The 1,146,659-nt window shown below is 47.7% G+C and overlaps 17 protein-coding genes and 14 long non-coding RNA genes across 64 annotated transcripts; 16 read left to right on the plus strand and 15 right to left on the minus strand.

Annotated features, from left to right (window-relative positions):
* Positions 1-1,174: 1,174 nt before the first annotated feature.
* LOC310674019 lies at positions 1,175-70,487 on the plus strand. 3 transcript variants are annotated; one of them, XR_014509321.1, is made up of 3 exons: positions 1,175-1,250; positions 42,243-42,371; positions 43,097-43,401. It is a non-coding gene; the product is annotated as an uncharacterized lncRNA (long non-coding RNA). The 3 variants fall into 3 exon arrangements; XR_014509322.1 differs by lacking the exons at positions 1,175-1,250; positions 43,097-43,401 and adding exons at positions 36,565-36,779; positions 70,314-70,487; XR_014509323.1 differs by lacking the exon at positions 1,175-1,250 and adding an exon at positions 36,565-36,779.
* On the minus strand, positions 15,649-16,757 carry LOC310673792. The gene is made up of 2 exons (XR_014509240.1): positions 16,706-16,757; positions 15,649-15,965 (listed from the first exon to the last, which is right to left on the minus strand). It is a non-coding gene; the product is annotated as an uncharacterized lncRNA (long non-coding RNA).
* On the minus strand, positions 21,180-22,942 carry LOC310673991. The gene is made up of 3 exons (XR_014509287.1): positions 22,849-22,942; positions 22,101-22,229; positions 21,180-21,379 (listed from the first exon to the last, which is right to left on the minus strand). It is a non-coding gene; the product is annotated as an uncharacterized lncRNA (long non-coding RNA).
* Positions 43,467-48,982, plus strand: LOC310674030. Its single transcript, XR_014509334.1, has 3 exons — positions 43,467-43,734; positions 44,847-44,979; positions 48,742-48,982. It is a non-coding gene; the product is annotated as an uncharacterized lncRNA (long non-coding RNA).
* A 3,535-nt stretch (positions 70,488-74,022) lies between the features above and the next one.
* LOC310674537 lies at positions 74,023-76,157 on the minus strand. Its single transcript, XR_014509637.1, has 3 exons — positions 75,992-76,157; positions 75,188-75,319; positions 74,023-74,314 (listed from the first exon to the last, which is right to left on the minus strand). It is a non-coding gene; the product is annotated as an uncharacterized lncRNA (long non-coding RNA).
* A 6,542-nt stretch (positions 76,158-82,699) lies between these two features.
* Positions 82,700-84,446, plus strand: LOC310674047. The gene is made up of 3 exons (XR_014509355.1): positions 82,700-82,794; positions 83,463-83,594; positions 84,147-84,446. It is a non-coding gene; the product is annotated as an uncharacterized lncRNA (long non-coding RNA).
* A 1,696-nt stretch (positions 84,447-86,142) lies between these two features.
* Positions 86,143-93,028, minus strand: LOC310674043. Its single transcript, XR_014509351.1, has 3 exons — positions 92,944-93,028; positions 92,199-92,315; positions 86,143-86,355 (listed from the first exon to the last, which is right to left on the minus strand). It is a non-coding gene; the product is annotated as an uncharacterized lncRNA (long non-coding RNA).
* A 2,567-nt stretch (positions 93,029-95,595) lies between these two features.
* Positions 95,596-97,521, minus strand: LOC310673771. Its single transcript, XR_014509222.1, has 3 exons — positions 97,299-97,521; positions 96,441-96,572; positions 95,596-95,885 (listed from the first exon to the last, which is right to left on the minus strand). It is a non-coding gene; the product is annotated as an uncharacterized lncRNA (long non-coding RNA).
* Positions 97,522-102,112: 4,591 nt separating this feature from the next.
* On the plus strand, positions 102,113-103,921 carry LOC310673784. The gene is made up of 3 exons (XR_014509233.1): positions 102,113-102,324; positions 103,016-103,147; positions 103,657-103,921. It is a non-coding gene; the product is annotated as an uncharacterized lncRNA (long non-coding RNA).
* A 3,625-nt stretch (positions 103,922-107,546) lies between these two features.
* Positions 107,547-232,215, plus strand: EFR3B (EFR3 homolog B). Of its 9 annotated transcripts, none has more exons than XM_083432578.1 (23): positions 107,550-108,449; positions 169,780-169,856; positions 177,529-177,656; positions 183,986-184,136; positions 185,496-185,617; positions 192,699-192,848; positions 195,009-195,143; positions 196,937-197,015; positions 199,590-199,725; positions 202,000-202,161; positions 208,552-208,663; positions 211,199-211,250; positions 212,472-212,644; positions 214,030-214,105; positions 216,840-217,001; positions 219,452-219,583; positions 220,100-220,167; positions 220,285-220,412; positions 221,309-221,400; positions 223,481-223,529; positions 227,617-227,720; positions 228,571-228,620; positions 231,695-232,215. In XM_083432578.1, exons 1-23 carry the CDS (start codon positions 108,443-108,445, stop codon positions 231,798-231,800), a joined length of 2,451 nt encoding a protein of 816 aa, XP_083288704.1. In that variant the 5' UTR covers positions 107,550-108,442; the 3' UTR covers positions 231,801-232,215. The 9 variants fall into 9 exon arrangements, with proteins under 9 accessions (XP_083288707.1, XP_083288704.1, XP_083288706.1 ...); XM_083432576.1 differs by having other exon boundaries at positions 107,553-108,449; positions 227,614-227,720; XM_083432579.1 differs by having other exon boundaries at positions 107,553-107,896; positions 227,614-227,720.
* A 9,198-nt stretch (positions 232,216-241,413) lies between these two features.
* On the minus strand, positions 241,414-253,832 carry POMC (proopiomelanocortin). Its single transcript, XM_083432787.1, has 3 exons — positions 253,742-253,832; positions 248,743-248,886; positions 241,414-242,146 (listed from the first exon to the last, which is right to left on the minus strand). The coding sequence occupies exons 2-3, from the start codon at positions 248,872-248,874 to the stop codon at positions 241,466-241,468; spliced, it is 813 nt and encodes a 270-aa protein (XP_083288913.1). The 5' UTR covers positions 248,875-248,886; positions 253,742-253,832; the 3' UTR covers positions 241,414-241,465.
* Positions 253,833-280,044: 26,212 nt separating this feature from the next.
* On the plus strand, positions 280,045-297,824 carry LOC310673904 (angiopoietin-4-like; the record flags this gene model as incomplete). Its single annotated transcript, XM_083432708.1, has 6 exons — positions 280,045-280,542; positions 287,375-287,597; positions 290,048-290,185; positions 290,746-290,962; positions 292,136-292,331; positions 297,502-297,824. 6 exons carry the CDS (start codon positions 280,045-280,047, stop codon positions 297,646-297,648), a joined length of 1,419 nt encoding a protein of 472 aa, XP_083288834.1. The 3' UTR covers positions 297,649-297,824.
* Positions 297,825-311,552: 13,728 nt separating this feature from the next.
* On the minus strand, positions 311,553-328,188 carry STMN4 (stathmin 4). Of its 4 annotated transcripts, none has more exons than XM_083432810.1 (6): positions 328,031-328,188; positions 321,026-321,112; positions 320,110-320,205; positions 317,386-317,591; positions 313,379-313,570; positions 311,553-311,917 (listed from the first exon to the last, which is right to left on the minus strand). In XM_083432810.1, exons 2-6 carry the CDS (start codon positions 321,036-321,038, stop codon positions 311,858-311,860), a joined length of 567 nt encoding a protein of 188 aa, XP_083288936.1. In that variant the 5' UTR covers positions 321,039-321,112; positions 328,031-328,188; the 3' UTR covers positions 311,553-311,857. The 4 variants fall into 4 exon arrangements, with proteins under 4 accessions (XP_083288936.1, XP_083288934.1, XP_083288935.1 ...); XM_083432808.1 differs by having other exon boundaries at positions 311,554-311,917; positions 317,386-317,594; positions 328,031-328,187; XM_083432809.1 differs by having other exon boundaries at positions 311,554-311,917; positions 317,386-317,594; positions 321,026-321,104; positions 327,974-328,071.
* A 3,689-nt stretch (positions 328,189-331,877) lies between these two features.
* On the minus strand, positions 331,878-345,002 carry LOC310673945 (E3 ubiquitin-protein ligase RNF212B-like). Of its 3 annotated transcripts, none has more exons than XR_014509260.1 (14): positions 344,738-345,002; positions 341,009-341,201; positions 340,434-340,486; positions 340,230-340,304; positions 337,958-338,073; positions 337,304-337,364; positions 337,158-337,186; positions 336,054-336,100; positions 334,536-334,578; positions 333,952-334,043; positions 333,814-333,874; positions 333,045-333,084; positions 332,576-332,637; positions 331,878-332,053 (listed from the first exon to the last, which is right to left on the minus strand). XR_014509260.1 is itself a non-coding variant. In XM_083432794.1 (14 exons), exons 2-13 carry the CDS (start codon positions 341,106-341,108, stop codon positions 332,595-332,597), a joined length of 726 nt encoding a protein of 241 aa, XP_083288920.1. In that variant the 5' UTR covers positions 341,109-341,201; positions 344,738-345,000; the 3' UTR covers positions 331,878-332,053; positions 332,576-332,594. The 3 variants fall into 3 exon arrangements, 2 of the variants coding, with proteins under 2 accessions (XP_083288920.1, XP_083288921.1); XM_083432794.1 differs by having other exon boundaries at positions 333,986-334,043; positions 344,738-345,000; XM_083432795.1 differs by lacking the exon at positions 344,738-345,002 and adding an exon at positions 342,082-342,236 and having other exon boundaries at positions 333,986-334,043.
* LOC310674001 lies at positions 345,002-349,244 on the plus strand. Its single transcript, XR_014509297.1, has 5 exons — positions 345,002-345,147; positions 345,769-346,921; positions 346,965-347,247; positions 347,863-348,327; positions 349,113-349,244. It is a non-coding gene; the product is annotated as an uncharacterized lncRNA (long non-coding RNA).
* TRIM35 (tripartite motif containing 35) lies at positions 349,105-365,039 on the minus strand. Its single transcript, XM_083432678.1, has 7 exons — positions 364,735-365,039; positions 362,843-363,296; positions 359,570-359,665; positions 357,559-357,789; positions 357,308-357,330; positions 355,865-355,986; positions 349,105-351,540 (listed from the first exon to the last, which is right to left on the minus strand). Exons 1-7 carry the CDS (start codon positions 364,839-364,841, stop codon positions 350,972-350,974), a joined length of 1,602 nt encoding a protein of 533 aa, XP_083288804.1. The 5' UTR covers positions 364,842-365,039; the 3' UTR covers positions 349,105-350,971.
* A 9,768-nt stretch (positions 365,040-374,807) lies between these two features.
* PTK2B (protein tyrosine kinase 2 beta) lies at positions 374,808-492,594 on the plus strand. 8 transcript variants are annotated; one of them, XM_083432498.1, is made up of 32 exons: positions 374,808-374,955; positions 377,023-377,105; positions 425,561-425,826; positions 431,301-431,479; positions 433,048-433,135; positions 436,370-436,449; positions 438,972-439,034; positions 440,997-441,051; positions 443,111-443,251; positions 444,153-444,227; positions 446,129-446,230; positions 447,655-447,772; positions 451,913-451,952; positions 453,945-453,991; positions 454,602-454,655; positions 456,713-456,810; positions 457,819-457,903; positions 458,841-458,941; positions 460,604-460,719; positions 462,522-462,622; positions 465,589-465,678; positions 469,516-469,720; positions 472,141-472,249; positions 474,091-474,156; positions 476,012-476,137; positions 481,076-481,222; positions 484,145-484,183; positions 485,059-485,086; positions 487,143-487,198; positions 488,977-489,123; positions 489,256-489,336; positions 490,407-492,594. In XM_083432498.1, the coding sequence occupies exons 3-32, from the start codon at positions 425,608-425,610 to the stop codon at positions 490,620-490,622; spliced, it is 3,072 nt and encodes a 1,023-aa protein (XP_083288624.1). In that variant the 5' UTR covers positions 374,808-374,955; positions 377,023-377,105; positions 425,561-425,607; the 3' UTR covers positions 490,623-492,594. The 8 variants fall into 8 exon arrangements, with proteins under 8 accessions (XP_083288624.1, XP_083288626.1, XP_083288625.1 ...); XM_083432499.1 differs by lacking the exon at positions 374,808-374,955 and adding an exon at positions 377,375-377,454 and having other exon boundaries at positions 376,850-377,105; XM_083432500.1 differs by lacking the exon at positions 377,023-377,105 and having other exon boundaries at positions 374,848-374,955.
* Positions 492,595-496,263: 3,669 nt separating this feature from the next.
* CHRNA2 (cholinergic receptor nicotinic alpha 2 subunit) lies at positions 496,264-531,929 on the minus strand. The gene is made up of 7 exons (XM_083432679.1): positions 531,302-531,929; positions 521,609-522,071; positions 509,746-509,897; positions 507,921-507,965; positions 504,975-505,084; positions 499,460-500,552; positions 496,264-498,202 (listed from the first exon to the last, which is right to left on the minus strand). Exons 2-7 carry the CDS (start codon positions 521,646-521,648, stop codon positions 498,077-498,079), a joined length of 1,566 nt encoding a protein of 521 aa, XP_083288805.1. The 5' UTR covers positions 521,649-522,071; positions 531,302-531,929; the 3' UTR covers positions 496,264-498,076.
* A 4,686-nt stretch (positions 531,930-536,615) lies between these two features.
* On the minus strand, positions 536,616-554,314 carry LOC310673951 (uncharacterized protein). Its single transcript, XM_083432804.1, has 3 exons — positions 553,923-554,314; positions 542,264-542,733; positions 536,616-536,830 (listed from the first exon to the last, which is right to left on the minus strand). The coding sequence occupies exons 1-3, from the start codon at positions 553,923-553,925 to the stop codon at positions 536,671-536,673; spliced, it is 633 nt and encodes a 210-aa protein (XP_083288930.1). The 5' UTR covers positions 553,926-554,314; the 3' UTR covers positions 536,616-536,670.
* Positions 554,315-558,248: 3,934 nt separating this feature from the next.
* Positions 558,249-657,663, plus strand: EPHX2 (epoxide hydrolase 2). The gene is made up of 19 exons (XM_083432658.1): positions 558,249-558,460; positions 585,136-585,220; positions 586,079-586,238; positions 586,979-587,169; positions 589,918-590,040; positions 597,106-597,180; positions 598,122-598,217; positions 599,868-599,946; positions 602,961-602,995; positions 605,907-605,933; positions 627,033-627,118; positions 628,478-628,589; positions 640,296-640,370; positions 642,593-642,641; positions 644,336-644,438; positions 646,515-646,584; positions 647,906-647,986; positions 650,367-650,425; positions 655,989-657,663. Exons 1-19 carry the CDS (start codon positions 558,354-558,356, stop codon positions 656,071-656,073), a joined length of 1,698 nt encoding a protein of 565 aa, XP_083288784.1. The 5' UTR covers positions 558,249-558,353; the 3' UTR covers positions 656,074-657,663.
* LOC310674006 lies at positions 606,360-796,938 on the minus strand. The gene is made up of 3 exons (XR_014509302.1): positions 794,969-796,938; positions 793,956-794,833; positions 606,360-606,440 (listed from the first exon to the last, which is right to left on the minus strand). It is a non-coding gene; the product is annotated as an uncharacterized lncRNA (long non-coding RNA).
* LOC310675132 lies at positions 682,971-683,330 on the plus strand. The gene is made up of 2 exons (XR_014509971.1): positions 682,971-683,056; positions 683,250-683,330. It is a non-coding gene; the product is annotated as an uncharacterized lncRNA (long non-coding RNA).
* On the plus strand, positions 687,682-735,504 carry LOC310673910 (L-gulonolactone oxidase-like). Its single transcript, XM_083432730.1, has 12 exons — positions 687,682-687,788; positions 688,932-689,033; positions 689,979-690,104; positions 691,218-691,312; positions 692,068-692,158; positions 703,480-703,665; positions 723,894-724,001; positions 726,306-726,382; positions 728,607-728,756; positions 730,136-730,300; positions 731,260-731,350; positions 735,262-735,504. The coding sequence occupies exons 1-12, from the start codon at positions 687,786-687,788 to the stop codon at positions 735,388-735,390; spliced, it is 1,323 nt and encodes a 440-aa protein (XP_083288856.1). The 5' UTR covers positions 687,682-687,785; the 3' UTR covers positions 735,391-735,504.
* On the minus strand, positions 736,051-737,625 carry LOC310674025. Its single transcript, XR_014509329.1, has 2 exons — positions 736,977-737,625; positions 736,051-736,415 (listed from the first exon to the last, which is right to left on the minus strand). It is a non-coding gene; the product is annotated as an uncharacterized lncRNA (long non-coding RNA).
* On the minus strand, positions 738,078-764,498 carry FBXO16 (F-box protein 16). 6 transcript variants are annotated; one of them, XM_083432718.1, is made up of 10 exons: positions 764,118-764,236; positions 759,684-759,786; positions 755,532-755,567; positions 753,957-754,163; positions 751,358-751,522; positions 748,638-748,873; positions 745,332-745,437; positions 744,750-744,791; positions 740,067-740,292; positions 738,078-738,409 (listed from the first exon to the last, which is right to left on the minus strand). In XM_083432718.1, the coding sequence occupies exons 1-10, from the start codon at positions 764,219-764,221 to the stop codon at positions 738,297-738,299; spliced, it is 1,338 nt and encodes a 445-aa protein (XP_083288844.1). In that variant the 5' UTR covers positions 764,222-764,236; the 3' UTR covers positions 738,078-738,296. The 6 variants fall into 6 exon arrangements, with proteins under 6 accessions (XP_083288844.1, XP_083288843.1, XP_083288848.1 ...); XM_083432717.1 differs by having other exon boundaries at positions 744,750-744,794; XM_083432722.1 differs by lacking the exons at positions 744,750-744,791; positions 764,118-764,236 and adding an exon at positions 764,370-764,498.
* Positions 764,559-790,887, plus strand: FZD3 (frizzled class receptor 3). Of its 3 annotated transcripts, none has more exons than XM_083432617.1 (7): positions 764,559-764,706; positions 769,270-769,798; positions 779,238-779,434; positions 780,853-781,870; positions 786,908-787,056; positions 788,875-789,108; positions 790,278-790,887. In XM_083432617.1, the coding sequence occupies exons 2-7, from the start codon at positions 769,610-769,612 to the stop codon at positions 790,489-790,491; spliced, it is 2,001 nt and encodes a 666-aa protein (XP_083288743.1). In that variant the 5' UTR covers positions 764,559-764,706; positions 769,270-769,609; the 3' UTR covers positions 790,492-790,887. The 3 variants fall into 3 exon arrangements, with proteins under 3 accessions (XP_083288743.1, XP_083288745.1, XP_083288744.1); XM_083432619.1 differs by having other exon boundaries at positions 790,293-790,887; XM_083432618.1 differs by lacking the exon at positions 764,559-764,706 and adding an exon at positions 767,118-767,228.
* Positions 796,939-804,203: 7,265 nt separating the features above from the next.
* Positions 804,204-915,596, plus strand: ELP3 (elongator acetyltransferase complex subunit 3). The gene is made up of 15 exons (XM_083432667.1): positions 804,204-804,374; positions 806,205-806,304; positions 806,876-807,014; positions 808,944-809,014; positions 811,241-811,304; positions 813,166-813,234; positions 818,084-818,238; positions 841,912-842,073; positions 853,186-853,312; positions 868,064-868,257; positions 884,255-884,345; positions 888,361-888,426; positions 890,835-891,062; positions 895,576-895,657; positions 914,376-915,596. The coding sequence occupies exons 1-15, from the start codon at positions 804,356-804,358 to the stop codon at positions 914,450-914,452; spliced, it is 1,644 nt and encodes a 547-aa protein (XP_083288793.1). The 5' UTR covers positions 804,204-804,355; the 3' UTR covers positions 914,453-915,596.
* Positions 915,597-947,665: 32,069 nt separating this feature from the next.
* PNOC (prepronociceptin) lies at positions 947,666-998,257 on the plus strand. Its single transcript, XM_083432801.1, has 3 exons — positions 947,666-947,859; positions 989,638-989,785; positions 997,344-998,257. The coding sequence occupies exons 2-3, from the start codon at positions 989,657-989,659 to the stop codon at positions 997,908-997,910; spliced, it is 696 nt and encodes a 231-aa protein (XP_083288927.1). The 5' UTR covers positions 947,666-947,859; positions 989,638-989,656; the 3' UTR covers positions 997,911-998,257.
* Positions 998,258-1,008,873: 10,616 nt separating this feature from the next.
* LOC310673920 (Golgi-associated RAB2 interactor protein 3-like) lies at positions 1,008,874-1,033,521 on the plus strand. Of its 3 annotated transcripts, none has more exons than XM_083432744.1 (9): positions 1,008,874-1,009,062; positions 1,014,083-1,014,200; positions 1,018,879-1,019,036; positions 1,020,817-1,020,986; positions 1,022,170-1,022,428; positions 1,024,036-1,024,416; positions 1,028,881-1,028,978; positions 1,032,173-1,032,340; positions 1,033,171-1,033,521. In XM_083432744.1, the coding sequence occupies exons 2-6, from the start codon at positions 1,014,083-1,014,085 to the stop codon at positions 1,024,276-1,024,278; spliced, it is 948 nt and encodes a 315-aa protein (XP_083288870.1). In that variant the 5' UTR covers positions 1,008,874-1,009,062; the 3' UTR covers positions 1,024,279-1,024,416; positions 1,028,881-1,028,978; positions 1,032,173-1,032,340; positions 1,033,171-1,033,521. The 3 variants fall into 3 exon arrangements, with proteins under 3 accessions (XP_083288870.1, XP_083288869.1, XP_083288868.1); XM_083432743.1 differs by having other exon boundaries at positions 1,024,036-1,024,300; XM_083432742.1 differs by having other exon boundaries at positions 1,024,036-1,024,274.
* Positions 1,033,522-1,045,472: 11,951 nt separating this feature from the next.
* ZNF395 (zinc finger protein 395) lies at positions 1,045,473-1,107,148 on the minus strand. 2 transcript variants are annotated; one of them, XM_083432677.1, is made up of 10 exons: positions 1,106,898-1,107,148; positions 1,073,028-1,073,274; positions 1,069,433-1,069,737; positions 1,064,349-1,064,464; positions 1,059,420-1,059,646; positions 1,057,547-1,057,647; positions 1,056,369-1,056,651; positions 1,054,871-1,054,963; positions 1,052,901-1,053,028; positions 1,045,473-1,051,554 (listed from the first exon to the last, which is right to left on the minus strand). In XM_083432677.1, the coding sequence occupies exons 2-10, from the start codon at positions 1,073,262-1,073,264 to the stop codon at positions 1,051,443-1,051,445; spliced, it is 1,602 nt and encodes a 533-aa protein (XP_083288803.1). In that variant the 5' UTR covers positions 1,073,265-1,073,274; positions 1,106,898-1,107,148; the 3' UTR covers positions 1,045,473-1,051,442. The 2 variants fall into 2 exon arrangements, with proteins under 2 accessions (XP_083288803.1, XP_083288802.1); XM_083432676.1 differs by lacking the exon at positions 1,106,898-1,107,148 and adding an exon at positions 1,097,327-1,097,775.
* An 18,311-nt stretch (positions 1,107,149-1,125,459) lies between these two features.
* LOC310674011 lies at positions 1,125,460-1,139,881 on the plus strand. 2 transcript variants are annotated; one of them, XR_014509307.1, is made up of 3 exons: positions 1,125,460-1,126,976; positions 1,127,273-1,128,082; positions 1,139,613-1,139,881. It is a non-coding gene; the product is annotated as an uncharacterized lncRNA (long non-coding RNA). The 2 variants fall into 2 exon arrangements; XR_014509308.1 differs by lacking the exon at positions 1,139,613-1,139,881 and adding an exon at positions 1,131,374-1,132,685.
* Positions 1,139,882-1,146,659: the final 6,778 nt, after the last annotated feature.

The raw sequence follows: 1,146,659 nt of genomic DNA on the forward strand, positions 1-1,146,659 counted from the left end.
TCCACATCTTGGCTGCTGGGTTTGAACTTCAGGCTCTTGGGAAAGGTATTGGGCAATGTGGGATAATACCCTCCAGATCAGCTTTGGGTGGTGCCCAGGGAGAAGTTGGGGACAACCTGTTGAGTTGGAGAGGGTGGTGAGCGAGCCCAAGCAGAAATGTTTCCATAAGATTCTCAGGACTGATCCTGAGAAGAGCCCTGCAGCTGGGAGAGGCCAAAGGAACTTACACCTGGGCCCCCAAGCAGGTGTGGTGTTGGGAGATTACCTGGCTCTTGGGCATGGACTGCATGAGAACACCTCCATCAGGGCTGGACTATTTCCCCCAAAAACATTTTGTATCTCAGCTGCATGTACTTTCTGCAACTATGCATGATTTGGAACAGAGCGGTCCTTCCAAGTGTTCTCCTTCCATGAATTCCACAAGGCAGTTCAATCAAGTAATGTGCACCAAAACGCATTAAGTGGTGTAATATGTATCCATATGGGTGAAAATAACATGCAAAAAAAGGGGGGAGGCTTGCTGCCAGGACCCTGGCCCCATGCTGAATGGCTGCCCAGCCAGTGTTTGGGGGTGCACCTGCCAGGAACAGCCATGGCCAGGCAGGCTCCCCCCTTGGTGTGGGCAGGTGAGGAGGCAGCACAGCATGGCCCTGTGAACCCTCAGTGCCCCATGCCTGCCTAGCAGTGATGGGGTCTAGAGTTGGGCTAGAGGGAAGTGTTTTGTTCACCCTCTGCCCCCAGGCCCTGGTCCCACCTGCAGAGCACCCCCCCCCCAAGGGAAATCAAAAGATGCCGTGCCACTGTGAGCAGAGAGCATGACACAAACCAGCAGATTCACTTTCTGAGTTGTTCAACAGTGGAAGGGAGCCCTTCAGAAGGTGCCGGATTCTCCTTTGCCGGAGGTTGGATGGGCACCTGTCAGAGATGCTATAGCTGTGATGCCAGCATTGCATGGATTGGACTTGATGATCCTTGGTGTCCCTTCTGTGAACCTATGATTCTGTGGTCTTTGGCTGCTCCTTGGCACATGCCCTTCAGGGCTTGCCACATCCATCCTGCAAACAACGGTTGGCATCCCACAAGTTTTCATCAGTCCTCCATCCACCTATAAGTAGGGGGAGCTTTCCTTCCCCAGTCAATTGCACTTCCACTTGGCTTCTGGTACCTCCATGATTCCCACCAACCTCCAGCCATGAAGATCTTTTGTCTCCTCTCTATGGCTGTCCTCTTCTTGATGCTGCTGGCTCCAGGTAAGGCGTTCTTCTCAGATGCTTATTGTCTGAGCAGCTTCACAGCACTCCACTGTATTCAATTTAAACCTGCCTCTGAACATCACTTGCTCTGACTCCCAAAGAGGTGGGATCTTGCCCCTCTGTCCTCCTGGAGAAGATCCTAAATGGGACTTCAGATGGACCCTGCGAGTAGAGGATGCTGGACTCGATAGGCCCCCTTTGGCCAGATCCACCAGCCATTCTCTTCTCATTACCTCATTTATATGATCCACGGAACCTCTTGCTTTCAAATCTGCAATAATGCACTTCAGTAAACTCAGCTCTGCGGTGGATAAAAGAACGGGCCAGTTTCCTGGGCAAGGGGGCTTCTCTCTCCCAGTTTGCCAGTGGCCGCCCAGGGAAGCCAGTGACTCTGACGCAGCCTTCCCAACCACCTTGGCTCAGACCCTGTCCTGGAGGTGCAGGGAGGCAGCAGAAGGGACTGACTCTGTGCTCCAGCCCTGCATTCTTCCTGCACCAGATTTCCCCAACCTGGTGCCCTCCGGGTGTCCAAGCCAGAGGGGCTGTTGTGGAAGAAGTTGTGGAAGGTGTAGGAGGTCAGTCCTGAGAGACAGAGCCTTCACAGTCTTCTTTTTCCTCCTCCAGATTTCACCAGAGGCCAACTTATTTGCTTTCAGAGATGTGGACAGCAGAATGGGATAATGCAAATTGTCAGGTGCCGGCCACCCCGAAGGCCACGCTTTCGGTGTGGTCTCTGGGCGTGTTGCCTTTAAGGTGAGTTAAATCAAATCTTAGTTTTCCTCAAAAATGTAGTCAGTTGTGTTTCATGACTCCAAATGCATGTGACTCACCTCTCTGTTCCCCCCCCCCCACTCCATTTCTCTCTTAATCTTTACATTCACTGTGAGGGGGAACAATATTAATGTGCACACTGGGGGGTGACAACCCTTTCCTCTCCCCTTACTGCCCCCATGAAAGCTCACTGACGCCTCAGCCAAAACTCCCCTTAGCCTCCCTTGGCTGAAAGAACAGCTCTTCCTAGTGTGAGAGGGTGGGGGCTCAGTCACTGACCCTCCTCAAATAGCAAAGGCAACCTGTGTGAAACATCCCTGTGAAGGTGGTTATTGAATCACAAAATTGTAGAGTTGGAAGGGAAATAATAATAATAGTAATAATTTTATTTTTTATACCCCGCCCATCTGGCTGGGTTTCCCCAGCCACTCTGGGCGGCTTCCCAAAAAATATTAAAATCCTGTAATACATCAAACATTAAAAGCTTCCCTAAACAGGGCTGCCTTCAGATGTCTTCAAGTAGTTCTAGTAGTTGTTGTTCTCTTTGACATCTGGTGGGAGGGCGTTCCACAGGGCGGGTGCCACCACCGAGAAGGCCCTCTGCCTGGTTCCCTGTAACTTGCCTTCTCTCAGTGAGGGAACCACCAGAAGGCCGTCAGCACTAGACCTCAGTGTCGGAGAAGAACGATGGGGTTGGAGACGCTCCTTCAAATATACTGGACCGAGGCTGTTTATGGGTTAAATGCACACCAACATGCAGCAACACAATGATCTGCTCGAATGTGGGTTGCTGTTCACATAAAGAAGAAGGAAAAAGAACCACATTAGAAAAAAAGTGTGTATGGCAGCCAAGCCCTCCTCAACTCCCCCCAAGTGCATACAAGAAATGGCCAGAGGTCTCTCCTACTATCATAGAATAGAAATGTAGCATTGGGAGAGACTGAAGAGGTCATCTAGTCCAACCCTCTGCAAAACAGACCCTCTGTGTGCAGTTTGAACTCTGACAACAGCAGCTCTTCTGCCTCCCAGTTGGAGTCACTGGTCTGGGTTTTCAGTACCACCACCAACATCCATTTTCACCATGTTTCATCTCACAATCAGATAATTCTGCAGATCTCCGGCGCAAGACCTCTGGTGAAAGGAAGACCACCCTGCTCTCCTCTGATGTGCAGCTGCCTCGACTGCACCCCCATCTCTGCTGGGGAAGAAACCGCTTTGCTTGATGCTGCTGAAGGCGATGCTGGGAAGGAGTCAAGAGGGAGCCGTCCTGTCTGCCTGTCTACTCACGAGCAAGCCCCTTTGTGGCCAGTGGGGCCTGACCCCTTAGTAAGTGGGCTCGGGATTGGAGCTTGGATTTGGTTTGCCTGCAAAAATGCTTTAGCTTCTTCTTTTTAATAAATGCAAGCATTGGAAACCTTTGTGTTGGTTCATGGCGTGAAAACGTGTGCTGGGTTGAGGGTATTTCTTTTAGTCAGGCTCTCAGACTCTCTCTCTCTCTCTGCCAGTCAGTGGTGCCATCCAGGCTTTGTGGTTCTTTCCCAAACATGCCTTTGCACAAGGGCATTTCTCACATTGTAGGCCCCCACCTCCCCCGGGGGTCTCCCTGCCCCTTTCTCTGTGTCTCCCCTCCAACTGTCCCCCTTCCTTGGGCAGCTGCAGAGAGAAGGATGTTTCTGGCTTCTCTTTTGCAATCTCCACAGTAAGGGCAAACCCAGCAGTCAAGGTGGGGAACCTGCAGTCACAGGGCTAAGAGATGGAGCTGGAGAAAAGGGGCAAATAACACATTTTAGGATTCCTTGAAAATATTGTTACAAAGCACCCAAATTGCTCAGCATTGAGAAAACCCAGGAGTTTCAGTATTTGCCCAGCATTCAGTTTCCTTGAAGGTGAACGGAGACTTTGGTGCCTTTAGGAGTTATGGGTTTGTTTTTAACATATAGAGAGAGCCTGGGCATAAAATGGATGGGGTCACAGCATTAACATCCCACAAATCATCCTTTTTCTCCTGCTCCATCCCTGAATCTGTTTGAATGGAAAGGAATGTCTTTGACCGTGCTGCTCCCCAATTCCATGCACTGTCCCCCAATATCGCCTTCTGATCTGGGTCATGGAACTTTGAAGTGTCAGGCATAGCTCTAATGGCTTTAGCCCAAACGTAGCAGAGTTTTCCTGCACAGCAAAGAAGCTAGTTGAGGTGGAAATGACTAGTCAGCTAGACTCAGAATAACTATTTACAGGATTTATTAAAAAGGAAAAGAAAACAGCAGAGTTTCTGCATACAAAACAAAGCAAAATAAATCCTTTCTTTCTCTCTCTCTCTTAACCATACACAGCACTCCTACTCCTAACACACCTAACACACCAAACTGTGCTAGCATTCCTAGATAACAGAGCCTGAGTGCTGGTCGTTAACCAATCAGAGTAAGTAGTTTCTAGGTCAAGCAGACCTTGGCTTTCTGCCAAGAGTAAATTGACACTGCCTTGAGTTAATTGTGTGAAGCCAGAATCTGTAAGTTTCCATGAGAATCAATTAACAGAAACTGAACACCCCCTCACAGATTCTGCTGGACAATTAACATCAAATAACACCTATGTAGGAGATTATTTTTCCAGCAAACCTAAACTCTTGCACATTTGCTTGTTCTTTATCTTTGCCAATGGTTTAGTTAATACATCTGCTACATTTTCTTCACTTGATACATAAGTACATATGATTATATTGTCTTGTACACAGCAACGTACATTTTGGTATTTTACAGAGATATGTTTGGAACGTGATTTGAAACCCTCTGTTTTACTTAAGGTTATACAAGCCTGATTATCAATGTAAACTCGTACTGGTTCTCCACAATTTACATTTAAATCTGCTAACAAATGCTTGAAATAAATCACCTCGTTGCACAATTCACTCAATGCGGCGTACTCGGATTCCGTTGATGACACACTTACAATGTCTTGCTTGCGTGACCGCCAGCTAATTAAAGCTCCACCGACCATTATGACTAGTCCTGTGACAGATTTTCTATCTGGCAAATTTCCCCAATCACTATCACAATAGCAAACCAACATTTCATCCTCTGAAGAATTTAATTGTAACATATAGCCAATTGTCTGTTTGAGGTATCTCAGAACTTGTTTTACCCCTTTCCAGGCATTTAGTGTGGGTTTTGAGACCAATCTACTTAATATGCCTACTGCATAGCTAATATCAGGTCTGGACCACTGTGCTAGATACAATAAACTTCCAATTACAGAATGATATACATCAGGATGTTCAAATTCAGGACTCTCATCTATATGAAGTGTTTTTATGAAACCTGGATCCATAGGCACCACTGCCCCTTTGCAATCCTGCATCCTGTGTGTAGTCAGTAGTTGTTTAACTTTGTTCTGCTGACTAATTAGGCAGCTGCCATCTTGGGCCCAGCACACTTCCAACCCTAGATATGTCCTAACCGGGCCTAAGTCTTTCATTTTGAACTTACTGGACAATTGCTTGGCAAACCTTTTAGTTTGTTTATCAGTTTTGCAAGCATACAATACATCATCTACATAAATCAGACAAAACTCTTGATCACTGCCTGTACCACGTACATAAACACAATTGTCAGCTGTACTCTGCTTGAAACCAAATGACACTAAGGCCTCATGGAAACATTTGTTCCAAGATCTTGCAGCCTGTTTGAGACCATATAGAGCTTTGTTTAATTTCAACACTCTATTGGAACCTGTCTCATAACCAGGCGGTTCGGCTAGATACAGGTCTTCTGATATTGATGCATGTAAATATGCAGTCTGGATATCAAAATGGTTTAACAGGAGTTTTCTCTTTGCTCCAAGCGCTAGAATCAACCTTACACTTTCCGCCTTAGCAGTAGGGGAAAAAATCTCGTCATAATCTTTTCCAGGCCTCTGAGAGTATCCTTGAGCCACTAAACGAGCTTTGTATTTGTACTTTCCTGTCACCAGAGGTTTAAGTTTGTACACCCACCTGCAGCCTACAATCTTTGCCCCCTCAGGCGCTGCTACTGGTGTAAAGACCTTGTGCTCATTCAGAGAGGACATCTCTTCTTCCATTGCCTGTTTCCAGAGCTCTGCCTCCTCTTTTGGTAACTTTAACACCTCCTGAAAACTCTTGGGCTCTGCAATTACACTAAACACATTTGCAGTATCAGGAGAAAAACGCACCGGAGGCACTCCTTTGTTTTGTCTTTTAGATCTTCTGGGAGAAAATTTTTCTTCTGACCCACTTTCCTCCTCAGAACTACGACCTCTCTTTTGTTGCTTAGCGACTGGTCTCTGGCTAATCCCACTTTCTTGAGAGCTCTTATCTGAACTTTCCTCCCCCTCAGACTCTGATTCTCTATGTTTACCTTCAGAGTCATGAAGCTCCTGAGAAGGTTCAAACCAAACCTCAGTATTGGCATGTAGTCTCTCCCAGCCACTATGTTCACAAAAACTGGCATTCCTGGAGATCACAATGCCATTTGTCCCTTCAGCAAAGCGGAAACCTTTTCCCAGCTCCTGGTAACCCACAAACACTAACTGTTTGGTCTTAGGATCTCCCTTCTTTCTCATTTGTTTTGGAATTAATACCCAGGCTTTTGATCCAAACACATGCAAATGGTCAATTTTGGGTTTTTTGTGAAACAATTTAAAGTACGGAGTTGTACCTATTGTTTGATGGAAGAGCCTATTTTGGAGATAACATGCGGTGAGCATGCTCTCCCCCCAATAAGACATGGGCAAATCAGCATCATCAAGCATGGCAAACATCATATCTTGTAAAGATCTATGTTTTCGCTCTGCAACGCCATTCTCCTCTGGGGAAAAAGCGTTCGTTTTTCTATGCCCAATGCCACGCTTCTGTAACCAATCTCTAAAAGCATTTGACATAAATTCGCCACCTCTGTCCGTCTGAATCCTTTTGAGTTTAATGGACAGAAATCTTTCCACAAATGCCACCCAGCCTTTAAACTTAGTGAACACATCACCCCTATTCTTCATGGGAAAAACCCAAGAGTAACGCGTGGCGTCATCCACAATTGTTAATGAAAAACGCGATCCACCCCTGCTTACAGGAAATGGACCAATTACGTCCATGTGAACCAGCTGTAGCGGTGACTCACTAACTCTGTCACTTCTGGGGTAAGAGACTCTGTGGGTTTTAACCTTTTTACAAACATTACAATCAAGGTACTTGTTACAACTCTTTAAATCACCCCCATCAGCCAATTCAGACATTTTTAGTATACTTTTCCAGCCAGCATGCCCCATTTTCCTATGCAATAAGTGCACACAGTTGTCATGTATAGCTTTGTTATTCACTGCAGGCTGAGATTTACTGACTACTGCTGCAACTTGAGATCCTGCTTTAAGCCAAAACAAGCCTCCCTCAGACTTAGCAGTGCCTAAAATCTCACCAGCCTTCTTAATAATGCAACTGTCTCCTTCAAAATACACTTTAAATCCAGCTTTTAGCAAACAATCTACAGACATCAGATTGCTCCTTAATGAAGGTACATAAAGCACATTTTGCAGGCATTCACGAAGACAAGGAACAAAAACTGCACCCCCTGAAATCACTTCGGAAGTACTTCCGTCTGCTAGAGCCACCTGGCTGCGCTGTGCTGAGTTCTTGGAAACAAACAATTCATCTGAATTTACGATGTGCCGAGACGCTCCCGAATCGACCACCCAGACAGCTTGTTTCTCATCAGCAATCTTGACCTCTGCGGTCACCAGCTGAGCTGACTGTTTTCGTTTGAAGAATTTCTTTTTACGCTGCTGCTGCTGCTGCTGCTGCTGCTGCTGCTGATCTGGTCTCTGCTCCTGCACCGGCCACTGAGACTTGACCAACTCCGGACATTGTCGTTTTAGATGCGCTGAAGACCCACATCGGAAACAACGCCTAACAGCAAACGCTGACTCCTCACCGGTACGCTGCTTTTGCGTCACCTCTGGCACGGCATGAGAACTCCTTCCAAACCGCCCGCCTGTAGAAGCCTCTGCAGCAAACGACCTTTCTTGCCTCTTCTGCCATTCTTCAATCAAACGCCCAGTGACATAGCTGACTGATAAATCACGCTCCTGTAAACCTTCTAGAGACAAAACTAAATTATCCCAGCTTTCCGGGAGAGAACTCAAAATAATAGCCACCTTCTCCTGCTGGTCTAACACACAGTCTCTTTCCTGTAGCGCAGTAAACTTTAACTGTAAACTGTGTAGGTGTTCCTGCATTGTAACCCCAGGCTGTAACATTGCCTTGTACAATGCCTTGCGAATGAACAGCTTGGAAACCGCTGTCTCACGCACATGGAGTTCTTTAAGTGCTTGCCACACACCTCTAGCTGTCTTGATTCCCCTCACATACGGCAACTGGGAATCTTCCAGCCCCAAGACAATTGTGGCCCTTGCTCTTTGATCTTTATCGAGGTCTTCATCATCAGGCTTCGCAGGAAACTTACTCACCACTTGCCAGAGACGATCCCTCTGCAGCACTGCCTGCATGCGTTCCGACCACAGCAAGTAATTGGAGTCATTCAGACGCTCAAAAGCCATCTGAACTGGTTGTGAGGCCATCTTGAGAGCGATGTCCCTGGAACCCGGAACCAGCTACTCACGACCACTGAGGGAGAAAACAGGAACCACAGCAACCAGCATTCACACGCTGCGTCTGTTGTCCTTGTGTCCACTGCGTCACCAGCTCACAACAGTCAGGAACCAGCCAGTGTCCATCTGCTGCACCAACAGGAACAACAACTTCTGGAACTTCTGGAACCAACACCGTTGATGCTGACACCACCACAACTCAGGCTGGCAGCACAATGCCCATAACCTCATGGAACTTTGAAGTGTCAGGCATAGCTCTAATGGCTTTAGCCCAAACGTAGCAGAGTTTTCCTGCACAGCAAAGAAGCTAGTTGAGGTGGAAATGACTAGTCAGCTAGACTCAGAATAACTATTTACAGGATTTATTAAAAAGGAAAAGAAAACAGCAGAGTTTCTGCATACAAAACAAAGCAAAATAAATCCTTTCTTTCTCTTAACCATACACATCCTCTCTCTCTTAACCATACACAGCACTCCTACTCCTAACACACCTAACACACCAAACTGTGCTAGCATTCCTAGATAACAGAGCCTGAGTGCTGGTCGTTAACCAATCAGAGTAAGTAGTTTCTAGGTCAAGCAGACCTTGGCTTTCTGCCAAGAGTAAATTGACACTGCCTTGAGTTAATTGTGTGAAGCCAGAATCTGTAAGTTTCCATGAGAATCAATTAACAGAAACTGAACACTGGGCTCATCCCCAAGTTCACTGTTCTGCATCTGGCAGTTGCTTCACCCAGCTTTGCTGCCTGTGGGCATCCGATGGAGCAACGCTTGTCCATTAACTTGAAGCAAGACCAGGTGGGGAAATGGGACTTAGCCCTGTGACCACAGGTTCCCCACCTTGGCTGCTGGGTTTGAACTTCAGGCTCTTGGGAAAGGATGCTGAAGACATCTCATGGGGCCCATCTCTGTGGAGATTGCAAAAGACCAGCAACTGCCTGCTAAATGTTACAGGCACAGCCCAGACCAACAGCTCACGACTGGCACTCAGACCTCTTCCCCTTCTCCAAAATTAAATAGAAAAGCCTTGCCTTCACTTTGGGTGCCCACTTTTTGTACTTCCCCCCATATATACACTACAATGCACAGAATTTTAAACCAGTATCAGTCAGAACTATTGAAACAAAGCTTCCAGAAAGCAACACAAATACCATAAAAGCAGCACAACACACAAACACACACACACACACACAAATAGACAGCAGGGCAGTGCACAAAGTGTCCAGGAAAAGAGAAGGTGAAGGCTGCTTTTCCCTTGGAAAGATGGATCTGGAGAGCATGGTGTGGGATGTAAACACAGGAGCAGTCAATGACAACATTCCTAGAGTGTTAGAACATGGGGAGGGATGTCTGTCCAGCAAGCAGGTAAACTTCCTGGGGACGGACTTCCTCCGCATGTGACCAGAGGTGGGTGTGGCCTCACCTGTGCAGGTAAATGATAAAAGCACAGGGCAGGCAGCCATCTCTCTCTCTCTCTGCCATCTTCCATCGATGAGGAAACATCTAAGGATGCTCTCTTGGCTCCCAGCCAAGAGAGGAGATAAGGACTATCTTCGTATAAGATAGATTCTGAATGTATGTAACCTTTTTAAGCTGTCTGCCTTCTGGGATCATATTGTGAAGAGAACGTGAGTAAACTCTTTTATACTTTTATAAAGACTGTGTCGTGTCTTGTATTTTAAGAGGGAACAAAGGGGAAATTACCAGAGTAATTATTATAGAGGCTCTAGCGAACCTGTGCAGACGTTACCGTTGCGAACTTAAAAAGGGGAATGTTATAAACTCTGCTGATATTTTGGGAACTTGTTAGCACAAGTTGGATTAGGATATAATCTCACAATAAATCCTCTCCTGCACCCCAGAACATTCCCACACATGGAAGGGCATCAGAATCATTTGGTGCTGGACCGAGGGGGTTGTATCCAAGGCCACAGACTTCCACTTGTGGATGGGAATCCCAGCTCTTGTCCCCTGCAGACCCCACCCCATTGCATCCACAAAACAACCCTTTCCCCTCCCCAGGTGCCCACTTTTTGTAGCTCCCCCCATATATTCACAACAATGCACAGAATTTTAAACCAGTGTCAGCCAGAACTGTTGAAACAAAGCATCCAGAAAGCAACACAAATACCATGAAAGCAGCACAATACACAAACACACATATAGACAGCAGGGCAGTGCTCAAAGAGTGTCCAGGAAAAGAGAAGGTCAAGGCTGCTTTTCCCTTGGAAAGATGGATCTGGAGAGCATGGTGTGGGATGTAAACACAGGAGCAGTCAATGACAACATTCCTAGAATGTATATGTTAGAACATGGGAGGGATGTCTGACCAGCAAGCAGGTAAACTTCCTGGGGACGGACTTCCTCCACATGTGACCAGAGGTGGGTGTGGCCTCACCTGTGCAGGTAAATGATAAAAGCACAGGGCAGGCAGCCATCTCTCTCTCTCTCTGTCATCTTCCATCGATGAGGAAACATCTAAGGATGCTCTCTTGGCTCCCAGCCAAGAGAGGAGATAAGGACTATCTTCGTATAAGATAGATTCTGAATGTATGTAACCTTTTTAAGCTGTCTGCCTTCTGGGATCATATTGTGAAGAGAACGTGAGTAAACTCTTTTATACTTTTATAAAGACTGTGTCGTGTCTTGTATTTTAAGAGGGAACAAAGGGGAAATTACCAGAGTAATTATTATAGAGGCTCTAGCGAACCTGTGCAGACGTTACCGTTGCGAACTTAAAAAGGGGAATGTTATAAACTCTGCTGATATTTTGGGAACTTGTTAGCACAAGTTGGATTAGGATATAATCTCACAATAAATCCTCTCCTGCACCCCAGAACATTCCCACACATGGAAGGGCATCAGAATCATTTGGTGCTGGACCGAGGGGGTTGTATCCAAGGCCACAGACTTCCACTTGTGGATGGGAATCCCAGCTCTTGTCCCCTGCAGACCCCACCCCATTGCATCCACAAAACAACCCTTTCCCCTCCCCAGGTGCCCACTTTTTGTAGCTCCCCCCATATATTCACAACAATGCACAGAATTTTAAACCAGTGTCAGCCAGAACTGTTGAAACAAAGCATCCAGAAAGCAACACAAATACCATGAAAGCAGCACAATACACAAACACACATATAGACAGCAGGGCAGTGCTCAAAGAGTGTCCAGGAAAAGAGAAGGTCAAGGCTGCTTTTCCCTTGGAAAGATGGATCTGGAGAGCATGGTGTGGGATGTAAACACAGGAGCAGTCAATGACAACATTCCTAGAATGTATATGTTAGAACATGGGAGGGATGTCTGACCAGCAAGCAGGTAAACTTCCTGGGGACGGACTTCCTCCACATGTGACCAGAGGTGGGTGTGGCCTCACCTGTGCAGGTAAATGATAAAAGCACAGGGCAGGCAGCCATCTCTCTCTGTCTCTGCCATCTTCCTTCAATGAGGAAACATCTAAGGATATTCTCTTGGCTCACAGCCAAGAGAGGAGATAAGGACAATCTTCGTATAAGATAGATTCTGAATGTATGTAACCTTTTTAAGCTGTCTGCCTTCTGGGATCATACTGTGAACAGAACGTGAGTAAACTCCTTTATACTTTTATAAAGACTGTGTCGTGTCTTGTATTTTAAGAGGGAACAAAGGGGAAATTACCAGAGTAATTATTATAGAGGTTCTAGCGAACCTGTGCAGACGTTACCGTTGCGAACTTAAAAAGGGGAAAGTTGTGGATGGGAATCCCAGCTCTTGTCCCCTGCAGACCCCACCCCATTGCATCCTCAAAATCTATTCCAAGGTATTAGGCAATGTGGGATAATAGCCTCCAGATCTTGGTGGGGCCCAGGGAGAGGAGAGGATGCAGAACTCAGTTGGTGAAGTTGGGGACAACCTGCTGAGTTGGAGAGGGTGGTGAGGAAGCCCAAGCGGAAATGTTTCCATAAGATTCTCAGGTCTGATCCTGAGAAGAGCCCTGCAGCTGGGTGAGGCCAAAGGCCCTTCTAGTTGGGCCCCCAAGCAGGTGTGGTGTTGGGAGATTACCTGGCTCTTGGGTATAGACTGCGTGAGAGCACCTACATCAGGGCTGGACTATTTCCCCCAAAACCTTTGTACTTCAGCTGCATATCCTTTCCACAACTATACATGATTTGGAACAGAGCTGTCCTTCCAAGTGTCAACCAGCAATATTAAAATGAAGCAGTGTCAGGGCTGCCTGGGTGTGGGCCCCAGACAACAGAATGGCTGGGGAACGTTCCACGGGGGGGGGGGGGCGGCAATGCACTGCGGTACCCGATCTCTGTGATCACAGGTAGGAGGAGGAGTTACCCTAAGACCAGACCATGTCATTACTGAGAAGGTAGGTTTAGTCGTTGCTTGAAGACTATCCCTGCAGTGTTTTTTATGAAGTCATTAGCTTGCACCAGGCGTCCTATTGGGAAGACCCAGTTTTCTGAGTGCATGTTCTGGAAGTTGGGCAATAGGGGCAGTACAGGATTCTTATTGGTGTACCGACCTCCCCGCTGCACGAAGGATTCCATGCCTGAGCTGCTTCAGGTCGTGGCGGATGTTCTCCTGGCGACACCTAGTTTGGTTGTCCTAGGGGATTTTAACATCCATGATGACACAACCTTACAAGGGGCTGCTTGGGACTTTGTGGAAAGCATGGCCTCCATGGGGCTGTCCCTCCATGGGACTGTCAACTCACAGTCAGGGAAATGCTTTTAGACCTGCTATTCACCTCTCTGGATGTGGGTGATCTGACACAAAATAAAAGCAAAACAAAAGAAGTGCCATGGTCAGATCACTTCCTGGTGCAATTGGACTTCTATGCGACCCTTCCCCTCTGCAGGGAGGTTGGACCGATTCGGATGGTCTGCCCCCACCATGTACTAGATCCAACTGGTTTCCAGAGAGTGGTAGGGAATGTTTTATCCCATGTTGATGGCCTTATCCCACTGGAATGTGGAGTTAACCAGGGCTATTGAGGGCTGTCTGGCTCCATAGGGCCCTCTTCGATCACATGGAGCCTGGAGAGCCCATGGTTTTCCCCAGAGCTGAGGATGATGAAACAATCGCTGAGATGGCTAGAGCACTGGTGGAAGAAAACTCATTCTGAATCTGACCAGACACAGGTGAGAGCTCAACATTGGGCCTACCAAGTGGCAATAGCAACAGCGAAGAGGACCTTCTTCACCGCCTCTATTGCATCTGCAGATAACAGCAGTAGGAGACTCATTCAGGTGGTCCACAGTTTAACAGAGCCACCTGTGCCATCAGGGCCTGATAAGGCCCCCGAGATCTCCTGCAATGATTTTGCAAAGTTTTTTTGCAGATAAAATCGCTCAGATTAGGAAGGAGGTAGACTTTTCCGTGGGAGCAGGACTGGGGCGGGAGACTGCTAGAGTCCTGTCTAGTCAAGTTGCATGAGATCAATTCCAATCTGTTACCTCTGAGGACGTGGACAGATTGCTTCAACGAGTGAAACCGACCACCTGTCTCCTTGATCCTTGCCCATCCTGCTAATAAAAGTGTGCCGGGAATGGCTGGGCGATGGGCTCTGTGGGGTGGTGAGTGATGGAGCAAATGTGCCCCTGAAGGACCAGGTGCACAGCCTGGGAGTCATTTTGGACTCACAGCTGTCCATGGAGGCGCAGGTCAACTCTGTGTCAAGGGCAGCTGTGTACTAGCTCCATCTGCTATGCAGGCTGAGACCCTACCAGCCCATGAACTGTCTCACCAGAGTGGTGTATGCTCTGGTTATCTCCTGCTTGGACTACTGCAATGCGCTCTACGTGGGGCTACCTTTGAAGGTGACCTGGAAACTACAACTAATACAGAATGTGACAGCTATACTGGTGACTGGGAGTGGCCGTTGAGATATAATACCAGTCAGAATGTTTCCGAGCAAAATTCAAAGTGTTGATGCTGACCTTTAAAGCCCTAAATTGCCCCAGCCCAGTATACTTGAAGGAGCATCACCATCCCCATTGTTCAGCCCGGACACCGGGGTCCACCTCCGAAGGTCTTCTGGCGGTTCCCTCCCTGCGAGAAGTAAGGTTACAGAAAACCAGGCAGAGGGCCTTCTGGGTAGTGGCCTCTTCCCTGTGGAACACCCTCCCATCGGATGTCAAAGAAATGAACAATTACAGTGGTACCTCGGGTTACATACACTTCAGGTTACAGACTCCGCTAACCCAGAAATAGTACCTCGGGTTAAGAACTTTGCTTCAGGATGAGAACAGAAATCGTGCTCCAGTGGCGCGGCGGCAGCAGGAGGCCCCATTAGCTAAAGTGGTCTTCAGGTTAAGAACAGTTTCAGGTTAAGAACGGACCTCCGGAATGAATTAAGCTCTGAACCCGAGGTACCACTGTATTTGATTTTTAGAAGACACCTGAAGTCAGTCCTGTTTAGGGAATTTTTAATGTTTGATCTTTTATTGTGCTTTTAATATTCTGTTGGGGGCCACCCAGAACGGGGTGGGGGAAAAGTAATAAAGTATTATTATTATTATTATTATTATTATTATTATTATTATTAATTTTTTTGGGGGGGACACAGGGGTATGAATACCCCTGAACATTTTGTAAATCTAAGTTTGGCCTCACTGAGGGGCAGTATTTCAATATGAGTAGGAAAATGAGAGTACTGTACCCTTAAACATTATTTTAGAAAAATACACTGAATAATAATAATAATACGCTCTGCTCAATTCCTGTTTGTGAAACATCCTTCTCTGTGCAGCTGCCCAAGGAAGCGGGTCAGTTGGAGGGGAGACAGAGAGAAAGGGGCAGGGAGACCCCTGGGAGAGGTGGGGGCCTACAATTTGAGAAATGCCCTTGTGCAAAGCCATGTTTGGAAAAGAACCACAAAGCCTGGATGGCACCACTGACTGGCAGAGAGAGAAAGAGAGAGAGAGAGAGAGAGAGAGAGAGAGAGAGAGGGTCTGAGAGCCTGACCCTCCAAAAAATACCCTCAACCCAGCACACGTTTTCACACCATGAACCAACACAAAGGTTTCCAATGCTTGCATTTATTAAAAAGAAGAAGCTAAAGCATTTTTGCAGGCAAACCAAATCCAAGCTCCAATCCCGAGTCCATTTACTAAGGAGTCAGGCCCCACTGGCCACAGTGGGGCTTACTCCTGAGTAGACAGGGAGACAGGACGGCTCCCTCTTGACTCCTTCCCAGCATCGCCTTCAGCAGCATCAAGCAAAGCGGTTTCTTCGCCAGCAGAGATGGGGGTGCAGTCGAGGCAGCTGCACATCAGAGGAGAGCAGGGTGGTCTTCCTTTCACCAGAGGTCTTGCGCCGGAGATCTGCAGAGTTAGTATCCTGTGAGAGAAAACACTATTAAAACGGGTGTTGGTGGTGGTTCTGAAAACCCAGACCAGTGACTCCAACTGGGAGGCAGAAGAGCTGCTGTTGTCAAAGTTCAAATTGCACGCAGAGGGTTGGACTAGATGGCCTTGGTTCCTCCCAATGCTACATTTCTATTCTATGATAGTAGGAGAGATCTCTGGGCATTTCCTGTATGCACTTTGGGGAATTTGAGTGGGGCTTGGCTGCCATACACACTTTTTTTTCTAATGAGGTTCTTTTTCCTTCTTCTGCTTTTTATGAATAGCAGCCTCAGGAGAGGACACATTTGAGGAGATCATTGTGTATGCACGTTGGTGTGCATTTACGGTAAGTTTTCCCCTTCCAACTCTGCAATTCTGTGATTCAATAACCACCTTCACAGGGATGTTTCACACAGGTTGCCTTTGCTATTTGAGGAGGGTCAGTGACTGAGCCCCCACCCTCTCACACCAGGAAGAGCTGTTCTTTCAGCCAAGGCAGGCTAAGGGGAGTTGTGGCTGAGAGGGTTGGAGACCTTTCATGGGGACGGCAAGGGGAGAGGAAAGGGTTGTCACCCCCCAGTGTGCACATTAATATTGCTCCAACTCACAGTGGATGTAAAGATTAAGAGAGAAATGGAGTGGTGGGTGACAGAGAGATGAGTCACATGCATTTGGGGTCATGAAACACCACTAAATTTTTTTTTAGGAAAACTAAGATTTGATTTAACTCACCTTAACGGCAACACACCCAGCGATGACACCTAAAAAGTTGCCTTCGGGGTGGGCGACACCCACGATTTTGCAGTATCCCATTCTGCTGTCGACATTTCTGAGTGCAAGAAGGTTGGCCTCTGGTGAAATCTGGAGGGGAAAAAAGAAGACATTGAAGGCTCTGTCTCACAGGACTGACCTTCTACACCTTCCACAACTTCTTCCACCATGGCCCTGCTGGCTTGGACACCCGGAGGGCACCAGGTTGGGGAAATCTGGTGCAGGAAGAATGCAGGGCTGGAGCAGAGTCAGTCCCTTCTGCTGCCTCCCTGCACCTCCAGGACAGGGTCTGAGCCAAGGTGGTAGGGAAGGCTGCGTCAGAGTCACTGGCTTCCCTGGGCGGCCACTGGCAAACTGGGAGAGAGAAGCCCCCTTGCCCAAGAAACTGGCCCGTTCTTTTGTTCACTGCAAGGCTAAGTGTGTTGAAGCGCATTATTACAGATTTGAAAGCAAGAGCTTCCATGGATCACATAAATGAGGTAATAAGAAGAGACTGGCTGGTGGATCTGGCCAAAGGGGGCCCATCGAGTCCAGCATCCTCTTCTCCCAGGGTCCACCTAAAGCCCCATTTGGGATATTCTCCAGGAAGACAGATGGGCAAGATCCCACCTCGTTGGGAGTCACAACAAGTGGCTGAGAATAAAGCTGAGAGCTGTGGAGCTGCTCGGAGAAGAAGCATCTGAGAAGAAGGCCATACCTGGAGCCAGCAGCATCAAGAAGAGGACGGCAACAGAGAGGAGGCAGAAGATCCTCATGGTTGGAGGTTGGTGGGAATCCTGGAGGTACCAGAAGACAAGTGGAAGAGCAGTTGACAGGAGAAGGAGAGGTCGCCCTACTTATAGGTGGCTGGAAGACTGATGAAATCTTGTGGATGCCAACCGTTGTTTGCAGGATGGATGTGGCAAGCTCTGAGGGGCATGTGCCAAGGACCAGCCAAAGACCACAGAATCATAGGTTCATAAGTCCAACCCCATCACAGCTGTTGCATCCCTGACAGGTCCCCACCCAACCTCTGCTCAAAATCCAACCTTGTGAAAGGAGAATCCGGCACCTTCTGAAGGGCTCTGTTCCACCGTTGAACAACTCAGAAAGTGAATTTCTTGGTTTGTGTCTTGCTCTCTGCTCACAGTGGCATGGCATCTTTTGATTTCCCTTGGGGGGGGGGGTGCTCTGCAGGTGGGACCAGGTCCTGGGGGCAGAGGGTGAACAAAACACTTCTCGCTAGCCCAACTCTAGACCCCATCACTGCTAGGCAGGCATGGGGCATTGAGGGTTCACAGGGCTGTGCTGTGCTACCTCCTCACCTGCCCTCCTCACCTGCAGCTGAGGTACAAAATGTTTTTTGGATAAATAGTCCAGCCCTGACGGAGGTGTTCTCATGGGTCATGCTGTGCTCCCTCCTCGCCTGCCCACACCAAGGGGGGAGCCTTCCTGGCCATGGCTGCTCCTGGCAGGTGCACCCCCAAACACTGGCTGGGCAGCCATTCAGCATGGGGCCAGGGGCCTGGCAGCAAGCCTCCCCCCCCCCCATTTTTGCATGTTATTTTCACCCATATGGATACATATTACACCACTTTATGCGTTTTGGTGCACATTACTTGATTGAACTGCCTTGTGGAATTCATGGAAGGAGAACACTTGGAAGGACAGCTCTGTTCCAAATCAAGCATAGTTGCAGACTGAGGTACAACATGTTTTGGGGGGAAATAGTCCAGCCCTGATGGAGGTCTTCTCATGCAGTCCATGCCCAAGAGCCAGGTAATCTCCCAACACCACACCTGCTTGGGGCCCAACTAGAAGTTCCTTTGGCCTCATCCAGCTGCAGGGCTCTTCTCAGGATCAGTCCTGAGAATCTTATGGAAACATTTCCTCTTGAGCTTGCTCACCACCCTCTCCAACTCAACAGGTTGTCCCCAACTTCACCAACTGAATTCTGCATCCTCTCCTCTCCCTAGGCACCACCAAAAGCTGGAGTCTATTATCCCACATTGCCCAGTACTATGGAAAGGATTTTGAGGATGCAATGGGGGGGGGGGTTCTGCAGGGGACAAGAGCTGGGATTACCATCCTCAAACTGGCTCAGGACCTCTTTACCTCCAATGCCACCTCTCCCCATATGTACCAACCTGAAGCCCGAGATCATCATCTTAGACCCTCCTACAATCATGGATAAATCATAAAATTGTAGAATGAGGAGGGACCCTGAGGGTCATCCAGTTCAAGCCCCTTCAATGCAGGAAACTCAACTAAACATCCTTGACAGATGGCCATCCCACCTCAGCTCCATTGAAGGAAAGGCCACAAGCTCCTCCATAAATCCATATCCAGAATCTTGAGATGTCGCCCCTTCCCCTTCATGCTCTATTCTGGGGCTGACCATTCCTCAATGTTCCCTCCGCACTTTACTCAAGGGGCAGCTAGTGCTGGGACCGTCAGATGTTTGTGTACTGCATCTCCCATTACTCCTGCCTGGTGGCCCTTCTGGCTTGTGGGGCAGGGGGAGCTGCAGGTTAGTCCCAGATTGGTTCCCAGGAACAGGAAGAAGGGGGCAACAGAGAGATATTTTATATCTTATTTTGGGGAGGGGAGAGAAGGATCAGTGCTTGCTGTGGGATGTTGGTCTGAGCTGTGTCCTGCCCAGTGATGTTTAGAAGGCAGTTGCTGGTCTTTTGCAATCTCCACAGAGATGGGCCCCAGGAGATGTCTTCAGCATCCTTTCCCAAGAGCCTGAAGTTCAAACCCAGCAGGCAAGGTGTGGAACCTGTGGTCACAGGGCTAAGTCCCATTTCCTCACCTGGTCTTGCTTCAAGTAAACTGACAAGCGTTGCTCCATCGGGTGCCCACAGGCAGCAGAGTTGGGTGAAGCAACTGCCGGATTCAGCACAGTGAACTTGGGAATGAGCCCAGATCAGAAGGTGATATCGGGGGGACAGAGGGTGGGATTGGGGAGCAGCAATGCCAAAGACATCCCTTTCCATGCATCCGAACTCTTCCGTCCCTGCCACACAGGACAGAGATCAACATGCTGGAGCAACCCAGTATAAATAATATAATGATGATGATGATGATGATGATGATGATGATGATGATGATGGAACAGGACATCCCTCTTTTCACTGGAGAAATGTTGGGGGGGGTATGCATGCCTTGCCTAGAAGCCAGGGCTTGCCTCAGCGAAACCTCGCTGTGTGGTCCATGCTGCCTTCTGCCCATTGCCTTCCTTCCCCTCAGCTCAGCTTCCCACCCTCCCTGTCTCTTCCTTCCCTGCCATGAAGGACAGAGATCAACAGAGATCAACAGGTGGGCCAGCCCACTCATGAGGCAAGGGGCAGAGCCCACCTCAGGTGGCAGGATCCACAGCGGCATCAGTTTCATCCTCGAAGAAATGCATCTTGGTGACTCGGAGGAGTTGCTGATATCCTCCCCCTTGATCCTAATGTAGATTTCAACTCAACCCTGCTTCCCTGGGTAGGGGCTGGGTGGGGGCTGGAAAGCAGCATTTTGTGGTTTGCCTCAGAGGCTCAAATGTCTTGGGCTGGTCCTGCCCACAAGGCTCTCCCTTCCCCCCTTCTCCTTCCTCACCCCCTTCTTCTTTCTCCATGCTCCTCCAACCCTCCAAGTGTCCCCATCTTCCAGGGACAGTCCTGGATTTAAAGAAGCTGTCCACGTTGATCTGACTTGATCTCAGAATGTCCCACTTTTCCTAAGGGCCTCCCCATTTCCATCAGAGAAATGTTGGAGGGTCCGGAGTTATGTGACCCCTGAGCCATCGGAAGGCAGCCCTGTATAGGGAGGTTCTTTAATGTTTAATGTGTTATGATGATTTTGTGTATATATTTGAGCCACACAGAGTGGCAGGGGAAACCCAGTCAGATGGGTGAATATTATTATTATTATTATTATTATTATTATTATTATTATTATTATTCCTAATACTACTTCTATTGAATAGAATGTCCCTATTTTCATTGGAGAAATGTTGCAGCGAATGTCCCCTAACTTTTTCAGCTCTGCTCAATTCCTGTTTGTGAAACATCCTTCTCTGTGCAGCTGCCCAAGGAAGCAGGTCAGTTGGAGGGGAGACAGAGAGAAAGGGGCAGGGAGACCCCTGGGAGAGGTGGGGGCCTACAATGTGAGAAATGCCCTTGTGCAAAGCCATGTTTGGGAAAGAACCACAAAGCCTGGATGGCACCACTGACTGGCAGAGAGAGAGAGAGAGAGAGAGAGAGAGAGAGAGAGAGAGAGAGGGTCTGAGAGCCTGACCCCCCAAAAAATACCCGCAACCCAGCACACGTTTTCACAACATGAACCAACACAAAGGTTTCCAATGCTTGCATTTATTAAAAAGAAGCTAAAGCATTTTTGCAGGCAAACCAAATCCAAGCTCCAATCCCGAGCCCACTTACTAAGGAGTCAGACCCCGCTGGCCACAAAGGGGCTTACTCGTGAGTAAACAGGCAGACAGGACGCCTCCCTCTTGACTCCTTCCCAGCATCGCCTTCAGCAGCATCAAGCAAAGCGGTTTCTTCCCCAGCAGAGATGGGGGTGCAGTCGAGGCAGCTGCACATCAGAGGAGAGCAGGGTGGTCTTCCTTTCACCAGAGGTCTTGCACCGGAGATCTGCAGAGTTAGTATCCTGTGAGAGAAAACACTATTAAAACGGGTGCTGGTGGTGGCTCTGAAAACCCAAACCAGTGACTCCAACTGTTGTCAGAGTTCAAATTGCACACAGAGGGTCTGTTTGGCAGAGGGTTGGACTAGATGACCCCTTCAGTCCCTCCCAATGCTACATTTCTATTCTATGATTGTAGGAGAGACCTCTGGGCATTTCTTGTATGCACTTGGGGAATTTGAGTGGGGCTTGGCTGCCATACACACTTTGTTTCTAATGTGGTTCTTTTTCCTTCTTCTTCTTTATGTGAACAGCAACCCCAGGAGAGGACACATTTGAGGAGATCATTGTGTTGCTGTGCATTGAACTCTTTCCCTTCCAACTCTGCAATTCTGTGATTCAATAACCACCTTCACAGGGATGTTTCACACAGGTTGCCTTTGCTATTTGAGGAGGGTCAGTGACTGAGCCCGCACCCCCTCATGCCATGAAGAGCTGTTCTTTCAGCCAAGGGAGGCTAAGGGGAGTTGTGGCTGAGGGGCCAGAGAGCTTTCATGGGATCAGCAAGGGGAGAGGAAAGGGTTGTCACCCCCCAGTTTGCACACTAATATTGTTCCCCCTCACAGTGGATGTAAAGATTAAGAGAGAAGTGGAGTGGGGGGGGGGCAGAGAGATGAGTCACATGCATTTGGAGTCATGAAACACAATTAATTTTTGAGGAAAACTAAGATTTGATTTAACTCACCTCTACGGCAACACCATTGGCGACCACACCTAAAAAGTGTGTTTCGGGGCGGAAAGCACTGACGATATTGCAGTATCCCTCTCAGCCTTTGACATCTCGGCCTGCAATTACCTTGGGCTCTGGTGAAATCTGGAGGAAGAAAAAGAAGACTGTGAAGGCTCTGTCTCTCAGGACTGCCCTTCCACACCTTCCACAACTTCTTCCACCATGGCCCTGCTGGCTTGGACACCCGGAGGGCACCAAGTTGGGGAAATCTGGTGCAGGAAGAATGCAGGGCTGGAGCAGTCCCTTCTTCTGCCTCCCTGCACCTCCAGGACAGGGTCTGAGCCAAGGTGGTTGGGAAGGCTGCGTCAGAGTCACTGGCTTCCCTGGGCGGCCACTGGCAAACTGGGAGAGAGAAGCCCCCTTGCCCAGGAAACTGGCCCATTCCTTTGTCCACCGCAAAGCTGAGTTTACTGAAGCGCATTATTACAGATTTGAAAGCAAGAGCATTCGCTGATCTTATAAATGAGGTAATAAGAAGAGACTGGCTGGTGGATCTGGCCAAAGGGGGCCCATCGAGTCCAGCATCCTCTACTCCCAGGGTCCACCTGAAGCCCCATTTGGGATATTCTCCAGAAGGACAGAGGGGCAAGATCCCACCTCTTTGGGACTCACTGCAAGTGGTGCTCAAAGGCAAGTTAAAAACGAATAAAGTGGAGAGCTGTGAAGCTGCTCAGAGAAGAAGCATGTGAGAAGAAGGCCTTACCTGGAGCCAGCATCATCAAGAAGAGGACGGCAACAGAGAGGAGGCAGAAGATCTTCATGGCTGGAGGTTGGTGGGAATCCTAGAGATACCAGAAGCCAAGTGGAAGAGCAATTGACTGGGGAAGGAAAGTTCCCCGTACTTATAGGTGACTGAAGGACTGATGAAATCTTGTGGGATGCCAACCGTTGTTTGCAAGATGGATGTTGCTAGCCCTTAAGGGCATGTGCCATGGAGCAGCCAAAGACCACAGAATCATAGGTTTACAGAAGGGACACCAAGGATCATCAAGTCCATCCCCCTGCAATGCAGGCATCACAGCTATAGCATCTCTGACAGGTGCCCATCCAACCTCTGCTCAAAATCTTCCTGCAAAGGAGAATCAGGCACCATCTGAAGGGCTCTTTTCCTCTGTTGAACATCTCAGAAAGTGAATCTGCTGGTTTGTGTCTTGTTCTCTGCTCACAGTGGCACAGCATATTTTGATTTCCCCCCGGGGGGGGGGCGCTCTGCAGGCGGGACCAGGGACTGGGTGCTGAGGGTGAACAAAACCCTTCCCACTAGCCCAACTCTAGATTCCATCATTGCTGGGCAGGAATGGGGCACTGAGGGTTCACAGGGCTGTGCTGTGCTGCCTCCTCACCTGCCCACCCCAAGGGGGGGAGCCTGCCTGGCCATGGCTGCTCCTGGTAGGTGCAACCCCCCCCCCCCCCGGGGCTACAGACCACCTGGCTCTCCCCATGATGAGCAGGAGAAAACAAGCTTGCCCCTGCCTCATTGTGACAGCCCTTCAGAGTTTCTTTCTGAATTAAAAGCAGGCATAAAATGTTGTGGGACTGTTTGCGCATCTGGTGGATGAAGAAGGGGAGCCCACCTCAGTTTTCCTGATGAAAAGAAAGATGAGGCAGGAGATACGGGTCCTTGGGGCAGAAGGCTGCTCATGGCTACCAGCCAAGATGTCTACTATCTCCCTCCCCTGCAGGAGACAGGAGGCCTCTGAACATCATTGGCCCAGAATCCCAAGTGGGGAGAGTGGTGTTCACTCAGGTCCTCCTTGTAGGCTACCAATGGCCATGGATCACATGGGATTCCCAGGAACTGGCATTAAGAAGCATTGTGGCCTCTCACTGCAGAGGCAGAGCATCTCCCTCATGCCCAGCAGCCCCTGGTCTGCATTTCAGGCCATCAGAGATGGTGGTCGTCCCTGCCTCCTGGGCAAGGGGGTTCCATAGTTTCACTACAAGCTGCATGAAGAAGCCCTTGGTTTTATACCTCCTGAATCTCCGGACACTCAGCTTCCCGTCATGTCTCCATTGCAGTCCTATATGAACCCACCTTACCTCCCATTAGGAAACCCCTGCATCTCTTCCACCTTTTCCCCACACGCAACCTGCCCCACTGATCCAGCTGCTTGGTAGCCTAGGCATTCTGGAGGGCAGTGTGTCAGCATCCGACAAATTACTCCCTGCGTTCTCCATGATTCCACATCAGTCTGCTTGGAAACAAAAAGTCATCAGCATTTTGGGGTGAATTTTTTCCCAATACACAGGCATTTTTATGTAATCGTACCTAATATACCCTTTTTTTTGCAAGGCAGCCCCCCCCCCATTCTTTCATGCTATTTTTCACCCATGTGGGTACATATTACACCACTGAATGTGTTTTGGTGGACATTACTTGATTGAACCAAAAACAAACAAGATGAATTTTAACAGGGAGAAATGTAAAGTATTGCACTTGGGCAAAAAAAATGAGAGGCACAAATACAAGATGGGTGACACCTGGCTTGAGAGCAGTACATGTGAAAAGGATCTAGGAGTCTTAGTTGACCACAAACTTGGCATGAGCCAACAGTGTGACGCGGCAGCTAAAAAAGCCAATGCAATTCTGGGCTGCATCAATAGGAGTATAGCATCTAGATCAAGGGAAGTAATAGTGCCACTGTATTCTGCTCTGGTCAGACCTCACCTGGAGTACTGTGTCCAGTTCTGGGCACCACAGTTCAAGAAGGACACTGACAAACTGGAACGTGTCCAGAGGAGGGCAACCAAAATGGTCAAAGGCCAGGAAACGATGCCTTATGAGGAACGGCTAAGGGAGCTGGGCATGTTTAGCCTGGAGAAGAGGAGGTTAAGGGGTGATATGATAGCCATGTTCAAATATATAAAAGGATGTCACATAGAGGAGGGAGAAAAGTTGTTTTCTGCGGCTCCAGAGAAGCGGACACGGAGCAATGGATCCAAACTAGTGTGGTGGAGTCTCCTTCTTTGGAGGTCTTTAAGCAGAGGCTTGACAACCATATGTCAGGAGTGCTCTGGTGGTGCTTCCTGCTTGGCAGGAGGTTGGACTCGATGGCCCTTGTGGTCTCTTCCAACTCTATCATTCTATGATTCTATGAACTGCCTTGCGGAATTCATGGAAGGAGAACACTTGGAAGGACAGATCTGTTCCAAATCAGGCATAGTTGCAGAAAGTACATGCAGCTGATGTGCGAAACGTTTTTTTGGGAAATAGTCCAGCCCTGATGGAGGTGCTCTCATGCAGTCCATGCCCAAGAGACAGGTTTACATTTCCATTGGGCTTGCTCACCACCCTCTCCAACTCAGCAGGTTGTCCCCAACTTCACCAGCTGAGTTCTGCATCCTCTCATCTCCCTGGGCACCACCCAAAGCTGACCTAGAGGCTTGTATCCCACATTGCCCAATACCTTGGAATAGATTTTGGGGGTGCAATGGGTCTGTAGGGGGGAAGAGCAGGGATTCCCATGCACACGTGGACGTCTGTGGCATTGGAACAAGCCCCATCAGTGCTGCACCAAACTATTCTGTTGCCCTTCCATGCTCTTGAATATTCCCCAGATCCATTTTTCCAAGGGAAAGGCAGTCATAGCCTTCTCTTTTTATGGACACTCTTTGAGCACTGTCCTGTTTGTTTGTTTGTTTGTTTGTTTGTTTGTTTTGTTTTGTTTGTTTGTTTGTTTGTGTGTTGTGCTGCTTTTATGGTATTTGTGTTGCTTGCTTCATGCTTCATTTTAATATTGCTGGGTTACCCTGGTTTGAGCTTCTGTGCATTGTTGTGAATATATGGGGGGAACTAGTAGGTCAGGGCAATTCTTTTATATTTGAATTTGGAGATGGGGGAGAAGTATCAGTGCCAATCATGAGCTGTTGGTCTGGGCTGTGCCGGTAACATTTAGCAGGCAGTTGCTGGTCTTTTGCAATCTCCACAGAGATGGGCCCCAGGAGATGTCTTCAGCATCCTTTCCCAAGAGCCTGAAGTTCAAACCCAGCAGGGAAGGTGGAGAAACTGTGGCCACAGGGCTAAGTCCCATTTCCCCACCTGGTCTTGCTTCAAGTTAACTGACAAGCCTTGCTCCATCGGATGCCCACAGGCAGCAAAGTTGGGCGAAGCAACTGCCAGATTCAGCACAGTGAACTTGGGAATGAGCCCAGATCAGAAGGCGATATTGGGGGACAGTGCATGGAATTGGGGAGCAGAAATGCCAAAGAGATCCCTCTCCATGCAAACAGATTCAGAGATGGAACTGGAGAAAATGGGCAAATAACACATGTGAGGATTCCTTGAAAATATTGTTACACAGCACCCAAATTGCTGAACATTGAGAAAACCCAGGAGTTTCAGTGTTTGCCCAGAGGTGGGTTTCCTTGAATGTGAGCGGAGATATAGATTTTTTTTGAACATATAGGGAGAGCATGAGAAGAAGAAGAGTTGTATAGAAATGTAATTGATGGCTTCCGGTTTCCAGTTGCCTTAATGGCACAACGATTTTTGTAAACACCCCCCCCCCGGGCCCGGGTGGGGATTGAGCTGCCCTCGTGGATCACTTTGGTACCTTTCTTTTGAACCTACATGGAGGTGGGAACCAGGGAGACGCTCACCAATTAGCCTGTAGGATGCCTCTTATTTGCAGCTCTTCCCACCTGCCTTATTCTTTTGAGATGCTGATGAGGACACTCCAGTGGCCAGCCAAGGTCCTAGCCCTACAAAGAAAGTTGTCTGACTAGCTCAGCAAACTCCTCTCTTAGATTCTAACCCTCTGTGGGTTCAGAACCCCAAGAATTGGAAGAGGTGCAGGGCACTCCCTGATCCACAGCAAGATGAGCAAGCTTTTTGCCTAAGCCTCCAGGTGTCAACACCTCACAGGTTGCGGATGTGGAGCAGGATGCCAAGTCGCTTGCAAGCAAGAGGAGAGGAGAGGGGAGGTGGCATCAGGGTTGGATTGGGGGCAGAGGTCCAGGGCTCCACTTAGCAAAAAGAGGAGGAGGAACCCCAGATCCAGCAGGGCTGGCTGAACCACATTTTGAGGGGCTCACTTGCCCTTTAACCTCTGCTTGCTTCTTATCCGAAGCAACAATTGTTTCTGTGTGCAGACTTTAAAATATTTTCTCGCTGTTGACATTTTCTGGCTCTGGGCTCTGGAGCTAATGGAGGGATTTATTACTAGTTGCCATAGTGCAATTCCCACTTCCTTTCGGTCAGCATCCTAAACTCCACTGTGAGCAACCCAGAAAAAGCATTGGCTTGCGGGGGATATTGGAATTGAGCCCTTGGTGGTATGATGGGATGGAAGCGGGGAGGGAGGGGAAGGAGAGCATCACCTGAACCAAACCTGGTGGCTTAGGTGAGTGTCACTCAGATGATGGGGAGGAGGAGCTCACCTGAGGGGCCTCACCTGTCTTGGGTGAAAATGAGGCTTTGGGCATCCATCAGACCCTCTCCCTTAAGAAGACAAGGATGAGGAGCCTGGAGTTCTCCAGATAATGTTGAGGACTAACAGTGGTGACTCTGAGTTTGTGTGTTTGTATGTGTGACACCTCGGATAGTAGAGTCTGACCCCCAAAATCCCCCCCCCCACATACGTTTTCACAACATGGACCTACGCAGATTTTTCCAATGTTTATAACTCACCTTAACAGCAACATATTAGGGACGTGGGTGGCGCTGTGGGTAAAAGCCTCAGCACCTAGGGCTTGCCGATTGAAAGGTCGGAGGTTCGAATCCCCGCGGTGGGGTGCGCTCCCGTTGTTCGGTCCCAGCGCCTGCCAACCTAGCAGTTCGAAAGCACTCCCGGGTGCAAGTAGATAAATAGGGACCGCTTTCTAGCGGGAAGGTAAACGGCGTTTCCATGTGCGGCTCTGGCTCGCCAGAGCAGCGATGTCACGCTGGCCACATGACCCGGAAGTGTCTCCGGACAGCGCTGGCCCCCGGCCTCTTGAGTGAGATGGGTGCACAACCCTAGAGTCTGTCAAGACTGGCCCGTACGGGCAGGGGTACCTTTAACTTTACCTTTACCTTTAACAGCAACATATAAGGCCATTTGAACCCAAAACACTTGGCCTCCCAAGACGCTGACATCTCCAATTATCACATTGGGCTCTGGTGAAATCTGCTTCTTCTTTCTAAACCTCCTCCCCACTTTCTCTGCCCTGGTCAAGTCCCGCTTAGGAAACATCCCGTCCCTCTCTGTGCAACTGATCAAGGAAGCGCGGCAGTTGGAGAGGAGATATGGAGAAAGAGGCACAAGGAGAAGCAAGGGGTGGGCCCACAATTTGAGAAATGCTCTTGTGCAAAGCCATGTTTGCCAAAACAGCCACGAAACCGGGATGCCACCACTGACTGTCCTCGAAGAATGCATTTTCCGAAATGCACTCAGCCTACAGATAAGGCAGGAGATACAGGTCCTTGGGGGAGAAGGCTGCCCATAGCTACCAGCCAAGATGGCTACTTTCTCCCTCCCCTGCTGGAGACAGGAGGCCTCTGAACATCATTGGCCCAGAATCACAAGTGGGGAGAGTGGTGTTCACTCAGGTCCTCCTTGTAGGCTATCAATGGCCATGAATCACATGGGATTCCCAGGAACTGGCATTAAGAAGCGTTCTGGCCTCTCACCGCAGAGGCAAAGCATCTCCCTCATGCCCAGCAGCCACTGGTCTGCTTTTCAGAGCATCCAAGTCAGTGGTCATCCCTGCCTCCTGGGCGAGGGAGTTCCATAGTTTCACTACAAGCTGCATGAAAAAAGCCCTTGGTTTTATCTCCCCTGAATCTCCCGACACTCAGCTTCCCGTCATGTCAAAATTGCACTCCTATTTAAATCCGCCTTACCTCCCATTAGGAAACCCCTGCATCTCTTCCACCTTTTCCCCACATGCAACCTGCCCCACTGATCTCGCTGCTTGGTAGTCTTGGCATTCTGGAGGGCAGAGTGTCAGCATCCGACAAAACACTCCCAGGGCAAAGGGTTTCTCTGGAGCCATTCACGTCAAGGGATGTTTTGCCCTGGAGTTCAAGGTGAGTTGCAGCAATTCCATTCTCATCCAGGGTTCCCTGCTGACGATCTTGATGGGAAAGGCCATCAGACGGGAGCTGAAGTCAAGGTGAGCTTGAGGATCTGAATGGTGGTGGCTCCCCTTTGTTGCAAGTTCTTAGAGGGAGAGATGATGCTGTCAACAGCCATTGGAGCTCCTGCCAGAAAGAACGTGGAAACCAAACAGCTGGCCATCACTCTTTTTTAGACCTGTTCCCCTCCAGATGTTTTGGAATACCAGATGTGGAGGGACTTGGAGAAACTTCATATTTTTATAAAGTTCCCCTTAGAAAATCTGACACCCACCCACCCACCCACCAACTCCCACAGGACACGATGTTTCAGATCTAATCATTTCAATTCTAAAATGCATGCCCTGCTTCTTCCCTTCCACAAAGGGTTTGCTCAAATCATCAAAGCAACATTGGTCCACACATTAAAATACAGAGCAATCTGAAAACAGCAGCTAAAAGGGGAGAGAGGAGGGCAATTCGGTCAATTTCAATTTTTCACAGTTTCATTTCCCGAAACTGCCTTAAAATACAGAAACATTCTCCTGAAAACTAATCAGATTTTTTTTGCAATTTTTTCCAAATATGCAGGTATGTCCTTGGTCTACATTACTTGTCTGAAGAACTGCATTGCAAAATTCAGATTAGAGCAGATTTGGAAGTTCAACTTGGTTCCGGCTTGCGTATTGTCCAGAAAGTGCAAAATTTGTGGGCTGTCCTGCAATTTGAACTGACTCCATTCCCCCCCCCCCCACACACACTCCTGAGCAACCCCACAGAGAACTCCAGCAACAGGCAAGAAAGAGCAACAGTTTGATTTCATAGCAACTTGGGGGTGTTCCTGCATATTCCTTTTCATATTTGAAAGATCAGGGATGTCAACTGATAGCAAAGTCAGGGAAAGAAATATTTTCTTATGCAAGATTCCCGCACTTTGTTTGAACAATGAATTTGGATGCCTGGTGAAGGCCTATATTTATATCAGCCAAAGGGTTTTGTTGTTGAATAAAATTACATCAAGCATCACCTTCTTCTTCCTTTCTTCGGGTGCTGGCCATTCCTTCCTATTATCTCCCCATCATCCTATGGGCATAGCTGGAGTGCATCTCCCATCATTCCTGGCTGCTAGCCCTTCTGGCTTGTGGGGCGGAAGGGAGCTGGGGGTCCCCATCAACATCTGGAAGGCACCACATAACCTACTGCTGTCATAGCCCTCTAACTCTGAGAAGGAGGGTCTCCCTCTCCACCTTACCTGGCGCTCCCAGGAGCAGGAGGAGGAAGGCAAAAAAAAAGAAAAGAAAAAGAAAAAGAAAATAATTAGAGGCACAAATACAAGACACCTGGCTTGAGAGCAGTACATGTGAAAAGGATCTAGGAGTCTTGGTTGACCACAAACTTGACATGAGCCAACAGTGTGATGCGGCAGCTAAAAAAGCCAATGCAATTCTGGGCTGAATCAATAGGAGTATAGCATCTAGATCAAGGGAAGTATTTGCAGATGACTTGGTTTTGACATTGCAGGAGCCAGAGTCCAGTGTGAAGAGGGTTTTAGAACTGATTCAAGAGTTTGGTCGATTAGCAGGTTTTAAACTCAACAAAACAAAAACTAAGGTTTTGACAAAGAATCTAACAGAAAAAGAGAAAGAAAGGTTTCAGAATGAGACAGGTTTGACAGTGGTGAAAAAAGTGAAATATCTGGGAATTATTATGACTTCAAAAAATGGGAACTTATATAAGGATAACTACGAAAAATGTTGGATGGAGATAAAAAAAGATCTAGATATATGGTCTAATCTAAAACTCTCACTGTTAGGTCGTATTGCTGTGATAAAGATGAATGTATTGCCAAAAATGTTATTTTTGTTCCAGACACTGCAGATTATTGATAAAATGGACTGTTTCAAGAAGTGGCAGAAAGATATATCCAGATTTGTCTGGCAGGGCAAAAAGCCAAGAATAAAATTTAAAATATTAACAGATGCAAAGGAAAGAGGAGGCTTTGCCCTGCCAGACTTGAAACTTTACTATGAAGCAGCAGCTTTTTGCTGGCTGAAAGAATGGCTACTTCTTGAAAATACAGATATACTGGATTTAGAAGGATTCAATAATGCGTTTGGGTGGCATGCTTACTTATGGTATGACAAGGTTAAAGTTCACAGAATGTTTAAGATTCACATTGTCAGGAAAGCATTGTTTAATGTATGGATTAGATATAAGGATTTCTTTGAAAACAAGACTCCAAGGTGGTTATCTCCGATGGAAGCAAAAGCAGTCAAAAAACTCAATATGGAGGCCAATTGGCCAAAATATTGGGAGATACTAGAACAAGATGGAGATAAATTGAAACTGCAGAGTTTTGACAAATTAAAAAGTAAAGTCCGTGATTGGCTCCATTATCATCAGATAATGGAGGCATATAAACTGAATAGGAAAATTGGCTTCCAGGTGGAAAAATCAAAATTGGAAACAGAATTGCTAGAACCCAAAACTAAGATATTGTCAAGAATGTATAATCTGCTGCTGAAATGGAATACAGAGGATGAGGAAGTGAAATCAGTAATGATTAAATGGGCACAAGATGTGGGTTACAACATAATGCTAGCCGACTGGGAACGGTTATGGACCACTGGGCTAAAGTTTACGGCATGTAATGCCCTAAGAGAAAATATTATGAAAATGATATACAGATGGTACATAACACCAGTCAAACTAGCAAAAATTTATCATATGCCCGATAACAAATGTTGGAAATGTAAAGAAACTGAAGGTACCTTTTTTCATCTCTGGTGGACATGCCCAAGGATTAAGACCTTTTGGGAGATGATCTATAATGAATTGAAGAAAGTATTTAAATACACATTCCCGAAGAAACCGGAGGCCTTTCTCCTGGGCATGGTCAACCAAGAGGTACGTATGAAAGACAGGATATTTTTTATGTACGCCACAACAGCAGCAAGAATACTTATTGCAAAGTATTGGAAGACACAAGAATTACCCACGCTGGAGGAATGGCAGATGAAAGTCATGGACTATATGGAATCCGCAGAAATGACTGGCAGAATCAGAGACCAGGGTGAAGAGACGGTGGAGGAAGATTGGAAGAAATTTAAAGACTATTTACAGAAACACTACAAGATTAATGAATGTTAAAATAACATCAGATTGAATGTATAAGGTTATTGGAGTAAAATTTTAAGGATCAGAAGACCCAACATTCTAAGTTCTAAGCATTGAATAAGCTATATTAAGACATTCAAATCAGAAAGGAGGCTAATTATGACAGAGGGAAGGGATTTGTTGTTTAATTGTATGATTTGGAATACAGGGAAGGGAGACTCGGGGAAGTCAGAGAAACAAGTTAATGCAAGATCAATATGAAGATAAGATTGTTTTTATTTCTGTTGTTTGTAGTATGTTATGTTTGTGTAATTCTTTATGTTTTTGGTGTATTGTTTGTTGCTTTTGTTTTGCTTTGTTGTCTTTTATGCAAAAACGAATAAAATATTTATTAAAAAAAAAATAGATCAAGGGAAGTAATGCAATGCCAATGCAATTCTGGGCTGCATCAATAGGAGTATAGCATCTAGATCAAGGGAAGTTATAGTGCCACTGTATTCTGCTCTGGTCAGACCTCACCTGGAGTACTGTGTCCAGTTCTGGGCACCACAGTTCAAGAAGGACACTGACAAACTGGAACGTGTCCAGAGGAGGGCAACCAAAATGGTCAAAGGCCTGGAAACGATGTCTTATGAGGAACGGCTAAGGGAGCTGGGCATGTTTAGCCTGGAGAAGAGGAGGTTAAGGGGTGATATGATAGCCATGTTCAAATATATAAAAGGATGTCACATAGAGGAGGGAGAAAGGTTGTTTTCTGCTGCTCCAGAGAAGCGGACACGGAGCAATGGATCCAAACTACAAGAAAGAAGATTCCACCTAAACATTAGGAAGAACTTCCTGACAGTAAGAGCTGTTTGACAGTGGAATTTGCTGCCAAGGAGTGTGGTGGAGTCTCCTTCTTTGGAGGTCTTTAAGCAGAGGCTTGACAACCATATGTCAGGAGTGCTCTGATGGTGTTTCCTGCTTGGCAGGGGGTTGGACTGGATGGCCCTTGTGGTCTCTTCCAACTCTATGATTCTATGATTCTAAGGCAACCGAGAGACCAGGTGGAAGAGCTTCTAGGCTGCATGTCGGAGACTCCAGGGAAGAGCAGAGGTGGGGAGCGTCTCCGTGTTTCTAGGTCACTGGGGGGTTGTGACACCTTCAGGGGTCTTTGGAAATCTTGCGGAGAGAGGGGAGGATGAGCACAGCCCACAGGCCTTCCTAACGCAGGGTCTCCACCAGTTTCTGCAGAAGACGAGGAAGCAGAGAAATGTCCACAAAGACAGAGAGCGAGAACGATAGTCTTGAAGTCCTTGTAGGAATGGGGACCAAAGTCAGAAGACGGGAGATCTGGACACAGGTCACAACTCACACCTGGGTCAAACACAGTCTTCAGAAACCTGGTGCTCTCCAGATGTTTGGGACTACAATTCCCATCGCCCCCAGCCTGCAGGACCATGTGAGGCCAAAGGTGAGAGGAGATTTTGCATTCATATGCTACTTGCCTGTAAAAAGATCCAGAGTAGTTTACAAAAGAGCGTAAGAATATCTGTGGGGCAGTTTGGGGCAGCCACACCCAGGGGTTTGGTCATGGATAAATCCACGGGCATAGCTATGACTTTATCCAGAATCTTGAGATGTCTCCCCTTCCCCTTTTTGCTCTATTTTGGGTGCAGACCATTTCTTGCTGTTCCCTCCCCATTTTACTTGAGGGGCAGCTAGTGTTGGGACTGTCAGATATTTGTGGACTGCATCTCCCATTACTCCTGGCTGGTGGCCCTTCTGGCTTGCGGGGCAGGGGGAGCTGGAGGTCCCACTCAACACTGGGAAGTCCCCACATTGGCTCCCAGGAACAGGAGAAAGGGGACAATAGAGAGATATTTCATATTTCATTTTGGGGAGGGGAGAGAAGGATCGGTGCTTGCTGTGAGATGTTGGTCTGGGCTGTGTCCTGCCCAGTGATATTTCGGAGGCTGGTCTTTTCCAATCTCCACAGAGATGGGCCCCAGGAGATGTCTTCAGCATCCTTTCCCAAGAGCCTGAAGTTCAAACCCAGCAGGCAAGGTGGGGAAACTGTGGCCACAGGGCTAAGTCCCATTTCCCCACCTGGTCTTGCTTCAAGTTAACAAACAAGCGTTGCTCCATCGGATGCCCACTGGCAGCCAAGTTGTGCAAAGCAACTGCCAGATGCAGCCCAGGGAAATTTGGAATTAGCCCAGATCAGAAGGCGATATTGGGGTGTGTGGAATGGTGGGAATGGGGAACAGCAATGCCAAAGACAATGGTCAAAGAGATCCCTTTCCATGCAAACAGATTCATGGATGGAGCAGAAAGGGGGCAAATAACACATTTCAAGTTCCTTTGAAATATTGTCACGCAGCACTCAACGCCCTGAGTGGTGCGAAAATCCATGAGTTCCCGTGCTTGCCCAGAGTTCTGTTTCCTTGGAATGAAGGTCAGCGGAGGCTGTGCTGTCTTTAGGATATCTGGTGTTATTTACACATATAGAGAGCCTGAGCATAAAATGCAGGGCTTCAATGCACCCCCCCAAAAAAAAACCTCCTTCTCAGTCACAGCTTAGGATTCATCACCTGAGGCCTTTTCTCATGCATCTCCTCAGCAAGAGTTCTGGAGAGGGGGCAACACTAGGCAGCTGGGGGCTGGGGGTGGAGGAAAAACCTACCCATTAGTCAGAAGGACCCGTCACTCAGTTGCCACTCTTGCAACCTGACTCGTTCTGACCTCCTCTCTTAGATTCTAACCCTCCATGGGTACAGGACCGCTGGAATGATAAGGAACTGAAGGCACCCTCAATATGAATCACCTTTTGGCCAAAGCCCCCAGGTGTCAACACCCCACAGGTTGCTGATGCGGAGCAGGATGCCAACTCACTTGCAGGCAAGAGGAGAGAGGCCATCAGGGTTGGATTTGGGGCAGAGGTCCAGGGCTCCGCTCCACAGAAGGAGCAGGAGGCTCCCCAGATGCAGCGGAGCTGGCTGACCACTTGTTAAGGTATGTGAAGTAGAACACATTGCCTTCTCAGGAAGACCTTCTGTAAGGCCATAGAGGCACAAGATGCCAACTTCAGGCTGAGGACTCCTGGGGAGTTGGAATGGGAAGTGGGGAAACCTCCTAGCATCTCCACCTGCCCTCATGTCCCAACGGTTCTCACTGGCTTTTATTCCTCTGCTTGCTCCTTATCTGAAGCAAGGACTCCTTCTGAGTACAGCCTTTTAAATGTTTTGTATCTATGGGTTTTTTCTAGCTCTGGGTGCTATACTTGGTGCTATAATGGTGCTATACATTGCTGGCTGCCATTGTGCAGTCCCAAAGGACAACTCCGTTTGGGTTTCTCTTCAGGCTTGGCATGAAAGTGGGGGCACCACTCCCTTGACTTTTTTCCTCCCCCAAGAGCACATTTGGGTTGTACCTTTCTTAGCTCTGATTCTATTCTGGTCTAGTCATGCCGTGACTCCTCTGTTTATTACTTGTCTGGGAAGGTGAAAGGCAGAGATTGGATGGCTCAAAGGACCCGTCAGGAGGAGCTGAGAAGCAAGACATGGAGGGCAAAACTCCACATGGAAGAAGCTCTGCAGAGACTTTCTAAATCAATGCAGGATGAATGTGGGTTGGTGTGAGAGGGGGTGGACTTCAAAATCACACCCTTCTCAGGTGTCTGTGGGTCAGGTGTCACCCACTTCCTTTTAGGCAATGCCCTAAACAGATATATATACTCCACTGTGTGCAATCCACTAGAAGAATTGGCTTGTAGAGAAAATTGGAACTGAGCCCATGGTGATATGATGGGATGGAAGCAGGGAGGGAGGGGGAGGAGAGCATCACCTGAACTAAACCTGGTGACTTTGGTGAGTGTCACTCAGATGATGGGAAGAAAGAGCTCACCTGAGGGGCCTCACCTGTCCAGGGTGCTAATGCATTGCAGGGGTTGGATTAGATGACTCTTGGGGTACCTTCCAAAGCTGAAAGCTCTATAGAGTTTGGATTTGATATCCTGCTTTATCACTACCCGAAGGAGTCTCAAAACGGCTAACATTCTCCTTTCCCTTCCTCCCCCACAACAAACACTCTGTGAGGTGAGTGGGACTGAGAGACTTCAGAGAAGCATGACTGGCCCAGGGTCACCCAGCAGCTACATGTGGAGGAGCGGAGACACGAACCGGGTTCCCCAGATTACGGGTCTATCGCTCTTAACCACTACACCACACTGGCTTTCTATAAGTCTATGATTCTGTGGTCTTTGCCTGGTGCTTGGCACATGCCCCTCAGAGCTTGCCACATCCATCCTACAAACAACGGTTGGCATCCCACAAGATTTCCTCAGTCCTTCAGTCACCTATAAGTAGAGGGACCTCTCCTTCCCCTGGCAATTGCTCTTCCACTTGGCTTCTGGTACCTCCAGTATTCACACCAACCTCCAGCCATGAAGATCTTCTGCCTCCTCTCTGTGGCCGTCCTCTTCTTGATGCTGCTGGCTCCAGGTATGGCCTTCTTCTCACATGCTTCTTCTCTGAGCAGCTTCACAGCTCTCAGCTTTATTCCTTTTAAAACTGACTCTGAACACCACTTCCTGTGACTCCCAAAGAGGTGGGATCTTGCCCCTCTGTCCTCCTGGAGAGTTCCTAAATGGGGCTTCAGGTTGGACCCTGGGAGAAGAGGATGCTGGACTAGATGGGTCCCCTTTGGCCAGATCCACCAGCCGGTCTCTTCTTATTACCTCATTCATGTGATCCATGGAAGCTCTTCCTTTCAAATCTGTAATAATGTGCTTCAGTGAACTCAGCTCTGCGGTGGGTAAAAGATCGGGCCAGTTTCCTGGGCAAGGGGGCTTCTCTCTCCCAGTTGGCCAGTGGCTGCCCAGTTAAGCCAGTGACTCTGATGCAGCCTTCCCAACCACCTTGGCTCAGACCCTGTCCTGGAGGTGCAGGGAGGCAGCAGAAGGGACTGGCTCTCTGCTCCAGCCCTGCATTCTTCCTGCACCAGATTTCCCCAACCTGGTGCCCTCCGGGTGTCCAAGCCAGCAGGGCCACGGTGGAAGAAGTCGTGGAAGGTGTGGAAGGTCAGTCCTGAGAGACAGAGCCTACAATGTCTTCTTTTTCTTCATCCAGATTTCACCAGAGCCCAATGTAATTGCATTCAGAGATGTCAACAGCAGAGAGGGACACTGCAATTTCGTAGGTGCTGGCCGCCCCGAAGGATACTTTTTCAGTGTGGCCGCCAATGGTGTTGCAGTAGACGTGAGTTAAATCAAATCTTCGTTTTCCTCGAAATTTAGTCAGTTGTGTTTCATGACCCCAAATGCATGTGACGCATCTCTCTGCCCCCCCCCCACTCCACTTCTCTCTTAATCTTTACATCCACTGTGAGTTGGAGCAATATTAGTGTGCACACTGGGGGGTGACAACCCTGTCCTCTCCCCTTGCTGCCCCTATGAAAGCTCTCTGACCCCTCCACCACAACTCCTCTTAATGCCTCCCTTGGCTGAAAGAACAGCTCTTCCTAGTGTGAGAGGGTGGGGGCTCAGTCGCTGACCCTCCTCAAATAGCTAAGGCAACCTTTGTGAAACATCACTGTGAAGGTGGTTATTGAATCACAGAATTGCAGAGTTGGAAGGGAAAGAGTTAAATGCACACCAACGTGCACAGCAACACAATGATCTCCTCAAATGTGTCCTCTCCTGGGGTTGCTGTTCACATAAAGAAGAAGGAAAAAGAATCATATTAGAAAAAAAGTGTGTATGGCAGCCAAGCCCCACTCAAATCCCCCCATGTGCATATATGAAATGCCCAGAAGTCTCTCTTACAATCATAGAATAGAAATGTAGTGTCCGGATGCACCAAGGGGTCAACTAGTCCAACCCACTGCAAAACAAACCCTCTGTGTGCAATTGGAACTCTGACAACAGCGGCTCTTCTGCCTCCCAGTTGGAGTCACTGGTTGGGGTTTTCAGTACCACCACCAACACCCGTTTTAATAGTGTTTCCTCTCACAGACAAATAACTCTGCAGATCTCCGGCGCAAGACCTCTGGTAAAAGGAAGACCACCCTGCTCTCCTCTGATGTGCAGCTGCCTCGACTGCACCCCCATCTCTGCTGGGGAAGAAACTGCTTTGCTTGATGCTGCTGAAGGCGATGCTGGGAAGGATTCAAGAGGGAGCCGTCCTGTCTGCCTGTCTACTCAGGAGTAAGCCCCACAGTGGCCAGTGGGGCATGACTCCTTAGTAAGTGGTCTCGGGATTGGAGCTTGGATTTGGTTTGTCTGCAAAAATGCTTTAGCTTTCTTTTTTTAAAAATAAATGCAAGCATTTGAAACCTTTGTGTTGGTTCTTGGCGTGAAAAATGTGTGCTGGGTTGAGGGGATATTTTTCTCAGCCTCAGTCACCTCACAGAGTGTTTGTTGTGGAGGAGGAAGGGAAAGGAGATTGTTAGCTGCTTTGAGGCTCATTAAGGAGAGTGAAAGGTGGGATATCAAGTCCAAGCTGTTCTTTATCTGAGGACCACAGCTCAGTTAAAAAATCAGAAACTGCAAAATACATATCATATTAACAAACCAAACAAGAACACCCCACACATGTAAAAGACCATAGATTTTTTTCATCAGCAGAAGGCATGGGAGAAGAGTAATTTGCCTGACACTTAAAGGAGCAGAATGAGACTCCCGGGGAAGAGTATTCCACAAACAGGGAGCCACCACAGAAAAGACCTCTTCTTGCAGTGCCGCCCTATAGACCTCTTGAGAAGGGGGCACATGAAGAAGGGCGTCTAGTGATGATCTCAGGGTCCAGGTCAGTTCATATGGGGAGAGGCCATCCTTGAGATTCTGTGGTCCTGAGCCCATGTGGAGTGTGAGAGCGGAGTTGGAAGCAGCCTGGAAGCTGGAGGCACAGATTTCTGTTTATTGTGTTGGGGATCCAAAGCTGTGAGGAACTGAGAAGTATGATTTGGGGGGTGTTAATGCTATGAACCCATCAGTTTTATGCTCAGGCTCTCTCTATGTGTTCAAAACAAACCCATATCTCCTAAAGACACCAAAGTCTCCACTCACCTTCAAGGAAACCAAACTCTGGGCAACACTGAAACTCCTGGGTTTTCTCCCTGCTCAGCAATTTGGGTGGAGTGTAACAATATTTTCAAGGAATCCTCACATGTGTTATTTGCCCATTTTCTCCAGTTCCATCCCTGAATCTGTTTGCGTGGAAAGGGATGTCTTTGACCTTGCTGCTCCCCACTCCCACCCACTGTCCCCCATTATCACCTTCTGATCTGGGCTCATTCCCAAGTTCAATGGGCTGCATCTGGCAGTTGCTTCGCCCAACTTTGCTGCCTGTGGGCATCCGATGGAGCAACGCTTGTCCGTTAACTTGAAGCAAGACCAGGTGGGGAAATGGGACTTAGCCCTGTGACCACAGAGTCCCCACCTTGCCCGCTGGGTTTGAACTTCAGGCTCTTGGGAAAGGATGTTGGAGCCATCTCCTGGGGCCCATCTCTGTGGAGATTGCAAAAGACCAGCAACTGCCTGCTAAATGTTACAGGCACAGCCCAGACCAACAGCTCACGACTGGCACTGATACTTCTCCCCCTTCACTAAATTTAAATATAAAAGCATTGCCCTCACATTTGGTTGCCCACTTTTTGTATTTCCCCCCATATATTCACAACAATGCACAGAATTTTAAACCAGTGTGAGCCAGAACTGTTGAAACAAAGCACCCAGAAAGCAACACAAATACCATAAAAGCAGCACAACACACAAACACACACTCACAAATAGACAGCAGGGCAGTGCACAAAGAGTGTCCAGGAAAAGAGAAGGTCAAGGCTGATTTTCCCTTAGAAAGATGGATCTGGAGAGCATAGAAGGGCAACAGAATCATTTGGTGCTGGTCCGAAGGGGTTGTATTCCCACTTTTGGATGGGAATCCCAGCTCTTGTCCCCTGCAAACCCCACCCATTGCATCCTCAAAATCTATTCCAAGGTATTGGGCAATGTGGGATAATAACCTCCAGATCAGCTTTGGGTGGTGCCCAGGGAGAAGTTGGGGACAACCTGTTGAGTTGGAGAGGGTGGTGAGCGAGCCCAAGCAGAAATGTTTCCATAGGATTCTCAGGACAGATCCTGAGAATAATAATAATAATAATAATAATAATAATAATAATAATAATAATAAATTTTATTTATATCCCGCCCACCCCAGCCGAAGCCGGGCTCAGGGCGGCTCACAACAATAAAACAATACAAACAACACTCTAAAATCATTCATTATAAAATTAATTAATTCAAGCCACTGGCAACCATTGGGCCAGAGCTCTGCGAAGATTGCCGAGGGAGGGAGTCAGGCTGTGCCTTGGCCAAAGGCCTGGTGGAACAGTTCTGTCTTGCAGGCCCTGCGGAAAGATGTCAAGTCCCGCAGGGCCCTGGTCTCTTGTGACAGAGTGTTCCACCAGATCGGAGCCACAGCCGAAAAAGCCCTGGCTCTAGTTGAGGCCAGCCTAACTTCTCTGTGGCCTGGGACCTTCAAGATGTTTTTATTTGAAGACCGTAAGTTTCTCTGTGGGGCATACCAGGAGAGGCGGTTCCGTAGGTACGAGGGTCCTAGGCCGTATAGGGCTTTAAAGGTTAAAACCAGCACCTTAAACCTGATCCTGTACTCCACCGGGAGCCAGTGCAGCTGGTATAGCACCGGGTAAATGTGATCTCGCAGCGAAGACCCCGTAAGGAGTCTCGCTGCAGCATTCTGCACCCGTTGGAGTTTCTGGGTCAGTCTCAAGGGCAGCCCCACGTAGAGCGAGTTACAATAATCCAGTCTGGAGGTGACCGTCGCGTGGATCACAGTGGCTAGGTCAGGGCGAGAGAGGTAAGGAGCCAACTGCTTAGCTTGGCGGAGATGGAAAAATGCCGCCTTTGTTGTAGCTGCAATCTGCGCCTCCATGGAGAGGGAGGTATCGAAGATTACACCCAGACTCTTGCAGAGTCCAGAGCCCTGCAGCTGGGTGCGGCCAAAGGAACTTCCAGCTGGGCCCCCAAGCAGGTGTGGTGTTGGGAGATTACCTGGCTCTTGGGCATGGGCTGCATAAGAAGACCTCCATCAGGGCTGGACTATTTCCCCAAAAAACGTTTTGTACCTCAGCTGCATGTACTTTCTGCAACTATGCCTGATTTGGAACAGAGCTGTCCTTCCAAGTGTTCTCCTTCCATGAATTCCACAAGGCAGTTCAATCAAGTAATGTGCACCCAAACGCATAAAGTGGTGTAATATGTATCCATATGGGTGAAAATAGCATGCAAGAATACGGGGGGGGGGGGGGGGAGGCTTGCTGCCAGGACCCTGGCCCCATGCTGAATGGCTGCCCAGCCAGTGTTTGGGGGTTGCACCTGCCAGGAGCAGCCATGGCCAGGCAGGCTCCCCCCTTGATGTGGGAAGGTGAGGAGGTAGCACAGCATGGCCCGTGAAACCTCGGTGCCCCCTGCCTGCCTAGCAGTGATGGGGTCTAGAGTTGGGCTAGCGGGAAGTGGTTTGTTCACCCTCTGCACCCAGGCCCTGGACATCAAAAGATCTCATTTATGTGATCCACGGAACCTCTTGCTTTCAAATCTGTAATAATGCGCTTCAGTAAACTCAGCTTTGTGATGGGTAAAAGAACGTGCCAGTTTCCTGGGCAAGGGGGCTTCTCTCTCCCAGTTTGCCAGTGGCCGCCCAGGGAAGCCAGTGACTCTGACGCAGCCTTCCCAACCACCTTGGCTCAGACCCTGTCCTGGAGGTGCAGGGAGGCAGAAGAAGGGACTGACTCTGCTCCAGCCCTGCATTCTTCCTGTACCAGATTTCCCCAACGTGGTGCCCTCCGGGTGTCCAAGCCAGCAGGGCCATGGTGGAAGAAGTTGTGGAAGGTGTGGAAGGACAGTCCTGTGAGACAGAGCCTTCAAAGTCTTCTTTTTCTTCCTTCAGATTTCACCAGAGCCCAAGGTAATTGCAGGCCGAGATGTCAAAGGCAGAGAGGGATACTGCAATATCGTCAGTGCTTTCCGCCCCGAAACACACTTTTTAGGTGTGGTCGCCAATGGTGTTGCCGTAGAGGTGAGTTAAATCCAATCTTAGTTTTCCTCAAAAATTAATTGTGTTTCATGACCCCAAATGCATGTGACGCATCTCTCTGTCCCCCCCCCCCCACTTCTCTCTTAATCTTTACATCCACTGTAAGTTGGAACAATATTAGTGTGCAAACTGGGGGGTGACAAACCTTTCCTCTCCCCTTGCTGCCCCCATGAAAGCTCTCTGGCCGCTCAGCCAAAACTCCTCTTAATGCCTCCCTTGGCTCAAAGAACAGCTCTTCATGGCATGAGAGGGTGGGGGCTCAGTCGCTGACCCTCCTCAAACAGCAAAGGCAACCTGTGTGAAACGCCCCTGTGAAGGTGGTTATTGAATCACAGAATTGCAGAGTTGGAAGGGAAAGAGTTCAATGCACACCAACACAATGATCTGCTCAAATGTGTCCTCTCCTGGGGTTGCTGTTCACATAAAGAAGAAGAAGGAAAAAGAACCACATTAGAAACAAAGTGTGTATGGCAGCCAAGCCCCACTCAAATCCCCCCAAGTGCATACAAGAAATGCCCAGAGGTCTCTCCTACAATCATAGAATAGAAATGTAGCATTGGGAGGGACTGAAGGGGTCATCTAGTCCAACCCCCCGCTAAACAGACCCTCTGTGTGGAATTGGAACTCTGACAACAGTTGGAGTCACTGGTTGGGGTTTTCAGAACCACCACCAACACCCGTTTTAATAGTGTTTTCTCTTCTCACAGGGGGCGGGTAACTCTGCAGATCTCCGGTGCAAGACCTCTTGTGAAAGGAAGACCACCCTGCTCTCCTCTGATGTGCAGCTGCCTCGACTGCACCCCCATCTCTGCTGGGGAAGAAACCGCTGTGCTTGATGCTGCTGAAGACAATGCTGGGAAGGAGTCAAGAGGGAGCCGTCCTGTCTGCCTGTCTACTCAGGAGTAAGCCCCACTGTGGCCAGTGGGTCCTGACTCCTTAGTAAGTGGGCTCGGGATTGGAGCTTGGTTTTGGTTTGCCTGCAAAAATGCTTTAGCTTCTTCTTTTTAATAAATGCAAGCATTGGAAACCTTTGTGTTGGTTCATGGTGTGAAAACGTGTGCTGGGTTGAGGGCTGAAACTCTATGAGTCTATGATTCTGTGGTCTTTGGCTGGTCCTTGGCACATGCCCCTCAGAGCTTGCCACATCCATCCTGCAAACAACGGTTGGCATCCCACAAGGTTTCATCAGTCCTCCAGCAACCTATAAGTAGGGAGACTTCTCTTCCCCAGTCAATTGCACCTCCATTTGGTTTCTGGTACCTCCAGGATTCCCACCAACCTCCGGCCATGAAGATCTTCTGCCTCCTCTCTGTTGCCGTCCTCTTCTTGATGCTGGTGGCTCCAGGTATGGCCTTCTTCTCAGATGCTTCTTCTCTGAGCAGCTCCACAGATCTCAGCTTTATTCCTTTGAAACCTTCCTCTGAATATCTAGCTTCAGGGAACACCAAAGGGATGGGTATGGAGTCCTCTTGCCCCTCTGTCCTCCTTGAGAACTTCCCAAACAGGGCATCTGGTCGGCCACTTGAAGAGCAATGTGTTTCCTTTGGCTCGATCCAGAAATCAGGCTCTTTCTATGATCTCACTGTAATACTAATCTTGCAACATGAAATATCATCCATAGGAATTGCTTTAAGATGTTTAATACAGTGGTACCTCAGGTTACATACGCTTCAGGTTAAAGACTCCGCTAACCCAGAAATAGTGCTTCAGGTTAAGAACTTTGCTTCAGGATGAGAACAGAAATTGGGCCCCGGCGGCGTGGCAGCAGCAGGAGGCCCCATTAACTAAAGTGGTGCTTCAGGTTAAGAACAGTTTCAGGTTAAATACGGACCTCCGGAATTACCCCCCCCCATAAATTTTTATTATTTTCTTAACACAGTCTTATACAATACATCAAACCACATATATACTTTTAGCTCTGCCAAGCTTGAAACTTCCCTGCTTCCCTTCAACAGGTATCCCTTATTCTCTTAAATCGCGTATTTTAGTATTCAACCTCTTATCTGTCTTTACATTGTAGGAGTTATTTCAGTCCTGCCAGTGTTTTTAAGGTTTTACAATTGTCCTTTAGTTACACAGTAAATTTACTCCAACTTTCCTGGAATCTCTGATCATCCTGATCCCAAATCCTGCCAGTCAGCTTGGCTAACTCCGCATAGTCCATCATTTTCGTCTGCCACTCCGCAATAGTAGGGATTCCTTGTAGCCAGTCTCTCTGACGCAGCCTTCCTGACCGCCTTGGCTCAGCTCTTTTGCTGAAGCTGCAGGTGGGAGGGGAAGGGTCTCTCTCTGCACTCCAGACCCTTTCCCTGCATTCACCCTGCGCCAGCCTCCCCCAGTGTGGCCCCCTCCAGGTTTCTTGCCCAGCAGGGTTATCAAGGAAGAAGAGCTGAAGGTGCAGAAGGTCAGTTCTGGGGGTGCTGGGCAGGCTTCAAATGGTTCTTTTTCCTCCCCCAGATTACACCGGAGCCCAAAATCTCGATGAGAGATGTCGCCGTCTCAGGGGAAGCTGCCACTATCTTAGGTGCTGGAAAGGCAAAAGACAGATTGGTAAATGTACAGGATCCAAAGTTTGCTGTCGTTAAGGTGAGTTAGATGAAATTATAACTGTTTCTCAAAGAGAAACACAGTCCTCAGTCACAACTCCTCTTAGCCTGGAAAGGAACGGCTGGAGGGTAAGGGGTTAAGTGTTCTGCTCAAATTTGTCCTCTCCTGGGGCTGCTGCCAGTTAAAATAGAATTAAATGAACCAGATTAGATCAAATCTATGCTTCCAGGTGCCATAAGAAAGCGACAGAGATAGCGCAGGATAGTGCGCACCCCGGAAACGATCTCTTTCAGTTTCTGCCTTCTGGAAGAAGGTCCAGGGTTATAAAGACTAGGACTAGCCGCCTGAGAAACAGTTTCTACGCAAATGCAATTCTGGTTCTAAACACAACATAAGGAGTCTCTATAGTATATTGTATTTTAAAATGGGGTTTCAGAGTTTTTAGGGGGTTTTGAATGTTTTATGTAGATTTTCAATTTCGTTGTTCCGTATGGGACAATGACAATAAAAATATCGTATCGTATCATAAAAGTGTAGATGAGATTGCAAAGGCCAAAGTGCACCGCATGGATGCTCAAAGGTCAGAATCATAGAATAGAATTGTAGACTTGGAGGGGACCCAAGGGGTTCATCCTGCCCACCTCCATGCAATGCAGTTCAGGCCTTCTGCTAAATGGCACCACAGTTGAAGAAGGACACTGACAAACTGGAACGTGTCCAGAGGAGGGCAACCAAAATGGTCAAAGGCCTGGAAACGATGCCTTATGAGGAACGGCTAAGGGAGCTGGGCATGTTTAGCCTGGAGAAGAGGAGGTTAAGGGGGGATATGATAGCCATGTTCAAATATATAAAAGGATGTCACATAGAGGAGGGAGAAAGGTTGTTTTCTGTTGCTCCAGAGAAGCGGACATGGAGCAATGGATCCAAACTACAAGAAAGAAGATTCCACCTAAACATTAGGAAGAACTTCCTGACAGTAAGAGCTGTTTGACAGTGGAATTTGCTGCCAAGGAGTGTGGTGGAGTCTCCTTCTTTGGAGGTCTTTAAGCAGAGGCTTGACAACCATATGTCCGGAGTGCTCTGATGGTGTTTCCTGCTTGGCAGGGGGTTGGACTCGATGGCCCTTGTGGTCTCTTCCAACTCTATGATTCTATGATTCTATGATTCTGAATATTGGAGCTGAGGATGTCAGGGGGAGTGGGGGTGCTACCACAACAATTCAACCTGAACTGCTTCAGAAATCTGAACGTGGCTCATCATACATTGAGGCTGAGTCTGGATCTGAATAATAATAATAATAATAATAATAATAATAATAATAATAATAATAATTTATTATTATTGGTTTCCCCAGACACTCTGGGCAGCTTCCAACAAAACACTAAAATACAATAACCTATTAAACATTAAAAGCTTACCTAAACAGAGCTGCCTTCCGATGTCTTCTAAAAGTTTTGTAGTTATTTTTCTCTTTGACATCTGGTGGGAGGGCAGGTGCCACTACCGAGAAGGCCCTCTGCCTGGTTCCCTGTAACTTGGCTTCTCGCAGCGAAGGAACTGCCAGAAGGCTGTCGGAGCTGGACCTCTGTGTCCGGACAGAATGATGGAGGTGGAGACGCTCCTTCAGGTATACTGGACCGAGGCCGTTTAGGGCTTTCAAAGTCAGCACCAACACTTTGAATTGTGCTTGGAAACATACTGGGAGCCAATGTAGGTCTTTCAAGACCAGTGTTATATGGTCTCGGTGGTCGCTCCCAGTCACCAGTCTAGCTGCCGCATTCTGGATTAGTTGTAGTTTCTGGGTCACCTTCAAAGGTAGCCCTATATAGAGCGCATGGCAGTAGTCCAAGCGGGAGATAACCAGAGCATGCACCACTCTGGTGAGACAGTCCGCGGGCAGGTAGGGTCTCAGCCTGCGTACCAGGTGGAGCTGGGAGACAGCTGCCCTGGACACAGAATTGACCCGCGCCTCCATGGACAGCTGTGAGTCCAGAATGACTCCCAGGCTGCGCACCTGGTCCTTCAGTGGCACAGTTACCCCATGCAGGACCAGGGAGTCCTTCACACCAGCCCACCCCCTGTCTCCCAAGAACAGTATTTCTGTCTTGTCAGGATTCAACCTGAATACCTACCTGCTCTAGTTCCTCTATTACAGAAACATAGAATCATAGATTTGCAGAGTTGGAGGAGGAGACTCCAAGAATCCTCTAGTCCAACCCCCTACAATGCAGGGATCTCAGGTAAAGCATTCCTGACAGCTGGCCCTCCAAGGAAAGAGAGTCCACCATCTCCTGATGGAGACTGTTCCTCTATCTATCAGCTCTTACCATCAGAAATTCCTTCCAGAGGTTTAGTAGGAATCTCCTTCCAGAGCCTTTCATTGAGTCCTCCAATGTACTGTGTTACGGCAAAATCTGGGTGCGAGGCTGCTCTGCCACCCAGCTCGTCGGACTAAGTCCGCGGGTCCCTGCGGAGGAAAATGAGTTCAGCCAGAGACAGGAGCAAACTGTAGAAGATCCATGTTTATTGCGCAACAAGGTTCAAGGCGAGATTGAACAGCGAGAAAGGGGTGACATGAACTTTTGAAAATTCCCTCCATGTCCCAGAATACAGTGCAAAATACATCCCAGTTACATCATGAATACATTAAGAAGAGGTTGGGTTACACAGATTACATCATGAATACATTAAGAAGAGGTTGGGTTACACAGGATTAACATATGGAGGAGGGAGGGGGGAATATGCAGAGCTGGAGATATGCGTAGATAAGCACATCCTGAGTCCAGGTGATGAGAAGACAATGGTCCATGTATGCATAGTCTGCCACCTGGCATTGCCCAGAGGAAAGGCTTGGCAGAGTGATTTGACAGGATTAGGGTCTTGACACCTTGCTTGAGGGATTATGGAGGACAGGGGAGGTGTCATGGAGTCCTAGAGAAATCGAGCAAATTGGCGCATTGATTTTCTACGAATTTTATAGATTTTAGTCCCTTTTGACATTGACAATTGGAAATAAATGGATATATTGTAGCGAAGAAGGAGGTGAAGAAGACATGCCCCCCCCCTTCTGTATCAACTGCCTTCTGTCCGTCCCTTCCCACACAATGTCTCCATCATAAGGTCCCAATTCCATCTCATGCTGCCAGCATTCAAAGTATTAGCCATTAGTCACTAACCAGATCCTGAAAACTATTGCATGTCTGTTAGATTCTCTCCACCTGCTCAGTTCCATGTTTCAGGCTATGGTTTTGAGAATGCCCCCGCCCTTGTAGTACTTTATCTCCAGGAGCTGAGAAATGATAACTCCTAAAGCAAGCAGGCCAACCTTTGGCAACCCTTAAGATTAAGAGTCTCATGTTCTACCAACTGAGGACTACAACTCCCAGCAGCCCCAGGCTACAAGGTCATGTGATGATCACAGCTGTCAACCTTCCCTTTTTTTGCAGGAAATTTCCTTATTCCCGCTGCTTCCCACTGCTATCCCAGATTGTTAGATATCCCGTAGACTGTCCCTGGGACAGGTGAGGCTGCTGATCCCTTATTTTTGAGGCTGCTGATCCCTTATTTTCAAATCTGAAAGTTGACAGCTATGGTGATGATGGGTGTAGATGGGAGGGCTTGGGGTCAGGATGGAGACACTCCCAACACCCCCCCCCCATTTTGCCAGAGGTCTGAAACAAACCCTCCGTGTGTAATTTGGACACTTACAACAGTCAGCTCTTCTGCCTCCCAGCTGGAGTCACTGGTTCGGGTTTTCGGCACCAGTCTCAGCATCCATATTAACAATGTTTCCCCTCACAATCAGATAATTCTGCAGATCTCCGGTGCAAGACCTCTTGTGAAAGGAAGACCACCCTGCTCTCCTCTGATGTGCAGCTGCCTCGACTGCACCCCCATCTCTGCTGGGGAAGAAACCGCTTTGCTTGATGCTGCTGAAGGCGATGCTGGGAAGGAGTCAAGAGGGAGCCGTCCTGTCTGCCTGTCTACTCATGAGCAAGCCCCTTTGTGGCCAGTGGGGCCTGTCTCCTTAGTAAGTGGGCTCGGGATTGGAGCTAGGATTTGGTTTGCCTGCAAAAATGCTTTAGCTTCTTCTTTTTAATAAATGCAAGCATTGGAAACCTTTGTGTAGGTCCATTTTGTGAAAATGTGTGCTGGGTCTTGTTTTCTGTTGGACTCTAATATATGATGTGCAAAACACATAAATACAAAAACACAGAGAAGCCAAGACAGGACATGTGGTTAGGATTCCATGGAGACATGAGATTCCTCCATGTGTGTAATATCCTGAAACACGGCTGGGGAAGGTCTGAGCTCCTCCCAACTTCCTTGGCTATTGTGACAGTGGCCAACCAGATGCCCACAAACAGGACCACAGCCCAAGAGTGCTTCTCCTTCTTCCCATAGTCTCCTGCCATGACAATGGAGGAAGAACAAAGGCATTGTGATGAGTAGCCATAGGTATGTTCAACATTGTATGGAGAACCCCCAGGATCCCCATCCCTGTCTTATAGAATTATGGATTTGTACAGTTGGAAGGGACTGTGAGGGTCATCTAGTCGGGTCCCCTGCAATGCAGGAATCTCAGCTGAAGCATCCATGACAGATGGCCATCCAACCTATGCTTAGAAGCCTCCAAGGAAGGAGAGACCACAACCTCCTGAGATAGACTGTTCCACTGTCAAATACAGTGGTACCTCAGGTCAAGTACTTAATTCGTTCCGGAGGTCCGTACTTAACCTGAAACTGTTCTTAACATGAAGCACCACTTTAGCTAATGGAGCCTTCCGCTGCCGCCGTGCCGCCGAAGCACAATTTCTGTTCTCATCCTGAAGCAAAGTTCTTAACCCGAGGTACTATTTCTGGGTTAGCAGAGTATGTAACCTGAAGCGTATGTAACCCGAGGTACCACCGTAGCTCTTACTGTCAGAAAGTTTTTCCAAATGTTTAGTCAGAATCTCCTTTCTTGTAAGTTGAAGACATTGGTTTGGGTCCTGGAGCAGCAGAAAACAAGCTTGCTCCATCTTTTTTGTGAAAGCCCTTGAGATATTTGAAGGTAGCTAGCATATCTTCTTAAGGAAAGGTAGGTTGGAAGCTGCCCAAAACCTTTTGATCATCCCTGGACAGGTGAGGCCCCACAGGTGAGTTCTCCCACCCCATCATCTGGGTGACACTCACATTACTCTCAAGATTTGATGCATCTTATGTTCTCCTCCCCCTCCTTTCTTGCTTCCATTCCATCAAGCCCCTCTCCCCACGTGAACCTACGGAGACCCTGCAATCATCATCTGAGGTCGTTCTTTGTGTTCCTCCTCCCCAAGATGTCCAGAGGGTGGCAACACAAGAATGGGCATTTTCTGTGATTGGATGATGTCCCCAGGGTAGTTTGGGGGAGATATTTGTTTGTTTGTTTGTTTGTTTGTTTGTTTGTGATGCATTTTGTGTTTTTTATCTTGTACTGTATTTTTATGTTGTGAACTGCCCCAAAATCTACGATTGAAGGGTGGTATACAAATCAGAAGCAGAATCATACCACCATGGACTAAAATACAATATTCAATAGTTCTAGTTACAGGTAGGTAGCCGTGTTGGTCTGCCATAGTCGAAACAAAATAAAAGAAATCCTTCCAGTAGCACCTTAGAGACCAGCTAAGTTTGTTATTGGTATGAGATTTCAGTGTATCTGAAGAAGTGTGCATGCACATGAAAGCTCACACCAAAACAAACTTAGTTGGTCTCTTAAGGTGCTACTGGAAGGAATTTTTTTATTTGGTTTCAATATCCACTGTAAACCAATGCCTTTACTGAACTGACTACAGATCACCAAAAATGAGCAAGCTTTTGAGTTCCACAGAACGTTTCTTTGGACTGAATATTAAGCAAATGAGGCTGTGGGTGTGTGGGGTGTGTGTGAAAATCTGGTCTAGGGTTAAAATCTGCATTGGTGTGAGTCTTAAGGTGTAAAGGAAGAATAAGGGCCAGATCGCTTGATACAGATGTTGCTTGGATAACAACTCTGGATCCGACCCCTGACCATTGGCCACTGGTGGGAGTTGCATCTGGAAGGTCAAAGCTTCCCAGACATGACGTGATAATGGAGATTCCAGGTTTCATGCTGGGAGGAGCACAGCAGCCCGTTCCCCATATTTGAAAGGATCAGCTACAGCCGTTCCCTAGATCCAGCTCTGGCCATCAATGAAACGTTGTCAGGTTCCTGGTGGTCAAAGGTATGAAAGAGAAGCACTGTCATATTTATGAATGGCAAACATGGAGGTTTATTGCACACAGTGGAGTAGAAATGTCGGTTTGGGTCCCTGCCCCAAAGGAAGGGGGTGGCGCCCTGAGACACAGGCCCACGTCTGACATCGGAAGCTGTCTTCCATCCATTGGTCCATCAAGCTGAGTGATCTCTACAGGGTTCCCAGCAGGGGTCTCTCCCAGCCCTGCCTGTTTTAAAAGGAGGAATGAAGAGGGTGCTGCTCTTTCAGATGCTCCTTGTAGGTTGGGGCAGCTCTTGGTTAGGAAAATAAACAGAGGAAAGGAAGATGAGATTGCAAAGCCCCAACCAGGCCTCCCAAAGTGCACAGCCCAGAACCGCAGAAGTGTAACATCGGAAGGGACCCCAAAGGGTCATCTACTCCAACCCCAGGCAAGGTTGAATGGCCATCAAACCTCTCCTTAAAAGCTCCCAAGGAAGGAGAGCCCACCACCTTCTGAGGCAGACCATTCCTCTGTTGAACAACTCTAACCCTCAGAAAGTCCTTCTTGAGTCTGAATCTTGCTTTGTGTCTCACCCTCCAAAACAGGAGGACAAAAGTCTCCTCCTCTCCTTTTCCAGCCTAAACATACCCAGCTCCCTCAACTGTTCTGGAACCCACTTTCTACAGGCCTGGGAACAATGAACATTTCCATATAACTCACCTCAACGGCAACAAAGTTTGTCTCTTGAACACCATCCAATTCCTCTTTCCTTGATGCCGCAGCTGAAATACTTGCATCTCCCTCCCCTACGGACACATTGTGGTTCGAAATTTTGGGCTTCGGTGAAATCTAGAAGGGGAAAAAACCCCTTTGATGCTTGCTCTGCCCCTCCCCCCAAGACCTGGCCTTCTGCACTTTCCACACCTTCCCTGAAGGCCCTGCTGCCTGGGATATCTGGGGGGCACCAGGTTGGGGACAGCTGGTGCAGGAGGAATGCAAGGAAAGGGTCTGGGCTGGAGACTGAGATCAATCCCCTCCCACCTGCACCTCTAGAAGATGGTCTAAGCCAGGCATGTTGAACTCCCAAGCGACTGTGATCCACTCCCAGTATTAAAAAAATAGCAGTGATCTACCCATTGTCATTGCCAAGAGTTTTGGGTTTCTTTTAGGGGGGAGTGACCAAAGTTGTTGAGCTTTTTATTAAAAAGGTTTTTGGAGGGGAGGCAATTTCTTTAGTCTCATGAATGACCAGCGTCACCCCCGCAATTGACAGGTAGATCACGATCGACCTGTTGGACATGCCTGGTTTAAGCCAAGATGGAACAGAAAGCTGTGCCAGAGCCACTGGCTTCCCTGGGAGCCACTGGAGATAGAAGCCCCCTTGCCCAGGAAACTGGCCCACTCTCTGCCCCACTGCAAAGATGAAAGATTTCAAAGCAGCCGCTTCTTTGGATTAGATTCCATGTTTTGGGATTAGCATGGCAAGAAGATTGTAAGAAGAGACTGGCTGCTGGTTCAGGCCAAAGGGGCCCCATCTAGTCCCTCTTCTTGCAGGGGCCAACCACATGCCCCATTGGGGAAGCTCTCCAGGAGGACAGAGGGGCAAGGGAACCCAACACTCATCCATTATGGATTCCCTGCAAGTAAACATTCGGAGGCAGGTTTAAAATGAGGAAAGCTGAGAGTTGTGAAGTTCGGAGTAGAAACATCTGAGAAGAAGGCCATACCTGGAACAACCAGCAGCAGGAGGTGGAAGATGGCAGAGAGGAGACAGAAGATCTTCATGGCTGGAGGTTGGTGGGAATCCTGGAGATACTAGAAGCCAAGTGGAAGAGCAATTGACTGGGGAAGGAGAGCTCCCTCTACTTATAGGTGCCTGGAGGACTGTTGAAATCTTGTGGGATGCCAACCGTTGTTTGCAGGATGGATGCTGCAATCTCTGAGGGTCATGTGCCAAGGACCAGCCAAAGACCAAGGTTGTGTTGCTATGATGATGTTGATGTGTTCCTGCCCCCTGCAGTTTTAAAACTGAAATATACTCAGAGTCGAGTGTGGATTTCATGTTCTTTATTCAGCTCATAGTAGTGAGGAATGGAAGTTCCCCTGAAATGTCTGCTTTATATACATTATTTACACAAGGGGCCCCACGTGATTGGCTAATTATGGGATTCTCCTGTAGGCCAATCAGGTTGCGGATTCACTTCCACCTGGAGCTGGATTGGGTGGCTCCTGCGGACCAATCAGACTGCTGTGTTCTGGGTCCTATTGTTCTAGGACTAATCAGACTGCTGCATTCTGGATCCTATTGTTCTAGGACCAATCAGACTGCTGCATTTTGGATCCTATTCAACTCAGTACATAACAAAAATGATGACATTTGCTCTCTCGGCGGCCCTCCTCTCTCTTTTTCTAGTCACTGGTGGTGCCAACTCTGATATGCTAATTCATATGGGCTCCACCCCAGCTCCCTCCCCAACTGGTCTCCCTTCACCCATGTCAGACCAACCCCCTCCCTCCCCACCTCACCCACTCCTTCCACTCACAGCTTTCCCCTGAGCCCTTCCCCCTCCTCTCATGGTCCACCCCAACCTTCTCCCCTCTTTCCAGGGAGGTGGGTGCTTCACCCAGAGACTTTCTCAAACGCTCTGTGAGGTTCCTCTCCCCTCTTCCCCATGGCAATGAAAGTGGATCGAGGAAAGTTTTCCTACCTCTGTCAGAGTGCCAGAACTCGGGGACAACCATTGAAGCTGAATGGCAGAAGCTTCAGGACAGAGAAAGTCCTTCTTCCTGCAGTTCATCTCTGGAACTCCCAACCAACTTGGATGGCTTTAAAAGAGGATGAGAGAGAGGGTGATGGATGGCTGATAGTCAGAGGCAGCAGTGCTTCTGAATCCCAGTTGCTGCCAAAGACAGGAGGGCTCTTGTGCTCGGATCCTGCTCTCGACTTTCCTATAATGTGCATCTGGCTGCTCACTTTGGAAACAGGATCCTGGGTGAGATGGCATCTCTGCAAAAAAACCCGAGCAGAATCCCTAAGATGAGACCAAACTTTGACCAGAGTGGAAATGGAGGTGGTCTTCAAACGGAGTGTGTGTGTGTGTGCGTGCATGTGTGTGTGTTGTGTTGTGTGTATACTATCCCACTGTCATGGACTGACCACTTCCTGGTGAAGTTTGTGCTTGTAGGGGAAACCTTCTCTGCAGAGGTGGAAGACCAGTCTGGATAGTTAGGCTTGGTGAAGACTTGACATTTTCATCCCCCCCAAAAGTTTTTGATTTGATTTTCCACTGAAATGAGGCTGCTTTTTAATGTTTTAATGTTGTATTTTAATCTTGTTTTTAAAGCTGTATTTCAATCAATTGTTTTTATATTTGGGGTTAGCCGCCCTGAGCCCAGTCTTGGCCGGGGAGGGCGGGGTATAAGTAAAATTGATGATGATGATGATGACGACGACACACACACACACCGTCATTTGACAGAATTTGGCTTGGTTAGCCTGGAAAAAAGGAGACTGAGAGGAGATATAAGAGCCATCTTCAAATATCTGAAGGGCTGTCACAGGGAGGAGGGATCAAGCTTGCTTTCTCTCCTGCTCTGGAGGGCAGGACTCGAACCCATGGCTTCAAGTTACACGGAAGGAGCTTGTGACTAAACAGCAGGAAAATCTTTCTGACAGTAAGAGCTGTTGGATTGTGGAACTGTCCCCCTTGGGCAGTTGTGGAATCTCCTTCCTTGGAGGTTTTTAAGCAGAGGTTGGATGGCCACCTGTCATGGATGTTTTAGTTGACATTCCTACATTGCAGGGGGTTGGACTAGATGACCTTGGGGGTACCTTCCAACTCTACCATGCTATGATTCTCTGATCCAGCAGACTCTTCTTATGTACTTATGTGTATGTATGAACATAGCTGGAGGTAATGGTCCTGTTACACAGTGCATCTCTCAGACTCTTGGGAAATGACTCATCCTGTTGCTTGTTATTATAGAAAACTTGGGGGTTGTCTTTTACAGCCCATCTCTCCATCAAGAGACTCTGTGTCCCCTAAGTCCATTATTGGTCGGAGAAGAACGGATGGAGGGAGAAGGCAGTAGAAAGCAAGCAAAGAAGATGTTTGTTTTTCTGTTGCAAACTATGTTCTTTCACTGCAAGGAGATGAGCATCCAGAAAAAAGGTGTGTAGGAGCTTTCAAAGACTTTAGAAATTGCCCAGCCCATTAGCCAGAGACCACCCAAAAGCATCATGCAAGCATCATAGAAAGAAGTAGTCTACACAAAATATCCCTTTAATACAGGATTTGAAGGTTTGTTCAAGATAACGGTACTTTCTTCTGCAGAGAAATATTTGGGGTCAGTAAGACTCAAGATTGCGGGACGCGGGTGGCGCTGTGGGTAAAAGCCTCAGCGCCTAGGGCTTGCCGATTGAAAGGTCGGCGGTTCGAATCCCCGCAGCGGGGTGCGCTCCCATTGTTTGGTGCCAGCGCCTGCCAACCTAGCAGTTCGAAAGCACCCCCGGGTGCAAGTAGATAAATAGGGACCGCTTACTAGCGGGAAGGTAAACGCTGTTTCTGTGTGCGGCTCTGGCTCGCCAGAGCAGCGATGTCATGCTGGCCACGTGACCCGGAAGTGTCTCCGGACAGCGCTGGCCCCCGGCCTCTTTGAGTGAGATGGGCGCACAACCCTAGAGTCTGTCAAGACTGGCCCGTACGGGCAGGGGTACCTTTACCTTTTTAAGACTCAAGATGGCTTCTGGATTGCTCTCCTGCACTCTTCCAGACATGGGATTTATCTACTTATATATGTGTGTGCTTACCTTGTGCACTTAGGAACATTCGTTTTATTTATGACACCTTTGAATTCTTATGACCCTGTTTATGGGAGATGGAATTCCAAACGATCTCATTCCTTAAGTTTCTGAAGGCTGCCTTTGCAAAGCGCAGCTGACACCAAGCCCAGAATGCTCAGAGCTAGGGACAGAGGAAGCTGGGCAGTTATGAGCTCTCAGACCTGCAAAGGAATCCGTCCCTTGAGAAACAGCAGCATCAACAATGGGAGGAGGGAGAGGTCCTTGAGCTACTGCAGTCCTGGGTCATTTCAGCCTTTGTAGGTCAAAACCAGCACTTTCAATTGGGTCCAATTCAAAGTTCTTTATCTTGCACTAGAAGACCCACAGGGACCATTCCAACTTTACAGTTCTAGGATTCTCTAATTCTGCTCCCTTTTGACCTGGAAGGGGATGTGTCTAGCATTGCTTCCCTGGATTGTAAGACCAGGACTTAAGTTCCCACCCAGCCATGAATCTCACTGGGTGACCCTGGGCCAGTCACTATCTTTCAGCCTAGCCTACCTCATAGGATTGTTGCCAGGAAGTTGTGCAAAGGAGGGGGACCAAGATTAGGTTCTGCAAAAGAAGCCATATGAGGAATGGTTGAGGGAGCTGGGTAGGTTTAGCCTGGAGAAGAGGAGACTTAAAGAAGATATGATATTGATCTTCAAATATTTTAAGGGCTGTCACGTGAAAGATGGAGCAAGCTAGTTTTCTCCTGCTCTGGAAGGTAGGGCCCAAACCAATGGATTCAAGTCCCATGAATGGAGATTCTGACTGAGCTCTGGGAAGATATTTTTGAAGGAAAGAGTTGTTTGACCATGAAATGGACTCCCTGAGAAGGTGGTGGACTCCTTCAGTGGAGAATTTTAAGCAGAGATTGGGTGACCACCTGTCAGAGATTCTTTAGCTTGGACCAGTTGACCCTCAGGCTACCTTCCAACTCTATAATTCTAGGATTCTCTGATAATAGTTTCAATCTTGCTGCATTTTGACCTGAAAGGCGGTGGGTCTAGCATTGCTTCCCCCAACTGCACCCCTCAACCTCCTTCAGAACTAGGCCAATTCCCAATTCCACTGTGTCGCACAGAAATACCTGCTAGTATTCCAGAAACAAAGAAAAGTCACAACATGGAGAGGAACAGGCAGAACCCCACCCCAACCCAGCGTCCCTTTTCATAGAAGGCACCACCACACAGAGGTTTCCAATGCTTGCATTTATTGAAAGGAAAAGCTAAAGCAAGTAAGCAGGCGTATCCAATCCTAAACCCAGTTACAAAGATGCCAGCCTCACTGAGCACAGCAGGACTTGCTCTGGAGTAAACGGGCAGAAAGGATTGGGCAGGGATGGATCCTTCCCAGAAGTGCCTTCAGCAGCAGCAGCGAGCAAAGAGGTTTCTGCAGATGTGCAGTCAAGGCAGCTGCATCTCCAGAAAAGAAGCGGGGTGGTCTTCCTGGGTCTGCTGTAGAGTTAAATGAAAAAGAGAGGAAACACCATGAATACAGTGGGTTAGGGTGCTCAAAGAGGCCAGGGACCCCCTGAAGACCAAAGAGCCAAATGCTATCGGAATTGGGGTTTCACATGGTGGAGGAGTGGGGTTCAGCTCAAACTTTCTGCTGGATGTCCAGAAGTCAGGAGAGGTCTCCAAAACCAAACGGCTCCATGCACTTTCTGTAGCTGATGGGAGATATACTCCAAAACATCTGGTGGCCACCTGGTTGACCAAGGCTGATCTCCCAAGTGACTCCAAATGTCATCAGGGAATTCTCAAGGTCCAAACTCTAAACAATGAATTTAGCATTCGGGAGAATCTAGCAAGCGCCACCCCTCCACTCCGTGGCTGTTAAGGGTAAAGACAGGGGGAAGAAGCAGAGCTGTAACTCTCAGGCCTTTAGGGTCGTGTCTCTTTGAAATGCCACAGACTTTTTTCCAGGCACAGGTATGGTTTTGCATACAACTCACCTTAGCTGCGCTTGCAGCAACGCCTGTCTCCCGAACACTTCCCAATCTCTTTCTCGCCTTTGTTGCAGGTTTTTCTGCAGCTGCCCCCATTGTTCTGGCAATCCTGGGTGGGACGTTGAGCTCCGGTGAAATCTGCAGGGGAAAGCAAAGGGAAAAAAGCAAACTAAGAGAGGAAGGTGCAACTACTAAGGAGAGGATCTACCTGGGAAGGCTGCTCCATCTCCCAGGACTGGCCTTCTACACCTTCCACCCTTTGTTCCTCAACAATCCCTCTAGCCAGGACATCTGGAGGGCACCAGGTTGGGGGAGGCTGGTGCAGGATGAATGCAGGGAAGGGGCTGGGATGGAGAGTGAGCCCCTCCCCCTCCCCTCTGCGCCTTCAGAAGGAGGTTTGAGCCAAGGTGGTAGGAAAACCTTTGTCAGAGTCACTGGCTTCCCTGGGGGCCACTAGCAACCTTGGAGAGAGAAGTTCTCTTGCCCAGGAAACTGGCCCACTCTCTTCCCCACCGCAAAGCTGATTGCACTGAAATGTGTTAGTACAGATTTTATAGCAACAGCTTCTTTGGATTAAATTCCATACTTTAGGATTGGGATGGCAATCAGATCCTAAGAGCCTGGCTGCTGGAATCAAGTCCATCAACCTGGTCTCACAGTGGCCAACCAGATGCCCCATTTGGGAAGTTCTAAATGGGGACAGAAGGTCAAGTGAATTGCCCACCCATCCCTTTGGGATTCCCTGCAAGTGGTATTCAGAGGCAGGTTTTAAAGGAATAAAGTGGAGAGCTGTGGAGCTCAGAGAAGAAGCATCTGAGATGAAGGCCTTACCTGGAGCCACCAGCATCAGGACGAGGAAGGCGAGAGAGAGGAGGCAGAAGATCTTCATGGCTGGAGGTTGGTGGGAATCCTGGAGATGCCTGAAGCCAAGTGGAAGAGCAGTTGTCTGGGGAAGGAGAGGTCCCCCTACTTATAGGTGGATGGAGGACTGTTGAAACCTTGTGGGAAACCAAATGTCTATCACAGCATAGATGTCACAATCCCTGTGGGGCAGAAGAAGATGAGAATTGCTGTCTGGATTTGAGTAATGCTCTTGTGCAAAACCACATACGGAACAATGACCACAAACCAGGCTAGTGTCACTGACTGTCAAAGAGAAGCAGAGAGAGTTGTTTCTGAAACTATGGCACTGGAGAATTAATTTCCCAGCTATGCATTGAGTTTACCATGAAGTTAATAGAGGAAAAGCGCATTCTTGGAGGAGAGGACTATCAGGGCTCCTGGCCCCCAGGGCTCTCTTTTCCCTCCACTGCTTCAGTCTCTGAACTCCAGTTGCTCACTATCACAAGCGAATCCATGGCTGTTTCCCATATGTGTGTTTCTGGTAGCCTTCTTATTACCATTTGACTCTTGTAGGCTGCTGGTCTGATCCAGCAGGGATCTCCTTATATACCCTTTGCAGAGTTAAAGTTTCTTCAGATAATACATTTGTAAAAGATCCTTCACAGCACACAGATGACTTTGAAAGGTTGTTCCTTGTGAGTTATCAATGGTACCCCGCTGTGTGGTTTTGGGTACGCATGGCGCGACTGGACACCTGCCTTGGGAAATTCAACGAAGAGACAATTTGGAAGGATGATTCTGTTCTGGTTCACTTTCTGTTGTGGAAAGTGCAAATTAGCTGGACAGTCCTTTAATTGCCAACTGAATTTAGTGTCCCCCATTTCCCTGGCAAAAACACAAAGAGGACCCCACTGGCAAGCAATCCATTGAAGAACGAAAGTGTGATTTTTTAAGCATCCTTTTGAGGTCATTTCTTTTCTTTTCCATATTTGGAGTACAAATAGTGGGGGGAGGGGAGAAGAGACATGTCTTCTTCTTTGACACCTGAAGGTGTTAAAAAAGAGAGAGAGGTTGTACCTCTATAACCTCTGTATAACCTATATACGGCGGCCCGTGTTTTTTTTAAATGAGCAAGGTCCTAACCAAAGAAGAATGGCAGCTTAAGCTAGTGGAATACGCGGCAGCTTGCAGATCTAACGTACAGAATAAGAGAACAAGAAAACATTAGTGTAAAGAAGATTGGAAAATATTTATTGACTATATGGGAGGAAATTGTGTGCACTTGAAAACGTTGGCTGCATTAAGATAAATTCAACAGTGTAAATAAGTTTTGATGGATGTAATAATAAAATACTGAATGGTTTAGTTTATATAAAATATACTGGGATTTATGCTATGCAAAATGAACCATGGAAAGAATCATAGAATCATAGAATCATAGAGTTGGAAGAGACCACAAGGGCCATCGAGTCCAACCCCCTGCCAAGCAGGAAACACCATCAGAGCACTCCTGACATATGGTTGTCAAGCCTCTGCTTAAAGACCTCCAAAGAAGGAGACTCCACCACACTCCTTGGCAGCAAATTCCACTGTCGAACAGCTCTTACTGTCAGGAAGTTCTTCCTAATGTTTAGCTGGAATCTTCTTTCTTGTAGTTTGGATCCATTGCTCCGTGTCCACTTCTCTGGAGCAGCAGAAAACAACCTTTCTCCCTCCTCTATATGAACATGGCTATCATATCACCCCTTAACCTCCTCTTCTCCAGGCTAAACATGCCCAGCTCCCTTGGCCATTCCTCATAAGGCATCGTTTCCAGGCCTTTGACCATTTTGGTTGCCCTCCTCTGGACACGTTCCAGTTTCTCAGTGTCCTTCTTGAAGTGTGGTGCCCAGAACTGGACACAGTACTCCAGGTGAGGTCTGACCAGAGCAGAATACAGTGGCACTATTACTTCTCTTGATCTAGATGCTATACTCCTATTGATGCAGCCCAGAATTGCATTGGCTTTTTTAGCTGCCGCGTCACACTGTTGGCTCATGTCAAGTTTGTGGTCAACCAAGAAAGAGAAGAAAGGAAGTCACTGATATTCTCTCTAGCACACTCTCTGCATTCCTGTCATTCTCACAGCAAGGTGGAGATGATAAACTACCCTTCACAGCTCTCTGGGAAGAATGCGAGCCTCTCTTTTGTTGGCTGCTTCTCTACTCCTCTGGAGCTCTTATACCTTGGGCAGAAGTGTTCAGGACACATGTGAGGCTGGTGGGAGTTTTTGCACTTCTATACCGCTTGTTTGTCACAACAGCCTCTCATTGGAGAGTGTGAGCTTGTGGGAGAGAGCAAGGGGTGCTGGACTAGACAGGCCTTTGGGCTGGTCCGTTTCAGGGCTCTTCTCATGCAAAGTCTTTCAGATCCACATCTCATACCATCATTTCCACCTGGGCTTTCCCTCCACCACCTGCAACTCAATGGCTTGTCTCCAAATTCACAAATTGACTCCAGATTCCTCTCCTCTCCCTGGACAGTGGTGAGGAAGCCATCTCTGACCCAGGAACCACCAGAATCTGATCTGGAGAGTCATTCCAATCTTTAGAGCAGATTTTGAGGATGCCTGGGGGAGTCTTCAGGAGAAAGGAGGAAATGTCCTATACCAAGCAGAAATCTCTTCCCTGAACAGGACAGCAGCCTTGGAAACCACCCAATCATTCCAGCCCCTAACTGTTCCATTGGCCTTCCAAGCCCTCGATCAGACTCCATATCCATTTTTCCAAAGAAAGGGCAGGTTTTACTCTCTTTTTCCAAATGTTCTGAATGTGTGTGTTGTGCTGTTTGCATTTTACTTGTGGTGCTGAAGCAACACTTTGTTTTGATATTGTTGGCAATGGCAGGCATTGGTATGAAATTGTGTGCACTGTTGTGAATTTATGTGTCCATGGGAGAGAGATGGGGGCTCAAAAGTGAGGGTCACACTCTCATATTATTCTGGGGGAGGAGTATTACTGCAATGTCGTGAGCTGTTGGCCTGTGCTGTGTCCAGTCCTGTGAAACTTCCAGGGCACCTGCTCCTCTTTTGCAACCTACACAGACATGGGATGTCTTCAGCATCCTTTCCCAAGAGACTGAAGTGCAAGATGCAGCAGGCAAGGTGGGGAGCCTGTGGTCTCACTGCTGAGTTCTGTTTCCTCACCATGTCTGGCTCCAAGGCAGACAAATATTGCTCCATGATCAGCGAATCTCCACAGTCTGAAAAGGTGTGTGAAGTAACAGCCAGTTGCTTCCATGAGACACAGTGGAATTGGGAATTGGCCCAGATCAGAAGGAGGTTGCGGGGGGGAGGTTAGTGAGAGTGGGGGACAGCAATGCCAGGTCAAAATGGAGCAAAATGGCATTTATTGTAGAATCCTGGAATTGTAGAGTTGGAAGGAACCCTGAGAGTCATCTAGTCCAAACTTAAGAATCCCTGACAGGTGGACATTGAATCTCTGCTTAAAAGCCTTCACTGAAGGAGAGTCCACCACCTTGGTTTTTTGTTTTTTTGGCTTTCCTGTTATATCTCGTCGTCAACACATACTATGTTTCAGTCATACATAAATTCATAAGAAAAAGATAAAAGTGAAGTAAAGGACCTCTGACAGTTAAGTGCAATCACAAACGACTCTGGGGTTGTGGCGCTCATCTCACTTTACTGGCCGAGGGAGCCGGCGTACAGCTTCTGGGTCATGTGGCCAGCAGGACTAAGCTGCTTCTGGCAAACCAGAGCAGCACACAGAAATGCTGTTTACCTTCCCGCCAGAGCGGTACCTATTTATCTACTTGCACTTCGACGTGCTTTTGAACTTCTAGGTTGGCAGGAGCAGGGACTGAGCAATGGGAGCTCACCCCGTCGCGGGGATTCGAACCGCTGACCTTCCGATTGGCAAGCCCTAGGCTCTGTGGTTTACACCACAATGCCACTCACATCCCCGAGAAAATATACTGCTGAGTATTTTTGCAGCCTGTTATGATTATTTTCTTGTTCTAATATTTTTCCATATAATCCATAGATAATATCCAGTCCTCTTTCCGTCTTCCCCCTTTGGTCCACATCCCAACAGTGACTTCAAGATAGCCGTTCTCACTTTCTGCCATACTTGACATTTCCTTTCTTCATTTTCTTGGGTGGGAACTGGTGGAGGCTGTCTGGGAAGTCCCTTGGGCTGTGCTCACCCTCCCCTCCAGGAATTGGTCTAATCCTCTCTTAAAATCCTCCAGTTTTGTGGACATCACTACATCTTGGACAAGCCAGTGGGAATTTGTGACACTGGTCCTGAAAGCAATGCAATGGCTGGCAATGAACTACAGGGACCAATTTAGGGTGTTGGAATGAGCAGGCTCAAAAGTGCCCCTAAATAAGCATGCTTGTAACCAAAACACCTGGGAACCACACACACCTAACTCTGGAAATATACTCATTCCCATTTATAAAACGCATGCCCTGCTTTATTCTGTCCACAAAATATTTGCTCAAAGGATAGAAGCAACATCGACCCAACCACTAAAATACAGAACAAACTGAAAACAGAAGCAAAAACGAGAGCATTGGCCCATTTGGTCAATTTTGGTTTCTTCCAGTGTCTCCTTTTCCAAGCTGCAGCTGAGTTTTTCCATTTCAGTTTGCTTTTAAGAACAACACACTCCCCAAGAAAACTCATCAGCATTTCTGTGTGGTTTTCTCCCGATAACATGCCTGTATGTAATTTTGCCTGATCTGCAGATTTTGGCAGGGCAATTTCCCTGCATGAAATTCACTTTCACATGCTGTTTCCATGAATATATATATGGGAACATCAGAAACACCCTTTGCCCTGGCTGTGCATGGTTGGGCAATGACACTCTGATCACCGTAATGCCAAGGCTGTCGAGCAGCTGAATGAGTGGGGCAGGTTGGGTGTGGGGACAGGTGGAAGAAACACAGGTCCGATTACTACACTTGATCTTAGCCAAAAGGCCGAGAAGCGATGTTTCATTATGGGAGGTAAGGTGGATTCATAGAGGAGTTTGATGGGGACATTGGGTGAAGCTGAGTGTCTTGAAAGGACCTTTTCATTCAGCATATAGTTAAACTACAGAACTCACTTCAAGAAGAGGCAGTGATGACCAGCCAGGTGCATGGCTTTAAAAGCAGATTGGGCAAACTCATGACTTGGTCTGCCTTTCAGTGGCGACTTGCCATGATGGCTTCTTCCTGCCTCTTCCTGGGAATGGCACTTAGGGCCACAGTTGTGACCAGCAGTCACCTGTATCCTACAAGGAAGGCCTTTTCAAACCCATCTAAGGTGGCAGCTGCCACTATGTTTGAAGGAGCAAACTAAATACTTTAACAGTGTGCTGTGAAGGACCTCTTATACAAATGCATCATCTGCATAAACTTTAACTCTGCAAAGGGCATTAGAAGAGCTTTGCTGGATCAGGCCAATGGGCTGCAAGATACAAACATCTTGTACTCACAGGAATCATAGAATCATAGAGTTGGAAGAGACCACAAGGGCCATCGAGTCCAACCCCCTGCCAAGCAGGAAACACCATCAGAGCACTCCTGACATATGGTTGTCAAGCCTCTGCTTAAAGACCTCCAAAGAAGGAGACTCCACCACACTCCTTGGCAGCAAATTCCACTGTCAAACAGCTCTTACTGTCAGGAAGTTCTTCCTAATGTTTAGGTGGAATCTTCTTTCTTGTAGTTTGGATCCATTGCTCCGTGTCCGCTTCTCTGGAGCAGCAGAAAACAACCTTTCTCCCTCCTCTATGTGACATCCTTTTATATATTTGAACATGGCTATCATATCACCCCTTAACCTCCTCTTCTCCAGGCTAAACATGCCCAGCTCCCTTAGCCGTTCCTCATAAGGCATCATTTCCAGGCCTTTGACCATTTTGGTTGCCCTCCTCTGGACACATTCCAGTTTGTCAGTGTCCTTCTTGAACTGTGGTGCCCAGAACTGGACACAGTACTCCAGATGAGGTCAATAACCAGAAGCCAATGGGAAGAAAATTTGGGAGCAACAGCAACCCCCTTGCTTCTGATTCTGAGAAATGGAGTTCAGAGGCCAACAGTTGAGGGAGAACATAGCCATGATGGCCAGCAGCCCTGATAGCGCTCTCCTCCAAGAAATAAAATATCTGTAATATCAAGGCATTCTTGGGAAATTCCTTCATCGAGGGCACCATTTTAGAAACAACCCAATTCCCTCTCTTTGCCGGTCATTCTTCCATATATGGTTTTGCACATGAACATTACTGAAATCCGGACTGCTCTTCTCATCTTCTTCTGCCCTGCAGGGCTTGCGACATCTATCCTGTAAAAGACATTTGGCTTCCCACAAGGTTTCAACAGTCCTCCATCCACCTATAAATAGGGGGACCTCTTCCACTTGGCTCCTGGTACTTCCATGATTCCCACCAACCTCCAGCCATGAAGATCTTCTGCCTCCTCTCTGTTGCCGTCCTCTTCTTGATGCTCCTGGCTCCAGGTATGGAGATCTTCCCTTTTTCTTTAACTTTTCACCTTTATTATTTTATTCACATAATATACACTCTTTACAACAAAGAACTCCAAAACAAACATACAACTCCAAAATAAAATCACATTTAACAAAACAATGTCTCATGTTTTCATTTACACTTATCTACTCTCCGATAACTTTACTTGATATTTCTTGCTGCTTTCTGCTTTCCTTATAGAATCTTTATGAAGATTTAAATCTCTTAAATCCTATACCAATCTTTAACAATTTCAATTAATCCCTTCACTTCCCTCCACCCATGTGTGATCTTCTTTGCCTATTATTTTTGTTATTGTTGTGTTATTCATTTTATTTGTTATTCCATCCTTGATATATTATTATCCAATCTCCTTGCGCCTTTTAAACTTTTGCATATTGATTTTTAATCTCCAGCACCGACTATTTTTAATGTATTCCTTAACGCATTCCCACTCTTTATTAATTTTTTGATTAGAGTAGCCTCTAATTGATGCTGTTAATTTTGCCATCTCCGCAAATTCAAGAAATTTCATTCATTCAATGTCTGGTATTTTATCAGTTTTCTCAGATTCTCTACAACTCTCTGCTTTATTCCTTTTAAACCTGACTGTGAATCCCACTTGCAGGGAACCCCAAAGGGATGGGTGGGGAATTCCTTTGCCCCTCTGTCCTCCTTGAGAACTTCCCAAACGGGGCATCTGGTCGGCCACTTGAAGAGCAATGTGTTTCCTTTGGCTTGATCCAGAAATCAGGCTCTTTCTATGTTCTCACTGTAATACTAATCTTGAAACATGAATGTAATGGTTCTAGGGGTTTCTCGTGCATAAGTTGCCGTTACTCCTGGCTAGGTTGCCTGGTTGAACCCTTTCTGTCTGGACAGCCCCAAGTTCCGTGGCTGCCTCAATAGCTGGCAGAATCCGTTAGTGGGCGTTTCTTAAACCTCTTCCAGCATAGAAGCTGTTTGACACCCAGTCTCTTTCTTTTCTTTTTTTCATAATATTTTATTAAAATTTTCACATAGAAAAAAGGAAAAAAGAAAACACCAAAAAACAAAAAAAGAGAAACAAGTAAAAACAAATAAAAACAATTCCATTTTCATAATATTACTTACATTCGCTTATTTCCCAGACTTCCCCACACCTCCCCTCTCTGTATTCCAATTCAAATATTTAATCAGCAAATCCCTTCCCTCTGTCTTATCCTTATCTTTATCTTAGTGTGTTATACCTTAAATTCTTCATCTTTTTTAACCTTCCAATTTTCTATTCTCCTTGAATAACCCTTTAACCTCCATCCAACATCGTTCTAACATTCATTAATTTTATAATATTTCTGTAAATAATCTTTAAATTTCTTCCAATCTTCCTCCACCATCTCTTCTCCCCGGTATCTGATTCTGCCAGTCATTTTTGCCAGTTCCATATAGTCCATCACCTTCATCTGCCATTCTTCCAGAGTGGGTAGTTCTTGTGTCTTCCAATACTTTGCGATGAATATTCTTGCTGCTGTTGTAGCATATGTTTGACGCCCAGTCCCCTTCCCCTTTGCCTGCGCGGAAGTTTTCTGCACAAAGTGGGTGTGGGCAGCGGAGTACTACTCCCCTCTCTGCTGGTCTCCTGTGAAGAGTCCTGGAGCCACCTCTCCGATTCCCCCATCTGCCCCCCTTCTCCACTGGTGTCACGCTGATTTCCTTCCCCAGCGGATGGGGCTGCCTCTCTCCCTACTGGGACCCTCTTCACCAGAGTTCTGGAGCCTCCTCTCCACCTCCCGCTCCGATGGCAGTTCCCTGACAATGAAATATCATCCATAGTAATTGCTTTAAGATGTTAAATTACATTTCAGTACATTCAGTACATTCAGGTTTGCAGTGGGGTAGAGAGTGGGCCAGTTCCCTGAGTAAGGGGGCTTCTATCTCCAAGGTTGCCAGAGACCCCAAAGGGTAGCCAGTCTCTCTCTCCCCCCCCATAAATTTTTATTATTTTCTTAACACAGTCTTATACAATACATCAAACCACATATATACTTTTAGCTCTGCCGAACTTGCAACTTCCCTCCTTCCCTTCAACGGGTATCCCTTATTCTCTTAAATCGCATATTTTAGTATTCAACCTCTTATCATTGTAGGAGTCATTTCAGTCCTGCCAGTGTTTTTAAGGTTTTACAATTATCTTTTAGATACACAATAAATTTACTCCAACTTTCCTGGAATCTCTGATCATCCTGATCCCAAATCCTGCCGGTCAGCTTGGCTAACTCCGCATAGTTCATCATTTTCGTCTGCCACTCCGCAATAGTAGGGATTTCTTGTAGCCAGTCTCTCTGACGCAGCCTTCCTGACCGCCTTGGCTCAGCTCTTTTGCTGAAGCTGCAGGCGGGAGGGGAAGGGTCTCTCTCTCCACCCCAGACCCTTTCCCTGCATTCATCCAGCACCAGCCTCCCCCAACGTGGCCCCCTCCAGGTTTCTTGCCCAGCAGGGTTATCAGGGAAGAAGAGCTGAAGGTGCAGAAGTGTGGGAATATTCAGGGATGCAGGAGAGGATATATTGTTTGATTACATCCTTTTCAACTTGTGTTAACAAGTGCACAATTTAGCAGAGTAACATCCCCCTTTTTAAACTCACAGCGGATGCGTTTGCTCAGGCTCGCTAAAGCCTCTATAATAACTGTTCTGGTATTTTCCCTTTATTCCCTCATAAACAACAAGACACGACACAGTCTTCTATAAAAGTATAAAAAGAGTTTACTCACTCACATTCTGCTCACAGTCGGATCCCAGAAGGCAGACTTAGCTTAGAAAAGTAACATACACCTGGAAACTATCTCATAAGGAAACAGTCCCTTTGTCTTCTCTTGGCTAGAGGCCAAGAGAGCATCTTTAGCTAAGCAGATGTTTCTTCTTCGATGCATGTAGTCAAAAAGAGAGAGATGATGGCTGCCCTGCCATGTGCTTTTGTCGTTACCTGCACAGGTGAGGCCACGCCCACCTCTAGTCCCATGCAGAGGAAGTCTGTCCCAGCCCAGAAGGAAACAGGAAGTTGACCTGCTGGCTGGACAAACATTCCTCCCCATGTGTAAACATGTTCACTCTAGGACTGTTGCACTTGACTACTCTTGTGTTTCACATCCCACAAGAAGGTCAATTCTGGGGGTGCAGATCCAGCTTCAAATGGTTCTTTTTCCTCCCTCAGATTTCACCAGAGCCCAAAGTGCTAAGGAAGCATGTCGCCTTGCTGGCGGGAGCTGCCATTATTTGAGGTGCTGGAAAGGCAAAACAGAAATTGCTAAATGCACAGGACGCAGAGTTTGTTGCCGTTAAGGTGAGTTAGGTCAAATTATAACTTTGTCTCAAAGAGAGACGACCCCAAAGGTATGTGACGTACAGTTCCGTTTCCATCCACAGGCACCATTTAGTAATAATAATAATAATAATAATAATAATTATTATTTATACCCCACCCTTCCCTGCCAGAGCCAGGTTCAGGGCAGCTAACACTAATAAAATCACAGTAAAACAGTAAAAACATAATAGGGGGGAAGGAGGGGGGGAGGAAAAGGGGGGGCCCACAATTTAAAATACAGGTTAAAATGCAATTTAAAATGTAGCCTCATTTTAAAGTAGCTGATAAATCAAAACCATACGGGGAGGGAAACTTAAGGGTCAGACTGAGTCCAAACCAAAGGCCAGGCGGAACATCTCTGTCTTGCAGGCCCTGCGGAAAGATGTCAAGTCCTGCAGGGCCCTAGTCTCTTGTGACAGAGCATTCCACCACGTTGGGGCCAGTGCTGAAGAGACCCTGCCCTAGTTGAAAACAATCTAAACTCCTTGATGCTCAGGACCTCCTAAGTGCTGTTATTTGTGGGCCTTAAGGTCCTCCGTGGGGCATACGAGGAGAGGCGGTCCTGTAGGTACGTGGGTCCTAGGCCGCATAGGGCTTTAAAGGTCAAAACCAGCACCTTAAACCTGACCCTGGACTCCACCGGGAGCCAGTGCAATTTCTCTTAGCCTGGAAAGGAAACCCGTCTTTGGCTTGCCACTTCCTCAGATAGCAAAGGCAACCCACGTGAAGCATCTCTGTGAAGGTTGTTTTTGTAGAGTTGGAAGGGAACCCACACATCCTGCAATGACTGGAAGGGGAAGGGTTAAGTGTCCTGCTCAAATTTGTCATGGCTTATCTGGATCTGCACTACGTACCTGCTCCTGTTCCTCTGTTAAAGAAACAATGACTCATAGAATGGTAGAATTGGAAGGAACTCCAAGGGTCATCCAGTCTAACCCCCTGCCATGTAGGAATCTCAACTAAAGCGTCCATGACAGATGGCCATCAAACCTGTGCTTGAAAACTCCAAGAAAGCCCACAACCTCCTGAAGGAGACCGTTTCACTTTCATTCAGCTCTTACCATCTGAAAATTATTTGTGATGTTTAGCCGCAATCTCCTTCTGGAGCCTTTCATTGAGTCCTCCAATGTACTGCCTTCTGTCCGTCCCTTCCCACACAATGTCTCCATCATAAGGTCCCAATCTAATCTCATGCTGCCAGCATTCAAAGTATTACCCATCAGAACTTGCCTTTATGTTGGGGAGTGATGGTTTCGTTCACCAACCAGATCCTGAAAACAATTTCAGGTGTGTTAGATTCTCTGCACCTGCTCAGTTCCATGTTCCAGGTTATGGTTTTGAGAATGCCCCCGCCCTTGTAGGACTTTCTTTCCAGGAGCTGAGAAATGATAACTCCCAAAGCAAGCAGGCCAAACTTTGGCAACCCTGACATTAAGAGTCTCATATTCTACCAACTGAGGACTACAACTCCCAGCAGCCCCAGTCTACAAGGTCATGTGATGATGGGTGTAGATGGCTTGGGGTCAGGATGGAGACACCCCCCAACACACCCCACATTTAGCCAGAGGTCTGAAACAAACCCTCCATGTGCAATTTGAACACCTACAACAGTCAGCTCTTCTGCCTCCCAGTTGGAGTCACTGGTTCAGGTTTTCAGAACCACCACCACCACCCATTTCAACAGTGTCTCCTCTTCTCACAGGTGGGGGGTAACTCTGCAGATCTCCAGTGCAAGACCTCTGGTGAAAGGAAGACCACCCTGCTCTCCTCTGATGTGCAGCTGCCTCGACTGCACCCCCATCTCTGCTGGGGAAGAAACCGCTTTGCTTGATGCTGCTGAAGGCGATTCTGGGAAGGAGTCAAGAGGGAGCTGTCCTCTCTGTCTGTCTACTCATGAGAATCTCAATGCATTCTTTTTAATAAATGCAAGCATTGGAAACCAGTGTTGTTGTTGTTTTAAAAAATATATTTTATTTGTTACCAACCACCAAAACACAAATAGTGAACCCCCCCCCCACAGGCGGATGATACATTGTGTATACAATATTCAATAATATACATATTCAACAATAACATATTCAAATCAACCATATGTACACTTCTATACAGTGGTACCCCGCAAGACGAATGCCTCGCAAGACGGAAAACCCGCTAGACGATGCGGTTCGCAGGACGAATTTCCCTATGGGCTTGCTTCGCAAGACGAAAATGTCTTGCGAGTCTTGAGATATTTTTTCGCTCCCCACCCCCTTTTTCTAAGCCGCTAAACCGCTAATAGCCTTTTAGCAGCTAATCCGCTAATCCCTTAAGCCTTTAATAGCCGCTAATAGCCGCTAAACCGCTAATAGCGCTAATCCGCTAAGACGCTAATAGGGTTGCCTCGCATGACGAAAAAACCGCTAGACGAAGAGACTCGCGGAACGAATTAATTTCGTCTAGCGAGGCACCACTGTATACCTTAACACTCCTCCTTCCATGAGGTGTATTTAACTTTTAACATTTTAATTGCCCGAAATTGCTCAAACCTACTCAAATAATTCATTATCTTCTCAAACCAATCCTCCTCTTTCTCACTGACCTTAAACCCTTTCATTCTATGTATCTTCACAGTTAGGTATTCTAAAATTATAATATTCAGTTTTTCCTCCATTGGTTCACCCCTAGCTCTTCTGCATTTTTCCAATTTCTCGCTTTAACCTGTCTGGCTGCAATTACCATCAATTTTACCCATTTGCATTCCTCTTTTAACTCAGTACTACTCAGGGTAATAAGAACCATTAATTTAGATATTTCCACCTTCCTACCCACAATTCCTGATATTTCTATACCAATCTGTTTCCAAAATTCATTAACTAACGGACAGTCCCACCACATATGACTGTTTGTTCCCATCACTCCACATTTCCTCCAGCAACTCTTACTTCCAGATTTTGTAATATGATATAACCTTACTGGTGTATAATACCATTTTTGTACCAGCTTCAACCCATGGAAACCTTTGTGTAGGTCCATGTTGTGAAAAGGTGTGCTGGGTTTTGTTTTCTCTTAGACTCTAATATATGATGTGTGAAACACATAAATAGAAAAAGACAGAGAGGCCATGTTAGGATTCCATGGAGACATGAGATTCCTCCATGTGTACAATATCCTGAAACAGGGCTGGGGAAGGTCTGAGCTCCTCTCAACTCTCAACTTGACTGACTACAGGTCACCAAACAATGTGCAAGCTTTTGAGTTCTGCAGAAAGCTTCTTTAGGCTGGATATTAAGCAAATGAGGCTGTGGGTGGAGGGCAAAAATCTGGTCTAGGGCTAAAATTTGCCTTGGTGTGAGTCTTAAGGTGCAAAGCAAGAAGAAGGGTCAGACCGCTTGATACAGATTTTGCTTGGATCACAACTCTGGATCCCACCCCTGACCATTGGCCACTGGTGGGAATTGCATCTGGAAGGCCAGAGCATCCCCAGACATGACTTGATACCGGAGATTCCAGGTTTCATGCTGGGAGAAGTACAACAGCCCGTTCCCCATATTTGAAAGGATCAACTACAGCCGTTCCCTAGATTAAGGTTACCAGATTATTATTTTTCAATGAATCTGGGGACACTTTAAATAAATAAATAATGTGATTGTGTTGTGTTCTGTTGAAATTGCTAATAAAAAAAAATTAAATAAGTAAATACTACTTGTTCAGGACATTGATGCTCACTGGTGGCAGTGGCAGAGAGGCCGCCGCTGCCTTGACCTCAACCGCCACATTTCCCCTTCCTCCGAGGCTTCTATCTCCTTTCTCCATGAGCCTGGGTAGCCCCTGAGTTGTTGGTTCTTCGGTGGTGGTGGTGGTGGTGGGGAAGCAGTGCACAGTGGGTCACGCATGGAAGGCAGAGGAGGAGAGCCGAGAGCAGCGGTGGTGAGGCCATCGGAGCACCCCCAATCTCATTCCTACTTGCGTGCATTCAGGAGGGGGCAGGGATCCCTCAGTTGGGAAGGGAGAGATCCCCGCCCTGCTCCTGTTTGCACGCAAGTAGGAGTTGGGCGGCTGCTCCGATAGGCAGCATGAAGCCTCCCTTCACAGCTTAGTTGCTGGGGTCAGGGAAGGTGGAGGCAGCTTGGAAGCTGCATCTTGGAGCCCCTGCACCACCATCATATGAGGACTTCCAAGCCGCTCCTGAAGCCAGCCAGAGCCAACTGCTCCGGGCTGCTGAGACTGCCGCTGCTGCGTTTCCCGGGGACATTAGATGAAATCCGGGGACATTCCGGGGATGGAATTTATCCGGGGAGTTATTCACAAATCAGGGGACTGTCCTCAGGAAACGGGGACATCTGGTAACCCGCCCCTAGATATGGCCTTAAATGAAATGTTGTCAGGTTCCTGACGGTCTAAGGTATTAAAGAGACAGTCATATTTATGAATGGGAGACAGGTTTTAAATTCCCAGCCAGCCATGGGTGACCCTGGGCCAGTCACTACATTTCAACCTAGCCTACCTCACAGGGTTGTTGCCAGGATGAAATGAAGACGGGGAGAACTGTGCGCCCCACCTTGAGCTCCTTGGCAGTTCAGACCCCTTGAAGGCACACCAAGAAGCTGCAGACTCTGCACCACTACGGTCTATTGACAATTGGGGCCCTTGGCACCAGCTGATTCACCCCCTTAGTGATCCACATATGTGTTAATTTATCAATAGTTTCACCTTTTTCTGTGGCACCACAGTTTAGGGAGGATATTGACAAGCTGGAAGGTGTGCAAAGGAGGGGGACCAAGATGACCAAGGTCCTGGAAATGAAGCCATATGAGAAATGGTTGAGGGAGCTGGGTAGGTTTAGCCTGGAGAAGAGGAGACTGAGAGGAGATATCATATCCACCCTCAAATATCTTATGGGTTGTCATGTGGAAGATGGAGCAAGCTTGTTTTCTCCTGCTCTGGAAGGTAGGGCCCAAACCAATGGATTCAAATTCAATGAATGGAGATTCCGACTAACACTAGGGAGATCTTATTGAAGGAAAGAGTTGTTTGACCGTGGAATGGACTCCCTCAGAAGGTGGTGGACTCTCCTTCAGTGGGGAATTTTAAGCAGAGATTGGGTGGCCACCTGTCAGAGATTCTTTGGCTTCGACTAGTTGACCCTCAAGGTCCCTTCCAACTCTATAATGCTAGGATTCTCTGATGATAATTACAATCTTTCTCCATTTTGACCTGAAAGGGGATGTGTCTAGCATTGCTTTCCCCCACTCCCACCAACTGCCCCTCTGAACCTCCTTCAGATATGGGCCAATTCCCAGTTCCACTGGTTTGCACAGAAACACCTGCCAGTTACTCCCAAATCAAATAAAAGTCACAATATGGAGAGGAAGTAGCAGAGCCCCCACTCCAACCCAGTGCCCCTTTTCATACAAGGCACCACCACACAGAGGTTTCCAATGCTTGCATTTATTGAAAGGAAAAGCTTAAGCAAATGAGCAGGCAAATCCCATCCTAAACCGAGTTACAAAGATGTCAGCCTCACTGAGCACAGCAGGACTTGCTCTGGAGTAAACGGGCAGAAAGGGTTGGGCTGTGACGGATCCTTCCGAGAAGCACCTTCAGCAGCAGCAGCAGCAGCAGTGAGCAAAGAGGTTTCTGCAGAGGTGCAGTCAAGGCAGCTGCATCTCCAGAAATGAAGCGGGGTGGTCTTCCTTTCATCAGAGGTGATGCGTGATGGGTCTGCTGTAGAGGAAACATTGTGAATATGAGGGGGGGTATAGAAAGAGGCCAGGGGTCCCCCTAGAAGAACAAAGCCTAATAATAATAATAATAATAATAAATAATAATAATAATAATAATAAATAATAAATAATAATAATAATAATAATAATAATAATAATAATAATAATAATAAATAATAATAAATAATAATAATAAATAATGCTATAAGAGTTGGGATTTCATGGGGGAGGTGGTTGCCTCAGACCTTAGTTCAGCTCTTTAGAGTTTGTTTGAGTGTGACCTTCTGCCATAGCTGTCAAGCTTCCCTTTCTTTGCGGGAAATTCCCTTATTCCCGCGCCGTTTCCCGCTGCTTCCCGCTGCTATCCCAGATTGTTAGATACCCCTTAGACTGTCCCTGGCAGGAGAGGCTGTTGCTCCCTTATTTTCAAGGCTGCTGATCCCTTATTTTCAAATCTGAAAGTTGACAGCTATGCCTTCTGCTGAATGTGCAGAGGTCAGGAGAGGACTCCATCCCAAACCCAAATGCTTCCTTACACAATCTGGGCCTGATAATCCAAAACATCAGGTGGCCACCTGGTTGACAAAGGCTGCCCTCCAGGCTTTCAAAAACCTTGAGCTCGGTTCTCCAGCTCCTGTTTTCTAAGCTGATGGAGTCAATTGGCTCCAAATGTCATTAGGGAATTCTCAAGGTCCAAACCCAAAACAGTCATTTGGGAGAATCTAGCAAGCGCCACCCCTCCACTCAATGGCTGTTAAGGGTCAAAGACAGGGGGAAGAAGCAGAGCTGTAACTCTCAAGCCTTTGGGGTCGTGTCTCTTTGAGATGCCACAGACTTATTTCCAGGCACAGGTATGGTTTTGCCTATAACTCACCTTAGCTGCGCTTGCAGCAACGCCTGTCTCCTGAACACTTCCCAATCTCTTTCTCGCCTTTGTTGCAGGTTTTTCTGCAGCTGCCCCCATTGTTCTGGCAATCCTGGGTGGGACGCTGAGCTCCGGTGAAATCTGCAGGGCAAAGCAAAGAGAAAAGCAAATTGTGTGTGTGTGTGTGTGTGTGTGTGTGTGAGAGAGAGAGAGAGAGAGAGAGAGAGAGAGAGAGAGAGAGAGATATGCAACTACCAAGGAGAGGATCTACCTGGGAAGGTTGCTCCAGAACACCTGGAGGGCACCAGGTTGGGGGAGGCTGGTGCAGGATGAATGCAGGAAACGGGACTGGTATAGATAGTGAGACCCTCCCCCTCCCCCCTGCACCTTCAGAAGGAGGGTTGACCCAAGGCAATCACTGGTGTCCTTGGGGCACTGGAAACCTTGGAGAGAGAAGTTCTCTTGCCCGGGAAACTGGCCCACTCTCTTCCCCACCGCAAAGCTGATTGCACTGAAATGTGTTATTACAGATTTTATAGCAACAGCTTCTTTGGATTAAATTCCATACTTTAGGATTGGGGTGGCAATCAGATCCTAAGAGCCTGGCTGCTGGAATCAAGTCCATCAACCTGGTCTCACAGTGGCCAACCAGATGCCCCATTTGGGAAGTTCTAAATGGGGACAGAGGGTCAAGAGAATTGCCCACCCATGCCTTTGGGATTCCCTGCAAGTGGTATTCAGAGGCAGGTTAAAAAGGAATAAAGTAAAGAGCTGTGGTGCTCAAAGAAGAAGCATCTGAGATGAAGGCCTTACCTGGAGCCACCAGCATCAGGACGAGGAAGGCGAGAGAGAGGAGGCAGAAGATCTTCATGGCTGGAGGTTGGTGGGAATCCTGGAGATGCCTGAAGCCAAGTGGAACAGCAGTTGTCTGGGGAAGGAGAGGTCCCCCTACTTATAGGTGAATGGAGGACTGATGAAACCTTGTGGGAAACCAAATGTCTATCACAGCATAGATGTCACAATCCCTGCAGGGCAGAAGAAGATGAGAATTGCTGTCTGGATTTGAGTAATGCTCTTGTGCAAAACCACATATGGAAGAATGACCACAAACCTGGGTAGCATCACTGACTGTCAAAGAGAGGGAATTGGGTTGTTTCAAATATGCTGCCATCGATGAAGGAATTTCCCAAGAATGCCTTGAGATTACAGATATTTTATTTCTTGGAGGAGAGCGCTATCAGGGCTGCTGGCCATCATGGCTATGTTCTCCCTCAACTGTTGGCCTCTGAACTCCATTTCTCAGAATCAGAAGCAAGGGGGTTGCTGTTGCTCCCAAATTTTGTTTCCGTTGGCTTCTGGTTATTCCTGTGAGAACAAGATACTTGAATCTTGTAGGCCATTGGCCTGATCCAGCAAAGCTCTTCTAATGCCCTTTGCAGAGTTAAAATTCATTCAGATGATGCATTTGTATAAGAGGTCCTTCACAGCACACTCTTAAAGTATTTACTTTGCTCCTTCAAACATAGTGGCAGCTGCCACCTTAGATGGGTTTGAAAAGGTCTTCCTTGTGGGATACGGGTGAAGCTGGTCACAACTGGACCCTAAGTGCCATTTGCAGGAAGAGGCAGGAAGAAGCCATCATGGCAAGTTGCCATTGAAAGGCAGATCAAGTCATGAGTTTGCCCAATCTGCTTTTAAAGCCATGCAACACTGCCTCTTGTTGAAGTGAGTTCCGTAGTTTAACTATAGGGAGGAGAAGAAGATGAAGAAGAAGAGTTTGGATTTGATATCCCGCCTTTCACTCCCTTTAAGGAGTCTCAAAGCGGCTAACATTCTCCTTTCCCTTCCTCCCCCACAACAAACACTCTGTGAGGTGAGTGGGGCTGAGAGACTTCAAAGAAGTGTGACTGGCCCAAGGTCACCCAGCAGCCGCATGTGGAGGAGCGGGGAATCGAACCCGGTTCCCCAGATTACGAGACTACTGCTCTTAACCACTACACCAGACTGGCTCTCTAGGAAACCTTGGAATGAATGAAAAGGAAGTTTGATTCAAGACACAGGGGATTTAAATAATCTTGGGAGAATATAGATATGTTATTATTACTATCATATGTTTATGTTTTATATCTATGCTATCTTTTTATGTATGAATCATAGAATCATAGAGTTGGAAGAGACCACAAGGGCCATCGAGTCCAACCCCCTGCCAAGCAGAGAACACCATCAGACCACTCCTGACATATGGTTGTCAAGCCTCTGCTTAAAGACCTCCAAAGAAGGAGACTCCACCACACTCCTTGGCAGCAAATTCCACTGTCAAACACCTCTTACTATCAGGAAGTTCTTCCTAATGTTTAGGTGGAATCTTCTTTCTTGTAGTTTGGATCCATTGCTCCGTGTCCGCTTCTCTGGAGCAGCAGAAAACAACCTTTCTCCCTCCTCTATGTGACATCCTTTTCTATATTTGAACATGGCTATCATATCACCCCTTAACCTCCTCTTCTCCAGGCTAAACATGCCCAGCTCCCTTAGCCGTTCCTCATAAGGCATCGTTTCCAGGCCTTTGACCATTTTGGTTGCCCTCCTCTGGACACGTTCCAGTTTGTCAGTGTCCTTCTTGAATTGTGGTGCCCAGAACTGGACACAGTACTCCAGGTGAGGTCTGACCAGAGCAGAATACAGTGGCACTATAACTTCCCTTGATCTAGATGCTATACTCCTATTGATGCAGCCCAGAATTGCATTGGCTTTTTTAGCTGCTGCTGTAGCATAGTATGTGTTGACAAGAAGATCTAACAGAAAAGCCTTAGCCAAACAAAAAAACCAAAGAACAAAGGGGGAAGACCAGAGATCTGGACATAGATCACAACTCACACCTGTCCACACCATAGCCTTTGCAACCTCGTGCCTCATATGTTTGGGACTACAACTCGCATCACCCCCAGCATGCAGGAGGACCATGTGAGGCTGAGGGAAACTTTTCCTACTTTACAATCTTCTTCTCCAGGTGAGGCGACCAGAACTGTGCAGGATTCCAAATGTGGTCACACCGTAAATTTGCATAATGACAAGATGATATGGGCACTTCACATTCCTATCCTTTTCCTAATGATCCCTTGCACGGAATCCATCTTTTTCACAGCTGCCGCACATGGGGCCCACATCTTCTGGGAGCTCTTTACTATGACTCCAAGGTCTCGGTGCTAGTCAGTCACCACCAGTTCACACCCCATGAGGGTACACCAAGAACCTGCAGGCTCTGGACCCCAAAACTCTGTTGACACTTGAGGGCCTATCCAGTTTTCCATCAGTAATCCTCATGTGTGTTAATGAAGTTGTAGTCCCACCTCTCTTCTGACTTGGTCAGACCCCACCTAAAGTCCTGTGCCCAGTTCTGGTCATCACCATTTATGAAGGATGTTGACAAGCTGGAAGGTGTGCAGAAGAGGGTGACCAAGAGAATCCAGGGTCTGAGAGTGAAGCCTGATGAGGAATGGTGGAATGGAGGAATGGGGTAGGTCATGCTTAGCTTGGATAAAATGAGATCTGAGAGCCAACTTCAAATATCTCAAGGTATGCCTCGTGAAAGATAGAGCAGACTTGCTTTATCCTGCTCTGGAAGGTAGGGCCCAAACCAATGGATCCTAATTCCATGAATGAAGATTCTGATTGAACAAGAGGAAGATGTTTCTGAGGGTAAGAGTTGGTTGACTATGGAATGGACTGCCTCAGAGGGTGGTGGACTCTGTAAAGAAAATGAAGGTACGTTCTTTCACATGTGGTGGAAGTGTAAAATAATTAAAAATTATTGGGATATGATCTGTAATGAAATGAAAAGAACATTTAAGATAACCTTTGTTGAAAGACCAGAAGCTTTTTATATTAGGCATTACAGATTTGCCAAAAGACAAGAAGAAATTATTTATGTATGCTACAACAGCAGCTAGAACTTTATTAGCTCAATGGTGGAAAAGCGAAGAAATGGCAAGAGAAACTGATGGAATATGCTGAAATGTCAAAGCTGACTTAAAGATAAGGACAATAGATATTTTTTAAATGACTGGGAACCTTTTGTGATGTATTTAAAGAAACAATGTAGGGAAATGGACTCACTTGCAGGGTTTAACTAAACACTTACAACCAACAAAATATAAATAGAAAACATGAGTATGTGGTTAAAATATTAAGAAGATAATTATAATGTATAATTGTTAATTTTATTACATAAGGGATTAGATGATAAGCAGAAGAAATTAATGTGTTAAAAACCAGAAGGGGATGTTGGGGAAAGTCATGGGGGAGGGGGTAATTGGGGATTTATTTTGTGATTATTTTACCAGCAGTGGGTATCACAAAATTTGTCATAAAACTTATTTATTTATTTATTTATTTATTTTTAATTATTATTATTATTATTATTTTAAAGAAGGTGGTGGACTCGTCTTCAGTGGAAGTTATCAAGCAGAGATTCAATGTCCACCTGTCAGGGATTGTTAAGTTTGGACTAGATGACTCTCAGGGTCCCTTCTAAATATACAATTCTAAGATTCTATGATAAACGCCATTTTGCTCCATTTCGACCTGGCATTGTTGTCCCTCACTCTCACCAACCTCCCCCCCCCAACCTCCTTCTGATCTGGGCCAATTCCCAATTCCACTGTGTTTCACAGAAGCAGATGCCTGTTACTTCACACACCTTTTCAGCCTGTGGACATTGGTTGATCATGGAGCAATATTTGTCTGCCTTGGAGCCAGACATGGTGAGGAAACAGAACTCAGCGGTGAGACCACAGGTTCCCCACCTTGCCTGCTGCATCTTGCACTTCAGTCTCTTGGGAAAGGATGCTGAAGACGTCCCATGTCTGTGTAGGTTGCAAAAGAGGAGCAGATGCCCTGGACGTTTCACAGGACAGGACACAGCACAGGCCAACAGCTCACGACATTGCAGTAATACTCCTCCCCCAGAATAATATGAGAGTGTGACCCTCACTTTTGAGCCCCCATCTCTCTCCCACGGACACATAAATTCACAACAGTGCACACAATTTCATACTAATGCCTGCCATTGCCAACAATATCAAAACAAAGTGTTGCTTCAGCACCACAAGTAAAATGCAAACAGCACAACACACACATTCAGACCATTTGGAAAAAGAGATTAAAACCTGCCCTTCCTTTGGAAAAATGGATATGGAGTCAGATTGAGGGCTTGGAAGGGCAATGGCACAGTTAGGGGCTGGAATAATTGGGTTGTTTCCAAGGCTGCTGTCCTGTTCAGGGAAGAGATTTCTGCTTGATATAGGACATTTCCCTCCTCTCTCCTGAATACTCCCCCCAGGCACCTCAAAATCTGCTCTAAAGTTTAGAATGACCCTCCAGATCAGATTTGGTGGTACCTGGGGCAGAGGTGGGTTTAGGAAAGTGTTTTCCCACATGAGGTGCATGGAGGGGTGCTGAGTTTTGTCCTTGCACCAGGCTCTACTGAAATTTGAAAGACCAATTTCCACCTCTGTCCAGGGAGAGGAGAGGAATCAGGATTCAATTTGTGAATTTGGAGACAAGCCATTGAGTTGCAGATGGTGGAGAGAAAGCCCAGGTGGAAATGATGGTATGAGATGTGGATCTGAAGGACTTTGCATGAGAAGAGCCCTGAAAAGGACCAGCCCAAAGGCCTGTCTAGTCCAGCACCCCTTGCTCTCTCCCACAAGCTCACACTCTCCTTTGTAAACCACTGAGAGGCTGTTTTCACAAACAAGCGGTATAGAACGGTAAAAACTCCAACGAGCCTCAGCCTCACATGGTCCTACATGGGGCGATGGGAGTAGTAGTCCTAAACTTCTGGAGGGCACCAGGTTGGTGAAGGCTGTGGTGTGACCTGTGTCCAGATCTCCCATCTTCCCCTTTTGGTCCCCATCCCAACAAGGACTGCAAGACTTGCATTCTTACTCCCTGCCACAGTGGACATTTCTTTTATTGTCCACCATCATTACGCTTTCCATTCTGAAGTTGGGAATAGAGTAGTCGCTTTGGAAGACGATAATCAGGCATCTAAACCTCATGACCAGTCCAACGAAGTTGATGTTGAAGAATCATTGCTTCAACACTGGTGAGGGGGAAATAGCACAGAACCTTCAGCATCCAAAATAAACAAAAAATGGAAAGCAGAAGAACGACATATGGATGTTAATTTATTTACAAATAAGCCCCCTTTTTGGCCCTCATCAAACATTGAAATGCAAAGTTGAAGCAAACTGTAAGGATCTCTGAGAAGATATGCTTTTCATTTCCCCCTCTATTTGTCCTCTAAATATGGAAATGTAAAGGCATGACCTCAAAAGGTTGCTAAGAAATCACACTGTCATGTTTCAATGGATTGCTTGCCAGTGGGGTCCTCCTTGTGTTTTTGCCAGGGAAATAGGAGACATTCATTTCAGCAGTACGTGAGCCAGAACAGAATCATCCTTCCAAACTGACTGTTCTTTGAATTTTCCAAGGCAGTTCCCCAGTCACATGAAGGGAACCCAAACACATACAGTGGGTTACCAGTAGGCATTGATAAACTACAAGGAAGAGCCTTTCAAAACCATCTAATTTGGTGGCACTATCTCCTGTAGGGACGCGGGTGGCGCTGTGGGTAAAAGCCTCAGCGCCTAGGGCTTGCCGATCGAAAGGTCGGCGGTTCGAATCCCCACGGCGGGGTGTGCTCCCGTTGTTCGGTCCCTGCTCCTGCCAATCTAGCAGTTCGAAAGCACTCCCGGGGGCAAGTAGATAAATAGGGACCGCTTACTAGCGGGAAGGTAAACAGCGTTTCCGTGTGCGGCTCTGGCTCGCCAGAGTAGCGATGTCACGCTGGCCACGTGACCCGAAGTGTCTCCGGACAGCGCTGGCCCCCGGCCTCTTGAGTGAGATGGGCGCACGACCCTAGAGTCTGTCAAGACTGGCCCGTATGGGCAGGGGTACCTTTACCTTTACCTTTATCTCCTGTAGGAGCAAAATCCATTCTTTAACTGTGTGCTGTGAAGGATCTTTATAAAATGCATTATCTGAAGAAACCTTAATTCTGAAAAGGGCATAAGGAGATCCCTGCTGGATCAGACCAGCAGCCTACAAGAGTCAACCATTGTTGGGAATGGTAACAAGGAGGCTACCAGAAACACACATGTGAGAAACAGCCCTGATAGCCTTCTCCTCCAAGAACGTGCTTTTCCTCTATTAACTTCATGGTAAACTCAATGCATAGCTGGGAAATTAATTCTCCGATGCCATAGTTTCAGAAACAACTCTCTTTGCTTCTCTTTGTCAGTCAGTGACACTAGCCTGGTTTGTGGTCATTCTTCCATATGTGGTTTTGCACTAGAGCATTACTCAAATCCAGACAGCAGTTCTCATCTTCTTCTGCCCCACAGGGATTGTGACATCTATCCTGTAAAAGACATTTGGTTTCCCACAAGGTTTCAGCAGTCCTCCAGCCACCTATAAGTAGGGGCACCTCTCCTTCCTGTCAACTGCTCTTCCGCTTGGCTTCAGGCATCTCCAGGATTCCCACCAACCTCCAGCCATGAAGATCTTCTGCCTCATCTCTCTCGCCTTCCTCGTCCTGATGCTGGTGGCTCCAGGTAAGGCCTTCTTCTCAGATGCTTCTTCTTTGAGCGCCACAGCTCTCTACTTTATTCCTTTTTAACCTGCCTCTGAATACCACTTGCAGGGAATCGCAAAGGGAAGGGTGGGGAATTCTCTTGCCCCTCTGTCCCCATTCAGAACTTCCCAAATGGGGCATCTGGATGGCCGCTGTGAGAACAGGTTGATGGACTAGATGTGGGCCCTTTGACCTGATCCAGCAGCCAGGCTCTTAGGATCTGATTGTCCTTGCAATCCTAAAATATGGAATCTGATCCAAAGAAGCTGTTGCTATAAAATCTGCAATAACACATTTCAATGCATTCAGCTTTGTGGTGGAGAAGAGAGTGGGCCAGTTTCCTGGGCAAAATAACTTCTCTCTCCAAGGTTTCCAGTGCCCCAAGGACACCAGTGATTGCCTTGGGTCAGCCCTCCTTCTGAAGGTGCAGAGGGGAAGGGGAGGGTCTCACTCTCTATCCCAGCCCCCTTTCCTGCATTCATCCTGCACTAACCTCCCCCAACCTGGTGCCCTCCAGGTGTTCTGGACCAACCTTCCCAGGTAGATCCTCTCCTTGGTAGTTGCATCTCTCTCTCTCTCTCTCTCTCTCTCTCTCTCTCTCTCTCTCTCTCTCTCTCAATTTGCTTTTCTCTTCGCTTTCCCCTGCAGATTTCACCGGAGCTCAACGTCCCACCCAGGATTGCCAGAACAATGGGGGCAGCTGCAGAAAAACCTGCAACAAAGGCGAGAAAGAGATTGGGAAGTGTTCAGGAGACAGGCGTTGCTGCAAGCGCAGCTAAGGTGAGTTATAGGCAAAACCATACCTGTGCCTGGAAATAAGTCTGTGGCATCTCAAAGAGACACGACCCCAAAGGCCTGAGAGTTACAGCTCTGCTTCTTCCCCCTGTCTTTGACCCTTAACAGCCACGGAGTGGAGGGGTGGCGCTTGCTAGATTCTCCCGAATGACTGTTTTGGGTTTGGCCCTTGAGAATTCCCTAATGACATTTGGAGCCACTTGGAGCTTAGAGAATGAGCCGCATGCGAAACAAGGCTTTTAAAAGCCTGGAGGGCAGCCTTTGTCAACCAGGTGGCCACCAGATGTTTTGGATTATAAGCAACAGACCATGTAAGGAGGCATTTGGGTTCGGGATGGAGAGCTCTCCCAACCTCTGCACATTCAGCAGAAGGTCACACTCTAACCAACTCTAACCCCCTCCCACTCCCACCGCCATGAACTCCCAGCTCTGATTGCATTCAGCTCTTTGGTCTTCAGGGGGTCCCTGTCCTCTTTTGAGCACCCTCCCCCCCCCCATATTCACGTCGTTTTCTCTCTTTTCCATTTAACTCTACAGCAGACCAACTGTGCACCATCTCTGATGAAAGGAAGACCGCCCCATTTCTTCCCTGTTGATGCAGCTGTCTTGACTGCACATCTGCAGAAACCTCTTTGCTCGCTGCTGCTGCTGCTGCTGCTGCTGCTGCTGAAGGCGCTTCTGGGAAGGATCCATCACAGCCCAATCCTTTCTGCCCGTTTACTCCAGAGCAAGTCCTGCTGTGCTCAGTGAGGCTGGCATCTTTGTAACTGGGTTTGGATTGGATACGCCTGCTTATTTGCTTTAGCTTTTCCTTTCAATAAATGCAAGCATTGGAAAGCTCTGTGTGGTGGTGCCTTGTATGAAAAGGGACGCTGGGTTGGGGTGGGGGCTCTGCCACTTCCACTCCATACTGTGACTTTGATTTGGGAGTAAATGACAGGTGTTTCTGTGCAAACCAGTGGAATTGGGAATTGGCCCAGATCTGAAGGAGGTTGAGGGGGCAGCTGGTGGGAGTGGGGAGAATCAATGCTAGACACATCCCCTTCCAGGTCAAAATGGAGATTTTGGGACAGTTCACAACATAAAAATACAGTACAAGATAAAAAACACAAAATGTATCATAAACCAACCAACCAACCAACCAACCAACCAACCAATATCTCCCCCAAACTACCCTGGGGACATCATCCAATCACAGAAAATGCCCATTCTTGTGTTGCCACCCTCTGGACATCTTGGGGAGGAGGAACACAAAGAACGACCTCAAATGATGATTGCAGGGTCTCCGTAGGTTCACGTGGGGAGAGGGGCTTGATGGAATGGAAGCAAGAAAGGAGGGGGAGGAGAGCATAAGATGCATCAAATCTTGAGAGTAATGTGAGTGTCACCCAGATGATGGGGTGGGAGAACTCACCTGTGGGGCCTCACCTGTCCAGGGATGATCAAAAGGTTTTGGGCAGCTTCCAACCTACCTTTCCTTAAGAAGATATGCTAGCTACCTCCAAATATCTCAAGGGCTTTCACAAAAAAGATGGAGCAAGCTTGTTTTCTGCTGCTCCAAGACCCAAACCAATGTCTTCAAATTGCAAGAAAGGAGATTCTGACTAAACATTTGGAAAAACTTTCTGACAGTAAGAGCTACGGTGGTACCTCGGGTTACATACGCTTCAGGTTACATACTCTGCTAACCCAGAAATAGTACCTCGGGTTAAGAACTTTGCTTCAGGATGAGAACATAAATCATGCTTTGGCGGCGTGGCAGCAGTGGAAGGCTCCATTAGCTAAAGTGGTGCTTCAGGTTAAGAACAGTTTCAGGTTAAGTACGGACCTCCGGAACGAATTAAGTACTTGACCTGAGGTACCACTGTATTTGACAGTGGAACAGTCTCCCTCATGAGGTTGTGATCTCTCCTTCCTTGGAGGCTTCTAAGCATAGGTTGGATGGCCATCTGTCATGGATGCTTCAGTTGAGATTCCTGCATTGCAGGGGCTCGACTAGAGACCCTCACAGTCCCTTCCAACTCTAAAAATCCATAGTTCTATAAGACAGGGATGGGGATCCTGGGGGTTCTCCATACAATGTTGAATATACCTATGGCTACTCATCACAATGCCTTTGTTCTCCCTCCATTGTCATGGCAGGAGACTATGGGAAGAAGGAGCAGTCTTGGGCTGTGGTCCTGTTTCTGGGCATCTGGTTGGCCACTGTCACAATAGCCAAGCAAGTTGGGAGGAGCTCAGACCTTCCCCAGCCGTGTTTCAGGATATTACACACATGGAGGAATCTCATGTCTCCATGGAATCCTAACCACATATCCTTTTTCGGTATCTCTGTATTTTTGTATTTAAGTGTTTCACACATTATATATTAGAGTCCAACAGAAAACAAGACCCAGCACACATTTTCACAACATGAACCAACACAAAGGTTTCCAATGCTTGCATTTATTAAAAAGAAAAAGCTAAAGCATTTTTGCAGGCAAACCAAATCCTAGCTCTAATGCCGAGCCCATTTACTAAGGAGTCAGGCCCCACTGGTCACAGAGGGGCTTACTCCTGAGTAGACAGGGAGACAGGATGGCTCCCTCTTGACTCCTTCCCAGCATCGCCTTCAGCAGCATCAAGCAAAGCGGTTTCTTCCCCAGCAGAGATGGGGGTGCAGTCGAGGCAGCTGCACATCAGAGGAGAGCAGGGTGGTCTTCCTTTCACCAGAGGTCTTGCGCTGGAGATCTGCAGAGTTATTTGCCTGTGGAAGGAGGAAACACTGTTGGTGGCATAGCTGTCAACGTTTCCCCTTTTTTAAGGGAAATTCCCTTATTCCAAATAGGATTCCTCAGAAGAAAAGGGGAAAGTTGACAGCTATGGTTGGTGGTGGTACTGAAAACCCAGACCAGTGACTCCACCTGGGAGGCAGAAGAGCTGCTGTTCTCAGAATTCAAATTGCACACAGAGGGTCTGTTTTGCAGAGGGTTGGACTAGATGACCCCTTAGGTCCCTCCCAGCACTACAATTCTATTCTATGAATGTAAGAGAGACCTCTGGGCATTTAATGTATGCACTTGGGGGAATTTGAGTGGGGCTTGGCTGCCATACACACTTTTTTTCTAATGTGGTTCTTTTTCCTTCTTCTTCTTTATGCGAACAGCAACCCCAGGAGAGGACACATTTGAGGAGATCATTGTGTTGCTGTGCATTGAACTCTTTCCCTTCCAACTCTGCAATTCTGTGATTCAATAACCACCTTCACAGGGGCGTTTCACACAGGTGGCCTTTGCTATTTGAGGAGGGTCAGTGACTGAGCCCCCACCCTCTCATGCCATGAAGAGCTGTTCTTTCAGCCAAGGCAGGCTAAGGGGAGTTGTGGCTGAGGGGCCAGAGAGCTTTCATGGGGGCAGCAAGGGAAGAGGAGAGTGTTGTCACCCCCCAGTGTGCACACTAATATTGTTCCCCCTCACAGTGGATGTAAAGATTAAGAGAGGGAGGTGGTGGTGGGGAGAGCGATGAGTCTCATGTATGTGGGATCATGAGACACCACTGACTTATTTTCCAGACAAACTAACATTTGATTTACCTCACCTCTATGGCAACACCATAGGCGATAGCATGGAAATAATGGCCTTAGGGGCGGGCAGCTGCCTAGCAGTTTCCCATGCTGCTGTCGACATCTCTGAATGCAAGGAGGTTGTCCTCTGGTGAAATCTGAAGGAAGAAAAAGAAGACTTTGAAGGATCTGTCTCACAGGACTGATCTCCTACACCTTCCACAACTTCTTCCACAGTGGCCCTGCTGGCTTGGACACCCAGAGGGCACCAGGTTGGGGAAATCTGGTGCAGCAAGAATGCAGGGCTGGAGCACAGAGTCAGTCCCTTCTGCTGCCTCCCTGCACCTCCAGGACAGGGTCTGAGCCAAGGTGGTAGGGAAGGCTGCCTCAGAGTCACTGGCTTCCCTGGGCTGCCACTGGCACACTGGGAGAGAGAAGCCCCCTTGCCCAGGAAACTGACCCGTTCTTTTACCCACCACAAATCTGAGTATGCTGAAGTGCATTATTACAGATTTGAAAGCAAGAGCTTCCATGGATCACATAAATGAGGTAATAAGAAAAGACTGGCTAGTGCATCTGGCCAAAGGGGGCCCATCTAGGCCAGCACCCTCTTCTCCCAGGGTCCACCTGAAGCCCATTTGGCATATACTCCAGGAGAACAGAGGGGCAAGATCCCACCTCTTTGGGAGTCAGATCAAGTGGTGCTCAGAGGCAGGTTTAAAGTGAATAAAGCTGAGAGTTCTGGAGCTCAGAGAAGAAGCATGTGAGAAGAAGGCCATACCTGGAGCCAGCAGCATCAAGAAGAGGACGGCCACAGAGAGGAGGCAGAAGATCTTCATGGCTGGAGGTTGGTGGGAATCCTGGAGGTACCAGAAGCCAAGTGGAAGAGAAATTGCCTGGGGAAGCAGAGGTCCCCGTACTTATAGGTGACTGGAGGACTGATGAAATCTTGTGGGATGCCAACCGTTGTTTGCAAGATGGGTGTGGCAAGCCCTGAGGGGCATGTGCCAAGCACCAGGCAAAGACCACAAATTATAAACACATAGAGCTTGGAAGGTATCCCAAGAGTCATTTAGTGCAAACCATCCATTGCAGGAATCTCTGACTGGTGCCCATCCAACCTCTGCTTCAGATCCTCCTGCGATGGAGAGAGCCCACCATCTTCTGAAGGGGTCCGTTCCACTGTGGAATAACTCAGTTATTCCTAATGTTTTGAATCCATTGGTTGGGATTCTCCCCTCCGGAGCAGGAGAAAGTCAAGCTTGCTCCATTCTCTATGTGGCAGCCTTTGAGATATTGGAAGACGGCTCTCATTTTTCCTCTCTATCTCCCCAGTTCCCTCAATCATGTGGTATTTGAAACACAAGAGCAGTCAAGTACAACATTCCCAGAGTGAACATGTTTACACATGGGGAGGGATGTTTGTCCAGCCAGCAGATAAAATTCCTGTTTCCTTCTGGGCTAGGACAGACTTCCTCTGCATGTGACTAGAGGTGGGTGTGGCCTCACCTGTGCAGGTAACGACAAAAGCACAGGCAGGGCAGGCATCTCTCTCTCTTTTTGACCACATGCATCAAAGAAGCCACATCTGCTTAGCTAAAGATGCTCTCTTGGCCTCCAGCCAAGAGAGGACAAAGGGACTGTCTCCTTATGAGATAGTTTCCAGGTGTATGTTACTTTTCTAAGCTAAGTATGCCTTCTGGGATCTGATTGTGAACAGAATGTGAGTGAGTAAACTCTTCTTATACTTTTATAGAAGACTGTGCCGTGTCTTATCTTTTATGAGGAAATAAGGGGGAAATACTAGAAGTTATTATAGAGGCTTTAGCGAGCCTGAGCAAACACATCCACTATGAGTTTAAAAAGGGGAATGTTACTCTGCTAAATTGTGAACTTGTTAACACAAGTTGGAAAGGCTATAATAAAACAATATATCTTCTCCTGCATCCCTGAACATCCCCCCAAATCATGCTACTATTACTATTGTTATGTGTTCTTGCCCCCCATTTCTTCATCACATTTCCAAAGACATTGTTTCCAACTGCCCCCAACATTCTGGGACTTCCACCATGGTTTCTCACTTTCTCATGATGAGTCCCAAATTCCCACCTTTGTTGAGGTGCACTAACTTTAAATGGCTGCACATGGGGGAAAGCAGCAGGAAGAGAAAGGGGGTGAGATGGGTGTTGTGAGTCAACAGCATCTGGTGGAGGGCACCACATTGGCTACAGATTTCCCCCCACTGAATTTGTCTTCTAACTGCCACTGCTGCCCTATTCTTGTCAATGCTGGAGGCAATCCCGAAATATCACTTAAAGGCAACTCCTATCTTCATCTTTTTCCGGACCCTGTTTGAGCACTGTCCTGCTCTCTATTTGTGTGTTTGTGTTGTGCTGCTTTTATGGTGTTTGGTATTTGATGCTTCATTTTAATATTTCTGGTTGACACTGGTTTAAAATTCTGTGCATTATTGTGAATATATGGGGGGAAGTACAAAAAGTGGGCACCCAAAGGTGAGGGCAAGGCTTTTATATTTAATTTTGGAGAAGAGGAAGAGGTCTGAGTGTCAGTCGTGAGCTGTTGGTCTGGGCTGTGCGTGTAACATTTAGAAGGCAGTTGCTGGTCTTTTGCAATCTCCACAGAGATGGGCCCCAGGAGATGTCTTCAGCATCCTTTCCCAAGAGCCTGAAGTTCAAACCCAGCAGTCAAGGTGGGGAACCTGTGACCACAGGGCTAAGTCCCATTTCCCCACCTGGTCTTGCTGCAAGTTAACGGCCAAGCGTTGCTCCATCGGATGCCCACAGGCAGCAAAGTTGGGTGAAGCAACTGCCAGATGCAGCCCAGGGAACTTGGGAATTCGCCCAGATCAGAAGGCGATATCGGGGGGACAGAGGGTGGGAGTGGGGAGCAGCAATGCAAAATATATCCCTTGCCATGCAAACAGATTTGGGGATGGAGCTGTAGAAAAGTTGTAAATAACACATTTCAGGTTCCCTGAAAATATTGTTACACTGCACCCAAATTGCTGAGCCTGGAGAAAACCCAGGGAGTTCAGTGTTTGCCCAGAGTTTGGTTTCCTTGAAGGTGAGCAGAGACTTTGGTGTCTTTAGGAGATATGTTTTTTAATGAACATATAGAGAGAGCCTGAGCATAAAATGGATGGGGTCACAGCATTAACACACCCCAAATAATCCTTCTCAGTTTATCACAACTTTGGATCCCCTACACAGGAAACAGGAATTTGTGTTGGCAGCAGTCAGAGAAAAGGGGTAAATAACACTTGTGAGAATTCCTTGAAAATATTGTTACACAGCACCCAAATTGCTGAGCATGGAGAAAACCCAGGAGTTTCAGTGTTTGCCCAGAGTTGGGTTTCCTTGAATGTGAGTGGAGATATAGATTTTTTTGAACATATAGAAAGAGCCTGAGCATAGAATGGAAGGGTTCACAGCATTAATATCCCCCAAAACATCCTTCTCAGTTAGTCACAGCGTTGGATCCCCAACACAGTAAACAGTGTCTCCAGCTTCCAGGCTGCTTCCAACTCAGCTCTCACACTCCACATGGGTTCAGGACCACAGAATTTCAAGGACGGACCCTCCCCATATGAACTGACCTGGACCCTGAGATCATCATCAGAAGTCCTTCGCAAGAGGTTTGGAGGGTGGAAATGAGAGATGAGGACTTTTCTGTGGTGGCTCCCTGTTGACATTTGTCCATTGACTCAAATATCCCCTCAACCCAGCACACCTTTTCACAACATGGAGCTACACAAAGGTTTCCAATGCTTGCATTTATTAAAAAGAAGAAGCTAAAGCATTTTTGCAGGCAAACCAAATCCAAGCTCCAATCCCGAGCCCATTTACTCAGGAGTCAGACCCCACCGGCCACAGTGGGCTTACTCATGAGTAGACAGGCAGACAGGACGGCTCCCTCTTGACTCCTTCCCAGCATCGCCATCAGCAGCATCAAGCAAAGCGGTTTCTTCCCCAGCAGAGATGGGGGTGCAGTCGAGGCAGCTGCACATCAGAGGAGAGCAGGGTGGTCTTCCTTTCACCAGAGGTCTTGCACCGGGAATCTGCAGAGATACCCGCCCCCTGTGAGAAGAGGAAACACTGTTAAAACGGGTGGTGGTGGTGGTTCAGAAAATCCAAACCAGTGACTCCAACTGGGAGGCAGAAGAGCTGCTGTTGTCAGAGTTCAAATTGCACACAGAGAGTCTGTTTTGCAGAGGGTTGGACTAGATGACCCCTTGGTGCCTCCCAACGCTACAATTCTATTCTATGATTGTAAGAGAGACCTCTGGGCATTTCATGTGTGCACTTGGGGGGATTTGAACGGGGTTTTGCTACCACACACACACTTTTTTCCTAATGTGGTTGTTTCCCCTTCTTCTTCTTCTTAATAATAATAATAATAATAATAATAATAAATTTTATTTATATCCCGCCCTCCCCAGCCGAAGCCGGGCTCAGGGCGGCTAACAACAATAAAACAGTACAAACAACACTTTAAAATCATTCATTATAAAAGTAATTAATTCAAGCCACTGGCAACCATTGGGCCAGAGCTCTGCGAAGATTGCCAATGGAGGGAGTCAGGCTGTGCCCTGGCCAAAGGCCTGGTGGAACAGTTCTGTCTTGCAGGCCCTGCAGAAAGATGTTAAGTCCCGCAGGGCCCTGGTCTCTTGTGACAGAGTGTTCCACTCTTCTCCTTCTTCTTCTCCTTCTTCTTCTCCTTCTTCTTCTTCTTCTTCTTCTTCTTCTTCTTCTTCTTCTTCTTCATACCCCACCCTCTCATACCAGAGCTGTTCTTTGAGCCAAGGAAGGCTAAGGGGAGTTGTGGCTGAGGGGCCAGAGAGCTTTCATGGGGGCAGCAAGGGGAGAGGAGAGGGTTTTCAACCCCCTGTGCACACACTAATATTGTCACAGTGGCTGTAAAGATTAAGAGAGGGAGGTGGGGTAGGTGGGAAAACAGAGCAATGATTGTTGTGCAATTGGGGTCATGAGACTAATTTCTGGGCACAGCTAAGATTGGATTTAACTCACCTTAACGGCAACACATTAGGACAGATGAACACATAAAAAGTGGCTTTGGGCACCATCTTATGCATTTCCCACCGATACGTTCACATATCGGAACAGCAACTTTGGCTCTGGTGAAATCTGGAGGAGGAAAAAGAAGACTTTGAAGGCTCTGTCTCTCAGGACTGACCTCCTACACCTTCCACAACTTCTTCCACCATGGCCCTGCTGGCTTGGACACCCGGAGGGCACCAGGTTGGGGAAATCTGGTGCAGGAAGAATGCAGGGCTGGAGCAGAGAGTCAGTCCCTTCTGCTGCCTCCCTGCACCTCCAGGACAGGGTCTGAGCCAAGGTGGTAGGGAAGGCTGCGTCAGAGTCAGTGGCTTCCCTGGGCTGCCACTGGCCAACTGGGAGAGAGAAGCCCCCTTGCCCAGGAAACTGGCCCGTTCTTTTGTTCACTGCAAGGCTAAGTGTGTTGAAGCACATTATTACAGATTTGAAAGCAAGAGCTTCCATGGATCACATAAACGAGGTGATAAGAAGAGCCTGACTGGTGGATCTTGCCAAAGGGGACCCATCTAGGCCAGCACCCTCTTCTCACAGTGCCCTACCAGAAGCCCAATTTGGGAAACTCTCCTGGAGGACTGAGGGGCAAGATTCCACCTCTTTCAGAGTCACTGCAAATGGTGCTCAGAAGCAGCTTTAAAAGGAATAAAGGTGAGATCTGTGGAGCTGCTCAGAGAAGAAGCATCTGAGAAGAAGGCCATACCTGGAGCCAGCAGTATCAAGAAGAGGACGACAACAGAGAGGAGGCAGAAGATCTTCATGGCTGGAGGTTGGTGGGAATCCTGGAGGCATCAGAAGCCAAGTGGAAGAACAGTTGACTGGGGAAGGAGGAGTCATACAAATTATAGGTGCCTCGAGGACTGTTGAAATCTTGTGGGTTGCCAACCGTCATTTGCAAGATGTATGTGCCAAGCCCTGAGATTCATGCGCTCTGACGTTCATGAGGTTCTGAGCTTCAGCATTGGGAGATACCCCAAGAGTCATTTACTCAAACCCCTGCAATGCAGGAATCTCTGACTGGTGCCCATCCAACCTCAGCTTCAAAAAATGGGCACCCAAAGGTGAGGGCAAGGCTTTTTAATTTAATTTTGTAGAAGAGGGAGAGGTATCAGTGCCAGTCATGAGTTGTTGATCTGGGCTGTGCCTGTATCATTTAGAAGGCAGTTGCTGGTCTTTTGCAATCTCCACAGAGATGAGAGATGTCTTCAACATCCTTTCCCAAGAGCCTGAAGTTCAAACCCAGCAGGGAAGGTGGAGAAACTGTGGCCACAGGGCTAAGTCCCATTTCCCCACCTGGTCTTGCTTCAAGTTAACTGACAAGCCTTGGTCCATCGGATGCCCACAGGCAGCAAAGTTGGGTGAAGCAACTGCCAGATACAGCCCAGTGAAATTGGAAATTAGCCCAGATCAGAAGGCGATATCGGGGGGGGGGGAATGTTGGGAATGGGGAGCAGCAATGCCAAAGACATCCCTTTCCATGCAAACAGATTCAGGGATGGAGCTGGAGAATAAAGGGGAATAACACATGTGAGGATTCCTTGATAATATTGTTATACAGCACCCAAATTGCGGACCATTGAGAAAACCCAGGAGTAACTGGAATACAAAAAAGGGAGGTGTGAGGAGGTCGAGGAAATAAGTTAATGAAAGATAAGGATAAATATTGGATGTGTTTTTAATTGTTTTTGTGTTTCTTTGTGTTTTGATGTATTGTGTTTGTTTGTTTTTGCTCTATTTCTATGTAATTTTTTACTTTTTCTCTCTCTTTTCTTTTTTTCTCTTTTGTGCTTTTTTCCTGTAACTTTTAAACTTCAAATAAATATTATTTTTTAAAAAAGAAAAGAAAACCCAGGAGTTTCAGTGTATGCCCAGAATTCAGTTTCCTTGAAGGTGAGGCACTCAATTCCTGCTTATGAAACATCCAGTCTTGTATAGGGAAGTTTTTTTAATTTGATGTTTAATGTGTTATGATGTTTTTATACATATATTTGAGCCACCCGGGGTTCCTTCCAACTCTACAATTCCAGAATTTTGTGATAAATGCCATTTTGCTCCATTTTGACCTGGCATTACTGTCCCCCACTCTCATCAACCTCCTCCCCCCCCCCCAACCTCCTTCTGATCTGGGCCAATTCCCAATTCCACTGTGTTGCTCAGAAGCAGCTGTTTGTTACTTCACACACATTTGCTGATCATGGAGCAATATTTGTCTGCCTTGGAGCCAGACATGGTGAGGAAACAGAACTCAGCAGTGAGACCACAGGTTCCCCAACTTGCCTGCTGCATCTTGCACTTCAGTCTCTTGGGAAAGGATGCTGAAGACATCCCATGTCTGTGTAGGTTGCAAAAGAGGAGCAGGTGCCCTGGAAGTTTCACAGGACAGGACACAGCACAGACCAACAGCTCACGACCGGCACTAATACTCCTCCCCCAGAATAATATGAGAGTGTGACCCTCACTTTTGAGCCCCCATCTCTCTCCCATGGACACATAGATTCACAACAGTGCACACAATTTCATACCAATGCCTGCCATTGCCAACAATATCAAAACCAAGTTCAAATATCAAAAACACATTCAGACCATTTGGAAAAAGAGAGTAAAACCTGCCCTTCCTTTGGAAAAATGGATATGGAGTATGATCGAGGGCATGGAAGTGCAATGGAACAGTTTGGTACTGGAATGATTGGGCTGTTTCCAAGGCTGCTATCCTGTTCAGGCAAGGGATTTCTGCTTGGTATAGGACATTTCCCTCCTCTCCCCTGAAGACTTCCCCCAGGCACCTCAAAACCTGCACTAAAGTTTGGAATGACTCTCCAGCTCATATTTTGGTGGTTCCTGGAGCAGAGATGGGTTTAGGAAAGTGTTTTCCCCCATGAGGTGCCAGGGGAGGAGTGCTGAGTTTTGTCCAACTGAACATTAGGAAGATTTTTTGATGGAAAAAGTTGTTTGACAGTGGAATGGTCTCCCTTAGAAGTTGGTGGACTCTCCTGTACTGGAGAATTTTAAGCAGAGATTGGACGGCCATCTGTCAGAGATTCTTTAGCTTGGATTAGTTGACCCTCAGGGTCCCTTCCAACTCTATAATTGTTGGATTCTATGATGATAATTGCAGGTTTGCTCCATTTTTACCTGAAAGGGGATAGGTCTAGCATTGCTTCCCTCCACTCCCACCAAATGCCCCCCTGAACCTCCTTCAGAACTGGGCCAATTCCCAATTCTACTGTGTTGTTGTACAGAAGCACCTGTCAGTTACTCCCAAATCAAATAAAAGTCACAGTATGGAGAAGAACTGGTAGAGACCCCAACCCAACACGGCGCCCCTTTTCATACAAGGCACCACCACACAGAGGTCTCCAATGCTTGCATTTATTGAAAGGAAAAGCTAAAGCAAATAAGCAGGGGGATACAATCCTAAACCCATTTACAAAGATGTCAGCCTCACTGAGCACAGCAGGACTTGCTCTGGAGTAAACGGGCAGAAAGGATTGGGCTGTGACGGATCCTTCCCAGAAGCGCCTTCAGCAGCAGCAGCAACAGAGGTGAGCAAAGAGGTTTCTGCAGATGTGCAGTCAGGGCAGCTGCATCTCCAGAGAAGAAGCGGGGTGGTCTTCCATTCATCAGAGGTGAAGCATGATGGGTCTGCTGTTCAGTTAAATGAAAAAGAGAGAAAACACCATGAATATGTTTGGGAGGGTGTTCAAAACAGGCCAGGGACCCCCCTGAAGACCAAAGAGCCTAATGCTATCAGAGCTGGGATTTGGGGGGGGGGGGGGAGGTGCTATTTAGAGTTGGTTAGAGTGAGACCTTCTGCTGAATTTGCAGAGGTTGGGAGAGTTCTCTATCCCGAACCCAAATGCCTCCTTACACGATCTAGGGCTGATAATCCAAAACACCTGGTTAACAAAGGCTGCCGTCCATGCTTCCGAATAGCATATTTCACACTGGGCGCAGTTCTTCGGGTTTTCCAAGTTCCTAGAGTCAAGTGTCTCCAAATGTCATCAGGGAATTCTCAAAATCATCAAACAGTAAATTTAGCCTCAAAGAGAATCTAGCAAGTGCCCCGCCACCTTGTGGCTGTTAAGGGTCAAAGACAGGGAGAAGAAGCAGAGCTGTAACTCTCAGGCCTTTGGGGTCGTGTCTCTTTGAGATGCCACAGACTTATTTTCAGGCACAGGTATGGCTTTGCCTATAACTCACCTTAGCTGCGCTTGCAGCAACGCCTGTCTCCTGAACACTTCCCAATCTCCTTCTCGCCTTTGTTGCAGGTTTTTCTGCAGCTGCCCCCATTGTTCTGGCAATCCTGGGTGGGACGCTGAGCTCCGGTGAAATCTGCAGGGGAAAGCGAAGAGAAAAGCAAATTGAGAGAGAGAGAGAGAGAGAGAGAGAGAGAAGCAAACTAAGAGAGGAAGGTGCAACTACTAAGGAGAGGATCTACCTAGGAAGGCTGCTCCATCTCCCAGGACGGGCCTTCTACACCTTCCATCCTTTGTTCCTCAACAACCCTGCTGGCCAGGACATCTGGGGGGCACCAGGTTGGGGGAGGCTGGTGCAGGATGAATGCAGGGAAGGGGGCTGGGATGGAGAGTGAGCCCCTCCCCCTCCCACCTGCACCTTCAGCAGGAGGACTGACCCAAGGCAATGACTGGCGTCATTGGGGCCACTGGCAACCTTGTAGAGAGAAGCCCCTTTGCCCAGGAAACTGGCCCGCTCTCTTCCCCATCACAAAGCTGAATGCACTGAAATGTGTCATTACAAATTCTATAGTAGCAGCTTCTTTGGATCAGATACCATATTTTAGGATTGGGATGACAATCAGATCACAAGACCTTGCCTGCTGGGACCAGGCCAAAGGGGATTCATCAAGTCCATCAACCTGGTCTCACAGTGGCCAACCAGATGCCCCATTTGGGAGGTTCTAAAGGGGACAGGGGGCAAGAGAATTCCCCACCCATCCCTTTGGGATTCCCTGCAAGTGGTATTCAGAGGCAGGTTTTAAAGGAATAAAGTGGAGAGCTGTGGAGCTCAGAGAAGAAGCATCTGAGAAGAAGGCCATACCTGGAGCCACCAGCATCAGGACGAGGAAGGCGAGAGAGATGAGGCAGAAGATCTTCATGGCTGGAGGTTGGTGGGAATCCTGGAGATGCCTGAAGCCAAGTGGAAGAGCAGTTGTCTGGGGAAGGAGAGGTCCCTCTACTTATAGGTGGATGGAGGACTGTTGAAACCTTGTGGGAAACCAAATGTCTTTCACAGCATAGATGTCACAATCCCTGCGGGGCAGAAGAAGATGAGAATTGCTGTCTGGATTTGAGTAATGCTCTTGTGCAAAACCACATATGGAAGAATGACCACAAACCAGGATAGTGTCAGTGACTGACAAAGAGAAGCAGAGTGAGTTGTTTCTGAAATTATGGCATTGGAGAATTAATTTCCCAGCTATGCATTGAGTTTACCATGAAGTTAATAGAGAAAAAGCAAGTTCTTGGAGTCTGTAGGCGTCTGAACTCCAGTTGCTCACAATCACATGCGAGGGCATGACTGTTTCTCATATGTGTGTTTCTCGTAGCCTTCTTATAACATTTTGACTCTTGTAGGCTGCTGGTCTGATCCAGCAGGGATCTCCTTATGCCCTTTGCAGAATTATGGTTTCTTCAGATAATGCATTTTATAAAGATCCTTCACAGCACACAGTTAAAGAATGGAGTTTGCTGCTACAGGAGATAGTGCCACCAAATTAGATGGTTTTGAAAGGCTCTTCCTTGTGGTTTATTAATGGCTACTGGTACAGCACTGTATGGGTTTGGGTACCTGTTACGTGACTGGAAAATTCAAAGAACAGTCAGTTTGGAAGGATGATTCTGTTCTGGTTCACGTACTGTTGTGGAAACTGCAAATTAGCTGGACAGGCCTTTAATTACCAGCTGAATTTAATGTTTCCCATTTCCCTGGCAAAAATACAAGGAGGACCCCACTGGCAAGCAATCCATTGAAGAATGACAGTGTAATTTCTTAGCATCCTTTTGAGGTCATTCCTTTTCTTTTCCATATTTGGAGGACAAACAGTGGGGGAAATGAAAGGAACATCTTCTCAGAGATTCTTCCACTTTGCTTCAACTTTGCATTTCAATGTTTGATGAGGGCCAAAAAAAGGGCTTATTTGTAAATAAATTAATATCCATTTGTCATTCTTCTGCTTCCCATTTTTTGTTTATTTTGGATGCTGAAGGTTCTTTACTATTGCCCCCTCACCAGTGTTGAAGCAATGATTCTTCAACATCAACTTCGTTGGACTGGTCATGAGGTTTAGATGCCTGATTATCGTCAGAATGGAAAGTGTAATGATGCTGGACCACAAAAGAAATGTCCACCGTAGCAGAGAGTGAGAACACCAGTCCTGAAGTCCTTGTTGGGATGGGGACCAAAGGGGGAAGATGGGAGAGCTGGACACAGGTCGCATCACAGCCTTCACCAACCTGGTGCCCTCCAGATGTTTAGGACTCCTACTTCATTGCCCTATGCTGGACCATGTGAGGCTGAAGCTGGTTGGAGTTTTTGCCATTCTATGCTGCTTGTTTGTGAAAACAGCCTCTCAGTGGTTTACAAAAGAGAGTGTGAGCGTGTGGGAAAGAGAAAGGAGTGCTGGACCAGACAGGCCTTTGGGCTGGTCCATTTCAGGGCTCTTCTCATGCAAAGTCCTTCAGATCCACATCTCATACCATCATTTCCACCTGGGCTTTCCTCCACCATCTGCAGCTCAATGGCTTGCCTCCAAATTCACAAATTGACTCCTGATTCCTTGTCTCTCCATGGACAGTGGTAGATGTTGGTCTTTCAAATTTCAGTGGGGCCTGGTGCAAGGACAAAACCCAGCACCCCTCCCCTGCACCTCATGGGGGAAAACACTGTCCCAAACCCATCTCTGCCCCAAGAACCACCAAATCTGATCTGAAGAGTCATTCCAATCTTTAGAGCAGGCATTGATATGAAATTGTGTGCACTGTTGTGAATTTATGTGTCTGTGGGAGAGAGATGGGGGCTCAAAAGTGAGGGTGTCATATTATTCTGGGGAAGGAGTATTAGTGCCAGTTCTGAGCTGTTGGTCTGTGCTGTGTCCTGTCCTGTGAAACCTATGGGGCATCTGCTCCTCTTTTGCAACCTACACAGACATGGGACATCTTCCGCATCCTTTCCCAAGAGACTGAAGTGCAAGATGCAGCAGGCAAGGTGGGGAACCTGTGGCCTCACTGCTCAGTTCTGTTTCCTCACCATGTCTGGCTCCAAGGCAGACAAATATTGCTCCATGATCAGCGAATGTCCACAGGCTGAAAAGGTGTGTGAAGTAATAGCAGCTGCTTCTGTGAAACACATTGGAACTGGGAATTGGCCCAGATCAGAAGGAGGTTGCGGGGGGGGGGAGAGAGGTGGGTGAAAGTGGGGGACAGCAATGGCAGGTCAAAATGGAGCAAAATGGCATTTATCATGGAATCCTGGAATTGTAGAGTTGAAAGGGACCCTGAGAGTCATCTAGTCTAAGCTAAACAATCCCTGACGGGCATCATTGAATCTCTGCTTGATTACCTCCACTGAAGAAGAGTCCACCACCTTTTGATGGAGTCCATTCAACTGTCAAACAATTCTTACCCTCAGAAACATCTTCCTCATGTTCAATCAGAATCTTCATTCATGGAATTAGGATCCATTGGTTTGGGCCCTACATTCCAGAGCAGGATAAAGCAAGTCTGCTCTATCTTTCATGAGGCATCCCTTGAGATATTTGAAGATGGCTCTCAGATCTCATTTAACCCAAGCTAAGCATGACCTACCCCATTCCTCCATTCCACCATTCCTCTTCAGGCTTCACTCCCAGACCCTGGATCCTCTTGGTCACCCTCTTCTGCACACCTTCCAGCTTGTCAACATCCTTCATAAATGGTGGTGCGAAGAAGAAGAAGAAGAAGAAGAAGAAGAAGAAGAAGAAGAAGAAGAGGAGGAGTTTGGATTTGATATCCTGCCTTTCACTCCCTTTAAGGAGTCTCAAAGTGGCTAACATTCTCCTTTCCCTTCCTCCCCCCCCCCCCCAACAAACACTCTGTGAGGTGAGTGGGGCTGAGAGACTTCAAAGAAGTGTGACTAGCCCAAGGTCACCCAGCAGCTGCATGTGGAGGAGCGGAGACGCGAACCCGGATCCCCAGATTACGAGACTACCGCTCTTAACCACTACACCACACTGGCTCTCAGAACTGGGCACAGGACTTTAGGTGGGGTCTGACCAAGTCAGAAGAGAGCAGGACTATGACTTCATTAACACACATGAGGATTACTGATGGAAAATTGGATAACTTGGTGTGAAGGCCCTCAAGTGTCAAGAGAGTGTTGGGGTCCAGAGTCTGCAGGTTCTTGGTGTACCCTCATGGTGGTGACTGACTAGCAATGAGACCTTGGAGTCATAGTAATGAGCTCCAAGAAGATGTGCGCCCCATGTGCGGCAGCTGTGAAAAAGATGGACTCCATGCAAGGGATCATTAGGAAAAGGATAACAGTTTAATATTCCATATACAATTCATTTCACCATACATTCTTGCTTGTCTACACAGGACTCCCTGCCTCCCCCTGTGTATTGACCATTACTGTTTTCCAATTGTGCAAATAGTTATTACTTTGTTCTATTTATGTTGTTGTTGTTTAGTTGTTTAGTCGTGTCTCACTCTTCGTGACCCCATGGACCAGAGCACGCCAGGCACTTCTGCCTTCCACTGCCTCCCCCAGTTGGGTCAAACTCATGCTGGTAGCTTCAAGAACACTGTCCCACCATCTCATCCTCTGTCGTCCCCTTTTCCTTGTGCCCTCCATCTTTCCCAACATCAGGGTCTTTTCTAGGGAGTCTTCTCTTCTCATGAGGTGGCCAAAGTACTGGAGCCTCGGCTTCAGGATCTGTCCTTCCAGTGAGCACTCAGGGCTGATTTCCTTCAGAATGGAGAGGTTGGATCTTCTTGCAGTCCATGGGACTCTCAAGAGTCTCCTCCAGCACCAGAATTCAAAAGCATCCATTCTTTGGTGATCAGCCTTCTTTATGGTCCAGCTCTCACTTCCATACATCACTATTGGGAAAACCATAGCTTTAACTAGGTGATGTCTCTGCTTTTTATTATGCTGTCTAGGTTTGTCATTGCTTTTCTCCCAAGAAGCAGGCATCTTTTAATTTCGTGACTGCTGTCACCATCTGCAGTGATCATGGAGCCCAAGAAAGTAAAATCTCTCACTGTTCTTTTTATAGTATCTTATATTTTCTTACATCTTTTGTTTCTCGTTACTTTGTTTTGGTTATTAATATACACAGAAATCATTCAAATGCTACCATAGATGCCGCACCATTGTTATATTTTTTTAAAGTAATTCTTTAACATGTCCCATTTTTGAATAAAGCTTTGATGTGAGTTGCTTCTCAGCGTGTTTGTCATTTGTGCCATTTCGGCAAACCCTAATAATTTCTTCTGCCAGTCTAGTTTCATAGGAATCCTATCCCTAAAAAAGAAAAAAGAAAATTAACTTTTCAAAAATATACAACCCCAAAACCAGAGGCCTTCTTACTGCGAATTCTAGGCAGTGAGATACCAAAAAACTTAAGAGAAATATTTTTATATGCAAGCACGGCTGCAAAAATTTTGATCGCAATGAACTGAAAAAATATTTGTAATCTCAATACATTCTTGGAAAATTCATTCATCGAGGGCAACATTTTAGAAACAACACAGTTCCCTCTCTTTGACAGTCAGTGACACTAGCCTGGTTTGTGGTCATTCTTCCATATGTGGTTTTGCACAAGAGCATTACTCAAATCCAGACAGCAGTTCTCATCTTCTTCTGGCCCACAGGGATTGTGACATCTATCCTGTAAAAGACATTTGGTTTCCCACAAGGTTTCATCAGTCCCCCATCCACCTATAAGTAGGGAGACCTCTCCTTCCCCAGACAACTGCTCTTCCACTTGGCTTCAGGCATCTCCAGGATTCCCACCAACCTCCAGCCATGAAGATCTTCTGCCTCCTCTCTCTCGCCTTCCTCATCCTGATGCTGGTGGCTCCAGGTATGGCCTTCATCTCAGATGCTTCCTCTCTGAGCTCCACAGCTCTCTGCTTTATTCCTTTTTAACCTGCCTCTGAATACCACTTGCAGGGAATCCCAAAGGCATGGGTGGGCAATTCTCTTGACCCTCTGTCCCCATTTAGAACTTCCCAAATGGGGCATCTGGTTGGCCACTGTGAGACCAGGTTGATGGACTTGATTCCAGCAGCCAGGCTCTTAGGATCTGATTGCCATCCCAATCCTAAAGTATGGAATCTAATCCAAAGAAGCTGTTGCTATAAAATCTGTAATAACACATTTCAACGCAATCAGCTTTGCGGTGGGGAAGAGAGTGGGCCAGTTTCCTGGGCAAGAGAACTTCTCTCTCCAAGGTTGCTAGTGGCCCCCAGGGAAGCCAGTGACTCTGACAAAGGTTTTCCTACCACCTTGGCTCAAACCTCCTGCTGAAGGTGCAGGTGGGAGGGGGAGGGTCTCACTCTCCATCCCAGCCCCTTTCCTGCATTCATCCTGCACCAGCCTCCCCCAACCTGGTGCCCTCCAGATGTCCTGGCTAGAGGGATTGTTGAGGAACAAAGGATGGAAGGTGTAGAAGGCCAGTCCTGGGAGATGGAGCAGCCTTCCCAGGTAGATCCTCTCCTTGGGAGCTGCATCTCCCTCTCTCAATTTGCTTTTCTCTTCGCTTTCCCCTGCAGATTTCACCGGAGCTCAGCGTCCCACCCAGGATTGCCAGAACAATGGGGGCAGCTGCAGAAAAACCTGCAACAAAGGCGAGAAAGAGATTGGGAAGTGTTCAGGAGACAGGCGTTGCTGCAAGCGCAGCTAAGGTGAGTTATATGCAAAACCATACCTGTGCCTGGAAATAAGTCTGTGGCATCTCAAAGAGACACGACCCCAAAGGCCTGAGAGTTACAGCTCTGCTTCTTCCCCCTGTCTTTGACCCTTAACAGCCATGGAGTGGAGGGGTGGTGCTTGCTAGATTCTCCCGTATGCTAAATTCATTGTTTTGAGTTTGGACATTGAGAAATCCCTGATGACATTTGGAGCCAATTGGAGATCAGCCTTGGTCAACCAGGTGGCCACCAGATGTTTTGGAGTATATCTCCCATCAGCTCCAGAAAGTGCAAGGAGCCGTTTGGTTTTGGGATGGAGACCTCTCCTGACTTCTGAACATCCAGCAGAAAGTTTGAGCTGGACCCCACTCCTCCACCATGTGAAACCCCAATTTCGATAGCATTAGGCTCTTTGGTTTTCAGGGGGTCCCTGGCCTCTTTTGAACACCCTCCCACCCATATTCACGGTGTTTCCTTCTTCTTTTTTTCATTTAACTCTACAGCAGACCCATCACGCATCACCTCTGATGAAAGGAAGACCACCCTGCTTCTTCTCTGGAGATGCAGCTGCCTTGACTGTACCTCTGCAGAAACCTCTTTGCTCACTGCTGCTGCTGCTGCTGCTGCTGCTGAAGGCGCTTCTGGGAAGGATCCATCACAGCCCAATCCTTTCTGCCCATTTACACCAGAGCAAGTCCTGCTGTGCTCAGTGAGGCTGGCATCTTTGTAACTTGGTTTAGGATTGGATTTGCCTGCTTATTTGCTTTTGCTTTTCTTTTCAATAAATGCAAGCATTGGAAACCTCTGTGTGGTGGTGCCTAGTATGAAAAGGGGCTCTGGGGTGGAGTGGGGGCTCTGCCACTTCCACTCCATACTGTGACTTTCCTTTGGTTTTGGAGTAACTAGCATGTGCTTCAGCATCCCTTCCTGAGAGGCTGAAGTGCAAGGTGCAGCAGGCAAGGTGGGAAGCCTGTGGTCTCACCGCTGAGTTCTGTTTCCTCACCATGTCTGGCTCCAAGTCAGACAAATATTGCTCCATGAACAGCGAATGTCCACAGGCTGAAAAGGTGTGTGAAGTAACAGGCAGCTGCTTCCGTGAAACACAGTGAATTTGGGAATTGGCCCAGATCAGAAGGAGGTTCAGGGGAGCAGTTGGTGGGAGGGAGATAGCAATGCTAGACACATCCCCTTCCAGGTCAAAATGGAGTAAAATTACAGCTATCATCAGAGAATCCTAGAATTATAGAGTTGGAAGGTTGCCTGGGGGTCAACTAGTCCAAGCCAAAGAATCTCTGACAGGTGGCCACCCAATCTCTGTTTGAAAGCCTCCCATGAAGGAGAGTCCACCACCTTCTGAGGGAGCCCATTCCATGGTCAAACAACCCTTTCCTTCAAAAAGATCTTCCTAATGTTCAGTTAGGGATGCAGGTGGCGCTGTGGGTAAAACCTCAGCGCCTAGGACTTGCCGATCGCATGGTCAGCGGTTCGAATCCCCGCGGCGGGGTGCGTTCCCGTCGTTCGGTACCAGCGCCTGCCAACCTAGGAGTTCGAAAGCACCCCAGGGTGCAAGTAGATAAATAGGGACCACTTACCAGCGGGAAGGTAAACGGCGTTCCGTGTGCTGCGCTGGCTCGCCAGATGCAGCTTGTCATGCTGGCCACGTGACCCGGAAGTGTCTGTGGACAGCACTGGCCCCCAGCCTCTTGAGTGAGATGGGCGAATAAACCTAGAGTCTGGCCAGACTGGCCCGTACGGGCAAGGGTACCTTTACCTTTACCTTTAATGTTCAGTTGGAATCTCCATTCATGGAATTTGAATCCATTGGTTTGGGCCCTACCCTCCAGAGCAGGAGAAAACTAGCTTGCTCCACCTTACACATGACAACCCATAAGATATTTGAGGGTGAATATCATATCTCCTCTCAGTCTCCTCTTCTCCAGGCTAAACCTACTGAGCTCCTTCAACCATTCTTCATATGGCTTCATTTCCAGGACATTGGTCATATTGGATCCCTCCTTTGCACACCTTCCAGCTTGTCAATATCCTCCCTAAATTGTGGTGCCACAGAAAAAGGTGGAACCATTGCTAAATTAACATACATGAGGATTACTAAGGGTCACCTGGTGCCAAGGCCTCCAATTGTCAACAGACTGTAGGGGTGCAGAGTCTGCAGCTTCTTGGTGTGCCTTCAAGGGGTCTGAACTGCCAAGTTGCTCAAGGTGGGGCACACAGTTCTCCCCATCTTCATTTCATCCTGGCACCAACCCTGTGAGGTAGGCTAGGCTGAAATGTAGTGACTGGCCCAGGGTCACCCAGTGAGCTTCATGGCTGGGTGGGAATTTAAGTCCTGGTCTCCCAGTTCCTAGTCTAATATTCATAACAAATACAGTCATAGCTCGGGTTACAGCCACTTCAGGTTGCATTTTTTTGGGTTGCAAACCGCCAAAACCAGGAAGCAACGGAATGAGTTACTTCCAGGGTTTGGCAGTCGCACATGCGCAGAAGCGCTAAATTGCGCTTTGTGCATGCGCAGAAGAACCGAATCGCAACCCGCTCATGCGTAGATGCGGGTTGCGAACACTGTGGGTTGTTAACGTGCATCCCACACAGATCACGTTCGCAACCCAAGCGTCCACTGTTTACCAAACTGGTGAACACTACTTAAGTGGGAAATGCATTGCACAATTCAGAGAAGTGTGAATTTCTATGGGTGGTTCTGTGTTTCAGTTTTCATATTGCTTTGGAAAGTGCATATGAGATGGGCTCACCCTTAAATGAGAAACGAATCAATATGTATCTAGGGGCCTTAGAAGACTTCAAGTTTCACATGTGTCAACAGTGTGATGCTGCATGGAAAAAAGTGAATGCTATTCTAGGCTTCATCAACAGAAATATAGTGTCTAGATCAAGGGAAGTCATAGGACCACTCTATTCTCCCTTAGTCAGACCACACCTTTGTCCAGTTCTGCCACCATCGGAGAGGGGAGTACCATCATGGCTGCCCCCCCAGACACGCGCCGCACACACACCTCACCATGCCAGCGCCATGCCCCCCCGGGATGCACACCAGCCACGCCCCTGCCTGCTCTCTTCCCCCGGTGCTGGAGCATGCAACTTCGCCACTGCTTCCAGGGATTCTTCAGCTGCATTGCAGGGGGTTGGACTGGATGTCCCTTGCAGGTCCCTTCCAACTCTGGAATTGAGGTTGAATCCTGACAAGGCAGAAGTACTGTTTTTGGGAGACAGGAGGCGAGCGGGTGTGGGGGACTCCTGGTCCTGAATGGGATAACTGTGTCCCCAAAGGACCAGGTGCACAGCCTGGGAGTCATTTTGGACTCACAGCTGTCCATGGAGGCGCAGGTTAATTCTGTGTCCAGGGCGGCTGTCCACCAGCTCCATCAGGTATGCAGGATGAGACCCTTCCTGCCCGCAGAATGTCTAGCCAGATTGGTGCATGCTCTGGTTATCTCCCGCTTAGACTACTGCCATGCACTCTACATGGGGCTACCTTTGAAGGTGACCCGGAAATTACAACTAATCCAGAATGCGGAAGCTAGACTGGTGACTGGGAGTGGCTGCCGAGACCACATAACACCAGTCCTGAAAGACCTACATTGGCTTCAGTTTGTTTCCGAGCACAATTCAAAGTGTTGGTGTTGACCTTTAAAGCCCTAAACAGCCTTAGTCCAGTATACTTGAAGGAGCGTCTCCACCTCCATCATTCAGCCCGGACACTGAGGTCCAGCGCCGAGGGCCTTCTGGCGGTTCCCTCACTGTGAGAAGCCAAGTTACAGGGAACCAGGCAGAGGGCCTTCTTGGTGTTGGCACCTGCCCCGTGGAACGCCCTCCTACCAGGTGTCAAAGAGAACAACAACTACCAGACTTTTAGAAGACATCTGAAGGCAGCCCTGTTTAGGGAAGCTTTTAATGTTTGATATATTACGGTATTTTAATATTTTGTTGGAAGCCGCCCAGATGGGTGGGGTAAAAATAATAATTTGTTGTTGTTGTTGTTGTTGTTCTTTGAATTTCCCTGTCCCTTGCTGGGTCACAATTGCTGGAGAGACGAGGAAGAAAACTTCAGAAACACTGACAGCAGCTTAAACTGACCACTAGTCCCTTTAGCTTAGTACTGTCAACCCGGACTGGCAGCAGCCCTCCAGGTTCTCAGGCAAGAGTACCTTCTGCGTGCCAAGCAGATGCCCTACCACTGAGCTATGGCCCTTCCCTAAAACAGAGGAGCCCAAGTCCAAAACACCACCTCTCTATCTCTCCTTCTTCTGCTTCCAAATACCTCCAACGTCACGCCACCCACGGGGACAGCTGGAGAGCGTTGGCTGACAGCATGTCTTCGACGTCCCCTTGTTCTAAGAATAAACCTGCATTCGATATCTTGGATGCTCTGCCTGCCTCTTTCATTTTTTCTCTGAGCAAGGGAGGCAGCCGGCCTGGAGGAATCAGAGCTGACTTGCCAGCACCTTTCCCCAAAGTTTACTCCTGGTGCGTGTGTTTTCGTGCCTCTCTTTTCTCCATCGCCGGCAGACGAAGCAGAGGACATGGCCTGCTCCTGTTGAACCCCTCTCTCCCCCTGCGGAGCAGAATCCGAGCCTGCGGGAGACAGCCTTCCGGTGGATTCACTGCTCGGATGACTGGGTTCCTCGCGTCGCCGAGACCCTGCTGGCACTGACAGCTGCTGCTACCCGTGTCCATGGAAACAGCGGTGGGCAGCCCGCGAGGAAGCAGGTGGGTGTTGGGAGTCTAGGGAGGAACGTGGCTTGACAAAGGAACTCCGTCCACCAGCCTCCTCACAGCTGGGCACGGTGGCATGCACACTGCCGTGGGCCCAAGAGGCCTCCCACCTCTGCAGCCCAGACTTTTGCACATGGCACCCTGTCCTTCTGGATCTCTGTAGTGCCAAAGGAGAAGCGTTTGACCCCTCAGCAGTGCAGGACATGGGTCTGGCCTGCCACTGAACCAGGTGGCATTTTGCCCTGGTCCTCCAGGGCAAAGCAGATGGGAGACGGGTGTGCTCAGCCAGATCGGTGGCAGATGGGTGCTGCAGTCCACAAACAAGTACCCAGAGGAGCCTGGCGGACTTGAAGAGCGAGTTTAAGAGAGAAAGCAGTCCAGGTTTTCTGAGCAACTTGTTGAAACAGAGCAAGCTGCCGCCTTCTGCCAGCTTTGCCATCTGAGCTTTCCAGGATTTGGCTTCCCAGAAGGTCTCTGAAGCAGAGCAGGGCGAGATCTCTCCCAACAAAGCAACAGCAGGAGTCCATCCTGAATCCAACAATGGCAGGTAAGGAGAAGAGGGTGGACCTGGTGGCTGCTGGAGGCCAGGGCAGTGGACTCTGAAACCGAGGGGAGAGTCATGTTGGTGATCAATGCATTGGCTTGACTTCCTGGGTCTCTTTCTGTGTGAAAGATTCACAGAGAGACCAAGGCGACATCCACAGGTTCAAGGAACCTTCCTCTTTGTGAGAAGTCTGCGGGTGATTTGTGATTTTGCTTGGGCGCTGGGTGAGAGCCCAGGTGGATGGATAGAAGGGGAAGGTGTGTCAGAAGGAACTGTAGAGTTGGGAGGAATCCCAAAGGTCATTTAGACCAACCCCTGGAGGAGAAGGAACTGACACTTCTTTTATATGGATTACTGACCTTTGTATCAATGAAGCATTTTACGTTGTTGATGTTGTTGTTGTTTAGTCATTTAGTCGTGTCCGACTCTTCGTGACCCCCTGGACCCGAGCACGCCAGGCACTCCTGTCTTCCACTGCCTCTTGCAGTTTCATCAAACTCATGCTGGTAGCTTCGAAAACACTGTCCCACCATCTCGTCCTCTGCCATCTGTGCATTTTTATATCAGAGTAGTTTTGCAATGTTTGCTGTCGCACAAGTTGTTTGCTTTAGTTTTCTGTACACCACTGAGAGATATTTGTTATGTAGTGTTGTGAGTTTCGGTGGTCGGTCTGGATGATGCTCTGGGACCAATCTAAAAGAGGATTCTATTGCTGAACTAGTCAGACGAGTTGCTTTGTAAGACAAAGACCTTCCCTGGCCACTTAAGTGTCCTCATCAACGTCTCAAAAGGATGAACCAGGTCACAAGAGTGATGGGGACCTCCACACACTAATGGGGGCTCCACACATACCTTTGTCTACCTGCTAGGTTGAAGAACAAGAGCCAGAGTTTTTTTTTGGGGGGGGGTGAACAGACCTGGAAGTTGAAGACACAGAGATATATGCTTATCCAAGTTTGGTTTTCTTGGAACGAAGGTCAGCAACAGGGGCACCATCTGGGCCCTCCCGAAAGTGACCAGCCCCCCCCCCATATTTTCAAGGAAGGCCCCAGCCCCCCCCCCCCCAGTGGGTGGATGGGGTGGCGGCGGGCCAATTTGGCCTGGTCAGGTTGGGGTGGTGGTGCACATGTAATAGCATACACAAGTGATGCCCCCCGGGGTGCAACTCAGAGTGTCTGGTCAGCAGAGATTGTGATGTCTTTAGGATATTTGGTTTTATCTACCCATATATGGAACATAAGCCTAAAATGGAGGGGCTTCCAGCATGGACACCCCCAGCAGATCTTGCTTCTCTGTTAGTCACAGCTTTTGGAACCAGCACAGAGCAAGCAGGTCTCTGTGTCTCCAGCTTCCAGCCTGCTTCCAGCTGAGATCTGTGTCCAGGGCAGCTGTTTATCAGCTCCATCTGGTATGCAGACTGAGACCCTATCTGCCCGCAGATTGTCTCGCCAGAGTGGTGCATGCTCTGGTTATCTCCTGCTTGGACTACTGCAATGCGCTCTACGTGGGGCTACCTTTGAACAAGGTCCAGAAACTGCAACTAATCCAAAATACGGCAGCCAGACTGGTGGCTGGCGGCCACCAAGACCACATAACACCAGTCTTGAAAGACCTACATTGGCTCCCAGTATGTTTCTGAGCACAATTCAAAGTGTTGGTGCTGACATTTAAAGCCCTAAGCTGCCTCAGTCCAGTATACCTGAAGGAGCGTCTCCACCCCCAACGTTCTGCCCAGACACTGAGGTCCAGCGCTGAGGGCCTTCTGGAGGTTCCCTCGCTGCGAGAAGCCAAGTTACAGGGAACCAGGCAGAGGACCTTTTCGGTGGTGGCACCCCCCCCCCCCCGTGGAACGCCCTCCCACCAGATGTCAAAGAGAAAAACGACTACCAGACTACTTAGAAGACATCTAAAAGAAGCCCTGTTTAGGGAAGCTTTTAATGTTTAATAGATTATTGTATTTTAATATTCTGTTGCAGCAGCCCTGGCTACAAGTTTCGCAGGAGAATGGTGCCTCTGGAGCTGGCCAGGGGGTTCTGGTTGCCAGAAGGGGTGACATAACTGGGCTCCTGAGCTCCACAGGGGAGCTGCAGGAAGAATGCAACTTGTTTGGGTAGGCTAATTGTGGTGTTTAGCTAGTCAGTCAAAGTCATTACCTAGACAAAGGGACTGGTTAGGCAAGCACCCTCAGAGACACAGGATCCTGAGAACTGGGGGAGACTCAGGGAATCATCCAAAAAACTCATAACATCCCGTCTTTGAAGTGGAATGGGAATCTATGCTCTTGCTGATATTGTTGTTGTTAAGTCGTTTAGTCGTGTCCGACTCTTCGTGACCCCCTGGAGCACGCCAGGCACTCCTGTCTTCCACTGCCTCCCGCAGTTTGGTCAAACTCATGCTGGTAGCTTCGAGAACACTGTCCCACCATCCCGTCCTCTGTCATCTCCTTCTCCTTGTGCCCTCCATCTTTCCCAACATCAGGGTCTTTTCCAGGGAGTCTTCTCTTCTCATGAGGTGGCCAAAGTATTAGAGTCTCAGCTTCAGGATCTGTCCTTCCAGCGAGCACTCAGGGCTGATTTCCTTCAGAATGGAGAGGTTGGATCTTCTTGCAGTCCATGGGACTCTCAAGAGTCTCCTCCAGCACCAGAATTCAAAAGCATCAATTCTTCGGCAATCAGCCTTCTTTATGGTCCCGCTCTCACTTCCATACATCACTACTGGGAAAACCATAGCTTTTACTATACAGGCCTTTGTTGGCAAGGTGATGTCTCTGCTTTTTGAGATGCTGTCTAGGTTTCTCATTGCTTTTCTCCCAAGAAGCAGGCGTCTTTTACCTTCAAGAGAGTGGGGCCCTAAGCTACAGCTTGTTTAGCTTATATGTAAAACCGGCACTGGTCGGAAAGGTCCCTGAGGGTCATCTAGTCCAACCCCCTGCAATGCAGGAATCTCAGCTAGACCATTCATGACAGATGGCCACCTAACCTCTGCTTTAAAGCTCCTCCAATCTTGTCCCAATTCTTGCCACCTGGAGACAAAAACATGAAAGTATTCATGGGAGGTTTCTCTTATTGCTTTTCTTTATCGCTCCTCTCCTGCCCCGTAGTTGAGCCTCTGCCAGGGACGGGACGTGTGGGCAGGCAAGAGGAGCAGATGCCTCTTCTCTTTCACACTTGCATATCAATCTGAGCTCGCAAACACCCAGGCACCATGCAGCGCACAGATTGCCCTTCCAAGTTCTGCAGCTGCCAAGATCTATTTCGAACCTTTGGTGAGGATAATAATAATAATACATGGCGGGACAATCGTGCTTTGTCACTTATTGTGATCATCTATCTTTAGCCCAAGTAATAAACACTGATATAGGTATTATAAAAAATGCATCTGATTGCAGAACAGATTAATATAGCATCCAGGGCGCCCCCAGACTGCCAGTAATTTTGTGGGAGGAATTAAATTGCAAACCAGTGCAGTTAAAGTGAGACTATAAGAAGCGGCTGCTGGATTAGGCCCAGTGCTAGATTTAAATACAGTGGTACCTCGGGTTAAGAACTTAATTCGTTCTGGAGGTCCATTCTTAACCTGAAACTGTTCTTATCCTGAAGCACCACTTTAGCTAATGGGGCCTCCTGCTGCCGCCGTGATGCTGGAGCACAATTTCTGTTCTCATCCTGAAGCAAAGTTCTTAACCTGAGGAACTAAATATTTCTGGGTTAGCAGAGGCTGTAACCTGAAGCATATGTAACCTAAAGCGTATGTAACCCGAGGTACCACTGTATATCATACACCAGATGACAAAGAGATGACCTTAGAAGAAATCTGAAGGCAGCCCTGTATAGGGGAGCTTTTTAATGCTTAATTATGTTTTTATATATGTTGGAAGCCACCCAGAGTGGCTGGGGCAACCCAGTCAGATGGACAGGGAATTTATTATTATTATTATTATTATTATTATTATTATTATTATTATTATTATGTTCTGTGTCACCCTCATGCAACAAATCCACTTTTTGGAAAAATTGAGGTTTCGTAGTGATGAAATTGATGGCAAAATGTAATGTAAGGTGTAGGATGGATGGATTGAAAATGGGAAGATACCTGCAAGATATTCATGGTGAGTTTTCATAGCCTTATACGCCCATTGCAGACAAATAAGAACAAAAGCTCAGGGGAGGCCAGACATGGTCTAATGTCCACATATGCAAATCAGGATGAATGCTCAATAAATAGCATCTTCCACATTTGATGGAAACCATGTGATGCCAGTCACACCTCTTCGGGGAGGGACTTCCATCACTTCAGGGCCACCACAGAGAAGCCCTCTCCTGGGCCACTGCTACCAGAACTTCCAGTGGTGGTGGGACTACCAAGAGGGCATCTTTCGTAGTCCAAAACATTTGGTGGGCACCAAGCTGGGGAAAGCTGTTTTGATCCATTTGTTTTGCCATGCAAGGTCACCTCTCTTGGGCTTCTCGTTGACTCTGTGCCGACACTACCTAGAGGAGGAAGGGAGAGACAGAAAAATCCAATTTCTTCTGCACTCACGTATGTTTGAAACAGCTTTCATTAACCCCGAATTCTCCCAATTCCTAGGGAAATCAGAGGAAGAAATTTGATCAAAAGCCTGGTTTTAATTAAAGCTTTGAAGTCCCCCAAAGGCAGATTCTGCGTCACTGTGCGCTGCTCCACAATGACTGCAGCTGAAGAGCGGGACGTTGGCATAGCGGGAAAGGTTAGAAGCAGAACACCCGTTCCCCAGCACATATCTCTCCATTCTGCTTTGGGGCCGTAGCTCCCTGGTGGAGCATCCCCAGTAGCCTCTCTAGATACGACTGAGCTAAGTCTCCTCCTTATAATCCTGAAGGGCCACTTCCAGCCACTGCAGACAATAATGGGTTAAATGGACCAATGGTCTGGTGTGGGCAGCTTTCTGTGTTGGCATTAGAACAATAGCTGGTGTGGTTTGTGTGAGAGGGCTGAGCTGGAAGCTGGAGACACAGAGGGGGATTTTTCAGAGATCCAAATGTGAACTGAATGTGAGTAAACTTCTTTGTACTTTTAAAAGAAGCTTCTTGCGTCTTTACGGTCATACCTCGGGTTGAAGAAGCTTCAGGTTAAGGATTTTTGGGTTGTGCTCCGTGGCGACCCGGAAGTAACAGAGCACATTACTTCCGGGTTTCGCCGCTCTTACATGAGCAGACGCACAAAATGACGTCACGGGCATGCGCAGAAGTGGCGAATTGCTGCACGCGCTGCCACGGGTTGCGTTCACTTCAGGACGCAAACGGGGCTCCGGAACAGATCCCTTTCACATCCAGAGGTACCACTGCATTCTTTTTAGGAGGGATAAAAGGGGACTTATCAGGAACAGAACCCAATCTGAACAAAGTCAGGTTGGATTGCTTAAGTAAAGAGATTCAAATGAATCTACCACCTATATGCTGGGGAATGTCACTCTGCTGCTGACTCACAAGTGTAAGTGAGGAAGGATACTATTAAATCAATATACAGTGGTGCCTCGCAAGACGAAATTAATTCGTTCCGCGAGTTTTTTCGTTGTGTGAGTTTTTTCGTCTTGCGAAGCACCACTGCATTTAAACACTGACAACGGCAGGGAGGGGCGGGGAGAAGCAGGACAGCTGCCGCAGCCGGTACCTCAGACTCACCCGCGCGTTGTGGCCACCGTGCGATGCGGCTGCTGGAGGGCGGCGGGGCTCAGGAGCGCGACTCTGGCTGCAACGCTGGCTGCTGGTGGCAACGGCTCTCTGAGGGGAGAACGCGAGGGGGGTGGGCAGCGGCATAACCGTCGGCCGGAAGGTGGGAGGGAGCCAGAGGAGCGGGGAAGCAAGCGTGCATGCGTGCAGTGACCGTCGCCATGACAGGAGAGGCAGGGCTGTTTCGTCTAGCGAAGCAAGCCCTTAGGAAAATCCGTCTTGCGAAGCACCTCAGAAAACGAAAAACCCTTTCGTCTAGCGAGTTTTTCGTCTTCCGAGGCATTCGTCTTGCGGTGTACCACTGTATCCTCTCCCATTATCTACAACATTCCCACATTACTTGCCTTTTCTCTAAACTAAAAAATCCCAAACACTGCAGTCTTTCTTCATAGAAGGAGCATTCCATCCCCTCGATCATTTTGCTCGCCCTTTCACAAGCCTACCCCCAACCTTTCAATCCCAGCTTCCGCAGTCTCAGTTGGCTTGCTTGGCCAAACAGGAGTTCCAAAACAACATCTCTCCGTCCTGGGAACTCTCCGTGGTCCTGCAGAGCCTGGCTTTCCCCCCTGGCTCACTGTCTGCTGCTGGATGATCCCTGCCTTGCCTCGCTGTCTCTCAAGCTGGCTAGATGAGGATTGATTTCCGCTTCCACCAGGAGCTGACATAGTTATGCAAAAATGTCTTGCGATGCACTTGACACTCCCAATTTTTCTCCCATTTAAATGTGCCCTGATAAGAGCCTAAGCAGAGCCTGGTGCTGGATCGGACCAATGGCCCATCTAGTCCAGCATCCTGTTCTCATTGTGGCTGAACTCTTGCCTGTGTGAAACCAGCAAGCAGGATTCGAACACAAGAGCAACTCCTGTGGTTTCCTGTAACTGGTGTTCAGAAGCATTGGTAGCACCCTCCTCCTCCATGAATTTGTCTAATCCTCTTTTCCTTGCAATGGTTACCTCCAGGCTTGATTATCGTAACTCGCTCTACGCAGGGCTGCCCTTGAAACTGACCCAGAAACTCCTGGATGAAGCTGGTGCAGAATGCTGCAGCGAAGCTCCTTACGGGGTCCTTGCCGCGGGATCACATTCACCCAGTGCTTTACCAGCTGCACTGGCTCCCGGTGGAGTACAGGGTCAGGTTTAAGGTGCTGGATTTGACCTTTAAAGCCCTACGCGGCCTAGGACCCTCGTACCTACGGGACCGCGTCTCCTGGTATGCCCCGTGGAGGACCTTAAGGTCCACAAATGACAACACTTTGGAGGTCCCAAATCGCAAGGTGGTTAGATTGGTCTTAACTAGGGCTGGGGCCTTTTCAGTACTGGCCCCTACTTGGTGAAACACTCTGTCACAAGAGACCAGGGCCCTGTAGCACTTGACATCTTTCCGCAGGGCCTGCAAGACAGAGCTGTTCCGCCTGGCCTTTGGTCTGGACTCGGTCTGACCCTTACGTTTCCCTCCCCTTATGGTCTTGATTTATCAGCTATTTTAAAATGAGGCTGCATTTTAAATTGAATTTTAACCTGTATTTTAAAATTTTTTCCTGTTTTTTCTCTCCCTCCCCCCCCCCCATTATGTTTTTACTTTGATTTTATTGGTGTTAGCTGCCCTGAGCCCGACTCTGGCTGGGAAAGGCGAGGTATATATAAAAATTATTATTATTATCATTATCATTATTATTATTATTATTATTAAGCCATCTGAAAAGGTGGTTATTCCCTGTCTCCTGTGGGAGTGAGTTCCACAGTTTCCCTATCCACTGTGTGAAGGAGTCCTTTCTGTCTTCTGTCCTGAACCACTGGGTGTTGTTTTTTATTTTATTTTAATTTATTTAATCATTTTTTTCAATACAAAGCAACGACCGCAAAAGACACTACAACAAAAACCATAATAACAACAACAACACAATTTGACAATTCAGATTTAAATACACTGATATACCTATGACTGCACCCTTTTAACAATATTTCCCCACCTCTCTCTCCTCCCCCCCACTATCCGCCTTATCGCTTAAATATTCATTCCAGATGTCTTCATATTTATCCATTCTTAATTTGCGTTGACATGCAATTCGTTCGTATGTAGCTAATCTGTCCATATTATCAACCCATGTGCTCAATGGGATCTTTTTGCGGCTCTTCCAATTCATCAAAACAAGTTTTTTTTGCTTCTAATATAGGACGGGGTGTTCACAAATTCTAGTCTTATGGGAGGGGAAGAAAAACGTTCCTCTCTCCACCACGCCATGCGTAATTTTAGAAACCCTATTTTGCTGTCCTCCTTGCTCGTTCCTCTCTGCCTCAGGCTCTTCCATCTTGCTTTAGCACCTCCTGAAAGCTTTCTGGCATCGCTGTCTGTCTCGGGGCAACCTTGCCAGCCGCTTTGACAGCTGCTCAAGGATTTAACGGGTGCCAAAACCTGGCAGGCTGCCAAGGCCACCTCCCAGGGGGTGTTCTTGGCACTTGGAGTTGATCTGCAGCTGAGAACCGAAGCCCATCCAAGGGGGTGGCTGCCCAGAGGGGTTTGAGAAGAGAGAGACCTCAGGAGACGGGAGGAAAGGAGAGAGGAGTTGAGGGCTGCTAATGAGAGACGCTCCCAGCGAGACGTAATGCCAGCCCTGTGCCACAGTCTCTGCGCCACCCTTTGTTATTATTATTATCTCTCGCTCTCCCTGTGAGAGGGTGACAGATAATAACAAAGACCCAAAATAGCTTGAAAGGAAGACAGGAAGCTGGAGCAAGGAAAAGCAAGCCTGATATCATGGACTAGTTCAGGGGTAGGCAACCTGTTATGTACTGAAGTTCTCTCCCTGGGCCAGCAGGAGGATGTTGTTGTTGTTGTTGTTTAGTCGTTTAGTCGTGTCCGACTCTTCGTGACCCCCTGGACCAGAGCACGCCAGGCACTCCTGTCTTCCACTGCCTCTCGCAGTTTGGTCAAACTCATGCTGGTAGCTTCAAGAACACTGTCCCACCATCTCGTCCTCTGTTGTCCCCTTCTCCTTGTGCCCTCCATCTTTCCCAACATCAGGGTCTTTTCCAGGGAGTCTTCTCTTCTCATAAGGTGGCCAAAGTCTTGGAGCGTCAGCTTCAGGATCTGTCCTTCCAGTGAGCACTCAGGGCTGATTTCCTTCAGAATGGAGAGGTTTGATCTTCTTGCAGTCCATGGGACTCTCCAGAGTCTCCTCCAGCACCAGAATTCAAAAGCATCCATTCTTCGGCGATCAGCCTTCTTGATGGTCCAGCTCTCACTTCCATACTTCACTACTGGGAAAACCATAGCTTTAACTATATGGACTTTGCAGGGGGATACTGTAGATAGTTTTCACTCAGCTCCACATATGCAAATAAGGAATTGAAAGTGACGTTCAGTGATTGGATAGCTACAGAAAGTTGTTACTGTTGCTTTGTAGTTGAGCTCTATATAAGCAGGTTGGCTGCACCCTTCAGCCCAGTTCTGTTCTTGGCCTGTGAATAAACAAGAGCTGTCTGAAGAATCGCCGTGTCGCCTGATATGTTCACCCACAACTTAACACAACTGGGTAGAGCAAAGGTAGAGCAAAGGCAGGCTGCAGGCAGGCACAGTCTCCAATTATTTGGAAGAAGCTTTGGAGAGGAGGAGACATAGGCAGCTTTGGGTAGGTTTGCCATATTTCAAGAGGTTAAAATCCGGACACAAAAAGTTGTTGAGCTTTTTCAGGGCAATCGTTCAATAGCCCTTTCGCTGCTGACGAGCCTGAGCTGCCCACATCAGAGCCTGGACCAGAACCAGAGCTGCCTGCACACTGATATTATTATTATGATTAACCCACATCCAGGACATTTGCTTTAAAATGTAAAATTCCCCCCAAATAGGCATGTAGGACCTCCAAAACAGAACATGTCCGGGAATTCCTGGATTAATGCAACCCTAGCTTTGGGGACATTTGGTCTCGGCAACTGGTTTCAGGGAGTGGGACCTACTGGGCACGTGCTTCTTGGGCCTGAAACCCAGCCAAGTCTGTGAATATTGTGCCTTGCTAATAAAGAATTAATCCAGGTTTGAGCTTTGTGATTTAGTGACCTTGCTGCTGCTGCTGCTGCCACCGCTGCTCCCCCTTCCAGGCCCTTCCCTTATTAATTAACTCGCCGGCCTCATTTGCAATTGCAAATGCTTCTCTGGTGGCTCCTCCTGCGTGACCAGGCAGCCACCTTCAATTTAATTTGGCTGCGACGAAACCTCACACCTGAGCTTTCCCCGCTGGGTTTTCCGGCAGAAGGTGTGCGATTGCCCTCACTGTCGGAAAGGGCTCTGCACATGAACAGGGGCACTGAGACTGCCTTCTGGACATACAAATCCGAACAATGTTCAAAAAGGGCTTAGGTCAGGAGGAAGGGAAGGCATTCTCCATTAGAATTTAGATCTATGTATGCACAGCGCCGGGATGCGGGTGGCACTGTGGGTTAAACCACAGAGCCTAGGACTTGCTGATCAGAAGGTTGGCGGTTCAAATCCCCGCGATGGGGTGAGCTCCCGTTGCTCGGTCCCTGCTCCTGCCAACCTAGCAGTTCGAAAGCACGTCAAGTGCAAGTAGATAAATAGGTACCACTCCGACGGGAAGGTAAACAGAGTTTCCGTGCGCTGCTCTGGTTTGCCAGAAGCGGCTTAGTCCTGCTGGCCACATGACCCGGAGAAACTGTACACCGGCTCCCTCGGCCAATAAAGCGAGATGAGCGCCGCAACCCCAGAGTTGGTCGTGACTGGACCTAATGGTCAGGGGTCCCTTTACCTTTACCCATGCACAGCGCCCCATTTCAGATCCACATTGTTTGTTTGTTTGTTTGTTTTAAAAAAATTTTTTACTGATTTCTTTTTTTAAGTGGCATACAGAATTTTGCGGCATACAGAATTTTGCAAAACACAGTGTTACCACCAAACAGGATGCGACGGCAAATTTACTCAGTCCTTGCACAATTATAGATCGATGTGGAAGAAATACAGACATAAAAGGAAGCCAAAATAAGCTGCCGGTATCTGAATGCGAGGAACTATTTTTAGCATAGGTATCATGGTTAAATAAGACAGGGTTACAAAACATGGTACACTCTATTATACCAAGGGAAAGGAATTAAAGATTTCAATTGCCCAGAGTCCCTGTATTAGCCACTTTCATTCATGGGCCAAGAGGGGTCCTCAGCCATGTTCCTCCTTGCTTATAAATGAAATAAAGTCAGGCCAAACAGGTCAAAGGTCATCTTTTTTCTTCCCCTTTGGATTCTCAACTTATCCGTTAGTTTTTCCAGCAGGGCGATATTCCACACCTTAATGTGCCATGTAATAAGATCTGTATTATAGATACAGTGGTACCTTGGTTCTCAAACTTAATCCATTCCGGAAGTCCGTTCCAAAACCAAAGCGTTCCAAAACCAAGGCGTGCTTTCCCATTGAAAGGAATGCAAAATGGATTAATCCGTTCCAGACATTTAAAAACAACCCCTAAAACAGCAATTTAACATTAATTTTACTATCTGACGAGACCTCTGATCCATAAAATGAAAGCAATGAACAATGTACTGCAGTCACACAATCAATCAGTCAGTAGCTGAACTGGGTTCCACACGATCACAAAAACATTCAAGGGCTGGAGGGGAAGATTGTGGGGGTCAGGCTGAGATCACCCCTCACAGGAAACACTGGTCCATCTGACTCTGTATCATTGACCTGCTTTCCAAGGGGTTGGGCTAAATGGACTTTGGGTGCCCCGTCCAACTGTGATTCTATGAATCAGACTGTGGGCCAATATTGTGGTGGTGACCAGCAATCGCTCTGCAGGATTTCAGAGAGGGGATCTTCCCCAGCCCTATTAATTGTGAATTGTTGTTGTTGTTTAGTCGTTTAGTCGTGTCCGCCTCTTCGTGACTCCATGGACCAGAGCACGCCAGGCACTCCTGTCTTCCACTGGCCTTCTGCCGGTTCCCTCGCTGCGAGGAGCAAAGTTACAGGGAACCAAGCAGAGGGCCTTCTTGGTAGTGGCACCCGCCCTGTGGAACGGCCTCCCACCAGATGTCAAAGAGAAAAATAACTACCAAACTTTTGGAAGACATCTGAAGGCAGCCCAGTTTAGGGAAGCTTTTAATGTTTACTAGGTTACTGTATTTTAGTGTTTTGTTGGAACACTAAACACCCAGCCAGATGGGCGGGGTATAAATAATAAATTATCATCATCATCATCATTAATACCTGCTAGGCAGGTTTGGCTGAGAGGCAGCAGCAAGCCCAAGGCCACCCACTCAGCTCCACGGATTTGAACCCTGATCTCTCTCAGGTCCTAGTCCACAAACGCCACACTGCCTATGGAGAAGCTGCATGCCTTCTGCATGCAGAGCACGTGTCCTGCCAGTGATCTCACAGCCCTCCTGCAACCCCCTCCCCTCCAGCTTTCCCTACGCCTCCCATTCACACAAAAAAGACCACTTAGCATTGCTCCGTTTAATTTTTAACACAAGGCAGCCCTGGCGAGCGAAGGGTCCCCTCCTTTCAAGGCTGCCTCCTCCCTCCTGATTTCCTCTCTCGCTCTGATTGACAGCTGTTCAGCTAAGGGTTCAAAAAAGGAGAGGAGAGATAGAGGAATCCATGCTGATGCCTCTTGTAACTGAGAGAAGAGAGGGAGCAAAAGGAAGCCAGCAGGGTGGAGAGCCTGGATTCCTGATGAGGCAGAATGAGAAGGTTACTAAATCCTTGGCTGAGAAAGCAAGAAGTAAACAGAAGCCCTTGAAAAGGGAAGGAGAAGAGGCTGGAACAGCGGAATCTAGTCCTTGAAGAAGCCGAAGGCTGGGAGGTGCTGATGCCCCAGTTTGCTGTGTCTGGTGCTCCCACCATCATCTCTCCCCCCCTCCCACCCTCCAGCACAGCGCAGCAGTTTTGAGAGGTGCAAGGGAGAGGAAGGAAGGACCACACATTCATTATCCAGGGCAGCTTGCAAGCCTGACAGCCAGCAAGACCATCTCCTTGCAGGCGGCAGCAGGAGGAGGCACAGCTGCTTTGCCTGCAGGCCAGAGGGAGCATCATGGCCTGCAGGAGAGGCCTGGTGGATTGCACGGCGGCCGTGGACCGACACATTTGCAACGGTAAAGCCGAGACGCTTGCATGGCCGCCGGGGGAGCGTGCAATGAGGAGAGAGCGAAAGGATGGGGTTATGGGGCTGTAGGGGTCTTGGGCTTTGTCACCGGCCTTGTGACACAGGCTCCTTGTGTCAACCTGGGCATGACACTTGTGAGACTGTAGAAGTGTAGAGTTGGAAGGGACCCCCAGAAACCATCTAGTCCAACCCGCTGCAACATAGATGGTGGCTAACAGACTGAGGATGAATCCTGACAAGACAGAAGTACTGTTTTTGGGGGACAGGGGGCAGGCGGGACTTCCTGGTCCTGAATAGGGTAACTGTGCCCCTGAAGGACCAGGTGTGCAGCCGGGGAGTCATTTTGGACTCACAGCTGTCCATGGAGGTGCAGGTCAAATCTGTGTCCAGGGCGGCTGTCTACCAGCTCCATCTGGTACTCAGGCTGAGACCCTCCCTGCCCATGGACTTTCTTGCCAGAGTGGTGCACGCTCTAGTTATCTCCCGCTTGGACTACTGCAATGTGCTGTACATTGGGCTACCTTTGAAGGTGACTCGGAAACTACAACTAATCCAGAATGCGGCAGCTAGACTGGTGACTGGGAGCGGCCGCTGAGACCATATAACACCAGTCTTGAAAGACCTACATTGGCTCCCAGTACATTTCTGAGCACAATTCAAAGTGTTGGTGCTGACCTTGAAAGCCCTAAATGGACTCGGTCCAGTATACCTGAAGGAGCATCTCCACCCCCATCGTTCTACCCGGACACTGAGGTCCAGCTCCGAGGGCCTTCTGGTGGTTCCCTCACTGCGAGATGTGAGGTTACAGGGAACCAGGCAGAGGGCCTTCTCGGACCTGCACATTGCGGGGTGTTGGGCTAGATGACCGTTGGGGTCCCTTCCAACTCTATGTTTCCATAAGTCTCCTGCATGTCTCTCCCCTCTCTAGAAGCTCTCCTGCTATGGGGATTTCTTGGCCATTTTCTAGATAGGAGGGGGAGGCGGTGACGCCATGACAGAGCAGGTGTCTTGCATGCAGAAGGTCCTTGATTCAAGCTGCAGATAAGGCTGGGGCAAGGCCTGTAACCTTGGGAAGCAGCTGCCGGTCAGTCCACCCAGTACGGAGTTAGATGGACCAGTGGTCTAAGTTGGTATCATGCAGTATGTATATGTATATATATATATATGTATGTGTGTGTGTGTGTATGTGTGTGTGTGTGTGTGTATGTGTATATATATATATATATATATATATATATATATATATATATACCGTATTTTTTGCTCTATAAGACTCACTTTTTCCCTCCTAAAAAGTAAGGGGAAATGTGTGTGTGTCTTATGGAGCCAATGCAGGCTGCGCAGCTATCCCAGAAGCCAGAACAGCAAGAGGGATTGCTGCTTTCACTGCGCAGCGATCCCTCTTGCTGTTCTGGCTTCTGAGATTCAGAATATTTTTTTTCTTGTTTTCCTCCTCCAAAAACTAGGTGCGTCTTGTGGTCTGGTGCATCTTATAGAGCGAAAAATACGGTATATATATATATATATATATATAGTCATACCTCGGGTTACAGACGCTTCAGGTTGCATTTTTTCGGGTTGCAGACCACCGAAACCCGGAAGTACCGGAATGGGTTACTTCTGGGTTTCAGCGGTTGCGCATGCGCAGAAGCACTAAATTGAGCTTTGCACATGCGCAGATCCCCTGAAGACCAATTCAATTTCCATTGGATTTGTTACCCATCCAGAATCACTCAGATAAAGACTTGCGATGGGGACGAAGCTCATGGACTCTCTTTCCCCCCGGCCTTTGGCGGGTAGTGTCTACAGAAGCAAAACTGGTCATGGATTTGGGTGAGGACTTCAGAAAAGGATCAGGCGGACTCAAAAAGCAGGAGAGGGCTGCCATGGCTGTTGGCTACGATAGCCAAAATGGAACTTCCAAGATCAGAGGCAGTGTATCTCAGACAACCAGATTTGGGGGGCAAATTCAATGGGGTGGCTGTTGCTGCCATGCTCTTCTGGGGGCTTCCTAGTGTGGGTTTCTGGTGGCCACTGTTGAGAATGGAATGGGGGGCAAGTTGGACCCTTGGTCTGGTCTGATAGAGTAAAGGCTCAGACCGTTCTTGCTCAGTGATTTTGAAAATGCCCTCTATGCATGCTCAGTGATGCTCTGGTTTTTTTGCTCCATGTGGTGCTACAATAAGTGGCTTGTAGCGGGACGCAGGTGGCGCTGTGGTCTAAACCACTGAGCCTCTTGGGCTTGTTGATTGGAAGGTCGGCGTTTTGAATCCCCGCAATGGAGTGAGCTCCTCTTGCTCTGTCCCAGCTCCTGCCAACCTAGCAGTTTGAAAGCACACCAGTGGAAGTAGATAAAGAGGTACCATTGAAGCAGGAAAGTAAAAGGCGTTTTCATGCACTCTGGTTTCCGTCACGGAGTCCCGTTGCACCAGAAGCAGTTTAGTCCTACTGGCCATATGACTCAGCCTGAAAGCAAGATGAGCGCCGCAACCCAATAGTCACCTTTGACTGGACTTAACTGTCCAGGGGTCCCCAGAAGCCTGCCCCACATAATGTCCTTTTTAAGGACATAAAAATAGCTCAACAACTTTGCCTGCCCCCCAACCAAAATCCTGGTTGTTGTTGTTTAGTCGTTTAGTCGTGTCCAACTCTTCGTGACCCCCTGGACCAGAGCACGCCAGGCACTCCTGTCTTCCACTGCCTCCCGCAGTTTGGTCAAACTCATGCTGGTAGCTTCAAGAACACTATCCAACCATCTCGTCCTCTGTCGTCCCCTTCTCCTTGTGCCCTCCATCTTTCCCAACATCAGGGTCTTTTCCAGGGAGTCTTCTCTTCTCATGAGGTGGCCAAAGTCTTGGAGCCTCAGCTTCAGGATCTGTCCTTCCAGTGAGCACTCAGGGCTGATTTCCTTCAGAATGGAGAGGTTTGATCTTCTTGCAGTCCATGGGACTCTCCAGAGTCTCCTCCAGCACCAGAATTCAAAAGCATCAATTCTTTGGCGATCAGCCTTCTTGATGGTCCAGCTCTCACTTCCATACATCACTACTGGGAAATCCTGGTTACACCCATGCAAAGAAGCATTGCACAACGTGACACCCCCCTGCCTGCTTTCCTCTTCCCCCTTCGCCCCAGAAGACATCATTTATACGTATCAGGAGCTGTCCCCCCCCCCCCCCCGCGCGCCTCTCCCCCTGCTGTCTTCCAGTTTCTTAGGCTACCTGAGCAAGGAAATCTCTGGTGCATTTGAACATCCGGCGCAGTCCTTGCTCTCCACCAGCAGATGTATAAATAGCCCTTGCGGTCCGGAGCTGAGGCTGAGCTGATCCTCCACTCCCCCCAACCCCCCCCCCGGAGCTTTTGCTGACGTCACCCAGTGATGCAGTCAGTCAGTCCGCCCCCCCGTCTCGCCTGCAAAAAGAGAGAGATAATTCTGGAGCAAAAGCCGCAATTCTGCTCCGACTGTGGGTTCCCGTTTCAGATGGGGAATTTCAACAGCGGATTCTTTTTTTTCCTGGAAGAAGCCATTTAGAAACAGATCATCCCAATTTATTAAGGGCGGGGGGGGGGGGAGAATTACCCCAGGCTGTATAATCTCCAGATTTGAGACCCTAACATTTCCAATAATATTTGCTGCTGGATCTGAGCGTTTCAGGGGTAGCAGGAGAGATGCAATAGATTTTTCAAAATATGATTGACTTGGGAATCATAAGTCGGAAGGTTTAGAGGTGTGTCTTTTGCTTTTGTTTTACATTGGGGTTGTTTTTTTTAAGACATCCCCCTCAAAATTAAAATTCAGAAGTGACGTATTTTTAAATTATCTGAAATTCCCATTTCACTTTTTAAAATAATAATAATAATAAAATAATTTTATTTATATCCCGCTATCCCCAGCTGAGGCCAGGCTCAGAGCTGCTAACCACAATAAAAGTAAGACAGCATTCTAAAATCAATGCATTGATTTATTAACAAACAAACAAAGTGCAAACATAACAATGAAAACAGAGTCAAAAATGGAAGGACAAATGTACAGAGATCCAGGGCAGTTCTAAAGGGATAATAAGGTATTGACTCATACACAGGTTCCCTTTACAAACAGTAAATAATTATAAAAAATAACATTATTCCCTACCTGTGAGTTACATCACAAGGGAGAATGAAGGTTCAATATAGTCGTGAATGAGTCAGATATCTGCATATCTGCTGATGGCGCTGAATGAGACTGTGCCCCAGTAGAGGTATAAAAAAATAATATCAGGTCAATTTCACTTCTTATATCCTGTATATAACGTTTGAGCAGGGGGAGATTTCAGCTGTGCTGCAGTCAATAGAAGAGGAGGGCTTTGGGAAAGATTTCCCAGTGTTCATATATGTAATATTTCCTTGACATTTCCTCGAAGTGTAGAGTTGGAAGATACCCCTGGGGTCATCCAGTCCAACTAAGCTTGGACAGAAGCCAGGAGAAGAGAGATTTCTTCCGGGCCCAGGAGCCCAATTTCTGAATCAAAGGTTTCTTGAAGGAGCTTCTCCACCCCCATTGTTCTGCCTGGACACTGAGGTCCAACGCCGAGGGCCTTCTGGCGGTTCCCTCCCTGCAAGAAGCCAAGTTGCAGGAAACCAGGCAGAGGGCCTTCTCGGTAGTGGCACCCGCCCTGTGGAACGCCCTCCCACCAGATGTCAAAGAGAAAAACAACTACCAGACTTTTAGAAGACATCTGGAGGCAGCCCTGTTTAAGGAAGCTTTTAATGTTTAACAGACCATTGTATTTTAATATTTTGTTGGAAGCTGCCCAGAGTGTCTGGGGAAGCCCAGCCAGATGGGCGGGGTATAAATAAATTATTATTATTATTATTATTATTACTTCTTCAAGTCACAAGAAAGGAGATTCTCACTAAACATTAGGAAGAACTTTCTGACGGTAAGACCTGTTCAGCAGTGGGACAGTCTCTCTCGGGAGGCTGTGGCCTCTTCTAGTTCCTTGGAAGTTTTTAAGCAGAGGTTGGAGGGCCACCTGTCATGGATGCTTCAGCTGAGATGCCTGCATCGCCGGGGGTTGGTCTAGATGACCCCTGGGGTCCTTTCAAACCCTACAGTTCAGTAATTCTTGGATTCTATAAGATCAACATGGTGATTTCCAGAAATTGCCCCCGCCTCTTCCCTCTCCACCCAACACATATCATACAGGTGTGGGGGCAGAAGCAGGACAGCAGTTAGGGGTCCGTCTGTCAGGGACTCCTGCATCACAGGGGGCTGGACTAGATGACCCCCAGGACCCCTTCCAATGCTTCCACCATCCCTTCCACCTTCCCTTCTGTGTGGGGCTACCTTTGAAGGTGACGCGGAAACTACAACTAATCCAGAATGTGGCAGCTAGACTGGGGACTGGGAGCGGCCGCCGAGACTACAAAACACCGGTCTTGAAAGAACTATATTGGCTCCCAGTACGTTTCCGAGCACAATTCAAAGTGTTGGTGCTGAACTTTAAAGCCCTAAATGGCCCTGGTCCAGTAGACCCGAAGGAGCGTCTCCACCCCCATTGTTGTACCCAGACACTGAGGTCCAGCTCCAAGGGCCTTCTGGCGGTTCCCTCCCTGTGAGAAGCCAAGTTACAGGGAACCAGGTAGAGGGCCTTCTTGGTAGTGACACCTGCCCTGTGGAACGCCCTCCCACCAGATGTCAAAGAGAACAACAACTACAGTGGTACCTCGGGCTACACACGCTTCAGGTTACATACGCTTCAGGTTACAGACTCCACTAACCCAGAAATAGTGCTTCAGGTTTAGAACTTTGCTTCAGGATGAGAACAGAAATTGTGCTTCGGTGGCGCAGTGGCAACAGTAGGCCCCATTAGCTAAAGTGGTGCTTCAGGTTAAGAACAGTTTCAGGTTAAGAACAGACCTCTGGAACGAATTAAGTACTTAACCCGAGGTACCACCGTACCAGACTTTTAGAAGACATCTGAAGGCAGCCCTGTATAGGGAAGTTTTTAATGTTTGATGCATTACCGTATTTTAATATTTTGTTGGAAGCCGCCCAGAGTGGCTGGGGAAGTCCAGCCAGATGGGCGGAGTATAAATAATAAATTATTATTATTATTATTATTATTATTATTATTATTATTATTATTATTATCATCATCATCATTATTTCACCATGCTGCAATTCACTGGAGGTTTTGAATCAGACATCCACCTGCCAGGGATCCCCTTAGCTGCGATTCCTGCCTGGCAGCCCACCATTCTCTCCCTGAAGCCCCTCCTCAGGGTACAGAGACCCCCCCCCACTCTCCCGACTCCCCCGAGAGGGGCGTGTCTAACCGAGGACCCCACCCCCGGGAGGATAGACTAGATGGCCTCTGGGCATCCCTCCTCCCAAGCCCACCATTCTGTCCCCGAATCCCCTCCTCAGGGTACCAGAGACCCCCACTCCTCCGACTCCCCCCGAGAGGGGCGTGTCTAACCGAGGACACCCCCCCCCAGGGATGGACTAGATGGCCTCTGGGGATCCCATTTCCCAAGCCCACCACTCTCTCCCCGAAGCCCCTCCTCAGGGTACCAGAAACCCCCCACTCTTCCAGAGGGGCGCGTCTAACTGATGACCCCCACCCACCCTCTCTCCGCCCATGCGCAGAAGCCCCCCCCCCGTTCATTCATGCCCGCCTGTCTCCGCCTTCTCCGGGGCTCCGCCGCGGCGGTGAATGAGCGGCGCCGCAGAGCGAGCGGGGGAGCGCGGCGGAGCGGGCGCGGCGAGCCGGGGCTCCGCTGGCGAGCCATGTACGGTAAGGGGGGGGGCGCGGTGGGGGGGGGGTACCCGCTTGGCTCTCCTTTTCCCCGGCATCACCAGGGACTGGCACCTTGGAGCCTCCGTTTACTGCGGGTTTTGCTTTTTTCTTTCTTTCTGCCTCGGTCTCTCTCTTTCTTTGGAGGGGGGGGGAGTGTTGATCGTGCCATCATCCCCCTGTTCCCCCCCAAAAAAATTCCGCCCACGAAGGTCACTTTGCAGCTACACCTTTTAGGGGTCCCCTCGCACACCGCCATGCCCGGAGAAATGTCGGGGAACGGGCAAGCATCGCTGCCCCCCCCCCCATCTGAAAAAGAGATGCTCGAGGGATGCGGGGAGCGTTGCGCGGCTGTGTCAGGAAAGGAAAATAATAATAATAAAGCGGTCTTTCATCAGTTCTGGCCCCAGGAAACAAGATCTCCCCAGTTCTGCTTGGTTGTTGTTGTGGTTGGGGGTGTTTTTTTGGGGGGGGTTCTCGCAAAGAAGAGCATCCCCCCCCCCAAAAAAAATCTCCAAGGCCTGATAAATAGGTATCTCGTGGCTTTTCTGCACCATAGCTGTCAACTTTTCCCTTTTCTGGTGAGGAATCCTATTTGGAATAAGGGAATTTCCCTTTTAAAAAGGGGGAAACGTTGACAGCTATGTTCTGCACTGAAGCTGCGGGGCGAAGCAGTTCTATGCAAAGGGGGGGGGGTCAGGCTGGGAAGGAAAGAGTTAAGCAGCCCCCTCTCCTCCTTGTCCCTCCTCCCCCCCTTCTGAAAATCATAATATCTGCAGGGGCTGATATTGAAAAAGAAAGAAAGAAAGGTTTGTTTGTTTTTAAAAAAATGTAACTGGGTAGTGTGGTCCACAGGTCCGGCGTGTGTCCGGACTGTGCCCCCCCCCCGCGCCCCCAAATTCAGATGGCAGTTTGAAATCCCCCCAAAAAAGGCATGAAAGGGAATTCCCCGCAGGTAGAAATCAAGACTCACAGGGAAGCTTCTTTGGTGTTAGGGAGCATGCAGGGTCTTGTTCCGGTGGCTCCACCGGGACATGGAGAAGAAATTGTGGAAATTTAGAGTTGGAAGGGGCACCAAGGGTCATCTAGTCCAGCCCCCTGAAAGTTGTCTTTTTATGACCGCCCCCCCCCCCCCAAAAAAAAATTCACGGCATTTCCTTTTCTCCAGTTTCCATTCCCCCCCATTTCACTGGAACTCCGTAAAGACTACAAAGGACTCCAAGGCTGGAGTCCAGTAGAATAGAGCTCTGCAGAGGGCATAAAAGGGTTAACCCCCCCCCCCCAGCAGCAAAAATAAAAATCCCCTGTTGTATTGGCAGCCTATTGAACAAAAGTTGTAGCCGCTGCTGGAGACCAGGGAACGCTTCTGCTGCGCAGGCAACTATTTTTGCCACTGCTCCCTGCACGCCCCCCCCCCAAAAAAACCCCAGTGTTGTTACTTAATTCCCTTGGAATGCCATATTCAATGGGTCCCATTTCTGCCCCCCTCCCTGGTGCAGCCTGGTGTGTGCAGCTGCCTTGCTCTGGGGGTGCAAATCCAGGAGAGGTTGGTCTGTGGGATTTGGGGTGTGTGTGATTTGTGCAATTGGGTGTATGTGGGGGGGGTGTCCTCTGTTATCATAGAATCATGGGTCCCCCAGGGGTCATCTAGTCCAACCCCCCCTGCAATGCAGCATTTGCAGCTGTGGGTCTGTGTTTACAATCTGCTTTGTGTGTGTTTGCAGGGCGTGTGTTTGTGTGAATCTGGGCATGGTTCCCCCCCCCCTCTTCTTCAGGTTTGTCTGGCGAGCAATGCCACCCCAGGGCCCCAATCCTGCAGATAGCAGGCCAGCTCCCGCAGCCCTCCCCGAAAGCCAGCTTCAGTGATGCAGCTGGTCTTTCTCCAGAGTTGCAACAGGAAGATGTTTCTGAATCAGGGCTTGCAAAGGCAACTGGGGGGGGGGTGCCGATTTGCACAAGGTTCACACACACCTAGCCGGCTTCTGCTGCGTCAAACTCCGAGATTCCTTGCGAACGCTGAGCCAAGAGAGCCTTCTTTTTGAGGCTGATTTCGTCGTCGTTCCATTGCAACCCAGAGACTCAGAATAGGAAGGGTCATCTAGTCCAACCCCCGGCGATGCACGAATCTGGTTGGTTGGTGAACTGAAAGTACGTCCTTCTAGGATTGCCACTTCCCCAGTGTTTCGTTGGCTGGTTTTGCTCTGCTGCCCTGAACCAGGAGCTCTAAATCCTTAGCTGCTGCATTTCTGCTTGCAGGGCAGTTTTGTCTGTGACCGACTCTTTCTGTTTGAATGTCCATGAACGTTCTGTGCCTGATCCGTAGTGGAGGGAGTAAAGATGAGTTCAAAGATTGATGCAAATACCGCTGCAACCTTTGGGGTTGTGTTTTTTCCCTCTTCCTTTTTTTGCTTGATCTATTTTGGCTTGCATCCCAGTCATGGGTGAATCATGTTTCGTGAATAAACTGTGATATTGGGGCTGGGCTTGTTTTGGGATTTTGATATGGCAGTGCATCTCAACTGCAGTACTTAGCCCTTGCTTTGTGGAATATTCCATTTCCTTCGGAAGATCAGTCCTTAATATGGAATAGCTACCGAGGAGAGAGATCCCCAGTTAACAAAAGAGACTTGCTGCAGTTTAGCTGGATCACAGAATCACAGCACTGTAGAGGTGAAAGGGACACCAAAGGGCCATCTAGTCCAACCCCCTGGAATGTGCAGGAACCACAGCTAAGGAATCCCCGACAGATGGTCATCCAACCTCAGCTCAAAAGTCTTCCTTTAGGATAGTTTGCCATGACGGCAGTGGGCCAGTCCTGTTTCTTAGCCTCGCCTCAGTTCTCCATCTGTAAAATGGGCTCGTTGAGGTCATCCATTTGCCATTTTCCCAGTAAGGGCAGCCAAACTGCCTTGCTGCTTTTCCAGGGAGCATCCGGGAGCCTTCAAGTCGAGCAATGCCAGAGACTTCCTCTTGGCAGTCTCTCTTGGAAGACATCCCATTCATATTTTTAATGCAGGCTGATAGTGACGGTGGGATTAAATTCATTTCAGGGCTTGTAAACCCGAGTACGACTTGTCTGCAAGCCTGTGTTTAAAAAGTGATGCATAAATGAACATTAAAGTTTAACTGGCCTTTTTGTCACCTTATATATATACTGTATAGCTAGTTGTAAAAAGCTGGCGTGCAATTTGCAAACATGGTATAATTTGCTGGATTCCTTCCCGAATCTGTCTGCTTGACATCTCCGCCGCAGTGACGTCTTTGCGTTCTGTTGAGTGTCGATGGATTGCTGCCTTGTGGACGCTTTGCCAAAATATCTCTCCCTTGTCCTCAGATAATTCAAGGGGAGCTGTGTGCCGACCTCAAACCACAATTTGGAGCACAATTTCCCCAGGATTTTTTTCCTGCACAGCCTCCACTGGAAATGGGAAGCCTCCACGTTCTTGCACAACTCCTATCCGTTCTTTTCCTTCCCCACGGATCCTGCCTTGCAGGGGGTTGGACTAGATGTCCTTTGGGTCCCCTGGAGGAGCAGAAAACAAAGCTTTCCGTGTGACAGTGCTTCAGATATGCAAAGATGGCTCTCAAACTTGACATGAGCCAACAGTGCGACGCGGCAGCTAAAAAAGCCAATGCAATTCTGGGCTGCATCAATAGGAGTATAGCATCCAGATCAAGGGAAGTAATAGTGCCACTGTATTCTGCTCTGGTCAGACCTCAGCTGGAGTACTGTGTCCAGTTCTGGGCACCACAGTTCAAGAAGGACACTGACAAACTAGAACGTGTCCAGAGGAGGGCAACCAAAATGGTCAAAGGCCTGGAAACGATGCCTTATGAGGAACGGCTAAGGGAGCTGGGCATGTTTAGCCTGGAGAAGAGGAGGTTAAGGGGTGATATGATAGCCATGTTCAAATATATAAAAGGATGTCACATAGAGGAGGGAGAAAGGTTGTTTTCTGCTGCTCCAGAGAAGCGGACACGGAGCAATGGATCCAAACTACAAGAAAGAAGATTCCACCTAAACATTAGGAAGAACTTCCTGACAGTAAGAGCTGTTTGACAGTGGAATTTGCTGCCAAGGCGTGTGGTGGAGTCTCCTTCTTTGGAGGTCTTTAAGCAGAGGCTTGACAACCATATGTCAGGAGTGCTCTGATGGTGGTTCCTGCTTGGCAGGGGGTTGGACTCGATGGCCCTTGTGGTCTCTTCCAACTCTATGATTCTATGATTCTATGTTTAACTCTTTTCCAGGCTAAGCATCCCTCATAAGGCCTGGTCTTAAGACCCTTGATCATGCTGGTCAGCCTGCTCTGCACACCCTCCGGCTTCTTAAACTGTGGTGCCCACAGCTGTGTCATCCTTACACAACACCCCTGCAAGGTTGATCAGTGCTGCTAGATTGCGGACGCTGTGTTCGAAACTAGCCAGGCTCATTTTGCACCTGGCTCTCGGCCACGTGCGACCAAGTGAAGATGTCCGGGTGCCAGGATTGGACACCCATCCAGGGATCCTCAGATCTGGGCTGTTTTCGCACACTAATTCGATCTCCTTTAGAATTCTATCCGTTATATTTGACCTGCACAAATCAGAATGAATTTCAGGATCCCAAACGCTTTTCCTAAGTGCAGTCTAAGCAGGAGCAGCAAAACAGTGTTACAGTGGTACCTCGGATTAAGTACTTAATTCGTTCCGGAGGTCCGTTCTTAACCTGAAACTGTTCTTAACCTGAAGCACCACTTTAGCTAATGGGGCCTCCTGCTGCCACCGCGCCGCCGGAACACGATTTCTGTTCTCATCCCGAAGCAAAGTTCTTAACCTGAAGCACTATTTCTGGGTTAGCGGAGTCTGTAACCTGAAGCGTATGTAACCCGAGGTACCACTGTATACTGATTTTTTGTCTCTTGCCTTCACATGCCCCAACCCACTGCCCTGCTCACAGTTGTGAAGAATATTCCTACTTTATGAATGGACCGTATCAGCATTAAGAAAAAGAGGTCGGAATTGGCCAGTATATATGCGGACTATCCTTGGATCAAGGGACTTTTCTTCTTTCACTTCTCCAAGTTCTTAACCCAATTCAAGGTCATCCTCTGAACTGGCCAGGTTTATTTATTTATTATTTTTACTATGCAAGTCATATATATATAGATTTATTGATGTAGAGAGAGATCTTAAGCCAGCATAAACGCAGGAGCAGAGCATCCGTTTAAAACTAGCAAAGGGAGAGAAACTTCTGTAACAACACCTTAAATATACTGGATCTGGCAGCGAGTGATTTTTTTAAAAAAATGTCCTTATCAAGGGTTTTCTTGCGTTACAATAGTACAAGCATCGTCCCTATTTTCGTATCATAAAGCTCCTCCCATAGATCAGTTCTATCCCGTGTGAGACTTCATGCTGTTGCATTGTTGTTGTTTAGTCGTTCAGTCGTGTCCGACTCTTCGTGACCCCATGGACCAGAGCACGCCAGGCACTCCTGTCTTCCACTGCCTCCCGCAGTTTGGTCAGACTCATGTTTGTAGCTTCGAGAACACTGTCTAATCATCTCGTCCTCTGTCGTCCCCTTCTCCTTGTGCCCTCCATCTTTCCCAACATCAGGGTCTTTTCTAGGGAGTCTTCTCATGAGGTGGCCAAAGTACTGGAGCCTCAGCTTCAGGATCTGTCCTTCCAGTGAGCACTCAGGGCTGATTTCCTTCAGAATGGAGAGGTTGGATCTTCTTGCAGTCCATGGGACTCTCAAGAGTCTCCTCCAGCACCAGAATTCAAAAGCGTCTATTCTTCGGCGATCAGCCTTCTTTATGGTCCAGCTCTCACTTCCATACATCATTAATGCTGTTGCATAGGGTTGCCATATTTCAAAGAGTGAAAATCTGGACAGAAAAGTTGTAGATGTTTTTTGATTTTGCAAGAAGAAAAAACCCTCAACAACAAAAATAAGACTTTTGAGCCGCCTTGCCCCAAGATGGCAACTAGACATTCCGCTTTGGCGGCTCTGACCTTGGTTTAAGGAGACACTGGGCACCTAGCTTATATACCTGAGTTTCTAACACCGATTGCAGGGTGCCACCCAGAGAGTCTTTGCGGCCCAAGTTATTTGCTTCTGCCACTTCCCTTCCTTTTATATATATATATATATATAATTTTTATTCAGTTTTCCAATAAAAAGTTAATACAATTCATACATCTTTTTTACATCCGTTCTCTTTTTTTGACTTCCCTCAACTTGACTGATACTCCTTCCCTTCTTAATTTCTTACACATTTCTAAGACCTTCCACCTATTATTTTTGTAAATTAAATCTTGTTTTGCTCATATTCTAACATTTCTTTTTACAGAGCTTCATTAAAGCTTACAAGCGTTATTTGTTTTTCACTTAAATTATGCATATACTCTGTAAACTTTTCCCAATCTTCTGTAAATCTCTGATCCCGTCGATTTCGAATCCTTCCTGTCAGTCTATCAAGTTCTGCAAAGTCCATCATCTTCATTCTCCATTCTTCCAATGTAGGTAGCTCCTCTTGCTTCCATTTCTGAGCCATTAATATTCTCGCTGCTGTCACTGCATATAAAAATAACTTCCTGTCTTTCTTGTTTATCTCATTCCCTGTAATACCGAGTAAGAGCGCTTCTGGTTTCTTAACAAAAGTATATTTAAACATTTTTTTCAGTTCATTATATATCATTTCCCAAAAACTTTTTACTTTCTTACACTCCCACCACATATGATAGAATGTACCCTCTTTTTCTTTACATTTCCAACATTTATTACATCCTTTATACATCCTTGCTAACGTCACCGGTGTTAGATACCATCAATACATCATTTTCATCACATTTTCTTTTATAGTTGTACATGCAGTGAATCTTAGACCTTCTTTCCATAATTTCTCCCAGTCCTCCATTTGTATATTATATCCAAAATCTTTGGCCCAGTCAATCATAACCGATTTTACCTCTTCATCTTTCGTGTGCCATTCTAGTAATATCTTATACATTTTAGCCAGGACTTTAAAGTCACTGTTTATTATTTCTTTCTGGAATTTCGACTCTTTGTCCTCAAAACCTCTTAGATTTAGATCTTTTTTAAACATTTCATTGATTTGAAAATAATGCCACTTCCCTTCCTGGCTCATCCCAGCTTGGTGCTTCACAATAGCAGCAGGTCTCCCTATCCTTGGCTCACATCCTGCAAAACACTTAGTCCGATTGCGTTTTATCCTTTCCTGACCCCGCCGAAAGCCACATTGCTTGCAGAGGCAAATCCTTTACACTTAGAGGGCTGCTAATGTCAAACATCTGGCTGCGGCAGCTGACGAAAGCCCTCTTTCCCCTGCAGCCTTCGTCGCGCAGGGAGAGATGATTAAATTTGCGCCCGTCCCTTCTGTCTTCTAGAGGGCAGGGGGCATTGGCGCCACCAGATCCCGGCCTTCCCGCCCGGGGTGGATTCTCTGCAGAGCACATTTCAGCGGGGATCCCTTTTACAAGCCGACCCGATCACGGGGGGCTCAGATAATTTTCTACCGTGAGCCTTGCAAGGCAGGTACAATTCCAGGTACTGGAGTTATTCCTCAACTTTTCTGCATTTCTGGCATGGCAATTGCGCACGGATTCATAGAGGTCTGTTTTGTCGCAGTGCATGGCTGGGATGTCTCCAGATCAACCAGGTTTGTGGGTGCAGTCGCCTTAAAGGTAAAGGGACCCCTGACCGTTAGGTCCAGTTGTGGCCGACTCCAGGGTTGTGGTGCTCATCTCGCTTTACTGGCCGAGGGAGCCGGCGTACAGCTTCCGGGTCATGTGGCCAGCATGACTAAGCCGCTTCTGGCAAACCAGAGCAGCGCATGGAAATGCCATTTACCTTCCCGCCGGAGCGGTACCTATTTATCTACTTGCACTTTTGACGTGCTTTTGAACTGCTAGGTGGGCAGGAGCAGTTTGAACCGCTGACCTTCTGATCGGCAAGTCCTAGGCTCTGTGGTGTAACCCACAGCGCCACCCATGTCCCTTGGGGTGGCACAATTGCCATTCCCTGGAGGTTGCAGGTTTTGCTTGTGGTTTGTCTGTTTGCAACCTTTTGGAGAGGGACGAATCTCTGCTGCCTGCCATTACCCCACCGGGTCAAATTGGGTAGCCCAGCCTTCTCCAATGAGGTGCCCTCTGGAAGTTTGGTTCAAAACCACCAGACAGCACTGGTTGATGATGACTGGGCCCTATTGGTTTCGTTTCCAAATCACCGGGTAGAAATTTCTGAATGCAAGAGCTGTTAGACAGTGGAACAGTCTTGCTCAGGAGGTGGTGAACTCGCCTTCATTGGAGCTTTTTAAGCAGAAGTTTTATCCTGGATGCTTTAGCTGTTCAAGAAGGACACTGACATACTGAAACATTTCCAGAGGAGGGCAACCAAAATGGTCAAAGGCCTGGAAACGATGCCTTATGAGAAACGGCTAAGGGAGCTGGGCATGTTTAGCCTGGAGAAGAGGAGGTGAAGGGGTGATATGATAGCCATGTTCAAATATATAAAAGGATGTCACATAGAGGAGGGAGAAAGGTTGTTTTCTGCTGCTCCAGAGAAGCGGACACGGAGCAATGGATCCAAACTACAAGAAAGAAGATTCCACCTAAACATTAGGAGGAACTTCCTGACAGTAAGAGCTGTTTGACAGTGGAATTTGCTGCCAAGGAGTGTGGTGGAGTCTCCTTCTTTGGAGGTCTTTAAACAGAGGCTTGACAACCATATGTCAGGAGTGCTCTGATGGTGTTTCCTGCTTGGCAGGGGGTTGGACTCGATGGCCCTTGTGGTCTCTTCCAACTCTATGATTCTATGATTCTATAATTTGTACTGGTGGAGAGGAGCTCAAGCTGTCCTTGCTCCACTTTTGCAAGTGCTCCCCTCGAGGAGGGGGTAATCATTGTTTGCTCCTCTGGCCTGTGTTTTGTTTTGTGCAAGGTGCAGTTTCAACACCCTTTTAGGTCTGCCTTTAAAAAAACACACCTTAAAATGTGCAGTTTGGAGCTGGGCTTGCAACAGACAACCATCCCTTGTTTTGCTGCTCTGGACTGCGGTGCAGAGAAAACGTCTTGCAGCCGGGATCAGGTGTCGACATGTTTGTGCATTGCAGTCTCTCAGCACTTAGCAGTCCCTTCTGACAATTCCTGGAGAGTGGGGCAGGGAGGCAGTCTATGGGGAGAGGCTTGCCCCCATGGCAGCTGCACCCTGCCTGAGACGGCAGAAGTGAAATGCAATTAAAAACCAGCGATGCTAATTGCTGTGAATCCTGCCAGAATGAATCCCGGCTAAAGAAGTCATTAGCGGAAGGGGATGAGCCACATGCAAACGGCAGAGAGCTTGGTTTGTGTGTTTTGTTAAAACCTCCCCTTTTAAAATAATACCGCATTCTTTGGGCCAGACAGGCGGAAGGGAGCTAATTTGCCTACGTAGTGCTTCGTTCGGCAGAACTGTGTGACATTGTGCTGCATGTGAAAATAGGCTCACAAAAGCCTAAGAAGAGACTGGGTCAGGCCCAAAGGGGGCCCAGATGCTCCAGCATCAATAATAATAATAATAATAATAATAATAATAATAATAATGTTATTTATATTCCGCCCTCCCCAGCCGATGCACAAGAGGGGAGAGTCGCTCTTGAGCTCGAATCCTGTTTGCTGGTTTCCCATTGGCATCTGGGGTTGGGCGATATCTGGTTTTCAGCATCTCAATGTATCGCCAGCTAAACAGAAGAAGAAGGAGGAGGAGGAGGAGGAGGAGGAGGAGGTCAGATCAGAAGGTCGGCGGTTGGAATCCCTGTGACGGGGTGAGCTCCCTTTGCTCGGTCCCTGCTCCTGCCAAACTAGCAGTTCGAAAGCACATCAAAGTGCAAGTAGATCAATAGGTACCGCTCCAGTGGGAAGGTAAACGGCGTTTCCATGCGCTACTCTGGTTTGCCAGAAGTGGCTTAGTCATGCTGGCCACAGGACCCAGAAGCTGTACGCCAGCTCCCTCGGCCAGTAGAAGAAGAAGAAGAGTTTGGATTTGATACCCCGTTTTATCACTACCCGAAGGAGTCTCAAAGTGGCTAACATTCTCCTTTCCCTTCCTCCCCCACAACAAACACTCTGTGAGGTGAGTGGGGCTGAGAGACTTCAGAGAAGTGTGACAAGCCCAGCAGCTGCATGTGGAGGAGCGGAGACACGAACCCGGTTCCCCAGATTATGAGACTACCGCTCTTAACCACTACACCACACTGGCTCTCTATACCGATATGCCCTGACCATAAGACACACCTAGTTTTTAGAGGAGGAAAACAAGAAAAAATAATTCTGAATGAAACAGTGGATGTATAATTTTTGTGGTTCATGCTGTGGCCACAGACATGTGATTTGACGGTGAGTTTGGGGTAGCCCAATGTAAAAATCCTGAGAATCCATGTGGATCTGTGCTTTGTAACTACATTTTTGCGCCATTGCGGCCCCACGAAATGGTGGATGTGTGGTTTTTCTTGGTGCAGGCTGTAGCCATGGACATATTATGTGATCTGATGGTGAATTTGGGGTGACCCAATGCAAAAATCCTGAGGATCCATGGGCTTTTATCTCCCCCCTCCCAGGCAGCCTCCTTTATTGCTAGAGTCCCTTATCTCTCTCCCGATCGCTTACCGATCAGCTGCTTCCTTTCAACACTCTTGTTTGCCTTAGTGTCTTTTCCTTAGCTGGAGCAGTTTTTTGTTCCTCCTTTTCTTCTAATTTCTCTCCTTATTGCTTTAGTCTTCCTACCCCCCCCTTTGCAAGTTTGCTGTCTTTACCTCCCCCCTCCCAGGCAGCCTCCTTTATCTCTAGCCCGATCGCTTGCCGATCAGCTGCTCAGCAGCTTTGTTTCAACACCCACTTCCCTTTTTCACACACACACAAAAAAGCATGATCTGCTTTTTGCCCCTGGGCAATTCGGCTCCAGGGACCACATATTCACTCCATAAGACGCACAGACATTTCCCCTTACTTTTTAGGAAGAAAAAAGTGCGTCTTATGAAGCAAAATATACTGTATTTGGAAATAACGACGGAGCTGGTTTTCAACTTTGCAACATGTCACCAGCTAAACATTGTGATATACTGATAAATCTCAACGTCTGAAAAAAGGAGGGAGCTATGTAGAGGCATCGGCTGGCTTCACGGTCCCCCCCGCATCGTGATTTTTGCCCACACGTCATGATTCGCGATATTTTTCCAGGGCAGAAACTATGAAGCTGATATCACGATACATGCATGTGCAGATGTGGGTTGCGAACGCTGCGGATTGTGAACGTGAATCCTGCACGAATCACGTTCGCAACCTGAGTGTCCACTGAATCTGACTTTTAGAAGACATTTGAAGGCAGCTCTGTTTAGGAAAGTTTTTAATATTTGATGAATTATTGTATTTTAATATTTTGCTGGAAGCCGCCCAGAGTGGCTGGGGAAACCCAGCCAGATGGGCAGGGTATAAATATTATTATTATTATTATTATTATTATTGCAGAAGGTGATTAAAAGTGGACGGTGCTATAGGAACCACAGCAACCGTGGTCACAGTCGTAAATGAATAGGCAAAAGCTGGGGAGGCGGCGAGGCGGCGAGGCGGTGAGGTGGCGAGTTCCTCTCTGACAGATTCCGGTGCCAGAAATCCTATCTTCTCTGCCTTTTTAGCATGCGTGTTGGAAAATCCAGCGGGTGACAGGCGATGGGATGAGTGGCGCAGAGCTGATTCTCCCTCTTCCACGGATCGCTTGTCATTCTCCACCTCCTCGTGCTATAATTTGAGAGACAGCTTGTCTCATTAACTCCCTGGCAAGCCTGCAGGTGGGCAGTGGCACGATCTGCCTGTCTCGAGGTTGATGGTGGCACCAAGATTTCTGGGTTTGCCTTTCCAGGGGAGTCTAGTCTGAATTACAGGAGGCTGTGATTCACAGCTGCTAGGAAGAGGAAGGGATGGGAGGCTGCAGAGAGACAGTTTTTGCACTCCATCCTTTCTAGCAGGCAGGTTTTCTTTCCTTATTCTCCCCGGAAGGATCACGATCTGCCGCAGCCTGCAAAATCTCTGGAGGTGGGATGGGCCGTCAGGTTAGGAGCGCAGAAACCTGCCTTATACAGAGTCAAACTATTTCTCCATCTAGTTCATAGCTGTGAACGTTTCCCTTTTTCAAAGGGAAATTCCCTTATTCCGAATAGGATTCCTCGCAAGAAAAGGGAAAAGTTGACAGCTATGATCTAGTTCCGGACCATGTACACTTTCCAGGAGTGAAAAATCTCCAAGATTTCAGGCAGGTGGTTTCTCCCTACCTGTCAGTGTCAGAAATGCATCCCATAATAACAAACAGAAACAATACCCCTCACACAGTGTTTTTTAAATTACGTTTCTAAGGGGAGAACTGTGCTCTCGGGAGGAAATTCGGGATAAAAGTGTAAGAGATCCCTGACACAGGATCTGGCAGATGCAAATTACTTCTTAAGCCTCCGGCCATTTGTAATCTAATGAAAACTATCTGTGCGTTTTTAAGAAGCTTATGTGACTGAGATAAATCGTGTGTGTGTGTGTGGAATGGATCTTCGCCTGTCCATTCGTTCTGGATATATAGTGAAGTTTGCCCAAAATAAACTTGAGCTTTGAAAGGGACTTACGTTCAGTTTTCGTTGCAAAGAACATCACACAAAGGTCTCTGACGCCAATTCGGATCGTGACCTCATCTTGCCCAGTTCAGGCTGGTACGTAGTTTTTCTTTCTTTTTCCTGATACCTGGAAGCAGAGCACTTTCTTCTGCGTGCAAAAGGTTCCTGATTCAAGCCCTGGCACATCCAGGGTCTGGAAACCAAGCCCTATGAGGAACGGTTGAAGGTGTTAGAATTCCTGCTCCGTGATTGCAGTCATGGGATTGTTGTCTTTCACATGACGGTATATGTTTTGGGAAGTGACGGAGACAGGATGTTTGTGTTACTCTGTTCTGTGAAGTGGGATTATTGTCCGTTGTCCTTTTCTTCTTTGCTGTCTGATGCTAGAGAGAGAGGGAGCCATGTTGCAGTGCTCCATGTGCGTTTATATGTAAATAAAGTAGATTAGCCCAAATGCTGAGTTGCTGAGGTCTGTTATACAACTGCGAAGACTCTGCGGATCCCTAAGTGTGCCAGTGTCTGTTGGCATCGGCTTTTGAAGCTCCCAAATGATTGATCAGGAGGGAGAGAACATGCCAGTTGGGCATGTGTCTCTGCCAGGGTCCTACTCGAGTGTAGGACGAGGTCCTGACAGAAGGACCAGGGTATGTTTAACCTGGGAAAGAGGAGACACAGGAGATAGGATAGCCACCTTCAACTATCTCAAGGGCTGTCACATGGAAGAGCAAACAAGCTTATTTTCTCCTGCTCCGGAGGGTAGGACTCGAACCCATGGTTTCAAGTATCAAGAAAGGAGATTCCGACTAAACATTCAGAAAAACTTCCTGACAACTGTTTGACAGTGGAATGGTCTCCCTTGGGAGGTGGTGGACTCTCCTTCCTTGGAGGTTTTTAAGCAGAGCCTGGATGGCCGTCTCACAGGGATGCTTTGGCTGGGATTCCTGCATTGCAGGGGGTTGGGCTTGATGACCTCTGGGGGTCCCTTCCAACTCTACAATTCTATGATTCTATTATAACCAGTCTGAAACTCTAAAATGCCACTATAGACAATGCTGAGTTGGATAAAAGATGTCATATAAGGCAGCTTCTGAATTGATTTTAGAATGAATTGATTTTAGTATGTATTTTAATTAATTGATTGTGATTTTATGTAAACTGTGTTACTTTTATTGCTGTTAGCCGCTCTGAGGCCGGCTTCGGCTGGGGAGGGCAGGATATAAATAAAAAATTATTATTATTATTATTATTATTCCTAAAATCATAAGAGGAACTTGCAGGGTCAGGCCAATGGCCCATCTAGTCCAGCATCCTGTTCTGACAGCGGCCAACCAGATGCCTGCAGGCAGGACTCGAACACAAGACCAACTCTCCCCTCTTGTGGTTTCCAGTAGCTGGCATTCAGACACATCGCTGTCTCTGACTGTGGAGGCTCAATAGCCCTCTCTACCTCCATGAATTTGTCTAATTCTCGTTTAAAGCCATTCAAGTTCGTGGCCACCACTGACTCCAGTGGCAGGGAGTTCCGCAGTTTGGTTTCCTTCCAGGGTTCTTATGCCAGGTGTGGGATGTGAAACACAAGAGCAGTCAAGTACAATGTTGCTAGAGTGAACATGTTTACACATGGGGAGGAATGTTTGTCCAGCCAGCAGGTCAACTTCCTCTTTCCTTCTGGGCTGGGACAGACTTCCTCTGCATGGGACTAGAGGTGGGCGTGGCCTCACCTGTGCAGGTAACAAAAGCATAGGACTGGCCGCCATCTCTTTCTCTTTGACTACATGTATCAAAGAAGCAACATCTGCTTAGCCAAAGATGCTCTCTTGGCCTCCAGTCAAGAGAGGACAAAGGGACTGTCTCCTTATGAGATAGTTTCCAAGTGTATGTTACTATTCTAAGCTAAGTCTGCCTTCTGGGATCCATCTGTGAACAGAATGTGAGTGAGTAAACTCTTTTTATACTTTTATAGAAGACTGTGTCGTGTCTTATCTTTTATGAGGGAATAAGGGGGAAATACCAGAACAGTTATTATAGAGGCTTTAGCGAGCCTGAGCTAACGTATCCGCTGTGAGTTTAAAAGGGGGGATGTTACTCTGCTAAATTGTGAACTTGCTAACACAAGTTGGAAAGGCTATAACCAAACAATATATCCTCTCCTGCATCCCTGAACATTCCCACACTAGGCACATCCCAAAAGGAGACATGCCAGTCTCCTTTGAAGCCTAATTTTGGTAGGGGGATGGGAGCCTCTGGGTGACACCAAAGGCCTCTGGGGGCACCACGTTGGGGACCCTTGGGCTAAAGTGTGTTGCTGAACTGGGAATCCTCCTTAATTTCTGAGCTCCGCAATTGCCTGGGTTGTCGAGTGGGAACTTTGCAAATACAACCTGCCCTTTGGGCCTTCAGAGCCAACACAGGCCTGCCTTTGTTTCTATATTTAGAAGTAGTTCTATAAGGCCATATCAGAAAGCATTGGTGTGGTTTACAACATTGCAACATAAAACACCATTAAGAAAAGAACTTGGTTTCCAAAAATGGATGGATATATATATATATAACTGGAGCTTCTAGTTCTGTTCTTAGCGATATGATTTACCGTAAACGGCCCTGAATGTTTTGGAAAAAGTGGGAAGGCATTATGAAAATATTTTAAAATAGCATTTTAGTGATTCTTTTTAAGTACGTATTGAGAGCAAGAATAGCACCCAGGCCACCCTTGCTTTGGAAAGAGGCAGTGTGTTGTAGTGGTCAGAGTGTCAGACTAAGACCTGTGAGACCAGGGTTCGAATTCCCACTTGGCCACAAAGCTCACTGTCTCTCAGCCCAACCTACTTCACAGGATTGTTGTGGGGATGAAATGTCCTCCACCGTGAGCTCCAAGGTGGGATGGAAATGCAATAAACAAACGGATTCCAGGGAATCATAGAATTGTAGCATTGTAGGGACCCCAGGGGGTCATCTAGCCCAACCCCCTGAATGCAGAAAATTTTTTTGTCAATAAACTTTTATTATTTTCTCAACACAGTTTCATACAATACATCAAATTCCATCTATACTTTTAGCTCTGCTGGGCTTATGATTTCCCTCCTTCCCTTCAACAGGTATCCCTTATTTCTTTAAATCGCGTATTTTAAATACTGAGTCTCTTATTTATTACATTGTAGGAGTTATATCAATCCTGCCAGTGTTTTTAAAGTTTTACAATTATCCTTTAAATACACCATAAATTTACTCAACTTTCTATGAATCTCTGGTCGTCCTGGTCCCAAATCTTGCTGGTCAGCTTGGCTAACTCCGAGTAGTTCATTTTCATCTGCCACACCGCAATGCTTGGAATTTCTTGTACGGTAGCTTCCAATTTAGGGCCAACATGGTTTTTGCCGCTGCTGTGGCATACATGAACAGTCTTTGATCCAATTTATTCATCTCTTTTCCCATCAAACCCAGCAAGAAGGCTTCTGGTATTGGGGTGAAAGTATATTTAAAAACTGGTGCTGGAGGAGACTCTTGAGAGTCCCATGAACTGCAAGAAGATCCAAACTCTCCATTCTGAAGGAAATCAGCCCTGAGTGTTCACTGGAAGGACAGATCCTCAAGCTGAGGCTCCAAGACTTTGGCCACCTCACGAGAAGAGAAGACTCCGTGGAAAAGACCCTGATGTTGGGAAAGATGGAGGGCACAAGGAGAAGGAGACGACAGAGGACAAGATGGTTGGACAGTGTTCTCGAAGCTACCAGCATGAGTTTGACCAAACTGCAGGAGGCAGTGGAAGACAGGAGTGCCTGGCGTGCTCTGGTCCAGGGGGTCACGAAGAGGCGGACATGACTAAATGACTAAACAACAACAACAACAAATATTTAAATATTTTCTTTAGTTCGTTATAGATCATCTCCCAAAAGTTCTTAACTTTATCACAAGTCCGCCACATGTGGTAAAAGTCTCCATCAGCCTCCTTGCACTGAATGCAGGAAACTTTTTAGCCGAATCTGGGGCTCGCTGAGATTAAGAGTCTCATGCTTTACTGACTGAGCTATCTGAGTGTCCAGTTCTGCCCCTTCGCTTCAAGTAATTGGAGGAGAGAAGCAAATAGGTGGGGGTGGACTAGATGACTTTATGGGTCCCTTCCAACTCTAATATTCTATGTGAAAAAGGCAAGATAAAAAAAGGAAACTGGTTTTAGATCTGCTCCAATCCGGGAAGGCTTAGGGGATTTGCCAGCTTCCGCATCATCTGGGACTTTGGATTCGCGAGCAGGTTTTAACATACGGTCTCTGAGCCAGAATTAATATCCTAGATCGGGGGGTGGGGGGGAACAGTGGAGTGCGGAAATGGAGTCTGCTTGTGGCTTTCTGGGATCTGCTAATGTTGCTTCTCAGGGGGCTGCCCTGGATGACAATGCCATGTGACAGCCTGATCTGACAGCTGTCTCCCCACTTAGCAAGTCTGCAGGATGTCATGGCTGGTGTGTTTGCACAGCGCAACTCCCCTTCCCCCCCCCCACTGTGATGCTAAACAGCACCTAGTGCTAATTGTGGCATCACCTTCTGAGATGCTTGCCTCTGCTCTGCGAGAGCAAAACACCCTCTTCTCCCTGCCACCTCCCTCTCAGAGTTTGCTTGCTTCTTTATTTCCCTTTATTTCCATTATTAACAACCAAAAAGTACAGTACCAAGCTATTGCATTATTATTATTATTATTATTATTATTATTATTTATTTATACCCTGCACATCTGGCTGGGTTTCCCCATCCACTCTGTGCGGCTTCCAACAGAATTTGTTGTTGTTTAGTCATTTAGTCGTGTCCTCTTCGTGACCCCCTGGACCAGAGCACACCAGGCCCTCCTGTCTTCCACTGCCTCACGCAGTTTGGTCAAACTCATGCTGGTAGCTTCGAGAACACTGTCCCACCATCTCATCCTCTGTCGTCCCCTTCTCCTTGCGCCCTCCATCTTTCCCAACATCAGGGTCTTTTCCAGAGAGTCTTCTCTTCTCATGAGGTGGCCAAAGTCTTGGAGCCTCAGCTTCAGGATCTGTCCTTCCAGTGAGCACTCAGGGCTGGTTTCCTTCAGAATGGAGAGGTTTGATCTTCTTGCAGTCCATGGGACTCTCAAGAGTCTCCTCCAGCACCATAATTCAAAGGCATCCATTCTTCGGCGATCAGCCTTCTATATGGTCCAGCTCTCACTTCCATACATCACTACTGGGAAAACCAGAGCTTTAACTATACGGACCTTTGTTGGCTTGTTTAGCCTCCCTGAGGACGAGAGACACCAGCCTAGCGATTTGCTCTCGCCTCGTGTGCTGATATCATGGTTTGCTGCTGGCTTTGTCGCAAATGCCAGTTTCCGCGGGGCCTTGCCTCTCCCACAGCCGCCTCTCTGCCGCATTCCCATTGCCAATGTCCGTCTCCTTGCCGCGATATCGAAGGCAGCTGCAGGGAGGAGAGACGGGCTTTTTATTTTTTGCTGAGCACTTCTGGGGCAAGAGAGAGAGAGGAACCCAGAACGAAAACTTTCTGTTCTGCAATGCTGGCGCTCCGATTCTCCAAGCAGAATGCTTTCGCGTGGATTAGTCACATTTCATCGAATCATAGCGTTTGAACAAAGATGCTCTAATTGCCGTGCCTGGTGCACTTTCAAGCTTTCCTTTTAGACACCCACTCTTGCTCACTTCATTCTTGGCTCGGGGGAACCTGCTTTGACTCAGGTTTGGCTCTTTCCAGCACTCAGAAAATCCATCCTCAGTCTACATAAATGCAAAGAACTGTAGAATTGAAAGGGTCATCTGGTCCAACACTTCTTTGCCCAGCTGCTGCCAGTTGAGTCTGTCTCTTTTACAGCTTCCTTCTTCCAGCCTTGCAAGTGAGTCATTTCTGTGCATAGCTGTCAACTTACAGATTTGAAAATAAGGGACCAGCAGCCTCGAAAAAAAGGGAGCAGCATCCAAAATAAGGGGTTTTAATCAACCAGCTCCCGAGCCAAAGGCAGAAAGCCCAGCAGCCAAACGAAGCCTCATGTGGTGGTTCCCACAGCGCAGCAATCCGGCAAAGGGGGTGCAGCAAGGAAAACCACCGTCACCTCTCCGCTGAGAAGCGCTGAGCAAAGGCGAGTCCTCAGGCAACGCGGCCGATTTGATTGGCACAAGGCATGCAAGCTCCACCCCCCAGTCGTTCTTAGACTCCTTATTGGGTCTAAGACACAGTTGGAGCCTCCCTCCTCCCTGGCTGGCAGAGGAGCTGCTTCCTTTGAAACCCGGGAAATTTAAGGGGCATCATCAATAAGGGACAGCAGCGGGACACAGCACTGGGATAAGGGACTTTCCCGCAAAATAAGGGACGGTTGACAGCTATGTTTCTGTGGCCTCTGGCTTGTGCAGACTTTTAATATCCAGCTGCCCACAATTTCTTCTGTTCCTCCTCAAAGCCTAAAAATAAAAGACCTTTTACACAATCGGCTCGAGTGTTTACCTGGAATTGGTTCTTATTCACCATAGGCGAGCGAGCAACCTTCTTAGACTCCTGTGTTGATTGCTGCTATAATAGTCTCCGTACAAATTCTCCCGTGTCTCAGTTTCGACTGCCTCATTCCACTTGCTAACCTTCCCTGCCCTTTCCCCTTCTCATTAGGAATAATAAAAGTTCTCTCGTCTGAAAATCCTTTGTGTTTTTTTGGTTCACGTTGCTCAACCTTATTTGTGCTGCTTGTTGTTGTTGTTTAGTCGTGTCCGCCTCTTCGTGACCCCATGGACCAGAGCATGACAGGCACTCCTGTCTTCCACTGCCTCCCGCAGTTTGGTCAAACTCATGCTGGTAGCTTCGAGAACACTGTCCCACCATCTCGTCCTCTGTCGTCCCCTTCTCCTTGTGCCCTCCATCTTTCCCAGCATCAGGGTCTTTTCCAGGGAGTCTTCTCTTCTCATGAGGTGGCCAAAGTATTGGAGCCTCGGCTTCAGGATCTGTCCTTCCAGTGAGCACTCAGGGCTGATTTCCTTCAGAATGGATCGGTTGGATCTTCTTGCAGTCCATGGGACTCTCAAGAGTCTCCTCCAGCACCAGAATTCAAAAGCATCCATTCTTCGGCGATCAGCCTTCTTGATGGTCCAGCTCCCACTTCCATACATCACTACTGGGAAAACCAGAGCTTTAACTATACAGACCTTTGTTGGCAAGGTGATGTCTCTGCTTTTTTGACTGCCTAAGAGCAAGAGCTTCTTGACAGGGGGACAGACTTGCCGAAAAAGCTGGCTGGCTTCCCCTTGCTGGATGATGCACAATTTGTGCAAGAGAGATCAAATCAAATATCCTTTATTAGGCATAGCAAACCACACATTATCAAACAGACACCGTATACAAATTGTGCAAAATATGAGCTCAACATAACAAGGTTTGTCCTGGTCAGAACTTTAACTCCAGAGGAAATCAATTTGCATAAATAATTGCAATACAACACTACCCCATCACCGATCAGTTAAGAACCACTACATCTCTTTATAATGGCCCAGTCTTTTTACATGGACAGCACTCAAAAATTCAGCCACTATTAATGTAATTTGATCATTCCTGTCCGAAATCAGGGTCCTGAACTGTTGGTATCATAGAATTCAGCCTAATAATAATAATAATAATAATAATAATTTATTATTTGTACCCCGCCCATCTGGCTGGGTTTCCCCAGCCACTCTGGGCGGCTTCCATAGAAACCAAAAATACACTAAAATATCATACATTAAAAACTTCCCTGAACAGGGCTGCCTTAAGATGTCTTCTGAATGTCAGGTAGTTATTTATCGCTTTGACATCTGATGGGAGGGCGTTCCACAGGGCGGGCGCCACTACCGAGAAGGCCCTCTGCCTGGTTCCCTGTAGCTTTGTTTCTCGCAATGAGGGAACCGCTGGAAGGCCCTCGGAACTGGACCTCAGCGTCCGGGCAGAACGATGGGGGTGGAGACGCTCCTTCAGGTCTACTGGGCCGAGGCCGTTTAGGGCTTTCAAGGTCAGCACCAACACTTTGAATTGTGCTTGGAAACGTACTGGGAGCCAATGTAGGTCTTTCAAGACCGGTGTTATATGGCCTTGGCGGTCGCTCCCAGTCACCAGTCTAGCTGCCGCATTCTGGATTAGTTGTAGTTTCCTAGTCACTTTCAAAGGTAGCCCCACGTAGAGCGCATTGCAGTAGTCCAAGCGGGAGATAACTAGAGCATGCACCACTCTGGCGAGACAGTCCGCGGGCAGGTAGGGTCTCAGCCTGCATAGTAGATGGGGCTGGTAGACAGCTGCCCTGGATACAGAATTGACCTGCGCCTCCATGGACAGCTGTGACTCCAAAATGACTCCCAAGCTGCACACCTGGCCCTTCAGGGGCACAGTTACCCCATTCAGGAGTACACAAATCTCTACACAAAGGGAGATTTAAATAGAGAGGAGAGCAAGTGCTCTGCTTGTGCAAGAGAGATGCTGAGGTTTTTAATAATAATATTTATTTTTATTTATACCCCGTCCATCTGTCTGGGTTGCCCCAGCCACTCTGGATGGCTTCCAACACACATAAAAATAATAATAAAACATCAAACATTAATAGCAGCAATCTGATGCAATATTAAAAGTCACAATAACTTTAGAATAAGCAACTTATATCAAATAAAGCAATATTCAGTAATCCATTAGACTAGGATTAGGTGAGTGCCAAACTCCATTTTTTGGTGAAACTACAGCTGGAAGGAAGTCCGGGCTCAACGTTCGAGTCCCTTGGGCTAATACGTCCAATCTTCATTCAGACATGAATTTGTCTAATTCTCTTTTAGGCCAGGTTGGTGGCCATTTACTCCCTCCTGTGGCAGGGAGTTCCATAGTTGAATGACGCACTGCACAAAGAGGAACTTTACCTGTCTTGAACCTGCCAACTTTTGGATAACCCGGATAAGGCGGCAGGTCAGCTCTCTCCCGCCTTGCCGGCAAACAAACAAGACAACGCAAAAACACCGAAGCAGAACTTTTGGAGCTGAGGAAATTGATCTAATAGGGGATAATTACAGTAATTCATCTTTAACCGCTGCCAGTCGGGATTGCAACCTTTATTTAGCCGCTTTGATGCCTGCATGAGCCATTAAGGTATTATAATCAACACCATAAATGTATTTTCATGTTCTAAATGAGTCTTGGCAGCTTTGCCAGGCGACATATTCAGCTGATATTCAGAACTGATCAGGAGAAGGAGCCAATTTTTTATTTTTAAAGCCTCTTTAGGGACTGTTTGTTGCCTGGCTGGTACAATTTCAGACTGCAGAGCCAGGGGCAAAGAGGATGGGTCCCGCTTTTGGGTCCCCCCCCCCCCCAAGAAGAGGCTTGGATAGGCGTGGATCTTGTTAAAGCAGAAATCAGAAGGCGCAAGGATAGGATGAGGGAGACTGGCTAGGTCGTGATGTGTGTGGAAAGCATCTAGGTGGCCCCATTGGAGTCTGGGTCTGCTGCCCCTGGCGATGCTGCCACCTGAAGCAGTCACCTCACCTTGCCTCACGGCCCCAAACCATATCACTTTAAACCACCATGGCTCCCACCACCATCAAAGAATCTCTGGAAACGTAGTTTATTAAGAGTGTTGCCCATTGTTAAGAGATTCCCTATTCCCCCCCCCCCCCCCAGAGCTACAATTCCCAGAGTTCTCCAGGAATGCGGATTTTTAAGGACATGGCTGGTGCTGTGATGTTTTCATTGTAATTATTAGGGTGTGTGTGTGTGTGTGTGTGTGTGTGAATGTTTAATTGTTTTTAATGTCCCCCCCCTCCCCCAGTTTTTAGCTGTCTCTATTTTATCTGCAAGCCGCCTTGAGTCTCTGTCAGGGAAAAGACTGGATATAAATTTGTTGTTGTTGTTGTTGTTGTTGTTGTTGTTGTTGTTGTTGTTGTTGTTGTTGTTGTTGTTATTCCCCACCCATCTGGGTGGCTTCCAACAAAAGATTAAAAATACATTAAAATAGGTAAAGGTAAAGGGGCCCCTGACCATTAGGTCCAGTCTGACTCTTGGGTTGCGGCGCTCACCTCGCTTTATTGGCCGAGGGAGCCGGCATACAGCTTCCGGGTCACGTGGCCAGCAGGACTAAGCCGCTTCTGGCGAACCAGAGCAGCGCATGGAAACACCGTTTACCTTTCTGCCAGAGTGGTACCTATTTATCTACTTGCCCTTTGATGTGCTTTCGAACTGCTAGGTTGGCAGGAGCAGGGACCGAGCAACGGGAGCTCACCCCATCGCAGGGATTCGAACTGCCGACCTTCTGATCGGCAGTTCCTAAGGCTCTGTGGTCATTAAAAACTTCCCTAAACAGGGCTGCCTTCAGATGTCTTCTAAAAGTCAGATAGTTGTTTATTTCCTTGACTTCTGATGGGAGGGCGTTCCACAAGTTGGGTGCCACCACCGAGAAGGCCCTCTGCCTGGTTCCCTGTCACCTCACTTCTTGCAGGGAGGGAATTGCCAGAAGGCCCTTGGAGCCGGACCTCTGTGTCTGGGCTGAACGACGGGGGTGCAGATACTTAGCATAATAAGTGATTGTCAAACCTCTTTGAAACGCGTGTCAGTATCCTTAAACTCCTTTCCACAAAGCAGGGTGCTCAACACACAATCCTGGTGGACCTTTATCTTGGCATTGGATGTTGGCTTCACGTTCTTCCATACCCTTTCGGAGAGGAGAGCCATTGCCGTAGGGCCTTGCCAATACGCTGGTCTTAAACTGGGGTGCTCAGAAATGGACACAGCATTCCAGATGTGATCTGTCCAAGGCAGACTAGAGTGGTACCATGACTTCCCTTTATCTGGACACCAGACTTCTGTGGATGCAGCCTAGAATAGCGTTAGCTTTTTTTGCTGCTGCATCACATTGTTGACTGATGTTCAGCTTGTGGTCCACTAAGACCACTAGATTCTTTTCACATGCACTGCCAGATGTCCTCCATCCTTTGTGGAAATGTTCAGGGATGCAGGAGAGGATATATTGTTTGATTATAGCCTTTCCAATTTAGCAGAGTAACATTCCCCTTTTTAAACTTGCAGCGGATGCGTTTGCTCAGGCTCGCTAAAGCCTCTATAATAACTGTTCTGGTATTTCCCCCTTATTCCCTCATAAAAGATAAGACACAACACAGTCTTCTATAAAAGTATAAAAAGGTTTACTCAACACATCATTCTGTTCACAATAGGATCCCAGAAGGCAGACTTATAAAAGTAACATACACCTGGAAACTATCTCATAAGGAAAGAGTCCCTAGGCAGATGTTGCTTCTTCGATGCATGTAGTCAAAGAGAGAGAGATGGCTGCCCTGCCCTGTGCTTTTGTCGTTACCTGCACAGGTGAGGCCACACCCACCTCTAGTCCCATGCAGAGGAAGTCTGTCCCAGCCCAGAAGGAAACAGGAAGTTTACCTGCTGGCTGGACAAACATTCCTCCCCAGGTGTAAACATGTTCACTCTAGGAATGTTGTACTTGACTGCTCTTGTGTTTCACATCCCACATTTGTGCCTCTGATTTTTCCCCCTACGTAAGTGTAGTCCTGCCTGGGGCCGATGGGAATTACAGCCCAACACATTTTGAGGGCGCTAGGTTGGCAAAGGCTGGCTTCCTCGCCACGCGCTCATCATGCTGTTGAAAGATGCTCCATGTGGTTGGAGCTGCTTTCCATGGGTCTTTGTTTCTGAGGGAGGCTGTTCCGCCCGGCAACCTCCCCCCCCCCCCGCCCTGCACAGTGCAAGGAGAAGGGGATGTTTGTTAACTCTGCTTTTTCCTGCCTGCCTTCAATGCAGACTGAGGCAAGGAAGAAGGGCTACCCCTATGCTATCCATATAATCAGTTATCGGTAATCAATATATTCATATATGCTCACACATAATCGGGGCTTACAGTATTTTATAATCCATTTTGAATCAAAGGGAAGCTGTGCCTTAGCTAACTGCATACTGCTTGAAACAGCAAAATTAGGAGCCGACCTTTCCCCTACAAACATCCGTGTACCCTGGACAAGGGGAAGACGTGAATCAGAGATTCTGGTACAAAGTCCCCTCAGATACAGGCTAAATTAATCCACAGAACAGGAAGAGCAAAACCACAAAATCTCCAAACTCCCTGTCCTGTCATAACTAGGGGAGAGGTTAGACAGAGCGTCACCGCAAGCAACGGAAAGCAGAACTAGAACTCTGTGCTTGACCAGGAGCTGGAAGCATGGTAAGGAGCTTGCTAATTGGCTAATTTCGCTGGCGATATCGTGACTGCCTCATGGTTGTCTCATGATCTATGATTTGCTGTGATCTGCTCAGGTATAAAGACCTCTGGATTTCTGACAATCGGGGTCCCAGTTCCTTTTGGAAGAGATTCCAAACTGGGGCCTTATTGCCTGGCAATAAACTTCACCTTCTAATTCTCCATTTGCTGAGTCTGCCTGATCCTTATTTACTCCAAGAGGGTACCAGCTCACGTTCGTTGCTTCAAGACCTCAGGTAGAAAGCAGCATCATTCTTCTGCGCTCCCTGCCCTGATCTTGAAGATCGGCTGGGTGATTAACCTTAAAGCTCTCCTCGTAACCCCCACCTCGCACCCACAACCCAGCCCCCACTGCCAAGACACAAAGAGACCCATTTTTGTATCCTGCCTTCTCAGCATCCCGGTGACTCAGCAGAGACTCTCGTGGCAGCCTGGCAGAAACTGTGCTTTATTTCCGTCTTCTGGGGAGAGCGGTCCCTGGAGATGACAAAGATATTCTCTCTCTCTCTCTCTCTCTCTCTCTCTCTCTCTCTCTCTCTCTCTTTCCTGGCCCAATTCCCAGCAGGTACAAAAAGCCCTGCTATACACCAAGCCAGGTTTTCTCACACCTGCAATTGCATTTCTTAGCTAGGAGCGGCGCATAGCAGAGAACCGGAACCCCCCACCCCCCAATCCCCTGGTCTGTCTCCTGGCATGGGCAAAGAGCATGGCTGATCCTCTTCACGTGGCTGTCTCCATGGCCGACCCTTGCGGCACCAGGCTGGCGTGGTGCGGCAAAGTGGTCCACCTCTCCAGAGGTACATTCCTCCTTCTGTTTTCAGGGTGGATGCTCAAAAGTGCGAGGCTCTGACGTTTGCAGCGAATGGCGCCGGGTTCTTTCTTTCTTTCTCCCGCTATTTCAGTTCCCCTGCAGGGGAAAGAGAGAGGAAAATTGGGTGCACTCTTCCCACCTTGGATCAAATCTATGCTTCCAGGTGAAATAAGCTGCAGAGATACCCTGGAAATGATCTCTTTCAGCTTCTGCCTTCTGGAAGAGGGTGCAAGGTTATAAAGACTAGGGCTAACCGCCTGAGAAAAAGTTTCTATCCAAATGCGATTTTGGTTTTATAATAATAATAATAATAATAATAATAAAATTTATTTATACCCCGCCCATCTGGCTGAGTTTCCCCAGCCACTCTGGTCGGCTTCCAATCAAGTGTTAAAAACAATACAGCATTAAATATTAAAAATTTCCCTAAACAGGGTTGCCTTCAGATGTCTTTTAAAGATAAGATAGCTACTTATTTCCTTCCCATCTGAAGGGAGGGCGTTCCACAGGGTGGGTACCACTACCAAGAAGGCCCTCTGCCTGGTTTCCAGTAACCTCACTTCTCGCAGTGAGGGAACCGCCAGAAGGACCTCAGCGCTGGACTTCAGTGTCCAGGCAGAACGATGGGGGTGGAGACGCTCCTTCAGTTATACTGGGCCGAGGCCGTTTAGGGCTTTAAAGGCCAGCACCAACACTTTTTAAATGCAGTGTAAGGAGTCTCTGTGGGAGTATATTGTATTTTAGTTTTTAGGGGGCTAACCAGGTTGGGATAGCTGGGATAGCAGGCTTATTAGGTTTTGAATGTCTTATGTAGATTTTTTATTTTTTTCAATTTGGTTGTTCTGTATGGGACAATGACATTAAAGATTATCGTATCATATCGTATCGTAACTCCAAGCCTGCCTTCTCCAGGTGGAGGAGTTCCACAGAGCAGGCCCTGCTGGAGAGACCCCAAAATCCTGCTTGCAGGGTTAGTCTTTTAAACCAGGGATGGGGACCTGGGATGCTCCAGCTATTGTCGGACTCTTTTCTGTCCCAGTCAACAAGGTCAGAGACCCTTCCATGTGCTGTTCAGGAGGCAAAAACTATGGCGAGCTTCGAACATGTCCTAAAGACCCATCTATTCCCAGGCTTGTAAGATTCACGATTGAGCTGGATGAGATGTTCTTCAGTGGATCTTGAGTTGGAAACACAAAGCCGTACGCATGGATCAATCACAGGAAGGCAAATCAAAGCCTGGTGAGAATAACTCAAGTGGAAAACTTTTTCATATTCTCCAGTGTGCTAACCTTGCCGTTGTGGCGGCACGGGGTTGCCGTCCTGTGACTGGACTTACGCTACTTGTTTAACGGTTCATTTATCCAGTCAGTATAACGTTTACTGCACATGTAACTTGCTAAGATAGAGTTGTACATTTATCCACTCCATGTTTACAGTATCTCCAGGCTTTGTCTTGCACATGGCACCTTAGTAAGTTTGTTGTTTGAATGGTTACAAGTCTATCTCTATTCTAGTTATGACTCTAGTAAAATTGGTTTTATACTTATAAGCCAGTTTGTGGTGGTGGTGTTTTGTTGTATTATTATTACTGTCACCACATTTGATACTTTGTGTGTATACTTTGTGAGATTCACCACCTTGTCCTGTTTCATCAATATATAACTGAGTGTTTTATCAATGGCTTCTCTGTTTTACTGATCAGTTTCTTTGTATTGTTGGCTTTTAATGTTGTACATGCATCTTGCGTTTTTAAATCGTCTAGCTGCGTTTTACGTAAACTGCTATGGGATTTTGCAGGTTAAGCGGCATATAAATGTTATGGATGATGTTGATGAAAGTTAGAACAAGGGCTTTGGCACCAAGCAGGCTAGATGGGTCGGTAGTAAGGCTTGGTGATATATGGTTTTCAACATCACAATAGATCACCAGCTAAACATCGCGATATCCTGATATATCAGGATGTCTGAAATAAGAATGGAGCTGGTTTTCAACTTTGTGATAGATCACCAGCTAAACATCATGGTATACTGATATAGAATTGTAGAGTTGGAAGGGACCCGAGGAATGCACAACCCCCTGCAATGCACAAATATATATCACAAATAAGGATGGAGCTATGAAGAGACTATGAGAGTTTTTACTTTCTTGGGCTCCATGATCACTGCAGATGGTGACAGCAGTCACGAAATTAAAAAACGCCTGCTTCTTGGGAGAAAAGCAATGACAAACCTAGACAGCATCTTAAAAAGCAGAGACATCACCTTGCCAACAAAGGTCCGTATAGTTAAAGCTCTGGTTTTCCCAGTAGTGATGTATGGAAGTGAGAGCTGGACCATAAAGAAGGCTGATCGCCGAAGAATGGATGCTTTTGATTTCTGGTGCTGGAGGAGACTCTTGAGTGTCCCATGGACTGCAAGAAGATCAAACGCATCCATTCTTAAGGAAATCGGCCCTGAGTGCTCACAGGAAGGACAGATCCTGAAGCTGAGGCTCCAAGACTTTGGCCACCTCCTGAGAAGAGAAGACTCCCTGGAAAAGACCCTGATGTTGGGAAAGAAGGAGGGCACAAGGAGAAGGGGATGACAGAGGATGAGATGGTGGGACAGTGTTCTCGAAGCTACCAGCATGAGTTTGCCCAAACTGCGGGAGGCAGTGGAAGACAGGAGGGCCTGGCATGCTCTGGTCCAGGGGGCCACGAAGAGACGGACACGACTAAAGAACAATAATGTGAAGAGGCATTGGTAGGCTCCACAGCTTTTCCCACCTTGTGATTTTTGCATAGCACACAATCATCATGATTCTGAATATATTGCCAGGTCAAAAATTATGAAACCAATATCACGATATGGACTTTAAACCGGTTTTGGGCAATCTATCAATATATCGCAGAGCCCTAGTCTGTAGGGTGGGGGTCACAGCCCCCCTCCTGATTCAGTCCAGGAGCATAACACCCGCCTCTCGGCTTGCTTCTGCAAAGCTTCCAGCAGCGCGAAGCCTCTCTAAGCTTCCATTAAGCAAATCATCTCGGAGAAGTTAACTGACGGTACAGACTCCATCTGTTCTTGACGGAAACCTGTTTGCAGTGCGTGTTCTAAGCCAAACCTGGCTGTGTTTACATCTCTGCCAAAGGAAGAACAAGAAAGAGATTCAGGTTCTGTAGCTAAGTGATTGCTGGGAGGTTCAGCAGTTCTGCGCCTCTTAAAGGGGAAATTCGCACTCAGGGCCTTTTCCGTGGTTTTTAAGAATCGACAGATGGTGGGGGCTGCCTCGCTCTGCGGGAGGCCCCTTTCTTTGTCAAAGCAGAGGAGGAAAAGGGATCTGCTTCTGTCTGCAGGGATTTGGGTCTAGATGGGGAAAGCGGGGGGGGGGGGGAGTTTGTCATTGGAAGAGAAAAAAACAAAACCAGCCTCTTAATGAGCCCCAACGGGACTGGCGAGGGAGCAATGTGTCTTGCCAGGTTGATGGCTTTGTGTGGGGAGAATGGAGGACACCTCTCTCGATAGGTACAAATCCCAACCTCCCTGGGCAGGAAGGTGTAAGGACATGAGAAGGTGTAAGGACATGAGAAGAGCCTGCTGGGTCAGGCCAATGCCCCCTCTAGTCCAGCCTCCTGGCCAACATGAGCCAACAGTGTGATGTGGCAGCTTAAAAAACCAATGCAATTCTGGGCTGCATCAATAGGAGTATAGCATCTAGATCAAGGGAAGTAATAGTGCCACTGTATTCTGCTCTGGTCAGACCTCACCTGGAGTACTGTGTCCAGTTCTGGGCACCGCAGTTCAAGAAGGACACTGACAAACTGGAACGCATCCAGAGGAGGGCAACCAAAATGGTCAAAGGCCTGGAAACGATGCCTTATGAGGAACGGCTAAGGGAGCTGGGCATGTTTAGCCTGGAGAAGAGGTTAAGGGGTGATATGATAGCCATGTTCAAATATATAAAAGGATGTCACATAGAGGAGGGAGAAAGGTTGTTTTCTGCTGCTCCAGAGAAGCGGACACGGAGCAATGGATCCAAACTACAAGAAAGAAGATTCCACCTAAACATTAGGAAGAACTTCCTGACAGTGAGAGCTGTTCGACAGTGGAATTTGCTGCCAAGGAGTGTGGTGGAGTCTCCATCTTTGGAGGTCTTTAAGCAGAGGCTTGACAACCATATGTCAGGAGTGCTCTGATGGTGTTTCCTGCTTGGCAGGGGGTTGGACTCGATGGCCCCTGTGGTCTCTTCCAACTCTATGATTCTATGATTCTAAGGTGCCTGTGGGAAACCAGCAAGCAGGATTCGAAGACACTCCCTTCTGTGATTTCCAGCAACTAATATTCAGAATCGATTGTGAAGGGCAGAACAGAGCCATCATACAGGGATAGCCAAGACATCACATCTTGGGGCTAGTTACCCCTCTGTTGAGGATGCGGGTGGCGTTGTGGTCTAAACTACTGAGCCTCTTGGGCTGGCCGATCGGAAGGTCGGTGGTTCGAATCCCCGAGACGGAGTGAGCTCCAATTGCTCTGTCCCAGCTCCTGCCAACCTAGCAGTTCAAAAGCACACCAGTGCAAGTAGATAAAGAGGTACCACTGCAGCAGGAAGGTAAACGGCGTTTCTGTGTGCTCTGGTTTCCGTCACAGTATCCCGTTGCACCAGAAGCAGTTTAGTCCTGCTGGCCACATAACCCAGGAAGCTGTCTGTGGACAAACGCCGGCTCTCTCGGCCTGAAAGCGAGATGAGTGCCACAACCCCATAGTCACCTTTGGCTGGACTTCACCTTTCACCTTAAGCTCTGGGTAGCCAAACACAGACAGTCTCACAAATTCATGTGTGGGACAAATTCCAGATGGGACATCCTATGAGGCTGAAATAGATTGTAATGGATTGTTTGGGTCACTTCAGCACCAGATAGAAAAATAAAGAAGAGGCTCTCATCTGCCCCGCCCTGCCCTGTCCTGACCTTTCACCTCCCACCCCCCCTCAAATACACGCATTTGGAGAGAATCCCTAACTTGGTATCTGAACAAGTGTGCATGCAAACGAAAACTTATACCCAGAACAAACTTAAAAGGTAAAGGGAGCTCACCCCATCGTGGGGATTCGAACCGCTGTCCTTCCGATCGATCAGCAAGCCCTAGGCTCAGTGGTTTAGACCCCAGCGCCACCCATGTCCTAGAACAAACTCAGTTGGTCTCTAAGGTGCTACTGGACAATTTTTATTTTTTTATTTCGACTGCGTCAGACGAACAAGGCTACCTACCTGAATCTTGGCAGAGAAGGAGAGAGAGAAGACCTGAAATACAAAACAAAACTAGCATTATCCTGTACAGTGGTACCTCGGGTTAAGTACTTAATTTGTTCCGGAGGTCCATTCTTAACCTGAAACTGTTCTTAACCTGAAGCACCACTTTAGCTAATGGGGCCTCCTGCTGCCGCCGTGCCGCCGAAGCACGATTTCTGTTCTCATCCTGAAGCAAAGTTCTGAACCCGAGGTACTATTTCTGGGTTAGCGGAGTCTGCAACCTGAAGCGTCTGTAACATGAAGCGCCTGTAACCCGAGGTACCACTGTATTTCATAAACTGAAAATCTGGACACAAAATTTTTTTTAGGGGGGGGGTGGGAGCGGTTTGGCTAAAGTTGTTGAGCTTTGACATAGGACTGCCAAAGTGAGCATGGATAAAAGCTGTGCCCTGCCGGCTGCTGTGGAAAGCAGAGACCTAGCCGGGAGGCGAGAGGTCTGCTTTGCAAAGGAGCATCTTGCCGGCCATTGGCACAGCGTATCACAGCCTGGGCTGGGCCGGGCTTGCTGACGGCTCCTCTCCCGTCTCCATCTCGAGTTGGCTCAAGTCTTTGTCACGGAGACAAAGGGCTGGACTTTGGCTGTCGCCAGATCCATGATCCCGGCGGAGCAGATGGAGGCCGCAAGTAAACCGGGGCTGGGAGGTTGGAAACGCTGCGCTGAATTTCTTTTGGGGGGGGGGTCTTTCTTTTGCATAGACCTCCCTTCGCCTTTTCCTCCTGGGTTTTGCTTCTTTAAAATTGTCTCCTTGCAGCTCTTGGTGTCTCTCACTGAGAAGAGAGCGCGTCTGGCAATGGTTGGGGACACTTTTCCTCTGTGGGACGTGGGCAAGGGATGTAAAAAGGTGCATGGCGGGGCATGATCCGCTGGGGGTGGGTCTTGCCCCGCTCCTACTCATCGGTAACGGACTGGATGAGGGTGAACTGTGGAAAGCAGAACGGGGATTCGCCTGAAGAATCAGTTTTGTAGTTTGGATGCATAGCTGTCAACTTTCCCCCCCTTTTTAAAGGGAAATTCCCTTATTCCGAATAGGATTCCTCGCGAGAAAAGGGAAAAGTTGACTGTGATGTGATCCTGGACTCAGCTGTGAGCCTGGATGCCCAGGTCTCTGCAGTTGCCAGGAGTGCATTTTATAGAGTTGGAAGGGACCCTGCGAGATCATTTAGTCCAACCCCCTGCAATGAAGAAATATGCAGCTGTCCCACACGGGGAATCGAACCTGCAACCTTGGCGTTATCAGCACCGTGCTCTTATCAACTGAGCTATCTATTCCCACAATTAAAGCTAGCGTTTTATTCTGAAAGGCCTTTGGGGAAACTGACTTTTTTTAAGGGAAGGGCTCTTGAATAGAGCAATGCTGTTGTTTATTCCCAATATTTGCTTTTATTATCCTGCATTTTAGAGGGTTGGAATAGAAAACCAATGGGGTCCCTAACAACAATTTGATTTTTATTAAATTGTTTTATATAGTGTTTTAACTCTATTACAGTTTCATTGCTTTCTTAACGATTCTCTTTTATATGCTTTTAGCTCTTTGCATTTTGTGGGGCTTGCTTTAATTTGTGCAAGCCACCTTGAGTCCCGTTCCAGGAAGAAGGCAGGATAGAAAATAATAGTAGTCTGAGCAGGGCTTCTGCAGGAAAATCTCCCAGCGGATGGTGCCTTGCAAACCCTGCAGGTTTTGAGATAGGCACTTAATTTACAAGTGGGTTGTTGTAACAGTGCAAGTGGGGTTCTCTGTGTATGGTTTGCAACTTTAATCCAGTTTAAATGAGAAGAGAAAGTATCGACTGGTATTTTGATGTAAACCCCCCCCCCTCCAAACTTGCTTGCATGACGAATAAAGACCTTACAATAAGCAGCTGACTAAAAGGGACGCGGGTGGTGCTGTGGGTGAAACCACAGAGCCTAGGACTTGCCGATCAGAAGGTCGGCGGTTCTAATCCCCGCGACGGGGTGAGCTCCCGTTGCTCGGTCCCTGCTCCTGCCAACCTAGCAGTTCGAAAGCACGACAAAGTGCAAGTAGATAAATAGGTACCGCTCTGGCGGGAAGGTAAACAGCGTTTCCATGCGCTGCTCTGGTTCGCCAGAAACGCCATAGTCATGCTGGCCACATGACCCGGAAGCTGTATGCTGGTTCCCTCGGTCTATAAAGCGAGATGAGTGCTGCAACCCCAGAGTTGGCCACGACTGGACCTAATGGTCAGGGGTCCCTTTACCTTTACTAATCCCCATGTTACACTCATACATCATGGTTACATTATGAAAGGGGAGGTCTGGTGGCAGTAATATGAGCATCCTGGACCCTGCCCCATGGTTCCCCTTGCCCTCCACCAAACACCCATCAAGTGGAATAAAAGAGATATTTACATTTCCCTGTTTCCCAGCCAAGTTCATCCCACCCTTTTGGTATTTCTGGAATGGCTAACTGTCTGGCACTCAGGTACCAGGATGCCAGGGATTATCCCTCAGGCAGAGGGGCTGCTGAGTAGCTGAGCTCACATGTCTATATGAATTTCTGAAGTTTTCCCAGTGAGCCAGTGCATAGAGACATTTATCAGTGAATTCTTACATTTGGCATCGTGCAGCAGACGCCCTTTGAATAGGCAGGAATAAACTGTGATGAAGTGGGGACAAATCACAAAAGTCACAAAAGTGATTGTGCTGGTTTTGGTAGTGGGGCTGCATGTGCATGATATCTGCTGGAGGGGCAACCCACCCCCAACCTGTACATAAATTCCTGCAACAGGGGAGAGGAGGGCTTTTGTGGTCAAATCCTGCTTGGAGTTTTCCCGCCGGCATCCGGTCAGCCACTGTTGGAAGGGGCTGCTGATCTAGATGGGCCATTGGCCTGATCCAGCAGGCTCTCCTTATGCCCTGTGGTCGCTAAGAATGGAACCTGCAGCTTCAGTGGCAGTCTAGCTTGAAAAAAACCTTTGCTCCTCATCGGTGAGTTTCCTGGAAGCCCCTGTTCAGAGTTCAGGATCCTGAGCTAGCCAGAACGGATCTGGCAAAGCGATGGATGGAGCGAAGCTTTTCTTTTTCAGCCATCTGTATCTTTTTATTCATTTAAAGAAAGGGGGGGATGTTTAGCTCAGGGATGGGCCGTGTTGTGAAGATTAATCAGTTAATGTATGCAAAGTGTGCTGAACACGGAGAGGATGAGATGAAAGCAAGGTCTTATTATGCAAATATCCTCCTTGGCAAGGCGCCAGTTTCTTCATTCTCCTCCTTTCTCCCCCCCCCCCCCTTGGGGGAATCCTTCCCTGCCCCTCGGAGGAAGGAATAAAGCAATCTGTCAGCCTCCATCCCCGCCCCCCACAGCCTGGCATATTACCCCACAAGGAAGGGTCCGTGGTTCCCTTTTGCCCCGCAGCGGTATCAGCTTGGTGGGCCGCCTGTGCTTTGGATCATAGAATCATAGAGTTGGAAGAGACCACAAGGGTCATCGAGTCCAACCCCCTGCCAAGCAGGAAACACCATCAGAGCACTCCTGACATATGGTTGTCAAGCCTCTGCTTAAAGACCTCCAAAGAAGGAGACTCCACCACACTCCTTGGCAGCAAATTCCACTGTCGAACAACTCTTACTGTCAGGAAGTTCTTCCTAATGTTTAGGTGGAATCTTCTTTCTTGTAGTTTGGATCCATTGCTCCGTGTCCGCTTCTCTGGAGCAGCAGAAAACAACCTTTCTCCCTCCTCTAGGTGACATCCTTTTATATATTTGAACATGGCTATCATATCACCCCTTAACCTCCTCTTCTCCAGGCTAAACATGCCCAGCTCCCTTAGCTGTTCCTCATAAGGCATCGTTTCCAGGCCTTTGACCATTTTGGTTGCCCTCCTCTGGACACGTTCCAGTTTGTCAGTGTCCTTCTTGAACTGTGGTGCCCAGAACTGGACACAGTACTCCAGGTGAGGTCTGACCAGAGCAGAATACAGTGGCACTATTACTTCCCTTGATCTAGATGCTATGCTCCTATTGATGCAGCCCAGAATTGCATTGGCTTTTTTAGCTGCCGCGTCACACTGTTGGATGGGGAAGAAGAGGAGAGACATTAAAGTCTGTTGCATCATTCATTTCTGGCGCAAATTTCAGGCAGAGGCCGCAGGGATTTAGGGAGTGAATTTGTGGGGGGATTTAAAACGAATTTGCCTCTGGTGAGGGGTGGGTGGCGAGCCTTGGCTGCATGTTGTTGTAAACAAAAATTGCCCTTTTTTCCCTTATGGGGTATCCAAGAGCCCATATAGAGTCCTTACGTAGGTTCCCTATTGGTAGGAGAAAATAACAGAGGCCAATCAGAGAATATTGAGAAACAATGCAGCTAGTAAGCCTGATCTTTATTGATCTGTTGCAACAGGGTGCTCCCTTCACCCGCAGGAAAGGAGGAGGAACCCAGAACAATGACGGGCAAGGCCTTATATGGACTTTTGAAATTGCCACCCTGTAGATCAAGAGCACCCCCAGATACATCATACCTACATCACAGAAAGGGCGGTTTACAACAGAAATCAGAGTGCATTGTTTACCTCCTGTCTGGCAGGTTATCTGATTGTCTTTCCTGATAGTCACCCATTATTTGCGTGCCTTTCCTGATAGTCTGTCACCCATTAAAATGCTTATTACTCAATTCCTGAGACAATGGGGAGGCTCTCTGACCCCCCCCCCCCTTGCAGGGAAAACATTTGATCAGTTTGGGAGCCAAAAATGGTTTCAGGTCGGTCTTCCTGTGCTGATCTATGTACATGCTTGGTTGGTACACTTATGAACATTACCATATATCTAAGACCTCAAAATTCCTATCACAGTGTTGAAGTGTCTGGAGGTGTGAATGTGTGAGGGGGCTGGCAAGATCTCGCAGGAGAATCTCTCTGGGCTGCTGTGTGAAGCTCTCCCTCCCTCTCTCAGTATGGAGAGTCCATATTGGCACCATGTCAACCATCTGCCAGGTAACTCCTCTTCCGTGGTGGATCTGGCCCCCTAGAAACTCAGGGGCGCCCCAGAACAGCAGCTAGCTGAGGAGAAGCCTGAACCCCCAGAAGAGACTGCCAGGGACCCCTCCCTACAGAAGGGGAACTCTGCATTTTAACAGATTTGATTTTTGTATTGCTTTAATTCCATTAGAGCTTGATTGCTTTTTAACAACCATCTTCTGTACGGGTTTAGCTCTTTGTGTTCGGTCTGAGTTGTTTTAATCTGCATAAGCTGCCTTGAGTAGTAATAATAATAATAATCTTTTTGCACGTGCATCTGGGAGTGATTCCGGCTGAATCAATGGGATTTGTTCTGAGCAAGTAGATCTGAATTGGAGAGTTGGAAGGGACCCCGAGGATCATCTAGTCCAACATGCTGCATGGTGCTCAGACCCACGTCCCTGAGATTAAGAATCTCATGGTCTACCAACTGAGCTTTCTCAGCTCAGAGCATTCTGTTACCGGAAAAATCTGAGGGCTCCCTTGGACAAAAAGTAAATACACCAACCAGAGTAAATTGGAGCAAATCAGCAGCCTGTAGGCTTGGCCTTTATTGTACTGTTGCAGCAGGGTATTCCCCTCACTCGCAGGAGAGAGGAAAAGACACAGAAAAATGGTGTGCAAGACCTTATAAAAACTTTTGAAATTCCCCTCCTCTAGGTCAAGCCCACCCCCAGAAACATCATGCATACATTACAGAAAGGAGGGGTTGAGGGAGGAGTTGTAGTGGTAACCTGAGTGTCCTGTCACCTGGCTGGTTCCCTTCTACCCCTCCCCATGAGTCATTTTCTGAAGACAAAAGGTTGTCGCAGTTTCCTGTCCCCTGAGGGAAGATCTGTTCATTGTCCTTTGTTCCAGTCCATGCTGAATCCACTCCCATATGCATGTTCTTTGTGATCTTGATTGTCTTCTGTCTGGGATCATCAGGGTTGGCATAGCAACTGGGCAGGGCTCCTGTGGATGTGCTGGTATGGTGAAGGGATTATGGCACCCTGTATCAAACCTTCCCCATTTTGTAGTCTTTCCTTCATGGAGTAAAATAAAAGTGGAACAGTGCAACTCCGATGTATGGTTGATTTTCTATGAATTTATAACAGAAGTGTAGCGTATGTAGTGTGTGAGTGTGTGTGAAGTTTGTACAAACTGAATGATGGGGGGGGGGGTTTCCTGCTACAATTCGGACCTGGATTTCTGGAGCTCATCATGTTTTCACATTAGAAATGGGATCAACTTAACATTAGTCTGGCATCTGCGATAATGAGGCGGCTTTAAGAGATCATGAGAGGCGAGATTCTGTTGTGGATAGGAATGGAGAATTCATTAGGAGGTTAGGTGCAAGGCACTTTGTGTTGAAGGAGAAGAATCAATTGCGCACTTTGAGGAAGGAGCCAGAGGCGAGGGGGAGAAGTTTAGAGTAATTGTGCCGATCAATCATGGGAGGGGGGAAATATTGAACCAGGCAACAGCAATTGCAGAGGCTGCAATTCAATGCAGAGGACTCAAACCTTCATGTTGTTGTTTAGTCATTTAGTCATGTCCGACTCTTCGTGACCCCCTAGACCAGAGCACACCAGGCACTCCTGTCTTCCACTGCCTCCCGCAGTTCATTCAAATTCACGCTGGTAGCTTCGAGAACACTGTCCCACCATCTCGTCCTCTGTTGTCCCCGTCTCCTTGTGCCCTCCATCTTTCCCAACATCAGGGTCTTTTCCAGGGAGTCTTCTCTTCTCATGAGGTGGCCAAAGTATTGGAGCCTCAGCCTCAGGATCTGTCCTTCCAGTGAGCACTCAGGGCTGATTTCCTTCAGAATGGAGAGGTTGGATCTTCTTGCAGTCCATGGGACTCTCAAGAGTCTCCTCCAGCACCATAATTCAAAAGCATCCATTCTTCGGCGATCAGCCTTCTTGATGGTCCAGCTCTCACTTCCATACATCACTACTGGGAAAACCATAGCTTTTACTATACGGACCTTTGTTGGCAAGGTGATGTCTCTGCTTTTAAGACGCTGTCTAGCTTTGTCATCACTTTTCTCCCAAGAAGCAGGCATCTTTTAATTTTGTGACTGCTGTCACCATCTGCAGTGATCATGGAGCCCAAGAAAGTAAAATCTCTCACTGCCTCCATTTCTTCCTTCTTAAAACCACCCATTTCAATGGACTTAAGCCCACTCTTTGCTATATTAGGCCGTGACCTGAAGGGCAGAGGGAATTAGATCAGAGCCTGGAGACCATCTGTGGTCCTCCAGGGTTTGCTGGGACTACAACTCCCATCAGGCCCTGGTGCTGATGGAATAGCAGCCCAGCAAATGTCAGGAGGGGCACATGCTAGCCACCCCTGAATTAGAGGGTTGAAAAGAAGGGTGCTTTGGGGATTTAAATACACTGTAAGCTGCCCAGATGGGACGCGGGTGGCGCTGTGGGTTAAAGCCTCAGCGCCTAGGGCTTGCCAATCGAAAGGTCGGCGGTTCGAATCCCCGCGGCGGGGTGCGCTCCTGCTGTTCGGTCCCAGCGCCTGCCAACCTAGCAGTTCGAAAGCACTCCCGGGTGCAAGTAGATAAATAGGGACCGCTTACTAGCGGGAAGGTAAACGGCATTCCGTGTGCAGCTCTGGCTCGCCAGAGCAGCGATGTCACGCTGGCCACGTGACCCGGAAGTGTCTTCGGACAGCGCTGGCCCCCGGCCTCTTGAGTGAGATGGGCGCACAACCCTAGAGTCTGTCAAGACTGGCCCGTACGGGCAGGGGTACCTTTACCTTTACCTTTAAGCTGCCCAGAGTGGCTGGGGAGTCCCAGCGAGATGGGCAAGATATAAATAATAAAATTATTATTATTAAATTATTATTGCCCCTTCCGGTACACAGCTTAATCTGGCCCTCCTTGTTTCCTGGGATGTTGCGTTGGAGGAATAGGAGGGAAAGGCTAAATTTTGCAGGTGTGGGAAACCTTGGGGTCGGGACCACGGGTTGCCAGCGCCCGGGTCAAGGCACAAAAGAAGGGGCATCACCTGCGGCTGCCTGCTCCTTGGAAGATGCTCAAGCCGTGTGTTCTGCTTGTTTCTGGGCCAGGAAAGGAAGCCACTTCCCTCCCAGGCTTCTCTGCCTGGCCCCTGGAACTCTCTCCAGGCCATGCCCTGATCTTCATCCTCCTTGAATGTCTTTGCCCAACTGGAATTTGCCCTTGAACTCGGGACAACGCCTTTTGCTCACCTGCATGGAAGATGTGTGTTTGAGAGAGAGCAGAAGCTACCTTGCTTTGCAATGGCGAATTTTTTGTGTGTTGCTCCGCCCACTTCTGCCCCTGGCCCCACCCAGCACTGACACGTGGCCCCCGCAAGGTCACCCGGAAAAGAATGCGGCCCTTGTTGATGAAAAAAATCCCCCCCTGGGCTGAAGTTTGCGGGCTTCGAGGAGTGGCTGTGGACAGTGGCGTAGCACTGGCAGGGGGTTTCAGGGGCGATTGCCCCAGGCGCAAAATTCTTAACAGCGCAATCCACTCTACGCCACTGGGCTACAGAGGTTCTGAAGGTGTGTCAAGACTGGGAGGGAGGTGGCTTCCTTTCCTGGCCCAGAAACAAGCAGAACACACGGCTTGAGCATCTTCCAGGCAGCCGCAGGTGATGCCCCTTCTTTTGTGCCTTGACCCGGGCGCTGGCAACCCACGCTACACCACTGGCTCTGGAGCTGCTTATTTGAGAGACCAGCTCAGGCTCCCATTTTCTCTCCCCACTTGTGGGGTTCGGCCATGATTTGGGGAATTCTGCTTCTCCTTGGCTGAGCAAGCCGGACTGAATGGGATGGCGTGGCACAGTATGGAAGAAAAAGCCCTATGATTCTGCAACACCCTACCCTAAATTGGCAGCAGCCCCCACTTGACTTGTCCTGTGAATCGATTGATTCCTTACCCCCTGCTATTACCGACGGGGAGACAATCTGTAGTTTTCTCTGCTGCCCGGTGGAGACACACTCAGAAAGGCCAAGGAGAAGAGGTGGCAAGCAAAACTTTATTTTGGGTAGGGCCTCTCTTCCTCCCAGATGGAAGGGGTTGTGAGTGGGAGCAGCTTCCCACTGGGGCAGTGAGGCGTGTTCGGCTCCCTGCTCCTGATTGCTTCTGCTGCCATGGCCAAGCCTTCCAGCCAACCAATAGGGCTGGCTGGTAGGTGGGGCTAGTTGCATTTAAACGGCCGTGGCAGCCCTCTGCTCCCAGTCTGTTCCTGCTTTCCTCGGATCTCCCGCCCTCCGTCCATCTTAGGTCAGCTTCTTTTGTGTATTGACCTTGCTATGGACTTCGGTTGGCTGCCTTGGTTGCTCAAGGGGCCTGGTAGGACTTTTTTATCCATTTGGCAAATTGGCACCAGCCTCTTGGTTTTTCCGCCTACCTAGTAGCAATTTGTCACAGCTTTCTGGTACTGGCGGTTAGGCACTGGAATATGGGTGCTGTGTTGGAGGATTGGGTATGGGCCATCATCTACCCCTCCTCTTTTGGGTATTCCGTTAAAGGAATCCGGCGGTCGTGGATCCTGTCCGATGCCCTGCTGGTGGCTAGGGCCATTGGCACGACCCCCGGTGACGTCATGGGGGAGCTTCCAGTTGTATTTGCATCAACAAGCTCCTCCCATTGGTTGTTAACCCTGATATGACTCCCGGCTGTGCGGTGTGGAGTCTGGTATTGCTGTTTCATCCAATGCCTAAGCCAATACTACTCACATGCAGCTGTAACCAATAAAAGTTGTGGCCTAATTTTGCCCATTAACCTAAAATAGTGTCTTATCTATACTGCAGCCTCTTATCCTAGGGCTACATCTGGTCCAGTTCTGAGTGATGAAGGCGCCGTCCCTTTCCTTGCCTTCTCACTCGCGAAATGTTGCCGGGGCGTTTCTCGCTCCTGTGAGTCATGGCCTCCAACCGTTAAAGAGCATTTGTGCTGCCTTGTCTGGAGCAAGGCTCGCATCTCTCTGTCCTTGAAATCTTTTCCTCCTCTGCTCCCCACCTCAGCCCAGCCTGGGACTTAAGAACGGGTCAGGCGAATGACCCATTTACTCTGGAATCCTGTTCCCCCAGCAGCCGGCCAGGTGACTCTTAGGCGAAACCCGCAAGCAGGATTCAAAATAGTCCTTCTTGAAACATGTAGTTAAACTGTGGAACTCCCACCCACAATAAGCAGAGATGGACATTATTTATTTATTTATTTATTTATTTATTTATTTATTTATTTTTCTATTTCTATACCGCCCTATACCCGAAGGTCTCAGGCTATCAACCTGGGGTAAAGGGACCCCTGACCATTAGGTCCAGTCATGGCCAACTCTGGGGTTGCGGCGCTCATCTCACTTTACTGGCCGAGGGAGCCGGCGTACAGCTTCCAGGTCATGTGGCCAGCAGGACTAAGCCGCTTCTGGTGAACCAGAGCAGCGCACGGAAACGCTGTTTACCTTCCCGCCGGAGCGGTACCTATTTATCTACTTGCACTTTGACGTGCTTTCGAACTGCTAGGTTGGCAGGAGCAGGGACCGAGCAATGGGAGCTCTCCCCGTCGTGGGGATTCGAACCGCTGACCTTCTGATCAGCAAGCCCAAGAGGCTCAACCTAGATGGCATTAAAAGAGAGGTGGAGAAATTCATGGAGGTGGAGAGGGCTATGGATGTCTATGATCTTATTCCACAGTTTGAAGCTGCAACGCTTCTGGAAACTGCAGAGGGGGAAGAGGGCTCTTGTATTCAAATCCTGCTTGCTGGTTCCCCACTGGCATCTGGTTGGCCGCTGTGAGAACAGGAGGCTCTTTCTGATGTCCTCATGGTTTCCTCTTCTCTTCCAGGTGTCTGTGGCTGTTGTGGAGCTTTGCGCCCTCGTTACAAGAGGCTGGTTGACAACATTTTCCCCGAGGATCCAGAGGTAAACATGCCTTCTCTGCTCAGCCCAACTCAGAGTTGTTGTTGTTGTGTGTGTGTTGACATCCTTCCCTCCTCGCCCTCCCAGGAATGCAGATTCTGCACAGAGCATCCAAATTCTTTAGGTCAAGATCAATACTGCAAAGGACAGCCTGCAAATTTCCTGGGCTGGACCACAAGTGATGCTAATCTTATAGGAATGTTCAGGGATGCAGGAGAGGATATATTGCTTGATTATAGCCTTTCCAACTTGTGTAAATTTAGCAGAGTAACATTCCCCTTTTTAAACTTGCAGCGGATGCATTTGCTCAGGCTCACTAAAGCCTCTATAATAACTGTTCTGGTATTTTCCCCTTATTCCCTCATAAACAATAAGACACAACACAGTCTTCTATAAAAGTATAAAAAGAGTTTACTCACTCACATTCTGTTCACAATCGGATCCCAGAAGGCAGACTTAGCTTAGAAAAGTAACATACACCTGGAAACTATCTCATAAGGAGACAGTCCCTTTGTTCTCTCTTGGCTGGAGGCCAAGAGAGCAACTTTGGCTAAGCAGATGTTGCTTCTTTGATGCATGTGGTCAAAAAGAGAGAGAGATGGCTGCCCTGCCCTGTGCTTTTGTTGTTACCTGCACAGGTGAGGCCACGCCCACCTCTAGTCACATGCAGAGGAAGTCTGTCCCAGCCCAGAAGGAAACAGGAAGTTTACCTGCTGGCTGGACAAACATTCCTCCCCATGTGTAAGCATGTCCACTCTAGGAATGTTGTAGTTGACTGCTCTTGTGTTTCACATCCCACACATCTCATCGCTTCCCCTTGAGGGGCGGATTCTAGTTGCAGTCGTTGCCTGGGTGGAGCGGGTGAGGGGAGAGTACAATCCAGAACAGAGCCCTGGGGGTAGCACTGAAGAGGATTTTATCTTTTTGCCCCCTACTGTGGTCAAAGAATCATAGAATTGTAAAGTTAGAATGGACTCCAAAGGACATCAAGTCCAACCCCCTGCAATGCGGGTTCCAAGCTGGGACCCACAAGAAACAATTAGAGCTTAAGGGCAAACTAACTGATTGACGTTTCATTTAGTTTCTCCCATGGAAGTAAACCTCACAGGGTTCATCAGGGACTTGCCTCTGATGATGAATCATGGAATCATAGAGTTGGAAGAGACCACAAGGGCCATCGAGTCCAACCCCCTGCCAAGCAGGAACCACCATCAGACCACTCCTGACATATGGTTGTCAAGCCTCTGCTTAAAGACCTCCAAAGAAGGAGACTCCACCACACTCCTTGGCAGCAAATTCCACTGTTGAACAGCTCTTACTGTCAGGAAGTTCTTCCTAATGTTTAGGTGGAATCTTCTTTCTTGTAGTTTGGATCCATTGCTCCGTGTCCGCTTCTCTGGAGCAGCAGAAAACAACCTTTCTCCCTCCTCTAGGTGACATCCTTTTATATATTTGAACATGGCTATCATATCACCCCTTAACCTCCTCTTCTCCAGGCTAAACATGCCCAGCTCCCTTAGCCGTTCCTCATAAGGCATCGTTTCCAGGCCTTTGACCATTTTGGTTGCCCTCCTCTGGACACGTCCCAGTTTGTCAGTGTCCTTCTTGAACTGTGGTGCCCAGAACTGGACACAGTACTCCAGGTGAGGTCTGACCAGAGCAGAATACAGTGGCACCATTACTTCCCTTGATCTAGATGCTATACTCCTATTGATGCAGCCCAGAATTGCATTGGCTTTTTTAGCTGCCGCGTCACACTGTTGGCTCATGTCAAGTTTGTGGTCAACCAAGACTCCTAGATCCTTTTCACATGTACTGCTCTCAAGCCAGCTGTCACCCATCTTGTATTTGTGCCTCTCATTTTTTTTGCCCAAGTGCAATACTTTACATTTCTCCCTGTTAAAGTTCATCTTGTTTGTTTTGGCCCAGTTCTCTAATCTGTCAAGGTCGTTTTGAAGTGTGATCCTGTCTTCTGGGGTGTTAGCCACCCCTCCCAGTTTGGTGTCATCTGCAAATTTGATCAGGATGCCCTTGAGTCCATCATCCAAGTCGTTGATAAAGATGTTGAATAAGACCGGGCCCAAGACAGAACCCTGTGGCACCCCACTAGTCACTCTAGTGAGTGATTAAGGGTTGTTCCCTAAAGCAGAAATCATTGTGTTCCCCCAACCAAAGCCATTCAAAGGGTCTGGAAACCAATCCTTACAAGGAACACTTGAAGGAGCTGGTGATGCAAACCTGATGAGGAATGGTTGAAGGAGTTGGATATGTTTTCGCCTGGAAAAGAGGAGACTGAGAGGAGAGAGGAGAACCATCTTCCAAGATCTCATGGGCTGTCGCATGGAAGAAGGAGCAAGCTTGCTTTCTGATGCTCTGGAGGGTAGGACTCGAACCCATGGCTTCAAGTTACGGTGGTACCTTGGTTCTCAAACTTAATCCGTTCCGGAAGTCCGTTCCAAAGCCAAAGCGTTCCAAAACCAAGGCACGCCTTCCCATTGAAAGTAATGTAAAACGGATTAATCCGTTCCAGACTTTTAAAAACAACCCCTAAAACAGCAATTTAACATGAATTTTACTATCTAACAAGACCATCGATCCATAAAATGAAAGCAATAATCAATGCTCTGTACTATACAATAAATAAGACAGTATTGTAGATGATAAAAATAAAAATTAAAAAAAATTCTTACCTGCACTGATTATAGTCATTGTTTGCATGGGGGGCTTTTATCCATTTCTGCAGCCACACAATCTATATCTATCTATCTATCTATCTATCTATCTATCTATCTATCATAAAATGAAAAACAAGCCACAGCCACCTTCCTGGTGTAGAAGCTGAAAACAGGATAAGTTCAGCCTACACTCGAGTAGGACTCTGGCAGAGACACATGCCTGACTGGTATGTCTATAGCGGCTATTTAGACTTCCAGACTGGGGACATTGCTAATGATAGACTCATAGAATTGTAGAGTTGGAAGGGACCCCCAAAGGTCATCAAGCCCAACCCCCTGCAATGCAGGAATCCCAGCCAAAGCATCCCTGTCAGACGGCCATCCAGCCTCTGCTTAAAAACCTCCAAGGAAGGAGAGTCCACCACCTCCCAAGGGAGACCATTCCACTGTCGAACAGTTGTCAGGAAGTTTTTCTGAATGTTTAGTCGGAATCTCCTTTCTTTATACTTGAAGCCATGGGTTCGAGTCCTACCCTCCGGAGCAGGAGAAAATAAGCTTGTTTGCTCTTCCATGTGACAACCCTTGAGATTCTTGGAGATGGCTATCCTATCTCCTGTGTCTCCTCTTTCCCAGGCTAAACATACCCTGCTCCTTCTGTCAGGAGCTCGTCTTACACTCAAGTAGGACCCTGGCAGAGACATATGCCCGACTGGCATGTTCCCTCCCTCCTGGTCAATTTTTGGGAGCTTCAAAAGCTTTCTTCTGCCCGAACATCACAGCGATCGACGCCAACAGACATCGGCACACTTAGAGATCCGCAGTGTGTTCACAGTTTGCGTGCCAGACCTCAGCAACTCAGCATTTTGGCTAATCTACTTTGTTTACATATAAACACACGTGGAGCACTGCAACAAGGGTCTCTGCAAAAAGGACAAAGCACTGCAAAAAGGACAAAGGACAATAGTCCCACTTCACGGAACACAGTAACACAAACATCCTGTCTCCGTCACTTCCCAAAACATATGCCATCATGTGAAAGACAACAATCCCATGACTGCAATCATGGAGCAGGAATTCTAACAGGCAGCTCATTGCCAAATGGGGAGGGCTGTTTTCACACCTCCTTCCATATGTCTTCTCTTCCCTCCCCGCCATCTCTCTGAAACTTTCTTCCTGACTTCCTTCCGAACTGAAAGGCAAAGCACAGGAGGTAGAGATCCGAAAGTGCTGCCAAATTAAGGGTTATGTTTTCCCGGAATGGGGGATGCGTCCTGTTTTTTTAAGAGTGAAGGATACGTGATTGCAAAAGGTAGGAGGATAGAGGAATCTGTCAATTCTCGTTTTCCTCATTTTTGTTATTTTTCTAATCTTCAGTTCACCTCATCGTGTCCAAGCTTTGTGGGGTAGGAGTTTTGGGGGGAAGGGGGAAAAGTCAACAATTTCCTCTAAAGTAATGCATTTATGTACATTATTTTCACAAAGGTGTGCATTTTTATACAAACTCCCCCCCCCCCATTTAATGCATTTTGGTTCCCATTGTTTCTCCCTCCAGACTTCTGTTACTTTGGGGGACACTATAGACTTTAATCAAACAATGAACTACTGACTAAATATTAAGAACGTACCATAATTACAGTTTAATGCAATTCCTATCTATCTATCTATCTATCTATAATAATAATAATTTATTATTTATACCCTGCCCATCTGGCTGGGTTTCCCCAGCCACTCTGGGAGGCTTCCAGCAAAACAATAAATACAATAACCTATTAAACATTAAAAGCTTCCCTAAACAGGGCTGCCTTCAGATGTCTTCTAAAAGTCTGGTAGTTGTTGTTCTCTTTGACATCTGATGGGAGGGTGTTCCACAGGGCAGGTGCCACCACTGAGAAGGCCCTCTGCCAGGTTCCCTGTAACTTGGCTTCTCGCAGGGAGGGAACCGCCAGAAGGCCCTCGGCGCTGGACCTCTGTGTCCTGGCAGAACGATGGGGATGGAGACGCTCCTTCAGGTATACTGGGCCGAGGCCGTTTAGGGCTTTAAAGGTCAGCACCAACACTTTGAATTGTGCTCGGAAACGTACTGGGAGCCAGTGTAGGTCTTTCAAGACCGGTGTCATGTGGTCTTGGTGGCCGCTCCCAGTCACCAGTCTAGCTGCCGCATTCTGGATTAGTTGTAGTTTCCAGGTCCCTTCAAAGGTAGCCCCACATAGAGCGCATGGCAGTAGTCCAAGCAAGAGATAACTAGAGAGATAACTAGAGCATTCACCACTCTGGCAAGACATATTACATATATATAGTCTTCAGTGCATGCCTAGTTATGACTGACAGCTTGAAAACTTGTGCCATGAACCAAGCATTTCTGATTATTTCTGACTGTAGGAAGATTTGCTTCTGCGCTTTGACCGTCTGATGGGGCCGCCTCAGCACATTCTGTGCAGTCATGTTTGTGTGCTTCTGTAAGCAGACATTGTGCAAATATGACAAAGTTGTTGTTTGGCATTCGTCATGTTGCGTTACACATACAATATTAACATTTAGAGGGTATGTTCAGTTCAGCAGTGCTTATATTATTGACATTAGTCATTAGGTTTATAAAAATTTCAACGGGTACCAATATTATCATATTGATTACACATTTCTTTTATGACCAATGTAAAGTTTTTTAGCCTGTCTGCCCTTTCTGGGGTGCCTGAGAAAGGAGTCTCCAAACAGATTCTCAGCCACCTTGAGCAAGTCTTCTTGAGGTAAAGGTAAAGGCAAAGGGACCCCTGACCGTTAGGTCCAGTCATGGATGACTCTGGGGTTGCGGCGCTCATCTCAATTTACTTGCTGAGGGAGCTGGCGTACAGCTTCTGGGTCATGTGGCCAGCATGACTAAGCCACTTCTGGTGAACCAGAGCAGCGCACGGAAACGCCGTTTACCTTCCCTCCGGAGCGGTACCTATTTATCTACTTGCACTTTGATGTGCTTTCAAACTGCTAGGTTGGCAGGAGCAGGGACCGAGCAAAGGGAGCTCACCCCGTCGCGGGGATTCGAACCGCCGACCTTCTGATCAGCAAGTCCTGGGCTCTGTGGTTTAACCCACAGCACCACCCACGTCCCTTTCTTGGAGTACTGGGTTCCAATTACCTGTCAAAATCCTTTTTCGTATGCAGATTTAGGCTGAGCAAATATTGGTTAGCAGCAAATTTTCCCTGTTGCAGTCGCATGAACACAAATCACAGAGATGCTTGTAGGGAAGGGAAATAACAAAGTACTTTATTATAGGAAGTGCATAACTTGGATAGAAACTTACTAGCTCTGATCGGTCTAACTGGTCTATAGCAGGACTAGTTGTTCTCTCAGAGGATAGCATGAACTCTCAACTACAGGTCCCGAGAGAGGTTTGTGAGTGCAGTAGGAAGCAGTGAAACAGGATGCAACCCGAGAATATCAGTCTAAGATCAAAAGACACAGAGATAGGTCACTTCAAGAGGTTAAAGATAGAGGGGTTGTCTGGAAATCTGATAAATGAAGGCAGTGAGGGATTTTACTCTCTTGGGCTCCATGATCACTGCAGATGGTGACAGCAGTCACAAAATTAAAAGACGCCTGCTTCTTGGGAGAAAAGTGATGACAAACCTAGACAGCATCTCAAAAAGCAGAGACATCATCTTGCTGACAAAAATCCATAGTTAAAGCTATGGTTTTCCCAGTAGTGATGTATGGAAGTGAGAGCTGGACCATAAAGAAGACTGATCGCCAAAGAATGGATGCCTTTGAATTATGGTGCTGGAGGAGACTCTTGAGAGTCCCATGGACTGCAAGAAGATCAAACCTCTCCATTCTGAAGGAAATCAGCCCTGAGTGCTCACTGGAAGGACAGATCCTGAAGCTGAGGCTCCAAGACTTTGGCCACCTCATGAGAAGAGAAGACTCCCTGGAAAAGACCCTGATGCTGGGAAAGATGGAGGGCACAAGGAGAAGGGGATGACAGAGGACGAGATGGTTGGACAGTGTTCTCAAAGCTACCAGCATGAGTTTGACCAAACTGCGGGAGGCAGTGGAAGACAGAAGTGCCTGGCGTGCTCTGGTCCAGGGGGTCACGAAGAGGCAGACACGACTAAATGACTAAACAACAACAACAATGATTTTATCTGTCTTAACACATTCACGACCCCACTTCTGCACTTGATTGTAAAAATAAATAAAAAAAGCTTCCAAGATAAAAGTTAGAATAATGAAATTATTGATAAAACAATTAACAACTACTCGCATCAAGTTACTAAACATCTGGGTAAAGTAAAGGTAAAGGGACCCCTGACCATTAGGTCCAGTCGTGACCGACTTTGGGGTTGCAGCACTCATCTCACTTTACTGGCCAAGGGAACCGGCGTACAGCTTCTGGGTCATGTGGCCAGCATGAGTAAGCCACTTCTGGCGAGCCAGAACAGCGCACGGAAACGCCATTTACCTTCCCGCCAGAGCGGTACCTATGTATCTACATGCACTTTGATGTGCTTTCAAACTGCTGGGTTGGCAGGAGCAGGGACCAAGCAACGGGAGCTCACCCCGTTGCGGGGATTCAAACCGCCAACCTTCTGCTCCGCGAGTCCTAGGCTCTGTGTTTTAGCCCATAGCGCCACCCGCGTCCCATAAACATCTGGGTAGGCTTCTCTAAACTATAATGTTTTGGGGCAGTAGCAGAAGAGTGTGCTATAGAGGCACCTGCCTGATCTCAATAGGCAGGGAGTTCCAAAGGTTAAGTGCTGCTGCACTAAGAGATCAAGTTCTTACATATGTGGGATTATGGGGCACCAATCAAAGTTTGCCCCCAAACTTACAAAAGGTCTGAAGTGGAGAGCTTTTATAGGGGCTGGGCTGTACCACGTGTCCTGCCAATGGCTCCTTGGTTTCTCCCTAGATGCCCTCTAGATCCGTCCTTTGAGCAGAGGTCCTTGTCCGACATCAAGATGGCCATGCAGACTTGAGTCCTAACACATGTTCCCTTTTATCCCAGGATGGGCTGGTGAAAACCAACATGGAGAAGCTGACTTTCTACGCCCTTTCCGCTCCCGAGAAGCTCGACCGCATCGGCGCTTACCTGTCAGAAAAGCTGATCCGAGATGTGAGCAGGCACCGATACGGGTAAGGGAGACCCGCGTGGCAGCGGGTTGGGCTGGATGACCTGGGGAGGGCCCTTCCAACCCCACAGTTCCATGATTCTACAGCCCTGCAGTGGGATGAGAAAAGCTTTTAAAACTGGAAACCCTTTCTAGCCTATACGAAAAGTTGTTGCCCACGTGCGGAATAATAATAATAATAATAATAATAATAATAATAATAATAATAATAATAATAATATATTATTTATACCCTGCTCATCTGCCTGGGTTTCCCCAGCTACACAGCATTTTAAAAGTGGAAGCAAAGTCCAGCCATAGATGGCTTCTCCTCCTGTCTTTTATCTGCCCCGAATTTTCAAACGAGGTCCACAAATTTAGCATTTTGAGAGACACCGTAAAGCTTTCCCCCATCCGTTTCTCCGCAATTCCTAGCGTCACAAGAAAAGGACAAAAGCTTTTCCCTGTCCCCTTTGTCTATGCATAATATTATAAATATCTCTTTGGCGCTAAAGAATTCGGCCTCTGCTGCCTCTTTTCTAAAGAAACAGAAGATTCCACCATTCTGCTTGATTTTTTTCAAAATCTATTTTTGCTGAGCTGCCTGAGTCATTTCTATATCCATCCTCTTTCTGCTCACACCTGCCTTTTCGCTTTGCTGGAGCAGCTGCTCCACTTAGGAGGTGGTGTTTGCCGGAGAGATGGTGCTGTGCGTCTTCTGGGGGCGTTGATGTTGCCAATAATAAATTGCTGCTCTGATTCCGAGGTGTCGGTCGACTCCAGATGAAACAGGGCCTTCAAATACTTCTGGGGAGGGTTTTTTGTTTATTCCCCCCGTCTTGGTGACACAACCAGGATGCAAAACTGTCTCTTTGCGCTTCCTGCTCCTGTTTGCCTGTTGTGTTTTGCTTTCATCTGCTGGAGAAAAAAGTGGGGGGAGATGTTGGAGAGAAAGAGGGGCGCGGAAGCGTGACTCAGGAGCATGGAAAATGGGGGATGTTTCAAAGCTGCAAAGACGTCCGCTTTCATCAGAAATGACAATCCCTTCAAAGGGATTGTCTGAGGTTCTGCGTTCAAGGGACAGCTAATGAGGTTTTGCTCGCAATGGAGCCTTTGATGGAGGAGAGTTTGATGTCGGCAGCAAAGGCTGTGGCGGGTGCTGGAGGGCACATGCCGCCGCCTCCGATTTCAGATGTTGGGATGACTTGGAGGCACCGGTTAATTCCCTCCAGAGAATGGGACTCTCAGCTTTGATCTCCGCACACCGTTGAAATGGTGGATTTCAGCAGAACTCGTGAAACTCCTTTATCTGAGATCAAAACACTTGGCTGTCTAGCTCAATATAGTCTGTTCTGTCTGGCAGTGGCTTTCTGGCATTCTTGGGCAGAGAAGGATCTTTCGCTTTATTTTCTGTGGGAATGTTCAGGGATGCAGGAGAGGATATATTGTCTGATAATAGCCTTTCCAACTTGTGGTAACAAGTTCACAATTTAGCAGAGTAACATTCCCCCTTTTTAAACTTGCAGCGGATGCGTTTGCTCAGGCTTGCTAAAGCCTCTATAATAACTGTTCTGGTATTTTCCCCTTATTCCCCTTATTCCCTCATAAAAGATAAGACACGACACAGTCTATAAAAGTATAAAAAGAGTTTATTTACTCACGTTCTGTTCACAATTGGATTCCAGAAGGCAGACTTAGCTTAGAAAAGTATCATACACCTGGAAACTATCTCATAAAGACACAGTCTTCCACTGCCTCCCGCAGTTTGGTCAAACTCATGCTGGTAGCTTCGAGAACACTGTCCCACCAGTGAAATCTCTCACTGCCTCCATTTCTTCCCCTTCTATTTGCCAGGAGGTGATGGGACCAGTGGCCATGACCTTTGTTTTTTTGATGTTGAGTTTCAGACCAAATTTTGCGCTCTCCTCTTTCACCCTCATTAAAAGTTTCTTTAACTCCTCCTCACTTTCTGCCGTCAAGATTGTGTCATCTGCATATATTATTTACTTGTTTTTATCCCGTATGTTATTCTGTGAACTGCCCTGAGTTCTTAAGATGAAGGGAGCTATATAAATCTAATAAATAAACTAAAATAAAAGTAAACTTTCCCCCCTGGTAGGGACTCAAGGTGGCTTACAGATGAAATAAGAACAGCTGAAAACATAGAAAGAAAAACAATAATTAAAAACAATTAAACACACACACATACACACGTGATTTATTTAAAAAATACAGTCAATCACTTCTCTAGGCAGGGAGTTCCATGTTGCCTGGGAGCCACCACCGAGAAGGCCCTCTCCTGCATCCCCAGCAAGCATGCCTGGGCTGGGGGCGGGACTGAGAGAAGGGACACCTCGGAAGATATCAGAACCTGGGCAGGTTTATAGCAGGGGATTCTACGTCTGTGGAACAAAATATGACCCAGGACAGGTCTTAGAATCATAGAATCATAGAATCATAGAGTTGGAAGAGACCACAAGGGCCATCGAGTCCAACCCCCTGCCAAGCAGGAAACACCATCAGAGCACTCCTGACATATGGTTGTCAAGCCTCTGCTTAAAGACCTCCAAAGAAGGAGACTCCACCACACTCCTTGGCAGCAAATTCCACTGTCAAACAGCTCTTACTGTCAGGAAGTTCTTCCTAATGTTTAGGTGGAATCTTCTTTCTTGTAGTTTGGATCCATTGCTCCGTGTCCGCTTCTCTGGAGCAGCAGAAAACAACCTTTCTCCCTCCTCTATGTGACATCCTTTTATATATTTGAACAGGGCTATCATATCACCCCTTAACCTCCTCTTCTCCAGGCTAAACATGCCCAGCTCCCTTAGCCGTTCCTCATAAGGCATCGTTTCCAGGCCTTTGACCATTTTGGTTGCCCTCCTTGAAATAATGAGGTCTTGAAACGGAAGCCTCATTATTATAGGGCTGTCATACGGCTGGGATTTCCCAGACATATCTGGGATCCGTCCGTTGGAAATTGCGTCTGGGTGGAATTCCTGAAAATCGCTGAAAATTTCCTGCAAAACCCGGATGTATGGCAACCCCTGTCAGAAGTATTGATTTTTGGAGAATCTCCATAAAAATAGCTCAAAAAATGTTGTGGGGTTTTTTTTGGAGATTTTGCAAAAAAAAAACCCCACTTCCAACAACTCGTGTCCAGATTTTCACTTTCTGAAATATGGCAACCCTAATTATTGGGCGGTCCAGGCTTGACGGGCCTGTGTCTGACAAAGAGAGAGACTCGAGTTCTGAAATGATTGAATAAGTGGGTTTAAATATCCACTGCAAAAACATTGCTTTTGCAAACAGCCCAGGCCTGTTTGTCTTCCACTGACAGGTGATTTATTTTTGCCTTTTGGGCTGAGCCCTGGGGAGACACTCACGTCTTCAAGTCTTTGCTTGACGTCAACTGTGGTGCCTGGGGAACAAAACTTGTGTCTGCCGTGGCCTTATTGAGCGGATTTATTTTTTATTTGGCGTGTGTTTTAACGGAGCAGGATGTTCTCAAACTCTCTCTTTCTCCACACCTTGCTTTTGATGTTTACCTCCCAGGCAGGTCCCAGGGGAAATTCTGGGCTCAGATTCTGGAACAGGTGAACTCAGAAGACACATTGGCCCGCTCTGAGCCCAGAAATGTGTGCTGGAGAAAGGAAAAGTGATTGAGAAGGGTTCTGCTGCTGGATTAGGACCAGGAGAAGAATATAGGGAGTTGTTATAAGGGGGGGAACTGCTCCTTTCCCCTTATGGGGTATCCAAGAGCCCGTATAGAGTCCTTAAGGGCATCCTGATCAAATTTGCAGATGACACTAAACTGGGAGCGGTGGCTAACAGCCCAGAGGACAGGATCACACTTCAAAACGACCTTGACAGATTAGAGAACTGGGCCAAAACAAACAAGATGAATTTTAACAGGGAGAAATGTAAAGTATTGCACTTGGGCAAAAAAAATGAGAGGCACAAATACAAGATGGGTGACACCTGGCTTGAGAGCAGTACATGTGAAAAGGATCTAGGAGTCTTGGTTGACCACAAACTTGACATGAGCCAACAGTGTGACGCGGCAGCTAAAAAAGCCAATGCAATTCTGGGCTGCATCAATAGGAGGACCTTCTTTGGAGGTCTTTAAGCAGAGGCTTGACAACCATATGTCAGGAGTGCTCTGATGGTGTTTCCTGCTTGGCAGGGGGTTGGACTCGATGGCCCTTGTGGTCTCTTCCAACTCTATGATTCTATGATTCTATGATTCTAAGTGGGTTCCCTATCGGTAGGAGAAAATAACAGAGGCCAATCAGAGAATATTGAGAAGCAAAGCAGCTAGTAAGCCTGATCTTTATTAAACTGTTGCAACAGGGTCCCTACTCACCACACGCAGGAGGGAGGAGGAACCCAGAACAATGGTGTGCAAGCCCTTATATAGACTTTTAAAACTGCCCACCCTGTAGCCCAAGGCCACCCCCCAAAACATCATACATACATCACAGAAGGAGGCGGTCTACAGCAGAAATCCTGTCTGCCAGGATACCTGATAATGGTCACTGATTGCATTACCTGGGCAGCCTGGGCATTCTTTTGTGATGGTTAATACTTTAGTTCCTGAGTTCAGGTCACAGGCTCACCCTATTCATGCACAAATATGCCCTTGCAAGCAAAAAGACAATGGGAAGGCTTTCCCCATTTGCCTCCCTTCCTGCAGAGGAATGTTTGAGGTCACTGGGAGAGTTGAAATGCCTACAGGATTGCTCTCCTATACTATTTCAGACACATGGTTTATATATGTGTTTGCCTTGTACATTTATGAACATTTAATTTATATTTGAGACCTTAGAATTCTAACAACAGAGTCATAGAATCATAGGATTGCAGCATTGGAAGGGACCCCAAGGGTCATCTAGTCCAACCCCCTGCAATGCAGGAATCACAGCACAAGAATCCCTGGCAGGTGACCACCCAGCCTCCCACGAAGGAAAGCCCACCACTTTCTGAGGGAGTCTGTTCCCCTGTCAAACAAAGGTTTAGTTGGAATCTCCTTCCTTGTCATTTGAACATTGGTTCTGGTCTCCCCTTGAAGCAGCAGAAAGCAACCTTGCTCCATCTTCCATGTAACAGCCGGCATTCTTTTTCTTCTTCATCATCATCATCTTCCTCCTCCTCCTCCTCCTCTTCTTCTTCTTCTTCTTCTTCTTCTTCTTCAGCAATCCCTCGTAGCCCAGTAAGATTGTCTTCTTCTTCTTCCTCTTCTTCCTCTTCCTCCTCCTCTTCTTCTTCATCAACTTCTTCTTCCTCTTCTTCTTCATCATCTTCTTCTTCCTCTTCTTCTTCATTATCATCTTCTTCATCGTCATCTTCTTCCTTCTTCTTCTTCTTCTTCTTCTTCTTCTTCTTCTTCTTCGGCAATCCCTTGTAGCCCAGTAAGATCATCTTCCATAAACACGGTTTTAACAATGACTCCGTAAGTGACTGTGGAGGCCAATTCTGGAACCACACATCCTTCCACAGTGGGGTCATTGGTTTCTGGGTGGGAGCTAATCACGGTGTGGATTTGCCAAGTGTGCCTTCCTCTTAGCACATTTCTCCCTTGCGTCCTGAGTTTGAGTGTCTTCTAAGCCCTTGACACCTTTGGTAAAGGCTGTTCTCCAACTGGAGCTCTGGCAGGCCAGTGTTTGTTGACCACCAACATTAGACTTTCCATTTTTAAGTTCGGAATAAAGTAGTTGCTTTGGAAGACGATAATCTGGCATCTGCAAAACGTGACCAGTCCAACAAAGTTGATGTTGAAGAATCATCGCTTCAGCATCTTCTGTGTGACAGCCTGCATTGCAGGGGGTTGGACTAGATCATGGATGTCCAACAGGTCAATCAGGATCGACTGGTCGATCCCCAGGAGGTAGATCGCAACAGATTGCTGGCTCCTCCATCCGGCTCCGTCCCCTCGCCCTGCCCTCTAGATCGCCAGAGTGGAAGTCGGAGTTTTCACAACGAGGCTGACTGTCTCATTAGCACTCTCTTGGTGAGCGCCATTTTTTTATTTATTTGACCCAAGCTGCTAAATTAACAGATATTTCCTCCCTAAAAAAGCTCAACAACTCTGACCTGAACCGCCCCAAAAAGGGGTAGAACACTGCCAGATTTTATTCGTGTGAGTAGATTGCAGTCTCTTGGAAGTTGGACGTCCCTGGACTAGGTGACTCCACAATTCTGTGATCCTCTCACTGGATAAAAATCAGTTTCCTCCGTTCCTTTGTACCCTTTGGTGGCATTGAGCATTGCCTTCCCTCGCTCTCCTTCTAACCCAGGAAGGGATGGAGTCGTTCTAAGGGTGGTTTTGCATTTCTCTTTCTCTGCCCGCCACTCCAGGTATGTGTGCATTGCGATGGAAGCCCTGGACCAGCTCCTGATGGCTTGTCACTGCCAGAGCATCAATCTTTTCGTGGAGAGCTTCCTGAAGATGGTGGCCAAGCTTCTGGAGTCAGAGAAACCGGACCTACAGATCCTTGGCACAAACTCAGTAAGCGTTGTGAGATTTGCAAAGTGTTGCATCTGAGGAAGAGGTGCAGGTAGCAGACTTGGCCAGGGCCTTTTCAACACTGGCCCTGGCCTGGTGGAACGCTCTGTCTCATGAGACCAGGGCCCTGCAGGATCTGATTTCTTTCCGCAGGGCCTGTAAGACAGAGTTGTTCCACCTGGCCTTTGGCTTGGAATCAACTTGATCCCCTCCCCCTCTTTCCTCTTTCCTTTCTCCTGTGATGGAACTCCTATTTGGGGACTTCCCTGGCTTTTTTCTGGCCCACGTAGGACCAGTCTGGATAGTTGGCCTTGGTGAAGACTTGACGTTTTCATCCCCAAAAAGTTGTGAAGTGAAGCAGAGAGTCCCTGGACCCAAACTTTATTCATTCTGTAAAATTTATAAACCGCTTAGAACTGTACAGTTGGGTGGGACCCCCAAAGGTCATCAAGTCTGACCCACTGTAATGCAGGCTGTCACATGGAAGGTGGAATGCTGTGTCCAGTTCTGGGCGCCACAATTTAAGGAGGATGTCGACAAGCTGGGACGTGGGCAGAGGAGGGCGGCCAAGATGATCAAGGGTCTGGAAACCAAGCCTGATGAGGAACGGTTGAAGGAGTTGGATACGTTTAGCCTGAAAAAGTGGAGACAGAGAGGAGATATGAGAGTCATCTTCAAATATCTCAAGGGCTGCCCCATGGAAGATGGAACAAGCTTGATTTCTCCTTTTCTGGAGAGTAAGACTCAAGCCTATTGATATCAAGCAGGTGCCTTCAATGTACTCCTGCTAAAAGCCACCTGCTAAAAGCCACCTGCTAAAAACATTCTTGCTTTTAGATGAACCTGTCCAGAGGCTGAGAAAGTTGATATAACAACAACAACAATAATAATAATTTATTTATACCCCACCCATCTGGCTGAGTTTCCCCAGCCACTCTGGGCGGCTCCCAATTAAGTGTTAAAACAATACATGAATACATGAATGATATAAATTTCACAACTAAACTTTAAAACATACAAAATTTTAAATACCAAAGCTAAATTCCCCTTTAATTCCCTCTTTAAAAAATAGTGACACAAGAGTCTTCTTTTAAAAGTAATAAGATTACTTGCATTCAGTTCACAGCATGATCCTGAAGGCAGGCTTTAGCTTGTAGTTACAGATGAGAGTGTGGGTTCATCTCATATGGGGATTGAGCCCACGTGCTGCTCCAGCTCACACAGGCAACATCACTCCGTGTGGAAAGGAAGATCTTCCGTATTTCCCTACAGAGTGAGAATTGGGCAAGAGCGTTGCATTTTTAAAATCCATGTCTCCCACCTCTTTCTCTGCCACCCTGCTCCCTGTTTCCCCACCTGCAGTTTGTGAAATTTGCAAACATTGAGGAGGACACCCCGTCGTATCACAGGAGCTACGACTTCTTCGTCTCTCGCTTCAGCGAAATGTGTCATTCCAGCCACGACGACATGGACACCCGGACAAAGTGAGTAACAGCTGGATTCATCTATCCCAGTGGCGTAGCGTGGGGGGTGCAGGGGGGGCCGGCCGCACCGGGCGCAACATCGGGGGGGGGGTGCTCGCACTCGCAGCTCTCTGCCCCTACCTGGCTCACTCACTCTCTCTCACTGCAGTGCTGGCTGTGCGAATCCGATCCGAGCCGCCGGGTCGCCGCCCACTGTGGAGGGGAGGGTGCCAGGCGTGCGGTGCAGTGCGGAGAGAGAGCGAGGGACTATCTGGGGGAGGGACAGTGCAGCAGTGGGCACAAATTACTTGCCTTGCCCTGGGTTAGGGGGCGCAAATTACTTGCCTTGCCCCGGGTGCTGACAACCCACGCTACGCCACTGATCTATCCATCCATCCACTCCATTTTTATCTCACCTTTTCCTCCAAGGAGCTCAAGGTGGTTACATGGGTCACCAACTCCCCATTTTATCCCTAGAACTGGCTGTCAGGGTCTTAACTAGTGAGCCTCAATGGCCTAGTCTGAATTTGAACCCTGGTCTCCAAGGTCCTCGAATCAGAAATTTGTAGAGTTAGAGTCATCTAGTCTAACTCTCCTCAATGCAGGAATCTTAACTAAAGCATCCATGACAGATGGCCAGCCAACCTCTGCTTAAAAACCACCAAGGAAGGAGTGTCCACTACCTCCCGAGGGAGACTGATCCACTGTCAAACAGCTCTCACTGTCAGAAAGTTCTTTCTGATGTTTAATTGGAATCTCCTTCCTTGTAACTTGAAGCCATTGGCTTGAGTTCTCCCCTCCAGTTCAAATATACAAAAGGATGTCACATAGAGGAGGGAGAAAGGTAGTTTTCTGCTGCTCCAGAGAAGCGGACACGGAGCAATGGATCCAAACTACAAGAAAGAAGATTCCACCTAAACATTAGGAAGAACTTCCTGACAGTAAGAGCTGTTTGACAGTGGAATTTGCTGCCAAGGAGTGTGGTGGAGTCTCCTTCTTTGGAGGTCTTTAAGCAGAGGCTTGTCAGGGACACGGGTGGCGCTGTGGGTAAAAGCCTCAGCGCCTAGGGCTTGCCGATCGAAAGGTCAGCGGTTCGAATCCCCGCGGCGGGGTGCGTTCCCGTTGTTCAGTCCCAGCGCCTGCCAACCTAGCGGTTCGAAAGCACTCCCGGGTGCAAGTAGATAAATAGGGACCGCTTACTAGTGGGAAGGTAAACGGCGTTTCCGTGTGCGGCTCTGGCTCGCCAGAGCAGCGATGTCACGCTGGCCACGTGACCCGGAAGTGTCTCCGGACAGCGCTGGCCCCTGGCCTCTTGAGTGAGATGGGCGCACAACCCTAGAGTCTGTCAAGACTGGCCCGTACGGGCAGGGGTGCCTTTACCTTTACTTTACCATTAAGCAGAGGCTTGACAACCATATGTCAGGAGTGCTCTGGTGGTGTTTCCTGCTTGGCAGGCGGTTGGACTCGATGGCCCTTGTGGTCTCTTCCAACTCTATGATTCTATGATTCTAGGAGAAAACAAGCTTCTAGAGCGTGTAATATACACAGGCAACCTTACCTCTTAGCGCCCCCTGGAAATCCCACTGCCCCCAAGGGGCTCTACCGCCGCTGCATTAAGCTGAATCAACACCTACTGCCAAGGGGATTTAATTGGGCGCAAACAGGCCATGGCGCTGTGCAGACCCACAAATCCAAGACGAACCATAGCAGGAAACAAAAGACATGCTAGTTTTGAGGCGGTTAGTCACCAATTGCTCTTAGAGGCCTCCCTGGAGGCACCTTGTTCTGATCCGACTCCCGCGCCCCGACCTCGACTATTCATTATCCCTCTGAAAAGCGGCACCCAGCTTTTGTCGAGGAGGGACAAGGCATTGAAAAGGCATCTTTGGCAGGCTAATTGCAGGTGGAGATTGTGTGCAGAGTTGCGGGGAGCACTTCCTGAATCGGATTCAAGACAGAAGCGCTCCTTGGGTGGCAGAATAGAGGGGTGGGTGGGGAAAGGAAGACCCCGCTGGGGTTTTTTCAAAAGCACCAGGAGCGGAGAGAAGCTCGGTTCATGGAAAGCAACATTCATCTGGCTCTGCTCCTCGTAATTAATCCTTTGGGGAGGAAGGAGTCACCCCCACCGAAAGGGAAAGGAAGGTGCTCTTTAAACGCTCATGCTAAATGAGGTTGCAATCGCCTACCAGGGGTAGGTTCACCTTCAATGAGTCCAAAAGGGACACTCACACCCAAAACTGGTTTGGCGCAGATCTTCCAGCAAAAAATAGAATCAGAGGGAAGGAAGGACTCAAGCTGGCTTCCTCAAGATGACAGAGGCCACGCCTCCTCCTGTGGGTCTTTGCTGCATAGAATTGTAGCGCTGGAAGGGCTTATCTAGTCCTCCCCATTGCAGCACAGCTGAAGAATCCCTTGCAGATGGCCGTGCAACCTCTGCTTAAAAACCTCCAATGAGAAAGGGTCTTCCCCCTTCCGATGGAGCCGATGCCTTATGAGGAACGGCTAAGGGAGCTGGGCATGTTTAGCCTGGAGAAGAGGAGGTTAAGGGGTGATATGATAGCCATGTTCAAATATATAAAAGGATGTCACATAGAGGAGGGAGAAAGGTTGTTTTCTGCTGCTCCAGAGAAGCGGACACGGAGCAATGGATCCAAACTACAAGAAAGAAGATTCCACCTCAACATTAGGAAGAACTTCCTGACAGTAAGAGCTGTTTGACAGTGGAATTTGCTGCCAAGGAGTGTGGTGGAGTCTCCTTCTTTGGAGGTCTTTAAGCAGAGGCTTGACAACCATATGTCAGGAGTGCTCTGATGGTGTTTCCTGCTTGGCAGGGGGTTGGACTCAATGGCCCTTGTGGTCTCTTCCAACTCTATGATTCGATGATTCAATGATTCACTGTCGAAAAGCTCTTACCACCAGAAAGTTCTTCTTGATGTTGAGTCGGAATTTTCGTTTTCGTAATTTAAATCCATTGGTTTGGGTCTTCCCCTCTGCACCAGCAGAAAATGGCCTTGTTCCCTCTTGTTCCCAGCAGAAAATAGCCTTGCTCCATCTGGTACACAGGATGAGACCCTCCCTGTCCTCAGGGATCTGTCTCTCCAGAGTGGTGCATGCTCTGGTTATCTCCCGCTTGGACTACTGCAATGCACTCTATGTGGAGTTCCCTTTGAAGGAGGTCCACAAACTGCAACTAATCCAGAATGCGGCAGCTAGACTGGTGGCTGGGAGCGGCCACCAAGACCACATAACACTGGTCCTGAGAGACCTGCATTGGCTCCCAGTACGTTTCCGAGCACAATTCACAGTGTTGGTGCTGACCTTTAAAGCCCTAAATGGACTCGGTCCAGTAGACCTGAAGGAGCGTCTCTACCTCCATCGTTCTGCCCGGACACTGAGGTCCAGCTCCGAGGGCCTTCTGGCGGTTCCCTCATTGTGAGAAGCAAAGCTACAGGGAACCAGGCAGAGGGCCTTCTTGGTAGTGGCGCCCACCCTGTGGAACGCCCTCCCACCAGATGTCAAAGAGAACAACAGCTACCAGACTTTTAGAAGACATCTGAAGGCAGCCCTGTTTAGGGAAGCTTTTAATGTGTGGCATTTTAATGTATTTTTAATCTTTGTTGGAAGCCGCCCAGAGTGGCTGGGAAACCCAGCCAGATGGGTGGGATAAAAATAATAAATTACTATTACTATGACTATTTCTATTATAGAACCAGAGAATCTTAAGAGTTGGAAGGGACCCAAGGGTCATCTAGTCCAACCCCCCGCAATGCAGGAATCTCTGCTAAAGCATCCCTGACAGATGGCTATCCCACTTCTAACATTACTGATATTAATATTACTGATATTTTCAAGAGGAATATTACTGTTGCAGCTGTTAGACTGGTTTTGCAGTCCCAGGGCTGTGGAAGAGATAAGAAAGTGCTGATGACTTAAGCAAATTATCTTTTTTTTAAAAAAAACCCAATACAATTTCTTAGTTTTATAATAACATGAAAAAGAAAGCAAAAAAGTTCATAATCACAAATTTAATTCATACATCTTATTTTTTCTTTCTTTCTTTCTTTCTTTCTTTCTTTCTTTCTTTCTTTCTTTCTTTTTACCAACAACCAAAACACATCCAGTGAAAACCCACAGGGAGCTGATACATTGGATATACATAATCAATAATAACATATCCAAATCAACCATATGTACAATTCTATATACCTTAACACTTCTCCCTCCACAAGGTTTATTTAACTTTTAACATTTTAATTGCCCCAAGTTGTTCAAACCTGCCCAAATAATTCAATTAGTTTTCTCAAACCAATCCTCCTCCTTCTCACTGACCTTAAACCCTTTCATTTAATGTATCTTCACAGTTAGATATTCTAAGATTGTAATATTTTTCAATTTTTTCCTTCATTGGTTCACCCGCAGCTCTTCTGCATTTTTCCAATTACTCGCTATAACCTGTCTGGATACAATTACCATCAATTTAATCCATTTACATTCCTCTTTTGTTTTAACACCGTGCTACTCAGGCGAATAAGAACCATTAATTTAGATATTTCCACCTTCCTACCCACAATTCCCAATATTTCTATACCAATCTGTTTCCAGAATTCATACATCTTAATTGACTTCCCTCCCCTCCCCCTCCTGGTTCCATTATTTTATACTTATTCATGCACATCTATAGAATCTTATATTCTTAACAGTCCCATTTTAACATCTTATTCATGTTGTTACAAGCGACCTTTAGAAGTTCAACTAATGTAGAAACCTATACACAAAGCTTGCAATATATGCCTTAAACATTTCCCCTTTTTAAAACAACAATGTCCTTTTCTTTCTTGGGTTTCAAATTTTGTACAGTGGTGCCCCGCAAGACGAATGCCTCGCAAGACGGAAAACCCGCTAGACGAAAGGGTTTTCTGTTTTTCGATGCGCTTCACAGGACGAATTTCCCTATGGGCTTGCTTCGCCAGACGAAAATGTCTTGCGAGTCTTGAGATTTTTTTTCCGCTCCCCACCCCCTTTTTCTAAGCCGCTAAGCCGCTAATAGCCTTTTGGCAGCTAATCCGCTAAGCCTTTAATAGCCGCTAATAGCCGCTAAACTGCTAATAGCGCTAATCCGCTAATAGGGTTGCTTCGCAAGACGAAAAAACCGCTAGACGAAGAGACTCGTGGAACGAATTAATTTCGTCTTGCGAGGCACCACTGTACTATGTCATGCATAGCTCTTTAGTTTGTTTTGCCAATCTTCTTCTTCTTTGGCGGTAGCTTCTGTCAGGAGTTCAGCCTACACTCGAGTAGGACCCTGGCAAAGACACATGCCCAACTGGCATGTTCCCTCCCTCCTGGTCGATCGTTCGGGAGCTTCATTAGCTTTCTTCATCCTGTACATCACAGCGACAGATGCCAACCGACACCAGCACACTTAGGGATCCGCAGAGTCTTCCCAACTCAGCATTTTGGCTAATCTACTTTATTTACATATAAACCCACACGGAGCACTGCAACATGGCTCCCTCTCTCTCTATCATCAGACAGCAAAGAGAAAAAGAACAAAGGACAATAGTCCCACTTCACGGAACACAGGAACACAAACATCCTGTCTCCGTCACTTCCCACTCCGTGGAGTCAAAATATATACCGTCATGTGAAAGACAACAATCGCATGACTGCAATCACGGAGCAGGAATTCTAACAGCTTCTTCCTTCTATAGGGATGGGCAACTCAAGCAAATTATCATACCAACCAAAGAACAGCCTGATGACTCTTGCGAAGCCCACAAATTAGAACATAAAAAACCTCTGTCGAAAATTTTACAGTTGGAAGGGACCCTGAGGGTCATCTAGTCCAACCCCCTGCAATGCAGGAAAATGCAGCTGTCCTCTGTGGTGATTGAACCTGCAAACTGTGGCATTATCAGCACCACACTCTAACCAACAGATGCTTCTAGGTCCAGCTTTTACTTCGGCAGATTTAGGATCAGTGAGATGCTGCAAAAGAGCCTTCCCCATATTCCCCGGAGATCTAATAACAGAGAAGTTATTAATCTCTTATGTAAAAAAAGGGAAACAGATTTTTTTTACAACCTCAGTTTTTAAGCAGAGTGGACGCGGGTGGCGCTGTGGGTAAAAGCCTCAGCGCCTAGGGCTTGCCAATTGAAAGGTCGGCGGTTCGAATCCCTGCAGCGGGGTGCGCTCCCGTTGCTCGGTCCCAGCGCCTGCCAACCTAGCAGTTCGAAAGCACCTCCAGGTGCAAGTAGATAAATAGGAACCGCTTTATAGCGGGAAGTTAAACGGCGTTTCCATGTGCTGTGCTGGTGCCGGCTTGCCAGAGCAGCGATGTCACGCTGGCCACGTGACCCGGAAGTGTCTCCAGACAGCGCTGGCCCCCTGCCTCTTAAGTGAGATGGGCGCACAACCATAGAGTCTGTCAAGACTGGCCCGTACGGGCAGGGGTACCTTTTTTTTTTAAGCAGAGCTTGGATGGCCACCTGCCATGGATGTTTTAGCTGAGGTTCCTTTCATTTCTGTGATTCTGTGATTCCATTCCCTAAGACTCTCAGGTTAGAAATAGTTATGTAGCTGAGAGCTGGGGGCAGATGAGAAGATGAGTAATAATAGTAATAATAATTTATACCATGCCCATCTGGCTGGGTTTCCCCAGCCACTCTGGGCGGCTTCCAACCAAATATTAAAAACAATACAGCGTCAGACATTTAAAACTTCCCAAAACAGGGCCGCCTTCAGTTGTCTTTTAAAAGTAAAATGGTTGTTAATTGCCTTGACATCTGCTGGGAGGGTGTTCCACAGGGCGGGCACCACCACCGAGAAGGCCCTCTCTCTGGTTCCCTGTAACCTCACTTCTTGCAGCGAGGGAACCGCCAGAAGGCACTCAGCGCTGGACCTCAGTATCCGGGCTGAACGATGGGGGTGGAGACGCTCCTTCAGGTATACTGGGCCTTTGAGGCCGTTTAGGGCTTGAAAGGTCAGCACCAACACTTTGAATTGTGCTCGGAAACGTACTGGGAGCCAGTTTGGGAGAGGCTGAGCTGGAGGCCAGAATTCCAGGTAGGCAGCAAAAAAAGTCTCTCTCTCTCTCTTTCAGAATCCGGATGTCTGGGATAAAAGGTCTCCAAGGTGTGGTGCGGAAGACGGTGAACGATGAACTTCAGGCCAACATTTGGGACCCCCAGCACATGGATAAGATTGTCCCTTCGCTGCTCTTCAACCTTCAGCACGCGGAGGAGACTGAAAGGTGAGTAACTTTCCGCCCAGGGGAATCCTAGAGTGGGAATGCTGTCAGAAGAACAGCTAGATCAGGAATGCCCCCAATGGCACTCGAGGGGAAGTCTGGGCCCCTTTAAGGAGAGGAGCATAGCTGTCAACCGTCCCGTATTTGGCGGGACAGTCCCTTATCCCAGCGCCGTGTCCCGCTGCTGTCCCTATTGATGATGCCCCTTAAATCTCTCAGGTTTCAAAGGAAGCAGCTCCTCTCCCTCCCTCCCTGCCGGCCAGGGAGGAGGGAGGCTCCAACTGTGTTGCTTGGCTGCGTTGCTCACCCAATAAGGAGTCTAAGAACGACTGGGGGGTGGAGCTTGCATGCCTTGTGCCGATCAAATCGGCCGCTTTGCCTGGGGACTCGCCTTTGCTCAGCGCTTCCCAGCGGAGAGGTGACGGTGGTTTTCCTTGCTGCATCCCCTTTGCCGGGTTGCTGCGCTGTGGGAACCACCGCTTGAGGCTTCGTTTGGCTGCTGGCTGGCCTTTCTGCTTTTGGCTCGGAGGGGCTCAGAAGTTGAACATACCTGTGCCCTGAAAATCCTTTATTGTGGCTGCTGATCCCTTATTTTCGAGGCTGCTGTCCCCTTATTTTCAAACCTGTAAGTTGACAGCTATGGGAAAGGGGGCGTGGCTTGTGCTTTGCACATGAAAAGCCCCAGGTATGATCCTCAGCATCACCAGGTATGCCCAGGTAAGGCTGCTGCCCAAAACCTTGGGCAGCTGCTGCCAAAGTAGAAAATAGTGGGCTCTGCGAGCCAGTGGACTGTCTATCTCCAAGGCAGCTTCCTGTGTCCCCGTGAGCCCCAAATTCTCCATCCCTCCTGGAGGTGGTCCTCTGCATCTCTGGGTGAGTTACTGTTCTGTCTTGCTTCATTCCAATCAGCTTCCGCTGGGGGCGAGGTGGGATGTTATCCTTCCGCATCTGTGCCTGGGGTGGGATTGCATTCACCCCCTCATTCCAGTGCAGCTGGGTCGCAGAATGACCCAGAGGAGGGTACCCGTTGGGTCTCTGTATGCTGGGTTTGATCCTGCCTCTTTCCTCTGAGGAACCACGACAGATGGCTTGTGCAGCGAAATGTCTGCAGCTGGGTGGCTTCTTCCTGCTCCACATTCCCAAGAATATGTCTTTCTAGGTGCCACGTGGCTGTAGGTTTACTTCAGCAGGGCCTGGGTGGGAACATGCCAGTTTACTTGCGAGATCAGTTTATGCCAAATACACCCACTTGACTTCTTCGATCTGTGGAGCTGTCACTGCTGCAGGTGCCACCTGATACCGATGGACATTATGTAGGAAATAAATCTATTATTGTGACAGCATTTATCCTTTGGAACTCCCTGCCTCTTGAAATCAGGATGGTGCCTTCGAAGTAAACTTTTCAGTGCCTGCTAAAAAAAAATTATTGTTTTATTCTATTTGGGGCTTTCTGTATTCAGAAGGGGCTTATTCAGGTGTCCTACAGGAAATGAAATTCCTGCAAATCTGTTGTCTAAGGTTGTTAACAGAGAACAACTTAAGGTTTATGTACAGAGGTTGCAACTGGGTTGAACCACAGGTACTACAGGTTACATGGAAAGGGGAAGGATGTAAGGATATAGTTCTGTTCCACCTTAAAAGGAACAGGCATGACTGTTGTGTGTCATATGCCTGTTTACATTCCAGCACAGTCTGCTGGGAACTTCCGTTGCATATTGCTTTTGCTATATTGCTGTTTTGCTGGACATGAAGGGAAGCAGACATGTTTTTTCCTTTGTTCCTGAACTATGCCTAATAAACACCTGCAAATAATGCTTATACATGTCTCTGTCCGCCACTTCCGTTGTGAGAAGATTTATTCACTCTGCTGATAAGAGTGTGCTCAGCTTCTGAACGTGTTGGAGGCTCGAGTCATTGATTGATGATGTTCTGGGAACCGGAGTTCGTCCGGCTGCCGGCCGGTGGCTGGAGCCAGCTGGGGGCCTGCCTGATGCCCCCGTCTCCCCGGCAGCACCCCAACAGGGGTGTATAAATTTTATGAAATAAATTCTCCAGACATTTGGAGGAAACAAAACTCAGAAAGAGCTGTGGCCGTGCATTTCTGCACTGTGCAAGTCTCCAGACCTGGGTCCGAATTGAATCTGTCTCTGCTCTCTCCTCTAGCCGTTCTCCATCTCCCTTGCAAACAACCGAGAAGGAGAAAGAGAACCCGGCAGAACTGGCCGAGAGATGCCTGAGGGAGCTACTGGGCAGGGCGGCTTACGGAAACATCAAAAACGCCATCAAACCTGTCCTCATGTAAGTCCTCGACGATCCTGCGTTGCTCCCCATTGAGCTTGCCTCAGTGGTCCCATCGGGGTGGGGGGTCGGTTTGCCTAACCAGAAGAGCGGGGGGTTGTGGGATGTGATATATAGATAGCAGTCAAGTACAACATTCCTTGTTTTCCTAGAGTGGACATGCAAGGGGATGTTTGGCCCAGCCAGTCGGAACTTCCTGTTTCCTTCTGGGCTGGAGCATCCTTCCTCTTGCATGTGACTAGAGGTGGGCGTGACTTTACCTGTGCAGGTAACAAAAGCACAAGGCACGCAGCCCTTCTCCCTCTTTTTTCCATCTTCCTTTCGCCTTGTGAACTGGAGTGACTTCCAGTCTGCAGGCACTGGGATTAACCCCCCATATGGGGTAGATCCACATGTATATCCTTTGTAACTAAGTAGGCCTTCAGGGATCCATCTGTGAACTGAATGTGTGAGTAAACTTCTTTTATATACAGTCATACCTCGGGTTGAAGTAGCTTCGCGTTGCGCTCTGCAGCGACCCGGAAGTAACAGAATGCGTTACTTCTGGGTTTTGCCGCTCTCGCATGCAGAGATGCTCAAAATGACGTCACGCGCATGCACAGAAGTAGCGAATGACGTGGGTTGCGTTCTGCTCTGGATGCGAATGGGGCTCCGGAACGGATCCCGTTCCCAACCAGAGGTACCACTGTACTTTGAACAAGATTACGGCGTGTGTTTTTTCTTTTAAGAGGAATATAAGGGGACTTACCAGGAATCTAGTATTAAGGGGCTTAAACAAGCCTGCGACCAGTTATCCGCTGTGCGTTTAAGAGGGGAATGTAAAACTCTGCTAAGTTATAGAACTTGCTAGCGCCAATTAGGAAGGATATTAATAAACAATATATCCTCTCTTGCCTCCCTGAACATTCCCACATTTGGAAGAAGCAGGCGCAACTTCAGGGGTTGAAACCACAGGCTCCATCCAGATTCAACACTTTATGATTCTACTCATAAAGTAAATACTATTCTTAGCTGCATCAGTAGAATTTTTTTGAAGCCACAGGAGGGGAGAGTCGTGCTCAGATCTCGACTGCTGGTTTCCTGCAACCACAATTATCTGCCTTCCTGAAACCACCTGCCATGGCCTCTCGCCTGACACTCTGGGACCAGGGACTGTCCTCCAGATGCTCTGGCAGCTGTGCGAGAGAGCAGGAAATCCAGATGTTTGTTGGGTGCCTCTGCTAAATGGTGTCCTTTAAAAAAAAAATTATTAGAAGTTTTATAGTTACAAAAAAGAAGTATAAGAAAAAAAAAAACCAATAAAAGATTAACAAGCAATACATCGAGAATAGAAAGAGAAAACAATACACCAAAACAACAAAAAAGACAGAAACATTTAAAAACACATCCAATTTCCATATCTTTATCTTTCATTTACTTGTTTCCTCGACTTCCTCACACCTCCCTTTTTTGTATTCTAGTTCAAATTCGCTAATTCAGCAAATCCTTTCCCTCTTTCTCAATTTTTTGTTCTATAATTTATCTTAACACAGTCTAACTTTAAATTTTCCACTTTAGCCCATTAACAATCAGTTTTCACTTAATTCTTTATAACATTTCTGCTAAAAACCATATAATTTCATTCCAATATTATTCTAACATTCCTTAATTTTGCAGTATTTCTGTAAATATACTTTAAATTTTTCCAATCTTCTTCCATCGACTCTTCTCCCTGGTCTCGGATTCTGCCAGTCATTTCCGCCATTTCCATGTAGTCCATGCTAAATGGTGTCCTTTCCCTTCTTTCCCAAAAGCCACCTGGACAACCACACGTTGTGGGAGCCCAAGACGTTCGCCATCCGCTGCTTTAAGATCATCATGTACTCAATCCAGGTGAGAGTCGCTGAAAGAAAAGCTCGTCCGGGTTTTAGTTTGCCGAGGGGCAGAGCTCCTCTGCACACACAAACATACGTCGTTTCAACCCTGCGGGGTCCTGCGAATCCACCTGCTTCCTGGCGGAAGAATATAAAAGGATGCCTGGCATTCGAAAAGAGGGTAGAGAAAATTTGCCTCCCTCTTCTGCAACGCTAAAACTCACAAGCGTGCGATGCAGCCGGAGATTTGCTACAGACAAAAGAAACAGCTTCTTCTTCAGTGCACGGTTCAGCTGTGGAACTGCAGAAGGCAGTTGTGGGATATGATACATAAGAAGCAGTCAAGTACAACATTCCTCGTTTTCCTAGAGTGGACATGCAGGGGAATGTTTGGGCCAGCCAGTTGAAAACTTCCTGTTTCTTCCTGGCTGGAACATCCTTTGCATGTGACTGAATGTGGGTGTGACCTTACCTGTCCAGGTAAAACAAAAGGACAGGACAGGCAGTACTCTTTGACTCCATCCGTCATTGGACCAGCTTTTTAGCTAGAAATGCTCTGTTGGCTTTCAGGGCCGCAGTTGTCCCATTCAGGACCGGGGAGTCCCCCACACCTGCCTGCCCCCTGTAAACATGCATAGGTAAAGGTAAAGGGACCCCTGACCATTAGGTCCAGTCCTGACCGACTCTGGGGTTGCGGCGCTCATCTCGCTTTACTGGCCGAGGGAGCTGGCGTACAGCTTCAGGGTCATGTGGCCAGCATGACTAAGCCGCTTCTGGCGAACCAGAGCAGCGCACGGAAATGCCGTTTTCCTTCCCGCCACAGCGGTACCTATTTATCTACTTGCACTTTGACATGCTTTTGAACTGCTAGGTTGGCAGAAGCTGGGACCAAATAATGGGAGCTCACCCCGTCGCGGGGATTCGAACCGCCGACCTTCTGATCGGCACGTCCTAGGGCTCTGCCACACTAATATCAACTTGCCCTCAGTTACCAAACCATTTGGTTTCAACTATTGCACTCTAACCCCAGTTACATTGGCAACCAAGCCTTCCGCAGGGACTGTTGACATTCATTTCCCATATCTTACTCCCATATCTTAGATGCTGGATTTGAACTCTAGCCTTAACAAAATAGACATAGGCAAACATCCTGGCTGGCCATTGGTGCCAGATAAGATTACTTCTTCACATAAGGAAAGCATAAAGGTTACAAAATGCAAGCATGCAGGAATCATTCATTAATACATTCTGCCTAGAAGGTCAAATGCGATTAATATTGAAACCATTAGGACAATGGTATTTAACACCTGACAAACTAGCAAAAATGTATAGAATGAGCAGTCAAGCATGCTGGAAATGTAAAGTGAAAGATGGAGATTTTTATCACATGTGCTGGACATGTGAGAAAATGAAAAATTTTGGGGATATGATCTACAATGAACTGAAAAAATTGTTCAAACACACTTTCCCAAAAAATCCGGAAGCCTTTTTGCTGGGATTGATAGAAGATGAAATAAGAAATGCAGACCAGAGATTATTCATGTGTGCCACGACTGCTGCCAGAATCTTAGTAGCCCTAAAATGGAAAACTCAGGAATTGCCAACATTTAGAGGAGTGGCGGGCAAAAATGGTAGAATATGTGGAATTAGCAAAACTGACCCCCAGGAACTGTAAGCAAGAGGAAACAAAGTTCAGATGAGAGTGGAGTAAATTTGTGGGGTGCATAAGTAACAACTGTAGAAGTTTAAAGACTGTAGTAGGATTAAAATAAATCTTACGATGTGAATGATGTGTTATTAAGAATCTGCGAAAAATGAAAGATTAATATGAAAGCCTGTTGAAGGGAGGGAGGGTAGTCTGTGCTCAATAGAGTGTCAAGAAAGTAGAATCATAGAATCATAGAGTTGGAAGAGACCACAAGGGCCATCGAGTCCAACCCCCTGCCAAGCAGGAAACACCATCAGAGCACTCCTGACATATGGTTGTCAAGCCTCTGCTTAAAGACCTCCAAAGAAGGAGTAAGTGGACATACGATGGTAGAATTTTACTGTATTTATTTTGTTTTGTTTATGTTAAACAAAAGGGACGAGGGTGGCGCTGTGGGTAAAACCTCAGTGCCTAGGACTTGCCGATCGTATGGTCGGCGGTTCGAATCCCCGCGGCGGGGTGAGCTCCCATCTTTCGGTCCCAGCTCCTGCCCACCTAGCAGTTCGAAAGCCCCCTAAGTGCAAGTAGATAAATAGCTACCGCTTTATAGCGGGAAGGTAAACAGCGTTTCCGTGTGATGCACTGGCTCGCCAGAGCAGCTTCGTCACGCTGGCCATGTGACCCGGAAGTGTCTGCGGACAGCGCTGGCCCCCGGCCTCTTAAGTGAGATGAGCGCACAACCCTAGAGTCGGACACGACTGGCCCATACAGGCAGGGGTACCTTTACCTTTACGTATGTTAAAGAAAATTCAACAAAAAGCATCTTTTTTTTAAAAAAAAAAGAAACCATTAGGACAAAATCGAAGTCTGACACCCACATTTTCACATCGTCACGATCTTAGGTTCTTTTCTCCCCTCATCCCCTCTGTCCGTTCGCTCTTCCAGCCTCAGCACTCTCACCTCGTGATCCAGCAGCTTCTAAGCCACTTGGATGCCAACAGCAGGAGCGCGGCCACGGTTCGGGCCGGGATCGTGGAGGTCCTGTCGGAGGCCGCCGTCATCGCAGCCTCCGGATCGGTCGGTAAGGAGCCAGGGTGCGACCCCCAAGACGGTGCTGTCTGAGGACAGAGCGTTGCCTGCTCCCGGCAGATAAATCTCTAGCCACCCGCCTACTCCAAAGTATAGCAGTGTCGGAAGAATCGGGACAGGCCAAAGAAAGCCATTCTTTGCGTGTTTAAACTGTGGAACTCACTGCTGCAGTTTAAAGCCACTATTCTTATGATATTATCACTGGCAAGGCACTTATGAATCATAGAATAGAATCATAGAGTTGGAAGAGACCGCAAGGGCCATCGAGTCCAACCCCCTGCCAAGCAGGAAACACCATCAGAGCACTCCTGACATATGGTTGTCAAGCCTCTGCTTAAAGACCTCCAAAGAAGGAGACTCCACCACACTCCTTGGCAGCAAATTCCACTGTCAAACAGCTCTTACTGTCAGGAAGTTCTTCCTAATGTTGAGGTGGAATCTTCTTTCTTGTAGTTTGGATCCATTGCTCCGTGTCCGCTTCTCTGGAGCAGCAGAAAACAACCTTTCTCCCTCCTCTATGTGACATCCCTTTATATATTTGAACATGGATATCATATCACCCCTTAACCTCCTCTTCTCCAGGCTAAACATGCCCAGCTCCCTTAGCCGTTCCTCATAAGGCATCGTTTCCAGGCCTTTGACCATTTTGGTTGCCCTCCTCTGGACACGTTCCAGTTTGTCAGTGTCCTTCTTGAACTGTCAGAGATCAATCCCAGACAAATAAATGGGAAATATTGATGGGGAAGTTAGCCTGGAGAGGTATTTATAGTTATTTTTAAGTCATTTATTGCCTATCCATCCCAGCTATTTTTACAAGGACCTCAAGGTGGTGGGTTCGGTTCTCCCCACCCCTCCTCACTGAACCCCCACAATACCCCTGCGAGGTAGGTTATCCTGAAAGCTCGGTGACTTGCTCAAGGTCACGCCCAGTGAGATTCATGGGTGTGTAGGGGCATATGAACTCCGACGCTCTAACCACTACACCACGCTCCCTCATAAGACCAGAAACTGGGCTAAAAGTAACGAAGTGCAAGAATGGACTTAGTTGATGGACTATGCAGAATTAGATAAATTAACAGGAAGGATTCGAAACGTGCGGAGTCAGAGATTCTTAGAGGACTGGAGTAAATATATGAACTATTTGAAAAGTAATTGTGATGAACAGATTTACGCTTCAGGATCTGTCCTGTCTTCCGCTGCCTCCCACAGTTTGGTCAAACTCATGCTGGCAGCTTCGAGAACACTGTCCCACCATCTCGTCCTCTGTCGTCCCCTTCTCCTTGTGCCCTCCATCTTTCCCAACATCAGGGTCTTTTCCAGGGAGCCTTCTCTTCTCATGAGGTGGCCAAAGTCTTGGAGCCTCAGCTTCAGGATCTGTCCTTCCAGTGAGCACTCAGGGCTGATTTCCTAAATAATGGATCGGTTGGATCTTCTTGCAGTCCATGGGACTCTCAAGAGTCTCCTCCAGCATCAGAATTCAAAAGCATCCATTCTTGGATGATCAGCCTTCTTTATGGTCCAGCTCTCACTTCCATACATCACTGCTGGGAGAACCATAGCTTTAACTATACGGACCTTTGTTGGCAAGGTGATATCTCTGCTTTTTAAGATACTGTCTAGGTTTGCCATCGCTTTCTCCCAAGGAGCAGGCGTCTTTTAATTTCGTGACTGCTGTCACCATCTGCAGTGATCATGGAGCCCAAGAAAGTAAAATCTCTCACTGCCTCCATTTCCTCCCCTTCTATTTGCCAGGAGGTGATGGGACCAGTGGCCATGATCTTCGTTTTTTTGATGTTGAGCTTCAGACCATATTTTGAGCTCTCCTCTTTCACCCTCATTAAAAGGTTCTTTAATTCCTCCTCACTTTGTGCCATCAAGGTTGTGTCATCTGCATATCTGAGGTTGTTGATATTTCTTCCGGCAATCTTAATTCCGGCTTGGGATTCATCCAGCCCAGCCTTTCACATGATGAATTCTGCATATAAGTCAGGCGTCAGGTGTCGAGAAAGCAAATGGCAGAGATGGAGAGGCTTGTGGGATTTGATCAGAAATTATTGTCCATGAATTAAACCCAGTCAACGCCATGCTTTCATCACTGACACAATGGCTTGCTCCATATTTTGTAATTCCTCATAGCAACCCCACCTGACCCCCCGCACTCTGGATATTTGAACTCCTACAAGGGACCCCTGAAGGTCCTCTAGTCTGACCCCCTGCGCTGCGGGAATCGCAGGCGAGACTCCGACGCTCTGTGTGCTTCTTCCAGGGCCAACCGTGCTGGAGGTCTTCAACACACTTCTGAGGCAGCTCCGCCTGAGCATCGATTACGCCCTGACGGGCAGCTACGATTGCGCCATCGCCGGAGGCACCAAGATCATCAAGGAGCACGAAGAAAGAATGTTCCAGGAGGCCGTCATCAAGACCACAGGTAGGCCAAGGCTTTTGCTCCTCCTCCCTTTGAGCCAGAAAGGTCACAGCTCAGGGTCCTTTGCATGCAGGAGACTCCAGGTTCAATTCCCAGCATCGCCAGATATTCTTCTGCTCGAATTCCTAGAGAGTGGCTGCCAGCCAGTGTAGTCAACACTGCTATGAATGGACCAGTTGGTCCATTCAAACCAATGGTCTGGCTCAGGTTATATTTTTTATCGGAGAACTTCATCCGCACTTTCGGGAAACTGCAATGTGAAAGGCCCATGTCTGCGCATTGTTGCAGGAAGTTTGAACCTGGTAGATCAGGGGCCAGCAAAAAAAATTCAGCAGAGGGCCGGTCCATTGTCCCTCAGACCTTGTGGGGGGCTGGACTCTATTTTGAAAAAAATAATGAACGAATTCCTATGCCCCACAAATAGCCCAGAGATGCATTTTAAATAAAAGTACACATTCTACTCATGTAAAAACACGCTGATTCCTGGACTGTCCGCGGGCCGGATTGAGAAGGTGATTGGGCCAGATCTGGCCCCCAGGCCTTAGTTTGCCTACCCCTGGCCTAAAGCAGGGGTCAGCAAACTTTTTCAGCAAGGGGCCAGTCCACTGTCCCTCAGACTATATTTTGAAAGAAATAATGAACGAATTCCTATGCCCCACAAATAACCCAGAGATGCATTTTAAATAAAAGCAAACATTTTACTCATGTAAAAACACTAGGCAGGCCCCACAAATAAGCTAGAGATGTGTTTTAAATAAAAGGACACATTCTACTCATGTAAAAACACGCTGATTCCCGGACCGTCCTCAGGCCGGATTGAAAAGGCGATTGGGCCGCATCCGGCCCCTGGGACTTAGTTTGCCTACCCATGGGGTAGATCTATTGCATTTCTACGCAAGCAGAACCAGATTAGGAAGAATAAATATTAGGAAGAACTTTCTGAGGGCGAGAGCTGTTTGACCGCGGGACAGACTCTTTCATGGGAGGTTTCTAAACAGAGGTCAGAGAGCCAACAGTCAGGGATTCTTTCTTTCTTTTTGTTTAATTTTTTTGTTAAGGTTTTTCCAAATACAGTAAGATGTAGAAAACTTGATATAAATTTAAAAGAAACAGATGTAAGCAGCGACAAAAGAGAAAAGGGGAAAGAGAAAAGGAAGAGGAAAAAAGCAGGAAGAGAGAGAAGAACAGGAAAAAGAAACAAAAGGGAGAATGGAAAAAGAAGAAATAAAGAAAAATAAGGACTTCTGATTTTCCATCTATTGGTTACATAGAAAAAGGTTATTTAAGACATTCAGTCCATGATAACATCCCTCTTATACACTTTCCTTTAAATAAAATTTCTTAATATAAAGTCAGGGATACGTTAGCTAAGCATTTTCATTGCAGGGGGTTGGAGTAGATGACCACTGGGGATCCCTTCTGAATCTACAATACTGTTATTCTGTTGATTTCTCTGCCATCTGTGCTTATGAGCCACCTGGGGGTAGAGGGAGGGGGCTAGCAATAAAATCAATAGCAATAGATTTTAAAAATATTATAAAAATAACAATAATAATAATAACTAAGAACACGGGCAAGGCAAATGAAACAGTCAATGCATCATGCAGGCTGTAAGGACTTGAGTAAAACTCAACTGAGCAGCGGGACAAAGGACGAAGAATCAGAAGGGAGACTTGTGCCTCTACTGTAAAGTGAAAATCAGTATTAAACTGTTTATTAAGTTGCCTGCTTGGAAATCTGGGTGGGTTTCCTTTTGGAAATCGCTTATAGAAAAATCAGCTAGTTTGCTCCTCCGAGTTATCGAGAGACGAATCCTTAACTGACAGGTCAGAATCTGTCCCCAGAGGCACAAGGGTGAATCAGCTTCGCCCTCGTGTTGTCACGGTCCGGTTTATGGGCGGTCGAAGTCCTGGCAGAGGACGGGGGCAAGAGGGCAGGGTGGGAGCAGGAATGAGAGTCCAGAAGCCAGGAGTCCGAGGGTCAGGAAGCCAGGAGTCAAGAAGCCAAACACAGCAAGGCAGGGAACGTGTGGCTGTGGCAAAGAGCCGAAGGGAATTGCTGACCTTATATCCTTTCCCAGCTCTTGCCACCAGGTGCAGTGAGTTACCAAGCGGCCTCACCTGTGCGGCCGCACCTTGCCTCTCCAGAACAAACTTAGGAAGGCCCCAGTCCTGCGAAGCCCTACTGGTCACAGGGCCCGGCTCCTGCATGCACTCCTGACACGTATCTTTCTGGAGACAGAACAACCCCAGCCCAGGAGAAGGCTCAGGCTGACCCCGAGTAGCCCCACCAAAAATATTAGCTGGGGTGCAATGATTTGAATGGGTCTACGTTCAGTGCAGAGTTAAACTGTGGAACTCCTTGCCACAGGAAGCTCTGATGGCCACCAACCTGGGTGGCTTTAAAAGAGGATGAGGCAGAAATGCTTCTGTATCTCAGCACCTGGAAACTCCAGGAAGGGATAACGCTCTTGTGTTCGAATCCTGCTTGTGGGTTTCCCATAATGGGAATAATAATAATAATAATAATAATAATAATAATAATAATAATAATAATTTTATTATTTATACCCCGCCCATCTGGCTGGGCTTCCCCAGCCACTCTGGGCGGCTTCCAAAAGAATATTAAAATACATCAAACATTAAAAGCTTCCCTAAACAGGGCTGCATTCAGATGTCTTCTAAAAGTCTGGTAGTTGTTGTTGTTTTTGACATCTGATGGGAGGGTGTTCCACAGGACGGGTGCCACTACCGAGAAGGCCCTCTGCCTGGTTCCCTGTAACTTGGCTTCTCGCAGGGAGGGAACCGCCAGAAGGCCCTCGGCGCTGGACCTCAGTGTCCGGGCAGAACGATGGGAGTGGAGACGCTCCTCCAGGTCTACTGGACTGAGGCCATTTAGGGCATTAAAGGTCAGCACCAACACTTTGAATTGTGCTCAGAAATGTACTGGGAGCCAATGTAGTTGGCATCTAGTTGGCCACTGTGGGAACAGGATGCTGGACCAGATGGGCCTGATCCAGCAGACTCTTCTCATGTTCTTAACCCTTCCGTGTCTCTATAAATCCATCGGAAGTGCATGGGACAGGAGTTTCTACCACTGGAGGAAGATAGGAAGGAAGGAAAGCAGGTGCCTTCAGAGTTTGCCTTCATGCCGCCAGCAGAGGTCAGGATAAGCTTGGGAATCGCCAGAGTCAAAGCAGATGGGAGACAGAGAAAGAAGGGAAAGAGATGCCACTGGAGGATCATAGAAGGGAACCGCGAGGGTCATCTAGTCCAACCCCCGGCAATGCAGGAATCTTTTGTCCCATGCAGGACCCGAACCCACAACCCCATAATTCAGAATCTCATGGATTCTTTTGCATTTTAAGCCGCTAGGCTTTGCAGGAAGAAGAGTACAGTGGTACCTCTGGTTGCGAATGGGATCCATTCCGGAGGCCCGTTCACAACATGAAAAGAGTGCAACCCACAGTGGTGCGTAGGCGCATGCGCAGGTTGTGATTCGCTGCTTCTGCGCATGCAGGTGACGTCATTTTGCACTTCTGTGCATGCACGAGCGGCAAACCTGGAAGTAACCCTTTCCGGTACTTCCGGGTCGCTGCAGGATGTAATCTGAAAGAACATACAGTGGTGCCTCGCAAGACGAAAAGAATCCGTTCCGCGGGTCTTTTTGTCTTGAGGTTTTTTCGTCTTGCGAAGCAAGCCCATTGACGGAGTAGCGCTATTAGCGCTATTGGCGATTTAAGGGCTAAAAACGGCTTTTTAAGGGGTGGGGGATTAGCGGTTTTGCTGCTAAAATGCTTTTAGCAGCTTAGCGATTCAAAATAAGGGGTTTTGGAGCAAAAAAAATTCAAATTTTTTCGTCATTTTTCGTCTTGCGAAGCAAGCCCATAGGGAAATTCGTCCTGCGAAGCGCCTCTGCAAACGGAAAACCCTTTCGTCTTGCGGGTTTTCCGTCTTGCGAGGCATTCGTCTTGTGGGGCACCACTATAACATGAAGCGGACGTAACATGAGGTGTGACTGCACTCTTGAGTGCGCACACTAAAGGGGGGGGGGACTTTGTGCAGCATGCCTGCCCTGGTGGAGGTTAAACCTGGAGCCGTCTGAAAATTGTAGTGGGGAGTTGGGGAGGTCACATCTGGCAACCATTGTGCCCCTCGGGTTTCTGATAGTACCTGGGTAAAGGTAAAGGGTAAAGGGACCCCTGAGCATTAGGTCCAGTCGCGGACGACTCTGGAGTTGCGGCGCTCATCTCGCTTTACTGGCCGAGGGAGCTGGCGTACAGCTTCCGGGCCATGTGGCCAGCATGACTAAGCCGCTTCTGGCAAACCAGAGCAGCACACGGAAATGCCGTTTACCTTCCCGCCGGAGCGGTACCTATTTATCTACTTGCACTTTGACGTGCTTTCGAACTGCTAGGTGGGCAGGAGCAGGGACCGAGCAACAGGAGCTCAGCCCGTCGCAGGGATTCGAACCGCCGACCTTCTGATCGGCAAGTCCTAGGCTCTGTGGTTTAACCCACAGCGCCACCCACATCCCTAGTACCTGGGTAGATGAGTCTTAAAAGCCCTCTGTAGGCTATAGCGGCTCATTTACAAGAGGGAATGTTCAGTCGTGTCTCGGAAGTGAAACGGAATCCATTCCAAAAGTCCGTTCGACTTCCAAAATGTTCAGAAACCAAAGCACGGCTTATGATCCGGTGCAGGAAAGTCGGACGTACGGCTTCCAAAAATAGTTCGCAAACTGGAACACTTGCTTCCGGGTTTGCGGCATCCGGGAGCCAAAACGTTTGAAAACTAAGCTGTTTGAAAACCAAAGTACAACTGTGTTTCACATTAGCTCTGGAAGTGTGGACTCGATTCTGACCAAACTAAGCCTCCTTTGTGTCCGGGGCTTTTTTGACATGCCTTGTTTGCCAGATGTGAAGTCTATTGGCATTATTTTCCGCACTCCTACCCCTGTGCAACTGATCTGGGGGTCCTCTCTAAGCAGATGCCTTTGCTTCGCTCCACACCAGCACCCATTACTTCTGACATGGTTGAAATCTGGGCTGGTTCTTGGAGTGACACAGGGTTGCCGTTCGTTCGGCAAATGGAAGTTTCTTTCGGGTGCTCCTACAAACAGCTTCCTTTGCTCCAAAAATCGCCATTCTGAGGTTGAATCCTGACAAGACAGAAGTACTGTTTTGGGGGGACAGGAGGCGGGCTGGTGTGGAGGATTCCCTGGTTCTGAATGGGGTAACTGTGCCCCTGAAGGACCAGGTGCGCAGCCTGGGAGTCATTTTGGACTCACAGCTGTCCATGGAGGCGCAGGTCAATTCTGTGTCCAGGGCAGCTGTTTACCAGCTCCATCTGGTACGTAGGCTGAGACTCTATCTGCCTGCAGACTGTCTCGCCAGAGTGGTACATGCTCTGGTTATCTCCCACTTGGACTACTGCAATGCACTCTACATGGGGCTACCTTTGAAGGTGACCCGGAAACTGCAATTAATCCAGAATGCGGCAGCTAGACTGGTGTCTGGGAGCGGCTGCCGAGACCATATGACACTGGTCCTGAAAGACCTACATTGGCTCCCAGTACATTACCAAGCACAATTCAAAGTGTTGGTGCTGACCTTGAAAGCCCTAAATGACCTCGGTCCAGTAGACCTGAAGGAGCGTCTCCACCTCCATCGTTCTGCCCGGACACTGAGGTGCAGGTCCGAGGGCCTTCTGGCGGTTCCCTCATTGTGAGAAGCAAAGCTACAGGGAACCAGGCAGAGGGCCTTCTCAGTAGTGGCGCCCTGCCCTGTGGAACGTTCTCCCACCAGATCTCAAAGAGAACTACAACTACCAGACTTTTAGAAAACATCTGAAGGCAGCCCTCTTTAGGGAAGCTTTTAAGATTTAACAGACTACTGTATTTTAATACGTTGTGGGAAGCCACCCAGAGTAGCTGGGGAAACCCAGCCAGATGGCTGGGGTACAAATAAATTATTATTATTATTATTATTATTATTATTATTATTATTATTATTATTCTGCATCTGGGTTAAACTGCCCCATCTGCAAGCTATTTTTCATGGCAAAGTTAGCGGTGCAAGTTTGGACCGGGACCGTCGCTATTCCTGCATTGCAGGGGGTTGGGCTAGATGACCTAGATGACCGGGGTGGCCCTTCCAACTCTACAGTTCTGTGATTCTATGATCCTTTCCCCCCCATGGCTGGTGGGAGAGCAGGAAAACGACATCTTGTTGAAATGCTTCTGGCCTGAAAAAAACAATGCCCCCCTCCTCTTCTTGCCTCGGGCCTTTGCACCCTCTCTGCCCGCCTGCCTGTCCGTTCACCCCCCATCTTCTCTCCCCCCCCCTCGAATCTGGACCGTCTTGCATGCTCTCTTCCTGCTGTCTTTCTTTAGGTTCGTTTGCCAGCACCCTGCCCACCTATCAAAGGTCGGAGGTCATGCTTTTTATCATGAGCAAAGTCCCTCTACCTTCTCTGCATCACCCTCTAGACACGGGCAAAGCTGGGTGAGGACACTTTTTCTCCTTCTCCCCCCTTTACCCCTTTTTCCTTCCGACTGGTTTTACTCTCTCCTTTGCCTCCCCCCCCCACCCCAAATCCTCTTCCCACAGCCTGTGAATCCTCTGTTGGAGCGGGTTGGGCTGGATGACCCCAGGGTACCCCATCCGAGGCTGCATTTTAACCTGTATTTTAAATTGGGGTTCCCCCCCCCATTATGTTTTTACTGTAATTTTTACTGTTGTTAGCCTCCTTGAGCCCGGCTCTGGCCGGGGAGGGCAGGGTATAAATAAAATTATTATTATTATTATTATTATTATTATTATTATTATTATTATCCAACTTGGCAATTCTCTGACTCCTGCCGTTTCTAGCAACTGGTATTTGGGAGTTTGCTGCCTCCGACATTGGAGACAGAGCAGAACCATTATGGCCCATAGCTACTTAAGGGTGCCGTTTTTGTGGGCACTAAAAGTCCACCTTCAGGACAAATTTAGAAGCCCATTTCTCTAAGTGTTTGCAAATACCTGGAGAGATTCTCTGCTCTGTCCACCAAAACGTTAACTTTTAAGTGCCACATTCCTCAAGATGTCTCTGCTCTGTCTGATGCCAGGAAGCACTTAGCAAAATGGTCCCCATTCTCGTTTCTGTTTAAAAATAAACAGCTCTTACCTTGCACTAATAGGAGACGTCTATTTAGATCTCTATCTGGGAGCTGGGAAAATGAGAATTAAAGGCGATAGATGTTTTGATGGAAAGTTGGAAATAACAGCCACATCTCTCTATAAAAGGCTGGAGCCTTAGCAAGTCTTTGGTTGCTGAAGACAGCCAGGGGGGAAAAAAACAACTTTCTGCACATTGGAGGGTGGGAAAAGAGAATTATTGACTGGTTGAGGACGGGGTCTCCCCAGCCACTCACTCCTCCAACTCAAGACTCAAATTAATTGCAATTATTTTGGGAAAAATAACCAGCATTTAAAAATCAAGCCAATTGTTTAGAAACACAGAACAACAAACCCCTGTGTTGCAAACTTAACACAACAAACAACACAAAGACCAGTATACTAGATAGCACAGCAATTCTTATTGCATAATATACATAATTTAGTACAGCAAAAACAAAAAAACAAAATGTGTACACTTGTAAATTCTCTAATATATTTGAAATCAAATGAACACATGTCTGTCAATCTTTGAAAGTCCGTAAAAGTATAAGAATAAAACTTTTTAGGCGTTCATGGTGCTGAAGTAGTGAGTGAATAACAACGTAGGACAGTGATCCCGGATAATCTGACCGTTTCGCTGGAATCTTCTTCAGCACAACCCATTGTTGTTGTTGTTGTTTAATCGTTTAGTCGTGTCCGCCTCTTCGTGACCCCCTGGACCAGAGCACGCCAGGCCCTCCTGTCTTCCACTGCCTCCCGCAGTTTGGTCAAACGCATGTTGGTAGCTTCAAGAACACTGTCCCACCATCTCATCCTCTGCTGTCCCCTTCTCCTTGTGCCCTCCATCTTTTCCAACATCAGGGTCTTTTCCAGGAGTCTTCTCTTCTCATGAGGTGGCCAAAGTATTGGAGCCTCAGCTTCACAATCTGTCCTTCGAGTGAGCACTCAGGGCTGATTTCCTTCAGAATGGAGAGGTTTGATCTTCTTGCAGTCCATGGGACTCTCAAGAGTCTCCTCCAGCACCAGAATTCAAAAGCATCCATTCTTCGGCGATCAGCCTTCTTTATGGTCCAACTCTCACTTCCATACATCACTACTGGGAAAACCATAGCTTTTACTATACGGACCTTTGTCGGCAAGGTGATGTCTCTGCTTTTTAAGATGCTGTCTAGGTTTTTCATCGCTTTTCTCCCAAGAAGCAGGCGTCTTTTAATTTCCCATAGATTAGAAAAATGCACAAGGAGCAGTGGTCATAAGGATATGTTACATAGATTCCAGCGCCTAAAAAGTTTTACTGCTTAGCGCACAGGATAGCATCTATTACTTTGTTTCAACTATAGACTTACTATACTTTTACGGACTTTCAAAGATTGACAGACGTGTGTTCATTTGATTTCAAATATATTAGAGAATTTACAAGTGTACACATTTTGCTTTTGCTGTACTAAATTATGTATATTATGCAATAAGAATTGCAGTGCTATCTAGTAGACTGGTCTTCGTGTTGTTAATTGTTTAGAAAAGGCTTCACGAGCATAGTTAACCTGCAGACTTTGTGGCGTTAGTTTTAGCGAATTTACCGAAAAGGCTGTTTCTTAATTTGTCCGTCAGTGCTGGGAAGTTTCCCTGTAACGGCTGCAGCAGATATGCCGCCTGAGAAATAAAGATACCGTTAGAAAAATTGCACGCTTTCCTAGACAGTGTGGCGTAGGGACTATCACTGCAAGAGAGAAAATGAGGAAGGAGGCACTTGTTTCTTTTGTTCCCTTGCGCCCTTCAGCTAAGGAAATTCTGTTTCGCCGCTCTGTGATTCTGAGTTAGCTTCTCAGTGCGAACAGCACCACCGCCGGGTTTTAATCTCAAGTTTTGCCTTTTTAGGGAGAATCGGAATCGGCTGACGCAGATCATGCTTCTGAAATCCCTCCTCCAGGTAAGCAATATGGTGTGTTTTTTTCATTAATCCCAGAATCTGGGAGAGTTGCCCTATGGCATTGTGTTGCAACTGAGCCGCGGTGATCCAACTCTTGATTTATTTTTTTTAAAAAGTTTTGTTTTGTTTTTGTAACAAAAAACAACCTTTATTATACATCAATTTACATTAATTTACATATAACTTAGACAATACACAGCACAACATAGACATCCTAGACACTGACTTCTTCTCCTTGTGCTATTTTACACTTTGTTAAGCTATACACATTTCATTATCATTAGTTTGGTTTCCCATTTTATATCCGTAAGCTTTTACTATGTACATTCTCTAAATTTCAAGATTCATTCTAGGGCTGCCAGGAGATTAACACTGTCACTGTAATTTTAAAGATATCCTTTAAATATCATCCAATATTTATTAACTTTCGGTATTGGATTTCCTGTTATTCTCCCTGTCGCTTTGGCAAGTTGTAAGTATTCTATTGTTTTCGCTTGCCAGTCCATTTTTGTGGGGATGCTATCAACTTTCCAATTCGTTGCTATTAAAATCCTAGCCCAGGCACGGGCAAACTCCGGCCCTCCAGATATTTTTGAGACTACAATTCCCATGATCCCTGACCACTGGTCCTGTTAGTCATGGATGATGGGAATAGTAGTTCCAAAACATCAGGAGGCCCTTTAAAGCCCTAAACGGCCTCGGTCCTATATACCTGGAGGAGCGTCTCCACCCCCATCATTCTGCCCGGACACTGAGGTCCAGCTCCGAAGACCTTCTGGTGGTTCCCTCGCTGCGAGAAGCAAAGCTACAGGGAACCAGGCAGAGGGCCTTTTCGGTAGCGTTGCCCGCCCTGTGGAACACCCTCCCATCAGATGTCAAGGCTTTTATCTGACTTTTAAGAGACATCTGAAGGCAGCCCTATTTAGGGAAGTTTTACTGTGTGACATTTTAATGTGTTTTTAATCTTTGTTGAAAGCCGCCCAGAGTGGCTGGGGAAACCCAGCCAGATGGGCGGGGTACAAATAATAAATTATTAATATTATTATTGTTATTATTATGGAGGGCCGGAGTTTGCCTATGCCTGTCCCAGCCGCTGTGGTTGCGTATATAAAGAGGAGTCTATGATTTTACTTGATGCCCATGGACATAATACCTAACAGGAAGGCTCTGTGATTCTATGAGGTTGGTGCCATTTAATGGAGATCTCTGTGGATCCCGCAGGTCTCCACTGGCTTCCAGTGCAGCAACATGCTGACAGCTCTGCCCAGCTCCTTCCTGGACCGTCTCCTGTCCGCGGCTCTGATGGAGGACGCAGAGATCCGCCTCTTTGTCCTCCAGATCCTCATCAGCTTCATCGACCGCCACGGGAACAAGCACAAGTTCCAGACCATCAGGTGCGCAGGCCTTGCCTTTCGTTTGAGGGCTGGCAGGATGGGGGGCGGTGTTGGGATGCAGCCGAGGAATTGGGGGAAATAGGAAAGCCCCCAGCTGGCCCCAGACCACCAGCCGGTGTGCCAGGCAATCTTCAGTCCTAGGATCAGCATGAAACTGCAACCCTAGCTTCAGAAGCTGAGCACAGGCACTCAACTGCGAAACAGAAGTGGCAGCGAGAGGCTGTGTTGAGCATATTTACAAGCAATTTATTCAGCATGCAAAGGTAAAGGGACCCCTGACCATTAGGTCCAGTCGTGACCGACTCTGGGGTTGAGGCACTCATCTCGCTTTATTGGCCGAGGGAGCCGGCGTACAGCCTCCGGGTAATATGGCCAGCATGACTAAGCCGCTTCTGGTGAACCAGAGCAGCGCACGGAAACGCCGTTTACCTTCCCGCCAGAGCGGTACCTATGTATCTACTTGCACTTTGACGTGCTTTCGAACTGCTAGGTTGGCAGGAGCAGGGACCGAACAACGGGAGCTCACCCCGCCGTGGGGATTCGAACCGCCGACCTTCTGATCGGCAAGCCCTAGGCTCTGTGGTTTAACCCACAGCGTCACCCGCCTCCCACTTATTCAGCATACATCAGGACAAAAGGAAAACATGTCTTCTCCCCTTCATGTCCAAAGCAAGCAGCTAAAAGCAAAAGCTGTACACAAACAGAAGCTCTGAGCAAGCTGTGCTGGAGTGTAAACAGGCATGTGACGTACAACAATCATGCCTGTCCCTTAAGTTGGAACAGAATATTCTAACAGACGGGAGCCCGGGCCAACTTCATGGACTTGCAGCAGGACCCCAGAGCAGTGGTGGCAAATCTTTTAGAGACCGAGTGCCCAAACTGCAACCCAAAACCCACTTATTTTTCGCAAAGGGCCAACACGGCAATTTACCGTATTTTTCCGTGTTGTTGAGCTGGGGGGGGGGTTGGTTTGCCCATAGCCGTTGAGCTTTTTGGGGGGAGGATTACCCAGGGATCTAGGGATGTGGGTGGTGCTGTGGGTTAAACCACAGAGCCTAGGACTTGCCGATCAGAAGGTTGGCGGTTCGAATCCCCGCAACGGGGTGAGCTCCCGTTGCTCGGTCCCTGCTCCTGCCCACCTAGCAGTTCGAAAGCACGCCAAAACGCAAGTAGATAAATAGGTACCACTATTTATCTGCCAGCGGCTGCAGGTAAATGTTGAAAAGCATGGGGGAGAGGACAGAACCCTGAGGCACCCCACAAGTGAGAGCCCAGGGGTCTGAACACTCATCCCCCCACTACCACTTTCTGAACACGGCCCAGGAGCATTGCCACCACTATGCCACGCTGCCTCTCATTTCATCCTTTGCCATTTCCCCGCACAGCACCATCAGTGATATCTCCATCCTGAAGCTGAAAGTGGACAAGTGCTCTCGCCAGGATACTGTCTTCATGAAAAAGGTATGGGGGAAAGGTGCTTGTGGGTTTGCAAGACTTGCAGGTGGAAGGATGTGAGCCAGCCAGGTGGACAGGTAGACATCAACGGGGGGGGGGGGATCATTTATGGCACCTTCCATGTGCAACGCCGTTTATCCACCATATTAATAATATTACCTATACCCCTCCCATCTGGCCGGGCCTCCCCAACCACTCTGGGCTGCTTCCAATAGAATATTAAAAACACAATAAAACATCAAAACTTCCCTAAACATCCTGAATCTTCCGACATTCATTGCATGTTCACAGATGCTAGTGTTATGAGAGGGAGAAAAAGTCTTCTTCTTATTTCTTCTTACTTGTTGAATTTATTTACCCTGGTGGTCTCAGGGTGGTTCATAGAATAAAATCAAGATATAAAACCACAAAATACATAATAAAAATAAAAACTACAACCCAAAACATCCCGCACACACACACAAAAACACATTTTAAAAGGGCATAGGATGTCAATCAGGTCAACCAAAGGCATGGTTAAAAAGGAACATTTCCCCCCTGTGCCTGAAGGTGTGTAATAATAATAATAATAATAATAATAATTTATTTGTACCCCGCCCATCTGGCTGGGTTTCCCCAGCCACTCTGGGCGGCTTCCAACAAAGACCAAAAATACACTAAAATGTCACATATGAAAAACCTCCCTGAACAGGGCTGCCTTCAGATGTCTTCTGAATGTCAGGTAGTTGTTTATCTCTTTGACATCTGTGCAATGAAGGCACCAGGCGAACTTCCCTGGGGAGAGCGTTCCACAGACGGGGAGCCACTGCAGAGAAGGCCTTGCTCTTGTGTTCCCACCCTGCGGTGCGGACCTCTCAAGGAGGAGGCACACAAAGAAGGGCTTCAGAAGATGCTTCTCTACCCATGCCTTGCATAATATTATAAACTTCTGTCATGTTGCCTCTTAACTCTCCTTTTCGCCAAACGAAAAACTCCCCAAGGCTGCAACATTTCCTCTTCGGCGAGTCTCTCCATCCCCTTGATTATTTTGGCTGCCCTTTTCGAGGCGACCGGGACTGTGCCGTATTCCAAATTTGGCCGCACCCCAGATTTCTATACCGGGAAACCTACAATGCTGGTGGTTTACCGTATTTTTCGCTCTATAGGACGCACTTTTCCCCCTCCAAAAATGAAGGGGAAATGTGTGTGTGTCCTATGGAGCGATTACAGGAGGGAGGCAGGCAGGAAAAGCCCCCAAAAGCCGCACACAAGCTCCACGCGGCTCTTGCGGGCTTTTCCTCAGGAGGGAGAAGGGACTGACGCAGCCAGTCAGTCCCTTCTCCCTCCTCGTAGAAAAGCCCACAGGAGCCGCACGCTCCTTAAAGGGTGCGCGGCTCCTGTGGGCTTTTGCAGGAGGTGGGGTTATTGCCATAGCCGTGTGCAGCCTCTCCCTGCTGGAGAGGGTGCGTGGGGCTAAAGAAGCCATAGCCCCGGGCTTCCCTGGCAGCCTTGAGAAGCTCGCGGAGCATCGCTTCCCCCCACCGCCAGCCCCACAAGCTCGGGGGGCAGCAGAAGGCTGCACGCCTTTCTGCTGCTCCCCGACCTGCTCTTTGGGGCTGGCAGTGGGCTTCCCCCCGCCAGCCCCAAAGAGTAGGTCAAAAGGAGCCTGAAGCCTGGAGAGTGAGAGGAGTCGGTACCCCTTCCAAGGTAGCTGCCTGAAGGCGACTGAACGCACCTTGAACAACACCTTGTTTTAGAGGGGGAGAACAAGGGGAAGAAAATTCTCCCCTTCTCTGTGCAGTGCCTCCTGCCGCTTCGCTGAAGGGGCGCTGGGCAGAGAGAGGGAGAATTTTTTCTTGTTCTCCCCCTCTTAAACAAGGCGCGTCCTATGGTCCGGTGCGTCCTATAGAGCGAAAATAGTTTTCGGAAGCATGGAAATATAAAAGTCCTCCGGCGATGCCTCTCTCACGAACACTGCCTCTCTGCTCTTCCTTTTTTTTTTTTTTAAATGATATTTATTAAGATTTTAAAATTACAGAGAAAAAAAGAATCAGAAAATGACGAACAAAAATAGACAAGAAAAAAAGGATTAAACAATACAAGTCAATAAAAAGAAAAAAGAGAGAAAAAACAAAACACACAATACATCAAAACTAAAAGCAAAAGCAAACAAACATTTTAAAAACAAATCCAATATTCCCAAATCTTTATCTTTCGTTAACTTGTTTCATCGACCTCCTCGCACCTCCCTTTTTTGTATTCTAGTTATTAATTATCTCAGCAAATCCTTTCCATCTTTCACTATATTCTGTCAATAATTTACCTTAATTTATTTTAACCTTATCTTACCATAAAAAGCCCTAAAGCTTAATTCTTAAAACTTATTTATACATAATTCCTTATAGCATTTCTACTAAAGTCAAATAGTTTCATTCCAGCATTTTTTCTAACACTCATTAATTTTACAATAATTCTCTAAATAATTTTTTAAACTTTTTCCAATCTTCATCCATCGTCTCTTCTTCCTGGTCTCGGGTTTTGTCAGTCCTTTCTATCCTTTCCATCAACCTGGAGACCTTATATCCGAGGCTCTTAAGTCTTTTCCATGTCCCTTCCGCAGGTCTTCTTCATGTTTATACCTGCACTTTACTTTGTCTTCTGCTGATCTTATTCTTAATTTCCTTCCTTTCTCACTGAGGGGTAGATCTCGGGGAGACTCCAACTTGACAATATCTTTACCCGCCTCTCTGCTTTTCCACAGCACTCGCAGCAGCTCTATCGCCACATGTACTTGACGTGCAAGGAGGAGACCAACGGGCGGGCGCATTACGAGGCCATCTACAGCCTGCTAGCGCTCACCAGCATTGAGCTGGCCAACGAGGAGGTGGTGGTGGACCTCATCCGCCTGGCGCTGGCCATGCAGGTAGGGGCTGGGCCAGGGAGGGGGTGTCTGCCAAGACCCACTTGGGAGCCTTTCTGGGGGGTCAGGAGGAGAGAGAACGGGGTGCCAAATCAATACTGATATGACTATCGTTAAGGTGGTCTTAATCTGTTTCAAAAGGGCTTTCCCTGAAGTGTGACCCAGCTCTCTATATTTTGGGGGAAATTTTGATTGAAGAAATGGCTTTGCGGTTTTTAAAGAGTTCAATCTCTGTGATTTATCTTATCTTATTTGTAAGCCTTTGGGCTGTGAAGCTGTTTAGAAATCTGTGAAACAAAGAATAAATTTGTTCTGCAAAGAGCTTTTAGAGAATTAATCTGATCCAGCACCAGCTGTTCTTTCTGTATTTTATTGATTTGATAATGTTATAGTTACGTGATGTTTTGATACTTTTATTTGGCTGAGTTAGAATCATAGAACTGTGGGGTTAGAAGGGACCCTGAGGATTAGCTTGCCCAACAACCTGCAATAATCATAATAATAATAATTTATTTATACCCTGCCCATCTGGCTGGGCTTCCCCAGCCACTCTGGGCAGCTTCCAACAAAATATTAAAATACTATAATGCAATGCAGAAATATGCAGCTGTCTTGTTCAGGGATCGAACCTGCAACCACCTTCATAACCAACTGAGCTTAGGCGGTTTATACATATTATTATGTAAATGAATAACAGTGAGTTCTAGCATATAGAATCAGAGTATTGTAGTGTTGCAAGGGACCCCAAAGGTCATCCAGTCCAACCCCCTGCAATGCAGAAACTTCAACCAAAGCTTCCTTGACAGATGGCCATCTAACCTCACAGGTACAAGCCATCAGTGCCAGATTTACATATAAGCTAAACAAGCTCTAGCTTAGGGCCCCACTCTCTTGGCGACCCCCAAAAAATTTAAAGGGGGGAAAAACTGGATGTACATTTCCAAAATATAAGATAAAAAACAAATAAAATAAAACCTACATCCAGCAACAGTGTTTTGTGTTGTGTAGGCTCCTAGGATGCAAGTCATGGGCCACGCCTGCTAGCCTACTCCCTAAAATATCACCGCTTTCCTCATTTATATATACAGGGTGCATAGCTGTCAACTTGCAGATTTGAAAATAAGGGACCAGCAGCCTTGAAAATAAGGGACCAGCAGCCAAAATAAGGGACCTGCAGCCTCCCCTGTTCCAGGCACTCCAGTCTTCCTGTCCTCCTGCAGTCTGGTCAAACTCATGCTGGTAGCTTCGAGAACACTGTCCAACCAACTTTGTAACCAGAGGTGCAACTGAATAGAATCTGAATCACATGCACCACAAGGCCTATGCAGCCTCAACTTAAGATGGCTCCCCGGCCTGGCTTTGCACTGCAAAGTTTGCAGCAGCATGTGCAACAAAATGGCATCTAGCATTCAAAAACCTCCTCAGCTTGCATTAACTAGCCACACACAAGGCATGCAAGCTCCACCCCCCAGTCATTCTTAGACTTCTTATTGGGTGAGCAACACAGCCAAGCAACACAGTTGGAGCCTCCCTCCTCCCTGACCGGCAGGGAGGGAGGGAGAGGAGCTGCTTCCTTTGAAATTTAAGGGACATCATTTAAGGGACATTAAAGGGACATCTATCAATAAGGGACAGCAGCGGGACATGGCGCTGGAATAAGGGACTGTCCCTTCAAATAAGGGACACTTGGCAGCTATGCAGGGTATCAACATTCTGCATGGACTGGTTGCAGGGCAACATGTGCAAATGGCTTGAGATACCTATTAGGTCCATCAATTACCACATAGCATATAGTAAAGGTAAAGGGACCCCTGACCATTAGGTCCAGTCATGACCAACTCTGGGGTTGCAGCGCTCATCTCGCTTTATTGGCCAAGGGAGCCGGCGTACAGCTTCCGGGTCATGTGGCCAGCATGACTAAGCCACTTCTGGCGAACCAGAGCAGTGCATGGAAACGCCGTTTACCTTCCCGCTGAAGTGGTACCTATTTATCTACTTGCACTTTGACGTGCTTTCGAACTGCTAGGTTGGCAGGAACAGGGACCGAGCAATGGGAGCTCACCCCGTTGTGGGGATTCGAACCGCCGACCTTCTGATCGGCAAGCCCTAGGCTCTGTGGTTTAACCCACAGCGCCACCTGCGTCCCCACATAGCATATATTCAACAAAAAGAACAGTGATGATTTGTTGTTGACAAAGGACAGCTGGTCATATAAAGGGCCACATTACCTTCAGGAGATGAGGGCCTCACGCAACCTCAATGCGGCCCTGCAAGTGATATAAGATTTCTGCCCTGCCTATGGCTGTCAAAGAGCAGCTTAGAATAACCCAGTTCAACCCAACAAGACGATAAAGAAGCAGAGGAGAATCAGGCATTTCCCAGGTCTCTCAGGTTTATCGGTTGGCGTTGATATCCGACTGCCTGGACCCATAACATCCTGACCTTATTTGCAGGAGCTGGCCCAGGTCAACGAGGACAACCTGCCTTTATACAGTCGCTGTGCCCTCTATGCCCTCGGCGCTGCCTACCTGAACCTGATCAGCCAGCTGACCACGGTGCCCGCCTTCTGCCAGCACATCCACGAGGTCTGTATTGTCCCTGTTATAAAAGGTAAAGGGACCCCTGATCATTAGGTCCAGTCGCAGACGACTCTGGGGTTGTGGTACTCATCTCGCTTTATTGGCCGAGGGAGCCGGCATACAGCTTCCGGGTCATGTGGCCAGCATGACTAAGCCGCTTATGGCGAACCAGAGCAGCGCAAGGAAACGCCGTTTACCTTCCCGCCAGAGCGGTACCTATTTATCTACTTGCACTTTGACGTGCTTTCAAACTGCTAGGTTGGCAGGAGCAGGGACCGAGCAACGGGAGCTCACCCCGTCATGGGGATTCGAACTGCCGACCTTCTGATCGGCAAGCCCTAGACTCTGGTTTAACCCACAGCGCCACCCGCGTCCCACTCTGATAGAGTAAACCAGTCTTAATATTGGGGAACCTAACTGTCGGTGTGTGCCAAGCAGGGCACTCAGAGATGTGGGTGCTGGTGGTGGTCGAAGGTTTCCCAAGAATCTCAGCTGGCTGAGCGAGCCCTGCCTCTTTTCCAGGTCATTGAGATGAGGCAGAAAGAGGCACCGTACCTGCTCCCCGAAGGTGTGTTTGCAGAGAAGCCCAGGTAAGCCAGCCCAGGAGCCTCTGACTTGGAATCCAAGCCGTGAGGCTTTCCTCATCCGGTGACACACACATTCCTTTTGTGCTGATGCTCATTTCTTCTCCTGATTCCCTTCCATAGGCTATCGAGGAACCTGGACCGCCTTGGCCCCGAGATCCTCTTTCGGCAGAGCAAGATCAGCGAGGTGCTGGGGGGCAGCGGATACAATTCGGACCGGCTCAGCACCCCTTATATCCCCCAGCTGACAGGTACGGGGGCTGAGTGTGCCCTCCGATGCTAGGGGAGGGAGGGGGAAATGCAAAGTGGTCGAATTTTCACCTCTAAACCCCCGGCTACCCTCTTAGTACATCCCAATAGGTAATCCTGCACTTCAAGAAGTGCCGATCCAGAACAACTCCACATTCCTCGTACCATTTCATTTTTAAAGTAATAATAGTTTTTATTAAGCTTTACAGTGGATGCTCGGGTTGCGAATGTGATCCATGCAGAATGTACGTTCGCAACGCGCGTCTGCACACACGCAGGTTGCGATTTGGCGCTTCTGCGCATGCACAGAGCACGATTTAGCACTTCTGCGCATGCGCGACCGCCGAAACCCAGAAGTAACCCGTTCCGGTACTTCCTGGTTTTGGTGGTCAGCAACCCGAAAAAACGCAACCTGAAGCGGCTGTAACCCGAGGTATGACTGTATAGGGGAAAAAATGCAAAACTTAATATCTTTTCCCTTTTTTATCTAAACTAAGACTTTGGTCTAGATACAATAAAAGCATAAAAGGGAGAGAAAAAAGAAAGAAAGGAAAGGAAAGGAAGAGTAAAATAGAGGTTAAGAGAGAAAGACAGAAAGATAACACTCAGAAAGTAAAAAAAAGAAAAACCTTCCCATTCTTCATCTGTCTGCTATATAAAAGCAATATACACTTTATCCAGTCCGATACCCTACAAAGTCACTTTCCATAAACAAAAATGACCTTCAGTCCTCAAATCCAATATCTCTCCCCCACCCCCACGCAAAAAGTCTGTAAGAGGTTTCCAGTCTTTAGCGAATGTTAACCATGACTTTTCTCTGATTTAAACCTGCCGGTTTCCCCATCTCAGCTACAAGCCTGTCAGTTTTAACAGCCGTTCCTCCCATGTTCCCTTTCAGATGAAGATCGGCTGTCAAAGAGGAAGAGCATCGGCGAAACCATCTCCCTGCAGGTGGAAGTGGAGTCGAGAAATAGCCCCGAAAAAGAGGAGGTACGGTTTGGATGGTGCCCTTCCGTGGGCTGTTTGTCGCAAGCCGGCGGGAGATTTCGTGGAAGTCAGGGTTGGGAGCCGGGGGACCCAAGAGGCTTTGTAGGGAACAGCCTTTGAGGTCTTGGCCCTGAGCTGTTATGGGCTGATGGGATTATTGGTTCAGGAGATCTTCCCCACCCCAATCATTTGCTGGCGGTCCTGTTTGCCTCTCAAGTAGGATTTCTGCCCAGAGAACGATGACAAAACAAAAACCTCTGGTTACATGAAAAATATTCAATAAACACACAAGACGTAACCGGCTGTACGTTTGAAAAAATAATACATACTATTCATTGTAGATTTCAGCAGAAGTAGCTCATAAAGTTCGACGGAAAAAGTATAAGACCCAGTGGATCAGCTCATTCTCTAATCAGTTTGTGCATAAGGTCCATATGTGTGAAAGTGTCTATTCCACCTGTCTGTCCATAGAGTCCAACAATCCACACGAAAGGTTGTTACAGTTCCACAGAATCCTTTCACAGAGTCTAAGGGGCGTCTGGTGCGCTGTTTGGAAAAAGACTAGTACGTTTGACCAAACAAGATGAACTTTAACAGGGAGAAATGTAAAGTATTGCACTTGGGCAAAAAAAAATGAGAGGCACAAATACAAGATGGGTGACACCTGGCTTGAGAGCAGTACATGTGAAGAGGATCTAGGAGTCTTGGTTGACCACAAACTTGACATGAGCCAACAGTGTGACGCGGCAGCTAAAAAAGCCAATGCAATTCTGGGCTGCATCAATCGGAGTATAGCATCTAGATCAAGGGAAGTAATAGTGCCACTGTATTCTGCTCTGGTCAGACCTCACCTGGAGTACTGTGTCCAGTTCTGGGCACCACAGTTCAAGAAGGACACTGACAAACTGGAACGTGTCCAGAGGAGGGCAACCAAAATGGTCAAAGGCCTGGAAACGATGCCTTATGAGGAACGGCTAAGGGAGCTGGGCATGTTTAGCCTGGAGAAGAGGAGGTGAAGGGGTGATATGATAGCCATCTTCAAATATATAAAAGGATGTCACATAGAGGAGGGAGAAAGGTTGTTTTCTGCTGCTCCAGAGAAGCGGACACGGAGCAATGGATCCAAACTACAAGAAAGAAGATTCCACCTAAACATTAGGAAGAACTTCCTGACAGTAAGAGCTGTTCGACAGTGGAATTTGCTGCCAAGGAGTGTGGTGGAGTCTCCTTCTTTGGAGGTCTTTAAGCAGAGGCTTGACAACCATATGTCAGGAGTGCTCTGATGGTGTTTCCTGCTTGGCAGGGGGTTGGACTCGATGGCCCTTGTGGTCTCTTCCAACTCTATGATTCTATGATTCTAAGATCTAAGCCTCAGTTCTGTATCTTCATCTGATCCATTGGAACTGGATAGGCTGCAATGCTCATAATCAGGAGGAGTGGTTGAAGGTGGAGATACATCAGATCTGTTAGACTGACTGTGAACTAGTCCTGAGGATTTCAGCCATAAATAAACTTTGCCTGTAGAGTAATCATTACAATCTCTGCTCAACTTCTTTTTCTTAAAACTGGCTAATGCGGGGGAGTAGTTCTGGGCACCTGCAGGAATACCAGGTCCTCAGACTGCTCAATCTGAGGGTTTTTGGGGGGTGCCGTGACGCTCTCACGGTCTCCCCAGCCTTCAGTGCACCGGGGCTCTTTCAGCCGAAAGAACTCCCGTCTGCCATAACTGGGCGACCAACCGGAAGTCCTTCATTGGAAAATTTATTAATGTCCTGATCCAACTTTAGAGTAAGTTTGTCAAAAATCCTCCTTATTGTACTTAGTTTTTGTCCTTTCTTTTAACTCCGTTAAGTCTTTGTTGATCTTTTCTAAATCCATAGCGGGTTGTTCTATGATCAAAAGCATTAGATCATTAGGACATTTGTTCAAGATAGATACCCATTTTTCAACAAAGCTCCTATTGTTCTTAAATTACAGACAACGACGACGTCTTAAGACTCCTGGTTTCTAACATTTCTCTTCTCTTCTCTTCTCTTCTCTTCTCTTCTCTCCTCCTTCCACTGTCCACTCAAACCCGAAACAGAGAGCCCCTGCCGAAGAGATCACGTACGAAACCTTGAAGAACGCAATTGGTAAGAGTTTTTTGGAACCACAGGTGTCCAGCGGGTCCCCTGCCCCTTTTGCGCCCCACTTTGGGCAGAGAGGAAGGGACCATTGACAACTCTCTCACTTTTTAATAATATTTTTATTACATTTTTAACAAAAAGTAATAAAAAACAACGGGTGGCGGGTGGCGCTGTGGGTAAAACCTCAGAGCCTAGGACTTGCCAATTGCATGGCCGGCGGTTCGAATCCCCGCGGCGGGGTGCGCTCCCGTTGCTCGGTCCCTGCTCCTGCCAACCTAGCAGTTCAAAAGCACCCCTAAGTGCAAGTAGATAAATAGGTACCACTCCGGCGGGAAGGTAAACAGCGTTTCCGTGTGCTACGCTGGCTCACCAGAGCAGTGATGTCATGCTGGCCACGTGACCCGGAAGTGTCTGCGGACAGCGCTGGCTCCCGGCCTCTAGAGTGAGATGAGCGCACAACCCTAGAGTCTGGCAAGACTGACCCGTACGGGCAGGGGTACCTTTACCTTTTAATAAAAAACAACAACACAATAACAGATACAATAACAACCACACAAAAAAATTGTACTCAAAAACAATGTCAAAACCATAAAATTGGATTCTCTGAATCCTGTGAGTTCCCTCCCTCCCCATCCCTGGTTCCTAAAGTTTCCTTTTCAACTGCATATCATTTCTACTCCAAAAAAAATTCCACCTAAGGTTTCCTGTGTTATTTCTAAAATTACAAATGTTTTTAAAATCCTGCCAATGTATACAATACTTTTGCATTGTTGTTGTTTAGTTGTTCAGTTGTGTCCGACTCTTCGTGACCCCCTGGACCAGAGCAGGCCAGGCTCTCCTGTCTTCCACTGCCTCCCCCAGTTTGGTCAAACTCATGTTTGTAGCTTCGAGAACACTGTCTCGTCCTCTGTTGTCCCCTTCTCCTTGTGCCCTCCATCTTTCCCAACATCAGGGTCTTTTCCAGGGAGTCTTCTCTTCTCATGAGGTGGCCAAAGTATTGGAGCCTCAGCTTCACGATCTGTCCTTCCAGTGAGCACTCAAGGCTGATTTCCTTCAGAATGGAGAGGTCTGATCTTCCTGCAGTCCATGGGACTCTCAAGAGTCTCCTCCAGTACCATAATTCAAAAGCGTCAATTCTTTGGCGACCAGCCTTCTGTATGGTCCAGCTCTCACTTCCATACATCACTACTGGGAAACCATAGCTTTTACTATACGGACCTTTGTTGGCAAGGTGATGTCTCTACTTTTTAAAATGCTGCCTAGGTTTGCCATTGCTTTCCTCCCAAGAAGCAGGCGTCTCTTAATTTCATGGCTGCTGTCACCATCTGCAGTGATCATGGAGCCCAAGAAAGTAAAATCTCTCACTGCCTCCATTTCCTCCCCTTCTATTTGCCAGGAGGTGATGGGACCAGTGGCCATGATCTTCGGTTTTTTGATGTTGAGCTTCAGACCATATTTTGCGCTCTCCTCTTTCACCCTCAATAAAAGGTTTTTTAATTCCTCCTCACTTTCTGCCATCAAGGTTGTGTCATCTGCATATCTGAGGTTGTTGATATTTCTTCCAGCAATCTTAATTCCGGCTAGGGATTCATCCAGCCCAGCCTTTCGCATGATGAATTCTGCATATAAGTTAAATAAGCAGGGAGACAAAATACAGCCTTGCCGTACTCCTTTCCCAATTTTGAACCAATCAGTTGTTCCATATCCAGTTCTAACTGTAGCTTCTTGTCCCACATAGAGATTTCTCAGGAGACAGATGAGGTGATCAGGCACTCCCATTTCTTTAAGAACTTGCCATAGTTTGCTGTGATCGACACAGTCAAAGGCTTTTGCATAGTCAATGAAGCAGAAGTAAATGTCTTTCTGGAACTCCCTAGCTTTCTCCATAATCCAGCGCATGTTTGCAATTTGGTCTCTGGTTCCCCTGCCTCTTCTAAATCCAGCTTGCACTTCTGGGAGTTCTCGGTCCACATACTGCTTGAGCCTTCCTTGAAGAATTTTAAGCATAACCTTGCTAGCATGTGAAATGAGTGCAATTGTGCGGTAGTTGGAGCATTGTTTAGCACTGCCCTTCTTTGGGATTGGGATGTAGACTGACCTTCTCCAATCTTCTGGCCACTGCTGAGTTTTCCAAACTTGCTGGCATATTGAGTGTAGCACCTTAACAGCATCACCTTTTAAAATTTTAAATAGTTCAGCTGGAATACCATCACTTCCACTGGCCTTGTTATTTGCAATGCTTTCTAAGGCCCATTTGACTTCACTCTCCAGGATGTCTGGCTCAAGGTCAGCAACCACACTACCTGGGGTGTACGAGACATCCATATCTTTCTGGTATAATTCCTCTGTGTATTCTTGCCACCTCTTCTTGATGTCTTCTGCTTCTGTTAGGTCCTTACCACTTTTGTCCTTTATTATGGTAATCTTTGAACGAAATGTTCCTTTCATATCTCCAATTTTCTTGAACAGATCTCTGGTTCTTCCCATTCTGTTGTTTTCCTCTATTTCTTTGCATTGCTCATTTAAGAAGGCCTTCTTGTCTCTCCTTGCTATTTTTTGGAATTCTGCATTCAATTTCCTGTATCTTTCTCTATCTCCCTCGCATTTTGCTTGCCTTCTCTCCTCCGCTATTTGTAAGGCCTCATTGGACAGCCACTTTGCTTTCTTGCATTTCCTTTTCATTGGGATGGTTTTCGTTGCTGCCTCCTGTATAATGTTTTGAGCCTCCATCCATAGTTCTTCAAGCACTCTGTCCAGCAATTCTAAATCCTTAAACCTGTTCCTCACTTCCACTGTGTATTCATAAGGGATTTGGTTTAGATTGTATCTTACCGGCCCAGTGGTTTTTCCTACTTTCTTCAGTTTAAGCTTGAATTTTGCTATAAGAAGCTGATGATCTGAGCCACAGTCAGCTCCAGGTCTTGTTTTTGCTGACTGTATAGAGCTTCTCCATCTTTGGCTGCAGAGAATATAATCAATCTGATTTCGATGCTGGCCATCTGGTGATGTCCATGTGTAGAGTAGTCTCTTGTGTTGTTGGAAAAGAGTGTTTGTGATGACCAGCTTGTTCTCTTGACAGAACTCTATTAGCCTTTGCCCTGATACTTTTGCATACAAAAGTTAAAATACTAAAACAGACTGACATTTGCATCAACTTTCTGAGCACCTGAGTAGGCTTATCTAAACAGGAATGTGTTTAGCAAGTGCTGGAACAACAACAACAGCAACAACAACTTTATTGTTTGTATCCCACCTATCTTACTGGGTTGCCCCCCCCCCCCCCAGCTACTCTGGGCAGCTGCCTTCCAACGAATATAAAAGCGTAATGGAAACATCAGACATTGAAAACTTCCCTCTACAGGAAAGAATATAGCGAAGGCACCTGCTTGGTCTCAAGAGGCAGGGAGTTCCAAAGGGCAGGTGCTGCCCCACCAAACGATCGAGCTCTACCAAATGCAGAACAGGGATTGTGTGACCCCTGCCCTGGTGCCCCCTCTGCAGACGGAAGCGGTCAAGAGGGCACAGGTGGGGTCAGGTGATCTGGCAGGTCAGCTGGTCCCAAGGGCTTTGTATGCTGGCAGGGAATCCTTGAACTTGGCTCTTGCTGCTGTGTCCAACGAACGTTTTGAAATATTGCAAAATTAATGAATGTTAGAAGAATATTGGAATGAAGTTATATGGTTTTAGCAGAAGTGTTATTAAGAATTATACAAAAATTAATTGTTAATGCGTTAAAGTGGAAAATTTAAAGTTAAATTGTGTTAGGATAAATTATAGAACAAAAATTGAAGAAGAGGGAAAGGATTTGTTGAACTAGCAAATTTGAACTAGAATACAAAAAAGCGAGGTGCGAGGAAGTCGAATAAATAAGCAAATGAAAGATATAGATATGAAATTTGGATGTGTGTTTAAATGTTTTTGTTTTGTTTTTGTTGTATTGTTGTATTGCATTTTTTATTGTTGATGTATTGTTTGTTGAATCTATGTATTGTTTTTCTTTATTTTCTTTCTTCTCATAACTATAAAATATCTAATAAATATTATTTTTTATAAAAAAAACCGAACGTTCCTGGTCTTCTTCTTTTTTCAGTAGACAGCGTTGCGGTGGAGGAACAGGAGCGGGAGAGGAGGAGGCAAGTGGTGGAAAAGTTCCAGAAAGCTCCCTTCGAAGAAATCGCGGCTCACTGTGGCGCCCGGGTGAGTGATGATTTGTGCCACACACCTAAATCTGGGCTCCCCAATCCAACACAGCAGGGCACCCTAACCCTCCCTAATTTTTTAATAAAGTGTTATTTACCAGGCAGGCAAGTAGGTTGTGCAGCCATGCCAAGACCTTACCTTCAGTTCCCATCTCTGTTTCCTCATGACACGAGACAAGCATAAACATACTCTCTGCACAAGCGTTAAGCAACGCTGCTGCATTGCGAACCAATCTGCTCCAATCCAGTTCTCTGGTCTTGGAAGTGAGCACTGCAAAGATCCAAGAGGACGGAGAGATCCGCTCACATTTTGCACTGAGCAAAATCCCTCACTTAGTGCGATTTCACCCACTTCCCCCATCAACGCTAACACCTTGAACTGGGCTTGATAGCAAAATGGCAACCTCTGAGCACAAGTTTTCTGTGCCGGCAAGGCCTCCCCCTTGTCAGCAATCGCGCTGCAGCATTCTGCACGGCCGGCAGCCTCAGGATCAAACGCCAGAGAAGCCCCACGTGGATCGCATCGCAGGGCAGCAATTCCTGTTTTTAAATATAAAATAGATTTGTAAAATAGGAATAAAATAGATTTATTCCTAATAAAATAGGAATAAAATAGATTTGCTCATCCTTTGCACTGAGCAAAATCTATACATTCTCAAGAAGCAGAAGAATACAAATATAGCACCATTTCCCAGTTTGCATTCTCTTGAGGTTAAAACTAGGCCCCCGCCCCCATTTCCATGCTTCCCTCAAATGATCTCTTAGTGCTGCATATTAGAGTAATCCCATGCCTTCGTTCCTCCCAGTTTGCAATTCCAATGCTCACAGTCGTCCTCTTCTTGTTGCAGGCCACGCTTCTGCAGAGCAAGCTCAACCAGATATTTGAGATCACCATACGGTAAGGGGGCGGAAGGGGGAGAGAGGTTGGGGGTATTAGGATTGTCCTACTCACATGTAGGACCCTGGCAGAGACACATGCCCGACTGGCATGTTCTCTCTCTCCTGGTTGGTCGTTCGGGAGCTGCGAAAGCTTTCTTCAGCCCGAACATCACAGCGACCGATGCCAACAGACATCGGCACACTTAGGGATCCGCAGAGTCTTCGCAGCTTGCGTAACAGACCTCAGCAACTCAGCATTTTGGTTAATCTACGTTTATTTACATATAATACACTCGGAGCATTCTGATTCAGCTCCTGCCTCTTTCTCATCAGACAGCAAAGAGAGAAAGAACAAAGGACAATAGTCCATAACTGTAAACTATAGTCCATAGCTGTAAACCTTCTATTTTTTTTGCGGGAAATTCCCTTATTCCAGCGCTGTTTCCCGCAGCTATCCTGGATTGTTAGATATCCCGTAGTCTGTCCCCGGAACAGGTGAGACTGCTGATCCCTTATTTTTGAGGCTGCTGATCCCTAATTTTCAAATCTGAAAGTTGACAGCTATGATAGTCCCACTTCATGGAACACAGTACAGTGGTGCCTCGCAAGACGAAATTAATTTGTTCCGCGAGTCTCTTCGTCTAGCGGTTTTTTTGTCTTGCGAAGCAACCCTATTAGCGGCTTAGCGGATCAGCGCTATTAGCGGTTTAGCGGCTATTAAAGGCTATTAAAGGCTTAGCGGATTAGCGGATTAGCTGCTAAAAGGCTATTAGTGGTTTAGCGGCTTAGAAAAAGAGGGTGGGGAGCGGAAAAAAATCTCAAGATTCGCAAGACATTTTCGACTTGGGAAGCAATCCCATAGGGAAATTCGTCCTGCGAAGCGCATCGAAAAACGGAAAACCCTTTCGTCTAGCGGGTTTTCCGTCTTGTGAGGCATTCGTCTTGCGGGGCACCACTGTACTGCCCTTCAGGGTAGTATGCAGTATTAAAACACAAAAATACATAACATAATAAATAAAATCGCAACACCTTTCTCAGGCACACTCCCTTTAAAAGGCCACAAATTGAAAGGCCACAAAATGAAAACATACACCGTCATGTGATAGACAACAATCCCATGACTGCAAACATGGAGCAGGAACTCTAACGGGGGCAGCGCATGGGAGAAACCCCTCTCCCCACACGAGCCTTGCGCAGGAGAACTTCTCCCGCTCGCTTCGGGCAGAGCACCTTTCTTTCGTGACACTTTTTTCCCCACCATGCTGTCAGTGGCTGGACTGAGGAGGAATGGTGGGAGCTGCCCCTCCCCCCCACACACACACCTTCCTGGGAAAAGGAGGAGAGTATAGATTTAGAACAGTGGTTTGCCAAAGGGCATGGTTCAGAGGCTGGCGAAGGTAAAAGCTAGGCTATATGGGGGGGGGGCAGCGGGAAGGAGAAGCATTGGAGGAGAGACAGGTAACAGATTCAGTGTCTCTTGAAAGCATTCCTGACCACCACCCCCCACCCAGAACCAGGCGTCCGTCTTGCCAAATGCAAGATGATTCTTTTGAAATTAGTCTCAGAAGCATTACAAGCACAAGTGTAATAAACAGAAATCTGCCCTTATTCCCTTATGGGGGACACAAAAGCCCTTATAGAGTCCTTTGCAGGTTCTCCATCAGTCGGAGAAAATAACAGGCCAACCAGAGAATACTGAGAAGCAAAGCAACTAGTAAGCCTGATCTTTATTAACTGTTGCAACAGGGTGCTCCCCTCACACGCAGGAGAGGAGGAGGACCCAGAACCCAGGTATGTCCGCCCTTATATGGACATTTTAAATTCCCCGCCCTGGAGTTCAAGACCACCCCCAGAAACATCATACATACATCACAGAAAGGGCAGTCTACAGCAGAAATCTGAGTGCGTTGTTTACCTCCTGTCGTTGTTTATCTCCTGTCTGGCAGGTTACCTGTTAATGCTTACTTGATTGGATACCCCGGCCAGTCTTTTGTAATGATAAATACTTAGTTCCTGAGCCAGGTCACAGGCTCACACCCTATTCATATCTTAAATGCGCCCTTAAGACAGGATTTGTGAAGGAAATGGGGAGGCTTTTCCATTTTCCTCCTTGCAGAGAAAACATTTGGTCGGTTTGGGAGACAATATGGCTTCATGGCTGTTTTCCTGTGCTGCTTCAGACATGTGGTTTATATATTTATGTACGTGTTTTAAGACCTTTCCTTGGTCAACAATCAGCTCAGCAATTGTCACCTCTGGGCACTTCCTCGAGTCCCTATTTTTCAAGGGCAAAATAGCTTTGGAATGGAGGAAACTGGCAAAGGAGTTGATTTTATATATATATATATATATATATATATATATATATATATATATATTATAATAATAATATTTATTAGGTTTTCCACAAATACAAAAACAAAGTTACAAAAACAACAAAATAAAATACAACAAGATAGAAAGCGGAAAAGGGGGGAAAAGGAGAAAAAGCAAAAACCCAAAAATACCTAAAAAAACCCTCCCTCCACCCCACCAACACACACAAAAAAAGAACATTCAAAAAGAAAAGATTTCCATTTTTCAAATTCCCTCTTTCAATAACTTATTTCCTCGGCCTCCTCCCACCTCCCTTTTTGTATTCCAGTTATTAATCAGATCAGCAAATTCTTTCCATCTTTCACTGCTTACTCGCTTATTTACCTTAATCCATTTAAACCTTATTCTCCCATCAACATCACAAGGTAAGTAAGCATCTAAAAAAAGAAAAAATTATCCAAACTCCAATTCACTATATGAAGAAAAAAGAAAGGAAAGAACCTTAAATCTTACACCCTTAAATCCTAATATCATATACCCTTAAATCCTAATATCTCAAATCTTTATCTTATTTCCACTAAAGCCAGAGATTTTATATTATTTTTAAAGCTAGGTCACTTCCCTGAGCTGCCAAGTTGAAAGGATACATTCAGGCATAATATTTGTAGCATTTAACAACTTTAAAGATGTGGCCCCCTCCCGTAATTTCCGTAACAACACGCACTCCAGAGCGACATGGGCCAGCCGTGTCTCAAAGTCTTCTTCTCTTGACCACAGACCTCCTCCCAGCCCCTCCGGGACCATCACGGCCGCCTACGGCCAGCCTCAGAGCCACTCCATCCCGGTCTACGAGATGAAGTTCCCGGACCTGTGCGTCTACTGAGGGCTGCCAACTGCATGCCAGGATGCGACTGCGGCTTCGAACCATCGCCTGGGACCAAGCGGATCGCGATCTTGCTGCCTCCAGGAGCCCATGGGGGAGGGCATCCCCTTTGGACCACCTTCCAAGCAAGAGGGATGCAGGATGCGTCCCCTTACAGTCCCACACACCCCCCAAGGCCCCTTCGTCTTCCTTCCCCTCCTTTGTGCTTGACTCGATTTCCCCGTTATGCGGAAGAGAGCACCCGGGCAGCCTTTGACGGACAGTAGCAAGAGGCGGGGCGCCACTTTCAGCCTCCCTTTTTTAAGAAGATGTTTTAAAAAGTCTTTTTTGGATGGGTCGGGTGTTTCCTTTCTCTCTCTCTCCACTGAACGCGTGTGTTGATAATCCATCGCATAAAGTCAATCTATTCTCTGTGGGTCTGTGTCGTTTCTGCTGCTGGTTCCTGGCTCAGAATATTTCCCTGGCCCAAAAATTGCACCTTTCCCCCATCCGCACCCCGTAATGTACTTTGGGATCCTTTGGGACAGAGATAGATAAATATATATTCACCGTATTTTTTGCTCTATAAGACGCACCAGACCACAAGACGCACCTAGTTTTTGGAGGAGGAAAACAAGGAAAAAAATATTCTGAATCTCAGAAGCCAGAACAGCAAGAGGGATCGCTGCACAGTGGCGTAGCGTGGGGGGTGCAGGGGGGGGCGGGCGCACCGGGCGCAACATCTGGGGGGGGGTGCGCTCGCACTCGCAGCTCTCTGCCCCTACCTGGCTCACTCACTCTCTCTCACCACATCTCTCACTGATCGGATTCGCTGGCTATGCGAATCCGATCCGAGCCGCCGGGTCGCCGCCCACTGTGGAGGGGAGGGTGCCAGGCATGCGGTGCGGTGCGGAGAGAGAGTGAGGGACTATCTGGGGGAGGGACAGTGCAGCGGGGGGGGGGGCGCAAATTACTTGCCTTGCCCCGGGTGCTGACAACCCACGCTACGCCACTGTCACTGCACAGTGAAAGCAGCAATCCCTCTTGCTGTTCTGGCTTCTGGGATAGCTGCGCAGCCTGCATTCGCTCCATAAGAAACACACACATTTCCCCTTACTTTTTAGGAGGGGAAAAGTGAGTCTTATAGAGCAAAAAATACGGTAAATTTAATAACTCCTGCCTAGAGTTATTCTTCAGTGCCATGAGTCTTAACGATAAGGCATAAATCTGCCTAGATATTAATCTATCTGTATAGATAGATAGATTTATGATATGATTTGATAATCTTTATTGTCATTGTCCCATACAGAACAACAAAATTGAAAATATCTACATCAGACATTCAAAAACCAACAAGCCTGCTATCCCAGCTATCCCAGCCTGCTTAACTCCCTAAAAATTCTGATACCCCATAATTAAATACAATATACTCCCATAGAGACTACCTTAGGTAAAGGTAAAGGTACCCCTGCGCCCATCTCACTCAAGAGGCCGGGGGCCAGCGCTGTCCGGAGACACTTCCGGGTCATGTGGCCAGCGTGACAAGCTGCATCTGGCGAGCCAGAGCCGCACACGGAAACGCCGTTTACCTTCCCGCTAGTAAGCGGTCCCTATTTATCTACTTGCACTTAGGGGTGCTTTCGAACTGCTAGGTTGGCAGGCACTGGGACCGAGTGACGGGAGCACACCCCTCCGCGGGGATTCGAACCGCTGACCTTTCGATCGGCAAGTCCTAGGCACTGAGGCTTTAAACCACAGCGCCACCCGCGTCCCATGAGACTACCTTATACTGCGTTTAAAACCAAAATTGCATTTGGATAGAAAATGTTTCTCAGGCGGCTAGTCCTAGTCTTTATAACCCTGTACCTTCTTCCAGAAGGGACGCAGGTGGCGCTGTGGGTAAAAGCCTCAGCGCCTAGGGCTTGCTGATCGAAAGGTCAGCGGTTCGAATCCCCGTGACGGGGGTGAGCTCCCGTCGTTCGGTCCCAGTTCCTGCCAACCTAGCAGTTCGAAAGCACCCTCGGGTGCAAGTAGATAAATAGGGACCGCTTACCAGCGGGAAGGTAAACGGCGTTCTGTGTGCTGCGCTGGCTGGCCAGATGCAGCTTGTCACGCTGGCCACGTGACCCGGAAGTGTCTCCGAACAGCGCTGACCCCCGGCCTCTTGAGTGAGATGGGTGCACAACCCTAGAGTCTGTCAGACTGGCCCATACGGGCAGGGGTACCTTTACCTTTACCTTTACCTTCTTCCAGAAGGCAAAAGCTGAAAGAGATTTAAAGATATGGAACAAAGCAACCACATAATGTTCATATCCCAGTACCCTCTCAGTTTGGGAGTTGGGTATGTTTAGCCTGGAGAGGGGATATGAGTGCCATCTTCAAATATCTAAAGGTCTGTCAAATGGAAGATGGAGCATGCTTGCTTTCTGCTGCACCAGAGGGCAGGACTCAAACCCATGGCTTCAAATTACAAGAAACGAGAGTCCCTTTCTGACACTACAGTGGAACGGTCTCCCTCGGGAGGTGGTGGACTCTCCTCCTTCCTTGAAGGTTTCTAAGCAGAGATTGGATGGCCATCTGCCATGGATGCTTTAGCTGAGACTTCTGCATTGCAGTTCTATTGTTCTACGATAACTCTTTATTTGAAAACTGGCTTTTACCGTATTTTTCGTCCCATAGGACGCTCCGTCCCATAGGACGCACCTACTTTTTTGGGAGGAGGGAAATAAAGGAAATTTCCCCCCTTTATTTCCCCCCCAAAACTAGGTCGGGGAACAGTGGGATGGTGGTGCTGCGCCTCCCCGCTGTCCCCCGAGCTTGTGGAGCTGGCCGATGTCTGCCCGGCGCGAGGGGGGCTCTGCTTCAGGGCGCCCCACGTGCCGGGCGGCAGGCTTGCGGACACCTGATTGAAGCACGGGGCATCCTCCGGAGGGCACCCCATGCTCCGCGCTGCAGGCTGCCACCTGCAAGCCTTGCGCTCCCGGGGGAGGAGATCCCCCGGGTGCACAAGGCTTGCAGACACCTGCGCGAGCACGGGGCGTCCTTCGGAGGGCGCCCCATGCTCCGCGCTGCAGGCTGCTGCCTACAAGCCTTGCGCACCTGGGGGAACTCCCTCCGGGTGCGCAAGGCTTGCGGATGTCTTCCTGGAGCCTGGAGAGTGAGAGGGGTCGGTGCGCACCGACGCCTCTCGCTCTCCAGGCTTCAGCGAAAGCCTGCATTCGCCCCATAGGACGCACACACATTTCCCCTTCATTTTTGGAGGGGAAAAAGTGCGTCGTATAGGGCGAAAAATACAGTAATTCACAAGTAGATGGGCCTGGATAAAGTCTATGGTATATAAAAAAGAAGAATATATTTCTCCTTGCATTACATCTGAGGGCATGACTATTCATGGTCTCAAATACCGTCCTGGTATTTGAGGAACACAACAATGCACCGTGCTGAGGTGCAATGAAGGAGGTGGAAACAAGTCATTGTTGATCTTCAAAAGGTCACATATTGTTGTGGGGTGCTGAGTTGATCTGTGTTTGAATAGTTATCTGGGTGGCCTTTTCAAACAAGCGTTAATGTCACAGGCTCAGGCCAGACTGTCTTTAAGGAAACATTTTGTTTTCTTGAAAGGGCTTTGTTTGTTTGTTTGTTTCGCATTTGACGGCCGCAATAGCAGTCAATGGAGCCACCATTGGGATTCTGGTTTCCTCTGCCTTTAAAGCTCATATTGCGCAATCGCTAGCGGAGAGTCCCCAATTTGAATCTCGTCTATGCCGTGCAGACTTACAAGGAGGACGTAGCGAAGCTGGCCTCCTATGCCTCTGTTCTTCCATCCGCAGATATGCTGGGCTCAGAGCCTTAGAGCTGTTGTAAGGCCCATAGATCAAAACCATAAGGGGAGGGCAACATAAGGGTCAGACTGAGTCCAAACCAAAGGCCAGGCGGAACAGCTCTGTCTCACAAGGCCCAGAAAGATGTCAAGTCCCACAGGGCCCTAGTCTCTTGTGACAGAGCGTTCCACCAAGTCAGGGCCAGCACCGAAAAGGCCCTGGCCCTTGTTGAGACCAAGCTAACCACCTTGCAACTTGTGACCTCCAAAGCATTGTCATTCGTGGACCTTAATGTCCTCCACGGGGCATACCAGCAAAGAGGCAGTCCCGTAGGTACGTGGGATCTGTGGTCCAACCGAACTTTCAACCATGATGAGACTGACTCTAGAGCAGGGGTCAGCAAACTTTTTCAGCAGGGTGCTGGTCCACTGTCCCTCAGACCTTGTGGGGGTCCAGACTATATTTGGGGGGAAATGAACGAATTCCTATGCCCCACAAATAACCCAGAGATGCATTTTAGATAAAAGCACACATTCTACTCATGTAAAAACAAGCTGATTCCTGGATCATCCACGGGCCACATTTAGAAGGCGATTGGGCCGGATCCGGTCCCTGGGCCTTAGTTTGCCTACCCATGCTCTAGAGCAGGCACCCCCAAACTTGGCCCTCCAGATGTTTTGGGACTACAACTCGCATGATCCCTAGCTAACAGGACCAATGGCCAGGGCTGATGGGAATTGTAGTCCAAAACATCTGGAGGGCCGAAGGTTGGGGATGCCTGCTCTAGAGGGCTGTTGCTGGAGATCTCTGAAACAGGGACTCTTAATTCGTTGGCAGACAGAAGGTCGAATCCGGGGGGGGGGGGGAGGCAATATTATGGATGGTGGGAAATGGTACTGGGAATATTAACTTCCCTCAGAAGGTGGTTGACTCTGCGAGCCAGTGTGGTGTAGTGGTTAAGAGCAGAAGACTCGTAATCTGGTGAACCGGGTTCGCTTCCCTGCTCCTCCACATGCAGCTGCTGGGTGACCTTGGGCCAGTCACACTTCTCTGAAGTCTCTCAGCCTCACTCACCTCACAGAGTGTTTGTTGTGGGGAAGGAAAGGAGAGGAGATTGTGAGCCGCTTTGAGACTCCTTAGGGTAGTGATAAAGTGAGATATCAAATCCAAACTCCTCTTCTTCCTTTACTGGAGGTTTTGAAGCAGAGATTAGATAGCCTCTGTCCGGGGTACTTTAGTTGCCATTCCTGCAATATCTTCCAACTATACAATTCTGCAATAGTTAAAGCTGACTATAACAGATTGCTGTATGATTTGTCTCTTGCAAGAGCGTTTGGGTACCACGAGCTGAACATGAGAACAGTGTGATGCAGCAGCAAAAAAAAAAGCCAACCCTATTCTGGGCTGCAACAAGGGAAGTCGAGCGTCCAGGTCAAGGGAAGTCGTAAAGGTAAAGGTAAAGGGACCCCTGACCATTAGGTCAAGTCGCGGCCGACTCTGGGGTTGTGGCGCTCATCTCACTTTATTGGCTGAGGGAGCTGGCCTACAGCTTCCGGGTCATGTGGCCAGCAGGACTAAGCCGCTTCTGGCGAACCAGAGCAGCGCACGGAAACGTCATTTACCTTCCCACCAGAGTGGTACCTAATTATCTACTTGCACTTTGATATGCTTTCAAACTGTTAGGTTGGCAGGAGCAGGGACCGAGCAACAGGAGCTCACCCCGTCGCAGGGATTAAAACCACTGACCTTCCGATCAGCAAGCTCAAGGCTTTGTGGTTTAGACCACAGTGCCACCTGCGTCCAAGGGTAGTCATAAAAAGGTAAAGGGACCCCTGACCATTAGGTCCAGTCTTGGCCGACTCTGGGGTTGCGGCGCTCATCTCGCTTTACTGACCGAGGGAGCCGGTGTGCAGCTTCCGGGTCATGTAGCCAGCATGACTAAGCTGCTTCTGGCGAACCAGAGCAGCGCACGGAAACACCGTTTACCTTCCTGCCGGAGTGGTACCTATTTATGTACTTGCACTTGACGTGCTTTCAAACTGCTAGGTTGGCAGGAGCAGGGACTGAGCAATGGGAGCTCACCCCATTGAGGGGATTCAAAGCACCGACCTTCTGATCGGCAAGTCCTAGGCTCTGTGGTTTAACCCACAGCGCCACCCACATCCAAGGGTAGTCATAGTCCCATTCTATTTTGCCTTAGTCAGACCACACCTGGAATACTGTGTCCAGTTCTGGGCACCACAATTTAGGAAGGATGTTGACAAGTTGGAAGGTGTGCAGAGGAGGGCAACCAGGATGATCAAGGGTCTGGAAACCAAGCCTGATGAGGAGCGGTTGAAGGAGCTGAGCATGTTTAGCCTGGAGAAGGCTGAGAGGTCTCTTATCCTGCTGGTCTTATCTATCTGGCTATATCTGCTCCAAAAAAAGGAGATTCCAACTGAACATTAGGATAGGGTTATCAGACGTCTCCGGATTTGCATTTCTGTCCCTGGTAAACATGGCAGCAGCAGCCTCAGCAGCCCAGAGCCAGCCTGGTAGCGCAGTTGGCTCTGGCTGGCTTCAGGAGATGCTCGCTGCCATGGCACCCACCATTTTTCCTCTCTGGAAGTCCCCATATGATGTGTCTTGTGTGCAAAGCAGTTCTTTCACACCCTGTGAAACAAAGGGAGCTGGGCATGTTTAGCCTGGAGAAGAGGAGGTTAAGGGGTGATATGATAGCCATGTTCAAATATATAAAAGGATGTCACATAGAGGAGGGAGAAAGGTTGTTTTCTGCTGCTCCAGAGAAGCGGACACGGAGCAATGGATCCAAACTACAAGAAAGAAGATTCCACCTAAACATTAGGAAGAACTTCCTGACAGTAAGAGCTGTTTGACAGTGGAATTTGCTGCCAAGGAGTGTGGTGGAGTCTCCTTCTTTGGAGGTCTTTAAGCAGAGGCTTGACAACCATATGTCAGGAGTGCTCTGATGGTGTTTCCTGCTTGGCAGGGGGTTGGACTCGATGGCCCTTGTGGTCTCTTCCAACTCTATGATTCTATGATTCTATGAAATGTGCAGTTTTTAAAAAACTAGGCTCAGAGCGTCACCAGCCCGCAACTCCTGAGCCTCCCCCGATCTCCTGCCCCTCCCCCCTTTGTTTGGACAGATCGGGGGAGTCATGGGCGGCTGGGTGTTGCCCAGTTTTTAAAAAACTCTGCGCATTTATGTTTCACAGGGTGGAAAAGTAGGGCTTTGCACCTTGCCTGGCAGAGAAACTGCATGCCTTGCGCCCCTCCTGGGCAATGGCCACCCACCCGCAACTCCCAAGCCTCCCCCAATTTGTCAAAACAAAGGGGGAAGGGGGAAGGAGATTGCACAAGACACATCACATGTGCACAAAACACATCATATGGGGACTTCTGGCGAGGAAAAGTGGCAGGCACATGGCAGCGATCAGCTCCTGAAGCCAGCCAGAGCCAACTACACTACCAGGCTGGCTCCGGGCTGCTGACTGCCTCTGCCATGTTTCCCAGGGACAGAAATGCAAATCTGGGGACATTCCAGGGACGGAATTTGTCAGGGGACAGATTTGCCAATCCGGGGACTGTCTGGTAACCCTAATCTAAGATCCCTGCATTGCGGGGGGCTGGACCTTTGTGGCCCCCTCCACCCCTGCAATGTTATGATTCATTGGGATTTTAAAACAAATGTTGGGCGGCCATCTATGGTGGATCCTCTCGCCGTTATCTCTGCATTGCAGGGGGTTGGACTAGATGACCCTTGGGATTCCCTCCACCTGTACAATTGCATGATTCTGCAACACAGAGGCTTTTAAAATGGACTTTGTATGGCCGCCTCTCGAGGATCCTTTTGCTGGACTAGTAGACTCTTGGCAGGAGATCAAGGAAGACTCCGGAGTCATGGGTGGGCAACACGCCGTTGCCCAGTTTTAAAAAAAACTCTGCGCATTTATGTTTCACAGGGTGGTTTCCTCCAGGCTCATGGGGGGCCCTTGCCCCCACTTTGTCACCTGCTAGGTAGGAGAACAGTTTTGGGGGGGTGAGCTGAGCTGAAAGCAGATTTGAAGCTGGAGACACAGAGACCTGCTTGCTGTGTGCTGGATCCAAAGCACAAACTAATGGAGAAGCAAGATCTGATGGGGTGTAAATTCTGGGAGCCCCCCGTCTTAGGCTCAGGTTGTCTATTTGTGTAGGTGAAAGCACGTATCCTAAAGACACCAAACTCTCCACTGATCTTCAAGGAAACTGAACTCTGAGTCTGGAGCCTTCTCTAGGCTCAGAGATTGCGACTCAACTCTGCCTGGAAGCCTGATGTAGTCAACTGTGGGTTGTGCATGCATTGGGCCCAGACACTGGCTATGCAGTAGCGGGCAGTAGCTAGCAATTGGGAATGCACTTTGCACATGCTCTGAGGCATTGCTTTATTGTTGCTTTGCATGTTTCCCAAGAGCAGAAATGGAGGAGTGCAGTCTCCCAGCAGAGTCTTGCTTTTGATGCCCAAACTCCTTCTACTGTTTCCCTGCACCTTTGCCTAGATTCACTCCATAAGGCGCACCTGACCATAAGGCGCACCTAGTTTTTAGAGGAGGAAAACAAGAAAAAAAATATTCTGAATGAAACAGTGGATGTATGATTTTTGTGGATCATGCTGTGGCCACAGACATGTGATTTGACAGTGAGTTTGGGGTAGCCCAATGCAAAAATCCTGAGAATCCATGTGGATCCGTGCTTTGTAACCATGTTTTTGCACCATTGCGGCCCCACAAAACAGTAGGTGTGTGATTTTTTTGGTGCAGGCTGTAGCCATGGACATGCTGTGTGATCTGATGGTGAATATGGGGAGACCCAATGCAAAAATCCTGAGGATCCATGGTTTTTACCTCCCCCCTCCCAGGCAGCCTCCTTTATCTCTAGCGTCCATTATCTCCCTCCCTGATCACTTGTCGATCAGCTGTTTCCTTTCAACACTCCCTTCTCTCTCTTTTTTTTTTTTAAAAAAGCATGATCTGCTTTTTGCCCCTGGGCAATTCAGCTCCAGGGACAATGCATTCGCTTCGTAAGACACACAGACATTTCCCCTTACTTTTTAGGAAGAAAAAGGTGTCTCTTATGGAACGAAAAATACGGTAATTATTCTTCCCGCCTGAAATTTCGACGCCGATCCAACTTGCAACATTTAACCAAAGCAGGGAAGGAAGACGCTGAGAACATGACGCTGCCCCCACGTGCCCAAAGACGTCTCGGAGACCAGGCTTAGTTTGCAAAAAGATGTATTATTGTTATTCTCAGAATTATTATTTTATATCTTTTAACCCTTTCATTTACAGTATTGTACAGCTGGTTCAAAATACGAAAATACTCTGCGCCCCTCCAAAAGATAAGGCTTCCTTCCTGCTTCGTTCCGCAGACACCACAGATGGGAGATTAAGCCAGGTTCGGCCGTCCCTGCGCCCTGCGGAGGTTTCAGACTACAACGCCCATCATCCATGCTGGCTGGAGCTGATGGGACTTGTAGTCTGAAACCTCTGGACGGCACCCGGATTGGCCAATCCTGGCTTAATCTTTTGCCAAACAAACCTTTCCTCCCCGCCCCCCAAAAACACAATAACATGAACACCCAAAAACCAGAATGCAAACACGAATGTTTATCCAAAGCGGCGAGTTCCACAGTTACCCAGAGCAAGTGAGGACAACAAAAAGAAATGATTATCATTAACAGGGTCTAAATAAGACATGTGCCAAAGGGATCTAGATCAGAGGTCTCTTTGCCACCCCTACCACCACCACCACCACCATATAGGGGGTGCTTTTTTGTCCCTGGTCTCTCTCTCTGTCCCTTCCCCTCCTCTCTCCTCTCCCCACCCCCTATTGGCCTTTCTTGTAGGCCGTTTTGACGATGGCGTTCTTAAAAAGAGTCACTAGGGGCGTGTGGCTGCGCTCAGGGCTCATGAAGCCGCCATAGCGCTTCTTCTTGGGGGGCGCAGGGACGTTCCACCGGAAGTGGCGCATCTTGTAGGCCGTGCCGTCCTTCTTGGCCTCCCAGGGTCGCGGGCCACCACCCTCTTCCTCCTCCTCCTCGGAGCGGGTGCCCTCGCCGTTCTCCTCGGGGGAGCCGAATTTGGGGTTCGCCTCCCAGGAGAGGTCCCTGCGGAACTCCTGGGGGTAGCTCTCGGCCAGCTCCTCCTCTCCGTCCTCCGCCGTCGGGTAGACCTTGATGGGCCTCCTCTTCCGCCCCACCGGCTTCCCCCAGCGGAAGTGCTCCATGGCGTATGACCGCTTGCCTTCCTGCCTCTCAGGGGTCTCCGGGTCGCCCTGCCCGGCGGTTTCCCAGCTGCCTCCAGCCGGAAGGGCATCCATGGCAGGGCCGTGAGGAAACTCTTCCCGCTTGTGGCCAGGGTCGGTGCCGTTGCCCTTCCCAAACTCGTTCCAGCGGAAGTGGCTCATGACGTACTTGCGGATGCTCTCGGACAGCGGCTGCAGGTGGCCGTTTCCGGGGAAAACGGGGGTTTCTTCCGAGAGACCAGTTCTGCAGGCCCTGAGGCATTCCTGCAACGAAGAAAGGGGACAGGGGACGGAGACCCTTGGGGTTAGCTGTCAGGTAGTTGTTGGGCTTTATTTGGCAAAGTTGTTAAGCTTTTTCGGTGAAGGCGGTGAAGGTCCTGTGTGAGTGTCTGGAGGCGGTTGGAGGATGGATGGCAGCTAACAGATTGAGGTTGAATCCTGACAAGACAGATGTACTGCTCTTGGGGGACAGGAGGCGGGCGGGTGTGGGGGACTCCCTGGTCCTGAATGGGGTAACTGTGCCCCTGAAGGACCAGGTGCGCAGCCTGGGAGTCATTTTGGACTCACTGCTGTCCATGGAGGCACAGGTCAATTCTGTGTCCAGGGCAGCTGTCTATCAGCTCTGGTTATCTCCCGCTTGGACTACTGCAATGCGCTCCATGTGGGGCTACCTTTGAAGGTGACCGGGAAACTACAATTAATCCAGAATGTGGCAGCTAGACTGGTGACTGGGAGCGGCCGGCAAGACCATATAACACCAGTCTTGAAAGACCTACACTGGCTCCCAGTACATTTCCTAGCACAATTTAAAGTGTTGGTGCTGACCTTGAAAGCCCTAAATGGCCTCGGTCCAGTATACCTGGAGGAGCGTCTCCACTCCCATCGTTTTGCCCGGACACAGAGGTCCAGCGCCGAGGGCCTTCTGGTGGTTCCCCCACTGCAAGAAGCCAAGTTACAGGGAACCAGGCAGGGGGCCTTCTTGGTAGTGGCGCCCGCCCTGTGGAACGCCCTACCATCAGATGTCAAAGAGAAAAATAACTACCAGACTTTTAGAAGACATTTAAAGGCAGCCCTGTTTAGGGAAGCTTTTAATGTTTAATAGGTTATTGTATTTTAGTGTTTTGTTGGAAGCCACCCAATGATGATGATTATTATTATTTTCTGGAAAATCTCCAAAAACAAAATGAAGTTTTTAGGAAATTTGCCCAGAAAAAAATCATGTGGGCTGTCACTCGCTCAGGTTTCCACAGACATTTTTACTGAAAATTCAAACTAGACGCCATTTCAAGTCTCCTTTCATACTGTCCCACGGTGTGGTATGCTGGTTTGACATCATCTGATAGGCAGTGCCTACAGAGGGTGGTGAATACAGCACAAGATATTATGGGCTGTCCCGTGAATCCGCTGGATGAAATAGCAGAAAAACGTTGGTTTAGGAAAGTGAGGAAAATTCTCAGGGATGATTATTCACACCGTGGCCGGCACTTTCTTGATCTCCTGCCCTCGGGCAGAAGATATAGAAGCAGGATTAGTTGCACCAACAGGGTAAAGAAGAGCTTCTATCCATGGGCTGTTGAATGAAAAGATAACAACAGGGCAACTGACTTTCGGGTTTGGTGGGTGTGCGTCAGTAAACAAGGGGAATTAAGACTAAGAGAGCTGAGTGGGGGGTGCTGGTGTAATCTCACTGTATACAAGTTATACAAGTGATAATAAAGTATTTCAATTCAATTTCAATTTTGACGGATGAATCATGGCAGTGCCTGGGAAATTCCAGACATATAGCAGCTCTACTAAGATAAAAAGGTAAAGGACCCCTGGACGGTTAATTCCAGTCAAGGGCGACTATGCTCATCTCGCTTCTCAGGCCGACAGAGCCACAGACAGCTTTCTAGATCATGTGGCCAGCATGACTAAACCGCTTCTGGCGCAACGGGACACCGTGATGGAAGCCAGAGCGAAAGGAAATGCTGTTTACTTTCCTGCCACAGCAGTACCTATTTGGCTACTTTCGCTGGTGTGCTTTCGAGCTGTTAGCACAGAAATACCGATATTGGTTCACTGGAAAGATGATGCCATGGCCCCCTCCGATCAATGGGGAAAAGATACGACAACTCTTGCAATATACAAACAGATTGCTGCTTTTAGACGCAGATTGTGTAGGGATAAATTCGACGGTGTTTGGGATGCATTGATAGGAATTATAATGATGTGTTGTTTTTTGTTAAAGTGTTTATTAATTTTCCAATAAGAACATCCAATTAACATATCAAATCACAATCCAATACAGTGGTACCTCGGGTTAAGTACTTAATTCGTTCCGGAGGTCGGTTCTTAACCTGAAACTGTTCTTAACCTGAAGCACCACTTTAGCTAATGGGGCCTCCCGCTGCCGCTGCGCCGCCGGAGCACAATTTCTGTTCTCATCCTGAAGCAAAGTTCTTAACCGGAAGTACTATTTCTGGGTTAGCGGAATCTGTAACCTGAAGCGTATGTAGCCTGAAGCATAAGTAACCTAAGGTACCACTGTAAAAATAAAAAATAAAATAAAAAGGCCAATTGTCTTCCAAATTATAATCTTAATTTCACAACTCCCCATGGTCTGAATTCCGAAGCATTTTCCAAATCACAATTCTGCCTCTTATCTCTCACCAGTGTTTTCATAATTCCATATCACGATTTTATCCTCCACATAGGAATTATAATGACTTGTTAATGATTTTTCATTTGTTGGAATGATTTTATTACTTATGTACAGGAGTCTCTCCACTTACACGGGGGCTGCAGTCTAGCATCATGCATGCAGGAGTGAAAAAGGCAAAAGTAGGGAGCTCCCTCTAAACACTCTTTTAATGCCCTCTCTGCAATCTGTACCAAAAAAGACTGTGCCCAAAATGCCCACAACTGGAATTGAAGCTGTGGGGCTGGCAGGAGGATAGAAGATGAGCAGAAAAGCTGCTGCTGCGCTTCCCCGTACATTGGCTGTTAGGTGGGGCGACTGAGCACCCTAAACAATGCCCTGCTGTAAGTCGGGTCTCTGAGGGATTTCCTCCTCCCTCACCAATGTCCTTTTTGGGCTCCAGGGAGGGTCTACTTGTGAGCCACTAAACTCTCCAGCTCTCTCCTGCCATTTCCATATATGAACTGAACTACATTCATACCTCCTGCTCGGCATAGTTCATAGCTTCTCTGAGTTATTCAAGCCCCGTCACCACAGCAAGGCAGTGATCACCTTGCCAACAAAGGTCCGTATAGTTAAAGCTCTGGTTTTCCCAGTAGTGATGTATGGAAGTGAGAACTGGACCATAAAGAAGGCTGATCGCCGAAGAATGGATGCTTTTGAATTATGGCGCTGGAGGAGACTCTTGAGAGTCCCATGGACTGCAAGAAGATCAAACCTCTCCATTCTGAAGGAAATCAGCCCTGAGTGCTCCCTGGGAAGGACAGATCCTGAAGCTGAGGCTCCAAGACTTTGGCCACATCATGAGAAGAGAAGACTCCCTGGAAAAGACCCTGATGCTGGGAAAGATGGAGGGCACAAGGAGAAGGGGACAACAGAGGACAAGATGGTTGGATAGTGTTTCCGAAGCTACCAGCATGAGTTTGACCAAACTGCGGGAGGCAGTGGAAGACAGGAGTGTCTGGCGTGCTCTGGTCCATGGGGTCATGAAGAGTTGGACACGACTAAACAACAGTCATACCTCAGGTTACAGACGCTTCAGGTTGCGTTTTTTCGGGTTATGAACTGCCGAAACCTGGAAGTACCAGAATGGGTTAATTCCGGGTTTCGGCAGCCGCCCATGCGCTAAATTCCACTTTGTGCATGCGCAGAAGCACCGAATCACAACCCACGCATGCACAGATGCGTCGTTGCAGGTTGCAAATGTGCATCCCGCACAGATCACGTTCACAACCCGAGCATCCACTGTATTTAATTATTTCCCAGCGATGCGCAAATATGCAACTGCGCAAGAGTCGATTGCACGCAGGTCGGGGGGGATGTCTGTACCTGTACAGTTGTACCTTGGCTCTCAAACGTAACCCTTTCTGGGAGTCCGTTCGACTCCTGAAACCATTCAAAAACCAAGGCTTGGCTTCCAATTGGCTGCAGGAGCTTCCTGAACTCAAGCGGAAGCCCTGTCAGACGTTCAGCTTCCGAAAAATGTTCGCAAACCTGAGCACTTCCGGGTTTGTGGCGTTCAGGAGCCAATTTATTTGGCAACTAAGCCATTCAGGAATCAAGCTTCCACTGTATTAGGTACTGAATCATTATTGGCCTTTGGCTTGGAATCAACTTGATCCCCTCGCCCTCTTTCCTTTTTAATAATAATAATAATAATAATAATAATAATAATAATAATAAATAATATTTATTTATATCCCGCCCTCCCCAGTTGAAGCCGTGCTCAGGGCGGCTAACAACAATAAAACAGTACAAAAGTACAGCACAAACAACACTCTAAAATCATTCATTATAAAAATTAATTAATTCAAGCCACTGGCAACCATTGGGCCAGAGCTCCGCGAAGATTGCCGAGGGAGGGAGTCAGGCTGTGCCCTGGCCAAAGGCCTGGTGGAACAGCTCTGTCTTGCAGGCCCTGCGGAAAGATGTTAAGTCCCGCAGGGCCCTGGTCTCTTGTGACAGAGTGTTCCACCAGACCGGAGCCACGGCCGAAAAAGCCCTGGCTCTAGTTGAGGCCAGCCTAACTTCTCTGTGGCCTGGGACCTTCAAGATGTTTTTATTTGAAGACCGTAAGTTTCTCTGTGGGGCATACCAGGAGAGGCGGTCCCGTAGGTACGAGGGTCCTTTCTTCTGTGATGGAACTCCTATCTGGGGACTTCCCTGGCTTTTTTCTGGCCCACGTAGGACCAGTCTGGATAGCTGGCCTTGGTGAAGACTTGACGTTTTCATCCCCCAAAAAGTTTTTGATTTGAGTTTCTACTGAAATGAGGCTGCATTTTAATGTTGTATTTTAATCTTGTTTTTAAGTTGTATTTTAATCCATTGTTTTATACCTGGTGTTAGCCGTTCTGAGCCCGGTCTTGGCTGGGGAGGCCGGGGTATAAACAAAAGTTATTATTATTATTACAATTCTATTATTCCAGCAGGGCACAGCCAAGAGCAGGCCATGGAAGAACCAGCCCGTTTTCCTGTTTCTCAACAAGCAAGGGGAAGGCTGTAGCTGAGTGGCAGAACACCTGCTTGGCATGCAGAAGGAAACTGTCTCCATTAAGACTGGGAAAGACTCCTGCCTGAATGCCCGGGAGACTCACCGCTAGGGCTCATCCCCAGGTGCCTTTTGCCACATGCTTTCTAGACACAGGTCTGAGTTTTAAAGCGTAAGTGTCCAGGTGCAATTTTGTTTTGTTTTGCCCCACCAATGACTGCAGCAAAACCAGCTCTTTGTTGCTGAATCAGCACAAACAGCACTTCGGCTTTTCTGCAGATGGCTGTGTGCTTTGATTCCACAGTAAAGAGCAGGTTTTCTCAGGTCAAGCACAGGGACAAAAATAAATAAATGGAAAAGCGCTAAGACACAGCTTTAAAATGATGTTGAGAAACATGGCACAAAAGGAAGTCTGGGTGAGCCCCTCAGTGTAGCCAACACTAATAATAATATTTTATTATTATTATTTATACCTGCCCTTCCCAGTTCAGAAAATCGGGCTCAGGGCGGCTAACAATTTAAAACACTTAACTGATGCAACAAAAAACAGCATAAAATACAGTATAAAACATGAATAACCATAAATTCAGAATTCAAAAATCAATTTAGGGGGGGGGGAATCCATCCAATAAACATTAGATGGTCACCAGGGCTAGCTGGCTAAGTTAGTCCTATTTGGGACAGCGAGGAGACCAGGGGAGAATTAGCTGTGTGGTCTCACGGGGGGGAGGGGAGGGAAGGAAGGGGAATAAAAGATCAGACTAAGTTCAAATTGAAAGCCAGGTGGAATAGCTCTGTCTTACAGGCCCTGTGGAAGGAGGTTAAATCCTGCAGGGCCCTGGTCTCCTGGGACAGAGCAGTCCACCAGGTCAGAGCCATCACTGAGAAGGCCCTGCCCCTGGTGGAGGATAGTCTGACTTCCTTAGGGCCCGGGACGTCTAAACTATGATTATTCATGGACTTTAAGGTCCTCTGGGGGCAGACCAGGAAAGGTGGTCCTGTAAATACGAGGGCCCTAAGCCATACTGAGTTAGGGTTAGGTGGAGTGATGGTTTGACTCATTGTAAGGCACCTTCCTGTACTCTCAACTGTTTTTAGAGGATCATAAAGAAGGCTGATCGCCGAAGAATTGATGCTTTTGAATTCTGGTGCTGGAGGAGACTCTTGAGAGTCCCATGGACTGCAAGAAGATCAAACCTCTCCATTCGGAAGGAAATCAGCCCTGAGTGCTCACTGGAAGGACAGATCCTGAAGCTGAGGCTCCAATACTTTGGCCACCTCATGAGAAGAGAAGACTCCCTGGAAAAGACCCTGATGCTGGGAAAGATGGAGGGCACAAGGAGAAGGGGACGACAGAGGACGAGATGGTGGGACAGTGTTCTCGAAGCTACCAGCATGAGTTTGACCAAACTGCGGGAGGCAGTGAAAGATAGGAGGGCCTGGCGTGCTCTGGTCCAGGGGGTCATGAAGAGTCAGACACGGCTAAATGACTAAACAACAGCAATCCACTGAGCAGGGAGGCTCCCCTTTGCTATCACTGCTGATGGGCCTTTCCTCCTCTACAAGTGTGCCTCACCCCCCCCTTTCAAAGGCACCCAAGCCAAGCAGCCATCGTCGTATCTTGTGGCAGGGAGTTCCAAGTGCTTCTCCAAGACCTGCGACGGCCCCCTCCCCTCTGCCCTGCCCACTTACCTCGACCTCTGCTTCAGTCTCCATGTCTCGGCACCAGCCGCTGTCCAGGCAGTTGTTGGGCACTCCTCCCACCAAGTGGATGAGCAGGATGCCCAAGGCAGCCCAAAGACTGCTTCCTTGGGTTCTCAGCATCTTTGGGGGCGTCTGCCAAGACAGAAAATAGGGGTGCCATGTTAATAACAGCTTGATACACCAATGGACTTAAGTCTGTTTGTTTTAGATTGTAACCTATGCATGTTACACGGATGAAAACCATTCAGGCAATCTAGCACCATTTTCATAATCCATAGGAATTTAATTTCCTTCTGCGCTTTGTACTCTCATGCTGTGGCTAAAAAAAAAGTATGGCAAAGGTTAATGAAATGCATTGAGAGCAAATGTAGAAGTTTGCCTTGAATTGTCTATTTATCTGTAAGAACCAAACACTTCAGTTATATTACACTGATAGCTAATAAGGATGTACAGAACAGTATTGTATCCTAACCCATAATATGTGGGTTAAATGTGACTCCATAACTGTCCTACAATTACATTAAACAAATTCAGTAACGCAAGCTCTGGAGACCTCGCAATATGCTGGAGAGTAATTTCCTTTAACTAATTACACACTTATTCCCCCAAAATTGCCAGTTTTATGCATGCCCCTGGTCCAGATCTCACTTTAGTAGAAGAACCTGGCTAACAGAACTGTAAAGTTGGGTGGGGTCCCCCAAGGGACATCCAGACCAACCCCCCGCAACTCAAAGCAGGGCTTTTAACGTGGCTGCCCCTATTCTGTGGAACAGCACTCCTCCAGAGAGACAACAGGCACTCACAATCTGCACTTTCCGGAAACAGCTGGAGGCGTTTTTGTTCAAACAAGTTCTCCCAGCTGACGAAATTATTATTATTATTATTATTATTATTAATAATAATAATAATAATAATAATTTATTATTTGTACCTGCCCATACGTCTGGGTTTCCCCAACCACTCTGGGCGGCTTCCAACAAAGATTAAAAATACATTAAATGGTCTTTATCATGGGCTGTCTGCTTGCTAAGGTGTCAGTCTTGTTTTAAATGTATTTGGCTGCTTTTGCATATGTATATATTTCTGTTTTACAATTTAGATTACTCATTTAAACATCCTTAAGATATCAGTGACTTCCCTTCTCTTTCCATGATTTATTTTGCGTATCATAAATCCCTGCTTATTTTACATAAACTATACCATTCAGTATTCAATTATTACATCCATCAAAACTTATCTACACTGTCGCTGCCAGTGTTGTCAAGTGTAGACAATTCCCCCCCCCCATATATTCAATAAACATTTTCCAACCTTCTCTAAATGTATGTTCTTCTTGTCTGCTTAATTCTATATGTTAAGTCTGCAAGCTGCATGTATTCCATCAGTTTAAGCTGCCATTCTTATTTACGAATTTACTTGTTTTCCATTTTTGGGCTAACAAAACATGGGCTGCCTTAGTGACATGCATAAATAACCTTTTTAACTGGTTTTAATATTTTGTGTGTAAATTGCCTTATGACTGATGTTAAAGGCGATTAATAAATGAATTGTAATGACAATTAATAATCCTCGTCTTCTTTGGGAGCCATCCAAATTCTGAAGCTGCTCCTGTTTCAAGTGGGGGGGAGTTCCATAGTTTAGCCATGTGCTTTAAGAACGTAAGACTTTAAGAACGTAAGAAGAATCTGCTAGATCGGGCCAAAAGGAAGCCCACCCTCCTGGCTAGTAACCATCAGTAGCCCCCCCCCCCCCCAATGAATTTGCCTAATCCTCTTTTTAAAGCCATCAAAGTTGTTGGCCTAACCTGGGGAGAAAACAGCAAAGACCTGATGAAGAGAGCACAGCAGAGGTCATATTTTCTGAGAATGCTCCGGAAAAACAATCTCTCAAAGGACCTGTTGATGGCATTTTACCACTGCACTGTGGAGAGTGTATTAACTTATGATCTCTGTGTGTGGTTTGGGAGCTGCACGGCCAGGGAAAAAACAATGCTGCCCAGGGTTGTAAAGACTGCAGAGAGAATAATTGGGTGCACTCTTCCCACCTTGGATCAAATCTACGCTTCCAGGTGCCATAAGAAAGCGGCAGAGATAGCGCAGGATAGTGCGCACCCCGGAAATGATCTCTTTCAGCTTCTGCCTTCTGGAAGAAGGTACAGGGTTATAAAGACCAGGACTAGCCGCCTGAGAAACAGTTTCTACCCAAATGAGATTTTGGTTTTAAACACAGTGTAAGGAGCCTGTAGGGACGCGGGTGGCGCTGTGGGTTAAACCACAGAGCCTAGGACTTGCTGATCAGAAGTTTGGCGGTTCAAATCCCCGAGACGGGGTGAGCTCCCGTTGTTCGGTCCCTGCTCCTGCCAACCTAGCAGTTCGAAAGCACGTCAAAGTGCAAATAGATAAATAGGTATCGCTCCGGTGGGAAGGTAAACAGCGTTTCCATGCACTGCTTTGGTTCGCCAGAAGCGGTTTAGTCCTGCTGGCAACATGACCCGGAAGCTGTACGCTGGCTCCCTCGGCCAATAAAGCGAGATGAGCACCGCAACCCCAGAGTCAGTCACAACTGGACAGGGGTCAGGGGTCCCTTTACCTTTACCTAAGGTGTCTGTATGGGAGTATATTGTATTTTAAAATGGGGTATCAGAGTTTTTAGGGGGCTAACCAGGTTGGGATAGCTGTTGGTTTTTGAATGTCTTATGTAGATTTTTCAATTTCGTTGTTCTGTATGGGACAATGACAATAAAGATTATTGTATTGTATCATCATTGCCTCATGAGGCAGTGAGTTCCATAGTTTAACTTCACGGCCCTTTCTTTTCCCTGTCCCGAATCTCCCAACGTTCACCTTCATCACGTTCTAGCGCTGTGGCAGAAGGAGAGAACCTTCTCTCCATTTCCCTTTGATCTGATGCGCCTGGGCTCACCTGTCTTACCTGTATTATGAGGTTAACCACCTGAACTTACCAATTCTGCTGCTGTTTCCACGGCAAGGTAAAGGGATGCGGGAGGTTTTGAGCACTCTGACTGCGCTATAAGAAAAGGCTAAGCATTTCCAGTGCCGTGGTGGAGGGGGGGGGTAAGGTTTTTTTGGACCAGAAATCAGTACAGAAAAGGCAACAAACAAATCAAGGGAAACAGAAGGTTTCCAACTACAAATTTTAGAAGTTGCAGACCGTCCCATCGGTTCTGCTGTCCTGAAATCTTCCTACCTCTGAAACATAGCAGTCTCCTCTCCCACAACAGAGGGAAGAAAGGGTATTATTCAATGCTATTGCTACTCAGAGTATAGAATACATGCAACTAACATGAAGGCATTCATTTCAGTGGGTCTGCTCTGAGTAAGAATCATAGAAATTTGAAGTTTTAATGTTTTAATGTTGTATTTTAATCTTGTTTTTAAGTTGTATTCATTCAACTTGTTTTTATTGTTGCTTGTTAGCCGCCCTGAGCCCGGCCTTGTCTGGGGAGGGCAGGGATATAAATAAAATTTATTATTATTATTATTATGAGGGCCATCTAGTCCAACCCTACTGGGTTATCTCCTTTTCCTCCACGAATTTGATCCCTTTCAACATATCTCACTACAGAACAACAAAAAAAGCATCATTACAAAAGTTTTATCCCCCCACATACAGATTAAAATTTATTATTATTATTATTATTATTATTATTATTATTATTATTATTATTCTGCTTTCCCTACCCTGAGCACCTTATGTTCTTAAAATTAGATGTGGAGCTGGAAGAAGTGGTCAGGGTTAAAGCTGTTTTTAATGAGGCATAAACAGGTTTTATCTCTTGTAAGTTGTGCCATAGCTTTAAAAAGGTGTACCTAGAATACAGCAATCTTCTGCCTTCTTTCGTTCCAAATGAATAAATCTGCAATAACAACAACAATGCCTTCCGGGATCGCATCTGTGACTGCAGATGTGGATACAGGCATCGTCTTTACTCAAGCGTGTTTGTGAGGGAGTGAGAGAAACAGTAAGTGTGAGAGCAACCCGGTTGTGTGGGTCGAAATAAAAGTTTTTGTGTCTGTGCAAAGGTGTAAATTAATATGAATTCACTCTTACGGGGAGCTCCCTTTCAGCTGAATGGGGGGGTGCAAGAGAAAAGTAACTTCCTGGTGGATTGGGCCCGTTGAAAATGCACCCATTCCAAACAGTAAAGGGACCCTTTTGAACTGCCATATGGAGGATGCAGCAATCTTGTTTTCTCCTATTCTGGAGGGTAGGACTCGAACTCATAGCTTCAAGTCACAGGAAAGGAGATGCCGACTTAACATCAAAAATAACTTTCTGACAGTGAGAGCCAACGGACTCCATCGGGAGGTGACGGACTCTCCTGTCTTGGAGGTTTTTAAGCAGAGGTTGGGTGGCCATCTGTCATGGACGCTTTAGCCGAGATTCCTGCATTGCAGCGGGGTGGACTGGATGACCCCAGAACCCTTTCCAACTCTACATTTCTATGCTTTTATACATGTACAAGTTTGCTCCGCCTTCCATGCCACACAGCCTGCATAACAGCGGGGTTGGGCTCGATGACCCTCGGGGCTCTCTTTCCAATTCCACAACCCTACAAAACTCCGATTCTGTGATTCTGCTCCTTTTTCCCCCACTCCTGTTTTAAAACTTTCCCTCTCGTGTATTGAATGCACTGCTCCTCGTCCGTCCTGCCCCGCTTCGCAGAACAGGCTAACAGAAAGAAATAAAAAGTCTTCCTTCTGCATAGCTGTCGACGTTCCCCTTTTCTCGCGAGGAATCCTATTCGGAATAATGGCATTTCCCTTTTTTAAAAAAGGGGAAAAATTGACAGCTATGGTCCTTCTGCCACCTTTGGAGAGATCATCTCCCCACCTGCTTCGAGGCTGGTCAAGGTGAGTGATGAAACCTGCGGAGGGCAAGAGCGCACCTGTTGGAGTGCCACCTGTCCTGTCTGCAGGCAGGCATCCAAGTGGCTGAGCGGTAGAGGAGCCCCGGGGAGACTTACCTGGCGCTGCGATGCCTCGTGGTCTCCGATTCCTCCTCCTGGCGCCGCGTCTGCGAGGTTTCAGCTGCAGCCCGGACCCCCTTTTATATCACGCCCGCGCGTCTCCGGAGCGCGAGCAGCCTTCCGGGGAGACCTTTTGATGCCGCAAGGGAAAAGGGGAGGTGGCCTCGAAGCCTCCAGGTGTGCAAGGGAGCAGGGGGTGGGGATTAGCAGGTGCTTGCCAAAGAGGAATTATTTCTGGGCACCGGTGGCAATTGGAGGTGTGGGTGGATTAGCGTCTCGGTGTGATGAAGATCGCCAGGTGAGGGCGAGGAAAACCGCCGCCCCCCTCCGCCATCGACGACCCTTCTCGCATCTTAATTGGTTCTGCAAGCTCAGAGGATAACAGGTGACTTTAGAAACAAATAAATCGGGAAATCAGAGACTTTTAGCAAGAAAGGCACGCAGGTTGTCTCCGATTTATCACGCTATCGCTTGCATGTCAGGCGCCAATTTGCCCTTTTGTTGGGCTGCGCCGAGAACAAAACACTGGCAGCTGGTGGTATCATAGGGCAAGGGCATCATCCGTGGTGGGGCTGGGGACAGGATGTGGGCCCCTAAACACAGCGCAACCAGCTTGGCAGTTTCTACAGTAACTCGTAGAATGGTAAGGGACCCCACAGGGTCATCCAGCTCACCCCCATGCAATGACAGAATATGCAGGCGTCCTCATGAAGTCCAGAGACTAAAATGTCAGGGGTGTTTGAACATGCTCGGTGCTTGAGCTTCCGTGATAGTCTCATGTTTCTCAGAACCTTTGGGCATCCTTGATTTGAAAGATGTCCCTCTTTCAAAAAGATTCCTTTTCACTGTGTGTTCTTCTACATACAAATCTGCAAGAACGTGAGGATTGCTAGGGAGCACAGCAGACTCACATTGAGTTCCCTTCCACCACCAGTCATTTTTCTCCCAGAGTGTCCCATTGTTCTTTTTAATAATAATAGTAATAATGATAATGTTGTTTAGTCGCTTAGTTGTGCCTGACTCTTTGTGACCCCCTGGACCAGAGCACGCCAGGCACTCCTGCCTTCCACTGCCTCCCGCAGTTTGCTCATACTCATGCTGGTAGCTTCGAGAACACTGTCCAACCATCTTGTCCTCTGTCATCCCCTTCTCCTTGTGCCCTCCATCTTTCCCAACATCAGGGTCTTTTCCAGGGAGTCTTCTCTTCTCATGAGGTGGCTAAAGTCTTGGAGCCTCAGCTTCAGGATCTGTCCTTCCAGTGAGCACTCAGGGCTGATTTCCTTCAGAATGGAGAGGTTTGATCATCTTGCAGTCCATGGGACTCTCAAGAGTCTCCTCCAGCACCAGAATTCAAAAGCATCCATTCTTTGGCGATCAGCCTTCTTGATGGTCCAGCTCTCACTTCCATACATCACTACTGGGAAAATCATAGCTTTAACTATACGTACCTTTGTTGGCAAGGTGATGTCTCTGCTTTTTAAGACGCTGTCTAGGTTTGTCATTGCTTTTCTCCCAAGAAACAGGTGTCTTTTAATTTTGTGGCTGCTGTCACCATCTGCAGTGATCATGGAGCCCAAGAAAGGCAAATCTCTCACTGCCTCCATTTCGTCCCCTTCTATTTGCCAGGAGGTGATGGGACCAGTGGCCATGATCTTCGTTTTTTTGATGTTGAGCTTCAGACCATATTTTGCGCTTTCCTCTCACCCTCATTAAAAGGGAATGATAATAACAGGAATAGGTAAAAGAGTGTTCTCGAAGCTACCAGCATGAGTTTGACCAAACTGTGGGAGGCAGTGGAAGACAGGAGTGCCTGGCATGCTCTGGTCCAGGGGGTCATGAAGAGGCAGACACGACTAAAAGACTAAACAACAACAACCCCCTTGGTTCCATATAATCCTCTCTAGTGCCCCAAACCCCAACCTATATCAATCATTATTCGGAACAGCAGTTTCCATGAACGGGCCTTTTCTGTGGTGGCTCCCCTTTTGTAGAATGCTCTCCCCAGGGAGGTTGACCTGGCACCTTCAGTCTATAATTTTAGACTCCAGGCAAAAACGTTCCTCTTGAACATTTGAGCTGATTAACATCCTACAGCCTTTTAAACGTATCTGTAGGAAGTGGGGCGTGTTATATTTTGTTGTTTTGTTGCAATTCTTGCAACTGGCATTTTGTCTTGTATTTTTTTCTGTGAACCCCCCTTGATGAAGGGCGTTATATAAACTTAATAAAAATATACCGTATTTTTTCGCTCCACAAGACACACTTTTTTCTTCCTAAAAAGTAATGGAAATGTCTGTGCATCTTATGGAGCGAATGTGTGGTCCCTGGAGCCAAATTGCCCAGGGGCAAAAAGCAGATCATGCCTTTTTTTTGGGGGGGGGAGAGGGAAGTGGGTGTTGAAACAAAGCCTTATCTGATCAGGAGGCAGATAAGGCTGCTGGTAAAGGGGGCTGCCTGGGAGGGGGGAGGTAAAGACAGCGAACTTGCAAGGAGAGGAGACAGGAAGACTAAAACAAGCAATGAGGAGAGAAATTGGAATAAAAGGAGGAGCAAAAAACTCCTCCAGCTAAGGAAAAGACACTAAGGCAAACAAGAGTGAAGGGGGTTGAAAGGAAGCAGCTGATTGGCAAGCGATCGGGAGGGAGATAAGGGACGCTAGAGATAAAGGAGGCTGCCTGGGAAGGGCAATGTAAAAGCCCATGGATCCTCAGGATTTTTGCATTGGGTCACCCCAAATTCACCATCAAATCACACAGCATGTCCATGGCTACAGCCGGCACCAAAAAAAACACGCACCCACTGTTTTGTGGGGCCGCAATGGTGCAAAAACATGGTTACAAAGCACGGATCCACATGGATTCTCAGGATTTTTGCATTGGGCTACCTCAAAGTCACTGTCAAATCACATGTCTGTGGCCACAGCATGAACCACAAAAATCATACATCCACTATTTCGTTCAGAATATATATTTTTCTTGTTTTCCTCCTCTAAAAACTAGTGCGTCTTATGGAGCGAAAAATATGATAAGATGAAGAAGACCCACTAAGGAAGATGATAACGTATTGGAATTCAAAGCGGTGAGAATTAATCACACATGTATTCGAAATCCAATTAAAAGTATTCAGCTACATCAATTCAACACAAGGGATGGAGCTGATCGAGTGATGCCAGCTTTTCAGAGACTTTCCCAGCAACCTCCTGCCGCCGCTATGCCTCTTAGACCCCACCCCCAGGTATTCCCACTGCCCCATCAGCCCCCAACTGGGGAACTGCTTTCGTCCCAAGATTCCAGCTACCCGAAGCAAAACAGGACACCCTTCTGCTGCTTGCTATTGTGACTTATTGCCAAGCGGTGTAGTAATAGCAAGAGCTGGCCCTGTTTCCTCATTTCCATGTTATATTTAATTACTATGCTAATTGGTTGAGATGAGCTAAATGTTCTTCTCCAGATGCACAGGCACCCCTGTCAAAATGTCACCTGTAATAAGCAAGCTCTGGGGGGAAAGAGCCCTGGCCCTTCCCCAGTCCCATTAATCCTGACGGCGAGTGCCCTATTGAGCCTGCAAAGATGCGCTTAGCACTGAAATGAAAATGGGCATTCCGACCCTATGACTAAATCATGTCAAGAGGAGGGGATGCGCTCATCTCTTGCAGAAAAATCAAGAGAGCGCCTTGCAGCATCCGGAAGCCTAAATAATTGACTATGTCTAAAGCTTGTTTGGACTCCAGCCCTGTCCACTCCCCCCCCCCCTTTTTGGTATATAATTTTATTTAAGTTTTTTGTTTTACAATTTAAAATACTCATTTTACATCCTTCCCTTCTTCTCTTTACATGGTTCATTTTACATATCATATCATAAATCCGTGCATATTTTGCAAAAAAACCCTATACCATTCAGATTCCCATTATTGCATCGATCAAAACTTGTTTACACAGTTAGATTTATCTTAATGCTGCCAGTGTTTTCAGTTGTACACAATTACCGTATTTTTCGCTCTATAAGACGCACCAGACCACAAGACGCACCTAGTATATGGAGGAGGAAAACAAGAAAAAAAATATTCTGAATCTCAGAAGCCAGAACAGCAAGAGGGATCGCTGCGCAGTGAAAGCAGTGATCCCTCTTGCTGTTCTGGCTTCTGGGATAGCTGCGCAGCCTGCATTCACCCCATAAGACGCACACACATTTCCCCTTACTTTTTAGGAGGGAAAAAGTGAGTCTTATAGAGCAAAGAATACTGTATTCCCCATATATTCAGCAAACGTTTCCCAACCTTCTTTAAATGTGTGCTCTTCTTGTTCTCTTATTATGTTGTCTGCTTGTTGCGCACCAGTCCGGTCCGCTTCCAGTTGCTGGAGGCCTCGGGAGCCGGAGAGGAATCTTGAGTTCGAATCCTGCTTGCAGGTTTCCCATTGGGGAATCTGGCTGGCCTTCGTGGGAACAGGACGCTGGACTGGATGGGCCACTTTGGGCCTGATCCTGCAGAGCTTTTCTCACGCTCACTTTGCTGGGTGCAGATGGGGTTAGTCTAAATTTATGGCTTTATTTATTCCAAATTTACGGCTTTAACACCGGTTTGGGGAAAGAGTTGCAAACAGCAAGGTCAGGTGGAAATGGAATGCAGAAAAATGGACAACAAATGAAGCAGTTGTGTTGACAACAGACATCCTGGCACTGGTAAAACAACTGACACAAAAAACATGAGAATAAAAAAAAATCAATTGTGCCAATTCAGTCCAGATGTGGCAGCCCTGAACCTCTTGATATATTGAAATCCAGTGGTTTCATCTTGTCATCTTCCTTTTCAATTGCTTTTTTGCAAGGACGGCCACCTGACGAGTGTCCTTGAAAGGTTGAAATGTTCCCATCCCCACAGCTTTCTATTTTCCAGTTGCTGATGTCAGATTTCTGCCCGTCTATTCTTCTGCGCAGAGACCAGGGCTGCAGAAGGAAATATGAGGTTGTTTGCATTTGAGGACAGACCTGCATGATTTGTGCTTTCTGAAAACATGCACACGACACGAACCGAAGCACCGAACTCCCTCCTTTGACAGGCACACTCACCCTGCTCTATGATTCTATGGCCGCTTTTTTGGACTGATTGGTGAAGTCATCCAAAACATCTGGAGAGCAGCAGGCCGGGAAAGGCTGATTTAACCATAGAATTATCGGTAAGAAAACTCAACAACAGTTAGTTTCACTAGGTCAAAATGATGATGTGCTAAAAGCAGACGGAAACTTGAATCAACTTTCTAAATATCCAGGTAGGATTGTCGTTTAGCAGGGGCCAAAAAGAGTACAGTGAATTTATATCCATTTCAATTGTGGTTTTAATGTTGGGTTTTTGCCTCTCCTGCTCCTTGCATTGAGATTTCAGCGGGAAAAAGAGTTCAGCACAGGCTTAACTCTCCTGCAAACTAAATTGGCGAATAAAGTGCTTAGGTTTGGATGGATTGGGCCAGTTTTCATTCCCTCCCACATTAAAATAAAAATTAGAAACCTTTTGGGATAAGGTGGGATTTAAAAATAAAATGCCAGTGGTGGCCATAACTGGCTTTGTGATCTCTACATAGAGACACCAGCTTGGGCGGTCTGCCCTTGGGGAGTTCATGCCGGAGGCAATGTCCATTAGGAGCATTATCTGGCTCGTATTTTAGCAGCCTGGGACATCTTTTCCTTTGACAGAGAGGCGATTCAGAAGGGCTTGATGGGCCCAATCAGAGGCTTCGACCTTCCCTTGAATTTCCCTTCCAAAGCCTCTTTCATCACCATCAGGTCGCTTTCGAGCCTGGAATTGGAGCAAATCAATTTACATAAGATGATGAGGGACACATTTGGAGTCGAGGCGCAGAGATGGAGCGCTGCCGTCTCATTTCAAAACAATATTGACGGTCCCAGGAGGGGGGCATTTGCTGGCCTCCTCCCCTCCACCTTCCCTATCACCCCACCACTTTGTCATCTCATGATCTCATCCTCGCTTCTCACCGTCTGGTCCCTCCCACTCCAAAAGTTTGAGAGAGAGCACAACGGCAGGCAAAGTCTCACCCTTTATTCCAGTTATCACTCTCCCTGGCTTGGTCACAAAGGCGCCATCTCTCTCCTTTGGTTTTCCTCCCTCCTGATCGCCAGAGTCCACCAGAGCTCCGCACGCGAAGCCCTAATTTTACATATACACACCTTGGATTCTGTGCGGGCGGAAGAGGAATGAGGCCTCGAGGTCATAGTGGATAGCACTGGCGTGGCCTCACTGGACTAGGGGAACTAGGCTGGCCCCCTAAACACTCTCCTGGCACCTTCTTCCCAAAGCCCTGGAAGCTTCTGGCTGTTAGGATATACCGTATTTTTCACTCTATAAGACGCACTTTCAACCCGCCTAAATGGTAAGGGGAAATGTGTGTGCGTCTTATGGAGCAAATGCAGGCGGGAGGCTCTGCCAGTGGCGTAGCGTGGGGGGTGCAGGGGGGGCCGGCCGCACCGGGCGCAACATCTGGGGGGCGTGCTCGCGCTCGCAGCTCTCTGCCCCTACCTGGCTCACTCACTCTCTCTCACTGCAGTGCTGTGCGAATCTGATCCGAGCCGCCGGGTCGCCGCCCACTGTGGAGGGGGGAGGGTGCCAGGCATGCGGTGCGGTGCAGTGCGGAGAGAGAGCGAGGGACTATCTGGGGGAGGGACAGTGCAGCGGGGGGCGCAAATTACTTGCCTTGCCCCGGGTGCTGACAACCCACGCTACGCCACTGGGCTCTGCTCATCGCTCCCTTGAAAGAGCTGCATGGAGCATGTGTGAGGCTCTTGGCCCCCAAGAGCCGCACACACGCTCCACACAGCTCTTTAAAAGGAGCATGGCTCTTGGGGGAGCCTTAGCCGTGCGCAGCCTCTCCCGGGCAGCAGGATGAAGGTTCCCCTTGCCAGGTAGAGGCTGTGCATGGCTATCCCATAAGCACAAGAAAAGGAGATCAGGGTGTGTGTTGTTTAAAATAAAAAAATACATATCATTCCTCTGCCAGCCACAAGCCAGGCAAACAAGGCACTTGAGAGGCAGGTTTAATCACAGCACTCTCCCAAGCAGACTCAAGGCACAGGGATGGAGCGAGGCTCTTTGCGTTGTCTTGACTTTCAGAAATGAGGTCCTGTTGACCTCAAAGGCTCTGCCTCAACCCCCGGGAGATCAAGGCAAAGCAGGGACTAGCGGGAACATCTTGTTCAAAGCGAAAGGAGGGCAGGGGAAGAAAACATGGCTCTCAAAGGTAGCATTTCCACATGCCGTTCTGAGACAGATCATCCGTCCCAGATGCATGGGAATTTGTGCGCCACGAGGTCCCGCAGATCAAGGGATAATAATACTAATACTAATACTACTAATAATAATAATTTTTATTTATATCCTGCCCTCGCCAGCCAAGGCCGGGCTCACAGCGGCTAACAAGCAATAATAAAAACAAGTTGAATGAATGAATAGAACTTAAAAACAAGAATAAATACAACATTAAAATATTAAAATGCAGCCTCATCACAGGACAAAGGAAAAAGAAAAAAGAAAGAGAGGGAGGGAGGGAATCAAATTGGCTCCAAGTCAAAGGCCAGGTGGAACAACTCTGTCTTACAGGCCCTGTGGAAAGAAATCAGATCCTGCAGGGCCCTGGTCTCATGAGGCAGAGCGTTCCACCAGGCCGGGGCCAGTGTTGAAAAGGCCCTGGCTCTGGTTGAGGCTAATCTAACTTCCTTAGGGCCCGGGACCTCTAGGGTGTTGCCATTTATGGTCCTTGAGGCTCTCCATGGGGCAGACCGGGAGAGGCGGTCAACCCACAGATCATCTCTGCAATGTGCGAATGGGCAGCAGCTAACAGCTCCTCTGAGCATGTTTAGAGTGAATGCCCGCTTCATGGATTAAATGCAGCATGGCACCCCTACCTCTGAGATTAAGAAGCAGGGCCTCTCATTCCTTTTGTTTTATGAAGCGTCCACTGTGGGTGACTCAAGAGAGTGAGCCAAACTGCAAAAGAGAGAGAGAGGGGAAAATGCCACCCAGAGTTTGCAGCCAACTGAACGCAGGGGAGAACACGAAGTGCAATATTTTATCTGAAAAATATCTTGCTAGAATATTTCCGATCGAGAAAGATGTGGTTCCACCTGCCCTCAACAGAGTTACTGGTTGCATCACTCCTGCGATGTCACATGGTTGCAGATGTAACCGAGCGCCAAAAGGGTTTTCGAAAATGGTTCGCCAGAAAGCTTTAAAACTCCTACCTCCTCTGGCGATGGTTGAATCCTGACAAGACAGAAGTACTGTTTTGGGGGGACAGCAGGCGGGCTGGTGTGGAGGACTCCCTGGTCCTGAATAGGGTAACTGTGCCCCTGAAGGACCAGGTGCGCAGCCTGGGAGTCATTTTGGACTCACAGCTGTCCATGGAGGCGCAGGTCAAATCTGTGTCCAGGGCGGCTGGCTACCAGCTCCATCTGGTACACAGGCTGAGACCCCATCTGCCCACGGGCTGTCTTGCCAGAGTGGTGCATGCGCTGGTTATCTCCCGCTTGGACTACTGCAATGCGCTCTACGTGGGGCTACCTTTGAAGGTGACCCGGAAACTGCAATTAATCCAGAATGCGGCAGCTAGACTGGCAACTGGGAGCGGCCGCTGAGACCACATAACACCGGTCCTGAGAGATCTGCATTGGCTCCCAGTACGTTTCCGAGCACAATTCAAAGTGTTGGTGCTGGCCTTTAAAGCCCTAAATGGCCTCGGTCCTGTATACCTGAAGGAGCGTTTCCACCCCCATTGTTCAGCCCAGACACTGAGATCCAGCTCCGAGGGCCTTCTGGTGGTTCCCTCCTTGTGAGAAGTGAGGTTACAGGGAACCAGTCACGAGGGCCTTCTCGGTAGTGGCGCCCACCCTGTGGAACACCCTTCCTTCAGATGTGAAGGAAATAAGTAGCTATCCTATTTTTAAAAGACATATGAAGGCAGCCCTGTTCAGGGAAGTTTTTAATATTTAACGCTGTATTGTTTTTAATACTTGATTGGGAGCCGCCCAGAGTGGCTGGGGAAACTCAGCCAGATGGGCAGGGTATAAATAATAAATTATTATTATTATTATTATTATTATTATTATTATTATTATTATTACAGCTTCTTCACTGCTCAGCCAGTAGGTTTCTCGAGCATCATCCCCTGTTGCGGTGTGATCGGAAAGGCAACGCACATACAAAGTCCGAAATATATTTTCCTGTTGTGATACAGTGATAAGGAAGCAGCACAACCCGCAGGTAAATTGACATCCAGGTAGATGAGGATCTACTCCTGTGGGCTCCAAATTGGGTGGCAGCACCCCCTGTGGGGCAGAGGGGCGACCTAGAGGGGTGCTAAGAAGCAAGGGAGCAGATCCCACAGTGGCACAAGAGCATTTCGTAGATTCACAGAGTCATAGAATTGCAGAGGGACCCTCAAGGATCATCTAGTCCAACCCCCTGCGATGCAGGAATCTCGACCGAAACATCCATGACAGATGGGCATCCAACCTTTATATACCACCCTCTTCTCCAAGGCTTGGGTGGTCCGTCCCCCTCCACCCACTCCTCATTTAATCCCCATGGCAACCCTGTGAGGCTGAAAGAGCCAGCGTCTGGCCCAAGGTCACACACACTGAGTTTCATTGTTGGAGTGGGGGTTTGAACGCAGGTCCTAGTCTGGCTCTCAAATGGGAGTGTGCAAATGAATCGCTTGAGGCTCCCTGTTGGCTTTCCATGTCGCCAGACTTGCATCTACAATCTCTGTGTGTGTGTAACTTGAATAAAACGTTGAGCGGGCAGGTAAACGGCACACACCATTTGAACGGCAATGCCCATCAACTTTGGGGGAGCCCCCAATCTCCTCAATTTTGGGGGGGGGAGGAAGGGACCTCAGCCCCAGGGAGTTGGCTTCTGTGTCTACAATAGTACACACATCCAATTTCCATTCTCTCTCTAGACAGACGGATAACAGCCAACCTGTTTTCCATTCCGTCTCCCCTTCCCTTTAGTCATTCATTTCGCACCTGCTGGAGTTGAATTACAGGCATCGCGTTCGCACCTGAGTGTGGAGCTCGTCTACCTGGCGGTGTGCGGTTGCATCCTTCAGATTCGTGCTGCCTTTCTCCCAAAGGCCAACGATTTCACGGGTGACTCATTCCCTCCCCTGCGAATCATAATATAGCAACACAGGAGCTTTGACTCTGACACCCAAACCTGCCTGCCAGCATCAACCTTTGAGCTGGGGGGGGGGGGGTGATGGCTGTGGCTGAATCCAAGCTGCACCGGTTGCCAATTTGCTACAGAGCCAAGTTCGAGGTGTTATGCTTACGATATAAAGCACCGAGTAATTTAAGACTGCTTTACCAACAAAATTGGTTTGCTCTACCTTGTTGTGGTTGTTTAGCCGTGTCCGACTCTTCGTGACCCCCTGGACCAGAGCATGCCAGGCACTCCTGTCTTCCATTGACTCCCGCAGTTTGGTCAAACTCATGCTGGTAGCTTCGAGAACACTGTCCAACCATCTCGTCCTCTGTCGTCCCCTTCTCCTCGTTCCCTCCATCTTCCCCAACATCAGGGTCTTTTCCAGGGAGTCTTCTCTTGTCACGAGGTGGCCAAAGTCTTGGAGCCTCAGCTTCACGATTTGTCCTTCCAGTGAGCACTCAGGGCTGATTTCCTTCAGAATGGAGAGGTTTGATCTTGCAGTCCATGGGACTCTCAAGAGTCTCCTCCAGCACCATAATTCAAAAGCATCAATTCTTCGGTGATCAGCCTTCTTTATGGTCCAGCTCTCACTTCCATACATCACTACTGGGAAAACCATAGCTTGAACTATACGGACCTTTGTCGGCAAGGTGATGTCTCTGCTTTTTAAGCTGCTGTCTAGGTTTGTCATTGCTTTTCTCCCAAGAAGCAGGCGTCTTTTAATTTCGTGGCTGCTGTCACCATCTGCAGTGATCATGGAGCCCTATCCCCCCTCAAACCAACAGCCACATAATACCCATTTCACACCTGTAAGAAATTGATCATCAGGAAGAAACAGGAGGAAGAGGGAATTTCAGAATTTGCTCAAAGTTGGTGCTGACCTTTAAAGCCCTAAACGCCCTTGGCCCAGTAGACCTGGAGGAGCGTCTCCACCTCTATTGTGCAGCCTGGACACTGAGATCCAGCACCGAGGGCCTTCTGGCAGTTCCCTCCCTGTGAGAAGTGACCTTACAGGGAACCAGGCAGAGAAAAACAACTACCAGATTTTTCGAAGACATCTGAAGGCAGCCCTGTTTAGGGAAGCTTTTAATGTTTAATAGACTATTGTATTTTAATATTGTGTTGGAAGCCAGCCAGAGTGGCTTGAGGATCTTTCCACCCTCTGAGTCTCACAGTGCCGATGATAATAATAATAATAATAATAATAATAATAATAATAATAATAATTTATTATTTATTATTTATACAGCGCCCATCTGGCTGTGTGGCAGTTCGTTTCCTGGGGTAAAACCTGAAGAAAAACTCAACAACTTCAATCCTAAAAAAAGTTCAACAACTCTAGACGTCCCTCACGCATGTTCACTTCATCAAATCTGGCCCTCTTTGAAAAAAGTTTGGGCACCCCAGAGACAGAGAGATGCATCTTGCCATTGTGGGCTGGGACTGTTCAGTCTGCTGCCAGCTCCTCATCACTGGCGGGCAACTTCATCATCTAGTCCAGCGGTTCTCAACCTGTGGGTTCCCAGATGTTGTTGGACTACAACTCCCATCATCCCTGAGCTCTGGCCTTGCTAGCTAGGGGTGATGGGAGTTGTGGTTCAACAACATCTGGGGACTCACAGGTTGAGAAAGGCTGATTTAGTCCAACTCAGTGAAATTCAGGAATCTCAGGTAAAGTATCCCTGTCAGACGACCAACCTCTGCTTAAAAACCTGCAAGGAAGCAGAGTCCACCACCTCTCATGGGAGTCTGTTCCACTGTCAAACAACTCTTACTGTCAGAAAGTTCTTCCTGACGTTTAGTCGGAATCTCCTTCCTTGTAACTTGAAGCCATGGGTTCAAGTCCCGCCCTCCAGAGCAGGAGAAAACAAGCTGGCTTCATGAGACAGCCCAGAAGATGTCTGTCATATCTCCTCTGGGCTGTTTGAACTGGATTCTTTAATTGAATAATGGATGTTTATATTTTAACGTTTTAGTAATCAGATCGGGTTCTCTGCTTTGCCCCTAGCCATCAGACCATCACAAAACAAAAGTATGTGAGAGCATGAAAGTGACTCAAGGTGACGTCAACAGACGCTGACTCAGACCTGAATGAGCTGCAGCGTTAAACTTAAAATGCGGGAGTTTTTTGTGGGGGTTTTTTTGCCACGGTGCTTGTTGCAGTCTCTGTCTATTCCATCGCCAGGCTACAGAGCATCTTATTTCTCTCTCTCTCTCTGGTTCGCAAAAAGAGCATCTGTTGACATTAAAGATGAAGGGAGTTTATGCAAATGCTTCGAAAGCAGTCTAAGGTTGAAACAGCAATGAAAAGGTCACCGGACGACAAACTTTTTAGCCTTTCTCTTTCTTCCAGGACCAAACATCAACAAAACAAGCCTTAATGAGCTTAGAGGACCAAATGACTCCGGCTTGAGCTGGCGGAGGCAGGGGCTCTGCTCTGGGACACAAATCTCCACACACACACACACACACACACACACACTCCAACCTTCCCCAGCTTTGTGCCCTCCAGATGTTTCTGACAACCGGTGGGGACCACTGGGAGTTGTAGTTCAAAGCACCAGGAAAGCACCCCCTTGCAGAAGGCTGCTGGCACTCTGAGTGCCCCATGCCCAAATTTAAGGTGGACTCCAGTTCCCATCCTCTCCTTGCCCTTTAACATGGCCCAGGATCAGGGCCAGATTTAGGTTTGATGCGGCCCTCAGCTACTGAAGGTAATGGGGCCCTTTCTATGTCCAGCTGTCCTTTGTCAAGAACAAATTGTCGCTGGTTTTTTTGTGTTGAATATATGCTATACAGTAATTTATAGACCTAAAGCCATTTGCACATATTGCCCTGCAACCAGTCCATGCAGAATGTAGGCACCCTATACAGTGGTACCTCAGGTTAAGTACTTAATTTGTTCCGCAGGTCTGTTTTTAACCTGAAACTGTTCTTAACATGAGGTACCACTTTAGCTAATGCGGCCTCCTGCTGCCGCCACGCGATTTCTATTCTCATCCTGAAGCAAAGTTCTTAACCTGAAACACTATTTCTGGGTTAGTGGAGTCTGTAACCTGAAGCATATGTAACCCGAGGTACCACTGTATATAGAAATGAGCAAACTAGTGATATTTTAGGGAGCAGGCTAGCAGGCGGGGCCCATGACTTACATCCTAGGAGCCTACACAACACAAAACACTGTTGCTGCATGTAGGTTTTATTTTACTTGCTTTTTATATCTTATATTTTGGAAATGTACATCCAGGGGTTTTCCCCTTTCATTTTTGGGGGGTCCCCAAGAGAGTGGGGCCCTAAGCTATAGCTTGTTTAGCTTATACGTAAATCCGGCACTACCAAGGAGCTGGGGGGCAAACCTCTGCTCCTCAGTCCTTCCATTGCAAGTTACCCCACTGAAGCTCCATGCCTGAGGCTGGGTCTACTCTCCAGACTGAGGTACTTCCACTGGGCAGTGATGCCTTCAAAGATGGCACATGGCCTTACAGTGTGAGAAGAAGAAGAAGAAGAAGAAGAAGAAGAGGAGGAGGAGGAGGAGGAGGAGGAGGAGGAGGAGGAGGAGGAGGAGGAGGAGGAGTTTGGATTTGATATCCCGCCTTTCACTCCCTAAACAGCCTCGGTCCAGTATATCTGAAGGAGCATCTCCACCCACATCATTCTGCCCGGACACTGAGGTCCAGCGCCGAGGGCCTTCTGGCGGTTCCCTCACTGCGAGAAGCCAAGTTACAGGGAACCAGGCAGAGGGCCTTCTTGGTAGTGGCACCTGCCCTGTGGAACTCCCTCCCACCAGATGTCAAAGAGAACAACTACCTGACATTTAGAAGACATCTGAAGGCAGCCCTGTTCAGGGAAGTTTTTAATGTGTGACATTTTAATGTATGTTTAATCTTTGCTGGAAGCCGCCCAGAGTGGCTGGGGAGACCAGCCAGATGGGCAGGGTACAAATAATAAATTAAGAAGAAGAGGAGGAGTTTGGATTTGATATCCCGCTTTATCACTACCCAAAGGAGTCTCAAAGCGGCTAACATTCTCCTTTCCCTTCCTCCCCCACAACAAACACTCTGTGAGGTGAGTGGGGCTGAGAGACTTCAGAGAAGTGTGACTGGCCCAAGGTCACCCAGCAGCTGCATGTGGAGGAGTGGAGACGCGAACCCGGTTCCCCAGATTACGAGACTACCGCTCTTAACCACTACACCACACTGGCGTGGTGTAGAACAGGATGCTGGACCTGACCCAGAAGGTCCTTCTTCTTCCTGCTCCTCCTCCTCTTCTTCTTCTTCTCCTCTATTAACAAATACAGATTGTTACAATGAAAATCGTGTGGCACCATCTCTTTCATTAAAGGCAGTCAGTTCCCCCAGGCCCATTGGAACAAGAAGGACTTCACCTGCTGGCAGAAGGACAACAAGGAGGGAGCCAGTCTAACTTCTCCTAGGAGGGAATTCCAAAGTTGGTGGGAGCTACCACCACCAAAGTAAGAGCTGGACCATAAAGAAGGCTGATCGCCAAAGAATTGATACTTTTTGAATTCTGGTGCTGGAGGAGACTCTTGAGAGTCCCATGGACTGCAAGAAGATCAAACCTCTCCATTCTGAAGGAAATCAGCCCTGAGTGCTCACTGGAAGGACAGATCCTGAAGCTGAGGCTCCAAGACTTTGGCCACCTCATGAGAAGAGAAGACTCCCTGGAAAAGACCCTGATGTTGGGAAAGATGGAGGGCACAAGGAGAAGGGGACAGCAGAGGACGAGATGGGTGGGACAGTGTTCTCAAAGCTACCAGCATGAGTTTGTCCAAACTGCGAGAGGCCGTGGAAGACAGGAGTGCCTGGTGTGCTCTGGTCCATGGGGTCATGAAGAGTCGGACACAACTAAACAACTAAACAACAACAAACTCAACCTGAGAGGGTTCTGCTGATATTTCAGAGGGGCTCTGGGATCCTGGGGGGCAGGGGGCTCTCTGCCCCCATGAGGGCTAGAGGCTTGCCTGAGCTTCGCGGAGCCTGTTTGTTTTTGATCTGAGCAGCCGGTCTCCATGGCAATTAAGTGAGACGCTGGGCCATTAAGTGAAAAGGTGAGGCATTGAGGGGAAAACAACTTATGGTCCTTGACCTTCCTGGAGGACTTTTCCATTTGATTAAAATTCTCAGAGGGCCATTATTGGCCAAAATCGGCCACTCAATTACATCGATTTCATTTATTTCCCTTCCCCGCCGAACGCTACCCAAACAACTTAGAGCATAATGGAAGGAAGGAGAAATATCCATTTCTGCCTCACTCAAGAGTTAGATTTGCTGGCTAAATCTAACTGGAGTGGACGGCCACAGAGTGCAGTAGAAGGGCCTTGAAAAGCAAAGGAGCATTGTGAACTTTCAATTAAAAATAGGAGCCGACTGGTGGAGAGGGGCTAAGAGCCTCTCCGACCCCATTGCCTCGTTTGTTTCCCAGGATCGCAATGAAATTTCGTGAGCCTAATGGCGGGGAGAATAAAAGCTGGGGAGGGGGCAGGAGAGGAGGAGGAGGAGGAGAAGATGCAAAGCTAGAGGTCAAATCCATTTTGAAGCCCAAATGATGACCCGGCAAATGTATCTCCTGCGTGGGTTCCCGTCCAAAGAAATGAGTCTCCTTGAAAGGAGACCGAGTGGCAATTCTAGGGTTTAAGCGAAAGGTGATGGTAATGGATTTCATTATACAAGGAAAACATGTTGACCTAACCACTTGTAGGTAATGGAAGATTATCATGAGCCAGAAATACCAGAGGTTTTCTGCGCTTGTTAAGAGCGGTGCAGACTGAGATATGGTGTGTGTGTGTGTGTGTGTGAGAGAGAGAGAGAGAGAGAGAGAGAGAGATCAGAGCAGGGTGCAGAGAGAAAAACAGAAACTCTGCTTCAGTAGTCAGATATACACTGCTTGAATGTATTGTTTGTTTGTTTGTTTGTTTGTTTGTTTGTTTGTATCATGGGTAGGCAAATTAAGGCCCGGGGGCTGGATCCGGCCCAATCACCTTCTCAATCCAGTCCACATACGGTCCAGGAATCAGCATGTTTCTACATGAGTAGAATGTGCGCTTTTATTTAAAATGCATCTCTGGGTTATTTGTGGGGCATAGGAATTCATTCATTCTCCCCCCCCCCCCCCAAAAAAAAAATATAGTCTGCCCCCCACAAGGTCTGAGGAACAGTGGACCGGCCCCCTGCTGAAAAAGTTTGCTGACCCCTGGTTTATATGCTGCCCTGTACCTGCAGGTCTTGTAAAAACCAACAACCTCAAAGCAGCTTACGCAAAGCAATAAAGTTATCGCTAAGGAAAACAACAACAGACTGAGACTTTCGAAAGTGTAAAACCAGATGAAATTGCTCACCGGCTTTCTAAATGCCTGGGTAGGCTTGTCTGAGCAGAAATGTTTTTAGCGGGTGCCAGAAAGTGTCCGGTGAATTGCCCGAGCTCAAGTGGCAGGGAGTTCCAAAGTGTTTAGGCGCCAGCACACTAAAACTTTCGCAAATGTGGAACGAGGGTTGTGGTGGCAGCTGTAACAGTGCCCGTACCACAGATCAAGGGTTTGCAAGGACCACGGATATGGGTGGGATCCATATCCTCGCTGCAACTTTCAACAGGTTCCATTGAGCTACTGGGGTGTAACCATGGGTGTGCTGAGTCCTAATTCTGCACCAGAGCTGGACCTGGGCTTCTATACAGACAGCACATTCTACAAGACAAATGTGTTGACATTTGCACACAAACAGGCAATTTTGGGGGGAAAGGTCAGAACTATCCATAATGGCAGGAAGAAGCATGTGAAGTCAGGAGCCCTCTGTTAAAACACAGGGAATCCAAATGAATTCCGAGCATGATGACCGTAACTCAAGGCTGGACCCCTTCTTTCAACTTCTTCTTCTTCTTTGGCGATCCCTCGTAGCCCAGTAAGATTGTCTTCCATGAACACGGTTTTCACAGTGAGTCCGTAAGTGACTGTGGAGGCCAATTCTGGATCCACACGCCCTTCCACAGTGGGGACATTGGTTTCCGGGCAGGAGTTGATCACGGTGATGGTTTGCCAAATGTGCCTTCCTCTTAGCACATTTCTCCCTTGTGTCCTGAGTTCGAGTGTCTTCAAAGCCCAGGACACCTTTGGTAAAGGCTGTTCTCCAACTGGAACTCTCACAGGCCAGTGTTTCCCAGTTGTCAGTGTTTATACTACATTTTTAAAATTTGCCTTGAGAGCATTTTTAAACCTCTTTTGTTGACCACCAGCATTACGCTTTCCATTTTTAAGTTCAGAATAGAGTAGTTGCTTTGGAAGGCATCCGCACAACATGACCAGTCCAACGGAGTTGATGTTGAAGAATCATTGCTTCAACACTGGTGATCTTTGCTTCTTCCAGTACACTGGTATTAGTTTGCCTGTCTTCCCAAGTGATGTGTAAAATTTTTCTGAGACATCATTGATGGAATCTTTCGAGGTGTTGGCGATGATGTTTATAAGTGGTCCACGTTTCACAAGCATACAGAAAGGTTGGTAGTACCATAGCTTTGTATCTTTTTTTAAAAAAAAAATATTTATTACTTTTCCAACAATTTAAACACTACATAGAAGAAATAAAAATGGACAATACAATACAATACAAAAACACTACATAACACTAACACTAACACATTAAACTAACAAAACAAAACAAAACCAATTTAAAACACATCAAACAATTTCAATATCTTATCTTTCATTCACTTATTTCAACGACCTCCTCACACCTCCCTTTTTGTATTCCACTTCTATTAATTATTTCAGCAATTCCTTTCCATCTTCCTCTGTTTTCTATCCTATAGTTATCTTAAGACATTCTAACCTTATTTTTTCCTTTAACACTCTATTAATCTATTTATACTTAATTCCTTATAACATTTCTACTAAAGCCATATAACTTCATTCCAACATAGTTCTAACATTCATTAATTTTACAGTATTTCTGTAGATAGTCTTTAAACTTTTTCCAGTCTTCTTCCACCTACTCTTCTCCCTGGTCTCGGATTCTGCCAGTCATTTCCGCCAGTTCCATATAGTCCATCAACTTCATCTGCCATTCTTCCCGGGTGGGTAAATCTTGTGTCTTCCGGTAGTACCATAGCTTTGTAAACTCAGTGCAATGAACTTAGCACAACCTCCAAGGGGAAGGTGGCACTAGGTCCTCAGAAGCAGGGGTGGCAAAACCCAGTGGCCACATTCCCTTCTGCGAAATCTTCTGAAGTCCATGTTCAAAAGTGGGCAGAGCAAGAAATAGAGATTTTTTTTCTTCATACAGTAGCAGAGAACGTGGGTGGTGCTGTGGGTTAAACCACAGAGCCTAGTACTTGCCGATCAGAAGGTCGGCGGTTGGAATCCCTGTGACGGGGTGAGCTCCCTTTGCTCAGTCCCTGCTCCTGCCAAACTAGCAGTTCGAAAGCACGTCAAAGTGCAAGTAGATCAATAGGTAAACGGGAAGGTAAACGGCATTTCCATGCACTGCTCTGGTTTGCCAGAAGTGGCTTAGTCATGCAGGCCACATGACCCAGAAGCTGTACGCCAGCTCCCTCGGCCAGTAGAAAAAGAAGAAGAAGAAGAAGAAGAAGAAGAAGAAGAAGAAGAAGAAGAGGAGGAGGAGGAGGAGGAGGAGGAGGAGTAGTTTGGATTTCATACCCCGCTTTATCACTACCCGAAGGAGTCTCAAAGCGGCTAACATTCTCCTTTCCCTTCCTCCCCCACAACAAACACTCTGTGAGGTGAGTGGGGCTGAGAGACTTCAAAGAAGTGTGACTGGCCCAAGGTCACCCAGCAGCTGCACGTGGAGGAGCGGAGACACGAACCCGGTTCCCCAGATTACGAGACTACCGCTCTTAACCACTACACCACACTGGCTCTCTAGCAAGATGAGCGCCGCAACCCCAGAGTCGGCCACGACTGGACTTAATGTTCAGGGGTCCCTTTACCTTTACAGTAGCAGAAGCTGAACATTGGCAGATTCAGGGCAGATTTTTTTAAAAGCCCTTCTTCACACAGCACATAGGTTAACCTGTGGAACTCCCTCCCACAGGAAGCAGGGATTGCCACCAACCTGAATGTCTTTAAAAGGAGGTGAGGCAAATTCACAAAGCAGAGGGCTGTCGATGGCTACTATCCGTGATGGCTTACTCTGTCTCCATGAGCAATGCCTCTGGGGTCCCAGCTGCTGGAAGCCACAGGGGGAGAGAGGGGTCTTGTGTTCAAATCCTGCTTGCTGGTTTGGCCGCTGTGAGAACAGAATGAGGGACCAGTTGGGGCCCTTTCTGAACTACTCCCAGTTCTGCAAGGTCCTTTTTCTAACCACCTCTTAGGAACCAGAGTTTCTTTGTGTTGCTTCCCAATGTGGACATTGTGGGAATGTTCATGGATGCACGAGAGGATATATTGTTTGATTACAGCCTTTCCAACTTGTGTTAACAAGTTCACTATTTAGCAGAGTAACATCCCCCCTTTTAAACTCGCAGTGGATGCGTTTGCTCAGGCTCGCTAAAGCCTCTATAATAACTGTTCTGGTATTTCCCCCTTATTCCCTCATAAAAGACAGTCTTCTATAAAAGTATAAAAAGAGTTTACTCACTCACATTCTGTTCACAATCGGATCCCAGAAGGGAGACTTAGCTTAGAAAAGTAACATATCCCTGGAAACTATCTCATAAGGAGACAGTCCCTTTGTCCTCTCTTGACTGGAAGCCAAGAGAGCATCTTTGGCTAAGCAGATGTTGCTTCTTTGATGCATGTAGTCAATGAGAGAGAGAGATGGCGGCCATTCCTATGCTTTTGTTACCTGCACAGGTGAGGCCACGCCCGCCTCTAGTCCCATGCAGAGGAAGTCTGTCCCAGCCCAGAAGGAAACAGCAAGTTGACCTGCTGGCTGGACAACCATTCCTCCCCATGTGTAAACATGTTCACTCTAGCAATGTTGTACTTGACTGCTCTCGTGTTTCACATCCCACAGACATCAATGGATGCTGCTTTCAGTCCGTCAGCAAAGGGCAAAGAAGGAGCCACGGGCGTCCTCTCATTCACAAATGTGGCCTTGCCTTTAAGGCTCCTCCTTCCCCCACCCCCAGTGAATAAGAACAGATTGACCCTAGCCAGCCTCCCATGTAATCTCCTGCACGCTGATAAAACTCCTGAAGGTCAAGCAGGGCCTCTGCTACTGCCCTCCTTCTTGTGCATCGACTGAGAAGGCCCCTGAATGCTATTTTTAGTTCAGTGATAGGATCAGGTAGAATAAGCCCTGGGAGTCCTCCCTTAAAGCGCACTCCGCGTCCCCAGGCGTGTCGCTTAAGGATCCCGAGAGGCTGGTCCTTTTGCAGGTAAGTTCGGGCTTCTTATTTTCAGGGGTCGTCTTTGTGGGGGACGAATGCTCTCCTCTCCCCGCTGTGCCCCACATTCTCTCTGGGGTCTCGGTGTCTGTCCTGACTCAGGGCCACTTGTCTAAGGTGGCTGCAGGTGGAGAACACAACTCGAGCTGACTCTCAGCATCCCAGGATGCTGTTTTGCTTTTAGGGAGGATTTCAGAGGGTTGGAAGGGCACCTCAGGCATCATCTAGTCCAGCCCCCCTGCAATGCAGGGATCAGAGCTGAAGAATCCCTGACCAATGGGCCACCCACCCTCCGTTGAAAAACCTCCAAATAAGGAGAGTCCTTCTGAGAGAGCCCGTTCCACCGTCAAACAGAACTTACCACCAGAAAGTTCTACCTAACGTATAGTCAGAATCTTGTTGGTCTCTTCGCTGGCCCAAGTGGGACTAACCAGCTAGTCCTGGTGATCATCTAATGTTTATTGGATGGATTTTCCCCCTAAATTGATTTTTGATTTTATTGTTATTTATGCTTTATACCGTATTTTATGCTGGTTTTTTGTTTGTTTGTTTTTTGTAGCATTAATTAAGTGTTTTAAATTTGTTGTTAGCAGCCCTGAGCTTGGTTTCCTGAACCGAGAAGCTTGGGGTATAAATAAAAATATAATAATAATAATTTATTATTTATACCACACCCATCTGGCTGGGTTTCCCCAGCCACTCTGGGTGGCTTCCAACAAAACACTAAAATACAATAACCTGGTTCCCTGTAACTTGGCTTCTCACAGTGAGGGAACCACCAGAAGGCCCTCGACGATGGACCTCAGTGTCCGGGCAGAACGATGGGGATGGAGATGCTCCTTCAGATATACTGGACCAAGGCCGTTTAGGGCTTTAAAGGTCAGCACCAGCACTTTGAATTGTTCTCAGAAACGTACTGGGAGCCAATGCAGATCTCTCAGGACCGGTGTTATGTGGTCCTGGCAGCCGCTCCCAGTCACCAGTCTAGCTGCCGCATTCTGGATTAGTTGTAGTTTCCGGGTCACCTTCAAAGGTAGCCCCACGTAGAGCACATTGCAGTAGTCCAAGCGGGAGATAACCAGAGCATGCCCCACTCTGGGAAGACAGTCTGTGGGCAGGAAGGGTCTCAGCCTGCGTACCAGATGGAGCTGGTAAACAGCTGCCCTGGACACAGAATTGACCTGCACCTCCATGGACAGCTGTGAGTCCAAAATGACTCCCAGGCTGCGCACCTGGTCCTTCAGGGGCACAGTTGCCCCATTCCGGATCAGGGAGTCCTCCACACCAGCCTGCCCCCTGTCCTCCAAGAATAGTACTTCTGTCTTGTCAGGATTCAACCTCAATCCGTTAGCCGCCATCCATCCTCCAATCGCCTCCAGACACTCACACAGGTCCTTATTATTATAATTTGAAGCCATTGGTTTGGGAGCTGCCATCTGGAGAGGCAGAAAGCAAGCTCTCTCCATCTTCCATCCAACAGCCCTTGAGATATTTGAAGGTGAGCCCCTAAACGATGATGGCGTTTTCTCAGCTTTGGAAAACACAAGTGAGCTCTCGTAGGTGGGGAATCCGCAGAGATGTGGTGAAAAGGTCAGAAGGCTTGCAACAACAGCGTTTCCTCTAAGGAAATGTGTTTTATCGTGACCCATCCGGCTCCAGAAGACAGCTCAGTGTCACAAATCAACGAAAGAGAATATTAACAATGTGTGTGCGTGTGCATCACAGTCACATATAAAGAGAGGGAGCAAGAACACAAACAGCTTGATGGGGTCAAGTGGGGGTGAAGCTTTGGACTCATCCAGTTTCAAGAAAGGAGATTCTGAGTAAACATCAGCAAGACCTTTCTGGTGCTAAGTGCCAGTCAATGGTGGAACAGTCTCCCTCAGGAGCTTGTGGACTCTCTTTCCTTGGAGGTTTTTTTTATATATATAATAATATTTATTAAAGGGTTATAGTTACAGGGGGGAAAAGTAAGAAAGAAAAAAAAGACAATAGAAAATTAACAAACAATACATCAAGAATAATTGGGAAAAAAAATACATCAAGACAACAAAAAAGACAGAAACATTTAAAAACACATCCATTTTCCATATCTTTATCTTTCATTTACTTGTTTCCTCGACTTCCTCACACCTCCCTTTTTTTGAATTCTAGTTCAAATTAGCTAATTCAGCAAATCCTTTCCCTCTTTCTCAACTTTTTGTTCTATAATTAATCTTGACACAATCTAACTTTAAATTTTCCACTTTAACCCATTAACAATCAGTTTTTACTTAATTCTTTATAACATTTCTGCTAAAACCATATAACTTCATTCCAGTATTCTTCTAACATTCATTAATTTTGCAGTATTTCTGTAAATATACTTTGAATTTTTTCCAATCTTCTTCCACCGACTCTTCTCCCTGGTCTCGGATTCTACCAGTCATTTCCGCCATTTCCATATAGTCCATCAGCTTCATCTGCCATTCTTCCCGGGTGGGTAGATCTTGTGTCTTCCACTTTCCTTGGAGGTTTTTAAGCAGAGGTTGGGTGGTCGGCTGTCATGAATTCTTTAGCTATGATTCCTGTATTGCAGGGGGTTGGACTAGATGACCGTTGGGGTCCCTTCCAACTCAACCATTCTCCGATTCTCTGATTAATTGCATGTGGTTTTGGTTATCCTTCCTTCCTTCCTTCCTTCCTTCCTTCCTTCCTTCCTTCCTCCCTCCCTCCCTCCCTCCCTCCCTTCCTTCCTTCCTTCCTTCCTTCCTTCCTTTTTAAAAAATGTTTTTATTAACAATTTCAACATAACAAATTATCAAAACATATCATAGTCATTATTTTTCATAATGAATACCATATTCATTATTTTCCTTCAACCCCCCCCCCCCAAGAGACTTTCCTCAGCTCCTCTCTGATTTCTCAGCACATATTATGCTCTGCATGTTATAAAATTATACATATCCTTACATTATCTATCTACCATATTATCAACCAATAAATTTGTGTATGTTTATTCAAAACCTGCCAAGGAGTCCAATTTATTTTGTTGTCTTTTTAGATAAATTGTAAAAAGTTCCCATTCTAATAATAATAATAATAATAATAATAACAATAATAAATTATTTATACCCTGCCCATCTGGCTGGGTTTCCCCAGACACTCTGGGCGGCTTCCAAAAGAATATTAAAATACTGTGATACATCAAACATGAAAAGCTTCCCTAAACAGGGCTCCTTCAGATGTCTTCTAAAAGTCTGGTAGTTGTTGTTCTCTTTGACATCTGGTGGGAGGGCGTTCCACAGGGAGGGCGCCACTACCAAGAAGGCCCTCTGCCTGGTTCCCTCTAACTTAGGTTCTCACAGGGAGGGAACCGCCAGAAGGCCCTCGGAGCTGGACCTCAGTGTCCGGGCTGAACGATGGGGGTGGAGACGCTCCTTCAGATATACTGGACCGAGGCCGTTTAGGGCTTTAAAGGTCAGCACCAACACTTTGAATTGTGCTCAGAAACGTACTGGGAGCCAGTACAAAAATGCTTCTGGTTTTTTTAAAGTCACAGTTATCCTTGTCCTGCAATTTGTATGTCAATTTAGCCAACTCTGTGTAGCTCATCAATTTCTCTTGCCACTGTTCTTTCATTGGGATTTCCTCATTCTTCCAGCCTTGTGCTATCTAGACTATTGCCACTGTTGTAGCATACATAAATAATTTTTTCATTTTCCTTGGCAGGTCTTGTCCTACAATCCCTAACAAAAATGCTTCTGGTTTTTTTTACAAATGCCATTTTAAACATTTTTTTCAATTCATTATATATCACTTCCCAATTTTTTAAAATTTCTCTATATTCCCACCACATATGATTAAAAAGTCCCGTCCTTTTCTTTACATTTCCAACATGTGTTTGACCTTGTTTTGTACATTTTTGCTATCTGTACTGGTGTAATATACCATCTATACATCATTTTTATATAATTTTATTTCAAAAGAGAACAATCTGACATAATATACAATTTGAGGACTGGGGGAAATTGTGGAAAGTAAATTTGAAATTTACAGATTGGTTTTGGTTATCCTTTCAAGTCACATTTGCAAAAGAATCCTTTAAAAAACACACACCAAAAAACCCCACTTCGTTGACTTTTTTCCATGCGTGGGTAGAGAAGGCTTGTTGTTTTAATGGGTTAATATCCTGCCTTTCTCTCAAGTTGGGATTTAAGGCAGCTTACAAAGGAGGGACGCGGGTGGCGCTGTGGGTTAAACCACAGAGCCTAGGACTTGCTGATCAGAAGGTCGGTGGTTCAAATCCCCACAACGGGGTGAGCTCCCTTTGCTCTGTCCCTGCTCCTGCCAACCTAGCAGTTCGAAAGCACACCAGTGCAAGTAGATAAATAGGTACTGCTCCGGTGGGAAGGTAAATGGCGAGTCAGCCACAACTGGACCTAATGGTCAGGGGTCCCTTTACCTTTACCTTACAAAGGTTTGTAAAATGCAAAGTAAAAGCTGAGAACAGTTAAAACACCGTATTTACTCGAATCTAATGTTCAACCTTTTTTGGCCAAATTACGTTGCAAAAATTAAGGTGCGCATTAGATTTGATGGCGCATTAGACTCGAGTAAACACGGTACACCAGAATGCATTTAGAGGCAGCTGAGTTCACCCCAAGATCTAACAGTGGAGTGGTCAGCATCATCTGGACCTTAGTCTGAACAAAAAGGTCTTATCCTGCCAGCAGAGGGAATTCCACAATCATATGAAGTTCCAGGACCCAAGGTCAACCAGGCCTATGCAAGCAATTAAGAACACATTGGTGAATGGATGCCTGTCTTTTTAATAGCTTTTATTGTATGGTTTTATAGTTTTATTGCTGTAAATCTCATTGATATATATCTATATCTATATCTATATCTATATCTATATCTATATCTATATCTATATCTATATCTATATCTATATCTATATCATCTATATCTATATAGTGGCATGACAGTATATAAATGTTCTTACACATAAGCAAATGGTGGGTTTTGAGGAGTAATTCAGAGGAAGGAAGCGCCATGAAGCAATCTCACAAGTGGCTCATGGAGAGACCATGGTCAATATTTTTGACAGTGAAATTTTGGTACCTCTTCCTACCCTTTGCAAAACTAAGGACAATTTGGCAAGGGTGCCTTGAAACTACGCAAAATGTTTCCCCTGTAAAAAAAAAATGTGGGTGTTCATGGGCCACGTGTAAATGTTAAGAAACTCATTTCCTTTCATTTTCTGCTTGTTTTTTCCAAATGAAGGAAAGAGACTACGAAATGCCTAAAACAGTCAGCTGTTTGTGATCCATGCATGAACAGCAGTCTCTGTGAGTTGCCTATTGGGTCCTCCTTTTGGGGCAAACGACTTGCTGGAGGACTTGTCCATGGTGCTGAAATCTTGGTGGCCGGAAGCCTCTTCTTCTAGCTGTCATCCTCCATGAAAAATGCACCAGTTCCAGGCAATCTGCTCTATTTAATCCAAGGAAACCCTGAGTCTAAGCACACAGCCTCAAGGAGATTTGAAGAAGACCTTGGGTCCTAGACTGAGCTGGCGTTATTCCATACAAGGCGGAATAACAGAGGGGAGTGAAATTCATACTTACCATCCCCTGGACCACATTTCCTGGGTTCTCGAATCGACGCACACCTATAACCTTGCAATCCCGATGGCAGCTCCACATTCAGCCTTAGGCTCTCCCTCGCGGTGGATCCCTTCCTTTCCACGCCAATGCAAAGTTTGGGGTTTGCACCAAGGAGACTTCTCCATAGCGGCCACCCTCTGAACGAGTGGCTGTTCCATTGCCAGCTGGCCTGGGCCTGTGCTTGCACCATGAAGCTTGGGGTGCCTTCAGGACCCCAAAGGCTGGTGGCACAAACACTCCTCTTCCTGGCCTTCCTGAACCGCCGCTCCCTGCAGAGACCCCTGGCGGCCGATGGCGAAGGGATGAGCGGAGATGACGGCCACCAAGGGAGCCCTGGACTCATCCAGTGCGGAGAATACAGCAACCAGGTCCTGCCCAATGGCAGGTGCAAGATCATTGCCACCTTGCCGCAACTGGACCAGCAGAGGTGCCCTGACATGTTCCGTTGCACAGACGAGGTCTCCTACTGGCTTCACGAGAACGAGGAGAGGAAGCAACAGATCCTGGAGCTGCGAGAACTCATCTCAGAGCTCCAGGAGGAGCTGAGGAACCATCGTCACCGCATCAAGATTTTGGAGCTTCAGGTGAGTTTCTTAATGGGGAAAAACATGGGCAGCAACTTAGGTATAGGGAGACTTTGGGGACCATTGGGCTGGATCTGTCCCACGTTCCAACTTTAGTGCATGGTTGGGGCAACCCACCTGTCAGTCACATGATGTGATTGTGACATCAGATTCATTCATTCATCCATCCATCCATCAAGACCAGTGGCGTAGCGTGGGTTGTCAGCACCCGGGGCAAGGCAAGTAATTTGCGCCCCCTAACCCGGGGCAAGGCAAGTAATTTGCGCCCCCCCCCCCCGCTGCACTGTCCCTCCCCCAGATAGTCCCTCGCTCTCTCTCCGCACCGCACGCCTGGCACCCTCCCCTCCACAGTGGGCGGCGACCCGGCAGCTCGGATCGGATTCGCACAGCCAGCACTGCAGTGAGACAGAGTGAGTGAGCCAGGTAGGGGCAGAGAGCTGCGAGTGCGAGCGCCCCCCCCCCAGATGTTGCGCCCGGTGCGGCCGGCCCCCCCTGCACCCCCCACACTACACCACTGATCAAGACATCCCAAGGCAGTTTATGGAATAAAATACAAGACAGAGCACAAGTAAATAATTAAACCAACGCAACAAAATAATGACCACCCCACTTCCCACAGATACATTTAAAGGGCTATAGGACAGCCTTTCTCAACCTGTGGGTCCCCAGATGTTGTTGAACTACAACTCCCATCACCCCTAGCTAGCAAGGCCAGAACTCAGGGATGATGGGATTTGTAGTCCAATCTGGGGACCTACAGGTTGAGAACTGCTGCTATAGGATATTAATCAGCCAACGGCAGAATAGAGTGGTACTATTACTTCCCTTGACCTTGACCATGGGTCAGCAAACTTTTTCAGCAGGGGGACGGTCCACTGTCCCTCAGACCTTGTGGGGGGCCAGACTATATCTGGGGGTCAGGGAACGAATGAATTCCTATACCCCACAAATAACCCAGAGATGCATTTTAAATAAAAAGGCACTCATGTAAAAACACGCTGATTCCTGGACCGTCCGCTGGCCGGATTGAGAAGGCGATTGGGCCGGATCCAGCCCCCGGGCCTTAGTTTGCCTACCCATGACCTGGACACTATACTTCTGTTGATGCAGCCTACAATAGAATTAGCGTTTTCTGCTGCTGAGTCACACTGTTGGCTCATGCCAAGCTTGTGGTATCCAAACACAGTTATTAGAAACAAATCATATAAGAATCTGCTATAGTCAGCTTTTACCATCCCAAAATCATAGAACAGTAAAGTTGGAGTGGATCCCAAGGATCTTCTAGTCCAGCAATGCAGAGATCTCAGCTAAAGAGTCTCTAACAGACGGCCATTTGGCCAAGCTATCATGTCTGTGACAGAATAAATCAGATTTATTAGTGTTTATAAGGTGGCAACAGAATATCACTAGTTAGAGGAGATTGCTTGAGGTATTGGAAACCCAGAGCTGAGAACCCATAAGGCAGGCTTCCTCAACCTCGGCCCTCCAGATGTTTTCGGACTACAACTCCCATGATCCCTAGCTAGCAGGACCAGTGGTCAGGGATGATGGGAATTGTAGTCCCAAAAAATCTGGAGGGCCGAGGTGGAGGAAGCCTGCCATAAGGCAAATAGGAAGCCCAGGTAGGATTGAGAGAGCCTTTATCCAGAAAAAGGTGTTGCTGATTAGAATTAAATAACCCTTTTGCTCCTGAGTGGTGGGATTGGGCACAGGAGGAGAGGACAGACTGCCACCCAGTTTATTTGATTAACCATCTGCTTTCTGATTGATTGATTGATTGATTGATTGATTACAGGTAAATATTTGCACTCTTTCAACAGCTTTTGACAGTGTCTGGGATTCTGGGATTCTTTAAAACTAGCCTCTGAAACTAAATACATGCTTAACTCAGTACCATGCCAAATTTAATTGTCTCTCTACAATTTAATCAACTAAAAATGTGTACTTGTATAGCATCTAGATCAAGGGAAGTAATAGTGCCACTGTATTCTGCTCTGGTCAGACCTCACCTGGAGTGCTGTGTCCAGTTCTGGGCACCACAGTTCAAGAAGGACACTGACAAACTGGAACGTGTCCAGAGGAGGGCAACCAAAATGCTCAAAGGCCTGGAAACGATGCCTTATGAGGAACGGCTAAGGGAGCTGGGCATGTTTAGCCTGGAGAAGAGGAGGTTAAGGGGTGATATGATAGCCATGTTCAAATATATAAAAGGATGTCACATAGAGGAGGGAGAAAGGTTGTTTTCTGTTGCTCCAGAGAAGCGGACACGGAGCAATGGATCCAAACTACAAGAAAGAAGATTCCACCTAAACATTAGGAAGAACTTCCTGACAGTAAGAGCTGTCCGACAGTGGAATTTGCTGCCAAGGAGTGTGGTGGAGTCTCCTTCTTTGGAGGTCTTTAAGCAGAGGCTTGACAACCATATGTCAGGAGTGCTCTGATGGTGTTTCCTGCTTGGCAGGGGGTTGGACTCGATGGCCCTTGTGGTCTCTTCCAACTCTATGATTCTAATGTAGCAGTAAGCAACTTGTTCCATTCGTGTAAGGATTTCTGCTGGTGCAATGGCATTTCCCCCCTCCCAGCCCTCCAGGCACCCTCTAAATCTGTTCCGGGGTCTTCCCCAATGCTCTGGAGCAGATTTGGGGTGCAATGGGGAGGGAGGAGTCTGTCAAAACAAATGCATCAGTTGCTCCCCTTAGTCTGCCATCCTCACACCACTTACTTGGGAGCAAGCCTTTTCCTGTTCAGCCGGACTTAACTTCCAAGTAGGCAAGTTTAGGATTGGACTGTTAGTTGATTAATCTACCAAATAAAAATAGCTTCCCTATTTATTTATTTTTTTGTTTCGCTCCTGGATGTAAGAAGAGAACAGATTGTGCTTTAATATTTGCATAACTGGAGGTTATGTAAATGAAAAAGGAGTAAGAGAAAGGATGGCTGTTCACCAGGTATGAATTACAGAAGGAAAGGAGATTTGGCCCCTTAGGAATAAACAATATTTTCTCATTATTAAGACTCATAAATCTTTGCCATCTGACGGAGCTCAGAATTTGTTTACTGGAACCATTCTGCAATTTGGCGTCCATCACCTGCGCAAATCTGGTTGCTCCTCTCTGAGGATGAGAGCACCTACACTCCTGGTATTAATTAGTTGATCACCATCATGCTTTAACTTTGATTAACATTAGTAGCAACCCAAAAATGTGGCAGCAAGGTACTGCATCATGCAGTTTACAAAACCAACAAGCAGTAAATAGCAAGAGAAAGAAACGGCGACACAGCAATACAAATCAAAACATCCATATTTCCTTAGGTGGCGTGAATGGATGGTGTACATTGAGCATCTAAGTCTGGAGTTTAGTAAATAAAATCCCCATGGCTGACATAAAAGCATTTTTAATAATAATAATAATAATAATAATAATAATAATAATAATAATAATATATTATTTATACCCCGCCCATCTGGCTGGGTCTCCCCAGCCACTCTGGGTGGCTTCTAACAAAGTATTAAAATATAGTGGTCTGTTAAACATTAAAAGCTTCCCTAAACAGGGCCACCTTCAGAGCATGCACCACTGCCAGGACAGGGACGCCTTGGCTCCCATGGTAGCTCAGCTAAGAGATAAATCAATTTCATTTCCTGTTAGCCTGCAGGTTGTGGGACCAATGGATTTTAGAAGCAATCCAGTAGGAGATCTCCTGGAAATCACAGAAGGGGAGAGACCATTTCTGCTCGCTGTGGGCTTCCCACAGGCATCTCGTTGGCCGCTGTGAGGCCAGGATGCTGGACTAGGTGGTCCACGGGCCTGATCCACCAGGCTTTTCTCATGTTTTTGTCTTCCTGTCGACCTTGACAGATTAGAGAACTGGGCCAAAACAAACAAGATGAATTTTAACAGGGAGAAATGTAAAGTATTGCACTTGGGCAAAAAAAATGAGAGGCACAAATACAAGATGGGTGACACCTGGCTTGAGAGCAGTACATGTGAAAAGGATCTAGGAGTCTTGGTTGACCACAAACTTGACATGAGCCAACAGTGTGACGCGGCAGCTAAAAAAGCCAATGCAATTCTGGGCTGCATCAATAGGAGTATAGCATCTAGATCAAGGGAAGTAATAGTGCCACTGTATTCTGCTCTGGTCAGACCTCACCTGGAGTACTGTGTCCAGTTCTGGGCACCACAGTTCAAGAAGGACACTGACAAACTGGAACGTGTCCAGAGGAGGGCAACCAAAATGGTCAAAGGCCAGGAAACGATGCCTTATGAGGAACGGCTAAGGGAGCTGGGCATGTTTAGCCTGGAGAAGAGGAGGTTAAGGGGGGATATGATAGCCATGTTCAAATATATAAAAGAATGTCACATAGAGGAGGGAGAAAGGTTGTTTTCTGCTGCTCCAGAGAAGCGGACACGGAGTAATGGATCCAAACTACAAGAAAGAAGATTCCACCTAAACATTAGAAGAACTTCCTGACAGTAAGAGCTGTTCGACAGTGGAATTTGCTGCCAAGGAGTGTGCTGGAGTCTCCTTCTTTGGAGGTCTTTAAGCAGAGGCTTGACAACCATATGTCAGGAGCGCTCTGATGGTGTTTCCTGCTTGGCAGGGGGTTGGACTCGATGGCCCTTGTGGTCTCTTCCAACTCTATGATTCTATGATGCTATGATTCTATGAGCCCCACTGCAGAGGGGCTCCTACTCGAAAGGAGCTTCAAGAAGGAGAATCTCACTGAATTGTGTGACCAGCGATGGTTCACGTCCCTGTGCTGGGTTTCGTACCAAGCGTGCTCTCCTTGGATCATGCCCTTTATCCAACACATGTTTGTTTATTTCTCTGCTGAGCTTCCCGCTGCCAAGTGTCTCCGTGCAAGATGAGAGGATCACAAGTTCTCTTTGTTTAATTCTCTACAGAGGGTCCTTGCCCTTTGCCAGATAAGCTTCTCTTGGGGGGTTGGCTAATGACAGATCAGACGATGAGCCAGAGATCACAAACACACCAGAGTCATCAGCTCTTAAGGGGTTTGGCCACACAAGTCTTGTACATTGTGTCTGTGTGTGTGTGTGTGTGTGTGTGTGTGTGTTAGGAATGTGCATCATGGGCCGCCTTACAGTGCAATACAGCCCTCTTCAGGGAAGTTTTTAATGTGTGACATTTTAATGTATTTTTAATCTTTGTTGGAAGCCGCCCAGAGTGGCTGGGGAAAGCCTGCCAGATGGGCGGGGTACAAATAAAGGTAAAAGGTAAAGGTACCCCTGCCCATTCGGGCCAGTCTTGCCAGACTCTAGGGTTGTGCACCCATCTCACTTAAGAGGCTGGGGGCCAGCGCTGTCCGAAGATACTTCCGGGTCACGTGGCCAGTGTGACAAGCTGCATCTGGCGAGCCAGTGCAGCACACGGAACGCCGTTTACCTTCCTGCTGGTAAGCGGTCCCTATTTATCTACTTGCACCTGAAGGTGCTTTCGAACTGCTAGGTTGGCAGGCGCTGGGACCGAGCAACAGGAGCGCACCCCGCCGCGGGGATTCGAACCGCCGACCTTTTGATCGGCAAGTCCTAGGCGTTGAGGCTTTAACCCACAGCGCCACCCGCGTCCCTAGGGTACAAATAAATTATTATTATTATTATTATTATTATTATTATTATTATTATTATTCCCCAGCACAATGTTTCCTCAGCAAGCTTGCCCACTGCATTTTGCCCATCCTTTAGCAGAGGTCAGCAAACTTTTTCAGCAGGAGGCCGGTCCACTGTCCTTCAGACCTTGTGGGGGGCCGGACTATTTTTTTGGGGGGGGGAATTAATGAACGAATTCCTATGCCCCTCAAATAACCCAGAGATGCATTTTAAATAAAAGGACACATTCTACTCATGTAAAAACAAGCTGATTCTCGGACCATCCGCAGGCCAGATTTAGAAGGCGATTGGGCCGGATCAGACCCCCGGGCCTTCGGTTGCCTACCCATGCTTTAAAGCATCAGTAGAAAATGGCATTCTTAGAATCCTAATATTGTAGAGTTAGAAGGGACCCAGAGGATCATCTAGACCAACCCCTTGCAATGCAGGAAAATTTAGTCATCCCACATGGGGGTCAAATCTGCACCCTTATCAGCACCACACTCTAACCAACTAACCTATCCAGACCATTCTTGTTTGTTTGTTTGTTTGTTTGTTTGTTTGTTTGTTTGTTTGGAGTTTTTGGAACCTCGCTCTTCAGCCAGAAAGGCTCCCAGTTCAGGTTGCATACAATAGGGACACAGGTGGAGCTGTGGTCTAAACCACTGAGCCTCTTGGCCTTGCTGATCAGAAGGTCGGCAGTTTGAATCCCCTCAATGGGGTGAGCTCCTGTTGCTGTGTCCCTGCTCCTGCCTACCTAGCAGTTCGAAAGCACACCAGCGCAAGTGGATAAATAGGTACCACTGCAGCGGGAAGGTAAATGGCGTTTCCATATGCTCTGGCTTCTGTCACAGTGTTCCGTTGCACCAGAAGCAGTTTTATCATGCTGGCCACATGACCCGGAAATCTGTGGACAAACACCAGTTCCCTCGGCCTGAAAGCAGGATGAGTGCCGCAACCCCATAGTTGCCTTTGACTGGACTTAACTGTCCAGGGGGCCTTTACCTTTACCTGCATATAACCAATTAAACAAGGCTTACAATTGGGGGGGAACACAACACAAAAGGGGAAAGGCACAGGGCACCAATTTCTAAAGAGTTGTTCCTCTATTGACCAGTTGACCCAACTCAGGAGGTGGGGAGGGGGCTCTTGAGCATCTCTTGAATGCTTTGTTTGTCCTTTATCCCATGCCACCTGTCGGCCCCCATCCTGCTGTGAAGCATGAAGAGAAGTCCAGCCGCAACGCCACCGTGGAGCAGCGGGTTCAAGAGCTGGAGCAGCACTACCAGGAGGCCAGCACCCTGCAGCACATTCAGGCCACGCTGCTCTACGACATGCAGGCCCAGGTCCACAATGTCTCCCTGCTGATGGACTGGGTGCGGCACAACCCAGGCTGCCTGGTCCCGGTGGAGATGAGGCTCCAGCACGAGATGCACTACCCAGGTGAGTCCCCCCGGAAGAGCCAAGACTCGGGTTCGAGTCCCACGTTGGCCAAAAGACTCCTGCCTGCAGAGGTTTGGACTAGATGACCCTTGGGGTCAGGGCCGAATTTAGCTTTGAAGGTACTGGAGGTAATGGGGCCCTTTATGTGTCCAGCTGTGCTTTGCCAACAACAGATTGTCGCTGTTTTTTGTGTTGAATATATGCTATATGGGACGCGGGTGGCGCTGTGGGTTAAACCACAGAGCCTAGGACTTGCCGATCAGAAGGTTGGCGGTTCGAATCCCTGCGACGGGGTGAACTCCCGTGGCTCGGTCCCTGCTCCTGCCAACCTAGCAGTTCGAAAGCATGTCAAAGTGCAAGTAGACAAATAGGTACCACTCCGGCGGGAAGCGGCTTATCATGGTGGCCACATGACCCGGAAGCTGTACACCGGCTCCCTCGGCCAATAAAGCGAGATGAGCGCCGCAACCCCAGAGTCGGCCACAACTGGACCTAATGGTCAGGGGTCCCTTTACCTTTACCTTTTACTTTTCCTTGATCATGCATTGATTTCCTCACTTCCCAAATCCCATCCTGAGCCTTCATTAGGCACCTCCTCTGTATTCTATGGGGACGCGGGTGGTGCTGTGGGTAAAACCTCAGCACCTAGGGCTTGCTGATCGCATGGTCGGCGGTTCGAATCCCCGCGGCGGGGTGCGCTCCCGTCGTTCGGTCCCAGCACCTGCCAACCTAGCAGTTCGAAAGCACCTCCGGGTGCAAGTAGATAAATAGGGACCGCTTACCAGCGGGAAGGTAAACGGCGTTCCGTGTGCTGCACTGGCTCGCCAGATGCAGCTTGTCACACTGGCCACGTGACCCGGAAGTGTCTGCGGACAGCGCTGGCTCCCAGCCTATAGAGTGAGATGAGCGCACAACCCTAGAGTCTGGCAAGACTTGCCCGTACGGGCAGGGGTACCTTTACCTTTACCTGTATTCTGTGGGGCATCCCTGCCCCCTTTTGTCTCCTGGTCCTCTCCCCACCCTAAGATCCCAAAGGAAATGCCCTTAATGGTGTTTGTGGGCTTTGACCCCATAACAACAACCAGGTTGGCGGAGCCCTTCCCATCTATCCTCCAACTGGGATTATGTGATAAAGACTTTCACCCACTAGCCCAAATCCAGCCTGAGCCCCTGACGTAGGCGAAGGGAAGAGCACGCCTCTGGGCTAGCAATCCTTTAAGCCGGCCAGTTCTGGATGTTGTGTGCTCGCTGTCCCCCTGGCTTTAAGCGGGATGTAGACCAGGTCAGTCCGCTTCTGATCCCACTGCACACCGAGGCTACGTAAGCAGAGTCACCTCAGTTGCCCCTGGGCCAAAGGGAGAGGCATTTTGCAGCAAGAAGAGGGACTCCGGTCAATGTGCTTGGGTGGGGTTCAATCACATGCCAGTGTGGAGAAGAAGAAGAAGAGTTTGGATTTGATATCCAGCCTTTCACTCCCCTTCAGGAGTCTCAAAGCGGCTAACATTCTCCTTTCCCTTCCTCCCCCACAACAAACACTCTGTGAGCTGAGTGGGGCTGAGACACTTCAGAGAAGTGTGACTGGCCCAAGGTCACCCAGCAGCTGCATGTGGAGGAGCAGGGAATCGAACCCGGTTCACCAGATTACGAGTCCACCGCTCTAAACCACCACACCACACTGGCTCTCGGAAGAAGAGGGCAAGAAGAGGGACTCTGGTCAATGTGCTTGGGTGGGGTCCAATCACATGCCAGTGTGGAGGTAGGGCTGCTGTAAGTCTGGGATTTCCCAGACATATACGGGATTCATCCGTTGGAAATAGTGTCTGGGTGGAATTTCAGGAAATCAGCAAAAACGTCCGGGAAAACCCAGGTGTATGGCAACCCATGTTGGAAGTGTTGCTTTTTTGGTGAATTTCCTTAAGAATACGGTCATACCTCATGTTACGTTACATTCTTTCAGGTTACATCCCGCGGCGACCCAGAAGTATCGGAAAGGGTTACTTCCGGGTTTCACAGCTCACGCATGCGCAGACGCGCAAAGTGACATCGCGTGCATGCTCAGAAGTGACGAATCGCAACCTGTGCGTGTGCAGACGTGCCACTGTGGGTTGCGCTCTTTTCATGTTGCGAAAGGGCCTCTGAAACGGATCCCGTTTGCAACCAGAGGAACCATGTATATCAAAAACTTCAATTTTTTGGAGATTTCACCAAAAAAAGGAGGGAGGAAGGAAGGAAGGAAGGAAGGAAGGAAGGAAGGAAGGAAGGAAGGAAGGACTCAACAGCTCCCCTCCCCCCCAAAAAAAGAAGCTCAACAACTTTTTTGTCCGGATTTTCACTTCTTGAAATATGACAACCCTAGGTGGAGCAATTAAAGTCAGTTTGTTATTATTGGTTTGCGGGCTCAATCCAGATGATGCCTTGAAATGGTTTTTCTCTCCCTTCCTCCCCGGCAGATGTGAAGCATGCCAAGAACTGCCCCATCGATTGTGCCTCCATATACTACAACGGGGTCCGGCGGTCGGGCGTCTATAGCATCATGCCATCCGATGGAGGTCTGCCCATTGAAGTGCTATGCGAGATGGATGTGGAAGGTATGGAAGGAGGCAATCGGAGAAGGTCCTCCCTGGTGTTTCCTTACATGTTGAGATGCTTGGGTCAGACGCTGCTTCGTGACTGGACTTAACTGTCAGGGGTCCTTTAGGTAAAGGGTAAAGGGACCCCTGACCGTTAGGTCCAGTCGTGACCAACTCTGGAGTTGCGGCGCTCATCTCGCTTTACTGGCCGAGGTCATGTGGTCAGCAGGACTAAGCCACTTCTGGTGAACCAGAGCAGCGCACAGAAATTCTGTTTACCTTCCCGCCAGAGTGGTACCTATTTATCTACTTGCACTTTGACGTGCTTTTGAACTGCTAGGTTGGCAGGAGCAGGGACCGAGCAACGGGAGCTCACCCCGTCGCGGGGATTTGAACCGCCGACCTTCTGATCGGCAAGTCCTAGGCTCTGTGGTTTAACCCACAGCACCACCCGCGTCCCTCAGGGGTCCTTTACCTTTAAATCTTCCAAACGGGGTGGGAGAAGTTCAGATCAGGGTGTGTGTTTTTTCAGTTGGATTGCCAGTTCAATGACATTTCTCGCCGCAATTGTGTGGCAGGTGGAGGCTGGACCGTCATCCAGCGGCGTCAGGATGGCACGGTCAATTTCAACCGGACGTGGAACGAGTACAAAGACGGCTTTGGGGAGTTGAGCAGTGAATTCTGGATGGGCAACGAAAACATTCACAAGATCACCAGCCAAGGGGACTACTCTCTCCGCATCGACCTGGAAGATTGGAACAATAAGCACAAACATGCCTTTTACCAGCTGTTCAGGTAGGTCTTCAGGTGAGAGGGCATCTGGGTTGCTGCCCAGCAAAACACAATAATACGATAATCTTTATTGCCATTGTGCCATACAGAACAACGAAATTGAAAAATCTGCATAAGACATTCAAAACCCAGCAAGCCTGCTACCCCAGCTATCCCTGCCAGGTTAGCCCCCTAAAAACTCTGATACCCAATTTTTAAATACAATATACTCCCATAGAGACTCCTTACACGGCATTTAAAACCAAAATTGCATTTGGATAGAAACTGTTTCTCAAGAGGCTAGTCCTAGTCTTTATAACCCTGTACCTTCTTCCAGAAGGCAGAAGCTGAAAGAGATTATTTCCGGGGTGCGCACTATCCTGCGCTATCTCTGCAGCTTTCTTATGGCACCTGGAAGCGTAGATTTGATCCAAGGTGGGAAGAGTGCACCCAATTATTCTCTCCGCAGTCTTTACAACCCTGGACAGCATTGTTTTTCCCCTGGCCGTGCAGCTCCCAAACCACACACACAGACCATAAGTTAATACACTCTCCACAGTACACCACCCATATTTTAGATGCTTTCCTCTATCCAAAGCACCCTCTTGTTGAACTGCCCCTCCCATCAGCCCCAAGAGCCAGCATGCCCAATGGTCAGGGATTTGTTTTATTCATTTATTTCATGACCTATTCCTACACCGCTTTATTGTTAAAACAAAAAACCAAGCGATTTACAAAAAAAGATAAAACCATAAAACTATCAATTGCGGGGGGAATAGCAGGAAAAATTTTAAACTTTCTAAACATCTGCTTGGGTGTGTCTAATTATTATTATTTTTTAGTGGATAAATAAATAAAATCATTTAAGTTTACACCCCACCCTTTAGGAGCAGGGACTGAGCAACGGGAGCTCATGCCGTCGTGGGGATTCGAACTGCCGACCTTCAGATCGGCAAGTCCTAGGCTGTGTGGTTTAACCCACAGCGCCACCCACATCCTATACAAATGTTTTAATGAGGAAATAAATAATACGCCATCTGCAGGAGGCCCTCGCCTGCAGAGTGCAGAGGTTAGGAAACAAGAAGCCTTTCGATTTCTGCAAAACCAGCTCCCCTCTGGATGTTGTCCCGGCTCGGGAGCGACGACTTAGAAGCCCACTCTTAGATGCTCTCAGAAACCTTCCCTGTTGCCTTGCAGCATTGAGAACGAGGTGAATTACTACCGCCTGCATGTGGAGGGCTTCAGCGGGACGGTGGAGGATTCCTTCGCCTGGTACCACAACAAGAGGAGTTTCAGCACCCCCGACTCGGGGAATATCTGCGCCGCCATCTCCCACGGAGGCTGGTGGTACCACCAGTGCTTCTTCTCCAACCTCAACGGCGTTTACTACAAAGTAAGTCAGGACACCAAGGTGGCCTCCGCAGCCCACCTGCCCTCTCGGGTTTTCATTTTAATTTCAGCTTCAAGCAAACTTGTGAGTGGGTGGGTGTAATATGCTAAAAATTGCTAAATTTATATGCTAAATTTACAGTCATACCTCAAGTTAGGTCCGCTTCAGGTTTCGTGTTTTTGTGTTGCGGCCTGCGGCTACCCGGAAGCACCGGAATGGGTTACTTCCAGGTTTCGCTGCTCGCGCATTTGCAGAAGCACTAAATCGCACCCCGTGCGTGCGCAGAAGCGACACTTCGGCTTGCGTCAGTTCCATGTTACAGACGGGCCTCCGGAACAGATCCCGTCCATAACACGAGGTTCCACTGTACAGTGGTACCTCGGGTTACAGACGCTTCAAGTTACAGACGCTTCAGGTTACAGACTCCGCTAACCCAGAAATAGTGCTTCAGGTTAAGAACTTTGCTTCAGGATGAGAACAGAAATCGTGCTCTGGTGGCGCAGCAGCAGCAGGAGGCCCCTGAAGTGCTGCTTCAGGTTAAGAACAGTTTCAGGTTAAGAACGGACCTCCAGAATGAATTAAGTTCTTAACCTGAGGTACCACTGTATATGCTAAAGCTATTATTGGTCATCTGCATACTATCCCTTGCTTTTTCCTGTAGGACTAATTGCAGTCGTTAACAGTTGTCAACAGGTTTACCATACCCATTGAGTCACACCCATCTCCCACTACCCTTCTGAGAAAAATCCCACCCCACCCTCACACTATATAATAGTAGTAGTAGTAGTAGTAGTAATAACAACAACAACAACAACAACAACAACAACAACAACAACAATTTATTATTTATGCCCCACCCATTTGGCTGTGTTTCCCCAATCACTCTGGGCGGCTTCCAACAAAATATTAAAATACAGTGGTCTGTTAAACATTAAAAGCTTCCCTAAAAAGGCTACCTTCAGAATGTCTTCTAAAAGTCAGATAGTGGTTTATTTCCTTTACATCTGGTTGGAGGGCGTTCCACAGGGCGGGTGCCACTACCAAGAAGGCCCTCTGCCTGGTTCCCTGTAACTTGGCTTCTCGCAGTGAGGGAACCACCAGAAGGCCCTCAGCGCTGGACCTCAGTGTCCGGCCAGAACGATGGGGGTGGAGATGCTCCTTCAATAATAATAATAATAATAATTTATATCCTGCCCTCCCCAGCCAAAGCCGGGCTCAGAGCAGCTAACAACAATAAATGTAACACAGTTTACATAAAATCACAATCAATTAATTGAAATGCATTCTAAAATCAATGCATTCTAAAATCAATTCTGGACCGATGCCGTTTAGGGATTTCAAGGTCAGCACCAACACTTTGAATTGTGCTCGGAAACGTACTGGGAGCCAATGTAGGTCTTTCAAGACCGGTGTTATGTGGTCTCAGCAGTTGCTCCCAGTCACCAGTCTAGCTGCCACATTCTGGATTAGTTGTAGTGTCCGGGTCACCTTCAAAGGTAGCCCCACATAGAGCGCATTGCAGTAGTCCAAGCGGGAGATAACCAGAGCATGCACCACTCTGGGGAGACAGTCCGCGGGCAGGGAGGGTCTCATCCTGCGTACCAGATGGAGCTGGTAAACAGCTGCCCTGGACACTGACTTATGTTTCAGTGTATCTGAAGAAGTGTGCATGCACACAAAAGCTTATACCCAGAACAAACTCTAAGGTGCTACTGGACAATTATATATATATATATATATATATATATATATATATATATATATATATACAGTGGTGCCTTGCAAGACGAAAAGAATCCGTTCTGTGAGTCTTTTCGTCTTGCGGTTTTTTCGTCTTGCGAAGCAAGCCCATTGACGGATTAGCGCTATTAGCGCTATTGACATTTTAAGGGCTAAAAACGGCTTTTTAAGGCTTAGGGGATTAGCGGTTTTGCTGCTAAAATGTTTTTAGCAGCTTAGCGCTTCAGAAAAAGGGGTTTTGGAGCGGGGAAAAAATTCAAAATTTTTTGTCAATTTTCGTCTTGCAAAGCAAGCCCATAGGGAAATTCGTCTTGCGAAGCGCCTCTGCAAACGGAAAACCCTTTCGTCTTGCGGGTTTTCCGTCTTGCGAGGCATTCGTCTTGCGGGGCACCACTGTGTATATATATATATATATATATATATATATATATATTTCAACTGCGTCAGACCAACACGGCTACCTACCTGACTCCAAACATAGGAAAGTAATTTAGACCCTGGTGGGTTGCCAGGTGTGGTCATAGCATTTTCTGGATCTGCCTCTCCAGACAATTAGACTGAGGTGACAGGAGGTGTCATCCTTGAAGCTGACTTGCAACCAATGAGAGAGTTTAATTCATACAACAGAAGACAGGGAATAGTGGGGATTCGAATCCAGGTCACACCCAGTTGTTGTTCAGCCCCCATCAGTCCCAGCTAGTGTGAGAGCCAGTGTGGTGTAGTGGTTCGAAGCGGTGGACTCGTAATCTGGTGAACCGGGTTCGTGTCTCCGCTCCTCCACATGCAGCTGCTGGGTGACCTTGGGCCAGTCACACTTCTCTGAAGTCTCTCAGCCCCACTCACCTCACAGAGTGTTTGTTGTGGGGGAGGAAGGGAAAGGAGATCGTGAGCCACTTTGAGACTCCTTCAGGTAGTGATAAAGTGGGATATCAAATCCAAACTCTCCTTCTTCTTCTTCTAACGGGTCAGTAGGAAATGGGAATTAGAATCCAGAAACTTCTGCACCAAGGGGATAAGAGAGAAAAGCAGTGTGCTTCTCAGAGCTCCATGTGAAGTGAAATAAGGCCATCTTTCCAGATTTGCTCTTTTCTGAATTTTGCAATGCAGTTCTCCTATGGGGAGGGGGCAGTGAACATAAGAATGAATGTCTTAGTGGAAAGAGCAGGCAAAATGCCTGCAAGAAATGTGTCGATTAGGGGAAATTGCATACTCAGTACAGTCCTGCCTTGGGTTAATTTTTTTTTTTTTTTCAAATTTTGAGCTGTATTTTGTTTTTGTTTTTTAAAAAATATTTTATTAAGTTTTGCACAAAAAAATTAAACAAAAAAGGAAGACAACAAAAAAAAGAAAAATACAAGATTACAAAAACACAAAACATCAAAGTAAAAATAGTAAAACAGCAATAAAAACAATTCCATTTTCATTACATTTTTTGCATTCACTTATTTCACCGACTTCCCCACACCTCCCTTCCCTGTATTCCAAATCTTAGATTTAATCAGCAAATCCCTTCCCTCTGCCTTCATTGGTCCTTCTCTTGTTTTTAGTATCTTAATATAACTTTATCTCCTTAGTATCTTAAAATGTTAAGTCTTTTAAATTTACTACTTTTTACTAATAACCTCTTACATTCAATCAGACGTCATTCTAACATTCATTAATCTTGTAGTATTTCTGCAGATAGTCTTTAAATTTCTTCCAGTCTTCTTCCACCATCTCTTCTCCGGTCCTGCCTCGGGTTACAGACGCTTCAGTTTGCATGTTTTCCTTTTTTAAAAAAGTAATATTTATTGGAAATTTAAAGTTACAAGAAAAAAAGACGAAAGAAAAACAAGAAAAGTGAAAAAACAGAATTAACAATACAAATCAGTAAAAAAAATAAAAAAAAACCAAACATACAATACACCAAAGTCAAAAACAAGAACAGAAGAATAAATTTAAAAACAAATCCAATATTTCCATATCCTTATCTTCATTAACTTATTTCCTCGACCTCCTCACACCTCCCTCTTTTGTATTCTAATTATTAATTATCTCAGCAAATCCTTTCCATCTTTCACTATATTCTGTCCTTTAATTGTCTTAATTTATTTTGGCCTTATCTTACCATAAAAAGAAAAAACCCTAGAACTTAAAAAAATTATTTATACATAACTCCTTACAACATTTCTACTAAAGCCTAATAGTTTCATTCCAAGATTTCCCTAACAGTCATTAATTTGACAATACTTCTCTAGATGAATTTTTAAAATTTCTGCCAAACTTCATCCACCGTCTCTTCTTCCTGGTCCCGAGTTCTGTCAGTCCTTTCTGTCTATTCAGTTTGCATGTTTTCAGGTTATGCACCGCGCCGAACACAGAAGTACCGGAACGGGTTACTTCTGGGTTTCGGCACTCATGCATGCACACAGAAGCTCTAAATCGCACTTTGCATATGCGCAGAAGCGCTGAATCGTGACCCGTGCATGCACAGATGCAGCGCTGCGGGTTGCGAACGTGCCACCCGCACAGATCACGTTCACAATCCGAGCATGCACTGTAATCTGCATATTAGGAGGAATTTACACCAGAATGCTCACCGTTTTCTTGGAGATGTAAAAAAAGGAGGAATCGTAAACTGAAGCAGAAATGAGAAATGGAGATTGATAGAATCATCCACCCTTAATTTAGAGGGCCTCGTGTCCTGCCACCCCACATTAAGCTCTAGGTATCAGACTTCCACATCTGGTTTTAGCAAAAGGGTGCAAATTTACCCTCTGTTCTTGAAATATTACTCGGAGTGGAGTGTGGATTTCATGCTCTTTATTCAGCTCATAGTGGTGAGGAATGGAAGTTCCCCCGAAATGTCTGCTTTGTATACATTATTTACACAATGGGCCCCACGTGATTGGCTAATTCTGGGATTCTCCTGTAGGCCAATCAGATTGCAGATTCACTTCCACCTGGAGTTGGATTGGGTGGCTCCTGCGGACCAGTCAGACTGCTGCATTCTGGATGTTATTGTTCTAGGACCAATCAGACTGCTGCATTCTGGATCCTATTGTTCTAGGACCAATCAGACTGCTGCATTCTGGATCCTATTGTTCTAGGACCAATCAGACTGCTGCATTCTGGATCCTATTGTTCTAGGACCACTCAGACTGTTGCATTCTGGATCCTATTGTTCTAGGACCAGTCAGACTGCTGCATTCTGAATCCTATTGTTCTAGGACCAGTCAGACTGCTGCATTCTGGATCCTATTGTTCTAGGACCAGTCAGACTGCTGCATTCTGGATCCTATTTTTCTAGGACCAGTCAGACTGCTGCATTCTGGATCCTATTGTTCTAGGACCAATCAGCTGCATTTTGGATCCTTTTCAATTCAGTACATAACAGTTCTCTTCCCCAACTCTCTCCCTCTCTCCTCCCCTCCTGTGTTGCCCATATGCGCAGGGTGGGAGATACTCTCTGAAGAACCGCAAGATTCTTGGCCCCGATGGAGTGGTCTGGTACACGTGGAAGGACACCGATTATTACTCCCTCAAAAAAGTCACCATGATGATCCGCCCCCGCACGTTCCGCCCCCACCTCTCCCCATGAAGGAACCCGGGATCTCCTTCTCATCAAATCACAGTTGGGTGATAGATGACCCTGGACAACTGCATCGCAGTCCATCGGCCTGTCCTGAGGCATGGCCCCTCACGCCAGTCGGTCTGTCACGTGGACAATGCAAAGAGCAGTGGACAGAATCTGACCCTCGGGCGCTTTCGCCCAGGAGGGGTGCATTCTGGCAGCAAGGCTAGCTTGACGAACGAGGGGTGGTTGGTGCCCTCCCTAAATGTGGGTGCTTTGGTGGCTGCAAGTGTGGAGATGGCAGCCCAGTGGACGTCATGCCTTCTTGAGGAATGGCTGCGTCCAGCTCTCTGTCAGAACAAAACAGGCTACAAAAAGGAAACCAACGAAATGAGCTTGGAATATCAGTATATTTTATGAAGACTGATGGGCTTGGAGCGGTGCAGTGCTGCCCTCTGTTGGAAGAAGCTGGGCTTTGCTGGACCTCAAAGTCCCTCTTTCGCTTAATGTTCCCGACATTCAGACACCTTGCCTGTGCAGCCTTGAGGACTCGCCATTGCCACCTGCTGCCAAGCAAAAGGAACTGCTTTGCAAATGGAAGGCTCCTCGTTTTTCTCTGGCATATTTCCGCAGCGTATCACAGAGACCCCTTGCGACAGGGACCTAGATCTCCTTGAAGCTGAACTGTTTAGCGTAGTTGGAAGAAGAGGAGGAGGAAAGAGACTGCATCACTTTTGCTTATTTCGTAAAACTTATATACTGCTTGATTTGTAAAAACAAAACCCTCAAGATCTTTAAAATGGGGGGAAGGGCCTTTTTGCTTTCCTGACCTGGTGCTAGAGATGCTTTTCTGCAAAGACTCAGTCCTTCCTTGGAACGGGTTAACTGAAAAATGAGAGACTTGTATTTTCTTTTTCTTTTTTAAAAAAATATTTATTAGAAGTTTAGAAATTACAGAAAAAAGAAAAAGAAAGAAGAAGAAACAATAAAAAGTTTAACAAAACATACATTACAATTACAATAAAAAAGCAATACAACAATACAAAAAAAGAAAAAGAAAAGAAAAAAAGAAAAAAACAACACATTTGACACACACATCCAATATTCCATATCTTTACCTTTCATTAACTTGTTTCATCGACCTCCTCACACCTCCCTTTTTTGTATTCTATTTCAATTAACTATTTCAGCAAATTCTTTCCATCTTACTCAATTTTTGTTCTATAATTTATCTTAACGGTCTAACCTTAAATTTTCCATTTTATCCCGTTATCAATCCACTTTTACTTAATTCTTTATTACATTTCTGCTAAAACCATATAGCTTCATTCCAGCATCCTTCTAACATTCATTAATTTTACAATGTTTTTGTAGATAAGCTTTAAATTTTTTCCAATCTTCTTCCACCGACTCTTCTCCCTGGTCTCGGATTCTGCCAGTCATTTCCTCCAGTTCCATATAATCCATCAACTTCATCTGCCATTCTTCCCTGGTGGGTAGAGAGATGTGTATTTTCAGAATTCCTGAAAGCAGAAGCTGGAATATTATCCATGCCCTGCTTCTGCCCACTGTAGAGAGGACCCTTCAGTTTGGAGTCGGGGTGGGGTGGGGGTAGGATGGGCTGCAAAATCATAGCTGCCAGGGCGACTTCAGAAAAGCTTGAGGGAGCTGAGAGCAACATCTGAGATGTGGACCAGGAGCTGCAAATTCTCCAGCCGGGTCGGTGGTTGGAATCTCTCTCCCATAAGGTGACACAACTTCTTCAAAGTGGTCTTGCCAACCATCTCCTCAATGGCAAAAGACCTCAGAGTGGGGTTTGGGGGTAGATGTATCAGAAAGAGGATAGTCTTGCAAGGGATGCCAAGTAAACATTTTTTTTTTGGGGGGGGAGATCAGTGTGGAAGAACTGTAGAGCTGATGTCAAAGCTTTGTCCGAATCTTACCTGAATAAACATCTTATGTGTTTTGAAGAACCTTTGCAATGGGATTAACAACCTGCTTGCGGCCAGATTTCACAGGGAACCTGGCCTGCGCCACAAGCGCCACAGCCCTGTGGGAATGTTGTGGGTAGCAGGAGGGGATATATTGATTAAATATTATCCTTCCTAACTCACACTAGTGAGTTTATTCATACAGCAGAGTACATTACCCTCTTTACACAGCATCATCATCATTTTTAACTTGTATAACGTCTCTCTATCTTACAATACTCAAGGCGGTTTACAAGCTGAAGAAAGAAAAAATGTACACCTTTTAACAATCTAGTGCAATACAAAAATATGATAATAAAACATAACTTTAAAATAGGCAGCCTACATCAAAAAGTAACATTCAACAATCATTAGAATATTATTAAATAATAACAACATATAAAAGTTAGACAGAAATCCACTTAACAGTTACAATAAATAGTTTCTAAACTAGAATCAATAAAACAACGGCAAGCCACAGTACATAAAATAATACAATACAAATTGAGAAGCAGAGACTGGAGGGTGAGACGAGGCAGGTGGAAGGAGGCCTTCCGTGATGGAGTCTCTCCCCTCACAGGAAGCTAGCAGGAAGCTAGTTGCCGATAATATCTTAACTTATATTATTTCTGGCAAGACCTCTTTGATTCCCTCCTAAAAGAATAAAGACACAACAGTCTTCTTTTAAAAGTAGTAAGAAGTTTACTTACATTCAGTTCACAGCTGGATCCCTGAAGGCAAAGAGGCTTTAGCTTAGAGTTACAGAAGAGGGTTTGAGTTCATCCCATATGGGAACTGATCCCACATGCAGTCCAAGAGAAGAAAAGGTATTGAAAGAGAGGAAGGTGGCTGCGTGACTGGACCTTTTGTGGGGTCTAGATGGGTCATGCCCACCTACCTGGTTACCTTTAAAGGAAGGATGCTCCAGACCAGGTGTGACAGGAAGTTCAACTGGCTGGACCAACATCCCCCTGTCTGTGTCCACTCTAGGCAAACAGGAAATGTTGTATTTGACTGCTTATGTTACATCGCACAAGCACTCAATGTATGGTTACCAGATTTTTTTCAATGAAGCCGGGGACACTATTTTTTTGGGGGGGGGAGCTGAGTAGCAGCAGGGTGGTGCTGTGGGTTAAACCAAAGGGACATGGGTGGCCCTGTGGGTTAAACCACAGAGCCTAAGACTTGCCGATCAGAAGGTTGGCAGTTCAAATCCCCGCGACGGGGTGAGCTCCCATTGCTCAGTCCCTGCTCCTGCCAACCTAGCAGTTCGAAAGCACGTCAGAGTGCAAGTAGATAAATAGGTACTGCTCTGGTGGGAAGGTAAACGGTGTTTCCGTGCGCTGCTCTGGTTCTCCAGAAGCGGCTTAGTCCTGCTGGCCACATGACCCGGAAGCTGTACTGGCTCCCTCAGCCAGTAAAGCGAGATGAGTGCCGCAACCCCAGAGTCGGCCATGACTGGACCTAATGGTCAGGGGTCCCTTTACCTTTACCTAGCAACAGGGAGTCAGTAGTGGGGATGGTGAGGCAAAAGACCCTGGGCCCAAGCACACATGCATATTGTATAAAGGTGCAAAGCTCTTCTTTCGAACCCGATGAAACATAATTGCACAGACTTTTTAAAAAACTGGGCAATGGCGCGCTGCCCTCCCGTGACTCCCGAGCCTTCCCCAATCTCCTGCCCCCTTCCCCCTTTGTTTTGACAGATCGGGGGAGGCTCAATGGGCAGTGTGCCGTTGCCCAGTTTTTTTAAAAAAAACACTCTGCCCATTTATGTTTCACAGGGTGCGAAATAAGGGCTTTGCACCTTGCCCGGCAGAGAGGCTATGCACCTTGCGCCCCTCCTGGGCAATGGCGCGCCACCCACCCATGACTCCCGAGCCTCCCCCAATCAGTCAAAACAAAGGGGGAAGGGGGCAGGAGACCTGTACCACTGAACGTCCCCAGTTCCTCTTCGGCTGTGATGGCGGCAGTCAGCAGCCCAGAGCCAGCCTGGTAGCGCAGTTGGCTCTGGCTGGTTTCAGGAGCTGCTCACTGCCATGGCGCCTGCCATTTTTTCTTCTCCAGAAGTCCCCATATGATGTGTTGCACACAAGAAACATCATATGGGGACTTCTAGCGAGGAAAAATGGGGGGGGGGGCATGGCAGCTAGCAGCTCCTGAAGCCAGCCAGAGCCAACTGCGCTACCAGGCTGGCTCTGGGCTGCTGAGGTTGCTGCTGCCACGTTTCCTGGTGGATTTGCAAATTTGGGGACATTCCGGGGATGGAATTTGTCCGGGGACAGATTTTCAAATCCGGGGACTGTCCCCGGGAACCAGGGATGTCTGGTAACCCAGGCTCAATGCACACTGCCCTAATCCAGGGACCTGAGAGCACCCCTCATTCATTTTAGCCAAAAGGCAGGTCCCCCAAAGTTGCTTCTGCAAAGGGTCCAGGAACAAATCTGAACCTCCCAGATTCCATATGTAATTGGTGAGCAGAGGCGTCAGGTTGCCCCCCCCCCCCAAGACTGAGAGGATGGGGCGTGCGCATGCAACATCATGTTGTCTGAAGGAGGTCAAGCACTCTGGAGGAGCCAGCCACTGAAGCTGTGATGCGCAACGAATTACGTGCATGGCATCACGGTGCACGGTGCAGGCCAGGCCCCTTCAACGTTGAGGAGAAAAGCAGGTTTTCGTTCTAGGAAAATCAAGATGTCACCCCGGACTGTGGAAATGTCTTGTAGTTTTCATCAGTGGCATAGTGTGGGGGGTGCAGGGGGGGCCGGCCGCACCGGGCGCAACATCTGGGGGTTAGGGTTAAGGGGCGCAAATCCACGGGTTAGGGGGCACAAATCCACGGGTTAGGGGGCGCAAATCCACGGGTTGGGGGCGCAAATTACTTGCCTAGCCCCGGGTGCTGACAACCCACGCTACGCCACTGGTTTTCATAGCCCAAAAAATGAGGAATGAAAAAGTGCAGCATGAATTTCGAGACGGTCTGGGTATGCCCCAAATTTCATCAAAAAACTGGACCACTTATTGGATTATATTGCCACCTGCTGGTATGTTAGGTAGAAAGATGGATGGATGGAAGGATGAGTGACGCTTTAGAACAGGGGTCAGCAAACTTACCGCACCTCGGCCCGATGTCTCCAGCACCGATCACATGGTGGGCCTGAGGTCGAGGGAGCCTGTGCCCATACACATGCGCACACACTATTTCCAGTGCACATTTGGGTCAGAAGAGCACCGGAAATAGCTTGTGCGCATGTGCACGGGCCTCCTCCGACCCGGGTGTGCACAAGAAATAACGCTTGCGCATGCAGAAATGACACTTGTGCGTGCGCACAAGCTATTTCTGGTGCTCCTCCAACCCGGAAGTGGGCAGCCGTGCAACACAGCGCTGGTAAGAGCGGGTGACGGCAGCGGGGGTCACCACGGGCCGGATAAACAAGTCCCTAGGGCCTTATCTGGCCCATGGGCCTTAGTTTCGGGACCCCTGCTTTACAACAGGGGTCAACAACCTTTTTCAGCCGTGGGCCAATCCACCATCCCTCAGACCATGTGGTGGGCCAGACTATATTTGGGGGGGGGGGGGGATGAACGAATTCCTATGCCCCACAAATAACCCAGAGGTGCATTTTAAATAAAAGGACACATTCTGCTCATGTAAAAGTATGCTGATTCCCGGACCGTCCGCGGGCCGGATTGAGAAGGCGACTGGGCCGCATCCGGACCCTGGGCCTTAGGTTGCCTGCCCCTGCTTTAGAACAGTATTTCTCAACCTTTTCCCAACAGTGGCCCCCAAACAACTTTGTTTGCTTCCTGTACCCCCCTGCCATACCAATAGAAAGGTAGCTATTTTGTTTGTAAACAGAACATGTTTTATTTATATTTTTTATAATTATATTATAAGTATATAATTTCACCTGCAGCCCCCTTGCAAAAGGGGAGCCACCATGGAAAAGGCCCATTCATGGAAACGGCTGTTCCGAGTGATGCTTGATACAGGTTAGGGTTTGGGACACTAGAAAGGATTATATGGAACCAAGGGGGTTATGGTTGTTTAGTTGTTTAGTCGTGTCCGACTCTTCGTGACTCCCTGGACCAGAGCACGCCAGGCACTCCTGTCTTCCACTGCCTCCCGCAGTTTGATCAAACTCATTCTGGTAACTTCGAGAACACTGTCCCACCATCTCGTCCTCTGTCGTCCCCTTCTCCTTCTCCATCTTTCCCAACATCAGGGTCTTTTCCAGGGTGTTTTCTCTTCTCATGAGGTGGCCAAAGTCTTGGAGCCTCAGCTTCAGGATCTGTCCTTCCAGTGAGCACTCAGGGCTGATTTCCTTCAGAGTTGATCTTCTTGCAGTCCATGGGACTCTCAAGAGTCTCCTCCAGCACCAGAATTCAAAAGCATCAATTCTTCGGCAATCAGCCTTCTTTATGGTCCAGCTCTCACTTCCATACATCACTACTGAGAAAACCAGAGCTTGAACTTACCTTAGTTGGCAAGGTGATGTCTCTGCTTTTTAAGATGCTGTCTAGGTTTGTCATTGCTTTTCTCCCAAGAAGCAGGCGTCTTTTAAGGGTGCCTACATGTACAAGTGGCTTTAGAGACCTATTAGGTCCATAAATTACCATATAGCATATATTCAACACAAAAAAACAGTGACAATTTGTTGTTGACAAAGGACAGCTGGATATATAAAGGGCAAAATTATCTTCAGGATTTTCAGGCACCTTATTTGTCTACCTTAACCATTCCAAAACTTAGGCAGGCCTTTACACTGGCCAGACTAAATATGTTACCCTCAGCTGTTCTTGAAGGTAGATATCAAAAAATTCCATTCGAGAACCGGCTCTGCCCCTGTGGAGCTGGCTATGTAGAGACGGTGTCACACGTTCTCTTGTCTTGCTCCCTATATAAAGATCTCAGGGATGAGACCATTACGCCGCTCCTATCTGCCATCCCGGGCTGCTCTTGTGAAGCCAAATTGTTCTCACTCCTAGCCGACCAGAACAGCTCAACAACAGAGAAGGTTGCCAAATTTATCGAGAGAGCAATGAGACTGAGAGCTGTTATCTGAATGACACCAGGGTCGTCACCCGGATTCCTCGCCTAGGATCTTATGATTATTATCATTATGTTTTATTATTATTATTATTTTATTACCTCTGCCAAGTTTTAAGTACTGAGATTATTAATTTACCTAGGGTTTTAATAGGTCACAAGATTTTCTGGTAACCATATTTGTAATGTATTTTTATTGGTGTCCTTTGATGCTATGGCCTGTCGGCTACGCAAATAAAGTCTATCTTCAGGAGCTCAGGGCCTCATCAAACCTAAATCCGGCCCTGTTTGTGTGTGTGTGATAAAGATATAAAACCAGTTCTTTGGCCATGGAATTGCATTCCTTCCCTGCATCTCCAGTCCATCTCCCTGCTGCTTCAGCCCTCAGGTATCCAGGCTATCAGCCATTGCTAAGCAACAGCCTTAGGCCAATCAGGTTTGATCCGAGCATCTTCCGCTTTGTTTACTGCATCCTGCCACTCAGCATCCCTCAGCACAAATTTGGGTTTTGCAGCAGAGAGGAAAAGAGATCTTCTGAGCAGGAACAGGGCAGCAGGGAGACGGGGAATTCAGCTTGGTTCAAGTGTTAATGTGAAAGGTGTTCATGTGAACCTGCCCAATTCAGCCTCAACGGACCAAAACACAGCTATCTTTCAAAAGCCACACTTCTCTGAATTTTGCATTGCTATTCTCCAACCGATTCAAGTGTACAGTGGAACCTCGGGTTGCGAACGTGATCCATGCGGGAGGCACCCGCAGCGTTCACAACCTGCAGCACCACGCCTGCACACGTGCGTGATGCGATTCAGCACTTCTGTGCATGCGCAAGCGCCGCAACCCGGAAGTACTTCCAGGTTCAGCACAGTAACCCGTAACCCGAAAATGTGCAACCCGCAGCGTTCGCAACCCGAGGTATGACTGCAGGGAGCAGGTTGTTCTGTCACAGCCTGCGTATTTCCTGTTCACAGGAAGTTTCTCTTTTGTATATGCTTTCGTTCTCTCTCTGTGCCTGAGACATCGAAGCAGGCAGTCATGTTTTCTTTGTTCTGATCAACGCTGAATAAAGTTGTAAATAATGCTCTCCTGAGTGCGCCTTTCGTTGTGCGAACTCTGCTGACAGAGCGTGCACGAGCTCTGGAATGTGGCAAGCTATTTCTGAGGCTTCGTGTCGCTAATTGACTGATACTGTATCTACGGGAGATCGATGGATCGCAACGGAGACGACGTGGAGGCATGATGGCCTTTGTCTCCCTGGCAGTATCCCAACAACAAGATGCATTTGTTAGCTGGGAAGTGTGCATATGTTAGTGAAAGCGACATATGTAAGTATACCTTGTTAGGGTAAATTGCATACTGAAATATATGTGTCGGGGGAAGTTACATACCATGAATTTTCATGAGGGCCTTTTAGAAAATAATAATTGCAAAGTGATGCAAAAATGTAGAGTTCTGAACTGAAAGACTGGAAAACCGGAAATCTAAGACGGACCTAAATTGACAGGTGTGTTCATCCCTGTGGCTGAGAGACAAATACCATAGCATAGGAAGCTGACTTGAGCAGTGGCGTAGCGTGGGTTGTCAGCACCCGGGGCAAGGCAAGTAATTTGCACCCCCTAACCCGGGGCAAGGCAAGTAATTTGCGCCCCCCCCCCCCCGCTGCACTGTCCCTCCCCCAGATAGTCCCTCGCTCTCTCTCCGCACCGCACCGCACACCTGGCACCCCCCCCCCCCCACAGTGGGCGGCAACCCGGCGGCTCGGATCGGATTCGCACAGCCAGCACTGCAGTGAGAGAGAGTGAGTGAGCCAGGTAGGGGCAGAGAGCTGCAAGTGCGAGCGCGCCCCCCCCCCCCAGATGTTGCGCCCGGTGCGGCCGGCCCCGCTGCACCCCCCACGCTACGCCACTGGACTTGAGGTCCATGTGTCTTAGTACTGCCCATGCTGACGGCCAGTGATGTTTCCAGGGTTTCAAGCAGGTATTGTCACAACCCTCCCCGAAGATGCTGAGGACCAAATCTCGGACCTTCTGTGTTCTAAGCTGAGCTCTGGTCCTTTCCTCTGTTGGCTCAGGGGTGTTGGGATGTGGGCACTGTGAACTGGTTTCCTCTTTGCTTTGCCTTTGCAATTCCATGTTCTAATTCTAACAATATATTTTAATCCTCTTGGTACACAGCGGGAAGAGATGCATAGTCCATGGACAGCCATATTGAAAGGGATCTCTAGGGTTTGGCCAAACACTCTCCACTTTTAGTGATTTTGGGTGAAGTGGGGCTTTTTCCTGAAAAAATATTTGGACTGTGTAACGATTGAGCATTGGGGTTTCTTTTTCCACATTGGTTTTCAGGGGGAAAGTCTGCAGGGCTGTTTCCATGGTTGGAATTCTAAGCTCAGAGACCGTGACTCCAGGAGGAATGCTTGGCTCCTCCTTCCCCTTCTACATAGAATCATAGAGTTGGAAGAGACACAAGGGCCATCGAGTCCAACCCCCTGCCAAGCAGGAAACACCATCAGAGCACTCCAGACATATGGTTGTCAAGCCTCTGCTTCAAGACCTCCAAAGAAGGAGACTCCACCACACTCCTTGGCAGCAAATTCCACTGTTGAACAGCTCTTACTGTCAGGAAGTTCTTCCTGATGTTGAGGTGGAATCTTCTTTCTTGTAGTTTGGATCCATTGCTCCGTGTCCGCTTCTCTGGAGCAGCAGAAAACAACCTTTCTCCCTCCTCTAGGTGACATCCTTTTATATATTTGAACATGTTCCATTGTCACTGGCTAAGCAAATGTTGTCATTCACAGTCCCTATAAATACAACAGCCTTTTTCCTAGCTGAGAACTAAAATGTCCCTTTCTTCTCCTGCCCAGTTTGGACATAATAATGTCCTGGCTATGTAATGATACATCTTAAATGACAGCAGCTACCTTGTTCGACACCACAGTTAAATCATGGTGCTCACTCCCAGAGGATGGATGTCATTAAAAGTGGGCGAGACAAATTCATAGAGGTGGTGAGAGCTAGCGGGGTTTGAAATCTTGCATTTGAAAATGCTTGTTGGTTCTGACACATCTTTGTCTCCCGCCGCCTAGTCTCTTGCTCTGCTTTGGTAAATAACCTTACCTTGTCTGTTGCATTTTATTTGCTTTTTAAGGAAAGCGTTGATTGCTCTTCAAGTGGAAATGGAAGCTGCAGTGGGCAACTCACACGAGCTGGAAAAGCGGGGTGTGCTTTAAATATCAACGCAGAATTTACATTTAAATCCCAACCCCACTAAAGTAACCCCCCCCCAAAGAATTTGTCCCCCTCAAATACATGTGTGTGCTTTCCATTCCTAGTGAGAATGGTCTGGCTCCCGTCTTGCTGTCATTCTACCAGCAGGTGAAGACAGTTTCATTCCGCCAGACCTTTGGGAGCAGACTGGTTTGTTGTTGTTGTTGTTTTTAAAGGGGCTTTTAATAGTTTTTGCTGATTTTACTAACAGACTTTTAAAATATTTAAAATTCTAGTACAGTCTCTTTTTTAATGATTATCTTTTGTGTGTGTATGTGTGTGTGTGTGTGTATACATAAGTTTTCTGTATTTTATCTGCCTTCTTTTAATTTGAATAATCCGCCTTGAGTCCTGGTCTGGCGGGATATAAACAGATATAATAACACCACCACTCAGGAAAACAAACTCTTTGCCCAAATGGTCAGAAAGAAATGCCAACAGTTTTATTTACATCCATTGTGTACAAAAGTTGAGGACAGCCTCTTGCCACAACCAGAACTGCTTCAAAGAGTTCTTTCCCTTCCCCCTCTGCTCTTGGATCAATGTTTCTAGGTGATGGATGGCTCTCCTCATAGCAATCCCCAGAGATGTCATTCTCACTCTGCCCCTCCTTATTTAATCAATAGCCTAAATACCTCATCCGGATGTCAGGGAGCCAAGGGCCCCAGCGGAGTTTTGCGATCAATACAGGATAAAGCTTTGCAGCAAGAAGTTAGAAACCTCCTGGAATTCCTCTCTTCGACTTTCTGCTTGCCAAAAGAGACCCCCTTCCTTTTGTCTGCCCAGCCCTGCTTTGCTTGCTTAGCCCTCTTTCTGCTTTTCCTGTTTTCTTGAGGGGCACCCAGGGATTCTGCCGTTTCATAGAATCACAGAACTGCAGAGACGGAAGGTATACCCAAAGGTCATTTAGTCCAACCCCCTGAAATCCAGAAATTGCAACAAAAGCATCCCTGAAAGATGGCCATCTAACCTCTCTTTAAAAACCTTCAGTGAAGGAGAGTCTAGTGCCGACCAGCTCTTACCACCATAAAGTTCTTCCTAAGAGCTAGTCGGAGTTTCCTTCCTTGTGATTTGAATCCACGTCCCTTCCCTGCAGAGCAGCAGAAAACAAACTTTCTCCCTCTCCCACGTGACAGCTTTTCAGATACTGGAAGATGGCTCTTAATGTCGCCTCTCTGTCTTCTCCCTTCCAGGCTAAAGCAAGCTAAGCTGGGGTCCCTTCACACTGCTTAGGTTTAACATGTATTCAATATTGAGGTGCGAACAAGTAGCATGAGGCAAACATGGTTTCTGCATATGGTGTGGGAGTGAGGCTGGCAGACAAAGAAACCCCATTTGCCTCCTGGATGATGCGAGGTGGCCCTGGCTTTGGCAGTTGAAGAGATGTGTGGTGCTAAGAAGCTTGCAAATCCCTACCACGCCTCAAGTTTGTATCATGTGTTTCGTATTTTGGAATCCTCCTTGTCATTCTGCTTCAGTCTCCATCAAGGGACGATGGGAAAGTGCACTCTGCGCATGCATGCAGACACACTCGTTCCTTACCATTACTTCACATGAGCCAGAGCACTGCAAGGTATGGTGCCATCCCCAAGCAACTTGCAATGCACACCCCAGAACAGAAAAGCAGCCACAGTCGGCCTTTGCTGGCCTGTAACTGTTCATCTCAGCTGAGCGAAATTGGCAAAAAAGGGGACCTGTGTGAACAGGACTGGCTCGTCAGCAAAAGCACCCAAGGCGTGCAGACGTCTGGGGGTGGGCATTTCGCAGCCCGCAGTCCAACAGGTCGCGTGCTTCAGAATCCCTAGCCACATTTCAGAAGATGACAGGGTGCCACTCTTGGAGAGTGTTTGACGGCTCCACACCCTCCAAATGTTGCATCCTGACACCCTCTGGTTTGCTGGTGGACAGACATTGGAAACCTCATGGAGGACGGGAAAAGGGGAGACAGTGCGGTGACAGTTTGGAGAGGGAAATGGTAAGCAGTGAAAGGGTTAAACACAGAACACGCACGCACACACACACACAAACCCTCACCATTTCTTGGCTCTAAATCATCCCTTCCCAGAGCTGATTTTCTACAATCAAAACAGTGTGTCACAATTTAAAACAACAACAACAACAACAACAACAACAACATGCATTTGCGGGCAATTTAACCCTGCCTTGAAGACAATTTCTAAAGGAAATAACCAGGATAATCCATTCCAGCTGCCCCGTGCCCCCCTTAAAATCTTTAAACCAAACAGCTCTCTTAACTGGGAAGGGAAGTGCAACTGGAGAGAGGATATCGATCTGAATTTACAAGGGATTTTTAACTTGGAGGATTTGTCTTCCTCCACACCCCAAAATTCTTATCTGTCTTTAATACCAGCTCTGCTGGTTTTATCTTCTAAAGTTGGAGGGCCCCTATAAACCAACTTCTCTCTCTATTTTTGCTCCCATCGTTTTTGTCCTTTCTCCAGGAGGCGACCTGATCTCTCTCTTGAAGGCCTCCCATCCAAATCAGGTGGTCTTAATTGTATTTTTAGTCATCATAAAGTTTGATGCCTCACCCTTAGCCCAGAGCAGTTTCACATCATCATCCCAACGAGCAGGGCATCAAACTGTACACCTCAAGAATTCCCAGCTTGACTGTGACCTTGCAAGAATTTCTGGACTCATATGTCAATTAGGAAGTTTCCTCTCATCCGCTCAGATTTCAAGGAGGGCAGGAAGGTACAAGGGAACTTTGCCTGTATCTGACAACGGCGAATCTCTGGCAAAATATTTTTTAGAAAATTATTATTTAAAAACAAAGGTCTGTGCATTCAAAACCACAGCCACCTCCAGTTAAACGACCAGTATAAAGTAAGCAGCACATAAGCGGCACACAAAACACTGAAAAAAACATTTTACGTTCTAAATCTTATATTAATAATCCAAAAATTGAGAGAGCTATGTACAAGATCACCAACGCTTCGTTTGATCAAACTTATCCTCGTTGATCTCTACAGGAGCCTGGCGAAAGGAACATTTAAAGACTGCATCTTCCTTTTGGACACAATTTGAATACGTTTTCTGTTTGTGGCTTCTGTAGTAGATCTTGTACATAGCTCTCTCAATTTTTGGATTATTAATATAAGATGTAGAACATAGGATGGTTTTTATAGTGTTTTGTGTGCCGCGCATGTGCTGCTTACTTTATACTGGTCTACTGTGAGAATTGGCAGCATAGGCTCATTTCTTCAGTCCCTCCAGTTAAATGGCATCAGGCTTGCAACACCTGGGAGTTAAGCGACAGGGACGAAGAATTAAGCAGGACACACAGAAATGGAGATGTTTCATTTCACAGTGGTGATCGACATTAATGGCAAAACACACAGGAAAACACTCACCCCAGAGGTGACTCCGCTCCCTCTGCTTGCTCTCAGTGGCCTGGGTCACCAGAGTCTACATCTCTTTCCTCTTTACCCCCACCCCACCCAGAGCCCTGCCTTGACACCCCCCTTATACGAGTCTGCCATTCTGACCGCCCACCTCCATCAGTTGGGTTCCATATTGGACACTGAAAGTGCGGGACAATGACAGAACATCTGCACCATTATATATATTTTTGTGGGGTGTGTGGCTCCAGTCATCCATGCCCACTCCCTCCCCTCCCGCCCAGCCCAGCCCAAATACACCCAGCTCTTCCTCCCAGCTCTTTCTTCCCCTTGCGGTCCCCCCTCCCTCCCTCAAACACACGAGATGCTGCCACCAACCAATTCTTCACATTCACAAACAACGAAAGCAGAGGACAGTCCCGATCCGTCAGTCAACACGTTGCACTTGGAGGCAGCCGCCGCTGCCGCCATCGCCACCACCACTGCCACGTCAGCCGCCTGCCATCATCATAATCATCATCTTCTTCTTCTTCTTTTGGAGCTGTCAGTCCAAAGTGTCATGTGCCCGCCCCGGCGGGGAGTGGGGAGCCTTTACCTTGAGGCTTCTTCTTTCAGCTCCTTGTTCTTCCGGACCTCCTCAGCGTGCTTGTCCTGTGGAGACACCGCCAAGGTGAGGGGATGGTCACTTGCTCAGGTGGCTTCCAAACTGGGTCAAACATATTTACAGAGGAGGGTGTAGACAGATGCATTATGGTCATATCCGGCATGCTTTTAACTTGCACAATTTCAAGCGTAAGTGGTTGAAGGGGGTTGAAATTGCACGAGTTAAATGTGAGCAAGGCAGAGAGAACGAAAGGTTTGTTCGCACCAGGTATGCTTTGGGTTACTCAGCGCATAAAGAGCTTTTACGATACGATAATCTTTACTGTCATTGTCCCATACAGAACAACGAAACTGAAAAGTCTACATAAGACATTCAAAAACCAACAAGCCTGCTATCCCAGCTATCCCTACCTGGTTAGCCCCCTAAAAACTTTGATACCCCATTTTTAAATACAATATACTCCCATACAGGCTCCTTACAATGCGTTTAAAACCAGAATTGCATTTGGGTAGAAACTGTTTCTCAAGAGGCTAGTCCTAGTCTTTATAACCCTCTACCTTCTTCCAGAAGGCAGAAGCTGAAAGAGATCATTTCTGGGGTGCGCACTATCCTGCACTATCTCTGCAGCTTTCTTATGGCACCTGACAGCATAGATTTGATCCAAGGTGGGAAGAGTGCACTCAATTATTCTCTCCGCAGTCTTTACAACCCTGGACAGCATTGTTTTCCCCCTGACCGTGCAGCTCCCAAACCACACACACAGACCATAAGTTAATGCACTCTCCGTTTAAGCTCTCTGCCTTGCTTTGAGGGAGCACGTTCTGCTCAGCACACCCGTTCTGGGATGCTCTCACGAGATCTCACAATGCCATCTGAGCTCCCACGAGCTCTTGTGTGAGCATCCCTAGGCTTCTAGATCCAGTGTATGGAGATGGCCCTGCAGAAAGCTTAAAAACTCTTTCCGTGCCAGATCTGTTTGGGTTACCCCACGTGAAAAAAGCTGAGACTCTCTCCTTTGCTTGCTGGGCAAGACCCACTCAGTGTGCAAGCTCTGGGAATGCTGGTTGCAGAACCCTTGGAACCAAAACTCTGAGTCAGGTGCAATTGTACTGTGTAAGTATTTTTAAAATTGTTCTGATATTGCAGTGGTTCTCAACCTGTGGGTCCCCAGATGTTGTTGGACTACAAGTCCCATTATCCCTAGCTAGCAAGGCCAGAGCTCAGAGATGATGGGAGTTGTAGTCCAACAACATCTGGGGACCCGCAGGTTGAGATCCGCTGAATCAGGGTGGTATCCAATAGGTCCGTTCTAGTGCAAGGATTGTCCACCTAGTTCAACATCCTCAACTAGATGCCTGTGGAAACCAGGAGGCAGGACCCGAGTTCAAGAGCCCTCTCCCCTCCTGAGGTTTCGAGCAACTGGGATTCAGAAGCAGTGCTGCCTCCATCCTGCAAATCTCTCTGATGTAGCCCAACCCACACCTCCCGCAGCTCTGGCCCCTCCTCACCTTCTCCTGCAAGCGCTCCAACATAGCAGCTAGATGTGCCTCCCGGTTCTCCTTGTTGGACTCCATCTTCTGCATCAGCCTCTCCTTGGCCGTCTTGATGAAGTTGTTGTTCTCCTCGATGGCTTTCTGAATGACCTCTCTCTCGTGCTCTCGCTTCCCCGCCAGGTGCTTCAGCAGCTCTGCTTCCTGGTACTAAACTCACAAAAGCAAGACAAGGCATCAAGGACAGTCATCCTTTGACACAACCCCCACTCTTGGGAGGCGAGTATGCATCTTCCCGGTTTCCCACATGTCAAAGACGCTTCTAAGCCTCTCCTCCGTGCTTACTGTGCGTGTGAGGGGCAGGGGGCAAAAGAATGAAAGTTCTAATTCTGCTTGCGTCTTGCTTCTAAACTGATGGCTGCGGAAGGGGGTTCTGCGACTGCATTGCAGCCTTTCTGCTCTTTTGTTGTCCCCTGTGAAATGGCTTTGGAAACTGTAGCAGGAACCCCCCCCCCCATCATTCAGTTTGTACAGACTTCACACACACTCACACTCACACACTACATACGCTACACTTCTGTTATAAATTCATAGAAAATCAACCATACATCAGATTTGCACTGTTCCACTTTTTTTTACTCCATGAAGGAAGGACTACAAAATGGGGATGGTTTGATACAGGCCACCATAATCCCTTGAGCATAGCAGCACATCCGCAGGAGCCCTGCCCAGTTGCTATGCCAACCCTGATGGTCCCAGACAGAAGTCAATCAAAAAACACAACAGACTGCATACAGGAGTGGATTCAACACGGACTATAACAAAAGAACAGTGATTGGATTTCCCCTCAGGGGGCAGGAAACTGCAATCTCCCCTTTGTCACCTGGAAAGTACTCATGGGGAGGGGCGGAAAGGAGGAACCAGCCAGGTGACAGGACACTCAGGTTACCACCACAACTCCTCCCTCAACCCCTCCTTTCTGTAATGTATGCATGATGTTTCTGGGGGTGGGCTTGACCTAGAGGAGGGGAATTTCAAAAGTTTTTATAAGGTCTTGCACACCATTGTTCTGGGTCTTTCCTCTCTCCTGCGAGTGAGGGGAACACCCTGCTGCAACAGTACAATAAAGGCCAAGCCTACAGGCTGCTGATTTGCTCCAATTTACTCTGGTTGGTGTCTTTACTTTTTGTCCAAGGGAGCCCTCGGATTTTTCCGGTAACAAATCCACTCATCTCTTTCCCCTGCATGGAGTCCTATACATTTCAGAATGGCTCCCCCATATCAAATCTGAACACAACTTGTGAGCAGTGGCTGGTTATAAATCTGGGTAAGATTGCTGAGTGGTTATCAAAGTGCATTTGCATCCAAGTGTGTTCAGCCCTGTGGGTGGGATTATAGGAAGCGAGCTACTCAGCACTGCTGAAACTCTTTCCAGACAGGAAGCAGTGGGCAGCTACCACTTCCCACACATATGGAACAGGAAAGGGGTTAATGCTGGATCTGGTTACTCTGACTAGAAGGAAACTGAGCCATGGACAGGAATTCATTCATCTCTGACATCCGGCAGTTGTGGCTGGCAAGGCCCATTCTTGAGTATCTGCCAAGGTCAGGCAGGGAGACAGAGAGATGCCACCTAATGGCTGATCAATAATTCACTGGCTGGCAAACCACACACATTTCCTCATTACGGGAGCCTTCCTTGTATCATCAACACACAGTGCCTTTTTGACCTCAAAATGCTTTGGCAGCGTTTTGGAGAGCTGCTTGAGATTTTTCTGGGTCTGACGTCAGCCTCCTCCTCTGAAGCACCCCAGTCGGGAGTCTTCTTAAAGCACTTTTGCATACCGCGCTTTGCAGGCGTCTTTACCTGCATGCTTACGCAGGCAGCATGAGCAAGGCTGAGACCCTCCCTGCCCCCAGACTGTCTTGCCAGAGTGGTGCATGCTCTAGTTATCTCCCACTTGGACTACTGCAATGCGCTATACATGGGGCTCCCTTTGCAGGTGACCCGTAAACTACAACTAGTCCTGAATGCCGCAGCTAGACTAGTGACAGGGAGTGGTTGCCGAGACCATATACAGTGGTACCTCGGGTTACATACACTTCAGGTTACATACGCTTCAGGTTACAGACTCCGCTAACCCAGAAATAGTACCTTGGGTTAAGAACTTTGCTTCAGGATGAGAACAGAAATTGTGCTCTGGTGGTGTGGCAGCAGCGGGAGGCCCCATTAGCTAAAGTGGTGCTTCAGGTTAAGAACAGTTTCAGGTTAAGAATGGACCTCCGGAACGAATTAAGTACTTAACCCGAGGTACCACTGTAGCACTGGTCCTGAAAGACCTACATTGGCTCCCAGTACATTTCCAAGCACAATTCAAAGTGTTGGTGCTGACCTTTCAAGCCCTAAACGGCCTCAGTCCTGTATAACTGAAGGGGCATCTCCACTTCCATCGTTCAACCCGGACATTGAGGTCCAGCACAGAGGTGGAGAAGTGAGGTTACAGAGAACCAGGCAGAGGGCCTTCTTGGTGGTGGCACCTGCCCGCCCTGTGGAACGCCCTCCCATCAGATGTCAAGGAGATAAAGAACGACACAACTTTTAGAAGACAACTGAAGGCAGCCCGGTGTCTGGAAGTTTTTAATGTTTACATTTAGCGTGTTTTTATATGTACTGTGAGCCGCCCAGAGTGGCTGTAGAAACCCAGCCAGCTGAATGGGGTATAAATAACAAAATTATTATTATTATTATTATTATTATTATTATTATTATTATTATTATTAAACTGGGCACAGAGAGGGCAACTCCTCTGTAGCTAACAAACATTAGTTTCTTTGTTCCCTCCCCTTTCAATGACCACCATACTGCCTTTAAATCCCCCTTTGTGAGTTTATTACCAGAGGTTTGTTAGCATAGGCTCCCTTAGTTACATTGCACTCTGTGTAGGCCCAGAGGCTCCCTTCCCTTGCACCAAGGCAGGAACTTTATGACTACATTACAAAACCAAAAGCACAGTATGACTATGCAGGTGGTGGAGTCTCCTTCAGAGGAGGTTTTACAGCAGAGGTTGGATGCCCATCTACCATATATGATTTAGCTGAGATTCCTGCATCACAGGGGATTGGACTAGTCAACCCCTGGAGTCCTATCTGAGTCTACAATTGTATGAAGATGGCAGTGTGCATACTCTGACCAAAGGAATGTGTCTGCAGAAGGCTGTGAATGCTCTTGATGGCCCTTGAGAAATAAACTCCAGAAACTTATAACATTTCCTGAGTTGCATCCTGTTTCATTGATTGGGTCAGGTGCTTGTTTCCCTTAGGAGTCAAGCTAGAGCCACAAAAGCAGGGGGGGGTTCTAGGGGACTGAAGATTCTTTCCTGAATTTCCTTTTGTCCTTTTTTATCAAGGCTTATAGTCTTGTCACAAAGGGACACAGGTGGCGCTGTGGGTTAAACCACAGAGCCTAGAACTTGCTGATCAGAAGGTCGGCTGTTCGAATCCCCACGACAGGGTGAGCTCCCGTTGCTCGGTCCCTGCTCCTGCCAACCTAGCAGTTCGAAAGCACATCAAAGTGCAAGTAGATAAATAGGCACCGCTCCGGCGGGAAGGTAAACGGCGTTTCCGTGTGCTGCTCTGGTTCGCCAGAAGCGGCTTAGTCCTGCTGGCCACATGACCCGGAAGCTGTATGCCGGCTCCCTCGGCCAGTAAAGCGAGATGAGCGCCGCAACCCCAGAGTCGGCCACAACTGGACCTAATGGTCAGGTGTCCCTTTACCTTTACCTTAGCCTTGTTACAGAGAGGTAATGGGTCTGCTTGCAGATGTTGAGAGCAGACTCATAAACTGCTCACCAATGAAAATGCTGGAAGGATGCAACTGGCAGGATGTGACATTTGGACCACTGCAGTTGCCCTTTTCCTGGCACATGGGGGAGATGGCAAGTTTCCTTCCCAGTCCCCTGTATGACCAAACCATGTCCTGCCCCCTGAAAGGCCTGCCACGTTTGCCAACTGAGGAAGGGTCTCACCTTGCGTCTCTCCTCAGCCGCTTCCAGCTTCTTCTGGATCTCTTCCAGGGAGGGGTCTCGCCGCCGGGGCAGAGAGGCATTGAATTCTGGGATCCCGTCGAAGGAGGGTGGCTTCAGGATGACCTCAAAGGACTGGCCGGAGGTGCGCTTGTTGAGCTCGATGACCTCCATGTCAGAAATGACGCACCAAGTGAGGTCTACGGTGTCTACTGGAAGAGAAGAGGGAGGGAGAGGCTGGGATGTAATCGTGCTAAAGAGCAAATGTGTTAATGGAGGAAATTAATCTGGGAATAACTCAGGGCATCCAGCTAGAGAAAGCACAGGAAGGGGTCTTATTCAGAGTCAGACAACTGGTCCATTGAGCTTAGCACTGGCAGCGATTCTCCAGTGTTTCAGACAGAAAGTCTCCGCAGCACCACCTGGATATACCACTGAGAACTGAACTTGAGAGCTTCCCTGGTTGCCAAACACCCACCAGACACCCGCCAGACATCAGATGATATAATCCAGTCCCCACATTGGATTTGATTCCAATCAGCAGAGGAGGATTTAGGGCAGTGTGACCGGCTGGCCTGCACTGGGAGCTGAGTCGAGGGGGCACAGCAGGGCATCACAACTATGACATAGTGAACTGAGCAGAACGGAAGACGAGAAGCAAGGGGCGCCAAATTTTGGGCTCACACAGAGCACCACTGAAATTTGAAAGAACAAAGTCTGCCCCTGCAACCAGGCTGCTACCAACATGAGTTCTGTCCTGTGATAACAGATTGTGCGCTCTGGATCATGTTCCCAGAACACGAAAGATCTACATTGGCTTCCAGTACGTTTCCAAGCACAATTCAAAGTGTTGGTGCTGACCTTTAAAGCCCTAAACGGCCTCTGTCCAGTATATCTGAAGGAGCATCCCCACCCCCATCGTTCTGCCCAGACACTGAGGTCCAGCGCCGAGGGCCTTCTGGCGGTTGCCTCACTGCGAAAAGCCAAGTTACAGGGAACCAGGCAGAGGGCCTTCTCGGTGGTGGCACCTGCCCTATGGAACGCCCTCCCACAAGATGTCAAAGAGAAGAACAACTACCAGACTTTTAGAAGACATCTGAAGGCAGCCCTGTTTAGGGAAGCTTTTAATGTTTAACAGACCACTTTATTTTAATACTTTGTTGGAAGCCGCTCAGGGTGGCTGGGGAGACCCAGCCAGATGGGTGGGGTATAAATACTACATTATTATTATCCTTATCCTTATCCTTATCCTTATCCTTATCATCCTTATCATTATCATCATTATCAAACCCTCGACAACATCTCAGATGTGGAGATCTTCACCAAACAAGCAAGTTTGGGAAAGGCTTCCAGACTTCAGAGTAGAAAGCATGAACCCCACAAGAACAAAGAAAGAGCCCCTCCTCAGCATCTGGGGAACCTATTCTTCTCTCCACCCCACTATTTTTCATTATTATAATTGTATTTATTAAATTTATATTCCGCCCTTCATCTGAAGATCCCAGGGCAGTTCACTACAGGAAAAGGCTATGCTCCAGCTGCTTCTTTCTCTGGGGTCACTAAATAAAAATGAAATAGGTGTTTGGAGAGGGAATGGACCATGATGTTTCTGTGGGATGTGAAACACAAGAGCAGTCAAGTACAACATTCCTAGAGTGGACATGTTTACACATGGGGAGGAATGTTTGTCCAGCCAGCAGGTAAACTTCCTGTTTCCTTCTGGGCTGGGACAGACTTCCTCTGCATGGGACTAGAGGTGGGTGTGGCCTCACCTGTGCAGGTAACAAATGCATAGGACTGGGACCATCTCTCTCTCTGTGACTACTTTTGTCGAAGAAGCAACATCTCCTTAGCCAAAGATTCCTCAGCCCAGAGAGGACAAAGAGACTGTCTCCTTATGAGATAGTTTCCAGGTGTATGTTACTTTTCTAAGCTAAGTCTGCCTTCTGGGGTCCTATTGTGAACAGAATGATATGTGAGTAAACCTTTTTATACTTTTGTAGAAGACTGTGTCATGTCTTATCTTTTATGAGGGAATAAAAGGAAAATACTAGAACAGTTATTAAAGAGGCTTTAGCGAGCCTGAGCTAACGCATCCGCTGTGAGTTTAAAAGGGGGGATGTTACTCTGCTAAATTGTGGAACTTGTTAACACAAGTTGGAAAAGGATATAATCAGACAAGATATCCTCTCCTGCATCCCTGAATATTCCCACAGTTTCTCTCCTTGCCAGGAGCAGGCGCAAGGAGCATCCAGCTGTTGTCAGACCTGAACTACTAACCTAGATTCCATTCCTAGCAAGACCAGGTTTGGTAGTGGATGCCTGGCTGCTTTGATCACTTAGGACCATCTCGACTACAGAGCAGCTTAAACCTAAGTGACATGTAAATGTCAAAACAATTCAATTTTTCACAAACGTAATTTTTATAAAAGAAAAGAAGTGGAGCCTCTCCTGTGTCACTCGTAGGGTGTGGGGCATGCCTGCTTGCATTGTCTAGAGTATAGGGATGCATAATGCATGTCTTAGATTCATAATATATCATCATATATAATATATTACCTTCAAGCCTTCTCAGAGCCCATGGGAAAGGGTGGCAGGAGGGAGTGCTGCCATCCACCATTTGTGGAAAAGATCATGGGCAGAAGGAGCTGAGCAAATGGGACACATAGGGCAGCAGCCCCAAACCCACCAGCGTCTGGGAGTTAATGGGTCGGTTGCTTCACTTACCTTCGTATTTATAAGATGGTTTGTTTAAGGGGTCTGAGAGGAAGCAGGAACAGAAGAGAGATACTAAAGGGAGCTCCTTCATTTTTTCTTTGTAGGCTGCAGGGAGAGGAAAAGACGTTTTGTCAGGAAAGATCAAAGTCCATCACTAAACAGACTCCCATCCATACAACTGCCTGGCCTCTTCTTCCTCCTCTTTATCTCGCTGATGCCCTTGTAGAACGGGGACAGGGCCGGTACACCCGTAAGGTGGACTGAGAAAGCTGCCTCAGGTGGCAGAAAGCCATGAGGCAGTGCCCCTGCCCGTTGGAAGTTGATACTCTTCCGTTGGCAGACAGGTGGTGGTGCTTTCAGATGAGATCTTGTGAGATCTTGCTGAAATCTCACACATTCTGCACAAGATCATACCAAAATATTGGATTGTCTCATGCTCTCTGTGCATAGCTGTCAACGTTTCCCTTTCTTAAAGGGAAATTCCCTTATTCTGAATAGGATTCCTCGCAAGAAAAGGGAAAAGTTGACAGCTATGCCTCTATGAGATCTCTCCAAAAACCGTTGCCATTTCATGGGTGCTACAGCACAACCCAAGTAAGGGAGGCGTGGGTGGGGGCAGTAGCAGGGCAGCTGTCCCTAGATGGGGACAAAACTAGGACGAGCCAGCTCTGCCTGTCATTAGCCCTGGTGGGACCTTCTGATGGTCTCCCTGCCTTCTGACCCACCCATCCCAAGGAGCAAACACCAGCAAGGGTGCTATAATTCCATGTTTTAGTCATGGGCTTGGTGGAAGCATTTGACCATAGGTTGCGCAATGTGGGAAGAAAGATGCTGGCCTTTTTGACTGATCCAAGACAAGGGTCTTCTTATCTTCTCCATGGACCTGCTTATCGACCAAGCAGCGAGAGCACTCGCGTTTCCATACCTGCCAGCGTCATGGTGCCTGGTGTTCTGGGCCTCCTGCTGTCCGAGCGCGTATCCGAGTAGGCAAAGATCGTGTCCTGCTTGCAAGCTGTGGAGACATGAAAGAAAGCAAATGCACAAGGGTGAATTTAGTTACCGGGTTGTACTTTGAACTTTTCCAGAAAAAAGGGGGGAAACATAATGTCAAGATGCTACAGCTGATATGCTGAAGAAAGGAAAAACCAATGGTGGTATCTAGCTTTGGCAGAGCTATTTCACAGTTACCATAATATAGATATTAAATATAATAATATAATAATATAATATAATATAATATAATATAATATAATATAATATAATATAATAATATAGATATTATTGCACCCAGTAAACCAGATTCTAGGCTGGGTTCTGCAACAATGCAAAAGGTGATTGGTACAAATTAATAGCATTTGAATATTTAACCCCCTTATTTCTGTTTCTGAAAGTGTGAGGAGAGGTGAAGAGCTCTGTCAGGCAGTGAAATGTCCACCCTGATCCAGCAGGCTATTACTGCGCCTCTCTGTTCAATCCCAGTTAAGAGCCTACCACTCCTCAATAAATTTCTTCACTTATTTTCCAGAGACCCTTCTAAGTAAGGGCTGTTTCGAACAACTGCCTTCCCCTCTACAACTGTGAAGTGTTGATTTTGTTGATCAGGTCTTGTTTGCAAGAATGCAGCTACTCACAGCAAGACTATTACTAACTCGATGCATTTTTGGTTCAACCTTCGTACCCCCACTGGAGTAAGTAATAATATCGCTGTTCTTCAGAAGTTTAATATCTCCAGATGATTTTCTCCTCCCTTGGAAAAGATACAGGGATAGGCAGAATGGCCTAACAAGCACTTGGCCCATGTTCACAGGCTGTGTAAAGCTAAGAACATGTGGGTTATTGTAGCCAGTGCAGGTATCTCTGCTCCATTTGGCAAAGATAGCTTTCTGGAGTTAGAATCATAGAGTTGTAGAGCTGGAAGGGACCCAAAGGGCCATCTAGCCCAACCCCCTGTAATGAGAAGGGCACTCTAACCAACACAGACACAAGAGGCCACCTGACAGTGTGAATCAGCGCTTGGAAGGGAATGGTACCAGGTCTCCAATGACCCCAGTTAACACAGCCCTCACAGCTAGGGAGGGAAAACAGAGTCTAGACAATGGGAGCCATTCGGTACCATACACAGGGTGGGGAAGCAGCTGCTCTGCAGAGAAGAGATAGATGGAATTGTCCTTTTAAAAGTTATCATGGCTCTCTGGGCCCTACACTCATGTCTCGAAAGACGAGCAGAGCAAAGCATCCAACCAAAATGTCATGGGACAAGGAGTGGGGGATGAAATATCAAAGAGAAATCATGAGGTTTCATTATTACTTTTTTGTGGTCAGCCAGCCTGGGGTCATGAAGCGGTCTGACTTTTAGTGTGCCATGTAGTCTGACGTTGTTGTTGTTTAGTCGTTTAGTTGTGTCCAACTCTTCATGACCCCATGGACCAGAGCACGCCAGGCACTCCTGTCTTCCACTGCCTCCCGCAGTTTGGTCAAACTCATGCTGGTAGCTTTGAGAACACTGTCCAACTATCTCGTCCTCTGTCATCCCCTTCTCCTTGTGCCCTCCTTCTTTCCCAACATCAGGGTCTTTTCCAGGGAGTCTTCTCTTCTCATGAGTTGGCCAAAGTCTTGGAGCCTCAACTTCAGGAGCTGTCCTTCCAGTGAGCACTCAGGGCTGATTTCCTTCAGAATGGAGAGGTTTGATCTTCTTGCAGTCCATGGGACTCTCAAGAGTCTCCTCCAGCACCAGAATTCAATTCTTCGGCGATCAGCCTTCTTTATGGTCCAGCTCTCACTTCCATACATCACTACTGGGAAAACCATAGCTTTCACTATACAGACCTTTGTTAGCAAGGTGATGCCTCTGATGTAGGGGTAGCCAATGTGGTGCCCTATGGAAGTGGCTGGGCCACAACTCCCATCAGCCCCAGCCAGCACAGCCCATGGTAGAGGATGCTGGGAGTTGTAGTCACATATATCTTGAAGGTGCCACGCTTGTTTGCCCCTGTTCCGGCAAACTACAGCTGGGCTAGGCTTTGTGCTGGGGCTCCTGCAGCAGGCATGATGTGTCTGGGGCATTTGCGTGACCGCCAAACCTACATCCCAGCTGGACAAAATCCATATATAGCTGTAGATGCTCTGGCAACAGGCTACAGAGCAAATCAGGCTGCTAAGCCTCCATTGCCTTCCCATCTGACACAGCTTCTGTCAAAGTTCTTCCCACTCACTGCTTATATAAGACTCAGCAGGCTGCAGCTGCGGGGAGTTCGTCCCAGCCTACAATGAAGGGGGAGTCCCGGTCTGTTCACAAGTGATGCTCAGATCCGGTTTTGTGCTCAAAGGCACATTGGCCATAACTGTGTTGCATTTGCCCTCTTCCTGCATTGCATTAGCAACACACATGTCCATAAACCATCATTTCTGCCACACGTGAAAAGGGACTGGGCCTTCCAGCCAGCTATTTTTGGCTACCAGCCATGCTGGCTAGGCTCTGCCTCCTTCAATGGTCCTGAATACCAGTTGCTGGAAAGAGCAGGAGGAGAGAGGGCTCTTGCACTCAAATCCTGCTTGCGGGGCTCCCGGAAGGGGCATCTGGTTGGCCACTGTGAGAACAGGAGGTTGGACTAGAAGGGCCATTGGCCTGATCCTGTTCTTGGGTAGGTATACTGCATAGCGCAAGTGGGGGAAAGCCACCGGGTGTAGTGTCAGGCACAGAGCACAGAGTCCTTCTGAGAATGCGATCAGAAGATATCTTTGCAAATGGAAGTTGACACCTTGTTTGCTGTGATGGGGGGGTGTGGAATTGGGGGGCATTAGTAGCAGGGAGGGGTGCTTTGCCCCCACCTGATCAATTGTGACACTTGACTACAGCACATAGTGGTGCAGCTGTCACAGGACTGATGGGTAAGAACATGCTCAAGACCACTGTTTTCTTTACTGCTGGTTCATCCTATCCTTCCAGGGTTGCATCGTGGCACGTGGCACGGAAAGCAGACATTGAGGGCAAGGTTCTAGCTTGTTTTCATTCTAAATATATTTTTAATTCTCTTCCTTAGCTACCTCGGATGTATAAAGCCCTGCTCTTAAGCTCCTCCAGGTGTCTGGAAGCTGGCTGGTGGTGAGGAATGGGACACTCTGCACATGTTCAAAGGAAATCATGCCATCCCACCTTGTCCTACAAGTTCCTCTCGTGAAGCTTCCCATACTTTCTGGTGGCAAGAGGTGCTTGACAGTGGAACTGATTCCCTCAGAAGGTGTGGACTCTCCTTTGGAGGCTTTTAAAGAGAGGCTGGATGGCCATCTTTCAGCAGTGATCCCTGAATTGCAGGAGTTGGACTAGATGAGCCTTGGGGTTCCCTTCCACCTCTACAGTTCTAGGATTCAACCCCACCACCAGACAAGACCCTCAGATGGCTTTTTCCTTTCCATGATGCTCAGCACTCATCCCAGGAGCGCTAATTGTGGCTGACAGGCCACCCCTTCCTTTGTCATGACTTCGCAAGCGGCTTTGTCAACAGCTGCGGGGGCTTATCCTTGGCTCTAACCAGATGATGAGTATGAAAATCTCCTTTAGGAAAAGGCCAGCTTGGAGGTGTGGGTGGGGTTGGGCGAGAAACGAACTAACTAGGGTGGCCACCTACACAGAAAGGGGGCAGAAGGAGAAATAGATTCATTGGTGCCAATAGATGCAAATTCAGAAACAAGGAGCAGATTTCAGACAGAAAGGGGGAGACTGTGACCAGGTGAGCTTTGTTCTTCCTAATCTGCTGTCCATCACGTGTTAATTGCTGATGGGCAACTTCCACCCCACGCCTCCCTTCTTCGAACAGAAGATGCTTTCTTTCACTGAGAGGACTGCCCTCTGCTAGAGCTAGGTGGTGCAGATGTGAGACAGGCAAGGGAGAGAAACAGAGAGCGAGGACGCTGCCCATCTTTGCAGTGGTTCCGCCACGGATGCTCCTCCGGAGCTTAATGAATAAGGGAGTGCGGAGGAAACAACAGCCCTGTATAATATAGGATGAGCTCATTCGAGCTGCAAACAGGCAGGGCATGACGGGAGAGACCTCGCTTTGCAGCCACCTACAAAATGGAAGCTCCACAGCACGCCTTTGCATGCATGTGTAAGTATTGGGGGGGGGGGGTTCATTGGCTTCTTTCACCTGCCACATCCCCCAAAACTCATCGCTCGCAGCACGCAGGCACCCGGCAGAAATTAAGAAAATAGCAAAGGCATGCAGTGAGAAGGCATAAAAACTAACTTAATATATTTTTTTTCTCATCCAGCAATTATCCTATTCCACCACCACCACCCAGAAATAATCGTTTGCACACTTGGCAAAAAAGGAATGTGGAAGAATGAGTGGCATAGCTGTCAGCTTTCCCCTTTTCTTGCGAGGAATCCTATTCGGAATAAGGGAACTTCCCTTTAAAACGTTGACAGCTATGATGAGTGGCTCTTGCCACATGGTCAGCCTCTGTGCTTAGATGTCAGACGCCGGGAGAAGCAAAGATCGCCCTCTGACATTATTCTTGTTATTTTTAAATACCCTCTATTGGCTTCATACGCAGCAGGTTTGCAAAAGCGAGCGAGCGAAATTTATCCCCTTGGAAGGGTCTTTATCAGGAACTCAGCTCCTCCGCCCCTTCCCAAAGAATTCCAGCGCCCACTCCTGCATTGATTTCTGGAAGGGGGTCTCTCTCCCCACCCACCCTCGACCAGCAAGGCATTGCAGTTTCCCTTGAATGACAGGCGAGAGAGCGGCTGCCTCCCCTTCCCTTTTGGCATGCCTCGTGGAAACAAAAGTAAGGATTTGGTGACGTAAGGGTGGAAGATGGCTCCGATGGCAGCCACGAGTTCCCCTCTAGCTTGAACACCGCCGTCAGTCACAGAGGAAAAGCATGGGGAGGGATAGAGGCTATTGTACATGACCCCACCCCCATTTGTACATCACCCCCCAATCCCTTGCAGACATGGTGCATGTAACATGTTTGTTGGGAAATCCACGGCCAAAAGCACACACACACACACACACACGTGCAATCATCCACATTTGCATACTCTCATTTCTCCTCTGGAGCGGAGGGGGAAGCACTCTGCACATGCTCTCTAGAGCCACTTCACTATTACTACTTTGCTAGTTCAAAGACTCGACCATTGCAGTTAAAGCTGGTCCTTCTTCAGCTAAACCCCGGAGAACCCTGACTAATAAATATTAAGCCCCGATGTGGTCTTTCTCTGGAGGAAAAGTACAATGCGGAAGTGAACTGAGGCTAGGCTGAATATGACCTGTAGGAGTAAAAAATAAAGCGAGGGGCCGTAAGCAGGAGTTTGGTTAGAGAGGTCTGCCCCCCCCTCCAAGAAATGGAACAGTTTTTGGGATCGCCTGTTGCTGCCCAGAAGAACCAGGGGAAGGAGGTTTGTTAAGCAGCGAAGAGAAGATTCTGCCTATCAGCCTGGAGAGCAATGACTAACTGGGATGGGAGGATTACAGAGCTGAGTGCCAATTCTGTGCTCATTGTTGAGACCATAGGCACTGCACGCTGCTGCCCCCTGAAATTAGGCATCTGGGCAATCCAGATTCTGTACAAGGGAAGCTGAATCCTGCAATCAAGGAATATAATGCACATGGGGGAAACTGTAGCATTGCTCTTAGGGCTTTTGTTTCGTTCGTGTTTTTTTCTGCATAGTTTTGGTTTTGCTGGGCAAGAGGGAACTCAGCAGGGCACTAAAAGCCCCACCCCTGACCACAGGAAACCTTCTGCAGCCCCTCCTCTGATGTCAGCAAGCAAGTGCTGCTCACCCACTTGTTCGTCTTCGCACCACAGGGACCAGAAACTCACTATTTTTAGGTGAGAGTGGAGAAATTTCCGGCTCTCCCACGAAATTGTGGGAGGCAGGCAGCGTTGCTCATTGTCGCTGGGTCTGCATTAGGGTGTGTTAATTGCAAGTGTGGAAGTAGAAGGAGAAGGAAGAGCAGTTAGGAAAAGAGAGAGACATAAATGCCCCCCCCCTCCAAAAAAAGTGCTGACTTCCAATGAAAACTGACCTGACTTTTTGACTTTCTTTTCTTAAAGCTACACTGGCATCTCTGTGGCTGTCCCTGAAGCCACGAGGCGCCCAACCCGTTTTGTTAACGACAGTCTTTCATATTGCACTGGGAGAAACAAAACCGTCTTGTTGGGACCACAGACAGGTTATGTTATAGTGACTGCAACAAATGGAAAGCAGCAATTTCTTCTTAGGTATAGGCACTCTCACTCACACCCACATACACACAAACCCCTAAGTGGTGAAATGTAGGAAGGGAAGGAGGGGCAAAGCACGGGGTGGAGGGGGGCAGTTGGATGCCCAATGCCAGCACATGGTGACAAAAAGAAAATGTGGTAGATTAAGAGATGGATGAAGAATAATGTGGTTGATAAAAGGCGAGCATAGCGTGGCAAGAAAAAGGAATACAGGGTCATTTAAATAGAAATAATCACAAGGTGTACTATAGAAATTTATATTACCTTCTCTCTCTCTCTCTCTCTCTCTCTCTATATATATATATATCTGCAGGCAGGCAGGCAGGCAGGCAGGCAGGAAGGAAGGAAAGATAGATAGATGATAGATAGATAGATAGATAGATAGATGATATAGATAGATGATAGGTAGGTAGATAGATAGATAGATAGTCAGACAGGAGGGTGCAGAAAATTTTACGCTGACTTCCCAAAGCCAGCGGGCATAAGGTGTGCTGGGGACCTGCCCAATCACAGCCTTTCCCATGCCTACCCCTTCTCCAACTCTAGCCCCTGCTTTTGAGGGTTCAGCATTTGCCCCCCTCCCCCAGGAAACAACTTCAATGCTAGGGAGACATAGTATTTAGTCCCTCGGTTCGCTCCCCACTTCCCTGGCCTTGCAGCTGCTTGTGGGGTACCCTCTCCTGAGCCTGATGCTACTTACCCCCTTGCCAGATCGACACCTGGTCCAGCCGCTCCCAGCCTCTCACTCGCTTCCTTCCAGGAAAAGATGCTAAAAGATCCACTTAGCATCTGCCAGGCTGCCAAGCTCTCACCATGACATCACCTCCGAGCCAGCCGATTGGCTGCGCTCATGAGGCCTGCTGATTGGGCAGCATCTTCCTGGGAATATAGAATCGCCTGAGTAACTCCTCGGGTGAGCCAGGTGTGCCGGGATGATGTCACACACAAAAAAAGCTATTTCCAAGATGCAGAAGGACAAGACAGGCAGCGTGCTTGCTTAGGAAGGAAAAGGTGCTCCAGGGACAATATAGGTTATCTCCATGGATGCTGCGAAGACACGATAAACCCTTCTATAGCAAACCAGCAATTGTTATCCAACTCAGTACAGAGAAGAAGCATATTTGAGCAGTAAATGATCGTTGCCACATTCTCTGCCCAGAACAAGCTAAGACTGAGCGTCTTTTGGAAGTGGTGTTAGGGGTTTTAAAAAATTGCTTTGGCTGGATTTTATTTCTTCAATCAGGGTGAAGCTGCTAAGTTGATGAGCAGGGGAAGAACTGTCCTTAGTGCACTTTTTGTATACAGTGGTACCTCGGGTTACATATGCTTCAGGTTACAGACGCTTCAGGTTACAGACTCCGCTAACCCAGAAATAGTACTTTGGGTCAAGAACTTTGCTTCAGGATAAGAACAGAAATCGTGCTCCGGCGGCATGGTAACAGCAGGAGGCCCCATTAGCTAAAGTGGTGCTTCAGGTTTCAGGTTAAGAACGGACCTCCAGAACGAATGAAGTACGTAACCAGAGGTACCACTGTATAATAATGTATTCCTAGGAGCTTTTCTATGGCTGTAGAAGCCAAGCGATTGTATTGGAAGCCCTCAGGTCAGAGGGGGTCCCAGCCTTTAAACATGTCAACTCACACTTTCACATGTAGGTAGGTAGTTATTGCATGGTGTGATATTTTGGAGTGAGGTTGCTTTATTGGTTTTATTGGGTTGAATTATCTTTTTTAGATGCAATCCTCGCTGGGATTGAAGGGGGGCGTAACAAACAGAATGTAAAGAATGAAAGCAAGCATATTAATACTGCTGCTGTAGATAGGAAGCTGCCTTCTGAGTCAGATCATTGGCCGATCTAGCTCAGTATTGTAAACACCGACTGGTAGCCATGCTCCAGAGCTTCAGGCAGGTGACATTACCACCCCTACCTGTAGATGCTGGAGACTGAAATTGGGAACTTTTGCGTTTAAAGCTCTAGGACTGAGCTATAGCCCTTCCTCCTATGCGACATACAAGCATATCTACTTGTGAGTAAGCACCCTACTGTGGCATCTCAAGTTGCAGGCTTTCCAGGAGAGGCAATCAGCTCCACCTCATAGGCAAGTTGATTGAAAGTACAGTTGCCAAGTGATGGCCTGGGTTGTGACTGTGCTTTTAACAGCAGCTGAAATCAGTCTCCTGGCACATAGATAGCACTATCACTTCCTTGTTGTTTAAGGGCACAAGAAGATTTTTTTAAAAAATTGGCAACCCTAACTGAAAGAGAAATGAAACGAAACAGAAAACAAAAAAACAAGTGACGAGGAGGAGGTGGAAAAGGAGTGAGGTTCTCAGTTCCAATCTTTTGAAAGACAGCTCTCTTAGAAATTTGGTGGTCTTTATTTTTGTTGTTAAATGCATCCTGACCATCACCATACCTGGACTAACAAAGAAGGCAAGCAGGAAAAAGAACAAAAGAGCCACACAGGAAGACAATGGATTTGTTAAACAGCTCCACTCAGGCTGGTGGTGTGATCTGGCCGACCCAGCTACTGGTTTTCTCCTGAGAGGTTTGCACAATTGTGCCTTTGACAAGGCAGCCGAAATAGTGACGACGGCCACCAGCTTGGGTGGCTTTTAAAAAGGATTAGACAAATACAGGAAGATAAAAGTTGCCAAGGCTTACTAGGCAGGATGGCTAGGTTTTATCTCCACGGTCAGAGCTCGTAATTTTTCTGAACACCAGTTTCTGAGAATTGCAGGAGGGGAGAGTGCTATTGTGCTCAGATCCAGCTTATGACCTTCCCTGTAGAACAGAGTGCTAGAGTAGCTAGCCTTTGGCCTGATCCAACAAGGGTTGTCTTATGTTCTTTAAACAGCCAACTGTTTCTGTCACCCTAGCACACCAATTTCCAGATGCATGTAAAATATTTCTTGGTTGGTTTACAACCATAATCCGATCCGGAGGTCCACTTGTCAACCAAAACAGGTTGTAACCCAAGGTGCGCTTTTGCCAATGAGGTCTCCCCCCCAAAAATTGTTGTAATCCAAAAAAATGGGTTGTAATCCAAAAAAAGGGACACGTACTTCCAGGTTTGACGTGGTTGTAATCCAAAACGGTTGTAATCCAAAACGGTTGCAAACCAAGGTACCACTGTATATGAGAAGCAGGCATGTTTCTCATATGCGTTCCCTTGTTGGCATGCTTGAGGCATGACTGAACTGCCACATGAAAATGTTATCATACGTTGAAATGGGTCAGCCTCCATAGCCTTTCAACTGAGCAGCACACAGCAGATGGAACTGTGGGATGTGAAACACATAGCAGTCAAGTACAACATTCCTAGAGCGGACATGAAGAGGGATGTTTGTCCAGCCAATAGAAAACTTTCTGTTTCCTCCTGAGCTGGGACAAGCTTCTTCTGCATGTGACTAGAGGTGGGCATGACCTTACCTGCCCAGGTAACAAAAGGGGCAAGGCAGGCAACACACTTCCTCTTCTCCACCTTGCTTTCGACATGTGAGCAGAAGTGACTGCCAGTCTGCAGTCACTGGGACTAACCCCCATATGGGGTAGTTCCACATGTATATATTTTTGTAACCTAAGTCTGCCTTCAGGGATCCATCTGTGAACTGAATGATTGTGAGTAAACTACTTTTATACTTTTTAATCAAGACTGTGTCGTGTCTATCCTTTTTAAGAGGGATATAAGGGATTACCAGGAATCTTATATTTAGAGGCTAAAACTAGCCTCAGCAAGCTAACCGCTCTGCAATTTAAAAGGGGAATGTTTAAAACGCTGCTAAGTTATAAAACTTGCTAGCACAAGTTAGGAAGGATATTAGTAAACAATATATCCTCTCCTGGGACGCGGGTGGTGCTGTGGTGTAACCACTGAGCCTTGGGCTTGCCAATCAAAAGGTTGGCGGTTCGAATCCCTGCGACAGAGTGAGCTGTTGTTCAGTCCCAGCTCCTGCCAACCTAGCAGTTTGAAACACATCAAAGTGCAAGTAGATAAATAGGTACCGCTCCGGCGGGAAGGTAAATGACATTTTTGTGCGCTGCTCTGATTTCGCCAGAAGCAGCTTAGTCATGACCCGGAAAAACTGTTTGCGGACAAACGCCGGCTCCCTTGGCCAGTAAAGCAAGATGAGCACTGCAACCCCAGAGTCGTTTGTGACTGGACTTAATTGTCAGGGGTCCTTTACCTTTACCTTTTATCCTCTCCTACCTCCCTGAACATTCCCACAGGAACTTCCATATACAGCAGCAGCATACCCCTGAATAGCCATTTCTGGGACAAACAGCACGAGTTCACATTGTACCGTCTAACTTTGAATGTAGCTTGCCATAAGAATAGGCCATAAATTAGATCAATGCTGCAAACCATCCATGGACAGCAGAGCAAATTCTGTCTAGTCAGATCAATACGATTTGTCAATTTCAAACTCCTCTTTGGCTCTGCTTCAGTTATTCTTAATTGTTCACTTTATATGTTGTGAGCCACTTTGGGCACAATTTTGTGGAAAAGTGGTATACACATAAAAAGATGCTGATGATGTAACAGTTGAGTTTGTGTGATATTTATTACTGTGCAGATTAAGCATCTCATGTCCTTAACAGGTTGTTCCTGAGTGAGCTATGAGGTGATGGTGGTGACACATTTTCCATGGTGCTGCTATTAAAAGCAGTTACTTCAGTCCTCCCCATTATTGTTGGTGAGCTCTGCTGGCACATGTGGTCCTGGAGGGAAAAATACAGTAAGCTAGTTGCAAGGATGCACACTTCAATTACTAACCCTACTTACTAAACAGTTATTGACAAGAAAACTTTTAGTGACAAGTAATGAACATTAGCATCATATGTGCACTTGGCAATCTTCATTTAGGGAGAAAACTATTGCTGTACAATGAATAAACCCGGCTGGCTCTGTGTGGAGGTTTGAGGTGTGAGATTGATTGCTGGTTGCTTTATTCAAGCCAGGGCGGGGGGGGGGGAGCACATTGTGCTCAAAATGAATCTCAACATGAAAAATTATTGTCTTGCAGCCCAAAAACTTTTTACAAGACTGAAGATTAAAAATGGAGGGTGATGATTTTGTCTCTCTTATCACAAAAGTGACTCAAAGTGACTGACAGAGCAGCATTATTGTCCTAGGGCAACAAAGCAGTTTAATTCACTTTAACTGCACAAACCTAAAGTTCTGGCACGCATGTGAAACTTTCCTGCAAAATAATGACAACCTGGAGGTGCATTCCCTCTCACCTGTATGGGGTGCAGCTTCTCAATGCTGTGATGTTCTGGCATATGGTCCTCCTCCACCTGATCTGAGGGTCAAAAGCAATAAGGACTTGAACACTGATTTGGTTGTAACCTGGGACAGGATGAACTGTTTGACCTCAGCCTCTTGGACTGCATCCTGAGGAGCTAAGCCTGTCCTAAGAGCAGCCTGCTAGATCAGGACAAAGGTCGATATAGTCCAGCATCCTGTTCTCATGGTGGCCAACTAGATGCCTGCAGGAAATAGGGCATGAGCACAAAAGCAACTCTTCCCCTCCTGTGCTTTGTGGCAACTGCTATTCAGTAGCATTGCTGCCTCTGATCACACCTTATTTTGTTTATATGACAGCGAGAAGTGAAAATTACAGTAATAAGACACCTAAACAGCTGCTATACGATGATGCAGTAGTAGCATCTTGGCGGGGACAAGCGCACACCCTACTCTCAGACTCACCTGTGGAATAAGCCTCTAGTGGATGCTGGAGAAGGAGTAGCTGGAAAATAGAATTTAAGGTATTATACATAGTATGAATGGTGCTGGAGGAGACTCTTGAGAGTCCCATGGACTGCAAGAAGAACAAACCGATCCATTCTTAAGGAAATCAGCCCTGAGTGCTCACTGGAAGGACAGATCCTGAAGCTGAGGCTCCAAGACTTTGGCCACCTTGTGAGAAGAGAAGACTCCCTGGAAAAGACCCTGATGTTCAGAAAGATGGAGGGCACGAGGAGAAGGGGACGACAGAGGACGAGATGGTGGGACAGTGTTCTCGAAGCTACCAGCATGAGTTTGACCAAACTGCGGGAGGCAGTGGAAGACAGGAGTGCCTGGCGTGTTCTGGTCCATGGGGTCATGAAGAGTCGGATACGACTAAACAACAACAACAACACATAGTATGAAATGACAGAGAATCTATGAAAAAGTGATATGAGAAGAACAAGGTTTAGCTTTAGCGTGTGAGGTCTCATCTTGGGTGACTAATTTAAAGTGACTAACATGGGATAGAGTGATGTAATCAGATTGGTGTAATAACTCCCCACCACCACATTTTCCAGCTTGGCTGCAAAAGTAGTGTCTCGCCACAGGAGAGGCTATAGCTATACCTGAAATCCTTGGAGAAGAAGAGAGCTCCATTCTGTTCGTTCTAACCCTGTATTATCATCTTGTCTTCCATACCCATTGCAGTATTAAAACCATTCTACCCTTTCCCTCCCAGATTTCTTACCATTATTAGGGTTATCTGGGGTCATCCTGCCATAAGTCATCCAGGTGGTTCCTGTAGCAAGCTGAGGGGAAAGAATGAGACATCCCCATTGTGAGTCTGGAAGGCAAAAATAAGATACCCATCCTCTCTTTTCCATACCTGGGAACAGGAAGATAGCAGTGTGGAGACTCACTTGCCAGTTTGGTGGGTGGCTGGCTCTTGAGGAGATGGAGTCCATGGAAGAGGAGCGGCTATGAGGCACAGAGGTACAAAATGTTAAGCGGTCCTTAGTGGGAATAGAAGGCTGGATAGACATCCAGATTTTGTGACTGGACTAAACCAATGTATGCATATTAAGGAAAAATCATACGCTACAGAAACTTGATTTTTATAGTTGCCAAGTCCGGTTTGGGGAAAACAAGGCAAGGGAATGGTTGAAAAACTTTGAATCTGGATCAAACTTCACAGATCAAACTTGAAAAAAGAAACAGTAGAGGTCACAGCAGCAAGTGTCCTGAGGCATGATGCAAGCAGCAAATGGAACCTATGTAAAGCAAATCCTCCTTGCATTGACTGAAACAATTCACTTCTTGAATACATATTTCTATTTTTTCCTTTTCTACAGCCACGTGGATTAGAGAACTTTGTTTTTCTGCTTATGTTTTTTCTGGAATTCTGAGCAAGCTTACATATTCCCTACTACTTATCACACCCAAAGAATATTAAGTTTCTTATGTGCCTACCTGATCACTTCACTGGACTGCCGGAAACTAAACGGTAGTGTAACTGCAAAGTATGAGATAGTGGATTATTGTGAAGAGGAAGCATGAAGCTGAACCTAGTGGTATCAATGACCGCTTTGCATATAGATGATCCCAGTTCACTTCCTGACAACTCTGTTTAAAGAATCCTAAATAAGAATCCTAGGGCAGGAGCTACAGCAGTCTCAGAAGGACAGTGACTTCACTAAAAGGTTTTAAATGCTGAAGAACCAAAAAAGTCATGCATGCTCTTAATCTGATTTTCATACCTCCACAGTATTTTCATACTGCACAGTATGCAGTATCATGGAAGCACATTTGCTTTCTCTTCCTCAGTCAAGGCTACTTTCATTCATACATGTGCAAAGCTGTAACACATTCTCGTCTAACCCCCATGATGGGCTTAATTTAGCCCTGGAGGGCAGTCACTCAGCAGAGAACTAGGAGGGGAAGCTTGGTCTGTTGGGAAGCTGAATAACAATTCTGAGCTCTTCTCACCTTGTATCTACCTCCTTCAAGCTAAAAATTTTAAGTCTGCCATTAACTGTGCTAGTCCTGTCACTTGGGGATGAAAGCTGCTTGAAGAATAAAATCTGAATTGTCCAGCATCTTTGTGGACTAGAGGAATATGCAGACTAGCTGACTTCAAAGTTTGCCAGCAAGAATTGTCTTAATTTTCTATTTGGACTCTTTGGTAAAGGTAAAGAGTAAAGGGACCCCTGACCATAAGGTCCAGTCATGGCCAACTCTGGGGTTGCGCGCTCATCTCGCCCTATAGGCTGAGGGATCCGGTGTTTGTCTGCAGACAGCTTCCGGGTCATGTGGCCAGCATGACTAAGCCACTTCTGGCGAGCCAAAGCAGCGCATGGAAATGCCGTTTACCTTCCCGCCGGAGCTGTACCTATTTATCTACTTGCACTTTGACGTGCTTTTGAACTGCTAGGTTGGCAGGAGCAGGGACCGAGCAACGGGAGGTCACCCCGTCGCAGGGATTCGAACTGCCGACCTTCTGATCGGCAAGTCCTAGGCTCTGTGGTTTAACCCACAACGTCACCCACGTCCCTGGACTCTTTGGACCATTGCATAATTTATTATTTTTTCCATTTATTTCATAAAATTTATACACCTCCAAGTGGTTTACAAAAAGATAAAATAATAAAATCAGGGCGGAAAATACAATACATTGAAACATACTAAAAGTTTAAATACTAAAGCAGATTAAAATTCACATCAGCATTTCTAAGCATCTGGGTAGGCTTGCCTAAAAAGGAACATTTTTGGCAGGCTCCGAAAAGAATACAGTGAAGGTGCCTGCTTGATATCAAACTTAGCAGTTGAATTGTTTTGTCTAAGTATTTGTTCACCTTTACTATTTGCAAGTTCTATTCTGCCTCCTCATAGGCCCACATAGGCAAAGGTTACACACTCACATGCTCATCCACAATAATTTATGCTACCAAATGCACATTTGTCCCAAAGCCTCAATTGAAAATGTCCTACCTGGCTGTAAGGGGGGTTTGATGGCAACTGGCCTCGGTGTGCTGTTTCTATAACAATTTAAAAGGAATTTTGTTCAGTCAAGGTGGAAACCATATTAACCTTGTCTGTTTTGCTAATAATAATTATAATAATAATAATTTATTATTTGTACCCTGCCCATCTGGCTGGGCTTTCCCAGCCACTCTGGGCGGCTTCCAACAGGATGTTCAGCGTGGGCCTCAAACCCAAGCACACCTCTGATATGAAGAGCCTCTAAAGGAAGGGTGAGAAGCCCTTTTCAGCCTGAGAAACAGGCAGGGCCATGAGCAGAAGTGGCTGGGGCAACAGATGCAGAGTAAAAGTCAGGGATCTCTACCTACACCCAAATCTCACCCACATTTCTACCCCCCAGCCAGGCAAGCTAGAGGCATCATTACAGTTTGGTGAAACATTGAGGGGTATTTTGAAGCAATGATTCTTCAACATCAAATTCGTTGGACCGGTCGTGTTGTGCGGATGCCTGATGATCGTCTTCCAAAGCAACTACTCTATTCTGAACTTAAAAATGGAAAGCGTAATGCTGGTGGTCAACAAAAGAGGTTTAAAGACTGTCTCAAGGCAAATCTTTAAAAAATGTAGTATTGGGAAACACTCGCGCACTCCAATTGGAGAACAGCCTTTACCAAAGGTATCATGGGCTTTGAAGACACTCGAACTCAGGACGCAAGGGAGAAACGTGCTAAGAGGAAGGCACATTTGGCAAACCCTCACCGTGATCAACTCCCACCCAGAAACCTATGTCCCTACTGTGGAAGGACATGTGGATCCAGAATTGGCCTCCACAGTCACTTACGGACTCACTGTTAAGACCGTGTTCATGGAAGACCATCTTACTTGGCTATGAGTGGTTGCCGAAGAAGAAGAAGAAGAAGAAGAAGAAGAAGAAGAAGAAGAAGAAGAAGTGTGGGGATGAGGTTTTTGGCCTTGAAAAAGTCCCCAAGTGCCAGAAAGTGAAGCCCGAATGGCTGCATTCAGCTGCTAGACCTGGGATTCTCCATCCCTGCTCCATTTCATGCACTGCAATTTTTGGCAATTGTCCAAGCAGATCAGAACAGAAACACTCACCTGCTATCCTGGAGTTGATGTGGGGAATCCTGTAGGAAGAGAGTGGAGAATTTGCCCATGGAGAAAATGTTTCCCTCTGTCCCGGCAGAGGGGGTCAGGAAGCAAAACACACAGAGTTGGGTTTGCTCCAAACAAACAGCTCCTACCTCCAATGAGCAGAGATTCTTCATCAGTTCCCTGTTCTCCTTCTGTAATGCCTCCAGCTCCCTAAGCATTTGATGCACAAAATAGATGTCTTGGCAAAGCACCTAGCAATACCCCACACCTCCCTTCCTCTCATTCCCAACTGTGGCCCTTTAATCACTATTGCAGAATACTTTTGTACTGATTTATTGTTATTTTATTTCATAAAAAATTCACACTGCATGATTGCAAAAACCAAAACCCTCAAAGTGGTTTACTAATAGAGAGGGGTTGGTGGGATGGCTCTAGGATCACATAATCTCTGCCCTAAGTTTTGTTTAAAAAAAGATTGATAAATTTTAAATTGGGAGGGAGCAGAACTCCTATTCTCAGTCTATTGACTAATATTAAATGTTCACATTATCATGAGGGCTTGCTGCACTCCTGACCAAGTGCGCTTGTCCACCAAACAGAAAAGAACTGCTTTCTTTCACAAAACAGTAATAAATGGGATATTTTCTATGGCTTTACGGACATGACTCCTCTTTCAGAAAGGAAGGAAAGGGGAAAGATTATTGTATGTAAAATGTGCGGATGCAGGTCATGCCGTCTTGAATAGTCCCTGCTGTTCCCTCAGACCCTGTTTTAATTTTCTTTTTGCAACTTGCGTGTCTCACTTTTCCTGTGTAGTTAGTTCCTGGTAAACTTGCTGCAGAGCTCCTTCAGCCTTTGAAGCACGGTATTTATAAAAAGAGGCAAGCAGCTCCATCTGGCTTTTCTGGAAAGTCCACACCTAAGAAGAGAACCATGGGAGGGATGAATTATAGGAATTCACAACTATTGATTCTCAGCAGATTGGGGGATTATAGCTCCTTTAGGGAAATGAAGAATGTCATTCAGGCCCCTGCCATTCTAGAGGGTATGGCCACTCATTTCATTCAAACAAATGAAACATTAAAACAGGAGTTGCCATAGATTTTTTTTCTCAGGGGTGGGAGGAAGCTTGGCATTCCCCCACCAATGCATTATGATTAAAAGTAACTCTGCCTTTTCAATTAAACATCTATTTCTTGCATTTTCAAAAGGAGCACAATCTTTTATTTTAAGTTGTGAACTGCTCCAGGGTAGTGGGGGAAGTTCATCAAATGATAGGCAATCAGTGCTGTCCAAAACTAGCTCCTGATGCAAACTTGCCAAATTAATTTTCAGAAACTAGCTGGAAAGAAAACCATTCATTCTCACAAACGGTGATGAAAGCACTTCGAGCAGCTCCACTATTCACATAATGCTTTCTTTGCAGGCAACTAGAACACCAGCCTAGCTGAAAAGTAATCACCAAATTCCATTATTTGAGATACACATTACATTCAGCAAGTGACTTTGACTCTGTGCAATCAGCAGCTGTTCCCAGAGTTGGCATAAGGTGCCAGAAATGTCAAACACCTGTCAAGACCTACCCAACAAGCAGGAGGCCCAGTACCAATCCCTTGAACCTCCCGACTTTGCTGATCCAACTCCTTGCTTTGAATTACTCCTTGAGGAGTATTGGCATGTTTGAAAGCCAGCTGACAGTGTCAGTGCAAAATGTTCTGTTCGGGACTCTAGGGCATCTCAAAGGTAGTCTCCTCGTTGTATCAATGTATAATGTGTGATAGCCCTATATGTATTGCGAGCTATGTCTCACAAAGGACTTTCCTGGTGGCCCCAAGCTTAGATTGAGGTAGAAACTGTGCTCACCTCCTTATTCATTTACAGATATATACATATTGGAGCAGAACATTTGACACTATCTTAAGCCAACATGTAGTGTTGGGCCAGACATGGTGCTAGTATCTCACAGAGGACTCTCCTATAAATGTGGCTGCATGAGTTTACTTCATGTGCATGTCTCCAGTTCAGTCACCTGGGAACGTCATGTGTTAAAGTATGTTGTGCAAAAATCTTTTGATTGGAGAGAATTATATTGGAGACCAAAGGAAACAGTTTCCCAGTCATGGAGACATACGATGTGGGATAGTCCAAAGCTTATTTTGGGGGTACAGATGCATATAAATTTCAGTTTGTTATTTAGATTTCTCATGCAGCTCTATTTTGAACTTTTGAATACGGAATTAGGAACTAATCGCTAACTTCAGACTCAAGGCTGTTGAGCTTTCCTTCCTTGCATTGTCTTTGGTTTTGACAGTCAGTGCCACACATTTTAGAATCCAGGATCAAGAATGAATTTCAGGACCGGTGTCCGATTTGTTAGGGCTCATCCAAAATTCACCTGTCCTGCGCCTAGAAAGCACAGGCCCAAGAGGTATTCTATTTTTCCTGCCACTTTCCCTGGGGAAACCCCGCTCTTTACAGTGTTGCCTCGCAAGACGAAAAGAATCCGTTCCGCGAGTCTCTTCGTCTTGCGGTTTTCTTCGTCTTGCGAAGCAAGCCCATTAGCGGATTAGCGCTATTAGCGGTTTAGCGGCTATTAGCAGCTATTAAAGGCTTAAGGGATTAGCGGATTAGCTGCTAAAAGGCTATTAGCGGCTATTAAAGGCTTAAGGGATTAGCGGATTAGCTGCTAAAAGGCTATTAGCGGCTTAGATCAGCTGATAAGCGGCTTAGATCAGCTGTTCAGTGGCTTAGCTGTTAAGCGGCTTAGGGGCTTGGGAAAAAGGCTGGGAGGGGGGGAAAAACCCCAGGAATCGCAAGACATTTTCGTCTTGCGAAGCAAGCCCATAGCAAATTCGTTTTGCGAAGCACCTCCAAAACGGAGAACCCTTTCGTCTAGCGGGTTTTCCGTCTTGCGAGGCATTCGTCTTGCAGGGCACCACTGTACTGCTGAATCAGAGCAAACGTTAATCTGCAGAAAACCCAAATGAAGTTTGCTCTGATCCAGTGTTAAATAATGGGTTTCCCCAGGGGAAAGTGGTGGGACAAGCACAAGTATGGGCAAGCCTTTACTCTTACCTGAGAAATATGGGCAATATGGCCAAGTACAAGTTCAACAGGACTTTTGAAAAACTTTTTTGCTTCTGGCTGCATCTGTGGGTCAGAAGGAAAAACACAGAAGGGGATATTCAACACTGCTTGATACGTTATTAAAGATTTTGGGATCTAAAGGAGGTCATCTCATCATCTTCTGCTTCAAGGTAAGTAGAAGCCACAACTTACATTATCATTAAGAAGCAAATATTTTGTGTTTGTTCCACAAGATGGGCATTTATCTGTCAGGATTCAAATGCAAAAAGTTAGTGCACATACTAAAAATTACTGTGGATAAGAAGTGTTCCAAAAGAACAAAACAGATCAGTCCTCTGAAATCACGAGTCCTTAGATTCAAAGTCCTTTGATTGTCTTAAAATTGTTCTACTCATTAAAACAGGCCAGAAATGATTAATATAAAAATTGCAGCATTAAGATTAAATCAAATTTATTGAAAATATAAACATTCAATTACTTTTGATCCACCATGGAGTTAAGATTCCTAGCATTTCTTAATGTTATCGTAGGACTGTAGAATGTAGCAGGGAAATTATATACTGTACATAAACAGGAACATAAGCAACAAAGTTATATACACAGGAAACTGAAATGAAGGTTTATTGCACATCTGTAGAAGGTCAGAAATCAGTGATTGTTTGAATGTCAATCAAAGGATCCTGTGACACCGGCTTAAACTTAAAGGATATGATGGCATGTCTGAATGCGTCCCAGACAAGGTAGACCTGACATGCTGGTGCTCTTACCTGAGCCAGCACATTTTTTGCAAAATATGTGTCCACAGCTGGTGACAGAAAAATCAGACCCCTCCTGGCTGAAACACTGGTTGCAATGAAACCAATCCATACTGCAACATGGGAGAGCTGAGTTCCTCCGCTGAGATATTTTTCTTCTATTAATCTTTATTTCCCCTTTATTTCTCCTATTACTGTTTTAAGACTGAAAGACAAAAAAACCACACTGCAGACTAGGCTTAAGATCAGGCTTTCTAAACACTTTCACCCCATCTTTAGCAAACAATCCTGTGCGTATCTGTTCAGAGGAAAAACTCATTAAATTAAATGGTGCAGACTCCCAGGTCTGTGCGTATAGGATTGCAGCCTAACATTTAACACCTGAAGGTATTTGAAGAAGCGTGCATGCACACAAAAGCTTATACCCAGAACAAACTGAATTGGTATCTAAGGTGCTACTGGACATTTATTTTTATTTTTATACATATTTCGAACATTTAACACCCTAAGGGCACTGGGCGACTATAAAGCCGGCACTTTTTTGTGAACACCAGTGGATTTCAGTAACCCCCCCTCCACTTTTTGGTATGAAAATATATCACAAACCATTTTCCACACAGTTAAGGAAAACTAATGTTTTTTTTAAAAAATGGCAACGTTTCTTAAGTTTTTAGAAAAAGTAATGTAAGAATGGCAGGGTGTGAAAGCATATTTTGGGTTGGCTGCGAGGTGTAGATGCTTAGGTTCTGGTGTTCTCTTTATTTTACTTCAGTTTTGGGGGAAAAAACTTTAAAAAGAGCCTTCCCTTTCCCACCTGAGGTTGTTCTTTTCTTTGAGGAGAGAGGGAGAGATTTCCCTTCTCCTGGTACCTAAAGAAAACAACCAAGATCAACGCCCAAGTGACAGGGAAATGTGCCTTTTCGAGGCGAATGTTCTCGAAACTGGAGGCGCCCTGACAGGGCTCGGAGGGCGCTTTCCTCAATGGCCTCCTTCTCCCTCAGGAGGAGCGGCTGCCATCGCCGTCCCCTCAGCCCATTACAACCTGTTATGCCTGGCAACGTGGCTGCTGCCCGTCAAGCGTTTACAATTTATCCCTTTCTATTGTGGCGGGCTCGCTTCTCCCCCTTGAAGCGCCCTGCCGCCCTGCCTTTCTTTTCCCCTCACAACAAGCGCGGCGTAACAGTCTCTCCTTTTCCCGCCCTTTTCCTCTAGGCGGCTTTCGCTGAGGGGAAAAAGCCCGCGCTGGGAAGGAGGAGGAGGGTATATATATATATAAATATATATTTAAATGCGCCGCCTTTTTCCCTGACAAAGGCTCAAGGCGGCTTACGTATCAAATGAGATCAGAGGATATATATATATATATATATATATATATATATTTAAATGCGCCGCCTTTTTCCCTGACAAAGGCTCAAGGCGGCTTACGTATCAAATGAGATCAGAGGATATATATATATATATATATATATTTAAATGCGCCGCCTTTTTCCCTGACAAAGGCTCAAGGCGGCTTACGTATCAAATGAGATCAGAGGATATATATATATATATATATATATTTAAATGCCCCGCCTTTTTCCCTGACAAAGGCTCAAGGCGGCTTACGTATCAAATGAGATCAGAGGATATATATATATATATATATATATAAATATATATTTAAATGTGCCGCCTTTTTCCCTGACAAAGGCTCAAGGCGGCTTACGTATCAAATGAGATCAGAGGATATATATATATATATATATATATATTTAAATGCGCCGCCTTTTTCCCTGACAAAGGCTCAAGGCGGCTTACGTATCAAATGAGATCAGAGGATATATATATATATATATATATATATATATATTTAAATGCCCCGCCTTTTTCCCTGACAAAGGCTCAAGGCGGCTTACGTATCAAATGAGATCAGAGGATATATATATATATATATATATATATATATATATATATTTAAATGTGCCGCCTTTTTCCCTGACAAAGGCTCAAGGCGGCTTACGTATCAAATGAGATCAGAGGATATATATATATATATATATATATTTAAATGCCCCGCCTTTTTCCCTGACAAAGGCTCAAGGCGGCTTACGTATCAAATGAGATCAGAGGATATATATATATATACATACATATATATATATATATATATATATTTAAATGCCCCGCCTTTTTCCCTGACAAAGGCTCAAGGCGGCTTACGTATCAAATGAGATCAGAGGATATATATATATATATATATATATATTTAAATGCCCCGCCTTTTTCCCTGACAAAGGCTCAAGGCGGCTTACATATCAAATGAGATCAGAACATAAGGGTTTGAGTAAACACTTCCAAATTAAGGGGGGGAAGTAAAGGTTAAGAAATAACAATATAAAATATAAAGTATAAAAATGATAAGAATATAAGAGCATTCAGCTGAAAGATGAAAAATAAGACAAAATTAAGCAGAAGTAGCAAATAAGTTAAAGAACCAGAAGGGGAAGTGGAGGGAAGTCACCAGCATGGAGAGGGGGGTTGGAGTTTTGTTTTATTGTATTTTCTTTCATATGATAAATGTGTTGAATATTAAATTGTAAAATTTAAAAGAACATAAGGGGGAGGGGAGGGACCTTTAAGAAACAAGTAAACATCAATAGAACTGAAACTTTATTGGGATTTCAGCTAGAGAGAGAGAGTGAGTTGAAATTCTATGAAAGTATGTGCATATAATCTATTAAAAACATGGGGACACACAATCACAAGGAAAACAGCATTGCACGGGTCGGCCAATTGGTGCCAAGGAAGGATAGAATATTTTTTTTGTACGCCACAATAGCAGCAAAAATACTCATCGCAAAGTATTGGAAGACACAAGATCTACCCACCCGGGAAGAATGGCAGATGAAGCTGATGGACTACATGGAAATGGCGGAAATGACTGGCAGAATCCGAGACCAGGGAGAAGAGTCGATGGAAGAAGACTGGAAAAAGTTTAAAGACTATTTACAGAAATACTGTAAAATTAATGAATGTTAGAAGAATACTGGAATGAAGTTATATGGTTTTAGCAGAAATGTTATTAAGAATTATGCAAAAACTGATTGTTAATGGGTTAAAGTGGAAAATTTAAAGTTAGATCGTGTTAAGATAAATTATAGAACAAAAAATTGAGAAAGAGGGAAAGGATTTGCTGAATTAGCTAATTTGAACTAGAATACAAAAAAGGGAGGTGTGAGGAAGTCGAAACAAGCAAATGAAAGATAAAGATATGAAATTTGGATCTGTTTTTAAAATGTTTTTGTTTTTTCTTGTAGTTCTGTCGTACTGTTTTTTTTCCTCTTCTATTTTTGATGTATTGTTTGTTAAATTGTTTATTGTTTTTTTCCTTTTCTTTTCTGTAACTATTAAACCTCTAATAAATATTACTTAAAAAAATAAAGAGCAACAAATTGTATAATGGCATAAGCACTGAGGGGTGTAGGTAGCAAGGCCAGGAGGAAATTAAATACATACAGTATTGACAGGTAATTGCATCATTAATGCCAGCTGTTCACAACAAGCATAGGAACACTCCTTTCAGATAAACTTTCTATTTTAATTTCCAGCCAGTTACATATTTGCTTGTTAGACTTTGTTTTTATTATTTTAATAATAATGCAAAAATATGTATATGCTACCCATCTGACTGGCTTGCCCTGGCCACTCTGGGTGGCTCCCAACAAAAAATAGTTAAAACACAACACCAGCATTACGTACTGAAAATTTCCCCAAACAGGGCTGCCTTCAAATGTGTTTTTAAAAGTCACATAGTTGTTTGTCTCTTTGACATCTGCTGGGATGGCATTCCACAGGATGGGTGCAACTACTGAAAATACCCTGATCCTGGCTTTAATCAGTTGTGGCCTGGGCTTAATATGTCATGCTTAATGACATCATCAGATCCCACCCATCCCCAGTGACATCACTGGAGGCCACCCCCCAAGTCTCAGGTTTGGGCCCTGAAATCTTAATGGTTGGTTTTTCCCCCAGTGTCCAACCAGATCAACTGAAAACTTTTAAATGCCCAGGCAAATAAATAAATGTTGGTGTTGATGATTGCAACATTAGCATTGGTTGTGCTCCTAAGGACTTGGAACCACTAACAAATGATCAGCCTCTATTCCTTGGTAGTACAGAGGGCGAGTGGAACAGGTCTCGGGGTTTCGATTTCTGGGAATGGAGTTGAGAGACGACCTAACCTGGGGACACAACAGCAAAGACCTGGTGAAGAGAGCACAGCAGAGGTTATATTTTCTGAGAATCCTCCGGAAAAACAATCTCTCAAAGGACCTGTTGATGGCATTTTACCATTGCACTGTGGAGAGTGTATTAACTTATGGTCTGTGTGTGTGGTTTGGGAGCTGCACGGCCAGGGGAAAAACAATGCTGTCCAGGGTTGTAAAGACTGCGGAGAGAATAATTGGATGCGCTCTTCCCACCTTGGATCAAATCTACGCTTCCAGGTGCCATAAGAAAGCTGCAGAGATAGCGCAGGATAGTGCGCACCCCAGAAGTGATCTCTTTCAGCTTCTGCCTTCTGGAAGAAGGTCCAGGGTTATAAAGACCAGGACTAGCCACCTGAGAAACAGTTTCTACGCAAATTTTATTCTGGTTCTAAACGCAGCATAAGGGGTCTCTGTAGTATAGTGTATTTTAAAATGGGGTTTTAGAGTTTTTAGGGGTTTTTGAATGTTTTATGTAGTTTTTATGTAATTTTATGTAGTTTTTCAATTTCATTGTTCTGCAAGGGACAGTGACAATAAAGAAATCATAAGTGTTGGAATAGCATTCAGGGAACCAGCTAAGGAAAGGGCATAAATAAATACTAGGTGTAATTCTCAAGAACTAGGTCAGGGACTAGATTTGTTCTTTAAAAATTCATGATTTCTTTAGAGTATCATTATTATAGATCTACTTTATGGAGTGATCTAACAAGGACCCCTGCCCCAAGAAGATGACAATCTGAAATTTGTGTGAGACATGTAAAAGATGTATGAATACACTCAGTTTTAAATATTGTACAGAATTGTTCAGCTGAGGATAAAGAGAAAGAAACTTCACAGGGATGGGTTTTGGAGGAGGGACTTGAATTTTAGAATCAAGGCAGCTGAAGCTTTTATTTTTTTAAAATTAATTGTGTTTCTAAACAGGTGAAGTGCCTTTTCCTCATCAGTGAGATGGCAATCAGTATCCATCTGAAATGTCCATGCTTTGGACAAAGTGCAAAAAAATTCAGGTCCTATTTCCTTCACGGATGTGTAGCAGAAGAAATCCCAGCAGGTGTAGCTTTTTCCCATCCTCAAAGTACAAACTGCGGTTGCCAAGTCCTGCTGCCTCCCTTTTGCAGCTGGTCATCCTCTTCAGGTGGGAGGATGTGTGTGAATGCTTGAGCGCTAATACTTCTGCCAGTACAGCAGTGACTGGCCACTGCCCCTTTGCGGTCTTAGTTATGGCTAGCTGCTAGCCAACAGCACGTGGTTCAGTTTCCTTTGTTGGAATTTTATGTGACAGGGTTATTGTGTCACTAAGGGACACAGGGAGCGGCACTGCAGTGAACGATATGGCAAGGCGCTTTTTCAGAGAAGGAAATGGATTCTCTGATTCTGGAAAGGAAACACACACTACAAACTATAAGTTGCATAATTGTTGTTAGAATTTTTGTTTTGCTGCATTTCCCAAACACTGAAAGCAAGGATTTGGGTGACATTGACTGCAGAACCATAAAACAGAAAATATTCTGGAACGACAGGAAGGATTGGGATAGCTGGGATAGCAGGCTTGTTGGTTTTTGAATGTCTTATGTAGATTTTTCAATTTCGTTGTTCTGTATGGGACAATGACAATAAATATTATCCTATCATAGGAATACAAAACTGGAAGAGAGGGTAGTTGTTCCATAAGGTTACAAGAGGATCCATAGGATATCCATAGGAGAGTTCCATAGGATACAAGAAGAAAAACCAACAGCTACGCTCTGGTTATAGGCCATCCAACTTCTGCTTAAAAACCAAGGAAGAAGAGAGTCCACAACCTCCCAAGGGAGTCCTCTGCCAAAACAGCACTTACTGGCAGAAAGTTCTTCTTGACATTTAGTTGGAATCTCCTTTCTTGTAACTTGAAGCCATTGGTTCAAGTCCTTTGTTGTTATTACCAATGAAATTACAGATGGCCTTTCAGAGTTTTATCTGCTGACATTGGAAAATGTAATATAATAATAGAATCATAGAGTTGGAAGAGACCACAAGGGCCATCGAGTCCAACCCCTTGCCAAGCAAGAAACCCAATCAGAGCACTCCTGACATATGGTTGTCAAGCCTCTGCTTAAAGACCTCCAAAGAAGGAGACTCCACCACACTCCTTGGCAGCAAAATAGAATCATAGAAGGTAAAGGTAAAGGGACCCCTGACCATTAGGTCCAGTCGTGACCGACTGGGTTGTTTTTTTTTTAAAAAAAAATTATTTGTACCCCGCCCATCTGGCTGGGTTTCCCCAGCCACTCTGGGCGGCTTCCATAGAAACCAAAAATACACTAAAATATCACGGCGTTGCGGCGCTCATCTCGCTTTATTGGCCAAGGGAGCCGGCATACAGCTTCCGGTCATGTGGCCAGCATGACTAAGCCGCTTCTGGCGAACCAGAGCAGCGCACAGACCGCCGTTTACCTTCCTGCTGGAGTGATACCTATTTATCTACTTTGATGTGCTTTCAAACTGCTAGGTGGGCAGGAGCTGGGACCGAGCAACGGGAGCTCAGCCCGTCGCAGGGATTCGAACCGCCGACCTTCTGATCAGCAAGCCCTAGGCTCTGTGGTTTAACCCACAGTGCCACCCGCGTCCCTACAGCGTCCTTTTGGTCAGTGGAGAGTGCATCAGCCCCACCCAGATGGGACCTTAGGCTTCATGGGGCTAGTTCCTCTGATCAGTCTAGAACAGGAACTCTCAGAGGCTCCAACTATCTCCCACTGTTAGTCTTATGTTCACAATGTTATTATTACTAGGTGTTGGACCAGCCTCACCCTCAACGCTTTTCAAGGACTGGCAGTTGCAGTAAGGTTCCACTTCCCCTACTGGCCGCCCAGCACCACCTGATCATTCAATCAGTGTTGACTATCTCCAGAAGTTAACTCTTTGCTGTGTGCTCCACTCTCTGCTGACCAGAAGGACATTTCATGGTAAGTCCAACCTGCAATTCAAGTACCATTCTACAGAATGTTTTAAGGCACTTGAGTGGTTGTCAGTTAAAAGTTCTGAATGCATTTGCAACGTGAACTGATTGATTTCAATGTTTCCTTTTGAACAACTTACCAGGTTACACAAGTGTTTATTTTAATTATATTAAGGACATTTCACGGTAAGTCGAACCTGCCATTCAAGTACAGTGGTACCTCGGGTTAAGTACTTAATTCGTTCTGGAGGTCCGTTCTTAACCTGAAACTGTTCTTAACGTGAAGCACCACGTGAAGCTGGGTATGTTTAGCCTGGAGAAGAGGAGGTTAAGGGGTGATATGATAGCCATGTTCAAATATATAAAAGGATGTCACATAGAGGAGGGAGAAAGGTTGTTTTCTGCTGCTCCAGAGAAGCGGACACGGAGCAATGGATCCAAACTACAAGAAAGAAGATTCCACCTAAACATTAGGAAGAACTTCCTGACAGTATGAGCTGTTCGACAGTGGAATTTGTTGCCAAGGAGTGTGGTGGAGTCTCCTTCTTTGGAGGTCTTTAAGCAGAGGCTTGACAACCATATGTCAGGAGTGCTCTGATGGTGTTTCCTGCTTGGCAGGGGGCTGGACTCGATGGCCCTAGTGGTCTCTTCCAACTCTATGATTCTATGATTTAACTAATGGAGCCTCCCGCTGCTGCCGCGCCGCAGGAGCACGATTTCTGATCTCATCCTGAAGCAAAGTTCTTAACCCGAGGTACTATTTCTGGGTTAGCGGAGTCTGTAACCTGAAGCGTATGTAACCCGAGGTACCACTGTATCATTCTACAGTATGTTTTAAGGCACTTGAGTGGTTGTCAGTTAAAAGTTCTGAACGCATTTGCAGTGTGAACTGATCAATTTCAATGTTTTCTTTTGAACAATTTACCAGGTTACACAAGTGTTTATTTTAATTACAATGTCAATCCATTGTTTAGGAAAACATGCTGTTTTGACTATAAACATTTTTTTGTACAAGGCTCTGGATAATATGCTGAGAGGCAGGAGTATCAATTCCCCGTTAAACAATTCATGCCACAAGAGAGCAGATGAAAGGCTTTTAGAACTTAAGCCGGCTCACATGAGTGAGCAAAGCTCCATATAAACAAAGCTGGGAGAGGCACAGCCATAGCCCATCTATCCTGAAATGGCATTCCTTTTACAGCTCCAGATATGGTGAGCAGACCCAGCAAACGAGTAAAACACTTCCACCAGGACAATTCCAAATGGAGCTGCCAGCAGATCAGAAAGAAACCAATTTTCCCTGTTCTTGGGCTTTTAAGAGCAGCTTGACAAAAACCTGTCACTTTTCACAGCACGCAGCCCAGCAAAAAATATGTTGATTAAAAAGCTGCCTACCTATTTCCATGGAGACTACAAAGCGTACAGAATTTGTTTAAACCATCTCTATTGTATACAGCAGGGAACCTCTGGCCCATGGGTCAAATTTGGCCAGATATTCTTCCCCAAATGAAACGCAGTTTCCCCCAAACCACATCCACGTGCTCAACATCCAGCATCAGATGTGGAGAGCTGGATTGAACTCCATCAGCTGACAGGCTAGGAGCTCAGTCCCGCTAGGTCACTATTTCCCTGCAGGCCAACTTTGACAGATGAGTAGCACCACCCACCTGCAGGGCAGGGGTGCGTGGGTGGGTCAAAAAGGTTCCCCATCAGTTATACAACATCTTCCTCAAGATCTGGTGCTGCAAACAAAGTGTCACAATTTGTTTTGCTTTTGGGAGGGGCTGCTTTTCCTACTCCAAACGAGCCATCACTCATATTGGGTTGGGTAGGAAACTTCATATGACGAAATACCTGCCTGCCATGCAGCTTTTTTAAAAAAAGATGTAGCAATGCTTTGGGAGTCAGGAGATAAGGGACAGTTACAGATTTACCCTCTAAACTATGCCAGGAAATATGAAGTAACCAGAAATCTCCAAAGCTGAGAGCCATAAAAGGGTTAATTCCCCAGCTAGACTTCCAACACATGCTCAGTGGGGAGGTGGTATCTTTGGATTGGGTGATGGTGACATAATGCTGACAGATCAGAGCCAATCAGGGCCCGCCTTGTCTATTTCAAGCCCTTTCCCAAGCCCCTATAAATCTTTAGCTGTGCCTGGTGCAGAGTAGGAGATGGTTTGATGATGAGGGCTTAATTACAGCCGCCTCTGCTGCTCTAGAGAGGAGGAACAGGGATAGGCTTCTGCCAGATGGTTAGGCAGCAAGAAAGCCATTTTGCAGTATTCCTCCATCCACCCCATTAAAATGACAGCCAGCCTGCCTGCCGCCTCCCTTCTCATAGCTACTACCTCAAAGCGTAGGCAGCAGCATGCTAGATTCATCTCATACATGTGCTGTCATGCTCATGCCAATTCGTTGGGGCGTGGATTGCACTGTGAATAAAACACAGCCCCTTACACAAACATACGTTTTAACTGGGCAACTCAAGTACCCCTCCCCTATTTATCTGCACATAAAGAGGTTTCTCCTTAGCAAGCTGCTCTTGCGCGCTTTTCTGTTCACAAGAAGGATTGTGTAGAACTTCCGGAGTGGATTAAATCTGAATGGCAACCCCAAAACCGCAGCTTAAGGCAGCCACTTCTCCTGGCCTTGCTGGGAATGTCTCCATATCATAAACATTGAAGAATAGTCTAAGTTCTTTTTACTGCCTCAGTGTTGGTTAGGTAGGATAGGCAAGCTTTTGCAAGGATGTGCGGGTGCGCAGGGAGGGATAAACAAAACACAAGCTCAGTTTGGATAGTCTTTCTTGATATGAATCTGAAGCGGGCAGATCTTGAACGGCTCAGGTGGTGACCCGGCATGTACGCTGCAGACGCAGAAGTACGGAAAGACTTCTCCAAACTTGTCATGGAACGTGTAGATGTGGCTTTTCTGCTCAGTGTCGTAGAACGAGAGCTCCCCTTCGTCACAGTCCAGCTCCACTCGCACTCTCTTGAGGTTCTTCCTGCGCCCAGTCTCCGACAGGACGGCCTGGAAGGACTGGCTTTTCTTGCTCTTGGTACCTTGCATGCGGTACATGTAGCCAAGCCCCAACCTGGAATCGCAGCCAAAGCTCCAATAGTGGCCACAGGATTTACTGGCCACCCCGATGTACCAGTACTCAATGCTGCCAATATCGACCTCCCAAATGTGAGACCCTTTGGAATAGCTCTTGGAGCCCAGGACACAGGGCATGCCCATGGAGAAGCGCTCAGGGACTTCCACCACCAGCTTGTAGTTGCAGGTGTTAATGCTGGTGAGATCATCAGAAACTTCCAGCCAGCTCTCAGCTGTATTGGGATCAAAGCTGAACGGGACTGCAAAAGGAGACAATTGTTAAGTATGAGGAATATGACAAGAGGGAATTTAAAAGACAAACCAAATCAAGTCAAAAACAGACTTGCCTGCTGCAAAATAGCAAGGATGGAAGCCAAATTGGAACTTCCGTTTACAAAGGCATAATGTCAGACTCTTGAGAGTCCCATGGACTGCAAGAAGATCAAATACATCCATTCTTAAGGAAATTAGCCCTGAGTGCTCACTGGAAGGACAGATTGTGAAGCTGAGGCTCCAAGACTTTGGCCACCTCAGGAGAAGAGAAGACTCCCTGGAAAAGACTCTGATGTTGGGAAAGATTGAGGGCACAAGAAGAAGGGGACGACAGAGGACGAGATGGTTGGACAGTGCTCTTGAAGCTACAAACATGAGTCTGACCAAATTGCGGGAGGCAGTGGAAGACAGAAGTGCCTGGCGTGCTCTGGTCCATGGGGTCACGAAGAGTCGGACACGACTAAACGACTAAACAACAATGTCAGATGCTGGAAACAAATGTACTTGAAAGTGGCTATAGGCAGTGGGCTGGCAACTTGTTAGAAACCAAATTCTAGACAAGTTGAGCCCGGTACTGATTAGGACTGAACTGAATCCCCTCCCTTCATTTTCACTGTCTCATAAGACATGACCAGTTGAAATGGGGAGGGACATATTGACATTTATTGCCTTGGAGGTATAGGGGCAAAACTTAATACAGGTGGGAAGAGGATTGCTACCCCAAAAAGGGTTGCAGCAAAAATAAAATGCTGACCCCTGTATTGCTCTGTCTCTCCCCCTGCAAATTTCAGCTAGGCATTCTCACTGGAGAACTTTTTAATCTAGCAAAGCTATGGGTTGTACCCAAAGTAGTGCTAAGTAATCTGTCCCATCAGTGCAAGGATTTCTGCTTGTGCAATGGGACTTTCCCCCTTCTCCTTTGTCCCCTTCCCAATGCGTTCTACAGTTCCCCCAATCCTCCAGAGCAGATTTCGGGTGGGCATGGAGCACATTACAATGGAAGGAAATTGGGGAAGTCCTGTTAAACAAATTGAAATTTTTGTGCCAATGGGATGTGTTCATTGGACACTGCCTCCAGCAGGAGTATCTTCTGGTTTATTGCTTCTCAATGTGTGTTCTGGCTCTCTTAGGGAAATATGTTCAGTCTCTATGCTCATAATTAATTATAGTGAATTAATAAATACACATTCACTCTCTGCAAGGTACCGTTTTTTTCCGTGTATAAGACTAGGTTGTTGTTTTTTACCAAAAAATTAGGTTTAAAATTGGGGCTCGTCTTAGAATCATAGAATCATAGAGTTGGAATAGACCACAAGGGCCATCGAGTCCAACCCCCTGCCAAGCAGGAAACACCATCAGAGCACTCCTGACATATGGTTGTCAAGCCTCTGCTTAAAGACCTCCAAAGAAGGAGACTCCACCACACTCCTTGGCAGCAAATTCCACTGTCGAACAGCTCTTACTGTCAGGAAGTTCTTCCTAATGTTTAGGAATTATATATTATACATGGGTAGTGCTGAGGTGTGTTTTCTTAATTTGGAGTCCCCCAAAATAGGGAGCGTCTTATACATGGAAAAATACGGTAATTTGTATGCCTTATTTCTAATTTACTAGGTTACATATTTATTCATATTTATAACTGTCTTCCAGCAACTGTAAGTTTTTAGGTTGATAACAGGTTAGTAATTAATAGAATAAAAGATTTGTAGAGTTTGAAGGGACTCCAAGGGTCATCTAGCCCAACCTCCTGCAATGCAGGAATAATTATATTGTTGTAACTCACCCAGGAATCTTAGGATGAAGGGTGGGTAAAAATCCCATTAAGTCAGCATCTACCTCACAACTGTACTACAGTGGTACCTCTGAATACAAACGGGGTCCGTTCCGGAGCCCCGTTCGCATCGTGAAGTAAACGTAAGACATGGCTGCGCGTCTGCAGGTCGCATTTCGCCGCTTCCGCGCATGTCATTTTGAGCGTCTGCGCATGCGCGAGTGGCGCAACCCCAAAATACTTAACTTGAAGCTACTTCAACCCGAGGTATGACTGTATTCCAATTTGTCCCCTCCTATACACCTCCTGGCACACAAAAGCCAGGAGAGAACAAAACAAGGCAGCAGGCATAGCGAGGACACAAGAATGGATATTTCCTCATGAGAAAACCTGCTCTTGAGAAGCCATGTCAACCTACTACATAGAATGGAGGCCTGGGACATGTATTGTTTTCAATTCACTTGCAAGCCTCTGCCCACATACAGTGGTACCTCGGGTTACATACGCTTCAGGTTACATACGCTTCAGGTTACAGACTCCGCTAACCCAGAAATAGTACCTCGGGTTAAGAACTTTGCTTCAGGATGAGAACAGAAATCGTGCGGTGGCAGCAGGAGACCCCATTAGCTAAAGTGGTGCTTCAGGTTAAGAACAGTTTCAGAACGGACCTCTGGAACGAATTAAGTACTTAACCCGAGGTACCACTGTACTATGAGTAGTGTTGTGAAATGTCAGCACCCTTCTTCAAAATTAAAGAAAAAGACGAATACTGGATGTTTTGAGCTCCCAATTCCATTAGCATGGCTGTGCTGGCTGGAACTGATGGGGGTTATCCAAAACATCTGGAGGACACCAGGCTAGTGCAGGCTGATGTAGATTACCCATGCACTGCTGCCCTCTGATGGCTACAATAAGCTGCTGCTTACCAAACAATACTTGGCACTGTAGAGGAGATTTCGGGGTGGGAATGCAACTTTCCACTGCAGTTCACTCCTCTGTGGCTGTTAGCATATGCATGTGTCCACATCAGTGGCGTAGCGTGGGTTGTCAGCACCCGGGGCAAGACAAGTAATTTGCGCCCCCTAACCCGTGGATTTTAGCACTGATTTTAGCACTGCGAGTGCGAGCGCGCCCCCCCAGATGTTGCGCCCGGTGCGGCCGGCCCCCCCTGCACCCCCCACGCTACGCCACTGGTCCACGTTCCTTGGCACCTCACTGTTTCTTGGCTCCACACCCCACAAAGCTGCTTTTAAAAAAGAGACAAAACTCAAATATTCCTTAATTTGTGCCCAACCTGCCATTAATCTCTCCTCAGTGCTGCCCACTGTCTTCTCCTGGATAAAAGAGCAAGAATGAGACTATTCCCTAGGCTCTATTAATTGCTGTTATCAGAGATTTCACCCATAACTCTGCACTGAAGGAACAGTGCCTTTTGCCACAATATGCTGGCTGGAATTTAACCGCTTTCAGTTTTAACCTGAGGATTGTCATTTGTTCAGTTTTAATTTTAACTTATTTGAATTAATTTTGGGATGCATTTTAATCCACTGATTGCTTGTTTTTATGCATATTGTATTATTTATATGATGTTGCTGCTGTAAGCCCAGTTCTGGCCAGGGAGGGCGGGGCACAAATTAAAAAAAAATTATTATTTATTATTATTAAGTGTGACATAATAATTCATTCGGGACGCGGGTGGCGCTGTGGGTTAAACCACAGAGCCTAGGACTTGCCGATCAGAAGGTCGGCGGTTCGAATCCCCGCGACGGGGTGAGCTCCCGTTGCTTGGTCCCTGCTCCTGCCAACCTAGCAGTTCGAAAGCACATCAAAGTGCAAGTAGATAAATAGGTACTGCTCCGGTGGGAAGGTAAACGGCATTTCCGAGCGCTGCTCTGGTTTGCCAGAAGTGGCTTAGTCCTGCTGGCCACATGACCCGGAAGCTGTACGCCAGCTCCCTCGGCCAGTAAAGCGAGATGAGCGCCACAACCCCAGAGTCGGTCACGACTGGACCTAATGGTCATGGGTCCCTTTAACTAATAATTCATTCAGGTGTGAAAAATCTTCACCCACAAAAACAGGTACAATTCAGGAGTACTTCTGTCACTTGTTATCCTAGGAACCAATTCAAGAGTAAAATATATATTACAGAGCACCACTAAAAAGTAACATACCCACACCCTGTCACAACATTCTGTGCTAGAAGTTGAGGATTTGCTTAGAATAAAGCATGCAAACTGAGCACTCCATTTGGAGTTTGTATTTCAGTGCAGTCAGGACAAGCAGGGGTACAATATTACAGGGGTTTTATTCCATGCATCCTTTCATTACGAGAGGAACTTATTTTTTATAGGAAAGGGCATTATGGAATTATCACCACTACTTGCAACAAGCCACCTCAATGTGTTCTACGGAAGGGATGAAGTGACGTTTATTCATCTAGGTATTGCTGACCTACAGCTTCCAACAGCTGGGAGTTGGAGTCGGAAAACATTAGCTGAAGATTCTCAGAATCCTTTTCTCCTGGCATCTAAGAAACCTACCAACTTTGATGATATTCAGCATCTTCTTCCATACGTTATACTGCAAAGAATCCAAATACTTGGTGACTTCTATCAGAGTCCCTGGTGGAATTGCTTCAGGCTGTTCTACTGTCCAGGCAATTCTAGGAAACACAATTCAGACAAACAAAGACGTGAGCAAGGGGGACCCAGTTTTAGAAAAATCAAGCATCTTATAGACAGACCAGTCCCAAACCTTCTGAATGCAAGTGTCTAGGATCACGCAAATGTTCAAAAGACTGCAAATCAACCATCTTCCTATCTCATACCTGCACTCTCCCCCAGTCAGGATTTGTGGGAATCTCAAATCAATTTTATAAAAAAAGATTTGAGCCTTCTTTGTTGCCTGTTTAAAAACATACGCTTATCACTTCTCCAGGGGTGCTTCAATGCTCAGAAATCTGAGATTTCTCTGGGTGCTTCTGCTATCTTGAGAAGCAGCAGGTGGTGACTGTAGAAAAAGCATTTTCAGTGCTGACTCCTTAAATATGGGAACGTCCTTCCCAAGGTGGTTTGCCTGGCACCCTCATTACTATCATTTATGCATTTCTTTCCCCAGCTTTTAAAGATCCCAGAATCTACAATCTTTGGGTGTTAAAAAACTTTTAACCATTCTTGGAGGGAGGGGGATGTTCCTAAGCTTTTGCAATTTTAATTTGTGTATTGTTTTTATTACATTTCTGTTAGCTGCCCTTCAGCGGTTCTCAACCTGTGGGTCCCCAGATGTTGTTGGACTACAACTCCCATCATCCCTGAGCTCTGGCCTTGCTAGCTAGGGGTGATGGGAGTTGTAGTTCAACATCTGGGGACCCACCATGATTGTGCTGATGGTTCAGATTATAAAATAGTCCAAATAAAAACACACACACATTTTTCCATTATGTGTGGTGTTCTGAGAATAGCTTCTGCATTCAGTACAAAAGGAAGATGGAACCCATTCATGCACACAAATGGGTTGTTTTAAAACAATGGAGTTATTGTTGTTGTTAGGGAGGGGAGTTAAACATATGACTGATTACATGCATACAGAGCAATTACCCAAACTGAGCAACTAGCGTACAGTAGAATAAAACAGGCTAATTGCATCCTGCTTTCCCTCACACTGAGCTACATATGTTAGATTGGCTGGAAGGCATAAAAAGTGCCAGCCTTGTGTGTTCCTTGTATTCTGAGACCCACCTTGATTTGAATGTCAATGCAAGTTGTGAACTAATTAAAGCCTTGACGTTACCTCCTGTTCTGCATTTTAACCCACAAACATCCAAACCTCCGTTAATTAATCTGTGACACCTTTCAACTTGTTTCTCCTGACAGGCAAAACTATTAATGCCATAATCCCCAAGTCAACCACATACAGGATTTTTAGTTTTAAAAACAGGCTATTTCCTTCACAGCAGGTAAGAAATCTAATAAATAGCAACAAACCTGCGTTTCCGGTTTTTGTGTTTCTGTAAGAAAAAGAAGAAGGTGGAATCAGAGAAGAAACTATTACTGAGAAACTCTATTAAAAGTTTCAAGGGGGTTTGGGGAAGGGCTGTACACCACCCTACCAAGATGACAAGTCTTCAGAATCAGAGGCACCGTTCAGAGGACTGGGGGGGGGGGTTGGGGGGTACAGAAGGAATAAATCTTCCCATTTCATTTGGGATATGGAGCCAGATGCCCACCAGCCTTACCTTGAGGAAGGAAACGTCATCCTCCTTCAGGTCAGCATGTAGCTGGCCCACTTCCTGTACCAAGACATTGCTTTCCTCCGATAGCTTCCTGATTTTGTCTTCGATCAGGTCCTGCTTCTTCTGGGCCTCCTCCCGCAACTCCTCCAGCATAGTCTTCTCCTCATTCTGCAGGAACTTGTGCAGTTGTTCAAATTGCTTTTTAATCTCCTCCTCCAATCTAGCAGTTTCTTCCTGAGAAGAGGTAGCAGGGGAGAGAAAGAAAGACAAAATAAAGCAAGGATGTAGCTTCAAATGCAGGACAGTTCTGCAGAACAAGAGACACAAGCCGTAACAGTGGGAATCAATAAGGTGCTGAGGACTCTTATAATTCCTCAGCACCTGGTGCTATACCAGCTGCACTGGCTCCCAGTGGAGTACAGGATCAGGTTTAAGGTGCTGGTTCTAACCTTTAAAGCCCTATACGGCCTAGGACCCTCATACCTATGGGGCTGTCTCTCCTGGTATGTCCCACAGAGGACCATATGGTCTTCAAATAAAAACACCTTGGAGATCCCGGGCCACAGGGAGGCTAGGCTGGCCTCAACCAGAGCCAGGGCTTTTTTGGCCGTTGCCCCGATCTGGTGGAACGCTCTTGTCACAAGAGACTAGGGCCCTGCGGGCCTTGATATCTTTCTGCAGGGCCTGCAAGATGGAGCTGTCTCGCCAGGCCTTTGGCCAAGGCACAGTCTGACCACCTCCTTCTGTAACCCTCATAGAACTCTAGCCCAATGGTTGCCATGAATTGGACTCTGAATTGATTTTAGAATGAATTGATTTTAGAATGCATTTCAATTAATTGATTGTGATTTTATGTAAATTGTGTTATTTTTTAGCCGCTCTGAGCCCGGCTTCAGCTGGGGAGGGTGGGATATAAATAAAATTTCATTATTATTATCATTATTCAATAGTTCTAAGAGTTTGCAAACAAATATATACCACTGCAGCGCAACACAACGCAATGTGCAAAAGAGACCTTACACATCAGAGCTTCTCCTGAGCTACTGCGGCAGTGCCAGAAATAGCTTCAGCCAGAGTTGGGGAAGGCCATAGCTCAATGGTAGAGCACAGGCTTGATATGCAAAAAGTCCCATGTTATATTCCCAGCATTTCCAGGCAAGATTGGGAATGACCGCTGCCTGAAACCCTGGGGAGCCACTTGTGGGAATGTTCAGGGATGCAGGAGAGGATATATTGTTTGATTATAGCCTTTCCAACTTGTATAAACAAGTTCACAATTTAGCAATTCCCCTTTTTAAACTCAGCGGATGCGTTTGCTCAGGCTTGCTAAAGCCTCTTTAATAACTGTTCTGGTAATTTCCCGTTATTCCCTCATAAAAGATAAGACACGACACAGTCTTCTATAAAAGTATAAAAAGAGTTTACTCACTCACGTTCTGTTCACAATCGGATCCCAGAAGGCAGACTTGGCTTAGAAAACTAACATATACCTGGAAACTATCTCATAAGGAGACAGTACCTTTGTCCTCTCTTGGCTGGAAGGCAAGAGGGCACCTTTGGCTAAGCAGATGTTGCTTCTTCAACGCATGTAGTCTAAAACAGAAGGCTGTCCTGCCCTGTGCTTTTGTTGTTACCTGCACAGGTGAGGCCACGCCCACCTCTAGTCACATGCAGAGGAAGTCTGTCCCAGCCCAGAAGGAAACAGGAAATTTACCTGCTGGCTGGACAAACATTTCTCCCCATGTGTAAACATGTTCACTCTAGGAATGTTGTACTTGACTGCTCTTGTGTTTCACAACCCACACCACTGCCAGTCATCGATCACAGGGTGGTTCAGAACATAAAAATATAAAATATATTCACAGTACAGAGCAGGGAAGGCTTGAACACAGAACAGGACAATCGTCCCTCCCAATCCATAGCCACACACAAGCACGGTGGAAGGGAAGGTCTCCTGGAGGTGTGCCCTAGAACAGTGCGCTGCACAATTGGGAGCTCAGAGTCAGATGCTCACCTTGTTGTGGTTTGCAATGAGCCTGTAATCAGATTTTATTCTTCCAAATTCTTGCACCTTGTCCTGCAGGGAGCTTTCCATGTCTTTGCACTTAGCCTGGAATTAAGGCAGAGAAGAAAGAGCTTAGCATCTTATACTGCATGTTTCCTATTTCTAGGAAAAGGGAAACTTCATCTATTACAATAAAGAATTAACTCTCCTGAAATGCCTGAGCAGCAGTCCCTAGCAGTAGTTGGCTTCACTTCTGTTGCAGAACACTCACGAATCTTCAAAAAACATAGAACAACTAAAACAGCTCATCTTCAGGCTCCCTCAGAAGTGGTAGACTCATCTCCCTTGGAGGTTTTTAAGCAGAAGTCAGATGGCCATCTGTCATGGATGCTTTACCTGAGATTCCTGCATCGCAGTGGGTTGGACTACTAGATGACATGAATGGATAGAGACAGAACTGGGACCCACAAGTGTGGCTAGCAATACAAACTCCCACCACTATGAGTGGTCAGGCATCATCATCACATTGGCCTTAAAGGTAAAGGTAAAGGGACCCCTGACCATTAGGTCCAGTCATGGCCAACTCTGGGGTTGCGGCGCTCATCTCGCTTTGTTGGCCGAGGGAGCCGGCATACAGCTTCCGGGTCATGTGGCCAGCATGACTAAGCTGCATCTGACGAACCAGAGCAGCGCACGGAAATGCCGTTTACCTTCCCGCCGGAGTGGTACCTATTTATCTGTATTCTGCTCTGGTCAGACCTCACCTGGAGTACTGTGTCCAGTTCTGGGCACCTCAGTTCAAGGAGGACACTGACAAACTGGAACGTGTCCAGAGGAGGGCAACCAAAATGGTCAGAGTCAGCTTGCAAGCCCTACAACATCCACATGGAGTTTTTCAGAGATAAGTTCTGTGGGTCCACACAGTTGCTCTCGGGCTGGAGTACATCTCCCCACGACTGGGGTTTGGAGAGCCATAGGTTCTCTAGGGGAAAAGCTTTAAAATATGCGGTCGTCATCTGCTGAAGAGTTAGCACCCTAAATGGGGACTTCAGTGGATCTCCTGATGATTCAGGAGGGCTCTGATTCTGTAGTTAGAAACCCTCTCCCTCGGAAACTGCCTGGCCACTTCATTATCTCATCCCATCATCAAGTGGGCATTTTTATTTTGGGAACATTTCCCCAGCTTTTGAATTGGAGGAAGTATTACAGATGGCGAGATTCATTCAGCTGGAAACAGTTGCAGGGTCCAAGTCGCTGCTGTTTTCCATCTAACCAAAGCTCTGTGTTTCTGCAACCACCCTGGAGAATGTTGTGGTGGAAAATGGGTTACAACATTAAAATAGAAATGCTTCTGCAAGTTGTTGTTTTTTTAAGCGCATGCCATTTTAGTGATTGTGGCCCTCGGCTTTCGTAAGGGACCATTTGAGAGTTTGTTTGGGTTTTTAATGCATGAATGTATGCCTATGTTGCAATAGTCAAGATGAGTTGTATTTTATTTCAACAGCAGGGGAAAGGATTAGGAAATGTTTTCTGGCACCTCAGCAGCCATGGGGGTATCAGAGTTGCTATGGGGGTATCAGAGTTGGGACCCCAAGGGTCATCTAGTCCAACCCCCTGCAATGCAGGAATCGCAACTAGATAATACATGGCATGTGGCCATCCAGCCTCTGCTTAAAAAGGAAGGACAGTCCGCAACCTCCCGGGGGAGGAACATACATCACTCATGTCACACGAAGCAGAGTCCTCATGCAACAAATTCCTACACCCCCAATCATTGGCAAGAAGGCGGCTTTGACGTGGGGCAGCCCCAATTTATGCAGCTAGTGGTGTTTGAGAATATTATGGTGGCTGGGAGAGGATCTCGCCAGTGGGTGCCCAGCACCACTATGGCAAACATAATAATAAATAATAATAATAATAATAATAATAATAATAATAATATACTACTACTACTACTACTAATAATAATATAATAATACTTTATTATTTATACCCCACTCATCTGGCTGGGTTTCTCCAGCCAATCTGGGCGGCTTCCAACAGAATATTAAAATACAATAACCTATTAAACATTAAAAGCTTCCCTAAACAGGGCTGCCTTCAGACGCAACATGCTGTCTGGCCTAAAAGATGGGCAAGTGGGGGTACAGAGGCTGGCATTACTAAACATCCATCAGAAGGGGGTTCCAGAGATTTAAAGCAGCCTTTGTGTGCGGCCAAGGTAGAACATGATATGCTCCTGGTCCATCTGTCTGTGGGCTTCCAAGCATTACGGAACTACAGCTCCCACCAACTTCAGCAAGCACAGCCAGGGACAATGGGAAGTGTAGCAGGCCAAAGGTTCCCCACATCTAGTCTGGGCTGATTTCAAATCACACACAGCTCCTCCCTCTTATAGCATCCGGGAATGGTAGAGTCGGAAGGGACCCCAAGAGTTATCTAGTCCAGCCCCCTGCACTCACACCTAAAAAAACCCTGATAGGTGGCCATTCAAAGGTCTGCTTAAAGGTAAAGGGACCCCTGACCATTAGGTCCAGTCGCAGACGACTCTGGGGTTGCAGCGCTCATCTCGCTTTACTGGCCGAGGGAGCTGGCGTACAGCTTCAGGGTCATGTGGTCAGCATGACTAAGCCGCTTCTGGTGAACCAGAGCAGCGCACGGAAACGCCATTTACCTTCCCGCCGGAGCGGTACCTATTTATCTACTTGCACTTTGATGTGCTTTCGAGCTGCTAGGTTGGCAGGAGCAGGGACCGAGCAACGGGAACTCACCCTGTCGCAGGCCCTAGGCTCTGGGGTTTAGACCACACGTCCCTTTAAGGTGCATTTTAAGTGCATTTTAAAGGTAAAGGGACCCCTGATCATTAGGTCCAGTCGCAGACGACTCTGGGGTTGCGGTGCTCATCTCGCTTTACTGGCCGAGGGAGTCAGCGTACAGCTTCAGGGTCATGTGGCCAGCATGACTAAGCCGCTTCTGGCAAACCAGAGCAGCGCACGGAAACGCCGTTTACCTTCCCGCCGGAGTGGTACCTATTTATCTACTTGCACTTTGACATGCTTTTGAGCTGCTAGGTTGGCAGGAGCAGGAACCGAGCAACGGGAACTCACCCCATTGCGGGGATTCGAACCGCCAACCTTCTGATCGGCAAGCCCTAGGCTCTGGGGTTTAACCCACAGCACCACCCACGTCCCTTTAAGGTCTGCTTAGAAACCTCCAATGAAGGAGAGCCCGCCAACTCTTAGAGGACCTTCTCGCACCATCCAGACCCCCAGGGGAGCTTACCCTGTAGTTCTTGGCCATCTCTGCCACGGGCTTCATCCTGTGGTCCGCATGCTGCTTGGAGCTTTGGCACACAAAGCAGACCAGCTCCTTGTCCTCCAGGCAGAAAAGCTTGGCTTCTTCTCCGTGCACAGGACAGCGGGCAGAGGACTCCCCACCCTCCCCCTGCTGCTGCTGCTGTTTCTTCTCCTGCAAGAGGAACATCTCCACAATGTTGGCCAGCGTGTGGTTGGTGTGGAGCTCCTCAGGGGAGCAGGCTGCCTTGCACACCGGGCAGACATGGTGGGCCTGGTCCTCCCAGGAGCGGCTGACGCAGCCTTTGCAAAAGTTGTGCCCGCAGCGGAGGGTGACGGCGTCTTTGAAGGGCTCGTAGCAGATGGGGCACAGCAGCTCCTCCTTGATGGTGGTAGCCGGGGGCACGGACCGGGCAAAAGAGGCTTGCTTGGCCATGGGTTTGCTGCAAGAGAAAAAGGAACAGCTCAGTTGCAAATATCCAAGAGACAACCAGCTGTTGCTGCTCCCCCAGCTTATGACTCACAGCTGCAGGCGGCTAATAAACTTTCCAGGGCAAGCCCCACCCTAGTTTATTTTGCCATTTGAATACGGAAACTGATTTTGACTGGCAGCGCACGGGGCCAGTGGGAAAAGGAGCGGCTGCCGCCCATCCAGGGCATCTTTCCAAGCCTCTCGAGCTGGAAATGGGTTTCCTCTTGAGCAGGAATTGACGCAGCGAATAGGAAAGCCCCGGAGGCGGAGAAGGGGATTTTGCGCGCTCCCTTCTGCACAGCCTTGACTCAGGGACAGGCCTTGCTGTTTCAAGCGGCTGATCAGCAACCCCAGGAGAGCGTTTACTCGGGAGTAACTGCCCCCGGTTTCCTAGGATCTCTTCAAAGTCCCACACCCCTGAATGCTGGCAAAACTGGACTTCTTAGGGAGCGGGTTTGGGTTTCCGGCGGTCCCCATCCCAAACACGCTTCCGCGGAAGGAGGGGCTTGCTCCCGCGTGTCTAGACACACTCGCTCCGGAGTAAATCTTCGAACGTTCCGGATGGTCAAAATTCGAATCAAGGGCGTTTCGATTTGAGAAACTTAACAGGGGCTACAGTTTTGCAAACATGGAATCTGTTTGGGGTCTAGGAACTGGGAGAGACCGGGGTTCAAATTCCACCCCACACCCGGCTATGGAGCTTACTGCGTGCCCTTTGGCCAGTCACCCTGTAGACAGCGATGCGAGGATAAAATGTACTAAAATGTACGTGGACCACTTTGAGCTCCAGGGAAGGGAGGTGGGGTATAATGCAACAAATAATTTTGGAGCAAATATTGTTGGGCTCCACGTGATTTGCTAACTTGGGCTGGGGCTGCATTGTTCTGCGCGCGACAGAAAGCAGAAGCGAGCTTTTATTCTAATTTTAAAAACACAACAACCTGGAAATAAAAGGGGCGGAGGAGGGGGAAACCAGATGTTTCCCAACTAGATAGCAGAAGCGAGCTGCTCTTTTTAAAAACAGGCAATAAAAATATATATATGGGGGGGGGGGGATGTTTCCTAACTGGAGAGCTGAAGCGACCTCTTTACTTAAAATGGGAATAAAAGAGCGGGGGACGCAACCAGCTGCGGCTTTGCTTTCCAATCCGAGAGGCGCTGGGAAGGGACGAAGGAAAACGCGCGCGCTATTCGTGTAAACCGGCCGTTATTGGCAAGCGATCAGGAGCGACTCCGGAGCCAAGTTTGCCAGGCGCAGAGGACCGAATTGTGAAGCCACCGCTCCGGCTTCGGCGACTTAACCAGGTCGGGCCACGTGGGCTGCTGGTCCAGGAGGCGCGCGAGCATCTTTGCAGCATCCTCGGGGCAGGTTATCCCTCTGCCACCCCGAATCTCCTCCCGTCCCTTACCTTGGCTCGTTGCTGGGCAAAGCAGGCAGGCACCTCTGGCAGCAAGTCCGGGTGCTCCTTCGGCGGCGGGGGCTGCGGGCCAGCTCGCCCGCGAACAAGGAAGCCATGGCCACCGTTTGCAGATGACTCCCTCTTTTTCTTTTGCAAAAGTAGTTGGCAACCCCCTGTTGCAGAGCAAAAGAGGTCGCGAGCCTCCGTCTTTCCTTTTATGTCCCGGAGGCGAGTCGGACGGGGCTGCAGGCTCCGCCCAGCTCAAGCTGGGGAAAAGCAGCTGCTCCGAGCCGGTTGAGCGAGCCAGATCTCATACCTGTGCCAAGGAGGCTTCCAAGTTGGCAGAGAAATTAGGTCAAGGTGTTTGGGGCAAGGAGCCAGACACCAGGGAGGCGGGCGAAACGTCTCCCCACCCCGACCGCGAGCAAGGAAGCGTGGTTGGCAGGCAGAGGGTGCAAAGGGGGGAAGAACTGCAAACTCTCCAGGGAGCAGGATGCAAAACTGTCTTTGATGCATCTTGAACGAGAAAATCTAGTATTAGGGGAAGACACTCTGTCTGGCTTGGCCAAAGGCGGGTCCTGCTTGATCAGTCTTCAGAACTGCAAACTGCTTTGATGTTGCTTTGACATTGTGAGTTTTATTGTATGCATTAAAATTTGGCCTTTGTTTTTGCTGTTAGTGGCCCTGAGAGCTTGAGTCTGTTGCTGCTGTTTAGTCGTGTCCGACTCTTTGTGACCCCCTGGACCAGAACACGCCAGGCACTCCTGTCTTCCACTGCCTCCCGCAGTTTGGTCAAACTCAGTCTGGTAGCTTCGAGAACACTGTCCCACCATCTCGTCCTCTGTCGTCCCCTTCTCCTTGTGCTCTCCATCTTTCCCAACATCAGGGTCTTTTCCAGGGAGTCTTCTCTTCTCATGAGGTGGCCAAAGTCTTGGAGCCTCAGCTTCAGGATCTGTCCTTCCAGTGAGCACTCAGGGCTGATTTCCTGAAGAATGGAGAGGTTGGATCTTCTTGCAGTCCGTGGGACTCTCAAGAGTCTCCTCCAGCACCAGAATTCAAAAGCATCAATTCTTCGGCGATCAGCCTTCTTGATGGTCCAGCTCTCACTTCCATACATCACTACTGGAAAAACCATAGCTTTAACTATACAGGCCTTGATTCTAGGGAGGCTTTTAATTATTACTATTATTATTATTTTATTATTTGTATCCCGCCCATCTAACTTGGCCCCAGCCACTCTAGGCAGCTTCCAGCATATATATAAAAACATGCTAAAACATTAAAACTTCCCTTTACACGGCTGCCTTCAGATGCCTTCAGGTTGTATTGTTAACTTATCTCCTTGACATCTGATGGGAGTGCATTCCTCAGGGTGGTTGCCACTACGGAGAAGGCTCTCTGCCTGGTTCCCTGTAACCTCACTTCCCGCAGTGAGGGAACCACCAGAAGGCCCTCGGGGCTGGATGGTGCCTTGCACACCTCCTTTCTGCAACTTTTGCTGCCAAGCTGGTGCCAAACATGTTGCTCTGCTTTCCGTTGAACCGCATCCATGACGCTGGTGAGGTGGGTGGGTCTTGTCATCTGGGCAGCCCATGAACCTCCATACACACTGCCTAGACTTGCACGTGTCACTACTGTTATTTAATGTTACTTAATGCCCAACCTGTTAGCACACAGGTGGAGCTGTGGGTTAAACCACAGAACCTAGGGCTTTCTGATTAGAAGGTTACCAGAAGGTTATCAGAACGGGTTACCGGTACTTCCGGTTTCGGCGCTTGCGCTTGCACAGAAGTGCTAAATCACGCTTTGCGCATGTGCAGGAGCGCCAAATCGCGACCTGCGCCTGCGCAGACGCGGCGCTGCGGGTTGCGAACGTGCTTCCCGTACAGATCACATTCGCGACCCGAGCATCCACTGTACTGCAGTCACATAATCAATCAATCAATCAGTAGTTGAACTGGGTTCCACACAGTCACAGCCACAAAACAAAAAAGAGCCGCCAAAATGCAACATAAATAGCAAAAACAGACAGACCAAAGTGTAACACTCAAAATGGAAGTGTGGCACTCAAATCAGAAGTGTGGCATTCAAATTGGAAGTGTAACACTCAAAATGGAGCATGTTCAGCTTCCGGGGGGGAAATCGCAAACACTTATTTGCAGGTTTGTAGTGTTTGGGTTCAAAGTTGTTTGAGTACCAAGGTGTTTGAGGACCAAGGTACCACTGTACTGGCTTTTAGGGTATGTCCCCTGACAGGTTGGGCATTAAAGGTAAAGGGACCCCTGTCCATTAGGTCCAGTCGTGACTGACTCTGGGGTTGCGGCGCTCATCTCGCTTTATTGGCCAAGGGAGCCGGCGTACAGCTTCTGGGTCATGTGGCCAGCAGGACTAAGCCGCTTCTGGCGAACCAGAGTAGCAGCACACGGAAACGCTGTTTACCTTCCCGCCAGAGCAGTACCTATTTATCTACTTGCACTTTGACATGCTATCCAACTGCTAGGTTGGCAGGAGCAGGGACCGAACAACAGGAGCTCACCCCGTCATTGCAGGGATTCGAACCGCCAACATTCTGATCGGCAAGTCCTAGGCTCTGTAGTTTAACCCACAGCACCACCCGCGTCCCATGAAATTGCATTAGGATTAGTCAAACCATTGGCCAAGGGTTTTCTACTGTTGGGGCCCTCTGAGGTGCCAGGAACGGAAGGGGTGTTTCCTAGCTGTGATCCCGGGGAGTCCTTTTAGGTAGGGACTAAATCTGAGTCCTGCTGCACACAAGCCGTGTCTTCTGCTGCTGAGCAACAGCCTCAATTCCTATGTTGCAAGGGGTTGGACTAGATGGCCCTCAGGTGTCCCTTCAAATTTTGCAATTCTGTGATCTGATCCAACCAAGACTTTAACCAGGCAAGACAGGATTGCCATTCACATCAGCAGTTGCCCCTCCGCAGCTTTCTGTTCTGCACTGAGAACGATCACACACGCCTGCACAAATAAACAGCGAGAGACAGGCAGAGAAAGAAGCTCCAGGGCAGGGTAAACATCGTGCGTGAACAGTAAACGCCCAAAGATGTCCCTGTCACTCCAATTTTCCATACGTATACAGAGCTTCATACTACTGACCTACATGCCTCACCAGGACGGGGAGATGAGTTAGGAGGCTGTGGCAGACTCACCGCCTGAAGCTCCCTGTGGGCTCTGGGAAGCTTGCCATGAAAGGCAAGGGGGGTGGGTCAGAGTTTACTCGGTTCTTCTTCTTTTTTCATAGAATCATAGAGTTGGAAGAGACCCCAAGGGCCATCGAGTCCAACCCCCTGCCAAGCAGGAAGCACCATCAGAGCACTCCGGACATATGGTTGTCAAGCCTCTGCTTAAAGACCTCCAAAGAAGGAGACTCCACCACACTCCTTGGCAGCAAATTCCACTGTCAAACAGCTCTTACTGTCAGGAAGTTCTTCCTAATGTTTAGGAGATAAGTTAACAATACAACCTTTAGATGACATCTGAAGGCAGCCGTGTAAAGGGAAGTTCTAATGTTTTAGCATGTTTTTATATATATGCTGGAAGCTGCCTAGAGTGGCTGGGGCCAAGTTAGATGGGCGGGATACAAATAATAAAATAATAATAATTAAAAGCCTCCCTAGAATCAAGGCCCGTATAGTTAAAGCTATGGTTTTTCCAGTAGTGATGTATGGAAGTGAGAGCTGGACCATCAAGAAGGCTGATCGCCGAAGAATGGATGCTTTTGAATTCTGGTGCTGGAGGAGACTCTTGAGAGTCCCATGGACTGCAAGAAGATCAAACCTCTCCATTCTGAAGGAAACCAGCCCTTCACTGGAAGGACAGATCCTGAAGCTGAGGCTCCAAGACTTGTGGCCACCTCATGAGAAGAGAAGACTCCCTGGAAAAGACCCTTATGTAGGGAATGTGGGGTGTGAAACACAAGAGCAGGGTCATGATTCGCTGCGCATGCGCATGCACGTGACGACATTTTGAGTGCCTGCGCATGTGCAAGCGGCGGAACCCAGAAGTAACCCATTCCGTTACTTCCGAGTCGCCACAGAACACAACCTGAAAACGGTCAACCTGAAGCTACTTTAACCCAAGGTGTGACTGTATACCTAACGAAAAGCTTCTGGTTTTTTGACAAATGGACTCTTAAACATTTTCTTTAATTCATTATATATCATCTCCCGGAAAGCTTTTACCACTTCACATGTCCACACATATGGTAAAGAGTACCCTCCTTCCCTTTATGAAGTAGCCTGATTCTAACCCAGCCTTCCCCAATCTTCCTCCAGGTGTTTTGGACTGCAATTCTAGCCAGCACAGCCATATGATACAAGAGCTGGTGGGAACTGTAGTCTAAAGACACCAGGAGGGCGCTGTCGGTTTGCAAGCCCCCTCCACTGAGGCTGGCCCCTCTCACTGTCCTCGGAGCTTGCATACTGGTAACCTCCTCTGGCTGATATCCAGACAGACCAGGGAGATTTTGATAGGCAACATTTTCCCAAGCTTCTTCCCTAGCAGGGAAAAGGAGACAAGTCAGAAACGTCTTTTTACATTCTTTTATTTCTGACTACAGCACTAGAGGAAAACACGTCCTTTCAGTTCAGTTCTTCTAGCAAGTCTGACAAACTTCCTGTACAAACGCAAACGGAAGGTTTCAAATTACACTCTTCACAGAGCTCTGAGAAGCCTGTGAACTTCCGGGGAAATTCTTCTTTCCCACAGATAGGCACATCATGTGATGTCAACAATCTGGCTGTTTGCAGCTGTGATGTTTCCATATACTGACAGGCGCCAGGCTTGGGGAGGCTACGCTAAGCACTCAGAGTTCCTTACTGAGAAGCCCTTCCTACTGGTAGAGAATATCTGCTTTCAAATGAAGTCTTTCCTCTCCTGGTTTAGCATTTATCAATATCTTATATTTTATTCTCGTTTTTTTCCTCCTTGCCAGATATATCTAGAAATATATCCCACCTTGCCAATCACCAGAGCTGACTAAAATAAAAATAACGTCAGTAGGAAGAATGTATAAAACCGGTTCAAACATGTGTTGGAAATGTAAGGAAAAAGAAGGGACTTTTTACCATATGTGGTGGGGCTGTAGCAAAATTAAGAAATTCTGGGAAATGATATATAATGAGTTGAAGAAAATGTTCCAACTAACATTTGTTAAAAAACCTGAAGCATTTTTATTAGGGATGTAGGAAAAGACCTGCCAAGGAAATTTAAGAATTTCATGTATGTGACAATGGTGGCAAGAGTCTTAATAGCACAAGGATGGAAGAATGAGGAAATCCCGACCAAAGAACTATGGCAAGAGAAACTGATGGATTACGTGGAATTGGCGAAATTGACACATAAACTACGTGGTAAGGACAACTGACTTTAAAGAGGAATGGGAGCCTTTTACAAAGTACTTAAAGAAACAACAAAATGAACTGGACTCCTTGGCAGGTTTGGAATAAACATACTGTCAGGGAACTGCCATCAGTGCCGGAGGGAGAGAGCAAAATCCAGAGGGATTCCGGAGAACATCCAGGGATTGGGAGAAGCAGCCCATCTTCTGGGGAAGAGAATCAGCGTAGCACCAGTGGAGAAGGGGGGCAGATGGGGGAAGCGGCGAGGCGGTCCCATGACTCCTTGCCGGGGACCAGCGGGGAGAGTAGGGGTCCTCCGCTGCCCACGCCCTCCTTGCGCAGAAGGCTTTCACGCAGAGAGAGTAGGAGGAGACTAGGCGTCAAAGAGCTTCTTTGCTGGAAGAAGTTTAAGAAACGCCCACTGATGGATTCTGCCAGCGATTGAGTCAGCCACGGGTGAGTGGCTGTCCGGACAGAAAAGGTTCACTCAGGCAACCCAGCCAGGTGTTTGCACCCAGCCGGGGAGATAAGCACCGGCTTACGCACGAGCAACCCCTAGAACCATTACACATACACAAATTTATTATTAACAACATATAGATAGATAAATTAAGGTTCTTTACAATTTTATAACATGCAGAGAATCATATGTATTGAAAAACCAGAGAGAGGAGCTGAGGGAAATTGGGGTGGGGGGAGGGGGGGAGTTCTTTCTTGGGAGGGGGGAGGGGAAAATGGGGGGGACTAAGGATGATTTGTCGTTTGATAAAATGTTATGTTGAAATTTTTAATAAAAACTTTATAAAATAAATAAATAAAAATAGCATCCTTGGTAAAACATGCATTTTTTTAAATGATCTCTCCTGGTTTTTACTTTAGCCTCTGAGGTTGCGGGCCACTGCAATGTGGCCCCTGGAAGGTTCTCTACAACAGTATGTGGCCCTTGGACTGAAAAAAGTTCCTTACCTGGGTTGGAAAATAAGAGTGCCAGGTATTATAGGCGAGGATATCAATAGACAAGATGTTAAATTGTTTTTATATGCAACAACAGCGGCAAGAGTATTGTTAGCCCAAAAATGGAAGCAAGAAGATATTCCGACGAAAGAAGAATGGCAGACGAAATTAATGGACTACACAGAATTGGATAAAATGACAGGAAGGATTTGAAACCTGCAGGACCAGAGATTTACAGACGATTGGAATAAATATATGGACTATTTGAAGAGCAGCTGTAATCAACAGACTATGTTAGTAGGACTACAAGAAGTTTTGTAGGAAGAAATATATGAAACATTGTAAAACAGGAAAAGAAGAGAGATATTAGTTATGAGATTTAAATGTAATAGTGAAAGTAAGAAATGTATACTAAGTGATTAGATTGGAAAATTTTCGGATGTGATGGATGGAAGTAAAAAAAACACCGTATAAGATGTAAAATTATGTTTAATTACTGTTAAAAATGATATGTTAAAACGAATAAAAATTTATATATTTTTTAAAAAGGAAAATAAGAGTGCCCTCTGCAGTTGTAGAAGGTAGCCAGACTTGCATTAACCACACCCCCATGGCTTATCCCACACACCGTATTTTTCGCTCTATAAGACGCACCAGACCACAAGACGCACCCAGTTTTTGGAGGAGGAAAACAAGAAAATAAATATTCTGAATCTTAGAAGCCAGAACAGCAAGAGGGATCGCTGCGCAGTGAAAGCAGCGATCCCTCTTGCTGTTCTGGCTTCTGGGATAGCTGCGCAGCCTGCATTTGCTCCATAAGATGCACACACATATCCCCTAGCAAAAAGTGAGTCTTATAGAGCAAAAAATACAGCAATTCACTTCCCTGGGCATCATTTAACTGTCATCCCAAAAGCAGATCGTTCCAAATAATATAGGCAAGCGAGCCTAGCTTGTGTGCAAAGGCAGATGGCAAAACAGAAATTGACCCATGGCACATTTAGAGAGCGGTGTGATAAGAGCCTGAGTGAATAAGTTGTACTCAAGAGGCGCATCAAAGCCAAATAACCGTTGGTTAGCAAAGATAGACAAAACACAGAGGGTTCTTGATAATAAGAGGAGGCCACGTGTAAGTATGCAAGGACAAACTTAGGAACAAGGACAGAAACCAAGGAAATAAATGTGGATAACCATTTATGTTTTGCCCCTGAGCTTGCTGGAGATTGCTTGAGTTCTGTAGATTTCTTTTGCAGGACAATGAAATGAATATTGGTTTTCATAAAATCATAGAATTGTAGAGTTGGAAGGGACCCAAGAGTCATCTAGTCCAACTCCAATGTGGGGCTTGAACCAACGATCCTGAGATTAAGACTTTCATGCTTTGCTGATAATTTATATAGATAGATAGATAGATAGATAGATATAGTGTGTGTATATATATATATATATATATATAGTGTGTGTATATATATATATATGTAACTTTGCGGCATAAAGTAATGGATAGATAAAGTACAGTGAGATTAATTGGAAGTCAATTTTAAATTTCTTCTCTATAAGTTTTATAATTGTGTTCAGTATCAGGAGTATATATGATGATAATTATATTAATCTTCTTGTATCTTATAGCGTGGTGGTTTGTTTGATTTTCCTGTTATTTGTTGGTTTGTTTGTATGTTTGTTTACTTGTATGTACGTCTGTTTTCTCATAAATGTGTTTATTTTAAATTAATAAAGATACTACTACTAATAATACGCCACTGATGTTTAGTTGGAATCTCCTTTCTTATAACTTGAAGCATCTTTGGCTAAGCAGATGTTGCTTCTTTGATGCATGTAGTCAAAGAGAGAGAAGGATGGCGGCCAGTCCTATGCTTTTGTTACCTGCACAGGTGAGGCCACGTCCACCTCCAGTCACATGCAGAGGAAGTCTGTCCCAGCCCAGAAGGAAACAGGAAGTTTACCTGCTGGCTGGACAAACATTCCTCCCCATGTGTAAACATGTTCACTCTAGGAATGTTGTACTTGTGTAGCACCCTGCTTGTGGTTAACGCTTAGCTGGAATGAAATATTCAACGCAGCAATAGAGAAATTAAAATAATAATTTATTTGTCAGACAAATAAATGATTGGCACAGTGGTATATTTACCAAAAGCTCTGCACACCCCAGCCCTGGTGACCAGCACTTATATTCCCTCAGCCCAGCCTCCTTACTCCTCCTTTGGCTGCCTCTGTCCAATCAGCCTGGTTGAAATTCCTATTGGCTGTTTGCTAGAACCAATCATAAAAGATACACCCATTTCCTATTACCTTTTATGGGAGACAAAGAGCTATATTTCCTTCTATCATATATCTTACATTTGTCTTGACAAGGCATCTTAATTATCAGATTACCCTTTGCTCTTTGCTCTTCTGCTCTTTGCTCTTCTGCCCTTCTGGCAACAGGGGCAAATGGCTAAAACAGATGGCTCATGGTTTCAAATTTTGTCATATAAACAGAGGTCTTGGGTTCACCTTCTCACACACCATCAATGAAATAAGAATCTAACATAAGAATCTAACATCTCTTACTTTCTACATTCTTTTGTATAGTTACATTAAAGTCAGTACATATATATATATAAAACATAGATTGATTTTTAGAAGGGAAGAACTTAGTAAAGAACTGTTTCCAAAGTGACCAAAAACAACCTCAGAGCAGTTTCTCTTCCTCACCAGGCTGCAGCTGTTGTTTTTAGCTCTTTGCCTTTTAACCTTCTCAGGATACCTTAAACCATGTTTGATGGGAGGCACTATTTACCAACTCTAATTAGTGTTTTTGCAGCTTGGATTGTATTCTGTAATTCGTATGACCTTTTGCTCCCAGCTTTTCCTCCTTTTTTACAACTTTGAGGTACTGCAACAAATCAATGAGGGGCCCTTGTTCAGGAGAATAAACAAAAGCTCTCAGCCAGCTGGTTTCTGCCTGGCCTGGAGCAAGCATTTGGAGCAAGCATCTACAAATATATTTTTAAGCTTATTTTAAAATACAGATCTTTGATCAGATGCCTCATTTGACTGCTCTTGTGTTTCACATCCCACGTTATTTTGGTGATCCCAGGGTGCTTTTGCCTTTGACAAACTGAACCATGCAAGATATTTGCTGGCATCCAACTGCACAAATGGACCACCTTGCAGAGGAACATCCTGGTGGGTGTGAATCATTCAAGAATCACCGCTCTTCTGTTCAGATTTATGGGGGACATGGACTGTGCCACTTCAGCCAGCTAGTAGAGGCTCGCACGATGGGGCATCCTTCCATATGAAACAGTTCCTCACACACAGAAAACTAGCCTATCAGGGAGACGGTGAGGCTAGTACCATTGTCCCTGAGAAGCTAGCTTTCTAACTGCAGGGATGTGTCGGTATCATCATAATCATTTTGAAAGGAGTTGCATTCAGTCACACCAACGCCCTTGTACCACTTGCAGCCTGATGCATTGAGAATGAGGTTTTGGTTTTTGGATTCAGGAAGGTACCTTCTCATGAGCCTGGATAGCTCAGTTGGTTAGACCATGGTGCTGATAACACCAAGGTTGCAGGTTCGATCCCTGTGTGGACCAGCTGCATATTCCTGCATTGCAGGGGGTTGGACTAGATGATCCTCAGGGTCCCTTCCAACTCTACAGTTCTATGATTCTATGATTCTATGTAAGTATGCACATTCTCTCATTCGCAGCACCTACCCTTCAGGGCCACGTGGTGGCAGCACATGCACAAGAACCCATGGGTGTGTGGGTGTTCTCTGTGCTGTTATTTTTAACTCTGAAATCTTTCCAAGTCCCCCATCACGTCCCTCAGAATTCACCTGCCTCCTTCCACGGGCATCACTTGGAACAGTGGCTTGTTTGAAAGACGGACGGGAACCCTGTTAAAAGTAAGTTCATGCTTTTAAGTGACGGGAAATGAGAATAAACGCTTCCCTGCCCCAGTGCTCTAGGGTTGCTGGGTAGCATTCTTCAATATTTCCTAGTTTTGCCTTTTTAGAGGAGGAAGTGGTGATGTGCGGAGCTTTGCTCAGAGGTTTCTCGAGGTCTTGGAGGGGGAAAAGGAAAAATGCTGCGAACTGACTTTTTTGTTCCATTGGGTCCCAGAGGCTGGTTGTCACCAGAGGGCTGTGATGTGGGGGGAGAGAAGCTGCTATTTGCAGTCTCTGCCTTTCCCGGCTTTGCCTGTTACCTGCTCCGAATAATAATAATAATAATAATAATAATAATAATAATAATAGGCTGGATTCAGCAGAACTCCCCTTGCTCCATGTGGCTTGGTTCGCTTACACGAGTTCTCTAAAAACCAAGCTGCAGGGGAGATTTCTGCAATGCCAATGCTTCCTTTTAGAGCGGGATACGGATCCAGCATCACATGGCAAAACCTACAGGGAACAGGCTCTGTTATTCCTCCAAAGCTCTTTGGAGAAAACGCAGCACCTCAATCCCTTCTGGCCAGCTGGGAGCATCTAACTTGCAAGGCAAAGAGCCTCACCTTCCACTCTAGGCTTGCAAAAAAAATATTCCTGCTGTCAAGGTGGCATCCTCTGGATTTGAGCATGGCGCCCAGAGCTGGTCTAGGTGTGAAGCTGGCGACTGAGGGGTAGTGGCGGCAGGGAGATAAAGACTCTTCATTTCTAGCACTTTCAAGACACAGAACCCACCAGTTTCTTCTTGTTTGAAGGCTGGAACCCAACATGTAGGAATATAGGAAGTGAGACCCCCTGATCCATCTAGCTCAGTGACTTATAGGGGTTTCAGGCAGACGTTTGAACCCGGGACCTTTTGCATGCAAAAAGGATCCTCCACCATTGAACTATTGCCTTTTCTCAAAAGCCGTGCAGCTAAAACCACAAGGAGTCTGGTGGCCCTGAGCCTACTTTTCTGCAAAGAAGAAAACCCAAACAAACTGGCCCGGGCACCTCGCTCTTCTCCCCTGAGTCAACATTCTAAACCTTCATGTTTTTCAAAGAAAAAGAAGAGCAGGTTTCCATCGGCATCCGATTCGTTTTGAAAACCGTTAAAGCATTCTTTTTCTCTCTGCAACTAAGCTCCATGCAGTAGTGTCTGGTTGGCCGCTGTGAAAAGAGAGTGGCAAGCTAGATGGTGTAAGTGTTCTTGTGTTTTTATATTGCAAAGCTCCCTGTGATCCTCAGATGAGGAGCAGTATAGGAATTTAATAAACACAATATAAATAAAATAAATAATGGGCCACTGGTCTGGTGCAGCAGCCAGGCTTTCCTTCTGCTCCAAATCTGCTACTCAATCCTGAGAACGGGGTACACTTATTTTGCAAGTGCTTGATAAGAATACCTTCTCCACCCATTGTCAGGGTTGGAAGATGTTAGCTCAGAATGAAACTCCATTCCTTTTTTAAAAACTGCTAGGGTTTGGTTTTGGTTTTGCCATGCTTAAGCTTTAAATTTGGGTCACTGCTAGGAGATCTGTTCAAATGTACTATCCTATTGCCGTTAGAATGTGCAAACATCAGTATTACGCAGAATTCATTATCTGGTAGCTGGCAGACTCTTGTGTGACTCAAAAGCTTGCACGCTGCTGCATCCACAAAAGCTGCTTCCACGAAAGAGAACCCATCGCAGGCCACATCTCCCTTATTTTCTGGGACAGGCAGACCCAAGATTTTTGTTTTGTCTGCTTGCCGTTATGACGGAAGTAGTCCCCACTTGTAGAATATTCATGCCCTGGTTTCACACACACACACACACACACACACACATACACACTCCTCCTCCTCTGAGCTCTTTAAGGAAGTGGGCAGACAGAAATAGGGGAGTGGTTAGATGTACAAAAAAGAAACAGAAAAAGAGAGAAAGAAAAAAAGTGAGGGGGAGAGAAGGAAAAACACACCGCCAGACCGAATCATCCCTCCCACTCAGCTCAAGCAATTTGCCTAGGCAGCCAGCTCAAAAGTTCTGTTCACCTGCTCTGGTTCGTAGGAGGAAAATCTCCCTGGAAGGCAGAGAGAGAGAGAGAGAGAGAGAGAGCCAACTGCAAAAAGATCAGCCCGGATCTACCTCAGGTGAGTCTCCCCGACCTTTTTCGAACAAGAGAGCTGTTGCGAAAAGAAAGGGGGGGGGAGAAGCCTTCTCCTTGCTTGCCAAGGCAGGTTCCCTGCATGCTTGGAGGAATATTACAGCTTTGGCAGTCGGCTGACACATTCGCACATAGCTTCAGGGCAGGCGCAACCAGGAAGTAGGCGAGGGGAAGGAGGGTGCGCTTAGTGGATGGGGCCTACAGGGACAACCAGGCAGCTGCTGCGGCCCTGACCTCTTGCCCTCTGGTGCCCAGAAGAAGCGGGACCCTCGCGTGAGAGGCAGCGGTGCTTTGGGACCCTCCAGAAAGCCCTGGCTTCGAAGGTGGGCAGAAAGGTAGGAGGCAAAACGTTCAGGGGCAAGGGTGGTTTCCAGCTGTCTGTCCACCCCCAGATGTGCTGGTGCCCAGATGTGCCAGGCTCCCCATTTTCAGGCCCAGCCTGGCTGCTGAGAGACACGGGCAGCATGGGGATCCGAAGGGCGAGGTGGCCGGCTGGGCGAGGAACAGTGGCTGCTGCCACGGGGCACATATTTCAAGGCTTCCTGCCTCGTGGGACATTGCATGTTCTGGCTTGCCAACCAGGCTTCAACCCGAAAACCAAGCGCTGCCGGCTTTTAGGAACGATGTTGGGAGATGTCGCAGGCTGCGCATTCGAGCGAGCGCTCTCAAGAGCTGCACGGGTATTTGCGCGAAAGTTGCGATGTCTTGGCGCCTTTGTTTTCATCACACGGCTTCAGCCCAGGTGCGCTTCTGGGAAAGCACAGACAATGTACGTGTGTGTGTGTGTGGTGTTGGGTTACACTTCTCTCATGTGGAAAGGATCTTAAATTGTATCACTGGAATGAAGAATGCAAAAAACCAGCTCCTTAGTTAAACCACAGGCTCACTAAGGAGGATGGCTCTTGCGACGGATCTGGTTGTTTTCAGCAGTATCTGTGTTTCTTTAAAGCTGAATGTTGTTGTTTTTTGAGCTGGTAGAAATTTAGTCTTGATTTAATTTCTTTAAACAGAGCATTTGCAGAATCTCCTAGCCAGAAACAGAGAGGCACTGGTGACAGATTTGTGGCTGATGTCTTTGTTTCCCCAGGGTGGCACGGGGTTTTCCAAGGCTTGGCCGATTGCACTACCCTAAGTAGAAGGGGGGGGGAGTGTGCTGGGCCTCGCTGGATCAGGCCCCAAACTGCACAGGACCTCCCTGGATCAGGCCCCGCTTTCTCATATCGGTATGAAACTTTTAGGAGAAGATAAGAGTCTTGTGGCACTTAAATATAATGAAAATTACAGCTGCGTAGATAAACATATGCAAGTGATCCATCATTTAACAGAAGTACCCAGACTCCCCCCGATGTAATTATAACTCTCTTGATTCCAGGAAAAAACAAAGCTATCAAATACATTGAAAAACAAATCTTAATTTCAATATGTTGTGACACATTTTAGAGACTAAATGAAATTTCCCCGTGGCAGCAGCTTTCACAGGCCAGCCTAGTGAAGTAGGCTCTTTCCTAACCATGAAATTATTAGCTTTTAAGGTGGTGCCACGAGACTCTTGATTGTTTATGCTGTGACAGGCAGATTTTTAAAAATCATTTATTTGAGAAGACTTGTATCTTATTTGTAGGGGGCGGGGCTAAGCAGTGTACAGAAATATAGAATAAAACATTAATGTTTTTGTTAAAATACAGTTAAAGCCAAGTATGTAAAAACATTCAAAAGATGATTAAAATCAACAGTAGCTGAGAAGAAGATAGCACATGTGCAGCTTCTACGTCTTTGGATAGGATTTCCTAAACAGAAACATTTTAACAAAATAATAAAATTCCTTCCAGTAGCACCTTAGAGACTGACTAAGTTTGTTATTGGTATGAGCTTTCGTGTGCATGCATGTATCTGAAGAATTGGGCATGCACACGAAAGCTCATGACAATAACAAACTTAGTTGGTCTCTAAGATGCTACTAAGGGACGCGGGGGGCGCTGTGGGTTAAAGCCTCAGTGCCTAGGGCTTGCCGATCAAAAGGTCGGCGGTTCGAATCCCCGCGGCGGGGTGCGCTCCCGCTGTTCGGTCCCAGCGCCTGCCAACCTAGCATTTCGAAAGCACTCTCGGGTGCAAGTAGATAAATAGGGACTGCTTATTAGCGGGAAGGTAAACGGCGTTTCCGTGTGCGGCTCTGGCTCGCCAGAGCAGCGATGTCACGCTGGCCACATGACCCGGAAGTGTCTTCGGACAGCGCTGGCCCCCGGCCTCTTTGAGTGAGATGGGCGCACAACCCTAGAGTCTGTCAAGACTGGCCCGTACGGGCAGGGGTACCTTTAAGATGCTACTGGAAGGATTCTTTTTTTTATTTTGTTTCAACTATGGCAGACCAACACGGCTACCTACCTATAACTAGAAACATTTTAAGCAGGCCCTGGAAAAAATACAGTGAAGGCATTTGTAAATGGTGAGTTCCAGAGTTTCGGGAATGCCACACTCACTAAAAGATGAATTTCTTACCAACATGGATTGAATATTGCGTGGCACCTGGAATGGTGCCAGTTCTGCAGGGTCGCAAACGTTGAGTGGGCCTATATGGGTTATGCAATCCTGCAACGAAACTGGCTCCAAGCAGTTAAGGGCTTTGTATACTAAGAGTAGCACCTTGAACTTTGCCCGGCAGCAACTGGGCAACCGGCGCAGGTCTCCGGGCGCAGGTGTTGTATTCCGACAGGGTTTTCCTCCTGTTCGGAGACAGCGCTGCAACTTCTGGACGGAGCACAAGGGAAGCCCCACACAGAGTGCATTGCAGCAATCTAATCCTTAAGCGGCACATTTCTCACTGACGTTAATTTATCCTTAATGGACTGCCTTCTACTTGGTTGCGCAGCCATGCGTGCAGAACAGTGGGTTGGTTTTTTGTTTGCAGATTTGGGAATTTATTTGTTGAGGTTTGAGAGGTGGGATAGAAACAGGGCTGGGGAAAACAGAGGTGGCTTCTGCGCAAGGAGACCTGGAACTGCATCCTCACACAGCCACACCCCTGGCAGTGAAATATCAGATTTTGCAGTGGGTGGTGCTGGTACAGAGGGTGACAGCCACTTGAGGGGCATGCTTTGTGTCTTCTGGAATGGCCCTTGTTTTGCTTTTAAACCTGCAGCATCTAGAAACCTGATTCCTTTTAATAATAATAATAATAATAATAAATTTTATTTATATCCCGCCCTCCCCAGCCAAAGCCAGGCTCAGGGCGGCTAACAACAATTAAATAATCAAACAATCAAATAATCCAACATTCTAAAAACATTCCATTATAAAAATTAATTAAAATCAAATTGATGGCAACCATTAAGCAAGATTCTGTGCAGATTGCCAGAGGAGGGAGTCAGGCTGTGCCTTGGCCAAAGGCCTGGTGGAACAGCTCTGTCTTACAGGCCCTGCAGAAAGATGTCAAGTCCCACAGGGCCCTAGTCTCTTGTGACAGAGCGTTCCACCAGATTGGTGCCACAGCCGAGAAAGCCCTGGCTCTAGTTGAGGCCAGCCTAACCTCTCTGAGGCCTGGGACCTTCAGGATGTTTTTATTTGCAGACCGTAGGTTTCTCTGTGGGGCATACCAGGAGAGGCGGTCCCGTAGGTACGAGGGTCTTAGGCCGTATAGGGCTTTAAAGGTTAAAACCAGCACCTTAAACCTGATCCTGTACTCCACCGGGAGCCAGTGCAGCTGGTATAGTACCGGGTGAATATGATCTCGCAGCGAAGACCCCGTAAGGAGTCTCGCCGCGGCATTCTGCACCCACTGGAGTTTCTGGGTCAGTTTCAAGGGCAGCCCCACGTAGAGCGAGTTACAATAATCCAGTCTGGAGGTGACCGTCCCGTGGATCACGGTGGCTAGGTCAGGGCGAGTGGAACCTCGGGTTGCAAACGTGATCGTTCACAACCCGCAGCGCCGTGTCTGCGCAGGCGTGGGTCGCGATTCGCCACTTCTGCGTATGCGCAAAGAGCAATTTAGCACTTCTGCGCATGCGTGAGCGCTGAAACCTGGAAGTAACCCATTCCGGTACTTCCGGGTTTGGTGCGGTGCACAGCCGAAAATGCGTAACCTGAAGTATCAGTAACCCGAGACACCACTGTACTTTTCCACATCCTGGGGGGTGGGGAACAAAACCGTTATTATCGGGCGGCGTGTGTACAGTTTTAGTGTTGTTAGCCGCCCTGAGCCTGGCTTCGGCTGGGGAGGGCGGGATATAAATAAAATTTATTATTATTATTATTATTATTATTATTATTATTATTAGGAGAGTGGAAAGCAGGCATTGGAGCAATGCTTGATTCCAAAGGAGAGGAGGAGGAGGAGGAGGAGGAGGAGGAGGAGGAGGAGGAGGAGGAGGAGAAGAAGAAGAAGGAGGAGGAGGAGGAGGAGGAGGAGGAGGAGGAGGAGGAGGAGGAGTTTGGATTTGATATCCTGCTTTATCACTACCCTAAGGAATCTCAAAGTGGCTAACATTCTCCTTTCTTCTCGTGTCCAGAGGAGGGCAACCAAAATGGTCAAAGGCCTGGAAACGATGCCTTATGAGGAACGGCTAAGGGAGCTGGGCATGTTTAGCCTGGAGAAGAGGAGGTTAAGGGGTGATATGGTAGCCATGTTCAAATATATAAAAGGATGTCACATAGAGGAGGGAGAAAGGTTGTTTTCTGCTGCTCCAGAGAAGTGGACACGGAGCAATGGATCCAAACTAAAGAAAGAAGATTCCAGCTAAACATTAGGAAGAACTTCCTGACAGTAAGAGCTGTTTGACAGTGGAATTTGCTGCCAGGGAGTGTGGTGGAGTCTCCTTCTTTGGAGGTCTTTAAGCAGAGGCTTGACAACCATATGTCAGGAGTGCTCTGATGGTGTTTCCTGCTTGGCAGGGGGTTGGACTCGATGGCCCTTGTGGTCTCTTCCAACTCTATGATTCTATGATTCTCTTCCTCCCCCACAACAAACACTCTGTGAGGTGAGTGGGGCTGAGAGACTTCAGAGAAGTGTGACTAGCCCAAGGTCACCCAGCAGCTGCATGTGGAGGAGCAGAGACGTGAACCCAGTTCACCAGATTAGGACTCCACCGCTCTTAACCACTACACCACACTGGCAGCGAGCAGAGCACTTCAGGGATAGCCAACAGAGTGCCCCTCAGACATTGCTGGACCATAACTGCCATCATCCCTGCTCATTGGCCAGGCTTGCCATAGCTACACACCATGGTCCTTTTTCCAGGAACCCTTTTCCTCTGTTCCACACTCAGGGGATGGGCTAGTTATGCGAAAGGCACTTTACACAGCAAATGCCCATGGTTTCAGAGCTGAGTCCTGGCTTTGAAAATAATACATTCCCTCCCGGGGACAACAGAGGACGAGATGGTTGGACCCTGTTCTCGAAGCTACCAGCATGAGTTTGACCCAACTACAGGAGGCAGTGGAAGACAGGAGGGCCTGCTCTGGTCCAGGGGGTCATGAAGAGGCGGACACGACTCAACGACTAAACAACAACCACCACCACCCAAGCACAGGGAGCTTTTGGGAAAACAGCCTCCCTTGGTGTGTTGACTTGCTGTCTCTGTTGGAAGTACTGTTCTTGGGGAGACAGGAGGCGGGCAGGTGTGGGGGACTCCCTGGTCCTGAATGGGGTCACTGTGCCTCTGAAGGTGCGCAGCCTGGGAGTCATTTTGGACTCACAGCTGTCCATGGAGGTGCAGGTTAATTCTGTGTCCAGGGCGGCTGTCTGCTTTGCATAAGAATGCAAGAACTTAAATAGAATCTTTTGCTGCTGGATCAAACCACTGGCCCATCTAGTCCAGCCGCCGGTGCTCACAGCAGCCGGCCAGATGTCTGTGGTAAACCTGCAAGCCGGTTTTGAGCACTAAGAGCAACTCTCCCCTCCTGTGGCTTCCGGTGAGCTGGTGTTCAGGAACAGTGCAGATAGAACATGCTCATCACAGCTAGTCTTGACCTCTGCAGGTTAGCATTTTAATGCCTTGTGGATGTTGCCCCCCCCAAAAAAAAAACCCCATGGATGAGGAGCACCCATCCCAGAATACTCACTTGTTTGGAAGCACTCCTTATCTCGCCATAGAGGCAGATCTTGTGCAGGAGGCACAAGGGGTCAGTGTTGTCTAGTGGTTACAGGGTTAGACCAGGACCTGGGCAACCAGGGTTCAAATCTTCACTTGGCCATGAAGCTCAACTGCGTGACCTCGGGAGCCGCTCACTGCCACTCTCAGCCTAAGTTACCTCACAGGGTTGTTGTGAGGATTAAATGAGGAGAAGGAGAATGGCCTCGGTCCAGTATATCTGAAGGAGCGTCTCCACCCCCATCCTTCTGCCCGGATGCTGAGGTCCAGCTCTGAGGGCCTTCTGGCGGTTCCCTCCCTGCGAGAAGCAAAGCTACAGGGAACCAGGCAGAGGGCCTTCTTGGTGGTGGCGCCCGCCCTGTGGAACGCCCTCCCAGCAGATGTCAAAGAGAAAAACAACTACCAGACTTTTAGAAGACATCTAAAGGCAGCTATGTTTAGGGAAGCTTTTAATGTTTAATAGGATATTGTATTTTAATATTGCGTTGGAAGCCGCCCAGAGTGGCTAGGGAAACCCAGCCTGATGGGTGGGGTATAAATAAATGATGATGATGTACTGAGTTGAATAGGATCCAAAATGCAGCAGTCTGATTGGTCCTAGAACAATAGGACCCAGAACGCAGCAGTCTGATTGGTCCACAGGAGCCACCCAATCAAGCTCCAGGTGGAAGTGAGTCCGCAACCTGATTGGCCTACAGGAGAATCCCGAAATTAGCCAATCACGTGGGCCCCCTGGTGTAAATAATGTATATAAAGCAGACATTCTGGGGGAACTTCCATTCCTCACTACTCTGACCTGAATAAAGAGCATGAAATCCACTCTCGACTCAAAGTATATTTCAATCATTTATTTATTTATTTATTTATTTATTTATTATTATTATTATTATTATTCATAATATTCCATTAAGATTTTCACATAGAAAAAAGAAAAAGAAAAATACAAAAAGAAAAAGAAAACAGGTAAAAACTGGTAAAAACAAGTAAAAACGATTCCATTTTCATAGTATTACTTACATTCGCTTATTTCCCAGACTTCCCCACACCTCCCCTTTCTGTATTCCAATTCTAATATTTAATCAGCAAATCCCTTCCCTCTGTCTTATCCTTGTCTTTATCTTAGTGTGTTATACCTTAAATTCTTCATCTTTTTAACCTTCGAATTTTCTATTCTCCTTCACCACATTATTACTAATAACCCTTTAACCTCCATTCAACATCATTCTAACATTCATTAATTTTATAATATTTCTGTAAATAGTCTTTAAATTTCTTCCAAACTTCCTCCACCGTCTCTTCTCCCTGGTCTGTGATTCTGCCAGTCATTTTTGCCAATTCCATATAGTCCATCACCTTCATCTGCCATTCTTCCAGGGTGGGTAGTTCTTGTGTCTTCTTCTTCTTCTTCTTCTTCTTCTTCTTCTTCTTCTTCTTCTTCTTCTTCTTCTTCTTCCCATGTTTGCCGTCTTGAGCTCCCTAGAGCAGGCTTCCTCAACCTCGGCCCTCCAGATCTTTTTGGCCTACAACTCCCATGACTCCTAGCTAGCAGGTCAGGGATGTAGTCTCAAAACATCTGGAGGGCCTAGGTTGAAGAAGCCTGCCTTAGAGGAAAAAGGTGGGGCATTAATGCAATCAAGTAACAGAAAGAGACTGAAATCAACCGATGAGCCTGCCCCAGGCAGGAATGGGTTATATACAAGGGAAAAGAACATTGCCATTTGTAGAAACTTGCCTCTCATGTGGGCTGGTAGCCTGGCTGTGGATTCAAAGGGCCGGGGACCTGTGGCCCTTCAGGTGATGATAAAAGGGGGTCATTTGGTCCAACCCCTGGCAATGCAGGAATCTCAACGCAAGGCCCTCAATCCAATCTGAAACCATGTTTGTTGTTGTCTAGTTGTTTAGTTGTGTCCGCCTCTTTGTGACCCCCTGGACCAGAACACACCAGGCACTCCTGTCTTCCACTGCCTCCCGCAGTTGGGTCAGACTCATGCTGGTAGCTTCGAGAACACTGTCCAACCATCTCGTCCTCTCTCATCCCCTTCTCCTTGTGCCCTCCATCTTTCCCAACATCAGGGTCTTTTCCAGAGAGTCTTCTCTTCTCATGAGGTGGCCAAAGTCTTGGAGCCTCAGCTTCAGGATCTGTCCTTCCAGTGAGCACTCAGGGCTGATTTCCTTCAGAATGGAGAGGTTGGATCTTCTTGCAGTCCATGGGACTCTCAAGAGTCTCCTCCAGCACCAGAATTCCAAAGCATCCATTCTTCGGCGATCAGCCTTCTTTATGGTCCAGTTCTCACTTCCATACATCACTACTGGGGAAACTATAGCTTTAACAATACAGGCCTTTGTTGTCAAGGTGATATCTCTGCTTTTTAGCTTTGCACAAGGGCTGGCAGTTTTATTGCTGCGCCGCATGGGGTGTGCACGATGGACTACAACTCCCATCAGCACCAGCCTGATGGGGCTTGTAGTCTGTCAGCATCTGATATATTCCTACGCTACAAGACGAAAACCCACCACATCTCAGATGTCTGCTGGCTTCTCCAAAGAGTCCTGGGGATTATCATTGGCTCAGACTGAACCCTCTGTCGAAATCCTAGCCCCTAATCCTTTCCACATGTGCCTCTGAAAGGGCTGGGACATTCGTCTGTGTGACCGTGCTTCAGATCAGCCAAAATATAAGATAAAAAATAAAATAAAACTTACACACAGCCCAGCCTAGCCTGTTTTTGGGCCCAAGAACCTGTGAAATTTCACTGTCTGCAGGTGTCTTTGGTCACAGTGAGACAGAAGCACGTTGTGTTCTGTGGCTGAGCGTTGATTCCTTTGTAAGACAGAGGAAGACAATGTGAGTGTCTGTGCGGTTTGCATGTGATATATATATTTATAGCACGTGCCTGTGGTGAGGGAAGCAAGGCACGATATATATCTTGAACTGATATTAATATATGTCCTGTTCGGTACCAAAGGTAGACATCAGAGCCAGGGATGTACATAGCAGAGACGTATAAATGTCAGTTTAATTCATTTCCCCCCCCAAAAAAATATTCATTTATGACACAAATAAAAAACACAAACAGAAAAGACAAACAATACGAACAAATTCTTGTCATATCCTTATTTTTCTAAACATTGTTAAGTGGGCTTCCCCAAGTCCCCCCTATCTGATTTTCATTTTACTTCATCTTTAGCAGGTTACATATATTATAATTTCTAACCATCTTTGGGTTTTTTTTTTAATCACACTTAAAATAACTTCACATTTTATCACTTACAAATAATACTATTTTAAAATACCCTGTCTTCTACTTCTAACCCTACAGCCTATATCCACTTCCAAAGCTATTTTAAGGTTTAAATATTAACATATTTTTTTTCAAATATTCCTTAAACTTCTTCCACCTTCTCTTCTCTCTGGTCTCGGAGTTTCCCGGTCAGTTCGGCAAGTTTCATATAGTCCATCATCTTCATCTGCCATTCTTTGATAGTTGGTCGATCTTGTTTCTTCCAATTCTTCGCTAGGAATATTCTCGCAGCTGGCATACAGAAAAAAGGTAGCATCCTTTTGGGGGATTTCAGCCCCCAATATCAGCTTGATTCAAGGGCTGTGTAGATCAGTGGGTCCCAAAGTGGGCGGTACTTCGCCTTGCAGCAGTTACCTAGGGGGTCACTAAGAGGCAATGGGGCTGCTGGGGGTGTGAATGACTGCAGGCAACGACTGTTTGCTTAGGGGTTGCCTTCCTGACCCCCAAGTGCACCGGTGGAGCGGGCACAAGCCTGCTCCTCCCCATTATGCCCCACCCTCACCCTGCCCCTGCCCTGCCCCCTTTTGTAGCCGCTTCTGGGGTGTGGTGATGCGCGTGGTTGTGGCCGCATGTGAATTGTATGCGCATCAACCGGTCGCTGCCTGTATCAGACTGAAAAGCTGGCATCACTCGTCCAATCGATGCGTTTCGTTGAATGAAGTTAACCAAAGAGCTTTAAGAGGATTTTCAATAAATGCGCAATTCATTTCTGCTGTTTTGAATTTTATTGTGTTCCTATCTTCCTTATTGAGTCATGCAAACTGCTGTCCTATACAGTGGTACCTTGGGTTAAGTACAGTGGTGCCCCGCAAGACGAAATTAATTCGTTCTGCGAGTTTTTTCGTTTTGCGAAGCACCAATGTGTATTGACGGTTTCCCATAGGAATGCATTGGTGTTTTTTTTTTTCAAAGGCGCAAGACGTTTCGTCTTGCGAAGCAAGCCCATAGGGAAATCCGTCTTGCGAAGCAGCTCAGAAAACGAAAAACTCTTTCGTCTTGCGAGTTTTTCGTCATCCGAGGCATTCGTATTGCGGGGCACCACTGTACTTAATTCGTTCCGGAGGTCCATTCTTAACCTTAAACTGTTCTTAACCTGAAGCACCACTTTAACTAATGGGGCCTCCTGCTGCTGCCTCACCTCCGGAGCACGATTTCTGTTCTCATCCTGAAGCAAAGTTCTTAACTTGAAGCACTATTTCTGGGTTAGCAGAGTCTGTAACCTGAAGCGTATGTAACCTGAAACGTATGTTATCCGACATACCACTGTATAATGCTTTTTATAATGTAGGGTAGGGAGGGCAGGGGATAAATTCATGGAACCAAGGGGGAAGGCCTCCGGAAAAGTTTGGGCACCTTTGGTGTAGATGGGAAGACAGGAATAGACAAGCTGTCTTATCAGGATGCAGCTGGGTGTGACATGAGAAATCTCCTGTTTTTGAGAAAAATTAATACAGTGGTACCTCGGGTTACAGACGCTTCAGGTTACAGACTCCGCTAACCCAGAAATAAAAGCCAAAGAGTAAAGGGACCCCTGACTGTTAAGTCCAGTCGTGACCGACTCTGGGGTTGCGGCGCTCATCTCGCTTTACTGGCCGAGGGAGCCGGCGTACAGCTTCCGGGTCATGTGGCCAGCTAAGCCGCTTCTGGCGAACCAGAGCAGCACACGGAAACACCTTCTGATCGGCAAGCCCTAGACTCTGTGGTCTAGTCTCTGCTTTTTAAGATGCTCCATATAGCATATATTCAACACAAAAAACAACACAATTTGTTGTTGGCAAAGGACAGCTGGACATATAAAGGGCCCCATTACCTTCAGGAGCTTAGGGCCTCATCCAGCCTAAATCCGGCCCTGGACAGGGGGTGCACCCACAGATTACAGGAATGAAAGCTGGGCCCCCCCCGGGTATGTGGACAGGCTGGCAGAACACTTCCTTTGCATACAGGTGGTGCCAGTCTAAAGCCCCAACACCTGTGATTTGAAAGGACCTGGTGCAGTGGCGTAGCATGGGGGGTGCAGGGGGGGCCGGCCGCACCGGGCACAACATCTGGGGGTTAGGGTTAGGGGGCGCAAATCCATGGGTTAGGGGGCGCAAATCCACGGGTTAGGGGGCGCAAATTACTTGCCTTGCCCCGGGTGCTGACAACCCACGCTACGCCACTGACCTGGTGCAAAGGATCTCTCTTGGCCTGAGATTCTGGAGAGCATCTGCTGGTCAAGCTGCACTCCTGAGCCAGGGGGACACAGAGCCTGACCTGGCCATCTCTAAGGCAGCTTCCTTTCCATGCCTTCTTTGGCAGCATCATGCGCACGAGAGTACCGGTTTTTTTTTTGTCCTTGCATCTTGGGCTGGCTCCCGTTCTCCTCAGTGTTCTAGCAGAGCAGCTGCTGCTACAGAACATCGCGTTCCCTCTTTTCGCTTTCTTCCGAAGAAACTCCTACCTCTTCCTTTCTGCACCGAGTATTTCAGCTTGTGAGCGTCACCACGGGAGCGAGTGAATGGGGTGTGGGGGGCACATTCCTCCCCAACCCCTTCTCGTTCTGAATGGAGGTTATGTTTGGGAGTAGGGCAAATCTGTCCATTTCAGGTTTTTCTCAATGTGCATGGCAGAGGGCGTGTCAACAATCTGTATGAAGGCTTCTGAAAGGTCCAGTTCAGATTTATCTAGCTTAGGTTTCCCACCCCCACAAAAAAAATCCTGGAGAAGTAGGTTATCTCTCACAGAACTGCACTTCCCAGAACCATTAACAAAGCACAGTTCCCAGGGCTTTGGGAAAAACCACATTACTTAAATGTGCTTTAAATATTTGATGTGGATGGTGGCTATAGACTCCTTTACAGGACCGCCTCTCCTGGTCTGCCCCACAGAGGACCTTAAGGTCCATGAATAACCATAGTTTACAGGTCCCGGGCTCTAAGGAAGCCAGACTGTCCTCCACCAGGGCCAGGGCCTTCTCAGTGATGGCTCCAACCTGGTGGATTGCTCTGTCCCATGAGACCAGGGCCCTGCAGGATTTAACCTCCTTTCGCAGGGCCTGTAAGACAGAGCTATTCTGCCTGGCTTTCAATTTGAATTAGTCTGATCTTTTATTCCCCTTCCTTCCCTCCCCCTCCCCTTTTATGAAGATTACCCGCTCTGGGACCCCACAGCTAATTCTCCCCTGGTCTCCTCGCTGGCCCAAGTAGGACTAATTTAGCCAGCTAGCCCTGGTGATCATCTAATGTTTATTGGATGGATTTCCCCCCTAAATTGATTTTTGAATTCTGAATTTATTGTTATTCATGTTTTATACTGTATTTTATGCTGGTTTTTTGTTGCATCAATTAAGTGTTTTAAATTTGTTGTTAGCCGCCCTGAGCCTGGTTTTCTGAACCGGGAAGGGCAGGGTATAAATAATTTTTTTTAATTAATTTATTATTTAGTGAAAGCCTTGGGCTTCCCTGAAGCCCAAAAATGGCCCCCCAGTTGCAAGGAACAAGGGGGTACTTCTGTAATGAACCACAGCAGGGGGGTGAGCAATGGCCTTAGCACAAGGGGTGGAAGGATCTGTCAACATTGGTTCTCTCCGTTTCTCATTTTTCCTATCTTAAATCCGGTTCGCCCTAAATGGCCTCGGTCCAGTATATCTGAAGGAGCGTCTCCACCCCCATCGTTCTGCTCGGACGCTGAGGTCCAGCTCCGAGGGCCTTCTGGCGGTTCCCTCACTCCAAGAAGCCAAGTTACAGGGAACCAGGCAGAGGGCCTTCTCGGTGGTGGCGCCCACCCTGTGGAACGCTCTCCCATCAGATGTCAAAGAGAAAAACAACTACCTGACATTCAGAAGACATCTGAAGGCAGCCCTGTTCAGGGAAGTTTTTAATATGTGACATTTTAGTGTATTTTTCATCTTTGTTGGAAACCGCCCAGAGTGGCTGGGGAAACCCAGCCAGATGGGTGGGGTACAAATAATAAATTATTATTATTATTATTATTATTATTATTATTATTATTATTATTATTATTTCTGCAGCAATTTGTGGGTTTTCTTTCTTTAATCCTCATGAAAATTTCTCAACGTTTCCGTGCAAATTTCTATGGATCAATGCTTTTTCCTTGGCAGTTTTGACTAAGTTTTGCAAGCAATTTGTCCTAATATGCGCTTGTCTCTTACTTTTACTGTACTTTCCTCTAACACATGCATTTTTTAACAACGTTGGTTGAATGGAGATTCAGATGAATTTCGACGGATGGCTGTATTTCAGTTCCCATAATATTTTGAAAAGTGCGGAGTTGATAGACACAGCTTTTAAACGTGAACCGAATTTGATTTCTCCCCAGACCCTATTTCTTAACCTGAGGTACTATTTCTGGGTTAGCGGAGTCTGTAACCTGAAGCGTACGTAACCCGAGGTACCACTGTACATGCCAGACCATCCTTACCAAACCTTCAGGTGTTTGGAACTATAATGGCCACACCTATGGGAGGCTGATAGGAATTGCAGTCCATAATACCTGGAGGGTGTACTGGGCCCTGGGGTAACCTGTGAAATGCGGTCCAGGACCGGTCCAGAGTCCAGAGGTTCCACTGGGAGTCAGTCCGACAGGACCAAGGCAGGACATGAGGCAGAAAACCAGGCAAGGACAGGTACAGGATCTCTGGCAGGTTCTGACATACAGCAATGTTGCTCCCGCAACCTGGGGCGGGGTCCGACAGCCTTTTATCTCTGTCGGGGTAACGGCCGGTCCTGATCCCCCGGTGACTCACCTCCCTGTCTCGCCCGAAGGCGAGCACTCCTCCTGCGAGTACTCAGGTCTCTCCTTCTCTCAGACCTCAGTCTCTGCAGCTCGGGAGACGTCAGTGGGTTACTAGACCCAGAGGCCGCCTCAGCCTCCCCTGACCCAACTGGTAGTGGAGCAGTTGTAAGTGATGGCCCAGCTGGAGGCAACGAGGTCATCCCCGCATCTGGAGCCAGGGCAGGCTCAGGCCCCTGACTTGGCCCAGCTGGTGTTTGTTGCAGGGGAACCTGGGCATACTGGGACTCTTCAGGATCAGGAGCCAGACTTGGTTCAGATGATGCCTGAGGCACAGGATCCGGTGCAGACTGAGACTCCTCTGGTTCCGAGTCCGAGCCCCAGGCCACCACAGAGGGCACCAGCTTGCATCAGACGCTGTATGGAGAGTCTTCATGGCAGCCCAGCAGTGCCTTGCTGTTTCTTCATTGTGTTAACCAAACCCCCCACCTGAGAACATGGACTTGAGAGCTCCAGGCAGTGTCCAGCGTGTGGCAAGACCACCGTGCGGTTGCTTCTCCGCATGTCCATGTCGCAACACAACCCACAAGTCTCCCAGCCATAACCGAAGACGCCCTTGCAAGCCCTCACAACCACATCACAGGACGGAACCGAGGAAGGTTTCTTATTTGGAGTGAGACCATTGGTCTCTCCCGCAGTGCACTGTCCACACTGATCCAGCAGAACCTTTCTCTCAGGCTGCAGGCAGGAGATTTTAATAGCGCTACGTGGTGACACCGGGGTTGGACGTGAGACCTTTGACAAACAATGCATGCGCTTTACAGCTGAGCTGCATCCCTTCCTTGCTCTGCACCAAGCACAGCTATGTGCATCTTGAAAACACGACTAGAACATCACCTTCTCTTTTTTTTATATATAATATTTTATTAAGATTTTCACATAAGAAAAAAGAAAAATACAAAAATAAAAACAAATAAAAACAATTCAGTTTTCATAATATTTCTTGCGTTTGCTTATTTCCCGGACCTCCCCACACCTCCCCTCTCTGTATTCCAGTTCAATTATTTATTCAGCAAATCCCTTCCCTCTACCTTATCCTTATCTTGATCATAGTATATTATAACTTTAGCTTTTCGTCTATTAACCTTCCATTTTTCCATATTCCTTCATCCTATTATTACTAATAACCCTTTAACCTCAATCCAACATCATTCTAACATTCATTAATTTTATAGTATTTCTGTAAATAGTCTTTGAATTTCTTCCAATTTTCCTCCACCAACTCTTCTCCCTGGTTTCGGATTCTGCCGGTCATTTCCGCCAATTCCATATAGTCCATCACCTTCATCTGCCATTCTTCCAAAGTGGGTAGTTCTTGTGTCTTCCAATACTTCGCGATGAGTATTCTTGCTGCTGTTGTAGCATACATAAAGAAAGTTCTATCCTTCTTTAACACCAATTGGCCAACCATACCCAGGAGAAAGGCCTCTGGTTTCTTCGGGAAGGTATATTTAAACACCTTTTTCATTTCATTATAGATCATCTCCCAGAATGCCTTAATCTTTGGGCAAGTCCACCAAAGGTGAAAGAATGTACCTTCAGTTTCTTTACATTTCCAACATTTGTTATCGGGCAAATGATAGATTTTTGCAAGCTTGACTGGTGTCATGTACCATCTGTATATCATTTTCATAATATTTTCTCTTAAGGCATTACATGCCGTAAACTTCATACCTGTGGTCCATAACTTCTCAGGACCATGACATACATAAGCTCCTCTCCAGGGTGCATTTCAATGTGTGAATGCAGCAAAGCGCAATGTGTTCACACAAAAACTGCTTGCGTCTCTCCAGCTCCTCAGGAAGCCAGGATTGGCGGAGACTCTCTGTTCCCTCTGCATTCTCTGCCCGGCGCTGTTGTCATGTGTGAAGCGAGAACATGGAGCGGGTCTTTGTGATGCTCTCTGCACATGTTCAAACAGAGAATGAAACGATTGCCCAGGATGCAAAAACCACATCTGGCAGAGCGTTGGGGCTGAGTCATGATGATGGCAGGAGGGCAGGGAGAGGCAAATGAAAGAGGCATCCATGAGAACTCACCCAAAAGTAGTTCCGGTGTGATCAAAATATCAGTGTTCCAGCTGGGAGCTAAAATCCTCGGCTGGAAGATTTCCCTCGGTGTCCTCTAGGTCAGAGCCACCTTTGTGTGCTCTGCATTCTGGGAGTATAATAATAATAATGATTTATTATTTATACCCCGCCCATCTGGCTGGGTTTCCCTCTGGGTGGCTCCCAATCGAGTGTTAAAAACAATACAGCATTAAATATTAAAAACTTCCCTAAACAGGGCTGACTTCAGATGTCTTTTAAAGAGAAGATAGCTGCTTATTTCCTTCACATCTGAAGGGAGGGCATTCCACAGGGTGGGCGCCACCACTGAGAAGGCCCTCTGTCTGGTTCCCTGTAACCTCACTTCTCGCAGTGAGGGAGCCGCCAGAAGGCCCTCGGAGCTGAACCTCAGATATCTGAAGATGGTTTTCATATCTCTTTTCCAGGCTAAACACACCCAGCTCCTTCAACCATTCCTCATAAGGCTTACTTTCCAGACACCTGATCATCTTGGCCGCCCTCCTCTGCACATGGTCCAGCTTGTCAACATCCTTCTTAAATTTTGGTGCCCAGCATTGGACGCAGGATTCTGGGTGGGGCCTAAGCGAGGCAGAATAGAGTGGGACTATGCCTTGTGGGACGCGGGTGGCGCTGTGGGTTAAACCACAGAGCCTAGGACTTGCCGATCAGAAGGTCGGCGGTTCGAATCCCTGTGACAGGGTGAGCTCCCGTTGCTCGGTCCCTGCTCCTGCCAACCTAGCAGTTCGAAAGCACGTCAAAGTGCAAGTAGATAGATAGGTACCGCTCCGGCGGGAAGATAAATGGTGTTTCCATGCGTTGCTCTGGTTCACCAGAAGCGGCTTAGTCCTGCTGGCCACATGACCCGGAAGCTGTACACCGGCTCCCTCGGCCAGTAAAGAGAGATGAGCACCGCAACCCCAGAGTCGGCCACAACTGGACCTAATGGTCAGGGGTCCCTTTACTCTTTACCTTTATGACTTCCCTTGATCTGGACACTAGACTTATGCTGATGCAGCCTAGAAAAGGCTGCTTCTGCATGCTTTTATCTGTGTTGTTTTAACTTGGTAAGATGCCTTGAAGTCCCAGTTCTTCTTCTTCTTCTTCCAGTCACCCTTTGGTTCTTCCCTCTCATATCTGAACACAGTCAGCACATATTTCTAGGCAGGGCATTCATGTCACAAAACGGTCGTGCTGGTTCAATCTCCAACTGGATCTCCAGCCAGATTTGGGAATATCTCCTGTTAGGATATAGTTCCATTCCACCTTAAAGGGAACAGGCATGACTATTGTGTGTCACATGCCTGATTACTTCCAGCACTTGCTGGGAACTTCCGTTTGTATATAGCTGTTGTGTTACTGCTGTTTTGCTGGAGACGAAGGGAAGCAGACATGTTCTCCTTTGTTCCTGAACTATGCTGAATAAAATGCTGTAATATACTGCTTACACATTTCTCTGTCCACCTCATCTGCTGTGAGAAGATTTACGCACTCTGCTGACGGAGCGTGCACAGGTCTCTAAACGTATCTGAGGCTCGTGTAGCTGATTGATGCTGTTCCAAGGGAGACCGGTGATTGTCCGGCTGCCGGCCGGTGGCTGGAGCCAGCTGGGGGCCTGCCTGGTGCCCCCGTCTCCCCGGCAGTATCCCAACATCTTCTACCTGAAATCTTGTAGCTCCCCTACCAGTCCGTGCCAACAATGCTGACTCAGGAGAAGGCAGCTTCTTGTGTTCAGAATCTTTCTGTGCACATGATTGGCGTGTGAGTGTCTATGCACTCTGGTTTTTGTGTTTTGGGTTTCTCGTAGGCATTCTGCCTCCCGGGGGCTTTTTTTGGGAGGGTAACCAACATGTTTCCATGCTTTGCTTTCTGGCCTCTCCTCTCTATCACAACTGTCCTTGTTCCAAGCGTGCAAACAGTTCATACTTGGAGTGCTGCCTCCAGATTTGTCTTCTTGATTAACTGTGGCCGTTCTACTTTGCAAATAAATGAATGCATCAAGTTTGCTTATGAATAGTTCCAAACGGCTCCAGTGGTTCCAAACCTTCTTTGTTTTTTGATTATCCATCTTTGGAGATTTTAGTGCAAAAGGATGCTGTTGCTACATTCATTTCTCATCTGTCTATCTATGCAGCGCACCTTTGTGGCTGATAAAATGTTTTAAAAATCAATTCATCAGACTGGTTTAAACTAACCTGCAGGTTCTCCTCCATGCTGTAAAATGCCGGATGATGTCAGCAGAGATTTCTAAATCCGGGTTCCACTTTTCAGAAAATGAAAGCAGAAGCACAGAGACTTTCGCTTGCAGTCTGGTGGTCACAGCTTCTGGTCACTAGCCTGGTGTAGAGTAGGAGGAGGAATCTGGCCTGGTTCAGATTCCAATACGCAGCTACCTAATTCACACTTTCCGAGATAATATGCGAGCCAAAAGGGATTCCTACTGTCCCGAATTTTGTTATGTAGCTCTCCAAACAAATTATGCATTCGCAAGTATGTATCTTAGGAGGGAGCACGCACGAAAATGCATAGATTCATTAAAATAATACATAAAAATACATAATATGAAGGGAAATAGCTTGCAAAATGTGTGTGTCAGGCAAATTTGCATATAACAAATGTTTAAGAGGACATTTAAAAAAAATGAACCTGAGGCTAGAAAAATGAGAAGCTAAGAGAAACCGAAAGTGACAGGGCTTTGCAGGCCTTGTGGCAGAGCGCCAATCGCCTGCAAGCGTCTCCTGTTTACTTCTGGAGAACTTGCCTGCAAGTGCCAGGAAATGCAAGCTCTGGGCAGAAGTCATTCATTCTTAGCTTGCTGAGGGGTTCAGAAGAAAGGATTATTGGGACGCAGGTGGCGCTGTTGGTTAAACCACAGAGCCTAGGACTTGCCGATCAGAAGGTCGGCGGTTCGAATCCCCGCGACGGGGTGAGCTCCCGTTGCTCGGTCCCTGCTCCTGCCAACCTAGCAGTTTGAAAGCACGTCAAGTGCAAGTAGATAAATAGGTACCACTCCGGCGGGAAGGTAAACGGCGTTTCTGTGTCTCTGGTTCGCCAGAAGCGGCTTAGTCCTGCTGGCCACATGACCCGGAAGCTGTATGCCGGCTCCCTCAGCCAATAAAGCGAGATGAGCGCCGCAACCCCAGAGTCGGACACGACTGGACCCAATGGTCAGGGGTCCCTTTACTTTACCTTTAAACCAGGGATGGGCAGATTGTGGGCTTGTGGAATCTACTTCATGTTGCTGTGGTTGTTTTTACCGGAAGCCTGAAATCCACTAGCCAGAGCAAAGTGCAGGAGACTCATGCCGCGGGCTCCTCCAGATGAATGATGTTTATTGAGTATTCATCCTTATTTCCTTGCACAAAACATATGTAAAGGTTTGGTTTTTCTAAGCATTCACTCTTATCTGTTTCTGGGGTGGGTATCTGACAATGCTTATGAATGGTTACCTAGGCAGCATTTTAATAAGCAGAGACATCACCTTGCCAACAAAGGTCCGTATAGTAAAAGCTATGGTTTTCCCAGTAGTGATGTATGGAAGTGAGAGCTGGACCATGAAGAAGGCTGATCGCCGAAGAATTGACGCTTTTGAATTCTGGTGCTGGAGGAGACTCTTGAGAGTCCCATGGACTGCAAGAAGATCAAATGCATCCATTCTTAAGGAAATCAGCCCTGAGTGCTCACTGGAAGGACAGATCGTGAAGCTGAGGCTCCAATACTTTGGCCACCTCATGAGAAGAGAAGACTCACTGGAAAAGACCCTGATGTTGGGAAAGATGGAGAGCACAAGGAGAAGGGGACGACAGAGGACGAGATGGTTAGACAGTGTTCTCGAAGCTACAAACATGAATCTGACCAAACTGTGGGTGGCAGTGGAAGACAGGCATGCCTGGCGTGCTCTGGTCCATGGGGTCACGAAGAGTCGGACACGACTGAACGACTAAACAACAACAACAACAAATCTGACAATGAGCATTCGTTTCATGGAGGAGAAGGCTGCTAGACATGATGGCTGTGCTCTGCTTTCCACGACTGGAGGCATTCATGTTTCTGAATCTTCTTCCTTCTTCCTTAGCGATCACTCGTAGCCCAGTAAGACTGTCTTCCATAAACACAGTTTTAACAATGAGTCCGTAGGTGACTGTGGAGGCCAATTTTGGATCCCCACCTCCTTCCACAGTGGGGACATTGGTTTCTAGGCAGGAATTGATCACAGTGTGGATTTGCCAAGCATGCCTTCCTCTTAGCACGTTTCTCCCTTTTGTCCTGGGTTCGAGTGTCTTCAAAGCCCATGACACCTTTGTTCAAGGCTGTTCTCCAACTGGAGCGCTCGCAGGCAAGTGTTTTCCAATTTTGGTGTTTATACTACATTTTAAAAATTTGCCTGGAGACAGTGTTTAAACCTCTTTTGTTGACCCTCCAACATTACGCTTTCCATTTTTAAGTTCAGAATAGAGTACAGTGGTACCTCGGGTTACAGACGCTTCAGGTTACAGACTCCGCTAACCCAGAAATAGTACCTCAGGTTAAGAACTTTGCTTCAGGATGAGAACAGAAATCATGCTCCAGTGGCGCAAAGGGAGGCCCCACTAGTTAAAGTGGTGCTTCAGGTTAAGTTTCAGGTTAAGAACGGACCTCCAGAGCAAATTAAGTTCTTAGAAGACGATAATCAGGCATCCTACAACACAACCAGTCCAATGAAGTTGATGTTGAATAATCATTGCTTTGACACCGGTGATCTTTGCTTCTCCCAGTACACTGGTATTCGTTTGCCTGTCTTCCCAAGTGATGTGTAAAATTTTTCGGAGACACTGTTGATGGAATATTTCGAGGAGTTGGAGATGGCGTTTATAAGTGGTCCATGTTTCACAAGCATACTGTACTGTACTGTTTCTGAATACTGTGATAGGAATTTTATGGTATTAGATAGATGGTAATGTTCATAACTGCACATACATAGATCAACACAGGAAGACCAACCTGGAACCATTTTTATTCCTAAACTGACCAAATTCTTTCTCTGCAAGGTTAAACTGGAAAAGCCTCCCCATTGTCACAGGTGTGAGCCTGTGACCTGGCCCAGGAAATAAGTATTTTACCACTACAAAAGAATGGCCAGGCTCCCCAGGCAATCCAATCAAGTAACTTGCCAGACAGGAGATAAACAAAGACAGGAGAAAAACAACATTTAAATTTCTGTGATGTAGGTGGAATGTTTCTGGGGGTGGTCTTGATCTAGAGAGGGGGAATTTCAAAAGTCTTTATAAGCCCTTGCACGGCAATTTTGGGGGTCCTCCTCCTTTCCTGCGTGTGAGGGGAGTACCCTGTTGCAACAGATCAATAAAGATCAAGCTTACTAGCTGCTTTGCTTCTCAATATTCTCTGGTTGGTCTCTGTTATTTTCTCCTACCAATAGGGAACCTATGTAAGGACTCTATATGGGCTCTTGGATACCCCATAAGGGAAAAGGGCATATTTTTATTTACAACAATACCAGCTGCTGGAAACCACAGGAGGGGAGATTTGCTCTTGTGCTGGAATCATGCTTGGGGTTTTCACATGGGGGCATATGGTTGCCCATTGTGAGAACAGGAAGCTGGACTGGAGGGGCCCCTACTGGCCTGATCCAGCAGTCTTTCCTTATGTTCTTCTCCCAATTTGCTTGTCAAGTGTTTGCACGTCTTCCTGTTAGTCATTCGTTCATCCCAGGCTTCCCCTTGCATTTCCACCAATGCAAAAAAAAATTAAAAATCTTGTTTTTTCTCTCTTCTTCAGTGGGTTTGTCATGCTGGGGCAACAGTGTGCATTAATCCACTTTAATAGACATAATGTTCCCTTATGCACCTCCTGTGGAATAATAACAGGGTGCAGGGATTTAATTCTGAGGGAGAAGGGGGTGGGGAGCCATTTTGTTGTTTGCCTGTGTTAAACAATTGAGAACCACAGCCCCTTGGCAAATCTACTTCAAATATCCCAGAAATCTACCAGGTGATACTTCTGTTAAGAAACTGAGAGAATTCTGATGCAGCTTGCATTTAAAGGTGAACTTGCCTAAACATTATGGTACCAACCAAGCACATACATAGATCAGCACAGGAAGGCCAACCTGGAACCATTTTGATTCCTAAACTGAGCAAATGTTTTCTCTGCAAGGTCAAACTGGAAAAGCCTCCCCATTGTCTTTTCCTTCACAAATCCTGTCTTAAGGGTATGTCTGTGTTTGAATAGGGTGTGAGCCTGTGACCTGGCCCAGGAACTAAGCATTTAAGAATGGCCAGGCTCCCCAGGAAATCCAGTCAAGTAACCTGCCAGACAGGAGAAAAACAACAACAGGAGAAAAACAATATTCAAATTTCTGTTTTAGACCACCTTTTCTGTGATGTAGGTGTGATGTATCTGGAAGGTGGTCTTAGGTTACACCCCTTCTGTGATGTATGTATGATGTTTCTGGGGGTGGTCTTGATCTACAGGGTGGCAATTTCAAAAGTCTTTATACACCATTTTTTCTGGGTCCCTCCTCTCTCCTGCAGGTGAGGGGAGCACCCTGTTGCAACAGTTCAATAATGGCCAAGCCTACAGGCTGCTGTTTTGGTCATAGTTATCCTGGTTGGTGTCTTTGTTTTTGTCCAAGGGAGCCCTTGGATTTTTCTGTTAACAACAGAAATGCATGTGCTGAGGGAAAGAGTAAAACTGAAATGCAAATACTTACGAACATTAACCACAATAGCTTTCTATTAGGAAATAGTGCTTTGCAAAAAATGTGTGTATTAGGGAAAATGTGTGTGGAGACACACACACACAGAGAGAAATTTGCACCAAAATGCTGCTGAATTTTCACAGAGGCTTTGAAAAAAACCTCCACAAACAGATGTAGAAATGTGGAGAACTGAATACAAGACTGAGAAAATAAAAAAAGAGAGAAATCTGACAGATTCGCCTACCCCCTTCCTTCTTCCCGCCCGCCCACCTCTCCCCCAAGCCAGCCTCACGGTTGCAGTTTGACATCAAGAATGGAGTCCGCTAAAAATAGAAAGCGAAGGAAAGAAAAAGAAAACAGGAATAAGAGATGCAGAACTTCTTGTACCGGATGCAGCAAAATTCTTTTTTATTTGGAGGCTGTGAAATGAGAAATCGGGGACCATCTGCGGCGGCAACTGATCATGACAGTGAGGCTGAGGCAGTAAATGGCAGGAGGCAAGAAGCACAAGGCAGGTCCAGAAGAAGAGCCTGATTGGAGGAATTCAGGGGGCGGGGCGGGACCTTGTGATGTTTTGGTCGCCTCCCCTCAAAAAGGATATTGAAAAAGGTTCGGAAAAGGGCAGCCCAAATGATCAGTGAGCGACTCCCTTGTGAGGAAAGGTTTGCATCGTTTGGGACTTTTTAGTTAGAGAAAAGATGAGTGAGAGGGGACACCGTAGAAGTTTATAGGATTTTCCAAGGCCTGCAGAAAGTGGATGAGGTAAACCTTTTCTCCGTCTCTCCTAACACTAGAATTTGCGGACTTCCAATAAAGTTGAACGTCGGAAGATTCGAAGCAGATGAAAGAACACAGCGCTTAGTTGAACCACAGGAGGAGGTGATGGATGCAAACTTAGAATTGTACAATTGGAAGGGACCCTAAGTGTCAGGTGTCCATGCAGGAGCCGGGCCCTGTGACCAGTAGGTCTTTGCAGGACTGGGGCCTTCCTAAGTTTGTTCTGGAGAGGCAAGGTGCGGCCGCACAGGTGAGGCTGCTTGGTAACTCACTGCACCTGGTGGCAAGAGCTGGGAAGGCATATAGGGTCAGCATTTCCCTTCAGCTCTTTGCCACAGCAACACATTCCCTGCCCTGCTGTGTTTGGTTCCTTGACTCCATGATCCTCGGGCCCCTTGCTTTTGTGACTCCTTGCTCCTTGATCCTCGGGCCCCTGCCTTCGTGACTCCTTGCTTCCTGACCCTCGGACTCTTGGCTTCCCAACTCCTGGCTTCTGGTCTCCCATTCCTGCTCCCACCCCGCCATCTTGCCCCCGGTCCTGACATCCCGTGCCAGGACTTCAATCACCTGTGAACCGGACCATGACACCGAGTGTCATCTAGTCCAACCCTCTGCAAGGCAGGAATCTCAACTAACGCATCCATGACAGATGGTCTTTCAACCTCTGCTTAAAAACCTCCAAGGAAGGAGAGTCCACAATGGGAGACCATTCAACTCTTGAACAGCTCTTACTGTCATAAGGTTCTTCCTGGTCTTTAGACGGAATCTCCTTTATTATACCTTGGATGGCTTTAAACAAGGATGAGACAAATTATTGGAGGAATTGGGCTGCTAGCCTTGTTGGCTAAAGTCTGCCTCCCCAGTCAGACGCAGCGATCCTTCTGAAAATAAAATAATAATAATAATTTATTATTTATACCCCGTCCATCTGGCCGGGCTTTCCCAGCCACTCTGGGTGGCTCCCAACAAAATATTAAAATACCGTAATGCATCAAACATTAAAAGCTTCCTAAACAGGGCTGCCTTCAGATGTCTTCTAAAAGTTTGGTAGTTATTTTTCTCTTTGACATCTGGTGGGAGGACGTTCCACAGTGCGGGTGCCACCACCAAGAAGGCCCTCTGCCTGGTTCCCTGTAACTTGGCTTCTCGGAGTGAGGGAACCACCAGAAGACCCTCGGAGCTGGACCTCAGTGTCCAGGCTGAACGATGGGGGTGGAGACGCTCCTTCAGGTATACTGGACCGAGGCTGTTTAGGGCTTTACAGGGCAGCACCAACACTTTGAATTGTGCTTGGAAACGTACTGGGAGCCAATGTAGGTCTTTCAAGACCGGTGTTATGTGGTCTCGGCGGCCGCCGCTCCCAGTCCCCAGTCCGGCTGCCGCATTCTGGATTAGTTGTAGTTTCCGGGTCACCTTCAAAGGTAGCCCTGAAAACCAGTTGCTGGAAACCAGAGAGTTGTTCTTGTGCTCAAATCCTGTTTGTAGGTTTCCCCAAATGGGCATCTGGTTGGCCACTTTGAGAACAGGATGCCGTACTAGACGGGCCACTGGCCCTGATCCTGCAGGCATCTTCTTGGGTCCTTAAAGGAACACACTTAATTGGCAGAACGGAGCTTCAGTTGAAGCACAATCTTTGAAGGCCTTTCAAGGAAGCTTCAGGTTGTTCCGCCCTTGTTTCTAGGTTGCCTGCCGTTTGCAAACCCATTAATTTCTTTTAAAAGAAAGGCGCACCGATCCTTAATGGCTGGGGGTGAGTCATCGCCGCCTCCCGCTCAAACCCCTGATGATGTTTTGTGCTGGAGGAACATGGAGCACGTGGTGTTGGCGCTGGTGGGGGAGTGGAACCGCTTCCAGCTATGGCTCAGGGTGTTTCTTTGACAGCTTCTTATGCAATCTGTTATGGTTCCAGGTGTGGGAGGGGAAGTGGGATGAGGAAGGGCCGTGTGTGTGTGTGTGTGTGTGTGTGTGTGTGTGTGTGTTGCAGGAGAGGAGATGCTGCTGAGATTAATTTAGCCAGCTGGAGTTTCAAAGGCTGTTGTTGTTCTGGATGTTCAGAACAGACAGTTAAAAGGAGAGAAACTGACGAAAGGAGGCTGAGGATTACAAAAGGGGGGGGTGGGGAGCGAGAAAACCAGCCCCTCTGCCCCCTCCCTCCTAAAACACTGCCAGCCCACGTGTTATTCTAACTAAATGTATTTTAAGGCTGCCTCCCCTTTTTCCTTCATTTTGCAAAACAGTTGCTCAAATAAGCGATTCGACTTAAATCACTGTGTGTGCTTGCAAACCTTCAGCAGAGAGAAAGGACTTATTCATGCAGTGCAGAGTTTATTATTATTATTATTATTATTATTATTATTATTATTATTATATTTTATTTTTTACCAACCACCAAAACACAAACAGTGAACGCCCCCCCCCCCCCCGGGCGGCTGATACATTGGGTATACAATATTCAATAATATACATGTTCAACAATATTCAATAATAACATATTCAAATCAAATCTCGAGTGGATTTCATGCTCTTTATTCAGCTCATAGTGGTGAGGAGGAATGGAAGTTCCCCCAGAATGTCTGCCTTATATGCATTATTTACACAATGGGCCCCACGTGATTGGCTAATTCTGGGATTCACCTGTAGGCCAATCAGGTTGCGGATTCACTTCCATCTGGAGCTGGATTGGGTGGCTCCTGCGGACCAATCAGACTGCTGCGTTCTGGGTCCTGTTGTTCTAGGACTAATCAGACTGCTGCATTCTGAATCCTATAGTTCTAGGACCAATCAGACTGCTGCCTTTTGGATCCTATTCAACTCAGTACATAACACATCTGTACACTTCTCTATACCTTAACACTCCTCCTTCCACAAGTTTTATTTAACTTTTAGCATTTTAATTGCTCCAAATTGTTCAAACCTACTCAAATAATTCAATATCTTCTCAAACCAACCCTCCTCTTTCTCACTGACCTTAAACCCTTTCATTCTATGTATCTTCACAGTTAGGTATTCTAAAATTATAATATTATTCAGTTTTTTCCTCCATAGGTTCACCCCTAGCTCTTCTTGGGCAGCGCAGAGTTAAACTGTGGAACTCGCTCCCCTAGCAGGCAGTGACGTCCACCGGTTTGGATGGCTTGGAAAGATGATTAGACAGATTCATGGAGGATATGGTGCAGATGGACAAGGACACTCCAAAGTTGGAAAGAAGGAACCGTTATGTTCTCAGCGCCGCTGATAAAAATCTGAACATCCCACGACTTTAGCAAACTAACGCTCTTAGTCCAGGTGTTCAGAAACCTTTGGCCCTTCAGATGTTGCTGGACTGGTCAGCTGGTAGAACATGAAGATCTTTATTTCAGAGTCAGGGGTTCAAGCCCCACATTGAGCTTCAGGGGGTCGGACTAGATGACCCTTGGGGTCCCTTCCAGCTCTGCAATTCTATGATTCTGCTCTTCAAGCTCTCCTGTGGCACAACTGGTCAGTGTGCCTGGCTGTGAACCAGAAGGTTGGTGGTTTGATCTCACCCAGGGGATGGCTACAGTTCTCTGGTTCTGTGATCATTGGCCATGGTATCTGGGGCTGATGGGGGTTGTTGTTGTTGATGTTTAGTCGTTTAGTTGTGTCTGACTCTTCGTGACCCCATGGACCAGAGCATGCCAGGCCCTCCTGTCTTCCACTGCCTCCCGCAGTTTGGTCAGGCTCATGTTTGTAGCTTCGAGAACACTGTCCCACCATCTCGTCTTCTGTCGTCCACTTCTCCTTGTGCCCTCCATCTTTCCCAACATCAGGGTCTTTTCCAGGGAGTCTTCTCTTCTTGTGAGATGGCCAAAGTCTTGGAGCCTCAGCTTCAGGATCTGTCCTTCCAGTGAGCACTCAGGGCTGATTTCCTTCAGAATGGAGAGGTTTGATCTTCTTGCAGTCCACGGGACTCTCCAGAGTCTCCTCCAGCACCAGAATTCAAAAGCATCCATTCTTCGGCGATCAGCCTTCTTTATGGTCCAGCTCTCACTTCCATACATCACTACTGGGAAAACCAGAGCTTTAACTATACGGACCTTTGTTGGCAAGGTGATGTCTCTGCTTTTTAAGATGCTGTCTAGGTTATTATTATTATTATTATTATTATTATTATTATTACAAGCGTTTGACCCAATATATAAGGCGAAGCTTCTTATCACCCCTTTTGACGACGTTGTGTCTGCCTGATAGATCTCCAGCTCCCCAGGCCCAATCCAAACCCATCGTCTCCCTCGCCATGGGGGGAACCCCCCCCCAAAGTTCCCTTTCTTTTTCCTGAGAAGCATTAAAGCTTCAAGCCCCCTGCAAAATGCGGCAAGTGCCAGGCTGCTGGAAAACCTCCCCCGCAAGGTGGAGAGTTTGTGTGTTCACACATGAGTGTGCGTTTGTATGTGTCTCTGTGTGTGTGTTTTGCAATGAACCAGGAGTGGGCTTGTTTCCTGGTAACCTTTATCAGCCAAAAGAATGCAAGCAAGCTGGGAAGGAAGTGTTGGGAGAGAGGGGAAGGTCTCTCCGCTGCAGAAAACTCTTTGGAGAGGGAAGGACGGATCACAGGTCCTTCCTCGGTCGCTAAGCACTTTGGTCGCTAGGCACAAGTGTCGCTAAGCAACACGGAATCCACCCCCTCATTCTCATTTTTTCATTATTAGTTCTTTGCTAAAGTTGCATGTGTCAGTGCTCCATTTAGAAGGGGGAAAGGGTAAGGAAAGGCCTGGGGGTGCGCATGTGCGAGGGCACCCATGTGCTGTGGCTTCAGAGGATGTGGGGAATCAGACCAACTGAGTCTGATAACGGCAAGGAGCTAACCTGAGCGGAAGCAGGGCGGGGCAGGGGTGCCGGGAGGAAGTTGAGCAGCACGACGTGACTCACTCGCCTGTCTAGGTCGGCACATCTTCTCACAAAGCCGCAAGCTCTATGTCCGTGTGCAGACTCGTAGGGTTTTCACGGGACAATCGGTCCCAAAATAGCACCCAAAGTGATACCTCGTTCCTTCCTTTGGAGGAGTGCACCAGAGTTATCCTTTGCTTTTCCTTGTAAGCTTTAAAACGTAATGTGTGAATGCGACCAATGGGTGTATCACACAGGCATGTTCATCTGAAATCCAAAGATTAGCTGAGTGTGCTACTAGGGCTCTTCGGGACGGCCTGCTTATTTGAGCGTTCGTCCTGATCTGTTTTCACAAATTGGGACCTGGCACCCTCTGGAGCAAGGCAGCTGTTTTCCCCAGAGCTCTGCGTCCCTCTTTCACTGTGCTACCTCCATGTGCTGGAATGCAAGTTGAACCCCTCCTGCAAAATTGCAGCCTGGAAGCAGTCCTGGTAGCTGCTCCAGGTTGCCTGCTGAAATATACTCGGAATCGAGAGTGGATTTCATGCTCTTTATTCATCTCATAGTGGTGAGGAGGAATGGAAGTTCCCCCAGAATGTCTGCTTTATATACCTTATTTACACAATGGGCCCCACGTGATTGGCTAATTCCGGGATTCTCCTGTAGGCCAATCAGGTTGCGGATTCACTTCCACCTGGAGCTGGATTGGGTGGCTCCTGCGGACCAATCATACTGCTGCATTCCGAATCCTATTGTTCTAGGACCAATCAGACTGCTGCATTTTGGATCCTATTCAACTCGGTACATAACACGTGCTGTGATGTTTGTGCAAAGGCCTTCTTCTTGTATGTCAAGAGTCTCCATCTGGTGGGCTTGCCGCCGAAGGAGTAAAATACCCCTAAGAGCAGGTTCACACAATCACTGCAAAACCCTCAAAAACGGGTTCATCGGAACACAAGTGTGGATCCCATTGGCAATAAGGCATTCAGACAGAGCTTTTCCACATGCAAAACTCTGTTTGCACACGCTCCCCCCAAACCCCCACATTTCTTTATGTGTCAGTTTGCTCATCTGCAATATGTAATCTTCTGAAACCTTCACGTCTCTCTGCTAAACCCCAGTTTTTTCTTAGGCCTTCCATTGCCACCTGCAACTCAAACGCCCTTCCTCTTCTACCACCCCAAAAAACATAGCTTTGGTGTGTTTGTGTGTCACTCCTGCCATCAACACCTCTGCCTTCCCCGTCACTGGTTTTGTGTAACATCCGACTGAAGAAGACCTCTGTGGAACCCTGAAGCTCGCTCGCTCGCTGCTTTGAGATTGCACGTGGGTGTGAAGAACAGCATGGTGTTCCAGGCAGAGTCTGCTTCTATTCTGCCTGTTGCCTGTGCATTTCCTTCCCTACCTCAAGCTTTAGGAATAAACAAGCTAGTATTTTTTATGCCTACGAGGCAGGCAGGGAGGGTGTAAGGAGGGAGTTCAAGCCAGCCAGAAAGGTCCGGGTTGTCAAAGAGGTTCGGGAATGTGCCTGGGGCACTGACTGGAGTCTGGAAGGATCTGGAGAGCATGAACATCGTGCCTGGATTATTCCGGAGGCAAATTGCAGCACGGAGCAGGCAGGAACCTGCGGAGCCCAGTTGCGCTGAAGGACCTCAGGCCTGGCAGCGGTCAGGTGGCTCTCTGTGGGGTCCCTTGTACCAAAAATCTTCTCCCCAGTGCTGTGTATAGCGGGTGGCGCTGTGGTCTAAACCACTGAGCCTCTTGGGCTTGCCGATCGGAAGGTCAGCGGTTCGAATCCCCACAACCGGGTGAGCTCCCTTTGCTCTGTCCCAGCTCCTAGCAGTTCGAAAGCACACCAGTGCAAGTAGATAAATAGGTACCACTGTGGCGGAAAGGTAAACGGCATTCCCATGTGCTCTGGTTTCTGTCACAGTGTCCCATTGCTCCAGAAGCGCTTTAGTCCTGCTGGCCACATGACCCGGAAAGCTGTCTGCGGACAAACACTGATTCCCTCGGCCTGAAAGTGAGATGAGCGCCGCAACCCCATAGTCGCCTTTGACTGGACTTAACCATCCAGGGATCTTTTTTTTTTTTTTTTGGAAAGATATTTATTAAATTTTCAACATATTACAAAAATAAGAAAAAGAATAAAAAGAAAAAGAAAATACAAAGTAAAAACAATTAAAAACAGATCAGTCTTTCCATATCTTATCTTTCATTTGCTTGTTTCCCTGACCTCCTCACACCTCCCTTTCTTGTATTCCAGTTCAATTAGTTAATTCAGCAAATCCTTTCCCTCTTTGATTTTATCTTAATCTTTTATCTTAATATATTATAGCTTTAGATTATCACCTGTTAACAATCCATTTTTACATATTCCTTTATAACATTGCTGCTAAAAACCACTTAACTTCAATCCAACATCATTCTAACATTCATTAATTTTGCAGTATTTCTGTAAATAGTCTTAAAATTTCTTCCAATCTTCTTCCACCGACTCTTCTCCCTCGTCTCGGATTCTGCCAGTCATTTCCACCAATTCCATATATTCCATCACCTTCATCTGCCATTCGTCCAGAGTGGGTAAATCTTGTGTCTTCCTGGATCCTTTACCTTACAGTTCTGATCACCACGCCTCAAAAAGGATATTGTAGAGTCAATTGGAAGAATTTCAGAAAAGGGCAGCCAGAATGTTCAAGGGTTTGGAGTGACTCCGAAGTTTGCAGCGTTTAGGACTTTTTAGTTTGGAGAAAAGGCAACATGATAGGAGTTCATAAAATTATTCATGGCATGGAGAAAGTAGATAGAGGAAGGGTTTTTTTCACTCTCTCTCATAGCATCAGAACTCATGGCTATCCAATGAAGTTGAACGTTGAAAGGTTCAGGACAAATGTAAGAAAGGACTTCTTCATGAAGCGCAGTGTTAAACTATGGAACTCTCTGCCACAGGAGGCAGTGAATAAGACAATGGAGGGAAGAAGAGAGGCAAGAGCGACGAGGGGAAGATGTGGCCAAGTGCATTTGCCTAGACTTGCGTTTTGGATCAGTTGGGGGGTGAAGACCAACAAATCAAGGCAGAAACTGCACAGGGCAGGCGGGTTTGAAAGAATCGTGGGTTTCTCTCTGGTTTTTCCCAGGTTTATAGGTTAGTTCCACTAACATATGCACACTTTAGTATGTTCATTTTTTCTGCATATACTTTCTGCAAAATCCGGAGAGGTGTGGATTGGGACGGCAGTTTGTGTTTCGGTGGGCTGGTTGCTTTGGAAGGTGCAAATTCGGAAAGTTGGCCTTTAAAAGAGAACCGAACCAAATTCTTCCCCCACCCTTAGCTTGGGCTCGAAGAAGCCCACAACAAGACCTGAGCACAACAGCAGCACTCTCTCCTCTGGCAATTCCCAGCTAATAGTTTTCAGACGCATACTGCCTTGGGCCTTTGTGCCTAGCAGAATTTATAGGTTGTTTTGTGTGTGTTTTTGGAGGAGGATGGAAGGATCCCAATTATCAATCTATGCTCTGATCCAGTTCCATCCCTCGCAGTTCTGCCTCTAATCCTGTAAGAGCAATAAGAAGGGGTTGCTGGATGAGGCCAATGGCCCACCTAGTCCGGCCTCCCGTTCTCACAGTAGCCAGCTGCACGCCTGTGGAAAACCAGCCATCAGGATTCGAACCCACGACCCCTCTCCCCAAACAGCTGAAGGGGATGGAGGCGCTTGCAGTTGCTCCCTGAGAAGGAAAAGGCACTCTGCTTATGGTTAGGGGATCTCTCGCCCTGCTGCACGCTTGCTGTTGTGAGGGGTGGCTAAGCTAGGACTCAGACCCAGCTGGGCAGGGCTTGGGAGGAGAGTGAAATTGATGGAAATTGGGAGGGGGGGAAATTCAGCCTGCGCCCCTTTCTCCCCACCCGGCTGGGAATATTCAGATCTGGGCATCTCAGTTATGCAACTCTCTGCTCCAGATATGGAGGTTTAATTGGGAGGAGGCAGCTGGTTGGTGCCCAAAATAAACAGAGCTGTGAAAACTCGGTGAGAAGGGATGAATTTCTCTCTTTTTCTTTCTCTCTTTCTCTTCTGCCTCCTCATCTTGCTCCCCAGCACAACGGCTGTCCTGTGTTGGTTGTACACACCCATCCTTCACTGGGAGATCCCGTGTAACAGTCTAGAATGAAATATTTGTCCTGGCTCATGTCTGTACCTCTAACCAGCCTTCCTCCAACCTGGGTGCCCTCCAGCTGCGTGGGACCACAACTCCCATCAGCCGTAGCTAGAGAGGCTTTCAACCCCCATCAGCCTCACTATCATGTTGTTGTTGTTGTTGTTGTTGTTGTTGTTGTTGTTTAGTCGTGTCCAACTCTTCGTGACCCCCTGGACCAGGGCACGCCTGTCTTCCACTGCCTCCCGCAGTTCGGTCCAACTCATGCTGGTAGCTTCGAGAACACTGTCCCACCATCTCGTCCTCTGTCGTCCCCTTCTCCTTGTGCCCTCCATCTTTCCCAACATCAGGGTCTTTTCCAGGGAGCCTTCTCTTCTCATGAGGTGGCCAAAGTCTTGGAGCCTCAGCTTCAGGATCTGTCCTTCCAGTGAGCACTCAGGGCTGATTTCCTTCAGAATGGAGAGGTTGGATCTTCTTGCAGTCCATGGGACTCTCAAGAGTCTCCTCCAGCACCAGAAATCAAAAGCATCAATTCTGTGTTGTAGACAGTCCTGTGGGGTTTGGTGGAAGGGCACTATATACAATTATGCAGACTTGTGGGGAGGGCAGGAGCTGATTTGGACTAAGGTTACAGTGTCAGGGGAGGGGACTTCAGCCCTCCCCACTATGACGTTTATATTTTCTGCATTACCCCTCTTTGGCGGCCTTTTGAAGCTTTCTAAGCAAGCAATCGCCACATCTTGTGGCAGAGAGTTCCGCAAGTTATCCATGCTTTTCTATACTGTTGTAGCACGTCCGAGGCAACCCAGCCAAGCCCCGCCATGTGTGAGATGAGTGGTGGAAAAAGTAGCAAAAGGTTGCATGCTCTTATTCTCAAGATGTGGAAATAGGAGATTAGAAACCTCATGCTTGCCAACGGCAAAAGAGAACAGTCCTTTCTGAGATACGTGAAATATATGTGGGGGATTTTATATTTGTGAGTTCCGATACAATCTGATCTAATCTGTACCTGCCAGGAGAATTTGGATTTGGTTACCTCCCAGCTTTCACACTCCCCAAATGTTGCAACGTAGTTCTTGGCTCAAAAGGAACTACCAAGAATGTGTGTTTTGAGACAGAATATGTTTCAAAAGATATATTTTGATAAACAAGCCCTGTTTTAAATACACATTCAAGTGCAAATTTTAATGCAGCATTGAATGGAAAGGCTTGGATCGATGAGTGAGCACATGCAGGAGTGATTTGACGTGGAAATACTCTGTTCTGAATATTATGGAAAATTTATACCCACATGATTGATTTTGGAGCATTTGTGCCCCTACTCTTCAGGCGAAAAGGCTCCTAGAGCAGCTTGCATACAGTCAGTTAAAACAAGACAGTCCTTTCCTGCATGCTTACAGCGTAAAAGGCATGACATAAAAGGAAAAAGGGATGAGGAGGGAAGAGGAGCAAAAGTAAACTTGAGAGCCGCATTTTAAAGTTAGATAGGAAATAATGACTATCTAGAATAAAAGCAGATCAAGGGGTACCCGATGCAGCTGGTCTTTCACATTTCACATTTCATGAATGTCTGCAAATAGCTCAATATAACAAAAGATTTCAGCCACTGTGCTGTTTGTTTTTCTCATCAAAAGTGTGGCTGACATCTTCTGCATCCCATGGGGGGGTGAAGACAAACATGAGCAACAGCAACCTCTAAATTCACTGCAGAGCGGGGGTGGGGAGAGTGAAAGTTTAAATGGTGCATGAGCTGAATATGAGTCAACATTGCGATGCAGCAGCAAAAAAAGCTAATGGAATTCTGTGTTGCATGAACAGGAGTTTAGTGCCCAGATCAGGGGAAGTTACAGTACCTCTTTTATTCCGCCATTGTCAGACGCCTCCTGGAGTACAGTGTCCAGTTCTCGACACCATTGTGTAAGAAATATACTGGCATATAAAGGTAAAGGGACCCCTGACCATTAGGTCCAGTCGTCGCCAACTCTGGGGTTGCGGCACTCATCTCGCTTTACTGGCCGAGGGAGCCGGCATACAGCTTCCAGGTCATGTGGCCAGCAGGACTAAGCCGCTTCTGGCGAACCAGAACAGCGCACGGAAATGCCATTTACCTTCCCACCAGAGTGGTACCTATTTATCTACTTGCACTTTGAGGTGCTTTCGAACTGCTAGGTTGGCAGGAGCAGGGACCGAACAACGGGAGCTCACCCTGTCGTGGGGATTCGAACCGCCGACCTTCTGATCGGCAAGTCCTAGGCTCTGTGGTTTAACCCACAGCGCCACCTGCATCCTTACTGGCATATACTATATGCCAATATTTGGATATACTATTTGGATATAATAATATTTGGATATAATTATAATATAATATATAATTAAAGAATGGGAAAGGTTGTGGAATGAAAGGGTAAAATTTACAGCCTGTAACGCTTTGAAAGAGAATATGATGAAAATGAGGTATTGATGCTATATTACACCAGTGAAATTAGCTAAAATGTATAAGACAAATAATAAATGTTGGAAATGTAAAGAAAAAGAAGGAGCATTTTATCCTATGTGGTGGGAATGTAAGAAAGTAAAGAACTTCTGGGAAATGATAATGAAAAAGATGTTGAAACATACATTCTTAAAAAAAACCAGAAGCATTTTTACTTGGTATTATAGGCCAAGACATTAATAGGCAAGATGTTGAATTGTTTTTATATGCAACAACAGCGGTAAGAGTATTGTTGGCCCAGAAATGGAAGCAAGAAGAAATTCCGACGAAAGAAGAATGGCAGACGAAATTAATGGACTATGCAGAATTGGACAAAATGACAGGAAGGATTTGAAACCTGCGGGACCAGAGATTTACAGAAGATTGGAAGAAGTATGTGAACTATTTGAAGAGCAACTGTAAAGAACAAATTACGCTAATAGGACTACAAAAAGTTTTGTAAGGAGAATTATGTGAAGTGTGTCAAAGTAGAAAAAATAAGAGATATTGGTTATGAGTTTGAAATGTAATAGGGAAGATAAGAAATGCATACTAATTTTTCAGACAGGATTGATGGAAGTCAAAAAGATTGAATAAGATGTAAGAGTAGGTTTAATTACTGTTGAAAATGGTATGTTAAAAAACTAATAAAAATTGTATTTTTTAAAAAAGAAAGATATTGGCAAGCTGGAAGGTGTGCAGAGGAGGGCAACCAAGATGATCAAGGGTCTGGAAACTAAGCCTGATGAGGAATGGTTGAAGGAGCTGGGAATGTTTAGCCTGGAAAAGAGGAGACGGAGAGGAGATATGAAAGTCATCTTCCAATATCTAAAAGGCTGTCACATGGAGGATGAAGCAAGCTTGTTTTCTGCTGCACTGGAGGGTAGGACTCGAACCCATGGCTTCGAGGAATGAGATTCCGACTAAACATCTGGAAGAACCGACTCCCTTAGAAAGTGGCGGACTCTCCTTGATTGTAGGATTTCAACAGAGGTTGGGTGGTCCTCTGTCAGGGATTTTGTGATTCCTGCATCGCAGTGGGTTGGACTAGATGACCCTCAGGGTCCCTTCAACTCTACAATTCTGAGGTTCTATGAAACTTAGCAGGCTGCAGATTAGGATGGAAGCTTTTAGGGGAGATGAAGGTGATACGTCAAGGCAACGTTCCCTATGGCACATCGACATCCTTCGTCCATTATCTGTACAAACAGGTTCTGCAGCTTTTCAAAACCAGACAGAAACCTGCATAACGTGCAGGCGAAGTGGAATGTGTGCCAGAAACAACGATGACTCTTTTTACGCAATTTTCTTTCTCAGTCTGAAGTGGAACAAACCCCCAATCTCCTCTGTGCTTCCAGAGTTACACAAAAACTCAGAATGGCACGCAGTCAAAATTCCTAAGACACGGGGGTGGAAATTCCTGGATGCCGCTGATAAGGTTACCAGTGGCTTGCAGCCACAATATTTATGCTCTTCCTTCTCTGTCGGAGGCAGACCCTACCTGCCCACGGACTGTCTCGCCAGAGTGGTGCATGCTCTAGTTCTCTCCCGCTTGGACTACTGCAATGTGCTCTACATGGGGCTACCTTTGAAGGTGACCCGGAAACTACAACTAATCCAGAATACGGCAGCTAGACTGGTAACTGGGAGTGGCTGCCGAGACCATATAACACTGGTCTTGAAAGACCTACATTGGCTCCCAATACGTTTCTGAGCACAATTCAAAGTGTTGGTGCTGACCTTTAAAGTCCTAAATGGCCTTGGCCCAGTATCCCTGAAGGAGCATCTCCACTCCCATCGTTCAGTCCGGACACAGAGATCTAGCGCCGAGGGCCTTCTGGCGGGTACCTCATTGCGAGAAGTGAGGTTACAGGGAACCAGGCAGAGGGCCTTCTTGGTAGTGGCACCCACCCTGTGGAACACCCTCCCTTCAGATGTCAAGGAAATAAGCATCTATCTTACCTTTAAATGACATATGAAGGCAGCCCTGTTTGGGGTAGTTTTTAATATTTTATGCTGTATTGTTTTTAACACTCGATTGGAAGTCGCCCAGAGTAGCTGGGGAAACTCAGTCAGATGGGTGGGGTATAAATAAGAAATCATTATTATTGTATGCCTCTCAGGACCAGTTGCTGGGATTCACAAGTGATGAGAAAATGCTGGTAGACTCAGGCCGGCTTGTGGGCTTTTCCATTTGGTTGGACACCGTGAGAACTGAGTGTTGGACGGGTTAAAGAAACAACTTATTCATGCAGCGCAGAGTTAAACTGTGGAACTCCCTGCCACAGCAGGCAGCGATGGCCAACAACTTGGATGGCTTTGAAAGAGATTAAGGCAAATCCATGGAGGAGAGGCTACTAGCCAGGATGGCTATGTTCTGCCTCCACAGTTGGAAGCAGCAATACGGCTAAATCCCAGTGACTGGAAAGCACAGGAGGGGAGAGTTGCTCTTGTGCTCAGATCCTGTTCAGAAGATTCATTTTGGGGGATCTGGCTGGCTGCTGTGAGAACAGGGATGCAGGACGAGGTGGGCCGTTGGCCTGATCCAGCAACGCTCTTCTTATGTTCTTAGTAAAAATCAATGTGGATCCTAAAAACACTGGAAGTGAAAGCTGGACCATAAAGAAGGCTGATCGCTGGAGTATTGATGCTTTTGAATTCTGGTGCTGGAGGAGACTCTTGAGAGTCCCACGGACTGCAAGAATATCCAATCGATCCATTCTGAAGGAAATCAGCCCAGAGTGCTCACTGGAAGGACAGATCCTGAAGCTGAGGCTCCAAGACTTTGGCTACCACATTAGAAGAGAAGACTCCCTGGAAAAGACCCTGATGTTGGGGAAGATGGGGGGCACAAGGAGAAGGGGACGACAGAGGACGAGATGGTGGGACAGTGTTCTCGAAGCTACCAGCATGAGTTTGACCAAACTGTGGGAGGCAGTGGAAGACAGGAGTGCCTGGCGTGCTCTGGTCCATGAGGCCACGAAGAGGCGGACACCACTAAAGGACTAAACAACAACAACAAACACACCTTGCTCTGACATGTCGCCCCCTCCTTTCTCTTCTCACTAGATCCTTTGGGTGCCTCCAGACTGTCACAATTTTGTGGGAGGGATCTGAGCTGGAAATTGAGGCATTTAAAAGTAGAACAAAGCAGTCTTGTTGCTCTAGCACAACAAACCCACCTTTCTGGGAAACCAATCAGAACCCCCCCTCCCCCCAAAAAATTAGCTTTTTCCATTTGGAAAACGGGGAAATTCATTCTAAAGTCTGGGTTGTCTAACTGCTCAATGAGAAGATGTTGTCTTTTTCTTTGGCGATCCCTCGTAGCTGAGTAAGATTGTCTTCCATGAACACGGTTTTCACAGTGAGTCCGTAAGTGACTGTGGAGGCCAATTCTGGATTCACACGTTCTTCTACAGTGGGGACATTGGTTTCCGGGTGGGAGTCCATCACGGTGTGGATTTGTCAAGCATGCCTTCCTCTTAGCACGTTTCTCCCTTGCATCCTGAGTTCGAGTGTCTTCAAAGCCCACGACACCTTTGGTAAAGGCTGTTCTCCAACTGGAGTGCTCGCAGGCCAGTGTTTCCCAGTTGTCAGTGGTTATACAGCGGTACCTCGGGTTAAGAACTTAATTCGTTCTGGGGGTCCGTTCTTAACCTGAAACTGTTCTTAACCTGAGGCACCACTTTAGCTAAGGGGCCTCCCGCTGCTGCCGTGCCACCGTCGCGCAATTTCTGTTCTCATCCTGAAGTTCTTAACATGAGGTACTATTTCAGGGTTAGCAGAGTCTGTAACCTGAAGCATCTGTAACCTGAAGCATCTGTAACCTGAGGTACCACTGTACTACATTTTTAAAAATTTGCCTTGGGACAGTCTTTAAACCTCTTTAAACGGCCCACAAGCAAATCTGGGTATATGCAGGTTGAATGCTTGCCGTCGTGTAACTGCCCTGCAAACCAATCAGTGTGAAAGCTGAATGAAGACCTGATAGAGGATAGCCTCTGTGTGAGTTTTATGCAAGCAAATCGAGATGAATGCTGAATAAAAGGTCATCTGAAAGGATCCTTAATCAATTCTGGCAAGAGATCTCACTTCTGCCTCTGCGAACTCAAGGTCCATCTTCTGGGGTGGGGTGATGACTTGCTGATTGGCTCGGCTTATGACAGAGCCCCACATAAGGCTGGGGGCAACAAGATGGGGGGGGGGACAGGAGCAAATTCCAGCAGAATTTCAGTTTGTGCCTTGAGGGCTTAAGGAAGAACTCACTGCCAGAGAAGGCAGGGATGGCCACTAACCTAGATTAAGGTTACCAGATTTTTTTTTCAATGAATCTGGGGACACTTTTCAACTTCCTACTACAGTCATAGCTCGGGTTGAAGTCACTTCAGGTTAAGTCTTTTCAGGTTGCGCTCCGTAGCGACCCGGAAGTAACGGAGTGTCTTACTTCCGGGTTTCGCCACTTGCGCATGCGCAGACGCTAAAAATGATGTCATGCGCAGAAGCGTCAAATTGTGACCCGCGCATACACAGACGTGCAGTCGCGGGTTGCGTTCGCTTCAGGATGCGAACGGGGCTCTGGAACGGATCCCGTTTGCATCCTGAGGTACTACTATAAATAGATGGATTTTGTCAGGGTACTGATTTGTAAATCTGGGGACTGTCCCCAGGAAACGGGGACGTCTGGTAACCTTAACCTAAAGGTAAAGGACCCCTGACAGTTAAGTCCAGTCGCAGATGACTCTGGGGTTGCAGCACTCATCTCGCTTTACTGACCGAGAGAGCCAGCGTTTGTCCGCAGAAAGTTTTTCTGGGTCATGTGGCCGGCATGACTAAGCCGCTTCTGGCAAACCAGAGCAGCGCACGGAAACGCCGTTTACCTTCCCGCCGGAGCGGTACCTATTTATCTGCTTGCATTTTTTGGTGTGCTTTTGAACTGCTAGGTTGGCAGGAGCAGGGACTGAGCAACGGGAGCTCGAGCCGTCGCGGGGATTTGAATAACCAACCTTCTGATCGGCAAGCCCAAGAGGCTCAGTGGTTTAGACCACAGTGCCACCCGCGCCCCCTAACCTTAACCCAGATGGCTTTTAATAGATGATTAGACTAATTCAAGAAGGTAAAGGTAAAGGGACCCCTGACCATTAGGTCCAGTAGTGGCCAACTCTGGGGTTGTGGCGCTCATCTTGCTTTACTGGCTGAGGGAGCCGGAGTACAGCTTCCAGGTCATGTGGCCAGCAGGACTAAGCCGCTTCTGGCGAACCAGAGCAGCGCACGGAAATGCCGTTTACCTTCCCGCCGGAGTGGTACCTATTTATCTACTTGCACTTTGAGGTGCTTTCGAACTGCTAGGTTGGCAGGAGCAGGGACCGAGCAATGGGAGCTCACGCCTTTGTGGGGATTTGAACCGCCGATCTTCTGATCGGCAAGCCCAAGAGGCTCAGTGGTTTAGACCACAGTGCCACCTGCATCCCCTAACCTTAACCTAGATGGCTTTTAATAGATGATTAGACTAACTCATGGAGGAGAAGAGGGCTATTGATGGCTTCTACTCACAATGGCTATGCACTGCCTCCATGACTGGCTCCAGCAATGCTTCTGAATCCCAGTTCATGGGAAAGCCACTTCCGCCCTGCAGACGAGGTGGTGTTGCTGGCGTCACGGCTCCCCCGCGCAATTGGGGGGATTCCCGGCCACGTCACCTCCTGGCCAGCCAATCAGCTGGCTCTGGGGGCGTGGCCTGCGCTATTTAAGGCTGGACACGGCCGGGGATCTCCCTCTTTTCCCACCCACCAGCTGTTCCTGCTTTTCCCACCCTCCCGCCTTATAAGGTTTTCGTTCCTTGACCTTGCTATGGACGTTGGTTGGTCGCTGTTGAGGGGCCTGGTAGGAATTTTTCCGCTTGGCAAATTGGCACCAGCCACTTGGTTTTCGCCTCCCTCATAGCAAATCGTCACAACTTTCTGGGTATTGGCAGTTAGGCATTGGTATTGCTCTGTAGATGGAAGAGGGGAGGAAGAGCCATCACCTGCCCCACATATTGAAGGGTAGTCCGGTAAAAGATTCCAGGGGGCGTGGCCCTGTCCGAAGCCTATGGAGGTGAGGGCCTAAGGCACGCCCCCTATCGGTGACCCCGGGGGAGTTCCTAGTTGATGTGCATCAGCAGGACTCCCCCTACTGGTGGTTAACCCTTCCCAGACTTCAAGTGGATGTGCTGAAGCCGGATATAGTTGGTTAGGGCCAATGCCTAAGCCAATACTGCTCATCACCTGTAACCAATAAAGTTGTGGCCTTATTTAGCCCATTAACCTTAATAATTGTGTCATTATTTCCACTGGGGGGGGGGGACTCGCCACGCAACTGCAGGAGGAGACAATGCCCTTGTGCCGGATCCTGCTCACCAGTTTCACACAGGGATCTGGTTGGCCACTGTGAGAACCGGATGCTGGACTAGATGGGCCGTTGGCCTGATCCTGCAGGCTGTTCTTACGTTCCTGCAAAGGCTGCAACTGTGACCAACCCCCCCCCAGCCCTTTAAAAATTCCTTTCCCTACCCTTCAAGGCAAATTCTTTCAGCTAAGCCAGAGCCCTGTGCAATCTCCCATCCAAGAACGGAAGAGAATTTGGAGGGCTGTATAACTATAATTATATATGTTTCCAGGCAGCAATTAAGCAGCTCCGTTCTGAGAAGTTAAAGCCTTACGGCATCCTAACTGAGCCCATGGGCTATGGGGAACTGGGGTGGGGTGCGGAGAGAATCCTCACACACACACCGCGCTGAGCAATTTAGGGTATCTCAGTGCTTCGCAGCAGACAGAGGCAGCCTGTAATTAAAGCCGGGACAGGCTTTTGCGTCAAAAGGCACCCAAACCGTGTAGCAAACCAAGGGAAATGAAAGTTTTCGCTTGGGGAACACATTCTTGAAGCAAGACGAGAGTGCTCTCTCGCGCTCATGTCCTGCTTGCAGGCTTTCTTTGGGGGAATCTGGCCGGCGGCCGTGAGAACAAAATAAAGGACTTTCGTGTAAAGTCCAGATCAAGCAAGATGATCGTGCGTCTTTATTCTGCCATAGTATACCTGAAGGAGCGTCTCCACCCCCATCGTTCAGCCTGGACACTGAGGTCCAGCGCCGAGGGCTTTCTGGCGGTTCCCTCCCTGCGAGAAGCCAAGTTACAGGGAACCAGGCAGAGGGCCTTCTCAGTAGTGGCGCCTGCCCTGTGGAACGCCCTCCCATCAGATGTCAAGGCAATAAGCATCTACAGTGGTACCTCCGGTTAAGAACTTAATTTGTTCCGGAGGTCTGTTCTTAACCTGAAAGTGTTCTTAACCTGAGGTAGCACTTTAGCTAATGGGGCCTCCTGCTGCTGCCGCGCCGCCATCGCATGGTTTCTGTTCTCATCCTTAAGCAAAGTTCTTAACCTATTTCTGGGTTAGCGGAGTATGTAACCTGAAGCGTGTGTAACCTGAAGCGTCTGTAACCTGAGGTACCACTGTATCTTACTTTTAAATGACATCTGAAGGCAGCCCTGTTTAGGGAAGTTTTTAATGTTTGATGTTTTAGTGTGTTTTTAATTTTCTTTTCGGAGCCGCCCAGAGTGGCTGGGGAAACCCAACCAGATGGACGGGGTATAAATAACAATTACTACTTCTTCTTCTTCTTCTTCTTCTTCTTCTTCTTCTTCTTCTTCCCCACCTGGAGTTGTGCCCAGTTCTGGGCACCCCAGTTTAAGAAGTCTACGGGCAACCCTTTTCTTAAGAGCCAGCGTGGTTAAGAGCAGTAGTCTCGTAATCTGGGGAACCGGGTTCGCTTCCCCGCTCCTCCACACACAGCTGCTGGGTGACCTTGGGCCAGTCACACTTCTCTGAAGTCTCTCAGCCCCACTCACCTCACAGAGTGTTTGTTGTGGGGGAGGAAGGGAAAGGAGATTGTGAGCCGCTTTGAGACTCCTGAAGGGGAGTGAAAGGCGGGATATCAAATCCAAACTCTTCTTCTTCTCTTCTTAAACTAAAGAGACCCCTACGCTAGTCGTTCCTTCCTCTTGATCATTCCGGTTACCCTATCCTGAACCTTTCCAAACTCCGCACTGGGCACAGAGAGGGATGTGTGAAAATGGGTAAAAACTCCAGCTCTGCGCTCCGTGGTTCCACATCAGTTTGTAGCAGCCCCACAAAGACCCAGGCATCCTCCTTGGCTAGGCTGCCTCAACCCCACAGCTCCTCCCTGTCCTCCAGGCTCTCATTCACTGATCTGTGCCTTTTCAGCGAGTCTCCCAGGAAACCGATTGCTCCTCTCCCTGCTTCTTAGCTGCAACGGGCTCTGTGTGGGATGGAGGTGGTGACATTTTTCTGTTCCTTGGCGTTCAGACCGGTGGTAATGTGACGGAGTGTGATTAATGACATCCATCAGGCTTTGGGGAAAATTACTCCAGGTGCTGCTTTCACACGGATAATGTGAGGTTGCCTTGGCACTCAGTCAGACTTGGTACACGTTGGACTGGATGCCTGATGATCGCCTTCCAAAGCAACTACTCTATTCCAAACTTAAAAATGGAAAGCATAATGCTGGTGGTCAACAAAAGAGGTTCAAAGACTCTCTGAAGGCAAATCTTTAAAAATGTAGTATAAACACCGACAACTGGGATACCCTGGTCTGCGAGTGCTCCAGTTGGAGAACAGCGTTTACCAAAGGTGTCATGGGCTTTGAAGACACTCGAACTCAGGACGCAAGGGAGAAACGTGCTAAGAGGAAGGCACACTTGGCAAATCCACACCGTGATCAACTCCCATCCGGAAACCAATGCCCCCACTGTGGAAGGACGTGTGGGTCCAGAATTGGCCTCCACAGTCACTTATGGACTCACTGTTAAGACCGTGTTCATGGAAGACTATTTTACTTGGCCATGAGAGATTGCCGAAGAAGAGGAAGAGGAAGAGGAAGAGGAAGAAGAAGAAGAAGAAGAAGAAGAAGAAGAAGAAGAAGAAGAAGAAGACTCAGTCAGACTCTTGGTCCATCCAGCCCAGCTTTGCCCCCAAATCTTTCATTGCAGAGATTTGATTTCTAGCGGGAACTGAACCAGGGGCCTCTTTCAGACAATTGGGAGGTCATGCGCTATAAAAATCAAGTCAGTAAATACTTTTTGTCACAACCCTGTAAGGCAGAGCAAGCTTGTGATTCTTGCCCTAGTCCTTGCTGATCCAGAATTCTGTATCACACTTTCCTTTGTGCTACAGGCGGGCTGATTCCCTTTTAAAAAATGTAAAGACAAGGCATGTAGTCAGCTGAATGTAAATTTGCCCCTAGACACACACACAATTATTCTAAAGGTGGAATGAATTTTGTAAAAGTTGAAATACTGGAGGAGGAGAGTGACTGGGTGACATCTCCAGTTTCTAGCCAATCAGAAGTGTGCTGAGCCAGAAACTGACATAATGATGCCTTCCGTTTCCAGCCAATCAAGTGTGTGCACAGCCAGCAGCTGACTTAGTGACATCTCCAGTTTCTGGCCAATCAGCACTGTGCTCAGCCGGAAGCTGCTGTAAACACACAGAATCCGTCTCCACTGAGCTCAGTCCAGGAGACAATATTGCACATCTAATCAAAACACAAGGAAGGCATTTCCACAGCTGACTAGCTGTTCCAATGCTGTCCTTCTTGCATGTTCATAACACATTTTTATTGTCAGCCGACATGAGATTATCACTGAAGAGCTGCCTCAAAATGCACGAAATAAATGGCAGAAAATGCTTAGGCTGTCACCAAAACACAACCTCCAGGATCTTTGGAGATGGAGGGGAAGGGAAGGGAAGGGCATAGCACCTTATAGCCACGGTTTGCAATGTTGTGTTGGCTAAACTGTGGTTGGCTGTTACTGCATTTTAATATTTTATAATTGTTGTTGTTGTTTAGTCGTGTCCGCCTCTTCGTGACCCCCTGGACCAAAGCACGCCAGGCACTCCTGTCTTCCACTGCCTCCCGCAGTTTGGTCAAACTCACGCTGGTAGCTTCGAGAACCCTGTCCCACCATCTCGTCCTCTGTCGTCCCCTTCTCCTTGTGCCCTCCATCTTTCCCAACATCAGGGTCTTTTCCAGGGAGTCTTCTCTTCCCATGAGGTGGCCAAAGTCTTGGAGCATCAGCTTCAGGATCTGTCCTTCCAGTGAGCATTCAGGGCTGATTTCCTTCAGAGTTGATCTTCTTGCAGTCCATGGGACTCTCAAGAGTCTCCTCCAGCACCAGAATTCAAAACCATTCATTCTTCGGCGATCAGCCTTCTTTATGGTCCAGCTCTCACTTCCATACATCACTACTGGGAAAACCAGAGCTTTAACTATACGGACCTTTGTTGGCAAGGTGATGTCTCTGCTTTTTAAGATGCTGTCTAGATTTGTCATTGCTTTTCTCCCAAGAAGCAGGTGTTTTTTAATTTCGTGGCTGCTGTCACCATCTGCAATGACATGGAGCCCAAGAAAGTCAAATCTCTCACTGCCTCCATTTCTTCCCTTTCTATTTGCCAGGAGGTGCTGGGACCAGTGGCCATGAAATATTTTATAATAGTAATAATAATTTAATAGTAGTTTCTTATTTCTACCCCGCCCATCTGGCTGGGTTTCCCCAGCCACATTTGATTAATGTGGATCTTACTGCATTGTGTTCTTGTGTTGTGAGCTGCTCTGCTACAGAAATAAACAGAGAGCAGCTAGACTGGTGGAGGACCCATGCAAATTTGCAATATCCACAAGCTCAGAGCTTAGCGAATGTGGATCAATTCCCACTTCCTTTCTTAGCATCATTCCTTTTCTTGGCTCTCTGATTCTTTCATCCCAGCAAAAGTCAGGCATCACCCATTTGCACCCGTCTTGGAGGCAACCGTAGTATCACGCTGCCCCAGTGAAAGCTGCGAAGGCTGCAGTTTATTCATATGTCGCAGCATGCAAGATGACTGCCAGCTCTGTCTCCATGGGAAGGGGTTGCGAGAAGGGGGGGACGACGCCTATTACTCTCATGCATCACTCATTTGTAAATCTCTGTCCCTCGTAGGAGGATAGCGGAAGGGATGAGGTCAGCCAATTCCTCAGTGAGGCCATTAACGCAGCGAGTCTGTTCTCAGTCATTCAGGATTTGGCCCGCTGTCAAATGATATGTTATTCCTCCCTCTGCCCTCTCTCTTTCTTTGCAACGTGTAAGAAATAATAACAGTGAACCGGAGTAACTTCAAAGCAGGTGGACCAAGTGTAACTTTCAATAAGAGCCTAAGAATTTAAAAAGAGGTAGGGAGGATCAGGCCAAGGTTGGCATCCTGTGACTGCAACTCAAAAATCGAGGAAGGAACGTAATTTCCTGTATTCTTTTTAAAGGTAAAGGGGTCGGTGGTCGGTGGTTCGAATCCCCGCGACGGAGTGAGCTCCCATTGCTTGTTCCCTGCTCTTGCCAACCTAGCAGTTCGAAAGCACGTCAAAGTGCAAGTAGATAAATAGGTACCACTCCGGCGGGAAGGTAAACGGCGTTTCCATGCGCTGCTCTGGTTTGCCAGAAGCGGCTTAGTTCTGCTGGCCACGTGACCCGGAAGCTGTACGCCGGCTCCCTCGGCCAATAAAGCAAGATGAGCGCCGCAACCCCAGAGTCGGCCACAACTGGACCTAATGGTCAGGGGTCCCTTTACCTTTAAAATGCTATAAGGAAGGTTCCTGTGTCATACGTTAACATCACAGGAGGGGAGAGGCCCCAATCCTGGCTCAAATTCCTCCTGATCAGCAGGGACTAGCATGCATGCCTGAGTTAGGCTACCAGATGGAGAGTTGGAATTGGCAGGGAGCTGCTGGTGGCAGCAGGCTGGAGGAGCCAGCCAGCTCCATCTCCCCCAGGAAGCGCCTGTACTTGTGAGAATCACACTCTCTGCAGATCAAATGTCTCTCCTCTCCCGGGGTGGAAAGCTCAGGCTGCGTTTGCACGGCTCTGTCGCCCCCTCATGCCCGTTTGGGGCGAGAGCGACACCAGCAAGGCACTCTTCCTCCTCCGGGCAAAGCTCTTGCGCCTTTGACAGCTGCGTGTCAGGCAGGAATTCAGCCGGTGCAGCTTTCCCCAACTCTGAAAAACGCGCCGGCAGGGAACGTTTACTATGTACCTTGGTTGGATTGAATTTGTACACCATCCACACATGCATATCGAGGGGAGACTACCCTAAGGGCAATAGCATGGGGGGAACCCCGGGTTTTTTGGGACATGCAGTGCTTCTTCCTCTGTTGGAAGGACTGCTTTTGGGGGACAGGAGGCGGGCGGGTGTGGGGGATTCCCTGGTCCTGAATGGGTTAACTGTGCCCCTGAAGGACCAGGTGCGCAGCCTGGGAGTCATTTTGGATTCACAGCTGTCCCTGGAGGTGCAGGTCAATTCTGTGTCCAGGGCAGCTGTTTACCAGCTCCATCTGGTACGTAGGCTGAGACCCTTCCTGCCCACAGACTGTCTCACCAGAGTGGTGCATGCTCTAGTTATCTCCCGCTTGGACTACTGCACTGCGCTCTATGTGGGGCTACCTTTGAAGGTGACCCGGAAACTACAACTAATCCAGAATGTGGCAGCTAGACTGGTGACTGGGAGCGGCTACCGAGACCATATAACACCGGTCTTGAAAGACCTACATTGGCTCCCAGTACGTTTGCGAGCACAATTCCAAAGTGTTGGTGCTGACCTTGAAAGCCCTAAACGGCCTCGGTCCAGTATACCTGAAGGAGCGTCTCCACCTCTGTCGTTCTGCCCGGACACTGAGGTCCAGCTCTGAGGGCCTTCTGGCGGTTCCCTCGATGCGAGAAGCCAAGTTACAGGGAATCAGGCAGAGGGCCTTCTGGGTAGTGGCACCCACCGTGTGGAACGCCCTCCCAACAGATGTCAAAGAGAAAAATAACTAGCAAACTTTTAGAAGACATCTGAAGGCAGCTCTGTTTAGGGAAGCTTTTAATGTTTGATGCATTACGGTATTTTAATACTGTGTTGGAAGCTGCCCAGAGTGGCTGGGGAAACCCAGCCAGATGTGTGGGATATAAATAATAAATCATCATCATCATCATCATCATCATCATTATTATTATTATTGGCTTTAGATACCTATGAGGTCCATCAATTACCATATAGCATATATTCAACACAAAAAACAGCTGGACATAGAAAGGGCCTCGTCAAACCTAAATCCGGCCCTACAATTCGTAGGGTTTTTATACGATCTGAGCTGCTTTCTGCCTGACCCCTCTCCTCTCGCCTCCTGTCTCTCCAGGGAGTGATGTTCCGGCTTTAGCTACCCCACCGCTGCCGCTGCTCAAAATGATGTCCGGACTGCCGGAGGCGCTGAGCCGGCTGAGGGCAAACTCTCTGCGCAGCTGCTTCAGCCTGGCAGGGCCCTCGGAGTCCACCATGGTGGCCGTGCCCATCGACATCGACAAGGATGAGGTCCGGATCCTCAAGGTCTGCTTCCACAGCAACAGCTTCAACATGGGGAAGAACTTCAAGCTGGTGAAATGTACCGTCATGACTGAGATCAGGGTGAGACTGTCACAGGGAAAAGGCTTTTTGGGGTTTCAGCCTAAGATCGGAGGGCGGTGGCGGCGGCGAGGAGGGACCTTACTTGTTTGTTTTTACCTCCACATGTGGTGGGAGTGTCCCAAAATCCAACTATTCTGGACAACAGCCATACAAGAAATATGTAAAATAACTAAGCAAGTAATAGACATCACCCCAGAACTGGCCCTACTAAACATCTTCCAAGACAACAATGCCCATTTACACCACAAAGAACTCATAACCCACCTACTCTCAGCAGCCAGAAGCATCATAGCCAGACACTGGAGAGACCTGTCAGGAGTAAGCATGGCCCAATGGTACCAAATAGTATGGGAAACAGCCCTACTAGAAAAATTAACTAATAAACTGAAACTGACACGGAGACAAACAGAAGAAGACACCTTCACCCCGGTATGGCTCCCCTTTATCACATACACAGCCCAACAGGACAATGACAAAAATCCACCAACAGCATACAAATCAATATGGCTAACCTGATCCAAAACACCCACCCACCTCACTCACACATGAAAACAAAGATCACCACAGCCAATCACAAGCAAACAATCACACCCTAGGCCAACCCCAACCTCTCTCACCACCAAAGGACCACAAGTGAACAACACAAGCAACGCTGACACCAAACTCTACATACATTAAACATAATAGAAACACCGCCACCCGACCACCCCCATCCATCTTCCCTCTCTCCACCCCCCCTTTCTTTTTTCTTTCTTTTTTTCTTCTCCCCCTAATGCCTCAACAAATGAAACGGATTTTTAAAAATGTTACATGGAGAGAAAAAAATACGAGGCATTACACTTACTTCTGTAAAACAAGAAAATCCTTAATAAAATATGAAGATGGGGGGGGGGGGAAACAAGAAGAAAAGGCTTCCAGCAGAACCAAGAGGGTGGGGAAACCCAAGGAATAATAATTTTAAACCTTAAAGCGCCACAGACAAAATTGCAAAGACTTAGCGCAGCACCAAAGGGACAATAAAGTATTTTATACTCCTTTTTTTTTATTGGGTTTCCAAATTATTACAGATCAGACCAGATTACTTTAATTTAATACAATTTATTGTTTTAAAAACAACATCAGACATTAAAAACTTCCCTAAACAGGGCTGCCTTCAGATGTCTTTTAAAAGTCAAATAGTTGTTTATTTCCTTGACATCTGCTGGGAGGGAGTTTCACAGGGCAGGCGCCACCACCAAGAAGGCCCTCTGCCTGGTTCCCTGTAACCTCACTTCTCACAGGGAGGGAACCACCAGAAGGCCCTCAGCACTGGACCTCAGTGAAGGATGGGGGTGGAGATGCTCCTTCAGGTATACTGGGCCTTTGAGGCCGTTTAGGGCTTGAAAGGTCAGCACCAACACTTTGAATTGTGCCCAGAAACGTACTGGGAGCCAATGCAGATCTCTCAGGGCCGGTGTTATGTGGTCTCGGTGGCTGCTCCCAGTCACCAGTCTAGCTGCCGCATTCTGGATTAGTTGTAGTTTCCGGGTCACCTTCAAAGGGAGCCCCAAGTAGAGTGCATGGCAGTAGTCCAAGCGGGAGATAACTAGAGCATGCGCCACTCTGACAAGACAGTCTGCGGGCAGATAGGGTCTAATCCTGCATACCATATGGGCCCTTCTCCTGCACTCCCTGGCCTCTTATTGCCTCTTTCCTGTGCATTGTAACATTTAAGACTAGTTAAAACTCAGGCGCAGCGTTGCATAGTGGTTAGAGAGGACGTGGGAGAGTCCTGGGTTCAAATTCTACTCAGCCATGAAACTGACTGGGTGATGTTGCTGCAGGGACGGGGGGGGGGGGGGATGGCGACTATATAGTCCAGCACCCTGTGATCCCCGGAGGAAGGGTGCTATAGAAATTTAATAAATAGATAAAGGCCTGCCACTTTGAGCACCCTTAAGAAGGGACAGAAAATCAATTAAGAAAGAAAGAAAGAGATAAAACGAAATGAAAGCAACTTATTACTGGTATATAACCTCTCCTTGTTTACACTTTATTTACACCAAACCTTAGAGCAGGCACCCCCAACCTTCGGCCCTCCAGATGTTTTGGACTACAATTCCCATCATCCCTGACCACTGGTCCTGTTAGCTAGGGATCATGGGAGCTGTAGGCCAAAACATCTGGAGGGCCACAGGTTGGGGATGCCTGCCTTAGAGATTAAAACAAAATTATCCAGAATGTTTCCTTCCCACCTCCCCCGACCTATCCAATTACTGTTGTTTGATAGGGGTGGGGTTCTTTCTGGAGATGCTCAAATACCCCTAATGTTTTTGGGTTCCCTGAGGAAAGTCTTATTGTTGTTGTTTTTTAGTCGTTTAGTCGTGTCCGACTCTTCGTGACCCCCTGGACCAGAGCACGCCAGGCACTCCTGTCTTCCACTGCCTCCCGCAGTTTGGTCAAACTCATGCTGGTAGCTTCGAGAACACTGTCCCACCATCTCGTCCTCTGTCATCCCTTCTCCTTGTGCCCTCCATCTTTCCCAGCATCAGGGTCTTTTCCAGGGAGTCTTCTCTTCTCATGAGGTGGCCAAAGTCTTGGAGCCTCAGCTTCACGATCTGTCCTTCCAGTGAGCACTCAGGGCTGATTTCCTTCAGAATGGAGAGGTTTGATCTTCTTGCAGTCCATGGGACTCTCAAGAGTCTCCTCCAGCACCATAATTCAAAAGCATCAATTCTTCGGCCATCAGCCTTCTTTATGGCTCTCACCTCCATACATCACTACTGGGAAAACTATAGCTTGAACTATACGGACCTTTGAGGAAAGTCTTAGTTCTCCAAAATCTCAACATGCAGAGAAGGGCTCGTTACGTGTCCCAGAATGTCAAGCGCCACGGGCCCAGCAGGATCATCTAAGGTGGCTTGCATAAGTAGGAACCCGCAGATGGGCTTCAGAGCCACGTTAGAGCATCTGAAAACATCTTGCGCATGAGAAGTACATGACAGAACATTCCCAGAGCATATGGACCAGCGAGGCCACATTTCCCTTGTAGGAAAAACAAGCAGCAGGGGTTTTTTTAATTAAAAAAACCAGTTTCCTCCTTTTTATAGCAATCTAGTGTCCTTTAAGTCTCAACCTAACACACGCACACACATTTTTATTAATTTTTTTAACGTATCATTTCCAACAATCACATAACATAACTTCTTATCTTATATAATAATTTAGTCTTCCATCAACACCACTGATGCTTTTCCATTCTTTCTCACTTATTCTGCATTTCTTAATTTCTCTATTGTTGTTTAGTCGTTTAGTCGTGTCCGACTCTTCGTGACCCCCTGGACCAGAGCACGCCAGGCACTCCTGTCTTCCACTGCCTCCCGCAGTTTGGTCAGACTCATGCTGGTAGCTTCAAGAACACTGTCCCACCATCTCCTCCTCTGTCGTCGCCTTCTCCTTGTGCCCTCCATCTTTCCCAGCATCAGGGTCTTTTCCAGGGAGTCTTCTCTTCTCATGAGGTGGCCAGAGTCTTGGAGCCTCAGCTTCAGGATCTGGCCTTCCAGTGAGCACTCAGGGCTGATTTCCTTCAGAATGGAGAGGTTTGATCTTCTTGCAGTCCATGGGACTCTCAAGAGTCTCCTCCAGCACCAGAATTCAAAAGCATCAATTCTTCGGCGATCAGCCTTCTTTATGGTCCAACTCTCACTTCCATACATCACTACTGGGAAATCCAGAGGTTTAACTATACGGACCTTTGTTGTCAAGGTGATGTCTCTGCTTTTTAAGATGCTGTCCAGGTTTGTCATTGCTTTCCTCCCAAGAAGCAGGCGCCTTTTAATTTCGTGGCTGCTGTCACCATCTGCAGTGATCATGGAGCCCAAGAAAGTCAAATCTCTCACTGCCTCCTTTTTCCCCCTTCTATTTGCCAGGAGGTGATGGGACCAGTGGCCATAATCTTCGCCACGGCAGGGCAGTGATCCATGAAGGGGATCTCTATTACTCTTAATTATCATTAACTAATAATTCCCCTCACAATCTTTCTTGCAATATTTCAAATAATCATCCTTACAAGACTTCTTGCAATCCTACTAGCATAATCTGTTCATTACAATTACCGTATTTTTCGCCCTATAGGACGCACTTTTTCCCCTCCAAAAATGAAGGGGAAATCTGGGTGCGTCCTATGGGGCGAATGCAGGCTTCGCGGACCTCTCCGCAAACAGCAGGAGCGCTCCCGCTGCTTGCGGAGAGGTGCCTGCATGCTGAAGCCTGCGCGCGCTGAGCTCAGCGTGTCCAGGCTTCGCGGACCTCTCCGCTAGCAGCGGGAGCGCTCCCGCTGCTGGCGGAGAGGTGCCTGCATGCTGAAGCCTGCGCGCGCTGAGCTCAGCGCGTCCAGGCTTCGCGGACCTCTCCGCTAGCAGCGGGAGCCAGCACTGGGCTCCCACGGCTTGCAGAGAGCTGCCTGTTTGGGGGCTGGGGTCGGGGGAAGCTCGGGCTTCCCCAACCCCGCGCCTGGGGGGGAAATAATTTTTTTCCTTTATTTCCCCCCAAAAAAACTAGGTGCGCCTTATGGGACGGTGCGTCCTATAGGGCGAAAAATACGGTACTTTTCAAATAGTTCTTATATTTACTCCAGTCTTCTAAGAATCTCTGGTCCCGCAGGTTTCGAATCCTTCCTTTTAATTTATCCAATTCTGCGTAGTCCATCAGTTTCATCCGCCATTCTTCTTTTGTCGGTCATTCTTATTGTTTCCGTTTTTGTGCCAGTAATATTCTCCTGCTGCCATTGCATATAGAAACAACTTACAATCTTGTCTATTAATATCATCTCCTACAATGCCAAGTAAAAGTGCTTCTGGTTTCTTAATAAATGTATATTTCAACATCTTTTTCATCTCATTATATATCATTTCCCTGAAGTTTTTCACTTTTTTACATTCCCACCACATGTGATAAAAAGTTCCTTCCTTTTCTTTACATTTCCAACATTTATTACTTATTTTATATATTTTAGCTAATTTCACAGGGGTAATATACCACCTATACATCATTTTCATCACATTTTATTTCAAAGCATTGCATGCAGTAAATTTTAATCCTTCTTTCCACAGTTTTTCCCAATCTTTTAGCTGTATATTATACCCAAAATCTCTGGCCCAATGTATCATAACCGACTTTACCTCTTCATCTTTCAAGTGCCATTCAAGCAGCAATTTATACATTTTAGACAAAATTTTATACTTATTATTTAATGCATCTGTTTCAAATTTTGATTAAGTCTCAATCTAATCTTTGGGGTGGGGAGAATTGCTTCTAAAGAACAATTTCGTCAAAATGACTGGATTCCCCCCTCCTCTGGAATCTGATTTCTCCAAATTGCTCAAGATTGTCACAACTTTTTTCTTTTCTCCCACCCTTTTGTCCTGCACACACACACACACACACACACACACACCTGGCCTTTCCTGCTTTCTCACTGCAACTCTGCTCTGCAGGAAGTGATCAAGTCGATCCTACAGAGCGGGAGGATCGGTCCGGACATCCAGCTCGCCGAGTGCTATGGATTACGCCTGAAGCACGTGAAATCGGACGAGATCCACTGGCTCCACCCGGACCTGACGGTGGGGGAAGTCCAGGACAAGTATGAGAGTCTGCACATTGAAGCTGAGTGGAGGTAGGAAGTCAACGACCGTGGCTGGAGGGAGCTGATGGGATTTGTAGTCCAAAAGTGCTGTGTTGGTTGGAGCGGATGGGAGTTGTAGTTCAAAAGGGGCTGCGTTGGCTGGGGCTGATGGGAGTTGTAGTCCAAAAGGGGCTGCGTTGGCTGGAGCTGATGGGAGTTGTAGTCCAAAAGGGGCTGCGTTGGCTGGAGCTGATGGGAGTTGTAGTCCAAAAGGGGCTGCGTTGGCTGGAGCTGATGGGAGTTGTAGTCCAAAAGGGGCTGCGTTGGCTGGAGCTGATGGGAGTTGTAGTCCAAAAGGGGCTGCATTGGCTGGAGCGGATGGGAGTTGTAGTCCAAAAGGGGCTGCGTTGGCTGGAGCTGATGGGAGTTGTAGTCCAAAAGGGGCTGCGTTGGCTGGAGCTGATGGGAGTTGTAGTCCAAAAGGGGCTGCGTTGGCTGGAGCGGATGGGAGTTGTAGTCCAAAAGGGGCTGCGTTGGCTGGAGCGGATGGGAGTTGTAGTCCAAAAGGGGCTGCATTGGCTGGAGCTGATGGGAGTTGTAGTCCAAAAGGGGCTGCATTGGCTGGAGCGGATGGGAGTTGTAGTCCAAAAGGGGCTGCATTGGCTGGAGCTGATGGGAGTTGTAGTCCAAAAGGGGCTGCGTTGGCTGGAGCGGATGGGAGTTGTAGTCCAAAAGGGGCTGCGTTGGCTGGAGCTGATGGGAGTTGTAGTCCAAAAGGGGCTGCGTTGGCTGGAGCGGATGGGAGTTGTAGTCCAAAAGGGGCTGCATTGGCTGGAGCGGATGGGAGTTGTAGTCCAAAAGGGGCTGCGTTGGCTGGAGCGGATGGGAGTTGTAGTCCAAAAGGGGCTGCGTTTGCTGGAGCTGATGGGAGTTGTAGTCCAAAAGGGGTTGTGTGGGCTGGAGCTGATGGGAGTTGTAGTCCAAAAGGGGCTGCGTTGGCTGGAGCTGATGGGAGTTGTAGTCCAAAAGGGGCTGCGTTGGCTGGAGCTGATGGGAGTTGTAGTCCAAAAGGGGTTGTGTGGGCTGGAGCTGATGGGAGTTGTAGTCCAAAATGGGCTGCATTGGCTGGAGCTGATGGGATTTGTAGTCCAAAAGGGGCTGCGTTGGCTGGAGCTGATGGGAGTTGTAGTCCAAAATGGGCCGGGTTGGCTGGAGCGGATCGGAGTTGTAGTCCTAAAGGAGCAGCGTTGGCTGGAGCAAAATAAATGCAAAATAAATAGCAAGAAAAGGCAGATCTCAGCATAACACTCAAAACGGAGAGGTGTGGCACCAAATCAGAAGCGTAACCCTCCAAACGGAGTACGTTCGGCTTCCGAAAAACATTCGCAAACCGGAACACTTACGAATTACCAGATTTGCAGTGTTTGGGTTCCAAGTTGTTTGAGTACCAAGGAGTTTGAGAACCAAGGTGCCACTGTACTGCAATCTCTGGGAGCTGGCGAGTTCCAAAGATAAGATGCTGCCAGCAAAACCGGAGAGAGGTGTGGAGATGCTGGATGTGATCTTCAAGCAGGTGAAGCGATGGGTATCGTAAGATTAAACTGTCCTCTCCTTTTAAGGTACGACCTCCAGATCCGCTACCTCCCGGAGGACTACGTAGAACGCTTCCAAGAGGACCGGACGACGCTCCTGTACTTCTACCAGCAGGTTGGAGGCCTTGCGTTTATCCCGGGCGCAGCTGTGTTGAAGCCGTGTGGCGCTGTGCTCTCCTTTTGCGCATAGGCAAAACGGTGGTAGGTCTGCCATAGATCAGCTGCTTGGCATGAAGAAGGCCGGTGGTTCAATCCCCGGCGTCTCCAGGTATGGCTGGGAAAGACTCGAGCCTGAAACCCTGGAGACCTTCCTGCCAGCAGGACAGTACTGAGGTAGAATCATAGATCTGTAAGGACCCTGAGGGACATCTAGTCCAACCCCTGCTATTCAGGAATCTGTTGTCAAGGTGGGATTCGAACCCGCAACCCTAAGGTTAAGTGTCTTCTGCTGAGCATCTTCCTGCATGAAGCATCTTCCTATGCCCCTGTGTACATCGAATTTGATGTGTTTCTCAGCATCTTTAGGGATCTTTAGGGCAATTATTATTATTATTTGTTTGTTTGTTTGTTTATTATTTATACCCCATCCATCTGGCTGAGTTTCCCCAGCCACTCTGGGCGGCTTCCAATCAAGTGTTAAAAACAATACAGCATTAAATATTAAAAACTTCCCTAAACAGGCCTGCCTTCAGATGTCTTTTAAAGAGAAGATAGCTGCTTATTTCCTTCACATCTGAAGGGAGGGAGTTTCACAGGGAGGGCGCCACCACCAAGAAGGCCCTCTGCCTGGTTCCCTGCATCCTCGCTTCTCGCAATGAGGGAACCGCCAGAAGGCCCTCAGTGCTGGATCTCAGTGTCCGGGCTGAACAATGGGGGTGGAGATGCTCCTTCAGGTATACAGGACTGAGGCCGTTAGGGCTTTAAAGGTCAGCACCAACACTTTGAATTATGCTCGGAAACGTACTGGGAGCCAATGCAGATCTCTCAGGTCTGATGTTATGTGGCTCCAGCGGCCGCTCCCAGTCACCAGTCTAGCTGCCGCATTCTGGATTAATTGCAGTTTCTGGGTCACCTTCAAAGGTAGCCCCATGTAGAGCGCATTGCAGTAGTCCAAGCAGGAGATAGCCAAAGCATGCACCACTCTGGTCAGACAGTCTGCAGGCAGAATGGGTCTCTGCCTTCGCACCAGATGGAGCTGGTAGACAGCCGCCCTGGACACAGAATTAACCTTCGCCTCCATGGACAGCTGTGAGTCCAAAATGACTCCCAGGCTGCGCACCTGGTCCTTCAGGGGCACAGTTACCCCATTCAGGACCAGGAAGTGGATGGAGTGCAAGGATGGAAGTGAAACCAGGTGCTTCACGGCATGCCCTTTTCGGCACCCGAGAAGGGGAACCCCAAAAAGGGATTTCCCCACCCCCCTCCAGGCAAAGTAAAGCCCCTTTGCACAGTCCAAGCACACCTTGCACAGCGGAAATGTCTGCTATGTCGTGCCTGCGGCTGAAACCTCGCCCACGGCTGTCACTTTTCATATCACTCAGAATCCGTTAGCAGCCAGCGTTCCCCAACCTTGTGCCCTCCAGATGTTTTGGATTACAACTCCCATCAGCCCCAGCTGGGTAGTGGAAAACATCTGAACGGCACCAGGTTGGTGGAGGCTGCAGTACCCGAAGCAGCTGTTTCACCCTGCCTGTTCAGGAAACATTTTCTTCTTCATAACAATGGTGGCTCAGTGAGTAGTAAGAGCTTGGTTTGAAGCTGAACAGTCTCAGTCAGGGGTCAGCAAACTTTTTCAGCAGGGGGCCGGTCCGTAGCTGTCAACCGTCCCTTATTTGGCGGGAAGCTCCCTTATCCCAGCGCCGTGTCCCGCTGCTGTCCCTTATTGATGATGTCCCTTAAATTTCCCGGGTTTCAAAGGAAGCAGCTCCTCTCCCTCCCTCCTTGCCGGCCAGGGAGGAGGGAGGCTCCAACTGTGTTGCTTGGCTGCATTGTGCACCCAATAAGGAGCCTGAGAACGACTGGGGGGTGGAGCTTGCATGCCTTGTGCCGATCAAATCGGCCGCGTTGCCTGGGGACTCGCCTTTGCTCAGCGCTTCCCAGCGGAGAGGTGACGGTGGTTTTCCTTGCTGCATCCCCTTTGCCGGGTTGCTGCGCTGTGGGAACCACCGCGTGAGGCTTCGTTTGGCTGCTGGCTGGGCTTTCTGCCTTTGGCTCGGAGGGGCTCAGAAGTTGAACATACCAATGCCCTGAAAATCCCTTATTTTGGCTGCTGATCCTTTATTTTCAAGGCTGCTGGTCCCTTATTTTCAATTCTGTAAGTTGACAGCTATGGGCCAGTCCACTGTCCCTCAGACCTTGTGGGGGGGCCGGAGTATATTTTTTGGAGGGGAAATGAACGAATTCCTATGCCCCACAAATAACCCTGAGATGCATTTTAAATAAAAGCACACATTCTACTCATGTAAAAACATGCTGATTCCCGGACTGTCCGCGGGCCGGATTTAGAAGGCATTTGGGCCGGATCTGGGCCCCAGGCCTTAGGTTTTCCTACCCATGATCTCAGTGATGTGCTGGGTGCAAACCTCTTCACGATTTAGGCTCTAAGGTGTGAGGAAAGCTGCATCTGAGGGTTTTGCAAATTGCAAAGCTTCCCAGCTGGCCCTGAACTCCACCCTGCAGCCACGAGTTCCAGGTCTTGCCGTCTATATTCCCCACCCGCAAAGGAAGTTTGGTGTTGCAGAATTTCAGACAGTGTCTGGTGCACTGTGGGAAAGGGCATTTGTTGCCCTCGCCTCATATGCAGCAGGGCTGACACGACCAGAAGTGGGGCAAAGTTTATTCTTTGTTTTAAGGAGGTCAGGTGGGCGATCTCCAGGCTCCATGTAGATTCAGGCTGGACAATGGACAATTAATTTGTGGAATTCACTGTGTGGGTGGCTCTTTTGTTTAGATGCCAGTTTAGACAGAAGGGAATAATAATAATAATAATAATAATAATAATAATAATAATAATAATTTGTTATTTCTACCCCATCCATCTGGCTGGGTTTCCCCAGCCACTCTGGGCGGCTTCCAACAGATGGTTAAAAATACATTAAAACATCAGTCATTAAAAGCTTCCCTAAACAGGGCTGCCTTCAGATGTCTTCTAAAATTCAGATAGTTGTTTTTCTCTTTGACATCTGGTGGGAGGGCGTTCCACAGGGCGGGTGCCACCACCGAGAAGGCCCTCTGCCTGGTTCCCTGTACCTTTGCTACTCGCAGGGAGGGAACTACCAGAAGGTCCTCGGACCTGGACCTCAGTGACCGCCTCCTTAACTGGTCCTCTTCATATTTCTGCTTCTTCCAGCTCCGGAGCGAGTACATGCAGCTGTATGCCAGCAAAGTGAGTGAGGGCATGGCCCTTCAGCTGGGCTGCCTGGAGCTCAGGTAGGTGGGCTTGCTGGGGGGCGAGGGGGGGTTACACTGAGCGCATGAGCAGCCTGCCTGCCTGCCTGTGGGGTTACAACATCACAGAAAACTTGTCGCTCCTGCGAAAGCACTGACCTGTCCCCTACTCTGCAACGGAACTGGGCGAGCTAGAGGAAAGGAGCATTTCGTGTCTGCAGGAAGCTCCCAAAATCATGTGTGGGAGTTTGAGGGAACCCAAAAGAAAGTCAGAGAGGCCAAATAAGTCCAGGAGGGATGCAGCAGAAAGAAATTGGGCCTATTTAAGATTGAGTGTCGCCAAAGTGGTGCAGAGAATGATTCCCATGTGCCTCTCCAGAGCAATTTCAGAAGCAATGCTTGCAAATCCCAGTTATCCCAGTTGCTGTGGGGCATCTGGTCAGCCCCTGTGAGGACGGTTTCCTGGACTAGATGGGCCTCCTTTGGCCTGATCCAGCTAAAGGCTCTTCTTATGTTCTTATCACTGCTCTTCTTATGTTCTTATCACTGATTACACGGTGCTCTGTTCTCCTGTAAGCTTCTTCTTTGGCGATCCCTCGTAGCCGAGTAAGATTGTTTTCCATGAACACAGTCTTAACATTGAGTCCGTAAGTGGCTGCGGAGGCCAATTCTGGATCCACACATCCTTCCACAGTGGCGACATTGGTTTCCGGGCAGGAGTTGATCACGGTGTGGATTTGCCAAGCGTTCCTTCCTCTTAGCACGTTTCTCCCTTGCATCCTGAATTCGAGCGTCTTCAAATCCCATGACACCTTTGGTAAAGGCTGTTCTCCAACTGGAGCTCTCACAGGCCAGTGTTTCCCAATTGCTGGTGTTTATACTACATTTTTTTAGATTTGCCTTGAGAGAGTCTTTAAACCTCTTTTGTTGACACCAGCATTACGCTTTCCATTTTTAAGTTCGCAATAGAGTAGTTGCTTTGGAAGACGATCATCAGGCATCCACACAACATGTCCAGTCCAACGAAGTTGATGTTGAAGAATCATTGCTTCGACACTGGTGATCTTTGCTTCTTCCAGTACACATGTGGGGAGCCACAACATTATTCGGAAATGTGGGGAGCATGACACTCCTTTTCTTCTCCCAAGCATTGGAGACCCACGTTGCTCACCAGGGAGAATCTTCAGGAGTGCAACACCTTCTGGAAAGTTTGTGACCTTCAAAATTCACATGTCACAAAATTCATGGAAAACTCTCTTTTTTTCAGTGCCAAAATGTGAGCTTTCCCAGCATCTAGCTTGATTTTGGACATCTTCCATCTCAGTGCTCAAACCTTCCCATTGGGGCAGCCCATCCCTTGAAGACTCAGCCCAGGATTTTGATATTTACCGTTTGAGTGTTTTTTAAAAATTTAAATATGCGAATGACAAATTTGCATGTTTCATTTCTTGCTTAGATCTAACTTATTTTCCTTCCTGCAGGAAGCCCCATGTAGCAAACAGCAAAAAGCAAAACAAACAAAAACAAAAAACAAGGTTGTTTTGGGAAACGAGATAATTCAAAATATCTTTTTTTTATTATAAAATTTTATAAATTTTCCAATTATTTTTTAACAATCTCTATCAAGTATAATTAACAAAAGAAAAAGACAGATACAAGATTCCATTGCACCCTTAGACCTCCCTCCACCCTTTTCCATGGTTTCCACATTTAACATTTCTTGCTTCATATTTTATATCCTCTATATTTTCCATTTAACCCTTATATCTTAGGTCTCTGTTAGCTCACAAGTGTTCTTTAAGTCCTGTTAAAGAGCTCAGCTGTTTACAGTTGTCTTCCAAATGCAAGATAAATTTCTTCCAGTCTTTATTAAAACCTTGATCTTCCTGGATTCTGATTTTCCCAGACGTTTTTGCCATCTCAACATAGTCCCATCAGTTTCACTTGCCAATCCTCTCTGGTAGCGACCTTTCCACCCAGTGGCGTAGCGTGGGTTGTCAGCACCCGGGGCAAGGCAAGTAATTTGTGCCCCCTAACCCAGGGAAAGGCAAGTAATTTGCGCCCCCCCCCCCGCTGCACTGTCCCTCCCCCAGATAGTCCCTCGCTCTCTCTCCGCACCGCACCGCACGCCTGGCACCCTCCCCTCCACAGTGGGCGGCGACCCGGCGGCTCGGATCGGATTCGCACAGCCAGCACTGCAGTGAGAGTGAGTGAGCCAGGTAGGGGCAGAGAGCTGTGAGTGCGAGCGCCCCCCCCCCCATGTTGCTGCCGGTGCGGCCGGCCCCCCCTGCACCCCCCACGCTACGCCACTGTTTCCACCTTTCTATCTCTGGACCCACCAGTATTCTGGTGGCTGTCATTGCATCCAAAAGATCACAATGGGTTTTTGCAGTAGATTTGGAATTCTCCTGGATCACAGAAACCAAGGGAAGGGGAGGCTTGGCCTCAGGGCCATCAGCAGAGCGATCCCAGTTAATTATCCCTGCAGTCTGAACCCACCTGACTGATGCCACCTGCACGCTCCCCTCCTGTCTAATCTGGACCATCTCTCTCCCCATCCCCAGGAGGTTCTACAAGGACATGCCTCACAACGCTCTGGACAAGAAATCCAACTTCGAGTTCCTAGAGTAAGTAGACGACATTCTTACATGCGTGCAATTTCTCCTTGGGTCTCTTTGATTTTTTAGATACCAAGTCAAGCCCTTGGTGCATCTACTCTGCCCAATGCCAAGTAAGTCTGATAAATGTCGTTTGGAACGCTGGGCACCTTTCCAGTTTGATCTGGCCTTCCACAAATTGTAGTGCAGATCTTTTTTTGGTTGGAAGATCAAATAAGAAGAGTTTAAGAGCTTCTGAATGTTCTATGTCAAGCTTAGGGGTCTGCTCTTGTTGTCGCCATTTCATTTTTTGGTGTTCTGTTAGTGCCTGCTTGTTATTAACTGATAAACTGTGGACCTCTTTGGATAACTGGGTTATTTGAGAGGCAATACCTCTAATTTAGGGATGCGGGTGGCGCTGTGGGTTAAACCACAGAGCCTAGGACTTGCAGATCAGAAGGTCGGTGGTTCAAATCCCCACGACAGGATGAGCTCCCATTGCTCGGTCCCTGCTCTTGCCCACCTAGCAGTTCGAAAGCACGTCAAAGTGCAAGTAGACACATAGGTACCACTCTGGTGGGAAGGTAAACGGTGTTTCAGTGCGCTGCTCTGGTTCGCCAGAAGTGGCTTAGTCATGCTGGCCACATGACCAGGAAGCTGTATGCCGGCTCCCTCGGCCAGTAAAGTGAGATGAGCGCTACAACCCCAGAGTCGGGCACGACTGGACCTAATGGTCAGGGGTCCCTTTACCTTTTTACCTCTAATTAGTTGGAAGATATGCTCAACCGTTCTTGCAATTAGAGTTAATTGGGTGCTCTCCCTACTTGTTATTCTTTCGTCTCTTAGAGGCGCAGGATCAGCTTGGCATCTACTCTGTCTTGCCCACACTGACTGCCAGTGGCTGTAGGGCCGTCTTTACCTGGGGGTGCAAGGGGTGCAGGGCAGCCAGGCGCCAAATTATGGGGGGCGCCAAATGTATATCTACTGTATACCCATCGCTATCGATTGGCGGCAGTGAAAAGCAATGGAGCAAAAGTCCCTGGCCCCCTCTGATACTCTGTAGCACCAAAAAGAGTTGAGGGTGGATTTCATGCTCTTTATTCAACTCATAGTGGTGAGGAGGAATGGAAGTTCCCCCAGAATGTCTGCTTTATATACATTATTTACACAAGGGGCCCCACGTGATTGGCTAATTCCGGGATTCTCCTGTAGGCCAATCAGGTTGCAGATTCACTTCCACCTGGAGCTGGATTGGGGGGCTCCTGTGGACCAATCAGACTGCTGCATTCCGAATCCTATTCAACTCAGTACATAACGTATTTCCTTGGTGGCGAGAGATGTTGAGGGTGGCCTAGGGTGTGGTCGCCTTATGAGGAACGGCTAAGGGAGCTGGGCATGTTTAGCCTGGAGAAGAAGGGGTGATATGATAGCCATGTTCAAATATACAAAAGGATGTCACATAGAGGAGGGAGAAAGGTTGTTTTCTGCTGCTCCAGAGAAGCGGACACGGAGCAATGGATCCAAACGACAAGAAAGAAGATTCCACCTAAACATTAGGAAGAACTTCCTGACAGTAAGAGCTGTTCGACAGTGGAATTTGCTGCCAGGGAGTGTGGTGGAGTCTCCTTCTTTGGAGGTCTTTAAGCAGAGGCTTGACAACCATATGTCAGGAGTGCTCTGATGGTGTTTCCTGCTTGGCAGGGGGTTGGACTCGATGGCCCTTGTGGTCTCTTCCAACTCTATGATTCTATGGTTGTCTTTGGTTGGCTGTAGTAAAATATGTTTTTTGTGTGTGAGTGGGGTATGTGTATGTTTTTGGGTCAGGTTAGCCTTATTGATTCGTATGCTGTCGGCGGATTCTTGTTGTTGTCTTGTTGGGCTGTGTATGTGATAAAGAGGAACCATACTGGGGTGAAGGCGTCTTCTTCTATTTGTTGCCTCAAATGCATTTCAAGGGAATATGAAAAGCCCTCTCTGCTTTCTCTTTCCCAGGAAGGAAGTGGGTCTCGATCTGTTCTTCCCAAGGCAGATGCAGGAGAATCTGAAGGTGAGACATACCTTGGATGTCAAAAATGTTCACAGACTCATTGGAAAGGGCCCTGAGGCTCATCCAGTCCAAGACATCTCAGCCAAAGCATCCATGGCAGATGGCCAGCCAACCTCTGCTTCAAAACCTCCAAGGAAGGACAGCCCTCAATCTCCCAAGTGTCTGAGATGCATATTAGCTTTTGGGGGTCTAAGCGGAGAAGAAAGCCCTTGTGAGATGTTGCATTCTCTTAGTCTCCTCAAGCTTCATGGTGGCTTCACATTTCACCCAGCCTTTGCCAAACGGGTACCTTCCAGAAGTTTGGGACTACGTCAGCCCCTACCAACACAGCTACTGTGCTGCCCATAGGTTACTGAGCCAAGTTCTTGCCTAAAATTACAAGGCCCTTAACAACTTGAGTGCAGGATACCTTAGGGACCACCTGACACCTTAGATCCCAGCCCAGAGCCTAGGGCTTGCTGATCAGGAGGTCGGCGGTCCGAATCCCCGCGACGGGGTGAGCTCCCATTGCTTGGTCCCTGCTCCTGCCAACCTAGCAGTTCGAAAGCACGTCAAAAGTGCAAGTAGATAAATAGGTACCACTCCAGCGGGAAGGTAAATGGCGTTTCCGTGCGCTGCTCTGGTTCGCCAGAAGTGGCTTAGTCATGCTGGCCCCATGACCTGGAAAAACTGTCTGTGGACAAATGCTGGCTCCCTTGGCCAGTAAAGCGAGATGAGTGCCACAACCCCAGAGTCGTCCACGACTGGACCTAACGGTCAGGGGTCCCTTTACCTTTACCTGCTAGTGGTCTCTATGTGGCCCCCTCCCTGTTGAACATCTGGTACCCAATGAGGAAGACCTTTTCATTTTGGCAGGCTTGTTCCAATTTTCTGAATTTAGGTTTGGTTAGTTTTTTTGAGATTTTTAAAAAACATGTACAGTGGTACCTCTGGTTGCGAACGGGATCTGTTCCAGAGCCCCATTCGCAACATGAAAGGAACGCAACCCGCGTCTGCGCATGCGCAGGTTGCAATTTGCTGCTTCTGTGCATGCGCATGATGCCATTTTGTGCACATGCGCAAGTGGCGAAACCCGGAAGTAACCCTTTCTGATACTTCCGGGTCGCCGCAGGACACAACCTGAAAAAACGTAACATGAAGCAAACGTAACAAGAGGTATGACTGTATTTATTTATAGCATAACAAAAGTATAGTAACAGATGCCATATACAATAAAATCTAGAACTGAATGTATAGGAACAGATTTCCATACCAGGGTCAAAAATATCAAAAATAAAAAAATAATAATATTAATATAAATTAATATCACATGGTTCTGGGTAATGCAAACAGGTTTACATTATCCTGTATGTTATTATTCCAGTACATGATGATAATAATAAAAACAACCCTCAATTTCTCGATAAAGACACTATCTTGTGGTCTGCCCTCTCTGGTTCTTACCGTATACATAAGCTTCACTGTGCATGCTATGTGATCCATTCTCTCAGGGATGATGTCCTCTTTTTTCTCCCAGTTTTGACAAATAACTCTGGCAGCGGCTAAGAAGCACCACAATAATCCTGTCCTCTGTTAGTGCCGTTTCTTTGACTTAGGAAAATTAGAAGGTTTTCACAGTTAGTTTTAACAGGCTTCACCTTTCCTGTATCTCCTTTGCAACCGGATTGTAGGCTGCTTAGAAACCATGGAACGAACTGGTGCAGAGATCTTGAAAAAGAAGAATATTTATCAAAACAACAAACCGTTCTAAATTGTAATTATTAATTTTCGGGACTTCCCATAGTCTGGACCTTGAAGCATATCTCCAAATCTCAATCCTGCCTCTCGTCGTTATTTCCAAATCTCAATTTTTCACACTCTAAAATTCTTTGTCTCTGGCTCTGCAGTTCTCAATCATGTCAGAAATCATATAATTTATCTTTTTTTATTTTAGCTTTTCGTTTTTATTGGATTATGATTTTATGTGTTAATTGGATGTTTTTTATTGGAAAATTAATGAAAACGATTTAACCAAACAACAACAACAAACCGTTCTCCTCCTCTGCTTTGCTCCCCGCAGCCCAAGCAGTTCCGCAAGATGATCCAGCAGACTTTCCAGCAGTACGCCCTCCTGCGGGAAGACGAGTGCATCTTGAAGTTCCTCAGCACTCTGTCCACTATCGCCAACATTGACCAGGAGAGCTACCGCTGCGACCTGATTGTGAGTGTCCAGTTCCCTCTTCTCACCTTCCTTCAAGCCGGGCTATGGCTCTGTTTTCTCCCCATGTGTCTTGAAATATACTCGGAGTTGAGAGTGGATTTCCTGCTCTTTATTCAGCTCATAGTAGTGAGGAGGAATGGAAGTTCCCCCAGAATGTCTGCTTTATATACATTATTTACACAGTGGGCCCCACGTGATTGGCTAATTCTGGGATTCTCCTGTAGGCCAATCAGGTTGCGGATTCACTTCTACCTGGAGCTAGATTGGGTGGCTCCTGTGGACCAATCAGACTGCTGCATTCTGAATCCTATTGTTCTAGAACCAATCAGACTGCTGCATTTTGGAACCTATTCAACTCAGTACATAACATGTCTCAAATCACATTTGCTCATTGTATCAGTGCAGTTGGATCGGCAAGTCCTGAGGTTTAACCCACAGCACCACCAGCGTCCCATAGTAGCACCTTAGAGACCAACTAAACTTAGATGGTCTCTAAGGTGCTACTGGAAGGAATTTTTTATTTTGTTTCGACTACGGCAGACCAACACGGCTACCTACCTGTAACTAGGGTATGACAACTTAGAATTACAAAAAATATTGTTTTTCGGACTAGTCTCATGATGGTGAACATACCTTGTTTTTGTACTATAGTTACCAGCTTTTTTCCTTTCTTTTTTACTTTTGTTATAAATGTGTTTACCAAAAAAAATAATGTGAAGAATTCACGTGCAAAAACCGATCGTTAATGTCCCAGATTTCTAAACCTAACAGAACTGTCGAAGGGAATTATGGGAGTCTGAACCCAGATTCCATTTCGTTATCAATGGGGGACACTTGACCAGGGTTCGTGAGCATCAGGAGAGCACCCCATAATGACTTCCCTCTCTTTTCCTTTTTCCAGCAAGGATGGAGCATCACAGTAGACCTGGTGATCGGGCCAAAGGGCATCCGGCAAATGACCAGCAAAGAAGCAAAGGTAAGGCATTTGAGAGCCAGTGTGGTGTAGTGGTTAAGAGCGGTGGACTCGTAATCTGGGGAACCGGGTTCGATTCCCCACTCCTCCACATGCAGCTGCTGGGTGACCTTGGGCCAATCACACTTCTCTGAAGTCTCTCAGCCCCACTCACCTCACAGAGTGTTTGTTGTGGGGGAGGAAGGGAAAGGAGAATGTGAGCCGCTTTGAGACTCCTTCGGGTAGTGATAAAGCGGGATATCAAATCCAAACTCTTCTTCTTCCATAAATGCAAGGCGTTTTCACGCACTCTTCAGCATCCCTGTGTGATGCTTCTTTGTGGCTTTGCTTTGTGGCCTGGCTCCGTGAGAGTCAGAATGCATGCTATAAATCAGGCATAGGCAAACTCGGCCCTCCAGATGTTTTGGGACTACAATTCCCATCATCCCTGACCACTGGTCCTGATAGCTAGGGATGATGGGAATTAAATGAAAGAAAGAAAAGAAGAAAGGAAAAGAAAAAGAAAAAGAATGCATGCTATATGTGACTAGCCTCCAGCAGCACAGATGTGGAAAGCCTGCCTCATTTACCTGACAGGACCTCAGGTCTTGCAATGGCACCCCTAAGTCATACCCCTGTTGAAATCAGCAGATGTTAAGTTATTAACTGATTTGAATGAGTCTTCTCTGCATGTGCCTTAGTCAACACGGGTGGTGCTGTGGTCTAAACCACTGAGCCTCTTGCGCTTGCCAATCGGAAGGTAGGCAGCTCGAATCCCCGCAACGGAGTGAGCTCCCGTTTCTGTTTCCCAGCTCCTAGCAGTTCAAAAGCACACTGGTGCAAGTAAATAAATAGGTACCACTGCGGCGGGAAGATAAACAGCGTTTCTGTGCGCTCTGGTTTCTGTCTGTGTTCTGTTGCGCCAGAAGCAGTTTAGTTCTGCTGGCCACATGACCCGGAAAACTGTCTGTGGACAAACGCCGTTCCCACGGCCTGAAAGTGAGATGAGTGCAGCAACCCCATAATAGCCTTCGACTTGATGTAACCGTCCAGGGGTCCTTGACCTCTTACCTTAAGTTAAAAACAGATTTGAATGAGTCTTCTCTGAGTGTGCCTTAGTCGGATACAACCCACTGCATTCCCCTGAGGCTTGATGGAAGTAGAAACTGTCTCTCATGTCTTGTTACACTACCGTTTCTACTGGGATATACGTTCGGTATTTATCACTCCTGTTATACAAAAATCTCCAAATGGGTCCGAACTTCAATGTCTAAAACTCCTGGTAGAGGACAAGAATCTAGAGATCATGCTCAGGGTGGCCAAATTCTGTGTGAAAAACTTAGGGAACAAGCTGTACCACCAAAACGATTAAGGTTTTAAATGATAATTTTAGGTTATATTTTAGTGATCAAGATTGAATATGTATTTTTTAACTGCCACTATATCTGAATTGTCTCTGTTATACCCAATAGCAATTCAATGTATTCCGGTTGTGTTTTATGATTTTCCTGATATTGTAAGTGAGCTGGAACTGGTCTGTGACAGTAATAATAAAATTCTATTCTAACCCACTGCATTTGACCCAGCAGATTGGCTTCTGCCAGAGGAAAGAGATAGCGAACAAAACACATTGTCAAGTACTCTGTGTGGGTTGATTTTGGGCCTTCACCGCAGAGCCTAAGGCTATCATACTGCGCCCACTTTTACCTGGGAGTAAGCACCTGCGAATGCAGCAGGACTTTGTAGACATATGTAGGACGCACAGTGAATTTTCATCTGCAGGATTTAGAAGCGAGGATGGGTGGGCATGAGTCAGGGTGCCGATGTTCTGCCAGGCTCATCCTTTGCACAGCGCCCACCCACCCAGACTTCATTGATCGCTGTTGCAAATGAAAACTCCTTTGTTTGTTTATGACTCACTGCAGCCCACCTGCCTGGCCGAGTTCAAGCACATCAAATCCATAAAGTGTTCAGCCGCAGAGGAAGGAAAAGCTCTCTTGCAGCTGGGGCTTACGGGGAACCCCCAGGTAAGAAGGAAGGAGGAGGCATTGGGGAAATAATGCGGAAATTCATTATATATGGGGAAATGGCTTGCGGGGGTGGAGGAAAATGTATTTGGCAAATGTGCTGGCGAAACTGGATCCATGGAGCAATGGATCCAAACTACAAGAAAGAAGATTCCACCTAAACATTAGGAAGAACTTCCTGACAGTAAGAGCTGTTTGACAGTGGAATTTGCTGCCAAGGAGTGTGGTGGAGTCTCCTTCTTTGGAGGTCTTTAAGCAGAGGCTTGACAACCATATGTCCGGAGTGCTCTGATGGTGTTTCCTGCTTGGCAGGGGGTTGGACTCGATGGCCCTTGTGGTCTCTTCCAACTCTATGATTCTATGATTCTATGAAATAGGTACTGAAATACTACTGGTGAATTTTGTAGGATTTTAACAACAACAACAACAACAACAAGAATAATTCATTTATTCACCAGCCACTCTGTGTGGCTCCCAACAGAATTAAAAGCACAAGAAAACATCAGACATTAAAAACTGTTGTGGAAATGTGGCACGACAAATGTGTTCGGCCCAGACACTGAGGTCAAGCGCCAAGGGCCTCCTGGCAGTTCCCTTGCTTTGAGAAGCCAAGTTACAGTGGTACCTCTGGATACGAACAGGATCCGTTCCGGAGCCCCATTCGCATCCAGAAGCAAACGTAACTAGTGATGGCACGTCTGCTCGCACACACATGCATGTCGCTTTTCGCCGCTACTGCACATGCACATAACATCATTTTGAGCGTCTGCGCATGCGTGAGCGGCGAAACCCGGAAGTAACGCACTCCTTTACTTCCGGGTTGCCGCGGAGCGCAACTTGAACATGCTCAACATGAAGCATATTCAACCCGAGGTATGACTGTACAGGGAATCAGGCAGAGGGCCTTCTCGGTGGTGGCGCCTGCCCTGTGGCATGCCCTCCCATCAGATGTCAAAGAGAAAAACAACTACCAGACTTTTAGAAGACATCTGAAGGCAGCCCTGTTTAGGGAAGCTTTTAATGTTTAATAGGTTATTGTATTTTAGTCTTTTGTTGGAAGCCGCCCAGAGTGGCTGCGGAAACCCAGCCAGATGGGCAGGGTATAAATAATAAATTATTATTATTATTATTATTATTATTATTATTATTATTATTATGACAACAAAAATGGAAGGATAAGAAAGTGAGGATGACAACATGGGCAGATGTGTCCTTATCTACCTCTCTCTGTTCAAGGAGAGAGATTGAGTTGGGCAATCTGGTGCCCTCTAGCAGTTGCTGGTGTAAAACTCCCACAATTCCTGATTATAAACCATGCCTGGTGCTGGCACTGATCTAGAAAGCTCTAGCCGCAGTCCATGGTCTCTTTAGTCTTCTCCCCCAGGCTGACAAACAGACATCCTCTCCCTTTTTTTGCTTTGCAGTCCTTGGCGATCAAAACAGCCTCTCTTGCCGAGGCAGAAAACATGGCGGACTTGATCGATGGCTACTGCAGGCTGCAGGGGGGTTTGGACACCTCTCTCATCGTCCGTCCCAACAGAGGTGAGAAAGCAACTCCTTGAGCCCGGCCAAGCCTTACCACCTTCACCCGAGGCCCTTCTCCAGGTCCCACCACCATCTGAGGTTGGGCAGTGTGTGTGTGTGTGGAGACGGAGTCTTCTTGGCTGTGACACCTAGTGGGTGGAACGCTCTTGCCAGCCAAGCCTTGCCCAGTGCCCACTCTGAGATGTTTCTAGTTGCGTGTCGAGACCCCGCAACCACCCCCTCACAAAGAATAAGACACCAGGACACAGATATTAGGTTAATATTACTGGGCAAATTTTGGCCACAAGTTTATTGATTACAGACAGTGAGCGGTATTGGCTTAGTTTATAGCAGCAAGCCAAGAGGAAATCTTCCGGCTCACGCCAGTGTTTAAATTGTTCCCGGCCACGACCCCCAGCCACCAGATTGGCTGGACGTGGCCAGGATCCCCTGGGCAACGGGGGACTTTGCCCCCTCCCCGCCTCCAGAGGAGAGGTGGTGGCCACGCAGTCCACCGCACCTCCTCCCCGCAGGTAAGTGGAGCGGATTTCCAGATGACCTGTGCTTGCCTCCAGGTGCAGCCCTGATCCGGATTTGTTTGCACAAAATTTGCACTTGACAGATTAGACAACGTCACCATCTAGTGACCCAAATGTCCTATGGCAAAAGAAATTTGCACTGGAAAGTGCAGGATAGCAACCGCCAGGTGGCAGTGTCGTTGCAAAAATGTTGGATGAACAATTCCTGCTTGATCTGAAAGCTCCCTTTTTATCTGCCCAGATATTCCAACATCACACACAGCCGGCTTTGATTGCCTTCTTGTGGTCCATCTGGTTTACTCAGCGGAGACCCTGCTGAATTTTATTGTATTGCTTTGTTCTTATACCCGCCTGCCCTCCTGTGAGGAAATGCTGGAGGGTAGTCGATAAATCCCCTAAATAAATAAACCTTCAGTGAACATGCAGCCGGCAGTGACTCCCCAGTGAAGAAAGGTCCTAAAGCATTTGGGACTTTTTAACTTAAGAGGAAAGGGAAGAAAGAGGCGACGTGGTAGAAGTTTATAAAATTGAGCGTGGCGTGGAGAAAGCAGACAATCTTTCCCTCCTTCCGCATAACACTAAAACTCGTGGATATTCAGTGAAGCTGAATGTTGGATGATGCAGGACAGATCAAAGGAAGCCCTGCTTCACGCAGCATGTAGTTAGACTATGGAACTCCCTGCCACCGGAGGCAGTGATGGCCACCAACCTAGATAGCTGTAAAAGAGGATTGTGCGCCGAGGTCCCCGAGCCCCCCACAATAACTCACACCACACACATCAATTTTTGTTTTTGGCATGAATTTGGCCACAACGTTATTTAAATACACACACATGAGTGGTTGCTTAGGCATTGGTTACGACTATCTGTCCTTGCCCCAGGGACAGAACTGACTTCCGGATTCCAGCGGAAGCCAGTCAGGGAGAACCATATTGGGGAGAAATGAAGCTGGGCATCAGTCCCTCACTTCTCACCCTCAACCCCCCCGGGGGCTTGCACGGCCCAAGTCCAATGCCAGGGACTAGGACGAAAGGATGGCAAGCCCCTGGATTCCTTTAACGGAATTCCCTATGCAGCACCACCATTGGAGGGGTAGGCACTTACCCCTCCACCAACTAATTTTAACCAATGCCTAACCTTACAAGTTGTGACGATTTGCTACGCAGTAGGCAGAAACCAAATGGCAACAGCCAATCAGCCAAATTTTGATGGGATTTTGATGGGAAGATAAGGTTAAAATAGATTAAGATAATTAAACAATAGTAAGCAGTGAAAGATGGAAAGGATTTGCTGATTCAATTATTAACTGGAATACAAAAAAGGGAGGTGGGAGGAGGTCGAGGAAATAAGTCATTGAAGGATAGAGATGTGAAAAATGGATGTGTTTTTAAATGTTTTTGTTTTTTCTCTAGTTGTGTGTCGGTATTGTCTTCTTTTTTGCTTTTATTTTTGATGTATTTCTTAATTTTTTTATTATTTTCTCTTTTTTATATATATACTGTGTTTTTTCTTTTTTCTTTTTTTTTCTGTAATTATAAAACTTTTAATAAATATCATTTTATTAAAAATAAAAATAAAAATAGGGATTAACTATTCCTCCTCAGCATCCTGTTGGAACTCCCCCACCCCACCTCCCCCCAAAATGCTTGCATTGTGAGGAAAGCTCCCCTCCTATGCCTATGGGCAATGGCAGGCTCAATGGAACTGCCATGTTCAGGGGGAGTCTATCTCTTAATATTGGCTGGTTCGCGACCGCCCCAGGTGGAAATAATGACACATGACACAATTATTAAGGTTAATGGTTAAATAAGGCCACAGGTTTATTGGTTACAGGTGATGAGTGGTATTGGCTTAGGCATTGGTCCTAACCGACTATATCCGACTCCAGCCCGTCTGCTTGAAGTCTGGGAAGGGTTAACCACCAGTAGGGGGAGTCCTGCTGATGCACATCAACTAGGAACTCCCCCGGGGTCACCGCTAGGGGGTGTGCCTTAGGCCCTCACCTCCCCAGGCTTCGGACAGGGCCACGCCCCCCGGAATCCTTTATTGGACTACCCTTCAATATGTGGGGCAGGTGATGGCGCTACCTCCCCTCTTCCATCTACAGAGCAATACCAATGCCTAACCCCCAATACCCAGAAAGTGGTGATGATTTGCTATGAGGTAGGCGAAACCCAAATGGCTGGTGCCAAGGAACGAAAACCTTATAGGGCGGGAGGGTGGGAAACAGGAACAGCTGGTAGGCGGCAAAAGAGGGAGATCCCCGGCCGTGCCTGCATTAAATAGGGCAGGCCATGCCCCCCAAGCCAGCTGATTGGCTGGCCAGGGGGTGACGTGGCCGGGGATTCCCCCAATCATACGGGGGCTGGGCTCCAGCCACCATGCGCATGGTGGGGTCGTGAAGCCCGCAACTCCACCTCCTCCGAAGGGCAGAAATGGCTTTATCAGATAATGGGCAAGCGCACACTGTGTTTCGTCAATGCTCATGGTCCCTCATGGAACATGTGCAGAGGAAGGTGACTGAGATGATCAAGGGTCTGGAAGCCAAGCCATATGGGGAACGGTTGAAGGAGCTGGGTATTTTTAGCCTGGAAAAGAGGAGACTGTGAGGAGATACAAGAGCCATCTTCACAAAGCTTAAGAGCTGTCATGTGGAAGAGGGAGCCAGCTTGGTTTTTTGCTGCTCTGGAGGGTAGGACTCGAACCCATGGCTTCCAGTGACAAGAAGGGAGATTCCCACTAAACATCAGGAAGGACTTTCTGACAATAAGAGCTGTTCAGCAATGGAACAGTCTCCCATGAGAGGTGGTGGGCTCTCCTTCCTAGGAGGTTTTTAAGCAGAGGTTGGGTGGCCATCTACCATGGATTCTTGAGCTGTGATTCCTGTCTTAGAGGGGGTTGGAATAGATGACCCGCGGGGGCCCTTCCAACGCTACGATTCTATATCAGTAAGAAGGTGGGCTGGTGTCATCAGGCCATGAATGCTTCCAGGAGGGGGTGCAATTGACTGTTCCAGAATCCAGATTAGATATGCTTCCTGTTTGTTTGGTGGGGTGGACAATGGGACGAAGCAAACAAACACCTGGGAGAAGAATGGGATGGAATAAAGGAAATCTACTAGCCCCTGGTGATTTGGAGGCAAGAAAAGAAGCAAGTGAACCCATCTGTCAGCAGCAGATGGGGAGGCTGAGTCCAAGCTTTGAGTTTCGCATGTGGGATACTGCCAGGGAGACAAAGTCCATCATGACTCCACGTCGTCTCCGGACGTTCATTGATCTCCCGTAGACACGCAGTATCAGCAATTAGCGACACGAGCTCCAGAAATAGCTTGCCACATTCCAGAGCCGGTGCACGCTCTATCAGCAGATAATGCACAGCGAAAGATGCACGCAGGAGAGCATTATTTACAAGTTTATTTCTGCGTTGATCAGAACAAAGAAAAACATGACTGCCTGCTTCAATGTTCCGGCACCGAGAGACGAAAGCAAAGACACAACAGAAACATCCTGTGAAACAGGAAATACGCAGGCTGTGACACAAACATCCTGCTCCCTTTTAAGGTGGAATGGAAATATCCTAACACTCTCTTGATGTTCCTTTCCCTCTTCTTTCTCCACAGAGAACGATAAGCGGATCAGCCTGCCGCAGGTCCCAGTACAGTAAGTATGAATCCCTTTAACTTATGGTTACCAATTTTTTTCCCCCAAGGAATCCGGGGACACTTTCTCTTTACTCTTTCTTTTTTCTCTCTCCTTTTTTTTGAATTTCAAGCTTTATTATTTTGGGAAAGAGTTGCCCAGAGTTCTTGACCTTTTTGGAACCCCAAAGTTGTGGGGCGCACACCTCGACACCAGGCAGACAGAGAAGCCCATCATAGCCTTCAACTTTCCCTTTTCTTGCTAGGAATCCATAAGGGAATTTCCCTTAAGAAAGGGGGAAGTTGACAGCTATGAGGCCCATCTAGGTAAAGGTAAAGGGACCCCTGACCATTAGGTCCAGTCGTGACCGACTCTGGGGTTGCGGCGCTCATCTCACTTTATTGGTCGAGGGAGCCGGCGTACAGCTTCCGGGTCATGTGACCAGCAGGACTAAGCCGCTTCTGGTGAACCAGAGCAGTGCACGGAAACGCCATTTACCTTCCCGCTGGAGCGGTACCTATTTTTCTACTTGCACTTTGATGTGCTTTCGAACTGCTAGGTTGGCAGGAGCAGGAACCGAGCAACGGGAGCTCACCCTGTTGCGGGGATTCGAACTGCCGACCTTCTGATCGGCAAGCCCTAGGCTCTGTGGTTTAACGCACAGCGCCACCCACATCCCTATGAAGCCCATCTACAAACAAAATGCCAAAAAAAAGAGAGGTGGGGGGCGGTGAAGAGGGATTGAGTAATGGCGCTCGCTGGTCTGGGGAAAACATGCATTAAAACACACACACAAGGCAGCCAAGTGGCTCAGAGCCTGTTGTAGTGACGCGGGCTTTTCTGCTGTGGGCAGCTCTGCGTGAGTTCGGGGTGAGCGTTGATCGAGGAAGCAAGCCAGAAGGAAGCTTTTCAGCCGTGGCCCCGACTTGGTGGAATGCTCTGTCACAAGAGACTAGGGCCCTGCAGGACTTGACATCTTTCCGCAGGGCCTGCAAGACAGAGCTGTTCCGCCTGGCCTTTGGTTTGGACTCAGTCTGACCCTTATGTTTCCCTCCCCTTATGGTTTTGATCTAGGGGTACTTTTAAAATGAGGCGGCATTTTAAATTATATTTTAACCGGTATTTTAAATTGTATTTTTCCCTCCTTTCCCATATTATGTTTTTATTGTAATTTTACTGGTGTTAGCCACCCTGAGCCCGGCTCAGGAGGGCAGGGTATAAATAAATAAAAATTATTATTATTATTATTATTATTATTATTATTATTATTATTATTATTATCCATGGTGGAGGAGGCGGGGCCTCTTGACAACTATGAGCCGCAGCAACGAAATGGAACCTCCATCTTCGAATGCAGCCTATCTTTGGGCAGCAACAGCAGGAGATGGTTGATATCTTCATGTTCTGCTCATGGCCTGGCTAGTCTTGGGTGTTGGGTGGTGTGCCGCCTCCAGCAGAGCTCTTGTGATTAGCACCCCCAAGGGCTTTCCTGCCCCCCAAGACTCTAGGCAAACAGAGGAGTTGGTCTTTGGACAATGTTTGGTATGTGCAGGGAAGATCTTCATTGGCACCCAGTACATTTCCGAGCACAATTCAAAGCATTGGTACTGACCTTGAAAGCCCTAAACGGCCTCGGCCCAGTATACCTGAAGGAGCGTCTCCACCCCCATCGTTCTGCCCGGACACTGAGGTCCAGCTCCGAGGGCATTCTGGCAGTTCTCTCGCTGCAAGAAGTGAGGTTACAGGGAACCAGGCAGAGGGCCTTCTCGGTAGTGGCGCCCGCTCTGTGGAACGCCCTCCCACCAGATGTCAAGGCAATAAGCAACTATTTTACTTTTAAAAGACAACTGAAGGCGGCCCTGTTTAGGGAAGTTTTTAATGTCTGATGCTGTATTGTTTTAAATATTTGGTTGGAAGCCGCCCAGAGTGGCTGGGGAAACCCAGCCAGATGGGCGAGGTGTAAATAATAATTATTATTATATATTATTCACCGGAGACTCTTTCTGCCCTCAGGCACATAGAGGAGAGAAGGTCCACGCTGAGAGAGAGCTTCAGTGGCGGTGAGTTGAATCCTGTCTTTCGGCCATCCGATTCATGAGGACTGGCTGCTTCAGGAAAAAATAAAACGAATTGCAGAGAGAGCTTCAGCGGCTTTGATCCGTCTGAAGCCACCGGAGGAGCACTTCTTCAGAGAGTCGGTGGAATTATGGAAGCACCCTTCCCTAGAGGGTGCCCACCCAAATCCTGCTGTCCTTCTTCCGCCTTTGACCCAATAGGTTGCACAGGTTCACAAAGCATTATGAATTCTTGCCAGATCTTGTATGGCTAGAGGCAATAACGAGGGCAGAAAAACCCATGTACACATCAGAGATGATGCCTCTCTCTCACACCTCCTTCAATCTTTCTGTTTTGTTTTTCTATTTCTATTCCGCTTTTTATTCAAATAAATCCCAAAGCGGCTTACAAACAAAAGATAAAAATAGCAGAACTCTTTGGGTGTGTTCTTGAGGGGCAGGTGGTTGTGGGGATGCCCTAGTCTTTCCGGCCTGCCTCCTGTTTTATATCAACATGTAATTAAAATACACAGTGGAATAATATTCAAACCATCCACAATTAAAACTCGCCCCCATTAAAACAGCATAACAATTAAAATGGGCTGCTTTGTTCCAGATTCTGATATTTATGCCGAAATTCCAGACGAAGCATCCCGGCCAAAATCTGGAGGTAGGTACAACTTCTTGCGAATTAATTCTGCCCTCTTAGGAATGAATTGAGGTACAGGAGAGGTTGATTGGCATCTGTTCCAAAGGCAGCTAAGGGGGTGCCCTCCAGATGTTTGAGGACTGCAGCTCCTATTGCACTTGGCCATTGGCCAGGCCAGCTGCTTTGACTGATGGGAGAAGGCATTTGACAGCATAGAGAGGGTAGCATGTTGGCTACCCCTGATCTCTACCTATGTGGTTCACAAGAAGAGGCCATATCACAATGTAAGATGCTTTCAGTGAATTTTAGTGGCTTCTCACAGGAACAATTTCTAGACCGTGGGGACTGCGTAGGGCAGGGACAGTCCCAGTAGGAAATTTCCATCGCTAGGCTAAATACAGAAAGCCGTGCAGGACGGTCATACCTCGGGTTGAAGTAGCTTCGGGATGAATATTTTCGGGTTGCGCTCTGCGGCAACCTGGAAGTAACGGAGCGCGTTACTTCCGGGTTTCGCCGCTCGCACATGCGCAGATGCTCAAAATGACATCACGCCAATGCACGGAAGCGCCGAATCGCAACTCGCAGACGCGGGTTATGTGCGCCTCTGGATGCGAACGGGGCTCCGGAACAGATCCCGTTCGCATCCAGAGGTACCACTATATTTTTTTAAGCAAAAACGTAGTGCAGAGTGTACTTCAGAGCTCAAAGAAACCAGGATTTTCAGGTTGCTGAGTTCTGGCTACACAGAAACACACATCTGGCAACTGGAGCTAAACATGTCTTTATGTATTCCTTCATTACATTTACATTCCACCTCCCCCCCCCAAAAAAAGATTTAAGTTGTGGCATATTTGGTTCTCCCTCTCCTCATTTAACCTCCACAACAACCCTGTGAGGTAAGTTAGGCTGAGACACAGTGACTGCGCCAAGGTCGCACAGCGAGCTTCATGGCTAAGTGTGGATTTGAACCCTTTTCCCCAAGGTCCTCGTTTGACACTTCTACTATTACTATACCAGGCCACACTGACACGCAGGGGAGATGGCAGAAATGGCCGTTTGCCCTACATATCAGTGATGGTGCTTTACAACAACCCTGCTGTGGGATGTGACACACAAGAGCAGTCAAGTACAACATTCCTAGAGTGAACATGTTTACACATAGGGAGGAATGTTTGTCCAGCCAGCAGGTAAACTTCCTGTTTCCTTCTGGGCTGGCACAGACTTCCTCTGCATATGACTAGAGGTGGGCGTGGCCTCACCTGTGCAGGTAACGACAAAAACACTGGGCAGGGCAGCCATCTCTCTCTGTGTGACTACATGCATCCAAGAAGCAACATCTGCTTAGCCAAAGATGCTCTCTTGGCTTCCAGCCAAGGGAGGACAAAGGGACTGTCTCCTTATGAGATAGTTTCCAGGTGTATGTTACTTTCCTAAGCTAAGTCTGCCTTCTGGGATCCGATTGTGAACAGAATGTGAGTGAGTAAACTCTTTTTATACTTTTATAGAAGACTGTGTCGTGTCTTATCTCTTATGAGGGAATAAGGGGAAAATACCAGAGCAGTTATTATAGAGGCTTTAGCGAGCCTGAGCAAACGCATGTGCTGCGAGTTTAAAAAGGGGAATGTTACTCTGCTAAATTGTGAACTTGTTAACTTATTATTATTAACACAAGTTGGAAAGTTGGAAAGGCTATAATCGAACAATATATCCTCTCCTGCATCCCTGAACATTCCCACACCTGCGAGGTTGGCCAGTATGATTATTGCCAAATTGCAAGTGTGCAGTTAAGGTTTTGAAAGAGAGTGATTTGCATAGGCCCATCATAGTGAGTTTGTGCCATTGCAGAGCTGAGATCTGAGTAGAGCATTTTTTCCTCCAGCAGCAGCAGCAGCAGCAGCAGCTTGACCCTTTAACCACTGCACACTGCCACCAATCTACTGCCCATACCCCCTATTGAGCTGGCAGTTGCTGGCAGGCAAAACAGTCCCCCCCTCCCCCCTTTCTGGTCTATACTAATGGAAGTTGTGCTTTTTCCTTCATTTAAAACTGGTGTGTTGTTGACGCTTTCTCTTCCACAGCTCAGCAGTTTGTGGTCTCCCGGGAAGATGTCGTCCTGGGCCGGATTCTCGGAGAGGGTTTCTTTGGTGAGGTCTATGAGGGCGTTTACACCAACGAGGTGAGCCATCGTAGAATCGTGGAAGGGACCACAGGGGTCACCTAGTCTAACCCCCTGCAATGTAACGATCCTTTGCCCCAGGTGGGATTTAAACCCACAACCTTGAGATTAAGAGTCTCGTGCTCTACCTAGTCAACTATCCCAGGACTTTGAGAGCAGCAGGCTGCTATACAATATACCATCACTGGAGATCTTCCAGGCCACAGGCCTACCTAGGCTTGCTAAGCCTCTGAATTTGGCTTGCCAGGCCTTTTTGGGCAAACCTTGTCCCATTGTAAATCACCTGACGTCATTTGAAATCAGGTGCAGAGGTCTCTTGATCTTCAATCTTCGCAGCCAATGCCACAGCGCTAAGACTGGAGACGGCGCTGTGACGCTTAGAGCTAAGATCAAGAGGTGAGACTCTGCCTGTTCTCTAGCCGTAAACTGAAAGAGTAGGAAGCCTTTTTCCATGCGTCCGATCTTAGCGCTGTGGAACTGCAGCACTGACTTCAGAGATCATCCTGTGTTTGTGACTTTTCCTATCCAAGAGCAAGTAGGGGCATATTTCTGATCAGCGCTAAGACGGGAGGCAAGTCTTCCTCCTTAAACCACCTGATGTCATTAGAAAGGTGATTGAAAGGTGGGTGTTCCTGCCCACCTTTAAAAATAGGGATTGCTCCCAAAAAAATTGTGAGGAAAGCTCCCCTGCTATGCCTATGGGCAATGGAACTTCCATGTTCAGGGGGAGTCTATCTCTTAATATTGGGTTGCGAGGAGGCACTGTTTATTCCCTGTCCTGCTTGTGGGCTTCCTACAAGCATTGGGCTGGGCACTGTGGAAATCCAGAATGCTGTGTTAGACGGGTCTTTGCTTTGACCCAGGAGGGATTTGCGTGTGCGCCCTCTGCAAGGATGGGCATTCCTGCTTTCCAGCTCCCATGCATTTGGCTGGATTAAATCGGCCTGCAAACCCTGCCGTCTGCCCTGCTTAGCTTCAGCCGAGCTTTGAGTCTGCCTCTCGTTCCAGAGCGGAGACCGGGTCAGCGTGGCCGTCAAGACCTGCAAGAAGGACTGTACAGCTGAGAACAAGGAGAAGTTCATGAGTGAAGCAGGTACGAAGGCAGGCAGGCACCCACTAGAGACAGGTGGGAGGTGTGCAGAGGAGGGCGACCAAGATCAACGTATGAGGAATGGTTGAGGGATCTGGGGGCATTTAGCTTGGATAAGAGTCCAGTATACCTGAAGGAGCGTCTCTACCCCCATCGTTCTGGCCGGACACTGAGGTCCAGCGCCGAGGGCCTTCTGTCGGTTCCCTCCCTGCGAGAAGCCAAGTTACAGGGAACCAGGCAGAGGACCTTCTCGGTGGTGGCACTCGCCCTGTGGAACTCCCTCCCACCAGATGTCAAAGAGAAAAATAACTACTTTTAGAAGACATCTGAAGGCAGCCCTGTTTAGGGAAGCTTTTAATGTTTAATAGGTTATTGTATTTTAGTGTTCTGTTGGAAGCTGCCCAAAGTGGCTGGGGAAACCCAGCCAGATGGGTGAGGTATAAATAATAAATTATTATTATTATTATTATTATTATTATTATTATTATTATTATTAAGAGCCTGCTCCAAATATCACATAAGGTGGAGCAAGCTTGTTCTCTGCAGCTTGAGCAAATTCACCTGGCAAGAAAAGAGATTCCTAAATATCAGGAATAACTTTCTGATGGTGAGAGCTCTTTGACAGTGGAAGGGCTCACATGGAAAGTGGTGGGTCCCAAGGGTCATCTAGTCCAACCCCCTGAATTGTAGGAACCACAGCTCAAGAATCCCTCCAACCTCTGCTTAAAAACCTCCAAGGAAGGTTGATAGAAGGGAGTGGGTAGGCGCAGAAACTAGCCCACTGTAACTAGCCCCCCCCCACTCCAAGGATTGCCTAGAAGGGAATGTGGGCCTCACTCAGGCTGAAAAGCCCCCTCCGCCATATAGGGAGAGGTGATCCTTTGGGTTTCCATTTGAAGGAGTGAGCCTAACGTTAAGTGCGCCTCCAATGCTTCCGCAGTGCTGATGAAGAAAATGGACCACCCCCACATTGTGAAGCTCATTGGCATCACCGAGGAAGAGCCCACTTGGATTGTGATGGAGCTCTACCCTTACGGAGAGGTGAGAGGCACAGAGCCGAGGAGGAAGCAGGTGTGACCAACCCAGGAAGCGGGGCATTGTTGAAAGTGCAGTAGCAGGGATCATTCAGTTCGTAACTCAAGGGTTAACTCTGTTACCTGTAAGCAGTGGCGTAGCGTGGGTTGTCAGCACCCGGGGCAAGGCAAGTAATTTGCGCCCCCTCCCCCCCGCTGCACTGTCCCCCAGATTGTCCCTCGCTCTCTCTCCGCACCGCACCGCATGCCTGGCAACCCCCCCCCTCCACAGTGGGCGGCGACCCGGCAGCTCGGATCGGATTTGCACAGCCAGCACTGCAGTGAAAGAGAGTGAGTGAGCCAGGTAGGGGCAGAGAGCTGCGAGTGCGAGCGCCCCCCTCCAGATGTTGCGCCCGGTGCGGCCGGCCCCCCCTGCACCCCCCACGCTACGCCACTGCCTGTAAGTCAGCTGGCCGAGAGGGCTGAGGGGGTTGCTGAGCATGACGTTTGGTGGGGCAGAACGTGCTCTGATGGGCTGTCTAGCTACGAGAAAACTTTCTCTCTGGATCTACGTGGGGCTACCTTTGAAGGTGACCTAGAAACTACAACTAATCCAGAATGCGGCAGCCAGACTGGTGACTGGGAGTGGCCGCCGAGACTATATAACACCGGTCTTGAAAGACCTACATTGGCTCCCAGTACGTTTCTGAGCACAACTCAAAGTGTTGGTGCTTGAAAGCCCTAAACAGGCTTGGCCCAGTAGACCCAAAGGAGCGGCTCCACCCCCATTGTTCAGCCCGGACGCTGAGGTCCAGTGCCGAGGGCCTTCTGGGGGTTCCCTCCCTGCAAGAAGTGAGAAGAAGTGAGGTTACAGGGAACCAGGCAGAGGGCCTTCTCGGTGGTTGCACCTGCCCTGTGGAACGCCCTGCCAGCAGATGTCAAGGAAATAAACAACTATCTGACTTTTAGGAGACACCTGAAGGCACCTCTGTTTAGGGAAGTTTTTAATGTTTGCTTTATCGTGTTTTTAATATTCTGTTGGGAGCCACTCAGAGTGGCTGGGGATACCCATCCAGATGGGTGGGGTATAAATTTTATTATTATTATTATTATTATTATTATTATTATTATTATTACAGTAGTACCTCCATTTACGTAACCCTCTGGTTACGTGAACTTCGGGATGCAAAAGTGGCAAACCCAGAAGTATTTTTCCAGGCTTTGCTGCATGCGCAGAAGTAGACCTCTGGTTGCAAAAACCTCGGGATCCAAAAACCTCCAGACATAGCTGTCAACTTTTCCCTTTTATTGCGAGGAATCCTATTCGGAATAAGGGAATTTCCCTTAAAAAAGGGAAACGTTGACAGCTATGCCTCCGGAACAGATCCCACCCGCAACCAGAGGTACCACTGTTTTATTTTCATTATTTTCATTATTTTCATTATTTTCATTATTTTCATTGTTATCTTTAGTTGAATCTACAACAAACCCTGCCCCTAAACAGGCAACATCCCCTTTGTTTCTTTCTCCTCAAATTACCTGCAGTTCTGTTCCAATTCTTCAGTGAAGTTTATTGTCTCCCTGGACTATTGAAATGAGGGGGAGGGGGGATTGGGGAGGGGTCTCTCCTAGGGAGGGGCGTTTTGAAAGTGACTCTCCTCTCCCTCACCCTTCCTTCTTCCCGCTTCAGCTGGGACGATACCTGGAGCAGAACAAGGCGTCGCTGAAGGTGCAGACCCTCATCCTCTACACCTTGCAGCTCGGCAAAGCCATGGCCTACTTGGAAGCCATCAACTGTGTGCACAGGTACGAGAAGGGCACTTCGCCCCCACCCCACCCCACGGAGCCAGCCCCACAATAATAATAATAATAATAATAATACAGTGGTGCTCCGCAAGACAAAATTAATTCATTCTGTGAGTTTTTTCGTTCTACGAGTTTTTTCGTCTTGCAAAGCACCAATATGTATTGACGGTTTCCCATAGGATTGCATTGGCGGTTTTAAAAAAAAAGGCGCAAGACGTTTTCGTCTTGCGAAGCAAGCCCATAGGGAAATTCGTCTTGCGAAGCAACTCAGAAAACGGAAAACCCTTTCGTCTAGCGAGTTTTTCGTCTTGCGAGTCATTTGTCTTGCGGGGCACCACTGTAATAATAAATTTTATTTATACCCCGCCCTCCCCAGCCGAAGCTGGGCTCAGGGCGGCTAACAACAATCAAAATAATCCAACATTCTAAAAACCTTTCATTATAAAAATTAATTAAAATCAAATTGATGGCAACCATTAAGCAAAATTCTGTGCAGATTGCCAGTGGAGGGGGTCAGGCTGCGCCCTGACCAAAGGCCTGGTGGAACAGCTCTGTCTTGCAGGCCCTGCGGAAAGATGTCAGGTCCCGCAGGGCCCTAGTCTCTTGTGACAGAGCGTTCCACCAGGTTGGAGCCGCGGCCGAGAAAGCCCTGGCTCTAGTTGAGGCAGCGGGAGGGCGGCGCATATCGGAGACACGTTTTCACAGGGCCAAACTTGCGCACCTGGGCTTCTCCGCAAACAGCCACCCATCAGCTCTGAGAAATCGAGAAAGCCCAGACTTCTTATTGGTGCCAGATGGACCCTACCTGTGTTCCTCTGTGAGGCAAGGATGCAGAGCAGCCCTGGGTACCAGAAAATGCATCTCAAATAGTTCCACGGTTAGAGAAGGAATGTGGGGGATAAATCAAGAAACTGAACTGGAGGCCACCCCCAGTGGAATTGCTAGCAGAGCCTGATTTGCAGGGTGGGTGGGTCTGGAGTGGATTTGGTGACATAAACTCCAGTGGGGAGAGCATTCGAGTCATGCGCAAGGAACAATGTACATGCACAGGTGCACCGCTCAGGCTGGAAGTCTCTCTCCCAGGACCTCCAGACGTGCAACTCAGGGAGGTCACTTGCTTCTTCTTCTTGTTTGGCAATCACCCGTAGCCGAGTAAGATTGTCTTCCAAAACAGGGAGTTAGCAGTGAGTCCGTAAGTGACTGTGGAGGCCAATTCTGGATCCACACATCCTTCCACAGTGAGGACATTGGTTTCCAGGTGGGAGTTGATCCTGGTGTGGATTTGCCAAGCGTGTCTTCCCCCTAGCACGTTTCTCCCTTGCGTCCTGAGTTCAAGTGTCTTCAAAGCCCATGACATCTTTGGTGAAGGCTGTTCTCTAACTGGAGCACTTGCAGGCCAGTGTTTCCCAGCTGTTGGTGTTTATACTACATTTTTAAAAAGATTTGCCTTGAGAGAGTCTTTAAACCTCTTTTGTGTGACCACCAGTATTATGCGTTCCATTTTTAAGTTTGGAATAGAGTAGTTGATTTGGAAGACGATCATCAGGCATCCGCACAACATGGGCTTCCTATCTCCCCCAATGAACAGGCGCAAAGTCTCTGAGCATATCAGACTTTTTTAAAGGCTCCTTCTAGGACCAGCAAGGGCAGAGCCGAGCTTCTTGCGAGTGTAAAGGCCCTTCTTGCATTTTTGGATGCAAGAAAGAAGTGTATCCACTTCTCCTCCACCCCCCCCATCATACCTATTGCCCCCCCTCAACCTCCCAGAAAAGGAGTGACCAATCTCACCTTGTCACCTGCAGGGACATCGCTGTCCGGAATGTACTGGTGGCTTCTCATGAATGCGTCAAACTGGGAGATTTTGGGCTCTCCAGATACATTGAGGATGACGAATATTACAAAGGTAAGGGGGGGGGGCTGGGGGTGTCCCAGAGCTCCAGGCTGAACGGTTATATTTTCTGAGAATCCTCCAGAAAAACAATCTCTCAAAGGACCTGTTGATGGCATTTTACCATTGTACTCTTGAGAGTGTATTAACTTATGGTCTGTGTGTGTGGTTTGGGAGCTGCACAGCCAGGGAAAAAACAATGCTGTTCAGGGTTGCAAAGACTGCGAAGAGAATAATTGGGTGCATCTTCCCACTTTGGATCAAATCTATGCTTCCAGGTGCCATAAGAAAGTTGCAGAGATAGCGCAGGATAGTGCACACCCCGGAAATGATCTCTTTCAGCTTCTGCCTTCTGGAAGAAGGTCCAGGGTTATAAAGACTAGGACTAGCCGCCTGAGAAACAGTTTCTATCCAAATGCGATTTTGGTTTTAAACACAGTGTAAGGTAGTTTCTATGGGAGTATATTGTATTTAAAAATGGGGTATCGGAGTTTTTAGGGGGTTAACCAGGTTGGGATAGCTGGGATAGCAGGCTTCTTGGTTTTTGAATGTCTTATGTAGATTTTTCAGTTTCGTTGTTCTGTATGGGACAATGACGATAAAGATATTGTATCGTATCATATGAATGGATCAGCTCAAGTCAAATGTGAGTGTATTGTACTACCCAAAAAAAGCCTCAAAGCAATTTGCAGTATATATACAATGCCATTGAACATGACTAAAACAGTGCATCCGTACCTTGGTTTTTGAATTTAATCCAAGCCGCGTCGGATGTTCGGCTTCCAAAAAATGTTTGCAAACTGGAACACTCACTTCCGGGTTTGCAACGTTCAGGAGCCAAGGTGCAACTGTATGCAATGTCCCCCAGAATGGAGTGTAAGGTAGTCTCTGTGGGAGTATATTGTATTTAATTATGGGGTATCAGAGTTTTTAGGGGGCTAACCAGGCTGTGATAGCAGGCTTGTTGGTTTTTGAATGTCTGATGTAGATTTTTTCAATTTCGTTGTTCTGTATGGTACAATGACGATAAAGATTATCGTTTCATATCTTATGTTGCATACATGTAATTAACATCCGTCTGGCCACTGCTTTGTGTTTGCTGCACAAGCTGAATTTGAGCCTCGCTGGTGCATCAAAAAGATGCCCAATTCAAGTGTCCAACACCTCTAGGAAGCTACCACGTAATTGAGCATCTACATTGTAGCGCAGTATTTTCTGCACTCCCTGGAAATGACTCTCCAGCGATTCAGGCAGGTGACAGTCACAGGCCATGGGATGTCCCTGGAAGAGGCAGTTCTTCGTGAGGCCAGCCAGTGTGGTGTAGTGGTTGAGAGCGGTAGTCTCGTAATCTGGGAAACCGGGTTCGAGTCTCCGCTCCTCCACATGCAGCTGCTGGGTGACCTTGGGCCAGTCACACTTCTTTGAAGTCTCTCAGCCCCACTCACCTCACAGAGTGTTTGTTGTGGGGGAGGAAGGGAAAGGAGAATGTTAGCCGCTTTGAGACTCCTTAAAGGGAGTGAAAGGCGGGATATCAAATCCAAACTCTTCTTCTTCTTCTTCTTCTGGGCATGTCAGCATTGCAGGGCAGCTCAGCTGTGGCCTGCAACCGGGTTCAGAAATGCGGGGTGCAGTTTGTTTGTTTGGTAGTGCACTTGCTTCCCGCGAAGGTTTGTGGACCAGTCTTCAGCATCTCTAGTTAAATGGGTTGGAAGTCCCAGGACCAGAAAGGGTCCCCAAACAACCACTGCTCGTATACACAGGTATTTGGTGGTGGGTATTTGGGGACGCAGGTGGCGCTGTGGGTTAAACCACAGAGCCTAGAACTTGCTGATCAGAAGGTCGCAGTTCGAATCCCTGCGACGTTGTGAGCTCCGTTGCTCGGTCCCTGCTCCTGCCAACCTAGCAGTTCGAAAGCACGTCAAAGTGCAAGTAGATAAATAGGTACCACTCCGGCGGGAAGGTAAACGGCGTTTCCGTGCACTAAGCGGCTTAGTCATGCTGGCCACATGATCCAGAAGCTGTACGCCGGCTCCCTTGGCCAGTAAAGCGAGATGAGCGCCGCAACCCCAGAGTCGTCCACGACTGGACCTAACGGTCAGGGGTCCCTTTACCTTTATGCATACGCTTGGCCTGAAGCGAGACCTCTAGAACCCAGAATGACAGCAGGCTGGAGGACTTCCATACTGCAAAGCCATTTGATTTGGGGAGGGCATGCAAAACGTCTGAGGTCCAATTCCTGACATCTCCAGATAGGAACCTGTGGAAGGTTCCCTGCCTGATACGGACAAGTGCTGGAGTCAGTATAAGCCAGCTGCCCATGGTCCTATATTTGGGGGGCCACATGGAGATGGTTGGAGGTGTTGGGATACTGCCAGGGAGACAGAGTCCATCTCGACTCCACGTCGTCTCCGGACGTCCATCGATCTCCCGTAGACACGCAGTATCAGCAATTAGCGACACAAGCTCCAGAAATAGCTTCCCACCTTCCAGAGCTGATGCATGCTCTTATCAGCAGATAATGCACAGCGAAAGTTGCAGTCAGGAGAGCATGATTTACAAGTTTATTCAGCGTTGATCAGAACAAAGAAAAACATGACAGCCTGCTTGAGAGTTCCGGCAGAGAGAGAGAAACGAAAGCAAAGACACAACAGAAACATCCTGTGAGACAGGAAATGCGCAGGCTGTGACACAAACATCCTGCTCCCTTTTATGGTGGAACGGAAATATCCTAATATCAGGTAGATCTTCCTTAGAGATGGCTCCCCTACCTTCCTCATTTCTGAACTCCCGAAGGCTTACAACGACTGGCAATGTCATGTCAAACAATAAAAATGTGTTTTTAAAAGATTGAAAATGCAGCAATCAAAAATAAAGCGAATGCAGAAGCCTCCGCTCAGTCGTAACCTCGCTGGCTTGCCTGTGCTTTGGGAATAACTGGCTCTGATCTCTCCCTGCTCCCCACCTCGCCTGTCTCAACCCAGCCTCCGTCACTCGCCTGCCCATCAAGTGGATGGCCCCAGAGTCCATCAACTTCCGCCGATTCACCTCTGCCAGCGACGTGTGGATGTTCGGTGAGTGGTTGCTGAGAGACGACAAGAACTCTGGCCAGGATAAGTTTCAAAAGTGGGAGTGGTCCCTACTCACAAATCAATAGTCAATTGTAGCAAAAACTAATCCATTCAATAGTATGTATTCTGACAAGGATCACAAACTCACACAGGGATTACAAACTCAAACTCATAAGGATATGTGTAACACAATAATTCATCATAGTACAGTGGTGCCTCGCAAGACGAAATTAATTCGTTCTGTGAGTTTTTTATTCTTGTGAATTTTTTCATCTTGCGAAGCACCACTGTGTATTGACGGTTTCCCATAGGAATGCATTGGCGGTTTTAAGAAAAAGGCGCAAGACGTTTCGTCTTGCGAAGCAAGCCCATAGGGAAATCCGTCTTGCGAAGCAACTCAGAAAACGAAAAACTCTTTCGTCTTGCGAGTTTTTCGTCTTCCGAGGCATTCGTCTTGCAAGGTACCACTGTATTAGAGATAAGAGTTTGTGAGTAGAGATAAGTTCACGTTAGTCCATAGTCAGAGAGAAACGTAGAAAATAACAGGATATATTTATACGAGTTCTTCAAACTTACACGACCCCTTAAAAATTAGGAACCAAATCTTGTATAATACTGTTTTATAATTTATGATAATTTAGAATTTAAATGTATTTTCATGTTTTGATACTTCCAGCTGATGAAGGTGAATACATCGAAACAGGGCCCTGTCCTGGTTTCTGATCCATAACTGACTTCTGACTTCTGCTCAGTGATTGAAACTAAGGCCTTCACGTCAAATCTGACTATGGACTAACATGAACTTATCTCTACTCATGAGTTTGTAATCCTTGTCAGAATACAGTGGTGCCTCGCAAGACGAAAAGAATCCGTTCCGCGAGTCTCTTCGTCTTGCGGTTTTTTCGTCTTGCGAAGCAAGCCCATTAGCTATTAGCGCTATTAGCAGTTTAGCGGCTATTAGCGGCTATTAAAGGCTTAAGGGATTAGCGGCTTAGCTGCTAAAAGGCTATTAGCGGCTTAGATCAGCTGTTAAGCAGCTTAGCATCAGCTGTTAAGCGGCTTAGCGAACAGCTGTTAAGCGGCTTAGGGGCTTGGGAAAAAGGCTGGGAGGGGGGGGGGAACCCAGGAATCGCAAGGCATTTTCGTCTTGCGAAGCAAGCCCATAGCAAATTTGTCCTGCGAAGCACCTCCAAAACAGAAAACCCTTTCGTCTAGCGGGTTTTCCATCTTGCGAGGCATTCGTCTTGCGGGGCATACTTTTGAATGGATTAGTACATACTTTTGAATGGATTAGTTTTTCTTACAATTGACTATTGATTTGCAAGTGGGGACCACTCCCACTATTGAAACTTATCTTGGCCAGAGTTCTTGGTGTGCTCTTTTCTTGGTATATTTATATATTTAATAACAAGAACGTATTTAATGATTGGAGGAGGCGGCAGCAGGATCCGTGCCTGTGTGCTCCGCCTCCATCAGAGGCTGGAAACGGAGGGAACCCCATGCAACACACTTAGGAATTGCAAGGGGTATTTGAAGGCAGGGGTTGCCAACGTGGTGCCCTCCAGGTGTGGGGGCGGGGCCTATGACTCCCCTTCTCCCTGCCCATTGGCCATGTCATGTGAGGCTGGTGACAGCTCCAGTCGAAAGCTCCTAGAAGCCACCCCATTGGCTGCCCTCGTTTCAAAGGTAGCCAAGGTGGATGAACCTGCTGTGTGTTATGCTTGCAAGTGGATGATGTGGTGGATTCCTTCGATAAATAAATAATAATAATTCTGCACATCATTGTGATGTTTGAGACAGCTTTAGGACCGCAGTGGCTGATGGGAAGCCCACAAAAAGTGGCACCCACATAGCGGTCAACGTTTCCCTTTTTTAAAAGGGAAATTCCCTTATTCCGAATAGGATTCCTCGCAAGAAAAGGGAAAAGCTGACAGCTATGACCCACATGTGTCACACACAGGAGGAATAAGGATATAGTCTGAATGCTTCACCTATGGGTTTATAAATCATTTGATGTGTCAAGGCGAATACATGTTGTTCATATTGCAGTTATTTTGAACGGAATGTAATTCAGACCAATGAGATTTTGGGACGCAGAAACCAAGTAAATAATCAAACCATCAATTCAATAATCAAACCATCAAATAATCAAACCATCAAACCATCAATTCTAGCATGGGGGAGACCACCTAAATGCATGGGGGAGACCACCTATAACTTGGCATTTGAATGATTGGGATTAGTAATTGTATTATAAATTGGCATTGTTATAGTGTGAGGCTACCAATGGATTATTGTAATTGAAAACTGATAAAAATCATTGTCCAAAAAAACCCCCCAGAAGTGGCATCCACAGGACTATAAATCACACAGGCTTATATAGAGGGATTTCCCCAATTTAGCTTTACACGTGCGTAGAAATTATGTCACATTCTCAGAGGACAAGCACGTCTCATTATTGGAGCTGGAGCCCAGATCCCATGAGAGGAACAGGGCACCTCCTCTTATTAGGGTAGCTCAAGGCCACATTTTGCAGAAATAATCCCAACACATTCTTAATACAGTCTGAGTATGCAGATTCTCCCACCAGTAAATAATAATAATAATAATAATAATAATAATAATAATAATAATTTATTTATACCCCGTCCATCTGGCTGGGCTTCCCCAGCCACTCTGGGCAGCTTCCAAAGAAATATTAAAATACTGTGATACATCAAACATTAAAAGCTTCCCTAAACAGGGCTGCCTTCAGATGTCTTCTAAAAGTCTGGTGGTTGTTGTTCTCTTTGACATCTGGTGGTAGGGAGTTCCACAGGGCGGGTGCCACCACCAAGAAGGCCCTCTGCCTGGTTCCCTGTAACTTGGCTTCTCGCAGTGAGGGTATCTCTTCACACTCTTTTTCTTTCTTTTTTTGTAAATCTCTTCACATTTAGGTTAGCCTTCATTCCCACTGCAGCGGAGGTGAAGCTGCGCTTCCATGAACCAAGCGCAGCCACCGTCCCCATAACTTGATTAACTGCCCTCCCCCAGTTCCTCCAAAGAAAATCTCCTGGGTTTCAACACAGAAATGACAGGCCTGAAAATAAACAACCAATAACAAATGCATACCAAATAAATTGTCCCCAAAGGAACATCAAATGGCCATGGATCAGCGATCACTTAAAAGTGTAGCAAGCTGTTGGCAGAACCCCAGGGGCATTATAAAGGCTACCCACAGGTGCAATGAATCACATCAATTTTCAGGAAATTTATCCAAAATCCAAAATCTAGCAATGAGAATGCAAACAGTAGCCATCTTGTCAGAAAACTTAAATAAAACAATTGAAATCTAATTATGTATTCAACCCTCTACGCCCCCCCCCCCCCGGGTGCAGAAATTTAAATAGGTAAATCAGTCGGAAAACTTAAATAAAACAATTGAAATCTACCGTATTTTTTGCCCTATAAGACTCACTTTTTCCCTCCTAAAAAGTAAGGGGAAATGTGTGTGCGTCTTATGGAGCGAATGCAGGCTGTGCAGCTTTCCCAGAAGCCAGAACAGCAAGAGGGATTGCTGCTTTCACTGCGCAGAGATCCCTCTTGCTGTTCTGGCTTCTGAGATTCAGAATATATTCTTTCTTGTTTTCCTCCTCCAAAAACTAGGTGCGTCTTGTGGTCTGGTGCATCTTATAGAGCGAAAAATATGGTAATTAAGTGTTCAACCCCCTCCGCCCCCCCAGGTGCGGAGATTTAAATAGGTAAATCAGCTTGGTTTCTTGCTGGTGCAGTTTCGTGTCTCCCACCAATTCCGGCATCTCTCTCCCACGCTCTTTTCTCTTCCTGATTTCCCCACCTCAGCCGTCTGCATGTGGGAAATCCTCAGCTACGGGAAGCAGCCCTTCTTCTGGCTGGAGAACAAGGACGTGATTGCGGTGCTTGAGAAGGGCGACCGCCTGCCCAAGCCCGACGCCTGCCCTCCCATCCTCTACGCTCTGATGACCCGCTGCTGGGATTATGACCCCAGTGACAGGCCCAAGTTCAAAGAGCTAGTCTGCAGCTTGAGGTGAGTAGGAGGTTAGCTTGTGGTTACCAGATTTTTTTCAATGAATCCGGGGACATTTTTATTTTATTTTTTGAAGCTGAGTAGCAACATTCGAGCTAGGGACGCAGGTGGCGCTGTGGGATAAACCGCAGAGCTTAGGACCTGCCAATCAGAAGGTCGCCTGTTCGAATCCCTGCGACGGGGTGAGCTCCTGTTGCTTGGTCCCTGCTCCTGCCAACCTAGCAGTTCGAAAGCACGTCAAAGTGCAAGTAGATAAATAGGTACCACTCCGGCGGGAAGGTAAACGGCGTTTCCGTGCCCTGCTCTGGTTCATTCTGTCCAATGCTAAGTAAGTTTGGAACGCTGGGCACCTTTCCAGTTAGGAGTTTGATCTGGCCTTCCACAAATTGTAGTGCAGATTTTTGGTTGGAAGATCAAATAAGAAGAGTTTAAGAGCTTCTGAACGTTCTATGTCAAGCTTAGGGGTCTGCTCTTGTTGTCGCCATTTCATTTTTTGGTGTTCTGTTAGTGCCTGCTTGTTATTAACTGTTAAACTGTGGACCTCTTTGGATAACTGGATTATTAGAGAGGCAATGCCTCTAATTTAGGGATGCGGGTGGCGTTGTGGGTTAAACCACAGAGCCTAGGACTTGCAGATCAGAAGGTCGGTGGTTCAAATCCCCACGACGGGGTGAGCTCCCATTGCTCGGTCCCTGCTCCTGCCAACCTAGCAGTTCAAAAGCACGTCAAAGTGCAAGTAGATAAATAGGTACCACTCCGGCGGGAAGGTAAACGGCGTTTCCGTGCCCTGCTCTGGTTCGCCAGAAGCGGCTTAGTCATTCTGGCCACATGACCCGGAAGCTGTATGCCGGCTCCCTCGGCCAATAAAGCGAGATGAGCGCCGCAACCCCAGAGTCGGTCACGAGTAGACCTAATGGTCAGGGGTCCCTTTACCTTTACCTTAGCAACAGGGAGTCAGTAGTGGGGATGGTGAGGCAAAAGACCCTGTACCCAAGCACACATTGCATACTGTGTAAAGGTGCAAAGCCCTTCTTTCACACCCTGTGAAACATAAATGCGCAGAGGTTTTTTAAAACTGGGCAATGGCGCGCTGCAAACCCGTGACTCCTGAGCCTCCCCCCTGATCTTCTGCCCGCTTCCTCCTTTGTTTTGACTGAAGGGCTTTGCACCTTGCCTGACAGAGAAACCGATCGCGTTGCGCCCCTCCTGGGAGACGGCCGGCCACCCGCAACTCCTGAGCCTCCCCCAATATGTCAAAACAAAGGGGGCAGGAGATCTGTACTGCCGGACGTCCCCGGTTCCCCTTCGGCAGTGGCGGCAGCAGCGAGCAGCTCCTGAAGCCAGCCAGAGCCAACTGCGCTACCAGGCTGGCTCCGGGCTGCTGAGGCTGCCGCTGCCACGTTCCCCGGGGACAGATTTGCAAATCTGGGGACATTCCAGGTACGGAATTTGTCCGGGGACAGATTTGCAAATCCGGGGACTGTCCCCAGGAAACAGGGACATCTGGTAACCCTAGGTTAAAAAAGGTAAAGGGACCCCTGACCATTAGGTCCAGTCGCGACCGACTCTGGGGTTGCGGCGCTCATCTCGCTTTATTGGCCGAGGGAGCTGGCATACAGCTTCCGGGTCATGTGGCCAGCATGACTAAGCCGCTTCTGGCGAACCAGAGCAGCGCACGGAAATGCCGTTTACCTTCCCGCCGGAGTGGTACCTATTTATCTACTTTCACTTTGACATGCTTTCGAACTGCTAGGTTGGCAGGAGCAGGGACTGAGCAACGGGAGCTCACCCCGTTGTGGGGATTCGAACCGCCAACCTTCTGATCGGCAAGTCCTAGGCTCTGTGGTTTAACCCACTGCGCCACCCGCGTCCAACCCTAGATTAGCCATTACAAATCTGAAATCTGCACTAGGGAAAGCAACATTCTGCAAGCTGAATAAATTACATGATCAAAGTTGCAGATTTCCCTTGGTTCCGCAGACTCCATTCCACAATGCAAGCGGTTTCCCATAGCATAATTCATTTTCTAAACACTGGAGTAAACTAAGCTTAAGACACACTGAGTGTCCGACTCTTCGTGACCCCCTGGACCAGAGCACGCCAGGAACTCCTGTCTTCATGAACAAGACTAGGTTATGTCCATTCATTTCAGTGGGCCTACTCTGAGTATACCTGAATTCAATAGCATCCATTCTTTGGTTAGAGAACTGGCTTACAGGATTTGGATAAGTAGGAATTGCAAATGATGGCAGTGTTTCGGTTTGTGCGTTGATTTGAGAAGTGCAAGTTAAGAGTAAAAGGCAAATGAAACCCAATTACTCTCCCATTCCCATTAAACGAACTTAATGAAACCCCCACAGAAAACTTTGCAGGCAGTTGTTCTGCCAAGCTGAATGGCTCTCTTCCCTTTTTGATTGCAGTGACGTTTACCAGATGGAGAAAGAGATTGCACGGGAGCAAGAGAGGAACAACCGCCACCGGCCCCCCAAAATCATGGAGCCACCCTCTTTGCAGGAGCCCCCTCCAAAGGTGAGAAATGTTCATATGCACAAAGACAGGCTCCAAGCACAGGCCGCTCTTTTGCCATTGTTCTTGTTGTTGTTGTTTAGTCGTTTAGTCGTGTCCGCCTCTTCGTGACCCCCTGGACCAGAGCACACCAGGCTCTCCTGTCTTCCACTGCCTCCCACAGTTTGGTCAAACTCATGCTGGTAGCTTTGAGAACACTGTCCCACCATCTCGTCCTCTGTCTTCCCCTTCTCCTTGTGCCCTCCATCTTTCCCAATATCAGGGTCTTTTCCAGGGAGTCTTCTCTTCTCCTGAGGTGGCCAAAGTCTTGGAGCCTCAGCTTCAGGATCTGTCCTTCCAGTGAGCACTCAGAGCTGATTTCCTTCAGAATGGAGAGGTTGGATCTTCTCGCAGTGAACGCAATGGCAAGAGTCTTCTATGTTATGTAAGTCTTCTATGAAGACTCACAACACCTTATAGAAGTGACACCAAAGAAGGATGTTCTTTTCATCATAGGGGATTGGAATGCTAAAGTAGGGAATCTTACAGAGATAAAAGGAACAACTGGCAAGTTTGGCCTTGGAGATCAAAACGAAGCAGGGCAAAGGCTTCTAGAGTTCTGTCAAGATAACATGCTTGTCATCACAAACACTCTTTTCCAACAACGCAAGAGACGACTCTACACATGGACATCACCAGATGGGCAGCATCGAAATCAGATTGATTATATTCTCTGCAGCCAAAGATGGAGAAGCTCTATACAGTCAGCAAAAACAAGACCTGGAGCTGACTGTGGCTCAGATCATCAGCTTCTTATAGCAAAATTCATGCTTAAACTGAAGAGAGTAGGAAAAACCACTGGGCCGGTAAGATACAATCTAAATCAAATCCCTTATGAATCCACATAAGGGATGAGGAACAGGTTTAAGGATTTAGATCTCTTGATTCCCTACTTTAGCATTCCAATCCCCTATGATGAAAAGAACATCCTTCTTTGGTGTCACTTCTATAAGGTGTTGTGAGTCTTCATAGAAGACTTACATAACATAGAAGACTCTTGACATTGCGTTCCGTCAAAACCAGGAGGGCACTAGGAAGATGGTTGCTCTTGGCTCTTGATTTTGGCCTTAATTTGGGGGCACCGGTTGGCCACTGTGAGAACAAGACACTGGATTTGGTGGGCCACTGGCATGATCCTGCAGACCGGGCATCCCCAGCCTTCAGCCCTCCAGATGTTTTGGACTACAATTCCCATCATCCCTGACCACTGGTCCTCTTAGCTAGGGATCATAGAAAGTGTCCTTGCGTACTGCGTCACGGTGTGGTACGCTGGTTTGACATCATCTGATAGGAAGTGCCTACAGAGGGTGGTGAATACAGCACAAGATATTATGGGCTGTCCCGTGAATCCGCTGGATGAAATAGCAGAAGAACGTTGCCTCAGGAGAGTGAGGAAAATTCTCAGGGATGATTATTCACACTCTGGCTGGCACTTTCTTGATCTCCTGCCCTCAGGCAGAAGATATAGAAGCAGGATTAGTCGCACCAACAGGGTAAAGAACAGCTTCTATCCCTGGGCTGTTAGGCTGCTGAATGAAAAGATAACAACAGGGCAAGTGACTTTCAGGTTTGGTGGGTGTGCGTCAGTAAACAAGGGGAATTAAGACTAAGAGAGCTGAGTGGGGGGAGCTCGTGTAATCTCACTGTACACAAGTTGTACAAGTAACAATAAAGTATTTCAATTCAATTTCAATATATATTTATATATTGGGTGTTTGTTTGTTTTAATGGGTGAAAGAGCCAAGTCCATGCTTGTTTTCCCAATATTTCTTTGACTCTCACCAAGCCTCCCTTCTTCTCCCCAGCCAAGCAGACCAAAGTACAAGCCGCCCCCCCAGACCAACCTGCTGGCCCCCAAACTGCAATTCCAGGTAAGGCCATGAACCTCTCGTTTGTCTCATGTTGACTGTTGCATTTTTGTTCCTGCCGAGCCAAAGATGAGTGTTTTTCCTGCTGAATTTGTAGCAGCTGCTTGATGCTTGTCAGGAATTCCTGCAGCTGCCGGAACAAGACTTCTGATCTTTCTGTTTATTGCTTCGAATTCCTTCCCAGAATCTGATTTTAAACCCTTGCGCTTGCTGCCCAACAAAATGTTGCCGGTGCCAGCCAGCCATGCCCATCTCCTAGAGCAGGCATAGGCAAACTCGGCCCTCCAAATGTTTTATAATAATAATAATAAAATAATAAATTTTTATTTATATCCCGCCCTCCCCAGCCGAAGCCGGGTTCAGAGCGGCTAACAACAGTAAAATAATACAGCATTCTAAAATCAATTCATTGTAAAATCGGTTCAAATCAAATTGATGGCAACCATTTTTGGGTCTACAGTTCCCATCATCCCTAGCTAATAGGACCAGTGGTCAGGGATGATGGGAATTGTAGTCTCAAAACATCTGGAGGGCCGGGTTTGCCTATGCCTGTCCTAGAGACTCTGTTCCATTCCTCTCCCCAACAGATGGACTCAAACTAGTGATATCGGCTTTTCAACGTCAAATACCCATATACGCCCCTTCTTCCCCCTTGCCTCTTAACAGCCCCCTAGGGAATCCCACTGCCCCACAGGGGGCAACCCCACCTGCTTTGGGAACCGCTGCTCTAAGTCCGTGGGGACATCTAGCCTCGGACGCCCGGTGGGCAGATTGGCAAACTGAACTGGCTGCTCGTTTTTGGAGCGAAATAGCAACCTTTTGTGGCGCCAGCCATTGCTCCCATGAAGCTGATTTCTGGTGCTCCTTTTGGAACGGGATTTCCCAAATTTCTGGTCTGGCAATCTTGAGGGAATGCCCACTACTTCCCCTTACGCAGATGTAAGATGTGTAGGAATAACGGAGGACGACGGGAGGTTGAATGCAGGTGAGCCGTTCATGAGACTAGCTGTGCAGTAAGGTAAAGGTAAAGGGACCCCTGACCATTAGGTCCAGTCATGGCCGACTCTGAGATTGCAGCGCTCATCTCGCTTTATTGGCCGAGGGAGCCGGCGTACAGCTTCCGGGTCATGTGGCCAGCATGACTAAGCCACTTCTGGCAAACCAGAGCAGCGCACAGAAACACCGTTTACCTTCCCACCAGAGCAGTACCTATTTATCTACTTGCACTTTGACGTGCTTTTGAACTGCTAGGTTGGCAGAAGCAGGGACCGAACAACGGGAGTTCACCCCGTCGCGGGGATTCGAACTGCTGACCTTCTGATCGGCAAGTCCTAGGCTGTGTGGTTTAACCCACAGCGCCACCCGCGTCCCTCTTAGCTGTGCAGTGGCTTCTTTTATTAGCAGAAGTCAACAATTGGAAACAGTAGTGAAACCACTCTGAACATGATGCATCTCCATCTAAGCACATTTCCAGCGTTGTCAAATACACGTGTACTTGATTACGTCTGCGTTCCCGGTCACGCTCCAGCCAAGCTAGTAACCAAATCTGTGAGAGGACAAACGGCCAGGGGGGAAACCCTGTTTGCTAGATAAGAGGCCACAAGTTCATAGAGCGTGGACGCAAGGCTCCTTGGCACGCTGTGGCATGCCGGGGGCGAGGTGTGCCTCAGCACAGGTGGAGCATCAAATCCCAGAAGATGGCATGGCTGCCCCCGTCGCAAACAGACGGCCTCTTTCTCCTTCCTCTGCATACTATTTTTCTCTCCGTGCCAAAGTCTCCTGACCCTTGTTTGTGCGCTTGCCGCCTATGCTGTGTCTAGAGTTTTGTGCCCGCTGCCTTCTGCTTACGCCTCCCCAGGTGCCCGAGGGTCTGTGTGCCAGCTCGCCAACGCTCACCAGCCCCATCGAGTACCCGTCTCCCGTCAACTCCTTGCACACCCCGCCGCTCAACAGGCACAACGTCTTCAAGCGCCACAGCATGCGGGTAAGACGGGGCTGGTGGGAAGCCTGGTGCCTGTTCTGCACTTGTAAAAACCCAGCCATTTCATGTGGAAGCACTGTGGAACTCCCTGCCTCTTGATTTCGGGCAGGCACCTTCAGCTGCCCTCTTTTCGGGGACTACTAGAAGCATTTTTGTTCAGACAAGCCTGTCCAGATGCTTAGAAATCTAGTTTAACCTGGGTGGAATCTGCACACATATTTTTAAAATCCGTGAAAATGCTTTATTTTAAAACGTTTTGAAAAATACATTGAGTTTTGCATAGCTCACTGTTTCCATCTAGCAGCACATTTGCATATTGCACTTTACAACGAGTTTAAAACATTTTATTAGTCCCTGGTTTTGGTTATTTTAGCTTTTTGAAATTTTTTAAATGGTCGCTGATTCATTTTTCGCATCGAGAACGTTTTGATGCTTTGTCCTTTTTGCTTTGAGGTTTCTTTGAACTATCAAGCAGTGTACACATTTTATAAAATAACTTCAAAAATGAAACCTCAAGGATAAGCAGAAGTTGGGGATAGGAAGGCTAGGAAGAAGTGTGTGAAAGGGAGAAAGAGAGAAAAAGAGAGAGAAGAGACCCCAAGACCCCTTTGGTCCAGCCCCCTCTTTTCCCAGCGTGGCCATCCACACAACCAGCTATCATGGATTCCTTAGCGAAGATTCCCCGCATTGCAGGGGGCTGGACTAGATGACCCCTGGGGTCCCCTTTCAACTCCACAATTCTACAAATCTCAGCATCTGGAAAGCCCATAAGCAGGACGCAAAGGCAGCAGCCATCTCCCTGTTTGTGATTCCTAGGGGGAAGGGAAGCAGCTCAGCCGCAGGACACCTGCTTTGCATGTAGAACGTCCCAGGTTCACATCCCAGTGGCAGCTCCCGGCAGGGCTGGGATGAGACTGCTGCTGCCAATCAGTGTGGACTGTGCTGAGTTATGTGGGCCCAAGTTCTGACTTGATTTAAGGCAGATTCCTATGTTGTACACCACCCCCAAGACTAACCTTGGAGGAGCTATGAAGGATAATAATAATAATGATAATTTATTATTTGTACCCTGCCCATCTGGCTGGGTTTCCCTAGCCACTCTGGGAGGCTTCCAACAAAGATTAAAAATACATTAAAATGCCACACATTAAAAACTTCCCTGATCAGGGCTGCCTTCAGATGTCTTCTAAATGTCAGGTAGTTGTTTATCTCCTTGACATCTGATGGGAGGGCGTTCCACAGGGTGGGTGCCACCACCGAGAAGGCCCTCTGCCTGGTTCCCTGTAGCTTTGCTTCTTGCAATGAGGGAACCGCCAGAAGGCCCTCGGAGCTGGACCTCAGTGGCAGAACGATGGGGGTAGAGACGCTCCTTCAGGTATACTGGGCCGAGGCCGTATACCTCGGACAGAAGGAGACCATTCCCTCGTCCCCCTAATTCATTTGATCCCCACCCTGCAAAATGAGCTGTTTCACATTTCTCTCTCTGAATTCACAGTAGAGAAATGGGGGGGGGGGGGACAGGACATGCGTTTCCAAAGCTTTTGATTTCGGGGGTGGTTGAATGCGTACCGCGCTGAACAATGATTTCGCAGCATTCATGAAAACGCTTTGGATTTCCCAGGCGACGCGCAGTCCAGCGGGTGGTTGGACTAGGCCTCACCATTTCTGTGTTGTGTTCGCCCCACACGTCCCCTTGGTAGCTCTGAGGGGCTGAGGTCCTGAGCGCACCCTCTCAATCTCATGACAAGCAACACACGGGCAGAGACACCCTTCTAGCGGTACGGCGGACTGAGCCTTAACGGTGCTGAAATAGATCGTACAGCGAACTGGGCCTGTGCCCCCAATGAGAGCTCTGAAGCAGGCCACCATTCAACAGGTGCAGCCGCACTCCTTGCTGCGTACAGTGTGCGAGGAGGCACTGCAACTGTTGGAAGGGCACACCCTTGTCGCATAGCCTTTGTCGTTTGTCCTGCCGCCTTCGCCGCTTACGCAAATGCTTTCCCCTGATTCGCTAATATCGCCCCCCGACTGCCACTCACCCCGTTGCTCCTAGCTCTCCTCCACCCAGTCCAGACGTCATATGTGTTCTGCAAAGTTCCAGAAGCTTCAGTGACTCCATTAACTCGGGACTGCTTCCATGGGAGGTGAGGAGAAAAGAGGAGCAAACGCTGTCCTGTGGTTCTATGAACCCACTTTCTAGCTGAAGCTCTCCAGTGACTCTGGAAGGACATTTCTGGAGAACTTTCTAGAGGAGGTGCAGAAACCCAGCACATTTTTTTTGGCAGAGGTGGAAGAACAGGGGTGCAACAGGAGAGGGTGCACCTCCACATGTGGTGGGAGTGCCCCAAAATCCAGCTATTCTGGACAACAGCCATACGAGAAAAATAACCAAGCAAGTATTAGAAATCACCCCAGAATTGGCCCTACTAAACATCTTCTATGGCAATAATGCCCATTTACACCACAAAGAACTCACAACCCACCTACTTTCAGCAGCCAGAAACACCATAACCAGACACTGGAGAGACCTGTCAGGAGTAAGCATGGACCAATGGTACCAAATAGTATGGGAAACAGCCCTACTAGAAAAATTAACCAATACAGTGGTACCTCAGGTTAAGTACTTAATTCGTTCCGGAGGTCCGTACTTAACCTGAAACTGTTCTTAACCTGAAGCACCACTTTACCTAATGGGCCCTCCTGCTGCTGCCGTGCCGCCGGAGCACAATTTCTGTTCTCATCCTGAAGCAAAGTTCTTAACCTGAAGCACTATTTCTGGGTTAACGGAGTGTGTAACCTGAAGCGTATGTAACCTGAGGCGTATGTAACCTGAGGTGCCACTGTAAACTGAAACTGACACGGGGACAAATAGAAGAAGATGCCTTCACCCCGGTATGGCTCCCCTTTATCACATACACAGCCGAACAAGACAATGACAAAAATCTACCAACAGCATACAAATCAATATGGCTGTTGTTGTTGTTTAGTCGTTTAGTTGTGTCCGACTCTTCGTGAGCCCATGGACCAGAGCACGCCAGGCCCTCCTGTCTTCCACTGCCTCCAAAACACCCACCCACCCTACTCACACATGAAAACAAAGGCCACCGCAGCCAATCACACAAACAACCACATCTTGGGCAACCCCAACCTCTCTCACCACCAAGTGAATAGCACAGAACCTGCACAAGCGACGCTGACACAAAACCCCACATATATTAAGTGTAATAGAAACACCCCCACCCCACCCGAACCCCACCCATCCCCCCCCCCTTTCCTAATGTCTCAACAAATAAAACTGATCTGTAAAAAATGTTATTTGGAGGAAAAAAGAGAGAGAGAGAGACACTGCACATACTTTTGTAAACTAAGAAAATCTTTAATAAAAATACATTTTTAAAAAACCTCAGGCACAACAGTTAGCAGGAAACTCCCTATGGAGAAAGCCACTTAGGAGCAGAAATAATGAGAGAATTTGCTCCTCTGTGCAATTTCAAATCTCTTCATCTCTGGGCAGTAAAAGAGATGTGAAGCTGCACCCTTAGAGATGAACACAGTTCTTCTGTGAATGTGGGGCTAATCCACACTTGGCCCTAACCATATTTCAATCGTATCGTGCACCAATTATTTCCCTCCGGGTTTGAGAGCTTTCGCTCGCTGTTTTCCGCAGATGTGCCTTCTGCCCTGAATTGGAACACAGTTAGGCAAAGTCCCTGTTCAGATATTCCACGCATCTGAGAAGATCAAATTTAGCTGGCAATATCAGGTTTTTGCAAGGCACAGTTGCGGAACAACAAGAAAAGTTCCCGAACCCAGGGGAATTAATAGGTACAGGATTTGGTCAAAATTGGGGTCAAGCAAAAGTGTGGGTGAGTGTCAGAAGAAGATGCAGCTTTCCGTGCATTAAAAACCATTGAACAGTTTTCCCTGACAAAATAATAATAATAATAATAATAATAATAGAAAGAAAGAAAGAAAGATAATAAAAATAAAACAATAATAATAATTTATTATTTATACCCCGCCCATCTGGCTGGGTTTCTCCAGAGATGTTAATCTTCCTGTCATTTACATGACCTCTTACCCTAGGGCAGACACACACAAAATCATCCCTATTTTAAAAGGGGTCCTCAGCAACCTTTAAGAACACAGGGCAGAGTCTTGTAGGACCAGACCATCCATCTGCCTAGTCTAGCAACCTGTCTCCAGCAGTGGTCAGCCAGATGTGCCTGGGAAGCCAATGAGAGCACAGCCGAGGCACCTGTCACCTTTCGTTGGTCCTCAGAATCTGTGGATTGGAGGTTTGCTGCCATCCTGTACAGCCGTTCAACTCCCTCAGCTCCATTCAGATGGGGTTGAACCAGATGGCCCTTTGGGTACCTTCCAGCTCCACAATTCTATGATTAATCCCTGGGACTCGCAAGAAATTGGGGGTGAACCTGGGAGTTGCTAGCACAAGAGAAGCGAGGCTTCTGGAAGTTGCTAGCACAAGAGAAGCGAGGCTTCTGGGAGTTGTTAGCACAAGAGAAGCGAGGCTTCTGGGAGTTGTTAGCACAAGAGAAGCGAGGCTTCTGGAAGTTGCTAGCACAAGAGAAGTGAGGCTTCTGGGAGTTGCTGGCACAAGAGAAGCAAGGCTTCTGGGAGTTGCTGGCACAAGAGAAGCGAGGCTTCTGGGAGTTGCTGGCACAAGAGAAGCGAGGCTTCTGGGAGTTGCTAGCACAAGAGAAGCGAGGCTTCTGGGAGTTGTTAGCACAAGAGAAGCGAGGCTTCTGGGAGTTGCTGGCACAAGAGAAGCGAGGCTTCTGGGAGTTGCTGGCACAAGAGAAGCGAGGCTTCTGGGAGTTGCTGGCACAAGAAAAGCGAGGCTTCTGGGAGTTGCTGGCACAAGAGAAGCGAGGCTTCTGGTCGCTCACTCTTCTTCTTCCCATGCTTTTGCCTGCAAAGGAGGAGGACTTCCTCCGGCCCAGCAGCCGGGAAGAAGCCCAGAAGCTCTGGGAGATGGAACGGGCCAAGATGATGCAGATCCTGGATAAGCAGCACAAGCAGATGGCGGAGGACTACCAGTGGTTGCGGCAGGAGGAGAAGGCCCTGGTGAGTCCACCTAAGCGGCGATACGGGCGGCCACAGGGATGGCCACTGGCAAACCTGAGATCCGTTTCCTTCTAGCCTGCCCAAAGCAGGCAGGTGAAGCCCCCTCTTTCTTTAACATCTGTTAACAATTTACAGTGGTGCCTCGCAAGACGAAAAGAATCCGTTCCGCGAGTCTTTTCGTCTTGCGGTTTTTTTCGTCTTGCGAAGCAAGCCCATTGACGGATTAGCGCTATTAGCGCTATTGACAATTTAGGGGCTAAAAACGGCTTTTTAAGGCTTGGGGGATTAGCGCTTTTGCTGCTAAAATGCTTTTAGCAGCTTAGCGCTTCAGGAAAAGGGGTTTTGGAGCGGGGGGGGGGGGGGAATCAAAATTTTTTGTCATTTTTCGTCTTGCGAAGCAAGCCCATAGGGAAATTCGTCTTGCGAAGCGCCTCTGTGAACGGAAAACCCTTTCGTCTTGCGGGTTTTCCGTCTTGCGAGGCATTCGTCTTGCGGGGCACCACTGTATATTGTATTCTCAGTTTCTTCCCCTGCCAGACATATCTTGAAATTGCTTTTTGCCATTCTTTAAAAATTGCTGCCCCCTTGATTATAGGAATTGATTGAAACAAATCATTGAAACATCTTTGGTAGCACATTCATTTTTATAGTTGAAATCCTTCCCCAAAATGATAATTTCATTCTTCCCCATATTTCCATGTCTCTCTTAATTCCATTCCACACAGTTATTTTGAAATAAATCTATATTCATTGTGGTTAACCAGATTCCTAAATACTTAACTTTTTAAACTACTTCTATACCAATTTCCTGCTGCCACATATCAACCAAGTCTTGTTTCATATTTTTAACTAATATTTTAGTCTTGCTTTTGTTTAATTTAAAACCTGCTACTTGTCCAAATTGTTCTATTTCTTTAATAACTTCTTTGGCATTACAGTGGTGCCTCGCAAGACGAAAAGAATCCGTTCCGCGAGTCTCTTCGTCTTGCGGGTTTTTTTGTCTTGCGAAGCAAGCCCATTAGCAGATTAGCACTATTAGCGGTTTAGCGGCTATTAGCGGTTTAGCGGCTATTAGCGGCTATTAAAGGCTTAAGGGATTAGCGGATTAGCTGCTAAAAGGCTATTAGTGGCTTAGATCAGCTGATAAGCGGCTTAGATCAGCTGTTAAGCGGCTTAGCGAACAGCTGTTAAGCAGCTTAGGGGCTTGGGGAAAAGGGGGGGAGGGGGAAAAAAAACCCAGGAATCGCAAGACATTTTCATCCTTCGAAGCAAGCCCATAGCAAATTCATTTTGCGAAGCACCTCCAAAACAGAAAACCCTTTCATCTAGCGGGTTTTCCGTCTTGCGAGGCATTCCTCTTGTGGGGCACCACTGTATTTAATGGTTCTTCTATAGTTGGTACCAAGAAGAACTGATTTCAGACACATGGAGAGGAGCTCAACATAGTACTAAGCAGATGGTTCTCCTGATGGAATGATCTGCCCTCTCCTCTCCCTGGGGTTCTCCTGACAGCCCCCAAACCAGTTATGGGGTGAGGGATGGGGGGCTATTGCCCTTGCAGACTTCCTTGCATGGGCCTCCACTGGGGGGACCCAAAATTGCACCCAGCCCATGGATTCGGGAGTTGCCATATAGTGGGGAAGTTTAACCTATCAGAGGAAGCTTTTTCGCCTCCTGATCAGGGACGGGGAACAGATTTGATTCTGTTCGCATTTTAACGCAAATCCACCCAATTTGCACTTTCCCGAAACAGCGGTACATGAGCTCGGATGCAAGTATCCTTTGGAATTTACGTTTCTCTGAATTTTGCAGTGAAATTATCCAGCCGCAGGGTGTGTAAAAATGCATACGTTACAGGGACACGTGCCTTAAAAATGCACACGTTCATGAAAATAAACGTGCAGTGTGTTAGGGAAAACCGCTAGCCAAAATATATTGGTGAAGAGAAACGTGCACTCAAAAAATTATTGTTTTGTTTATTTATTGAATTTGTATATCGCCCTTCATCCGCAGATCTCAGGGTGGTTCGCAACATAAAAATGCAAGATTAAAAATATGAAATACATAATAAGAACAAGAAGAAACAACCAGAAACCAATGACACGCACATCCCTAATTATCAAGGTTTAATGGGGACCATTAAAAAAGAGAGAGAGAGATTGCCAAAAATTAGGCAAACTGAACTTAAGGCAGGGGAAAGGAGAAGCTGGAAGAAATAAAAAAAGCCTGGGAAACTACCATATTTTTCGCTCTATAAGACGCACCAGACCACAAGACGCACCTAGTTTTTGGAGGAGGAAAACAAGAAAGAAAAATGTTCTGAATCTCAGAAGCCAGAACAGCAAGAGGGATCGCTGCGCAGTGAAAGCAGCAATCCCTCTTGCTGTTCTGGCTTCTGGGATAGCTGCGCAGCCTGCATTTGCTCCAAAGACGCACACACATTTCCCCTTACTTTTTAGGAGGGAAAAGGTGATTCTTATAGAGCAAAAAATACAGTAATTCATTCCTGCTTGTAATGCCAACCGAGGAGGTTTGTTAAGAAGAAACGAAGAACCGTGGACCTAGAAAACAAGGGACTAGCAGTAATAGAGTAGAGTGGACGCTCGGGTTGTGAACATGATCCGTGCGGGATGCATGTTCGCAACCCACAGCATTCGCAACCCACATCTGCGCACGCACGGGTTGCAATTCGGCGCTTCTGCGATTGCACAAAGCGTGATTTAGCGCTTCTGCGCATGCACGACTGCCGCAACCCGGAAGTAACCTGTTCCGGTACTTCCGGGTTTCAGCGGTCCGCAACCCAAAAAAATGCAACCTGAGGCATCTGTAACCCGAGGTATGACTGTATTAAGTCCCTGTCTGGACGCCCCCTCCGAATCATTCGTTGCAACTGCTGATGTTTGCTGCTTTCTTCCGCCACAGGATCCCATGGCGTCTGTGAACAGCCACACCTACCCCCCAGTAAGTCCATAAGCCACAACTCTCCGGCTGCCCTCTGCTGGCTCTCCTAACTTTCCTAACTTCTCCTGGCAAAAAAATGATAAAGAGAGGGGGAAATAATCACGGCCAGACCACTTGAACAGACACCCTCTGCAGCGGCTTCAGGGCTGCCCTCTTCCCCATGGGCCTCTGACTCAAAGCCTCAGCGCTCCAACAGGGCTCTGTTGCTCTTCTGAACTTCCTTCCTGCCTCTCTGAGCTTCTGGGACAATCCTTGGCCTTCTGCTTCCCTCGCTTTGCCTCTTTTCCCCAGGGCCACTTTCCCTCCTGAGGGCCGCAAGTCGGAAGCAAAAATGGGCGGAGCCACAAATGCAATTCTTTTTTTTTTCTAAAGTGAGCTGGTTTCTACACACCCACCCCTACAAGCAAGGGGTAGAGTTCAAGGACAAAGTCCAGCCAGGCAAAAACACTGAGGGAGGGTGTGAAGTGGGGCCAGTGAGGGGCGTGGCCTTGGGAGGGTGGGCAAGAGCCAGACAGGGAGGGCTGGAAGAAGAAGAAGAAGAAGAAGAAGAAGAAGAAGAAGAAGAAGAAGAAGAAGAAGAAGAAGAAAGATTAAAAATACATTAAAACAGTATTTGGCCCCCACACCTGAGAGACACCAAAATTGCATCTTTCCGTATAAGAGGCAACTCTCAACAATGGTCTAGGAGCATGATCACTGATCTCTCTGCTTCTGCTTCTCAATTCCAGCTAATTTCTCTCCTTTCTGGATTAATCTCAATCTTACTAAAGTGTCAGCCCCACTAAGCACTGCAGGCTTTACTTCTGAGATAATGCACATTAGATTTATGCTGCATGTGTCAAAACCATGTGACTCAATGCCCCTTTTCTTTTCAGAAACTCCCCGAGAAGGAGGCAGGATACAGTGAGTATCTACCTCAATTTGCCCTTCCGTAGTGCAGCCGCACAAGGTTTCATTCTCTGCTCACGATTCCAGGCATTTCACGTTCGAGAGAACTTGAGTTCCCCATCAGTGCGGTCAAGGAAGCTTAACCACCTTCCCTGCACCTTGCGCAGCGTGTCTTACTATAGAATAAAATTGTAAGGCTGTCATCACGTCTCGCTGCTCCCACCACCCTCAGGCACCCCTTCCAACCGCAGTGCGAGTCTTACTATAGAATAAAATTGTAAGGCTGTCATCACGTCACGCTGCTCCCACCACCCTCAGGCACCCCTTCCAACCGCAGTGCGAGTCTTACTATAGAATAAGATTGTAAGGCTGTTGTCACGTTACGCTGCTCCCACCACCCTCAGGCACCCCTTCCAACCGCTGTGCGGTAGCAGAACAGCAGGCACCTGAGCGAGGCAAGCTGCTGAGGGGGGGGCGTTGAAAGGAGGGTGGGCGTTATTTCAGAGTGCCGTTTGAACCCCCGTTTTCCAAAGCACCCCCTGCCTTAAACATGGAGACATCAGAGGCTTAAGAAGGGCCATTGTTCAAAGGTGGGTTGGAGGGGCTTCAGAGTGGGATTTGGGGGTGAGCTATGGAGGGAGAGGCAGGAAGTGGGTGAGGTGTAAAGAGAGGGGGTTGGTCAAGTGTAAATGGAGGGGGTTCGCCAGGGGTGGAGGGAGGACTGTGGCAAAGGGTGGAGGGGTCAGCCGGGTTGGTGAGTGGAGTGGGCAGAGGATGGGTGAAATATACTCGGAATCGAGAGTGGATTTCATGCTCTTTATTCAGCTCATAGTGGTGAGGAGGAATGGAAGTTCCCCCAGAATGTATGCTTTATATACATTATTTACACAATGGGCCCCACTTGATTGGCTAATTCTGGGATTCTCCTGTAGGCCAATCAGGTTGCGGATTCTCTTCCACCTGGAGCTGGATTGGGTGGCTCCTGTGGACCAATTGGACTGCTGCATTCTGGGTCCTATTGTTCTAGGACCAATCAGACTGCTGCATTCTGGACCCTATTGCTCTAGGACCAATCAGATGGCTGCATTCTGAATCCTATTGTTCTAGGACCAATCAGATGGCTGCATTCTGAATCCTATTGTTCTAGAACCAATCAGACTGCTGCATTCTGCATCCTATTGTTCTAGGACCAATCAGACTGCTGCATTCTGGACCCTATTGTTCTAGGACCAATCAGACTGCTGCATTCTGAATCCTATTGTTCTAGGACCAATCAGACTGCTGCATTCTGGACCCTATTGTTCTAGGACCAATCAGATGGCTGCATTCTGAATCCTATTGTTCTAGAACCAATCAGACTGCTGCATTCTGCATCCTATTGTTCTAGGACCAATCAGACTGCTGCATTCTGAATCCTATTGTTCTAGGACCAATCAAACTGCTGCATTCTGGACCCTATTGTTCTAGGACCAATCAGACTGCTGCATTCTGAATCCTATTGTTCTAGGACCAATCAGACTGCTGCATTCTGAATCCTATTGTTCTAGGACCAATCAGACTGCTGTATTCTGAATCCTATTGTTCTAGGACCAATCAGACTACTGCATTCTGAATCCTATTGTTCTAGGACCAATCAGACTGCTGCATTTTGGATCCTATTGTTCTAGGACCAATCAGACTGCTGCATTCTGACTCCTATTGTTCTAGGACCAATCAGACTGCTGCATTCTGGGTCCTATTGTTCTAGGACCAATCAGACTGCTGCATTCTGAATCCTATTGTTCTAGGACCAATCAGACTGCTGCATTCTGAATCCTATTGTTCTAGGACCAATCAGACTGCTGCATTTTGGATCCTAGTCAACTCAGTACATAACAATGGGGAACCTCTGTGGCCCCTCCCATATGTTTTTGGACACCAGATCCCAACAGTTCCAACCGGGAAGCCAAAGGACGGAGATTGTTTGAATTGCAGTCCAATCCTTGCATTGGTTGACATCTCTTCTAACAATGTTGTGTCATCATCAGCAACAACAATAATAATAACAAACTGTTGTGTTTCCTTTTTATTGATGGCTTAGCTGAGTTCACAGGACCACCCAGGAAGCCACCCAGACTTGGACCTCAGGTGTGTAGTTGGCCCTCGCCTTTTGCCATCCTGTTCCTCTCTCTGTTTTGAGCCAATCTCTGTGCCAGTTCAGACAATGCATGGGCCAGGGATCACCCCAAAACTGTTACCATTCAAATGATTTGGGGTGGGGTGGGGGGCGAAATACAGGCCTCCAATCAGGGAGGTGTAGAGCTATCCTGAACAGCGGAACTCCTTGCAGAAGGAAGAATATGCTGCAACATTTTGTTGGAGGTCCTGCTTGTATTATTTTAGGGTTCATCTGAGCTGGAAGGCAGGGAAGAAATATCCAGTGTCAGTCATATTCAGGGCTGACCCATTAAAAGCAATGTTACTTAAAGCCACTGATTTCAGCGTGGGGTCTGCTCTTATAATAATAATACGTAAATGCATCAAATTTTCATTTAGGGAAAATGTGTGCTCCAGCTATCAGAAACTTGGGGGGCACTTCCCCACACTAAACCCCTGCCCCCCTTTGATTTATTTGCTTGTTTATTGCATTTCTATCCCAATAATAATAATAATAATAAATTTTATTTATATCCCGCCGTCCCCAGCCAAAGCCAGGCTTAGAGGGGCTAACAACAGTAAAATGATAAACCAGTCTAAAATCATTTCATTATAAAATTAATTCAAATCAGATTAATGGCAATCATTGGGCTAGAGTTCTGTGAGGATTGCCAAAGGAGGGAGTCAGGCTGTGCCCTGTCCAAAGGCCTGGTGGAACAGCTCTATCTTGCAGGCCCTGCGGAAAGATGTCAAGTCCTGCAGGGCCCTAGTCTCTTGGGACAGAGCGTTCCACCAGATCGGGGCCACGGCTGAAAAGGCCCTGGCTCTGGTTGAGGCCAGCCTAACCTCCCTGTGGCCCAGGACCTTCAAGATGTTTTTGTTTGAAGACCGTGAGGTCCTCCGTGGGGCATACCAGGAGAGGCGGTCCCGTAGGTACGAGGGTCCTAGGCCGTATAGGGCTTTAAAGGTTAAAACCAGCACCTTAAACCTGATCCTGTACTCCACCAGGAGCCAGTGCAGCTGGTATAGCACCGGGTGAATGTGATCTCGCAGCGAGGACCCCATAAGGAGTCTCGCCACGGCATTCTGCACCCGCTGGAGTTTCCTCCCAAAAGAGCTCAAGGTGTCATACACTGTTCTCCCCCCACCACCACTTCATTTAAACCCCCTCCCACACACACACACACACACACACACACACACACACACCAGCCCTGTTAGGCCAAGAGACTGTGACTAGCCCAAGGCCACTGAGTTTTGTGGCTGAGCAAGGCTTTTGGGCAACCAAAATGGTCAAAGGCCTGGAAACGATGCCTTATGAGGAACGGCTAAGGGAGCTGGGCATGTTTAGCCTGGAGAAGAAGAGGTTAAGGGGTGATATGATAGCCATGTTCAAATATATAAAAGGATGTCACATAGAGGAGGGAGAAAGGTAGTTTTCTGCGGCTCCAGAGAAGCGGACACGGAGCAATGGATCCAAACTACAAGAAAGAAGATTCCACCTAAACATTAGGAAGAACTTCCTGACAGTAAGAGCTGTTCGACAGTGGAATTTGCTGCCAAGGAGTGTGGTGGAGTCTCCTTCTTTGGAGGTCTTTAAGCAGAGGCTTGACAACCATATGTCCGGAGTGCTCTGATGGTGTTTCCTGCTTGGCAGGGGGTTGGACTCGATGGCCCTTGTGGTCTCTTCCAACTCTATGATTCTATGATTCTATGAACCCTGGTCTCCCAGGTCCAACACTAACCACTGTGCCACACTGCCTTTCCAGTTCTCGCTTCAGCCAACCCCCACGGCCAACCTGGACCGGACAGATGACGCTGTGTACGGTGACGTCATGGACCTGGTGAAGGCTGTTCTGAAGCTGAAGAACGAGGTCAGCAACCACCCGCCAGAACGGTACATCCTGGTTGTGAAGGTAACTCCGGCGTGTATTGATTTCTGTTTTTGTTCCTTTGCACCGCCTTGATGCAAACAGGTTGGGCAGAGGCAGGGTGGAAGAAGAGCCGACGGGAGTCTCTGAGCATGCTTTGGTTTTGCCTCTTTGCAGGATGTGGGCCTCTCCCTTCGGAAGCTCATCGGGAGCGTGGATGAAGTCCTCCCGGCTCTGCCTGCCTCTTCACGCACTGAGGTGGGTCCTCTTTCGGGCAAGCGGGCAAGTAGGTCATGGCAAGCGGGCCATGTAGACCTAAGAGGTATTCAGAAGGAGAGTGGCTCTCTGTCCTCTTCCATTGCCTTGTGCTCCACTGTGTCAGGTGTTTCCCAGTTGTCGGTGTTTTTACTACATTTTTAAAGATTTGCCTCGAGAGAGGGTCTTTAAACCTCTTTTGTTGACCACCAGCATTATGCTTTCTATTCTTAAGTTCGGAATAGAGTAGTTGCTTTGGAAGACGATCATCAGGCACCTGCACAACACGACCACTTGAAGAATCATTGCTTTGACACTGGTGATCTTTGCTTCTTCCAGTACAGTGGTACCTCAGCTTAAGAACTTACTGTATTTTTTGCTCTATAAGACTCACTCTTCCCCCTCCTAAAAAGTAAGGGGAAATGTGTGCGCGTCTTATGGAGCAAATGCAGGCTGCGCAGCTATCCCAGAAGCCAGAACAGCAAGAAGGATTGCTGCTTTTGCTGCGCAGCAATCCCTCTTGCTGTTCTGGCTTCTGGGATTCAGAATATTTTTTTCTTGTTTTCCTCCTCCAAAAACTATGTGTGTCTTGTGGCCTGGTGCATCTTATAGAGCAAAAAAATATGGTAATTCATTCCAGAGGTCCGTTCTTAACCTGAAACTGTTCTTAACCTGAAGCACCACTTTAGCTAATTGGGCCTCCCGCTGCCACCGTGCCAGAGGAGCACGATTTCTGTTCTCATCCTGAAGCAAAGTTCTTAACCCGAGGCACTATTTCTGGGTTAGCGGAGTCTGTAACCTGAAGCCTCTGTAACCTGAAGCCTCTGTAACCTGAAGCGTCTGTAACCTGAAGTGTATGTAACCTGAGGTACCACTGTACACTGGCATTAGTTCACCTGTCTTCCCAAGTGATGTGTCCAAATTTTTGGAGACACCATTGATGGAATGTTTCGAGGAGTTGGAGATGGCGATTATAAGTGGTGTGAACAGTGCTTTCCAAGTTGTTGGAATTAACCTGCTGCTTATCCGTGTCTTTGTCCTTCTGTCTGTCTGTTTGTGCTCTTCCCCGGCAGATTGAAGGCACCCAAAAGCTCCTCAACAAGGACCTTGCCGAACTGATCAACAAGATGCGCTTGGCTCAGCAGAACGCCATGACGTCCCTGAGCGATGAGTGCAAGCGCCAGATGCTAGCCGCCTCGCACACTCTGGCCGTGGACGCCAAGAACCTCCTGGACGCTGTGGACCAAGCCAGGATGCGAGCCAACCTAGTGAAGGTCTCCTTTGAGTGACCCGGAGGGCTGGCTTCCTTTTTAAAAGATGAATGAATACGTAGCCCCCTCCAAGCTTCCCTGCGCTGTCTCCACCTCTGCCCTGCCGCAACACGCTCGTGTCTTTGGTTTCGTCGCGTCTGTCTTCCGAGAACGAAGGAGAAGAGACTCTGGAGGAGAGCCGTGTGAGGCAGGGGAGGGACTTGCCTTCCTCTGCCCCATAGATCATGCTGCTAAGGGGGACGCAGGACCCCGGTCCTAGGGGGGGCAGTTCAGACCTGTCAAGGGGTCCTGAGCTTGCACCAGTAGGGTCCCAGGCCTGTAGGTGTGCAGGCGTCGCTGTGTACAGTCTGATTTCTTTGCCAGTATCTCTGGCGCCAAGGTGTCTCATTGGTGAAGGGGGTCGAAGGCGAGGAGCAGTGGGGCGACCCACGAACCTCACTGCCACCCTTCTCCGGATAAGCCAGAGGAACGGTGGCAGGCCAGGCCACTTCGGGGTTTCTCCCGAGGGTCCTGAAGACCAAGTCCTGGGAGAAAAAGCTTGCTAGGTCACTTTGGTGAGGGACATTCCCAAGGTGGCCCTAAGAGGAGGCTGTCTCGTGTCTTTGTACATTGTATAGAAACATTTATTTAATGGCCATGTGCGAACTGTATGCGCAACATCCCACCCCAGGGGGGGGAATACCCTCACTTATCTCTCATGGGCCAAATTCCTTTGAATCTGGGGTAGAGTTTGAACACGTCTCCCTCTGGAGACCCAAAAGGGGCTCTTTTTTTAAAAAATGGATTTGTCACGAACGTACGTACCAACCAACACATAACAGTGTAAACCACAACAGAACCACACATGGCATGTTTGCTGTGAAAAGCAAATTGCAGAGAAACAGTCCCATCTCGTAAAGTTTTAAAGATGGTTCTCTGTAACCCAGCCTTGTTCTCCCTATTTATGTAATCCAGAAATGAAGAGCAATCCTCATAAAAACTATTTGATTTAGCTGTGCCCCAGACTACACTTCTAAGTCTGACCAGAAGTTCAGATAAAGCCATATTCCATGCATTAGTCAACCACGCCTCCTGATAAGGAACTTTTAATGATTTCTATTACAAATCTGGCTGCTGGTCGTAACATAAGCGCCGGATTTTTATAAGTGATAGGAGTTGAATTTGGGATGGAGCTTCAATGTCTCTGCAAATGGAGGAGACTTTAAAAGTTTCCTGTTCCAGCACAGCAACAAAAAAACAGGGAAATTTGAGGGATCTCAAGTACTCTGGCTCCAATCCTCTGTGCGCTTACCTGGGAGTAAGTGCCATTGAAGTCACTAGGGCTTCTTAGTAGATTGCACTGTAACAGGCTGATACGGACACCAGCTTTCATGTCTGGAAGTCGCCTATGCCATAATAATTCTCTTAGTCTTAAAAGTTCAGCAAAACTCTCTTCTGGGCGTTTTATATTGGAAGCTCCAATTCCAATTCCAAGCAACAATGCAGATTATTGACGGGGGAGACAGGGGCAGACTTCAACACCACCTATAAACACAGATTACGGATTTGATGCTGTGAAGACTGAATCTCTGCCACTGAGTCAGAGCTTAAATGGGAGGATTTGGTCCTTCTGTGGCAGGGTTTGAAATTAAACACACCCTGACAATGTTGGGGCTCACGTTTTGCTTCTGGGATGGAAGTTTTGCTGGAAACACCCAGGTCTGGGAGGACGAAAAGCCATTAATGTATTTTTTGAAACTCCCATAATATTGAATCCCTTCCTGGAATTTCGATTCTTGTTTTACTTTTGTACCTAAGAAACAGGCCAGGCCAGCACGGCCAGCCTCAGCTTCTTTGTAATATTATATTTGTGTGTTAAAACGGCAACAGCAGCAGGAATCTCTCTGTTTGATATGTGGTTTTTTTGACCTGAAAATTGTACCGTTTTATGGCTTTTGTCATTCATCATCACAAAGCCATTGTTTTGCCTGAGATAAATGAGGTACAACATGCTTTTGTTGATCTGTTTCTTCATCAGAGCTTCTACCCTTGAGGAGCTTGGCAAGGTAATGATCCGATGATCTGGGTCCACAGTTCGGAAACAGAAGAGAGTTTATTATGTCCTGGAGCCTCCAAACTCAATCCTTGACGTTCCCAGCTTGTTTGTTTGTTTGCTTACTTATTTATTTTATTGCATTCTTACCCATGAAGGCGTAAGGGACACAGGTGGTGCTGTGGGTTAAACCACAGAGCCTAGGAGTTGCCAATCAGAAGGTCGGCGCTTCGAATCCCCACAACGGGGTGAGCTCCTGTTGCTCGGTCCCTGCTCCTGCCAACCTAGCAGTTCGAAATCACGTCAAAGTGCAAGTAGATAAATAGGTACCACTCCGGTGGGAAGGTAAACGGCGTTTCCATGCGCTGCTCTGGTTCACCAGAAGTGACTTAGTAATTCTGGCCACATGACCCGGAAGCTGTCTGCGGACAAACGCCGGCTGCCTCGGCCTATAGAGCGAGATAAGCGCGCAACCCAAGAGTCGGTCACAACTGGACCTAATGGTCAGGGGTCCCTTTACCTACCCATGAAGGCACACTCTTCCATTGTCTTCCAAGACAGACAGATGCCAATCAACCAAATATCCCACTTTTCATCCAAGGAGTTCAAATCTCTCCTCCTCCCCATTTTATCCTCACAAGAGCCCTATGGGGTACGTTAGGCTGACAGCGAGTGACTGGCCCAAAGTCACTCCGGGGAGTGGCTATTTGAACCTGTGTCTCACAGGTCCTTGCCTGGCACTCATAATAATAATAATAATAATAATAATAATAATAATAATAATAATAATTTATTTGTAGCCCATCCTCCCCAGCCAAGACCAGGCTCAGGGCGGCTAACACCAGGTATAAAAACCATTCATTAAAATACAGCTTAAAAACAAGATTAAAACACAACATTAAAATGCAGCCTCATTTCAGTAGAAACTCAAATCAAAAACTTTTTTGGGATGAAAACGTCAAGTCTTCACGAAGGCCAATTATCCAGACTGGTCCTATGTGGGCTAGAGAAAAGCCAGGGAAGTCCCCAAATAGGAGTTCCATCACAGAAGGAGAAAGGAAAGAGGGGAAGGGGATCAAGTTGATTCCAAGCCAAAGGCCAGGCGGAACAACTCTGTCTTACAGGCCCTGTGCAAAGAATCAGATCTAACCACTACACCACCCTGCATCTCAGCAGAGGCATATTTAGGCTCCGTTGCGCCTTTGACAAGGAGGTATATGTGCACCTCCAAAGTCCATGGACCAGAAACTCATAAAGTTTGCTTTCCATCGCTCTGCCAGTGTCTTCATGGCCATCATGGCTGGGCTCCTCCATCGATCTGCCTGCCTGCCTTCCTACCTTCCTTCCTCCACTCACTGCTTTCCCCTTTGCCTCCTCCTTGCCCCCATCCCCTTTTCCTCCTCCTATAGCTCTTCCCCACTCCCTCCATCTTCTTTCCCTCCAAGCCTTGCGGGGCACTCCACTCACACTCCTAATAGTACCACCCACTGATCGGGGAGGGGACCCCACAGGGTGTCTAATAATAATAATAATAAATTTTATTTATACCCCGCCCTCCCCAGCCAGAGCTGGGCTCAGGGCAGCTAACACCAGTAAAATTACAGTAAAAACATAATTAGGGGGGGGGGACACACCAATTTAAAATACAGGTTAAAATGAAATTTAAAATGCAGCCTCATTTCAAAAGTAGCCCATAGATCAAAACCATAAGGGGACGGAAACATAAGGGTCGGACTGAGTCCAAACCAAAGGCCAGGCAGAACAGCTCTGTCTCGCAGGCCCTGCGGAAAGATGTCAAGTCCCGCAGGGCCCTGGTCTCTTGTGACAGAGCGATCCACCAAGTCGGGGCCAGTACTGAAAAGGCCCCGGCCCTAGTTGAGACCAATCTAACCACCTTGCGACTTGGGACCTCCAAAGTGTTGTTACAGTGGTATCTCTGGTTACGTACTTAATCCGTTCCGGAGGTCCGTTCTTAACCTGAAACTGTTCTTAACCTGAAGCACCACTTTAGCTGATGGGACCTCCTGCTGCCGCCGCGCCACTGGAGCGCGATTTCTGTTCTCATCCTGAAGCAAAGTTCTTAACCCGAGGTACTATTTCTGGGTTAGCGGAGTCTGTAACCTGAAGCGTATGTAACCTGAAGTGTATATAACCTGAGGTACCACTGTATTTGTGGACCTTAAGGTCCTCCGTCAGGCATACCAAGAGAGGCGGTCCCATAGGTACGTGGGTCCTAGGCCGCATGGGGCTTTGAAGGTCAAAACCAGCACCTGAGGTTCTGGGCATTCACTGAGGCACCCAGACGAACCTGTGCTCCTCACCTGACCACAAAGGGTGTCCCAGGGAGCTCATGGAGGGACAGGTAGATGATTCCTAGCCACTCTGCACCAGGTTTGAAGAGGCGTGATTTTCAAAGACGCCTGGGCCCTTGGTGGAGGCCTAACCAACCCCTAGGTACTTTAGTCTTTAGAAGATGTCTGGAGCAGCTGGTGGTTGCTACTTCATGCGCCATGGATTGGTTGGGCGCAGAGGAATGGTGGGAAGAGCCAGCTGGTGAACCCCACCAGGGAAGGAGGCTTGGAGCCTTGGGGATTAGTGGTGGGTCAACAGTGAGCGGCCAGAGGGAGAAGACTCGAAGAGGTGGTGTTGGAAGCTGGAGAGGCAACAGGGCTTAGTGAGCTGGGTGAGTCTGTGGCAGAGAGAAGTTCAGAATCGGAGGCAGAAGATGAAGCAGGGGAGGGGGAAGGCCGAGAAGCAGAGATGAGTCAGGCTGGTGGCATAGCTGTCAACCGCCCCTTATTTGGCGGGAAAGTCCCTTATCCCAGTGCCATGTCCCGCTGCTGTCCCTTATTGATGATGCCCCTTAAATTTCCCGGGTTTCAAAGGAAGCAGCTCCTCTCCCTCCCTGCCTGCCGGCCAGGGAGGAGGGAGGCTCCAACTGTGTTGCTCACCCAATAAGGAGTTTAAGAACGACTGGGGGGTGGAGCTTGCATGCCTTGTGCCGATTAAATCGGCCGTGTTGCCTGGGGACTCGCCTTTGCTCAGTGCTTCCCAGCAGAGAGATGACGGTGGTTTTCCTTGCTGCATCTCCTTTGCCGGGTTGCTGCGCTGTGGGAACCACCGCTTGAGGCTTCGCTTGGCTGCTGGCTGGGCTTTCTGCCTTTAGCTCAGAGGGGCTCAGAAGCTGAACATACCTGTGCTCTGAAAATCCCTTATTTTGGCTGCTGATCCCTTATTTTCGAGGCTGCTGGTCGCTTATTTTCAAATCTGTAAGTTGACAACTATGGCTGGTGAAGAGTCACGGGGTTCTCCCTCCTGCTGCTGCGACAAGCTCCCCTTCCTGCTTGTCTCCCAGAACCAGAAGAGGTATGAAGAGGGTGGAGGAAAGGTTGGCTACGCACAGGAATAGTCTCCAATTGCTTGGGCAAACGTTCCAGTTTGTCAGTGTCCTTCTTGAACGGTGGGGCCCAGAACTGGACACAGTACTCCAGGTGAGGTCTGACCAGAGCAGAATACAGTGGCACTATTACTTCCCTTGATCTAGATGTTATACTCCTATTGATGCAGCCCAGAACCCAGATGGCTGTGCAGCGGTGAAAAGTTAAAAGTAAAAAGTTAATTCTAACTTGCACGGTGTGATTTACTGCCGGCTCACACCTAACAGCATCTATGTTGAGGGCTGATGAGAGCCATAACCCATCGGGTCTGGAGGGCACCAGATTGGGGAAGCATCCTTTGGAAACGACCACAGATAGGAGGCAATGTGTTATGTAGAAAGCATGAAAACCCAGCCCCTATGATTTTACACACACACACCCAAGAAAACTCCAAAAGTCAGTTTAAAAAAATTTATTCTGTCTCCAGACCATGCTGCGGTGAACAGGTCCGCGGTTTGCAAGTTGATTCTGCAGTCAGCAACCTGGCTCACACTCATCTCGACAGGAGCATCTCAGCTGTGGACTCTCCCCGCCACACGTCACCCCAAAGTCCACATTCCTTAGACAAGGGGACTGTCCTGGCAAGCTGTCACGGCCTGGGGCAGAATGGAGCCTGCCTGCAAGACCGCATGGGGCAGGGGGCAAAGTCAAAAAGGATTATTCACTTCCCAGAAAGAGTGGTTTCCCTCCCCCTTTGCACCCTGAGATAGACCCATAGAATTGCAGAGTTTGAAGGGGTTCCGGGGGTCATCTAGTCTGACCCCCTCAATGCAGGAATTCGGCAAGTAGCTAAATCGCAAAAGGCAAGGGGAGGCTTTTAGCTCTTCAGTCCAGAGGGGCGTTTGAGCTTTATCCTTCCTTGCAAAGCTGACAAGGGAGTTTCTGCTAGGACTTTTCCTGTCCTGCCCCTCTGAGCTTCAGCTATCGGCCCAGTGCTTTGTTGCAAACTGTGACGTGTGAGCTGCACGTCAGACATCGCCCAATGTGGCTCCATCCAGTCCCAAAACTGGCACCAAGGTAGGCATAGCCGAATTGTCTGGGACTTTTCACAGCACCAGTAGTCAATACGAAGGGGGCTCTCAGGTTGCCACTAGTTTGCAGGTGGGAGTCGATTGCGAACCAGCAAATTCAGGGAGGGCACCATTAAAGGGGATTTGGGACACCTGTGCGGCAAACCTGCTTCAAGAAAGGAACAGACTTTTTGCAGTAAGGAAAGTGGCGTGGAAATGCACCGGAACGGGTGAGATGGCCATTGCTTGATGCAAAGTGGTGTCATCTTCCTGCAAACTCTGTGCAAACAAATCGGTCAGAATGCTCGATAAATAGGTCATCTGGAAGCGCCCACATTTACAATGGATCAATGCCCTTAATTTCTATATAAATGCCATTTCTGAATGTTCCGTCACACTCTAGTGTGACCAAGGAACAGAACCCAGAGCAGGTCTATGCAGATGAAGGGGGCGGGGCTAAGCTGATAGAAACAAGGTCGATTATTATTGGTTGCAGCCGCCAGGCAGTGGGGAGAGGGTTTTCGCCACTATCCTAACAGCATCCCTGATTTCACGCCTTTGCTATCTTCCCATGCAAAACTCTGCGGTTCTTGCCATTTGCAAAGCCTCGCTTCACACGCAGCCTGTCATAACAACAAGCATTTTGTTAAATTGGGCTAACTAAACGCAGCCGTCAGCCCCAAGGATGCTCTCAGCAAAGCCAAAGACAGTCTGGGCATTGTTCCCACCACAGGAAGTTTTTCGGGGTTACCTCTGGCCTCGCTGAATAATAATGGCAGATGAGGTCAATCTGGAAGAAAGTTCAAGCCCCCAGTCCCTACTGATTTGTAAAAACTGGTTCAGCTAAGAAAGAATGCAATGCTAAGTAGGATTCCCAGGTAGGCAGGTGCTTCTGAGTTGAATTTGTCCTGAATCTGAATGGCGACGCTTTTGCTGGAGCCGCACGGCAGGCGGGTGAAAGTTTGTGGGGGAATTTTGGGTGCGACAACCCTCCTAGATCATTCCCGCCAGGAAAGGTGGGAGGAAGAGGCCAATCGTCCCCAGCAAGCAGACAATGACAAACATCCAGAGGAACATGCGGTCAATCACCATGGCAACGTACTTCCAGTCTTCCTTCACCTGCAAGCATAGGAGAAACCATGAAGTCACACCTCCTTGACCAGCAGGTCTCTACAATGCCTGGACATCCCTTTGGGACCTGAAACAGCACATCTAGCAGATTGTTCAGGAGCTTTCCTACAGGGGTCTCTTTACCTGTATACCTGAAGGAGCGTCTCCACCCCCATCGTTCTGCCCGGATGCTGAGGTCCAGCTCCGAGGGCCTTCTGGCTGTTCCCTCATTGTGAGAAGCAAAGCTAGAGGGAACCAGGCAGAGGGCCTTTTCAGTGGTGGCACCCTGCCTGGGCCAGGCATCCTGGGCCATAAAAGATAGTGGGCAAGTTTCTTTGATGTAGCCTTTCTGATATGTTAATCTTAGGGCCAGGAAACAGACTTTCACATGAAGATGATAAAGATCCCCATCGCCCTTGGCATCCTTCTTATCATGTATATTGCTTGTTTATGACCTCCGGGGTTGCTGGATGCACTCCTTTGTAGTTCTGCTTTATTTACCCCAGAAGTATGCATACATGCTTAATTGCGATGCAAGTGGCGCTGTGGGTTAAACCACAGAGCCTAGGGCTTGCCGATCAGAAGGTCGGCGGTTCGAATCCCCACGATGGGGTGAGCTCCTGTTGCTCTGTCCCTGCTCCTGCCAACCTGGCAGTTCGAAAGCACGTCAAAGTGCAAGTAGATAAATAGGTACCGCTCTGGCGGGAAGGTAAACGGCGTTTCTGTGCGCTGCTCTGGTTCCCCAGAAGCGGCTTAGTCCTACTGGCCACATGACCCGGAAACTGTACGCCGGCTTCCTCGGCCAATAAAGCAGATGAGCGCCGCAACCCCAGAGTCGTCTGCGACTGGACTTAACAGTCAGGGGTCCCTTTACCTTTTATGCATGCTTAATTAGCTTTTGTAGTGTAACTTTGTCCCCACGTGGGGTTTGTTGAAATGCTCAGAGGAAATCTGATAGGTTCTTATGAACACGGTGTAAAAAGTTCTTTTGTGAATAAAACGACCTGGGCCGGAGGGTGGACAGGAATTCTTATTATACGCACCCTTCCCAGAGTCTTGCTGGTTCAAGCCTCTGTGTGTAGTCTTATTAATCAGAGTTCAATCCTTCCTTTACTTTGGGAATGCCTCGCTGCCGCGAAACCCTGTTTCTGACATCTAGAGGGAAGTGTTTGCTTGTGTTAGGAACCCAACAGTGGGCCTGGGGGGGGGGATGCTGGGTACTAACCCTACAAGGTAGCTTTTCGGTTCTCAGAGTCAACAACTCACCGAGAAATCGGCGTCCTCAGCCCGCAGGTGGTTGGCGATGTAGTGCACCCCCTCCAGGGCTTTCAGGATGCTTGGAGACAGCTGCAGCCCCTGCTCGGAGGATGTTGGGTTCTCCGTTTTGGTGGCCGGGCGCCGGACCAGTTCCACGAAGCCCCTCCCCAGGTGCCGGGCGCAGGTGTACCGGTACTGGAGGCAGTGGTGGGGGCAGGTGCCTTGGAGGGGCAAGCGACCGGCTCTCCTCCTCTCCTCACTGCCACCATCTTCGTCTTCGTTCCACTTCTCGTCCACGTCCGTCTCCAGCCAGCACCGGGATGTGCTCAGATTGGCCGGAGGCGCATCGTACTGCCCGATCACCTCTTCGCTGGCCACCCTGAGCCCCGCTGTCAGTACCGGGGGCCTCTTCATGAAGAGCCACCTGGGGATGAAGTCTAGGAAGACAGTGCGGACCCATTGTGGCATCTTGTGGGTGCTGGGCGAGCGGTGGTGGACGTTGAGGACGAAGACCGTGATGACGATGGAGAGCGTCACGAAGATCATGGTGAAGAGGAGGTACTCTCCGATCAGAGGGATGACCAGGGAGGTGGACGGGATGATCTCGGTGATCAAGAGGAGGAAGACAGTGAGGGACAGGAGGACGGAGATACAGAGGGTGATCTTCTCCCCGCAGTCGGAGGGCAGGTAGAAGACCAGGACGGTCAAGCAAGAGATGAGGAGGCAGGGGATGATGAGGTTGATGGTGTAGAAGAGGGGCAGGCGTCGGATGACGAAGCTGTACGTGATGTCGGGGTAGATCTCCGTGCAGCAGTCATACTTCTTGGTGTTGTAGGTGCCCACGGCGTGGATGATGGCCCACTCGCCGCTCTCCCAGTAGTCCTTGAGGTCCACTTGCCGCTCCATGCTCTCCAGGTCAATCTTGGCTTTGTCGTACGTCCACGAGCCGAACTTCATCTTGCAGTTCTGCTGGTCAAAGGGGAAGAAGGTGACGTCGATGCTGCAGGAGCTCTTGTAGATGGCCGGAGGGGTCCACTTCACACTGCCGTTGGAGAAGAGGTGGGCCTTCGTCATGTGCGTCACGGCAAACTCCCCGTCGGCACTGAAGGAGCAACGGGGAGGAGAGTGTGGGAATGTTGCGGATAGTAGGAGAAATATGCATTTATAAATTTTTATTGGAAATTTTATTTACAACATAACATAACCCCCCAATACAGAAATCCACCCTCATTAAACATGAACATAACATACAATAAGCATAACATACAACAATACAAACAACCAAATAAAAGACTTCCTTTACCCTGTATCTGGCCTCCTTATTTACTTCTTATGAACTGTTTCCTTTATGAGTAATTATTAAGATTTTTCTAATTATAACTTAAATATCCACAAAGTCTCCTGCAGATATTAATCGAAACAAGTCCAGGTATGTATTTTAGGGCACTGTTTTGTGAAGTATTCTCTGCATTTCCCCCCCATGCTTTTTTAAACTCTTGTCTAGTGTGATCTCTAATTGCATCTGTTAATCTAGCCAATTCAATATACTCTAACAGTTTGTCTTGCCATTCCTTTTCTGTTGGCACAGTTTCTTTTTTCCAGATTTTAGCAATTAGGATCCTTGCCGCTCAGTAGTAGGAGAAATATACTGATTAAATATTATCCTTCCTCACTCACACTAGTGAGTAGCACAGTACATTCTCCAGTATATGGCAGGAAACTAGTTGGTAGATTCGTTTGAATCTCTTCACTTAAGCAATCCAGTCTGGCTTGTCCAGATTGGGTTTGAGCCTGGTAAATTCCCCTTTAATCCCTCTTAAAAAGAATAAAGACAGAACAGTCTTCTTTTTAAAGTAATAAGAAGTTGACTCACATTCAGTTCACAGTAGGTTCCCTGAAGGCAGACTTTAGCTTGTAGTTACAGAAGAGAGTGTGAGTTTATTCCATGTAGGAAAATGAGCCCATGTGCTGCTGGCTGAGGACCAGCAGACAGCAAAATACATCAAAATGGAATAAATTGAAGGAGGGAGTAGATGGCTGCGTGACCAGCCCTTTTATAGGGTCTCCCAGGGTCTCACCCATCTACCTGGTCACATGGGGGGGGGGGATGCTCCAGACCAGGTGTGACAGGAAGTCCTCCTGGCTGGAGCAACATTCCCCTGCGTGTCCACTCTAGGAAACAGGAAATGTTATACTTGACTGCTTATGTTACATCCCACAGAGAGAGGGGTTATGGGGGCAGGAAATCTATTATTTGTAACGTATGATTGCGATTGGTTTTATAAGCTTAACACAAAATCTAATTTATAAGCTTTTCTAAGCAATTCTACTTCTCCTTAAAATAATGATCCTCCCCAGAATCAATTCCCTGCTGCCTTATATACAATACTTATTCCGCTCTACATTTCTTTCTTTATTTCATTCTTCCTATCTTTTCTTGGCTTATACTTCAGAGCGGTTGCCGAACAGCTTGGTAGGTTTCTGGATGAAACATCGGCTCTGGACCCATTTCAGTCTGGCTAATAATAATAATAATAATAATAATAATAATAGGCCTGGCAGAACAACTCTGTCTTACAGGCCCTGCGGAAAGAAATCAGATCCTTTTGCCCTGGTTATGGGACCAAGACGGCTTTGGTCGCCCTAACAGATGATCTCCGCAGACAATTGGATCTAGACAGGTCTGGACTGCTGATTCTCTTAGATCTGTCAGCAGCCTTCAATACGGTCAATCACAAACTTTTAGACCACTGCTTTGCTGACGTGGGGATTCAGGGCACAGTCCAACAATGGCTGCGCTCCTTTATCTCAGGTCGGGGACAGAGGGTGGCGCTAGGGAGGGAGTTGTCGCCGTGGCACTCCTTGGTGTGTGGAGTGCCGCAGGGCGCAATCCTTTCCCCAATGCTTTTCATTATCTTTATGCGCCCCCTTGCCCAGATTGTCCGGAGCTTTGGGCTGGGTTGTCACCAATATGCTGATGACACTCAGCTCTATCTGTTGATGGATGGCCACACCGACTCGGCCCCGAACACACTGACCAGATGTTTGGAAGCTGTGGCTGGATGGTTTTGTGGGAGCCGATTGAAACTCAATCCTTTGAAGGTGAAGGTCCTCTGGCTGGGTCGGGACGACATGGGGTTGGGGGGCCAACTCCCATCTCTTGCGGGGGCTCAATTAGTGCCAGCGCCTTCTGTCAAGAGCTTGGGTGTAACCTTCGATGTCTCCCTTTCCATGGAGGCGCAGATTGCAGCCGCAGCAAAGGTGGCTTATTATGTTATTATTAGCAACCAAACACCCAGCGATTAACCTCACTTGTTTCTTTGCTAAAGTGATAACTAGCCTAGTAGATACGGAGGATGCTGTTTATTTAGCTGGCCTTTGTTGGGACTTTTGATGTAGTTTTCCTTTGGGTCCTCCGCTGCGGTGGATGGAAGACAGATTGAGAAGTCCCCTTTGGCCTGAAATATTTTCGTAAGTACCACTGGATGGCAGCAGAACACCAGCCAATGGAACGAAGCCATTATTGGGACACTGCTTGCGGAAGAAGTCATACTAGCAGGTACATCTTCCATGTGCACAGACTGAGCATCTCCCCACAAGTCTGCCCTTCGACAGAGCATACTGCATTTCTCGCACATTTTTAAAAAGTTGAGTTGCCACACACACACACACACCCTCTACTGCACTTAGAGAAGTGAGTGAGTAAACTCTATTATAGAAGACTGTGTCGTGTCTATTTATTTTAAGGAGGGACTAAAGGGGAATTAGGGATGCGGGTGGCGCTGTGGGTTAAACCACAGAGCCTAGGACTTGCTGATCAGAAGGTCGGTGGTTCGAATCCCCGCAACGGGGTGAGCTCCCGTTGCTCGGTCCCTGCTCCTGCCAACCTAGCAGTTCGAAAGCATGTCAGACTGCAAGTAGATAATTAGGTACTGCTCTGGCGGGAAGGTAAACGGCATTTCTGTGCACTGCTCTGGTTCGCCAGAAGCGGCTTAGTCATGCTGGCCACATGACCCGGAAGCTGTAAGCCGGCTCCCTTGGCCAATAGAGCGAGATGAGCGCTGCAACCTCAGAATTGGCCACGACTGGACCTAATGGTCAGGGGTCCCTTTACCTTTACCTTAAGATGCTACTAAGACACAGGTGGCACTGTGGTCTAAAGGACTGAGCCTCTTGGGCTTGCCGATCAGAAGGTCGGCAGTTCGAATCCCCGCGACGGGGTGAGCTCCCGTTGCTCTGTCCCTGCTCCTGCCAACCTGGCAGTTTGAAAGCACGTCAAAGTGCAAGTAGATAAATAGGTACCACTCCAGCGGGAAGGTAAACGCCGTTTCTGTGCGCTGCCCTGCTTCTCCAGAAGCGGCTTAGTCATGCTGGCCACATGACCCGGAAGCTATACGCCGGCTCCCTCAGCCAATAGAGTGAGATAAGCACCGCAACCCCAGAGTCGGCCATGACTGGACCTAATGGTCAGGGCTCCCTTTACCTTTAAAGGGGAATTACCAAGGAAACTTACTTTAGAGGCTCTCAAGCCAGGTGTCACCCATCTTGTATTTGTGCCTCTCATTTTTTTTGCCCAAGTGCAATACTTTACATTTCTCCCTGTTAAAATTCATCTTGTTTGTTTTGGCCCAGTTCTCTAATCTGTCAAGGCCGTTTTGAAGTGTGATCCTGTCCTCTGGGGTGTTAGCCACCCCTCCCAGTTTGGTGTCATCTGCAAATTTGATCAGGATGCCCTTGAGTCCATCATCCAAGTCGTTGATAAAGATGTTGAATAAGACCGGGCCCAAGACAGAACCCTGTGGCACCCCACTAGTCACTCTTCTCCAGGATGAAGAGGAACCATTGATGAGCACCCTTTGGGTCCAGTCAGTCAGCCAGTTACAAATCCACTGAGTGGTAGCATAGTCAAGACCACATTTTACCAGCTTCTTTACAAGAATATCATGGGGCACCTTGTCAAATGCCTTGCTGAAATATATAAACAATATATCCTCTCCTGCCTCCCTGGACATTCCCACAGTGTTGGGTCCAGCTTGCAGGCTTCCCTTTATGGCATTTGTGTGGCCAATGCAAGAACAGGATTCTGGACTAGATCTCGCAAGGCTTTTCTTATGTGCTTGACTGGTGCTGAGCTACTCCTACTGAGGCCTGTCTCAGATAAATCCCCGTGCGCGAATGCTTAAGAACATTGGCTCATCTAGTCCAGAATCCTGTTCTTACACACCAGATGCCCATTATGGGGAAACCCGCAAGCTGGATTCGAACAGGGGACCACTTTCCCCCTCCTGTAGTTTCCAGAAACTGGTCTCCAGAAACTGGTCTCTCCCTCCAACAGCTATCCATAGCCCTCTCCTCCTCCACGAAATTGGCTCTTCCTCTTTTAAAGCCACCTGTGTTTCTGGCCATCACTAACTCCCTGTGGCAGTGAGTTCCATAGTTTAACGGTGTGCTGAGTGGACAAGGACTTCCCGTGGCATATTTCTAAGGGGCTGCTCCCCCTTTCCCCGTTGGCCCAAGCACCTACTTGTTATACAGCACAATGTCTGGGATCCAGATCATCTCAGAAGGCGCTCGGATGGAAGTGACGTTGTCAAAATCCACCGGGTTCCACTGCAGCTTGTAGTCATTCCATTCCTGGCGGCAAGGAAACAATCCTGGGCTCATTATTCACTTCCGAGATGAGCATATTCTTCACATTGATCAACTTCCTCACTTTTTTGATACACTTTTTTTTTTTGGTTTTTCAGATTAAAATTTTGTAGTCACATATCGAACGTACAACATAGAAACAAGATTCCAAAGAATCTCTTGGACTCCCCTCCTCCCCTTTGTGGGTCCTATTGTTAATAATTTCCTCCTGCGCCTTTTAGGATAATAGGTTATAAATTTCCCTCATTCCTTATTAAAATTTTGGTCTTCCTGATTTCTGATTCTTCCATTTTAGCCATTTTGGCATAATCCATCACCTTAATCTGCCATTCTTCTCTGGTAGGGACTTTATCTTCTTTCCGTTTATTAACATTCTTAGTTATTAAAAAATAAGTTAATTAACACTGTTTTAGTGGACTAAGGCTGCAAAGCCTAACTATGTCTACTCAGAAGAATGTCCTGTTGAATTCAGTCTTGCAGCCTTAATGCCAACCTTCATAAGAGGGGCACAGGAGAGGGGGGGGATAATAATAATAATAATAATAATAATAATAATAATTTATTTATACCCCGCCCTCCCCAGCCAAGGCCGGGCTCAGGGCGGCTAACAAGCAATAATAAAAACAAGTTGGATGAATACAACTTAAAAACAAGATTAAAATACAACATTAAAACATTGAAACATTAAAATGCAGCCTCAACCCAGGAGGAGAAAGGAAAAAGAAAGAGGGGGAGGGAATCAAAGTGACTCCAAGGCAAAGGCCAGGCGGAACAACTCTGTCTTACAGGCCCTGAGGAAAGAAATCAGATCCCGCAGGGCTCTGGTCTCATGAGACAGAGCGTTCCACCAGGCCGGGGCCAGTGTTGAAAAGGCCCTGGCTCTGGTTGAGGCTAATCTGACTTCCTTAGGGCCTGGGACCTCTAGGGTGTTGCTATTTATGGACCATAAGGTCCTCCGTGGGGCATACCAGGAGAGGCGGTCCTGTAGGTACGAGGGTCCTAGGCCGTGAAGGGCTTTAAAGGTCAAAACCAGAACCTTGAACATGACTCTGTACTCCACCGGGAGCCAGTGCAACTGGTAAAGCACTGCATGAATATGTTCCTATGGCAGAGACCCCGTGAGAAGCCTCGCTGCAGCATTCTGCACCTGTAGGAGTTTCTGGGACAGCTTCAAGGGCAGCCCCACGTAGAGCGAATTACAGTAGTCAAGCCTGGAGGCGCCCGTCGCATGGATCACTGTGGCCAGTTCGGGGCAGGAAAGGTAAGGATAACAGCTGCTCAGCTTAAGACCCCCAGGCCTATAGTTTTCCATGGCTGGAAGCTTCAAGGTGTGGAGGTCTAGGGGACCATATCCACAGGGCTGAAGTTAATCATAGAATTGTTGAACTGTAGAGCTGGCAGGGACAACAAGGGTCATTTAGTCCAGTTTCCTAGAATGCAGGGATCTCTTGCTCAACGTGGAACTCGAACCCACAACCCTGTGATTAAGGGTCTCATGCTTTAGCTACAGGGCTTGCTTCCAGTTCCTTATCTGACACCAAGATGCATTATGAGAGCCTTGAATAAGACCTGGCAAAAAGTAAACCCTGTGTTGGGCTCAGTGTTAGAGTACAGTGTCCTAGTATGTCTCCGAGCACAATTCAAAGTGTTGGTGCTGACCTTTAAAGCCCTAACGGCCTCTGTCCTGTATACCCGAAGGAGCGTCTCCACTCCCATTGTTCAGCCCGGACACTAAGATCCAGCGCCGAGGGCCTTCTGGCGGTTCCCTCATTGCGAGAAGTGAGGTTACAGGGAACCAGGCAGAGGGCCTTCTCGGTGGTGGTGCCCGCCCTGTGGAACGCCCTCCCACCAGATGTCAAGGAAATAAGCAGCTATCCTATCTTTAAAAGACATCTGAAAGCAGCCCTGTTTAGGGAAATTTTTAATATTTAATGCTGTAATGTTTTCAACACTTGATTGGGAGCCGCCCAGAGTGGCTGGGGAAACCGAGCCAGATGGGCGGGGTATAAATAATAAATTATTATCATTATTATTATTATTATTATTATTATTATTATTATTATTACAGTGGTACCTCTGGTTGCAAATGGGATCCATTCCGGAGCCCCATTCGCAACATAAGCTGAACGCAACCCACGTCTGCTTGTGCACGGATCACGATTCGCCGCTTCTGCTCATGCGTGTGAGATCATTTTGAGCGCATGCGCGAGCGGTGAAACCCGGAAGTAACCCGTTCCGTTACTTCCGGGTTGCTGTGGGACGTATCCTGAAAGAACATAACCTGAACTGAACGTAACAAAGAGTTATGACTGTACTGTATTTTTCCGTGTATAAGGCGACTCCTATTTTTTAAAACCTAAAATTCAGAAATTAAGTTGTTTAGCTTTGGGGGGTGGGGGAGGTCACTTCCGCCAATCGCTCACCCACCTACCAGCCACTGCCGATCATTTGCCAAAGTCACTGCCGATCACACACCTTGCCGCAGCCGCCAATTGTCTGCCTGTTCGCAGCCCACCCGCCCACTTGCTGCAGCCACCAATCACTCGCCCTAGCGCCACTGCCAATCTCCTGCTTGCTGCTGCCATTAATCTCACATCCCCCCTCTGCGTTGACTGTCCATGTATGAGACGAGACCCAATTTTTGCCTAATTTTTAAAAGCAAAAAACACCGTCTTATACACAGAGAAATACAGTATATCTTTATTCCTGCATTGGAAAGGGTTGGAGAAGAGGACTCTTGGGTCCCTTCCGTCTCTACACCCCCAAAACTTTGCTAGAGTTTGCGTTGCGCTCCCTGCCTTTAACGCCCATCACGCTTTACCTGCTTGAGCCAAACGTTTGTGGTCATCATTTGATTCTTCTCATCCTAGATTTGAAGACAATGAGAGAAAGAAAGAGAGAGAGAGAGTTTGAAAGAAACGCAAAGCTGCAAACAGAAGCTGTTGTCTCTATTTTGTGGATGGGATTACAGCGGTACTTTGGTTCTCAAATGCCTTGGTTCTCAAACACCTTGGTTCCCAAACACCGAAAACCCAGAAGTAAGTGTTCAGCTTTTCAAATGTTTTTCGGAAGCCAAACCTCCGATACAGCTGTCGGCTATTGTTTCCAAGGCACCTGCCCCAATCAGAAACTGTGCCTTGGTTTTCGAACATTTTGGCTTCCAGAACGGATTAAGTTTGGTGCTTTTCGTTTTGCTATTTATTTTGCGTTTTTGTTTTTGAGGCTTTTTCAGTTCATTTGTTTTTGTGACTGTGCGGAATCCAGTTCAGCTACTGATTGATTGATTGATTGATTGATTGTGTGACACTGGAAATGGATAAAAGCACCTCATCCAAACAATGACTATCATCAGTGCAGGCACGGAAAAAGAATAATTTTAATTTTTATCATCTAAAATCCTGTCTTATTTATTTTATAGTACACTACATTGATTATTGCTTTCATTTTATGGATCAATGGTCTCGTTAGACAGTAAAATTCATGTTAAATTGCTGTTTGAGGGGTTGTTTTTAAAAGTCTGGAACGGATTAATCCGTTTTGCATTACTTTCTATGGGAAAGCGTGCCTTGGTTTTGGAACGCTTTGGTTTTGGAACGGACTTCCAGAACGGATTAAGTTTGAGAACCAAGGTACCACTCTAAATCACAAACCAGCCAATTCAGGTTGCCCCGTTGAAGTGGATTTGGCACCTGTGCATCAAAGCCTGTTCCCAAAAAGGCAAAAGGCAAAAAGGCCATATCTGCAGCAAGGGAAATTATGGGGGAATGTGGGCCACGTTATGCAACCTTCCCACAAAGAAATCTAGATGAATGCTAATTAAAGAGGTCATCTGGGACCAGAGTCCTCTGCTCTCACTGCATCCAGGCCTGAAAAGAGGGAGATCTGATATTAGAATGGTATGGAGACCCTATGCTCAGCCAAAGGTCAGTGGCAGAACAGCAGCTTTGGGTGCAGAAGGAACCAGGCTCTGCCCTCAGGATCTGCAAGGAAGACTTGCAAAGATGAGTCAGAACAAGTGGAAGACCAGTGAAAGATAGATAATTAGATAGATCATTACGGTCAAAGACCAGCTTGAAGACCAGTGAATATATAGTCGATACTAGAATAGAGGGGGGCAAGGGTCTGATTTAGTAGAAGGCAACTCCCTATGTTTGTGTTCACACATGTACTCCTCTTAAACCAGAGTGAGGAGCTCTACAGCCTGCTACTTGATATCTGAGAACAAGGTTATCTCTTCAAACTGGCCTTGCTCTCCATCTGAAGGGCAATCTCTCTCTGTCTACGTCCTGTCAACTGCAGCCAGATGCAGTTTCTTCAATACATATCTATCCCAACACATAATGTTTTTATGCAGCAAAGTGCATAGTCATCTAGAAAAAAACAACAACACATACATCAGATTGGGCTGCATGCCACCACGAAGTCAGTTCAGAGTGAGAGTTTTCCCACCCTCACTCTGAATGGGTAAGTCTTTATTTTTCTCTCCTCCCCATACTCCATTTTTACATTGCCTCTTCCAATATCACTATAGGGGAAGCATTTCTCTGCAGCTGCTGTGTGTGTGTGTGTGTGTGTGTGTGTGTGTGTGTGTGTGTGTATGCAAAGAGCAGCAAGGTGAGTGAACAGACACGGCTTGGGACACATACCACGTCAATCAGCTGAGCAATGGACAGCCCAAACCTGACAATAACGACATCAGAGGTGTTAGGGACTGGCCGGGACCACTTGTTGTATGCATTGAAAAGGTGCTTGAAGAGTCTCTCCTCCGCCTGGGTTTGCGTCCGGCCTTGGACTGAGGCTGAAATGGAAACCAAATTTTATGAGTTGGCAAGAACCGGCCTTGAATGCTGAGAATCACTGAAGGTCAGTTATCAAATGCCCCCAGATATTAACTGCATGTCAACAGTTAAGGACTGACATCAAAGCTCAACTATAACCTGATGCCCAGAATTAATGCCCCACCTTTCAAAGCACTTCACACACATTTCATCTCAAAAACCTTTACAGAAACCATGTAAATGTAAGGTGGCATTATTATCCCCATATTGCAGATGTGAAGACTGAGGCTAAGAGAAAGGGTCAGGGAGAGGAAGCATGCCTTGCCTAAGATCAGTTAGGGAGCTTATTTCTGTGGCAAGAGTCAAACTGGGGTCTCTCCAGGCTCCTGCAGGGCAGTCTTGACTACTGCACATAGAAGAAGAGTTTGGATTTGATATCCCACTTTATCACTACCTGAAGGAGTCTCAAAGTGGCTCACAATCTCCTTTCCTTCCTCCCCCACAACAAACACTCTGTGAGGTGAGTGGGGCTGAGAGACTTCAGAGAAGCGTGACTAGCCCAAGCAGTGGTGTAGCGTGGGTTGTCAGCACCCGGGGCAAGGCAAGTAATTTGCGCCCCCCCCCCCCGCTGCACTGTCCCTCCCCCAGATAGTCCCTCGCTCTCTCTCCGCACCGCACCACACGCATGGCACCCTCCCCTCCACAGTGGGCGGCGACCCGGCGGCTCGGATCGGATTCGCACAGCTAGCACTGCAGTGAGAGAGAGTGAGTGAGCCAGGTAGGGGCAGAGAGCTGCGAGTGCGCCCCCCCCCCGATGTTGCGCCCGGTGCGGCCGGCCCCCCCTGCACCCCCCACGCTACGCCACTGAGCCCAAGGTCACCCAGCAGCTGCATGTGGAGGAGCGGGGAAGCGAACCTGGTTCACCAGATTACGAGTCCACCGCTCCGAACCACTACACCACACTGGGCTCTCCAGTACTGAAAGTCTGGCAGATATCCAGGGAATGCCCAAAGCACGGGAAAGTTGTGAGAATTTATGGTGATGCAGGAACGTGGGAAGTCAAGTGGCAGGCGCTAGGAGTTTCCTGCTGCATGAAGCCTAGAGGTGGCCAAATTGCCTGGCAGTGCGAGATGAAATAAGACATGCTCGCGGGAGCATCAGACTAATGCGCCTAGAGCAGAGGCAGCCAGAGGCCAACTCCACAATAGAAACCCCCTGGGGAACAGAAGTCCCCGGCCAAAGTACAACTAGCCTCTTTAGCTAATGAGGTTTGCCGGCTTCCCACTCTTCAAGGCCATAAGCTTAATGGGCCTTTGCTTATTCCTGCTTTTCACTGCAGGAGAAACTTCTTCTGGGCTGCAGAATGTTAGAATTCCTGCTCCGTGATTGCAGTCATGAGATTGTTGTCTATCACATGACGGTATATGTTTTGACTCCACAGAGTGTAAAGCGACAGAGACAGGATGTTTGTGTTACTGTGTTCCGTGAAGTGGGACTGTTGTCCTTTGTTCTTTTCCTCTTTGCTGTCTGATGCTAGAGAGAGAGGGAGCCATGTTGCAGTGCTCCGTGTGTGTTTAGATGTAAATAAAGTAGATTAGCCAAAATGCTGAGTTGCTGAGGTCTGTTACGCAAGCTGCAAAGACTCTGCAGATCCCTAAGTGTGCCAATGTCTCTAGGCATCGGTACCTGTGATGTTTGGGCAGCTTTTGAAGCTCCCAAACGATCAACCAGGAGGGAGAGAACACGCCAGTCAGGCATGCGTCTCTGCCAGGGTCCTACTCGAGTGTAGGCCGAGCTCCTGACACAGAATGCCAGTGCCATGGACTGAGGAACGGTGGGAGGAACCATTTGGGGAACAAAAGGGGGAAAGGCTCAGAGCCTGGGGCAATGATGAGCAGTCAGAGGGAGAAGACTGAGAAGAGGAGATGTTGGAAGCTGAAGGGGTAAGAGGGCTTGGTGAGCTGGGAGCCTCTGTGGCAGAGAGAAGTCCAGAATTAGAAGCTGAAGCAGGACAGTGGGAGAAGGGAAGCCAAAAGGCAGAGGTGAATCAGGCTAGTGAATAGGCATGGGGGTCTCCTCTTCCTGCTGCGACAAGCTCCCCTCCCTCCTGTCTCCCAGAACCAGAAGAGGGGTGAAACAACCAGAGCATAGGCACGCTGCACGCAGGCATAGTCTCCAATTTCTTGCAAGAAGCCCTGGAGAGGAGACAACTTTGACGGCGGTGGGGACGCTGGGACTTTTAGTCTCGGCCACTGATTTCATGGAGTAAGATCTACAGGGCTGGAGCTGCTGAGCTCATTAGTCCTGGAACTCTGTCTAGTCTGTGAAGCTCATGTTTCCCTAATAGTTTATAGCTTTGAACTGTGTGACTTACTGACACTGGCTTGCCCTGTGACAGCCAAGGTCCTCATAAGATTAATGGGACCCTCTCTCCCTTTTCAGCCAAGGAGTTAGGAGTCTGTTCAAAGTGTTGGTGCTGACCTTTAAAGCCCTAAACGGCCTCGTTACAGTATACCTGAAGGAGCATCTCCACCCCCATCGTTCTACCTGGACACTGAGGTCCAGTGCTGAGGGCCTTCAGGCCGTTCCCTCACTGCGAGAAGCAAAGTCACAGAGAATCAGGCGGAGGGCCTTCTCAGTGGTGGCACCCACCCTGTGGAACACCCTCCCATCAGATGTCAAGGCAATAAGCAACTATCTTACTTTTAAATGACATCTGAAGGCAGCCCTGTTTAGGGAAGTTTTTAATGTTTAATGCTATGTTGTGTTTTTAATATTTGGTTGGGTGCCGCCCAGAGTGGCTGTGGAAACCCAGCCAGATGGGCGAGGTAAGAAATTATATTATTATTATTCACTAGGTAGAGCACCCAGCACTGGACCAGATCCTCATGGCTGGGTCAGGCCAAGTTCTTCTTAACTGTCAGAACAAGATGCTAGTCTAGTTGGGCCTGATTCAGCTGGCTCTTCTTATGACAGAGGTCATAGAATCATAGAGTTGGAAGAGACCACAAGGGCCATCGAGTCCAACCCCCTGCCAAGCAGGAAACACCATCAGAGCACTCCTGACAGATGGTTGTCAAGCCTCTGCTTAAAGACCTCCAAAGAAGGAGACTCCACCACACTCCTTGGCAGCAAATTCCACTGTCGAACAGCTCTTACTGGCAGGAAGTTCTTCCTAATGTTTAGGTGGAATCTTCTTTCTTGTATATCTGAGGTGATGGCTCAGATTTGTGTGATTTCATTTGCTGATTTCCACCTCATTGTTACCTGTCCCTCCCCTCACCTTCACACGTCTCTGTGATTTTTCACCCCCTCCCTTGATTGTCCCTCCCTCTGCTACTTCTTTTTGCCTCCTTGCCTGCTCACTCCCATTGTCCTCGCTTGGACTGTATTCTCCTTGGGGCAGGGACCTGTCTGCCCCTTGCTTGTCATGCGGCTGACACCCTCCGTGCACTTGTCAGGTGCGATACGCATAAATCATCCTCCTCTCTGTTGACTGTTTTACAAATCTGAAATCCTTCCATTCAAACTCTCCCTCACTTCTTCAAGATAGGGCAGAAACTGGCTTTGACTAAGAAAATGGGCAAAATACTGCAGAAGAAACAATTCATCCCCCACACAAAAGGGGTCAAGGGGTGGAATATTTCGCAAAATAAACAGGCTGCTCCCATCCATTCAGCCCCTCGCAGCCATGCTAGACTACACTGACGGATTGATGGCCTTAAGGACTCAAATGAGCCATTGGTGAGGCCATCTCCATTTCTTTTCATTAGCGCCGCTTGACGAGCAAATTTGGCATGTAAACAGACGTGGCACTTCATCTCCGTGAGCGGATCTGTCTTCGGGAGCAGGGAGTGGGATGTCAGGAGAGAAAGATGGTTCAACCTTGGCTGCCAGAAATGTCCCAAGAGTGGTGGTCTTGCCAGCCACAGTTCTCAGATCCAGTGCCGGATTTATGTCTAAGCTAAACAAGCTATAGATTAGGGGCCCACTCTCTTGGGGGCCCCAAAAAAATTTAAAGGGGGAAAACTGGGTGCACATTTCCAAAATATAAGATAAAAAAACAAATAAAATAAAACCTACATACAGCAACAGTGTTTTGTGTTGTATAGTCTCCTATGATGTAAGTCATGGGCCCCGCCTGCTCCCTAAAATATCACTGGTTTGCTCATTTCTGTATATAGGATGCCTACATTCTGTTATGTGCAAATGGCTTTAAATACCTATTAGGTCCATAAATTACCATATAGCATATAAGGTAAAGGTACCCCTGACCATTAGGTCCAGTCACAGATGACTCTGGGGTTGCGTGTTCATCTCCCTCCATAGGTCGAGGGAGATAGAATCATAGAATCATAGAGTTGGAAGAGACGACAAGGGCCATCGAGTCCAACCCCCTGCCAAGCAGGAAACACCATCAGAGCACTCCTGACATACGGTTGTCAAGCCTCTGCTTAAAGACCTCCGAAGAAGGAGACTCCACCACACTCCTTGGCAGCAAATTCCACTGTCGAACGGCTCTTACTGTCAGGAAGTTCTTCCTAATGTTTAGGTGGAATCTTCTTTCTGGTAGTTTGGATCCATTGCTCTGTGTCCGCTTCTCTGGAGCAGCAGAAAACAACCTTCCTCCCTCCTCTATGTGACATCCTTTGATATATTTGAACATGGCTATCATATCACCCCTTAACCTCCTCTTCTCCAGGCTAAACATGCCCAGCTCCCTTAGCCGTTCCTCATAAGGCATCGTTTCCAGGCCTTTGACCATTTTGGTTGCCCTCCTCTGGACACGTTCCAGTTTGTCAGTGTCCTTCTTGAACTGTGGTGCCCAGAACTGGACACAGATGGTGTTTGTCCACAGACAGCTTCCAGGTCATGTGGCCGGCATGGCTAAGCCACTTCTGGCGAACCAGAGCAGCGCACGGAAACACCATTTGCCTTCACGCCGGAGCAGTACCTATTTATCTACTTGCACTTTGACGTGCTTTCGAACTGCTAGGTGGGCAGGAGCAGGGACCGAACAACGGGAGCTCACTCCGTTGTGGGGATTCAAACCGCTGACCTTCTGATCATCAAGCCCTAGGCTCTGTGGTTAGGCCACAGCACCCCCCACGTCCCACATATAGCATATATTCAACACAAAAAAACAGCAACAATTTGTTGCTGACGAAGGACAGCTGGACATAGAAAGGGCCCCATTACTTTCAGTAGCTTAGGATCTCATCAAACCTAAATCCGACTCTGCTCAGATCTCATGAGAGTAGCTTAAGAGCCTTCTCACTCTCCTTTTGTTTTGTTTTGTTTTATTATTGCTCTTATCTTTTTTCCTCTGATACGGAAGGGGGGGGGCATGTCTTCTTCACCTCCTTCTTCGCTACAATATATCCATTTATTTCCAATTGTCAATGTCAAAAGGGACTAAAATCTATAAAATTCATAGAAAATCAACGTGCCAATTTGCTCAATTTCTCTAGAACTCCATGACACCTCCCCTGTCCTCCATAATCCCTCAAGCAAGGTGTCAAGACCCTAATCCTGTCAAATCACTCTGCCAAGCCTTTCCTCTGGGCAATGCCAGGTGGCAGACTATGCATACATGGACCATTGTCTTCTCATCACCGGTACTCAGGATGTGCTTATCTGCGCATATCTCCAGCTCTGCATATTCCCCCCTCCCTCCTCGATATGTTAATCCTGTGTAACCCAACCTCTTCTTAATGTATTCATGATGTAACTGGGATGTATTTTGCACTGTATTCTGGGACATGGAGGAAGTTTCAAAAGTTCATGTCACCCCTTTCTCGCTGTTCAATCTCGCCTTGAACCTGTTGCGCAATAAACTGGGATCTTCTGCAGCTTGCTCCTGTCTCCGGCTGAACTCATTTTTCTCTGCAGGGACCCGCGGACTTAGTCCGACGAGCTGGGTGGCAGAGCAGCCTCGCACCCAGATTTTACCATAACACCTCTTATCACACACACACACACACACACACACACACACACATGCAAAGGCCCAGCAACTCCAACCTCCTGTCCTCACAGTGCCCAACCAGATGCCCCTGAATGCTTCCCTTGACCTAAAGAAAACTCAAACTCTCAATAAAGCAACATAAACTACAAAAACAATGATGCAGGTAGAATGCCAGTGGGGCTGCAAGGGCTTTCGAGTGTTTCTCACTGCCTAACACACATATGGCTTGTTTTGTATAATTGTTTAATTCACACTGAAATGGGAATGCCTGTGTGTTGCTGGAAAATCCACTGGAGTATCCTAAGTGGTCTCTGAACTCCTTGGTGGGTTGATAATTAACTATTGTTGTTTTCTGCTAGCTAACACATGAAGAAATGGAGGCAGTGAGAGGTTTTACTTTCTTGGGCTCCATGATCACTGCAGATGGTGACAGCAGTCATGAAACTAACAGACACCTGCCTCTTGGGAGAAAAGCAATGACAAACCTAGACAGCATCCTAAAAAGCAGAGACATCACCTCCGTATAGTTAAAGCTATGGTTTTCCCAGTAGTGATATATGGAAGTGAGAGCTGGACCATAAAGAAGGCTGATTGCTGAAGAATTGCTGCTTTTGCATTCTGGTGCTGGAGGAGACTCTTGAAAGTCCCATGGACTGCAATAAGATCAAACCTCTCCATTCTGAAGGAAATCAGCCCTGAGTGCTCACTGGAAGGACAGATCCTGAAGCTGAGGCTCCAATACTTTGGCCACCTCATGAGAAGAGAAGACTCCCTGGAAAAGACCCTGATGTTGGGAAAGATGGAGGGCACAAGGAGAAGGGGACAACAGAGGAAGAGATGGTTGGACAGTGTTCTTGAAGCTACCAGCATGAGTTTGACCAAACTGTGGGAGGCAGTGGAAGACAGGAGTGCCTGGCGTTCTCTGGTCCAGGGGGTCACAAAGAGTCGGACACGACTAAACAACTAAATAACAAAAACAACAAACTGTCACAGAAAGAACTTCCATGCTGTCTACTTGCACCCAAACAGTGTTTTGCAACAGAGCTGCTTTTTTCATTTTATCTTACACATCTAGCTGCAGTTCACCAGTTGTGGAATCATGATGAGCACGTGCAAGTGTGGCTCAATTTGACATTTCCAAAAAAACACCCCAAACTGCAACTTCTGGTGCTGTGAAGCTGCAAGTTCTATCCCATCCCTGCTTCTCTTTCTTATATCCTAATTTGACTCATAATGTACGTGCTCCTCTAATTTGCGTTGCGGTTTCTGTTGCCCCGCAGTGTATCAAAATTGCACTGCCAATCTTTCTCCGGACTCGAAAGCGGCAATCTTTAATTAAGGCTGCAGACTTTTTGTAACATTAGCTCAGGCAGACTTTCATCACGCCGACTCGGAAGCCCAGATTTGGCACGGAGCCTTCAAGATTGACGTGAAGTCATAAGATTCTGCAAAGTTTGCCTTATTAACCGCTCCCAGCGTCGGAGGCGAGAATTATGGAGTTGTCAAGAACGTGACGTGAATCCGGAGAAAAGGAAGGGCGAAGGAGGTTGATTCCTCTCGCGGTGTCTTTCCAAATCAGGCGGTGATCCTGTCAGAGCGCTTCCAAACACCAAAGGCTGTTGACTAGGAAAGCGCATCTCCTCAGAGCGAGTGATTCTCCCGTCATGTCACAGCCAAAACCATCCCTGGCATTGATGGCCTCCAATGTTCCTTAGGCTTTGTCAAGAGTCATCTGCAGCAGGAAGTATCATCAAGGTAAAAGCTAGTTGTGTGTGCTCTGATGTGCCACTGCAGCTAAGTACACTCAACTCTCACTTCTAATATAACGTACATTGGCTCCCAGTAAGTTTCCGAGCACAATTCAAAGTGTTGGTGCTGACCTTTAAAGCCCTAAACGGCCTCAGTCCAGAATACCTGAAGGAGCGTCTCCATCCCCATGTCCAGCCCGGACACTGAGGTCCAGTGCCGAGGGCCTTCTGGCGGTTCCCTCGCTGCGAGAAACCAAGTTACAGGGAACCAGGCAGAGGGCCTTCTCGGTAGTGGTGCCAGCCCTGTGGAATGCCCTCCCACCAGATGTCAAAGAGAACAACAATTACCAGACTTTTAGAAGACACCTGAAGGCAGCCCTGTTTAGGGAAGCTTTTAATGTTTAATAGATTATTGTGTTTTAATATTGTGTTGGAAGCCGCCATAGTGGCTGGGGAAGCCCAGCCAGATGGGCGGGGCATAAATAATTTATTATTATTATTATTAGTTTGCCTTGGGTGTCCAGCTAAGCATCATGATTAGTATAACCAAATACATTTCTCTGTGTCCTGCAACACCCCCTCACCTAGCTGCTAGGTAGGAGATGAGCCAGAGTTTGGGGATGTGAGATGAGCTGGGAGCTGGAGACACAGAGACCTGCTTGCTCAGTGATGAACCCAAAGCTGAGACTAATGGAGAAGCGATATCTGTGTCCAGAGGAGGGCAACCAAAATGGTCAAAGGCCTGGAAACGATGCCTTATGAGGAACGGCTAAGGGAGCTGGGCATGTTTAGCCTGGAGAAGAGGAGGTTAAGGGGTGAGATGATAGCCATGTTCAAATATATAAAAGGATGTCACATAGAGGAGAGAGAAAGGTTGTTTTCTGCTGCTCCAGAGAAGCGGACACAGAGCAATGGATCCAAACTACAAGAAAGAAGATTCCACCTAAACATTAGGAAGAACTTCCTGACAGTAAGAGCTGTTTGACAGTGGAATTTGCTGCCAAGGAGTGTGGTGGAGTCTCCTTCTTTGGAGGTCTTTAAGCAGAGGCTTGACAACCATATGTCAGGAGTGCTCTGATGGTGTTTCCTGCTTGGCAGGGGGTTGGACTCGATGGCCCTTGTGGTCTCTTCCAACTCTATGATTCTATCATTCTATGATTCTATTCTATGATCTGTTGGGATGCTCTGAGCCCTTCCATCCTATACTCAGGTTGTATATATGGGTAAATAAAAACACCACATCATAAAGCCACTGCAGTCTCCACTGACCTTTATTCCAAGGAAACTGAACCCTGGAGTCTCTCGCCCCTTGGAGACTGGGATGGAGCGGAAAATAACAAAAACATTGATAACTTCCTTGAGCATTCTAGTGCAATTTCATTGCCCTTAAAAGTGGGTATGCAATGGCTGAGCACCTTCATAAAGCCAGAGGCTTGTGCACAATGTTAGACATTCTTAGAAAGCCACTTCCGCCTGCAGAAGAGGTAGGGTTGCGGGCGTCATAGCCCCACCATGCGCGCGGTGGCTAGAGCCCAGCCCCCACACGATTGGGGGAATCCCCAGCCGCATCACCACCTGGCCAGCCAATCAGCTGGCTCTGGGGGCGTGGCCTGCCCTATTTAAGGCAGGACGCCTCTTTCCCCGCCTACCAGCTGTTCCTGCTTTTCCCACCCTCCCGCCCTATAAGGTTTTCGTTCCTTGACCTTGCTATGGACCTTGGTTGGTCGCCATTGAGGGGACTGGTAGGAATTTTCCCACTTGGCAATTTGGCACAAGCCACTTGGGTTTTGCCTACCTCATAGCAAATCATCACCACTTTCTGAGTATTGGCGGTTAGGCATTGGTATTGCTCTGTAGATGGAAGAGGGGAGGAAGAGCCATCACCTGCCCCACATATTGAAGGGGAGTCCGGTAAAGGATTCCGGGGGGCGTGGCCCTGTCCGAAGCCTGGGGAGGTGAGGGCCTAAGGCACGCTCCCTATCGGTGACCCCAGGGGAGTTCCTAGTTGATGTGCATCAGCAGGACTCCCCCTACTGGTGGTTAACCCTTCCCGGACTTCAAGCGGATGGGCTGAAGTCGGATATAGTCGGCTAGGACCAATGCCTAAGCCAATACCGCTCATCACCTGTAACCAATAAAGTTGTGGCCTTATTTAGCCCATTGACCTTAATAATTGTGTCATGTGTCTTTATTTTCACTGGGGGGGGGGGGAATCGCCACACAAATGAATTAAGCTTTGCAAGAGCTGAGCAACTGGCTCAAGCCCAGTGCAAGGACTGCAAGGCTGATGGGCACGTGGAAAATCTGGAGACGAGATCTAGGACACCTGCCTGACCAGTTGCATAACAGAGCACAGGTGGCAGCAAAGAAGCATCCGAAACAATTTGCACCTGTGAAGCCGCAACGTGAGAAAATTCCCAGAAGGAGTGTGAAAACGACTTCTTCCAGGCTTTTCATGATTAAGCTATATTTAGAGTTTTTAATTTCCTTTATTTATTTATTTAAAAACCATTTCTTTTCCACCATATTAATAAAGAAAAATCAAAGAGGTGTATACTGTGTTCTTGGGGGACAAGGAGCGGGCAGGTGTGGAGGACTCCGTGGTCCTGAATGGGGCAACTGTGCCCCTGAAGGACCAGGTGTGCAGCCTGGGAGTCATGGAGGCGCAGGTCAATTCTGTATCCAGGGCAGCTGTTTATCAGCTCCATCTGCTACGCAGGATGAGACCCTCCCTGCCTGTGGACTGTCTCGCTAGAGTGGTGCATGCTCTGGTTATCTCCCGCTTGGACTACTGCAATGCGCTCTATGTGGGGCTACCTTTGAAGGTGACCCGGAAACTACAACTAATCCAGAATGCGGCAGCTAGACTGGTGACTGGGAGCAGCCACCAAGACCATATAACACCGGTCTTGAAAGACCTACATTGGCTCCCAATACGTTTCTGAGCACAATTCAAAGTGTTGGTGCTGACCTTTAAAGTCCTAAACGGCCTTGGCCCAGTATCCCTGAAGGAGCATCTCCACTCCCATCGTTCAGTCTGGACACAGAGATCTAGCGCCGAGGACCTTGAAAGCCCAAAACAGCCTCAGGGAGTATACCTGAAGGAGCGTCTCCACCCCCATCGTTCTGGCGGTTCCCTCACTGTGAGAAGCAAAGCTACAGTGAAACAGGCAGAGGGCCTTCTCGGTAGTGGCGCCCGCCCTGTGGAACGCCCTCCCACCAGATGTCAAAGAGATAAACAACTACCTGACATTTAGAAGACATCTGAAGGCACCCCTGTTCAGGGAAGTTTTTAATGTGTGATATTTTGATGTATTTTGAATCCTTGTTGGAAGCTGCCCAGAGTGGCTGGGGAAACCCAGCCAGATGGGCGGGGTACAAATCATAAATTATTATTATTATTATTATTATTATTATTATTATTATTATTATTATTAAAGACAGCAGGTTCAAAAGGCATCTGCAGCTCATGCACCCAACTGCACAAAGAACTTCAAAAGACAGCCCAAAAGGTGACCACTTTGGACTTTTATGGACCTGTCCACCCAGCAACAGGAACAGGTTTTAGACAGTGATGCCACAGACACACGTCAACCTTGTTTCCTTTAGAGCACATCCTGTTTTCAGAATGGCTTTCCCCAGCTCAGTGGTTCTCAAATGGTGTTCTGTGGACCCCATGGGGTCTGCGTAACCCACCCAGGGGGTCCGTCGCACCATTCACATAACAAAAACTACCATAGAGGTATTGCAAATTTTCAAAAATGGGGAGGGCCAATAGCTTGGCTTTTGAAAAACAGGAGGTCCGCAGTACTTAGTTAATTGGGAACAGCTGTCCTAGAAGAAGGAAAAAACACACACCCCTCTAACTGATATATAAAAGGAGATCTTAAGGCTTCTTTTTCATCCTGTCCTCCATCATTTGCAGAATCACCCTAATTACATTAATGAGGTACTTGGATTCAAGGGAAGAAAGAGGTAAGTAAGTTGAGACTCAGGGAAAAGGCTTCTCTCCTACCTGCCAAGAATACAAGGAAACAGCACGCGATGGGTATCATCTTGGCGACTGGGAATCCACTCGTAAGCTGATCCCCTGCTGGAATTCTTTGCCCACAGACAGAATGTGCAGGGTGCCCCTTTTCATCGGCAGAGTCTGGCAACCTGGGGGTGGCAAGCAACCCCCAGTTTACCCTTTACGCTGCGGGCAACCATCTTCCTCATCAGGGAAAACACACGGCTGAGCATTAAAGAAGCATCACTTGAGAGACCATCCTGGGCCAGCGATGGACCGCCCTCTCCTCTGGAGGAGTTGTCCGTGGTCCTGAAGTTTCTGCACTAACGGGACCCCTTCCGGGATGTCCCAAACAGCCTCCTTCTTGGTCACATGCGATGGGAAGCCAGGAAGATGGTTGGTTTGAAGCCTCCGAGCAGGTCCCAGGAGCTACTCCACAGGGAAGGATTTTGCACGGAAGAATGGATCCCTACAGGAGAAAGCAAGAAGAATATTGTGAGATGGCATCCCAGGGAGAGTGGGGGTCACATGGCCTGAAGCTGAGGTTGCAGGAGGGAATATCAGGTGGTTCTTAGCAGAGGGGAAGAGAAGCATGTTAGCACCTGCCCTCTGTAAGCAATATGTACATAAATACATGTATATATACATAAAGGTAAAGGTAAAGGGACCCCTGACCATTAGGTCCAGTCGTGGATGACTCTGGGGTTGCGGCGCTCATCTCGCTTTACTGGCTGAGGGAGCCGGCATACAGCTTCCAGGTCATGTGGCCAGCAGGACTAAGCCGCTTCTGGCGAACCAGAGCAGTGCACAGAAACGCTGTTTACCTTCCCGCCGGAGCGGTACCTATTTATCTACTTGCACTTTGATGTGCTTTCGAACGGCTAGGTTGGCAGGAGCAGGGACTGAGCAACGGGAGCTCACCCCTTTGCAGGGATTTGAACCACCGACCTTCTGATCAGCAAATCCTAGGCTCTCTGGTTTAACCCACAGTGCCACCCACATCCCATATATAAACATAACATTTATTTAATATTTATTCCATAAAACCTATGCACAGCTTGGTTGTAAAAAAAAAATACAAGAGTTAAAACAAGAAAAACGTACAACCATACTTTACAATATACAAAAAGTGCTAAAGCAGGTTTAAAAGTCATATCAACCTTTGTCAAATCAAGGATGTTTTCAGCAGGTGCTGAAAAGATTACCGAAAAGGTGCCTGCTTCACCTCAATAGGCAGGGAGTTCCGAAGTGTAGGTGTTTTTAAAAAATGTAATGCTGATTGTACTGGGCCTTCCACATCCAGGTCTATGGTGCTCCCAAGGAGACAGACAGCTGCTCTCCTTGGCATTGGGTGACCTGCCTATTCTGAAACAACCACCTCTTCCCATACCTGCAGTGGCGTAGCGTGGGGGGTGCAGGGGGGGGCCGGCCGCACCGGGCGCAACATCTGGGGGGGCGCACTCGCACTCGCAGCTCTCTGCCCCTACCTGGCTCACTCACTCTCTCACACTGCAGTGCTGGCTGTGCGATTCCGATCAGAGCCGCCAGGTTGCCGCCCACTGTGGAGGGGAGGGTGCCAGGCGTGCGGTGCGGTGCGGTGCGGAGAGAGAGCGAGGGACTATCTGGGGGAGGGACAGTGCAGCAGGGGGGCCGCAAATTACTTGCCTTGCCCCGGGTGCTGACAACCCACGCTACGCCACTGCATACCTGGACCCTGAGATTGTCACGAGTCCCTTGTTTATTTTACTTTTTGCGTTGGACTGGGTCCAGTTTGGTCCTGCATTATCTTTCCTCCTGCCTTATGAGGCTCCTCTGTTTTCTGTCCTCATGCAGGCTGCTTCCGTTTGGAACAGAATATCGACAGTGAACAACCCAGAAGATATAAAAATAAAAAATAATAATAAATTGTCCAGTAGCACCTTAGAGACCAACCAAGTTTGTTCTGGGTATAAGCTTTCATGTGCACGCACACTTTCAGATACACTGAAACAGAAGTCACCAGACCCTTATATAGGGTGGAGTGGGGTTTTTCTCAGAAGGGTAGTGGGAGATGGGTGATTGACTCAATGGGTATGGTAAACCTGTTGAGGACTGTGAACGACTGCAATTAGTCCTACAGGAAAAAGCAAGGGATAGTATGCAGATGAGCAATAATAGCGTTAGCATGTGTAATGAGACAAGAATCCAATATCTCAGAAAGAGGGGGCTTTGCCCTGCCAGACTTAAAACTCTATTATGAAGCAGCAGCTTTCTGCTGGTTGAAAGAATGGCTACTTCTTGAAAACACAGACATACTGGATTTAGAAGGGTTTAACAATGCATTTGGTTGGCATGCATATTTATGGTACGACAAGGTTAAAGTGCATAGAATGTTTAAAATTCACATTGTTAGAAAAGCACTGTTTAATGTGTGGATCAGATACAAAGATCTTTTGGAAAACAAAACCCCAAGGTGGTTGTCTCCAATGGAAGCTAAGGCAGTAAAGAGACTCAATATGGAGGCTAATTGGCCAAAATATTGGGAGATCTTAGAACAGGATGGTGACAAATGGAAATTGCAGAGTTTTGATAAACTTAAAAGCAAAGTCCGAGATTGGCTTCATTATTATCAAATAATGGAGGCATTTAAAATAGACAGAAAAATTGGCTTCCAGGTGGAAAAATCAAAATTGGAAACAGAACTGTTAGAACCCAAAACCAAGATATTGTCAAGAATGTATAATCTGCTGCTGAAATGGAACACTCAGGATGAGGAAGTGAAATCGGCTATGATTAAATGGGCACAAGATGTTGGTCATAACATAATGTTTGCTGACTGGGAAAGGTTGTGGACCACTGGAATAAAGTTTATGGCATGTAATGCCTTAAGAGAGAATATAATGAAAATGATTTACAGATGGTACATGACACCAGTCAAGCTTGCTAAAATGTATCATATGCCTGATAACAAATGTTGGAAATGTAAAGAGGCTGAAGGTACCTTCTTTCACCTTTGGTGGTCGTGCCCTAGGATGAAGGTCTTCTGGGAAATGATTTATAACGAACTGAAAAAAATATTTAAATACACATTTAGAAAGACCCCAGAAGCCTTTCTCTTGGGTATGGTAAACCAACAGGTTCAAGTGAAGGATAGAACTTTTTTTATGTACGCTACAACAGCAGCAAGAATACTCATCGCACAGTATTGGAAGACGCAAGATCTACCCACGCTGGAAGAATGGCAAATGAAGCTCATGGACTATATGGAACTTGCAGAAATGACTGGCAGAATCAGAGACCAGGGAGAAGAGACGGTGAAGGAAGACTGGAGGAAATTTAAAGACTATTTACAGAAGAACTATAAAATTATGAACGTTTGAGGTTATCAGATTGAATGTAAAAGAATGTTATTATAAAAATGACAATGAGAAAGAAAGTACATTTTGTAAGACATAGGGAAACGTAAGGACTATTAAGACAATAATCTTTAATCTGAACCAAAAACACGCCAGAGGGAAAGAGTTTACTACCAGAATATAAGACTTAGAATACAGAGTGGGAAGGCATGGGGAAGTCGCAGACCTAAGTTAATGCTGAAGAATACAATGACACAATATTGGTTTTTAATTCTTTTATTTTTACCTCTTTTTATTCCTCTTTTTGTTCTTGTATAATGTATGTATTGTTTTTCTTTTTTTCTTTTCTTTTTGATGTGTTTGTTGATTTGTATTTTTTGTTTATTGAATGTGGAAAATAAAATATCATTTTAAAAAAAAAAGAATCCAATATCTCTGTTCAGACCAGGTCTCTCAGTGTATCCGAAGAAGTGTGCATGCACACGAAAGCTTATACAGTGGTACCTCTGGATGTGAACAGGATCCGTTCCGGAGCCCCGTTCACATCCTAAAATGAACGCAACCTGCATCTGCGCATGCGAAAGTTGTGATTCGCTGCTTCCGCACATGCACTTGACATCATTTTGAGCGTCTGCGCATGCACGAGCTACGAAACCTGGAAGTAACACGCTCCATTACTTCCGGGTCACTGCTGAGCATAACCTGAAAATGCTCAACCTGAAGCACATTTAACCTGAGTCAGTGGCATAGCGTGGGTTGTCAGCACCCGGGGCAAGGCAAGTAATTTGTGCCCCCTAACCGTGAGTGAGCCAGATAGGGGCAGAGAGCTGCGAGTGGGAGCGCCCCCCCCAGATGTTGCGCCCGGTGCGGCCGGCCCCCCCTGCACCCCCCACGCTACGCCACTGACCTGAGGTATGACTGTACCAGAACAAACTTAGTTGGTCTATAAGGTGCTTTGTTGTTTAGTCATTTAGTCATGTCTGACTCTTTGTGAACTAGACAATTTTTTTTTTTTCTTATTTGTGTTTCGACTGTGTCAGACCAACATGGCTCCCTACCTGAATCTGAAGCCTGAAGATGTTGGGAGTCTGAGGAAGGGATACTTACGCATGGAAGTGGCCATGAGTTCCAGAGGCTGCTTAAGGTCTCAATACTTCTGTGATACCACCCACTTTGGGAACCACTAGGTTAGAGAGTCCAGCTAGGACCTGGGAGGTAAAGGTAAAGGGACCCCTGACCATTAGGACCAGTCATGGCCGACTCTGGGGTTCTGGCGTTCATCTCGCTTTACTGGCCGAGGGAGCCGGCGTACAGCTTCCGGGTCATGTGGCCAGCAGGACTAAGCCGCTTCTGGCGAACCAGAGCAGCGCACGGAAATGCCATTTACCTTCCTGCCGGAGTGGTACCTATTTATCTACTTGCACTTTGACCTGCTTTCGAACTGCTAGTTTGGCAGGAGCAGGGACCGAGCAACGGTAGCTCACCTCGTCGTGGGGATTCGAACCGCCAACCTTCTGATCGGCAAGTCCTAGGCCCTGTGGTTTAACCCACAGCACCACCTGCGTCCCAGGACCTGGGAGAGCCAGGGCCAAATTCCCCACTCGGTGACCTTGGGCCAGTTGCAATCTCTCAGCCGAACCTCCCTCACAGGGTTGTTGTTGTGAGGATTAAACAGGGAGGGGAGGAAAACCATGCTCATCACTTCAAGCTCCTTGGAAGAAAAAGGTGGTGTATTAATAGCTCAAGAAAGAAAGAGAGCGTGGTTCTGGGACACATACGGACCCCAGAAAATGCTTCTTGGTTTTGAAACGAGGAGCTCGGCACACTGGGTGAAAGCCCCAGCTCTCCCAGGCCAGGAGATGCAGCCAGGAGATCTTGCTTTCCACTCCCTTTGAAGCGGGAGGATTTGATGGACGTCTGGGAGAGGAGGCCAAAGGAAGGAACACGATTTGCATGCAGGTCTGAGCACTTTCAAGTCTATAAATCCTTCGCTATTGGAAACTTAGCTGCTCATCAGACGCCCGGACAGGGAAGACGCTGTATATTTCGTCTTGGCACGCCCAGCCCCTCTTGGCTGGCTTTGATCAATTTAAAATATCAGGTTGCCCGTTGTAGGCAGAGGGCCCAATCCCAGCACACAGCTGGTTTGCGCAAGACCTTGTGCAGAGATTACGCAGGCAAACTTTGAGGCTGACTGCCACAGATCTTCAGGTGAGACAGGTCTCAGTCACCTTCTGGTGATCACAACCATGCACGTAAAAAAAATTAAGGTGAGCCTGCTAGATCAGGCAAACGGTCCATCTGTTTCAGGATCCTGTTCTCAAACCAGATGCTCCAATGGGGAACCCACAAGCAGGACCCAAGCACTCTGTCCTCCTTCCAGAAACTGGTATTCAGAAACTATTAAGGCAGTGCATAGACCAGCCTTTCTCAACCTGTGGGTCCCCAGATGTTTTGGGACTACAACTCCCATCACCCCTAGCTAGCAAGGCCAGAGCTCAGGGATGATGGGAGTTGTAGTCCAACAACATCTGGGGACCCACAGGTTGAGAACCTCTGGCATAGACTCTCCTGCAAGACTCTTAATCTCAGGGTCATAGGTTTGAGCCCTGTGTTAGGTGCACACTTTTGGGTCCCCCAGTGGGTCAGTGCACCTGGCTGTTAACCAGAAGGTTGGTGGTTCAAGCCCAGCCAGGGAAGGTTGTGGGCAGGATTCTTGCATTGCAGGGGGTTGGGCTAGATGACCCTCGGGGTCCCTTCAACTCTACAATTCTATGATTCTATAAAGCCATCTAGCTTGGCGGAGCAAGCTCTGTTTTTTAACTATGTGCTGTGTAAAGAAATGCTTTCTGTTCTCTGTCCTTTCAACATTCAGCTTCATTGAATGTCCACGAGAGGTAGAGACACTTCTCCAGTTTCTCCTTGCCGTGCCCAATTTTATAAACTTCTATCATGTTGCATCTTCCTTGCCTTTTGTCTAAACTGCAGCCTTCCTTCATCACCCCATCCCCTTGATAATTTGAGTTGCCTGTTTCCAACTCTACAATATCCTTGTTGAGGCTTCCACAGGACGGATGATGCTCTCAGGTGTGGATCAGGCTGACTGTCTAGCCCATCTTCCATGTTTCAGACTGCAGCTCCCATCAGCCACAGCCAGGGCTGGCACATCAGCAAAGGCCTCTCTAGCCCAAGCGCTAGAGGTCCATATAGTTAAAGCTCTGGTTTTCCCAGTAGTGATGTATGGAAGTGAGAGCTGGACCATAAAGAAGGCTGATCACCAAATAATTGATGCTTTTGAATTCTGGTGCTGGAGGAGACTCTTGAGAGTCCCATGGACTGCAAGAAGATCAAACCTCTCCATTCTGAAGGAAATCAGCCCTGGGTGCTCACTGGAAGGACAGATCGTGAAGCTGAGGCGCCAATACTTTGGCCACCTCATGAGAAGAGAAGACTCCCTGGAAAAGACCCTGATGTTGGGAAAGATGGAGGGCACAAGGAGAAGGGGACGACGGAGGACGAGATGGTTGGACAGTGTTCTGGAAGCTACCAGCATGAGTTTGACCCAACTGTGGGAGGCAGTGGAAGACAGGAGTGCCTGGCATGCTCTGGTCCAGGGGGTCACGAAGAATCAGACACAACTAAACAACAACAACAGCCCAAGTGCTTAGAGAACTGCTCTTGCAGACCAGAATCCTGTGGCCTGGTCTGGCCCTCAATACCAAGGGGTTGGGGGGTCTCGCATGGGTTGTGCGATCCTCAGCAAGAAGCAGATGTTTGCAAACGATTCCTTCTCAAACGCATCCGCCTCTGCCTGAATACCTCCTCTCTCTGCCACCCCCTCTTCATAAAGATGCTTGTTCGGTTTTCATTTTAAATGGGCATTTACTAAGCGCAAATAAACCTAAATGTTCCTGGCTGCTACTGAGCTGCTTAAGGAGTCAACAGCAGGAGGAACGGCGGAGGCAAGATTTGTGGCCGCGCCTGGAAAACCACCAAAAGGCTCCCAGCTGCAGGACGGAAACCTTGCCGTAATCTCGGCATACGGAGAGCTCTGGGCAACCACCAAACCCTGCCAGCTTGTGCCACATTTCGTGCCAAGGGTGGGGGGGAATGTGGCATGAGGTCAAAGGGCAAAGTGGAGATGATCAAATCAGTTCCAGTCTCTTCTTTTTCCAGTCTCAAGTTCAGCTCTTCACATCAGCTGGAAATATTATTTTTGTTAAGTCCTCGTGAAAATTTGCGAGCGTTTTAGTGCATACACATCCCATATTTTCCTCCATCTTATTCCACTTTCTGGAAGGAGTGAATAAGATGAATGAGGGGGGCTAATCTTTTTCTGTGGAGATTGAGCCAGTGACCAACCACTGAGCATGAATCGCAGAGAAGTCCCCGAGCTCAGGGTCAACCCCCAGCACTCCCAGTTACAGGAGAGTAAGGTAGCCAGGGATGGCAGCCACTAGCCACAATGGCTATGCCATGTCTCTACAGTCGGAGGCAGTAAACTTTCTGAATATCGGTTGCTTGAAACTGCAGGATCCTGCTTGCGGAACCTCCCTTTGGGGCAGCTGAACACTGGGCTGGATGGGGCCCCTTCGGCCTGATCCAGCAAGCACTTCTTAAGTTCTTGTGTCCAGGGAGCCACTATCAGTCAGAGTAAGCAGCACCCGTCTGGGTGGAGAAACAGACAGGCCCCTTCCTATATATTTCCACTGACAAACACACGTCTTCCCAAGCCCATCAGATGGAGGCTGGGCCCTCCCCCACTTTACTTAACTGATTAATTTCATGCAGATCCCCCTCATAAATCAAGGTCTTAACAGTGAGCAATGCACAGGACTGCACCCTTCTTTCAGAAGTTCTGCAAATCAGCCACACGGTTGCACAGGCTGTAGGCTCTGCCGATCTTTCCCAGCGTTGTCCTGCTAGGAGTTAATGTTGGAGAACCGCTGAAGGTTTTTTTTCCTAAGGAATTGCCTACAGCTTCCCACCCGCTAACTCTCAACTAGCTCTGTGAAAGGCGCAAGCACACACACACACACACACACAACTGCTTTTTCTCCAGTGCAGGAGGAAAACATTGCAGTTTTGAAGCCAGGGAAATGCTGTTTGCATGCAAACTGAAGCCCAGTCTGGGTGCTCCATATCATAAGGATGCTTGGTCTGCATCTCACTCCTTCAGTGCCTCATGTGCCTTCGCGAGCCCTGTACAACGACCCTATAAAGTAGGCTGGGATGGTTATCCCCCACAGTGCAAATGAAGGAACACTGGCTTAGTTTGGCTCACTTACAGCCAGTGGCGTAGCGTGGGTTGTCAGCACCCGGGGCAAGGCAAGTAATTTGTGCCCCCTAACCTGTGGATTTGCGCCCCCTAACCCTAATTCCCAGATGTTGCGCCGGGTGCGGCCGGCCCCCCCTGCACCCCCCACGCTACGCCACTGCTTACAGCACAGCACCTTATAGTTCTACTCAGAAGTAAGTCTCTCACCCAGTGAGTCCCTGGTAAATGGGTGCAGGATAGTTACCTAAGTGAGTCTGCAGCTCAAGCTAAGTTCATCCTTTCAGCTGTTACAATAGACTGGCTCTCAAAAATTAAAAGCATTCTAAGTTTGCCTTGTATCCTGAGGTTTGGAAAGGGACATTGTCATCCAGGGTTGCCATCCCAATGATCCCCCCCCCCCGATATTCCCAATCTTCCATGTACTTGGAACATAGGAATCGAAGTAAATAAATCTAAGCCAATAAATAAATCCTGCATTTATTTTAAGAATGCAGGGGGGGACGACCCACAAAAAGCAACCCCACTCTAGCACAGTTCCCATTCGTTGCAAAGGAGATTTCCCCGGTGGATCATGCCCAGAGGAGGACCGTAGCTTTGCATGCAGAATCTCTCAGGTTCAACCTCCAAGTGGGGCTGGGAACCGCCCGTGCATGAAACCTTGGCGAGCCGCTGCTGCCGGCCAGTGCAGACACCACTAGGCTAGACCAAGAAGTGGTGTAAGACAGCTCCCTACGTTGCCAAAACTTTGCTTCTCCTTCGGCTGTTGCACGGACCAACTTTGTCACAGGAGGAGAGGGACACGAGCAGTGGCGTAGCGTGGGGGGTGCAGGGGGGGGCCCGGTTGCACCGGGCGCAACATCTGGGGGTTAGGGTTAGGGGGCGCAAATCCACGGGTTAGGGTGCGCAAATTACTTGCCTTGCCCCGGGTGCTGACAACCCACGCTACGCCACTGGACACGAGCAGCGGTTACAGAAGGGGTGAGTGGGGTGGGGGAAGAGGGCAGATCTGACCAAGGATCTGACGGTCAAGCGCTGCGCTCCCTTCCACCGTCTGCTCCGTTGCAAAGAAAACAGCATCTCACTCACCTGTCTGGGGGAGAGGTCCTGCTCGCTTGCTGGCCAGCCGGACCCTCTAAGGCTCGGAGCGCAACCTTCCCGGCTTCTTCCAGGGGCTGCTCCTCTAAGCTCAAACCAAACACTTCGGCCAAGGCGGCCGGCATGAGCTCGGAAGAAGGGAAAAAGCGTGCGTTCACAACGACACCCACATCCCTCTTTGCGCTGCTGCTGGGCGGCTGCTGCTGCTGCTGGGCGCCAGTTTCCCCTTAAGTTGCCACGCAGAGCATCCTCGTTTCTCTGCCCCGCAAAGCGAAGCGGTTCCCGGGATGCTCCTCCCGCGGTGGTCCAGATGCAGAGAGACTGGCTCCTTGCAAACGGAGGAAAAGAGCGAGCTGTTGCAAAGGTTCCCACTCTGGGTGTGACGACAGAGGCCGGGAGAGGGAGCGGAGCGGAGGCTCTGGGCTGTGTCCTCCCCCTTTGGGTGACAAGGAGGAAGGGAGGAGGGTCTGGGGTCTTAGCCGCGCCAGGAACCAGAGAGAGGGGAGGCGTTGCACACTGCCCGGGGGCTCCTGCAGACCCACTACAGCCCGGGCTGCTTCGATTTCTCCCTAAGCCTTTTTTTTTGCTGCAAGCGTTTCTGGAGGCAAGGGCTATGCATCTGTTCGGAACGGAGTTTGTTTTGAGCGAAGGGAGGGGAGGCTGCGAGAGATCCGGCGTGGAATCCGAAATCAGCAGCACCCATGGGGGCAGGACTTTGGGGGTGGACGCACAGGCTCCATGAAAAAAGAGGGGCCGCTTACCCCATTTGGAAGTCAGTGGGGTTCACCCCCAGAGTCTAGCATTGCTCGAAAGGACCACTGTTCCTATTGGGCTGGTTTGATGGGTAGCCTGAGTCGAAATTTGGTTTGAGCCAGCATTGCACGGCGGTTAAGAGCATCGGGCTAGGACCAGGGACAGACCCGGGTTCGAAACCCCACTCGAAGCTCACGGGTGACATCATGGGAGCAATCACTGCCTCTCTCATGCTAACAAGGTTGTGGTGGGGATTATATGAGCAGCGAGGATAAAACCCACATATGCCACTTTGAGATTGGAGAGAAAGGTGGGCTAGAAACGCAGTAAGTGGGCACTGAAATGCTGACATATAGATCTTGGAGATGCATCGCTGGCTCGTCCACAGTGTGCCTGGCTTAGAGAGCGGCCTACCTCAGAGGCTCATCTTGAGGATACAGTGGTACCTCGGGTTACATACGCTTCAGGTTACAGATGCTTCAGGTTACAGACTCCGCTAATCCAGAAATATTATCTCGGGTTAATGTTATGTACTGAAGTTCTCACCCTGGCCCAGCAGGGGGATACTGTAGATAGTTTTCACTCAGGTCCACCTATGCAAATAAGGGATCGAAAGTGACGTTCAGTGATTGGATAGTTACAGAAAGTTGTTACAGTTACGTTGTACTGGAGCTCTATATAAGCAGGCTGGCTGAACCCTTCAGTTCAGTTCTGTTCTGGCCTCTGAATAAACAAGAGCTGTTTGGAGAATAGCTGTGTCGTCTGATATGTTCACCCACAGCTTAACAGTTAAGAACTTTGCTTCAGGATGAGAACAGAAATCGTGTGGCGGCAGCGGGAGGCCGCATTAGCTAAAGCGGTGCTTCAGGTTAAGAACAGTTTCAGGTTAAGAACGGACCTCCGGAACGAATTAAGTACTTAACCAGAGGTACCACTGTAATTGCAAATAATTGCATAGTGCACCAAGGGGGTGACCCATGACAGCCAAGCACAAATTCAACCACCATTCTGGCATTTCCTCCATGTGTTTGGTCTGCGTAAAAGTTACGGCATTCGGTAATCTATTGGTCACCTTTTAAAAGAAGAAAACTTCCAAAAAATGCAAAACCGGTAGGGTTAGGGTGTGTGTGTCTTGCTGATGTCACGAGGGCCAGCCGATCAGAGCCACGCACCGTCGACTTCCGCTTCCAATGTTCCAAGTGTAAATCTAGCAAGATTTTTTTATAACAAACCCCAGCAACAACCTGTTCTCAGTTTTGCAATATCTGACGGCCCATTTGCAATATTCAGCGCCCCATTTAGAAGCACCCTTGGACTTGGTTGAAGGTGGGGGGGGGGGTCCAAAGGCTTTATGGAAAGGATAGGAGCTTTTGAGCTTTCGGAGAGAGATTTATAGAGACATCTCTCTCCATTTAGAGCCCAGCTCAGGACGGCTTAACAACACTGCACAATCACAATGCCTTGACCATTAAGTTGCTGTGTTCACCTTCAGATCACCATTGCAAGGTGGACCAATTAGTCCCCCCCCCCCCCCAGCAGGAGGTTGACAGAGAGTGACTTGCCTGGGACTGTAAGTGGCAGAAGTAAAAGTGGGTCCCATCTCTCCGGGGTTTTCGACCGAAATATAATTCTTAGTTTCCATGCAACTGTTGTGGGGTAGCCCTTAATGGATCGTGGCCAGATAGCCAGGTTGCTTTGCTTGCTTTCATTAATATTACAGCGCTGAGTTGATTTGAAAGATTTAACCAGGCAGGCAAGGTGAGACAGGTATGGCACGGGAGCGCAGCTAGATGCAGCGCTTTGGAGTTATTTTTCAGCAAAATCCTTTTGGAGGAACAAAACGTGCCACCAGGGGGCACTGCAGTCAACCAAACACCTCCCCATTCAGGAGGGGAGAGACCCATATGCTACCTCCTGATACCAGGTATTGATTCATCTTTATCATTCTGCTCAAGCACAGAGAGAAGATGTAGGAAGGAGGGATGGTTTGCCGAGTCCCTGGGGAATTAATTGGTGGGGGGGGGGAGGTTCAGAGCACCCAGCCGCCCTTAAATTGATTTTCAGAAGTGTGAAAGGAGGGCTTGGAATTCGCGCAAGGGATCCAGGCAAGCTTTGAGAAAAGGTTATAAGCGGAGAATTACAAAGGAGCTTTGAAATACCCCTGTACACAAGATGCCAGTATTTCGGCTGACACCAGCTTCCCCACAGGAGCAGCAGCGCAGATATTTATTAATTTGCTGCATTTATGTTCCACCTTTTCCTCCCCCAAGGTGCTTAAGGTGGTGCATGTGGCTCATCCCCCCCCCCAACAACAACCCTGCAAAGAAGGCAGTGGCCGGCCCCCGGGGTCACCCAGGGACCTTCACGATGGCCAAGTAGGGATTCAAACCTTGCTCTAGTCGGATGCTCTTGTGGGATGCGAAACACAAGAGCAGTCAAGTACAACATTCCTAGAGTGAACATGTTTACACATGGGGAGGAATGTTTGTCCAGCCAGCAGGTAAACTTCCTGTTTCCTTCTGGGCTGGGACAGACTTCCTCTGCATGGGACTAGAGGTGGGCGTGGCCTCACCTGTGCAGGTAGCGACAAAACCACAGAGCAGGGCAGCCATCTCTTTCTCTTTGACTACATGCATCGAAGAAGCAACATCTGCTTAGCCAAAGATGCTCTCTTGGCTTCCAGCCAAGAGAGGACAAAGGGACTGTCCCCTTATGAGATAGTTTCCAGGTGTATGTTACTTTTCTAAGCTAAGTCTGCCTTCTGGGATCCAACTGTGAACAGAATGTGAGTGAGTAAACTATTTTTATACTTTTATAGAAGACTGTGCCGTGTCTTACCTTTTATGAGGGAATAAGAGGGAAATACCAGATATATAGGGAATATAGAGGCTTTAGCGAGCCTGAGCTAACGCATCCACTGTGCGTTTAAAAAAGGGGAATGTTACTCTGCTAAATTGTGAACTTGTTAACACAAGTTGGAAAGGCTATAATCAAGCAATATATCCTCTCCTGCATCCCTGAACATTCTCACAGCTCTAACTGCTGCACCACACAGGCAGGCAGCCTTCATGGGGTTGTGCCTGGAGCTATGTGTCTGATGGGGCACCATGAGCCTCGTCTTAGGTGCCAGGTGGGCAGAGGTGGTGAGGCAATCACAGCTGCCCAAGTCCCTTCTGACTTACCCAGAGTTGGGGCAGTGCTGTGGAGTGGTTAGAGTGTCAAACTGGGACCTGGGAGACTTGGTTTCAGGTCCTCACTCAGTCACAAAGATCACTGTCAGTCACTTTCTCTCAGCCTAGCCTACCTTGCAAAGTTGTTGTGAGGCTAAAGCAGGCAGGTAGAGAATTTTGTACACTGCCAGGAGCGTCTGGGAGGAGAGGATGAATATAAATGCAACAATAGCAACCAGAGGGTTGGGCTAGATGACCCGTGGGGTCCCTTCCAACCGTACCGTTTTATGATTCAGTTTTACCCCCACTGGCTGGCAGATGCTGTCCATGGTTTCTGAAAGGAAGAGCCCTACCTGAAGATGCTGCATATTATATATAAGTTGCATGTAAGTTACGCTGACATTCTTAGAATCATGGAGCTGGAAGGGGCTCCAGCGGTCATCTAGTCCAACCCCCTGCGATGCAGGAATCACAGGTATGTAAGTAACAGAATTCTGCCACAGGAGGCAGGGAGGTGAATAGCATCACTTTTGGGAGAAGAGGAAATGCAGTAGAATGGAAACAGTGCTGTGTGAGACAGTTATGGGCTGGATTGGAAACGGATGCCTTCTTAAATCCCTAAAATCCCTATTGGATGGATTTCCCCCCTAAAATGATTTTTGAATTCTGAATTATTGTTATTCACGTTTTATACTGTATTTTATGTTGGTTTTTGTTGCATCAATTAAGTGTTTTAAATTTGTTGTTAGCCACTCTGAGCCCTGTTTTCTGAACCCAGAAGGGTGAGGTATAAAAAATTTATTATTATATTTATATTTACCCCCCACCCCTACCCTAGGGCCCAGAATTAGCACCTGGTACTGCTTGTCGTAAGGGACACGGGTGGCGCTGTGGGTTAAACCACAGAGCCTAGGACTTGCCGATCAGAAGGTCGGCGGTTCAAATCCCCGCGACGGGGTGAGCTCCAGTTGCTTGGTCCCTGCTCCTGCCAACCTAGCAGTTAGAAAGCACATCAAAGTACAAGTAGATAAATAGGTACCACTCCGGTGGGAAGGTAAACGGCGTTTCCGTGTGTTCCTCTGGCTCGCCAGAAGCGGCTTAGTCCTGCTGGCCACATGACCCGGAAGCTGCACTCCGGCTCCCTCAGCCAGTAAAGCGAGATGAGCGCCGCAACCCCAGAGTTGGTCACGACTGGACCTAATGGTCAGGGGTCCCTTTACTGCTTTTCATGTGGGGTTTTCCTGCACTGTGCAGGTGTGCGCGAGAACTGCAAAAGATGAGGCTTCTCTGAGCAAGAGGTGACCCACCTAGTGTCCCCACGAGATGAGGAAAGTACGTGCCCACGGGGGAAAAATTAAAAATTACTGGAACCGATTCCACAATGAATGCTGAGACCTTTCTTTTAATGTTTTTGCGAACAGTGAACGGGATGCACGGTTAAGATGTCTTCAGAGCGCTTCCTTCCACCCGGGTGGCTGGTTTCTCCAAAAGGCTGGTCATCTTGACCAGGAGGTCCTGGGATGCTTGGTCCAGTTTCTCGGCCAGGTGGCTGGTCACCCGCAGCATCCTGTCCATCCCCCGCAAGTGTTCGTTTAACCTAGGGAGAAAATATGGAAACCCTCTTTAACCAAACGGTATAAAAACAAGAGGAAAGTGTTGTGGGCTTTGATGAGCAACCAGAAGAGGAAACCCAAGACCCTGTGTTCTTCCAGCAGATATAACTGTCCAGATCTGCTTCCCAATGTCATAGCCCCCTCTGCAAGTGATGAACAGGAAGACGAATCAGAGGAACAGACTCCTAGCAGCAGCACCAGGGGCGAAGAGGAGCAGTCTGATGGGGCAATGGCTGCACTAGAGGAGGGGAAGGAAGCTGATGAGGGGAGAGGGGAGAAACTTCATCAGGCAAGGCCTCTTTCCACCTGCCTTGCTCCACCCTCCACTCTCTGCTTCTGAATTTGCAAAAGCTCTGGTTTTCCCAGTAGTGATGGATGGAAGTGAGAGCTGGACCATAAAGGAGACTGATCGCCGAAGAATTGATGCTTTTGAATTCTGGTGCTGGAGGAGACTCTTGAGAGTCCCATGGACTGCAAGAAGATCAAACCTCTCCTTCCCGCCGGAGTGGTACCTATTTATCTACTTGCACTTTGATGTGCTTTCGAACTGCTAGGTTGGCAGGAGCAGGGACAGAGGAACGGGAGCTCACCCCGTCACGGGGATTCGAACTGCCGACCTTCTGGCTCTGTGGTTTAACCCACAGCGCCACCCGCGTCCCTCCCATTCATTTTATTGTGGTGCTATTAAGCAGGGAGGGGGGCTTGGGTGTTTTCAAGGACATAGTGGGTGTGCAGGAGAGTGGGGGGCCAGGAATATGAGGACAGGAGGCAATGGAGACCGAGGAGCAAGATTTTAGTTTCTCTCTCTCTCTCTCCCCTGTTGGGACATGGCATCCATCGCACAGGGAGCTGGTGGCTGAGTGAGTTACACAGCCGCAAAACCGCCGGCCAAATTCCTGCTCGGATGTGAAATTGAGCCGGGGCAATGCAAATTCCCCAGGAGAAACCCCTGAGAATCAGCAGAAAAAATATATAAAGAAATTGCTCTCGCTCAGCCGGTCCCAGTCTCTCAGCAATGCGGGCTGAATGTACAAGCTTCTCTCCTTGCAACACGTAATGCAAGGCCTGCCGGAGAAGTTTATAAGAGGAGGCATGGCATGGAGAAAACCGAAACAGAGAAATATTTTCTCCCTCGCTAAAGGACTAGAACTCATGGATGACCAGAGAAGGTGAAGGTGGGAGGTTCAGGACAGGCAAGAAAGTCCTTATTCACACAGAACAGAGTTAACACCGGTCTTGTTATTCTTATTTCAGACGTTGCAGATTATTGATAAAATTGACTGTTTCAAGAAGTGGCAAAAAGACATATCCAGATTTGTCTGGCAGGGCAAAAAGCCACGAATAAAATTTAAAATATTAACAGATGTAAAAGAAAGAGGGGGCTTTGCCCTGCCGGACTTAAAACTTTATTATGAAGCAGCAGCCTTCTGCTGGTTGAAAGAATGGCTACTTCTTGAAAATACAGACATACTGGACTTAGAAGGTTTCAATAATGCATTTGGCTGGCATGCGTATTTATGGTACGACAAGGTTAAAGTGCACAGAATGTTCAAAATTCACATTGTCAGAAAAGCATTGTTTAATGTGTGGATTAGATATAAAGATCTTTTGGAAAACAAAACTCCAAGGTGGTTGTCTCCAATGGAAGCTAAAGCGGTAAAGAGACTCAATATGGAGGCCAATTGGCCAAAGTATTGGGAGATTTTAGAACAGGATGGTGACAAATTGAAACTACAGAGCTTTGATAAATTAAAAAGCAAAGTCCGAGATTGGCTTCATTATTACCAAATAATGGAGGCACTTAAAATGGATAGAAAAATCGGCTTCCAGGTGGAGAAATCAAAATTGGAAACAGAATTGTTAGAACCCAAAACAAAAATATTGTCTAGAATGTATAACTTGCTGCTGAAATGGAATATACAAGATGAGGAAGTGAAATCGGTTATGATTAAATGGGCACAAGATGTTGGTCATAACATAATGTTTGCTGACTGGGAAAGGTTGTGGACCACTGGAATAAAGTTTACGGCATGTAATGCCTTAAGAGAAAATATAATGAAAATGATTTACAGATGGTACATGACACCAGTCAAGCTAGCAAAAATGTATCATATGCCTGATAATAAATGTTGGAAATGTAAAGAATCTGAAGGCACTTTCTTTCACCTTTGGTGGACGTGCCCAAGGATCAAGGCCTTCTGGGAGATGATTTATAATGAACTGAAAAAGGTGTTTAAATACACATTTAGAAAGAACCCAGAAGCCTTTCTCCTGGGTATGGTGAACCAACAGGTCCAGGTGAAGGACAGAACCTTTTTTATGTATGCCACAACAGCAGCAAGAATACTTATTGCACAACATTGGAAGATGCAAGATCTACCCACGCTGGAAGAATGGCAAATGAAGCTTATCGACTACATGGAGCTTGCAGAAATGACCGGCAGAATCAGAGACCAGGGAGAAGAGACGGTGAAAGAAGACTGGAGGAAATTTAAAGACTATCTACAGAAGCATCATAAAATAAAGAACGTTTGAGGACATCAGATTGAATTTAAAAGAATGTTAGTATAAAAACTTAATGATAAAGAAAGAATAATTTTTAAGACATATGGAAATGCAATGATTGTTAAGATAATAAGACTAAGTTGAACTAAAGATACGCCAGAGGGAAAGAGTTTACTGTCAGAATATAAGATCTAGAATACAGAGTGGGAAGGTATGGGGAAGTCGCAGACCTAAGTTAATGCTGAAAAATATAAAGACACAATATTTGTTTTTAACTTTTTCTATTTTATTTTTCTTTTTTTGTCTATGTACAATGTATGTATTGTTTTTTTTTTCTTTGATGTATTTGTTGATTTGTATTCTTTGTTTATTGATTGTGAAATAATAAAATATCATTTAAAAAAAAAAATAGAACTCATGGATGACCAGAGAAGGTGAAGGTGGGAGGTTCAGGACAGGCAAGAAAGTCCTTATTCACACAGAACAGAGTTAACACCGGTCTTGAAAGACCTACACTGGCTCCCAGTACGTTTCCAAGCACAATTCAAAGTGTTGGTGCTGACCTTTCAAGCCCTAAATGGCCTCGGTCCAGTATATCTGAAGGAGCATCTCCACCCCCATCGTTCTGCCCAGACACTGAGATCCAGCTCCGAGGGCCTTCTGGTGGTTCCCTCATTGCAAGATGTGAGGTTACAGGGAACCAGGCAGAGGGCCTTCTCAGTGGTGGCACCTACCCTGTGGAACGCCCTCCCACCAGATGTCAAAGAGAACAACAAGTACCAGACTTTTAGAAGACATCCGAAGTCATCCCTCTTTAGGCAAGCTTTTAATGTTTAACAAACTACTGTATTTTAATACTTTGTTGCAAGGCGCCCAGGGTGGCTGGGGAGACCCAGCCAGATGGGCAGGGTATAATATAATTATAATTTATTAAACTGTGGAACTCCCTGCCACATGAGACAGTGCTGGCCACCGAACTAGATGGCTTTAAAAGAGCATTAGACAAATTCATGGAGGAGGAGGTGACTATGGGTGGCTATGAGCCACACGGGTTCTGCTCTGCCCTCCACAGTCAGAGGCAGCGATGCAACTGAATCCTAGTTGCAGGAGGTGAGAGTGATGCTCTTGTGCTCAGATCCTGGGCCTCTGGTTGGTCACTGCGAAGGCAGGATGCTCAACTAGATGGGCCACTGGCTTAACCCAGCATCGGCCTAATCCGAGCAGATTTGTCCGTTTCAGCTCTCTCTGCTTCTCATAAACTCAACCCTCCACATTTCTGCAGGAATTTCTGCAGTTTTATTTTTTAAAAATAACCGTTGTGAAAATTTGGCAGCATTGCAGTACGAATTCCTCCTGATAGACCTATGTTTATATGTAGTTTTTACTTTTCCCCCCTGCAAATAATTCCCCCCAACATATTGCATTTCTGTATGGTATTTTCATGAATATATTCACTTCTATGCGCACTTTGCTCTAGAAAATCGTGGATTTCAAAGGCTGCATATTGTTTCATATGTTTCAGGCTGTCCATGGCGGCGCAGGTCAATTCTGTGTCCAGGACAGCTGTTTACCAGCTCCATCTGGCACGCAGGATGAGACCCTACCTGCCCGCAGACTGTCTCGCCAGAGTGGTGCATGCTCTGGTTATCTCCCACTTGGACTACTGCAATGTGCTCTACATAGGACTACCTTTGAAGGTGACCCGGAAACTGCAATTAATCCAGAATGCGGCAGCTACACTGGTGACTGGGAGCAGCTGCGGAGACCATATAACGCCGGTCTTGAAAGACCCACATTGGCTCTCAGGATGTTTCCGAGCACAATTCAAAGTGTTGGTGCTGACCTTTAAAACCCTAAATGGCGTCAGCACTGTATACCTGAAGGAGCGTCTCCACCCCCATCGTTCAGACCAGACACTGAGGTTCAGCTCTGAGGGCCTTCTGGCGGTTCCCTCCCTGCGAGAAGCCAAGTTACAGGGAACGAGGCAGAGGGCCTTCTTGGTAGTGGCTCCTGCCCTGTGGAACGCCCTCCCATCAGATGTCAAAAGAATAAACAACTATCTGACTTTTAGAAGACATCTGCAGGCAGCCCTGTATCGGGAAGTTCTTAATGTTTGATGTTTCATCGTGTTTTTAATATTCTGTTGGGCGCCACCCAGATGGGCAGGGTATAAATAAATAAAATAATAATAATAATAATTTCAGAAAGCGCAAACCAGGTAAGTTTGCCTTTAAGAAGGAGCTGAATTCAATGTGTCCCCTGCCCTGAGAAGGAAGGATTTCCTTTCCTCTGCCTGCTGGTTACTGTTGGAAACCTGTGTACGTGCAGCCACTGACACAGAGTCAATTAAGGTTCGGCAGACAGCCAGAAGGCAATCTGAAGGAGTAAGTCTGCCTGGTGATAACAGAGGAATGGAGACAGCTCCCTGATTGGTCAAGCTCTCTCAAGGGAGTGATAATTAATGGCCTTCTAACTGGAATGTGTTAGTTCAGGAGTTCAGGAATTCAGTAGTTCTGTGTGAGTCGTGTCAGAGAGATATAGCAAAAGATCAGTGTTCTGTTCCTGTAAGTAGTCCACTGTATATAATAAACACCTAACTACAAGTTCCTGGTTCCTGCTTCTTCTATCCTGTCTGCAGCCAAGTCGCCAATTGCTTCCGTGTTTTCTGCATGTACTCTGCTAGGTCGGCTAAGGTCCTGCAACTAGTCGGAAAGTTGTGAAACACCAATAAGTTTTGCCAATAGTTACTTCCTTGGCTGACCCAAGGTTCCAGTTTTACAAGAGATCTCCTTCCTTTCCACTCACCCTCCCGCTAATCCTGCAGAGGATTATATAGGATGCACAAAGCAGCTAGCTCTGTGCTCCATTGCTAAGCCCCACAAAAAGAGCATCTGTTGTGAAGAAGCACCTACTTCTTTTTCTCGTCCTCTGCATGCAGATGATCATCTGCATGGATGTGTTCCTCCAACTCCTGCAGAAACTTCCCAAGAATCTTATGGAACTCCCCATTGGCCTCTCTCACATCTGGAAGGGCTTGGGAAACGATGTCCTGGTACCTGGACTGGCCGGCCTCCAGAGCTGCAGCCTCCTGAAGGCTCTTCAGGTTGCCTCCAAGGTCCTCCAACAAGATCTTGAGATGGTCCAGCTCTTCCTGAGAGGCTGGCGTGGTGGTTGCCCGGGTCGTCTGCGTGCAAGAGCTCCCAGACCAGGGGATGTGAAATGTGAAGTCGCAAAAGTCTGGATTTGGGGCCTGATCTCCACGATCTTCTGGGGTTGGTCTCACCGTGGCATTGCCCAGTGATTCCTCTTCCTTGCTCTGAGTAGGTATAAGAAGACTCAGCCCTAGCAGCAGACTCCAAACCGTGAGTGGTATTGTTGCAACCTGGAGAAAAGGAAAGGCGAGTCACTATTATCAGAAATGGGGTGTGGGTGGTTACACCTGAATTCAGTGTTGGGATGCTGCCGGGGAGACGGGGGCATTGGGCTGGCCCCCAGCTGGCTCCAGCTCCGGCCGGCAGCCGGGCGAACACCGGTCTCCCTTGGAATAGCATCAATCAGTGGCATGAGCCTCCGATATGTTCAGAAGCTGTGCCCGCTCTTATCAGGAGAGTGAATAAATCCTCACAATGGAAGTGACGGACAGAGGCATGTGTAAGCATTATTGACAGCGTTTATTCAGCATAGTTCAGGAACAAAGGAAAAACATGTCTGCTTCCCTTCGACTCCAAGCAAAACAGCAACAGCAAAAGCAATATACAAACGGAAGTTCCCAGCAGACTGTGCTGGAAGTAAACAGGCATGTGACACACAACAGTCATGCCTGTTCCTTTTAAGGTGGAACGGAACTATATCCTAACATTCAGACCTGTTTTTCCAAGCCCAGTGCTTTTTCCCAGTGTGGGAAAAGAGAGAAGAACTCAGTCAAGGGAGTTTGGGGTGTTTAGCCTGGGGGAGAGGAGACAGAGAGGTGATCGGATGGTCCGATTCAAATATCTGAAAGGCTTTCACATTGAAGATGGAGCAAGTTTGTTTTCTGCTGTTCCAGGGGGTTGGGACCCCAAACTAGTGACTTCAAGCTACGAGAAATGAGATTCCGACTAAACATACAGAAAAACTTTCTGACAGCAAGAGCTGTTCGACAGTGGAACGGGCTTCCTTGAGAGGATGTAGACTCTCCTCCCTTGGAGGTTTTTAAGCAGAGGTTATATGGCCATCTGTCATGGATACTTTAGCTGTGATTCCCACATTGCAGGGGGTTGGACTAGATGACCCCTGGGGTTCCTTCCAGCTCTACAATTCTATGAGTCTATGAAAAGGCAGGAAGAGATTCTCCAACTAACTAACTAACTAACTAACTAACTAACTAACTAACTAACTATTGTAGTTGTGAATTGCCCTGGGCATAGGGTGGTATATAAATTTAATTAACACAGCAACAACTGCTACTACCTTGTAGGCTGATTGGCACAAATAAAGCCCCTCGCCTCCATCACAAAGATCCTTTTCTTTTTTAATTTTTATTGGAAATTTTATTTGCAACATAACATAAACCCCCACCCCCCCAATACAGAAATCCACCCTCATTAAACGTGAACATAATATACAATAAGCATAACATACAACAATACAAACAACCAAATAAAAGATTTCCTTTATCCTGTATCTGGCCTCCTTATTTACTTCTTATAAGCTGTTTATGAATAATTATTAAGATTTTTCTAATTATAACTTAAATATCCACAAAGTCTCCTGCAGGCATTAATCGAAACAAGTCCAGGTATGTATTTTAGGGCACTGTTTTGCAAAGTATTCTCTGCATTTCCCCCATGCTTTTTGAAACTCTTGTCTAGTGTGATCTCTAATTGCCTCAATCTAGCCAGTTCAATGTACTCTAACAGTTTGTCTTGCCATTCCTTTTGTGTTGGCTCAATTTCTTTTTCCCAGTTTTTAGCAATTAGGATCACCAACCTCCTTTTCGTTCAGCTCGTCCTTGCAATAATTTGCGTCCAGATTCCCTTCCTGCCAGGAAAGCAATCATCACAGCTTTGCTGTTGGCAACCAGCAACCGTCCCCTGGCAAGAACCACCTGGCCACCTGCCACGGCTGTCTCTTGCCCACCTGTGCCCTGCACAACCCAACAGCCGCACAAAAACGATCTGCCTTGCTAAGGTTTCCCCCTCTTTCCTTCTGGTGTTCAGTCCCGAAAAACCCAGCGCTCGGTATTCTCCCCAGAGGCATCCAACGTCCCACAAAAGGAGGCACTTATTTATGTAACACACGGTTAATCTATGGAACTCCCTGTTGCAGGAAGCAGTGGTGAATACCAACTGAGACGGCTTTCTGAGAAGATTAGACAAACCCAGGGAAGGCTACCCCAATCAGGGGTAACAGTGCTTCTGTGGACTCTCCTTCCTTGAAGCTTTGTAAGCAGAGGCTGGAGGGCCACCTGTCATGGTTGCTTTAGCTGAGATTCCAGAAATCCAGGGGGTTGGACTTGATGACCTTTGGGGTCCCTTCCAACTCTACCATTCTATGGTTCTGAATACCATTTGCTGGAAACCGCAAGAAGGCAGAGGACTTTTGCACACAAAGAATGACAGAATAGGACGCTGGACTAGACGGGTCATTCACCTGATCCAACAAGCTCTTCTTATGTGTTTAATTACTGCCTTTAATCCTTCAATCTCCCAGGACATTCTATACAAGATCTCAAAGTAGCTGTCTTATTACAAAAGAATTTTAGAAATAGACTGGAAAGAGAAGTTGCTGAATGGCAACTCATTACCAAACTTAAAACCATGGAGAGACCTGGCCTGAATAGAGACTTTGGATTCTTATCTCATTATACATGATAAAGCTATTTTTTAGCCATCTCACCCTTGCTTTTTCCTGTAAGACCCATTGCAGTCGTTAACAGGCGTCAACAGGTTTACCACACCTACCAGCCAATCACCCATTCCCACCACCCTCCTGAGTAATACCCCTCCTCACCCTCTCAAAAAGCAGAGACATCACCTTGCCGGCAAAGGTTGGTATAGTTAAAGCTATGGTTTTCCCAGTACAGTGGTACCTCAGGTTACATATGCTTCAGGTTACAGACACTTCAGGTTACAGACTCCGCTAACCCAGAAATATTACCTCGGGTTAAGAACTTTGCTTCAGGATGAGAACAGAAATTGTACAGCAGCAGCGCAACCTGAACAGTTTCAGGTTAAGAAAAGGCCTCCAGAACGAATTAAGTTCTTAACCGAGGTACCACTGTAGTGATGTATGGAAGTGAGAACTGGACCTAAAGAAGGCTGATCGCCAAAGAATTGATGCTTTTGAATTCTGGTGCTGGAGGAGACTCTTGAGAGTCCCATGGACTGCAAGAAGATCAAACCTCTCCATTCTGAAGGAAATCAGCCCTGAGTGCTCACTGGAAGGACAGATCCTGAAGCTGAGGCTCCAAGACTTTGGCCACCTCATGAGAAGAGAAGACTCCCTGGAAAAGACCCTGGTGTTGGGAAAGATGGAGGGCGCAAGGAGAAGGGATGACGGAGGACGAGATGGTTGGATAGTGTTCTCGAAGCTACCAGCATGAGTTTGACCAAACTGCGGGAGGCAGTGGAAGACAGGAGGGCCTGGCATGCTCTGGTCCATGGGGTCACTAAGAGTCGGACACGACTAAACGACAAAACAACAACCCTCTCACTATATATAAGGGTGCAGTGATTTCTGTTTCAGTGTATCTGAAGATGTGTGCATGCACATGGAAGCTCATACCAAGAACAAACTTAGTTGGTCTCTAAGGTGCTACTGGAAGGAATATTTTTCTTGGCAGGGTTAGGGTTGTTGTTGTTTAGTTGTGTCCGACTCTTCGTTAGGGTTAGGCTTGGGTATAAGGGATAGGGGAAATGGTTTTATTCATGCTTCTGAATGCCAGCTGTTGGAAACCACAGAGAGTGCTCTTGCACTGAAATCCTGCTTGCAAGGATCTGGTTTGCCATCCATAGGCCCCTGGCCTGATCCTGCAGACTCCTCTGAGGCTCTTAAGGTTTCCAGCAACTCCATTTGGTGCTCAGTGACAGAACCCAGCGCACTGGATTTTCCCCAGAGGCATCCAATATCCTGCAAGGGAAATGGAGGAGTTTCTCGTTCCCTCTCTCTCCCTCTGGCTGGCCTTTAGGGTAGAGTCTTCTTTGGCACTGCTTCGTGCAGAACTTGCTGAGCCCCTCCTGGCTGCCAGAAGCCTCCTCCAGCAAAATACTCAAAGGCAGGTTTTGGTGGCCAAATTAAGTTCTGCTCTAATTAATCCATGAAGCCAGATAGAGAGGGAGACAGACTCTGTTGGAAGGAAGCAATGTTTGTTTGTTTGTTTGTTTGTTTGTTTGTTTGTTTCATTGATCTCTCATCTCTCCTCCAAGATACTCAAGTTGGCCAACACAGTTCTCCCACCATTTGATCCTCACAATACAACCCTGTGGGGTAGGCTGAGGTTGAGAGGCTGTGACTGGACATTTGAAGCCCTGGTGCGACATCAAGACTCTAACCACTACTCCACTCTGCCTCTGCACCGGAGTATCTCTACACCATCCTCCATGGCAGAAAAAAGCCATTCCAAAGTGGCTCAGGTAAAGAAAGGTTAAACTATAAACTCGCAGGATCATGGAAAATATAGGAATTGGCCTTATAACTACCTGAATGCCTTATAACAACTAAGACCATTGGTCCATCGAGCCGAGTATCATCTAATTTGACTGGCAGGGGTGCCAACTTGAATAAAATATTGAGATAGCAGCGTGAGGGCTGGGCAGGGGGTGTCAAAGGTTGCTGAGGGCCACCAATGAAGGCACTGGGGGTCACATACGGCCCTCGGGCCATGAGTTGGACCACCCTGGGCTAAGACTGTTGCCTACTGCCTGCCCATACATGCCCGCCAACATGACTCTGATGAAAATAGGGACGTCCTATTCTGGGGACGCGGGTGGCGCTGTGGTCTAAAGCACAGAGCCTAGGACTGCCAATCAGAAGGTCGGCGGTTCGAATCCCCGCGACGGGGTGAGCTCCTGTTCCTGCCAACCTAGCAGTTCAAAAGCATGTCAAAGTGCAAGTAGATAAATAGGTACCGCTCCGGCGGGAAGGTAAACGGCGTTTCTGTAGGCTGCTCTGGTTTGCCAGAAGCGGCTTAGTCCTGCTGGCCATGTGACCCGGAAGCTGTAAGCCAGCTCCCTCGGCCAGGAAAGCGAGAAGAGCGCCGCAACCCCAGAGTCGGCCACGACTGGACCTAATGGTCAGGGGTCCCTTTACCTTTACCTAAGGAAAGGTGGGACATTCTGGAATCAAATCAGAAACTGGGATGGCTTCTGTAGATCTGGGACTGTCCCTGGAAAATAGGGACACTAGGAGGGTCTGCCCAGCGGTGGAGGAAGCTTTTCAGGTGCCTGGGTGAACCACCCATTGTGCGAACAGGATCCTGAACTAGATGGGCCATTGGCCTGATCCAGCAGGCTCGCCTTTTGTCTGCATGTTCTTCCTGGTACTTTGCAAAAGGAATGAGTGGAATCTGTTCCTACCCGGAGTTTTACAGCTGACCCCTCTCTGTCCGGGGTCTTTATGCTTCACCCCACAGATGCATTCCAGGGTGCCTGTTTCCCTGAGCAAAGCTTTCAGCATTTTGGATTTCGTAGCTGTGCGAAGCCCTCCGACTGCTCTCGCCCGATTCATTTCTGATTCCCTCCCTTGAATGATCCAAACCAGCTGCCTATTAAGTGCGCACTACAAAGGCAGGCCTTTCTGTTTCCCTGCAAGTCACAGCCTTGCCTTTTCCAGAGAACCTGCGTTGCTGCCAGATGGCATCCAAACAGACTTCTAAATCTAGATACTTCCTTTGAATCGCAGTCAGCGGGAATGTGAATTAAGGAGTCGGGAACTGTGCTGAATTGCCATCCCACCTCCCAGGAGGGGACCACACTCTGTTCTTTTTTTATATATATATAATATTTTTATTAAGATTTTCACATAAAAGAAGAAAAAAAAGATACAAAAAATAAAAACAAATAAAAACAATTCAATTTTCATAGTATTTCTTGCATTTGCTTGTTTCCCGGACTTCCCCACACCTCCCCTCTCTGTGTTCCAGTTCAATTATTTAATCAGCAAATCCCTTCCCTCTTTACCTTTATCCTTATCTTTATCTTAGTATATTATACCTTTAGTTGTTCATCTTTTAGCCATCCATTTTTCCATATTCCTTCACCCCATTATTACTAATAACCCTTTAACCTCAATCCAACATCATTCTAACATTCATTAATTTTATAATATTTCTGTAAATAGTCTTTGAATTTCTTCCAATCTTCCTCCACCAGCTCTTCTCCCTGGTCTCGGATTCTGCTGGTCATTTCCGCCAATTCCATGTAGTCCATCACCTTCATCTGCCATTTTTCCAGGGTGGGTAGATCTTGTGTCTTCCAATACTTTGCGGTAAGTATTCTTGCTGCTGTTGTGGCATACATAAAGAAAGTTCTATCCTTCTTTGGCACCAATTGGCCAACCATGCCCAGGAGAAAGGCCTCTGGTTTCTTCAGGAAGGTATATTTAAACACCTTTTTCATTTCATTATAGATCATTTCCCAGAAGGTCTTAATCCTTGGGCACGTCCACCAAAGGTGGAAGAATGTGCCTTCAGTTTCTTTACATTGGGACCACACTCTGTTCTGTCCCTTCTTCTTGTGGGGCATGAATGACCCAGGCTTAGTTAAGAACAGGAGCAGGGAACAACAGTGGACTTTCAGTTGTTGTGGATTCACAGACCCTCCAAGTGCCCCTATTCTCCAGGGACAGTTCTGGATTTACAGAAGCCGTACTGGTTTCTGATTTGATCCCTGTGTTATTTATTCAGTGGTCTCTGTTTGCCTGAGCTCGAGTCTGAATTAAGGATTCTGAGCTCCTGTGTTCTGATTCAACACATGTTGTCCAATCACAGAACGTTTCAGGATTCGGGCCGCTGCCATTGGCCCTTGAACTTGTGATTCGCAGGTTGGAAGTTTAGACAGCCAATCTCGTTGGTAGTGGGAGTGGCCCAGGCTTTCAGAAATGTATATAAGCAGTTGCTTTGCCCCTGTTTCCCAGTTATGTAGTTCAAGAAAGGTTCTTGCTGTTATCGCTGTGTCTTGCCTCGTGGGAACCAGCCTACAATTCACTGGTGACCAGGCCCAGACAGAGGGGGGGCCATGTGGGCCACTTGGCCCAGGCCTCCAATTCCAAAGGGGGACTCGGTCAGCATATTCACAATCAAATAAGAAGACGGAGAGGTTTTACCGTAATTATAATTATAATTTAATTATAATTAATAAATTATAATTATAATTTAATTATAATTAATAGTCAAATTTGTCTACTTAAAAATGCATTATTGAACTATTAAAAAGCATCTTAAAAAGCAGAGACATCACCTTGCCAACCAGGGTCCGTATAGTTAACGCTATGGTTTTCCTAGTAGTGATGTATGGAAGTGAGAGCTGGACCATAAAGAAGGCTGATCGCCAAAGAATTGATGCTTTTGGATTCTGGTGTTGGAGGAGACTCTTGAGAGTCCCATGGACTGCAAGAAGATCAAACCTGTCCATTCTGAAGGAAATCAGCCCTGAGTGCTCACTGGAAGGACAGATCCTGAAGCTGAGGCTCCAAGACTTTGGCCACCTCGTGAGAAGAGAAGACTCCCTGGAAAAGACCCTGATGTTGGGGAAGATGGAGGGCACAAGGAGAAGGGGACAACAGAGGATGAGATGGTTGGATGGTGTTCTCGAAGCTACCAGCATGAGTTTGACCAAACTGCGGGAGGCAGTGGAAGACAGAAGTGCCTGGCGTGCTCTGGTCCAGGGGGTCACGAAGAGAAATCACTGGCTGAAGCCACAAGGCAGATCACACAGAGCGGCCGTCATGACCACCCAGGGCCACATCAAGGAATTTGACACCACGGTTCCAGGGAAATAGGACTCCTATGCCACCTGGCTGGAGTTCTTCCTCGCAGCCAATAGGGTGACTGACCCCAAACTGAAGTGGGCTACACTGTCAGTGTGTGGGGTCCTGCTACATTCAAGATGGCCCAGGCTCTGGTGACCGCAGCCAAGCTGAGCGATACAACGTTCAATGCAATCATGCTAAAGCTGCAGACCCACTTTTGTTAGAATTCCTGCTCCATGATTGCAGGACCAGTGGTCAGGGATGATGGGAACTGTAGTCTCAAAAACTTCTGGAGGGCCGAGTTTGAGGAAGCCTGCCTTAGAATAGTGATGGCCAAATTTGCCCTCCAGCTGTTTTGGGACTACAGTTCCCATCTTCCCTGACCACTGGTCCTGTTAGCTAGGGATCATGGGAGTTGTAGTCCAAAAACAGCTGGAGGGCCAAGTTTGGCCATCGCTGCCTTAGAACGTCCCTCTTTTCATGAGAGTAATGTTGGAGGGTATGCTTCTGTAAATCCGGAACTGTCTCCCCCAAATAGGGGCACTTGGAGGGTCTTTAATCTGTCTTGATTCTTCCAATATTCAGCTTCATGGTTCTAGCGTTATGAAAGAGGAAGAGAAACATTTCTCTATTTGCTTTCTCCATGCTGTGCATAACTAAGCGGAAGGTTAATTATGCTGAAAGATAATTATGGTGCAATGGAAGATGTGGGGAAATGATTGCTCGACACAATGTTGTACAACCTCCCTGAACACCAATCAGGATGGATGTTCAGCAAAGAGCTGACCCCATCCAACCTTTACCCTGCCTTTTGACAAATTTCCAGGACCAACTTTATTCTCGCAATGTTAAGCTGCTTTAGGCTGTTTTTAATATTGTGCCATGCTATATTTCAATATGAACGTTGCATGTTAGTTGCAACCTGCCCTGGGGCCCTAGGGTGAAAGGCGAGTAACAAATTTCAATAAGAATAAGAACAATGCCATATAAGCGTGTTGCTGCCATAACCACATCTGGTGGCCGTGAGCTGTACTGCCCACATCACATGGTTTGGTCATTTTTATTTTTCCAGAGATTCTGTGTTCTTTTTCAGGCATTAAGGGTCTGGTATTCACCAGACAATGAATCCCTTTCAGAGCAAGTTTGGAAACGCCTGAAAAAACATGATCTCAGACAAGCATAAGAAAGAGGAAAAACATATGATCAGCCCTGGCTTTGAAAGGGCCACCAAATGCCTGGCCCATAAAGGATTTATTTTCGCATAACCAAGTTCTTAACCACACAGCATCGTATTTCCCTGGACTCTCCCTTTCCCGTTCGAAGCCTCGTTTCTCTCTCATCTTCTGCAGATGGTTACATACCCTCCAACGATTCTCTGATGAAAACAGGGGTGTCCTATTCCATAATAACATTAACAACAACCATTTTACTACTTTTACTACTTATTGCCCCAGCCACTCTGGGTGGCTTCCAACAAATATAAAGGTAAAGGAACGCCTGACCATTAGGTCCAGTTGTGGCCGACTCTGTGGTTGCGGCGCTCATCTCGCTCTATAGGCCGAGGGAGCCAGCGTACAGCTTCCGGGTCATGTGGCCAGCATGACTAAGCTGCTTCTGGCGAACCAGAGCAGCGCACAGAAACGCCGTTTACCTTCCCGCTGGAGCGGTACCTATTTATCTACTTGCACTTTGACGTGCTTTCGAACTGCTAGGTTGGCAGGAGCAGGGACCGAGCAACGGGAGCTCACCCCGTCATGGGGATTCGAACTGCCGACCTTCTGATCTGCAAGTCCTAGGCTCTGGGGTTTAGACCACAGCGCCACCCACGTCCCACATAAAAACATAATAAAACTTTTTAGAAAAACCTTCCCTATATAGGGGTTGCCTTTCGATGGTTTGGGTTTCAGATAACTCCATACACTCTGACATTTCTCAGATGAAAATAGAGACATCCAGGGGTGTGGGAGATAAATATTTGGGGGGATAATGATTTTTGTTCTGTTGTGTAAGTTTGTGCAGGTTTTTTGTGTCAGCGTCACCTTGTATGTGTTATGTCACTGTTAAATTGCTTGTAAGATTCTTATTTGTATATCTATCTCTTTCTTTCTTTCTTTTTAAATTTTATTCATTTTTCTTTTTCATTCATTACACACATCTCAGTTTCTTAACATTTATTATATATTCCTCTATCCCTCCCCTCCAGGGCTTCCCCCAACTTCCGCTTCTGGTTTGTTTCCCTTTTCACCCTCTTTGCTATCTCCTAACAGAAAAGGTTGTTAATAACATAACATCAAGCCTAAAAACATAAAAATAAAAGTAAATGCACCATAATATTTCACTAATTTCTAAACATTTTCTAATAATTTCTAATACTTCTAATAATTTCTAATACTACTAATAATAATACTAATAATTTCTGATAATGTGAATGTTTATTTAAATCCTGACATCAAGTCTATTGACTTTCTTTGTTTCTGCAAATATAATATAAATAGTTCCCATTCTTTTTCAAAGTCACTGTTGTCTTTTTCTTGTAGTCTCTCTGTCATTTTTGCCAGTTCTGCATAGTTCATCAATTTCTCTTGCCGTTGTTCTTTATTTGGTGTTTCTCCAGTCTTCCAATTTTGTGCAATCAATATTCTTGCTGCTGTAGTGGCACACATAAATAAAGTCCTCACTTCTTTTGATATGTCTATCTCTTTCAAGTTGCCCCCGGATGAAGGAATTTCAGGAAAAAACGCTTTGGGGTTTTTAGTAAATTGTTTGTGGCACATCTGAGAACTCAAACACAAGTTATTGGCTCTTGGAGTCCCCACCAACTATACAATTATATGATTCTCTTTTGGTTTTGTGCAGTGCGTTCTGTGTTTTTGGTTTCTGTAGTTGTTTACACACACACAGCAAAACCTTGGAGACCCGTGAGCCTTAAAATTACCGGGTGTTTTTTAGAAAGAAAAAAAATAGCAGAAGGAAGATGATTGAATCTGATGAGGTCCATGACACTGGGAGATGTTTTGGATTTTGTTTACCCCCCCCCCCATTACATTTTCCCTAAAAGATTTCCTTAATTTGCATATGCAGATGAAATAGTCAGTGTTATGACTTATGGTCCTGTGTGCCTGCCCTGCCAGTCTTTTAAGAATCTAGCTTCCCCTCTTTAGAACCACTGCTCTTTTTTTCTCATGTGCAATGAATGTACCTTTAACAGATAAGTTAACTGACTAAATCTCAGATGATCAATTAAGTAAGGGGTTTTGTTTTGTTTTAGATGACCCTAGCCTGGCTTTTAATGAAAATGCAGAGTAGCAAATTCGACCAGACAACCAGCCCGTTGAGCTTCCATCCCAATTTGCTTGTCACACGCTTTGCTGAGAGGTTAGGCAACATTATTGCACATTTGTTCTGATTTGCTTGTGGGGAGGTTAGACTGAAAAGCATTTTCCACACCTGCCCTGTTCCAGGTACTAAAGGTTTCTCAGAATGCAGATTGGACAACTCCTAATTTGGAAACCGCTTCAAGACAGGAATAGATAGCAGATCAACTCCAACCTCTCCCTCCACACAAAACACCTATTTTTAATATGCTGGGCAGCGATAATATGAACCAGAAAGTCTCCGACTCACCATGGCAGAGATCTCTCCGGTGCAATTCAATGCGAACTTCAGCAGTGGATCAGAGTGACAGCTGTCCTCCAACGTCAGCGATGCAATGGACAATTTAAAAACGTCTCTGGGAGTCGTCTGCCTAAGATCTCCTCCAGCGATCTCGTTGGAATTCCCTGTGGGTCAGTTATGGATTCAACCCAAGTCAATCTACCAGTCAAGAGGACCAGCTCTGTGCATGGGGAGGCTAGACAGACGGACCGTGTCAGCGGAAAGCGTTTGTTGTGAGCGCAGTTTCCTTCCTTCGCAGTGCTGTGGCAGTGTGTGTGTTTTCAATTTACTTAACTTCTGTGGAATGCTAATGACTGACCAAGAGAGAGAGAGAGAGTTAGAGATCTGGTTTAAAAGAGGAAAAAGGAGGCCCAACGCTGAGGAAGCAAAAAAGGAACATGCCGTTCTCACCATCAGTAACAACAGGGCTGGATTTTGGCTTTAGGAGGCAGCAAGCCATGATATTGCCATGGACGGGCTGCAGCTCAGTGGAAGAGCACTCAGTGGAAGTGTTACGGAAAAATCTAGGTGCGAGGCTGCTCAGTCACCCAGCTGGTCAGGCAGAGCCCGTGGGTCCCTGCGGAATAAAGGAAGGAGTCCAGCCACCAACCGGAGCAAATAGCTGTAGACCGAAGTTTATTGCGCAACAGGTTCAAAGAGGAATTTTGAACCCCGAGGATGGGGTGACAAGGACTTTTAAAAGTTTCTATCTTATCCCAGCATATAGTTCATTAAGCATCATCATTACATCATTGCTACGTCAGAAAAGTGGAGGGTTATACATGATTAAATAAGGGATGCGGGTGGTCGACGGTTCGAATCCCCATGACAGGGTGAGCTCCCGTTGCTTGGTCCCTACTCCTGCCAACCTAGAAGTTCGAAAGCACATCAAAGTGCAAGTAGATAAATAGGTACCGCTCCGGTGGGAAGGTAAATGGTGTTTCCGTGCACTGCTCTGGTTCGCCAGAAGCGGCTTAGTCATGCTAGCCACATGACCCGGAAGCTGTACGCCGCCTCCCTCGGCCAGTAAAGCGAGATGAGCGCCGCAACCCCAGAGTCGGTCATGACTGGACCTAATGGTCAGGGGTCCCTTTACCTTTACATATACATGATTAACATAGAAGGAATGTGTTGGGGCAACAGGCGGATACAGGATATGTATTGGGAAGTACATTCTAAGCACCTACTACAAAGGGACAATAGAACTTTGGTTTGCATAGTCTGCCACCTGGGCGAGTCTGTCGGAGGAGTGCCTTTGCCCAGCGATTGACACCTATGAGTACCTTCCTGTGAGTACATGACCTCCTGCTTGAGGGATTATGGGGGGGACTGAGTGGTTTCCAAGTCCTTGGCCAATGAAGCAAATTGGCGGTGGAATGAAGGAAACTGGCAAAGGAGTTGATTTTATATGGTTTTTAAAACTAGGTAACTTCCCTGAGCTGTCAAGTCGAAAGGATACATTTATGCATAATATTTGTAACATTAAACAACTTTTAAGATGTGCCCCCCCCCCGTAATTTCCATAACAGAAGGGACCCCAAGGGTCATCCAGACCAACCCCCCTGCAATTCAGGAATCTCAACTAAAGCATCCATGACAGGTGGCCAGCGAACCTCTGCTTGAAAACCTCCAAGGAAGGAGAGTCCACAACTTCCTTAGGGAGACCGTTCCAATGTCGAACAACTCTGACTGCTAGAAAGTTATTCAGATGTTGGTTCGAGTCCTATTCTCCAGAGCATGAGAAAACAAGCTTGCCCTGTCTTTCACGTCAGAGCCCATGAGAGATTTGAAGATGGTAGCAGCCTTCCGTCCTGTGGTCTCCAGCAAGCGGTATTCAGAGTAATTTACTGCCTCCTACAGGGGACCTTGCCAACAAAGGTCCGTATAGTTAAAGCCATGGTTTCCCCAGTAGTGATGTATGGAAGTGAGAGCTGGACCATAAAGAAGGCTGATCGCCGAAGAATGGATGCTTTTGAATTATGGTGCTGGAGGAGACTCTTGAGAGTCCCATGGACTGCAAGAAGATCAAACCTCTCCATTCTGAAGGAAATCAGCCCTGAGTGCTCACTGGAAGGACAGATCCTGAAGCTGAGACTCCAATACTTTGGCCACCTCATGAGAAGACACCCCGGAAAAGACCCTGATGTTGGGAAAGATGGAGGGCACAAGGAGAAGGGGACGACAGAGGACAAGATGGTGGGACAGTGTTCTCGAAGCTACCAGCATGAGTTTGACCAAATTGCGGGAGGCAGTGGAAGACTGGAGGGCCTGGCGTTCTCTGGTCCATGGGGTCACGAAGAGGCGGACATGACTAAACAACTAAGCAACAACAGGGGAGGCAGAGTATAACCATTAATATTCATTTCCCCAGCCACATTGGGCGGCTCCCAATCAAATATTAAAAACACAATACAGTCATACCTCATGTTGCGTCCGCTTCAGGTTGCGTTTTTTCGGGTTGCGGACTACCGAAACCTGGAAATACGGGTTACTTCTGGGTTTCAGCAGTCGCAGAAGTGCTAAATCACGCTCTGCGCATGTGCAGAAGCACCAAATCGCAACCCGTGCATGCACAGAAGCGCAGACACGGGTTGCAAACGCTGCGGGTTGCGAGCGTGCATCCCGCACATATCATGTTCACAACCAGAGTGTCCACTGTACAGCATTAAACATTAAAAACTTCCCAAAACAGAGCTGCCTTCAGATGTCTTTTCAAAGTAGGATAGTTGCTTATTTCCTTGACATCTGCTGGGAGGGTGTTCCACAGGACGGGAGCCACCACTGAGAAGGCCCTCTGCCTGGTTCCCTGTAACCTCGCTTCTTGCAGTGAGGGAACCGCCAGAAGACCCTCGGAGCTGGACCTCAGTGTCTGGGTAGAACGATGGGGGTGGAGACGCTCCTTCAGGTATACTGAGCCGAGGTCGTTTAGGGGCTATGCTCCTCTGTGAATGTGGCCAATACTCTTTTAAAGCCATCCCAGTTGGCCATTCCTGCCTCCTGTGGAAGTGAGTTCCACAGTTCAGCTGTGTGCCATGTGAAGAATTATTATCAACATTGTCGGTGTCAGAAGACCTGCCAAGGAAATTGAAGAATATCTTCATGTATGCAACAACGGCAGCAAGTCTTAATAGCCCAAGGATGGAAGAACGAAGAAATCCCGACTAAAGGACTATGGCAAGAGAAACTGATGGACTATGTGGAATTGGCAAAACTGACACACAAACTGCATAATAAGGACAACTGTGACTTTAAAGAAGAATGGTAATCTTTTACAAAGTATTTAAAGAAACAAGAAACTGAAATGGACTCCTTGGCAAGTTTTGAATAAACAGACACAAATTTATTATTGGTAACATATAGATAGATAAATTAAGGATCTTACAATTTTACAATATGCGGAGATTAACATGTGCTGAAAAACCAGAGAGAGGACCTGAGGGAAGTCTGGAGGGGGGAGGGGGGGTTCTGGTGTGGGGAGGGGGGAGGGGAAAATAGGGGGGAATGAGGATGATATGTTTTTGATAAATTGTTATGTTGAAATTCTTAATATTTTTTTAATAAAAAAAACATTGTTGGTGTCAGAAGAGCGCAACAACAAAAAACTCCATTCTATAGCTTTCTGTCATCTGTCTGGGAGGGAATCTTGGTTGTTTTCCCTCTGTGCTACATTGGTAAAGTAGCACAATGGATGATTTGCATCTGTTTCCTTCATTAGTTTATATATATATAATGCAAGACTTGTTGCCAAAAACAGAATAGTTAGTAGTTCACCACCACCAGCAGCAAAACCTGCTCTGTGTGGAATAACATGTATGTTATTAACTCTACAGGAATGTAACATTTTTATATATGCAACGGTATTTTTTGCAATATTTTGCTTAAGTTGTCTGTTGTTTGCTGTCTGCTTCAGTTTTACCTACACCCAGTGCTTTTTCTGAGGCTTCGCATACCTCTAAAACATTTTGTGAATCTTTGTACTTTTGCCCATTTACCCTATTCATTGTCCCCAGTCTGAACTATAAAACGCTGATTTTATGGAGCCAAAATGAGATGAGCCAATTTATATAGAAAAAAAGCACTGCGTACACCACTTAGGAATATTTCAAATATATTCACCCATCGTGTGGTGAAGCCTGCGGCGCTAGGACCTGCCCATCCCCTGCCGGCTTGGAGGAGGAGGAGGGCAGCGGGGGGCGTGGCTCGACGTGAAGGGCGTGGATTTTTCCGCGCAGGTGGGAGTAGGCGTGGCCCACTTGTCCCTGGCTGACTTCTTGGAGGAGGGGGCGTGGCCCGCCTGGAGCGTGGGCGTGGCTTCCCTCGGCGGGTGGGCGTGGCCTCGCCTCCCCCTCAGATTCTCCTCAGAGACTCTTTCCCCTCAGAGCGTCTCTGGCTCCGGAGGCGATGGCGGCGAAGCGGCGGGCGGTGCTCTTCGACCTGGGCGGCGTCCTCTTCGGCAGCGGCCTCCCGGGAGTCTTCCGGCAGCTGGAGCCGTCCCTGGGCCTGCCCGGGTGGGTAGCCGGCCGCGTGGGAACGACGCGGCGGCGGCGAAGGGGGCGGAGGCAAACCCGCCCGCCCGACTGCTGCTCTTGGCTCGGGGGGCGACGCCAACCGCAAAAAGCAACCCCGCAGCCGCCGCGTCTCTCGGGCGTTTCTGTGTTGTTGGTCGCGCCCAGCCGCGCGCGAGTGAGAGAGAGGCTGCTGGACTGAGTGTCTCGGGAGTTTGGTGGGGGAGTCAGAAAGAGAGAGAGATCCACTCGTTGGCTATTCGTGATAATTATCACAATTAATGATCGCTCTTCTTTAATTGATAATTAAATGATAATTAATTACAGAATCGTGTGTACTCAATAAATGAACAATAATCAATGTTTATGCAATATAATAAAAACAGTTAATAATAATAATTTATTATCAAATAAACTAAATTAAGTAATAATGACAATTTATTTATTTTTAAATGAATTTAAATTTATTATTATTATTATTTATACACTGCTCCTCTGGCTGGGTTTCCCCCTACTATATATAATCACATATACTTAGCTATTTATAGTGGGATACTGTAATATTATTATATAGTTCCACGTAATCATATAATAGCAAATGAAAAATTAATTATAGCTAAATAATTCTTAGCTAAATAATATAACCCTGGAACAGAGGGGCTGGGTGGTGCTGCCTCGCGGTTGCCTTTGGGGTTGGTGGTGGCCCGGGGGAGTTGTTGCGCTCTTCACGTGCCCAGAAGCTTCCTGAGCCTGCTGCCTTGTGGGAAGTGAGTGTCCTGGGCGTTGGTGCCAGAAGGCCTTCAGAAGTGGTGGCAGGGGGAGTTGTTGCGCTCTGCACATGCTTAGGTGTTCGTTGCTACGCGCAGTGCTTTGCAGATATGGTACCTGTGGCCGTTTTGGACCCAGGACCCCCTTTGAACCCAAACGTGCATTGGGGACCCGTTTCTTAATCCTTTACCACATGTTTGTTTGGTTGTAAACTGCCCTGTGATCTGCAAAAATCCTGAGGATCCATGTGGATCCGTGCTTTGCAACCATGTTTTAAGTGGGGAGGGAAGGAAAAGCACTCAAGGGACAAGAAACATGCGTGGGGTGGGTGGAGAAGGATGCCGTTAATAATGCAGAAGAGGCGTATAAGAGGAGAAGGCTCCACTCCTCTCCTGCTTTGCTCCTTTAAAGCAAGCAGGCTCTCTGTCCCTCTCTCCTCCCCACTCAGCGGCTCTTGTCCCGCTTTGCTGTTTCAAAGCGAGCCACGGAGGAGGGAAGGAAGGGGAACCATGGATCCTCTGCTCACGACTGCAGCAGATCCCCCCGCCATCTGTAGGCATTCGCTCCATAACACGCACAGACATTTCCCCTTACTTTCTAGGAGGAATAAAGTGAGTGTTATGGTGCAAAAAATACGACAGTTTCCGGGGAACAGAAATGGGGAGAGTGCTCCTATTGCTGGATTAGCCATTGTGAGAATGGGATGATGGATTTAGAAGAGACTTTGGCTTGATCCAGCAGCCACGCTCTTAAGTCACGTTCTGATTGTTCTTAAGAGTGGGCTTCCAGAAGCCATTTAGCAAGCTCGTGGTAGAGGTTGCACTTGAGCTTGAGGTTTCCTCATTTGTAGCTCACTCCCTTAATCACTGTGCAATATCCTTTCAACTTGTGCCAGGGCTTCGTATTGGCAGGAGGGACTCCCATGATGGAATGGGCCCTCTATGCAAAAGTATTCCATGCACATAGAATGCAAGTTTGTTTAGCTGGCAGGAAAGGTGTCCCTGTGTGTAAGTTGTTGTTGTTTTTTTAACCTCACCTTCCTTTTACAGTGGTACCTCTAGTTACTGACTCGATCCATTCCGGGGTGCCGTTTGCAGCCCGGAAAGTCCGTATCTAGAGCGTCGTTTCTGTGCACGCACGTGGTGTGATAGAGCACTTCTGTGCATGTGTGAAGTTCGCGGAACGCTTCTGCGCATGCGTAAAGCGCACAGAACATTTCTGCACACACACACGGCTAAACCCAGAAGTATACACTTCCAGGTTTGTAGCTTTCGCAAGCTGAAAATATGCAACATGAACCAAATGCAACACGAGGTATGACTGTAAGATGTTTTCTGTTCCCTGAGAATTGGGTGCCTGTTTGTGTTTGGCAGGGAGGGGCATTAAGTTCTAGGAGTCTCTTCCTGTAGAGCACTGATGACCAAACTTGACCCTCCAGTTGTTTTGGGACTACAGTTCCCATCATCCCTGACCACTGGTCCTGTTGGCTAGGGATGATGGGAGTTGTAGTCCCAAAACAGCTGGAGGGCCACGTTTGGCCATCACTGCTGTAGAGGGAAAGGGCACACATCCCAGACACAGGCTAAGTGTCTCAGAGAGAGCTAATCTGTACTTGTAGAAGGTAAAGGGACCCCTGACCGTTAGGTCCAGTCATGGATAACTCTGGGGTTGCAGCGCTCATCTCGCTTTATTGGCCCAGGGAGCCGGCATACAGCTTCCAGGTCATGTGGCCAGCATGACTAAGCCACTTCTAGCAAACCAGAGCAGCGCATGGAAACGCCGTTTACCTTCCTGCCGGAGCGGTACCGATTTATCTACTTGCACTTTGTACTTTTGAACTGCTAGGGTGGCAGGAGGTGGGACCGAGCAACAGGAGCTCACCCCGTTGTGGGGGATTCAAACCGCCGACCTTCTGATTGGCAAGCCCTAGGCTCTGTGGTTTAGACCACATTATCACCCAAGCCCTAATCTGCACATGTAGTATATCCCAAAACCTTAATCAATCACAACTCACCACCACCTTCTGAGGGAGTCTGTTCCACTGTGAATCCATTGATTCACATTTGTGAATCCATTGATTCTGGCCCTGCCCTTTGGAGCAGCAGTAAACAAGCTTGGTCCATCTTTCATATGACAGCCCTTCGGGTATTAGCACTGCTTGTGAGCAGTCCTTGATTCCTCCTGCCAGTCATTTTAGAAGAGCCAGCCTGCTGGGTTGGGTCCAAAGGCTCATGAGTCCAGCATCCTTTTCTCCCAGATGCCTTTGGGGAGTCCGCAGTAAAGGTCTGAGTGCAGCTGCCATCCCCATTTGTGATTGATTCCCTGCAATGGGTAATCAGGGCATCCTACTTTACCTTCTAGGGAACGGGTGGTGCTGTGGTCTAAACCACGAGCCTCTTGGGCTTGCCGATGCTCTGCCCAAGTTTATGTCAGCTTAGCAGTTCGAAAACATACCAGTGTGAGTAGATAAATAGGGACGGTAAATGGCGTTTCCATGCGCTCTGGCTTCTATCACGGTGTCCCATTGCACCAGAAGTGGTTTAGTCCGGCTGGCCACATGACTCGGAAAGCTGTCTGTGGACAAACACCGGCTCCCTTGGCCTGAAAAGCGAGATGAGCAACTCCATAGTCGCCTTTGACTGGACTTAACCGCCCAAGGGTTCTTTATCTGACCTGACCTTCTCTTCCGCTCTCTCCCCATTCTCAGTAAATTATGAATGCTTCTCTCTTCCGTGCTCAGACTTCCGTTGCTGTTCTTCGAGCAGGTATGATCCAGTCCAAGACTGGAACTGTCCCAGCTAAGTGGATATGGGAGAGTTTGCAACGTTTGGGGCTTCTTAGTTGAGAGCAAAGGGGAGTAAGAAGATGCAAGACAGAACTGTATAAAATTATTCATGATGTGGAGAAAGTGGATAGAGGAGTTACTTCCCCCTGTCCTTTAATAACTAAAACCCTGGACCACATGAAGCTGAAAGCTGGACAATTCAGGACAGACAAAAAAAGTACTTTTTCACACGGCACAAAGTTAAACGATGGAATTCGTTGCCATGAGAGGCTGTGATTTATTCATTTTTTGCATTTATATTGTTGTTTAGTCGTTTAGCCGTGTCTGACTCTTCATGACCCCCTGGACCAGAGCACACTAGGCCCTCCTGTCTTCCACTGCCTCCCGCAGTTTGGTCAGACTCATGTTTGTAGCTTCGAAAACACTGTCCCACCATCTTGTCCTCTGTTGTCCCCTTCTCCTTGTGCCCTCCATCTTTCCCAACACCAGGGTCTTTTCCAGGGAGTCTTCTCTTCTCGTGAGGTGGCCAAAGTATTGGAGCCTCAGCTTCACAATCTGTGCCTTTATATAGCCCACCTTTTTATCCAAGGAGCTCAAGGTAGCAGTCATGATTCCAGCCAGCATTGGGTTGCCAGTGATGTGTGTGCAGCCATGTCAGAGCACCAGCAAATGATAAACGGGGTTCAGGCAATTACACCATCTGTTGATGGGCTTGGAATGGAGGGTGGTGCAGCTGAATAGTGAAGGTTGCAAGATTCAGGGCAGATAGAGGATTTTTTCACAAAGCGCATAGTTAAACTATGGAACTTGCTCCCCCAGAAGGCAGCAGTGACCACCAACTCACTACTTGTAGGTACTTGGTATTGTTTTGAGAGGTATTGTATTGAGCTTGGCTTTGCAGGGAACAGGTGGCGCTGTGGTCTAAACCCCTGAGCCTCTTGGGCTTGCCGATTGGAAGGTCGGTAATTCGAATCCCCACGACGGTGGTGAGCTCCCATTGTTCTGTCCCAGCTTCTGCCAACCTAGCAGTTCTAAAGCATGCCTTTGTTGTTGTTGTTTAGTCGTTTAGTCGTGTCTGACTCTTCGTGACCCCATGGACGCCAAACACTTATCTCTTCCACTGCCTCCCGCAGTTTGGTCAAACTCATGTTGGTAGCTTCGAGAACACTATCCAACCATCTCGTCCTCTGTTGTCCCCTTCTCCTTGTGCCCTCCATCTTTCCCAACATCAGGGTCTTTTCCAGGGAGTCTTCTCTTCCCATGAGGTGGCCAAAGTCTTGGAGCCTCAGCTTCAGGATCTGTCCTTCCTGCGAGCACTCAGGGCTGATTTTCTTAAGAATGGGTAGGTTTGATCTTCTTGCAGTCCATGGGACTCTCAAGAGTCTCCTCCAGCACCAGTGATCCCCCTTCATGGATCACTGCCTTGCCATGGCGAAGGGGCTTGAATAACTCAGAGAAGCTATGAACTATGCCGAGCAGGGCACCCAAGATGAACAGGCCATAGTGGAGAGTTTTGACCAAACCTGATCCACCTGGACGAGGAACCGGCAAGCCACTCCAGTATCCCTGCCAAGAAAACTCCATGGACAAAGACAAGAGGCATATAAAAGCATGCTTGTGCAAGTAGATAAATAGGTACCATTGTGGCAGGAAGGTAAACGGCATTTTTGTGCGCTCTGGCTTCCGTCAAAGTGTCCCATTGCACCAGAAGTGGTTTAGTCCTGCTGGCCACATGACCCGGAAAGCTGTCTGTGGACAAACGCTGTCTTCTTCGGGCTAAAGCGAGATGAGTGCCGCAACCCCATAGTCGCCTTGGACTGGACTTAACCATCCAGGGATCCTTTACCTTACCTTTGGTTTCAGCTAGATTTGGGGGAAGATCTCTCCAAGTCAATATGGGGGTTACTTAATTCTATGTCACCTTCAGGCCCTGTTTTTCAAAAGTTGGTGTCTTCCTGTTTGGGAATAAGTTCAGACCGCTGTGTTCAGTGATGTCTACTCAACAGATAAGCTTGCACAGGATCTACATCTCTCTCATCTGCTGCTGCTGTCCTCAGAAGGGACAGAAAGCATTTTTTTATAACCGTCTCTTATCTTTGACTTTAGACTTCAGATACACCACAGAGAGGCTAATTTTATAAGGCGTTTAGACATGAAAAATGAAAGCATCTGAGCACGTGTTTCCACTGGGAGAGGGAGAAGGGAGAGACAGCATTTCACTGCACCCTCTTATTTTATTTTGTGATTTTAATTGTGCCCAGAAAACACCATAAATATCTGTTTATTGAAACAAACAAACCCCATGCCATTTGGTCCTGTCAATTTTGCTATTCTCTTTAGAGGAATATTTTATTGATCTTTGTCTGAAACTACAATCATTTCATCCCACCATTTCCAGCAAATGCACCTTAAGGTTACTTGCACTGAAACTGAACTTAATACACATTTCAATCACAGTACAGTTAAAAGGAATTTTGTGCTTTAAAAAAAGTGTCGCTAGAATAAATCAATCAATACAAACAGCAGCAGGAACAGCAGCCCCAGTTCTAGACAGGAACAGAGGAAACTGTCTCTTTTTTCTTTTCCTTATATAATTGTGTTTTGTATTTTTGTATAAACGAGTTAGAGTTTTGAGTGTTTAATGGGTTAAAAAAAGCTTTCAATAAAAATGTTATTGGCAAATAAGGAAACTGCCTTATTATATGTGAGTAAGTTCGAAAGCACATCAAAGTGCAAGTAGATAAATAGGTACCGCTCTGGTGGGAAGGTAAATGGTGTTTCCGTGCGCTGCTCTGGTTCGCCAGAAGTGGCTTTGTCATGCTGGCCACATTACCTTTAAGGCATGAAAACTGCCTAAATCTCTCTTACCTAGGCAACACAGGGACCTCGCTTTATTTCCTTCACGTATTTTCCAGCACCTTTATCACTCAGTGTTCTCATGCTAACTGCACCCCCGCTTTGTTTGAAACCACTCACTCTGCCTAACCCACAGGTTGTACCCTTTGGAATGCATAAAGCAACACCTATGTACTTTATTGCGGCATCTTGGAAGGTATCTTTTGTAAAGTTATCTGAGTTGATCAGGGATGTACCTGTAGGTTCCCGTATGTGTTAGGAGTGCAGTTTCTTCATGTAAGAGATAACATTGAGCTTAGCCCAGTCAGTTGCTGAGCAAGTAGTGTAACTCCCGTTTAATCATAGAATGCAACAACCTGTTTGCACAAGGCAGCTTTTGCAAGAAGATGAGATGGAGCCATAAGCCAGTTGACTTCTGCTGGGAACTGATTGGCAGCCCGTGAGCTGGTGGTGGATTAAATGCTTGCAGAGTGAAGCAGCTACTAGTCACTCTTGAGAGATGAGCTGGCTGCCTCTCCAGGCTTGAGGCTGGAAGAGAAGACCCTTGCAGCTGAAACTCTCCCAGAGACATTTCATGGGTGTGTGGGAAGGCAGGAGAAATGGGACTGGTTAAGCAGCCCAGACCATTTGTCCATTAATGTTGCTAACCACAATCACTCTTGCCTGCCTAACTCTTCGCACGTAACCATGGCAAGTCATTGCTGGTGCATTAGCAGCCTAAAGAGAGCGAGGCAGATTCATGGAGGAGAGGGCTACTGATGGCTTCTAGCCATGATGGCTGTGACCAGTTACTGGAAACCTGGATGCTTTAGCTGACATTCCTGCACTGCAGGGGGTTGGACTAGATGACCCTTGGGGTCCCTTCCAACTCTAGCATTCCATGATTTAGGACAGATAGAAGAATATACTTCTTCATGCAGTACATAGTCATACTAGGGAAGCAGTGATTTATGAAGGAGAGGGCTGTCAATGACTACTAGCCATGATGCTTCTTGATACCAGTTGCTGCCAACCACGAGACGGGAGAGCGCTCTTGCTCACATTCTGCTCGCTGGTTTCCCACCAGGCTTATGGTTGGCCATTGTGAGCACAGAATGCTGGACTTGATAGACCAGATGGGCCACTGGCGTAATCCTGCAGGCAGTAATAATAATAATAATAATAATAATAATAATAATAATTAATTTATACCCTGGCCATCTGGCTGAGTTTCCCCAGCCACTCTGAAGGGAGGGCGTTCCACAGGGCATTCCACAGGGTGGGCGCCACAACCGAGAAGGCCCTCTGTCTGGTTCCTTGTAACTTCACTTCTCGCAATGAGGGAACCGCCAGAAGGCCCTCAGAGCTGGACCTCAGTGTCTGGGCTGAACAATGGGAGTGGAGACACTCCTTCAGGTATACAGGACAGAGGCCATTTAGGGCTTTGAATTGTCTCAGAAGCATACTGGGAGCCAATGATTGTCCTTTTTACCCATTGTTGTCTTTTTAATTGTATATATTGCTTGTTTTATGTTGCTATGGCCATTGGCTAATGCGAATAAAGTTTATCTATCTATTGTGCTTGGAAACGTACTGGGAGCCAATGCAGATCTTTTAGGACTGGTGTTATGTGGTCCGGGCGGCCACTCCCAGTCAACAGTCTAGCTGCCGTATTCTGGATTAATTGCAGTTTCCGGGTCACCTTCAAAGGTAGCCCCACGTAGAGCGCATTGCAGTAGTCCAAGCGGGAGATAACTAGAGCATGCACCACTCCGGCAAGACAGTCCGCAGGCAGGTAGGGTCTCAGCCTGCGTACCAGGTGGAGCTGGTAGACAGTCGCCCTAGACACAGAATTAACCTGCGCCTCCATGAACAGCTATGAGTCCAAAATGACTCCCAGGCTGCGCACCTGGTCCTTATCTTATCATCTTATGCCCTTTGACATCAAATGGCATAACTGGTAGGTAGTGTTCTCCTGCATTCTATTGTTTGCTTCACCTTCATGTTCCCTCCCCTTTCCCTACCCTACAACTCTATGATGGGAAAGATCAGCTCCTTCCATTTGATATATGATGTCAAACACTAAGCCCCACTTTCAGAAGAAACGCTTTGATGAAAATCCAAAAGCCCTCAAGGCAGAGAGTTGGTACATCTGGAACACCACGTTCTTCCATTCTCCGTACACACCACGTGCAAAATTCCATCGGGAACATGGAGACATCCTTTCAAAGGCACGCATGAGTGATGGCTTTAAAAAGAGGGAATAATAATAATATTTTTTTATTTATACCCCGCCCTCCCCAGCCAAGGCCAGGCTCAGAGCGGCTTACAAGCAATAATAAAAACAAGATGAATGATTACAACTTAAAAACAAAAGTAAAATACAACATTAAAATAATGGAACATTAAAATATTAAAATGTAGCCTCATCGCAGGAGGAGAAGGAAAAGAAAAAAGAAAGAGAGGGAGGGAGGGAATCAAATTGGCTCCAAGCCAAAGGCCAGGCGGAACAACTCTGTCTTACAGGCCCTGCGGAAAGAAATCAGATCCTGCAGGCCCTGGTCTCATGAGGCAGAGCGTTCCACCAGGCCGGAGCCAGAGTTGAAAAGGCCCTGGCTCTGGTTGAAGCCAATCTAACTTCCTTAGGGCCTGGGACCACTAGGGTGTTGTTATTTATGGACCTTGAGGCTCTCCGTGGGGCATACCAGGAGAGGCGGTCCCGTAGGTACGAGGGTCCTAGGCCGTGAAGGGCTTTAAAGGTCAAAAGCAGCACCTTAAATCTGACCCTGTACTCCACCGGGAGCCAGTGCAGCTTGAAAAGCACTGGGTGAATATGCTCCCATGGCAGAGACCCTGTGAGGAGCCTCGCTGCAGCATTCTGTACCCGCTGGAGTTTCTGGGACAGCTTCAAGGGCAGCCCTGCGTACAGCGAATTACAGTAGTCAAGCCTGGAGATGACCGTCGCATGGATTACTGTGGCCAGGTCGGGGCGGGAAAGGTAAGGGACCAACTGCTTGATGCGGCGAAGGTGGGAAAATGTCGCCTTGGCTGTTGCTGTAACTTGCGCCTCCATGGAAAGGGAGGCGTCAAGGATTACACCCAAACTCTTAACGGAAGGCAATGGCACTAATTGGGCCCCTGCAAGAGAAGGGAGTTGGTCCCTCAGCCCCATGTGATCCTGACCTAGCCATAGGACCTCTGTCTTCGAAGGATTTAGTTTCAGTCGGCTCCCACGAAACCATCCAGATTAGGGGAGGTTGCGGAAATGCAACAGAACAAGACAGCACATGCTGCATTCTAATGGTAGGACAGGGTAGCAGATATGGGATCAAGACAGTACAAGAGGTTCTGCCATCTAAGGCCCAGCCTTTAGCCTGAGGGATGAAACAGTCCATATACAGAACAACTAAAGCTCTTCTAGAAAAGACTTGAGAAATTGTATTTTCATCCCAAATTCCTTGGTTGATCTTCAGCCAGATCCACAACTGGATATAATTACTAGGTGGAGATTCTGGGGCTGCTGGGCGCTCTATTCTGCCTTGGTCAGACCCCACCTGGGGTCCTCTGTCCAGTTCCAGGCACCGCAGTTTAAGAAGGATATTGACAAGTTGGATGGTGTTCAGAGGAGGCTGAGCAGGATGATGAAGGGCCTGGAAACCAAACCATATGAGGAATGGTTGAGGGAGTAGAAGATGTTTGGCCTGGAGAAGAGGAGACTGGGAAGTGATAGGATTGCCATCTTCACATATCTGATGGGCTGTCACATGGAAGATGGAGCAAGTATGTTTCCTACTGCTCCAGAGGGGGAGGGGGCTAAACCAATGGTTTCAAATTATAAGAAAGGTGGTTCCGACATTAGGAAGAACTTTCTGACATTAAGAGCTGTGTGACAGTAGAAGAGACTCCCTTGGAAGGTGGTAGACTCCTTCCTTGGAGGTTTTTAAGCAGAGGCTGGTTGGCCTGTCTGTTACAGAATCTTCAGCTATGATTTCTGCATTGCAGGGGGTTGGACTAGATAGAAACTGCAATTCTATGATTCTGATTCAGCCTGGAGCCTTCTGCATGCAAAGCAGGTGTTCTGCCGTGGAGCCTTGACCCGTCCTCGTTACCATTGATTTTTGAAGGCCAAGATTGCACTGTTATAATTTGAAATGATAAATAAATGAGACAAAAGCAGAGCTGCCAAACAAAGGAGCCAATTAGCATAAATATGCATTATGTAAGTAAAGGTCATTCCTAATGGAAGCAATTGTGCCAGAACCGTCAGAAAAGGATGAGCTTTAAGCGTCCCTCAAGTTGACAGGGAACTCTGTCAGAAATGCAGAGCTTCCGGCTGCTCTGGGTTCTCAATGAGCAGAAGAACAGCGTACAAATAAAAATATAGAAAGAGAAGCTCCAGAAAGTTGAGTTCCCAAGAGGTATCCTAAGAAGGGAAGCCAAGGGAATCTATTTAGTGCAGAGAAGGAATCAAAGAGCAGAGTGTGAAAGAATGGAAAGTTAGGAAAAATAGGCAAGAGAAATTCAAGTCTGTTCACATCACACCAGAGAGCCACAGCTGAGTGCTGGCCTTGAATACTGAAGCTCCATAAGAACTTAATAAGAGCCTGCTGGACCCGGCTGCTGGCCAATCTCGCCCAGCATCCTTTTCTCGCAATGGCCAACCAGATGCCTGTGAGAAACCAGCAAGAAGGATCTGCGCACAAGAGGCCTTCCCCCTCATTCAGCTTCTAGCACCTGGTGTTTCAGAAGCATCACTGCTTCCAACTGGGTGGAGACTGAGCATAGCTAGCAGCCATTCATAGCCCTTTCCTCTATGAGCTTGTCTAATCATCTAGGATGATAGCTGGGATGCAAGTGGTGCTGTGGGTTAAACCACAGAGCCTAGGACTTGCCAATCAGAAGGTCGGCGGTTTGAATCCCTGCAACGGGGTGAGCTCCCGTTGCTCGGTCCCTGCTCCTGCCAACCTAGCAGTTCGAAAGCACACCAGTGCAAGTAGATAAATAGGTACCGCTCCGGCGGGAAGGTAAACGGCATTTCCATGCGCTGCTCTGGTTCACCAGAAGCGGCTTAGTCATGCTTGGCCACATGATCCGGAAGCTGTACGCCGGCTCCCTCAGCCAATAAAGCGAGATGAGCGCTGGAACCCCAGAGTAGGCCTCGACTGGACTTAAAGGTCAGGGGTCCCTTTACCTTTACTTTTTAGGATGATAGCTATCATTGCCTCCTGCTGGAGCAAGTTGCATAGTTTAACTGTGTGCTGCCATGAAGAAGGCACCTGTTGTTTGTTACATTTCTACTCGCTCTTCTTCCAAGGAACATAAGCTCCTCCACATCAACTCCCTGACAACTGTGTGAGGTAGGTTAGGAGGAGATCGCAACTAGCCTAAGTTTACTCACTAATTTTCATGGCTCAGAGGAGCTCTCATTTAAACCTAGATCTTCCCAAGCCAAGGGCCACAGCCTTTAAACTACTCACCACCACTGGCTGTCAAAAGCGGATTAAAGTGCAGCCTCTAGAACTTATTTCAAATGAAAGCTACACTTGCAGCCAGAGTAGAACTTGCCATGTGCCGTCAAGAATGGGAGGAGGAAGAACGGGGTATTTATGGGAGACCAGAACATTGTAATTGTAGGTGACTGTCAATGATAACTGAACTCTGTTGCTTTAAACCACGCAGAGGGCCTTCTCGGTAGTGGCACCCGTGCTGTGGAACGCCCTCCCATCAGATGTCAAGGGAATAAGCAACTACCTGACTTTTCGAAAACATCTGAAGGCAGCCCTGCTTAGGGCAGTTTTTAATGTTTGATGTTTTATTGTGTTTTTAATATGTTATTGGAAGCCATCCAGAGTGCCTGGGGAAACCCAGCCAGATGGGCGGGGTATAAATATATTATTATTATTATTATTATTATTATTATTATTATTATTATTATTATTATTATTAAAGCACCAGCAGAATTTCCTGTCCAAGCTAGACCCTGCTACAGGAATGCATGATTTGGGTTCATGTGCAAAGCCTCGCACCCTTCATTAAGAGCAATAACCTTAGGAAAGGGGAAATATGATTGGCTCCCAAGTCCTAGAATGTTTGATTTGCTATGTTTACTACAAGATCAGCATGTTCTTTCTCTGTAAATCTAAAAGAAAATCACTACTGAGGGTTATTTGACACCTTTAGGGTTGAGCATGGCTTATGCTGACCACAATGATGACGTTTTGGAAATGTAAATATAGTGTCTGCTCCTGGTTTAACATAGGGGAAGAGGGAAGTTAAAAGAGGCTTTTGGATAGAGATCATGAGTTATCCACAAAGTGCCAACCATCCTGAATGCTTTGAGGTTGTATGGCATCTGTGGATGGCTAAATGGGATGGTATCCAAGACCAGGCACCTGAGAAAGCTTTGGGTCTCAGATTCATCTGACATTGTCTTCTTGCACTCTGTATTAGGGTGGGGTGCCAGTGGCCCTCCAGATGCTGTTGAACACCCAACTCCTATCAGTCATAGAATCATAGAGTTGGAAGAGACCACAAGGGCCATCGAGTCCAACCCCCTGCCAAGCAGGAAACACCATCAGAGCACTCCTGGCATATGGTTGTCAAGCCTCTGCTTAAAGACCTCCAAAGAAGGAGACTCCACCACACTCCTTGGCAGCAAATTCCACTGTCGGACAGCTCTTACTGTCAGGAAGTTCTTCCTAATGTTTAGGTGGAATCTTCTTTCTTGTAGTTTGGATCCATTGCTCCGTGTCCGCTTCTCTGGAGCAGCAGAAAACAACCTTTCTCCCTCCTCTATGTGACATCCTTTTATATATTTGAACATGGCTATCATATCACCCCTTAACCTCCTCTTCTCCAGGCTAAACATGCCCAGCTCCCTTAGCCGTTCCTCATAAGGCATCGTTTCCAGGCCTTTGACCATTTTGGTTGCCCTCCTCTGGGCACGTTCCAGTTTGTCAGTGTCCTTCTTGAACTGTGGTGCCCAGAACGGGACACAGTACTCCAGGTGGGGTCTGACCAGAGCAGAATACAGTGGCACTATAACTTCCCTTGATCTAGATGCTATACTCCTATTGATGCAGCCCAGAATTGCATTGGCTTTTTTAGCTGCTGCGTCACACTGTTGGCTCATGTCAAGTTTGTGGTCAACCAAGACTCCTAGATCCTTTTCACATGTACTGCTCTCAAGCCAGGTGTCACCCATCTTGTATTTGTGCCTCTCATTTTTTTTGCCCAAGTGCAATACTTTACATTTCTCCCTGTTAAAATTCATCTTGTTTGTTTTGGCCCAGTTCTCTAATCTGTCAAGGTCGTTTTGAAGTGTGATCCTGTCCTCTGGGGTGTTAGCCACCCCTCCCAGTTTGGTGTCATCTGCAAATTTGATCAGGATGCCCTTGAGTCCATCATCCAAGTCGTTGATAAAGATGTTGAATAAGACCGGGCCCAAGACAGAACCCTGTGGCATTCCCTTAGCTGTTCCTCATGAGGCATCGTTTCCAGGCCTTTGACCATTTTGGTTGCCCTCCTCTGGACACATTCCAGTTTGTCAGTGTCCTTCTTGAACTGTGGTGCCCAGAACTGGACACAGTACTCCAGGTGAGGTCTGACCAGAGCAGAATACAGTGGCACTATTACTTCCCTTGATCTAGATGCTATACTCCTATTGATGCAGCCCAGAATTGCATTGGCTTTTTTAACTGCCGCATCATACTGTTGGCTCACAGTCCCAGAAGTCAGCATGGCCAACGGTGAGGGTTGATGGGAGCTGGGAAATGACCACGACATCTGGAGGGCCACAGGTTCCCCACTTCTGCTGATCTGCTTGTTGTGTGTTGATGATGTGTCTTACCTTTGTTTTTTTGCTTTTTTTTTTAAAAAGGGATGAGACTTAATACATACACACAATTTGGAGAATGGTACTTGGTGAGACAGGGATGTGGGTGGCGCTGTGGGTTAAACCACAGAGCCTAGGACTTGCCGATCAGAAGGTTGGCGGTTCGAATCCCCACGACAGGGTGAGCTCCCGTTGCTCGGTCCCTGCTCCTGCCAACCTAGCAGTTCGAAAGCACGTCAAAGTGCAAGTAGATAAATAGGTACCGCTCCGGCGGGAAGGTAAACAGTGTTTCTGTGTGCTGCTCTGGTTTGCCAGAAGCAGCTTAGTCATGCTGGCCACATGACCCGGAAGCTGTATGCCGGCTTCCTCGGCCAGTAGAGCGAGATGAGCGCCGCAACCCCAGAGTTGGCCACGACTGGACCTAATGGTCAGGGGTCCCTTTACCATTATGCCACCTACAAGGGACGCAGGTGGCGCTGTGGTCTAAACCACTGAGCCTAGGGCTTGCCGATCCGAAGGTTGGCAGTTCGAATCCCCACGACAGGGTGAGCTCCCGTTGCTCGGTCCCTGCTCCTGCCAACCTAGCAGTTCGAAAGCACGTCAAAGTGCAAGTAGATAAATAGGTACCGCTCCGGCGGGAAGGTAAACAGCGTTTCTGTGCGCTGCTCTGGTTCGGCAGAAGCGGCTTAGTCATGCTGGCCACATGACCCGGAAGCTGTATGCCGGCTCCCTCGGCCAGTAGAGCGAGATGAGCGCCGCAACCCCAGAGTCCACCACGACTGGACCTAATGGTCAGGGGTCCCTTTACCTTTTAGTTGCTGAGATACCAAGCCCAGGCATGAAGCAGATTGGTGGGACTGCACAGCTGCCAGTTATGACAGTGCGCAGGGCAGAGGGGCTGAGACACAAAGAACTAGGACAATTCAACAAGGCCCTTCAGTATTCTCTGGAAAGGCTGGGGAAGGGAACATGAAGGCGAAGCAAACAACAGAATGCAGGAGGACGTAAAATCATAATTATCATTATTACCACTACTACTATTTTACTTATTTCCTGACTTTCTCCAGAACCAGGTGGCTAGAAAAAAACAAATGAAAAAAGGAGAAAAGAGAAAAAGTGTTGCTGAATCTGAGGAAGTGATTGCGCATCAGGGTGGCTTCTGGTTTTGCCCAATGCTGCTTTCCAAATCTTCCTGGCTGCTGAAAAGCAACCCTTTGTTTTTCTCTATATCTCTGCCATCTCAGCCCCCACCCCCTTCCCACTCAACACTTGTGCCTTCATTTGCTCATCTCTGCCTCTTTGTTTTCCTTCATTTGTGGGCAGCATAGAGGTGTGAGGAAGGGTTCCCCGGGTGAGGAGGCAAACTCCTTTCCCTGGCTGCTTCGTTTTCTGCCGCTGCCCCTTGCAGAAAACCGTATTTTTCGCTCTATAACACGCACCCGACCATAACACGCACATAGTTTTTAGAGGAGGAAAACAAGAAAAAAATATTCTAAACGAAACAGTGGATGTATGATTTTTGTGGTTCATGCTGTGGCCACAGACATGTGATCTGACAGTGAGTTTGGAGTAGCCCAATGCAAAAATCCTGTGGATCCATGCTTTGTAACCACGTTTTTGCACCACTGCGGCCCCAGGCAAAAGTGGGTGCGTGATTTTTTTGGTGCAAGATGTAGCCATGGACATGTTATGTAATCTGATGGTGAATTTGGAGTGAGCCAGTGCAGAAATCCTGAGGATCCATGTGGATCCGTGCTTTGTAACCACGTTTTAAGTGGGTAGGGAAGGAAAAGCACTCAAGGGACAAGGAAAAGGATGCTGCTGATAATGCGGGCGAGGGGTTTAAGGGGAGAAGAAGCATGCGTGGGGTGGGTGGAGAAGGATGCTGCTAATAATGCAGGAGAGGGGTTTAAGGGGAGAAGGAACACGCGTGGGGTGTGTGGAGAAGGATGCTGCTAATAATGCAGAAGAGGGGTATAAGGGGAGAAGGCTCCTCTCCTCTCCCACTTTGCTCTTTTAAAGCAAGCAGACTCTGCTTTTCTCCCTCCTCCCCGCTCATCCCCGGCTTAGCGAGCTGAAAAACTTTGCTGCTATGTAGCGAGCTGAGTGGGGAGGAGAGAGGGACAGAGAGCCTGCTTGCTTTAAAGGAACCAACCGGTTGTCAAGCCTCTGCTTAAAGACCTCCAAAGAAGGAGACTCGAGTGTAAGCGGCTCCTCTCCTCTCCCGCTTTGCTCCTTTAAAGCAAGCAGGCTCTATGTCCCTCTCTCCTCCCCACTCAGCGGCTCTTCTCCCGCTTTGCTGTTTCAAAGCGAGCCACGGAGGAGGGAAGGAAGGGGAACCATGGATCCTCTGCTCACGACTGCAGCAGATCCCCCCCGCCACCCGTAGGCATTCCCTCCATAACACGCACAGACATTTCCCCTTACTTTCTAGGAGGAAAAAAGTGAGTGTTATGGTGCAAAAAATACGGTAAATTGGTTGCAGGCATTAGCAGGGACCAATGGCCCTTTTCCCGTCCTTTCTGACCCGTCTCTCTTGACCAAAGAAAGTGCCAGTTAATTCCCCCAGCTATTCGGATTGTTATTGTGGTTTCTTCTAGAAGAGGAAGATTTCTGCTTTCTGCAGAACTGTTTTTGGCATTGAAAGAGGGGTGCTTGCAGACACCTCTTGTTCTTGTTGCTAACTAAATGCAGTACTGAGCCCAGAGCTCAGAAAGTGTGCATTCTAATGAAATTCCCTGATGCAAAATGCACCTAGAACAATGGGAGTTTTGAACACTGGACGGAATCCTTTCCACGCTGGGCTGTAACTTCCCTGACCCGCAGTCATTGGGACAGAAGGGTACTTCCATTCCCACAAAGCCCTGAATGCCCCCCCCCCCCACATATTGAAAACACTCCACAGACAACCAGTTACAGTGCTACCTCGGGTTAAGTACTTAATTTGTTCTGGAGGTCCGTTCTTAACCTGAAACTGTTCTTAACCTGAAGCACCACTTTAGCTAATGGGGCTTCCTGCTACTGCCGCCGTGCCGCTGGAGCACGATTTCTGTTCTCAACCTGGAGCAAAGTTCTTAACCTATTTCTGGGTTAGCGGAGTCTGTAACCTGAAGCGTATGTAACCTGAAGTGTATGTAACCCGAGGTACCACTGTATTCACTACCAACCAATTCTGGCAATTGGTGTCAAAGGGCATAAGAAAATAAGAATAGCTTGCAGGATCATGCCAATGGCCCTTCTGGTCTGTTGAGTCCAGCATGCCATGCTCACAGTGGCCAACCATAAGCCTGGTGGGAAACCAGCGAGCAGAACATGAGCAAGAGCGCTCTCCCATCTTGTGGTTGGCAGCAACTGGTATCAAGAAGCATCATGGCTAGTAGTCATTGACAGCCCTCTCCTTCATAAATCACTGCTTCCCTAGTATGACTATGTACTGCATGAAGAAGTATATTATTCTATGTGTCCTAAATCATGGAATGCTAGACTTGGAAGGGTCCCAAGGGTCATCTAGTCCAACCCCCTGCAATGCAGGAATCTCAACTCAAGCATATGTGACAGATGGCCATTCAACCTCTGCTTAAAAACTTCCAAGGAAGGATCGAGCCCACAACCTCCCAAGGGAGACCGTTCCACTGTCGAACTCCTCTTGCTGTCAGAATGTGTGTGCTTTTTCTGATGTTTAGTCAAAATCTCCTTTCTTAAATTCCATTCCACAGTGCAGAGAACTGTCTGAGAGTTGATTGAGCACATGAGCTCGCATAGGTTTCTCACCTCCCTTGGCTGCCAAACCCAGAGACAGGGGTTGCCTGGTATGCCGCGCGGAGGACCTTAAGGTCCACAAATAACAACACTTTGGAGATCCCAAGCCTCAAGGTGGTTAGACTGGTCTCAACTAGGGCCAGGGCCTTTTCAGCACTGGCCCCGACGTGGTGGAATGCGCTGTCACAAGAGACTAGGGCCCTGCGGGACTTGACATCTTTCCGCAGGGCCTGCAAGACAGAGCTGTTCTGCCTGGCCTTTGGTTTGGACTCAGTCTGACCCTTATGTTTCCCTCCCCTTATGGTCTTGATTTATCGACTACTTTAAAATGAGGCTGCATTTTAAATTGCATTTTAACCTGTATTTTAAATTGGTTCCCCCCCTTCTCTTCCCCCCCCCCCATTATGTTTTTACTGTGATTTTATTGGTGTTAGCCACCCTGAGCTCGGCTCTGGCCGGGGAGGGCGGGTTATAAATAAAAATTATTATTATTATTATTATTATTATTATTATTATTATTATTATTAACAGTTCTTTGGTTGCCCATGATGTAAGATGAGCCCTGTAGGAGCAGGCCACTGTCCTATCTCATGACCACCCAGATGTCCCAGTGGGAAGCCTGAAAGCAGAACATGAGTCCAAGAGCCCTCTCAGTGTGGAGCCAGTGTGGTGTAGTGGTTAATGTTGTGTATTGAGTCAAAGGATTTTATATCTGTATTATTATTGTCTATATTTGCATTAGGGTAAAGTAACTGCCTTTTGGTTTCAGGGGGTACAGCTACTATTGGTTCATTTAAACTGCTGTAATTGGATCCTCTGTCTTATTGGTTTCCTCCAAAAGGCAGGACTGTGATTGCCTGATATTGTTCCCTCCAAAATGTATCCTTTCTAGCTAGTCCCCTGTCCCTATAAATGTAGCTTTCCCCTCCTCAGTCTTCAGTCTTGTTTGCTGTAATAAAGAAGTGTTACTAGAGAACTGTCTCCAGCAGATTATGTCAAGAGAGCTGAAATCACAAACCCCACGTCACAACAACTGGCGACGAGGATGGGATCCGGAATGCTGAGGAGCGGTTAAACGCAGCCCTGCCTCAGAGTCCGGATTGCAGCTAAGAACAAGACTCACTGGCCAGCTGAGAAGACGACCCTGCCACAGGACAATGGAGAGTCCAAGGGTATTGGAGCCCTTCCAGCCATCAGAGCCCCACACGTGGGAAGACTACGTCGAACGCTTCGAGTTCTTCGCAGTGGCTCAAGGGATCACCGATGCCAGCAAAAGAAGGGCCACATTCCTGAGCTACTGTGGGCCTGAGACCTTCAAGCTGGCCAAGGCATTGCTTGCTCCAGCGAAGCTAAGTGAGACATCTCTCAAAGATATTCTTGCCTGCCTAACAAGCCATTTGGCGCCTACTGAGACCAAGATGGCCCGGCGGATGGAGTTTCATGAGAGGCAGCAGCGTGCTGGGGAGTCTGTATCTGCATTTCTAGCTGAACTGCGGAAGCTCGCTCAGCACTGCGACTTCCAAAATCTGGAAGAGACTCTCCTGGATCGGTTTATCGGTGGTCTGAGCAGCAAGAAAGCCAGAAGACGCATCGTGGCTAAAGAAGAGGTTACCCTTGCTTCAGCCTTGAAGGAGGCCACCGCCACGGAGAATTATGAAAGAGAGGAGCTTGATGCCAGTCGCAAGGCCCCTAAGCCACAGATAGAAGTTGCGCATGCCATGGACGAGCTAGAGGCTACTCCGAGCCAGAGCCCAGTCCGTGGGGTCGAGTCAGTGCGTCAGGCCTGCACAGTGCACAAAGATCACCGAGGCAGGTGTCCAGGTTGTGGCGGAAACCATGAGCGGAAGAGTTGTCGTTTCCGGATGCTATGTGCCGGACGTGCGGGAAGACAGGTCACATCGCCAGGGTCTGTAGATCGGCGGCGTTGGGAGCGACAGGAACACCTAGACTGGAGCATCGCAGACCGCCCACAGCAACCCATTTTCTAAAGGACTGCCACTATGTAACGGAGATCAACGGGAGGGTCGTGCAGTTCCCAGCGCAAGGCAAGGCACACGTCAAGGTGAAGATTGAGGGTCAGCAGTGCGACATGGAGGTGGACTCCGGATCTGGATTCACTATCGTGTCGGACCAGACCGCGAGGACATTCTTCCCCAGGGGTAAGTTGCCCCCTCTGGAGCCCTTCCCGGCAACCTTGCAGTCATACTCAGCGGGCCGCATCCATGTTATGGGAATGTGTGCCGTGAGAGTTCAGTTCCGGGACAAACAGGCTGTACTCAAACTGGTGATTGCGAAGGGCAGTCGCCCCAGTCTCCTGGGCACTGACTGGTTCCCCGCCCTGGGACTGAGTATATCAGGGCTTAATTCAATCCAAACCTGCCCTGAGATGAGCGAGGCATTATGCAAAGAGTTTGCTGGTCTCTTTAATGGAAAACTGGGTTGTTATAAAGGGCCCCCAGTTGACTTCGAGTTGGACCCTGGGGTGGCCCCAATCCGACTCAAACCAAGGCGAGTGCCATTTGCACTGCAACCCAAGATCGAAGCAGAGCTGGATAAATTGGTCAAGCAGGGAGTTCTCTCACCCGTGGACTCTGCTAAGTGGGAGACTCCAATCGTCACGCCCCTTAAAGCAAATGGGGAAGTCAGGATCTGTGCAGATTACAAATGTACTATCAATAAGGCACTCAGGGGAAACTCATACCCCATTCCAGTCGTATCACATCTGTTGGCTAAACTGGCTGGGGGCAAGGTGTTTGCCAAAATTGACCTGGCACAAGCCTACCAACAGCTGCCAGTAACCCCACAATCAGCGGAAGCACAGACTATTGTCACACATAAAGGGGCGTTCAGAGTTAACAGATTACAATTTGGAGTTTGTGTGGCCCCAGGGATTTTTCAAGGGCTCATGGAACGCCTGTTAAGAGGTCTGCCGGGGGTCTTGCCATTTTTTGATGACGTTTTGATTGCTGGAAAAGACCCACAGGAACTGGTTGCGCGTGTCCGTGCAGTGTTGCTCAAGTTCAAGGAGGTGGGGTTGCAACTGAAAAAGGAAAAATGCAGTTTTGGGGTGCCAGCTGTGGATTTCTTGGGGTTTAAAATTGATGCATCAGGCATCCACCCCACAGATGCTAAGATTAAGGCCATCATCGAGGCACCACGACCACAGAACAAGACGGAGTTGCAGTCATTCCTGGGACTTATTAACTTTTATCATTCGTTCTTACCCCATAAAGCTTCGGTAGCTGAACCATTACATAGACTGTTGCAGAAAAAGAATGTGTGGCGATGGGGGCAGGGGCAGCAGAAGGCTTTTGACTCCTTGCGAAGAATGCTGAGTAGCGGGAGCGTCCTTGCTCATTATGATGAGTCAAAGCCGCTGGTCCTGGCATGTGATGCCTCTCAATACGGCCTGGGGGCGGTGCTGAGTCATAGGGAACTGGATGGGTCGGAAAAGCCCATCTCTTTCTATTCCCGTACGTTGTCGCCCACGGAGCGCAACTATGCTCAAATTGACAAAGAGGCGCTTGCAATTGTGGCAGGAATCAAAAAGTTCCATGATTATGTGTACGGTCGCCATTTCTCCATTGAAACGGACCACAAACCACTGTTAGGGTTGTTCAACCCGAACAAACAAACGCCACAAATTCTCTCCCCCAGAATGTTGCGTTGGTCTATATTCCTGAACGGGTTCCAGTACACCTTGACCCATGTGCCGGGGAAACGGTTGTGCCACGCTGATGCGCTGAGTCGATTGCCCCTTCCTGGCGGGAGCAATGAGGATCCCGCTCCAGCGGAGCACATAATGATGCTGGAAACACTTCCGGGGGCTCCTGTAACGGCTACTGATATAGCTGAGAAAACGAGGAAAGATGCTGTTCTCTCCCGTGTGCTCACTTGGGTGGGGAGGGGGTGGCCAGGTGGTCCGCATGAAGACAAATTCAGGCCTTATGCGACAAGGCAGCACGAGTTGTCCATGCATAAGGGTTGTCTCCTGTGGGGAGATAGGGTGATCATCCCAGCACCACTGAGAAACAGGGTGCTTGAGACGCTTCACATGGGACACCCGGGAATGGTCAGGATGAAGTCGCTAGCCCGATGTTATGTGTGGTGGCCTGGAATGGACCAGAACATAGAACAATGGGTACGAACATGTAAGGCATGCCAAGAGGTGCGGCCAGAAGTGGCCAGAGCACCAGTTCACTGGTGGGAGCAGTCCAGATCTCCCTGGAGCCGGCTGTACTTAGATTTTGCTGGGCCATTCCAGGGGAAGGTCTTTTTGGTTGTCGTCGATGCATATTCCAAATGGTTAGAAGTGGCGATGGTCCCTAGCATGGCATCAGCTGCCGTAATCAAGGTGTTGAGGCAGCTGTTTGCAACCCACGGGTTACCTGAGACCATTGTATCAGATAATGGGGCAGCTTTTGTATCCCAAGAATTCAGGGCATTCTTGGCTGATAACTTCATAAGAGGGGTCACATCCGCGCCCTTTCACCCATCCTCCAATGGGCAGGCTGAGCGCATGGTAAGAACAGCCAAAGAATCCATTGCGCGCTTAATGGAGGGTAACTGGTCAGCTCGCATCGCGCGAATGTTATTTTTGCAGCATGCGACGCCGTGTACTGCGACGGGCAAGTCGCCAGCTGAGCTGCTCTTGGGTAGAAGACTGGTAACGGTGCTGGATTATGTCCACCCGGATAAAATGCCAAACCATAATTCAAGAGCAACCCCCCAGGCTGAGACTGACACAACAAGGTATCTCGCCCCTGAAGATCTGGTCTGGGTGAGGAACTATTCACGAGGTTCGCGGTGGGTGGCTGGTGTGGTCACCCGGGCTAGTGGACCTGTGTCCTATTATGTAACCTTGGAAAATGGGCAAGTTTGGAAGAGACATATAGATCAGCTGAGGCGCCGGGCGCTCAGCAGGGAGGAGTCAGATAATTCATCCCTGGCTAACGACGCAGAGCTGCAAGACCAGAGTGAAAATGGCCCAGAGGTGCAGTCACCAGGGGCTTCAGCAAATGAACCAGGGTCTGCTAGTCCTCATGATGACGAGGTACAGGTAGGGAACCCTGAGATGTCTGGGACTCCATCTGTTCCTGAGGAAACCCCTATAGCAGCCCCTCTACCACAGGTAACACCCAATCCAGAACCGGCAACGCCTGTTGTCAGGAGATCAAGTAGAAGTTGTAGGACCCCACAGTACCTGAGAGATTACGTCTGCTGTGCTCACTAGGGGGGGAGGGGTGTTGTGTATTGAGTCAAAGGATTTTATATCTGTATTATTATTGTCTATATTTGCATTAGGGTAAAGTAACTGCCTTTTGGTTTCAGGGGGTACAGCTACTATTGGTTCATTTAAACTGCTGTAATTGGATCCTCTGTCTTATTGGTTTCCTCCAAAAGGCAGGACTGTGATTGCCTGATATTGTTCCCTCCAAAATGTATCCTTTCTAGCTAGTCCCCTGTCCCTATAAATGTAGCTTTCCCCTCCTCAGTCTTCAGTCTTGTTTGCTGTAATAAAGAAGTGTTACTAGAGAACTGTCTCCAGCAGATTATGTCAAGAGAGCTGAAATCACAAACCCCACGTCACAACAGTTAAGAGCGGTAGTCTCGTAATCTGGTGAACCGGGTTCGCTTCCCCGCTCCTCTACATGCAGCTGCTGGGGGACCCTGGGCCAGTCACACTTTTCTGAAGTCTCTCAGCCCCACTCACCTCATACTTGTTGTGGGGGAGGAAGGGAAAGGAGAATGTGAGCCGCTTTGAGACTCCTTCGGGTAGTGATAAAGTGGGATATCAAATCCAAACTCTTCTTCTTCTATAGAAAGCAGCCTAGCGTTCAAAAGGTATACATGCCTGGGAAGCCCAACCAAGCCACGTTTCCCAGAAGCAAAAGAACATGGAGCAGACCAGTGACTCATCTGGCCCAGCAGGCTTATCTAACTTTTCTCTATCCATCTTCCCCATTCTATAATTTTGAAAACTTCCATCATGCCCCCTGTTGCTCGCCCTGTTGCATGCCCCTTGATCATTCTAGTTGCATTCTAGGAAGGACTTTGGTGGGCCTTGCAGGGTTCAAAGGGGGTATGCAGGCAAAGAGGCTTTACAAGAAGGGAAGGGAGTCCTGCGGACAAAAGGGAGTCAACTAGAGCACAAACTCTTCTTCAATTGCATCAATGGAAATGCCAGCCAGCACTGCAGGTTTAAGTTTGAACTCGAAAGCTGTAAAAGTGATGGCTTCACCAATCTGATTGCATTCAAAACTGTTGCAACCAGCCCTGGGACCTTAGGGTGAAGAGCGGGTTGTTAATTAAAGCAATAATAATCCTTCCAAGTATACCCTTGCAGTACTAAGATGTCAATAAGGGAAACGGACCAAACCTCAAGTTCTTTCATCTGCCGCATTTTCAATCAGATAATCTCCAACCTCTGTAATTAAGGAAGTATCCATATCTCTTTGCTCTGGGGAACTGCTCAAGGGCGTATCCAGACTAAGTGAGTTTTAGCCTTTCCAGGTGAAATGTACGTAATACCTTGGAAGCCAGTGCTTGGTGTTTTAATCTCTTTGCTGCTCTTTCATTATTGCGGGGTGGAACAGGCGATAGGGAGGAAGGAAGATTAAGACCCAGTTGTTGGTGGCATCTGTCTATCTCAGGAGACAATGGAGTGTGCCTCTGGGGGTGAAGCCAAAAGGCTGTGTTGTTAGTGACCGCCGGACCCCCAAGCCTGGGAAGTGTGCATGGAGGTCCCAGGCTGCCCAGACGACGCCCCCCCCCCTTGGCCTTGCCGATGTGGTCCAAAAGAAACCAGAGCAAGATGTTTGGCAGCAGGGAAGGAGAGTCCACCATCTCACACTGGGAGCCTGTTCCACAGTGTATTAATATTATGAAATGAATGGATGGATGATAAACAGAACCCTGTCCCAGGCCATGATGGCTACATACTCCACCAGTGTATTGGAGGGAATATGGCTCTGAATGCATTGCTGAAGAAGAAGAAGAAGAAGAAGAAGAAGAAGAAGAAGACGAAGACGAAGAAGAAGAGTTTGGATTTGATATCCCACTTTATCACTACCCGAAGGAGTCTCAAAGCGGCTCACATTCTCCTTTCCCTTCCTCCCCCACAACAAGTATGAGGTGAGTGGGGCTGAGAGACTTCAGAAAAGTGTGACTGGTCCAAGGTCACCCAGCAGCTGCATGTGGAGGAGCGGGGAAGCGAACCCGGTTCCCCAGATTACGAGTCCACCTCTCTTAACCACTACACCACACTGGCTCCACACTGAGAGGGCTCTTGGACTCATGTTCTGCTTTCAGGCTTCCCACTGGGACATCTGGGTGGTCATGAGATAGGACAGTGGCCTGCTCCTACAGGGCTCATCTTACATCATGGGCAACCAAAGAACTGCTAATAATAATAATAAATAATAATAATAATAATAATAATAATAATAATAATAAATGCTATAGACATGCATGGAAGCCCCCTCCTCCTTCCATCCAGGCAAGCCAAAGGCATTATCAGAGTTCCAGGACACATTCCAGCCTGGTGCAAGCCTGGCAAAAGGGGGTGTGGCTAGGGAGGGGCGTGGCCTGGAGAGTCGCAAGGGCCACTCAGAGAGAACCTGGGGGCCACAAAAGGCCTGAGTTTACCCACCCTTGGTGTAAAGTGGGAAGCCCTGCTTGGTTTTCAGGGTGTGTTTGTTTCATTTGTATATGTTACAGTAGTACCTCGGGTTACATATGCTTCAGGTTACAGAAGCTTCAGGTTACAGACTCCAGTAGCCCAGAAATAGTGCTTCAGGTTAAGAACTTTGCTTCAGGATGAGAACAGAAATCGTGCTCCGGCGGTGCAGTGGCAATGGGAGGCCCCATTAGCTAAAGTGGTGCTTCAGGTTAAGAACAGTTTCAGGTTAAGAACAGACCTTTGGAACGAATAAAGTACTTAACCTAAGGTACCACTGTATATTGTAAGCCGCTCTGTAATTCGGATGAAAGGTGGAATATTAATATTATTAAAATTAATAAAACTTAAGGAACCTGAAGGAGCGTCTCCACCCCCATCGTTCTGCCTGGACACTGAGGTCCAGCGCCGAGGGCCTTCTGGCGGTTCCCTCATTGCGAGAAGTGAGGTTACAGGGAACCAAGCAGAGGGCCTTCTCGGTGGTGGCGCCCGCCCTGTGGAATGCCCTCCCTTCAGATGTGAAGGAAATAAGCTGCTACCTTATCTTTAAAAGACATCTGAAGGCAGCCCTGTTTTGGGAAGTTTTTAATATTTAATGCTGTATTGTTTTTAACACTCGATTGGGAGCTGCCCAGAGTGGCTGGGGAAACTCAGCCAGATAGGTGGGGTATAAATAAATTATTATTATTATTATTAACAAGCTGTGCTATCATAATGATTAAGGCCTTAAATGATAGTTTTAGGTTATATGTTAGCGACTAAATTTTAATTTATATATTTATTAACTGTTGCTATATCTGTATTGTCGCTGTTATGCCTAATTTGCAAATTCAGATGTATCCCTATTGTGTTTTATGATTCCTTGATATTATATGTGGGCTGGAACTGGTCTGTGACCGAAATAATAAATTCATCATCATCATCATCATCATATTATTAATTTACAGTGGAGCAGAGATTCATTTGCCAGTCTTACTGTGGTCTAATTTTGTATGTGTGCGTGTGCTTTCATCTTCTAGCGATTTCTTCCAAAATGCTGCCTTGCAAGGAGGCAGTGATGGACACTTCTCCAAAGTGATGACGGGCCAGACGGCACTCACTCAGGTAAGACTGAGGGGCTGGGGGGAGGGGTCTTGGCTTGGGGCAGAGCATGTCATGGGGAGTTCCATCGCTGGGATCTCTAGACAGCGGGACAGTTCCGTCAGGCCCGGTCCGGTGGGATCCGAAAGACATTTCTGCCTTCTCAATCATGCTTGCTGGAAAGACCTAGCCTTTTCTTGCACAACTGTTTCAAGATAAATAATGCAATTCTCCCTAAGGTTTGATGGCTGGGGAGCACACAGGGAAGATTGTAAATCTGTGGCAGGTCACCTGCAGAAGGTCCCAGGTTCACTCCCTGGGTAGGGAACCTATAAAGCCAGAAAACCCTGGAGAGGTGCTCTCCATCTGTTCAGACAACACTGAGGTGTTGTTGTTGTTTGGTCGTTTAGTCGTGTCCGACTCTTCGTGACCCCCTGGACCAGAGCACGCCAGGCACTCCTGTCTTCCACTGCCTCCCACAGTTTGGTCAAACTCATGTTCGCAGCTTTGAGAACACTGTCCAACCATCTCGTCCTCTGTCATCCCCTTCTCCTTGCGCCCTCCATCTTTCCCAACATCAGGGTCTTTTCCAGGGAGTTTTCTCTCCTCACGAGGTGGCCAAAGTCTTGGAGCCTCAGCTTCAGGAGCTGTCCTTCCAGTGAGCACTCAGGGCTGATTTCCTTCCGAATGGAGAGGTTGGATCTTCTTGCAGTCCATGGGACTCTCAAGAGTCTCCTCCAGCACCATAATTCAAAAGCATCAATTCTTCAGTGATCAGCCTTCTTTATGGTCCAACTCTCACTTCCATACATCAACACTGAGGTAGTGGGACCCAATGGTCTGACTTGTCATAAAGCAGCCTCCTGTATTCCTGTGTTTCAGATGATGGCCGCCTTTGAAGAAGACTGTAAGAAGGCTGCTGGTGCCTCTGGAGCATCCCTCCCAAAAGAGTTCTCGGTGGCTCAAGTCATTGAGAAATTGATGGAGGAACATTCCTTCAATACCCCTTTCCTGCGGGCAGCTGTGAGGCTCAGGGAGAACGGTAATGGCTCCTTCGTGTGGCAAGGGGTGGCTGTTACACAACCTGGGTGCCTCCGATGGCTCACGGCTATGTTGGTGTGGTATTTTTGTAGGGTGCTTTATTATGAGCTTAGAAGGAGCCCTTTATTTATTCACAATGTTGATATCCTTCGTTTATTGCTTGTATGTTTAAAAGCATTTCTAAAATGCTTAACATTTAAAAAACTCTCAAAGTGGCATAGTCATACCTCAGGTTACAGACGCTTCAGGTTCCGTTTTTTCAGGTTACGGGCCACTGAAACCCGGAAGTACCGGAACGGGTTACTTCCGGGTTTCGGCGGTCGCACATGCGCAGAAGCACTCAATTGTGCTTTGCGCATGCGCAGAAGCACCGAATCGCAACCCGCACGTGCACAGACGTGCTGCTGCGAGTTGCGAACGTGCATCCCACACCAATCAACGTTTGCAACCTGAGCGTCCACTGTACAACAGAAAAGCAATATGACAGTATTCCAAAAACAGATGCAGCATGAAAGCTTTCCCCTCTGAATGGGTCATTTCTATTATTATTAAATTTCCATGCCACCCTTCACCCGAAGATCGCAGGGCGGTTTACAAAGCACCCAAGCCCTTCTCCCTGCACCCTAATTCTTTATGCTACCTGATTCCACACCTGGAATTAAGACGTATTTCCAAACTATGGTACGGAATGGGGCCTGGGCTTTGGTTCATCTTCTAACTCTCCTGCGTCTCCCCTTCCAGGCTTCAAGACAGCTGTCCTGACCAACAACTGGGTTGATGACAGCCCCTTCCGGCACCGTACAGGCCTTGCCCTTTGCCTGCTGAACAGATATTTTGACCGGGTGATCGAGTCATGCCGTGTCGGTCTGCAAAAGCCAGATCCCAAGATCTATGAGTATGCGCTGGATGTGCTGAAAGTGAAACCTGAAGAGGTTGGTGGCACACATCTGAGAGCCAGTTTGGTGTGGTGGTTAAGAGCGGTAGACTCGTAATCTGGGGAACCGGGTTCGCTTCCCCGCTCCTCCGCATGCAGCTGCTGGGTGACCTTGGGCCAGTCACACTTCTCTGAAGTCTCTCAGCCCCACTCACCTCACAGAGTGATTTTTGTTGGGAGGAAGGGAAAGGAGATTGTGAGACGCTTTGAGACTCCTTCGGGTAGTGATAAAGCGGGATATCAAATCCAAACTCCTCCTCCTCCTCCTCTTCTTCTTCTTCTTCTTCTTCTTCTTCTTCTTCTTCAGTCTTGTACTTGGAAAAAGCTTCTGTTGTTCCCTTCAGGATCTCTCTCTCTCTCTCTCTCTCTCTCTCTCTCGCTCTCTCTCTCCAGATGTGTTTAACATCAGTCCTGAACTGCAGGGGGTTGGACTAGATGACCCCTGGGGTCACTTTCAGCTCTACAATTCTATGATTCTGTGCTCTGGGGGAGGGTTGGTGTTGAGGAACCTTTCACTGTCAGAAAGTTCTCCCTACTGTTTAGCCAGAATCTCCTTCCTTCTACAGTGGTACCTCAGGTTACATACGCTTCAGGTTACAGACTCCGCTAACCCAGAAATAGTGCTTCAGGTTAAGAACTTTGCTTCAGGATGAGAACAGAAAGCATGCTCTGGCAGCGCGGCGGCAGCAGGAGGCCCCATTAGCTAAAGTGATGCTTCAGGTTAAGAACAGTTTCAGGTTAAGAACGGACCTCCGGAATGAATTAAGTACTTAACCCAAGGTACCACTGTAGTTCGAATCCATTGGTTCAGCTCCTCCCCTCTGGAGCAGCAGAAAACAAGCTTGTTCCATCTTCCACGTGACAGCCCTTCAGATATTTGAAGGTGACTATCCTGACACCTCTCAGTCTCTTCTTCTCCAGGCTAAACACACCCAACGCCCTCAAACTTTCCCCGTAAGATTTGGTTTCCAGACCCTTGATCATCTTGGTTGTTTTCCTCTGTACACTCAGTGCCAGTTGTGTTGCAGGTAAAGACATGGCAGGGCCAAAAGGGGGCTTGTATGCACCACTGATCAGCTGTTTGGCAGCACCCACAACTCCCCCCCACATTGCAATTGCCCACAATCAGCTGACTGCGCGAGCAAAAAATGGCTCACCTGATGCCGTCGTGATGTCAAGCGAGTATCCTCACCTACCTGTCAAACTTGGCCACAGGATGGTGGCAGGAATGGGTCTTGTGGTGAAAAACAAGTATTCAGAGAGCAAATTGGATGAGGCCTTCGAAGAAAATCCATGATCCGTTCTCCTTTCTCTTTCATTTTAGTTTCAGAAGTAGGTCTGTGTGTATAAACAGTGGTGCCTCGCAAGACGAAAAGAATCCGTTCCGCGAGTCTCTTCGTCTTGCAAAGCAAGCCCATTAGCGGCTTAGCGGATTAGTGCTATTAGCGCTTTAGCGGCTATTAGCGGCTATTAAAGGCTTAAGGGATTAGCGGATTAGGTGCTAAAAGGCTATTAGCGGCTTAGCGGGCTTAGTGGATCAGCTGATAAGCGGCTTAGCGATCAGCTGTTAAGCGGCTTAGCGGCTTGGGGAAAAGGGGGGGGGAAACCCCGCAGGAACTCGCTAGACATTTTCGTCTTGTGAAGCAAGCCCATAGCAAATTTGTTTTGCGAAGCACCTCCAAAACAGAAAACCCTTTCATCTAGTGGGTTTTCTGTCTTGCGAGGCATTCGTCTTGCGGGGCACCACTGTACATGTAATTTGGACCCCAGTGGTGGTCGATGGGGAGAGCAAACCCATGCCATTTTGCTGATTTGATCCACACACTCAATATACTCTTTGCCACATTAGAGGGGATAAGGCCTGTGGTCCCAGTCCAAACAGAGCAAATTGCAGTGTGTATGTTTGTTTGTCTCTCTCTCTCTCTCACACACACACACACACACACACATGTGCACACAGACACACACTCATACTTGGCATCTTTGTATTCAACTCTTCAGTTAAAAAGGCTCCCTGAATAGCCTACATGCGATCAGTTGAAACAGTCCTTGCCCACAAGGTGCCAATCTAAAGGGGGAGGGGGGAAGCACAACACACAGGGAGAAGGGACAGGAATGGAAGTAGGGGGCAGGAATCAAACTCAGGCACCCGTTCTTAGGGATCTGTTCTTGCGAGTCATCAACCAGTCCTCCAAAGGAGAGAGAGAAAGAGACTGTGACCTGTCCGGGAAATTGTGGTGGAGAAAGGGTTAACCGCCCCCACTTGGCTGCTCTTTTGATTCAATCTTGCCAGACCACAATGTTAAAAGTGTGAAGCCCAGGAATGCAGATAATGGATCTCTAGCCTCTTTCCTAGCTTGTCCACCAGCATTCTGCTGCAGATTGTAGTCTTCCCCAGTGGCTATGGGGTTATGCTTGGGGCTGGCTGACCTAGAGGGTCAGAGGGGTGAATGGATCAAATCCCTGGAGGGTTTTGGGGGCAGAGGGTCATGACTCCTAGCCCCTTCAGATTATGCCAGTTCCCTAGGCAAATCAGGACAGTCCTGTTTTCCTTGCTGCAGAATTAGGAACTGGCTGGGTGCAGAATAAGTTTTTAAAAAAGAAAATTGCGGTGTATGTACACAAGGCATTCCTTGCAGCCACGAGGTAGTCAGAGGCCCACTAGATCTAATAATGGCAGAACAGGATAGGTGCGTTCCTTCTTTCCTTTCAGCTGACTCTGGCTTTTGCTTCTTCCTCGCGCCAGGTTATTTTTCTGGATGACACTGGGGCAAACTTGAAGCCCGCTCGGGAGATGGGCATGGCCACCATCCTCGTCAAAGATTTTGACTCGGCTCTGAAGGAGCTGCAAGACCTGACGGGGGTTCAGGTGAGGAGCTTTTTTGCGTGCAGACGTTGCACGGAAATGACTTTCTCTCTGTAGGTTGGTTCCTGAGTTTTAGCAATTGCACCTGTGGATCGCATTGCAATCCTGGTATGTCCCACAGAGAAACCTACGGTCTGCAAATAAAAACATCCTGAAGGTCCCAGGCCTCAGAGAGGTTAGGCTGGCCTCAACTAGAGCCAGAGCTTTCTCGGCTGTGGCACCAATCTGGTGGAACGCTCTGTCACAAGAGACTAGGGCCCTGCGGGACTTGACATCTTTCCGCAGGGCCTGTAAGACAGAGCTGTTCCACCAGGCCTTTGGTCAGGGCGCAGCCTGACCCCCTCCTCTGGCAATCTGCACAGAATCTTGCTTAATGGTTGCCATCAATTTGATTTTAGTTAATTTTTATAATGAAAGGTTTTTAGAATGTTGGTTTATTTTGATTGTTGTTAGCCGCCCTGAGCCCAGCTTTGGCTGGGGAGGGCGGGGTATAAATAAAATTTATTATTATTATTAATGGACATAAGAAGGAGGCTGCTGGATCAAGCCAACGTGCTGTCTAAATAATAAATTATTACTGGATCTTTAGAAGAAGGCAGCCCTGTGTGGGGAAGTTTTTAATGCTTGATGTTTTACTGCGTTTGCTGTTTTCATTCATTGGAAGCTGCCCAGAGTGGCATATAAATTATTATTACTAATCCAGGATCCTGTTTGCACAGTGGCTAGCCGGAGGCTGCGAATGCAAACCTACAAGCAGGATTTGAACACGAGATCACTCTCCTCTCCTGTGGTTTCCAGCAACTTCTGTTCAGAAGTTGTTGCTGCCTCCAGTTCCTTAGTCTGGACACTGTGCCTCTGTTGATGCAGCCTTGAATAGCATCAGCTTTTTTGCTGCTTCATCAAATTGTTGACTCGTGTTTATTTATTTATTTAATTTTATATATATACCCCGCCCTCCCTGGCCAAGACCGGGCTCAGGGCGGCTAACATCAGGTATAAAAACAATTGTATTAAATTGTATTATTAAGTTGTATTAAAATACAACTTAAAAACAAGATTATAATACTACTTAAAATGCAGCCTCGTTTGAGTGGAAGCCCAGATCAAAAACTGTTGGGGGGGGCTGGGGGAAACGTCAAGTCTTCACCAAGGCCAACTATCCAGACTGGTCCTACACGGGCCAGAAAAAAGCCAGGGAAGTCCCCAGATAGGAGTTCCATCACAGAAGGAGAAAGGAAAGAGGGGAAGGGGATCAAGTTGATTCCAAGCCAAAGGCCAGGCGGAACAACTCTGTCTTACAAGCCCTGTGGAAAGAAATCAGATCCTGCAGGGCCCTGGTCTCATGAGGCAGAGCGTTCCACCAGGCCGGAGCCAGTGTTGAAAAGGCCCTGGCCCTGGACCCGTTCGGAGCTTGATGTATGGGTACCCCCAACAAAATTTAAAAATCTGGCTGTATAATTTGGAACTAATGTGATTTGGAAATAATGTGATTTGATTGGCCTGTTAATAAAAATTATTCAAAAAAAAAAGAAAAAGAAAAGGCCCTGGCCCTGATTGAGGCTAATCTGACTTCCTTAGGGCCCAGGACCTCTAGAGTGTTGCTATTTATGGACCTTAAGGTCCTCCGCGGGGCATACCAGGAGAGGCAGTCCTGTAGGTACGAGGGTCCTAGGCCGCTTGTGGTCTCCTAAGATCCCTAGATCCTTTTCAAATTTACATGTTACATTCGTGCAGCTGGCCATTCCTGCCTAAGTGCATTTATCATTGCATTTATCCCCACTGAATTTCAGTTTGTTAGTTTGGTCCCAGTTGTCCGATCTGTTAAGGTCATGTTGAATCCCGATTCTGCAGTTCGGTTCATCTGCAAATTTGACGAGCGTTCCCTCAATTCCTTCATCTAAGTTGTTTATAAATGTGTTGAACAACAACGGGCCCAGGGTAGAACCCTGCAGCTCCCAGGATGATGAGGAACCAGCAGTGAGCGCTCCTTTGGGTTTGGTTGGTCAACCAACTGCACATAACACAACAGCCTGTTCACATAATGTAGCTTTCGCAAGAAGATGAGAGATGTGACAAGCTAGTTGGCTTCTGCCGGGAACTGGTTGGCAGCCCGTGAGCTGAAGGCTTAAGTGTTTACAGAGTGAAGCAACTTCTAGTCACGCTTGAAAGGTGAGTGGCTGCCAGGCTTGATGCTGGAAGAGAAGAACCTTGCAGTTGCAGCTCTGCAGGGAGCATTTCTGACATTTTGTGGGTGTAGGAAGGCAGTGATAACAATAACAATCATTTATTTTTTCATACCCCGCCCATCAGACTGGGTTTCCCCGCCGCTCTGGGCGGCTTCCAACAAAATATATGAAAACACAAATGTCAGGTCTATTGGGATACTGCCGGGGAGATGGGGGCATCGGGCAGGCCCCCAGCTGGCTCCAGCCACCGGCCGGCAGCCGGGCAATCACCGGTTTCCCTTGGAACAGCATCAATCAGCGACACGAGCCTCAGATACGTTTAGAGACCCGTGCACGCTCTGTCAGCAGAGTGAATAAATCTTCTCACAGCAGAAGAGGCGGACAGAGCCACGTTTAAGCAGTATATTACAGCATTTTATTCAGCAGCAGGAACAAAGTAAAAAAACATGTCTGCTTCCCTTCGTCTCCAGGCAAAACAGCAGCAACGCAAAAGCAATATACAAACGGAAGTTCCCAGCAAGTGCTAGAAGTAAACAGGCATGCGACACACAACAGTCATTCCTGTACTCTTTTAAGGTGGAACTGAACTACCGTATTTTTTGCACCATAACACTCACTTTTTTCCTCCTAGAAAGTATGGGGAAATATCTGTGCGTGTTATGGAGCGAATGCCTACGGATGGCGGGGGGATCTGCTGCAGTCGTGAGCAGAGGATCCATGGTTCCCCTTCCTTCCCTCCTCCGTGGCTTGCTTTGAAACAGCAAAGCGGGAGAAGAGCCGCTGAGTGGGGAGGAGAGAGGGACAGAGAGCCTGCTTGCTTTAAAGGAGCAAAGCGGGAGAGAAGAGGAGCCTTCTCCTCTTATACCCCTCTTCTGCATTATTAACAGCATCCTTCTCCACACACCCCACGCGTGTCCCTTGTCCCTTGAGTGCTTTTCCTTCCCTCCCCACTTAAAACGTGGTTACAAAGCACAGATCCACACGGATCCTCAGGATTTCTGCACTGGGTCACCCCAAATTCACCATCAGATCACATAGCATGTCCATGGCTACAGCTTGCACCAAAAAAATCATGCACCCACTGTTGCCTGGGGCCGCATTGGTGCAAAAATGTGGTTACAAAGCATGGATCCACATGGATCCTCAGGATTTTTGCATTGGGCTACCCCAAACTCACTGTCAGATCACATGTCTGTGGCCACAGCATGAACCACAAAAATCATACATCCGCTGTTTCGTTTAGAATATTTTTTTTTATTGTTTTCCTCCTCTAAAAACTATGTGCGTGTTATGGTCGGGTGCGTGTTATAGAGCGAAAAATACGCTATATCCTAACAAGGTGTTCCTCAGCCTTCTGGAAATACCAACTGATGGCTCATGTCTTATTGTACTTCCATATTTAATAATCTAACTAAGATCATGGCCACTGGCAAATAGAAGGGGAAGAAATGGAGGCAGTGAGAGATTTTACTTTCTTGGGCTCCATGATCACTGCAGATGGTGACAGCAGTCACGAAATTAAAAGACGCCTGCTTCTTGGGAGAAAAGCAATGACAAACCTAGACAGCATCTTAAAAAGCAGAGACGTCACCTTGCCAACAAAGGTCCATATGGTTAAAGCCATGGTTTTCCCAGTAGTGATGTATGGAAGTGAGAGCTGGACCATAAAGAAGACTGATCGCCGAAGAATTGATGCTTTTGAATTATGGTGCTGGAGGAGACTCTTGAGAGTCCCATGGACTGCAAGAAGATCAAACCTCTCCATTCTGAAGGAAATCAGCCCTGAGTGCTCACTGGAAGGACAGATCCTGAAGCTGAGGCTCCAAGACTTTGGCCACCTCATGAGAAGAGAAGACTCCCTGGAAAATACCTTGATGTTGGGAAAGATGGAGGGCACAAGGAGAAGGGGACGACAGAGGAGGAGATGGTTGGATAGTGTTCTCGAAGCTACCAGCATGAGTTTGACCAAACTGTGGGAGGCAGTGGAAGACAGGAGTGCCTGGCGTGCTCCGGTCCAGGGGGTCACGAAGAGTCGGACACGACTCAACAACAACAATTTAATCATCTAACTCAGTATTGTTTGCACTGACTGGCAGCACCTCTCCAGGCTGGGACTGGAGATGCTGGGAGCATCGTCATGCAGTGCAGATGCTCACCCACTGAGCTATGGCCCTTCCCTAAATGACACCTCAAATTATCTCTTCCACTAACATCCCCTCCACCAACAAGGAATGAAATGAACCTGGGGAAAGAAGTTAACAGCCGAGCATCCTGAGGCTGCGAAGAAGGCAGCTGCGTCGAGGGTTACCCAGGACTGCTGATTTCAGCAGTGTTGGGCATATTAACCTTGTAAACCTTCCTCCGTGACTGGCCCAGCAGGATCTCGTTACTCAGTGCCGGAGCAAAGTGCCTCTCCGTAGTGCTTCCGTCGCTTCTAGTTCTAACAAGCTGCTGCATTTTCCCTCCCCGTCTACAAAGGTAGCTCACGTACCAGCTGATTCTTTGAAAGTGGATCCTCTCCATCCTTTGGAAGGTTCCTTTCTTCTGCTCTCTAGAGAGGCCTCTGCTGAGTGAACTATTAACCGCAGAAGCGTAGAAACTTTCTCTTCTGCACTGACTGAGCCAGGCTCTGTACTTTTGCACTCACTGAATTGCTAGGTTTTGTGGTACGTCCTGAAAAAAAGAAAATACAAAGGGCGCTTTTAGATGGCAAGATTGTTTCAGAGCAGGAAAAATCTTTTGAACCTTTGGATCATCTTAATTGCACTCCATTTACATTTCAATATGGGCATTTGCATGTGTGTGGCATTGAGCAGAACTTTGCATTTTTGCTTGCTTTTAAAAATGCAGTATTATTTAATATTTAAAAGGCAAGTTTCCAGACCTCATGGTTGTAGAAAGGTTGCTATTTATCTAGGCCTCCCGTGTGTATGAGAGCTAAGCATATTTGCTGCACATGAAAAATACCTTTGCCTCTTTCATACACAAGCATTTTGGGATATTTCCCAGGCTTCCTGACAATTCCCTGAACCAGTTGTCATTTTCTTGGGTGGGCATTTGGGGACTGAGGTTTGCAGGACTTCCTTGGCTTTAGGGCAGGTCAGTGTCTGCTTGCTCCTCAGTCTGAAAAACAGCCCCCCAAAAAACACCACCAAACGATTCCTTCACCACCACCACACATAAGCACCTTGCGTGGGACGCTACGGTGAACAAGAGGTTCTGAGTGCCAAGCAAGTGACCAAAGAGGAAGCGAGAAAAACCAAAATAAAGAGAACTTTCCAGTCAGCTTGACGAGATGCCAGAATGTCATTGTGGGTGGAGTGCTAGACTCTGGCTGCATTCCCGTCTCTGATAAACCTTGAAGTTCCTTGAATGCTTTTAGGACGGTCTCTCTCTGCCTCGCCACAGAATCATGATGGGGGTAGAAATTTGGTTCAGCTTGCAGCCTAGGACCCACTTACCTATGGGACCGCCTCTCCTGGTATGCCCCGCAGAGGACCTTAAGGTCCACAAATGACAACACTTTGGAGGTCCCAAGTTGCAAGGAGGTTAGATTGGTCTCAACTAGGGCCAGGGCCTTTTCAGTACTGGCCCCAACTTGGTGGAACGCTCTGTCACAAGACACTAGGGCCCTGCGGGACTTGACATCTTTCCGCAGGGCCTGCAAGACAGAGCTGTTCTGCCTGGCCTGTTCCAGTCTGACCCTTATGTCTTCCCTCCCCTTATGGTTTTGATTTATGGCCTACTAATAAAATGAGGCTGCTTTTTAAATTGTATTTTAATCTGTATTTTAAATTGGGTTTTGGGGTTTTTTTTGTTTTGTTTGCCCCCCTATTATGTTTCTATTGTAATTTTACTGGTGTTAGCTCCCCTGAACCCGGCTCTGGCTGGGGAGGGCAGGGTATAAATAAAAATTGTTGTTGTTGTTGTTGTTGTTGTTGTTGTTATTTCAAGGCAGACCTCCCTGCTTTGCGCTTTCCCTAACAATATGTGAACTGAAACTCATCAATTCTTTTAAATCCGCACTTTCCCGAATTTTTTGGTGCAGTTCTCCAGCCAAGTAACGTGCACATAAATGCATAAAAAACCCCACATGCAGTGAAAACATTTCGATTTCTTTCGGGTTTCTCATTTGGCCACATTTCTGTATCGGTTTGCCGATTTCTTTGGGCAGCATCCAACTAACTTGCTCCCATCAGTTCAAAGATTTCCACTTCTGCGGTAGCGCTTTTCCTGCCTCTTAAAGGGTAAAAGGACCCCTGACCATTAGGTCCAGTCGCGGACGACTCTGGGGTTGTGGTGCTCATCTCGCTTTATTGGCCGAAGGAGCCAGCGTACAGTTTCCGGGTCATGTGGCCAGCATGACTAAGCGAACCAGAGCAGCGCACGAAAATGCCGTTTACCTTCCCGCTGGAGCGGGACTTATTGATCTACTTGCACTTTGACGTGCTTTTGAACTGCTAGGTTAGCAGGAGCAGGGACCGAGCAACGGGAGCTCACCCCGTCACAGGGATCCGAACTGCTGACCTTCTGACCGGCAAGTCCTAGGCTCTGTGGTTTAACCCACAGCGCCGCCTGTGTCCCTTCCTGCCTCTTATGCTCCCCTAAGTGTGGGTTCCCCTGACCCCTCAGAAAAGGGTTTGGGAAGGTTGCAGGGTGTGCACCAAAAAGAGTTTAGCTTCGCAAGTGGAAGTCCTTCCGCTAACAGAATGAGTTAGTTGGATGTCTCCCATTAAAAAGAAGTACTTGTCAAAATTCATCTGTGCTTTACGGCGCATGTCTCTTAATTACACACCTTGTGTATTAGGCAGCTTGCTACTATTCCTGTATCTGCAAAAGGCATTTGAAATCTCTCTCCTTCCTTAAATTATCTACTTCCCAGCTTCTTGAGCAGGAGGAATGCCTTCCACCCGCCTGCGAACCGGAGAGTGTGGTCCACGGCTATGTGACTATCAAGGTAAGAGCAGATGGGCTGCTTTGGGGGTTAGGATCCTATAAGTGCTTTCTCCGGGGAAAAGAATCCTGTGAGTTGTTCCTTGAAAACTGCCATGAGACACTTTGTTGCTGGGAGGCTGGCATGTTTACACTGCAAACAAATAAAGCCAGTCCCGTCGCTGCTACTTTGCATTTGTCAAATCTGCTCTGCAGATTGACGCATGAGAGTCCAGTGGTGGCTTCCCAGACTGCAGCAATCTTGACTTTCTGGCAACTTGGAACTTATTGATTGTATTTTTATTCACCTGCAGATTTGTAAACCTCTTCACAACCCAAAGTCACCAAAGTGGGGTACAATAAATCGAGATAAAATAGAAAAACACAAAAGAAACAATCTTTCCCCCCCAAAAATTTTTTTTATTCATTTTATAACACAAATAAAGAACACAAACAGAAAAACAAACAATACAAACAAATTCTTGTCATATTCTTATTTTTCTAAACATTGTTAAGTGGGCTTCCCCAAGTCCCACCTATCTGATTTTCATTTTACTTCATCTTTAGCAGTTTATATATATCATAACTTCTAACCATCTTTTTTCTTTTAATCACACTTAAAATAACTTTATCACTTACAAATAAAACTATTTTAAAATACACTATTTTCTACTTCTAATCCTACAGCCTATATCCACTTCCAAAGCTATTCTGAGATTTAAATATTAAAATATTTTTTCAAATATTCCTTAAACTTCTTCCAGTCTTCTTCCACCGTCTCTTCGCAGTCTTGCTCCCTCTTCCATGTGACAGCGCTTCAGATATTTGAAGGTAGCTCTGATGTCACCTCTTCTCCAGCCTTGATGTTCTTTGTCATGGTGGGCTTTGTCCTGCGATTTGGACGTGATGTCGCTTCCACTTCCGTCTGCGATTCTGACTCATGTCTTACACTGTCTCCTCTTTTAGCCTGGTACCCGTCTGCACTTTGTGGAGCTGGGTAGCGGCCCGGTCGTTCTGCTGTGCCACGGCTTCCCAGAGTCCTGGTTATCTTGGCGGTACCAGGTAAGAGATATTCCGTGCAGGTGGAGAGAAGGGTGACCTCCGTCCTTTATATTTGCAATAGGGCTCCATTAGCGCCCACCGCACTGTGCTGCAGCCTCCCATAACCTGATGCTTTGGACTACAACTCCCATCAGCCCCAGCCAATGCACCTGGGATTTGTAGTGTGGAATGGCGAAGAGGGAGGCGGGTCTTCGGCAGGCAGGCTGTGTGCATTGGTTTTTCCTGCACACAGGGAGCTTTAACCCAGCCTTCTCCTGGTGTTTTGGAGCACAACTCCTATCCAAGCCCATCTGGGACTCACCCAAGACCTGAGAAATGCATGGAGGACCCAGTAAAAGGTGGAGAGGTGTGAACCTCATGGGCTGGAAAATGAATTCAGCTGCTGCTCTGGTTTGCATGGACAAGCAGAATCCCCCAAACCCTGGGCGGCCCCCATGTGGAATAACGACTCAAGACAACATGCTATGGGATTAAAATTGGCCACAACTTTATTATGTTTCAGATGTGGGTAGACCTTGGCTCAGGCATTGGGCGTTTATCCCTCCCAGTTCCCCACCGGGGATCTGGGGAGCATCAGGGTTATCCGGGGGGGGGGGGGCTGGCTCTGGAGAACATATGTTCAAGCAGAGAGAGCACCCCCCCCCCCGTTACGCCGCAGTCGCAGGGGAGAGCAATGACGACCTCTTGGCGTATGGCCAGAGCCTCCCCTCAAACAACCCCTTTTAGGGGGAACCCTAGTATTGCCGCTGCAAAGAGGAGGGGTGCGTGGGTCACTGCTACACGCCCCCCCCCAATTCAGGGAAGATAGACTAAAGGATTCCGCCCAAGGCCATATACCGCCAAAGTTGTGATGTTTTGTTACGGGAAAGGCAACCCTGCCAATGCAGGAGAATTCCTTTCCAGCCCTTGATGTAGCAGCGCCCGCATACCTGTGGAGAAAAGGTTAAGCTGCAAAAGTAGTCTTAACTGAGGGTGGGTAGGGTGGGAGAAGCTCTGGAGCCAGATTCCCAGGTAAGATCCTCCGCCTATTGTGTGGGCAGGTAGTCCCTCCCCCTACCTGGCGTGATCACCTTGGCAACGCTTCCCCAGGTGGGATTGGGCAACTGGCTGAGGTAGGCGGAGACCTCCAGGTATCCCACCTGGGGGGAGGCGAAGCCAGGCCTGAGCTAATGGTGCCGCACAGGGTTCAGGGGCTGCTTGCGACCATGCAAAGGGTGCCCCCCATTTAATGTGGGGAGCGGTCATTCCAAAATCTCTCCAAGTGTTCCCATGTGTCTTTCCACTTGAGTTCATACCTTCCCCCCATGCCTCCCTTTGCCTGTTCAGACAGTAAGCCTGTGGTTTTTTTATGATTTGTTACAGTACCCGGTTTCTTAACAATTCCTATCCGTACTTTGCTATGATGCCCACCTTGATAGCAGTGACTGTGTGTTGCTTAGAGCCTGTTTCCACTCCTAATCCCTCGGAAAAAGACTCCTAAGCTCCTTGCGTGCAGCAAGTGTTGACAGGCTGCATGGTGCAGGATGAAAGCAAAGGAGCCCCACGTGGCCTGGGGGCAGACCTGGAGGGAGGAAAGAAAGAAACGTTCCAATAATCCGAGTTAATTCTCACCCCACTGCCTCGTGGTTCACTCTTGTTTTTCCGTCCTAGATCCCGGCTCTAGCTGACGCTGGCTTCCGTGTCATTGCCGTGGAAATGAAAGGATACGGAGACTCCACAGCTCCCCCAGGTGAGCTGACTTTTCAGCCCTTGTCTTGAACATATGGACAGAGGAAGTCGGGATCCTGCATAGCAGGGGGTTGAGCTGGATGACCCTTGGGGTCCCTTCCAGAACTCTACAATTATGTGAAGCTGCTTTCCACCACATCAGGCATTAGTTCCGCCCAGCTCAGTACTATTCACCAGTTGAGGTAGCCAAAATGGCACCCTCCAAATGTTGTTGGGTTACAACTTCCATCACCCGTTAGATCTGCCTTTGCTGCAGGACACCAGCTGCCCACTGGACGGTGTGAGCCTTGAGAGGCAAAGGCCTTGCAAAGCCGCCCTGCTTGTGCCCGCAGTAATAATAATAATAATTTGTTATTTATACCCAGCCCATCTGGCTGGGCTTCCCCAGCCACTCTATGCGGCTTCCAACACAATATTAAAATACAGTAATGCCTCAAACAGTAAAAGCTTCCCTAAACAGGGCTGCCTTCAGATGTCGTCTAGAAGTCTGGTAGTTGTTGTTCTCTTTGACATCTGGTGGGAGGGTGTTCCACAGGGTGGGCGCCACCACCGAGAAGGCCCTCTGCCTGGTTCCCTGTAACTTGGCTTCTCGCAGGGAGGGAACCACCAGAAGGCCCTCGGCACTGGACCTCAGTGTCTGGGTAGAACGATGGGGGTGGAGATGCTCCTTCAGGTATACAGGAATGAGGCTGTTTAGGGCTTTAAAGATCAACACCAACACTTTGACTTGTGCTTGGAAACGTACTGGGGGCCAATGTGTGTCTTTCAAGACTGGTGTTATGTGGTCTCGGCGGCCACTCTCAGTCACCAGTCTAGCTGCTGCATTCTGGATTAGTTGTAGTTTCCGGGTCACCTTCAAAGGTAGCCCCACGTAGAGTGAATTGCAGTAGTCCAAGCGGGAGATAACCAGAGCATGCACCACTCTGGCGAGACAGTCCGCGAGCAGGTAGGGCCTCAGCCTGCATACCAGATGGCGCTGATAAACAGCTGCCCTGGACACAGAATTGACCTGTGGCCTCCATGGACAGCTCTGTGTCCAAAATGACTCCCAGGCTGCGCATCTGGTCCTTCAGGGGCACCGTTACCCTATTCAGGACCAGGGAGTCCCCCACACCCACCCACCTCCTGTCCCCCAAAAACAGTACTTCTGTCTTGTCAGGATTCAACCTCAATCTGTTAGCCGCCATCCATCTTCCAACCGCCTCCAGACACTCACACAGGACCTTCACCGCCTTGACTGGTTCTGATTTGAGAGAGAGGTAGAGCTGGGTATCATCCGCATACTGATGGACACCCAGCCCAAACCCCCTGATGATCTCTCCCAGCGGCTGCATGTAAGGGCGCCTCTCCTCTTCCTTCGCTCTTTGTTAATGCCAGACACATTCCTGGCAGCAGCTCATAAGATCCCAGGGGCTTTTCATCCACAGGTGAGGAACCTCTGGCCCAAAGCATAGCTGGAGATTAGCCTGATGAAAGGGTGGGTGGGAAGGAAGAGAGAGGCTGGGACACACTCCCTTCTTGATCTGCTTAAAGCTCGGCTGCCCTCAGCTGCCCTCTCCTCCCTTCCATCAGCTCCCCCCCCCCCTTTTTTTAAAAGCTCCCATTGCCTTCCAACTTTGAGGAAATGAGCGCAGGAACCTAGAATCATAAAACTGTAGGGTTGGAAGGGACCCTACGGGGTCATCTAGTCCAACCCCCTCTAGGGCAGGAATAAGAGTCTCAGACCATTATGCCATCTAGTTCAGTATCGTCTGCTCTGACTGGCAGCAGCGCTCCACGGTTTGGGCAGGAGTCTCTCCCAGCCTTGCCTGGAAATCCCAAGGACTGGACCTGGAGTGTTCTGCATGCAAAACAGATACTTTAAGTGACGAAGGTGTGCTGAGCATCGTGAATCCAGCACTTTGGGTCTGTCCAGCTATCCTTTTTATTCTGCATTCATGACAATTTGTGCTCTTGATGATACAGTGGTGCCCCGCAAGACGAATGCCTCACAAGACGGAAAACCCGCTAGATGAAAGGGTTTTCCGTTTTGGAGGTGCTTCGCAGGACAAATTTCTCTATGGGCTTGCTTCGCAAGACGAAAATGTCTTGCGATTCCTGGGGGTTTTTTTTCGCTCCCCACCCCCTTTTTCTAAGGCACTAAGCTGCTAATAGCCTTTTAGCAGCTAATCCGCTAATCCCTTAAGCCTTTAATAGCCGCTAATAGCCGCTAAACCGCTAATAGCGCTAATCCGCTAATGGGCTTGCTTCGCAAAACGAAAAAACCGCTAGACGAAGAGACTCACGGAACGGATTCTTTTCGTCTTGCGAGGCACCACTGTATATTGGGGGGGGGGGGAGTTAAAGGAGATTCTGCTTTCATTGCTGCTGTTGCCTGCAAGAGTTTTGGGGCAAACAGATAGCTTCGTTTGCAATCATTGTGTGCCCCGAAACTTCCAGCTAACTTTTCAAAGCACAAATGGCAATTTGTTTAAGTTTATATCCGTATAGTTAAAGCTATGGTTTTCCCAGTAGTGATGTATGGAAGTGAGAGCTGGACCATAAAGAAGGCTGATCGCCGAAGAATAGCCAGGTGTCCCCAGTTGTACCGCTGGTTCTTCCTGCTTAAGTTCTGTTAAGTTCTCTTAAGTTAAGGCCCAACTTAACTGCTGAAATTCATTTTGTTAGTTTGGTTAGTTTTGGCCCAGTTCTCTCTTTGGACTCATCTTGAATCCCAATTCTGTCTTTGTAGGCATTAGCTGCCCCTCCCAGTTTGGAGCCATCTGCAAATTTGATGAGCGTCCCCTCAATTCTTTTATCCAAGTCGTTCCAAGACCTGTTGCTGAATGCTCCAGTACAATGCTTATTCATCCTTCTCCAAAAAGCAGCTTCTCTTTCTGTATCGAGTCCAAAGAGGCAGACACTTGCAGAGATTGGAAGGTTGCTCACGAGGAGAGGCGCATGGCAGCTTTGGAACATTAAAAATGAATTTTGAGGGCACTAAAATGGCTTTAATAATTGATTTTGTTTTTGCAGAGATAGAGGAATATTCCCAGGAAGAAATATGCAAGGTAGGTCACAGCATTCAGGAGCCTACCTCTGGCATGTGCTCACTTGAATCGATCCCGTGCGAACACTTAAAACGAAAGTTGGATCAAGACTGTATGAGAACGGAGAAAAGGTAGCCTAGACTTCGTTAATGGGGCTGGGGAAAAAGGTGCAGAGTTCAGCCAAAAACCAGGAAGCTGCTATGTACTGAGTCCATCTAGCTAATTACTGTCTACACCCCAGGAATCAGAGTTGGAAGGGACCCTAAGGATCATCTAGTCCAACCCCGTGCAATGCAGGAATATGCAGCTGTCGCATGCAGGGGTCGGACCTGCAACCTTGGCATTATCAGCACAACACTTTAACCGGCTGAGCTATGAGCTATCTATCTATCTATCTATCTATCTATCATCTATCTATCTATCTATCATCTATCTATCTATCTATCTATCTATCTATCTATCTATCATCTATTTATTTATTGCTTACTAACCGGTAAGAAAAAAACAACAGCAACTTTCAGAAAGTTAATATAACAATAGACTAAATAAAGGTAAAGGGTAAAGGAAACCCTGGCCGTTAGGTCCAGTTGCAGACAACTTTGGGGTTGCGGCGCTCATTTTGCTTTACTGGCCGAGGGAGCCGGCGTACAGCTTCCGGGTCATGTGGCCAGCATGACTAAGCCGCTTCTGGCGAACCAGAGCAGTGCATGGAAACGCCGTTTACCTTCCTGCCAGAGCGGTACCTATTTATCTACTTGCACTTTGATGTGCTTTTGAACTGCTAGGTTGGCAGGAGCAGGGACCGAGCAACGGGAGCTCACCCTGTCGCGGGGATTCAAACCTCCCACCTTCTGATCGGCAATTCCTAGGCTTTGTGGTTTAAAACTCACACCAACTTTCTGGACATCTGGACAGGCTTGTCTGAGCAAGGATGTTTTAAGGAGGCACTGAAATGAGCGCAGTGAAAGTGGCTGGCTGATATCAATAGGGATTTCCAAAGTGTAGTCACTGCCACACTGAAAGATTGAGTTCTCACAAATGTGGAACCGGTAATTTAACCTTGCTGGGGCAGGCACCGCTGGTCTACATCAGGTGTAGGCAACCTAAGGCCCGGGGGCCAGATGCAGCCCAATCGCCTTCTCAATCCGGTCCGCGGACGGTCCGGGATTCAGCGTGTTTTTACATGAGTAGAATGTGTCCTTTTATTTAAAATGCATCTCTGGGTTATTTGTGGGGCATAGGAATTCGTTCATTTTTTTTTTTTTTCAAAATATAGTCCGGCCCCCCAGAAGGTCTGAGGGACAGTGGACTGGCCCACAGCTGAAAAAGTTTGCTTACCCCTGGGCTATGTGATCAAATTTGCCATGTGGAGCTTAATCATACAGCCAGTCCCTAGGGAAAGCAGATTTCAAGTCACCGCCCAGCAGCTGTTAGGTGGAGACTTCAAGCTTGCTGATCATTGGCTCTTCACCTGACATTGTTGTGATATCAGGTGATTGACAGGTGGGCAGCGCCTCCCATCCATCAGATTTGGCCTGCCACGGGTCAGAGAGATTATGAAGTTCGGCTGATTCGAGTGTTCATGCTCTTAAGTTTGCTGCTGAAGTTGTGCAAGCCGTTGAAAATAAAACGGGTTTCTTAACAGCTTTATATCAGTTATGGTGCGACCACACTTGAAATTAAGTTCCAATTCTATGATTCTACAAAAACTACATAAGATTATGAATGGAGAGGGGATGGTGAGTTTTCCTCCTCCTTTCATAATACGTGAACTAAGGGACATCCAGTGAAGCTGAATTTTGGAAGAATCAGGGCAGACAAAAAGTACTTCTTCACACCAGGCATGGTTAACCTATGGAATTCACTGCCACAGTATGTAGTGGTGGCCTCTAAGTTGGATACCCTTAAAAGAGGTTTAGGCAGCTTCATGGAGGATAAGAAGCAATAGGTGTGTACCACCGTCTCCAGACGCAGAGGCATTTTTTATTATTATTATTATTATTATTATTATTATTATTATTATTATTATTATTTGAGTATGCCTCCAAATCCCACCTGCTGGAATATTGTTGATTGGTCAGGCTCTGAGCAAGGGAGCAGATCCTGCCCCAAAAGTCTGGGCAATGGAGATTGGGTTACACATCCCCTTTTAGTGTAGCCTTGTGAGCTGCCAGTTCAGACTCCTGCTTGCTTGCATCCAGAGAACGCCTGGGCATGTCCAGAGTTGATAGGTGTGTGTTGCAGTGTAGACTGAGCACATTTGCAGCTGCTTACGATCAGCATCATTTTAACAGCTAGCGTGGGTTCAGTAGCGACAAGATACTCTCGGAAGAAAAATCCTGGAGGCTTGACTTCCGTATTTACGGGACCGCCTCTCCTGTCTGCCCCGCAGAAGACCTTAAGGTCCATGAATAACCATAGTTTAGAGGTCCCGGGCCCTAAGGAAGTCAGACTGTCCTCCACCAGGGCCAGGGCCTTCTCAGTGATGGCTCCTACCTGGTGGAACGCTCTGTTCCATGAGACTAGGGCCCTTCAGGATTTAACCTCCTTCTGTTGGGCCTGTAAGACAGAGCTATTCTGCCTGGCCTTTAATTTGAATTCAGCCTAATCTTTTATTTCCCTTCTCTTTCGTCCCCCTCCCCTTTTATGAAGATCACCCGCTCTGAGACCCCACAGCTAATTCTCCCCTGCCCTCCTCGCTGGCCCAAGTAGGACCAATTCAGCCAGCTTAGCCCTGGGGATTATCTAATTGATTTTTGAATGTTATTGTTATTCATGTTTTTAATGCTGCTTTTATAATTAAGTGTTTTAAATTTGTTGTTAGACGCCCTGAGCCCGGTTTTTGAACTGGGAAGGGCGGGGTATAAATAAAAATGTTATTTTTATAAAAAATTATTAATATTGACTTCTCATTTGATCTTTGCTTCCTTAGGATCTGCTGGTCTTCCTGGACAAAATGGTAAGTTTCAAAAAATATTCAGACTTGAAACCTTTTCATGGCTGTCCGTCTCTTGCGACGTGGCGTATCTGTGAGACTCCTCTGTGTGTCCCAGTGGATTCTTCTTCTTTTTCCTGTTCTTATGATGTCTTTTTACCATTTTTATGTTGACTTGAACTTCATGTATGTTTTGTTTTGTTTAATTAAGTGACTTAGAAATATATCCAAATAACTAAATTATTATCTGCAGCGTATTTGGATCATGCATGTTCTGTTGGCCCACCTGGGCCTGCTCACATTTCCTCATCTGCATGGCATAAATGGGATTTTAAAGGGATCTGTGGGACTCCTAATGTTTCGTGTGGATGTTAGTCCACACAAAAGGAGTGTCTCCACCCCCATCCTTCTGCCCAGTCACTAAGGTCCAGCTCCAAGGACCTTCTGGCGGTTCCCTCGCTGCGAGAAGTGAGGTTACAGGGAACCAGGCAGAGGGCCTTCTCGGTGGTGGCACCCGCCCTGTGGAACACCCTCCTGTCAGATGTCAAGGAAATAAACAACTATCTGACTTTAGAAGACATCTGAAGGCAGCCCTGTTTAGGGAAGTTTTTAATGTTTGATGTTTTATCGTGCTTTTAATTCCGTTGGGAGCCGCCAAGAGAGGCAGGGGGAAACCCAGCCAGATGGGGGGTATAAATAATAAATTATTATTATTATTATTATTATTATTATTTATTTATTTATTTAGAGTTGGCTTTCGCTGGTGCTTTTGAGGCGTGGGGATTGTCTTGCGCCAAGATTCCTGGCTTGGTAGGAATCTTGGCACTAGAATACTAGTGCCACTGTATTCTGCTCTGGTCAGACCTCACCTGGAGTACTGTGTCCAGTTCTGGGCATCACAGTTCAAGAAGGACTTTGACAAACTGGAACGTGTCCAGAGGAGGGCAACCAAAATGGTCAAAGGCCTGGAAACAATGCCTTATGAGGAACGGCTAAGGGAGCTGGGCATGTTTAGCCTGGAGAAGAGGAGGTTAAGGGGGGATATGATAGCCATGTTCAAATATATAAAAGGATGTCACATAGAGGAGGGAGAAAGGTTGTTTTCTGCTGCTCCAGAGAAGCGGACACGGAGCAACGGATCCAAACTACAAGAAAGAAGATTCCACCTAAACATTAGGAAGAACTTCCTGACAGTAAGAGCTGTTTGACAGTGGAATTTGCTGCCAAGGAGTGTGGTGGAGTCTCCTTCTTTGGAGGTCTTTAAGCAGAGGCTTGACAACCATACGTCAGGAGTGCTCTGATGGTGTTTCCTGCTTGGCAGGGGGTTGGACTCGATGGCCCTTGTGGTCTCTTCCAACTCTATGATTCTATGGTACCGAATCAGTGATGGGAATACTGCATCTCTCTGTGTATTGCTAGACTTCAATTCCCCCCGTCCCTGCTGGCTGCTGGGAGTTGTAGTCCAATAGCACCTAGGGTCCTCCAGGTTGTTCCCCATCCTTGCACGAGATCTCCAGCCCTTCAGATTCCTGCCCATGTCCCTTCAGGTTAGCTCTCCTCTCCAAACCAATTCCGTTGTTGTTGCCTGCATGCTTTCCCTGTTCCTGTGACATGTCCTTCCTTTATCCCTCTGATTATAACCTACCGACGGGAAAAGACGGTTAATGGAAGTGCTCTTAAAGTTCAGCCGTGTCGTTCTTTGAGCCTCGCTGGGAGAGAGTAGTAAAGGAAGATTCCCCCGTGGCTTGGCAAGCAGCTGGAGTGAATGCTCTAATCAATTTCTCTCTCTTGGCTAAAGTACAGCCTCTCGTATCAGTTTAACAGCGGATGCATCCTCTGTCAAGAAACTGATGCTTCGGGGAGGGAGATGCGAGTGCTGGTTAGCCGTCCGAAAAAACACACAAGCGTGCTGTTGCCCTGTCCGTTGTCATATTCCAGCTAGCCCCTGAACTTCTTTGGGCTCATTCGTTTCTGTTGCCTCTGAGGCTCCTTCTGATCAACCCAGCATGCAGGATGACTTGATCCAGTGGTGGTTGGGGAGATAAATTGTCCCCATGACTCCTTCAGCCCTTGGCATCAGTGGTGGTTTTTCAGAGCAGGCTGGTTTCCAAATGCACCAGCTCTTATGTTGTGTGTGCATTAGGACTGCGCTCAGTGTTCCTGCAGCAAAGGAAAAGAGCCTAATGGGGGGTAAAACATATATTATTTCAGTTTATATCCTCATTTTCCACCAGTAACACACAAGACTACTGACAATAGTGATAATAATACAGCAGTAATAAAATGTGCATATTTTATGTGGGTCTGTTTTCCCATTGTTCGCTGTCCTCCTTAGAAGCCGCTTGGGTGGTGTGATGGTTCTAGGGATTGTTTGTGCGTAAGTTGCCTTTACTCATGGCTAGGTTGCATGGCTGAACCCTTTCTGACCGGGCAGCCTCTATTCCGTGGCTGCCTCAGTCGCTGGCAGAATCCGTCAGTGGGCATTTCTTAAACCGCTTCCAACATAAAAGCTGCTTGACGCCCAGTCTCCTCCCCCGTTGCCTGCGCAAAAGCTTTCTGCGCAAGGTGGGTGTGGGCAACGGAGTGCTAGTCCCCTCTCCGCTTGTCTCCTGCGAAGAGTCCTGGAGCCACCTCTCCGCTTCCTCTATCTCCTCCCCTTTTCCACTGGTGTTACGCTGATTTCCTTCCCCAGCGTATGGGCTATCCCTCCTCCTTCCGGGGCCCTCTCCACCATCATCCGGGAGCCCTCTCGCCGCCTCCCGCTCCGATGGCAGTTCCCTGACATCCCCCCCACCCCAAGCTTCCTCGCAGCATGATCCAGCCAATTGGGGATCGTGCTATAGGCGTGATGATGTCACAGTGCGAAGTAGCCAGGGTCAGGGAAAGCAAGCATAGCCCATTTAGAGCGAGGGCAAGGCTGCTGGTGCTGCAATGCCCTCACTTGGTATGGGCAAGGAAGGGAATGTGTGTCCCAAGGCATCTCTAGGTGCCATTACTGCCTGAGTGGGTTCCTCGTTTGCTGGCGGGCATCCATCTGTCTCAGGAGACAATGGAGGAGTGCGCCTTTGAGGGTGAGCTGTTGGAAGGTTGCAGCCAGAGCTAGAAACTGAGATATGAAACCTAGGAGCTAAATGGCACCTTAAACCTAGGTTATGAGCCCAACAACAGAATTGCCTAGGCTGGACATTGCTAGGATGGATGGTGGCTAACAGATTGAGGTTGAATCCTGACAAGACAGAAGTACTGTTTTGGGGGGACAGGAGGTGGGCGGGTGTGGGGGACTCCCTGATCCTGAATGGGGTAACTGTGCCCCTGAAGGACCAGGTGCGCAGCCTGGGAGTCATTTTGGACTCACAGCTGTTCATGGAGACGCAGGTTAATTCTGTGTCCAGGGCGACTGTCTACCAGCTCCACCTGGTACGCAGGCTGAGACCCTATCTGCCCACGGACTGTCTTGCCAGAGTGGTGCATGCGCTGGTTATCTCCCGCTTGGACTACTGCAATGCGCTCTATGTGGGGCTACCTCTGAAGGTGACCCAGAAACTATAACTAATCCAGAATGCGGCAGCTAGACTGGTGACTGGGAGTGGCCGCTGGGATCACATAACACCAGTCCTAAGAGATCTGCTTTGGCTCCCAGTACGTTTCCAAGCACAATTCAAAGTTGGTGCTGACCTTGGAAGCCCTAAATGGCCTCGGTCCTGTATAGCTGAAGGAGCGTCACCACCCCCATCGTTCTACCCAGACACTGAGGTCCAGTGCCGAGGGCCTTCTGGCGGTTCCCTCCCTGCGAGAAGTGAGGATACAGGGAACCAGACAGAGGGCCTTCTCGATAGAGGTGCCCGCCCTGTGGAACGCCCTCCCTTAAATGTGAAGGAAATAAGCAGCTACCTTATCTTTAAAAGACATCTGAAGGCAGCCCTGTTTAGGGAAGTTTTTAATATTTAATGCTGGATTGTTTTAACACTTGATTGGGAGCCGCCCAGAGTGGTTGGGGAAACTCAGCCAGATGGGTGGGGTATAAATAATAAATTATTATTATTATTATTATGGTGCACTTTTTTATAACAGGAATAGAAAGCTGAAAATAAATGAACTGCGGCTAGAAAATCTTATATTCATTTCTTATATGGTCTAGTGCCCGCCCGCCCCCTAATATTCTTAAGAGGGCCTCTTCTCGAGTCTTCAGAGAGTGGCTGGAAGTGGGGAGGCAGAAAACGGTCCTCCTTTCCTTCCACTCTGCAGTTTTAGTCTGAAATCTTTGGGGCAGTTGTTGTTGTTTAGTCGTTCAGTCGTGTCCGACTCTTCGTGACCTCCTGGACCAGAGCACGCCAGGCACTCCTGTCTTCCACTGCCTCCCACAGTTTGGTCAAACTCATGCTGGTAGCTTTGAGAACACTGTCCCGCCATCTCGTCCTCTGTCGTCCCCTTCTCCTTGTGCCCTCCATCTTTCCCAACATCAGGGTCTTTTCCAGGGAGTCTTCTCTTCTCATGAGGTGGCCAAAGTCTTGGAGCCTCAGCTTCAGGAGCTGTCCTTCCAGTGAGCACTCAGGGCTGATTTCCTTCAGAATGGAGAGGTTTGATCTTCTTGCAGTCCAGGGGACTCTCAAGAGTTTCCTCCAGCATTTGGGGCAGTACTGCTCCCAGAGCTCATAAACCGCTTTCGCTAATGAAATCCCTTGTCACAAAACGCGCCTAGAACAATGGGAGTTTTGAATGCTGGTTGCAGCGCCTGCTGTGGCTGTAGAGACCGAATAAGGGAGAGACATGTTTTGCTGCAGCTGGGGCAGCGGAAGGCATCCGGTTGTGCTCCTGCAGATGCACCATGGCATTCCTTTTCTCTGCGCTCCTCCCAGTGGTCACTCCTCCTCCGGTCACTGCTGTGGATGCATGACCTGACAGCCTGTCTCCAGGCACTGCGGTTGTCTGCAAGGGATTCCCACCTGGCAGGGTCGACGTTGCCAGCCTACATGTTACGTTTGCAGACATCTTTGTAACGCAGGGTTGGCCTGCCAACAGGCCTGGTGCCAGCAACCCGTAAAATACTGTATTTTTTGCTCTATAAGACTCACCTTTCCCCTCCTAAAAAGTAAGGGCAGTGTTCCCCAACCTTGGGCCTCCAGCTGTTTTTGGACTACAACTCCCATCATCCCTCGCTAGCAAGACCAGTGGTCAAGGATGATGGGAATTGTAGTCCAAAAACAGCTGGAGGCCCAAGGTTGGGGAACACTGAGTAAGGGGATATGTGTGTGCGTCTTATGGAGCGAATGCAGGCTGCTCAGCTATCCCAGAAGCCAGAACAGGAAGAGGGATCGCTGCTTTCACTGCGCAGCAATCCCTCTTGCTGTTCTGGCTTCTGAGATTCAGAATATTTTTTTCCCCTTGTTTTCCTCCTCCAAAAACTAGGTGCGTCTTGTGGTCTGCTGCGTCTTATAGAGCGAAAAATATGGTGCATCCTTGGAGATCCTGCCACCTTCCATTCTGTGCAGGCCACCTAGAAATTGCTGAAATTCTAGATCGAAGCCTCAGGCTCCTTTTCAACCTGATGAGCTCTCTTTGGGGTGATTCTTCCATGCCGTTTAAATCTGGTTGTGTTTTTATTTTTGAGATATGCTGCTTCAGTGCTTAAGCTGCTGATGCTTAAGCTGCATTCCCTTCGTGAAAATACGACTTATTTTATATATATATATCTCTTATAACGTTCTTGAGTAATGTCTACGTAATGGAGCATGTTGATCGAGCCAGTTGTAGATTTCATCCAAGGCTTGGTCCTGGTGCACTTTTGCCGACGAAGCGGATTAATTATTGCACGTCGTTTTGGTTGAAATATGCCAATCCTGCTTCTCTGACCTTCCTGGGTAAAACGGGTTCCCTTTTGCTTTTTGCTTTTGATAAACGGCCAGGTCTCGAACACAGAGAGAGGTCACCCGAACCCCCGCCTCCGAAGTTAAATAACGATTCCTCCTTTTAACCTCTTTGGAGACATTAATCTGTTTTGACAATATAATTAGGATTGTAGTTCTGATTGCTGGCCCTGTTGGAAGGAAGGAAATCAATTCAGGATTTATTAAAATAGGGTAGGTGCGTATATCTTGAGAGTGTGTTTGAAGTGTTGGTGGGGGTGTTAAGCTGAATTGTTGACCTAGGCAGGTTTTGCTTTTTCCTGCAGATATCTTGCAGAAGATTTAGGACAGGTTTTATTTTTTGGACATGCTGTTCTACCAAAGAATTCCATTTTTCTAAAATAATAATAAATAAAGATATCCTCTCTGCACTTTCCTACAGAGCCTACTATAGTTCTCTTAAGCTAGTTCAAATAAGCTATTAGTCTTGTGCCTTTTAGTTGCTGAGTTGTTCTCGGAGGACACTTCCCTGTATTTGAGGTCTTCTGCTGAGAAACTTGCACTCGCTGCCCCTTCCTTCAAAGGTGGAGTGTGGGGCAAATATGACAAAAGGTACTGACCATGTGGTGGCACTCCAAATTGGTTGACATTCAGGCAACAAGTTAGGATGATTTTTATCATCTTACGTCTTTTAAATTTAATTCTACAATGGTGCCTTGCTTCCCGAACAGCTTGGCTGTCCTGAACAAATCAGGAAGTGAGTGTTCCGGTTTGCGAACGTGTTTCGGAAGCTGAATGTCCATTTCAGCTGTTGGCATTGTTTCCGGGGCCAATCAGCCAATCAGAACCCGCGCCTTGGTTTGCGAACGTTTTGGAAGTCGAACGGACTTTGAGTTCGGGAACCAAGGTTTCACTGTATTTATTAAATATTTTTATAATGCCTTTCATTTAAAAAAAAAAAATCCAAGGCAATTTACTAGATTAGAAAAATGCAACTCAGTAAAGCAACACAGTTTGAGTAAAACACACCAGGAATACAATATAGTAAAGATAAAGGGCAGTAAAATTCAGCAGAACCGAAATAAGTCTGTTTCTTGGGCCCGGTTGGTACCAATGCCCATGCCGCTTATGCCACCTGGCAACTTATGGTGGATCTGGTGCCTGCATCTGTGTGTAGGTTTTGCTCAGCACCTGCATGTTGCCACCTTCATCAGAATGAAATAACATAGCCCCACAATTTTATCTAGATTTATACTTTTCCTTCCCCCGCTGAAAATTAGCTGTAGTCACTACAGGGACTCTGGTTTGCGGTGTTAGCAGATTCTCTCCTTTGCTACGGAAAACGCCCGTTGTCATCTGTTTGCACACCTCCTTTCTGAGGTCAGTAACTGTTCAGTGACCTCAGAAGAGCAAGATTTGCTGGCATGGCTGCGGCCTGAATGATTTGTTTGCAGGAGTGAAAGTTCAGCAGTTGGTGGAGCGAGGACTTTGGAATGACATTAGATAAAGCAGTGCGGGGTAGCGGGGGAGAAAGCAGCATTAACAGAATTAGCGAAAGCGAATGAACGTACGCTGGTGGTTTAAATGTTTAATTCATGCAGTGACCTTGATCTGCCGCGGAGCGATGTCGCTGCTCTTGTGTGTGGCTTTGTGGAGAGCGTTTGTGTGTCTACAAAGGGGCAAGGAGGGACTTTCCTTTTCCCATCGTGGTTCCCTCCTGTCATTGGACATCCATTGAAACTGAATGTTGGAAGATCCAGGGTAGATAGAAGGAAGCGTTTCTTCATGCAGCACACAGTTAAACTATGGAACTCACCGCCACAGGAAGCAGCGAGGGCCACCAACCTAGACTGATGTTGTAAACCGCCCAGTGGGCTCTTGAAGAAGGGCAGTGTATAAACATAATAAATAATTGTTGTTGTTTAGTCGTGTCCGACTCTTCGTGACCCCCTGGGCCAGAGCACGCCAGGCCCTCCTGTCTTCCACTGCCTCCCGCAGTTGGGTCAAACTCATGCTGGTAGCTTCGAGAACACTGTCCCACCATCTCGTCCTCTGTCGTCCCCTTCTCCTTGTGCCCTCCATCTTTCCCAACATCAGGGTCTTTTCCCCGCTTGGACTACTGCATAACCAGAGCATGCACCACTCTGGCGAAGCAGTCTGCAGGCAGGTAGGGTCTCCAAACGGATTAAGTTGAGAGCCCAAGATACCAAGGTATCCTTCTTAAGGATTTCAAGAGAGTTCTGGTTTCCTTCCTGCTCTGTTCTTTTCTGCACATTTGGAAGCAGCTGCGGCCCAACTCCCACCGCCCACCCCAAACCCCGCCGCTAGCTTTCCTGAGGTTATTTGAATTTCCTCCGCGGCAAACAGGAATAAAATTGCCGAGGCGCTTTTGTTCTCGGCCCCCTGACCCCAATTCTGATGGTCTTTGTTTGCCCAATCAATAGCTGCTTAATATGCTCTCTTTCGGTGCTGGGCTGGGCCGCCTGCTTTCCTAAGGATGGTTCAGGTTTTGCAGGAAAAGAAAAACAGTGCTTCATTGCTTTCCTGAAGGCCTAAAGCACAGACCCAGGCAGCCCTGAAAAGCCTAGACCAACTTTAAATTGCTTTTTGCCCTCTCCGTGAAATGCCAAGCTTTGAGCAGTGAGGAAGCATCCTGGAAAGTTGAGGGAGGAGATGATTTTACAAGCCTTCAGGTCTCTGTTCATTATTGCTTGTGTTGTGTAAAAGGAAACAGGAGGTGGGGGCAGTTTGTTTGGCTACATTTTTCTCCGCAGGAAAAGGCAGCAATGCTTCTGAATACCAGTTGCTGGAAAACATAGGAGGGGAGAGTTGGTCTTGTGTTCGAATCTTGCTTGTGGGTTTCCCTTTGGGGCATCTGGTTACGTTTCTGAGCACAATTCAAAGTGCTGGTGCTGACCTTTCAAGCCCTAAACAACCTCAAAGGCCCAGTATATCTGAAGGAGCGTCTCCACCCCCATTGTTCTGCCCTGACACTGACATCCGGCGCCGAGGGCCTTCTGGCGGTTCCCTCACTGCGAGAAGCAAAGGTACAGGGAACCAGGCAGAGGGTCTTCTCGGTAGTGGCGCCCTCCCTGTGGCACGCCCTCCCATCAGATGTCAAGGAAATAAACAACTATCTGACTTTTAGAAGACATCTGAAAGCAGCCCTGTTTAGGGAAGTTTTTAATGTCTGGTGTTTTATTGTATTTTTAATCTTCGTTGGAAGCCGCCAAGAGTGGCTGGGGAAATCCCGCCAGATGGGCGGGGTATAAGTAATAAATTATTATTATTATTATTATTATTATTATTATTATTATTATTAGCCACTGTGAGAACAGGATGCTGGACTAGGTGGGCCATTGGCTGATTCAGCAGGGCTCGTCGTTTCCTCTCCCCCCCCCCCATTTCACTTTTAATTTGCATACAGTGGACCCTCTGGATACAAACTTAATTTGTTCCAGGGGTCCGTACATACCCCGAAAAGTCTGCAACATGAGGAATTGCTTTTGCACATGTGCGCAGCAAAACCCGGAAGTATACACTTCCAGGTTTTTCGCATTCACAACCCGAAATTTACATTACCTGGAGGGTAATGTACAGGGTGGTTTCCCCAGCCACTCTGGGCAACTTCCAACCGAATATTAAAAACAATACAGCATCAAATATTAAAAACTTCCCTAAACAGGGCCGCCTTCAGTTGTCTTTTAAAAGTAAAATAGTTGTGAAAAATAGTAAAAATAGTAGCATGTGCCACAGGGCGGGTGCCACCACGGAGAAGGCCCTCTGTCTGGTTCCCTGTAACCTCACTTCTCGCAGCGAGGAAACCGCCAGAAGGCCCTCGGAGCTGGACCTCAGTGTCTGGGCAGAAGGATGGGGGTGGAGACGCTCCTTCAGATATACAGGACCGATGCCGTTTAGGGCTTTAAAGGTCAACACCAACACTTTGAATTGTGCTCGGAAACGTACTGGGAGCCAATGTAGGTGTTTCAAGACCGGTGTTATGTGGTCTCGGCGGCTGCTCCCAGTCCCCACTCTAGCTGCCGCATTCTGGATTAATTGCAATTTCCGGGTCACCTTCAAAGGTAGCCCCACATAGAGCGCATTGCAGTAGTCTCTAGTTAGAGATAACCAGAGCATGCACCACTCTGGCGAGACACTCTGCAGGCAGGTACGGTCTCAGCATCCATGGCAGATGGCCCTCTAACCTCTGCTGAAAACCCTCTGAATGAAGGAGAGTCCAGCACCTTCCAAGGGAGTCCATTGCACTGCTGAACATCTTTTACCGTCAGAAAGTTCAGCCTGGTCAGACTCTCCTTCAGCATGCTCCATCAGACCACAGCTGCCCCACTCCGGAGGCTCCTGCATGCTCTGACATGCACTACAGGAAGTGTCCCATCTTTGGTGTGCTGCGCCCCCCCGCTGCACAAAGAGGACCAACATCTCCCTCGAACTTTCTTTCCTTATCTTTGCTAACCCCCTTGCCTCCTCCTTCAAGCAAAATCTCTCTGGCAGGAGCCAGCTTTAGATTTAATTAACTTTCCACGGCAGGGCTTTGAACATGTAAATACTCCATAAGCGCTAACTATGAAAATCAGCACGAGCGACCTGCTTGCGGGGAGGTGCTTGCTTAATTTGCTTGCTGATTAAACGTCCCTCGCGCCATCTGCTGCCCGGAAATAATTACGGAGGAAAGTTAAGAACCGTGACTTTGATCCCGGGAGGGGAGTAATCTAGAACAATGCACTCCTGGTAAACTCCTCCTTTATTTTAATCTGTCCATCCTGTGAGATGCACGATGCTAAAAAAATATTTGGATATGTGGGTTCTGCCCCCACCAAGCCGAGTTTGTCTAAAACATTTATATGCTGCCTTTCAACGTTGTAAAGGTCGTCCGTGCAGCTAAACGGCAGTCGAAAGAGTTTTCTCCTTTGCTTTGCTTCCTAAGATAGCACACATTAGATAAGAGAAATCTTTCTTTAGTCTTCTAATAATTAGCCCGCTAATTAATGTGGCTTGTTTGTTCAACTCCCTGAGCTGGGAGAGCAAATCCCTCTCCTTTTCTGAGCAGCTCTCGGCTGTTTGCAAATGCATTTGTGGCTTTTAATTAATATTGTGTGATGCATCTCAGGGGGTTCGAAGCCTTGGCTGCAAGAGCAAGAACTATCGGAACCAGAACGCCACTTGCATTCTTGTTTATTTTATTGATTTAGTTATTTATTTGTGTACCACCCTTCATCTGCAGATCTCAGACCACAACTTAAAAATACTATTTAAAAAAGCACAAAATACATGCTAAAACACTCTTTTGTCTTCTCTTCAGATAGTTTCTTGGAGCAGCTTAATTGCCATCATCATAATATTATTCATGCCCTGCCCATCCGACTGTGTTGCCCCAGTCACTCTGGGCAGCTTCCAACATAATAAAAACACAGCACCGAACATCAAAACCTTTGTTCTTCCTTCCTGCAATCCCAGTTTGGAGTGTTGCCCAGATGCAGAGACCTCTGTTCATAACAGTAGGACCCTACCTGGGGCGAGTGGAGGGGAGACTTGCACACACACGGATTTTTCAGGGAGTTTGCATGCGTTTATTACTATTATTTAAATGAGGCATAAAATAACCTCAAATTAGAGGTTCAGGCTATGTCCTGGAGGCACCAACTAGAAACGGCAGGAGGGGAGAATGTTGTGCTCAGCTCCTACTCACAGATTTCCCATTGAGGGTGTTATAAGAGAATCCATGACCAGAGAGGGGATCCTGAAATAAATTTATGAACCCTGCTTGGTGTGCCTGTTGGTGAGCCAGTGTGGTGTAGTGGTTAAGAACGGTGGACTCGTAATCTGGTGAACCGGGTTCGATTCCCTGCTCCTCCACATGCAGCTGCTGGGTGACCTTGGGCCAGTCACACTTCTCTGAAGTCTCTCAGCCCCACTCACCTCACAGAGTGTTTGTTGTGGGGGAGGAAGGGAAAGGAGAATGTTAGCCGCTTTGAGACTCCTTAAAGGGAGTGAAAGGCGGGATATCAAATCCAAACTCCTCCTCCTCTTCTTCTTCTTCTTCTTCTTTAAACCATTGCCCTTCAAACGGAAACATTCCTTGCACATGTTGGTAACTGGCTGGCTGGCTCGCCAATTGAAATTCTTATTTCAAGGGTTGGCCACTGTGAGAACAGGATTCTGGACTACATGGGCCACCGGCCTGACCCAGCAAGCTCTGTTTTCATTCTTACATAACCCTCTGGCTGACTCTGTGCAACAGAAGACGTAGCCTTTTGCTGTACAGGGGACGCTCGAGTTGCAAACGGGATCCGTGCGGGATGCACGTTTGCAACCCACAGTGGCGCATCTGCGCATGTGCAAGTTGCGATTCGGCACTCATGCGCAAAGCGCAATTTAGCACTTCTGCGCGTGTGCGACCTCCGAAACCTGGAAGTAACCCGTTCTGGTACTTCCGGGTTTGGCGGGTCCATAACCTGAAAAAATGCAACCTGAAGCTTCTGTAATCCGAGGAATGACTATCTTCCTACACGTTGTAAGCCAGATTTCATGGGGCTCATCTCTTCCACTGATGCCTCTCAATATGTACCACCACCAAAAACAACAACAATTTTTGTACCCCGCCCATCTGGCTGGGTTTCCCCAGCCACTCTGGGCGGTTTCCAGCAAAGATTAAAAATACACCAAAATGTCACACATTAAAAACTTCCCTAAACAGGGCTGCCTTCAGATGTCTTCAAAATATCAGGTAGTTGTTTATCTCTTTGACATCTGATGGGAGGGTGTTCCACAGGGTGGGTGCTACCACCGAGAAGGCCCTCTGCCTGGTTCCCTGTAGCTTGGCTTCTCGCAGTGAGGGAACTGCTAGAAGGCCCTTGGCCCTGGACCTCAGTGTCCGGGCAGAACGATGGGGGTGGAGACACTCCTTCAGGTATACTGGACTGAGGCCATTTAGGGCTCCAGTTTTTGGAAGCCACGGGATGAGAGCATGCTATTGTCCTGCTTGCAGATTTCCCACAGGCATGTGGCTGGCCATTCTTGGGACAGGATGCTAGACTAGATGGACCACTGCCTTGATCCAACAGGGCTGTTGTTCTGTTCTTGTGATGGGGAAAGCAGAGCTTTGAGTGCGCAGCAGCTTCTGCGCTGGGGAGAGAATCCGCGTTGGCTGCCCCGGCTGGCCCCATATTCTCTGAACTTGGCTTTGTGCAATTTGTTAATTTTCCATCCATCTGAATATTCTTTAGATCCACGACTCTGGAGATGGCGGGGGGCGTGTGGCACAAAAACGGTCCTCTGTGTGTGTCTTGGGTGTGTGTGTGTGGTGTTTTTTGTCTGCCAGAGTCTGAAATAGAGAAATGGTCACATAATTGATGCAGAGACTAAGCCACTGCGCAGAGGATCCCGGACTGATAAGAGAGCTTTGATTTCAGCCTTTGCTGTGACACTACAGAAGCCCATGAGAAATCCAATTAACACTGCCTTTCAGCTGCTGCAGCGGCAGCATATGAAGCCTCATGAAAGGTTTTTGAAACCAAAATGCCAGAAGGAAATTGTCTCTTGCATTCCTTTTTAAAAAAATGGTATTTGAGTTTCCACTGTTCTTCCCAGGGTCAGCCCCACTGCTGCGGACCATCGGTCTGCTAGCTGAGGTTTTGTAGATCTGGGGGGCTGCTGCTCCCCAGCCACCCTTATTTTAAAAATAATAATTGCAAATTTGGGTCCGTATGGGCGTAGCCGATAGCCTGTCCAGTATTTGGGAGCTGTGTCTACAAGGCTCAGTGCCCTCCTGTCTTTTGACCCAAGGGGGAGAACTGTGACTCAATGGTGGAGCATCATCTTTGAATGCAAAATGTCCCTGGTTCAGTCCCCTGTGGCATCCCCAAGTAGCGCTACTGCCTGAATCCCTGCAACCTGGTGCCCATCAGTGTGGATCAGTGGTTCCTAGAAAGTCGGTGGTACCATCCCCCGGGGGGACAGTATTTGGAAAAGTAGGGTTCGAGTTCTTCAAATTTTCAGGACTGGTTGTAAAAATTGGCAGGTTTGAGGGCTTCCAAACCTAGACAACATCTTAAAAAGTAGAGACATCACCTTGCCAGCAAAGGTCCGTATAGTAAAAGCTATGGTTTTCCCAGTAGTGATGTATGGAAGTGATAGCTGGACCATAAAGAAGGCCGATCGCCGAAGAATTGACGCTTTTGAATTATGGTGCTGGAGGAGATTCTTGAGAGTCCCATGGACTGCAAGAAGATCCAACCTCTCCATTCTGAAGGAAACCAGCCCTGAGTGCTCACTGGAAGGACAGATCCTGAAGCTGAGGCTCCAATACTTGGGCCACCTCATGAGAAGAGAAGACTCCCTGGAAAAGACCCTGATGTTGGGAAAGATGGAGGGCACAAGGAGAAGGGGACGACAGAGGACGAGATGGTGGGACAGTGTTCTCGAAGCTGCCAGCATGAGTTTGACCAAACTGTGGGAGGCAGTGGAAGACAGGAGGGCCTGGCGTGCTCTGGTCCAGGGGGTCACGAAGAGTCAGACACGACTAAACGACTAAACAACAACAATGGGCTGCATGCAGGCAACATGTCAGATCACATATGGAAATGTCCCCTTAGGCATGTGGGGATAGCCCTTCAGAACAAAACCACCCAAAGTTTCCGTGCTTTGCATTTCTCTCTTTTTTTAATATACATTTTTATTAATTTTTTAAACCTATCATTTCCAACAGTCATTTAATACACGTTCTTATCTTATACAATATTTTAGACCTCCATCAACTACCTCTGAAGATTTTCCGTTCTTTATCACTTAATCTGCATTTCTTAATTTCTCTGTTACTGTTAATTGTCCTTAATTCATAATTCTCTTCATAGCCTTCCTTGCAATATTTCACCAAATCCTCCTTACAAAACTTCTTGCAGTCCTACTAGCGTAATCTGTTTATTACAATTGCTTTTAAAATAGTTCAAATATTTACTCCAGTCCTCTAAGAATCTCTGGTCCTGCAGGTTTCGAATCCTTCCTGTCAGTTTGTCTAATTCCTCATAGTCCATTAATTTCATTTGCCACTCTTCTTTCGTCGGTAAAGCTTCTTGTTTCCATTTTTGTGCCGATAATATTCTTGCTGCCGTTGTTGCATATAAAAACAATTTACAATCCTGTCTGTTAATATCCTCCCCTACAATGCCAAGTACTATATTTTTCGCTCTATAAGATGCATTTTTCCCCTCCAAAAATGAAGGGGAAATGTGTGTGCGTCCTATGGAGCGAATGCAGGCTTTCGCTGAAGCCTGGAGAGCGAGAGGGGTCGGTGCGCACCAACCCTTCTCGCTCTCCAGCCTTCAGGAAGCTATCCGCAAGCCTTCGGAGCGTGGCGGGAATGCCCGCCGGGCTCTCCAGGCTTGCGGATAGCAGCCTGCAGCCCAAAGCCCAGGAAGCGCAGCGCTGCACACCCTGGGCTTCTGGCAGCTATCCGCAAGCCTTCGGAGCCTGGCGGGAGTTCCCGCCGGGCTCCCAAAGCTTGCGGATAGCAGCAAGCTCCAGGAGTGAAGGCGAGGTTGCGTACAACCTCGCCGCCGCTCCCGGACCCGTTCTGGGGTCTGGGGTCTGGGGAAGCTCGGGTTTTCCTCGCCCCAGCCCCACAGCTAAAAACGAAGCCAAGACAGCGAGTGGGATCCATCCCGCTTGCTGTCTTGGCTACTGCCAAAGCCACGCGCAGCCTCTCCCAGCTGGAGAGGTTGTGCGTGGCTAAAGAGGAAGCTGTCTTGGCTTCTTTGCTTTTTGGGGCTGGGGGGGGGGAAACAATTTTTTCCCCTTAATTACCCCCCCCCCCCAAAAAAAAACTAGGTGCGCCCTATGGTCCGGTGCACCCTATGGAGCGAAAAATACGGTACTTTAAGGCATTGGTCCTGTGATTATTACTACGGTTGCCCTTGTTCCTGGCCTGTGGTTGCGCAAACCCTCCATCTTCCAGGCCAGACCTCTGTGCTGCTGCTGCTACTGCTTCCCCCGACAAGCCTTGATTTTTGTTCCTTTTTCTGCTGCTGCAGCAGAAGCTTCTGCCATCTCATTAACCGGCTGCCTGTGCGGCTCGTGCAGGAGGCTGAGCAAAAGAGCCTGCTCAATCAAACGGAATTTGCCACGCCAGGCTGGGACAGCGGCTGCTGATGAGGCAGAAGCAGAGAGCCTTGGCTCGCAGGGAGAGGCTGAGAACCCAAAGCAGGCTGCTAGAAGCTGCTGGAATGACAGAACAGGGGACCCTTTGCTCCTTCCGTTGTTCTTTCCTGGGGGATGCGCTGGATGCCTATCCTACAGCTGACGTGCATGTGTGAAGGGTTGTGTGTGTGTGTGCAGAGTTGTATCTCAAGCTTCCCAGGGCCCAAAGGGTGCAGGGTGTCAGGCACCAACTGTTTGTTAGCTCCTAGGCGTTTGTCTCTCTTCCGAACTATCAGTTGCTAATCCAGCGCAGGTTGGATTAATGTGGTTCCTTAACTTATAAGGAACACATGCTCACACGCCCACAGAGCGTAGGACTTGCCGATCAGAAGGTTGGCAGTTCGAATCCCCACAATGGGGTGAGCTCCTGTTGCTCTGTCCCAGCTCCTGCCAACCTAGCAGTTTGAAAGCACACCAGTGCAAGTAGATAGATAGGTACCACTGCAGCAGGAAGGTAAACAGTGTTTCCGTGCAATCTGGTTTCCGTCACTCTTCTAAAGCCATCTAGGATGATAGCTGGGACACAGGTGGCACTGTGGTCTAAACCACAGAGCCTATGGCTTGCTGATCAGAAGGTCGGCGGTTTGAATCCCCGCGACTGGGTGAGCTCCCGTTGCTCAGTCCCTGCTCCTGCCAACCTAGCAGTTCAAAAGCACATCAAAATGCAAGTAGATAATGTTGGGAGCAGTAATGAGGTAAACTGCTATGCCTCGGCTCTAAAGGGGAGGGATTTCCTGGGACGTCTGCCAGGAAATGACGTGAGCAGACTGGAATGTTCTTTGTGTGCTGTGAAAGCGAAAGTGTCAGTGTGTCAGCAGCCAGCTCGGTGAGAGGAGCTGGCAGAGATGCAGCTGAACTCTGATGGATTTTTGCCAATGTTATCGGAGCAATAAAAGACTTTAAGGAAAGAATCTGCCTTCGTTTAATTCAAGCCTTTATCACACGTATGCTGCGCTTATTCTGCTAAGGTGTTTTACTGCTGTAGGAGTGAAGCAAGAGTTCACGCAGCAGAGCGTGCTGGACTGAGGAGCCAATAAATCAATTTGGGAAGATTTACTGGCAGCACCGGGCTAATTATCCTAACAGATAAATAGGTACCGCTCCGGCAGGAAGGTAAATGGTGTTTCCATGCGCTGCTCTTATTTGCGGTTTAGTCCTGCTGGCCACATGACCCAGAAGCTGTCTGTGGACAAACAGTGGCTCCCTCGGCCTGAAGCGAGATGAGCGCCGCAACCCCATAGTCGCCTTTGACTGCACTTAACCGTCCAGGGGTCCTTTTTTTTTGCTTCAGTCAAAGGCATGCATTTATAAAGGCAAAGCCGACCGCGTGTCTGGTTTATCTCACTGTGTCATTCAAATGTCTGCTTGCTAAAACGTTGCTTGCTGCTTCAATGGGACGAGAACCAGGACTTGAATGATCAAGGGAGGCGCTGTAATTTGGTGGCAGCCCATATTTTTTTGTGCAGAAGGTTCAGCCTTAAGCATCTCCTGTTTTTTGAAAAGTAGATGATTGCCGGTGGGGAGGGAGTTCAAGAGAGCCAGTGTGGTGTAGTGGTTAAGTGTGGTGGACTCGTAATCTGGTGAACCGGGTTCACGTCTCCGCTCCTCCACATTGAGCTGCTGGGAGACCTTTTGCCACTCACACTTCTCTGAAGTCTCTCAGCCCCACTCACCTCACAGAGTGTTTGTTGTGGGGGAGGAAGGGAAAGGAGATTGTTAGCCACTTTGAGACTCCTTCGGGTAGTGATAAAGCGGGATATCAAATCCAAACTCTTCTTCTTCTTCTTCAAGCCTTTGGAGAATGGCTACCAGTCAGAGTAGACCAGCTTGCCTCGCCCTACCCCTCACCCCATGTCTTGGACTACAACTCCCATCATCCCTGACCATTGCCCTTGCTTGCCAGGGCTGATGGGATTTGCAGTCCCAAGCTTTTGGAGAACTTCAGGCTAGGGAAGGTGGAAATAGACAATGCTAGGGTAGGTGGCCAAATAGTTTGGCCCAGGATAAAGCAACCACCTTTGATTCTATGCCGGATTAGCTACCTTGGCAACTACCTAAGTACAGAGAAGGAACTGCCAGCATCAGAACAAAGAATCATCATCATCATCATCATCATCATTTTTTATTTATACCCCACCCTTCCCGGTTTAGAAAACTGGTCTCAGGGCGGCTAACAACAAATTTAAAACACTTAATTGATGCAACAAAAAACAGCTTAAAATACAGGATAAAACGTGAATAATAAGGAAGAGCCCTGGGCCAACATCTTCAAAAAGTTATTCACTGCAGTCCCAAGGTTTCTTTCCTTGTGAGTTGCTACCAGTTATGACTCCATTAATGTACATGTGAAGTTAAGATTTAATTTTTTGCCCCATTTGCAACACTTTGCACTTGCTTACACAGAACCACACTTGCCATTTTATTGCCCAGTTTAGAGGCAGCCTTTCGGAGCTCTCGCAATCCCTTTCTGCCGCCCCGAACGATTTTGTAGCACCAGCAAACCTGAACACCACCCTGACTCCGGGTCATTTAAGAAAAAGTTGAAAAGCACAGTCACCCCACTCCCGGGGGCTTGAAAAACGTAGATTGGCAAAGCAGGTTTTGGCAGGCTCAGATCTGGGGTGAGGGAGAAAGGGCTGTTTGCATGAAAGACGCACCCCTTTGCAGATGGTGGGGGATTCTTTGGGCAGCCGCCTGAGGCTGAGCCAACCTACTCCAAAGGAGCTTGCCTCTTGCCAGGGCTAATTTAGGACTTAAAGAGCAAGCAAGGTGAGTCTCTTTTCCAGGGCTTTCGGAATAAGCGGGGAAAAGGGTTAGTGGATGCAAGCTGTGTCTCGAATGAAGCCGTATCTTGAGCAAACAGATGGCTCTTAAAAGCCAGAATGGCCCTTTCAAGTTAAGGCTTGGATGCTTGGAATTTGGAGTTTAGCTTTTTTTTCCCCTCGCCCCACTCCTTTTCAAGATAATTTGGCAAGGCGTCCCCTCTGAGTTGGCATGGCTCTGGGCCAGCGTAAAAAGACAAACTGGTCTGGAGCCTCAACCCAGGGCAGAGTTTGTTTTTCGGGAAGCCATGCTTTACAGGACTGAGCACTCCTTAGGGATATCTCCCCTTCTCTCTTTCGTAGTGGGCTGGTCTAAGCAAAAGGGCTCATCACATGCTGGTAGACTCTTGGACTGTACCATGACAAACTTTGGGGCATGGGGTGGGGTCTACAGGACTGAATGCTGCCTTGTACTATAAATAAAAGACATTATCATGGCACATAGTTGTCCAAGAGAAACATTCCGGTCAAGGGTTGAGGGGGGGGTTTCGATCCAGTTTGCATGCGAAGGTGAGCTTAAGTAATTCACACTTAATTAATAACCCATGTGGACTGCCATGAGACCTGTGGCTATAGGGTGGCATACAGTGGTACCTCAGGTCACATACGCTTCAGGTTACATACGCTTCAGGTTACAGACTCCGCTAACCCAGAAATAGTACCTCGGGTTAAGAACTTTGCTTCAGGATGAGAACAGAAATCATGCTCTGGTGGCGCAGCGGCAGCGGGAGGCCCCATTAGCTAAAGTGGCACCTCAGGTTAAGAACAGTTTCAGGTTAAGAATGGACCTCTGGAACGAATTAAGTACTTAACCCGAGGTACCACTGTATACAAATTTAAACAACTACTGAAACAAAGCCATCTTGCAAAATTTGCGCTTCTCCGAATTTTGCGATTCAGTTCTCCAGCCAAAGTAATGTGTACAGAAAATACGTATAGTGTGCATTCACATGCATATTAGCGAAAGTAATGTGGAAAAATGCAATACAATGGGGGGAACGCATTGCAAAAAATCTGTACAACAGGCAAAACTGCATATCCAGATGTGCATATTAGCATGAACTTTCACGAGCACTTAAAAACAAAACACATTCACAAACTGATGTGGAAATGTGGAGACCTGCTCTTAAGACAGGGAAAATGAGAAACTGAAACTGATAAATCCACCCACCCCTGCACTACACTCTGAGCTTAAATTTCAGTGTTTAAGGGAGCTTTTCCATGCAGATTCAGGCCCGCACTTCCCCGCCTGAGGTGGTTCAGTCCAGAAACAGCTTTACCAGGTGACTACGAACTGTTTTTAATCTGTGCCCAAGACTTGTGAGCCTTTCCTTTCGCAAAAGATAATTGTGCTGCCACAGCACAGGCAATTCCAAGATTGTTGTTATTGTTTAGTCGTGTCCGACTCTTTGTGACACCATGGACCAGAGCACGCCAGGCACTCCTGTCTTCCACTGCCTCCTGCAGTTTGGTCAAACTCATGCTGGTAGCTTCGAGAACACTGTCCAGCCATCTCGTCCTCTGTCATCCCCTTCTCCTTGTGCCCCCCATCTTTCCCAACATCAAGGTCTTTTCCAGAGAGTCTTCTCTTCTCATGAGGTGGCCAAAGTCTTGGAGCCTCAGCTTCAGGATCTGTCCTTCCAGTGAGCACTCAGGGCTGATTTCCTTAAGAATGAATAGGTTTGATCATCTTGCAGTCCATGGGACTCTCAAGAGTCTCCTCCAGCACCAGAATTCAAAAGCATCCATTCTTTGGCTATCAGCCTTCTTTATGGTCCAGCTCTCACTTCCATACATCACTCCTGGGAAAACCATAGCTTTAGCTATACGGACTTTGTTGGCAAGGTGATGTCTCTGCTTTTTGAGATGCTGTCTAGGTTTGTCATTGCTTTTCTCCCAAGAAGCAGGCATCTTTTGATTTTGTGGCTGCTGTCCCCATCTGCAGCGATCATGGAGCCCAAGAAAATAAAATTCCGAGATTAAGTGCGTCCAAATGACATGCGATTGCATGCATGGAGCCGTGGCTGGAAGTAGCCCCAAAACATCACATAAAGGGGAGATCAGAATGGGCTTATGTATGTGGGGAGCCCCCAAACAAAATGAGAATATTCCATATATAAAGCACCTTCTGTTAAGTTGCATCTTGCTGCTTGAAGAGCAGCAGCGCAGGAAACATGCCTTGCGCTTTTGGGAAGGGGAGCTTCCGAACCCTGCGTCAGCTCACTGCTTTTTCCGTTCTCCTTCAGGGCATCGCCCAAGCCACCTTCATCGGCCACGACTGGGGCGGTGTCACGGTGTGGCACATGGCTCTTCTTTACCCAGAGCGAGTCAGGTGAGTTGAATTAGCGTTTGTGCAGCATTTTTAATTCTAAGGAAAATCAACATATTTAGCAGTTCCTCTCGACCTCCACCATGCACACATCTTAACAGAAAAAAACAAGTCAGCATTGGGGAGGTAAGGGCCGCAGCTCAGCAGGGGGGCCTCTGCCTTGCAAGCAGAAGGTCACGGGTTCAGTCCCCAATGGCACTTCCATGTAGGGCTGGGAGACTAGACTCCTGCCTAAAATCGTGGAGAGCTGCTGTTGGTCAGTGTGGACAGTACCAAGCTTGATGGACCAATGGGGTGAGGAAGCTTCCTGTGTCTGATGGCCTGGGACTCGGACTCGGAACCGGAGGAGTCTCGGTCCACACCGAATCCTCTGCCTCAGGCGGCATCTGAACCAAGTCTGGGGCCTGATCCTGAAGAGCCCCAGACTGCACAGGTTCCCCTGCAACAAGCACCAGCTGGGCCGAGTCAGGGGCCTGAGCCTGCCCTGGCTCCAGATGTGGGGATGACCTCCTTGCCTCCAGCTGGGCCATCACTTACAGCTGCTCCATTACCAGTTGGGTCAGGGGAGGCTGAGGCGGCCTCTGGGTCTACTAACCCACCGATGTCTCCCGAGCTGCAGAGACTCAGGTCTGAGAGAAGGAGAGACCTGAGTACTCGCAGGAGGAGTGCTCGCCTTCGGGCGAGACAGGGAGGTGAGTCACCGGGGGATCAGGACTGGCCATTACCCTGACAAAGATAAAAGGCTGTCGGACCCCGCCCCAGGTTGCGGGAGCAACATTGCTGCTTGATGGAACCTGCCTGTTACCATGTGCCTGACCTGCTTTGGCCCTGTTGGACTGACTCCTCGTGGAATCCTTGGATTCAGGACCGGACTTGGACCACATTGCTCAGGTTAACCCCCAAGCCCAGCACACTGTGTTCCTAACAAAATAGCATTAGTATCTTGAACTTACCTGGGCAGTGGTGTTAGCAAATGATTCCCAGGATGCTTTGTGCAAACCTCTGTCCTTTCCTCAGAATAAACATGTAAAGTAGGGCAACCTGGCCTTATTTATTTATTTATTTATTTATACCCCGCCCATCTGGCTGGGTTTCCCCCTGCCTCTCTGGGTGGCTCCCAACAGAATTAAAAGCACGATAAAACATCAAACATTAAAAACTTCCCGATACAGGGCTGCCTTCAGATGTCTTCTAAAAGTCAGAGAGTGGTTTATTTCCTTGACATCTGATGGGAGGGCATTCCACAGAGCGGGTAAACTAAATAAACTAAATTTATTTAAAGTGTTTAAGATGCTGGAAGACTGTTGCTTTTTGCAGCCACGGACTAACACTGCCCTCTGGCTTCTTTCTGTGATGTTTCAGGGCAGTGGCTGGGCTGAATACTCCCTACAAGCCTTCAGATCCCACAGTGGATGTAATGAAAAGGATTGAAGCCATACCTGTCTTTGATTATCAACTTTACTTCCAGGAGCCAGTGAGTATCATAGGGTCAAGATTGTAGAGTTGGAATAGGTCATCTAGTCCAACCCCATGCAAGGAAGTGTAAGAGTATGGAAGTTGGTGACGTGTACCGTGTTGGTGTCCAGCTGAGGCTGTGCCAGAATCTAGACTTGGGGTAGGTATTCTGTTTTTAATCCAAATCATCTACTGTTCATCTTTGGAACTGGACCCTGAACTGGACCATATGGAGGATCCCAGTCTGTAGTGGACCACACAAGGGCTTTGCTGCGCCGACAAATCACAGGAGCTAAAGTTGCACTCCTATCCATGCCTACCTGAAGAGGGCTCTGAGACCTGAGCACGCAGAGGCTCCATTCACACATCATGCTACACACTAAACCATGGTTTGGTTTCATTTTCTGCTGTTCGCTAAACCATGGTTTGGTCTTCATTTTCTGCTGTTCGCCAAATCATGGTTTGGTCTTCATTTTCTGCTGTTTGTTAAACCATGGTTTGGTCTTCATTTTCTGTTGTTCGCTAAACCATGGTTTGCTGTTCATTTTCTGCTGATCACTAAACCATGGTTTAGTGTGACACTGCAATTGTGTTGGCTCTCAAGGAGGAGGAGGAGTTTGCAGCCGTTTTGCTCCTCTCCAGGCCTGTAAGGTCAGTTCAGGGCAGCCACTAACCCAGGTTTGACTTAGTGTGCCATCCGAACCTGTGATCACAGTTGAGGTTTTCGGATAGCTCAGTTGGTTGGAACGTGGTGCTGATAATGCCAAGGGCCCAGGTTTGATTCCCTTATGGGCCAACTGCATATTCCGGCTCTACAATTCTGTGGTTCCATTACATCCTAAGCCCAACCTGTGCTGACCTAAAAAGTCTACAGAAAACCAAAGTGGGTAGACTCCACTCTGACACCCCTTTTAGGCTGCAAGACTTCCAGCTCAGAGCTGAGAGCCAGAGTGTTGATTCCTCTTTTCCACCCTGGAAGATATGGAGCACAGACAGTTTGGGCTTCAGCTACTGTCAGTTTCCTGCATTTAGTGTGCTCAGGGCGATGCAATGGTTCAAAGGAAGCAAAACTCTTGTGCAAGCCCAAAATGTAGCTCTTGGTTCCGTGTTGGCCATTTGTTTTGTCACCTTTGATCTTGGGAGTTTTATCACGCTTTTCTTGTGCCCTGCCATGAGTTGATTGCTTATGAATAGTCTTAGGGATGAGTTTTTTGTCTGCAGATTGTTTCAGGCCTGCAAGAATACGTTACGATATGATAATCTTTATTGTCATTGTCCCATACAGAACAATGAAATCTACATCAGACATTCAAAAACCAACAAGCCTGCTATCCCAACCTGGTTAGCCCCCTAAAAACTCTGATACCCCATAATTAAATACAATATACTCCCATAGAGACAACTTTATACTGAGTTTAAAACCAAAATTGCATTTGGGTAGAAACCGTTTCTCAGACGGCTAGTCCTAGTCTTTATAACCCTGTACCTTCTTCCAGAAGGCAGAAGCTGAAAGAGATCATTTCCGGGGTGCGCACTATCCTGCGCTATCTCTGCAGCTTTCTTATGGCACCTGGAAGCGTAGATTTGATCCAAGGTGGGAAGATGCACCCAATTATTCTCTCTGCAGTCTTTACAACCCTGGACAGCATTGCTTTTTCCCTGACCGCGCAGCTCCCAAACCACACACATGGACCGTACCGTTGATACACTCTCAACAGTACAATAGTAAAATGCCATCAACAGGTCCTTTGAGAGATTGTTTTTCCGGAGGATTCTCAGAAAATATAACCTTTGCTGAATGCCCTCCGTTCAGTCTTTTCCGTGTGATATGATTTTTCACCCCCAGAGGCATGCTGGGACACGGAAACAAAGGGAGGGACTTCAGATAGCAGCTCCTGTCTAATATTCAAGGGGAGGGAGCTCCAAAGTTTTAATGCCACTAACACTAAAAGCCCAAATCCTGCATTGAACTTGATTTGAATTAATTTTATAATGAAATGATTTTAGAATCTTGTACTATTTCATTGTTGTTAGCGGCCCTGAGCCCGGCTTTGGCTGGGGAGGGCAGGATATAAATAAAAATTATTATTATTATTATTATTATTATTATTATTATTATTATTACTTGGAATGGACCTCCTGATAGGATGGTTTCTGCAGCAGGCCCCCCACTGGGTATCTAAGGGAGTGAGATGATCTCTCAGAAACCAAGATAGTCTTCCTGACAGTAAGAGCTGTTCGACAGTGGAATTTGCTGCCAAGGAGTGTGGTGGAGTCTCCTTCTTTGGAGGTCTTTAAGCAGAGGCTTGACAACCATAAGTCAGGAGTGCTCTGATGGTGTTTCCTGCTTGGCAGGGGGTTGGACTCGATGGCCCTTGTGGTCTCTTCCAACTCTATGATTCTATGATTCTTCCTAGCACGACCCAGAACTCCAAATCCATTTTTAAGGCTGAGAAGAGGAATAAAGGGAAAATTCATAGTCCTCGTATTAGCAAGACTGGAAGTGAATTTGAGAGAGAGAAGGCGCTCTGTAGAGCAGCCTTTGCAAAGCTGGTCCCCCCAAAATGATTTGGACTACAATTCCCATCAGCCCCTGCCAGCATGTGCTCTCCCTACTGAACTGCATCCCTCCCACCCTCAATCGGCCCTCTGACCACTAGGCATCCTGTTTTGCAACCTTCGGGTTTTCCAGAGGCTTTTCTTCTTTACGTGAGGTTTTGGTTTTGTGTTGGCTCTGGAGCGAGAGATTTGTTTTGGCCTCAGAACCCGCTGCGATAAACTATTCCCTTGCCAGAAAAGAACTATTTCTCACATCTGTGGCAAGCTGCAGTTTTGCCTTCGCCAGCATGAAGCAGCCGGCCCTGATTCTGGTTGGAAGGGCTGAGCCCGTCCTGGCACCTTCTGGGGTAAAGCTTCACTGAGTGGGAAGAAGAGGTCCTAAGCTTTTCTTCACATTGGACTGAGTTCAGCCTCTGCCTCTTCTCTCTTCTCCTCTGTGTGTGTGTTTGGAGGCAGGGTGAGGGAGGCAACCCAGCTGGAAGTGATTTCTGGGTGCCCGAAGTGCATTTCCTTGTCGTCACCCTGCTTCGCTCGCAGTTTTGATTAAAGAGATGAATTATTGAAATCGCCCAATTGCCGCTCAAGGTTATTGCTTTCCAGGGTTGTTTTAGCTGGCGTTTATTATGCAAATACTCTTCTTCTCCCCCAAATTGTCCTCTTCCCTAACGCTTTGCACTGATTTTGTATGTGTGTGTGTGTTCACGCATGCGCGCTCAGTTTTGCACCCTTAGGAAAGTTTGCATCTGTGGAAAGCGGCCGTTTCTTTTTTTCCCTTTTTTAAATAAAAAAATTATTCATTTTTCTTTTTCATTCATTACATACGTCTCAGATTCATAACATTTACTATGTATTCCTTCCTCCCTCCCCTCCTAGGCTTCCCCCAACTTCCGCTTCTGGTTTGTTTCTCCTTTCACCCACTTTGCTACCTCCTAACAGAAAAAGTAAGCTCCGTATAGTTAAAGCTCTGGTTTTCCCAGTAGTGATGTATGGAAGTGAGAGCTGGACCATAAAGAAGGCTGATCGCCAAAGAATTGATGCTTTTGAATTCTGGTGCTGGAGGAGACTCTTGAGAGTCCCATGGACTGCAAGAAGATCAAACCTCTCCATTCTGAAGGAAATCAGCCCTGAGTGCTCACTGGAAGGACAGATCCTGAAGCAGGGGCTCCAATACTTTGGCCATCTTATGAGAAGAGAAGACTCCCTGGAAAAGACCCTGATGTTGGGAAAGATGGAGGGCACAAGGAGAAGGGGACGACGGAGGACGAGATGGTGGGACAGTGTTCTCGAAGCTACCAGCATGAATTTGACCAAACTGCGGGAGGCAGTGGAAGACAGGAGTGCCTGGTGTGCTCTGGTCCAGGGGGTCACAAAGAGTCGGACACGACTAAGCAACAACAACAATAATCTTGGAATTGTCTGTGCTGTGGCAGCACAATTATCTTTTGCGAAAGGAAAGGCTCATGATTATTGGGCACAGATTCAAAACAGTTCATCGTCACCTGGTAAAGCTGTTTCTGGACTGCATCAGACTCCCTGGAAAAGACCCTGATGTTGGGAAAGATGGAGGGCACAAGGAGAAGGGGACGACGGAGGACGAGATGGTGGGACAGTGTTCTCGAAGCTACCAGCATGAGTTTGACCAAACTGCGGGAGGCAGTGGAAGACAGGAGTGCCTGGCGTGCTCTGGTCCAGGGGGTCACGGAGAGATGGACACGACTAAACAACAACAACAACAAAGCCAAAATAGAGAAGCAATTCCTTCTCCTATAGCAGCAGCTTTGGTCTCAGTGCAGAGCAAGCAGGTTTCTGTGTCTCAGCTTCCAGTCTGCTTCCAGATCAGCTCACACCCCAAAACTCAGGCTCTTGTTCTCCCACCTCAAAGCTAAGTAAGTGGGGTGTTGGAAAGCCCCCCCCAATTTGCCTGGAGGGCCCCATCTCTTAGTGATAGCTCTTTCCACCTAGTTCATTCTTTCGGGATGCTGACGAGGAGACTCAAGCAGCCAGATAAGGTTGTTCTCTTACAAAGAAGCTTGTCTGGGAAACAACCTCCTCTCTTAGATGCCACCACACCCAGTGTGTAGGACCCCAAGAATGCGAAGGGACTCATGGCATCATCCAGACTGACCCCCCCCCCCTCAAATCCACAGCATCAACAATAATAAATATTGCCGCTTGCTCTGGATAGGCGTACTGGAGAAAAATCCTGCCTGGTTCACCATCTTCATTCCCATAGTGTCCAGCTAGATATGTACATATATCATCGACCTGTTGCTCAATATCCAAGAAACCAAAGTGCTGCACCAACAAGCACCAAACAGCTCTTCCGCAGTGCCACAAATCCAACTTAATGGTGTAACGTTGGAAAATGTCAATTGTTTTTCCTACCTAGGCAGTTATCTTTCCACAAGGGCCAACATTGATGCTGAAATCCAGCATCGCCTGAGCTCTGTGAGTGCATCTTTCTCCCAATTGAGCATTTGAGAACCAGGACATTCGCAGGGAAACCAAAATGCTTGTTTACAAAGCTACTGTACTACCAACTTTGCTGTATGCTTGCGAAACATGGACCACTTATAAACGCTATCTCCAACTCCTTGAAAGATTCCATCAGTGGTGTCCTCAAATTTTTTTACACATCGCTTGGGAAGGCAGGCGAACTAATGTCAGTGTACTAGAAGAAGCAAAGATCACCAGTGTCAAAGCAATGATTCTCCAACATCAATTTCGTTGGACTGGTCATGTTGTTTGGATGCCTGATTCTTCCAAAGCAACAACTCTATTCCTACCTTAAGAATGGAAAGCGAAATACTGGTGGACAGCAAAAGAGGTTTAAAGACTCTTTCAAGGCAAATCTTTAAAAATGTAGTAGAAACATCAACAACTGGGAAACACTGGCCTGTGAGCGCTCCAATTGGAAAATACCTTCTACCAAACCGTCATTGACTTTGAAGAAGCACAAACTCACAACGAAAAGGAGAAAGGTGCTAAGAGGAAGGCATGTTTGACAAACCCTCACCATGATCAACTTCCACCCAGAAACCTATGTACCCACTGTGGAAGGATGTGTGGATCCAGAATTGGCCTCCACAGTCACTTACGGACTCACTGTTAAGACCATATTCAGGAAGAAAGTCTTACTGTGCTATGAGTGATTGCCAAAGTAGAAAGAATACATAATTTTACCTGTATGCCACCTTTCTATAGTTAAAACCATGCTCAAGGCAGGTTTTAACCCACACATTTACAAACCTAGCAAAATTAGTCATAAACAATATAACACAAGAACAGACTGGATGGACCCCCTTCGCCCTAATAAAAGCAGGGCTCCTTTTCCACAGTTTTGCACCCCATCATGCCTGCAGTGGGGCAAGTAATCTTGGCTCATCTGGCCAGCATTGAGGGAAGAAAAATCTCCTGGGCTGGCAAGCGTGCGTCTCAAGAAGCAGAGCTGGTAGATCTGGCCACAGCCATGAAGAATTCTTTCCTGCTCCCCGGTGCCCATCCAAGCTCTATATGGCCAGCAATCCCACCTCATCAGCAGTTTGGCTTGTGGGGTTGGGAAGAATTAGTGCTGAGGCTGGGCTCTGAATCACAGCTGGGCTAGTCTACAGCAGTAATCCAATTTAGCTTTGCAAGGAAAGAACCCATCATTCACCGAGAACAGAGAGCGGATGACAATCCAGCCGCATTCAGGCAATTGGAAATTGGAGCCGACTGGCGCTGTCAACCCAGAGTGATGAGGGGCTATAAAATCTGCTCCTGGCACCATCTGACTTTTATTGATTTCCTGGTTATCTCAAATGTCAGGAGGGTGCTTTGTGTGTGTCCCCCCCCCCCCTTTCTTCTTTCAGTGTTGTCATTAACCAGTTCTTTAAAAGCAAACTGCATTAAACCGACTTTAATCCTTTCTTTAACATGTTCGGTAGATAAAGGGAACACTCTGAATGCAAAATACCTGGATCTGCAGCAAGCTGTCTTGCACACAGTGCTGCTGTGGTTCAGTCTGAGGTCTCTGGGCCAGAAGCGCAGTCTTGTTTCAAACAGCACACGCAAAGAAGCACAGGGGCAGAATTTGCAGGCCTTTGCAGGGCTGCCGAATCTCTGGAGACTTGGGGTCTGAGCGCCCAGGGGTGGCAACTGAGCCTAAGACTGTAAGAAGAGCCTGCTGCATCATGCCAGTGGTCCATCTATTCCTGGATCCTGTTCTCAAAGTATCCACTCAGATAACTCCATGGGAAACTTGCAAGCAATGATTTGAGCACAAGAACCTTCTCCCCTCCGGCGGTTTCCAGCAACTGAGATTCAGAGGCATCTCTGCCTCGGGCAGTGGAAGCAGAGCAGAGCCATCCTGGCTAGGAGCTGGGCTTTTTTCCCAGCAGGAACTCAGTTCTGGCACCTTTCAGGCCGGCGCCATTGCCATTTTAAGAGAACAAGGGTTCATGGTGTGTTCCAGCACCTCTTTTTATAGAAAAATAGCACTGGCTAGGAGCTTCTCCTCCACAGTCTTCTCTTATCCTCTTGTAGAGCCATTTATTTATTTATCTTGATGACCATATTTTTCGCTCCATAAGACGCACCTAGTTTTTAGAGGAGGAAAACAAGAAAAAAAATATTCTGAACGAAACAGTGGATGTATGATTTTTGTGGTTCATGCTGTGGCCACAGACATGTGATTTGACGGTGAGTTTGGGGTAGCCCAATGCAAAAATCCTGAGGATCCATGTGGACCCGTGCTTTGTAACCACGTTTTTGAGCCCCACGCAACAGTGGGTGGGTGATTTTTTTTGGTGGCGGCATTTTGGACATGCTATGTGATCTGATGGTGAATTTGGGGTGATCCAATGCAAAAATCCTGAGGATCCATGTGCTTTTACCTCCCCCCTCCCAGGCAGCCTCCTTTATCGCTAGAGTCCCTTATCTTCCTCCCAATCGCTTACCGATCAGCTGCTTCCTTTCAACACCCCCTTCCCTCTTGTTTGCCTTAGTGTCTTTTCCTTAGCTGGAGCAGTTTTTTGTTCCTCCTTTTCTTCTAATTTCTCTCCTCATTGCTTGTTTTAGTATTACTGTCTCCTCTCCTTGCAAGTTCGCTGTCTTTACCTCCCCGTTCCCAGGCAGCCTCCTTTATCGCTAGAGTCCCTTATCTCCTTCCGATCACTTGCCGATCAGCTGCTCAGCAGCTTTGTTTCAACACCCCCTTCCATCTTTCTAAAAAAAAGAAGAAGCACGATCTGCTTTTCACCCCTGGGTAATTCGGCTCCAGGGACCACACATTCGCTCCATAAGACGCACAGACATTCCCCCTTACTTTTTAAGTGCATCTTATGGAGTGAAAAATATGGTATATTCATATAACCAATAGACCACAGGGCGGTTTCCAACGCCCATCTAAGCTTGGTGCTCCTGTGTCAGCAAGTTCCATAGCTGAACTGTGTGCTGTGTGAAGAAGGACTTTCTTTTATCTTTCATCTGTTCTGAAACTTCCAACAAGCTCCTTCGGATGGTCCCAGAGTTCTGGTTCCGCTTTTTCATTTTACCAAACGCTTGGAAATTTTCAGAATTGCATAGCTTAAAAAAAAAAAGTTTTTGAAGGCCCTTTTGTGGAGGGGTGGGGAGAGAGAGAAGGCACCTCTTCACAAACCTCCCCACACCCCACGGAAATCTTGCATTTCCCCAAACTGACATGCCAAATGAGGCCAGACTTGTGGCACTCTCTTGCCCTGAAAACAGAAGCATCGCCCATGTGAGAGACAGACTGAAAAGTGGAGCTCTGTTGACTTCTGGGCTGCCTTGTGGAGACATTTGCCTCTCTGGAAATGCATGTTTCCCCTCTTTTGTTTCCTTTGCTCCATGTTTGCTTAAACAGAATGGAATCAACAGAGCACTTTAAATTACAGGAAGACAAACTGCCCCCTTTTTCTCAGGCGGCAGCTGTACAAAGCTCAAGCGAGGCTGTTGCTGTTCAAACAGGGGACTCTGCCAGCCCCTCTTACGGGCAAGAGGCGAGGAGGCAAAGAGAGTGGATGGTGCTGATAGGAAACGCAGGTTCTAAACGCAGGCACTTAGTTGGGCTTTCAGAGAATCATAGGATCGTAGAGTTGGAAGGGGGACCCCAGAGGTCATCCAGTCCAACCCCCTGTAATGCAGGCATCTCAGCTAAAGCATCCGTGGCCACCCAACCTCTGCTTGAGAACCTCCAGTGAAGGAGATACCTCAGCTACTTTATGAGGTAGAGCAGCGGAAGCAGCTACCATCTGAATAGGCATGATTGACTGCCAAAAGCCAGAAATTGATATATGCCACATATTCCTGTGTATAAGACAATTTTGGGGTCCAAGGGGCAGAGTGCAATTCGCTCCCCTGGATATTTGAGAGTGGAGCAGGAAAAAAAGCAATTTGACTTCTGCAGCATACAAATTCCGTCTTAAAGGTTTCTTTATGATTATAAAGCTATGGTTTTCCCAGTAGTGATGTTGGGAAGTGAGAGCTGGACCATAAAGAAGGCTGATCGCCGAAGAATTGATGCTTTTTGAATTCTGGTGCTGGAGGAGACTCTTGAGAGTCCCATGGACTACAAGAAGATCAAACCTCTCCATTCTGAAGGAAACCAGCCCTGAGTGCTCACGGGAAGGACAGATCCTGAAGCTGAGGCTCCAATACTTTGGCCACCTCATAAGAGAAGACTCCCTGGAAAAGACCCTGATGTTGGGAAAGATGGAGGGCACAAGGAGAAGGGGGTGACGGAGGATGAGATGGTGGGACAGTGTTCTCGAAGCTACCAGCATGAGTTTGACCAAACTGCGGGAGGCAGTGGAAGATAGGAGGGCCTGGCGTGCTCTGGTCCATGGGGTCACAAAGAGTCGGACACGACTAAACAACAACAACAACGATTCTTGCATTGCAGCGCCAACAGTTCCCGGCCGTTGAGGACATGCTCTCGTTCCAGCTCAGCTGACCGGCTCTGCGCCAATGCTGACGCCGTTCCAGTTCTTACACTGCGTATTATAATAATGCTGACTAGCCCCAAAAATAAAAAAATTACCTACCGTAATTATGATACTAAACATATCAGTAAAGTTGTTCTGCTTGATATTTAAAATATTTATTTATTAATTTTGGGCTCAAAAAAACAGGGGTCATCTTATACATGGGGGTGTCTTATACATGGGAAAATACGGTAAATATTGTTGTGGGTTTGGGGGACAAGTTTCTTTGCAAGACAACGGCCTTCTCTGTCCACTGGAGTGACCTCAGCAGCATCCCGAAAGAATGAGCCAGGTTGCGAGAGCTTCAACTAAGTGATGGGGCCCTCTTAGCTAACGGGGGGGGGGAGCTTTCTTCCACCCCCTCCCCTAGCTTCTAGGTAGGAGGCCATGAGCCAGAGTTTTTGGGTGCGGACCGAACTGGAAGCTGGAGACACAGAGACCTGCTTGCTCTGTGTTGGACCCAAAGCTGAGACTAATGGAGATCTGTTTGGGTGATAATTCTGGGAGCCGCTCTGTCTTAGCCCAGAGTTGTCTTATTTGTGCAAATGGATCAAATCTATGCTTCCAGGTGCCATAAGAAAGCTGCAGAGATAATGCGGGACAGTGTGCACCCCGGAAATGACATCTTTCAGCTTCAGGAAGAAGGTCCAGGGTTATAAAGACTAGGACTAGCCGCCTGAGAAACAGTTTCTATTCAAATGCGATTTTGGTTTTAAATGCAGTGTTAGGTAGTTTCTGGGACGCGGGTGGTGCTGTGGGTTAAACCACAGAGTCTAGGACTTGCCGATCAGAAGGTCGGCGGTTCGAATCCCCATGACGGGATGAGCTCTCGTTGCGCGGTCCCTGCTACTGCCAACCTAGCAGTTTAAAAGCATGTCAAAGTGCAAGTTGACGCCGGAGTCGCTCCAGCACATTATGATTTCTTGCCCCTTGTTCAATGTGTTACGAGCAAATCTGCTGGGATCAATCATACAGAAACTAGCGGGTACCCCTTCAACATTCCACCTTGCCCAAATCTTGCAGGATAAGGATACCCATACGACCCTGAAAGTGGCTAGGTTCCTGGTCGCGGTCCTTACCCAAAAGCAACGCCAAGGAGCACTACAAGCTAATTAAGGCGTAGCATGCCATTCTATCTTATAGTATTTTATTGTTATAGTGGTGTTTTAGCGGCTGTTTTTTTTTTTTCCCCTTCCCTATTTTTTTTTTCTTCTTCTTTTTTCCCCACGTGCACAAGTTGTTATTTATGTTTTTTCTTGTATGGGCCCACGGCCGTAATAAATAAATTGTATTGCTAACGGCAGTGCAAGTAGATAAATAGGTACCACTCTGACAGGAAGGTAAATGGCATTTTCGTGTGCTGCTCTGGTTCGCCCGAAGTGGCTTAGTCCCGCTGGCCACATGACCCGGAAGCTGTACGCCAGCTCCCTCGGCCAGTAAAGCGAGATGAGCGCTGCAACCCCAGAGTCGGCCACGACTGGACCTAATGGTCAGGGGTCCCTTTACCTTTAAAGTAGTTTCTATGGGAGTATATTGTATTTAATTATGGGGTATCAGAGTTTTTAGGGGGCTAACCAGGCTGGGATAGCTGGGATAGCAGGCTTGTTGGTTTTTGAAGGTCTTACGTAGATTTTTCCAATTTCGTTGTCCTGTATGGGACAATGACAATAAAGATTATCGTATTGTATCATAGAATCATAGAATCATAGAGTTGGAAGAGACCACAAGGGCCATCGAGTCCAACCCCCTGCCAAGCAGGAAACACCATCAGAGCACTCCTGACATATGGTTGTCAAGCCTCTGCTTAAAGACCTCCAAAGAAGGAGACTCCACCACACTCCTTGGCAGCAAATTCCACTGTCGAACAGCTCTTACTGTCAGGAAGTTCTTCCTAATGTTTAGGTGGAATCTTCTTTCTTGTAGTTTGTATCGTATCGTGTCGTAAAACCACATATCCTAAAGACACCGCAGTCTCCACTGACTTCAAGCAAACCGGACCTGGCTAAACTCCCAGAACCCCTGAACTCTTCCCTAGATAGGAGGGGCATGTGACAATATTCTTAATAAATAAGATCGTGAAAATCTAGTGCCTGCTTGTAGCCAAGAGAATATTCTTCCTTCTACAGTGCCTCCTGTCATGTCTTGCATCCACACTTCAATGTTTCGCCTTTTTTCCTCTGCAGGGAGTTGCAGAGGCTGAACTGGAGAAGGACATTAGCAGGACCCTGAAGTTCATGATCCGGTCGATCCGGAAGGAGGTTGGTCTCTCTTTCGTGTGGGGTGTTGGGGCAGGAGAGGATGTCCTGGGATGTCGGAGGCACTGCTATTCACTTCTGGGCTCAGGTTGCCCTCCTGCTGAATTTGATGCTGTTTGTTACTTTGTGTGCACGCAGGACAGCAAGGGAAGGCTGAATGTGTTGCAGAAGCCCTTGTGGACGTGGAGGGTTTAGTTTATTTTCATAATTTATATTACATTTTCTGTTTTACAATTTTAAGTACTCATTTAAACATCCTTGCAGTATCAGTGACTTCCCTTCTTCTCGTTCTGTGGTTCATTTTGCATGCCATAAATCCCTGCATATTTAACATAAACGAAAGCATTCAGTATTCCATTATTACATCCATCAAAACTTACTTACACGGTTGAATTTATCTTAATGCCGCCAGTGTTTTCAGCTGCACACAATTATTTCCAATATAGTCAGCAAACTTTTTCTAATTTTCTTTAAATGTATGTTCTTCTTATTCTCTTATTCTATATGTTAAGTCTGCAAGCTGTGCATATTCCATCAGCTTAAGTTGCCATTCTTCTTTAGTTGGGACCTTGCCCGTTTTCCATTTTTGGGCCAACAAAACACAGGCCACAGTAGTGGCATACATAAATAACCTTTTTTGACACCTGGGAATTTCTGTGTGAATTATCCCAAACAGAAAGGACTCTTGGATTGTTGTTGGGGTGTGTGTTTTTTTTGGAAAAGTACTTTAAAACATTTTTTTCGCAATTCATTATGGATCGTTTCCCAATACTCTTTTACCCTTTTACAAGTCCACCACATATGAAAAAATATTCCCTCAACCTCCTTGCATCTCCACTTTAATGGGCAAGTTTAGTTCAATGGTGGGCAGTGCCTTACGACCTCCAGAGGTGATACAGAATGGAGGGGGCTCCGTCAGACTTTGCCCCTCCACGTGACTGCAGAAACTGAATTGCATCGTGCAGATTTGGCCGAACCTGTATCATTCCCCCCCCCCCCATTTTCTTTAAAAAAATTATTGAATTTTATTAATACAAAAAGAGAAAAAGAAAAAGTACGTTCTACCCAAACAAAACCACACAAAAAGACACTATTATTTACGCAAACATAAATCCTTCCCCCCCCAATTCCCCTCACACCACCTTGACTTCTCTCCACCACACCGCAACTTCCTTATTTTTAAATTCTGTATGAACCTTGCACTCTTTAGATTTTGAATTTTTGTCTCTTTATAGCATTCCGAGATAATGTACTTTCCGCTTTACTCCTTTAATCTATACATATCACTGTATCGTTTTTATTTGGGCTGAAATTGTTGGGATACTGCCAGGGAGACAAAGTCCATCTTGACCTCCATATCGTCTCCGGACGTCCATTGATCTCCCGTAGACACGCAGTATCAGCAATTAGTGACACGAGCTCTAGAAATAGCTTCCCACATTCTAGAGCTCTTGTCGCTAATTGCTGATACTGCGTTTCTACGGGAGATCAATGGACGTCCGGAGACGATATGGAGGTCAAGATGGACTTTGTCTCCCTGGCAGTAGCCCAACAACAGGTTATGGGTCCAGCACGCTTCCACTGCGTCCCTCTGCTGACACTCTGCGTCCAACCTTCCGTGGCTTAAAAGCTGGGTTACGTTTTCTCAGATTCATTTATTTTTTGATTCTCTCTTGAGAATGCTGAGCTAAGTGGCCCATCAGTTCTGACTCTAGCACAGGGGTAGGCAACCTAAGGCCCGGGGGCTGGATGCGGCCCAACTGCCTTCTAAATCTGACCCACGGACAGTCCGGGAATCAGCGTGTTTTTACATGAGTAGAATGTGTCCTTTTATTTAAAATGCACTTCTGGGTTATTTGTGGGTCCTGCCTGGTGTTTTTACGTGGGTAGAATGTGTCCTTTTATTTAAAATGCATCTCTGGGTTATTTGTGGGGCCTGCCTGGTGTTTTTACATGAGTAGAATGTGTGCTTTTATTTAAAATGCATTTCTAGATTATTTGTGGAGCATAGGAATCCGTTCAATTTTTTTTCCAAAATAAAGTCCGGCCCCCCACAAGGTCGGAGGGACGGTGGACCAGCCCACAGCTGAAAAAGGTTGCTGACCCCTGTTCTAGCAGATCCCTTTCCCTCTCCCAGCTCCTCTCCACCTCACCTCTTTGCCTCCCCACCACCACCAGCCTACTGGCTTCCTTCTGATCATTCATTCAAAACGCTTTCCTTGCAGGACAAGATAAACGGCCCTTCGCTTGATGTCAGAAAATGCCGGGAGCGAGGTGAGAGAAGACAGCAGCCGGGCGGGCGCTACAGCAGTTCCCACGTGATATGGGCTGCATGCATTTGGGCATGGTGTGCAAAAGGGGAGAAGGAAAACCTTTTGCTCCCTCCCTCATCATGTGCTGGTCCCGTGGGTTAACCGTGAGGCGAGGTCCGAGTCCAGTCTGAGGTTGAGGGTGCAGTATGGAGGTTGTCCGGCAAAGCTGAAGCTGGGTCCAAGGCAGGGAGTCGGGTAGAAGAAGAAGAAGAAGAGTTTGGATTTGATATCCCGCTTTATCACTACCCAAAGGAGTCTCAATGCGGCTAACATTCTCCTTTCCCTTCCTCCCCCACAACAAACACTCTGTGAGGTGAGTGGGGCTGAGAGACTTCAGAGAAGTGTGACTAGCCCAAGGTCACCCAGCAGCTGCATGTGGAGGAGCGGAGACTCGAACCCGGTTCCCCAGATTACGAGACTACCGCTCTTAACCACTACACCACACTGGCTCTCTACACCACACTGGGTGAGGTCAGGGGCTCTGGCAGGGCAGGGTGCAGCCAGGAACTGGCTACCAACAATGTTGCCCCCGCAACTTGGGTCTGGGGCTGGCTGCCAGAGTTCCTGACCTCACCCGACTCCCTGCCTTGGACCCAGCTTCAGCTTTGACGGACAGCCTCCATACCGCACCCTCCACCTCGGATTGGACTCGGACCTCAGCGCACAGTTAACCCTCGGGACCAGCACAAGACGACAGAAGAGATTACTTCTTAATTTAATAATAATAATAACTTTTTTTCTCTTTTCAAAAAAAAAAAAAGTGCCCCCGGATTCTTTGAAAAAAATCTGGTAAACTTAACCTAATAAAAACCAAAACAACAACCCAACAGCCCAGCCCACCCCCACAAAAAACACATTTTAAAAGGGAACAGGCCAAGGCTGGGGAACATAGTTTATGAGATGAATTCATAGAGGAGAAGACCGTCAATGGCTGCCAGCCATGATGGCTATGCGGCACCTCCACAGTTGGAGGCAACAGTGCTTCCAAATACCAGTTGCCAGAAAGCACAGGAGGGGAGAGGGCTCTTGGGTTTGAATCCTGCTTGCTGGTTTCCCAGAAGAAGCATCTGGTTGGCCACGGTGAGAGCAGGATACTGGACGCTCTAGGCCATTGGCCTGCTCCAACAGGTTCCTCTTGTCGGACTTGCGTTCACTACGACCGAGCTATTCCTCCTCCGGTCGAGTCCTTCGGAATCGCCTCCAATGATAATTAACGACCTGAGCCTTTGATAAGCCTCCAGGCATGTTCAGCAGAGTTTCAAAGCAGCAGAAGTGACGAGATTTATGAGCTACATTGCAAAGACTTTTATTTCTCGCTATGCAGACAGGAAAGAAATAAACATGCTCTCTCTGTGAAAGCAGAGAGCAACTGAAAAACAAAGGAACAGCAGCCAGTAACATCACATCCGTCTCCTGTCTTCCATGAGACTTCCAACAGTCTGGAATCCCTGGAATGTAAACAGAGTCTTTTGACTCCAAGAGTACTGCACAGTGGCAGCACACAAAAACCAACACCTCTTACCCTCTTATAAATCCCACCCACAAAATAGCGACTGTCTGGAAATGCCATTTTTTTGCTCAGGCCCCGCCATTTGCAATGAATTATGGCCACGAAAGCATTACTTTCATTCCGATCTTCCTTCATTTGCACCGCAGGAGGACTGCTGAAAGGACTTTCCGAAGACCCACCCTCAAGTTCTCTCCTGCCAGAGCCTGTGCTGCAGTACTATCTCCAACAGTTTCGAAAATCTGGATTTAGGTGAGTGGCAGGGGAGGGGATGAAGCAGGAGTAACCGTGGCTTTCATTTGTGTAGGAATAGATTTAGACAGTAGGAGAGGATTTATTGTTTAGTTCTTATCCTTCCTTGTGAGATCGGCAGAGTACCATCCTTTGCATCTTGAGAGCTAAGACAAGGTTGACTTAACCATCTAGCAACAATAATCCAAGATGCTTTAAGACAGACTGCGTTTTCCTGGTATTACCTGTTACACCAGTGTGGTGTAGTGGTTAAGAGCGGTGGACTCCTAATCTAGGGAACTGGGTTCGCGTCCCCGCTCCTCCACATGCAGCTGCTGGGTGACCTTGGGCCAGTCACACTTCTCTGAAGTCTCTCAGCCCCACTCACCTCACAGAGTGTTTGTTGTGGGGGAGGAAGGGAAAGGAGAATGTGAGCCGCTTTGAGACTCCTTCGGGAAGTGATAAAGCGGGATATCAAATCCAAACTCTTCTTCTTCTTCTCTTCTCCCCCTTAAAAATAGCAATCACACTCCCATTGTTTTGTGAAGAAATAAAAGTAGTATTTACTTACATAATCCAGGTCTTGAATTAGTACAAAATATACAGTGGTACCTTGGTTGTCGAACGGCTTGGCTCCCGAACAAATCAGCTCCCAAACGCTGAAAACCCGGAAGTGAATGTTTCAGTTTGCAAACGTCTTTCGGAAGCCGAACATCCGATGTGCCTTCCGCAGCTTCCGATTGAGCTTCCGCAACTTCTAATTGCAGCCAATTGGAAGTTACCCCTTGGTTTTTGAACAGTTCTGGGAGTCGAACGGACTCGCGAAATGGATTAAGTTTGGTAACCAAGGTACCACTGTATGTTCAAAAATAGTGTCTGAGCTGCAGAGAGAGTTCTGTGAGCAGCAGAGCTCGGACATGCATGTGGGGCCAGCTCGGAAGCATGATGAAGAAAGAAGAGGCTGACCAGGCAGGAAGGAAGTAGGTAGTGTTACAGCTTCCTGCCAAAGCAGACAAAGGAAATGATGTCACAGAGTTCTCTCTAGCAAATTTAAAGGAAAGCTCTGTGACCCTCAGCCCTTTCATGTGCCTGTCTGGCACAATGTGAATTGTTGGTTTGACCAGGGCCATCTGACCCATAGGCACGAGGGGTGCGGGGCACCCGGGCGCCAGGTTCTCAGGGGGGCCAGACCGAGAGTCCGGGGCCCGAGAGTTGAGCCCACCCATTGGACGGAGCGTTGCGTTGGGCTCTTCTGCTGTGGGCAGCTCTGTGCCGCGAGTTCGGGGGCGACCGAGCCAGCGAGATGCTGAGGCTGCTGGCTGGCTCCGCCCTCCTGCACGCCTGGGACTGGGCAACTGGGGGGGGCGATGGGTGGATCTTTGCACCCCAGCGCCACATATGCTTAAGACAGCCCTGGGTTTGACGGCAATATCGTCCCACAATTAGGTCTGCAGGGCACTTTGCCTTGGCACAGCGTGCTCTCCCGTTCTTCTGCGCAAGGACTGCAATGCAGCTTGTAGTTGGGAGTGCAGGCATTGTTAGGATATAGTTCCGTTCCACCTTAAAAGGGTACAGGCATGACTGTTGTGTGCCACATGCCTGTTTACTTTCAGCACAGATCTGCTGGGAACTTCCGTTTGTATAGAACTTTTGCTTTTTGCTGTTTTGCTGGAGACGAAGGGAAGCAGATATGTTTTTTCCTTTGTTCCTGCTGCTGAATAAAAGCTGTAAATATGCTTACACATTTCTCTGTCCGCCTCTTCTGCTGTGAGAAGATTTATTCACTCTGCTGATGGAGCGTGCACGGGTCTCTAAACGTATCTGTGGCTCGTGTCGCTGACTGATGCTGTTCCAAGGGAGACCGGTGATTGTCCGGCTGCCGGCCGGTGGCTGGAGCCAGCTGGGGGCCTGCCTGATGCCCCCGTCTCCCCGGCAGTATCCCAACAGGCATTGCATGTGATGGGGCTCTGTGGGGCTCAAGGACCTCTGATTCTTTTGCGGTGGTTCACACACTGCAAGGGGTTGAACCGGATGGTCTACAATTCTGCGGCTGGCCTCTTACGATCCTCCTGCTCTTCTCCCCTTCACCTCTTTCAGAGGACCACTGAACTGGTACCGAAACATGCAGGCGAACGTGCGCTGGGGATCCCGTGCAAGGAGCTGGAAGGTAATGAAGCAACGAACGTAAGCTGGTACCCTCTTGGAGTAAATAAGGATCAGGCAGACTCAGCAAATGGAGAATTAGAAGGTGAAGTTTATTGCCAGGCAATAAGGACCCAGTTTGGAATCTCTTCCAAAAGGAACTGGGACCCCGATTGACAGAAATCCAGAGAACAGATCACAGCAAATCATAGATCATGAGACAACCATGAGGCAGTCACGATATCGCCAGCGAAATTAGCCAATTAACAAGCTCCTTGCCATGCTTCCAGCTCCTGGTCAAGCACAGAGTTCTAGTTCTGCTTTCCGTTGCTTGCAGTGACGCTCTGTCTAACCTCTCCCCTAGTTATGACAGGACAGGGAGTTTGGAGATTTTGTGGTTTTGCTCTTCCTGTTCTGTGGATTAATTTAGCCTGCATCTGAGGGGACTTTGTACCAGAATCTCTGATTCACGTCTCCCCCTTGTCCAGGGTACACGGATGTTTGTAGGGGAAAGGTCGGCTCCTAATTTTGCTGTTTCAAGCAGTATGCAGTTAGCTAAGGCACAGCTTCCCTTTGATTCAAAATGGATTATAAAATACCGTAAGCCCTGATTATGTGTGAGCATATATGAATATATTGATTACTGATAACTGATTATATGGATAGCATAGGGGTAGCCCTTCTTCCTTGCCTCAGTAAGGGATGGAGAAGTGACTCCCTTGATTTTTCCCACCCTCTTGCCCTGGAACAAAGCTCCAAAAGGTCACCATAAACCTCTAGCTGGCCAAATGCAGTAGATCTTCATCGAAAGGTTTATCTCCAGCACAGATTTTGCCAACCTGGCCCCCTTCCGCAGCTGGAGGGCGCCAGGTTGGCACAAGTCTTGGGCGAGCAGGTTGGCATGGGCAGCCTTCCATTCAGGAGAGGAAAACGCACCTGAAAAACAAGGAGAGAGTTGCTCTCCTAAGTAATTTTCACAGCTAAAATCTGTCTCTTAGATTTCTTGACCAAAATCCCTCTTGTGTGTTTACCATTTGAGGATAACACTTCATGCATCTGACAGAGCGGGCCGTTCCTGTCCACAAAAACTTATTCCCCCCCCCCCCAAACAACCTATTAGTCTTTTAAGGCACCACGTAACAAACCCAGAAAGCACAACCACTACTCTGGAATGTCCACCGTATAACCCAAAATATTGGGGTGGGGTGAGACTGCATCTCCCAAGGGATTTGGCAGCTGCACACAAGCCAACTGTCCCCTGCCCGTTTCTGCAACACGTAAAATCATGCCTGGCTAATCACTGCTGCAAACTGGCCTCCATTCCCTTTGCATCTTTGAATCTACAGATCAGAGTTCCTGCTTTGATGGTCACTGCTGGGGGGGACGTAGTCCTGCACCCGAAATTGAGCAAAGGCATGGAAGAATGGGTGAGTGACTAGTGCTGTCAACCTCTGCAACAGGTGGGTGATGTTTGCCTGCAGGTGCACAGAAGCTGCAGGTTGCTGGAGCCGAGCCGTCCTTCTCAAACATCCTTTCTGTGTTGTGGCCTCCCGGGTTGGATTGCTGTAGTGCTCTTTACGTGGGGCTGCCCACGAAAGACAAAAGTCAGCTGCCGATGTTGTTCGAAACGGAGCTCAAATGAAGTCAAAGGCATTGGACTACAGTGGTGCCTCGGAAGACGAAAAACTCGCAAGACGAAAGAGTTTTTCGTTTTCTGAGTTGCTTCGCAAGACGGATTTCCCTATGGGCTTGCTTCGCAAGATGAAACGTCTTGCGCCTTTTTTTTTTAAACCGCCAATGCATTCCTATGGGAAACCGTCAATACACATTGGTGCTTCGCAAGGCGAAAAAACGCGTAGAACGAAAAAACTCGCAGAACGAATTAGTTTCGTCTTGCGAGGCACTACTGTACACAATGCCCCTTCCTCTTGCCATCTGTAATGGCTTCCAGTTCGCTTGGTCTTCTGTAGCCCTAAAAGATCTCAACCAGGGTATCTCAGCAGCACTCTGCTCCCATAGGACTCCATAGGCTCACTTCCATGTCCGCCCGCTGATAGAGGCATTGGGGGAGGGGTGAGCCTTACACTTCTATTGGAGGAACTGGCACTGTGTAGAGGTGCCCCCATAATCCGAGTCCCCCATTTGTAAGAAATCAATCTTTCAGTATGGCGACTCCTGCACTTTGGATAGCAGGCCCTCACCTTCACTGTGCTCTTCAGCACCTACTAAAAGCATCAAAGAGAACAACAGATACCAGACTTTTAGAAGACTTCTGAAGGCAGCCCTGTTTAGGGAAGCTTTTAATATTTGATGCATTACTGTATTTTAGTATTTTGTTGGAAGCCGCCCAGAATGGCTGGGGAAGCCCAGCCAGATGGGCAGGGTATAAATAAATTATCATTATCACTATCATTGTCATTATCATTATTTGTTCAGACAAGCCTGTCCGGATGCTTAGAAAGTTGGTGTGAGTTTTAATCTGTTTTCAGTCCGTTGTTATTTTAGCTTTCTGAAAGTCCTAGATTGTTGTTCATTTCTCTTAGTGATAATTTTATTCCTTTATCTTTTCTCTTTTTTTGTAAACTGCTTTGAGGTTTTTGTTACAAACGAGCGGTGTATAAATTTTATGAAATTACGAAATGAGAAAGTAAGTTGCGGGGAGAGGTGCTATTTGACTGGCAAGCAAGCGATGAGGCAGCCTAATAGGGCCTGTCACTGCCCCCTTTCAGGGCAGCTGCACCAGAGTCAGAACCATGGCCCTTCTCCCTCGTTTCATCACCCTGTGCTGGCTTCCCTGGAGCCATTTCCATGTTCTTCCTCGGCTTCTTAACCAAGGAGCACTGCACTGCCCTCCCAGCTTCCAATTCCCGCTGTCGACCCCTCTCCGCTCGTGATCCCTCGCCACGGAGAAGCCATCCATGGGTGTAATCTTTGACACCTCCCTTTCCATGGAGGCGCAGGTTGTAGCTATAACAAAGGCGGCATTTTTTCATCTCCGCCAAGCTAAGCAGTTGGCTCCTTACCTCTCTCGCCCTGACCTAGCCACTGTGATCCAGGCGACGGTCACCTCCAGACTGGATTATTGTAACTCACTCTATGTGGGGCTGCCCTTGAGACTGATCCAGAAACTCCAGCGGGTGCAGAATGCTGCAGCGAGACTCCTTACGGGGTCTTCGCTGCGAGATCACATTCACCCGGTGCTATACCAGCTGCACTGGCTCCCGGTGCAGTACAGGATCAGGTTTAAGGTGCTGGTTTTAACCTTTAAAGCCCTATACGGCCTGGGACCCTCATACCTACAGGACCGCCTCTCCTGGTATGTCCCATGGAGGACCTTACAGTCTTCAAACAAAAGCATCTTGGAGGTCCTGGGCCACAGGGAGGTTAGGCTGGCCTCAACCAGAGCCAGGGCTTTTTCGGCTGTGGCCCCGATCTGGTGGAACGCTCTGTCCCAAGAGACCAGGGCCCTGCGGGACTTGACATCTTTCCTCAGGGCCTGCAAGACAGAGCTGTTCCACCAGGCCTTTGGCCAAGGCACAGGCTGAGCCCCTCCTTTAATCTTCACAGAACTCTAGCCCAGTGGTTGCCATTAATTTGATTTTGAACTGATTTTAGAATGAATTGGTTTTAGAATGCTGTGTCACTTTTATTGTTGTTAGCTGCTCTGAGCCCAGCTTTGGCTCAGGAGGGTGGGTGGGATATAAATAAATTATTATTATTATTATTATTATTATTATTATTATTATTATTATTATTATTATTATCCTACGGCTGGCCTGGGTCGTAACCCGAGTCTTGTCTTTCCAGATTCCACATCTGAGCCGTGGGCACATTGAAGAGTGCGGACACTTCACGCAGATGGAGAGGTAAACATGGAGCCCACTTCCCCTCCTGCGGTTCCCAGCAACTGCCATTCAGAAGCAATTCTGCCTCACAACTACGGAAGTGGAACGTAACCACTGTGTCTAACAACCATTGGTAGCCTTTCCTTCCTCTGTGAAGTTGCCCAGTCCTCTTGTAAAGCCCTCCAAGTTAGAGGCCCTCGCTGCCGCCGTTTGACTCTGCGCTGCGTGAAGAAGGACTTCGTTTTCTCAGTGCAAATCTCCCAACATTTAGCTTCGTTGGCTGCCCATGAGTTCTGGCGTTGGGAGGGAGGGGAGACAATCTTCTCCTCTACCCACTTTGTGTGGCGGAGTTATGGCGGTGCTCTGGCTCTCAGGTTCCGTTTGGCTCCTTCCCATCAGGGAGAAACCAAAATTGACAGCTGCACGTCCCTATTCATCCCATCACCTCCCATCACCTTGCCAACAAAGGTCTGTATAGTTAAAGCTATGGTTTTCCCAGTAGTGATGTGTGGAAGTGAGAGCTGGACCATAAAGAAGGCTGATCGCCAAAGAATGGATGCTTTTGAATTCTGGTGCTGGAGGAGACTCTTGAGAGTCCCATGGACTGCAAGAAGATCAGACCTATCCATTCTGAAGGAAATCAGCCCTGAGTGCTCACTGGAAGGACAGATCCTGAAGCTGAGGCTCCAATACTTTGGCCACCTCATGAGAAGAGAAGACTCCCTGGAAAAGACCCTGATGTTGGGAAAGATGGAGGGCACAAGGAGAAGGGGACGACAGAGGACGAGATGGTGGGACAGTGTTCTCGAAGCTACCAACATGAGCTTTACCAAACTGCGGGAGGCAGTGGAAAACAGGAGTGCCTGGCGTGCTCTGGTTCAGGGGATCACAAAGAGTCGGACACGACTAAACGACTAAACAACAAAAATTCTTCCCAGTAGAGTGACGTGTGCCTGCAGACCTCTAGGCCACTGGAGTGAAGGTGTACTCTAAACCAAGCGCCCCACCAGCTCCCCTCACCAAAGTTTCCTTTGCACCAAGTTCTTCCATGCCTCTGTGTGTGTTAATATGTGCAAAGAGGTGTTTTATTTCTTCCATGAACACCCACCCCACCTTACTCCCTTCCTGCCTCCATTGTTCATCCGCAACTTGTAAACCTCCATCTCATCCTAATGTCACGGTAGCTGTAAAAAAAATAACCCAACTCCCAGCAACGCTCTCTAGAAGACCGTTAAATGAGCCGCTGGGTAGAATTGCCTTTCGGCAGAGACATCCCCCCGCTGACGAGACAATAAATTCCGGCGCAGGATGAATAAATCGGGGCGGGAAGCGGGGACAGCTCAGCTCTGAGTAAGGGTCAGAGTCGTCTTTCTTTCTTGCCCGCTCCCAACCCCCACATCAAACTTTACAAGGAGGTATAACATCTTGCCAATTTAAATGACATGGTGGAATATTCTCCTGGATTTATGGGGTGGGAATTAGAGTGATGGGGGGGTGAACACAGTGGTAAAGGGCACATGCTGTCTAATCTGCAATCTGCAGGCGGATGCAGCACCTGGGCAGAAAGACCGCTGTGTGCATGCGCAGAGAAGAGAGTATTTCTTCTTGCAGCACACGGTTAAACTGTGGAACTCCCTGCCACAGGAAGCAACCTGTTGTTGTTTAGTCGTTGAGTCGTGTCCGACTCTGCATGACCCCATGGACCAGGCATTCCGGTCTTCCACTGCCTCCCGCAGTCTGGTCAAACTCATGCTGGTAGCTTCGAGAACACTGTCCAACCATCTCATCCTCTGTTGTCCCCTTTTCCTTGTGCCCTCCATCTTTCCCAACATCAGGGTCTTTTCCAGGGAGTCTTCTCTTCTCATGAGGTGGCCAAAGTCTTGGAGCCTCAGCTTCAGGATCTGTCCTTCCAGTGAGCACTCAGGGCTGATTTCCTTAAGGATGGAGAGGTTGGATCTTCTTGCAGTCCATGGGACTCTCAAGAGTCTCCTCCAGCACCAGAATTCAAAAGCATCCATTCTTCGGCTATCAGTCTTCTTTATGGTCCAGCTCTCACTTCCATACATCACTGGGAAACAACCTAGATGGCTTTAAAAGAGGACTGTGCAAAGAGGAGGAGAGGGCTGTCGATGGCTCCTCGCTACAATGGCTGCGCTCTTCCTCCACCACTGAGGCAGTGACACTTCTTAGTACCAGTTGCTGGATACCGGAGAAGCAGAGACTTCTCTTGTGCTCAGATACTGCTTGCGAGTTTCCCAGGGGAGGCATCTGGGGCGGCCACTGTGAGAACAGGAGGCTGGGTTAGGTGGAGCCCTCAGTTGCCCTTCTCTGCAGCCTCCTGCGTATGCCAAGCCAGGATGTGTGCCGGAAGTGTGACAATGCCCCTTTCTTGTCTGGGTTGAAGATGGCAAAATGTGCGTACAGTCGTACCTTGGTTCTCAAACACCTTGTGACTCGAACATTTTGGCTCCCAAATGCCGCAAGCCCACAAGTGTTCCGGTTTGTGAACTTTTTTCAGAAGCCGAACGGACTTACAGTACGGACTTTGAGAACCAAGGTACGGCTGTATAAACCTCTGGAATGTACCCTGCTATTCATATACATGAATCGCATCCATTGCTCCTCTTACTTTCCCCCTGGCCACACCCACCACTGGCAAGGGACTCACAAAAGGGTTGCCCACAGTGGCGTAGCGTGGGTTATCAGCACCCGGGGCAAGGCAAGTAATTTGCGCCCCCCCCCCCGCTGCACTGTCCCTCCCCCAGATAGTCCCTCGCTCTCTCTCCGCACCGCACCGCACGCCTGGCACCCTCCCCTCCACAGTGGGCGGCGACCCAGCGGCTCGGATCGGATTCGCACAGCCAGCACTGCAGTGAGAGAGAGTGAGTGAGCCAGGTAGGGGCAGAGAGTTGCACCCGGTGCGGCCGGGCCCCCCTGCACCCCCCACGCTACGCCACTGGTTGCCCATGAAGGCAGGCAGCCCTCCGTCAGAAAAGGTTTCCCAACCCTGGTGTGAAGAGTGAGCCTTGCTGGCTAGTCTTAGCCATTCCCTCAATTGCCCAGAGCTGGATTGTGGTGCAAGGCTTTTATCCCTGCCTAATGCCTAAGGGACGCGGGTGGCGCTCTGGGTTAAACCACAGACCCTAGGGCTTGCCGATCGGAAGGTTGGCGGTTCGAATCCCCGCAACGGGGTGAGCTCCCGTTGCTCAGTCCCTGCTCCTGACAACCTAGCAGTTCGAAAGCACGTCAAAGTGCAAGTAGATAAATAGGCAACACTCCGGCGGGAAGACAAACGGGGTTTCCGTGCGCTGTTCTGGTTCACCAGAAGCGGCGTAGTCATGCCGGCCACATGACCCAGAAGCTGTACGCCGGCTCCCTCAGCGAATAAAGCGAGATGAGCGCCGCAACCCCAGAGTCGGCCACGACTGGACCTAATGGTCAGGGGTCCCTTTACCTTTAATGCTTTTCCCAGCTCACCAGTGCAGGACCTGGAGGGATGCAAAGGGATGAAGCCGCTCTTAAGAGTTGAAGGCTGGACGTTCAGAAAGGCTGGAGCCATTTGCAGGCACCTGCTTGAAACATTCCCTACAAAACTTCGAATCTACCCACGAAGTACCTGCTGCCCCGGAACCAAGGGCCCAGTAACTTACCTTAAGATAGAGCAGGGGAATATACAGAGGCAGAGTCTCCGAGCCCCACAGGCTCATCTGCGCCCCCATCCCTGCTGGAGAAGGGACTGGAACTTCCAGGATCTCTGGCAGGCAACCAGAGAGGATGCAGAATTGGCCCTTTTTGCTCCTGTTGCACAGTGAGCTAAGCCAGTGACTTGGTGTGTCATTCAGACTGGAGCTCATATTTAAGCTTCCACACCAACAGCGAGATACAGCTCATAAGGAGAGAGGCTTGTCAGGTGGTCCTACACACGAGTAGGAGTCCGGCAAAGACACATGCCCGACTGGCATGTTCTCCCCCTCCTGATTGGACATTCGGGAGATTCAAAAACTTTTTCCAGTCCGAACATCACACCCACTGATACCTCAAAGGCACTTCAGGATTGGCAGAGTATAGGCAGTCAGCGTTCAGACTCAGTAGCGCGGCATTTTGGCTAAACTAGGTTTATTTACATATATATACTTGGAGCATCGTAACTCAGCTACTCCGAATCAGAGAGCAAAGAGAAAGAACAAAGGACAAAAGTCCTACATCACGGAAACAGTAATATAAACATCCTGTCTCCGTCACTTCCCACAATGTGGAATGAAAACATACACCGTCATGTGATAAAAACAATCCCATGACTGCAACACGGGAAATGAATCCTAACGAGGCTAACCAAAAATTCTGCTTCCTGTGGCGTGGTAAACCACACGTTGACTTAGCTATGTAAGGCACAAGGCTAAGGAAGGTGGAAGAGCAAAGCAGCTTCTGGGTCCTCTGCAGGATAGGATATGATAGGATAGGACAGGACAGGACAGGACAGGACAGAACAGAACAGAACAGAACAGAATAGAATAGAATAGAATAGAATAGAATAGAATAGAATAGAATAGAAGAATTAGCAGGGGCAATCTAGCTCAACCCCCAGGCATGTTTATCCTGGAGAAGAGGAGGTTAAGAGGTGATATGATAGCCATGTTCAAATATATAAAAGGATGTCACATAGAGGAGGGAGAAAGGTTGTTTTCTGCTGCTCCAGAGAAGCGGACACGGAGCAATGGATGCAAACTACAAGAAAGAAGATTCCACCTAAACATTAGGAAGAACTTCCTGACAGTAAGAGCTGTTGGACAGTGGAATTTGCTGCCAAGGAGTGTGGTGGAGTCTCCTTCTTTGGAGGTCTTTAAGCAGAGGCTTGACAACCATATGTCAGGAGTGCTCTGATGGTGTTTCCTGCTTGGCAGGGGGTTGGACTCGATGGCCCTTGTGGTCTCTTCCAACTCTATGATTCTATGAATACACGAATCACAGCAAAAGAATCCCTGACAGATGGACATCCAACTGCTCTGTAAAAACTTCCAGTTGAAGGATTCCACCACCATCCGAGGGAGTCCCTTTCACCGTCAAACAGCTCTTGCCACCAGAAAGTTCTTCCTAAGGTTTAGCAGGAATCTCCTTGTCACTTGAACCCGTTGGTTTGGGTCCTACACTCCAGGTCAGGAGAAAGCAAGCTTGCTCCATCTCCCAGTTGACGGCCCTTCAGATATTTGAAGACGGCTCTCACGTCTCCTGTCTCCGTCTTCCCTTCTCCATGTTTGTGCGATCCCTGTAAAGCCACAGTTTACTGTGTCGTGCAAACTCAGCCATTGTCACTGTGGTTTGCAAAAGGGCAGCTCTAGTGTGCTCGTGGCGAAAGTGAGATGCAGTCCAGCTCCGTTGCAGCTCCTGTTCCCAGGGAGCGTGCCAGAACAGCTCCCTTCCACCCTGTGCATTGTCTGCATGTTCTTTCCCCAGTCACAGTCCTCCACACATGAAAAGGAGCATGGAAAAGCTATGCCGCGTGGAAAAAAAATTGCAGAATGTGGCTTGGCAGCAGTTTAGTTCCTGTGGGTTGAGGTCTTTGTTTTTCGTACCTGTTTCCTCTCAGGCCTGCGGCTTTGAACAAGATCCTCATTGAGTGGTTGCAGGGCGTTCACAAGGATGTGCCACTGCAGTCGATGGCCAAGCTCTAAGCAGGACCCGGGCAACAAACCTGGCTCAAGCACTGGCGGTTGGCTTTGGGAAGAAGCCATTGCGGATTTGCTCTGAACGGCTGTGGGTGCTTTCGGAAACAAAATGGATTTTCATGGTGGTGTGGGGAAAAATGTGTTACAGTGGTACCTTGGTTTTCAAACGTCTCCATTGCCAAACGTTTCGGTTTTCAAATGCCATAAACCCAGAAGTAAATGCTTTGGTTTTCAAACACTTTTCTGAAGTCAAGCATGCCACCTGGCTTCCATATTGAGTTTTCTGTATTGAGTTTTCTGTTCTGAGGCTTCCGTATTGAGATTTCCGTTTTCGAATGTTTCGGAACTCGAACGGTCTTCTGGAACGGATTACGTTCAAAAACCGAGGTACCACTATATAATGTAATTCATTCTTAACAACAGAAAATGGACTAACAATCATGTTTTAATAGCACAAAGCCCAAAACACCAGAAATAGCCCCTTCCCCACAAGTTTTCAGCTCATATCGATTCTGCTGAAAGTTCGTAAGTGAAAGAATGGTTATGTTTTTAAGAAAACTGTCCAAGATAATTGACCTGGCTTAAGAGTTTCGGGTCCAACACACCATGGTTTATTGGACTGAGAATAAGCACTTCCTCCTTCTCCCCCTTGAATCAAAGAATTGTAGAGTTGGAAGAGACCCAAAGAACTATCTAGTCCAATCCAGGCACCTACCTGAAGAGGAGGCCTGCTAGTTTGCTGAACTACAGTTTCCCAAGGACATGCAAGTCAGGATCTTGTGGTTCTTTTTTGTCCTACAAAAAAGGGGGGAGGGGGTCAAACCACAATCAAACCATGGCTTGCAATCTGGGTCAGTTGGCAGCACTTAAACCACTGTTTACAGTTTTTAGCATCAGAGGGAAACTGGCTTAAGAAACCCAGGATGGTGATTGTTGTAGTGCAAGGTCACAGGTTCTCCACCCCTCCTGTAAGATTTTGAAGATTTGGTTGCAATTGTGTAAGCCCAGAATAATAATAATAATAATAATAATAATAATAATAATAATAATAATAATAATAGTTTATTATTTGTACCCCGCCCATCTGGCTGGGTTTCCCCAGCCACGCTGGGCGGCTTCCACAAAGACCAAAAATACACTAATATGTCATACATTAAAAACTTCCCTGAAACCCCCAAAGCCGGAGAATCTGTTCACGAAGATTTCCACCAAGCGACGGTGAGGTTTCTGTGCCCCTTGGCCTTAACTAGGAAAATCAGGACAAATCGTGGAGACTAGGGGAGAGTATTATGCAAATTCTGTGCTCAGAAGTTGGCGTCAGGATTCTAACACAGAGCTGTGCCTAACCGGAGGTCCCAGGAACTGAGTCTTGGGCCTTCCATGTTCCATGAAAAACGTGTGCCTTATTGCTGAACAAAAAACCCAGCCCTGCCTTATGCTTCTGCTGCTTCAGAGTGCCTTAGGAATCTCTTTACAGGGATAGTGAATTATTGGCTTACGTTGATTAGAGGAAAGGTCTTACTCTCTGCTGCTTTTATTGCTGCAACAATTACCTGTAGAAAATCAGTAACTGGAATAAAAAAAGAAGTTTACAAACTCTGTTTCCTCTTCCTAATTTATTTTAATACAATTTTAATTATTGCCCTTTCCAAAAATCACATTCACGTTCAAATGTACATTTCCACCATTAATATCTTTCTTTTAATAAAAACATTCAGCAACTTCCCTTCTTCCTTTAATTTCCCCACCATCCCTGCATATTTATACATATCCATTTAAATAACTTTCTCGCCTTCTTCTCGCCTTTATTATATATTATACTGTTGAATTTACCTAAATGCTGCTAGCGTTTTCACTTGTTTGCGGTTACTTTCCAAATACTCCCGCAAAGTTTTTCCACTCCTCTTTACATACTTGGTCAAACTGTGTTCCCGTGATGTTGGAGAATAAGCTTCTCCTATAGAAGAGAATGGCGCTGTGGTTTAAAGCCTCAGCGCCTAGGGCTTGCCGATCGAAAGGTTGGCGGTTCAAATCCCCGCGGCGGGGTGCGCTCCTGCTGTTCGGTCCCAGCGCCTGCCAACCTAGCAGTTCGAAAGCACCCCTGGGTGCAAGTAGATAAATAGGGACCGCTTACTAGCGGGAAGGTAAACGGCGTTTCCGTGTGCGGCTCTGGCTCGCCAGAGCAGCGATGTCACGCTGGCCACGTGACCCGGAAAGTGTCTTCGGACAGCGCTGGCCCTTGGCCTCTTTGAGTGAGATGGGCGCACAACTCTAGAGTCTGTCAAGACTGGCCCGTACGGGCAGGGGTACCTTTACCTTTATAGAAGAGAATCAATATATGTGCCTCTCCTAATTTAATACCTCCAGTCGTTTGCGGCTGCAGTTCCCATCAGCCCTAGCCAGTGGTTTACCTTTATTTTAAAAAGCACCTCCTAGGTGTTTGTGGGGACTTTATACCTCCAATGCCCTCCTACCACCCACTAGCATTTTAGCGGTGTTTGCAGCACTGAAGTGCCCTCCGCTGGTTGCAAGCCAGAGCTGCATGTCTGGAGGTCCTGGGCTGCCCAGCTGACAAGAACTCCATCTCAGCCTTGCCGATGAGATTCAAAGCAAAGCAGAGCCATACGTTTGGCACCAACTTGGCTTCAGGAGTTGCTGTAAGGAGGGTGTTATAAGAATTTAAGGTCTCAAAATTATAAATTAAATTCATAAACTTACAAGGCAAACACATAAGTATGTAAACCACATGTCTAGAATAGTAAAGGGACCTCTGACCATCACGTTACTGGCCAAGGGAGCCGGCATACAGCTTCCGGGTCATGTGGCCAGCAGGACTGAGCCGCTTCTGGCAAACCAGAGCAGCGCACGGAAACGCTGTTTACCTTCCCACCAGAGTGGTACCTATTTATCTACTTGCACGTTGATGTGCTTTCGAACTGCTGGGTTGGCAGGAGCAGGGACCGAGCAACGGGAGCTCATCCCGTTGCAGGGATTCAAACTGCCGACCTTCTGATTGGAAAGCTCTAGGCTCTGAAATAGTACAGGAGAACAATCTTGAAACCATTTTGACTCTCCCAAATTGACCTCAAATGTTTCTCTGCAAGGAGGAGGGAAATGGGAAAAGCCTCTCCATTGTCTTTTGCTTACCTGTCATTAGGGCGTATTTGTGAATGAATAGGGTGAGCCTGTGACCTGGACTCAGGAACTAAAGTATTTACCATCAAAAAAGAATGCCCAGGTGATGCAATCAGTGACCACTATCAGGTATCCTGGCAGGCAGGATTTCTGCTGTAGATTACTGCCTCCTGTGTTGTAAGTATGATGTTTTGGGGGGGTGGTCTTGGGCTACAGGGTGGGCAGTTTCAAAAATCTATATAAGGGCTTGCACACCATTGTTCTGGGTTCCTCCTCCCTCCTGCATGTGGTGATTGAGGACCCTGTTGCAACAGTTTTAATAAAGACCAGGCGTACTTTGCTGCTTTGCAAGAGGCCCCATTAAAGTGGTGCTTCAGGTTAAGAACAGACCACTGGAACGAATTAAGTCCTTAACCCGAGGTACCACTGTAGAAACCAAAGAAGAAACTGAGCCAGAATCGACACACTCCTGAGCCTTCCGAGTTGGCGATTCCGGCCCTGGTTTTGCATTTTGCAAGCCAGCCTCCTGCCTGGGGCAGATGGGGACAGGCAGGGCATGAGGCCTGCCCCACAATTTCACACAGCAATTGAAAGGGACAGTCCGGGTGGCAGCCGGCAGCCTTCCCCATCCCTGAGTTTTCGGTTTAGAGAGGTGCTGCCTCGTCCTGCAGCCGGCCGAGGTGTTGGCAACCACTGAGCAGGGCAGAGGCGATGCTGATGGAACCCAAATCATCAGTGGCATTGCAAAATGCGGCGTGAGGCTGGCAGCTTCACCCCTTCTGACTCCAGAGCGCCCTGTTCACACATACGTGCTCGATTGGTTTTCGGTGCAAAGCAAGGAGCTGCCTCCAGGGCCTTCGCACTTTCAGAGCACTAAAGGCCGAAGTTTGCTAGTGCCGGACGTCACATTGAACACAATGCTTTTTCAGGGAGCGGCGAGCGAAGATTCATCAAAGGAGGCGCATGTGCCAGTCAACCTCGCTCTTTATAGACAAAGCACCAGGCTTTGTTGCAAGTTTAAAGTCCTGTATGACCCCCCTGTTCAAAGCATTGACAGCCTTTTCTGCGAGTCTTCTCAATTTCCTTCCCTAAATGCCCTACTCCAAAGGAGAAGAGTAAAGATAAGCTACTCTGCATTAGACTGCAGGCAGGCAGAGAGTTTTTAAAAGCCCTCTCCTTTTAAATCACAGTTCTGTTTCTCATGAAAAAGGAATTGTATTAATACTGAGAGGGAAACTGCTCAGGAGCTAATTCTCCCCACCGCTGCTGCAACTCCACACCTCCCAGCCCAGCTGCCAAAGCTATAAAGCGGTTGGTGGCAGGTTTATGCAGACTAAATCACGGTTGACAGAGCTGGTGGCCTTTTCTTTTTATAGGATTACACACAAAACGGGGCGCCGTAAGGTGGGATTTATTTGGGAGGGTGTGAACGAAAGCGTTTGATACAGCAGTTAGCGGGATCCGTCTTGGGGAATGAATTCAGATTGACTTAGACTGAAGCACACAACCTCCGAGGGGTGGGAAAGAAGCAGGAGACTTGGGCATTGGGTTAGTGGGTCTGCTCCATAGACAAAGCAGGTTGGGGCGAGAGTGTCACAAGAGTGCTCTGTCCACTTTCTACATGCTGTGCGTCATTTTTGAACCTTCCTACCACGTCACGAGATGCGGGTGGCGCCGTGGGTTAAACCACAGAGCCTAGGACTTGCCGATCGGAAGGTTGGCGGTTCGAAGCAGTACATGTGAAAAGGATCTAGGAGTCTTGGTTGACCTTGGTTCGAATCTCCGCGACGGGGTGAGCTCCCGTTGCTCAGTCCATGCTCCTGCCCACCTAGCAGTTCAAAAGCACGTCAAAGTGCAAGTAGATAAATAGGTACCACTCTGGTGGGAAGGTAAACGGCGTTTCCGTGCGCTGCTCTGGTTTGCCAGAAGCGGCTTAGTCATGCTGGCCACATGACCCGGAAGCTGTACGCCGGCTCCCTCGGCCAATAAAGCGAGATGAGCGCCGCAACCCCAGAGTCGGCCACGACTGGACCTAATGGTCAGGGGTCCCTTTACCTTTACCACGTCACCCTCTCGCATGCCTTTTCTCTGAACTTCCAGGGGCAAGAAGGAACGGCCGCTTCATTGGGATGGGGTTGGATTTCCTAGCAAGATGGTGAGGCTGTAAAGGGGAGGTGAAACTGAAGCAGAGAGTCCATTTGAGGCCAATAAGAGAGGCGCACGTCCGTTTTTATGCTCGTGAAAACTTAGCAGTGAGAGAGAGCCAGTGTGGTGTAGTGGTTAAGAGCAATAGACTCGCAATCTGGGGAACCGGGTTCACGTCTCCGCTCCTCCACCTGCAGCTGCTGGGTGACCCTTGGCTAGACACACTTCTCTGAAGTCTCTCAGCCCCACTCACCTCACAGAGTGTTTGTTGTGGGGGAGGAAGAGAAAGGAGAATGCTAGCCGCTTTGAGACTCCTTAAAAGGAGTGAAAGGCGGGATATCAAATCCAAACTCTTCTTCTTCTAGCAAGAAGCCCCTAAGTACATAAGAATGGCCTGCTGGGTCAGGCCAATGGCCCGTCTCGTCCAGCATCCTTTTCTCCCAGGGGAATCCCAGAAGCAGGATTCGAGCTCAAAAGCCCTTTGCCCTCCTGTGGCTTCCAGCAACTGGTATTGAGAAGCTTCTCTGCCTCCGACTGTGGAGACAGAGCCTAGCCATCAAGGCTAGTAGCCAGCGATAGCACTCTTGTCCAGGAATTTCTCTGATCCTCTTTTAACGCCATCCAAGTCATTGCCTGTTGCTGCCTCCTGTGGGAGGGAGTTCCATAATAATAATAATAATAATAATAATAATAATAATAATAATAATAATATAAAAAAAAAAATTATTTATTTCCCCAGCCAGAGCCGGGCTCAGGGCAGCTAACAACAGTAAAATTACAGTAAAAACATAATGGGGGGAATTAAAATACAGGTTAAAATGCAATTTAAAATGCAGCCTCATTTTAAAAGTAGCCCATAAATTAAAACCATAAGGGGAGGGAAGACATAAGGGTCAGACTGGAACAGGCCAGGCAGAACAGCTCTGTCTTGCTGGTCTCTTGTGACAGAGCGTTCCACCAAGTCGGGGCCAGTACTGAAAAGGCCCTTGTTGAGACCAATCTAACCACCTTGCAACCTGGGACTCCCAAAATGTTGTCATTTGTGGACCTTAAGGTAGTTTCATGTGCTGCCTGAAGAAGGGCTTCCTTTTACCTGCCCAACCATTTTGTGGGTGGATGTTCTGTGTGTATATATTTACAGGGGTTACGGAAGTGTGGAATCACAGAATTGTAGCGCTGGAAGGAACCCCCAAGGTTCATCTAGTCTGACCCTCTGCTGTGCAGGAATCACAGCTATCCTGCACTTGGCCTTCTTGCCCACTTTCACTGTCCTTCAGTCCACCCCCTTCCCAACCTCAGCAGTCTCCACCCCCCACTTCTCTAGGTCACATTCCCTCCCATCTCATGCTAGGCCTTGACAGAGAAGATAATTTGAGCTCATTTCCCTTTGTAAATCTGACGTACAGCCATCGACTTCACTGAGGCTGTGGTTTTCAAATTTTATATCTGTGGGGATGTGATTGAAACAGATGACAGCCCTTCGCCATAAAATTTGCCTTTTGCGCACTGGCCTGGGATAGCCATAAAAGAAAAAGGAAAAAAAAAACCCCGGCTCTTTCATCTGATATATCTCAAAAGGCCTCGTCTCCAACAGTTCTCTCCTCTATTTTTGTAGAGTTTAAATAAGATGGAGGGTAATAAATCTGAACTCAGTTCCTGGAAAAATGGAGCAGTTTAATGAGCCCTGGAAGCTGCTGTAATGTCATGCTGTAGCATTGATTCAGCCCGGGCTTTTCATGGAGGATAAGTCTGTCAATGGCTATTGGCCACAATTCCTGTGTCCAGTGAGCCTCTGTATACCAGGTGCTGGGAATCTCAAGTGCAGAAAGTTGCAGTTGACCTCAGGTGTGGCCAGTCTGAAAACAAGTGTGAGGTTCTGCACTTAAGCAGGAATAAACAGGTGAACAAATATAATATGGGGGATACCTGGCTTACTAGCAGTACATGTGAAAAGGACCTAGGGGTCTTGGTGGACCACAAGCTGAACATGAGTCAACAGTGTGATGCAGCAGCAAAAAAGGCTAATGCTATTCTGGGCTGCATCAACAGAAGAATTTTAACAGGGAGAAAAGTATTGCACTTGGGCAAAAAAAATGAGAGGCACAAATACAAGATGGGTGACACCTGGCTTGAGAGCAGTACATGTGAAAAGGATCTAGGAGTCTTGGTTGACCACAAACTTGACATGAGCCAACAGTGTGACGCGGCAGCTAAAAAAGCCAATGCAATTCGGGGCTTCATCAATAGGAGTATAGCATCTAGATCAAGGGAAGTAATAGTGCCACTGTATTCTGCTCTGGTCAGACCTCACCTGGAGTACTGTGTCCAGTTCTGGGCACCACAGCTCAAGAAGGACACTGACAAACTGGAACGTGTCCAGAGGAGGGCAACCAAAATGGTCAAAGGCCTGGAAACGATGCCTTATGAGGAACGGCTAAGGGAGCTGGGCATGTTTAGCCTGGAGAAGAGGAGGTTAAGGGGGGATATGATAGCCATGTTCAAATATATAAAAGGATGTCACATAGAGGAGGGAGAAAGGTTGTTTTCTGCTGCTCCAGAGAAGCGGACAAGGAGCAATGGATCCAAATGACAAGAAAGAAGATTCCACCTAAACATTAGGAAGAACTTCCTGACAGTAAGAGCTGTTTGACAGTGGAATTTGCTGCCAAGGAGTGTGGTGGAGTCTCCTTCTTTGGAGGTCTTTAAGCAGAGGCTTGACAACCATATGTCAGGAGTGCTCTGATGGTGTTTCCTGCTTGGCAGGGGGTTGGACTCGATGGCCCTTGTGGTCTCTTCCAACTCTATGATTCTATGATTCTAAGTAGAGTCAAGAACAGGCTGAATGTGTCCTTCGGCTCTGATCTCCCTCTTGTTAGGTTTTTGACAAGGTAAATTCATCCGAACACAGACCCTTCCTCCTCTGTTGCTAGGGATATCTTTGAGCCACTTTCCTTCCTGCCCTCATTACATTCCCGTTCGCTGTGGATATCCTCCGCCGGCCAACTGGGGCTCCAGGTTTAACATAATTATTTTTCACTGATGGGTGGGCAAGGAACAAAAGACTCTGATTAAATCTGTCCGGTGAGAATGCAGAAGAGTCCATTAGACACCTGTTTGACTGGCTGCCAGCCAGAGCCTCCTCGGAGCTAACCTGGATGATGGAAGCAGCCTGTGGGAAGCCGGAAGATAACCTTGCTTTTGGCTTTTAATCACATTAGAAGCTAGTGCCCTGGCCCTGCATGCTTTCCATCTGTTTTACAAGGAGAGAAAATTAAGCAAACATGATGGCGAGGAAAGGATTGTCTGCCCTCCGGTCTGACACAGCAAGGTGTGAAGGAGGGGAGTGGGGGAAGCAGGGTGAATTCTCTGCTCTGTGGAAGAGAAGGACTGACTGCAATGCTGACTCCGCTTACCTGGGTGTTTTCTGCAGTCATTAATCCAGGACAATTACTGCACCCCCCTGATTCTGCACTCGGGGTCACAAGCGTTCGCAGAAGTTTGTGCTGCATGGAAAGGACAGCAGCGGTTGACATCTGTGCCATCCCGATACAGGAGGGAGGTTAATCGGAATCTATGTTGGAAGTTTTGGGACAGAGAAACGAAAGGGCGCTTTCGCGCAGTGAAGTGTTAATCTGTGGAACTCACCGCCGCAGGAAGCAGGGATGGCCACCAGCCTGGATGGCTTTGAAAGAGGCATCTAGATCAAGGGAAGTAATAGTGCCACTGTATTCTGCTCTGGTCAGACCTCACCTGGAGTACTGTGTCCAGTTCTGGGCACCACAGTTCAAGAAGGACACTGACAAACTGGAATGTGTCCAGAGGAGGGCAACCCAAATGGTCAAAGGCCTGGAAACGATGCCTTATGAGGAACGGCTAAGGGAGCTGGGCATGTTTAGCCTGGAGAAGAGGAGGTTGAGGGGTGATATGATAGCCATGTTCAAATATATAAAAGGATGTCACATAGAGGAGGGAGAAAGGTTGTTTTCTGCTGCTCCAGAGAAGCGGACACGGAGCAATGGATCCAAACTACAAGAAAGAAGATTCCACCTAAACATTAGGAAGAACTTCCTGACAGTAAGAGCTGTTGGACAGTGGAATTTGCTGCCAAGGAGTGTGGTGGAGTCTCCTTCTTTGGAGGTCTTTAAGCAGAGGCTTGACAACCATATGTCAGGAGTGCTCTGGTGGTGTTTCCTACTTGGCAGGGGGTTGGACTCGATGGCCCTTGTGGTCTCTTCCAACTCTATGATTCTATGAGGGTTAGACAGAGTCATGGAGGAGGAGAGGGCAATCGGTGGTGTGATAGGAATCTTAAATATATGTTCATAAGTGTACCAACCAAGCACGTACATAGATCAGCGCAGGAAGACCGACCTGAAAACCATTTTGATTCCCAAACTGACCAAATGTTTTCTCTGCAAGGTCAAAGGAAAATGGAAAAGCCTCCCCATCGTCTTTTTCTTCACAAATCCTGTCTTAAGTGCACATTTAAGATATGAATAGGGTGTGAGGCTGTGACCTGGCTCAGGAACTAAGTATTTATCATTACAAAAGACTGGCAAGGCTCCCCAGGCAATCCAATCAAGTGACCATTAAACAGGTAACCTGGCAGACAGGAGGTAAACAAAGCACTCAGATTTCTGCTGTAGACCGCCTTTTCTGCTGTAGGTATGATGTATCTGGGGGGTGGTCTTAGGTTACACCCCTTCTGTGATGTATGGAGGGGTGGTCTGGAGCTCCAGGGCAGAGAATTTAAAATGTCTATATAAGGCCTTGCACGCCATTGTTATGGGTTCCTCCTCCTTTCCTGTGTGTGAGGGGAGCACCCTGTTGCAACAGATCAATAAGGATCAAGCTTAATAATAATAATAATAATAATAATAATATTTAAATCCCGCCCTCCCTAGCTGAAGCCGGGCTCAGGGCAGCTAACAACAATCAAATAATGCAACATTCTAAAAACATTTCATTATATAAATTAATTAAAATCAAATTGATGGCAACCATTAAGCAAAAATTCTGTGCAGATTGCCAAAGGAGGGAGTCAGGCTGCGCCTTGACCAAAGGCCTGGTGGAACAGCTCTGTCTTGCAGGCCCTGCGGAAAGATGTCAAGTCCCACAAGGCCCTAGTCTCTTGTGGCAGAGCGTTCCACCAGATCGGGGCCACAGCCGAAAAAGCCCTGGCTCTGGTTGAGGCCAGCCTAACCTCCCTGTGGCCTGGGATCTTCAGGATGTTTTTATTTGAAGACCGTATGTTCCTCTGTGGGACATACCAGGAGAGGCGGTCCCGTAGGTACGAGGGTCCTAAGTCGTATAGGGCTTTAAAGGTTAAAACCAGCACCTTAAACCTGATCCTGTACTCCACCGGGAGCCAGTGCAGCTGGTATAGTACCGGGTGAATGTGATCTCGCAGCAAAGACCCTGTAAGGAGTCTCGCCGCGGCATTCTGCACCCGCTGGAGTTTCTGGGTCAGTCTCAAGGGCAGCCCCACATAGAGCGAGTTACAATAATCCAGTCTGGAGGTGACCGTCGTGTGGATCAAAGTGGCTAGGTCAGGGCGAGAGTGATAAGGAGCCAACTGCTTAGCTTGGCAGAGATGGAAAAATGCCACCTTTGTTATAGCTGCAATATAGCTGTAATCTGTGCCTCCATAGAGAGGGAGGTATGAAAGATTACACCCAAACTCTTAACGGACGGTGCTGGCACTAATTGCGCCCCTGCAAGAGACTGGAGTTGCCTCTTCAATCCCATATCGTCCCGTCCCAGCCAGAGGACCTCTGTCTTCGAAGGATTTATCTTCAACCGCCTCCCACGTAGCCATCCAGCCATTACTAGCCGCTTTGCTTCTCAATATTCTGTGGTTGGCCTCTTGTTCTTTTCTCCTACCAATAGGGAACCTACGTAAGGACTCTGTATGGGCTCTTGGATACCCCATAAGGGGGAAAGGGCAGGTTTTTTGTTTACAACAGTGGCTACTAGCCAGGATGTCTATGCCTCCACTGTCACAGGCTGCGATGCCTCGGGATCTCAGTGTCTGGAAACCACAGGTGGTGAGAGTGCTGGTCCTGTGCTCTGGTCCTGCTCACTGGTGTCCCACAGGCATCTGGTCAAAGGCCTGGAAACGATGCCTTATGAGGAACGGCTAAGGGAGCTGGGCATGTTTAGCCTGGAGAAGAAGGGGTGATATGATAGCCATGTTCAAATATATAAAAGGATGTCACATAGAGGAGGGAGAAAGGTTGTTTTCTGCTGCTCTAGAGAAGCGGACACGGAGCAATGGATCCAAACTGCAAGAAAGAAGATTCCACCTAAACATTAGGAAGAACTTCCTGACAGTAAGAGCTGTTCGACAGTGGAATTTGCTGCCAAGGAGTGTGGTGGAGTCTCCTTCTTTAGAGGTCTTTAAGCAGAGGCTTGACAACCATATGTCAGGAGTGCTCTGATGGTGTTTCCTGCTTGGCAGGGGGTTGGACTCAATGGCCCTTGGGGTCTCTTCCAACTCTATGATTCTAGAATTCTATGATCTGGTGGGCCACTGTGAGAAGAGGATGCTGGTCTGAACTGGTCCTGCAGCAGAAGTTGGGAGTGGAGTGCTCCAACCAAAGTCTGACAGGTCATTTCTGCTGGTTCCAAGGGTAGAGAAAGAAGACCTTCTGCCTGCTTTCCCCAAGGCCATTTTTCAGGATGGGCGAGGAAGGAGAAACTCTGTCCATCTCAATGTGGGTTTGTGTTTTTTAGCTCAGAGCATATAAACCATCCTTTTGTGGCTGAGTCCTGATAATGGCATCTGTTGTCCAAAACAGCTGGAGGGAATGGCAACAGATTGGGGAAAACTCATATGAATCATCAGGCTACCTCTTTTCAAATAACTTTCTGATTATTTTCTCTGCATCTCTCCCCAACTTGTATGTTTTCCCAGAAGAAAAAGGAGCTGGGCACGTAATTTCTGCCCTTCCACCCTCCCAAATTTCTGAGAATCGCATCTCTCTTTCCCGGAGAATGGGAGCGTCGCTGCCGTGTCATTTGTTGGGTGTCGTGCTTCAGCTCCTCGTTGCTGCGTTTGTTCAGCTTATTTGCATACAATTTCTCAAAGGTCAGTGAGGCATAAATTGAGGAGGTTTGATCTCTCCTCTCCCCACCAAACTGCCCGATTAAATAGGCCGCGATTGCAGGGAACATCTGGCAATGAGCGCCTGGCAGTTAATTCTCCCAGCGCGGAGGTGGAACTCGGGCGACAGCGCGGAGCGGAACGGAAGATTTATCCTGGCACTAAACCTCGTATGCAGGAATAAACAGCTCCATTTGCCCCTTTATTCATTCTCCAATTTAGTTCGTTGTTTAAAGCGGGGTGGAGCGCGGGAGCTGGAAGCAGACAGGCTGCCGTTCTCACTTGCAAAGAAAAGCAGTAAAAAGACCGAGCCCACCCCACCGGTTTCATAATTGGGTGGGTTTCTCCATCCCGTATAGTTAAAGCTATGGTTTTCCCAGTAGTGATGTAAGGAAGTGAGAGCTGGACCATAAAGAAGGCTGATCGCCGAAGAATTGATGCTTTTCAATTCTGGTGCTGGAGGAGACTCTTGAGAGTCCCATGGACTGCAAGAAGATCAAACGTATCCATTCTGAAGGAAATCAGCCCTGAGTGCTCACTGGAAGGACAGAGCCTGAAGCTGAGGCTCGAAGACTTTGGCCACCTCATGAGAAGAGAAGACTCCCTGGAAAAGACCCTGATGTTGGGAAAGATGGAGGGCACAAGGAGAAGGGGACGACAGAGGACGAGATGGTGGGACAGTGTTCTTGAAGCTACCAACATGAGTTTGACCAAACTGCGGGAGGCAGTGGAAGACAGGAGTGCCTGGCGTGCTCTGGTCCAGGGGGTCACGAAGAGTCGGACACGACTAAACGACTAAACAACAACTCCATCCCCTTCCTTGGAAAATGCCCCCAGGCTGGAGGTTACATAAGGCAGCCGCCGGGTCTCGTGGGCAGATGGGACACTCAGATTTCGGATTGGTTGTCTCCAGGATATTTGTCATTTTTAAGACTCTTTCACTCCCCAAAAAAGTTACACTGGTAATCAACAGCCCTTGCACCAGAGACCTAAATCTCCCTTGGAGTGGGGCAGAGAACTCCCAAGGAACGACCCTGAAGGACTAACTGCCAAAAAAAATACCGGTAAATTGGGAAGGAGCTGCGAAAATAGATGGCAGACACTGCCTTTTCTGTGGTGGCCCCCTGTTTGTGGAAGGTTCTCTCCAGGCAGCCTGACGTGGCACCATCTCTAGGGGTCAGCAAAATCTTTCCATCATAAGCAGGCCTTTGGCCTTTAACTATCTGTGACCTTTCAGAAGTGCTTAGGGTGGTACAATGTATTCCCCCCACCCATGGCCGTCTTTACCTGGGCAGGCAAGGGGTGAGGTGCACCTGGGCGCCAAATTCTGGGGGGTGCCTGCTGCTGAAGCCACCTAAGCTCTTAACAGTGACCTCGGGGTGATTGCGGCCGATAGGTAATTTCTGCAGAATCAACGTATCTGGCAGTGGCACCTAGTGGTGTCTCATTTTCGCATGATTGCAAAAACGGAAAGACGGAGTTATCGTTGCTGCTTTTTATTTATTTTTCATGATCCCCTCTTTAAAAGCTCAACAACTTTGAGCTGCCCCTCTACAAAAAGCTCAACAACTTTGACCTCCCCCCCCCCAAAAAAATGGGGGTGCTGGGTGGATCTTAGCACCCCGGCATCACATATGCTAAAGATGGCCCTGCCATCACCCCCTGGTTTTAATGTCTCTATGGGGGGAGGTTGGGGGGTTGTAAGTTGCTTTGGGTTGCCCTGGGCAACTAACAAATTTACTTCATAATAATATATTGGCTGTGAGTCCTGGAAGACCTGCTCCTTGCCTTGCAGGCTTTTCCTACCTGGTGTAGGAGTGTGGAGCCTGGACTGACTCCAGCTACAAAAACTGTTCAGCAGGCTCTTGGAGCCTGGACTGACTCCAGCTACAAAAACTGTTCAGCAGGCTCTTGGGGTATTGTTTAGGGAAGGTTGCTGGGGGTGGGGTTGTCGCCGTTACTAATATTATTATTTTTTCCATTCCTAACCACGTTGGTGTCCTTGATTTGAAACCGGGCTGCATCTGGCTTCATTCCTCAACAAAAACAAGGCTTTTATAGGCTGTTCCTGGTCAGCCAAAACTGGCCTTTATTTTTACAATGACAATGCTTCTTTAAATTCTGGGTTACTTTCTCCACAATTCATTAAGATGCCTTTTGATGGGGAGGGGGGCAGGGTAAGGAGGCCACAGTTTGTCAACGGAGAGAAGGCAGGTAAAGATGAACCCAATCTATTCTGACAGGCGGGAGCCTCCAATCAGCGGAAGAGCCCGCTCACAATTACTCCAATTTGTTCGAGCACCGCTGGCCGTGCCTCGTCCCCTTGTTTGTGTTTACTCTCCAGCAAACAATGTTCAAATCCACAAAAGGAATCGGGCAGCCCTGGACCTACTCTGGTCATGAGATGATCAAAGCAATTAAGCACATCAGAAACTCCTGCTGGAACCAACCAGCTCAGATGGGTGAGATAGAAATAATAAAAATGCTATTATAAAAATATCATCATTATTAGGTAAAGGTAAAGGTAAAAGAGCCCTGGATGGTTAAGTCCAGTCCAAGGCGACTGTGGGGTTGCAGCGCTCATCTCGTTTTCAGGCCGAGGCATAGCTGTCAACGTTTTCCCTTTTTTAAGGGAAATTCCCTTATTCCGAATAGGATTCCTCGCAAGAAAAGGGGAAAGTTGACAGCTATGGGCTGAGGGAGCCGGCGTTTGTCCACAGACAGTTTTCCGGGTCATGTGGCCAGCAGGACTGAACTGCTTCTGGTGCAACGGAGGACCATGACAAGTGCCAGAGTGCATGGAAACGCTGTTTACCTTCCCACCACAGCGGTACCTATTTATCTACTTGCGCTGGTGTGCTTTGGAACTGTAAGGTTGGCAGGAGCTGGGACATAGCAAAGGGAGCTCACCCCGTCGCGGGGATTTGAACCGCTGACCTTCCGATCAGCAAGCCCAAGAGGCTCAGTGGTTTACACCACAGCGCCACCTGCGTCCCCTATCATCATCCTCATCATTATCTAGTCCAGCATCCTATTATCACAGTGGCCAACCAGATGCCTGCAATCTAACATGAAGAAATCCTTCCTTTTGACTGCCCTGAATCTTCCAGCATTCCGCTGCATTGCATGTCCACGAGTTCTAGGGTTAGAGGGATAAAAACTTTTCCCTAACCACTCTCAAGCTACCAGCATAAGTTTGACCAAACTGCGGGAGGCAGTGGAAGACAGGAGTGCCTGGCCTGCTCTGGTCCAGGGGGTCACGAAGAGGCGGACACGACTAAACAACAACAACAAAAAGGTCTGAGGACTAGGCAAAGGAGTAAAAAGGAGGTCAGAACCTTTTCTTTTTCAAACACTGGCAGTATCCCCTCGATAATTTGGGTTCCCTGAACCTTTTCCAAGTCTGCAATATCCTTTTTGAGGCAAGGTGACCAGAAGCGGGCACAGTGTCCATTCCATTCTTATCACCCCAGTTTCTTACTCCACACTACAGCTATAGACTTTTATCCGCAGATCAGACAGATTAGTTTGGTCTCGCCTAACAAGGACAAACTGGCCTGACAGTCAGCCAGAGCTATTGCCTGTTTCCCTGCTGAGATAGAAGGGGCTTTCTTTGCAACAGAGTATTTAGCAAATGGTCCTTCAGCTATTATATCAATAACTGCGTTCAAACGACAACAGCCTGCGAGGTCTGAGGAGGCTCCAAGTTCAGACAAACAGCAGATTACTCTTGGCCGACAAGTCGTTCATAAGCTTATCTTCCACTATGTGAAAGCCTTCTATTGAAATTTCCCGTATTGAAAGACACACACCACACACACACACAAACACACACACTTTAGCGGCAGATATAATAGGCTGTTTGCAAAGATGCAAGACTCGCTTTCAGTTTGCTTTCTGAAGATGGTTTATTTGAGCACTTTTGCTGCTCTGAAAACGCAGGTGCAATGGGACAAGCTCTAGAAAGATGGCAGGGAGGGTTTCTACGCCTTTTCAGCCTGTTGAACAAAAGCGGGGTGTGGTTGGTACCTACTGGATAGTGCCTGTGTCACCACCCACCTCTCCTCTTCACTCCCACCTCTCATTTCCATTAGAAGCAGCAGCTACAGTGCTTTTTTTCTTTAAAAAACCCAACGTTTAGGGGTACTCTCATTTTCCTACTCATTTTGAAATACTGCCCCTGAATGAGGCCGAACTTAGATTCTCAAAATGTTTAGGGGTATGCGTACCCCTGCATCCCACCAGGAAAAAAAGCACTGAGTACCTACATGTTAGCAACAACAATAAAGTGTAGAATTGAGTCAGCCCATTGGATCCTGACTCAGAAGCAGAGGCCTCAGCATTCAATGTGAATAGCATGGCTGGAACTTCTACAGGTGGAGGCAAGGATGCTCAGGAGGGGCTAGATTGTCTCCCAGAATTCACAGCTAGGGATTATTCTCCTTCTTCATCATCATCATGCAAGGGGGGTGGAGTAGATGACCCCTTCGGGTCCCTTCCAGTTCTACAGTTCTATGATTCTGTCATCTTATGCTCAGATCACAGTGCCTGCACTGGTGTGACTGACTGAACCTGCTGCTAACGTGTTTTATTGGCTGCAGGTCCTTATTAGCTGATAATGTTGTGGCCCATTTCTCCTATACAGTGGTCCCTTGGTTCTCAAACGCCTTGGTACTCAAACAACTTGGAACCCAAACACTGCAAACCTGGAAGTAAGTGTTCTGGTTTGCGAACTTTTTTTGGAAGCCAAACGTTCTCCATTTTGAGTGCTACACTTCCGTTTTGAGTGTTAAGCTGAGGTTGGTCTGTTTCTGCTATTTATTTTGCGTTTTGCTCTTTTGTTTTGTTTTTGTGACTATGTGGAACCCAGTTCAGCTACTGATTGATTGATTGTGTGACTGCAGTACATGGTTTATTGCTTTCATTTTATGGATCAATGGTCTCGTTAGGTAGTAAAATTCATGTTAAGTTGCTGTTTTGGGGTTGTTTTTAAAAGTCTGGAACGGATTAATCCATTTTACATTACTTTCTATGGGAAAGTGCGCCTTGGTTTTGGAACGGATTAAGTTTGAGAACCAAGGTACCACTGTACCCATCTGTTGCTCCTATTTCTCCCATATTCATGGCCGTTCCAGTGGGATGCTTTTGTCCCTCTTAGGAAAACTCCCCTGGTGAAGAAAGAAGAAGAAGAAGAAGAAGAAGAAGAAGAAGAAGAAGAAGAAGAAGAAGAAGAAGAAGAAGAAGAAGAAGGTTTGAATTTGATATCCCGCCTTTCACTCCCTTTAAGGAGTCTCAAAGCGGCTCACATTCTCCTTTCCCTTCCTTCCCCACAACAAACACTCTGTGAGGCGAGTGGGGCTGAGAGGCTTCAGAGAAGTGTGACTGGCCCAAGGTCACCCAGCAGCTGCATGGGGAGGAGCAGAGACGCGAACCCAGTTCCCCAGATTACGAGTCCACTGCTCTAACCGCTACTCCACACTGGCTCTCAAAGCAAAGACCATCCCATTTGCTGATGGATGAACACCTACAAAGTAGCGTGAGTCGTTCTTGTGATGTTAGTCATCAGCCTTAGATAATATTTCTCTTGTATTACCATGAAATCACCCTTACTTAATGCTGTGGCATCTCTGGATCCCCTTGTCCCCGAGTTAATGCACAATGTTACATGTCTCTGTGTGCATCCATGTATCAAATTGTGCATATTGTAGTTTTTAATCTGAACAAACAAGGCATTGTGTCGTTTGCATCTTCTTGTGGGGACAGAGATAAGCCTGCTTGGTGTGCAATTAACAGATAATTTGTTGCAAATAACAAGAGCGATAACCCGAAGGTGCTCTGCAATTAGCGGGTTTAATTTCATCCTCTCCAACGAAAGCAGCACTCCTGGCATCTGTGTGTTTATGCGTGTGTGATTGAGACAATTTGAGCCTTAGATGATCCAGAAGGGGAAAACGTACAGACAACATGGGAAATGTTATTATGTGATGTGCAAAGTCTCAATCACGCGATGCGGTGAAGCTACCTTGGCATTGCTAAATCCCTTGTTGAATAAAGGAACCTTGTTTCAAGCTGTAATCACAGCGCTGAGCCAAAATGGGGTGTATGTGCACAGTTTGCAGAGATGATTATCGATGTATGGAAGTGAAAGCTGGACCATAAAGAAGGCTGATCACCAAAGAATTGATGCTTTTGAATTCTGGTGCTGGAGGAGACTCTTGAGAGTCCCATGGACTGCAAAAAGATCAAACCGATCCATTCTGAAGGAAATCAGCCCTGAGTGCTCACTGGAAGGACAGATCCTGAAGCTGAGGCTCCAAGACTTTGGCCTCCTCATGAGAAGAGAAGACTCCCTGGAAAAGACCCTGATTTTGGGAAAGATGGAGGGCACAAGGAGAAGGGGACGACAGAGGACGAGATGGTGGGACAGTGTTTTCGAAGCTACCAGCTTGAGTTTGACCAAACTGCGGGAGGCAGTGGAAGACAGGAGTGCCTGGTGTGCTCTGGTCCAGGGGGTCATGAAGAGTCGGACACGACTAAACAGCAACAATTATCACAGATGAAAGAAGAAATAAGAGAATAGTAGAATTGGAAGGGACCCCAGAGGTCATTTGGTCCAGCTCCCTGAAATGGAGGAATCTCAGTTAAGCATCCCTAACAGATGGCCACCCAACCTCTGCTTGAAAACCCAAAACAAGAAGAAGAAGAGTTTGGATTTGATATCCCGCCTTTCACTCTCCTTCAGTAGTCTCAAAGCGGCTAACATTCTCCTTTCCCTTCCTCCCCCACAACAAACACTCTGTGAGGTGAGTGGGGCTGAGAGACTTCAGAGAAGTGTGATTGGCCCAAGGTCACCCAGCAGCTGCATGTGGAGGAGCGGGGAATCGAACCCGGTTCCCCAGATTACGAGACTACCGCTCTTAACCACTACACCATACTGGCGGTGTGTCCGCCATCTTGCAAAGGGAGTCTGTTCCACTGGCAAACAGCTCTTACTCTCAGAAAGTTCTTCCTAAGGTTTTGTCAGAATCTGCCTTCTTGACGTGTGAATTCATTGGTTCAGATCTTACCCTCCAGAGCAGGAGAACACAAGCTTGCTCCATCCTCCTTGAGATATCCCTCAGCCATTCCTCCTAAGGCTTGGTTTCCAGACCTTTGACCATCTTGATCACTGTTCCCAGCTTGTCCATATCCTTCCTAAATGGTGGTGCCCAGAACTAGACACAGGACTCCAGTTACCCCACTACCAGTACAATGGTACCTTGGTTTAAGAACATCTTAGTTTATGAACAACTTGGATTAAGAACGCTGCAAACCCGAAAGTAGGTGTTTTCATTTGTGAACTTTGCCTTGGAAGCAGAACATGTTCCGCTTCTTGTTGAGTGTAAATTGAGCCCCCAACTCCTATGGGAAAGCACGCCTTGGTTTAAGAACACTTTGGTTTAAGAACAGACTTCCGGAACAGATTAAGTTCATAAACCAAGGTACCAGCGTACTAATTAGAAGCCATGGAACACGGGTGGCGCTGTGTTAAAAACCACTGAGCCTCTTGGGCTTGCCGATCAGAAGGCGGGCGGTTCAAATCCCGTGACGGAGTAAGCTCCCATTGCTCGGTCCCTGCTCCTGCCAACCTAGCGGTTCGAAAGCACGCCAGTGCAAGTAGATAAATAGGTACCACTGTGGCGGGAAGGTAAACGGTGTTTCCATGCGCTCTGGTTTCCATCACAGTGTCCTGTTGCACCAAGAGGCAGTTTAGTCATGCTGGCCACATGACCCAGAAAGCTGTCTGTGGACAAACACCAGCTCCCTTGGCCTGAAAGCAAGATGAGCACCGCACCCCATAGTCGCCTTTGACTGGACTTAACTGTCCAGGGGTCCTTTACCTTTACCTTTTACTAATTAGATGACCAGTGCAAGTCCTGTCCCGTCCATGCATTCAAAACTACCTGCAACGGCCAAGGGAGAGTCTTCCAGCATCAAACTATTCTCTCTCTAGACAGACACCTGCCTTTCTCTGCCTCTAGAGAGGAAGGTCTTCAAAATTAATTGAAAAAGTTGTTTAAAACAGTCTTTCCCCCACACCAAAATATTGAAGCATTTCTTTGGGCAATAGGGGCAGAGGTCCCCCCCCCCCACAAAAGTTGGTTAAATTGTTTATGGATGCTCCCAGCCAGAATGTTGAATACAGAGAAATCAAAAGCAGCTCCAACGAAAGAGGAGTAGATTTCAAAGCTACAGTGGTACCCCGCAAGACGAATGCCTCGGAAGACGAAAAACCCGCTAGATGAAAGGGTTTTTCATTTTCTGAGGTGCTTCGCAAGATGGATTTTCCTAAGGGCTTGCTTCGCTAGACGAAACAGCCCTGCCTCTCCTGTCATGGCGACGGTCGCACGCTCGCTTCCCCGCTCCTCCAGCTCCCTACCACCTTCCTGCAGATGGCTCCTCTGGCTCCCTTGCACCTTCCAGCCGACCTTCCGACCTTCCGGCTGCCTCGCGCCGCTGCCCACCGCCCTCGCGCGCTCCCCTCAGGAGCCGTTGCCACCAGCATCCAGCACTGCAGCCAGAGTCGCGCTCCTGAGCCCTGCCACCCTCCAGCAGCCGCGTCGCGCGGTGTCCACAAGGCGCGGGTGAGTCCAAGGACCGGCTGCGGCAGCTGCCCTGCTTCTCCCCACCCCTCCCCGCCGTGGTGCTTCGCAAGACGAAAAAACTCGCTCTACGAAAAAACTCGCAGAACGAATTAATTTCGTCTTGCGAGGCACCAATGTATTGGAATATGTGGAGATGGTGAAAAGAAGAGACTCAAAGGACGAAATGTTTGTGGGAGAGTTGAGACCCTTTCCAGGTTATCTGAGAAAATATTATAGGCAAATGAAATCACAGACTGGGCTGGAAATATAAGCGAAGGAATGTGAATGATAAAGGAATGTAATGTAGTATATATGTTATAGAAATAAGTATTAAAAGGTTTTTTAAAAATGCTGGCTGGTTATGTCCAGTCAAATTCACCTATGGGGTGCGGTGCGCATCTTCGCTGTCATGCCAAGGGAGTCAGAAATAAGTATTATATTTAAGGCAGTCGATAAAAGGTTTTGTACTGAAACATCATGGAAGTAAGGACAGGAAGTCGAAATGCCAAGGGAGTATTGTATGGGAACTGAATTGGATTTGTTAAATTGTACGAAAACCAATTACAAAATTATGAGGCTGATTCATTTTTCAGGTATCCGGTGGAAATCCCATTCATTTATATTTTTAAAGCGAAATTAATAGCTCGTCAAAGGGGGGGGGGTGCCCTTCTTTGCACAAATGGTTCAGACGTGTGGACCTGGCGCGCGTGCACACACACACACACACATATATATATATATATCCCTTTTGGAAATTGGGAGCGAAAAGGGGAGCAGGCCTCCAAAGAGATGTGCCATTTCAGAAAAACACACAGAGGTTCTGCCGCCTCGTCCTTGTGCTGTGCACAGCGGGAGCATCGTGACATTTCCTTATCTTCAAGGCCGCTCTATCCCAGAGCAAATCATGTTTGCTTTATTTATTTATTTTCCCTGAGAGTGAGATGCTGAGAACGCCAAGCGAGATAAAAGGAGGAGGATGTTGCAAGGGGGAGAGGGGAGGGGGAGCAAGAACACAGCAGTCAGAAGATTTGGAGGGGGGGGGAGTTGGCGGCTTTCAATGCAATAAAAGTCTTCCAATGGAAACGCTTCATGATAGGGCCGGATTCCGCCGCTTCGGGTTAGCTAATAAATCCCAGGTGCCGTCCACGGAGCACGATGCCCTTTCGTTCTGCCTCTTATCTGACGGATGGCGACACTCCTTAATTAGCTGGGGGGGGGCGGTCCACCAAAGCCCTTTCTATTAGCCCGACAGCTCTGCTGCTGCAGGGGACAAAAATAAAATAAAATTCTACCCACTGACATTTGTCTCCCAAGTCTTTTGCAATATGATCGGTGGCCCAGTTTCATAAGACGCCCCCTTTGTTAGCAAAACCAGGACCATAAAAGAGAGATGGCATGGGCCAGTTTTGCAGGTGGCATCGCATTCAACAAAGAAGCGGCATGAACCGATTCTCAGAGTTCAAAATCTCTCTCTCCCTTTCTGCCAGTTAATTTCATTGATTTTGTTTTGTTTGTTTATTAAATTTGTATGCAACTTTATACCACCAAGTACTATCAAGAGATGGTAAGGTAAAGGGGCCCCTGACCATTAGGTCCAATTGCGGATGACTCTGGGGTTGTGGCGCTCATCTCGCTTTATTGGCCGAGGGAGCTGGTGTACAGCTTCCAGGTCATGTGGCCAGCATGACTAAGCCGCTTCTGGTGAACCAGAGCAGCGCACGGAAACACCGTTTACCTTCCCGCCGGAGTGGTACCTATTTATCTACTTGCACTTTGATGTGCTTTCGAACTGCTAGGTTAGCAGGAGCGGGGACCGAGCAACGGGAGCTCACTCCGTCGTGGGGATTCGAACTGCCAACCTTCTGATCAGCAAGTCCTAGGTTGTGGTTTAACCCACAGCACCCTTGATTCAAGAGATGGTACCTCAGTCTAAACCACTGAGCCTCTTGGGCTTGCTGATCGGAAAGTTGGCGGTTCAAATCCTTGCAACGGGGTGAGCTCCCGTTGCTCGGTCCCAGCTCCTGCCAACCTAGCAGTTTGAAAGCACACCAGTGCAAGTAGATAAATAGGTACCGCTCTGGCGGGAAGGTAAACGGCGTTTCCGTGCGCTCCTCTGGTTTCGCCAGAAGCGGCTTAGTCATGCTGGCCACATGACCCAAAAAAACTGTCTGCAGACAAACATCGGCTCCCTCGGCCAGTAAAGCGAGATGAGCGTCGCAACCCCAGAGTCGTTCGCGACTGGACTTAACTGTCAGGGGTCCCTTTACCTTAAATACATACTCTTATGAAACTGCAGGTTATTACAATAATCTTGCTAATGTTTTCATCTGTTTGCAATTTATCTGTAAATATTCAATAAAACATTTCCATTCTTAGATTAAAATTTCTGTTATCTTCATTTACTATTCTTCCGGTAAATTTCACCATTTCTGAATATTCCACAAGTTTTTGTATCCATTCTTCCTTTGCTGGGACTTCTGCTGCTTTCCGCTTTGGGGCAAAAAGTGGCCAAGAGATTCTGTTCTCCTTGATGCCTGTGAGCTGCCCTCACTTCAAGCCGGTAGAAGACACGTCTGACATCTGAGGACTGTATGAATATTCAGCAACAGTCGCGGCCCTCCCCAAATCTATGCAAGTTGCCCACTTTGCATTGATTCAATCAGTGTCTCGTGCTTCTAATTGTCAAACGCATTCAAAACTCGCAGCCATCAGATCACTGACATCACTCTGCAGTCGCAATCAATTGGTTGCGATCGCAACTGCCTTCTCAAAATTCTCGTGCATTCTCATGCAAATTTGCATTTGCAGCCTGCGCCATGCATTATTCAGCTGCATAAATGCACCGCATTTGCATGCTCCCAACCTAAACCGATCGTGGCAGGCCTGTCTGCTGTACCTGTTTAGCAGACACAATGGCCTTACAGATGCTAAGCGCCATTCTTAGTTTCGCAGATTGATTCCTATTAGTCCAAGGTGATTGGTGGTGTCTCATCAATGAGGGCTAATGATAGAAGACAGGCTCCTGGTAGCTGGGATTCTATCCAGAAACTTTGGAATGAGACACCCAGCATAGTTTGGAGAAGTTCATACTGCTTCAGTGGGGTTAGTTGGGGAGACAGGGAGCAAAAGGTGATTAAAGTGGATCACAAGAGCTAAGAGTTTTCTAGTGAGAGTTGACTGGAAAGTAGATGGAGCCTTGGAAGATGCATAATATAATATAATATAATATAATATAATATAATATAATATAATATAATAATACAATACAATACAATATAGGTATAATCAAAGGAGGATTCCCTGGATGGCAAAATCCAGGTTTGGGGCAAGAACTCTTTGCTGAGAGCACCCCAGCAGAAATTTAAAATCACAAAATAGGCATCAAAGTAAAGCATGGAAATATAGTCTGTAAAACCTTTAAAATGCAGTCATACCTCATGTTACGTCTGCTTCATGTTACGTTCTTTCAGGTTACTTCCGGGTTTCGCCACTTGCGCATGCGCAGAAGCGGCGAATCACAACCCATGCGTGCGCAGACAGGCCGCTGCAGGTTGCGCTCTTTTCATGTTGCGAATGGGCCTCCGGAACGGACCCCGTTCGCAACCAGAGCTACCACTGTATCCCCTTCTAAGTTGCTTCCAAAGTTCCCCACTCTCCTTCTTACAAACTCTTCAAAGGTCAGGTTCATGTGCTTTTCCATACAGCAGTCAGAAAACACAGGCCGTAAAACTTAGGTTCCAAAGTGGTGAGTGTTTCTAAATCATTTGTATAGGACAGCTTACTCTATGACCTTAACCCCTTTCATGCATTAATGAGACTTAACCATGTTGGTTATATGAGGCTGCTTATCCCACGGCTTCTGAACCCCAGTTGCTGGAAACCCCAGGAGTGGAAGAGGACGCTTGAGCTCAAATCATGCTTGAGAGCTTCCCATTGAGGCATCTGGTTGGCCACTGTGAGAACAGGATGCTGGACTAGATGGGCTGTTGCCCTGGTCCAGCAGGCTCTTCTTATGTTCCTATGCTTGTTAAGCCACTTGTAGCCCTTTTGCATTTCCCAGTAAGCCTCTTATAAGCACTGATGTACGGAAATGAGAGCTGGACCATAAAGAAGGCTGATTGCCGAAGAATTGATGCTTTTGAATTCTGGTGCTGGAAGAGACTCTTGAGAGTTCCATGGACTGCAAGAAGATCCAACCTCTCCATGCTTAAGCCCTGAGTGCTCATTGGAAGGACAGATCCTGAAGCTGAGGCTCCAACACTTTGGCCACCTCATGAGAAGAGAAGACTCCCTGGAAAAGACCCTGATGTTGGGAAAGATGGAGGGCACAAGGAGAAGGGGACGACGGAGGACGAGATGGTGGGACAGTGTTCTCGAAGCTACAAGCATGAGTTTGACCAAACTGCGGGAGGCAGTGGAAGACAGGAGAGCCTGGCGTGCTCTGGTCCAGGGGGTCACGAAGAGTCGGACATGACTAAATGACTAAACAACAACAAAAGTCATTGCGGGGCAGAGTCTTGTTCTGCCTAAGGAGGACTGCCAGTGTTAACGGAGAAATCTGAGGGCTCCCTTGGACAAAAACAAAGACACTAACCAGGATAACTTGGAGCAAAACAGCAGCCTGTAGGCTTGGCCGTTATTGAACTGTTGCAACAGGGTGCTCCCCTCACTTGCAGGGGAGAGGAAGGACCCAAAAAAATGGTGTGCAAGACCTTATAAAGACTTTTGAAATTGCCACCCTGTAGATCAAGATTATGCAAAAGCCTTTGACTGTGTCGACCACAGCAAACTATGGCAAGTTCTTAAAGAAATGGGAGTGCCTGATCACCTCATCTGTCTCCTGAGAAATCTCTATGTGGGACAAGAAGCTACAGTTAGAACTGGATATGGAACAACTGATTGGTTCAAAATTGGGAAAGGAGTACGACAAGGCTGTATATTGTCTCCCTGGTTATTAAACTTATATGCAGAATTCATCATGCGAAAGGCTGGACTGGATGAATCCCAAACCGGAATTAAGATTGCCGGAAGAAATATCAACAACCTCAGATATGCAGATGACACAACCTTGATGGCAGAAAGTGAGGAGGAATTAAAGAATCTTTTAATGAGGGTGAAAGAAGAGAGCGCAAAATATGGTCTGAAGCTCAACATCAAAAAAACGAAGATCATGGCCACTGGTCCCATCACCTCCTGGCAAATAGAAGGGGAAGAAATGGAGGCAGTGAGAGATTTTACTTTCTTGGGCTCCATTACCACTGCAGATGGTGACAGCAGTCACGAAATTAAAAGACGCCTGCTCCTTGGGAGAAAGGCGAGTATCTTAAAAAGCAGAGACATCACCTTGCCAACAAAGGTCCGTATAGTTAAAGCTATGGTTTTCCCAGCAGTGATGTATGGAAGTGAGAGCTGGACCATAGAGAAGGCTGATCGCCGAAGAATGGATGCTTTTGAATTCTGGTGCTGGAGGAGACTCTTGAGAGTCCCATGGACTGCAAGAAGATCAAACTGATCCATTCTGAAGGAAATCAGCCCTGAGTGCTCACTGGAAGGACAGATCCTGAAGCTGAGGCTCCAATACTTTGGCCACCTCATGAGAAGAGAAGACTCCCTGGAAAAGACCCTGATGTTGGGAAAGATGGAGGGCACAAGGAGAAGGGGACGACAGAGGACGAGATGGTGCGACAGTGTTCTCAAAGCTATGAACATGAGTTTGACCAAACTGCGGGAGGCAGTGGAAGACAGAAGTGCCTGGCGTGCTCTGGTCCATGGGGTCACGAAGAGTCGGACACGACTAAACGACTAAACAACAACAGATCAAGACCACCCCCCAGAAACATCATACATACATCACAGAAGGGGTGTAACCTAAGACCACCCCTCAGGTACATACATCACAGAAAGGGGTTGAGGGAGGAGTTGTGGTGGTAACCTGAGTGTCCTGTCACCTGGCTGGTTCCCCCTTTCCCCTTCCCCATGAGTACTTTCCAGGTGACAAAGGAGAGTTTGCAGTTTTCTGCCCCCAGAGGGAAGAGCTGATTATTGTCCTTTGTTCCAGCTGAATCCACTCCCATATGCAAGTTCTTTGTGATCTTGATGGTCTTCTGTCTAGGACCATCAGGGTTGGCATAGCAACTGGGCAGGGCTCCTGTGTATGTGCTGGTATGCTCAAGGATCATGGCTGCCCTGTATCAAACCTTCCCCATTTTGTAGTCCTTCCTTCATGGAGTAAAATAAAAGTGGAACAGTGCAAATCCGATGTATGGTTGATTTTCTATGAATTTATAACAGAAGCATAGTGTATGTAGTGTGTGAGTGTGAGTGTGTGTGAAGTTTGTACAAACTGAATGATGGGGGGGGGGGGGTTCCTGCTACACCAGTGAGCTGTGTGCATAAAACAGAGGGCCACGCACACATACGGAGCTACAAAATTAATCATCACAAAGTCTGCTCTGTAGCTAGATTAGCCTTCTCTTCTCCAAAGTCTCCTGAGCACTATATTTTGATGACTAGCAGTAAATTCTTTTAAAGGGAAAATACTTAAATGTGCCCAGAAGCGTTTTAGGGGAATTTATGGGGACTCTGAACCAATCCAGGCAATGGTTAACTTATTGGCTGCCACATGTTAACCATTCTGTGATTAACAGGACAATTATCTTAGCTGAACTTTGGCCTGCAGCTTGAGAAAGGGGACAAAATGCATTTTCCCGACTGCTTCTTAAGAGTCTGGGATTTAAGATTTGGGGAGGGGATGCCTGCCCCACCTATGCAGACTCTACTACAGTGGTACCTCGGGTTACATACACTTCAGGTTACATACGCTTCAGGTTACAAACTCCACTAACCCAGAAATAGTACCTAGGGTTAAGAACTTTGCTTTAGGATGAGAACAGAAATCATGCTCCGGCGGCGTGGCAGCAGCAGGAGGCCCCATTAGCTAAAGTGGTGCTTCAGGTTAAGAACAGCTTCAGGTTACGAACGGACCTCTGGAACAAATTAAGTACTTAACCCGAGGTACCACTGTATTTATTTATTTGAAGTACCATTGTGGTGCTATTCGCCCAGGTCCCATGGTGGTTTGCACCAGCTAGTAAAGGTAAAGGGACCCCTGACCATTAGGTCCAGTCGTGGCCGACTCTGGGGTTGCGGCGCTCATCTTGCTTTACTGGCCGAGGGAGCCGGGGTACAGCTTCCAGGTCATGTGGCCAGCATGACGAAGCCACTTCTGGTGAACCAGAGCAGCGCACGGAAACTCTGTTTACCTTCCCACCGGAGCAGTACCTATTTATCTACTTGCACTTTGACGTGCTTTCGAACTGCTAGGTTGGCAGGAGCAGGGACCGAGCAACAGGAGCTTACCCAGTTGCGGGGATTCGAACCGCCGACCTTCTGATCGGCAAGTCCTAGGCTCTGTGGTTTAACCCACAGCGCCACCTGCATCCCATTGCACCAATTAGAACAGCAATAAAAGCAATAGTAAGGGGGGGGGCAAATATACAAAGAACAAGGCTGCAAAGAAGCCAACAGAAACTTCTCTTCAGAAGTGTTTGAATGTTAGGAATGAAGCACCTATAGAAAAATGTCTGCTCCCTCAGGCTAATGGGGAAAGGGTGTGGCTCTGGGGAGATAATTTGCCTTGCACTCAGAAGGTCCCAGGTCCAAACCTCAACATCACCAGTTAGGGCTTGAAAAAGTCTCCCTGCTTGAACCTTTTTCCTCTGGTCCTGTCCACTGCTAGCAAGCTGTCCTTGGAAAGTTGTTTATTTTAAAAAATTGTACAAGGCTTGATTGCAAAATAAAATGAAACTCTCAAAGCAGTTTACAAAGAAAGAAGAAAAAGATGATAAGGTGGTCACTAAAACAATTAACAGTAATTGTTAGGGGGGAAGCAACAAACAGATAATAATAATAATAATAATAATAATAATAATAATAATAATAATAATTTATACCTCACCCATCTGGATGGGCTTCCTCAGCCACTCTGGGCGGCTTCCAACACAATATTAAAATACAATAATCTATTAAACATTAAAAGCTTCCCTAAACAGGCCTGCCTTCAGGTGTCTTCTAAAAGTCTGGTAGTTGTTGTTCTCTTTGACATCTGGTGGGAGGGCGCTCCACAGGGCGGGTGCCACTACCGAGAAGGCCCTCTGCCTGGTTCCCTGTAACTTGGCTTCTCGCAGCGAGGGAACCGCCAGAAGGCCCTCGGCGCTGGACCTCAATGTCCGGGTAGAACAATGGGGTAGAGATGCTCCTTCAGATATACTGGACCAATGCCGTTTAGGGCTTTCAAGGTCAGCACCAACACTTTGATTTGTGCTTGGAAACCTACTGGGAGCCAATGCAGATCTCTCAGGACCGGTGTTATGTGGTCTCAGGGGCCGCTCCCAGTCACCAGTCTAGCTGCCACATTCTGGATTAATTGCAGTTTCCCGGTCACCTTCAGAGGTAGCCCCACATAGAGCGCATTGCAGTAGTCCAAGCGGGAGATAACTAGAGCATGCACCACTCTGGCGAGACAGTCTCCGGGCAGGGAGGGTCTCAGCCTATGTACCAGATGGAGCTTAAATTATGGAGATTAAAACACTCACCCACATTCTACATATCTGGATAGGCAGGGAGTTCCGCAGTGCAGGTGCTGCCGCAGAATGTGGAATTATGTGGTACTTTTTAACAGTGCCCCTTCCATAGATGGCCAAGTGGGTATGTAACGGGTAAGGCGATCTCGCGGTTAACCAGAATGCTGCTCTCTGGATTTAGAAAGCTTGCTGTCCTTCCTAGAACGCTACCCAGGCTCGTTTGTTCTGCTCACCCGACTTTCAGCCAAGGAGGTGTGTCAGCAGGAAACAGATGAAGAGGGGAAAGGGATGGAGTCGCACTTTGAGGAGGTTCGGAAAGCAGATTCTCGTGGAGAATCCGAGCTGTGATGCTCACCTCAAGGACATCGGAAGGAAGATCTCCAGCTCAGCAGATGGGAGAGAGAGATACGGGGACAGTCTTTGGTGCAGAAGAGGACTGTGCTGACCCTTTCATTCCAGAGACAACATATCTGTTCTTGGCAAAAGCCCCACAGTGGGTGCCCAGAAACTATCTGGGCATCATTCCGGAAGATGCCTCCTTCACTGGAGATGCTGGTTCTGGAACCAGTGGGCTCTGCCAACTTTTGATTTCACAAATGCCAACAATCTGGTATTTTTAAGTTGAACCTGGCAAGGACTTTGCTATAGAATCATAGAACTGTAAAGTTGCAAAGGGCTCCAAGGGTCATCTAGTCCAACCCCCTGCAATGCAGAAATCTCAACTAAAGCATCCATCCTCTGCTTAAAAACCTCCAATGAAGGAGAGTCCACCACCTCCCGAGGGAGTCTGTTTCAGCATCAAAGGGCTCTTCCTGATGTTCAGTTGAAATCTCCTTTATTGTTACTTAAAGCCATGGGTTCGAGTCCTACCCTCCGGAGCAGGAGAAAACAAGCTTGCTCCATCTTCCCTGTGACAGCCCTTGAGATATTTAAAGATGGCTCTCCTATCTCCTCTCAGTCTCCTCTTTTTCCAGGCTAAACATACCCAGCTCCTTCAACCATTCCTCATCAGGCTTGGTTTCCAGACCTTTGGTCATCTCAGTTGCGCTCTTCTGCACATCTTCCAGCTTGCCAACACCCTTCTTAAATTGTGGCGCCCAGAATTGGACACAGTTAACTTTCTCCGTGCCGTGTATAATTTTCTAAACCCCTACCATCTTGCCGCTCACTCATATCATCCTATCTCCTCTCAGTCTCCTCTTTTCCAGGCTAAACATACCCAGCTCCTTCAACCATTCCTCATCAGGCTTGGTTTCTAGACCCCTCGTCGTCTACGTTGCCCTCCTCTGTGCATTCTCCAGCTTGTCACTATCCTTCTTAAATTGTGGTGCCCGGACACTGGATTCCAGGTGTGGTCTGACCAAGAATAGGGTGGGACTATTACTTCCCTTAGGGACGCGGGTGGTGCTGTGGGTTAAACCACACAGCCTAGGACTTGCCGATCAGAAGGTCAGCGGTTCGAATCCCTGCGAAGGGGTGAGTTTCCGTTGCTCGGTCCCTGCTCCTGCCAACCTAGCAGTTCGAAAGCACATCAAAGTGCAAGTAGATTAATAGGTACCACTCTGGCGGGAAGGTAAACGGCGTTTCACCAGAAGTGTTCACCAGATGTGGCTTAGTCATGCTGGCCACATGACCCGGAAGCTGTACGCCGGCTAAATTGGTCAATAAAGCGATATGAGTGTCGCAACCCCAGAGTCGGTCACGACTGGACCAAACGATCAGGGGTCCCTTTACCTTTGTGACTTCCCTTGATCAATGGCAGAACCTACCCCAGACCCAGTTTAGAAACCCCCTTGTTTTGGGGCCCTTCCCCCATACATGTCAAGTTTCCTCTGCTTTCAAGGCCTCATCCTTCCTTCAGCACCAATTGCCACCATCATCATCAAAGTTTGCTTTAAAGAATCTCTACCTGCTGTCTGTCAACTATCTCAAATTAACCACAAGTCAGCCTTGCAGAGGTTACTCATTAACCCTTTTTTTCCTGGAAAGTGGCCCTCCTTGCCTCCTCCCAATTCCGGCAGCTGTTCTTCTGAGATCTGCTGTAGACCTCACCCACCTTGTTTCGGAGGAAGACCCTCAGTCTCCTGCTAAGCTTTCCTTTGGATATTCAAAGAAGCCACAAACACAATGGTAAGAAAACTCTCTTTTTAAATATATATATATATATATATCCTGGAATGGATCTTGTTCTTCATTTTGAAGCTGGTGGGTGAAGAGGGAGAACCAGGCACAGTGACTTAAAAGGCCATCCGTGCACTAAAAATTAGTTTTTGTTACTATTGACTATCGATTTGTGATTAGGGACCACTCCCACTATTGAAACTTACATTGGTCTGAGTTCTTGGTGTGCTTTTTTCTTGGTACATTTAATAACAAGTACTCCAACTTATCTTACATATCCAACATGCAACATAAAAACAGATTCCAGAGACTCTCCTGGACTTCCCTCCTCCCTTTGTGGGTCCTATTGTGAATCATTTCCTCCTGTGTCTTTTGTGATAATCCAAATCTTTTACCTCTCCATTATGTCCAAAATTCACATTAAACTACAAAGTGATATTCCAATCCAACTAACGATTTCAGCTGTTTACAATGGTTTTTAAGATAAGTTGTAAAATTTTGGTCTTCCTGGCTTCTGATTATTCCGGTCTCCTATCAGTAGGAGAAAATAAGAGAGGCCAACCAGAGAATATTGAGAAGCAAAGCAGCTAGTAAGCCTGATCTTTATTAAACTGTTGCAACAGGGTCCTCAATCACCAAATGCAAGAGGAAAGAGGAACCCAGAACCATGGTGTGCAAGCCCTTATATATACTTTTAAAACTGCCCACCCTGTAGCCCAAGACCACCCCCCCAAAACATCATACTTACATCACAGGAGGCGGTAGTCTACAGCAGAAATCCTGCCTGCCAGGGTACCTGATAGTGGTCACTGATTGCATTACCTGGGCAGCCTGGTCATTCTTTTTTGATGGTTCATACTTTAGTTCCTGAGTCCAGGTCACAGGCTCACCCTATTCATACACAAATACGCCCTAAAGACAGGTAAGCAAAAGACGATGGAGAGGCTTTTCCCATTTCCTCCCTCCTTGCAGAGAAACATTTGAGGTCACTTTGGGAGAGTCAAAATGGTTTCAAGATTGTTCTCCTGTACTATTTCAGGTTTATATACTTATGTATGTGTTTGCCTTGTAAATTTATGAACATTTAGTTTAAATCTTTGAGACCTTAAATTCTGATAACAATGGTATTTGTTTTGTGTCTCTGGGCGTTAGGTCCATGGCCAAGGCGGCGTCAGATTCCAGAACTGGGCGAAGACTTATGGCTCCTCCCCGGAGATGTATTTTCAGCCAACTACGGTGGATGAGATCAAGGAGGTAAGTGGAGGGAGGTTCCAGTCGGTGTGACTTTCCCAACTTTCCCTAGATAGCAGGTGTAGGGCAGCAAACAGACAGACAAACAAAGCTCACCCTTCTAGTCTTCCATCTTTATGGTCTTGGAAGACCAGGAGAAGGATGCCGTAGCCACAAGCTCAGTGGGGAGCCAGGGTCAGCAAGGGTTAAAATCACATGGGAAAAGTCAACAACATATCTCTGAGATATGACTCCAAAAGGATAGAGCAAGTAAAAAAAGAACAATGATTTCGGCCAAGGCCTTTGTCAGCGGCCTTTGTTTTTCCCTACAATTTACCCAACGTGAGCACCAGAAAACCATGCACAATTGAAATCTCATCTGAATAATCTCCATTAGTTCAATCGGCGTGACATCAAGGATGCCGATTGGCTGGCCAGGGGATGACGCGGCCGGGGATTCTTTCAAGCACGCGGAGGCTGAGGCCAGCCCCCACGCACGTGGAGGGGGCGTGAAGCCCACAACCCCACCTCCTCTCCAACTCAGAAGTGGCTTTGCCAGTGGGGGCTGGTACATCAGAAAGTGGGAGGCCCATGGTGGGTGGTGCCAACTCATTCAAGGCTGGTCCCCATCCTCCTGCTACCCGTTCAATTCTACATCTATGTATGCTGGCTGGACCTGTGGGAGTTGTAGAAAGATCTGTAGGGCGCCAAGTGACGGATGAGCCTTCAGAGATCATGGAGGGGATGGGAAGTGGAAGGGGGGTGGAATATCAGTGCACCGCAAGGCCTCAGGGTATGGATGTGGAATCTGTGACCCTCAAGACTCCAACTCCCATCATCCCCGACCATTGGCCATTCTGGCTGGGGCTGTTGAGAGTTGGAATCCAGCAACATTCAGAGGACCACGGCTTCCACTTCCTTGAGCTCGGAGGTCACCTCTGTACCAATGTCTGGTCGCCCTCTCTGCAGATCTTGGATCTGGCCAGGCAGAAGAGTAAGAAGGTGAAAGTGGTCGGAGGTGGACATTCCCCCTCGGACATTGCCTGCACGGATGACTACATGATCGAGATGGGAAGGATGAACAAGGTGCTCAAGGTAAGAGAGCAAGATTCTCCCTTTCTGGGTCCTTCTCATGGCCCACCTAGCTCAGATTCCACCTCACACCACCTGGCCAGAGAGATGACCTGGAGCAGAGCTTGTCCATGGGGGGACCTCCAGAATGTATCAGGAGGATGAAATTAAATAAGACAAACCTTGAATCGCAATTGTATGCAATTTGGGTTATAAACAGCAACATTGGGTGAGCAGGAAGCCACTATGTCAGGAGTGCGTGCAGGAGCCGGGCCCTGTGACCAGTAGGGCTTCGCAGGACTGGGGCCTTCTTAAGTTTGTTCTGGGGAGGCAAGGCACGGCTGCACAGGTGAGGCCGCTTGGTAACTCACTGCACCTGGTGGCAAAAGCCAGGAAGGGATATAAGGTCAGCATTTCCCTTTGGCTCTTTGCCACAGCAACACGTTCCCCTGCCTTGCTGCGTTTGGCTTCTTGACTCCTTGCTTCTTAATCCTTGGACCCCCGACTTCGTAACTCCTTGATTCTCAGACCCTTGGCTTCCTGACTCCTGGCTTCTAGACTCCCGTTCCTGCTCCCATCCTGCCATCTTGTCCCCAGTCCTGACGTCCCCAGCTGGGACTTCGATCGCCTGTGAACCCAACCGTGACACACTATTTTTGTTGAATAGGGATATAATTGTCAAGTAACAAATGTAACTTCCTATATGGTAAAAAGAATAAAATATTATTATATATAGGTAAAGGTAAAGGGACCCCTGACCATTAGCTCCAGTCATGACCGACTCTGGGGTTGCTGTGCTCATCTCACTTTACTGGCTGAGGGAGCCGGCGTACAGCTTCCGGGTCATGTGGCCACCAGGACTAAGCCGCTTCTGGCGAACCAGAGCAGCGCACGGAAACGCCGTTTACCTTCCCGCCAGAGCGGTACCTCTTTATGTACTTGCACTTTGACATGCTTTCAAACTGCTAGGTTGGCAGGAGCAGGGACTGAGCAACGGGAGCTCACCCCATCGCGGGGATTCAAACCGCCGACCTTCTGATCGGCAAGCCCTAGGCTCTGTGGTTTAACCCACAGCGCCTCCCAAGTCCCATTATTATATATAGATACAGATAAAAGAGCCGATCTTATCACTTGCAGGTGGACAAAGAGAAGAAGCAAGTGACAGCAGAGGCCGGCATCCTTCTCTCTGATCTGAACACCGAGTTGAGCAAACATGGCTTAGCTTTGCCTATGTAAGTAAGACAACTTTGCACGTGCTGAAATGCCACCAATATCGGCGCTTGGGGGGCACCGGGTTGGCAAAGGCCTCTGTGAGTCAAAGGCCCCAGCTGGGATCTTTCACCCCCGGCGCCCTCTCTTTAGCCGAGACGGCACTCAGAAGCCTTTGTGGCAAATGAGTTCTTTTGAGGAGTGACCTGCGGGCTCGCAGCATCGCATGCAAATTTGCTCAGATGCCCTGACATCGGGGCCAAAGGAGCCTTTTAATCACAGAAGGGCTTAATAAGATTGACTCCTCTTCTTTTGTCCTTCCATCTGCAGAATAATTGCAGGCTCTCTGCAATTCAGGACTGTTGTTCTGCTGGAGTTTGGGTGAAACTATTAGTGGAAGGAAAGGTTCGCGTTGGAGGGGAAATGTTGAAAAGACAGGTTTGCCCGCTAATTTGGGGCAGGCTGGAGTGCTATTTCAGTTGCACCAAGCTGCACACATCTCAAAGGAATATCTGTATTTTCATAAATGCAGATCAACAGCCAAGGCTCCTTCCTATTTCAATGCGCTTGTTCTGCGGCTTGATGTGCCGTGACATGCGTGTCTCATTTCATTTTGGCGTGTTCGGGATCCGGAGCAGGTGGCAATTAATTACCTTTTGTGCCAAACGTCACGTTCGTTAATATCATTGTCTCAGCAGCCGCCTTGGGGAATTAACAATAGAGAAAGCCTCTGCCTTCTTGCCTACAGCTCACATTCCCCCCTTTTCCCCACCTTCAGTCTAGGAGCTGTTTCGGATGTGACAGCCGCCGGCGTCGTTGGCACCGGAACCCACAACACGGGGCTCAGGCACGGCATTTTGGCGACACAGGTAAGAACCACACGGGCTGTAGCCAGAGGAGTCCAGGTGACTGGCAAGTGAGCAGGTCACACGGCAACTTGTCAGGTAGCATAAAACTGATGGTGCAGCTGAGCAGGACTTGAAGAGTAAAAGCTTTGTCCTAATATTCACCAGGGGACACGGGTGCTGCTGTGGTCTAAACCACAGAGCCTGGGGCTTGCTGATCAGAAGGTTCGCAGTTCGAATCCCCGTGACGGGGTGAGCTCCCGTTGCTCGGTCCCTGCTCCTGCCCACCTAGCAGTTCGAAAGCACGTCAAAGTGCAAGTAGATCAATAGGTACCACTTCGGCGGGAAGGTAAACGGTGTTTCCATGCGCTGCTCTGGTTCGCCAGAAGTGGCTTAGCCATGCTGGCCAGATCAGCCGGAAGCTGTACGCCAGCTCCCTCGGCCAGTAAAGCGAGATGAGCTCCGCAACCCCAGAGTCGCCTGCGACTGGACCTAACGCTCAGGGGTCCCTTTACCCTTTACCCTTTACCTTTAAAATTCTCCAAAAAAGAGAGCTTATAAGGAGAGCCTGCTGGATCAGCCCCAAAAGTCCACATATCCTAAGACATATCTCAGTAAAAGGTAAAGGAGCCCTGGACGGTTAAGCCCAGTCAAACTATGGGGTTGTGGTGCTCATCTCGCTTTCAAGCCGAGGGAGCCAGCGTTTGTCCACAGACAGCTTTCCGGGTCATGTGTCCAGCATGACTAAAATGCTTCTGGCGCAACGGGACACAGTGACGGAAACCAGAGCGCATGGAAACACCGTTTACCTTCCCGCTGCAGCGGTACCTATTTATCTACTTGTGCTGGTGTGCTTTCGAACTGCTAGGTTGGCAGGAGCTGGGACAGAGCAATGGGAGCTGACCTCCGTTCCGGAGGCCCATTCGCAACCTGAAAAGTACGCAACCCGCGTCTCTGCGTCTGTGCATGCGCAGGTCGTGATTCGCCACTTCTGCGCATGCGCATGATGTCATTTTGCGCGTCTGCGCATGTGTGAGCGACGAAACCTGGAAGTAACCCTTTCCGGTACTTCCAGGTCGCTGCGGGACACAACCTGAAAACCCACAACGTGAAGCAAATATAACATGAGATATGACTGTACATATATACCTAGGTATTACTTAAATGTAATTTCAGTAACCTCGGGTTACAGATGCTTCAGGTTACAGACGCTTCAGGTTACAGACTCTGCTAACCCAGAAATAGTGCTTCAGGTCAAGAACTTTGCTTCAGGATGAGAACAGAAATCGTGCTCCGGCTGTGCAGCGGCAGCAGGAGGCCCCATTAGCTAAAGTGGTGCTTCAGGTTAAGAACAGTTTCAGGTTAAGAAGGGACCTCCAGAACGAATTAAGTTCTTAACCCGAGGTACCACTGTACCTACTGTTTCACTAAAGGACTTTCAAATTTCTGCAAGTCGCCTTTACCAAAGATGCGCCGCACTAGCTGCGGTGCTTGTCATTCACAACGGCGGCGCTTGGCAAACTTGGGGGCTCTGAGCGGATCTTTGCACCCTGGCGGTGCATATGCTAAAGACTCCCCTGGTTAGAAGGGACCCCTGCAATGTAGGAATTTTTTTGCCCAACGTAGGACTTGAACCCGCGACCCAGAGATCGAGTCTCATGCTCTACCGAGTGGGCCATCCTAGTGACTAGATGGGCCATTGGTCTCGTCCACCAGGCTATTCTTTCGTTCTTACTTCCATTTCTCTGATCTGAATCTTCCGACTTTCAGTTGTCCACGAGAACTTGTATTATGAGAGAGAGAGAAACTTTCCTCTATCTACTTCCTCTCAAGTCGCCTTTAACTTCCCTTTTCTTTAAACTGAAAAGTCCCAAACCTCGCAATATTTCCTCGTATGGGAGTCACTTCTAGTTTAGGAAAACATTTTCCTAAACAGATTTGTCCCGTGGGCAGATGTATCCTTCTAGCTTTAATAATAAAACATAGGAGGGGGATTGCTATAAGATCAATGATGTGAGAACAGGAATGGAACCAAACCAGATGGCAATTTGACAGGCGGTGAGATCATTAGAAGTTTCCCCCTAGATTTAAGGTGGCAGGAAAAGCCGAGGAAAATTGGGCATTTTAAAAATCGTTTGTCTTGCTCCAAGCACCCACAGCGAAATGCTTCCTCAGGATATGCAGAGGGAGCCCCATATTTCACACAGCAGCAGTCAGGGCTCCCCAGAAATGAAGGAAGGTGAGCAGCAAAGGTACAGGGTGATGAAGACTCACCTGAGGGCACCTGGGCACCCAACTGCTTACGTTCAGAAATGATGGGAGTTTGTAAGGTCCCCTGAGCACCGAGACAGAAAGGAAGCCTGCAAAAGAGATGATTATTAATTCAAAGAATGCAATTATTTATAGCCCACTGTTTAGCCAAGACCAGCCCCCAAAGCAGATTACAATTAAGCTGCAATAACAAAGGTGCAATAACTTTGGGGATATATTATGGGGGAAGAACTGTCTTTCCTGGCCCCGGGGTGTTACCACTGAGTTATTTACTTGCTTGGAGCAAAAAAATCACTGATAAAACTCCCACAAACATTGTGCATCACTGTTAAGCTTAGCTCAGTATGCTGTCTTCCAGCCTCTGATAGCCAAGTGCTCTCTGAACATTTTTGGACTACAACTCCCATCAGCCACAACCAGCATGGGTGATGGGAGTTGTAGTCCACGACAACTGCAGGGTGCCAGGAGGACAAAGGCTGCTGTAGTCATTTATTTTGCAACCATCTGTCATCTATTGATTCAGAAGCCAGGAGGGTCTTTGCCCATCAGATTATCTATTTTATTTGTTTATCTGTAACATTTATATGCCACCTTTCTTTCCAAGGAGTCCAAAGTGGTGTGCATGGTTCTTCTTCTCCCTCATTCATCCTCACAACAACCCTGTGATGTAGGTTAAGAGATAGGGACTGGCCCAAGCTTCAGGTCTGAGTGGGGATCGAACCCTGGTCTCCCAGGTCCAACACTCTAACCGTTAATGCCACACTGGCTGGCTTATATACACATGAGAAAGAAGAAGAAGAAGAGTTTGGATTTGATATCCCGCTTTATCACTACCCAAAGGAGTCTCAAAGCGGCTAACATTCTCCTTTCCCTTCCTCTCCCACAACAAACACTGTGAAGTGAGTGGGGCTGAGAGACTTCAGAGAAGTGTGACTGGCCCAAGGTCACCCAGCAGCTGCATGTGGAGGAGCGGGTAATCGAACCCAGTTCACTAGATTACGACACTACCGCTCTTAACCGCTACACCACACTGGCTCTGTTAGATGTAAGAGGTGACATGATTAGCCCATCTTTGAGTATCTGAAGGGCTATTGTCACGTGAAAGATGGAGCAAGCTTGTTCAAGGATCTGAAAACTAAGCCTGATGAGGAACGGTTGAAGGAGCTGGGTATGCTTAGCCTGGAAAAGAGGAGACTGAGAGGAGATAGGATTTGTTGTTGTTGTTTAGTCATTTAGTCGTGTCCGCCTCTTTGTGACCCCCTGGACCAGAGCACACCAGGCACTCCTGTCTTCCACTGCCTCCCGCAGTTTGGTCAAACTCATGTTCATAGCTTTGAGAACACTGTCCAACCATCTCGTCCTCTGTCGTCCCCTTCTCCTTGTGCCCTCCATCTTTCCCAACATCAGGGTCTTTTCCAGGGAGTCTTCTCTTCTCATGAGGTGGCCAAAGTCTTGGAGCCTCAGCTTCAGGATCTGTCCTTCCAGTGAGCACTCAGGGCTGATTTCCTTCAGAATGGAGAGGTTTGATCTTCTTGCAGTCCATGGGACTCTCAAGAGTCTCCTCCAGCACCAGAATTCAAAAGCATCCATTCTTCGGCGATCAGCCTTCTTTATGGTCCAGCTCTCACTTCCATACATCACTACTGGGGAAACCAGAGCTTTAACTATACGAACCTTTATTGGCAAGGTGACATCTCTCTTCAGATACCTCAAGGGCTGTCACATGGAGGAGGGAACAAGCTTGTTTGCTCTGGAGAGTAGGAGCCAAACCAATGGCTTCAAGTTATGAGAAAGGAGATTCTGACTCAATATCAGGAAGAACCTTCTGACATTAAGAGCTGATCGACAGTGGAACAGTCTCCTTCACGAGGTGGTTGACTCTCCAAATTACAAGAAAGATGTTCCTAGCTAAAACCTTAGGGAGAACCTTCTAGTGGTGAGAGCTGTTCAGTGGTGGAACGGACTCCCTAGGAAAGTGGTTGACTCTCCAAGGTCACTCGGTGGTCTTTATGGTCTAGTGAGAACTTGAACCCTGATCTCTCAGGTCCTAGTCTGACACTCACTAACCACTTTACCACACAAGCTCTCATTGGCACGTGCCAGCAAAATCGAGGAAGAAACTTGCTGCACCTTGGAGACAATCACATTATTATTATTTTAAAAATGGCATCATAAGCTTTTGCGCACTTGAATCCGCGTCATGAGGTGCAGGAGAAAAACGATGCCAGCAACTCACCCTAACGAAATTAATTGGCATTTATTTCCAAGAGGCAATAACAGGGACACTGATTTATCAGGGATTGGCAGGTAATGTGAAACTCTCAATGATTTACGAATCCTACCCAGCCCCCTTCTCTCTCACACACACACAGAAAAGCAAATTCACCTGATCTGTGAATGAAGTATTTACCAATTTACCAATCTCATACGTCTCGTAGTTTTTTTGTGGGGGGTGTTATGTGGGAGCTGTGGGCTTTGTGTTTTTGGGGAACACAGAGCTCCCCCACTTCCACGTTATTTGTGATATCATTACCATCATCCCAAGGCTCTTTGCGAGATGAATGGCTGTTCCCGGCTCGGATTTTGCAGCGGCGGGATGGATTACCCGGCTTCCAACGCAATTGATAGATTCCATGCACCTTGCAAAAAAACAGTGACTTATAAGAAATGACGGATAGGCGGGGGGCGGGGGAAGGAGAAGGGAGGGAAGGAGAAAGGAAGCTAATAAAAGGGGGCAGGTGATCGATAGGAAGACAAAAGAGGCAGGGCAGCCTCTGCCGTTCGGGAATCGACATTAGTTAAAATTCATGAGCAGCCGTCAAAAACAAGTCCATAAAATAACTAAAGGAGAAAATTCTAAGACATGAGAGAAGGATTGGTGGTTTGGCAGTGAGAAGAGGAGGCTGTCAATCTGCAGCTGCCAGCAGAGACCCCAGAAATCTTGCAAAGGGCTTAGGAATAAGAGGGCAAGGACCTCACTTCCCCCACAACCCAACATTTCTCCTTTGCAATTGGCCCTTGAGTGCATGAGGACTGGCTGCTACATTGCTCCCTCCAAAATGTCCTACTTTCAGCCACGGTAACTATAGTAAAGGTAAAGGGACCCCTGACCGTTAGGTCCGGTCGTGGCCAACTCTGGGGTTGCAGCGCTCATCTCGCTTTATTGGCCGAGGGAGCTGGCGTACAGCTTCCGGGTCATGTGGCCAGCATGACTAAGCTGCTTCTGGCGAACCAGAGCAGCGCACGGAAACGCCGTTTACCTTCCCGCCGAAGTGGTACCTATTTATCTACTTGCACTTTGACGTGCTTTCGAACTGCTAGGTTAGCAGGAGCAGGGACTGAGCAACGGGAGCTCACCCCGTCGCGGGGATTCGAACCACCGACCTTCTGATCAGCAAGTCCTAGGCTCTGTGGTTTAACCCACAGCGCCACCTGTGTCCCAGGTGCATTCTGCCGGTAACTATAGAGGCCCTATAACTCTTGTACCCCATATAAGCATGCAAGAAGCACCTGCTGAATCAGGGCAAAGGCCCACCTAGTCCAGCATCCTGTTCTCACAGTGGCCAACTAGATGCCTGAATGGAAACCCCCCAGCAGGATTTGAGCCCAAGAGCAACTCTCCCCTCCTGTAGTTTCCAGCAACTGGGATTCAGAAACATTATTCACTCTGAATATGGAGGAAAAATAAGATTTGATTTAACTCACCTTAACGGCAACACACCAAGCGACCACACTTAAAAATCAGCCTTTGGGGCGGAATGCACCTGAATTGCAGTATCCCATTCTGCTGTCGACATTTCCGAGTGCAAGAAGGTTGGCCTCTGGTGAAATCTGGAGGAAGAAAAAGAAGACCTGTCTCACAGGACTGATCTCCTACAACTTCTTCCACCGTGGCCCTGCTGGCTTGGACACCCGGAGGGCACCTGGTTGGGGAAATCTGGTGCAGGAAGAATGCAGGGCTGGAGCAGAGAGTCAGTCCCTTCTGCTGCCTCCCTGCACCTCCAGGACAGGGTCTGAGTCAAGGTGGTTGGGAAGGCTGCGCCAGAGTCACTGGCTTCCCTGGGTGGCCACTGGCAAACTGGGAGCCCCCTTGCCCAGGAAACTGGCCCGTTCTTTTCTCCACCGCAAAGCTGAGTTTACTGAAGCGCATTATTGCAGATTTGAAAGCAAGAGCTTCCACGGATCACATAAATGAGGTAATAAGAAGAGAGTGGCTGGTGGATCTGGCCAAAGGGGGCCCATTGAGTCCAGCATTCTCTTCTCACAGTGGCTGATGCCCCAATGGGAAACTTGCAAGCAGGAGCCGGGCACAAGAGACCCTCTGATTCTGAGTCCCTTGGTCGCTTTGGGGCAACAGCATCCCGGCGAAGCAACTCTGATTCTTTGGCGCCATCGGCCTCTCTCCCAGGAAGTAGTCAAGCTCAGAACCGTCGCTGCCTCCCCCCTCCGTCTCTTGCTTTCTCAACGCTCCAGGATTCAAATAGATTTGCAGTAATTGGTGTCTCACATCCGCCTCTAATGGGTCCCATTTTTCGGGGCTTTAGGCTGCATTTTCTAGGATTAAGACGGCACAGGCAACAGCCTGCGCTCCCCGGATGATTCAGGATAACCGAGACGTCCTCTTTTGGGCAGCTACCAAGATGTGTGTCGTTATAGGAATCTGTAATGTGGCCACAAGTGTGTCTGGTTCAGATTGCACCTTATCTGTTAAAGCAAAGAAATTCAATGGGGAGAGGGGTACAGGGGAATTTGAAATATTATTTATAATTTAAAAGCTTAAACAAATTCTAAGTGTGTTGTATTTGTATACAGCAAAGAGAAGTTTAGAGCAGTTAGGTATATTTTAATTTAGTTAATTATGTAGTAGGTTTATGTTAGAAAATGAATATGGATGTTGAATTTGATGTTTGTAATTTTTCTTTTTTCGGTTTTGGAAATAAAAAAAAGAAAATCAAGGAATGGCAGGAGTAACTATGACTCTCATGACCTGTTATCTGTGGGAATTATAATTAATAAGGATGTAACATTTTCTCTCTGCCCCCCCCCTTACAAGACTAGAACTCAGGGGCACCCAATGAAGCTGAATGCTAAACGTATTAAACTGCGGAACTCCCTCCCACAAGGGGCAGTGATGGTCACCAACTTGGATGGCTTTAAAAGGGGATGGGACAAATTCCTGGAGGAAGAGGAGGATGGCTGTGTTCTGCCCCCACAATCAGAGGCAGTGACGCTTTTGAATACCAAGTGCTGGAAACCAAAGGAGGTTGAGAGTGTTGCTGTTGTGCCCAGGTCCTGCTTGCGGGTTTTATAGAGGCAGCTGGTTGGCCACTGTGAGAACAGGAGGCTGGACTAGATGGGCCACGGACCTGATCCAGTAGGCTTTTCTTGCATCCTAGTGTTGAGAGTACTGAACACAATGGACCAATGGTCTAACTCTAGCTCAGCATAAGGCAGCTTCCTATGGGAGCAGCAGGCTTGGCAAAGTCACATGGCATATTAATAAAAATAGGCAAGCCTCTGAGTTATACAGGACTCCGTAGCGAGCAGAAACCGTGATCCGAAACACTGCCACAGAAAGGTTAATGGAATTTGCCACCTGGTTTGACTCTGAGTGCAAACAGGCAAAGGGACACCTGCAGAGGGCTTACCATAAATATCGGACCTCCAGGTCGCCTCTCTTATTTACTGCATACGTCTCACTTAGGCGGAAGTAAAGGTAAAGGGACCCCTGACCATTAGGTCCAGTCGTGACCGACTCTGGGGTTGCGGCGCTCATCTCACTTTACTGGCCAAGGGAGCCGGCGTACAGCTTCCGGGTCATGTGGCCAGCATGACTAAGCCGCTTCTGGCGAACCAGAGCAGCGCACGGAAATGCCGTTTACCTTCCAGCTGGAGTGGTAACTATTTATCTACTTGCACTTTGATGTGCTTTTGAACTGCTAGGTTGGCAGGAGCAGGGACTGAGCAATGGGAGCTCACCCCGTCACGGGGATTCGAACCGCCAACCTTCTGATCGGCAAGTCCTAGGCTCTGTGGTTTCACCCACAGTGCCACCCTCGTCCCTAGACAGAAGTACAAACAACTAATTAAATGGAAAAGACAGAGAGCCGAAAGAAACGCCTGGTACAGCCTAATAAAGGACACATCCTGTTTCTGGAGTACCATATCAGGCCTACTGGAGCATGAGCGTAGTGGGCCAATTTGTACTGTCGAATCCCCAAAATGGACACAGTACTACGGCTCACTTTTCCAAGACCAGGATGCTCAGCTTAATCACCCAACAGTATCTACAGAAAACTTATCAGCTTGGCCCTCAGTGTCCACGACTGGAATGAGGATATTGGCTTACCAGTTCTGCCTCACTCTCTCATTTTAAACAAAAAAACAAAACACCTTAGCAAACAGCATAATGTGGAAATGACAAAACCTCAGCTGCAAAACTTTGCAGAGTGATAGGCATACCGCTTTCAATTGCTTTTCCGTGTGATTTCCCTGGAGCATGTTTTCTCCTCCGGACCTCTTTGACCTCGCAAAATTACCTATATGGAGAAAAGGCTGCGCAGCAGAGCAGTGCTTTGCTCAAGGTCCCTATGGGGCTCTTAATTCTAGGCTCCTCTCATTCTGCGGCTTCCCTGTGCGAGGTTAAGCACAGTCGGAGTTGTCATTGTTAAGGAGGAATTCAGTCAAACTGACAGTGCTGCGGTTTCACCTTGAGCAGGCAAACTCTGCAATCAGGACAGCAGAAAACAATTGCCAGCCAAGCCGGTCCATGAAGGAAGAGCGAACAGGAGCCAGGAGGAAATTTGCTGTGCAGAGAGGTTGGGACGAAGGCTGGCGCTTAAAGTCAGCTCGCTTGCACCGCCTGCTGGAGCAAAGGCTCAAGAGCTCGGAGGAGAGTTAAAGGGATGAGCTTTGGGTTCCCAGAAGTTGCTGAACCACACAGCGTATCATCCCCAGCCATCTTAGCCAATGCAGAAAGGTTGCAGCATTTGGGGCTGTTCTGTTTTAAAGAAAAGGCGAGCGAGCGGCAAGATGGTAGGAGTTTATAAAATTACACACGGCATGGAGAAAGTTTACTGTGTCCAATTCTGGGTGCCACAATTTAAGAAGGGTGTTGACAAGCTGGAAGAAGTGCAGAAGAGGGCAACTGAGATGATCAAAGTGTTAGCTTCGCCTTTGAGCCAGTGCCACCGACTGGACTCAACCTCTTCAGCCCTGACTGGGCCAGGCGAGCTGGGGCAGCACTTCCAGAGACCTTCCATGCAGGAATCAGGTCTAAGTGCTGTGGACTCACAACTCAGAGCTGTGAGCACCAAACTCACTTCCAGTAGTCAGCGGAGCACAGCAGAGCATGAACCACACGAACGACAGCTTCTGTAGAAGAACTTCTTTTATTCTCTACAGCTACTATACAAACTAACTACAGACTAAATGGAGGCTCTGGATTGCACTGAGTGTTACAGCTGCATGAGCAGCGAGCTTATCTACACAGAGATAACACTCAGACTCCCCCTTTGAAGTCAGGCTGGAGCGGAATAAGTAATGAGCAAAATCCGCCCCCTCCTTTCTGAAACACCAGCAGATTCTTGCAATGGGAGGGGTGAAATATCCTCACAAAGGTCTGGAAACCAAGCCTGATGAGGAATGGTTGAAGGAGCTGGGTATGTTTAGCCTGGAAAAGAGGAGGCTGAGAAACAGGACTAAGATGCGGAGATATGCTCCAGAGATCCAGACCGTGGGGAGCCCCAAGAAATTTATAAATACAATTTGGACTATAATTTGATCTTTTTATTTTTGTTTTTTAGTTTTTAATTGAAGTATTATGATTGGATATTTAATTGGATTTTTTTTATTGGAAAATCAATAAAAATGGTTTTTTTAAAAAAAAAAGGAAAAGGGGAGACTGAGAGGTGATAGGATAGCTATTTTCAAATATCTCAAGGGTTGTCACATGGAAGAGGGAGCAAGCTTGTTTTCTGCTGCTCTGGAGGGTAAGAATTGAATCAGTGGCTTCAAGTTACAAGAAAGGAGATTCCATCTAAAGACCAGGAAGAACCTTATGACAGTAAGAGCTGTTCAACAATTGAATGGTCTCCCATTGTGGACTCTCCTTCCTTGGAGGTTTTTAAGCAGAGGTTGAAAGACCAGCTGTCATGGATGCTTTTGTTGAGATCCCGGCATTGCAGAGGGTTGGCCTTTCTCAACCTGTGGGTCCCCAGATGTTGTTGGACTACAACTCCCATCACCCCTAGCTAGCAAGGCCAGAGCTCAAGGATGATGGGAGTTGTAGTCCAACAACATCTGGGGACCCACAGGTTTTGAACCGCTGGACTAGAGGATACCAAGACCTCCCTTCCAATTCTATGACACTTCTTCCAAGCGAAATCTCAGCTGTGGGGGATGGATGGAGAGGGGGCCCCTTCAGGCGCGAGGAAAGATCTCTGTGGGCAGATGTGCACCCATGAGCCCCACCTGCCAGACCTGACTACAGGCAATCGAATGTGAGAACCGACTCCAGCAGGGAGTGCCCAGTTTGGGTCACTCTGAAGAGTCCCCCTGCAGTGTTGCGTCTGGGACACGCCATTCACCAACATTGCCAGCTCACAAACGACCTAGCAGCTGAACCTAAATGTCACCTGAGATAGAAGATGTCATGGCTTGATAAAGGTAAAGGGACCCCTGACCATTAGGTCCAGTCGTGGACGACTCTAGGATTGCGGCGCTCATCTCGCTTTAATGGCCGAGGGAGCCGGCGTAGAGCTTCCGGGTCATGTGGCCAGCATGACTAAGCCGCTTCTGGCGAACCAGAGCAGCGCACGGAAGCGCCATTTACCTTCCCGCTGGAGGGGTACCCATTTATCTACTTGCATTTGACGTGTTTCGAACTGCTAGGTTGGCAGGAGCTAGGACCGAGCAACGGGAGCTCACTCCATTGTGGGGATTTGAACCACCGACCTTCTGATTGGCAAGCCCTAGGCTCTGTGGTTTAACCCACGTGCCACCACCGTCGTTCTGTGGCTTGATAGGCCCCAGACTAAAGCATGTCTCCCTTTCCTCTTACTTCCCCCTGGCAGGTGGTCGCCTTGACACTGTTGACGGCTTCCGGGGAAACGCTGGAGTGCTCTGAATCTGTGAATACTGAGCTGTACCATGCAGCCTGCGTCCACCTGGGCTGCTTGGGCATCATCCTGACCATCACCTTCCAGTGCGTGCCAGAGTTCTACCTGCAAGAGACGACCTTCCCGTCAACGCTCAAAGAGGTAAAATAACGGTGTCAGGGAAACATTTTGTTGTTGTTTAGTCATTTAGTCGTGTCCGACTCTTCGTGGCTCCATGGACCAGAGCACGCCAGGCACTCCTGTCTTCCACTGCCTCCCGCAGTTTGGTCAAACTCATGTTAGCAGCTTCGAGAACACTGTCCCACCATCTCGTCCTCTGTCATCCCCTTCTCCTGGTGCCCTCCATCTTCTCCAACATCAGGGTCTTTTCCAGGGAGTCTTCTCTTCTCATGAGGTGGCCAAAGTCTTGGAGCCTCAGCTTCAGGATCTGTCCTTCCAGTGAGCACTCAGGGCTGATTTCCTTAAGAATGGATGCATTTGATCTTCTTGCAGTCCATGGGACTCTCAAGAGTTTCCTCCAGCACCATAATTCAAAAGCGTCAATTCTTCGGCGATCAGCCTTCTTTATGGTCCAGCTCTCACTTCCATACATAACTACTGGGAAAACCATAGCTTTTACAATATGGACCTTTGTTGGCAAGGTGATGTCTCTGCTTTTTAAGATGCTGTCTAGGTAAATATTAGGAAACATTAGGAATAACTTTCTCTGGTAGGAGCCTTTGGACAATGGAAAGGACTGCATTGAAAGGTGATGGGCTCTCCTTCATTGGATGTTTTTAAGCAGAGGTTGAATGGCCATATGTCACAGATGCTTTAGCTGAGATTCCTTCACTGCAGGGGGTTGGACTAGATGACCCCTGGGGATCCCTCAGCCCTCTAAAATTTTACGAGTCTATGAATCAAACTAACACTTTTTTGAGGTGTGTGTTTTATATAAATGCAGTCTCCAAGAACATCTCTTGGCAGGACAAATGATCCGAGAACACTTCAGCCAGCCTGCAATTGCAATTAGTTAATGAATATTCTTCCCACACGCCTACCGTCTTCGAGTGTCTCATTTGTTAGAAAATCTTTTAAGCTGAGGACTTTAACTAGGAAGATTAAGTGACTTGCAAGGAGTATCTGTTCTTTGGAAATAGATTTTTCATTGTCTGCTGTGTTTGTGTGCCTTTTCCCATGCAACCTGAATTCTTAACCATTTGTTTGCTACACGTAAGCCTGGGAAAATATTTCTGCTTTAAAAGTAAAGGTAAAGGGACCCCTGACCATTAGGTCCAGTCCTGACCCACTCTGGGGTTGTGGCGCTCATCTCGCTTTATCGGCCGAGGGAGCCAGCGTACAGCTTCTGGGTCATGTGGCCAGCATGACTAAGCCGCTTCTGGCAAACCAGAGCAGCGCACGGAAACGCCATTTACCTTCCCGCCAGAGTGGTACCTATTTATCTACTTGCACTTTGACGTGCTTTCGAACTGCTAGGTTGACAGGAGCAGGGACCGAACAACGGGAGCTCACCCCGTTGCAGGGATTCAAACTACCAACCTTCTGATTGACAAGTCCTAGGCTCTGTGGTTTAACCCACAGCGCCGCCTGTGTCCCGCTATTTCTGCATTAGCCTGCACCAGTCCCCCCCCCCTTTTTTTTGTCTTTAAAAATTCTCCTAAACAATTTTGTGTACCATTTTGGCTCATATACACACTTTTGCAAGCCGTTTTGCAAAGCATTTTGAAATCTCGTTCTCACTAAAATACAGTGGTACCTCTGGTTACATATGTTTCAGGTTACAGATGCTTCAGGTTACAGACTCCGCTAACCCAGAAATAGTACCTCGGGTTAAGAACTTTGCTTCAGGATGAGAACATCAATCGTGCTCTGGTGGTGCAGCGGCAGCTGGAGGCCCCATTAGGTTAAGAACAGTTTCAGGTTAAGAATGGACCTCCGGAACGAATTAAGTGTTGGGATACTGCCAGGGAGACAAAGTCCTTCTCAACTCCACGTCGTCTCCGGACGTCCATTGATCTCCCATAGACACGCAGTATCAGCAATTAGTGACACAAGCTCCAGAAATAGCTTGCCACATTCCAGAGCCGATGCACGCTCTATCAGCAGATAATGCACAGTGAAAAATGCACGCAGGAGAGCATATTTACAAGTTTATTCAGCGTTGGTCAGAACAAAGAAAAAACATGACTGCCTGCTTCAGTGTCTCCGGCACAGAGAGAGAAATGAAAGCAAAGACACAACAGAAACATCCTGTGAAACAGGAAATACGCAGGCTGTGACACAAACATCCTGCTCCCTTTTAAGGTGGAACGGAAATATCCTAACATTAAGTACTTAACCCGAGGTACCACTGTGTCCATTTTTGTGCATATTTTCTCCTAATGCAGTCATTTTTGTGAACATTGCTTTCGGCTGACGAGCCCTACCACAAAAATCAGGGAAGGGGCGATTTCTTGACGGATAGCTGTGTGCATGATTTGTGCATGATTTCCGGAAGCAAGGATTAGAATCGTAGAGTCACAGAACTGTAGAGTTGGGTTAGGTGGGGCTTGCATTAAAATGCGACGCGGACCAGATTTTGCTCCATGGCCTCTCTCCAAGGTCTGAGGCTGAAATAAGCCAATAAGATGCTATACTCCTATTGATGCAGCCCAGAATGAGCCAATTCTGGGCTGCATCAATAGGAGTATAGCATCTAGATCAAGGGAAGTAATAGTGCCACTGTATTCTGCTCTGGTCAGACCTCACCTGGAGTACTGTGTCCAGTTCTGGGCACCACAGTTCAAGAAGGACACTGACAAACTGGAACGTGTCCAGAAGAGGGCAACCAAAATAGTCAAAGGCCTGGAAACGATGCCTTATGAGGAACGGCTAAGGGAGCTGGACACGTTTAGCCTGGAGAAGAGGAGGTTAAGGGGTGATATGATAGCCATGTTCAAATATATAAAAGGATGTCACATAGAGGAGGGAGAAAGGTTGTTTTCTGCTGCTCCAGAGAAGCAGACACGGAGCAATGGATCCAAACTACAAGAAAGAAGATTCCACCTAAACATTAGGAAGAACTTCCTGACAGTAAGAGCTGTTCAACAGTGGAATTTGCTGCCAAGGAGTGTGGTGGAGTCTCCTTCTTTGGAGGTCTTTAAGCAGAGGCTTGACAACCATATATCAGGAGTGCTCTGATGGTGTTTCCTGCTTGGCAGGGGGTTGGACTCGATGGCCCGTGTGGTCTCTTCCAACTCTAGGATTCTATGATTCTATGATTTTCCTCACTTTCCTAGCTGAGGTCTCTTTGAGCTGCCCTGAGGCCAGAACATTTTGCATGCACTCTGCTGCTTTGCTGGGGACACCGCCGGGCACTCACTACAGCGGCACAGAAGGGACACCTTCGGGTTGACAGTGATGAATTGGGTTTGCTTTGCAGTTCACCTCTGGGGGTTCACAACCAGGCAGTGCAGGATGGGAGCATCCGGGAGCCTGCAGGCAGTGGCTGCGAGGGAAATGGAGCGAAGGGATCTAAAGGGGCGTCAGTCATGGTCAGGAGGACTGAGGTTAGCACAGTGAGTGTATGCCGGGGCGAGGGAGCTCCTCCCCAGCCAACCCGTCTCAAAAAAAGGATATTGCAGAGCTCAGAAAGGTGTCGGAAAGGAACACCCAAACCAGCCAAGGAGCTGGAGCACAAGGAAGCAGAGGCAGCTGTCTTTATACCAAGTCCATCTAGGCTAGTATTGCCAGCACTGACTGGCATCAGCTCTCCAGGGATTCCAGAAAAGGACTGAAAAATACTCGGAGTCGAGAGTGGATTTCATGCGCTTTATTCAGCTCATAGTAGTGAGGAATGGAAGTTCCCCCGAAATGTCTGCTTTATATACATTATTTCCACAACGGGCCCCACGTGATTGGCTAACTCCGGGATTCTCCTGTAGGCCAATCAAGTTGCGGATTCACTTCCACCTGTAAGGTGTAAGTTGTTAAAATGACCACACAGGAAGCGTCCCTCTGCCAGGCAGTGGTGAAGTTGTGGAGAGATTGTCTCTTCCTCTGCCTATATCTAGATAGGCAGAGACCAAAATAAATATAAAATAGAGCTGCATTTAATTATGTAATCAGATAATCAAATTAATTTGCTGAATTTGTTGAGAGGTCGTGTCTTGAGAGCAAAAGCACAGAGCATCAAGGTTTCTAAATATATCTATATATCTATAAATATATATATATTTGGAACAAGGGTGGTTTCTGAAGATGGCAAAAGTGAGGGGGAAATCTGTATATTGGGGAGAAAGAGGTAAACCATTAAGATAACCAAAAGTCTGCTTTTAAAGTCACTGTCTAAAGCGCTCAGAGGTTTGGCGATTTCTTTCGGTGGTTCCTAGCCACAATGCCTCCACTTTTGGAGAGGAGATTTGGTCTTGTGTTCAAATCCCGCTTGTTGGTTTCCCATAATGGACATCTGGTTGGCCATTGTGAGAGCAGAGAGAAGGCTCTTTTGACATTCACACTCCCTGCGCCTGTGTCTCGCCTGGCTCTTTGGGTCAACCTCAGTTCAAAGGTAAAAAAACAGCCGACTCTCTTCCCTGGGCATTGCGCTGCAAGGCGGATCGCCTCCATCGGCCAGAGAAACAAGCCAACCTCGGCCGTGATCGATGTTCAAGCAGGCGTTTGACGGAGGCAGCATCTGCCCTGGAAGGGTCTATTTTGGGGCTGGCCTATCCTCTGAAATCAAGCTCATAAAACAGGCAGCAGGACTGACAAAACGCAACCCACCCCCACACCCCCCAAGGAAATGCAGATCGCACATGATATGTGGCCCCTGCAAATCTTATTAAGAAGAGCTGCAGAGCTGCACTCTTGTGGCATCTTGACATCTCTGGGCTTCCATTTGCATCCCAGTAGGAAGTTTGGATGGAAGAAGAAATTCCGACGAAAGAAGGATGGCAGACGAAATGAATGGACTACGCAGAATTGGACAAAATGACAGGAAGGATTCGAAACCTGCAGGACCAGAGATTTAGGGAAGATTGGAAGAAGTATATGAATTCATAGAATCATAGAGTTGGAAGAGACCACAAGGGCCATTGAGTCCAACCCCCTGCCAAGCAGGAAACACCATCAGAGCACTCCTGACATATGGTTGTCAAGCCTCTGCTTAAAGACCTCCAAAGAAGGAGACTCCACCACACTCCTGGGCAGCAAATTCCACTGTCGAACAGCTCTTACTGTCAGGAAGTTCTTCCTAATGTTTAGGTGGAATCTTCTTTCTTGTAGTTTGGATCCATTGCTCCGTGCCCGCTTCTCTGGAGCAGCAGAAAACAACCTTTCTCTCTCCTCTATGTGACATCCTTTTATATATTTGAACATGGCTATCATATCCCCCCTTAACCTCCTCTTCTCCAGGCTAAACATGCCCAGCTCCCTTAGCCGTTCCTCATAAGGCATCGTTTCCAGGCCTTTGACCATTTTGGTTGCCCTCCTCTGGACACATTCCAGTTTGTCAGTGTCCTTCTTGAACTGTGGTGCCCAGAACTGGACACAGTACTCCAGGTGAGGTCTGACCAGAGCAGAATACAGTGGCACTATTACTTCCCTTGATCTAGATGCTATACTCCTATTGATGCAGCCCAGAATTGCATTGGCTTTTATTTGAAGGGCAACTGTAATCAACAAATTACACTAGTAGGACTGCAAGAAGTTTTGTAAGGAGGAATATACGAAGTGTTACAAAGTAGAAAAAGATAGAGATATTGGTCATGAAGACACAACTAAACAACTGAACAACAACAACAACCAGCTTTCCCCCCAGGTTTGCTTTGCCTGCTTCCCACCAGTTGCATAAATGCTCTTAAATATTAAATTGCTTTCCCCCAAAGCTTTGCCTCTTCTGCAGCGCAGCTTAATGGCGCAGAGTTAGGAGAAGGGTGGCGGAGGCTGTCTGTTTCGTTGTGCCTCCCGCTGCTGCCATGAACAATTCCCTTTGGCCCTCGCGCATTATGCGTCTCATTGCTCCTGGTTTTGCCCCTGAGCCGCAGCAATGGGCTGCGCAAGCAGATGCGGCTTTTATGTCCAGCAGAACTGCCTGGCTCTGCCATTGAGCCACTGAAGTCCCGTGTCGTCGTTTCCTCATTTGCTATGTCCAATTTGTGCTCATTAGCTCTCGTATTCTCTTTGCCTCAAGCACATCATCATGAGGGCAGTAATGAGGTTTCATGGAACTCCCTCTGGCTTATCGCATCCTCCAGCTGATAACTTCCTTCCCTTTATTTTTAAATAAAAAGCTACTGTGAGAGCGAGTTACAAAAGCCAACCCAAAGAGTTTTTGGAGGTTACATTTTTATTTTTATTTCTTTTTTATTAAAGTTTCCACTTTAACAATCCAATCAAAGCACATTAAATAGTCCAAATTATACATTGTTGTTGTTTAGTCGTGGACCCCCTGGACCAGAGCACGCCAGGCACTCCTGTCTTCCACTGCCTCCCGCAGTTTGGTCAAACTCATGCTGGTAGCTTCGAGAACACTGTCCAACCATCTCGTCCTCTGTCATCCCCTTCTCCTTGTGCCCTCCATCTTTCCCAACATCAGGGTCTTTTCCAGGGCGTCTTCTCTTCTCATGAGGTGGCCAAAGTCCTGGAGCCTTAGCTTCAGGATCTGTCCTTCCAGTGAGCACTCAGAGCTGATTTCCTTCAGAATGGAGAGGTTAGGGTGACGAGTGCCAGAGTGCATGGAAATGCCATTTACCTTCCCACCACAGCGGTACCTATTTATCTACTTGCACTGGCGTGCTTTCGAACTGCTAGGTTGGCAGGAGCAGGGACCGAGCAACAGGAGCTCACCCCGTCACAGTGATTCGAACCGCCAACTTTCCAATCAGCAAGCCCAAGAGGCTCAGTGGTTTAGACCACAGTGCCACCCGTGTCCCTCCAGTTGCTGTAAACCGAAGGAGGGGAGAGTAGTTCTTGAACTCAGGCCACGCTTCAGGGTTTGTCCGAAGAGGCATCTGGTTGGCCACTCTGAAAGGTAGACTAGATGGGTCCCTATTGCCTGATCCGTCTTCTTATGTTCCTAAGCTTTGGAGGGATTTAAGCTAGAGAGTTGGAGCTGAGCCAAACAATTAAGCACCCTCTCCTCCTTACCCAAAACGCATCGCCCAAATTACTTTGTTGGGTTGAAATAAACGACAGACGAGTGACAAGTGTCATATGGGAGGCATCTCTCGAGCATGTCTCGGGGAGTCCCTTTTATTGAATATTACAGCATTGCCATGTATGTGCTTGTTGCTGGTTGGTTAACACAAAGACAAAGCAAGGGTTGCATATAAACATTAATCATCAATAGATTAAAGGTTGGGAAAGGAACACAGAGTTGGACAGGTATGAAAACCTCCTTATTAAACTATTTACTAATGATTGATATACTCCTTTATTAAACTAGTGATTGATATAGCAAAACTTAAAAGGGCATAACCATCACATTCATAGATGTGGTCAACCATGCATTCCAGAACAGGTCGCATTCCAGAACAGGTCAGGGTACGATGTTTCATGATGTTTCATGAACTCAATATGAACTGAACATTCTAGGGTGGGTGAGCACGGAATGCTTCAGCTCAGAGTGGTGTGCCAAACTCATGTGCAGAAGCAAAACTTCCCATCATCACTTGGGCTGTTTCAGTCATGCAACTTGGTTATAACATGTAGTTCAGCTCTTAGGCAGATAGTCTGGTTTCTTACTAATGAAATTAATTTGACGCTGACAGTTCAGGGAGATCCCTGCTGCATCACCATTAGAAGAGCCAGCTGGATCAAGCCAGTAGCCCATCCTGTTCTCTCATTAGCCAGACAGATGTCCCAATGGGAAACCAGCAAGCAGGATTCGAACACAGGAACTGCTGTTCAGAGGCACAATGCCTCCGGCCACAGAGTGAAAACATTGCCATCAGAGCCAATCGCCATGGGTAGCCTTTTCCTCCGTTACTTTGACTAAGCACTTTGTGATGGTATCCACGTTGGTGGCTGTAATACAATGCCTAGTTTTATGAGATAGAATCATAGAGTTGGAAGAGACCACAAGGGCCATCGAGTCCAACCCCCTGCCAAGCAGGAAACACCATCAGAGCACTCCTGACATATGGTTGTCAAGCCTCTGCTTAAAGACCTCCAAAGAAGGAGACTCCACCACACTCCTTGGCAGCAAATTCCACTGTCAAACAGCTCTTACTGTCAGGAAGCAGCGATGGAATAACTATGCACAGTCATTACAAAACATCCATCATACTTGAAATAGTTGTGTGGCAGACAATAAATAGCCAGATAAGCGAGAAGCAGTTTCTCAACGCTACATCATCCTGGCTTCTGACCTCTTCGGTGTTGCCCTAAGACCAACATTGCCTTTGCTTTCAAAACATTGTTATGGGCTAAGAATGGATAACTTTGAGGAATGCGCCATGTCTGCAGATGGTGCCCAGACCTTTGTTTTCCGAGTCATCAGAATTTATTCTTGTCTTCCTCGTGGTCAAAGTCCTCTTCTCCTCACCACCAAGACTCAGCAACCCGGCTTGCATTCCTGGCAGGAGGCGCCTTTCTTTAATCTCTTTATTTATTTCTAAATCCGCCACAAAACGATCCCGGGACAGTTTCCAATGTTTGTTGTTGGCATCTGTCTGTCTCAATGGAGTGAGCCTCCGGGGGTGAAGTCCAAGCACTGTGTTTCAGTACTGAAGTGACCTCTCCAGAGTGCAAGCTTGGGCAGTGTACATGGAGGTCCTGAGCTTCTCATACAACAAGACTCCCCCTCTCAGCCTCCCTGTTGTGGTCCAAAGGAAAGCTGTGCTGGTCCCGTGGGCTAAGCGAGAAGCAAGGTCCAAGTCCAGTCCGAGGTTGAAGGTGCAGTATGGAGGCAGTCCGTAAAAGCTGAAGCTGGGTGCAGGGCAGGGAGTCAGGTGAGGTCAGGAGCTTCAGCAGGAAAGCAGGACAGGGTTCAGGCAGGAACTAGCAACCAACAATGTTGCTCCCGCAACTTGGGACTGAGGCTGGCTGGCCTTTATCTGCTCCAAGGCATAGGGTGGCCCCAATCCTCAGGTGACTCGCCTCTCCTGGCCTGGAGGTGGGGACTCCTCCTGCGGGAACTTAGTTCCCTCTGCCTCTCTGCCCTGAGCCTCTGCAGCTCAGGAGAGGCTGGAGGGTTACCCGACCCAGAGGCAACCTCAGCTTCCTCTGACGGGGCTGAGAGTGGAGCACCTGCAGGCAATGGGTCCTCCATCACCTCAGGAGCCAGAGCAGACTCAGCTGGTGCCTGCACCTGAGGATCCAGCACAGGTGTGGACCCTTCAGGCTCAAGCCCCAACCCTGGCTGGTTCTGGAGGCGGGGATTCCTGCGCAGGCTGGGATTCCTCAGGTTCAGCATCTGAATCCGAATCCCAGGCCATCGCAAAAGCAGGGCAAGATGTTTGACACCAGCTTGGTGGCAGGAGTTGGCGTACGAGGTGCCATCCAAGCATCTTAGGGACCCCACTCCAGATGTGTGTAGCATTTACTCCCTAGCCTTTTCTTCTCCTGAAGATATCCTGCAAGGTGGTGAAGGTTCGGGATCAGAGTCTTCCTAGACCAGGCATAGGCAAACTCAGCCCTCCAGATGTTTTGGGACTACAACTCCCATCATCCCTGACCTCTGGTCCTGTTAGCTAGGGATGATGGGAGTTGTAGTCCCAAAACATCTGGAGGACCGAGTTTGCCTATGCCTGGTCTAGACTGCCCATCTGACTTCTCTCTGCAGCACATTCAGAAACTGCTGTCTTGACCATTGGACGCACTCTTGGTCTCGTCTGCTCAATCCACCAGAGCCTGTCTTCACATGCAGGGAAGTCCCTAAGTCACAGGGTTTGAGACCCATCCGCTGCCCTCGCACCGTTTCCAAGCCGTTTCCCAGGATTGTGGCTGCTGTGACAGCTTCTAGGAGCCACAAGTGAGAGCTGAGTCAGGGAGGTTTGACCAGATGTGGACAAACTGCCCCAGAGGGATCAGGACATATTCCCCGCCAGAGGTGCTTCCCCTCCTCAAACACCCCAATTTCCCAACAATACATAATGTACAGCATACACATCAAAGACCCTACAATGATGAAAGCAACCAATTAATTTAACTCCAAGGACAACAGCGTTACGATACTAGAACCAATGGATGGTCTCTCTAATTTACTCCAGATAGCCAGGAGAATGGTATTTGGTGGGGCCCCACCCAAAGCTCCACCACCTATACTTCGACACGAAGGGCATTCTGGTCAGGGAGCCATCACACAGAAGGCCATGCTGTCCCTCCAGCGTCAGAGGCCAGTTTCTGGGGATCGCATGTAGGGAGAACACTGTTGCGCTCAGACTCTGAAGAGTAGAAGAGAAGAGTTTGGATTTGATATCCCGCTTTATCACTACCTGAAGGAGTCTAAAAGCTGCTAACATTCTCCTTTCCCTTCCTCCACCTCAACAAATACTCTGTGAGGTGAGTGGGGCTGAGAGACTTCAGAGAATGGACAGAAAAGACTGACAAAATCCGACACCAGGGAGAAGAGACGGTGGAAGAAGATTGGAAATTTTCAAAATAATATTTAGTATAATATTGTATAATTAAGGAATGTTGGGAGATGGTGGAATGAACTTATATGACTTTAGTTGAAATATGATAAGGATTTAGGACTTAAGATTTTAAGATTTAAGGGTTCAAGATTTAAGAGTCTTTTTTTTTCTTTTCTTTATTAGATGGAAATATAGATAATCTTTAAGATGTTGATGGGAAGATAAGGTTAAAATGAAGCAGTGAAAGATGGAAAGAATTTGCTGACTTAATTATTAACTGGAATACAAAAAAGGGAGGTGGGAGGAAGTCGAGGAAATAAGTCATTGAAGGATAGAATTGTGAAAAAATGGAAGGGTTTTTAAATGTTTTTGTTCTTTCTCTAGTGGGGTGGAGGTGTTGTTTTATGTGTTTTTAATTTGTTTCTATTTTTATGTTTCTCTTTTTTATTGTACCTTTTTTCTTCTTTCTTTATTCTGTAACTATTAAACTTTTAATAAATATTATTTTAAAAAAGAGAGAGAGAGAGACTTCAGAGAAGTGTGACTGGCCCAAGGTCACCCAGCAGCTGCATGTGGAAGAGCGGGGAAGCGAACCCGGTTCCCCAGATTACGAGTCTACCGCTCTTAACCGCTACACCACACTGACCCCCTCTCTCTGCTTACGGGCTTGCAGTTCGGGCATCTTTGGGGCCGCTATGAGAAGAGGAAGCTGGACTAGATCCTTTAGCCTGATCCTTACAGTCTTGAATTCCTTTATCTGTGATTCCAGCATTGCAAGGGTTTGGCCTAGGTGACCCCAGGTTCCCTTCTAACCCTACACTTCTATAATTCTATTCTATGTGCCCTGGCAAATAACCATCAGGGCTTGTTATTTAAAAAAAAAAAAAAAAAAAAAACCACCATTGTTCTTCCTGGGGAGGTGAAAACCATTAGTCCCGTGGCCTCAGCCAAATTGCCACTCTGCCCACTTGCCATAACCCTGGACGAATCTGTTTGGACTTCTGTGCTGGACCCAGAGGAGAAAATGGAAACCAGGCTGGTCATGTGACTCATGCCCATCTCAGGAGGCAGCCATGAGACAAGTCGGCCACTGCCTGCTTCTCCACATTCGCTGCTACATTCCTTTTCAACCTTCAAGCAGAGAAGGAACATCTATTACGAAAGATAGCGTCCGCATGATAAATGGGCGCAGTAATTGTCCAATTCGTCTTCTTTAGGAGCGGCTTAGCTCTCAAGCGTTCTGTGTCGTCAGGGACATCCCTGACTCAAACCTTCCTTTCATCTTAAAGTTCATTATCTTTGCAACGCCGGTAGCTCCAGGACTCTCTGTTTGCAACCAGCAGCCTTCAGTTGCTTCGATTTCCTCTTAGATTCAAGGAGTCTTCCCAAACCCCAGCGTCAAAGCGGCTGCAGAGAACGCAGGCCTCTCTGGCGCAGGAGAGGGGCGTGTAAACACCAAGGAGCAGAACCAGATTTGTTCGGAGAAGGGAAGCGCCATGTAAATGCTAATCTCCCCATTAATCCTGCCTGTCAGGGCCCATTTCCCAGTCTCTGTGTCGGTGGGCCCAGCGAAGTGGAAGGGAGCGAGCAAGCGCGGAGAGGCTTGAAATATTCATGCCAAGGGAGGAGATGTCCTCAGCTCTGGCAGCGGATATACATTGTGGAAAGAAGCCTCGGTCTACTCTCTGCCACAGATTAGTGCTTATGTAAGGCTACCCTGCTTCTCTCTCTCTCTCTCCCGTGACTGCTTTTTACTTGTTGTTGTTTGTTGTTTAGTTGTGTCCGACTCTTTGTGACCCCCTGGACCAGAGCACGCCAGGCACTCCTGTCTTCTACTGCCTCCCGCAGTTTGGTCAAACTCATGCTGGTAGCTTCGAGAACACTGTCCCACCATTTGTCCTCTGGCGTCCTCTTCTCCTTGTGCCCTCCATCTTTCCCAACATCAGGGTTTTTCCCAGGGAGTCTTCTCTTCTCATGAGGTGGCCGAAGTCTTGGAGCCTCAGTTTCAGGATCTGTCCTTCCAGTGAGCACTCAGGGCTGATTTCCTTCAGAATGGTTTGACCTTCTTGCAGTCCCTGGGACTCTCAAGAGTCTCCTCCAGCACCAGAATTCAAAAGCATCAATTCTTTGGCGATCAGCCTTCTTTGTGGTCCAGCTCTCACTTCCATACATCACTGCTGGGAAAACCAGAGCTTTAACTATACGGACCTTTGTCAGCAAGGTGATGTCTCTGCTTTTTAAGATGCTGTCTCCTTCATGGATCACTGCCTTGCCGTGGCGAAGGGGCTTGAATAACTCAGAGAAGCTATGAGCTATGCCGTGCAGGGCCACCCAAGGCGGACAGGTCATAGTGGAGAGTTTTGACCAAACGTGATCAACCTGGAGCAGGAACCGGCAAGCCACTCCAGTATCCCTGCCAAGAAAACTCCATGGACAAAGATAACAGGCTTTTTTCTTAGAGGTTACCAAAGCGATATTTGGCAGTGAAGGATCCTGCCGGCTGCAAGGCAAAAGTCTTTTTCCTGGAAGGATTTCTGCATCTGGTCAGAGGCAGGTGGTTTCCCTGCAGAAGATAAGAGGCTGTTGGATCAGGCCAGTGGCCCAACTCGTCCAGCAATCCTGTTCTCACAGTGGCCAACCCGGTGCCTGTGGGCAGGATTCGCACACAAAGCCAATCTCCCCTCCTGTGGTTTCCAGAGACTGAAATTCAGACGCATTTCTGCCTCCAGCCGTGGATTTGCTTTCAAAGGGCACACCTGGAGCAGAACGACTCCTGGAACCTCAAGAGAACCTCCATCTTTTACTCGACAGCCTTCGCTCGTACGTTCCAGCCTGGGAATCATGGCAACAATTCTTTTTGGCGCTCGGCCCCTGTGCCAGCACCTGTGGTTTTTCAAAATCGTTATTTCTGCTTTCCTTCCAAAGCACTTTTCTCCCCCCCCCAAAAAAAAACTCGTTCAGAGCCACCCCGCAAGGTAAGCTAGGCTCAGAAGGAATGTTTGTGATTTTTCAAAACATACATTTAAAGCGGCAGAGGGTTGGGAGTGCAGCAATTACTGTTGGTTTGATGCACCTGGTGGGAATGTAAACCACAGCTGCTAGAACAGCTGTGGAGCCTGCGATCCAATTTTAATCCACTTAACTGCGGGACAATTTGTGCCTCTCCTCTTCCTTCCCTCCCTTCTGACAGCCAAGTTCCATCTCAGCAGGTCTCAATTCCTTACCAACTTCTCCATGCAATTTGGTGGCCAAAGGTTTCCTCCCTTTCCTCCCTTTTCCTCCCTTTATATAAGAAACACAGATTTACATAAGAACACAAGAATAATAGCCCTGCTGTGGCCGCCTCTCCTGGGATGCCCCACGGAGGACCTTATGGTCTGCAAATAATAACATCTTGGAGGCCCTGGGCCTCAAGGAGATTAGACTGGCCTCGACCAGGGCCAGGGCCTTTTCGGCTGTGGCCCCATCCTAGTGGAACACTATCACAAAAGACTAGGGCCCTGTGGGCTCTGACATCTTTCTGCAGAGCCTGCAAGACAGACCTGTTCTGCCAGGCCTTTGATCGGGGTCCAGTCTGACTCCCCCTTTCTCCTTATAAGAACTTGCATGAAATTGGGCCCCTCCCCAACTTTTCTCACAGGCTCATATTAGATCAGTATAAACAGTTAGGCCTGGTGAGCATTTACGGTCCCCATCCCTAATTTGCGGGTTGCCATCTGATTGCATTTCACTTTGATTCTGATTTGATTTTAGGATGTATTTTAATTGATTGCTTGATTTTATGGTAATATGTTACAAAGTCATACCTCTTGTTATGTTTGCTTCATGATATGTTTTTTCAGGTTGCGTCCCGCAGCGACCCGGAAGTACTGGAAAGGGTTACCTCCAGGTTTTGCTGCTCGCACATGCGCAGACGCGCAAAATGACGCCACACGCATGCGCAGAAGCAGCGAATCGCTACCCGTGTGTGCACAGACGCGGGTTGCGTTCTGATCAGGTTGTGAATGGGGCTCCGGAACGGATCCCGTTTGCAACCAGAGGTACCACTGTATATTTGATGTTAGCCACCCTGAGCCCAGTTTTGCCTGGGGATTGCTGTTGTTGTTTAGTCGTTTAGTTGTGTCTGACTCTTCGTGACCCCCTGGACCAGAGCACGCCAGGCACTCCTGTCTTCCACTGCCTCCCGCAGTTTGGTCAAACTCATGCTGGTAGCTTCGAGAACACTGTCCCACCATCTCGTCCTCTGTCATCCCCTTCTCCTTGTGCCCTCCATCTTTCCCAACATCGGCGTCTTTTCCAGGGAGTCTTCTCTTCTCATGAGGTGGCCAGAGTCTTGGAGCCTCAGCTTCAGGATCTGTCCTTCCAGTGAGCACTTAGGGCTGATTTCCTTCAGAAAAGATCGGTTTGATGTTCTTGCAGTCCATGGGACTCTCAAGAGTCTCCTCGAACACCATGGTGGGGTATAAATAAATTATTATTATTATTATTATTATTATTATTATTATTATTATTATGTCCTTCATCCTGTCCTCACAGGGGTCAAACAGATTCTCCAAAGGGAAACCCACAAACAGGATTCGAGCAACTGGGATTCATAAGCACTGCAGACTATAGTCATTGTGTCTAGTAACCATCAATGGCTTTGTCTAATCCTCTTTCAAAGCTATATAGGTTGGTGAGCATCCCTGCCTCCTGTGGCAGTGAGTTCCACAGTCCAACTGTGCGCCGCATGAAGAAGTCAGACATCCAGCTTCATTGCATGCCCACAAGTCTTAGTGCTATGAGGAGAGGGACAAACGCTCCACCTAAATCTCATCCAAAATGGGGGGGGGGGGTTTGCGACATGTACTCTGCACCACCAGCAAAAGCGAAGCCATAATTGGCACGTGTCGATCCATTAGTTCTTCAGAGGACAGAGCGTGGCCGCGAAGCAGCCTGGATAATGAAGTAACTGGGAACCGGAGCCCGTGCTGGGGCGACGTTGGCCTTCTTAAATTAGGTGGATCTGCTGCTAATTTGCTGCGTTTAACTGCATTAAATTCGTTAGCATGGACCATTGCACCGATGTGCACTGATGTTTTGCTTTCTTCCCTGAACATAACTTTTTAAGATGGAGCCAGTGTATACAGCTGCTCAGTGCTGAGAGAGAGAAATGGCTTCACTCTCAGCAAAGTGAGAGCAATTCTGGACTCAGGGCTCCGGGCACCAGCCAGCTGTTGCTCTTCCGCAAAGCTTAGGGCTGCATCGGGCGATGCCTTCATTGCTTACGACATGCACCTTCTGTGAACTGTCCTGGCAATGCCCAAATATACAGATGAATATCATGCGAGAAATGAGTGATGATGGAGGATGAATTGCAGCAGCTGGCGTGGCTCCTGGGTGCTTTTCATTCAATTCCGTGTCCAGTCAATTCTGTTTCAGTCAATTCTGTGTCCAGGGCAGCTGTTTATCAGATCAATCTGGTATGCAGGCTGAGACCCTCCCTGCCCGCAGACTGTCTCGCCAGAGTGGTGCATGCTCTAGTTATCTCCCGCGTTCTACGTGGGGCTACCTTTGAAGGTGACCCGGAAACTACAACTAATCCAGAATGCGGCAGCTAGACTGGTGACTGGGAGCGGCCGCCGAGACCATATAACACCGGTCTTGAAAGACCTACATTGGCTCCCACTACGTTTCCGAGCACAATTCAAAGTGTTGATGCTGACCTTGAAAGCCCTAAACGGCCTCGGCCCAGTATATCTGAAGGAGTGTCTCCACCTCCATCGTTCAGCCCGGACACTGAGGTCCAGCGCCGAGGGCCTTCTGGCGGTTCCCTCGCTGCGAGAAGCCAAGTTACAGGGAACCAGGCAGAGGGCCTTCTTGGTGGTGGCACCCACCCTGTGGAACGCCGTCCCATCAGATGTCAAAGATATAAACAACTACCAAACTTTTAGAAGGTATCTGAAGGCAGCCCTGTTTAGGGAAGCTTTTAATGTTTAATAGGCTATTGTATTTTAGTGTTTTGTTGGAAGCCGCCCAGAGTGGCTGGGGGAACCCAGCCAGATGGGCGGGGTATAAATAATAAATTGTTGTTGTTGTTGTTGTTCAGAGCCGCAGATCTTGCTGTTCCCCACCCCCCACCCCAATAAAAGACAGGGCTGGACCTCTGCCTTCTGAGAGCGCTCAGGGCACCAGGTTGGGGAAGCCTGAGCGGGAGAAATGAGCAGTAAAGTCTTTGGATCACAGCAAAAGCAGCCTATCCACCAGGAGCCTGTGGGCTGCGTCTCAAGTTGGTGCTTGGAAGATGGAGAGAGCGAGCTTTAAGCAGTTCCATCTTCTTAATGATGCTGCTAAGTTAGCGGCAGTCGAGAATAACCATCACCACCCCGCAAGGGATAATTCCTCAGAATGAAAAAGCTCCGTTGCCTCTACCAAACCTGTCCTCCCCCAACCAATAAATGGAGGCTAGAAATCAGAACATTTCAGCTACTGACGCTGGACTTTGGGACTCTGCAAGGTGAGAACCTGGAAGGAAACGTTCCATAATAAGATGCCGTCATGTCGCCGAATTTGGGCCCCCACCTGTAACCTATGAAAAGCTAGGAGGGTTGTGTTGTACCTCCAATCACTGCTACTCTGAATTCTGAATCGGTGTGTCTTCAAATACATTTGAGCTTTGCGCAGAATTGCCACAGACTGAAGATTTTGCATTTCGTGACCGTTTGGCCCCATTGTCTGCCGTTGCCATGCCTGTCAGCTGAGTTTAATGCGTCGTGCATCTGTTGAAATGGATGTTAGTTCGCAAAGGTCTGCGCAACGATAAATCAGAAAGGTGTTTTCGCTGCATCGGGCTTTTTCTTCAAACTTCCCCCCTCCTTCATCTTCCTTCTCCTTGTTATGTTACCACCTTTCACATAAATTTCAAGGTCATACCCTAAAAACAACTGAAAATAGGTATAACCAGAATCCACCCCCCCCCCAAAAAAAAAAAACCCTGATAGATTTAAACAGGGGCAGACTTTGTCTTTTCAAATTTAAGCAGCGCTCCTTGCAAGGTGAAAATTTAACTCCTCTCTGTTTCTCGCCTTCTGTTCTTCTCAGTTCACTACGTCATCATTGCCCAGGGCGGGGGAACCAGTCATGCTGCCCTAAATCCACCTCTGGTTTAAAAACAATACAAATAAAAAGGCCCAAAGCCTCAGAGATCTAACTTTCTCTTTTCATCCTGCTGGAAAAGCTTGCCAAACAAAGGCGTCTTCCATTGTTTCTGTTATGTTACTAAGCTTGGATCCTAGAACAATAGGCAAGTAGGATCCTAGAATGCAGCAACTGATTGGTGACAGAAGTACTGTTTTTGGGGGACAGGGGGCGGGCAGGTGTGGAGGACTCCCTGGTCCTGAATGGGGTAACTGTGCCCCAGAAGGACCAGGTGCGCAGCCTGGGAGTCATTTTGGACTCACAGCTGTCCATGGAGGCCCAGGTCAAATCTGTATCCAGGGCAGCTGTCTACCAACTCCACCTGGTACGCAGGCTGAGACCCTACCTGCCTGCGGACTGTCTCGCCAGAGTGGTGCATGCTCTGGTTATCTCCCGCTTGAACTACTGCAATGCACTCTAGGTGGGGCTACCTTTGAAGGTGATCTGGAAACTACAACTAATCCAGAATGCGGCAGCTAGACTGGTGACTGGGGGCGGCCGCCGAGACCACATAACACCGGTCTTGAAAGACCTACATTGGCTCCCAGTACGTTTCCGAGCACAATGTTGGTGCTGACCTTTAAAGCCCTAAACGGCCTCGGTCCAGTATATCTGAAGGAGCGTCTCCACCTCCATCATCCAGCCTGGACACTGAGGTCCAGCTCAGAGGGCCTTCTGGCGGTTCCCTCACTGCAAGAGGCCAAATTACAGGGAACCAGGCAAAGGGCCTTCTCGGTAGTGGCACCCGCCCTGTGGAACGCCCTCCCATCAGATGTCAAAGTGATAAACAACTACCTGACATTCAGAAGACATCTTAAGGCAGCCCTGTTCAGGGAAGTTTTTAATATGTGACATTTTAGTGTATTTTTTCATCTTTGTTGGGAGACCCAGCCAGATGGGCGGGGTACAAATAATAAATTATTATTATTATTATTATTGGCTTGCAGGAAAAGACCAATCAGGCTCCAGGAGGAAGTTAATCAGCCTATTAGGCTGGTAGGATCGTAGAATGCAACAATGGATTGGCCTGCAGGAAAAGACCAATCAGGCTCTAGGAGGGAAGCAGAATCAGCCAATCAGACGGGACTCATTGTGTAAATAGTGTACAGTGGTACCTCTGGTTGTGAACGGGATCCATTCCGGAGACCTGCTCGCAACATGAAAAGAGTGCAACCCGCAGTGGCACGTCTGCACACATGCAGGTTGCGATTCGCCGCTTCTGCACATGCACGTGACATCATTTTGCACTTCTGCATATGCGTGAGCGGCAAAACCCGAAAAGTAACCCTTTCCGGTACTTCCGGGTCGCCGTGGGACGTAACCTGAAAGAACATAACATGAAGCAAAAGTAACATGAAGTATGACTGTATATAAAATCCTGAGGTTTGGGGGGCCATTCAGTCACTGTTTTACAAGCTGCAGTGTTGTTGTTGTCTAGTCATTTGGTCATGTCCACCTCTTCGTGACCCCCTGGGCCAGAGCACGCCAGGCACTCCTGTCTTTCACTGCCTCCCGCAGTTTGGTCAAACTCATGCTGGTAGCTTCGAGAACACTGTCCCACCATCTCGTCCTCTGTCGTCCCCTTCTCCTTGTGCCCTCCATCTTTCCCAACATCAGGGTCTTTTCCAGGGAGTCTTCTCTTCTCATGAGGAGGCCAAAGTCTTGGAGCCTCAGCTTCAGGATCTGTCCTTCCAGTGAGCACTCAGGGCTGATTTCCTTCAGAATGGAGAGGTTTGATCTTCTTGCAGTCCATGGGACTCTCAAGAGTCTCCTCCAGCACCATAATTCAAAAGCACCCATTCTTCGGCGATCAGCCTTCTTTATGGTCCAGCTCTCACTTCCATACATCACTACTGGGAAAACCATAGCTTTAACTATACAGACCTAGATGCTGTCTAGGTTTGTCATTGCTTTTCTCCCAAGGAGCAGGCGTCTTTTAATTTCATGGCTGCTGTTACCATCTGCAGTGATCATGGAGCCCCCAAAAGTAAAATCTCTCACTGCCTCCATTTCTTCCCCTTCTATTTGCCAGGAGGTGATGGGCCCAGTGGCCATGATCTTCGGTTTTTTTGATGTTGAGCTTCAGACCATATTTTGCGCTCTCCTCTTTCACCCTCATAAAATGGTTCTTCAACAAGCTGCAATAAAGAGCATGAATTCACTACAAGACTCCGAATATATTTCAGTTTCCCAAAACTGCACCAAGCGGGGCACCTCTCGTATTTTGGCATGGATGCTGTTCTGCAGAATGGGGTCAGCCAGACTGAAAGCCCCTAATGTGGCCATTACACTGGGAATCATTTTCTCTCGAGGTGCTGCAAGTTTTGCACCCGGGACTGAGTTTTTCAACACACATGACTTTCCCTAGGGATGCTCCCATATGCTGAATCAGATCTTTGGTCCATCTAGGTCAGGCATGGCCATACTTGGCCCTCCAGATGTTTTGGTACTACAAGTCCCATCATCCCTAGCTAACAGGACCAGCGGTCAGGGATGATGGGAATTGTAGTCCCAAAACATCTGGAGGGAAGCAGATGCTGTTCTGTTGAGCAACATGCCTGGACAGGACACCTGAGCAGTGCTTTCCTCCATTCAGCCTCCAGCCCATCCACTCTTGTCTCCTTTTCCCTCTTCCAGGTGCTGGACAACCTCAACAGCCACCTGAAGAAATCTGAGTATTTCCGTTTCCTTTGGTTCCCTCACACTGAGAACGTGAGCGTCATCTACCAAGACCACACCAACAAGGTAAGTCGATGCTCATGTGGCCAGTGGAAAGGGTGTAAAGTCTTTTTTGGAGGGTGGAAGGAATTGGAAGAAGGGGTTATGACTCCACCGGTCGCTATGCTCCATCAGATGTCAAGGAGATAAAGGGCTACACAACTTTTAGAAGACATCTGAAGGCAGCCCTGTATCGGGCAGTGTTTTTTTTTTAATGTTTGACATTTTATTATGCATTATATTCTGCTGGAAGCTGCCCAGAGTGGCTGGGGTATAATAATAATAACAATAATAATAGTAGGCATAAACAGCCTCTGTGCTGAGGTGGGCAACCTCCAGCCCACAGGCCAAAATTGCCTCACCAGGCCTCTTCATCTGGCCTGCAAGGCTGTTTTGCCCAGACAATGCCCACCCGCCTTGCACCTCACATTATATGTCACACCAGGTGTTTGGTACGCAGAGAGGTGGCTGCTTTCTCTGCAGAAATCAGGATCGAAACATGCACAGCCATCCATCAGGTGACATGTAGGAGTTGAACCCTGCTAAGTTAGTGTCTCCTTACCAAACCTGAGACACAGCTTTAACAGCTGGATGGGATGATATCAGAGGATCAATAGATGGATAGGACCACCCACCTGTCAATCAGATGATGTCATAGTGATGCCAGGTGACAGACAGGTTGTTGGTCCAAGGGATGGAGGAAAGTAAATATCTGCCCCCCAACCCCCAGGGCTTAAGAAGGATCCCTACTCCTGGCATAGGGGGTCTTCCTGGAGCTGCCTGACAGTGGTGGGTGTGATTGTCCCCACATGAATACACACAAGCGCAGTATCCCGCACAGCTGATCCATTCAGATCATCCCTGCTCATCAATGGATCAATCTGATGACCAGAGAGGGGAAGATTTGGTTCCTCATCAGGACCCTGGGCTGACCAGAGTGTCAGCATCGCCCTTGAGCCAGTGTGACTAACTGGACTCATCCACTTCAGCCCCGACTGGGCTAGGCAAGCTGGGCAGCACTTCCAGAGACCACCTTCTGCACAGGAACAGGTCAAAGTGCTGCGGACCCACAGCTTAGAGTTGTGAGCACCGGATTCACTCCAACTAGACAGTCGTCATACAGCAGAGTATAGCAGAGTCCAGCAGAGTATATAAACAACTCGGAGAGCAGCTCTGTAGAATATTCTCTTTATTCTATAACTACAACTATTATACAACTATATACGGAGCTAAATAGGTCTAAGCATAAAGAATGCTGAACCGCACTGAGTGTCTGCAGCTGCTCTTAGCAGCAACCTTATCTAAACACACAATCTCTAACACTCAGTCTCTCTCCCTGACTGACTGACCGACTCACTCACTGACCGACTCTTTGATGTGGTGCTGGAGCAGAATATGTAGAGAGCAGAACACGCCTCCTCCTCTCTGTAGAATCAGCAGACTCCTCAGGAGAGTCTTGGATATGGGAGGGGTGTAATCTCCTCACAGAGAGCAGTTTTAAGCTCTCCGCCTTGCCCTCTGTGGGAATGTTCAGGGTGGCAGGAGAGGATATATCGTTTATTAATATCCTTCCTAACTTGAGCTAGCAAGTTCCTTTACTTAGCAGAGTTACATTCCCCCCCCCCCTTTTTTACATGCACAGCAGATAGCTGGTTGCAGGCTCGTGTGAGCCTCTCACTATTATACAATTCAGTCTGTCTCAGATTGAATTGTATGTTCCTGGTAAGTTCTCTTGAATCCCTCTTAAAACAATAAAGATGCCACAATCTTATTCAAAGTCAATAAAAGGAGTTTACTCACGTCAGTTCACAGCTGGATTCCTGAAGGCAGACTTAGTTACAGATATGTACATGTGGATCTACCCCATATGGGGGAATAATCCCAGTGCTGCCGCTAGCTGAGAGCTGGTCCAACGAAGAAGGAAGTCAAAAAGAGAGAGAAGTGTGCTGCGTGACTCGTCCTTTTGTTACCTGGACAGGTGAGGTCACGCCCACCTTCTATCACATGCAAAAGGATGGATGCTCCAGCCAGGAGGAACAGGAAGTTTCGACTGGCTGGACCAAACATTCCCTCGCATGTCCACTCTAGGAAAACAAGGAATGTTGTACTTGACTGCCTTTCATGGATCACACCCAACACCATCCCCATTGCTAGGTCTGTGTTGTGTGTGTGTTTTACCATCGCCACCCAAATCAGTGGAGTCTCAGGGCAGGGGGGGGATATAAACTTACGTGGCTGGGGACTGATCTAGGCGAAGGTTTTGAAGGCCACATCTTCCCTGCTGGGCAATGTCTGTAGCCTGAATCTCTCCCGTCTTGCATGTCGTTGCAGCCTCCCGCTTCCTCTGCCAGCTGGTTTTGGGACTACGTGATCGGATACTACCTGCTGGAGTTCCTCCTTTGGGTCAGGTGAGATTCAGCGTGCCTTGGCAAGGCATTCGTGTGGGAAGGACCGCAGATTTCAAAGAAGCTGCTTGGTGGGAGGTTGAAGGCCAAAGGCTGGCAAATGAAGCTTGCTGACTTACAAGCACACCCTACGTTCAGAATCTCACCCTTGGTCGGAAACTCTGTCTGGTCCTTCCATTATTCCAGAGCAAGTTAGCGGGGGGGCGATGTGTGCAGTTGTTCTGCCATCTTGTGGGCAGCAGCTGTAAGGACACACTCTCTGGCGTTGGTTTGGCAGAGAAAGCCACAAATCCAGGAGTCTTTTACCCCAGTGGCCTTATAACTGTTGGTTGGTGGTTGTTTCTGCAAGATGCAACCACAGATTGGCTCAATAGGAAGGGGCACCAGGAACCAGCAAGTCAAACTCCTGTGGCGTTTTATTTTATGCAATAAATGTGGGCTGTTTAAAGCTTCAAGCATTGTACTGAGGCAAGAAGGAGAAGTGTCATTGTTTTGAAAACATTGATTTTTATGCATTACTCTGTCAGGGGTCTTTGAACATAATAATATAAGAGCCAGCTGCATCAGGCATATAATCCACCATCCTGTTCTCACCAGCCCTAGAGCAACTCTCCCCTCCTGTGGTTTCCAGCAACTTGGATTCAGAAACATTATTCCCTCCTGTGGGAGGGAGTTCCACAGGTTAACTATGTTAGATGGTCCAAGATTATTGCAGTAGAGTGTGCACAAAATCTACTTGATAAGCAATTGAAAGCACCTGTCTCTGAGCTGCTGCAGCAACATAGAATTCATTCTGCTGGAGAAGCTGTGTGAGAGCAAAGGCCTTGCTTTGGTATCAACAGCATCTTAGCCGCGCCGTCTGTGTCCATGCAAAGAGGCTACTGCTTGTAGATGATTCACCTCCCTAGTTGCTGAGGAAAAAGCTGCCTTTGGTCTCATCCTTGCCAGGGGGCTTCTGCAAGGGGAGGTGGGATGCCCTTGAGGCCCCTCCTCATCCTAGAGGGCACTGCTCCCATCAAATCACATAGTTAAACTTTGGAACTCCCTGCCACAAGAGTCAGTGATGGCCACCAACCTAGATGGCTTTAAAAGAGGATAGGACAAATTCGTGGAGGAGGAGAGGGCTATCGGTGGCCAGTAGGCATTCTGGCTATGCCATGCCTCCATAGTCAGAGACAGAAATGCTTTTGAATACCAATTGTGAGTCGAGGACCCGCCACCCGCATAGGAGTATAATAAGACACAAAGAGACAATATTTTAGATTAATGGGCAAAATTAGGCCACAACTTTTATTGGTTACAGCATGTGAGTAGAATTGGCTTAGGCATTGGATGAAACGGCAATACAAGACTCCACCCCGCACAGCCGGGAGTCATATCAGGGTTAACAACCAATGGGAGGAGCTTGTTCATGCAAATACAACTGGAAGCTCCCCCATGATGTCACCGGGGGTCGTGCCATGGCCCTAGCCACCAGCAGGGCATCGGACAGGATCCATGACCGTTGGATTCCTTTAACGGAATACCCATAAGAGGAGGGGTAGATGATGGCCCATACCCAATCCTCCAACACAGCACCCATATTCCAATGCCTAACCGCCAATACCAGAAAGTTGTGACGAGTTGCTACGAGGTAGGCAAAAAAACCAAGAGGCTGGTGCCAATTTGCCAAATGGATAAAAAGGTCCTACCAGGTCCCTTGGGCAACCAAGGCGACCAACCAAAGTCCATAGCAAGGTCAATACGCAAATGAAGCTGACCTAAGAGGGACGGAGGGCGGGAGATCCGAGGAAAGCAGGAACAGACTGGGAGCAGAGCGCTGCCGCGGACGTTTAAATGCATTTAGCCCCGCCCACCAGCCAGCCCTATTGGTCGGCTGGAAGGCTTGGCCGCAGCAGCAGGAGCAATCAGGAGCAGGGAGCTGAACACGCCTCCCTGTCCCAGCGGGAAGCTCCTCCCACTCACAATCCCTTCCCTCTGGGAGGAGGAGAGGCCTTGCGGGAAACTATAGGAGAGAAGAGGATTCTGGCTGACCAATGGCCTGATTCAGGAAGCTCGTCTTAGTTTCTTATATTCAGGCACAATCCATAGCCTACCATCCCAGCTACTCTCGAAGGGGGAGAAGGAAGGGTCAGCCCACGTCCCCTGTATCCGAATTCCCACTAACCTTGGATTTCTGCCCCTCTGACTTCCACCTTGTCCTCTCCTCCTCTTCCTCCTCCATCAGCACATTCCTGCCCTGCCTGGTTCCCTGGATCAATCGCTTCTTCTTCTGGCTCCTCTTCACCGGCAAAGTGGAGAACGTCAACTTGAGCTACAAGATATTCAACTACGAGTGCCGCTTCAAGCAGCACGTGCAGGATTGGGCCATCCCCATGTAAGCTGATTTGACCTTGTATACGGAGGGTTGGAAGACTAGGGCTGATTCCAGGATGATCAGGGGTGGGGTGGGTTTTCACATGTGAAATTCAGGTTGTAGTCGCCTCTCCAATTTGAATGATGTTGTGGGTTTGGGGCGCCAGTCTGGATGATGCCCTGAGTGTCTTCCAATCCTTGGGGTCCTGTAGCCAGGGAGTATTAGAATCTACAAAAGGAGGTTGCTGGACAGGTTTTTTGTTAGGCAATGACCTTATCTGGCCACTCAAATGTCCTCATCAGCATCCCAAAAGGATGAGCCAGGTTGCTATAACTAAGTGATGGGGCCCTTTGGGATAATGGGGTGGGGGGTGGCTTTCCTCTACCCCCTCACCTAGCTGCTAGGTAGGAGAACATGAGTTTTGGGGTGTGAGATGAACTGGAAGCTGGAAACACAGAGACTTGCTTGCTTAGTGCTGGAGTCATAGCTGTGGCCAATGGAGAAGCAAGATCTGTTGGGGTGTCAATGCTGTGAGCCCCTCCATCCTTGGCTCAGGTGGGTAAAGGTAAAGGGACCCCTGACCATTAGGTCCAGTCGTGGCCGACTCTGGGGTTGCGGCGCTCATCTTGCTTTACTGGCCGAGGGAGCCGGCGTACAGCTTCCAGGTCATGTGGCCAGCATGACTAAGCCGCTTCTGGTGAACCAGAGCAGCGCACGGAAAAGCCGTTTACCTTCCTGATGGAGCAGTACTTATTTATCTACTAGCACTTCGTGCTTTCGAACTGCTAGGTTGGCAGGAGCAGGGACCGAGCAACGGGAGCTCACCCCGTTGCGGGGATTTGAACAGCCGACCTTCTGATCGGCAAGTCCTAGGCTCTGTGGTTTAACCCACAGCGCCACCCGCGTCCTTATGTATGTGTAGATAAAACCAAATATCCTAAAGACACCATAGTCTGTGCTGACCAAGGAAACAAAACCTGGGTAAGTGCTGGGAATCTCTCACCGCTTGGAGATTGGGGTTGGCGTGCAACAATATATTTAACTAACTCGGTAGTCAGGGTCTTGCTATTAATATATAGCAGGCAAGACAATGAGCAATGCTGGAAGGGGGCTGATCTGGAGCAAGGATAGGGGCTCATCTCTGGTTCCGACGGGAGGACCAGGGACTGTCTCCTTCAGGACCTTGGAGAGTTCCCAAGGGAAGAAAGTGATGTTCCAAAAAATGATCTTAAGTCAGGGATGGAGAACCTTCATCCTGGGTGCCACAAATCTCCATGCCGGCAGTTTACCGCAGTTCCTTGTGAAAGGGAGGGAGGCATTGACCGTTACACCCATTTGGGTGTAATCCCCTTGCACAACATATCCACGGTGTTGGGTCTTTTCGTATAATCTCCTCACAGTGAGAAAACGAAGGAGGCTCTGCTGGAGCTAAAGGGGGTTCTGGAAAGCAACCCCAAAGTGGTGGCCCACTACCCAGTGGAAGTGCGCTTCACCCGGGGAGACGACATCTTGCTGAGCCCCTGCTTCCGAAGGGACAGCTGCTACATGAACATCATCATGTACAGGTAAGAGGAGTCGGGTCCAGGTTGGTCCATTTGGGTTGCCTGATGGGTATTGGAGGATAAGCCTACTGGTGGCCTCTAGCGGTGATGGCTGTTCTCTGCCTTCACGGTCAGAGGCAATAGCGCTTCTGAATACCAGCAGCAAGAGGAGGTCTCTTGTGCCCGGATTCTTCTTGTGGACATCCCACGGGCATCTGGTTGGTGGCTGTGAGGACCAGATGCTGGACTAGAGAAGCCTAACAGTGCATCAATGAGGCAGAAGCAAAATATTAGCGATCGGGCAGCCGATGTCCTCAGGCTTAACATCTAAAAGGCACGACCCCAAAAGGAAAAGGGCTTGGCAAGGAGGAAAAACTCTTCCTTGGTTGGCATTCCTGTAATGGCCAGCTAGAATGGAAACATTTGGAGACAAGCAATGGAACTCCCATTCAGCGCCCATCAGAACTGAAGCTCAGCTATGTTGTTCCACAACGGAGAGTAAAGTTCGGCTTTTTTTTTTTTATATAAATAATTTTTATTAATTTACAACAAAACAAAACAAAACATACATTATTTTCATATTTCACATTTCAATTTCCAAGTCTTTGATTTTGGACTTCCTTCAGCTTTTCCGTAAATCTTTCGTAGTCACTATTAGTTTCCGCATTTCCTTTTTTACCATTGTCATTAATTATATCTTTTTCTCTCTCATTCCTTTTAACAATGTCTCTCGCATATGTCACAGTGCTCTTTTAAAACCTTCTAGCGTTATTTGACCATCACTTACGTTCTCCAGATATTTAACAAATTTCCCCCAGTTTTCTGTAAACTTTTGGTCTCTTAGGTATCTAATTTTTCCAGTCATCTTATCTAATTCAGCGTAATCTAGCAACTTAGACCTCCAATCTTCTATTGTCGGTATTTCCTGTTGTTTCCATTTTTGTGCCAGTAACAAGTTCGGCTTATTTTTTTATCCCTTTCAGGCCCTATGGAAAAGACGTCCCGCGCCTTGACTACTGGCTCGCCTACGAGAGCATCATGAAGAAGGTTGGAGGGAGACCTCACTGGGCAAAGGTACGAAGGTGGGGGCAGTGTTCATAGAACTGTAGAGTTGGAAGGGATCCCCAAAGGTCATCCAATCCAACCCACTGCAGTGCAGGAATCACAGCTAAAGAATCCCTGGCAGATGGCCATCCGATTTCTGTTTAGAAAGCTCCCAGTAATTAATTAATTATTATAATAAAACTAATTAAATATTTCTACCCCGCCCATCTGGCTGGGTTTCCCCAGCCACTCTGGGCGGCTTTCAACAGAACATTAAAAACAGAACAAAACATCAAATGTTAAAAACTTCCCTAAACAGGGCTGCTTTCAGATGTCTTCTAAACATGAGATAGTTGTTTATTTCCTTGACATCTGATGGGAGGGCATTCCACGGGGCGGGCGCCACCACCGAGAAGGCCCTCTTCCTGGTTCCCTGTAACCTCGCTTCTCACAGTGAGGGAACCGGTAGAAGGCCTCCAAAGCTGAACCTTAGTGTCCGGGCAGAACGATGGGGCTGGAGACGCACCTTCAAGTATACTGGGCCGAGGCCGTTTAGGGCTTTAAACGTCAGCACCAACACTTTCAAACGTACTGGGAGCCAGCGCAGGTCTTTCGGGATAGGTGTTATATGGTCCCGGTGGCCACTCCCAATCACCAGTCTAGCTGCCGCATTCTGGATTAGTTGCAGTTTCCGGGTCACCTTCAAAGGTAGCCCCACGTAGAGTGCATGGCAGTAGTCCAAGAGGTGAAGGAGGGTCCACCACCTTCTGAGGGAGTCTGTTCCACTGTTGAACAGAAGTCAGATAGTTCTTCCTAATGTTTATCCAGAATCTCCTTTCTTGTATTTTGAATCTATTGCAAGAAAGGAGGTTGTGACTAAATACAGTGGTGCCCCGCAAGACAAATGCCTCACAAGATGGAAAACCCGCTAGACGAAAGGGTTTTCCATTTTCAGAGGTGCTTCGCAGGACGAATTTCTCTATGGGCTTGCTTCCCAAGACGAAAATGTCTTGCGAGTCTTGAGATTTTTTTTCGCTCCCCACCCCATTTTTCTAAGGCGCTAAGCTGCTAATAGCCTTTTAGCAGCTAATCCGCTAATCCCTTAAGCCTTTAATAGCCACTAATAGCTGCTAAACCGCTAATAGCGCTAATCCGCTAATGGGCTTGCTTCGCAAGACGAAAAAACCGCTAGATGAAGAGACTCGCGGAACGGATTCTTTTCGTCTTGCGAGGCACCACTGTATTAGGAATAAGTCCCGTTAGTGCAAGGATTTCCACCTGCAATGGGGTTTTCTCCCCCTCACCCTGAGCACATCCTACACCCTCCCCAAATCTGGAGGGTTGGGGGAGCCACTTGGACCTGCCCCACTAGTCTTGATCTGGGGAAAAGGAGGGATATAATGATGATAATAATTACTATTATTATATATAAGGATGGGGGCAGGGGAAGATTGTGTGCCTTTTTATTTTTGCAAATTTCTTCAGCGACGTGTCTTAATTTTGGAATGTGAGGAATTCAAATCAGCTATTTTCGTACTTGGACAACATTTAGTTTGGTACATTTACGTTTGATGAAGCAGCACATAAACCGCTTTCAGAAATCCTAAACATTTCAGGTGATGCTAAATAATAACAATATTAATAAACACTACGGCTGCAAGTACTTGGCCATCGTTTTTAATGATTTCTAGGCAATTTCACACGCATTTTACTTGCCGAGCATTACTTAATTATATTAATTTAACCGAAATATCCTTTTTATTCCCAAGTCATGTTACAGCACCCCTCATTTCAGGAAGTGGAAAGTTGCAAAATTCAACACTCCCTAGAGGAGATTGCAGCTGGTGAAGGAATAGTAAAACCTCCTTGTTCGCTGTGGCCTCATACACAGGCCAAAAATTTTAAAAAATCACCACCCCACAGTAATTAGGCTTTGTAATAAAGCTCTGTGGATGTCAATGGGATTCTTGTTTACGCCCCAGTGGTGTATGGGAGGCAGGACATAAGAGGGGAGGCAGATGGGCAGAGGAGGGAGTTGAGAGCATGGAATAAACACAACCCAGGTGGTTAAGAAAGCCCAACAGATAATAATAATAATAATAATAATAATAATAATAATAATAATAATAATAATAATAATAATTTATTTGCACCCCGCCCATCTGGCTGGGCCTCCCCAGCCACTCTGGGCGGCTTCCATAGAAACAAAAAATACAGTAAAATATCACAGATTAAAAACTTCCCTGAACAGGGCTGCCTTAAGATGTCTTCTAAATGTCAGGTAGTTATTTATCGCTTTGACATCTGATGGGAGGGCATTCCACAGGGCGGGCGCCACTACCGAGAAGGCCCTCTGCCTGGTTCCCTGTAACTTGGCCTCTCGCAGTGAGGGAACTGCCAGAAGGCCCTCAGCGCTGGACCTCAGCGTCCGGGCAGAACGATGGGGGTGGAGACGCTCCTTCAGGTATACTGGGCCGAGGCCGTTTAGGGCTTTAAAGGTCAACACCAGCACTTTGAATTGTGCTCGGAAACGTACTGGGAGCCAATGTAGGTCTTTCAAGACCGGTGTTATGTGGTCTCAGCGGCTGCCCCCAGTCTGCCCCCAGTCAACAGATACTCCATTTCCTCAGAATATTGCAAAAGAACGATGTCAATCAACATCTGATGATCTCCTTCTACCGGTCAACAATAGAAAGTGTCCTTTCCTACTGCACCACGGTGTGGTATGCTGGTTTGACATCATCTGATAGGAAGTGCCTACAGAGGGTGGTGAATACAGCACAAGATATTATGGGCTGTCCCGTTAATCCGCTGGATGAAATACAGTGGTACCTTGGGTTAAGTACTTAATTCGTTCCAGAGGTCCGTTTTTAACCTGAAATTGTACTTAACCTGAAGCACCACTTTAGCTAATGGTGCCTCTTGCTGCTGCCGCACCGCCAGAGCACAATTTCTGTTCTCATCCTGAAGCAAAGTTCTTAACCCAAGGTACTATTTCTGGGTTGGTGGAGTCTGTAACCTGAAGTGTCTGTAACCCAAGGTACCACTGTAGCGGAAGAATGTTGCCCCAGAAGAGTGAGGAAAATTCTCAAGGATGATTATTCACACCCTGGCCGGCACTTTCTTGATCTCCTGCCCTCGGGCAGAAGATATAGAAGCACGATTAGTCGCACCAACAGGGTAAAGAACAGCTTCTATCCTGGGCTGTTAGGCTGCTGAATGAAAAGATAACAAGGCAACAGACTTTCGGGTTTGGTGGGTGTGCGTCAGTAAACGAGGGGAATTAAGACTAAGAGAGCTGAGTGGGGGGTGCTCCTGTAATCTCACTGTAAACAAGTTGTACAAGTGACAGTAAAGTACAGTGGTGCCCCGCAAGACGAATGCCTCGCAAGACGGAAAACCCGCTAGACAAAAGGGTTTTCCGTTTTGGAGGTGATTCGCAGGACGAATTTGCCATGGGCTTGCTTCGCAAGACAAAAATGTCTTGCGATTCCTGGGGGTTTTTCCCCGCTCCCCACCCCCTTTTTCCAAGGCACTAAGCTGCTAATAGCCTTTTAGCAGCTAATCCGCTAATCCCTTAAGCCTTTAATAGCCCCTAATAGCCGCTAAACCGCTAATAGCGCTAATCCGCTAATGGGCTTGCTTCGCAAGACGAAAAAACCGCTAGACGAAGAGACTCACGGAACGGATTCTTTTCGTCTTGCGAGGCACCACTGTATTTCAATTCAATTGGCGTGTCCGTGAAGTGGCTCTGCCCCGCTCACTCTCAATATAGGCCCCACCCACTCTCAATATAGGCCCCACCCACCACTGACATGCTCGCCCTGCAAGGTTTCCGACCAGGGAACATGCCTCTCAGACTGAAAAGTCTCCACCCACCTGATACGGACCCACACAGAGGGAGGAAGGGCACTTTCATAAAACTGGTTCTCTGCCTGCAGGCCCACACATGCACTCGGAAGGACTTTGAGAAGATGTACCCTGGCTTCCAGGAGTTCTGCTCCATCCGGGAGAAGCTGGACCCCAGAGGGATGTTCCTGAATCCCTACCTGGAGAAGGTCTTCTACTGAGAGGTGACCTGGAGAAGTTGGTGGCGGCGGAGGAACCTCTCGTGTGGGCAGTGGTTCTCAAAGTGGTTGGCAGTAGCGCCCTCTTGTGGGTGGGGGGATTACCTGGGGGACACTAAGAGGCAAGGGGGCAGACGGGGGGCACTGGAGGTGACTATATGGACAGCTGGCATCGCTGGATCAAGTCCATCAATTTCATTGTATTCATTATTTTCAATTGGATTTTGAATAAATGCGCAGCTAACTGCTACTGTTTGGAATTTTATTGCCTTATTATCTTCATTAGAAGGTCGTGCAAACCACTATTCTGAATAATGCTGTCTAGAGGGTAGGGGGCACTGGAGTCTATGGAACCAGGGGGGCAGTGACCCTAAAAAGTTTGGGAATCCCTGCACTAGGGGATTCTCCAGTGGTTGGTGTCATGATGGATGGGGGACGCTCCTTCCCCGAGATTCTAGCAGCCAAACGAAGGTACCCAGAAGGCGAATTATTTTCAGGACTGCCGAATGCATTTAAACGTTCTTTTGTTTCCCAGATTAGAAGGCTTAATTATGCAGCACAGTCCCACGCCTGCTCAGAAGTTTGAGTCATGGTGATTTCAAGGGGGCCAACTTCCAGGTAGAGTTAGGACTGCAGTCTAAGAGAGGAAATAAAATCCAAATGTAACAGCAGGGAATTTGATTTATTAGGACCAGCTGAAAGGCTGCGAAGAAGTGAGCAAGCCTTTGAGACCTCTCCATCTGGCTATGCAATAAGCTTAAAGGGGGTGGAGAGAAACAGATGTTGCTGAGCGCATATAGAATCATAGAATTTTACAAGTTGGAAGGGATCCCCAAGGGTCATCTATTCCAACCCCCTACAATGCAGGAATCAGAGCTCAGGGATCCCTGGCTGACGGCCATTCAACCTCTGCTTAAAAACCTCCAAGGAAGGAGGGTCCACCATCTTCTGAGGAGTCTGCTCCACTGCTGAACAGCTCTTATTTTCAGAACAGTATTTCTATTTAGTTGGAATCTCCTTTCATGTAACTTTTTTTTTTAATAAAAATTTTATTAGGTATTTTATAATTATAAAGAAAAAGAACAATGAGGGGGGGAAAACAATACATAAGTTCAACAAACAGTACATTGACAACAAAAAGAAAAGGAAAAAAGAAAACAATACAAAACAAAAACACACATCCAAATTTTTATATCCAAATCTTTCGTTAGCTTATTTCCTCGACTTCCTCGCACCTCCCTTTTTTGTATTCTAGTTCTAATTATCTAATTCGACAAATCCTTTCCCTCTTCTTCAATTTTTGTTCTATAATTTATCTTAACACAATTTAACTTTCAATTTTCCAATTTAACACAATTTAACACATTAGCACTTAATATTCAAATTCTTAAATAACCCTTCTGCTAAAACCATATAACTTCATTCCAATATACTTCTAACATTCATTAATTTTGCAATATTTCTGTAAATATACTTTGAATTTTTTCCAATCTTCTTCCACCGACTCTTCTCCCTGGTCTCGGATTCTGCCAGTCATTTCCGCCATTTCCATGTAGTCCATCAGTTTCATCTGCCATTTCATCTGTAACTTGAATCCTTCAGGATCAGGTCCCACAGCAGCAGAAAACAGGCTGAAGCCCCGTGATCCCAGACTGCACCAATGGCAAGAGGACAAAGAAGCACGGCTGCTTTTTCCCTCGGGAAAGATAAAAGCCAAGGAAGTAACATATGTGAACGTTTCTTTACAGTGATAATTGGATTTGTTAATTTTGGATTTCTTTCTCTGTCTCCCCACTCCCCCGGAATGTGCCAGCATAGTTACCTGCAAACTTTCCCTAAACGCTCCATTGAAGAGTGGAGGTGAGGGGTCAGCTGAAATGTGTGGTTAAGCTTGGAGACTCCCCCAAGCACACATAAATTACTACCCTTTATTTTTTATTTTAGGTGGACCCAGTTTGCTGCCAAACTGATAGGCCCAGGACCATCCATACGTCATCACAGTGTACAGGGTTTATAAAGTCTCTGCCCCCAAACTGCTTACAGTCTCAATGTTGATAATGGGGGGAAACAAGAAAGGGTGTTTACGGAGAGGGGCGAGCATGAGCATCACACTTGCTACTTTGGCATAGGCCATTTTGTTTAATCATGTTCTTACCATTAATTATGTTTCAGCTACCTACTGGAACTAAATCCTTCCTTTGCGTTCTTCTCCTCTTTATGTAATCACTCAAAGTTGCCAGTAACTTTGTAAGTCCCCTTGAATTCAGTGGGGCTTACTTCTGAGTAGATATCTGAGTAGATATGCATAGCACTGCACTGCTGCTGACCATCAATTCCACAACAACTCGATGAGGTAGACCACCTCATTGAGAGCCAGTGTGGTGTAGTGGTTGAGAGCGGTAGTCTTGTAATCTGGTGAACTGGGTTCGCTTCCCCGCTCCTCCACATGCAGCTGCTGGGTGACCTTGGGCTAGTCACACTTCTTTGAAGTCTCTCAGCCCCACTCACCCCACAGAGTGTTTGTTGTGGGGGAGGAAGGGAAAGGAGAATGTTAGCCGCTTTGAGACTCCTGAAGGGGAGTGAAAGGCGGGATATCAAATCCAAACTCTTCTTCTTCTTCTTCACCACCATTCCCATTTTACAGCTTAGAAACTAAGGCTGAGAAATAGTGCCCTGTCTAAGGCCACATGCAAAGTTCCTATCTGAACAGTATTTTTTTTAAAAAAAAATCCAGGTTGTCCCAACAGTCCATTGGTTAGTCATTGGTTTTTCCACCATGGAAATGCAGACATGATAAATCCACATGATTCTTAATCCTCGTCCAAAGAGCCCCTTTTCAGAAAGCTGGGCTCATAGCTCTGGGATCACAATGGTAACCTGCAATGACATCTGTCTTTCCCTTGGGGAGATTAATTCAAGTGTGTTGCTTTGAAAAGTCTCTTTTCTCCGTCCTCCTGTTCTGCGTCAGATCCCGTGTCTGACGGGGGAAGTTCCCAGGGCTGGCTTTCAAAGAGTGGAGATGCTGGAAGAGGTAGAGAAGATGAAGGAGTTAACGTCAACAGCGAGAAACTAAAAGGAAACAGCCCCTTGCAAAATTAAACCTGCCATTGACATTCTTTCAACATATCTGTAGTGCAATGGAGGCTTGTCTTAAGATATGGGGATTGGGGACGGGGACCTGGGTACATCCAGCAGTGCCATCTCTCTCCCCAAACATGTTCAGATGATAGTAGTAGTAGTAATAATAATAATACAGTGGTGCCCCGCAATACGAATGCCTCGCAAGACGGAAAACCCGCTAGACGAAAGGGTTTTCCGTTTTGGAGGTGCTTCGCAAAACGAATTTCCTGTGGGCTTGCTTCGCAAGACGAAAATGTCTTTTGAGTTCCTGCGGGGGTTTTTTCCTTTCCCCTTTTTCCCAAGCCGCTAAGCCGCTTATCAGCTGATCCACTAAGCCGCTTATCAGCTGATCCGCTAAGCCCGCTAAGCCGCTAATAGCGCTAATCCGCTAAGCTGCTAATGGGCTTGCTTCGCAAGACGGAAAAAACCGCAAGACGAAGAGACTCGGGGAAAGGATTCTTTTCGTCTTGCGAGGCACCACAATAATAATAATAATAATAATGACTTTGTAATGGTTGCTAGTGTGCCAGAACATCAGCGATCTGCTCCAAAAGCACATGGCAGAATTTGGCTAGCCTGTTGCTCCAGCCTTTTAAACAAACCCTCTAACCTACGATACAAAAAGAGAAGGAAATATTTTAGCCTTGTTTCTTACCAGCTACATTGGCTATCAGTAATAATTTACTGATGCCAATGTAGCTGCCAAGTCTTGCTGTCGTTTTTAATTCTAATTCTGCTCTGCCTTTGGTTAAGACTGCAGCTTGTCACAGCTTTATTACTTCATCCAACTTGTGAGGGATGTCATTTTGGGCACCTTTTTCGTTGAAAAGCTCTCTTTAAAATTGCTTAGGCTAAGCTAGCGTTCTTGTCATGGCTGAATTTGTGCATGGCGAGAGTGATATTGAACTTTTGTCTACAATTTCAAAAACCCAGTAATAAATTATTATTATTATTATTATTATTATTTCCCGAGCCACTCTGGGCGGCTTCCAAAAAAATATCAAAATACAGTGGTGCCCCGCAAGACAAATGCCTCACAAGACGGAAAACCCGCTAGATGAAAGGGTTTTCCGTTTTGGAGGTGCTTCGCAAAACGAATTTGCTATGGGCTTGCTTCGCAAGACGAAAATGTCTTGCGATTCCTGGGGTTTTTTTCCCCTCCCCCCCCCCTTTCCCCAAGCCCCTAAGCCGCTTAACAGCTGATCTAAGCCGCTTATCAGCTGATCTAAGCCGCTAATAGCCTTTTAGCAGCTAATCCGCTAATCCCTTAAGCCTTTAATAGCCGCTAATAGCCGCTAAACCGCTAATAGCGCTAATAGCACTAATCCGCTAATGGGCTTGCTTCGCAAGACGAAAAAAACCGCAAGACGAAGAGACTCGCGAAACGGATTTTTTTTCGTCTTGCGAGGCACCACTGTACTGTAATACATCAAACATTAAAAGCTTCCCTAAACAGGGCTTTTATAATAATAAAACAACAAAATGGTGATGTGAGTGAAAAGGGGCTGAAATTTTCAATGCTCACCCCCCCCATGTGAAATGTAACCGGGTTTACTGACTTGGAGAGCTTCTGCTTGTCCGTGCAAAGGCCTTCTTCCCCTTCTCGCTCAGCTGTGGGACTGGACCCTGGGCAGGCGCCGGCCGTATCCCAGCGTTCCACTGGGCGCTCTGGGCAAGGATCTTGGCCATTGCTTTGGTGGCAGGATAGCCCGCAGGGTGGTAAGTAGCCCAGTTGGGGCGAGCGGGGGCTTTTGGCTGTGAGCCGAGGTCTTCAGAGAGGGACATCTGGGGAGCAAGGCAGAAAAAAAGCAAGAAATGTAGTTTCTTGTGGAGCTTGTGGACATCCGATGGAGATGAATGATGGAAGATTCAAGGCAGGCAAAATAAAGTCATTCGCACAGAAGTAATTAAACTATGGGACTATGGGACTCGCTCCACCTACCGTATTTTTCACCCCATAGGACGCACCGGACGATAAGACGCACCTACTTTGGGGGGGAGGAAACAAGAAGAAAAAAATTCTGAACCCCAGAAGCCAGAACAGCAAGAAGGATCTGGCTTCTGGGATAGCCTCTTGCTGTTCTGGCTTTGGGGACAGCCTTTGAAGCCTCCGTAGGGCAGTGGGGTGCCTTCACCCCGCTGCCCTGCGGAGGCTTTGCGCAGCTACCCCCAAGCGCTCTGTCTCCCTGTTCTGGCTTTGGGCTTAGCCGCGCAGCCTGCATTCGCACACACATTATCCCTTACTTTTTAGACGGGAAAAAGTGTGTCCTATAGAGCGAAAATTACGGTAGATGGTTTAGACAAAATGATGGAGGAGAGGGCCTTTGATGGCTCCAAACCATGATGGCTATGCTCTGCCTTCAGAGTTTGAGGCAGCAACACTTCTGAATACCAGTGACTGGAAACTGGAGGAGGAGAGAGATGCTCTTGTTCTCGGATCCTTTCCCCCAGGCAAGGAGTTGGCTACGGTGAGAACAGGGCGCTTAACTAGATGGTCCAGCAAGCTTTTCTCATGCTCTTATGAGATTTAGAGGGATACGAATCTCCTGCGGTTCTGAATCTGTCAGCAGAACCAGGAACTGGGATCACAGTCCCTGACCTAAAACCACACACACACATGACTTGAATCATAACTTGAGTCACCACCCAAACTTTGCTGTTCTCTAAATTCTGAGAAGGTAGGAAGACAAAGCCACAGTCCTACACACAGATACTTGGGGAAAGTCCATGAAACTCCAATGGGAGACTCATTTCAGGTAAGGATCTTTTGTTCTGTTGGGTTTATGTAATTACAGTGAAACCTCGGTTTTCGAACGTCTTGGCTTCCGAGTGCCGAAAACCCAGAAGTGAATGCTTCCATTTTCGAACGCGCCTCGGAAACCAAACGGCTCCCAATTTTCTCAATTTCCCCCATTGAACTTGCTGACAGCCCTTTGATCCTCGGTTTTCGAACGTTTCGGAAATTGAACGGACTCCTGGAATGGATTACGGTTCCGCTGTACTTTTTTGGCAAATTATTTATTACCTGCATTGTGATAAAGCTCCCAGGGTGGCATTCAATTAGGAGAATTCAAACAAAGAAATAAAATACAGCAAATTGCACTTATAAAAGCACATAGAAAGCAGCAACATGGATTGACAACAACTAAAAGCAGTATATGAGATGATGGCATGTCTGGGTAGTTTTGTTTTGTTTTGTTTTGTTTTAACAAAAAAGTATTTGCCTGGTATCAAGGAGATCATAGAATCACAGAATCATAGAGTTGGAAGAGACCACAAGGGCCATCGAGTCCAACCCCCTGCCAAGCAGGAAACACCATCAGAGCACTCCTGACATATGGTTGTCAAGCCTCTGCTTAAAGACCTCCAAAGAAGGAGACTCCACCACACTCCTTGGCAGCAAATTCCACTGTCAAACAGCTCTTACTGTCAGGAAGTTCTTCCTAATGTTTAGGTGGAATCTTCTGTCTTGTAGTTTGGATCCATTGCTCCGTGTCCGCTTCTCTGGAGCAGCAGAAAACAACCTTTCTCCCTCCTCTATGTGACATCCTTTTATATATTTGAACATGGCTATCATATCACCCTTTAACCTCCTCTTCTCCAGGCTAAACATGCCCAGCTCCCTTAGCCGTTCTGATAACAGAGGAGGCACCAGGCAGGCTTCTCTGGGGAGGAGAATCCAAACACAGGACACCCCAATCCCAAAGGCAGGCGGAATCAAGTAGCCTTTTGGTTTTAGCTGCAGAAACTGAGTTTCTTTAGGAAAGGAGCAGTGTGTGAGCAGGCCTGCCAGCCAGCTGGGAGACACACACACACACACTGGCCAGCTCTTTCAGCTGCCTTGGGTTAGCTGCAAGTGAAAAATTTTAGAGCTATTTTCTTGCCACAGCTAAGCAATAAATAACATACCTGGAAGTGAGAGGGTGAGGACTTTTTACCCTGGAAAAAGGATTAGGGGTTGCATTTTAACCAAGCCCTACTCAAGAGTAGACCCAATGAAAGCATGTGGGGGATATTTTTGCGTGCCAGAGCACTTTCATGGTGTGCTGAGCCCACACCCGAAATCCAAACGGAGTGATAACTATTCCTTTTCTCTTTAACATAGAAAAACAGCTCTTCAAACTTACTCAAAAATAAGTTCCGCTATGTCTGTTTACAGAACTTACAGGCAGCTTAATAATAAACATTTTCTGAAGTGATGTACAACAAATAGAAAAATATGAACAGTAAAATACGAATACTGTTTAAAAAGTAATAGAACATTGGGATGCCTGTTCAAAAATATGGCTAGGTCACTAACCCAGAAATGACTTGGGAAAATAAGGGAGTACCATATTTCTCGCTCTATAACACGCACCCGACCATAACACGCACGTCGTTTTTAGAGGAAAACAAGAAAAAAAATTATTCTAAATGAAACAGTGGATGTATGATTTTTGTGGTTCATGCTGTGGCCATGGACATGTGATCTGACAGTGAGTTTGGAGTAGCCCAATGCAAAAATCCTGAGGATCCATGTGGATCCATGCTTTGTAACCACGTTTTTGCACCACTGCGGCCCCAGGCAACAGTGGGTGTGTAATTTTTTTGGTGCAAGACATAGCCATGGACATGCTATGTGATCTGATGGTGAATTTGGCGTGACCCAGTGCAAAAAATCCTGAGGATCCATGTGGATCCGTGCTTTGTAACCACGTTTTAAGTGGGGAGGGAAGGAAAAGCACTCAAGGGACAAGGAGCACGCGTGGGGTGTGTGGAGAAGGATGCTGCTAATAATGCAGAAGAGGGGTTTAAGGGGAGAAGGAACATGCGTGGGGTGTGTGGAGAAGGATGCTGCTAATAATGCAGGAGAGGGGTTTAAGGGGAGAAGAAGCACGCGTGGGGTGGGTGGAGAAGGATGCTGCTAATAATGCAGGAGAGGGGTATAGGGGGAGAAGGCTCCTCTCCTCTCCCACTTTGCTCCTTTAAAGCAAGCAGGCTCTGCTTTTCTCCCTCCTCCCCGCTCATCCCCGGCTTAGCGAGCTGAAAAACTTTGCTGCTACGTAGCGAGCTGAATGGGGAGGAGAGAGGGACAGAGAGGCTGCTTGCTTTAAAGGAACCTGCTTTGCTCCTTTAAAGAAGCAGGCTCTATGTCCCTCTCTCCTCCCCACTCAGCGGCTCTTCTCCCGCTTTGCTGTTTCAAAGCGAGCCACGGAGGAGGGAAGGAAGGGGAACCATGGATCCTCTGCTCACGACTGCAGCAGATCCCGCCCGCCACCCATAGGCATTCGCTCCATAACACGCACAGACATTTCCCCTTACTTTCTAGGAGGAAAAAAGTGAGTGTTATGGTGCAAAAAATACGGTATTTTAACATGTGTTGAAAAATCAAAATGGAGAAGTGCTCCAGATCACGGCTCTGGCCTGGGAGCACACATGGCATCACCAGAAAGGCCTCATCACATGACCACAATGACCTTGCAGGCCTATAAGGGACCAGCTCCCACCCTGCTCCATGTTAATGGGCCACTGCCAGGAAGCCAAATCCAGCGTGTTGTCTCTCCCCCAACCCAGGTACTTACTCCCAGGAAGTGTGCATAAGAGCACAGCTTCAATCTGTTTGTTTAATCTCTTGTTTAGGGTGTTGGGGAAAGCCAGGAGCAATAAAACACTTACTCAGAAATCCATTCAGGCAATAAAGGCAGATAAGGGCACAGCAGTCAACACTTCAACTGCTGAGCGTGAAAAGAATTTGCTTATTGGCTACAGCCTCCAAAATTAAAACTGAAGAAGAAAGTCTGGTCCCTCCGGCATGTGAAGGAGCGCTGTTGCTCAAGGCAGTAGCAGATCCTCTATTTATGCAAAACTTCCATTAAAATCAAGAGCAACAAACTCTTTGTTTTTTTTAGGACAAGCCAAGCCATAAACATGAATCTTTAAGTGCTACCTTCACATAATTTTTTACAAAGGGTGTGTTTGAAAAGAGTAATACAGGCATTTCTCATTTTGCTAGCATCCGAATTATGAGACCGGGACGGGAGACGCAGACAGTGTGTGAAAGGCAGACATTAATTTTAAGCGGCTTAAAAAGAAGCAACGTAATGATTGGCAGGGATCAACCTAAAGAGAAGCAGGTGAGCATGCAAGGGCTTAAAATGTCAGGGCCGCGGATGCCGTGTGACGGGACAGGCGGGGTCAGAGTCTCCCACCCCACCAGGAATGAGTGCAGCACACAAAGCAAGGCTTTGACAGGCTCCGTATACCTGATTCCTGCACTCCTGGGTCCTTGTCAGCTCAGCCCCAGGCTGCTGGAGGACAAGGAAGCAAAGCACGTTGAGTCACAAAGTCCTTCCCAAAGGGGCAGAAATATGCAGTCGAAGACGCTCAGTCTGCAGTCGGATGTACCCTCGAGGCAAGCAAGGGAGCTCCACAGAGCTCAAACACAGCGACCCACCTAAATAACTGCTGGGAAGCTGCCTTGGACCAGGTCGGGACACTATCGTGTGTTCTGACTGGTGGCGCCTCTTAGAGGAGATAGACCAGAGACTTAACCTGGCACCTTCCACATGCAAAGTGAGAGCTCTGCATCAAGGCTGCACAGCAGGACTGCAGAAGCACGAGGGCAACAACCATAACTGATGCTCCAAGATTGAACGCCAGCTTTGCTCAAGGTGCAGCCCTTAAGTGGCGGACTTAGGCAGCTAAGGACTCAAAAGGCAACGCAAGGCAGCGGGGCTTTGGGGAGGGGGCCACCACCATCAAGGCTGCTCCCTTCCTCACCAAAGGCTTCGCACCTCACCAAGTTTGCTGTTTAGCCCAGAAGGCTGACCACTTGGGATACTTGCCAGGGACTTTGCTTTTCGGAGTTTGTACGATGCACTGCTTGGTTTCCTTTTCTTCTGGAAGGCCGACTGGCTGAGGTCTGGGGTGAGCCCTCCTCCTTTCTTCCTACTGCAATAATAATAATAATAATAATAATAATAATAATAATAATAATATAAATTATTTATATCCCGCCCTCCCCAGCCGAAGCCGGGCTCAGAGCAGCTAACAACAATAAAAGTAAGACAGCATTCTAAAATCAATTCATTCTAAAATCAAATTAAAATCAAATTAATGGCAACCATTGGGCTAGAGTTCTGCGAGGATTACCAAAGGCCAAAGGCCTGGTGGAACAGCTCTGTCTTGCAGGCTCTGCGGAAAGATGTCAAATCCCGCAGGGCCCTAGTCTCTTGTGATAGAGCGAATGGGGGAAAAAGATGTATTAAACAAAGTTAAAAGGATTTCCCAGGACAGGGTGGGGAGAGGCAAATCCTTTTTTGAAACACAAAAAAATGCATGGTCCTGAAGCTTGTTCTGCCACCTCTCATTTCAGAGACTGGAGCTGCAACCCTAAGCACAGCTACCTGGGAGTGAGTCTGAAGTCCCAGTCTCCGATACAAGAGTGGCCTGGACTCAGAAGAATATATTTCTGAATCAATATGCATGATTGTGCTTCAGTGGGGCTAGTGCCCAGATATTTGCAGATATTTCAGCACTCAGAGAACCACAGAACTGTTGAGTTGGGAACCCAAGGGCCATCTAGTCCAACCCCCTGCAATGCAGGAATCACAGCTAAATCACTCAAAGGTTTCTGTAGATCTGCATCAGTGTCTCTCAAACTTTTGGACTACAACTCCCAGCATCCCTAGCTAGCAGGACCAGTGGCCAGGGATGATGGGTGTTGTAGTCCAACCACAACTGGAGACCCAAGTTTGAGAAACACTGATTTACATGAAAGCCACTATGGTATCAAGGCTAGAGTGTTGGGCTAGAGCCGGGGAGACGTGGGATTGATTCTCCTTTTTGCCACCAAATTCAGTGGGTGACCTCGGGCCAGTAGCTCTCTTAGCCTAACGTAACTCACAGGCAGGTTTTTGTAACAAAAAAGTGTGAGAGGGAGAATTGCAGACACTACCCTAAGATCCCCGGAGGAAGAAGAGTAAGCTAATTCTACTCAGGCTAGAGTACGCACAGCACATCAGTCTTGTGAAAAGTGAATGTCTTTCTGCCTGGGATCTGATCTGTGCTCCTGGCAACAGGTTACTTTCCCAGAACAAGAAGACAGAAAAATGCTTGGCACTGTCATCTGCTCTTGTGAAAAATAATCTTCCTCCCTTCAGCCCACAAAACTCGCCCCCACGCCCCTCTAATGCAGCTGAACTGTTGCTCTGGGCTACGTTTGGTGGGCTGGGTTTTGAAAGACGTTCTGCTATTAAGGAAGAAACTGGGACTACTGAACACGTAGACCGCAGGATAGTTGGCATGTGTGTTAGATCTTTTCCCAAGACGTTATGCCAAGAGTAAGAGCAACAACTGTTCACCCTACCACTGAAGAAGCAACACATTTAGACTAAGGGTGGACACATTTACTGTAACTGCAAGAAAGCATCCTGATCTAGATTACAAGAGCAATGAGAAAAGAACCAAGCATCTAAAGATGTCGTGGAGGTGTAAGGTGTTAAGAAGACTTCTCTGGAGGACTGTCACAGAATAGAGTATGATTGCAGCAGATGAACCTATTAAGTAGCTTTATACCAAGTCAAGTAACCTTGGTCAATGGAGCTCAGTACTGTCTAAACTGACTGGGAACAGCTTCCCTAGGTCTTAAGAAGAGGGAGAAAGCTTTCCCCCATGATCTGCTTTCTTGGCATTATGCCTCTGAACACCTGCTGATGGGTATCCCAGATGGGCAGAGTGCTGTTGCACCCAGGTCCACCTTACGGGTTTCCCACAATGGGCATCCAGGTGGCCACTGTGAGAAAAGGATACTCAGCTTGATGGACCATTCGCCTGATCCAATAGGAGCATCTTATGTTCTTACATTCTTAACAAGGATTGAACACGGAGCCTTTTGCATGCAAAATAAGGCATTCTACCATTAGAAGCGGGCTACCTCTACCTCTCTCATTCACTGGATCTTCACCTGGTCATGGTGAGTGGGCTTGCATGTTCCTATGAGCCTTGTGAGCGAAGCCGCCGGGAGTCTCGTACTCCCAGCAGGGTCACCCAAGACGGTAAGGTCAAAGGGAAGGAGCTAGACAAAGAATGATCCAAGAAGTCCTCAATGGCAGAACAGGCGGATGATAACAAGTGGTATGTTACAACGGCTGTGAAGGTGGATGAAGGTTACCAAAGGCGTCCTGGGCTTTGAAGACACTCAAACTCAGGACGCAAGGGAGAAACGTGCTAAGAGGAAAGCATGCTTGGCAAATCCACACCGTGATCTACTCCCGCCTGGAAACCAATGTCCCCACTGTGGAAGGACGTGTGGATCCAGAATTGGCCTCCACAAATGGACTCATTGTTAAAATTGTGTTTATGAAAGACAAACTTATTCGGCTACGAGGGATCGCCAGAGAAAGAGAGAAAGAAAGGAAAGACCTCTACTTCTGGAAGCGGATGGTAAGGAACAGAATGTTTAATCAGCATCCTGTATGCTGCTGAGATGCTACTTCAAACATCCAAACACAGAAATAGTTGAAGGCATGGCATTCCAAAGAGAATTTGAGCTGGCAATCCAGTCATTGTAGAATGGTTTTTGGACCACACCCAGGCCTACTGCATTTCAGCTGCTCTGGAAATATTTTGGAAGGAGAGGCTTAGCAGTTCTTGGGGACACCCCTGGGCTGTTCTACACCTCGTTTCACACACATTGTTGACCCTTTCCCACGCTGGGCACCAGGGGCATGCACAGAGAAGGCTAAAGTTGCCTGGGGTTTCTCCTTCGTTTTCTGACATGCTCTGGGCGTGCCTACAATGGACAGCAGAATCAACCCCACCATGCACTCCAGAATTCTGCTGGGGTGGGATCAATCCATTCTGGGCTTGGTCCAAACTTTATGGAGCAGAACCAAGAGGCCCTATTAATTTCCTGCCTGCCTGAAATCGGAATCCATCTTGGATGCACCATTAATTAGGGGTTCACAAAGAGGCTTTAAACATGCAGACTCAGCTCTCCCCTACAAAAATCAGAAAACTTGAGAACAATAACTCTTCTCCTGAACATGGCACGGTTGTCACCTACCCCAGGGGCAGAGGGAGCAGCTGAACATCAAATTAGTTTTGTTTGACAGAGAAAAGAAGAAGACAGACATGAGGGTGTGCCTTACGCCTGCCTCGCTTGCTCGATGGGATCAAAGTTGTCCAGGTAATTAAATCTGACGGTGTCTGTAGGATGCTTATCTGAAGAACGCCAGGGAGGGAGATCTTGCTTCTCCTTGCTCATCTTCTTTCCGACAGGAGGTGCTGATTGGAGGACTGACGGTGACAGGGACTGTTTCACCTCCAGACCCTCTTTCGTTATAGGCTGGACATCGACCACCACAAAGTCCTCTTTTGGAGGGATCTAAAGGGATGGAAAACAAGTAGGCAAAATCAATCGTGTGCTATTGGGGAGGAGGGAAGCACTCGGATATTATTACAGTCAAACCCCGGTTGTTGAACATAATCCGTTCCGGAAGCCCGTTCGGCTTCCAAAATGTTCGACAACCAAGGCTGGTTGCAGGAGTTTCCTGCACTCAAGTGGAAGTGCGTCGGACATTCAGCTTCCAAAAATTGTTCAAAAACTGGAGCATTTACTTCTGGGTTTTCTGGGTTCGGTAACAGAGGTTTGAGTGTATTATTATTTACATTTCTATACCGCCCTTCATCCGAGGATCATGGGGCGGTTTGCAATATAAAGAAACAAAAACACGTAACATGGTAACAAACAAAAACAATACCCCCACCCCAATTTAAAAGGCTGTGGATTGTTTAATCCATGGGTAGGCAAACTAAGGCCCAGGAGCCAGATGCGGCCCAATCGCCTTCTAAATCTGGCCCGTGGACGGTCCGGGAATCAGCATGTTTTTACATGAGTAGAATGTGACCTTTTATTTAAATGCATCTCTGGGTTATTTGTGGGCTATAGGAATTCGTTCATTCCCCCCCCCCCCCCAAAAAAAATATAGTCCAGCCCCCCACAAGGTCTAAGGGACAGGGGACTGGCCCCCTGCTGGAAAAGTTTGCTAACCTCTGGAATTAGCTAAAAGTCTAGTTATAATGCTTTTGCCTGGCACCTAAACATGTGTAATGATGGCGCCAGGCAAGCTTCCCTAGGGAGAGTGTACCACCAGCGGGGAGCCACTGCAGAAAATGCCCATTCTTGTGTTGCTGCTCTCCAGACCTCATGCAGAGGAGGCACACAAAGAAGGGCCTCAGGTGATGATCACAGGGTCCCATTTGGTTCCTATGGGGACAAGCAGTCTTTGAGGTATTACGGTGCTGAGCCGTTTAAGATTTCATAGGTCAAAATCAGCACTTTGCATTGGGCCCAGAAACCAATCGACAGCCTGTATCACACGTTTCAGCAATAGACGACAGAATTAGGCTATCTCTGCCCAGGTAGTTATGCAGCTGTCAGGTCTGCGTGTAGGAGCCAGGTCCTGTGACCAGTAGGGCTTCGCAGGACTGGGGCCTTCCTAAGTTTGTTCTGATGAGGCAAGGCACGGCCACACAGGTGAGGCCGCTTGGTAACTCACTGCACCTGGTGGCAAGAGCCGGGAAGGGATATAAGGTCAGCATTTCCCTTCGGCTCTTTGCCAGAGCAACACGTTCCCTGCCTTGCTGCGTTTGACTCCTTGCTTCTTGATCCTCGGACCCTTGACTCTGTGACCCTTTGCTTCCTGACCCTTGGCTTCTTGACTCCCGGCTCTTTGACCCTCGGCTCTTGGCTTCCTGACTCCCGGCTCTTTGACCCTCGGCTCTTGGCTTCCTGACTCCCGGCTCTTTGACCCTCGGCTCTTGGCTTCCTGACTCCCGGCTCTTTGACCCTCGGCTCTTGGCTTCCTGACTCCCGGCTCTTTGACCCTCGGCTCTTGGCTTCCTGACTCCCGGCTCTTTGACCCTCGGCTCTTGGCTTCCTGACTCCCGGCTCTTTGACCCTCGGCTCTTGGCTTCCTGACTCCCGGCTCTTTGACCCTCGGCTCTTGGCTTCTTGACTCCCGGCTCTTTGACCCTCGGCTCTTGGCTTCCTGACTCCCGGCTCTTTGACCCTCGGCTCTTGGCTTCCTGACTCCCGGCTCTTTGACCCTCGGCTCTTTGCTTCCTGACTCCCGGCTCTTTGACCCTCGGCTCTTGGCTTCCTGACTCCCGGCTCTTTGACCCTCGGCTCTTGGCTTCCTGACTCCCGGCTCTTTGACCCTCGGCTCTTGGCTTCTTGACTCCCAGCTCTCTGACCCTCGGCTCTTGGCTTCCTGACTCCTGGCTTCCTAACTCCCGTTCCTGCTTCCACCCCACCATCTTGCGCCGAGTCCCGACGTCCCCAGCCGGGACTTCAATCGCCCGTGAACCGGACGGTGACAGCAGCCAGGCCACCAGCTGAAGCTGGTGGAAGGGACTCCACGCCACCAAGGCCACCAGAGCCTCAGGCAACAAGAGGATGATGGCCTGTGCTGGGTCTTTTCATCACAGGCCACTACTGAGCTGGAAAACTGGAGGAGTGGCTTAAGAACATGAGAAGAGTCTGCTGGATCAGACCCAGGGCCCACCTGCATCCTCTTCTCACAGCGGCCTTTATATGGACTCTTTGAAGGTACGTATCAGAAGGAAGGCATGTGTGCACTAGGCTGTTAGGGGATCTAGATACCTCAAGAGCCAACTCACACTTTCAGGGAAAGCCCATGGTACAATTCTACTGGGACTGCTCCACTCCAGAATGCAGGTCAGTTTACAAGGCTAAATGTCAAAAAGTTCCTGCATATGGAAAAGGCAGCACACCCAAGACGAGGCTAAACTAGAGGTTTCAGCTCAGCTCCAAAAACCGTCTGTCTCTCAAGGATTGCAGAGGTACCTTAGGGCTGGTGACCCAGAACTCATTCACCACCTCAATGTAGTGTCTCTTCCAGATTCCTTGCTCAAACGGGGTTGGAGAGAAATTGAGATACCACCCAAAGCGCAGACATTTTGGCATCCAGAGCTGGTCTAGTTCTGCCAAGTTCTTCCAGTGCCAGCTCACCTGAGAATGAAAAAGGCGCCATTATTATTGTTCTGAGGGACCTATCGGGGCAAAAATCAGAAACAGAGGAGGACACATAATCCAGACGCAAAAACTATTTCAATATCTTATCTTCAGAAAGCAATAGAGTTCTTTTAAAAAAACAACAACAACCTGAGTTGGCAACTGCAGTTTTTCCTTGTCTAACCCAGATGGAGGCCTGGTTCATGCACGCAGGAGTGGAGTTGAATTTCAAACAGGTATATCCCTCAGGCATGTGCTTTCCCTCATTTGAATGGACTGCTGTGCTTGTGCTGCTCAAAAGAGGGAGGCTGGCACTACAGGAAGAGGAACAACTGCATGTTGCTGGGCCCCAAACTCTTTTCTGGTTCATATACTGCATCAACAGACCACTCCTGGAGTTCTGTGTCCAGTCCTGGGCGCCACCATTTAAGGAGGATATTGACAAGCTGGAGGGTGTGCAGAGGAGGGTGACCAAAATGATCAAGGGTCTGGAAGCCAAATGAAATATACTCGGAGTCCTGTAGTGATTTCATGCTCTTTATTGCAGCTTGTAAAACAGTGATTGGATTGCCCCCCCCCAAAAAAAACCTCAGGCTTTTTTTTTTTTTTTTTGATATTTTAGATACTTTATTTTTCTAACTATTGCTTCAAGAATTCACAATGGTCAGTGAAGCTTCTACATTCAGAAATAAACCCAACACTTTACCACTCTAGTACTGACAGCTGAGATTTCTGTTAAATCACAGCTGAAGAGATAGTTTTGACAATGACTCTAATTTCATGTGAAAAATTTGAAATGTATGAGCTTAGTAAGACAGAGATGGTATCTATCACAAGAAAAAGCTTAGATGCCTTCCTTGTTCATTCCCAAGTGGTGTCAACAACCATCTACAAAATAAAACACAGTATTAACACTTCCTTGATTATACCAAAACTCAAAGGCATTTAACTCCATTAACTTTTCTTCTTAGTTTCCCTGCATCATTTCCGGATCAGTTCCTTATCCCCCAAATTTCCTCCCTCACTTAACTGTCCCTTCTGCTCCCCAACCAAGGAGATGAAAAATCTCCATTTTTCTCATTCAAGCCAACTCTGTTTCCTTCCAGTCTTTAATGCACGAAATTGATGGTTCCCGTTTTTCTCTCAGTTCAATGCGAGGCTCAGCAAGCTCTTCCTTTCTCCAACCCAAACATTCAAGTTTAAGGAGGCAGGAGAACAAAAGAATGCAATTTAAAATGAGTATTTATTGTTCAACCAGCAGGCACTAGCCAGCCTGCCTCTGCCCTGCTATTATTTACACAATGAGTCCTATCTGATTGGCTGATTTTGCTTCCCTCCTAGAGCCTGATTGGTCTTTTCCTGCAGGCCAATCAGTTGTTGCATTCTAGGATCCTCCTTGCCTATTGTTCTAGGATCCAAGCTTAGTAAAAGGTAAAGGGACCCCTGACCATTAGGTTCAGGCGTGGCTGACTCTGTGGTTGTGGCGCTCATCTCGCTTTATTGGCCGAGGGCGCCGGCGTACAGCTTCTGGGTCATGTGGCTAGCATGACTAAGCCACTTCTGGCGAACCAGAGCAGCGCATGGAAACGCCGTTTACCTTCCTGCCGGAGCGGTACCTATTGATCTACTTGCACTTTGACGTGCTTTCGAACTGCTAGGTTGGCAGGAGCAGGGACCGAGCAACAAGAGCTCACCCCGTCGGGGGGGGATTCAAACCACCGACCTTCTGATCGGCAAGTCCTAGGCTCTATGGTTTAACCCACAGCACCACCCGCATCCCACCAAACCTAATGAGGAGCACTTGAAGGAGCTGGGTACGTTTAGCCTGAGGAGACTGAGAGGTGATATGATAGCCATCTCCAGTAGTGGTCAAAAGGACTGTCACATAGAGGATGGAGTAAGAGTGTTTTCTCCTGCCTCAGAGGGTAGTACTCGAACCAATGGCTTCAAGTTACAAGAAATGAGATTCCACCAGGAAGGACTTTCTGAAGGGGAGAGCTGTTCAACAGTGAAACGGTCTCCCTCAGGAGGTGGTGGACTCTCCTTCCCTGGAGGTTTTTAAGCAGAGGCTGGATGGCCATCTGTCATGGGTGCCTTAACTGAGATTCCTGCATCTCAGGGGTTGGGCTGGATGACTCAGGGTCCCATTCTAGGATTCTACACTCTATGATTATAGAATAGAATCATAGAGTTGGAAGAGACCACAAGGGCCATCGAGTCCAACCCCCTGCCAAGCAGGAAACACCATCAGAGCACTCCTGACATATGGTTGTCAAGCCTCTGCTTAAAGACCTCCAAAGAAGGAGACTCCACCACACGCCTTGGCAGCAAATTCCACTGTCAAACAGCTCTTACTGTCAGGCTAAACATATCCAGCGCCTCAAACTTTGTTGTCTCCCCTCTGCATCCTTCCCAACACACTGAGCTTTACCTGAGCACATCGGGAGAGACTACGAGGGTCCAGGAAAGAAAAGATGTAGAGGGACAAAGCCCTGGGGAGCTTGGTGGTGAAATCCAGGGCTTCCACTGGAACTCGAGCCTGCAGCTGCTTGACGCAGAACCTGAGCTGCAAGAGGGAGCAGCGCTCCAGGAAGTCCAGCAGGACTCTTCGCCTCTGGTTGTCTGTCCATTTGTCAAACTGCGGAGGAGGGAAGGGAGAAAAGGTGAGTTGAGGGTTTTGTGGCACCTAGACACGGCACAAGAGAAGTGACCTTCCCACCATGAAGCGCTTTGCAAACTAACACATGGACCACAAGACCCATACTGCACTTCATCTTTGTGATGAGGACGCCCCAACCCCCAGGTATTCTGTGTTCTGGCTGCTAAAAAGTACAGGAACGGTTGGCTCTGGTCCATCTTCTAGACCAGTGTCCTGTCTCCATTAGGGAGTGGTCTCCAGCATGGCTTGAAAGGGGTAAAGGCCTACTTCTGCCTGATAAGGAAATACATTCTACTGTATCTCCTCACAGAGACAGAAATCTGTTCCATTCAAGTAGGAGAGTTGACTACCATTGATAGATACTGTATAAGGCGCTGTGGGTTAAACCACAGAGCCTGGAACTTGCCGATCAGAAGGTTGGCGGTTCGAATCCCCACGACAGAGTGGGCTCCCGTTGTTCGGTCCCTGCTCCTGCCAACCTAGCAGTTTGAAAGCACGTCAAAGTGCAAGTAGATAAATAGGGAAGGTAAACGGCGTTTCCGTGCGCTGCTCTGGTTCGCCAGAAGCGGCTTAGTCCTGCTGGCCACATGACCCGGAAGCTGTACACTGGCTCCCTCGGCTAGTAAAGCGAGATGAGCGCCGCAACCCCAGAGTCGTCCGCGACCAGACCTAACAGTCGGGGTCCCTTTACCTTACCTATAATTATAATAATAATTTTATCGTTTGTACCCCGCCCATCTGAATGGTTTGCCCCAGCCACTCTGGGAGACTTCCCACAAATATACAAGCCTTCTCCAACCAGGTGCCCGTCAGATGTTTTGGACTTTGGCACCCACCTTCTCCAGCCGGCACAGCCATCTAGCACTGACAGGAGCAGTCATCCAAAACATCTGGAAAGCACCAGATTGGAGAAGGGTGACATAAATAGCTTGCTTGCTGGATCCCAGGTCCAACTATTGCAAATCCTGTTTCCAGCAGCAGTCAGTGGCCTCTGGGGATCTGGCAGAAAGGATGTGATGTCATCACTAGGGGACACGACCACACATGGGGCAAACCATCCTTTTTGGCAAGAGGCACATACTTGACATATTCTGGGGCAAAACATATCTCTCTAAACAGATTAATTGCATGCAGACTTCCACCATTTCCCTCCCCCTTACATATTCAACTACAAGTTTTTAAAAATCCAAAGACTGCATGGAGTGCAGTGCCTTCATAACCCTCACATTGACTGTGTGCATTACACAAGGTTGACTCTGTGCTTACATGTCCTACTACCGCCTGATCAACTCAAAATAAGCCGTGAAGCACACGGGATTTGCAGAAGACGGAAGAAAATAGCATTACCCATTTCCCCAACAGGTTTCTTCTTTCTTCAAATACCTTAAAAACATTTAAATAAAACACAGTTCGGTACAGAGTGAACACAGGACTGAACGAGAAATGAGCAATCAAACCATTAGGCATGACCCAATACAGTGGTGCCTCGCAAGACGAAAAGAATCCGTTCCGCGAGTCTTTTCGTCTTGCGGTTTTTTCGTCTTGCAAAGCAAGCCCATTAGCGGATTAGCGCTATTAGCGCTATTGGCAGTTTAAGGGCTATTAACGCCTATTAAAGGCTTACGGGATTAGCGGTTTAGCTGCTAAAATGCTTTTAGCAGCTTAGCGCTTCAGAAAAAGGGGTTTTGGAGCGGAAACAAAACTCAAAATTTTTTGTCAATTTTCCTCTTGCGAAGCAAGCCCATAGGGAAATTCGTCTTGCGAAGCGCCTCTGCAAACGGAAAACACTTTCGTCTTGCAGGTTTTCCGTCTTGCGAGGCATTCGTCTTGCGGGGCACCACTGTAAGTGACTCCCCAGACTACTAAAGGGCATGAGTGACTTAAGAAGAAATTCTAACTTAGAAGTTCTGAAAACAGTCATATTCACTAGGGGGCGGGGTATGTTCTGGGGCTGCCACATGTGTATACTCAAACTACCTCCTTAGAACTGCCCCACACTTAAATAAATAAATAAATAAATCTTTATTTATACCCCGCCCTTCCCGGTTCAAAAACCGGGCTCAGGGCAGCTAACGACAAATTTAAAACACTTTAAAACACTTAATTATAAAAGCAGCATAAAATACAGTATAAAAACATGAATAACAATAAAAAAAAAATCAATTAGATAATCCCCAGGGCTAGCTGACTGAATTGGTCCTACTTGGGCCAGCGAGGAGGCCAGGGGAGAATTAGCTGTGGGGTCTCAGAGCAGGTAATCATAAAAGGGGAGGGGGAGGGAAGAGAAGGGAAATAAGAGATCAGGCTGAATTCAAATTAAAGGCCAGGCGGAATAGCTCTGTCTTACAGGCCCTGCGGAAGGAGGTTAAATCCTGAAGGGCCCTGGTCTCATGGGACAGAGCATTCCACCAGGTCGGAGCCATCACTGAGAAGGCCCTGGCCCTGGTGGAGGATAGTCTGACTTCCTTAGGGCCCGGGACCTCTGAACTATGGTTATTCACTTGGCTATCCTTGCCTTCTGGAGCTTGCGCCTTGCATGGTCTTACCCCCCCAAGCAAGGCAGAGAGTTTTTAAGCTCTCTGGTATGCTTACTGGCCTCTGGGAGGCTCTCACAGAGCCATCCAAGATCGTGCAAGAGCCTCCAAGAACTCAGCAAGCAAGCAAGGCAGAGAGCTTAATAGCTATTTCTACACTGGGAAAACCCTGCGCTAAAAGAGCTTTTAAGCTCCCTGCCTTCTGTGCATTTAATTTGTGTCATTTCAACTGGCCAGCAGTTAAGCCAGTAAAGTTGAAATCACATCACTCACAACTTAGACGCATTTTGACGTTCAACGCAAGGCCTTGTTTGAAGGGCCACCTTGCAGCCATTATCAACTGGTCTACTTGAAACGAAACTCAGGGGACCTGCCTGTGGCCCCTTCACTGAGATCCAAGAGACTGGCAGGCACAAGAGAGCGCGCCAATTGGGAGTTGCTCCCTAGAGTATTCCCTATTCTACTGTCTTTAGTATGTAGCATTTTAACTGCTGCTGATTAAATGTTGTTTTATTTTTCAATCCCTTTCTTAACGACCCCTGCCATGGAATTTGACATTTTCACAGCTGCCGCACATTGGGTCAGCACCTTCATCAAGCTACAAGCCCAAGGTCTCGTTTTGGGTCAGATGCCACCAGTTCAGACCCCATGAACTGTGAAATTAAGATTTTCTTGTCTTGACATGAATCACTTTACACTTGTTTACACTGAACTGCATTTGCCACTTTACCATCCGTTTGGAGAGATCCTTTGGAGTTCATCATCATCATCTCTCTCTCTCTCTGTTTTAAACAACTCTAAACAGTTAAGTATTGTCAGTAAACTTGGCCACTTCACTGGTCACCCCCAGATTGTTTATGGACAAGTTAAAAAGCATAGGTCCTACCACAGTGGTACCTCGGTTTTCAAGAGTCTCAGAAACCAAGCGTTTCAGTTTTTGAAGGCAGAAAACCCAGAATTGCTTCCGTGTTCGAACGTGCCTCGGAAATCAAACAGTTTCTGCTGCATGTTTTTATTTTTTCTCCTTGTACTTTGCTGACCACCCTTTGCGCCTCAGTTGTCAAATGTTTCGGAAGTTGGATGGTCTTCCAGAACAGATTGCTTTCAACAAATGAGGCACCAATGTACCAAACTTGTGGGGGACTCTGCTTTTTGTGTCTCTACATCAGGAGAACTGTCTGTTCATTCCTACTCTCTGCTCCCTGTTACTTAACCAGTGTGGATCCACAAGAGGACCTTGCCTCTTATTTGACTGACTGACTTCAGGCATCAGGCCTGTTGGCAGACCAACTCTGTGTCACAAAAATGTCTGCAGTTGTGACATGAAGGCTGGTGACATCAATCCTGCCATGTGGGAATCCATAGCTGTCAACGTTTCCCCTTTTTTCAGGGAAATTCCCTTAGTCCGAACAGGATTCCTCGCAAGAAAAGGGGAAAGTTGACAGCTATGGGGAATCCCCAGCAGACAGTTGCAGTGACCAGAGGAGGAAAGACCTCTGGGAGGAGCACAAGGAAAAGTGGTGCCATGGGGCATAATATTAACCATTACTGCAGCATCTGTGACAGCACAACCAGACACCTCCATCTGCCTCTGCTGCAACAACGCATATCTTTCCCAAATTTGTCTCTACAGCCACAGCAATTCTCCAACAGTTTGACTTCACGCCCTGCATTGTCTCCTGAGACAGATGGGAGCAACGGTCTTACTTAGGAGTCTTTGGTGAGGTACAGTGGTGCCTCGCAAGACGAAATTAATTTGTTCTGTGAGTTTTTTTGTCTTGTGAATTTTTTCGTCTTGCGAAGCACCACTGTGTATTGACGGTTTCCCATACGAATGCATTGGCGGTTTTAAAAAAAAGGCGCAAGACGTTTCATCTTGTGAAGCAAGCCCATAGGGAATCTGTCTTGCGAAGCAACTCAGAAAACGAAAAACTCTTTCATCTTGCGAGTTTTTCGTCTTCCGAGGCATTCGTCTTGCGAGGTACAACTGTACTAGGTTTCAGTAGCAATTAGCGTTCAGAAGCACACTCCCGCGGAATATGGAGGTCCCACTGTGGCCAATGATCTCTGGCATCTTCAATGAATTTGTCTAATTCTCCTTTAGAGACACCTCTGGCCACTGCCATCACCACAACCTATCGGTTCATAAGGTTTTCTGCGAAAGAGGATTCTGAACCCAGGGTCAATCTGTGTCATCTGGTTCCAGCATTTTAAGTGAAAAGACTAGTTGGGCCACTGGCCGGATCCAGCAGGCTCTTCTAACATTCTTATGTTCTATCCTTGCTCACTTTGTTGTTTCCAAGGTGTCTACACATATATGGTTGGCTTCATTTAAGATGAAGCAAGAAGCACCTGCCCGTGCCAACTCTTTGGTGGGGGTGTTTCATTATTGTCACAAGGAAATGCTAAACAGATCTTGGATCACATTTTGGTTCAGGGGCCTAAAGGGGGAGGACAGGAGAGTTGTTTGCATTACTCAGTGAGCCTTATAGGCTTTGATCACAAAAACATACAATGTTTGCTTTCCAAGCTCTTATGCGTCCACCTTAGCCGACTCATGACATGCTCCATTAGAAAACAAAGCATGTATTTGTTAATCCCTTATGAAATCATCAGACGCCAGTGTGACCATCCCAACGCTTCTTTTTGTCTCATAATAGCCCTGTTCAGAGAAGTTTTTAATGTGTGACATTTTAGTATTTTTTTGTCTTTGTTGGAAGCCGCCCAGAGTGGCTGGAGAAACCCAGCCAGATGGGCGGGGTACAAATAATAAATTATTATTATTATTAATCTGAGCATTCAAGTATTGCCAGGTTAGAGGAGGGTCAAGGCTGGCTGACTGAGGGCTTAGCTGCTTTTTATGGAGAATTTGTTGTTACTGCTCACCCAAAGGTCCCCTCTGATTGTGTCTCCAACGTAATGTCTGGGGGAAGGCCCATACTTAAATTGGCTGAATGATACTCACCTTGTCATTCATCAACTGGTGATTCAGGGGTGTCCATGTGCTCATCTTGGTTTGCATCTTCGGGCCATCCAGGTTTCTGGGAGGTGCAAATGCCATTGCTTTCCTGAAGGAAGACGCCAGTTAATTAGTTTCAAGGATCAAAATAATTATTTGAGGCATTTCTGCAAATGCTAGAGCTGTGTACAAAGGCAAATGTACTACTGCCCTATACTTGGCTCTTCTGCCAATCCCACTGATATTGGAACACAAACATTCTTTTTACAGTTGTGCTTTTTCTGAACACAGAGCAGCCTTGGCCAACCCAATGCCCTTCCAGGTGTTTTGGAGTGTAATTCCCATCAGCCCCAGCAGAGCATAGCCATGCTCCAATCAGCAGCATCATGCTAGCTTGACTGATGGGAGATGTAGTCCAAAGTATCTGGAGGGCACTAGATTGAGGAAGGCCAGGCTATGACTATTCAAAATTGTGTGGTACAGTATGACACAGTTGGGCTTGCTGGTCTCAAAGGATGTGATTATTCAACTCGGGCAACAAATGTTTTTCATGCCATAAAAAGGTAAAGCTAAAGGGACCCCTGACCATTAGGTCCAGTCGTGACCGACTCTGGGGTTGCGGCGGTCATCTCACTTTATTGGCCGAGGGAGCCGGCGCACAGCTTCCGGGTCATGTGGCCAGCATGACTAAGCCACTTCTGGCAAAACCAGAGCAGCGCACAGAAACACCGTTTACCTTCCCGCCGGAGCGGTACCTATTTATCTACTTGCACTTTGACGTGCTTTCAAACTGCTAGATTGGCAGGAGCAGGGACCGAGCAACGGGAGCTCACACCGTCACAGGGATTTGAACCACTGACCTTCTGATCGGCAAGTCCTAGGCTCAGTGGTTTAACCCACAGCGCCACCCGCATCCTGGTTCATGCCATAGACCATGACTAAATCACAGTGTGGTCTCAGAATGCCCACAATAGGGTGGCACCCTGCATCATTTGTTGTGGGGTCTTTTGGCTTCACCCACCACCCAATGAGTAAGCTATACTATTGCTAAATAAGAGGGTGCAGGTTGCCAGGGTTTCCTCAACATTTTTTCAGAGGCATTTGCTTGCCTATGGCAAAAGACTTTGATTTAAAGTATGTCCCAATTCCTAACAAATCCTGTGAAAGGAAAGGCAGAAGAACAGGCCAGCTGTTAACTCAAAAGCCATAATTTGATAATGTTTAAGAAAGATTAATGCACTGTAATGCTCATATCATATTAGCTAAGGGCATTAGACTGATTTCCTGGATTGTGTTAATCCCGGTTTAACCCTGCAAAAATGCTAAACCAAGGGCCGTCAACAAAAGCAGGCCTGTTTTGTGAATGCCTTGTGTCAACATTACTAGGGAATATAAATTCAATTAGGTATTGTTTGGTAAAGCTTTTTTATCTCACTCACTCATTCACACCCACACACTAAGCCTAGAGACCACGATCTACTACATGTTGACTTGATCATGGTGTTGAATTTTCCTTCTCTAGGGAGGGGGAAATGCTGTATCTCAGATTACAGAAATGTTAACTCAACGGAAATTAATCAAAACACATGTCTAGAGCATCTGTGCACCAGGACTTGAAACTAAGGTCACCTATAAAGCTACTCTTGGCAGTTGCCCTGCAACCTATGGAAGCCTCTTCCACTAGACATTTATGAGTATATTCAGTAAGAATGTAAGGAGAAATAATAATAATAATAATAATAATAATAATAATTGTTGTTGTTTAGTCGTTCAGTCGTGTCCGACTCTTCGTGACCCCATGGACCAGAGCACGCCAGGCACTTCTGTCTTCCACTGCCACCCGCAGTTTGGTCAGATTCATGTTTGTAGCTTCGAGAACACTGTCTAACCATCTCGTCCTCTGTCGTCCCCTTCTCCTTGTGCCCTCCATCTTTCCCAACATCAGGGTCTTTTCCAGTGAGTCTTCTCTTCTCATGAGGTGGCCAAAGTATTGGAGCCTCAGCGTCACGATCTGTCCTTCCAATAATAGATTACTATTTATACCCCACCGATCTGGCTGGGCCTCCCCAGCCACTCTGGGCGGCTTCCAACAAAATATTAAAATACCGTAATGCATCAAACATTAAAAGCTTCCCTAAACAGGGCTGCCTTCAGGTGTCTTCTAAAAGTCTGGTAGTTGTTGCTCTCTTTGACATCTGGTGGGAGGGCGTTCCACAGAGTGGGTGCCACTATCGAGAAGGCCCTCTGCCTGGTTCCCTGTAACTTGGTGTCTCGCAGCGAGGAAACCGCCAGAAGGCCCTCAGCGCTGGACCTCAGTGTCCGGGTAGAACGATGGGGGTGGAGATGCTCCTTCAGATATACAGGACCGAGGCCGTTTAGGGCTTTAAAGGTCAGCACCAACACTTTGAAGTGTGCTCAGAAACGTACTGGGAGCCAGTGTAGGTCTTTCAAGACCAGTGTCATGTGGTCTCTGCGGTCGCTCCCAGTCACCAGTCTAGCTGCCGCATTCTGGATTAGTAGTAGTTTCTGGGTCACCTTCAAAGGTAGCCCCACGTAGAGCGCATGGCAGTAGTCCAAGCGGGAGATAACTAGAGCATGCACCACTCTGGCGAGACAGTCTGTAGGCAGGTGGGGTCTCATCCTGCATACCAGGTGGAGCTGGTAGACAGCTGCCCTGGACACAGAATTGACCTGCGGCTCCATGGACAGCTGTGAGTCCAGAATGACTCCCAGGCTGCGCACCTGGTCCTTTCCAGTTATCCCATTCCAGACCAGGGAGTCCCCCACACCCGCCAGCCTCCTGTCCCTCAAAAACAGTCTTGTCAGAAAGTGCTGGATCAGGCCAACGGCTCACCCAATCCAGCATCCCCTTCTCACAGTAGCCAATCAGATGCTTGTAGGAAACCTGCAAGGAGGATTTGAGCACAAAAAAAACTCTTCCTTCCTGTGGTTTCCAGGAACTGGTATTCAGAAACATTGCACAGCCGTCCTGGTTAGTAGCCTTCGAGAGCCCTTTCCGCCATGAATTTGTCTGCAATATTCTTTTTTTAACCCCCACACTTGGCTCGGTGGCCACATTCCTTCTGTTGGGGTGTTGGTGGGGAAACTTTAAATTACTGGATTCTAAATGTTAAGTGGCTGGAAATTAATCAAGGGACCTGTCTGGACTGCAGCACCTGTACAGGCACCAGGTAAAAGGTAAAGGTAAGGGATGCGGGTGGCGCTGTGGTCTAAACCACTGAGCCTCTTGGGCTTGCTGATCAGAAAGTTGGCGGTTCGAATCCCCACAGGGTGAGCTCCGGTTGCTCTTTCCCAGCTCCTGCCTACCTAGCAGTTTGAAAGCACACCAGTGCAAGTAGATAAGTAGGTACCGCTGTGGCAGGAAGGTAAACGGCATTTCTGTGCGCTCTGGTTTCCGTCACGGTGTCCCATTGCGCCAGAAGCGGTTTAGTCCTGCTGGCCACATGACCCGGAAAACTGTCTGTGGACAAACACCATCTCCCGCTGCCTGAAAGCGAAATGAGTGCCGCAACCCCATAGTCGCCTTTTACTGGACTTAACCATCCAGGGTTCCTATACCTTTTACCTTTTACAGGCACCAGGTTTGGGCACTAAGGGTGCCTAAAGAGCTTCTCTAACTCTTGGCAGTTGCTCGGAAGGTTATGGAAGCCTCTTCCATAAGCATTTTCAGTGGGTCTGCAATGTTCTTTTTAAAATCCACTTTAGGAGGTAGTACTTCATTCTAATGCGACGCGGGTGGCGCTGTGGGTTAAACCACAGAGCCTCGGGCTTGCCAATCAGAAGGTCGGTGGTTCGAATCCCCGCAATGGAGTGAGCTCCCGTTGCTCGGTCCCTGCTCCTGCCAACCTAGCAGTTCGAAAGCACGTCAAAGTACAAGTAGATAAATAGGTACCGCTCTGGTGGGAAGGTAAGCGGCGTTTCCGTGCGCTGCTCTGGTTCGCCAGAAGCGGCTTAGTCATGCTGGCCACATGACCCGGAAGCTGTACGCCGGCTCCCTTGGCCAATAAAGCGAGATGAGCGCCGCAACCCCAGAGTTGTCCACGACTGGACCAAATGGTCAGGGGTCCCTTTACCTTTACTTCATTCTAGGAAAGTCGCAGGTGTGTCATATTCATATACATATATATACAAACACACACAAAATCACACACACATACACACACAGAGAGAGGGATAGCTAGGCCATAGAGGGAGAAAGGCAGCATTTAAATGCAATAAATAAATTCAAATTTGCCTTTCCAATAGCTGTCTGAGTGAAATGCCAAAAATAAAACGGCATTTCCAAGTCCCCCAAAGCTTCTTCTTCAAGCTAGCTTGACAAGCGCCTCGAAAAGCCTGAGCGCTATTGGGCCCGTGAATTAAAATTATTATTATTATTACCATTATTATCACCAATAATAATAGTGCTAGTCGCTTTACCTTGCCCAGCAGCCACCCCGAAGCTCCTCGAACCAACGATGGCACCTCCCCGCCTGCCCTTCCTTGCCCGGCCTCAAGGGCCGCAGCGACACGCGCAAACCCATTCACACGTGCCTTCCCCCCCCCCCGACCCGCGTGCGCCGCGCAGGCCCCTCACCTGAACTCTCGCCGCTCCTCTCCGCCCACCTTGCCGCCCCCCCCCCCAAGCCGGCGAGCTCGACACGTGTCTGCCCGCTTGCTGCTTCTTCCCACCTGAGGCGACGCGAGTTGACAAGGCCGCCGCCTCCTGCGAGTCGGTCCCGTTCGCCATGGAAACCGTTGCCTGGCTGCTGCGGCGGCGGCGGCCAATCGGAAGCCGCCCTCCCGCTCTGGCGTTCACCTTCTACCTAGCAACCGGGCGGGGGCGGCGTCGGAGGCTGGGGCGCAATTGGCTGGCTTTTTTCTCGGCGCCCCGCCCTCCCCGCGAGGGGGCGGGGCGGAAGGCGGCGGCGGCGGCGGCGGCCTCGGAGGCGGAGGCTCCTTCATTCGGGCCCCTTCAGCCGCCGCGCCGAGGAAGGGCCGGCCAGCGCCGCCTGAGGGACGCGCTCAGGTAACCGGGGGGGTGGGGTGGCAAAAAAAGGGCCGGAGTTACAGCTGATAACCGCCCCCCCGCCTTCGCCACAGAGAAATAAAAGAGGCTCAAATCACCTCAGTGAAGGGGGGGGGAGGGGCGCGCCTCACACTTCTTTTCTTGGGGGGGGGGGTTTAAAATTCCTGTCAGGGACCGACCTCCCCTACTCACGAGAAAATTGGCTTCCTTACACCTGCGCGCGCACGCGCGACCCCTTCACCTCCCACCCGCATTAAAAGACAATGAAGGGGGGGGGTGTTTCATGGCAGGATTTCCTCATAGGAGCGCCCCCCCCCCAGTCCTCCTTTTTTCTTATTTTTTCTCAAAGGCACCCGCGCGTGGGGGGGATGAGGTTTGCTTTTTTGATGTGGGTGGGTGGGATTCGCATCCCCACCCCCATAGGAACCGACTTCCAAGGGCCAATGCTCCTTTGGCCTCCCCCCCCCCCAATAATATATTTGAGGGGTCTGCCCCCCCCCCTGCAAAGTTGAGGGGCAGTGCCATTCAAATTGTGTGTATGTGTGTCATGTCATGTGATCAATTATATTTCACTCTTTTTATTGGAAATTTGACTTACAACACAACATATGTGATCAGTTATGGGGGGCTGTGCTTACCTGCTCTCTCTCTCCCCCCCCCCCCGCAATATTTTATTCAAGTTGGCACCCCTCCCTCCTTCCTGGTATTGTGTCCAGGTCAAAGGGTGGGTGGGCTTTGCGGGTTGAAAAGGGTTAAAACAGAGAAACTGGGTGTTTTTCAGGCCATGTCTTTTTAGGAGCGGGGAGGGGGTTAGTGTGTAGGGGGGAGACCCCCCTCCTCACCCAAAGAAGGATTAGGGAGGGGAGGGTCTCTACCTCCTTCTCCTCCTCTGCATTGTGCCCTCTTCCCCCTGCATTGCATAGGCTGGGGCCGGGTAGGTGGCCTCCTGAAACTGCAGCTGATAATTATGTTATAATTAAACATTATTTATATCCTGCTTCACCCCCCCCCTTTTCTTCTTCTGTCTGATCGAGGGCCTGCGAGGCAGCTTTGCCGTAAGTTAATATAGACTAATGAGCATAATAAGGTTGAAACAAAACAAAAAGGTTGTGATGACTGATGAAGACTCAGGCCCTCGTTATTAGTAATTAATGCGCTTTAGCTTGCTCTGCTGCTTCCTCATCAGCCAGAGAAGAGAGGTGTTTTGATAATTTCCTCCTTATTTTCTGACCAACCCCCCCCCCAACACATGTGCAGGCGCTGAAACACTAGTTTATGAGGGGCTTGCTTTCATAGCCATGGCGTTGTGTTTTGTGGGGTAAGCCGGGGAGGTTCCCAGGCTTCAAGGGAGGTGTTACTTTGGAGAAAGTGTTGGCAATTAAAGGATCCTGTTGAGAAGTAGGGGTTTTAAACCACCTTCATGTATGAGGGGGGAAACAAGAATGAATGAATGAATGCTAAGGGGACACTGTTTTCTACCTTCTTCCCCCAAAAGAGAGGAGATGGGTGGTGGCAGCGGACGAGAGCCTCTACTGCCTTCATTGCATCCTGGGCTTCCCTTTGAGCTGATTACTGCTGCAAACTGAATGCTGGTCTAGGCAGAAACCTGGCCTTTCCGCCAACCATGCACCCTCCAGATATGTTGGATTGCAACACCTATTATGTCTGAGGCTGGCGGAAGTTATAGTCTCTAAAGCATTCATTAGTATATTGAGAAAGATGCATAAAGTTGCTTAATCAAAGAGCTGTGTACATAATAAAATTGTAGTAAAACACGGCTAAAACCTGCAATACTATTGAACAGATACTCGTAAAATAGTTATCATTAAGGCACAGAAAATGTCAGCCAAAAATGTAAAACGTATATAGGTAACTAAAGGATATTTACTTGCTGAGGTAAGTGTTCAGAAAGTGCCTAAAACAATAGTTAGGGTGCCTGTCAAGTGTCAAGAGGCAGGGAGTTCCATACTAGAAGTTGAGCTCACAAATGCAGAACCGACATTACGTAGCATTTATGAAAGTTCCAAGGAGTAAAGTGGTCAGATGGGCACCAATGGGGCAAGGTTGTCCCTTAAGTAAAGAAGGGCACTGAGTTGAGAAAGGCTAGGATAGTCTGATCCAACAGGGCAGTTTTTATATTTTTAAGACTCCTTAAAAGGTGTCCCAATTTTGCTGATATCAGCTCCGCCTCCCCTGCATCCTCACTGCTCCCTTGGAGGACCCCAAAAGCAAAGGAGTTTCGTTAATGTGTTCTCTCCTGCTTCACCACCTCCCCTGCAACAATGGAGGCAAAATGCTTCTCTCTAAGTAAACTGAAGTACTAAATATCCAGAGCTGAGTAAAGAGACTGGAGCTCTCCTTGCAGGAATAGGCAGTGTGGTCAAACCTTTTGTGTTTCTTATAATTTGTAGGGAGCGTTGTGTTGATGGGGGAGGGATGATGGAGAACCTCTCCACTTCAATACATGGCAGTATAGCGAGTGAATCTCCTCCCAGTATACGGACACATATTTCCCTGGAGAGGTAAGAGAAGCCTACTCCCTTGCAGCAATGACAGTTTAGTGTGGATTTCTTTTTTCCTTGTTGGTGCAGTTGGGGTGAAAAAATGCCTACCATCTGCATTCCTTGCAAAAGATTATCCTCTCCTTGCTTCCATGTGCCATGCTTTTCTTTCCTCTTTAGAATTAAGACAAGGGCCCAAAGGATAGATTAAAGTCTGCAGTTGTTGTGTTACGCCTCCCTGGACATAGTGGGGATCAGAAGGATGGGGGTGGGGACAGTATGAACCTTCAGGGTAGAATGGTTTAAAAATTAGAAATCTGACTATAATCATTGGAATAGATTCAGAGGGATTGTTTTCTTTTGTACCGAAACAGCCGTTGGAATAATTACTGCAGATAGCACTTTGCCATTGAGCTGCTAAAATCTTGCAGCAGTTAAGGATTGTGTTGAGTGAGCAGATCTTTCTGGGCGGTAAATAAATTCTCTTCAAAAATTCTAGAAATTTATCATGATTGTTATTTATTCATTTTTGTTAGTCACCTCTGATTACACTTGCAATAATTCTTTTTGTAAGTTTAGGAAAGTGGCAGGCTTGCATTCAGTTGGTTGAAAATTCAAGTGTATAGTAACTAGTTAGCTTTTTCTCTTGTTATGATTTAAGTACCATAAATGATCTAGGTTAGTATATAGAGAATGATTAAGATTTTGGTATGGTAAATCTTTATTTGCATAAGATGGTTTGTTCATGGTTGCTATATTGTGTTTAAAAACAGTACAGAAGTCAAGGGAGAAGAAACTGAGTTAACATCCAAAGAAACTAAAATTGGGGGGTACCCATGGATCACCAGCATTTATTAATTGTAGTTAAGATATCTGTGTGGTCAGACTCAATCCAAATATTTCTTGGATTGCCTCCATATTGCCACTGCCTCCTGTGTTCTTTTCTTCTTGGCAAACTACTTTTAATATAGGTTTTTAAAATCTTTGACAGTGATGAATTGTTTGTGTTGTCCAAAATAGCCAAACTTTGCCAAAATAATCAAGTCTTGAAAGCCCTTGAAGCATATTCAGAGAAAGGTGACTAGGGTGGTGAGGGGCTTGGAAACCCAGTTGAAAGAGCAGGCTTTGTTTAGCTGGAGAAGAAGAGGTTAAGGGGAGGCATTATAGCTGTCTTCATATATCTGAAGGGCAGCCATGCAAAAAAAGAAGCAGACTTGTTCCCAGTTGCTTCAGAAGGCACAACAGGAGCCCATGGGTGGAAGCGGCAGGGAAGTAGATTTTGGCTAAATGTTAGGAGAAACTGCCCTGTAGTAAAAGCTGGAGGTGATGGGCTTTCCTTTTCTAAAAGGTTTTAAGCAGAGGCTGTGCAGCTATCTGTCAGGGATGTTGTAGTTTCATCCTGCATTGCAGATCTACATTGAGCAGAGGGCTGAACTTCAAGGTCCCTTATAGCTACAGTACAGTATATGATTCTATTAAATACTCTTTTCTCCTGAATCAGCTGCCATTTGTTTCATAAGGAAACGTTTTCACATTCTGTGACCCTGGTGATATGAGTCCTTTGCCTTCTACAGACTGCAGCTATCAGCTAGAGATTTTGCTCTGAAATAGCCGTATAGTAGTTTACCCTAAGTGTAATCCATAAATCATAAGCTATTTAGAAAAAATGGAGGTAGTAGTAAAGCTAAAGCGAAAAACATCAAGCCTCATAAATCTTGAGACATGATGAGCAGTTGCAGCTTCAGACTACATGTTTGGAATGATTGAAAGCTTGGCAATATCTGGTAAATGTCTGGTGTACTTGCACACATGATCAGTAGAAAACTCTCTGTCAGTGGGGTTTGCCTTTGGATTTTATTATTTGTTTACTATAGTGCCTTTCTGCTTGGGAGAGGAGAAGCCAAGCGCTGGTTGATCAGGCTGTGGTAATCTCTTGTTATCATTTTTCAGTTGTGCTTAGCACTTTTCTCCCAAAGTTATATGAGAGCCCATGAGTCATAACTAATAACTTTCTTTGAATGGTTAGCAATACAGTTTAACACTTTTATTTTTTTGTCTTTAGAGCGCTTAATGAAAGGAGAGAGCCTGTCAACATGGGGTCTGTTTGGGAGTGCGGTTAGACAGCCAACTTTGATGACCTAATGCAACTTGCATGGCAATATGAAACAAAAGGCCAAGATGAAGTACCTTATTAGTGCTTTGGGAATGAAAGCCTTCTGTGGGACTCAGCTAAGTTGCATCAATGCAAACAAACAGCCTTTCTCTGAAGAATCTTAAAATGAAGACCTGAAATGCAGATGAATCAAAGAGTCTTTCAGTCTCTGAAGAACCTGACAGTGGTGCACAGATACCCAGCAAAGTCTACTAAATAATCTGGAGAATCTCATGATTGCTGCAGAAAGATGGCTGCAAGCTGGGTCTTCCATTGTCTGTGGCTTTTGGCTGTTCTGATAGGATGCACAGGTGGCCACAGCCAGTTCTCATGTGAGCCCATCATCTTGAGGATGTGCCAGGATCTTCCTTACAACACCACTTTTATGCCTAACCTTTTGAACCATTATGATCAGCAAACAGCAGCTCTGGCAATGGAGGTAAGAGTTAACTTCCGCCTAAATGTACGATAGCATTCACAGTGGTGGAATTGCCTTTGGTACTGGAGAGTTGCCAAAAATAATTGAAGAGTTTCCCTACATCTGCTTGCAGGAATAATGCACAAAACAACAGAGGTGCATTGGTGCTCTTCAGGACGCTTTACACATTATGAACAACCTACATGGCGAAACAGCATAAAACCTGCATATAAAGTGGTATTAGGTGGCTATATGCATACGCAGTTTGAACTGCTGTTCTTTTACACAAAAGTGCTTTCCATTTAAAATAAATGGTATTTGAAGCAGTTCCTTGAGATAAAAACGCGAGTTCTTTGCATGGTATAGATAAATACAGCCATCATGGATCATCATAGCAGCCCTGAGCCTGGGACTAATTTTGTGGCATGTTTATATCTGGGGGGCATTCAGAAAAAATTGTGCTGAGGTGGTAGTTTATCCTGGATTTTTTGATCCTGAAAATTGGTGGTGGCTTGATTGAGAAGTGATTCCCCGTGCTTTTGTGTACAAAAAAATCTGCTCTCCTCCCTGCTTGGCAGGGTTGCAATAGAGGCGAACAGGAGTGTCCGTTTATGAAGAGTGGATGATTCTGCTGCAGTGGAATCGTTGCCTCTTGTTTTTGGCCAAGTGCCTGAGGTTTCCTTAGCTTTAGGGCAGGATTGCCTAATGTATGGCTCTCCAGCTGCTGTTGTACTGCAGTTCCCATCATCCCTGACCTTTGGCCATACTGGCTGGGACTTGCGGGAATTGGAATCGAATAACACCTGAAGGGTCACAGGTTAGCCAGCCGTACTTCAGAGCGACTTCAGTAGCAGGTTCCCCTTCCTCCAAGTACACCAAGAGATGAAGAACCAGTGAGGAGTGCTCCTACCATGAAGTCCTTGCCCCTCGTTTGCCCACAAGTCAGCTTGCATCTTAGTGCAGTGGCTGCCCCTCTTATCAGTAATAATAATAATAATAATAATAATAATAATTAATAATTTTATTATTTGTACCCCGCCCATCTGGCTGGGTTTCCCCAGCCACTCTGGGCGGCTTCCACAGAGACCAAAAATACACCAAAATGTCACCCATTAAAAACTTCCCTGAACAGGGCTGCCTTCAGATGTCTTCTGAATGTCAGGTAGTTGTTTTTCTCTTTGACATCTGGTGGGAGGGTGTTCCACAGGGCGGGCGCCACTACCGAGAAGGCCCTCTGCCTGGTTCCCTGTAGCTTTGCTTTTCGCAATGAGGGAACCGCCAGAAGGCCCTCGGCGCTGGACCTCAGTGTCCGGGCAGAACGATGGAGGTGGAGACGCTCCTTCAGGTATACTGGGCCAAGGCTGTTTAGGGCTTTAAAGGTCAACACCAACACTTTTAATTGTGCTCGGAATCGTACTGGGAGCCAATGTAGGTCTTTCAAGACCGGTGTTATGTGGTCTTGGCGGCTGCTCCCAGTCACGAGTTATGAGCATTGCATCTCCTTTTGCCTACAACATGCTTCTCATTAGCAGGGCTCACCTGTATGACTAGTCCAGTAGGCACTGCCTTCATTCTTTCTTGGCTTTGTCTGCTCTTGGTGACTTCAGCATGTAGCCAAACTTTATTTGACTGTAGTGTCATAATTTCATCATGCTCGCTGCAATAGATCAAACATAAACATAAACGAGGTTTTAATTTGTATGTCCCTGTTGCACAAACACAAAAACTGTGTACAAAATAACAGTTCATTTGAATCACACTTTTCCTCTTGGGGTCAAGAAGTTGTGATTGCCTTCTGATTTATTTAGGGGAGCACAAGGTAAACTAGAAAAGGGTGATTATAAATTACTTCCAGTAATTTTGAACATGCTTTTTAAGCTTCCCAATGTTAGGAGAATTCCCAAAGGGGAAAATTTCCTCAAAGGAAATTGCCATTGCAAGATACATATTCCTGCTAGTGATCCTGCTGTTGCATTGCAGACACTGCTGTGATCAAGACTCTAGCTGCTTGGTATTCCTGCACTTTGTGTTCCAGATTAGATTTGCCACATTTCTCCAAATATATTCCATTTCCAGTATAGTCTTACCTAGTGACAAGTGTACGTTATTGCAAATGAAAGTTCCCCAAATTCTATTTTGGATTAAAGAGAACAATATCCTTGTTATGTTGGCCTTCAAAGCATGAGAATTACCTTCTGTTCTACAGTATAATTTGAGTAGTTAAAATGTGGGTCTAGTCTACACCCAATGGCCTCTTGTGCCCCACCAAGCAGTGCTGAGAATGACACAGTTTTTCTTCAGCTTCTGTAGAGCAATCTTATATGGTGGGCAGATATTTTTAATCATACTTCCTCAGAACTTCTTAACTATTGAAATGGCTCCCTCATCCAGACTATTATAGAATCATAGAATTGTAGAGTTGGAAAGTATCGCACTGGTCATCTATTCCAACCCTCTAGTAGGCCTTGGCATTTTTCAAAGTACATTACTTGTATCTTACAGAGACCTAATTTGTATATACTAACAATACTGCGACGATATCTCTCCACATCTTTGTAATTTCTCTCTGGTTTCAAGTCTGTGCTGTCTCCTTATTTTGATCAAAAGTTACTAAAGTTACTATAAAGGTTGGGCAGGCCTTTATTTTCTATTCTTTTGATTCCCACTCTGTGTGGCATCCGCCCTAGTAGTTGGATGAGCTGTTGTGATACCATAATTAGGGAGGTTTCCTTTCCAGGATAAAATAGTTAGCATCAGTTAACTTAGTTTGGGAAGTAAGGTATGTCACATTTATCCTTCTTTTCTGCCCTTGAATTTCTGTTTGCATAGGATGCATTATTTCTTCTAGTGTATGGCTTAGAGTAACAGTATCTTCTTACTTTCAAGAGTTGCCAAAAGCTGTTGTGGTGAAATCTGGTTATCAGTGGAAGTGGAATGTTGAAAATTACAAAGGCCTCCCATCCACCTTGTTTCTTTGTCCATTTTGTTGTTCTGTCATCATATTAAAACTGGTATTTCATTGTTTAACCTAAGGTTATCAGTTTTTTGTATTCCAGTGTTCCCCTATAATGTGTTGGCAGCCTCAAATAGTTTCAGATGATTCCTGCATTGCAAGGGGTTGGACTAGATGACCCTTGGGTCCCCTCCAACTCTATGATTTTATGATTCAGATGTGGGCTTAAGCTTGTACAGTGGCACCTCAGGTTACAGACACTTCAGGTTACAGACTCTGCTAACCCAGAAATCACACCTCGGGTTAAGAACTTTGCTTCAGGATGAGTACAGAAATTATGCTCCGGCGGCAGCAGGAGGCCCCATTAGCTAAAGTGGTGCTTCAGGTTAAGAATAGTTTCAGGTTAAGAACGGACCTCCAGAACGAATTAAGTTCTTAACCCGAGGTACCACTGTACTTTGAGTTATATCAGTGCCAAATAGGGTTTGCTGGAGAATTTGAGGTGGGGGACCCCCCCCCCCCCCGTGCACCTCCAAGTCTGATCCTGAGGCGCACAGAGTAACACTGTCTCTTGGAGCTACTGAAAGCAACTCTTTCCTAAGCAGAGGCACAGTTCTGTTTGACTAGTTTCTTTAAATTCTGGCGTATTGGTCAGATTGAGCTGTCCAAATTGTAGAAGCAGAGGAACTAGGAGCTGTCCAACATTGATCAGGGTGCTAAGAAGATATGCATCGACTTACAAATTTTAAAAAAAAACCCTGTATGTTTCAGCAGTCACTCGTCTCTTGAAATATGTGATAAATTTGCTGATGGTCTCACTGAATATTGCCCTGCTCCACCATGCTCCCTCTGTGGAAAAGCTTATCATACAGAAAACCTCATCTAGCAAACGTTGTACCTATGTCATTGAATTAAGTTTATCTTTCTAACTACCTATTCAGCTGTTGACAAAAATATGGAGAGGGAAGCTGTGATAGAGTTCATACAATGAAAGTTTGTAGTAGGAACCAGGGTTTAACCTAGAGAAAAGAAAATATGTGTGTGTTTTTCTGTTTTCAAATATTTACAGTGTTATCCATTTAAAAGTAATAGCTCAGTATTAAGTAGCTATGGATTTGAACATTTAAGCAGAATGATCAACATCAAGAGCAGACAAGCTGTGGAAAAGGTTGTTTAGTGAGGTAGATTCTCCCTGCACATTTTGAGGGAAAAACTGAAACGTATCTTCTTATGAAGCTCTCCTTGCTTCAGTTGGAGGGCCTTCGTCCCCCAGTTGACAAACTCTGTCTGCTCCCACTTGTGTCCTGCATTTTCCTTGATGTTAGAACAGTTAGTCTCTCTTTCATAATCTTGGCTCAGTCCTGCTCTCCCACCCTCACATTGCAAGGAATTAAAGAGGCTATTCTCACTCCTGCTTTGTGCCCATTTAGTAAAATGGCACTTGAGAAATGCAGCAAACAGTATTGCATGCAAGCGTAGCAGGTAAATAATGAACAATAAAACAATTAGACATTTTTCTAAACGTTTTTAAAGACTGTGCTTTGGGGGATTTTTCTTCTAGAATGTGGTGGGTTTGTCGCCATTTTTGCCTTTTAATTTATGCATACTGACTTTGTTTTTTGGGGTCACCCAGGCAGATGGCTTGGTATTATGGTTAATTCAAATGTCTAGGAGAGGCTTAACAGCAGGGAACTTATGCTGTGTTAGAAAAGATGAACGTAAGAGGCTGCAGGATCAGGCCAGTGGCCCATCTAGTCAAGCATCTTGTTCTCACAGTGAGCAACCTTTACAAAACCCGCAAAGAGGGCCCAAGCGTAGGAGCACTATTGCAGTTTCACCAACTATAAATGCACCAGTAAAAAACTGCCATGGATGAATGGAGGCAATGCAAGACTTTCTTTTTGGTTGCGACCAGGCTTCCTCTTTCTTTCTTTCTTTCTTTCTTTCTTTCTTTCTTTCTTTCTTTCTCCCTTTACAGCAATGGCAGTTTTGCATTTTGAAATATATAGTTATTGCCACTGTGACAGGTGGGGAGCTGTATTCTATGCCAGGTGAAGCATCCAAGTTTTCATTAGCTCCAGGTAGAGCTGGGCTCTGGTCTTCGGCTGACAAAAACCATTTACTATTATTGTTCTTCATAATGGCCTTTCAGTTTTTCTGAGCTACTCCTTGATTAGGAAGTGAGCTGAATGCAGGGGGTTTAAACTTAGGATTAAACTTAGATTTTTTTAGAAGACATCTGAAGGCAGCCCTGTTTAGGGAAGCTTTTAATGTTTAATAGACTATTGTATTTTAATATTTTGTTGGAAGCCGCCCAGCGTGGCTGGGGAAACCCAGCCAGATGGGCAGGGTATAAATAAATTTGTTGTTGTTGTTGTTGTTGTTGTTGTATCCTTGCTTTGCTTCCAAACAGCTTACCTCTCTAGCTGGTTGATTTACATAAAGCGTGCTCTCTCTCTCTCTCTCTCTCTCTCTCTCTCTCTCTACATATGATTTGCTGAAATGGCAGAAAAAGCAATAAAATTCATGGGACGTGCGTATCTGCATGCCTGTGCCTTCCCTGGCACCTTTGCCTCTGTTTCCCATATCATGTCTCTGGCCATGATATTAGCAAACCCCTTTCTCTGCTGGCAAAGGACTGTTCCTATGGATTCTAGCCTTTTGTGCTGGGACAAAGGTTGGCATTCTGATTCCCCGGAGCCAAATTGTGCCCTTTGACTCTCTCCCCTTTTCACACTCCTCGCTGAGCTTGGCCTGTTGCTATGCTTCAAAGCCTGTGGGTGTAGGGTTACCATGGCAATGGGGACGAAACTCCCGAGAGAGGAGGGGCCACAGTGTGAATAGAACACACAGGCCTTGTTAATCTGAATGTGAATGAAGGAGGAAGGCTCCTTTGTACTTCATCTCCATGTTGCCCAAACCTACAATTTATCAGCAGGGAAGCAACTTTCTCGTTTGCTAACTTGTTTATATTTGCTGTTTCTTGAGGCTTATGGAACAAAAGTGGTCGTGTCAGAGGCAGCGAACAGCAAAAGCCCTGGGTTTTAATAAAAATTGTTTCTTTGACTTTATAGAGGCTTTTGTTCCTTTTACAGCTGCTCCCCAGATACTACTCTGTAGCTTTCCTTTTTAGATCACAGCTCACCCTTCTGTGTTGACAAAATAGGTTTCCCCCTGAAGTTCGGAATCCATAGATCCAGTGCGGGAGGGGGCCGTGGGTGGGTGCAGGACCAGATTTAGGGTGGTTCAGGCAGTTTCCTTGCACAGGGTGCTAAGCCAAGGGGGCGCAAAATGCATAATTTGGGGTGCCAAATTTTGGCCTTGTACATGGCACCATATTACAAAAGGTTACTCAAGTCCGTCCCCAGTAGGTGCAGGGGAAAAAATCCTCCTTAATCTATATCCCCTAATTCCTTGCTGTCTATCAGCTCTGCTTGTCTAGACATGAGCAGTTGTGTGTAGATCAACTTAATGTTGATCACATATACTGTATTTAAGCCTAAACAAATAGGTTCATGCCATGAGAAGAATAGGTGGTGGGGGTTCCTGGATGCTTGACTTGTATATCCTGAGGCTTTTTCTTCACTGTGGAAGGAAATATGAGGGCTGGCGAAAGGAGGCGGCTGTATACAACCTCCGGAGACCATCATAGTTCTGTCGTAGAGTGGAAGACAAAGGAATGCCAGGCTAAGCTCCTGATCAGAACTCTTTTCCCTTCCCCCTTTACAAATTCAAATAGTTACTAGGGTAACGTAGAGGCAACAGTCCTGTTCTAAAGTGCAGGCACCATGTTCATTAGAATAACAAAATGAGACATGAATTCCACCCTGTCACTAATAGTAAGGGAGAATGAATTAAAAATGTAGGAGGAAAGCTCTTTTGCATGGCTCAATCCCATCAGTAGAGACGTATGCTTTTCCTGATTGCAGCTTTTGTAGCTATGCTTCTCGTTGCATGATGTCTGCTTTTACGTCTCTGTTTAAGCTAATAGAAGACTATTCTGTCTTTCTTTCTCTCTACCCCACTCCCGGCCTTGCATGGTTCCCCACACACACGAGAGAGAAATCATGGGGGTTATGGGCCAAGGCTATTTCAGTATAAGCATGTCTGCCATAGTTACAAGGGTTAGCCACATGGCACCTGACTTACAAATGGCCATTCATTTGTCATCTCTGACAAGTAGAATTTCCCCATCCGTGCTGAAAAAGTTTCTGGTTCTTGAAGATTTAATAGCGGGAGGCAGCTCAGTCCAGGGCCTCCATAATGCAGCTCTGTTTAATACAGTGTCTTTGCCAACTCAGGGAGGAATTTAAGGTTGTTTTCTTTCAACAGAAGCATTTCGGCTTGTTCAGTGTAGTGACCTGCCCATCTCCTTTTGCACACTGTTTTGGGTTTTTCCCTGATTCCCCAGAGCCAGTTGGGGGGGGGCGCATGGGGGAGAGCGCAGGAGTCTGGTTGTGCCAGTAGAAATCCTTGTGCTGGTTGCAGCTAATGGAACTATGTAGTTGAGCCTGGACTATAATTTCCATCACCCCAGCCAGGACTGCTCTCTGGTGCTGTGGCTGATGGGAGTTGTAGTCCGGATCTGTAGAAAGGCTGTTCTAGAGGCTATGTATGAAACTTTCCCTCTTCCAGCTTTGGAGCTGGAATGACATTAAGTGGAAGAGCACTTGCCATCAGTGATTTCGGAGGGGATGTTGTCCCCTCCCCCTCCCCCACACCACCCTTCTCCAAAGGGAGAGAGTGATCAAATGGCTTCCTGGTGCTTGCTTTCATAGGTGACTGCCAACTGAAAATCTGCATACACTAATATCATGTACTCATTTGCATATGTTCACTTCCTCTGGGGACACTGGTAACCGTAGCAGTCACTGACAGCATGTGTGTCTCATTACTTTTTATGTCTAGACAGCTTATTGTAATATTGGGGTGCGGGGAACTGACTTATACATTGGCTTATCTCATCACAAACCACTCCTTAAGGAGGTAGGATAGGATTAATGTAGGACATAGTGACTTGCTCAGGGCCACCCTGTGATTTCCTTGACTGAGTGGGAATTTTAACCTAAGTCTTTCCCAATCTAAACCAAACACACTATTTATCTACTACAGCACTCCAACCATGTATTACTTAGAATCTTAGAGTTGGAAGGGTAGTCTAACCCCCTGCAATACAGGAATCTCAACTAAGGCATCCATGGCAGACGGCCATCCAACCTCTTTTAAAAACATGCTTTATAGCATCTGTTTCTTTATAGTATTGTATCTGGTTTTTATACAGCAAACTGTAGCATAGCAGTGTTAAACAAGCATGTATTGTTGATTTGGTTTCTTTTTACACCCCTGCTCTCATCTCTTTAATTCATAAGGAATGCGCCATATTTTTCTGCTCCTATCTAAAAATTGAATACTTGGCAGCTTAATGTCTAGGATAGCCTCAGGGTGAAATCAGATTTACTACCTACATTGTACCACCAAGGAAGGGTAGCATCTTAGAAAATACTTTAACATATAAGAACTGATCTATAGAGTTACATTTCTAGCTGCCTGAACGTGTATGTCTGGCACGACATAGTGAATAGTGTTGTGTATCTGTGGTGCTTTTGCCATAGAAATAGGTCAGGGATCACCAAAACAGTGCCCATGGGCACCAGTGTACCTACGAGATCTGCCCTGTGAATGGACATTTCTTATTAAACTAGGCCTGTATAATTTGCACCTTGCTAAACAAAATGTGCGTGGTGCAGGTGGCACTGTGGGTTAAACCACAGAGCCTAGGACTTGCCGATCGGAAGTTTGGCGGTTTGAATCTCCGCGACGGGGTGAGCTCCCGTTGCTCAGTCCCTGCTCCTGCCCACCTAGCAGTTCGAAAGCACGTCAAAGTGCAAGTAGATAAATGGGTACCGCTCTGGCGGGAAGGTAAACAACGTTTCTGTGCACTGCTCTGGTTTGCCAGAAGCGGCTTAGTCATGCTGGCCACGTGACCCGGAAGCTGTACGCTGGCTCCTTCGGCCAATAAAGCGAGATGAGCGCCGCAACCCCAGAGTCAGTCACGACTGGACCTAATGGTCAGGGGTCCCTTTACCTTTACCTTTAAACAAAATGCAGCTCATCAGCCATGTCTGGTGGCCATCAGGGGCTTGATAAATTCTAGGTTTTGCCACATGCAGAGGGCTACTAATGGGTGGGATGAGGATATGGTTTCAAGCGATTGTCTGATGGGCTTATTCAGCTCAGTGGCCCATGATTTGTGTGGTGACCTCTGAAGGTGCAAGCCCGCCAAGCAAAGGGAAAGTGTGTTACGATGGCATTGAGCAAATATTTGTGTTGGCATTCCGTGCAGTCTGTTGCCAGAATTATCTGTCGTATTTGATCTGTTCCTCCCCACCCTGAAAAAGCTGGGCAGAGATTATGAGATCTTAGATTATGATAACCACCCAGGCTGTTTCACAAGACGGAATCTGAAATGGTGGCTTGGAGCTATTTAATTTTGTTTTCTCTTCATAGCCATTCCACCCAATGGTGAACCTTGAATGCTCCCGGGACTTTCGGCCCTTCCTGTGTGCTCTCTATGCTCCTGTTTGCATGGAGTATGGCAGAGTCTCCCTCCCGTGTCGCAGAATTTGCCAGCGAGCCTACAGTGAGTGTTCAAAACTCATGGAGATGTTTGGTGTGTCCTGGTCAGAGGATATGGAGTGCAGCAGGTGAGAAATCCTCTAGATTTGTGTGTGTTTTTAAACGGCCACCTACAGATTTTAACACGTTCCAGGAATTATAAAATTACTTTGTTTTTCAGCCTTAGTGCTGTATGCCCTTTCCCTCCCTTTTCTGGACACTAAACCAACTAAGTGACCCGCAGTAACTCTCCTGCTTTGACTGGGTTCCTACCCAGCAGGCAGAGGCTACTACATTTCAGAGTCTCGTCAAACACTTGAAAATTCCTGTTCCAATCTTCCTTTTCATTTTTTTCTCCTCACAAGCCAACTTGCCCCTTTCAGACAAAAAAGGTGATGGCATGGTGAATGACAAAACAATTGTTCAGTCTTCAAACCAGCTGAGCATGTTCCCTACTTTAATTAAGTAATCTCAAATCTTTTTTTGCTTTCCTTCAAAAGGAGAATATGCCAAGCGAAGGCACATGAAGAACACAAACAACGCATACACAGGGCAGCTGAGACAGACTAGAAAGGCTTTACTAGCTTAATAAAGGCATTAGAGTGAGAATAATCACTCTGGCCACAAGGACAACTTGGCTTCTTGTGTTATTTTTGCATCTCTCCTTTTTCTCTTTCCTCATTTGGCTAAGCTACAAGAAAAGGCTCATAGTTTATGTTCAAAAAGTCAAGAAAGCTGGTCATAATCTACAGGAGACCAGACAACCAATGTTCTGTTCTGCTTTGCAGTGAACTTGAGTCATCTTTTGTTGCTTGCCCTAAGCTTGGCTCCAGAGAGAGAGTCCATCTGCTGTCCTACACTCTTCCTCTTGTTCACATGCAGGCCGTCCAGTGGGCAAAGTGCTGGCCTAAGGCCTGGGAAACCTGATGGAGACCATCTAATAGATAGGAGAGGTACTTGTAGTAAGGAGCCAGAGGACTGAAGGTCATATGTATTGGTAAAAACAGTGAAGTGTGCTAAATAAAAGTTGGTCAAAGTGACTGATTTGATTTATTTTAATTAACAAAATGTATATACTGCTTATTTTTAAATAAGACCTCTAAGCAGTTTGCCAAGAATACAAACATTAACATGATCAATAGAAATCAAAGTTTAAAAAGAAGTTTAAAAGCGATGTCCAAGAATCCCAGACTACAGTGTCAGGATGTTACTTTGATTCTTAGGTATATAGCCTGTCTCAAAACCTTGAGGCGACAACATCTCCTCCTCTCCATTCATCATCATCATCATCATCATCATAAATTATTTGTACCCCGCCCATCTGGCTGGGCTTCCCCAGCCACTCTGGGCGGCTTCCAAAAAAAATATATTAAAATACTCTAATACAGCATTTTGTTACTCCTCCAAGGCTATTCTGGTTTAGGGCCAAGGAAGCCGCATGATTATTTTGTTGACATTAGTAAAATGTGTGTGTCCAACAGCAGCTTCTCCTTTCTTGCCATTCTAGGTTCCCGGATTGTGACGAGCCTTACCCTCGCCTTGTCGATCTCAATGTAGTTGGGGAAGCGACGGAAGAAGCGCCAGTGGCAGTGCAAAGAGATTACGGCTTCTGGTGCCCCCGAGAGTTGAAAATCGACCCGGATCTGGGCTACACATTCCTGCGGGTACGGGACTGTTCCCCTCCTTGCCCGAATATGTATTTCAGGCGCGAAGAGCTCTCTTTCGCACGATACTTCATTGGTGTGATCTCCATTGTCTGCCTTTCGGCCACCTTGTTTACTTTCTTGACTTTCTTGATTGACGTCACGAGGTTTCGCTACCCAGAAAGGCCCATCATCTTTTATGCCGTCTGTTACATGATGGTATCGCTCATTTTCTTCATTGGCTTTCTGCTGGAGGACCGGGTGGCCTGCAATGCCTCCAGCCCCACCACGTACAAGGCTTCCACGGTGACTCAGGGCTCCCACAACAAAGCGTGCACGATGCTTTTCATGGTGCTCTATTTCTTTACCATGGCTGGGAGCGTCTGGTGGGTGATCCTTACCATTACTTGGTTCCTGGCAGCTGTGCCCAAGTGGGGCAGCGAAGCCATTGAGAAGAAAGCCCTCCTCTTCCACGCCAGTGCGTGGGGCATCCCAGGGACCCTCACCATCATCCTCCTAGCGATGAACAAAATCGAAGGCGACAACATCAGCGGCGTGTGCTTTGTTGGCCTCTATGACGTGGATGCCTTGAGGTACTTTGTCCTTGCTCCCCTCTGCCTGTATGTGGTGGTTGGGGTCTCTCTGCTACTCGCCGGCATCATCTCTTTAAATCGGGTCCGTATTGAAATTCCTCTAGAGAAGGAGAACCAGGACAAGCTGGTGAAATTCATGATCCGGATCGGTGTCTTCAGCGTCCTCTACCTCGTGCCACTCCTGGTGGTGATTGGCTGCTATTTTTATGAGCAAGCTTACCGAGGTGTGTGGGAGACGACGTGGATACAGGAACGGTGCAAAGAGTATCACATACCCTGCCCTTATCAGGTGAGCGAGCATCTATCTCTCTGCAAGGTATTTGCACATGGTCCACTCCCATTTATTCCCAGTTTTATAAACCTGCCGTCGCTCTCCTACTTCCTTATAGGAACATGCTGCAATGGCATAATCATAGACAACTGGAAAGTATGAGTTAGGGAAGAATTCTGGTGGGAAAATGACATGAAATAGGAACAGGAGTTGGAACCATCAGAACCTTTTTACCGGTGGATTATTTTTGTCCATGAAGGTAGAAAGGCCAGCTGTTAAGGAACTGAAGGTTTATAATTTACAAAGCACATAAAACTGAGTAAGATAAGCAAGACAATCCCTGCCTTGCAGGCTTGCAGTCTTAAGGATGACATGGCACAGAAGAGAAAAGGGAGCAAGCTTGCATGAGGGATAGTTTTAGAAAGAACAGATACAGCCCGTTGGAAAGAGGCCATCTCTCTTCTAGGTTTTCAGGGGAATTTGGGGTAATATGTAGACTTTTGAGGTTGGATGGAGGTGACAGGTGGCCTTTTCTTTGCCAAAGTCAACAACAGGCTTATAAAGGCAATAGGAGGACAGGAGAAATTGGGTTGGTGGTTGGGTGAGATAAATAAGGCAGGCAACTGTGCAGTCACTCCTATCTCTGTTGCCAAAAGCACAAGTGAGCAACAAGGCAGTCCCTCCTCTTTCACCCCAAAACAACCCCCAAGTCCTCATTGCTAATATTACAACCACCATAAAGCAGGTGAGCTGACAACCCCCTCCTCCCCTGTCCAAAACCACCTACTTCATAAAGGTAAAGGTACCCCTGCCCGTACGGGCCAGTCTTGACAGACTCTAGGGTTGTGCACTCATCTCACTCTACAAGCCGGGAGCCAGCGCTGTCCGCAGACACTTCCGGGTCACGTGGCCAGCATGACAAAGCTGCATCTGGCGAGTCAGTGCAGCACACGGAACGCCGTTTACCTTCCCGCTAGTAAGCGGTCCCTATTTATCTACTTGCACCCGGAGGTGCTTTCGAACTGCTAGGTTGGCAGGCGCTGGGACCGAGCGACAGGAGCACACCCCGCCGCGGGGATTCGAACCGCCGACCTTTCGATTGGCAAGTCCTAGGCGCTGAGGCTTTTACCCACAGCACCACCCACGTCCCACCTACTTCATAACAGGGCACAAAATCGAAGGGCCAACTGGCCCGACATTCCTTCTGCCGCCTCCATCACCAGCACAAAGCAGACAAGCAGCTTAGAAATCCAACTCCGTTGCCCTGATGGAGCCAACTGGCCCATTTTGTTCATTAATATTGCTGTGCTTGAACGATGGGGTTTTCTTTAAGCAAGCAGGGCTGAAATATAAAAGATTCTCAAGTGTTTCAGCAGTTGTGGTTGGCATAATGCAGCGGGCTTCACATACACACTCTTGCAATTTCACCTGTCCCTGGGTCTTTGCTGCTTTCTTCCTCCCGTAACTTGTTCTAGCACAACGAGATTAAAATCTTTCTCATTACTGTGACATATACCTGTACCAGCAAATATCACATTTCTTTCAGTAATATTAAGGGTGGATGTGATTAACGTGCATAGCTGTGTAACAATATGCAGAATGGCTGCTTCCCAACTGCTCAGAGTTGAGAATTTAATCAGTAAGCTTATCTTGAAAAGAACAGATTAATTATGTTTATTGGGCTACTGAAAGCTTAATGAGGAGAACATAAAATTCACAATGCTGCTTGATACTTAAAAGGGGGTGTGTATGAAGGAAAAGTGTAAATCTGCCAACTGCTATTTTGATATGAGAATGGAAGATACGCCATTTTCTAGTGACAGGCTTTATGCCTTTTGCAACCTATGCTTAAAATGCTTGAAAAGGCTCCACAGTTTTAACATCGATGTACAAACTTCTAGGAACTCTAACCCAATCAGAGGTTCTTGGACCCCCGTGTTGCATGCCTGTTGCATCCTCCTCACGCATGGGCTGGAAGGGCGAACATGAGGACAACACAGCTGTGTAGGCATGCACCCTTCCAATCAGCCTTTTGCATCCTCCTGACGCCCTGCCAGCCCCACGTGGCTTTGCCAGGCTGGGATCAGACTCACAAAGCAGCGTGGGACTAGCAGGGGCGGCATGAGTAGCAAAATGCATCCTCGAAAAAACTGTTCCTGAGCCAACGGCCCCCCTCTCCCCGCCCACACTAAACCTCTGCTAAGATCTCGTGTAGGGGAGTGAGCCGGTTGGGTTGGACTTTAGGACCCACTAGCAGAGAAGGCAGGACAAACATCTTAGGAAGGAGGCAGAGCTCCCAGCATTCCTCGGCCTATCCTGCCTTCACAGCAAGCAGCACACATCTTCCTTCAGCTCCAGTGTTTGTCATGGGAGGTCTGTTGCCCTGCCAGCTTTCCCCCTCGCTTCTGCGGCTTCTACCCATGAACCGTGTACACACTTTGGTTGTAGCGCCAAAGGTTGTTGGCAGACTCCTTTCCGTCTGTGGAGTTTCCCCAGCAGGAGCTGGTGCCGTCCATTTCTGCTTCCCAGCTTAGTCGAGATGGGAGCAGATCAGTTATCTGTCTTTCAAATCACCACAACCCTGTTTTATTTTTGGAGTTCTGTTCCAATGAAAGTGCTCTTCTGCTCCCCAGGTAGCCGCAGGCCTAATTCTGAGCAGTGACTGGAAGTAATTTGTTATATAAAGAGAGCAAGAGTGTGCTAGCTCTTAATTGCAGCTGGCAGTTCTCCAGAGTCAAACATAATCTATGTGAGCAAACGGCAGGAAAGGAAAGATGTGCACAGCTCTTAGTTTTGTCTAAAGCGTGATGACGTTGGGCCTGTCCACCACCAGACCAGGAGTGAGATGCCACCTCCTCCAAGCTGTCCATCACCTTGTGATGAGAGGGACAGAAAACAGGCAGTGCTGACTGTGCGAGCCAAAGACCCACACCTGGTCTCTCCTTGAGGGTAGTCCCAGGGGTGAAATGTTGAAAGAGGTTTGGGTTGTTCTTAGCTTTCCCTCAGGAGTGAAATTGCCCAGACCAGAAGCTACTTGCCATCTGGTCTAGTCAGATACGCTATCTGAATTATAGCTTTGAGACTAGCAGAAGCAGCTGCTGTTTGGAATTGGGAAGATCTTGAATTCTCAACACCCTGTCCTAGTTGTTCTTTGCCCTGTGCACTGTATCAATTAAGGGAGTACAGGGCACAGACTGAGACTGCAGCTCCATGAGCATTTTTTTCTCCAGCTTTGTGTCGCTTCCTGTCAAGTGGGATCAACTGCCACTTCATTGTCCAGCCACCGCTTGGCATCTCTCATAATACGTTTTTCTGCCTCAGAGCCATAACAGAAGCTGATGGCATTTGACAGGCACTATAAATGCCTCCAGATTCAGCTGCTCTGAAAGTGTCCTGGGTGGCATTTGCAGGGGCTTCAACTCCACTCTATTTCAAGAATAGGATTGATACTTGTTGAGAAACAGACAGCATTGCAGAAGCGGAAGAGCAGTGCTTCATAAGTTAGCTTTCAGTGAGTGTATGCAGGCAGTCCTTTCTGAATCTGCAATGGAACAACTGCTTTCTCGGCCCCATTGTGTTATCAGCCCCAATCAGCTATGGTAGCTTTATAGCTCTACAAATTAATGGAGTAGATGTGTGAGCCCCATTGCAGGAGCAGAAAAGGACTTTTCCCTTGTGCCTTGCAGTGCCAAGCTAGAGATGATGCTAAACATGCTTTGTTGTTGTTTAGACGTGTCCGACTCTTCATGACCCCATGGGCCAGAGCACACCTGGCACTCCTGTCTTCCACTGCCTCCCACAATTTGGTCAAATTCATATTAGTAGCTTCGAGAACACTGTCCAACCATCTCGTCCTCTGTCGCCAGGTAGTGTGGTTGCTGACCTTGAGCCAGACATCCTGGAGAGTGAAGTCAAATGGGCCTTAGAAAGCACTGCTAATAACACGGCCAGTGGAAGTGATGGTATTCCAGCTGAACTATTTAAAATTTTTAAAGATGATGCTGTTAAGGTACTACACTCAGTATGCCAGCAAGCTTGGAAAACTCAGCAGTGGCCAGAGGATTGGAGTAGATCAGTCTACATCCCAATCCCAAAGAAGGGCAGTGCCAAAGAATGCTCCAACTACCGCACAATTGCGCTCATTTCACACGCTAGCAAGGTTATGCTCAAAACGCAGCTACTGCCAAAAGCAGCACCCCAACATTTTGTTCTCCCATAATCCTAGCAGAGTTTACAGACCTTCTGGTGTCTGGCCTTTCCCTGCCCCTTGCCAGCCGTTAGCCCATGGATGGGTGCTTCCAAATTACACCGGATACTATGGAGGAGGATCTAGATGGTTTTCATTGCCATCTTCACAGTTTGCATGCACTCTGCCCTGGCTCATAGCTCAATGTGTGATTGAGCCTGATTCTCCACAACTCATTACACTTGTGTTTATAAAATTTCATATGTGCAAGTAAGAGACAGTTGCTGTCGTGGGGCTGTTAATCTAAGACTGTGACTCTCCACATTTAGTGAGGATTTTCAAAGCATTTCCACCGAATGGTTGGTCAGCAAAGGGAATATCTTGTGGTGCTCACATGTCAGAGTGCTTTCCCCCCACAGTCTAGTGAATTCAGTCCCTGGCAAGTGATAGCATTGCCGTTATGATCCATAGGTACTTCAGCTAAACAGAGCGGGAGTTAATTCCATGTGAATACTTCACACGCTTCTCCAGAAAAATCTATTGAAATCATTTGTTTGGGTGTGATTTGTGGCTATTTTCCTTGCCAATGTTGCCTCTCTGTTTTAATGGTTATGCACTGACATGTTCTCTGGCTTTGGAAATACTTCAGGTACATGAGGAATTGAAATTGGAGTTTTGAGTGAAATGATTTTCTGTGTGACTGAAATACTTCAGATAAATTGCCTTGATCTATCTGGATTCTGTGGGCCCATTCTGTAGATGGGAAATGGAGGGACTCGACTGATCTTTGTTTTCTGCTAGCGAGTTAGAGAGATGGAGTTGTGGATCTGCAGCAGTGTCTCATGTTTGCCCTTGTCTGCTCCTTCCAGGTCACGCAGATGAGTCGTCCAGACTTGATCCTCTTTCTGATGAAGTATCTGATGGCTCTGGTGGTTGGGATTCCGTCTGTCTTCTGGGTTGGAAGTAAAAAGACCTGCTTTGAATGGGCCAGCTTCTTCCATGGGCGCAAGAAAAAAGAGTGAGTTGTGATACATAAAAGGTGGCATGGAACAGGTTCTGCTATAACTCAGATTTTACTCAAAGCAGTTCTTAAGCAAGAGGCAGATTTTCTTCCCTCATTTTTCCCTGCTTGCCTTTTTTCAAGCTTTCTTTGACAGGGGTAAAAACAACAACTCCAAACTGTTGTTTTCATTTCATTTCATTTTCTCAAAGGGGAATATGGAAAGAGTAGATTAGGCAATCTCCACGCCACCTCCCACAAACTCTTAAACTCCTTTCCCCAAATATACATGGCAATGGGGGGAGCAAAGTCCCCAACCACTCTTAATATCTCTCACTCCCCCACCCCATGCAGCATTCTGCATGCCAGAAAGAGGGAGGGAAGGGCCTGCTGGGTAGCAGGGAAGAGACTTTGCTTCCACCATTGCTCCTGTCTTGCTGCTGGGGCAGAATGAGGCCACCAAATTGCTGACAGTTTCAATCTTCATCTGAGACCCTTCGCATTTCTTCATCCCTCTTGACAAAGGCCATCCGTTAGGCCAGCCAACACTAAGTCTGTGCCAAATGAACCTGGATTGAAATGGACCCAGTTAATCTGCTTAATTCAGCCGTGCTTGTTGTTGAGCCGCCGCCACCTTCTCAAGCATTCTGCCCCCAAAGGGGATATTGGCAACTGGGCGATAGGTGTTAGTAGTTGCTGGGTCCAAAAAAAAGGCTTGTTAAGGAGAAGCCACTGTTCCTTCAAGGCAGACAGCACCACTGCCTCACACAATGAAGAGTTCACCTTAGTCAGGGGTGCAGAATCGGATGTGGCCAGCAGGCTTCTTTACCTCTGAGGGAGGCGTCTTACAAGGCCGCTGTCTATAGAATCAGATCAGCTACACTGACTGGGAGTGGCTCTCCAGCACTTCACAGATGGGTCATTCGTTCCCAGCTTTAGCTTGAATTGCCAAGGGTTGAACCTGGAACCTTCTGTGAATCATAGAATCATAGAGTTGGAAGAGACCACAAGGGCCATCGAGTCCAACCCCCTGCCAAGCAGGAAACACCATCAGAGCACTCCTGACATATGGTTGTCAAGCCTCTGCTTAAAGACCTCCAAAGAAGGAGGCTCCACCACACTCCTTGGCAGCAAATTCCACTGTCGAACAGCTCTTACTGTCAGGAAGTTCTTCCTCATGTTTAGGTGGAATCTTCTTTCTTGTAGTTTGGATCCATTGCTCCGTGTCTGCTTCTCTGCTCTGATACTGAGCTGTGGCCCAGCCATACTGTCTTAACCTATGCAGCATAAACGCTGAAGGTAAGACATGCTGAGAGGAGTCACCAGTGGGAAGAGGGCTGTTGCACTGAGGCCCTTCTTCTACAGCAGCGGTTCTCAACCTGTGGGTCCCCAGATGTTGTTGGACTATGACTCCCATCATTCCTGAGTTATGGCCTTGCTAGCTACGAGTGATGTGAATTGTAGTTCAACAACATCTGGGGACCCACAGGTTGAGAAAGGCTGTTCTACAGGTTTCTCAGAGGCTTCTGGCTGACAATGTTTAAAAAAAGGATGCAGGATTAGGTGGCCCCCCTTCGGCCTGGTCCAGCAGCGGGACTCTGCAGCTACTAGTAAAAAACGATGCTTGCCCTCCTCCAAAAATTATTGCTGGCTTGTATTTCTACAACAGTGAACACCATTTCTAGGTCTGAACGATCCAGATACAGTAAGAACAGACCCCTCCCATTCGCATTGGGTATTCAGTAGATTTTTTCGCCACCTAACCTCTGCATGCTCTTGCCTATTGCCATCTGTCTCTCTGGAGTCAAACTGACCGGGCTTTACTGTTGTAAACAGGGTTGTGAACGAGAGCCGGCAAGTGCTTCAGGAGCCTGATTTTGCTCAGTCGCTCTTGAGAGACCCCAACACACCCATAATCCGCAAGTCCAGAGGCACCTCCACCCAAGGGACATCCACCCACGCTTCCTCTACCCAGCTGGCTATGATGGACGACCAGCGAAGCAAAGCAGGCAGCGTCCATAGCAAAGTCAGTAGCTACCACGGCAGCTTGCATAGGTCACGGGATGGCAGGTGAGAAGATTGAAATGGCCGTGTAAACGCAACACACCTAGGCAGAGAACACATCGCCATTTAAACGGGGGGTTGCCATTTGCTGGATGAATTTGTGGGAGCTGATAGCCTTTTCCCCACCCCTTAGTGGTCTGTTTCAAGTTCTGTCAATAGAGGTGTGAGCTCTTTTTTCTCTCCCACACTGTCCACATAGAAAACAGCATTAAATGGAGTTAGATCCTCGCCGTTCTTTCCTACCCGGATTGGCAGCAGTTCTCCAGGGTTTCAGAGTTGGTTTTCTCCTGACCGTTGAATCACAGAGCTGGAAGGGAACACACACACCCCGGGTCATAAGAATAGCTGTCAACTTTTTCCTTTGTTTAATAATAATAATAATTTTTATTTATACCCCAGCCAAGGCCAGGCTCAGGGTGGTTAACAAGCAATAATAAAAACAAGATGAATGAATACAACTTAAAAACAAGATTAAAATACAATTTAAATATTGAAACATTAAAATATTAAAATGCAGCCTCATCACAGGAGGAGAAAGGGAAAAGGGAAAAGAAAGAGGGGGAGGGAATCAAGTTGGCTCCAAGCCAAAGGCCAGGCGGAACAACTCTGTCTTACAGGCCCTGCAGAAAAAAATCAGATCCTGCAGGGCCCTGGTCTCATGAGGCAGAGCGTTCCACCAGGCTGGGGCCAGTGCTGAAAAGGCCCTGGCTCTGGTTGAGGCTAATCTAACTTCCTTAGGGTCCGGGACACTAGGGTGTTGCTGTTTATGGACCTTGAGGCTCTCCGTGGGGCATACCAGGAGAGGCGGTCCCATAGGTATGAGGGTCCTAGGCTGTGAAGGAATTTTTTTTAAGGGAAATTCCCTTATTCCGAATAGGATTCCTCGCAAGAAAAGGGAAAAGTTGACAGCTATGCATATGGTCTAGCCCCCTGCAATGCAGGAATCACAGCTAAAGAATCCCTGACAGATGAGTATCCGACCTCTGTTTAAAAACCTGTAACAAAGAAAAGCCGGCCTTTGTCTAGATTCTCAGACTTAGGGAGTGAGACCGAGCTCTGCTGAATCTGATCTGGGTTATGCATTGTGTGGGGTGGGAGGGGAGGTCCTGCAGCTATCTGAATGGGAAACCCATTCTGGTCTGCATTACTGAAACCGATGAGTCTTTATGAATTAGGTATACCCCCTGCAGTTACCGCGGGATTGAAGATCGACTACCTCACGGCAGCATGTCCCGACTGACGGACCACTCCCGGCACAGCAGTTCCCACCGGCTCAACGACCAGTCGCGTCACAGCAGCACCAGGGACCTCAGTGGCAATCCGGTGACCCACATCACGCACGGCACCAGCATGAACCGGGTGATCGAAGAGGACGGTACTAGCGCTTGAGCCGTGCTTCTCTCTGTTCCCTGAGCAGTGCTCGTTCCATTTCAGTTCAACAGAACTCAGTGTTAGCCCTTTCTCTTAGGTGCTAAGCTTGCCCTGATGGAACCTAACCAGCTGCTGCCTTTTCCCCCTTAGCCAGCAATTTCTCAGAAACATTTTCTCCCAGCAAAGGTATGCTGCTCAATCGAGTCTACAAGCTAAACGGTTTCTGGTACTTGACTCCTCGATACAAACTTTATTTATTATGCTTGACAACTGGAATTTCTTAGCGCTGTTTTTTAATTGTCCATATGCTTCTCTAAGAGATGTCTACTATGAAGATTCTGTGGAAGGGGGACAAAAAAAACCCCCAGGCAGAAGACTGGCTTTTTGTTTGAAAAAAAAATTCCACCCCTGCAATCTTTTTGTTGCTGTCTCTGATTAGATAATAAACTGGTTAGCTGTTCTCATGCAGCGCAGAGGGTGGGCTGCATGTTTTTAAAAAACTGCACAAAGGACATCTGTAGGGGATCAGCAGGAGATTTTAAGCGGTTACACTGGAAATGCAGCAGAAGGATAATGAGCAGAGAAGGCTCTGCATAAGGGTGTCTGCTCTTCACTGAAATTGCTAGTCTCTGGGAGGGAGGGAGGGTGGGTGGGTATGAGCAATTGGTACTTAGCTTCTTGTATCGTCTGTGCTTTTGTAGAAAATGTTCCAATTTCCTATTTGTTTACAGTTTTTACGCAGGGAAGAAGGGAAGCGGGCGTCAGTTCCCAAACTGTATCCGTCGCCTCCCAAGCCCAACATGGATGCGAGAGGGAAATGGATTTTGACAATTTAGCTACCTTTTGTTCTCCTGACGAATATTGTGTAAATACCCCCATCCCTGACCCCTTTCAGCCTCAGTGCCTTGAACAGCTCCTGCTGTATCTAGGGCATTCTATGGGGGGGTTAATGACCTCTATTAAGACATAATGGGAACTGGGGTGCTGTTTGAGAGGGGAAGGGCAAGTGGGCCCATTCATACACTTGCTAAACTGTTGGCTTGTTTAATGAAGTGTGTTCTGGCCAAGGCCTGAGAACAGTCATTAAGGAGAGAAAAGTTTGAATTTGCTCGTCGCTTCGCATGCCAGGCTCAAGGAAGGGAAGTGGAAGACACGCAGAGCAAATGAGGCTTTTCCCACCCGGTTCCTTAAATCAGGTTTAGAATAGGGCTGAGGGAATTCTTTGTGGAGTGCGCTTAGCTTCCTTTTGCAAATGTTGTTGTTAGGATAACTTTGACGGTGCAGGTGCTGAAGGCAGGCACATTTGAACCATGCATTTAGTTCAGGGGTAGCTGACGACAGCCTAAGCACTTCTGAGTCGGGACTTCCATGTGGGTTATTTGAGGGAGGGGGACCTTAGTCCATACAGCTGTGGCCATGGTGACCTTCCTGGATTCAAGACGCCACCAGTGCACCGAAGACTCTGACGGGAGAAACAGATCGCAGGGGCTGAGATCCCCAAACCTGCACTTCCCTGCAGCCAAGGGGACCTGGGGCTTGTGCTTCCTGCTAGAAGCAGCCCTCCTGCAGGGCATGTCAAACAGCTCTGGAAAATAAGGGAACTTTCTCACAGCAATTTGGGATACACCAAGGGGGGCTGCTGTTAAGGGGCAAAGGTCCTCAATCCTGTGCGTGAACCTCAAGTGGCGTTTTGAATCCCAGCCCAAATGTGAAGCTGGCCTCAATTCCCCCCCCCCCCACACACTTTATTTGAAAAACTCAAGATTCAAGATTAAGGTTCCCAACCTTTGGGTTTGCGCTTTCAAAACAGGGATATCCGATTAAGATTGCCATCTTAAACATACAAGCTAGTAAATCTCATTGGACAGAGTGGGCCTTGCTTCTGAGTGAATGTACATGGGGTCTGGTTTTAAGTATGACTTGTCCACCAGCTTTGGCCATGTACTTGTGCACTCCTGTGAATGATATGCAAATGAGTAATTCATATATGCAAATTAACAGTCCTTGCTGAAAACGTTGCCCACACCGCTTTTGGGAAGTAGACTTGATTTTTCTAAGGCAGCTATTGGCAAGTGTTTGAATTGTTGCCACAAGGAAGCACTGGCTTGTGTTCGAACCTACCTCACCTGTTGCTCTGTAACACTATTGCTGGGAAATGTACAGTTGCTTTCTCTTAATATGCTTCACCCATCTGATCTGTTTCTGCTATATGATGTGCAGGAAACATGCCAAACACCTACACTCTGATGCTAGTGCTTAAGGATTGTGACAAAGCATTGTTTCATTTTTATAGAATTTGTGGTTCCTAACATTTGATAGTATTGCAAGAAAGCGGGCGTGGGTGGAAGGCGAGGGGACCTCACTCCCCGCAGCGACTCCACACGAGGAAGGGAAAACCTTGGAGAACCTGGGATTTAAATGCTACTCCGTAAGAAACCGCCCCACGGCTACCTTTGGAAAATCTGGAATTGTTTGAGCTTCTCATTTCCTCAAATGAATAGGGTAGCCCACCTAAGGCTGGATGCTGGGTGACCTGGCAAACAATGGCAGGTGCAAGTTTTATCTGATGCAATGAGACTTCTTTGCTCCTCCCTTCCTCCTCCTCAAATAACACATATACTCTCCAAATTAAATACTAGTTTTCTCATCTTCTCTCTGCCGTTTTTCTACTAATAGTTTAACCTATTTCAACAAAATAAGTTGCTAATCCAGTATCTTTCAAAAAAGAAAAGCATACTCTGGTGAGCATGGAGGTGGAAAATGTGATGTTACAAGCCCCTAACCCATGGGTAGGCAAACTAAGGCCCGGGGGCCGGATCCAGGCCAATCGCTTTCTAAATCTGGCCCCCGGACGGTCCAGAAATCAACGTGTTTTTACATGGGATAGATAGATAGATAAACTTTATTGGCATTAGCCAATGGCCATAGCAACATAAAACAAGCAATATATACAATTAAAAAGACAACAATGGGTAAAAAGGAGTAGAATGTGTCCTTTTATTTAAAATGCATCTCTGGGTCATTTGTGGGGCATAGGAATTCATTCATTTCCCCCCCCCCTCCAAAATATAGTCCTGTCCCCCACAAGGTCTGAGGGACAGTGGACCGGCCCCCTGCTGGAAAAGTTTGCTGACCTCTGCCCTAACCTGTCTTAGCTTCCCACCACCTCTTCTGCACTTCTACTAAGCCGGATGCTACTTAAAAGATGGGGTGGGGCTGGGTGGCAGTGCATTTCTACAGTTGCTGCACCCCTGTACATTAACGCACATCTGGGGTGCAACCATTATATCTGAAGGAGTGTCTCCACCCCCCATCGTTCTACCTGGACATTGAGGTCCAGCTCCGAGGGCCTTCTCAGTGGTGGCACCTGCCCTGTGGAACGCCCTCCCATCAGATGTCAAAGAGAACAACAACTACCAGACTTTTAGAAGACATCTGAAGGCAGCCCTGTTTAGGGAAGCTTTTACTGTCTGATGCATTACTGTATTTTAATATTTTGTTGGATCTTCCCAGAGTGGCTGGGGAAGCCCAGCCAGATGGGCAGGGTAAAAATAATAAATTATCATAAGCTTGCACCAGCTCCCAAGTAAATTTGGGGTGCTGCTCTGTTTATATCACAATGCACAGAGGCTTGGATTCCTGCGGCATTCACTGCAGAAACGGCCTCTTGGGTGGGATCTACACCCATATTAAAAATGTTCTGAAAATGCTGCTTTTTAAAAAAGGCGTTTTTAAAAATACAATGGATTTTCCATAAGGCTTACTATCGCCATCTAGTGTCACATTGTATATTTGAAACACACTTAAAACGTTTTATTTGCAGCTGTATAGTTGAGTCCTTGGACTGCATGCATGCCTAAAATACTAGGGAAAAGCCACCAATTGCTTGAAATGCCTCTGCCACGTTGTTCTGCTCTGGCTGTGGGGAAGTGGATAGATTGCTAGGCCAGCTCTGCAGCATGTACCGCTTCCTGCTTCGCCAGAGAAGCTGCTCTGCTTTAGCTACACAGGCTCATAAGAAGCCAAACCCTCTACTGCTTGGGGCAGGGATTAAAGTAAATCAGAATAGGACAGGGGTTTTTTTTTTTGTAACAGCAAAGGGATTATGTTTATTGATACTTAGTTTTGCAAAGGGTTCCCCCCTTCCCGCTCCCCTTGGCTTTTGCAAAATGCCGTTGGAGTGTAACTAGATTTAGCTTAAATGGGTATAGCTTCAGGCATCAGCAATAATTCTTCTGTCAAGTGTGATGAGGTACAACAGAGCAGGGTTTTTAATGTGAGCTCTGTTATTTTCAATCCTTGGCTGTAGTCCTGGGTATAAAAGGGACACACAGTTGTGAAGAAGATTGCTGTCGTTTTTCTTCTCTCCTCCCCTAAAATCAAAGAATCGTATACTTGGAAGGGACTCCAAAAGTCGTCTGTCCAGCCCCCTGCAATATAGGAATCACAGCTAAAGAATCCCTGACAGATGGCCATCTAACCTCTGCTTAAAAACCTCCAATGAAGGAGAGAGCCCACCACTTCCAAGGTAGCCAAAAATATATTCCTGATGCTTAGTTGGAATCTCCCTTCTTGCAGTTTGAAATCATTGGTTTGAATCCTACTCCTTCGGTCAGCAGGAAACAAGATTGATCCATCTTTCATGTTGCAGACCTTCAGATATGTGAGGATGGCTATCATATCTCCTCTCAGTCTTCTCTTCTCCTGGCTAAACGTCCCCAATCGTTCCTCCTAAGGCTGGGTTTCCCATCTTAGTCACCCTCCTCTGCACACATTCCAGCTTTTTGATATCCTTAAATTGTGGTGCCCAGAACTGGACCCAGGACTCTAGGTGTGGTCTGACCAAGGCAGAATAGAATGGTACTATTACTTCCCTTGATTGGGACACCAGGCTTCTGTTGATGCAGCCTAGAATAGCATTAAAGGTAAAGGGACCCCTGACCATTAGGTCCAGTCGTGGCCGACTCTGGGGTTGCGGCGCTCATCTCGCTTTATTGGCCGAGGGAGCCAACGTACAGCTTCTGGGTCATGTGGCCAGCATGACTAAGCCACTTCTGGAGAACCAGAGCAGCACACGGAAACGCCGTTTACCTTTCCGCCGGAGTGGTACCTATTTATCTACTTGCACTTTGACGTGCTTTTGAACTGCTAGGTTGGCAGGAGCAGGGACCGAGCAACGCCGACCTTCTGATCGGCAAGTCCTAGGCTCTGTGCTTTAACCCACAGCGCCACCCACGTCCCTCCTAGAATTGCATTAGATTTGTTTTATTTTTTTCTGCTGCGTCACACTGTTGACTCGTGTTAACCTTGTGATCTGCTAAGACCCCTGGATCCTTCTCACATGTACTGCTGTCAAGCCAGGTGCCCCCCATCCTATGTTTGTTCATCTGATCATTCATGCCTGAATGGAGAACCTTACATTTGTCCCTATTGAAAGTCCAGTTCTCAAACTATAGAACGATAGGATTGTAATCTGTTGAGGTCTTCCTGGATCCTAATTTCTATCATTTCAGAAGAATGGCACCATGTTTCCTCTCCATTGCCACCAAGGTGGCCAAGACAGCCTCAAATCCCATATTATTGTGAATTCATTCAATTTTGTGGAGGGCACAGTTCGTTCTTCCTAGCAGACTTAAAAATCGCCTTGCTTCAGCTCCCATGGAGTTCAGAACCATGTAGCCAAGCCATCTAGAACAGTCTTCCCCAACCCTGTTGACCTCCAGATATTGGACTACAGCTTCCATCATCCCTGACCATTCTGGGTGGAGCTGATGGGAGCTGTTGCCAAAGCAGCTGAAAAGCACCATGTTGGGTATTCCTTCTTATATCCCATGCAGGTAGCAAAATCCATCCACTGTATGCCTCAAAGAAAACTAGATCTGACCTCTAAGCAAATTGACCCTTCAGTGCTGTATTTTTCAGTACTGCCTTGGATGTCGCAAGCTAGTGGGTGTGGACTCTCTCCTTGCCAGTGAAGGATCCAACTGAGGGGTAAGAGGTCGAAATGGCAGGAAATCCCAACAGATGTGGGCTGGTTCCCCTTTCCTCTTTCATATTAATGGGATTTCCTGCTCTTAACAGCTGTATTTAGGGAACCAGAACCTCTGGCCATCTCCATCCCTCTCCCAAATTTCTTGGATTGATTCATGTCTCTTGTTTCAGGTTTTCTGGTTTGCTATCTCTCTGAAATAGGAAAAACACTTCTGTGTTTGTGCTGTAGCAGAAACACTTGCATTGCTAGCATGGTTCCTGACCTCTACTGCTAACTGGTTCAACTTGCACTAAGCTCCTCGTATATCTGATCTCCTCGTTTACAGTGCCCCCGTGTCCTATTCGGTTTTGTTGTTTTAGCACCTTAACTGTGAGTGTACAAATGGATGACATAGCATCAATTTAAGTATTTTGGGGTATGTTTTTGTTTTGTTTTTTAATTTTTAATAAAACTGCCAAAACAAAAACTTAACCGTTTCCATGGACTTCTTATTTTGGTTACTACTACGACTTTTTTTAAACAGAAAGAATAAACTACAAAAGGTAAGCTTAGCAGCCATTATAGAAGAGAATATAACCTCGCTGGACTGTCCAAGGACGCACATAAGTTGGTTGGCTGGTGCTGCACAGCCAACCATCTTGCCTGCTTCATTAGAAGTTGTGTTCAATAAAATTTGAAAATTTGGGCTCACCCCACAACCAGAGAAAGACAATTTCCCCTCCAGCGCTTGGGAGACATGTCTCCATGTCCCCAGTGACTTCACCTACAGCAGTGATTCTCAACCTGTGGGTCCCCAGATGTTGTTGGACTACAACGCCCATCATCCCTGAGCCTTGCTAGCTAGGGGTGATGGGAGTTGTAGTTCAACAACATCTGGGGACCCACAGGTTGAGAAAGGCTGGCCTACAGTTTAAGAGTAAGGATAGCCAAACAGTTACCCTTCAGATGGACTCCCAACACCCATCAGCATCAGCTAGCATGACCAGTGCTCAGATATGATGGAAGCCATGGTCCAATAACATTCAGAGAGCACCACTTTAGCTGCCTAGGAATGCCTTTTTTCCTAGAATCATGTAATTGTAGAGTTGAAAGAGACTCCGAGGGTCATCTAGTCCAACCCCCTGCAATGTGGGAATTGCAACTGAAGCATCCATCACAAGATGGCCATCCAACCTCTGCTTTAAAAACTCTAAGGAAGCAGAGTCCACAACCTCCCAAGGGAGTCCGTTCCATTGTCAAACAGCTCTTAGCGTCTTTCCAGTTCATTTCCACAATTTCCCCAGCTTTAAAGACGTTTTCGCTTTCTGTGCATTGCCAGGGCAATTGAATGGGGACAGTGTTACTTTATTTGATAAAAAATAAATTGGTTGGTTTTATTTATCTTTTTTTCCTACATGAGTGGCTTGCGGCAAGTTCCCACTCAGCTAACTGAGAGCAAATAAGGCTTCTGCTCTGTGTGTGAGTGGGTCACACTAAAGTCAGAAAGGAATTCTTTTCGCTTGCTTGTCAGCCATCTGGGCTGTCTAGAAGGAGGCATTCCGTTAGGAGCAAACGTCTGAAGCTCTGTAGAGTTTTATAGGGCAAAACCAGCACCTTGAATTGGAAGCTGGTGCAAGCAGGCAATAACTGGCGTATATGAATAACCATAGTTTAGAGGTCCCGGGCCCTAAGGAAGTCAGATTATCCTGCACCAGGGCCAGGGCCTTCTCAGTGATGGCTCCGACCTGGTGGAATGTTCTGTCTCATAAGACCAGGGCCCTGCAGGATTTAACGTCCTTCCGGAGGGCCTGTAAGATAGAGCTATTCTGCCTGGCTTTCAATTTGAACTCAGCCTGATCTTTTATTCCCCTTCTTTCCCTCCCCCTCACCTTTTTATGAAGGTAACCCACTCTGGGACCCCACAGCTAATTCTCCCCTGGTCTCCCTGCTGGCCCAAGTAGGACTAATTTAGCCAGCTAGCCCTGGTGATTATCTAATGTTTATTGGATGGATTTTCCCCCTAATTGGATTTTTGAATTCTGAATTTATTGTTATTCCCGTATAAATATAAATTTATTATTATTATGGGTTCATAGAATGCCTGGTCCCAGCTGTTGCCATATTTTCCATCACCTGCTATTTCTGAAGCATCTCTCCAAGGTAGGCTCACTTGTAAAGCATGATGGTAACCCAAGGCAGAGGCTGCCCCAGCGTGGATCATTGCAGCTTGATTTTCCACCTTGTGGCCTTGGACTGGCTGGAGGAGGAGTGGTGGGAGACACCAGCCAGGGAACCCCCAAGGGAAATCATAGAACCATAGAATCCTAGAGTTGGAAGAGACCACAAGGGCCATCGAGTCCAACCCCCTGCCAAGCAGGAAACACCATCAGAGCACTCCTGACATATGGTTGTCAAGCCTCTGCTTAAAGACCTCCAAAGAAGGAGACTCCACCACACTCCTTGGCAGCAAATTCCACTGTCGAACAGCTTACTGTCAGGAAGTTCTTCCTAATGTTTAGGTGGAATCTTCTTTCTTGTAGTTTGGATCCATTGCTCCGTGTCCGCTTCTCTGGAGCAGCAGAAAACAACCTTTCTCCCTCCTCTATGTGACATCCTTTTATATATTTGAACATGGCTATCATATCACCCCTTAACCTCCTCTTCTCCAGGCTAAACATGCCCAGCTCCCTTAGCCGTTCCTCATAAGGCAGCGTTTCCAGGCCTTTGACCATTTTGGTTGCCCTCCTCTGGACACGTTCCAGTTTGTCAGTGTCCTTCTGGAACTGTGGTGTCCAGAACTGGACACAGTACTCCAGGTGAGGTCTGAGCAGAGCAGAATACAGTGGCACTATTACTTCCCTTGATCTAGATGCTATACTCCTATTGATGCAGCCCAGAATTGCATTGGCTTTTTTAGCTGCCGCGTCATGTCAAGTTTGTGGTCAACCAAGACTCCTAGATCCTTTTCACATGTACTGCTCTCAAGCCAGGTGTCACCCATCTTGTATTTGTGCCTCTCCTTTTTTTTTTTTTTTGCCCAAGTGCAATACTTTACATTTCTCCCTGTTAAAATTCATCTTGTTTGTTTTGGCCCAGTTCTCTAATCTGTCAAGGTCGTTTTGAAGTGTGATCCTGTCCTCTGGAGGAAGGCTTGGAGCCCAGGGATTGATGGTGGGCTACAGAGTAGAGGTCAGAGGGGGAGGAGGGACTGGATATTGACGCAACAACAGGGTTATTGACTGGATATTGACGCAGCAACAGGGTTTGGTGACCAGGAGGAACCTGTGACGGAGCAGTTCAGACTCCGAGGCTGAAGCAGAGGACGGAGGTCAAGAGACTGCTGAAGAATCCTGGGAAACTCCCTCTCCAGCTCCAGGAGTGAGCCAAACAGAGGCCAAAGGTGTACAGGCACAGTTTGTAGCTGCTTGGGAAACATCGGGGAGAGGAAGAGCCTTGGTAGGGGTGGAAGGCAGGGACCTTCAGTCCTGGTAACTGCTCCATAAGGGCAAGACCTGCTAGGAAGCGTTGGTGAGTTGTATGCCCTTTCCTTGAATAAAGAGTGAATTGCAGTCGTACCTTGGATCCCAAATGCCTTGGTACTTGGATATTTTGGCTCCCAGACACTGCAGACCTGGAAGTAATAATAATGATGATAATATCTTTATTGTCATTGCCCCCTTCGGGGACAACGAAATTACTTGACTGCTCCATAAAAACACTAATTAAACAATACAGGGAGATTAGATGACTTTCAAAGTCCGGGCTTCCTGTTCAGGGCCGAGATCGCTCTGGAGAAGAAGCTGTTCTTAAGACAGCTCGTTCTTGTCTTCATCGTCCTGTATCTCCGTCCCGACGGCAAGAGCTCGAAGAGACAGTGACCAGGATGCGATGGATCTTTTACTATGTCCAGTGCATTCCTATGGCACCTTGTGGCATAAATCTGCTCTAAGGTGGAGAGTGGGCAGCCAACAATGCTCTCTGCTGCCTTAACAACCCTGCGCAACCCCATCCTGTCCTGGGTAGTACAGCTTCCGTACCACACACATAAGCCATAAGTGAGCACGCTCTCAATGGCACAGTGATAGAAGGCAAGCAGCAGTGACTGTTCTAGTTTGCGAACATTTGTCTGGCGGGGCTTCCACAGCTTCTGATTAGCTGCAGGAGCTTCCTACATCCAATCAGAAGCAGCACTTTGGTTTTCGAATGTTTTCAGAAGTCAAACGGACATCTGGAATGGATTCCGTTTGGTTTCCTTCTTTTAATATAATTTTTATTAATTTTCACTTTAAACAAAGAAAAAACAAGAAATTTCAACAATCATTCAGATAACTTCTTTTCCACCACTCTGCCGAGCGAAGACTTCCCTCCCACCAACCTGTTTTCCTATTATGGTCCATATCTCGCAGTTTCCTTATATTTTGTCAAGTCCACATTGTAAGACTTATTTCAGTCCTGCTAATGTCTTCAGACTTCTACAGTTATTATTTATATAGTCTATAAATTTACTCCAATCTCTCTGGAATTTTGATTCCTCCTGATTTCGGATTCTGCAGGTCAGTTTTGCTAATTCTGCGTAATCCATCATTTTCGTCTGCCACTCTTCCACCGTTGGTAAATCCTGTAATTTCCACTTTTGGGCTAATAACATTCTGGCAGCAGTTGTTGCATACATAAATAATCTTTGGTCCCCCTTTGCAATTTCCTTTCCCATCAAGTCCAGCAAAAAAAGCTTCCGGCTTTTCAGGAAAGGTTTATTTTAAACAATTCATTATGCATCCAATCAGAAGCAGCGCTTTGGTTTTCGAATGTTTTCAGAAGTCGAACAGACTTCCGGAATGGATTCTGTTTGACTTCCAAGGTACGACTGTACACTGAATTTAGCCTCTTGGTTCTGACCCGCATCTAACTGCAACCCTGACCAGTGGCGTAGCGTGGGTTGTCAGCACCCGGGGCAAGGCAAGTAATTTGCACCCCCTAACCCGTGGATTTGCGCCCCCTAACCCATGGATTTGCACACCCTAACCCTAACCCCCAGATGTTGCGCCCGGTGCGGCCGGCCCCCCCCTGCACCCCCCACGCTACGCCACTGACCCTGACAACTGGCTGACAACTGGGAATACCAGCCTAGGTGGCTAAAATATGCTTTATGCCACTTGAACTTCTGGTGACAATGATGGAAGCCAAGAACTCGCCTGAGCTTATTCTTCGGTGGTCTGCCAAAACAACAACCCTGGATTTCCGCCCCCCCCCCCAATTTGCTGCTCTTGTATTTCTTGCTCCCACCCACCAAGCATGTGTTGTTTATTTGGCTTTCTTTCCGCTGACTTCATTCTTCATGAGTACCCCCACCCCGTAAATCCCTTAAGACCTTAAACTGCAGCATAATCCAGCTACAAATCCTACCTGGAGCTGCCAGACCCAACGAGTCCAGACATCCCTCTTCTGCATTCCTCCGATGCCTTCGCAAATCCTCCAAGCCTCTCCTTTGGAAAGGCTCCGATTGGAGGGGGAAAACGCGCCCAAACTTCTGGCTGCTTTGACAGAAACAGGAATAAAGTAAAGGTAAAGGTACCCCTGCCCGTACGGGCCAGTCTTGACAGACTCTAGGGTTGTGCGCCCATCTCACTCAAAGAGGCCAGGGGCCAGCGCTGTCCGGAGACACTTCCGGGTCACGTGGCCAGCGTGACATTGCTGCTCCGGCGAGCCAGAGCCGCACACGGAAACACTGTTTACCTTCCCGCTAGTAAGCGGTCCCTATTTATCTACTCGCACCCAGGGGTGCTTTCGAACTGCTAGGTTGGCAGGCGCTGGGACCGAACAATGGGAGCGCACCCCGCCGCGGGCATTCGAACCGCCGACCTTTCGATCGGCAAGCCCTAGGCGCTGAGGCTTTAACCCACAGCGCCACCCGCGTCCCTTGAAACAGGAATAGCTAAAGCTAAATTAACTGCTTTTATGCAGAACGTAGGGGCTGTGACTCAACCCCACCCTCAGCCTCAACACCCCCAGAGCTCCCCTTCCCACCCCATCCAGTGCTATTTTTCTAGAAAAAAGGTGCAGCAACTTGCCATCATCATCATCATCATCATCATCATTTATTATTTGTACCCCGCCCATCTGGCTGGGTCTCCTCAGCCACTCTGGGCAGCTTCCAACAAAGATTAAAAATACATTAAAACGTCACACATTAAAAACTTCCCTAAACAGGGCTGCCTTCAAATGTCTTCTAGATGTCCGGTAGTTGTTTATCTCTTTGACATCTGATGGGAGGGCGTTCCACAGGGCGGGTGCCACCACCGAGAAGGCCCTCTGCCTGGTTCCCTTCATCTCTCTTGTTATCTTATACAGTGGTACCTCGGTTAAGTACATTATTCGTTCCGAAGGTCCGTTCTTAACCTGAAATTGTTCTTAACCTGAAGCACCACTTTAGCTCATGGGGCCTCCCACTGCCGCCGCTGTGCAATTTCTGTTCTTATCCTGAAGCAAAGTTCTCAACCTGAGGTACTATTTCCGGGTTAGTGGAGTCTGTAACCTGAAGTGGAGTCTGTAACCTGAAGCGTCTGTAACCACTGTAATGGTGATGGCACCCACCTAAGAGGTGCCCGGAATTCAGTTTCAGAGAGTTTCTGCTGGAAAAAAAGCCCTGCATGGAGCTCCTAAGCTTGCTTTTCACTTTCCTAATTCCATTTGTGAAGCCACTTCTGTTCCGCAGCCTGCTCTGCACCCATTTTTACCTTCATGCCCATCTCTCCCCCCCCCCCCTTAGAAACCTGTATCTTCCTCCTTCCATACACTGCAGCTAGTAAGCACATTTTCACCTCCCAACCAATTACAAAGCCACAATCCTCAGCTATTCTTCAGGCTCTTTCGTGCCCCTGCTTTCATCTTCACCCCCATTCCTACGCCTCCTACTCCCTCCTTTTTTGCAACCCCCTTTGTTCACCTTCACCCTTATTATCTCCCCCTCCTCACTTTTCTCAACTCTCCCTTTCCCCATTTCCATGCATGATCCTCTGTCCTATTCTGCAGCCCCTTTGCACACATATAATGATGATCTATATTATTATATATATTTTTAAGACGAACAGAATCTTAAGCACAAGCCTGTAAATTAAGTGTTCTATTAGGGAATGCTAATCCCGGCGTGTGGCTGTTATACGCATAGGGGCGTTTAAAGGAAATCTTCTAAATCACTACGTTGAATGTGGAACTTCGCCTTAAAGACACCACATGGTCTTCAGGATCATAGCTGTCAACGTTTCCCTTTTTTTAAGGGAAATTCCCTTATTCCGAATAGGATTCCTCGCAAGGAAAGGGAAAAGTTGACAGCTTATGTTCAGGACACCGTGCGAGTTTTTGACAGCGGAAATCCAGTTTTAAATTGTTGCAGGATCAAAGGGGCCGGGATGGAACGCTCTCGACCAATCCCTTTGGCTGGGAGGCGGAGCCAAAGTCCGATCAAAAGGGCCGGGATGGAACGCTCTCGACCAATCCCTTTGGCTGGGAGGCGGAGCCAAATTCTGATCAAAAGAGCCGGGACCAATCCCTTTGGCTGGGAGGCGGAGCCAAAGTCAGAACAAAAGGGCCGCGATGGAACGCTCTCGACCAATCCCTTTGGCTGGGAGGCGGAGCCAAAGTCAGAACAAAAAGGGCCGGGATGGAACGCCCTCGACCAATCCCGCTGCTGGGAGACGTAACCAATGCCGGATTGGCTCAAAAGCTCGGCAAGGCCAAAGCCGGGCGGGCAGGTGTGCGCGTGCGCAGACCGCTTTACGGCAGCGAGGCGGGCGCTTGCCCGTCAGTGCCTTGTTCCGCCCTTTTCCTTCCGCGACGGCGTCGTGAAGACGGAGGGCGCTTGACGGCCAGCCGGAGAGACAGCTTGTGGGGAGCCGTGAGGGGGGCAGCGTCGCCATGAGGCAGAAGAAGAAAGGTAAAGGGGGTTGGCATTGGGGGGGGGGTCACGTGTTGACGAGGAGGGGCCGGTTTCTCCTCTCACCCCCCATTTTCTGTGGGGATTTTGGGGCCTGGGGGTCTTTCTCTGAGGCCCCCTCCCCCCTCGGTTCAGTGGGGGGGGGGCTCGTGAAAGAGGCAGCAGGTCTCCCTCCTCCTGGTCCCCCCCCCAACAGTTTCAGGATCAGGCAGAAATCCTTCAGGTGCTGCTGGGGGGGGGAGAGAAGGGAAAGAGGGGGGAGAATTTCGGGACTCTCTGCCTCATGATATATATATATATATTTGAATTTTATTTATTTAATTATGTTCTTATGTTACATCGGTACACATTATCATATTGCATCGCAAGGCTTATTATAGTATAAATTTCAACATGCATAGAAATCCTTCAGGTGCTGCTTGGGGAAGAACTTCGGGACTCCCTGCCTCATGATATTTATTTATTTATTTTATTATTAAAGTTCTTATGTTATATCGGTACACGTTCTCATATTACAGTGGTACCTCAGCTTAAGTACTTAATTCGTTCCGGAGGTCCGTTCTTAACCTGAAACTGTTCTTAACCTGAAGCACCACTTTAGCTAATGGGGCCTCTTGCTGCTGCCACGCCACCGCTGCACGATTTCTGTTCTCATCCTGAAGCAAAGTTCTTAACCTGAAGCACTATTTCTGGCTTAGTGGAGTGTGCAACCTGAAGCATATGTAACCTGAAGCGTATGTAAGCCGAGGTACATCACAAGGCTTATTATACTATAATTTTCAACATGTATAGAAATCCTTCAGGTGCTGCTTGGGGGAGAACTTCGGGACTCCCTGCCTCGTGATATTTATTTATTTATTGAATTTTATTTATTTATTAAAGTTCTTATGTTACATCGGTACACATTATCATATTACATCACAAGGCTTATTATACTATGATTTTCAACACGTATACAAAGTTTATATACACAAAAAACCCCAAAAAACCAAGGACAAAAAACTATTCCAAAATCATATATGTACCAAAACTTCCAACGTCCTGTTTATCCCATTGTATATTCCTTTTTTACAAATGAATGTACTCTCATTATTGTATATTTCTTTACATTTTACTATCTAATACATTCCTATATCCATATGTACCCTTGGTCTTATTTCTCAGCTCAGTCTCTCTCCGACGTCAGTTGAATGCTAGCATAGATAGCAAACCTTTACTGTATTTTTGAACATATATCTTATAGCTATCCCACTTTTCCATAAATTGTTGTTTTGAGTTGCCTCTCCGGCTATTTGTCAACTGCGCCATTTCAGCAAATTCGTGTAGCTTGTTACGCCAATCGGTTATTGTTGGGTCTTCTTCTTCCTTCCACCCCTTTGCCACCAAAGTCCGAGCTGCAGCCGTTGCATATAAGAATACCTCCCTAAAGACATTTGGGATGGGACTCCCTGCCTCATGATAAGTGGGCGGGCGCCTTCGCTGTGCCCCTTTCCGGTTAGCCTGGGGGCTGGCTCTGAAAAGCAGAAACACCAGGTGGCCTCAAAGAGGTTGCTGACCCCCGGGCTGGTTATAGGGAGCAGGCTTCATAGATCTATATACCGCAGAAGAGGAGAGCTGGAAGGGCACCAGACGGTCATCTAGTCCAGCCCCTTGTGATGCTGCTCTGGGGAAGGGGGCTGTGCTCCGCTGGCTATGGGTCTGTTTCTGGGCAGAGGTCAAAGTGCTGGCGCCTGTTGTGGGAAGCTCCCAAGCAGGACCCGAGTGCCAATGCAGCACTTTTTCGCCCCCTGCAATTTGCAACAACCAGCGGCCTTTTGCTTCTTGTTTCAGGAGACCTCAGCCGGGCAGAGCTGATGATGATGACCATCGCGGACGTCATCAAGCAGCTCATCGAAGCTCACGACCAGGGCAAAGACGTCAACTTGAACAAGTAAGTTTGGCCGGCCGGCATCTCCTGCTCTTTTCTCTCTTTTTAATACGTTTTTATTGGTTTTTTAACATATTAATTCTAACATTCATACAACATAACTTCTCATCTTATACAACATTTTAGGACTTCCGTCAACACCTCTGATGATTTTCCGTTCTTTCTCACTTATTATGCATTTTTAAATTTCCCATTACCTTTAATTGTCCTTATCTAATAATTCTCCTCGTTATCTTTTTTGCAATATTTCAAATAATACAAAACTTCTTGCAAACCTACTAGCGTAATTTGTTCATCACAGTTGCTTTTCAAATAGTCCGTAAATTTACTCCACTCTTCTGAGAATTTCTGGTCCCGCAGGTTTCGAATCCTACCTGTTAGTTTATCTAATTCTGCATGGTCCATCAATTTCATCCTCCATTTTTCTTTCGTCGGTAGTTCTTCTTGCTTCCATTTTTGTGCCAGTAATATTCTTGCTGCCGGACTCCTGCTCTTCTCTGCCCTCTGCCGTTTGTGCATGCCCTTTATCCTCCCTGTATGGCACCTCACTAAATCATGCTCTTCTCTTTTCTAGGATAAAGACCAAGACAGCTGCAAAGTATGGGCTTTCGGCACAGCCCCGCCTCGTGGACATCATTGCTGCGGTGCCGCCCCAGTATCGCAGAGTGCTGGTTCCCAAACTGAAGGCGAAGCCCATCCGCACTGCTAGTGGGGTAGGCCTGTTCGTTGTTTGATAAGGAGGCTTCCTGGCAGTGGCGTAGCATGGGTTGTCAGCACCCGGGGCAAGGCAAGTAATTTGCGCCTCCTAACCCGTGGATTTGCGCCCCCTAAGCTGTGGATTTGCGCCCCCTAACCCTAACCCCCAGATGTTGCGCCCGGTGCGGCCGGCCCCCCCTGCACCCCCCACGCTACGCCACTGCTTCCTGGTGTTTTAGACTGCAGTGTCCATCAGTCTCAGCCAGCATGGTCAGTGGTCGGGGATGATGGGAATTGTAGTCCAAAATATCTGGAGGCCACGTTGATTATCCCCCGTGACATCAGTCAGTGTTGTGGTCTAGTTGTGGGGTTTCAACCCAGCTGCCTGAAGTTCATACCCTCAATAAGGAGAGGTCTTCACAACAACCAACCCAGACCCTGTGATCATCATCTGAGGGGCTCCTATAAGGAAATTCTACCCTTGGTATGTTCATTTTCCACCTCTCCATTTTGATTCTCTGGCCCCATATCTGCACAAACTTATTATCCCAAAATACAGACGTGCTTTTACGCTTGCAAGACTGGGTGTTTTGCCATCTGCGGTACTTGAGGGTCGATTCCAAAAGATGCCGCCTGAGAAACATCTTTGCCCCTGTGGAGATGGTAACACCGAAATGGCGGCACATGTCCTCCTGTCTTGCACGCTCTACAAAGACCTGAGGAACGAGATCATCACCCCACTCATACTAACCATCCCAGGGCGCTCAACCACTGCCAGAATGTCTTTTCTTCTGTCAGATCAAAATGAGCAGATAACAGCAAAGGTTGCTAGGTTCATAGCAGGGGCAATCAGAATAAGGGCCACTAATTGACTGCTGATTCAGAACTTTAAATTGTCCTCTTATATCAAATTTCCTTTTCTGTGTATACTGTAATGTTTTAATGTTGCTATGGCCATTGGCTAATGCGAATAAAGTTTTATCTATCTCTGTCTGAGGGCCTTCTTTATGTGCCTCCACCATGAGAGGTCCGGAGGTTATTGTTGGGTTTAAATGTGAAAGGGGGAGAACTAGGTGCCCCACCTCGGAGGAAAGGTGAGATATAAATGTATCTCAACATGGGAACGGGCCTTTTCTGCCGTGTCTCCCCATGTGTGGCACGCTCTCCCCCAAGGAGACTCGTCCGGCTCCTTCATTGCCTATCTTCTCACGATCCCAGGGCAGCTTCCTATGTTCCTAAAAATGACTCAGTTGGACACTCATTTCGGTATAGGGCATTCTGCCCAGGGCAGGTGGTTGTGAAGTACGTACGTCTTTCTTTTTTTTATATATAATATTTTATTAGATTTTTACACAAAAAATAAAACAGAACAAAACTAAAAAAATACAAGTTACAAAAACACAAAAACAACCACAAAAAGCAAAAAGAAAAAAAAATCAGAAAAGAAAAACATTAATAAAAATAATTTCATCTTCATGATATTTCTTTCATTTACTTATTTCCCGACTTCCCCAAACCTCCCTTCACTGTATTCCAAATCATATATTTAATCAGCAAATCCCTGCCCTCTATCTCAATTATTCCTTGTCTTCATTTTAATATCTTGATATAACTTAGTCTCATTCAAATCTTAAAACATTACATCTTTTAGTTTTACAACTTTTATACTAATAACCTTTTAGATTTAATCTGATGTCATTTTAACATTCATTAATCCTATAATATTTCTGTAGATAATCTTTAAATTTCTTCCAGTCTTCTTCCACCGTCTCTTCTCCCTGGTCTCTGATTCTGCCAGTCATTTCGGCCAATTCCATATAGTCCATCACTTTCATCTGCCATTCTTCCAGTACGTCTTTCTGTTCCTTTAAATGTAATGATTGTGGTGTTTTCTTCTCAAGGGAACGGTGATAACTTCTCTGCAATGCTTCTCTCCTTTCTTTCAGATTGCCGTTGTGGCAGTGATGTGTAAGCCGCACAGATGTCCACACATTAACTTCACAGGAAACATTTGTGTGTAAGTAGAGCCTTGGAATATTCAGAAATGTTGGTGGGCTGGGTTGTAGACAACCAAAATGTAAGAACCTAAGAAGAACCCTGAACTGGATCAGGCCCATAGGGACCCATCTAGTCCGGCATCGTGTTTTCACAGTGACCAACCAAATCCACCAATGGGAAGTGCCCGAGTAGGATCTAAGTGCAATAGCAGTGCTCTCCGCTTGTGATTCCCGCTGCCTCCCACAGAGGAGGTATATGTCATACAACAGGCATAGGCAAACTCGGCCCTCCAGATGTTTTGGGACTACAACTTCCATCATCCCTGACCACTGGACCTATTAGCTAGGGATGATGGGAGTTGTGGTCCCAAAACATCTGGAGGGCCGAGTTTGCCTATGCCTGTCATAGAATCACAGAACAGTAGCATTGGAAGGGACCCAAAGGATCATCCAGTCCAACCCCTTGCAGTGCAGCAATCGCAGCTAAATAATGTTCTGGTCTACTGTTCATCTCCCTTGCTCAAAAGTGGGACGGGAAGTAAATCTTCATGAATAGCTGTTTAAGGAAAGATCTGTACTCATCACTTCAAAGAGAAAGATACAGTGGTACCTTGGGTTAAGAACTTCATTTGTTCTGTTCTTAACCTGAAACTGTTCTTAACCTGAAGCACCACTTTAGCTAATGGGGCCTCCTGCTGTCACCGTGCGATTTCTGTTCTCATCCTGAAGCAAAGTTCTTAACCCGAGGTACTATTCCTGGGTTAGCGGAGTCTGTAACCTGAAGTGTCTGTAACCTTAAAGCTTATGTAAGCCCAAGTACCACTGCATTTGAATAGTCCCTGACCCCAGCCAGTTGTACAATAATGCACAGTAATTAACTGGAGGTTTCATCCAAGACCAATTAGGGTTGTCCAGTCAACACTTCCTTAGTGGCATCAGAGTGTCTGACTAGGACCTAGGAGACGGGGGTTCAAACCCCACTTGACCATGAAGTCCACTGGGTCACCTAAGGCCAGTCACTGCTTCTCAGCCTAACCTTCCTCACAGGGTTATTGACGGGATTAAATGTGAAAAGGGGGAGAACTAGGTACCCCACCTCGGAGGAAAGGTGAGATATAAATGTAATAATGCAAATAGGTAACAAATAGGTAATAGGTAACCTTTCAGTGGTGAATTCAGATAGTGAGGAGGAATTAAAAAACCTTTTATTGAGGGTGAAAGAGGAGAGCGCAAAATATGGTCTGAAGCTCAACATCAAAAAAACGAAGATCATGGCCACTGGTCCCATCACCTCCTGGCAAATAGAAGGGGAGGAAATGGAGGCAGTGAGAGATTTTACTTTCTTGGGATCCATGATCACTGCAGATGGTGACAGCAGCCACGAAATTAAAAGACGCCTGCTCCTTGGGAGAAAAGCAATGACAAACCTAGACAGCATCTCAAAAAGCAGAGACATCACCTTGCCAACAAAGGTCCGTATAGTAAAAGCTATGGTTTTCCCAGTAGTGATGAATGGAAGTGAGAGCTGGACCATAAAGAAGGCTGATCGCCGAAGAATTGATGCTTTTGAATTCTGGTGCTGGAGGAGACTCTTGAGAGTCCCATGGACTGCAGGAAGATCAAACCTCCCCATTCTGAAGGAAATCAGCCCTGAGTGCTCACTGGAAGGACAGATTGTGAAGCTGAGGCTCCAAGACTTTGGCCACCTCATGAGAAGTGAAGACTCCCTGGAGAAAACCCTGATGTTGGGAAAGATGGAGGGCACAAGGAGAAGGGGACGACGGAGGATGAGATGGTGGGACAGTGTTCTTGAAGCTACCAGCATGAGTTTGACCAAACTGCGGGAGGCAGTGGAAGACAGGAGGGCCTGGCGTGCTCTGGTCCATGGGGTCACGAAGAGTCGGACACGACTGAACGACTAAACAACAACAACAACAACAACCTTTCAGTGGGGGATGTCCACCTTGAGGGTTTTCCCTCACTGCTTTTGGGCCCAACAAATGGGCAGAATCTCCTGCTGCCTCCAGATTGTGGAAGAACACGCCAGCTCTAAACCAGCTTCCCCCTACCCAACCCCAGGTGCTCTCTGGATGCTGCTGGTTCCCATCAAGCCCCAGCCAGCAGAGGTTTTCGTGGTCGGCGATTATGAGGCACATCGCCCAAATATTTGGAGAGCACCACAGTGGGGGAAGGCTAGCTTAAACTGTCTGCCTCTGCTTGACTCTGTTTTTCTCTTGAAAATGCAGGTACTGTCCAGGGGGTCCCGATTCTGACTTTGAGTATTCAACACAGTCTTACACAGGATATGAGGTACTGCTTTAAAGAGTCTGTGGGCCCTTCTTCAGGGAAAGTAGGTTTACTCAGTGCTGGGCGTGATGTCAGAAATTTTCCTGGGGGGAACCAGCAGTTAAATGTGCATTGCCCTAAACAATTCAGCGTCTAGGCTTCACCTCATGATGATCTTGCAGGTCCTCTCTCACCTTGCCTCCCCCAAACTAAATTTCATCAAATATACACTTAAATTATAAAGGGGTAGCCTTGTTTATCTGTTGCAGCAAAAGCATGAAGGGAGTATCTAGGTAAAGGTAAGGTAAAGGGACCGCTGATCACTAGGTCCAGTCGTGGCTGACTCTGGGGTTGCGGCGCTCATCTCGCTTTACTGGCTGAGGGAGCCGGTGTACAGCTTCTGGGTCATGTGGCCAGCAGGACTAAGCCGCTTATGGTGAACCAGAGCAGCGCACGGAAACCCCGTTTACCTTCCCGCCGGAGGTATTTATCTACTTGCACTTTGACGTGCTTTCGAATTGCTAGGTTGGCAGGAGCAGGGACTGAGCAACAGGAGCTCACCCCGTCGCGGGGATTCAAACCACCAACCTTCTGATCATCAAGCCCTAGGCTCTGTAGTTTAACCCACAGCACCACCCACGTCCCTCCTCAGAGTATCTAAAGACCTAGAAAATGCATTATGGCATAGGCTTTTAAATATGGACCTTGCCCTGTTTCTAGGTGAAATTGTTAAACTTGTATATAAATTGATAAATAGATTGGCCACTAGGTGGAGACTTGCTTATGATGAAAGCCAAAATTGTATTGGGATGGTCACCATGAATCAGGGACCCTGATGGGAGCATGGCCTCAATTCGCTGCTTTGAAATTAATTCACTGTTTACTCTTTTTAAGCCCTTGATCATTATGGTGTCAGGGCGGCACTGAGAGTTTGAGGTGCAGACCTTTCTAACTGGCCTTGTCAGTTTCTTGCATACAGTAAGTCTGCTGCTTACTCCAGGGTTACGTTCTGGTGATTGCACCTAAAGCCAAAATCTTGCAGACAAAACTCAATGGGTTCAATGGTGGCTAGGATTGCCAAAGTCATTTCCCCCAGAAACCTGCTCCCTTTCTGACCCTTGACATTTTATTTTTATGCTATGCATGCAAAGCTGAATGTACGTAACTTGTGGGCTTATTGTATTGATGAATGCTTTTTAAATAACTTTGAATTCTTCTGACTTTATTGAATCATTTCGATGAATTTGGCGTTGTTTGCTCTATTTATATGCTACTACATTTGATAGGACGCGGGTGGCGCTGTGGGTTAAAGCCTCAGTGCCTAGGGCTTGCCGATCAAAAGGTTGGCAGTTCGAATCCCAGTGGCGGGGTGCGCTCCCGCTGTTCGGTCCCAGCGCCTGCCAACCTAGCAGTTCGAAAGCACCCCTGGGTGCAAGTAGATAAATAGGGACCGCTTACTAGCGGGAAGGTAAACGGCGTTTCCGTGTGCAGCTCTGGCTCGCCAGAGCAGCGATGTCACGCTGGCCACGTGACCCGGAAGTGTCTTCGGACAGTGCTGGCCCCCGGCCTATAGAGTGAGATGGGCGCACAACCCTAGAGTCTGTCAAGACTGGCCCGTACAGGCAGGGGTACCTTTACCTTTACCTTTTTACATTTGATAGAAGACAGAAGTGCCTGGCGTGCTCTGGTCCATAGTGTCACAAAGAGTCGGACATGACTAAACGACTAAACAGCAACAACAACACGTTTGATAATCTAGCGATTGCAATGTTTGTTTTTTAATGTTGTTGATTATTGTGAGCTTTCTTGAGCTCAGCCGTTGTTGTTGCAAAAGCAGACTACAAGTATTAAAACAAAATAATGCACCTTTCCTTTCTTCCGGCAGCCAACTTCCATGAGAGCCATCCGTGCCAGGTACGACCCGTATCTCCAGACCAGGCACCGCGTTGAGCAGGTAAATATTTGCTAGGATGGAAAGAATGTTTCAATGTCTCCTTGATCATAAAGATGGTCATGCTCTTGTTTGCCATAATTTTTTTAAAAATTATTTATTTGGTTCAACGTTTAGTTATCAACGTTTTACACTCACATATCCAATATACAGCATAAAAACAAGATTCCAAAGAATCTCCCGGACTTCTCTCCTCCCCTTTGTGGATCCTATTGTTAGTCATTTCCTCCTACATCTTTTATAAGAATCCAAATCTTTTACATCTCCATTATATCCAAAATTCACCATTAAACTACAAGTGTTACTCCTACTAACTTCGTTTGCCATAATTCTGTTTTCTTTTCAAAAAACGACATCTGTTTGTTTCTTTAAAGCTTTTCGTTAGTCACCTTTTGAGCATCCAAGTTAGTGCATGGGACAAGTTTGGTAGCTCTGTTACCCCGGCGCCCCAGGGAGGCCAGTAGAAAGAGGAACATTTGAACCTTGGGGGACAAAGGCCATTCCACAGCATTGGGGAAACTCTGCTTCTTTCTTTGGGTGAATTTGAGACTTGGAACTAGATGTAGGAATATTGCCTCCAGAAATGCTAGCTTTGGTGTAAGGGTAGGTGTTGCGTGAGATACGTGACTGTCCTGAAGGTGTTTATAGCAAAGTATCAGCACCTTGAACTGAACCTGCAAGCACATTAGCATTCAGTGCAGCTGGAATAAATTATAGAATCATAGAAGAGTTGGAATAGACCACAAGGGCCATCGAGTCCAACCCCCTGCCAAGCTGGAAACACCATCAGAGCACTCCTGACATATGGTTGTCAAGCCTCTGCTTAAAGACCTCCAAAGAAGGAGACTCCACCACACTCCTTGGCAGCAAATTCCACTGTCAAACAGCTCTTACTGTCAGGAAGTTCTTCCTAATGTTTACGTGGAATCTTCTTTCTTGTATTTTGGATCCATTGCTCCGTGTCCGCTTCTCTGGAGCAGCAGAAAACAACCTTTCTCCCTCCTCTAGGTGACATCCTTTTATATATTTGAACATGGCTATCATATCACCCCTTAACCTCCTCTTCTCCAGGCTAAACATGCCCAGCTCCCTTAGCCGTTCCTGACTATGATCGTGGTGCCCCACTTCCACATGGCGGGATCAGTTTTCTAGTCACTGAAGCGTCTGAGTTGTCTTCAAGAGCAGCCCCAGGTTGTTGTTTTTTCAAAAAGTTTTTATTGATTTTCCAATATTGTAACAAACATAACAAACAAACAAAAAACATTACAGTATCATCATCATCATCAAATTTATTTATATCCCGCCCTCCCCAGCCGAAGCCGGGCTCAGGGCGGCTAACAACAATAAAATAATACAACATTCTAAAATCATTTCATTAAAATTAGTTCAACTCAAATTGATGGCAACCATTAGGCTAAAGTTCTGTGAAGATTGCCAAAGGAGGGAGTCAGGCTGTGCCCTGACCAAAGGCCTGGTGGAACAGTTCTGTCTTGCAGGCCCTGCGGAAAAAACAAACAAACAAACAGACAAACAAACAGAAAAACATTAATCTTAACTGCTATAATCCCACTTTTGTTGTCATTGTTAAGTGACTCCTCAAATCCCTCTGCTGAGTTTCCATATACAGTGGTACCTCGGGTTACAGACGCTTCAGGTTACAGACTTCGCTAACCCAGAAATAGTACCTCGGGTTCAGAACTTTGCTTCAGGATGAGAACAGAAACCGTGCTCCAGCGGTGTGGCAGCAGCAGGAGGCCCCATTAGCTAAAGTGGTGCTTCAGGTTAAGAACACTTTCAGGTTAAGAACGGACCTCCGGAACGAATTAAGTACTTAACCCAAGGTACCACTGTAGCTCATTGTAGCAGTTTTCCAACACTATTTTCATATAAAATTTATTTATTCAATTAACATCTTTCTTTCTTTTCATTTTGACTTCTATCCATAATATTATACAAGTTCTCATATTTAAATCCTAGGCCGATCTGTTACTCACAAGTCTTTCTATTTAAGTTATCTTAGCATATTTAACTAAATAGTCTTTAAATTTCTTCCACTCCTCTTGATACTCCTCCTCCTTCTGGTCGCGGATTTTTCCGGTCAGGTCAGCTAGCTCCAAAAAGCCCATCATCTTCATCTGCCATTCCTCCACCGTTGGTACTTCTTGTAATTTCCAATTTTTGGCCAGTAAAATTCTAGCTGCAGTTGTGGCATACAAAAACAATCTGACACCTTTCTTGGGCAATTCCAATCCTATTATTCCAAGTAGAAAGGCTTCCGGTTTTGTAATAAATGTATGTTTCAACATTTTTTTCAATTCATTATAAATCTTTTCCCAGAAGTCTTTCACCTTGGGACAGGTCCACCACAAGAGCAGCCCCAGGTTGAGGCCATAGTAGAAGTCAAGCTGGAAGACTTAGAAGAGCATGGCTTAGTGTTACAAGTTCCTATCCGACCTAAGAAATGAGGGAGACTTTTTGGCAAATGGAGCCGATAAAAGGGACTCCTTGCCACTGCATCAACCTGCTTATAAAAAAATCAGAGCTAGAGCAAACACTGCTTCAGAAAAAGGACATAAATGTTTTATGCTATAAAAAATGGACATTGTGCCAATAACTGGATACTCATGGTGATTCCTTAACGTTCTCCCATGGTGAGGCTGCTCTTAGAGGTGTTGTTCAAAGCAGCATATGAAAAAGGAAGCCTTTATTTTTAAAAAATACAGTGGTGCCTCGCAAGACGAAAAAATCCGTTCCGAGAGTCTTCGTCTTGCGGTTTTTTTCGTCTTGCGAAGCAAGCCCATTAGCGGATTAGCGCTATTAGCGGTTTAGCGGCTATTAGCAGCTATTAAAGGCTTAAGGGATTAGCGGATTAGCTGCTAAAAGGCTATTAGCGGCTATTAAAGTTTTAAGGGATTAGCGGATTAGCTGCTAAAAGGCTATTAGCGGCTTAGATCAGCTGATAAGCGGCTTAGATCAGCTGTTCAGCGGCTTAGGGGCTTGGGAAAAAGGCTGGGAGGGGGGAAAAAACCCCAGGAATCGCAAGACATTTTCATCTTGCGAAGCAAGCCCATAGCAAATTCGTTTTGCGAAGCACCTCCAAAATGGAAAACCCTTTCGTCTAGCAGGTTTTCCGTCTTGCGAGGCATTCGTCTTGCGGGGCACCACTGTATCTCACCATGGTGGAACAAGGAGACTGGAATGAGTGAAGGAGCCACACGCTTCTGGTGGAATCTTGGGATTCCCTTGTCAGCCTTTCGTTTTCTTCTCTATGCAGCTGGATCTCCCTTGCAGGCTAAGTTTGACATGTGGATGGAGCCGGCCACACCTGTCAATCCATCTGACAGGTGGCTTCTCTTTCTTGCAGGGGTTTTGCCGAGCGCTTGGCAAAGCATACGATAGTGCTTTGCAAGGGACTTAGCGAGAATGATAGAATTGTAGAGTGGAAAGGGAACCCGAGGGTTATCTTAGCTTCAGGAATTGCAGCTAAGGAATCCCTGACAGATGGCCTTCCAACCTCGGTTTAAAAACTTCCAATGAGGGAGAGTCCAGCACCTTCCAGGGTTGTCCTGATTTCCAGGTCTTCTGAAGCCCCTTTCAAAGAGTTTCGATTTCTGGGAATGGAGTTGAGAGACGACCTAACCTGGGGAGAAAACAGTAAACACCTGATGAAGAGAGCACAGCAGAGGTTATATTTTCTGAGAATCCTCTGGAAAGATAACCTCTCAGAGGACCTGTTGATGGCATTTTACCATTGCACTGTGGAGAGTGTATTAACTTATGGTCTGTGTGTGTGGTTTGGGAGCTGCACGGTCAGGGGGAAAACAATGCTGTCCAGGGTTGTAAAGGCTGCGGAGAGAATAATTGGGTGCACTCTTCCCACCTTGGATCAAATCTACGCTTCCAGGTGCCGTAAGAAAGCTGCAGAGATAGCGCAGGATAGTGCGCACCCCGGAAATGATCTCTCTCAGCTTCTGGAAGAAGGTACAGGGTTACAAAGACTAGGACTAGCCGCCTGAGAAACAGTTTCTACCCAAATGTGATTTTGGTTTTAAACGCAGTGTAAGGTAGTCTTTATGGGAGTATATGCTATTTAATTATGGGGTATCCGAGTTTTTAGGGGGTCAACCAGGCTGGGATAGCTGGGATAGCTGGGATAGCAGGCTTGTTGGTTTTTGAATGTCTGATGTAGATTTTTTTCAATTTCGTTGTTCTGTATGGGACAATGACAATAAAGATTATTGTATCATATCCTGTGAAGTGCTTTTCAGGCACCCCTCATGGGTGACGGTCCCTGCAAAAACACCCTTTCAGCTGAGACAGGTTTTTACTTGCCCATACCTGCTATTACGTGCTCCATACCTGTCGTATATTTCATATATGATGTCAGCTGTAGGGTGTGTCTTGGCCAAAATAGCCTCAGGAGCCAAATGGAGAGACCTGGATGCCCATTGATCGTTTTTCAGGAGTTGCCCAGAGTGGCAAGGGCAACCCAGTCAGATGGGCAGGGCACAAATAATAAATAAAAATTATTATTTTAGCTTCTGCATCTCCCCATCGCCTTAAAGCCATGGAAGCAGCTGTCTCATGTGTCCATCTTACTTTTTTTTTTAAATAATATTTTATTAAGATTTTCACAAAAGAGAAAGAGAAAAATACAAAAATAATAAAGAAAAACAATTAAAAAACAATTCAAATTTTCATAACACATCTTGCATTTGCTTGGTTCCCGGACCTCCCCACACCTCCCCTCTTTGTATTCCAATTCAGTTTATTTATTCAGCAAATCCTTTGCCTTTTTACTTTATCTTAACTTGATCTTAATATATTATACCTTTCATCTTACTTTTTGCAGCTGAAGCAGTTGGGTCACAGTGTGGACAAAGTGGAGTTCATTGTGATGGGGGGGACGTTCATGGCGCTTCCCGAAGAATACCGGGATTATTTTATCCGCAACTTGCACGACGCTTTGTCGGGCCACACCTCCAACAACGTGGCAGAGGCTGTCAGGTAAGGTGCTCCCTCGGTTGCTGGCTCTGAATGGCTGTTCTCGTTTTTTGTGTGGCTGGCTTGGTTTTCTTGCATCGGGACGCTACGCAGCGTAAGGAACTGCGTAAGGCAGCCTTCGTCAGCCTGCTTTCCTTCCGATGTTTTGGGGCTGGGCTTCCAACTCCCATCAGCCCTGGCCAGCATGGCCAATGGTGAGTGATGATGGGAGTTGTAGTCCAGAACATCTGGAGAACACTAAGCACTGAATGTGTGCTAAGTCCTTAAAAAGGTAAAGGGACCCCTGACCATTAGGTCCAGTCGTGGCCGACTCTGGGGTTGCGGCGCTCATCTCGCTTTATTGGCCGAGGGAGCCGGCATACAGCTTCCGGGTCATGTGGCCAGCATGACTAAGCCGCTTATGGCGAACCAGAGCAGCACACGGAAACGCCGTTTACCTTCTCGCCGGAAGGTATTTATCTACTTGCACTTTGATGTGCTTTCGAACTGCTAGGTTGGCAGGAGCAGGGACCGAGCAACGGGAGCTCACCCCGTCGTGGGGATTTGAACCGCCTACCTTCTGATAGGCAAGTCCTAGGCTCTGTGGTTTAACCCACAGTGCCACCCGCGTCCCTGCTAAGTCCTTACCTGTATTCATTGTATGATTGTGTATTATCTGACCCATCTACTGCAATTAATAAGTTTGCTGATGACACCACCACAGTGGGTTTAATAACAGGTGGAGACGAATCAGCGTATAGAGGGGATGTCCAAAAAATATCTGCATTTTGCCTAGGGAACACCTTGCACCTTTATATCAGCAAGACAAAGGAGATGGTGTTGGACTTTCGGAGGAAGAGAGGAGAACTAGCCCCACTGTACATTGGGGAGGGCTGTGTGGAGAGAGTCTCTTCCTTTAAATTCCCGGGAGTTTATCTCAGTGAAGACCTTACTTGGAAAATCAATACAACCCAGGTGGTTAAGAAAGCCCAACAGAGACTCCATCTCCTCAGAGTATTGCGGAAGAACGATGTCAATCAACATTTGATGATCTGCTTCTATCGGTTAACAATAGAAAGTGTCCTTTCATACTGCATCACGGTGTGGTACGCTGGTTTGACATCATCTGATAGGAAGTGCCTACAGAGGGTAGTGAATACAGCACAAGATATTATGGGCTGTCCCATGAATCCTCTGGATGAAATAGCGGAAGAACGTTGCCTCAGGAGAGTGAGGAAAATTCTCAAGGATGATTATTCACACCCTGGCCGGCACTTTCTTGATCTCCTGCCCTCGGGCAGAAGATATAGAAGCAGGATTAGTCGCACCAACAGGGTAAAGAACAGCTTCTATCCTGGGCTGTTAGGCTGATGAATGAAAAGATAACAACAGGGCAACTGACTTTGGGGTTTGGTGGGTGTGCGTCAGTAAACGAGGGGAATTAAGACTAAGAGAGCTGAGTGGGGGGTGCTCTGTAATCTCACTGTATACAAGTTGTACAAGTGACAACAAAGTATTTCAATTTCACTAGGCTGGTGAAGGCTGGCCAAAAAGTTCATTGGCAAAGATTTATCACTCTGTTTGGAATGAACCTTCCAGTACTGAATTGGTTTTTCTCTGAGATGATTTTTCGGAAGCTTATTGGATAGTGGAAGTTGGGGTTACCTGGTACAGAGGACCATGCCTCTCTGATAGTTGTGCAGGGGTGGGATTTGGGCACATGTGGAAGAAGCGTTTGAGGAGTGTATCGTTAAAGCTCTGGGTTGCATCCAGCATTAGTCCTACTTAAGAGTAGACCCATTGAAATGAGCCCAACTGTCTACTCACTGAACCAGCCAGGCTTCCGTAGCCACAGATCTTTCTGCACAACGGTAAAGATCAAGACCCCTTCATGGATCACTGCCTTGCCGTGGCGAAGGGGCTTGAAGAACTCAGAGAAGCTATGAACTATGCCGAGCAGGGCACCCAAGATGAACAGGTCATAGTGGAGAGTTTTGACCAAACGTGATCCACCTGGAGCAGGAACCGGCAAGCCACTCCAGTATCCCTGCCAAGAAAACTCCATGGACAAAGACAACAGGCATATAAAAGTTATGACGCTGGAAAATGAGCCCCTCAGGTCGGAAGACGTCCAACATGCTACTGGGGAAGAGCGGAGGACAAGTACAAGTAGATCCAGAGCTGATGAAGCGGCTGGGCCAAAGCCGAAAGGAGGCTCAGTTGCGGATATGCATGGAAGCGAAAGGAAAGTCCAATGCTGTAAAGAAAAGACCCTGATGCCTAAGTTTTTGATAGGGCTCTTCCTCTGGAGGGCAGCAGATACTTAAAATATCCCTTTACATATTTTCCCGTTCCATTCACTGATGTTGCTTGCTTGAGGCGCCTCCTCATATTACGCTGCTGTTCAGGAGTGAGATGGCACCCCCGCACCCCCCATTAGTCATTTCAGCGTCTGCAAGCATGCAGCAAAAGTATTGTCTGTTGAGTAGCCCATGCCACTGGCTGTGTGGTGCTGCACTGGACTGACATGTTGTAGACTGGGCTCTCCCATTCACAGGCCTACCGTGTTTTTCGCTCTATAAGACCACCAGACCACAAGACGCACTTAGTTTTTGGAGGAGGAAAGCAAGAAAAAAATATATTCTGAATCTCAGAAGCCAGAACAGCAAGACTATGCAGTGAAAGCAGCAATCCTTCTCGCTGTTCTGGCTTCTGGGATAGCTGCACAGCCTGCATTCGCTCCGTGAGACGCACACACAGTTTCCCTTACTTTTTAGGAGGAAAAAAGTGAGTCTTATACAGCAAAAAATACGGTAATTCACAGGCACCCTCTGGCCCTAATTGGCTGCACCAGGCCTCTCAATTCAGCCCATGAGACCATTTTGGCCAAGCCACATCCACCTGCCCAACACCTGACATCACATTGAGTGTGGGGAAAGTACAGGTGCGTCTGGCCTGCTCCAAAAACATGGTTGTGGGTGCTGCTGACCACTTGATTGGTGGCATCTGCCAAAGCTGGACCTGGCATAGAACGCTGCACGGTGCTTTGAAGCCCCAGCTGATTGTTGGGGCTGCAAAGCACCGCATGGGGGAAAACAGCTCCTGGAAGATGTCACTGTGACGTGTGATGATTGACAGGAGGGTGGCCCTACCCATGTGTCACGCTTGGCCCTCAGAAGGGTAAGGAGAATCAGGATCCAGCCGGGGGGGGGGGGCTGATCAAGTGGAACGTGTCTATTAATTTCAGTGGGTCTGTGCAATGATTAATGTTTGGATACAGCCTCAAATAAAAATGTCCCTGGCTTTCTCCCGAGACCAGGAATTTGGAATCAGTAGCCTGGATCCGCCCCACCTCCACTGCCCAACAGGCAGTTTGGCAGGTGGGTAAGGGTGTTCACCTGTCAATCACCTCATGCCATTACAGCTTCAGAGGAGCTCACATTGTAATTTTGGTGTTTCGCTTATGCTTTGTCTTACTGATTTTATTTATTCAGTTATAAAAAAATATTTATGTACCGCTATGTCTTAAGATAAAATAAAATAAGGGATGCGGGTGGCGCTGTGGGTTAAACCACAGAGCCTAGGACTTGCTGATCAGAAGGTTGGCGGTTCGAATCCCCCAATGACGGGGTGAGCTCCCATTGCTTGCTCCCTGCTCATGGCAACCTAGCAGTTCGAAAGCACGTCAAAGTGCAAGTAGATAAATAGGTACTGTTCCGGCGGGAAGGTAAACGGCGTTTCCGTGCGCGGCTGTGGTTCACCAGAAGCGGCTTAGTCATGCTGGCCACATGACCCGGAAGCTGTACGCCGGCTCCCTCGGCTAATAAAGCAAGATGAGCGCTGCAACCTCAGAGTCGGGCATGACTGGACCTAATGGTCAGGGGTCCCTTTACCTTTACCTTTATGTCCTATGAAACACACAAAGCAATAAAACACAAAGGCCATGCGATAAAAACCACAAAAAGCTTAAAAACAGGCATCAGTCAACCATTGTGGGAGAACATACCCCTAATTGCCTGCATAAGCCTGGTGGGAAAGAAAAGCTTAACCGTTTAAAGGTTGGAGTGGAAGGTGCCCGCAGAATCTCTAGTGGCAGGGAGTTCCCCAGGACTGGGCCGATGACACTGAAGGCTCAGTTTCTTGTTGTTGTCGAATGAGCCTCGCCAATTCAGGGAATGCCAGACGATGCTCTTGCCGATGATCACAGTGATGGAGCTGGGACATAAGGTTTAAGGTGACCCCTATTCGACACTGCTTTAATGGCTTCAGGCTAGGAAGGACTTTATTGTTTGTGAAATAAATTTAAAAGCACCCAGTTGGTGGAGAGTGTGAAAGCAGGTCCCTGCCCCTTGAAAATCCTGCCCAGCCCCACACCCTGGTCAGTATGTGTGTGGTTGTGGGGACTTCATTTGTCACTATCCGCAGGATGCCAAGCTGTTGTTAATCTCTTTGTGGAGACACAGAATCTCCTGGCTGCCATGTTCCTAGGCTGCAATGGGCTCCTGCGCTCGCAGAGTGATCTTGCTGCTCTGTGGGCTTTCTGACAAGGTAGCAGGTAGCCACAGCCAGTGGAAAGTTCCAGTAGGAGCTCTTTCTCTCAGGCAACATCGATACCTGGGGGAGCTGGCAGGGTGTTTTTTTTTGGCGGGGGGGGGGGGTATTGCAGGATCTATTCACCCAACCGCAAGGGATTTTCCTTTTGTCAAGAGCGCCTGTCACTGCTGATGAGCGAAGTTTTAATTTTATCTCTTGAGAACACAAGGCATTAAGGGGATTTCAGAACATTTCCTGGATCTCTATCAAACAAGAAGGGGGGGGGGGACTTGGCGATAAGGCAGAGAGCAGCCCTTCGTGGGAGGACAGCTGTCTGTATGGCAGAAGAGCCATTATTCTGCTGTCGGCTCCCCCCCCCCCTTCATTCTTCTGGAGAAAGGCTTTCACCTGTAGGCATAGGAATGCAAAATTCCGCTGGGGAATTGTGAATTGGGGGGGGGGGAGTTGTTTGAGCCCAGAGAGGGGCTTAAATCCTAGGTGCAAATTCTCTTTATCTCTCTTTCCCCCTCTGACTCATTTCTGGCGAGAGGAGGAGACGCTGATCCCGTTGTGTGACTCACCCTCTGCAAAACGAAGTTGAACTTGCTGTGAAGTTGCCGGCAACTTTTGGCAAGGGAAAGGGAGAAAAGATAACGCTTCGTTCCAATCAGGCGCTGTTCGAAGAGGCTTAAGAGGCTTCCAAACAAATTGGAAGATGGAGGGCAAATCTTTCAGCTGTGCTGGGCTTATTTTGCCGATGGGAAAGAGGCTAGAGCATGAGTAGGCAAACTAAGGCCCGGGGGCCGGATCCGGCCCAATTGCCTTCTAAGTCCGACCCGTGGACGGTCTGGGAATTAGCCTGTTTTTACATGAGTAGAATGTGTCCTTTTATTTAAAATGCACCTCTGGGTTAATTGTGGGGCCTGCCTGGTGTTTTCACATGAGTAGAATGTGTCCTTTTATTTAAAATGCACATCTGGGTCATTTGTGGGGCATAGGAATTCATTCATTCCCCCCCCCCCAAAAAAATATAGTCCGGCCCCCCACAAGGTCTGAGGGACAGTGCACTGGTCCCCTGCTTAAAAAGTTTGCTGACCCCTGGGCTAGAGGACTCGCTTGTCGAAAGCTTAGTTCTGCGGTGTCCAACATATATATGTGTCCCCCCCCCCACACCTTCTTTAATTCAGAGGCGTGGGAAGGTGGACCCTCCTTCCTTGGAGGTTTTTAAGCAGAGGTTGGATGACCATCAGCCAGGGACCCTTTGGCTGTGATTCCAAGGCTTCCAGGGGGTTGGGCTAGATGATCTCTGGGGGTCCTTTCCAACTCTACAGTTCTGTGATTCTATTCTACCTACAGTCTTCTTGTTCTTTATTTATTGCACTTATATCCCACCTTCAAAGGAGCTCAAGGTGGGGCACGCAGTTTTCTCCCCCCCCCCAATTTCCCATCCTCACGACAGCCCTGTGAGGTAGGTCAGGCCGAGAGAATAACCGGCCCAAGGTCACCCAGGGAGCTTCATGGCTGAGTAAGGGGGATTTGAACCTTGGTCGCCCAGGTCCAACCACTGCGCCACACTGTCTCTCTTGGACTGCCTTTTCCGTGCCACTTCTTGCATCGCCGTTCCCTTGACGCAACTGCTGTGCTGATGGCATCTTGAAACAATATTCATTCTGCTAGTTCCGCCGCTTTCGTTTTATTATAGGTGTTAAATGGAAATGAGATGCTGCTGCTGCATTGTAATATTGTCACAAGATCCAGTATCTCCCAAGCAATTTCTTATTTTATTTTTTTTAAGGAGATGCAGGGTGTTATTTTATATCTTAGTATTTCCTGAACTCTTGATAACTTGGCCAGAATGCATCCCCCACCACCATATTTAGATTGGGGAAGCTCTTCCACTGTTGCACTTCAAAGATGTGTGTCTGTGTCTTGTCTCTGAGTTCCCAGATCGGTATTCTGTCTTCAGGATTGCCCCAGTTGATGTTTGTTTATTTGCTGCTTGGTTTTATAGCCCCACCTTTTCACCAAATGACCCTAGGGCGGGCTACAAAAATATTACAACTGAAATTGTTAAATGAAAAAACAAAAGCAACCAATCTTGGAATAAGAAAGATAGCTATGCAGGAGGAAGGGAGATGTCATCTCAACCAAAGAGAGCCAGTGCACTGCATTGGTAAGATCACGGTGGTCCAGTACGTGGCCAAAGGGCCGCATGTGGCCCTTGAAACCTTTTTTGGTGGCCATTGGCAACCTTAGACATCTCCCCCAAGTCTTCTTGCTGCCTTCTCAAAACTGTGTAAATCAGGTGCTGGGTTCTGCCAGGGTTCTAGGGTAGGGTTACTAGACGTCCCCGTTTCCTGGAGACAGTCCCCGGATTTGCTAATAAGTCCCCGGACAAATTCCATGCCTGGATTTCATCTAATGTCCCCGGGAAACGCAGCAGCGGCAGTCTCAGCAGCCTGGAGCAGTTGGCTCTGGCTGGCTTCCGGAGCTGCTGGGAAGTCCCCATATGATGGTGGTGCAGGGGCTCCAAGATGCAGCTTCCGAGCTGCCTCCACCTTCCCTGACCCCCACACCTAAGCTGTGAAGGGAGGCTTCATGCTGCCTATCGGAGCAGCCTCCCAACTCCTACTTGCGTGCAAGCAGGGCGGGGTGGGGATCTCTCAGCTGCGAAGGGAGGCTTCAGGCTGCCTATCTGAGCTTGCGTGCAAGCAGGAGGGGGCAGGGATCTCTCAGTTAGGCAACAGGAAGCCTCCCTTCCCAGTTGAGGGATCCCCGCCCCCTCCTGCTTGCATGCAAGTAGGAATGGGATTGGGGCTGCTCCAATGGGAAGGGAGGCATTATACTGCCCGAGCCTTGCTGCCACCACCACTCTTGGCCCTCCTTCTCCGCCTTCCATGCCTGACCCACTGCACACCACTTCCCCACCACCACCGAAGAACCAACAACTCAGGGGCTGCCCAGGCTCATGGAGAAAGGAGATAGAAGCTTCGGAGGAAGGGGAAACATGGTGGTTGAGGTCAAGGCGGTAGCCACCCTCTGCCACCGCCATCGCTGCAGCATCAACGTCCCGAACATGTAGTATTTATTTATTTAAAGTGTCCCCGGATTCATTGAAAAAAATCTGGTGACCTTATCCTAGGGACCTCCATCCTCCTATCAGAGCCTCGTGCCTCCTTCCCAAAAAACCCTGCACCTCGCTTACCTGGCTTTGGGAAGGCAGCACAAGGTGTGGCATGGGTGGCATCATAGTTTGGCCTCGCTCCCCCCTGCGACAAGCCACTGTGTCCACCAGGTTCCGTGTCAAAGTCCTCTTGCAGCACGCTTAGCATGAAAGGTTGGTCTGCCTGGGTTGGAGTGTAGGACTAGGACCTGGGTGAGTGCCGGGATCAAATCGCCACTGAACTGTGAACTGGGTGACCTTGGACCTCTCACCCTCACCTGCCTTGAAGGGTTGTTGTGGGATTAAACGAGGAGGGGGAGAACCAGGTATGCCACCTTGGGCTCCTTGTGGAAAAGGTGGGTTCGTAATGCACTGGAAGCAGCTGATGGGCATTGTAGTCCAGAACATCTGGAGGGCACCAAGTTGGTGAATTCTGATTGTAAGCAATCTGTCATCCTGGAGCAACTCGTTTCTAGTTCTGAATTGCCACCATCTTCAGTGGGATGACTTAGGAGTAAGTTGAAAGAGGAGGAACTGACTGCCAGCAAGATTAAAAGCTATTGATTTGTCTCTCCCCTTTGTGCATTTCTTTTTGTTGTGTTTAACAATAAATCATGTTTTGAACAATAAGAGAGCTGCGTTTAATGGATGCAGTTCAGTTCTTGAGAAGATGACGGGAGTGGCTTAATCGAGAACTTCGGCAAAGGCATGTGAAGACCCGAAGAAGCTGAGATTCCTTTATACATATATGTATATGGCTCATCCAGTGTTGGTCTCAAGGTAGCTGTCTCTGAGTCCTTAATGGATGCAGTTGTGCTCGACTCTCCTCCCCGTCTGTGAAATATAGAGACGTAGTCAAACTAGGGAGCTACCCCTCGGGAGGCAAGGATGGCCACCAACTTAGATGACTTTAAAAGAGGATTAGACAAATTCATGGAGGAGGAGAGGTCTAGCAATGACTGCTAGTCACAAAGGCTGTGCTCTATCTCTACAGCCGGAAGCAGAAATGCTTCTGAATCCCAATTGCTGGAAACCAGAAGAGGGAAAGGGCTCTTGTGCTCATGTTCTGCTCCTGAGTTTCCCACAGGCATCTGGTTGGCCACTTTGAGAACAGGATGCTGCATTACAGTTAAATGGACCATTGGCCTGATCCAGCAGGCTCTAGGATCCATTGGTCTTTTTAGCTCAGTGTTGTCTTGTTAGCGGAGAAATCTGAGGGCTCCCTTGGACAAAAAACAAGGACACCAGCCAGGAATACCAGAGCAAAACAGCAGCCAGTAGGCTTGGCCTTTATTGAAGACTGTCGCGACAGGACTCTCACCTGCCACCAGGTGGAACAAGATGGAAGCCCCGAACAAAAGAGAACCCAAACTTTTATTAGCTGCTAATCCCCATGTTACACCCCCCCCCCAAAACTACATCACTCATACATCATGGTTACATCATGAAAGGGGAGGTCTGGTGGCAGTAATATGAGCATCCCTGCCCCATGGTTCCCCTTGCCCTCCACCAAACACCCATCAAGTGTAACAAAAGAGATCTTTACATTTCCCTGTTTCCCAGCCAGGTGAATCACACCCTTTTGCCTTCATCTGGGTTTGATATTTCTGGAATAACACCTGTCTGGCACTCAGGTATCAGGAGGCCAGGGATCATCAGTCAAGCAGAGGGGCTGCTGAGTAGCTGAGCTCACATGTCTATATGAATTTCTGAAGTTTCCCCAGTGAGCCAGTACATAGATCCATTGATCAGTGAATTCTTACATTTGCTATCATGCAGCAGAGGCCCTTTGAATAGATAGGAAGAAACTGTGATGAAGTGTTTTGTGGGGACAAATCACAAAAGTCACAAAAGTGATTGTGATGATTTTGGTAGTGGGGCTGCATGTGCTTGATATCTGCTGGAGGGGCAACCCCCCCAACCTGTACATAAATTCCTGCAACAGTCAACAATGACTGGTGATGGTTCTTCAGGATTTCAGGCGGGGGTCTCAGACTTCCTGCAAAGTAGATGCTCTGGCGCTGAGAATCTGTGGCCCTCCAGGTGTTGCTGGGCTCCTGTTCTTGGCCTTTGGCGATGTTGTCAGGGGGCATGTGGCCGCAGGCTCCCCATCCCTGGTTAACACTGACAGACAGAAGTTCCCCAGGGTGTCAGGCAGGCATCTCGCCCTAGCCCTACCTGAAGAGACCATCAGGGATTGAGCCTGGCACCTCCCACATGCCATGCCGATGCTCTAACCACTGAGCTACAGCCTCACCACCATGCAAGAATAATAGTCCACTTGCCAAAATTGGTCTCTTCATTGTCCTCTCTGCCGCATTGGAGCAGCTCACTGCAAATATTTGCACCTGGCAAACATTTGTTCATGTGCAGCTGGCGAAACAAAGATAGGGAAGACGTGAGTCACCAGGAGAGGTGATGCTGAAATGGAGGGCTGGCCTCTGACCATTCAGCGCCTGGGTTTGCCCTTGACATTTTGATGGAGCAAAAGCAATTCTCTTACCTTTCAACAGAGGTGTGTTGGATTGAATTGCCTTTCCCCGTGACTTTAGGCACACATTTACATTTCTATCAGTGTACTACATCCTTTCTCAAGCCCATTACGAGCATTTTAAAATATAAATTCTTCAAGATGTGAATTGAATCATGGTCCAGCATGTTGTTTGCAACAGCAGGTGGATGGAGTTCTTGAGCTGGCTGTTGGAAAACTCAGGACAGAGAAAATAAAGTCCTCCTTCACACATAGTGTGGTTAAACTGTGGAACTCCCTCCCACAGGAGCCAGTGATGGGTGGCTATGCTCTGTCCACACAGTTGGAAGCAGCGATGCTACTGAATGCCAGTTTCTGGAAACCACCGCAGGGGCGAGTTCTCTTGTGCTCAAATCCTCTTGTGGGTTTTCCATAATGGGCATCGGGTTGGCCATTGTGAGAAGAGGATGTTGAACTACATGGCTGCTGGCCTGACTCTTCAGGCTCTTCTTAAGAACCTTAAGGATTCTTATGAACATGTGTGTTCTTACGAACACTAAGGAATGGGCTGTGAAAAAGCCAGTGTCTATGCCATGTGATCTCTCTTGGCATCTGATATGCAAGGAGGCTTCTTCTTCTTTGGCGATCCCTCGTAGCCGAGTAAGATTGTCTTCCATAAACATGGTCTCAACAATGAGTCCGTAAGTGACTATGGAGGCCAGTTCTGGATCCACACGTCCTTCCACAGTGGGGACATAGGTTTCCGGGTGGGAGCTGATCACGGAGTGGATTTGCCAAGCGTACTTTCCTCTTAGCACGTTTCTCCCTTGCATCCTGAGTTTGAGGGTCTTCAAAGCCCATGACGCCTTTGGGAAAGGCCATTCTCCAACTGGAGCACTCGCAGGCTGGTGTTTCCCAGTTGTCGGTGTCCGTACTACATTTTTTTTAGATTTGCCTTGAGACAGTCTTTAAACCTCTTTTGCTGACCACAAGCATTGAACTTTCCATTTTTAAGTTGGGAATATAGTAGTTGTTTTGGAAGACGATCATCAGGCATCTGCACAACATGTCCAGTCTAACGAAGTTGATGTTGAAGAATCATTGCTTCAACACTGGTGATCTTTGCTTCTTCCAGTACACTGGCATTAGTTCGCCTGTCTTCCCAAGTGATGCAAGGAGGCACCATTGGTCACCAATGGAACACCTGCCTCTCATGCAGGAGACCCCTGGACTCAATGATCTTGGGGAGCCAGTCCTCTGCCTGTTCTCAAGCCCTGGGCTAGTCGTATAAGAAGAGCCTGCTGGATCAGGCCAATGGCTCATCTAATCCAGCATCCTGTTATCACAGTGGCCAACCTGATACCCAAATGGGAAGTCCACAAGCACGACCTGAGTACAAGAACACTTTCTCCCCCTGTCATTTCCAGCAACTAGTATTCAGAAGCATTGCTGCCTCTGACAGTGGAGACAGAGCAGAGCCATCATGACTTGTTGTTGTTTAGTCATTTAGTCGTGTCCGCCTCTTCGTGACCCCATGGACCAGAGCATGCCAGGCACTCCTGTCTTCCACTGCCTCCCGCAGTTTGGTCAAACTCATGTTGGTAGCTTCGAGAACACTGTCCAACCATCTCGTCCTCTGTCATCCCCTTCTCCTTGTGCCCTCCATCTTTCCCAACATCAGGGTCTTTTCCAGGGAGTCTTCTCTTCTCATGAGGTGGCCAAAGTCTTGGAGCCTCAGCTTTAGGATCTGTCCTTCCAGTGAGCACTCAGGGCTGATTTCCTTCAGAATGGATGTGTTTGATCTTCTTGCAGTCCAAGAGTCTCCTCCAGCACCATAATTCAAATGCATCCATTCTTTGGCGATCAGCCTTCTTGATGGTCCAGCTCTCGCTTCCATACATCACTACTGGGAAAACCATGGCTTTAACTATACGGACCTTTGTTGGCAAGGTGATGACTAGCTTCCATGAATTGGTCTCGTTTTCTTTTTAAGCCATTAGGGCATCTGGCTGTCCACTGTGTGAAAAGGGATGCTGGGCTCTGCTTGTCCTGATCTGGCCACTGCAGGGCTCTGCTTATCTTCTTACTTCACGTCCACCTCACGTTGTCCATGCCAGCCCCCATCATGCAGACAGCAGGTTAAACTTCCTACATCTGCGGAGGATTGCCAGGTGGGAGGTACTCGTGGAATGTGATCAAGCCTGTTTTTGCACTGTGCTAAGAACATGTAGTCCCGTGCCAAAGGCAGCTGATTGTAGCACAGATCATTTTAAAAGACTGTGCTGCGGCAGCTGTGAAGAAATTATTCTTAGCTGCTCTTGCATCTGCCTGTCTTGGCCGGTCAAAGCCACTTGAGAGGAAAAGCAGAGTCCTTTCCTGGTTACACTTATTAATGGGATGAAACCCTGAACAAATTGGCAATGATTCCAGTTCTTAACTCCAAAATACATGTAACTGGGTGGTGTTATATTTGCAGGGAGATGATCAGACAGGCAAAAGCTCAGAATGAGCTTAGGCTTGTGAGAGGGGTTCAAAATAATTTTTAAAAGTTTATTTGGCTCTGCTTGAAGCAAGAAGCAAGAGGAAGAACAAGCAAGGGGTAGGTCCTCTGCATGGAGAAGATGGATAAATACTATTGGGTGACAGAGAGAAGGTGGAACTGCTCAACACCTACCGTATTTTTCGCCCTATAGGACGTACTTTTCCCCCTCCAAAAATGAAGGGGAAATGTGTGTGCGTGCTATGGGGCAAATGCAGGCTCGCCAGGCTTCAGGAAGCTATCCGCAAGCCTTGCGAGCAGCAGCCTGCAGCCCGAAGCACGGGGCGAGCTCCGGAGCGCACCTCGGGCTTCGGGCAGATGTCCGCAAGCCTTGTAAGCCCGGTGGGAGTTCCCGCCGGGCTTGCAAGGCTTGCGGATAGCAGCCTGTTTTGGGGCTGGGGGGGGGGAATAAATATTTATTTAAATAAAAATTTACCCCCCCCCCCGCAAAAAAAACAACAAACAGGTGCGCCCTATGGGCCAGTGCGCCCTATAGGGCAAAAAATACGGTACTTTGCCTCTGTCTTTACCCAAAAGGAAAGTGATGCCCAACCTGGTGATAGCGTGGTGTAAGGAGGGATCTGCAGCCCAAGATAGGGAAAGAGGTAGTGATGGAAAACCTAGTTACTTTTAAATGAGTTCAAATCTCCAGGGCCAGGTTTACTAAAGGAGCCTCTGGATGTAATCTCAGAGCCTCTGTCTATAATCTTGGAGGATTCTTGGAGAACAGATGAGGTTCCTATGGACTGGAGGTGGGCAAATGTTGTCAAAGGGGGGGGGGGAGAAGACTCAGGTAGCTAGTGACTGGTCAGCTTGACACTGATACCAGGAAAAGTTCTACAACAGATAAACAATTGCTCTGCAAGCACTCAGAAACGGACCCAGCATAGGTTTCTCAAAAACAAGTCATGCCAGACAAATCACATTTCTTTTTTGGGTGGAGTTACAAGTTTGGTGGATCAGGGGGACACTGTGGACATAGTGTATCTTGATTTCAGTAAGGAAGTCTGGGCCTGGAGATGGATGGCGGAAGACACGGGTTACCATTTTGCCTTGTCAGCACAAGCGTTGATTTTACTTCATGCCAAACTCACAAAGGTCTTGCTTGGCAAGACCTGCCAAGTCCTGAGGTTGTATCTGCAACGTGACTTGAGTAGTTTTGTTTAATTGCTAGTGGAGAGGTTGCTGAAGATGGCAATGGGCAGGTGCATATGATCGGGTCCTGTTTTGACCTGTGGGTGCTGGACAAGGTCCTCTGAAGCCTGGCTGTGACGTGTGGGTGGATGGATGGCAGCCAGCAGCAGCAGCAGGTGGCACTTAAGCTGGCGGTCTATAGCCAGAGAGGGTAGCAGAGTTCTCTGGAGCCACCTCCACAGAGAAGGGGCTAGGAGGGGGGCAGACAGACAGACAAGCTTGGGTCAGACACAGATCTACCAGACCATGGATAGTGAAGACTCCTGGCTCCAGCCCTGCTTCAGAGCTCCAGGCGCTGAAAACAAAGCTAACGCAATTCTAGGCTGCATCAACAGAAGTTGAGTGTCCAGAGTAAGGGAAGCAATGGTCCCACTCTATTCTGCCTTGGTCAGACCACACCTGTGTCCAGTTCTGGGCACCACAATTTAAGAAGGATATTGACAAGCTGGAAGGTGTACAGATGACAAGACAGCTGTAAGAAGTGTTTGACAGTGGAATGGGCTGCTATGGGAAGTGGTGGGTTCTCTTTCCATGGCGGTTTTTAAGCAGAGGTTGGGTGGCCATCTGTCAGGGATGCTTCAGCTGTGATTTCTGTATTGCAGACTTGATGACCCTTGGGACCAGCCTGCGCTGGTCCACCTAAGGACATTGTTCTAAACCAGGCATGTCCAAAGTCTGGCCCGGGGGGGCTTAATCCAGCCCACCGGTTGATTTAATCCGGCCCCTGTGGTAGTTTATTTCTTGGGGGGAAATCCGAAAAGAAGGTCAATAGCTTCAGTCCTAAAAAAAGGTCAACAACTTTGGCCGGCCCTCATGAATGTTCACTTCATCAAATCTGACCCTCTTTGAAAAAAGTTTGGACACCGCTTTTCTAAGCCTAACTGTGATAAACCTATGGGTCCTTCAGATATATTATAGGATTATTAAGCGCCGTGACAGCACTCAGACCCGATACATAGGGCAGGAGCTTAAGCTGCAACATCCTTGCTGCGCTTCTGCAAGAGAACGACCTTCCCAGCTGTTGTGTTAGCTCCACTTACCGTGACTCGCGGGGATCAAGGTAGGAGTGGGAATTCTCCCTCTCCGCTTAGCTGCTGCATTTTCAGTGCACACCTTGTCTTGGGTCTTTGTCACTGAGCGGCACATTTGTGTCACTGGGCATTAGGTACAGCGTGACATTTCAGCCAAGCAGGCTGGTTCTGCTAATCCTGAAACAGATGGCGATTGCAGAGTTCTTTGCCGAGATCAGCCAAACGATAGCTTCAATCAATAATGTGGGCTTTTCTGTTGTGCCGCAGCTGCCTCGGGGTTTGGAAACAGCTGCTTTCAGGGAGCCAGAATCATCTTCTGTGCCTCTCAGAAAAGGGTGTTGCAGAGTTGGGGAAGGTTCAAAAAAGGGCAACCAAAACGCTGGAGGGCATGGAGTGGCTCACCTCTGAAGAAAAGCAGCAACATTTCGGACTTTTTAGTTAGAGAAAAGGCGAGTAAGAGGCTACACAATAGAAGTTTATAAAATTGGGCAGAGCATGGAGAAAGTATATAGAGAGGGTACGTTCTCTCGTATGCGGTGGACCTGTGAAAGGGTCAAAGAGTATTGGGAAATAATTCATAATGAATTGAAAAAAAAAGTTTAAAAGTAAGTTAAAGGTAAAGGTACCCCTGCCCGTACAGGCCAGTCTTGACAGACTCTAGGGTTGTGCGCCCATCTCACTCAAGAGGCCGGGGCCAGCGCTGTCCGGAGACACTTCCGGGTCACGTGGCCAATGTGACATCGCTGCTCTGGAGAGCCAGAGCCGCACACGGAAACGCCGTTTACCTTCCCGCTAGTAAGCGGTCCCTATTTATCTACTTGCACCCGGGAGTGCTTTCGAACTGCTAGGTTGGCAGGCGCTGGGACCGAACAACAGGAGCGCACCCCGCCGCGGGGATTTGAACCGCCGACCTTTCGATCGGCAAGCCCTAGGCGCTGAGGCTTTTACCCACAGCGCCACCCGCGTCCCTAAAAGTACTTTTCCAAAAAAACCAGAGTCCTTTTTGTTGGGGATAATTCAGATGGAAATTCCCAGGTATCAAAAAAGGTTATTTATGTATGCTACTACTGCAGCCCGTGTTAGCCCCAGAATGGAAAACGAGCAAAGTCCCAACCAAAGAAGAATGGCAACTTAAACTGACGGAATATGCGCAGCTTGCGGACCTAACATATAGAAGAAGAGAACAAGAAGAATATATGTTTAAAGAAGATCAGAAAGTGTTTATTGAATATACGTGGAGAAATTGTGTATAGTTGAAAACGTTTGCAGCATTAAGATAGATTTAACAGTGTAGATAAGTTTTGATGGATGTAATAGTGGGATACGGAATGGTTTAGTTTATATAAAATATGCAGGGATTTATGTTATGCAAAATGAACCATGGAACAAGAAGAAGGGAAGTCATTTTAAAGTTGTTTAAATGGATATTCTAAAATTTAATAAAAATTTAATAAAAATTATACAGAGAGAACATATATAGAGAAAATTACCCCCCCCCTCCCAACACTAGAAGTGGTCAGGCAACAAAGCTGAATGTTGGAAGATTCAGGGCAGATAAAATCCTGCAGTTTGGTCAAACTCATGCTGGTAGCTTCAAGAACACCGTCCCACCATCTCGTCCTCTGTCGTCCCCTTCTCCTTGTGCCCTCCATCTTTCCCAGCATCAGGGTCTTTTCCAGGGAGTCTTCTCTTCTCATGAGGTGGCCAAAGCATTGGAGCCTCAGCTTCAGGCCCTGTCCTTCCAGTGAGCACTCAGGAAGATCAAACCAATCCATTCTGAAGGAAATCAGCCCTGAGTGCTCACTGGAAGGACAGATCATTGCAATTCTGCGTTTGCTGCAAACCAGCCTTCTTTAAAACATTTTCCTCCATCAGCTACGTCCCCGGACAAACTGTGTTGTATCTGTAATAAGCTTTGGCCTTAGATGCCAAATGTTTGTGGCACATTCTTTTACTTGAGGGGTGGGCAACCTCAGGACCGTGGGCCAAACGTGCCCTTCCAGTGTTCTCCAGGCCACAACTGCTCTCAGGTCCTGCTTTGCATGGTACCTTAAACATTTATGCCTGCTGGGAAGTGTGTCCTTGGACTCCGATAATTCTGGGAAGCCCACCAGAATCCTTTCTTTTACTTCTCTGTCGATTGCCTGCATGACAAAAGGGAGTTCAGCTATTCTGTCAGCCGTCCCTCCTTTGTCCAATTCAGTCATTAACCAGCTAACCTTAAGAGCGGCTTTCTGTATTCATTGCTCTGGCAGCTCCTTTCAGCGCCGGGAAGATCTTTTCGATTTCTTTATCTTCACAAGAACACCCTGAGATGCAGACAAAGCTGCCAAAGGGAGAGGAGGGGGCCGGTTCAGCCGAGGCATGCGTCACCGTAAACATACTACATTCAGCCTAAGTCGCCTGACAAATGCTTACACGGCAATACATTTGTTAGCCTTCAGGGTGACGCAGGGCACTTGGTTTCTATGGGTCCTTGTGTTCCAGCCCCGGGCATCACCACAGACTCCCACTGCCCTGCCTTGGCCAGCCATGCTACATATTGAGTAGGTAAAGGGTAAAGGGAACCCTGACCATTGGGTCCAGTCGTGTCCGACTCTGGGGTTGCGGCGCTCATCTCGCTTTACTGACCGAGGGAGCCAGCATACAGCTTCCGGGTCATGTGGCTAGCATGACTAAGCCGCTTCTGGCGAGCCGGAAATGTCGTTTACCTTCCCACCAGAGCGGTACTTATTTATCTACTTGCACTTTGACGTGCTTTTGAACTGCTAGGTTGGCAGGAGCAAGGACCGAGCAACGGGAGCTCACCCCGTCATTGCGGGGATTCGAACTGCCGACCCTCTGATCAGCAAGTCCTAGGCTCTGTGGTTTAACCCACAGCGCCACCCGCGTCCTTACATATCAAGTGCTGGTACTCAACTGTAATGTAGGACACTGTTCTTCAACCTTAGGTCCCCAGATGATGTTGGGACTACAACTCCCATCATCCTGTCCCATTGGCTAATCTAGCTGTGGACGATGGGAGTTGTAGTCCACATTTGTCTGGAGGGCAGCAGGTGAAGGAAGGCTATTCCTTAACTTGGAGTCCCCAGATGTTGTTGGACTATAACTCTCATCATCCTGTCTCATTGGTTGTGGGCGATGGGGTTGTAGTCCGACACATCACCTGGGAACCCAAAGTTGAAGAACACAGCTTTAGGGTGTCAGGATACCGCTCCCTGGAAGAACCTTTGGAAACTTTGCTAGTAACGTGCTCACTTTGGGAGCTGTTCAGTGTCCACGTTTTGACTCACGTTTGTTAACAGTCACTGGCTGAGCAGTGAGAGTGATGCTTCAAACTCCTTGGGCTGCATTCAGCCAACCCACTGCGCTAGCAGAAGTCACCACAAAGATTCCCACGGGTGCAACAGGAATTCCTCTCCTCCCTCTGCCCACACTATCCCCAAATCTGCTCTGGGGGAAACCCAAAACCATGGTCTTCCAGGTCATAATACAGCATAGTACACCATACTGACTCTCCAATTTCCTGTCTGGAGTCAAAGGGATAGAGTGGGATACCAGTCCAAACGTGCCCCTCAAAAATAGATCTGGCTGGTAGTCGAAGTCTAGGAAAGCATTGAGTTATGCCACAGCTTATTTGGGGTAGGGGCAGCCCAGCCGTGATATCCACCAGTGCAGTCCTGCTAAGTTAATTTCTTCCAGCTGTAACCTGCTGCATAGCGTTATTCCAACAAACCAGTTACTGCAATGCAGTGTTTCAGCGGCGAGTAGATGGATGCCTGAAAGTGGTATTATGATTAATGCATGAATAATAATATATATATAAAAAAACATTTTGTGTCGTTTTGGAGCCCTTAATTGTGTTCTTCCTCCTAAAGTACCTCTCCTACAACTTCAAAGTAATATGATTAGACTCGAATCCAATAACATTACCCTTTGCCTCCAGCCGCCTAGTTGGGGTGTGTGCACGCACGGTGTATTAGTCATCGGTTGAAGGTTAGCATTCAATCATTCATTCGCTGAAAACAGAAAGACATCTGGAACCTGCTTCTGTCTTGCAAGGGTGGACTTGGCTGAAGCTGAAAGCCTGTGTTTTCTCATGGAGGAGAAAGAGTAGGCAGCGGGTGGCTGTGGAAAAGAGAAAAAGGATGGGATGGGGCTATCTGGAGTCTTGAATAGAATCATAGTTGGAAGGGCCCTCCAGAGATCATCTAGTCCAACCCCCTGCAGTTCAGGAATCACAGCTAAAGGTGCCCTGACAGGTGGCCATCCTACCTCTCCAAGCATCCATGAAGTCTCTGAACCCTTGGTCTTGAGCTGGTTACCTTTCTCTCCCTTGGAAAAAGTACACAGAGCTGAAGTTGGAAGAGCAAATACACTTCCCCACTTCCTCTTCCAACTCTCTGATCCTTTGGAAACGTGAAGTATGTGTGTTCATCCTTTTCACTCTTGGGAGTAGCGATCTACGGGAGGGGATCAAAAGTGACCGGAGGAGGCTTTGCATTCTCTCAACAAATGTGCCCAGGGCCTTAAAAATGTTGGTGATCCTTGCAGCAAAAAATACTATTCAGCATCCATTGGCTACCTGCCTGCTGCTTCCCCTTTTACTTAGGCCAGCCTTTCTCAACCTGTGGGTCCCCAGATGTTGTTGGACTACAACTCCCATCACCCCCAGCTAGCAAGGCCAGAGCTCAGGGATGATGGGAGTTGTAGTCCAACAACATCTGGGGAACCACAGGTTGAGAACCGCTGCCCTAGGCCTCACAACCCCAGACAATTGCTGGAGATGTGGTGCTGTAGGGGGAGGCCTGTTCTGGGGGGGATGCAGGATGCTTGCAAAATTCTGGAAGGAGGTTTTAGTTCTTATGAGTACAGTCCTCATTCTGAAGTGGATCCTGAGTTCTAGCCCAGTACTTCTGGACTGTGTACCCCTTGGATACGGAGACTGAGCAAGAATTGAGCTTCCTAGTTTCAAAGGTGGCCGGGAGGCTGAGCTGGGAAAAATGAGTGACCCAGGTATAGATGGCTGGTCTGTTGGCTTCTTGTTCCTTGGAGCCGCTGAGAAAGAGGCATATGAAAAGAGAAAATGCAGAGAAGTCTGAAGACACCTGGCAAAGAGGCGCAGGTGGCGCTGTGGTCTAAACCACAGAGCCTAGGGCTTGCCGAACAGAAGGTTGGTGGTTCGAATTCCTGTGGCGGGGTGTGCTCCCGTTGCTTGGTCCCAGCTCCTGCCAACCTAGGAGTTCGAAAGCACGCCCAAAAGTGCAAGTACAGTGGAACCTCTGGATGCGAACAGGATCCGTTCCAGAGCCCCATTCACATCCTGAAGTGAACGCAACCTGCGCATGCACAAGCTGCGAAACCCAGAAGTAACGTGTTCTGTTACTTCTGGGTTGCCACAGAGTGCAACCCGAAAACACTCAACCCAAAGCTACTTCAACCCGAGGTATGACTGTAAATAAATAGGCACCAATCCAGCGGGAAGGTAAGTCAAAAGCTGCTTAGTCATGCTGGCCACATGACCTGGAAAAGCTGTCTGTGTACAGACGCCGGTTCCCTCAGCCTGTAAAGCGAGATGAGCGCCGCAACCCCAGAGTCGTTTGCGACTGGGCTTAATTGTCAGGGGTCCCTTTACCTTTAAGATGATTTTGGGATCTGCAGAGTTGGATGGGTAGCCAAAGAGGAAGACTGCTTATTCTGTACCCAGGGGCTACTAGGATGCAAGTTATGTATTGTTATCTTTCAAACATAGAAAACTGTGCATTTAGAAAAGACCTTCCAGCAGGATCTTAGCATTTGCTTCTAGTAGATCCCAGCAGCGGATTCCTTTCCAGGCGGCCAAGCAGCACACGATCTTCTGCAGTGGAGTTTCATGGGGATTTGTAGCACTTGGAGCTTTCTATTCAAATGAAGATTCACCTGGCAGGGTTTGGGGGTGCAAGGAAGGCCCCTCCCCTATGGATTTCTTGCATGTGACTCCACTTTTCCTCCTACACAGCTGGAGGCAGACTTCGAAACTTATAGAAGGCAATATAAAAACCAATTAAAAGCGTAAGAGTACAATATGAACTCACTCGGCTGAAATAGCAAAATAACGAGTCTGATAAGAGCAGCCCTGTTCCCCCAAAGCCAGTGCAAAATGATGGGCTTTGTGCCTCTCCCTTAAAAAGAGATGTCTGTAGAGCACCTCTATTACTGATTGTTCTCATGGAGGTACCGTATTTTTCGCTCTATAAGACGCACCTAGTTTTTGGAGGAGGAAAACAAGAAAAAAAATATTCTGAATCTCAGAAGCCAGAACAGCAAGAGGGATCGCTGCGCAGTGAAAGCAGCAATCCCTCTTGCTGTTCTGGCTTCTGGGATAGCTGCGCAGCCTGCATTCGCTCTATAAGACACACACAAATTTCCCCTTTTTAGGAGAGAAGAAGTGAGTCTTATAGAGCAAAAAATACGGTAATCCTGGCAAGTTTATGAGGAATATCGGTGTTCCCTGGGTTGCAATTTTAAAAATGATTTACAGTGAGCTAAACCATACGTGGGTCAGATTCCCAAAATTGTTGCGAAGTGGTTGCATGTTCTTAATAGTTCAGTTTGCACATATAATGACAAACCATCCTGGTATGTTCCAGCCTTTGGGGTGACAATTCTCAGCAGCCCTGGCCGGTAAGGCTGTGTGATGCTGATGGGAGTTGTAGTCCAAAACAGCTGGACGGCACCCGGTGGGGGTTGTTATTACCCGCCCTTCACCCTAAAGTCCCTGGGTAGGTTACAAGGATTCAAAACACAGCATTAAAACAGCTTAAAACAACTATGTGGTTGCGGGACCGCCTCCCCTGGTATGCCCCACGGAGTACCTTAAGGTCCATAAATAGCAACACTCTAGAGGCCCCGGGCCCTAAGGATGTCAGATTAGCCTCAACCAGGGCCTTTTCAACACTGGCCCCGGCCTGGTGGAACGCTCTGTCTCATGAGACCAGGGCCCTGCAGGATCTGATTTTTTTCCGCAGGGCCTGCAAGACAGAGCTGTTCCACCTGGCCTTTGGTTTGGACTCATTCTGACCCTTATGTTTCCCTCCCTTTATGTGATCTATGAGCTGCTTTTTAAAATGAGGCTGAATTTTAAATACCATTTGAACCTGTATTTTAAATTGGGTTTTTTGTCCGCCCCCCCCCCCCCATTATGTTTTTACTGTAATTTTTACTGGTGTTAGCCACCCTGAGCCTGGCTCTGGCTGGGGAGAGCGGGGTATAAATAAAAATTATTATTATTATTTACAGGTAGGTAGCTGTGTTGGTCTTCCATAGTCGAATCGAAATAAAAAAATTCCTTCCAGTAGCACCTTAGTGACCAACCAAGTTTGTTACTGGTATGAGTTTTCATGTGCATGCACAGTTCTTGCTGCTTGTTGTTGCATTAGCAGCACCAAAGTGGAGGTCTGCTTATTTCCTTCACATCTGAAGGGAGGGCGTTCCACAGGGCGGGCGCCACCACCGAGAAGGCCCTCTTCCTGGTTCCCTGTAACCTCGCTTCTCGCAGGGAGGGAACCGCCAGAAGGCCCTCAGCACTGGACCTCAGTGTCCAAGCAGAACGATGGGGGTGGAGACGCTCCTTCAGATATACAGGACCCGAGGCCATTTAGGGCTTTAAAGGTCAGCACCAACACTTTGAATTGTGCCCAGAAACGTACTGGGAGACCAATGCAGATCTCTCAGGACCGGTGTTATGTGGTCCCAGCAGCCACTCCCAGTCACCAGTCTAGCTGCCATATTCTGGATTAATTGCAGTTTCTTGGTCACCTTCAAAGTTAGCCCCACGTAGAGAGCATTGCAGTAGTCCAAGTGAGAGATAACTAGAGCATGCACCACTCTGGTGAGACAGACTGAGGGCAGGTAGGGTCTCAGCCTGCGTTCCAGGTGGAGCTGGTAGACAGTCGCCCTGGGCACAGAATTAACCTGCGCCTCCGTGGACAGCTGGGAGTCCAGAATGACTACCAGGCTGCGCACCTGGTCCTTCAGAGGCACAGTTGCCCGATTCAGGACCAGGGAGTCCTCCACACCAGCCCTCCCCCTGTCCACCAAGAACAGTACTTCTGTCTTGTCAGGATTCAACCTCAATCTTTTAACCACCAACCATCCTCCAACTGCCTCCAGGCACTCACACAGATTATGGGATGTGGGGGCAAGTATCAGGGCATGGAAAGGATGGTGGAAGTCCTTGCACTAACTAACAGTCAGTATCTTGGTTTGTACGTCCAAAATGAAAAAAATAGACCTGCGGAGTACGTTTTAATTCTTCTGCGGAACAGGATGTACGAAGCAGCCTCGGCAAACGTAGGGGCATCTTTTTCAAAAAGAAAAATGCCCAAGAAGATGCCCTCCCTCTCCACAGCCTTTCCATGAGATCGAATTTCAAAACGTTCTCCGAAGCCACAGCCATCTGCTGGTGAGATGGGCTGCCAGCCTGTCCGTCAGCAAAAGCTGTCTGCTTACAGGGCGCCAAGATGATGGGGGATTTGTATTGTAATCAGGAGGTTCTGAATGCAGATCCGTCACAATTGTCGTAAACACAATTTGCCAACCATATGCTGCGAACCCAACTGTTACAACGAGCGTCGGCCTTGCCAGTTGTGACACGTCTCCTGTTTGGGGCCTCTTTGTTTTTTGGACCGTAATATTAACCGCCTTGGCTTAAAATAGCAGAGACCTCACTTATATATCTCTCTTATGCATCCCTTCCCAACCCCCAACCTCTGTCTCTAATCCACAGATACTCTGAGCGGAGCCTTACAAAGTGCATTGGCATAACTATAGAGACCCGGCCGGATTACTGCCTGAAACGGCACTTGAGCGATATGTTGTCCTACGGCTGCACAAGGCTGGAGATTGGCGTGCAGAGTGTCTATGAGGATGTGGCCAGAGACACCAACAGGTAAGAAGAGGGGGCTTTCAAAGGAGACATCCTTGCTCTTTCTCGCTGAACTTGAGAACTTGAGCAGGGTCTACCGAAAGCTATTTAATACTCACATCTGTGTGATACCCAGGCAGAAGACAGTTCAAAGGCACAGCAAATGCTACACATGGCTGCACCAGTGATCCCACAAAAAAATCATAGACTCGGAAGGGGTCCCAAAGGTCATCCAGTCCAACCCCCATCAATGCAGGAGTCGCAGCTAAAGATTCCCTGACAGATGGCCATCCAAGCTCTGCTTGGAAACTTCCAGTGAAGGAGAGTCCACAGCTGTTCTTTATTTTTATTTTTCATTCATTACATACATCTCAAATTCTTAACATTTATTATATAATCCTCCCTCCCCTCCAGGGCTTCCCCCAACTTCCGCTTCTGGTTTGTTTCTCTTTTCACCCACTTTGCTACCTCCTAACAGAAAAAGTGATTAAGAACATAACATCAAGCCTAAAAACCTAAAAATAAAAGTAAATACACTATAATATTTCACTATTTTCTAATACTGATAATGTGAATGTTTATTTAAATCCTGCTATCAAGTCTATTGACTTTCTTTGTTTCTGTAAATATAATATAAATGGTTCCTATTCTTTTTCAGAGTCTCTGTTGTCTTTTTCTCTTAGTCTATCTGTCATTTTTGCCAGTTCTGCATAGTTCATCAACTTCTCTTGCCGTTGTTCTTTAGTTGGTATTTCTCCAGTCTTCCAATTGTGTGCAATCAACATTCTTGCTGCTGTAGTGGCATACATAAATAAAGTCCTCATTTCTTTTGATATGTCTTGGCCTAAAATACCTAACAAAAAGGCTTCTGGTTTTTTTTACAAAAAAAATTAATTCAACATTTTCTTCAATTCATTGTATATCATTTCCCAGTAGGCTTTTACCTTTTTACAATCCCACCACATATGATAAAACGTACCTTCTGTTTCACATCTCCAACACTCTTTCTTTTCGTTTTTATACATTTTTGCAAATTTAACCGGTGATAGATGCCATCTATAGAAAGTTCTTTTTAAGGTTTAGGCAGAATCTCTTTTCTTTTAACTTGAAGCCATTGCTTCGGGTCCTACCCTTTGGAACAGCAGGATACAAGCTTCCATGTGACAGCCTTCCAGGTATCTCTCTAACCTGAAAAACCCAAATCTTGCCACCTTTCCTCATAAGAGGAGCTGGTCCAGCCACATGGTAATTTTGGTTGCCCTTTTCTGAAGCTTTTTCCGCCACATAGCCCCAAAGAGTAAAGGAAATAAGGATTATAAAACGTACACAGGAAGGCGTTAGTCATAATAATACTGAATTAATTAACGATAAGGTAGCTTGCTTTTTTTTTTTTTTTGCTGCACATTGACCAAATTCCTGGGCTAAAACTCTCCACGGAATGGCAACAGACAAGATTAGTTCTGCAACGCCACGGAGGGTGGAATTGGCATTTGTCCGCCGCGTCCTTTGTATTCCGGGAAGATGCAGTTCAGAAAAACGGAAGCGGATTTGTTCACCTTCTCAGAGTCCAAGAAAGATATAAAGTGTGTTTGATGAAGTGGAAACACTCCCTGCTCTTGGATAATAGCCTGTTGATGGGGAAAGAAAGGATTCCTTGCTAGAAAAGCTGCCATCAGTGGGCCAAAGGGAGCATTGAACAAGGAGCTCACCGCTAGTGACGGAACTGGCCCACATTGTGTGCCTCAAGCTATGAGGCAGGGGTGGAGAACCTCAGCGCCAGGGATCAGATGCGGCCCTCCAGGCATCTCTTTCCGGCCCCAGGCTCCCCCCTGCCCCCATCCTTGCTCAGACGCATTTGCCAGGACAGGACATGCAGGACGTGTAAAGATGCACACAGGTAAATTGTGGAACTCTCTCCCAAAGGTGGCACTGATGGCCACCAACAGAGAGGATTGGGCAAATTCTTGAAGGAGGAAAGGTCTGTCTACATCATGGGTAGGCAAACTAAGGCCCGGCCAGGGGCTGGATCCGGCCCAATCGCCTTCTAAATCCGGCCCGCGGACAGTCCGGGAATCAGCATGTTTTTACATGAGTAGAATGTGCCCTTTTATTTAAAATGCACCTATGGGTTATTTGTGGGGCTTGCCTGGTGTTTTCACATGAGTTGAATGTGCCCTTTTATTTACAATGCATCTCTGGGTTATTTGTGGAGCCTGCCTGGTGTTTTCACATGAGTTGAATGTGTGCTTTTATTTAAAATGCACCTCTGGGTTATTTGTGGGGCCTGCCTGGTGTTTTCACATGAGTTCATAGAATCATAGAATCATAGAGTTGGAAGAGACCACAAGGGCCATCGAGTCCAACCCCCTGCCAAGCAGGAAACACCATCAGAGCACTCCTGACATATGGTTGTCAAGCCTCTGCTTAAAGACCTCCAAAGAAGGAGACTCCACCACACTCCTGGGCAGCAAATTCCACTGTCGAACAGCTCTTACTGTCAGGAAGTTCTTCCTAATGTTTAGGTGGAATCTTCTTTCTTGTATGTTGAATGTGTGCTTTTATTTACAATGCATCTCTGGGTTATTTGTGGGCGCATAGGAATTCGTTGTTCTTCTTTCCCCCCAAAATATAGTCCAGCCCCCCACAAGGTCTGAGGGACAGTGGACTGGCCCCCTGCTGAAAAGGTTTTGCTGACCCCTGGTCTATGACCACGAGTCTTCTGCAGCTTCCAGCAACTGGTGTTGTGGATCATTGCGGCTTCCAATTGTGGAGGCAGAACATAGCCATTATGGTTTTGGGGACCTCAATAGAGTTAAATTCTGTCAATGGAGGAGTATTACACTGAGACGGACAAAGGCATTAATTCCCACCAGTGGGGAATGGAACAAGCGCCATCACCCAGACGTGTCCATCCGGGGCGGGGAGGGGGGAGCTTATGAGAGGCCTTCACACAGTGATTGACACACCAGCTCTCGGTTGTGCTGTTAGTCCCCTAACTCTCCCCTCAAGCTGCCTTCCTCTCCCAGTTTTCCTCCCCAGGAAGGCCCAATAGGAGTATCAATAGGAGTATAGCATCTAGATCAAGGGAAGTAATAGTGCCACTGTATTCTGCTCTGGTCAGACCTCACCTGGAGTACTGTGTCCAGTTCTGGGCACCACAGTTCAAGAAGGACACTGACAAACTGGAAGGTGTCCAGAGGAGGGCAACCAAAATGGTCAAAGGCCTGGAAACGATGCCTTATGAGGAACGGCTAAGGGAGCTGGGCATATTTAGCCTGGAGAAGAGGAGGTTAAGGGGTGATATGATAGCCATGTTCCAATATATAAAAGGATGTCACATAGAGGAGGGAGAAAGGTTGTTTTCTGCTGCTCCAGAGAAGCGGACACGGAGCAATGGATCCAAACTACAAGAAAGAAGATTCCACCTAAACATTAGAAAGAACTTCCTGACAGTAAGAGCTGTTTGACAGTGGAATTTGCTGCCAAGGAGTGTGGTGGAGTCTCCTTCTTTGGAGGTCTTTAAGCAGAGGCTTGACAACCATATGTCAGGAGTGCTCTGATGGTGTTTCCTGCTTGGTAGGGGGTTGGACTCGATGGCCCTTGTGGTCTCTTCCAATTCTATGATTCTATGATTCTAAGAGATAGCCCCCTGCCATTGGTTCCCTCAACCAGTGGGCATAGCTGTCAACTTTCCCCGTTTTTTAAGGGAAATTCCCTTATTCCGAATAGGATTCCTCGCAAGAAAGGGAAACAGTTGACAGCTATGCCAGTGGGATGTTTAGCCTCACACTCTTCTTGCTCTGATGGGACAACCCCTTGAAAAGGAGAGTAATTTTTCTTTATGTAAATTTAAGCGAGTTTATGGGTTTCGTTTTGTTGATTTATTGCATTTATATCCCCCCCTTTTCCTCCAAAGAGCTCAACATGGTTCCCTTCCTCCCCATTTTACTCCCACAATGGCCTGTGAGGTATGTTGACCTGAGGGACAGCAACCTTAATCCTAGGTTGCTTTGTGACTGAGTGGGGATTCAGACCCTGGTCCCCCTCCCAGGTCCTAGCCTGACACTCCCATCTGTTAAATCACACAAGCTTTAGTTTGGATATTTCCACTGAAGAGCGTATTTTTATTTATGAAGCTGCCGTACCTTTTCTGCCTACACAAGATTGCCGAATAACAACATCGTCATAATTCAGGCATATAAAATGCAGCATCTTTGAAAAACCAGTTAAGCGTGGAAATATTGAGAAATGGCAAGGCATAAAATGGAAGCGGGAAGAATATACAGAGCTGAAGAGAACGTCTTAAGGGAGAACTTGGGGAAGATGGACCGGGACAGCTTTGATAACCCCCCAAGTTGTTGACAGCAGGTAGAAGTCTCTCCTGACCCGTGTTGTTGTTGTTTAGTCGTGTCCAACTCTTCGTGACCCCCTGGACCAGAGCACGCCAGGCACTCCTGTCTTCCACTGCCTCCCGCAGTTTGGTCAAACTCATGCTGGTAGCTCGAGAACACTGTCCCACCATCTCGTCCTCCGTCGTCCCCTTCTCCTTGTGCCCTCCATCTTTCCCAACATCAGGGTCTTTTCCAGGGAGTCTTCTCTTCTTGTGAGGTGGCCAAAGTCTTGGAGCCTCAGCTTCAGGATCTGTCCTTCCAGTGAGCACTCAGGGCTGATTTCCTTAAGAATGGAGAGGTTTGATCTTCTTGCAGTCCATGGGACTCTCAAGAGTCTCCTCCAGCACCATAATTCAAAAGCATCAATTCTTCGGCGATCAGCCTTCTTTATGTTCCAGCTCTAGCTCTCTCCAATAATAAAAACCTCAAGGTTAGATTACTGCTTCACATTATACAAGGGGTTGCCTCTGAAGACAGCTAGGAAACTTCAGCTGGTACAGAATTCAGCGACCGGGTTGCTCACAGGACAAGGCAGTTCAAGCATACGACACAATGATGCCACAACTGCACCAGCTGCCATTTAATTTCCAGGCCCAATTCAAAGTGCTTTTTTTAAACCTATAAAGCCTTAAACGGTACCGCAATACCCCAATGGCTGCTTCTCCCCATATGAACTGACCTGGATCCTGTGATCATTATTCTTTGTGACTGCCTCTGCAAGGCGTCTGGAGGGCGGCAACATGAGGTCCAGCGCCGAGGGCCTTCTGGCAGTTCCCTCATTGCGAGAAGCAAAGCTACAGGGAACCAACCAGGCAGAGGGCCTTCTCGGTGGTGGCGCCCGCCCTGTGGAGCACCCACCCATCAGATGTCAAAGAGATAAACAACTACCTGACATTTAGAAGACATCTGAAGGCAGCCCTGTTCAGGGAAGTTTTTAATGTGTGACGTTTTAATGTATTTTTAATCTTTGTTGGAAGCCACCCAGAGTGGCTGGGGAAACCCAGCCAGATGGGTGGGGTACAAATAAATTATTATTATTATTATTATTATTATTATTATTATTATTATTATTATTATTATTATTATTTCCACTTCCCCATCTTGTACCCAGGACTTTATCTATCTGCCTCTTTCATATGACTGCAGTCGCTGACCCCCACCCCTTGTGGTTCGCCCCACTGACCACCACTGGGCAGCCCCCTGCCTGCAGCGTGCCTGGCTTCTCTCTCCCCATCCCCAAACACACCCTCAGGGTGGGTGGAATCTTCTTGGCCTGACTCTTTGGGCTAATTCGCCCATGTCCCCTATACCAAATCACCAGCAAATGAGTGTTAAAAATTAGTCTTCGAGAGAAGAAGCCTCGGCTAGGAAGGCTAAGGAGCAAGCGAGCTCACATTCTTTTTATTTCCCTGCTATTCTGGCACCCTTCATTACTGCTAAGATTTTTTCTTCATTGCTGCCCACACCGTATCCAGCTTTGTCTGCCACCACCACCACAGAAACTCGCTCTCAGGACAGGTGGGGTCAGTGGCAGCCAATTCACACTGTCCCGCCTGCGCCAAATTGCTGCTAAGTCTGTCCAAAGAAACAGAAGCCTTGTACGGGATCTGCAGCTGCGAAGGGCAAGGGAGCAAGATGTTTGCGTCTCACTTCTGTGCCTTTGATGGCCAGGCTTCCGGCACCTCTGCCGTTGCGCGAAAAAGGCGTTTCTTGAAAAGCCTCTGTTCCTGCCTTTGTTGACTTAACAAGCTGTGCACTTAACCGTTTTGTGAGTGTTTCCATTTGAACGCCTCCCCCTTTCCTTTTTTAAACGCCCCTGAGGCTGCAGGCGCCAAGGAGTGAGCAGAGAACTTTGCTCAGGAAGGCACAGCCATTTCCAAGCGCTGCATTGTCCCGTGAATTGCTTGTGTATTGTAATAATACAGTAGGGAAGGGTAATAGCTCAGTGGCGGAACATCTAGCGTAAGGCAGTTTCCTGTTTTTATTTTTCAAAACACTCTTGCATCACAATCCTTGCCCTCTGGAAGGTTCAGAATATGGGGAGCAAACAACTCCAGGCGGAAAGATGTTGTCGTTGGCCTCCGTCTGGCTCAAGAGACAATGGAGAGTGCCTCCCGGGGTGAATTCAAACCGCTGGAGAATTGCATCACCTGTATCTCATGACTGCTGCCTCCCACATTGTTTTTGCTGCATTAGCAGCACTGAAGTGACCTCCCCAGGGTGCAAGTCGGGCAGTGTGGATGGCTCCCCAGACGGCAAGCCCCCCCCCCCAACTTGGCCTCACTGATGTGATCTTTATGCGCCCCCTCGCCCAGCTTGTCCGGAGTTTTGGGCTGGGCTGCCATCAGTATGCTGATGACACCCAACTCTATCTGTTGATGGATGGCCATCCTGACTCGGTCCCAGACACACTGATCAGATGCTTGGAAGCTGTGGCTGGATGGTTATGTGGGAGCCGGTTGAAGTTAAATCCTTCGAAGACAGAGGTCCTCTGGCTGGGACGGGATGATATGGGATTGGGGGGGCAACTCCCATCTCTTGCGGGGGTGCAACTAGTGCCAGCACCGTCCGTTAAGAGTTTGGGTGTAATCTTTGATACCTCCCTTTCCATGGAGGCGCATATTGCAGCTATAACAAAGGCGGCATTTTTCCATCTCCGCCAAGCTAAGCAGTTGGCTCCTTACCTCTCTCGCCCTGACCTAGCCACTGTGATCCACGCGACGGTCACCTCCAGACTGGATTATTGTAACTCGCTCTACGTGGGGCTGCCCTTGAGACTGACCCAGAAACTCCAGCAGGTGCAGAATGCTGCGGCGAGACTCCTTAGGGATCTTTGCTGCGAGATCACATTCATCCAGTGCTATACCAGCTGCACTGGCTCCCGGTGGTGTACAGGATCAGGTTTAAGGTGCTGGTTTTAACCTTTAAAGCCCTATACGGCCTAGGACCCTCGTACCTACGGGACCACCTCTCCTGGTATGCTCCACAGAGGAACTTACGGTCTTCAAATAAAAACATCTTGAAGGTCCCAGGCCACAGAGAGGTTAGGCTGGCCTCAACTAGAGCCAGGGCTTTCTCGGCTGTGGCTCCAATCTAGTGGAACGCTCTGTCACAAGAGACTAGGGCCCTGCGGGACCTGACATCTTTCCGCAAGGCCTGCAAGACAGAGCTGTTCTACCAGGCCTTTGATCAGGGCCCAGCCTGACTCCCTCCTCTGGCAACCTGCACAGAATTTTGCTTAATGGTTGCCATCAGTTTTGATTTTAATTAATTTTATAATGTTTTATAATGTTGCACTAGTTTAGTGTTGTTAGCCGCCCTGAGCCCGGCTTTGGCTGGGGAGGGCAGGATATAAATAAAATTTATTATTATTATTATTACGAAAGGAAAGCAGAGCAGTACATGTGACACTTATTATAACTAGCTATCTATCTAATAGTGGCAACATGTACTTATTTTTATTTACGTTTATCTAAAAATAATTCTGAACCTCTTGGTGTACAGAACCTCTCTTAAGTGGTGTACAGAAATATAGGATTTAGACCTTAAAAATATGTCCTTTAAAGTGAGTTCCAAAAGTTTCCCCTAGCACAGAAAAAAAGAACACACATTGGGTAAGTTAAAAATGGTTTAGTTACAATTTCTCCAAATGTCAGATTCATGTGCTTGTCCATGCAGCATTCAGAGAAATTGCACAGGAAGTAAAACTTGGTTTAGTTCCAAAGTGATGAAAGTTTCTAAATTGTTTGTATGGGAACTCAAGAGTGGTTTGCAAGAGCCATGCGGACTAAACTGGAGCAGCCACCTCAGGCCTCCTCATATGGTGAGGTTGTCAGGTAGACCGAGAGAGAACAGTCCCCGCAAGGTGAGGGGAAGTGGACATAGCTAAGTCTAGCAGAGCAACTTAGTAAAAGGTAAAGGGACACCTGACTATTAGGTCCAGTCGTGGCCGACTCTGGGGTTGCGGTGCTCATCTCGCTTTACTGGCCGAGGGAGCCAGCGTACAGCTTCCGGGTCATGTCGCCAGCATGACTAAGCCGCTTCTGGCGAACCAGAGCAGCACACGGAAACTCCGTTTACCTTCCCGCCGGAGCGGTACCTATTTATCTACTTGCACTTTGACGTGCTTTCGAACTGCTAGGTTGGCAGGAGCTGGGACCGAGCAACGGGAGCTCACCCCATCTATGGTAATTCACTCCTTCATGCGTTAATTAGGCTTAAGCACATTGGTTCTATGAGGCTGGCTATCCCGCATAATTTGGGGTAGGTGGGAATTGTAACAATGCGAATGGGAGACAGCCTCTCTATTCATTCTGCAAAGCCTGCCGAGGCATCTTATCCGCAGGGCAATGATGATGCTTCAGTCGTTCGAGGAAATGAAAGCCTTTAGGGTTCGGATCTGTTTGTTGGCTTTCAAATGGTGCAAAATACAAGTCCCAGCTGTTCAGTTTTGGTTCGAGTGTTTTGCTTCTGTTCATGGCTTTATATAGATATGAATGGGGGGAAAGAATGAGAAGCCAGGTCCCTGCTCCCAAAATGCCAACAAATCTTTAAAAATACGCAGAGGAGAAAACTGTTGGAGGCAGGAGGGGAACCTGTGGCTTCATTTATGTGGTGCCTCGGGCTTAAGACTTTGTTATAGTGCATAAGAACATTAAGAAGAGTCTTTGCTGGATCAGTCCCAAAAAGAGAAGCGATGCTTCCGTATCCCAGTTGGAAACCACAGGAGGGAAGAGTAGCTCTTGCGCTCGAATCCTGCTTACTGGTTTCCCACAGGCATCTGAATGGCCACTGTGTGGCTTTTTCTTTTTAGAGCTTTGGCGGGCACATGTGCTGCCCGCCAGTAATTTTTTTGTTGCCACAGCTGCCCTTAGGTTGGTCTGGCTGCCTCTCAGTCCAAAGCGGGTTGACCGGGAAGCCAGTGATGGTGAAGCTGAAGTGGGGGGTGGAATACAAAGGCTACCTCGTCTCCGTCAATGGCTACATGAACATGCAGCTTGCAAATGCAGGTTAATATATTGATGGTGCATTATCTGGACACCTTGGAGAAGTTCTGATAACGTCCAATGTTGTTGTTGTTTAGTCGTTTAGTCATGTCCGACTCTTCGTGACCCCCTGGACCTGAGCACGCCAGGCACTCCTGTCTTCCACTGCCACCCGCAGTTGGATCAAACTCATTCTGGTAACTTCGAGAACACTATCCCACCATCTCGTCCTCTGTCATCCCCTTCTCCTTGTGCCCTCCATCTTTCCCATCATCAGGGTCTTTTCCAGGGAGTCTTCTCTTCTCATGAGGTGGCCAAAGGATTGGAGCCTCAGCTTCAGGATCTGTCCTTCCAGTGAGCACTCAGGGCTGATTTCCTTCAGAATGGAGAGGTTTGATCTTCTTGCAGTCCATGGGACTCTCAAGAGTCTCCTCCAGCACCATAATTCAAAAAGTATCAATTCTTCGGCAATCAGCCTTCTTTATGGCCCAGCTCTCACTTCCATACATCACTACTGGGAAAACCATGGCTTTAACTATACGGACCTTTGTTGGCAAGGTGATGTCTCTACTTTTTAAAATGCTGTCTAGGTTTGCCACCGCCTTTCTCCCAAGGAGCAGGCGTCTTTTAATTTCGTGGCTGCTGTCACCATCTGCAGTGATCATGGAGCCCAAGAAAGTAAAATCTCTCTCTCTCTCTCTCTCTTTTATAATAATATTTATTAGATTTTCCACAAATACAGAAATTGCAACAACAAAAGAATCAAACACAACAAAATAAAAAGGGGAAAAAGACAAAAAACCCAAAAATGCATGAAAAAAGAAAACAGAGAAAAAACCAACACCCTCCTTCCCCCCTCCCACCAACACAAAAAAGGAGAAAAGAAAAAAAAGAGCAGAAAACAAAAGCATTTAAAAAAAATAGATTTCCATTTTCTAAATTCCATTTTTCAATAACTTATTTCCTCAGCCTCCTCCCACCTCCCTTTTTGTATTCCTGTTGTTAATCAGGTCAGCAAATTCTTTCCATCTTTCACTGCTTACTCACTTATTTACCTTAATCCATTTAAGCCTTATTCTCTTGTCAGCATCACACTATAAGTAAGCATCTAAAAAATAGAAAGTAAAATCTCTCAGTGCCTCCATTTCTTCCCCTTCTATTTGCCAGGAGGTGATGGGACCAGTGGCCAAGATCTTAGTTTTTTTTATGTTGAGCTTCAGACCATATTTTGCGCTCTCCTTTTTCACCTTCATTAAAAGGTTCTTTAATTCCTCCTCACTTTCTGCTATCAAGGTTGTGTCATCTGCTTATCTGAAGTTGTTGATATTTCTTCCTGCAATCTTAATTCCGGCTTGGGATTCATCCAGCCCAGCCTTTCGCATGGTGAATTCTGCATATAAGTTAAATAAGCAATCATGTCCTTTATATTAGGGGTGTGGAAGAAGAAGATGAATGAGAGAATAACTATTTTGGGGCGGAAGTTGTTTTTTAACTGTGCTAAGAAATGTAGTTGTCGTAAAGGTTTTGCCAAGTAACATTTTTGTAAGGCCAAAAAAATAAACATTGTCATTGAAGAAAAATTACCACTATGGAAGAAAACAATGAAATAAAAATGGATGGCCACTGTGAGAACAGGATGCTGGACTAGATGGGCCATTGGCCTGATCCAGCGGGCTCTTTTTATGTTCTTATGAGATGCTTGCTTCTGTGTGTGCACCCACGTTTAACCCCCATTTCCTCCTCTCTTCCCCCTCCCCCAGGGGCCATACGGTGAAGGCTGTGTGCGAATCATTCCACCTCGCCAAAGACGCCGGGTTCAAAGTGGTGGCACACATGATGCCAGACCTGCCCAACATGGGGCTCGAGAGAGACATTGACCAGTTTGTGGTAAGAGTGGCTCAAGGCACGGGTTGTTTCTGTTTGAACTCGTTTTGGCTGCTGTTGTGTTGGTCTCTTATTGCGGTCCTTTCTCGGGGTTGGGGGAAGACACAGTTCAGAGTCAAGGTTGAAGGGCTGAAAGGGTAACCAAGGACATAGAATCATAGAGTTGGAAGAGACCACAAGGGCCATGGAGTCCAACCCCCTGCCAAGCAGGAAACACCATCAGAGCACTCCTGACATGGTTGTCAAGCCTCTGCTTAAAGACCTCCAAAGAAGGAGACTCCACCACACTCCTTGGCAGCAAATTCCACTGTCGAACAGCTCTTACTGTCAGGAAGTTCTTCCTAATGTTTAGGTGGAATCTTCTTTCTTGTAGTTTGGATCCATTGCTCCGTGTCCGCTTCTCTGGAGCTCTCTTCCCCATGAACACCCAGATTCCCTTTTCTATCAGGAACCTGGCAAACTTGTAATAAAAGCCTTTCCCCAAGTAATCTAAGCCAGGGAGGGGGAACATCTGTAGCTGCCCATCTGCTGTTGAACTCCCAGCTCCTATCATCTTCAGCCAGCATGGGCAATGCCCAGGGATGATAGGAGTTACAGTTGAGCATCACTTGTTGCACCTCTGGTTCTCCATCCCTGCTCTGAGTGATGCTATATATGCTATGACAGGGACTGGTGGTCTTTCAGTTAACAGTCCTTGCAGAGAATTGGCGGAGAGGTCCCATCGCTTCCGAGATCTTCATTGTTAAATAGATTAGACGGATTATAAACCTTCCAATAATAGCACCGGCTGCCTGAATGCTTCCCGTCTTGTGTGAGGCTTCATTTAGTTCATCATCTATCTCTGCGATAATGAGAATCTGAAGATGGAGCGCCTTGGTAATCTCTCTCCCTGGAATTGCCAAGCAGATCAATAGCCATGTCCGGGGGTTTTGGTTCTTTGTGCACCGCTTGAAGGATGCGAGATCGAGAATGCAGCAACGTCAACAGTTGCCCTTAGGCGAGGGGAAATGCTGCTTTCCTGACAGTGTTGGAAGTTGTGTGTTGTTGTTTTTCTAGAAGTTGGAGTTTTCCACTGCGCTGGAGGCAGCTTATTCCTCCAGCCTGATGTACTTGGACCTCTTAAAGGTAAAGTGACCCCTGACCATTAGGTCCAGTCGTGGCCGACTCTGGGGTTGCGGCGCTCATCTTGCTTTATTGGCCAAGGGAGCCGGCGTACAGCTTCCGGGTCATGTGGCCAGCATGACTAAGCCGCTTCTGGCAAACCAGAGCAGCGCATGGAAACGCCGTTTACCTCCCCGCCGGAGTGGTACCTATTTATCTACTTGCACTTTGAGGTGCTTTCGAACTGCTAGGTTGGCAGGAGCAGGGACCGAGCAACGGGAGCTCACCCCGTCATTGCGGGGATTCGAACCGCCGACCTTCTGATCGGCAAGCCCTAGGCTCTGTGGTTTACCCACAGCGCCACCCGTGTCCCCCTTGGACCTCTTAGGCATTAACATAAACCGTTTCACAGTTGAAGGCAGCAATGCTTCTGAATGCCAGTTGCTGGAAGCCAGTCTTCCCCATGCCCCAGAATTTATTTTTTAAATTTAATCGAAGTATATATATATATGCCATTAAAGCTATGGTTTTCCCAGTAGTGATGTATGGAAGTGAGAGCAGGACCATAAAGAAGGCTGATCGCCGAAGAATGGATGCTTTTGAATTCTGGTGCTGGAGGAGACTCTTGAGAGTCCCATGGACTGCAAGAAGATCAAACCTCTCCATTCTTAAGGAAATCAGCCCTGAGTGCTCACTGGAAGACAGATCCTGAAGTTGAGACTCCAAGACTTTGGCCACCTCATGAGAAGAGAAGACTTCCTGGAAAAGACCCTGATGTTGGGAAAGACGGAGGGCACAAGGAGAAGGGGACAACAGAGGACGAGATGGTGGGACAGTGTTCTCGAAGCTACCAGCATGAGTTTGACCAAACTGCAGGAGGCAGTGGAAGACAGGAGTGCCAGGCGTGCTCTGGTCCAGGGGGTCACGAAGAGTCGGACACGACTAAACGACTAAACAACAACAACAACATTTGTTGTGCTAGTATAAGCAATCCCTTTTGTTTTTTGCCCCCGAAACCTCTCCGTGATCCTTGCTGCTCTCTGTATCTCATATTCTTTCACACCCAGACTTGGGAGTTGTTTTGTGGCAATAGGCTCTGTGTTGTTCGCACGTGCTGAGCAAATGATTACGGCACTCTTGAAACGTATTTGTCCCCCTCTTCCCCAACAGTTCTTACGCTAATCTTCAGGGTTCATCGCACAGTCCAGATCGGCACAAAGGAGAGCGAGCATTTGTATGATTGGGGGGCGGGATGGGGAGGGGAGAGAGAAAATCTAATCCCCTGTAGACTTTTAATTCTGGAGCCTCATAGGAAAGCGATAGAAATTATTGCATTTGTATGTGTCAACAGCCAAGGGACTGTTTTATGCCCTGCAGGTTTGGAGACAATCAGCGAAAGCAGTCATGGCTTTGAAGTGTTAATCTTAGCTGCTGCTATTCATTACTCTCCTAAGAATGCAGGAGTGAACAAGGAAGCCAGTACTGCAGAGTTTAAATCTGCTCTGTGCGCTCCTGGATTTGTAGTTGTTTAGTCGTGTCCGTCTCTTTGTGACCCCCTGGACCAGAGCACGCCAGGCACTTCTGTCTTCCCCTGCCTCCCGCAGTTTGGTCAAACTCATGCTGGTAGCTTTGAGAACACTGTCCCACCATCTCGTCCTCTGCCGTCCCCTTCTCCTTGCGCCCTCCATCTTTCCCAACATCAGGGTCTTTTCCAGGGAGTCTTAGTTTGCTGTCTAAGTTTGTCATTGCTTTCCTCCCAAGAAGCAGGCGTCTCTTAATTTCGTGACTGCTGCCTCCATCTGCAGTGATCGTGGAGCCCAAGAAAGTAAAATCTCTCACTGCCTCCATTTCTTCCCCTTCTATTTGCCAGGAGGTGATGGGCCCAGTGGCCATGTCAAGGAGGCTTAAAAACTACACAACGAAACTGAACAATTTCCACATAAAAACAAAGATACAAAAAGTTAATATCAGTAACAACAGCAAAAACTCCCAATGAGACCTTCCCCCACATACCCGTCCTTGCTGGGCAGCAGCCGCAGCCGCAGTCCTTATGACGCCCATCTGGCCCCACCCTCGGCCAAATGGAGAGAGGCAGGAACATGCCCCACCAGAAATATGGCAAACCTAGTCTAGGATGCAGCTAGGAAAGGAATATCAGCTATTGTGGCAAGGTCAGGGCAATATGATTTGCAGGCTCCGTTGCCTCTCTCCAGAGACACAAGAACTGCTCATGCATGAGGATGCTCTGGGTGAGTGATGGCCTGTGAGAGCACCAAGCTTCAGGTTTGGGATCAACATTATATTGGAACTTGGCCATTTGCAGTTGGGTTCAGAGGTGAGAGGGCCACCATTAAACGAACAGCGCTGACTTTTCCTCTTGCAGTTATTCAACATGTTTGAAATGTCAGGGATGCAACAGAAACAATTAATCCATAGGCAGAATGGAGGCCAGGGCTGCAAAGGTTCATCGCTCAGACCTCTAAGTTGCCCTGCGAACTATGGATTCGTGATTCATAAGCAGTCCTTGCTGGAAGGGTGAGGGTTGGGGAGCTTTGTTGATTTTGAGTTGCAAAGAAATAAAGAAAGCAGCAGCAACAGAAGTTTGTCAATTATTCATAAAATGGCCAGGAAGTTTTGGCGTTTGTGGGGTGTGGGATAAGCCTTCATCACACAGTCCATAGCTCATGCACAGACATTGTGCTTGGGGCTGTACAGTGTGAGCAACACACGAGCACCGAGATCTAGGAAAACAGTCTAAAAATATTTAGTGCCTGCTGCCAAGGTGCTTATTTATCAAAAGGAGAAGGTGTGTGTGTGTGTGTGTGTGTGTGTGTGTGTGTGTGTGTGAGAGAGAGAGAGAGAGAGAGAGAGAGAGAGAGATCAGCCATTAAGTTGTCCATAGTTCAGCTGACTGCAATTTGTCTGCAATTGAAAGCGATTATTTCAGGCACTTAGGGAGCGTTGAACAGAGCTCTAGAAAGCATTTTCAGAGGCCTGATCACCTCAACACCTTCTGACCTGACCTTGATAATGTGCCTGTGGGGAAGTCACAGGACAGATTTGGCACACAGTCGCTGCTGCCTGCCAAAAAAGGCAGGTTTTCGAGGGACGGGAGATTTCGCGGCGCCGGTTTAAAAACGACTCGGGATCAAGTTGCTTTGTTCATGCAAGGATGGAGAGAAGGCACCTTCCTTCCTTCCCTTTTATTTCAAGTTTTTAAATCCACGTCTACAGATCTACAGCACAGGGGTGGGCGACATTTCTCAGCCCGAGGGCCTGAATCCCTTTTGTGCAGCTTTCTGGGGGCCACACGCCAGCGGTGGGCAGGGCCAGAGGAAAAAACAGGCAGGGCAACAAATGTAAACCTTACCTTTGTGCAGGAGGCTAGTTTCTACGCACAATCCCTCTCTCCTCCATCCTAGGCAAACCTCAGCAGACACAGCCCACAGCCAGGGCAAGAACGTGGTGCCAGGCAGGACCAGTGAGGGGGTGTGGCCTGTGGAGGATCCTGGGGGCCAGCGAGGACCACATCTGGCCCCTGGCTTGAGGTTCCCCATCCCTGCTGCAGCAGAAGCACCAGAGGCCTGAGGGGTTCGTTGGCCAGTTTGAGCCAGTATGAGACGTTCAGGCACATCCTGCTCTACTGGCCAGATGCCCTTCTAGTCCCACAACCCTCCTTGCTGTTGTTGTTGTTTAGTCGTTTAGTCGTGTCCGACTTCGTGACCCCCTGGACCAGAGCACGCCAGGCCCTCCTGTCTTCCACTGCCTCCCGCAGTTTGGTCAAACTCATGTTCGTAGCTTCGAGAACACTGTCCCAGTATCTTGTCCTTTGTCGTCCCCTTCTCCTTGTGCCCTCCATCTTTCCCAAGATCAGGGTCTTTTCCAGGGAGTCTTCTCTTCTCATGAGGTGGCCAAAGTCTTGGAGCCTCGGCTTCAGGATCTGTCCCTCCAGTGAGCACTCAGGGCTGATTTCCTTCAGAAGGGAGAGGTTTGATCTTCTTGCAGTCCATGGGCCTCTCAAGAGTCTCCTCCAGCACCATAATTCAAAAGCATCCATTCTTTGGCGATCAGCCTTCTTTATGGTCCAGCTCTCACTTCCATACATCACTACTGGGAAAACCACTGGGAACAACCCTCCTAACCCATTGCAAAGAGAAACAGCCCTCTCCACACCGCCTCTGCTTCAGATCTCCTCTTTTCTCCAGCCACCCATTTCCTGAAGCTCTCCTTTCCCTCACGCTCGTCTCCCTTGACCTCCTATGCCCTGTTCCGTCTCTGCAGCCTGCCCAGCAGCTCCCCTGCACAGATTTATGATAGGGATGGGGATACAGCCCGAAACGGCAGTCCTGGCCTGTGAGAACATGAGGAGAGCCTGCTGGATCAGGGCCGTGGTCCATCTAGTCCAGCATCCTCTTCTTAGATGCAAACAGGAGCCGAGCACAAGAGCATCTCTCCCCTCCTGAGGTTTCCAGCAACTGGTACCTCCAATTGTGGAGGCAAAGCCTTTGCGACTAGTAGTCATTGCTAGACCTCTCCTCCTCCATGAATCTGTCTAATCCTCTTTGAAACCATCCAAGTTGGTGACCATCACTGCCTCCTGGGGAAGTGACTTCAGGGCGGGGTATAAATAAATTATTATTATTATTATTATTATTATTATTATTATTCCCATTGTTCAGCTCGGACACTGAGGTCCAGCTCCGAGGACCTTCTGCCCGTTCCCTCACTGCAAGAAACGAAATTACAGAGAACCAGGCAGATGGCCTTCTCGGTGGTGGCACCCGCCCTGTGGAACGCCCTCCCATCAGATATCAAGGAAACAAACAATTACATTGGTACCTCGGGTTAAGAACTTAATTCGTTCTGGAGGTCCATTCTTAACCTGAAACTGTTCTTAACCTGAGGTACCACTTTAGCTAATGGAACCTCACACTGCTGCCACACGATTTTTGTTCTCATCGTGAAGCAAAGTTCTTAACCCGAGGTACTATTTCTGGGTTAGCGGAGTCTGTAACCTGAAGAGTCTGTAACCCGAGGTACCACTGTATCTGACTTTTAGGAGACATCTGAAGGCAGCCCTGTTTAGGGAAGTTTTTAATGTTTAGTGCTGTATTGTGTTTTTAATATTTGGTTGGAAGCCACCCAGAGTGGCTGGGGAATCCCAGCCAGATGGGCGGGGTAATAATAATAATAATAATAATAATAATAATAATAATAATAATAGTTTAACTGTGTGCTGTGTGAAGAAGGACTTTTTAAAATCTGTCTTCAATCCTCCAACATTCACCTTTGTTGGACATCCATCAGTTCTGGTGGTCCACCCCCTTACTTAAAGGTTTAGGTTGGCCTTTGCTAACCTGGTGTCTTTCAGGTGCTGCTGGACTCGCACTCAGTCGCAGCCAGCATGGCCAATGGTTAGGGAGCGGCAGTCCAAGACAAGCGGGGGGGGGGGGGGCTCGGGTTGGCAATGGCTGGCCGAGGCAATTCGCTTTGACGGGCCAGCAGGGGAGTTTATAAAACGATCAGATTAATAGCTGGCATAAATCAAGTGCTCGGCAGGATTAATGAGGTTTTTAACAGAGCCTGCACCTCAAGACCGCATCAGGCAATAAAAAGGAGCACTTGTGAGTTGTCGTCACAGATGAAAAATGAGGCGACCCAGGGGGTAGACGGATGGAGGGAGGGAGGGGGTGGGGGCGGGGATGATCCATGAATCACACTTGTTGTTCGGAACAGAACTGAGAGGAGAGACGAAGGCAGGAAAAGATGCGCCCGGGATTCCCCCTCTTTTTGCTGCATTCCAGTGTCATGCGCCTGCCAAAGCCCTTTTCATGCAGACAGGCCTATGCAGCTGTTTACTCTTCTTCCATCATTTTAACGATAGTTCTGCTTTGATTTTACGGATGCCTTGCCATATGTACCCTACACTTCTGAGATCTTCATTGTTAGATAGATTAGACAGATTATAAATCTTCTAATAATAGAATTGGCTGTATTATTATTACACTGCCTGGGTATTTTATGCGAGTTGGTGGCATATATATTGTTGTTGTTGTTGTTTAGTCGTGTCCGACTCTTCGTGACCCCCTGGACCAGAGCTCACCAGGCACTCCTGTCTTCCACTGCCTCCCGCAGTTTGGTCAAACTCATGCTGGTAGCTCCGAGAACACTGTCCCACCATCTCGTCCTCTGTCGTCCCCTTCTCCTTGTGCCCTCCATCTTGTGTGCTTTCAAACTGGCAGGAGCTCACTCTGTCACGGGGATTCAAACTGCCAACCTTCCGATCAGCAAGCCCAAGAGGCTCAGTGGTTTAGACCACAGCGCCACCGGCATCCCAACTCGAGATCCCTTTACCCCACAAGTGCTCACTCGACTGCTTTGATCCGCAGAACTGGCACAGCTACAGGTGCCAAGCAATTCGCATTCCGAAGTTGTAAGAACTTGTTTAGTGTGGCAGCACCTAACCTTCGGAACTCCCCGCCTATTGATATCAAGCAGGTGCCTTCACTGCATTCTTTTCGGCGCCTGCTAAAAACATTCTCGTTTAGGCAAGCCTAGAAAGTTGATGTGAATTTCAGCCTGTTTCAGTATTCTAACTTTTTGTATGCTGCTTTAATTTTTGTTGTAGCATTTTGTAAACTGCTTTGAGTTTTGTTGGTTTTTGTTCTTTTTTTATAATCAAGCGGTGCATCAGTCTCTACAGCCACAGCAGGCATTGTAACCTTCCAATAGTTCGACTTCACCCACAGAAGGCACAGCCCTCCATCGTCCTCCGAGACAGACGGATGCCAAAAACAATTTAGGCATTTGTTCCCCATAAATTTCAATCCTTGGTGAGGTCTACATTGAAAGAATACACGACTGAATTTGGATTGGTTGGTGTTTGGAGCATATCACATTGTAGAAAAGGTGGCATATATATATATATATATATATATATATTTGCTTTCGTAGATTTTCACGGGTACAGGAATGCAGGTTTTGGTGTCCTCGGGTGTCTTCCCGTGTAAAAGTTGGGGTGTCTAGGCGACGTTTCGACGAGGTCTCACTCGTCATCTTCAGGCTGGTGCTTTCGGCTTCTTGTTACTGGAACAGAGCAGGATCTCAGTGTTTGAGTTCCTATAAATACTGTTGAGGAGGTGTGGTGTATAGCCTCCAATGTTCTGGGCAGAGAGGAGGTTCCCAGGCTGGTGTGCCTTTTCTTCTTTTGTTCCTTAATTACTTGAGGGATATCTTGAGTGATTTCTTGAGTGATTTCCTGAATCCCACTTAGGTGGGTCATTAGGTGTGGATTAGTTGCTAAAGCCTTCGTGTCTTGAACTCTTGAACTTTGTGAAGAGTTTTTCTGAGAAGATGGCTGTACTGCACTTGGTTGTGCTCTGGCTTGGCTTCGTGTATAGGGGCGAGCTGTGGTTTTGTGGCCTGTGCCAGCCAGATCTGTGTAGGGATTGCAGGGGGGTGCAGCATCCGGAGGTGCCACCCTGGTTTGGCTACTGGATGGTGTCTGTAATTTATCTGTGGAGAGGGTCTGGGTTTGGGTCTGGTGTGGTTGATTGGTGATGGCGTTCTGTGTGCCTCTGGATCTGGTGTCAGATTTTGTGGGGAGGGCTAATTTCCAGATGTCTGGCAAGCGGGATGTGTCGTCACGCTTGTTCATGTTGTGAGGGTGTTTCTCTATCTCGATGGCTTCCATGATTATTCTCTTGTGGTGATGTTCCATGTTAAAGAGCAATTTGGAGTCTGCAAAATTAATTTCGTGTCCTGTTTCTTTCATGTGTTGGAAAAGAGAGGAAGTTTTTTCTTCTTTTTTGACGGCATTCTTGTGTTCTGCGATCCGTGCATTTATTCGTCTGTTTGTTTGTCCAATGTACGTGGCTGGGCAGACTTTGCAGGGTATTTCATAGACCCCTTGGTTTTCCAACTGAATTTTATCCTTGGGGTTTCTGAGGATATTGGCTATTTTTTGGTTGGTGCAAAAGGCTGTTTTGATATTGTGTTTATGGAGGATTTTGCTAATTTTATCTGTAGTGCCCTTGATATAAGGAAGGAGGGCTATGCCATTGTTTTCTTCTGTGTCTTGGTTTTTGGGGGGTGTTTCTTTTTGGATTAGCTTCGTAACCCTGTTTTGCTGGTATCCATTGGCAATTAACACATTTGAGAGATTCTGTAACTCAGTTGTCAAGTGGTCTTCGTCAGCCAGGCGTTTGGTTCTGGAGATGAGAGTCTTGGCTACGGAGTTTATTTGTGCAGGGTGGTGGTGTGATTGTGCATGTAAGTAGCGGTTGGTGTGTGTTTTTTTCCGGTAGATACCTCCGGATGCTGCACCCCCCTGCAATCCCTACACAGATCTGGCTGGCACAGGCCACAAAACCACAGCTCGCCCCTATACACGAAGCCAAGCCAGAGCACAACCAAGTGCAGTACAGCCATCTTCTCAGAAAAACTCTTCACAAAGTTCAAGAGTTCAAGACACGAAGGCTTTAGCAACTAATCCACACCTAATGACCCACCTAAGTGGGATTCAGGAAATCACTCAAGAAATCACTCAAGATATCCCTCAAGTAATTAAGGAACAAAAGAAGAAAAGGCACACCAGCCTGGGAACCTCCTCTCTGCCCAGAACATTGGAGGCTATACACCACACCTCCTCAACAGTATTTATAGGAACTCAAACACTGAGATCCTGCTCTGTTCCAGTAACAAGAAGCCGAAAGCACCAGCCTGAAGATGACGAGTGAGACCTCGTCGAAACGTCGCCTAGACACCCCAACTTTTACACGGGAAGACACCCGAGGACACCAAAACCTGCATATATATATATATATATATAATCAGTTCATCACAACTGTTTGAGAATAGAATATGAACAGAATATTTTCTGGCCCCTTCTCCATTACTACAGCATGTTACAACACGTCAAATTGGTACAATTGCTATTTCAGATCATGCACTATCTTGCTAGGCAGTTATCTGATAAGGTAAAAACCTCTGGCATGTGGTGTTTAAATATCTCACTCTCGGATGATGAGAATTTTAGAAAACAGGTGGGTGCTGACCTTCAGGGATAATTCTTATTGCTAATGTGAGCTGATGTTGCTTTTCTTTCTCCTTTCTGTTATATTTGCAAAGAATACACACACACACACACACACACACACACACACCAAGGACAGCATTTTGCAATAGCAGCAAACAGAAGGGCCATTCTGTGCTAGCAGTCTTAGCATGCAAAAAATTGGGGGTCTAGAATAGGCTTGCCATATGTCCGGAAAATTCTGGACATGCACGGAAATCGGATGCGTAAAGTGGTGACCGGGGAGGGGGGATTTTAAGAGATGTCCGGAATTTCCTGCATGTATGGAAAACCTAGGGCTTTTTTTGGGTTTGCTGTTTTTGTGTCTTCGTCACAGAGGCTTTCTGACCTACTTTGGCTGCCATCAGCTTCCTTTTCAGCCCTGTCCTCTGCCTCCTGGCACTGGCACCACCCGCCATATCGCAGCCCACAGGCATGGGTGAGGCAAAGCTCTTGGCGGAGGGGGCCTGTGCCAGGCATGGACCACCTCCCTTCCTCGGGTACCCCCCTTCTCTCTGGGCTCCCAGGGTGGGCGGCGAGGGGGTTGTCTCTTCGGTCCTTCTCCCCTAGAGGTCTCCGGGTCTCCCCCTCACCTTCGTAGCCCTGCAGGCCTCTGGCATCACTGCTGCGGCAGGGCCTTTGAGCTCTATCCCTTAAACGTGGGGTGGGGGCAGCCACCTCAGGCTGGGCATGGGGAGCCGATGAGGCTGGGGCTGTATTCTGAACATCATCATCATCATCATCATTTTATTTGTATGCCGCCTTTCCACAGTTAAAATAATGCTCAAGTAGGCTTGTTGTTGTTTGGTCGTTTAGTTGTGTCCAACTCTTCGTGACCCCCTGGACCATATGGGCCATTTGGACCTTTGTTGGCAAGGTGATGTCTCTGCTTTTTAAGATGCTGTCTAGGTTTGCCATCGCTTTTCTCCTGGATTAGGAACGCAAAATTGATCTCCCGTCTGTTGTGGATAACCTGTGCAAAGAGAAGGTGGTCCCTGGCTCCCCTCTCTCTGGCCTTTGGGATCATGCCCATGACCTTCTTTGAGTGCTTGTCCTTGAACTAGAGGGTGTGTGTGCATCTGTTGGTGCAAATGTCTGACTTCCGTTGTGCATCAGATGCAGCCTGCTTGGCATAGGTAAGAGTTGCGTCCGTTGCTGGGCCCCTTGGTGCTTCTGGCAACATTCAGCAGCCCAAATGACAACAAAATGTAGCCTTGCAGATCTCTTTCACAATGTCGGCACCACCACTAAAAAGGTCCTGCCTCTTGCTCCAGCCTGTCTCATCTCACGCAATGATGTGGGTGGACAGCAGGAGCTGTACCATAAAACACTACAGTGGTACCTCGGGTTAAGAACTTAATTCGTTCTGGAGGTCCGTTCTTAACCTGAAGCACCACTTTAGCTAATGGGGCCTCCTGCTGCTGCCGCGCTGCCGGAGCATGATTTCTGTTCTCATCCTGAAGCAAAGTTCTTAACCTGAAGCACTATTTCTGGGTTAGCGGAGTCTGTAACCTGAAGCGTATGTAACCTGAAGCGTATGTAACCCGAGGTACCACTGTATTCTGGATGATGTCACTTTTTCCCGAATTCATTGTCAACTTGCCTGCCATAATAATAATAATACAGTGGTGCCCCGCAAGACGAATGCCTCGCAAGACGGAAAACCCGCAAGACGAAAGGGTTTTCCATTTGCAGAGGCGCTTTGCAAGACGAATTTCCCTATGGGCTTGCTTCGCAAGACGAAAATTGACGAAAATTCTTGTGATTTTTTTTCGCTCCAAAACCCCTTTTTCTGAAGCGCTAAGCTGCTAAAAGCATTTTAGCAGCAAAACCGCTAATCCCTTAAGCCTTAAAAAGCCGTTTTTAGCCCTTAAAATGTCAATAGCGCTAATAGCGCTAATCCGCTAATGGGCTTGCTTCGCAAGACGAAAAAACCGCAAGACGAAAAGACTCACGGAATGGATTCTTTTCGTCTTGCGAGGCACCACTGTAATAATAATTTATTATATGTACCCCGCCCATCTGGCTGGGTTTCCCCAGCTACTCTGGGCAGCTTCCACAAAGACCAAAAATACACTAAGATGTCACACATTAAAAACTTCCCTGAACAGGGCTGCCTTAAGATGTCTTCTGAATGTCAGGTAGTTTTGACATCTGATAGGAGGGCGTTCCACAAGGAGGGCGCCACCACCGTGAAGGCCCTCTACCGGGTTCCCTGTAGCTTTGCTTCTCGCAATGAGGGAACCGCCAGAAGTCCCTCGGCGCTGGACCTCATTCTCCGGGCAGAACGATGGGGGTGGAGACGCTCCTCCAGGTATAGGGCGCCCCTCCTTTCTCCAGTACCTCTGGCAGAGATAACCAATTCCGAGGATGTTTCTCCCGCTAAGACAAGATAATCTACCTGTTTGCCAGGCCACTGATTTTCAGGGGAGGAGAGGCAGCTGTTACACAGCTGAGTAACTGCCCCTTCTACCTTGATGAAAAAGCAGCAGTTTCCTGGCACCGAAATGACTAATTTATACCAATCACCTCCCGATTATTTATGCCAGCCCGCAGGTTTACAAGGGCGTGAATGAATGGGAACCTGTCAGCGCCATTAGTGTTAATAACAGCCAGGCATGTCTCCCCCTTCTCCCTTTTCTGAGGCAGACTTCTGCTAGCGAAATCAATTATTGTTCCTATAAAATGCGTGTCGTGGCTGGCGTGTCTGACTGCTGCACTGACAACGGGCGCTGCTGGGTTTTTAATTGACATTTTGTTGTTTTGCAATTCGCAGAGCAGCGGTTGCCCGCCGGAATAAAGCGAGGCATGCACCCTGCCCCGCTTCAGACTCCGCCAGAGCTGCGGCGTTTTGATCAGCAGGCGGCCCTTGATGGCTTTGGTTTTTGTTCTGCGGCAGAGAGTCGCGCTCTGTTGTTCAGGGCCTATTGTCTCGGCAAACAAAGGCAATTTCCACCCCTCTCCAGGTGCTCCTGTAAGGCTTGACCTAGAGCAGTCTTCGCCACCCCGATCCTGGGCTGGCTGGGGCTGAGGTGAGCTGCAGGCCAAGACATCTGCAAGGGGCACAGGGTTGGGGAAGGTGGATAAAAGGAAAACAGAAAGCACTTCTTCATGCAGTGCCTATTTAGGCTGTGGAACTCCCTGCCGCAGGACACAGTGGCGGCTGTCAAAGAGGATTAGACAAATTCGCAGAGGAGGAGAGGGCTACCGGTGGCTGCTAGCCAGGACGTCTCGGCTCTGCCTCCGCAATCAGAGGCAGCAACCCTTCTGAGCACCCGTTGCTGGAAACCACAGGAAGGGAGAGAGTTGGGTTCGAATCCTGCTTGAGGGTTTTTTCCTTTGAGGCATCCAGTCAGCCACTGTGAGAACAGGATGCTGGACTGGGTGGGCCATTGGCCTGATCCTGCAGCAGCCTCTTCTTAGGTTCTTTTGTCTTCTCCGGAGGGCCACTTTCAGCCTGTTACGGAAATTATGGTGGGGGGGGGCACATCTTTAAAGTTGTTAAATGTTACAAATACTATGCATAAATGTATCCTTTTGACTTGACAGCTTAGGGAAGGTAAAGGTAAAGGGACCCCTGACCATTAGGTCCAGTCGTGACTGACTCTGGGGTTGCGGCGCTCATCTCGCTTTCCGGGCCGAGGGAGCCGGCGTACAGCTTCTGGGTCATGTGGCCAGCATGACTAAGCCGCTTCTGGCAAAACAGAGCAGCGCACGGAAGTGCCATTTACCTTCCCGCCGGAGCGAATCCTATTTATCTACTTGCACTGGTGTGCTTTTGAACTGCTAAGTTGGCAGGAGCAGGTCCGAGCAATGGGAGCTCACCCTGTCGCGGGGATTCGAACTGCTGACCTTGTGATCGGCAAGTCCCAGGGAAGTTACCTAGCTTTAAAAACCATATGAAATCAACTCCTTTGCCAGTTTTCTTCATTCCACCGCCAATTTGCTTCATTGGCCAAGGACTTGGAAACCACTCAGTCCCCCCCCCCCCCATAATCCCTCAAGCGGGAGGTCAGGTACTCACAGGAAGGTGCTCATAGGTGTCAATCGCTGGGCAAAGGCACTCCTCCGGACTTGCCCAGGTGGCAGACTATGCAAATCAAAGTTCTATTGTCCCTTTGTAGTAGGTGCTTAGAATGTACATATCCCAATACATATCCTGTATCCGCCTGTTGCCCCAACACATTCCTCCTATGTTAATCATGTATATCCCTCCCCTTTTCTGATGTAGCAATCATGTAGTGATGATGCGTAATGAACTGTATGCTGGGATATGATAGGAAAGTTTGAAAAGTCCTTGTCACCCCATCCTCGGAGTTCAAAATTCCTCTTTGAACCTCTTGCGCAATAAACTTTGGTCTACAGCTATTTGCTCCAGTTGGTGGCTGGACTCCTTCCTTTATTCCGCAGGGACCCACGGGCTCTGCCTGACCAGCTGGCTGGCTGAGCAGCCTCGCACCTAGATTTTTCCGTAACAAGCCTCAGTTATATCCCTGCGTGCAAACAAGAGCTGCTGAACTCAAGCACCATTGTGCCCTTTTTGCATTCTGATCTCGCATCTCTCTTGTTTCCACCCCCAGGAGTTTTTTGAGAACCCCGCCTTTCGCCCCGATGGCATGAAGCTCTACCCGACCCTCGTGATCCGTGGCACCGGCTTGTACGAGCTCTGGAAGACGGGGAGGTACAAGAGCTACCCTCCGAGCACCCTCGTGGATTTGGTGGCAAGGATACTGGCTCTCGTGCCCCCGTGGACGCGAGTATATCGTGTGCAGAGGTAAAGTGGCTTGCAGTCAGATGGTGCTTTCAGGGGGGGGCGCTCAAGGGTATGCAGTACTGGCACCTCCCGCCCCCAGTGTTAAAAGTGTGGCCCTTACTGTAACAGCTTCATGGTGAGTACTGGCCTCGATTTTTCCTTTTTTTAAATCACTGCTACCACTTACTGTGAAACAGAAACTTTCTGGAGGTTTGGAGATCAGATTCACTAGAGTCTCTCCTGCATCTCTTCCCCAGCCCCCAAATCGTATGCCAATAGGAGTATAGCATCTAGATCAAGGGAAGTAATAGTGCCACTGTATTCTGCTCTGGTCAGACCTCACCTGGAGTACTGTGTCCAGTTCTGGGCACCACAGTTCAAGAAGGACACTGACAAACTGGAACGTGTCCAGAGGAGGGCAACCAGAATGGTCAAAGGCCTGGAAACGATGCCTTATGAGGAACGGCTAAGGGAGCTGGGCATGTTTAGCCTGGAGAAGAGGAGGTTAAGGGGTGGTATGATAGCCATGTTCAAATATATAAAAGGATGTCACATAGAGGAGGGAGAAAGGTTGTTTTCTGATGCTCCAGAGAAGCGGACACGGAGCAATGGATCCAAACTACAAGAAAGAAGATTCCACCTAAACATTAGGAAGAACTTCCTGACAGTAAGAGCTGTTTGACAGTGGAATTTGCTGCCAAGGAGTGTGGTGGAGTCTCCTTCTTTGGAGGTCTTTAAGCAGAGGCTTGACAACCATATGTCAGGAGTGCTCTGATGGTGTTTCCTGCTTGGCAGGGGGTTGGACTCGATGGCCCTTGTGGTCTCTTCCAACTCTATGATTCCATGATTCTAAATCTATGGCATGGCCATGTTTTGAATACTCTGCACAGTTCCAGTCACCAAACTTCAAAAAGGGTATTTTAGAGTTGGAAAAGGTTACCCGGAAACTACAACTAATCCAGATCGCGGCAGCTAGACTGGTGACTGGGAGCGGCTGCCGAGACCATATAACACTGGTCTTTAAAGATATTCATCGGCTCCCAGTACGTTTCTGAGCACAATTCAAAGTGTTGGTGCTGACCTTGAAAGCCCTAAATGGCCTCGGTCCAGTAGACCTGAAGGAGCGTCTCCACCTCCATCGGTCAGCCCAGACACTGAGGTCCAGCTCCGAGGGCCTTCTGGCAGTTCCCTCCCTGCGAGAAGTGAGGTCACAGAGAACCAGGCAGAGGGCCTTCTCGGTAGTGGCACCCACCCTCTGGAACGCCCTCCCATCAGTTGCTGAATCCCAGTTGCTGGAAACCACAGACTTGGGTCCTGTCTTTGGGGCATCTGGTTGTGAGAGTAGGACGCTGGACGAGATGAGCCGGTTTTGGACTGGCCCAGCAGGATATCTTTCTGTGTGTGTCCCCCCCCCCTCCGCCCCCGCCAAGCCCTCACTTCCTTCCATGCTCTTGACAATCCTCATTTGCCAGCTTGGCTCAGCCCAGCCTGCTGTGTTGTCATCCACTTCTAATTCTCATTAGGAACGCGGAGCTATTTCATGTGATTCAGGGTGCGCTCACAGGCCAGGCTAATCACATGAAAATTGCAGATGCTGTTTGATGATTCAGTAATGTGCTGCTCCTAGACTCTGTTGCCACTTGGTGAATCACCGTAGATCGTGACCTCTTGCCTCTTGGGGAGCCAAACTAGGGAGAGGTGATAAAAAGTGGCAGTGTTGCCGTAATTCACCTTTTCGATTATGCAGACCCAAGAAAAGGTATTACAGTTAAGATGTGGGGGATGAGCTCACAATTACACACACACAGCGTCATTAAAAGGAGGGGCTCTGGGCATGCAGAGGGGGTAGTTTGGTGCTTACCACTTTGGGGGTAAGCATGTGGTCTAAACCACTGAGACTCTTGGGCTTGCTGATCGGAAGGTCGGCGGTTCGAATCCCCGCAACGGAGTGAGCTCCCATTGCTCTGTCTCAGCTTCTGCCAACCTAGCAGTTCAAAAGCACACCAGTGCAAGTAGATAAATAGGTACCGCGGCAGCAGGAAGGTAAACGGCGTTTCCGTGCGCTCTGGTTTCTGCCATGGTGTTCCGTTGCTACAGAAGTGGTTTAGTACTACTGGCCACATGACCCAGAAAGCTGTCTGTGGACAAACACCAGCTCCCTTGGCCTTAAGCAAGATGAGCGCCGCAACCCCATAGTTGCCTTGGACTGGACTTAACTGTCCAGGGGTCTTTTAGTAAAGATAAAGGGACCCCTGACCATTGGGTCCAGTCGTGACTGACTCTGGGGTTGCGGCGCTCACCTCGCTTTCCTGGCCGAGGGAGCCGGCATACAGCTTCCGGCTCATGTGGCCAGCATGACTAAGCCGCTTTTGGCGAACCAGAGCAGCGCACAGAAACGCCATTTACCTTCCCACAAGAGCGGTACCTATTTATCTACTTGCACTTTGACGTGCTTTCGAACTGCTAGGTTGGCAGGAGCAGGGACCGAGCAACTGGAGCTCAACCTGTTGCGGGGATTCGAACCGCCGACCTTCTGATCGGCAAGTCCTAGGCTTTGTGGTTTAACCCACAGCGCCTCCCGCATCCCTTTACCTTTTACTAAACATGTGCATACAAAGCAAAGGGTGATGGGAGTTGCAATCCAGAGTATCTGGAGGGCACCTGATGGCCAAGTCTGCTCTGGAATATAGAGGGGACCACCCCCAGTCCTGTTGTATCACAGGGATGCAGCGACTGCCATATAAGGAATGGTTGCAGTGTTTGGGACTTTTTAGTTTAGAGAATTTTTAGTTTATCAGGGATGCGGGTGGTGCTGTGGGTAAAACCTCAGCGCCTAGGACTTGCCGATCGCATGGTCAGTGGTTCGAATCCCCACGGCGGGGTGCGCTCCCGTCGTTCGGTCCCAGCGCCTGCCAACCTAGCAGTTCGAAAGCACCTCCGGGTGCAAGTAGATAAATAGGGACCGCTTACCAGTGGGAAGGTAAACGGCGTTTTCGTGTGCTGCGCTGGCTCGCCAGAGCAGCTTCGTCACGCTGGCCACGTGACCCGGAAGTGTCTTCGGACAGCGCTGGCTCCCTGCCTCTAGAGTGAGATGAGCACGCAACCCTAGAGTCTGGCAAGACTGGCCCGTACGGGCAGGGGTACTTTTAACTTTTACCTAGTTTAGAGAAAGCGCGAGCGAGAGGCAACTTGACAGGAGTTTATAAAATTCTTCATTGGGGAAACGGGACAGATAAAAGCCGCCGGCCCTTCTTTCATAACTGTTGAACTTATGGCCATCCAACGAAACTGAGTGTTTGAGGTTTCAGTACATTTGTTTTTTTAAGAGAGTTGATCTTGTGTTTAATAATAATAATAATAAATTTTATTTATACCCTGCTTTCTCTGGCCAGAGCCGCTAACACCAGTAAAATTACAATAAAAACATAATAGGAGGGGGGGAACCAATTTAAAATAGAGGGTAAAATGCAATTTAAAATGCAGCCTCATTTTAAAAGTAGCCCATAGATCAAAACCATAAGGGGAGGGAAACAGAAGGGTCAGACTGAGTCCAAACCAAAGGCCTGGTGGAACAGCTCTGTCTTGCAGGCCCTGCGGAAAGATGTGAAGTCCCGCAGGGCCCTAGTCTCTTGGGACAGAGCGTTCCACCAAGTCGGGACCGGTGCTAAAAAGGCCCTGGCCCTAGTTGAGACCAATCTAACCACCTTGCAACTTGGGACCTCCAAAACGTCGTCATTTGTGGACCTTAAGGTCCTCCGTGGGACATACCAGGAGAGGCGGTCCTGTAGGTACGTTGGTCCTAGGCCATATAGGGCTTTAAAGGTCAAAACCAGCACCCATATGCGGGCTTCCCTTTAGGGCATCTGCCTGGCAACAGTGAGAACAGGATGGTGGACTTGATAGGCCTTTGGCCCGATCCACCAGGCTATTACTATCTTCTTGCGCAATGTCCCAAATGGACCTGTGGCGTTCTCATATCTTCTCATATCCCACCCACCTTTTAACAGATAACAGCTTTCATTAGCCAGAAAAGCAATTCGTTGTCCTACTTTAGCCAAGGCGCCAGTGGCCGGCCGATAACATTGCACAATATTAAACCCCGCATTTATCACCGACCCGTTTCTACCCAGCGAGGGAAGAATATCCAATTTGTAATTGTCACAGCCAAACATTTCTAATAACAGCTGGCCTGCTTGAGGGTGGCAGTTAATCAAAAGAAAGGGATGTCATTACCAAGTAATTCATCTTTGCCCATCAGGTGACCAGAATCAAAGTAAACCGTTTTTAGGACAGCGCTGTGCAAGTCTGAACAGGTATGATCCTCCAAGCTTGGCCTCTACACTTGAGACAAAGTGTGACGCCCAGGCTAGGGGATAAAGAGAAGAGCTTCCATTAACCTGAAGGAGCGTCTCCACCCCCATCGTTCTGCCCGGACACTGAGGTCCAGCGCCGAGGGCCTTCTGGCAGTTCCCTCACTGCAAGAAGTGAGGTTACAGGGAACCAGGCAGAGGGCCTTCTCGGTGGTGGCACCCGCCCTGTGGAACGCCCTCCCACCAGATGTCAAAGAGAACAACAACTACCAGACTTTTAGAAGACATCTGAAGGCAGCCCTGTTTAGGGAAGCTTTTAATGTCTGATGCATAACTGTATTTTAATATTTTGTTGGAAGCCGCCCAGAGTGGCTGGGGAATAATAAATTTATTTTTATTTTTATTTTTATTATTATTATTATTATTATTATTATTATTATTATTATTAACACCTAAGGAGAACCTGCAGGATCAGGCCAATGGCCCATCTAGTCCAACATCCTGTTTTCATAATGATCAACCAGATGCCCATTGTGGGAAACCAGCAAGCAGGATTTGAGGCCCAGAGCAGCTCTCCCTTCTGGGGTTTCCAGAAGCATTGCTGTCTCCATCTTGGAGGCAGAACATAGACATCATGACTTAGTGGCCATCGACAACCTCCATGAATTTGTTCGATCCTCTTTTAAAGCCATCCAGGTTGGTGGTTGTTACTGCCTGCTGTGGCAGGGAGTTCCACAGTCTGACTGAATGTTGAGCAAAGAAATTCTTCCTCTTCTCTTTCCTGAATCTCCGAACATTCAGCTTCACTGGATGTCTCCCGAGTTCTAGTCTTAGGAGAGAGGGAGAACAGCTTTTCTTTATCCGCCTTTTTCCATGCCACACATAACTTTAAAAATATATGTCATGTCGCTGCTTGCTCATCAGGCAGAGGGCCTTCTCGGTGGTGGCGCCCGCCCTGTGGAACGGCCTTCCATCAGATGTCAAAGAAATAAACAGCTATGTGACGTTTAGAAGACATCTGAAGGCAGCCCTGTTTAGGGAAGTTTTTAATGACTGATGTTTTAATGTATTTTTAATCTTTTGTTGGAAGCTGCCCAGAGTGGCTGGGGAAACCCAGCCAAATGGGCGGGGTATAAATAATAAATTATATTATTACTATTATTATTATTATTATTATTCCCTAAACTAAACTTACACCGGTTAAATTAGCAAAAATGTTCAAAACTTGTTATAAGTGCTGGAAATGTAAAGAGAAAGAAGGAACCTTTTTTCATATGTAGTGGGAATGTAAGAAAGTGAAGGGGTTCTGGGAGATGATATATAATGAGTTAAAGAAGATGTTGAAATATAGTTTTGTAAAAAAACCCAGAAGCCTTTCTTTTAGGAATAACAAGAAATGAAATAAACAGAAAGGATTGTAAACTTTTTCAGTATGCAGTAACAGCAGCGAGAATATTAATGGCCCAAAAATGGAAGCAAGAAGAGCTACCGTCTCTGGAGGAGTGGAGAATGAAGTTAATGGACTATGCAGAACTGGATAAACTTACTGGAAAAATAAGATATCAACGAGATCACAAGTTGATTGAGGACTGGGGAAAATTTTCAGAGTATTTGAAGAGTGTATGTGATGAGCAAACAACGCTAGTGGGTTTTAAAGAAGCTTTGTGATAAGATAAGGAATATTGCAAGAATGAAAATATGTTTGTAAAGGTATCTTAAAAGACGATACTAAATTAGGGGAATGCGTAGATAAAAATTTAATTACGGATGATTGTCAGAGCAGCTGAGGGAAGTCGAATGCCTCGCAAGACGGAAAACCCGCTAGACGAAAGGGTTTTCCGTTTTTCGATGCGTTTCGCAGGACGAATTTCCCTATGGGCTTGCTTCGCAAGACGAAAATGTCTTGCGAGTCTTGAGATTTTTTTCCGCTCCCCACCCCCTTTTTCTAAGCCGCTAAACCGCTAATAGCCTTTTAGCAGCTAATCCGCTAATCCCTTAAGCCTTTAATAGCCGCTAAACCGCTAATCCGCTAAGCCGCTAATAGGGTTGCTTCGCAAGACGAAAAAACCGCTAGACGAAGAGACTCGCAGAACGGATTAATTTTGTCTTGCAAGGCACCACTGTATGTTATTTGGGAAATTGTTTGATTGGCGGTATTTGTGTAAAACTTAATAAAAATTTATTTAAAAAGAAAGAAAGAGAGAGATGAAGCAACCAGAACTGTCCACGGTATCCTCCATGTGATGGCCTGGGACTTGGGCTCGGACTCGGAGCCAGAGGAGTCTCAGTCTGCACCAGATTCTTTGCCTCAGTCATCATCTGAACCTAGTCTGGGGCCTGATTCTGAAGAGCCCCAGTCTGCACAGGTTCCCCTGCAACAAGCACCAGCTGGGCCAAGTCAGGGCCCTGAGCCTGCCCTGGCTCCAGATGCGGGGATGACCTCGTTGCCTTCAGCTGGGCCATCACTTACAGCTGCTCCACTACTGGTTGGGTCAGGGGAGGCTGAGGCGGCCTCTGGGTCTAGTCACCCACCGACGTCTCCTGAGATGCAGAGACTGAGGTCTGAGAGAAGGAGAGACCTGAGGACTCGCAGGAGGAGTGCTCGCCTTCAGGCGAAACAGGGAGGTGAGTCGCTGGAGGCTCAGGACTGGCCGTTACCCGACAGAGATAAAAGGCTGCTGGACCCTGTCCTAGGTTGCGGGAGCAACGTTGCTGTTTGCCAGAACCTGCCTGTGATCCTGTGCCTGACCTTGCCTGGTTTCCTGCCTCGTGTCCTGCCTTGGCCCTGTCAGACTGACTCCTTGCAGAACCCTTGGATTCGGGACTGGGCCTGGATCATGTTACTCGGGATACCCCCGGGCCCAGCATACTTGGCCATGAAGCTCCTTGGCCAGTCGCACTTCACCTCAGCCTAAGACTACCTCACAAGGTTGTTGTGGGGATTAAGTGGGAAGAACCATATACACCCCCATCAGCTGCTTGGAGGAAAAGGGTGGGATATACAAGCAAAAAGCTAATAATATAATGGCCAGCTCAGCATCCTAACTTGTCGCATTCTAAGCTTCACATGACCTTGCAGGGAGACAGGACTCCTAAAGAGCATCTGACATCAGTCAGCATCTGACATGATGTCAGACCCAGTCAGTCTGACATCAATACCAGGGAAGATTCTGGAGCAGATCATTAAGCGAACAGTCTGTGAGCACCTAGAAAGGAATGCTGTGATCACCAATAGTCAGCATGGATTTCTGAAAAATAAGTCATGTCAGACTAACCTGATCTCGTTTTTTGACAGAATTACAAGCCTGGTAGATGAAGGGAACGCAGTGGATGTAGCCTACCTTGATTTCAGCAAGGCATTTGACAAGGTGCCCCATGATTTTCTTGTAAAGAAGCTGGTAAAATGTGGTCTTGACTATGCTACCACTCAGTGAATTTGTAACTGGCTGACCGACCGGACCCAAAGGGTGCTCATCAATGGTTCCTCTTCATTCTGGAGAAGAGTGACTAGTGGGGTGCCACAGGGTTCTGTCTTGGGCCCGGTCTTATTCAACATCTTTATCAAAGACTTGGATGATGGACTCAAGGGCATCCTGATCAAATTTGCAGATGACACCAAACTGGGAGGGGTGGCTAACACCCCAGAGGACAGGATCACACTTCAAAACGACCTTGACAGATTAGAGAACTGAGCCAAAACAAACAAGATGAATTTTAACAGGGAGAAATGTAAAGTATTGCACTTGGGCAAAAAAAATGAGAGGCACAAATACAAGATGGGTGACACCTGGCTTGAGAGCAGTACATGTGAAAAGGATCTAGGAGTCTTGGTTGACCTCAAACTTGACATGAGCCAACAGTGTGACGCGGCAGCTAAAAAAGCCAATGCATTTCTGGGCTGCATCAAGAGGAGTGTAGCATCTAGATCAAGGGAAGTAATAGTGCCACTGTATTCTGCTCTGGTCAGACCTCACCTGGAGTACTGTGTCCAGTTTTGGGCACCACAGTTCAAGAAGGACACTGACAAACTGGAACGTGTCCAGAGGAGGGCAACCAAAATGGTCAAAGGCCTGGAAACGATGCCTTATGAGGAACGGCTAAGGGAGCTGGGCATGTTTAGCCTGGAGAAGAGGAGGTTAAGGGGTGATATGATAGCCATGTTCAAATATATAAAAGGATGTCATATAGAGGAGGGAGAAAGGTTGTTTTCTTCTGCTCCAGAGAAGCGGACATGGAGCAATGGATCCAAACTACAAGAAAGAAGATTCCACCTAAACATTAGGAAGAACTTCCTGACAGTAAGAGCTGTTCGACAGTGGAATTTGCTGCCAAGGAGTGTGGTGGAGTCTGATTCTATGATTCTATGATCTTGAAACATTCGGTTTCAATTGGATGTGGGGAGAGCAGGTTTTCCTCTGCCTTGAGTCATGCCTGCAAAACTGCCCAAATTTGCATCCCTCTGTGCTGTCAGCACACGGCAGGTGATCCTACCAGCATGTCCTTGGGCACCCTAGTGCCCTGTGTCGCTGTTCCAGAGATGGCAATAGCGTCTGTCTGGATATTGCAATGTATTCCTTTCAAGGAGGCAGAGAGCTCTTGCTGGCATCCTCATTGCAACTCACCCAGCCGCCTCCGGACCCTCTGGAAGTCTCTGGTAATTGGGACGAAGCAGGGTTCTCCTCCGACAGCCTCGCTCCTGACGTGCCTAGACGACGGAGAGATTGCGTTCCCCTCCGGTGTCTCCTATTTTAGGCTGAGCCGAGAAACGATGATTGCCTCTAATTGCTTCTGTTCGGAGACCTGTTAACGGCTTGATGATGTTGTATTTACTCTCGGAAACGGGCTGAATATATTAGCGAGGGAGGGGGCAGTTATTGTGGTTTGGGGAAGGGTGTAGGCAGCGGAGTCAATGCAGGAGAAAGCGGGGGGTTGTTGTTGTTGTCGTTTAGTCGTGTCTGACTCTTCGTGGCCCCATGGACCAGAGAACGCCAGGCACTCCTGTCTTCCACAGTTTGGTCAAACTCATGCTGGTAGCTCCGAGAACACTGTCCCACCATCTCGTCCTCTGTCGTCCCCTTCTCCTTGATCTTTCCCATCATCAGGGTCTTTTCCAGGGCGTCTTCTCTTCTCATGAGGTGGCCAAAGTATTGGAGCCTCAGCTTCAGGATCTGTCCTTCCAGTGAGCACTGAGGGCTGATTTCCTTCAGAATGGAGAGGTTTTATCTTCTTGCAGTCCATGGGACTCTCAAAAGTCTCCTCCAGTACCATAATTCAAAAGTATCAATTCTTCGGCGATCCCGAACAGACAGACCCACAAATTGTGGAGCATTGGTCTAGCTGGCTGGCATTGATGAGAGACCCACGTTTGGGAAACACTGATACGTATCTTAAAGTAGCATAGATGCAATTAGCCCATATTATCCACACTGGAAGGACAGATCCTGAAGCTGAGGCTCCAAGACTTTGGCCACCTCATGAGAAGAGAAGACTCCCTGGAAAAGACCCTGATGTTGGGAAAGATGGAGGGCACAAGGAGAAGGGGACGACAGAGGACAAGATGGTGGGACAGTGTTCTCGAAGCTACCAGCATGAGTCTGACCAAACTGCGGGAGGCAGTGGAAGACAGGAGGGCCTGGCGTGCTCTGGTCCAGGGGGTTACGAAGAGTCGGAGACGACTAAACGACTAAACAACAACAACCTCATAACAACCCTGTGAGGTAGGTTAATGTGAGTGTGTGAGTAGCTGAAGGAAAAGCCAGGGTTTGAAACCAGGTTTCCTCAGTTCAAGCCTAGTGCCCTGTATCTGCCTCCCCCAACCTTGGGCTCTCAGAAGTCATTTGACTACAACCCCCATCATCCGTGACTAGGTGGGCTGGGGATGATGGAAGGCATAGTCTGGGAGCACCTGGGCACCCCAGGCTGAGGCCGGCCGCTCTGCCAGCGACTCCAGGCTGGTGTTGACATTGGGACCTGTGCTTTTTTACCTTCTCCACAAGTGGCCTGGAGTCAGGGGCGAACAGGAGAGTAGCCAAGCCTGCCGACAACATCACATCGTTCAGCACGGTTGAAATTAAAAGGCTTGCAAGGAGCTCCGAAAGGACCCATCTGTATGGAACGAATGGGCAGTAAAACAGCAAATGCAACTTCAAGTGAAATCTTAATTTCACATATTACGTTCACGGGGTCTGAGCCGGCGGTGGAAGACCTGGAGCGAGCCTTTGGGGCCGTGGCGCAGAACTCGATGGAGATGTCGACCCGGTGTGCGGCATCTCTGCGAAGAAGGTGAATTGCATGTCGGGGATCATTAGGAAAGGAATTGGAAACAAAACTGCCAATACCGGCATGCCGTTATACAAATCATGGTGTGACCACTTTTGGGATACTGTTAACAGTTCCAGCTGCGTCGCCTCGGAAAGGATGTTGCAGAGTCGGAAAAGGTTCAGAAAAGGGTGACACAAAAAAATAAATTCTCTTCTGTGACGAAGGGTTGTTGTTGTTTAGTCATTTAGTTGTGTCCACCTCTTCGTGACCCCCTGGACCAGAGCACGCCAGGCCCTCCTGTTTTCCACTGCCTCCCGCAGTTTGGTCAAACTCATGCTGGTCGCTTCAAGAACACTGTCCCACCACCTCGTCCTCTGTCGTCCCCTTCTCCTTGTGCCCTCCATCTTTCCCAACATCAGGGTCTTTTCCAGGAAGTCTTCTCTTCTCATGAGGAGGCCAAAGTCTTGGAGCCTCGGCTTCAGGATCTGTCCTTCCAGTGAGCACTCCGGGCTGATTTCCTTCAGAATTGATCGGTTTGATCTTCTTGCAGTCCATGGGACTCTCAAGAATCTCCTCCAACACCATAATTCAAAAGCGTCAATTCTTCGGCGATCAGCCTTCTTTATGGTCCAGCTCTCACTTCCATACATCACTGCTGGGAAAACCATAGCTTTAACTATATGGACCTTGAAAACCAAGAAAACTCCATGGACAAAGACAACAGACAAAGGGTTACAGGGTTACTAAGGGAACTTCATAGGGGTTTTTTGTGGGGGCCGGGGGAATATGTGAGTAAGAAGGGTATGTGACAAAAGATTATAAAATTATTCCTGGCGTGGAGAAATGGGGAAAGGAGACATTCTTTCTCCCTCTCCCATAGCACTGGAATTTGTGGGCACCCAGTGAAGTTGAATGTTGGAAATTTTCAGAACAGAATAAAAAAAGAAGGAGCTTCACACAGTTTATAGTTAAACGGTGGAACTCTCTTCCTCAGGAGAAGGCAATGACCACCAACCTGGAAGAGGATTAGACAGATTCATGGAGGAGGAGAGGGAATGGCTGTGCCCTGCCTCCCTTTATATGCACACAGACAGGTTTCCCCGCAGGCAGAATGCCTCTGAGGTCAGCAGACCAGCTGTTGGAAACAACAGGAGAGGAGGAATGCCCTTGTGCTTGGATCCTGCTCCCCATAGGCATCTGGCTGGTCACTGAGAGAATATAAATAAATACATTTTTATTTATACCCCTCCTTTCCCGGTTCAGAAAACCGGGCTCAGGGTGGCTAACAACAAATTTAAAACACTTAATTGATGCTACAAAAAGCAGCATAAAATAGGGTATAAAATGTGAATAACAATAAAATCAAAAATCAGTTTACAGGGAAAATCCATCCAATAAACATTAGATGATCACCAGGGCTATTGTTGTTGTTTAGTCGTGTCCGCCTCTTCGTGACCCCCTGGACCAGAGCACGCCAGGCACTCCTGTCTTCTGCTGCCTCCCGCAGTTTGGTCAGACTCATGCTGGTAGCTTCGACAACACTGTCCCTCCATCTCGTCCTCTGTCGTCCCCTTCTCCTTGTGCTGGCTAAATTAGTCCTATTTGGGCCAGCAAGGAGACCAGGGGAGAATTAGCTGTGGGATCCCAGAGCGGGTAATCTTCATAAAAAGGGGAGGGGGAGGGAAAGAAGGGGGATAAAAGATCAGGCTAAGTTCAAATTGAAAGCCAGGCGGAATAGCTCTGTCTTACAGGCCCTGCGGAAGGAAGTGAAATCCTGCAGGGCCCTGGCCTCATGGGAAAGAGGATTCCACCAGGTCGGAGCCACCACTGAGAAGGCCCTGGCCCTGGTGGAGGATAATCTGACTTCCTTAGGGCCCGGGACATCTAAACTATGGTTGTTCATGGACCTTAAGGTCTTCTGGAGGGCAGACCAGGAGAGGCGATCCCGTAAATACGAGGGCCCTAAGCCACAAAGGGCTTTAAAGGTCAAAACCACCGCCTTAAACCTGACCCTATACTCCACCGGGAGTGGGAAGAGGGTTCTGGATGAGGGTCTGGACTGCTGGGCCTGATTCCTTGCGAGCAGCCAGAAGTGGGGCTGAGTCCCGCCCCCCCGGCAGCCTCAAATGTTCTCTTCTTCCAGACTTACAACGTCTGTGAGGCCTAAATTATCACTCACCACTGCCCCAAAGCGATTAAGCTAACGATTTGCGGGCGACTGGCTGTTTCCCTCAACTTTTCCATCAGTCTCTGCTGACCGTCCTTTTGTAGAGGGTCCTTTTGCCAATTGTCACACTGTCCCCCAGACTGTAATGTGCAGCCAGTGTTTTTGTCACGGAAAAGAGTTTTTAAAAAGCATCAGGACGTCTTGCCTCGCTCGGGAGCGCCTTGCTTCACAATGATCCACTTAAGAGAGCTTTACAAGTACGGAATAAAAGAGAACAGCCACAGGTTTGGATAACAAGTGGGAGGTTTGTCTGTGTCCGTCTTGATTCTAGAGCGCCATAGATCTGTACCTTTCTTCCACGGAGTCTGGTGTGAATCAGAAGTAAAATCGACTTACCCCAAGCCAATGCTGTATCGAGAACATAGCAATTAGTTCAGGCTTCCTCAACCTCGGCCCTCCAGATGTTTTTGGCCTACAACTCCCATGATCCCTAGCTAGCAGGACCAGTGGTCAGGGATGATGGGAATTGTAGTCTCAAAACATCTGGAGGGCTGAGGTTGAGGAAGCCTGAATTACCGTATTTTTCGCTCCATAAGACGCACCTGACCATAAGACGCACCTAGTTTTTAGAAGAGGAAATCAAGAAAAAAAAAATTCTGAATGAAACAGTGGGTGTATTTGTGGTTCATGCTGTGGCTGCAGTCATGTGATCTGATGGTGAATTTGGGGTGACCCAATGCAAAAACGCTGAGGATCCATGGGCTTTTACCTCCCCCCTTCCAAGGCAGCCTCCTTTATCGCTAGCGTCCCTGATCTCCCTCCCGATCGCTTGCCGATCAGCTGTTTCCTTTCAACACTCCCTTCCCTCTTGTTTGCCTTAGTGTCTTTTCCCTAGCCAGAGCAGTTTTTTGCTCCTCCTTTTCTTCTAATTTCTCTCCTTATTGCTTTAGTCTTCCTGTTTTCCCCCTTTGCAAGTTTGCTGTCTTTACCTCCCCCCTCCCAGGCAGCCTCCTTTATCTCTAGTGTCCCTTATCTCTCTCCCCAATTGGCAAACAATCAGCGGCTTTGTTTCAACACCCACTTCCCTCTTTCCAAAAAAAAAAGAAAAAAGCATGATCTGCTTTTTGCCCCTGGGCAATTTGGCTCCAGGGACCACACATTCGCTCCATAAGACACACAGACATTTCTCCTTACTTTTTAGGAAGAAAAAAGTGTGTCTTATGGAGTGATAAATACCGTAGATGATTCGTCCTTGGGACGGAACGAAGCATGCAACAAGTTGAGGGAGACCCCAGCAAGCTTAGGAAGTTGTTGGCCTTTAACAACTGACTTCCCCCGGATCTTTTTACAATTATTTGCCGCTGTGAGAATCACTTGTGCAGTGGCTCAGATGGAAGGATGGAGGCTTGGGGAAGTCACAGAAGCACAGAATTGTAGAGTTGGAAGGGACCCTGAGGGTCATCCAGTCCAACCCCTACAGTGCAGGAATCAAAGCTAAAGAATCCCTGACAGATGGCACCTGTTTACAAACCTCCAGTGGAGGAGAGACCTTCCAAGGGAGTCCTTTCCACTGTCAGACAGCTCTGACGGTCACAAAGTTCTTCCTAAGATTTAGTTAGAATCTCCTTTCTTGTTTACTTGAATCCACTGGTTCGAGTCCCACCCTCTGGAGCAGGAGAAAACAAGCTTGCTCCCTCTTCCATGTGACAGCCCTTGAGATATTTGAAGCTGGCTCTCATATCCCCTCTCAGCCTCCCCTTTTCCAGGCTAAACACACCCAACTCTCTCAACCGTTCCTCATAAGGCTTGGTTTCGAGATTCTTTGATCCTCTTGGTCGCCCTCCTCTGAACACTTTCCAGCTTGTCAATATCCTCCTTAAATTGCAGTGCCCACAGCTGGACACAGGATTCCAGGTGGCAGAATAGAGCGGGACTGTGACTTCCCTTGATCCTGACACTGTACTTCTGTTGATGGAGCCTAGAGTCCGTCAGGCCCAGTGGTCAACCAGATGGCTCAAAGGGGGGCTTGCAAGCAGGACCCAAGTGTAACCCAAATGCCCTCAAACCACTTTGTGATGGGATGAAGAGCTGCTTGTGCGCAAACTGCAAGTCCCTCAGAGTTTGAACAAGTTCTCAAACCTCTGCCTGTGACGGAGCCCCTCCAGCATGGCTGCGTCAATCGCTAGCAGAATCCGAAAGTGGCTGCTTTCGGAAACGTTTCCAACATAAAAGCTCCTTAACGGAAACACGTCTTCTGGACTCTCGGCGTGACAGTTTCCGGCGAGGAACGGGTGTCCCTATAGGAGGACCTGAGACATCCCCACTGTTTTCGCTGGAAGCGTCTCTGAGCCATTCCTCCGACTCTCCTTCCCTTGACGTTCCTGTTCGCCCCCTACTGGTTCCCTCTTCAGCTGTTACGTCTCTCTCCACCTCAGAGAGCCTTTGCACCTCCTGTCCTGCCGATGGCAGTTCCCTGACACACTTGTATTGCTCAGCACCTTTAAAGCCCTATACTGCCTAGAACCCTCGTACCTACAGGACCGCCTCTCCTGGTATGTCCCATGGAGGACCTTACGGTCTTCAAATAAAAACCTATTGGAGGTCCCGGGCCACAGGGAGGTTAGGCTGACCTCAACCAGAGCCAGGACTTTTTCAGCTGTAGCCCCGATCTGGTGGATCGCTCTGTGCCAAGAGACTAGGGCCCTGCGGGACTTGACATCTTTCCGCAGGGCCTGCAAGACGGAGCTGTCCCGCCAGGCCTTTGGCCAAGGCACAGCCTGACCCCCTCCTTCGGTAATCCTCATAGAACTCTAGCCCAATGGTTGCCATTAATTTGATTCTGAATTGATCTTAGAATGAATTGATTTTAGAATGCTGTGTTACTTTTATTGTTGTTAGCCGCTCTGAGCCCGGCTTCGGCTGGGGAGGGTGGGATATAAATTAATTACCGTATTTTTTGCTCTATAAGACTCACTTTTTCCCTCCTAAAGGGGAAATGTGTGTGCGTCCTATGGAGCGAATGTAGGCTGTGCAGCTATCCTAGAAGCCAGAACAGCAAGAGGGATTGCTGCTTTCACTGCGCAGCGATCCCTCTTTCTGTTCTGGCTTCTGAGATGCAGAATATTTTTTTTCTTGTTTTCTCCTCCAAAAACTAGGTGCGTCTTGTGGTCTGGTGCATCTTATAGAGCGATAAATATGGTATTGTTGTTATTATTCATTGGCATACTTCCATTGGCAGTGGAAAACGTTTGTAATCCTTTTCTTAATGTCTTGCTTTCAGAGATATTCCGATGCCCCTCGTCAGTTCTGGAGTAGAGCACGGTAACTTGAGGGAACTCGCTCTGGCCAGGATGAAAGACCTGGGGACGGAGGTAAAATGCGATGTTCCAATCAAGCTTCTCTGATTTCTCTTTCCTGACTGTTCCAGAGATGAACTGACTCCCACGTGAAGTGTGCTTTGTTCCCAGGAATGGCACAAGAGTGGGGCCGCAAGCCACAGCCCCCCCCACCCAACAAGAGCTTGTGGACAGGAGGCAGGGAAACATTTCCAAATTTTGCATGGTCTTTTGGGCGCTACACCATCTTGCCCTCCTCAAACTAAGCCGGGGCACCTGATGGCTCGTTGCTCTTACGATCGGAAGAGAAGCCTCTACGGATCAAATCCAGACATGCACGTCATAAAATTTATACAACACTCAATTATAAAAGCAAAACAAAAAAACCTCAAAGCAACATAGAAAAAAAATGAAACAATAAAATTGTCACTAAGAAAAAATAACAGTTAAAGACACTTTGAGAAGTTAACATAACAGTAGACTAAAAGCGGAATAAAACTCGCACCAGCTTTCTAAAACATTTGGGCAGGTCTGTCTAGACGAGGAAGTTTTTTGCAGGCACCGAAATGAGTACACTGAAGGTGGCTGCCTTGGTGTCAAGAGGCAGGGAGTTCCCAAGTGTAGGAGCTGCCACACTAAAAGATCAAGTTGTTGCAAACGCAGAACGGGTCTTGCGTGGTACCTGTAACCGCGCCAGTTCTGCAGATAAATGAAGGGTTTGAATGGGTGCATTGGGGGCAAGAGGATCTCGCAGGTGATCTGGTCTCAAGTTGCTATGGGCTTTGCAGACTCATAGTAACACCTCGAACCTGGCCCAGTAGCAAATCGGCAGCCGGCGCAAACCTCTGAGCACAGGCGTTGTATGCTGACAATGCCTCGCTCCCATCAGCAATTGCGCTGCAGCATTCTGCGCTCGCTGCAGCTTCCAGATCAAGAACGCAGAACTGGTGTGTGCGTGCAGAGGAGATCTTGATCGCAGAGTCTGCCCTGGGGCTGATGGGAATTGTAGTCCAAAACCTCCGGAGGGCACCCGGTTGGGGAAGACCCTCTTAGATAACAGCTCCCGTCCGCACACTGGTTTCACTCCATCTGCTTTTCTGCAGGCAAAGACATTTTCTCCCGCTTCCTCATTCATTTATGTACGTATGAAGATTAATATCCTGCCCACCGGCTCACAGTCAAGCTCTCGGAATGGCTTGCAATTAGAAACAAAACAACAAGAGCGTCATCAGATTATAATGGCGCAGCTGAAAACGGCAGCGGCCATAAACAAAAAAGCAGATAGCAAATTCGGACAAATAGGAAAAGGTTTTTTGCCTGGCGCTGGAAGGATAAAAGGCTTGCCCCATGCGTGGCTCTCCAAGACAAGAGTTCAACAGTCAATCCTTCCCGTGGGGTGAAATGGGTGGTGACCAAGAGACAGCAGCACCTAAGCCATGTGGGGACAAAACCAACCCTTTGACCTGCTCCAGACTTTCAGGTAGCCCATGTAGGTTGTTAGGAACTGGCCAGATATGTTATGACCCTTTGGACCAGTCCCAGTCAAGTCTCTTGCAGTGAAGTTCTGGACCACCAGAAACTTCTAGGCGGTCTTCAAGGGCAGCTCAACATACAGAGCACTGCAGCGATCTTATTCAAGTTCTGCATTCAAGGTATCTGAAGAAGTGTGCATGCACACGAAAGCTTATACCAAAAACAAACTTAGTTGGTCTCTAAGGTGCTACTAAGGGATTCTAAGGTGCTAAGGGACGCAGGTGGCGCTGTGGGTTAAACCACAGAGCCTAGGGCTTGCCAATCAGAAGGTTCGAATCTCTGCGACGGGGTGAGCTCCCGTTGCTCGGTCCCTGCTCCTGCCAACCTAGCAGTTCGAAAGCACGTCAAAGTTCAAGTAGATCACTAGGTACCGCTCCAGTGGGAAGGTAAACGGCGTTTCCGTGTGCTGCTCTGGTTCACCAGAAGCGGCTTAGTCATGCTGGCCACATGACCCGGAAGCTGTACACCGGCTCCCTCGGCCAATAAAGCGAGATGAGCACCGCAACCCCAGAGTCGGCCATGACTGGACCTAATGGTCAGGGGTCCCTTTACCTTAAAGGTGCTACTGGGCAATTTATATATATATATATATATATATATATATATATATATATATATTGACAGCGTCAGATCAGCACGGTTGCCTACCTGAATCAAGTTCTGCAAACCTTCAGGTTACAAGTGGCCAGACTTCCTCTCTCCCAGAAGGGTCACAGCTGGTGTCACCAGCATAAGCTGGTGCTTTGTGGCCCAGATCTATCACCTGAAAAGCCAGAACTAACAGCATTCCCAAGCTGTGAACTTTATCTTTTAGGGCAGGATGGCTAGCATCCTGCAGGATGGCCTTCCAGATGTTTTCGGACACAAACTGCCGTCAGTGCCAGGCTGTATGGCCAGTAGTTTGGGCTGGTGAGAGTTGTCCATGCCTATCTATAATAGTTTGAAGATGACACAGGCCAAGGTACCATGGACAGGTGGCTTGCATTGCTTGATAGGTCAAGGACAAGGTGTTCTAGATAGGGGACTCTTTTGATGTCCTCCTTATTACTCACATCAGATTTCTGCGCCTAGAAATTGTTATTAATAATAATAATTTATTATTTATACCCCGCCCATCTGGCTGAGCTTCCCCAGCCACTCTGGGCGGTTCCCAATCAAGTGTTAAAAACAGTACAGCGTTAAATATTAAAAACTTCCCTGAACAGGGCTGCCTTCAGATGTCTTTTAAAGATAGGATAGCTGCTTATTTCCTTCACATCTGAAGGGAGGGTGTTCCACAGGGTGGGCACCACTACCGAGAAGGCCCTCTGTCTGGTTCCCTGTAATCTCACTTCTTGCAATAAGGGAACCACCAGAAGGCCCTCGGCGCTGGATCTCAGTGTCCGGGCTGAATGATGGGGGTGGAGATGCTCCTTCAGGTATACAGGACCGAGGTTGTTTAGGGCTTTAAAGGTCAGCACCAACACTTTGAATTGTGCTCGGAAACGTACTGGGAGCCAGTGTAGGTCTTTCAAGAGACCACTTTCAAGGTTGGTGTTATGTGGTCTCGGCGGTCGCCCCCAGTCACCAGTCTCGCTGCCGCATTCTGGATTAGTTGTAGTTTCTGGGTCACATTCAAAGGTAGCCCTACGTAGAGTGTGTTGCAGTAGTCCAAGCAGGAGATAACTAGAGCATGCACCACTCTGGTGAGACAGTTTGCGGGCAGATAGGGTCTTAGCCTGTGTACCAGGTGGAGCTGGTAGATAGCTGCCCTGGATACAGAATTGACCTGTGCCTCCACGGACAGCTGTGAGTCCAAAATGACTCCCAGGCTGCGCACCTGGTCCTTCAGGGGCACAGTTACCCCATTCAGGACCAAGGAGTCCCCTACATCAGCCCGCCCCTGCCCCCCAAAAACAGTACTTCTGTCTTGTCAGGATTCAACCTCAATCCATTAGCCGCCATCCATCCTCCAACCATCTCCAGACACTCACACAGGACCTTCACCGCCTTCACTGGTTCTGATTTAAAGGAGAGATAGAGCTGGGTGTCATCCGCATACTGATGAACACCCAGCCCAAATCCCCTGATGATCTCTCCTCCTTCATTCCGAAGGAACTTGCTCAAGAGTTTCTCTGCAGAACATTATATTACTGCTCCGCCTTCCAATTCTATATCTCTCCAGCATAGAACACAGTGAGAGTTAGCACCTCATTCTGTGCCTTGGCGCTTTACATCAAATGGCACATTTCCTCCTGAGATGCATATTTGCTCAGTGAAACCGATGCCAATCAGTATGTCCTTTTTTGCATCTTAAAACACCAAGGATTGGGCTGTTGTTTTTCCCAGAGATTCATTAGGGACGGATCGGTGAGCATTTTTATTTTGAAGCCTCCCCGTTTGAAATGATCGGGTTAAGAACTCTTATCCCAACTTCCATTTTAACTCGGGGGGTGATTATGGGGAAGGCAGTGTCCCTTATCCTGTCTGTCTCTCCCTTGCATAATTGCCACCTGCCTCTCTTCTTTCCCCCGCCTAGTGTCGCGATGTGAGGACAAGAGAGGTCGGAATTCAAGAGATTCATCACAAAGTGAGACCTTATCAGGTAAGACTTGTTCCTTCTCAGCGGGCCTCGCTCCATGTGCGTGTATATGTGTGATTTTTCATAAAACCACATCAAAATTATTTTTTGTGTGAACACTGAGACAGGGAGACCAAGAAAGGAAGAATCATAAAATTGTAGAGTTGGAAGGGACCCGAGGGTCATCTAGTCCAACCCCCTGCAATGGAGGAATTGCAGCTAAAGTCTCCCTGATAGATGGACCATCCAGCCTCTGCTTAAAAACCGCCAATGCAGGAGAGGCCTCCGCCTCCTGAGAAAGTGCGTCCTCACCACCAAACAGCTCCTACCACCAGAAAGTCCTTCCAAAAGTTTAGTCATGTTCTCCTTTCTTGTCATTTGAATCCATTGGTTCAGGACCGACCCCTGGAGCAGGAAAAAACAAGTTTGTGCCATCTTCCACGTGACAGCCCCTCAGATATTAGTAGATGACTAATAATAATAATAATAATAATAATAATAATAATAATAATAATTTATTTATATCCTGCCCTCCCCAGCCGAAGCCAGGCTCAGAGCGGCTAAGAACAGTAAAAATCATAGAATCATAGAGTTGGAAGAGACCACAAGGGCCATCGAGTCCAACCCCCTGCCAAGCAGGAAACACCATCAGAGCACTCCTGACATATGGTTGTCAAGCCTCTGCTTAAAGACCTCCAAAGAAGGAGACTCCACCACACTCCTTGGCAGCAAATTCCACTGTCAAACAGCTCTTACTGTCAGTAAGAGTTTACATAAAATCACAGTTTACATCAGATCATAATCATTTAATTGAAATACGTTCTAAAATCAGTTCATTCTAAAATCAGTTCAGTGTCAAATTATTCGCAACCATTAAGCTAGAGTTCTATGAGGATTACCTCATATCTATGAGGGGATCAGACTGTGCCACAGTTTAAGAAAGGTCTTGACAAGCTGGAAACTGTGCAGAGAGTGGAGACCAACTGGATCAAGGGTCTGGAAACCAAGCCTTGTGAGGAACAGTTGAGGGAGTTGGGTGTGTTTAGCCTAGAGCCTCAACCAGAGCCAGGGCTTTTTTGGCCGTGGCCCCAATCTGGTGGAACGCTCTTGTCCCAAGAGACTAGGGCCCTGCAGGACTTGACATGTGGAGAGGGGCTGCTTAAAATGGTGCTCAGCCAACTGCAGCTCAACAAAGCCCAGCCCCCTTCCTCCTCTAGGCAGGGCGGGGAGAAGCCAGGAGGAGAGAGGAAGGAGACGCCCCCGCGGTGTGTGTGTGGGGGGGGAATGGAATAGCACAGAGAAAAAATGGCGCAGCCAGAACGAACAGAATCCACACAGCAATTCCCAGACAGTCTGCAGGCCGGATCCAGAAGGCAGTTGGGCCGGATCCGGCCCCCGGGCCTTAGTTTGCCAACCCATGATTTAGGCTGTACTTGGGACGTTTCATTATGTTGCTGCTGATCATTGATTGTAATAATAATAATAATAATTTATTATTTACCGTATTTTTTGCTCTGTAAGACTCACTTTTTCCCTCCTAAAAATTAAGGGGAAATGTGTGTGTGTCTTATGGAGCGAATTCAGGCTGCGCAGCTATGCCAGAACAGCAAGAGGGATTGCTGCTTTCGCTGCACAGCGATCCCTCTTGCTGTTCTGGCTTCTGGGATTCAGAATATTTTTTTCCCTTGTTTTCCTCCTCCAAAAACTAGGTGCGTCTTATGGTCTGGTGCGTCTTATAGAGCAAAAAATATGGTATACCCCGCCCATCTGGCTGGGCTTCCCCAGACGCTCTGGGCAGCTTCCAACAAAATATTAAAATACAGTAAGCTGCTTTGGGATTCGTTTGTGTGGAAAGTGGCATAGAAACAGGTGAAATAAATTCAGATCAATCAGTCAAAACATCGGTAGGGTACAGAATTGTGCATGATTGATCAAGCATAAGTGATCCTGGCAGGCCATGAAGGGTCTTATGGTCTGGAGCCTTCTGTTGTTGTTTTTTCTTCTCTCTCTCTCTTAATGTTGGCAATGTTCAGGACGTTCTACCTTGTATGCCTCACCTGCCAAGGGTCTTTGGGAAGCCTGGGTGTGTGATTTCTACAAATGCTTTCTCATTTAAAGTTCCAACACCAGCTTCCCTTGTGTGAAAATACAATAATCTCACCTTCAGCTCTTATCTGATGCTGCTGAAAATCCATCTGCAGCGAGGCGGACGAACGGGAAGCGATTTCACACAAACACACACACACACACACACATACAAACGCTCCGCTCAAAGCCCCACGCAGACAATTGCCTGCATGGCCGTGAAATTGACTTTGGGCTCCTTCGTGGGCTGCACAATTACGATCACCCCCGTGGTTGCCATCTCAATTTTTTATTTTTTTAAGTCAGCTTCTCGCGCCTTTCTCCTCCTCTTCCTCTCTTTCGAACAGGTTGAACTGATCCGGAGAGACTACGTGGCCAACGGCGGCTGGGAGACCTTCCTATCATACGAGGACCCTGAGCAGGACATCCTGATCGGCCTGCTGCGCTTGCGGAAGTGCTCAGAGGAGACGTTCCGGGCGGAGCTGAAGGGGGGCGTCTCCATCGTCCGAGAGCTCCACGTCTACGGGAGCGTGGTCCCCGTCAGCAGCCGCGACCCCTTGAAATTCCAGCATCAGGTACCCGAAGCTTGCCTATATACCATATTTTTCGCTCTATAAGACACACATTTTCCCCTCCAAAAATTAAGGGGAAGTGTGTGTGCGTCTTATGGAGCGAATGCAGGCTCCTTGGCTTCAGCGATAGCAACGCGAAGCCTCCAAAGCGCAGTTGGTGTTCCCATCAGATGTCAAAGAGATAAACAACTACCTGACATTCATTTTTAATGTGTGACATTTTAATGTACAGTGGTACCTCGGGTTAAGTACTTAATTCATTCCAGAGGTCTGTTCTTAACCTGAAACTGTTCTTAACCTGAAGCACCACTTTAGCTAATGGGGCCTACTGCTGCCACTGCGCCACCGGAGCACAATTTCTGTTCTCATCCTGAAGCAAAGTTCTTAACCTGAAGCACTATTTCTTCATTAGCAGAGTCTGTAACCTGAAGCGTATGTAACCTGAAGCGTATGTAACCCGAGGTACCACTGTATTTTTAATCTTTGTTGGAAGCCACCCAGAGTGGCTGGGGAAACCCAGCCAGATGGGTGGGGTACAAATAGTAAATTATGATTATTATTATTATCTGGGGTCAATCTCTGCCTCATTGGCAGCAGGGGGAACCCAGAGATCCCTAACCCCACAAATAAACATAACCCACAAGACACAGTTTGAAGCACTGGCTAGGAGCCAGAGCACCCCATAAGGAATCAGCCTCTTCCGCAGATTGTCGTCTGAGACGTGGCCCAAGGTATCTTCTAGGCTCCAGAGAGGGTTGGATATTCATTCATTCATTCATTCATTTACATCCTGCCCTCCCTCCCAAAGGAGCCCAGAGTGGAAAGCATGTTAGCGATAAAAATCATTGTTATAGTCATTATATCCTGCCTTTTCCACAGTGGGGACTCAAGGCAACTCACACAAATAAATAAAAAACCCAGGTAAAATTCATATAAAATTGTTTAAAAAGAAATCAAACTCCAATAGAATAAAAGCAATATTTCAGAAATGGTTAAAACACAGACAATGGGCCACAAATGAGTTAATATGCCACAATTAACATCCCAAAGCACAGGTACCGCTTGAATATGATCCTCAGTGGCCACGCTTTGGGCTTTTAGGCCCAGGCTGTGATTCCGGCATTGCAGGGGGTTGGACTAGATGACCCTCGGGTCCCCTTCAAACTCCACAGTGCTATGATTGTATCCATATTCTTCCATATGAACCTGCCCAGGCTTTGAGGGAGGGGAGCTTACGATACGATACGATAATCTTTATTGCCATTGTCCCATACAGAACAATGAAATTGGGGGGGGGGGGGTGCTACATAAGACATTCAAAACCAACAAGCCTGCTATCCCAACTATCCCAACCTGGTTAGCTCCCTAAAAACTCTGATACCCCATTTTTAAATACAATATATTCCCATATACACTGCGTTTAAAAAGGGCTCAGAATCATAGAATCATAGAGTTGGAATAGACCACAAGGGCCATTGAGTCCAACCCCCTGCCAAGCAGGAAACACCACCAGAGCACTCCTGACATATGGTTGTCAAGCCTCTGCTTAAAGACCTCCAAAGAGGGAGACTCCACCACACTCCTTGGCAGCAAATTCCACCGTCAAACAGCTCTTACTGTCAGGAAGTTCTTCCTAATGTTGAGGTGGAATCTTCTTTCTTGTAGTTTGGATCCATTGCTCCGTGTCCGCTTCTCTGGAGCAGCAGAAAACAACCTTTCTCCCTCCTCTAGGTGACATCCTTTTATATATTTGAACATGGCTATCATATCACCCCTTAACCTCCTCTTCTCCAGGCTAAACATGCCCAGCTCCCTTAGCCGTTCCTCATAAGGCATCGTTTCCAGGCCTTCATCTGGGTTCAAACTTCATCTGGGTCAAAGAGCTGCAGCCAGAAGCTGCCTTAAGACCAAGCCATCCCTTCCATCCATCAAACTCAGTATTTGAGTTTGGCAGCAGTGACTCTTCCAGGGTTTCAGACGTGTCACTTCCGGCCTTATCTGGAGATACGATACAATACAATACAATAATCATTATTGTCATTGTCCTATATAGAACAATGAAATTGAAAATCTACATCAGACATTCAGAAACCAACAAGCCTGCTACCCCAGCCTGGTTAGCCCCCTAAAAACTCTGATACCCCATAATTAAATACAACATACTCCCATAGAGAGTATACCTTACAATGAGTTTAAAACCAAAATCGCATTTGGCTAGAAACTGTTTCTCAGGCGGCTAGTCCTTGTCTTTATAACCCTGTACCTTCTTTCAGAAGGCAGAAGCTGAAAGAGATAATTTCTGGGGTGCGCACTATCCTGCGCTATCTCTGCAGCTTTCTTATGGCACCTGGAAGCGTAGATTTGATCCAAGGTGGGAAGAGTGCACCCAATTATTCTCTCCGCAGTCTTTACAACCCTGGACAGCATTGTTTTTCCCCAGTCCCACCCACCCTTACAGTCTGCTTGGCTGCGACACTGGAGAGGGCCTTCTTTGTGGTGGCTTCTTCCAAGGAAGCTAGACTCTAAGCTAGACTTAGAGAAGCTAGACTGGCTCCCTCTTTGCAGGTGAAGACGGTCTTATTCCGACAGGCCTTTGGGAACTGACTGTATCGTTAAGGGAAGGTCTCTTAACAGTGCTGCCCTGTTTTTATTATCTGTATTTTAATAAATTGGGGGGGTTATATTATTTTAACTCCATTAGAGTTCACTTGCTTTTTTGACTGCAATCTTTTCTATGCTTTCTGCGTTTTATCTGCGTTGTTTTAATTTCTGCAAGCTGCCTTGCGTCTGAGGCAGGGAAGGCAAGATATAAATAAATACAATAACCATAATCATAATTTTAGATGGTATAGTAGAAGAATGGCCCTTGTTTCCTTTCCACCTGAATCCTCCGGAGCTGATGTTTTAATTTCGCTATTGTCTTCGTGTGGTTCTCCGTCGGCTGCATGTGCATTAAGATGCAACTTCTGTTTGATAGTAATGACCCCGGGCAACAAGGCAGAAGTGGTAAAATGGAATTTGCAGGTGGGGGGGGGGGGTATGGAGAAGAGAGAGAGAAAGAGAGCAGAAAATGAATGCTTACCTCCTGAAAGCGAAATTTCAAAAGCCGGGAGCGGAAAAATGGTTGACGCACGTGGAAGGTGGAAGGGGGAGGAAAATCAATTGACTGGAGCCCAGCGCTAACAAATTGAAATAGATTGGAAATGGAGACTCGGACTCATGACGCACAAATGTGGGCTGAAGGAATGTTTATTGGGGGGGGGCAGCCATCAGTACCCTAAAAATGAATAATCCCCACCCTACACACACAAATAAACACACACTCACTTCTTCCCCAAAGCGGTATGCTAGGGAATGGTATGTTTAGCATAAGAGACATCCCTGTTGTGCGAGAATAATGCTCTTGTTCCTTGCAGGTGGGTCCTTTTTTGTTTGAGGCAGGATCGCACCCCCTTCAGAAAGCCTCTCCCACTGGCCTTGTGGGCACAGCAAAGCCAGGCATTGCAAATCGTCCTCCCAGCTGCGGCTTGCAGGGTTTCCTGGGCCGATTCGCACTGCCGTTTTTTGCAGGGGTGTGTGTGTGTGCAGCGGCAAAGGCAACAGGAGCCGAGTGCCTCCAGATTTTAAGCAAGCTGGCCAAATTTTGCAAACACCCCAGGCGGTAGTTTGCAAACGCCAGACTCTCCTGAGAGCGTGTTTACGGCTCGGGGTGCCATTTTATTTATTTTATTTTTATTTTGCAAGACTTGACAGAGAAAAGGGGAGAAACCTCAAAGCAGTTTGCAAAAATTAAAGAAAGAGGATCAAACAATAAAATTATCAACGGGAAGAGTTAATAATGACCTAAGACTTTCAAAAAGTTAATAGTCTGAAAACGGGTTAAAACTTGGAGCATGGGCAAAGCTGCCTCGGTTGAAGCTGGGCAGGGAACGTTTTTCGAACCTGAGGGCCATATTTCCTTCTGGCCAACCCCCCAAGGGCCACATGTCAGAGGTGGGTGGAGCCAGAGGTGAAAGTGGGCGGAGCCTCAGGTGCTAATGTTATGTCTGTCTGTGCCGCAGGCTGGTTTCTGCACACACCTTTCTCTGTCCCCATCCAGACAAGCGAGGAGCAATATGGGAGTTTAAGGGCAGGGACGGGAGTGGCCTGGGGAGGGTTCTGGGGGCCAGATGACCTGGCCCTTTGAAGCTTACCCAACCTTGTTTATTTTTATTTTTTTTTAATCCAAACTCAAATTTGTGCATTCATCAGTTTCCCGCACTGCAAGCTGGAGTGTCTCAGCAAAACCACCTCTAGATTACTCGGGAAACAAAAGAGAAATGTTTGGAGTGGTTTTTAAAAATTCATCTCTGCTGTCACACTGCCTTTTTCGCGTCCACAAGTACTTCTGTGACCTCCGTCCCCCATTCCACCAGCAAGAGTTTTTTTAAACAAACAAACTCCCTGCTAATCCCTAAATTACAAGTTCCTTGTGATCTCTAAGACAAACTCACTTGTCTTCCTTCCTCTTCTCTAGGGATTTGGGATGCTGCTGATGGAGGAGGCGGAGAGAATCGCGAAGGAAGAGCACGGGTCGTGGAAGATCGCCGTCATTTCAGGTACGTCGGGCAAATTTGCCTCCCACTTTTAACAGCAGGGGGGGGCGGCTGCAGCAAAATCGTGCGAGGTGTCGTGCCCTGGCTCAACGCTGCCCCCTTGCAACACGCTCCATTCCTTCTCCCTCCCATATGGTTCCCTTGCCCGCCCGCAGGTTTTCCAAAGACTTTCTCCTACTCATGTAAACTTTTCGGTTCTCCAAGACTGCTTATACCAGGCTTCCTCAACCTCAGCCCTCCAGATGTTTTTGAGACTACAATTCCCAGCATCCCTGACCAAAAACATATGGAGGGCCGAGGTTGAGGAAGCCTGGCTTATACCAGGCATAACCTCCTCTGAACCCTTTTCCGGCCACTTCCAGGTCACTGCAATGCACGCATGCACAGTCAAACGCCAGTTGGGTGTGCGCAAATCAGTCACTAACCTGTACTTTCCGGCACCTGCTATATACATTCCTGTTTAGGCAAGTCTACCCTGGCAGCGCTGTGGTCTAAACCACAGAGCCTAGGACTTGCCGATCAGAAGGTTGGCAGTTTGAATCCCCGCGACGGGGTGAGCTCCCGTTGCTCGGTCCCTGCTCCTGCCAACCTAGCAGTTCAAAAGCACGTCAAAGTGCAAGTAGATAAATAGGTACCGCTCCGGCAGGAAGGTAAACAGCATTTCCGTGCGCTGCTCTGGTTCACCAGAAGTGGCTTAGTCATGCTGGTCACATGACCCGGAAGCTGTACGCTGGCTCCCTTGGCCAATAAAGCGAGATGAGTGCCGCAACCCCAGAGTCGTCCATGACTGGACCTACTGGTCAGGGGTCCCTTTACCTTTTACATGTGCAGATTAGCTCTCTCTGAGGCACTTAGCCTGTGTCTGGGATGTGTACCCTTTCCCTCTACAGCAGTGATGGCCAAACTTGGCCCCCCAGGTGTTTTGGGGACTACAACTCCCATCATCCCTAACTAACAGGACCAGTGGTCAGGGATAATGGGAATTGTGGTTCCAAAGCAGCTGAAGGGCCAAGTTTGGCCATCACTGCTCTACAGGAAGAGACTCCTAGAACTTAATGCCCCTCCCTGCCAAACACAATTCTCAGGGAACAGAAAACATCTTACAGTCATACCTCGTGTTGCATTAGGTTCATTTTGCGTCTTTTCGGCTTGTGAACACAACAAACCCGGAAGTAGAATGTGTCCTTTTATTTAAAATGCATCTCTGGGTTATTTGTGGGGCATAGGAATTCGTTCATTGTTTTCCCTTCAAAAGATAGTCCGGCCCCCCACAAGGTCTGAGGGACAGTGGACCGGCCCCCTGCTGCAAAAGTTTGCTGACCCCTGGCTGAGAATCCCGACCAGAGGTTGCCTGAAGCTTTCCTCAAAGGTGTGTTCTGATCCTTCCCATGAGTTTTAGACTTGCGGGGTGACACTCGTTGAAGACGAAATGAGCAGGGAGTCTGCCTCCCTCCTAACGCGACCACTGCGCTCGATGAGTTCTATTGGGGATGAGAACACTCCGTTTGGCTAAAAAGCACACCGTGACAGAAAATAGAGGGGACCTGTTAAGCGAAAGGGCTCGTTTCTCCGCTGACGCCAATTTGAGACTGTATGTGAATGAACCGGGAGGAAATTGGGTAACCGTTCTCTCCTTGTGAGGTTATAGGCATGGCAAGGGTCTCGTTCTAATGCTAATATCGCCAACCTGAGCATGCACAAGACGGAAATGTTAAAAGGGGAACGTGGCTCTTCCCCAGTGGGGGAGCGGGGAGATGCAGCCGCAGTGTGAGCTCTGTGTTGAGCGGGCTGCTTTAGCTGCCTGCTTCTTTGAGCGAGCACAATATTCCCAACCAGACGGTTGCGTGTCTCTTCCGCCCCGAAGCAATCAGGATTCAGAACTGGGCTCTAAGAAGGAAAAGGGAAAGAGAGTCGGTCAAAGAGCCTTCAAAGAATAGAGGCTTTCCCGCTGTTACCTGGGAAATGCAATCTAAAAAGCTCAACTTCCTCCGTGGGGTTTTATCATAAATAAAAATACAGGCAGGGTTGCGCTGGCGGAGATTATCTGGCTTTGTTAATTTCAGGAGGCGGGTGGCTTGCACGGGACATTTTCTTTTCTTTCCTTCCTTTCTCCAAACCTCCTTTCTGAGCATTCACAACGCAGCAGCGGAATTATCGTGGCCTCCCTCACCGGCCAGCAGGAGCGGAAGTCTCGATTCATACATTGACATATGCATATACCGAGAGGAATGGAGCCTTGATCTGCACCCTGCCTTTGAAAAACAGCCAAATCTGCTTGGCCAGGGGCATGGCGCTGGTCTCCCCTGCAGAGAGTTTGCTTTGCCCGTTGGATTCCTTGGCGCGAGCTACAAACAATGCAAATTGTCAGCTATTTAATTTGTCGGCTGGATGGGTGGTAATCTGCAGGGAGCGTTGGAGGGACCGCAGATCATTGTATTTTATCCGTCGGGACTCAGATGTTAAGAACACAAGAACATGACAGTTGCTGGAAACCTTAGGCAGGGAGAAAAGGCTCTTGTTCTCGGCTCCTGCTCCTGGGTTTCCCACAAGGGGCATCTCTTTGGCCACTGTGAAAACAGGATGCTAGACTAGGTGGCCCATTGGCCTGAAACAGCAGGCTCTTCTTGTGTGCTTGTAAGTCAGCCTTCCCTAACTTGCGGGCCTCCAGATGTTTTGGACGACCACTCTCATGAGCCCAAGACAAGGATGGTGGGTCTCCAAAACTTCTGGAGGGCACTGGGTTAGAGAAGGCCGAGATGCGATGTGAGCTGAGGGATCTCCATTGCCCATTTAGACCACTGTATTTTTTGCTCTATAAGACTCACTTTTTCCCTCCTAAAAAGTAAGGGGAAATGTGTGTGCGTCTTATGGAGCAAATGCAGGCTGCGCAGCTATCCCAGAAGCCAGAACAGCAAGAGGGATTGCTGCTTTCACTGTGCAGCGATCCCTCTTGCTGTTCTGGCTTCTGAAATTCAGAATATTTTTTTTCTTGTTTTCCTCCTCCAAAAACTGGGTGTGTCTTGTGGTCCGGTGCGTCTTATAGAGTGAAAAATACGGTAGCTGTTCGTGAACGGAGCTGACGACGGAGTAAATCTTTCCCCCCCAATGTTTTTTCTCCCGTTTGGACTTTGGAGACCGTCTTCCAGAAGTGCCCCTTTTTTGGAAACTTGTGTTTTTCTTTTCAACTTCTTCCAGAGATGCCAAAGAGCTGGTTATCCTTCGTAATTGTATCTCATTTGCTCCATAAAAGAAGCAAATAAGAGGAAGCTCTTGAGAGCTTAAGAGCCCATATTGAACCAGCGTGACACCTGCGTGGGCTGGCTTTGTGATAGAGACCCCCGTGAAGTCTTTTAAGTTCTTAACTTAGCCACACATCAGGCGATGGAAGTTCTCTCTCTCTCAGCCGGTGATCGTTCTGATTTGCCGAAGTGGTGGATCTTGTGGGAGGAGAGAGGGGGCACTTAGCACTTAGTGCTGGGCTGAAAAGGGGGCTGGCTTTCCCCCTTGAGTGCTTGTTAAAAGCTGCATTCTTTTGCCGCTTCGGTTGGTTAGAGGGGGGGCGGCACTGTGACGTTTAGCATCCTTTGAAGAGACCCTCTAATCCCACCTCTGCCCTAAGACAAAGCTATCCCACCGACACATCTCCATCTCCCCTTTCCTAGGCATTCTCCAAAAAAGAGGAGATTAAGGAGGCTGTAGAAATTGTGCTTTTATAGCAGGGAAGAGAATGCTTGGATGGAAACCCAGAGGAGAAGTCTCTGTGAGTAGGAAGTTCAATCTAAAACGAGGGCGGCGGGCAAACCTTTGGGGTAACTTGCCGGCTCCGAATGTTTCCCCCCAACCTGTGTCTAGTGCCTCCCCTTCTGTGGTTTCCAGGCATTGGTGTACTCAGAAGCATTTCTACCTCCGGCCACGGAGCCAAAGCACAGCCATTCTGCATGTTGTTGTTGTGGGTATTTGTATGTCTTGATAGACAATGGAGCGCACCTCCAGGGGTGAAGTCAAACAACTGCGTTAGCAGCAGCAGACTGACCTCCTGCAAGCCTGGGCAGTGTGCATGGAGGTCCTGGGCTTCACAAATGACCCCCCTCTCAACCTGGCTGATGTGGTCCATAGGAAAGCAGAGCAAGATCTTTGGCCCCAGCTTGGCTGCCGTAAGGAGGCGTACAAGGCACCATCCAACCCCCTTAAGGACTCCATTCCGGATTTGTGTAGGGTTTACTCCTTAGCCTTTTCCTCTCCTGAAGATGTCCTGAGATGGCCCTTTCCACCCTGAGGTTGTCTAATCCTGCCCCCCCCTTGCCTACTGCTGCTCTAGATCTTTGCCCCCTGACCCCCACAGGCTTCTTCCGCAACTCCCCAGCTCCTAGGACTCCCCAGCTGAAAGGACGACCCAAAGGAGCGACCAGGCACGGACCAGGACTGCCCTTTGCCCCCCATCTCTCCCCCTTCCCCATTGGAAAAAAAAATGCTTTGTGCATGCCATCACTCTCCGATCAGAGACTTCGGTCCAGCAATGTTTGCAACATGCTCCTTAGTCATTTCGAAGATGTTTAATGCCTTCCTATTTTATGTTGGGTCTGTGCGTGAGCCGGTGGTGGTGGGGAAGGGAGATAAAAATATCCTTCCCCCCCCCCCCCGCTCGCCGTCATTTCAATGACGTCCCACCTCTCCTGTGGGGCAGCGTTGGGGCAGGGGGAGGGGGGCCCGCTTTGCCAGCGTTGCGCTTCTGCGCCGCGAATTAATTACCACGTAGCGGGGCTGATCAGCTTTCCCCCAGACCAGATTTCGATTTGTGTGCCGTCAAGTAGAAAATTAACATGGACACAGGCCAGAAATGCTGAATGCCTGAGTGGGCACTGCAGCCGCCGGGTCTGGGAAGGAGGGGAGGAGTCCGGGAAGCGATGACGTCCGAGCTGGCTGTCCCTTCGTTGGCCGGCTCCTTTGAGAAACAAAAGGGGGGAATTGAGCTGCGGCAGGGCTGAGGACTCAGCTCTCCTTCCTGCCATTGAACCTCGGAATATCTGTAGCTCGGTCGGCCAAACATGAGCCTCTTAATCTCAAGGGTTGTGGGTTCGAGCCTCACGCAGGGCAAAGGATTCCTGCAGGGCAAGGGGTTGGACTGGATGACCCTTGCAGCCCCTTCCAGCACGGCAATTCTATGGTTCTGTGTTCGTTTTGGGGGGCAGAGGGAGGCCTGCTACGCACACACAAGCTCTCTGTTGGAAGAAATACAGTGGTACCTCGGGTTAAGTACTTAATTCGTTCCGGAGGTCTGTTCTTAACCTGAAATTGTTCTTAACCTGAAGCACCACTTTAGCTAATGGGGCCCCCTGCTGCTGCCGCGCTGCTGGAGCACAATTTCTGTTCTCATCCTGAAGCAAAGTTCTTAACCTGAGGTACTATTTCTGGGTTAGAGGAGTCTGTAACCTGAAGCGTATGTAACCTGAAGCGTATGTAACCCGAGGTACCACTGTATGCCTCATGTTGTTGTTTAGTCGTGTCCGACTCTTCGTGACCCCCTGGACCAGAGCACGCCAGGCACTCCTGTCTTCCACTGCCTCCACAGTTTGGTCAGACTCATGTTTGTAGCTTTGAGAACACTGTCCCACCATCTCGTCCTCTGCCGTCCCCTTCTCCTTGCGCCCTCCATCTTTCCCAACATCAGGGTCTTTTCCAGGGAGTCTTCTCTTCTCTTCTCATGAGGTGGCCAAAGTATTGGAGCCTCAGCTTCAGGATCTGTCCTTCCAGTGAGCACTCATTTCCTTAAGAATGGATGGTTTGATCTTCTTGCAGTCCATGGGACTCTCAAGAGTCTCCTCCAGCACCAGAATTCAAAAGCATCCATTCTTCGGCGATCAGCCTTCTTTGATGGTCCAGCTCTCATTTCCATACATCACTACTGGGAAAACCATAGCTTTAACTATATGGATTTTTGTCAAAGGTGATGTCTCTTATGCTTCATAAGAACATGCAAAGACCCCTTCTGGATCCGGCCAATGGGAGCCCATCTAGTCCAGCATGCTGTTCTCACGTCGGCCAACCACAGGCCTCTGGTGAACCCGTGATCAGGATTCGAATCCAAAAGCAACCCTCGCCTCCTGTGCTTTCCAGCAACCGGGATTCAGAAGCATCGCCGACACTGGCCATGAAAGTGGAGCATAGCCACTGTGGCTCGGAGCCATTGATAGCCTTAACTTCCAGTCCTCTTTTTAAAGCCATCCAGCACGGGCTCCTGTGGGAGGGAGTTCCATAGTTCAACTATGCATTGTGTAAAGGAGCGCTGCCTGAAACCCTGGAGAGACATTGCTGTCTATCAGGGTTGACTTATCTGTGAGGCTTCCTTCCTGCTGAGTCCGTCCCTGTGACTCCCCATGGAATGACCAAGCACACAAGCAGTCCCTTCTGCCCGGTACTGGCTTTCCAGGGCCTCCTCTGCTTGACCGATCCCTATTATTATTATTATTATTATTATTATTATTTTATTAATTTTAAAAATTTTAAAAATTATTAGTATTCTTCACACAACAACGAAAAATAACAATACACAAAACACAAAAACAAGCATACAAAAAAAATCCAAATCTTGCAAATTAATAATATAAACACTAAAAAGAAAAACAAACATTGACTTCCACCAATCCCACAGCACCTCCTTTACCTCTCATTGTGTCTTCCTGTTTTCCTTATCATCTCTATCCTAGCATCTAGATATAAATCCCTCTTTCTTATCCTTTCGCTTCACTAGGTTATTCCAGACTCAGCCAGATTTATGCCCTCAAACCTTGGCTTTTAAGGTATTCGTTTAGGCGCTCCCGTTCCTTTTTCGCTTCGCTTTTGGGCTTTTGTCGTCTTATATCTGTCAATTTGGTTAATTCTGAATATTCTGAAAGCTTACATAACCATTCTCCCCTAGTGGGTAACTGATTCCCTTTCCGGTACTAAGCCACCAGGATTCTTGCTGCAGGTGTCGTGTATAAGGAAAAATTAGTTTTAAAATGGACATCGAACCCAGGGTCTTCTGCATGCAGAGCAGATGTCCTGCTATCACACCCCTTTTCCTCTCATAGACCTGCAGTGTGGTGTAGTGGTTAGAGTGTTAGGCTAGTGTCTGGGGGGACATGGGTTCCCAAAAAGCTCACTGGGTGAGCTTGGACCAGTCACTGCTTCTCTTAACCTGGCCTACCTCACTGGTGTGGGGATTAAATGGGGGCAGGGAGAGGACCATATACTCAAGGCCAGCAGTTCTCAACCTGTGGGTCCCCAGTTGTTGTTGGACTACAACTCCCATCATCCCTGAGCTCTGGCCTTGCTGGCTAGGGGTGATGGGAGTTGTAGTTCAGCAACATCTGGGGACCCACAGGATGAGAAAGGCTGCTCTAGGCTTTCGCAAACTTGGCTCCCCTGATGTTTTCGGACTACAACTCCCATCATCCCTAGCTAGCAGGACCAGTGGTCAGGGATGATGGGACTTGTAGTCCGAAAACAGCAGGAGACCCAAGTTTGGGAGACCCTGATATTCGCCATCTTGAGCCGCTTTGAAGTAGACTAGAAATGCAATAAATAAAAGGCAAATAAATAGAAATAATCTCCCTCTGTAAGAAAGAAGAGCTAACGATGGAAACGTATGGTATGGATTTTGAAATGGCAAACAGTTTACGCTCGAATTTTCTACTTCATTAAAAGGGAGCTTAACGATCAGCAGCCTGACATTAATATTTGGGCGTCGGGGAGGCTGGGCGCTCTGCCCATCTGCAGGCTAATTCCATCTCACTTAGGCTTTTTGTTTTATTTTGGTGGGGGTGGGGGGGCCTGCCATCAGCACCGCTCCGGACGCATCCATTAGGTTTCCTTTTGTACCGTTGGAAACAATCTCGGAGCCACCACAGAGCTCCAGATGGAGCGATTACATCTCATTGGTCTCCTAGAGAGACGGCGATATTTCATTAATGACTCCGCAGCCGCTCCGCCTCACCCCAGCTGCATCGGTTGGGTGGTGGGAGTTGCTGCTGCAGTAGGGAAAAAAAGGAGGAGGAGGAGGGAGGCTAGAATCATAGAACTGTAGAGTTGGAAGGGACCCCAAGGGTCATCCAGTCCACCCCCCTGCAATGCAGGAATCGCAGCTAAAGCATCCATGACAGATGGCAATCCAAGCTCTGCTTAAAAACGGTCTCGGCCCAGTATACCTGAAGGAGCGTCTCCACCCCCATCGTTCTGCCCAGATGCTGAGGTCCAGCACCGAGAGCCTTCTGGCGGTTCCCTCGCTGCGAGAAGCAAAGCTACAGGGAACCAGGCAGAGGGCGTACTCAGTGGTGGCACCCGCCCTGTGGAACGCCCTCCCATCAGATGTCAAGGAAATAAACCACTATCTGACATGCAGAAGACATCTGAAGGCAGCCCTGTTCAGGGAAGTTTTTGATGTGTGACATCTTAGTGTATTTTTGGTCTTTGTGGAAGCCGCCCAGAGTGGCTGGGGAAACCCAGCCAGATGGGCAGGGTACAAATAATATATTATTATTGTTGTTGTTGTTGTTGTTGTTATTAAAAACCTCCAAGGAGGAAGAGCCCACAACCTCCCGAAGGGAGACCGTTCCTCAGTCGAACAGCTCTTACTATCAGAAAGTTTTTCCATATACAGTGGTACCTCTGGATGCGAACGGGATCCGTTCCGGAGCCCTGTTCACATCCAGAGCAGAACTCAACCCGCGTCTGCGCATGCACGGGTCGCGATTCGCCGCTTCCGTGCATGCGTGTGACGTGGTTTTGGGTTTTCCCCCCAATAATTTTTTTTATTCATTTTATAACACAAATAAACAACACAAACAGAAAAACAAACAATACAGATTCTTATCTTATCCTTCTTTTTTCTAAACATTGTTAGGTGGGCTTCCCCAAGTCCCCCCCATCTGATTTTCATTTTACCTCATATTTAGCAGTTTACATACCATAATTTCTAACCATTTTTTTTATCACACTTACTTTAGCCATGAAAAACCTTTACATTTGTGGACATGTGAGAAAATGAAAAAAAAATAATGGGATATGATTTACAATGAATTGAAAAAAACTGTTCAAATACACTTTCCCCAAAAAAGCTTTTTTGCTGGGATAGGAGATGAAATAAGGAAAGCAGACCAGAGATTATTCATGTGTGCTGCGACTGCCGCCAGAATCTTAGTAGCCCAAAAATGGTAAACTCAGGAATTACCAACATTAGAGGAGTGGCGGGCAAAAATGGTAGAATATGTGGAATTAGCAAAACTGACCCCCAGGATCCGTAAGCAAGAGGAAACAAAGTTCAGAAGAGAATGGAGTAAATTTGTAGGGTACATAAGTAACAACTGTAGAAGTTTAAAGACTGTAGTAGGATTAAAATAAATCTTACGATGTGAATAATGTGTTATTAAGAACCTGCGAAAAATGAAGATTAATATGAAAGCCTGTTGAAGGGAGGGAGGGTAGTCTGTGCTCAATAGAGCGTCGAGAAAATAAGTGGACACATGATGGTAGAATTTTAGTGTATTTATTTTGTTTATGCTAAAGAAAAGTCAATAAAAAGCATTTCAAAAATGAAATAAAAGAGGATTGGGCAAATTCATGGAGGAGGAGAGGGCTATCGATGGCTACTAGCCAGGACGGGCCTACTCTGCCTCCACAGTCAGAGGCAGCGATCTGTCGGATTGACAGTTGTTGAAAACCACAAGAGGGGAAAGTGTCCTTTTGATCAAATCCTTTCCCCTTGGGGCATCTTATGGTTGGCCGCTATAAGAAGAGGACTCTCGACCAGATCCGCCCCATTGGCCCGCCCCAGCAGGCTCTCCTTGCATTCTTAGGAATGCCTCTGAGCATGTTCCGATAGACTTTTTCTCATCGCTGAATAATGAAGACCCCGCACGAGCACACAGCCAGGGCAGCGGGAGCCAGGAGAGAAGCCTTTGCATCTCCTACGTACCGTATTTTTCGCTCTATAAGACGCACCAGACCACAAGACGCACCTAGTTTTTGGAGGAGGAGGAAAACAAGGAAAAAAATATTCTGAATCTCAGAAGCCAGAACAGCAAGAGGGATCGCTGTGCAGTGAAAGCAGCAATCCCTCTTGCTGTTCTGGCTTCTGGGATAGCTGCGCAGCCTGCATTCGCCCCATAAGACACACACACATTCCCCATACTTTTTAGGAGGGAAAAAGTGAGTCTTATAGAGCAAAAAATACGGTACTTGATACTGACGAAACATAAGTACGTAGGCAAACCGGAGAGTAATCTGACTTCTGTAATGAAGTCTTTCCTGCTAAGAGGATTAGACAAGGTCGTGGAGGAGAAGGCAATGTGCTCCCTCCCATGTCAGAGGCAGGATATTCCTGTGAATACAAGCCGCTGTGAATCGCATGCAGAGAGAGCACTCAGTTTCCCTTTGGGACATCTGGTTTGACCACTGTTGAGAACCAGGGCTCAGCAGATTTTTCAGCAGGGGGCCGGTCCACTGTCCCTCAGACCTTGGGGGGGGTGGACTATATTTTGGGGGGGAAATAAACAAATAACTATGCCCCACAAATAACCCAGAGATGCATTTTAAATAAAAGGACACATTCTGCTCATGTAAAAACACGCCGACTCCCAGACCATTCGCGGGCCAGATTGAGAAGGTGATTGGGCCGGATCCGGCCCCCGGGCCTAATAATAATAATGATAACAACAACAACAACAACTTTATTTATACCCTGCCATCCCCAGCCAAGACCGGGCTTAGGGCGGCTAACACCCGATATAAAAACAAATTGATTGAAATACAATTTAAAAACAAGATTAAAATACAACATTAAAACATTAAAATTAAAATTAGTTTGCCTACTCCTGGTGAGAACAAGATGCTGGACTAGTTGGGCCCTTGGCCTGATCCAGCAGACACTTCTTACCTTCTCATCCACCAACCCTCTAACTAAACCTGATTTGTTCTTAAAAGAGAATGAGAGAGGTGTGTCTATTTTGGAATGATTAAGTCTGTTAGAATCAGAGAATTCTAGGGTTGGGACACCAAAAGGCCATTCAGTCCAGCCCCCTGCAGTGCAGGAATCTCAGCTAAGGCACCCATGACTGATGGCCATCCAAACCCTGTTTAAAAACCTCAAAGGAAGGAGAGTCCACAACTGAAATCCGTTCCAGTGTCAAGTAGCTCTTACCGTCAGAAGGTTCTTCCTCATGTTGAGTCAGAATCTCCTTGAAGCCATTGGTTCGAGTCCTATCCTCCGGAGTTGGTTGCTCATGTTGGTCGCTTCGAGAACACTGTCCCACCATCTCGTCCTCTGTCGTCCCCTTCTCTTTGTGCCCTCCATCTTTCCCAACATCAGGGTCTTTTCCAGGGAGTCTTCTCTTCTCATGAGGAGGCCAAAGTACTGGAGCCTCAGCTTCAGGATCTGTCCTTCCAGGGAGCACTCAGGGCTGATTTCCTTCAGAATGGATCGGTTTGATCTTCTTGCAGTCCACGGGACTCTCAAGAGTCTCCTCTAGCACCATAACTCAAAAGCATCCATTCTTCGGCGATCAGCTTTCTTTATGGTCCAGCTCTCACTTCCATACATCACTACTGGGAAAACCATGGCTTTTACTATATGGACCTTTGTTGGCAAGGTGATGTCTCTGCTTTTTAGGATGCTGTCTAGGTTTGCCATCGCCTTTCTCCCAAGGAGCAGGCGTCTTTTAATTTCGTGACTGCTGTCACCATGTGCAGTGATCATGGAGCCCAAGAAAGTAAAATCTCTCACTGCCTCCATTTCTTCCCCTTCTATTTGCCAGAAGGTGATGGGCCCAGTGGCCATGATCTTAGTTTTTTTGATGCTGAGCTTCAGACCATATTTTGCGCTCTCCTCTTGGATTCTGGTAGTGAACCCTGCATATTATTTAAAATCTCAGCGGGGCTGTGTGCTTAGACCTTGGGCAAACCATCTTCAGATGATTATGATTGTTCCACACAGTTCTCTGGGTGGACCCTGAGCTTCTCACTGCCTAACAACCCTAAACCTCAGTGGGGTTGTTAGGGTAAGATGAGTTGCTCATTGCGCAGAGCACTTTGTATGCTGACGTGATAGAGAATAAGTACCCAATGTGGTGGCTGCAGTGTGCATGTGCCGGTGGTGGTAGGCCTTGGACCTGTTCTGTCCTCTCCTGTGGGGTAAGAAAACACTCTGCAGTGATGGAGATATGGTAGCATTCCCCCTCGCAGAATCTGAGGTCCCCGCATTGCAGAAGGTTGGAGTAAATGATGCTTGGGATCTCTTTTGACTCCACAGTTCCATGATTCTATTAAAAGCATCCTCTTCCACATATTGAATGAGAATTCCACAGGAGTGGCAAGGATCCTAATTGCTAAAAATTGGGGGGGAAAGAAACTGTGCCAACAAAAAAGGAATGGCAAGATAAACTGTTAGTACAGTCATACCTCATGTTACGTTTGCTTCATGTTACGTTCTTTCAGGTTGCATGGCAACCCGGTAGTACCGGAAAGGGTTACTTCCGGGTTTTGCCTCTCGCGCATGCGCAGAAGCGCAAAATGGTGTCATGCGCATGTGCAGAAGCAGCGAATTGCAACCCGTTCGTGCACAGATGCGCCACTGTGCACTCTTTTCATGTTGCAAACAGGCCTCCAGAACGGATCCCGTTCGCAACCAGAGGTACCACTGTATATTGAACTGGCTAGATTAACAGAGGCAATTAGAGATCACACTAAACAAGAGCTTCAAAAAGCATGGGGGAAATGCAGGGAATACTTTGCAAAACAGTGCCCTAAAATACATACCTGGACTTGTTTCAATTAATGTCTGCAGAAGACTTTGTTATAATTAGAAAAATCTTAATGATTATTCATAAAGGAAACAGTTTATAAGAAGTAAATAAGGGGGCCAGATACAGGATAAAGGAAGTCTTTTATTTGGTTGTTTGTATTGTTGTATGTTATGCTCACTTATGTTCATGCTTAATGAGGGTGGATTTGTGTATTTGGGGGTTGTGTTATGTTGTAAATAAAATCCCAATAAAAATTATTTTAAGAGAGAGAGAGAGAGAATTGCGGCAGCAAAGGCGCAGAAAAGGGTAATAGGATGCCCTTTTCACTGACCGCCACTTCTTGCCTGAAGCTCGAGTGTGCGTCACTCAGAGAGGCGAATATACCTAACTCTCAGCTAAGTCTGCATTTTGCTGAGCCGCAAGATTCTGAGACCTTGGATGAGCAGGGCAGGAACGCAACTCAAGGCAGGCATAGCTTGAGCCTTCCCAGGAGCGACGGTTTGCTTGGAGGGTTTGTCGTCACCCAGCAGGGACCCAGAAATTTTGGCGGCTGCACTTCCCAGAGGCAGCCTGACCGACTGGAGTGCAGTCCAGTGGTCAACATTGCAGTGCCCGTTCTCCTTCCTGCGTAAAAATCCCAGGGAATGGATTTCAGGGCATATGATGCAACTGAGGAACCTGCAGCCTTTTCCTCTTCCAGAGCTACAATGCCCAGAGCTCCCTGGGAAAAGAGATGGATTGCTCAACGTCTCTAGGAATTGTAGCTCTGGGAAGAGAATGGCGGGGGGGGGGGTGCGTATCTCCTAACAACTCTTAATGAACTACATCTCCCCGATGAAGTTGAGTTTTGGAAGATCCAGCATGGATAATAGAAAGTACTTCACAGAAGCCTGGGCAGTGTGTGTGGAGGTCCTGGGCTGCCCAGAAGAGAATACAGCGGTACCTCAGGTTAAGTACTTAATTCGTTCCGGAGGTCTGTTCTTAACCTGAAACTGTTCTTCACCTGAAGCACCACTTTAGCTAATGGGGCCTCCTGCTGCCGCCATGCCACCAGAGCCTGATTTCTGTTCTCATCCTGAAGCAAAGTTCTTAACCTGAAGCACTATTTCTGGGTTAGCGGAGTCTGTAACCTGAAGCGTATGTAACCCGAGGTACCACTGTACAACCCACTCACCCTCAGCCTCACTGGTGTGGTCCAAAGGAAAGCAGAACAATATTTTTGGCACCAGCTTGGCAGCAGGAGTTGCCAGAAAGAGGCAGACAAGGTGCCGTCCAACTGCCTTAAGGACTCCACTCCAGATTTGTGTAGGGTTTACTCCTTAGCAACAACAAACAAACCTATGGTCACGTAAAGCATACTCAATAAACATGCGAGACGTAACCAGCTGTGTTCTTAGATAAATAAGGTATACTATTCATAGTATCAAATTGTAAATTCCAACAGAAGTAACTCATAAAGTTCAACGAACAAACAAAGCAGAAGATCCAATGGATCAGATCATTCTATCGCCAGTTCATGCATAAGGTCCATCCATGTAATGGTGTCTATTCCACCGGTCTGTTCATAAAGTCCAAACCATCCACATGAAAGGTTGTTAAAAAGGTTATGGGACCCCTAACCATTAGGTCCAGTTGTGGCCGACTCTGGGGTTGCGGCGCTCATCTCACTTTATTGGCCGAGGGAGCCAGCATACTGCTTCCAGGTCATGTGGCCAGCATGACTAAGCCGCTTCTGGCGAACCAGAGCAGCGCACGGAAATGCCGTTTACCTTCCCACCGGAGCAGTACCTATTTATCTACTTGCACTTTGACGTGCTTTCGAACTGCTAGGTTGGCAGGAGCAGGGACCGAGCAACGGGAGATTCGAACTGCGACCTTCTGTCGGCAAGTCCTAGGCTCTGTGGTTTAACCCACAGCGCCACCCGCGTCCCTTATAAAAGGTTGTTACAGTTCCACAAAATCCTTTCACAAAGCCTTCTGCTCTGTTCGTTTCTTGAACTTTGCAAGTTACTTCTGTTGAAATTTACAATTTGATACTATGAATAATATATCTTATTTATCTAAGAACACAGCCGGTTACATTGCATGTGTTTATTGGGTTTACTCCTTAGCCTTTCTCCTCCCAAATATCTCCCTCAAGGCAGTGGGTACAGATTGTTCGTCAGGGTTTACTCCTGAAGCCTTTCTCACTGCCGCAAGGCACTGGAAGCTTAGCATTAGAGTTTTCTTTTCCCTTGATGGCCTCCCTTTCCAGGTGGACAAGCCCCACCTACCCCCTCATTTCCCTGTACAGTGCAGGGGCAGAAACCACCTTCTTGACAATTGGACCCACTCTCGGTCTCATCCGCTCAACCTGCGGAGCCTGTCTTTGCACGCAGGTGAAGCCCCTAACACACCAAGGGCTTGAGATCCATCGGCTGCGTGCACCTGGTTTAGCCAGCCAGTCGAAGCCATAGGCAAACTATGGAACTATGATGGCCACCAATTTGGATGGCTTGAGAAGAGGATTAGACAGATTCACGGAGGAGGAGAGGACTATGGGTGGCTGCTAGCCAGGATGAAAACCACAGGAGGGAAGAGTTGGTCATGAGGTCGAATCCTGCCTGCCGTGGGCCTTACCCTTCTAATGTTCTTAGAATTCTTGGGTGGGAATGCCTTTTGCTGTAATGGGTGTTGCAAATGCGGCCTAAGAAGGAGGAAGCTGAGAGTTCTTTGCCACGCCTTGGGCTTGTAACTAAGATGGAATTCCGGGGCTGGCTGAAGGTGGCAGAGTGTAGCCACTGTGGCTGGTCGCCATAGATAGCCTTCTCAGGCCAAGTTGGAGCGTGGGCTGGGCCAGTTGTGGGCCCCAGGTTCTCCACACATGATATAAATATTAATTTTGGGTTGTGTCCCAGGTTTTCTGTGAATGCAACTCCACTGAAGTGTTCCTTCAACTAGAATCATGGAATCGTAGAATCATAGAGTTGGAAGAGACCACAAGGGACATCGAGTCCAACCCCCTGCCAAGCAGGAAACACCATCAGAGCACTCCTGACATATGGTTGTCAAGCCTCTGCTTAAAGACCTCCAAAGAAGGAGACTCCACCACACTCACACTGCAGGGAGTGTGGTGGTTATTAATAGCTTTGTTGTTGTTTAGTCGTTTAGTCATGTCCGTCTCTTTGTGACCCCCTGGACCAAAGCACGCCAGGCACTCCTGTCCTCCACTGCTTCCCGCAGTTTGGTCAAACTCATGCTGGTAGCTCCGAGAACACTGTCCCACCATCTCGTCCTCTGTCGTCCCCTTCTCCTTGTGCCCTCCATCTTTCCCAGCATCAGGGTCTTTTCTAGGGAGTCTTCTCTTCTCATGAGGTGGCCAAAGTCTTGGAGCCTCAGCTTCAGGATCTGTCCTTCCAGTGAGCACTCAGGGCCTTACCCTTCTAATGTTCTTAGAATTCTTTGGTGGGAATGCCTTTTGCTGTAATGGGTGTTGCAAATGCGGCCTAAGAAGGAGGAAGCTGAGAGTTTGTTGCCACGCCTTGGGCTTCTAACTAAGATGGAAGTTCGGGGCTGGCTGAAGGTGGGCCAAGTTTGGCGAGGCAGCGCCCTCTCTGCCCTGACCCATCGGCCTCCGCCGGGATAAAGCTCTCGAACAAACTTCCCGTGAGGGGTACTAGAAGCCTCTGTGCTGCTTTCAGCCCGGCAGGGGTTTGTGCAGCTGTTGTTTATCCTGTAATGGTTCTGCCTCTCCGCTGGACGCTAACGGAGAGCCGCTGTTCCTCGCAAGCGGGGCTTAGCCAAGATTTGAGCGCGGCAGGATCTGATTAAGGAGCAGAGGAAAGGAATAGGAGGGAGGGAAGGAGCCTTTGTGGGAGACAATTGTGTTTTGCAAATCCCCTTCCCACGCAAGGAGTGGGTGGGGGGGGGGGAATTAATTGTGGCCTCCGAACGCAGAAGTGCTTCTGGAGTGGAGATAAAGGATGAGCTGTGTGGGCTCCGGAGAGGCCAGCCGGCGCTCGGGACTGCGACCGAGCCTCTTCAGTCCTCCGTAATGATCTGGGCTCCTTCCACAGATTTACCACTCCTTCGCTTTTGTTCAAAAAACGAGAGGTGAATCCGGGTTCAAGTCTCTCCCTCTCCCCCCGCCCGGTTCATTTCACTTCCCCTAGCCTCAGTGGAAGCCCAGAATGTGCATTTGGATGTTTTGCAGTTAAAAAGGGGGGCACCTTTTCTTGCAAAAGGAAGGCGTGTGGCTGTTTTTGCATGTGGAAGCCTGAACTGTGGTAGGGCGCATTCTTCTAGGCACAGAAAGCCGCAGGTTCGGTTCCCAGTTTTAAAAGATCTTGGGGGGCAGGGCAGGGCAAATCTGGGGAGCACCTTTGCCAGTCAGAGTAGAGCTGCGTGCACCCCCACTTGGCGCCTTCCAGCTGTTTGGCACTACAACTCCCGTCAGCTGCAGCTAGCACCGTTGTGGTCCGAAACAGCTGGAAGGCAGCAGGCTAGGGAAGACTGGAGTACCGTAGAATCATTGCAAGGGACCCCGTGGGTCATCTAATCCAACCCCCTGCTATGCAGTAGACATTACTAAGTTGGATTTGCATATTGGGAGCAGCAACGGAAGAGGTCAGATGGGCCAGATGATGTGCTGATTCCAAAATGGCTTATCTTCAGCTTGAGGAAATAATCTCAAGTAAGTTGGGATGGTCTCTATCAGGCATAAGAAACTCAGTCCTCCAGATGTTTTGGGACTACAAGTCCCATCATCCCTGACCACTGGTCTTGTTAGCTAGAGATGATGGGAGTTGTAGTCCCAAAACATCTGGAGGGCTGAGTTTGCCTATGCCTGGTCTCTGTGGAGCATCTCTTGGGACACCCTCTATGCAAGTTGGGATACTGCCACAGAGCGTTCCTGTTAGTACACCACGCAGTTCAAAGTTGGAATGACCTCTTTATTGGCAAAAACACCATCTCCGCAGACTCGGCCAAGGGTCAGACCTAATGAGCACAGCAGCTCATTCCCTGTGGGTCTTGCTCCCTGAAATCAGTTGCCGAAACTGAATGTCCCCTCCTCCCCACAGCCGTCTAAGTCTCCTCTTCTCCAGGGCTTTTTCCAAGCAATTGGAGACTGTGCCTGCATGAAGCCAACCCCTCCTCTGCCCTTTTCATGCCTCTTCTGGCACTGAGAGATGGGTGCAAGGGAGCTTGTTGCGGCAGGAGGGGGAGACCCCTGTGACTCCCCGCCTGACTCATCTCTGCCTCTTAGTCTGCCTCCTCTCCTGCTTCTTCTTCTGCCTCTGATTCTGATCTTCTCTCTGCCACCGACTCTCCCAGCTCACTAAGCCCTGTTACTGTCGGAATCTGCGTTCGACCGAGCTGATAAAGCTCATCCTTCTCCGGCCGAGTCCTTCGGAATCGCCCTCCGACGATAATTAACGACCTGAGCCTTTGATTAGGCTCCAGGCACATCCCCCATTCAGCAGAGGATCAAAGCAGCACGTGGAAGTGATGAGATTTATGGCTACATCACTATGCTTTATTTCTTACTACGCAGACAGAAAACACATCCTCTCTCTGTGAAAGGCAGAGAGCAACTGAACAGCAAAGGAACAGGAAATCAGTACGTCACATCCGTCTCCTGTGAGACTTCCAACAGTATGGAATGTCTCTGGAATGTAAACAGAGTCTTGTGACTCTAAGCAAACAGTGGCAAACAGAAACTAACAGTTACCCCTTCTGCTTCCGACATCTCCTTTCCCCAGTCTCCTCCCTCTTCTCCTTCTAACCGCTCATCACTGTCCCACCACCACTCCCCGGGCTCTGATCGTTCTTCCCTTGGTGCTTCCCCAACCAACTCCTCCCACCCTTCCTCTGCGTCCAACCAGTCCATGACGGATACCCTCTGTGGAGCATCTTTTCTTGCACAGACTCCTTGCACTCACCCATTTCCCCACTTTTGCTTACAGGTGTGGGCACCAGGGACTACTACAGGAAGATCGGCTACGAACTGGATGGGCCCTACATGGTGAAAAGGCTGGACTGAGAGAGACGGGCGGAGCTGGAAGCATTCAAGGCCGTGTCTTTGAACCTCGGTCCTCTTGAGGCCTCCAGGCAGAAGGGGAACGGCAACCTCCTGCTGCAAAAGCCTAGTCTCTGGGAGTACAGCCGCCTGCAATTTGAAACCTGCCTTTTTGCACTCAGCGGTGTCCCATTTTACACCGGGATGGGTCCCCCCCCCCCCATTTCTAATGAACATCGCCCTTTTTAAAACGATTCTATGGTTTGTATTGGTTTTCATACACCAGCCCCTGCTTTTATCAGCAGGGGCCTTCAGGAGGACTAGAACCTTGAGGTGGAGATCTTTTATCAGCTTGCTTTAGGCTGAAGAGTGCGTACATTCGCCATTTTTCTTTCCTCTGCCAGAGAGGACTTAAGAGGATAATTTTGCTTGTGTGCACCTTGCTCTCTAGAAGCTGTTTGCATCTGATTGGCTTTCCACCCTGCCTCTTGTCCAGAACTCCAGGTTGCAAAACTCAGCTGCCCTCTCTGCATTGTGGGAGCTGAAGACCACTCCGGCTTGTTGTTTTTCGAGGATTCTGCCCGGTTTTAGCAGTTTGGCTTCTTTTGTTTCAACACGCTTGTCAGTGGCGCATCTTTGCCTCGTTCTTCCTCAAGGAGAGAAAGAGGCGGCAATTGTAACATGTGCTGCTTTCGGAATCCCACGGTGCAGAAAATATGCAAACAGTGCCAGTGTCCGTCGTGGTGTCAATATCTGCAGCCTCTTCCATCAGAGGAGAGTCAGCATTATTTTACAAATGCCCCCCTCCCCCCAGGGGGCAGGGACACCGAAGAGGAGGAGATCCTAGATCCAAATGCAATAGCCTCTCCTGGATGATGTAAGCTATATATATATTTTTCCCCCATGTTTTCAAAAGAGCAGGACTGCTTCGTCCTCGTGCACTTAGAGCAGAGGCAGGGCCCCTCCAGATTTTGTTGGGCTCAAACTCCCATCGCTTACGGCTGGTGGGAGTTGTAGTGCAGCAGGTCTCTCCCCCCTTGGGTCGACGCTAAGGTTCTCTGTGGTTTGCATTCATAGACGCCACCAAAGATGGAGATCGGAGAGCCAGCTTGTGAAAGATCTGCGACCTCCGCAACGCTCCTGCTAATAAATACCTAGGTGTTTGTTTTTTGCTGTTTGGCTGTGTCTTTACAAACTGGGAGTTGGGGATTTCACCTACAAGGGCAAGGATTTCACACCACTCTCTGTACACGAGGCAAAAACGGGTGTGCATTCTCCTACTTTCGCTGGGGGGGGGGGCGTTTCACAAGATCATAGAATCATAGAGTTGGAAGAGACCACAAGGGCCATCGAGTCCAACGCCCTGCCAAGCAGGAAACACCATCAGAGCACTCCTGACATATGGTTGTCAAGCCTCTGCTTAAAGACCTCCAAAGGAGGAGACTCCACCACACTCCTTGGCAGCAAATTCCACTGTCGAACAGCTCTTACTGTCAGGAAGTTCTTCCTCATGTTTAGGTGGAATCTTCTTTCTTGTAGTTTGGATCCACTGCTCCGTGTCCGCTTCTCTGGAGCAGCAGAAAACAACCTTTCTCCCTCCTCTATGTGACATCCTTTTCTATATTTGAACATGGCTATCATATCACCCCTTAACCTCCTCTTCTCCAGGCTAAACATGCCCAGCTCCCTTAGCCGTTCCTCATAAGGCATCGTTTCCAGGCCTTTGCTGTGCCTCTGTGTTAAAGGGCCTTTTGCAACACCTGTTAAAGCTTCATGAACGAAGAAGTAGTAGTTTTATTTATACCCCGCCCTCCCCAGCCAAGACTGGGCTCAGGGCGGCTAACACCAGGTATAAAAACAATTGATTAAAATACAACTTAAAAACAAGATTAAAATACAACATTAAAATGCAGCCTCATTTCAGTAGAAACGCAAATCAAAAACTTTTTGGGGATGAAAACGTCAAGTCTTCACCAAGGCTAACTATCCAGACTGGTCCTACGTGGGCCATAAAAAAGCCAGGGAAGTCCCCAAACAGGAGTTCCATCGCAGGAGGAGAAAGGAAAGAGGGGAAGGGGATCAAGTTGATTCCAAGCCAAAGGCCAGGCGGAACAACTCTGTCTTACAGGCCCTGCGGAAAGAAATCAGATCCCACAGGGCCCTGGTCTCATGAGATAGAGCGTTCCACCAAGTTGGGGCCAGTGTTGAAAAGGCCCTGGCTGAGGTTAATCTGACTTCCTTAGGGCCCGGGACCTCTAGGGTGTTGCTATCTGTGGTCCTTAAGGTCCTCCTCGGGGCATATCAGGAGAGGCGGTCCCGTAGGTACGAGGGTCCTAGGCCCTCCACTGAACTGCCTCTACTGACAGCACAGCTTGGTTGGAACCAAGGCATCTGGACAGGTGGGTGAGGAAGCCACAGGAGGGGAAGTTGCTGGAAGTCACAGGAGAGGAGAGATGCTCTTGTGCTCAGGTTCTGTGTCCTGGTTCCCCACATGCATCTCATTAGCCACTGTGAGAACAGCATGCTGGACTCGAGGGACCGTTGGCCTGACCTGGTGGAGTCATTTTATGTTCTCATGTCCAGCATCTGGCTTGCACGGAAAAACGGCCTGCTCCGCGGCAGCTAAAAAAGCCAATGCAATTCTGGGCTGCATCAATAGGAGTATAGCATCTAGATCAAGGGAAGTAATAGTGCCACTGTATTCTGCTCTGGTCAGACCTCACCTGGAGTACTGTGTCCAGTTCTGGGCACCACAGTTCAAGAAGGACACTGACAAAGTGGAACGTGTCCAGAGGAGGGCAACCAAAATGGTCAAAGGCCTGGAAACGATGCCTCATGAGGAACAGCTAAGGGAGCTGGGCATGTTTAGCCTGGAGAAGAGGAGGTTAAGGGGTGATATGATAGCCATGTTCAAATATATAAAAGGATGTCACATAGAGGAGGGAGAAAGGTTGTTTTCTGCTGCTCCAGAGAAGCGGACACGGAGCAATGGATCCAAACTACAAGAAAGAAGATTCCACCTAAACATTAGGAAGAACTTCCTGACAGTAAGAGCTGTCCGACAGTGGAATTTGCTGCCAAGGAGTGTGGTGGAGTCTCCTTCTTTGGAGGTCTTTAAGCAGAGGCTTGACAACCATATGTCAGGAGTGCTCTGATGGTGTTTCCTGCTTGGCAGGGGGTTGGACTCGATGGCCCTTGTGGTCTCTTCCAACTCTATGATTCTATGATTCCCATTCCAGCTGGCAACACTAGAGAAAGCCTTGTCTCTCTGTGCATGGGGCATCGGGAGAGATCTTTCCAATTGGAGGGAGACAACGGACAGCTCAAAGGTCTGATTTGATCCGAGTCAAACTTGAACCCGCACAATACTTGCTTTATCAAAGTGCCTCGCAACCGAGCCCTGTTCTCGAAAGGGTCGTGGGGTGGATAATGCTTTTAGTGGCCGCTGGGTCCCTCCAATTACTACCTTCTCTCTTAAAGACTAATCCTCGGTCACACATTGCATCTTTGCCTCTGCCAGCACCGCCCCCTTTCTTTGGGGGGTGAGCCCTCTCCTCGTGCCCCCTTAACCCCCCATAGCGGCCTCTTAACAAAGGAAAGGGCTTTGTCTGAGCAGCAATAAATGCGGAGGCCTCGACCTGTTTGACTTGGAGGAGGAAGCAGCGGCGGGAAAACGGTCCCCTTCCTTCTCCGCAAAATGTCAAGGTTGCTGTTTCGAGCTGCCAAGGCAATGGAGCATGGTATCTCATTTGAAGGGGGGTCAGAGGTGGCCCTCTCTGCCTCTCGCTCTGCCTTGATGGAATCAAGCACACGGAAAAAACGGAGTTGTCCTCAGCACAAGCACAAAAGAAAGAGCATGAGATGCGCCCTGCTAGATCACGCCATTGTCCCGTCTAGGCCACCATCTCTTCCTATCAGTGGCCAACCAGGAGCCCCCAAGCAAAGCCTGCAAGCAGATTCTGAGGGCTACAACCACTCTCTCCGCTTGTGGTTCCCAGCAAGTGGCTTTCAGAAGCGTATTGCCTCTGACAATGGAGGCAGAGTGTAGCCACTGTGGCTGGTCGCCATAGATAGCCTTCTCAGGCCAAGTTGGAGCGTGGGCTGGGCCAGTTGTGGGCACCAGGTTCTCCACCCATGATATAAATATTAATTTTGGGTTGTGTCCCAGGTTTTCTGTGAATGCAACTCCACTGAAGTGTTCCTTCAACTAGAATCATAGAGTTGGAAGAAACCACAAGGGACATCGAGTCCAACCCCCTGCCAAGCAGGAAACACCATCAGACATATGGTTGTCAAGCCTCTGCTTAAAGACCTCCAAAGAAGGAGACTCCACCACACTCACACTGCAGGGAGTGTGGTGGTTATTAATAGCTTTGTTGTTGTTTAGTCGTGTCCGTCTCTTTGTGACCCCCTGGACCAAAGCACGCCAGGCACTCCTGTCCTCCATTGCTTCCCGCAGTTTGGTCAAACTCATGCTGGTAGCTTTGAGAACACTGTCCCACCATCTCGTCCTCTGTCGTCCCCTTTTCCTTGTGCCCTCCATCTTTCCCAACATCAGGGTCTTTTCCAGGGAGTCTTCTCATGAAGTGGCCAAAGTCTTGGAGCCTCAGCTTCAGGATCTGTCCTTCCAGTGAGCGCTCAGGGCTGATTTCCTTCAGAATGGATCAGTTTGATCTTCTTGCAGTCCATGGGACTCTCAAGAGTCTCCTCCAGCACCAGAATTCAAAAGCATCTATTCTTCGGCGATCATCCTCATCCCAAAAACACAGTCAGACTTTCCAGAAAAGTGGTAAAGTGGTTGGTTGGGAAAGAGGTCTCTCTCGCACCAAGGGAAAGAGGTCTATCGTTCTGGGGAAGGCAAGGCTTGATCTGATCTAGTGGTTCTCAAGCTTTTTCCTCTGCCCCACACTTTCAGAATGAGAATCTGCTCGCTCCACACCGAATGTTTCATTGATAAGAAATATATTGGGAAACAAAAACAGTGCACTGCAGAGCTTGATTTCTAGCACACAGCACAACTGCTTTATAATATGCTCATGGGGCACCCAGAGAGCGTGAAACAATGCAGCTACGTAAACCCTCCCAAAATATAATTAAAAACGAGCCTCTTACACATGTACCTTAAGCAGGTATGCAAACTCATTGAGAGGTGTGAGCTTGCTTTTGCCAGGCAATCTCATTTGAATTAGGTCTAATTTGAGACAAACTCATCAGCCCAAAGAAGCCTTTTCTTTTTTCTGATCTTTAGACTAGACTAGACTGCACTGAAATGTTTAGATGTTTCTTCGATTGTCCTTGAATCTCCCCGTCACACTTGCCACCCTCTCCTGACACACCTGTGTGGCCTGCTGCGCCCTTTGAGAACTACTCATCTAACCTTACAAATTTGACAGCTTGAACTTGGCAGTTTTTCCTTGCATGTCTAGAATTCGTTCCTTGTGGTCTTTAAAACATCCTGCAAACCAGCACAACAATTTTAAACAGGTGACTTCCAAGATGCTTGTCAAATTCTCTTGACCGTGACGCTATTGAAGGATTGCCATGAACACACACACACACACACACACACACACACACCTGCTTGTTGTTTCCTTTCTCCCATCAGGCCAGTCATTTGTTCTGGTGTCAGTAAACAGCAGGACTTTGCCTCGGTTCTGCCACATAATAAGCAACCATGAAGTGAAGAAAGGAGAAAATTAGCGTGAGCTCCTACTGGCCCAGTGGTACCCTGCTCTTGAAAACAGCAGCAGGGACCAGTCCGCGCACATCAGGCCCCCACAGAAGCAGGAAAAAAGGATGCCTGTCTGGACCATTGCAAGCGCCACCTGCCAGGTTTCACAAAACGCTTCAGAAAGAGGTGTTTTCTCCCGGATTTCTCTCTGGGTTGCCTCGCAGAGCTGTGAATGAAAAAGCCTCAGACAAGCCAGCGCTTGCCCAAACCAACCTTCTAGGCAATTTTGAAAGAAAGCAGGGCAGCTGATATCTAAAACAAAAGGGCTTTGTGGGGGGAAATTCCCTGGTGGGGTTCAAGCGCCAAAATCCGAATTAGACTTTATTCCATAATTCAAGGAGTATGCAAGAGCTTTTCCATTAGGACACACATAATGTGCAAAATTGTTGTTGTTTTGTTTAGTCGTTTAGTTGTGTCCAGAGGACAGGATCACACTTCAAAACGACCTTGACAGATTAGAGAACTGGGCCAAAACAAACAAGATGAATTTTAACAGGGAGAAATGTAAAGTATTGCACTTGGGCAAAAAAAATGAGAGGCACAAATACAAGATGGGTGACACCTGGCTTGAGAGCAGTACGTGTGAAAAGGATCTAGGAATCTTGGTTGACCACAAACTTGACATGAGCCAACAGTGTGACGCGGCAGCTAAAAAAGCCAATGCAATTCTGGGCTGCATCAATAGGAGTATAGCATCTAGATCAAGGGAAGTAATAGTGCCACTGTATTCTGCTCTGGTCAGACCTCACCTGGAGTACTGTGTCCAGTTCTGGGCACCGCAGTTCAAGAAGGACACTGACAAACTGGAACGTGTCCAGAGGAGGGCAACCAAAATGGTCAAAGGCCTGGAAACGATGCCTTATGAGGAACGGCTAAGGGAGCTGGGCATGTTTAGCCTGGAGAAGAGGAGGTTAAGGGGTGATATGATAGCCATGTTCAAATATAGAAAAGGATGTCACATAGAGGAGGGAGAAAGGTTGTTTTCTGCTGCTCCAGAGAAGCGGACATGGAGCAATGGATCCAAACTACAAGAAAGAAGATTCCACCTAAACATTAGGAAGAACTTCCTGACAGTAAGAGCTGTTCGACAGTGGAATTTGCTGCCAAGGAGTGTGGTGGAGTCTCCTTCTTTGGAGGTCTTTAAGCAGAGGCTTGACAACCATATGTCAGGAGTGCTCTGATGGTGTTTCCTGCTTGGCAGGGGGTTGGACTCGATGGCCCTTGTGGTCTCTTCCAACTCTATGATTCTATGATTCCTCGTGGCCCCATGGACCACGCCAGGCACTCCTGTCTTCCACTGCCTCCCGCAGTTTGGTCAAGCTCATGTTGGTAGCTTCGAGAACACTGTCCCACCATCTCATCCTCTGTCGTCCCCATTTACTTCTGGGTTTTCAGCATTTGGAAACGGAGCTGGCTGTTCGAGAACTGGTGTTTGTATTCTGTTCTTAATTCATTATTATCTCCTTCCATGGTCAATCTGCCATTCCCCTCTTATCACTTGTACATTAAAAGCTAAGCATCAGGCGCCATTTGGAACTGCTAAGCCGAGATGCGGGGGTCACTAGAAAGGTCACTCCTTCCTTCTCCTTCCCCCACAACAACAAATCGATAACCGAGGAAATTTCTCCAAGAGAAGGACTCTTTTCTCCAACGATACTTGCTGAGGTTGTGGTTTGTGACGCTCAAACCACCTCCACCCTCTGCTTCCAGTCACCAGGAGTGATGGTCTCAGGTTCCGTTTCCTTGCAGTGAAGGTCAGCAGAGACTGTGGCTTCTTCGTGATATAATGGCACAGGTTCTCCCGTTTGTGCATGCTCCTGGAATTGCCCCTGAGCATGAAACGAATGCCCAGGTCTCTCTGCTGGCTGGGAGTGCATTGGCACAGTGAAAGCCAGTGCGCCATCTGCACCCGTTCCTTGAGGTGCCTGATTTGGTCACAGCCCCGCCCCCCCTGCTTTGGTTGCACTCCATTCAAATTACTGCAACACGCCCTACATAGGGCTGTGTTATAAGAAAATGTTGTTGTTTAGTTGTGTCCGACTCTTTGTGACCCCATGGACCAGAGCACGCCAGGCCCTCCTGTCTTCCACTGCCTCCCTCAGCTTGGTCGAACTAATGCTGGTAGCTTCGAGAACACTGTCCCACCATCTTGTTCTCTGTCGTCCCCTTCTCCTTGCGCCCTCCATCTTTCCCAACATCAGGGTCTTTTCCAGGAAGTCTTCTCTTCTCATGAGGTGGCCAAAGTTTTGGAGCCTCAGCTTCAGGATCTGTCCTTCCAGTGAGCACTCAAGGCTGATTTCCTTCAGAATGGATACGTTTGATCTTCTTGCAGTCCATGGGACTCTCAAGAGTCTCCTCCAGCACCATAATTCAAATACCTGCTCCTTTTCCCTTATCGGGTACCCAAGAGCCTGTATAGAGTCCTTTTGTAGGTTCTCTATCGGTAGGAGAAAATAATAAAGGCCAACCAGAGAATATTGAGAAGCAAAGCAGCTAGTACGCCTGGTCTTTATTAAACTGTTGCAACAGGGTCCTCACTCACCACATGCAGGAGGGAGGAGGAACCCAGAACAATTGTGCACAAGCCCTTATATAGACTTTTTATAGCCCTTATATATATATATATATATATATATATATATTTTAGAAAGACCAAGCCATCCCTTCCATCCATCAAACTCAGTATTGTCAACCCCGACTGGAAGCAGTGACTCTTCCAGGGTTTCAGGTGTGTCTTTTCTGGCCTTATCTGGAGACATCAGGAATTGAACCTGGTGTGTTCTTCATGCACAGCAGATGTTCCACCACCGAACCTCAGTCATTTTCTTTTCTAAAACAGCTCAGGGAAGCTGCTTGAAACCTTTATTTGCACAGGTGCCTTAAACCTCGCTGAACTGATGTTTGCTCCCTTTTCCCTGTCGGCTGACGGTTCCATCCCAGGAAGGGAAGGAAATGCAAATTCGCTCCTGCTAATCAAAGTACGAATGTTCATCGGGGTCGTACGAATCCCTTAGAACAGCCCAGATAACTGGGGAACGTTCAGTGCATCCAAATTGATGCTCCATCCCAGAGAGGAATCGTTTTTTTGTCGGAGGAAGTGACTGATCGGTCCCTGGGGAACGGTTGAGGATGTGCGCTGAGCCCTTATCTCAAGACCACAGGTGTTGACTGAATTATCTCTTTAATGAAGTCGGCTCACCTCACAGTGTCCGGGGCAGAATGCGCCTTCCTGTGTGTCCCTCTAAGAATTAACCCCCCTTTGTTCGCTGAGCAGTGAGCAGCTGGCATTTTAAAATGCAGCATTTCTGAACCTTTGCATTTAAACACGCAAATATCCCCCAAGTGCCATCGGTAAAATGACGAACGCGGCTCGGTGAAAAACGTACGTAAAGTGACACGAAAAAATCTGAATTGCACATGGAATTGTAGAGCTTTCGAGTTGGAAGGGGACTCCCCAAAGGCCATTTAGTCCAACCCTGTGCAATGCAACAACCACAACTATTGCAAAGCCTTCAGTGAAGGAAAGACTGTCTGCTCCACACTTCATAATTCAGGGACGGGGGGTTGAAGTGTAGGGCATGGAAGCAGTGGCGGATTTACATATAAACTAAACAAGCTATAGCTTAGGGCCCCGCTCTCTTGGGGGCCCCCAAAAAATGTAAAAGGAAAATTGAAAACTTGAAGTCGCTAAAGGATGGAAGGGAGTCAAAATGTATGTATGGTTATGTTTTGTTATAGTTGGTGTTTTTCTCTTTGCTTTTCTTCTTTTTCTTTGTATTGGTTTTCTGTTTAGTGTTTTATTTGTATTTTACGCTGTAATTTTGCATTGAAAAACAACAACAACAACAACAACAACAACAACAACATGCCCTCACTGGGGTGCAAGCCTGACCAGTGTGCAGGGAGGTCCTGGGCTGCCTGGTTGGCATGACCCTCAGCCTGGTTGATGTGGTCCAAAGGAAAGGAAAGCAACAGGTTTGGCCCCAGCTGGGCTGCAGGAGTTACGGGAAGGAGGAGAACGTGGGGCCAACCAACTGCTTTAGAAACTCCACCCCGGATTTGTGCAGGGTCTTCTCCTTAACCCAAAGATTTAGGGTCAGAGTTCTTCTCCTCCGACCTTCCCAGGTGGACAAGCTCCACTTGCCTCTCACTTCCCTCTACGGCTTGTGGAGAAGTAGCTTTTGGACCCAGTCTTGGTCTTGTCCGCTCAATCCTCCAGAGCCTACCTTTGCAGGAGAAGTCCCTAATTTATCTAGCGTTTGAGACCTGTAAGCTCCCCTCACCTGGTTTAGCCAGCCAGTCGAAGCCATTTCCCAGGGTGTGGCTGCTGTCGCCTGCTGGCAGCTTCTAGGAGCCACAGGCGAGAGCTACCTTTGAAGATGCCCTCCCCAGCCACTTTGGGTGGCTCCCAACAAAATATTAAAAATACGATAAAACATTAGAAACTTCTTATGAATAGTGGGTAGACATAGCAGACGACACAGCGATTCTTCCAAAGCAGCTCTTTATTTGTAAGCTGGACAGAACTGAACAGCAAACAGCTCAGCCGGCCTGCTTTTATAGGCAGCCGGCTGTCAACAATGTAGCAACAACAACCCAGGCTTTCCCCCCTAAAATAACTGACGTGGACCTGAGTGAAAACTACATACACAATACCCCTGGTGGCCAGGGTGAGAACTTCAATACATAACACTTCTCTATAAAGGGCTGCCTTCTGAGGTTTTCTAAAAGTTGTGTAGTTCTTTATCTCCTTGACATCTGCCAGGAGGGCGCTCCACAGGGCAGGTGCCACTACTGAGAAGGCCCTCTGCCTTGTTCCGTGTAATCTCACTTCTTGCAGTGAGGGCCAGAAGGCCCTTGGAGGTGGACCTTAGCATCTAGGCAGAATGATGGGGGTGGAGACGCTCCTTCTGGTATACTGGGCCTTTGAGGCTGTTTAGGGCTTTAAAGGTCAGCACCAACACTTTGAATTGTGCTTGGAAACGTACTGGGAGCCAATGTAGGTCTTTCAAGGCCGGTGTTATGTGGTCTCAGCAGTTGCTCCCAGTAACCAGTCTAGCTGCCGCATTCTGGATTAGTTGCAGTTTCCAGGTCACCTTCAAAGGTAGCCCCACGTAGAGCGCTTTGCAGTAGTCCAAGCGGGAGATAACCAGAGCATGCACCACTCTGGCAAGACAGTCCGCAGGCAGGTAGGGTCTCATCCTGCATACCAGTTGGAGCTGGTAGACAGCTGCCCTGGACACAGAACTGATCTGTGCCTTCATGAACAGCTGTGAGTCCAAAATGACAGTTACCCCATTCAGGACCAGGGAGTCCTCCACACCTGCCTGCTTCCTGTCCCCCCAAAACAGTACTTCTGTCTTGTCAGGATTCAACCTCAATCTGTTAGCCGCCATCCATCCTCCAACCATCTCCAGACACTCACACAGGATAACAAGTTGTGCCACATTGCCAGGGCTGACCATTTTCATTCTGAAAACAAAACTCGGACATTTTTAGCCCTTTCTGCAGACTTTGCTGCTCAACTTCGGCCAGCATCGGACCTGCTCCTTTGCCCTTGGGTCAGCACCGCTGCGTGGAGCCATTCAAGGGACCGGAACGCTGAGTGCATTAACCACCAGGAGGGCGGGCGGCAGCTGTGCCCTTGCCAGGGGAAGAAAAGAGAGGAGTCGGGGGTGTTCTCTACATGGTGAGTTCTTCCATTTAGCTGGGTAAGGGCACAGGGGGCCGCCCCGAGTGCAGAATCATGAAAAGCGCTTCTGGGAACCAAGGCACAAGCGTGACTCTGGGAGGTGACACTCTGTGGCACCGTCAAACTGGGTGCTTTGCAAATGGCAAATGGATGAAAAGGTTCACCTTGGATTGCATATATAAATCTTACATACCACAAAAGGCCTCTCCAGCCTGGAAGTGCAGATATATTCTGCAACATGTCACCGGTGCATTATTTACTGTATTTTTCGCCCTATAGGATGCACTTTTTCCCCTCCAAAAATGAAGGGGAAATGTGTGTGCGTCCTATGGGGCGAATGCAGGCTTTCGCTGAAGCCTGGAGAGCGAGAGGGGTCAGTGCGCACCGACCCCTCTCGCTCTCCAGGCTTCAGGAAGCTCTGCACAACCCTCGGGAAACCGGCGCCCCTTCGCGCCTGCCTCCCGATGGCTGCTCAGAGCTGCCTGCAGTCCCAGGGGGAGCGCAGCTCTGCGCAGCCATCGAGAGGGGGGCGCGAAGTTGCACCCTCTTCCTGATGGCTGCGCAGAGCTGCCTGCAGTCCCTGGGCGAGCGCAGCTCTGCGCAGCCATCCGGAGCGGGGCGCGAAGTCGCGGCCGCCTCCCGATGGCTGCACAGAACTGCCTGCTGTCTGGGGGTGAGCGCACCTCTGCGCAGCTATCCGGAGCCGGGCGCGAAGTCGCGCCCGCCTCCCGATGGCTGCGCAGAGCTGCCTGCATTCCGAAGCCTGGGGAGACCGGCGCAACTTACCGCTGGCCTCCGTAGGCTTGTGGATAGCAGGCTGTTCTCGGGGCTGGGATTGGGGGAAGCTCAGGCTTCCCCCGTGCCTGGGGAGGGAATAATTTTTTTTCTTTATTCCCCCCCCCCAAAAAAAAACTAGGTGCGTCCTATGGGGCGGTGAGCCCTATGGGGCGAAAAATACGGTATTTGTTTGTTTATTGCATTGCTATCTGCCCTGTCTTTAAGTTAACACCTTACATTAAAAACCTGACAGTACCAAATTATCGAAGGTTATTCACCTAAGCCAGACTAAACGTCTTTCCTTCTGCAGTGTTGGATGGCAGGTTGAGAGGAGTTCCCTACCAGGACAGACTTTTGCTTGTGTGCTCAAGACATCGATTCTATAAAACATATTTTGCTGCACTGTGCAAAATACGAGCAAGCCAGGGCTGAACTGATATTACCCTTGCTGGTACCTTTCCTGGGGAAATCAGCGGCTCACTATGTCAGGTTCCTACTGGAAGACTGGACAAACGCTAGAACATTAGCAGTGGCGAAGTTTTTATCGGTGGTTGCAAGAACCAATGATCCCTATCTTTAAGTCTGAACAAAATGCTTGTTTAACCTGGAGGTAGGCTGTCTGAATTGTGCACTGCTTTGTAACGATTTGTTGGGTCTCTGGACTGTAATAAAGATTGATTGGTTGGTTGGTTGGTTGGTTGGTTGATTGATTGATTGGAGCAAACAGCAAACAGATTTGAGCAAACAGCAAACAGATTGGAGCAAACAGCAAGCAGACCTAGTGGTGGGAGGAAAAAATCCTTAAATAAGAGACACAGGGGAATGACTAATGGACTTCAATGTCTGTACACTAATGCACAAAGCATGGGAAATAAACAAGATGAGCTTGAGCTCTTGGTACAGCAAACTAAATATGACATAATAGGCATCACTGAAACCTGGTGGGATAAGTCCCACGATTGGAATGTAAAAATGGAGGGATACAATCTATTTCAGAGAAACAGACCAGACAAGAAAGGAGGAGGAGTGGCGTTATATGTCAGGGATGTGTATACCTGTGAAGAGATCCAAGATTTAGAACCTCAAAGCCAAAGTGAGAGCATTTGGGTCAAAATTAAGGGAGAGAAGAATAATAGTGACCTCATTGTGGGAGTTTACTATAGATCCCCAAGCCAAACGGAGGACATAGATGATGCCTTCCTGGAACAGATGGCCAAGCATGCAAAAGGAAGGGAGATAGTAGTAATGGGGGACTTCAATTACCCAGATATTTGTTGGATGTCAAACTCAGCCAAGGGCAACTCAGCCAAGAGCATAAGGTCAAACAGATTCCTCACTGGCCTTGCAGACAACTTCATTGTCCAGAAAGTGGGAGAAGCAACAAGAGGAACAGCCATTTTAGATCTGGTCCTAACCAATGTCGATGACCTGGTTAATGGGGTAGAAGTGGAAGGATCATTAGGCGCAAGTGATCATGCTCTTCTGAAGTTTACTATACAACGGAAAGGAGCAGCCAAGCATACTAGGACTCAATTTCTTGACTTTAAGAAAGCCGACTTCATAAAACTTAGGGAAGTGCTGGGTGAGATCCCATGGACAGTAATACTAAAAGGAAAGGGAGTTCATGATGGCTGGGAGTTTGTTAAGAGGGAGATAGTAAAAGCACAACTTCAGGCAATACCAATGAGACGGAAACATGGAAGGTGCCTAAAGAAGCCAGGGTGGCTATCTAAAGAACTTTTAACTGAGTTAAGATTAAAAAAGGATGTGTACAAAAAATGGAAAAGGGGGGAAACCACCAAAGAGGAATTCAAACAAATAGCCAGCACGTGTAGACACAAAGTCAGAAAAGCTAAAGCACAGAATGAACTCAGGCTTGCTAGAGAGGTTAAAAGCAACAAAAAAGGCTTCTATGGGTATGTTCGTAGCAAAAGGAAGAACAAAGAAACAGTGGGGTCACTCAGAGGAGAAGATGGTGAAATGCAAACAGGGGACACAGAAAGGGCTGAACTCCTCAATGCCTTCTTTGCCTCAGTCTTCTCCGATAAAGAAAACAATGCCCGACCTGAAGAATTTGGAGGAAATGATTCAGCAGAGGAAACACAGCCCAGAATAACTAAGGAGATAGTACAAGAATACTTGGCTAGTTTAGATGTATTCAAGTCTCCAGGGCCAGATGAACTGCATCCAAGAGTATTAAAAGAACTGGCAGATGTGATCTCAGAACCACTGGCAGTCATCTTTGAGAATTCCTGGAGAACAGGCGAAGTCCCGGCAGACTGGAGGAGGGCAAATGTTGTCCCTATTTTCAAAAAGGGGGAAAGAGAGGACCCAAATAATTACCGCCCAGTCAGTCTAACATCAATACCAGGGAAGATTCTGGAGCAGATCATTAAGCAAACAATCTGTGAGCACCTAGAAAGGAATGCTGTGATCACCAATAGTCAGCATGGATTTCTGAAAAATAAGTCATGTCAGACTAACCTGATCTCATTTTTTGACAGAATTACAAGCCTGGTAGATGAAGGGAACGCAGTGGATGTAGTCTACCTTGATTTCAGCAAGGCATTTGACAAGGTGCCCCATGATATTCTTGTAAAGAAGCTGGTAAAATGCGGTCTTGACTATGCTACCACTCAGTGGATTTGTAACTGGCTGACTGACCGGACCCAAAGGGTGCTCATCAATGGTTCCTCTTCATCCTGGAGAAGAGTGACTAGTGGGGTGCCACAGGGTTCTGTCTTGGGCCCGGTCTTATTCAACATCTTTATCAACGACTTGGATGATGGACTCAAGGGCATCCTGATCAAATTTGCAGATGACACCAAACTGGGAGGGGTGGCTAACACCCCAGAAGACAGGATCACACTTCAAAACGACCTTGACAGATTAGAGAACTGGGCCAAAACAAACAAGATGAATTTTAACAGGGAGAAATGTAAAGTATTGCACTTGGGCAAAAAAAATGAGAGGCACAAATACAAGATGGGTGACGCCTGGCTTGAGAGCAGTACATGTGAAAAGGATCTAGGAGTCTTGGTTGACCACAAACTTAACATGAGCCAACAGTGTGACGCGGCAGCTAAAAAAGCCAATGCAATTCTGGGCTGCATCAATAGGAGTATAGCATCTAGATCAAGGGAAGTTATAGTGCCACTGTATTCTGCTCTGGTCAGACCTCACCTGGAGTACTGTGTCCAGTTCTGGGCACCACAGTTCAAGAAGGACACTGACAAACTAGAACGTGTACAGAGGAGGGCAACCAAAATGGTCAAAGGCCTGGAAACGATGCCTTATGAGGATCGGCTAAGGGAGCTGGGCATGTTTAGCCTGGAGAAGAGGAGGTTAAGGGGTGATATGATAGCCATGTTCAAATATATAAAAGGATGTCACATAGAGGAGGGAGAAAGGTTGTTTTCTGCTGCTCCAGAGAAGCGGACACGGAGCAATGGATCCAAACTACAAGAAAGAAGATTCCACCTAAACATTAGGAAGAACTTCCTGACAGTAAGAGCTGTTCGACAGTGGAATTTGCTGCCAAGGAGTGTGGTGGAGTCTCCTTCTTTGGAGGTCTTTAAGCAGAGGCTTGACAACCATATGTCAGGAGTGCTCTGATGGTGTTTCCTGCTTGGCAGGGGGTTGGACTCGATGACCCTTGTGGTCTCTTCCAACTCTATGATTCTATGATTCTATGATTCTATGATTCTATGATTGATTGATTGATTGATTGATTGATTGATTGATATCTGCCCTCTTTTCCTCCAAGGAATTCAGAGATGTTTCTCTCTGAATCCCCAAAACAGCCCTGTGTGCTAGGCCAGCTTGAGAGGCAGTGAGTGCCACAGGGTCTCTGAAGTGGCTTCTTTTCCTCTGGCTGATGGAGGGGGCCAGGCTAGTCCCCCCCCCCAACTCACCACCTTGATTTTCTTCTCTATACACTGTTTCCAGAGTCTGCTTCCCTCCCCTACGGATGCAGAAGCTCTGCAAACATTTCATTGTTTTGCACAGCTCCTCGAGAGCCGGCTTCTGGAAGAGGGCGCCGAATTGATTAATTAAATAAAGAAAGAATGGATGCTTTATTATTTCTGATTGCCGCAAATCAAAGCTATGCAACTGCAATTTGCATAACTCGCAAGGGGTCCCCAAGTTCAGCTCTCCTTGGAGCGAGATTTGGGTTACCATGGTGCATAATAGAGATTTTCCTTTCTTTTCCGAGGCTAAGTGGCTGGCTGTTTGCTGTGTCCTAGTGACCCACTTCTCAGGGTCGTCGTGAGAATGTCAGAAACGGGGGATGCTCTTATTCGTCACTCCCCTCCCTCCAGAGCTTTTGGAAAAAGAACCGGCTCCAAATCCTAAATATAATGATGGATACCCTCCTTGTGCAAGAGCGAAGCCAGATGCTCCCGTAAGCGATCCTTTAAATTCTGCCGCTTTCCCCACCTAGAGGCGAAGGCAGAGGCCTGTCAGGTAGGCTGATGAGAATGTCAAGCAGTCAGCCCAAAGAGGCAAAAATGGTTTTAAAGGGATCTCCAAGGTAGAGGCAAACAAGGCAACCCACGAGGACTCCGGACAAGGCGTTAGATGAGGACTCACTGTGGCACAAAATGTGCCCCTTTGAATTAAGATTTACCGGAGGTAAATGGAATGAAAAGTGTTGTCCCCGCCCCCATTCCTTCCATGCAGGGCCGGATTGAGGTTTGATGAGGCCCTAAGCTACTGGAGGTAAAGGTAAAGGGACCCCTGACCATTAGGTCCAGTCGTGGCCGACTCTGGGGTTGCAGAGCTCATCTGGCTTTATTGTCCGAGGGAGCCGGTATATAGCTTCCGGGTCATATGGCCAGCATGACTAACCCGCTTCTGGAGAACCAGAGCAGCGCACGGAAACACCGTTTACCTTCCCGCCAGAGTGGTACCTATTTATCTACTCGCACTTTGACGTGCTTTCGAACTGCTAGGTTGGCAGGAGCAGGGACCGAGGAACCAGAGCTCACCCCGTCACGGGGATTCGAACCGCCGACCTTCTGATCGGCAAGTCCTAGGCTCTGTGATTTAGACCCCAGCGCAGCATCAAATCTCATCCACACCAGTTGCATGTGGGAATCTCAGCGCAGAATGTTAAGAATCCCCTCGATTTTGAATTATTTGGGGGAAGTTTCATTTCTGGCCTGAGACGGGTCTCATTTTATTTCTGCTGTAACTTGGAGAAAAGTTCTCCTCTTTTTGAAGAGCACTCAGAATAGCGAGGTGTTGACAAGTTTAATTTAATGCTCAGATGAGGCCATTTCCCAAGGAATGTCTTGGGCTCCGCAAGCTGTCAAAGACCCCCCCCCCCCCCGTCCCCATGTCACCGAGGCAAGGCTAATGAGTAGCTGCGCCCTGACAGGTAAATGAGCCCAATCTGTTCTTTCAATGAAACCACAATTCGTAAGGAGAGATAAAGGCTTGTTGGCGGCCTCATGTGACACACATCCCTTTAAACTTGTTCTGAGGGCACCCTGGTGTTCAATACATCATGTCGCGGGGGGCTTCTTAGGGCAGGCAGAGATGACTAACTTGTCATGTTAGGGCTTGGGAAACCAAAGTCTCAAATCTGATCGGCAAGTCCTAGGCTCTGTGGTTTAACTCACAGCGCCACCCGTGCCCCGACCCTGGAGTTAAAAGGTAAAGGTACGGGCCAGTCTTGACAGACTCTAGGGTTCTGCGCCCATCTCACTCTAAAGGCCGGGAGCCAGTGCTGTCCGGAGACACTTCCGGGTCACGTGGCCAGCGTGACATCGCTGCTCTGGCGAGCCAGAGCCACACACAGAAACGCCGTTTACCTTCCCGCTAGTAAGCGGTCCCTATTTATCTACTTGCCCCCGGTGGTGCTTTCGAACTGCTAGGTTGGCAGGCGCTGGGACCGAACGACAGGAGCGCACCACCTTTCGATCGGCAAGCCCTAGGCGCTGAGGCTTTTACCCATAGCGCCACCTGCGTCCCTAAAAATAGCTGCCGAAACCCAGGATCGAACCAGGGACCTTTAGATCTTCAGTCTAACGCTCTCCCAACTGAGCTATTTCGGCCCTGGAGTTAGGACACAGCAAATCTCTACCAGGGCAGATTTCTGAGCACAGGTACGCTGCCAGGGCCTTGCTCCCATCAGTGATCGTGCTGCAGGATTTTTTTTACAGAATACTGCAGCTTGTGGCTGGCACGTGGGAAGCCCCACACAGGTAAAGCCTTTGATTTAAATGCAAAAATGCCAGGTTTTAGGTATATCGCTGCGTGAAAGCCTCTCCTCCTCCCAGAGGGGAGGTGTTGTGAGCAGGAGCAGCTTCCCGCAGGGGCTCCCTGCTCCTGATTGGTTCTGCTGCCACGGCAAAGCCTTCCAGCCGACCAATGGGGCCGGCTGGTGGGTGGGTGGGGCTAGCTGCATTTAAACGGCCGCGGCAGCGCTCTGCTCCCAGTCTGTTCCTGCTTTCCTCGGATCTCCCTCCCTCCCTCCCTCCCTCTTAGGTCAGCTTCTTTTGCATATTGACCTTGATATGGACTTCGGTTGGTTGCCTTGGTTGCCCAAGGGGCCTGGTAGGACTTTCTTATCCATTTGGCAAATTGGCACCAGCCTCTTGGTTTTTCCGCCTACCTCGTAGCAATTCATCACAACTTTCTGGTACTGGCGGTTAGGCACTGGGATATGTGTGCTGTGTTGGAGGACTGGGTATGGGCCATCATCTACCCCTCCTCTTATGGGTATTCCGTTAAAGGAATCCGGCGGTCGTGGATCCTGTCCGATGCCCTGCTGGTGGCTAGGGGCATTGGCACGACCCCCGGTGACGTCATGGGGGAGCTTCCAGTTGTATTTGCATCAACAAGCTCCTCCCATTGGTTGTTAACCCTGATATGACTCCTGTGGAGTCTGGTATTGCTGTTTCATCCAATGCCTAAGCCAATTCTACTCACATGCTGTAACCAATAAAATTTGTGGCCTAATTTTGCCCATTAACCTAAAATAACGTGTCTTTGTGTCTTATTATAATCCTATGTGGGTGACGGGTCCTCAACTCACAAAGGACCTTTGCACATCAGCTGCAATTCAGAAGGTTAGTGCTGAAGTGATGTTGGAGGATGAAGCGAACTAAGCCTAGAAAGGAGGGTTTGGGCTAAACTCTGAAAGTCTGAGAAAAGCTGCCTTAGCAGATCTGGCAAACAGGGTGTTTGGGATGCATTTTGTCCCCGTCGGTCTCTGTCCCTGTGCCAGCAGGAGAGCCATGATGCCTTTGCACTGAGAGATCATCAGAATTTCTCCAGAGCCAGTGACTGGCGCCCTGCTGAGCACCTTAGAGGTGGTGGCCTGGAAACCTGCCTTTCTTGGAGGAGAAAGCTGGGGCGAGGAAGAGCCAGGTGCTTCTCCAGGCGGCTGCAAGAAATTAGAGCGGCAGAGCTCGATGCCAGGTTGCTGTGGACTCCTGCGAGGAAGCCAGAGTCAAACCAGAAGGGCAGGCGGCTTGGATCGAGCGCTGCTAATCGAGAGAGCAGAGGAGATCTGGTTTCTCAGGCAGGTGGGAGAGAGAGTCTGAAATGAATGTGTTACACAGAATCTCCTATAAAGCAACCACTTGCTTTTATTCACGTGAATATTTCTATTTTCTTTTTTCTATTTATTTATTTATTCCCATTGTTTAAAAAATGGTGCCAAATAACATCAAATTTAAAACAATATTTCCAAAAAGTTCACTTCTCTCTCTCAGTCCCAGAAAAATCCCTGTCTCTCTCCCCACCACCAAATTGCTGTACATATTTACCGTATTTTTCGCCCCATAGGACGCACCGCCCTATAGGATGCACCTAGTTTTTTTTTGGGGGGGGGAATAAAGAAAAAAAAAATTTTCCCCCCAGGCATGGGGCTGGAGTGGGGGAAGCCCAAGCTTCCCCCGACCCCAGCCCCCAGAACAGCCTGCTATCCGCAAGCCTAGGGAGCCGCGCCGGTCTCCCCAGGCTTGCGGAGAGCTGCGCGAAGCCCGGGTGTGCTCTTCAGCGTGCCCGAGGCTTCGGAATGCAGGCAGCTCTGCACAACTTTGGGAGCCGGGCGTGGCTTCGCGCCGAGCTCCTGATGGTTGCACAGAGCTGCGCTGAGCCCGTGAGGGCAGGCAGCTCAGTGCAACCCTCCGGAGCCCAGCGCGGCTTGGCGCCGGGCTCCTGAGGGTTGCACAGACCTGCGCGGACCCTGGGAATGCAGAGCTTCCTGAAGCCTGGAGAGCAAGAGGGGTCGTGCGCACCGACCCCTCTCGCTCTCCAGGCTTCAGCAAAAGCCTGTATTCGCCCCATAGGATGCACACACATTTCCCCTTCATTTTGGGAGGGGGGAAAGTGCGTCCTATAGGGCGAAAAATACGGTACCTCTGACTCACAATTCATTCCCTTTATATTCAATTCCCTTTAGCTTGTTTGGAGGTTCTAGCAGGGGAGCGCAGCTATCGTATACCCTTGACCGAAGAACGGTACACTCCTTCTATCTGGGATGGTCGTCCTCTTCCACCGAGATGGAAGAGACGGTGGAAGAAGGTTGGAAGAAATTTAAAGATTATTTACAGAAATATTATAAGATTAATGAATGTTAGAATGACATCGGATTGAACGTAAATGGTTATTAGCAAAAAGGTGCAAAATTAAAAGACTTAATATATTAAGATATTAAGGAGATCAAGATATATTAAGATATTAAAATTAAGATAAAGATTAGTTAAGATAGAGGGAAAGGATTTGCTGATTAAATCTATGAATTGGAATACACTGAGGGGAGGTATGGGGAAGTCTGGGAAATAAGTAAATGCAAGGAATACAATGAAGATGGAATTGTTTTTATTTGCTTTTTTTCTTCTTTCTTTTCTCTTTTGTGTTGCTGATTTTTGTCGTTTTATATTTTTGTATTTTTCTGTTATTTTCTTTTTTTTATGTAAAAATCTTAATAAATAAATATATATATATATATATATATATATATATATACACATATATATATATATATATTCAATTCCCTTTACCCAACAGCTGCCGGTTTATCAATTCCTGCCCATACATTTACAAAACAAGATTATGTACCTTTAAAGAACAAAAGAGGTTCAACGCATCCTCCCTACCTGTCTATTTTAAACCATTACTTATTATTTCTGTATTAATTCCCCTTTCTTATCATCTTGCACGTGTAACTCCCCCCTGCCCCAAAACACAAAATCAACCACCGATTCTCCATCCTGGATGCAGCCCTATTTTATTTATGGGAATATTTCCAAGCCGCCCTCCCACTGGCCTGGCCGTGGCTGTAGCTCAGTATGGTCCACAGTCCAGGGGTCAGCAAACTTTTTCAGCAGGGGGCTGATCCACTGTCCCTCAGACCTTGTGGGGGGCCGGACTATATTTTTTTGGGGGGGGGAGAACAAATTCCTATGCCCCAGAGAATAATAACCCAGAGATACATTTTAAATAAAAGCACATATTCTACTCATGTACTTTATGAACACTGTTTTTATTGTGTTATCTATCTATCTATCTATCTACTCATGTAAAAACACCGGGCAGGCCCCACAAATAACCCAGAGATGCATTTTAAATAAAAGCACACATTATACTCATGTAAAAACACCGGGCAGGCCCCACAAATAAGCCAAAGGTGCATTTTACATAAAAGGACACATTCTACTCATGTAAAAACATGCTGATTCCCAGACCGTCTGTGGGCTGGATTTAGAAGGTGATTGGGCCGGATCTGGCCCCCGGGCCTTAGTTTGCCTACCCATGGTCCACACTGAGTGGCAGGAATGGCTGTTTCAAGCAGGAAAATTATACCAGCCCTACCTGAAAATGCCACTGGGATTGAACCAGGTGGCTTTGGCGAGCTCTACCCCTGGGCTAGGGGCACGGGTGGTGCTGTGGTCTAAACCTCAGAGCCTAGGACTTGCCAATCAGAAGGTCGGCGGTTCGAATCCCCGCGACGGGGTGAGCTCCCGTTGTTTGGTCCCTGCTCCTGCCAAGCTAGCAGTTCAAAAGTAGATAAATAGGTACCACTCTGGCGGGAAGGTAAACGGCGTTTCCGTGCGCTGCTCTGGTTTGCCAGAAGCGGCTTAGTCCTGCTGGCCACATGACCCGGAAGCTGTACGCCAGCTCCCTCGGCCACTGAAGCAAGATGAACGCCGCAACCCCAGAGTCGTCTGCGACTGGACCTAATGGTCAGGGGTCCCTTTACCTTTACCTTCACCTTCAGGATCAGGGTCAGGGATGTGGGTGGCACTGTGGGTTAAACTGCATTTTTTCTCTCTGCACTCCACATGTTCTCATTTTTTTAAAGGATCTGGTTGGCCACCATGAGAGCAGGGGGCTGGACTAGATCCTTGTGGCCGGATCCTGCAGCCGGGCTCCTTTTAGCTTCTTCCATCATTGGACCTTCTTTGCGCAAAAGGTCGTTGCTCTATTGCCCAGTCCTGGTGGTAACCGGTCCCATTTTTTGTTTGCATTATTTTTAAAAATTGCAACCCAGCTAAAAATCCTCCCCCAAACAGACAAGGCCAAGGCATCAGCCCCAGCGCCAAGCCACGCTTAATTCCGGTACTATCCCCAGATCCCTAATTGCCTCCCAATCTTATTTATTTCCCATTAATCTTCATCCCCGTTCCCCAATAGCTGGGTGAGTCATATCCATCTCGATAAGCATCAGGGGCCGCTGTTAATGGGAGCCAATGATTAGAATAACCTGCTAAAGAAAATAAATCAACCTTCTTATTAGAGGGTTGGATTTTTCTCTCCCTCTCTCCCCGTTTTCCATTAGTATTTTAGGGGCTGATTAGATGACAATCACAGTCCTTCCTTGCTCTTCTGCCGTCCTGCTGATGTCGCCGCAGGAGAGCAGGCGGGGGGGGGGTGAGGAAGGGGGGGCGAGTCTTGGCACGCTGCGGGGTCACGGGGTGTGTGGAACAGAGGACGCTCTCCAGCTGAGCAGAAGCGCTCAGAAAGTTCCTGAGTTTTGAGTGTCATGACGACTTGGCAGCTTCGCAGCCTTTCGATATGTGCACGGAAGCAGCTTCTCAGTGCAGCCGGGGGGGGGGGGCTACAACCCAACAGGCAGCAGCCCAGGGGTAAGGGTAAAGGGACCCCTGACCATTAGGTCCAGTCACGGCCGACTCTGGGGTTGCGCCGCTCATCTCGCTTTATTGGCCGAGGGAGCCGGCGTACAGCTTGCGGGTCATGTGGCCAGCATGACTAAGCCGCTTCTGGCGAACCAGCTTCCCACCGGAGCGGTACCTATTTATCTACTTGCACTTTGACATGCTTTCGAACTGCTAGGTTGGCAGGAGCTGGGAATGAGCAACGGGAGCTCACCCCGTCATTGCGGGGATTCGAACCGCCGACCCTCTGATCAGCAAGTCCTAGGCTCTGTGGTTTAACCCACAGCGCCACCCGCATCCCTAGGTTGCACAATAGATATGTATAAAGTAATCGTGTCATCTCCAGCCTCTGTCTCCTGCCCATCACTTCCTTCCCCAACTTTTCATCCACAGCTTCAACAGAAGTCATTTAGTTAGTTTGATCTTCTTGGGGGAAGATTTATTGGGCAGCAGTCATTCAAAGCATAAAATCCCAATTATGTTGCCAGCGAAACAATGTACCTCTTGCAAGAGGCTTCTGCTTCTTGCAAATCTATATACCTACACTTTTCCTGGGTATTGTTCTAAGAAATGGTAGAGATAAAAATCTCTCCGCTGGCAGGGATTTTATTGTCCAATTTCACATACTGAGCTGGAGAAGCCATTTCCTAACCATCTGCTCCTTTTCGGACCAAATCTTGGGCACTTTGGAACAAATGAGTGTTTTGACATTGATGTATTGGCAAAAGGGCTGGGGGCTTTTAATAGGCAGCTAATTCATAGCCGCCCTTTGTGAACTCCGAAGAGGCTGCGGCTGCGGCTGTTGTTATTGACAGGAGTGAGCAAGGAAGCCACAACCATACGCATGCCTTTCCTTGCCTTCAAAAGACTCCGGGTTGCAAGAGCTGTGAGGCCTGGCCTTTCCAAAACTTGGGAATACACAGAGATCTGGACTTGTTTAGTTGTTTAGTTGTGTCCGCCTCTTCGTGACCCCATGGACCAGAGCACGCCAGGCACTCCTGTCTTCCGCTGCCTCCCGCAGTTTGGTCAAACTCATGCTGGTTGCTTCAAGAACACTGTCCCACCATCTCGTCCTCTGTCTTCCCCTTCTCCTTGTGCCCTCCATCTTTCCCAACATCAGGGTCTTTTCCAGGGAGTCTTCTCTTCTCATGAGGTGGCCAAAGTATTGGAGCCTCGGCTTCAGGATCTGTCCTTCCAGTGAGCACTCAGGGCTGATTTCCTTCAGAATGGAGAGGTTTGATCTTCTTGCAGTCCATAGGACTCTCAAGAGTCTCCTCCAGCACCAGAATTCAAAAGCATCAATTCTTCGGGGATCAGCCTTCTTTATGGTCCAGCTCTCACTTCCACACATCACCACTGGGAAAACCAGAGCTTTAATTATACGGACTGCAAGAAGATTAAAATGACCATATAAGGGTGGGCACACCTTTGTTCTGGGTGGTCCTCCTCCTCTCCTGCGTGTGAGGGGAGCACCCTGTTGCAACAGTTAATAAAGATCAGGCTTACTAGCTGCTTTGCTTCTCAATATTCTCTGGTTGGTCTCTGTTATTTTTCTCCTACCGATAGAGAACCTACAAAAGAACTCTATATGGGCTCTTGGGTACCCCATAAGGGAAAAGGAGCAGGTTTTTTTTTTTTCTTATATCAAAGGAATTGGGTATGTTTAGCCTGGAAAAGAGGAGACTGAGAGGAGATACGACAGCCATCTTCAAATACGTCAAGGGCTGTCACATGGAAGAGGGTGCAAGCTTGTTTTCAGAGGGGAAGACCCAAATTTATGGATTCCATTTACAAGAAATTGTCATAGGGTACAAAACCTAGGCCCAGGATACCAAGCCAATCTCTGAGATCAACTGGGGGAGTGGTCCCTCCATGGACTCCTGCCAGTGAGGATTTGTGCCATCACTGCAGTGGGTCCAGCCCTACACTTGCTAGGGTATGGGAGAGGGCCTTCTTGGTGGTGGCTCCCAGGCAACTTTGGAATTTCTTTCGTAGTGAGGCTGAACAGCCTCCCTCCTTGCTGTCTTCCCGCTGGCAGGTGAGGACTGTTGTAGCCCAACAGGCCTTTGGGAGCTGACTGGGTTTTTTTTATTTATTTAAGGAAAGGGCTTTTAATAATGCTGCGCTGTCTTCATTATTCGTATTTTAATAGATTTATTTTTTAAAAAAAACATTGTTTTAATTGTATCTGAATCCGATTACTTTCTAACTGCTGTCATTCATAGGTTTTAAGCTTTCTTTGTTTTATCTGTGCCGTTTTCATTTGGTTAAGGTGCCTTGAGACCCCATCCAGGAAAAAGGAGGGATATGAAATAAATATAAATATAGCAATAATGATGATTAATAATGCAAATATTGGAAGGCAGGTTTGGGTGGTTTTATTTCATTAGGCCTTTGCAACATAAATGCTGCTTGTGTTTTATGCTTTGGTGTTTTGAATTTTGCCTTTTGCACATTTTTGTTTTTTGTAAGGCCCAGATGTGGTGAAAAACATGACCTTTTTTGGAAGAAAAAAAAAAACAACCCTAAGCAAACTGAAGCTGGGGCCTTCTGCATGATCCCCTCCCGCTGCGCTGTGGATCTTCCCTGAACCACCGGCTGAATGGTGCCCTTAATGGTGTGTGATTATTTCCCTCTTTAGCCATCTGCTCCGGGAGACTTTGACCTTCTCCTCCTCCCAAGTCACATTTTCACTGGACCAAATAGATAATATCTGCAGTTCCCGTCATTTGGACTTTCCCCCCTTTTTTATTTTTTTAAATAGCCATTTTCATTTTAATCACTTCTTTATCGCCACCACTTAGCCAGCTCCACATTTAGTTAACTTTCTGCAAGGTTACCGTGCATTGATCTCAAGCCATAATTACAGCGTGGTTTAAGGTTTCCATAAACCCTCCACGCTTTTTAAAAGCTTATTAACCTCTGTTTAAAAGGAAAAAGAAAGAAAAAAGAACACCATCCCTTTAATTTTCTGTTCTCAGCTTTGTGCTAGGCTTGAAGTGTGCGATGGGCACCCCAGAGGTCATCTGGCCCAACCCCAACCCCAGCGCAGGAAATCTCTTTGATTTTAAATGGAAGATGCGAGGCTCAATAGGGAGCAAAAAACCAACAAAAACAAGCAGAAACAAGCCCATATATCATATATCAAAAATGACCTTGACAGATTAGAGAACTGGGCCAAAACAAACAAGATGAATTTTAACAGGGAGAAATGTAAAGTATTGCACTTGGGCAAAAAAAATGAGAGGCACAAATACAAGATGGGTGACACCTGGCTTGAGAGCAGTACAAGTGAAAAGGATCTAGGAGTCTTGGTTGACCACAAACTTGACATGAGCCAACAGTGTGACGCGGCAGCTAAAAAAGCCAATGCAATTCTGGGCTGCATCAATAGGAGTATAGCATCTAGATCAAGGGAAGTAATAGTGCCACTGTATTCTGCTCTGGTCAGACCTCACCTGGAGTACTGTGTCAAGCTCTGGGCACCACAGTTTAAGAAGGACACTGACAAACTGGAACGTGTCCAGAGGAGGGCAACCAAAATGGTCAAAGGCCTGGAAACGATGCCTTATGAGGAACGGCTAAGGGAGCTGGGCATGTTTAGCCTGGAGAAGAGGAGGTTAAGGGGTGATATGATAGCCATGTTCAAATATATAAAAGGATGTCACCTAGAGGAGGGAGAAAGGTTGTTTTCTGCTGCTCCAGAGAAGCAGACACGGAGCAATGGATCCAAACTACAAGAAAGAAGATTCCACCTAAACATTAGGAAGAACTTCCTGACAGTAAGAGCTGTTTGACAGTGGAATTTGCTGCCAAGGAGTGTGGTGGAGTCTCCTTCTTTGGAGGTCTTTAAGCAGAGGCTTGACAACCATATGTCAGGAGTGCTCTGATGGTGTTTCCTGCTTGGCAGGGGGTTGGACTCGATGGCCCTTGTGGTCTCTTCCAACTCTATGATTCTATGATTCTATATAATGGTGAGAGCCAGTGAGGGGCAGTGAGGAGCCTTTCCCAGCCCAAGGGCCATATTTCCTTCTGGGTGACCTTCCAGGGGTCACATAGCAGCGGTGGGTGGGGCCAGAGCAAATGTGGGTAGAGCTACAGTTGTCAATCAACACACTCACCGACCCAACTCTCCATCCTTCAGTCAGGCAGACAAGGGGCATTATCAGTGTCAGGGCCAGAAGTGGGTGTGGCAAGAGAAGGTCGTGGCCTGGGGAGAATTCAGAGGGCCGCACAGAGATGCTTGAAGGGCCACATATAGGTCTGGAGTTCCCCAACCCTGGAGTGGAGGCTGAGTGTTGTATGACGGCCAGGACAATTAGCACTTAAATCTCGCCTCAGCCACAAAGATTTCTGAGTGAGCCAAAGCCAGCTGCTTTCTTTCAGCCCTTCTGCAAAGGATTGTTGTTGTTTAGTCGTTTAGTTGTGTCCGACTCTTTGTGACCCCCTGGACCAGAGCACGCCAGGCCCTCCTGTCTTCCACTGCCTCCCGCAGTTTGGTCAAACTCATGCTGGTAGCTTCGAGAACACTGTCCAGCCATCTCGTCCTCTGTCGTCCCCTTCTCCTTGTGCCCTCCATCTTTCCCAACATCAGGGTCTTTTCCAGGGAGTCTTCTCTTCTCATGAGGTGGCCAAAGTCTTGGAGCCTCAGCTTCAGGATCTGTCCTTCCAGTGAGCACTCAGGGCTGATTTCCTTCAGAATGGATCAGTTTGATCTTCTTGCAGTCCATGGGACTCTCAAGAGTCTCCTCCAGCACCAGAATTCAAAAGACCAAGGAGAATAGAGAGGTTCTATGTCTTCCCTTGATCCAGACACTGTATTCCTGTTGATACAGCCTAGAAGAGAATTAGCATTACCTAGAATTGTTTTTGCTGCTGCATCACACTGTTGACCCAAGCTAAGCTTGTGGTCTGCTAAGACCCCTAGATCTGATTCACGTGCGCCGCTGTCAAGGTTTGTTAGCAGGAGATGCTGGCGGTAGAGGCTGCAAAGTCTCTGCTCCGACTCCAGCTTTCCAAGAACATGGCAAAGTCAGTCCTGCAGCGATAGCTGTTGCTCAGAAGGCAAGATTAAGGGCTGTATGTAGCCATCCATCATTGTATCCAAGTAAACACAGGCAGAACAGCATGTGATATTGGCATTCCTCGCTGCAAAATTTGAGAGTTAAAGTATTGCACCCGAGGGGTCAACGTGCTTGGCTGCTAAATTCACCTCCTGAAAAGACTCAACCACATGCAATCGGTACGCTAATCGCTGCAAATTGATTCCGCAAGTCAGCTTCAGGGCCCCATAGCATAAGCTGCGTCTCTTGAGTTTTTCTTGGCCCTAAAATTTTTGCTTCCTGGCATTGCTAGGATACACAAACAGTCAATTCATCTATATACTCCATTTTCCACAATTGTCTTTTGTGCTCAGAGAGGTTCGTGGAAAATAAGCTGTCTAAATGCATCCATGCCATAACCACGGTGGTATAATATCATTGCGGTTAACTAGTCAGCAAATAGCAATTCGTCTTAAGATATATCGAAAAATTAAGGGGCACAAAGCTGTCTCATAATCTTAGAAGTCATCAACATCCAAGAATGCTGGAAGAGTCAGGGTGGATTAAAGGAACTTCTTCACATAGCACATGGTTAAACTGTGGAACTCCCTGCCACATGTGGCAGTGATGGCCAACAATTTGGATGGCTTTAAAAGAGGATTAGGCAAATTCTTGGAGGAGGACACTTCTGATGGCTACTAGCCAGGATGGCTATGCTCTGCCTCCACATTCTACCAGTCACTGGAAAGCACCGGAGAAAGAGGTCCTGTGTTCAAATCCCGCTTTCAGGTTTCCCACAGCCATCTGGTTGGCCGCTGTGAGAACAAGGATGCTGGACTAGTTGTGCCATTGACCTCATCCAGCAGTTCTTATGTCCTTATGCATACGTTATCCTATAATTTCACGTCCAAAAGTAGTCCCATAGTGGATGAAACAAGTGATTAATGAACAGCAACCATCGGCCACATGAATATTGATAGCCCAGTGTTGGAAAGAGGGGGGAAATAGCCACGAAGAAAGATTGGCAAGTGAAGTTAATGGAATATGCAGAAATGGCAAAGTTAACAGGGAGACTCAGAAAACAGGACAACAACCACTTTAAAAATGAATGGGAAATACATATTGCATGTATATCTAAGCATTGGAAACAGGCTGATACATCAGCAGGATTCTAAAAAAACATTTGCAGTATTTTAATGAAAGATAGAGAGTTAGATACGAATAGATGGAGAACTGAATTTGGACATGCATGAATTAATAATGGAAATAATGGGAACCATGGAAGGAAATCAGGGATTTGAAAAAACCCACATTTTGAGGTTGTATTGATTGTATAAACAGTATGGAAAGTGTTACTGTTGTAGTTAAACTTTTCCTTTTTCAATGTTTATTTTTATATGATGTTTGTTATAAACAAAATTAATTTAATTTTTTTAAAAAAAAACCAACCATCAACCATCCACATTAAAAACAAGTCTCAGCGCCTAAGTGCCATTGATGACAGTGATCTTCTGTTGTGAACCATCTCTCTCTTGGGGGCTACTAATGGCTTCAGTTGCCCCCAGCCAGAATTGGTGGGTTGGCACCTGTCTGTCTTGGGAGGCAATGGAGGAGTGCGCATTCAGGGGTGAAGTCAAACTGTTGGAAGCTTCTTTTTTTTTAAATAAGATTTTTATTGGGTATTTTATACTTATAACAAGAAAGACAATAAAAAATAGAAAAAGAAAAAGAAAAAAGCAATACATAAATCCAATAAACAATACATCCACAATAGAAACTGAAATAAAAACAATACAACAATACGACATAAAAAAAGAAACAAAAGTAAAAACACACATCCAAATTTTACATCCACATCTTTCATTAGCTTATTTCCTCGACTTCCTCGCACCTCCCTTTTTTGTATTCTAGTTCAAGTTATCTAATTCAACAAATCCTTTCCCTCTTCTTCAATTTACTCTTTAATTTATCATAATACAATTTAATTTTCAATTTCCCAATTTAACGCATTAACACTTAATGTTCATATCATTCTTAATAACCCTTCTGCTAAAACCATGTAACTTCATTCCAATATACTTCTAACATTCATTCATTTTACAGTATTTTTGTAAATATACTTTACATTTTTTCCAATCTTCTTCCATCGACTCTTCTCCCTGGTCTCGGATTCTGCCGGTCATTTTCGCCATTTCCATGTAGTCCATCACAAACTATTGGAAGCTTACAGCGCCTGCTGTGGCTGTAGAGACCGAGGCGGGAGAGACATGTTTTGTTGCAGCCGGGGCAGAGGAAGACATTTGGTTGTGCTGCTACAGATTCACCATGGCATTTCTTCTCCCTACACTCCTCCCAGCGGTCATTTCTCCTTTGGTCACTGCTGACCAGGCGCTGTGGCAGTCCAGATCGAGGATCCAGGTCTTGCAATGTCCTGCCCATGGTCCTGAAGGGTTGCCTTTGTCTCTCTATAAGCCACAGGGAACATTTGGTCCATGGGGTGGTGCTGAACTACAACTCCCAACAGCCCCAGCATGCATGGCCAATGGGCAGGGGTGCTGGGAACCGTAGCATCCAGAGGGGTCAAAGGTTCCTGGTGCCTGGCTCTTAACCTGATCGCCGCTCACGATGCAGATTTTGTAAATTGCTGGGTGGAAATAAATAAAGACACGCCTAATCCCACCATTGCAGATGGTGACAGCAGCCACGAAATTAAAAGACGCCTGCTTCTTGGGAGAAAAGCAATGACAAAACTAGACAGTATCCTAAAAAGTAGAGACATCACCTTGCCGACAAAGGTCCGGATAGTAAAAGCTATGGTTTTCCCAGTAGTGATGTATGGAAGTGAGAGCTGGACCATAAAGAAGGCTGATCGCCAAAGAATGGATGCCTTTGAATTCTGGTGCTGGAGGAGACTCTTGAGAGTCCCATGGACTGCAAGAAGATCAAACCTCTCCATTCGGAAGGAAATCAGCCCTGAGTGCTCACTGGAAGGACAGATCCTGAAGCTGAGGCTCCAAGACTTTGGCCACCTCATGAGAAGAGAAGACTCCCTGGAAAAGACCCTGATGTTGGGAAAGGAGAAGGGGACGCCAGAGGATGAGATGGTGGGACAGTGTTCTCGAAGCTACCAGCATGAGTTTAACCAAACTACGGGAGGCAGTGGAAGACAGGAGTGCCTGGCGTGCTCTGGTCCATGGGGTCATGAAGAGTGACTAGAGGTGGGCGTGGCCTCACCTGTGCAGGTAACGACAAAAGCACAGGGCAGGGCAGCCATCTCCCTCTCTTTGACAACATGCATCAAAGAAGCAACATCTGCTTAGCCAAAGATGCTCTCTTGGCCTCCAGTCAAGAGAGGACAAAGGGACTGTCTCCTTAAGAGATAGTTTCTAGGTATATGTTACTTTTCTAAGCTAAGTCTGCCTTCTGGGATCCTATTGTGAACAGAATGATGTGTTGAGTAAACCTTTTTATACTTTTATAGAAGACTGTGTCGTTTCTTATCTTTTATGAGGGAATAAGGGGGAAATACCAGAACAGTTATTATAGATGCTTTAGCGAGCCTGAGCAAATGCATCTGCTGTGAGTTTAAAAAGGGGGATGTTACTCTGCTAAATTGTGAACTTGTTAACACAAGTTGGAAAGGCTATTATCAGACAATATATCCTCTCCTGCATCCCTGAACATTCCCACAGATATTTTGTTGGAAGCCGCCCAGCGTGGGCGGGGTATAAATAATAAATTAATAATCATAATCATAATCGGACGTACTCTTGGTCTCATTTGTTCATCTGCTGAGCCTGTCTTCACAAGCAGGGGAAGTCCAAAACTCACCTGGTTTAGCCGGCCAGTCAAAGCCATTTCCTGGGATTGTGGCCGCTGGAACAAGAGAGTCTTGGCAGCTGGATCAGGCCACTGGCCCATCTTGTCCAGTAGCCCATTCTCACAGTGGCCAACTAGGTGGCTATGGCAAGGCCTCAAGCAGGACCTCAAGACCTTTATTGCTGGCATCGGGCAGCTGTGGGCCCCCAGATATTTCAGGACTACAATACCCATAATCCCTGACCATTTGCCATGCTGATGGGAGGTGGAGTCCAAAGGCACGTGGGGAGCCACAGGTCCACCCCCCCCACACACCTTTGCTTTATATGGGAAGCACCGAGTCACAGAATCTTGTTGGAGGCCACCTTGCAAATTGGTGGCAGAAGTGGGATTTGAACTCAGGGCTTCCCACCACACGCCCCTAACCACTCCACCCTGTTGGCTCTTAGGCAGGGGACAGGAGCTAAGTGGCAGAACCTATGCTTTGAATGCAGAAGCCTCCAGCTTTCTGTGCTTAGTGTGTCCCAGTCAGAAGGCTCAGGAAGCAGGCGATGGAGGGCAGTGGGTGCCTCAGTTGCTGGAGAGAGGGACAGAAGAAGCTTCCATTGACTGCATCAGACTATTCGCCTATCTGTGTGGTATTGTCTACACCAACCGGCAGCAGCTGTCCAGAATTTCAGTCGAGGAGTCTCTTGCAGCCCTACCTGGAGACACCAGAATTGACTCTGGGACCCTCCTCTGCAGCCCTCCTCCCGCAGCTGCTGCCAGCCTGAGCAGGCAACTCTGGCCCCAATGGGCAAATAACCAGAGCCGCCACAAGGCAGCGCCCGGTGAGGTCTGGAAGCACAGGACTCCCAGGGAACCTCACCAGCGATGCCTGAGCGAGCAGCATCGCAGAGCCAGAGAAGCCCGAGCCCATCGGAAGCCTCACTTTTAGGGCTGCCGGTGATGCCCCTGTGCCATTGTTCCAGCTTCCTGGAGTGTGACAAACACTTTCCGGGAAGGTTTCTCCGGTGGGTGCCGAGGGGCGCGCAGCTGCTAAGCCAGTGGATCAGTCAGGTGGCTCCTTCAGAGGGTTGGACTCACCGATCCACATGTTAATGGGCTGGCAAGGTTTGTGCGTGTGTGTGTGTGTGCCTGCGTGTACATATAGAGGGGGCCACCACGGCAGAGAACACAGTGCAAGGCTCGAACATCAGACGGAACAGTGCAACCCAGGCATCGCACCCAGGCAGGTAGGCGCGTCTGCTAGCTGTGATTTGCCAGCCTCTCCTCTTTGTCTTGGCGGGGCTTGTGAGTTCCTGGCTTTGCATGCTCTCGAAACCAACCCAGAGCTTTGGAACTGGCAGGTTTGGGGTGGGAAGGACCTGGGGGGGGGGGTCGGAACTGGGGAGGGAGGGGGGGCTTTATGGTTCTCCGGTGGCGAACCTCCTTCTCCGCCTTAACCTCTCCTTCAAGGAGATCAGCCGCTTAAACATTTGTTTTTTGGTCCGACAGCAGAGTCGAAAGCACGCCTTCTCTTTGAACAGGGATTGTTTGGAACCGGGTTCGTTGAAGGAGGATTTGTCTTTTGATAAACTAGCTACTTTTTGTTCCCTTTTAAAGAAAAAAACGCTTTTGGGTGGTGGAGGACACAGAAAAAACCACCCAATTTGAGAGAGAAGGGCGGGTGGAAATTCCTCTATGTATTGAAATGTATTAGCCGGAACAAGGTGGCATTTTGCAAATAATGCATATATTGCTTTTTTTTAAAAAAAAGATAGAAAGAAAATATTTGTCGCAATGTTTGCTTTTCCCCCCTTTTCCTTCCTGTGGATATTTCTCAGCAGTCAGCTCTGAAAGGTTTGTTTTACAACTATTTCGTTAACAGGAGACCTGCCCATTGGGATCAAAAAGCACAGCATGCTCTCAATTTTTCTGCTCTCCCCCGTTCCATTGTCTTGCAAAGGGTATAATCCCTTCAAAGACAACTGCGCATTTCCTACGGAAATCTCCAACTTAGAATCCAAGTTCCTTTAGGCTTCAGTTCTATGCGCGCTTACCTGGGAGCAAGCTGCGGTGAAGGGCGCAGGACTTACTTCCGAGTAGCCATGCATAGGATTCCACGCTCAGTCTTCCAGAATCCCACAGTAGCTATTTTAAAACTCCATTTCTGAACAAAAAGAAAAAGGATAACCCTGAAAAACTTTGGAACTTTATATTAAAGGTTTATTCCCAGAAGCTGCTGTTTGAAGAACAATGCTTTTTGGGCCACACGCAGAGAGATAAATGTTCTAAGCTGTGTTCTGAGGGCAAATTTGAACCCCCAAAACAAACTTCTTCCGCTTCTGCTCGGCAGCTTCTCCGGGTTTGCATTTCTGCGGCTGAATGTTTGCAGTTTTTGTCTGCCGCCGTCTCTGCACCGTATAATTCAGCCGATTATAGTCAATTTTACGATAGGATGCACATTGCGCCACTTGCGCCTCTGCAGGCATCCAGTAGACCAGGGAGATCTGTAGCAAATGCAGCTCTACTGTGAGGGGTTTTTTTTGGGGGGGGAGCAGTTCTTGCAAAGAATAGGCAGGTAGATCTATGGAGAGAATGTGGTGCGCCTGCCACGTTGACAAAGGAGCGCGCCGTCTCCCTGTCTCAGAACTGCATTAAAATACTATCAAAGTTCCAGATGTCCTCATGATGAAATGCAACGCGCACATGATTACAGTTTGCTCTGGGGGTTTTTTAGAAAGAGGTTAATGTGCTTTCCCATTACGAGTATCTCAGTTAAATCGGCGGCACCTGCTTCCCGCTAGATGTGTTGACATTTGGCGCCGGTTCTCTGACATGCAGGAAAGCTAATTGCTAATTCCGTAAGAGAGAGGAGGGGGGTGAAAAGCAAGGAAGGTTTAACTGAACACTGCTGGTCAGCGGTTCCCTGCTCCCAGGCTTCTCCTTCGTGTCCGTTGTTATTTAGTCGTTTAGTCGTGTCCAACTCTTCGTGGCCCCTGGACCAGAGCACGCCAGGCACTCCTGTCTTCCACCGCCTCCCGCAGTTTTGTCAAACTCATATTCGTAGCTTCGAGAACACTGTCCCACCATCTCGTCCTCTGTCGTCCCCTTCTCCTTGTGCCCTCCATCTTTCCCAGGGTCTTTTCCAGTGAGTCTTCTCTTCTCATGAGGTGGCCAAAGTATTGGAGCCTCAGCTTCAGGATCTGTCCTTCCAGTGAGCACTCAGGGCTGATTTCCTTCAGAATGGAGAGGTTGGATCTTCTTGCAGTCCATGGGACTCTCAAGAGTCTCCTCCAGCACCAGAATTCAAAAGCATCCATTCTTCTGCGATCAGCCTTCTTTATGGTCCAGCTCTCACTTCCATACATCACTACTGGTAAAACCAGAGCTTTAACTATATGGACCTTTGTCGGCAAAGTGATGTCTCTGCTTTTTAAGATGCTGTCTAGGTTTGTCATTGCTTTTCTCCCAAGACCTTTGTGTCCACCACATGCCTTATCTGCTAGTTAACCTGGTGTTGACATGGAAAGATTCCATCAGAAAGCAAAATCTTTGCAATGTTTTGGATTATAAAAAAAAAAAAAGGAAGACAAACGCACATACTGTATATGCATTTGATGTGCAATTTTAAGTTTGGGGAATCCTTCACTAAAGATGCAGTTTTACTGGGAACCGATTCCCATTGGAAGCACAGAGACTTGGCTCCCAAGCACACCTGTCTCTCAGCTGCCTTCCGCCTCTCTCCCATCGCTAAAATCACACAACCCGGCTACAGCTGGGCAAGAGATGCCCACATCCTTAACTCTTCCGTCAGAGAAGGTGTGTTTGCTCAGATCACAGTTAGAGGCACCAAACCCATCTGAATCCCAGTTCCTGGAAACCACAGGAGGGGAGAATTGCTCGGATCCTGTTTGCGGGTTTCCCAATAGAGGCATTTGGTTGGAAGGTGCTGGACTGATCCAGCATCTGCTTGGGTTATCTGGGAAGCCCACAAACAGGAATGGAGTGTAATGGGACTCTCCCACTTGTGGTCTCCAGCAGCAGGTGTTTGTTGTTGTTTAGTCATTAGTAACCTAAGACCCGGGGGCCGGATGTGGCCCAATTGCCTTCTCAATCCGGCCTGATGGTCTGCAAATCGTGTTTTTACATGAGTGTTGTTGCTGTTTAGTCGTTTAGTCATGCCCGAATCTTCATGACCCCCTGGACCAGAGCACGCCAGGCACTCCTGTCTTCCACTGCCTCCTGCAGTTTGGTCAAACTCATGCTGGTCGCTTCGAGAACACTGTCCCACCATCTCGTCCTCTGCCGTCCCCTTCTCCTTGTGCCCTCCATCTTTCCCAGCATCAGGGTCTTTTCCAGGGAGTCTTCTCTTCTCATGAGGTGGCCAAAGTATTGGAGCCTCAGCTTCAGGATCTGTCCTTCCAGTGAGCACTCAGGGCTGATTTCCTTCAGAATGGAGACGTTTGATCTTCTTGCAGTCCATGGGACTCTCAAGGGTCTCCTCCAGCACCATAATTCAAAAGCATCAATTCTTCGGCAATCAGCCTTCTTTATGGTCCAGCTCTCGCTTCCATACATCACTACTGGCAGGTGTTTAGAGGTAGACTATTCCTGACCCTGGAGGCTCCACAAATGCATTACAACTGATAGTCATTGTTCGCCTTATCTCCCAGTGAAGTTGCTGATGACTACCTTGTGGCCTCCCATGCTGTAGCTTAGCTAAAGGAGTCCTTCTATTTGTTTCTTCCAGCCTTCAGCTTTTCTGGATTGTCTCTGCCTTTTAGTGTTCTGGTGTGGAGGGGGAGAAAAGCTTCTCTCCATCCACAATGTACATAATTTCCTATGCCTCTGTTGCATCTTCTCTCAGTCATATTTCTTCCATATGAAAATGCTCCAAACAGTTGCCTTCTCTTTTGGAAGTTGCTCTGGTCCCTGGATCATTCTGGTTGCTGCTTCTATGCTCTTAAGGACATAGGGAGCTGCCTTATGACCTCAGGCCTGTGGGCCAATGACCTCAGCATCATCTACACCAGGGGTAGGTAACCTAAGACCCGGGGGCCGGATGTGGCCCAATCGCCTTCTCAATCAGCGTGGTCCAGCGTGGTCCAGGAATCAGCGTGTTTTTGCATGAGTAGAATGTGTGCTTTTATTTAAAATGCATCTCTGAGTTATTTGTGGGGCACAGGAATTTGTTCATTTCCCCCCAAAATATAGTCCGCCCCCCCCCCACGAGGTTTGAGGCACAGTGGACCGGCCCCCTGCTGAAAAAGCTTGCTGACCCCTTGTCTACACTGACTGACAGCTGCTCTTCAAGATTTCAGCCAGGAGGAGTTTTCCCCAGCCATACCCAGAGATGCGTTGGGGGTTTGAACCCACGACCCTCTGTGCGCAAGGCAGATGCTCTGCCATGGAGCTACAGAACTCCCCTCGTGTCCCTCTGTCTGCTTGCAGGAGTCCTTGCTCTCCTGCCCAGCGCTCTCTCTCAGGACCCGAAATGTGCAACTCTCCAAAATGAGGACCGAGGGGGCGTGTCAGGTGCTGGGGCAGAGGGCAGAGCATACGGTAGTGGCAGACCCTGGGGTCTCAGATTTCAGCGGTGCCCCAGGCGACATCAAAATTTGGCAGCCCCAGTTCTCTGACTCCACTCTAATAGTTGTTGTACCCCCAGGAGTCCATGCCCAGTGTGACTGGACTGGTTGCACTCCCTTAAGAGCTGCGCATTTAAAGCGCACAACTCCCCACCTCTACCTCTGAATCCTGGGAGAAACTGTAGTTTCTTGAAGGCGCTGGGAACTTTAGCTCTTTGCAGCAGAAACTATGGTTCCTGGGATGCTTTAGAGAAGCCATGTGCAGAGTGCAAAGAGCTAAAGTTCCCGGCGCCTTCAAGAAACTACAGTTCCCAGTATTGGGGTGGGGTGGGGAGTTGTGCGCTTTAAATGCGCGGCTCTGCCCATAGACTTAGTTTGTGCCTACCAGCTTATCATAGAAGGGACCCAGGAGATATCTAGCCCTGCAGTGGTCAAACTTAGAGCTCTGCTCCGAACCGCAGGATTGTGTAACCTGCAGCTTGGTCCACGCTGAGGTTGCACAGTGGTTTTCGGAATAAAAGCTTCAGCACTTAGCCAGCCAGGAGCCTGACACCAGTACTGTCTACACTGATTGGCACTGGGGTTGCAACGCAGAGGGGCTACCACTGAAGAATGGCCTTTGCCAACTTCCCCCCACCTTTCCTCTAGAATCGTAAAGTGGGAAGGGACCCTGAGGGTTTTATAATTAAGTGTTTTAAAGTGTTTTAAATTTGTTGTTAGCTGCCCTGAGAACCGGGAAGTGTGGGGTATAAATAAATTATTATTATTATCATCATCATCATCATCATCATCATCATCTAGTCCAACACCTTGTTAAGGTACAATCCATTTGCTGGACTCAAATGATCATATATTATTATATATTATTATTATTTTTAAAAAACAGGATTTTTTTGGTAAGGAAAGTAATAGGAAAATGTAACTGGAAAATGTGGAATAGCATCTGTTTGCTGCTGTGTTGCATAACCTCCCTGCCTACCTTGCACAAACAAATCAGAACAAATTGTGGACCAAGTGGTTGTCTGGAAGCAACCTCAGGGAAGGCCAACCCGGTGCCCCCAAGGGAAACCCACAAGCAGAACCCAAACACAAGAGCGTTCACCACTCCTGGGGTTCCCAGCTACTGGTTTTCAGAAGCCTTTCTTCCTCCAACTATGGCTAATAGGAGCCACCCATAGCCCTGTCCTTCAAGAATTTCTCCAGTCCTCTTTTAAAGCCAGCTAGGTCAGTGGCCATCACTGCCTCCTGTGGCAAGGAGTTCCATAGTTAAACTATGTGCCGTGTGAAGGATAAAGGACTTTATTTTGCTGCCCCCGACTCTTCCGGCATTTAGCTTCATGAGATGCCCACATGTTGAGAAGAGGAGGAAAACCTTTCTCTCTCAACTTTCTCTTTTGAAAAAACTTCCAGCAGGTTACCTTGCCTTCTCTCTGAACTAAAATAAAGGAAAAGAGACCCCTAACCGTTAGGTCCAGTTGTGGATGACTCTGGGTTTGCATGCTCATCTCGCTCTATAGGCCGAGGGAGCTGGCTTTTGTCCGCAGGTCGTGTGGCCAGCATGACTAAGCCACTTCTGGCAAACCAGAGCAGCGCACAGAAATGCCGTTTACCTTCCCTCCAGAGTGGTACCTATTTATCTACTTGAACGATACGATACAATACAATAATCTTTATTGTCATTGTCCCATAAAGAACAACGAAATTGAAAAATCTACATAAGACATTCAAAACCCAACAAGCCTGCTATGCCAGCTATCCCAACCTGGTTAGCCCCCTAAAAACTCTGATACCCCATTTTTAAATACAATATACTCCCATACAGACTCCTTACAATGTGTTTAAAACCAAAATCGCATTTGGGTAGAAACTGTTTCTCAGGCGGCTAGTCCTAGTCTTTATAACCCTGTACCTTCTTCCAGAAGGCAGAAGCTGAAAGAGATCATTTCCGGGGTGCGCACTGTCCTGCGCTATCTCTGCCGCTTTCTTATGGCACCTGGAAGCATAGATTTGATCCAAGGTGGGAAGAGTGCACCCAATTATTCTCTCCGCAGTCTTTACAAGCCTGGACAGCATTGTTTTTCCCCTGACCGTGCAGCTCCCAAACCACACACACAGACTGCTAGGTTGGCTGGAGCAGGGACCGAGCAACGGGAGCTCAGAACCGCCGACCTTCTGATCAGCAAGCCCTAGGCTCAGTGGTTTAGACCACAGCACCACCTAAACGCTGCAGAGTCCCTCCTTAGGAGGCTTGCTCCATCCCCTGGCTCGCTTTGGTGAACCTGATCTGCCCACTCATAATAATAATAATAATAATAATAATAATAATAATAATAATAATTTATTATTTATACCCCGCCCATCTGGCTGGGCTTCCCCAGCCACTCTGGGCGGCTTCCAAAAGAATATTAAAATACTGTGATACATCAAACATTAAAAGCTTCCCTAAACAGGGCTGCCTTCAGATGTCTTCTAAAAGTCTGGTAGTTGTTGTTCTCTTTGACATCTGGTGGGAGGGTGTTCCACAGGGAGGGCGCCACTACCGAGAAGACCCTCTGCCTGGTTCCCTGTAACTTGGCTTCTCGCAGTGAGGGAACCGCCAGAAGGCTCTCGGTGCTGGACCTCAGTGTCCGGGTAGAGCGATGGGGGCATCTGCTACAAGTAATACACAAAGGCCAGCCAATTTAGTCACCTCCCTCTCTCATAAAAGCTCCCTGGTGGCAAAACCCGACTGTACTCAGGCCATGCAAGCCATTACCAGGACACATTTCATTCAGTCCCCAGAGGCATCTTCAGAGCTGTTTGGAAACCTGGAAATCCATTCCCAGGCAGTGCAGGCAATACCAGACCTTCCAAGTGTCCTTATTTCGCAGGGACAGTCCTGGATTCACAGAAGCTGTCCCGGTTTTTGCTTTGATCCTGGAATGTCCCGCTTTTCCTTAGGATGTCCCTATTTTCATCAGAGAAATGTTGGAGGGTACGGAATTATACGACCCATGAGATAAGTAAACATACAACCTTTAGAAGACGTCTGAATGCAGCCCTGCCCAGGGAAGTTTTTAAAATGTTTAATGCATAGCTGTCAAGCGTCCCATATTTGGCGGGACAGTCCCTTATCCCAGCGCCATGTCCCGCTGCTGTACCTTATTGATCATGTCCCTTAAATAAGCTCCTGAAGGTAATGGGGCCCTTTCTATGTCCAGCTGTGCTTTGTCAACAACAAATTGTTGCTGTTTTTTTGTGTTGAATATATACTATATGGTAATTTATGGACCTAATAGGTATCTAAAGCCATTTGCACGCAACAAAATATGTATTTTATCAAAGTAATTGTTGATCCCTTATTTTGGCTGCTGATTCCTTATTTTCGAGGCTGCTGGTCCCTTATTTTCAAATCTGTAAGTTGACAGCTATGGTTTATTGTTTTATTATGTTTTTATATTTGTTGGAAACCACTCAGAGTGGCTGGGACAGCCCAGTCAGATGGGTGGAGTAATAATAATAATAATAATAATAATAATAATAATAATAATAATAATAATAATTTATTATTTGTACCCCACCCATCTGGCTGGGTTTCCCCAGCCACTCTGGGCGGCTTCCAACAAAGATGAAAAATACACTAAAATGTTGTTGTTGTTGTTATTGAATAGAATGTCCGTATTTTCTTTGGAGAAATGTTGGAGGGTATGCAATGCTGAGCTTGGGGAGCAAATGGTCTAACTCACGCAGAGCACAGAATTATGCAGAAGCAATGCTTCTGAATGCTGATTGCTGGAAGCCACAGGAGAGGAGAGTGCTGGAATTGTGCTCTGATTCCTACAAGCAGGTCCGGCAACTGCCTCGGGCAGCAGGATCCACGGGGGCTGCAGAACCAGATGTAGATATTCTTTAATATTACATACACCTCAGATTCTTAACCTTTGCTATATATTCCTCCCTCCCTCCCCTCCACGACTTCCCCCAGCTTGCGTTTCTGGTTGGTTTCTATTTTCACCCGCTTTGCTATCTCTCAACAGAAAAAGTTATTAATAACATAACACCAAACCTTAAAAACATAAAAATAAAATTAAATGCATCATCTTATTTCACCATTTTCTGATGCTAATAATGTGAATGTTTATTTAAATCCTGGCATCAAGTCTATTGCCTTTCTTTGTTTCTGCAAATATAATGTAAATGGTTCCCATTCTTTTTCAAAGTCTCTGTTGTCTTTCTCTCTTTATCTGTCATTTTTGCCAGTTCTGCATAGTTCATCAACTTCTCTTGCCGTTGTTCTTTAGTTGGTATTTCGCCAGTCTTCCAATTTTGTGCAATCAACATTTTTGCTGCTGTAGTGGCATACATATATAACCATTACCAGATGTAGATATTCATTCCCCTTCCCTTGTTCCTGATGTAGATCTTCATTCACCCATTATTCCCTGGTGGGGAGAGAGGGGAACGCCATTTTGCCATTTGCCTCAGGCACCAAAATGTATTGTGGCGGCCCTGCCTACAGGCAACCTGATTGGCGGCTGCTGTGAAATCAGGATGCTGGACTAGATGGGGTCATTGGCCTGATCCAGGAGGATCTCTCCTTATGTATAGCATCTAGGAGTATAGGAGTATAGCATCTAGATCAAGGGAAGTAATAGTGCCACTGTATTCTGCTCTGGTCAGACCTCACCTGGAGTACTGTGTCCAGTTCTGGGCACCACAGTTCAAGAAGGACACTGACAAACTGGAACGTGTCCAGAGGAGGGCAACCAAAATGGTCAAAGGCCTGGAAACGATGCCTTATGAGGAACGGCTAAGGGAGCTGGGCATGTTTAGCCTGGAGAAGAGGAGGTTAAGGGGTGATATGATAGCCATGTTCAAATATATAAAAGGATGTCACCTAGAGGAGGGAGAAAGGTTCTTTTCTGCTGCTCCAGAGAAGCGGACACGGAGCAATGGATCCAAACTACATGAAAGAAGATTCCACCTAAACATTAGGAAGAACTTCCTGACAGTAAGAGCTGTTCGACAGTGGAATTTGCTGCCAAGGAGTGTGGTGGAGTCTCCTTCTTTGGAGGTCTTTAAGCAGAGGCTTGACAACCATATGTCAGGAGTGCTCTGAGGTGTTTCCTGCTTGGCAGGGGGTTGGACTCGATGGCCCTTGTGGTCTCTTCCAACTCTGATTCTATGATTCTATGTTTTTACGCACTCAGAACCTGCTTGTGGGCTTCCTGCTTGCACATCTTTTTGAGCATGGCTAGAAGAAGATGCTGAGCTAGATCAAACTCCAGGACTCTCCTTAAAGGTAAAGGGACCCTGACCATTAGGTCCAGTCGTGACCAACTCTGGGGTTGTGGTGCTCATCTCGCTTTATTGGCCGAGGGAGCCGGCGTACAGCTTCCGGGTCATGTGGCCAGCATGACTAAACCGCTTCTGGCAAACCAGAGCAGCGCACGGAAATGCCGTTTACCTTCCCGCTGGAGTGATACCTATTTATCTACTTGCACTTTGACGTGCTTTCGAACTGCTCGGTGGGCAGGAGCAAGGACCGAGCAACGGGAGCTCACCCTGTCACAGGGATTCGAACCGCCAACCCTCTGATCGGCGAGTCCTAGGCTCTGTGGTTTAACCCACAGCGCCACCCGCGTTCTTGTAAAACCATCCTTTCCCAGATGTGGAACTTTTACCAATGCCCACCCCCCCTTTGAAAATCCACCCTTCCCGTTCCGTCGATGCTTTAGGTGTCTAGTGATGAGGACATGAGAAACAAACCGGAGCTTTTATATCTGAGTTGTTGCTTCGAATGTCAGCTCTTTCTGTGGGTTTCTTTTGATTATATTTTAATACGCTTGTTTCCATGATGTTGGCTGTGTGTCCACCACCACCCATTTCATAACAACCACCCTACAGAATCCTGAAAAATGTAATTTACCACACATGGAGCAACAAGGTGTGGGAGGGAGAGATTTGTACTCCGCCTTTAGCTCGTTGGAGAAAACGTGAGATACAAAGGCAACAGTAAGTAAATAAATGCTCTCAAGAATTACCGTATTTTTTGCTCTATAAGACTCACTTTTTCCCTCCTAAAAAGTAAGGGGAAATGTGAGTGCGTCTTATGGAGCGAATGCAGGCTGTGCAGCTATCCCAGAAGCCAGAACAGCAAGAGGGATTGCTGCTTTCACTGCGCAGTGATCCCTCTTGTTGTTCTGGCTTCTGAGTTTCAGAATATTTTTTTCCTCCTCCAAAAACTAGGTGCGTCCTGTGGTCTGGTGCGTCTTATAGAGCGAAAAATACAGTAAGTACCGTATTTTTCGCCATAAACAAGGCTTAAACGTTGCCCCCAGGCTGCCTCCCCACTTGAAATAAGAAACGGGTGTCTTGGGAAGCTTTTAATCATTTCCTGCTCATCCCACCCCAGATTTTTTTGGGGGGAAATGTGACACACAATTAACCTCCCATCTCAGCTTATTCCTGATCACCAAAGAGCTAAAGGTGGCACAGGTTGCAATCAATAATAATAATAATAATAATAATAATAATAACAATAATAATAGAATTTATAGACTGCCCTATACCCACAGACCTCACTTCCTGGAGTGTAAGCCAAATTGAGCACAGTAGGATTTATTTCCAGAAAATATACATGCTCGGGATTGTGCTGATGAACTGGATTATCCTCATGGTAGAAGTTTATAACATGAAGCTGGGAAAAAAAAGGTCTTTTATGTATAATAAATGTTCATAAATGTACCAACCAAGCACGTACATAGATATGTGGACTACACATCTGGAGCAGCACAGGAAGACCGTCCTGAAACCATTTTGACTCCCAAGCTGACCAAATGTTTCTCTGCAAGGAGGGAGGGAATGAGGGAACCTTCCCATAGTCTCAGGAATTGGGTAATCACCATCTCAAAGGAATGGCCAGACTACCAGGAAAGGCAATCAGATAAGGCATTATCAGATAACCTGGCAGACAGGAAAAACTAAAGCATTCAAATTTCTGTTGTAGACCGCCTTTTCTGTGATGTAGGTATAATGTATGGAGGGGTGGACTTGAGCTCCAGGGCAGGGAATTTAAAATGTCTATATAAGGACGGGCACACCTTTGTTCTGGGTCCTCCTCCTTTCCTGCGTCTGGGGCGGGCGGGGGGGAGCACCCTGTTGCAACAGTTCAAAAAAGATCAGGCTTACTAGCTGCTTTGTTTTTCAATATTCTCTGGTTGGCCTCTTTTATTTTCTCCTACTGATGGAGAACCTGCAAAGGACTCTATAAGGGCTCTTGTGTCCCCCATAAGGGCAGATTTTGTTTACAAGAAAGCACAGCATGGAGAAAGTCAACAGAGCAAAGTTTTCATCCCTCCTTGTGGGATAGGTTTGACTGGATAGGAGAGGGTATATTCATTGCAATTTATCTCTCTAGGCGCCCACGTGTGTGGGCTGAACAGTTTTTCAAAATCCTATCCTGGACAGCAAAATTAAAAGCGAAGCAACTAGGCTGCAAAACCTTGTTTTCAGAAAGTGTGGCTACAAACTAAGCTGGCTTTCCCCTTCTTGCCCCGCTTAACTAAGAATCAGGCAACAGCTTGGGAAGCAAGTTTAAAGATATAATTTAATCGCTTACAGTCTTGCATTGGTTCACAGCAATGACAGCAGTAAAATCCATGCAGGCAAAATATTTATATTTGCAGTATGACCAGCTTCAGGCATGTGCCTGGAACTATAGCAAGTACAGGGCACAGCTGCCCTCAGGATCAGGGCCGGATTTAGGCTGGATGAGGCCCTGAGCTCCTGAAGGTAATGGGGCCCTTTATATGTCCAGCTGTCCTTTGTCAACAACCAATTGTCGCTGTTTTTTGTGCTGAATATATGCTATCTGGTAATTGATGGACCTAATACGTATCTGAAGCCATTTGCACATGTTGCCCTGCAACCAGTCCATGCAGAATGTCGGCACCCTATATATAGAAATGAGCAAAGCAATGATATTTTAGGGAGCAGGCTAGCAGGCAGGGCCCATTACTTACATCATAGGAGCCTACACAACACAAAACACTTTTGCTGTATGTAGGTTTTATTTTATTTGTTTTTTATCTTATATTTTGGAAATATACATCCAGGGTTTTTTCCTTTAATTTTTTTTTGGGGGGGGGCCAAGAGAGTGGGGCCCTAAGCTATAGCTTGTTTAGCTTATATGTAAATCTGGCACTGCTCAGGGTTGGTCAAAGGAAGAGAGAGAGAGGAAGAGGAAGTACTATATGCTCCTTCCTCTCCAGGAGAGGGGAAATGACATCACACAGAGCCCTCTCTAGCAATTGCATTTCTCTGGTCTGAGTATCTGCCTATCAGCAATACAGCTGTGTGGGCGTGGCTCCTTCTCATGAGAACTAGCAAGTATATAAATGTTGGAAGGTTCAGAACAGGTAAAAAAGAGAACTTCTTCATCCAGCACAAAGTTGAACTATGGAACTCCCTGCCACAGTGTTAACGGAGAAATCTGAGGGCTCCCTTGGACAAAAAACAAGGACACCAGCCAGAGCAAAACAGCAGCCAGTAGGCTTGGCCTTTATTGAAGACTGTCGCGACAGGACTCCCACCTGCCACCAGGTGGAACAAGATGGAAGCCCCGAACAAAAGAGAACCCAAACTTTTATTAGCTGCTAATCCCCATGTTACACCCCCCCCCCAAACTACATCACTAATACATCACGGTTGCATCATGAAAGGGGAGGTCTGGTGGCAGTAATCTGAGCATCCTGGACCCTACCCCATGGTTCTCCTTGCCCTCCACCGAACACCCATCAAGTGTAACAAAAGAGATCTTTATATTTCCCTGTTTCCCAGCCAAGTTCATCACACCCTTTTGTCTTCATCTGGGTTATTTCTGGAATGGCTACCTGTCTGGCACTCAGATACCAGGATGCCAGGGATTATCCCTCAGGCAGAGGGGCTGCTGAGTAGCTGAGCTCACATGTATGAATTTCTGAAGTTTTCCCTGTGAGCCAGTACACAGATACATTTATCAGTGAATTCTTACATTTGGTATCGTGCAGCAGAGGCCCTTTGAATAGATAGGAAGAAACTGCGCTGAAGTGTTTTGTGGGGACTGATTTTGCTAGTGGGCTGCATGTGCATGACATCTGCTGGAGGGGCAACCCCCCCCAACCTATACATAAATTTCTGCAACAACAGGAGACAGTGGTGCTCAGCAAACTCGCTCTATGTGGGGCTGCCCTTGAGACTGACCCAGAAACTCCAGCAGGTGCAGAATGCCGCAGCGAGACTCCTTACAGGGTCCTCACTGCGAGATCACATTCATCCGGTGCTATACCAGCTGCACTGGCTCCCGGTGGAGTACAGGATCAGGTTTAAGGTGCTGGTTTTAACCTTTAAAGCCCTATACGGCCTAGGACCCTCATACCTACGGGACCGCCTCTCCTGGTATGTCCCACGGAGGACCTTACAGTCTTCAAACAAAAACATCTTGGAGGTCCCGGACCACAGGGAGGTTAGGCTGACCTCAACCAGAGCCAGGGCTTTTTCAGCTGTGGCTCCAATCTGGTGGAGCGCTCTGTCACAAGAGACTAGGGCCCTGCAGGACTTGACATCTTTCCGCAGGGCCTGCAAGACAGAGCTGTTCCACCAGGTCTTTGGTCAGGGTGCAGCCTGACTCCCTCCTATGGCAATCTTTACAAAACTTTAGTTTATGGTTGCCATCAATTTTGATTTTAATTAATTTTATAATGTTGCACTAGTTTAGTGTTGTTAGCCGCCCTGAGCCCGGCTTTGGCTGGGGAGGGCAGGATATAAATAAAATTTATTATTATTATTATTAACCTAGGATTAGACAAATTCATGCCTTCACGATTGAAGGCAGTCATGCTTCTGAACAGCCATTGCTGAAAAGAGAGAGGGCTTTTATGGTCGGATCCTGATTGTGGGCTTCCCTTGGAGGCATTAGATTAGATGGGACTTTGGCCTGATCCTGCGTGTTCTCCTTCTGCTCTTATAATCTGCGTTTTCCAGAACAGGATTCAAACCGAAACACAGCCAGCCTTTGAGATTTGCACTTCTCTGGATTTTGCAGCCAAGTAATGCGTGTATGAAAAAAAGCTCATTTACTAGGCTAGAGGGTGCATATGAATTTATTTTCGTTATTTGGTTAAAAGCGTTCGTCAACTGTTTAATTTTTTTAAAAAAAATATCTCCGTGATACAAAAACAATGCAAAAAGCAAACATTGCCATTGAAACGAAAAGGCACCCAGACACCGATAAAACAGCAGTAGAAAAACATGTAAAAGGCTCTGAGAGCAAATAAAACCGTCAGTGTCTTATGTTTGAAATGCATCTATTAGTGAAAATGTGCATTCTGTTAAGGGGAAAGTGCTTTCCAAAAGCATATCAATTAGGCGAGATTGCGCACCAAAGTGTGTAGCGTCAGAAATTCTGATGGATTTCCACAAGGGCTTCAGAAATGAAAAAAACCCCACAAGCTAATGTCAGAATGTGAAGCATTAAACTTAAGGTTGCGGGTGGGGGATGAGAAACAGAGAAATGGGCAGGTTTGCCTGCCCCTTCTCCCAGGTAAATCTCCTTCTCCATAAAGGTTGCAGGATCCTGCTCAACAGAAGAGGCCTGTGTTGACCCTCACCCCACATGCTCAATGGGATTTGTTGTAGTAGTCATTTAGTCGTGTCCGACTCTTCGTGGCCCCCTGGACCAGAGCACGCCAGGCACTCCTGTCTTCCACTGCCTCCCGCAGTTTGGTCAAACTCATGCTGGTAGCTTCAATAACACTGTCCAACCATCTTGTCCTCTGTCATCCCCTTCTTCTTGTGCCCTCCATCTTTCCCAACATCAGGGTCTTTTCCAGGGAGTCTTCTCTTCTCATGAGGTGGCCAAAGTCTTGGAGCCTCAGCTTCAGAATCTGCCCTTCCAGTGAGCACTCAGGGCTGATTTCCTTCAGAATGGAGAGGTTTGATCTTCTTGCAGTCCATGGGACTCTCAAGAGTCTCCTCCAACACCTCTCTAGAAAGTGTGTTTAGGAGTTAGCCCAAAGATGGAAGCAAGAAGAACACCAACAAAAGAAGAGTGGCTGATGAAATTACAGGATTATGCTGAATTGGCAAAATTGACTGGGGAAATACAGAACCAGCAGGACCAGACTTTTCTGAAAGATTGGAATAAATTTATGTTGGATTTGACAGACAACTGCTGACAGCCGACATCGTTAGCAGGGTTGCAAGAAGTTTTGCAAGGATAAAAGTATCATTTGTTACTAAGAGTGATTAAAAAAATAATGGTTTTTTTTTAAAAGGATTGGATTTGATAAGAAGAAAATATAATCAAATGCAAGATCAGAGAATAAGTTTGAAAACCACGTGGGTGTGTGTGGAGGGAAGTTTCAGGCTTATTAGCCAAATGTTGTTTATTTTGTTATACAACACTGCTGTCGTTTTGGAAAAAAATGTAAAAACCAATAAAAATAATTCTGCATATATATAAAAAGAAAGTTTAGGACAACCTTAGAGCACCCTCTCTAGGCTGAGCCTCCAGGAGTTTTGTAAATAGCTTTTGTACCTATTTACTACATAGATACTCCAACACCCCCTTCCTCCAAATTCTTCCTAATTTGCTGCTGTCAGAGCTGGCTCCTGGTCCCAGCTCACAGAGGACCAACGCTAGCCGGTAGTAATGTACAAAAGTCTTTATTGAAGTACAGTTTCCATTTTCAAGCCGCAGCGCCCCAGCTCTACGTCTAGGGTCTAGACCGGCGAAGCTCCATCTGAATCTCCGCCCCCTGTACACCAGTTTAAGACTCTAGCCTTACTCCACCTCTTCCGTCTCTCCTTTCTCCTCTGGGTCCTGCTACCCCCCCGGGGTTCCTTCCTTCCTGGACTCTTCCGACGCAGACGTTGACCCCCCTGACTCCTCCCTCTCTCTTCGGCGGGCTTTAGGACCTGGCTCCCTATCCGGGCTGCCAACAGTGCCGCCCTCCTGTACATTTGAACTTGGCGCACGCGCGCAGCCTTCAACCTTCCTCTTGACCGTTTCCTCGCTCCCCGACGGAGGCGTGGTCAATCCTCCCTCATGTTCTCCCGCTGGCAGCGCGCCGCCTGATCCCGATGCCTGGGACTCCTCCCCCCTACTGCACTCTGGTGTGGACGCTGGTCCGGATTTCCAACTGCTGCTCTCTGAGTCCCCTCTGGCCCCTTCTTCCTGGGGTGTCCCCCTAGGCACCCCCCTTGCCCTGACCATGGGAGCCCCTTTCTGTGAATCATCCGATTCACTGGAAAGACTCAGAGACCTCGGACCGCTGTCATCGCTGACATTTCCTTCGGACTCCTCCCCCTCGCTCTCCATTTCCTCCCTTCCCTGTGCCTCTGCTCCTGAACCCCTGACAGCTGCCCTTTTGGGGTTGTAGGAGCCAGTGGCGTAGCGTGGGTTGTCAGCACCCAGGGCAAGGCAAATAATTTGCGCCCCCTAACCCGTGGATTTGCGCCCCCTAACCCGTGGATTTGCGCCCCCTAACCCTAACCCCCAGATGTTGCGCCCGGTGCGGCCGGCCCCCCCTGCCCCCCCACGCTACGCCACTGGTAGGAGCTGAGAAGAAGTCCGCCCGTTTCAGCCCAGTTCCCGTGCCTCAGTTTCTCCTTTCCAAGTTCTAAGTAGCTTGTGGATGCTGCAAATAAACCATCCAGGTGCTCCCAGCTATCCTGCCTTGGTCCGGCTGAATCCCTGCGTGCTTTTCCTATTATTCTTCTTCTTCTTATTATTATTAAGTGGAGAGCAAGAGAACAAGCCGTCCGCTGTCGCCGCTTGCTGCTTTCGCTCTGCCTGCATCAGGTTGGCTGATGAGATGTATTTAAAATACGGGCTGTGACCGCAGCCACGCTCTGTTTCTTGGTAACTAGGGGTGGGGGAGAGAACATTACATTTCACGGCGCATTATCCCCCAAAATGCTGTCTTTTTCCACGACCGGTCATGAAATATTTATGAATTTCGGGGGGGGGGGGGGAGAGAGAGAGGAGCGTTCTTTGCGCCGTTCCGACAGCTTTGCATTGAAAACAGGAAACAGGTCGGACTGGCTGGGAGGAGTTCTGCATCAATAGAAGTATAGCATCTAGATCAAGGGAAGTAATAGTGCCACTGTATTCTGCTCTGGTCAGACCTCACCTGGAGTCCTGTGTCCAGTTCTGGGCACCACAGTTCAAGAAGGACACTGACAAACTGGAACGTGTCCAGAGGAGGGCAACCAAAATGCTCAAAGGCCTGGAAACGATGCCTTATGAGGAACGGCTAAGGGAGCTGGGCATGTTTAGCCTGGAGAAGAGAAGGTTAAGGGGTGATATGATAGCCATGTTCAAATATATAAAAGGATGTCACCTAGAGGAGGGAGAAAGGTTGTTTTCTGCTGCTCCAGAGAAGCGGACACGGAGCAATGGATCCAAACTACAAGAAAGAAGATTCCACCTAAACATTAGGAAGAACTTCCTGACAGTAAGAGCTGTTTGAGAGTGGAATTTGCTGCCAAGGAGTGTGGTGGAGTCTCCTTCTTTGGAGGTCTTTAAGCAGAGGCTTGACAACCATATGTCAGGAGTGCTCTGATGGTGTTTCCTGCTTGGCAGGGGGTTGGACTCGATGGCCCTTGTGGTCTATTCCAATTCTATGATTCTATGATTCTATGATTCTATGATTCTATGATTCTATGATTCTATGATTCTATGATTCTAAGCTCCATTGAATTGAATTGGACCGGGCAAAGGAGAATCTCCCCGGAGGACCGTCTCCTCTTTTGTTTGACGTTGGCCGCCCTTACAGGGAAATTATGTTGTGAAGTATATTTCCATCCATGTGGCCTTCAACCCAGCCCTGACAGCGAGATGCCAAGCGAATGCCCAGCATATCCACTGCCTACCCTCTGGGCCACAACTTGCACTGCATGGTTCAGGGAAATGTTTTCTTGAAGTGGTGTCTCCTGCAAAAAAACAAAAACACCTTCGTGTATCAGCTCAGCCTGTGACATGAGCTCCAGGAGGAAACAGCTTGCTTCGCCACATACACCTCCTGCAATGCACCAGAATTATGATGGCTAGAGCATAACAGCCATTGTGGTCAGAGTGGTCAGAGTCCTATAGGGGAGCCAGGGGTTTTGGTAGCAACGAGGGATGCGGGTGGCATGTGGTCTAAACCACTGAGCCCCTTGGGCTTGCTGATCAGAAGGTCGGCGGTTCAAATCCCGGGACAGGGTGAGCTCCCGTTGCTCTGTCCCAGCTCCTGGCAACCTAGCAGTTCGAAAGCACACTGGTGCAAGTAGATAAATAGGTACCACTGCGGCGGGAAGGTAAACGGCATTTCCATGCGCTCTGGCTTCCGTCATGGTGTCCCGTTGCACCAGAAGTGGTTTAGTCCTGCTGGCCACATGACCGGGAAAACTATCTGTGGACAAACGCCGGCTCCCTCGGTCTGAAAGCAAGATGAGCGCCGCAACCCCATAGTGCCTTTGACTGGACTTAACCAGCCAGGGGTCCTTTACCTTTACCTTGGCAATGAGATTCCGTCATTTTGATCTGATGGTCTCCATCAAGATGAGTGTCCCTCAAATTGCATGTCCCCATAGGAAAGGCATGGTGCAATGTGTTATGATAGCCGTTTTAGAGCATGGTGCTGATGACGCCAAGGTTGCAGGTTGCAGGTTCAATCCCCGTATGGGATGGCTGCATATTCCTAGATGGTCTCTTTCAACTCTATAAGTCTATGATTCTATGATTCTGTGGTTCACATAGCTGTCACATGGAAGATGGAGCGAACTTGTTTCCTGATGCTCCAGAGGAACCAATGGATTCAAGTTAAAAGAAGGGAGATTTTGGCAAAACATTAGGAAGAACTATCTGACGGCGAGAGCTGTTTGACTGTGGAACAGAAGGTGGTGGACCCTCCATCATGGGAGAGGTTGGGTGGCCATCTGTCAGGGATTCTTGAGCTGTGATTCCTGCTTTGCAGGGGGTTGGACTAGATGACCCCTATGGGTCCCTTGTTGTTGTTTGTTGTTGTTTAGTCGTTAAGTCGTGTCCGACTCTTCGTGACCCCATGGACTAGAGCACGCCAGGCATTCCTGTCTTCCACTGCCTCCCGCAGTTTGGTCAAATGGGTACCTTATAGGTAAAGGGACCCCTGACCATTAGATCCAGTCGTGGCCGACTCTGGGGTTGCAGTGCTCATCTTGCTTTATTGGCCAAGGGAGCCGGCGTACAGCTTCTGAGTCATGTGGCCAGCATGACAAAGCTGCTTCTGGCGAACCAGAGCAGCGCACGGAAACGTCGTTTACCTTCCCGCCAGAGCGGTACCTATTTATCTACTTGCGCTTTGACGTGCTTTCGAACTGCTGGGTTGGCAGGAGCAGGGACCGAGCAACAGGAGCTCACCCCACCACAGGGATTCAAACTGCCGACCTTCTGATCAGCAAATCCTAGGCTCTGTGGTTTAACCCACAGCGCCACCCGCATCCCTTATGGGTCCCTTACAACTCTACAATTCTGTGATTTTATGAACGACTCAATAGGCCATCAGAAAAGAGGGCTAAGTCTGACACATGGAACTGTTTGATATAGCTCAGTGCCAGAACATATGCAGAAGCCCACCCACCCCCAGTTCAGACCCAGATAGGGCTGAGTAAAACACGAATCCGAAACCTGAATAGTAGCGGCTAATCAGTGTAGATAATACTGAGACCACTTCTTCTGTTTATGGTGTGCAAGGGCAGAGAATTCATTAGAAAGTGTCAAGGAGAAGGGGGAGGAGAAAAAGGGAAGACATCTAAGCCTGTCTGAGATGGGATTTCCCTTTTAGCCTCCGGGAGAAAAACAGTCCTTTAAATACTTAATTAAAACTAAACTAAATACGTAATTAATGGAAGTGCTGCATAGGCAGTAAAGGCTGCCCTACTGGAACAAATACCTCGTCAGCAAGACATGGCTACCTGGTGTATTCTCTTTCTTGCTGGGAAAAGGATGACAGAGTCGTGTGCTTTGGAGTGGTTATTGTGTCTTGGGTTTTGCAAATGGAAGGTCGGCGGTTCGAATCCCCGCAACGGTGATAAGCTCCTGTTGCTCTGCCCTAGCTCCTGCCAACCTAGCAGTTCGAAAGCACACCAGTGCAAGTAGATAAATAGGTACCTCTGTGGTGGGAAGATAAATAGTGTTTCCATGCACTCTGATTTCCGTCACGGTGTTCTGTTGCGCCAGAAGCGGTTTAGTCCTGTTGGCCACATGACCTGGAAAACTGTCTGTGGATAAACGCTGGCTCCCTCGACTTGAAAAGCGAGATGAGCGTCACAACCCCATAGTCGCCTTTGACTGGACTTAACCATCCGGGATCCTTCACCTTTTTTTTACCTTTATCACTGAATTAGTTCATCCTTACAGCCTCATAGGGACACGGGTGGCGCTGTGGGTTAAACCACAGAGCCTAGGACTTGCCGATCAGAAGGTCGGCGGTTCGAATCCCCGCAACGGGGTGAGCTCCCGTTGCTCGGTCCCTGCTCCTGCCAACCTAGCAGTTCGAAAGCACACCAGTGCAAGTAGATAAATAGGTACCGCTCTGGCAGGAAGGTAAACGGCATTTCCGTGCGCTGCTCTGGTTTGCCAGAAGCGGCTTAGTCATGCTGGCCACATGACCTGGAAGCTGAACGCCGGCTCCCTCGGCCAGTAAAGCGAGATGAGCGCCACAACCCCAGAGTCAGTCACGACTGGACCTAATGGTCAGGGGTCCCTTTACCTTTACAGCCTCATAGAGTAGGTGGAACAGGAAACTCTTAATCTCTGAGTTTGAGTCCCACGTTGGACAAAAAGATTCCTGCATTGCAGGTGGGTTTGATTAGATGACCCGGGGGTCCCGTCCAACACTACAATTCCCTGATTCTGGGGTTCTAGGATTCTAAGACATGGGAAGACTCGGCCACTGTACTCCATGCTCTGGTAGCTTCCAGGATACTAAAGGTGAGATCAGAGAAGGGAGACTTTTCCAGACCTAGCTGGAAATGTTGCAGGAGATGGGACCTGGGTTATCTATTACACCAACTATCTATTACATTCGAAATTAAAATACAAAATTGTCCAGTAGCACCTTAAAAAGGTAAAGGGACCCCTGACCATTAGGTCCAGTCGTGGCCGACTCTGGGGTTGCGGCACTCATCTCGCTTTACTGGCCGAGGGAGCCGGCGTACAGCTTCCGGGTCATGTGGCCAGCATAACTAAGCCGCCTCTGGCGAAACAGAGCAGCGCACGGAAACGCTGTTTACCTTCCCGCCGGAGCGGTACCTATTTATCTACTAGCACTTTGACGTACTTTCGAACTGCTAGGTTGGCAGGAGCAGGGACCGAGCAACGGGAGCTCACTCCGTCGCGGGGATTCGAACCGCCGAGCTTCTGATCGGTAAGCCCTAGGCTCTGTGGTTTAGACCACAGCGCCACCCGCGTCCCAGCCCAGTAGCACTTTAGAGTCCAACTAAATTTATCCTGGGTATAAGCTTTCGTGTGCATGGACACTTCTTCAAATACACTGAAGCAGAAGTCATCAGTCCCTTATATATAGTGGGAGGGTGGGGTAGGGTTTTTCTCAGAAGGGTAGTGGGAGATGGGTGATTGGCTCAATGGGTGATTGACTCAATGGGTATGGTAAAACTGTGGAGTACAGGGTCAGGTTGAAGGTGCTGGTTTTGACCTTTAAAGCCCTATGCGGCCTAGGACCCACGTACCTACGAGACCGCATCTCCTGGTATGCCCCGCGGAGGACCTTAAGGTCCACAAATGACAACACTTTGGAGGTCCCAAGTCACAAGGTGGTTAGATTGGTCTCAACTAGGGCCAGGGCCTTTTCAGTTCTGGCCCCGACTTGGTGCAATGCTCTGTCACAAGAGACTAGGGCCCTTCGGGACTGGACATCTTTCCGCAGGGCCTGCAAGACAGAGATGTTCCGCCTGGCCTTTGGTTTGCACTCAGTCTGACCCTTCTGTTTCCCTCCCCTTATGGTCTTGATTGATGGGCTACTTTTAAAATGAGGCCACATTTTAAATTGAATTTTAACCTGTATTTTAAATTGCCCCCCCATTATGTTTTTTTACTGTGATTTTATTGGTGTTAGCCACCCTGAGCCCGGCTCTGGCCAGGGAGGGCGGGGTATAAATTATTATTATTATTATTATTATTATTATTATTGACAACTGTTAATGACTGCAATTAGTCCTACAGGGGAAAAGTAAGGGATAGTACATCTATTACATTGTTGGACTCCTCCAGGAAGTAGTGGACTCTCCTTCCTTGGAGGTGTTTAAGCAGAGGGTGAATGGATGCTTTAGGTGAGATTCTTGCATTTCATGGGGTTGGACTAGATGACCTCAGGGTTTCTCCCAGCTCTACAATTCCATTATTCTTCCCAGGGTCTGTGTTAGTCATGCCAGTGATTCAACGTCCCTCTTAGCCCACTGTTGCAGTGGAGCAGAGCCAGGCAGGGACAAAGCGTTGACTCTCATTTCCCAGCAGCTGTTTGTCAAACCTCAGGATGCTGAAGAAATAAAATTATCTCGGAGAGGAACCCGTCAAAGATGCTGAGCAGAGGAAGCCACAGGTTAAACTGGCATCTGGGAGGGCTAAGGGTTCAATTGCCACTTTCATTTTTACGGCCACCCAAGATGTCAACAAGCCCAAGAATTGCTTCGCAAGCTTTTGAGTAAACCAGAGCTCTTTTTTTAATATATAAATAATAATAAATATATATATAAATAAGAAAAATAAAGAAAACATACAATAAACAACAAACAAAGCAGAAAAATACACAATTACAAAAAGAAAAAAGAGAAAAGAAAAAGAATAAAAATGACAAAAATAAAAACAGTTTTAACTTCATACTGTTCCTTGCATTAACTTGTTTCTCCGACTTCCCCAAGCCTCCCTTCCCTGTATTCCAGGTCATACCATCAGACAGCAAATCCCTTCCCCTGTCTTAAATAAATTTTTATCTTACTTTAAATATCTTAATTTAGCTTATTCAGTTCTTGTATCTTAAAATGTTGGGTCTTTTAATTTTAAAGATTTTTAACTAATAACCTTATTACATTCAATCTGATGTCTTCTAACATTCATTAATCTTATAATATTTCTGTAAATAATCTAAATTTCTTCTAATCTTCTTTCACCGTCTCTTCTCCCTGGTCTCTGATTCTGCCAGTCATTTCAGCCAGTTCCATATAGTAAACCAGAGCTCTTCACTAGGCTAGTCTTTAAGCGAAGTAGTGAATGCAGTGTAGTGAATTTCTTGTTTATTGCACATAAGCCTTCGCCAACAGGCAACAACTGTACGCTGGGGACTACAACTCCTATCATTCCCAGCCAGGACAGGTGAGCTGCAGAGCTGAAGCCTGGATACACGGTGCGAGGCAGCGGTGCTGTGTGTGGCGGTCAGCTCAGCAGGATCCCACCTTCGTCGCCCGTGAAATATACTCGGAACCGAGAGTGGATTTCCTGCTCTTTATTCAGCTCATAGTGGTGAGGAGGAATGAAAGTCCCCTCAAAGTATCTGCTTTATATACACTATTTACACAATGGGCCCCACGTGATTGGCTAATTCCGGGATTCTCTTGTAGGCCAATCAGGTCGTGGATTCACTTCCACCTGTAGCTGGATTGGGTGGCTCCTGTGGACCAATCAGACTGCTGCATTCTGGACCCTATTGTTCTAGGACCAATCAGACGGCTGCATTCTGAATTCCTATTTCCTTAACGAAACTTCGAAAGGGGGTTAGCCAAATTCATGGGAATAAGGCTATCCAATCATCAGCTACTAGCTACTGCAGATATTAATATTGTGCAGTCTGAAGCAACTGGAAACAGAAGCATGGACTCCTTTTAGAAGAAACCATCGTCTGGACCCATAGAAATATTGTTCAAACTTTTACTTGCGGGACAAGTATCAAAACAAAATCAAAACATCACGTGACACATTCAAAATTATCCATACAATATCTTGTGCTGTCCAGAACAAGATCAGCATCTTAGAAAATATGAAATAACCCAAACAGACCTATAACATTACGCCTGGAGCTCTTGAAAGCTTCATTTACATCTTCTCTCCACCGAGTCTTGAGACAGAAGACTCAAAGGCAGTGGTCAGCAAACATTTTCAGCAGGTCCACTGTCCCTCAGACCTTGTGGGGGGCCGGACTATATTTTTTGGGAGGGGGAGAATGAATGAATTCCTATGCCCCACAAATAATCCAGAGATGCATTTTAAATAAAAATGCACATTCTACTCATGTAAGGTAAAGGTAAAGGGACCCCTGACCATTAGGTCCAGTCATGGCCAACTCTGGGGTTGCGGCGCTCATCTTGCTTTATTGGCCGAGGGAGCCGGCGTACAGTTTCCAGGTCATGTGGCCAGCAGGACTAAGCCACTTCTGGCGAACCAGAGCAGCGCACGGAAAAACCATTTACCTTCCCGCCGGAGCGGTACCTATTTATCTACTTGCACTTTGACGTGCCTTTGAACTGCTAGGTTGGCAGGAGCAGGGACCAAGCAACGGGAGCTCACCCGGTCTCAGGGATTCGAACCGCCGACCTTCTGATCAGCAAGTCCTAGGCTCTGTGGTTTAACCCACAACGCCACCCGTGTCCCTCTACTCATGGAAAAACATGCTAATTCCCGGACCATCCACGGGCCGCATTTAGAAGGCGATTGGGCCGGGTCTGGCCCCCAGGCCTCAGTTTGCCTATCCACGCTCAAAGGCGACTCCAAGGCAAATTTGCAGCCAAATACCTTTGCCACCTGAACTAAGGTTACAAAACCCACCTGTTAGCTAGCAGGAAGCAACAATAGTTAACTGTCAACGAGTTAAAGCTCAGACAGAGCTCTTCTTGCTGTTCTTCAGCTTCAGTGGAATCTCCCCATGCTAAACCTTTCCACCTATACACATTGAGCCATTCCCATTTCAGTGTCAATTAAACCAATTATACGTAACACTAGCCACAACGGTAGGGCCGGCCGACCCATGAGGCAAGGTGAGGCGACCGTTTCAGGCAGCAGGCTCCACCGGGGCAGCAGATCCCGATGGAGATCTTTATTCCCGATGTAGATCTTCTCCCATCCCTTCTTCCCTGGTGGGAAGGGAAGGGTGCCATATTTTTTGGCTGGCCTCAGGTGTCAAAATGTCTTGGGCCGGTTCTGCGCGACAGCTATGTTTTCCTTCTGTTGTCCGAGGCAGTCTGCTCCTAAATACCAGTTGCTGGGAATCACAAGGTGAAAGAGGGCTGGTCTTGTGTTCAAATCCTGCAGCTGGCTTCCCATAATGGCCACCTGGTCTGGCCACTGTGAGAACAGGATTCTGGACTAAATGGGCCTGGCCCAGAAGGCCTCTTCTTTTTCACTTACGCTCAGATGATTTCAGGCTTAGTTGAAGCCTCCGCTAATGTGGGTGTTGGCGGTTCTTTGGACCTGTAAGATTTCTTGTCTTTCAAGCTTATCATAGACCCTTGCACATTTACAATTCTGAGAATCTGCTTGGAACTATTATTTTGTTTATTCATTTATTGGTGTATAATATGCCTGTTTATTGGTTTCTCTCCGCAATTTTTTGCAGTTAAAGAGAATTGTGGGGGCTTTTAGCCCTTTTTTATTGCTCCCCATTAAAATTTTTTCCACATTTGCTAAAAATTAGGAGTTGCAGCAATTGTTGTTTTAATGACCTAGATTTAAACTCATAACCATTTTACGGTGCTGAGCAGCACAAATTGTCAATATTGTCATGTACAAATTTCCTTGACTTGATGCACCATTCTTCCTTTATTGGGTTTTAGGAATTGTTTTGCCCCTCTGTTCTGCCAAAACAATCATTTCCCTCGGCCTCCAATTAGGTGATGCATCTGATCTTTTTCTCAATTTTTTTAAGTGGGTTGAATCTATGAGTAATTCTGAAAATTGAGAGTGGTGGAATGAGAGACAGGGAACACAATAAAAGTTTACGAAATTAAAATATATTGGGGGGAAAGTGGATAGAAATTCATTCTTTTCTCACTCTCTCAAATAACCGCAAGAAATGGTTATTTGTTGAATTTATACCCTCACCCTCCCGCCACATGGAGTCCAGAGTGGCAGACAGATAGACAATTAAATAAACAGAGCAAAAACATTCTGGCTAAAATTATCAATTTGTCCCTTGGCACGGGGACATTCCCAGGGGAGCTGAAAGGAAGCAGTGGTGTGTCCGCTCTTAAAGAAAACTTCATTAGATCCTTTAGATCTATCCAATTACCGCCCAGTTTTGAATCTTCCGTATCTGGGTAAGGTAATTGAGAGAGCGGTTGCTGAACAGCTCGGTAGGTTTCTGGAGGAAACATTGGGTTTAGATCCACTTCAGTCCAGTTTCCATCCTGGTTTTGGGTCCGAGACAGCTCTGGTCGCCCTAACAGATGATCTCCACAGACAACTGGATTGAGGTGGGTCGGGACAGCTGATACTCTTAGATTTGTCAGCAGCCGTTGACATGGTCGATCATGATCTTCTGGACCATCGCCTCGCCGACGTGGGGATACAGGGCATAGCCCGACAATGGCTGTGGTCGGGGACAGAGGGTGGCACTAGGGAGGGAGATGTCGTCACGCCACTCCTTGGTGTGTGGAGTGCCGCAGGGTGCAATCCTCTCCCCGATGCTTTTTAACATCTTTATGTGCCCCCTTGTCCAGATTGTCCAGAGCTTTGGGCTGGGCTGTCACCAATATGCTGATGACACTCAGCTCTATCTGCTGATGGACGGCCACCCTGACTCAGCCCCGGACACACTGACCAGATACTTGGAAGCTGTGGCTGGATGGTTTTGTGGGAGCCGATTGAAACTCAATCCTTTGAAGATGAAGGTCCTCTGGCTGGGTCAGGATAGCATGGGGATGAGGGACCAACTCCCTTCTCTTGCGGGGGCCCAATTAGTGCCAGTGCCTTCTGTTAAGAGTTTGGGTGTAATCCTTGACGCCTCCCTTTCCATGGAGGCGCAGGTTACAGCAACAGTCAAGGCAACATTTTTCCACCTTCGCCACATCAAGCAGTTGGTCCCTTACCTTTCCCGCCCCGACCTGGCCACAGTGATCCATGCGACGGTCACCTCCAGGCCTGACTTCTGTAATTCACTCTACGCAGGGCTGCCCTTGAAACTGTCCCACAAACTCCAGGTGGTGCAGAATGCTGCAGCGAGGCTCCTCACGGGGTCTCTGCCATGGGAGCATATTCACCCAGTGCTTTACCAGTTGCACTGGCTCCCGGTGGAGTATAGGGTCAGGTTTAAGGTGCTGGGTTTGACCTTTAAAGCCCTTTGTGGCTTAGGGCCCTCGTATCTACAGGACAGCCTCTCCTGGTCTGCCCCACAGAGGACCTTAAGGTCCATGAATAACCATAGTTTAGAGGTCCTGGGCCCTAAGGAAGTCAGACTATCCTCCACCAGGGCCAGGGCCTTCTCAGTGATGGCTCTGACCTGGTGGAATGTTCTGTCCCATGAGACTAGGGCCCTTCAGATGTAACCTCCTTCCGTCGGGCCTGTAAGAGCAATTCCACCTGGCTTTCAATTTGAACTTAGTCTGATCTTTTATTCCCCTTCCTTCCCTCCCCCTCCCCTTTTTATGAGGATTTCCTGCTCTGGGACCCCACAGCTAATTCTCCCCTGACCTCCTCGCTGGCCCAAATAGGACTATATTAGCCAGCTAGCCCTGGTGACCATCTAATGTTTATTGGATGGATTTTCCCCCAAATTGATTTTTGAACTTTGAATTTATTGTTATTCATGCTTTTATACTGTATTTTATGCTATTTTTTGTTGTATCACAATTGTTTTAAATTTGTTGTTAGCCGCCCTGATCCCAGTTTTCTGAACTGGGAAGGGCAGGGTATAAATAAAAAAATATTATTTATTATTATTATTATTACATGTCTGGCAAGTTGAATTTAAGATGGGGAAAGGAAATAAGACAAATTTGCCCATCCCTAAGCCCCTGTATATAACAGACACAGGTGGCGCTGGGGTCTAAACCACTGAGCCTCTTAGGGTTTGCTGATCAGAGGTTCAGTGGTTCGAATCCCGGTGTCGGGGTGTGTTCCCTTTGCTCTGTCCCAGTTTCTGCCAACCTGGCAGTTCGAAAGCACACCAGTGCAAGTAGATAGAGAGGTACCACTGTGGTGGGAAGGTAAACAGCATTTCTGTGCACTCTGGTTTCCGTCACAGTGTTCGGTTGCGCCAGAAGCGGTTTAGTCCTGCTGGCCCCATGACCCGGGAAGCTGTCTGTGGACAAATGCCGGCTCCCTTGGCCTGAAAGCAAGATACCATAGTCACCTTTGACTGGACATAACCACCCAGGAGTTCTTTACATTTCTTTTTTACCTATAACAGTTCAGTTTGGATTGGGAAAGGTTTAAGAAACCTCCACTGTAGCTGCCACAGGGAAGGAAAACATGATTCTAGCACAACTGCTCTAAAGAACGCCATAAGCACTGAGTCCAGCCATCCCTGGACCTCATATACACTGAGTGGGCTTGTGTCTATGGCTCCTTCATCCAAGCAATGGACCAAATGTGGAACTTCACAGCTGACCGGCCCCTTGCCTCACCAACTCCATTGTTGAATATCATTATCACACCTCATTTTGCTGCCGGCTGCAGATCCACAAATGGTATTCAGGAGAGATGGATGTAAGGAATTAGAAATCTAGGAAATGAAGGAGACTCACACATACGAGCGTAATATCATTTGGGGGTTAATTGTCCGGGGCCGAAGCATTTGGGACGGCAGCGGGTCATAAACTCCGCCTGAGTCACTGATGCGACCCTCTGACTCAAAACAAGGAGGAGGAGGAGGCCACTGGTGTTTTCGGGTTGCCGCAGTATTTTATTTAAAATGCAGCGGAAAACAGAACCGCTCTCCTTCAAACGACAGAGTCCCGCTCCAGGGAGAGCAGGTAGTGTGAATAAATGGCCTTTGTTTTGGGGTTTAAAAAGCTGCCTGAGCATCCCTAGATCAGAGTCATAGAATTGTAGAGTTGGGAGGGATCTCCAGAGGTCCTCTAGTCCAGCCCCCCCACAGTGGAGGAATCACAGCTAAAGAATCCCTGGCAGGTTGGCACTCTTCCTAATGTTTAGTTGAAATCTCCTTCCTTTATTTATTTATTTTTTAAGATATTTATTGACATTTCAACATATTGCAAAAATTAGAAAAAATAGAAAAAAATAAAAAGAAAGAGAAAATACAAAATAAAAACAGTTAAAAACAAATCAGTCTTTCCATATCTTATCTTTCATTTACTTGTTTCTCTGACCTCCTCACACCTCCCCTTCTTGTATTCCAGTTCAGTTGGTTAATTCAGCAAATCCTTTCCCTCTTTAATTTTATCTTAATCTTTTATCTTAATATATTATAGCTTTAAATTATCACCCGTTAACAATCCATTTTTACATATTCCTTAACATTGCTGCTAAAAAACCCACTTAACTTCAATCCAGCATCATTCTAACATTCATTAATTTTGCAATGTTTCTGTAAATAGTCTTTACATTTCTTCCAATCTTCTTCCACTGACTCTTCTCCCTGGTCTCGGATTCTGCCGGTCATTTCCGCCAATTCCATATAGTCCATCACCTTCATCTGCCATTCTTCCAGAGTGGGTAATTCTTGTGTCTTCCGGAATCTCCTTCCTTTCGCCATGTTAGTGCCTCTATCCCAGGTGAGGCCCTGGCTTGGAAAGAAATCTTAGCCTGTGCTACCCCACTGACCTCCAGTCTTCCTTTCAACACTCCAAATAATCAAAATCCAACCATTTATTAATTTCTAGGGTTTGGGGGAGGGGTCCTCCACCCCAAATCTATAACAGTACGGTGGACGCTCGGGTTGCGATCGTGATCCGTGCGGGAAGCATGTTCGCAACCCGCAGCAACCGCAACCTGCAGCACTGCGTCTGCGCATGCGTGGGTTGCATTTCGGTGCTTCTGCACATACGCAAAGCACGATTTAGCGCTTCTGCACATGCGCAAGCACCGAAACCCGGAAGTAACCCGTTTCAGTACTTCCAGGTTTGGCACGGTGCACAACCTGAAATCACGCAACCCCAAGTGTCTGTAACCCGCGTTATTACTGTATTCACGGTCAGTTTGCTCACGTGCTCACCTCTAAAGCCAGAATAGGACGTCCTTCTTCACACAGCACAAAGTTGGACGGCGGAACTCCCTGCCACAGGAGGCAGTGATGTCCACCAATTTGGATGGCTTTAAAAGAGGATGGAGGAGGAGGAGGGCTATCAATGGCTACTACTAGGCATGGTGGCTGTGCCCTGCTTCTGCGGTCAGTTTCGAGAAACCACAGGAGAGGAGAGAGGGCTCTTGTGCCCGGATCCTGCTTGGAGTTTCCCATGGGGGCATCTAGTTGGGAACAGGATGCTGGACTAGTTGGGTCACTGGCGTGATCCTGCAGGCTCTCCTTATTGTTAGGATATAGTTCCATTCCACCTTTAGAACAGGCTTGTGGAATTGCTGTATGTCACATGCCTGTTTACTTCCAGCACAGTCTGCTGGGAACTTCTGTTGTAGATGGCTTCTGCTATACTCCTGTTTTTGCTTGGACACGAAGGGAAGCAGACATGTTTTTCCTTTGTTCCTGATGCTGAATAAATGCCTGTAAATACCGTATTTTTAGCCCCATAGGACGCACTTTTCCCCCTCCAAAAATGAAGGGGAAATGTGTGTGCGTCCTATGGGGCGAATGCAGGCTTTCGCTGAAGCCGGGAGAGCGAGAGGCATCGGTGCGCACCGACCCCTCTCGCTCTCCAGGCTTCAGGAAGCTATCCGCAAGCCTTGCAAGCCCTGTGGGAGTTCCCACAGGCTCACAAGGCTTGCGGGCAGCAGCCTGCCACCCGTAGCACGGGGAACCCTCCGGAGGACTCCCCGTGCTTCGGGCGAGTGTCCCCAAGCCTGGCGCGCCGGACGGGAGGTCCCGCCGAGCGCGCGAGGCTTGGGGCGGCAGCCTCCCGCCCGAAGCACGGGGAGCCCTCCAGAGGGCTCCCCTTGCTTCTGGCGGGTGTCCGCAAGGCTTGGGCGGCAGCCGCAGCTGAGGGGGGGAAATAAATTTTTTTTATTCATTTCCCCCCCCAAAAAATGAGGTGCGTCCTATGGGCCGGTGCGCCCTATAGGACGAAAAATACGGTATGCTTACATCTGCCTCTGTCTGCCACTTACGTTGTGAAAAGTTATTCACTCTGCTGATAAGAGCGTGCTCAGCTTCTGAGGCTCGAGTCGCTGATTGATGCTGTTGCGAGAACGAACCGGAGGTCACCCGGCTGCTGGCCGGTGGCTGGAGCAAGCCAGGGGCCAGCCATATGCCCCCGTCTCCCCGGACGCAGCCCAACAAAATGAACATTTCATATGGGAGCAGTGAGGGTGCAAGCAGTGGCGGAGGAACCCTCTCCATCACCGGGGGTGGGACGCTGAGGGGTGGGGCTAACCGCCTCGTGACACGTGCACGACGTCCGTACGGACTGTGCATGCGCGGCAGCTGGTACGGACTGCGCACACACAGCAGCCCGTACGGTCGCCACGCTAGTGGCAGCCCATATGGACACCGTGTTGACATGCCACAAGCGGCGCCCACACTGACTGTGTGCACGCCCTCCGCCCCTCTACAGCTGTGGGGAGGCAGTGGGCCATCTTGTCACCACCCCTTGCTGGTGCCCGGGGCACCCTCCCTCTGCTCCCCCTTTGTACATCCCTGGGTGTGAGGGAATGTTGTCTTTTCCTTCACAAATCCTGTCTTAAGGGCACATTTAAGATATGAATAGGGTGTGAGCCTGACCTGGCTCAGGAACTAAGCATTTATCATTACAAAAGACTGGCCAGGCTCCCCAGGCAATCCAGTCAAGTGACCATTAAACAGATAACCTGGCAGACAGGAGGTAAACAAAGCACTCAGATTTCTGCTGTAGACCGCCTTTTCTGTGATGTAAGTATGATGTATCTGGGGGGTGGTCTTAGGTTACACCCCTTCTGTGATGTATGTATGATATATAGAGGGGTGGTCTTGAGCTCCACGAATTTAAAATGTCTATATAAGGGCAGGCACACCTTTGTTCTGGGTTCCTCCTCCCTCCTGCGTGTGGTGAGTGAGGACCCTGTTGCAACAGATCAATAAAGATCAGGCTTACTAGCTGCTTTGCTTCTCAATATTCTCTGGCTGGCCTCTGTTATTTTCTCCTACCAATAGGGAACCTACGTAAGGACTCAATATGGGCTCTTGGATACCCCATAAGGGGGAAAAGGGCAGATTTTTGTTCACAACAGGTGCAAGGGAAAGGCAGATGTCTTGGGAGATGCGAAGGTCTTCAGAAAAAGGAGCCTTCAAAACGGAGGTCTAGAATCTCTTTGAACCAACACCTTGAACTTACCCCAGTAGCTGGTTGGCAGCCCATGCTATTGACTCCCTGAGCTTTCCACATAAAAACCACCGTATCAGACCACATGGGCTCCTTGCGAGCTTGCCTTGCGCGCTTGATAAGAGACATTTACAGCGCCTCATCATTTCTGAGTCCAGCCAATTTCCCACTGCGGTGATTGACGTGAGAATCAGTGCTTCAATCACACGCCCACTTCTTTGATTGCACATCGCATCCATCCCAGACTCATCGCTTCCCATAAACTCCTGTCTCCAAAACAAAGGCAGTTTCTCCCCCTCTTCCTCCTGCTATCATCTGCCCATCTCCCGTCACCCTAATCAAGTTGTAAATTAATCCCCCAACTCTGGCTAAGAGATTTCTGACCAGAGAGATATTTTTAGCCCTTCCTTTCATGACACAGCTTGGTATCTTTGTTGTCGCTTTTAAGGGAGAAAGGAAGAAAATGTTCAAGTGGGGTTAAAGGACTGATGATGCTTGACTCCTAATCAGACATGAGGAATGGCTTTTATTCTGACTTGTCTCCTACAAGCCCTCTTCTCAGAAGTTGCTTAAATGATTGCTAAGGGGCTGCAAAGATATGTCTGTGCAGGGAATTTTGCAAGTTGGCTCTCTCCAGATGGTGTGGGCATTTCCAGATCTATGGGATCATAGAACTGTAGAGCTGGAGAGGGACCTGAGGGTCATCTAGTCCAACCCCCCTGCAACACATCTGCATTGGATAAGTTTCCATTATTGTGGTCTGAGGATGTGGACAAACTGTGTCAAGAAGTGCAGCCGGCCACTTCTTCGCTTGACCTCTGTCCATCATGGCTTCTTAGAGCTAGCCATAGTGGCCGGACTGGGCGCAACCAGGGAGTAAGCAATCCTTCACTGGAAGAGGATGAAGTGCCTTCCCCTTTGAAGGAGGTGGTGGTGGGTCACTTCCTTAAGAAGTCATAGAATCATAGAGCTGGAAGAGACCACGAGGGCCATCGAGTCCAACCCCCTGCCAAGCAGGAAACACCATCAGAGCACTCCTGACATATGGTTGTCAAGCCTCTGCTTAAAGACCTCCAAAGAAGGAGACTCCACCACACTCCTTGGCAGCAAATTCCACTGTCAAACAGCTCTTACTATCAGGAAGTTCTTCCTAAGGTTTAGGTGAAATCTTCTTTCTTGTAGTTTGGATCCATTGCTCCGTGTCCGCTTCTCTGGAGCAGCAGAAAACAACCTTTCTCCCTCCTCTAGGTGACATCCTTTTATATATTTGAACATGGCTATCATATCACCCCTTAACCTCCTCTTCTCCAGGCTAAACATGCCCAGCTCCCTTAGCTGTTCCTCATAAGGCATCGTTTCCAGGCCTTTGACCATTTTGGTTGCCCTCCTCTGGACACGTTCCAGTTTGTCAGTGTCCTTCTTGAACTGTGGTGCCCAGAACTGGACACAGTACTCCAGGTGAGGTCTGACCAGAGCAGAATACAGTGGCACTATTACTTCCCTTGATCTAGATGCTATACTCCTATTGGTGCAGTCCAGAATTGCATTGGCTTTTTTAGATGCTGTCCATGAAGTCCATGAAGGAGAGTGTGCTGGGCCCGGGGGTAACCCGAGAAACGCAGTCCAGGTCCAGTCCAGAATCCGAAGATTCCGCTAGGAGTCAGTCTGCCAGGCCCAAGGCAGGACACGAGGCAGGAAACCAGGCAAGGACAGGTACAGGATCTCAGGCAGGATCTGGCATATAGCAATGTTGCTCCCGCAACCTGGGGCGGGGTCCGACAGCCTTTTATCTCTGTCGGGGTAGCGGCCAGTCCTGATCCCCTGGTGACTCACCTCCCTGTCTCGCCCTGCACTCCTCCTGCGAGTACTCAGGTCTCTCCTTCTCTCAGACCTGAGTCTTTGCAGCTCAGGAAACGTCGGTGGGTTACTAGACCCAGAGGCCGCCTCAGCCTCTCCTGACCCAACTGGTAGTGGAGCAGCTGTAAGTGATGGCCCAGCTGGAGGCAACAAGGTCATCCCCACATCTGGAGCCAGGGCAGGATCAGGCCCCGGACTCAGCCCAGCTGGTGCTTGTTGCAGGGGAACCTGGGCAGACTGGGACTCTTCAGGATCAGGCCCCAGATTAGGTTCAGATGATGCCTGAGGGAAAGGATCCGGTGCGGACTGAGACTCCTCTGGTTCCGAGTCTGAGCCCAAGTTCCAGGCCACAGTGGCTATGCTCTGCGCCGCCACAATCGGGGGCAGCAACACATCTGAATCCCAGTTGCTGAAAACCACAGGAGGGGAGAGTATTGCTCCTGTGTTCGAATCCTGCTTGCAGGTTCCCCATAATGGGCTTCTGGCTGGCCACTGTGAGAACAGGATGCTGGACTATTTTGTGAACTGCCCTGAGATCTTCGGATGAAGGACAGTATACAAAATAAAACTCTGTTATGTCTTCTTCTTTGGCGATCCCTTGTAGCCCAGTAAGATTGCCTTCCATAAACACGGTTTTAACAGTGAGTCCGTAAGTGACTGTGGAGGCCAATTCTGGATCCACACGACCTTCCACAGTGGGGACATTGGTTTCCGGGCGGGAGTTGATCACAGTGAGGGTTTGCCAAGCGTGCCTTCCTCTTAGCCCGTTTCTCCCTTGCGTCCTGAGTTTGAGTGTCTTCAAAGCCCAGGTCACCTTTGGTAAAAGCTGTTCTCCAACTGGAGCGCTCGCAGGCCAGTGTTTCCCAATTGTTGGTGTTTATACTACATTCTTTTAGATTTGCCTTGAGACAGTCTTTAAACCTCTTTTGTTGACCACCAGCATTACTCTTTCAGGCAAACCTCAAAGTCAGTACTTCCCAGGGCACCCAGTCTACCTGATCTTCAGGTGCCTAGTAAAAACATTTTACTGTCATGAGTGTTTGAGGGCTCTGCTTTTTAGTGCCTCTCAGCAGCTTGTAGAATTTAAAAGGGCCTGGGGGCCTTGTTGCTACTGAACTGCTTTTGTTTCCCCTTTTTATTTTGCTGTTTTAGTTGTTTTGCCATTGGTGGTTCTTAAAACAAGCTGTGAATTGCTTTGAGAGTTGTCTGTTGAAAGGCAGGGTGGAGTTCTTTAAAAAAAAATACAGCTGTAGCCCTAAGCACACTTTTGTGCACTGTGGGGAATAAGGCTTGTTGAGTAAAAAGGAGCTTACTTCTAAGGAAACATGCAGAGGACAGAGGAAAGAAAGTACTTCAAGGGAAGTAATAGTGCCACTGTATTCTGCTCTGGTCAGACCTCACCTGGAGTACTGTGTTCAGTTCTGGGCACCACAGTTCAAGAAGGACACTGACAAACTGGAACGTGTCCAGAGGAGGGCAACCAAAATGGTCAAAGGCCTGGAAACGATGCCTTATGAGGAACGGCTAAGGGAGCTGGGCATGTTTAGCCTGGAGAAGAGGAGGTTAAGGGGGGATATGATAGCCATGTTCAAATATATAAAAGGATGTCACATAGAGGAGGGAGAAAGGTTGTTTTCTGCTGCTCCAGAGAAGCGGACACGGAGCAATGGATCCAAACTACAAGAAAGAAGATTCCACCTCAACATTAGGAAGAACTTCCTGACAGTAAGAGCTGTTTGACAGTGGAATTTGCTGCCAAGGAGTGTGGTGGAGTCTCCTTCTTTGGAGGTCTTTAAGCAGAGGCTTGACAACCATATGTCAGGAGTGCTCTGATGGTGTTTCCTGCTTGGCAGGGGGTTGGACTCGATGGCCCTTGTGGTCTCTTCCAACTCTACGATTCTATGATTCTATGATTCTTTCCACAAGGGCCAACAATGATGCTAAAATCCAGCATGGCTTTCTCCTGATTGAAGTGCAGGGAGTTTGAGGACCGGGACATTCGCAGGGAAACCAAAATGCTTTTTTACAAAGCTATTGTACTACCAACCTTACTATATGCTTGTGAAACATGGACCACTTAGAAACGCCAACTCCAACTCCTCGAAAGATTCCATCAATGATGTCTCTGAAAAATTTTACACATCACTTGGGAAGACAGGCAAACAAATATCAGTGTACTAGAAGAAGCAAAGATCACCAGTGTTGAAGCAATGATTCTTCAACATCAACTTCGTTGGACTGGTCATGTTGTGTGGATGCCTGATGATCGCCTTCCAAAGCAACTACTCTATTCTGAACTTAAAAATGGAAAGCGTAATGCTGGTGGTCAACAAAAAAAGGTTTAAAGACTGTCTCAAGGCAAATCTTAAATGTTTTTTTAAAAATGTAAAAAATTTGGGCTCTGAAGACGCTCAGACTCAGGACGCAAGGGGAAAATGTGCTAAGAGGAAGGCACGCTTGGCAAATCCACACCGTGATCAACTCTTGCCCAGGAACCAATGTCCCCACTGTGGAAGGATGTGTGGATCCAGAATTGGCCTCCACAGTCACTTACGGACTCCTTGTTAAAACCGTGTTTATGGAAGACAATCTCTTCCAACTCTACAATTCTTTGATTCTGTGATTCTCATATGCTGCACTAGCTGAGCCATTGGCTTGAGCCAGCAGAACTGTTCTTGTGTACACATCCGAGCCAGGCAAGAGAGCTCAAGGAGGACACAGAGCTGCAGCCTTGGGAAAGGGGTGTGGCCATGGGAGGGGTCCAGGGGCCAGATAGGGATGTCTGAAGAGCCACACTTGGCCTCCAGGCCTGAAGTTCCCCACTCTACTCTATCGCTTGCTTTATTTCCCCCTCCCCAAAAGTTTATTTTCGTAGAATCATGGTTTTCTTGAAGCCAAACAAAGCAAATGCAAAAGAGCAGCACAATAGATCAGGCAGATACTTAAATCAGGTAAGTAGAGTACTTGAGACCATGAGGAAAACCAGATTTCACCTTGTACTGTTTTGGAAAGAAAGTCCTGCATATCTGCATTTGTTGTATGGAAGATAAAATCCCATCAAACAGAACATAATCTTTCATGATCCTCCAAGCCTTTGGCAACACGTAACTTACGAGTTGTTGTTGTTTTCTGACAGTGTTAAACTCCACATAATTTAATACCAGAGCGGGAGTCGCAAGTTCTGGGAAGCTTTCCATTTGGGGGAAATTGAGGTTTCAGCATCCGTGGGCACATTCCACTTGTTCCATGTCTAGAAAGCACAGATCTGAGAGGTTTTCCATTCATACCGCTGCTTTCTCTGGGAAAAGCCACTGTTTACCGCTGAATCAGAACAAACGTCAACCAGCAGAAAAACCAACTGAGGTTTGTTCTGATCCAGCAGAAAAGTTTCCCGGGAGAAAGCAGCTGGATTAGCAGAAGCTTGTATGAGCCTCGTGTCAAGAAAGTTCCTGAGAGTTGAACCCTCTCAGCAGAGCTTCTCATAGCTTGATTTCTTGCATCAATCAGGGTGTTTGGACTTGAGGGCTTGAGTGGTGAGTTCCTGGCCCCACCCCCAGTGGAAATAAAGACACATGACACAAATATTAAGGTTAATGGGCTAAATAAGGCCACAACTTTATTGGTTACAGGTGATGAGCGGTATTGGCTTAGGCATTGGTCCTAACTGACTATATCCGACTTCAGCCCATCCGCTTGAAGTCCAGGAAGGGTTAACCACCAGTAGGGGGAGTCCTGCTGATGCACATCAACTAGGGACTTCCCCAGGGTCACCGCTAGGGGGCATGCCTTAGGCCCTGACCTCCATAGGCTTCGGACAGGGCCACGCCCCCCGGAATCCTTTATCGGACTACCCTTCAATATGTGGGGCAGGTGATGGCACTTCCTCCCCTCTTCCATTTACAGAGCAATACCAATGCCTATCTGCCAATACCAAGAAAGTTGTCACGATTTGCTATGAGGTAGACAAAACCCAAGTGGCTGGTGCCAATTTGCCAAGTGGGAAAAATCCTACCAGGCCCCTCAACGGCGACCAACCAAGGTCCATAGCAAGGTCAAGGAACGGAAACCTTATAGGGCGAGAGGGTGGGAAAAAGCAGGAACAGCTGGCAGAGGGAGATCCCCAGCCGCGCCCTGCATTAAATAGGGCAGGCCACACCCCCAGAGCCAGCCGATTGGCTAGCCAGGGTGTGACGCGCTTGGGAATCCCCCAATCGCGTGGGCTGGGCTCCAGCCGCCAAGCGTGTGGTGGGGTCGTGAAGCCCGCAACCCCATCTCCTCTGTAGGGCGGAAGTGGCTTTGCAAGGCCTGCTGCAACATTTAACCTACCAACGACCACAATCTCTAGCCTCCCCAGGGTCAGAGATAGCCTTTCGTTTTCCTTTTCCTTTCCTCCTTGGGGTGAGCAAGCCACATTGCTTTCCAAAGCATGCCAACTGTACGCGATGCTCACATCGCTTTCCCGGCACCAGCGAGGTAGGCGAGGGTTGCAAGCGCGTCACAAATAGAGCTCTCCTCCAGCCAGGAAGCATAATTCTTCGTTCCACCTGCCAGCAAACCTTGGAGCCGCTCAGGAGCTATCTCGCCCTGCGTGAGATGAAACGCAGATCAGGAATTTCGCAAATAGAGGCAGGGAGGAGGTGGGGAAACAATGCCTTATGGGGAACGGCTAAGGGAGCTGGGCATGTTTAGCCTGGAGAAGAGGAGGTTAAGGGGTGATATGATAGCCATGTTCAAATATATAAAAGGATGTCACATAGAGGAGGGAGAAAGGTTGTTTTCTGCTGCTCCAGAGAAGCGGACATGGAGCAATGGATCAAAACTACAAGAAAGAAGATTCCACCTAAACATTAGGAAGAACTTCCTGACAGTAAGAGCTGTTTGACAGTGGAATTTGCTGCCAAGGAGTGTGATGGCCCATATGTCAGGAGTGCTCTGATGGTGTTTCCTGCTTGGCAGGGGGTTGGACTCGATGGCCCTTGTGGTCTCTTCCAACTGTATGATTCTATTATTCTATATCCCTGGCTGTGCTCGGCCTGACTCGCCGCATTGTGACAGGCTTCAAGGACTCTCCTGCCTCGGGGTCCGATTCTCTTAATTTACTTAATGAGTAACTGCACCGTCACAGGTTCTGCTTGAGCCGTCACACCAGTGAGCAACACTAGGGTTTGTTTCAGCATGGAGGGAAGGGCGTCATCAGAGCTCCCCCCCCCCCCAGCCGAAGCTCAGTTCCAGCACCTTTCAGGTGGGCGCCATTGCCATTCAAAGACAAAAAAGGAGAAGTTCATGCTGAGCTCTGGCACCCCATTTTCTAGAAAAATGATACTCAGCGTCACCTTTATAAGTCAGCTGCAGGAGACCTTTCTGCACAACTTGTGAAAGCCGCCTCTGTTTCCTTTTCATTTGTTTATTAGTTTACATTTAAAAAATTGTATACTGCTGTGTCGCTTTAAAAAATCTATATAATAATAGTAATAATAATAATTTATTTATATCCCGCCCTCCCCAGCCAAAGCCGGGCTCAGAGCGGCTAACAACAGTAAAAATAACAGTTTACGTAAAATCACAATCAATTAATGTTATAAGGATTTAAGTATAAATAGATTAATAGAATATTATAGGTAAAATAAGGTTAGAATGTGTTAAGATAATTATTGGACAGAAAACAGAGAAAGATGGAAAGGAATTGCTGAAATAATTGATAGAAGTGGAATACAAAAAGGGAGGTGGGAGGAGGTCGGTGAAATAAGTGAATGAAGGACAAGATATTGAAACTGTTTGGGTGTTTTAAACTGTTTTTGTTTGGCTTTGTTAGTTTAATGTGTTAGTGTTATGTAGTGTCTTTGTATTGTATTGTATTGTTCCTTTTTTCTTTTTCTTTTTTTCTTTTGTTTTGTAGTGTTTAAATTGTTCAAAAAGTAATAAATATTATTTTTTTTAAAAAAATAATAATTTATTTATATCCCGCCCTCCCCAGCCAAAGCCGGGCTCAGAGCGGCTAACAACAGTAAAAGTAACAGTTTACGTAAAATCACAATCAATTAATTAAAATACAATCTAAAATCAATTCATTCTAAAATCAATTCTTCGAAAGTCAGGCAGTCAGGCAGGAGCGGAAGAGTAGAAGAGCCCCCTCCTTTCTCAAATCATCAGATCAGGAGATTCTTGCAGTGGGAGGGGGTGAAAATATCAACACACCCTCTGCGCCACACACCCCTCAGGAGTGTGCCCGCCCTGGGCAGTGCGGGCATATGTTCTGCTGCGACCGGGATGTAAGGGTTCAGGTCATCCCCGGGGTACCCTGGACCTAAGTTGTTCAGGGCTTTGTAAATAAATGCAAGAGCCTTGAACCTGGCTCAGTAGGAGGTGGGCATGTTCTTGCACCCGTGGCCCAGCCGTCTCCTGTGTTGTCCTTCAAATCCCTCTTCAGAACCCACCTTATCTGCAAATCCTTTGAATTTATATGCTTCTTGATTGTAAGCATATGCCCGCTTACAGATTAGCCTCAACCAGAGCCAGGGCCTTTTCAACACTGACCCCAGCCTGGTGGAACGCTCCGTCTCATGAGACCAGGGCCCTGCCGGATCTGATTTCTTTCCGCAGGGCCTGTAAGACAGAGTTGTTCCGCCTGGCCTTTGGCTTGGAATCAACTTGATCCCCTACCCCTCTTTCTTTTTTCCATTCTCCTGTGTTGGAACTCCTATTTGGGGACTTCCCTGGCTTTTTTCTGGCCCACGTAGGATCAGTCTGGATAGTCAGCCTTGGTGAAGACTTGATGTTTTTATCCCCCAAAAAGTTTTTGATTGAGTTTCCACTGAAATGAGGTTGCATTTTAATGTTGTATTTTAATCTTGTTTTTTAAGTTGTATTTCAATCAATTGATTTTATATTTGGTGTTAGCCGCCCTGAGCCCGGTCTTGGCTGGGGAGGGCGGGGTATAAATAAATTTATTTATTTATTTATTATTATTATTATTATTATTATTATTATTATTATTATTATTATCAAGCATGAACCTCTGTGGGGAGGCAATCCCGCAGGACTGGTGAGAATGACACAAAAACCTTCTGGGTTGGAGTTTTCTTTCAGTTCTAGTGACCCAGAGTCGGAGGACGGGCAAGCACAGTTCCATCTCTTGACCATTCCACTCTCCCCGGTTCCTTTTTGCAGGTTCTTGAGAGCTGACACCATGCGGGTCCTCCTTTGGAACGTCTTGTCGTTCTGCCTGCTTGCTTATGCCCTCAGCGACTGCCGGAGAGATTGTCTGAACTGCCACAGACATTTATACAGCCACCAGCAAGATGACTTCAGCCTTCTGGTGAGTAGTCCAAGCAGCGGCGGGCTTGGGTCATATGGCACACAGTGCAAGGCAAACCTACCTGATCCATCATTTGTGAACCAATGCGCATCCTTTGAAATTTGCACTTCTCTGAATTTTGCAATGAGGTTATCCAGCCAAGTAGTGTGTACAGAAGTGCAATAAAGAACAAATTAGGGGAGATTGCTTTGCAAAAACGCATATATTAGGCAGTATTGCATGCATTTGCACTGAAGTGCTGGTGAATTTTTTAGTAAAGGTACAGTGGTACCTCGGGTTAAGTACTTAATTCGTTCCAGAGGTCTGTTCTTAACCTGAAACTGTTCTTAACCTGAAGCACCACTTTAGCTAATGGGGCCTCCCGCTGCTGCCGTGCCGCCGGAGCACGATTTCTGTTCTCATCCTGAAGCAAAGTTCTTAACCTGAAGCACTATTTCTGGGTTAGCGGAGTCTGTAACCTGAAGAGTATGTAACCTGAAGCATATGTAACCCAAGGTACTACTGTAAAGGTAAAGGGACCCCTGACCATTAGGTCCAGTCGTGGCCGACTCTGGGGTTGCGGCGCTCATCTCGCTTTACTGGCCGAGGGAACCGGCGTACAGCTTCCAGGTCATGTGGCCAGCATGACTAAGCCACTTCTGGCAAACCAGAGCAGCGCACAGAAACGCCGTTTACCTTCCTGCCAGAGCGGTACCTATTTATCTACTTGCACTTTAACATGCTTTCGAACTGCTAGGTTGGCAGGAGCAGGGACCGAGGAACGGGAGCTCACCCCGTCACGGGGATTCAAACCGCCGACCTTCTGATTGGCAAGTCCTAGGCTCTGTGGTTTAACCCACAGTGCCACCCATGTCCCTGTGCCACCCTCACTACATCATGTAGAAATGTGGAGAACTGAACATAAGATTGGGAGGGGGGAGGACCAAAACTGACAGATTCACCTGCCCCTATCCTCAGCACAGGCCACCTGCGGCCCCTGCCTCACTCTGCCCAATGCTAGGGCCAGCCTGTTCTTGATATGCCAGGAATGATTTTGGGCCGCCTTCCAAGCTCCAGTCCTGGCAGCTCAAACACCAGCTTTCAAAGGAAGAGGTAAATACAGTTCTCATCTCCACGCTTTTCCTTCCTCCTTGGCTGATCAACAGTGACACTTTTTGCAATGGGCTTTTTCTCCTTCCCTCTCCCTCTCCCGCTTCTGGCATTTGCTCCTTCCCATTTGATGAGAATTTATGTCCAAGCCATTCCCTGCCCTGGCTCCATTTCTCATTGAGTGGGGCCCTAAAGAAAGATCGTCGCCAAGGCATCCGTCTGCATTCATCTAGGTCACCATCTGAGCCCACCTTGGAAGCGTGATGCAGTCCGGCCAATTCGCACCTGCCTGCGCAATAAGCTTATTTTAGGATAACTCCCCCCCCCCAACTCCTGGGAAGCATCTCTGAAACAGAAAGTGACTCTAGAAGAGGTCTTTCTCCGTCTGGTCCCTTCCAGATATCTTGGTGCCATGTGGTCCTGTGCCCCAGGCCAGCCCTGGGGGGCTGGACTAGATGACTCTAGAGGACTCTGCAATTCTCTGATTCTATAAAGAAGTCCTTTCTTCTACTGTATCTGTCATGAACTGTCCAACATTCCGCTCCATCAAATGTCCACGACTTCCAGTGTTATGAGAAAGGGAGAGAAAAATATCCACTTTCTCAATGTCATGCATGGTTTTATAAACTCCTAATAATAATAATAAAATTGTATTTATATCCCGCCCTCCCCAGCTGAAGCCGGGCTCAGAGCGGCTAACAACAGTAAAATAATACAGCATTCTAAAATCAATTTCATTATAAAATCAGTTCAAATCAAATTAATGGCAACCATTGGGCTAGAGTTATGTGAGGAGTACCAAAGGAGGGGGTCAGGCTGTGCCCTGGCCAAAGGCCTGCTGGAACAGCTCTGTCTTGCAGGCCCTGCGGAAAGATGTCAGGTCCCGCAGGGCCCTAGTCTCTTGTGGCAGAGCGTTCCACCAGATTGGGGCCACAGCCGAAAAAGCCCTGGCTCTGGTTGAGGCCAGCCTAATCTCCCTGTGGCCTGGGATCTCCCAGATGTTTTTGTTTGAAGACCGTAAGGTCCTCCGTGGGACATACCAGGAGAGGGGGTCCTGTAGGTACGAGGGTCCTAGGCCGTATAAGGCTTTAAAGGTTAAAACCAGCACCTTAAACCTGATCCTGTACTCCACCGGGAGCCAGTGCAGCTGGTATAGCACCGGGTGAATGTGATCTCGCAGCGAAGACCCCGTAAGGAGTCTCGCCGCGGCATTCTGCACCCGCTGGAGTTTCTGGGTCAGTCTCAAGGGCAGCCCCATGTAGAGCGAGTTACAATAATCCAGTCTGGAGGTGACCGTCGCGTGGATCACAGTGGCTAGGTCAGGGCGAGAGAGGTAAGGAGCCAACTGCTTAGCTTGGCGAAGATGAAAAAATGCCGCCTTTGTTGTAGCTGCAATCTGCACCTCCATGGAAAGGGAGGTGTCGAAGATTACACCCAAACTCTTAACGGATGGTGCTGGCACTAATTGCACCCCCGCAAGAGATGGGAGTTGCCCCCCCCATCCTATATCGTCCCGACCCAGCCAAAGGACGTCTGTCTTCAAAGGATTTAACTTCAACCGTCTCCCACATAACCATCCAGCCACATCCTATGATGTAAATTAAAAGGTCCCAAATACTGCAATCTTTTATTCCCCCACAGAGGAGTCCCTCCATCTCCTTGATCATTCTGGTTGCCAAATGACCAAAGACGGCTTCTCTGAAATTAAGGCACGGACAGGACCCTTCGCCTCAAAATTATAGGAAGTTCAATGCACTCTTATGCCCTTGACCTTGGAGGGTTTCCTTTCAACAGCTGATACTGTCATGGCCGGACGGTTTGTGGATTGGAATGAATGAATGAAAGCAAGCATGCCTGAATGAATGAATTAGCAAACCAAGGAGCGAGCCAGCTTCAGCTGTCTGGGCTGGACTCCGCATGGTGCTGGCAAACCATCTCCTGCCCATTAAGAAAATGCAGTGGACAGGTCATTAAGATTCATTTAGTCAGCCGCCTCATTTCAGGGAAATGCCAATTTCGCCACCAGCCACACACACACACACACACACAATGGGTGCAACCTTGAATCTCACTCCAAGGGCACTGCAGAAGGCAGAGGCTCTCTGCTAGCGTGCTGCAGTGGTTAGAGCAAGGGTCAGCAGGGGGCCGGTCCACTGTCCCTCAGACCTTGTGGGGGGCCAGACTATATTTTTTTTGGGGGGGGGGGATGAATGAATTCCTATGCCCCACAAATAACCCAGAGATCCATTTTAAATAAAAGGACACATTCTACTCATGTTAAAACACGCTGATTCCCAGACCGTCCGCAGGCCGGATTGAGAAGGCGATTGGGCCGCATCTGGCCCCCAGGCCTTAGTTTGCCTACCGCTGCCCTGGGAGCTCCCCCCCCTGCATTAATTTGCCTGGTCAGTGGGCTCTCAGCACGCTGGTTCCCCACACAGTTCAGCCCCCACATGAGATCAGCCGTCACCAGCAATGTCTCTTGAAGCCGCAGAGTCAGGCCACGTTGTGGAGCTGAACAGATATCTCAGCTCACTTTGCCAAAGCGAGGGCAATTTCAAAAGGCCTCCCTTCTGCGTGAAGAAGCCATTCGGGACAAAAAATGTAGAACTCTCTGCTCAGAAGACCCAGGGAACTTCAGAACTTATAATTAGTCCAAGTTCCCCACTTTGCTCTTCCTTGAGTCAGGCTGTGCAGAATAAATAGACAGCTAGACTTTTGCAGGGCTGCGCTTAAAAAAAATAATACAGACAAGCCACCACACACACACACACAGTGTGGGTAGAATTAAGTGCAAGCAGCTCACCTGCTAATGAAAGGTGGGGGTGGAGAATGTAAGCCTTTGTAAATAGTAGCCTGATTGCAGAAGTAAGCGGTTTAGCAACCTGAGCGTGAAAAGTGAGTTGGGTTCTTCGCTCTTGGCACTCAAAGACCCCTTGCTGTGAATTCAATTCCTTTCCAGCAAAGGGGGGAAAGGAAGTTACTGTCTTATAATTGACTTCTGATGGAAGTCAGTGATCCCTCTAAGAACCTATTTGCAATCAATTAGTTATGGGGTGAGAAGAGATGAACAGAGAAAGTTTGGGGTCTGGGGGGCGGGGAAATATCTCCTGGCTACCTGCTAATATGTGCAAGACTGGGACCTTCTCAAATACAAGCGAAGTGTCGCCACTTGGCCAAATGCCAGCAATTCAACCTTGTCATCCCATGCTATCTGGGGCCAGTTTTTGCATTAGACCCACAGGCCTCAATTTCTGCACCATTGCTGGGAAGCCTGATTCTGGAAGTCTGAAGCACTCATGTGAATGAATTATAGAATCATAGAATCATAGAGTTGGAAAAGACCACAAGGGCCATCGAGTCCAACCCCCTGCCAAGCAGGAAACACCATCAGAGCACTCCTGACATATGGTTGTCAAGCCTCTGCTTAAAGACCTCCAAAGAAGGAGACTCCACCACACTCCTTGGCAGCAAATTCCACTGTCGAACAGCTCTTACTGTCAGGAAGTTCTTCCTAATGTTTAGGTGGAATCTTCTTTCTTGTAGTTTGGATCCATTGCTCCGTGTCCGCTTCTCTGGAGCAGCAGAAAACAACCTTTCTCCCTCCTCTATGTGACATCCTTTTATATATTTGAACATGGCTATCATATCACCCCTTAACCTCCTCTTCTCCAGGCTAAACATGCCCAGCTCCCTTAGCAGTTCCTCATAAGGCATCGTTTCCAGGCCTTTGACCATTTTGGGGTTTTTTCTGGTTTTTTGTTTGTTTGTTTGTTTGTATGGATGGATCAGAAGCTTTCAAGATTTCAGAGAAGTGGTGTCTCTAGGAAGGCAGTCTGTGAAATCAACAATCAATCACATAAGGCAAGAGGAATTACCGTATTTTTCGCTCTATAGCACGCACCCGAACATAACGCGCACGTAGTTTTTAGAGGAGGAAAATCCGTAGGCATGCCACCCGTAGGCATTTCCTCCATAACACGCACAGACATTTCCCCTTACTTTCTAGGAGGAAAAAAGTGAGTGTTATGGTGCAAAAAATACGGTAACTCTTTATTAGAAAAAAACAGGAACTGCACAGGTGTGACATTCCTAAAGAGCACAGCAACGCATCGCTGGTAGGTCTGGCCCCAGTGCTGGGTTTACGTATAAGCTAAACAAACTATAGCTTAGGGCCCCACTCTCTTGGGGACCCCCAAAAAATTTAAACGAAAGAAAAACCCTGGATGTACATTTCCCAAATATAAGATAAAAAAAAAAAACCCTACATACAGCAACAGTGTTTTGTGTTGTGTAGGCTCCTTGGATGTAAGTAATGGGCCCCGCCTGCTAGCCTGCTCCCTAAAATATCACTGGTTCGCTCCTTTCTATATATAGGGTGCCTACATTCTGCATGGACTGGTTGCAGGGCAACATGTAGCATGCAGCTGCAGACTGCAGTGTATCACAGTTGAATGAAGGTCAAGCTGTTGTGCCTGTTATCTGATATTAAAGAGTGCTTGTAGACTGATGATCAGGCAGCATAGGCCAAGGGTATGAACATATATTCAACACAAAACCAGCGGCAATTTGTTGTTGACAGCTGGACATATAAAGGCCCCATAACCTTCAGTAGCTGAGGGCCTCATCAAACCTAAATCTGGCCCTGTCTGGCCCCCATGAAGCAGTTGCGGAGAATGAAGGTCCCTGCCTCTGCACAGCTACCTAAGTTCCCTCCTCTCCAGGGTTTTCCCCAAATAATCGGAGACTGTGCCTGCGTGAAGCTAACTTCTCCACCCTTTTTGTGCCTCTCTTGGTTCTGGCAAACCAAGGAGGAGGGGAGCAGAGGCGGGCGAGGGCGGTGAGCCTCCACCTCTTCCCTGGCGCCCTCCAGAACGTGGCGCCCTGGCACCCCTCGCCACTGGCTTTTATGAGTAAGACGCCCCTGCCCACAGGAGTAAGAACCTTGAGCATGGGGTGACACTGACATTTAAAACTCTTTCCCCCAGAATACACTGCGAGCAGCATCACTGATACATCATCACTACATCACTGGCATGCCACAAATGGGGAGGGGTATACAAGGGTTAGAGAGGCGGGTGGCGCTGTGAGTTAAACCACAGAGCCTAGGACTTGCCGATCAGAAGGTTGGCAGTTCGAATCCCCGCGACGGGGTGAGCTCCCGTTGCTCGGTCCCTGCTCCTGCCAACCTAGCAGTTCAAAAGCACGTCAAAGTGCAAGTAGATAAATAGGTACCACTCTGGCGGGAAGGTAAACAGCATTTCCGTCCGCTGCTCTGGTTCGCCAGAAGCGGCTTAGTCATGCTGGCCACATGACCAGCTGTGGTCAGCTCCCACGGCTGGCTCCCTCGGCCAGTAAAGTGAGATGAGCGCCGCAACCCCAGAGTCGTCCGTGACTGGACCTAACAGTCAGGGGTCCCTTTACCTTTACCTATACAAGAGTTACACAAGTTCAACATTAGGTCCCTTTATCAGACACCTTTCCAAACACGTCTTAAGTCCCCATCACCCAAAGAACAATAAAACTCTTGACATCTCCTTGCCCTCAGGACTTGTCTGGAGATCGGCTTTCAGAACACCTGACTTGCTGAACTGCCTCTGCGGATGTCTAGTGTTGCCCCCCTGGTCACTCCCTGGGTGGGCGGCCCTGTATGTGCTCTCACGCTTGGGGAATTATGGCGGGATGCCCTGTTCCTGCCGCCTACGGGACTTCCTGCTTCTTGGTTCATTGAGGGAGGTAGAGCCCAAATTCACCTTCCTTTAAGGGTTAAATGGCATCGGAATGAGGAGCGTCGGTTAAAGTATGGATTTTCTATGAATTTATAAAGCTAAGTATCTAGCTGTCGTCGAAAGGATATATTCAGGAATAATATTTGTAGCATTGATGGGTGGCGCTGTGGGTTAAACCACAGAGCCTAGGACTTGCCGAACAGAAGGTTGGCGGTTTGAATCCCCGCGACAGGGTGAGCTCCCGTTGCTCGGTCCTTGCTCCTGCCCACCGAGCAGTTCGAAAGCACGTCAAAGTGCAAGGAGATAAATAGGTCCCGCTCCGGCGGGAAGGTAAATGCCGTTTCTGGGCGCTGCTCTGGTTCACCAGAAGCGGCTTAGTCATGCTGGCCACATGACCCCGAAGCTGTATGCCGGCTCCCTCGGCCAATAAAGCGAGATGAGCGCCGCAACCCCAGAGTCGGCCACGACTGGACCTAAGGGTCAGGGGTCCCTTTACCTTTACCAACTTTAAAGATGTGCCCCCCCCTTTTATTTCCGTAACAGTGCTTACAGTCATATTAAGTTTAAAAAGAAAGAGATTCATTTTAAAATAGCCTGCAGCTATTTTAATAATGGCCTTTCCTAGCTTTCCTCCTTCAAAGAGAAAGATGATTAACGTAGCCCTCAGTGCAATACTCCTCAAACTAAAAACGCAAACCCGTTCCTCCTGAAATTGTTTCTTCTTTCCTCCCTTCTTGCAGATCTGTGTCATGGAGTGCGAAGGGAAGCTGCTCTCCAGCGCCACCTGGGGGCTGTGCAGCAAAGCCACCGGAGGCAAGGCTCCTTTGCCCCTCGACCTCAACAGCCCGGAAGACGACGCCAGCTGGCCCTTGGAGATGTGGGACGGCGGCCTGCGACCAAGCAGGGGCAGCCTGAAACGCCTCGGCGGCCTGGCCCGGGCGGCGGACCTCGACACGGCCGGGGGCGAGAAGGGGGTGTCCAAGACGAGCAGCCTCTTCCGGCAAGCGGAAGGTGGAGATGGCGACGCGGTCCAAGCTCTGCTGATGGACATGCCGGCCCAGCTCGACAGACCGAAAGGGGTGAGCGGCTTTCTGAGCGGGCCGTTTGGTTACGAGCCGGTAGGGGAGGCCGGAGTCCAGGAGCTCCAGAAGCGGTTCGGGGGCTTCATTGGGGTCCGGAAATCGGCCCGGAAGTGGCACAACCAGAAGCGGTTTAGCGAGTTCCTGAAGCAGTACTTGGGGATGTCTCCGCGATCCGTCGAGTACGATGGCCTAGCCGACGACCCGAAAGAGCAGAACGAGATCTAGGCAGGCGGACGGACTCCCCCCCCCCTTCGCGGCGTTCCCGTTTTTTCCCCTCGTACCGCCAACTTCTAGTGAATTGGTTCAGGTCTGCCGAAGCCTAAGGAGTCAACCCCGTAGCTTCCGATTTAGTCCCTTTCCGTTCTCGTTCTGTTTATCGTCGTTCCCACGTTTGCCGTCCCAGACCGGGAGTGGAGGCGGCTTGCAAATGAAAATACGCAGCACAGATAAATTGCGAAGAGGTAAAAAGATATGAGAGATAAGCAGTTGAGCTCTAACAGAATTAAAAGACTATGGAAAGATAAGGTGAAGATGATGGAAAAAGCCAAGTGCTATTAGAAGCCCTGTTGGAATGAAACGGTCTTCACCTGCAGGTGGAAGAGCAGGGAGAAGGGAGCCTGTCTAGCCTCACTAGGGATGGAGTTCCAAAATTGCCCAGGAAGAGGAGCCACCACCGAGAAGGCCCTGTCCCACGTCCCCACAAAGCACGCCAGTGAGGGTGGCAGGACCGAGAAAAGAGCCTCCCCTGAAGATCTCAGAGACTGGGCAGGTTCATATGTGGGAATATGGTCTGTCAGGTTGCCTGGACCTAAGCCATGTAGGGCTTTATATTGATTGATTGATTGATTGATTGATTGGTTGGTTGGTTGGTTGATTGTACTCCAGATGTTTTTGGTCTATGAGTCCCATCACCCCCAGCCAGCACTGTTTGAGGTGACCCACGACACCCCTTCCACATCTGTAAGCAATCTATATTTTAGTGTGTTGGCACCTACACCGTTGGAACTCCCTGCCAATTGAGATCAAGCAGGCGCCTTCAAAGTACTCTTTTCAGTATCTGCTAAAAACATTTTTGTTGAGCCAAGCCTGCCAGTTATCTAAAATGCTGTTTTTGAAGAAGAAGAAAAATTATTGCTGGTTTTAATTTTTTTTTAATGTTTTAATTGTTTCCCCCTTTTAAAAAAAATAGGTGTTTGTTCTTTTTTTGTAAACTGCTTTCGGTTTTATTTCGTTTTTACAATCAAGCGGTATATAATTTTTATGTGATTAATGAATTAATTAAAACATCGGGGTGGGGGGCCACCAGGTTTAGGAAGGCGATTGTGATTTTGTAGACAAGTTATTGACTTCTATATAAGCCTCCTTGGGATATTTATAGAATCACAGAACTGTAAAGTTGGAAGGGACCCCAGGGGTCATCCAGACCAACCCCCTGCAATGCAGGAATCTCAACTAAAGAATCCCTAACCACCTGTGATAGCTAGAAACGAAGAAAGGCTGTGGTTTCTGGCTTGCAACTTTGATATTTGTTCTATTTTAGCACCAGAATTTAATTGGGACCGAGCCAAAATCCTGGATTATGTTCCCAAAACGAGGTTGACATCTTTGGACTGGCAGTACTGTGGTGTTTGTGGATATTTTGTTCCCCCGTTCCTCATCCCTCTCCGTCTTTCTCTCTCCCCCTATGGCATGCATTTTGTCAAAGCCGCTGTCTATGGGCTGTCACTTTCAAAGGTGTATTTTTGTAATTACAGGGGTGAGGAGCCAATGAGACTCCCGTTGCCCCCTGCCTCTGCCCTGCCTGGTAACAATCGTCTCCGGAAAAGACCGCATGACCGAAAATTAGCAATGTAGCGAGAAGGCGCACCTCCTTCTGTTAACCATTGAATGTTCAAAAACAGGGGAAATGAGACGCGGAACCCTGTTCTTTTTAATTGTTGCAGACGCCAAGATTCCTCCATTAAACTTGTACATAGCAAAAAGAAAAAAAGAGAAAAGATTAATAAATTACTTTTCTATTTCTACTGTAGCGTTGTGGTCAGCACACCGTCAATGAGCATGGCGCTAATGTGCTACCTGAGCGTATTCTCCACCCACACCCCTGTCTCTGCCCTGGCCACACCACTCCCTCAAGTCCCGGACGGAGATATGAGTCAGAGGCCTGCCTTGCAGACTTGGCGCTCGCCCGTGGCTCACTCGAACTCGCTCCCCAACTTTCAAAGGAATATTTAGGATCGCTTTCCATGCACAGGGGACGTAACAGATTGTTTTTGCAGCACCTTTGTATTTGCAAACTAATTTGGCATGAGTGAGGGGTGTCAGAACGGCCAAAACCAAAGATGGTAAAATGTGTGTGCCAAAAAGATTTGAAAAGAAGAAAAACATGCACAGGTGTTTATACGATAATGTCAGGTGCCTCTGAGCTAAGGTGGGCAAACTGGAGTACTTAAAGATGGGCATAGACCAGGGGTCAGCAAACTTTTTCAGCAGGGGGCCGGTCAATTGTCCCTCAGACCTTGTGGGGGGGCAGACTATATTTTGAAGGGAGGGAAAGAATGAATTCCTATGCCCCACAAATAACCCAGAGATGCATTTTAAATAAAAGGACACATTCTACTCATGTAAAAACAAGCTGATTCACAGACCGTCTGAGGGCCAGATTTAGAAGGCGACTGGGCCAGATCTGGCCCCCGGACCTTAGTTTGGCTACCCATGGCATAGACAAACCCTAGCAGAATGGAAAGAACCAGTGGGACACAATTTTCTCTGTCCCAATCTCTAAGAGCTCCCAGGGGCTCCAGAGTTTGTCCACAGTTCAGCTTCCAAGGAATGAAGCTCAGCGGAGACTGCAGTGTCTTTAGGATATATGGTTTATATTTACAAATATGTACAACCTGAGCCGGGACGCGGGTGGCGCTGTGGGTTAAACCACAGAGCCTAGGACTTGCTGATCAGAAGGTCAGCGGTTCGAATCTCCGCGATGGGGTGAGCTCCCGTTGCTTGGTCCCTGCTCCTGCCCACCTAGCAGTTCGAAAGCACGTCAAAGTGCAAGTAGATAAATAGGTACCGCTCCAACGGGAAGGTAAATGGCGTTTCCGTGCGCTGCTCTGGTTCACCAGAAGCGGCTTAGTCATGCTGGCCACATGAGCTGTACGCCGGCTCCCTCGGTCAATAAAGCGAGATGAGCGCCGCAACCCCAGAGTCGGCCACGGCTGGACCTAATGGTCAGGGGTCCCTTTACCTTTACAACCTGAGCCTAAGATGGCGGGGCTTCAAGCAATGACACCCCAAAAGATTTTGCTTCTCCATTAGCCACAGCTTTGGACCCAGCACAGAGCAAGCAGGTCTCTGTGTCTCCCGCTTCCAGTCTGCTTTCAGCTTAGCTCACACCCCAAAACTCTGGCTCGTCTCCTCGTACCTGGCAGCTAGGTGAGGTGGCAGAAACCTATCCATTTGTTTTGCAGCACAAAGCAACTTTATTGGGTATGCTAATCGTGGTGCTCAACAAGTTAGGCAAAACCATTACCTGGACAAAGGGACTGGTTCTACCTCCACAGATACAGGATCACAAGAACTGGAAGGGTCAGGGCATACTGGGCCCCAAGAGTAATTTAGTACAGTGGTACCTCAGGTTACATACGCTTCAGGTTACAGACTCCGCTAACCCAGAAATAGTGCTTCAGGTTAAGCACTTTGCTTCAGGATGAGAACAGAAATCGCGCTCCAGTGGCGCGGCGGCAGCAGGAGGTCCCATTAGCTAAAGTGGTGCTTCAGGTTAAGAACAGTTCCAGGTTAAGAACAGACCTCCGGAACGAATTAAGTACTTAACCCAAGGTACCACTGTACTGACAAAGTACTGGTGTCCCCCAGACCAAAATGTTACCCCAAATATCCTTCAGTTGAGCCTCTTCACCGAAAACTAGAAAGTAGCCAATGTTAACGCCAATTTTTAAAATCCTGGAAATTAGAGGCTGGGAATCTGGATCCTAGAAATTAGAAGCTGGTTAGGTATCCTGGAAATCAGAGGCTGATTAGGTTAACTTCTCTGTTCTGGGAAAACTGGTGGAAGACAGCGCTCACTAAGCATATGAAACAGAAGCAGCATGGCTTCCACAAGGATAAGTCGTAGCTGGCTAACTTTTTAGAGTTCTTTGAGAGTGTTCATAAACATATGGAAAGGAATGATCCAGGAAACATTAGGTGATATCCAATGCTAGTCATGCTCAGAGCAGGCCAATTGAAATCAGCAGATTTAAGTAACTCAGCTATCAGCAAGTTTCAATTTCACTTTCATTTCACATTTGCACACCACCTTTCTATATTACAGCAACACACAGTTTGGGAAGCGGCGAGATTTACTGAAGTCCCAATAATTATTTAGGACGGGGATACCCAAGGTGCCCACAAACAGCCCAATGAGGACTAGAATGGTCAGTAGGCATGTAGTTAATTTAATTCTGGTGGGGGCGGGGAAAGAAAACAAAGAGTTGGGGGAGTGGAATGGAGTTTTCTGAAAAGGGGCAACCCACACTGCGGCATTTCGTTGCAGGCCGAGCTGCAGAGGTATAATGAAGAAGAGCGAGCCTTTCCTGCTGGTGACTTGTGGAAAGCAGTTGGCAGTTCACCACACCTCGATCTGTGTGATGTGTCAGCAGGCTATGCAGAGCCCCAGCCGAGTCACAGAGATTTCCTGATCCCAGCAGACTGTTGGGATACTGCCAGGGAGACAAAGTCCATCATGACTCCACGTCGTTTCCGGACGTCCATTGATCTCCCGTAGACACGCAGTATCAGCAATTAGTGACACGAGCTCCAGAAATAGCTTGCCACATTCCAGAGCCGTGCACGCTCTATCAGCAGATAATGCACAGCGAAAGATGCACCCAGGAGAGCATTATTTACAAGTTTATTTAGCGTTGATCAGAACAAAGAAAAACATGACTGCCTGCTTCAGTGTTCCGGCAGAGAGAGAGAAACGAAAGCAAAGACACAACATAAACATCCTATGAAACAGGAAATACGCAGGCTGTGACACAAACATCCTGCTCCCTTTTAAGGTGGAAAGGAAATATCCTAACACAGACAGCCTTTTCCAGAGTCCCTGTTTAGGGGGGAAACTCTCCCATGCAGTTCCAAGTAGGAAAGAGTTTATTGTCTCCAGGCACAAAGCTAAACATTACTATCTATACACAGTCAGTTCTTCTGGTCTTAGAAGTAAAGATATGTGCAGTGCCACCATCACCATGCTAGCTAACCCATAGCCTCTTCCCCTGACACTCACAGATTCAGAATCAGACCCTGACAGCAAAAGAGGATGGGACACAACATAATGAAAGCAATGCCTAGAGACTATTATACCCATCTCTACACGTAGGCAGGTGCCACTGTGGTCCAAACCACTGAGCCTCTTGGGCTTGCCGATCGGAAGGCCGGCGGTTCAAATCCGCTCGATGGGGTGAGCTCCCATTGTTCTGTCCCAGCTCCTGCCGACCTAGCAGTTCAGAAGCACACCAGTGCAAGTAGATAAATAGGTACCACTGTGGCAGAAAGGTAAATGGCATTTCCATACACTCTAGTTTCTGTCACGGTTTCCCATTGCACCAGAAGTGGTTTAGTCCTCCTGGCCATCTGACCTGGAAAGCTGTCTGTGGATAAACGCCGGCTCCCTCGACCTGAAAAGCGAGATGAGTGCCGCAACCCCACCGTTGCCTTTGTCTGGACTTAACTGTCCAGGGGTCCTTTACCTTTACCTTACTTACATGTAGGCATATTTCCTGAACCAATGGGAGGGTGAATGACTTGGCCTTGATGCTGTTGCTATGATATGTTGCTATCTCAGAACATCCAGATGTGGAGGATGTGCTCCTCAAGACAGGATCCCAAGCGCTGTGTAATTTTAACCAATTGTTCGCCTTGTATCAACGTTTTCCCCATCACTGAGTAACACCAGTTAGGTCCTCAAAGATCTGTGAGGCACCAGGGATGGGAACAGGAGAGACGTTCTCATGGTGACACATCATGTTGTTAAGCCAGAACAGAAGTTGTACCACCCAACATGCAATGCAAGGAGTTCAAGGTGGGGAACATGGTTCTGCTCCTTCCCTGGTCATCCTCACAGACTAAGGGGCAGTGGCTGGTCCAAGGTCACCCAACGAGCTTCACCACTGAGTGGGGATTCAAACCCTAGTCTCCCACATAGAATCATAGAGTTGGAAGAGACCACAAGGGCCATCGAGTCCAACCCCCTGCCAAGCAGGAAACACCATCAGAGCACTCCTGACATATGGTTGTCAAGCCTCTGCTTAAAGACCTCCAACGAAGGAGACTCCACCACACTCCTTGGCAGCAAATTCCACTGTCGAACAGCTCTTGCTGTCAGGAAGTTCTTCCTAATGTTTAGGTGGAATCTTCTTTCTTGTAGTTTGGATCCATTGCTCCGTGTCCGCTTCTCTGGAGCAGCAGAAAACAACCTTTCTCCCTCCTCTATGTGACATCCTTTTATATATTTGAACATGGCTATCATATCACCCCTTCACCTCCTCTTCTCCAGGCTAAACATGCCCAGCTCCCTTAGCCGTTCCTCATAAGGCATCGTTTCCAGGCCTTTGACCATTTTGGTTGCCCTCCTCTGGACACGTTCCAGTTTGTCAGTGTCCTTCTTGAACTGTGGTGCCCAGAACTGGACACAGTACTCCAGGTGAGGTCTGACCAGAGCAGAATACAGTGGCACTATTACTTCCCTTGATCTAGATGCTATACTCCTGTTGATGCAGCCCAGAATTGCTGGTCCAACACTCTAATCAATATGCCACACAATCAGCCCCTCCTTATCTTTTGGTCCTGGAAGAGTAGCTGCTTCTGTTCATGATTTCACACACCTCTCCCAATTACATAAGACAGGGGAAGCACAAAATAAATTGAAGGAGCCCATCTGGGGGTTGGGGGGGAATTGACAGTTCCATCAGCAACAGAGGAGCGCTCATCTCAGACGTTTATTAGAAGTTCTCTGCTGCAGGCTGACATTGTGGGATAATAACAAGACAAGTTAATCATCCTCAATTGAGGGTTTGTTGGAAGAAGGAAAGTCATATGATCTAGCCTTTAATGTAGGAGTTAGTCTTCTCCAGAGAGAGGGGGAGAGAGAGGGAGGGAAGGAGGGAGAAACCTTTCCAGGAAGGAAAGAAGGAATCATAGAATTGGGAGTCTGAGGATCATCTTAGTCCAACTCTCTGCTGTGCTGGAATATTCAGCTGTCCCATACAGGGATCAAACCTGCAGATTTGGCGTTATCAGCACCATAGTGTAACCAACTGAGCTATCAAGGAAGGAAGGAAGGAAGGAAGGAAGGAAGGAAGGAAGGAAGGAAGGGAGGGAGGGAGGGAGGGAGGGAGGGAGGGAAGGAAGGAAGGAAGGAAGGAAGGAAGGAAGGAAGGAAGGGAGGAAGGGAGGGAGGAAGGAAGAAGGGAGGGAGGGAGGGAGGGAGGGAGGGAGGGAGGGAGGGAGGAAGGAAGGAAGGAAGGAAGGAAGGAAGGAAGGAAGGAAGGAAGGAAGAAGGGAGGAAGGGAGGAAGGAAGGAAGGAAGGAAGGAAGGAAGGAAGGAAGGGAGGAAGGGAGGGAGGAAGGAAGAAGGGAGGGAGGGAGGGAGGGAGGGAGGGAGGGAGGAAGGAAGGAAGGAAGGAAGGAAGGAAGGAAGGAAGAAGGGAGGAAGGGAGGAAGGGAGGAAGGAAGGAAGGAAGGAAGGAAGGAAGGAAGGAAGGAAGGAAGGAAGATTATTAAGCAGCTCAAGGCGCTGGGTGCAGCAATGCTTCTGAATATCAGTTTCTGTTTTTTGGTTTTTTTAATGCTTTTTATTGGTGTTTCATTTAATACAAACAAACATACAGTAAAATTCAGCAATCATTTACCCACATTCTTTCCCCACACTCTGATGACTTCCTTCCCTCCCTTCAACAGGTTTTCCTATGTCACTTACTTTCCCACAGCTTCTTATTGTATCCAATCCTATCTACATCGTCAGATTTATTTCAATCCTGCCCAGAGTCTTCAGATTTCTACAATTATTATTTATGAACTCCATAAATTCAACCTTGTTGGAATTTTGCTTCCTCCTGATATCGGATTCGACAGGTCAGTTTTGCTAGTTCCGCATAATCAACCATCTTTGTCTGCCGCTCCTCTGTTGTTGGTAATTCTGGTACTTTCCATTTTGGGGCTGCCAAAGTTCTGGCAGCAGTCGTAGCAGACATAAATAACCTTTGATCTGCCTTTTCTATTTCCTCTCATAATAATAATAATAATAATAATAATAATAATTTTTTATTTATACCCCGCCCATCTGGCTGGGCTTCCCCAGCCACTCTGGGCGGCTTCCAACACAATATTAAAATACTGTGATACATCAAATATTAAAAGCTTCCCTAAACAGGGCTGCCTTCAGATGTCTTCTAAAAGTCTGGTAGTTGTTGTTCTCTTTGACATCTGGTGGGAGGGAAGAGAAGAGTGACTAGTGGGGTGCCACAGGGTTCTGTCTTTGGCCCGGTCTTATTCAACATCTTTATCAACGACTTGGAGGATGGACTCAAGGGCATCCTGATCAAATTTGCAGATGACACCAAACTGGGAGGGGTGGCTAACACCCCAGAGGACAGGATCACACTTCAAAACCACCTTGACAGATTAGAGAACTGGGCCAAAACAAACAAGATGAATTTTAACAGGGAGAAATGTAAAGTATTGCACTTGGGCAAAAAAAATGAGAGGCACAAATACAAGATGGGTGACACCTGGCTTGAGAGCAGTACATGTGAAAAGGATCTAGGAGTCTTGGTTGACCACAAACTTGACATGAGCCAACAGTGTGACGCGGCAGCTAAAGAAGCCAATGCAATTCTGGGCTGCATCAATAGGAGTATAGCATCTAGATCAAGGGAAGTAATAGTGCCACTGTATTCTGCTCTGGTCAGACCTCACCTGGAGTACTGTGTCCAGTTCTGGGCGCCACAGTTCAAGAAGGACACTGACAAACTGGAACGTGTCCAGAGGAGCCAACCAAAATGGTCAAAGGCCTGGAAACGATGCCTTATGAGGAACGGTTAAGGGAGCTGGGCATGTTTAGCCTGGAGAAGAGGAGGTTAAGGGGTGATATGATAGCCATGTTCAAATATATAAAAGGATGTCACATAGAGGAGGGAGAAAGGTTGTTTTCTGCTGCTCCAGAGAAGCGGACACGGAGCAATGGATCCAAACTACAAGAAAGAAGATTCCACCTAAACATTAGGAAGAACTTCCTGACAGTAAGAGCTGTTCGATAGTGGAATTTGCTGCCAAGGAGTGTGGTGGAGTCTCCTTCTTTGGAGGTCTTTAAGCAGAGGCTTGACAACCATATGTCAGGAGTGCTCTGATGGTGTTTCCTGCTTGGCAGGGGGTTGGACTCGATGGCCCTTGTGGTCTCTTCCAACTCTATGATTCTATGAGGGTGTTCCACATCAAACCTAGCAAGAAACTGAACATCGTTTTCTGGAAACCAAAGCAGGGGGAGGGGAGTGCTCTTGTGTTTGAATCACGCTTGAGCAGCGGTCAGCAACCTTTTCCAGCTGTGGGCTGGTCCACCACAGTGGATTTCATTTACAACACACTGAAACCCCCAGGGATGGAGACTGCTGTTGTGCTCAGGTCCTGCTTCCCAGCTTTCCATGGGCACCTGGTTGGTCACTGTGAGAACGGGCTGCTGGACTAGAGAGGCCACTGGCCTCATCCAGCAGAACTCTTCTTATGTTCTTGGAATGATGGAAGCTGTAGTTCAAGAGCACCTGGAAGTTGCCAAGCTTGCTAATCTTGACATAAGATGACCTTCGAGGTCCCTTCCAACACTACAATTCTATGATTCTATGACATACCATCAAGGGATGCGGGTAGTACTGTGGGTTAAACCACAGAGCCTAGGACTTGCAGATCAGAAGGTCGGCGGTTCGAATCCCCACGACGGGGTGAGCCCCTCTTCCCCGCCGGAGGAGCTGCCCTCCAGCTGCTGCCCCCCTCCTCCAGCCCCTCCTCCAGCGCCATCCTCCGTAAAAGACTCTGTGAAACAGGGAGGGCGCGCCGGAGGGAGCTTTGCGCCACGGCGCTGGATATGCTTAAGACAGCCCTGTGTCCTGCCCTCCTCGTTATCTTCTTGGAGACTAGGGAGAAAGGAGCTTGTCGCAGCCGTAAAGGGAGACTTCTGGGATTCTTCAGCATCCTCTTCACACACACACACACACACACACACACACACACACATGTCAGGAGTTCAGCCTACACTCGAGTAGGACTCTGGCAGAGACACATGCTCGGCTGGCATGCTCTCTCCCTCCTGGTCAATCATTCGGGAGCTTCAAAAGCTTTCTTCAGCCCGAACATCACAGCGACCGATGCCAACCGACAGCGGCACACTTAGGGATCCGCAGAGTCTTCACAGCTTGTGTAACAGACCTCAGCAACTCAGCATTTTGGCTAGTCTACTTTATTTACATATAAACACACACGGAGCACTGCAACGTGGCTCCCTCTCTCTCTAGCATCAGACAGCAAAGAGAAAAAGAACAAAGGACCATAGTCCCACTTCACAGAACACAGTAACACAAACATCCTGTCTCCGTCACTTCCCACTCTGTAGAGTCAAAACATACACCGTCATGTGAAAGAGGAAAGTCCCATGACTGCAATCACGGATCAGGAATTCTAACAACACACACCCATCTGCTTCAGTCTCAGAGTCTGAACTGCTCCCTGTCGCCCACTCTCCCTGCCCACCAAAGCCTGTTGCCCCTTCAGCATCCAGCACCTCCTCCCGATCCTCTCCTCTGACCTCTCCTTGGCGTCCCACCAGTGGCGTAGCGTGGGTTGTCAGCACCCGGGCAAGGCAAGTAATTTGCGCCCCCTAACCCGTGGATTTGCGCCCCCTAACCCGATCCCCCAGATGTTGCGCCCGGTGCGGCCGGCCCCCCCTGCACCCCCACACTACGCCACTGCGTCCCACCACCAACCCCCTGGCTGTGAGCCTTCCTCCTCTGGGGGTTCCCTTGGGGGTTCCCTAACTGGTGCCTCCAACCAGCGCTCCCTGACAACTGCTACCCAGGGAAAAGTCACATGAAGCCATGATGTGATGCAATGGTGGGATTGTGACATCACAATAGTGGTGCTGGAGGGGCTGGGGAAAAATGAAGCCCACCACCCCCTTGTCTTGGCTGGACGCAGTTCAGCTCGCCTGCTGCAGATCTAGGAAGAGCAGACCCTTCAAGGCATCCCAGTAACTTGGTCTTGTCCCTAAGCGTGGAGCTGAAGAGAATTCTGGGGCCCTGGATTCATTCCAAGCAGGGAGAGAATTTACATCCTCCAGGTATGCTGAGCCTTTTTGCTTGCCTTTGGGAAGCCCGAAGGAAACTTCGCTTTCCTGCGAAGTTTGTCCCATAGCAACTGGCATTCCGAAGTCCGCTGCATCTGTTCCCAAACTTTTTTTGGCTGTGCCCCATCTCTAAAATCCTGATCCCCCCCCCTCCGGTGACATATCATTCTTATTATTCAAAAGGTGAACTCCTATTCACATGGAGAAAGCCTAAGAGGCCATTAGTGTTTCTGTGTCCAGGGCAGCTGTTTACCAGCTCTATCTGGTACGCAGGCTGAGACCCTTCCTGCCCACAGACTGTCTTGTCAGAGTGGTGCATGCTCTGGTTATCTCCCGCTTGGACTCCTGCAATGCGCTCTACGTGGGGCTACCTTTGAAGGTGACCCAGAAACTGCAAGTAATCCAGAATGCGGCAGCCCTGTTTAGGGAAGCTTTTAATATTTGATGAATTATTGTATTTTAATATTTTGCTGGAAGCCACCCATAGTGGCTGGGGAAACCAGTATACTGGACTGGGGCCATTTAGGGCTTTAAAGGTCAGCACCAACACTTTGAATTGTGCTCGGAAATGTCCTGGGAGCCAGTGTAGGTCTTTCAAGACTGGTGTTATGTGGTCTTGGTGGCCGCTCCGAGAAATGAAAATAAGTAGGAATCTCTGAACAAAGATGGTACCACTCTTGCATTTCAGTGGGGAAACTGTTTTTATATTTTATTTTCTTACTGCTTCTGCCTCTTCATTAAGAACGGAAAGTGCAGAATAGCAGCCTAGCTGCTTTGCAGAGGTGGATGGGAAAAGGCACAGTCCCTTGCGGGTAGAGATGTTAAGAAGGCTTCATTTTCTGTTCTGCCCTATATTTGATACACGCATCACTGTTTCCATTCCACTGCAAGTCATTTTCAACCAAAAACTACATTATTAATATTGTTCTCTGTTGCGGTTAGTTTCTATAACTTATGTAATTAATGAGACAAATTATGTAAACCTGGTTGTCATTACGTTAGCCCCCCTCACTCAATGCAAATGAGGGGGGCATGTAATCAAGTACTTATTATTTGGGGACTGAAAGTAGCAGTGACATCAAATAAAGTTCGCATTCATTGGCTGGGTTTCCATTTTGGACGTGGGGCAAATAAGTGAAGATTGGCAATTTCCGTTCCCATCAGAATTCTCCAACATCCCTGTTTGGGGCAAACCTCTTTTCTCCCTTGCTTGTTTCCTGTTTCAATCTAGAATCATAGAATCATAGAGTTGGAAGAGACCACAAGGGCCATCGAGTCCAACCCCCTGCCAAGCAGGAAACACCATCAGAGCACTCCTGACATATGGTTGTCAAGCCTCTGCTTAAAGACCTCCAAAGAAGGAGACTCCACCACACTCCTTGGCAGCAAATTCCACTGTCAAACAGCTCTTACTGTCAGGAAGTTCTTCCTAATGTTTAGGTGGAATCTTCTTTCTTGTAGTTTGGATCCATTGCTCCGTGTCCGCTTCTCTGGAGCAGCAGAAAACAACCTTTCTCCCTCCTCTATGTGACATCCTTTTATATATTTGAACATGGCTATCATATCACCCCTTAAGCTCCTCTTCTCCAGGCTAAACATGCCCAGCTCCCTTCGCCGTTCCTCATAAGGCATTGTTTCCAGACCTTTGACCATTTTGGTTGCCCTCCTCTGGACAAGTTCCAGTTTGTCAGTGTCTTCTTGAACTGTGGTGCCCAGAACTGGACACAGTACTCCAGGTGAGGTCTGACCAGAGCAGAGTACAGTGGCACTATTACTTCCCTTGATCTAGATGCTATACTCCTATTGATGCAGCCCAGAATTGCATTGGCTTTTTTAGCTGCCGCGTGAAACTATTTCACATCCTGCCCCACAAGTCCTTTCCCTTGATCTGTTGGCTCTCAGCCATAATTAATTGCTTTCTAGAATGAGGTTTCCACACCTCACACACTTCAATTAGCTACTTAATTAGCAGACTGATCTGCAAACAGCCAGCACTTACTTCTAAGTGCAGCTGAGTAGTTTCTGACTGTAATGCTGTAAGGTTGCAGTTTTGTGGGTCTTCCTTCTCAGCGAGCACACAGAAGTTCCAGCTGCAATTCTCTAATCCAGTGGTTCCCAATTAGGGGTTCGGGAACCCCAGGGGGTCTGCAGAACACACCCAGGGGGTCTGCGGCCCCATCCCTTGCCTTCCCCCCTCCCACAACTAAATTTTTGTCATTTTCGCATAGTGAGATCACAAACCCACTTTTATTTATTGCTTGAAACAAGCATTCATATGCCACCGGCTCACACAGCATATGATATAGACAGGCAAACACAGAACATCAGAAAAGCAAATTCGAAATAAGCATCGCTTCTTTTGCTCAAAAAGAATGTGGATCTGTTTTAGCACTGTGCGGTTTTTCACTATACAGTGGTACCTCTGGTTGCGAATGGGATCCATTCTGGAGACCCGTTCTCAACGTGAAAAGCCCACAACCTGAAGCACCGTATCTGCACAGGTGTGCAGCTGTTACGGTAAAATCTGGGTGCAAGGCTGCTCTGCCATCCAGCTCGTCGGACTAAGTCCGCGGGTCCCTGCGGAGGAAAATGAGTTCGGCCGGAGACAGGAGCAAGCTGCAGAAGATCCAAGTTTATTGCGCAACAGGTTCAAGGCAAGATTGAACAGCGAGAAAGGGGTGACATGAACTTTTGAAACTTCCCTCCATGTCCCAGAATACAGTGCAAAATACATCCCAGTTACATCATGAATACATTAAGAAGAGGTTGGGTTTCACAGATTACATCATGAATACATTAAGAAGAGGTTGGGTTACACAGGATTAACATATGGAGGAGGGAGGGGGGAATATGCAGAGCTGGAGATATGCGCAGATAAGCACATCCTGAGCACTGGTGATGAGAAGACAATGGTCCATGTATGCACAGTCTGCCACCTGGCATTGCCCGGAGGAAAGGCTTGGCAGAGTGATTTGACAGGATTAGGGTCTTGACACCTTGCTTGAGGGATTATGGAGGACAGGGGAGGTGTCATGGAGTCCTAGAGAAATTGAGCAAATTGGCACGTTGATTTTCTATGAATTTTATAGATTTTAGTCCCTTTTGACATTGACAATTAGAAATAAATGGATATATTGTAGCGAAGAAGGAGGTGAAGAAGACATGCCCCCCCTTCCGTATCAGCAGCACAATTTGGTGCTTGTGCGCATGTGCGCATGCGTGAAGGGCGATTTAGCGCTTCTGTGCATGCGCGAACGGCGAAACCTGGAAGTAACCCTTTCCGGGTCTCCACGGGACGCAACCTGAAAAAACGTAACATGAAGCAAACGTAACATGAGATATGACTGTATTGGCCAGTTTAGAAATCACACTGTGATAACGATTTTGACCCGGCAAGATGCAGAAATATATGGCTCCTCGCATGAGGGAGAACAAGGCAACCGATTTCAAGGGACCTCCGATATCGCACGATGATCTCAGCCCCAGGGCAGCCGATTGCGAGGCTCTGCCTTCCCCTCATGCTGACAGAGAACATGGCAGTTGGTCACCCTCACTTCCAAGGCCCCGTGGCCAGAGGCGAAGCAACCTGCTCCGGTACCCAGAGCAGCGCTCATCCCAGGGGGCATGGCACACATCCCAGGGGGAGTGGCATGTATCCCACAGGGCATGGCATGCCGCCCAGGGGTGTGTGGTGTGCGTTCCGGGGCGTGGCACACATTCCAGGGGCGTGGCATGCATTCCATTATTGGAATAATGCATATGCATTAATAATAATAATAATAATAATAATAATAATAATAATCAACCCTTCCCTTTGCCACCCCTTGAAAATTAAGCGAGGAAAGCGACAAAACAGAGACATTCCTTAGGAGTATGCAAGAAATGAGCTGCCATAGCTCTGCAGGGGGTTGGACTTGATGGCCCTTGTGGTCTCTTCCAACTCTATGATTCTATGATTCTATGATTCTAAGTCACATCCACCGGCACAACTGGCATATATAGTTAAGGATTGAGTCCTAAGTGCTGGCCCTGCAGTCAAGAGCTAGGGGTATATGCACATATGTGGTGGGAGTGTATTTGTGTAAAGGAACATTGGCAGAAGATTATAAAGGTTATTTCTGATGTACGGTATTTCAGGTTAAGATAGAAGTCCATAGAGAAATGCTTATCTCAGGAATACTGGGAAACGGTAAAATGGAAAGAAAAGAGCAAGATTGATATAAAATTATGATCTTAGCTGGTATGTTTGTTATTGCATTAGGATGTAAAGAAAAGGACAAATGGACAATTGAAAAATGGAATGACTATGTTTTTGAACATATACAATCTGATATATTTGAACAGGTAATGACGGAAGATACATGGGAGAACAAATGTCAAAATATTTTGAATAAATGGAAAAGTTATAGGAATTAGATAGCACGGGGGAAGCCAACCCAAGCACCCAAATTAGAATGAATAATCTGTGCACATGGTTAAAGATTTGAAGAGAGAACAAGTTTTGGGGGGAGAGGTTAAAGGGGAGGGAGGAAGGGAGGCGAAAAAAATTAGGATAAATGAGAAGGGACAAAAGTATATACTGTCATGTATAACTAATAGGATGATTTTGATGCATGTTATTGTTTGATTTTTTGGAAAGTTATTCAACATCCCTGGATGAAAGTGGGGGAAAAACAAAACAAAAAAATTAACAAACAAACAAACATTCAGGTCAGCACAGAAAATCCCCAAAATTCCAACACTTCTGACTATCTAGTGTGGTGCCAGTGTGGTGTAGTGGTTAAGAGCGGTAGTCTCGTAATCTGGTGAACCGGGTTCGTGTCTCCGCTCCTCCACATGCAGCTGCTGGGTGACCTTGGGCTAGTCACACTTCTCTGAAGTCTCTCAGCCCCACTCACCTCACAGAGTGTTTGTTGTGGGGGAGGAAGGGAAAGGAGAATGTTAGCCTCCTTAAAAGGGAGTGAAAGGCGGGATATCAAATCCAAACTCTTCTTCTTCTTCTTCTATTGTGCAGATGTCAATTTTGTCCAGGATACCAGGCTTTCAAAGGGGAGAAAACAGCCGGCCGAGGTCGCCTACGTCAGACAGAGAAGATCATAAGGGGAGAAAGGCCTATCTCCAAGGCCATGCAGGTGAGTCAAGGTGCTCTGTACCTAAGAACATGCACAGGTAAGAAGAGGTTGCTGGATCATGCCAATGGCCCATCTAGTCCAGCATGCTCTTCTCACAAGGGCTGACTGGATGCCTGTGGAAAATCTCCAAGCAGGATCAGTGCAACTGGGATTCAGAAGCATTGCATCCTACATCTTTGGATGAAGGACAGCATCTTCTTCTTTGGAGATCCCTCGTAGCCGAGTAAGATTGTCTTCCATGAACATGGTCTTAACAGTGAGTCCGTAAGTGACTGTGGAGGCCAATTCTGGATCCACATGTCCTTCCACAGTGGAGACATAGGTTTCCGGGTGGGAGCTGATCACGGTGAGGGTTTGCCAAGCATGCCTTCCTCTTAGCACCTTTCTCCCTTGCGTCCTGAGTTCGAGCGTCTTCTTCTTTTTTTAAAAAAAAAAATAATTATTAGAAGTTTGGAAATTACAGAAAAAAGAAAAGGAAAGAAAAAGAAACAATATAAATTTAACAAAACATGCATTACAGTTACAATAAAAATAACAATACAACAATACAAAAAAATTGAAAAAAACGAAAAAAAAACAATACATCAAACACACACATCCAATATTCCATATCTTTACCTTTCATTAACTTGGTTCATCGACCTCCTCACACCTCCCTTTTTTGTATTCTATTTCTATTAACTATTTCAGCAAATTCTTTCCATCTTACTCAATTTTTGTTCTATAATTCATCTTGACAGTCTAACCTTAAATTTTTCATTTTATCCCGTTATCAATCCACTTTTACTTAAGTCTTTATTACATTTCTGCTAAAACCATATAACTTCATTCCAGCATCCTTCTAACATTCATTAATTTTACAATGTTTTTGTAGATAGGCTTTAAACTTTTTCCAATCTTCTTCCACCGACTCTTCTCCCTGGTCTCGGATTCTGCCAGTCATTTCCGCCAGTTCCATGTAATCCATCAACTTCATCTGCCATTCTTCCCTGGTGGGTAGATCTTGTGTCTTCCAATACTTTGCAACTGAGTTCGAGCATCTTCAAAGCCCATGACACCTTTGGTAAAGGCTGTTCTCCAAGTGGAGCGCTCGCAGGCAAGTGGTTCCCAATTGTTGGTGTTTAGTAGTGGCCACTGATAGCTACATCCTCATGGATTCGTCCAACCCTCTTTTGTAGCCATCCACATTGGTCCCATTGCTGCCACTTGTGGCAGTGAGTTCCACAGTTTAACTTCTTCTTCTTCTTTGGCAATCCCTCGTAACTGAGTAAGATTGTCTTCCATAAACACAGTCTTAATGGTGAGTCCGTAAGTGACTGTGGAGGCCAATTCTGGATCCACATATCCTTCCACAGTAGGGACATTGGTTTCCGCGCAGGAGCTGATCACGGTGAGGGTTTGCCAAGTGTGCCTTCCTCTTAGCACGTTTCTCCCTTGCGTCCTGAGTTTGAGCGTCTTCAAAGCCTATGACACCTTTGGTAAAGGCTGTTCTCCAATCGGAGCGCTCGCAGGCCAGTGGTTCCCAATTGTCGGCGTTTATACTACATTTTTTTAGATTTGGCATTTCTTCTCTCTGTGCTTCTCCCAGCGGTCATTCCTCCTCTGGCCACTGCTGTGGATGCCCGACCTGTCTGTCTCCAGGCAGAAGTAGATGTTTTTCTGGAAAAGTAAAAAATTACTTTTGACCAAACTGCGGGAGGCAGTGGATGACAGGAGCGCCTGGCGTGCTCTGGTCCAGGGGGTCACGAAGAGTCGGACACGACTAAACGACTAAACAACAACAAAAGAATTACCGTATTTTTCGCCCTATAGGAAGCACTTTTTCCCCTCCAAAAATAAAGGGGAAATCTGGGTGCGTCCTATAGGGCGAATGCAGGCTTTCGCTGAAGCTTGGAGAGCGAGAGGGGTCGGTGCTCACCGACCCCTCTCGCTCTCCAGGCTTCAGGAAGACATCCGCAGCCTAGGCAGCCCTGCGGGAGGTCCCGCAGGGCTGTCTAGGCTGTGGATAGCAGCCTGCCGCCTGGTGGGAGGGGCGCCCTGAAGCAGAGCGCCCCTCGTGCTGGGCAGACATCTGCAGCGTGGGGAGCCCTGCAGGAGTTCCCCACAGGGCTCTCCACGCTGCGGATAGCAGTCTGCCGCCCAGTGCAAGGGGAGCCCTGAAGCAGAGCGCCCCGTGCGCCGGGCAGACATCGGCCAGCCCCACAAGCTCGGGGGACAGCAGGGAGGTGCAGCACCACCATCCCGCTGTTCCCCGACCTGGTTCGGTTTCCCCGACCTGGTTTTGGGGGGAAATAAAGGGGAAAATTTTTTCCTTTATTTCCCCCCCAAAAAACTAGGTGCGTACTATGGGACGGAGCGTCCTATGGGACGAAAAATATGGTACTAAACTATAATCAATAAAAATAACAAGTCACAATGCCCATAAAATTATTTTTATAAGATACCCCTGTCCTTGTCTTATCCCTTCCCAGCTGCTTCTGCTGTTCCCAAAGTCATGGACTGAGAAAGGCTCTTCCGGCTGGAGGGGGAGGGGCAAGGCAGGTGGGAAAAGCCATTTGCCGCTCTCTTTCCCCAAGCCAGATGTTTTAGACTACAACTCCCATGATCCCCACCCAGCACTCTGCTGGGTGTTGTGGGCCCAAACATCTGGATGACACCAGGTTGGCTGCCCTACACGGTGCAGAACAGATGCTGCACAGTTGAATCTATAGATCCTATCTCTGACTCTCTCTACCTTTGTGTTACTGCTAGTGTGAGGAGAGGTGTTGATAGGAAATGTCACTGTTATAAATGGCGAGGCTGGATTCATGCTTTATTTGTTGGCTGCTAGACACTGCAAATATTTCATCGACCAGAGGAGCAGCCTTGCCAAGTCTGTCTCTGCAAAATAAAAGCAGCAAAAACCCAAAAGTCTCAGAGCACCTTCATCACAAACAGATTGATTACACTGGTCGACAACAAATTTGTTGCCTGCGTTTTTTCAGCTGATTTGGGATGAATCTGATGCGCTGAATCAAAAAATCACATTGGTTTTGCTCAATCAGGTCAAGTTTTTGAGCTATGGCCACATGTCTTTTTTTTACATTTTTGTTCACATGTACGCTTGTGTGGAGCATTTTAGAAGAAGTTGGTGGGGGTAAAATGCCATGTCGAATAATTGTTTTGATTGGAAATGATTATTTTAATGACAAGAAGTATTCAGGTCCGATAGTTCTGGGTGATTACGTCGAAAAGGGATCAGTTTGAAGTCATAAAACCTTGAAATCTTCCATAAATTGGTCCAGCAAAGCATAAAGTTGGGGGATCAAAACTAAGTTAATGGGGCAGCCGCCCCACGAAGTATCCTGATCTTCAATCAGCGCGTCGTCCTGTAGCTCATTGTGATGAAATTCCAGTGCCTATCTTCAGAGAACTTTCTGACATTAGTGACAAAGATGCCTCCAGTGTTGAAGGACATGAAGAAGTGGTTCTTGAAGATGATGCTTCACATCCATTTTCCCAAAAGGAGTTGGTTGAATGATCTAGTTCGCAACCTCAGCTTGTCAAAGGACTCTGCCGAACTGTTGGCATCCAGATTGAAGGGAAAAAACCTCCTCTCTGACAGTGCTCGCATCAGCTTCTTCCGCAACAGGCATCAAGAGTACCTCCATTTTTTCTCAGAAGAGGACTTGGTGTACTGTGCAGATATTGCGCAGCTTCTGCTCAAGCTTGGAATGCCACAGTACGAACCCAAAGATTGGAGACTGTTCATTGACAGCAGCAAGCGATCACTGAAATGTGTTCTGCTACACAACGGCAACCAGTTTGCCTCTATACCCCTGGCTCACTCGAGTACACTGAAGGAGAACTATGAAGGAGAACTGCCCCTGAAGGACCAGGTGGCAGCCTGGGAGTCATTCTGGACTCACAGCTGTCCATGGAGGCACAGGTCAATTCTGTGTCCAGGGCAGCTGTCTACCAGCTCCACCTGGTATGCAGGCTGAGACCCTACCTGCCCGCGGACTGTCTCGCCAGAGTGGTGCATGCTCTGGTTATCTCCCGCTTGGACTACTGCAATGCGCTTTATGTGGGGCTACCTTTGAAGGTGACCTGGAAACTACAACTAATCCAGAATGCGGCAGCTAGACTGGTGACTGGGAGCAACTGCTGAGACCACATAACACCGGCCTTGAAAGACCTACACTGGCTCCCAGTACGTTTCTGAGCACAATTCAAAGTGTTGGTGCTGACCTTTAATGCCCTAAACGGCCTCGGCCCAGTATACCTGAAGGAGCGTCTCCACCCCCATCGTTCTACTCGGACACTGAGGTCCAGCGCCAAAAAAGCCAAATTACAGGGAACTAGGCAGGGGCCTTCTCGGTGGTGGCACCCGCCCTGTGGAACGCCCTCCCACCAGATGTCAAAGAGAAAAACAACTACCAGACTTTTAGAAGACATCTGAAGGCAGCCCTGTTTAGGGAAGCTTTTAATGTTTGATGCATTACTGTATTTTAATATTTGGTTGGAAGCCGCCCAGAGTGGCTGGGGAAACCCAGCCAGATGGGTGGGGTATAAATAAATAATTATTATTATTATTATTATTATTATTATTATTATTATTACTACTACTACTACTACTACTATTAAAAACTGCACTCTTTTGCATGTAATGCTGAGGCTGTGCAATCTCCCCCTGCAGGTGGCCGCATCCTGAAGTTCTTCCACAGCCCCCATGAAAACATTGACTTCTCTTCTCTGACCCAGTCTCCGATTGAGACAGTTCTGCAGAAATACCTCGGGAAAGGAGAATACCCAAACTTTCGGTCGGTTGCCATGTTCGAGAGCAGCTTTTTCCAGGTAAATGGAACTGCAGAGAGGTGACCTGCAATGACCTCAACTTACTCTGGAGCCCGGCAGCCTATTTGCTGTGGCTCAGCGGCAGAACATCTGTCCTGCATGCAGAAGGTCCCAGGTTCGGTCATCACCAGGTAGGGCTCGGGTAGACCGGAGAGCTGCTGCTAGATGTACAAATGGCCAGCTTCCTCTGTTCCTATAGCTTGTCAGAGCAAATTGCAGGGGGTTGGACTGGACAGTTCTACGATTCTAGGACAATAAAGGGAAATGTAAGAGAAGCCTTGGAATCCTACAGCAGTAAGAGTGTCTCACCTGAGGATGGAAATGACAAGGTTGACCCAGAAATCATGTCAGGGCTGGTTCAGATGCAGGTCATCACTGAAGATGCAGAGATGAGCAGAAAAGTTAATGCCTTATTCAAGGAAACAGTGTACAATGTAGTAATGCCTACAGACAGGACTGGCCCCTATGAAGCAGTTGCCAGAACTGGAGGTCTTTGCCTTCTACTTCCTCTAAGTCTCCTTCCCAGCCTCAAACTATGTGGGGAGGGGGGTGTTTGTGTTCTTTGTTCTGCTACAAAGACCTCCGTGTCCTTGGACACAAGGTTGAGCTTATACAGTAGGAGCAGCAAGCTTCTGCAGCCTGTCTCCTCTCCTCCTCTGCTTCATCTGCTGAATCTGAACCGCTTTCTGCACCTGGCTCCTCTTGCTTACGAAAGCCTGTTGCCTCTTCAGCATCCAACCGTTCCTCCCTTCCTTCCCCGTCTGACGTGTCCTCAGTGTCCCACCACCACACCCTGGGATCTGAGCTTCTTTTTGTGGGTATGTTCAAGGTGGCAGGAGAGGATACAGAATACACAATTCAATCTGGCAGCCAGCCGTTCATTCCAGAAAGTTCACAGGACTGAAAGAAGATGGGAAAGGCAGGGAGTGACAGCCTGCCTTGTCCTTTTACCAGGTCTGGAACAGTCATGCCCGCCCACTAGTCACATGTAAGGAAGGATGCTCCAGGCCAGGAGGAACAGGAAGTTTCGACTGGCTGGACCAAACATTCCCTTGCATGGCATGTCCACTCTAGCAAAACAAGGAATGCTGTACTTGACTGCTCCCAGTGCATTACACCCCACACTTTTGAGGCTTCCCTAGGGATTCCCCAGTTGCTGCTGTCCACCACTTCTCATCATCCAGCAAGTCCCTAACAGGTCAGCCTCCTAGTCTAATCCAGGAGAGCTTTTTTTTTTCCGGCATGACCTTCTCCAACAGTTACGGTACTCTTGGTTACGATACTCTTGGTCTTGAAAGACCTACACTGGCTCCCAGTACGCTTCCGAGCACAATTCAAAGTGTTGGTGCTGACCTTTAAAGCCCTAAATGGCCTCAAAGGCCCAGTATCCCTGAAGAAGCGTCTCCACCTCCATCGTTCTGCCCGGACACTGAGGTCCAACGCTGAGGGCCTTCTGGCGGTTTCCTCGCTGCGAGAAGCCAAGTTACAGGGAACCAGGCAGAGGGCCTTCTCGATGGTGGCACCTGCCCTATGGAATGCCCTCCCACCAGATGTCAAAGAGAAGAACAACCACCAGACTTTTAGAAGTCTGAAGGCAGTCCTGTTTAGGGAAGCTTTTAATGTTTAATAGGTTATTGTATTTTAGTGCTTTGTTGGAAGCCGCCCAGAGTGGCTGGGGAAACCCAGCCAAATGGGCGGGGTATAAATAATAAATTATTATTATTATTAATTATTATTATTATTATTATTATTATTATTATTATTATTTCTGCTACTCCAGGTGACGAAAAGGGGCCGTCAAATCTTCATGCACAACCAGTGCAACGAGGCCATCATTGGCATTGCCTCCACCAACATCAAGTTGCCACTACCCACCCTGATGTTCATTGCTCGCCCTGTTGTTGCTGGCCAAGTCTCCTCTGAGGACACAGAGGAACCAATGCTCACCAGGTAAGTTAAGGCATCACGTCCAAGTACTGCTGTGTTGTTGTTGTTGTTGTTGTTTAGTCGTGTCCGACTCTTCGTGACCCCCTGGACCAGAGCACACCAGGCCCTCCTGTCTTCCACTGCCTCCCGCAGTTTGGTCAAACTCATGTCTGTAGCTTCCAGAACACTGTCCCACCATCTCGTTCTCTGCCGTCCCCTTCTCCTTGTGCCCTCCGTCTTTCCCAACATCAGGGTCTTTTCCAGGGAGTCTTCTCTTCTCATGAGGTGGCCAAAGTCTTGGAGCCTCAGCTTCAGGATCTGTCCTTCCAGTGAGCACTCAGGGCTGATTTCCTTCAGAACAGAGAGGTTTGATCTTCTTGCAGTCCATGGGACTCTCATGAGTCTCATCCAGTACCATAATTCAAAAGCATCAATTTTTCGGCAATCAGCTTTCTTTATGGTCCAGCTCTAATTCATTAGAGGTTTTAAAGCAGAGGTTGGGTGGGCATTTGACCGGGAATCTTTAGCTCTGATTCCTGCCTTGCAGGGGGTTCAATTCTGTGATTTGATGACACGTCTTGGGCTTTCAGCAGGGCCTTGAATTTAGCAGGGAAGCAAAGACACAGCCAGCCAAGATCTCTTTAAACATCAGTGTCGCACGACCTGTGGGACCTTCCCCGGTTAATAACTGCATTTAGGGCCCAATGATTTCCCCAAATGATCTTCAAGAGAAGCCCCACGTAGAGTTCATTACAATGTGCTCATCTTTACCAAGGCATGTATAATGCGATAATAAACACTTGGCGGACCATCTTCCAGCTGTCAGAATGGAGAGGTTTGATCTTCTTGCAGTCCATGGGACTCTCAAGAGTCTCCTCCAGCACCAGAATTCAAAACCATCAATTCTTCGGAGCGTGCAGCTTCGCCACTGGGCAGAGCAGAACCATCCTGGCTAATCGCCAACAATAGCCCTCTCCTCTATGAAAGCCATCCGAGTTTGTGGCAATCACTGCTTCCTTGTGGGAGGGAGTTCCACAGGTTAAGTATGCCCTGCAAGAAGGGCTTTCTTTTATCTGTCTTGATAAGCTAGATGGATCGGTCCTCTTGGCTTTGGTACAAGGCAGTGGCTCCCCGCATCTTTCTGCTGAGTTGCCCTGAATCCTTGTTCAGGATTGTTTCTGAACCCCCCCCCCTGCTGCCCCCCCAGGCTCATCCCTCTGAGATATGTGCGCATCTCCATTCACGACCCGGAGAAGCGGATCATCAAGATCAAGCTGATCAATGGGCGCACTTATTACCTCCGGTTTCACGCGACCAACGAGGCAGAGGAGCCCGTCTTTGACCGCTGGCTCTCCCTGGTCTACCTTCTCCAGCACCCGCCCCCTTGCTACCTGAAACCACAACCCAAATCCCGCGGCGTCCTGGAGAACCTCAGCGTCCGCGTCTTCCCGAGCGACGACGAAGCTGTGAGTCTGAGCGAGACTTCGCAGGGGCCAGAATTGGGCGAGGGGAGTTGCAGGCACCCTTTGAAGCAGCATAATTAGCAAAAGAATAAAACTCTATTTGCAGCTGCTGTGGCTGCCAATCCTGCCAATGTCCCGCCTTCCCGGGCCAGGTGCGAAAAGGCTTTAAAGGAATGACAATGTAAATTATTGTGTTTTTCCTTTTTATTTACTCTTGGTACCATAGAGTTTTAGTTATGTTCTCTCCCCCCCCCCTTTCATATGTCATTTTCTTGCCTTCCTTCCTTCCTTCCTTCCTTCCTTCCTTCCTTCCTTCCTTCCCCCCTCCCTCCCTTCTTCCTCCCTCCCTCCCTTCCTTCCTTCCTTCCTTCCTTCCCTCCTCCCTCCCTCCCTTCTTCCTTCCTTCCTTCCTTCCTTCCTTCCTTCCTTTTCTTCCTTCCTTTCTTCCCTCCCTTCTTCCTTCCTTCTTTCCTTCCTTCCCTCCTCCCTCCCTCCCTTCTTCCTTCCTTCCTCCCTTCCGTCCTTCCTTCCTTTCTTCCCTCCCTCCTCCCTCCCTCCCTTCTTCCTTCCTTCCTCCCTTCCGTCCTTCCTTCCTTTCTTCCCTCCCTCCTCCCTCCCTCCCTTCTTCCTTCCTTCCTTCCTTCCTTCCTTCCTTCCTTCCTTCCTTCCTTCCCTCCTCCCTCCCTCCCTTCTTCCTTCCTTCCTTCCTTCCTTCCTTCCTTCCTTCCTTCCTTCCTTCTTTCCTTCCTTCCCTCCTTCCTCCCTCCCTCCCTTCTTCCTTCATTTCTTCCTTCCTTCCTTTTCTTCCTTCCTTTCTTCGTTCCTTCCTTTCTTCCTTCCTCCCTCCCTCCCTTTTTCCTTCCTTCCTTTCTTCCCTTCCTTCCTTCCTTCCTCCCTCCCTTCCTTCCTTTTCTTTCTTCCTTTCTTCTTCCTTCCTTCCTTCCTCCCTCCCTCCCTTCTTCCTTCCTTCCTTCTTTCCTTCCTTCCCTCCTCCCTCCCTCCCTTCTTCCTTCCTTCCTTCCTTCCTTCCTTCCTTCCCTTTCTTCCTTTCTTCTTCCTTCCTTCCTTCCTTCCTTCCTTCTTCCTTCCTTCCTTCCTTCATCCCTCCCTTCTTCCTTCCTTCATCCCTCCCTTCTTCCTTCCTTCCTTCCTTCCTTCCTTCCTTCCTTCCCTCCTTCCTCCCTCCCTTCCTCCCTCCCTTCTTCCTTCCTTCCTTCATTCCTTTTCTTTCTTTCTTTCTTTCTTTCTTTCTTTCTTTCTTTCTTTCCTTCCTTCCTTCCTTCCTTCCTTCCTTCCTTCCTTCCTTTCCTTCCTTCCTTCCTTCCTTCCTTCCTTCCTTCCTTCCTTCCTTCCTTCCTTTTCTTTCTTGGTCCCTTCCAACTCTACAATTCCTTGGTGACAAAAGCAAGCAACAATGCAATGACCAGTTCCTTCGGGTAAGTATAGATGGTGCAACTAAAGAGTTGTTTTATCATGGTGCGTTTACTGCCTTGGGCTCCTGCATGAAGAATGTGAATAAACACATTTTTCAAAATTACCTGCCCCTGCAGACATTTCTGCTACATCTGACTAGTTCCTTCCCTTTTCCCCCTTTACACCTTGAACTCCAGGAGGTTTCTCCTCTTCCAGAGGAGCCAGAAGAGGAGGAGTTGGAGAAGGAGGAGAAAGAGGAGGCAGCGAAAAGCCCTGTGGAGAGCCGCGTCCTCTTTGAGGAAGAGGAGTATTCCACAGAGGAGAGGGAAGCGATAGAGGCAGAAGGGCGCTTCCACTATAGCTTAAGGGACCTGTACGTGAGGGCAGAGAGCTATGAGATCTACGACAGCGTCCCCACAGTGCCAAAGACTCCCAAGTAAGACCAGAAGAGGACGGAACAAGGTGCCTCTAATGTTGAATCGTTACATTTCGTACGCCGTGTCTCAGACTCAGCCTTCCCCAACCTGGTGCCCTCAGATGTCTTGGATTGCGAGTCCCACCAGCGAGCGTGGCGCCAGGTAGGGGGAAGGCTGCTCTAACCACTTGGTCAGCTGGTCATCCATATCATCCTTTCAGGCAGAGGTTGGATGGCCATCGACCAAGGATTATTTAGCTGTTGGACTAGAGGGTTGGCAGAGGGTTCCCTCCAATTCTGCAGTTCTAAGATTTGATTATCCTATGAAGGCTTTTAAACAGAAGACAGACAGACATCTGTCAGAGAGTCTTTACGATACGATAATCTTTATTGTCATTGTCCCATACAGAACAACGAAGTTGAAAAAATCTACATCAGACATTCAAAAATCCACAAGCCTGCTATCCCAGCTATCCCAGCCTGGTTAGCCCCCTAAAAACTCTGATACCCCATAATTAAATACAATATACACCCATAGAAACTACCTTAAAGGTAAAGGTACCCCTGACCGTTAGGTCCAGTCATGGACGACTCTGGGGTTGCGGCCCTAATCTCGCTTTACTGGCCGAGGGAGCCGGCGTACAGCTTCCGGGTCATGTGGCCAGCATGACTAAGCCGCTTCTGGCGAACCAGAGCAGTGCACAGAAACGCCGTTTACTTTCCCGCCAGAGCGGTTCCTATTTATCTACTTGCACTTTGAAGTGCTTTCGAGCTGCTAGGTTGGCAGGAGCAGGGACCGAGCGACGGGAGCTCACCCTGTCACCGGGATTCGAACCACCAACCTTCTGATCAGCAAGTCCTAGGCTCTGTGGTTTAACCCACAGCGCCACCCGTGTCCCTTACACTGCATTTAAAACCAAAATTGCATTTGGATAGAAACTGTTTCTCAGGCTTCTAGTCCTTGTCTTTATAACCCTGTACCTTCTTCCAGAAGGCAGAAGCTGAAAGAGATCATTTCCGGGGTGCGCACTATCCTGCGCTATCTCTGCAGCTTCCTTATGGCACATGGAAGCGTAGATTTGATCCAAGGTGGGAAGAGTGCACCCAATTATTCTCTCTGCAGTCTTTACAACCGTGGACAGCATTGTTTTTTCCCTGACCGTGCAGCTCCCAAACACACACACAGACCATAAGTTAATACACTCTCAACAATACAGTGGTAAAATGCCATCAACAGGTCCTTTGAGAGATTTTTTCCCCGGAGGATTCTCAGAAAATATAACCTCTGCTGTGCTCTCGTCATCAGGTCTTTGCTGTTTTCTCCCCAGGTTACGTCATCTCTCAACTCCATTCCTTTAGTTATCATTGCATCATGGGGTTGGACTAGATGACCCTTAGTTGGATCAACTCCAACTTTATGATTCCACGATGCTATTATCTTGCCACAGTTTCTTGCGGAGGAATCAGAAATCCAGGCAATAATAAAACTAATAAAATGTTCTTTGGAAGGCTAGTAAAGAGGACCAGAGGACAGAAACACTCTGATGTTATTTAGCACTCTTGTGGTGGGGTTGTTGAGACAGTCTTCACCTGCATCCAAGCTGTTGTTGTTTAGTCATTTAGTCGTGTCCGACTCTTCGTGACCCCCTGGACCAGAGCACGCCAGGCACTCCTGTCTTCCACTGCCTCCCACAGTTTGGCCAGACTCATGCTGGTAGCTTCGAGAACACTGTCCCGCCATCTCATCCTCTGTCATCCCCTTCTCCTTGTGCCCTCCATCTTTCCCAACATCAGGGTCTTTTCCAGGGAGTCTTCTCTTCTCATGAGGTGGCCAAAGGATTAGAGCCTCAGCTTCAGGATCTGTCCTTCCAGTGAGCACTCAGGGCTGATTTCCTTTCGAATGGATCGGTTTGATCTTCTTGCAGTCCATGGGACTCTCAAGAGTCTCCTCCAGCACCAGGATTCAAAAGCATCCATTCTTCGGCGATCAGCCTTCTTTATGGTCCAGCTCTAATTCATTAGAGGTTTTAAAGCAGAGGTTGGGTGGGCATTTGACCGGGAATCTTTAGCTCTGATTCCTGCCTTGCAGGGGGTTCAATCTGTGATTCGATGACGCGTCTTGGGCTTTAAATTTCAGCAGCAGGGCTTTGAATTTAGCAGGGAAACAACGACACTGCCAGCCAAGATCTCTTTAAACGTCTCTCAGCGTCACCCGACCCATGAGACATTCACCAGTTAATAACTGCATTTAGGGCCCAATGATTTTCCCAAATGATCTTCAAGAGAAGCCCCACGTAGAGTTCATTACAATGTGCTCGTCTTTACCAAGGCATGTATAATGGGATAATAAACCCTTGGCGGACCATCGTCCAGCTGTCACTAATGTAACGGATGACAACATTCACAGATGTGGATGATGGCAGCCTTGCAGATGTAAAATGCAAACTTATCCACTGCTAGGGAGGGGGGCATTTTCTAGAAAATCTTCCACTGCTATATTTTCCAAAAATCCGTGACCGCCCCCCCCCCCATATTGGAAAAATAATTTTCATAAGTTAAAATTAGCGACATAGCAAACAATACAAGCCTAGGCAAGTGGAACCGATAAATATCAGTTAGTTGTAGAATAAAAATTTAAATTAACTAATTTATTAACAATAATAGTGCAAGCATAACAAAGGTGGGGGGCAGCAAAGAATCAAAAATTTAAATGATAAAAGCATCACAGCTTGGAAGGACAAAAGCTCTTTGGAGCTGCAAAGAGATAATAAAGTATTGACTCATGCAAATATCCCCTTTACAAATAATAAAGATTTATTTTTTAAAAAAAGTGTTCTCTACTTGTAAGTTCCATTATTATTGAGAATAAAGGATCTAAACGACCCAGGCATTTGCATTTACTGGTGGCGATGAGAGAACATTTGCTGCAATATCTGTATGAGAAATAAAACCATGCCATATATATATTTATATAGTCATTTGAGATTTGCTCTTTAGATACATTTAGTTTAAGAAAAAATCTTTCCAAAAAGGGCAATCTGCCAAAGCTTTGAAAGCAACAATCCAGATTATTAAGGTTTTTTAAATAAAATAAAAACTTGCAATTACCGGCAATTTTTTTCAGGTGATGTTTTCATGAGGAAGGAAATTGGAAAAATTCTTGAGATATTTTTACAGTGTATAGAATTAAAGTAGGGTAGTATCCGGCTATGTTGTAAAGTGGACCCTTTGAAATCAATGGTCTTGATTAGTCAAGAGTCAGACTGTGTACACACAATGCCTTTAAAAAAAATCAGAGCACATCCTTTCCCTCAAAGGATTATGGGCACTGAAGTTTACCCCTCATAGATTTGCAGTTCCAAGCAACCTTTAACAAACTACAGCACCCAGAATTCTTTGAGGGTGAAAAATCTGCTTTGAATATTCTTTAAAGGTGCAGTATGAATTCAGACCAAGCCTTCTCTGAGAATTGCTTGGCTGGATACCAGACACAGCAAACAAAGAAATAATAATATAATAATAACAATAATTTATTATTTGTACCCTGCCCATCTGGCTGGGTTTCCCCAGTCACTCTGGGCGGCTTCCAACAAAGATTAAAAATACATTAAAATGTCACACATTAAAAACTTCCCTAAACAGGGTTGCCTTCAGATGTCTTCTAAATGTCAGGTAGGTGTTTTTCTCTTTGACATCTGGTGGGAGAGCGTTCCACAGGGCGGGCGCCACTACCGAGAAGGCCCTCTGCCTGGTTCCCTGTAACCTCACTTCTCACAATGAGGGAACCGCCAGAAGGCGCTGGATCGCAGTGTCTGGGCTGAATGATGGGGGTGGAGACACTCCTTCAGGCATACTGGTCCGAGGCCGTTTAGGGCTTTCAAGGTCAGCACCAACACTTTGAATTGTGCTCAGAAACGTACTGGGAGCCAATGTAGGTCTTTCAAGACCGGTGTTATGTGGTCTCGGCGGCCGCCCCCAGTAACCAGTCTAGCTGCCGCATTCTGGATTAGTTGTAGTCAAATTCAAAGGTAGCCCCACTTGGAGTGCATTGCAGTAGTCCAAGCGGGAGATAACCAGAGCATGCACCACTCTGGCGAGACAGTCTGCGGGCAGGGAGGGTCTCATCCTGCGTACCAGATGGAGCTGGCAGACAGCTGCCCTGGACACAGAATTGACCTGTGCCCTCATGGACAGCTGTGAGTCCAGAGCATGCACCACTCTGGCCAGACAGTCCGCGGGCAGGGAGGGTCTCAGCCTGCGTACCAGATGGAGCTGGCAGACAGCTGCCCTGGACACAGAATTGACCTGTGCCTCCATGGACAGCTGTGAGTCCAGAGCATGCACCACTCTGGCCAGACAGTCCGCGGGCAGGGAGGGTCTCATCCTGCGTATCAGATGGAGCTGCTCTGAGATTTGGTGACTAAGAGGCTGGGCGACAAATTAGGAAACCCCATGTTCAGACCTCTGCCGTGAACTTTGCCTCAGGTGGGCTCAGGTGAAGTTGCCTCTGAGTCACAGACACACACGCCCCACCTCTGTAATAGGAGGGGTCACAGTGCTGGCCTACCTTGAAGGCCCTTGTGTTTGCCTGTAAAGCACCATTAAGTATTGTTGTTGTTATTTCTAGGTTATTCAGCTCAGAAAGCTTTTCCCTTGGCAGTTTGTCAAGCAGTTCGTCTGCAAGAGCTACCAAAAATCCTCGACCGCCACCGCGAGTTTTCCCAGGTGTGTAGAAAAACATTCTCCACGTCTACTCTCCTCCTTTCTCTCTGCACTGAGAATTACAGGGAGGCCTGCACATCTCCTGGCTGAATCAGACCCATCAAGCACGACGTCGTCCTCACTATGGCCCAATATTAGCTCCGGAGAGATTTTCAAGAAGACGAAAATCTGCCTCCGACAAGGTTGCCCTTTCCTTCCTCCTGGGATTTGGGTGGTCCTTGTGACTCCAGAATAATAATATGAAATTTACGGCATGCAATGCCTTAAAGGAGAATTTAATGAAAATGATGTATAGGTGGTACTTAACACCAGTCAAGCTTGCAAAAATCTACCATTTGCCCGACAATAAATGCTGGAAATGTAAAGAAGTGGAAGGTACTTTCTTTCATCTTTGGTGGACGTGCCCAAGGATTAAGACCTTCTGGGAAATGATATATAATGAAATGAAAAAGGTATTTAAATATACCTTTCTGAAGAAACCAGAGGCCTTTCTCCTGGGCATGGTCGGCCAATTGGTGTTAAAGAAAGATAGAACCTTTTTTATGTATGCCACAACAACAGCAAGAATACTTATCGCAAAGTACTGGAAGACACAAGAACTACCCACCCAGGAGGAATGGCAGATGAAACTGATGGACTACATGGAAATGGCGGAAATGACCGGCAGAATCCGAGACCAGGGTGAAGAGTCGATGGAAGAAGATTGGAAAAAATTTAAAGTATATTTACAGAAATATTGCAAAATTAATGAATGTTAGAAGTATATTGGAATGAAGTTATATGGTTTTAGCAGAAGGGTTATTAAGAATTATATGAATATTAAGTGTTAATGTGTTAAATTGGAAAATTGAAAGTTAAATTGTGTTATGATAAATTATAGAACAAAAATTGAAGAAGAGGGAAAGGATTTGTTGAACTAGATAATTTGAACTAGAATACAAAAAAGGGAGGTGCGAGGAAGTCGAGGAAATAAGCTGATGAAAGATTTGGATACAAAAATTTGGATGTGTGTTTTTGTTCTTTTTTCTTATGTTGTATTGCTGTATTGTTTTTTTCTTTTTTATTGTTGATGTATTGTTTGTTGAATTCATGTATTGTCTTTTTTCAATGTTTTTCTTTCTATAATTATAAAATATCTAATAAATTTTATTTTTAAAAAAACCAGAATAATAATATGCAGTGGTACCTCGGGTTAAGTACTTAATTCATTCCGGAGGTCCTTTCTTAACCTGAATGTGCTGGTCCTGGGGGGAGGTTACCGTGGGGCGAGGTCCAGGACCTGAGTCGAGGGTCGGCAGACAGTCCTCCACGGGCGAAGCGGGGTCCAAAGCGAGGAGACGGGCAAGGAGAGGAACTCTGGAGGAACTGGGTGCTGGCCGAAACAGCTCTTCAACGACGTTGCTCCCGCAACCTGGGACCGGGCTGACTGGCCTTTATCTCCTCCGAGACCAGGTGCGGTCCCGGCCCCCAGGTGACCCGCCTCTCCTGGCCTTAAGGTGAGCACTCCTCCTGGGAGAAACCAGTTCCCTCTGCCTCTCTGCCCTGAGCCTCTGCAGCTCAGGAGAGGCTGGAGGGTTACTGGACCTAGGGGGAGACTCACCTGTAGGCACTGAGTCCTCAACCACCTCTGTAGCCAGAGTGGATTCACCTGGTGCCTGCTCCTGAGGATCCAGCACAGGTGCAGGCGCTTCAGAATCAAGGCCCTGCCCCAGCTCAGCCGGCCCTGGAGCGGGGACTCCTGTGCAGGCTGGGATTTCTCCTGTTCAGCCTCTGAATCGGATTCCCAGGCCATCACACTGAAACTGTTCTTAATCTGAAGCACCACTTTAGCTAACGGGACCTCCTGCTGCCGCGCACCGCCGCCGCCCAGTTTCTGTTCTCATCCTGAAGGAAAGTCCTTAACCTGAGGTACTATTCCTGGGTTAGCAGAGTCTGTAACCTGAAGCGTACGTAACCCGAGGTACCACTGTAATAATAATAAAAATTTATTATTTGTACCCCGCCCATCTGGCTGGGTTTCCCCTGGGCTAGCTGGCTGAATTGGTCCTACTTGGGCCAGCGAGGAGACCAGGGGAGAATTAGCTGTGGGGTCTCAGAGCGGGTGATCTTCATAAAAGGGGAGGGGGAGAGAAGGGAAGGGAAATAAAAGATCAGGCTGAATTCAAATTAAAAGCCAGGCGGAATAGCTCTGTCTTACAGGCCCGGGGGAAGGAGGTTAAATCCTGCAGGGCCCTGGTCTCATGGGACAGAGCATTCCACCAGGTCGGAGCCATCACTGAGAAGGCCCTGGCCCTGGTGGAGGATAGTCTGACTTCCTTAGGGCCTGGGACCTCTAGACTATGATTATTCATGGACCTTAAGGTCCTCTGTGGGGCAGACCAGGAGAGGTGGTCCTGTAAGTACAAGGGCCCTAAGCCACAAAGGGCTTTAAAGGTCAAAACCAGCACCTTGAACCTGACCCGATACTCCACCAGGAGCCAGTGCAACTGGAAAAGCACTGGGTGAATATGCTCCCATGGCAGGGACCCCGTGAGGAGCCTCGCTGCAGCATTCTGCACCCGCTGGAGTTCCTGGGACATCTTCAAGGGCAGCCCCGCATAGAGCGAATTACAGTAGTAATTACATGTGGCCCTTCGGAAGTTGCCCGGAATGTGGCCCTGAGGATGAAAAAGACTCTCCACCTCTGCCCTAAGGGGACGGTTCTGACTTTGGGCATAAGGAATGGTGGTGTGGTAGTCTTTCAGCTCAAACATTGCTTCTTGACACTTCAGCGAAGTGTGGCGTAATGGTTCGAGTGTCGGACTGGAAACTGGGAGACCAGAGTTCGAATCTCCACTCAGCCATGGAACTCACTGGTTGGCCTTGGGCTAGTCATCGTCTTCATCTACCTCACAAGGTTGTTGTGAGGATAAAATTGGGAGGACAAACAGGATCTGTTCCGGAGGCCCGTTCGCAACATGAAAGGAACGCAACCCGCAGTGGTGCGTCTGCGCACACGCAGGTTGCGATTCGCCACTTCTGCGCATGCGCATGATGTCATTTTGCACATCTGTGCATGCGCGAGTAGCAAAACCCGGAAGTAACCCTTTCCGGTACTTCCGGGTCGCCGCGGGACGTAACCTGAAAGAACGTTAACATGAAGTGGATGTAACATGAGGTATGACTGTATGTGTGTCTGGTTTGGCCTTTTTTTGCAGTTCCGAAAAAAGAAGGATCCAGCAGTCTTAATATTGTCACGCTCTATTCCATCGTCTCCAAAACAGCTGCAAGGCAGGAAGGTGGGAAGAGGAAAAACTGAGCAGAGATGGGGAATGGTCTCAGCCTGAATGTTATGGAGGAAGCAAAAAGGGAAACCAGGGACTCAGGTACCAGAGCAAGAATTTGGTGGCCCTTAGATTTTATTATTAACAGGAACAAAGAACTTGCTGGATCAGGCTGATGGCCCATCTAGTCCAGCATCCTGTCCTCACAGTGGCTATCTTGATGTTTGTGGGAAACCCGCAAGACGGACCCGGGCACAAGAGCCCTCTCCCTTCCTTGGATTTCCAGGAACTGGGGTTCAGAAGCATCCAATTTTTGCACAACCACAGAGCCTAGGGCTTGCCGATCATAAGGTCGGCGGTTCGAAACCCCGTGACGGGGTGAGCTCCCAGTGCTCGGTCCCTGCTCCTGCCAACCTGGTGATTCGAAAGCACACCAGTGCAAGTAGATAAATAGGTACTGCTCTGGTGGGAAGGTAAACAGCGTTTCCGTGCGCTGCTCTGGTTCGCCAGAAGCGGCTTAGTCATGCTGGCCACATGACCCGGAAGCTGTACGCCGGCTCCCTCGGCCAATAAAGCGAGATGAGCACCGCAACCCCAGAGTCGGTCACGACTGGACCTAATGGTCAGGGGTCCCTTTACCTTTACCTTTATTAGTCACCAACGTGTTGCATGAGTCGTACTACTGGCTATAGGCACATGGCAACTTGAGGAATGACGCCTTTGCTTGAAAACGGAAAGCACTGAAAAAGTTTAATGCAATTAAGTAGACATTTGGGGCTTCTGTTGGAGGGGACTGCTGAATACGGATGGTTGCTTCTTGTACAATGAAGTTAAAAGAGTAGAAAATTTGGGTGGAGATGGGAGAAAGAATTCCTATCAAGGAAAATGTAGAATAATTTTCTGTTTTAACATTTTTCTTTTTCACTTCCAAGCCAAAAAGGCAGGTTAGAAATCATCGCCGTCGTTTTCATCACCGTCCAGAGATAGCAGCTATTGCAGTACTTCAAAACGCTTCAACCTTGGGGTGTTTGTCCCTCTGATATGCAAGGCGATGGATGCCTCTCTGTCTTGCCTAGGTGATTTCACCCTTCAGAGCCCAAGGCTGGAGTCTGCAGGAGCCAGGATTCTGTGAGCTCAGAGAGGAGAGGACTTGAAACCTGGAAGCAAAGTTAGAAGGAGGGAGGCAGAGGAAGAAGAGGAGAATCTGAAAATAAGAACTCAGGGAAGAGGGAAGGTGGAGATAGGTTTATTTTATTCTATTAAAAAGTCTGTTTTCACTGCCATCTTAAGCTCCTTTACTGGTTAAAGGCACGGCATTCTTGATTTGTGTTTGTATGGACCATGCCCATTTTGTTTTCTGTTCAGATTGTTGCAATGCCTTCACCCACCTATGGCCAAAGCATAGTAAACACAACTCAGTTTTTAGCCTGGGTATTTTAAACTTTCTTTCTTTCTTTCTTTCTGAGTCGAGGGTGGATTTCATGCTCTGTATTCAGCTCATAGTAGTGAGGAATGGAAGTTCCCCCGAAATGTCTGCTTTGTATACATTATTTACACAATGGGCCCCACGTGATTGGCTAATTCCGGGATTCTCCTGTAGGCCAATCAGGTTGCAGATTCACTTCCACCTGGAGTTGGATTGGGTGGCTCCTGCGGACCAATCAGACTGCTGCATTTTGGATCCTATTGTTCTAGGACCAATCAGACTGCTGCATTCTGGATCCTATTGTTCTAGGACCAATCAGACTGCTGCATTTTGGATCCTATTCAACTCAATACACAACACCTTCTTTCCTTCCTTCTTTCTTTCTTTCTTTCTTTCTTTCTTTCTTTCTCTCTCTCTCTCTCTCTCTCTCTCTCTCTCACACACACACACACACACACGCACCCCTCTTTAATTAACCCGGGACTCACCTCTTTTGTAACCTCATTAGCAATCAAAGCCGATAGGTAATTGAGCCGTACTTTAATTTCGAGAAAGAAGCCAGCTTGCATTTTCCACAACATTGAGCAGAAACAGAAGACCTGACAGGTCTCCAATCTATTGTATTAGCAAGATGAGCTTTCATAAGCGCACAGGGATGCAGAATTCCACCGATTAATATTCCTGCCCGGTCAGCATTAGCTGGCGAGTGCGGGAAGGAGGCAGCCGTGGCACAATGGGAGCTCCTGGACTCTGTTCCTTCCTCACTTATATCTCGCAATCCATAGCAGGGAGATCTTAGAACCTAAAATCGGAGAATTTGAAAGGCCCACCACCACCGCAAAGCAGGTGGTCTCATTAGCAGGATTGCCAAGCAGACACTGTTGGGTCATTCAATATCAAGTGATCCAACTTTTTTACCTTGCGTCACCCAATTTTCTTAATATTTTTGTACACTTGTCAAATGATCTAAACTAAGTTTCAACCTAAAATTTCAGCAAGCTATCAATCTGATTTCGAACACATTTTTAAAAGAAAAGCCTGACTAGCTTTTCGGATAACTTTTAATTACCGTATTTTTCACTCTGTAAGATGCACTTTTTTCCTCCTAAAAAGTAAGAGGAAATGTCTGATCAGCAAGCAATCGGGAGGGGAGATATGGGACTCTAGAGATAAAGGAGGCTGCCTGGAAGTGGGGAGGTAAAGACAGGGAACTCGCAAGGAGAGGAGACAGGAAGATTAAAGCAATAAGGAGAGAAATTAGAAGAAAAGGAGGAGCAAAAAAACTGCTTCAGCTAAGAAAAAGACACTAAGGCAAACAAGAGGGAAGGGAGTGTTGAATGGAAGCAGCTGATCGGCAAGCGATCGGGAGGGAGATAAGGGACGCTAGTGATAAAGGAGGCTGCCTGGGAGGGGGGAGGTAAAAGCACATGGATCCTCAGGATTTTTACATTGGGTCGTCCCAAATTCACCATCAAATCACATAGCATGTCCATGGCTACAGCCTGCACAAAAAAAACCACGCATCCACTGTTTCGTGGCGCCGCAATGGCGCAAAAATGTGGTTACAAAGCACAGATCCACATGGATTCTCAGGATTTTTGCATTGGGCTACCCCAAACTCACCGTCAAATCACATCTTTATTATTTATTATTATTATTATCTGTGGCCACAGCATGAACCACAAAAATCATACATCCACTGTTTCGTTCAGAATATTTTTAAAATTGTTTTCCTCCTCTAAAAACTAGGTGCATCTTATGGAGCGAAAAATACTGGTATATAACTTTCTAAAGAAATGCCTAATCTCATAGTTGAAAGTCTTGTTTCCTTTGCCATATTATACTCCAAGAAGACCCATATATCCTAAACAGAACCCAGTAAGGAAGACATATATGTACAAAATCCCCCCCCCATGTGATCCCATTGAGATCCCAAAATGAAATTTTGCAGGTAGATCTTGGAAATATTAAATAATCAGCACATTTTTTTGAATTTTTAAAATGATATTAATTTTTGTAACCACTTTTTAAATTTCGCAACTTAAATTTAAAATTTAAAGTAAGTCCCTCTTGTGACATATCATATTAAAGCCCATGATGTTCTGAAGAGATTGGTGTTTTCAGTTTTGACATATCTCAATGCTGGGCTGAGCTTTTAAGGCCAAAAATGTCTTTTTATTTTAAATTTCAAACCCTCAAAACTCAAAAATGGGATGGGATAAAAAGCTAACATTTTAGGTTTAAACTTGGTTTTGATCATTCGACAGGTGTACAAAATATTAATAAAACTGGATGACTTGAGGTTAAAAAAAGTTGGAGCACTTGATATGGAATGACCCTGTTGCGAAAAAATATGGTTGCCTTTCCATTGCCCATTGGTGCAAAACCCAGTTAAAACTGTTCAGTTTAATGAATTCAGCAAATTGATGGGCTTGATCCAGCTTTCCAAAGTCTGATAGTCCTTCACACCTCCAGCTCCCCCTACTGCCTTCTAGTGCCCCCCCCAGTAATCCCTCTGCACCCCCAGAGGAGCAGTACCACCCACTTTGACAACCACTGTATTAGGTGGAATAATTTTTTTTATTACAGTTACAGACCAGTTCCGGGTCACTTACAATATCAGGAAAATTGTAAAACACAACAGGAATACATTGAATTGCAATTGGGTATAACAGACACAATTCAGATACAGTGGTGCCTCGCAAGACGAAAAGAATCCGTTCCGTGAGTCTCTTCGTCTAGCGGTTTTTTCGTCTTGTGAAGCAAGCCCATTAGCCGATTAGCGCTATTAGCGGCTATTAGCGGCTATTAAAGGCTTAAGGGATTAGCGGATTAGCTGCTCAAAGGCTATTAGCAGCTTAGTGCCTTAGAAAAAGGGGGTGGGGAGCGGAAAAAAACCCCCAGGAATCGCAAGACATTTTCGTCTTGCGAAGCAAGCCGATAGAGAAATTCGTCCTGCGAAGCGCATTGAAAAATGGAAAACCCTTTCGTCTAGCGGGTTTTCCGTCTTGCGAGGCATTCGTCTTGCGGGGCACCACTGTATAAGGTAAAGGTAAAGGGACCCCTGACCATTAGGTCCAGTCGTGGCCGACTCTGAGGTTGCGGCGTTCATCTCACTTTATTGGCTGAGGGAGCTGGCGTACAGCTTCCGGGTCATGCCTAAGCCACTCCTGGTGAACCAGAGCAGTGCACGGAAACGCTGTTTACCTTCCCGCTGGAGCGGTACCTATTTATCTACTTGCACTTTGACGTGCTTTCGAACTGCTAGGTTGGCAGGAGCAGGGACCGAGCAACGGGAGCTCACCCCGTCACGGGGATTCGAACCACCGACCTTCTGATCGACAAGTCCTAGGATCTGTGGTTTAACCCACAGCGCCACCCACGTCCCCTAATCTAGATATAGCGGCAGTTTAAAAAATATATTAAATCTTGATCACTAAAATATAACCTAAAATTATCATTTAAAACCTTAATCATTTTGGTAGTACAGCTTGTTCCCTAGGTTTACGTGTATTAGGTGCTGGTATGTCATACCTCCTGCTCGGCATAGTTCATAGCTTCTCTGAGTTATTCAAGCCCCTTTGCCACGGCAAGGCAATGATCACCTTGCCAACAAAGGTCCGTATAGTTAAAGCTCTGGTTTTCCCAGTAGTGATGTATGGAAGTGAGAGCTGGACCATAAAGAAGGCTGATCGCTGGAGAATTGAAGCTTTTGAATTATGGTGCTGGAGGAGACTCTTGAGAGTCCCATGGACTGCAAGAAGATCAAACCTCTCCATTCTGAAGGAAATCAGCCCTGAGTGCTCACTGGAAGGACAGATCGTGAAGCTGAGGCTCCAATACTTTGGCCACCTCATGAGAAGAGAAGACTCCCTGGAAAAGACCCTGATGTTGGGAAAGATGGAGGGCACAAGGAGAAGGGGACGACAGAGGACGAGATGGTTAGACAGTGTTCTCGAAGCTACAAACATGAATCTGACCAAACTGCGGGTGGCAGTGGAGGACAGGGGTGCCTGGCGTGCTCTGGTCCAGGGGGTCACGAAGAGTCGGACACGACTGAACGACTAAACAACAACAACAAATGTCAGGACTATGGCAGGAGTGCTCCCTGCCTGCCTCTCCATCCAACCCCCATCCCCCCAAATAAACCATTTGCAGAGGCGGGGAAATGTTTCCTGCTGCCTTCGCTGAGAAGGGAACGCAAACAGGCAGAAAAGAGGAGTTTGATAGCAGTTATGAGCCCCAGATCGCCAGGCGGGCCCAGCAGCCTGGAACGAGTTGATTACCCCGAATCAGGTTCTTTCTGCGCCGCCGTTCATCGAACGAGCTCTTGGAAGCACTTGAGCATGCTAGACGGCATCCGAGTCCTTTGTATTCGGAGCGTTTTGGAGCAGAAGGGGACCCATAAAACTCAACGCCATGGAAAGAGGAGAGGCGCGGAAATGACAACTCTTCATTGTAGTTTGGGGAAAATTTATGGGTCGTTCGTGGCGCGAGATGAGGCTGCCAAGTTGGGGGCTGAATTATTGGCTATACAGGCTTATTTCTGTTGGGGGCTGAATTATTTGCTACACATTATTATTTCTTTAACTGAGCAGAACCTGTTGCAAAGAAAGCAGCAGCGAGGCTTCGTTTCAGGCTCAAGGGAGGCCAGAATTCACAAATTCACATGATACAGTGCAAGCATTCGACAAGGTGCCCCATGATATTCTTGTAAAGAAGCTGGTAAAATGCGGTCTTGACTAAGCTCCCACTCAGTGGATTTGTAACTGGCTGGCTGACCGAACCCAAAGGGTGCTCATCAATGGTTCCTCTTCATCCTGGAGAAGAGAGACTAGTGGGGTGCCACAGGGTTCTGTCTTGGGCCCGGTCTTATTCAACATATTTATCAACGACTTGGATGATGGACTCAAGGGCATCCTGATCAAATTTGCAGATGACACCAAACTGGGAGGGGTGGCTAACACCCTAGAGGACAGGATCACACTTCAAAACGACCTTGACAGATTAGAGAACTGGGCCAAAACAAACAAGATGAACTTTAACAGGGAGAAATGTAAAGTATTGCACTTGGGCAAAAAAAATGAGAGGCACAAATACAAGATGGGTGACACCTGGCTTGAGAGCAGTACATGTGAAAAGGATCTAGGAGTCTTGGTTGACCACAAACTTGACATGAGCCAACAGTGTGACGCGGCAGCTAAAAAAGCCAATGCAATTCTGGGCTGCATCAATAGGAGTATAGCATCTAGATCAAGGGAAGTAATAGTGCCACTGTATTCTGCTCTGGTCAGACCTCACCTGGAGTACTGTGTCCACAGTACCACAGTACTGGGCACCACAGTTCAAGAAGGACACTGACAAACTGGAACGTGTCCAGAGGAGGGCAACCAAAATGGTCAAAGGCCTGGAAACGATGCCTTATGAGGAACGGCTAAGGGAGCTGGGCATGTTTAGCCTGGAGAAGAGGAGGTTAAGGGGGGATATGATAGCCATGTTCAAATATATAAAAGGATGTCACATAGAGGAGGGAGAAAGGTTGTTTTCTGCTGCTCCGGAGAAGCGGACACGGAGCAATGGATCCAAACTACAAGGAAGAAGATTCCACCTAAACATTAGGAAGAACTTCCTGACAGTAAGAGCTGTTTGACAGTGGAATTTGCTGCCAAGGAGTGTGGTGGAGTCTCCTTCTTTGGAGGTCTTTAAGCAGAGGCTTGACAACCATATGTCAGGAGTGCTCTGATGGTGTTTCCTGCTTGGCAATGGGTTGGACTCGATGGCCCTTGTGGTCTCTTCCAACTCTATGATTCTAAGTAGTCTACCCTCCGCTAATCCCAATGCACATGGGGCTAGAGGACGGGATGTGGAAGCTAGGTACTCTGTGCATGCTCAGAAGCACTGAAAAACTTTCATTAATTATTCCCATTTATGACCTCTTCACTGATTTTCCTTAAAAAAATTAATGGATATGCCACCAACTCATATAGAATGCCGAGGCATCATACAACGATGTTGTACCCTCAAAGCAGTGAATCACACATAAAAAGGTAAAGGTAAAGGGACCCTTGACCATTGGGTCCAGTCGTGACCGACTCTGGGGTTGCAGCGCTCATCCCGCTTTATTGGCCGAGGGAGCCGGCGTACAGCTTCCGGGTCATGTGGCCAGCATGACTAAGCCGCTTCTGGCGAACCAGAGCAGTGCACGGAAACGCCGTTTACCTTCCCGCCAGAGTGGTACCTATTTATCTACTTGCACTTCGTGCTTTCGAACTGCTAGGTTGGCAGGAGCAGGGACCGAGCACCACACATAGGTCAAAGCAAAAGTTAGCAAATGGACAGACCTACAAGAAATGCAAAAAGCAAGCCAGAGACAACAGAACAGCCTTTGCCAAGCTGGTGCCTTCCATATTTTGTGTGACCGCAATCCCCATCAGCCTCAACCTCAATGGACATTCATGAATGTTAGGAGAGCAGGAGAAAAGCTTTCCTCTGTCCAGATCCTTTTCTGAACCTTTTCTGAACTCTACAATATCCATTTTGCACTTAAGCACACTTGACATGAGCCAACAGTGTGACGCGGCAGCTAAAAAAGCCAATGCAATGCTGGGCTGCATCAATAGGAGTATAGCATCTAGATCAAGGGAAGTAATAGTGCCACTGTATTCTGCTCTGGTCAGACCTCACCTGGAGTACTGTGTCCAGTTCTGGGCACCACAGTTCAAGAAGGACACTGACAAACTGGAACGTGTCCAGAGGAGGGCAACCAAAATGGTCAAAGGCCTGGAAACGATGCCTTATGAGGAACGGCTAAGGGAGCTGGGCATGTTTAGCCTGGAGAAGAGGAGGTTAAGGGGTGATATGATAGCCATGTTCAAATATATAAAAGGATGTCACATAGAGGAGGGAGAAAGGCTGTTTTCTGCTGCTCCAGAGAAGCGGACATGGAGCAATGGATCCAAACTACAAGAAAGAAGATTCCACCTAAACATTAGGAAGAACTTCCTGACAGTAAGAGCTGTTCGACAGTGGAATTTGCTGCCAAGGAGTGTGGTGGAGTCTCCTTCTTTGGAGGTCTTTAAGCAGAGGCTTGACAACCATATGTCAGGAGTGCTCTGATGGTGTTTCCTGCTTGGCAGGGGATTGGACTCGATGGCCCTTGTGGTCTCTTCCAACTCTATGAGTCTATGATTCTATGATTCCCCACAGTGAGAGACTTCACTGCACCCTTTCCCTGAATATATGCATTTTGTGCTTGGGCCACTGCCTCACAAAATTCAGAGAGGTGGGGATTGCAAGGAGAGTGGCACTGTGTCTCGCATCTTGCTTTCAGAAACACAAATCAGGAAGGTTTGCATTAAAACGTGATGTGGCCTGAACAACTCTGAAATATACGCGGAGTCAAGTGTGGATTTCATGCTCTTTATCCAGCTCATAGTAGTGAGGAATGGAAGTTCCCCCAAAATGTCTGCTTTATATACATTATTTACACAATGGGCCCCATGTGATTGGCTAATTCCGGGATCCTCCTGTAGACCAATCAGATTGCAAACTCACTTCCACCTGGAGCTGGATTGGGTGGCTCCTGCGGACCAATCAGACTGCTGCATTCTGAATCCTATTATTCTAGGACCAATCAGACTGCTGCGTTTTGGATCATACTCAACTCAGTACATAACAAACTCCCATCCCTAATGCAACCCTGGACTGCTTGTCTTCCGGTGTAATTTTGCATGTGTCTACTCAGAAGTAAGTCTCACCTGAAATCAATGAGAAAGTGAGCGGAAGAGTTCAGCCTTAATCCGAAACTTTTCACCATGATATTCAAACTGGCTTTACCTTTCAATATCCGAGCAAGAAAAAAGAAAGTTAACATTTGGATGGCTAAACACCCTCCATAACCATTGATCTATCTATAATACAGAGACAGACAGACAGACAGACAGACAGACAGACAGACAGACAGATGTGTCTGTTTTCAAGCCAAGCCTCATATTTGGGAATGAGAAAGGACAGACAGTGCCATCTGGTGGGTGAAACATTGAAGTGCGTTGTAGGTACAGCAGGAGGGGAAAATGGCTCAACGGTTCCCTCTAGTGGATTCATAGTGGATTCTTTCTTTCTTTCTTTCTTTCTTTCTTTCTTTCTTTCTTTCTTTCTTTCTTTCTCTTTCTTTCATTTCCCGCCCATCTGGCTGAGTTTCCCCAGCCACTCTGGGCGGCTCCCAATTGAGTGTTAAAAACAATACAGCATTGAATATTTAAAGCTTCCCTAAACAGGGCTTCTAAGGGGCGCAGGTGGCACTGTGGGTTAAACCACAGATCCTCTTGGGCTTGCCAATCAGAAGGTCGGTGGTTCGAATCCCCGTGACGGGGTGAGCTCCCGTTGCTCAGTCCCTGCTCCTGACAACCTAGCAGTTCGAAAGCACGTCAAAGTGCAAATAGATAAATAGGTACCACTCTGGCGGGAAGGTAAACGGCGTTTCCGTGCGCTGTTCTGGTTTGCCAGAAGCAGCTTAGTCATGCTGGCCACGTGACCTGGAAGCTGTATGCCGGCTCCCTTGGCCAATAAAGCGAGATGAGCGCCGCAACCCCCAGAGTCGGCCACGACTGGACCTAATGGTCAGGGGTCCCTTTACCTTTACCTTTAAGCAGACCCTAGGACCTTCTGGTTCAATACCCTGCAATGCAGGAATACACGGCTGTCGTTTACAGGAATCGAACCTGCAACCACAGCACTGTCTGCACCCTGCTCTATGCATAAGACAGTGGGTAAGGGTGGAATAGGTGATCTGTCACTGCACAGACATGACATTTGCAACATCCATCCAAAACTCATGGCCTTTCCCCCAAAGAATCCTGGGAAATGTTGTGCATACCCACAGAGAACTACAATTCTCAGCACCCTTCACAAAAACAACAGGTGCGAATGCGCTCATGATCTCTCTGGGACCAGAATAAGCGAGGCTCTTATTTAAGTACGTGGATGTGAGAGCTGGACCATAAGGAAGGCTGATCGCCGTAGAATCAATGAGACTCTTCCCGTTCTTAGGGAAATCAGCCCTGAGTGCTCACTGGAAGGACAGATCCTGAAGCTGAGGCTCCAAGACTTTGGCCACCTCATGAGAAGAGAAGACCCCCTGGAAAAGACCCTGATGTTGGGGAAGATGGAGGGCCCAAGGAGAAGGGGACGACGGAGGACGAGATGGTGGGACAGTGTTCTCGAAGCTATGAACATGAGTTTGACTGAACTGCGGGAGGTAGTGGAAGACAGGAGTGTCTGGCGTGCTCTGGTCCAGGGGGTCATGAAGAGTCGGACACGACTAAACGAGTAAACAACAACAACTATTTAAGTACAACACACACACATACCCCCCAAAAATCGGGGGTGAAAACAGCCTGTCCCGGCCACAGGGCTCGCCGCTCAAGCAAGCCTACCTCACAAGAAACATTGGCCCGAGGTGCGAGCCACACAGGACCACTTTTTAATTACTTTCCTGCAAGCATAGCCCAGGTGTTCCATCTTGGGCGATGGTGTTTGCATTCCTACGAAGTCATAATTCATAGAAATTGAAAGGAAGGGGGAGGGAAATTCCAATGGGGAAGGAAGGAACCGATGCCTCACCCAGGCCGCACCTCACCCTAGCGCATGTTTTCTTTCTCCCTCCCTTTTTAATTTCCCAAATCAAAGCTTGCCAAGGAGGCTGGAGGCACTTTATAAAACAGAGCTCTCCATCGCCCTTTGCACTGCCAAACCTCTGAGGTGGAGCACGCAAGGATCTGAACCCAGCTCACCCAAGCCTCATTGAACGGCTGCGTAAAAATCATAGAATCGCAGGGCTTTAAGGGACCCCGGGGGGTCATCCAGTCCAACCCCCTTGCAATGAAGGGACCGCGGCTGAAGAATCTGACCTGATCGTCTTCCCGATCTGTTTAAAAACTTTGCCATGAAGGAGAGTCTGCTGCCATCTGAGGGAGTCCTATATGGTTTTTTAACAGATGTCAAAGAGAAAAATAACTACCAAACTTTTAGAAGACATCTGAAGGCAGCCCTGTTTAGGGAAGCTTTTAATGTTTAATAGGTTATTGCATTTTAGTGTTCTGTTGGAAGCCGCCCAGAGTGGCTGGAGAAACCTAGCCAGATGGGCGGGGTATAAATAATAAATAAATTATTATTATTATTATTATTATTATTATTATTATTATTATTAACATCTACATGCAGCCACTGGGAGAGATCATCAGGGAGTTTGGGTTGGTTGTCCATCAATAGGCGGATGATACCCAGCTCTACCTCTTTTTCAAATCGGAACCAAAGCAGTGAAGGTCCTGTGTGAGTGTCTAGAGGCGGTTGGAGGATGGATGGCGGCTAACAGATTGAGGTTGAATCCTGACAAGACAGAAGTACTGTTTTTGGGGGACAGGAGGCAGGCAGGTGTGGATGATTCCCTGGTCCTGAATGGGGTAACTGTGCCCCTGAAGGACCAGGTGTGCAGCCTGGGAGTCATTCTGGACTCACATTCTGGAGGCGCAGGTCCATTCTGTGTCCAGGGCAGCCGTCTACCAGCTCCATCTGGTACGCAGGATGAGACCCTATCTGCCCATGGACTGTCTCGCCAGAGTGGTGCATGCTCTGGTTATCTCCCGCTTGGACTACTGCAATGCGCTCTACGTGGGGCTCCCTTTGAAGGTGACCGGGAAACTGCAATTAATCCAGAATGCAGCAGCCAGACTGGTGACTGGGAGCAGCCGCCGAGACCACATAACACCGGTCCTGAGAGATCTGCATTGGCTCCCAGTACATTTCCGAGCACAATTGAAAGTGTTGGGGCTGACCTTCAAAGCGCTAAACGGCCTTGGCCCAGTATACCTGAAGGAGCGTCTCTATCCCAATCTTTCAGCCCGGACACCGGGGTCCACCTCCGAGGGCCTTCTGGCACTTCCCTCCCTGCGAGAAGCCAAGTTACAGGGAACCAGGCAGAGGGCCTTCTCAGTGGTGGCTCCCGCCCTGTGGAACGACCTCCCATCAGATGTCAAAGAGATAAACAACTACCTGACATTTAGAAGACATCTGAAGGCAGCCCTGTTTAGGGACGTTTTTAATGTGTGACATCTTGATGTATTTTTAATCTTTGTTGAAAGCGGCCCAGAGTGGCTGGGGAAGCCCAGCCAGATGGGCGGGGTACAAATAATAAATTATTATTATTACCCTCCCTCGCAAGGTTGTTGTGAGGATCGAATGGGGAGGAGGAGAACTTCGTGTGGCACCTTGAGGTGCTGAGAGGTGGGATATGAATGTAACAAGTTGGTGAAAGAAACTTTAATAGCCCTTTTAGATCCTTCTCCCTAAATATAATCAATGGGAGCAAACCAGAGCATTGGGTTTAACAGATTCAAACCCAAATAAAGAATCAAATTGGAATAACACAGAGCAAGTCCGAAACATAACAGGCTGTTTCCAAACGGCCTTGTGGTTGCTGCACACATACCTGAAGCACACAGGCACATCCACCGGGGGTTTCCGCTGAAGTAATGGAATGAGAGGCAGCGGTGGTGTAGTGGTTAGCGTCGGACGAGGACCCCGGCGACCAGGGTTCGAATCGCCACTCAGTCTGCATGCTCCCTGGGTGGCCCTGAGGGCCAGTCACTGCTTCTCAGCCTTAACTACCTCACAGGGTTGTTGTAGGGTTGCAATGGTGAGAACTATGTATGACACCTTCAGTTTCTTTGAGGAAAAAGTAAATGTCATCTTGATGATTATGATGATACAGTAATAGCAAGTGGGAGAAGAAAAACCCAGAGAAACCTAGGGTTATCAGGCCATATCATTTTATTATAAAATATATTTCATATTGCCGTTGTAAAAATTACATTTCACATTTTTTTTTGTTTTGCTTACAATAAAAAATAATACTTGGAAGACAATCAAAAAAGAAAAGCTCCAATTAAGAGACAGTAATTCACCGATACGATATATTCCCCCCGTTAGGCTTGGTAGCGTATCACCATCCAAACAGCAGCTATTATTAGCGGGTTACAAGATCTCACCCTTTCCCCTTTCCTGTCCAAGCGCCTCGTAATAACTGGGGGGGGGCGCCCCTCTCCCTTTCCCACCCCGCCAGCAACCCAGCAAGCCCACAAAAACGGCCATGTTGCATTCCTTAGCTTCCTAAGGAGATCTTGACAGACGGACAGTTTGGAGAGGACGGCTAGCATCTTGGAACTTCTGAACTGGCTGGTGTCTGACTTGTGCGAGGGAGAAAAGGGCAGAAAAAATGGAGGTTCCTGGTTCTTTCTCTCTGCGCACCTTTGTTAAACTCTTTCGAAAGAGAAGAAGAAAATTGCTGGTGATCAGACTGGTCCCCTTTCTCATGCACCCACAAAATTGCTTGCACCAGTGTGTGTGTGTGTGTTAAGATTTCTACCACATGCAAAAAGGAGTTTGTATCCAGGAGACTAGAAATGCAGATATACCTCGCCAGGCTGAGCTAACAAAAATGTCTATTCATGCCCAGCAGGTCACAACATCCACACATGCACGTACCCACACAGCCCTTCCTATGTGGGATTTCGCTGGTATTTTATTTTGGCTGTGGTGGGTGGGAATCTTGCGGCTCTCAGGCAACTCCCATCATCTCCAAAGGATCATGGGAGTTGTAGTCCAACAACACGCAAAGGGTCCCCTGTTCCCATCCCCGATCAAAACCCAAGCGTTCGTTTTTTCCTTTCCTGGTAGGAAGGGGTCATCAATGAGTTCTGGATCGAACCAGACATTGTGCAATGGTTCAGTTTGTGCCGGTTTTCTGCACAAACTCTTCCTCTCTGTCTGTCTCATGTGGGCTCCCAGCCTCCCAACGAAAACTCAACGGTTCACAGTGCAAAAGTGTAAATTAGAAAACAGTTCCCACCTCCTCCTATTAGTGCCTGGTAGAAAAGATTCCTATATACATGTGTACAAAAGTCCTCTTAAGTGGGGCGGGAGATCTAGCCCACAGCGGTGTGTGCAGATCTTTCCTGGGTCTTTGACTCAAGCGACTTCTGTCTCATAAGGTCAGGACGCAGAAACGACAAACCTGGACTCGGGGAAAGAGAGCGCCACTGGATGGGCAAGAATATAGGTGGCATGCAACAGAATAATTGTACAAGTGTGGGATTTCGTGCTAACACAACAGGATTCCCCTCTGATGTGTGTCCTGTTATGGGATGCGAACCCCTAGGATTTAGATTGAGGAGGGGGAGGGAGAGAAAAATTCTGTTGCACAAGAACGAATTCTGATCACAGAATGGTGGACCGAAAGCCCTGCAAAACTGGAATCAATGGATTGAGGGACTTGGCACCCGCTTGAATACAACCCTATAATTTTTTTTATTTAAAAAAGAAACCCTTTAGAAGTAATGATATACCCATGTCCTTAAGGATGTAGCAAGGAAAAACAGCTCATAGAGTTCTGTTGCAGGAGATGCCATCTGTTAGGAAGTCTGCAAGCACATCTGTGGTCACAGGAGAGACCCCCCACCCTGTTTTACAGAGAGGTGAGGAAAAGAGAGACTTTTCACTATAAAAAGTTCTAAGTAAGGAACTCGACCAGGTTTCAAGGGAAATTGAGAGAATGGGCCAGAAAAAAAGAGAAAGGGGAAGGGAAGAGATTTTTAAAAATGAGATCTAAACATTTAGGCTATTTTTCCAAAACAGAAGAAAGGGGAGCTCAGAGCTGTAAAGAAAATCCAGAGGAACAGCTGCTTTGGCTAGAGGAAATAGCAAATATTTTGCTTTCGGGTCATTTCCTGCCAAGGGAAAAAACTGAAGTTACCTGCAATAGTTGCAAGGCTACCGTTGATCGAAGCCGGATTGTGTACCTTTGGGCCCTGAAATAATTTGCAGAACACCTCCCCGGGCATCATGCAGAGACCCAAGATGAAGCTCACACCTAGTGATGGGATTCGTGTATTGCTGGTTTCTACTGAGTGCCAAGTCCCGAAGCTCCCACCATGGCACAATACAAAAATCAAGGTGCTAGTCCACAGAGTGGCAACACACAGCCTTGCTCCTGGCTCTATGTATGCCAGCCACCGGAGTTACATGCGGGGCCACAAAGCGCTTGGCGGGGAGGACCAGAGTCTAGGAAGCAGAGCATCTTGAGTGGAACGAAGCAGGGAGGGCTAGCAGGCTGAACCTTAAACCTGGCTCCTCAATGAGGGCTAGTCTCATGCATAGGCAGCCCTCACAGTCTGTCTGCCAGGAGGAGGCGGTGGCAGAATGAGCCAGCCCTGCCTGTTCCCATCACTCGCCCCTAGTTTCTGGCCATCACATGCAGATGTAAAGTCCACTATCCTAAACATAGAGACAACAGGATTGTGCCCTTTCGGTGCAGGGGAAGTCGTGCGCCCTGGAAATAATGGCAAAGCAGAAATCTGTTGCATGGGTAGATTGTTCCCTAGAGTTTCTATTGCGTTCTGGGTTCCCTCCCACCCCACGGCTTTGACAAACCAGTTTTTTAAAAAGAAAGAAAAAGGCTAGGCATACATAAAACCACAGACCTATGTTGTCCAGTCTAGCTTGTACTGCACAGCTCAGAAAATAAAAAGAGACGCTGGGAACTCTTATCCCATGGAATGAAACAAAACAAAACAAAAAATACTGACAACAAATATATTCCTATGCAAGCTTAGCTTTTCCTTTTTCACTTTCCAAAATTTAAGTGCTATAGAATTTTGGAACGAGGCATTTGACGAACAAGGCCGGGGTTTGGAGCGTACAGCAACCAGGGCGCTGCTTTTAGCGGCGAATATAACTCACCGCCTCCCCACTGACGGAGTGCACATTCCTTTAATAGCTCGGTAACAGCAGGAAATATTCCCCAACCCCGGGGTTTTTGCAGCTTAGCAAGAGAAACCCAGATACCACATGCTTACCCCAAAGTCCTTTTTTCTTTCCTTTTTCCTTTACAAATTATTTCTCTGTTTCCACCTCCTCCTCCTTAATCACCTTTTAACAAAAACAAAAAAAAACAAAACAAAAACCAGAAGCGAAAAATAAAGAGAGATTCCCAAGGGCCCGGACTTCTGCCAGTGAGGAAACTGGTCTCCAAATCTGAAGACAAATTAGTTCTGATGGGGAACAGAGGTCAGGAGACTCCTTCAGGAGCAGAAACAGAGCATTCTGGAAATCCGGTAGATTTTGCCGGACCTCAGAAAGGTCAAATGCAGCGAGATCAATATTTTTGAAGAAGGATGGATGAGATTTCCGAAGAAACGTCTTTGATGTCCTAGATTATTTGTCCCCGAAATTTAAACACAGCTGTCAAAAAGACAACGTTTCCTCATCATAATTCATTACGGTTTCTTTTTTCAAAAAACGCACACTGCTTTGAAGAAATTGTTTTGTTGGGTCTCTGGACCATAATAAAAAGATTGATTTGATTTGATGAAATCCAAAGAACACACAAATATCCCAAAATCTCACATTTGGAAATATAAAAATGCAGAAATCTGGGCTCAAGCTTTGGGCGATCCAATAATCCACTGATTCTCTGGATGTTCAAAGCGCTCAAATAAGACCCACGTTGTGGCGTCGACCAGCTTTAGCACTGACCAGGAGTCTGGGCTTAGGGAAATAAAAAATCCGACATACTGTGTATAGCAGCCTCCCTCAACTTTCGGGTCTTCCAGATGTTTGGGACCAGATCTGCCAACCAGCCGCAGCTGGCACAGTTCTGCTCCAAAAGATCAGGAGACTGAGGGAGTCTGGTGTGTATGATGCACAAAATGACAACAAAGGAAAACACAAATTTTTCAACAAGCACCGATAATATACATAACACCTTTTTATAAAACAAAAAGTCTCCCACCCCAAGCCTTAAAAAGTACCCTTAAAAGTAAAGCAGGGCTAGCTTTTATTTTCTGTAAAGAAATCCTCGTTCTCAGAGTGTTCATTGTTCATTCGGTTGCTCTTTCCGCAAGGAGAGATCTATGTCTTTAGTTTATGGCTCATGATTATCAAAACGCAGGTGACTGGGACGGGGAAAACCACGTAAGCAATCGGAAAAAGATGTCGGGGCAACTGGTTTTTGTGGAGGGAGGCAAGCGCTCCCCCAAGGAAGAGAAACCACGATTCGTTAACAAGCGCCTCTCTGTCGTGACTGGCAGCCCCAAAGTTTGGTGGTCTCAATGAGGGCTACCTCCTTGCGCAGTGCTGCACCCACAACCGAGAATCAGATGGAGTCATGTGACAAATTGTGGGTGGGGGTTCTGGGGCCCGGGTTCTGGGGCCTAAATTGAAACCGCTGGAAACGTGGTGTGTTAAAGCAAGTTGAAAATCCGATTTTTTAAAAAAGTACTACCTAAACTTTCATATATTTTTCCCCCAACCTGGGGGTGCAGGGAAACAGAGGGCTTCGACATTCCTGGAGTTTTTAAATCTCCTGTCCCAAGACATCCCTGGGCTACTTTTATCGTTCCCCAGCGCGGAGATCTAGTTCTTTGCATTGATTGTCATTTGGCAACTACACTGACCGCTGGCAGCACCAGGCTAGAAAGAGGGTTTCCCCAAAATGTTTTGCCCCTCCACACAACTCTACAGCGTGAGCCAAGCACATTCTCCCAGCATGCTCTGCAAAATGGCGCAGGTTGGGCGCATTGGCGACGACCGGTCTGGATTGCATGCGCAACGGGCCTGAACCTGAAGAGGAAGGAAGGAAGCAAATTCCTCGACCGGACGCCCTGCCAGTGTTAGGGACTACAACTCCCATCAGCCCCAGCCAGCCCAAAACATTGGCAGGGGGGCCACGTTGGGGAAGGCCACGATAATGGCGTTTATGCCCTGGCACCCATGATTTTTGCTCGCTCCAGTTCGGACCAGAGCACCCACAAAACCACCCGTTGGTCTTCATGGGCAAGCCCATCATTAAGCAAAAATATTTCCTCCCTCGGGTAACGCCGGGTCTGGCCTTTGAGGCAGGGGGCGACCGAAGCCACATGAGAAATACTCAGGTGCCCCAGGGCTGTTTTGCACATTAAATTTTAGGTATAAAATGGGGGAATGAAAGCATAAAGCAAAGCAATAGAGCCAGGTTCCTTCCACTTCAATGAAACAAGCATTCGCTGGATTGTAGCTTGATGCAACGATTGTTCTTTCGACAGCGTAATGTTTAAAAGGAAGGGGGGAAACCCAGGGCTTGGGTGCAAGCGTGTAATTCCTCCCGGGCACCAGAAGGGGGAGACAGCATGCTGGCGAAGTCCACAGGAAGTCAGCCACGCCCCTTCCTCCTTCAGCTGGTGGACCCAGCACCCTCTCGATTTGGGGTTAGATAAGGGATGCTCCTATGAACTCCATATTGCAACCACCAACCCAAACACTCAGCCAACCACGTTTGGAGGGAACAGTTCAGGAAAAAAGGTTCTTTGGTCCCTGGGCACACCGAGAAACAAGTCTGTTAAGCTACACCAAGCCAAAAACTCTCTTTTCTCCCCGCTTTGCGCCTCTTATTTACAAATAGAAAGGGAGGCGCTGTGTTTGTGTGTGTGTTAAAAAAAGGAGGAAAAGATGTGTTTTTAAAAAAACGAACATTCGCACAAAACACTGAAAATTAGGAAGGGAAAAAAACCTGCCGGACGTAGAATATACGGAGCCCAGGATGGGCTCTCGAGATCTCCGCTGAAGCACGGGGAGAGTGGCTTCCAAGGGCGTGGACGCTGCAAAAACACAGAGGTCTGGCCCCTTGGTGCTTGGCTGGCAGCGAGAGAGAGAGAATTGCTCCCTCCATCTTGGGAAACTTGCATGCGCTCAGTCCAGGAATCGCTGGCAGGCCTTTTTCCACCGGCAGGCGGTGCACCACTGGTCGCGGTGCTCGATGCCATAGACCTTACGGCACTTCTTGGCTTCGCCGCGGACTTTCCTGCGGGAGAGAGAAAGGCAGGGGACAGGCGTTGAAAGGGCCGCAGGGTTGTATCGTCGACATTTAGAGAACGTCCCAGAGTTATCCTCCCCTTAACACGGCCATATAAACAGGGGGATAGAGGGGGACAGCAGCCTCTGCAGTCCTGGGAGGTCTTCTAGGTGTGTTTGGAACTACTTTGGGAACCACGGGGCCAAACGGAAAGGAAGTCAAGAAGACCTTCTCCAAAATAAATGTTGCTGAGTGTTTCTGATGAAGGCAGCCCTGTTTAGGGAGGTTTTTAATGTTTGGAGTTTTATTCTGGTTTTAGGGTTCTGTCGGGAGCCGCCCAGAGTGGGGAAACCCAGCCAGATGGATGGGGTATAAATAATAAAATATTATTATTACTATCATCATCATCATCATCATCCTCATCATCATCATATCAATTTTACCCATGGACTGCCATCTGAACTAAATTTTAAGATGTATTTTAATTAATTGATTGCCTGTTATTCTGTTCTTTGTATACTGTGTTAGTTTTATGTTGTTAGCCGCCCTGAGCCCTAGGTGTCTATTTTACAGTTCGTTTCCCCCCAACTTTTAATTTTTGCCTGTTGCCGTAATTGTTGTTCTGTTTTATATGAATTGTAAAATAAATTAATAATAAAAAGCTATTAGGAAGCTATTAGGAATAATAAAAAGCTATTAGGACAAACCTAGACAGCATCTTAAAAAGTAGAGACATCACCTTGCCAACAAAGGTCCGTATAGTTAAAGTCATGGTTTTCCCAGTAGTGATGTATGGAAGTGAGAGCTGGACCATAAAGAAGGCTGATCGCCGAAGAATGGATGCTTTAGAGTTATGGTGCTGGAGGAGACTCTTGAGAGTCCCATGGACTGCAAGAAGATCAAACCTCTCCATTCTGAAGGAAACCAGCCCTGAGTGCTCACGGGAAGGACAGATCCTGAAGCTGAGGCTCCAAGACTTTGGCCACCTCATGAGAAGAGAAGACTCCCTGGAAAAGACTCTGATGTTGGGAAAGATGGAGGGCACAAGGAGAAGGGGACAACAGAGGACGAGGTGGTGGGACAGTGTTCTGGAAGCTACCAGCATGAGTTTGACCAAACTGGGGGAGGCAGTGGAAGACAGGAGTGCCTGGTGTGCTCTGGTCCAGGGAGCCACGAAGAGGCGGACACGACTAAACGACTCAACAGCAACAACAACAACATTAGGAAGTTTGTAATGTTTGACATTTTATTATGTTTTTATATGTGTTGGAAGCTGCCCAGAGTGGCCAGGGGAACACAGCCAGATGAGTGGGGTATTATTAATTATTATTATTATTATTATTTGCCGGCCTTACCTCGAGCTGCTGGGCGCCCGCAGAGGAGACGTGACAATCAGGTGGGATTTCAAGACAGGTGGTGGTGGTGGAGGAGGCAGCGGTGGCGGAGGCTGCTGCTCGCTGAAACTCAGGGACCGGCTTCGCACCTGCAAACAAGAAACGTACGTACTTTACGATACACCCAAGAGCAAGTGTCTCCAGGACCCTCCCCAAGGCGCTGGAAACAGCCCTTTGTGCCACTCAAGATTCCTGCAGCCACAGAAGTGAGGATTAGAGATGGGAAGGCCTGGGGGAAAATGGAAAAATTGGGGGGAAATCAGGTTTTCCCCCTGTTTTTTGCAAAGCCGTTTTTTAGAAGTCCATGAGAAAAATGATAAAGAGGAAGAAATGGAAAATGACAGCAGTAGTTCAGAAAATGAGATCGAATAAGCTGCATGTATTCAAAGGGGCAGAGGAACCAGAGACCAAACTGCAAACATGCGCTGGATTATGGAGAAAGCTAGAGAGTTCCAGAAAGACATCTACTTCTGCTTCATTGACTATGCAAAAGCCTTTGACTGTGTCGACCACAGCAAACTATGGCAAGTTCTTAAAGAAATGGGAGTGCCTGATCACCTCATCTGTCTCCTGAGAAATCTCTATGTGGGACAAGAAGCTACAGTTAGAACTGGATATGGAACAACTGATTGGTTCAAAATTGGGAAAGGAGTACGACAAGGCTGTATTTTGTCTCCCTGCTTATTTAACTTATATGCAGAATTCATCATGCAAAAGGCTGGGCTGGATGAATCCCAAGCCAGAATTAAGATTGCCAGAAGAAATATCAACAACCTCAGATATGCAGATGACACAACCTTGATGGCAGAAAGTGAGGAGGAATTAAAGAACCTTTTAATGAGGGTAAAAGAGGAGAGCACAAAATATGGTCTGAAGCTCAACATCAAAAAAACGAAGATCATGGCCACTGGTCCCATCACCTCCTGGCAAATAGAAGGGGAAGAAATGGAGGCAGAGATTTTACTTTCTTGGGCTTTATGATCACTGCAAATGGTGACAGCAGTCACAAAATTAAAAGACGCCTGCTTCCTGGGAGAAAAGCAATGACAAACCTAGACAGCATCTTAAAAAGCAGAGACATCACCTTGCCAACAAAGGTCCGTATAGTTAAAGCTATGGTTTTCCCAGCAGTGATGTATGGAAGTGAGAGCTGAACCATAAAGAAGGCTGATCGCCAAAGAACGGATGCTTTTGAATTCTGGTGCTGGAGGAGACTCTTGAGAGTCCCATGGACTGCAAGAAGATCAAACGTATCCATTGTGAAGGAAATCAGCCCTGAGTGCTCAATGGAAGGACAGATCCTGAAGCTCAGGCTCCAAGACTTTGGCCACCTCATGAGAAGAGAAGACTCCCTGGAAAAGACCCTGATGTTGGGAAAGATGGAGGGCACAAGGAGAAGGGGATGACAGAGGACAAGATGGCTGGACAGTGTTCTGGAAGCTACCAGCTTGAGTTTGACCAAACTGCGGGAGGCAGTGGAAGACAGGAGTGCCTGGCGTGCTCTGGTCCAGGGGGTCACGAAGAGTCGGACACGACTAAATGACTAAACAACAACAACATATGTTGTCTTGCTTCTTCTTTTAAAAAAGCACTGCTCAAAGGGTAGACCTTCTATGGAGCTTAAATATTGAGGTGGACCTTAACATTATTTGCTATTGGTGCTAAGGGGCAAATCTGATTATTTTTACGTTGATAGTTTCTTGCTTTTTTTGTTCCTTTTGAGGGCAAGGGAGGTGGTTACGTGTTTTATTGCAGGCATAATACTTTTATATACACTGCATTTCACGCAATTTGTAAAACCACACTAAACTTTTTTTCAATTTTCACAAAATTTATATTTTTCCCTGGAAAAAACGGGGGGGGGGGACCCACATTTTATTTCACATGGCTTCAAAATTTCCAGAAATTTTACATCTCTAGTCAGGACTCACCGGCGAGAGGGTAGGGATGGTAGATGTCGCTGCAGCCCAGCTGATACTGGTGAATATGTGCGGGGATACGGGGATCTGGATGGACGGCAGAGCCTGAGAGAGATAAAACAAAGGAGGTGAGAAAGGATTCGCTGTGTTTCCATCTCCGCTGCCTATTTTGCAAAATGCATTTATGGGGTGGCAGGAGAGAGAGAGAGGTCTGTAGTTTAACTGCACGCTGCATGAAGGAGGACTTTGTTTTCAAAGCATGCATCACCGTAGCCAGACTACCCTGCATAAAGGTAAAAGGTAAAGGGACCCCTGACCATTAGGTCCAGTCGCGGACAACTCTGGGGTTGCGGCGCTCATCTCGCTTTATTGGCCGAGGGAGCCGGCGTACAGCTTCCAGGTCATGCGGCCAGCATGACTAAGCCGCTTCTGGCAAACCAGAGCAGCGCAGGGAAACGCCATTTACCTTCCCACCGGAGTGGTACCTATTTATCTACTTGCACTTTGACATGCTTTCAGACTGCTGGGTTGGCAGGAGCAGGGACCGAGCAACGGGAGCTCACCCCGTTGCAGGGATTCGAACTGCCAACCTTCTGATCGGCAAGTCCTAGGTTCTGTGGTTTAGACCACAGCGCCACCTGCGTCCCTTGTAGGTGGCATAATGGTAAAGGGACCCCTGACCGTTAAGTCCAGTCGTGAACGACTCTGGGGTTGTGGTGCTCATCTCGCTTTATTGGCCAAGGAAGCTGGCATACAGTTTCCGGGACATGTGGCCAGCATGACTAAGCCGCTTCTGGCAAACCAGAGCAGTGCACGGAAACACCGTTTACCTTCCCGCTGGAGCGGTACCTATCTATCTACTTGCACTTTGACGTGCTTTTGAACTGCTAGGTTGGCAGGAGCAGGGACCGAGCAACGGGAGCTCACCCCGTCATGGGGATTCCAACTGCCAACCTTCTGATCGGCAAGACCTAGGCTCAGTGGTTTAGACCACAGTGCCACCTGCGTCCCTTGTAGGTGGCATAATGGCAAAGGGACCCCTGACCATTAGGTCCAGTCGTGGCCGACTCTGGGGTTGCGGCGCTCATCTCGCTTTATTGGCCGAGGGAACCAGCGTACAGCTTCCGGGTCATGTGGCCAGCATGACTAAGCCGCTTCTGGCAAACCAGAGCAGCGCACGGAAACGCCGTTTACCTTCCTGCCGGAGCTGTACCTATTTATCTACTTGCACTTTGACGTGCTTTCGAACTGCTAGGTTGGCAGGAGCAGGGACCGAGCAACGGGAGCTCACCCCGTCGCGGGGATTCGAACAGCTGACCTTCTGATCGGCAAGTCCTAGGCTCTGTGGTTTAACCTCAAGTTATATTGGTGCGTCCCTATTCCTCTCGTTTGACTGTTTTGCACGTGGCATGATGCAATACCCCAGAGCCATATTTTGGGGTTTTTGCTAGTTGTAATAAAAAGGGTATGGGGGGAGATATATATTTGGGGAGGGCTGGCCGGGCCCTACCTGATATGCATGGTCAGCTTGGATGTGCCAGAAGGAGCTAGGAGCCGACTGGCTGAGGGCGCTGCTAGGCAGGTGATGCTCTGGCGGAACTGCTTGGTCCAGGATGAGAGCTTCTGGCTGTGATGGAGTCTGCTGGATGGTGATGGGAGAAGAAGCCCCCGCAGAGGTGGCGGTGGGGCTGGAGACGGCCACTGCGGGTTCTGGGGGCGCCTCCTCCTTCACCTGCATTTCCGTGTAGTAAAAATCCTCTTCCCTCTTCCGCTGGTCAGAATTGGCGCCGTCTCTGCAGCAATGGGAAAAGAGAGATGAAGCAATGCCCAGGAAACTGGGGAGACACATTTGCCACATTTTGGGCTCTGGGGATTTAATAATAATAATAATAATTTTTTATTTATACCCCGCCCATCTGGCTGAGTTTCCCCAGCCACTCTGGGCGGCTTCCAATCAAGTGTTAAAAACAGTACAGGATTAAATATTAAGAACTTCCCTAAACAGGGCTGCCTTCAGGTGTCTTTTAAAGAGAAGATAGCTGCTTATTTCCTTCACATCTAAAGGGAGGGCGTTCCACAGGACGGGTGCCACCACCGAGAAGGCCCTCTGTCTGGTTCCCTGTAACCTCACTTCTCGCAGTGAGGGAACTGCCAGAAGGCCCTCGACGCTGGACCTCAGTGTCCGGGCAGAGCGATGGGGGTGGAGACGCTCCTTCAGGTATACTGGACCAAGGCTTTAAAGGTCAGCACCAACACTTTGAATTGTGCTCGGAAATGTACTGGGAGCCAATGTAGGTCTTTCAAGACCGGTATTATGTGGTCCCAGCGGCCGCCCCCAGTCACCAGTCTAGCTGCCGCATTCTGGATTAATTACTGTTTCCGGGTCACCTTCAAAGGTAGCCCCACGTAGAGCGCATGGCAGTAGTCTAATTTAAATTAGAGGCACCCTTTCTCCATCAGCTCCCCAGATCAAACGGACAAGCATTGTCCTCTCGACTACAGAACAGCCCAGGTAGCATTAACCGCCCACCTCCCAGTTTCCCCTTTTGACAGGAGACCTGTCGATTGTGATCGACCTGTTGGACATCGCTGATCTAGCCCAACCAGCTTCAATGAAAGGAATATCAACACCGTGTCGCTTCCCTCTGCGTGAACGCCGTTCAGCCAGGGTCTTGGGGCCTTACTCACCCCAAGTGCTGGGTCTTCACGTGCCTCTTGATCCCCACGATGGAGCGAAGGACTTTTCCGCAGCTGGGCCACAGGCAGGTATACATCACCTTCACAGAATTCTAGGAGAGAGAGACACACATACCTGGTTCAGGTCTGCAGGCAGTTTAATCTGGTTATGGTTTTTTTCTGTTTTTTTGTTTGTTTCCCGTTTTGTCATACAGTGGTACCCTGCAAGACGAATGCCTCGGAAGATGAAAAACCCGCTAGACGAAAGGGTTTTTCGTTTTCTGAGGTGCTTCGCAAGACGGATTTTTCTAAGGGCTTGCTTCGCTAGACGAAACGGCCCTGCCTCTCGTGTCATGGCGACGGTCACTGCACGCACGCTCGCTTCCCCACTCCTCCGGCTCCCTCCCACCTTCCGGCTGACGGCCGACCTTCCGGCTGCCCTGCGCCGCTGCCCACCGCCCTTGCGTGCTCCCCTCAGAGAGCCGTTGCCGCCAGCAGCCAGCGTTGCAGCCGGAGTCGCGCTCCTGAGCCCCGCCGCCCTCCAGCAGCCGCGTCGCGCGGTGTCCACAAGGCGCAGGTGAGTCCAAGGACCGGCTGCGGCAGCTGCCCTGCTTCTCCCCACCCCTCCCCGCCCTGGTGCTTCACAAGACGAAAAAACTCGCTCTACGAAAAAACTCGCGGAACGAATTAATTTTGTCTTGCGAGGCACCACTGTATTTGGAAAATTAAAAAAAAAGTTATCAAAGAAGAAGAAGAAGAATCCCCGGGACTAAGTCTATAGTCAGGCTTTCTTATATGTGTCTTCTTCATTAATAGCTATTCTTTGCTTATCTGAAAAAATTCAGTAAAAAAAAAATTCTTACAAAAGGGACATCCACATGAAAAACAGGCCTGTTTTTCTGATCATTAGCCAAGTTAATTATCAGCCAACTGCTGAGTAAGAACAGAAGAGTCTGCTGATCAGGCCAATGACCCATCTAGACCAGCATAAAGCCATCATAAAAAGGTAAAGGGACCCCTGACCATCAGGTCCAGTCGTGACCGACTCCGGGGTTGCGGCGCTCATCTCGCTTTATTGGCCGAGGGAGCCGGCGTACAGCTTCCAGGTCATGTGGCCAGCATGACTAAGCCGCTTCTGGCGAACCAGAGCAGCGCACGGAAACGCCGTTTACCTTCCCACTGGAGCAGTACCTATTTATCTACTTGCACTTTGACGTGCTTTCGAACTGCTAGGTTGGCAGGAGCAGGGACCGAGCAACGGGAGCTCACCCGTCGCAGGGATTCGAACCGCCAACCTTCTGATTGGCAAGCCCTAGGCTCTGTGGTTTAACCCACAGCACCACCAATGTCCCTAAAGCCATCATAGTCAGTGGCAATTACTGCCTCCTGCAGGAGGGAGTTCTACAGTTTAACAGTGAGTTAATGAAAGTCGCAAAAGGGATGCGGGTGGCGCTTTGGGTTAAACCACAGAGTCTAGGATTTGCTGATCAGAAGGTCAGCGGTTTGAATCCCCGCGACAGGGTGAGCTCCCATTGCTCGGTCCCTGCTCCTGCCAACCTCGCAGTTTGAAAGCACGTCAAAGTGAAAGTAGATAAGTAGGTACCACTTCGGTGGGAAGGTAAACGGCGTTTCCGTGCGCTGCTCTGGTTCGCCAGAAGCGGCTTAGTCATGCTGGCCACATGACCCGGAAGCTGTATGCCGGCTCCCTCGGCCAATAAAGCGAGATGAGCGTCGCAACCTCAGAGTCGGCCACGACTGGACCTAATGGCCAGGGGTCCCTTTACCTTTACCTAATGAAAGTCGCAAACAAATGAGGCAGCGAAGAATCCGCATTACGTGGGGCGATTCTCCAGCCACTGCCCCTCCCGACTTCTGTGCCCCCTACCTTTCTCTTCCGGGGAGCAGGCTCATCAAAGAGGAAGGGGTCCAAGTCCGTCTCAAAGCCGTCATCCGGCCGGGGAGAGCTGAAGGCTTCACTCGAGTACTTGGGGCTGGCCTCAGAATGGGGTGGAGACGGGGTGGACATACAGCTCCAGTGCCCACTAGTGCTGCTACTGCCCCCGTCCGACATGTCTCCGCTTTCCTTCCACACATCGCCCGCCGCTTGGGATGCTGGGAAACAGAGGACAAGAGGGGGTTGGACTAGATGACCCTCAGGAACCCCTTCCAACCCCACGGCTCTCTTGAGAAACAATACGCGAATTGCTTTGGCACTTGGCTCACAGTTATGTCCAGTTCCAGCCCCCGTCAACGTCTTTTCTGAATTGCTTTTCCCCCCCAGATACTAGGCCAGGCTTCCTCAACCTCAGCCCTCCAGATGTTTTGGGACTACAACTCCCATGATCCCTAGCTTGCAGGACCAGTGGTCAAGGATGATGGGAATTGTAGTCTCAAAACATCTGGAGGGCCGAGGCTGTGGGCTCAGCAGCAGGAAATCTGCCCTGCATGCAAAGGATCGCAGGTTCAAATCTCACCCTCTCCAGATGGCCGTTCAATCCATCCATCCATCTATGAACCTCTCTGTTTTGTTTTTGTTTTTTATTTATACTTTTCAAATTTATACATTTCATTAGTTTCACAATCAAACTAACATTTCGAAATTTGACTTCCTTCCCCCCCTCTTTCTGCGGTTCCTTAAATTTGTTTTTTGATACCCAAATTCATTCAACTTGCTCACTTAAATTATCTACTGTAAATACATACTCTTATAAAACTGTGGGTTATTACAATGATCCTGCTAATGTTTTCATCTGTTTACAATGGATCTGTAAATTTTTTTGTTTTGCTTTTTAATTATCCATTACCGAAAAGCATATGCACACCTAGCGGGGGAAAAAAGGAAAAGCAGTTTTACAATTTTGTGATTCCACCAGAATATTGTGGGTTGTTTATGCAGTAGGGCTACATCAGAGGTCTTGATGAAAAGGCCTTCTTCAGGCTGGTGTCTTTCAGGTGTTTCAGACAGCAATTTAACAAACGTAAGATGAGTGTGCTGGATCAGGCCCATGGCAAATCTGGTCCAGCTTCCACCTCTCACAGTGACCAACCAGATGCCCATTATGGGAAACCCGAAAGCAGGATTCGAATTCAGGAGCGCTGTCGTTTCCTGCGGTTTCCAGCAACTGATATATGAATGACTTAAGTACTGTATTTTTCGCTCTATAAGACGCACCACCAGACCACAAGACGCACCTAGTTTTTGGAGGAGGAAAACAAGGAAAAAAATATTCTGAATCTCAGAAGCCAGAACAGCAAGAGGGATCGCTGCGCAGCGAAAGCAGCAATCCCTCTTGCTGTTCTGGCTTCTGGGATAGCTGCGCAGCCTGCATTCACTCCATAAGACGCACACACATTTCCCCTTACTTTTTAGGAGGGGAAAAGTGAGTCTTATAGAGCAAAGAATACAGTAAATTTATTTCCATAGTCCTAATCTGGGTATGACATTGCTGGGCAAAGCCCAACCAACTCAAAAGGGATAACCTTTGAGCAGGCGTCCACAGGATCGCACCTGCGAAATTTGCATCTGTAGAGGAGGACAAGAGAATAAGTCCCACACGCTCTGAGTTTCCACAACTGCGCTGCCAACTCAAGTCGATCAATGGCCTTTCACACACTGGCAGAGTCCTATTTTTAACTTGATTCCTGGGCAGCACCTTTAAATAGAGACGCCGGCTCCTCTGGGTGCCCCAGGACCTGTCGCTCCCATAATAGGTCCAAGCATCCGACTGGAAACGGCGGCCGGGAGTCGGGTTACGTGCTCCATGCCTCTCTCTAGGAATGCAGACACCATCCCAAATGCGGCCAGCTGCCCTTCCCAGCAGCTGTCCGACGGCAGGGCCGGGCGGAGGGCACAGAGAGGGGAGCAGACGGTCACAAACAGCCACCCTCAAGGGACTGGGCTGGCGGTTTCCTCGGCCAGCGAAGTTCAGCCACCATCTCCTTGCTGGTTTGAGAAGGAGACTGAACCAGACGGTCACAGGGGGGGGCACAGGGGTCCCGTCAGACCTCGGAGGGAGATGGGGCAGCTGTTGGAGGGGTGAAATGGAGTGCCTTCTCGTTCAGGGCCTGCTTGCGGACTAGACGAGCCACTGTCCTGATCCAGGACAGTGTGGCTCAGTGGTTAGAGCAGTGAGGGTGGGGAATCAGTCTTTAACATCAGCAGTCAGGAGCGCTTCAGCCCTGTTTTTGAGTTTGTTTGAAACTTATACAGCTTATCTTTAATGCTGTACTGTTTTTAACACTTGATTGGGAGCCACCCAGAGTGGCTGGGGAAACTCAGCCACTCTGGGTGGCTCCCAATCAATAATATAAATAATATATTATTTATATATATTATTATATTATCTCATATTCCTTTGTAAGTTTTTCTTAAAACCCTTTTTGTAAGCATCTCAGCCCTGCTCTTGAGTTTGCTGGAAAACACTGAAAACCATTTAAGGTTTATAATGTTCTCTTAAATAGGGCTATGTTTTAAACTTGGTCATTGAGGTTTTTATACCTTTTTTGTAAACTCAAGGAAGCGTTTCAGCCCTGCTCTTGAGTTTGCCTGATATCACTTAAAATCATTCAAGGTTTAAAATTCTTTATTTCCTTCTGAGTGAAACGAGTTTTGTAGCCGGCATCTCATTAAGTCTTCGTTCAATTCTAGGTTAATTTCCCCCCCTCAAAAAAAGTTATTCAATTCTATAGTCGATTACCTCTCGTTTCAGGGATTTTCCATGGCAATTCTTTTGTTTTGTGTGATTTCTTGGTTCCGTGACTTTTTTTCACTGGTTGGAGCAGGCTTCCTCAACCTCAGCCCTCCAGATGTTTTGAGACTGCAACTCCCATGATCCCTAGCTAGCAGGACCAGTAGTCAGGGATGTTGGGAATTGTAGTCTCAAAGCATCTGGAGGGCCAAGGTTGAGGAAGCCTGGGTTAGTGTGTCAGGCTAGGACCTGGGTTCAAATCCAATCGCTCGGCCACTGAGCACGCTGGGTGACCTTCGGCCAATCGCTGCCTTTCAGCCCAAAATCCCTCACAGGGTTGTTGGGGAGATTCAATGAGGGCGGAAAGCCATGTATGACACCTTGAGCTCTTTGGATTTTATTTTTTATTTTTGCAGGGTTAGGATCACGTAACCTGCTGCGAGTAGAGGGGGCCCCTCTTCCCATCCTCTAAACCAGGGGTCAGCAAACTTTTTCAGCAGGGGGCCGGTCCACTGTCCCTCAGACCTTGTGGGGGGCCGGACTGTATTTTGAAGGGAAATAATGAACAAACTCCTATGCCCCACAAATAACCCAGAGATGCATTTTAAATAAAAGCACACATTCTACTCATGTAAAAACACCAGGCAGGCCCCACAGATAACCCAGAGATGCATTTTAAATAAAAGGACACATTCTACTCATGTAAAAACACCTGGCAGGCCCCACAAATAACCCAGAGATACATTTTAAATAAAAGGGCTCATTCTGCTCATGTAAAAACACCAGGAAGGCTCCACAAATAACCCAGAGATGCATTTTAAATAAAAGGACACATTCTACTCATGTAAAAACACCAGGAAGGCTCCACAAATAACCCAGAGATGCATTTTAAATAAAAGGACACATTCTACTCATGTAAAAACACCAGGCAGGCCCCACAGATAACCCAGAGATGCATTTTAAATAAAAGGGCACATTCTACTCATGTAAAAACACCAAGCAGGCCCCACAAATAACCCAGAGATGCATTTGAAATAAAAGCACACATTCTACTCATGTAAAAACGTGCTGATTCCCAGACAGTCCGTGGGGCGGATTGAGAAGGCGATTGGGCCAGAAACCCTCCAAACCTGCCACACCTGGAACTAGGAGTGCAGAGGGCATCTGAATGGGACACAGCTGTGCGCAGCCTGATTAAGGACCATTCGCCTTGAGCCGCCCATAAAAAGCAAGTCTAGAGTGAGAGACTAGGGCGAGGAACACTGTTTTCAGGAACTCTTCTGGCAGTGAGAAATTTTGGGGTGAGCTGAGCGTTTGTTCGGACCCTGGTGAGAACCTGGAGGCTGAGAGGGAGGGCGTGTTAAAAAGAAAATATTATATACAGTGGTACCTCGGGTTACATACGCTTCAGGTTACAGACTACTCTAACCCAGAAATAGTACCTTGGGTTAAGAACTTTGCTTCAGGATGAGAACAGAAATCGGGCAGCAGTAGCGCAGCAGCAGCGGGAGCCCCATTAGCTAAAGTGGTGCTTCAGGTTAAGAACAGTTTCAGGTTAAGAACGGACCTCCGGAACAAATTAAGTACGTAACCAGAGGTACCACTGTATATTAGTACCTTTGCATTAATCCAACGTTTTTATGCGCAACCGTGTATTTTTGCAGTATTTCATGTTTAAGTCGTCAGTTGTCGCTTTCAGTTTTCTCAAATGTATTAATCTATTAAGCCGCACAGAAATTGAATGATCAGTAGTCCATCAATCAATCAAACGATCAATCACCTGATCTATGTTTAGGTCACATGCTGTTTTCTGGAACAAATCCTTCGGCAAAATCATCAAGAGGAGAGTCTGAGTGCTCTGTGACTGCGGAGGAAACAGGACATCTGAACTGGCTGGCAAAGGCATCCCATGATTTCGCCCTGTGTTTGAAGGGTTGTCACGCATACGGAGCAAATTTGCTTTCCACTGCTCTGTTGTGGAGGAGCAGGGAGACCAGAATGACAATGGAAATGGGAAGCCCTTGCCAGCCTTACCTGGAGACACCTGGGATCAAACCTGGGAATTCGTGCCCCTTGCCACTGAGCCACGGGGGCTTTCCTATTCGATCTCGGCGCATCAAGCTCACCTGGGATGCCAGCATCACCGTTAGGAGGGCTCTGGACCACGGGGCTGCAGGATAAGCTGGTCAAGACCATTGCTGCCATCATCTCGTCCATCTCCACAGCAGCAGCATCTGATTTCCTGCAAAGAGAGACCAAAGAACAGGGTGGAGGGGGGTTGAATAGGAAGCCAACTTCCATGCATACAAAAACGGTGGCACACCAGCACGTCGCAGGAGAAACGGCGCCAGGATTCGAACCCTAATATCGCACTTTGAACAGCTTGCGTTTGTTTCAAATAGCCAAGTTACCGGAAACCAGGCAGAGGGCCTTCTCGGTGGTGGCGCCCGCCCTGTGGAACACCCGCCCATCAGATGTCAAAGAGAAGAACAACTACATACCTTGGGTTACATACGCTTCAGGTTACATACGCTTCAGGTTACAGACTCCGCTAACCCAGAAATAGTACCTCAGGTTAAGAACTTTGCTTCAAGATGAGAACAGAAATCGTGGTCCGGTGGCACAGCGGCAGCAGGAGGCCCCATTAGCTAAAGTGGTGCGTCAGGTTAAGAACAGTTTCAGGTTAAGAACGGACCTCCGGAACGAATTAGGTACTTAACCTGAGGTACCACTGTATTAAGTGCTTAACCTGAATTAAGTACTTAACCTGAGGTACTAGTAGACTTTTAGAAGACATCTGAAGGCAGCCCTGTTTAGGGAAGCTTTTAATGTTTAACAGACCACTGTATTTTAATATGTAACCTGAAGCGTATGTAACCCGAGGTACCACTGTACTTTGTTGGAAGCCGCCCAGAGTGGCTGGGGAAACCCAGCCAGATGGGTGGAGTATAAATAAAGGTACCCCTGCCCGTATGGGCCAGTTGTGTCCGACTCTAGGGTTGTGCGCCCATCTCACTTAAGAGGCCGAGGGCCAGCGCTGTCCGGAGACACTTCCGGGTCACGCGGCCAGCATGACAAAGCTGCATCTGGCGAGCCAGCGCAGCACACGGAAACGCCGTTTACCTTCCCACCAGTAAGCGGTCCCTATTTATCTACTTTGACGTGCTTTCGAACTGCTAGGTTGGCAGGCGCTGGGACTGAACAACGGGAGTGCACCCCGCCGCAGGGATTCGAACCGCCGACCTTTCGATCGGCAAGCCCTAGGCGCTGAGGCTTTTACCCACAGCGCCACCCGCGTCCCTGGGGTATAAATATATTATTATTATTATTATTATTATTATTATTATTATTATTATTATTATTATTATTGTCAGCTGCGATTCCTGCATTGCAGGCATGCCACAGGTTGCCTTCGCAGGTGGGAGAGATCACCATGTCTCGCTGTCAGCTACTGCCTGCCTTGAGCCGGACAGTCCCTTGTCTATAAAGTACTGAGCCGCCACTGTCCCTCGCTTGCTTCAATGGGTGCTTGCAGCTCAGAGTATCACTCGACAAGCGGGTTGAATTTCTGCACCAGGGGGAAAAAAGAATCTTCCAACAGTTTGACCCCCCCTCCAAAAAAAGCGCATTCCTCCATTGTCTCCCGAAACAGACAGGTGCTAACCATTGAACCAATCAACAAGGGGGTTGGACTAGATGACCCTTGGGTACCTTCTAACTAGAATCGTCAAACTGGAAGGTACCGTATTTTTCGTCCCATAGGACGCTCCGTCCCATAGGACGCACCTAGTTTTTTTGGGGGGGAAATAAAGGAAATAAAGGGGCTCCCCACGCTGCGGATATCTGCCCGGCGCGAGGGGCGCTCTGCTTCAGGGCGCCCCTCGCGCCGGGTGGCAGGCTGCTATCCGCAGCGTGGGGAGCCCTGCAGGGAACTCCCGCAGGGCTGCCTAGGCTGCGGATGTCTTCCTGAAGCCTGGAGAGCGAGAGCCTGCATTCACCCTATAGGACGCACCCAGATTTCCCCTTCATTTTTGGAGGGGGAAAAGTGCGTCCTATAGGGCGAAAAATACGGTACCCCCAATGAAATGCAAGAACCACAGCGGAAGAATCTCTCTACGCCTTGATCCTATGGAGGCATTTCAGGACGGTGTCATGAAACGACGGCAAGCGTCGACTCAACAAGGCAGCAATGAATGGAGAGTTTCAATCGGGACACTTAATTGGTTGGGTTTCAGGAGGCGTTTTTAAAAAAAGGCAGCATTGAAACCGGCACGGGGGTCAAGCAAAGTCCAGGCCTCTTTCCCCCCCAAATCTGCACGGAAAGCTGAACTCCGCTCAGCGCTGAACTCGGCTCGCCCGCTTCTCCAGGAAGAGAGATCTGTAAGAGGCGCTTTTAACAGAATGAATTATTTAAGCAGCGAGTCCAAACAGCCCCCGAGAGCAGATCTGGAGAACATCACGTACCTGGAGTCAGGAGAGAAAGCATTTCGCTCCCCCCCTTTTTTAAAAAAAATATTAAGCATTAGTTGCATCCAGGAGTTAAGAAAGCTTTCCTTAGGATTTCCAGCTTGGACTCCCATGTAATGTTTGGGTCTGCTTTAACGCGGAGGGGCTGCAACTCAGAAGTAGGCAGGGGGGGGGGGGTTACTAAGGAAGGTGCCACATTCGTTCACCAGCATTTGCGATGAAAAGGAGTGTTTGGAAGCAGGATGGGGCCCTCCCCAGACCCTGAAAACTGCTGTCCGATTTAGGAACACGGGACGTTGCCTTGCAGAGTCAAAACATTGGGCTTCATTGGTTCAACAGAGCCCCTACCCTGCTTCTCACTCACATGAGCTGGGGGGTGTTCTTTAAGCTGCTCTGCTGAGGAGCACACGGCAGTTTCACCCACCCACCCCAAATATACCGCTGAGCAAAGTCGCCATCGCGCTCTGCCCCTCATACCGGTCCTGGGCGATGTATTGTTTTTATTTCTATGCAAATTCTGGGGGAGACCAGAACAGGTTGCAATTACTAGAAAAGGGAGACTGAACATTTTGACATTATTATTATTATTATTATTATTATTATCATCATCATCATCATCATCATTATTTATACCCCGCCCATCTGGCTGAGTTTCCCCAGCCACTATGGGTGGCTTCCAATCAAGTGTCAAAACAATACAGCATCTAACATTAAAAACTTCCCTAAACAGGGCTGCCTTCAGATGTCTTTTAAAAAGAAGCTAGCTGCTTATTTCCTTGACATTTGATGGGAGGGTGTTCCACAGGGCAGGCGCAACTACTGAGAAGGCCCTCTGTCTGGTTCCCTGTAACCTCAATTCCAGCAATGAGGGAACCGCCAGAAGGCACTCGGCACTGGACCTCAGCGTCTGTGCTGAACGATGGGGGTGGAGACGCTCCTTCAGGTATACAGAACCGAGGCCGTTTAGGGCTTTAAAGGTCAGCACCAACACTTTGAATTGTGCTCAGAAACGTACTGGGAGCCAATGCAGATCTCTCAGGACTGGTGTTATGTGGTCCCGGCAGCCGCTCCCAGTCACCAGTCTGGCTGCCGCATTCTGGATTAGTTGTAGTTTCCAGGTTACCTTCAAAGATAGCCCCACGTAGAGCGCATTGCAGTAGTCCAAGCGGGAGATAACTAGAGCATGCACCACTCTGGCGAGACAGTCCATGGGCAGATATGGTCTCATCCTGCGTACCAGATGGAGCTGATAAACAGCTGCCCTGGAGACAGAATTAACCTTCGCCTCCATGGACAGCTGTGAGTCCAAAATGACTCCCAGGCTGCACACCTGGTCCTTCAGGGGCACAGTTACCCCATTCAGGACAGGGAGTCCTCCACACCTGCCCGCCCCCTGTCCCCCCAAAACAGTACTTCTGTCTTGTCAGGATTCAACCTCAATCTGTTAGCTGCCAACCATCCTCCAACCGCCATCCATCCTCCAACCACATGCTTTTTTGCATCACCGGGGGGGGGGGGGGTGGACTTAGGACACCTTTTAGGAACCTCCCAACTTCCCCCTCTGTTTAACAAGGCACAGTAGTGCCGGCCCAATTCCTTCGCAAGGCAAGAACTCCAGTGAGGAAGTGGGCAGCCGAGCGCAGCTGTTTTAACAACGGCGGCCCATGTTTTTAAGGTGGTCTTATCACTGCAAGCTGCTCTGGAAACCAAGGGAATCTGGAAAGAAAAATCTGGGCATAGCTGTCAACTGTCCCTTATTTGGTGGGAAACTCCCTTATCCCAGTGCCATGTCCCGCTGCTGTCCCTTACTGATGATGTCCCTTAAATTTCCTGGGTTTCAAAGGAAGCAGCTCCTCTCCCTCCCTCCCTGCCGGCCAGGGAGGAGGGAGGCTCCAACTGTGTTGCTTGGCTGCCCAGCCCACCCCCCTCCGGCCCCCTCTCACCAGCCTTGGCCCCCGGGAGCCCCTCCCTGCTGGGACTGGCGGGAGCCTTGGGCCCTTCCGCCACCATCCTCCTCGCGGCTGCTGAACTGAGCATCTCTGCCTGGGGCCTCCCCTCTGCCCGTCACCGCTGCTCCCACTAGGCCGTACTGCGGCTGTGCCGCTGAAGGACCCGGATGAGATGGGCAGCCCGGCACGGCCTATGAATTGCTGAGGAGCCTTGAGAGGAGAGCGAGGGGAACCATAGAGAAAGCAGTTCAGAGAGAGGAGGAGGAGGAGGCGCAGGCAGGTGTTCCAAGGGCTACAAGGGAAGGACCGCAATCGCTTCTCCCATAGATTTGTAGTGGTAGACTAGCATAGATGGTCTGTTCTGCGGGTTTACTTCAGGCGCTATTTCCCCCACCCCACCCCACCTGATGGAATTGAGAGCTGCAGATGGAGCACGAGAGAAAAGATACAGAACTGCAGCAGCATCTTCGTAGCTTGGACTTCGTTTTGCGCGAAAAGTGGTTGCTGCTTGTAGCTATTTAATTGCAGCGTTTCATCAGCTGGTATCTTGAGCAGCAACCTCTGGAAACGAAGGGCTAAAAACCGGCGCTGCTCTCCAAAATTATCTGGTCCCTTTCAACTGGTTGACTAAAATCCCTTATTTTGGCTGCTGGTCCCTTATTTCCAAATCTGTAAGTTGACAGCTATGCATCTGGGGGCCGCCATTTTGGTGACGGCTGTGCTACAAGAATACTCGATCCACGTCGTAAGGAAATGAGTATTACGCAGCCACGAGGAGAACATCCGGGACTCACCTTTTTGGCACGTCGATGCTCCGGGAGACCGACCGGGGTCCAGGTGCTGCTGCGGCAGCCGCCTCCGTGGTCGGTCCGTGGTCCATGGCCACTGGGACGGCGTCATAGCCCGCCGTGGCAGGAGCTCCGAGGTCCATCTCCAGGGCTGGGAGAGGCAAGGCTTGGATGTTCGCCAGCCTCACTTCCTCGGCTTTCCGGCAGACGTAGAAGCCCTGTTCCAGAAGAAGAACCTTCACTTCGTTGCTGAGGAGGTCGTGGTGCTCCACCAATCCGGGGGCCTCTTGCCCTTTGTAGAAGACGTAGACCTATAAAGAGAGGAAAGGCGCTCTACCGTCATGGCTGCCATTTCAGGCTCAAACTCCCAAGGCCAGTGTGCATTATCATGCCTTGGGTTTTCTTTTCTTTTCTTATAAATTTTTATTAGCAATTTAAACGAAACATATTATCTTAAACACATATCATCCTTAATTTCCCCCCCCCATTTCCCCCCCTCCTGTAAAACAAAACACCCTCCCCACCCCACCCTTACTTCCCTCCGTTCCAATCTCTGGTTTCTCTATAAATGCTATTCTCTGCATGTTACAGATTTGTATGGATCCTTATTTTGTCTAACTGGTTGTTATCAATACAGTGGTACCTCGGGTTAAGTACTTAATTCGTTCCACAGGTCCGTTCTTAACCTGAAACTGTTCTTAACCTGAAGAACCACTTTAGCTAATGGGGCCTCCAGCCGCCGCCGCGCTGCCAGAGCACGATTTCTGTTCGCATCCTGAAGCAAAGTTCTTAACCCGAGGTAATATTTCTGGGTTAGCAGAGTCTGTAACCTGAAGCGTATGTAACCTGAAGCGTATGTAACCCGAGGTACCAGTGTAAAAAGTTTGTGAGTGTTTAATCAAAACCTGCCAAGGAGCCCAATTCACTTTAAATACTTTGTAAAAGGTTCCCATTCATCTTTAAAGTCACAGTTATCCTTGTCCCGTAGTTTATGTGTCAGTTTTGCCAGTTCTACATAGACCATCAATTTCCCTTGCCGTACTTCTTCGTGCCTTGGGTTTTCAAGTTGCAAACCACCCTGAGATTTAAGGTTAAAGGGCAGCGTGCAAATCTGAGAAATAAAAGATACTACAGTGGTACCTCGCAAGACGAATGCCTCGCAAGATGAAAAACTCGCAAGACGAAAGAGTTTTTTGTTTTTTGAGTTGCTTCGCAAGACGAATTTCCCTATGGGCTTGCTTCGCAAGACGAAAACGTCTTGCGCCTTTTTCTTAAAACCGTCAATGCATTCCTATGGGAAACTGTCAATGCATTCCTATGGGAACCCGTGCTTCGCAAGACGAAAAATTCACAAGACGAAAAAACGAATTAATTTCGTCTTGCGAGGCACCACTGTAAACCCCTGAAAATAGGCCCCATTGTGTCATAGAATCATAGCTTTGCAAAGGACTATGAGGATCGTTTTAAATGCAGGAATCTTTAGCCCAACATGGAATTTCGAACCCATGGCCGTGAGATTAAGAGCTCGTGGTCTCTACCAACTGAACTACCCTCTCAGTGTCCTGCAGATAATTGCACCTTCAGCCTAGCAGGAGGGAAGAAGGTGTTTGACTAGCAAAGGCTGTGTTATTATTCCCGCGATTTGTTAGATTCATTGACTTCCAAAGCACCATCTCAATGCAATTCACACCTAAGATAACTGAAACCACAAATGCATTTAAAACGAGACTGGAATCCTAACAAGCAGGTCCAGTATACCTGAAGGAGCATCTCCACCCCCATTAATCTGCACGGATGCTGAGGTCCAGCGCCGAGAGCCTTCTGGCGGTTCCCTCCCTGCGAGAAGCCAAGTTACAGGGAACCAGGCAGAGGGCCTTCTCGGTGGTGGCACCCGCCCTGTGGAACGCCCTCCCACCAGATGTCAAAGAGAACAACAACTACCAGACTTTTAGAAGACATCTGAAGGCAGCCCTGTTTAGGGAAGCTTTTAATGTTTGAGGCATTACTATATTTTAATATTCTGTTGGAAGTCGCCCACAGTGGCTGGGGAAACCCAGCCAGGTGGGCGGGGTATAAATAATAAATTCTATTCTATTCTAAGCAGACACTTGTGCTTGAGATTCCTGCATCTCAGGGGGCTGGACTAGATGTCCTTTCGAGTCCCTTCCAATTCTACAGTCCTACGATTCTATGACCCATTTATCCAGCTGGGACAAGCTCATCTGGGAGACCTGATATCCGCGGCCTAGATGGGTTTCCCCTCTCCACAGTGTGACCTAATTGGACACAGAGCCACCGCCTTAATTCCCAAAGTCTATTTTTACATATGTAATTGTATCTGGGCCCACTTGTGATAGTTATTCCTGGGAGCTATTTATAGAGAACTCCGCTTACCCTATGGAAAGACTGAAGGTGCTGTAATGTACAAGCCGGTATGGAATGGGCAGCAGAAAATGAGAGATAAAACAGCACTCTGTTGGGAGGATAGATTAGCTGGGGACCAGACTCAGCAGCTCAGAGTAGCATCTGCATGTAAAATCCTAAGAGTCTACTGGATCAGGCCAAGAGCCCATCTAGTCCAGCATCCCGTTCGCAAAGTGGCAAACCACAGGTAAAAAGGTAAACAAGGATCCCTGGACAGTTACCGTATTTTTCACTCTATAGGACACACCTTTTCCCCTCCAAAAATTGAGGGGAAATGTGTGTGCGTCCTATGGAGCGAATGCAGGCTCCTTGGCTTCAGCGATAGCAACGCTAAGCCTCCGAAGCGCAGAGGGAGCACTCCCTCCGCACTCCAGAGGCTTCCCGTTGCTTTCTCTGAAGCCTGGAGAGCGAGAGGCGGCGGTGCGCACCGACCCCTCTCGCTCTCCAGGCATCAGGGATAGCCGCCTGAAGGCCTTCGGAGCGCAGTGCAAGTTCCAGCTGCGTTCTGGAGGCTTCAGGTTCCTTTCGCTGAAGCCAGGAGAGTCTTGCTCTCCCGGCTTCAGCAAAAGGAACCCAAAGCCTGAGGAGCACAGCGGGAACTTGCGCTGCGCTTAGAAGGCTTCAGGGATAGCCGGGCGCAGCCCCTCCGGCAGGGAGAGGTTGCGCGCAGCCTGTACGCTGCTCTTTGGGACTGGGGGAGGGAAATAATATTTTTTTTCTTGATTTCCCCCTCTAAAAACTAGGTGCGCCCTATGGAGCGAAAAATACAGTATGTCTTATCAAAGGCGACTATGGTTCGTTTATACATAATTGGTGGGAATGGCCTTATGTTTAAAAAAAATCATTTATACAGTGCTTTTTTTCTGGGGGGACGCATACCCCTATACATTTTGTGAATCAAAGTTTGGCCTCGTTGAGGGGCAGTATTTCAATATGAGTAGGAAAATGAGAGTACCCCTAAAACATTTTTTTAAGGAAAAAAGGCACTGCATTTATATAACGCTTTACATCTCAAAGGGAAAAAATCAAAGCAGTATACAACACCTGAAAACATCAAATTGCTCACTCTGGAATATAGCTGTAATATTGGGAAATCATGCATAATTTGAGATATTGACAAGGACTAGAACCCCGTTTAGATGCTACCACACCCAGCAGAACAAATTCGGTTGGTTACCTTTTGGCCTGGTTGCAGGAGTGGCCAGTTCTGGCCCCGACCGCCAGAGTCTCTGACAGGCTCTTTGAAGCGGCCGTCTTCACACGAAGCCAGACGAGGAGACTCTTTGGGGTGCTCCGCCTGCAAGGGGGGGAGCTGGGCCATCATCAGCACCCCGTCCCCCAGCAAGGGGGGAGCGGAAATTCGGGCGCCCAGCAGGGACCGCTTCCCCAGCCTCCTGGAGAGAACACTCGCCATCTCGGACCCGCTGCAGAGAGGGAAAGGGGCAGCAAAGGTTAGGTCACGGGAGATTGCATTTTCGTATTTGTTTTCTCCATAAAATTTATCCCCCTCTCGGTTGTAAAACAAACAAAACTCAAAGAGGCTTACAAAGAGAACACGGTAAAACTACAGTCATAGAATCATAGAATCATAGAGTTGGAAGAGACCACAAGGGCCATCGAGTCCAACCCCCTGCCAAGCAGGAAACACCATCAGAGCACTCCTGACATATGGTTGTCAAGCCTCTGCTTAAAGACCTCCAAAGAAGGAGACTCCACCACACTCCTGGGCAGCAAATTCCACTGTCGAACAGCTCTTACTGTCAGGAAGTTCTTCCTAATGTTTAGGTGGAATCTTCTTTCTTGTAGTTTGGATCCATTGCTCCGTGTCCGCTTCTCTGGAGCAGCAGAAAACAACCTTTCTCCCTCCTCTATGTGACATCCTTTTATATATTTGAACATGGCTATCATATCACCCCTTAACCTCCTCTTCTTCAGGCTAAACATGCCCAGCTCCCTTAGCCGTTCCTCATAAGGCATCGTTTCCAGGCCTTTGACCATTTTGGTTGCCCTCCTCTGGACACGTTCCAGTTTGTCAGTGTCCTTCTTGAACTGTGGTGCCCAGAACTGGACACAGTACTCCAGGTGAGGTCTGACCAGAGCAGAATACAGTGGCACTATTACTTGCCTTGATCTAGATGCTATACTCCTATTGATGCAGCCCAGAATTGCATTGGCTTTTTTAGCTGCCGCGTCAAACTGTTGGCTCATGTCAAGTCATACCTCGGGTTACAGCCGCTTCAGGTTGCGTTTTTTTGGGTTGCGGACCGCCGAAACCTGGAAGTACCAGAACGGGTTACTTCCGGGTTTCGGCGGTCGCGCATGCGCAGAAGCGCCAAATCGCAACCTGCACGTGCGCAGACGCGGGTTGCGAACGCAGCAGGTTTCGAATGTGCATCCCGCACGGATCCCGTTCGCAACCCGAGCGTCAGTAAAAATGGCGCTTCAAAACATTCAAAAATATAATATCAGCAACGGACTGAAAGCAGATTAAACACCCAGCCACATTCTTCACGTGGGCTTCTCTGAACAACTATGTTCTCAGCAGGCATCGAGAAGACTATAGTAAAGGCGCTTCCTTGATGTCAAGTGGCAGGGTGTTCCAGAGTACTGATTCTGCCACCCGAAAACGGATTCAAGTTACAAAAGGGGAGATTTCGTCTAAACAGTGGAACGGTCTCCCTTGGGAGGTGATGGGCTCTCCTTCCTCGGAGCTTTTTAAGCAGAGCTTGGATGGCCATCTGTCCTGGATGCTTTAGCTGAGATGCCTGCATTGCAGGGGGTTGGAATGGATGACCTCCAGGGGTCCCTTCTGACTCCACCGTTCTATGATTCTACAAAAGGTGGGACCTGTAACTGTGCCGGTTCTGCCAATCACAGATTTGTAGTGCTGGGAGGGACCCCTGAGAGGGTCATCTAGTCCAACCCCTTGCAATGCACAAAGCGGCCGAATGGGCTTTGATGGAGTAAGGCAATGCAAACTACAAAGGTTCTGGCTTGACCTCCAGAAATGACCCCCCCCCCCCAGGGCCACAGTTCTCAAAAGCACAAGCCAGGCCTTCAAGCAGAGTTAGAACAGCCCTCCTTCGCACTCCTGGGTGGGAAATATTTGTAGTGGCAGAGCAGCTCCTCTGTATGCAGAGAGAGACCCCAATTCGATCGCCAGCAACTCCCAGTAGAACTGGGAGAGATCCCTGACTAGATCCCTGGAGAGCCAACTGCTGGTCAGTGCAAGGAGTATTGAGCCAGATGGACCAATAGCTCTGACCCAGCGAACGGCAGCTAACTAGGAAGCTCTGACGAAATACGGGTGAAAAACTGCATGTTTCGGAACCACAGGGGAAGCAGAAAGGGGGCTGCTGTGCCGTTGCAAGCATGAAACATCAGGAAATGTCGCCTGCAAAAGCCCCACGGAAACGAAGGCAGGGGTACAAATGTGGTTTGTTTTGTGTTCTTGTTTTTATTACGTATGTCGCGTTTTCCACCTTGCGTTGTAAACCGCCCTGAAATCTATAAAAGAAGGGTGGCATGCAAATTCAGTAAGAAATAACAATAATAAATTTTATTTATACCCCACCCTCCCCAGCCAGAGCCGGGCTAAGGGCAGTTAATACCAGTAAAATTACAATAAAAATGTAATAGGAACAAAAACAATTTAAAATACAGGTTAAAACGCAATTTAAAATGCAGCCTCATTTTAAAAGTAGCCCATAAATCAAAACCATAAGGGGAGGGAAGACATAAGGGTCAGACTGAGTCCAAACCAAAGGCCAGGCGGAACAGCTCTGTCTTGCAGGCCCTGCGGAAAGATGTCAAGTCCCGCAGGGCCCTAGTCTCTTGGGACAGAGCATTCCACCAAGTCGGGGCCAGTACTGAAAAGGCCCTGGCCCTAGTTGAGACCAATCTAACGACCTTGCGACCTCCAAAATGTTGTCATTTGTGGACCTTAAGGTCCTCCGTGGGGCATACCAGGAGAGGCGGTCCTGTAGGAATGTGGGCCTTAGGCCACATAGGGCTTTAAAGGTCAAAACCAGCACCTTAAACCTGACCCTGTACTCCACCAGGAGCCAGTGCAGCTGGTAAAGCACTGGGTGAATGTGATCCCGCGGCAAGGACCCCGTAAGGAGCCTCGCCCCGGCATTCTGCACCCGCTGGAGTTTCTGGGTCTAGTAAGTAACAACTGCCCAACAGACTGAGATCTACATGTCCGACTGGGCCACCTTGCATGCGGCCATCTTTTGTGGGAACTGCAAAAACACCACATACGGGTAGCCGTGGTGCAATGGGTCCATGCATCTGGCTACTAACCAGAAGGTTGGTGGTTCGAGCCTGTTAAAGTTGTGGGTGAACATATCAGATGACACAGCGATTCTCCAAACAGCTCTTGTTTATTCACAGGTCAGAACAGAACTGAACTGAAGGGTTCAGCCAGCCTGCTTATATAGAGCTCCAGTACAACGTAACTGTAACAACTTCCAATCACTGAACGTCACTTTCAATCCCTTATTTGCATATGTGGACCTGAACTATCTACAGTATCCCCCTGCTGGCCCAGGGTGAGAACTTCAGTACATAACAGAGCCCACCTAGGGATGGCTGTGGGCAGGGTCCCCGCTCTGAAGGGGTGGGACTCAACGACCCCGAAGGTTCCTCCCAGCTCTACAATTCTGTGTTTCTATGAAACTCTGGAATTCGATTCGTCGAAGCACCGTAGGGGGTTGGACTAGATGCCCCCATGGGGTCCCTTCCAACTCGGCAATTCCACGGTCCTGTTCGATGAAAAGCTCTGCAGCAAGCCGTCAGCTGTGTGCTGGCGGCCTTGCGCGATGTCTAAAAATACAGAGCGGGGAGGCTGAGCCAGCCCAAAGAGAGGCACCAGGGAGACCTGCCCCCCCCCCCAGTCCCAAACGCAGGGGCCTCTCAAACAACAATCGCCTTCCCAATAGAAGCTGCTTTCAATGCGGTTTGACCAAGCCTGGAGTGTCTCGGGAGCGATGGCAGAGAGGCAGGACAGAACGAGAGCTTCCTTGTGAAGCGACTATTTGTGCAGCCAAGTATAGTAGAGATATTCATTTATTTTGCATTTGACCAGGGGAGTTTGTTAAAAAAGCAAAACAAGCCGGGAGGATGGCAGGCAAGCAACGCCGGTGCCCACGCGTCCGTCTCCCCCCTCGCCCCCCAGGGACAGCGCTGGCAGGAAGCGGAGGGATGGCTTTTTCAACAACCGGATGAGCCTCGGCTGTGTAAGCAGAAGTTTGAGCTTCCAAAATTCGGCAACCATTCTGCCTGTATTGAAAGAAGGCTGCACCCCACCGCAGAACAAGCAGGGTCCCCAGAAGAAGCCTGAGCTCAGAGCCCAGAGCTCAGCTCTGGAATCTGCAGCGGAGAGAACATGTCTTCTGGGCATGTGCAGAGGGCCTGGCTCGGGGTTGGCACCAGGGATGGGCACCATACAGGGGACCACCAAACCTCCATTCTTCTTTTTTAAAGTAATTTTTATTGAGTTTTCCACTAAATCATATTCACATTTTATTACATAATTCTATGACTTAATATATTACTCTGTAAGAGCATCAACCTCCTTCCCTCCCTCTCTTTCTGACTTCCACATAACTTTCCATATCCTTTGCATTTCACTTATTTACCCTTTGTCAAATTATAATATTTCACCTTATTACCGGTAAATCAGTTCCTTATATTTACATTACAAAACATTTCAATTCACTGAGCCCGGCTTCGGCTGGGGAGGGCGGGATATAAATAAAATTTTATTATTACTATTATTATTATTATAAACAACATAAAGTACATTGGGTTTACGTTGCTTTAATTGCCACACATGCAGCCCTCTGCAAACACTCAGAGGGGATCCTGCCATCGCATCGCCAGCAAAGGACAATGATTGGATGGGATGAAGGGGCTGCAATTGCCCCGTCAAAGATGGTGGGCCTGGGTCTCAAGGAAAACTTTGGTACCTCAAGCTAATCTCCAGAATGCTCCAGGAGAAAGCGAAACTCCCAAGAGCGCTTCTTTGACAACATTCCCACAAAATGGAAGTTTGGAATTGGAGTTAGGCGGAGTTGACAGACATGTTAAGGGAAGTAATAGTGCCACTGTATTCTGCTCTGGTCAGACCTCACCTGGAGTCCTGTGTCCAGTTCTGGGCACCACAGTTCAAGAAGGACACTGACAAACTGGAACGTGTCCAGAGGAGGGCAACCAAAATGGTCAAAGGCCTGGAAACGATGCCTTATGAGGAACGGCTAAGGGAGCTGGGCATGTTTAGCCTGGAGAAGAGGAGGTTAAGGGGTGATATGATAGCCATGTTCAAATATATAAAAGGATGTCACATAGAGGAGGGAAGAAAGGTTGTTTTCTGCTGCTCCAGAGAAGCGGACACGGAGCAATGGCTCCAAACTACAAGAAAGAAGATTCCACCTAAACATTAGGAAGAACTTCCTGACAGTAAGAGCTGTTCGACAGTGGAATTTGCTGCCAAGGAGTGTGGTGGAGTCTCCTTCTTTGGAGGTCTTTAAGCAGAGGCTTGACAACCATATGTCAGGAGTGCTCTGATGGTGTTTCCTGCTTGGCAGTGGGTTGGACTCGATGGCCCTTGTGGTCTCTTCCAACTCTATGATTCTATGATTCTATGTCTCAATCCAGGGGCTTCACCCCCTTGCTATAGGCTCATCTAAATGACCCATTTACTGAACGCTCATCCTGATTCGCTTGGGCAAAGCTTCCACGAAGGTTAGACGGTGTCCAATCTCTACAGAGCATATGTTCCAATTTATTCACGGGGCGGGTCTACAACGACATCCTGACATGCCATGCATCTTCCCATTAACCATTTGTTCATCCCACACTTTTACGCGCATTTCGTCATCGCTCCCCAAACCCCTTTTTAAAATGGGTGTGTTGCGCTAGGATAGCAGCGCACTTTAATCCACTTTTAACTGTGCAAACTTCCGATTCCAGTACGTGCCTGGATCTCTCCCAGATTATACTGCCCATCTGAAGGTGACCATAAAGGTAAAGGGACCCCTGACCATTAGGTCCAGGCGTGGCCGACTCTGGGGTTGTGGCGCTCATCTTGCTTTATTGGCCGAGGGAGCCAGCATACAGCTTCCGGGTCATGTGGCCAGCAGGACTAAGCCACTTCCGGCGAACCAGAGCAGCGCACGGAAACGCCATTTACCTCCCCACCGGAGCGGTACCTATTTATCTACTTGCACTTTGACGTGCTTTTGAACTGCTAGGTGGGCAGGATTAGGGATTGAGCAACGGGAGCTCACCCCGTCGCGGGGATTCGAACCGCTGACCTCCTGATTGGCAAGTCCTAGGCTCTGTGGTTTAACCCACAGCACCACCCGCGTCCCTGAAGGTGACCATAGCCAGATAGGAATGCAAATACAACTTATCTCCATAGCCTTTTCCCTTAATTCCCCCCCCCCATCACTTCATATCCAGGATTCTGATAGGGATCGAGATGGTGAAAAAGTAGACCAGTAGAGAGAATCAAGTTGGAGGAATGGGTTGAGAACAAGTTTAGCCAACAGGGTGCTCCTCTGGACTAGATCCAGCAGCCTATTCTTCTCTTCAGTTCCCGTCACACACTAACGATGGTAGCAGGAGTTGGAAAGGTGTACAAAAAGGTGACTCAAATCAAGGGGGTGGACCAAATCCCGTCAGAGGGAAGGTTGCGACGCTTAGGACATCTTAGCTTAGAGAAAAGGCAAACAAAACGCAACACGATAAAAGTTTATGCAACTAGGTTTGGCGTGCAGAAAGCGGCTAGAGAGACAGTCTTCTTCCGCTCTCATAACACAACAACTTGTGGACATTCAGTGATGCTGACGGGTGTCAAACCCTGCCATGCTGCCTGGCCTTTAAAGCCCTAAACGGCCTTGGCCCAGTATACCTGAAGGAGCGTCTTCACACCCATCGTTCAGCCGGGACGCTGAGATCCAGCGCCAAGGGCCTTCTGGCGGTTCCCTCACTGCAAGAAGCAAAGCTACAGGGAACCAGGCAGAGGGCCTTCTCGGTAGTGGCACCCGCCCTGTGGAACACCCTCCCACCGGATGTCAAAGAGAAGAACAACTACCGGACTTTTAGAATACATCTGAAGGCAGCCCTGTTTAGGGAAGTTTTTAATGTGTGGCATTTTAATGTATTTTTAATCTTTGTTGGAAGCCGCCCAGAGCGGCTGGGGAAACCCAGCCAGATGTGTGGGCGGTGTACAAATAAATTATTATTATTATTATTATTATTATTATTATTGTCTAAAGCAGTGGTGGCCAAACTCGGCCCTCCAAATGTTTTGGGACTACAACTCCCATCATCCCTAGCCAACAGAAACAGTGGTCAAGGATGATGGGAATTGTAGTCCCAGAACATCTGGAGGGCTGAGTTTGGCCACCACTGGTCTAAGGGGTTGGACAGACCTTGCCCGCCAGCCATCACAGCCAGAGAGCATGCTGGCCTGCTCAAAGAGAAAGCCAAGTTAAGATGCAGGACTGGGACTTGGCAAGACCAGGGTTCACATCTTGGCTCAACAATACCGCTAGAAAGGCAGGATATAAATAATTCCAGTAAACCAGTTAAAAATATCTCATGGCTCTAAGCAGCCTCTACTCCGCGGCGGACATGCCCTCATCTGCGAAATGGGATCAGTCTGGGCCTGTCCTACAGCATTGCTGCTTTGCTGAGTAAGGAGCTGTTCTTAGCCGTCTGGGCTTCCAGATGGAGCGGGCTAAAAAATCCTCCAAGATAATTTTAGGCCACTGAATTCTGACGATGCAGAAAGCCCTTTTAATAGCCATGCATGCAAATTCAGGCTGCTCTTCAGTCTCCATTAAACAAGACAAAATGCCCATTTTGTGGGTGCTACGGGTGAAATCCTGCTGCAGTCGCTACCTCATCACACCTGGGTTTATTTTATCTATCTGTTGCATTTATATTCCGCCTTTTCTTCAAAGCTCAAATCGGTAACGACAATTCTTTTAATCCCCAGAACAACTCTGTGAGGCAGGTCAGGCGATGAAGGAGAGTCACCCCCTTCCGGGGGGGGGGGGACCGTTCCACTGCCAAAACTGCTCTTACCATCTGAAAGTTCCTCATAAGCAGGCACAGCCAAACTTGGCCCTCAAGCTGTTTTGGGACTACAACTCCCATCATCCCTAGCTAACAGGACCAGGCATTATGGGAGTTGTAGTCCCAAAACATTATGAACTTTAGTTCATTAGGGTTAGCTGGAATCTCCTTTCTTGTAATTTGAATCCATTGGTTTGGTTCGTCTTCTCCAGCTAAACATTCACAATCCCTCATAAGGCTTGGTTTTCCAGACCACTGATCATCTTGTTCGCCCTTCTCTGCACACCTTCCAGCTTGTCAACATCCGTCTTAAATTATGGCGCCCAAAACTGGACACAGGACTTCAGGTGAGGGTTTGACCAAGGCAGAAAAGAACAGGACTCTGACTTCCCTTGATCTGGACCCTTGACTTCTGTGGACGCAGCCCAGAATAGCATTAGCCACCGCAATATCACAGTCACCCAGGATGTTGGTCTTTGCTCAGGCTGATGGTGAGGCTTGGTCAAGCAGTTGGCGAATCTCTGTAGAGCTTCCTTGAGGTGCACTGTCAAGGCTACGTCGTCTGCAAACATCTCTCAGATAAGGACCCATTTTTGGTTGGTGTGGAGACTTGTCAGGTTGAACAGGCTCCCATTGCTCCTTCAACAGAAGTACAGTGGTACCTCAGGTGTCTGTTCTTAACCTGAAACTGTTCTTAACCTGAAGCACCACTTTGGCTAATGGGGCCTCCTGCTGGCGCCGCGCCGCTGGAGCACAATTTCTGTTCTCATCCTGAAGCAAAGTTCTTAACCCAAGGTACTATTTCTGGGTTAGCGGAGTCTGTAACCTGAAGCGTATGTAACCCGAGGTACCGCTGTACAGTCATACCTTGGATCCCGAACACCTTGGTACTAGGACGTTTTGGCTCCTGGACGCTGCAAACCCGGAAGTGAGTGTTCCGGTTTGCGAACGTTCTTTAGAACCCAAACATCTGACGGGGCTTACTGGGCTTCCAATCGGAAGCCGCGCTTTGGTTTCCGGACATTTTGGAATTCAAACGGACTTCTGGAATGGATTCCGTTTGACTTCCAAGGTACGGCTGTACAAGCTGTCTTCAGACGAGCTGAAGGCTGTTGTTTAGTCGTTTAGTCGTGTCCGACTCTTCATGACCCCATGGACCAGAGCACGCCAGGCACTCCTGTCTTCCACTGCCTCCCGCAGTTCACTCCAACTCATGCTGGTAGCTTTGAGAACACCGTCCAACCATCTCGTCCTCTGTCGTCCCCTTCTCCTTGTGCCCTCCATCTTTCCCCACATCAGGGTCTTTTCCAGGGAGTCTTCCCCTCTCATGAGGTGGCCAAAGTCTTGGAGCCTCAGCTTCAGGATCTGTCCTTCCGGTAAGCACTCAGGGCTGATTTCCTTCAGAATGGAGAGGTTTGATCTTCTTGCAGTCCATGGGACTCTCAAGAGTCTTGGAGAACAAAAGGGAGAAGAATATGCCAAAGAGGTTTGGGGCAAGAACACAGTCCTGTTTCATACCACTCTCTGTAGGGAAGCTGTCCATCCTATTGTATAGTGCTGTGTGTTCTTGCAGAAGGATACAATCTTCTTGCAAAGCTCAGGTGGACATCTCATTGAGCAGAGTGAAGAGTCCTTTTTGGCCGACGAGGTCAAAGGCCTCCATCGGGCCTACGAAGGCGATGCTGTTCTGGGGGCTTCCGTGCCCTTGGCATTTCCCCTGCCGCTGGCGCAACGAGGAAATCATGTCGACTGTCGACCTCTGAGCTCTAAAGCCGCATTGTGACTGTCTGCGAGAGACTGTAATCTGTTGAGAACCACACGGGCGAAGGCTTTCCCCCACAGCACCCTGCAGGGAGATACCCCGGTGGTTGTTTACAAAAAGATACGGCGATAAAGCTATGAATAAGAAAAAGTCAACCAGGACAGCCTACGCCTCCCCTCACTGCTTCCATTCTGTTCTTTGTTTCTCCATCTCTCTCACACACCCCTTCTCTTTGCAAGAGCACTGCATACCTGCAATACCTGCAGGGGGCGGACAGGTGGGTGGGTCACCCAATGAGTAAATCAGAAGATTAGGTCTGGTCCCATGCTCTGCTCACACAACAAAAGCCTCAATGTGCCCCACCCTCCACAGGGAGGCAGCAGGAGAACACCCAGTGCTGCTGTTTATTATATTTTTATTTTTGTTTTATTTATTTTTTTACTACTACTACTACTACTTTTATTAATACAGTGGTACCTCTGGATGCGAACAGGATCCGTTCCAGAGCCCCATTCGCATCCAGAGCAGAATGCACCCCGAGTCTGTGCATGCACGGGTTGCGATTCGCCGCTTCTGCGCATGCGGATGACGTCATTTTGAGCGTCTGTGCATGCAGTGAACCCCTGGAAGTAACGCATTCCGTTACTTCTGGGACGCCGCAGAGCGCAACCTGAAAACGCTCAACCTGAAGCGACTTTAACCCAAGGTATGACTATACGTGGGGGGCACTGTGGTCTAAACCACAGAGCCTAGGTCTTGCCAATCAGAAGGTCAGTGGTTCGAAACCCCGCAACGGGGTGAGCTCCCATTGCTTGGTCCCTGCTCCTGCCAACCTAGCAGTTCAAAAGCACATCAAAGTGCAAGTAGAGAAATAGGTACTGCTCCGGTGGGGAGGTAAACGGCGTTTCTGTGCGCTGCTCTGGTTCGCCAGAAGCAGCTTAGTCATGCTGGCCACATGACGCGGAAACTGTACGCCGGCTCCCTCAGCCAGTAAAGTGAGATGAGCGCCACAACCCCAGAGTCATTTGTGACTGGACTTAACGGTCAGGGGTCCCTTTACCTTTACCCCGCTCATCTGGCTGGGTTTCCCCAGCCACTCTGGGCAGCTCTCAGCAGAAATGTAGAAAACACGATAAAACACTCAACATTAAAAACTTCCCTAAACAGGGCTGCCTTCAGATTATCATCATTATCATCGCATTTATTTATATCCTGCCTTTCCCCCCCAAGACTCACTTACACAGATTAAAACAGCACAGATGAAACATGAAACACACACACAAATAGAAAAGATCATTAAAATCAAAAAGACGTAATATAAAATTTAAACGATTCGTTGTTTTAATATACCAGCGGTCCACATGCTTTTCAGCTGCTCTGTTAAAAAAACAATTAAAAATCGTACAGCTCCGTGCACGCTGCGTTATAGAGAAATATTTAAGTCGTCCACCAAGACCCTCAACAATTTTTAAGTGGTCCGTAGGGGACAGGAAAATTGCAAAACCTGTGCCCTATACAACTAGTACTGAATGGTGAAATGTCTAGGAAACCTAATAATAATAATAATAATAATAATAATAATAACAACAACAACAACAATAATAAATTTTATTTATATCCCGCCCTCCCCAGCGGAAGCCGGGCTCAGGGCGGCTAACAACAATAAAACAGTACAAAAGTACAGCACAAACAACACTCTAAAATCATTCATTATAAAATTAAGTAAAGCAAACCTTTAAAAAAAGGCCTCAAAAAAACCAACACCAGCTATTTACTGAAGCACTCCAGAAAGTCTGTTACGCCCGAAGCATTTTTGAGCAAAATTTTAACTCTTTGATTGAAAGCAACTGTAAAAACTATATGAAGAATGTTCAGAGCAGGCAAAGTATCACGGGATTCAAAATTCTGTGTCTGTGTGTAAAAAAAAACACAACTTGTTCATCTTCAAAAGTACAATGTCCAGGTCTTAAGTCTCCCAGGTCAATGGAGAGGAAGTGACAACCTCAAAACGCAGGTAAACTCGTCCCGGAGGACATCAGAACGCAACCCGTGAGTTTCGAAATCCAGGTTCCTGGTGCCAAAGTTTTATTCCATTCAGCAAATATTGAGTTTGGTCACCCACCCACACAGCTGCCAGCGACCCGAAATTTCACAGGGAATGTCACAAGTTTTGTGCCGCAAGGTTGTGTTTTGAGTCGCAAGGCAGAGGTCTTTGCTGTCTCTTCAAGGGGACCTACTCGTAAGTAAGGCCCAACTAGGCTGCAGACTCTAGACTCCTTGCCTGGGAATAAGTCCCACTGAAGACAGCGGAACTTACTTCCAAGTAAACACGCACAGGACTGCACTGTTAGCTTCTATATGTATTTTTTAAAAATAAAATACAAATTGAAGTACCATAAGCAACGTCTGCAAAATTTGCTTGGCCATTTAAATCCAGGTGAAACGCGAAATGATACTACCATTGAGATGTTACCATTCTGTCCTTATCTAGAGAGCCAGTGGTAAAGATTGTCAGACAGACTAGCACCTGGGAGGGACCTGTGTTCAAATCTCGCCACTCGACGTTCACTGGGTGCCCCTAGGGGCCAGTCCCGGCCTCTCAACCTAGCCTACCTCACAGTAGTTGTGGGGGTTAAATAAGGAGGGGGAGATCCACAAAGACCCCCCTTGAGTTGGAAGGGAGGTCGTCTAGTCCAACCCCCCGCAACGCAGGATAGAAACGCTATAAACAAATAAATATTACCATTATTAATAGGCTAAACAACATTAAACTAGGCTATGCAATGTTGCAACCACTATAACAACCTCCAGCCGACCGGGAGAATCCGCGACCAGAAAGAAGAGGAATATCAAGAAGAATGGAAGAAATTTAAAGATTATTTGAATAAATATTGTAATATTAAAGATTTGTAACTACTTGAAAGAATTAATTAGGTTTAGGATTAAATTAGGACTAAATAAATAAATAAGAAATAATACCATAAGGAAAGTTAGGAAATATGATTACGACCGGATTATTGTTATATGAAATAATGATATTGGAAACTGCTACATTCAATTACAAAGAAATTCAGTTGGAAGAGATTTGAGGAAGTCAAGTAATATGTTTATGAAGTTGGATTTTAATTCATCAAGTTTTATTGTATCTATGTATGTGGTGGTATTATGGGGTTGGAAACGTTTTACTTATTTGGGGGGGGTTCTTTTCTTTTCTTTGTTTTTTCTCATTGTTGTTTTTTCTTTTTCTGTTATGTTGAAGTTGTGCTTTTATATGAAACTTAATAAATATTATTGTTTTTTAAAAAAAACAACCCCCAGCCATGAGCGCTGATTAAGTACCGAAAGCACATCACAAAGACACGTGTTAACACACAACAACTTTGAGAGACGGGTTCTTGCCCCCATACTGCAGACAGAGGAACTGAGGCAGGTGGCAATCACCCATGAAATCCTCAGCTGAGATTTGAGCCCAGTGTCTGAGGTTCACAGGTTGCCCTCTCGGAACCTGAGCACAACATTTCCCCCCTCAAATGGTTTGTAACATCGCAATCCTGTACACATTTCCTCAGAGGTAAATCCCACCGAGTTCCGTAGAGCTTACGTCCAGGTGAGGCTGCCCTGCTCAGCTATGTACATATTTGCAAAGATAACATATGCAACACAGCACACAGTGAGGTTAAGACAGCAAGAGACGATGGCAAGTGTGGCAGGAAGATTCAAGGACAATCAGATAAACATGGAAACATTTCAGTGCAGCACAGTGGTACCTTGGTTTTCAAACTTAATCCATTTCGGAAGTCCGCTCCAAAACCAAAGCGTTCCAAAACCAAGGCGCGCTTTCCCATAGCAGAAAGATTTGAGAACAATCAGATAAACATGGAAACATTTCAGTGCAGCACAGTGGTACCTTGGTTCTCAAACTTAATCCATTCCGGAAGTCTGTTCCAAAACCAAAGCGTTCCAAAACCAAGGCGCACTTTCCCATAGAAAGTAATGCAAAATGGATCAATCTGTTCCAGACTTTTAAAAACAACCCCCAAAACAGCAATTTAACATGAATTTTACTCTCTAACAGGACCATTGATCCATAAAATGAAAGCAATAAATAATGTACTGCAGTCACACAGTCAGTCAGTAGCTGAACTGGTTTCCAAGCAGTCACAAAAACAGAACAAAAAGAGCTGCAAAAACAAAAAGGCAAAATAAATAGCAAAAACAGACACACCTCAGTGTAACACTCAAAACGGAGCATATTCGGCTTCCGAAAAAAGTTCGTAAACCAGAACACTTACTTCTGGAGATGGTGGGACAGTGTTCTCGAAGCTACCAGCATGAGTTTGAGCAAACTGCGGGAGGCAGTGGAAGACAGGAGTGCCTGGCGTGCTCTGGTCCAGGGGGGCACGAAGAGGCGAATACGACTAAACGACTAAACAACAACAAGGAGGAGAGTTTGCTTGCTCAAATTAAACCTAATATAAATGAAATCAGCCGGCAAAAGCAAGCTCACACCTCTGATTGAGTTTGTAGAGTAGACATACTTAAGGTACATATGTAAGAGGCCTGTTTCTAATTATATTTTGGGAATGGTTTGTGTTCTTAGGTAGCTGTGTTGTTTTATACTTTCTGATAATATTATGAAGTAGTTGTGTTCTATATTATAAATCAAGCACTGTTGTTTCTTTTTGTTTTCCGGCCTATTCCTTATTGATAAAAAAATCGGCGCGGCAAGTTTTCATTCTGAAAGAGCGGCCCAGAGAAAAAGGTTTGAGATCCACTGATGTGATCTACATTGACCGACAGCTGCTCTCTGAGTTTCGGGCACGGAGTATTTCTCAGTCCTTATTGGACAGGTTGTGGGTCAGGCCTGGGACTTTCTTCCTGCAAGGAAAAAGCTTTGCCACTGTGCCAGGGCCATTGGCAGGACAGAGAAAGCTGCAATATAGCAATCTCTGACCCATTTAGCTCAATACCGTTGACACTGACCGGCAGAAGCACTTCAGTGTTTCAGGCAAAGGAACCTTTCCGAGTCCATCCTAGAGATGGTCAGAACGTTAAATGTTGGAAATGTAAGGAAAAAGAGGGAACATTTTATCACATGTGGTGGGAATGTAAAAAGGTGAAATGCTTCTGGGAGATGATATATAATGAGTTGAAAAAAATGTTGAAATATACATTTATAAAGAAACCAGAAGCATTTCTTTTGGGTATTGTTGGAGACGATATAAATAGAAAGGAATGTAAGCTTTTTCTATATGCAGTAACAGCGGCAAGAATACTATTGGCCCAAAAATGGAAGCAAGAAGAATTACCAACGATGGAAGAATGGAGGATGAAATTAACGGACTATGCGGAGCTTGATAAACTAACGGGAAGGATCCGAAACCGGCGGGACCAGAAGTAAATTTACGGATTATTTGAAAAGTATTTGTGATGATCAGACGACGTTTGTAGGTTTGCAAGAAGTTCTGTGAGGAATAATATTGGAAATATTGCAAGAATGGAGAAGGAGATGCGATATGTTAAGAGATGTAAAGGCAATATAAAGTTAGGAAATGCGTAAGAGGTGATTAAGACGGAGGACTACCAGAGGTGCTGATGGAAGTCCAATAAGAATGTATTTGTGATAAATTGTGTGGTATGTTTTATAATTTTGTATGTTAAAAACCAATAAAAATATTTATTAAAAAAAATAGAGATGGTCAGAACATGGGTCTTTCCGCATGCCAAGCAGACGTTCTGCTGCTCAGCTACGGCCCTCCCTTCCTAAAGGCAGCTGCGCGAAAGGGTTAACAGTCAAAGTCTCCAGGAAGGAAAAGGGAAGGATTAAGAGCACTCTCTGAAGGAAAGCCTGCAGCTTGTAAACTTAGATCTGACAGCCTCAGCATATTCCGGCAGAGAGAGACAGGGAGGAGGGTGGTTGCACAGAGGGGGGTGTGGCGGTCTTGCCCAGAGGCAGAAAGGAGACAGCAATGGGATATTAGGAAAGGGCACCCAGGGTGCAAGAGGAAAAGGAGGGGGGGAGCTTGAAGGGCCAGCGGAACGCATGCAAAGAATACCGTATTTTTCGCTCTATAGGACGCACTTTTCCCCCTCCAAAAAGGAAGGGGAAATGTGTCTGCGTCCTATGGAGCGAATTCAGGCTTTCGCTGAAGCCTGGAGAGCGAGAGGGGTTGGTGCGCACCGACCCCTCTCGCTCTCCAGGCTTCAGGCAGCTATCCGCAAGCCTTCGGAGTGCAGCAGGAGTTAGCCTAGTGGAAAGCTGCTGAAAGCATTTTATCCCATTGCCCAGTTTGGAACTATCATTCATAAGGTCGTTCCTGCTCTCCTGCCTACAAAACTGGGGAAAAAAGACACGACACAAAAGGAAAATGGGTTGAGAGGGAGGAGGAAAATAGGTGGGGATGGCAGTGGTGATAGCATCCCTTCCTCCCACGGTCCTTTCCGGTGGGAAGTGAGGGCTAGGATATGACTTACTGACCACCTTTAAAATTCCTTACATTACACCCCTTTTAGAGGTGACAAAACTATAGGCAAGGTAGAGCAATTTGCCAAAAGGTGCGTATAGGTAAGGCTGAGTGCCTCAAACCTGGCTTTAGAACACTTTGGTTGTGGGAAAAGATATATTTGTGATGTTAGGGTGGCAAGCCAGTCAGCACAGTGCACAAAAAGCCAAATTAATTCCTTTTATTACTTTTAGATTTCTACACCACCCCACATCTGAAGACCCCAGGGCAGTTTACAATATAAAGACAGAAGAATACATACCATAATAACAAACAAATACAGCAGCATCCTAAAGCAATTTACAACATAGTTAAAAAAGTTTATATACATAAAACCAGTTAAAACAACTGCATAGATAAAAACATTTTTAAAGAGAGTTGTCAATAAGAATCGGTCGATGGGAGCAGCAGATGCACTCTCCCCCGACTGCCACAGAAAACAACCTCCTGACACATAGCAAACTAGCAGGCTCTAGCCTGGCCTCCTCCTTGACCTGCTAGCTTTCTATGTGCAGGGAGATGAAGGGCATTCTATCATTTCGCTTGCTGCACGTAACTCTATCCTCCAAAGAAAGCAGCTTCGTGTGAGCCTACCGTCATTCTGAAGCCCACACAAGTTTCTAACGCAGAGGTATTTTTAGGCACCCCGTGTGGCATTTCTGTGGCACGATGACGACAGATCTTGCGACACCGTGCGGCCTTGCGACAACTGATTTTATCGTGGCAGAAGGTCTCGTGCAAAATGGGCTAGACTCCCAAGGTGCCACCGGAGCCATTTGCTGCATGCTGCAACAGCTAACGTGGCTTGTTTCTCTTGAAATTACGCCTGCGATAATCATCTGTGGTTTAAGAGGGGGAAATATCACACAGAACCAGCCGCCTGCCGAAAAGACGCTCCAAAGAGGCGATTCCTCCCTGGCTCCAGACTACCTATGTTTTGCGTCAGTGGCACAGACACCCACCACACAGGTGAGCATACAAAAAGAGCAGCCAGGTATACTATCGGGCATATAAACAACTGGCAGCCAAATAAAGGTGTGGCAATCTGCATGGTGTGCCAGACCTGGGATCAATCTTAGAAGCTCAGATATATCAGCTAGGAGCCAAACAGCTCCTTAAACCAGGGTTTACAGGTGCCAAAACGGAATGCCTAGTTGCCATTCGGGGGCCGGGCGTCTCGAAAGCCGTATTTTTCAAGATGGCTTCTCTGTTCCTGAAGTTCATTGGTTGTGCAGATAAAAAAACGTAACGGAATTCTACAGAGGCATTGCTAGTGTGTGAAAACAGGCAAGAACCAAGGATTCCCCAGGAATGTACCTCCAGGTGGTGGAGACGTCGGGCACCATCCTGGCCCCCCAGACATCTACATTTGGTCTCAAGTGGCTGATAAAAAGGTAAAGGACCCCTGACAGGTAAGTCCAGTCGCGAACGACTCTGGGGTTGCGGCGCTCATCTCGCTTTACTGGCCGAGGGAGCTGACATTTTGTCCGTAGACAGTTTTTCACGTTCTACCCAGACGCTGAGGTCCAGCGCTGAGGGCCTTCTGGCGGTTTCCTCACTGCGAGAAGCCAAGTTACAGGGAACCAGGCAGAGGGCCTTCTCGGTGGTGGCACCCGCCCTGTGGAACGCCCTCCCACCAGATGTCAAAGAGAACAACAACTACAACACTTTTAGAAAACATCTGAAGGCAGCCCTGTTTAGGGAAGCTTTTAATGTTTGATGCATTACTGTATTTTAATATTTTGTTGGAAGCCGCCCAGAGTGGCTGGGGAAGCCCAGCCAGATGGGCGGGGTATAAATAATAAATTTATTATTATTATTATTATCATTGGGTCATGTGGCCAGCATGACTAAGCCGCTTCTGGCAAAACCAGAACAGCCCAAGGAAACACCGTTTACCTTCCCGTCGCAGCAGTACCTATTTATCTACTTTGACGTGCTTTCAAACTGTAGGGTGCAGAAGACGTCTGGCGGATTTCGAACGCTGCCTGGGAGACCAGGGTTCGAATGCCCCTTCGGACACGAAGCTAACTTGCTGACCTTTGGCCTCTCAGGCTACCCTACCTTACAAGGTGGTTGTTGGGATTAAATGAGGCAGGGAGAGACATGTTCAGCGGACGCTTGGGTCGCAAGCGTGATCCGTGCGGGATGCACGTTTGCAACCTGCAGCGGTGCTTCTGTGCACGCACGGGTTGCAATTCGGCGCTTCTGCGCAAAGCGTGATTTAGCGCTCCTGTGCATGCGCGGCCACCGAAACCTGGAAGTAACTCGTTCTGGTACTTCCGGGTTCCGGCAGGTCTGTAACCCGAAAAAACACAACCTGAAGCGGCTGTAACCCGAGGTATGACTACACACCACTTTGAGCCCCTTGGAGGAAAAGGTGTGCTATAAAGCCAATAATTTCAGTTCGGTTCCATCGTGGCATTAGGTGGAGCTCAAGGCAAGATGGCCGTGTCACTCAGAGTGGCCACAGATCTTGCCAGGGAAAAGACCTGAGATATAATCCAGAAGAGAGTAGGAGAATTCACGGGAGAAGGAGGCAAAATCCAGTTTCAAAGGACTTGACACGAAAACACTCCGCTCCAATCCTTTCTGCAGCTGGGCCCAAAAAGATTCATCGACAGGATGTTAAATTGTTTTTATACGCAACAACAGCGCCAAGAGCATTGCTGGCCCAGAAATGGAAGCAGGGAGAAATACTGACGAAAGAAGAATGGCAGACGAAATTAACGGACTACGCAGAATTGGATAAAATGACAGGAAGGATTCGAAACCTGCGGGACCAGAGATTTACAGAAGATTGGAAGAAATATACGGACTATTTGAAGAGCAGCTGTAATCAACAAATTACGCTACGAGGACCTCAAGAAGTTTTGTAAGGAGGAATATATGAAAGATTGCAAGGAAGAGAAAGAAGAGAGACATTGGTTACGGCATTTACATGTAATAGTGAAAGTTAGAAATGTAAATTAAATGGAAAGATTGGAAAATTTTCAGATGTGATTGATGGAAGTCAAAAAAATGTATGTTTAATAATTGTGGGAAATGATATGCTAAAAAAACTAATAATTTTCTTAAAAAAAAAAAAAAGATTCATAGAACCGTAGAGCTGGAATGGGTCCCAAGGGTCATCTAGTCCAACCCCCGCAATGCTGGAGTTGCAGCTGAAGAATCATTGTCAGGTGGCCATTTGATTTCTGTTTAAAGCTCTCCAAGGAAGGAGAGTCCACCACTTTTGGAGGGGGTCTGTTCCACTGTCGAACGGCTCTCACCGTCAGAAATTTAGCCGGAATCTCCCTTCTTGGAACTTGAATCCATTGGTTCTGGTACTACCCTTGAGAGCAGGAGGGGAGAAGCTTGTGAAAAGCCCTTGAGATATTTGAAGAGGGCAGAGAAGAGTGGAAGGAGGAAAAGAGGAGTGGCCACAAGGCCATTTTCTGCATTCGAGGCAGCCTGCTCTCATTCATAGCCTGAAAGGGCCACAGTCAAGGTTTGCTCTACAGAAGGAGTCGCCAGCTGAAGGCCACGCTGACAAAGGTAAAGGTAAAGGTACCCCTGCCCGTACGGGCCAGTCTTGACAGACTCTAGGGTTGTGCGCCCATCTCACTCAAAGAGGCCAAGGGCCAGCGCTGTCCAAAGACACTTCCGGGTCACGTGGCCAGCGTGACATCGCTGCTCTGGCGAGCCAGAGCCGCACACGGAAACGCCGTTTACCTTCCCGCTAGTAAGCGGTCCCTATTTATCTACTTGCACCCGGAGGTGCTTTCGAACTGCTAGGTTGGCAGGCGCTGGGACCGAACAGCGGGAGCGCACCCCTCCGCGGGGATTCAAACCGCCGACCTTTCGATCGGCAAGCCCTAGGCACTGAGGCTTTAACCCACAGCGCCACCCGCGTCCCAACCCATGCTGACAAAACTACCCTCCTTTACCCCACCAGCCAGAAAATTAAGAGGTCTCCGTGGCCTACAGCCTCCCAACAGCTTCACGGGTGGCCTTACGACACTTCAGCCCTTCTGGAATAAGAGGTGCAGGGACTGTAGCCAACCTTGGGGCTGGGACCCATAACCCCGCTGGCAAAGAGCCGGCCACAGAATCACAGAATTGTAGCGCAGGGAGGCACCCAAGGGTCATCTAGTCCAGCCCCCTGCAATCCGGGAATCGCAACTATAGGATCCCTGACAGGTGGCCACTTCATGAGAGCCTCAGGAAGACGGCAGAAGGCCCTGGTTGCCATCCCAAGCACACTTGCCTGAGAGTTCGACAGGCTCAAGTTCAGCAGGCTTACTTCTGAGTAGACACACTCAGGCCTAAACCAGAAGGCAAAGTTGCACAGCAAAGGGCCGTCCAGATGTTGCGCTGTGTATGTGAGCAAAATCACAATAGCAGAGAAAGGACTGGAAATCTCAAAGCACAGTGGATGTCCAAAAGGGGCCTGTCACCCAATGAGTAGGATCATAGAATTGCAGGGTTGGGACCACGAGGGTCATCTAGTCCAACCCCCTGCAAAGCATAGGGCTCAAACCCACAAGAGTCTCATGCTCTCCCGACTGACTATGACATGTTTTATTTGTTATTATTATTATTAATTGAATTTATATACCACCCTACACCCGGAGATCCCAGGGTGGTTTTATTATAATACTTATTTATATTGTGCCTTTTCCCCAGGCCAGGACTCAAGGTGGCCAACGCAAATAAAAACAACAGCTCATATAAAATACAGAAAGGTAAAAAAGAATGGAAGTCCAACACTAAAAGGCAATCATATTCTTAGCAGAACTGTTAAAAGCCCTTTGCTTAAAACACAATTCTGTTCCCAAACAGGCCCATTGAGGCTAGAGGTGTAGGACGCCTGGGCGCCAAGTTCTGCAGGGCGCCAGAAGGCTAAAAGGGAAAAAACTGAGCCGACGCTGGCGGGAGCGGCGAACGCACCCTCGCTCGCTTGGCGCAGGCCCGCTCGCTTGGTGCGCTGCCTGCCTTGGCCACCATGGCACAAAGCGGCCAGCTGAGCCAGGAGGTGCCACGGCCAGACTCCGCCTTTTCCCCGCCAGAGGAGCCGCCCTCCAGCCGCTGCCCGCCTCCTCCAACCCTAAAAAAAGGTCAACTCTGGGAAAGGGGGGGCGCCAGAGAGATATTTGCACCACGGCGCCGGGTATGCTTAAGATGGCCCTGTTCCCAAAGGACAACAAGGAGCATGCTCCAGTCTAGAAGGAAGTTCCAAAGTCTGGGAGCAGCCACCAAGAAGGCCCTGCCTGCCTCCCCACCAAGCATGCCTGTGAAGGAACCCAAGTGGCCATTCTAATGCTGCTGGACTAGAACTCCCATTATCTCTGAGCACTGGCCAGGCTGTCTTGAAGGGGAGTGCCAGAGTCTCCATTCCTCAATGTGCAAGGAGCTGTCCTACCCCAGATCTAACTAATAGCCTACCTAGGCCATGGCTGGCCCATCACATTATTATTATTATTATTTCATTGTTATTTGTTAAACTTATATACCACCCTTCATCCAAAGATGAGCACAATTCAAAGTGTTGGTGCTGACTTTTAAAGCCCTAAACGGCCTCGGTCCAGTACAGTGGTGCCTCGCAAGACGAAATTAATCTGTTCTGCGAGTTTTTTCGTCTTGTGAATTTTTTCGTCTTGCGAAGCACCACTGTGCATTGACGGTTTCCCATAGGAATGCATTGGCGGTTTTTTAAAAAAGGCGCAAGACGTTTCCGTCTTGCGAAGCAAGCCCATAGGGAAATCCGTCTTGCGAAGCAACTCAGAAAACGAAAAACTCTTTCGTCTTGCGAGTTTTTCGTCTTCCGGGGCATTCGTCTTGCGAGGTACCACTGTACAGTCATACCTCACGTTGTGTCCACTTCAGGTTGCTTTTTTTTGGGTTGCGGACTCCCGAAACCCGGAAGTACCGGAATGGGTTACTTCCGGGTTTCGGCGGTCGCGCATGCGCAGAAGCACAAAATCACAACCCGCGCGTGAGCAGACGCAGGTTACAAATGTGCATCCCACACGGATCACGTTCGCAACCTGAGCGTCCACTATATACTTGAAGGAGCGTCTCCACCCCCATCATTCTGCCCGGATGCTGAGATCCAGCGCCGAGGGCCTTCTGGCGGTTCCCTCATTGTGAGAAGCAAAGCTACAGGGAACCAGGCAGAGGGCCTTCTCGGTAGTGGCGCCCGCCCTGTCGAACGCCCTCCCACCAGATGTCAAAGAGAACAACAACTACCAGACTTTTAGAAGACATCTGAAGGCAGCCCTGTTTAGGGAAGCTTTTAATGTTTAACTGACTATTGTATTTTAATATTCTGTTGGAAGCTGCCCAGAGTGGCTGGGGAAACCCAGCCAGATGGGCAGGGTATAAATAATAAATTATTATTTTTATTATTATGTGAGGGCGGTTCACAGAATTAAATACAAGGTAAGAACACAAGTAAATAATTAAAACAGAACAGCAAAACAGCAACACCCCTTTCCCACAGGTACATTTAAAACGCTGTAGGCTTTTAATCAGCCCAAGGCCTGGTTGAAGAGGAAAGTCTTTGCCTGGCCCCTAAAAAATATGCAGTATAACAAAAATGCCAGACGAACCTCCCTGGGAAGAGCATTCTACAAAGGGGGAGCCACCACAGAAAAGGCCCCTTCTTCCGTTGCCATCCTCTGGACCTCCCGGGGAGGAAGAATCCGGGGCAGTTTATATGGGGAGGTGGTCCCTGCGGGCTTGCGGTCCTGAGCCATAAAAGTCATTATAGTTCTAAACAAGCACTTTGAAGTAGGTCTGGAAGATAATCAGAAGCCACTTAGCAATGTATGCAGGTCCAGTTCAGTCCCTAGCATCTCCACTTGAGGCAGTGTGGCCCAGTGGTTAGAGCATCAGACGAGGACCTGGGGAAAACCAGGGCTCAATTCCCCCTCTTGGTCATGGAAGCCACTGCCCTACCTCGCAGGGTTGTTGTGTGGGTTAAAGGAGCGGGGGAACCATGGAGGTAAACGTGGGCTAGAAATGCAGCAAACAAGCGGATCTTGGAGAGACGGGCAACCCACGGATCAGGGCCGCAGCTCACCGGTAAAGCTTCTCCTCTGCAGGCAGAACGCCCCAAACGATCACCAACCTAAATGCCTAAAGCCCCGGTCCGTGCGGAAGCTCCCAAGCTCGTTCGATCGAGGCGCCTTGCTAATGCCCGCGGGCGCCGTCGCAGCGCACCCCGAGGAAGCGGCCTGCCGGACGCACGGCGCCACTCGCGAGGCAGGATCAGGTCCCCGCGGGGAGGGGTGCGAGGTCCTTGCACTACCGCGACATGGCCGCGAGGGGAGGGGGCGTGGCGCATGCCGACCCGTGTCCGCCACCATCCACCGTTCCGCGCGGTGCCACAGCCCGGCTGTCCCGGGGGTGGGCGTGCCAGCTGGCCCGTGGGGGTGCGGGGAAGGCTCGGCCGCGGAGGGGTGTGTGCCGGGCCGAAAGGGGGTGTGTGCCGGGCCGAAAGCGCCCGCGGGTGCCGCGCGCCGCCCGTGCAAAACAGCGCCACGGCCCGGAGGTGGAGGAGGCGTGGCGAACACGCGGGGAGCAAAACACAAGTGCGCACTCCGCGATCACCGGCGATGGCGGGCGTGTGTGCGCGCAAAAAGCCGCGGAGGCGGCGGCGGAGAAGGGCTTCCTGCAGCGGGGAAAGCAAAAGGGCGGGCGAGAACCCGTCGAGGGGAAAGCGGAGGCGCCCGGGGCTGCGGTCGCGAATGAGAAGCAGCGATCGGGGGGGCGCAAGTGGAGGTTGCACGGTTGGAGAGGGAGGGGGGATCCACGCGCGATCGCCCTCCCTGGAAGAAGAGGGGGGTGTTGCATGCCACGGCAGGAGGGGAGGAATCGAGGGAGGCACGCGTGGAGAGAGAAAGAAGTGCGCGCCTTCGGGGAGCGCGGAGTGGCCCGTGCAGCTTGGCTAGGGCGCACGGGCGCAGCGCGAGAGGATTGCGTCGCCGGCGCGCCCCCTCGCACACACCCCTCTCTCACCGCCGTGCAGCTGCAAGAGCAGCGTCGCCCACCCGCACAACCAGCCCTCCCCACCCCCTATATCAATCCCCACGCCCGCGCCGCCAGCCCCCGACGGGCGCCCCCTCCCCGGCTTACCAGCTCCGCGCGCGCTCCGCCTCGCCTGCCAGCTCGGCTCCCTCCTTCCCTCGCGCAGCTTGTTTTGAAATTCCCCTTCCAGCTCCGCCGCGGCTCGCCCGCTCCCTCCGCCCTCGCCGCCGCCGCCTCCTCCTCCTCCTCCAGTCCCCTCCCCTCGGCTGTCCCCGGCACAGGCTGCCTCACGTACGCGGCTGCAGGCAGCCCCCGGAATGGAGTCCCCGCGCGCGGAAGGGAGTGGCGGGCGCGCAAAAGGAGAGAAACCCGCCGCTGGTGCGCGGAAGGGGCCGGTGGATGGATCGGGCGGGCGGGCGGCAGAGGCACCTGGCTGGAGGGAGGTGGCGCGCAGCGGAGCTTCCAGGAGCGGCGGCAAGTTACCTGCGCGTCTCCAAGGGCGCACCTGCTTGGCCGCCAGCTGGAGGCTGAGGGCCGCGCTATCTAGACTTTTGGTCTGCAGAAAACGCACCCACACCCAATAGGGAGTGAGAAAGGCCTAAATAGCTTTTATTATTGCTAGATGTATATCCCATCTTATTTCAAAGGCTCTCAAGGTGGTGTACACAGTGGCGTAGCGTGGGGGGTGCAGGGGGTACCATCCGCACCGGGCGCAAAATCTGGGGGTTAGGGTTAGGGGGCGCAAATCCACGGGTTAGGGGGGCACAAATTCAATGGGTTATGGGGTGCAAATTACTTGCCTTGCCCCGGGTGCTGACAACCCACGCTACGCCACTGGGTGTACACAGACCTCCCCATCTCCCATTTATCCTCCCAACAGTCCTGTGAGGTAGGTTAGACTGGCCTAAGGTCACCCAGCCGGCCTCATAGCTCATCAGGGGTATGAACCCTGGTCTCCCAGGTCCTAGACCAGGATTCTAACCAAGGTGTCCTGCTAGTTCTCTAAAGGTTACAGCACAAACCTGGGCGGGAGGAAAGGGAGAAATTGGGACCCCAAACAGAGAGAAAAGGGCCGAAGTGGGCAAAGGAAGAAAACAGAGTGCAGACCCAGGGCTGGCCCTGTTGCGCAAAGTCTGAATTGCACAAAAGTTGCTTGCAAATGGGGCATATGGGAAGCCACAGGATGTGAGCCAAACAGATCACGAATTTCTAGGCATTTGGTGTTTCCACGCCCCCAAAAAACATAGCATAGAATCACTATGGACAAACAGTTTCTTTAAAGGAGGAAATAAATAAAGAGTGAGATGAAATCTGAGCATTCTTAGAATTTGGGCACGTGTTGATTTGGGGGAATTTCCCCTTGACAGTGTGAATGAGTTCTACCCATCAATGAGTTCTCCCTCAATACTTCTAGAGCAGGCAGGGGTCGGCAAAGTTTTTGCGGCTTGGGCCAGTTCACGGTCCTGCAGACGCTGCAGTGGGACGGAGTGCGCGCACACATGCGCAAATGCTATTTCTGGTGCCGGCCAGCGTTGTGGAAGGCGGTCCCCGCTCTGCTCCACGCCAATTTAGCGCGGTGCACGAGAGGCAACCGAGCGGGTGGTTAAACGACCCCCATGGGCAGCTTGTGGCCCATGGGCCTTAGGTTGCCAACCCCTGTCCTCGAGTTCCCGTCTCCGCTGGCCAGCAAATGAGTGCCACAGAATTCAACACTCCCCCTGCCCTTCACATAGGATGGCGGGTGGGTTTGCACCAGTGCAGGAAAAGAATCGCGTTGGAACACTAGACTGGAGTCACCACCAGCTTTTCTTAAGCTACACCAGTGGATGAGGCTACAGGGACTGAATGCAACCCTCTCAATATGGCCCACAGCAGTGGCGTAGCGTGGGGGGTGCAGGGGGGGCCGGCCGCACAGGGCGCAACATCGGGGGGGGGCGTGCTCGCACTCGCAGCTCTCTGCCCCTACCTGGCTCACTCACTCTCTCTCACTGCAGTGCTGGCTGTGCAAATCCGATCCAAGCCACCCGGTCGCCGCCCACTGTGGAGGGGAGGGTGCCAGGCGTGCGGTGCGGTGCGGTGCGGAGAGAGAGCGAGGGACTATCTGGGGGAGGGACAGTGCAGCGGGGGGGGGCGCAAATTACTTGCCTTGCCCCGGGTGCTGACAACCCACGCTACGCCACTGGCCCACAGGACACTCTACAGCCCACATCTCCTTCCTAGTCACACCCCCTGGCTTTGCAACTTCCCTTCGTGTTTTTTTCGCGTGGCCGGGACCTGGGCTTGAACTCCAACAATGCCTTTTGCTTCCTTAGATGATGGACAGAGAGGAGGTGTGGGGGGGGGTCTTTGGAAACTAACCTAACTAACGTTTCCAAGCACAATTCAAAGTGTTGGTGTTGACCTTTAAAGCCCTAAACGGCCTCGGCCCAGTATACCTGAAGGAGCGTCTCCACCCCCATCGTTCTGCCCGGACACTGAGGTCCAGCGCCGAGGGCCTTTAACGTATGCATTCAGCTTTACGCACTTGGCAGAATTAAATAGTAGTAGTAGTAGTACAGTGGAACCTTGGTTCTCAAACGGCTTAGTTGACGAACAAATCGGCTCCCGAATGCCAAAAACCGTTCCAGTTTTCAAATGTTTTTCAGAAGCTGAACACCCAATGCGGTTGTCGGCTATTGTTTCCGGGGCTCACGTGCCAATCAGAAGCCGCATCCTTGGTTTTCGAACATTTCGGGAGTTGAACGGACTTCCAGAACAGATTAAGTTCGAGAATGAAGATACCACTGTAGTAGAAAGGGGGTGGGCCTCTGGGAATAAAGACTTTGGCAAGCCCACCTACCATTGAACCCAATGTGTATTGGCAATACAGTGGTACCTCTGGTTATGTACTTAATTTGTTCCGGAGGTCCATTCTTAACCTGAAACTGTTCTTAACCTGAAGCACCACTTTAGCTAATGGGGCCTCCTGCTGCCACCGCGCCGCCGGAGCACGATTTCTGTTCTCATCCTGAAGCAAAGTTCTTAACCCGAGGTAATATTTCTGGGTTAGAGGAGTCTGTAACCTGAAGCGTATGTAACCTGAAGAATATGTAACCCAAGGTACCACTGTACATGGTTTTGGCTTTAGGTGAGATCCCTGGATCTCATAGAATCATAGAGTTGGAAGAGACCACAAGGGCCATCGAGTCCAACCCCCTGCCAAGCAGGAAACACCATCAGAGCACTCCTGACATATGGTTGTCAAGCCTCTGCTTAAAGACCTCCAAAGAAGGAGACTCCACCACACTCCTTGGCAGCAAATTCCACTGTCGAACAGCTCTCACTGTCAGGAAGTTCTTCCTAATGTTTAGGTGGAATCTTCTTTCTTGTAGTTTGGATCCATTGCTCCGTGTCCGCTTCTCTGGAGCAGCAGAAAACAACCTTTCTCCCTCCTCTATGTGACATCCTTTTCTATATTTGAACATGGCTATCATATCACCCCTTAACCTCCTCTTCTCCAGGCTAAACATGCCCAGCTCCCTTAGCCGTTCCTCATAAGGCATCGTTTCCAGACCTTTGACCATTTTGGTTGCCCTCCTCTGGACACGTTCTTACAGTAACTGAGGATCTTACAGTAACTGAGAAGCAGCCGCCTCGGGCTGCCTTGCAGATTCACATCCTTCCTTTTGGCTATGTAAACCAGCATTTCCCACCCTGGCACCCTTGGGCTACAACTCCCATCACCCAGTGTCCTGCAGCCATGCTGGCTGGAGACGATAGGAGTTGCACAGTGACGTAGCTTAGGCAGGGCCATTGGAGCTCTTGCCCTGGGTGCAAAATTGCTAGGGGCACGAAACTTCAAAAGGAAAAGAATCATAAATAAATAAAAATAGTGGACCCGCCCCCTCACACAGAAAGTCTCCCAATGTGTGTGGGCGGACTGAGGAGTGGATTTGGGCAATGGTGGTTTGCTGGGGCACCCTCTGCACAGGGTTTAGAAGGATACCCCCTCCCAACTAATACCCCATCGTGTTCTCCGCCATGCTTGACCCTCACGGGCCCCCACTCGGGTAGGCCACCAAGCTATTACCCCTTCGTTCCAGCGTGTCGGTGGGCAGAGCCAAGGATACCTACTTGACCTGGTCACTGGCAACCCACGCTACACCACTGGAGGGCATCAGTTTGGCGAAGGGTACTTGTACAGTGGAACCTTGGTTCTTGAACACCTTGGTACTTGAACATTTCAGCTCCCGAACGCTGAAAACCCAGAAGTAAGTGTTCTGGTTTTCGAATGTTTTCCAGAAGCCGAAAACCTGGCTATTGTTTCCAGGGCGCCTGCACCAATCGGAAGCTGCGGCCTTTGTTTTGGAACATTTCGGAAGTCGAACGGACTTCTGGAGCGTTTTACGTTTGAGAACCAAGTGTACAGTTACCTGGCAGTGCTTGAGTTCTGAGCGGACAGGCAAAACATTGCTCTGTCCATCTCCTCCGCACATGGCATGGCTGGGAGCTGAATGTGTGAACTGCCAGCCCTGAAAAGCACAGGTGCTGTCTCTATGCCAGCCTATTCGCATGAGCTGCAGTCCTCACCTAATGAAGACACCTACGTGATCCAGCCCCCAGCAGAAGCCTTACACTACCCCTTTGTTTGCACTGGGAGTTTGCAGATATTTCTTTGGCGAGACACACCTACAGTGCAAACAGAGTGGTTGAGTGCAGCTTCTGAGTGTTTGGAGGAATAAGGTGGCAGGGCGCCATATTGTTGAAACTCTTTTAATGAAAAGAAAAACAGTGCGGGGGGTTGGGCGAGGGCGCAACAGGATCCAATTGCATGTTTCGCAGCACCTTAGCACCAGAGAACTCACGCCTTTCTTTCCCCACGAACATCCTCTTAGTATTCCTGTCTGCAGGGAATAAGGGAACAAGTGTGCCAATGTGCTCTGTATTTCAATTTGGGTCAGTGGCGTAGCGTGCAGGGTGCAGGGGGGGCCGGCCGCACCGGGCGCAACATCTGGGGGGGGGCGCTCGCACTCGCAGCTCTCTGCCCCTACCTGGCTCACTCACTCTCTCTCACTGCAGTGCTGGCTGTGTGAATCCGATCCGAGCCGCCGGGTCGCCGCCCACTGTGGAGGGGAGGGTGCCAGGCGTGTGGTGCGGTGCAGAGAGAGAGCGAGGGACTATCTGGGGGAGGGACAGTGCAGCGGGGGGGGGGCGCAAATTACTTGCCTTGCCCCGGGTTAGGGGGCGCAAATTACTTGCCTTGCCCCGGGTGCTGACAACCCACGCTACGCCACTGATTTGGGGGGTGGGGGTTTGCCACAAGGCACAACAATAGGACTACTTGAGGCAAGGTGGGAGTTGGCAGCCCTGGGCACATTTCCTGATACATACAATTATAACAACCCACATTAAAGAATGCAAATGTTTCCTAATTGTCATTTGCACATTAATTGAAAGATCGTTGCAATCAGGCTTTTGCATACCATCCAGCTGCATCCAAAAAAAGTTCACAAATGTGGATTTTTCACACACACACACCCCACCACTTGACCTGGAGTGTACAGGAAGGCTTGTCATAACTGCTTTTAAGAACTTAAACTTTAAACATTTCCTAGGAGAATTACATCCTATCTCCATGGCAAGCGACACCATTGGAGTATGTGAACCTTCAGGTTTGAGACTTGTTCTTTGTGAGCTATCTCTGGTTAAGGAAATTCATCTGGCAGCCTTTGGAAATGACTGCATCCTAAAGAACTAGGCCTGAGAACTACCACGGGAGAGTTTTGGGACTACAATTCCCATCATACCTGACCACTGGTCCTGTTAACTAGGGCTGATGGGAGTTGTAGTCCCAAAACACCTGGAGGGCCGAGTTTGGGGATGCCTGGTTCACACCAACTCAGGTGTGACTTCGCTGAATGCGCTTTCAACCTGAAATACATCACAAAGTGCTAGCTTGACATTCAGTTCATCTGCTTCATGGAGCCAAGAACTATCAGTGGATATAGAGTCCTATGAAGTCAGGGAGGAGAGGGCAAGCAGGAGGTCCCAGATTCAGTCCTCGGACTCCCCAGGTATGGCTGGGAGAGACTCCTGTCTGAAACCCCAGGGAAACACAACCAATCAGTGCATACAATACTGAGCCAGAAGGACCAACCGTCTGACTTGGTATTAAAAAAGCTTCCCATTTTGCTAGGCTTCTTGATTGCATCCTGGAGATGTAGTCTCTAGGTCACAAGACTCTCTAAAGCAGGGGTCAGCAAACTTTTTCAGCAGGGGGCCAGTCCACTGTCCCTCAGACCTTGTGGGGGGCTGGACTATATTTTTGGGGGGGAATAAACAAGTTCCAGTGCCCCTCAAATAACCCAGAGATGCATGTCAAATAAAAGCACACATTCTGCTCATGTAAAAACACCAGGCAGGCCCCACAAATAACCCAGAGGTGCATTTTAAATAAAAGGAGACATTCTACTCATGTAAAAATCCGGCCGTCAGCGGGCCAGATTGAGAAGGCAATTGGGCCGGATCCGGCCCCTGGGTCTTAGTTTGTCTACCCATGCTCTAAAGGTCTATTGTCAAAGGAAGCTGCCCTAGAACAGGTCAGGCTATTTTTCCACCCGCCTGCTACCATCTAATCACACCGGCACAGCACTCCTGGGTCTTCTGTACAGAGTCCTGCTACCTGTTTTGTTTTGTTTGTGTGTGCATGGGGTCGGAACTGGAGATGCCAGAGATTTAACTAAGAACCTTCTGCACTAACTTATGCACCCTCCCTGCATTTTCCAATACAGAATTGTAATTCTACAATAGATATAAGGAAGGCTCTGGAGGCTGAATATTCTAGGGCAGCCTTTGCCCTCCAGATGATTTAAATCTGCAATTCCCATCTTCCCTAGTCAGCAGGGCCATAGGATGCTGGGGTCGATGGAAGCCAAACCAAAACATTAGGTGGACATAGTAAGTTACACAGAATCGGCTGTGCTGCTTTTGAGACGGGGCTATTTCAAGTATGTAAAGAAGGATTTTTTTATTTTTTTAAGGAGGGGGTCTCTTTCACAAGGGATGCGTGTGGCGCTGTGGGTTAAACCACTGAGCCTAGGGCTTGCCGATTGGAAGGTCGGCGGTTCGAATCCCCGCGACGGGGTGAGCTCCCGTTTCTCGGTCCCTGCTCCTGCCAACCTAGCAGTTCAAAAGCACGTCAAAGTGCAAGTAGATAAATAGGTACTGATCCGGCGGGAAGGTAAACGGCGTTTCTGTGCGCTGCTCTGGTTTGCCAGAAGTGGCTTAGTCCTGCTGGCAGCATGACCCGGAAGCTGTACGCTTGCTCCCTCGGCCAGTAAAGCGAGATGAGCGTCGCAACCCCAGAGTCGTCCGCGACTGGACCTAATGGTCAGGGGTCCCTTTACCTCTTTCACAAAGCTATAAAGGAGTCCACTTCATCCCTCCGGCCACGTTCACCTGCTATCAGGAGATTCACACTGTTTTGCAAAACAAAACCCATACACCTTCCCCCACCAGACTGGCAACAGATCTGTTGACACATCCCAGGCCGGGTACGCTATCAGCAAGTGGAAATTCACAACAGGCAGAGCACATATCTCCAGATAACTTGCTGGCATAGGAACATAAGGAGAGCCTGCTGGATGAGGCCAATTGATGGTCCTCCTCCTCCCATCCTCTTTTAAAGCCATCCGGGTTGGTGGCCAGCATTGCCTACAGTAGGAGGGAGTTCCACAGTCTAACTATGCACCGCGTGGAACTAAGTCCTTCCTTGTATGTCCCGAATCATGCAACACACAGCTTCATTGATGTACACAAATGGCAGCATGGCAAGGCACACACCACAGTCTCTTTGCCACATGAGCTCAGAAGCGGGGCAAACATATCAAAAATAAGTAAGATTATAAAAGAAAGGAGAACGGGGAGAGGGGAGAGGGGAATCTATAAGCCCAGGCCCAGCCTTCCTTCCTGGGTAAAGGTAAAGGTAAAGGGACTCCTGACCATTAGGTCCAGTCGTGACCGACTCTGGGGTTGCGCGCTCATCTCGCTCTATAGGCCAAGGGAGCCGCCGTTTGTCCACAGACAGCTTCTGGGTCACGTGGCCAGCATGACTAAGCCGCTTCTGGCGAACCAGAGCAGCGCATGAAAACGCCGTTTACCTTCCCGCTGGGAATTTATCTACTTGCCCTTTGACGTGCTTTCAAACTGCTGGGTTGGCAGGAGCAGGGACCGAGCAACGGGAGCTCACCCCGTCGCGGGGATTCGAACCACCGACCTTCTGATCGGCAACCCCTAGGCTCCGTGGTTTCACCCACAGCACTACCCACATCCCTCCTTCCTGGGAAACCTAGCCAAATGGGTAGGGCAATAATAAAATAATAATAATAATAATAATAATAATAATAATAATAATAATAATACCCAACCTGGTGCCCCCCTGATGTTTTGGACTACAACTCCCACCAACCCCAGTCAGCACATCAGGCTGATGGGAACTGTAGTCCAAAACATCTGGAGGGCACCAGCTTGGCAAGGACTGTACTCGATTACCTACCTGCAACGTTCTTTCCTAGCACCAAAGGCAGGATCAGCAGCCGTTAACTGTTAATATTCAGAGAGGTGCAAAAACAGCCAGAAAAAAAGTAATTACAATGACTGCGAAGTTTGAGCATCTTTCCTTTGCGGAAGAGTTTAAGCAGCCTGGGCCAGCGGGATCTGCGATCCAAAACATCTGGTGGGCACCAGGTTGGGAAAGGCTGACCTCAGGGCTATGATGCTTTTTTTATAATTTAAGGAGAACAACAGGATGCATGGGAGAGCGTTGGGGGAAGAATGCATGGCGCAAGAAAAAGACCAGGGAGTCCTATCTTTCATTTAGCTCAATTAGCAGAGCATGAGACCCTTAATCTAAGGGTCATGGGTTCAAGCCCGTTGGGCAAAAGATTCCTGCATTGCAGGGGGTTGGACTAGATGACCCTTGGGGTCCCTTCCAACGCTGCAATTCTATGATTTAAACCTACCTCACAGGGCTGTTGTGAGGATGAAATGGGTAAGAGGAGAACCATGCAGTGGCGTGGCATGGGGGGTGCAGGGGGGCCGGCCACACCGGGCGCAACATCTGGGGGTTAGGGGGCGCAAATCCACGGGTTAGGGGGCGCAAATTACTTGCCTTGCCCCGGGTGCTGACAACCCACGCTACACCACTGGAACCATGTACACCACCCTGAGCTCCTTGGAAGAAAAAAGGTGGCATATATGTGCAATAAACAAATAAAATACGATTCTATGTCTGTCCCTCTTCCATAGTTCCAGAATCCCGGGTCCCAGATACTCTTCCTGGCAGGAGAGGCAGAGCAGACAAAGGGGAGCACTTCCTCCCATCATCCCCTCATTAATGCACGGAACTCCTTGCCACAAGGTGTGGCGGCAGCCCTTTGCTTAGATGGCTCTCCAAAAGGACGGGGCGAATCCATGGAGGAATTTTAGCTACATCCATGCGGTCCTAAAGCCTGAATTAAGCAAACAGCAGCCCCCCCTCTCGATACCAGCTGGCTGAAACCAACAACAGCACCGACGGCAAAATAAGGTTTTCTGCCTGGCTGCTCTGACCAGGTGGTGGGCTTCTGTTCCGACGTTCCCCCTGCAACACCAAGCCACTTTTTCCCGTGTCTACCGATGCACACCCTTCCTCCGAGCTCACCTCTTCGCCTGCGAGCCGCTGCGGGGTCCTCTCCTAGCGGGGCCTCCTCGCGGGAGCCGCCGCGCCCATCACCGCAGCCTCTGGGTGCGCAACCGGGAGCGCACCAGGGCGCACGAGAGCCGGCGCACAGCCACCGATCCCCGGAGCGCGCGCGGCTCCTCCACGTGCTCCGGGGCGCCGGGCTTTCCTTCTCGCCGCCTCCTCCGCCTCCTTTGCCGGCCGGGTTCAAGCTTTCTCGCGAAGGTCTGTTGTAAACAAGCTGCCCACATGGCCTGGCCCCTCGGTGCGCATTGGCTGCGCGGCGCCATTTAAATACACGCCCCCAGCCGGAGCTCTGCAAAAAATAAACACCCGGGCCAGGAAAAGAGAACTTCACCCCTCCGCCTCCCTCCCTCCCTCCCTCCCTCTCGCCACCTCCCGCTGTTGCTTTTCCTGATCTGTTTCCAGGGCTGCCTGCGAGCGCCCTGTTGCCAACGGCAAGGGCTCGCCCGAGGAGATGCGCGCGTTCCCACGAGCCCGGGAAATGCAACGAGAAGGCGCTGCCCGCTAAAAGGAGGCAGATCCAAAGGACTGGCCTCTGGGCGCGCCGCTTTCTTGCTGCAAAAACCGCTTTAAACGCCGTGGAAAGGGGATTTCTGTATGTTTTCGTTTTCATTTGGAGAGCCCTGTGGCATCCCCAAAAGGAAGGCGCATTCAGGGCGGGAGGTGCAAGGGAAGCGAGGGGCTGGGTTCAAATCTCTCTCGTGCCACGACCTTGCTGGACGCCTTCGGGCCCTGGGGCGTTGGAAAACAGGACACGTGGGCAAAAGGGCTTTGCAAACGCCACCGATCAGTTGAGCTGTGGCGCTTTGCAAAGCTGCTCCGCAAGAAGCATTCTCTCTCTCCCCCTCAACCCACCCAGGTACCGCTGGCACAGTTTCAAATCCTCTTTGCTTGCGAAGCCGCTGTATCTTTTGTTTTCTCTGCCAGGAATAAAACCTCTGTGGTGCGCCTGGCATCATAGTGTTACGAGTTTGGGAGGGAGGATGTAGGCTGTTTCCGACGTCCCTCTTAACCCAGTGGTTCTCAGAACTTTTTTTTCTTTGGGCCACACTTACAGAATAAAAACGTGCGCTGGCTACACCGGTTTTTCTTTTATTGATAAGAAACATATTGGAAAGGGGGGAAAGGAACAGCTCCTAGCAGTGCTTGATTTATAACACAGAACACAACTAGTTTATAATATCCACATGGGGAACTTTCACCTCTGCTCAGCGAGTGGTTCTCAAACAGGCAGGAGGGAAACTTTGCCCTGCATTTATCCCAGAGGGAAGGAAGGAAGGGCAGTGTGGTACCTGGCAGCCCTCCACACATGATATTTCTCCTTACAGCTCTCCAACCAGATTTGGCCTGCATAATAGCTCTTCTCTTTGGGCTGTGGGTTAAACCACAGAGCCTAGGATTTGCTGATCAGAAGGTTGGCGGTTCGAATCCCCGCGACAGGTTGAGCTCCCGTTGCTCGGTCCCTGCTCCTGCCAACCTAGCAGTTTGAAAGCACGTCAAAGTGCAAGTAGATAAATAGGTATCACTCCGGCGGGAAGGGAAACGGCGTTTCCATGCGCTGCTCTGGTTTGCTAGAAGCGGCTTAGTCCTGCTGGCCACATGACCCGGAAGCTGTACTCCGGCTCCCTCAGCCAATAAAGCGAGATGAGTGCCGCAACCCCAGAGTCGGTAACGACTGGACCTAATGGTCAGGGGTCCCTTTACCCTTTACCTTTAAAGAGAACCAAAGCAGTAGTTCCCAAACTTTTTGGGGCCCTTGTTCCACGAACTCATCCCCAGTACCCCTGCCCTATAAAAAGCATTATTCAGAGTAGCAGTTCGCAGGACCCACTAAGGAAGATAACGCAGTGAGAGTGCCAGAGCACATGGAAATGCTGTTTGCCTTCCCGCCGCAGCGGTACCTATTTATCTACTTGCACTGGTGTGCTTTCGAACTGCCAGGTTGGCAGAAGCTGGGACAGAGCTCACCCTGTTGCACAGATTCAAATTGCCGACTCTCCAATCGGCTAGCCCAAGAGGCTCAGTGGTTTAGACCACAGAGCCACCCGCGTCCCTAAAATACGTTTTAACTGTTTTCATGCATGAAACTGTTTTGAATATGTGATTATACTGCGAGTGCCTGCTGGGAAGTGATTCCTAAATGAAACAAAACTGCTACTATTAACATTACAAATCATCGGCATCATAAAAAATAATGGCCGTGCATTTGTCGCGATGTCCCCAAATAGGCCACTGCCTTTCTTTTTTTCTCGGGGAGTGATGAGGAACATGTGTCAGCATGGCTGGGAAACTCATGCCAAAAACATGAAGAGTTACAAATGAGCGTCAGATCCTCACATGCTTGGTCTGGCATGTCGTCAAAACAGCGTCGTGCTAAAAGGGAGAAACTCATACAAGAAACAAAAACCACAGTCTTCATCTATATCAGCTGCTCCCAAACTTTTGGTGGCCCTTGGTCCCACAAAACCATCCCCAGTGCCCCCTGGCCTACAAAAGGCATTATTCAGAATTGTGGTTTACACAACTCACCAAGGAAGATGGTAACACAATAAAATTCAGCAAAGAATATTGCATGAAAATTATATTTATGCATGCTTACCAACAAAAACATAAGGGTGAAGGCAATTTATAGCACAAAATATTTATATATAACCACGTGCCAAACTTGCACAACTCCGTCACCTGCAAAGGATGTACTGTATAGCGAAATCAATAACTATTACCAATAACCGGCTATCTTGTGACAACTCACAATTGTAAATACAAACAAAGGGTGACTGGGCAACTTCCAACAGGATCTAAACAACAACAACCAGCAAAGTAGTCTAGCTTTTTCTGGAGTATACCAGTTCATGCTGCACAGGTGAAGCTACTGCAGGTATAGGCAAACTCGGCCCTTCAGATGCTTTGAGACTACAATTCCCATCATCCCTGACCACTGGTCCTGTTAGCTAGGGATGATGGGAGTTGTAGTCCCAAAACATCTGGAGGGCCGAGTTTGCCTGAGCTACTGTATCTTTGTTTTCTCCACCACAGATATACAGAAAATTAACACACCGGAAAGAAGATATGACTATTAAAAGGAGCTTTTTTCACGGGCAGGTCGAGGGGTCAAAGATGCAGCCCACCACCCACAATTTACTAGAGCGGAGTTTAGAGAATCTCCTGTGTGCAAGATAGTTAACAGTACAGCATGTTAGTGAGTGACAGGCTGGCTTTCAGGCAGGGAGCTCTGACTTCAGATTCTGCCTCCTCCACCATGAAACTTATTTGGCCACCTTAGGACATTATCTCTCTGCCTATCTTATCTTGCTGTGGTGGGAAAATGGAAGACTAATGCAGCCTGTAATCTCCCTAGTGAAAATGATAGCCATGTGAGAAACCTTGAGCCTCAGATTTTGGTCTGGGGGAAATGGCTAAGGAATTGCAAATCGTGATTTTGCCATGATCATTTGCCAACTGCTGATATCTGGCACAACAAGTGACTCTTTCACAGGATTTTAACTCACACCACAACACTAAGCCCCTTCATCCTGCGCCTCCATTTGTGGGTTTAACATTTCCCTACAACCACGCTTAGGGTTGGGGAAGAAATCCAGTCCAAAACGAACCTAGATTTGCACTTCTTGAAGCAATATGCAAACTGAAATGGAGCTATTATTCAAAATTCACACCTCTTCAAATTTGGGGGTGTATATTGATGGTAAGCAGAGCAAAAGTGCATTTATTAGGGGAACGTGCATATCAACATGCATTATATTAGGCAGAATTACATACAAATATGTATTTATTAGGATAAAAGTGCACTACAATTACAGATTTTCAGTAGGAAAGGTGGAGAACCTAGGACTGGGAAAGTTGCAAACTGAGAGAAAGGAAAACTGACAGATTTATCTTTCCCTCCCCTGCTTAAAGGTAAAGGGACCCCTGACCATTAGGTCCAGTTGTGGCCGACTCTGGGGTTGCGATACTCATCTCGCTTTACTGGCCGAGGGAGCCGGCGTACAGCTTCCGGGTCATGTGGCCAGCATGACTAAGCCACTTCTGGCGAACCAGAGCAGTGCATGGAAATGCCGGTTACCTTCCCACTGGAGTGGTACCTATTTATCTACTTGCACTTTGACATGCTTTCAAACTGCTAGGTTGGCAGGAGCAGAGACTGAACAACGGGAGCTCACCCCGTCGTGGGGATTCGAACCGCCAACCTTCTGATCGGCAAGTCCTAGGCTCCCACACTCTATCTCAAAACCTAAATTGTTTTAAGCACTGCATTTCAATAAACACCAGCCACCTTTCTATTTGCTCATTGAAGGGTTTGGTGTAGGTAGAAACCCTGCTTATTATTTGCCCCAGGGCCCAATGGAAAATATCTCTCTTCCCCTTCGCCAGTATCACTGTCTTTACAAGATTAATACAAACCCGCTTTTTCCTGCAAGAGGATAGGAATCCATGCCAAAGGTTAAACGGAACTTAAGCCAAGTTGTCTGGCTGCATAAGCCGCTATCTTTCCACGGGCGAAAGTTTCAATAACTCCCTTGTTATTGCAATCCAGTTTCTCCCTATATACATAAAAATGTAAGGTTGCCGTCACGCAAGCCCCATTGGAGGATCTGCAGTGCCTGTTGACAACCCCAAATTTGCATGGGGCCAGGTTGGGGTAGAGGCACAGAAGAGGAGGTGGGGTTTAAGATGGTGGTTGAATAAAGCAGGAATGGATAGACATATTATATGGGGAGCCTTAAGGAGCTGTGAGGATATGGTTGTCGGCATGCAGAGGGTCGCAAGGGCAGCTGGCTAGCCCCAGCTGGCTCGTCTCCTTCCAGCTGTCCCACTGCAAAGACCCATCAGTCTCTGCTCCGGCGTAAATCAGCAACCCAGGCTTCAAACCCAGGGCACACTATATCAGCAGAGCAAACTGTGCACACAGAATAGGCGTGAGGCTTGTGGAAGCATACTGCAACTGCGGATTTTTTCATCATAAATCAGGACAAAGAAACATGTCGTCTCTCTGTCTTCTCAGCGAGACAGGGAAAAGGAAATGCTACACACACAACGGAAGTTCCAGCAAGCTGTGCTGGTATGTAAACAGACATGTGACATGCAACAGTTCCATGTCTGCAACTAAAGGTGGAATAGAATTTCCCATCAATGGTGGGGCTTGAAGGAACTTTGAGGGGTCAGGGGGTTGGGGAGCAGGTGAGGGGGGGGCAGGGTTGAAAGGCAGTGGGAGCAGCAGGGGCAACAGGGAGTTTGTACAGAAGAAATAACTGGGAGATTAAGTATACCTCACCCACTACGCTGTTTAAGCAAGAATGGCAAGCATTTGCGGTGAGCATCAGTCCCAGACAGCTTTTACTACTACAGAGTTATATAACTTAATAATGGTGTAATTGCATATCCAATAATCTTCACCCACACCCCCTTAGTTTTAATGATTTTGCAGCTCCCGTCGCTGCACTGCTCAACAGTTTCCAGCCTTAGGGCACATCCGCATACAACGTTTTCCTCTGAAGTTGATGAGATGTCATTCTACTTCTGTGCAAGCTTCACAGGTTACGTGTTTCTACCCACCCACCCACCCTTTTCCAAATTACTCCTCCTCAGTCATGGGATCAGAGAGGAGGTGGCTGTCTCTCCCTTTTCCCTGTATTTTGGGGTGGAAGTGAAAACCCACACACTTCCATGCGCTGGCGATGTGTGTGTGACGCATCGTCACATGTGTCTTTCCCTCGAGAACTTTAAAAACAGCAACCAGAACAAGTCACACGGGGCAGCCTTATCTCTAATCCATCTGACCTAGGAATGTCTAAAATCACGGGCAATTCTGAGGGTTCACACAGAGTAGTTTCCGGCCCTGGGCTGCTCCCCAAGGTTATTTTTGGGGTGGTTTTGAGGAGTGGGACGTGGGATCTTGCAGGATTGCCATATATCCAGAATTTCCCCTGACATACCTGGAATACTGCAGTCAGAAGCAGTGTCCGGGTGGAAATTGGAAAAAAATGTCCAGGAAAATCCAGATGCATGGCAACCGATGTCAGCAGTGCCGTTTTTGCCGAATTTTGCAGGCGATCAGACTAGATTACCCAGTGGGTATATTCTAGCTCTACAATTCTATGATTCTGTGATTCTAAGATCCCTGCCCCATTAAAAAAAGCAACTTTTCTCACAATGCTTAGCATTTACAGAGATCAGTCATAGGCAAACTCGTTCCCTCCAGATGTTTTGGGATTACAATTCCCATCATCCCTGACCGCTGGGTCCTGTTAGCTAGGGATCATGGGAGTTGTAGTCCCAAAACATCTGGAGGGCCGAGTTTGCCTATGGCTGACATAGATTTTTTTCGTGAATATTCAGAGTGCTTTGCATACATTCCTTAACTCTTACAACAACCCAATAAAGCCGAGAAGGCAGAGTGCAGCAGCAAAGTTTCAGAGTGTTTGCCACATGGGGATGGATAAATCTGTCAGATTCGGTTTCTCATTTTTCCACTCTTAAATTGAGTTCCCCACATTTCTGCATCAGTTTGTGGGTTAAGTTCCCACAAAAATTCACCAGCATTTTAGAGCTCGTTTCTTGCAACATTCACAATATTTTTGCATGCGGCATTATATGCACATTTCTGCATGCAATTTTCCCCCAAGTGTAATGCATTTTTAACATTATTTTGACCAACATATGCATTTTTACACACACTTTTTCTTAACACAGAATTTTTGGGGGGAGGAGGAGGTTTGCTGCAGAATTGCACTGCTAAATTTGGAGGAACACGTCTGCTGACGGACAGCTGCATTTTCATTTGCGTATAGTTTTTTTGGGGGAAGTCTAAATCAGGTATGTTCTAAAGGAAATGTGAAGCCAAATTTCTCCCACATCCCAAGAGCCAACATATACCTGTTGGCCCCACCGCGGTGGAAGTAAGAGTCATCCGATAATCTGGTTGGCTTCAGTATGTTTGGGCCCGGTCTTATTCAACATCTTTATCAACGACTTGGATGATGGACTCAAGGGCATCCTGATCAAATTTGCAGATGACACCAAACTGGGAGGGGTGGCTAACCCCCCAGAGGACAGGATCACACTTCAAAACGACCTAGACAGATTAGAGAACTGGGCCAAAACAAACAAGATGAACTTTAACAGGGAGAAATATAAAGTATTGCACTTGGGCAAAAAAAATGAGAGGCACAAATACAAGATGGGCGACACCTGGCTTGAGAGCAGTACATGTGAAAAGGATCTAGGAGTCTTGGTTGACCACAAACTTGACATGAGCCAACAGTGTGACGCGGCAGCTAAAAAAGCCAATGCAATTCTGGGCTGCATCAATAGGAGTATAGCATCTAGATCAAGGGAAGTAATAGTGCCACTGTATTCTGCTCTGGTCAGACCTCACCTGGAGTACTGTGTCCAGTTCTGGGCACCACAGTTCAAGAAGGACACTGACAAACTGGAACGGGTCCAGAGGAGGGCAACCAAAATGGTCAAAGGCCTGGAAACGATGCCTTATGAGGAACGGCTAAGGGAACTGGGCATGTTTAGCCTGGAGAAGAGGAGGTTAAGGGGTGATATGATAGCCATGTTCAAATATATCAAAGGATGTCACATAGAGGAGGGAGAAAGGTTGTTTTCTGCTGCTCTAGAGAAGCGGACACGGAGCAATGGATCCAAACTACAAGAAAGAAGATTCCACCTAAACATTAGGAAGAACTTCCTGACAGTAAGAGCTGTTCGACAGTGGAATTTGCTGCCAAGAAGTGTGGTGGAGTCTCCTTCTTTGGAGGTCTTTAAGCAGAGGCTTGACAACCGTATGTCAGGAGTGCTCTGATGGTGTTTCCTGCTTGGCAGGGGGTTGGACTCGATGGCCCTTGTGGTCTCTTCCAACTCTATGATTCTATGATTCTATGTTTAATGGGAACATCATCCTTGCCCTTCCACCACTGGCAGCAAAATCTCTTGGGAACATGGGGAGCTGCCTTACACACACACACACACACACACACACACACAAAACAACAACACCCCACCTGGAAACAATTTTTTAAGAGCTAAATTTGGGATTTGCCTGGAGCACCACACACGTTAGTAAACATATGCTTAAAGAACTTGCTAACAATAATTCAGACAACTGCATTTGTCCCACTACATGGTGATTTTTATTTACATTTATTGTGCACGGTTAGCCTTGCAGACAGAGATGTCCACGCGGAACTGACTCGTGAGAGAAGTGCAACAATCGAAGGCTATTTGTTTATTCATACACATACACACACTGCTAATTATTATTATATTAAATCACAGTGGTTTACAGCAATGTACGTAAAAACCATACAATAAAAACCATATTTTAAAAAGTTGAAATCAGGTAACTGTTGTGGAAAGATGCATTGTTAATTGCCTGCACGAGCTTGATGGAACTGACAAGTTTTCAGCAAGCATTTAAAAGTTGAAATGCTGATCCTCTAGTGGCAGGGTGTTCCGTAGGACTGGGCCGATGAGGCTGAAGGCTTGGATTCTTTTTGTCAGGTGAGCCTCACCAACTCAGGGAAAAGGCCAGCGATGCTCCTACAGGTGATCTCAGTGACTGAGCTGGGAGCTGTCCAGAGCTTTGTAAATGAATACAAGGCTCCTGAACCTGGCTCAACAGTAAATGGACAGCTAACACAGAGGTCTGCACAGTGGTGTCATATATTGTCCGCCAGATCAGCAAAACTGGTTTGCCATACTATATTCTGAATGTGCATCAAACTTTTCAAGTTTCTAAACTTGATGACAGAAGAAGGAGGAGGAGGAAGAGGAGGTTTAGTAGGCAAAATTGTGGCCACTGGAGCAGAGGCTGACCTCATGTACCAATAATTCTGATTTTACAGGCATATGTAAATGGTCAGTAGGTTCTTCAGGTCAATAGGTTCAGCAAATGAACAGAAAATCGTAGTTATTTCATCAAGTGATAGGGATACAATGGAAGGAGGAACTTGTGGTTACAAGAGTCATGAATTCTGGGTATGCTAGGCTGGATCCACGCTCAGGTTGCCCTCTTAACCCAATTTATGAGGGAATAAGTCTCATTGACGCGGGTGGTGCTGTGGGTTAAACCACAGAGCTTAGGGCTTGCCGATTGGAAGGTCGGAGGTTTGAATCCCGACGGGGTGAGCTCCCGTTGCTCAGTCCCTGCTCCTGCCAACCTAGCAGTTCGAAAGCACGTCAAGTGCAAGTAGATAAATAGGTACCACTCTGGCGGGAACGTAAGAGGCATTTCCATGCGCTGCTCTGGTTCGCCAAAAGCGGCTTCGTCATGCTGGCCACATGACCCGGAAGCTGAAGGCCAGCTCCCTCGGCCAGTAAAGCGAGATGAGCGCCGCAACCCCAGAGTCGTCCGCGACTGGACCTAACGGTCAGGGGTCCCTTTACCTTTACCGAAGCCTCATTGAACGAAGCTGGACTTATTTCTGAGAAGGCACAGCCAGTTGCCCTTGTAGCAGACCATAGAAATCAGGACTTCAAATGTGTATTGGACTAGATCCAGACCCTTGAATTAAAAACATAAAGCAAGCGAGGCTCAGGCAATTAGACCAAAATGCTTTACATGGATTTCTGAACAGGCAGAAATTGCAGGTGAACATGCTAGTCCATTTGGTGGAGATAAAAAAGTAACACCACTGTAATACCATTTATGAGAAGAAACTAAAACACAACAAAGCAGTCGGCAAGCTTTCAAGTTACACAGGACTCTTCTTTAGGCTATTCAGTATTTTATTGCTTTCAAGTCATGGTGGTAATGACTTTGAGGCTTGAAATGCTGTTTTTCTTCCTCCTTCCTCTCCTTCCCTCGCTGCTTTTTTGCTGCACATGCAGCCTAAGAAGTGCTTGGGGGTGAGTTGAAAAGCTGGCTTCTGCCATTTTAGTTGACACCAGTGACCTCTGAGTTGCACAGAATTCTTGCTCAACTTCTTCAAAAAATAAAATATGTGAAACGTATTGCAAATATGGATGACGATCGCAAGGTTGACCCTTGAGCCGAGAAGTGGAGCCCAAGACCCATTCCTTGCAAAATTGCAGCGGAGGCTAGGGCACTGCCCTGAGGCTCACTCCAGAACCTTGAGATGTAGTTCTCAGATTGCAGAACTGAAAGAATTTCAGTCTGGAAAAACAAGGGCATACACAGGAGGAGGAGGCAAGGGAACCTCCGCAGAATGAAGTAATTAGATATGGGAAGGGGATGTCCCTCAACAAAAAGTGTAGGGTCTGTGTCATTATGCTATGTGCCATGTCTCTGGTGCTCCAAGTGATAGGTCTGGGGTTGACGGAGCAATGGATCCAAACTACAAGAAAGAAGATTCCACCTAAACATTAGGAAGAACTTCCTGACAGTAAGAGCTGTTCGACAGTGGAATTTGCTGCCAAGGAGTGTGGTGGAGTCTCCTTCTTTGGAGGTCTTTAAGCATATATCAGGAGTGCTCTGATGGTGTTTCCTGCTTGGCAGGGGGTTGGACTCGATGGCCCTTGTGGTCTCTTCCAACTCTATGATTCTATGATTCTAGAACATGGCTGGTACTTTCGAAGCACTGTGTCGAAGAAAGTTTTGTGGATTACAGATATACATACAGAAGAGTACAGTGTTAACGATAGCACGTTGCAGCAAAAACATGTTGCAGAACACCCTTGAGAACTAATGGATTTACTATGCCAAAGTGTTTGTGGATTCACAAGAGTGGGCTCTAATCCACAACAGATTATCCCATAATAAATCTTTTAGTGCCACCATGCTCTTTGCTGTAGACTGAAGGTGCAACTGAGATTACCAAACAATTAGGGGAATGTTTGTTGGTTAATCACTCTCCTTTTTAATTGATTCAGTTCAAGTAAATTTGCATATTAACCTCAGCACGTTTTATGCAAGGTGGGGAAAATGTGAGCTCACACAACCTAGTGAAGGAAAAAACACCCTTCATGTCTTTTCTAAGGCATTCCATTCCATTTTCATGTTTCGTTTCATAAATGGCAGTGGAATATTTTAATGAAACACAATGGAAAACAAAACAGAACAGAACCAAATTACCTGGAAGTAAACTCCCCTCAAACACAATGGGATTTTCTTCTAAGTAAATATTGACAAAATGTTGCACTATGTCAGGGAAGGTGGAGAACATTGTTGCTGCAACTAAAAGATGGGCCCCAGATTCAGGAGTGCATCGCTGGCAGATAAAGATCCATGAATAGCAGCACCCTAGAGGTCCCGGGCCCTAAGGAGGTCAGATTAGCTTCAACCAGAGCCAGGGCCTTTTCAACACTGGCTCTGGCCTGGTGGAACGCTCCGTCTCATGAAACCAGGGCCTTGCGGGATCTGATTTCTTTCCGCAGGGCCTGTAAGACAGAGTTGTTCTGCCTGGCCTTTGGCTTGGAATCAACTTGATCCCCTTCCCCTCTTTCCTTTCTCCTTCTGTGATGGAACTCCTATTTGGGGACTTCCCTGGCTTTTTCTGGTCCACGTAGGACTAGTCTGGATAGTTGGCCTTGGTGAAGATTTGACATTTTCATCCCCAAAAAGTTTTTGATTTGAGTTTCTACTGAAATGAGGCTGCTTTTAAAGTTGTATTTTAATCCTTAAATTGTATTTTAATCAATTGTTTTTATACCTGAAGTTAGCCGCCATGAGCCCGGTCTTGGCCGGGGAGGGCATTTTATTTAAAAAATTATTATTATTATTATTACTATTATTATAAATATATGTGCGCACACACCAGTTGTTGCGTGCTACTGTGGCTGCAAGCACTGCTGCATATGCAAGTTATTGTATTTTAATTATGCAATGGGTTCAGGTTCAGGTTCCCAAAGGGAATTCCCTGCTGACTGCTGGGAAATGAAGCATTTATCCTTCCCTCCACCATTATCTCCAGCCACAGGGGGGGTGTAGCATCAGTTTGCACCATGCACAAGTCAGTTTGCACCATGCACAGGAGCACAGAAGTCAATGCCCAGCCCGCACCTAAGTTCTCGCCACAGAACAAATCTCTCGATTCTCCCATTCAGGAGATTAATTCTGCTGCTGCTTCACTCCCCCCCCCGTCCCACGTGATCTTGAGGCGGGGGCTGCCCCTTGCCTCGCCCCCTCCCCGCCCGGGCGGAAAAGTGACTACGTGCAGCTCCCCACGTGGAAGGGAGCCCCAACCGCACAGAACAGCCGGGGCCGCACGTTCGCGCGCGCCCGACGCAAGCAAGCGGGTGGGGCTGGCTTAGGAAACGAGGGAGAAACGAGGCAGCCAATCAGGACCCTCAAGGCCCTGGGAGGGGAGGGGGGAAGGCCGAGATGGCGGGGAGCGGGCGGCCAATCGGCAGGCGAAGCGGGGAGTTGGGATGCCAAGCGAACCAATCCGGAAGCGAGCCGGGAAAAGGCTTTTTTCTTTTTTTTAAGAGAAGGCGAAGCGGAGGAAGGGGAGGGGTTGAAGTAGGAAAGCTAACAGCCAATCGCTGAAGAGAGCCGGGAGACGAGGAAGGTGGTGTCGACCAATCCCGACGCGATGGCGCAGATAAGACCAACGACAACAATAATAAAAGGCCTGAGCGCGGCGGGAGGGGAGCGGGAGCGAGTCCGGCTGCCAAAGCGCGCGCTCGAATCTGCTGAGGCAGCAGAAAAGGAGCCCGCCTTTTTCCCCCCTCGGCCGCTTCCTTCTATCTGCCTCACGAAGTGGGCGGGGTTTGTTATTCTCTCTCCTCAGCGCGAGGAAGCGGCGCTCGCCCCTCCCTTGCGAGGAGGCCGTTGGCGGGTCGCACCTCCCCCCGCTGCACCTTCCTGAGGCGATTTCGCCTTTGGCTCCTCAGTCCCCGCTTCGTACACTGTTCACACGACGACGCGCGACACGGGGAACGGCAACAGTTGATCTAAAATATCAAGGCGTGTTTATTACCCTTGTTCTCCCCGAAGTGGCTAGCTGCCTTTTGATTCTTTGATGTAAAACCCAACACACCACACACAAAAAGAGGCTTTCGTACAACTAAAACAGTGTTTCTCGAACGTTTCTCCTCAGAATAAAAATGTGCTTGTATCACGCCGATTTTTATTTTAAGAAATGCGTTGGAAAGCAGCTGTGGGGATTTAATGTTTAATGCTGAGGGGCATTTGGTGGCGCAGGAAGGAGAAACAAGAAGCCGCTTTTCGATTCGATTTATTCGATTCAATTTTTATTTTTTTACATTCTCTTTATTAATTTCCATTACACACCAATACACACAAGACAAATTCATCACAAACAAAAAAATAAACCAAACAACACAAGTAAATAGGAAAAAAACCAAAGAACAAAAAACAACATATAACTAATTGATTCGATTCGATTTATTATATTTATTTATTATATTTCGATTCGATTTATTATATTTCTATGCCACTTTCCATTCAAATGAATCCCAAAGCGGCTTACAAACAATGCGATTGAACATCACAGATCATCACAAATACAATGTAAAGCATGTCGTTTTGTAAACCAGTTGGAGGCGACTGTAGTTGAGCAGTAATGGTAGAAGGAAGAAGGCGCCATGCTGCAAAATCCCTATTCCTGAGGCAACAGGGATTTTAAAAGATCGGCCAACATAATAAAAATAAAACCATGCACAATTGAAATCGGAATGCTCCTGCAAGAGAAGCAACCTTGCAAATCTGTCTTCATGCTTGGGCCTGCGGGGGAAAGAGGGTTTTCTTATTTCAGAAAGCTAAAAAGCACAGTGAAATGGATGATTAGGTGAATGAGCTTTCAAAAAGAGAAATAAACTGGAAGTTTGATTGCAAACGGCATTTTTAGCCACTATTTTCTTTTGAAAAGATTGGGAGAAGATGAGGAGACGAGATGCCTCCTATTCCACAGCGCCTTCTTGAACCTCTCTCGTTTCTTTAAATATGGTCCTACTTTAACGCAAGAAAGTCAAGCCATTTAAAGAAGAAACACAGAGAACTAAACAAATGGTGTTTTACCCAGACTGATTCTAATATTTGTGTGTTGATTATTCAGCCACTTTCAAGACCACCCATGAGAGGCCCACAAAAAGTCATCTGGATGGTTTGCAAAAATAAAAATACAGTTCATACTAGAGAAGTAATTTGAATTCCATGAAGGACAATGTAGTATTGGAAAGGGTTGAGATATTGCGATAAGAGAGAGAGAGAATAGGAGTGGAAACACATTAAACAATGTGATAGTGTTTCAAAGGATAATTTTATTGTTTCCCTCATTTGTAAAACACTTTGAGGTTTGCTTGTTTTTCACAAACAAGCAGTATATAAATTTTACTTCTCTGCCAATCAAGGAGTTTGAATTCGGATATAATTTTTTATGAGATAAATAAAATAAATACAGGGGTGAGGAGGGGCGTGAGGCAGCAGAGCTGTGGAAGAATTATAAAGGAAACACAGCTGGTGTCGATGGCACAATAAGAGATTGTTTTTAAGTCTTTTGATAGGTTCAATGAAGCTGCAGTTCTGTTTTTATATGGTATTTTAATGTACAGAACCATTTATGTTTTGGCAGAGTATCTGAAACGTGTGTGCTACCCCTACACAAACAGAAAAAAAAGAGAATTGTGGTTTCACAGGGAATATCCAGAAATAACCTAAGTGACTAGATACAGGTTTTACTAGATTGTTGGTTTGAGACAATTTAAGATTCACTTAAATTCACCACAAGTCCATAGGAGGGAACTTTTCCCCAACCCCTTCCATGAGCCTAGCATTGAAATTTGGGTTTAGCTTCCAGTTTAAACAAAGCCTTGCTATAATTTTCTTGGCACAACCTTTGAGTCTTCCATTTGTAGTTTTCTTTGCAAATTACTCTTATGGTATCTCTTTCATACTGAGTTGTTGTAGCTGACAATTCGCTGATCACTTTGGTTTAGAGCAAAACCAGTCCCTCAGATTTTGTGAAGAAAAGATTAACAGTTCAGCCCAGACAGTTTTGAAGGAATACAAACTATTTTAATTTTAACATTCATGCCATGTATTTTATTGTTGTGACACACTCTGGGGTCGATGGATGAATTACTTAAATTGTAAAAATAAGTTTAAAAATAAACAATTCTTTGCCATATCAGTTCTTTGACACTACATCACCCAGAGGTAGTAATTTTATGAGGGTCCGAATAGAGGTTCAGCCACGGACTATGGATGACCCTGTTTTTCTTCTGCTAAGGAATATCCATAGCTTTTAGTGAAGCTTTGTCTGGAAATCTCGGAGAGGGCAGGAATCAAACACCAAATGACAGAAATATTGAAAGGTGGTTTGTGTTTATTAATCTAGACCAGGCCTTAAATGGGTGCTCTTGTTGAGCAGCTTGTTGTTGGAGCAATAGAAACGTAGAGTTTGAAGGGACCCCCGGGGTCATCTAGTCCAACCCCCTGCAATGCAGGAATCTCAACTAAAGAATCCATGAGACCCATCCAATAGATGCCCTTAAAGCACATGTTCAAGGTGCAATCTCTTCCATACATAGCTAGTTGACACAGACTAGCAGGATCCACATGGAAAGCCAAGATACTGTTGCACGAGAACAGCGACAGTATCATAAACCCACCACAACATGCATTTTTTCTTTAAACGAGACCCTTGGCCCTTCTTGTTTCTTGGTTGCAGAAGCTCATCAGTGCAACATGTGCAAACAGGCCGACTCTTGTGTTTGTGCACGTATATTAAAACTTACCCCTTGGTTGCTGGACCATGAAGTATGTTGTGTTATTTGTTTTAATATTCTGGTGGGCTGCTTTGACTGTGCTTTGTTGCAGGCAGGCAGAGCAGAAATCCTTGGGGTGGGGGAATAAAGAACCTTCACAACATATACACAAAACTGCAGCTTTGTACTAAATGTGAATCAGTCTGGAACAACCAGCACCTCCTGGTTCAATACTCATGCCCTGTTTTTCCCCCTGTATAAGGTTTTTTGCATCCAGCTCCTGGACAATGTCTTGCAGGCAGGACTGCATTCAGGGATTCACACACAAGTCCCAGTGCAGAAGCTTGCTCATGGAAACAATGCTTAATCATCACAAAAGCAACCTATTAGTTAAGATCACCCCCACCTCTAGCAAAATCTGGAGTTCCCATCATAATAGCCATGGTGGGAAGGATTTTGAACAGCAGGAAAACCAGAACACCCCAGAGCTGAGTATATAATGTAGCCTTATATTGTGTTAGGCCATTTATAGACTATTATTCTTTCATGGGTGGGTTTTAATCACATACCAGCAAACTTAGATTGTGCAATTAAAGTGGATATGGGGCTCTTATAAAAACCAACCCACTCCCCCACCATAAAAAAAAATCAGATGTTTTGTAAAGTGACAGGAAAATGCACTGGGAAGTATGAGCTAACAATTGCTTGCTATATAGTAACCTGTCACTTGCCTGCAGACAAATCAGAATGAATCATCAATAAACAGTGGAAGTTTTTTAACCCAACTGTAAACACATCAGGATAGCTGATCAACAAATGGGTCATCTGCAATCAACCTTAGATAGTTACAGATTAGATAGTTACAAGTTAGTTGCAAGAAAGGAAATTCTGACTCACGATTAGGAAGAACTTTTTGACAGTAAGAATGGTCTCCCTTGGGAGGTGGTGGACTCTCCTTCATTGGAGGTTTTTAAGCAGTGGTTGGATGTCCATCTGTCAGGAATGCTATAGTTGAGATTCCTGCATTGCATTGCATTGCATGGGGTTGGAGTAGATGATCCTTGAGGATCCCTTCCACCTCTATGATTCTATGAATTTGCCTGTCTCATCCACTACTGTATTACCTGTTCTGGCTAGCAGTGGCTGTGGTCTACAGGATCTCAGACACAGGCCAATAGCCAGCCTAGAAGTTTGGCATGGGGGGCACAAGAAAAGATAGGGGGCAGTTTACCCCTATATATACATTAATGTTTTTCTTGTATTCATTAAGTCTATATTAACAACAAAAATGATAATAATGGTCTTTATTACCGCTACTCTCACAGGCCCTGTGGCAGCAGTAGGGCAGGTCAGGAAGGAATGATTTCTAGGGTTGCCAGAGCACATCCTCCCCCTTACCCTCTGTAAAGGTAAAGGTAAAGGGACCCCTGACCATTAGGTCCAGTTGTGGCCGACTCTGGGGTTGTGGTGCTCGTGTCGCTTTACTGGGCGAGGGAGCCGGCGTGCAGCTTCCGGGTCATGTGGCCAGCATGACTAGGCCGCTTCTGGCGAACCAGAGCAGCGCACGGAAACGCCATTTACCTTCCCACCGGAGTGGTACCTATTTATCTACTTGCACTTTGATGTGCTTTTGAACTGCTAGGTTGGCAGGAGCAGGGACCGAGCAACGGGAGCTCACCCCATCGTGGGGATTTGAACTGCCAGCCTTCTGATCGGCAAGTCCTAGGCTCTCTGTACATCACCTCTTTCCTTCAAGTTGTTGCATGGGTGAGCTTCTGAGCACATTAACCCCCCCCCCCAAGAAAAACCCACAATGATATTTGGTCTTAGAATTCTCTATTTCATTGGCAGGGACTCTAGTCCAAGGTGCCAGGCCAGAGAGGCCTTTCTCTGCCCTGCTGCCCAAGTTTTTTTCAATTAGAAATGTAAAGGACTGCAATCTGGGGCCATCTGTACACAACACATGTGGACTGCTGCAAAGCTCTGGGCTCTCACAGCCAATTCTGCAACATCCAAAAACAAAAGCAATCCAAGCCCACCTATGAGCCAAGACTCTCTGGGTTCTAGTAGGAGATCAATGACCAACTTCCCCCTGTGCTTTTCACCGAGAATTGACTCTCTGCCAACATTCTGTGCTCGAAAGTAACAAAACCAGCACGTGCAATGCGTCCCAGAGACTTCTCAGCTACAACCTATGGTGAAATATTGAATGCCGGCAATAAACACAGTGTTAGAATGTGGGTCTATGAAGTCAGACTTCTATTGGCCCTTACCCAGGGAAGGAAAAGGGATCTAAACAATTAAATCCCTTCATCGTAGTTTCTAAGCAGTTGTTTCTTTTGCATTTTGCTGCGTGAGAATACCACACTTGCTTCCACAGACTGCAATCATAGAGCCACTTAACTGGGAAGAAACCCCATTAAGCTCAATGGGATTTGCTTGCAAATGATCAGCAACAAAAGTGTGATGTCAGTGTGAGCTTTGTTGGTTCATTAAAAATAAACCTGTCAGTTTTACATCCTAATTTTGCAAACTTTAAGTCCAATTCTCCGTATTTCCACACCAGTTTGCAAGAAAGAAAGAAAGAGAGAGAGAAAGAAAAAGAAAGAAAGATATCAGCATTTTAGTTTAAATTCTTCCTAACAGGCACATGTTTGTATGCAATTTTGCCTAATGGATACGTTTTTATACGTAATACTTTCTTCAGTCATGTTTTATTCTGGATTGTTTTATTTGATGTTTTAAAGTGTAAACCGTTTTGAGATTTTTTCTTAAAAATATAAACCATCATAGAAATGAATAATATTTTTTTTGCAAAATTTTTTTATAATATAATGCATTTTTTATGTTACTCTCACTGAAATAAGTCTTTTTACACATGCTACACTAGTACATGCATTTTTGTACACATTACTTGTCCAGAGGCGAACTGTAGTGCAAAATTTGGAGAAGTGCGAATTTCAAAGGATTGCTGTGCTTTGGTTTGCATATTGTTTCAGAAAGGGCGGATTTGGTAGGCATGCTTCTAAATGCAAACTGAATTGAATTTCTTCCCCAACCATAATTAAGAAATGTACATAACATCCTCCAGCCATAGGCATTTGGAATGGCTTACAAAAGCAAAGCAAGAGCAGCAAGATAAAAGCACACTAATGACAATAACATTGCTTTTTAAATAAAAAAAGTCAGAAAACAATAAAATCAGTGGATGAAAATCTACTGAATTCCATGCTGAAAGTTCTGGGTAAATACTCTGCTGTAACTGATGTAAAATTGCTCCCTGTCCCTTATTCTCTATTAACAGATTGGAATTCCCATTTTGTCAGTAAACATGTACTGTTTTATGGGTGGGTATAATTCATTATTTTTAGCACTGTTTTTTTGCTGCCGGACAACACAAGTGAGGGGTGGCAATCCATTTTTGTTGGTCTTGTTCATGCTCCCTGGTTTCCCCAGCTCACACTCCTGCATGTAACAACCACCTTTTTATTTAAAGTGCAAGAGGCATTTAAGAGTGGTTGTAGCTGCAGCCAGTTACATAACTGCTGTTTGCAGCATCTTCAAAACACCCTAGGGCTCACTTCCCCAAACACATGATGGATGGAAAGCCCTCCATGTTTCATTCAAAAATGCCAAGTTATAAATTCACGCGGGATGGAGCGTGTTCTGTTGGACAGACAGAATGTTCTGGATCGCGGTTTTCTTTTTGTACTATTTGGCCAGCATGTTATGCTTTTTGCAAAGCAGATGTACTGGAACGTGAAATACTGGCGGCTGCCCTCCCCTTTAACTTCAGCTAACGAGAGTGCTTTAAACAGGGGAATAACCCACTTGAATTTACACTTAGAAGCCTTAAATGTCATTTTATTTCACTTAACTACACATTCAGCACAGATCAGTGTTCATTTAGCGTTCCAGTGTCACCATATCAAAAGTTTATGTTTGCCAGCTTCGGATTGTCAGAATACTAGTCCCTGGCATAGCATTAGAGAATGGGGTGTTTGTATAGCAAGACATTCTCTGCTTCTGTTTTCCCTCCTGTAAAATGGGAATAGCTGAAAGTTACTTCAAAGGCTTATTGTAAGGAATGAAAATAAAAAACGCAACACCCTTTGCAAATTAATCATGATATATGAATGACATGCCCTAGTAATTAGGACTGTCTCACTTGTGCTTCTTCTGCAAGTTTATCCTCTGCACTCATCATGCTGTTAGAGACACAGCACTGAATTTCTCTGGTCCCAGAAGAAGGGGTGAGTGAAGATCTTCATCGGGAATAAGGGTATTCAGAAATTGTTCCTACATGCAACAACAGCGGCGAGGTTATTATTGGCCCAGGTTTGGAAACAGCAACAATTGCCAACAGTTGAAGAGTGGCAGCAGAAGGTAATGGAATATGCAGAAAAAGCCAAATTAACGGGGGAAATTCAACAACAGGGCGATGAAACATTTCAAAAAGAATGGGGAAAATTTATGTCATGTATAGGAAAGATAAGGTGAAATAGTGAAACCAGTAGAACCGAAATAAACCTCATAATGGGAAATATAAAGAATTTTACTGGACAATAACAACAAGAAGAAGTAAAATATGTAATGTGACCAGTGTAACTAACAGTACTTGCAAATGAATATAGACAGACAACAAGAATTGTGTATCTATAGAAAGGTTTATTTGTTTACAGACATTTTATGGACAAATGTGGAAGAAGAAGAACAATATACAAAACGGAGAAAGACAATGCGAAAAATTTAGAGACGATATAAAAAAGCCAGAAGAAGGAAGGAGGGAAGTCAGCTCCTAGGAGCAAGTATAAATGTAAAATGTAATGTAATATGTGTATGTATAGTATGTAATTTAAAAACCAATAAAAATTATCGGGGGGGGGGGGGGGGAGGAATACGGATATTCACCAAAAGGCTGCTGTAGAGGCAGCATGCAGGGGCTGCCAAGGAAATGATAGATCTGGCCTGCAAGGTGTGCACCCACAGCAGTGCATTCCTTGGAGGCTAGATCTGCTGCCCCTGTGGATCCTGCCACCTGAGGCAGTGCTCTCACCTTGCTTCATGGGTGGGTCGGCCCTGCTTCCGTTCCCCACTGATGTCCGGAACCTTGACACATGGCGCCCTAGCGGCGATTTCGCAAGGGAGATCTCCTGCTATGCCCTGTTGTCCAATGAAAGCCTAGCTTAAGAAGTGCCCGGCTGCATCAGACCCTAAGGCCCTTCTTCCATTGCGGCCAGCCAGAGACCTCTGGAAAACACTTAAGAAGCATTGTAGCCGTCTGCTAGGTAAAACTTTTAATATTGCCCAATATCGGTTTACCACGCAATATTTATCAGTTAAGGCAATTCATACATTCAGTGGACTGGTATATATACATCTGTGAACCAGTCACACAAACCTCTTTAAATAATATAAAGTAAGGATTTTATACTCTACTCTTCATTCCAGGAGCTCAGAGGAGTATTTTACCATTGCAAGAACACTGCAAGGTAAGTTAAACCAAGTGCCAATGCTTTGCCAGTGGTACCCAAATGCATTTTATAGCTGGCCAAAGATGTTAACCCAGGTTTTTAAAAAGAATGACTTTGCGGCACGTTGGTTGCATACACACCATACATTTAAAGCACCTCCGCCTGCAAGAATCCTAGGAATTTCAGTTTGTTAATAGTGATTAGAATTGTACGTCTGTGAGGGGGAAACTACAGTTCCCATTATTCTTGGGGGGGTGCTTTAAATATGCTTTAAATATATGGTGTATACACAGCTACTCTCTTTCAACAATGCTAATTCAAAGACAACACTTTTCTTAAGTCTTCAGACATCTTCACGTACATCAACTGCAGTATTCCTTGTTACAGGTAGGTAGCCGTGTTGGTCTGCAGTAGTCAAAACAAAACAAAACAAATAAAATAAAATTCCTTCCAGTAGCACCTTAGAGACCAACTAAATTAGTTATTGGTATGAGCTTTCGCATGCATGCACACTTCTTCAGATACACTGAAACAGTATTCCTTGTTAGGATGGCAGCTTGCATAGTTCGTGCAATTAAATAGGTTTGAGCCGTATTCTGTAGACAAGGTAATTCAAACAAAATGCACCGGACTGTGCAATGTGCGGATGCCGTTAGAGCTTCTGTCTTCTAAACCCTCTTGGAGCTGCTCTTTCTTTTTGCAAAAGCCTCGTGTTTTGTTTTTTAGGTGGTTTTTCTTTTCTTTCCAAGGAAAGCATTCTATAATGTGTCTTGAGAACTTTCACCACCATTGTGGTAACAAGAGGAATAGGAACCAAACCCACACGGCCTCTTTTCTTTTCTTTTTTTAAACTCTCCACAGCTGCCAAATATTTTCTGAGCCAGAAAGATCCAGTCTCAGCAGGCTGGATATATAAACGTGATGAGGGAGGGAGGGAGAGGATCTGAGCTGTTTGGCTTGGCTCTCTCTGCTGTAAAAAAAAAAACAAAAAACCAAAACGCCCACATGGAAGCCAGCAGAGAGAAGTTTTCTCCCCTTAAAGAGACAGCACTGCAAACCTATTAAGGGAAGCTGGAAAAGGGATCTGTAAACACATAGCCGACTTTCAGATGATGTCAGTGAACTGAGCCATATTTAGATGGAAGAATTCACATTTCTAAGCATTAATCACAGCCCACGCTTCCTCCTAGCTTTGCTCGTGAATGCTGAATATTGGCCTAGGCCTTCCCTATACCGGTGCACCACAGATACTTTAGACTACAACTCCCATCAGCCCTGTGAGTGGGGCAGATGGGAACTGTAGGCATACAATCATAGAAATGTAGAACTGTAGAGTTGGAAGGTATCCAAATGGTCTTCTAGTCCAACCCCCTGCAATGCAGGAATCTCAGCATCCATAGCAGATGGCCACCCAACCTCTGCTTAAAAACCTCCAAGGAAGGAGAGTCTACAACCTCCCAAGGGAGACTGTTCCCCTGTTGAACAGCTCTTACCATCAGAAAGTTCTTCCACCACCTTCCGAGGGAGACTGTTTCCAATGTCTAAAACATCTTGAGGAGCCCAGGTTGGAGAAAGCTAGCCCAGGTTCAGTTCTGATCATCAGCTTGATGTTCCCTGAAGAGATCTCTTCAAAATCATTGTTATTCTACTGCTTTGTGACATTTAAAAGGCTCACCTAGCCGCCCAGAGTGGCTGGGGAAACCTAGCCAGATGGGAGGGGTATAAATAAATTGTTGTTGTTGTAGTCCAGTTTCCTGTTCTCACAGTGGCCAACCAGAGGCCCACGGGAATCCTGCAAGCATAATCTGAGTGCAAGAGCACTCTCCCTGCTTTTGATTCCCCAAAATTGAGCCCCCTTCGCATCCTGAATAGAACGTAAGACATGACGGTGCGTGCGCAGGTTGCGTTTTGCCGCTTCTGTCCATGCGCATGACGTCATTTTGAGCATCTGCGAGAGCGGTGAAACCCGGAAGTAGCGCACTCCATTACTTCCGGGTTGCCGCAGAGTGCAACCCAAAAGCGCTCAACCTGAAGCACATTCACCCCCAGGTATGACTGTATTACCTTGGACCAAGGGTCGGCAAGGTTTTACCTGCCTGGGCCGGTCAAGTCCTGTGGAGATCTCTCTGTGGGCCGGATCATGTGTGCACGTGAGCGTTCACATGTGATTTCCAGTGTCTTGGCATGTGCAGGCACGATTTTCGGCACCACGGAAGTGAGGCCCTGCACCGTGCCGGTTTAGCACAGCACGCGGGGACTTGCCAAGCAGGCGGCTTGGTTTGGGGGCCAGTTAAACTGTCCCCGTGAGCCACTTGCGGCCCATGGGCCACAGGTTGCTGACCCCTGCCTTGGACAGTAGAGATAGAACTTAGCTTTGCCCCCCATCCATTTATCCAATCCTCTTTTAAAGCCATTCAAGTTGGTGGCCATTACTGCCGCCTGGAGCAGTGAGTTTCGTAGTCCAACTATGCCCTCCCTCCTCTCGCCTTCCGTTCTGCGCATGCTCTCAAGTGCACTATGTCATAGTTTTGCGCCCCCTCAGCTTGGCACCCTGTTTAGTTGAACCACCTGCACCACCCTAAATTTGGCGCTGAAAGTAGTTCCTATAATTTCCAGATGAGCTGAACATGAATTAAGTTCTTTTTGTGGTGGAATTTTGGCCAATTTTTAAGTTACCGGTAATTCCATTTTAATTCAATGATTTTTATATACTGTATAAGTGTTTTGTTGCACTTCACTCTGTGTTTGATTGAGGCCACTGAAATTTGTCATGCTGCTGTTTCAACTTAAATATCATAACTGTTGGGAAGAATAAAACACTGTGTGTTTTGATATTTTATTTGATTTTTAAAGTATCTTTTAAACCTTTGCAGAGCCGCTTGTAAAATTCTTAAGGCCTGGTGGGGGAAAGCCAAGGACTACATGAGTGAATTGTGAATCTAATTCAAACTAGAACTAATTCCCTTTTGGAGCTGGTAAACTGAAACTAATTTCTTTTTTAAAATGAACTTTCCATGCAATGTTACATATTTTCATCAAAATACCAGCTATTTAAGAGCTCTCAGTTGGGTGCCATTCAGACCCCATGATAGAATAGTTTTAAATTTGTCAATAAAATATATCTTTTGTCTCCTGTCACCATTATGTACTACGGTTTCTCATATTCCCTTTCTGAGAAAGTTATTTCAGGCACAAGAACCTGCCCTCTATGGTCCTCATTTTTTTTGGTGATGTGATTAGTAATTTTTGAAAAATTCTTTTTGAACAGATTAAACTAAAATGTTATTTCTCAGAACAATAACAATGCAGCCAAATAAGTTACAAGAATCCCCGAAAAGATTCAGCACAAGCACGTAAAGAGGCAAAATCAGGAGAGCGAATTTTCTGAAGACATGTTCTGATTAAAACCAACTGCTCCAATATGTAACAAAACTCCAGTTCTCCTTGCCAATATATTCATATCAGATCATTCTTTCCCTTCCAATTAAAGGTGTGGCTTTGCTTATAAACAACGTACGCATTTAGCCATAAGGATTTAGAAAAAACTTTAAGTTTTGCCTTTAAATGTCAGCGAAGAAGAAGAAAAAGACATACCGTAGTTGAGCATTACATGGCTGGATTGTCAGCCAAAGTTCAAATCTTAGGGACATAACTTGTGTCTTTGACCAAAAAGCCATTTCTGCAGTTCAGATATTACTCCTCTCTCCTCTTAAAATGTTGAATATTCGCAGAAAGCACATTTATGTGGCGTTTTAGTTTCCTGATGAGGATGAGGTGAACATTAGTGATATCCTGTGCATTTTCTAGCAGTGGCACAGCTCCCTGCTTCTATTCTGGGGCCAGGAATACTGTTCTATACTTGCAGAACCTCACAAATCCAGGCAGAACAGCATTCAGCCATGTCAACCTGCAGTGCTCTTCTATGCTGTCTGTCATCACTAAGCCTCTAGGCAAGCTGATACCTGGTGCTCTTTATCACCTGCCATCATGGAATACTTGGAATTCCATGGGGCTTTTTATAATTAGTATTAGATTTCTTGCCTCCTTTTCACCATAAGGCAGTAGCAGATGACATGGCGGGATGGAGACCCTTACCGGACCTCCGGGCAGGTGGGTCACTGGTGTTGACCAGAAGATGTGAGGTCAGCATGGTGCAAACACTCCAGCAGAGCCAACCCAGCACTCCTAGTGATGCGTTTCCACTGTGCCACCCTCCACGCTGCCTGGCCCCTTCCCCTTCCGGGAAACAGCAGCAACTCACCTGTCAGGAGGTCAGGTAATCACCTCCGCCCCACCATGCCATTTGCCAGGGCCCCGAGGGCTCAGGGCAGTGTCAAACTATTTAATAACACAGTACAGTGGTACCTCGGGTTAAGTACTTAATTCGTTCCGGAGGTCTGTTCTTAACCTGAAACTGTTCTTAACCTGAAGCACCACTTTAGCTAATGGGGCCTCATGGTGCCGCTGCGCCGCTGGAGCACGATTTCAGTTCTTATCCTGAAGCAAAGTTCTTAACCTGAAACACTATTTCTGGGTTAGCGGAGTCTGTAACCTGAAGCGTGTGTAACCTGAAGCATATGTAACCTGAAGCGTATGTAACCTGAGGTACCACTGTATTAGAAACCAGTTAAAACAAATCACATTATTTCATTTAGAATATCACAGTATTCAATCATTATTATTTTTTAAAAAATTGTTATCTTGTGTTATCTCAGTTTCTGCTAGTTTGCGTTCCTTCTTTAACTGATTTTAGAAATGTGTGTTGATGTGTTTTAAAATGTCGAATGCCGCCGCCCTGTGACCGTATGGCGAGGGGCGATATAGAGAAACCTCAATTTGTTATTAAGAAAAATACATTTAGATGTTCCAAGTTCTGAGAGCAGGCGATATTCACTTTGCTGAAGTTAAGCAGGTCCCAGTCTAGCCAATGCCTGGATCTGGGGTGTCTGAGGATTCCGTGATGGAAGAAGGGGTTGGATGGTAGAACAAATAAAACTTTTTTCATTCAAGGATTCCAAGCCTGATTTATCCAAAGGCTCTTAAGGCACTTCCAAAAATTTGTTCTAAATCAATGAAAACAACATCTTGTTTATTGTGGGGGAGGGGGGGAGGGAAGAAGATAATATATTAATCTGGAAAATCCTCCCTAAAAATGCGTTAATAAAGAGCAGGCCAGGAGTTAACTATTAATCATTGCCAGCATCACTACATATCCTTCCATGCCTCTGTTTGTTATTCATGGGGTCTGATTTCCCCCTTCAGTTGCACTATTATTTTCTGGAAACTGCCCTGCTCAGTATACAGAAAGCAGCACTTGCACAATCTTTCCAACGAGGGTTTCTTGGCGGTTGTCGTGTTTTGTTTTTGCATCCTTCCCCCATGTGGCCACCCTCTGGCCTGTGTTTTCTTCAGTCTGGGTGGACTCTGGGGAACGCATGTGCTGTACAGGGTTCTGTCGCTGTGGCATGTTGAGGATTACACAGGGCTAGAGCATGTTTCCTTCCTCCTTCAAGAAAAAAAAACAAAAACCCTACTCCTCCATACCTTCAAATTCTAGCCATTTTGGCTGAACACTGGATAGCCCGTGCAAAATAATGCTCCAAAATAATGCTTCAATTCAAGGCTGGCAGCGCAAGGGTGAAGTCGCTTCCACCTCCCTCTGGCTTCCTCCTCCTTCCATATCGTCCCCTCCTTTTGCTCTCCCAGCTTGAGCAATCAGAGTCCCCCCCCACCCCCCCAGTTTCCTGGCCTCCTTCCCAAATCTTCCCTTGCGGTTCTCGCTTGGGGACATTTGTTTGCCACATGCTAAATTGATCTCTCTCCGGAGGCTGAATTAACCCACAGCCACTGACACAGTTTCATAAACACACACACACAAAGACAACGAGTCTTGGATTTCAAAAAAAACGCTGCAGCCTCGGCTGTTGGATGGAGTCCCTTCCCTACAGCCTAGGAACCTCCTGCATTCCTTTCGTCAGATCGCTAGCAGGAGCGGAGTGAAAAATGAACCCCCTTCCCAATCCCTCTTTCGTTCTGGAGCAAAAGCAGTAGTGAAACCTTGTCTCTGCGACTTTGACCATTTCCCCTGGCTCTGTTTCTGGAATGCTACACTTCCAGTCTTCTTTCCTCCTCCTAATATTTTCTGCCTGCTTCGGAAGAATCTCTGCTGCACAGCAAAGAACCCTGCTGATTGCAAGAGAAGACTAAAATCTTTTAAGTTATCCTACTAAAGAATTAAAAAGGGACGCGGTGGCACTGTGGTCTGAACCACAGAGCCTAGGGCTTGCCGATCAGAAGGTTGGCGGTTCGAATCCATGCGATGGGGTGAGCTCCGGTTGCTCAGTCCCTGCTCCTGCCAATCTAGCAGTTCAAAAGTACGCAGTGCAAGTAGATAAGTAGGTACCACTCCGTCGGGAAGGTAAACGGCGTTTCCGTGCGCTGCTCTGGTTTGCCAGAAGCAGCTTAGTCATGCTGGCCACATGACCCGGAAGCTGTACGCCGGCTCCCTCGGCCAGTAAAGCGAGATGAGCGCCGCAACCCCAGAGTCGTCCACGACTGGACCTAACGGTCAGGGGTCCCTTTACCTTTACTGAAGAATTAGAATGACAATTTTATTATTTATATGCTGCCCATCTGACTGGGTTGCCCCAGCCACACTGGACAGCTCCCAACAAAATATTAAAAACACAATAAAACCTCAAACATAAAAAACCCTTCCCTGACCAGGGCTGTCTTCAGATGTCTTCTAAAAGTTGTATGGTTCTTTATCTCCTTAACATCTGATGGGAGGGTGTTCCACAGGGCAGGTGCTACCACCGAGAAGTCCCTCTGCCTGGTTCCCTGTAACTTTACTTCTTGCAGTGAGGGAACTGCCAGAAGATCCTTGGAGCTGGACCTCAGTGTCCGGGATGAATGATGGGGCTGGAGATGCTCCTTCAGGTCTACAGGGCCGAGGCCGTTTAGGACTTCAGAGGTCAGCACCAGCACTGAGTATTTGCCGCAACTGGGCCACAGATGCCAGCTTGTGGGCTTCCCACAGGCATCTGGTTGGCCACTGTAAGAACAGGATCCTGGCCATTGGCCTTATCCAGCAGGCTCTTCTTACAAATGGGCATATAACTCTGAACTTCCGCCTTTGAGATGTACACGAGTGGTCCCCAACTGTGGGCAAAGCACTTCTTATTCCAGGCAGCATCTGGACACAACAGCTGGATTCAGATGTTGCCATAAACCAACCAGCTTTTTTCAACCTGATGCCCTCCGGATAGCTTAGACCAGTGTTCCCCAACCTTGGGCCTCCAGCTGTTTTTGGACTACAACTCCCACCATTCCTCGCTAGCAAGACCAGTGGTCAAGGATGATGGGAATTGTAGTCCAAAAACAGCTGGAGGCCCAAGGTTGGGGAACACTGGCTTAGACCACAACACCCATGCTGACTGGGGCTGAGGTGGAGTTCTAGTCCAAAGATCTGGAGGGCATCAGGTTAGCAAAGGCTGCAATGAACTGTTGTTCACCACCACCACCCCAAGATGGTGGTTTGCTTCACTCAGACGCCACGATCACTAAGCCAAGAACAAATTCTGGCTTCACAGCATGGTTTGTTTGGAGGGAATCAAACCACAATCCCCAGTTTGGATGTAACACTAAGCCAGGGATTGTTACTCCTGCTTATGCAATGGGAAGAGCAAAGCAAGAAATAATGTGTTGTTGTTGTTTAGTTGTTTAGTCATGTCCGACTCTTCGTGGCCCCAGGGCCAGAGCACACCAGGCCCTCCTGTCTTCCACTGCCTCCTGCAGTTTGGTCAAACTCATGCTGGTAGCTTCGAGAACACTGTCCCACCATCTCATCCTCTGTCGTCCCCTTCTCCTTGTGCCCGCCATCTTTCCCAACACCAGGGTCTTTTCCAGGGAGTCTTCTCTTCTCATGAGGTGGCCAAAGTCTTGGAGCCTCAGCTTCAGGATCTGTCCTTCCAGTGAGCACTCAGGGCTGATTTCCTTCAGAATGGAGAGTTTTGATCTTCTTGCAGTCGATGGGACTCTCAAGAGTCTCCTCCAGCACCAGAATTCAAAAGCATCCATTCTTGGGCAATCAGCCTTCTTTATGGTCCAGCTCTCACTTCCATACATCACATCTGGGAAAACTATAGCTTTAACTATACGGACCTTGTACCCCTCTCCTTATTCCTTCTATGCTTGTGCCTCTGATTCAGAAACCATTTTGCAAACTGTCCAGCAGTGCATTTGGAGAGAGAGTGCAAGAGATCTCATGTTACATTGCTATCGCCAGCTGACATGCAAGCCCCATGTTCATAAATGATCAACCAGAGCTGTCTTCAAGTTGGTAGCGGTGATGACATCCTAAGCGGCCCCCTCCCCTTTTTTGCTGATTCAGGATAACGACACCCTCTCGTGACTAAGAGGAAGAAGCACCGCAGATTTTGCCTGTGTGTGTGTGTGTGTGTGTGTGCAGGTTCCTTCCATGCACAGAGCGCAAGGCATGGAGGTTTTCTGTAACGGTCGCGGATGTTGTGACATACCTCCAGGGCTAGTATGGGCAATGTAACTGAATCACACCAGGATAAGGAATCTGGGAAATTTACAGCCGACTTGCTCATGGTTGTGTCACTCTTGCAAGGCAAGTACGTGCATTTTGACTGCTCTGCACCCAAGAGGATTCAGGCCGGTTCCTGCTAGAGTCAGCGGGATTATCTGTTAACCTCTGCTTTGTACACAAGGGGTGTTTTCACACAGAAGAGGCATGCTCTAGACTCGGTCGAGCCGACATGGGTGGGTGCCAAGTACAATAAGCGAAAGCGGAGCCATTTGCGCTGTCACCAAAGGACCGGAGCCAAGGATTTGATGGGGCAATTGGAGTAAATGCACAGCGCTTATGCATTTAATTCCATTTATATCCAGCCTTTCCAAAGCCCCAGGCGGCTTACGGAAAAGATTATAGCAACTAAACCACAGAACAGTGTTTTTTAAAACAACAACCGACTGGTAAAATGCAAACATAACACACACAACCTCAGTGAAAGTGGCCAAGAAAATGTAATTAACACTCAGTAGCTGAAACTCCCTTCTAGAAATCTGAAAGGACCAGCTCAAAAACTCCATTGGAAGGCAATTCTACTGCCTCAGGGCCATTGCAGCCAAGCTCCTGTTCCTTCCTGCAGAAGCACTGACTGCAAAACACAAAAACTGTTGCAAGGCTCAGATAGGGGAAGGCTGCCTTCAGAGATAAGTTCCAACACACAGCCCCTTCCTCCACCCTCTGTGCTGTTTCCTAATCTGTGACCTTGCTAAAATCTCAATATCGGCAGCCGGAATGTGCATTTATTTAAAGTCGCAATAACCCAAATTCTGTGACTCACCCAACCACCAAAGAGTCTGAATTCCGCAACTTACTGGAGCATATTGTATAAATTAAGAAGCCATGAATGGGTCAGGCTGGCCAGCCGCACCGTCCACATCCTCAGACTGCAATAATCTGAGCTGATCCAGTATAGATAGAGCAGACCTTGGACTTGCTGGCATCTGAATCTGTCTGAATCGGAACAATTTTGTCCCTAACGTGCCTCTGGCAGTGTGAGAACAACGCACTCTTGGCCAGATGACAGAAGTCCATTAAAAAAAATATGCTGGACAGCAACGTGTGGATGCAAGGAGGCAGAGAAGAGTAGGCTTTCATCATTGCTGCCCCCACCACATGGCAGGCACAATGTTGCTGTCTCACCTGCGCTCGGTTAGGTTTGGACTGAGTTTCTTTCTTTTCCTTCTTTCTTTATTGACACTTTCCACATAACAGTACAGTCATACCTCGGGTTGAACATGCTTCAGGTTGAGTGCTTTCGGGTTGCGCTTTGCGGATTTTCAAAAAAATCAATAAAAATGATTTTTAAAAAAATTATTGTGTACAGTTTTGGAGCGAATCGAAGGGTGGACTGCAGTTCTTCTTCACCAGCCAAACTGTATCCCCTTGAGAAATGTCGAAGTCAGAGTCGACAGCGGGAACAACTCTGCTGATTGCTCCACTTCGCAGGGAGATGACATAGGAAGGCCAGCATTTGAACTGGGTCCGCAAATTCAGTTGGCGCTACACCCTAGCTATGCCCCTGGGCACACAAACACACACACCGGCGTCCCATTGTTATGTCTCACGACAACAAAGAAATAGGTACATATTTCTGAGCACAATTCAGAGTGTTGGTGCTGACCTTTAAAGCCCTAAACGGCTTCGGTCCAGTCTACCTGAAGGGGCATCTCCACCCCCATCGTTCTGCCCGGACACTGAGGTCCAGCGCCAAGGGCCTTCTGGCGGTTCCCTCACTGCAAGAAGCAAAGCTACAGGGAACCAGGCAAAGGGCCTTCTCGGTAGTGGCGCTCGCCCTGTGGAACGCCCTCCCACCAGATGTCAAAGAGAAGAACAACTACCGGACTTTTAGAAGACATCTGAAGGCAGCTCTGTTTAGGGAAGCTTTTACTGTTTGATGCATTACTGTATTTTAATATTATGTTGGAAGCCGCCCAGAGTGGCTGGGGAAGCCCAGCCAGATGGGCGGGGTATAAATAATAAATAATAATTATTATTATTATATGAAAAGCCCACTAGTTCAGGCCAGTGGCCCATCTAGTCCAGCATCCTGCTCTCACAGTGGCCAACCAGATGACCCCATGGGAAACTTGCAAGCTGGGTTTGAGCATCAGAGAGCCTTCTCCCTGCCTGTGGTTTCCAGCAGCTGGGATTCAGAAGCACTGCTGCCTACAACTGCGGAGGGCAGGACATACCGTATTTTTTGCTCTATAGGACACACCATAGGATGCACCGGACCATAGGAGGGGGAGAACAGGGGAAAATTTTTTTTCCTTGTTCTCCCCCTCTAAAACAATGTGCGTTCTGTGCGTACAAGGTGCGTTCACCCAAAGCCTCCAGAGCCCAGCGGGAACTTCCTGCTGGGCTCCGGAGGCTTTGGGTTCCTTTCGACCTGCTCTTTGGGGCTGGCGGGGGAAAACGCTGCTTTCCCCCACTGTCAGCCCCAAAGACAAGGTCCGTCTCCCTGTTCTGGCTTTGGGCTTAGCCGCGCAGCCTGCATTCGCTCTATAGGATGCACACACATTTCCCCTTACTTTTTAGGAGGGAAAAGTGAGTCTTATAGAGCAAAAAATACGGTAGCCATTATGGCCAGTAGCCATGACAGCCCTTTCCTCCTCCATGAATTTGTCCAATTCCTTTAAAAAAAAACATGTCATAAGGCATCATTTGGAAGCATGAAAAATAGCAAGCATTTTCTTTCGCCTGGTGCAGCATGACACATTTCCCCATTTAAAAAAATTATTATTTTTGGGAGAAATACAGATCTTAATGTGCTTGGAAGGTGGTTGTTTTTTGTCTAACTTTGGGCACAATGCGGGTTCTGTGTTTGTGTGTCTTTAAAAGGCTTGCCACCCCAATAACATACATATGACACAATGATCTTCTTGTAAATCAGAGCATGTGATGATTCCTCTATCTTTTTGCTCCCTGCGCACAATGCACAATTGTGTGAAGACAGGAGGGCCAAATGGAGCCATGCGAATCTTGCACCCAGAAGCTGTGTGACAGGCCGCATGGGATATGGATTTCCTCCCTCGACTGCTGCAAAAGTCACATTTGGGGGAAGGGGCTTGTTCTCTCAACCTATGGAGGGATATCGGAACATACGTTTTAAGCGAATCGAGGTGATATGTGTGAAGAGGAAGGCCTGGCAGAAACATTGCACTGCTTTGCCAACACTGGAACTCAGGGACATTCAATGAAGTTGAAGGTTGGAAGAGCCAAGTCGGATAAATCTTCATGCATCACAGAGTTGGAACTGTGGAACTCCCTGCCACAGGGTGAACATATCAAATGACACAGCAATTCTTCAGACAGCTCTTGTTTATTCACAGGCCAGAACAGAACTGAACTGAAGGGTTCAGCCAACCTGCTTATATAGAGCTCAACTGCAAAGCAACAGTAACAACTTTCTGTAACTATCCAATCACTGAACGTCACTTTCAATTCCTTATTTGCATATGCGGACCTGAGTGAAAACTATCTACAGTATCCCCCTGCTGGCCCAGGGTGAGAACTTCAGTACATAACAGCCACCAACTTAGAGGGCTTTAAAAGCGGATTAGATAAATTGATGGAGGAGCCATGACGGATGTGCTCTGCCTCTGAAGCCAGAGGCAGAAATGATTCTGAATACCAGCTGCTGGAAACCACAAGAAGGAAGCAGGCTCTCGTGCTTGGGTCCCATTGCGAGTTACCCATAATGAGCAACTGGTTGACCACTTTAAGGACAGAATGCAGGACTAGGTGGGTCAGTTATCAGCAGATAATTGGTTCACACAGTCAAACTGAGCAGGATTTTCCGTATTTTTCGGTCTATAAGACGCACCAGACCACAAGACACACCTAGTTTTTGGAGGAGAAAAACAAGAAAAAAAATATATTCTGAATCTCAGAAGCCAGAACAGCAAGAGGGATCACTGTGCAGCGAAAGCAGCGCTCCCTCTTGCTGTTCTGGCTTCTGGGATAGCTGTGCAGCCTGCATTTGCTCCATAAGACGCACACACATCTCCCCTTACCTTTTAGGAGGGAAAAAGTGAGTCTTATAGAGCAAAAAATACGGTAACTCCTACACAAGCTTGGTGTCAAACCCTGCACAGCCAACGCAGAATCGGAGCCCCTCTCCTTTCCAAGTGACGTCAACTGATAGATAGGTGTATGTGGCTTGGGGAAAATGGCCTCGTGGGCCAAGACTGGCTCACAAGCCAGAGGTTCCCAACCATTTCAAATTGCTGGAAACCACTGGGGGTGGGGGTGGGGAAGAGAGTGCTGGTCTTGTGCTCAGGTCCGGCTTGCGGGGGCTTCTTGTTATATACCGAAGTTCTCACCCTGGGCCAGCAGGGGGATAGTTTTCACTCAGGTCCGCATATGTCAATAAGGAATTGAAAGTGACGTTCAGTGATTGGCTAGTTACAGAAAGTGGTTACTGTTGCGTTGTAGTGGAGCTCTATATAAGCAGGCTGGCTGAACCCTTCACTTCACTTCAGTTCTGTTCTGGCTTGTGAATAAACAACAGCTGTTTGAAGAATTGCTGTATCGCCTGATATGTTCACCCACAACTTAACACTTCTCTTTGGGACATCTGGTTTTCCCTTGTGAGAACAGGATGCTGGCCTAGACGGGCCACGGGCCTGACCCAGCAGACTCTTCCCACATTCTTATGACTCTGCCGTGGGCCCATGACATTATGGGTGACACCTGGCTTGAGAGCAGTACATGTGAAAAGGATCTAGGAGTCTTGGTTGACCACAAACTTGACATGAGCCAACAGTGTGACGCAGCAGCTAAAAAAGCCAATGCAATTCTGGACTGCATCAATAGGAGTATAGCATCTAGATCAAGGGAAGTAATAGTGCCACTGTATTCTGCTCTGGTCAGACCTCACCTGGAGTACTGTGTCCAGTTCTGGGCACCACAGTTCAAGAAGGACACTGACCAACTGGAACGTGTCCAGAGGAGGGCAACCAAAATGGTCAAAGGCCTGGAAACGATGCCTTATGAGGAACGGCTAAGGGAGCTGGGCATGTTTAGCCTGGAGAAGAGGAGGTTAAGGGGTGATATGATAGCCATGTTCAAATATATAAAAGGATGTCACATAGAGGAGGGAGAAAGGTTGTTTTCTGCTGCTCCAGAGAAGCGGACACGGAGCAATGGATCCAAACTACAAGAAAGAAGATTCCACCTAAACATTAGGAAGAACTTCCTGACAGTAGAGCTGTTTGACAGTGGAATTTGCTGCCAAGGAGTGTGGTGGAGTCTCCTTCTTTGGAGGTCTTTAAGCAGAGGCTTGACAACCATATGTCAGGAGTGCTCTGGTGGTGTTTCCTGCTTGGCAGGGGGTTGGACTCGATGGCCCTTGTGGTCTCTTCCAACTCTATGATTCTATGATTCATTATTTCAAGTTGGTTAGCCTAACGTGCTGCGTTGGGGATAACAGAAAGATGCCAACCCTTTTTTTGGCACATAGTTCTGCACACGCTCCCCGCTATCACTTAATCAGCGCATTCTCCCAGTGTTGACTTTTTCAATGCAAACAGAGTTTCTAGGAGGACCCGAACTGGTCTTGCAGGGTTTTTGCTTTGTCTTCCAGGCGGCTCAGATACCTGCTGCCGCCAACACCCATCTCAATGCTCTCAACCAATTCTCCGCAAGGCTCTGGCTTGCCCACTCCCCTTCCCTCATCTGGGAGGCAGCACATGAACACCGTGGGCAATCTCCTGTTCGAAAACACCTCTTGACAGCTGCTCTTTCAAAACCACAAAACAGAACGTTATCCGGGAAGGGGCGACCACATGTGAGCACATCCAACTGATCAGCACCACATTAATAAATTGAGGGGGGGGGAGCATAAAACAATTTAAAGGGGAGGAGGCAGGTTTCCCAAAAGCCAAGATGTGGAAGAAATTTAGTGATGCGCGTTGAAGTTTGGCAGGTTGGAGCTTTTGAAAAGGCCAAGAAACCTCGATTCTGTGAGACAGGCACCCACGTTCGGAACAGGGAAGCTCCCATATACTCATTGATCTATCTAGCTCAGTATCGTCTACACCAGGGGTCAGCAAACTTTTTCAGCAGGGGGCCGGTCCACTGTCCCTCAGACCATGTGGGGAGCCAGACTATATTTTTGGGGGGGAAATATATGCCCCACAAATAACCCAGAGATTCATTTTAAATAAAAGGACACATTCTACTCATGTAAAAACACACTAATTCCTGGACCGTCTGCTGGCCGGATTTAGACGATTGGGCCGGATCCGGCCTCTGGGCCTTAGTTTGCCTATCCATGGTCTGTTGTTGTTGTTTAGTCGCTTAGTTGTGTCCGACTCTTCATGGCCCCCTGGACCAGAGCACGCCAGGCCCTCCTGTCTTCCACTGCCTCCCACAGTTTGGTCAAACTCATGCTGGTAGCTTCGAGAACAATGTCCCACCATCTCGTCCTCTGTCATCCCCTTCTCCTTGTGCCCCCCATCTTTCCCAACATCAAGGTCTTCTCATGAGGTGGCCAAAGTCTTGGAGCCTCAGCTTCACGATCTGTCCTTCCAGTGAGCACTCAGGGCTGATTTCCTTCAGAATGGAGAGGTTTGATCTTCTTGCAGCCCATGGGACTCTCAAGAGTCTCCTCCAGCACCAGAATTCAAAAGCATCCATTCTTCCACGATCATGGCCCTGCTCTCACTTCCAAACATCACTACTGGGAAAACCATAGTTGACTATAGAGACCTTTGTTGGCAAGGCGATGTCTCTGCTTTTTAAGATCCATGGTCTACACTAAGGCTAAGCTCTCGCCCTTCCCCAAGTGGAATTGATAATGCTTTTAGGCCCGTTGGAAAGTTTTGTGTGGGTCTTGCCCTCCCCTTTTTTGGCACTGCACCAGCCTAGACGGTGGCAAAGAGCAGAGGTCTGGGCGACATGCTTGCAACCCCCTGCTGCAAAATGCCTCTTCGGTTCCCTGGCGACTTTTATCCATTGCCCTTATCAGACGTTTATTCCTTTACAACTCCCTGACTGCAATAATAATAAAATAAAAGGTTTGGAATTTCAGCCCCTTTCTGGCTTCCCGTTGCCAAAAATCCCCCGGCATGCTGCTGGCATCAGGCACATGAAAGATCTTAGAAAAGAACCCCGGCACAGAGCAAACAAGAGAAGGCTGTCTGGGCAAGAAAGACCTAAGGGCAGTTTTGCACACACACAGAGAGAGAGGCGCACATTTCACTTTTTCGCTTTGCAGCTCAAGACTGCAGAATGGGGAAGGGCCGTGGCTTAGCTGCCTTGCATGCAGAAGGGTCCCCAGTCCCTGGCAACATCTCCAGGCAGAGCTAGGACATTCTCCCTGCCTGAAACCCCAGACAGCAGCTGCCAGTCAGAGTAGATAATGCTTGGTTTCCATGGAGGCGCAAGTTACAGCAACAGCCAAGGCGACATTTTTCCACCTTCGCCGCATTAAGCAGTTGGTCCCTTACCTTTCCCGCCCAGATCTGGCCACAGTGATCCATGCGACGGTCACCTCTGGGCTTGACTACTGTAATTCGCTCTAGGCGGGGCTGCCCTTGAAGCTGTCCCAGAAACTCCAGCGGGTGCAGAATGCTGCAGCGAGGCTCCTCACGGGGTCCCTGCCATGGGAACATATTCACCCAGTGCTTTTCCAGTTGCACTGGCTCCCGGTGGAGTACAGGGTCAGGTTCAAGGTGCTGGTCTTGACCTTTAAAGCTCTTTGTGGCTTAGGGCCCTTGTATGTACAGGACCGCCTCTCCTGGTATGCCACGCAGAGGACCTTAAGGTCCATGAATAACCATAGTTTAGAGGTCCCGGGCCCTAAAGAAGTCAGACTATCCTCCACCAGGGCCAGGGCCTTCTCAGTGATGGCTCCGACCTGGTGGAATGCTTTGTCCCAGGAGACCAGGGCCCTGCAGGATTTAACCTCCTTCCGCTGGGCCTGTAAGACAGAGCTATTCCGCCTGGCCTTTAATTTGAACTCAGCCTGATCTTTTATTTCCCTTCTCTCCCCCTCCCCTTTTATGAAGATCACCCGCTCTGAGACCCCACAGCTAATTCTCCCCTAGCCTCCTCGCTGGCCCAAGTAGGACCAATTCAGCCAGCTAGCCCTGGGATTTATCTAATTGATTTTTGAATTTTATTGTTATTCATGTTTTTATATTGTATTTTATGCTGCTTTTATAATTAAGTGTTTTAAAGTGTTTTAAATTTGTTGTCAGGCGCCCTGAGCCCGGTTTTTGAACCGGGAAGGGTGGGGTATAAATAAAAAATTATTATTATTATTGATTTCGCCTAGACAAACCACAAGGAGTGGGCCAAAGAGCAAGCCTTGGCTACAGATCCCTACTTTGTCGCCACACTCTGCTTAACTTTAGGGACGGCCCTGAATGCAATAAATTGAAATAATGTGCACACACACAAACGACAACCCCTATCTCCTTGCAGGGCAGGGGAACCTTAGGCACTGAAGTGGCTGCAACATCTTATTCCCAACAGCAAGGGACGGGACCTCCCTATTTTTTTGTGCAAAATCAAATTCTATATAGGTAAAGGGACCCCTGACCATTAGGTCCAGTTGTGGCCGACTCTGAGGTTGCAGCGCTCATCTCGCTTTACTGGCCAAGGGAGCCGGCGTACAGCTTCCGGGTCATGTGGCCAGCATGACTAAGCCGCTTCTGGCGAACCAGAGCAGCGCACGGAAACGCCGTTTACCTTCCCGCCAGAGTGGTACCTATTTATCTACTTGCACTTTGACGTGCTTTCGAACTGCTAGGTTGGCAGGAGCAGGGACTGAGCAACGGGAGCTCACCCCGTTGCGGGGATTCGAACCGCCGACCTTCTGATCGGCAAGTCCTAGGCTCTGTGGTTTAACCCACAGCGCCACCCGCGTCCCTCAAATTGTATATAGCCCACTCAAAATTAATCCACCACAGGGAGTGTTGCTGAGGCTGGGGGAAAGTTCAGCCTGAGATTGTTATGATTTTCTTGAGTTTTATCTGCCATTCCGCCCTGAAGGATGCCAGGGCAGCTGACATCACTACAAAACATTACAAAAATTCCAATGACTAAAAGCATGTTTTGAATTTCTACAGCAATTCCCAAGCTGCTGAAATATGCCGCCCTTCAAGCAGGAATGAATAGAGGTCTCATCTGAATGGCAGCAATGTTGGGGGCAAACACACTTCAGCGAGGGCAGGGAGGCGGTTCCATCCTCAGGGCCCCACCACAGAGAAGGCCCTCTGCTGGGTCCTGCCTCACAGGCCATGCGCATTGGTAGAACCACCAGCAAGGTCAGAGCTGGCCCCCCATTAGCCTTGGTTGCGCAGTTGCCTCAGGCGGCAACAGCTAGGAGGGATGGCAGATCCGGGCACACCAATCGCTTCCTTCTGTGCTTGTCGGCTGTGGCCACCTAGGAAGAGCGAGGCTTTGGCTGCCGAGGCCCGATCCTGTCTTGCCCCTTTCTTTCTTCGCCACTGCCTTCAGCATCCTGCAACTTCCCTGCAAGGCCGGTCCACCGATGAGGCAGACTGTTATGTACTGAGTTGAATAGGGTCCAAATTGCAGCAGTCTGATTGGTCGTAGAACAATAGGATCCAAAATGCAGCAGTCTGATTGGTCCTAGAACAATAGGATCCAGAATGCAGCATTCTGGTTGGTCCTAGAACAATAGGATTCAGAATGCAGCAGTTTGATTGGTCCCAGAACAATAGGATCCAAAATGCAGCAGTCTGATTGGTCCTAGAACAATAGGATCTAAAATGCAGCAGTCTGATTGGTCCTAGAACAATAGGATCCAGAATGCAGCCATCTGATTGGTCCTAGAACAATAGGGTCCAGAATGCAGCAGTCTGATTGGTCCTAGAACAATAGGATTCAGAATGCAGCAGTCTGATTGGTCCTAGAACAATAGGGTCCAGAATGCAGCAGTCTGATTGGTCCTAGAACAATAGGATCCAGAATGCAGTCATCTGATTGGTCCTAGAACAATAGGATCCAGAATGCAGCCGTCTG

This window comes from Podarcis tiliguerta (assembly GCF_965153285.1).
Source record: "Podarcis tiliguerta genome assembly, chromosome: 3".
NCBI classification, from domain to species: Eukaryota; Metazoa; Chordata; class Lepidosauria; order Squamata; family Lacertidae; genus Podarcis; species Podarcis tiliguerta.

What these genes read in the sequence shown, in the direction of transcription:
- EFR3B (XM_083432573.1), top strand. Translation starts at nt 121,191, where the DNA reads ATGGCCTGCAGGAGAGGCCTGGTGGATTGCACGGCGGCCGTGGACCGA. An exon ending in GTGTTTGCAGAGAAGCCCAG is followed by an intron (nt 220,168 to 220,284) that starts GTAAGCCAGCCC and finishes TCCCTTCCATAG; the next exon opens with GCTATCGAGGAACCTGGACC. An exon ending in ATATTTGAGATCACCATACG is followed by an intron (nt 228,621 to 231,694) that starts GTAAGGGGGCGG and finishes TCTTGACCACAG; the next exon opens with ACCTCCTCCCAGCCCCTCCG.
- POMC (XM_083432787.1), bottom strand. Translation starts at nt 248,874, where the DNA reads ATGCTGAGAACCCAAGGAAGCAGTCTTTGGGCTGCCTTGGGCATCCTG. An exon ending in AGACTGAAGCAGAGGTCGAG is followed by an intron (nt 242,147 to 248,742) that starts GTAAGTGGGCAG and finishes TCTTCGTTGCAG; the next exon opens with GAATGCCTCAGGGCCTGCAG.
- STMN4 (XM_083432808.1), bottom strand. An exon ending in ACCATCTTATAAATACGAAG is followed by an intron (nt 317,595 to 320,109) that starts GTAAGTGAAGCA and finishes CTTCTCTTCCAG; the next exon opens with TAGACACCGTAGACCTCACT. An exon ending in CGGCTGAGGAGAGACGCAAG is followed by an intron (nt 313,571 to 317,385) that starts GTGAGACCCTTC and finishes TTGTGAGTTTAG; the next exon opens with TACCAGGAAGCAGAGCTGCT.
- LOC310673945 (XM_083432794.1), bottom strand. Translation starts at nt 341,108, where the DNA reads ATGGATTGGTTTCATTGCAACCAGTGTTTCAGCCAGGAGGGGTCTGAT. An exon ending in ATTTGCTTCTTAATGATAAT is followed by an intron (nt 340,305 to 340,433) that starts GTAAGTTGTGGC and finishes TCTGACCCACAG; the next exon opens with ATGCAGCCAGAAGCAAAAAA. An exon ending in CATCAACTCCAGGATAGCAG is followed by an intron (nt 336,101 to 337,157) that starts GTGAGTGTTTCT and finishes AAATTGTTATAG; the next exon opens with AAACAGCACACCGAGGCCAG.
- TRIM35 (XM_083432678.1), bottom strand. Translation starts at nt 364,841, where the DNA reads ATGGCTTCCTTGTTCGCGGGCGAGCTGGCCCGCAGCCCCCGCCGCCGA. An exon ending in AGATGGCCAAGAACTACAGG is followed by an intron (nt 359,666 to 362,842) that starts GTAAGCTCCCCT and finishes CCTTAATTCCAG; the next exon opens with GCTAAGTGCAAAGACATGGA. An exon ending in CACAAAAACCGGAAACGCAG is followed by an intron (nt 355,987 to 357,307) that starts GTTTGTTGCTAT and finishes TGTGTTTCCTAG; the next exon opens with AATTGCCTGGACAGTAGAAC.
- PTK2B (XM_083432498.1), top strand. Translation starts at nt 425,608, where the DNA reads ATGATGTCCGGACTGCCGGAGGCGCTGAGCCGGCTGAGGGCAAACTCT. An exon ending in TCCTGTACTTCTACCAGCAG is followed by an intron (nt 433,136 to 436,369) that starts GTTGGAGGCCTT and finishes TGCTTCTTCCAG; the next exon opens with CTCCGGAGCGAGTACATGCA. An exon ending in CACCCAGACTTGGACCTCAG is followed by an intron (nt 487,199 to 488,976) that starts GTGTGTAGTTGG and finishes CTGCCTTTCCAG; the next exon opens with TTCTCGCTTCAGCCAACCCC.
- CHRNA2 (XM_083432679.1), bottom strand. Translation starts at nt 521,648, where the DNA reads ATGATACCCATCGCGTGCTGTTTCCTTGTATTCTTGGCAG. An exon ending in CAAACGTTTGGCTCAAGCAG is followed by an intron (nt 505,085 to 507,920) that starts GTAAAGCGTGAT and finishes CCTTGCCGCCAG; the next exon opens with GAATGGAATGACTACAAGCT. An exon ending in GACATTGTGCTGTATAACAA is followed by an intron (nt 500,553 to 504,974) that starts GTAGGTGCTTGG and finishes TTGCTCCTTCAG; the next exon opens with TGCCGACGGGGAGTTTGCCG.
- LOC310673951 (XM_083432804.1), bottom strand. An exon ending in GCAGAGGACGAGAAAAAGAA is followed by an intron (nt 536,831 to 542,263) that starts GTAGGTGCTTCT and finishes TTTTCTCCCTAG; the next exon opens with GTTAAACGAACACTTGCGGG.
- EPHX2 (XM_083432658.1), top strand. Translation starts at nt 558,354, where the DNA reads ATGGCGGCGAAGCGGCGGGCGGTGCTCTTCGACCTGGGCGGCGTCCTC. An exon ending in TTTCGAAAATCTGGATTTAG is followed by an intron (nt 644,439 to 646,514) that starts GTGAGTGGCAGG and finishes CACCTCTTTCAG; the next exon opens with AGGACCACTGAACTGGTACC. An exon ending in CACTTCACGCAGATGGAGAG is followed by an intron (nt 650,426 to 655,988) that starts GTAAACATGGAG and finishes GTTTCCTCTCAG; the next exon opens with GCCTGCGGCTTTGAACAAGA.
- LOC310673910 (XM_083432730.1), top strand. An exon ending in ACGGCATTTTGGCGACACAG is followed by an intron (nt 692,159 to 703,479) that starts GTAAGAACCACA and finishes TCCCCCTGGCAG; the next exon opens with GTGGTCGCCTTGACACTGTT. An exon ending in ACCAAGACCACACCAACAAG is followed by an intron (nt 724,002 to 726,305) that starts GTAAGTCGATGC and finishes ATGTCGTTGCAG; the next exon opens with CCTCCCGCTTCCTCTGCCAG.
- FBXO16 (XM_083432717.1), bottom strand. Translation starts at nt 764,221, where the DNA reads ATGGGTTTGCGCGTGTCGCTGCGGCCCTTGAGGCCGGGCAAGGAAGGG. An exon ending in CGGGGTGGCTGCTGGGCAAG is followed by an intron (nt 759,787 to 764,117) that starts GTAAAGCGACTA and finishes GTCTTCCTTCAG; the next exon opens with GAAAGCAATGGCATTTGCAC. An exon ending in TCCGAAAAGCAAAGTCCCTG is followed by an intron (nt 744,795 to 745,331) that starts GCAAGTATCCCA and finishes CTTGTCCTCCAG; the next exon opens with CAGCCTGGGGCTGAGCTGAC.
- FZD3 (XM_083432617.1), top strand. Translation starts at nt 769,610, where the DNA reads ATGGCTGCAAGCTGGGTCTTCCATTGTCTGTGGCTTTTGGCTGTTCTG. An exon ending in GAGGATATGGAGTGCAGCAG is followed by an intron (nt 779,435 to 780,852) that starts GTGAGAAATCCT and finishes TTGCCATTCTAG; the next exon opens with GTTCCCGGATTGTGACGAGC. An exon ending in CATGGGCGCAAGAAAAAAGA is followed by an intron (nt 787,057 to 788,874) that starts GTGAGTTGTGAT and finishes TGTTGTAAACAG; the next exon opens with GGTTGTGAACGAGAGCCGGC.
- ELP3 (XM_083432667.1), top strand. An exon ending in CCATCCGCACTGCTAGTGGG is followed by an intron (nt 807,015 to 808,943) that starts GTAGGCCTGTTC and finishes CCTTTCTTTCAG; the next exon opens with ATTGCCGTTGTGGCAGTGAT. An exon ending in CGAGTATATCGTGTGCAGAG is followed by an intron (nt 868,258 to 884,254) that starts GTAAAGTGGCTT and finishes TCTTGCTTTCAG; the next exon opens with AGATATTCCGATGCCCCTCG.
- PNOC (XM_083432801.1), top strand. Translation starts at nt 989,657, where the DNA reads ATGCGGGTCCTCCTTTGGAACGTCTTGTCGTTCTGCCTGCTTGCTTAT. An exon ending in AAGATGACTTCAGCCTTCTG is followed by an intron (nt 989,786 to 997,343) that starts GTGAGTAGTCCA and finishes CCCTTCTTGCAG; the next exon opens with ATCTGTGTCATGGAGTGCGA.
- LOC310673920 (XM_083432742.1), top strand. Translation starts at nt 1,014,083, where the DNA reads ATGTCAATTTTGTCCAGGATACCAGGCTTTCAAAGGGGAGAAAACAGC. An exon ending in GAGGAACCAATGCTCACCAG is followed by an intron (nt 1,020,987 to 1,022,169) that starts GTAAGTTAAGGC and finishes CTGCCCCCCCAG; the next exon opens with GCTCATCCCTCTGAGATATG. An exon ending in GCCACCGCGAGTTTTCCCAG is followed by an intron (nt 1,028,979 to 1,032,172) that starts GTGTGTAGAAAA and finishes CTTTTTTTGCAG; the next exon opens with TTCCGAAAAAAGAAGGATCC.
- ZNF395 (XM_083432677.1), bottom strand. Translation starts at nt 1,073,264, where the DNA reads ATGGCGAGTGTTCTCTCCAGGAGGCTGGGGAAGCGGTCCCTGCTGGGC. An exon ending in TCCTGCAACCAGGCCAAAAG is followed by an intron (nt 1,069,738 to 1,073,027) that starts GTAACCAACCGA and finishes CTCTCTTTATAG; the next exon opens with GTCTACGTCTTCTACAAAGG. An exon ending in CCATCCCTACCCTCTCGCCG is followed by an intron (nt 1,053,029 to 1,054,870) that starts GTGAGTCCTGAC and finishes TCTTGTTTGCAG; the next exon opens with GTGCGAAGCCGGTCCCTGAG.